Source organism: Microtus pennsylvanicus, chromosome 9 (assembly GCF_037038515.1).
Source record: "Microtus pennsylvanicus isolate mMicPen1 chromosome 9, mMicPen1.hap1, whole genome shotgun sequence".
In the NCBI taxonomy this organism is placed as follows: Eukaryota; Metazoa; Chordata; class Mammalia; order Rodentia; family Cricetidae; genus Microtus; species Microtus pennsylvanicus.
Window position 1 is genome coordinate 61,094,148 of NC_134587.1, and position 1,112,324 is coordinate 62,206,471.

The 1,112,324-nt window shown below is 46.3% G+C and overlaps 11 protein-coding genes, 1 long non-coding RNA gene and 1 pseudogene across 37 annotated transcripts; 9 read left to right on the forward strand and 4 right to left on the reverse strand.

Moving 5' to 3' along the window:
- The first annotated feature begins 942 nt into the window (after nucleotides 1-942).
- Cdc16 (cell division cycle 16) lies at nucleotides 943-25,375 on the forward strand. 2 transcript variants are annotated; one of them, XM_075986238.1, is made up of 18 exons: nucleotides 943-1,142; nucleotides 2,291-2,345; nucleotides 2,433-2,530; nucleotides 3,972-4,010; nucleotides 4,317-4,457; nucleotides 5,987-6,146; nucleotides 6,969-7,060; nucleotides 7,814-7,947; nucleotides 8,998-9,077; nucleotides 11,088-11,137; nucleotides 11,936-12,009; nucleotides 12,749-12,874; nucleotides 13,784-13,936; nucleotides 15,689-15,752; nucleotides 17,979-18,040; nucleotides 20,447-20,582; nucleotides 22,326-22,416; nucleotides 24,829-25,375. In XM_075986238.1, exons 1-18 carry the CDS (start codon nucleotides 1,095-1,097, stop codon nucleotides 25,086-25,088), a joined length of 1,863 nt encoding a protein of 620 aa, XP_075842353.1. In that variant the 5' UTR covers nucleotides 943-1,094; the 3' UTR covers nucleotides 25,089-25,375. The 2 variants fall into 2 exon arrangements, with proteins under 2 accessions (XP_075842353.1, XP_075842354.1); XM_075986239.1 differs by lacking the exon at nucleotides 2,291-2,345 and having other exon boundaries at nucleotides 966-1,142.
- A 656-nt stretch (nucleotides 25,376-26,031) lies between these two features.
- Nucleotides 26,032-37,922, forward strand: Upf3a (UPF3A regulator of nonsense mediated mRNA decay). Its single transcript, XM_075986240.1, has 9 exons — nucleotides 26,032-26,271; nucleotides 26,611-26,717; nucleotides 28,021-28,127; nucleotides 30,270-30,368; nucleotides 30,493-30,603; nucleotides 33,763-33,818; nucleotides 33,907-34,062; nucleotides 36,891-37,024; nucleotides 37,640-37,922. Exons 1-9 carry the CDS (start codon nucleotides 26,071-26,073, stop codon nucleotides 37,644-37,646), a joined length of 978 nt encoding a protein of 325 aa, XP_075842355.1. The 5' UTR covers nucleotides 26,032-26,070; the 3' UTR covers nucleotides 37,647-37,922.
- A 21-nt stretch (nucleotides 37,923-37,943) lies between these two features.
- LOC142857639 (uncharacterized) lies at nucleotides 37,944-38,196 on the forward strand. The gene is made up of 2 exons (XR_012911842.1): nucleotides 37,944-38,077; nucleotides 38,122-38,196. It is a non-coding gene; the product is annotated as an uncharacterized LOC142857639 (long non-coding RNA).
- A 2,751-nt stretch (nucleotides 38,197-40,947) lies between these two features.
- On the forward strand, nucleotides 40,948-49,814 carry Champ1 (chromosome alignment maintaining phosphoprotein 1). Of its 6 annotated transcripts, XM_075986242.1 has the most exons (3): nucleotides 40,954-41,084; nucleotides 41,421-41,560; nucleotides 46,256-49,814. In XM_075986242.1, exon 3 carries the CDS (start codon nucleotides 46,298-46,300, stop codon nucleotides 48,698-48,700), a length of 2,403 nt encoding a protein of 800 aa, XP_075842357.1. In that variant the 5' UTR covers nucleotides 40,954-41,084; nucleotides 41,421-41,560; nucleotides 46,256-46,297; the 3' UTR covers nucleotides 48,701-49,814. The 6 variants fall into 6 exon arrangements, with proteins under 6 accessions (XP_075842361.1, XP_075842357.1, XP_075842359.1 ...); XM_075986246.1 differs by lacking the exon at nucleotides 41,421-41,560 and having other exon boundaries at nucleotides 40,948-41,061; XM_075986244.1 differs by lacking the exon at nucleotides 41,421-41,560 and having other exon boundaries at nucleotides 46,253-49,814.
- An 834-nt stretch (nucleotides 49,815-50,648) lies between these two features.
- On the reverse strand, nucleotides 50,649-56,310 carry Coprs (coordinator of PRMT5 and differentiation stimulator). Of its 2 annotated transcripts, none has more exons than XM_075986248.1 (4): nucleotides 56,195-56,310; nucleotides 53,412-53,478; nucleotides 51,499-51,705; nucleotides 50,649-51,052 (listed from the first exon to the last, which is right to left on the reverse strand). In XM_075986248.1, the coding sequence occupies exons 1-4, from the start codon at nucleotides 56,261-56,263 to the stop codon at nucleotides 50,883-50,885; spliced, it is 513 nt and encodes a 170-aa protein (XP_075842363.1). In that variant the 5' UTR covers nucleotides 56,264-56,310; the 3' UTR covers nucleotides 50,649-50,882. The 2 variants fall into 2 exon arrangements, with proteins under 2 accessions (XP_075842363.1, XP_075842364.1); XM_075986249.1 differs by having other exon boundaries at nucleotides 51,499-51,701; nucleotides 53,408-53,478.
- A 929-nt stretch (nucleotides 56,311-57,239) lies between these two features.
- LOC142857010 (large ribosomal subunit protein mL66 pseudogene) lies at nucleotides 57,240-58,124 on the reverse strand (annotated as a pseudogene).
- A 12,905-nt stretch (nucleotides 58,125-71,029) lies between these two features.
- On the forward strand, nucleotides 71,030-96,791 carry Fbxo25 (F-box protein 25). Of its 4 annotated transcripts, none has more exons than XM_075986250.1 (11): nucleotides 71,030-71,153; nucleotides 76,109-76,249; nucleotides 79,350-79,450; nucleotides 80,574-80,623; nucleotides 82,089-82,181; nucleotides 85,064-85,157; nucleotides 88,223-88,407; nucleotides 90,437-90,619; nucleotides 91,620-91,763; nucleotides 94,912-94,938; nucleotides 95,533-96,330. In XM_075986250.1, exons 2-11 carry the CDS (start codon nucleotides 76,116-76,118, stop codon nucleotides 95,620-95,622), a joined length of 1,101 nt encoding a protein of 366 aa, XP_075842365.1. In that variant the 5' UTR covers nucleotides 71,030-71,153; nucleotides 76,109-76,115; the 3' UTR covers nucleotides 95,623-96,330. The 4 variants fall into 4 exon arrangements, with proteins under 4 accessions (XP_075842365.1, XP_075842367.1, XP_075842366.1 ...); XM_075986251.1 differs by having other exon boundaries at nucleotides 71,032-71,153; nucleotides 90,440-90,619; XM_075986252.1 differs by lacking the exon at nucleotides 94,912-94,938.
- A 10,170-nt stretch (nucleotides 96,792-106,961) lies between these two features.
- Tdrp (testis development related protein) lies at nucleotides 106,962-132,353 on the reverse strand. Of its 5 annotated transcripts, none has more exons than XM_075986259.1 (4): nucleotides 132,303-132,353; nucleotides 131,795-131,980; nucleotides 110,250-110,347; nucleotides 106,962-109,412 (listed from the first exon to the last, which is right to left on the reverse strand). In XM_075986259.1, exons 2-4 carry the CDS (start codon nucleotides 131,894-131,896, stop codon nucleotides 109,067-109,069), a joined length of 546 nt encoding a protein of 181 aa, XP_075842374.1. In that variant the 5' UTR covers nucleotides 131,897-131,980; nucleotides 132,303-132,353; the 3' UTR covers nucleotides 106,962-109,066. The 5 variants fall into 5 exon arrangements, with proteins under 5 accessions (XP_075842374.1, XP_075842375.1, XP_075842373.1 ...); XM_075986260.1 differs by having other exon boundaries at nucleotides 132,179-132,328; XM_075986258.1 differs by lacking the exon at nucleotides 132,303-132,353 and adding an exon at nucleotides 132,179-132,300 and having other exon boundaries at nucleotides 131,771-131,980.
- Nucleotides 132,354-169,233: 36,880 nt separating this feature from the next.
- Nucleotides 169,234-226,016, reverse strand: Erich1 (glutamate rich 1). 2 transcript variants are annotated; one of them, XM_075986261.1, is made up of 6 exons: nucleotides 225,919-226,016; nucleotides 210,685-210,831; nucleotides 200,667-200,801; nucleotides 173,718-174,161; nucleotides 170,526-170,720; nucleotides 169,234-169,616 (listed from the first exon to the last, which is right to left on the reverse strand). In XM_075986261.1, the coding sequence occupies exons 1-6, from the start codon at nucleotides 225,938-225,940 to the stop codon at nucleotides 169,504-169,506; spliced, it is 1,056 nt and encodes a 351-aa protein (XP_075842376.1). In that variant the 5' UTR covers nucleotides 225,941-226,016; the 3' UTR covers nucleotides 169,234-169,503. The 2 variants fall into 2 exon arrangements, with proteins under 2 accessions (XP_075842376.1, XP_075842377.1); XM_075986262.1 differs by having other exon boundaries at nucleotides 173,718-174,158; nucleotides 225,919-226,013.
- Nucleotides 226,017-231,249: 5,233 nt separating this feature from the next.
- Nucleotides 231,250-919,268, forward strand: Dlgap2 (DLG associated protein 2). Of its 3 annotated transcripts, XM_075986265.1 has the most exons (16): nucleotides 231,265-231,487; nucleotides 321,817-321,916; nucleotides 399,761-399,815; nucleotides 632,410-632,442; nucleotides 791,685-791,750; nucleotides 822,671-823,743; nucleotides 841,394-841,605; nucleotides 866,145-866,292; nucleotides 871,133-871,352; nucleotides 891,851-892,200; nucleotides 893,077-893,118; nucleotides 899,201-899,286; nucleotides 900,650-901,065; nucleotides 909,426-909,517; nucleotides 913,150-913,302; nucleotides 916,041-919,268. In XM_075986265.1, the coding sequence occupies exons 2-16, from the start codon at nucleotides 321,902-321,904 to the stop codon at nucleotides 916,257-916,259; spliced, it is 3,180 nt and encodes a 1,059-aa protein (XP_075842380.1). In that variant the 5' UTR covers nucleotides 231,265-231,487; nucleotides 321,817-321,901; the 3' UTR covers nucleotides 916,260-919,268. The 3 variants fall into 3 exon arrangements, with proteins under 3 accessions (XP_075842378.1, XP_075842380.1, XP_075842381.1); XM_075986263.1 differs by lacking the exon at nucleotides 321,817-321,916 and having other exon boundaries at nucleotides 231,250-231,487; XM_075986266.1 differs by lacking the exons at nucleotides 231,265-231,487; nucleotides 321,817-321,916; nucleotides 399,761-399,815 and adding an exon at nucleotides 500,498-501,009.
- Nucleotides 919,269-951,929: 32,661 nt separating this feature from the next.
- Nucleotides 951,930-961,334, forward strand: Cln8 (CLN8 transmembrane ER and ERGIC protein). 2 transcript variants are annotated; one of them, XM_075986268.1, is made up of 3 exons: nucleotides 951,930-952,056; nucleotides 958,108-958,765; nucleotides 959,908-961,334. In XM_075986268.1, exons 2-3 carry the CDS (start codon nucleotides 958,223-958,225, stop codon nucleotides 960,232-960,234), a joined length of 870 nt encoding a protein of 289 aa, XP_075842383.1. In that variant the 5' UTR covers nucleotides 951,930-952,056; nucleotides 958,108-958,222; the 3' UTR covers nucleotides 960,235-961,334. The 2 variants fall into 2 exon arrangements, with proteins under 2 accessions (XP_075842383.1, XP_075842382.1); XM_075986267.1 differs by having other exon boundaries at nucleotides 951,967-952,216.
- A 13,223-nt stretch (nucleotides 961,335-974,557) lies between these two features.
- Arhgef10 (Rho guanine nucleotide exchange factor 10) lies at nucleotides 974,558-1,060,876 on the forward strand. 5 transcript variants are annotated; one of them, XM_075986270.1, is made up of 29 exons: nucleotides 974,558-974,641; nucleotides 988,343-988,514; nucleotides 992,053-992,217; nucleotides 993,258-993,539; nucleotides 995,885-995,948; nucleotides 998,524-998,600; nucleotides 1,000,421-1,000,477; nucleotides 1,003,717-1,003,880; nucleotides 1,006,096-1,006,212; nucleotides 1,008,572-1,008,686; nucleotides 1,010,206-1,010,312; nucleotides 1,015,752-1,015,829; nucleotides 1,016,067-1,016,246; nucleotides 1,017,978-1,018,094; nucleotides 1,019,447-1,019,539; nucleotides 1,022,186-1,022,356; nucleotides 1,023,674-1,023,819; nucleotides 1,025,247-1,025,422; nucleotides 1,034,746-1,034,861; nucleotides 1,035,355-1,035,482; nucleotides 1,035,611-1,035,711; nucleotides 1,037,215-1,037,336; nucleotides 1,038,103-1,038,189; nucleotides 1,039,484-1,039,710; nucleotides 1,040,235-1,040,392; nucleotides 1,044,399-1,044,541; nucleotides 1,050,980-1,051,154; nucleotides 1,057,671-1,057,793; nucleotides 1,059,748-1,060,876. In XM_075986270.1, exons 2-29 carry the CDS (start codon nucleotides 988,478-988,480, stop codon nucleotides 1,060,263-1,060,265), a joined length of 4,044 nt encoding a protein of 1,347 aa, XP_075842385.1. In that variant the 5' UTR covers nucleotides 974,558-974,641; nucleotides 988,343-988,477; the 3' UTR covers nucleotides 1,060,266-1,060,876. The 5 variants fall into 5 exon arrangements, with proteins under 5 accessions (XP_075842385.1, XP_075842388.1, XP_075842384.1 ...); XM_075986269.1 differs by having other exon boundaries at nucleotides 974,587-974,641; nucleotides 988,424-988,514; XM_075986271.1 differs by lacking the exon at nucleotides 974,558-974,641 and adding an exon at nucleotides 986,224-986,240 and having other exon boundaries at nucleotides 988,424-988,514.
- An 11,805-nt stretch (nucleotides 1,060,877-1,072,681) lies between these two features.
- On the forward strand, nucleotides 1,072,682-1,095,098 carry Kbtbd11 (kelch repeat and BTB domain containing 11). Of its 4 annotated transcripts, none has more exons than XM_075986277.1 (2): nucleotides 1,072,682-1,073,009; nucleotides 1,088,689-1,095,098. In XM_075986277.1, the coding sequence occupies exon 2, from the start codon at nucleotides 1,089,417-1,089,419 to the stop codon at nucleotides 1,091,316-1,091,318; it is 1,902 nt and encodes a 633-aa protein (XP_075842392.1). In that variant the 5' UTR covers nucleotides 1,072,682-1,073,009; nucleotides 1,088,689-1,089,416; the 3' UTR covers nucleotides 1,091,319-1,095,098. The 4 variants fall into 4 exon arrangements, with proteins under 4 accessions (XP_075842392.1, XP_075842391.1, XP_075842390.1 ...); XM_075986276.1 differs by having other exon boundaries at nucleotides 1,072,682-1,072,949; XM_075986275.1 differs by lacking the exon at nucleotides 1,072,682-1,073,009 and adding an exon at nucleotides 1,073,022-1,073,125.
- The last annotated feature ends 17,226 nt before the right edge of the window (nucleotides 1,095,099-1,112,324 follow it).

Sequence of the window (1,112,324 nt, forward strand, 5' to 3'; positions counted from 1 at the left end):
CAACTACTTTCCATACTAATATTACTGATCACAGCATGCAACAGTTCCAGCATACATACAAACTACAATAATATGCCTAGCATAGGTCTGAGCACTTTATATAAACTGTCCTGGGATTTATCAGAATGGTTTATAGGCTGTGGTCCAGCTAATCCAACAATGGCTGAAGAGATGTAAAACAGGCTGTTGAGAGTTAATCAAACTGTCTTCTCAGATCACTGACTCTCTGGATAACATATAATTAAGATTCAGTTCCCACCTCTGCTCTTAGCATTATGGTGATAGGACAAATATTTTTTAATAAAATTATTCTATTCCTAAAATGGATAGGACTGTAAATGTGATAAGCTGTACCTAACCATACACCCACCTCAAGTTTAATGAGTACAGCTGGATCACTACCCCCAAAATGGAGAAGACAGAAAGGAAAAATGCGTGTGTGTGGGGGGGGGTAGATACTTAAAATGTTATACAGTCCTGCATGTGTGTAACATTCACAGAAAAGGGGTGCAGCCAACTGCTCAGACTGGTGAGAGCAGAACCTTTGAGTGGTGGCATTCTCTACCCTTACGTTCAAGAGGCTTTACACGTGCACGGGATGAAATTTTAAAAACACGAAATGCCCGGGGTAGTGGTGCACACCTATAATTCCAGTATCCAGGAGGCAGAGGGTGAAGGAAACTGATAGCCAGAGGCCAGTCTGGTATACATGGCAGCTCTGGCCACCCAGGACTGCTGTGAGAGAGATTCGGTCTCAAAAACGTCCTGGGGAGAAAGGAAGCCATAGAAGCATCTCTCCCACTCCCTGAAGTCATGGAATCCCGCTAGACACCCCGCGCTGCCTCCCAGACAGGCGAACGTGTTGGAAACAAGAGGCAGACACCAGAGACTACCACGGAACCAATAGAGTGGGCACACCCCAGAGGGGACGCTTTCAAGGGGGGACTTCCGGGGTAGGGCCTGTCAGGAGCGGAAGTGCCGTGTGGCGCGCGGGGTCTGGTCCGGGCGGTGGTCGGCGGGCGTAGGTCTATCGGTCACGGGGTGCGCGCGGAAGGTTCGATCGGGTGTCGGGTGCCTGTGCTGGCCTCGCAGCCATGAACCTGGAGCCGCTGCGGAAGCGCGTCCGGCAGTACCTGGACCAGGTGCGCTGCTAGCGGCCGGATGCTGGGCTTCGGGGCGGTGGGGCCTGGCGGGGATTGCGCAGCTGATGGAGCTCAGATCGTGCGTGGGCTACGCAAGCGGGGTTGGCTTGGGGGGTTGCATCGTGGCCTTAGACTCTGGCAGGGCAGTAGGATGTTTCGAGAGGATTAGCTGTGGTTCTTGTTTGGATGAATACATGTGAACAGTGATAGAAGCAAGCTGTCTCCTGTTAGGATTTTTAAACAATACCTAATACTATTTCTGCACTTCCCTCGAGTGGACAGCAGGGAGTGTTTAAGAAAAGGTGTGTCTCTGGAGTCGACGTCATTGTGATGTCATTTGGGTTTTGCTGAAATGCATGCTCTCCCGATAAATGGGAAAAGGAATTGATTGATGCTAAGTGATTTGGCCAAATGTCCGTAGTTTGCTGGAAGGCTGCGTGTTAACCAGCCGTCAGTTTTGATTATTTTCTTTGACACTGAGATGCAGAGAGGAGGATGTGGGCCTGGTTTCCACTCTGGGGGCATCTGTTCTGAGTATAGTCTCAGCTGTACAAGGCTTCCTGCTGCCCGCCTATTTGGCAACCCTGATCTGATTTTATCCTGGGGAACTGAGGCAAAGGCAGAAAGCCAGGGATTAACACTAACCACGACAAATTCATGAGTGTCTTTCCGCTGTCATATTGTTTTTAGAGTTGACTATAGAGGATGTCTTTGCCCAGGGTCAGCGACTGTTAATGTGTTAGGGTTTTAATTTGTAATATTTGAATCTAGTGCTCTACTAAATTCTACTTTGGGATTCACTTTAACTTATCAAAAGTGTTGCTATGGAAATGTCAGTACCCTGGAGAGTAGATGACCGCACAATTATCTCCCGGTATTTACTGTTTTAGGTATCAGCTGTTACATTTTTCTTGGTAGCGTATGAGTTAAACTGCTCTCTTGTATTGCATGTATAAAGATCTTCACAGTGGGAGCTAAAATTTTCACTGGCTGAGCCATAAGATACAGATGATTGATGGGCCCCTTGCTACATTTAAGAGCTTGCTGTAGTGAGATGTTGGTCTTGTTTTATGGGTTGATGATAGTGGGGATCTGTTCAGAAGCATGGGAGCAGTGGCAATCACCCTGTGTTTGCTTTTTGTGTGCAGCAACAGTATCAAAGTGCTCTGTTTTGGGCAGACAAGGTAGCCTCACTCTCTCATGGTGAGTGACGTGATTTTTTTCCCCCCTAACTAACGTTTAGAAATCTCTCTATGAACCTCTGACCACTTGTGTAATTCTGCCCCTTAGAGGAGCCCCAGGATGTTTATTGGTTGGCTCAGTGCCTTTACCTCACAGCACAGTATCACAGAGCAGCCCATGCGCTCCGGTCACGCAAGCTGGACAAGGTAAGAACTGAGGCTGGGGATGCCAGACTTTCCCAACTTGACAGGGAGGTGTTACGTTCTTTGTTTCGATTATTAAATTTTTTCTTTTACATACCAACCACACGTTCCCCTCCCCCCAGCTCCTGTCTACCCTGAACCCGCCCCACCCCATCCACTCCTCCACTGTCTCTCTCCATCCAGAAAGGGGCAGGCCTCATGTGGTAGTCAACAAAGCATGGTACATCAAGTTGAGGCAGGACCAAGCTCTCGCTGGATTGAGGTGGAGCGAGCCATCACAGCATGGGGATTAGGTTCCCAAAAGCCAGCTCAAGCACCAGGGACATGTCCTGATCCCATTGCTAGGAGCCCCCACAAACAGACCAAGCTACACAGCTGTCACCCACATGCAGAGGACCTAAATCGGTCCCATGCAGGCTCCCTAGCTGTTGGTTCAGAGTCTATGAGCTCCCAAGAGCTCAGGTCAGCTGGGTTGTTTTGTTTTTTATTTTTTTATTAAATTTTTTTATTTATTTTACATACTTGTTAGGTTCTTATTTAGGTTTATGTTCTGTTTTTGAGTTAACATTTAAAAGAAATCGAGTTTGTTTTTATGTGAAGAGATATTTTTTAAATATTTTTTTGTTTTTATTTGTGTGTGCGTGTGTTGGTGAGTGTGGGTGCCTCCAAAAACTAGAAGAGGACTTTAGATTCCTTGGAACTGAAGTTCCAGGTGGTTGTGAGCTGCCTGTTGTGGGTGATGGGAACCAAACTTAGGCCCTTTGGAAGAGCAGCAGGAACTCTGCTGAGCCATCTTTCCAGCCCAAGAGAAAGCTTCTCTCAATCGATTGTTTTCCCTTACTTGCCCAATGCTATCTAATCTCTAAGTTGTCAATATTGTGTTTTTGTTAGTTTGATTTAAATTATCGCTTGTAAATATAATTCTTGTTTATATAGGCCGTCTGTCTGTCCCTCTCTCTCTTTCTGTATGTGTGTGTGTCTATGTGTCTTTGTGTGCAGACATACATATACAGGCACCTGGATCACCTGTGGGAGTTTGTCCTTCTTCCATGTGGGTCTCAGGGGATCAGACTCTGGTCCTTGGTCCTGAGGCAAACACCTTTACCTCCTGAGCTGTCCTGATAGTCCTGCTTGCTTGTTTTGATATCGAGTATCACTGTTTTTGCTTAGTCTGGTTTCCAATTCCTGGGCTCAGGGTGGTTCTCCTGCCTCAGCCTCCTGCATAGCTGGGATTACAATTACAGGTACATACTCCTTGGATCCCCTGCACCATTAACGTCTTTTTGATGAATATGGGCTAAAAAGTCTGAAGCGTTTGTTTTTTAAGCTGTAAAGGAAAAATAAAGCTCTCTAGTTCATGCTTATAACTTTCTTTAAAGTGCAGGTGTGTGTTATTTTACACACTACATGCCAATGTTGTACATGTGACTTATTTCTTTTCTAGATGTATGAAGCGTGCCGATACCTTGCAGCTAGATGCCATGTAAGTGTGCTTAGTTTGTTGTATTTGGTGAAATTTTGACTTGTGTGAACAGTATGCATCCTTCATGGATGTGGCCATTTGTGTCCAGAGACTGAAGCTCGGTGACTTAGCATAACATTTCAAAAAGACTCTCCTTTTCTTTGGGGTTATTTTCTATAAAATATTGATTCTTAATTCATAAAAAGCTGATATGCATGAAGAAAGTTGTAGCTTAGGCATTTATTTTAAAGAATGGATGTAATATTTATTGCCCTTTACAAACCTAGAAGACATGGGTGACGAATGGTACTTGTGTTTTCTTCATAGTATGCAGCAAAAGAGCACCAGCAGGCTCTGGACATCCTGGACATGGAGGAGCCAATTAACAGAAGGCTCTTCGAGAAGTGCTCAAAGGATGAAAGTAGCCTGAAAGACCCGTCCAGTGACTGGGAAATGTCACAGTCCTCGGTGAGTAATATAAGTAACATGTTTCAGCAACAGCAGTGGAAACTGCCCACATCAGTGAAAAAAATTCTAAATGTGTATGGTGTATACAAAAATGATAGCTACCTGCTTGTGCTAACTAACAGAAGACTGAGACAGTTCTGACTGAGCACCGGTTTGAAGCTGTGGCCTCACAGATGCCTGCCTGGAGCTGCACACAGTGGGCAGAAACCTTCCTCTCCTTACTGTGTCTTGGACATACACAGGGGAGTCTTAATTAGCTTCTGTTGTTTACAGGGAAGAATTTGTTATTTACTTGATAGCACATAATAGGTCATTTGCTATGTGTGAGTTTGTATTATTCATAATTCCACAAAATTGAAACAGAGACTTATAGTAACAATCTCATTCTCAGATCGTTGTCTTGGCTTGTTACTCTTTTTAATGGTTTATTGAGATTCAGTTCACCCATTGAAAGTGTTCAGCCCCATGGCTTCTTGTGTGGTACATCTGTGCCAGCCTTACTTCTAGCAACTTAGGGCCCTCTTGCCCTTCAGAGAGAGTCATACTCCTTCCTTAGATCTACCTGTCTCCCTGTAGCATAGTTACGAGGGAGCTGGGATTGGCTGCTCTACTTCTCACTAGGACAGTGCAGGGTATTACACGTCTGGGTATCTCTCTTCTCTCTCTTCCCTAGTAATAATGTGCTTAGAAGCACGTTAGTTTTCTGCTAGGAAATTCATCTATTTCCTACCTTGAGCTCATTGTTTTTGGACCTCTTGTCTGTCAGCTCACCTGCTGGGAATGCATGGCATACTTGTAATACATTACTTGTCTTATGAGTTTAAAAAAAAAAAAACCTGAGAGAAAACTGCCTGTCTTAAGATTGTTTTTCAAAGGCCATTCTATTTAAAATACTGATTTATGAGTTTTTGCCACTTGGGATTTTAGTTGCCCATCTGTGAATCATCATTGTTTTCAGTTAGTGTGTTTCGTAAGGTTTGAGGTCTTGATTGAGTCAGATTCCACATTCTGTTGGTTCCTTACAGAGTTCCATAGTTAGGGTGTGTTCCCCCTTTTTCACAAGTGAGGAAGGGAAACAGTCCAGGACAGTAAATCAGCACACAGGAGCACATATACCTGTCAGGGCCAGGGTTTGAACTCAGTCCCTGGGCTCTCTAGGGCCTTCTCGTCAGACTTGGTCTTTCATTTTGATTTTATACATTCTCTTCTTGCTCTTAACCACATCAAGGGAAGTGCCTAGAAGTTGCTCTCCCGAAGTCATCTGGAGCTTCACTGGAATAAAGCCATCAGTGATCAGTGCCCAGAGACAACAGACCAAGAAAGCTTTAGTCTAGCCTCAGACTTACTATGTAGCCCAGGTTAGACTTGAACCTGCAATCCTCCTTCCTCAGTTTCCCAATTGCTGTTGTATGTCTGTTGATTTAGACTCTGCTCTGGCAGTCGCTATGAACATAGTAAAAAACTTTGGTGTTCTACTAGTGTATATGGTCAAAAATTAGTCTTAGTGTATAACTGTATTTTGCCAACAGATAAAGAGTTCGATTTGTCTTCTCCGAGGGAAAATCTATGATGCTCTAGATAATCGCACCCTGGCTACCTACAGTTACAAAGAGGCTTTGAAGCTTGATGTCTACTGCTTTGAAGCATTTGATCTTTTAACATCACACCACATGCTGACAGCACAAGAAGGTTTGGGAACTCTGTGGCTGTTGTTGTGTAGAATGATTAATACTGTTTAGTTGGCCTTATTTTCTGAAAGCTGTATTACTGAGAGCAGGGTACATAAATAGACCTGCTAACTTCCTTAATGCCAAACCACGTCACAAAAACATAGTGTAATGTGGTATCTTTGCTGATCGTCTTTGGGGGTTGCGGTGTCATGAAGTCTTTTTTGAGAAGCATTTCGAGGGGGAGCTATAAACCAAGATTCGGCTATTTTCATCCTGGCCATGCTTTAAATCCCTTTGTGTCTAAGTCCCAACTTCAGAGCGATTACATCAACAGTTTGTAGAGTTTGGTCTCTGAAAGCACATTTAAAACTGCCAGTGACTCTTGGCTTACCTGATCGGGGATGTGGTGCAAGTCATCAAGAGAACAGAAAAGACAGAGTTGTGTGGTAGTGGGACTCAACCCAGACATAGCCAAAATAGTGGTTTTTAAACCACTGGGCTCATTGGCAGTGTCTAGAGACCTTGGGACAGGGTGGAATTAGGAAATTGGCTGCTGGCCTCTAGTAGATCCTGATGTCCCACTGCGTGCTCAGAATGCCTTTCAGAGAGAGTAGGCCATGGTGTAGTATTGTCGTCACCAAAGCCTGTGTTTGGCTGATGAAGAGAACCATCTAGGGGCTCCTGGCCCAACCCTTCCAGCGTTAGCCTCTCAACTGTATTTTGCTTTCCTTTTCTCCCGAGTTGATTTACATAGATTGTGAACTATAAAACTGTTTTCAGTTTGCCGTTTTCCCTATGAATATTTTGAAGACTTTGTTATTTTTTTCTTACTATTTTTAAGAAAAAGAACTTCTTGACTCACTGCCTCTTAGCAAGCTCTGTGCTGAAGAACAAGAATTGCTACGATTTGTATTTGAGAACAAATTAAAAAAGGTAAGGAAAACCTGAGCTGCCATTTCCTTTATGTAAATATCTTCTTACATAAACATTGGCCTTTTTCTTCTATTAGTTAAGTTTGTGTATGTGCATATGTGTGTGTGTATATGTGTGCTCTTGCCCACACATGCAGTGGGTGTATGTAGACCTGAGCTGATGTCGGGATGTTTTCCTCATCAGTTTTCCACAAATTCTCTCATTGAACCTGGCTATTTGGCTAGAGTAGCTGGCACTGAGCCTCCAACACTCGTTGCTTAGTGCTGGGATTACAGGCCTGTGACCATGTACAGCTTTACATGTGTGCTGGGATTACAGGCCTGTGACCATGTACAGCTTTACATGTGTGCTGGGATTACAGGCCTGTGACCATGTACAGCTTTTACGCATACTGGGAATGGGAACACAGGCCTCATGATTGCACAGCGAGTATGTTGTGCCCAGCCTGGTCAAGTTTTTAAAAATTGTTTATTAGTGTAGCATGTCCCAAAATAGTTAGATTATTTAAATATATGAAAATACTTCCTGAGTCTCTGCCATCTAAACTCCATGTGAAATAGTTGCTACTGTGGAGCTCTGATGAAACTGAAAAGGTAAACTTACTGAGCGGAGAACTAGTAAACCCGAAGTCACCAGTGTTTTCAGGGGCTATTGTGCATCTCATGTAATGTCTTCACATCGTAGGTAAAGCGTGCATTGATTCTGCCTTTTGCTTGGCTATTGTTCATTTATGTATAAATTTCTCTGTTTCAGTATAATAAGCCCAGTGAAACTGTCATTCCGGGGTCAGTAGATGGCTTGCAAGAGAATCTGGATGTGGTAGTGTCTTTAGCTGAGAGACATTATTATAACTGTGATTTTAAGATGTGCTACAAGCTTACTTCTGCGTAAGTATACTCTGTTTCTATGTAACAATGTGTGGTTCTGTCCACAGCTGTCTAATTCACAGATGTGCTCTCTCTGACGGTCTCACCTTAGCTATTGATGATTTCAGTTACCGTTTCCATAGTAGAGTGCTGAACAGGTTGCTGCATTAGAAAAGAGCAGGTTACACACACAAAGTTATTGCTACTGTAGGCTTGCTATAGTTACTTGAGAAGAACATGCATGTCTGTCTTCTGAAGCCATCTACTGACTTGGGAATGACAGTGTCCCTAGGCTTACTGTGCTGAAACATAGACATTTGTACATTAATGACCTACAGTAGCAAAGCAAAAGGTAGAATCAGTTCATGCTGCCAATAGGTGGTAGTTTGAAAATACCATTTATTACCATTGGATCTAGCAGGCCTGTGCCCCAGGAGCTCTGTCTTGCTTGTTCCTGGCTGAACCATCTCCTCCACTTGCTAGTTTTCCCTTTCCTCTTCAGGCTTCTTAGCTAAATTGCAGTTTATAGACTTTGTGGAGCTTTGGGGTGTTTGTTTGTTTTGTTTTAATTTTTGAAATCAGAAAAAATATTCCTCAATAAATACTTTGTGATCTATTTAAAAGTGTATACTATGTATCCCTTTTGACTAGTTAGACTACGTATTAACATCCTATTGATTCTAAAGTAAATGAAAAGACTAAAGTTTTTTATTTCCAGCTAAACTAGTTATTTATTTTTATTTTATTTTGTGATAGTGGAAAATCAACCTAGGATTTGTACATTCTTGGCAAGTGTTCTGCCCCTGAGCCCCAACCCTTTATTTTGATACAGGATCTTACTGAGTTGCCTGGGCTGGCTTTGAACTTGTGATTCTTCTGCCTCAGCCTCTTGAGCAGCTGGTAATGTAGGTATGTGCTGTGAGGCCTGGCTTCCCTTTTTCTAACCTAAGCATTGCTCTGCCCAAAGTGAGGTGTTGCAGCGTTTTGTGATGTGCAGCGACTGAGCACGGTGAGTGGTAAGTGCTGCCATCATCCTGCCTTCCCGTAGTCATGTGCTGCTTTCTCTTTCAGAGTGATGGAAAAGGATCCTTTTCATGCCAACTGTTTACCTGTGCACATAGGGACTCTGGTGGAGCTGAACAAAGCAAACGGTGAGCGCCCGTGTCCCCAGTCCTGTACCCCACCAGCTAGACTGATCAGGGACTCCTGTCCTCTGTAACCTCACCAGCTAGACTGACCAGGGACTCCTGTCCTCTGTAACCTCACCAGCTAGACTGACCAGGGACTCCTGTCCTCTGTAACCTCACCAGCTAGACTGACCAGGGACTCCTGTCCTCTGTAACCTCACTAGCTAGACTGACCAGGGACTCCTGTCCTCTGTAACCTCACTAGCTAGACTGACCAGGGACTTCTGTCCTCTGTAACCTCACTAGCTAGACTGACCAGGGACTCCTGTCCTCTGTAACCTCACTAGCTAGACTGACCAGGGACTCCTGTCCTCTGTAACCTCACTAGCTAGACTGACCAGGGACTTCTGTCCTCTGTAACCTCACTAGCTAGGCTGACCAGGGACTCCTGTCCTCTGTAACCTCACTAGCTAGACTGACCAGGGACTCCTGTCCTCTGTAACCTCACTAGCTAGACTGACCAGGGACTCCTGTCTTCTGTCTCTGCCTGTGTCCCCAGTCCTGTAACCTCACCAGCTAGACTGACCAGGGACTCCTGTCCTCTGTAACCTCACTAGCTAGACTGACCAGGGACTCCTGTCCTCTGTCTCTGCCTGTGTCCCCAGTCCTGTAACCTCACTAGCTAGACTGACCAGGGACTCCTGTCCTCTGTCTCTGCCTGTGTCCCCAGTCCTGTAACCTCACTAGCTAGACTGACCAGGGACTCCTGTCCTCTGTCTCTGCCTGTGTTCCCAGTTCTGTACCTCACCAGCTAGACCGACTAGGGACTCCTGTTCTCTGTCTCTGCCTGTGTTCCCAGTTCTGTACCTCACCAGCTAGACCGACTAGGAACTCCTGTTCTCTGTCTCTGCCCCTCATGGCATCGTAGGCTTGTGCCATCAGGCCGTAATTATAGGGAAAAAAGAGCATTCTAAACTATTGAAATTTTGTGTTACAAATCCTGGCTACTTAAGATACAGCGTAGCGGAGCCCGACAGGAGTAATACCACCGTCAGAGAGACTCTTGATCTCTGGTTCCTGGCAGAACACAGTATTTCCCATCTCCCTGCTTCCTTTTCTCAACTGTAACTTGTAGTTCAAAGTATGTTAGCTTTATTGTCAAATTTGACTGTTTTCCCTCCTGTCTTTTTGTTTTGTTTTGTTTGTTTGTTTGTTTTGTGACAGAGTTTCTCTGTGTAGCCCTGGCTATCCTGGAACTCACTATGTAGACCAAGAGGTTGTAACCCCAGAAATCTGCCAAGTGCTAGGGTTAAACCACTACTGCCTGACTCCTACATTTTTTCTTCTTTTTTTTTTAGTATAAAATTATCATAGAAAAACAGATAAGTCAATATTTAGAAATTGAAAGGAAGTAGATATTTTGCCTCTGTTTCCCATGGGTTTGTTTTTCGAGAACAGTTCATTGTGCAGTATATTTACCCTTGAGTTTTGTCAAGAGGGAGGAAAAAAAAATTAAAACAGAAAAGCTCCAACTCAAAGCTCGCCAAGCTCTGTGTCCTGGGGGTCTGTAACATCACATCCCCAGGAAGCAAAGATGCAGCTTCCTGCCCCCTAGAATACTGAATCCAGAATGTATGTGTAGGATATGCCATCATGAGATGCTAAGACAAACACGTTTCTGGAGAGGAAATTCTCTCGCTTCTGTGATAAACCTGAAAGTTTACAGAACAGTTTGATCGAAGATGCTCTGTCGTGGCCTGTGGCATGAGATACAAGGGTGTCTCTGATGGGTGTTCTAGACGAACCTCTGCCTGACCTAAAGTGTTCCGCTGGGGCGGCTGTGCTCTTGTGGCTGCTGTGTGCCCTTAATCCCCTGCATTGGGACTGAGGCGGGTGTAGACCAGCTGGGTTTGTACTGCAGGGGAGGAAGCTGTGAGGTTGCTATGTGAGAATGGTTTTATAGGTGGAAGACCACATCTGGAATTTAAATTACTCATATCAAATTGCATTTTTTCCCCCTTTTTCCTAAAACAGAACTTTTCTATCTTTCTCACAAATTGGTGGACTTATATCCAAGTAATCCGGTAAGTAAAACAATTTTTTTCTTACCTGAACTTTTAAGAAAATATTTTGCTAATGTGTAGACAGCAGTTTCTGTTTTTAAGTTCAAGCAAATAATGTTTATGTTAAAGCATTGAGGTGGAATCTTCTACTGCTGGAGATACTATAAGCAGCTTTAATATCTGTCCCATAAAACCGTTTTTACTTACACTGAAGCAGTAACTGTGAATAAAACCTTTGTTCTCTGACTATAGCAGTCTACACAGTCCCTTAAAGTGCTCTACAGACGCACAGCATTCTGAGCTAGTCACATGCTCCCTCTTGAGGTTGTCATTGTTCCATACCCTTCTGTGTGTGTGTTTAAGTCACCGCTGGGCTTTTTGAGGTATAGCTTCCACACCTCTAGTGTCAGGATGGAAAGCTAGGAGTGGAAATAGAGTTAGGAACTGTGCTCGTGTAGACAAAAGCCAGCAAGCAAAGACTGAGTCTCAGACAAGAATGTCTCTAGCTCAGCTGAAACCAGTGTAGGGGAATCCAGCTAACTAAAAATGAGAGCCTAGCTAACAAGAGAGAGCTGGGGTCAAACCAGAACTCATAGGCAAGTGCGCTTACGAGCTTTGTCCTTAGTGGAAGCCACCTTGAGGAAACTGGAGTATCTGTTCTTATACAGGACTTCAGTAAATGTGTGATCTCAGAGAATCACTAATTCAGACTAAAATATATGACCTGGAGCATCTAACCTGCCCTCTGTCTATCCTACCTTGTTAGATTCAAGTTCGAGGTTAAGTATCTTTGGTTATAGTAAATATTGAACTTTTTAGGTATCTTGGTTTGCAGTGGGATGTTACTATCTCATGGTTGGTCATAAAAATGAGCATGCCAGAAGATATCTCAGGTATGAATTTGTTTTCTTCCTTTCTGAGTAGTGAGTTCTTGCTCACAAGCGCTCATGCAGTAAGTGGGAGGTGTGCTGAAAGTAGCGGGAATGAATACAGACTTGCTCAGGCCGGTTCTCTCCTTCTGCATCGTTTATTTGTGTAGCTGTTCACTGGGATGCTGTATGGGAGATAACGTAGTGGTATAGGCCTTGTACTCCAAGAGCTTAGATTATGCTGTTTTATTTGTGAATGAGAACAGGAAACAGAATGATGTAATTTGAAAGGGCTGTTTTCATTTACACTGTCAGCCTTAGCTTTTGCTAATAGTGAAAACACATTAAACCCTAAATGAGATAGGGGTAACTCAGTGGGACCGTTGAGTAAGTAGGTTCCTGGAAGTAGCTGTGGTTTTAGGTTATCTTGCACCTAGGGTGCCAGTGCTGTACCCGGCTCAGAACAGGCCCAGATCATGTGGCCATATGTGCCACCAGTGTCATCCCCCAGTCACAGATAGGGCTGCTGTGTGAGCAGCAGTTGTAAGCTGCATACAGTATCCTAATGAGTTCAGCTATGTAACTCTATCTAACGCAGCACAGGACTCCTGAAGTTTCCTAAAATGTGTGCACAGTTCAGCTACATTAACAGCTGTCCAAGTTTGTTAGTTTGTTTACTTGATGTTATTGTTTTGACACCATGTACTGAGAAAACTGAAAGTTGAAGAATAAATACATTACTTGAATATTGCTTTTGTTTCAGCAAAGCTACCACATTGGAGAAGACCTATGGGCCGGCGTGGATAGCCTATGGGCATTCCTTCGCTGTGGAGAGTGAGCATGACCAGGCCATGGCTGCTTACTTCACAGCAGCACAGCTGATGAAAGGGTACGGCACGGCGGCCTGATGAATGCAGGAGAGAAAGGGTTTCTGCTTGCAAGATGAAGTGATTTCCCTTAGGGATCTTAGTGCCATTTGGTTCCTGAATTAAGCAAAACTGTCAACCTTGTCTCTTAGGCAGTAGTTTGTGTTTATAAAATAGCTGTGGCTGTGGAGGGAGAAGAGGTAGATGTGATTTTTTTTCTACTACCAGTGTCCTTATAGTGACCTATGGGACTTGCTTTAGTTTCTTCAGTAGATCTACTAGTGATGAATTCTCTTTTACACCTTGTTCTCATGGCTCCCTCTACCTATATAAATGTGTCTATAAACCCTTTTAGTGAAGGTTTTTATTTCATTTGTTGTGCTTTTCAATTCCAAACTTTCTATTTGGTTCTCTCTTACAGTTTCCATTTTGAGGGCCCTAAAGAAATGGCTCAGCAGTTAAGAGCACTTAATGTCTCTTGCAGAGACCCAAGTTCAGTTTCCAGCACCCATACAGCAGCTCATAGCTGTCTGTAACTCCAGTTTTGCAGAATCCGATGTCTGCTTTTGGCAATTATGGGCTCCTGTACACACACACAACACACACACACACACATATACACACACCCAGTCATAGACACATAAAATTAATTATTTTTTTATTGCTGTCCTCTGATGGGGCATTGTTCTTATACTTTTCATTAATTTGCACCATAATTTTATAAGCATAATTAAGTCTTTGAATATTAGGCTAACTTGTTTAAAGCATTGTCTTTTAAGCCCAGTAACTCATCTGCTTGAACACTTGCTTTTTCTGTTTGGACCGTACTTTAGAATTAGAAAGAAGACATGATAGGATCTAAAGCCGACAAGTTTCTGTTGCATTACAAAGTTTTGGATATTGAATATGTGAAACTTTCAAATATTTTTCAGATGTCACTTGCCAATGCTGTATATTGGACTGGAATATGGTTTGACCAATAACTCTAAACTGGCGGAACGATTCTTTGGCCAAGCTCTGAGCATCGCTCCGGAAGACCCCTTTGTCATCCATGAGGTTGGAGTGGTGGCCTTCCAGAACGGAGAGTAAGTGGTCCAGGCTGCAGCCTTGCGTCAGCTCTTTGTGAGTGGGGCCTTGGTCCCTAGACCTTCACTGACTAGACTTGCTCCTCCATGGGTTTTTGTTTTCAGATGTATTGTTTTATGAAGCAGGGATAAATTCAAAAGTAGGAATTCTCTTCTTGGAGTCCCTTCAAACACTGAGCCATGCTCTGGTCCTCCTTTAATGTGAGCTGCAACAAATTCCCACTGTGAGGCCTGCAGGCCCCGAGAATCTTTAGTCGTCTTTGTCAACTAGGTGTTAGATTCACACGTTTGAGAAAGTTTTTCATATTTTGAGATAAAAATGTCCTGTGATTAATTCTTGTTAGGACAAAAAATTAAACTATTTAGAGTAATCCAGTCTTTAGTTTTCTGATAGTAGCTTTTCAGTAGTTTGAATATCTATAGAATAAGCAATTTGTAGTTATACTCAAAGAGAAAACTATATGTTGCAATATATTATATATAAATGTAATATATGAGCTTCATTGTTTATTCTAAAATTTAGGTTATGGAGTTCTATGAGAGATGACTCAGCAGATAAGAACACTTACTGCCTTTGCAGAGGACCAGGGTTCAGTTCCGAGCACCCACATGGTGGCTTAGAACCATTTGTAACTCCAGTTCCAGGGGATCACATGCCTCTTCTGACTTCTGAAGGCACCAGGGATGTGCATGGCGCACTTACATACATTCAGGCAAAACAGTTAGACACATAAAATAAATCTTTACACAGTTTCAGTTAGGTTATATAGGTTATAAAGAGTGTTTATAACTTTTTTAAAAAAGGATTATTACTAATGTATCTGAGTGTTTATCTCCATGTTTGCATATCATGTGTGTGCCTGTTGTCTGCAGAGCCCAGAAGGTACAAGATGGTTGTGAGTCATCTTGTGGGTCCTGGAAATTGAACCTGGACCTCTACAGTAGAAATAAAGGCCCTTAACTGCTGAGGACATCTCCAGCCCATGGTACTTTAGAAGCAGATAGTGTCTTAATGTAGTTCCTCCTCAAAATTTGCAGACACTTTTTCTGTGAATTGGCCTAAAAAAATCACTTGTTCCCCAAAACCAATACCCAGAGTGATTTTAATTTTCACATGTGGGATGTGATAAGCCCGAGCCCCCTGAAACTTTGTTCCTGGCTAATCTCACACCAAACTGTGTTGGGTTTTTTTCTCATAGACAGTTTAGTGCTGTGGTTTTCACAATATTTGTACTTTTTGTTAGTAACTTTACTATCTAAAATAATCTCCAAACTTACTGCTGTCTCTGGGTGAATCATAAGTAGCCATCATGTGCCTCCAAGGGAATGTGGGCTAGCTGAACGCTAGGTGAGCAATTGTGCTGTTGGCGTAGGTTCAGTGTAGAGAACTGACTCTGTGTAAGGGCAGTCATTGTTTAGTTGATGAAATACCACTAATCACGAGAATTGACTGTCTCTCCTAAATCCTGATCCTGTATATTATTAAGACTACCTATTTGTCTGGCTCAGATTTTTTTCTTTCTTGTTTTTTTTTTTTTTGCATTAAATTTTTTTGAGTTATACAAAGTGATAAGTTCCATTATGGCATTTTCATATAATGTGTGTCATTATACTTTGTTTTTATTCACGGTGTAATTGGAATCAATTATTAGCAGTTTCCATGTTATTTTGGTTCTACTAGAGCTATTCAAATTTTCCTCAATATTTACCCTTGCAAACTTTAAATAACTGTTAACCTCTCCTCTGTTTCAGATGGAAAACAGCAGAAAAGTGGTTTCTTGATGCTTTGGAAAAAATTAAAGCAATAGGAAATGAGGTATTGTATGTAATATCTGCACGCGCGCGCACACACAGACACCCCTGGGCACAGTCACTGTTGGATGTGGGAAATGTAGACAGTTTCGAGAAGAGAGTAACCTAGTATTTGATATAACAAGGAACTTGGCAGTGATGCACTTATCAGTTGACTTTTATGCCACCGAAAACGTGAGCTCAGTCCTGATTGAAGAGCAGTTACTGGGTGTGACATAGGGCAGCAATTGTGGGTTGTTTCTTTTTTAATGATTTCTGGGGTTGATGGAAGTATAAGTCATTTATTGACTCTGCTTCTCTAGACCTTCAGAGAGCCTCGTCTCTGGTTCAATGAAAGGTGCAGTTTGGCAGCAGACCCACCTCTGTAGAACTAGCTGTCACTCACATTCAGACCTTTTGTTGTCCTTGTGAATTAACCTTTCAAATGGCAAGGCTATATAAACACTGGTATTCATAAATAGTGATTTTACATATAAGCATGTATAGCTAAGAGATTTGCATGTGGCTGTGCTTTTGATTTCTACTTTCTTTAACTGGTCTTTCTAGTCTACTCTGTTCTGAGTTTCACACTCTGGTTTTACTTTGTACATTTGTGATCATGGGGACACAATCTCGCTGGGCTCCACCAGGGACAGTCTGCTTATCCCCATAGACTGGGCTCCACTTGCTTTGGTCTTTTATGTTTATCATTTGAACTTGAAACATATTTCTGTGTGTTCCACATGTACATCTGTAAGGCATATTTTTCCTCAGCTGAGTCTTTGGTAGTTCTGAATAATACTAGCGTTTTTGTTGAAGTGGGTTTGCCACTCACCGCATCCCATCTTGAGACAGTTAAGTATCTTCTGTCCAGTGGCCCAGCAGTAGCAGCACCTGGAGGAGATGGCTGACAAACCCAGTCCTAGGACCTGTTAAGAAAAGTTGCAGTTTTGGCAGCGCTCTGAGAGCTCATGCACAGGAAAGTTTGAGAAGCACATTCCTGAGCCACTCCTAAAATATTTTTTCATTCCTAAGCAGTTTACAATCTTATAGGGACTTAAGTATGAAAGCATACTACAGTTGAAGTGTCAGCGAGCATGCCAGTTAAAAGCTATAGGAAAAGAAAATTCTTTTTCACTTTAGTAAGAAACTACTGTAGATGCCAAGCTGGCTAAAGAGAAGCATTGTGCCTAAGAATCTCAGGAGTCTTTGTTTGACGGGCTCAGCTCCTAAATCTCATCCTCAAATGAGTATTGGAAAAGGTGACCCAAGTTCTTATGTTTATTTGCTTAGCATGTGTTTCATAAGTGCCAGTCATGAGCGTGGAACTGAGCGTCAGATGCAATACGAGCTATGTCCACGTTTCCTGCCCTCAGCCACCAGAAAGACAAGTGGGTAATCCGCAGTGATGCGGTACATCGACAGTATGAAGATACTGCGTGCAAGGGTTGCTCACCCAAGTATGACAGTGGCCAGGATGGGTTAGACCCCATCCTTAGTAAGCAGACATCAACTAGAAAGAAACAAGGATCAAGGTATTTCAGAGGCAGAAATGGCATGCATAAAATTCTAGCTGGTTCATTTTGTTTTGGATTTGACATTTCAGAAGATACCAAGAAATGGGGCAGGAAGGTTAAGTGGCTTATTAAAAACCTTGAAAATGGTGTTAGGGAGTTGGCAGATTACCCTGGGAAAGGGAAAATGAGACGTTTCAAAAGAAAACATTATAGCTCAGTTTGTAGGCTAGGTGCTCAGGCCAGCCTTCTGATACTGGGAAGCCAAGGTTACAGAGGTGGAACTGTGCACGCCAAGTGAACAGAACAATCTGGGAGTCTTAGAATGGCCAGGGTATCCTGTCCCGTTGAGGGGCTGGTTTGAACTTTTGGGATGAGCTAGAATGATTAGGGAAAGATAAACTGATATGGTATACTGAACTGAAAGTGCTGTAACGTTTCTATGTAGAAATATTTAGTAGGCAAGTAGCTATAAGATCCAGTGTTTCAAACCGAACTCTGGGCAGCAAGTACACTATTAATTAAAACTTCTTTGGCATGGAGAACTCTGGGGCAGAATTGTGCTTGTTACAGTAAAGTTCTCAGGAAAGCTCAAGAGTAGTGAAGAGAACTGGATGAAGCAGTCATCCTGCCTCTGCAGTGGAGGAGGCGCTTGCAGGAAAGAGCCCAGCTTGCGGCTTGCAGGGTGTGAAATCAGGTTGAGCAGTGACATGGCGCTTGATGTTGCTATGTTTTAGGTAACCGTTGACAAATGGGAGCCTCTGCTGAACAACTTGGGGCATGTCTGCAGAAAACTCAAGTAAGTGAAGTAGAGCATTTTTGGTTATTTCTTTGTGATCTAAAGTTTGTTTATTTTGTATAGCCTTTCTGTGTTTTTATTTCATGATATCCTCCAGTCCCCATACTTGGCTGCTCAATTAGAACAAGCACCAACATTCCTTTTTTTCCACTTCAGTTGGTATACCTTTATTTTAGAAATATTGAGAAGTATAGTCATGTCTTTTTTTCCTTCCCTTACATTAAAAAACTTGAGTATTCAAAATTAATTTGGAAGCACCTGGACACTATTTTAAACCATACCCATATTCTGGCTTTGTTTCCCTGTAAGTTTCATGATGTAATAAACAGATGACAGTTTAAAATGGGCTCTTTGCCTGGAGGTGATCTTCAGTTGATAGAGTGCTTGCCTGGCATTCGACAAGTCCTGGTTTGCTTCCCAGCACTGCGGAAGACCAGGCATGGTGCCTTGTGTAGGTATTTAGTAGGTAGAGACAGGCTTTGTAGGAGCCTAGGCAGTTTGGATGCTCACCCTACTAGACCTGGATGGAGGTGGGTGGTCCTTTGACTTCCCACAGGGCAGGGAACCCTGATTGCTCTTTGGGCTGACGAGGGAGGGGGACTTGATTGGGGGAGAGGGAGGGAAATGGGAGGCGGTAGTGGGGAAGAGACAGAAATCTTTAATAAATATTAAAAAAAAAGCTCAAGGTCATCAAGGCTACATTGTGAGCTGGGGGCCAGCCTATGATACACGAGGGGGGGCTGTTTTGATTGAAGTCTTAGGAATTCTTAAGATTATTCAAAAGTTGTTAAGTTTGCTAGATATGCCTACACAGACCTAAACACAAGAGTCTCCTGGACTTGGGGTGAGATGGGATGATTGCTGCAAGTTTAAGGGTCCGCCTGGGCTCTAGAGTAACACTGTCTTAAAAAAAACAAACAAACGGGCTGGAGAGATGGCTTAGAGGTTAAGAACACTGACTGTTCTTCCAGAGGTCCTGAGTTCAATTCCTAGCAACCACATGGTGGCTCACAGCCATCTATAGTGAGATCTGGTGCCCTATTCTGGCCTGTAGGCAGACATGGAAACTAACACTGTCTAATAAATAAATAAATAAATAAATAAATAAATAAATAAATAAATAAATAAATAAACATGGAAACTAACACTGTCTAATAAATAAATAAATAAATAAATACAAATGAATATACTTTTAAAAAGGCTTGAGTAGGGAATACCCCTAAATATCCTTATGTAATACAAGATAGTCTTGCAGTTTAAAAATAACCGAAATACCCTGGGTGGTGGTGCATGCCATCAATCCCAGCACTCGGGGGACAGAGGCAGGCAGATCTCTGTAAGTTCGAGGCCAATCTTGTCTAAAAGAGCTAGTTCCAGGACAGGCTCCAAAGCTACAGAGAAACCCTGTCTAGAAAAAAAAACGAAACAAAAAAAACCCTGCAAAAACAAAAAACAAGCAAACAAAAAACCTGAAATACTCTAATCTACATGGGAAGTAGAAAAAGAAAAGATCTCCTGAGTAAATAGGGAGCATAGGGATCATGAGAGAGGGTAGGAAGGAAGGGGAGCAGAGAAAAATATATAGCTCAATAAAAATTATTTTTGAAAAAAGTAACTGAAGTGCATTGGCCGAAGTTGATGTTCTAACATTTCCCAGACTTTAACTGAGCGTGAAACCTTTTCACAAAAGATTTGTACAGAGCAAATATTCCAACAACTTGGAAAATTCTATTCCAAGTAATTTATATGTTAAAATGTAGTAGTTTGATTGTAATTGCCCCCATAAACTCAGAGGGTGGCCCTATTAGGAGGTGTGGCTTTGTTGGAGTAGATTCGTCCTTAGAGGAAGTGCGTCACTGTGGAGGCGGGCTTTAAGATCTCATATGCTCAAGCCACATCCAGTGTCTCACTCTACTTCCTGTTGCTTCTGAATCAAGATGTAAGAACTCTCAAGTCCTCTAGCACCGTGTCTGCCTGCACACTGCCTTGCTCCACACCATGACGGTAATGGGCTGAACCTCTGAAATTAAGCCAGCCTCAGTTAAATGCTTTCTTTATAAGAGTTGCCAGGGTCATGGTATCTCTTCAGAGCAATAGAAAAACTAACTAAGACATGAAGCAAAACTCTTCTGATTGCTTTTAATTGCCCTAGGTATGGAAGGGTTATATATCAGGATAAATTGGTGTGAAGTGAAGCTGAGACTGGGAGTCAGGAACTTTATGACTGGTGTCTCTCAGATGGAACAGGGCACAGCCACTTCATGCTGTAGTTCCCCGTCCAGCTAAGGGAGATTCCAGGAAATAAATCAGTCATAAACATTTTGTTTTGTTGTTTTAATTAGCACTTTTATTGTACCCAGTAATTGTCTTCCCTCCTTCTCCTCTCCCTGTGTCTTATTTCAACAGAAAATACGCTGAGGCTTTGGATTACCACAGGCAGGCCCTGGTGCTCATCCCTCAGAATGCGTCCACCTACTCTGCTATAGGATACATCCACAGCCTGATGGGCAACTTCGAAAACGCTGTGGACTATTTCCACACAGTATGTCTTAGCTTTACTCTAACTGTGGTTATTATGTGCTCCTTGTTTAGAAGAGACCAGCATCTAGCCAGCATCTTATTTACAGGTTTAAACTTCTTTAGTGACCCTGTGAGTATTCTTCCTCTGCAGAGACAAGTGTGCATGCTGTCTCGTACTCATTGGATTAGAAGTAAACAGTAGTCTGATCCTGCATAGGCCTGAGATATTTATTGTTCAGTCCCATGTGGATTTTGTCCAAGCAAGAAGAGCAGAAATTCCCGTATTCAGGGAGAGCCTTACTCCCTGTCTTCCTTAGAACTTGTACCATTAACTCCGTGTGCCTTTTGTCGATGAACAAAACAGTGCTCATAGTTACCATAACAAAGAGTCTTTTCTTAGTTCACATACCTTATTTCATGAGCCATCTGAAGCTTGAGTTAGGTGTTTTGAAGGTCCATAAAAAACAGGGCAGTGATAAATTAAGCTTCAGTAAATAAGGACAATGACCACAATGGGGAGGAGAACTATCATAATCATCTCTATTATGTTTTTGTGCTTTTTTGTACCTAGATGTCATTTTTATTGGCTGTAGTATATGCATTAAAATGTGTGTGTGCTTGTCTGTGTGTGTAAGTGGTTTCAGTCTTCAGCCTAGGCAGCCAGTGTTTCTTCCTTATATGGTGCCCTGGAGGCAGCACACATGGCTGTTCTTGAGTCTAGGTTTTACAAGCTGCAGATACTGCTGTGTAACTCTTACAAAACCTCTCAGATGCCGACTTGTCAACAGGCTTTAGACACCCACACAATTTCTAGATTACCTGCACATAGTCTTCCTATGTTCGTTTCCCTCCTGATCACGTGTACTCCTTTCCAGGCAGGGCACCCATGCTACAGCAGTCCCTGGTCACAGCCGCCTTGGGGAACTCAGCTCTAAGACACCACAGGTTTAGAATCATCGGAATCTGAGAACATGTGGGCTTGAGGATCAATCCACTAAAGATATTTGGAGAGACAGATAATATATAAGGCAATATATAAAAATACTGCAGTATTTTTAGTTTTTGAGACAGGGATTCTCTGTGTAGCCTGGCTGTCCTGGAATTCACTCTGTAGGCCAGGCTAGCCTTGAACTCACAGAGATCCACCTGCCTCTTTCTCCCAAGTGCTGGAATTAAAGGTGTGCACCAGCTGCAATATTTCATAGATAGATTCATTGGTGTAATAAGTTCATAGCTGGTCCTCAAGGATCAATTAGCAATTTTCAGCTACAGACAGTCCTAAAGTTAGTCCTGTGGTTTATAGGACTACTGAGCTGGTTAGCTTAACCTCAGGAAGTTAAGATAAATAAAAAGATTTATTTATTTTGAATATAGTGTTATACCTGTATGTATACCTGCAGGCCAGAAGAGGGCACCAGATCTTATTATAGATGGTTGTGAGAGTTGAACTCGGGACCTCTGGAAGAGAGCAGCCAGTGCCGTTAACCCGAGCCATCTCTGCAGCCCAGTAGTTGATCTTTCATTCAGCTAATGCACAAGGTTCACAGAACTCTGAAGACAGTTTTCTGATGTGTTGGGGGTAGACTTTAGGGACAAGAATGGAATAGTATGATGAACACCCCTATCCCCAGCCCATCCCACTCTTGGAGAGGTGCTCATAAGTACCTGTCTGCTCTACCCTGGACCCCATAGAATACTTGATGGGTCTTTTTTAACAAAAGAAAGGCGTAATGTTTTAATAACCATGCTCTGTGGTTTTTGGCAGGCTCTTGGTCTCAGGAGAGATGACACATTTTCTGTGACAATGCTGGGTCACTGCATTGAAATGTACATTGGGGATTCTGAAGCTTATATCGGTAAGATTAAATCATTCTCCTGACAGTATGTTCTCTGTTGGGTCTCTTGAAACCTCATTCAATGTTTGGGATTCAAGAAGCTTATTTAATTTGTCAGAATAGTGCAGTACGAGTTAGTGACTCATTTCAAGTTGAGTCCTTGCTGTACATAGAACATGGTAGTACCAGAGTCAGACTTACTCCATGGTGGAAGAGGAAATCACAGAGATGTTTCTCTATAGCAAATAAATGGCTCTGTCCCCTTTATTTTATAATACACAGCATAACATAATAATCTGTATTTTAATGGATCTTTAAGATGCCTTTCATTTACGTAATAGTGGTTTTTAATACTTTGAAAGACTTTCATAATGATAAACAATAGGATAATTTTAAATAGAATTGCTATACTTGGCATTTCTTTAGGAACAAGTATTGTGAGATCAGGAGAGCTCATTGAGTTAAATGTTAAGAGGCTGTAAAGAGGGAAACCACAGAGAGCGGGGGATGATAAGCTGAGCTTTAATGCAATGAAGAACTGAACACCATTACAAGAATGAAATGCATGCTGCGACTCTCAACACAGCATATCAGGAAATTCATGTCTAGAATAAGACAAAAATACTCAAGAAAAAAACGCACTAAAGATGGGTAAAGATGTTTTAACTGGTAGTACATGTCTATAATCTTACCACTTGGATCACTGCAGCTTGAGTTATATATAGTCTCAAATTTCACTCTGCGCATGTGTGTATGTATGCGCACATGTTTATAGTCTCAAATTCCACTGTGTGCGTGTGTCCTGCCATGAGAAGGGGCAAACACTGGAAGAGTGGCATGTGGTTAGGAAACATATTGAAGACATTCAGCAACATCTCTCACCTGGGAATGGAGCTGGTATTGGCACAAGAGCCCACCGTGCATTTTCCAAGCAGCTAGTGCGCCTAACAATTGAGCCATCTCAACAGCCCCAACTATTGTTGATGATGATGTGGGATACTGGACATGTCTGTGGTTGGGTTATTTATGGTTGAGTTGGAAATGAGTGAAATCTAGAAAACTATCCCGTATGTTACCAAAGTTACCAGTCAGGTATTACTGAGTAATGGGCTACTCAAACTCGGTGGTTTAGTCAACAGAATGAATGGTTGAATTCTGTGGTCACTTGCATGCCCTTCTCCTGGGCCCTGTGGTTCATTCATGTGCCTGTGGTCAGCAGATGTATGACTGACTCTGTAATGGGCTCACCAGTGGGCAGAGGACCTCAGCTGAGAGCCAAGTCCTGAGATTTTCATCCAAGGCTACTAAATCGTATAGGTGCCCTCAGATCTAGACAAGGAATAAAACCTCAAGACCTTGAAAGTTGCACATCAAATTCATCATATTCTGTTTATCAAAACAAGTCACCTAATTAAACGTCGTCACTGTTGGAGGAAAGCTTGGCTTAGGTCAAGGATACTGAGCTGTATACATTTATATATACGCACACACACGCACGCACGCACGCACGCACGCACGCATGCACGTACACACCCTGAAGACCCAAGGTAAAAAGCTTACCACCAATAGTAGCATCCCCTGTGACTTTGGAGGCGTCTGAGCTCCAGCTTCTGTCAGACTTTCTGTTACTGTGTTGGAGTGTCTTGAAAGAACAACTCGGAAAAGGTTTATTTTGATGCACAGTTTCAGGAACTCCAGTCTAAGGCATGAGGACAGAGGAGATTATTTCATGGCAGCCAGGAAGCCGAGGGAGAAAATGCTGTTTGCTGCCTTTTTGCTTTTTTCCCTTTTATCCCATCTGGGCCCCAAGCTTAGGGGTGTTAGTGCTCACATTCAGGGCGTGTCCTACCCTCTTAAATTATTCCTTCTGAACCTGCCTCACAGATACACCTCAAGTGTGCTTTACACGTCGCTGAGGTAGTTCTCAGCACATTTAAGTTCCAAGGTATAATTTACTACTTACTGCTTTTATTTTTAGGACGTGTATGTCATCCTCTGCCAAAGTACCCAGTCTTGAAAGCTATCTAGAATGAAATGTGTAATGCTGTCAGTTATGTCAGAAATCTATCTGATTGGCCCAAATATATATTAATCCTAATGTTTTATATGCTTTGATATAGTTTGAAAATATGCTTTATATCTGTGAGTAGTAGATTAGTGGCTGCACCCAACATAGTATAAGGAGGAATTGCTCAAGCTTTGAGAACAGTTAGCTGTGAAGCCATGAAGGAACCATGATGGCCTATGCTTTGGGAACTTCTCAGCATCTCCTTTGAGAATGGTGGAAGATAGAGAACAAAAGGAAAGAAGAAAATGGCATCCCCTTTTGACGTGTGTTCATGTTAAAGTGTAGTTGGACTTAAATGGCAGTGGCAGTAGCATAACTATTAATGATGGAATTTTATGTTTTCTAATTATGGTGTTTCTTTTTAGGAGCAGACATTAAAGACAAATTAAAGTGTTATGACTTTGACGTGCATACAATGAAGACACTAAAGAACATAATCTCACCTCCATGGGATTTCAGGGACTTTGAAGCAGAAAAACCAAGCACAGAGGAAGCAGGGATTGCACCCTTGGAAAATGCCAATAAAACCCCAGAGTCCAGACCTTCCTTGGAAGAAACTTTTGAAATTGAAATGAATGAAAGTGACATGATGTTAGAGACATCTATGTCAGACCACAGCACTTAATTTGAGACATTGGTCCAGGACCCCACCCCACCCCTATGTGCTAGTATAGATCAGTATTTCCTTGCATCCTTGATAGTCTTCAAAATTTCCCGCTTCCTGGTGTGAAACCAGACTGCTTCTCTATGTTGAGGACCGGTGGCCTGAATTGAGAGATGGGATAGCACACCTTGGCTGCAGATGTATTCTGGTCTTCTGAACCTACCAAGTAGTTATATGTAGTGGAATAAAGATGGAAAACTGTTCATTGTGTCTCTTTTTCAAAAAAGACAATAAAGACTTTGAAATAATTTTTGAGAAATGTTTCCAAGACAGTAGAGTGTATCAGTTACCTTTCTGTTGCTGTAATAGAATTCTATGTCACATTTCAAGAGTGTCAATATCAATACAGGACGTCACTGTGAAGCCTGGATACAGTTAAAGTGAATCTCGACATTTCTGAAATTGTCTCATTCTCTTAGGAGAAAAGGGCTATAACTAAAAGCTACAGGCAAAGGTGAATATGTAAAATCTAAGCACATAGGAAGACTGTGTAGCTTGTATGTCTGCAGGGAAAAAAAGTTTTTAGTTTCGGTGCCATCCCTGAGCGGGCCAGAAATTGCTCTGGGCTCCTGGAGCCCTCCCAGTCCCAGACTATCAGGGATGCCATCCACATCGCAGCTCAGCAGCCCACAGGATGTCCGGAGCGTGCATCTGTTTTCCGTGCACAGTGACAGTATTGATCTCCTGTCTTCGTTGCTGTAGCATGCTAAGGATTTTTTTTGGAAAAGGCTGGATTCAGTACACGCGTGAACTTGGAACACCTCCAGCATTCAGGGCTGTCCAGGATGCCCCTGACCGGCGCTGGGCAGCACTGGTACCGCCCTTTCCCCCGTCAGGGCCGGGGAGGGGACGCTGGACCATCGAATGCCAAGGGAGGGGCTGTCTAGTCCTCGCGAGGCTTCGTTGTCGCGGAGGAGGAGGCGGCGGCGGGCGGCCGGTGGGGATGCGCTCGGAAGAGGGGGCCGGAGGCCCGGGCGCCGCCCTGTCTGCGCGGGGCCCCAGCTGGAGGGAGAAACTGTCGGCCCCGGAGGCCCAATTCCGCCGCGAGTCGCCTCGGAGGGAGTCCGCGCTGGCCCCGACCCCGTCCTTCAGTGAGAGCGGGGCGGGCAAGCCTCGCGAGGAAAAGAGGACGGCCCTGAGCAAGGTGGGCGTGGGGCCTCATAATCCTCCGTGGGGCGACTGGGCTTGCGCACTGGAGGCGTGGTGGTGGGGGGGGGTCAGACATTCTCGCGATAAGACGCCTTAAAGCCCAGAGGGGCGGGGCCTCGGCCTCGGCGTTGCCGTGGTGACGCCAGCCGCCGCCTCCTCTTGAGCAGGCGAGGGTTGGGGAGCATGGGTGGCACCGGCTAGGCGCTCGAGGGTGGGAGAGCAGCGGTGGCTCCGGCTCGGCGGACGAGGGTCGGGGAGCAGCCGAGCTCACGGCCTGGGTGGGCGGAGCGGAGTGGGCGGCAGCACCTAAATTGACTAGCCTTGCTCACCCCAGGTGGTCCTCCGGCGTCTGCCCCCTGGCCTCACCAAAGAGCAGCTGGAGGAGCAACTGCGCCCCCTGCCTGCGCACGACTACTTCGAGGTGGTAGCTGCGGACCTCAGGTGAGGGCTGCTGCGGGCCACAGGCAGGGCACAGGTGAAGGGTGGACTGAGGACCCTTCCAGATGTCAGGGCACGCCCACGTTATGATGGGCTAGTCGCCGCGGCCCTCTATCAGAACCTTGATGCCCCGGTGGCACCGCGCTTTTGGTCCTTTGCGTTTCCAGGCCTTCCTCCACACGTAGCTTTTAATAAAGTGTATGATGAGATACAGCAGAGTGCATCCCTTACACACGTGAGTCTGGAGTGTTTTCGCTAGTGAAGGACCAGTCACTGAGTCCAGAGGAATAGAATCGCAGACCTCGCAATTGCCACCCTGCACCTGTCAGCACTGCCACCCTGTCATGTGGTGCCTGAGGTGATGGGAGCAACACAGGGCTGGCCTGACCAGCAGATGTCAGCACCATTGGGATTCGTGATTTTTCATGATATTTATTTTTATGTTTTCATTTATGCAATATATAATTTCCTTCTGGATACCTATTTTTGTAAAAAAAAAAAAGAAAGAAAGAAAAAGTCTTCAAATAAACATATAAGTAATTGTTAAACAGGTATCATTTGAAACCACAGGTGATTTTCAGATGGCTGAAGTTTAGAAAAACAGTTAAAACAGCAGGGGTACAATCCCAACCCCTCCTTATACCTTGCACCCTCCTATGAACATTCTTTGCTGACCTGTAATAGTCTCTGTGAACTGGAACTGAAGAGTTCCTACCTGTGAGAAGAAGTGTGGCTGAGACAGGGAGAATGGTTTCATTTTCCTTAAATACCAACACACACCTGAAACTGGTCTACCCATCCAAAAAGAACCTCATAGTACAGCATCCTCACCCATGATCGAGCCAGGACTAGTCTTGTTCTTGATGTCCCAATGACTAAAAATATCCGTGACCTTTGGGTGACTTCTGACTTTTAGTATTTGTTTGATTTTCGAGACAGAGTGTTTCTGTGTAGCCCTGGCTGAACCTCTCTCTGTAGACCATGCTGACCTCAAACTCACAGAGATCCTCCTGCCTCTGCCTCCCTGTGCAGGGATTAAAGGTGTGCTCCACCACTGCCTGGCTGAAGTCTAGTATTTTAACCTTGGTTGTGTACTTTACGGACGCTCCTGAGCACTCAAGACTTCAGTTAATGGTTGGGGTTTTTTGGTTTTGTTTTGTTTTTTTTTCTAAAGAATATCCAGATTGTTGTAATTAGCTGAGAAGTGATCTTTGGCATAAAAAGTATGTGCTGTGTTAATAAAAGATGAGAAAGGCAGAACTGAGGGCACCCTGCAGTTTGACTAACACTGTCCTTCATGTCTCAGTCTCTATCCTCATCTCTACTCACGAGCGTACATTAACTTCCGGAACCCTGATGACATCCTTCTGTTCAGAGATCGCTTTGATGGATATATCTTCATTGGCAATAAAGGTTAGATCCTGTGTGTGTTTGTGTGCTCCTCTGTGTATACACTCGTGTGTGTACACTTGTCTGTGTATACGCTTCCTATGTGTATGTATACACTTCTATGTGTGTGTGTGTACACTTGTCTGTGTGTACGCTTCCTGTGTGTATGTATACACTTCTGTGTGTGTATATATTCTCTATGTGTGTATGCACTCCTGTGTGTATACTCCTCTGTGTGTATGAACACTCTACTGTGTGTGTACGCTCCTGTGTGTGGATACACTCCTCTGTGTGTTTGTATACTCCTGTGTGACTACTCTGGGTGTGTGTATACGCTCCTATGTGTATACACTTCTGTGTCATGTTGTAATTGTGGAGATCAGAGGGCAGCTTGTCAGAGTCAGTTCTCTCCTTTCACTGTATGGGTCCCAGGGATCTAACTTAGGTCATCAGGTTTAGCAGGAAGTACTATCACCCGCTAAGCCCTCTTGCCAGCTCCAGCCCCTTCTTGTTCTTGTCTTCTTTCTGCAAAGTTACTTACTGCACAACATGTATTCCAGTAGGGTCAAGTTACAGATTTAGAGTTGTGTTATTGACTAGATTCTAAATGATACTGTTCAGTGGTTTACTTCTGAGGTAAAGTGTTCCCTGTGTTGGTTAAAGTCTGTTAACAGAGAACATTTCTTTATATGTTCACCTTGGTTTGAAACAAACCTTACGTAAACCGTAGCACATTTCCTTGAAGTCTCCAGACCCTTTAGCCTGTGCCTCTTTTTTTTTTTTTTTTTTTTTTTTTTTTTTTTTTTTGGTTTTTCGAGACAGGGTTTCTCTGTGGCTTTGGAGCCTGTCCTGGAACTAGCTCTGTAGACCAGGCTGGTCTCGAACTCACAGAGATCCGCCTACCTCTGCCTCCCGAGTGCTGGGATTAAAGGCGTGCGCCACCATCGCCCGGCAGCCTGTGCCTCTTTTAAGTGGAGTGATTTCCTGGAGTCTGGATAACAGTGCAGTAGTTGAATTGACATCTTAACATTAATTCTTTTTTTAAAATTTTATTTTTATTTATGTGTGTGTGCCTAAATGCATGTGTGTATACCATGTGTGTACAGGTATCCTCAGAAGCCGGAAGAGGGCATCAGATTCCCTGGAATTGGAGTTGCAGGTGTTTGTGAATCACCTGATGCGAGGCACTTGGAACCAAATCCAGGTCCTGTGCAAGAACAGAAATGCTCTTAACCACAACCCGTAACATCTTAAAATGAAAATAGCTGATGTGGAGCTGGGGAGATGGCTCAGTGGATAAGAGCACTGGCTGTTCTTCCAGAGGACCTGGGTTCAATTCCCAACACCCACATGGCAGCTCACAACTGTCTGTAACTCCTGTTCTAGAGGATCCAACATGCTTGCACAGACATACACACAGGCATGTAAATGGAGACTGTGCTTTCGTTTCCTGGCCACCCAGACCCAAATAATCACACAAAACTTATTAATTATAACACTGTTTGGCCAATGGCTCAGGAATATTCTTAGCTAACTCTTACATCTTAAATTAAACCATTTCTATTTATATTTTACCATGAGGCTCTTGGTTTGTTACCTCACATCTTGCATCTTGGGCAGCTACATGGCATCTGGCTGACTCTGCCTTCTTTCTCCCAGCATTCAGTTTAGTTTTCCCACCTAGCTCTATTCTGCCCTTCCATAGGCCAAAGAAGCTTCTTTTAACCAATGGCAATAAAACATATTCATGGCATACAGAGGGGAATCCCACATCACAGGCAAAAACACTAATGCACATTTAAAAAAAAAATAATCCTGCTTTAAAATAGTCAATTGTAACTAGACACAAAACCAAACAAAAACACTGACTGGAAGAGGATCCCTGTCTTGAAAAACCAAACCAACAACAACAAAACAAAACTAACTGATGATACTCCATAAATTACTTAGAAGTCACTGGAGTTTCCTCCTTTTTCAAGTGAACGGTGTGAGGCTGTGAATGGCCCCTTGGGGCCATGTCATGTAGTAAAGACTGGCTTCTTTGCCACCCGCTCTTTCCAAAGCAGTCACTTGTCATGCTTCATCCCAATGGAAGTTTGGTGATTGTTTTCCTCAGTGAGGATGGTACAGTTTCATAGTGACGTTTGGCACATGTCTCTATAAAAGGCCTGGAGTATCCCGCAGTGGTGGAGTTTGCTCCGTTCCAGAAGATTGCCAAGAAGAAGCTGAAGAAAAAGGACACCAAGACTGGAAGCATTGAAGATGGTGAGCCCTTCCTTTTCAAAGGCTGAATTCTAAGCCCACAGATTAAATGTGCTGCTCAAACATTGCCTGTCGTTGGAAAGGGAGATGTAGCTGTTCACTCATTCATTCTGTTTTAAATTTACAGACCCAGAATATAAACAGTTTCTGGAGACATACAGCTTGGAGGAAGAAAAAGCCGGTGCCAGTCCTGAGATGCTTCTGGGAGAGATAGAAGTGAAGACGAGAGAGCTCCTGGGTCCGTTCTGCTTGTTTCTTTACTGAGATTCTTACTAATGGAATATGTATTTAATTCTCCTTTTTTCCAGATGAGGGTAAAATTTCTTTTTGTTAGAGGCTTGATAGAAACAGTATTCTGTACTTTTGACCACAGAGTGCTAGGCCTCTGTCCCTGTCATCTCATTATATTGCCAGAGGTGCTTGCCTGTTGATGACACAAGTGCCAGGGACTCACTTGCTGTCCTCACGCGTGTGGCGCGTTCATCCCAGCCGTACTTCTGTACTTGCTGCTTCTCCTTGGAAGTCTGAGTCTTCACCATGCAATTGATAGCAGCTGCCAGTCTTTTCTTAGCTTTTAACCTTCCATGGAGTCTCATGCGCAAGCCTAACAAATACGGTGTGAACAGAACCCTGATGGACTGACGCCGGCAAGAGTGCTGGTGTCGTTGAGTGAAAGAGGGTCTTTGGAACGGATAGGCCTAGTATTAGCTCTGAGACGTGGCCCTTCGCAGCCTCAGCAAACCCCATCACCTCCTTGAGCCTTGTAAAATTTTGTGATCCAGTAATTAGGGAAGGAAGTGTGTCATGTTACTAAACTTTATCTTGGCATCCATTGTTTTGTTAGTCTGATAGCCAAAGGATTTCTTTAAAATAAATTCATTTCTGCAGGATCGATTCCATCCCTGGCCACAGCAGCTGCCATAAGATGTGGGCATCTGACCATGTCCACTCCATTTAAGGCCGAGAACCATTTCATCTGTCAGGTCAGGGTATCAGAGGTCCCTGGTTTGAATTTAGGGACCCATGTCCAGAGGCCTTCTCAGACTTCTAATAGTTCCTGAGCCTCACAGTTCTGGAAATGTCATGCCAGCTCTCAGGAGCGTCCAAGGATTCTTCCCAGCCCCATTCAGTGTAAGATCTTAAAGAGCTAGCCGGGCGATGGTGGCGCACGCCTTTAATCCCAGCACTCGGGAGGCAGAGGCAGGCGGATCTCTGTGAGTTCGAGACCAGCCTGGTCTACAGAGCTAGTTCCAGGACAGGCTCCAAAGCCACAGAGAAACCCTGTCTCGAAAAACCAAAAAAAAAAAAAAATCTTAAAGAGCTGTAGGCAGACCCAGACGATTCCTAGCTTCTCACCATGTCCTTACATTTGGAGGCCATGCAACGCCTCCCTTTGGAGCTAGTCCCTAGGCCTGTAGCATGCTGGGGCACCTGTCATCCCAATCAGATATGACGCCTGAGGAGCAGGAGAGGTGACGTCAAGGTAGAAGCTGGGTGTGTTCTTTAGACAGTGGAATGGCTGCTCTTTGGTCAGCAGGGCTGAATGGAATCATTTTCTAAACTTTAGAGTTAATTTCACATTATTCTGGTTTTACTGAGTATAAAGGAGATGGAATATCTGAAATGATAAGGACCAGAAATATTCTGTTTGGGGCTTTGGAATATTTGCATATATGTAATAAAACATTGAGATGGAACACAAATCTAAAGATAAAATTTGTGGGGCTGGAGAGATGGCTCAGCGGTTAAGAGCATTGCCTGTTCTTCTAAAGGTCCTGAGTTCAATTCCCAGCATCCACATGGGGCTCACAACCATCTGTGATGAGGTCTGGTGCCCTCTTCTGACCTGCAGGCATACACACAGACAGAATATACGTAACAAATAAATATCTTTTAAAAATCTTTTTTAAAAAAAGATACAATTTGTGTTTTCTATGTATTTTACACACAGCCCATAGGACACTTGTAATGCATCTCTGTCAGACCTGTCCCATAAAATCCCGTGTAGACTTTCCCTCTGTGCCATTATGGCAGTGCTCAAACTGTGGTTAAAGGCATTTCAGATGTTGGATTTGGGGATTAGATTGGCATGTATTCAAGACCTTGTATTATTGGGACTGGAGAAATGGTTCTGTGGTTGAAGCACTTGTTGCTTCTGCAGAGGACCTGAGCAGTTCCCGGCAGCCACAAGGCAGCCCGCTACCAGTACTAACTAGTTCTGGGGAATCTGACACCCTGTTTTGACCTCCGCAGGCACTGGGCATGAACATGGTGCATAGACATACATGCAGACAAACATTCATACTGATAAAGTAAAACTAAATAAACCTTAAAAAAAAACCACTAAAAAGTGGAAAAGCAAAAACTTCTGACAATTTGCATGACATCAAAGTAAATATGTAAATGCTATGGTTCATCAAAAGCCTGAAAAGATATTAGTACCATTTGAGAGGCTATCACATGCACGCGAATGGGAGCAATATTCTCTGACGACTTTAGGAAAAAGAATTATGTGCCTTGTCTCCACCATCACCTGTGTTCCTGCCACAGCCACTCGCCTGGAACCCTAAATCAGCCCTAATTAAACTCTCTGGGTCACCAGACAGTAACAAGGAAGGTAGACCATGGAAGTAGGAGGGGTAGCTGGAAAGAGAAAGAAAGGGGTCTGAGGGGCAGGAGAGGTCAGGGGTGGGTCATGGAGAGTGTAAATGTGATCAAAATTATAGGCATGTATGAAAATGTCATATTGACCCATTATCGTGTATAATTGATATATGCTAATAAAAAGCTTTAAAAAGGCATGCCTACTGTATGCAAAATTATCAGTACCTCCAAAGTACTTGGATTTGCAATAATTGAATAAGAATGCCCTGGGTACAGGGCATACTCATGTAAATTTTAGAGATAATATTCTTCCCCTAATTTTTTTCTTTTTTTTTTTTGATTTTTCGAGACAGGGTTTCTCCCTAGCTTTTGGTTCCTGTCCTGGAACTAGCTCTTGTAGACCAGGCTGGCCTCGAACTCACAGAGATCTGCCTGCCTCTGCCTCCCAAGTGCTGGGATTAAAGGCGTGTGCCACCAACGCCCGGCTCTTCCCCTAATTTTTAAAAAAAGATTTGTTTGTTTGTTTATTTATTATGCACACAGTGTTCTATCTGCACGTTTGACCGCACACCAGAAGAGAGCAACATATCTTGTCATAGGTGGTTGTGAACCACCATATGGTTGATGGGAATTGAGCTCACGACCTCTGGAAGATCAGCCAGTGCTCTTAACCTCTGATCCATCTTTCCAGCCCTCTTCCCCTAATTTTTTAAATATTAAATTGGAAACAAGTATTTAAAATAAATCTCATTTTATAAATGATATGTAATGCATTTCAATTTTTGTTTTTTAGCCAGAAGAACCACACCTCTTTTGGAATATATTAAAACTAGAAAACTAGAAAAGCAGGTAGGTGACATTTTGCCTGGTGAATATCTATCCTGTGCCTGCTGTTTCTCTCCATACAATTTACGTCTGTATTTGGCTAAACCTTCAGAGAATTCGAGAAGAAAAACGTGAAGAGCGGAGGAGGAGGGAGCTGGAAAAGAAGCGTTTCCGGGAAGAAGAGAAAAGGAAAAGGAGGGAAGAGGAGAGGTGGAGAAGGAAGGAGGCGGATAAGCAGAAGAGAACTGAGAAGGAGGTGAAGATTAAGGTAATTTGGAGGAAACATTTTTTCTTTTGCCCCAAATCATAAAACACTTTCAATTAATCCAGCCTTTCATTTATCAGGTCTTTATATCCATTCTACAACAGTGGCCTCAGACGCTCCCCCTCAGCTCAGGCGTCCTTATCAAACCTGGGTGTGCTGAGGTGGTGGAAGGCATGAGGCCTGGCCCCCAGTGTGGAATGGGTCACAGCACCCAATGGGTCCCTGCCTTAGGTTTTCCTGAGTAAAAACACATACCTGAGAACTACCTGCCTGGCTTCTCTGTGTCCCACCTCAGCACCTCAGAACTCAGACTCACATCTGAGACTTGGCACTAAGCAGCACCCATAGGTTTCACCCTCGTGTCCAGTTTTCCCCACGAATGGTGCACTCATTCACATGGATTGAAGAGATTTCCCTCCTTGATATTGGTCAGAGTTGGAATCAGCCCTTCCTGGGACATTTATTTATTTATTTATTTATTTTAGTTTTTCGAGACAGGGTTTCTCTGTAGCTTTGGTTCCTGTCCTGGCACTAGTTCTTGTAGACCAGGCTGGCCTCGAACTCACAGAGATCCGCCTGCCTCTGCCTCCCAAGTACTGGGATTAAAGGCGTGCGCCACCACCGCCCGGCGCTGGGACTTTTTTAAACTGAGATTTTGCCCCGCATGATTTTACCTTACTCCATGGAAGATTCAAGGAATCTTTCTGAGATTCTGAAGAACCATACAACATAAAGAATTTGCTGTCATTAAGTATTACTTTTAATAATAAGGAACATGTCTATGGTTAGCAAAGTCTGTACGTATGTACCACATAGTGCCTGAGAACTGTAGAAGCCAGAAGAGAACACGGAGTCCCACAGAGCTGGAGTCAGTGATGGTGGTGAGCCACCATGTGGGTGTTAGAACCTAATTCAGGTCCTCTTCGGGAGCAACACATGCTCTTAACCACTGAGCCTTATCACCAGCTCCATGGTCTCTGTTGTTTTAAAATTGCATACTATTTTAGTAGCAGTGAAGTCAGGGAATCTGGCCAAAGCTGTAGAAGCAGAAGACTAATGAGCAGGGATAATCTTGCAAAAGCTACTCACAAGGGCTGGAGTTGTAACTCAGTCAGTAGAGTACTTACCTAAAATGAGATAAGCTGTGGTTTTGAGTCCCAGTGCCACATAAGCTGAGTGTTTAGCATAAGCCTGTGTTGCCAGCAGTGAAGAAGAGACAGAGACAGGAAGCTCAACAATTCAAGGTTGGGCTGGATTAGATAGCAAGAACTTGTCTCAAGTAAACAAAGGCCAGGGCTGGAGAGATGCTCAGCGGTCAGTTAGGAGCACGGGGGAGATGCTCAGCGGTCAGTTAGGAGCACTGGGGAGATGCTCAGCAGTTAGGAGCACTGGAGAGATGCTCAGCGGTCAGTTAGGAGCACTGGGGAGATGCTCAGTAGTCAGTTAGGAGCACTGGGGAGATGCTCAGCGGTCAGTTAGGAGCATTGGGGAGATGCTCAGCGGTCAGTTAGGAGCACTGGGGAGATGCTCAGCGGTCAGTTAGGAGCACTGGGGAGATGCTCAGCGGTCAGTTAGGAGCTCTGGAGAGATGCTCAGCGGTCAGTTAGCACTGGGGAGATGCTCAGCGGTCAGTTAGGAGCACTGGGGAGATGCTCAGTGGTCAGTTAGGAGCACTGGGGAGATGCTCAGCGGTCAGTTAGGAGCATTGGGGAGATGCTCAGCGGTCAGTTAGGAGCACTGGGGAGATGCTCAGCGGTCAGTTAGGAGCACTGGGGAGATGCTCAGCAATTAGGAGCACTGGGGAGATGCTCAGCAGTCAGTTAGGAGCACTGGGGAGATGCTCAGCGGTCAGTTAGGAGCACTGGAGAGATGCTCAGCGGTCAGTTAGGAGCACTGGAGAGATGCTCAGCGGTCAGTTAGGAGCACTGGAGAGATGCTCAGCGGTCAGTTAGGAGCATTGGGGAGATGCTCTGTGGTTAGAAACACTAGAGAGATGCTCAGAGGGAAAACACGGTGCGGGGCACGAAAGAGCTCCCAAGGGAACGTTCTGGTGACCTGTTTCTGAAATAGTGCCTCTGGCTGGAGGCCAAGGATTTAACACATGAGCTTTTGGGGGAAATTAAATCTCAAACTGTAACAATGACTTTTAGATAAACTTGTGTCATGACTTTATGTAAGGACGCTTTAATGTTGACATAAGAAGAAAACCACCTAAGGTGTTTCTCAGTGTTTGGCTCTGTTAGCAGGGTATGTGTATACTATCATGAAAATCAAAATTGGATCATAGTACACAATTGTTTTATAGTATTCTTTTGTTAAATTGGATGGGATTATTTCTTTATAATGTATTAATTATTTTTTTTTTTTTTGGTTTTTTCGAGACAGGGTTTCTCTGTGGTTTTGGAGCCTGTCCTGGAACTAGCTCTTGTAGACCAGGGATTTAATTTTCATGTATTGGTGTGAAGATGTCATATCCCCTGGAACTGGAGTTACAGACAGTTGTGAATTGCCATGTGGGTGCTGGGAATTGAACCCAGGTCCTCTGGTTGAACAGCCAGTGTTCTTAACCGCTGAATCATGTTCTCCATCCCAGATGTCATTATTCTAACAGTCCTTTGTCATCTTCATAATTGTAAGATTTCATTGATAGTGTCATATGTATTGAACCCAAAACAGCTGGGTGGGGGCTGTTTTAGGTTTTGATTTTTGAGCCTACAACCACTCCTCTATTTTTTAAACATTTGAGCTCAATATTAGTATATACTTTAAATTAACAATTTCTTTTATGATATAGCATTGAGTAATATTTTATTAACATTACGATTTCTCAGCTTCTCAAGAAGCTGGAAACAGGGGAAGAAGCAGCCACAGAGAAGCACAAAGAAAGAGGTGACTCAGTTGGTCCTGGAGATGAAAAGCAGGAAGCCCGGCCAGTGGAAAGCCTGCCAGAGATGCCTGGGGAGAGGTGAGCGTGCTCTTATTTCCATGCCCCCAGTGTGGAGTCAGAGCATCCGTGGAAGCTGTGTACTCCTCACACTGCTATTGGCATCTGAGGGTTCTGCACGGATGTGCTAGCGTGTTTGGTTCTGTTGACCATGCCCAGAGGGTAGTAAACATTGAGTCGGCAGTCTCAAGTAGCTCTTCAAACCAGGGACATTTCCAGTTACTTTCTTACCTGTTACTTCTGAGCATCTTCCTTCCTCCGTAAGACTTCCTTCCTGGACGTAGTTCCCAGGATCTGCCTTTGGAGTTTTTCTTTCTCTGTGATTTATACCTGTTGGTTGCTTTCCTTTGTGGTCTGGAATTTCCCACACATTTTTATTCCAGCTCCCCTCTGCTTTCTTAGGGCTAGTATTAAAGAGGTGCACCACCATGCCTGGGCTTTTTAAATGTATTTTTGATGCTGGACATTGAACCTACAATCACTGTGTATGTTAAAAACAATACATCACCATTAAGCTCCATCTCTACCCGGAAGTGAAGATTTTTTACATCATCCCCTTCCTCCTTGATATTTATTCTGTATGATAATTCAGCATGGAAAAAAATTTAAGGACTTTCCTTTTGGAATTTCTTTCAGGTTTTGACAGCTGTCTATTATCACGAGAATGAAGAAGAGAGACTCTCCGTGTGATTATGTGGCCACCCAGGCATTTGAAGCAAGAAGTCCGATTTTTCCTGTCACGGGTTCAAAGAATAATCAAAACTTTTTTTTATATATAATTCTCTGTGTATTTTCCTTAAATATCAGAGGCAGACAGACAATAGATTGTGACCAGCCAGCACTTCCACCTGCTCCTTAACAAAAGGAATGACTCAAAATTCAGGATTTTAAAAGCTGTGTACCTCTGTGTGCTCACAAAGGTATTCTTTGTTTTTATTTTGTTGTTCCTGTTTTTCGAGACAGGGTTTCTCTGTGTAACAGCCCTGGCTGTCCTGGAACTAGTTCTTGTAGACCAGGCTGGTCTCAAACTCACAGAAATCCACCTGCCTCTGCCTCCCTGTGCTGGGATTAAAGGTGTGCACCACCACTGCCTCTGCCTCCCAAGTGCTGGATTAAAGGTGTGCGCCACCACCGCCTCTGCCTCCCGAGCGCTGGATTAAAGGTGTGCGCCACCGCTTCCTGGCTCCCTGAAACATTCTTGACCGTGTAAATGAACTGGTGGTGTCTCGGGTTGTGGAGCTCTACCGTCCTAAAAGTGGGTCTTTAAAAACATCACTGTTGCCCTGAAGTGCATTCCCGCTGGGCGCCTCTGTGCACATGATGCCTGTGTCACAGGGCCACACAGAAATAAAAAAGACAGGAGGGTGAGGAGATGACTCTCAGCACAGTGGGTGTTCTGAATCCTAGCACCCATGTACAAGCTAGATGGGTACGGTGGCCTGAGCTAGATGACCAGTTGGTGGGGAGTGGAAGGGGGTGGGAGGAGGTGGGAGGTTGGAGATAGGCACTCCTCAAGCTGAAAGACACTTAAGGAAATGTTCAACATCCTTAGTCATCAGAGAAATGCAAATCAAAACAACTCTGAGATTCCATCTTACACCAGTAAGAATGGCCAAGATCAAAAACTGGTGACAACTTATACTGGAGAGGTTGTGAGGAAAAGGGAACACTTCTGCATTGCTGGTGGGAATGCAAGCTGGTACAGCCCCTTTGGATGTCAATGTGGCAATTTCTCAGAAAATTAGGAAACAACCTTCCTCAAGACCCAGTAATACCACTTTTGGGTATATATCCAAAGGATGCTCAATCGTGCCACAAGGACATGTGCTCAACTATGTTCATAGCAGCTTTGTTTGTCATTGCCAGAACCTGGAAACAACCTAAATGCCCCTTTTCGGAAGAATGGATAAGGAAATGTGGTACATTTTTACACAATGGAGTACTACACAGCAGAAAAAAATAACAGCTTGAATTTTGCAGGAAAATGGATGGAGGTAGAAAACATCATTTTGAGTGAGGTAGGTAACCCAGACACAGAAAGACAATTATCACATGTACTCTCTCATAGGTAGTTTTTTTGTTTTTTTTTTTTTGTTTGTTTGTTTAGTTTTTCGAAACAGGGTTTCTCTGTAGCTTTGGAGCCTGTCCTGGCACTAGCTCTTGTAGACCAGGCTGGCCTCGAACTCACAGAGATCTGCCTGCCTCTGCCTCCCAAGTGCTGGGATTAAAGGCGTGCACCACCACCGCCCGGCTCACAGGTAGTTTTTAAACATAAAGTAAAGAAAGCCAACCTACAAACCACAATCCCAGAGAACTTAGACAACAATGAGGACACTAAGAGAGACTGACATAGATCTAATCTACATGGGAAGTAGAAAGTAGAAAAAAACAAGATCTCCTGAGTAAATTGGGAGTATGGGGACCTTGGGGGAGGATTGAAGCGGGGAAGGGAGAGACAGGGAAGGGAGCAGGAAAAAATGTAGAGCTCAAAAAAAAAAAATAAAAGAGGGAGCCTCAACTGAGAAATGTTCTGCATCAGATTGTCTTATGGGCATGTTTGTGGAGCATTTTACTGATGGTTAACTGAAGTGGAGAGAGCTCCTCCTACTGTGGGCTGTTCCGTACCTGGGTGTTTGGGCCTGAGTTGTTTAAGAAAGGCAGTGGAGTAATCAAGGGGAAGCGAGCTAGGAATTTCCCCGTGGTCTCAGCTTACTCAAGGTTCCTTCCTTGGCTTTCCTCAGTATCTTATAAACCCTTCTTTCTTTTTCTTTCTTTCTTTCTTTTCTTTCTTTCTTTTTTTTTTTTTTTTTTGGTTAGGGTTTTTCTAACAACGAAGAAGCAAACCAGGACATCAAGGAACATTAAATTCAAATTTTAAAAGCCTCTGCTTTTAGGTTATACGAGTTTTCTATGTCCCTGAGGATTCCAGACGTGCACACACACGACTCTAGGAAGCTAATAAAATACATTAGCAAAGTAGTAGGATATTAGGTCACAAATAAAATCAGCTGCATTTCTATATCCTAACAAGGAACAATATACAGTACCACCAGGTAGACTCAGCTCCTTTGCACCTCATAGGTCTCCCAAATCTTGCTTCTCTGTTTCTGAGAGACCCTGCCCTGCCCCACCCGAGAACTCACTTAGCTGCCAGGTAGCCCTGCTTCTCTACTCCATAGGCTTCCGGACTCTACCTGTAGGGTCTCCAGGATCTCCCAGTCCCAACGATCGACAAGAGCTGATTCCAAACATGGAGAGATTCGCACCAAAAAGTGGCGGTAAAGAGGACCCCCAAGAAGTGAGCTGACCCTTGGATTGACTCAGTGCGACAGCAGTGGTTTAGGGAATAGTGGCAAGTGCTTCTGATCCAAGACCTGGGAGGCGGAGACAGGTGAATCTCAGGCTACAGAGGGCGAGATCCTGTCTTAAAGCAAGCCAACCAATCAAAGATCATGAATGTTTAATGTATCAGACAGCATGGGATGCTTAAAGGAGGAAGCCCTGGGTTCATTTCGCTCAGCATCCAAAACCAAAACTATAAGAAACCAAAACAACAACAACAAAAAGGCAAACATTTCAGAAATTACATAGGTGTCTTAAGTAAGGTCAGTTTACAGTCTTTCAGACAGACTAACATTAAAACGAAAGGCGAGTGCACTGCAATTGAAGACGATTTCTGGGGTTTGAGTTTGGAGACACGAAACCTGTTCACTGTCTTCTAAAAGCTTTGTATTTGTCTTGTATTTCTATTATGGACAGTATGCGTCCTTCATCGGAAGGAACAAAACAAAAGACAAAAGGAAAACAAACGAAAGACGACGTGGAGACCGTAGCCCACGCCAGGGGTTGGCCGGCTGCCTCCCCAAGCCTGGCTCAGCTGGGAACCTTAGGGGCCGGGGGAGGGGGAGACCCGGAGGCACGCGACGGCACTTCCGGTGCGGGCGCGCGATACTTCCCGGCTGGTCTTGCGTCCAGCCGCCATTCCCGAGGCCGTGCGGCCCGCCCGGCGTTTCCTGTGGGCGTTTCCTCCTCTTCACTCCAGGACACCTCGCCGGAGGGTGAGGAGTTGGCGGGCACCTCGGTACGGGCTGCGGGGTGCAGCTAGCGGGCGGGCGGGCGGGTGCCTTGGTGGGGAGTGGGTGAGGGTGGGCGGGCAGGCGCCTTGGCGCGCTTGGCGCGGCCTGGAGGCCGGAGCGTGCGGTGGGCTCCTCCTGCGCTCCGCCTCGGTGGCCGGTCTCCGCGCCCCCCACCCCCACTTGCTTCTGCCGGTGTCGCCTGGCTGCTCGCGGAATGGGACGGAGCAATGTCGGTCTCGAGGTGGATGTAGGGCTGCTCTCCAGAGGGCGGCCCACAGCAGACGCCACATCCCCCACGTGGACCACGCACGGGATTAACCTTGTCCAGGGGGGTCTTTCAGACGGCAGCAACCGAGCCCGGTGTTTCCAAGTAAGAGCCAGCGCTTTGGCACTTTGCCGTGGAGTGTAAACTGGTACCAGTCTAGCGTTGCCTCCAGTTTAAACTTGAGGTCGCCCGGTGCCCATCAGTTCTACCCCCCAGGTAAACAGATCGTACTTGTCAAGAACTTAGGGAACTCGGAGAGTAGTAAGTTGCTCGAAGGACCCTAAAGGTGCACAGGTGATGTTCAGCGCTGCAGCATCCAGAACGACCTCTCCCCTGAACTATGGGTGCCCTAAGTAGTGAGCCCTTAGCAAGAGTGAGGCCTTGGGTTCCATCCTGGCACTGGAGAACAAAATATCAGTCCTCACAAATTGCCCCACTAATTAACGCTGACTGCCAATAGAATCGAAAAATATGGGGAAACGTGGGAGTTCTTTGTGGTTTCTGTTTTCTTTAAACACAAAACCAGTCGAAATTTATACCCTTGAAAATCAACAACAAAACAAAACCCTTTATTCATAAAGAACACAATTAGGCAGTGTGTGCAGACTGATAGAACCGGTGTCCTGGTCTACTTTCTGCTGCTGTGATGAGAAGTAATTTGAGGGAGGAAAGGGTTCATCTTACAGGTTCCAGCCCGCTGTTGAGGGAATTGAGGGCAGGAACTCAAGCAGCAAACACGGGGGAAGATGCTGACTGGTCTGCCCCTGCCTCACAATTCAGCTGCCTTTCAGATACAGCAAAGCCAGCATGTTTAGGGATGGTCTCTTCTACGTCATGAGAAATCAAGGAAATGCCTCCACAGACACGCCCATGAACCAATCAGAGACAGTTCTTTAGTTGAGGCTCCCTTTCCCCAGTATGTCAAGTTGACAGCAAGTATAGCTTCCATAGCCAGTTAGCTTACATGTGTTCTGTGTTGAATTGTTGATATCAAAATGTACATCCAAATGTATTTTTAAAGGACTGTTGGTAAGGCTGGGCGGGGTGGCATGCTCGGGAAGCAGGTTCAGGTGGCCCTCAGTTGGAGGCCTAGTGTGCATAGTGAGTTCCAGGGCAGCCAGAGCTATGCAGAGAGACCTTGCCTCCATCAATAGTATTAGGTCTCAAGGAAGAAAGTGGGTGGGAGCAGCTGTGCAGTGGATGCCTTATAGTGTACCACTGTGTTGAAGAATGCCATGTGGCCAGCCGACCAGCAGCGCCAGTAACTAGCTTTTTACAGTTAGTGTTAGGAGTGCTGGACTCTAGACTGAAGTCTGTGTGCATTGTTAGCAAAGATTTGGAATCAGGCCTCTTTACTTCCTCTCAAGAAAGGGAGGGTATAGAGTTGGGTTAGTGGGGCTGGTCTGGGAGGAGTTGGGGGAGGCAGATCGTCATCAGAATATATTGTATTAAAAAAAAAAACAATTGTCTTCATTTAAAAATCCCTTAAGAATGCTAGCACTCGGGAAGCAGAGGCAGGTGGATTCTGAGTTCGAGGCCAGCCTGGTCTACAGAGCGAGTTCCAGGATAGCCAGAACTACACACAGAAACCCTGTCTCACCCTTCCCCCAATAGAAAAGAGTGCTAACAAAGTTTAAAAAGATGGAGACTTATTCTTTGTTTTTTTCTCCATTGTAAAATGGAGAGGTTGGGCCCAAGTCCTGTAGGCTATTTTGATCCTGTAGCAATTACTAATTTCTTGTGGTACTACTTGACAAAACACTTCCAACTCATGATAAAGCATTTTATAAAACCTATCTGGGACTGTAGAGCTGGCTCAGTGGTTAAGAAACTTATTCTTGCAGAGAACCTAGGTTGATTCTCATCTCCCACGGGGTTGCTCACATCTGTCTGTCTACAGCCCTAGTTCCAGGGGATCTGATGCTCTCTTTTGACCTCTGTGGGTACCAGGTACACATGGAGAGCACAGACATAAATGTAAGCAAAATGCTCAAATATATAAATTTTTAGAAAAATAAAACTTCTCTATATTATCCATAAGTTTTCCTTAGTGACATTACATGACTTTATTCATAAGTGATTTTTTTTTTGTCCTCGAACTCACAGAGATCCACCTGCCTCCGCCTCCAGAGTGCTGGGATTAAAGGCGTGTGCCACCACCGCCTGGTCCATGAGTGATTTTTTTTTTTTTAAATACAGTTTGCCAACCTGCTGTGTTTGCATACTAGCCAAGATCCACCCCCACACCCCTTATTTCCATTGCTCATGACTGAATCAAGCCTATGGCCTTACACATTCTAGGCAATTACTGTTCCATTAGTCACATCCCTGACCCCTATTAGAGACTCTTTAAAGTATTCTTGCACGCCTTTAATTCCAGCACTCTGTAGGCAGAGTCAGGCGAATCTCTCCCAGTTCCAGGCCAGCCTGGTCTACAGAGTGAGTTCCAGGCTAGCCAGGGTACACAGAGAAACCCTGTCTTGGGCGGGGATGCTTGTCTAGAACTGCAGACTGGAGGAGGGCCCTGTGTTTTTGCTGTTGATACGTGGATTCCAAAGCCTGAGTGCACTGGCTTTTCTGTGCTAGTTTGATCGTGGTATACTAGGAGACCTTGTCCTTTGTCAGGTTCTGGTTATTTGCCTAACGCTGACTAGGGCATTTAATGTTAGGGTTAAGTTTCCTCAGCTGTGTATTGGAGTTGTTGCTACTTTTTTACTTTTAAGACAGGGTCTATATATCCCAGGCCTGGATCACACAGTATGCAGCTGTGGGTGACTTTGAGCTTCTGATCCTCCTTAAAGCTCTTGATTCTTGAACTGGGCACACAGGTCTTCCCTAGTTGGGAAGTTCCCAGTCTTCACGGGACTGCACTCTGACCACTCCAGTGCTTTCTGAGCACACACTGCTGGCGATGTGAAGGGTTATAGAAGTGAACAAATGGATGGCTTGGCCTGGCATGGAGTCAAGCTGAGGTGACAGGTGGTGCTGGTCTGGGACATACGCATCTGACTGGGGCTGAAGGGGAATTGAGACAGAGTGGGAAATGTGCCTGCACTTTAAGGTGGCCTCTCTAAAGGATTCGCCTGTTTGGTAGGTAACAAGGTGGACGGTGCCACTGAAGCAAGTAGAGAAAACAGTAATGGCACAGTGAGGCTGACGTGGCTTTCCTTAGTTCCAGCACTTGGAAGCCAGGAGGAGGAAGGTTCCTGTAAGTTCAAGGCCATCCTGGTCTACAGAGAGTTTCCAGGGCAGTCAGGGATATATTAAGACTTTGTCTGAGAAAAGCCAAACCAGCAATGCCAGTAACAATACCTTAAATGTTATTAAATTGTTTTATACACTGCTCTTCAACTTAGGGCGACCCTGTGTGTTTTAAATGCTACAATCTGTAATGCTCATTGAGGACATGGAAGGAATATGGTGACTGGTACTTTTGGTAAATGGTGGATTCTCATTTAATGAGAAAATAGATTTAGTTTTAGAGACCCAGTCTCACTGTGCTTCCTAGGCTAGCCTCAGAACTCACTCTTAGGTTCAAGTGATCCTCTCGCCCTTAGCTTCCTGAATAGCCAGGACAGCAAGCTTGACAGTGCGAGAAGATTTTGCAATATGACTTAGCTTGCTATGGTAAGAGTTAGAAACCTGTGTTGGCAGGTGCTGCCCCTGTGCTGAGAGTGTAGCATGCCCGAGTTGGTAATGGAGTGGTGAGAAAGAGGGAAGTGCTGAAAGCTGGGGTTTAGAGTAGACAGAAAATTCAGTAATACTAAATTGAACATTACATTAGTGAAGAAGGGGGTTGTATAGTCAGGGTTGAAACAGGTGATTTGGGGTAAAATTGAGTCTAGATTTCTATGTCCTTCTGTCAGGAAGATTAAGATGCAGATTTAATGCAGTAAAGTTGGAGCTCAGATTTGAGCACTTACCAGCATGTGCAAGGCCCCATGTTCAACTCACAGCACCAACACGAAACTAAGGCACAATGTGGATTGAGGAAATCTCACCCGACCCTACCCTAGATAAAAGAGTTCCAGGCAGACTTCCCTCGGGATGAACCCCCTAATTGCTTATCCAATATGAAGTGACCAGCCCTAAAAACATCTATACAAGATATTCTAAATGGGCTCAGCAGGTTGTATCTATATATTTATTTGCGTGTGGGGAGGTAATAATTAAACCGTGAGTTTTATGGGGGCTAACAACGCTGGAGGAATTGGAAAGGGGAGGATTATGTAAACACAGCACATATCTGAAATTTTAAAAAAAGCTCTTGAAGTTTTTATTTATTTATTTATTTGTCCTTTTTTTGTTTTTTGATACAGGGTTTCTCTGTAAGCTTTGGGGTCTGTCCTGGAACTAGCTCTTGTAGACCAGGCTGGCCTTGAACTCACAGAGATCCACCTGCCTCTGCGTCCCGAGTGCTGGGATTAAAGGTGTGCGCCACACTGCCCGTTTTAAAAATTTTAAATAAAAATGAAAAACAGCAAGCCAAACGATACAAATGTTAAAAAGAAGAATGAAATGATTGGGATTAGAAAAATACTAAATGATTAAAAAATAATAGAGTAAGAAAGCATAACTTAGCCAAGTGTGGTGATGTGTGTTTGTAATCCGAGCATGTGGGAAACATGGCAGGCAGATCAAGAACTTGAGGCCAACCAGGTGATGAGATGGTCTGTAGACTCAATCTCCCTTAGCAGTCTTGTGGAGCAGTGTCTGCAGCAATGTCTGCTGTCTGAACTTGAAACTCACCCCAGTGTCTTCAGCAGTAACCTCCCTCCCTCCCTCTCTTTCTCTCTCTCTCTCTTCTCCCTCCCTCCCTCCCTCCCTCCCTCCCTCCCTCCCTCCCTCTCTCTCTCTCTCTCTCTCTCTCTCTCTCTCTCTCTCTCTCTCTCTCTCTCTCTCTCTCAGCAGGGTGGAAAGCCATTAAGGCCCAGCTGTTTCCATTGACCGAAGATGGAAGTGTGTCAGGAGCCTCACAAACCATTGCTGAGCCTGGACTGTGACCACTGTGGTTTCAGAGGCACTGATTATGAGAACGTGCAGATCCACATGGGCTCCATCCATCCGGAGTTTTGTGATGATATGGATGCTGGAGGACTCGGCAAGATGATATTTTACCAGAAGAGTGCGAAGCTCTTCCACTGCCATCAGTGCTTCTTTACCAGCAAGATGTACTCCAATGTGTACTATCACATCACAGCCAAACACGCAGCCTCAGAGAAGTGGAGGGACAAACCAAAGGACCAGCTGAGCAAAGAGACCGAGACTGTGGAAACCCCTTCCCTTCCCGAACACCAGAGCACAGCCTTGGACCCAGCAGAAGTGAGGCCCACTCCAGCTCTCCCCATGGAAACACAGAAAATTGGTCCGAGTTTGTCTCCAGAGCCACAAAAGTCTGTTCCTCCTGCTCTGGAGCCTGAGGACTCTGGCCCTGTTGTTTCTCCTGAGCATCAGGCCCCTTGTCTTCCTGCTGAGGCCTCAAAAACTGCTTCTGTTTCTTCCCCTGAATGTGTCGACCCAGCCAGCATGGTGTCTGAGCTGCAGAAGCCTGCCCCTGCTTCCCCTGAGTCCGTCAAGTCTGCTCTTGTTAGCTCCAAACCCCAGAAGCACTCTCCTTTTGCCGATACAGGGGCTCCCCCTTCCACCTTGTCTCCAGAGTCACCAGTTCTGGCCACATCGCCTGAGCCTTGGGGGCCATCCCTAACTGCATCTCCAGAGTCTCGGAAGCCTACACGGACTGCCTCCCCTGAGCCAAGGAAGCCATCCCCACCAGAGTCTCCTGAACTTTGGAAGCCATTCCCTGCCGTCACTTCAGAGCCTCGGAGACCAACCCCAGCAGTATCACCAGGTTCCTGGAAGCCAGGGCCACCTGGTTCTCCTCGGCCTTGGAAATCCAGTCCTTCAGCAACCTCAGGACCTTGGAAGTCATCTAAACCTGCTCCATCTTTGTCTCCTGGACCTTGGAAGCCAATACCTTCTGTGTCTCCTGGGCCTTGGAAGCCAGCTCCATCTGTGTCCTCTGCATCCTGGAAGTCTTCAGTCTCATCAGGTTCCTGGAAAACGCCCCCCACATCTCCAGAGTCATGGAAGTCTGGACCCCCTGAGCTCAGAAAGACAGCTCTTGCTTTGTCACCCGAACACTGGAAGGCAGTGCCCCCTGTGTCTCCTGAGCTTCGCAGACCGGGCCCACCCCTCTCTCCTGAGATCAGAAGTCCAGCAGGATCTCCAGAGCTCAGGAAACCTTCAGGGTCCCCAGACCTTTGGAAACTTTCTCCTGACCAGCGGAAAAGTTCTCCTGCTTCACTGGATTTCCCCGAGTCCCAGAAAAGTTCTCGTGGGTCTCCTGACGTCTGGAAGTCCTCCTTCATTACAGAATCTCAGAAGCCTAGCGTCTTCCCTGAGACACGGAAACATCCTTCTGGCTCATCTGAGCCCCCAAAGGTGGCCTCAGACATATGGAAGCCTGTCCTCTCTCTAGATGCTGAGGCTAGGAAGTCCACATTGTTTCCTGAGCCCACCAAAGCAGTCCTTCCTGCTTCTCCAGAGCCACGGAAACGTGCGCTTTTCCCAGAGCCCCGGAAGCATGTACTTTTCCCTGAGCTCCCCAAATCTGCTGTGATCTCCAACGCTCAGAAGGCCACTGAGCTTGGTGATGAGCTACAGCTGGAAGCTGTAGATGATGCTGCAAAATGTGATAGTCTGGTCCAGGAAGGGCTTCTGGCTGCACCTAAGAAACTGCTAGAGGATGCTCTATTTCCTCCTTCAAAGAAACTCAAGAAAGACAGTCAAGAGAACTCAGATGCTGAGCTCAGTAGTAGTGAGTACCTGAGAACAGATTTAGATGCCATAGACATCAAGGGCCAGGAGTCCAGCAGCGACCAAGAGCAGGTGGATGTTGAGTCTATTGACTTTGGCAAAGAGAACAAAATGGAGATGAGTAGTCCAGAACAGTCCAAAAACGTACTTCAGTTCACCGAAGAGAAAGAGGCCTTCATTTCTGAGGAGGAGATCGCAAAGTACATGAAGCGTGGAAAAGGGAAATACTACTGCAAAATTTGCTGTTGCCGTGCCATGAAGAAAAGCGCTGTTTTGCATCACCTGGTTAATAAACACAATGTGCATAGTCCGTACAAGTGCACAATTTGTGGGAAAGCGTTTCTCTTGGAATCTATCCTTAAAAATCACGTCGCAGCCCATGGGCAAAGTTTACTTAAATGTCCACGCTGTAATTTTGAATCAAATTTCCCAAGAGGCTTTAAGAAACATTTAACTCATTGTCAAAGCCGGTTTAATGAAGAGGCAAATAAGAAGCTGATGGAAGCTCTTGAGTCACCATTGGAAGAGCCACAGATGTGATTTTCAAACAATACTTGCTCTGCGATGTTTGCCAAACTTGCCAGCTTGTCGAGTGGGCTAGTAGATGGTGTGTGTGTGTGTGGGTAGTGTTCTGTTTGTCTTAATAGTGTTACAAAAAGTAAGTGCTTGGTTATTTTTTCATGTGACCTCATTCATGTGGCTGGCTGTTTTCTAAGTCAATGCATTTCTATTGTATTCCAGATGGATATAGCGCATTACCCTTAAGCTTATTTGAGTCACAGTACAAGGATTGGGGGAGGTAGGCATTTATTAAGCAAGAGAATGTAAACCTATAAAACCTCCCCCCACCCCGTGTGTGTAATTGATTTCAGATCATAAAAATTATTAGGTAGAGGGCTCAGTGGGAGAGCACTTACCTAGCATGTTTTGCATACTAACTGTCCCATGGCTCAGTCCCCAGTAACTTTAAAAAAAAAAGGATTGAGAATTGAGCATGAAAAGTAAATCTGAGAAAATCTTTGTTAGCCTTAAGTGTACTTTTGAATGACTTTTATATCCTTTTTTCATGTAAAATTAGTTTAAGAATCTTTAATATTTTTGATGTTCATTAACTTTTATGTTGTCGGGAGCTGGAGTACTTCAGGTCACAGTTTTCTGCTGAAAGGACAGTTGAGTAGGTATTTAAGGCAGTTTTGATAGTTTCTGCAAAGACTGAAAAGGCCAAGTGACTGAGGTCACGCTTATCTGTAGTTTTTTCCAATGGAGTCTTCCTTGTGGTGTCCCTGCCAGCTCACATTAACAGATGATCCTTAATTGCCAAACGTGTTAGAGTTTATACCTCCTATTCCTGGGCCTGCTGGGGCTCAAGATCTGCGTAATGAGTAGGAGCTGAAAGTCTTCCAGATTCGGTTAAGAATTAAGAGGTAGTAGACAAGCTAGCCTCAGTTACATGAGAGGCTGAGGTCGGGATCACTTGAGGTCAGCCTGGGCAGCACAGTGAAACCCTGTCTCAGAAAGCGTTCCTGTAGATCATCTTGATTTTGTCTCACACAATTTTCTTATTGTAAATACCTTATTTCTCGTCATAGATTGTTATTCTAACATATTTTGTTAAACGTGTATCAACCAAATTAAAAAAAGACTTTCATGTTAATATCTTCATGGGTGGTTTTTTTTTTTTAAATAATTGCATTATAGCCAGACTTCTGTCATTGTGACAGATTATCTGAGGAGATAGGAAAGTCTTGTTTTGGCTCATGGGTTGGGGAGTTTCAGTGGCTTGTAGTCCCGTGGCAAGGAGGAAGGGCGTGGCAGAGGAACACTGCTCACCTCATGACATCTAAGAGAAAGAGAAAAGGAATGGGGAAAGACCTGGGCCAAGGTACATCCCTCAAAGGTACATTCCAGGGACGAACCTTCCGCCAAGTGTGCACCACCTCCCAATAGTATATTCGGTTTTTAATCTGCTAGTGGTTTGGCTGGAGCAGAGCCTTCATGACCCACCCCTGAAAATGTCCTCAAGTACACTAGGTGTGCTTCACTAATGCCGAGAGCATTTCCGTCCACTCAAGTCTCTGCTCTAGTTTGAGAAAGTACAAATTGTATTTCAGTGTTCCCAGTCCTAGCAAGAAACAGAACTTGGTAGCTCTGGCCATTTGGTTGTGACTGTAGAATTAAGGAGAGACTAAACAGGTTATGGATTTTGCCTAAACCTCTGAACTGTAAGCGAGCCGCTTCAATTAAATGTCTTCCTTGTAAGAGTTGCCATGGTTGCCAGGTGGTAGTAGCACGTGCCTTTAATCCCAGCACTTGAGAGGCAGAGACAGGTGGATGTCAAGGCTAGCCTGGTCTACAAAGCGAGTTCCAGGACAGCCTGTGCTGTTTCACAGAGAAACCCTGTCTCAAAAACCAAAACCAAAAAATAATTCAACGAAGGGACAAACCTTGGTCAGAAGCACACAATCATAAGGAAGAAATGCAAAGAACACTGAGTTATTTTTTCCTTTATTTATAAAGAACACAAAAATGCCAACACATACCCAAGTGTCCATTAACAACAACAGAACAACAAAATGGAGAGCGGCAGCCCCAGCCAACAGCTGCCTGTGGCCCATGCTGAGGAACCCTGGGAACGATGCCTGCACAGGACATCTCACTGAGAACACAGGAAACAACCCTTGATCTGGAGAACATGAGCTCCCACAAGGCAGAAAGTGACGAGTTAGTCTTCGGCATCATCAAACTGTCCTGTTTCAAAGACCATCTTAGAATAATGTGGTATCAGTGGAGGGGGGTGGTGCCAGCTGGGGTCATACATCATGTCTCCTTGCGGGGCACAGCACACCCAAGGCTTAATCTCTTGAGAAATGCTCCCCTGGATGTCATCGGCATCTGCAGACATTTTCAACAGACAGGTTAAAGGAAGGAGGGAAATGAAACTGGATTGCACAAGAAAAGTTTAGAGGGAAGACTTGCAATTATTTTAATAACAGTCATAGACACACACACACACCCCTCCTCTCCTGAAGAAAGGCATTCTGAACAATTCATCTGTCCTCAATGTTCTCTGAAGCAAAAAGGAAAACAAATGGATCACAGACCACTGCTGTTTGCACAGATCAACTTAAAGACTTTCGGAGAGAATTTTCTTATTGAAACAAATCGACACATTGTGGAGTTGGTACAATTTGTTTTTAATGTAGAAAAGCAGAAATTCCAGACCTGGACCAAAGATGAGGCTGAGTTCATGTATACGATCCCATTCCCATCATCGGCTTTTAGGGGAAATGGGAAGGTCTGAGCAGCTGCGGCTCAGCCCCCAGACACGCCCTACCTACCGTAAGGATTGCCTTGGTCTGCTTTCAGCTCCAAGTCCCAGTCCTCACTAAAGAGATCAGCAGCCTGTTCCATGGGCGGCCCTTCTGACAGCTCCCAGGCGTACAGTTCCCCATCGGCTTCCTTCTCCTCCACAAAGCCATCCTCTTCCACACCTGGGCCCTCAGCACGGGCAGGGCTGCCAGTAGGGATGCTCTGGGCTCCTCTGGCTATGAAATCAACAAAAAGAAGTTTTTAAATTGATAAAACCAGAGGCGTTTTGCTCATATGGTTAGCCTTCTTCCAAGAGGGAGTAAAAATCTACACATAGTCTTTAGTTACCAGAGCACTTACACTTATAAGATAAAATTGTGTTTTCAAAATAGGGTTGATCATTTTCTCCCAATAAGATGCTTGTCTCAGACAAGGCCATTGAGTACAGAGGGTCTTGTACAGGGGATATTTTCAGGTAGTTTATACGCCAGTGAAACCAAAAGCCTCTGGCAAATGATGTACTTTTCCAGTCAAGCCTGTGTTGCACTTTCCTCTTCAAAGCTCATCAGAGTGCTAGTACAAAGGGCAGCAGAGAACAGGGCCTGCCAGTCCCCACACTCCTCTTCCTGAACTTGGGGAAGGACAATGGACCTTCAAGGCCAGGAGTCCTGTGATGACACAGGGCTAAGGGAAGGAGCAACTGGCCTGAAACAGCTGTGGTGTTACGGCTGTCATTACGTCTCATAAACAACATGCGAGGAGCCTGGAATCTAGAACCAGGTGACCTGAGTTCAGATCTGTCCTGCCAAATACTAAGTGTGCCACTGGACTGATAGTTAACTGATTCACAACAGCTGACACCTGGAATTACCACAAGCCCCAACAATTCTTAAACCCAAGAGAACTAAAAACAGTTCAGACAAAATAAATAACTAAATAAAAAAGTCCCCTGCAGCACCGTTCATCGTCACCAGTCTAGGCGATGCTGGCACTGGTCACCGGATGAGTGGTGGGTGCCGCCACGTGAAAAGACCCCGGACACAAGAGACGATCTAGTGTATAATTTCATTTACTGTACATACGCATTTGCTCGTTCACACCAGGTAATCATTAGGCAGGAAAAAGAGCTTATCAGCAGTTAGGGCTCAGGAACTAGAGAGTGGAGTGTTTCCTCACAGGTACAGGGAAATATCCTACAACTAGTGGTGACAACTGTACAAGTCACCGGGCTGAACACCACCAGACTGTAAGAGTTAATACAGCGAAATGGTAAATTTATAGTATAAATCTTTTGCCACATTTTAAGACTTTATTATGTGCCTTAAACAGTAACCAGGCTGTTGTGAGTTTATTTAGGCAAAGAGGAAACACTGGGAGATGTGCCTGGAATACGGTGAGTGCTTAGCACCCGCCAGTTGCTACAATTACACCCATCCTGGCTTCATCTATAGACCAGCCCTACCCATTACAACTTTCTTCCCGTGTTCATTAAGCATTAAAAAAAAGGAGGGGGTAATTTCTTACTTAGCTATGATTACACAGTGGCTAGTGTGTTATCTTCTCATGCAACCCTAAAACCAACCCTAGGAGGTACCATCAGCCCATTTTGCAGATACAGAAAGGCTAAGTGACTTACCTAAGGATTAAAAAATGTAAGCCATTCAAGGACTATAACCTGGACTTGGAACTGAAACAATTTTCTACCTACATATTCTGTGTGCTTTTCAGTGCCTCGAGTTATTCCTCCCAGTGAAATGAGGTGGTCTGAATCCATACAATGTAGCCTCCAAATGAAGGGTTCCACCGAAACACTGGGCAGAGAAGGTAACTCACTGGCAGAGAGGACTGGCTAGCAAGAAAAAGTGCATGAGGCTAAGGGACTATGCTTTTTTTTCTCTCCATCTCTTCCAACATCCACCCCAGGTCTCTGCCGTCTACTTGCCTAGTCGATCCATGGCCATCTCAGTCTCTGTCTCCTGACCAGAGAGGTCAGCTGCGGCAAAGCCAGCCTGTGGAAAAAGAGATCATTACCCAGGAACTTGGGTATCTGGGACATGTCACTACCCAGATGCTCTGAGCCCACTCTCCCATAGTGCTCTTCACACTGCGGGGTTTGCACCTGCTCCTGAGGACCCAGCAATGCTTCTCCAGCTACACCACTGGGAAAGCCTCCTTGTGGTGGCCAACTGACAGCGGCCAGTTTTGCTCTCACCCCTGGGCCCTCTTCAGGAGTCTGGGTACAGGACTTTACACTCAAGATACTCTAGAGCCAATCTGGCTAGCTCCTGGGTCTCAGGGTTTCTGATTCCAGGTCTGTCTGTAAACCCTTCCTCTGTCACTTGGGTCTCAGGGTTTCTAATTCCAGGTCTGTCTGTAAACCCTTCCTCTGTCACTTGGGTCTCAGGGTTTCTAATTCTAGGTCTGTCTGTAAACCCTTCCTCTGTCACTTGGGTCTCAGGGTTTCTAATTCTAGGTCTGTCTGTAAACCCTTCCTCTGTCACTTGGGTCTCAGGGTTTCTAATTCTAGGTCTGTCTGTAAACCCTTCCTCTGTCACTTGGGTCTCGGGGTTTCTAATTCCAGGTCTGTCTGTAAACCCTTCCTCTGTCACTTGAGCAGCTCTGCCTTCATCTCCTTTTTCTGGCTGGGATTGGTAGCTGTTTCCTGCACCTGCTACTTCTCTGCAAACCCTTTTTTCAGTTATTTAACCTTATATCTAACAACTCCTTCTTACATTGGTGTATGTATGTATGTATGTATTATGTATGTATGTATGTATGATGCTGGCATGTATGTCTGTGTGAGGATGCTGGAAGCCCTGGAACTGGAGTCAAAGGACAGCTGTGAGCTGCCATGTGGGTGCTGGGAACCAAACCCAGGTATTCCAGAAGAGCAGCCAGCGATCCCAATTGCTGAGCCACCTCTCTAGCCCCTAATCCTTCTAACAGTGTCTCCCCAGTGGTATGTGGGGACCCAGAGTTTTAGTTTCTAAACAGTGAACGGAATACTTAAATCCCTACTGCCAGCCAGGTCATTTTATTCCCTATTACTTCAGAGTGCCCCAAACTTTATTGTCCCCAAGATCCTCTCTCCAGTGGAACCAGTTAAGTCCACAGCTTGATTAGGCCAGATTCCAATCTTAGCCCTGTCACGCACCCAGGGCATGACCTGGGGTGGTTGTTCTGACCTTGCAGGGGTCCTATGTTGAAGTACACCTAGCACAGGCTGGAGACGTCTCAGTTGGTAGAGTGTTTGCCTAGTGTGCTCAATGCCCCAGGTTGGTTTTCCAGCACGACAGAAAGCCAGGTATGGTGGCACATACCCTTAATCCCAGCATTTCAGAAGTGGGGGCAGGAGGATCAGAAGTTCAAGGTCAGTCTTGGTCAGAGTGAGCTCCTGGGCTACAAGAGACCCTGTCTCAAAAAATACAATAAAGGCAACAACCATAACAAAACCACCGGTTAGATTCCAGACAAGTAACATTTCTTGGACTTACATTCACTTTGTTTTTAAGCTTTTATTTATTTCTATATTTACATATATTTGCAAGCGTACATGTACCAAACCCCCTGGACAGGGAGTTGCAGATGGCTGTGAATCACCTACAGTGGGTGCTGGGAACCAAACCAAACTCTCTAGGACCAACACCGTGCTCTCTCTCCAGTCTTAAACGAACGTTCCATCATACACCTGTACTTACACACACTCTAATTAGCGTTCATTATCCATTCATGCCTGGACTTTTAATGATTCAATTCTGCCTCCTATGGTCAGCGATAACCCATAACCAGAGCTCACTGCTAACAGCCCCCAACCCCCGCAAGGTGTTGGGCCATCTCTCCACTCCTGCTCAGTCTTAGAAAGGGCAATCACTACTCTTCTCAAAACCTTCGTGGGCCCTCCACTGCCATCACAGACCTCCAATGCAATTCATATTGCTCGCACGTTCACCGACTGGCGACTCGGTGAACCACTGACCTCTTCCTGGACAAGGCCCGGTCTAGGATCCAAGCTTCAGGGTCATTTGCTCCATTTCCGACCTCCAGGCCTTGCTGGGCCACTGTCCTCTCATCACCACCCTGACAAAATGAGTGCTGTCCTATTCTGCAAAGCTAATTTTCTTGGCGAATCTTTTGCTACGGTTGCTACAAGTAGCATCTCTGAGGCTTAAGGAAAGCATTCCATTCATAGACCCAATTAGCATATACGTTGTGTCAGGCACAAGACGTGGCTTCTGGTAAATAGGGTGCCCACGGTCAAGCTCACTGTAGAGGTGGACGCTGAATAAGGGCGGGTCATAGGAAAACGCGGTATTGCGCCCACTCGAAAATAAGTTTCTGGAAACCCCGTGTCACAAAGGGGCCTTTCCGTTTCATCAAACGGGAAAAAATAAAGCACCGGTGACATCTGGCGTCCAAAGTCAGCTGCACATCCCCACCAACGACCAGAGATCCTCAAGGTAAAAAAAAAGAAAGAAAGAAAAGAAAAGAAAAATCCGTTTCCTCGACGCTCCCAACTGACCCCGGCCCCCAGGCCCCCCGGTTTCCCTCTCCCTCCGGCGCCAGCTACCACCCCGGGCTCGGGTCCGCGTGCGCACGCGCTCGCTCCCGCCGTTACCGGCCGGACTGCACGCTCGCGGGGCCCCGGCGTTTCCCGGGTGAGCGGCCGGACGGCAGCGCGAGAGCCCCGTGGCTTCCAGCCCGCGTCCCCCACCCCGTGGCGCTCACCTCCGCGCTGGGGGCCTCCCGAGCACTGGGCTCTCCGGACCCCTGACCGGGTGCCGCCTGAGGGTCCATGCCCCGCCGCCCACAGCCAGGCTCCCGGGACGCTCCGGCACGTGACGGCCGACAGCTGCCGAGCGGCCAATCGGCGCGCGGCGCTGCCACCGAGGGGCGGGGCGGCGCAGGGGCAGCGGCGCCGGACGACACGCCCACCTGCGTCGTCTAGGGACCACAGGTTCCCAAGCTGGTCCTGACATCCCTAGTTTAGAGCCTTAGGCCGGTCAGGGCACTGGGCCTTCCCCATGGCAGGTTTAAATGACCAGAGTCAAGCCGATAGCTAAGAAAGCCCAGCCTTCGTCACAGTTAAAGTCACCACTGCTCCATCTCTTTTCCCTTCACCCCATCACAGGGTTTTCCAGATAACTCAGCAGCCTGGAGACTTGCCACCTTGGCTTTATGATCATTTTTGAAGTCAGTCCATCGGGAATCAAGATAAACTCCCCAAACAACGCGCCACCCGGAAATACTCTGTGGCTGTGTTATCGAACTTGGAAGTCACAACTCCAAGTCAGTAATGTGACTCCATTGCATAAGTCCCCATTTTGTTCTTCCCACAGTTAGTTTGGTATTTTTATTGGCTTATTGAATATGGTTGGTCAGACCTGATTTGGGTCACAAGTTGTGACCCCAGAGTTCAATAACAGTTGGGCAGTAGAAGTTGAACAAACCTCTATCTTTCAATGCACAAAGTCTCCAATCTGGTTATTTCCCTGTTTCTTCAGAGACACAAGTCAGCAGCAAGCTGCAGACAGAGTGCATGTGTGTGGATGTGTGTGTGTGTGTGTGTGTGTGTGTGTGTGTGTGTGTATCAATATTCTTTGTGGTCTAGAAATTCTGTGAAATACGAGTTTTCTAAGAAAGCAACAATGAATGTTACCAAAGATCAACAAGAATCTTCACCAAGGCGTTGTTAACAGAAAATTAAAAATGGCAAGGTCCAGCCACAGAGGATGACTAAGTCACTGCTTACTTTTCTAAAGGAGTGTTTTGTTTAGAAGGCATTCAATGCTTTTTTTTTTTTTTTTTGCCGAGAGCCTGCTTTATTACCTTTCTTTTCAGAAGGCTCCTGCCCTTGCACAGACCTCAGCCCCAAGCTAGTCAGACCACAGGCCAGTTCCTGCCTGCCCCGGCTCCCAACACCGCGGCTGGGCAGATCCAAGGAACAGAAGTTAGTCCTGAAGTCCCCCTGCTGTGTGTGGAGGGCAGTGGTTCTGGTGGGAGGGGCAAGTGCATCATCTGGAAGGTTCTGGTCAGGATATTCAGCAGCGGGCTCCCATGAATGCATCAGCTTCAAAGGCCTTCTGGAGTAGCAGACATTGTCCTTCAGGAGTGGAGACCCCACAGCCATCCCCACCTTATCCCAACGGTGGCCTTTTTTATAGATGGGCTTGACAGTGCTGGGAGCCCAGCGAGTCATGTAGCGGTTGAGCTTGGGTTTATTCTTGGATAAGGACTCTTCTGGAAGCCGTGTCCTGTGATCCGGTAAAAGACCTGCTTGGTGAGCCATCTTTACACACTCCTCGATCTTTTGGTGTTCTTCCAGGCACAAGCCTGTGACACTCCGGGGCAGCATGCCTCCGTGTGGCCGGATGAACTGACTGAGCAGCAGCACATCCTCAAAGTTATACTTGTGCTTCAGGTTCCAGCGGCAGATGGGGCACTGGCCTGAGGGGTTAGGGGTTGCCTTGGGAGTTTCTGTGCTTCGGCCTTCGATTACAGTCGTCTTCCCTTCTTGGATCCCCACCACTTCTCTCAACCTGCGAGCTGGAAGCCACAGCCAGCCGGTCGTGGCGGGGCCTCCCAGGAACCCATGGAGCTGCCTTCCGCACCCAGACACCAGAGCCCTGAGGGCTGCCATCTTGGGAACACACCTGACCTCGCGAGCACTTCCGCTTCCCTCAATGCTTTTTTAAAATTTATCTTATGTGCATTGCTTTGAAGGTGTTAGATCCCCTAGAACTGGAGTTATAGACAGTTGTGAGCTGCCATGTGGGTGTTGGGAATTGAACCCAGGTCTTCTGGAAGAGCAGCCAGTGCTCTTAGCTGCTCAGTCATCTCTTCACCCCAGCATTTACTGTTTTTAATATGTGTGTGCATATGCACATGTGTGCATGTATGAAGAGGCTGGAGGTCACAATAGGTGTCTGTCTTAGTCACTGTTCTGTTGTTGTGAAGAGACACCATAACCAAGGCAGCTCTTAGAAAACATTCAACTGGGGGCTTGCTTTCAGTTACAGAGGTTCAGTCCATTACCATCATGGCTGGAAGCATGGCAGCAGACATGGTCAGCAGGTGCTGAGGAGGGCTGCAGCCGGATCTGCAAGTGGAAAGAGAGATACCTTGGGCCTGGCATGGGCTTTTGAAACCTCAGAGCCGACCCCCAGTAACACACTTCCTTCATAGGGGTGAAAGACCTGAATAAATCCAGACCTCCCCAGCAGGAAGAAAATAGCCAAAAATCCAAGCAGGAAGAGAAGAATCAAAAATCTAGGATTAGCCGGTTAGTGACTGTGTTTCAGGAACTAGCTGAAGATAAAGTTAGGTTGTAATCTTGAGAATAATCTTGAGAAACAGGGAGTTTCCCCCTTGTGATTGTCATTGTAATGTGTTTTAAGAACTAGCTGATTATGACCTTGGGAGTGGTCCTGAGAGGCTGGGGGTTGCCCCTTGTAATCTTCACTGGTATTTTTGGAATTTTCTGTGACACACTCCCTGCCAATTCCGGATCACTGGGCTGTGGTTTCTTCCCTTAAAAATCACTTCTCCCGGTCACTCCGGGTCGAACTCTCCCCCTGGATGGGTTATGAGTCTCGGCCCCAGTGCACTGGTTCCCGTCTCATCTCATCAATTAAAGCCTCCTGTGATTGCAGCAAGGATGGTCTCTTGTGAGTTACTGGGGGGTCGTGTTATCCTGAGACTTGAGTGAGAGTCTCCCCAGCACTGGAAGTCTTTCAAGGGCAGATCTCCTGATCTTTCTAATCCTATCAAATAGTTCCACTCCTTAGTCCTAATGCGTGATCCTATGGGGACCATCTTATTCAAACCACCACAGGATCTCTGTTGCTCTCCGCCTTAAATGTATAACAGCATCTCTCACAGAATCTGGAGTTCGTTGATTAGGCAAGACTAGTCGTCTAGCAAGCCTCAGGGACCCTCCTGTCTCCGTCTCTCCAATGCTCTGTTACAGGTTTGCCCAATGTTTCCCTGGTGATCCAAGCTCAGTTTTCATTCTGGTATGGTAAACATTTATCTGCTGAGCCATCTCCCTAGCCCCTAAGATTCTTCAGTGATACAGAGAAACCACATATTGTTAAGTGAAACCTTTCTTTTAAAGATTTATTATGTATACTGTGTTCTGCCTCCGTGTCTGCATGCAGGCCAGAAGAGGGCACCAGATCTCATAGATGGTTGTGAACTACCATGTGGTTGCTGGGAATTGAACTCAGGACCTCTGGAAAAGCAGCCAGTGCTCATAACCCCTGAGTCATCTCTCCAGCCCTGCTAAGTGGAACATTACTAAGTAAAACTGTATCGAATGTTTCCGCAGTGACAGCACAATGTTAAGTTAAAAGATGTAATTCCCACTGATGAATGTCTCCTCCATGCCACAGAACCCTTCTCTGCTCCCACTTTTGTTTCTGAGCTTCCCCGCTGAGCCCCTTCTCTACTGCCCCCATCTACTCCTCTCAGGGTGCTCTTTACTGCCGAGCCTTTAAATGTAAAAAGCCCTTTGCTTATCAGTCCTTGGGATAAATAAAACACAGTTTACACTGTCTATGCCTTCTCCAAGGATGCTCCCCCTGCACCTCCACTTCTACTGTTTGAACCAGCTCTCTCAGAATATTTAGCTGTCTTACCAATTCCCAACTCCCACCTCTTGAAGTTCCCGACTTTTCTGTACATGATGAAAATTCAGCTATTTCTTGAATGATTGAATGATCTAAAAGTACCTCTCCAATTCTGAATAAGAAAATCAAACAGCTGAGTTCACCTCTAGGTAGAAAACAGTAGGCTTTTATTTCTCTTCTCTACACTGTCTTGTTCCTCTGTATTTGAACGTATGTCGCATATGTTTATAATAGGGAGAGATCAGAGACAAGCACACTGTCTCATCTGTTTTAACTTGACTCCACCATACCATATTTATATTAGAGATTTATGATATGTATACACACATAGGCACAATGTAGGTCAAAAAATGAAAACCAGTTGTATGACTTCCATGTGTTCTGAGAAACATTTAGGAACTATGATATGATTAGGTATGGTGGTACCAGGAGAGGGCACCAGATCTCATGGATGGTTGTGAGCCACCATGTGGTTGCTCAAAATATCAACACTTGGAAGGCTGAAGCAGGAGGATTGGGATCTGGAATTCAAGACTAGCCTGGGCTTCTTGAGACTTTACCTCAAAAACCAAACCAAACCAGCAGCAAGAGAAACCCAGAGCTAAAAGCTGCAGGTCTGGTTTGACAGGCATACACTCTGTGAGCAGTTCTCCATTCTGAAACTAAAAGTGTCTTTCAAAATCCATCGGCTTTCCTGCCTGCCGTTTTTGAAACAACTCACACAGAGGGCCTGCTAAGCAACTGTGCACAAAATCACTTATACTCCTGATGCGCATAGCTTGTTTAACCACCGATTGTTCAGCTCTCATTGCTCTGACACACTGTCGTGGCTCATTGGTAGATTAGTGGTTCTGTGGGTGCCAGGGAAGGAGTTCGACTCCTTTGTGTAATCCATGCAAAGCTCTTTAAGAGCAACCACAGTTTACTGTAAACAAAATTAGATCTGACACAGACTTATTTTTAATTTCAGATAAACAAGTATATTTTAGTATAAGTAGGCCCTAAGTATTTCATGAAACATATAACTTACCAATTGCTTCTTTTTTCTTTTATTTTTTTATTGATTTTTATTGAGCTCTATATTTTTCTCTGCTCCCCTCCCTGCCTCTCTCCTCCCCTTTAACCCTTTCCCAAGGTCCCCATGCTCCCAATTTACTCAGGAGATCTTGTCTTTTTCTACTTCCTGCTGGGGTTGCAGGTGCATACCACCGTTCTGATTTTATTCAGTCTTTGAAATCAAGGCCACCATCCCTGTGTGTCCGTCAATCAGTCTGCCCTGAAGCTGCGACCCCAAGCCCCCCTGCGTGTGGATTTCTGTGCACTAGTTTCTATCTGAGTCATCCCAATCCACCTTCCCCATAGATTTCCGATTCTGATGATAAAAACAGAAATGGGCTGGAGAGAGGACTCAGTCGCTGAGAGCACTGGCTGCTCTTCCAGAGGATGACAGTTTGATCCCCAGCACCCACATGGTGGCTCACAACTGTCTGTAACTCCAGTTCCTGGGGATTCTGGCTTCTGAAGGTACCATATATGTGTGGTAGCCAGACCATAAATAAATCTTAAAACAAAGACAAAAACTAAACAGAAACAGTAACCGAGGGCCCATTTGCCTCCTTCAGCAGAGACCAGACAAAACAGGCCCCGTGAAGGTGCCGGGACCGCAGCACTTTACCCAGCCTGGCAAGGATGGTCCTGGGACAGGAGATGTTGAGCCACCGGTCCCCCAGGAGATCCTTGCTCCCCCTCTGCAAGGTCACCATTCCTAAAGCAGCTCTGAGGGATCAGAAGTAGCCACTTGTTTTATTTGATTTTAAGAGCAGAGTCTGCCTGCATAGCCCATGTTCACTTAGAAATCTGGACCTTCCTGTCTGTCTCTTTTCCAAGTGCAGGGATTCCAAGTGTGAGCCACCACACTCTGCTGAAGCAGACATCCACACTGAATTACAATGAGGTTTAAAAATAAACGCTGCCGTATTGTAGAAACTCCGGATCCATTTGCCTGGCAAGCAAGGTCGCTTACTTGCTCCTTTCTGAACAATGTAATTTTCCTGAAAAAGACAAAAAGACGAAAGATGGGCAGTTTTCCTGTAAACTAGAAAGGATGAAATGTTTTCTTCTACGAGGACAGAAAGCCTTTTGCATCTCATATGTATAAACAAACACCCAGACCTTGGCCTCTGTAGCAGACAGTTTAATAAGGACCCCGCTGCAAACTAGTGTAAGGAGTGGACTGACAACCGTCAGTCCCCTGCCTCACCCAATGTTTAATGACCTTAGCCACCCCTGAAGTCTGCTCTTCTCTTCCTCTTTTCTTCTTGGTCATATTTAGAATCTTTTTCCCCCCTTGATTTGGTTTTTGGACACAGGGTTTCTCTGTGTAGCCCTGGCTGTCCTCAAACTCAGAGATCCTCTTGCCTCCCAAATTGGGATTAAAAGCATGCACCACCATTTCCTGGCTTGTGTTTAGAATCTTTGTTTTTTCTACAAAGCTTTATTTATTATGTATACAATATTCTGCCTGCATGTATGCCTGATAGTTGTGAGCCACTATGTGATTGCTGGGAATTGAACTCAGGACCTCTGGAAGAGCAGCCAGTGCTCTTAACTTCAGAGACATCCCTCTAGCTCATGTTTAGAATCTTAATCCAATTGTATTTCAGGGTATTTTGGAGACCAATAATTCCATTTCTAAGAATATATTCTGTTTTTGCTTTTTCGAGACAGGGTTTCTCAGTAGCTTTGGAGCCTGTCTTGAAACTAGCTCTTGTAGACCAGGCTGACCTCCAACTCAGAGATCAGCCTGCCTCTGCCTTAGAGTGCCGGGATCTGAGAATATATTCTAAGGGGCCAATTTCCAACGTGAACAAATAGTATTCCACTTAGTGTGCACAAAGAAGTCATGACACATTCTCAGCATGTTATAGCACACGGCTGTGGTTGTTTGAGACAGTGTCTCACAGTATCAGCCAAGCTTTCTCAAACTCCTGGATTCCAAAGATCCTTCTGCTGTCTGCCAAGCAGCAGCACCTGGGACTGGAGGTGTGTGTCACTATGTGATACCTTGTGACTATGTTCAATGAGTGATTGTTGGTTTATTTTTGTTATAGTAGCCCACTCTGTAGCTCAGGCTGGCTCGAAATCCACTATCTTGCTCAGGATGGCCTTGAACTCAGAAAAAATCCTTTTGCCTAAACCTCACTAATGCTGGAGTCACTGGTGCGAGCCAACATGGCAACTGTAAGCACTCATCAGAATTGTTCCTGAATGGGGAGAAGGATGTCCACACACTCATTCTCAAATGCAGTGTTCACAGTTGTGATTATGGTGTGATCTCAACCATGTAAGACACATCTCAAGATGGCTAAACAGCGCTTTTCTCCTCGATGGGATTAAAGTGATGGCCAACAATGAATTCTTAGTTACCCCCTCTGACAACAATGAAAATGAATGGCTGCCACTGTTTATTAAAAGAAAAATCAAGCCAGGAAATGGTGGCGGCTCACACCTTTAATCCCAGCACTTGAGAGGCAGAGGCAGGCGGATCTCAATGAGTTCGAGGCCAGCCTGGTCTACAGAGTAAGTTCCAGGACAGCCAGGAGTGTTTCAAAGAGAAACCCTGTCTCAAAAAAAAAAAAATCAAGGAAAACATATTATAAAAAAAGTCTGAGGGTACTTCCTTAGATACTATTTGTGATACATATAGTCTGGTCTTAAAGGGCTGAGTGCAGGCAGAAAAACTAAAAATGACTTCAAACACAAGTACCTTTCCAACCCACTTCGGGCCTTTATTACAAGTATTTATCCACCAGCGTTACTGCTAATATAGCCTTCCACATCTTAAAAAAAAAAGAGGCAAAATTTATTAAGAAACTCACAAATACCAAAACCCTCTCCTCCATGCCACTTGGTAGGGCCTTGGGGATGCCTGCTGATGATATACACAGCTCCTGTCCGACGAGGCGCTGAACCTGGAGCCGATATTTTTACACGTTGCTTTCACATCTTCTTGGACCTTTTGCACCTTTACTCCATTCTGCCTAAGAAATCTCGAGGGCAGACAAACCTGCTCAAAATATAAAATGTCAGAAAATAACCACCCAGCGTCATGCTCTGAAGATTTGTTGCTATAAAGGCAACTTCCTCCTGAGATAATCAGTATATGAATAGGGCTTCACTTCTAGCCTGTGCTAATGAGGAGAGAATTCTTATTGCCCTGCAGGAACAGCCTGATACTATTCTTAGATCCATTCTGGTTACAGTTCTCTTTTTTTATTTGGTTGGTTTTGGTTTTTGTTTGTTTTATGAGACAGAGTTTCTCTGTGTAGTTCTGGTTATCTGGGAGCTCACCTATGTAAACCAGGCTGGGCTTGAGCTCAGAGGTCCACCTGCCTCTGCTGGGGTTAAAGGTGAGCGCCACCACTGCCCAGCTAGTTCCAGTTCTTTTTAGGAATCCCTGGGATCACTCAGACTCACAGTCACCCATCTGTCTCTGCTGTCTGGAACACATAACACAAGTAACATGAATAGCCTAGGCTAAGCATCACATGTGTGTCAGAGGCGGTCATAGATGAGCAGTAAATGCTTCCCCACCTTACCCTCTGGAATACTTTCCTCCCTCCAATACAAAGCCCTGTAATAACCCCTTGATTAGAACAGTGGTTCTCAACCTGTGGGTCACAGCCTCTAGGAAACTTCTATTTCCAAAAAATATTTACATTAAGATTCATAACAGTAGGAAGTTAGAGTTATGAAGTAGCATCGAAAAATACTTTTGTGGTTGGTTGTCACCACAACATGAGGAACTGCATGAAAGGGTCGCAGAGTTAGAAAGTTGAGAATCAGTGGTTTAGAAGTATTTTTCAAGTTAAAGTTTGTTTGTTTGCGTGTTTGTTTTTGTTTTTTCAAGACAGGGTTTTCCTGTAGCTTTGGAGCTTGTCCTGGAACTCGTTCTTGTAGACCAGGCTGGCCTTGAACTCACAGAGATCCACCTGCCTCTGCCTCCCGTGCTGGGATTGAAGGCATGCACCACTACTGCCCGGCAATGTTTGGGTTTGTGATCATTTGTGGATGCAAGTGAAAATAATATTTTATTAGTAAATGTAAGCCATCTAAGTGGACCGGGAAGTCTGACATAATTTAGTAGATGATTAGAAACAGGCTCTTAAATGGAAGTACTTTCAAATCTCGACCCTTGAAGCCATCATTACTTAATAATGCATACCACTCTAGGGTGCTCTCTCAAAAGACAAGTGGGTTCCAAATGAGTTTTCATTAAGGTCCTAAAACAGTTCCTAAAGAGAATGAAATATAAACGGGTTAGTTTACACATATGTGGTTTCAGGTGTGCAGTCTTCTCAAAAACATGTCTCTGAGTGCTGGAGCTCCTGAGGCTCAGCTGTGAGACCGGCAGTGTCCTAAGGTGACGGTAGGGACAGGGATCAAATCTTTCTTGAATGGGCGGGGTGGTGGTAGCGCACACCTTTAATCCCAGCACTTGGGAGGCTGAGGACGGCAGATCTCTGTGAGTTCAAGGAACTCATCACGTGCAACATCAACCAGCCTGGTCTACAAAGCGAGTTTCAAGAACAACCAGGGCTATTACAGAGAAACCCTGTCTGGAAAAACAAACACCAAACAGACAATCTTTCCTGGATGAGCTATTGTCCAAGCCTTATTTTCCTTTAGTTCTTTTTTAGACTTTTTATTTATTTACTTATTTTATAATTTATTTATTTTATATACATTGGTGTTCTGCCTGCATGTATATCCGTGTAAGAGTGTCAGATCTTGGAGTGACAGACAGTTGTGAGCTGCCATGTGGGCGCTGGGATTTGAACCCGAGTCCTCTGGAACAGCAGTCAGTGCCTTAGCCGCTAAGCCATCTCTCCAGCCCCAGATTTTTATTTTTAAGTGTGTGGATAGCAGGGGTATGTTCATAGGAGTGCAGGTGCCCGCCCCTGGAGCTGTAGTTATAGGTAATTGTTCACTGTCTCAAGTAGCTGGCTACTGAACTTGGATTCTTTGCAAGAGCAATAAGCACTCTTAACCAATGTGCATCTCTCTAGTCCCCTTCGAGTGCTTGTTTGTTCTCTTTATAAGTCAGTTGAAAGCTTAGACACTGAACAAAGTTCATGGACTTAAAAAGAGGCCAGGATGAGCCAGGAGTGCCAGTGCACACCTGAACTCCTAGCACCCTGGAGACTAAGGCAGGAGACTAAGGGGTTGAGTTAGAATAGCCTGGGGAAACGTCGTCTTAACTTCCACGACAAAATTAAAAAGACAAAAACGAGACAAGAAAGGACTGCGTTCACACCAGCCTCCTCTGGAAGCCCAGCGTTTCTCTGCTGGAGTCTGCCAGCCTGCTGCTGAGTTCTCCTCTGTGGCAGGATAATGGGTAGCAACTCAGGAGGACCCATCGCTTGTAATAGTAGGAACCACAACAGCTGTGATTCTTTCTTACAAATGCCCTTTCAAAGTAAGTTGCCTGTCACTCAAAGGAGAAACGTCGTTACAAAGTATGTTATTTATCTTCTCTTGATTTAAATATAGATGTGCTGATGTTCCCTCTGTGGACCTCTGAGGCACACTAGTAGCTGAGTATTTTCTGTCTGTGCAATTTTCTTTTAGCAAGACAAGATCACATCTGGAAATATTTGTCTTCCTTCTTGTTTTTTTCTTCTGCTTCTAACCACATGACATGGCTCTCACTGAGACAGTGGCCACACGACTATGAGAAGTAGGCACCTTAGATGAAAAGCCACGGAAAAGGGGTAATGTTTCATTCCTTAAGCTTCCCAGCCAGGAATGAGTCAACAGGAGGAAGCAAACCCATGCCCAGGAACTCAGCAGGTCAGGCTTTGTCCACATACGGGCACTCCCGGGTCCATTTCCTCATCACACCTGATGTGCTCTCTTCGGTCCTGAACTTTGGCATTTCCATTAAGTCCCCTCCCAGGATAGGAGGCATAGAGCTGCTCCCAGCGCTCAGGTGGAACTGGGGCATTCAGGAGTTCTCTTCTGGAGTCCCACTGGAGAAAATCCAACTCTCTTCTCACGTGTGTTTTTTAATATCGTGGGGATACTTCGAGAAGATCCTCACATCTGTGTGGCGCCGTCATAGTGTACATCTGCCCACTTCAAGGTGGCTATTAGGAGAGCCTAAGATGTCCTCACTGCTCTGCAATGGTCAGGGAACAGAGTATATGGTGACATCAGTGCCCTGCGCAGACCCAGTCATACGCATGTTCTCTCCTTAAACATGAGTAAGTACGGCTTAACTTCTCAAAATCATGCAGGAATAAAACCCAAGAAACTGAAGAGATCTTGTAGCTAAATCTTGGCACATATTTCTTCTTCCTCATGGCTAGAGGGAACTGCCACCTCAGTCAGAAGCTAATCAGATATGCAAATGGCTTTAGGTGCATTAAACACAAAATTAGGCAGTCACCAACAGCAGCTGTTACTTCATGCTCCTGTTGTGAGTGTGCCGTGTCAGAAACATAGACAAGCATCCCGTCTTTCAACAAGGTTAGAATTCATTGGGGAACAAGACATTCACAAGGTGCCACCGTTTCAATGGCAGCAGTTTGCTACTTCAGCCTGCTTTCCTTGGTAATCTGACTTGCAGCACTATTGCGTGTTCCACTCTTAATGTTAAGTCTCACATCACATACCACACAGCAAATGCAACTGTACATATGTGTGTGGTGGGGTGGGGTGGCTTATACAATGTATGCCAAAGGTTAAGAAGGTTCCTGTAAAGTTTCAAGTGGTCTCAGGAGTGGACTGAATAGTCTGTCTGAATAATAAAATAAAACACGCCGGCTGCAGCGAAGAAGCTGATGCTGTGGAGTCTCCAGGCTGCTCCGGAAGCAGAGCTGTAAAGTTTAATTTAGCTGCAGGATCAAAGGGAAGGACCCGGACCAAAGGAATGTACAGACAGAAGGATGGATGGGTGCATGGATGGATGGATGGATAAAGAACAGATAGATGGACGGGTGGATGGGTAGACAGACGATGAATGAACAGATGGACAAATCAACAGATCAGTGATTGAACAGAAGGATGGGTGGATGGGCAGACAATGAACAGACAAATAGATCGATGGATCAGTGGGTGGATGGACAGATGGAGGTCCAGATAGGAAAATAGAAAGACAGACAGATAGTGGTTGAATAGGGCACATCAGTAGCATGGTCCAAGAACAGCTGACTGAGCGGAAAAATTCTGGATTGTTCTAACAGGGAAGTCACAAAGCAACCTCTTCGTATTTGTCCTTCTCTAGCCCGACACACTGGACCTTCAGTAGTGGCCTTCAGTGCTGGACTGTATTGCCTATATGCACTGGATTTTACATTTGAGACAAAAATAAAAAGACAAAATTGTTGACTTCTGGCTTTTTTTTTTAATTTTAACTTGTGCACAAGAGGTGGATCAAAGTACTTAGACAGTGGACTGTGGACTAGAGGTGAAGGATTGGTTACCAGGCTAGAAATGCCTTCCTCCATGCGGTTCGCCATACACACTGAACTTGGGTTCTATATGCACTGAAGGAAGTTCTGGCCTCATTAAAAAAAAAGCAGCAATAACTTTAGCCACAAAGCCCAACCCAAGGTGCCAAGACACTCCATGTGACAGGAGCAGGCTCTAGCACTCTGGGATTGGTGGCCACAGGGAAGAACCCGGCTGGCGTATGCAGGGAAGAAAGCCACATTTGAGGTCCAGACTCCAGCCCTTAGCAGGCTGCTGTCCCTGTACTATGTACCCACTAAGCCAGGAGCTTTTCTGCTATAGGCTTGCGCTCTGTGTCAATGGTCCCTTTCAGTTCAAAGGATCTTCTGCTCCTTATTTTATTACTTGTCACTCAAGGTAACACAGTAACAAGGTAAGTACATCACCATGGGAACAATCATAAATGCAAGGGAACGCTGATACCATATTTGATGTGACCTTGAAATCCAGACGTGTTTCTGTTCCTGGCATTTCAGGAACAGGTGTGTTGTTTAGATGGGGTTTCAAGTTGGCGTCATTAGCTAGACATCTCTCAAGAATCCCAGTATGAGGCACATGGAATGTGACACCCCCTCCCGTCCCATGGTAAGGTGCCATGGTCACATGGGTGGTTTATTTCTTGCCACAGCATTAATGCAATGTGGCAAGATGTAACCTTTGCATGCTGAGTAAAGACTCCATTAAATACGCTATGCTCTGAGTCCCAGAGAGGAAACAAAACAAAGCTAATCTGAGTCCAGATGGTACAACCCCCAAGGGCAAGGATGTGCACCAGCCTGTGTGCAAGAAAAAGGCCAAGAAAGGTCGTTGCAAAGTCACCCTCAGGGCACACAGGTCCTTAGCTTACCACCACACCACGTCCTGGAGGCATGAACATCAAGACACCTGTACCCCGCAACAGCCACCCACCCTGTCACCATCCTGAACCATTATTGTGGGGAGGGATAGCAACCATCAGGTTAAGTTTTCCTAGCTTCTTGACAACTGCAATATTGGGATTTCTTTGGAGAAAATAAAGACACATAGTATACCCCCCCCCCCCCAATCTCTGTTGAGTACGTATCTTCCTGCTGCTCCCTCTGACCTCATGCCTTCAGCCTGGCAACTTCCCATTTTCCTATCTCTATAAGCGGCTTCCCTTCTTTCACAGGTTGAACTGCAGAGGCACCAAACCTGCACATCTTCCCAAAGACAGCCAAGTATAGATAGAGACTGTAGCAACACTTACCCAGCATATGGTGATTTCCCAGAACTACCTCTAGCTTCTGCCCTCACTCTTGGCTTCTGAGGCTATCACTGGTGCTCTAGTTCTTCCTCTGTGGATTCCTGCTGTGACCTCATAGAATCCGTGTCCAGCTGCAGGATCCTGCTACTTTATGGTGCTCCGATGTTACTCTATTCTACTGCTGTATAATACTGAAGTATATGACTGTGTGCTATTCACTATGAAAGTCCATGTGTTATTGATTGAAAGCTGAGTCTGGGACCCATGTCTCAGACCCAAGCATGTCTATGTCAAGTGGTCTCCAAAACCCTAAACTGGTTCAGGCGCCTAAATTAGGCGTTGCGGATGGAATAACGCCGACTTCCACCTGTAACTGGTCTATTATATTTAAATGTGTAATGAAAAACCACTACTAGAATAAACACATTAGAAATGATTTACATAAGTATTTCCTCAATATGAGTACCCACATCATTCAAAAGACTAAAACTGAACATGATGTTTAGCTTACTACACACCAGGCATTTGTACATACTTTGCGCTTATTTTGTCGGGTAAGAACCATTCCTAGTTCTCTTTGCTCTCAAGGGTGCACACAGGTGGCTGAGACCTTTCCCAGCAACCCTCCTGGGCAGCAGTCCTGGTTCAGAAGCTCTAGCTTCCCACCCCTCTAATCCTCTGTGGTCCGCTTGCCCTCTTCTTCTACAGACCCCACAGCACCTGTTTGGAAAACATTGCGCCCGTTGACACTGTTTTTCTAGAGCTTTTCAGCTTTCTAGGAATTGAACGCTATTCTAGGCGGTAGGTCAGCCAGACCTTCTTTGAGCCCCAGGGCTACATGCAAGAAGACACTGGCATGTAGGCGATGGAGGGGAGCCCAAGCCAGGCCTCCGCTAGGCAGGCTGGAAAATGGAGTAGGGAGGTGAGGGGTCTGAGTGTATACGGGGCGGTGTCCCTGCTAGCATCAGGCCGGCGGTCTGTGGATCCGGAGCGGGCGACCACAGACCGTGGCTAACCAACCGGTTTCCGCCAGACGACTCGGGCATCGCCAGCAGGGTGAGTCAAAAAGTCCCACCACGGGCCCACAGGCGACAAGGATGGGTGGGTGGGGCTTGCGTCCACTGCGCACGCGCGCAGAAGGTCTCCGAGCTCGGGTAGCAACACGATCACGTGGCTCGACCCCGGCCAATCAACGGCACCCCGAGGCGGGGCGTCCAGCGGTGTACCTCGGCGGGAGGCGGACGGACTACTTCCGGCAATAATTGGACGCTGCAGCTCGGTGAGGTTGGTGGCTGCCTTGTCGGAAAGGGACCAGCAGGTGAGAAGGGACTCGGGATGGGCTGGGGAGGAGCTGTCAGGCGGGGCGCTCCCGGCCCGCGCGTCGCTGGCCGCTGTGCAGCCCGCTGGCCTGTGCAGGCTGTGCGCTCGCCCACCTCCCGGGGTCCAGGCGCCCGCCCCCCACCCCCGCCGGCCTGTCATCTGCCGGCCCGTGCCTCCTCCCGAGCACACCTGGCAGGGCAGCATCCTTCAGGCCTGCGCGTGCTTTCGCTGTCAGACACAAGAGATTGGTGTCTTTATCCTCAGCTCATTTCTGCCTCTCTTTCAGTGGAGTTCCATCTCCATCCTTGGGCCTGTTCAAACTCCCCCGAACGCACATCTAGAGAGCTGTCCCTATGAAGGGTCCGTCTGCCCTGCATGCAGCGCCAAGACTTAATTTCCCACCGTTCTCCTTCCATTTTCCTTTGCTCCGGGGCGTGCTGTCCCTAGCGCATCTGTGATGATCTCCCCGGACTCCTTGGGGGTAAACCCGACTTCTGACATTCTGCCTGAAATATGCAGTGTGTTTGTTCACCATCTTTCACAATCAAATTTACCCACACTTACAAACTTCACATTTGATCCCAAGCTCTTTTAAATTTCTTAAAAATCTTATAAGAAAACTTGACCAGCGGCAAAACTAAATGCTTATTAGCTTGACGACTATTCATTCTATTTTATAAAAGGTTTCAGTATTGTTAATTCCCTGTGTGGCATGTGCACCAGTGCCCAAGAAGAACAGAGGCCTCGGACCTGTTGGACTGCAGTTACAAACAGTTGTGAGCCACCTGACTTGAGTGCTAGGAGCCAAACTTGGGGTCCTCTGTAAGAGCAGTTAGTGGGTGCTCCTAGCTGCTGATCCATCTCTCCAGCCCCAGACCATCCATTCATTCTTCTTCTTCTTCTTTTTTTTTTTTTTTTTTTTTTTGTTTTTCGAGACAGGGTTTCTCTGTGGTTTTGGAGCCTGTCCTGGAACTAGCTCTTGTAGACCAGGCTGGTCTCGAACTCACAGAGATCCTCCTGCCTCTGCCTCCCGAGTGCTGGGATTAAAGGCGTGCGCCACCACCGCCCGGCTCATCCATTCATTCTTGCTCAAGAACAATGGAGATTATCTTTCTCAGATTTTGAAATGAAACTTTAAAGTGAAGCTTTTCTCACCTTTCTGTTTTTGTTATGACTTGTTTTGTTGTAGTGTCCTTGCCACACACTCAACGCTCTTGTTGCTTTGAAGAAAAACGTAACTGATGTATGGTCTAATTATTTTTTCTTGTAATTTGAAAATAGAGCATCACACATGTAAGGTAAAAAAACAAAAAGACAAACAACAACAAACGCCCAAACCTATAATTTCCTGGAATTTGTCTTAATAGGCTGTTAGGATTCCTGTAAATATAGTGGCTAAGAGCATGGACTGTGGAATCAGAGTCCATAATTTTTGAGTTCTGCCCTGCTGAATTCTTTGCTTCTGTACTCTCATGTATAAAATAGTTTTTGTTTGTGATATGGTGGGTGAACACGGAGCCTCGGGTGTGCTAGGCAAGTGCTCAACCACTGAGCCTTGAAATGGAGAATTAAGTTTGTAAAATGAAGATATTCCCCTCTTTACAGGTTAGTGTGCGGACCAAACTGGGTGTCATTCACGTGACTCATTCAGTTAGTGCCGAGCCCATTCTGAGTTCTGGTTTTTGTTGTTGGTGTTTCATTTATTAGGAACACCCGTGCTTGTTGAAGAAGAAGAAGAAGAAGGCATGTTTTTTGCTTAGTTCAGGCTCTTTGGTCTTAGGAGATTCTACTAGGAGATGAATTTGAAGAATTCATCCTGTTCTCCTGTAGTACCCCACCTTCGTGTTTTGCCACGTGAAACAGAAACCCAGAAAAGACAAAGGTGTGCAGCCCAAGTGCTTTCTGGCGTTAGTTAGCAATTATTGCGCTTAAAGTCTAGTGCACATGGGGACTGGATGGATGGCCCAGCGGTCAAGAGCTCTTGCTGCTCTAGCAGAGGACCCGGTTAGGTTCCCAGCACCCACAAGGTGGCTCCCAACTGTATGTACTGTATGTAACTCCAGTTACAAGAGAAAATGACACCTCTATCTGACCTTTACTGGGGACTGCAGAACGCGGTGCGCTTACTTCCGTGCATACAGGGAAGATACACATATACACGTAAAATGAAAATAAATATATCAAAAAATACATGCAGGTCTTTGGACTGGAGAGGGAGGGGGAGAGGAGTGGGGGGAAGGGGAGAGGGGTGGGAGGAGGGGGAGAAGAGTGGGAGGAGGGGGAGAAGAGTGGGAGGAGGGGGAGGGAAAGGGGAGGCTGGGAGGAGGTGGAAATTTGTTTTTTTTTCTTTATTCTTCTTTTATCAATAAAAAAAAATACATGCAGGTTATACAAGCTGTGTCACGGCTGAGTAGACTTTGAGACGTTACTCATACACATATGTTAATTTTTCAGAACTGATTTATGGTTTTTACTTTATGTGCTGGCTAATCTTGGTGTCGGCTTGGCACACCTGAGAAGAGGGAACCTCGGCTGAGGATTAACGCCCTGAGGTTGGCTGTTTTCTCGGTTGCTACTTGCTGTAGGATGGCCCAGTGTACTGTGGGGTTGTACAACCCTCGGCAGGCGGGACTGAGCTGTCTGAAAACAGCTGGCTTAGCAAGGCACACGTTGCAAAGCCATAAGTAGGATTCTTCTGTGATTTCTGCTGAGTTCCTCCCCTGCCGCCCCTGGATGAAACAAACCCTTTCCTACCTACATGTTTTACCAAAAAACAGAAAAGAAACTAGACTTCCTTTAGCATTTGCAAAGTCTTAAAATAAAGGGTATTTAAATTTTAAATATATTAATGAAATTCTAGCAATTCATATCTTTTAACCAAGTAGATAAATTCCTGTATAAAGTGGGTTGTCACCTGATCTACAGAGTGAGTTTCAGGACAGCCAAGGCTACACGAAACAAATCAAAAGTGGGTTGTCATTGTTTAAAATCTTCTAGTAACATTATTTTCTGGTACACAAAACCAGATGCTTCACATTGAATTTAATGATATATGACCTTTTAAACTGCAGCTTGCCTTCTGTTTTATGAGAAGGGCTTTGCTCTGGAGCCCAGGTTGGTCTTGAATTCTTACCTCAGATACTCGAGTGCCACGATTACAGGCGGACAGGTGGACAGGCAGACAGGCGGACAGGTGGACAGGCGGACAGGTATATGCTGCTATGGCTAGCTCCAGTGACTTTTGTTTTGAAGTGGTGCTTGGGACTGAACCCAGGGCCTCATGAGCGCTAGGCAGGTGCTGTACTACTGACCTATATCCTAGTGGCCCGTTGTTGCTTTTTACCGATAAATCGCTTCTAGAACCTGTGCCTTAGTTTATGAGCTATGTAGATTCTGGAACAGTGAACTAAGACAGAGATCCCAAGATTGCCCTGTCAAGTCTGAAATAAATCTTGAAACAAACATTTTCCTCTAGGTTGTAAAATCTGGGATGTAAGGGTTTTATTTTCGTATTTCTCTAGTTTACTTGCTACCGAGCCTCAGCTTGAAAGGGTTATTTATATTATACCAAACTATTTTCTCACCAAATAGTTCGGTCAGTGAGTCACAATACGCATAGGGTTGACAACAACCAAAACGTAATGAGAAATGCCACAACGGCTCTTCTTAAAAACGCTATTAAATTTTTTAAGCTAAAAGATAAATAAATATACCTAGCAGGGAGTGGCTTTCTAGGTTAGTGCAGGGTTTTCATCTTATGAAGACATTTGTTAGCTGAGGACACGGGTCTACGTAAGACATGGATGAGGAACTGTAAGCTCAGGAGTTACTTTTCTCTTTTGTTCTCCCTTTTAATTTTACGCTACAGACCCTAGAAAGTTATCTTTCTAGACTGGGCAATGGGACTACAACAGAATAAGACATTGTGATTATTGGAGGAAAATTAATGTTGAGTACATAAGTAATTTCAGATACTGGACGGTGGCAGAGACTGGTTCATGGGGTGGAGAGGTCAGAAGGGAGCTGTTCGCATGGAGGCTTTGTAGGAGTTGGCAACTTGACTTTGTAAACACGAATATCTGTTCTTAGCATTCTCTGTGTGTGAGACTCACCTTTGGACCCAGCATCCCTTCTCTTGCCCCTCCCAACACTGCTGTGGGCTGAATACCTCCTTAGGGCTTGCTCCCTGCTAAGAGTACTCGCTGCTCTTGCCAAAGACCCAGGTTTGGTTGCTGGCACCACCTGCATGGCAGCATTTTGCCTTCTGGCTTCAGTGAGGCTGAGGCTGCACCTCCAGTCCTCTGAAGGTCCACTGCCTGTACACCCTGTAATGCCAAAGTCTGATCAAATCGTTTGCCTCCTGGTTTCTTGGCTCCTGGTTGTTCTTAGGATGAAGAACCCTTTTCTTCATCTGGTCATCATCCTCCCCACCTTTGCCGACCATATTCCATTTTCATTTTCCGTGCTCTCACCCACAGTGGTCTCTCTGGAGGCAGGTGGGCTGTGGCTCAGTTACGTCGCCTCCTACTTCTGGAACAGGGGTGGGAGGTGGGAGAAAGCTGTTTGGAGTGGTATTCCTCAGCTTGCTCGCTTCTTCTGATTCAAACGCAGGTGTCGTCTGGGGTAAACCTTTCACCACACATTATTGTGCAGTAGACCCACCTGTGCTTAACCTGGTTATCACTTTAGTACAACCAGAGCACAGTACGACGGACCTATGCTTAACCTAGTTACCGCTTTATGTTTGTTTTCCTTTTTTTTTTTTTTTTGTGACAGGGTCTCTTTGTGTAGCCCTGGCTGTCCTGGAACTCACCTTGTAGACCAGGCTGGCCTCAAACTCAGAGATCTGCCTTCCTCTGGCTCCCGAGTGCATCACCACCATCCAGCCAGAAGAAATTTGTGTTCATTACGTATATATATACTTTTAATGTAAACTTTTTTTTTTTTAAACAGGAGAACTATGCCATTTCTGGGTCAGGACTGGAGATCCCCTGGATGGAGCTGGATTAAAACTGAGGATGGGTGGAAAAGATGTGATTCCTGTAGCCAAGAGCTCCGAAACGAGAGTAACCAGTACACCCTCAACCACAGCATGTGCGTCTCAGTGAGGTTGTCAGGGTCACTGCAGAGCTCTGTCGCTTACAGCTGTGCTCACGATTTTGGCTAGGCCTGCTGTCCAGACTGCTCCTGTGGTGCTTAACTGTGGCGAGCAGACTTCTGTCTCCATCAGCAGTCATGATTACAGGGACAGGGGACATTCAGCCATACCAGGCTTTCACATGGGTGCTGAGGATTTGAACTCAGGCTTCCCTGCTTGTATAGCAAGTGCTCTTAGCCACTGAAGCATCTCTCTAGCACCAGGCTTGCATCTGAAACATACCTGCATGCCTTGTCCTCAGTAAATATTAACTCCATCGCTGTCCTCAAACTATTAATACCACTTGTGATCTCTGTTTGCCCTTTTGTGACAAGATTATCTCTTTTATAATAATGTCCTCAGATGTGTGTGCATTCAGCATGTACTGGTACAAGCCCTTAGTTTTTTAAGCCTGACTGTTTTGTTGTCTGGATTGGTTGTGTTTTGTTTATGTGTGCAGTTGTTGATAGACATGGGGATTGCCTAGGCACGTCACTGTTGTGACTGGGCTGTCACGGATGCCAGAGCGTGGGCGTCTCTTTAGACCCGCTTTCATTTCTTTCTGCTCAGACGGTAATCGGCTCAGTATTTAAGGGTTTACTACTCCCTTTCTCGCTGGCTGTGCCGTTTTATATTTCCACTGCCAGTGCATGAAGGTCCTCGTTTTCTACATCCTCGCCAACACTTACTTCCTGCACTTTTGGACCAGCCATGTTAAGGAGAGTGAAGTATTAGGGCAGTTTTTGCTTGCATTTCCCTAAGAATTAATGAGGTTGTACACATTTTCATACATTCTTAGCCAGTTTACATTTCTTCCTTGTACAAATTAAAGTTCTCTGCCTCTTCTTTGGGGGATTTATTATAGAAGATTCTTTTGTTTTTCAAGCAGGATACGGGATATTTGTATTGCTCATAAGACCAAAGGCCATAAAATAGGAAGTGTTTGCTCTGAAATGCAGTTGACTAAGTTTATTTGCATGAAACACGGAAAGGTTTGTACACTATTAATGCTTTTATTAAAATCTGCACATGTTAAATTTTAATCCTGTAAGCATTTTTTCCTGTCAGTTTTACATTTTTGTATATCTGACGGTATAAAAATTATCACCCCGCCGGGCGGTGGTGGCGCACGCCTTTAATCCCAGCACTTGGGAGGCAGAGGCAGGCGGATCTCTGTGAGTTCGAGACCAGCCTGGTCTACAAGAGCTAGTTCCAGGACAGGCTCCAAAACCACAGAGAAACCCTGTCTCGAAAAACCAAAAAAAAAAAAAAAAAAAAAAAAAATTATCACCCCAAAGTATGACCTTCCTACCTTAAAATACCTCATAAAAATAGCAACTGGTTAATAATTTGCTGTTGTAAGGTATTTGATTACACGGTGTGAAGATATGTCATTGTGATTGGTTTAATAAGAAGGTAAATGACCAGTACCTAAGCAGGAGGTATAGGCAGATCATTTTTCCTTTGATAAGTTTGTGATTTTAGCTAAAGCTTTTTCTGATTCAGAAGTGTCTCCATCTAGTGTCTGAGTCAATGATAACAGGCTAGGATAAGAGTGACTATGGGATTGTGTTCGGGAGTTGGGTCCTTAGGTGCCTGAGAGGATGCAGTTGTGAGATTTGGATGCCCCCTGGCTGCCTGGAGGATTTACTGCAGTGCCTGTGCTGTTTAACTGTGGCAGCTGTGAGCAGACTTCTGTGGTAAACTCAGCTCTTTTATGAAAAGTGCACGCTGGTGGCGGATAAAAGCGATTTTTACCCAATTTTCTCATCAAAGAATAGTGATGGAGAGCTGGAGAGATGGCTCAGTGGTTAAGAGCACTAACTGCTCTTCCAGAGGACCTGGGTTCAACTCACAGCTGTCTGTAACTCCAGTTCCAGGGGTCTCAACACCCACGGCAAAACATCAATGCACATAAAATAAAAATGAATAAATTAAAAAATTCAAAACCCTTTAATAAAATCAATGATTGGCTGAAAACTGGCTTTTAAGTGTGCCCCCTCCAAAAAAAAACAAACAAAAAACCCAACAAACAAACAAAAGCATATTTAGTGTTTAGGTTGTGGACTATTTTTTATACTTTTTCTTTTCTTTCTTTCTGTCTGTCTGTCTTTTTCTTTTCTCTTCTTTTCTTTCTGTCTTTGATTTGTTTTGAGACAGGGTGCCTCTGTGTAGCCCTGGCTGTCCTGGAACTCAACTCTGTAGACCAGGCAGGAATAGTTTTTATTACAAAGAGGAAAAAAAAAGGAAAGAAAAAAACTAAAGAAAAGATATTTGAGCTGCTATTGCTTGATTTGAATTCCTTGTCTCATAAAAATGGAAAAAAATACTAAAGTACTTTAAATGTGTTTAAATATCACAAATGTAACTTTCACTTGCTGGTTTCTCAGCGTATTTGATAGAAGCTTATTGAGAAAAGGCACAGTGCAGCAAGAGTGAGCTAGAGCTAAACATCTGGAAAACATAGGTGATAAACAGGAGCGTTATGTTTGCTCAGCTTTGATGAGGGACAGAGCAAGTTTCAGCCCTGTAGTCATATTGCTACTAGGGTTCAGTGCTTTTATGGTTTTGTTTATAATGTTCAGGCTTTAAACCGTTCTGATGTTTGGAAAATCTAAAGCATGGCTGGTTTCTGGAGGAACATTTGTAAAAGGAAGAATAAATCTTAGTTCCTTCAGAATGAAAAGAGAATGTAGCTATTATCCTGAGTGTCCAGTTCCCGCCTCCCTGAAGTGTAGCCAGTCCTCACCAGGATTTACCAGGGTCTTTATTTTGATCCCCAGATTACTAAGCGAATACTTACTTTCTTACCAAAGAAAAGCTAAATGAAGTTCTCCATGAAAAACTTACTTTAATGAACTGTTTGTTTTGTTCATTTGTTTAGTTTTGTTTTCTGAGACAGGGTTTCTCTGTAGCTTTGGAGCCTGTCCTGGAACTAGCTCTTGTAGACCAGGCTGGCCTCGAACTCACAGAGATCCACCTGCCTCTGCCTCCCGAGTGCTGGGATTAAAGGTGTGTGCCGCCACCACCCAGTTTAATGAACTATCTTTATTTCAGTATCTTAAATAATGGCGAAGAAGAAATATTCAACAGCGAGTGTGAGTATGCAGCCAAGAAGAGGAAGAAGGAGCATTTCGGAAATGACACAGCTGCTCACAGTAAGAGTGCTTTCGTTGGTTTTATCATCTTATTTGTGGGATATTGATGTTGCCGTATTGGATTGCTTGGCAGTGCTCTCTAACGAGGGTGATGGAGGTGTGCGGACAAGCTCTGCGCTCAGTGCTGCCTGTTTCTCTGGGAAGCAGACTGCCTGTCACTCAGCTCGCTGTTGGTAAGGTCTAGACAATCAAAGATGGCAGGCCTAAAGCACGCCTCTGCGTCTGAGGATGCTGCCCCCAACTGAGCGCCTCCTAGACAGAAAGGCCCCTAGGAGGGTTGGTTTAGATATGGGGTTACTGGGGAGTATGGACAGGAGCCAGAAGTGGGCAGGACTAGGGCGAGGGGTGGAGGGCGTGAGGAGTCTGTGGCTTCTGTCACAGCCCTGCCCACCTTGGCCCATGCTGTGAATATCTGCTAGGAAGTGAAGAAGGCAGACACAAGGAGAGGCTTCATGATCTTAGTTATGTGTGCCACGTGTGGCGATAACAGCTAATAAAAGACCAGGACCTTCTGTTAGGTGTGTAATGATATAGAGATAATATTACAGAATTTTATAAGCATGTATATTTGATACAACACTTTTCTTCTAAGTTAATAAGATGTGTTACTATCAATTTTTTTTTCACATAGAGGTGTCTGAGCAGTTAGGGAATGTAGCGCCTGCCCTTCACTCTATGTGCTACGCTCTAGTATGATTCATGAGCTGGAAAAGGGGCCTGGAGATTTAAACACACAGAGACACGGGTCATCCTTGAAACAAGAATGCTTCCTTTATTGTCAACTTATATAGGGCTCTGGCCATGCCCCAGCTCTCGGGATCTTTCAGCTGCAGGTCCACCAGAAACCACTCTCCTGCCGTCAGGGTCTTGTGGTCACAGCAGCTGCAGGCTGCTCAGAGCAGAGGAAAACAAATTGTTTACAGGAAATTCAGTGTCTGGTGGTCTGCAGTCCCCAACAAGGTGATGTTAGGGAACAAAGCGTACTGCGTACACTCACCAAGCAGAAGCACCTCTTGGTTGGAGCAGTGAGGTCATCTTGTTAGTCTGTCCTGCCTTCCAGTTTCCTCAACATCTTGAGGTTGAAAGGATTTGCCAGATTTCAAGGGTTTCGTCTTTGTTCTAGGTTTTTATCGTGAGAAATGGATCTATGTTCATAAAGAAAGCACAAAAGAAGTAAGTATGCTTTAGAAGAGTGTGCTGTATTGTTTGTGCTGAATATGTCCATTAGTTTAGTTCTTCAGTAACGCTATAGTGAGTCTATAGCTCACATTCGAATAGGTGAATATGTATGTGACAGCTTTTTGAATCAGTGGCTATAATTATGTGCATGTACATGTATGTATTCATTGATATGTGCATGACTGCGCACTGGGTATGTGTGATGTAAGCATGTGTGGTGTTAGATGTATTTGTGGTATATAGTGCATGTAGTATGTTTGTGTTCTATAATCTGTGTGGTAAGTGTGTAATATGATGGATATGTATATTTGCATGTGTATGGTGTGTGCATATATACATAGCATATGCTGTATACCTGTGAGTGCTATGTTGTATATTTGTATATGTAGCATATGTGGAATGTGTTTGATATATAATATAATATGTCACATATATGTGATATGTGCATGTGTGTGGTATATGGCATGTTAATATAATGTGTATGGAATAAATGCACATAATATGTTCTACGTATGTGATATGTTTGTAATCTGTTATGCATGGGCTATGTGTGCCACACACACGTGTGTGGTTGTGGTGTTTGTAGTGGGTGTGGTCCATGAGTTTGGATGTGTGTGTACTTTTGATCCCCATGCACCTTTAAATCAGCAGGGGTTCATTAAAACCAAGCATACATCCCTGTGTGTTTGATCCATGTTCTGGCAGTGTGAACTGCAGCTGTGGGTGAAGTTTTCCCTTTACCTCATGTGCTTGGGGACTAAAATGCCCATGAGCCTCTCCTTCCAAAATGCATAGCGGCTCCTAGGAAACCACCCAGGTCGGCTCTGCAGGACACTGTGGATGTTTTCTCTGCTTCTGATCGCCGAGCTGACCGGAGCTCTCTTCTGAGTCATCCCACAAACCAGTTGGCTACACTGTGTTTCTTGTTTCTCTACTCAGTTTTAAGTAAACCTAGTTCCTTTTATAGACCTAGAACACCTGCATTTGCTTTATTTTACAGCTGTTGGGAAAAAGAAACTAATAGTGCAATTTCGTATTACATAATTATGAGGTTAGGTCATGGAGCCTCAGCCATCTGTATAGCTGTTTCTCAGAGCTGCCCCTCTAAGGCTACTTGTTGGTGGTTGAGCACACTTCCCCCAGGGCTGTCAGAACTCCCTGTGGAGACACACCGCTGGTGTCCAACACCTGCACCCTGTGGCCTCGTGTTCACCCCACCTTGTCCTCAGAAGCAGAAAGCAGAATGGTGTTTCTTGAACTTCTCTTTGTCGTTATACCAGCAGTGTGAGCAAAGTGTCAGTGCCTCGCGTCTCAGTTGCACACAATTGTACCTTATTCTCATTTCTATCTGACATCAATCTTTAGAACCAATACAGTGCCGTCTCTGCTCCCTAGCTGGCATCAGCTGTTAGCCCATTTTACTTGGCTGGTTGAGCTCACTGCTTGTCTTTTTTTCTAGAGGCATGGCTACTGTACCCTGGGAGAAGCCTTCAACCGGCTAGACTTCTCAAGTGCAATCCAGGATATCAGGAGGTTCACCTACGTCGTCAAAGTAAGTGGCTGTTTCAGAAGCAGTGTTCTGTTGAATAACTGTCCTGCAGGTTCCAGATGTGAGGTAGGCACGGTGCTGTGGCCGCTGCATGAAAGTTCTCCTGTTTCCTGTGAGAAGGAAAGGGGCAAGCGCGGGAGAAGACGTGGGGCTTGCAACACCGAGGTCTCAGTTGCAAGTCTCAGGATTGGTGAGACCTTCCTGCCCAGAGGTCATGGGAACTGGGATGTTCCAGAGCCTCTTTCTGGGGAACACCTCAGACAGTTGAGCTCAGGAGGACCCCAGTGACTCCATCTGCGTTTTCTACTGCACGCATTCACTTAGAATGAGCCTTGTTAGATACAAAGGAACAACTGGCTAACAGACAAGAGGAATTCTGCATTAAGTAGAGGTCCACAAGAGTCTTGATGCGTTACTGATATTTGTCAGAAGTTTCTGTTTTGGGATACATTTGGAAGGAAAAGATCATTGCTGTATAGAGTTTGCTGTTGTGGCTCATTCCCTTCTCTGCATTGTATGTAAAGCCCAAGTGGGGTCTTCACACCTGCTAGCCCTGCTTACATAACACACGAGTAGGGTCTTCACACCTGCACGCCCTCCTTCTAGTGGTGCTCAGAGACCCTTACTGCCTTCTAGGTGTTTCAAGGTGTTGACACAGGCCAGAGATAAATTGCTCTTGGCCTCAGCTGGTATGATGTGTGATAGGATTCTAGGTGACTGGCAGATGGCAGGAGAAGTGGTCACAGTTCTTCTTGTGCCCAGTAGACATTGGGTACTATTTCCTGGGCTCTTGAGAGCATCTGTCTGGGTGACCCTGCTCTGGTGATGGAACCAACCGAGATTCACTCTGGCTTGTTCAAGTGTTGACTTTGGCATCCAGAAAGACACAGGCCAGTTTTAACAGAACTGTTTCTACCAGCTCTAAAATACTTCTGTAAAGAATCTTTTTTACAAAGTAGAAGTGAATTCCTCTGTTTCTGAACAACAAGCTTTTTTAATAGAGTTGGTACTTACACTTGTCCAAAATACGATTAGCCTAGCCCTGCTGGCCAGGTAAAGTCTCCTGTCACTCTGATGAAGTCCTCTGGCAGAAGCAGCGTAAGGGATGAGGCTCTGTTTGGAATAGAAAGGTGAAGTGTCTTGTTTCAGAGTGCAGTGAGCTTCTGCATTTCCTGTTCACTGTGGTGGCAGCCCTGGGCTTGCTTCTGTGTCCAACTTTACTCCGTTTGTCCCTTCTGCATTTGTTATCATAACAGGTTGGTTTTGATTTCATGTCTCTTGAGATGATAGGCCGGTTTCTTCCACCATTGATGCGTGTAAGGCTCACGTGTCAGCCTATGTTGAACTGTCTTGAAATGACTGTCACGTGCTGGTGAGTTATCTTGATGTGCAGTTGGTTTCTGTTTCCTGGAATTGGGCAAGCGAACAGATTTTAGCATCTGCTTTTTGTTTGTTTGTGTTTTTCAAATCATGGATTTTGTCCTGTCATGCTTTGTTGCGGTATCCTGATTTGCTCTTGGTATTGAGACCACTAGCCCCATGGTGTGCATTGAGAAGAATTCCTTCCCCTTCTTGGAATAGTTTGAGAAGAAATGGGTTCTCTAAATGTTTGGTAGAATTCAGCAGCGAAGCCGTTTGGTCCTGAGGTTTTCATGAGCGCCTTCATCATGGCTTCAGTCTTGCTGTCCATTGCACGTCTGTTGAGGTTGTTTCTTCATGACTTAGTCTTGGTCTAAGATGATAGCAAACTGTGGACCAGGGTGGACAAGCAGAATGGGCTGAGTGCCCTAGACCCTGGGGATAGAGAAGTAGTGTGGCTGCACCAGAGAGTGGGGAAGAGAGACCGCGAGCTGACTGCTCTATCTGTAATTACAAATGTTGTTCCCTAAAATGGAGCAGTGGGAAGGAGGGGAGAAGAGGAGTTGGTGGGTTTATCATGACTTAGCACAGGCCACTGGCAGCTGGATGTCTCCTCTGAGGCCCGAGAGGGTGAGAGAGTGATGTAGAGCCCCAGTTACAAAAGTATTGGGGCGGAAGAATGTAAGTCCACCTAAGTTCTGAAGGAACTATGGGAAAAGAGCTAGGAGTTATGTTGTCGTTTTTTACTTATAAAAACATGTCCGAATTAAGACCAAACCTTTATTATGTCAGTAAATGCTTCTCTGATGGGTCAAAGAGCACAGCCGAACTCCAGGTTATGCACACATAATCCGGATGTAGAGATCTGCAGTTGGGAATGGAAGGATGGGAAAGATACAGAGGAAAATATAAACCAAACCGAGAGGAACAAGAGGCGCTGAGGGACACAGTCCTCAGCAGTGCCAACAGGTCAGTCTGTAGCAGGGTTGGGGAGGCCAGGCGTCAGGATGAGATCCCCCTCTTTATCAGCAAGGCTGGCATCGCTTAGATTCCAGTGCAGTGATCGCTCTTGGTTCCTAGGTTTTCTACACTGTGTTTGAATTGTGTTTTAAGAGATTACATGTGATCTTTTTACATTTCTACACGGAAGGAAGGGCCTGTTGATTTCTTGATTGTCTGTCGGCTTTAGACAGTGGATCAAAGCCTGAAGGAGGGTGAGGAAAGTCTATTGGTGACCAGGATGCTCTGCTGCTCCCTGCTGATGTAAGGTGCAAGGTTAGAAGACTGAGCGTTTAGTCATCTCACTGGCCTGCAGCCGGCCTGTGGAGATTCTTGTGTGGAGTGGAAAGCAGGCTGGCTCCAGTCTTAGCAGCCAGAGTAAGGTCCCCTCAGCTCAGGTAATCTTTCTGTAACCGCCTTATATAGGGCGCCACACGTCAGCCCATTTCACACTGCTCCAGTATGTGACCGTGGTGTTTCCGTCGGAAACGGACTCATAGCTTAGCCTTTCCCTTCTTATCTTGAAGCTGCTGCAGCTGATTGCCAAGTCCCAGTTAACCTCCCTGAGCGGAGTGGCGCAGAAGAACTACTTCAACATTTTGGATAAGATTGTCCAAAAGGGTAAGGTAATTTCTCAACATTTGCAGTGTTTTTTAAATAAAATATTTATTGATAAATAAGTCACATAGTTTACAACTAGGCCGTTTACACAGCTCTGTAATTTTTAATGCAGTGTGTTCATAGGATTGGGAAGCCATCACTGCTTTTTGACAGGTCCATGTCATGTTGGGTTGTATTTGCTTCTGTTACCTTCTCCCACCCCTGCTGTGCTGGAGGGTTTTATGTCCGTCATCTGAGAGGAGGGGACCTCAACTGAGAAAAAGCCTCCGTACCATCAAGCTGTACACAGCCCACAGGGCATTTTCTTAATTAGCGATTGATGGGGGAGCCCACTGTGGATGGTGCCATCCTTGGACTAGTGGCCCTGGGTTCTATAAGAACCTAAACTGAATAAGCCATGGGGAACAAAAGCCATGGAGAGCAAGCCCATAAGCAGCACCCTCCATGGCCTCTGCATCAGCTCCTGTCTCCAAGTTCCTGCTCTGAGTTCCTGCTCTGACTTCTTTCAGTGATGGGTGTCACCTTAGAGATATAAGCATAAGTGAACCCTCTTCTCCCCAAGTTGCTTTGGTAACAGTGACCCTAAGTCACATGCTGACCCCTTCTTCCCAGCTAGTCTCCCTCCTCCTTAGGTAGGTAGCCATAGCTGCTGTGTGTTCATGACATGTGTTCATAGCAGGGGCGTGGCTTTTCCAGGATAGCTGCTGTGTGTCCATCACTTATGTTCATAGCAGGGGCGTGGTTTATTCTGGGATAGCTGCTGTGTGTCCATGACGTGTGTTCATGGCAGGGAGCCTGGTTTATTCAGGATAGCTGCTATGTGTCCATGACATGTGTTCATGCAGTGGTGTGAACACTTATCCAGGATAGCTGCTGTGTGTTTATGACGTGTGTTCATAGCAGGGGTGTGAACACTTATCCAGAAGGCAGCATTTCATAGCACACTTTCCCATCCTCTGGGGTCTTAGGCTCTTTTCATTTAGGTTTGAGCACTTAGTCACATGTTTTCATCACGTGGCTGGTGAAGAGTCTCTATACTAACTCCGCCCACTGCATAAGCTTCTTCCACCAAGGCTGAGAGCAGCACTGGGCAAGGGCTCTAAACAAAATATTAGGAAACAGTTTGGCATGTCCATTTAGCTAAACAGCAGTAGCGGGTTCCCTACCCAGGGCTTATTGCCTCCCTAGCCACAGGCTTTTGGACAGGTTTACAGCACCACACATGTATCCTTTGCCATGGAACAAGTGTTCAAATACAAAATTCAAATCAGAAAGGAGTTGGTTATCCCCAAAAGGTAGTCATGCCACTATTGCATGAGCAATACCAGAAATTGTAAGTCTAAATGTTAACTGGAGATTTGTTACAAGGAGAGGGGCTTTTTCCTATCATCTTTCCACAGTGTGTACATTCACAGATAATACTGTGCACACTGTGGTAGCAGGCAGAAGATGACCCTCCAGCTGCTAAGTGTGCAGATGTGCTCAAGGGAGAGAGCTTGCCCCAGACCCAGTCCTACAAAGATACTTCGTTCTTTCACGGTTCACTGGACCATTGGGTTCTAGAATCAGTAAGATTGCAGCTTTTTGACTTAAGTACCACATGAGTCATAATTTTCCTTTTAATTTAATAAACTTACTTTTCCAATTAGTGGCTATTAGAAAAAGGAAGTTTTTATACAATTTACTTATACACTTCCAGTAATTTGTTAATGATGTGGGAGTGATTTCTTTCTAATCTGTTGCTTTCATTGGTTAATTAATAAAGAAACTGCCTATGCCCATTTGATAGGCCAACCCTTAGGTGGGTGGAGTAAACAAAACAGAATGCTGGGAGAAAGAAAGCTGAGTCAGTGAGTCGCCATGATTCTCCCACTTCAGACAGTTGCAGGTTAAGATCTTCCCTGGTAAGCCACCTTGTGAACAACACAGATTATTAAAAATGAGTTAAATCAATATGTAAGAGCTAGCCAATAAGAGGCTAAAACTAAAGGGCCAGGCAGTGTTTAAAAGAATACAGTTTCCGTGTAATTATTTCTGGTAAAGCTAGCCATGCGGGCGGCCAGGTGCCAGGAACATAGCCCGCCGCTCCTATTACTACAATTTGTGACCATGTGTTTAAGCCATTTTAAATATTCTCCTTATCATAAGTACAAGATAAATTGTACACTGACTACTTTCAAATTGTAGACCCAACCAAAAATTTAGGCAGAAAGAATTTTAAAACTTTAAAAACTTGCCAGGTGGTGGTAGCGCATGCCTTTAATCCCAGAACTCGGGAGGCAGAAGCAGGCAAATCCCTGTGAGTTCAAAGCCAGCCTGGTCTACAGAGTGAGTTTCAGGCTCCAAAACTATAGAGAAGTCCTGTCTTGAAAAACAAAAAACTTTAAAAACTCTTATTAAGCCGGGTGGTGGTGGCGCATGCCTTTAATCCCAACACTTGGGAGGCAGAGGCCGGCGGATCTCTGTGAGTTCGAGACCAGCCTGGTCTACAGTAAGAGCTAGTTCCAGGACAGGCTCCAAAACCACAGAGAAACCCTGTCTCGAAAAAACAAAAAAAAAAACCTCTTATTAATAGTTCTGATGTCTAAACAATTATGCCTCTTCTAAATTGCCATGAAATTAGACCCTTAGTTTTTAATGTGATAAAAATATATATGACATAAAATTTATCATTTTCATTGATTCTCAGTACACTGTTCAAAGCGCTGAGTGCTTGTCCATTGTGCAGCCGTAACTGCCGTCTCTAGAGCTGCTGCACTAACACTCTGCACCCCTCAAACACAAGCTCCCCACTTGCCAGCCACATCCTCTGTCCCATCCGTACGTCTTTGTCTGCAGACTCTAGAGACTTGCTGCATGTGGATTATACTGTTCATCCTGTAGTTGGCTCCTTCAAGGTCGGCTCCTGCAAGGGTCCTCCACACGGGACAGGTCAGAATTTCCTTCCTTCTCTAGTTCTCTACTATACTCTAGTTCTCCGGTGTATGAAGGGATCTTCAGTTGATGGACACTGTGAAAAGTGGTCTTTGCTCTGTCAATCTGTGGCTTGTTGGTATTTGTTTCAGTTCTTGATGACCATCAGAACCCTCGCCTCATCAAAGACCTTCTCCAGGACTTGAGTTCTACCCTCTGCATCCTCGTCCGAGGGGTGGGGAAGTCAGTGCTAGTGGGAAACATCAACATTTGGATCTGCCGCTTGGAAACTGTTCTCAACTGGCAGCAGCAGCTGCAGAATCTTCAGATGACTAAGGTAGATTTCTCTTTGTTTTCTTGTTTTTGTTTTTTGAGACAGGATCTTACTAGTAGCTCTGTCTGGCTTTGTAGACCAGGCTGGTTTTGAACTCACAGAGATCTGCCTGCCTCTGCCTGTACAGCACTGGGATTAAAGGTGAGTGCCAGCACATCTGGTTAAATTTATTTTTAATTGGCACAGTAATCATATGTATTAAGAGGTGCTGTGTGATACTTTACATGTCTGTGATGTAAGGGCCTCGGTGACCATTATCTCAGACGTTTGCCTGTTCTCTGAGGTTGTCAATGAACTGTTGTCAACCACAGTTATATACCGCTGTGCCATGAGCAATAAAAGTTCCTCCTCCTTTCCAGCTGTCTTCCTGGACCCATAGCCGTATATTCTCGACCCTCTTATTTATCTACGTCTTTACTGAGACCCACCTTTTCTTTTCTTTTCTTTTTTTTTCTTTTCTTTTCTTTGGCTTTTCGAGGCAGAGTTTTCCCGTAGCTTTGGTGCCTGTCCTATAACTAGCTCTTGTAGACCAAGTTGGTCTCCTACTCACAGATATCCACCTGCCTCTTCCTCCCAAGTGCTAGGATTAAAGGCATGTGCCACCACCACCTGGCTTCCGCCTTTTCATTTCTACATGTAATTTAGAACATGATTTTGTCTTACTATTTTTGACTTCTTTCGTATAACCTATGGTTCCATTGTTATTGCTCAAAATGACAGTGTTTCATTAGTTTTGTTGCTGGATCATATATAACGTATTTTATATATATATATATATATATATATATATATATATATATATATATATATATATATATATATATATAACGTATAAGTCATGTGTCAGTGGACACTAGGATGATTCTATGTCTCGGTTACTGTGAATCCTGCTCCTTAAACAGTGATTTCAGTTCCTTTGGATGTATATGCATTAGCAGCCTTGCTGGGTCATATGGTAATTCTGTTTGTATTTTTTCAGGAACCTCAGGGCTGCTCTTCTCTTTGGTAATTTACATTTGTATCAACAGTCTATGAGAGTTCCCCTTTCTCTCCGTCACCAGCATTTATTTTGCTGTTTTAAGAATTGTCGTTCTAACTGTTGTGGGCAGGTGCCTCATTATGGTTTTGATTGGCATTTCTCTGATGATTAGTAATTTTGAGTGTTTGCATATACTTGTTGACTATTTGTGTATCCTCTTGAGACATGTTATTATTAATTCATACGTTTTTAAATAGGATCTATTGGGGTCCTTCATCGTTGAGTCCTGTGATTTCCTAGCATTTGTAAATTAGCCCCTGTCAGATGAATAGCTGGCAGGCAATCTCTTCCATGTTGGGTGTTCTTTCCATGTCTACTTTCTTTTGGGATACAGAAACTTGTTTATTTATGTTAATCAGACACCACATTATGTATAATAAACATATGTTAAACTGCCAATGAAGAGAAAATTCAGATTTAAAGGTGAATTCAAATAGTCGGGCAGTGGTGGTGCATGCGTTTAATCCCAGCACTGGCAGGCGGATCTCTGAGTTCAAGGCCAGCCTGGTCTACAAGAGCTTGTTCCAGGACAGGCTCCAAAGCTACAGAGAATCCTTGTTCAAAAAACCAAAAAAAAAAAAAAGAGAAAAGGAAAAAGGTTGGTGCAAATAAAGCCGGGGGACCTTGTAGACACCGTGCCTGTCGTGGGATGCAGCGTGGTGGCCCACTCCATAACCATTGTTTCCATTGCTGTCATAAAGCATGGCTGCCGTCAGCCACCATCCACATTTCAGAGCCGCATTTGCTGGGCGTTTGTCTAGTTAGGACAGAGCCGGGCTATGTCCAAGTGCTCACCTTTGTGAGCACGAAACTGCATGTGCCAGCCCTCTGAGACCACCAATCCCAGTAGTGGGGTTACACTGAAGTGAGCATTACAGGACAGACTTCTTTCCTGTAGTCACACGGAAGGTGTTGGCCTAGCATGGCCATTGTTTCTTGTTGAAGGAAGCCACTGTGTTCTCTCCTGTTTGACACTGTTGTGTTTCCTTTTAGCAGGTGAACTCTGGCCTCACACTCAGTGACCTGCCCTTGCACATGCTGAACAACATCCTGTACCGTTTCTCAGACGGCTGGGATATTGTCACCCTGGGCCAGGTGACACCAACTTTGTACATGCTCAGTGAAGACAGGCGGCTGTGGAAGAAACTATGTCAGTACCACTTTGCAGAGAAGCAGGTGAGCATGTGGCACAGTGCCCTTGAGTCAGGTCGGCTGGTCCCGTCCAGGTCCCTGGTGCTCAGTGATCTTGGGAGGATATGTATTCCATATCCAGAGACTTGATAATACTAGAGTATACTGAAGTTGCTTCTGAATTCTCTTCTACCAATTACAAAATTCATGTATCATACTGAAAAGGAATCATGATTCTAAATATGGCCTAGTACCGAATAATTAGCTGAGCTATATCACATTTACTGGTCAAAGGTCATGTATTCTTTTCACCTAATAAGTCATAGTCTAGCTGTGCTTCCTGTCAGCCTGTTGTCTGGGAAGAATCAGCAGGTCCTTGTAGCTTCACGCTTGGTGCCTACTTGGTGGCACAGTCTCCAAGTCCTCCATGTCTTGTAACTCCCATGTTTCTCACTTGGTGGCACCATATTAAGGTCCTCTGTGTCTTGTAGCTCCAATATTTCTCATTTGGTGGCACAGTCTCGAGGTCCTCCATGACTTGTAGGGCCTGTGCTTCCCTCTTGGTAGCACTGGCTAAGGTCCTCAGTGTCTTGCTAGTTGACTCTCTCGACTGACATCCCTGGCCTATTGTGTAGAACAATGCCCACTCGATACAGGGATAGGAAGGGGCAGGCATTATGTTGTGTATCTTGTAGATTTGGACATGACAAAGATAGAGGAGCAGTGTGAAGTTGGGGGTAAATTGTGCCTGTTTCGTGGCTAGCATAGAAAGAATCAAGAGTCTTAGCCACACTCAAAATCTACAGCTATCGCAGACCTCGTTCCAGAGCTGCTGTCTGTCGTCTCTGTGTGGGAACACCATGATTTGATTGACTTGTTCCCACTCATTTAATCCAAGTGAGTTTAATATCAGATCATAAAGTGCTTCATATATTGCTCTGCCATATATATATATTATACACACACACACACACACACACACATATAATACTTACTGCTTGTTTTAGAGATCATCTAATATTCTGAACAGAGTTTTCTGTTTCAGTTTTGTAGGCACTTGATCCTTTCAGAGAAAGGTCACATCGAGTGGAAGCTGATGTACTTCACCCTGCAGAAGTACTACCCCACTAAAGAGCAGTATGGGGACACCCTCCATTTCTGTCGCCACTGCAGCATTCTCTTCTGGAAGGTAAGGGTTCCACGTGTGCTCTGGGGACGTGAGGGCAAACTGTCTCACTGCCTTGTTTTGAGATCTCCCCGCCCATCTTGTCTCTGGTTACAGTAGCATGTTTCCCTCAGCCACAGGAGGGCCCTGTGTGTCACTTTTTCCCCTGGTAGCGGCAGAAATGTGCTTAGAGATTTTGCTTCATGCCCATCTAAGTTTGTTAGCAAATAGGACACAAGGCAAGCTCCAAATTGTTGACAGATTTTTTAATTTTTTTCAGTTCAAACTCCATTTATAACTGCATAGTCTTTTATTGTGATGGTTCAGAGCTGAGCAGAAGGGTAAAGATGCTGAGGTCACTGGGCTGACAGGCGCTGAGCAGTAGTTGTTGGCGTCCCCAGCAGGACAGCTAAGGAGGCTGTCCCCCCACCCCACCTTTATTCCCTTCTCCCTCAGAAGTAACAAGTGCCAGTTGTATGATTGTCTCCGCAGCAGGCAGTCTCCTTTCTAGAAGACTCTCTCTTGAGAACAGGGTTCTTGTTCAGTTTGTCCTCAGTTCCTTGGTGAGTTTATGCATACAGACAGCCTCGAGTGTAGGATCCTGGCTATAGCATATCTGTATCTCTGCTGCTCTGAGATGAGGACAGTCTGTGTCAGTCAGAGCGGGTGACACTTCCTTCTCTGCTGCTCTGAGGACAGTCTGTCAGTCAGAGCGGTTGAGGCTGGTAATGTTCTCTGAATTAATACATTGCTTAGAAACTGGCTTCTCGTGTCCTCCCGAGAGTATTATATACTATAGAGATATTAAATGTATGGATACTTGCTGAGGGAAGGTATTGATCATGGAATTGAAGACTTTTGCATAAGATAATTGGTGTTTTTCTTGGATTAGTATCTAAGAATATTTGGCACTTTTCCTATCCACTAAAGAAAACAGCACAAAGAACATTTGCTCTCTCTGTACCATCTCTGTTGTTTGGCTGCTCAGCTTCCCTGGAATGTCTAAGTTCTGGTTATTTTTACCTGAAAGATGACTTAGTTTTCCAAAGAATTGGCCTCTCCTGCCATAGTGATCTCGCTGTGAAAAGTCAGAACAGGCCATTAAAGGGCAGACCCCTGCTGGTCTTTGCCGTTCTGAGAGACAAGTTGGTGGAGGGTGGCGCCAACCCCGCAGGATGTCTGAGGCTTCAGGAAGTCATTCATATTAGCACAGCTTCCCCACCTGCTGTCCTTCCAGAGGCTTTGCTGCGTGGAGGGTCTGTTTCCCAACGTTCCTGTGAAGATGTCAGGAGGACCGCCTTTCTTAATCCCTGAGGATGCCGCTCCAGAACAGCATCCTCCTGGGGAGGGCATGGGCGTGCGGTCAGGGAGGCTCAGCCGACCAGTGCCCTGCAGGCGTGGCAATGTGCAGCCTGACCCATGGAAATGTGTTGTGGCTTTGGAAATGGTGTCCCATGTTAGTGGTGTCTGCCTCAGCTTCCTGGGAAACACTGTCTACTGGGACACTAAGGGAACCTCAAGTCCATTGGGAGTGTGAAGAAGGATGGGTCGTCCTCGCCTGGGCCTGGGCATGGCTGAGCTGCTTTTTGTCTTGTACCTGGCATGTTCCACCGTGGCCAGCTGTCCCCGTGGGGACCCTGTGCCTCCTCCCTAGCTGGTTTTCTATCAGTTCTAGTCCACTACACTGGAGTGATTCTTGTTAATTATTCCAACTACTGCTCAAGACCCAGTCGGTTGTTCCCCACCTGGTTACCAGTACCCTGAGAAGGCGTACTGGTGTGCGCATGTCTCTCTCCATCACTACCTAGTTTCCTGACAGGGAAGCCTGTCAGAAACTGTGGGCCCAGAGAGAGGGCTGGGGGCCAGGCTGGGGACTTGGCCTTTCTCTGCTCCTTTTTTGTCTCGGTATTTCAGTAGCCAAGAGAGGGCTAGACACTTAGCAGTGACCCTGAGGTCTCTGAAGGCAGTAGAAGCAAGATGACCAGAACCAGTGTTGAGGCACAGTTCCCAGACCCTCGCTATTGGCCGTCTTTGTGAACTGCCCCCACGTGAGCACAGCTGAAAGGCCACCCCGCTCCTGAGCAGGGCAGAGACAGACTGTCCAGTTAGCACAGGAGCAGCCACTAGCTCAGTGCTGCTGGCCACACAGAAGCTACAGCTGACGCTGGTGGACTGTAAGACATGAGGTGTCGATAGATGGAGTGCCTCACACTGGCACAGTTGGCTCCATAGTTATTCACAGAGGATACCCCAGAACAATAAAAGAGATGAGGGGCCTTCCCCCAAGAATCTTACATTTTTCATGGAAATATGAGATTGCTTTATGCATTTTTTTTTAAAGAGTGGTATAGCCTTCCAGATTGTCAGTTTGGATAACTTAAAAGGAAATGGAATAGTTTCTCTTACCTTAGGCTTTCTTTCTTTCTTTCTTTCTTTCTTTCTTTCTTTCTTTCTTTTTTTCTTCTTTTTTTCTTTCTTTCTATTTATTTTTTGAAACATATTTTTTCACTATGTGGCCCTGGCCGGCCTGAAACTCTTCATATAGACCTCTAATTCGCAAAAAGACCGACCTGCCTCTACTCCCCAAATGCTGGGATTAAAGGCACTGGCCAGCAGGCAGTGCTCTTAACCATCTCTCCAGCCCCTCTCCTCTTTTTACCTTTTAAGCAATAGTTATGTAACGATAATCATACAATTTAGTGTGTGTAATTATTTCTTCTTCTTCTTCTTCTTCTTCTTCTTCTTCTTCTTCTTCTTCTTCTTCTTCTTCTTCTTCTTCTTCCTCCTCCTCCTCCTCCTCTTCTTACTCTTCCTCCTCCTCCTCCTCCTCCTCCTCCTCCTCCTCCTCCTCCTCCTCCTCCATTTTCTCCTCTTCCTATTCTCCCTTCTTTCTTCCTCCTCCCCTTGCTCCTTACATGCTTTTAGAAAGAGAAAAAATAAAAAATAAAGGCACTGGCCACCCTGCCTGGCTTTGTCCTAGGTTATCTTACTTGTATAAATGTGATGCTGTCTTTTCATACTGTTTAATATTGATCAGATTTACTCACAAGTGTCTTAGTTATTTTCACAATATATGCTTCAAACCTGATGCTGGTGACTCCTTGCTCCGTCTAACCCTGACTCTCCTTTTCCTCCCTCTGCTGCTCCCTTGCTGGCTCTTCACGGTGTCAAGGACTACCAACTTGCTTGGTTGTTGAAGGTACTTCCTGTGGCGGTGTGCTGGTCCATCTTTGTACTGTTCTTGCCCTGTCGGGTGGCAGCTTTGATAAGGTTCAGCTCTCGCTAACCACAGTTAGACTTATGTCAGAAAGCTGACTGACAAACCATCCCACACCTCAGCGTGGTCTGCTGGAGGCCAGAGCGGCAGCTCCAGCCACACTGAGCCTCTCTAGATGGTGCCAGTTTTCAGCACATCTTAAATTTCTCTCATTGCTTCTACTAAAATAATTGTACCAACTCTGCACCCCTACCCTTGGGACAGTGTTGTGGCGTCCCATCCTTTCTGTGGGGAGACTACTCACCCATCCCCGAAGCCTGCAAAGGGAAGAAGGAACCGGTGGGCAGGATGTGGAGGGGTGGGCAGGGGAGGCAGAGGTCCTGCAGGCAGGGTGACCACAGAGATGAAGCATTGCCACCTGTTGTTGGCCTTCCCCTGGGGCCACTCAGGTACTGATTCCCGGCTAAGTCATTTCTGTAACATTGAGAGGGACTGGGATCCACTTAAAAAATTCAGATGCTAGTTCTGTGAGAGTGTAATGATGTGTCCTGACCCTCCTCCTCCTCCTCTCCTCAGGACTCGGGACACCCCTGCACCGCGGCTGACCCCGACAGCTGCTTCACGCCTGTGTCCCCTCAGCACTTCATTGACCTCTTCAAGTTTTAATGGTGCCCTCAGCCCTGGACCCTCGTCCACAGTTGTCCCTTGTGCTTTCTGTGTGTCTTGTAGTTGGTGTGAGTGTTCTGTGACACAAATGACAGGGTCTGTGGCTGGCTGTGCCTGTGTGAGGACCCGGAAGACGCTCTGGCGGTCCTGCGGCACCATGAGAGTGGAGACCACAAAGCCATTTGTACTTCTTTCTTGAAACTCTTCCAAGCAAATGCATTTGCAGTTTTGTATATTTTTAAATATGGATCAGAGAAAGTTGTGGATATTCAGCCCCACGTCCTGTGCTGAACTGACATGAACAACGGGGTTATGCTCCTTAGTTGTCTGATGAGTTTTCCGTCGTCTCGTAATTGGGATGAAGGGCAGAACAGTTGAACCTTGTAAATACGTTATGCAGAATATTTATTTTTCTTAAAATGTATTTTCACAACCTCTGTGGCTGTGCCCAAATGATTCCTCACTGAACACAAGATAAGCCGAGGAACTTGCTTGGCATGCTGTCTCACTACAGTGGGTAGGGCTGGGAACCCCATGCTGTGTTCCTGGGAACCCCTGCCTTGTGGCCATCATACATCCATACATGGGATGTGGGCTCCAAACCAGAACAGGGCCTCTGCCAAGGAGCTGGAAACAGCCTAGGGAGGCCTGAACGTGACATGTAGGAGTCTTTCACGAGTAAAGTAATAAACCATGTTTATCTACTGATTCAACTTCGTCAAATTTACATCTAACTGAATGGTGTTGTCTCTAAAATATTGCTGTTTTGTTTTAAAAATAATGCATGTGCACTTTAAAAATTTTGGAAATAAAAGTATATGAAAGAAAATGAAATAGTTTTTCCCCAGAAGATAACTGTGCTTGCTGAGAAGGATATGCAGTGTTGCCCCCAGCAGTGGTGGCCACAGCGCATCGCTGTGTACGTTCATCTTCAGTTGAGTCGGGAGCCCAAAGCACTTTCCAAGGACATTAAAATTCATAACTGCATTTTTATAGATATGGTTCAAAATTTCCCTTTCCAGCCTCACACTGCCCCCAGCTGACAGCACAGCCCAGAACAACGTCTGTAGTTACCAGCTTAGCTGCTTTGACACGGCACCGACACCCCGCCGTCTCGTGCACACTAAAGTCAGCGTGTTTTAAAACCGTCAGCATCCTGCCTGCCATTCGTAATCAGAGAATTCAGTACTGTCTGAGAACCTGGCTTCCATCAACTTCACAGACCCACGTGGATGGAGCAGCTTTCACACAGCAGGTGGGCGCGGCCGGTTTTCTGTAAGCAGCATCCACAGAACGCACCTTCTGCATAGTTCTTGGATGTGTTTCTTGTGGCCCTCTCTGTTTTCTTTGGGGATTTGGTCGTGTGTGTGTGTGTGTGTGTGTGTGTGTGTGTGTGTGTGTGTGTGTATGTGTGTGTGTGTGTATTTCTTTTTGAGACAGGATTTTTGTGTCTGTGTAACAGCCCAGGCTGTCCTGGAACTCACAGAAATCCAGCTGTCTCTGCCTTCCAAGTGCTGGGACTAAAGGTGTTCGTCCCCGCTGCCCGGCTCTATATCAGTTTCTCGACGAGGATTACTAGTTACTTCTCCTGTGATTGGGACTGTGTGCATGACAAACGACATGAGGGAAGGAAGGCTGGCTTTGGGTCACAGTTTCGTCCCCCTGAGGCCAGGGACTGCAGACACCTCACAGTCAGGGAACAGCAGTGCCCATGGCCTCTTGATTTCTCTGTGAAAATGGCAGTTCTCTGAGCATTCCATCCATATACCTTGATCCAGTCACCGTCCTCCTCCAGGTCCACCCCCAGCTCCTCACACCACCCCAACTTTGTGTGCTCTTTTTCTTTCTTCAGTCACCCGTCAACTCCTCATTTGTGCTGCTCCTGTACCCCCAGGGGTGGGCTGTTCACTGGAGCTTGATCAACCTACCAGGAGCTGCAGCCTTAAAGAAAGCTGAGTCCCCCCCAAGCCATGCCTGTCCATAGTTCCTCAGTTAGGGGTGAGGCTCAGGAACCCCTTCCCACTGTGTGCTGGAATGTCGAGGTCCCTGATCCTGTGGAAGAGCACAGCGGCTGAGTTCATAGTGCAGGTTCTCTTCTGCCCTGTTCTGATGCCCTTTGGTGCCAGGCCTCCCAACCTCCGGCCCTTCTGCCGCTGCTGTGACGGCTGTGAAACAGGTTCCACCTGTGGTTGAGCTCTCCGCTGACACTTGTTCTTTGTTTTGACCAGTTGTACATTCCTGTCTCTCACTCACCTCCTTTAGTAAATATTATGCCAGCATTTAAAAAGCATCAGTGTTAAAAATATCCACATTAATATAAAGTGTGCCTATTTAAAACCAATGAAGCTTGTATTTCATTAGCATAATTTCATATAATGTCCATGCTTATTAGTACTAAATTTTAGCTGTGGGCCACACAGGCCACACACAAGGATTTGGATTGTATATTTTATTCAATATCATAAATATCTACAAAATTGGTTTTAAATTAAATTACCTTTGTACATAAGCACATAGATTGTCAGGTTTGGATGTAACATGCATCTACCCTGTGTTTAAAAACATTTTATAATCCCAACCCTTTGGGAAACTTCAGTATAATTTATGCAAAAGATTGAAAAAACTTTTCAATTATAGCGATACACAACCTCTAGTGAGAAAATGCAGATCTCTGGTGTTTTGATGACAGCCCTCTCAGGCTCACATATCGGAGTCTCTGGTGGTCTGAATGAGGACGGCCCTGATGGACTCACATACTGGAATGTTTGTCCCCAGATAGTGGAAGTGTTTGGGAAGGAGCAGGAGGTGTTGGAGTACATGTGTCACTGGAAGTGCGCTTCGAGGTTTCAAAAGCCTCTGCCAGGCCTGGTCTCGTTGTCTCTGCCTGTAAATTGTGGTCAGATGAGAGCTCTCACTGCTCTAGGGCCTGCCCGCCTGCCATGCTCCCTGCCAGGGTAACCATGGACTAACCCTCTGAGACTGTAGGCAAGCCCCCAGTTAAACACTTCCTTTTGTAAGTTGCCTTGGTCATGGTCTCTCTTCACAGCAAAAGAATAAGACAAGGTTTATAAAAAAAAACCAGGTTTTGTGCAAAATAAATATAAACTTTTATATTCTTTAATAAGAGTTTTGAGTTTCATGTATGTTTTGATTGTGTTCATTCCTCAACTCTTCCTACCCACCCCCTCCCTGTCCTTGTTTGAACTCCAACAGGGGTTGAAGTCCATGGTGCCACTATTGTAAGTTGGCTAACACAACATTTACATAATAGGACTGTCCAGCAGCTGTGGCTAGTAGAGAATCCTCAGGGAGTATACAGGTAGGACTCTCCAGCAGCTGTGGCTAATAGAGACTCCTCAGGGAGTATGCAGGCTTCACCAGGCGCCCTGAGCTCCTACACTGAGGAACCATTTTCTGAAGTACACACTTCCCACTATATTCCATCCAGGTTCCACTTGAATCTTGTGAATACTTCAACTAGAAGAATGTAGTCGGTTAAGCAGTAAAATAAACATGAAATAATCCCTGATGTGTAAATCTAAATCTAATGCAGTCATGTAAGAAGTCAATAGAAGTCCTCCAGAAATTGCTCAGCCTATAATAATTGTGTTTAAAGAAGAGAATTTTTTTTTTTTTGAGACAGGGTCTCACTATTGCAGCTCTGGTTGATCTGGGAGTCACTATGTAGGCCAGGCTGACCTCCAACTTACAGAGATCCGCCTGTCTGCCTCCCAAATGTTGGTATTAAAGATGAACATGCACTGTACCTGGCAAAGATGAGCTGAGAACACAATGAATGAAATAAGAGGATACAAGATTTGAAAGAGGAATTTGGTACAAAGGATTGCTGATGAAGGACTGTCAGAAACGCTGCAAGTGAAAACAAATCAAAGCCCATGGGAAGTTGTAACGGTAGAATGGGCCGAAGATGCACTGGAATAGCCGAGCCTTCAGGCGAAGTAGGGGACTTGATGGGTAACAACAACAAAGGTAAGGTGTAGGGGGACTGTCAAGACAGTACACAGTACTATAGAAGTCAGACCCGCGCTGTATGAACACACAAGAATAAGCTCACTTGGCATAGAAAGCATTTCCCAAAGAACCATAGCCAAATTTCCCAGAGTTAGGAGAAAGGTACCATTCCAGAGATAGGTATTTTAGGACACCAAACCAAAGAGATCACCAAGAGAACCTCTCTTCATACTAAAATTAAAACACTAAGTACGCAAAGCAATGCAAGCATATTGAAAGTGGCCCAAGAAACACCAAGTCACATATAAAGGTGTGCCCGCTGGAAGAATAAGATTCTTGTCCTTGAGGCGCTGAAAGCCAAGAGGGCCTGGGAAGAGGCATTTCAGGTTCTGAAAGGTAACCGCCAACCCTGACTACTGTACCCAGCAAAGCTCTCTGAAAGGTAACCGCCAAGCCTGACTACTGTACCCAGCAAAGCTCTCTGAAAGGTAACCGCCAAGCCTGACTACTGTACCCAGCAAAGCTCTCTGAAAGGTAACCGCCAAGCCTGACTACTGTACCCAGCAAAGCTCTCTGAAAGGTAACCGCCAACCCTGACTACTGTACCCAGCAAAGCTCTCTGTCGTCATCAAGAAGAAATAAACACTTCCCATGGGACCAGTAGGCGAAGCACTTTCTGGGTTTCCAGTGCTGTCAGCCTGGATTTCACGGTGCTGGGCCACCCCACACTTCATATTTCTGAAGCCGCATATTAGTGCTTAGATTCAGGGAAGGACCCATCCTCAATGTGAGCTGAGAATTCCATTGAATGACCCAGAGAAGGCCGAGAATAAAGGGCTGTGCAGTGTAGCTGTGCCTTTTTCTTCCTCCTTCCTCCCTCCCTTTTCTTTCTTTCCTTCTTTCTCACCCTCTTTCCCCATCCCTCTCTCTCTCTTTCTCTGTGTGTAAATTTTGTTTTGTTTTGAGGCGGGGTTTCTCGGTATAGCCCTGGTTGTCCTGTGACTATGTAGACCATGCTTGCCTCTGCTTCCCCAGAGCTAGGATTTAAGGCGTGCACCGCTACTGCCCTCTGGTGACATGTTTTCTAAGTGAGTGTGCCTGTCACTGCTGCTGGGAACCTCTGCTGATGTAAGACTCCAGCTTCTTTGGCCTTCTAAATGCTGATTCAATAGCAGCATCCAAACTTGGAGCTGCTAAACATCCGGCCTTTTGTAGTCAGCAGCTACTTCTCTGCTTCTCCAGTGTGCAGATGATTGTCGCTGGACGACTCAGCTCCTATCATATAAACCATCTATACAGTCACTTGTATAACACACACACACACACACACACACACACACACACACACACACGTAGTGTGATATGTTACTCTTTTAGCTTTTTGAGGGGGCCACCATCCAGCTTTCAAATAAATCACACAGAAGCTTAATTATTACTTATGAAGGCCTGACCTTAGCTTGGCTTCTTTCTTTCCAGCTTTTCTTAAATTATCCTGACTACCCTTTGCATTTGGGCTTTAAGCTTTTTCTATTTCTGTATATCTTTCTCCGTGGCTTGCTGTGTAGCTGGGTGGCTGGCCCCCGATGTCCTCCTCTCCTTGTTCTCTCCTTGCTACTTCTTGCTTTTGGTTCTCCTTCTATTTATTCTCTCTGCCTGCCAGCCTCGCTTATCCTTGCTCCTGCCTCGCTATCGGCCGTTCAGCTCTTTATTAGGACCATCAGGTGTTTTAGACAAGCAAAGAATCACAGCTTCACAGTTAATCAAATGTAGCATAAACAAAAGTCACACACCTGAAGATAATATTCACACACACACACACACACACACACTGGTTCTTTTCCTCTACAGAACTCTGGTACATATATTGATGCCAAGAAGTGGGAGTATTGCTGAGATAGCGTGACCATGTGATCTGTGGGTCTGTGGAACTCGTCTGTAAGAAGACTGTGGAAGAGCGGAGCCTTAGGCTCCGGAATCCCAGAATGCTATAAGCGGATCTTAAAGAGCTGTTCCTGTAGCTGTGTAGAAGATAATGAATGCTGACAGGGACACAGAGAGTACAGGCTCATGTGAAGTGAGAGGAAATGGGGGCTCTATCAGGAATCAGGCTAGAGGCCATGCCGTTATAGTCTGACAAAGAATCTGTATTCTGCTCATAGCCTCAACTTTTAAGATGAGACTAGACGGGCGTTGGTGGCGCACGCCTTTAATCCCAGCACTCGGGAGGCAGAGGCAGGCGGATCTCTGGGAGTTCAAGGCCAGTCTGGTCTACAAGAGCTAGTTCCAGGACAGGAACCAAAAGCTACGGAGAAACCCTGTCTCAAAAAATCCAAAAAAAAAAAAAAATGAGACTAAATTTAAAATTTTAGTTTTTCATAGGAAATTTTTAGCACAGCACAACCCCTAAGCTGTGCCGCTGCTCTTGGGTAGGTTCACCATAAGAGGAAGGTGAAGACGTGAAAAACAGGGAGTGGCTAGGGAGTGGGATGAGGTCGTGAGAAGTGTGGGCTGACAAGCAGCTCTGATGGTGAAGAGATGGAAGCGTTGATGAGAAATCACACAAGTGCACAGGACAACAGGGAAGGTACCTTGAAGGCAAAGGTCTGCCCATTGAGTTCCAGGGTATTAGAACACAAACTCCTTGGCAGAGGACCTGGGTTTTCTTTCCAGAACCCACATGGACTCCCTGTAGCTCCAGTTTCAAGGGATCTGACGCCCTCTTCTGGTCCCTACAGGTCTCTACCGAGCACATAACGGTGCACAGAATACGTGCAGGGAAACTATTCTATATATAAAAGTAAAATAATTTTAAAAAGTTAAAAAAAAAAAGAGAAGTGTGACTGGACAATGAGCCCTTCCAAGGGCACCCTGCTTCTGTAGGAGGGTCCCCTAGAGAAGTGCTTTTCCTGGATTCGCCTAGAAGACAAAGAACAGTTGCTGCAACTGAGCATTGTTCCAGCAGTGTGGTCCCTTCAGACACACAATACAAGGGTTACAGGATCATGGGGCTTTCACCAAGGGTTCAGAAAGCTGCTGAGGCCAAGGTCGGATTCCCAGCACTGTGTGTGACTCTGACAGCGAAGCCTAGGAAGCAGAGGGGACGACATCTGGAGGAGGCTGTCGGGACCAAAAGAAGCCAGTCCAAGAGAGGCCACGGCTGCTGCAGGCATGCTGACCCCTAGCCCTTCCTGAACCCAGATGCCAGACCAAAAGCTGTAGGGTTTACTGTTTACTCTACTGGCTTTTGTTTTTGTTTTGGTCTAAACTTTCTTTGCTATGTCCCAATCCCTCCCTTTTAGAATGGGAGTATTTCATCTGTGCCATTGGACACCAGAAGTCTGTAGCTTGTTTTTCGTTTGTTTGTTTTGTTTTGTTTGGACTTTTCAGGGACTCGCAGTTCCGAGACTCCTGACTCATAGAGGAGTGTTTCCAGGCTTCTGCCCTGAACTAAAAACCAGTGAACCTTGCGGGTGTTTGGTGCCAGACTGGGACTGCTGAGGCACCTAGCTTTGTGGATTGAGCAACCATGGGCTTACCTCCCTGAGAGACAGCTGCCGTGGGAGTTAGCTCTACTGCTGAGGCACCAAGCTATAAAGACTGAGCTTCTGCTTCCTCAGCCTCCAGGTGTGATTCAGCTGTTACTATTTTAACATAGGCTGATTTAATAAATTATTTTATCTTTTTTTTCTGTCAAATTGGTCCTGTTCTGGTAGAGAACCCTGACTAATAAAATTTTAGTTTCCTTGAAAATAGTTGATATTTAAATTGTTTAATTTTTAAAATCACAAAAGCATCTCCCTAAAACTTCAATACTAATTCTGACTTTTGTGAGAAAATTAACTCTTAAACAGAAATTCCAAAAGGACAAATGTGACCTTTTGTTTTGAGAGCTAAAATTCTACCCCATTTTTATGACTAAGGAGATCTCATTTGCAACTGAAATCATGCTAAAACATTGATTTCTAAATACACAAGCCCACCCCTCCAGACTGATGGCTCACAACCATAAACTGGGCAAGGCAAAGCCAGCCAGATCTGTGGAGACTCTAGACATCCAAAGGGAAGCGAACATAATGGTCCCCCAGCAACACATGGGGTCACCAAGCTGAATCCCAGGGAGTGTCCAGTGAGCCTCAGAGCTCTGCATATAGAATATAAAACATCTGTGAGTCTTAGGAAGTCAGTAGCCCCGACCGGGGGAAAAAAGGGTCAAGGCAAAGTTCTATTTCCCATAGTGGACATACCCCTTCCCTGTCTAATGGTATGAGAAGAACGGGCATGTGAAATCATAGACAGCACTGTACACGTTTAATGTTCGCCAGTGTCCCGAGTCCCGAGGACAGAGCAGGCCCTGCCTGTAGCCACACTTGCCACCCTCTGCCAATCCAGAGATGCAATACAGACGACAGAGAAATCCATGGGAAGCTGGCAGTGGGCACCCTTTTCTCCTTCCCGTACTTGATGCCTCCTAAGCAATCATTTTATGGAACACTGGCGTTTCTTATTTGGTTTTGTTTGGCTTTGGTTTTTGTTTGTGTATTTCAGATAGGCTTTCTGTGGTACAGGCTGGCCTTGAATTCATAATCCCGTCTCAGCCTCTCAAGTCCAGCCAGTCACTTAGAGAGGAATCTCCCTGGAGTTACCACACCCACAAAAAGCTTAGGACTGGCTGTGTCTAATCTGCTGCTGATTTCCTGCCTGACGACTGGCTTGTGTGGCCGCCACTATGCCCATTCATGGCTGGCATCTCCACACAAGACCACAAGGGGAACACAGACCTCAGGGGTTGACCTGCTGGATTAACTTGAACTTAAGCAATTATGTCTTCCACCAATGCTCACATGCCACCTCTTACTGTGAAGACACGCTGGGCTTGGTGGCTTGGCACAATGCCATGTGCAGATGCACCTCTCCACTGGACCCAGCAGCAGCTGGAGGAAGGTGACGTCAGATATGGTAGCCGGTGGAGTCTCTGCAGAGTGAAGGCCGAGCGATTCGCTTTCCAGGGTCTCCTTCCCTGGATGTGGCGAGATTTTCCAACTTCCAGAATAATTTTTACTTATACCCACCACAGAAACCAGTGTATCTAAGAAGAAATAAAACAGTCTCTCTGCACTGGGTCAGTCCAGAGGGTGTGGTCAGGACGCGGCCTGGTGCAGGGTACTGCCTGACCTGGAGGGAGTCCTGCATGTAGGGTGCAGAGCTCAGCAGGGCAAATGGGAACTGCTGGAGAGGTTAGAACACTGTGCAGCTTCCACGCACAGCCGTGGTGAGAACACAGAGCGAGTTAGGCGTGGGCCCTGAAGAGGCAGCCAGCCCAGACAGACCCAGCCCTGTGCAAAGCCTGCTGGGGTATGGACTGATCTTTGTAGGTGACGAGCAGGCTATGGACCGTGTCTCTAGAAGCACTGGGAACTCGTAACCTCTTCAGTCACTTATTAAGTGACAAATGTCTCATTTAAATAAAACCCCCAAGTTATGAACACATCGCACTTAATATTTTCTGTGCTCTTTTCTAGGGCACGGTTAGTGTACTCCAGAAAACTAAAGAGCAGGAAAAGTCATCCCATGATCCACATCTTCATGTGTCACTTGCTATGTGTCCAGTGTTGTTTTAACATGTTGTGGGTCTAAGTGGGGGGGCTCTCGGTTCCAACTGTGATGTGTCCACATCAGAGCATAATGTACATAAGAAGGCAAAAGCAAAACGTTGGATTTCCTATCAAACCTCACCAGACACCGGTGTGCTAGTTGCAATGGGATCAAGCTGCAGTGAGATCACTAAAGTCACTTCTCACTAGCATTTTCCCTATGTTCTCAGGACTCTGTGTAGCAGAGAAGTATAGGCTGGTAACACCTAGTAGAATGCTCCACTTGAATGAGGCCTTTGCCTGGCTCTGAGTGAGCCTCCCCAATGGTTACTGTATCTTAGGACTAATGCCAGGGAGAGGCATTAGTCATCTTCTCCTGGGCACTCCCAGAAATCCAGACACAGGAGCCAGCAGCTTCATCACTGAAATAAGGAGGCCACTTGCTGGACCACCATCCCGGAGCCACTTACCTGAGATGAATGAAGCACACTTCTGACCAGCGCTTACAGTAGTCTCCATTCTGTGGTTATAGTCCTATATGTATAAAACCCTGGAATGGACTTGAGCTGAGTCTGAAATAGCCTGGGTAGGAATGAGTTCAAGTCGGTGGGCTGGTGGGTCGGGGCTCACACCTTGCTGGAAAAGGCCAGGCACACGAGGCGTGTGCATCACTTCACACCGCACATGAAAGTGAATTCTTGGGGTTCTCCCTCAAAACCTAAGGACTATTTTTGAATGCATTAAAACACTGATCAGCATCGAAAAAGCCGTCTTTCCTGTCAGCATTGTCTCCTGATGATTCTGGCAATTGAATCTCTGTTGATGAATGGCCGAGACAGGAGAGCTAGGAGTAAAGTCACCAAAGCCAGCTGGGAGTCTCCTGGGGCCACCGAGGCAACCCTTGAGTGCAAGCCTGGCCACAGGTAAGCAGTGAATGGCAGAGGTGCTGGGCTGGGAGAAAGGGGGTGAAACCCAATACCCCACTTCTCCAAAGCATCTATAGCCAAGGAGGGACAGGGCTTTCTGGGGCTTTCATGGGGTTCAGTTCCTATGGACATTAATTTTTTTTTTTCAAGAAAGGATTTCTCTGTGTAGCTCTGGCTATCCTGGAACTCACTGTGTAGACCAGACTGGCCTTAAACTCAGAGATCCGCCTGTCTCTGCTCCTGAGTGCTGGGATTAAAGGCATGCGCCACCACCACCTGGCTGTCATTAATCTTAATAAAGGTCACTGTTTAGGAAAAAAAAATTCAAGGGATGGTCTCTTTTGTTTGTTAGTGTTTTTTGAGACAGGGTTTCTGTGTGTAACAGTTCTGACTGTCCTGGAACTCATTGTGTAGACTAGGCTGGCCTTGAACTCACAGAGATCTGCCTGCCTCTGCCTCCCAAGTACTGGAATTAATGGCGTGTACCACCACTGCCTGGCCAATGGTCATGTTTTAAAAAGAGTGGGTAAGTAAAAAGCAGTAAACTGTCTCTGGTATGCTCATGTTTCTTGGATGAAGACCAAGTTGCTTAAGGGAGTACTTAACTCATTAACTAAGGGCAGCAGAACAGACGCAGCCCAGGGTACCCTGTGCCCATCACTCCCCAGGTAACAGCCTAATATCGTTAGCTCAGATAAGATCCATGTGTGTAATTTTGGCACAGCACAGCTGTGAGTGTCCTTACGAACTGGTGGACTGCCACATCTTAGAAGGAAGATTACAAGGTCAGGGAAGCAACTGTCAGCTCTCACAGATCAAGGAGACAGACACAGCTTTTCGTTTTTTCTTTAATCCTTAGCTTTAAGGAAGACTCTATCCCTCCTGGAGAGCCAAACACATCCCCGTTAAAAAGACCAGAACAAATACTAGGCAGAAATTGTGCCTTCCGTGGACCGGCCCCAGAACCACAGCTGCATCGCACACTGCATCCGAATAGAGCAAATTTACTTGAAGAGATTTTCTCCTGAAAGCATACCAATTAATATTTGCACTAAAAATCTCAAACACAAGATGTTTTAATTCGATACAACAGAAGAAACTTTTACTTTAGTTAATCTTTCTATATTAAAAAAACACCAAGTCCGGTGTACAGTGCACCTCACCTTCCGAGAGGCGACAGTGTAAAGGTCATGAGCCAACACGCGCCCTTGCATCCGGGCACACGGGCACAGCTACAGGCACTTAGCCCTCGACACAGGCCCAGCGAAGGCAGAGGCTGTGTGTCCGAGAGCTCGAACCCTATGTTCTCAAGGCTTTGGATTCCTGGGCCACAGGCAAGCAGCCAGACAACCCAGGGACTGCTGCTGTGGGCGTCAGCATGAGCTGCTCTTCTGTCCTCACCTGCCATTACCCTTTTTGGAGACAAGAGAGTTAGAGCCCATGCCCTCAACTGTTTACCTGAGAATACTTCAAGATGTTCTAGCTCACCTGCTACAGTAGAAATTATACCCTGTGCATTATGAATCAAAATCTCCATAAGTTCACAATCTCTTGGTGTTAACAATTTTTTTATTTGAAACCATGTAAAGCCCTCTCAAAACTCATTAGGTAAACTTATTCTATTTTTCGAAACTGCACAGCTCAGGTGATGTGTGGACAGGAGGGTGGAGACAGGTGGCTGGCTAGCGAGGCGGCGGACAGACATGTAGACGGACATACCTGGCAGACTTGTTCCATTGAAGACACAGATGCTCTGACACCACGTATGCATCGGGCCACTCCACTGTGCCACAGGAGACACTGAGTGGGCCATCCAGGTACATGGAGCAGCACACTGCTCACACGGACAAACCCAAGGGCAGTGTGACGGGAGGCTGTTCATTTTTAACCCAAACGAAGAGAAATACACCACCTCCGTCAGAGCACTGTTAACTGAACAACAAAAGTAGGTGCACCAGCTGTTGCTAAATGCCCTCTACGGAGGTACCAACCCTGCCAATCCACAGGCCCACAAGCAGGGACAGTCAGCAGTGTGAGACAGGCAGAGCAGGTTGAGGGGGGGGGGTAACACTTCTTACAAGTTTAACGTCAATCATAAAAGTATCTCATTTTGAAAAACTAAACCTCTGAGAGTAATAGAAAAGAGGCACTTCAGTAAGTTATACATAGTCTTAACCCTACAGCGAGCAGGTTGGTGTTTTCGGGGCACAGCTAAGATTATTGGGTGACTGGAATTCACTCATAGTATTTCTTTCATCTTTAAGTTTGAAAATCAACATGTTTTGAAGAAAATAAAGATCCCGTATTTAAAAGTTCAAAAGCAAAAATAAAATTCCATAAGAGAACCCGTTGCCACCCAAGCTTACACTGGAGGTTACTCCGCCTCAGCGGCAGGCGGGCCACTCAGAACGCCCTGACATTCTACTTCAAGCCACCTCAGTCGCTTCCAGCAGCCAGATTCTGTTTCGCTTCTGTCTTAATAAGGGAGAAATGAACCTGTTGTTAAGCTGAACGGCCGTCGCCTCTGGGAGATGCTCTTGTGTTCTGACAAGGGGAGAAGGTACCACTTCTGACAAGGGGAGAAGGTACCACTGAGGCCACGTTCACACTCATGTCATCACGCGCATGTCACATGCAGGGACAAGATGACCGAGGCTGGCGGGAAACTTAGAGGAGGCTGCGAGTCATTGTTCTGTCTCACGGGACAGTGCCGGTGAAGCACACGTTCCTTCAACAGACACGCACCCAGGGGGCGGTGTTTCTGCAGTCAGGCTACCGGATGTCCCCAGGAAGCCGTGGCGCATGTGGGTCACTGAGCACAGAACACAAGCGACTCAGTGGATCCCTTTCTTTGACTATGAGAGGGCTCAACAAATGAATGGCGCACTAGTAGAAGGCCACCAAGGCTTGGCGAACCCTAGAAGCAACACGATGTCACAGTGAAGGTCCGTCAGCTCATTCCACCTCCTCACAGGTGTCTGTGAGGTGGCCCTTGCTCTGTCGCCTGATGCTGACCAGCTTCCCTGCTGAGCGGAGGCTCCAGCGGGAGCTGCTGGCCGAGTTAGCCAGACTGGTGTACTTGGTGGAGCCCTTGGTATCATCCTCCCAGCCGGACCAGGGTGGGCAGCTGCTGCTCCCGTCCTCGATGTCGGCTGCCACGTCCTCAGCAGTAAGTTTCGGGGGCTCCCAACCTTCGATCTGGTCTGGTTTTTTAGGCTGGGTGTTCTGCTTCAGAACCAAAGTGTCCCAAAATCCCGATTTCTTCTCTGCCTTCAGCTCCTCTTTTAGTCGTAGATTACTTCTGTAGGTGAAAAGTTCAGGTTTGGTCACATGGTGAGCTCATCAAAATGCTACTTTGATAAAGTCCTTTTCTAAAATCTTTAAAGTACTCAGAAAGGCAATAGAAACCTGGGCCTAAGCTTGATATAAACATTAAAAATCATGGGAAACTTAAGCCAGTATAAGCTCATAGAAGCCACACTTTGACTTCCATGCGGCATGAGTAAAGGACCGATTCCCAGACAGGCGACAAGGAACCAGCTCTCAGAGGCTGGAGGAGGGAGCATACAGGCAAACCAGGCATGAAAAACCAAGGACCAGTCTAGGTTATAAATAAAGGAGAACTCTGCTCACTAAGTGGGTTTTCAGCAGGGTTGCTCCTAGAGGAAGCTACTCTCAGACATTTAGTAGCGATTTAAAGAAAAGGAAGTGCTCAAGACTTCTGTGGTGAAAGGGAATGGCGGGTACAGAGAATATATCAGTGTCCTGACTGACTGTATGTCAGCATCACTCGGGACACAGGGGTCCGAGACCTAACGTCACATCACCAAACGACCAAGAGGACCTTTTGGGAAACCGTGGCTCCAGCACTGCAGGGGCCCTGTGTCTGCCTCAGTGAGGAAGAGCTGACACCCACGGCCGTTAGGTGGTCCTCTGCCCAGAAACACAGCTGCAGGTTTCCAAGACGGCCATCTTACTATAAACAGGAAGTAGTCCTGTTGTATTTTCACCTCGAAATGCACTTCTAACATTCTGAAGAATTTATAGCATATTAATATGACAATATCCCCTCTCGTTACCCAGCACACTCTGCTTTGCTGGTAAGGTTACCCACTCAAGATGGCTGCTTGCAACTCACCCTTTGGACTTGGGAGATTTGGACGTCTGGATCAGATGCTGTTCATCATCTTTATTAAACAGAGAAGTTACTTCCTTCCAGCCTCTGAGACTTGCTCCCTGAATAGGGGAAAGATGAAGAGACACATCACACCTGATGCCATGAATCCACAGATCTCAGTTTCCGACCCCACAAGTCAGTCTACGGCTCACTGATGGCGACACAGCTCGGAAGATCTGGCACCAGGCGGCTTCATCACCATGGTGATAGCACAGAGTGGCCATCTTACACCTAAACAGTATAACCTATGACACACTTAAGCCACACGACACACACACACACACACCCTAGATTAGTACCCTAAGGCTGTGGATAACACACTAAGAAACAAGGCCTGAGCACAGTAAAGAGATAACAGGCAACACGTGTCAGGTGCCAAACACGACTGGACCTGCATTCTGGGCTTTGCCACAGTGCACTGGGCCGTGTGGTTGCTCACACCATCACCACCAACATGGAAGGAATGTGTTCTGCTGGTGACCATGGCTGAGACATTACTGGCAAAGGGCATTTCCAGCCCCGTTACAATCTCATTGGCATGTTGACAGAAATGCCCAAGGCCAAGCACGCCCCTGACCCTTCCATAGCTACACACACTATATCCTACCTGTGCATCCGTGTTCCAGGAAACCACATCCTAGAATGTGCTAGCCAATAATCATGTTTTGCTTGTGGAAGGTTGTGTTAAAGAAGCGTAGTTATGGCCTGAGGAAGATTACAACACAGGAAGGAATCGGGGAGGCTGGCACTGAAGGGGACCAGGGCTATTTACAGGGGGTCACCAGCCCCAGCCTCCACAAAGACAAGCTTTGGAAAAGAAATGATATGTTTTATTGATTCTGGAAATATCCTGTTGTACCATTTCATTTGTGAAACCAGGATCTTACAATGAAAATCACGGTAGATTTATTTCTTAAGTAACTTACTGGGCAGAAAAGAATAGGCAGAGGCCCGCGTTCCCTGGAAGTCTAACTGTTGCCCCCACATCATCAACCCTGCTGGTTTGAGAAAAGGGAACTGTTAAAGGGCTTGGTAGGCTTTAAAATTTGAAATGTTAAGAAGGAAATACAGAAAAGGGAGTCATGAAAATGGAGCTGAGAGGCTGTGGAGACCTCTGGTACGAGACAATGTAATATAAATGTTCAGTGAGCCCTTCAAGGCATACAGGTGGGAAACCATCAAAATGTATCCGGGAACCACGACTCCGCTCTCGGCCCCTTGTCAGTCTAGACCTTAGGAACCCCCTCTTGGCAGGGGTCTGTCTCCAACTGTCAGGCCCTCCGCCAAACCCATCGTGTTAGGATCCTAAGAGGTGTACCCATGCCAAAGGAATCACTACAGCAAAAAACGAAAGAACCCAGGAACAGGATGCCAGTTTGCCATTCCAAGTGCCTACGTAGATACCCAGCGAGCAGTGAAAGTTACACAGTGCTGAGGAGGCTGGTGTTGTGTCCTGTGCTCCTCAGCTCCGGGTGAGGGCGCTACATTATTCTTCATGAATCAGGAATGGAGTCCAGACCTCATCCACTGTGCCCAGCACCAACTGACCCCAGAGTACCTCTCTGGAATCGAGTCAGAGACTGCAAAACAAACACTGTGACTCCCCGTGAGGACACTTGACTGAAGTAGCAGCTACAACACACAGGGAGCCCGAAGCAAGTTTTGGGGGGTATTATGTTCACCAAGCCCGGACCCTCCCCTGTGGACCCCACGAAGCACAAACCTCCATCAAACCAGGCCAGCTGACTCACTGGCTTGGCCCTCCCCAGCTGGGGCTGCACATTCCACTGCTCCCTGACCATGGTTGCCAGGGAGCCGCTCTGCATCAGAAGACAAGCCAGCGAGAGGGACCTCAGGAGCTTTGCTTAGCACCCAATGCGTGCTTCCACTGGTGTTATCAGGATGGAGCCTGCAGCCAACGGGATTTAAACGAGTAGCCTCAATGAGGGACAGTGAACAAATGCAGGGAAACTACACCCATAGAGGGAAACTTCCTAGAGACCAAGAGAATGGAAAAGGCACTCGTCAGGAAGGCCGAGTCTGGAGAGCGAACCACGGTCAGAGGACTGGAGGGGGAATAGGAGGTTGCAGCTGTAATGAATACAGATATGTTAAGGAGGCCAGTGGCCAGCTGTGGCCAGCTGTGGGGCAGCTGTGGGGCAGCTGGAGCCTGCGGTGTTTCCTGTCCAACTGCCTGTTCAACAGCTAAAGTTTTCTGACAGCGGGCCTTCCCAGAGCCCTCTGGTGTGACTTCAAGTATGCACCATGCCAAGGGCGGCAGAATTTACAGGCAGAGCAGAATGGCTTAGGCCTTACTGGGTTGGTTTCAAGGCCAGAAGTCTCCTCCCACTTCCTCTGGCCTGTTAGCATTCTTATTTATCAACTCCACAAACATTAGAAAACCCCCAGTCATAGTTTTCTCAACTCTCAATCAAAATGCCCGAAGTCTTAGGGATTTGGACTTTGACATTCTCTAAGTCTCTTTTCAGTGAGGGGCGCCCTTGCCGCGCCACTGAACACTGTCCAAGATTGCTAGCTGGCACACTCAGTGTGGTGTCAGCTCTGCCCGGGCAGAAGGGGTTATCCACGTTTATTAAGGTCATACATTTTCCTGGATTTGGACCAAAAGGGACTCCAGGACTCACTGCTGATGTTTTTCCCGCGGGTTAGTTCTGTTTTTTGGAGACCCTACAGCAGCCGGCCACATCTGCACCACAAGCAAGGATCAGATACTAGTCAGTGAGAACACTCTGGGGAAGAGTTGACCCTGAGGCTCAAGCCCCATCAATGCCCTAGACACCTGGGGATACCGGGCAAGAAAGAGTCTCCCAGGCGTCAGGAGCGGAGGGCATCCTACAAGGAGCAGACAGAAGCTTGCAGCCGGGTCATACCTACTCTGCCCCGTGAGAAGATCGGTATATACATTAACTATGATCAAACATACCAGACAAGAACTCATACAAAGTTACCAAGGCACCAATGTTCTCTGGTCCCTGTGCAGGGCACATCCTTCAAGGAGCAAAGTCTGGATCCCGCCCCCAGTCCGAAGGTTAAGTCCTTTATACGGCACAGCGGCAGTGAACCCTCCATTGTAGCTTTGGGAATGGAGCATTAGCCCACACACTTTCTATTAAGAGCACATGGCTCTAACCACACATCAGTACCCAGCATTCCTGCAGAGCAGGGCGACGCTTCTGACTCCCTGGTCCTGAGTTTCTTTCTTTTTTCTGAGTTCCCCCACTACTGTGGTGCAGAAGTTTCTGGATCCCTCAAAGGCCATGCGCTCTAAAACAGCACACTCCAACCTCCATCTCGCACAGACTACTTCCATCTATAGCACTGTTCTCACCTATCACCTGCTGTGGGGAGCAGGGTAGCCCTCATCCCCAAGGGCTCCAGGCAACCCCATCCCTTGGATCTTGTGTTCTGTGGATCTATGAATCCTCTCTCAGCTTATGTGACTATCAATGGCCCAGTACCCACAGTCCTGCCGCAGCAACTGTGTGTTCTGTGAGTCAACTCAGCAACCAAGGCACCTCTCAGCCCTGTGATTCTCCTCCTCCACAGCCCACACACAGGCCGGAAGGGTTTCTGAGGTGATGGATCTTGACCCTTTCCACTGCTGGGGGCAGAGATGATGTTGCAACGTCCTTGATCAGGCTAGTGGAACCTGCCTGCACTGCCTCAGTGATCCTGGGAGAGCACACCAAGCCCAGACACCTCCCCAGTGTGAGGAGCCTTCCCTGGGTTTCAAGCAGGGAAAACCTCACAGGAACATCCCACAGATGTGGTAGAGCAGGCGGCCTTGGGTATCAGAAGATGTTCAGGGCCTTAAGACATGGACATGAGGTGGAGCGTACCTTGGTGGGATAAATGGATACCCTCCACTGTGTGAGCCACTAAGAAATTCTCTTCTGAGATCTGTCCTTTGGCTACTCTTTAGGGAAGACATGACAAACCTAAGAAGCAGCCTCCAAATCAGAAAATCAGTGACAATCAAAACCAGTGGCAGTGACAGCCAGCAAGGCAAGAAGAAAGGAAGGCCCCAGAAACAAGAGAGGGAGTCCCATCAGGGTAAGGGAAGGCTGGTTTCTTCTAGCTACTCTTCAGTCCTACTAGTCAGCCTGACGTGGGAAAGGAGGGACACTCAGCTCACTGGGACTCTTGCTGGAGAGGAGAAGCTGAGGGCCTTGTCAAGGATGCAGAAGCACCGGGAAGAGTCCTGCACATCCAAGGATGCATCATGAACACAGGACATAGGGAAATAACCAAGAAAGTTTCAAAACCGACCCCAAGGGAAGTGATGAGTTCCAGGGCTATGCAGAAGCACAAAGCCAGCCAGGACTCAGAATTAGTCAGTCTCTCTGTCTCTGTCTCTGTCTCTGTCTTTCTCTCTCTCTCTCTCTCTCTCTCTCTCTCTCTCTCTCTCTCTCTGTGTGTGTCTCTCTCTGTGTGTGTCTCTCTCTCTCTGTCTCTCTGTCTCTCTCTCTCTCTCTCTCACACACACACACACACACACATACACACACACACTTAAACTTGTTTTCCAAGCCCCGCTACTTATATCTAGTGCCACCACTACATCACCAACAATCTGAAGAAAATATCCCCAGGTTACTCAAAGCTCAACACCAACAATCTGAAGAAAATATCCCCAGGTTACTCAAAGCTCAAAACAGTTGTATTTCTTTGTTTTCCCGCAGATACAAAACTCCAGTTTTAGGGGGTCACAATTTCAGTGAAGCATATCTGAAGGCTTCATCCGCCACAGGGGGATCTAAGTGGCGCACCCTTCCTGAGACCTGAGGGTGGCTAGCAGTCCGTGCCACCGAGCATCACAGGCCCATGTAGTGCCCGTCCACAGAGTACCCGGCATCAACCCCTACTGCAGACTATGTCAGGATGGCAAGACAGCGCTGCAACACTGGATAAAAGCAGCTGTGTAGACACTCTCTCTGAACCTGAGCACAAGTCCAAGCGGGACACAGACACGATGCTCTAGTCATCCCGTGAGTACCACACACCTCCCTCACGCCTAGCAACGCTATCGACAAAAGTAACTTCATGTGTGTGCACTTTGCATCTGGGCCTTTCACGTGAGGCAAGCACTTAGCTGATGAGTTATGGCCCTAGACATTTTTTCCTTTTTCTGATAGATTCCCACCAAGTTGGTCAGGCTGACCTAAAACTTGCAATTCTCCTGCCTCATCCTCTGAGCAACTCACTCGACAGGTATGCACCATGTTCCTAACGTAAGTAGGTTTTTAAGATATTTAAGTTCAGAGGTCAGCTGGGGGAAGTCCTTGTTAAGCCTCATGGTCCCTCCCAGTTGTTACTATGAAACATGGACAGCCACGACATCAGACACAAATGGCTCCCAGAAATCTTCTCTCATCTGAAGTTCTGATTTCCACAGGTTCCCTGGGGTCTATGCAAATTACATGGAGAAATCCAGAAATACAGTCATTGTTTTAAATGATGCTTGGCAGAGTAACGCAGTCTCAAGCTGCTGCAATCCATCTCACCGGGGATAGGATCACCAATTTCTCCGGCACGCACATGCTGTATGTATTACCTACCAGTCCCGGGATAGGATCACCAATTTCTCCGGCACGCCCATGCTGTATGCATTACCTACCAGTCCCGGGATAGGATCACCAATTTCTCCGGCACGCACATGCTGTATGCATTACCCACCAGTCCCGGGATAGAATCACCAATTTCTCCGGCACGCCCATGCTGTATGTATTACCCACCAGTCCCGGGATAGGATCACCAATTTCTCCAGCACGCCCATGCTGTATGCATTACCCACCAGTCCCGGGATAGGATCACCAATTTCTCCGGCACGCCCATGCTGTATGCATTACCCACCAGTCCCGGGATAGGATCACCAATTTCTCCGGCACGCACATGCTGTATGTATTACCCACCAGTCCCGGGATAGGATCACCAATTTCTCCGGCACGCACGTGCTGTATGCATTACCCACCAGTCCCGGGATAGGATCACCAATTTCTCTGGCACGCACGTGCTGTATGCATTACCCACCAGTCCCGGGATAGGATCACCAATTTCTCCGGCACGCCCGTGCTGTATGCATTACCCACTAGTCCCGGGATAGGATCACCAATTTCTCCGGCACGCCCATGCTGTATGCATTACCCACCAGTCCCGGGATAGGATCACCAATTTCTCCGGCACGCACATGCTGTATGTATTACCCACCAGTCCCGGGATAGAATCACCAATTTCTCCGGCACGCCCATGCTGTATGTATTACCCACCAGTCCCGGGATAGGATCACCAATTTCTCCAGCACGCCCATGCTGTATGCATTACCCACCAGTCCCGGGATAGGATCACCAATTTCTCCGGCACGCCCATGCTGTATGCATTACCCACCAGTCCCGGGATAGGATCACCAATTTCTCCGGCACGCACATGCTGTATGTATTACCCACCAGTCCCGGGATAGGATCACCAATTTCTCCGGCACGCACGTGCTGTATGCATTACCCACCAGTCCCGGGATAGGATCACCAATTTCTCTGGCACGCACGTGCTGTATGCATTACCCACCAGTCCCGGGATAGGATCACCAATTTCTCCGGCACGCCCGTGCTGTATGCATTACCCACTAGTCCCGGGATAGGATCACCAATTTCTCCGGCACGCACATGCTGTCTGCATTACCCACCGGTTAGGTTCTGGGTTATCAGGCTGACACAGAGCATGGTATTATACAAGTGATCCGTTCTACTTCACTAACCCCAGAGGACATCAGTAGTCGTACTGCCAACTTATTACACAAATTGATACTGATCTCTTGCTGTGCCCAACGTGTAAGTTTGTTGTTGGACTTTCTCTGGGATCATCAGTCTCCAAATAATGACACAAGGCCTATTAATTACGAAAGCTTGACCTTAGTTTAGGTTTGTTCCCAACTAGCTCTTAGGACTTAAATTAACCTGTCAATTAATCTCTATTCTGCCATGTGGCTTGACTGTACGTCTCACTTCCTCAGTGTCTCGCTGGCATCTCCCGCCCTCCTAGATTCATCCCTAGTTACTCTCTCTGTCTGGAAGTCTGGCCTAACCTCTCCTGCCAGCTACTGGCCATTTAGCTTTTTATTAAACCAACCACAGTGACACATCCTCATACAGTATAAACAAACACCCAGCAACAGTAGGTTAAACCCTATCACAGGCACCTGCTGGCGGTCTTGGGAGCTCCCCCAGGGACTGGCGTAGGAAGGGATCACTGCTCATATACTTTCAGAGGATGCGCTGGTCCCACAGTCACGCATATGTTACTACAAACCCTTAGCATAGATGTCCATGAGGTAGGCACGGACACCCACGGAGCTAAAACTCCAGAACTTTTCTATAAAAGGCCTCTGTCTGGCATCACGTCTGCAGGGAGCAGATACAAACACACCTTGCAGCTTGTTCTAGGGCACTAAGGCCGGTTGTCCAGGGATGTGGAACAATAGCCTCCAAGAACAACAGCCATCATCTTCATCGAAGCAGCCCTGACTACTTGCAAGAGACCCTCAGAATTGAGCCTGTTGAGGGTTGACACTTTCTCGTAGGAGTCATTGACGGACTCCCACTTGAGATTCTGGTCTCTCCCTCCTGCATCTCCTAGTCAGCTGTATGTGATTTTGCCCTAATTGTTCCCAGCCTCACGGTCTCAGAGAGCGCTGAAATGTATAGTGTGGAAAGTTAAGTGAGGAGGGGCTCCATCTGGGCAGCCGGCCATGCTGAGTCACCATTCATGCTGGGATGGGACTTCTCTGGAGTCACCCATGCCTGTAAGGGAGCTCAATAAACATACTGGTTCCCCAAAACGGACTCTGATGGAATTGTGCCTTGGCTTGTGGGTGGTGCACTACCAGAAGGAGGTAGATGTTTGTTTACAAGTCCTTAGAGGAAGAGTCCCCATGCCAGGGGGTGATCTTGAGGGAGTAGAAGCAAGCCTTCCTCAGACTGTCCTGGGTGCCAAGAGCTGCCAGCACCCTCGTTCTTCTCCATGGTCAATGTGGATAAGATTGTCACTGTGGGAGCGATGTTTAAACCACAGGCAGGCTGGGCCACCTACACAGTCAGGCTGTTTGGTCATGATGCAAGAGAGATGGCCAAGTTCTGGATGTGGAACTCAGATTGTCTTAGGCTCAAAGACTCGAGTTAGTGAGAAACAGGTATTCTGGGGAAATTTAAGATTCTAGGTCAACAGTGAAATGAAACCCAAGGCCTTTTTATCAGAACCGGAGTATCAGGCTACCGGAGACTTTTCACGAGACCTTGGCCAGCTCAGAACATCTGAGAAGAAAGGACCGCAGAGTTGGATGGTCCCACGACTGATCTCGCGGAGCTAGGGTCAGAACAAGAGGTAGTGCTGGACCCCAGGCAGAGAAGGCTGTTTCCAGGATCCCGTCTACTGAGAGACACAAGCACACACTCGTGTCCGGGGTTGTGGACTCACAGCCAATGTGAGCAGCTCAAGAGGGGAAAGAGCTGTGGCTTCGGGTATGAGGCTTGCATTAGGATGCTCAACAGAGCAAGCACCTGAGAGTGTTGTCTCCTGCTCTCAGATTTATGGTTGTGTGTGTCTGTGTGTGTGTGTGTTTGTGTAAGACAGGCAGATACACACTACGAGAGAGAAAAAGAGAGCAAGAGAGAATTCTGCAGCCAGCCAATATCTCTGGGAGGTGAACAAGATGGCTAACTGCGGAGAACTGGGGGCCTGGAAACAGAAATGAGGGACAACGTGATACCCTTGCCTGACTAGAGATCACCTCTCAGGCCATTGTGTGGAAACAAAGTAATTACAGCACTTCTTAGCAGGGGCCTCATCGGGTGGGAGCACTGGCTCTTTAAGGGCAGACCCTGCAACAGGCTGTCCTAGTGAGGGCTTCTATGGCCGTGACAAAGCAGCATGACCAAAGGGCAAGCTGGGGATGAAGGGTTGACTTGGCTTACACTACAGCATTGCTGTTCATTGCTGAAAGAAGTCAGGGCAGGATCCTACAGACAGGAGCTGATGCGGAGGCCATGGAGGGTGCAGTTTACTGAGTTGCTCAGCTTGCTTTCTTATAGACCCCAGGACCAGCAGTCCAGGGATGGCACCACCCACCATGGGCTGGGCTCTCCCCCACTGAGCAGGAGACGAGAAGATGCTGGATCTCACTGAGCATGTCCTCAGCTGAAGATCCTTCCTCTGCTGACTCTAGCTTGTGTCAGGTTGGCATGTAAAACCACCAGTGCACGGGCACCTGCTGAAATACATCCATGTCTAAACTTTAGCTGCGGGCACGGGGCATTCACTCACAGGGACCTACTACTGTCAGCCTGGGGCAGGAGGGGCGGGAGGGGCGGGAGGGGCGGGAGGGGCACCTGCAGGGATGGGCAGCTGCAGCAGGAGGGAGCAGCAGTAGTTCCTTCTCCTCTGAGGACAGAGGGACACAGGTGACCGCAAGATGCAGTTAGAGATCACCACTCAGATTAACAGATCAGAAAAGGACCAAATACACAGAGGTCTGATAATAACCCGTGGAGGCTGGGACAGATCTCAGGGACGTCTTGCTCCATTAGAAACAGTGAGATGACTTATGGTTGAAGGTGGACATGGTTAGCCCCAAGGTCATAGCAAGCATCTTTAGACTCTATACTGTAGAGTACTGGTGAGACCCCAAGGGTGCGAGGGAGGGTACCTGTACGCAGAGAGCTATGCTGGTCAGGTGAGCACCCTCCGGACCAAGCAGACAGAACTGGTCTATGGAACAGCATTCTACACCACAGGTAGCATGGGAATTAGAGAAAGACAACAAACAGTTTGTGACCCACAGAGTACAACTAGTTAAGGAAGCAGGAATGCGGTGGTGGCGGCAGTGGCGGCAGCGCACACCTTTGTTTAATCCCAGCTCTCGGAGGCAGAGGCAGGCAGATCTATGTGAGGTCGAGGCTAGCCTGGTCTACAGAGCTGTCCTGGAACTTCAGGACAGCCAGGCCTACACAGAGAAACCCTGTCTAGGGGGACGGTGCGGGGGTGAGGGGTAGACAAGTGCCATTACCCTCACAAAGCATTTACTCAAGGCTCTAGGGCAGAGAAAGCAGTCCACGAGAGATACTGCTTTCTACTGAGTTATTCAAGGTGAACAGAGGCGCTGGGGTTTGCCTGAGCCCCTGTCCTGCAGCTAAGAGACTAAACAAAAACAGGATGTGAACAGATAATCAGCAAGCACTTCACGGAGGCTTAGACTGGGGACAACAAAACGGCTCTTCCCAAATCCCAGGCTTCTGTGTTGCTTATAGAAATCCCATTCTGAGAGCAAACACTCTCAGATCAATAACCCAGGTTGTTCCAGGGCATCTCCAAGGTGGCCTGGAGCAGGAGCAGCCCCATACCATAGGCTGTCACAGAAACCCACCATCACCCCAGAATCAGAGGGATGACCTAAGGCTCAGGTAGTACCTCCAGTTCCTAAGGCACAGGCCTTGGGCTCCTAACAGACAGCTCCTGGATGTGGAGGCCCTTCACCAGCAAACAGTCTTCTGTTGGGGTGGGGGGAAACTCTGGTCTTCCTCCTGCCCATCCCCCAACCTCCCAGTAGGAACACTATCACAAGTCCTTTCTGTTCTCCTATGAGGCAGGTGGAAAAAGAAGATTCAAACTAGCTGCTACTCCCCCCCCCCCCCCCCACACACACACACAGGGTTTCTCTCCGAAGCTTTGGAGCCTGTCCTGGAACTGGCCCTGTAGACCAGGCTGGCCTCAAACTCACAGAGATCTGCCTGTCTGTCTCTGCCTCCTGAGTGCTGGGATTAAAGGTGCGTGCCACCACCATCTGGCTTACTTTTTCAAGAAACCAGTGTTCTAAATTTCTCTTTCTTTTGTGAAAGGAAACGGAAATTGTTCAGTAGCACAGTGACCAAGTAAGATGGAAGAGGAATGCACATGAGTGCCAAGGACAGGCAGACAGATTTAGGCAGACCCATCATCCCTCTGCTTTTCCTAGTCATTTCTCTCATTACTCAGAACATGGAAATAACTAGGAGGAAGCTAAGCCTACAGCTCTCACCCATCCTTACAGCTGCCAAGGCTTCGGGAGTTTGCATGCCCTCTTGAGCGAAGGTGCAAGCCCAAAGCCCAGCCCCGGAAGCACTTGCTCTCCTGAGGAGGCTGGTCTCTAGACCAGTCTGTCAAGCAAGTCAGATGACCACCCCAGACCTAGAAGGCCTCCTAGGGCTGTGCCCCAGGCAAGAAATAAACCTTCATTGCGTTTGATCTTTAAACTGTGGACTGTCTGCTTTTCGCTACATTAACTGCCTGGGAGACACAAGGAAAGGCAGTCACCTTTGGTAGTGTGTGGTGAGTGTAAAATGGCAGAGATCTGAAGGTTATGAGGCTTCACAATCAGAGGAAGACCTGCCAGCCTTGGAAGCTGGAGTCAGGCATCTGGAGGAAGAGGATAAACAGTAGTGGACTTAGGAATGAGCAACACCGAGTCCGAAAGGGAAACCCTCAGAAGTCCATCACAGCCCCCCCATTGCCTAGGGCCAAGGCAAGGCCAGCACTGCCGGCTTGGGAGCTTCTAGTGATCATAAATATTCTCTGAACAAAGCATTACGTAAATAGGTCTGGCTGATTTCACTAGGAGATAAAAGGAGAGAGGAAAAGGATCCAGATTTCCTGGGCTTAAAACAATAAATTGTAACTGCTGGGGTCGGATGAACTGGAAAGGGTACTGCAGTGCCAGGTAATGCGGAAGCAGAAAGAACAACAAAACAAAACAAAACAAAACAGGAGCACGGAAACCCAACGGGAGCAGATCTGGGGACCAAACAGGCCTGGCAAAGGAGAGATTATCAGGCAACAATATCAACAATGGGAAGGCAGGAAAGAATGAAGGACCCCAAACTTCCACCAATAGCGCAAATGTCACCAGACCCTTTGGTAAGAACCAGCCCATACCTTCAGCACTGAAGATGACCAGAGCTCCCTACAGAGTGGAGCCCCAGTTCTCTGGACCCACCTCCTGCCACTCTGGTAGGAGAGCTACAGTGAGCTGCACAGGGCAGAGCTGACCTGCGGATGGGCTCACCCAGCCTCCTTTGCAGCTCTTCATCCATGGTCCTGTATTCCTAGCCTTTTTCCACCTTTGCCTGAAGTTGCATGGAGAGTATTACTTAGTTTCAGTTTTCTAAATTAACTCACTTTCTTCACTTGCCATGTCTGTGTGATCTATCCCTGACAGGGATGAGAGTCTGCTCACTTTGCCTTGGCAGGAGCCTTCCTTTCCTCCTGCAGTAACGCCACTCATAGGCTTGGCCGGGACAGCAGTGCCTGAGCCAGCCGCACTGAGCTTCCTGCTCTAGGCAAAGCCAAGCTCCATCCTGCTCTAGGGCACCCAGGCAGGGACTGGAAAGGAACAGAACTTAGAGTTGCAAACAGAAGGAGGAAGGCGCTTACAGGACTCGACACCCACAGCAAATGGCAGAGACCAAACACAGGCTGTGCTTCTTCTCCAGGCTTCCTTGCGCAAGATTAAGCCAGTTCAGAACACAAATAAACTCTCACCAAAAAAAAAAAAAAAAAAAAACAAAAAAAAAAACCTAAGTTCTATTCTCAGTGGCTAATGTGAGAGATGAAACTAGGAATCAATTACACTAAAACTTTTACTATTTGCAATGACAATATTATAAAGAGCTAGAACATGAACCGAACTGTAATGTAAGTCAAAGAATTCAGTTGAATAAAAGTGCAAGGTAAATCATATCTAAAACACGGACCAAAGGTAGCCTCTGTTTACAAACCACAGCAATAACCTATTATTACAAGAGAACTCAGAAAGGGAAGGTGCGCACATTTATGCGACAACAGAAGAATCGGGATGATCACACATCTTCAGACAATCCTCCACGCCCTCGAAAACCACTGAACACGGGCACAGCAACCATGGCAACCCCCATCTCCAGTTCTTAAGAAGACTCTTGTAGAGCCAATGGTGACTAAGCATGCCAGCCCTGGGTCAGAGCTGGGCCCCTAGACATCTCACAGGAAACACACAGCTGCAAACACTGAGGGACACAGAAGACCTCAAACCAGAAGCTTAGGCTTCTACCTTAAGATCTGGACAAAGAAGAGCAAATGAAACCAAAAGCGGGCAGGATGGAGGAGACAGAGATTAGCACAGACGTGAATGGGTAGAGAACGATGCAGGAGAAAGCAGTAAAGCCAACGTTTTTCTAAATTGAAATAAAAAAAAAATGTGTGTGAACACTGGTGGCTTGCACCTGTGGTCCCAGCTACTTGGGAGGCTAAGGCAGGAGGGTCATTTGAGCCTATACACTCAAGATCAGCATGGCTAAATGGATAATCTGAATCAAAAATGTATCGACAAAATGGACACATTTAATTAAACTAAGGAAACGTAGATTCACATTGCTCAGAGGAAGAATGAGAAGGGAAACATCACTCCAGAACACATTAAGTAACTGAGCATTAACAGATAGATAACAAGACAAAATGGGGAAGATCCTGCACACACACAGAGGACCAAACGTGACTCAAGAAGAAATCGAAAATCTGAACAGATCTAAAACAAGCAAAGAGAGCGAACTAGCAAAGACTAAACAAAAACAAACAAAAAACAAACAACTGCCCCCAAAGAAAACACTAGGCCAGACTTGTTCAACATTCGTCGACCAACCATTTAAAGAATTAACAGTGATTCTTCAAAAAGTCTAAAAATAAAAAAAGGAACATTTCCTAATTCATTCTGTGAAAATAGTGTTATGTTGATACCCAAAGCAAAGAGATCACAGGAAAAGACAAATATAGACCATATGTCATAAATATAGACACAAAAAACCCTCAACAAAATGCTAGTGAAGTGCCAAGTGAGGTGGCACACACCTTTAATCCCAGCACTCGGGAGGCAGAGGCAGGTGGACCTCTATGAATCTGAGGCCACCTGGTCTTTATAGAGAGTTCAGTGCCAGCTAGGACTACACAGTGAGTCCGTCTCAAAAACAAAACCAAACAAGAACCTAAAAATTATTAAAAGCATCATGCATTTGGTCAAGTGGCTATTCCGGAATGGAAAGTTGGGCAAACATCTGGAACCCAATTATATACTATAGCAAGAAAATAAGAAACAGAATTCACACGGGCCAGATAGAGAAAAACCATGACACAACCTACCATCTTTTCATGATTAAATACTCAGCTCTAAGCTTGTAATGAACATTTAAGAAATGCCACAGCTGGCTTCACACTCAGTGGTGAAATACTGAAGGCCTTCCCTAGGATCAGGAACAAGAAAGAAGGCTGGCGTCTGCCATTCCTGTTCAGCAGTAGGCTAGAGGGCCCCACAATCAAGGAAAAGAAACTAGGCAACTAGATTGCAAAAGAAGTAAAACTATCCTCAAGTGTAGAAGCATTATCTTTTTACAACTAATAAAAGAGGTAAGGACATCAGATATTCAATCAAGATATAAAAAATATATTGCTCTTATACACCAGCAATGAACAATGTAAAAATCAAATTAAAGCTATTTCTGATTACATTAAAATAATATAACTAGAAATAAAGATGGCAAGATTACATAGTTAGTCTAGGAAAATCACAAAATATTTTCAAGTTTTGTGAGATCTAAACAAATGGAAAAAACTCATCTCATATTTTATGAATCGGAAGACTGAAAACACTGCTTAAACAGCAATGTTCCAGAAGCTGATCTACAGATGATATAATCCCTATGGGGTATCAGCTCCTCTCTCTGCAAACAGTGGCCCGCAGCTTCCAAATGCACATGTCATAACAAAGCATTCCAGACAGCAAAATCAGCCTAGGAAAACAAGAACACATAAGAGCTAAGGTTGTCATCTCAAGACGTGCTACAGCAGAAATGGTAATCAGACTGAGGTCCTGGCACATGTGCCCTGGAGGTCCAGAAGAGGTGGCACGCACGAGGCCAACTGACTTTCAAAACAGTACCATGACAAGTCACTAAAAAAGGAAACATCTTTCCCACAAATGTGACAAGTAGCCGCCATACCAAAGAACTCAGTTAGACCCTTACTTCATACCGTGGGCAAAGAAGAAAGGACAAAGAATCTGACAAGCAATGAGGGTGACCACGGTGCTGCATTTGGAAAGTGATTCTCAGGAGAGATATTCAAACCAGAAGCAAGAACAACAACAACTTAAAATGCGCTTCAAATGATACAAAGAGAATCGAGAGACAGCCTACTGTGAAAGAAGTGGCTGCAGAAAGATACAGGCAGAGCAGGTGACTTTCATCCACAACGTACAAGAACTTTATAGTTCAACAATAAAAATATGAGTCACTCCATCTTTTCAATGAGTCAAGACCAAACAGAGAGTCTCAAGAGTCATTAAGGAAACATAAAAAAAAACCCCACAAGGCTTTCGGAATCCTCACACACTGCTGGTGGAGAGGAAACTGGCCCAGCCTTTGAAAGAGGATGGTAGTTCCTCAATGACTGAACAGGGAATCAGCATAGGGCCTGTGCTGGCTTATGTCAACTTGACACACAAACTAGAGTTTTCTGAAAGGGGGAACCTCAAATGAGAAAAATGTTTCCATAGGATCCCAGAGTAGGGCATTTTCTTAATTAGTGATTGATGGTGGGCGGGCCTAGCCCATGTGTTGGGAGCTGTGAACTCCCCAGGTCCTGAATTTCTGGTAAACAATTTGTAATACTTGCAGCTGCTCTGAGCACAAGACCCTCAGGAGTTCCTGATGGCAGGGGAGTGGTTTATGGTGGGTTTGACTGGGGCATGGCTATCAGTTAAGGATCTCTATGTAAGTAGTTCTGGTACACAATAAGGGGGCCATTCCTGTTTCAAGGATGACCTGTGTCTCTCTCTGTCTGTGTGTCTTTGTGTGTTTCAATTTCCAGCCCCTTGCCCGGTTCATGAACTGTAGAGCACAGATGGGCGTGGTGCGCTACACCCACGGTGGGTGGTGCCATCCCTGGGCTGCTGGTCCTGGGTTCCATAAGAAAGCAGCAGAGCAAGCCATGGGGAGCAAGCAGGTAAGCAGCACCCCTCCATGGCCTCTGCATCAGCTCCTGCCTCCAGGTTCCTGTGTTGTTTGAGTTCCTGTCCTGACTTCCTTCGAAGATGAACAGTGGTGATATGGAGTGTAAGCCAAACAAACCCTTTCCTCCCCAAGCTGCTTTTTGGTCATGGTGTTTCACTGCAACAGCAGAGACACTAACTAAGACGGGGCCCTTTTCATGCGTAGGAACATGGCTCCAGAACTGAGAAGAGGTCACCAAAAAACCTTGTCCACAAGTGGTTATCCCAACACTCTGTGTTCCCGACAGTTAGGAGGAAACAACGCAAATGCCCATTAGAGGATAAAGGATGAAGGAAGCCCAGTGGAGTACTGAGCTGCAGAGCAGATGGAGGGCTGATTGCGATCCACCACAATACAAGAGGCCAGCCACAAACCCCACAGGATCGCATGATTCCACATACATGAAATTCCCTAGCAACAGAACTGTGGGGGGAGAGATGGAGAGGCAGGACCAAGGGTGACAGCTACGGAGAACAGCACTCCTGCAGGTTCTCAGACTGACTGCACCCGTAAACACGTTAAGAACACGTTAAGAACCACGGCACCGCCATATTTCATGGGAAAGCAGAATGTTATATAAATGTTATCTCAGCCGAGCTTCTAAAGAAAACACAGGCAGGCAACTGAAATGCCGAGGGGTCCAGACCCCCAAAGGCTCTTGCTCCAGAAGTCACACAAAGTCTAGAAAGGAGAGTACCAAACAGAGTCTTGGTGTGGCAGTGTGAGCCAGTCATCCCAGCACCGAGGAAGTCAGGCTGGATGCAGAGAGCAGAGCTCCAGTCCGCCCTGTAGGACATGCGGTTTTAGGCCACTCTGGCCTCCTCGACGTTTCCTTGTTTTTATTGCCACAAAACTGCAATTTTAAAGTCTGACGCAGTAAGCTCAAGAATCCCGAGAGATCTAATAGATATCGGCACATTTATTTAACAATATTAAGTTAAATGAGAAAAGCAGGTTATAGAACAAGGATAATTATGCCTTGCTAACTTTTTACATGAAGATTCAACATAAATAGGAAGAATCTATTACACTTTAATCTTGGACTTGGGACTTCTAGAACCCCAGGAAATAAGTGCTTGCTGTGCAAGCTGTCAGCTTATCTTTTGGTTGAGGCCACCCAGATGGGGCAAGACAATCAATCATATAACACAAAAACAGAAACAGATGAAGAATGAAGAAGCACTTGGCACTGATAGTGATCTTCACCTGGTACCCATAGGTTGACCTTGCATTGGCAAGAACTTGCATTTGCTTCTGTTTATGAAATGGAATGAAGGGTTAGCTACAGAGGCACGGGGGCAGGACAGAGCGAGGACTGCATCCTATCCAAGGGCTACACTCTTTACATTTTAATCCACCAGAAAGGACCCCAGCATTGGCTTCCTAGACTTAGACGTCAAGCCAAGCACAATGTAACAGTTTGCAATCCTCCATCCATCCCAGATCCACACCAATAAGCATCCTATGAAAGAGCTCTTGGAGCACCCAGAAAGGAAGGTGTGTGCCATCGGGACAAAGACGGTCACGCCGGTTCTTCCCATCATCAGATCTAATTTTAAAATATCCAATTGGTTGACGGATTTATTTCAATGTATGTGAGCACACCTGAGCCTTCAAAGAATTAACCTGAAATGTGTCATAGTTTCCCCAAAGCTTGTTTGTAAGGACATTAATTTATAGGTGGGAGGAGCCTGTTGAAATGGTGCTGATGCTGGACACATCCCCTTGTCTGTATTACCACAAAACTGGACGGAAAGGAGTTTTAAAAACTGACTCAGAAACCTCACAGTCTTTGAGGAGAGACCTGATATAATAAATGGATACTGGCACATTTGTTTAACAACATTTGGTACCAGAGTCTTGAGCGGATTTCAGCTGGTGGTGCTAGAACAGGAAGTGTTTCGTGAGTCTGCGTATCCTGAGAGAGAGCAATTCAAGACACACATAAGTGTCTACAGCTGAGAAGTAAATGCATGTTCCTGATTTGCATACATGTCTAATGGATATACAAAAAAAAAAACTTAATAATGCATCTGTTGAGACAGAAAAAAGAAGTTATCGCCTGACAACATTCAAAAATCTTGTACTATATGCATCATCAACTTTAATTTTTAAAGTAAACACTAGATTTATTAAAATATATCTCCCCATATGGAATGGCTGCAATACACAATCCTCCTCATAAGCCTCACTAAATTTATATTGTATTTCTTACATATTTATATTGAGATATATTTTAATGCACAAATGTTTCTTTTCTTTTTAATCTTATATCTTCTATTTCAATTATAATTTTTATTTTTTAACATTTCACACATGTAAGACAATGAAATGCAGTTTCCCCTCTAACTCACCCATAACCCAACACAGCCCCTCCCAACTTCATGTCCATATTGTTGACAACCCACTGAAGTCCAATTAGTGCTACCCATGACATGCTTATTTTCAACAACAACAAAAAGCTGATAATCTAAAGGAGTTCAGAGGATTTGTTCCGACCTATAAAAACAAACTGTAGTAGTGAATCTAAGTGCCCCACACTTCACACTTACTCAGAACACGGCAGTATGCTACACTGAGTGTCCACACTTCACACTTACAACTTTTTCTTCAGAGCAAACACGCACACAGTCAGAAACTGACCATAGTTGTACGCCCTGCTTTTCAAGGAACGCAGAGGACAAGCAGGGCTATAAACCAAGCACTTTCTAGAATCAGAATGCTGCTCTCCACGGGCATGCTCCAACACTGAACTCTCTGTAAAGGGGAGGGAGGAGTCAAAGGACTGAAGTGGAACATCAGAAAATGTATTTTAAACACGAGAGAAAATGAACGTCAATCTTATCCATTATTAATTCCTATTTCTCTCCACTTTAAACATTTTGTAGGTAGCAGTTTTATGATGGATTTGTCACGGGTTTTAAGATTTCATTCTAAGAGAAGTTAGCTTTGGTCTAGATCGATGCTCCTGAGTTCCCAATCTATCTCAGAACGGCAGTTGCCCCCATCTGGCTGTATAACCTAGGTTGATCTTGATTTTGTGATCCTCCTGCCTCCGTCCCTGGAGTGCCAAGATTATAGGTCAGCACCACCCAGCCTAGCTACTGATTTTTCTACAGCAACATCTTTTCAGCACATTATAGCATAGGCATCCTTAAAATGCGACAAACAAAGCCACAGGTCACAACTGGACGATGACAGGCACTAACTTAGATGGATGCTGGACATAGCAAAGGCTTGCACCATAAAAAAGATAATTGATAAACTGGACATATCAATGGTGTGATAGCCATGAAAGAAATAACTGGTAAGTTGGATTGCATTGAAATTAAAAACTGCTACCTTGAAAGAGACACTGGAGAGCATGAGGAGGAGGAGGAGGAGGAGGAGGAAGAGGAGGAGGAGGAAGAGGAGGATGAGGAGGAGGAGGAGGAGGAAATGTTTGAGGACACGCAGCTGATAAGGGATGCTTATCCAAAAAAGTCTTCAGACAACCAATAACCAGATGTAAAAATGGGACGAACGCCTTAAAGGACACACAGATGGCAAGTAAGCATGAGAAGAGATGCCCCACATCTTGGTGGGGGTTAAGATTAAAAATCATAATGGGATACCATTATACATCGACTAGAATGTCCAACATCCAGGAGCACCGACATACCGAGAGCAGGCAAAGACAGGACAACGGTGGCTCCCCACCCACTGATCGTGGGAACCTGGGGTGGGGGAGATAGCATAGCCGGTCAAAGCGCCTGCTGGGCAAGCCTGATGACCAGAGGTCGATTTCAGACACAGAGCTGTGCATCTGTACTTCCCGCACTCCCATAGGAGATGAGGGGCGGAGGCAGGAGAATGACTCTGAACCCCTCTGGCCAGCTAGACTGGAGTAAGCGGCTGAGGTGGTAAAAACACGAAGAGAGGCCCTGCTCAAGAAGGGGGAAGCAAGAACCGACTCTCTAAACCTGTCCTTTGACCTCCACATGCATGCTTGCCTCATACATGTATCATACATGTTCACAGAACAGAACAAAATGTACTCTGTCCAGACAGCCCAGCAGTCCCATTCTTGTTAACTTAAACGGGCCAAAATGGTTTCTACAGAAAGCCCACCCTGCTCATTTACAGAGGCCTTGGTACCAACTGTCCAAGCTTGAAAGCAACGGCGACGTCCTGCAGGTAAATGGGGGAACTGGTCTGCAGAGACAATGAGATATTATTCAGACTCCAAAATAAATGTAATATTGAACCATGAAAAGACACACGAAGCAATCTTAAACATATATTACTGGCTAGAAGATAAGCAAATATCTAAAGACCACCAACAGATGTTCATTATTGCATTTAAGAGTTGCTGTTCAGCTATAAAAATTTGGAGGCTAAGAAAAAGTAGGTAAGCACTAGGAACTCCAAAAGGTAACTTCTCAAGCGTAGATCCAGACAGAAACCATAATTAAATGCCTACAGTCATCAACGCGAATGTCTGTGAGTTGGCAATGTTACTAAATTCCCAAGAAATGTTTTAAATGAAACTTCATTCCTAACAACTGTTATTTTGCTCCAACTGGGGAAGAAGCAATTTCGGGACTATTTCCAAGTTCTCAAAAAGAAAGATTTATATCATCCACAGTTTTCACAAGGTATTTCACAAAACGTAACAAAATAGCTCTGTGCTTTAAGATTGGCTTATTTTGTGACCTCAATTTCATAGAACATGAAAGGGGATGAAAACCCGCACTGAAAAAGTGGGTGGGGAAGGTTCATACAGACCCACCTGGGATCACCTTAATTAAAAAATTCTAGACATTCCAGGCATATCTCTCCACTTGTCGGGCCAAAGCCTTTTCTGTATAAAGACTCTGATCTCTTCTTCCGGGGGAGGGGGCGGCGTGGGGGGGGAGTCAAAGGCTTTAGAAAAAAAAAAGGGAATACATGTTGTGCAAATAAATATTTAGCACACTTTGCGTTTGCTACTGTCACCAAAAGCTTTTTCTTGCGAGCGAACCGCCGTCCCGGGGAACCATGATTCAGGGCTTCTGTTTCTCCCACCCCGGAATAGAAACACCTGGCCTGGAAGCGGTCACCCCGCGTCCCTGGAGTCCCAGGAGGAACCCTAGAGCCCTTGGCAGCTGAGCGAAGGGTAGTGCCTCCGGCCAGTACGGAAAGTACCCCGGTTGCGCGCCCCGCGGTAATCCACACATGCTGGCTCTGGGGCCCGCGACCTGCAACGATCGGGCCACTAATCCGAGGAGCCCTGCGGGACCAGTCACCTCATAGCCCAGAGAAGCGTCGGGTCCCTTCTAACTCCTCACTCGGAGCGCGTCCCCCATGCACCTGCACCTCGCCCCCGATGCACCCCGCGGCCCGCACCTGCGCCCCCAGGCGTGCCCTCACCGGCGCCGGGGCAGCTGCTGAAGCCGGCTGTGCCCCGCGCAGCCCGTCCTCCTCTTCGGGGGGCTCGTCCAGAAGCACCCGGCCCCGGCTCAGCTTCCACATCTCGTGTGTTCGGCCGCTCCACTCAGCGTCGCTCCCGGACTGGGGGAGGACGCTCGACCCGCGGCTCTGGGACAGTGCGGAGGACTGGGCGGGGAGGGGCGGTCAGTTGCGGGTGGCCGTCCCCTCCCCGCCCCCAAGCCCGCCCCCAGACCCTCCTCCAGCCCTTCAGCGGGCTCGCTGAGTCCCTCAAGTCCCCTGCCCCCTGGCCCTCCTCCACCCTGACACTCAGCCAGTGTCCCCCTCAGTCTCTGACCTCCCCTCCCTCCCCAGGACCGTCCCAACCTCCTTAAGTAGGTCCCCCCAGGGTAACCCAGCCAGCCGGGTCCTTTACCCAGGGACCACGAACCCCGGGCCCACCAAAAGCACTTGACATTTCCCACCAGTGACCCCTAGACCCCCGGCTCACACAGCCCGATGGGCGGGGTTCATCTCGGATCACCAAGGCAACGCTGAGGTGGGGCTGCACAATACGCATGCTCACCCGGTTTGTGCTACGGGGGCCGAGGGCGGGGCTTTGCAGATCGCAGGCTGAGGGACTGGGTCCTAAGCTGATTCTAAAAGGTCTATGAAATAGTAATGGATATGGGCCACCGAAGGAGGGGAGGCACCTGGGATGGCTACTAGCGAAAGAGAACTGTTTCTGGATAGGCAACCATCACTTTCCGTTGCCATGAGATCTGTCCTGGGCCTACTCGGATGCAGTGATGGACAGATGTCAACCAGAGTCCAGGGAAGGGTCCAGGGCCCCAGAAGAGATGAGGCTGGTGAGTTGGCAGTATCAGTTGGACTTGGTCCTCACCCTTAACTTCCCCTGGTCCTCTTGCACAGACCGTCGTCTTTCAGGGTGCCACTCAGACTTCTGCAGTCTGAGTTCTGATCCCCAGCAGCAAAAAACAAAACAAAACAAAAATCTGAGCGAAGTGGCACAGCGGGGTGCGGAAGACAGGAAATACCCAGAGCTTGACGTCCAGCCAGAGTAGTCAATCAGTCTGTTCTGGGTCAAGAGATCTTTAAAGTGGAAGCAGTGTGGTGGTGATGGTGAATTCGAGGCCAGCCTGGTCCAGGACATCCAGGGCTACACAGAGAAACCAAACCCTGTCTTAATCCCCCGCCCAAACACACACCAAAAAAAGCAGAAAGCATTCAAGACACCAGTTTGACCTCGGGCCTCACAAACACTCATACCTACACTCAGTCGTACACTAAACACACATAAAAATAAATAAAATTGTCCACAATTGTTATGTTCTTGTGAAAAAAAAAAGCCCCAAGTACTGTAAGTAAACTAAGAAATTCCTTCTTCATGTTCTTCAGGTACTCAAGAACATTAAAAGTAGACAGAGTCAATAAGAAGAACCTTTTCAAGTCAGCTCGGGCCTGGCTTGTCTAGGATAACTTGGGACTTGCAGCAACAAAGAACAAGTAGACACAGGGTACTTTCCAGTAAATACAGCAAGCAAAGAAACAAACAATGCAGGTGGTCCAAACAGTCATGTGCAGATGCCATACTGGTTTCCTCTGAGGCCATGTCTGTCAGAGTCAGGACTGTCCCCGAGAACTGAGAAGACCTAAAATGCTAAATTCTAGAACATTTTTTGTTTTTTGATTTTTCGAGACAGGGTTTCTCTGTAGCTTTTGGTTCCTGTCCTGGAACTAGCTCTTGTAGACCAGGCTGGCCTCGAACTCACAGAGATCCGCCTGCCTCTGCCTCCCGAGTGCTGGGATTAAAGGCGTGCGACACCACCGCCCGGCTAATTCTAGAACATTTTAAACAGCACTAGGCACCTTTGTGGACGAGCAGGACGGGTTAGGAGTGGAGAGGCAGGGAAGTTGCCATGGTTGGTTGGTCCTGTGAAGGACTTCTCCCAGGCTTCACAAACTTGATTTGGGTGGTTCATTCCCTCATCTGTGCGCCTTGCTCTTGTCCAAGTATGCAAGAGGATTATTATACAACATCATAAAAACAACCTTTAGACATGCAAATTCATTTTGGGATCCAGAAAGATCTTGGCTAAACAATCCTTTCCTGAACGTCCCCGTTGGAGGAAGCTGTGAATTTTAGACTGAGTTGCTTTTATTGAATAAAATAGAATTCACTGGTGTCGAAATTCTTTTGACTTAAGTCAATATCAATTGTGAAGCCTCACTCTGAATTCAAAATGCACAAGGCTCCACCGACTGAGATATTAATGAACTCGTCCAACACAGCCCTTGCTCCAAAGAGAGTAGGGACGACTTCTGGGGTAAGTGAGTGGAAATGGCTCAGGTTACAGATTCAAGTTGCTGACTGATGTGTCCCACCGTGGAAGAAGTGACACAAGCTTTTATAGTCACAAAATAAATCATAAGTCAATACAGTTTTTTTTAATGATATTGGCGGGAGCATGAGGTAAAGGGCTACATGCCAGGGAAGAATCTTCTAAAAGTCTTAGGTGTAGACATTGTTAGCTTTAGGGTTAAGTTGAAGAAGGCTACAGGTTTACTCAGTTTAATGATACATCTGAGAAGGTTACTTACTAGTCCCAGGAATGTTAGGTCGTATACAAAAGGTAAATGATTATTAAAAGGACTAAAATAACCCCAGATAAAGTTGGTTCTCAATCTGCCACACAGTCAAGACACTCTATACAACAGTTACAGGGTCTTGAAGATGGCGACAGCTCAGCCAGGAGGTGGTGGTGCACGCCTTTAATCCCAGCACTCGGGAGGCAGAGGCAGGCGGATCTCTGTAAATTCGAGGCCAGCCTGGTCTACAGAGTGGGTTCCAAAGCTATGAGAAACCCTGTATCAGAAAGAAAAAAAAAGTTAGAGACAGCTTCTCCAGAGAACCAGTGTTCACAGGTAATGGGTAGGAGGAGACAGCCATCGCATGAAGCACAGAGGTCCTTTTCCTCGCAGGGTAACCTGAACGTACTTTCCATAGACAACAATGACCTCAGGGGTACAGTCACTGGGGCCTTAGCCAGCCTCTGCTTTCATTAGTTACCAGCGGTGGCCACTGCTTTATTCTTAACCGGAGCAGCATTTGCTGGAGCAACATTTATCCCAGCAGTCTGCAAAAGGGGAAGAGTCCCCCACATCCTTTGAAGGTCTCCCCCCCCCCCCCAGCAAGCCAGGGCCAGTGGCTTCCTCCTCCTTTAACTCCACCTCCCTTTATGTTCCCAGAACAGCCAAAGGCCAAGGCCTTTTCATTATTTTCCGTTTCCTCCTCAGGAAATTATATGATTATAATAAAATACCAAAAAGAATAGAAACTACATTTGCCCTTCCTTAGCAGACGCTATTTTTAAAGCACTTTTGTGTCTGGTGTCTTATATGAATCACTCTTAGGTCTTCACTACCAAGGGTAATATTTATTCCTTTTTTAAAATCGTCATCATTTTAAAGGTGTTAAAAATTACTCACAGCCCTTGTGAAAGCAGTGAGGATGTCTGTATTCAGAACCACCTCGATAGCTTCTAGAACAGCTCAGGGGGCTTTCACAGAGGGAAAATGTGGGTCCCACCCAATACAGTGAGAACAAGTCGGGATTTAGACACAGAGAACCTGTATGTGCTTGTGTATGTATGCGTACAGGTATAAAGTCACTAAGAGCGGACACGGGACTGGGATTCAGTGGGAGGGCATTCTAGCTCAACTGACCTGATGGGATTCTTGCTGAAGGCAGGGAAGGTGGGAAGACACCGCCTGGGGGCTGTAAAGGATGACAAAGCAGATCAAGCTTCCAGAATGAGGAGGCTTCTGGATAAACAGAATCAACAGAATCCTGTCTCTGAGCTCCTCCCAAATTACTCTCCCCATCCCAACACTCAAGCTTTAAAACAGGATTCTTGCTAATATGGGACCCTAAAGGCTTGAGACTAAAGTTCACAATTTGACCTGTGAAGCAAAGGGTTCAGAGATGCTGACGAGTTTGACAAAGTAGAACCCATCATCCAAGGTCCCTTCTGAACATATTTCTCATCAGGCCACTTTTGCTTACCAAGGACTAGTTAGACACTCCTTGGCATTGTTGTCTGGCATAGATTGTTGTGTGGGATATTATATGGCATTTCCCAGTGATCAGGCATTTAACAAAGAGGATTTCTAGAAAGGTAAAAGAAAAAAAAAACCAACTAATGGTTGTGAAGTATTATCTGAGTCCATAGGGCATCTCAGATTGAGTTTTATGGCCTGGTACTGAACATCGGAGTAGTCTAAAGGTAGCTGTATTGCTTGCCTATTCTGTTTATATCCAGGCCCCACTCTGGGGAAACAACAGCTTTCACGCAATCACCAAGTGAGGAGGGGGTAAAGTAGGAAAATGAAGCTTTGGTTTGCAGTGCTGCAGTGGGTGTGGGTGACAATGGGGGACAGAGACTCCACACTGTGGGGTGCTGCGGTGGATATCGTGGAACTGGGGGACACCGAGACTCCACACTGTGGGGTCCTTCAATGAATGTAGGTGGAAATGGGGGACACTGAGACTCCACACTGTGGGGTGCTGCAGCAGATGTGGTGACAATGGGGACACTGTGACTCCATACTGTGGGGTGCTGCAGCAGATGTGGTGACAATGGGGACACCGAGACTCCACACTGTGGAGTGCTGCAGTTTTCTCCTGAAACAAGACCTTTCCGTGCAGTCTCCTTGTTGGTCAAAAATAAAGTAACCTCTGCACTTTGAGATTTGTCCCAGCATCCTTGCCCAGTCTCAGTTATTCTTCGCTCTGGTTAGATTTCGACTAATCATTTACACAGTGCATGATGCATGTAGTACTTTGGTCTGTGTAGGACGCCACCATGAAACGTTTTCTGCTGAGTGGCCTAAAGGAGAACTGATGTATTTTTTCACAGTTCTGGCAACTAGCAGACTCCCTGGTGTCGGAAAGTCTGCTGCTCCTCTCCGTGTTCTGGGTGGGAAAGGACAGGCAGCTCTCTGGTGTTTCCATCTCAGGGCACCAACGCCATTATGGGGCTCCATCCCGCGACCAAAGGCCACACGTACATCCTCACACCATCTCCTCGAGAATCAGAACTTCAACTTATAAATTTCTGGATAACACAAAACATTCAGACCACAGCAAGAGAAGTAATTTATCAGAAAGATGCTTTGAGTTTGCTTGTTGGAACCTCACTTCCCATCCCCATGTATCTAGGGAAACTCAGAGTTGTCTTTCAGAAAGCTCCCTGGGACTACAAGATGAAGTCAAGAATTCAGCAGCAGACTTTGCCTTGGTACAACTGACTGGGGTGGATTCCTGTCCTATCTTGGACCCAAGGTCTCCCAGGGTTGAGTTTACTCAACCTGCCTTCTGGGAAGTGAGAGTTACACCCAGCTCTGAGCCCCTACCCCTTAGACACCAGCTAAACATTCATTCCACAACTTCAGCTGGGCTGCAAAAGCCTTAGAGTCTAGTTACAGTGGATACATTCCTACAGCCATTCCAGTCAAAGTCTTGATAATAGTGTTTCTAATTGTGTCCTTTTCCAGGAGATTCTCAGGGCATTCAAGCAAGCCACTGTACTGATGCGAGAAAACTGCTCCGGAATTCCTCCAGTGTTGGAGGGATCAGGAAGAGAGAACAGACCAATGTTTTGTTTCTTTTTTACAATAGTGTAGCAGCTTAGCTTCAAAGAACTATCAACTGTGCAGACAAAACCATAACCTTTCTGTTGCTGGTAGTTCCTCCCAGGGTAATGATCTCCAGCTACCAGCTTTGAGAGCCATTAGCTTCCCTGCTACAGGCCTGGAAATGTCAGCTCGGTCCAGTGTGGTCTTATAAACGTTAATTTAGCTGTCAACTTGACCGAGTGGGGGATTCCAGAGAGCTGGAGTGTATGACCTCTGGGTTTGTCTACATGTCTCTGTGAGTTTTGGGGAGAGTCGTATACTCAGGGAGACTATAACTTCAGGTGGTGATCCGGAAAAAGTTACTTTCGGTAAAGGAGAAAAGGGCTACCTAACAGTGCTCCAGGAAGGTTCCAATGCATGCATGGCGCAAGGCAGGGCCCGCTCCTGACCTGCCACTCCTCTGATCATTCCATAGCTCAGGAAGAAACCCGACTGGGGTATTAGATACTGAAGCGCACACTACAGAAAAGTGTAACATCCCTGGATACCTCACAGTAGAAGAAAACATGGAAATCCTAGAACACAGCTGAAAGGACTTTTGTACAGACAAAAACCAATGATACCTTGGTGACTTTACTGAAGTCAGATAATACCATAAGAAATACTTCAAAGCCAAAAGAGGAGGCGGGTGAAGAGAAGGAGGAAAAGAAGAAGGAGACAGGAAGAGGAACGGGGAGGAGGAGGCCTTCCTTTTGCCTCTACTCCTTATGACTTACATAGTCACATAGTGTCAAGACAACTTGCCACCCCCATGGTGGAGTTACCCTATCTGAGCTTAGCCAGGCAGATGGCTGTGCAGCATCCTCTCTTTGGATCCAGAGTAGAACCTGATGCCTCTGCTGATTGCTGTACTGCCCAGCGCTGCCTTCAATAGGACTAGGTGGAGGATGGGGGTTTGTTCTTGTAATACCTCCAGTTCCTGGAAGTCACTTGGGATATGCGTGCTTGTTGTGTCTATGTCTAGCATTTGGGTTCAAAAAAGCCATTGCAAGTGTAGGTGTATTTGTTACTTTTCCATTGTGACAAAGTAGCCTCACCCAGAACAAGGGATAGTTTGTGGCTATGGTTACATAGCTTCTGCTTGCAGAGGGAGAAGAGGCGGTCATGCAGTGAGGTAGGGCAGCAAGCAGCGAGCATGGTGGCAGGAACAGAAGGTGAGAGCTCATGTTTTCAACAGCAAGCAGAGAGCTGAGAGAACTGGAAGGAAGGTGGGCTCTGTATTCTCAAAGCTCACTTCTAGTGACAGTACTTCCTCCAATAAGGCCATACCTTCTAACCCAGCCCAAACAGCACCAACTGGGAACCAAAAGTTGGGGAATGTTTATCATTCAAACTTCCACAATAGATAGGCCGAGTGGATTATTTGACACCCACATTTTATTTGACTAATTAAGACAAATAATCCTTTACTATAGCCCCCTGAGAGAGCAATTCAGATCATATGATTGGGATAGCCTCAGGCTTGTTACACATTTGGCTGGGTCCAATTTGATCCTTACACCAGGACTTCAAGGGTAAGACTCTGTCCCCCAGGTGAAAAAAATAAAAGCATTGCTGTACTTTGTCATCTGCCTTCTGCAACACTAGGACCTAATCAGGTTGGTAGCTGCCAGGAAGTCTGATGACCAGGCTGTCGTCAGGCCCAGACCATCCAACCAAGGATGCAAGGACAAGAGGAGCAGAAGCAGGTGTTGGTGTTCAGTTGGAACCTCCAGCTTGCTCTGGGAAGCCCCATTTCTGTCTCTCCTAACCCTGTCCTCAGAGACTCTCCAACACACTCTAGCTGGGCACAAACCCAGCTTGTGGGGGACAGGCCATCATTCTGAGCCTACAGGGTATTTAAGGTGCCTCCCTCCTTTAGCTCACACTTGTAGTTTGTTTTCTGCCCCTTGCCCACCTCGCCTCGATCCCTGGGGCCAGAGGAATCACCTGAATTGCTTTGCTCAAATATGCCAGCTCTTTTGCCTTTTCAATTAGGCTTGATCAGTCTTACTGCATTGGTGGAGAAACCTATTACCAGGGTCCAGGAAAGCCATTAGCTGGTGAGGGCTGCTGAGGGAATCCATAGGAGAAACCATTGCTCACAATTTGGTAATAGAATAGGACACACTATTATGGGATGGATGACTTTGTAAAGAGAGATAGGCAGCATACTATGAGCACTGGGTGATTTCATCACACGGATGAAATTTATACCAGCATTATTTCCAAGAGGCGCAGCCGTGGAACTGAAGCAGCGTAAGGGAACAGAGCCCGTGACAACTGGGAACATTTCCAATTTCCCACAGGTAAGCGACCCACAATGGCATGTGGCTGAACGCTCTCCAACTTAGAAACTGAGCTTCCTTCTAAATACCTGAGAGGAAACTGAATTTCCTTTAGAGGCCTCATTTCTGGGACCGAGAACAAGGTGTTTTGTTTGTTTGTTTGTTTTGGTTTTGTTTATTAAATTCTGACTAAAACAACTTAAACCATGAGTGTTTGGACAATACCTAAGTTTACATGCCTATTTAGATCAGAGGAATTAAGAAAAAAAATATATAGTCATTCTTAAGAAAATTTCCAAATTCATATAATTTCTTAATAAGCTATGGCTCATTGTCCCAGTCCCAGTACCTTTAGATACCCTGTAAGCATCCACTAGAACTTGCAAGCCAGCATCTTTCAGGGAAAACGTCTTTTTTAAAAATAAATAATTTATTTATTTTACGTACATTGGTATTTTGCCTGCATGTATCTCTGTGTGAGGGTGTCAGATCCTGGAGTTACAGACAGTTGTTAACTGCTATGTGGGTGCTAAGAACTGAACCCAGGTCCTCTGGAAGAGCAGCCAGTACTCTTAATCTCTAGCCCTGGAAAATGTTTTGAAATGCCCTCAAACTGGCAAAATTAGAAGTGAATGAAAAGAAAAAGCAGGATGTGTCTGCTTCTGGGTATGACGGAGGAGAGGGTTTCTTGTAGCTACTAGGGGGAGCATAATCAGAGGCAGGGACATTTGGGAGAGTCCAGCGTGAACATGACCGTGGGATGGCTATGTGAGAAGAGGTGAGAGGGGGAGAGCCAGGAGACCAGGACGCCAAGGGGCCAGGAGGGTAAAGGGTAAACAAAAAGACCAGGCAGCCAAAATGGCTGGATTATATAGGGAAGAGCAGCCCAGGCCCTGGGCTGGAGAAGTTCAGGGTAGTGGGCACGGTCTGCCAGCCATACCCTGCAACAGGGACTGAGGGATGCTGGGAGACCCTGGAAGCCAGCTCTGCTTTGATCTGTTTAAACAGCACCTCAGCCATTTGTCCCAGGTTTGAGGCCTAACATGAAGCTAGCTTTAAAATAATTGCATACTGTAAAAAGAAATACGAAAGTAGACATTTAGAGGCAAGAGATAAAAGGTAGAAACCCATAGCTTCACAAAGTCCCACTATCTGGTGACAGCACACACTGGCTTGGCAGGTTCAAACAGCCAAGGTCGTCTGAGGCAAGACAGCTTTGGTTTTCTAAATCAAAGCGACAGACGCCTGCTCCAAGAGCCTTCCTCCCTCTCTCAGCTGCCCTGGATCTCTAGGGAAGGTAGGTCAGTAAGTTTACAAAGCCGAATCAAAAGCAATTATTGCTAAGATTTTGCTCCTTGGTCTCTGCAGAGAGGTCTCTGAAAGGAAAGGAGGACGGAGGAATGGGACGAAGGAAGGAAGGAAGACAGGGAGACAGAGGAAGGGGCTCGGATTCTTTCAGAATTATCAACAAAGCTGACAAAGGAAAGTCAGCATTCAGAAGTAGCATCTGAGGAATGGCAGGGTGGGGGCACCCCTGCAACCTGCTGTTTTCCTATCTAAGCAGACTGCAGGCATTTGGGGTGGGGGTTCCTGTTTGGTCGCAGGCTTTGATGTGGTCAGATGGTCTCTAAAGAAAGCTGGCCTGTGTAAACACACAGGTTCTGGGTGGAGTTGTGAGAATCAGTTCTGCCAGAAGGGGTCTCACAGCAGAAGAGTCAAAGCTGAGGGTATCCTGACCAAGAGGCTCACTGCCAGTCTGGTGCCCCTAGGACCTTCCATGCCAACTCTGTTTCTCTTAGATTGATAGGTAGATTTTAGGACTGGGAGGTGTAGCTCTTTGGTAAAGTTGTTGTCGGGCACTTGCTAGTCCTCTGGGGTCCAGCGACAAAAGCAAAGTAAAATAAACAAACCCTTTCTCGGTCCTGAGCCAAGGACCTGCCTGGGAGGGGAACCCCTGCTCTACTGGGAAAGAAACCCCTGCTCATAGGTACAGTGTGGCTCATTTTTGAGCTGCCCTTTTCATGGCTGTGACTGAGCGCTGGAGATTGTGGACCGCTCTCATCCAGCCCCTTCAGGACTGGGCTGGGTGATTTTGTGTCAACTTGACACAAGCTAAAATCACCTGAGAGGAGAGAACCGGTGTGGAACAAGGGGAACACTCCTCCAATTGCTGGTGGGAGTACAAACTTGTACAGCCACTTTGGAAAGCAGTACGCTGGTTTCTTGGAAAATTGGAAACCAGTCTACCTCAAGACCCAGCAATTCCACTCTTGGGCATATACTCAAAGGATGCTCAATCATACCACAAGGACACTTGCTCAACTATGTTCATAGCAGCATTATTTGTAATAGCCAGAACCTGGAAACAACCAAATGCCCCTCAACCGAAGAATGGATAAAGAAAATGAGGTACATTTACACAATGGAGTACTACACAGCGGGGAAAAAAATGACATCTTGAAATTTTCAGGCAAACGGATGGAACTAGAAAATAAATCATCTTGAGTGAGGTAATCCAACCTAGAGAGACAAACGCCGTATGCACTCATAAGTGGATATTCGATGTGAAGAAAATGATAACCAGGCTATTATCCACAACCCTGAGAAGCTAAGTAACAAGGAGGGCCCTCACAGAGACATGCAAGGATGATTCTGAGAAGGGGAAATAGAGAAGATCTCCTGAGTAATTTGGGAGGGGGGTGTGGAGAGGTGAAGGGGAAGAGGAGAACAGGAGGGGACAGGATGGTTGAGTTGGAGGAGGAACAGAGAGGGAGAGTAAGGAAAGAGACATCTTGATAGAGGGAACCATTATGGAGTCAGGGAGAAACCTGGTGCTAGGGAAATTCCCAGGAAACCACAAGGATGAGCCCAGTTAAGACTGCTAATAATGGAGAGGGTGCCTGATCTGACCTTCCCTGTAATCAGATTGATGACTACCCTAATTGGCATCATAGAACCTTCATCCAGTAGCTGATGGAATCAGATGCAGAGACCACAGCTAAGCACTGAGCCTAGTTCCTGGAGTACAGTTGAAGAGAGGGAGCAGAGATCGTATGAGCAAAGTGGTTAAGATCATGATGGGGAACCCATAGAGATAGCTGGCTGGAGCTAGTGGGAGCTCACTGACTCTGGACTGACAGTGGGGGAACCTGCCTAGGACCGAACTAGACCCTCTGAATGTGGGTGACAGTTCTGTGGCTTGGGTAGTCTGTGAGGTCCCTGGGAATGGGTCCAGGATTTATCCTTTGTGCATGAACTGGCTTTTTGGAGCCCATTCCCTATGGAGAACTACCTTGCTCAGCCTTCCTCAACTTGACATGCTATACTTTATTGATTCCCCATGGGAGGCTTTACTCTTTTTGAGGAGTGGATGAGGGGGTTGACGGGGGGGGGGTGAGTTGGAGGAGGGGAGGGAGGGGGAACTGTGGTTGGTATGTAAAATAGAAAAATCCTTTTAAATAAAAAAATAGAAAAAATATTGAATATCATCATGGAATGTATTAAGTACTTTCTAAGGCTATGGAATATAAAAATTTTCCCAATCCATAAAGAAAGAAAGAAAATATCTCCATAAGATCAGGCTGTAGTAGGCCTGTAGGGCATTTTCTTATTTAGTGATTGATGGAGGTGTGCCCAGTCCATGGTGGGTGGGGCCACCCTTGGGCAGGCAGTCCTGGGTTCGCCAAGAGAGCAGGCTGAGCAAACCATAGTGAACAAGCCAGTAAGCAACATCCCTCCATGGTCTCTGCATCAGCTCCTGCCTCCAGGCTCTTGCCCTGTTTGCGGTCCTGTCCTGATGTCCTTCAGGGATGACCAGTGATGGGGTAGTGGAAGTGAACCTCTTCTCCCCAGGATGCTTTGGTCATGGTGTTTTGTCACAGCAACTGTGACTTTCCCTCAATTTAATTCCATTCTAAATTCCTACTGGATAACCCTGTAAAGTATAGAAACCTGAGGAGGGCGGGCGAAAGGAGGGAGAAGTGGGGGGGGGGGAGGAGAGAGAACGATTATGGGGACTTTCTGCAGATTGGGATGTTTTGAAATTACACACATATGATATCAACATACAAAAGGGCTGTGGATCCCAACAGCTGTCTAAGTCATTCCTAGAGATGGGCTCATTTCCTTCCAGGACACTAACGGTCCTCCTGATGGTTAAATTCTAGGAACCACCACCTGAGAAAGTTCTTTTCAAAACAGAGCTCTCTGGCTGTGGCGATGTCTCTGTGGTGTCTACAGACAACTCCAAGTTTCCATTTTTAACTTAATAGTTGTCAGCCACGCTGGCTACTAAGAAATGAGAGCCCTACTGTATGGGCGGCAAAGTCTTGGGAGAAATCATGCCGAGGTAGATTCATGACTATAGGAGTCAGAGCAATGTCAGTGTGCCCCAGGAGTCTGCAGGGCCGCCATGGAAGGGCCACTCTTTATAGTTAGGTTCCTACTTAGTGTCTTTACCTCACCTGCCCAGGCTTTACCAAGATTTCCTACCTAGTTTGTCATGTGTTCCAGAGCGTGGAAATGAACAAGGCCCCAGGTGGAGAGGTTATCATTATGCCTGGTACTGGGTAGACTCCTGTAGCCAGCTGGGCTTGGAGATCCATAGAGGGCGAGGCTCCAGGGGCCTCCAGGGGTCTGTACCCTGAACTGAAGGCTTACAGTAGTTACAGCTCCTAGAGCCTTGGGCTAGGACTGCACTGCAAAGGCCTCAGTGTGGATGGAGCAAACAGTTCACCTTTTTCTGGTTCATCCTGAGCTGTAAACAGGGCAAAAGTCAGTGCTTGATCAAGCTCTGACCCCTGAGCCTGAGTCTCCTGGGTGCCAGGTATTCAGGAGGTCTCTGAACTGTGGTTGAGAGCACATGACTCCCACAGGGAAGAGGAGGAGTTAGTCTGGGATACAGCTAGTTCAAGCCAGCCTGAAGCAGGCAGGGAGGTCTGGACTCCCTCTACTTCCTGCTGCATAGTTCCCTGAGGCACAGCTGAGCCCCAGAGAGGGTGTGAACACGCGGCCTCCCTCCTTCTCAAGCTGCTGCTGCTAGATCAGAATTCCCTGTCCTCAGTAGGTCTGTCTACTCTCCCTCAGACTCAAGCGTCAAGACACACAGATGTCCTCATTTGCTCCTGAGAACACGCAGTAGCCTTTGTTTTCCTATAGTATCTGTCCTTGGCATAGAGATCTCAGCCATGAATGCGGCAATGAAAGGGGCTTCTTTCCCTATAGTTCTATGTTCTTTTGTATTATTTTCACTATAAACAATTTTCAAGATCTGCAGGGGCACATGACGTATACTAAATAATCAGAACCAACATTAAAGCACAGTGGTTTTCTTTAATTTTTAAAAAAACCAACTCAAAACCTCTTTTCTAGTTGAAAATCAGACCCCATGGCTTCCAGATCTTTTAGTGCTGTACCAACAGTGTCATTTTCTCCCCATGGGTTTCCTCTGTCTTACTGATGGTTACTCTTGCTTCTCCAGCCTTTTTTATTCAGCAAGTGTCCCCAGAGCTAGGTCAGCATCAGTGAAGCATTTAGGTGAGCAGCATTGTGGTGACTGACAGTTTCCTGTGCACTGACCCAGGACTGTGACAGTATCACCTGCCTGGACCAAAGAGCTCTCCGAGGAAAGCAGTTTGCAGAAGTACCCCCACCTCCGTCTCCACTCCCAGACATGACTGCAGAGATCCGGAATGTGTAGCCCCCACATGCATTCTCTGTTTTGGCGGGAACAAGTGATGTCACTTGTGATTTGGGAAGCTTTCTCTTAGACATGGAAGGTCAGCGTTGGCTCCAGGGGTCTTGTTCGCCATTCTCAAGCATCTTAGAAATGCTGGATTTGTTTCTATGGCTTTTCTTGCCGTGGTGCTTGGGAAGTTGTGTGTGCTGCTACCAGCAGGGCCGTGGGACCTACAGAGAACACCAACCCATGTCACTGTTGTCCAGCTGGCCTTCAAGATTCATATGGGGACTGCAGGGGCACTCCTGGCTGTTTGTGGCTTACTGTCCACTTGGACTATTAGCTTTGCCATTTTACATTTCCAAACCTGCAGTGCTAGATAGCAGTGAACCCTCCTTGGAGTGTGGGGTAAGACGGGCGCTCTCAAGGACACTTTGGCCTGGGGGCTGCCTGAAACGCTTCTTGTCCTGTTTATCTATTTATGCTTTACAAGAACGTGTTAAGATGCAGAAGTTTTTCCAGGTGATGAATGCCCCCGGCTCACTAGTTTCACAGACTCTTAGCTTGGCAACAGGACTTTATTTCAGTCCATCGTGACCACAGCTGAAGGCAACCTTTCATGACTTTATTGATCCCAGGGACACCAGAGCCTAAGCGCTCAGACTCTGACAAGGGACCCAGGTGAGACATGAGACAATAGAGGCACATGGCCATTTGACACAACGCCCAATAGTACTTTTGACATACAGGAAACCCCAGAACAGTGTCACTCCATGGGGGGGGGGTCTTTTTCACATGGCTTCTTTCTTCTGTGTTTCTCTCTCTCTCTCTCTCTCTCTCTCTCTCTCTCTCTCTCTCTCTCTCTCTCTCTCTCTCTCTGTGTGTGTGTGTGTGTGTGTTTGTAGTGCCGGGGATTGACCCTAGGGCTTCATACATGCGAAGCAAGTGCCCTACCTCTGAGCCAAACCCCTCAGAACCCTTGGTGGGGTTCTTTGATGGAGTCTACAATACTTTCCATGATGAATTCAAGATCTGTCTCCCCCAGAGCAGCTAAGGTTACAGCATGCAGGTCAAGGAACGGCAGACACCAGTAGTTAATTAAGTTCACTAATTAAACTCAAACAGAGAAAGCATTCCTCTCCCGGTCCCTCATGTACCGAATGCTTCTGTTTGACCAAGTCTTTTTTTTTTTTTTTGCAATAAATACCTTATTTATTTAAACCTTTTCAGTTGTATATGCATAGTAGACTTTAAGTTTGTGATCTGCTCTTCTGCTTTAAGTGGCACAACCAGCACTCAGAAAGAGTGACTCTGCAAACAAAAAAAAAAGTCCCTATAAATATTTTTAATGAATACTTGAGGGCCAGTGAGATGGCTCGTGTTTGACCAAGTCTTATAGTACTATAAACATAGTCTTCTTTCAGATAACTCAGACCATTTCCATTGCACAGAAACGTTAGGTTATTAGTCCTGGCCACATGGACCTATATCCCCTTTCATTACCTTCCTATTTCGTTGAGTGCCTAAATTGGAAGAGAGTGAGATCTAAGGCTTTGTGTGGCTGGCCAAGTACAGCCTTGCCAACTCAGGATGAAGTCCCCCTCCTCCACTGTATTGCAGCTGAAGGGAGGTCTAGATGCCCTGTGAAAGACATGGGTCCAAACTCTTTCATGACAGTAGGGTGCCAGACTTCAGGGTTCAGGCCACCACATGAAGGATAGTGGCTTATCTTTGGTCTGTGCCTGGCTGGTTTTATGTACAATTAAGTTCATGTAAACACAGGGCTCCATGGCCAAAATGCCACTGTGAAAACCGCTGAGCCAGTTCAACCTCTTTGTTTTCATTGTTGCTCCCTGGGGGAATGCGCTTCTCTGTAGGTCATAGAGCAAACCGTTTGGCGGAGCTGCCATGACCAGTCCGAGAGGCATTAATAGTGTTATCCAGACCGATAGCAGCTCCCCAGACGAAAGATCTGGACACAGGTCCTCCTGGCTCTCATGTGGACACTTTCCTCCTTCCTCTCTGAATGCTTCCCACTCCACCTAACACTCTGTGTCTGCTGCCAAAGGTCACCAGTTCAATCTGCCTGTAGCCAGAGCCCCACAGCCATGAAAATTACAGTTCTTGAAAGCCCAGAATGGCATCAGCAGGATACATGTCAATGAAGGAGGTGGAGTCACTTGGGGAAATCAAAGGACAGGAAAACTCAAAGCAAAGATAAGAGACAGCACTTGACCAACCCTCCCACTGTACCCCCAAATAATTTTAAACAGTAATAATCGAAAAACATTTAACCCCCAGAGTTCTAACTCCTAGAAGAAAAGACAACGCATGGGACACTGTTTAGTGCAGAGCAGTGAGCCACTGGGGACCATGGGTGCTTTCTCTACCCCTAGGCACACCCTCAAAGAAATCTAAGATCATTTTTCTTCTGATTGATGATTTCATATTGGAGCTTTTCCTTTAGTACAGCTTAAACAATTAAACTGAGCTTTCTCACCCCCCCCCCCCCACATCTGCTTTAGAAAAGTAAGAGACACACGAGTTTGTCTAACATCTCATTTCAGCGTTGTTCCTTGCAGAAGGTGAACCGGTCTTCTCCATAACAGCAGAAACGCCATCCTCGGATGTCCCGCGTCACTACCAATTAAAAAACTCCTATTGTTACCTGAGAACAGTCACTGGAGAGGCTCTATTTTCCCCTAAGCATAGTTACACTTGAGTCTATATACTTTATCTAGCGAGAGCAAGATTAACTTCTGTTTTCATGCAGGGAAGGGCATGAGTACAGTCCTCTCACAGACAAAGCTGGCAGTCAAGTTTCATGCATTTGGCGGAGTCTGAAAGATTGCATACTCTGCAATGAGAGCCTGGGTGGTGGTGGTGGTGGTGGGGACATTCTTGGGATCAAGATGTCTCACCTACAAGGCCTTTTTTTTTTTTTTTAGTGATTGAAGAATCATATCCTAGGAAATCATATGAAAATTCAGTAAGATAAACAGAAGAAAATGGAAAATAATCCATTGTCAGAAGTAACCATAAGGAGCATTTGAATGTATTTTAAACATATAACTGAGGTCAGACCCCCTATGGTTTTGTTTACTGCATTTAAAAATTAATGGCTTTTGGGCTAGCTTGTAGCTCAGCTGGCAGAGTGCTTGCCTAGCAACAGTGAACTCTGGGAAAGATCCCTAATATGGCATAAAGCCAGGTGTAGGAGTGCGGGTCTACAAGCTCTGGAGTTGGAAGGTAGAAGTACAAGGACCAGAAGTTCAGATTGTCCTTGGTACATAAAAAAGTCAAGGTCATCCTGGATTGTGTGAGACCCTGGCTCGGAAAAAAAAAATCAGGAAAAAAAATCAATAGCCTTAGTTTTTCAGAGTACTTTAAGTTTATAGAAAATCGTGCAAAAAGTTGAGGTCCCTTGGCTGGTGAGATATCTCAGCTGGTAACAATTGTATTTTCCCCACAGGCCTGTTGACCCTAGTTCAATCCTCAGAACCCAAGGGGAGGTAGAAGAGAGTCAACTCCACAAGCTGACCTCTGACCTTCAAACACAGCCCTCCCACTTTTCACACACATGTACACACACACACACACACACACACACACGAAACACACATTGTGTTTTGTCCATGGTTTTTGACTCCTAACCCCTAGAGCTCTGGCGCCTTTGTTAGAGCATTTGCCTTTTGTCCTTGTTTTCTGCAGCTGTTCTGAAGGCTTAAAGTAACCCAGGTGAGAGTGTTCTGTGATGACCTAGAGAGGTGCAGCCCCGGAAAGCAAAAGCTCTCCCTTACTGTCTTTCCACCCCTTCTGCTCTCTCTCGAGGGCTGGCATAGTTCCGTCCTCTATTTTATCCGCCTTCTGTCTCGGGTCTAGCCATAAAGACATTCCCTGACCTACTTGGAATGATAAGCATATCACCAGACCCCATTTCAGAGGCTCCTGCCTCAAACTTAATAGGGAGAAATGCTGAGCAGAGGTCAAGAATCCGACCAGACGGGACTTTCTGGCTCTTTCCACCCAGCTGGTTGAAAGCCACACCCTTTTGCACAATAACCTTTTTCTACACGTCTCTCCAGGAAGAGTCGCGACCTCAATGGAGCGTCTGTGAAGATCTGGACATTGAACACGTGGAGGGTGTCAGGAGGTGATGAAGAACTTGCTCCTGCACCAGGGCTATGACACCCTGGGGGTAGGAACACCTGTGCTGGGAGCCCTACCAGGTGGATACTGCGTGTCTCTCCATCTGTTTGATTTGTATCATTTAAAGGACCCTTCAGGATAAATGAGGAAGCATGTTTATTTGAATTCTATGAACAGGTCCAACACATTGATTCCACCTGAAGAGGGGGTGTGGAAACCCTAACTGATAGTCGGTAAGTCAGAAGTTCTGGAGGCCTGGGTTTGCAATTGGTCCTGAAGCAGAGGTCATCTGGAGGCTGAACCCTGCTCTGTAGTATCCGAGTTTGCCTCCTGGAAGAATCCAACTAGAATTGACTTGGAGGCTGCCCTGCTGGTCTTTGCCAAGAACTGATCACCCGTTTGATGTGTAGGGAAAGGAAACCCACACACTTGTCCAAAGACTGCGGTGAGAGCCATGGAAGGAACTGAGCATGTGAGGATGTCTTCCTATAAGGCCTCAGACCGCCTAAGCCTGCTGACGTGCGAGTTAGTGGCGCTGCAACTAGTCACGTACGTGGCTTTGCGGTTGTCGCTAACATTTATCACCACCATTGCTTGGACTTTCTCACTTCCCTACTCGTCTCTCGTAGGCGCCGGCATTCCCATTCTATTTTGTGTCTCTGTGAGTTCAGTACGTAACAATCCAGAGGTTTCACACTTTCAACACCTTTCTTTGGGTGCGAAAAGCCTTTGCCGATTCGCGCCTTCTGATAAAACTGGCTCTGATGGTTTCTGCTTGTTTTCCAGATGTTTCTCTGGAGCGAGCCCTTGATGTGGTGACCTCCGTATTACCGCCTGGCTTCTTCCGTGTTGCCGCCTGGCTTCCGCGCAGTGTGCCGTCGCGTTGGTACACGTAGACTTTCAGTTTGTATTTTCCCATGAGGAGACTTGCTGGGCCACGTGACAGCTCTAACTTGCTGAGGAAGATGATGTAGTGGGCTTCTGCTTTGCCCAGGGAAGAGAGAGCCATGGGTGCAAATCTAGAGGGATTATCTAACACGACCAGGAATTTCAAATGAATAGATTTGAGAGGTTCATGGCGTAGCCCCGGGGGAGGACAATCAGGTGGCCAGAGAGGGTATGGATTTTAACCCGGAGGGATGTTCCATGGTGACGTGGATGATGAACGGCATTTTTTAGTCTTAGTTGGTGTCGAAAGAACTTGAATAAGGGCTTTCAGGCATAAACCACGGAGGCTGGGATGCCGAAAACTCACACATCGGTCACACTGTACTGAGTCATGCTAACTACCATCAGCATGGGCTAGTGTTTCCCCGGCTGCACGTTACTGGCAGCAGGCCAGTATGCCTCACTCTCACAGGGAGAGCATCTTAAGCACTTCAGACATAGTTTTTCTTCTTTAATGAAGTCATAGTGTTATTATTTATTTTTTTTTTAGGAACGAGTACATAGCCCCAAGGAATGCCAATGTCTGTCGGGATGGGCAAGATGAGAGATGTTTGTACCAGAAGCAGGGAGGGAGGCTTGTTGGGTGGAGAGAAGCGAAGTCTGATGTCCTTAACGCTGTGGTCAGAGCAGGACCAGAGTCGTCGGGAGGCAGGCAAGATTAGTACTGAGTGCTTGTAGGGACGTGGTTGTAAAAGTTTCATATCGCTTTGATGAGGTGGAACATGGGAGAGAGAAACACGAGGCAAGGCATGCCAACATAAAGCAGTGTGACAGTGACTGATTCAGGAAGTAGCTGCGTGAGGAAAGAAACCAGGATGCTGTTGTGGGGACGTCTCAAGGGGGGAGGGCACCAGGCAAGAAGCCCTCTTGCAAGAGAAAGGGCTGGGAGAGTGAGTTGGAGGCAAAGCCTCAGGGGCCCCTTGTTTTCAGGTTCATGTGGGGACAGATGTCATACAGTCTGGGGAGTAAGGTGAGATGAGGTATGGAAAGAAAGGGGGATTGTGAGTTGACTGTGGCCCTGGTGTAGAAGGCCAGAAGCAGGGAGGGGACACTGGTGAGAGGATTCAGGAGTAGGACAATGGCTCAGAAGGGGTAGAGGGGGAGGGGGGAGGAGCCGGCACAAAGGCTGGTACTGAGCTGAGCAAGTACCCTGATGAAGAACTAGCTCAGTTCCAGGTGTTCCTGCTGCCTTGTGTTCACGCAGCTCAGTAAGTCCACAAAATGTGTCCTGTCCATCCGTGCAAATGAGGAGACGGAAACACCCTCAGAAGGAAGACAGAAGCTTCCTTAGATGAGGTGCAGTTGGTGAGGCTGCAGAACCCCCAAGAGTTGAGCGACAAACCAGGACAGTGCCCCTGTGTCAGCGGATGCTGCGGAAAGGTTCTGCCAAGCTATAGGCTACTACCTCCAGGCCTCTCAGTGCGGTGGAGTTGGGCTTTCTCTGGGAGTTGTGAAGATACTACATTTGCGTGAATGAAACTCTTGCAATCTGTTTAAACAGCTAATACCAAGAGATGAACAAAATAAATCATTTTTCTAAAGGACAAACTCATTCCTTCTTAGAAATTCTTTACTCTGACTTTGAACTTAGTTGGCTTTGGTCGCGAGAGCGAGGATGAAGGAGGAGCTGGGTTTAGCCTTCTCATCCCATGGGACGTATAAACTTTAAGCTCAAGACATTCAGAATGGCCGGGCGGTGGTGGCGCACGCCTTTAATCCCAGCACTCGGGAGGCAGAGGCAGGCGGATCTCTGTGAGTTCGAGACCAGCCTGGTCTACAGAGCTAGTTCCAGGACAGGCTCCAAAAACCACAGAGAAACTCTGTCTCGAAAAAACCAAAAAAAAAAAAAAAAAAAAAAAAAAAAGACATTCAGAATGAAACCACCAACACAGCAGGTGTCAGTACTTGCTTTCAGGACGGCAGGGGGAGCACCGCAGGTGAAAGGGACTTGGATGTGAACCAACTGTTGACAGGACAGCCAGCACCACAGTACAGGTGGCTACCCAGTTACTCAGCCCGCTGCCATGAAGGAAAGAAATCTTGTTTCTTTCTCTGAAACAATTTCTTTCAATGAATGAGATTGTTGCGCTTTGGTAGTCACTTACCCGAGAGTTATTTGCTCTCCAGCTTTCGTTTAAAGCGAGATGGCAGTGGATGAAATCTGAAATCAGTTAAGCAGGTTAATGGAGGCACAGTTAAGGTATTATTTAGAAACTGAATAAGGGCCCTCATTATGTATGCAACGTGTGTCTGAGGCTCAGAATATACCCAAAACGAAAGAACATTTTCATTAAGCATAGTATTAAAATAAGGTGGATGTTAAATATGTTGGTCTTCTTACATGGGAAAGTTGAAGGTATAAGTGCATGACAAGTTGAGCTTTATATGTGTAAACAGAAAGAAATCTTTCAAAATTAGGATATTGGTATCCCTGAGACACATCTAGCAAGTGTATTTAAAGGAAAAAAGTATGCAAAGTTATGTATGTTTTAAAATTGTAGCCAACGTAACACATCCGCTCCAAAGAGCTTTAAAACCTGCCTACATCTTAACTTCTCTGTACCCCCCTTGTTTTGTAGTTTCCTTATCTATTGGGGCTACCAAAGCTGAGTCAAGTTTCAAAGGTGTATTGAGTTGGCTTCTTGATTCTCTTCTGCTCCTGTTTCTGGACAGGGGCTTGAGCTAAAACAAGGGCTGCAGGAGCCTTCGTCTTGCTGTGTAGCCCAGGCAGCTGTGAGCTCAAGGTCCCTCTCCCTCAGCCCAGAGGACTGGGAGTGAGCCACCACACCTGGTTTGCTCTTTTGGCAAGAGCTTATCAGGTCCACATTGAAAACAGTGTTAATTGTGAAGACACTTCTACTGTTTTATTTTTCCCGGGGCCAAATCCGCCCACTCGGTGTTCTTTGGCAGAGAATGACAGGCTCAATCAAGGATTTATTTCATATTAACAACAAACACAGTATACTAAGGGTCTTGCACGAGGGGATTAATATTTCATCTTTCCCATGGTTCACAAAACTCAGGTCCCTTGTATGGTCACTCTGACTCAAAGGAGACCAGGAGCAGAGAGGCTGTTGTCTCACGTGAGCCTCCGCAACGTTGGAGCCTTAAAGCTTTTTCCTCGGCACAGGGTTTCAGCCAGTCCAGGGATCATGGGTATTTCTAGTGTTAGCTTGACTTAGTCACACACAGATCTCAGATAGTGAGGGTAGTAGTTGTGGGAGGGAACCAAGTGAACGTTGTGAACAGGCTCCTGAAAAACAGTTTCCAGAAGGTCTGGCTTGCTGTAACGCCAGTGACTATGACCATGACCTTCCGAGGCGGTTCAGTCATTATCTGAAGAGGGGTGTGTTTTGGGACCTGCGTAAACTAGAAAGGACAGGCTTTATACTCCTGAAAGCCCACGGAACAGTCTAATGTGTGTGTGTGTGTGTGTACTGACCCCAGTCCTGCTAGCACACCAAGGCTCCTGGGGAACAGCTTGTAACCCTCCTGGTGGATGGAGCCTGAGGAGCAACCTGGGGAGCAACTCATTTACTAGGAGCATGGGATCAGTCCTTTCAGAAGAAAAGACAATGTCAAGCCCATTCTCCCCGAGTCAAGACTAGGGATGCAGATTTATGGTCAGGCAGGCATTCTGTTTCTCAGTTCACGTTTGCCCTTCGACGTCCTCTCCATCCCTGCAGCGCCCACTTCTGCATCCGTCTTCATGGATGCTGAGTCACGCACCTGCCATTTTATTAGGTTTGTCATGTTATGGGGGGACAATGTCAAAACTAGATGGTGTTTGTCTGTGTCCCTTGCGCTGCTTCAAGAGTTCTCTTACAGCCGCAGCTGCTGAATCTGGGGTTGGGCAAACAATCAAGACTGGTGTGGTCAAAACATTCTTGCTGCTAATTTGGGCAGCTCTACAGAGAAACAGTCTAGAGCTGCAAAGAGTTCAAGGGTAGAGTTCAAGTTGGGAGGGAAGAAGGACAGCAAGGGGCAGGGAAGACAGAGACCACAAGAGCACACATGTGTGCAATTCAGATGGAGGAAAAAGATGAGGGATGGATGCAGTCACCTCAGCTGAAAACTCGCCAATTCTCCATTCCCGTCCTTCGATTGTACAGGTTAGGAAAGCAAGACTCCAAAGTGACGTGGACTATGTATGGGAGACATCTGTCTCCACGTGGTTTATGGGTTTTCACCTCTCCTGCCCTGTGGTGCTGTGACTATATTGTCATAGGGAGACACTTGGCTGGACCACTTGAATGTGTCACAAAGGGGAATCTGTAGGAAACAGAAACTTCTCAGAGTGCTGGGTATCTCCCTAAGCCAATATGTTCCCTGGTGCTGTGTCTGTGTCCTGAGAAAATGAAAATGCAGCCATGTCTGCAGTTGTTGTAGCTTCTCCTAAACTGCTTGATTCATAAAAATAGCAAAATTACAGATATGAAGTAGCAATGAAATAATTGTATGGTTGGGGTCACCATACCATGAGGAACTGCCTTAAAGGGTCGCAGCATTAGCAAGGTTGAGGGCCGCTGGGCTAGCTCGTGTCCCGAAGCTATGAGAATGAAGAGAATCATAAACACTCAGTGACAACACTGATACCACAAACCTTAGAAAGATACTCCTGCCTGGCTTTTATTTTTCCCCATCTTTCAAAAGCATAAGTTTATATGAAATAACAATTACAACAAAAAGATACACCAAACCCATTAATATTTAGACTTTTGTTGCATATAGTACCATTAATAAACTAAGAAAATAGCCCACAGGATGGGATAAACTGTGTATGGCAATAAAGTCCTGTAAACGGTCAGCCATATATTCAGGGCTCGACTTCCCTTGCCAGTAAAGACGTACAGTCAAAATCACAGTAAGAGTCCACTTCAAGGACCAAGTGGCTGTAAGGCAAAAGAGAGAATATTAAGTGTTGGCAGGGATGTGGAGAAACTGAACTTCTGGGATAAAGAACTGGTAAAAATGATAAATATTACTGATGAGAGAGTTCTGGAAACAATCTAGTTACATCCAGGAAGTAAGCATGAAGTTGCCGTGTGATCCAACACTCCTTGGTAGAGGTTCTGGAAGTAGAACAGGAAACCACACAGAGGCATAGCCCTAAACGTTCACAGCTGTGTGCTTACTAAATATAAAAAAAAAGAAACCTGGATGCTTATTCCCCAAAGAAGGGCAACTAAAACACACTATGTTCATATGGCAAAATATTCTGTAGTCATAAGAGAGCACACATTTTCTTTTTTTTTTTTTTTTTTTTTTTTTTTTTTTTTTTTGGTTTTTCGAGACAGGGTTTCTCTGTGGTTTTGGAGCCTGTCCTGGAACTAGCTCTTGTAGACCAGGCTGGTCTCGAACTCACAGAGATCCGCCTGCCTCTGCCTCCCGAGTGCTGGGATTAAAGGCGTGCGCCACCACCGCCCGGCGAGAGCACACATTTTCTTACAACTTGAAGAAACCTGAAACCTTCTCCCGAATGACAGGAACCAGATATGCCAAGTGACATGTATGTCACTTGAGGTGTCCAGAGAAGATAACTCTACAGAGAAAACGGGGTGCAGAGAGCTGAGTGGATGGGTTTGGGCAGCTCCTGACGCCTACGCTGCATGGAATTTCTTCTAGACGATAGAAAAAGTCCATTATTCATCGTGGCGGTAGTTGTGCGGCTCTGGAAATGTGCTAAATGACCTTGAACTTGACACTGAGTGGATTTTATGGTAAGCAAGATGTATCTCAATGCAGGTGTATAAATGCGGCGAGCCCTGACCAGCAGGGAATAACACCACGACTCGAGGATCCTTCTTCAATCACGGTTTATTGAAGCGCTGCTTGGTTGAGGGAGAGCTGAAGGTGAGGGGCCCCGACCACGGCAGGAGGTGTGCTTATATGCAGGGTGTAGGCGTGCCTAGCTGGCCTACTACACAAGGCTATACAGGATTGGACGGCTGGCGTTGCTAGGCAGATTAGCAGGCAAAAGAATGCAAAACAGCACAGAAGCGCTGATGTGAAAAACAACTTAGGGCATCGCCCTGAGTGGGAGCCGGCGCCATCTTGTAATGGCGGACGGTCGTCACAGTTCCCCCTTTTTGTTTTTATAAAAAGAAACAAAAAAGGACTTACTCCCGTTCTGGTCTCCGCCTCATGATGCGTGGACCGATCAAAGGAGGCCTTAGCCAGCCAACACTCCTTCTCCAGTGCAATGGGTGCAAACCCCTGAAGGTGCAAAGGCAGTGTAAGACTGACAGAGCAATAGCATGGTCCCTCTGGGTGCAATGGCGTTAACGCCCCCAGGTGCAAGGGCACCACACTATGCATCCTTAAGTACCGCTATCCAAGCTTGAGGGGAACTGCCTGCATCCAGCGCTGCTAGTGCCTTAGCAATTGCCATCTTTTCCACCTGTCACCTTCGAGAGATCCGGCACAGCAAAAACAACGCCAGAACAACGCCTGCAGCAAGCAGAACACCAAACATGCCAACTCCCACCCACTCTTTGAAGTAGGAAATAGTCTGTAGCAACCAATCAGTGTATCCTTCCAGGGTAATCATCTCGGCTCAAGTTTGATTAAGGTCAAGGATGCTTAGGGTAAGATCTCTCTGCAAACTTTCAAGCTGTCTAGACCAATTTTCTGCAAGCAATTGTCCTAATGCTTTTGACTCATTAGCTTTAGCTAAATATGGTGTAACACATACTGCGGGAGTCTTATCCACACAACTCATACTGATAACATTAAACAAAGTATACAGATTATTTTCTAGCAAATCTACTCGCTTATTCAAAAGCAAAATGCCAGAGGCCAGATGTTTGTTAATTGTTACCTGTACCGTTAAAGCAGAGGACGTTCGTTGAACCACCTCGTTAATAGTTAGAACAGTTTGAACTTGATTGGCCATAGCAATACCAGCTGTAACAGCAGCTGCTGCAGAAGCTACAATTGCAGTCACTATTGCTGCAGTAATACCAAAATCACGCTTCTCTCTTAGCAAGGTTACGATAGGAAACTTATTAGGATCAGCAACTACTGGCACAGGCACAAAAATAGGAATTCTCATTATTAAGGCCTTCTGGGATCCTCCATCCCAACATTGGAATGCTGTATGTCATTAGAACATTTATCATTCTCGCCGTGAGTCTTTGGCGCGTCTTTTATCTTTCTTGTGAGTCTTTCTGACACCCAGATGGGATCCGGACGTTCCTGCGGGAAAACACAAATAGCTCCCCTGGATCTCATTATAACTGGATCCGGTCCATACCATTAGTTATCAAGCACATCACGCCACATCACTTGTTGCTGTTCAATAGAGGCCACAAAAGAATGACGGTCAGCGGCCGTCCTATTGTCTGCATCTCTAATTAAAAAATTTAAAGTAAATAAGGCATAAGCAATCCTTTCTTTAGGGGTTGCATGTTCTGCTATTCCCCCTTTTTGTTTTTGAAGTAATTCCTTGAGTGTGCGATTAGCACGCTCAATAATTCCTTGGCCCTGAGGGTTATAAGGCAATTCCGTTTTATGGGTGACTTGCAAACGAGTGCAGAAGCCTTGGAATCCCCGGGACGTATACGTCGGGCCATTGTCAGTTTTTAGAAGTTGTGGTTTTCCCCAAGCTGCCCAAGCGTCCAGGCAATGGGTTTTTACATGAATCACCTTTTCTCCAGCCAGTGGTGAGGCAAAAATGACCCAGAATAGGTATCAATGGAAACATGTACATACTTGAGTTTTCCAAATTCAGGAATATGGGTTACATCCATTTGCCAGAGGGCAAGAGGTTTAAGACCTCTGGGATTGACCCCCACATGGGGGGGGTGTAGAAACTGAACACATCCAGTGCATTGTGCAACAATTGCACGCGCTTGTTCACGTGAAATTGAAAATTTTAAGCGCAGGGTGTTAGCAGGAACATGATAAAGACGATGAAACTCTGATGCCTGAGAAACAGAATCATTTAAACATAGAAATGTAAGGCGTGTCGCCTTATCAACTAAGTCATTCATTGCAGCCATAGGTCCAGGCAACAAGGAATGTGCTCTTATGTGGCCAATATAGAAGGAATAATTACGTTGCAAAATAACATTTCTAATCTGATTTAATATAGGAGCTGCCAAGCTATGCATTTGAACAATCGCAGCTGTTTCCAAATAAGCTACGGCATTAACTACATAATGCGAATCAGAAAAAATATTTATAGCACAGTTCGAAAAATCCTTGAAAACTTGTAGAACCACTAAACATTCCACCACTTGAGGTGTATCAGGTGCAAATTGGAATACTTGTGAATATTCATTAGTCAATTTTAATTGTATCTGTTGTTGAATATCTCTGTCCCATAGATTAATAGGAATCTGAACTACAAATGGTTGAAAGGTACCCTTCTGTTTTGGAGTCTGCCAATGTAGTGTTTTTGCACTAATTTCAGGCGTCTCTTGGTAACCCAGGCCCTGCAAAGATTGAGATGCCTCCTGGAGAGGCCAATACTTTGGCCATTCCTCCCGGCGCATAACACTCCTATCCGCACCTGTGTCAACAAGGCCTGAGAACTCTTTTTCTTCAATCTTCAAGGTTAGCATTGGCCTATTGCCCAGGTCCAAGGACAAACAGGCCAAGTCAACACCCGTTGAGCCAAAGCCTTGAAGTCCTCGTTGTTTAGACTTAGCTGAAAAGTTCCCATGCATGGAAGGGACTATCAACAATTGTGCAATGCGATCTCCAGGGGCAATCGATATGATTCCAAAAGGAGAGTGACACATGACTTTGATTACCCCTTGATAGTCTGGATCTATCACTCCCGGCAAGATTATCAAACCTCTCATAGTATTAGAAGATCTCCCTAAAACTATTCCTACGGTGTTATTTTGAAGAGGTCCTGTCATGTCTGTGTCAAGTATTTGTACTCGCCTGAGCAGTTAATCTCTTCAGCAACGTTAATGTATAATTTGCTGAAGGGCCATATGTTTGGGCTGCTTGCACCAAATCTTTAAGCTGTTTATAGGAGATTGGTTCATGCTATCTATTATTTGTCTGAGGGTCTTCGAATACAGGGAAAGCAGAGGCCAGTCTTGACCAAGTAGATCCCCGAATGAAATGACATCCGGATCTCGATTCCTCATATGATGGCGGTTTCCGCCATCATATTAGATATCATATTAGATATCATACTAGATATCACATTAGATATATATGATATTATATTAACATGATACACATCATGATATATATGATACCATATCAATACAACAATATATATTAATATAATAATATGATACATATTATGATATATATGATATTATATTAATATGATACATATTACGATATATCTATCATATTAGATATCATATTAGAGCAAACTCATCTAATAGTGGGTAGAGCGGTGCACTCGGTTCTACCCTGGGTGTGTCGACATCTCTTTTCTCTTTGGACATGTCCTTTTGTGTTTGTTTTCCTCCTTTTTTCTTTTTTTCCTTTGTTCCCCTTTTTCCTCATCATCCTTGCTGTCCGTCCCTGAGAGACTGTCCTGATATGCCGTTAATGCCCTTCGGCCTGCCTTGAGTGCTTCCACATTCTGATCATCCTTCAAACAAGACCGCATCAGCTTCCAAAATGGAAAAGTTCCTGCTTTGAGTGTACCTTCTTCTCTAGCTCTCACGAGGTCTTTCCCTAGCTTGTCCCAACTGGGGACGTTTAAGTCTCCTGAGACCAAAAACCATGGAGCCGTGCGATCAATGTCCTGTAGGACTTTCTTAAGAGTACCCTCACTGATCTTTAAGTCTCTCTGGCGTAAAATGGCTTGAGCTGAGTGTACAAAAGCCTCACAATGTGAGCTGTGCTTGTTACCCATGACACTTAATTATCTACACAAGATTTATTCACAAGCACGCGCTGCCGTTTTATCTACAGCGGACTTATCTTCGCTTTAAGCACAGCAACAAAGGCACTCCCGCCCAGGCATATGGCAACGAAGCCAAAAACAACACATCATAACAAAATCACCATCAGAAGAAACAGCACAGCAAAGATAATAGGGTTGATTCCTGCAATCAACATACCTGGGGACTTACCGATATCGTCCGCTTCCCGTGTGAAGTTCTGAATCCTCTTTGACCCCTTACCGTGATGCCGCCACAGAGGGTCCCGGGGTTCGGCACCAGCTGCGGCGAGCCCTGACCAGCAGGGAATAACACCACGACTCGAGGATCCTTCTTCAATCACGGTTTATTGAAGCGCTGCTTGGTTGAGGGAGAGCTGAAGGTGAGGGGCCCCGACCACGGCAGGAGGTGTGCTTATATGCAGGGTGTAGGCGTGCCTAGCTGGCCTACTACACAAGGCTATACAGGATTGGACGGCTGGCGTTGCTAGGCAGATTAGCAGGCAAAAGAATGCAAAACAGCACAGAAGCGCTGATGTGAAAAACAACTTAGGGCATCGCCCTGAGTGGGAGCCGGCGCCATCTTGTAATGGCGGACGGTCGTCACATATAAATAACGGCAGAAGTGGGGCTCAGGCAGCTTTCGGCAGGATCTTGGTTTCACAACAGCAAATATATCTGGACCTGCTTCAAATGGTGTCAGATGTTAATCCCATTTCAAAAGGTTTCAGGACTTCTTGGCCTGTTCCTTTGGCCTGGTAAGAAAGAAGTGTCCTGCTGATATATTTCCTGTAACAAAGTGTGCCTTTTACCTTGGGCTAAGAACACATTTTTCCTCCCAATGACAGAAATACCATTTAAAAAATGCTCTGTATTTTCGTGTCTCAGAAAGTAACATATTGCTTCAATACGGTGTATAGTCTGCCTAGAAGAGTGTTTTTCCTCAGCTTTTAGTCATAGACAGGAGCAAATGTGCTCTGCCTGCCACTGCTTCCTTCTCTGTAAATCCTCCTGGCGCCAGAGTTGAGTTTCTAGTTCCTGGGGCTTGTTCGGCTTGGTGGTTGCCTTAAGAAACATGCAAAGATTGGCCACACAGATGCTTGCACGGGAAACGCCTGCAGCTCTGGACTTGTGGAGGGAAGCCTGTCTCCCGAGCACGGTCAGGTTGAGCCAGAGGCCCCCGACAGCACCGTGAGGACCTTAGCTTTGCCAGCCGTGCTAACTTAGTGGGTCTTCCCACCAAGTGGACAAAGAGGGCGAGAGAACCCACCGCCGCTTGGGTTTTGCATGAATTTGGGTCTGAGGCATCTCGAGACTGGCTGCACTAAAAAAGTCCCACTGGGTCCAGGAAGGCTTGCAGAATGCTGTGGGCAGCGCAATCCACTGCTGGAACGCCATGCGTGTGCCCTTGTCTAGCAGACTGTAGACAGGGAGGTGACACCAGAGAGGACGGTTGGTGACACCAGGCTCAGGATGTCACCATCTGTATCTGTCTCAGATCCTGGGTCACCCCCACTGTGAGGTCTGGGCTCTTGTCCTGCCGTGCTTACAGAGCTTACGTGCTTCCGGAGCGGGGCTCCCCTTAGGTTTTCCGTATTTGTGCGCTGTATCACGTGGCAGTGGTCGAGTCTTGTTCTGGAGTACGCAGAGGCCGGTCCTTCCTGCTGAGATTGGGGCGGGGGCTAGCTCTGGATCCAGACCAGTGTGCTCTGTGGGAAGAGAGCAGCTTGGTATGTGGCGTGGGCCTGGCACAACTTCTGCCTCTGTGGTGGGCCAGACTTCTTTGCTATGAGCACCAGAGGAACAAGTATGGCAGAGCAGTAGTGTGGTAGGTGCCAAAACAAAACTTTCTCTAGAAAATTCCATGCTAAGGGGGAGAATGGGCTGAAGCCAGAGGAGTTCCCAGAGAAAGAGCCTCTCCCTGTGAACTGCGCATCACTCCGCAGCTCTGATTACTTAGTTAACAATCAAAGCTGCATACACACACACACACACACACACACACACACACACACACACACACACACACATATTTTCTGGATTTGGTTTTTTTCCCCCTATAAATTGCAATAATGTACTTCTCCAATTTATAGGTGGAGAGAAACGGGGAAATTTTCTTTCCCTAGTTCTGGTCAAGACTATACATAAGCCTGTATCTTTTTTACAGACTCCCTTCTCATGTTTTATTTTATTTTATTTTTATTTTGGCAAGTAGTGGACCTGATATTCTGGTTGCAGGAGTATTATTGGATAGCCGGTGTCATAGTTCCCAGGAATTGTGTACAATGGCCTGGGTCAGTCACTGAGTCCTGTGGAACCTAAGCCTCCTGGGTCTCACATTTCTCAACTGTAAACAACAGAACTGATCCTCTAGGACTGATAAAGCATGTGTGACCATCTCCAGACCTGACACAGAACATGCTTTACAAGAGTGTCCTCATCAGAGGCATGCCTCTGCCCCTGTTCACGTCCTGCAAGAGGGTTGGTCTCTGCACAGGTGACATCTTTATACATCCCTGGCATCGCAGCAATGAGACAGCAAGTGCTCGAGGGAAACAGAGAACCAGGCACCCATCAGATCCAGCCCTGTCATATCCAAGCTGTTGAGATCAGGGCCTGGGCACACAGGGGCCCCACAGCTTTGGAGGAAGTTGAGGCTTCTCATTCCCTCTTCTTTTCATCCATTGTGACCCCATGGGGGTCAGAAAGGAAGTCATGAGCTATGAGAAAGCAAAACTAGGCTTTAAGATCTTTCTTAAAGCCTGATTGGGATGTGTTGTGGAATATTAATTTAAGATGTGTTACATTTATTTATGCTGTGGAACATTTGTTTAATGATGCAAAAATGTGTCGCATTCTTTTGTGTTGCATCTGTGATGCTGTGTTACTGTGCCTGTCTAAAACACCTGATTGGACTAATAAAGAGCTGAACAGCCAGCAGCCCGGCAGGAGAGAGATAGGCAGGGATGGTAGACAGAATAAATAAGAGGAGAAATCTGAGAAGAGAGGTTGAGGGGCAGAGAAAGGAGGAGGACTCCAGGGGTCAACCACTCAGCTACTCAGTAGGCAGAGAGGTAAGAAGTAAAGAAAGGTATATGGAATAGAGAAAGATAAAAGCCCAGAGGCAAAAGATAGATGGGCTAATTTAAATTAAGAAAAGCTGGCAAGAAATACACCAAGCTAAGGTTGGGCATTCATAAGAAAGAGTAAGTCTCCATGTGATTTATTTGGGAGCTGGCTGGTGGGTCCCGCAAGAGCAAAGAGCCAAAGAGGAAAAACCAGCCAACAACAGTGTGTGTTGGGAAGACCTTGGGTAGAACACTACAGGGTGTGCTCCGAGGTGAGGCCATACCACGCTGTTAGGTGGAGGTGAGTGGGAAGCATCCCGGCCAGTCTTGTGACCTTGGTAAACAGGGCTGCATTTTAACCCAGCCGCGGAGAAAACTCCTGCTTTTCCTGGGCTTCTTTCTGAAGGCCCTTGCTACCTCGTATCTCCCAAGAGACCATCTCCTAAATGATATGATGCTGATGAAGAACTTGGCTCAACTTGTTCTCCATGTGCACCCTCTGGACATGTGGCTGCTTGCTGTTCTCTTGCCCTGGTCCCAGGGGAGGTCATATCGAGCAGAGTGACCTCACAAGCATGGTGGGACCCGGGATCACCAAGGCTTAGAGTTCCCCTATCCATGTGGGTGATGCTGGCTGGGTCTGAGCCTGGGGAAGCAGAGTTCAACTAAGGAAGTGCCTCAACTTCCTTCTCTTCTTTCTTTCACCTAGACATGGCTTGGGTCTTTCCCTTGGGTAGCCACAGAGCCCCCAGAGGCCAGTGTCTTAAAACAACGATCTTTGGTTGTGAACCGTGCTGTTTCTATTTGAAAAGTCTGAGAGACCTGTGTGCTGCCTACCTGCCCTCCATGAGTTCAGGGTTCAAGCCCAAGGTCCATCCAGTTTCCCAAGACCACAAGGGGCCCAAGGTCAGTGGCAATACGATCTAACCCAAAGCAGAGAGGAAACTCGGATGCTAAGAGATGAAGGGCTGGGAGCTGAGATGGCTCTGGCCATCCCTTTCTCCTGACAGCCTGCAGCAACTGCAGGTCCTGTCTTTCCCCATGGTCTGCTGGCCACCAGGCCATGAAGGCAGAGAAGAAGTAAGAAGCACCCATTGGGGCCTTGTCTGTGGCATTACAGAAATGGCCTCCCGGGAGACTGCTGGAGTGCTACAGATCAGCTTTCCTACAGAGTGAGGGAAGGTGAGAAAGGCGGGACAGCGGCTGGGGCATCACCGAGTTTGCGTAGAACAGCTGCTCCTGTCATAAAGCGCTGTGGGTGGCATCAGGTCCTACAGCAGAGCTCCTACTATGAAGTCTGATTGCTATATGGGCAGCAGGGGGAAGCTCTTGCCGGGAACTGTGTCAAGGGTCACAAGCCAGGCATCCCGTCCTAGAGACATTCTTCAAAGGGGGTCAGGTGGAGAGCAGGAAGTCTCTGCTGGGGCAGGGGGAGGGGCAGAGAGTCCTCCACATTGGAGTTCAGAGAGAGAGTTGCCAGGCTATGGTAGACAGCAGTCTCTAACCAGCAGGGCTCCCAACATAACAATGTCAGAACAAACAGACATGTTAAAGTCTGGGTTTTCTGGCTACCGTGTGCTAACCACCTTCCACATTTTCTTCTTGACAAAGGCCGTCTTTTTTTTTGGGGGGGGGGGATGGGTTTAAACTACTTTTCAAATCAAAGTATCTCTTTTCAGTAGATTTTTTTTTTGGAGTCACTGAGATTGCTACACCAGAAAGAGAAATTTACCTATACAATTATGACTTAAAGAGTTTAAAAATTGGATATCAAAACTATGATGCCATTTTATATAAATATCACAGAAGAGATCCAAAATCTGAACACAGCTGTACTCTGAAAACCCGGTGTGTATAAACTTACAGCCCTGCTCATACCAATGAAAGCACAATACATTTTCCCGCCTACATCTTGATCTTCCTGTTTCAGAATGCGGGAAGACTTTTTTTTTTCTTGTAGAATTTATCTACCTGGTGGTATTTTTCAACAGCTTCCCTGGTAAACTACTGAAGACAAGGAAGGCCAAGTTCTCCCGAGCACAGAGAAGGCATTAACAGCCGAGTGATGTGTTTTCTCTGTGCCGTGTGTAGCAAGGCTTTTCTGACATCTCTGTACAAAGGCCCTTCATTAATTTATTTAATATAAAAGAGGGTGGCATAAAACCAGCGGGATACTTGCCGTTGTATCTGAGAAGTGAAGGCATCAACACCTGGTTTGACAGACGTAGCTGCAGTTCTCAGTGCCTTCTTAAGGTTGGTGTCTCATCAACTATTTTGTTCTCATTTTGCTCTAAGTATGTTCTAAGTATGTTTCATTCTTGAAAACAGCTGCTCACATATAGGTGCTGTCAAAATGGGATGGCGTGAACAGGGCGCAACTGTGAAATAGGGGGCACCTGTGTCCAGGAGGATGAACCTGTGACTGAAGTAGGGGGGTACCTATCTCCAGGAGGATGGGACCTATAATAGAGACAGAACCTCTCCTTGTTGAGCATGGTGGAGCATGCCTTTAATCCCACACTGGGGAGGCTGAGGCAGACGAAACTCTGTGAGTTTAAGACAGTCTGGTCTACAGAGAGAATTCTAGCCCACCTTCTCTCATTTTTTTTTTTTTAATTTGAATGTCAGACTGCAGTGCTATGCAGTTTGTAAACACTTGACATCTGTTTGAAAATTGGCAGGGGATATATTTAAGTTGGCTGAAAATTGAGTCAAATAGACCTAAATACTGATAGTTTCTTGGACTGTATGAAATGTTTTGAAAATCTAATAAAAAGACCAAGGTTCCATCTTCCTCCCACAACACTGCATGTAGCCAGTGTATCAAAACCTATAGAACTGTGGCCTTAACTGGAGCTTGCCATAGTTCCAGTGTCATCTGAAAGCTGTCAGGGTTTGAAGCAGATCCATGAGTTGGTTTTCATCTTGACAACAAATGCTTCATTCATTTAGACAAACAATTAAATCCAATAAAAATGCTAAATCTATAAACCTATTTTCATTGTCAAGTTCTGGCACAAACTGTTTTGATATCATAAAAGACTAGATGATAATATGTTTCAAGTCAAATCTGGCCTCAACTTCGCTATCTTACTCCCGAGAACTAAGTGATACTGGCAGTCAGTGCAGCTTTAAGGCGTTTCTGGAATTGGCGATGACTTAATCTTTGATTCTTATGAATGTTAGTCTTGATGATTTGTATGATGTTGTCCATTCTTTAATGATTCTGTGTATACATTTCTTGATGTAGTATGCCATGATACCTCATTAAATGTGAATTTTGGGTGGAAATTGTGTCAACTTCCATTAGTTTTATAAGTCCCTCTCTTTTATCTGTCACCAGGAAACCAACAATAGCTATACAAGGTATGCTGATAATGGACAAAAATTGTCACTTTAACTTCTTTTTATGTGCATAAATGTTTTTCTTGTATGTATATATATATACACCATGTACATGTCTGGTGCCTACAAAAGTCAAAAGAAGGCATCTGACCCCCTGGAATTGTGAACCAAATGGGGAACTGGAACTGGGTCCTCTGCAAGATCAGCAACTGCTCTTACACTGCTGAGCCTCTCTCTACAGCACCTGCTTCAACATGTTTTATTGCTCATAGAAACTTTTGATTTAGCTGTGTCCTTTACTACAACTAAAGCAACCATTTCTTTAATGGCATTGTATTCATTCCCAATACCTCTAGTTGAACGGCATGGGTAGCATTAGCAAGGCCATGAATAGAATTGAAAAGAACACCTCTGCTCTCCAAACTTCTTTTGAGAGACTGTCCTGTTTCCTCAGTTTGTCTGGCTATAGTCTACCGAGACAAGCTCTCCTTAGAAACCTCTCCCCTTTCAGTGTACATTATATCTGCCACAATTTCCCTATACCACTTAACAAATTCGCTATCAGAAAATGGTTTTGTCTTGTTTCTGTCATCAAGGATATGACCATATAACTAGCTTTTACAACATAATCTGAGTTACAATTTAGTTTTTTTGGGTGGGGGGAGTGTTAAGAGTTGGAGAGATGATAGCTCAGTACTTAGGAGCAATTGCTGCCCTTTCCCCCAAAGGACCTCAGTTCATTCCCAGCACCCACACAGTGCCTCACAAGCATCTGTAACTCCTGTTCCAGGAGATCTGATGCTCTCCTCTGGCGTCCGTGGGCAAAATGCGCAGACATGTATCAGGCAAGCACTCAAAGGACATCTGCTGGGAATCTGAACACATCCCCTCTCAGGGTACAGTGCAGTCCATCTGCCTTAAGAGAAACAGTTCTCTGGCTATTTTTGTTTAGCAAACTTCTTCCACCTGTAATCTTTCCTCTCTGGGGTTTTGTTTTCAATGCCATGGAAGCCATATGGGATTAACAGAATGATGATAGATAAGGGACCACCTCTAAGTTCACTATGAAAATTAACTGTCAGGAAAACAGAAAGCAGAGCTCGGGCAAGTTGAGGGCTGCTTATGAAGTGTGGTGGATGATGGGTGGCGTGGCTGAGGGGCAGAAATACCTTTATTACTCAAATGAGAACTCTTATCTATCTTCTAAGATTGAACACTTGCCATTTGTAGATGGAAACATCATGATAATGGCTGCATCCCACTCACCAATGCATCGGGAGCACGGGTCACACTAATGGCGCAAATTCGACTATATTGGGAAGACAGCCTATGAGAGCTGTGAACCACCATAAAACTAAAGCCACAAATGTGCCCAAGACTCAAGAAAATACACATTTACTCTGCTGACAGTGTGACACGATGCTGTCTGTCATTTACTGTGCCCACACTTAAAAATCCAAGTGAAAAAAAAAAGGAAGAAAGGGTTGGTGCTGATGGCGCACACCTTTAATCCCAGCACTCAGGAGACAGAGGCAGGTGGATCTCTGTGAGTTCGAGGCCAGCCTGATCTACAGAGCGAGTTCCAGGATAGTCAGGGCTACACAGAGAAACCCTGTCTCGAAAAACAAACAAACAAACCCAACCAACACAAGATTCCATTTGTGGTAGGATGGTGGCACAGACTTACAATGCCAGGACTTGAGAAGGGTCAGCAGTGGTGCCAGGGAGGACTCACTACTCTCCACAATGACTAGTCGATGAACTTCACTTTATTCCTATTATATTTTCATGGATACAGCTAGGATTTGTGAGTCCTTGTCTTCCTCAGCCCCTGTGCGGTCAGGTGACTAACGCTTTCAGAGCTCAGCGTTAAAAACTGGTGGGGTGTTCCGGTAATACAAAGAGAGATGAAACAAGGAAAACGTTATACTATTTCTAATGTCGATCAGAGGGAAGAGAATAAGTCCAGCTATAATCAAACTATTTAACCTTTTTACCAATATAAAACTTGTGATAAACACGGCATTTAAGAAGTATTGTATTGTGAGTGCATGCATGTGCGTGTGTGTTTGTGAGTGTGGGTGCACACATGCTACAGGGGATCACAGAGAACAATTTTCAGGAACAGGTTCTTGCCTTCCTCCTTGTTGAGGCGGGATCTCTGTGTTTCTGCTGCTGCACTACAGGCTTCTGGCAAGCTGGCTGGGGAACCTCCAGAGAGTTCTCCCATCTCTGCCTCCCGTCTTGCTATAGGCGTGCTGGGGTATAGATGCGTACAGCTGCAGCAGCTATGAGTTGCAGGGCTCGGATTCCAGGCAGCACAGCACAGCTCTTCCTACATGCCGAGCTACCTCCCTGGGCACTAGGGTTTTCAGACACAGGGTGATTTTAATAACAAATACGATAACTTCAAATTATATTACTTATTTAATAAAATGTTCGTTTTTAATTATTGTGGATACCAGAAAAAAATCCAGTGACATGTAGTTATTCAATACATATATCAATTTTACCTTAATTTCCCATCTAATACCTTACCTACTATATACAAGCACAGAAATAAATAATAAGGTAGAAATGTCTTCAATGTCTCCAGTGTTTGACTCACACAGAAAATAAATCTTTCTGTACAAGAATGAAGTTCAGTCCGTGACATATTTGTATTTAACACCTTCTTGTTAAAGAGCAGACAGATCTTCTGAAAGAGACGCTGCTTCATTCATTGTTTCCTTCTCAGGAAGAATATGTGTGATCCAATAGTTAAAGAAGGCGGAGATCACTCTGGCATGGTCTGTAAGGCAAAAACAAAACCAGAACAAAAAATTAAATAAATAAAATCATAAATACTAATTACTTTATAGGTTTTAGCCCTCGGGTCCAGAGAACACCGGACACAATCTAAGGAATGCTATCTTGGGACAGCAATAAGCCAACAGCGGCACAGTGCAAAGGGAGGCAGAAAGGAAACGGAAGTTCGTGTCCAGGAAAGAGATGGAATCCTAAGTGGCGTACCGGGAGCTGGAGTCTTCGGCCTTCAGGATGGCAGTGCTGTGCCACGACAGCCAAAACAGTCGAGGGGACAGAGTTCATCTCTACACACCTGCCAGCCCTCCAGGCCCTTCCCAAGGGGCCCAGACTTCCTTGAGCATCAGGTTTTACAATCACCCCAAGTTGCATGTGAGGCACAGGTCCCAGAAAAGATACATCTAGAGTTTAGTTTAGGGTGGTTCTACCTCTAAAGATTGCAGCGAAAGAGAATACGAGACAGCCCTAAGCCTGGACAGAGGGGACCCCTCCACAGCTATGGCCCAATCCCAGGGCTCCTCTTGATTTGTTCCATATAATGCTTTACTTCCAAACCACGTAGTATATAGTATCTGGGAGACCTGGTGCTGGTGTGTGTGTGTGTGTGTGTGTGTGTGTGTGTGTGCAAATTCCCCTTTATTTCACACAGGCCCTTTGAGATCCTATTTGTTTTTTGCCTATAGACAAGGTGTTTGAGCTCTCTGTGTCTTTTTCTGTGTTGGGATAACGTAAGGAAGCTTCACAGTGAATTTGAGTACAGGGAAGTGGAGTGCAGACACCCCTACTTGCAAGATTGGAAGATCTTCCAATCTTTCTCTGAAGGTTCCGTTCTAGGTCTTGTATCTTTTCACACTCCTCTCTGGGGAAACCCTTGAGTGAATGCTGCAGTACTTACCAGGGGGCATTGCACAATGCTCTGGGAACATCTTCAGAGCGCTCTGCAGCCTCTCGGTGTCCTGCAGGAGCAGCAGAGTTTTCAGGTGGTCCAGGATGAGCACGTCTGAGGGGGGCATGCTCCGAGACTCGAGGAGGTGAAGCAGCTCTTCAGTTGTTTCTACGCACACTGCGGGATCGAAGTCTTTGGAAGTGTCTGAAAGGAGACCCACAGAATCTTAGTTTCAAGATAAACTTCACTTCATTCAGAGTCCTCAAATACACCTCCCGCTTGCGATGAGATGCGGGAAACGTAACAAGCTCCCAGGAGAGAACTGGGATAGGACTATGGGAAGAAAGATGAGCGTGTGCCACTATTGGCACGACACTGGAAATCCGGCTTGTGTGTAGCTGATTGTTTAAACAGCTTCCGCGCATAACACAATGCCTGAGTGACAGACAACAGCAGGGAAAGACAGACAAGGAAGCTAAGCTCAAAGGCAAGCTTCGGGTCTTTAAAAACAGCAGCAACAGAGCAAGGGTTCTGGCTGTTTAGCACAAACCAAGAAAAGCCACCTAGAGGCCAGCTTTGTTCTCTGAAAGGTCCACTGATCTAGGCGTCTGTCTTGGAAAGACAATCGGTTCTTTTTTCTTTGGCTCTTTTAAACTTTCTATTCATTTACTTTTTATTTTAGTCAGCACACTAAGTAATGGATTTCACTTCATGTTCACATGTACCCTGGTTCTTACTTGTCCCACTGCTGCCTCTGCCTGCTGCCATCACTGCTCTTTCTGGTCCCTAACCAGTCATCCCTTCTTTAATTTCCATGTTACATGGTTTCCATACCCTCTGCTGTCCCTCCCTCCCCACTTTCTTTAGATCTCTTCCTCCATCTCACGGTCCTCTTTCTACTTCCATGTCCTGGACACACACACACGTAAATTAAAATTTAGATTTCCATATGGGAAACACAATTGCAGTATCTGTATATCTGAGTCTGGCTTGCTTCACTGAACATCAGTGATGGTCTTAGTTTCAGTTTGCTGGAAGGGTCACAGCTTCAACCTTCTTGCAGCTGGATACAATTCCATCGCAGTATGGACCATATTTGCCAACTTCAGGGTTTTATGTGTCACCAGCTTCCTGTGATTGATGGTGTGATTACATGTGACACTATCTGTGTCAGTCCTTGTGGCTGTTTGAATATATATGGCCAACATAGGCTCAGAGATTTGAACACTTGGTCACCAGGGAGAGGTGCTCTTGCTGGAATAGGTGTGACCAGAGGGGAGGAAGTATGTCACTGGAGGTGGGCTTTGAGGTTTCAGAAGCTCAAGCCAGGCCCTGTGTCTCTCTCTTCCTGCTGCCTGCAGATCTGGGTGTAGAAACTCTCAGCTCCTTCTCTAGCACACCATGTGCTAGATATCATGCTCCACTCCATGACAATAATGGACTGAACCTCTGAACTGTAAGCCAGTTCCAATTAAATGTTTTCCTTTAAAGGCGTTGCCACGGCCATGGTGTCTCTCCACAGCAACAGAAACCCTAACTAAGACAGTCCTGCTGGAGCCTATATGGCCTTAATCACTTTGAAAAGCTCAGCTGTCGTCTCCAGGAACAATTCCTGTTCTGCCTGGCGTCTTCCCGAATTACAGCTGTCTGAGTGTCAGACCTGCTGTGTGTGTGGGGGGGTATTTCACACACAGATCATTACACAGTTACCTCTCACATGACTGCACACTTCTCAGTGGTACTCTCAAGAACATTCACTGGCTGGCTGGCATCTGCATCTAGCACACCCACACCTTTCCCTAGATGCCCCAGTGATGCCATCCAACTGGGAGAGCAAACGTTCAGTGCATCTTGTTCTGAATGTGATCACAGTGGATGCTGATTGGCACCAGTTCCTTCTGGTCCTTAGGTCAGTTGCTAATCAAACAGTATGAAAATGAGCAATTGTCAACCAGGAGAATAGAATTTATTTTTTTCAGGTCCTATATAAATATATATGCAGTTGCTCAAAAATGCTTACTGAAAACTCAGGCCAGCAGGTTGTATATGAAAAGGAAAAAGCCAGTGTGCCTCTAGGAAAAGCTGTGGCTCGCTCACTTCTCTGCAGCTAATAAAAACGAGCAGCCGGTCCAAGCAGTCGGCTGAAATGGTCTGCTTTGAGAAACACAGCCTCCAACACCAACACATCCCAGAGGCTGACTTGAGAGATGCAAAACTCATAAGCCCAATCCACATGTGGGAACCCCAACTTCATGGTGGGAACCCCAACTTCAACACAGGAGCCTAACTTCATGGTAGAAGCCCAACTTCATGGTGGGAACCCCAACTTCCTAACAGGATCCTAACTTCATGGCAGAAGTCCAACTTCATGGTGGGAACCCAAACCTCATGACAGAAGTCCAACTTCACAGTGGGAACCCTAAGTTCATGGCAGGAGCCCAACTTCACAGTGGGAACCCTAAGTTCATGGTGCTGGCTGTTGTTTCCCACAAGGTGCACAGGGGAGACAACATGTAGGAGCCGTGGGCGAATACAGTTTCATGTTAGAAAGAATTGAAACGTTCTGGGTTTTGACTTGAAACTTACTGTTTACTTGGAATACTGTGAAGGCTGATCCCAATTATCAACTAGAATCAGCTGTGAGATGGCCCTCTAGGCAAGTCCATGGTGGGTTATATCACTTAGGGCCAATTACAATGGGAAGATCCACCCACTGTGGTTAGGTACCCTTTCAGATTGGCATCCTGGACGAGAGAGAGAGAGACAGAGATACAGAGACAGACAGACACACATACACAGAGAGAGGGGGGGGGTAGGAGGAGGGGGAGGGGGAGGGAGAGGAAGACGGAAAGGGAGAGAGAAAGAGAGAGAAAGAGAGAGAGGAAGACAAACATCCACTGCTCCCTTCCTGACTGTCGCTATAGGATCAGCAGCCTAAAGCTCCCCTGCCCTGACTTCCCTACCATGATGGCCTTTCTTCATTATATGTAAAATGACATATAAAGGCCAGTAAGTCCCCTTCTTCCTTAAGTTTCTTTTATCAGATATCTTATCAGAGCAATGTGAAAAATAACTAAGACTCACACTTTAATGTGCTTTATACAGTAACAATTGAAGCATTTTACTACACTTAGTTATTTTCCTAATACTGGGTGGCTGCCACCATTCAAAGGAAGACATGGGTAGGAGGGACATCCTTACCATCATAAAAATAAATTTCTTGTGTTGACCTGAGAAAACTCAGGATGCTGTCGGCCTTGCTGTTGGCAAGCTCAATGTCTTCCTGGGTGGCATCTGTGACGGAGCACTCCTGGTCCTCCTCGGTCTCTCCCCCTGCGATGCCGTCCGCTTCGGCCTCACTGCCGCTTTCGGGCTGATACAGGAAACTGATCCCACAGGGCTTGGCGATGGAGCCAGTTGCTTTCTTCCTCCTAAGCTGCAGCTTCTTTTTCAGCTTCTTTCTTTTATTTTTGCTCATCGTGGGGGCATCTGGAAGCTGGGGGTGCATTTTCTCTTGCAAAAGCTCTGGCTGTGTCTCTACTTCTGTTTGCTTTAGAACAACATCATTGAGGTTTTGAATATTTTTCTTGGATTTGCGCCTTCTAATTCTTTTCCTTTTTGGTTGATCCTGAAGATCTGGTTCTGCTGAAAAATTCAAATACAGTAATTTTGAGTATAACAGAACCATAGCAATCATATTTAACTAGAGACATTTTCTACCAGGATTTTTTATAGTTTCAGTACAAAAGGTATTTAAACAACTTACTTCAGTGATTCTCAACTTTACCTTCAGTGATTACTTCACTTAGATATTAGTCTCAACTACAATTCATATGAATCTCCATCTTTATTTCCTCATCCTACAAAAAATATACATATGGCTATGAGAATTTTGACATTTAGACTGTGTTTTTAGGGATACAGCTGCATCTTTATTAGTGCAAAATTTAATCTCCCATGGCCCTGGAATAAAAGCATATGAACTAGACTTATTTATTTACTTAATTGTTTTTCTTGAGATGGGGCTTCCTATAGAGTTGATACCAGGATGTCTTTAAATTTGAGATCATCTTGCCTCAGCCTCTAGCTGTCTGTCTTCAGAATGCGAGTGTTGTCCTACTGAACAGGAATAGACATTTACACGTTTTCCGTTCTAAGAGTTGCAGGAGCTAGTGTGAACAACCCATCAATCAGGCACACAGAAATATCTCAGGAGCAGCAAAGCCCTACACAGGGACAGGGGAAAAATCTACTGGTGGGAGAACACCCAGTAGAGGCATTGTTACTAATGCGAGGGAGGGCTGACTGTGCAGGACTGACTCCCAAAGAATGGATGGAGAATATGGAGACTGTTGAAGAATGTATATGGAGACTGTTGAATGTATACAGAGACCGTTGGATGTAGATGGAGACCATTGGATGTATATGGAGACCGTTGGATGTATATGGAGACCGTTGGATGCATATGGAGACCGCTGGATGTATATGGAGACCGTTGGATGTATATGGAGACCGTTGGATGCATATGGAGACTGTTGGATGTATATTGAGACCGTTGGATGTATATGGAGACCGTTGGATGTATATGGAGACTGTTGGATGTATATGGAGACTACTGAAGAATATATATGGAAACTCTTGGGAGTGTATGTAGACTCTTGAGACTACATATGGAGACTAAAAATATATGACACACAATTCTGCACTCCATCACACATATATCTTACATGTTTGAAGGTCACTAAGCACACAGGCCACAGACACAACGATCTTCTCATCACAGGTAATTCATGCACTTGGGCCCTGTCTGACCACACCTACAACTGCAAAGCTTGTCTACACCTGTCCTGGAACTAGCTCTGTAGACTAGGCTGGTCTTGAACTCACAGAGATCCGCCTGCCTCTGCCTCCCGAGTGCTGGGATTAAAGGCGTGCGCCACCATCGCCCGGCCAGACAATTCTGTTTTAGGAAATTCTTGCTTGAGATTTCTGAGCTGTACACTATTGAGAAACCAAGGTTAACCTAAGTGCTGCCTACTGGTCCCATAGGAAACTACCTGTCAGTGGCTTTTTCTCTGCTTGCACACTAGCGTCCTTATGTGCAGCTGACTTGCACGGAGATGTGAGGGCAGTTCCGGCACACTCTGTCCACCCTGAAGATGCACAAGGTCTCTTCCAGTGAGCGTGAACCCTGCTCTCTCCCACCTCACATGGATCATCCCTCAGCTTGGTGCCCTTGTCAGGTTAGATGCTGTGTTGGGGGGAACAGTGAACAATCTCATTGCTATTTTTGAATGAAAGTTCTCAGTTTTCTCCTGACACACTTAGCAACAGTATCTATGAAACCCACTGCTACCTCAAACTTGACACGAGGCCAGAACTACGCCTCATAAAATCGTGGTATTAGATTATGGGCTAGCTCATAAATTGCTCCCCTTAATTACCAGCAGACTTCTGAATAGAGTGTTCTGCCATTTCATCTGCTAGTATGAACTGATATCAGGAGCCAATGCTGATTTCAAGTATCTTTGAATTTTTGACCATGAAATGGTCTATTAAATATTCATGGCCCCAAAGTGACTACTGTTTATGGAACTGTTTCTCTTGGGTTCATTTCACAATAGAAAAAACAATCTTCCTGGTGTCTTTATAAATATTAAATGTCATTAATTTGGAGAACAGAATCCACAGATATTTTATCGTCTCGAAGGAAGGATGTATCTGGGAGCCAGTGTGAACGGTCCCCAATGTGTACGTAAGTCCTGATTGCTCACTACGGAGGGAGGGCAGAGGCTCTTCAGTTCTCCTCCAGCTATTTGTGGGCACCTCCCCTCTGGAAGCCACCTCCAGGCCTACAGCTACTTGCCACCTTTGTTCTCTGTGGTTTATTTCGTCTTCAAGTGGTCATCCCATAATATGAATGGCTGTCACATTGACAATGATTACAGCATTGATCTGCTATTTCAGAAAGGACTAGGAAGTAGTTGTTTTAAAAGGTGGCAACAGCAAAACAGCTCTCAAATGATGCATTTACCATACCGTGGTCATGGTGTCTCTTCACAGCAATAGAAACCCTAAGACAGGCCACACCTCCTAATCCTTCCCAAAGAGTTTCACCAACTTGGGATCAAATATGCAAACTCTTGAGTCCATGGGGGTCATTCTCATTCAAACCATCACAGAAGGGGAGAGCAGGGGAAAAAACTTGCACAAAATCTTAATGTTGCTAATGAAAAGATTCCCATGATAGAAAATGTTGTGGAATATTATTTTAACTAGGCAAAGATATGTTACATGCGTTTATGCTGCAGAATATTACTTTAGCTGTGTAAAGCTGTGTTGTTTTTCTTTATGCTGCATTTGCTTAACTGTGAAAAGAAGTGTGGTATTTGCTTCACTTTGCCTGCCTGATTGCTCTAATAAAAAGTCAAAGCTAGACAGAGAGAAGGGTAGGTGGGGCTGGTGGGCAGAGAAAAGAAACTGGAGGAGAAATCTAGAAAAAGAGAAGAGAGAAGAAGGAAGAGAGAATGAGGGACATGCCTGGAGCAAGAAGCCAGGCAAACGCCAGTCAGCAGACACAGAGAAGCAGTGGAGTAAGATATACAGACGTAAGAAAGTAATAAGCTCCAGGACAAAGTGTAGATAAAGAGAAACAGGTTAATTTAAGTTAAAAGACGTGGGTAGAAACATGTCTAAGCTAGGCTGAGCATTCAAAGCCAATGATGTCTCTGTGTCATGGTTTGGACACTGGTTGGTGGCCCAAAAGAAATAGCCTAGCACAAGAAAATATTTGGGAAATTTTGACACTACTATATGACAAGGTCTTAGATCCAATTAAAATTAAGAAGGAAAACGCAAAACATGATAAGGGACAGCTACAAGACCTCTCTACTGTCAAACCTTCCCATACTTAGAAAGAATGCTATCCTGGCCATTTGCTTGTGGGTCAGGGTTATCTCAGGACCCAGCCAAAACAAAGGGAGAACAGAGACTGCATGAGAATCACATTGCTGCATATAAAGGAAATTCCAAAGTGTGAGGCAAGCTTTTTACAAACAGGTAAGGGCACAACTAAATGAGAAGGGTATAGTCCGTCAGAGAGAAAGAGTGTGCTACCGTTAAATGAGGAATGGAGTAAAGGTCCCAGACCAATTCCCAACATAAAAAAGTCACATGACTGTTGCGGGAGGCAAGGTTCTGTTCTTATCTCCACAGGAAAACACTCATCTTTGAAAAATTCAAGGGACCCTGGATGTTTGGATACTGACAGATGGAAAAATACCTGCCCAATAGGAAATATCAAGAAAATTGAATGAATTGTGTAAGTAAAATATATTAAACCATATTTCTAAATTTATAAAGCTGGTTTTGAAGTTGGACTCTGGCTCAGTCCCTCTCCAATTCCAAGCCTGTTAGTAAGAGAAAAACCCAGAGTTTCTGGAGTTTCTGTCTCATGTCAAGAGCCATGATATGGGACAGAAAGAAATATGAGTTTAGAAAACATCTTTGCTTTTCTTCATATCTATCATACTTTTCATTGAATATATCTATCATGCCTTTCAGTGAATATGTATATATATGTCTATATGATTAATGTTTAAGTTTTTCACAATGAAGTGACATTTGAAGTTTCCAGGAAGAAGATGGGGCCCCATAACAACAACTCCACCTGGTTGATATGACGTCATGATACTGATAGCGCTACAACAAGACCTGCTTTGGGTACCAGCTGTACAAGACAGTTCCAACTTGGTTAGCTGAAATGGTGCACATCTTATACAACATTTCGGCCAGACCTGCACAAAATATTCAGAGACTATTGGCAATTTAAAAAGACATTGATCTTGAAATTTAACCATCATTTTACTTTCACAGGATCCCCCAGAAAGAACGTCGCCCCTATGACAGCTAGAAGTAACTCTAGAGGACGATGTCCCCTCTCCCAGTAAAGTTTGCCTTTGGGTTTAGGGACATCATTTAGGGGTTGATTATAATTAGTATATGATTGAGGGTTGGGGGAGGAATTTTATAAGCTCAGGGATCATTTTGAAAAAAAAAAGAGGGATGATGGGATAATAGATTTGTAATTGTGAGTTACTGTTTTTAGACAAATATATTGGTATAGATTCTTGTATATTGATACAAAGTTTAATTATATTGACTATTGTATGCATGCATGTTTCTACCTCTGTTTAAAACATTTTTTTATGTATTGACATATATTGTATTGATATATATATTGTATATATTTACCATATTGCAGTGTACATTTCTACCTCTGATTAAGATACTTATATAATGTTTGTGTATTGATATATATTTACCTACTGCAATGTATATTTGTACATTGTTTATATTTGGAGGTCATTGTCCTCATTTGTTTCACAGTCGTTTATTTTCTTAGTCTTTAAGTTAGATAGATATTGAGAATTATATAGATTAATAGTCATCTAAGTTTGTCATTTATAATTAGATTAATCAGGTTCTTTAGATATATAGAGATTATACCCAGTATAGATAGATAATCTTCAACTTCTTCAAAGAGCTATAGAAAATGGCCTTTAATCTAACTCAGAGTTTTGTGGTAGTGAGACACAATTGCTCCTGGCAACACCGCTCTATTCCCGAGAGAATGTTGAGCACCAAAGACACTCCACCTGGAGCCTTTCTTTTTGGCAGAACTGGCCCTTGGGCAAAGAAATGCCCATACCTCAACCACTGACAGAGATACAGAACATGCATCAATGGATAAAACAGGACTGTCATATCTTGCCAAGACAGGGTAAGATAGTTTTGAAAAGTTGCTTGCCTTTGAAAATGGTATGTCAGTTATGTTAGGCCTTAGCCAAAGTTGGTTGCTTCAACGCTGCTAACGCGACTTTGGGTGATTGCCCAGGTAGCTAGTTGTCTCTGTGATTTGTTGCATGTTTTGGAAGTTGTTTTACTGAACTTCCTAATTACCCAGGTAACATTATTTCCCTTCTCAGATCTTTGATGGGGTTGAAGACTATATAAATGTAGTTACTTTCTCTCATGACTTGGCCAAGTTATTTATTATACAAGACCTAAGCTAGTTAGAATAGGATATTTGTACTTATTGTATATAATTTCATAGTAGGTTTAGAACTCTCTTATTTAAACAAAAGGGGGAGGTGTTGCGGGAGGTCCTCCTGCTCCTCCAACCTATAGCTGCTGAGATACCAGCCCATTGGGGCGTGGTCTCTCTCCCTTTAAAAAAGCGGCCATTTCCCTCTCCTCTCTCTCTTCACTTCCTGCTCCGCAGGCTACTAGACTCCCTTCCTGGTTGCGCAGAGGGCTGGGACGGTGATCTGTAAGTTTTTTCCCCTTTAAATAAATACCACCCTATTAATCATAATTCCAAACTGGTGTGGCATTGTTTGTGACTTATGCCTTCACATGACCCCCATCTTAGGGTTTCTAGTGCTGTGAAGAGACACCATGACCATGGCAACTCTTATAAAGGAAAACATTTAATTGTGGTGGCTTGCATATAGTTCAGAGGTTTAGTCCATTATTGTCATGGACAAATGCAAGGCAGCATGCAGGCACATGGTGCTGGAGAAGAAACTGAGGAAGTGCTTGTCACACTGATGTGGCTTTAGCATAGGAGACCTCAGAGCCCACCCCCACAGTGACACACTTCCTCCTCCAAGGCCATGTGTACTCCATCAAGGCCACACCTCATAATGGTGCTACTCCCTTTGGGGGACATTTTCCTTCAAACCACCACAACACTACTCAAAGCTCTAGGGCCAGGATCAAAGGACAGAAGGCAGAGTTGGGGCCTCACAGGTTAGCAGAATCGAGGTCAAGGTCCTAACAGGATGCGAGAGGACTTGTGAGGGATATGTTCATCTAGATCTTTGATGATGACTTTGGGAGCGGCACACTGTACCTTGGCTTCTGCACTGTGCCCTGGTCCCACAGGATTGCTGCATAGACTTCATGTGCTAATATGAGCTAAGACAAGCTGAGGAAGTGGATGAACCCTGGGGGAGCCCAGTGAGGTGGCTCCGTCTTTTGCATTTGTTGTGGCTATGCACTCCTAGGTTGTAGAATTTCCCAGGTTTAGAGAGCACAAAACACTGTATAAAATATATTACATATATGTTCATACAGGAAAACTGTAGCCTCCATCTTAGATAAAATACAGGCCTAAGGCAGTGTTGCTTACACATATTTTGGCAACTGAGAAAATAAGGTGTGTGTGCATAATTTTCATATATTAGTAAAGAGAAACATTTTCTTGGGATTTGGGGATCTTACAGAGCCTTGGAGGGAAACTACCTTAAGGAAGAAAATATGAGGACGGTGGCAAAGATGTGTCTGACAACAGTCAGTGTCACAACAAACACGGCCCGCTCACCTGGAAGGCACTGGCCTTCAGTCTACTTGGACAAGCCTATTTCTTAGAACCCAGCTTTTCACCGCGACACCTTTTCCACAATGACCTTGAGGACATTCCTTGACTGGAAGTCATATTTTCACCGAGGTGGAAAAGCCCTCTGACAAAGATTCTCACAAGTCTCCTGACCTTTCTCCAGAGCCCACCTGTGAATGTTTACCTCCCCACACCTGCACATCTAGCATAGCTTATCTACCTCTACAGCTCCAAGGTGAGTCTGCTCACTTGCCTTACCCTCAGCAAGAATCCTGTTAGGTTGGTTTGGCCACAATCCTTCTCATCCCTGCCGTTTTCTTAGTGATACACACCCACACACTCATATTCTCAATCCCCCCCATTCCCTAACTCAAAACCCTCACTTAAGCTAAGGCTACTCTCCCCTCCCCCGCACACACCTGGGAGGCGCCCGTGCAGTGGCCCCTGTAGCAGTTAAGATGGTCTTAAACACAAATCTGCCATAAACAAGCAGCATGAATGATTTTTAAAAATACTATGACATAACTCACAATTACAACCCATGTATTCCTAAAATCTCACCAGAGGGAAATGACCATGCCTGTGTTCTTAGATAAACCCAAGATAAGAATTATTAGAAAAACAAGATGCTGAAGGATTATGACACAATTCAGTTTCAACTTAGTTTCTGATGTAATTCTCTCCAATACTTTACATTTCTCAAAGAAAGATTATATATATATATGAATATATCTATACATAGACATATGTATAGATATATATCTGATGCAAATACTTATATACCAAGCATTTTCATGTAAGAAAAAACAGATGAATCTTGGAAAACCTTAATTTTTTTAAAAAAAGGCTTTTTTATAACCCTGTATATCCTAGATATTTCTTTATAACCCTTGGCAAGGCTACTTTCTCAGGAATTCTACATTAGCTCTGAAATAGCTGAGTAGCGCTGTCCTTCTGTAATGGGGAACTGCCCGCATGGAACCCACTGGCTGCAAGTAAATGCGTATGTACTTCAGTGTGGTTTGTGTGATAGGAGGGGCATCATGTATATCTCACCTTTCCTAATCAAGCACGAGAGCCACACGTGGCCAGAGGCAGCTGTGCTGGACAGGCTGATGGGTGAAAGCATATGGAGCTTGTCCTGGGACATTAGCTAGAGTTTTGAGTAGAGACAAAAAGCAAGTATTGGAACGACAAATGTCTCACCAATTAAGTAATAACTTTCACCATACAGCCAAAGATGGTATCTGTTTAAAAAGCACATGAGAAGCCAGTGTATTGCTTCCTCTGTGTCCCTGTAACACTACCACCAACGCCACCAGCAGTGTAGCGGAGAGATGTGGGCTCCTGCAGAGCATCGTGGTTGTGGGAGTGTGGAAGAAGCTGTTCACCACTTCTTGGCAGGCAGTATTTACAAAAGGCTGGCAACACTGGAAGGTGTCAGGGTAAGACATCTAAGGATGCCCCACCTCTCTACAGTAAGGCACCACTTCCTGCCTTTCTCCACCTCCCAATAATACCATCATACGAACCCGTGAGAGGATTAATCAATGGATTAGCTCAGAGTTCTTCAGACCTGTCTTTGGAAACCCCTTCACAGACACACCGAGAGGTCTGACTAATGTCCCAGGCATTTCTTAATCCAACTAGGATGATAAAACAAATTAGCTATCACACAAAATCAATCTCAGTTAATTCACAAACTGAAATGTGAATTTCTAACCCTACTGACCTAGCACTGGGGTAAGGAAAACAACCAGTGCACACAGAACCCTGGACAGGAAGCCTGGGATGACGGTCACCAGGACTTTGACCACAAAGGAGACAGAATTACAACCCAGCTCACTTAACTACAGGCCTTTAAGGCAGAGTTAATAGCATGCTTCTTTTTTTAAAGTAATGATAGATTGGAATTCCTGCTCATTGCACGTCAGAAGTGTCAGATATGGCCACAAGAAAGGGTTTCCTGTTTTGTCCCAAAGGAAGCAGTGGCCTGCTCCTTAGCAGATGGCTGCTGAGTACAGGTTTCGTTTTTAAACCCAGACCTGGGAGCTCCACTCTTCGGTTCTATTTCTTTACAGAAGTGCATGCTAAGTGCACACGAATGCCCTATGAGAATTGCTGTTGATTCTGACCTCTAAAGCCATGATCTGCTATCAGAAGAACTCAAGTTGGTTCAGCTTATACTGGGTGACAGTCCCATCTTCTAAACTGCCACCCCAGCAGGGTGCTCCAGTATGCCTCCTTCCCTAGCACTTCCAGACTACTGAGGTCTTTCTCCAGGCCTGGGACTCTTTCCTTTGAACTGTTAGGAAGGATGAGCCCATCTCCTGCCACAGGAAGAACTACAGAGACCATTCAGTCAACCAAAGTCTGAATTGAGTGTGTACTAAGCCTGCTGGCAACTGCCTGGAGAGAAACACTTCTCACAAAGCAGCAATAACAAATTTTTTACAGGGAGCTTTTAAAGGCAAAGAACAGAAAAACTACGTTCTGGTTGGCAATTGCAGGGGGAATAAAGCAAGCAAGCAGTTTAATAGAAGCCAGAAACATGCAGTTAGCCAGGACATTTCTTTTTCTTTTATTATTATTACTTTTAAATTTTTTATTTTTATTGAAAATAGATTCTTTTCTTACATACTACATCCTGATTATAGTTTTCCCTTTTTCTGCTTCTTCCAGTTTCTATCCAGTTTGAGATCAACTCCCTTTCTGCCTCTCATTAGAAGAGAACAGACTTCTAAGAGAACAACCAAACACGACAGAATAAAATATATTATGATAAACAAAAACTTTCATATTGAAATTGGACATGGCAACCCAACAGGATGAAAAGAGTCCCAAGAACAGGGAAAAGAGCCAGAGACCCACTCCTTCTCACAGTCAGGAGTCTCACTCCTATCTGCAGCAGAGGAGTGTTCCTCTTGCACACAAGTTTGCACTTCTATCTGCAGCAGGGGAGTGTTCCCCTTGCACACAAGTTTGCACTCCTATCTGCAGCAGGGGAGTGATCCCTTTCTCCACATCTTTGCCAGTATGAACTGTCATTTGTGTTATTGAGCTCAGCCATTCTGACAGGTATAAGATGGAATCTCAGAGTAGTTTTGATTTGCCTTTCCCTGATGGCTAAGATTGTTGACTATTTCTTTAAGTGTTTCCCAGTCATTTGAGATTCCTCTACCGAAAATTCTCTGTTTAGATCAGTACCCCCTTTAAAAAGTTGGATTATTTAGTTTTCTGATATCTAGTTTCTTGAGTTCCTTATACTTTTTGGATACTAGTCTGCTATTGCATGTGGAGTTGGTAAAAATCTTTTCCCATTCTGTAGGCTGCCACTTTGCCTGACTGACAGTGTTCTTTGCCTTACAGAAGCTTTTCAGTTTCATGATGTTCCATTTATTAGTTGTTGATCTTAGTGCCTGTGCTATTGATATTCTGTTCAGAAAGTCATCTCCTGTGCCAATGAGTTCAAGATAGACAAACCCTTATCCAAAAATATACACTGGAAAAAAGACAGCATCTTCAACAAATGGTGTTGGTCAAACTGGAGGTCTACATGCAGAAGAATTCAAATAGATCCATATCTATCACCCTGCACAAAACTCAACTCCAAATGGATCAAAGACCTCCACATAAAACTAGATACACTTAACCTGATACTAGAGAAAGTAGGGAACAGTCTTGAGCTGGGACATTTTGATCCTGAGTTCCTGAATGGGGTTTAGTTTTTCCCACCAGACTTTTCATGATGGGGGTAGAAAAGGTGCATGTGGGGTCATTTTCAGGTTCAACCAAAGACGGCTCCAGCTGAGACAAAATAGAGAAAACTTTGCTTTGTCACATCTCCTAGTCACTGTGGGTAGGCAGGGGACTAACTTTCATAGTGGTCAGCTGGCTCACAAGGCTGTCCTGACTTGATGTATGCAGAGATATAGATCACCCAGGGTCACTCCCATCCTAGTTCTATGGAGCTCATGCTTACCCCTTCCCCATTCTACTGTTTGCCTGAACAGAAATCAAAGATCTCAACTATTTCCTCTGCTTTGAACAACCAATGTTTCCAGCGCTTTCACTAAAACTGGCATGCTTATGTTCAACATTCAGAGGAACCCCATCACCTAACTCTTAGATCCTAACAGACCCGCCATTCAGATGGAAGCACACACGAGAAGATGAAGAACAGCCACTCACTGAGCTCCTGAAGTGGGCTCCCACCAGCAGAGCACGTGCCCAGACAGCTGCTCTGCTGAGGTTCACTGTCCCCGTGTCCGCAAACAGGTGTTCACACTCTGAGTACAACCACACATCTGGATTTCTGTGGTAAGCCATCATATCTGAAGGGTTTTGGTTTTTTAATAATCATTTGGTTTATTTGCTTGTTTATACAAATGATTAGAAAATATTACCATGAAAGAACTGTTTCATAGAATTTGCAAACTTTCACGTGACGCTTTCTCTCAGTTTAAATGTAAAAATAAGTTTTAGAATTCTTCTGTAGGTTCTAATTAAAACTGTTAAATATTCAAACGCACCCTCCCACTGCAAGTTACAACATCTCTTAAAAGATCATCTCAGAAATGCTCAGCTTTGAGGACTGGAGTTGGACCAGTAAGCTTATGATGGGACCAAATGGCTCCACTGCAAATCACAGATGATTCTGTCTTTAGGCCCACAAATTGCAGTTCTTTATCTACAATGACAAAGTGATAAAAACATTCATTTAGTATCGAGCACGATCAAGCAGATGACACAGGAAAGAAACAACATAAATCAAATACATGGAGACTGTTTAAAAACAGAGCAGTGGAGAGGATAAAATAAACAGAAATAAAAGACCTCATTTTATAAATTACATCAGTGACTTCAATCTTCATCCTTAGATGCTTGCCTCAGTGAGGAATGGTGTGGAGTTCCTGATGAATAAATAGTGACTGGAGGTCTCAAACACAGCCCAGAAAGCAACGGTGGCCACCCTGCCACAGACGAGTACACTGGTCTGTACGGACAGTGACAGTGAGTCACTATATGCTCTGTCTGTTTGGTTTGAATGTCAAATGTCCCCCCAACAGGCTAGTGTTTGAATGTTTTCCCCTTGGGAGGTCACGGGACTTCAGTGTAAGCGAAATGACCAGTGGAGGTAGGTCACTGAAGGTCACTGAGGATAGAGCTTTAAGAGCTATATAGCCTGTCTGGCTTCTGCCCAGAGATTTTTGTCCCCTGTTGGTGCCACGTGACAGGCTGTCACTGCAAGCTTGCGGCACGCTACTGGACCCACTCCTGCTGCCCTGATTTCCACACGATGGACTGTATCCTCTGAACTGTAAGCCAGGAGAAATCTTTCCACATGATGGACTGTATCCTCTGAACTGTAAGCCAGGAGAAATCTTTCCACATGATGGACTGTATCCTCTGAACTGTAAGCCAAGAGAAATCTTTCTTTCTTTAAGTTGCATCTTTCAGGTCATGTGACAAGAAAAGCAGCTAACACACTACTCCTGACCAGGATTTGCAGGGCGTCTGGGAATTATTCTCAGAGCTTACAGAACTGCGACGAGATGCACTTGACCCTGGCCAAGGGTCTGGCGCTAGTTCTAGATGTGCTAGAGGAGGAAAAGCGTGCTGTCAGAATCCTGAAGAAGGGTGTCTGAACGCTCTTTTATCATTTCTAAATAAAGTGTGTGTGTGTGTGCGTGTGTGTGCGTGTGCAAGAGAGAAAGAGAGAGAGAGAGAGGAAAAGAGAGACACAGAGAGAGACAAAGATAGAAGAATACAATAACTAGAAACAAAGGGGCATTAGATGTAGTCAGTAAAATATATCTCCGGAGGGTAAAGCCATCATTACTGGATTTAATGCAGCTTGGCTTTTAATTCCAAATATAGAGTAAATAGGCATTCACAGTGTTAGCTAGGACCTGGGGTGACACTCAGTGGAGGAGTGCTTTTGTAGGCTTGTAAAATCCTGTGTTTGCTCTTTAGTGTCTCAAAACAAACCAACCCCAGTGTTTACACGAGTTCCCCCATTTTGAGACTGTGTACTATGCAGCTCCGCCTGGTCTTGAATTTGAAATCCCCACAACTCTGTCTTCTGGGTGCTGCTGGGTAAGTTCCTGTGTATTATGCAAAGCATAAAATGATGGTAACACTGTCCTTCTTATGTATAGCATCATTAAAAACATATACATACCATCTATGATTTTTTTCTAGTAAAACCTTACAGCAAAACTCAGAAAAAATAAATAGGCTTATAAATAAAATACACTCCAAATGAAGTGAATGTATCCCCATGGTTTCTGTGTTGGAAACTTAACCCCTAGTCCAACAACATAAAGAGGCAGGACCTTTGGGAAGGGGTCTGGCCATGAGAATTCTGCCTCTGTGAGTAGATTCTGCCTTTACTGATGGAGTAAGCTGGTTGAATCTAGCCTCTTCTCCCTCCTGGCCATCTTGCCCTGCATTCCACCAGGGATGACACAACACCAATGCCTTCATCAGGTGTGGCCTCTTGATCTTAAGAGTTCTCAGGCAGTTAAGAGCATTGACTGCTCTTCCAGAGGTCCCGAGATCAATTCCCAGCAACCACATAATGGCTCACAACCATCTGTAATGAGATCTGATGCCCTCTTCTGGCCTGCAGGCATATGTGGAACACTGTATACATACATAATAAATATATCTTTAAAAAAATTCCCAGGCTTTAGACACATGAGGAAAATATATAGGTGTTCAGTATAAACTGCACAGCCTCTGGCATTCCTTATAACAGCAGAAAACAAAGCCTATTTGATAAATATATTATGGAAATAGAAGAAAAATCATTGTTTTATTTGATTGCTAAAATGGAGGAATGGCTCCATGGAAACCATCTCAAGGATTCTGTGAAATAGGCAGGGGCTTTCTGGACTTCTATTTTTCCATCAAGAGAACGCTCACAGGAGTTCTCAAGCAAAGAAAGACCTAGCTGTGGAGACACTTGCTAGCAGGCTCTCAGAGCTCCGGGAGGGTAGAGTCAGGTGAGCACATCACACACAGAAGGGGAGCTCTTGTGCAAGGGAGGCCTCCCGAGACCAGAAAGTTGGCTATCCTGTGCATTTGAATCCACAGGGGCAATCAGCACACTCCCACGCTTGGTCAAGACACTTCCGGCTCTTCACTACTCCTTGAAATCCACTCCTATTGTATGTTTTCGCTGCAGAAATAGCTGTTCTCACCAACCGTAGGATAAACAGAACCCCAGAAGGCACATCGGCACCAGAGTGCACACCATTCACCAGAGGTCACATAGGGTGGACACTATGCATGCATTTTCTGCCGGCACACGGAGGGGGAGAAGACGGTTTGTAATAGAGCCGGCTCTCCTGTTGTCGGTATGACAAGTGCTCAGAGGCAGTGGCCGGAGAAAGTGACCGAGGGCCTGGGCTGCACAGGAGCCCCACTGGAGCCTGTTCTGAGCACAGAGTAGAAAGCTACACCTTCCTCTGGTGCTGAGCTCCAGCGTGGGGTTGTGTTGTAAATGTATCAATTGGGGCCAGGTCTGCACAAGCATTTTGACTAGGTGTGGCTCTCTGTAATGGTCTCCGTTAACGGAGATATTCTTTTTATTTTTCATTTTTTTATTTTTAAATCGACTTCCCCTCTTCTTGGTCTCCTGGCCTGGAATTTAGTCTCTAGATTTGTCTTCTTGGTCATTTCTACCATGACCTTGTTAGTATCTCTATCCCAGTTTCTAGTCTATCAAGAGCCTCACTCCAGTGTCAGGATGTTGGGGGCTCCTTTTGTTTGTTTGTTTTGTTGCTGTTTTGGTTGTTTGTTTTACTTTTAAGGAAAATAGATAAACCAAATCAATCAGGGTCATATAAAATTAAGAATGACTAACTGTAAAGAAGGACAGTCTGGACAGTCACCTAAAACATCCCATGGCCAGCAAACTGCAGGGATATTTGCTGCCCACACCTGTTCCTTACACCATATACAGACCGGATGCTGCATGTGACCCAGGTCGGTTTTGGCGCTTGCAAGGTGCTCAGTCCCCTTTCACTGAAGGCAGCAACCTCCTTGATCCCTTACTGCAGCTGCCCAAGCTTTGCCAATGGAGTCGAGCTGAGTGAAGGAAAGAGAGGCATTCAAGACTCCATGTGTCTGATGCCAGGAAGGTCACAGCAGAGAGCAGGCCGAGTCAAGAAGGGGATAACTAAGCGTCACCTGAGCAGCCCAGGAATCCTCGCCCAGCTGCTCTAAGAGACGCGGGCCCTTGGGCTGTGCCAAGCAGCCTTTCACTTGCCTTTTTTTATGGGATTTTATCTACACGTCCATTCAAAGCTCTAGAGGTCCACAATCTGACCCTCTGCACACAAGACAAATAAAAGCTCTAAGAAAATGTGCATGATGGAACCAGAGAGGCTTGGCATTTATAATTTCTGAAGCATCAAGTTTGAAATGATGCTATCCCCAAGACAAACCTCTCATGACCTTATAATTAAAAAAATAATAATCCAAATTTGCCGAAATTCTCTTAGCTGCTGTTTGGCACTGACATTCTGGATAAACCTGCTGGAGTGGAGCTAGATACTAAAAATAGCTGCAGCCTTCTGACTATCTCAGTCCGCCAGCCTCCTTTAAAGGGGCCTTGAGTTATGGGATGCAATTCAATCCAGCTCTTACTTCTGAACGACACGGAAAGAATACACGGGATATCAGAAAGGGAATGGGAGTTAAAATATGACAGTCTAGATGCTGACCCTTTTATGATTTTAAATGCTAATGCCTGATAATAATTAATACTGTTCTGGTTAGCTTTGAAGAACTGCCTCCATCAGATGGCTTCTGGGTCATTTTCTCAGGAGCTCACTGATGCAGAAAGGCCCAGCACACTGTGGGCGGTGCCATCCCTAGGCACGTGAGCCTGGGCTGTGTGAGAAAAGGCAGTTGAGAAAGGAGCAGGTGAAATGCGCTCCTCCTGGCTTTCTGACTCGGTTCCTGTCTTTGCTGCCTTCTTTGGCTTCCCTTGATGGGGAACTGTAGCCCGTGAGGCAAAGAAACCCTTTCTTCTCCCATGGTTTTGATCAGTGTCTTATCCAAGTAACAAGGACCCTAAGGAGGACAGATGCCATCCAAGGAAAGGCTGACTTTAGCTCTTATTTAGGAAGACTTTCATTACTAAACTATGTATTTACTTTATGAACACTTGATAAGTTTGGGGACAAATATGTACAATTTAACTACTTTCAATAAGATTAATTAATTAATTTGAATTCCTCCCTGAAAAAGCTCTGATACGCTGAAGTAAGGTCCAATTTTTCTAGGTTAATATTTATATAAATATTTTAATTCTCTCTGTGTGAAGCTCACTAGACAAAATCCCATGACAGAGAAGGGCAAACGGGTACAAAGTCCCATCTCTAATCAAGAAGCTGTCTGCACAAGTAAGAAAATCAGGTATCTTCAATGGAATGGCCCTGGGCCTGTCAGCCAGGGCAGACCAAAGCTCAGGGACGGTTGACCAACACAAAAAAGACTCCGTGCCTGCTGTTTTCATTTTGTTCTGGGATTTTCTTTTCTTTCTTTTTATTTTTAAGAGAGAAAATATGAAAATAAGAAAGAAAGGTAGGTGGGGAGAGGATTTGGGAGGAGTTGAGGGAGGGAAAAGAAAAACTGAGAACAATAAGAAGGAAGATAATGCTGTATGTAGAGTGGCTGTTCAACAGCGCCTGTGAAATGCACGAGGAAACGTGCATGTGTGTTGTTTATATGTGGTGCTCATGTTTGTTACCATGAGTGTGTACATATGCATGGGAGGGTAGGTGCAGAAGCCACAGGCCAACATTAGATGGCTTTCCTCAATGGCCCTTTATCTATTGTTTCCTCATGGAACCTAAAGTTCAGTGGGACGACTAGATCAGAAGAAACCTAACCACGGAGGGGAAAGAGCGCTACAAACAAAACTTCAAACCTCGGAAGAAAGAGACGACACTAAAATGGAAACCTCTCACATCGTGGGCTGGTAGGCTCAATTTTGTAAATTGATACCAAAGTAATTTACAGAAGCAATACAACCCCAATCAAAATACTTACAGCATTCTTCATAGAAAAAAGATCCTAAATTCACATGGAACCAGAAAAGACCCCAGATAGCTAAAACAATCCTCAGCAAAATGATTAATACCTGAGGAATTGCCATTCTAGACTAAAATCCATTATAGAGGCCGAGACCTGAGCAGCTGGGTCCTGGAAACCTGACTGGGGCAATGGTGAAGAACGGACAGACACACACCCACGTGTGTGTACAGAAAACCTAGTGTGGGGTGTGCCAAGTGCTCTAATGGAGATGCACTAGCAGCCTGGCAACTCAGATGAGTCACTCAGGATTTCATCCACTCTCTACAACAGACCTATCAGAATAAACACAACGCGGTACGGGTACAAAAATAGACTGCACATGAACAGACTAAAACAGAAGACCCGAACATTAGTATACATTACTACAAGCACTTCATGTTCAACAAGAGGTCAAAAACGTACACAACAGCTTCAACAAATGGTGCTGGGAAAACGGGATGTCCCCACGCTGAAGAATTTAGATTCGTATCTCCCACCCTACATAAGAATGAGCTCCAAGTGGACCTAAGACCTCCATCAGAAACCTGAAATGCTAAAATCTGCTAGAAGAAAACATAAGCAGTATCCTGTAAAATATAGTCAGCAGAAAGGACTTTCTGAACAGGACCCCATTAGGCAAGGAATCAAGGCCAACGATTGACAAGAAGTGGGAACCTTGTAAAATCAAAAAGCTTCTGCACAGCGAAGGAAACAATCAATCAAGAGAAGAAACTGCAGGATGAGAAAGAATCTTTTGTTAGAGGAGTAACATCTAGGATGTCCTAAAACACAAAGAGTCAAGGGGACAAGTGATCCAATTAAAAAGGAGCTGCAGATCTAAACCAAATTCTCAACAGAAGAAATAAAAACGGTTAAGCAATACCTTAAAAAGCACTCATCACCCACAGCAATTAGGCAAATGCAAATTGAGATCTCATCTCACCACAGAGTGGAGAAGATGAACAAAGCAACTGACAGTAAATTCTGGATGGGGCATGAGGCAAAGGGAGCCCTCATTCACTGTTGGTGGCACACAAACTTGCCAGCCACTTGGGAAATTGGTAGGGAGAGCCCCTAAGAAACTAAAACTAAATTGACCATATGACCCAGACATACCATGTTCATTGCTGCAATCCTCACAAGAGCTAGGAAAAGGAAACACCCCAAATATCCTTCAACACACGAATGGATAATGAAAATGTGGTAACACACCTAATGAAATACTGTTCAGCTGCAGAGAAAAATGAAGTCTTAGAATCTGCAGCTAACTGGATGGCCTAGAAAAGGTTCCATGCAGTGAACTCAGAAAGACGAATGCCAGACTTTCTCTCTTCTGTGGTTCTAAATCACACCGAATTATCTTGCCCAGCCTAAATACAAGGGGAAGTACTTAGTTTTACTGCAACTTGGTGTGCCATGCTTTGTTGATACCCATGGGAGTCCTGTCCCTTTTGGAACATAACAGAGGAGTAGATTGAAGGGCGAAGTGGAGAAGCAGTGGGGGGAGGGGATGATAGGAGAGGGGAAGGGAAAACTGTAGTCAGAATGTAAAATAAATAAATAAAATAAACTTGTATCAAAATAATAAATAAAAACAAAATAAAACACATGAGAAGACATTTAAAATTTTAAATAAGCAAAAAGCCATAAATGTTTTATATACAATAAAATATTCCACAAAAGGAAAAAGCCAGAAGAGGTTGAGGATGACTAGGCCTTGCCAGTTAGGCTGGCTGCGTCTCAATATGGCAGAGCTCCGATAGGAATGCAACTCTAAAGAAGGCTGTCTAGTTAGGGTTTCTGTTGCTGCAATGAAACACCATGACCAAAAAGCAAGTTGGGGAAGAAAGGCTTTATTTGGCTTACACTCCACATCACTGTTGTCACTGAAGGAAGTTAGGACAGGAACTCAAGCAGGGCAGGAACCTGCAGGCAGGAGCTGATGTACAGGCCATGGAGGGGAGTTGTCTGCTGGCTTGCTCTCATGGCTTAGCCTGCTTTCTTATAGAACCCAGGACCACCAGGCCAGTTGTAGCACCACCACAATGGGCCGGGCCCTCCCCCATTAGCCACTAGAAAAGAAAATGCCCTACAGCTCAATCTTATGGAGGCACTGTCTCAACGGAGGTTCCCTCTTTCCGATGACTCTAGCTTGTGTGTCAAGATGACATAAAATCTAGTTGGGACAAATATATTCTTGAGTTCAAGAACAAAGCAGGACAAACCACATTATCTCTTTTGTCTCCAAAGAATTAATCAGGGGAGTCTAGAATGATGTTCAACTCCCTACCTGTCAGCACAAGGGCTCAGACCACACAGGACTGAAGCAGAGGTGTAAATGTCCCCGAGAAAGGACACTGACAAAATATGGAATAAACAAACAAATGAAACAAAACTCCAGAATTGAAACAAGGACGGCCCAGGTCAGAGCAATCCCTAATGACTCACATCTCACAATGTGAAGCTGTGCAGCTGCCGTGCTGGAACCCTGCCTGTTGCTGAAGCACTGGAGGTAATAATGCGGATACCCCGAACAGCGGAGGTGATATTCACAACCTAGGACACGCTACAGCTGCTCAGGCATCTCTTCTCAACTCTGGAGAAACCGCAAGATTCTTCCATCCTGCCCAGTTTTCTAGGCGCTAAAGGGGCTCCTCCACCACCTTTAGCTGTTCATCAATTGCTAGACTTAAGTAGACTTTAGTTCTTCCTGGTACTAGCTATTAGATTGCCAAGCTGCACTTCCCCCTTTTACTGGGAGTAAACAGAACCAACCAATTTAACAGAAATAACAGATAATCCTCATGACCCTTCAATACTTTGTGCTTGTTCCTGATTCTCAGACTCTATCTTTTTGGAAGTCTGACACTGATGACTGTGGGAAAAACCAACTGTCCTGAACGCACGCCTGTGTCCAATCTTCTCACAAAGTGCTATCTAAGCCAGGTGCTTAGAAATTATTTCTCTAGAGAGAAATTTTTAATATTTGTTTCCCAAGCCTAATATTTTGGTGCTTTTTAGTATGAAGAGTTCCTCATTAATTCAGACACATGGCTTAATGGTTTGTCTGCACACAGTATTTTAAGTTTATATAAGGCTTGCATCCCACATCAAGATCCATTTATTTTCTTCTTTGGGATTAAGTATTACATTGTCAAGGAAAACTCATGTCTTATACTCATGACAATTATTTTTTAAAAATAGTTTAAAAATTCTTTTAAGCTTATTTGTTTAAATATGGTTTTGGACTGGGTCCTATGTACCAGGGACTCTTGGCAAAGGAAGATGATAGTTCATAGGCTTGGAGACCTGCCAAACTTGACCCTTCAGACGAGTTTTCACCCAAATGAGGTGTCACTCACAGTTACGTGCTTCCTGCCTAAACCCAGACCATCCCTCGTTTACTTGCCAACACTCACCTATACAGCATGAGCTCAACATTTAAGTCCTTCATAAAACCTGCCTGGCCTCCCCAAGGTTGACCCCTCTTGCTTGTATTCCCCCCACACATGGTCTATATTACCGATACAGTGTGTTGTTTTTCCTGCTTACTATTAGTTCTCTGCTAGGAAAGCCCTGTCATAGTTGTTTCTGCAAGGGAGGGTCTTAAACAATGAGGCAGGGATAAAGAGCACACAGGAGAATTCTGTATATTTTGAAAGCCAAATACAGGATAGACTTGTTTATCCTCATAGACACGAGCCAATGACATCTGGAGCGCCAAGCAGTAAACTGTGTCCATTTAGACCTATGGACATCAGAGCTACTCCTCTGTGTGGTGTCTGTCACCAAAAAGGGTCTCTTTAACTCAGGCCTGCTAACACTCCCAATCAGAAAGATTAGTGTCAGTTTAAATTGGAACCCTGGTTCTCCTTGATTCTAGCTAAGAGTCCTTGAGCTGTCAATCTGCATCACACAGTCAATGGCTTCTACAACCCAAGATCCCTTGGCTGAACAGTTCAGTGGATACAGGCATGACAACCAAGAACCAAGTACGCCGCTTGTGTGGTAAGTTTTAAAACAGAAATCTTGTAAAAAATACTTTTATGACTCAAACCCCATGACTTCTGAGGTGGAAACCAACTGACAGCTCACTCTTGTCAGGAGTTAAGTCCCAGGAGCCATGGTCAAAGGAGGGCAAGAGAGCCATCTGGTGGAAGTTGACTGTAAGGCCCTTTGTATGGCAGTCTATGCAAAAGGTGGCCGTGTTTAACTTTGTTCATCACCGGGTTCCGAACACTTGGAGCTCATCTGGGGAGGAGCTTGGGTTGTGACGAACAAGAGAAGAGAGCCAAGAAGAAGATGCAGGACTGAAGAATTAATTTGTTATCAAGATGTTTCCTAAATACATCACAAACCAGTGACAGATAAACCAAGAGAAGGTGCTGGACTCAAAGAAGGAAGCTTACTTTTTATGTGTTTCAGGTGGGTGAACTGTAAAATGAGGGCCACAAGAGGATGGTTTCTACACTTACTATAAAACCATTCACACTTTGTTTATTCATGAACAGCCGTGCAGTCTCTGTCACTCTATTGGGCAGCACACTTTTGCTCAATGGTTTGTAAATCATGTAAGGTTTAAATATTTCCTGTTTTATTCCTTTGTCAACTTTTTTAGTGTCTTTTGTCAAGAAGATGTTTTAAATTTCTTCACATTCAAATATGTATGTTATAGTGGTTTCGGTTTAAGAAAAAAAGATTCCCTAATAGATAATTTTCTGATATGAAAATGTAAGAGATATGTTATACAGTTGGCTAAAATTTAAGAGGTTGAAAATGCCCAGGCCAGTTTTAAGAGTGTGAATTGGGGCAACTGTATAAAGGCTCTGTTAAGAATGTTTAAGATGATTTGTAGGTAGGTACCTTGGCCACTTGGCCTGATGGCTTGACTTCAGTTTCATCTTTGGAATCCACATGGTGGGGAGAGAGAAACAACTTCTCTAAGCTGTCTTTTGACTTCTTCTTCTTCTTTTTTTTTTTTAAAAAAGATTTATTTATTTATTATGTATACAGTGTTCTGCCTGCATGTCTTTCTGCAGGCCAGAAGAGCACATCAGATCTCATTACAGATGGCTGTGAGCCACCATGTGGCTGCTGGGAATTGAACTCAGAACCTTTGGAAGAGCAGTCAGTATAACCTCTGAGCCATCTCTCCAGCCTATCTTTTGACTTCTACAGATATGTCATGACAAAAAACACCTACACAGATGTATGTGTATGTATACACACATGTATACACATGTACACAAAAATACATACATAACACAAAAATAAAATAGACTCTATTAATATGTCTTAAAAACATGTGTCCTGGCTGGTTTTATGCCAGCTTGACACAAGCCAGAGCCATGTGAAAGGAAAGGACTTCAACATGGCCCACAGAATCAACTAAGCCGGGCTCACAGAGACTGGAGTGGCAACCACGGAGTTTGCACGGGTCTGTACCAGGCCCTCTGCACACATGCTGCGGTTGTTTAGCTTGGGGTTTTTGTCGGATTCCTAACAGTGGAGGTGGGGGTGTCTCTGACTCTTGACGGCTTGTGGAACCCTTTTCCTCCTACTGGGTGGTCTTGGTCAGCTCTGATATGAGGGTTTGTACCTAGACTTACTGGATTGTGTTATGTCATGTTTGGTTGAGATCCCAGGGAGGCCTGCTCTTTCCTGAAGGGAAACGGAGGAGTAGTGGATCTGGGGGGAAGGGGAGGTGGCAGGGAGACTGGGAAGAGGGGAGGCAGCAGTTGAGATATGCTGAAGGAGAAGGATGAATAGCTAGTAGATAAATAGAGAGAAATGCCTCCATAATATTTGGCTGTAGGACATTTTCATAATTAGTGATTGATGGAGAGGGCCCAGCCCATGGTGGGTGGACCATCCCTGGGCTGGTGGTCCTGGGTTCTATAAGAAAGCAGACTGAATAAGTCATTAGGAGCAAGCCAGTAAGCAGTACTCCTCCATGACCTCTGCATCAGCTCCTGCCTCCAGGTTCATGACCTGTTTGAGCTTCTGTCCTGACTTCCTGCAGCGATGAACTGTTACCTGGAAGTGTAAGCTAAATAAGCTCTTTCCTCCTCAAGTTGCTTCAGCCATGGTATTTCTCACCACAGCCCTATAAACCCTAACTAAGGCAGCAGAGAACTGTCAAGTCCCAAGAATATCCAACGTTAGGAGCTGAGCAGACATGTTTAATGCAATCGTGATAAACGTGAATATGAGAGTGTTTATGTACAAAGACGCCGGTGTAGCACTACACAAGCTTCTGTACGTGCAAAGGGAAAAGGGAGGCTAGTGAGAAGAAGTTGCTCTTAAAGTAGACTTTACTCCTCTTGGAAAATGATCGCTATATACCCTGGAAAGTAAAAAAAAAAAAAGCTCCATAATATATTAAGAGTACAGTTTGTATGAAACCTGTGTGTGTGTATACACAGTAATATGCACAGGAAGAGATCTTAATAGATGGTTACTACACCTGCCCAGAGCTCTGAGATGATGCTTTACATTCTATCCATCTTCTACAATGTTTAACTTTCCTTTGATTAGCACTGTTTAGCCAAGAAAGTTTTTTTTTTTTTTGGACAAAATACCAAATATTGGAGCCTATGGAAAAGGCACTCTGTTATTTAGTCACAACAACTGAGGCTCCCACTTCTGTAATTTGTAAATGCAGGCTTTCTATGTAGATGCTGATGTTCTGGGACTTGGTCTGGTTTCACCACCACTGGGTGGGGCTTTTGTCCCCAAGATCACACAGAAGCCACAGCCACAATGGTGGGCCAGGAGGCTTGCTCTCAATCACAAGAGCTTGTCAGCCTCACAGATAACCGTCAGTTCACCTTGTTTCAAGTGACACATCTTTGCTAATGAGAGGAGAGCTGAAAGCAGAGCAGGGGAGGGAAGGAGGTTGCTAATCGGAATATTTCATTGAACCGGGGAATGGAGATCAAAGAGAAGAAAGTGGTGGTTATGGCAGGTGTGTTGGCAATCAGCTGAACACACTCCAGACAGCATCCAGTGGTGCTTCCAATAACGCACGCACGTGCAAGACAGCTGGCTCCTTGGATGCCTGGGGGTTCACTGTAGAGCTGGGACTGAAATTTGAGAGCATAGTTACAATGCTGTTTCTAAGGAGACGGGGCAAGGCATCAAGGCTTGTTGCTATCTGCTGCAAAGCTGCATCCTTGCTTCAGCTACTTAAGCGTTTAGCAAATGTGGGGCAAACTGAGCCATCAGTATTCAGTGGTGAAAGGTGGAATTCTCCAAACACAAATGTGATACAAGGTTAGCACTTTCTGACTGGGAGGCGCAGTTAGACAACACGGACCACCTACACAGTTTAAACTAGCGCCAGAGAAGGCAAAATATCTGCAAAAGAGACAGGAAGAGAGATTTCAATTTTGAAACAAAATACATCTTACCAGGATCGTTCTGTCTTTAAGAAAGCTGTGATTTGGTCCTCAGTGAAAGTTTAAATGGGAAGCTGTATTCTGCCTTGTGAGGCGCCTCAAGACTGATGCTGGACTTAAACACGCTCACCTGCTCCTTGGATAACCCAGTGTGCTCACACACTCCAGTCCATGCCTACTCTGGCTGGTGAGCAGACATCAGGATGGAAGTCACAGGGCCATGCTGACTGCTATACCAAGTATGAGCAGCTCAAGGCTGACATGCGGTGGGGAGCAAATACACATGACTGACACTCCAGAATGGGAGGGAAAGGGACTCAGAGGGTCCTGGCCTGCTCTAAGCACCCATCTTCCTGGCTCACTTGCTCCAGGGCAGTGTGATCTTCACCCACACTTCCCATTTACAACAGAGGTAACTATATTTACCTCACAGGAGACAGGAAGCAGAGAGGAAAATGAATAGCAGAAATCCTTTCATGAACAATCAACTAAAAAGGTAGTTTGTAATCGCTATTCAGAGCTACACTAATAACACCATCGACTACATCTAATTGCCATTGTGATTTCAGTGGAGTGAACCCCAATGCCTGCATTTCAGAACTCAACACCTTTGTTTTCACCAGGCTACAATGGTTTCCTGCATCCTGCCTGCAGGAGGTGGCAATAGCTGTAGGCCACAGGCAGAGGTAACTATTTAAGGGCCCAGGAACATTAATCACACAGTAAACCTTTGTAGAAAGACCTATTTGCCAACTTGTGTTTCTAATTCCTGAAGGAATTTCACCTAAGCATAGCCCCAACCATGAGCTTAGAAGGCTGGACTGCATGATCACAGCAAAGTGGGACTCCTTGCCTTAGGCTGCCCTCAGGAATGTCACCGACGGAGCCAACCGGATACAGCGAGACTAAGCAACTATGTATAGCAGCAACTACATACATCAGTACATGCATGAACAACTACACACAGCAGTACATGAATGGACACTGTGTAACAACAGCAGGTGAGGACCAATTGTGTATAAAAACACACGAGTGAGGGATAACTGCACACCTGACACAGGAAGTGTGGGAGTTAGCGTGTGCAGGGAGTCAGTGAGGGCTAGCTCTAGACAATGACATGCGAGCGAGAATTGCATGTATATAATGACATGTGAGAGCCAACTCAGTGCAATGGGTCTGAGCGAGTGTTACTGGGCACAGAAGCACAGGAGAGCCACGGTGAGCAACAGCAATTGATCAACTACACAGAATTAAATAACTGTATCTGGAGGCCCGTGAGAGAGAACTGTGTACAGGGTGCACAGACGAGAGCCAACTGCACATACCAGCACCTGAGTGAACCCAACACACTTTCTCATGAACACATTAAGTTCACAGTTAAAATATTCGCTAAAACAATCCATCTCCATAAGCACACAGTTAAATTTCCTAAGCAAATTATTTATCTGATAATTAATATTTCAAAGATTTTCATCAGGGCTTGAAACAATGACTATATGATTCCTAAGTTATTCCAACTCTGGTTTTACAGTTTCTGACTTTTTAATTAGGAAACCAGAAAGATCAATGTGTTAGAAAAATACAACTTCTCGATAGTCAAATTAACTAAGATTTAGAGTACAGACTTACTTTATCCTTGATGGGAATCATCCCTGGGTGGGTGGGTATCTTTATTCAAAGGTTATAAGTCTCGGTTTTAAAAGTTTTAAAATTGAATGTTCAAACATGAAATTTCAATGTTACGAGAAAAACAACATTTGGAATCACCAGTATTTCCACATCAATAATGAACTATGTAAGTACTGGAATACTCTCTTCCAGTAAGATATTCAACAGTAAACACAATTATAACCGGCTAATCTTCCCCAGAGATACAGAAGACGTTAATTCCTTGATTTTATATTTTTTAGAAAATTTTAAAAGTTTAGAAAATCTTGGCAAAAGTTCTACTAGACCAGGCACTAGCATTGAGATGGATTTAATTCCAGATTGCTCATGCATTACCCAACATGCTCATGAACTTGCCAAGCTTTAACTTCCCCATCCCAAGAGCTTCTCTGCTATCACAAGTTTGTTATCATTTTTAATGGCTGCAAATATCTATTAGCCCACTATATAACTGGTTACACAATGGCATACTTAGCGATATCCATCAAATTATAAGTGTAAAGGCTAATTTACAAGACTGAGGAATGATGTAACACCAGAAAATAACGATAGGAACAACACTCCATCTCCCCTGCCCAGACGTTTTACCTTCTGTGTCGCCGCCACTGGAAGCATTTTCGGAGTTCGCACAGCTGGCAGGTTCTGGCGGGCTAGGAACATACCCTGGAGGAGGCAAGCTCACAGTGTACAGCCGACGTTCAGGCTGGATCTTAATGTCACCATCTGTAGAGAAAAGGGGTGCAGCGCGCACTAGTAAATATTACATAATACAAGCAGACAGTTATTCACCCTGATCACATTAGTGCTGTTTCTCCAATAAAATTCAGTGAAGACAAGATATCAAGTAACTCAATAATAAAGCCAAGACACTGTCATAAACACTGAATTTCAAAAGCTAAATATTTTCTCAGGAAAGTGACTCGATTATGTGACCAGTAGTGACAAGAGAACCAGCTACAATTAGGTAGTCAAAATGTAAACTTGTCGGTTTCTGTAACATGATATAAAATATAACTCAGGAACGTGAAGCAGAAATTATAAACAGGGCAAACGACATACTATCAGAACATGAATCTTTCAACATTTTTGTACTTAGTTTCCCCTGAATTTTGTCTCCACATTTTCTCTGTTACATGTACAAAGAATGCGGATACACATGTTTGGAACACATCCCCACAAATCTACAGACACATGCGTGCAGACACAACTGTGTATAGACACGGACATGGACACCCTCTCAGATCAACGTGTGCACACAGAATTTGCACTTCTAGGTCACAAGTACATCCGGATACACAGACATGCAGAATTCGGGACAATGATTAAAAGATCAATTAATACATATAATATTATTTTGACATCACACAACACACAATTCACATGGATTACATTTATTACACAAGCATTTAATTGAGTTTAGTATCATAAAATAACACAAAACAATACATAGGAGTTTAGCCAGCACACTCTTTTAATAGCACAAAATATTCTATGCTATGGACACATTATAACTGATCTTTTAACTACTGTCCTGAATTCTGCATGTGGGAGGGTTTTGAATGGTCACTGTTATGAACAGTGGCTACGGCCATCTGCACCAGGCACTTTTTTCACTTCTGTAACTAAGAACCTGACAAGCATCACTTTGGCTTGCAGTTGAGAGGGTTAGTCTCTAATGGCTGGAAAGGTGGAGGAGGAGCCCATGTCTGTGGAAGCAGGACAGTAGGGCTACCTGTGCACATCTCCACAGAGCAAGAAGTAGAAGTGGGACAGAGAGAGAAACAGGGCTTCAGAGATCTGCCTCCAGCTGGTCTGGCCTCTCAAAGCTTCCACAGGGTTCCCAACAGTGCCATCAGGGATGATCCAGCAAACCAGTGAACCTGTATTAGACATCCACCCTGTTCTGCTTCCCTGTGCATGCTTGGCCATTTTGTTTCTCCTGATAAATTCTTGGAAACGAATTGTTGATTTGAAAAGACTAACCGTTCACTGTGTTTTCATATTTACAAACCAGACAAGGGATCTTCTCTCCCACTCTTCAATATTTTCTATCGATCCTCTTAAGTTTTGTATTTTTACTGATAATATGTTAAAGCGACTCTCATATACACGGCAAACACAAAAGGATATCGCCGCTAGTCTTTTACAGAATAACTAAGATTTTGTTTTAAACCAACAATTAGCACTTTATTTTAAACTAACAACGATCAAGACAGAACAAAATAGAACAGTGAAGACGTGTGTTTAAGACATTTAAACATAAAAACCATGAAACCTTTTCAAATTCCTCTGCCATCAATATATTTCACTCTCTGGAGGCTAAGTATTCAGAACGTTGCCAGAATTCTGGTTCTTCTGGTAATTTGATTCACACAGCTGATTAGTTACTACACCCTTCCCTGCTAGAATCAAGGGCAGATGGAGATATGCTGCTATGTATACTAATCCTATCGTGCAACATCAACATTTGATCATTTTTCACAGAGTATTTTTGGAAGCTTTAAACCACTAAATCGTTCTTAATAAGAAAGTGAAATAGAACTTAGAAATGTCATTGTTCACTTAAATTACTGGAATGGATCTAGGAAGTATCATGGAAGCGGAGCATGAGATGAGTCACACACTGGAAAATAATGACGTCTCTCAGAACAGATTTGGAAGAGGAACGTGCCAGGAGACAGTCTTCCTCTGGTTGGAAACCGCATGCCAACTCTACAGAGGGCTTAAGCTGCAAATGAAACCCCTACCATAGTCAGGGCCATCCAGGAGGGCTGGGAAACTATGACCCGGGGCTTTGGTTTGCTCAGCTGTAAATAAAGGTGACCAGATCTCCTATAATAGTGTCTAGTTCCAATTTCCTATACAGTGACTCTTTCTAAAGGTAGGTGTTAGACTTTTTGCTGGGGCATAAGTCTATGCCACACTATGGCATGGCTACCGGCCGTTTCTTTCTACAGCCCATCATCTTCACGAGGGGCAGCATCTGCTGCTTCCATCCGCCCAGCTCCCTGGACTGCTGATCTTCCCAGGAGAGGAGGGAAGACCATCAGCTCCCGTACCTCCAGTTATACACACGGGAGGCTGAGAGGCTGGGAATCAAAATTCCCAAGCAGAAAGAATATGCACTGAACAGCTCTATTTGCTTGTGAGATACTGCCAGGAAGTAGCCTCGCTTGGGGCCACACCAACTGCTCCTGCCCTCCCACCCATTTCCCTTCTCTTCCCAGCTGTGGGTTAGTAGAACCTCTCTTTTGCCCATGCCCGCAGAACATGGCTCCTTCGAATCTCCTCTTGTCTGGCACCCAGAAAACCACAGCACTGGTGAGCAGAGAGCCCTCACCCTCAGAGTGACTCCTCAGCAGCTAATGTCTAATCAGATGCTCCCCAAAGTCACCTGGACATAGAGCATGTGCTGGCTGTCCTGAAAACCCTGTTGTTCTTGCTCTGTGGTGGCCCTGACTTCTGCTTCAAAATAAGAATAAACCAAGGAGTTCTACAGGGTTTACCAACCACAATAACTGTGACGAAACGCCTCTGTTCATACTGCTGTACCCTCCAATCTGCCCTGGCCGTGGCCACCCCGTCCAATGTTAGCGCTCTAGGGGCCTTCCCCTTTCTCCATGAGACCTGCTGTTGCAGCGGCAGTGGCTTATACACCATGTGAAACATTTGGAGATTATTACACTTCTTTATTATAGTCAACACTTAATCACATCACTGAAAGTTTTAAAACAATTTCTATATTCACTGCTCTTCCCGATCGTCTCTGCCTCCTGTTTTTGCTGAAACATACAGGATGCTCTTTTGATAGGCATGTGATTGGAAAGGTGCCTAAGTGATGCAGGTCTGAAAATATCTTCACGCGTTCCCTTCTACACGATGTCATTCTACATTGACACCACAGGTCCACAGTTCAGGCTCCCACTTTGCTCTGACCTCTTGCTGTCTTTCTTGGGAAGTGCCGATTGTTGGCCCTATGCTGTGGAATTCTGCCAGACTGCTGGAGAATACGCAAACAGACACACAACTCCCAACTTATCCTCACATTGTCTCTTGTCTTTACACTTGATGACACAGTTGGCTCTCACTGGGCCACCTAGGGGCTGGCTGGCATGCCTTTAGGGGAGCGCAACCTCCCTGGGAACAGTGAGCCACAAATCATTTAATTAACCCTCCATCCCCTAACCCCACCCCAGGGCCGGAGAGAAGGCTTAGCAGGCAAAAGTGCTTTTGCCAAACCTGACACCTGAGTTCAATCCCAGAACACACACGGTGGGCAGAACTGATGACCTCTACAAGTACACAATGGCACACTTACCCCCACATACACACCCTCCGCCCACACAAACTACATGAATAAATGTAAAAAGGGTTTGAACTAGCCCCCAATGTGAAAATTTAGACTTCTGATCTCTCTTTATTCTGAACAATGTCATAGTTAATAACTTAGAGCATGCCAATCTTTTTATTTTTAAAAAAGGCTTATTTGTTAATTATGTATACAGCATCTGCCTGCATGTATTCCTGAAGGTCAGAAGAGGGCGCCAGATCTTATTACAGATGGTTGTGAGCCACCATGTGGTTCCTGGGAACTGAACTCAGGACCTCTGGGAGAGCAGCCAGTGCTCTTAACCCCTGAGCCATCTCTCAGCCCTGAGCATGCTAATCTTAGCATACAGGAGTCAGTTCACAGGGAGACTGGCTAGATGCAGACCTTCTGCACCCAGGTGGGTGTCAGGGGTGACTGTATCTTCTGTCTCTTCCGTCTGTCTTCAGTCATGACAGCCAGACCTGAGTGCCTGACAAAGGACATGGGTTCATGATTCCATGACAACAGGAGAGATGGAAGAGGGATCACAATTCACTTTTAATTTGGGTTTCTCTCATTAGTAGACACAGAACACTCTCTTTATTTAAGGTTGAAAGAGTTGCGTATTTGTTTTGTGAAATGCCAATAACCCTGTTTTGCCCATTTTTATCTGAGGTATTTACCTTTTTTCCCCAACACATGACTTTTTTGTATACTAAATAAACAAATCCTTTGCCTATGCTATCAGTTGCCATAATTTTCTTGGTTCACTATTTATTTTCTGACTTCACATGTGGCAATTCTGCACGCATACTTTTGAATCTTATAAAGTAAAACCAACAATTTTTATAACCCTGGGCCATATGTATAACTTTATAGGGAAAGAGTTCTCCTATGTTTTCTTGAGTACTTTCATATTTTCATGTTCAATTTTAAATTCTCTCTATGTCTGGAATTTAGTTAGTTTATTTTTCCTCAGCTATATAGGTGGTCTTAAAAAAATTAAAAAAAAATCATGACGCCCTAACTCATCAGGCCCACAGTGCTCTGTGGATCAGAGGTCCAGGAGAACATGCTGCTTGATAAAAATGCCCGTATCTAACTGCCCATTGCTTCAACTGCCATCCTAGGTTAGGGAGTGATGGACACACTGCTAACATAACAGGAAACAGAATTTTGAATTTTAACTAAGTAAAATTTCAACTTAAACATCTGAATGTAGACAAAGGCTGGAGTCAGTAATTTACCACCCTGAACAAAGGGAAGCCTAGAGTGGTGTGCCGCCTTACTGTGAGGGTCTGTCTCACTGTTCTGTGACCTAGGTGGTCACCCCATATGTCTACCCTGCTCCTCCTTCCTCAGGCTGAGCACTGTGCTCTTCAAAACCATGTCCATGTAGCGGCTCCGCAGTTGAGAATGGTCCTCACTTGTCCCTTCACTGTAGAGTCTGCTCCTGGACCTCAGTGTGTACCATGTCCATGTAGCAGCTCCGCAGTTGAGAATGGTCCTCACTTGTCCCTTCACTGTAGAGTCTGCTCCTGGACCTCAGTGTGCACTGCATTTCAGATGCAACTCTGTGGCTGCCTCCTGCATTATGCTGAAATATTCTTAGACAACCATAGTCTTATTGCATTTTTTTTCATATTTCTGATTACTTCTTCACAGGTTTGATCATGTCCCCAGTAAAGCGTGAGCCTGAACTTGCCAGAATGTGTCTGTTTTGCTATTTCCACAATTCACAATCGTCATAAATATATTTATGAGAAATTGCTGCCTCATTGATAATTCTTAGTGTTGCTTCTGTAACACAGTGACAAATTTCAGATTCGCTCATGCCTGGAGCTCAACAGCTCTGCCAAAACTGCTCAGAAGTATAAATTCAGATCTATGGCACCATTTCAGGCAGGCAAAAGCATTTGTTGGGCCCAACATGATTTTAAGCACTAACATCACTGCTAGGTTAGGATAGGACTCATAACTAGACATGTTGTCTGAGTTCCAGATTTCCCTGTTGTGGAGTAAAGGTCTTCCTGGAAAGGCTTTTGGGGAACTGGACCACGTGCACACGAGTGGTTCAGCAGCAGAGAGAGCGCCTTAGACAAGGGCTAGGACCAAGGACAGCACCCTGACCTCGGACAGATCCCTTAGGCTGGAGTCAGCACCAAGGACAGCACCCCACGCTGATGGTGGCACCAAGGACGACATTAACCCACTACAAACATCACAGAGAACAGTGCCTTCAGAATGACATTAGTAATGGCAGCAGAGTACAGGAGACTCAGGGGAGTGGTCTCTTTCCGTTGCTACTCAAACTCACACTTGGTGTCCCTTTGTCTTCTAGGTGCCTGCATTTCCCTGGACAAATTTATGTGTTACTGAATACACTAATGAAGTAATACCTCCTTTTCTCGTGGGGGATGGGGTATCAGGGAAGGCCATAAGGATCAGGACAGTCAAGGCTTCCACAACACAGACCTGAACTTCTGAAGATGCGGAAATGAGTGTACACACGGACCTACAGAGCAAGGTGTCCTGACCCAAGGCAGCAACAGAAGATGGACACACTACCCGGTGGGCAACTCTGTGAGGTGTTAGTGCTGACTCGATATGACTCAATGCGATTGCAGGGAAGATTTCTCCACTTCCTATCCATGCTAATGGCAGGAGGGCTAACAGGGGTTACTCACGGCAGTTTTAAAACCAGTTTGGGGTTTTTCCTTATTCATATATTTTTAAAATCTTAAAACAATTTCAGTCAGCATGCACACTTGCATACATACTGTGCTCTGCTCTTAATTCTCTCCCGCTGTCATCCCCATACCTTCTCCCTTTGCTAGTGCCCTTCCTCCCCCAAAATCCTTACTCTTGCTTTCATATCACATATTATACACATGTGTGTAATTAAATACACCTTTGCATATGATAAAACATGCAACGTCATGCCTCTTTCCCCCAACACCGCCCTCTTTGTATTTCCCTACTGGCCAAGGACCAGGCTAGGTACCTTAAAAAACAGTAATAACAATGAAAATTCAAAATGTTACAGCAAACAGGGCCATTAATCAAGGAAAAGAGTAAACATTTCCCACAGTTCCATCAATATAAAACAGCCACTATTAAAACTCAATAGAATATTTAAAATTTGAATTTGCTCACATGGTTGGAATGTATTTCTCTCCTATCAAGCAATATCCACTCACACATACTTAATAGGCTGACTGTAACGTATGAAGAACATTTCATCCTAAGAATATACCACAGAGAGCCAATTTCAAATGTAGAGTACTTAGATTTATAACTTGAAGCTCAAATGAGAATAGCTTGATACAGTTTTTTCCCCTCCCACATCTTAGAGAATGAAGAAAAGTTGGCTCAGGTTTCCAATTACAAGACCCATGACAGTCAAAAGCCCGCCTGCAAGAAGCAAAGCCCTTCCAGGCAACACTTTCTCATCATCTGCCTGTCCCTGGCTACAGAATCTGTTCCTCCTTTGTACTTTGTCAGTCAGATGCTGATCATTACTTATGCCACACTAAAGGGGGGAGTGACTTCAATGGGCAGTGGTGGAGCAGGTGTCAGATTATGTCTGGCTCAGTCTTTGCCATTATGGCTTCCCGTTCTCTCCTCCTACATCTTGATAAATTGTCCTCAACATTAAAATAAATGTGTTCCTACCAAGATTCACACCCTTGGCCACTCCAACAAGTATATCACGTAAGTGGGAAACCAGCTTCCTGTTCAGAGTTCCCAATGACAAGAGGCCAGAATGAGGTACGTGGAGAGTGGTCCCTGTGGTCTGATAGAACACAAAACATGACTGACAGTTTGGGCATGAGTATTGCATTCGAAAGACTATGATGAACAACACAGACTACAGTACCAGCTACCCCTGATGGTTATAGGAGAAAGGAAAATGTTCCATGATACAACTGACCTTAAAAAAATTACATCTCCCCACCCCCAAACTCACCTTGCACAAAAACTATCCATCATCTTGCACAAAAACTACTCCAAATAGATCACAGACCTAACGTGAAGCCTGAAACGCTGAAGCTGGTAGAAGAAGACACAGTGCACTCCAGGATACGTGCACAGGAAAGGCTTTCTGAACAGAGCCCCATTTGTCGAGGAACTAAGCCAACAACTGACAGCGGGACTTTATGAAACTAAAACACTTCTGTACAGCTAAAGAAATAATTGAATGAAGATGCTCACAAAATAGTAATCTTCCCCAGCTATATATCTGACAGAGGATGAATATCCAGAATGCACAAAGAACTCAAAAACAAAGAGTCAAAGAGACAAATAGCCCCATAAAAACTGGGCTTTGGATCTAAACAGAGAGTTCTCAATCGAAGAAATAAAAATGGCTTAGAAATACCTCAAAAAATGTTCATCATCCATAACAATTAGGAAAATGCAAATCAAAACAATTTTGAGATTCATCTAACTCCAGTCAGAACGGCAAAGATGAACAAAACAACAGACAACGGATGCTGGCAAGGGAACAGGGAAAAGTGTCCCTTCATTCAGTGGTGGTGGGACTGGGAACTGGTGTAGGCACTCTGCAAATCAGGATGGAGAACTCTCAAAAAAGCTAAAAATAAATCTACTGCATTACCCAGACATGCCACGCCTTGGCATCTGCCCCAAGGACTTGACATCCAGATACTTCAACAGATGAATGAAGAACGAAAATGTGACACACACACACACATGCACGCACACACAATGAGATTTTCTTTAGCTGTAAAGAAAAGTGAAACCATGAAGTGTGTAGTTTAACGGCTAGAACTAGAAAAGGTCGTATTGAGTGAAGTAACCCAGACCCAGACAGACGAAAGCCCCAGGACCTCTCCTGTCCGTGGTTCCTGCTCCGAGTCTTCAGATGAGGGCATAGAACCTGGAGGACCTTCAGAACCCAGGAGAGGAAAGGGGCAATAGAGAGGGGGATAGCAAGGTACAAGACTTTAAGGGGAAATAAGGGGAACTTGGGGGGCTTTAATCTGATAGAGAGGAGGGAGGATGGTAAAATAACTGTAAGGATGTCTGAGAAAGTATAGGGAATCATATTATCTTTTTACCTAAAATTATATATAATACATATAAGTCTATACGTCTATACAAAGACAGAGAGAGAAAGAGAGGGAGGGGTGGGGGAAGGGGAGGGAAAGAGAGAGAGAGAGAAAGAGAAAGAAAAAGTGCATTTAAATGAAATTTTCCCATCTGGGCTGATAATGTTCCCCCAAGATCCAAGGACTATCTGCCAAAACCCTACAACACCAGGTATGAAAAGTCCTCTTCTGAATTATTGGTTGGGGCTGCCTAAGAGACTTCCAAAACATCATAGGCCACTGCTATTGCCCTTGACTGCCTCCTTGAAGAGGTGGGTTAAGTCTCAATTGCTGAAGATACCATGCACTTTGTTTGGACCCAGAACCCAAAGGACCTGTGCTGGAACCGACCTGAAAGCCTCCTCCCTGAAGACAAGCTTTCATGGTACCAGAGGATTGGTGGGAAGAAAGCAATAGTCTGCTGAGCTATGGCACCTATGAACCATGCCAACCACCATGGCACTATAACCCTAAGGGTGCAGCAATGGCACAACACTTAGGTGGTACTCAACAGCTCTCTAACTGGCCTTATGACCCACTCAGTAAAAGGGACACCTATTCAACTATCTGGTACAAGAGACGTCATGGATCAGGGAGAAGAACCTACAACTACCATCTCACTAAACCAGCACAATCCCTAAGTACATTCTAAATATGTTTCCCCTGCTGTGGCTGTACACCATGTGGTTCGGCACATGCCGTCCGAGGAACTGTCCCCTAGTTGACACTGCTGCACTGCGTGAGAACTGGAGTTGTTGCGGCTCTCACTGTGGGCTTCCTGCTGCCCACTTCTCCAGGATAAACTTTTGCCAAAGAGCAATGCACAAGGAACATCAGCTGAGTCAATGGAAGCCACATCGGTACCAAAGGGGCTGTCGGGAGTCAGCGTAATGACTGTGGATACTAACAGTTCTCACTGTAGCCGAGCCCAAACCTACTCATATCACAATGTGCAAATGAGCCCAACAGAGACTACTCGGTGGCCTCTGTGTGGCTGGGAAGCTCTAAGTCCATTGGCCCTCCATCGAGTCAGCTGACTCACGCTGAACGAGTAGAGAATGAGGCTGTCCTGCTGAACTGCTGTCAAGACTTGAAGTGTGTTCTCCACAGAGGCCCCAGGCTAAGGGGACACACGCCCAGAGTTAAGTGCAGGGAAATACTGACACCTGCAATCCGTCCTTACCTGCCAGCCTGTGAACATGTGTGTGCTGTACGGCCTCCGGGGTCACATTCTCAGGTGGTGTCTCCAAAGCAGCAGGCTGAGGTGTCCCCTTATCTCGGCCACTTGAAACGTCAGGAAAAAGCCTCTTCAGCACTTTTTCAGTAAACACTACAAAGGCAGCAGATCAACAACAGAAATGATTTACTACATTTACTTAAATAGCATATGGCTTCCACTCAGAACAAAGGCATCCTTACTACCCAGAAGCCAGGCGACTGGCTCCAGCGCTGGCCACGCGCTCAGAGAATGCTTAGGCCTGTACTCTCAGGCCACTATGCCGACACTGCGTGGCATGCGATCTCCCACAGCTCACGGTTCAAATGGACTCCCATGCTCTGCCCCTCAGTGACCCCACACAGGCCCCGCCCTCAGAGGATGATCCACTTTGTGTCTGTCTCAAGGCCTTCTCAATCTCAAGGCCCCGCCTCTCAGAGAGGGGAGGATCCTCGGCCTGCCGGGGGGGCCAAGAGCACTCAGGGCTTTACCTGTCACTGCACCTGTAGCAGGCACCTGGGCTACATACATGACCCCGCTTTTCCCTGATGGGGGTCGGTGCTACAGTGCATTTCTCCCTCTGAGCAGTCAATGAGCCACCCCACAGTGGAACTGGCACCAGGTTCCAGAAACCAGCTAGACTGGACAGTTGTCCTATAGTCCGAGGTGTGACAGATCAGCTGTGCGACCAGCAGGTCTGGAAGGGCAGACACTCTGTCTAGGTGGAAACTCCGCCTCAGCTCTCACTCCTCCCATTCCAGACCCTGCCCCTCAGAGTCAGCCAAGTGTTAGTTCCTCCCCCAGAGATGCTCAAGACCACGCCTACAGGGTATTTAAAGGGCCTCCTAAGGAAAGGCTATGTGGTTTCCCCTCTTTCAGAAGATCACTCAGGAATGCTTCGCTCAGAATAAAACCAGGACTTTAATTGGGTTTGATTTGGCCTGCTCTGATTTATTGCATCGGTGGAGTTGCCCGCTGCTGGGGGATAGTTTTACTGAGCACACTCTCCACTGTCTCTCCCTTTGAACTGCTGACTACCCATGGAGGAACAGGTTTGTATAGCTCCTGCAGGTTTAGCGCAGATGTGGGAATTCCTCACTTTAGTCTGCACTCCTACAGCGCCTAAGTATCTCAGAGCCTTCAGACAGGAATCAGAACATCTGAAGACGGTGATTCGCAGTGTGAAATATGAGAAAAGACACTAGGGGAGGCTCGTGGATGAGAGCTCCTTGGTCATACACAGAATCGCTCCAGCTGTAAAGGGATCATACGCTCAGATAATTTGTGCTGGGTAACCCCTTTAGTGCGTTTCAATGGTAGCAACTACGACACTGGCTGGCTTTCTCGTTTGTTTAAGCTACTCGCTATTCTTGCTTCTGGAAGTTTCCGTTTCAGGTCTAACATTGAGCTCTTTGATCAATTTGGAATTGATTTGTGTGCAGGGTGAGAGGGAAGGACCACATCTATTCTTCTTCATTCAAATAGCCAGGCTTGCCTATACCGTTCAAGTCTTTCCCCCAGTGTGTATTTCTGGCACTTTTATCAATAATCAGGTGGCTGCACTTAGGTCTGGGTCCTAGTTCTATTCCCTTGATAAACGTGTCTGTTTTTGTCCAAGGCACCATGCGGTTTTGCTACTAAGACTCTGTGGTATTAAAATCAGGAATGGCGATATCTCCAGTAGCATTCTTAATATTTAAGACTGTTTGGCTCTCTGGGGTCTCTTGTGTGTGTGTCTCCATGTGAATTCAAGATTTTTTTTTCAATTTCTGTTTGGAATTGTGTTTAATTTTTGAGAGATTGCATTGAATTTGTAGACTGCTCTTGATAGGAAGCCGTTTTTCACGATATTGATCCTAACAATGCATGTTCATCGAGGTCTCTCCTTCCACGGGTGTCTTCAAATATGTCTCCAGTGTTTAGAAGTCTTCATTATATAAGTCTTCCCACTTTCTTGGTTTGTTTTATGCCATGTGTTCTCTCGCTCCCTTCCCTTCCTCTCTCCCTGCCTTCGTGTGTGTTTGTGTGTGTGTATCGCATGTGCAAGCCTGTGTGTATGTATCGCATGTGCAAGCCTGTGTGTGTGTGTGTGTATCGCATGTGCAAGCCTGTGTGTATGTATCGCATGTGCAAGCCTGTGTGTATCGCATGTGCAAGCCTGTGTGTGTGTATCGCATGTGCAAGCCTGTGTGTGTGTATCACATGTGCAAGCCTGTGTGTGTGTATCACATGTGCAAGCCTGTGTGTGTGTATCGCATGTGCAAGCCTGTGTGTGTGTATCACATGTGCAAGCCTGTGTGTGTGTGTGTGTATCACATGTGCAAGCCTGTGTGTGTGTATCACATGTGCAAGCCTGTGTGTGTGTGTGTATCGCATGTGCAAGCCTGTGTGTGTGTATCGCATGTACAAGCCTGTGTGTATCGCATGTGCAAGCCTGTGTGTGTGTGTATCACATGTGCAAGCCTGTGTGTGTGTATCACATGTGCAAGCCTGTGTGTGTGTGTGTATCACATGTGCAAGCCTGTGTGTGTGTGTGTATCGCATGTGCAAGCCTGTGTGTGTGTATCGCATGTACAAGCCTGTGTGTATCACATGTGCAAGCCTGTGTGTGTGTATCACATGTGCAAGCCTGTGTGTGTGTATCGCATGTGCAAGCCTGTGTGTGTGTATCGCATGTACAAGCCTGTGTGTATCGCATGTGCAAGCCTGTGTGTGTGTATCGCATGTACAAGCCTGTGTGTATTCGCATGTGCAAGCCTGTGTGTGTGTATCACATGTGCAAGCCTGTGTGTGTGTGTGTGTATCGCATGTGCAAGCCTGTGTGTATCACATGTGCAAGCCTGTGTGTGTGTGTGTATCGCATGTGCAAGCCTGTGTGTGTGTATCACATGTGTAAGCCTGTGTGTGTGTGTATCACATGTGCAAGCATGTGTGTGTGTGTATCGCATGTGCAAGCCTGTGTGTGTGTGTGTGTGTATCGCATGTGCAAGCCTGTGTGTGTGTGTGTGTGTGTATCGCATGTGCAAGCCTGTGTGTGTGTATCGCATGTGCAAGCCTGTGTGTGTGTGTTTTGTTTTTAGGAAATAGAACTGTGTCCCTGATTTCTTTCTTAGTCTGTTTGTTTTGGTCTATGGGAAAGTTACTCATTTTTAGACATTAGTTAGTAACCTACCACTTTGGCTGAAGTGCTTAACAGTTCCAGAAGTTTCCTCGTGTGGCACATGGGGTCTCTTATGCTTAGAATGATATCAGCTACACATAGGGAGACTTTGACTTCTCCTTTTCCTATGTGTATCCCTTTTATTTCCTTCTCAAGTCTCACTGTTCTAGCTGGGACTTCAAGGTTGACACTAAAGGAGTATAGAGTGAACATCTTTGTCTTGTTCCTGATCGTAGTGGGAAAGCTCTCAGAGTTTAACTGAAATCACTCTATGCAGGGGATAAGAACCCACAGGCTGTCAAAGGAGAAAGCACAGATCATGATATGGCTGACTTTTCCCTGAGTTCTTGGTCAGAAGTTGTTCCAGAGACCCACAAAACAATAAAGGCCATTGCTGTTACTCTTGGCTGCCCACAGGAACTTGATGGTAAGAACCTATTGCTAAAGATGGCACATGCTTTGGTCATTACCAGGAGGCTTCCTCCCTGATGGCTAGCTCTCATAATACTGGAAGTTACGCAGGCTGCTGCTGGCGGTGCCACCAACAGTCTTACCAGCTGTGAACTCTCAGGGCCACAATATTACATGACAAGATATGCTCATGGGTGCAGTAGAGGGATGGATGTTATGATAGTAATCAACTGCCTTCTGATTGGATTTAAGACCCATATTCCACATGAGGAAATTCATGACAGGTATTGGCCAAGAATCCACTGTTAGGGAAATCATAGGCACCAGGGGTGGACCTGTTCTTAGTCTGCTAAATGGACACAGTACCAAAAGTCTCTCTAAAGTCAGATCTCTATACCCACCAACCAGCGCAGCTCTCAGACCTCATCAGAGACATTTATTTATGTAGTGGGGGATGTTAATGCAAAAATTCCCAACTGGCCCATGATGGAAAGTAAGTGTCTGTGCATGCTCAGTCACAACTGGGACATCTGTATCACATCCCCTATACCTGAGGACCAAAGACTATCAAGGAAGAGGAGGCAGGGAGATTGTAAAAGTCAGAGACCAGGGTGCTGGACATGAGTGTGCAAACTGGACTTGGTGGGATATATTATGCATACATACATACATACATATGGACGCGGAGTTAGGAGGGGTTGAAGGTGAATCTGGGAGGAGGTAGCAGGAAGAGTGGGGATGAATATAAACAAAACACGTACGCATGTATGAAATTCTCAAGGATTAATAAAAATATAGCTAGACAGATAGCCAGACGGCAGGCAGGCTGTTTGTATCCTATAACCAGCCCCTTATTTGCTGGTACTTTAACCACCAAACCTTGTGCCTTCCTGGCTAGTCTCTCCTTGGCTAAGGTACTCCTGGATCCCAGTGGTCTAGAAACCTCAGCCCACACTGTCCCCCCCCCCCCATCTTTAACGGGAACTCTGGCCAGTGCAACCACCATGCCGTCTGCCCAGGTCTTCCTAACCAGTCATTCCCTCTGACCACAACAAGAGCTATGATTTGCTTTCCCTTTCCCATTAAACACCAGCATGGAGAACAGAGAGCCCCGTGGAGCCTTCGGTGTCCCCTGAGCCTAACTTCTTACCTGACAGGGAGCACCCATCAACACTGGCACGTGCTGGTACAGGCTTGGCTGTGTCTTACTAGCTATAACAATCAGTTCCATATCTAATGCCTCTTCTAGCCCTCACTTCCTCCCACGTCCTAGAAGCCAGCACTCACTTTTCCTATTCACCTTGGTGTTTATGTTCTTGCTTTCTGATGATCAGTGTCAGATATTTTGTAGACTAGTCCTAATTTTGGTCTGTCCGGTATCAGCCTGAAGTTTTTTAATTGGGTAACACTGTTATTTATGGGGCAATGCTTTCAAGGCATCAGCCAGGCCTGAGAGTGTTGGCGTGTCTCCTTTCTTCTGACATTAACCTCAACCACAACTGGGTAAGTCTGTTGGGATTTTTTTCCTGCAAAGTTACCATGTTGCCCTTTCCAGGGAACAAATATCTTCGTGCCTCTTCTCCATTAAGTCAGTTAAAGCAACTGTAGGGCCTGCTTGTGGCACAAATGGTCGAGGACTCAATGTTGGCTTCAATTCTCTCATTTCTTCTATATTTATTAAATGGGATTCTTCTTTAGGAAGCTGTTTACATTTTAACAGTTTATGGGTTATTATTTTATTACTCATTCATTTATGCATTAATAGATATTCATCCATTCTGGGGGTTACAGCTCTGTACCATTTCCACATATTTTCTGGCTTAGACTGCTCGAGAGCAGCAGCTTGCTCCTTCAGTGTGGGCCAGTGCCTTCTGGTCTGCTCCCCTGTCGTGAACACACGGTCATCATGATCCACAGGCGACGGCAGTTTATCCTCCACTCTCTGCCTAGACCTGATTGGAGGATAGAACTGTCATTTCTTAATATGAATCTACTCATGTTTATCCTTTGCTTAAGAACCACCGACTGCTTTGCAGGAATAAGTAGCTGTAGCCCACATAAAGCCTCGTGTGGACTGTGAGATGGTTCAGAGGGCAAAGGTGCCAACCCTGGAATACAGCAGAAGGAGATAATCGACTCCTACAATTGTTGCTGGTATTGTTGCTATTGCTGTGTGTGTGTGTGTGTGTGTGTATCTGGGTGTGTACACACGTGACAAATAAATAAATGAATACATGAAAAGAAGTCTTCAAAAAGAAGAAAACCTAGCGATCTAAATAGCAAACGGAAGCAGCACACCATAACTAAGAGCAAAAATGCTGATGTATCAAAGAGAGGCACATCCATGCCATCCCAATCTTCCTTAGTCATGCAACATGACAGAACTAACACTAACAATAATGACCTGGGTTATCAAGAAGACCACAAAAAGACTTCAGAATGCAGGAAAATGGGTTTGCATTTTAAAAATAAATATAGACACAATTTAAGCATGAAAGTCCTTGAAGTTTATATCTCAAGTTTTAATATAGAAGATAGGAATGGGAAAAATGTCACATAACTTCAAGTGTGCAAAAACCAAGACATCGGGCTGGAGAGATGGCTCAGTGGTTAAGAGTACTGCCTTGTCTTCCTTGCCAGACTCAAACTCTGACCCAAGACAAACCCTCCCTCCTGTCAGTTGGTTTTGCTACTTATTTTGTCACAGCGACGAGAGAAGCAGCACAGACACCGTCTTTGGTGCATTATTTATGAAGTAAGTCTATGAACAAGCACAAATGCAGCTGCTCGCAAAGAGATGTCAAGATGGGTGCCTCATTAAAGTTTTTGTCTTTAACATTAAGTTTAACTAATAAATATTAACCTAATTTAATCCTAATATCTAGACATCTAAAATAACTTTGCCAACCAATGCCTAAACATTTTCAACTGCTGCAATATAAAACAGAAAGTATTTTTGAAAATAATGTGATCTTAATTTGCAAATCAGTTATAAAAAAAGCAAAGCTTATAGAGCAAAACATTGTTCGTTTCTTTCCACCAACTAATATTGCTGGAAGGTTTATTCATGGACTTTCCTTTAACCCTGGCGTTTGAGAACAAAGGGCGGATGCTGAAACTGAAGAACAAAAGACCTGTCCTCTAACACAAGATGTTCTACGTCTTGCCCTTCCTTGTTTCCTCTCTACAAAGCTGAAGAACGGCGGTAATAAAATCCCCAAAGGTTTACAAGGGCAGAGATGCAGCTACAAGCATCAGGTTGGCACTCACAGTCTACAAATCTGAGGCAACTAACAGTGTTTGGGCCACTAACTTAAAACAGAAAAATTAGCTATTTTAGATCATAACTCTGTAGAGACCATTTTGTGTTCACGCCTAACACCCAACATCCAGGTTAAAACAAAGCAAAACTTATAAATTGCTTGACCATTTCCTATAAATAAGAACTTCTTTAGCAAACAATGTATGTTTTTCAATTGGCCAGGTTGTTTTTTGATTACTACTAAAAGCAGACATACATGGATGTTATTCTCTTTTGAAGGCTGTGTCTTCGTATAAGCCCACAATGCGTATAAGAAAGTATTAGACGGGGTGTAGCTCAGTTGAAAGAGTGGCAGGCTGGCACGCACAAAGCCCCAAATTTAATTCCCAGCACTACATAATCCCAGGCACAACGGTGCATGCCTATAACCCTAGCACTTAGGGAATGGGGGTAAAATTATCAGAAATTCAAGGTTATCCTTGGCTATAAAGTGACTTCAAGGTAAGCCTGTGATATATGAAACTGTCTCAAAACAAAACGTATTTATTATTAAACTCGCTCCTTTTTGACCTGGCATGCTTGCTGGGTCTATGTGTGTATATGTATACACGTATTTGTGTTTACATCCTACAAATATGGGTCTACAAATTAACTTAATGGTTAATAAGCTCTTTTTTTGTTTAAATTCTAATATGCTTTAAAGAAAAAATAAAGCACCCAAACAGAAGAAGAGCCACATAGTCTACCTAGTCCTTGGGAGGCAGGCTCCTGTCCTAGGACCCCAAAGGCTTACAAGCTCCGAGCTTTTGTGTGAATGAAATAAAAATTGCTTTGTGGCCGTAACAGATACTTCTAGCTAAGCCTCGGCTAGGAGCTGGAAGCAAGCCTGCCTTTGGTCCTGCTCACAGCTCATCAGCATGCTCCTCTTCTAGCAGCGAGAGCAAGTTTGAACTCGCAACTCCAGTGTCTGTCAAAAAGCAATCACAAGGAAACAAGAGCAAGGGAATGGGTGTTTAATACCAATTGGAAAAAAAAAAAACCACCAAAACAGCCTGCAGGGGAAAAAAACCACAATTACCAAGCTGATGGAGCAATCAGAATCAGGAAATGATAGATACAGAAAAAGGCCAATGTGAAAGAAAACATCCCAGTGAAAATTAATGTGTTCCAACACCAAACACAGAAATTAAGTCTCTTTCCCACAGGGGGACTGAGTTATTTTGATATAATTTTCAGAAAGAACTAAAGGCTCTCTATATTTCTATTTCAACTTAAAGGCAGAAACCAAAGGAAAATAAACCTTCCTAGTCAAGTGTTCTTTGGAAATTAGATCATGAGGAAGAACTGTTAAATATGTTTATTTCAGAAAGAGGAATAAGAAACTGGATTGCCGGGGACAAATCTATAGAACCCTAAGCTCTTGCTCAATGCAGTTACTCGATTGAAAACTCTAACGGTTGGTGGTAAATAGCAAACAGTTCCCCTATTTTTAATAAAGGTGTTAATGGCAGCATTCAAGGGGATGTTTTTTCGGTTGTTGTTGTTTAACTGTGGTGCCAGTATAGAGACCAAGAGACTGGCAGCAGTTCTAAACCTGTAGGTTGCGACCCTTTTACATATCAGATCAGATGTCCTACATATCAGAGATTTATATTACAATTCATAACAGTAGCAAAATTACAGTTACAAAGCAGCAATGAAATAATTTTACGGCTGGAGGTCACCACGACACGAGGAACTGTATTAAAGGGCTGTAGTATTAGGAAGGCTGAGAACCACTGATCTAACAAGTCCTCCCAAGAAAGAAGCCTCAATAAGAAGGCGTCACATCACTCTGTGATGCCTCACAGCCCAGCCTACATCTCTAATAATATCAGAAAACAGAATTTGAGTGCAGAACTTCCTTTTCTATTTTATTTATCCTCTTACCTTAGACATGACGGCTATATGCTTACCGGGAATACTGCCACACCTCAATAAACATAAACACATAATAATCAGATCAAAGTAAATATCTTCATGCTTTTCCTTTCACCTTGGGGCCTTTGAGTGAACCTCTTGTTCTTTATAAAGGATATGACAGGTTATTGTAAAATTCACAATGCAAAGGAAACCGCAGCTATCCTGCTGTGTCATAAAATGGAATTTATTCTCCCTGAAGCTGCAGGGATGGCTCTGTGGTTAAGAACATGAGCTGCTCTTGCAAAGGACCCAAGTTCAGAGCTGTCTATAACTCTAGCTCAGGAACATGGCTTCCATATACACTGCACTCACAGCTCAAACCCACACTCAGACACACGCTCATATACATAAATGAAAGCAAAAGTCACACCCTAAAATTAATCTATTCTTCCTCCCAGCTGAATTTTAATACCTGCCGTGTAACCTAGCCATCTCCCGGCCTACACCCCTCTGCCATTCCCGGCCTCAAGTGACCACTATCTGACTCTCCTCTGCTATTAACTCTCTCAGAGGCCACACGTGAGTGAGAACACATGTGTTTGGCTTATTAGCACAATGTCCTCCATTTTCAAGTATGACACTTCTATTGGCGGAATTTCACTGATCATAAGAATGTGTGTACTTCTAATTTGAAAAGCTCTTACATAAAAACAAACCAAATACAGACATACAAATTTTCCTTTTTATAATATTCTTTCTCACAAAAAGAAAAATGAAAACTGTATGACAGAAAAAGGGATTCTGCAATCTGTAAGACTACCAAATCATATGTTATAAATTCAATGAATATTTTTATATTTTAATTTTTTTTATTTTGATGACAAAAATAACATATGCTTGCCCCTTGTGTGCATAATATGCCTTATTTAAAATTAGACTAAATGTATAAATTTCACCTTACTGAATATATACTGTGCATCTAAAAAGCAGAAGGGATGGAAGACTGTCTTAGGCAGGGTTTACTATTGCTGTGAAGAGACACCCTGACCATGGCAGCTCTGATAAAGGAAACATTTAATTGAGGATGGCTGGCTTATTGCTTCGGAGGGTCAATCTGTTATGATCATGACAGGGAGCATGGCGGCTGACACAGGTGGTGCTGGAGCTGAGAGTGCCACACACCTTCAGGCAACAGGAAGTCGACTGACTGTCACACTGAGGAAAGTTTGAGAAAAAGAAACCTCAAAGCCCGCCCCCACAGTGACACACTTCCTCCAACAAGGCCACACCTCCTAATAGTGCTACTCCCTTTGGGGCCATTTTCATTCAAACCACCACACCCCTCACCCATGCTCCTGTAAGTAATCCCAATAAAACTCATCTGGTTCATCAAGTTGGACTTCAGTGGCATCCACACTTTGGTCTGTCATGGGTCTCTGACTGGGATGAATAGATGTGTGTGTGTGTGTGTGTGTTCTGTCTCCCCAGGAAAAGCCGTGTCACACAACAGCTGCTAATTTACAGATATGAGGAGCGAGATCCGTTCAGAAAGAGTTATTTCAAAATGGAATGTTCACGAAAAGCTGCAACAATGACAGAACCATATGCTCGCAGAAATTACACTGGAGCAAAAGAGGCTGATGGCAAATACCAACAAAGAAGCTCTAAAATGAAACGCCTTGGTCGTGCATTTCCAGAGAAAACCACCCAGAACAAATGGGTTTCTGACAGATCCTTTTCCCTTAAGAGATCTGTGATGGGAAAACGAGGGTTATCAGGCTTTTAACCATCAGAACTGACCAGAAATGGAAACTTTCTCTGTGGTTTGACAACGTCCCTTCTCACCTCACCCTGCTGTATGAAGAAAAAGCTCTCAAAATATTATCCCTAAAACTACAACAGAAAAACAAATCAAACTATTTTGCCAATTTAAACTTTGAAAAGTTCCTCTGCTTTAGTAAGCATCAGCTCTGGTTGTTCTCCTTTTCTTTGTAATATGAGCTTGCACACACACACTTGATTTTATTGGGCACTTTAATGTTTCCAAGTTTGTTGTAGTTTATGGAAATTGGATACTCTGAATTCTTTTTCAGTAAAAACTGGTTTAAACAAGCTGACTGAATTTGCCAGTCCTATGCAGAGTTCCTGAAAATGATAGCCAAAGTATTTAACCTTTGCCTATAATCCAGACAAAAACGAATAAGCTGGTTGTACTATCTCTTCACATGTTCAGTATAGTGCGCTAATTCAATAAATGATAGAATTATAGGTGGGAAAAATGATTAGCTGAGATTTAAGCAAGAGTTGGCAAGCTTTGTGAAATATTAATTAAAACAGTACTCCAAATAAGATTCAAATGGTACATGATTAGAATCTCTAAGTAGCAGATATACACTAGCGAGCCAGGCACTGTGGTGCACGCTTGCAACACAGTGATCCAAGGGCTGAGACAGGACTACTGTGGGTGTTAAGAGTCACATCATGTTCAAGGCCAGCCTGGATGACACAACAAACAAATACCAAAAACGTCCATTTACAAACACTTCAGTACTGAAAAAAATCGAAGAAAATGTCCGTCCTAGGTACACTATGTGTATGAGCTTTCTCTCGTAGGGCTTTTTAACGACACTTGCCACACGGTTAACTACTATAAGCAAGTTAGGTCCAGGGAAGGCTGCAAACGCTTTCATTAAGACTGGGAAGTTGTAGTGGGGAGACAGCAAAGCATACTTCTGGGAGGATGGGTTGGTTCTGCCACAGACCATGCTGGGACCTTCACCAGCCACTCACAACGCTGCCTTCTCACAGAAACAGACTGAGCTGAGTGAAGCCAGCTGCTACTCTGAGAGCAAGTCAGGATGCTGTATTTATTAGAAATTGAAGACGTGAGACAAAGTATAATTTACATACCAATAATCCTATTTTTCATTAGACATAGTTTCAGCTCAACAGAAAGAAGCAGCAACCCGGAAAGTATTTAGATCAGTGTTTCCCACCCTTGGGGTTGAACGACCCTCACTTTTGGGTCATCTAAGACCACCAGAAACATGATATTTACATTATGACTCATAACAGTAGCAAAATTACAATTACGCAATAGCAATGAAGACGACTTTATGTTGGGGGAATCACCACAACACGAGAGGCTGTATTAAAGGGCGGCAGTGTTAGGGAGGCTGGGAACCACTTCTTTACATGCGGGGTTCTGTTGGCTCGGCAGATGGGAAGGTTATAGAGCACAGAGGCTGCTGGTACAGTGTCACTTCCCAGCCTGCACACTGTCCTGCAGCCTCACACTTCCTGGGCTGTGACTTCAGGGCAGGACCTGACGGTATTCCTCAGGTCCCTCAAACATGCAGTCATCTCCCTCCCTTTACAGAAGGCAGCAAAGAAGCCTTGCACATTTGGTATCTTTTTTCACCTGCTCTTTAGAGGAACCTGCTGCCCCTTCCTGCACCCTGAGAAATGCACCACGACACCAACCGCTGCCTTTGTAGACCCCCACGCATCACGTAGGTTACCTGGTCTGCACAAAGCACTGCTGTTCTGCTCCCTGTTTAAAAGATGGTTGTCCCCAACGATTGGAAGCAATTAGCTCTGAGGCCGTAGCTCAGGTCAGACTGAAGTCTGGGCTTCTCTAACTGCATCTCCTATCCCCAGGAGGCCAGGAGGTGGGGTGGGGGTTGTGGAGACAGGACCCCCCTTGGCTCTTCCACTCTCTTCTCCGAGGCTCCTTCCACAGTCTCCAGCCACACTAGTTTTAGTAACTCTGCACCTGGCCTGAGTTTCTGCTCTAGGTCCCGGTATTCTATTCATTCTGAGTGGAGTCTCTTCAGCTGATGGCCTGGTACAGAAGCAGTCTACCTTCCACAAGAAACACAAAATGAAATCACCAAAAAACCTACAGTCATCTCCCCCCCCCCCCTCCACACACCTTACAAGCTTTCTAGTCTATGCTAGGGCCCAGATAAGGAACAGTCTGGCACCCTTAGGCCATTCTCCACACTAGGGCATAGTTTTGAATTACACCATTGCTGCTATCCAAGGGAGGGGATTTCACGTAGGATCCCTAATGCCTGAGGCAGCTTACATCAACATTGGATGCTCAGCGACCACTAGCTAGCTGAAGAGATGTTGGCTCAGGGCTCTGTGTATATCCTATTTCTATGTACATAGAACAGTCCAGTATCTTCGTTCACCATCTCAGCACTTGGGAGACCGAGGCAGAAGGATTACTGTGAGTTCAAGACCGCTCTGGGCCACAGAATGGGATGCTATCTTTAAAGGTAAAAGTACCCAGCACCTCTCCCCACCACTGAGACGCAATGTCCCTGAGGAACAGGTGAACTCAAACTATGAGTGACACCCGTGGCGATGTCTCCACCGGCCAGGCATTTTCCTTATTATGCTTAGACCTGGCAAGGTGGGAGGACAGGGCCAGCACAGGACAGGCTGAAGACAGATACGCTCTGGTCCCGTGCCGTTGCTTTAACAAACTGCAAGTGCTTAGCATTCTTACTCAGACTCAGGTCTCACATATTTCTCAGAGCTTGTTCCCCAGACCAGGGCTCTTCAGGCGATCATGCTTAGAAAAAAAGAAAGCTAACATTTGTTTTCCATTACATATACATACATACATACATACATACATATATATACATATATAAAATATAGAGATACGTATGTATTTGTATATATTTAAATAGACACACATAAAATGTGTGTGTGTGTATATATATATATATATATATATATATATATATATATGTACCCTTTTAAAAAACATTTATCAGTGTTTTGTCTTTATGTATGTCTGTGCACCATGAGTGTATCTGGTACATGTGAAGGCCAGATTTGCAGATTCCTTGGAACCGGAGTTACAGAAAATTGAGAGCCACCATGTGGGTACTGGGAAGCCAAAATGGATCCTTTGGAAGAGCAGCCAGTGCTCTTAACCACTGAGCTGTGTCTCCAGCGTCGCCCGCTTACATTTTGTACTTTCATGATCTATTAATCTATACTCATTCCTCCAAACACAATTTTCTTAAACTAATTTCATTTTACCTCATCATTTTGCCATGTTTTCTCTCCTATGGGAAATAGACTCTATGCAGGGGGTAATTTAGGGACTGGTGAAAACAACCCAAAGCTTTCCTTCATTGCATCTGAGTTCAGTGAGGTTACAAAGAGTTTTAGAGTTGACTAGATGCTTTACTCTGATCAGGAAAAAGCATTTACTGTCAGGTTTAAAAGTATCCTAGACAGAGAAGGGAATGCAAGAAGATGAAGCATGGGTGTGGAACCAATCAGACTGCAGAAGACAGATGAACATATATTAACCAATAAAGAGTTTGCACTCTCTTCCAGGGGAAGATTATAACAAAGTTTGCTACATGCTAAAGAACGCTTATGTCCAATTTGGAACACCACATCTGATTGTTTATGGTCCTTTCTAATCCCTGAGATGGCCTTACTTTTTTGGGGTGGGGGCTGGCAATAAGATGAAAGTGGGAACACGCTGAAGAGGGTGGTCACTAGCACAGTTTTCTACACAGAAAAACAACAACAACAACAACAACAAACCAAAACACAGAATGGGGATTTTTAAACTAACTCGTTCATGGGTTTCTTGCTTGCTGAGAAACTAGTTTCCCGCCTTTTAAGTAGATACTTACAAACTGTATACAGTTGACACTGTATACAGCTTCTTCTTCACTTCACAACGGAGAAGATGTTTCAAACACAGAAAAGCACGAGAGTCTCTACTCCCATTACAAGAACTCCATTTTCAGGACCTCCAGACGCTAACCCAGAGATGAAGGCCATAGGAAGAGTGGCTGGTGTAGCTGCCCTGGATGGAAGCTGCCCTCCAGACAGGTCTCGTGTCACCTCAACACACACACACACACACACACACACACACACACACACACACACACACACACTCACCCAGTCCCTACACGCGCCAGCTCCGACCCAGTGCTATTAACGAAGACCCCTGCAAGGCTGCCACAGGTCTCGTGTCACCTCAACACACACACACACACACACACACACACACACACACACACACACACACACACACACACACACACACACACACACACACACACACACACACACACACACACACACACACTCATTCACCCAGTCCCTACACGCGCCAGCTCCGACCCAGTGCTATTAACGAAGACCCCTGCAAGGCTGCCACAGCCGCCCGACCCAGCCAGCAGCAGCAGGAGGAATCCACTACCTGAGACGGGGGTCGCCAAAGGCCTTCACACCGCTCGGGGTCCCACAAACCCCGGGGACCCTCATGGTCCATCACGCCCTCGCCCTGAAGTCCCACGAACCCCCCCCCCCCCCCCATCAGCCTGCCACGTCCTCTGGTCACAACATGAGGACACCCTCCACCCCTGGGGATCTCAGACCTAGTTTCCGCTCACGTTCCGCGCTTCCTGCCTACCGAGCTTCCGATGAGCAGACATACTGGACCCCAGCCGGGAACCAGGGGCCCAGCCGCCACCAGACGCGCGCCCGCGGTGCTTCCGGATTCCTTCCGCGTAGGCCCGCCCACAACATTAGGAATGCCTAATCCGGACTCAAATTCCCCGTCGTCGGCTGCCAATCATCCATATCCGGAGCCTTATTGGTTGGTATAGGGCCCGGGCGTGGCTTAAACTCTAGGAGCCTGTCTGTGGAGCCTGCGCGGAAGGCCAGTGGCCTCATAGCGCAACTCCGGGGTTTGCCCTTCAAGTGGATTTGTGCCAAGACACAGTGGGGACGGGACCGGCTCTGCACACTTGCGGGACTTGGGTTGCAAACTGGAGGAAGGTTGCTGAGGAGAGAAGGAAGATCTGGAAGCTTGAGGAGAGACAAGGTCCTCTCTCGGCCCAGACAGCTGCGTTCTGAGCGCCCTTCACCACGTCTGCGGACGGGACTGGTGCGCCCGCACCCCTGCGGTGCCCACCGGCGGCGGCGACCTGGCCCTCTCTTTGTGTTGTCTTTCACCTGAACCACTTTGCTTTTAGTCCGGCGGTGCTTCCGCGCTGGGACCCTTGTGCCCTGTTGACATTGATTCTTCGTCTTTGCATTGCTTCTTCAGAAACAGGATTGCCGAGTGTCTGCACGACCTGCTAGCTGGAAATAACGTTCACGAAAGGTCAGACAAGAGAGGTGCGTGACAAAGAAGACTGTAAGGACCGTATTCCAAAGAGATGAGCTCTTTGAAGAGAATAAGGCAGGGAGCAGGGTTAGAAGCAGATATTTTTGGTTAGTGGAGGTTATCAAGCACAGACTCGAGGAGCTGAAGGGAGAGGACCTGATGCTATGCGGAAAAAATGCTCAAAACAGAAAAGAAGACATTATGGTTCAAGTAAAGTGTCTGCCCGCCAGCCTGTGTCCGGAGATCTTAACGCTGGTAGGGATCAGAGCGGAGAGAGGGCGTGGCCTCGGTTGTTGCAGGACTCTTTGGAATAAGCCCTCCTGTATAAGTGAGAGTGGAAGGGCAGAGCTGTTTACTGATGGACTCAAGCCAGCATAGTTCCCGAAAGGCCTCGGTTGAGGTCCAGTTTGTATTATCGTTTTATACTCTGAAACCACAAGGTGGGGTGGGCAAGCAAGCGAAGTTTTACAGAAGCCTAAGTGGAAGTCTGCAGGTTGCTAAGGGCAACATGACCCAGTGTCTCCACTATTTGCCCGGCCAATGTCATTCTGTTCCAGGTAGAAAGTGAAGACATCCTTGACAAATAGGCAGTACGAGCGGTGCTTTGAGTAAATCAGGAAATAAATCAATAAATCAGTAGCTAAGAATTGGTCTTTGCTGCCTCGTTCTGCTTCACCCGTGACAACCATGGAAGAAGCAACATTGAGTTTTTAACGATGTGGAAAACTGATCAGTTTTGAGCCTAGGAGTGAAACGATGTGATGTAAATGTTACAAGAAGTGACCTCAGCTTCACCATTGAGAGTAAATTGCATCGGGATGAAGCAAGTACACTGTGCACCAGCTGCTACTAGGAAAATGTTGGTAGTTAGCATCTGAGTGGTAACGTTGAAGACTGTAGGAAGAAACGGCCAGGGTGTGGATGGGTTTGAAGACAAAGCAAGAGAGATGTTCTGGATCATCAGGATGGTCTGTGGTTGAAAAGGGGAAGTCTAGAATGGGTTCAGGGTTTTGGTTCAGAAGCAGAGCCGTTGGGATTTCAGGCTGATACGGGGATCCTTTGGGAAGCCCTTTGTTAAGTGGTGAGGGGGAACTTTTGATACAGAAACCTAGGAGACTGTGGAGAGAATGGATGTGGCCAGAGTAGTGGCTAAGGAAGAGCTGAGCCACGACGGACTCTAACCTTTGGGAAGCTGAGAGATGAGGCTCCAGCTCTGGCCCAAGAGAAGGAGTGACTAGAGGGGGACAAGGAATGACAGCCATCCTGCAACCAAGTCAAAGAAGAGTTCGCCTGTTTGAAGGCACGGCTGGATTTGCCAAGGGTAGGTCTTTAGGGTCTTTGGTTATAGTAATTCCACTGGCATACAGGACACAAAAGTGCAATAGTTCAAGAAAACAGAAGGTCCTGGATGCAGACCGCTATGCCAGCGTCTGCTAGAGTCCCCAAGAACTCCAGCAAACAGGACACTCCTGTATCTCTCCCAGTTGGCCACAGACACCATCCACTTAGCTGCCAGGCTAGTCTTGGGAAACACAGTTGCTTCCTGGTCTCCTCTTCCCCCCACAGACCTGTCTAGAAAGATCACATCTATTTTGTGCCTCATCGCTCATGGAGACTCCACTTGAAAGTTGATCTCTTCCCAGCCCTCCTGCCATCTTCCAGCTCTTACCCCACTACCATGCCACCTCTTCGGTTCATAGCAACCAAAAAGATCTTTTTAAAAAAAATCTGAAATAAATCTAAAATATTCATTCTGGGGCAGGAGAGATGGCTCAGTGGTTAAGAAATCTTCCATTTTCGCACAGAACCTGGGTTCAGTTTCCTGCAGTCACATGGTGGTTCACAACCATTTGGAAAGCAGCTCCTGGAGATCTGATATCTTCTGCCCTCTGAGAGCACCAGGCATGTGCACTGGTGCACATACGCCTTCAGGCAAAAATACTCATGCACATAAAATAAGCATTAAAAAAAATCATTTTAGCCCATCACAGGGCCAGAATAAAAAAACAAAAACAAAACTGAGAAAGCATTTGACAAAAATCTAACACTTGTTCATGATTTAGAAAAAGAACAAAAACAAAAAAAACTTCTCAGTCAACAATAAGTAAAAGGAACTTTATTTAACTTGATACGGAACATTTACAAAAAAATCTGCAAATATCATCATCAAGGGAAAAAACAATTAGAAGCTTTCCTACAAAGATCATGAACAAGGCAAGGATAGTCCCTCCAGCCACTGACTTCAGTATCATACTAGAAACCCTAGCTAATGTAATCAGACAAGAAAAGGAAATAAAAAGACCGCATATTGGGAAGGAAGAAATAAAAATGTTTTTGCCTGCAAGTGACATGAAGAAAATCCTAATGTCCTGGTCAAAATCCCACATAAAACTACATTGTGTATAAGACATAATCCCAACTCCTACAAACGTGTCACAAATCCTCCCGCCGCGTTGCCTGTCAGTCCACATTCATGAGATGGTCTCTCAGTTCTTAGACTAATTAGTCATTTAGAAGGAAAGGCAAGTCTCTCCTTGGCTCTGGGTCTTCAGGTCTGTTCTTCCTACTGCCAGAACTCTCCTCCACCCCTGACCCCATTCTTCTGGGAGCTTGGGCAGAAGTCAACCTCTGGCTTCCCCTCATTCATATCAACTTCTGAAGAGGGCTTCCTTTGACATTATCAGAGTTGCCCAGTGAGGGAGGTAGAAGGGAGGACGGAAGTATTCTGAGGTGCATCTCAGATGTTTCCTCAAAGAATCTTCAGTAGGATGGGCTCCCGTTGCCGGAAGCAGAGATCACCCTGATGACAAACCCTTTATTAACTCCCCCCCCCTTTAGTTTTTTTTTATTCCTGTTTAGTTTCCAGAGTTAAGGCGTTCAAATAAATTACATTCAAAACCATGTCTTGGGACCGACTGTGGGGCAAACCCAGAGGAAGATGTCATGTAACAGCATGGCTCCCAATACTTCCTTAGTCCTTTTCATTCACAACACAGCATATTTCCTTCGCAGAAGCAAACGCGATCCATGATTATACTCCTATAACTTTAGTGTGGCTCCATCCCAAGACTGGATGTGTGCCCAGTGGCAATCTCTTTTCCTGTTTTGTTCACAAGTCCACAGCACATAAGTACTCACTATTAGTACCACTTGTGTTTCTCTCGCTGCTGCCATTGCACGAGGTAACAAATCAATGAATGGAAGATGGGGATGTACGTGGAGGGGAGTGAAGATGGATATTAGGATTTTAAAAGTTGATTATGCAGTCTAGATTTTGGTTTGAGGCTTTCCACTGAGACCAGTCGGAATATGCTAAAAGCCCTAAGAAGAAGGCATGTCCGATATCTTTGATTCATTTATGTTGTTTCTCACACAATTTGTGCTTTCAAAGTACATGAAAGTTGTTGGTTGATCATATGAAAAACATTTTATGGAGATTGTTTTTGTGTAAAGATCTTGGAATTTTGGAAAATACTGGGTTGTTCACATGTCTCCCTTCTACTCTACACTCATTCATCTTTTTGCAAGTATCCATCTTGCTGATTAAGTTTTGGTCACATTTAAACTTAACAATGGAGACACCCCTCCCTTTTACATTTCCATTTCCATGGGTCCCAGTGATTTGCCCAAGGTTAGGAAGGTTTAGTAATGGCAGAGCCCAGAGCCCAACGTCAAACTGACTCTTTAGTTGCCAGGGCATTTTACTCTAGGCCACAGTAACTTTCTTCTTAACTGGCCAACAGATCTGAGAAGGATATTTCCATGAACCTAGGATCCAGCACAACGTGGCTAATTTTGCTAAATTTGCCAAACTATTATTGGTTGTCTTCTGACTTCTCTGAGATAAAAGGATAAATTATTATTATTATTAATAGTAATAATAGTTATTATTATTTTGCTTCCACTTCCACACTGCACACATCTATGTGCTGCAACAAGCATGCGTTGAACACCATCCCATCTCAATGCTGCTTTTCCCTGTCTCTGGACCAGGTTTGTTAAGGAAGATTGCTGTTTGAGGTGCAGGGGGTGGGGGTGCCCCTGGAGGATCCCTGATTCCTCTGAGCACAGCACCAACAGTTTACAGGCGGGTAGGTAACAGGTGGAGACAGAGAGAGGTTGTATTTCACAGAGCCCAGAACAGCCATGTGCACTCTCAGTGGCCTTGTGAAGCTCTGTAACAGATCTGTGTTCTAGCGCTCCCTCTCTTTGACCTGGGAGCCCAACAGATGTGGAGGACTTCACCGGGAAGAGTCGGGTGCACCAAGGCGTCTGCAGATCCCACAGCTCGATTCAGATTGAGCTAGACCTTTTCAAGCGCACTGTCTTGTGTGTGGGTTCCCACGTTGACCTACAAACACGCCGAGCTCTCGCGGGGTGGGACCTCTCTGCTCCCCCGCCCGGTACCTTCACTGTCCTCGAGTGACCCAATGCTCTGCGCGCAACAGTTGGGACCTGCTGTGCGCGGGCTCCCGGGCCATAATTGCGCGCCATGCGATCTCCGGACCAGACTTGCCATTGGCAGCCGCACGGCGGCCTGAGCGCTCCCCCTAGGCGCGCGGCGCTGGGCCCTTCCTCAGATGGAGCCACGCACCGGCCGCCCCCCAGTGCGCCGGTGCCTCCCCGGGCGCCGAGTGCGCAGGCGCCGGCCGTGAGGACCGACCGTGCGCTGGGCTCGAACGGGGTTGGAGCGCGCGGCGGCGGCGGCGGACTGACAGACTGCGGACCGACGCACGGACTCAAGGATTCTCGAGCTCGGGAGCTGGCGGCAGTGCTGTGCGCGCCGCCTGGCCTGAAGGGTGGGCCACCTTGCCATGTCGCTCGGCATCTTCTGAACTAGGAAAGCCCGAGGATGTCCGCTCTGAGGAAGGTGCGAGACGCGCGGGGCCGCGGGGACTGGGATGCGGGGACCTGGGCGCTAAGTGGCGAGAGCCGTCGGGGCAGGGAGGGGGCGGTGCTGCGAGACCGACCCGCGTTGGCCCTGACTAGGCGGCTGCGTTGCGGGGTAGGAGACTACTAGGAACATGCTCTGGGAGTGGGAGATAACCTTAGGGGCGGCCGGTGCTCCGGGGTCCGCCGCTGGGGTCCTTCCGGGCTGCAGAGCCCCGTGGCAGGGTGGCTGGCGCACGGGCTCCCCGGGTACAGGAGCGAGGCGGAGGTGTGAAATTCCCCGCTCGGCGAGGCCGGGTAAGGGGGTGCAGCTTGGGGCGCTGGCCAGAGAGGGGTTGGTGGGGCAGTGGGGAGCGACCCGTGTTCCCCTTCCCCCAAGCCCAGGTGGCCACCGGGACTCAGACTGGGAATGAATGCAAGGCGCTTGGAGCCGGCGTTACCGGGCGCTGGGGTCGCGGAGGCGGGGAGGGGCCACTTGAGCCCTTTGCTGCAGCCGTCGCGATGAGCAGGGCCTGGGCCTAGGGGTTTGGAGGGGGATAGCCGCTGCTGGGCTCTCCAAGTGCGAGCCGGGGAGCACGGGGGCTTTTTTAGGGGTGGTTGCTAAGCGAAGCGCTACCCAGCGCAGGGTTTTGTAACTAAGCCTCCCCCGGCAGCTGCTGTTGCTGTTCTCGGGCTCTTTCCCCTAACGATCGCAGAAGAAATAATGAGGATGTAATTATTACAGCCCTGCGCAGCGAAGGGGTGGGGGGCGGTAGGCACTGGCTCCTCTGTTCAGTGCTGGCCAGGTGGGGCCGGGCGGGGCAGGGCATTCCTCTCCCACTCTCCTGGAGCGGCTGGGTGGGTGGAGGTGCTCTGCTGGGACCCGAGACAGGGGCTGGGGCTCTATACTGAGTTAGAAGAGGTGGGCAAGGGCAGCAGGCGGCGTCTAGGCGGGTGCCGAGTGTCGCAGGTGGAGGGGAACCCGGAGCGCCGCGGCTGCTTAGCGATTCGCACCCGAAACTCATAACACCCTGTGTGGCGCTCCTACACTTCGGGAATGTGATGCCAGCCGCCCGCAGGTCGCTTGTCTTTCAAACGGATGTCGATTTCGGCCCGGGTCGAAATCCAAATGCGTGACTGACTTAATCAGCATCCGCTGTGTTGTTGTATTGATGAGAAAAGAAAGCAAGGGACAGCGAATTCGCCCGTGGTGTTGATGAACTCTGCTAGCCCAGGCTGTGGGCGGTTCAGGACTGGAGATTAAAGCGCAGCAGTTCTTCCTGGCGCCTTGTACTCGGAGGCAAGAGGGAGCTATCTGGTCTGGGAGCCTTGGGATTGCTGTTAGTGGTCAGTGTGGTCACATGAGCCTGCAACCTTGAGATCTGACCGTTACCTTGGATCCCAGTCACCTATGTTTTACAGAAGTGTCTTTTTGTACAGTCCACGAACTAATTGCATTTGTAATGAGGAAACAGCCTGGAGGTGGTCCAAAGTAGTCCACGACCGGTTCAGGGCAGTGTACAAGTCTGAAGCTGACTTGCTTAGTTTAACCTCCCCAACAACATATAGACTTACAGTTAAAGTGCATTATAACAAGATTTTCACCTTCATATTCTCTGTGGGAGGTGCTACATAGCCAAGACCAAAACAAATAAACAAGCAAACAAACGAACAACCAACCAACAAAAAATAACCCACAAACCAAACCAAAAAAGAAAAAACCAACTGATGATATGATGAAAAAATAATAATTTTTGGCAGGTCAGGTTGTTACTCTGTTGTTTAAAAAAATGCCATTAATCAGGATTTTCCAGTAGCCAAATTGTCTTGTGCAGGCTGTTGGATGACTCATGCAGCGTTGGCTTCCATGGTAATTGTAGAGTGTGCATACCACTTCCTTTTAGATGATGTGACTTTTTCATTACTTCGAAGAGAACAAATTAGAATATTTTATTCCCCACATCTGGCAACATGGCTGGCAGGCCACAGGGAGTCCTCTGTTCCAACACATCTGGGTTGGGAGGAACATAAGCCTGGTGAAAGAAGATGGCTGTGGTCCCAGCGAGGGCACTTCCTCTCTGAGCTCTCCATGGGGATGATCTAGCGGAGGTAGGCTTTGTTCTCTGAGATGACCTGTGATGAGCTAGGTGTGCCTCCTCCCTTCTGAAACCATCTCTTCTGTGGTCCGCTAAGTCAGTAGGCCTCCTGTTCCTGCTCTGACCTGTAAACACCTTATATTTTAGGCCAAAGGGCAATACACCAAATGGTGCATGCTATGCCAGATAACCCAAAGGAACGTGATTAAAATTACCCCCTCCCTCTGGAACTTTGGTCTTCCCTTGAGAACCCTTCCAGGCTGAGCAGTGTGGATCATTGTTCCCTTTGCTGCCATTGGTCTTCTGCCACAGTGGCGTTAGCCTGCGTGGTGGTGCTCCTGGCAGAGGCAGGAGGCTCATCTGCAGAAGCCTGTTGTGCTGTGCCCGAGTTAGGGGACATGGGATTCAGGTAGTTCAGTGGCAGTTGATGTTTCTCCAGAGTGATATCAGTGTGCTCCTCTATGGTGAAAATCTGTTGCTTCTCATATTTTTGTCCACTTCATTTCTGACAGCGACAGAAATTCCAAATTGAATTAGAAGCAGAAACCCGCTTCTTAGAATTTAATTTCATGTATCAAGAACATGTTCAATGGCAAAACTAAAAAGTTATAGTATTTTATTAAGTGTTATAAAATTTTTTTAATGCCATAATATTCTTTTATAATTACATTTGAGGGAAAACCCCCCATCTCAGTTGCCCAAGGAGTAGAATGATGCACACTTGGATTATAGAATTTATGAGGGAGTTAATTAAATATTATTTATTGACCCTTGGAATGGATATGCCATGATCATGCATTGGCTACAATAAAAATAGCCGTGATTCATCATTTTGGCCAGATGGAAGTCATATTTAGAGCATTGCAGTATGTTGGCTATAAAAGAATTAGAGCTTTACCACACAGGAAGTTAGTGGGCAAAACATTCTATGCAGTTAAAATTGCTCTTAATCCACCATAGTTTTAACCAGCCTTTGATTTCCATTTTCTAAGCCGTTGCATTTTATTGGCATCGACTGAAATATATTTAGTTGCGGGTCCTTGTGTGTGGAAATCTCGAGTGTGACAATTCGCTTGCATTCATAACAAGCATTCCGGGTTTTCAGGAGGCTCAGTGTCTGCGCTCTGGTCCTGATGAAGTGTGGGATTGTGGGTTCCCATGCTGGTGTAAATCCTGCAGCCTCCCTTGCCCTTGGTCAACTCTGCCTTCCAGGACTTCAGAGCAGTGGCAGACAATATATTTGGTTCTTAATTAATCTCTTTGGCAAAGGCGATGGGAATTAACCAGCTGATTTTCCTTGATCCTGACATTTTCTCTGGAAATGAGAAGTCATCTCCATTAGTAACTCAGGGCTTCTTCTTCTTCTTCTTCTTCTTCTTCTTCTTCTTCTTCTTCTTCTTCTTCTCTTCTTCCACCTCCTCCTCCTCTTCCTCCTCCTCCTCCTCCTCCTTCCTCCTCCTCCTCCTCCTTCCTCCTCCTCTTCTTTTTTGGTGGAGGGGGAATACAATTTTTTTTTATTTTACATCCCAGCCGCAGTTTCTCCTCTCTTTTCTCCTCCAAGTCTCCCCCTTATCCTTCCTCCATTCCCAGACCCCCCCATCCACGCCTTCATTTGTTTAGAATAGAGCAGATCTCCCATAAATACCAACAAAACATGGCATATCAAGTTGCAGTTAGACTAAGTCAGCACCTCCTCTTGTATTAAGGATAGGGCAAGGCAACCTAATATGAGGAGTGGGCTCCCAAAAGCCTACTGTAAAAGATTTGGGGATAGCCCTTGTTCCCACTGTTAGGAGTCCCTCAAGAGGACCAGGTTACACAACTGTAACATATATGCAGAGTGTGTAGATCAGTTCCACACGGGCTCCCTGGTTGTCAGTTCAGACTCTGTGAGCCCCTATGAGCTCACGTTAGATGATTCTGTGAGTTGTTTTCTTGACCCCTCTGGCTCCTACACGTCTTTCTCCCCCTCTTCTGCACGACTCCCTGAGCTCTGCCTAATGTTTGGCTGTGGATCTGCATCTGTTTCCATCAGTTGCTGGATGATAACTCTCTGATGACAATTGAGTTAGGCACCGATGTGGTCACAGGAGATGGCCAGTTCAGGTTGCATATCCGCTATTGCTAGGAGTCTAAGCTGGGGTCTTTCTTGTAGATTCTTGGGAGATTCCCTTGCATCAGGTTTTTAACCTGATCTCAAAATAACCCCCCTTTCCGGTAGTCTCTTTCAGTTCCCCCTAACCTGATTGCTCATGCTCCCATCCTCACCCACCCTCAGTTCACTCATAAAATCTCTTCTATTTCCCCTTCCCAAGGAGATCTGGGTGTCCCCAATGAACCCTCCTTGTTACCTAGTCTCTCTGGATCTGTGGATAATAACTTAGCTATCCTTTATTTTTACAGCGAATATCCACTTATTAATCAGTACATACCATGTTTGTCTTTCTCAGTGTAGTTACCTCATTCAGGATGATTTTTTTCCCCTAGTTCCATTCATTTGCCTTCAAATTTCCTGGTGTCTTTGTTTTTAACAGCTAAGTAATACTCTATTGTGTAAATGTACCAATTTTCTGTATTTATTTCTCTATTGAGGGACATCATACTGGCAAACTGAATCCCATAACATATCCAACAGATCATCCACCATGACCAAGTAGGCTTCATCCCAGAGTTGAAGGGATGGTTCAACTGCAAAAATTATGGCAATGTAATCCACCATATAAACAAACTGAAAGAAAAAAATACCACATGATCATCTCATTAAATCCTAAAAAAACCTTTGGCAAAATTCAACACCCCTTCATGATAAAAGTCTTGGAGAGATCAGGGATACAAGGAACATACCTAGACATAATTAAAGCAATATACAGCAAGCTGACTGCCAACATGAAATTAAAGAAACTCAAAGCAATTCCACTACAAACAGGGACAAGACAACATTGTCCACCTTCTTCATACCTGTTCAATTTAGTACTTGAAGTTCTAGCTAGAGCAATAAGACAACTAAAGGCGATCAAGAGGATGCAAATTGGAATGGAAGAAATTCAAGTATCACTGTTTGCAAACGAAATGGTAGTATACATAAATGATTCCAAAAACTCTACCAGGAACCTCCTACAGCTGATAAATACCTTTAGTCAAGTGACTGGATACAAGAGTAACTAAAAAAAAATCAGTAGCCCTCTTATATACAAACAATAAATGGGCTGAGAAAGAAATCAGAGAATCAACACCCTTTATAATAGCCTTGAATAATATAAAATACCTTGGGGTTGCTCTAACCAAGCAAGTGAAAGACTTGTATGACAAGAACTTCAAGTCTTTGAAGAAAGAAATTGAAGATGCTATCAGAAGATAGATCTACCATTCTCATGGATCAGTAGGATTAACACAGTAAAAATTAGTATTGTTTCCAAAAGCAATCTATGGGTTTCTTTATATGTCCCCCTTTATATGCCCAGGGGAACAACTGCTGTCCTGTCCTTCACAGGGCACTGGAGGGGCGGGATGCTGTGAGAGATTCTGCATCTGGTGTTGCTCAGGAGGTTTTCCTATTTGTGTGATAAAAGCCAGTATGTTAATATCCAGCATTTCTTGCCTGACCTTTCAAGAATTAGTGGCTTTAGTGATTGCCAGTATATCTAGCATGCAGCGTGAACTTATTCCCTTGTGCGTTGGTAGTTCTTCTCATGCTCAGAGTGTGGCTGTGGTGGGCCACCGCTTTCCAGCAGTGGGATACATGAATGGCTGGGCCTGTCATAGCTTCTATGACTTTGTCAGGTTGTTGGATCATTAAAGAACATAAAATTCTACTCAAACATAAAATTTTATGTGACTTTCAAGGAAAAAGGCATTTTAGAAAGTAAAAATGAAAATGTGTAAGACTCAAAGTTGTTGTAGCCAACTTATAACTTCTTTAAAACATAAGCCTGTGTTCTACAGCCCCTGTCTAAAGAGGAGAGAGTGGTCAGGTTACTTGAGAGAACCATCTTAACATATTGATTCAGATATATAAATGTGAAAGTCCTTCTTTTGAATTAGGTCTTCTGTCCCTGATAATCAAGAAGAATAGGTAGGTTTTTAATTTATTCAGAAATAAACTAAAACACCTTTATATTGGAGCAAGATTTGTTCATTATGAGGTGATGTTTTTGTCTGGCATACTTCCTATATGTTTCTACTAGAACAAAAAGAAAAATTTTAACCCATTATTTCTTAAAATGAATAGACAAATGGAAACACCTCATCAATAAAATTAGGCAAAAATTAGAGTAACTTTGTGTATATAATTAGCCATTGGTTTAAAAATAATACTCCATGAAAATGACACCCCATGTTGTACATATAGATAGAGGCCAAATAACAGGCACCAAAGTACATCTGGAAAATAAAAGAATGGAATTGTCCCTGGAGTCGGTAGAGTAACCAGGCAATATGGAAATGTACGCTCTGTGCAGAATTGACATTCATCGTGCTGTTTGTGCACAAGGTGGCACAAGTGCCCTTTCATCTTGGTGTAAAGGGTGGCTGAGCCTAGCTCTGCTGTCACCTGCCTTTGCAACCGAGTGGCATTTAGCAGTCTGGTTGGCCTTGCTGTGTTTTGGTTACCCTTCACCAAAAGGGGGATGATATAATACTAACCTGGTGGGGTGACCACACGGATGGAATGAATTCATAGCGGTAGCATTGTATCAAGAACGGTGTAGAGTGTTCAGTATGTCTTGACTCTTTCAGTCCTGGAGAAAGAAAGCTATCTCAGCGCAGTTTGAGCCACTGGTGCTGGGAGTTATCCAATCACCATGAGAGCAGGATAATACTCCTGTTTGTTTATATACTCCCTTGTCAATTCTTCAGGAAACACATTTGAGTGAACTTAACCAGTAAAAGCATAGAAGAAGTGTTAGTCAAACAGAAAGGGCCAATAAGGTGGCGGCTATTAGAGTTAAAGAAGTTTTTGAATGTTACATTTGACTGTGAGCTCCCTGGGAATCATATGAACGAAACCTAAAATACGTGACCCCCTTACCTGGTTACCTTGTTGGTTAGATATCACAAATACATTAAAAAAAAAAACCAAACAACTTTCCCTAGTCTTAAGTCATGAAGGTTCTTTCCCAAGCAGATCATCTACAGAAGAGGTGGCTGTAATAAAGTGGCTGTTGGATAAACGCAGAAATCTTTTTCTGATTGTACCTTATGATACTCTAAGGTGGAAACTGAAGAGAGAAATCTCAACCTAGGGCTGGAGAGATGGCTCAGAGGTTAAGAGCACTGGGTGCTCCTCCAGAGGTTCTGAGTTCAATTCCCAGCAACCACATGGTGGCTCACAACCATCTGTACTGAGATCTGGGGCCCTTTTCTGGCTTGCAGGCATAAATTGAGGCAGAATGTTGTATACATAATAAATAAATAAATCTTAAAAAAAGGAACCTCAACCTAGAAGAGGACACGTGTGTTTGTCTGTTAGTCATATGTTATCTCGGTGACAAGATGGTAAGACAGGGCTGGGCCTTCATGCTTTCGCGTCATCCACGAATATATTCCAGCCAGTGAAGATGCATGCAAACCATGATGCATATCCTGCAGAGAACGCAGGCTATTGAGTTTTATGTATCTACATATTTCCTAAAGTCCTGGTACATGATGTTTTAAAAAGTAAGGTAAGTGGCCGTAAGGTGTTGACGGTAACAGCATGGGGAGAGCATCCTTATGCTTAACGAGAGCTTCTAAAATTACGAGCCTACCACCTGGAAGCGCTTTATTAACTGGAAGTACCCCAAAGCCAGATATGCATTTAATACATCCACCAAATGTGATAGATTAGCCTTGCCTGATTTTAAATGTGCTCGAAACATTGGCATTAGCCTATAGTTGGGCAAAATTATCTAACAGAAAGCCTATTTTAGGTTTGGATGTATCATAACTCATCCAGGAGCTGTACTGGAAGCAAAAAATGGAAGGGTTGCATGGGTACCCTTCTGTATCACTGTGCGGTTGAAACCCAGCCATCACCAATTAGAGACAAGCTTTCTTGCTCCTGACTCATCTCTGGCTTGTTGCCGCTCCTCCTTGCTCTCCCATCTCACCCACTGTAGCTTCGGAAGTGTTTGTCTCAGAAAGTCTCCCCTGGGCCAGCACGTGCCCCGTGGCATGCATGCTTACGCTGTGGTCTCTTCCAAATCTGCTAAAGTGGTAGCTTTGTGAGCAAGAGTCGTTGGTCTTGATCACCCGCTGCTCCTGGCCAACGCAGATGTGTTTCATCAGTGAATGAGCCCAGGAGCTGAACTCCACCCAGCATGGGGCCAGGATTTCTCAGCTCTCACTTGGAATTCCTTTTGTTCTTCTGTTACTTTTCTATCTTTTGTGGTGGTTAGAATCTCCCCTACCTGTGGACCCCTCCATCTTGTAACTCTGTGCTGCTCTTTGTCCTTGATTTGATCATAGCCTCCCCTCCCCCCCACTTTTTCTTAAACCACACTTAATAATGTTTTCTTTTAAAATATATTCTTTATATGTGTTTTACCTGCATGTATGTGTGTGCCTTGTGCATGACTGGTGCCTTTGGAGCCAGAAGAGGGAATCAGATCCTTGGGAACAACTGGAGTTTATAAACAGCTGTGGGCAGCCATATGCATTCTTGGAACTGATCCAAGGTCCGTTCGAAGAAGAGCAAGTGTTCTTAACCACTGAGCAATCTCCCCACTCCCTAATAATGTTTTGTTTTCCATCTTTCATACTTACTTTTCAAGACCTAGTTGAACACCGCTTCCCAGTGGCATATTTCCCAGGCCTGATGCCAGATGAAGTCATCCTCCTAGTCCTTGCTTTGTACTCTAGGAGGGCACAGACCGTGGAAAGCACAGTGGGATGCCTGGGCCACTCGCTGTCCTTGGTACTGGAGAGACAGCAATGAAAGGGACAGAACTGCCAGTCCTCAATATCTGCCATAGTGTTGCGGATCTTGTTGCTCAATAAACATCGAAATGCTAAGTAAATCCATAGCCACTGACCTAACTATACAGCCACCATGGGGCCCTCAGTGAGATCAGTAACCATTGCTTCTCTGAGTTGTGTGCATGTACGTGAGATACGAAACTTTATTACCACATCAACCGGTTTGTATATTCTTGTTTATTTGCTTTTTATGTGAAACTTTTGGCTCTTTAAAATAATTTATATTTTTATGACACTGTAGCATTTTGACAGTTTCTGTGCAAATACCTTTTACTATTTTCTGATGAAAGTCTAATGTAGACTCTATATTATTGACAATGTAGAGATTTTCATAAGTGGTTGAAAGTTAGCTTCAAGATTACATTGAGGCCATTTACGTCTATAACATTTCTGAATCTGAAACAAAATGGTTTATCACTATAATTAGAATCAAAATTTCATTTTTGTTGTGAATGATGAGTTATACAGCTTTTGTTTTTTTAGACAACCAAACAATAGAAACACTTAGTATATTTCTTCAATTTAACCTTTTTATTATTTATATAATTATATTTCTTAAACAGCAATAACACTCAATCAAAAGAAAACTTTTTTTGCATGTAGTTAGTTCTGAGACATTCACTTCCAGAAGGTTACCTTAAGGAAATAATTGTGAACTGGCAACACTAGCTGATCAGACACTATAGCTGTGTTCCCTGGAATAATACTGGAATGAAGAAAAAATGAGAGACAGGATAAATTTGTTACAACTCAGCCACAAGAGAAAAATGTGCAGCCCTGAAAGGATGAAACTTAAATATTTAATGGTACAATATGATCTTCCTGTACTATGAAGTAAAGGGAACAGAGTACAAGATAGCATAGTCCACACCTCCATTTCTCAGAGCTCCTGTCCTTGGACCTGAAAGGAAGACCGGAGGGTGCCCTGCAGCCAAAGCAAGGAGTCATCTCCATGAATCCTGTCTCCTGACAATTCATGGTGAGTCTGTACACATCACCCAAATCACTGCTACCCTTAAGGCTCCCCTCTGCCACCATGCCTTCTGGCTAGTCTGCACCGACTGGCTATACCTGTAGTCAGGGATTTTACACCAACAGCCTGCCACACTCCCTGATCATCCATAGTCAGGGACTTAGCACCGATAGCCTGGCACACTCAGTGATCTCCCCACACTGTCCCCTTCTCTCCTACACTTGTGCCTCTCAGCAAGGCCAAGTGAAAACCAAAGCTTTGAGCCCTTCTTCCTTGCTACTTTCTCCTGTGCCAGGTAACTTATTTATTTGTACCATTTGCCTAGTAATGAGTGTTTACAGTTTTACAAGTATTCTACATGTTACTGAAATAAGTTACCAGTGCTAATTAATTTTTGCAGAGTACTGTGAGGTCAGCGGTGATGCCTTCCGTACATTGCTGAATAGGAAGCTGAGGAAGGGAGAAATTTATTATGTTTCATTGGTCATTGACATAGTCTGGCATACCATAGTGTGGTGAACTGGTTCCACGCTGACAGTTGTAGCCTCTCTTTGGGACAGATGCCCTAAGAGGGCACAGTTTCACTGCTCTAACCCAAGCACCAACACATTCTTGGGCATGAGGCATCCAGCCAACATTCGTTCAGTGAACTTGTGAATGAATGGATTCAGATAGAAATTTTACCATGCATATACAGATACTGAACTGATAGGGATTCATATTGATTTTTGGTCTGTATCAAAATGCATTTGGCATCATGTATAAAAAATTCCACCCAGACAACTTGAATAAGAGTATTTGTTAGCTCCTGGTACCAAGTGTCACCATGGGTCTTCTGATCTGTGGTGTCTTCTATGGTCTTGGTGTCATCCCTACTGAAAGGCGTGGCAACAGCCAGCAGCAGCATTTGAGCCATCTGGTTTGTAAGTGCTATGACCACCCTGAGCTGATACCAACATGGCACTGTTAGACTTTCACGGGGCTCTGCAAGCCTGTCCCTGTGGGTGTTTCCCCCAGAGTGCGCATTCTGTATTCCATCATTTGTAGCTCGTGCCTCTGACATGGTCAGGAGAGGTCTCCATGGGCATCTAGTGTATCCTCCTCGGGGCGGAGGACGTGTGGAGACAGGTGTGGGATGAATGGATGCCCAGCCTTCTCATTTTCTGTCAGCCCCTGTGTTTGTCACACCTGTGAGCAGGTGTGGCAGGGGTGGAGACCTGAACAGACCAGAAGGGGAAGATGAGCCTTTGGCCGTGTCACTGGGTAGTCCTCTTGTTTTACCTTTGCAGGGAAGAAACTTTGATCGTAGTCTCTGAAGCCTTTGTTTCACTTTCCACTCCCACCCCAGTTACTGCCAGGAGCAGGTGCTACTGTTTGGGGCTTTAATTAATCTTAATCTGCTTCCAGGTTCAACTGTCCCTCAGTTCCCTGTACCTGTGTAGAGGACAGATCCCTGGGGGGAGACAGGGCTCCCTTAACATCAGCAGGGCCAGGCCCAGTTCACAGCCAGCAGTCCCTGATCGACTTCTGAACTTATTTTCCACTATGGCAAGTGATGGGTTTGTAATTTAAAGAGCTTACAAGGCTTTGTGTATGCATATTTTTAAAAGGAGAATTTCAATACTATGAAGTATTTAGGGAAGTAGAACTATCCTTTGAGAATCCATTAAACCCCTGTGATAAACTCCTGATTTACCATTTATTCATTCACACGATTGGATTCTCCAGCTAAAAACCTGTGGTTCTATGGCTAGTGTCGGGGGCATGTTGGAAAGACATGTTGGGGACCAGGTAGAGGCAGGGAAGGTGCCTGAAATTTCATCCATAGGGTGAGCTGACAAGCATTCTCCATGTCTGTGAACTTCCAAAACCTGGCTCTGTGTGTCACTGTTGTGTGACAAAACTTTTCCTATGGAGATAGGACACACGTCTGTTCATTCCAGATAGGGATCCCATGACAGACCAAAGTACAGATACCACTGAAGTCTGACTTGGTGAACTAATGAGTTTTACTGGAGTTCCTTACAGGGATATGGGCGAGGGGTTACGTACAAGAGCAGAAGTGATTCAGAGACCCACCCCAGCTCGCAAAAGTGAAGAGCCTAGAGCATATCACACAGCCTGCAGACAACTCACCAGGCTGGAGAGTGACCTTTTCAGGTGCCTCAGTTGCTCTAAACCCCATCTAGGCAGCTCGGCTGGCTTCTGCTTCTTCTAGGCAACTGGTCTGGTCTCTGTCTTCTTTGCAGTTCAGCTTATCCAAGTATTCTTTGCTGCCTTTATTGCTTTAAAAACTGGAGGGGAGGGGCCCGTGAATCTGGCAAGTTTCAGGGACTTCCTGTATCTATTTTGAGTTATTTACCTTCCTTCCTTCCTTGTTGGATGGAATGTTTCAATCTCAGAGGAAACTGTTAATACAGTAGACACATGTTGTATTCTGCTTTTAAGGCATTCAGGGAATCCTGGGTTGAGAGAAGAAAATCAATTACACCAATGGGAGGAAAAGAGGGAGGGAGGAATAGAGAGTTAAGGGATATAGAGAGAGATTAATAGGTAGATGGATGGATAGAGCCCTTACTTTGCTTCCATTGCAGAGCACTGGAGTTCAAATGACAAGAGGCAGGAAATGCTGCGTGTGTGTGTGTGTGTGTGTGTGTGTGTGTGTATGTGTGTGTTATGGGCATATACATGATTGTGTGTGTACATGCAGATGCATGTGCTTATGTATGCATATATGTGTGGAAGTCAGAGGTTAGTGTCTGGTATCTTCCTCAGTAGCCATCTATTCTGCTGAGAAAGGGTTTCCCACTGAATCAGAAGCTCATTGACTGCTTAGACCAGTAGGTCAGGAAACCATAGGGATCCTCCTGTCCCTGTTCTCCCAGTATTGAACTTGTAGATGTGTTACCACCCTCAGCTTTTTACATGGGTGCTAAGGATACAGATTCAGGTCCTCTAGTGTGCATGATAAATGTTTTAATGACTGGGCCATCTCACTAGGCCTGAGATCCTTGTCTTACATTATCATATAACATTGTAGTTTAAATGAAAATTCTTGTGTGTGCACTGGGTAAAGTCCAGATACTCAGTGGTAGGAATTTGCTAATAGCTTTGCCAAAAGACGTCTGAGGTGTTAAACACCTGCTGCGTGGAGTCTTCACGGTTCTGCCTACGAGTGCTTGTTCAGGCTCTTTACATCTTCCTTCTGCAACACATTTAGGTTCCTCTTTGAAATGCATTTGTATGTTTCAAGGGAACAAGAATAGGAAAAGCCCAGAGGTCAGTATTTTATTGTACAGCTAGGTAATGTATTTCCTTAGCTGCCAGATCTTTTTCCATGCTAGCTTTTGTCATGCTATCTTTTCAAGAGTCCTCTCTCCTCTGAAGTATTTTGTTCTTACTTACCCTTATCTGGGGATGGGATAGGAGACCATTTGGGTTATTTCTATGCATTTTATTTTTTTCCTGCTTCCTTAACCTGTTAAATATTTATAGAAGGATAATTTAATGTGTTAACAGTCACCATTAATTCTGTAGCCTAGAAATAAGTATAATCTGTTTCTTGGTATACTTTACAATTATCTTCTTGATTGTAAAATCAAAATTGATAACTATGTTTTTTTTAAGTTTTAATTTTTTGCTAAGAATTTGACCTAAAATATTGTTGATAGTTTGTAGGAGGAGGGGGTCACTTGTTGGTTCCTGTCCACCTGGCTAGCTTAGACCCAAAATAATGACACAGAAACTGTATTAATTAAATCACTGCTATACCCATTAGCTCTAGTTTTTTATTGGCTAATCTCTTACATATTAATTTAACCCATTTCTATTAATCTCTATCTCTAAATGGCTATGGTTTACCGGCTAAAGTTCTGGCATCTGTCTCCAGCAGGGTTATGTGGGGTCTCCTGACTCCTCCCTTCTTTCTCCCAGCATACAGCCTAGCTTTCCCTGCCTAGTTCTGTTCTTCCCTGCCATAGGCTCAAAGCAGTTCTTTCTTTATTAACCAATAAAAGCAACACACAGACAGAAGGACCTCCCACACCAATAGTTTGGTTTTAGCCTATGTTTAACATTCTAGTATATAATATAGCTCAACCATTTCTTTTTTTGTTCAAATTTAAGTCACTTTACCAAAAATTGACTTTTATTTTGTGATTCTTTTGGTTATTTTCTGAAACTCCAGATAATCTTCCTCTAGTAAATTGGTTAAGCATGAATTTAGTTTATGAGGTTGCTATAATAAATTGTCAATAAGTTGGTGGCTTGCAGTGACATAAACATGCCTCACATCTGGCTGCTGAGAGTCTAAATCTAGGTGCCTGAAAGCTGTGGTCTTGTCAGTGTCTTTCAGTTTTTGGTGGCTTCAGCTATTCTGTGGCTTGTGACCATATCAATCCAACCTCCTAAGTCTCTGTTTCATATGACATCTCCTTTTGGATCTGTAGATCTCTGTGACACAGGACACTTCTGATCTACTTGGTAGGGCCCTCACAAGTGACCTTGGAGTAACCTTTGTCTGATAGTCCTTGATGCACATATTTGTGGGGATTTTTTTCCCAAATAAAGCCACATTTATGGGTTCCAGGAATTTGATATGAACTCAGGGGGGCCAACTTTGGTCACGCCAATGACATGGTCACTCCTAAGAACCTTAAAAACTTGCCCAACTGTGCCTTAGGCCAGTAGTTCCCACAGATGAACTGTTAACACAGGGTTAACAGAGGCCAATATGAATATAGGCAAGGACTTCATGAGTGTCAAAGGAAGCCCAAGCTCTAAACAACAAAATAAAAGCTCAAGAGAGATGATCAATTACTTAGAATGTTTTTGTGCCAGACCAGATAAGACCATAATATGTGTGATCCTTGAAGCACCAACCTTCTTAGAAGGAGAGCAGGCTTAAAATATCAGTAAAGAATCAAAGAATTTAAACTGACAGGTAAGGAAGGAGCTGGTGAGTATGTGAGAAAGGTCTGAGTCATAGAGGCATGGCAAAACTATCAAATGAGTTATCTTTTAATATAATGACCACATGCTCTTTTATGTTTGGTTTTCAAGGTGGCTAGGGCTGGACTCCCTTGGTTTATTTGCCTGGAGTCTTCCCTTCTCCCTGGAGCCACTTGTGTGTCTGCCAACTGTGTGCACCTTGCAGCTTCCCCTCCTGGGCCTCCAGCTGATGTGAGAACACCCTGTTCTGTTTTGTAATGAAATGTAGACTTCCTCTATGAAAAGACTTAATGGGATAGCATTTTTTTAAAAAGAATTTAAGCTGGCTAAATTTAGTTTCTGAACAGTGTCCAGTCTGGAAATAAATCTATTTTGAAATCTTCATCCCAGGGCCCACTTTTCCACCTGGGGAGGTGCCCTGGCCAGATGGTCGGTAGCTGAAGTTCCTTCTCTTCCCTGTCTGCAAGCAACAGGTACTGCTTAGCTGCATCCCTCTGGACAGCTCCTGCTTCTTGTAAACAGTATTCACCATGCTCTGCTCTATGCATATTTGCAGTGGTGCTTCTCGCTTCCTCCTGGCTATCTCCTGACTTCTCTTACTGCTTTCTGGCATTTTTGCTTGACAGCATTGCAAAACGTTGTTAAAAGGTGATGAGGGGTCAGCCTTCTCAGTCCTTAGCTTTGTCCTTCCACTAACCTTTAAAAGTTTCTGTTATATCTGGCTTCTTTTTCTCATTTTTTTTCTCACGAAGAATCAGACATTTACTGTTGCTCTACAAGAGGGACAGCACCTTCATCTCTGTGCTTAGCACCGGAGTGAATCCTAGGCTCTGGAGTACCCGTTTTTATCTTCCTGCTACTTGAGGTGAGGCAGGTGTTGTGTCCTAAGCCCTTCTCACAGTTTTGCATCCTTGACAGTCCATGTTTGTCGCATTGACAACTGGGATCACTGGGGACAGGCTGTCTGGTTGCTCTGGTGTAGAATCAAGAACTGAACCCTAGCTCCCCCCTAACTTCTCGTTGCAACCAGTGGGATGATGAACAATGAAGCCTGTTGCTTTGCACCTGTCCCTTGTACCCCTTGAATCTCATTCAAGGTGTCTAGGGTGATGTGGGATTCCCCTCTGTATGCTGTGAAAGTCATTGGTTAATAAAGAAACTGCTTTGGGCCTATAGCAGAGCTATAGGGGAACAGAGCTAGGTGGGGAAAACTAAACTGAATGCTGGGAGAAGGAAGTCAGAGTCAGAGAGAAGCCATGGAGCCGCTGCAGGAGTCAGACATGCTGTAGCTTTGCTGGTAGGCCACAACCTCGTGGTGATGCAGAGATTAGTGGAGATCGGTTAAATCAATATGTAAGAGTTAGTCAATAAGGTGCTAGAGTTAATGGGCCAAGCAGTGATTTAAATAATATTGTTTATGTGTGATTATTTTGAGGCTAAGCAGCCGGGAACCAACAAGTGGCCTTCATTACAATTCTAGGGGTTCACATGCCAGTAGTTAGAAAATGAATCAGATTTAATCCTTGGCCTGACCCTACCGTGGTCAGGTGAGAAGCATAGGTGATGGCAAGCAGAGAGGCAGAGCCTGGAGGCAGGGCCTGAAGAACCAGCCCGGCATAGCTGTGTAGACTCAGTATGCTCATCATGTTTCTGTGTGGGAGGCTGATGGAGGAGGGTCATCTTTCTATCTGTTGATTTCATTGGTTAAGCAATAAAGAAACTGCTTGGCCCTCATAGGTTAAAACATAGGTGGGTGGAGTAAACAGAACAGAATGCTGGGAGAAAGAAGCTGAGTCAAGTCGTTGCCATGATTCTCCCACTCCAGGCAGACGCAGGTTAAGATCATTCCTGGTAAGCCAGCTCGTGGGCTACACAGATTATCAGAAATGGACTAGTCCAGGTGCGAGAGTTAGCCGAGAAAAGGCTAGATATAATGGGCCAAGCGGTGTTTAAAAGAATACAGTTTCTGTGTAATTATTTCGGGTAAAGCTATCTGTGCAGGCGGCCGGGTGCCGGGGACGCAGCCCGCCGCTCCTAATACAACAGGAGGCCTTCTGACCATGTGGTCTGCCAAGGAGGTGCAGGTCTTGGATTCTCCTCTGGAATTTATAAATGAGGAGATGGAAGTGGTAGCCAGGAGTATTGGGGTAAGGCGATCTGGGAGCTTAGGCCTGAGCCCATTGAGATCCTTCATGAACAGCATGGCTAGATAGACAGCTGTCACCCTTCTGGGTTCTTGGCCCTCTGCAACTTCTTAAGAAGGATGCCCGCCCTGTGTTCCCAAGACACCGTGTCATTTCCTAAATAATGTTCATCAAATATTTCACCGACTGAGCCATCTCCCCAACCCAAGATATGCTTCTTGGAGGGGGTTATGCTAACGATCATGAGGAATTCCTGCTGGCACAGCTGGACTCTCATGTAGTGGGTGTGTTAGTGGGTGGACACACTGAGTCCCGAAGATGAGTGGCACCTTGAGAATGAGGTGGGAGAGGGTGATGGGTAAATATGAGAATGTACTCATACTAATCCCTATCCCCAGTTGTTAATTTTGGAAGAGTGGCAGTCATCGTACTGATTGTTTCTCCTGTGTATATTATTTTTCCTTTTCCTCAAGAGAGCAAGTAGCTATAGACTAAGGGAGACTTGGAACTTGGTGGACTTAAATCAGGCATAGCCATCTCTCTTTTGCAGATAGGAACACAGACACATCGAAAATACAGTCTTTATGGTGGGACATAAACCTGAAAATTTATACCTGGTGTAACAGTGTGGCATACATCTTACTAGTTCACGATAGAGAAAGGATAAGGCTTATTTCTCTGAAGAACAGCTGCTGTGTACCTCGGGAGCCGATGATAACTTAAGGCTACAGAAAGCCTTCTCGTTTAGGGGCAGGCAGTTTGTTTCCCTCTCTGTATTTTTGGTTGATACAGCTATGATTTATTTACAGAAAGGTCCTGGGGGCGGGTGGGAGATCAGGGAATTCGGTCAATAGGAAGAACAGGAACTAATTAAATCACAATTATACTTGGTTTAAATGTTTACTTAGGGGAAGGAGAGAATTACTACAATGTAAGAGGGTACAGAGGTGCTGAACCTAGGACAGGCTTGTCAGGAGAGGCAGTTTGGGTGAGATACCGAGGAAGCAGGAATCCTGGGACATTGGATGGAGGCATAGAAGGGGACCTGCCTAGAAGTCTCTGTGCATTCTTTTGAGGTCCATCAGTTCAAACATCACGAAAGTGTGTCAGTTCAGTAGGTCAGGACGTTGACTACTGATGTTTGATTGTCTCACTCTGCTGGTGTTTTTGGAACTTCCACCAGGAGGTTGTAGTTCTGAGTTTCTAAACTGACTGTGGTGGGAACAGCAGACCCAGACTTATCAGTGTGCACATCACAAATCACATTAGGAGCTTGTAGGAGCGCAGTGTTAGGTAGTAAGAATGGCTACGTCAGGGTGTGGTGGAGTTCAGGATTAATACACGCAGGTTTCACCGATGCTTGGCATTCGGACCAGGGCTCAAGGAAGCTGAGGGTCATCTCTGAATTTTAATCGTTATGGAGGGGTAAGGCTGATTCTGGGCATAGAAGAGCCTTAGAGTTTGTGTTTCTTGTGTGGTGTGGTGTGTGTGTGTGTGCATTCTTATGTGTGTGTTCACGTGCATGTACATACAGAAGCCAGAAGTCACTTCTTACTTTGTTTGTTTACATTCATATTTTAAATACCATGTGTGTGTGTGCATGTGTGCACATGGACCAGGTTACATGTGTGGAACAACTTGTAGGAGTCAGGGCTCTCCTACAATATGGGTCCTGAGGGTCACACTCGGGTCACCAGGCTTGCCAACGAGAGCCTTTACCTACTGAGCCATCTTGCCTACCCTATTTTAATTTTTCAAACAGACTCTTTCACTGAGCACGGAGGTCATGATTTGGCTAGGCTTGCTGGCCATTGAGCTCATGGAGCTGCCTGTTTCTGCATGCCCAACACTGGCACTACAGGCCTATGCCATCTTGACTAGGTTTTTACATGGGTGCTGGGGATCTGAACTTAGGTTCTGAGGCTTTCGCATCAAGGACTTCACTGACTGAGCCATCTCCCCAACCCAAGATATGCTTCTCATGGAGGTTGTTATGGCGATGATTGGAGGATTTCTGGCTGGTACAGCTGGAGTCTCCTGGTAGTGGGTGTTTGAGGATCAAGTGGGCGGGACCCTGAGGTCTAGAAGATGAGTGGCACCTTCAGAGAGTGACGCTTGTGAATGAGGTGGGATAGGGTGACGGATGAATGCTACTTCAAAAGTGACGTGGTTGCAGTAAGATGGGGAGGAGGCCTGAGGTGGGATTACTCTGGGCCTCTCTGGCCTCTGCCTGCAAGAGGAGGGTGGGCAGCCTTCACCTACTCCTTGAGAATGTTCTCCGCTGTTTTTATTTAGTATGCTGAAATTTCATAGAGTTGAGATTTTTAGATGTAATGAAAATGCACGAACTTTAGTTTGCCAAAGCGGGGCCTTGATGGTAAGGTGTGAAGCTGAGATTTTGTGTTTCTTCTCTCTGATTTGATATTCATGTTCGGCTCCTCAGGAGGTTTGACTGCCATCTCAGGACAAAATTCTGCTGGGTCAGAAAGGGCAGAAGCTGAGGCCTGGCTGGGTCAGGCCTCACATTTTCCAGGCAGGGAAACTGAGGTTGGATCCCAGAATCCCTTGCTCTCCCACCCAGGCTCTGGGCCCGACCACGCCTCCCCACACTGTGCTTGAATTAGGGGAACATTCTTTCAGCAGATCTCCCCGCCTCCGGTCTCTCTCGGCTTGAAGCCGTCCTACACACAGCTGCTGGGATAATCTTTCTAAAGCCATTTTTATCATGTCACTTCTCTGCACGATGTTTTCTGTTGCCTTTTGTCACATCCAGATTTCTCCTTTCTGGCTCTTAGGACTCTCTGTAAAATGTCCTTTCTCCTGGGGTTCACTGTGCGCCTTTATGGAAAGCTGCATCGTGGTGTTGCTCAGTGTGGTTCCCTGTGCCTTTTGCTATTTCCTGCTGCTGGGTGCTGGCTCTAGCCTTGTACCCTCTGCAGTGTTCTTGAACAGCCCGAGTCTTGTGTTACATTTCTTCTCTTTTCCTTGTCCTCCTCCCACTTCTGAGCCCCTTTCCTCTTTGAATTCACGGCTACAAATTCTTCCCTGTTTCTGATAGTTCCTTTACCTTGTAGCCCTCTTGAGCAACTTGTTACTCAGCTTACAGAATCTTATATAAAATATAATAACCCCACAAACCTGTGATCACATGATTACCGACATTGAAAAACCAAAACAGACACACAGCAAAAGTAATAACTAAATCATACATGTGCAGTGGAACACCGCTGTGAAGCTGCTTTGGAAAACGGTTTCTGGTGTGTGCTGGTGATTGTTGAGCTGGTGATGATTGTGTAGTCACACCTTGGCCGTGTGTCTCACCAATGCTCTAAGGAAGGGTGCCTGCGGTGCAGCTGCACCCATGCCGCACTGGCTTGTAGCATATTCCGCAGATTCCCAGGGATGGCAATCTCACCACAGCAAGTCCTTCCTGTGGATCCATGGGTGCGGCACCAGCGTCACCTGCTCTTCCAGCAGCCAGTTCATGGTGCTGAGTCACACCGAGGGGCCCACACTCAGAGAAGGAGCTTGGAGTCACACTGTTCTGCATCTGAGCTCAGATGGCTCTGATTTAAAGGCCACACATCTTTCATTTTCTCCATTTAGATTTATGGTTTTAGCATAATTTGGGTGGTATTGAGGTTCTGTTGAGTTGCCCAGATCTCTGCATCCAAGTCACTGAGCTGAGGCCAAGTCTGTCTGCTATTTGTACTTGGGGCATGTGACCAGGTGTCCTCAAGTATCTTCCTTATTCTTAAGTTTATGGGTGTGACTTCATGGTATAATGTGGGCTATGTGGACTTTGGTTGTGCTGTTTACTGTCTCTGGGCTACAGTTTTTTTTTTTTTTACCTATGGAGTGGGAATCAGGATTGTCAAGCAAAAGTCACTGAACCTGTGGAGGCTGGAGGAAGCCAGATGGATTTGAGATGTCATTGCTCTGGGGCTGTTCTTACCAGTACCCACTCTGTCCTTTAGTGCGTGGTGTATTTTTGAGTCTTACTTTCAGGTACCCGATGACAGAGTTTTGTAAGCCATGAAGAGCTATATTTACAAGGCTGTCCTGGGAATCTTTCATTCATAGAGAAAAAAAAGTTCCTTTTTTGCTTTCCAATTGTTCTTTTTGTAAATCTAGCTGCCTCTGTGAGTGACATATTCTTTTATGTTTTTGAATCTTTGTATCTTGCCATTAAAATCAGAACTAGGACTGGGGAGGTGGCTTAGGAAGTGAAGACCTCACTTTGATTCCTAGAACCCATGTAAGGAAAAAAAAAGACCAGGCATGATGGTATGTGCTTGTAATCCCAGCACTGGAGAGGCAGGGACAGGAGGATCCCTGGGGCTTACTGGCAAGTTTGCCTGGTTTACTTGAGTTCTAGGCCAGTGAGAGACCTTGTCTAAAAATAAAAACTAAGGTCGATGATACCCGAAGAATACCATCTGAGGTATAGTCTGGCCCTCACATGTGTTTCACATACTTCTATACTCACATTGCATGGATTTACGCACATAATGTATACAAGCATATACATGCAAACCATAAATAGTGAAGAAGTTGTGAGCTGGCATATTTGGAGTATTACCCTAGGGAATACATCATTCCAAACTGTGCTTGTGACAGAGGAGTTTTGAGCTTTATGAATTTTCAGATTTGGGGATATTTACCTAAGTATAATGAGGTACTGTGGCATGAGACCTACATTTAAGTACAGGATTCATTTATGTTTACACATAACCTGAAGTAATAACTTTGTCACATTTTAAATGTGCCTGGATTTTGATTTGGTGTTGTCATGTGAGGTCAGGTATAGAATTCCAGAATTTTGGATTGGGAACACTCAGTCTGTGCATGTGTTTCCTGTAGATTTTCCAAACATACATGCTCATATTAGCTCTTAAATCTGGATCTTCAAGTGCTATACTTATGTACAGCTAAGCCCTTCATCTAGATTTGGGGAGACAGTGAGCAGACCAGGGTCCCCTTTGCTTCTGCACCTGAGTCTATTGAGTATTCTAGTTCGGTGCCTGTCTTAGGGTTTCTGTTGCTGTGAAGAGATGCCATGAGCACGGCATCTTTTACAAAGGAAAATGTTTAATTGGGGATGGCTTACAGTTTCAGAAGTTCAGTCCATTATCATCATGGTGGGACATGGTGGCGTGCAGGTAAACATGATGCTGGAGAAGGAGCTGAGAGCTCTATTTTTGATTCACAGGCAGCAGAAGGAGGCTGGGTGCCACACTGGGTGTAGCTTGAGCATAGGAGATCTCAAAACCCACCCCTGCGGTGACACATTTCCTCCAACAAGGCCATACCTGCTGCATCAAGGTCTCATCTCCTAATAGTGCCACTCCCTGTGGACCTATGGGGGCATTTCTTTTAAACCGCCACAGTGTCTATGTGTCTTTTGTTTTGGTGCTCTTTCCCAACTGTGCCCTCAGACAAGGGTGACCCAGTATCTGTCCCACCCACCCAGCCAAGTATCCTATTGCACTTGACAGGGTGCCTTCTGATGACCTCACGGAGACCCTTTAATGTTCATGCTGTTTCTCTTCCTGTGTGTATGTTATCTTGTGTTTTCTGAGGACTGGCTATTTCACCACGGTACATCTGTCAGTATGAAGTGACTGAGTTAGCACACACAGTAATTCCCATTTCCTTTCAGGGTGGCTTTTCCCCGGAAGAACCACAGTTATCCACAAGTCATCCTCACTTTGGGGTGCTTGTTCCCTGTGAAGAAGCAGATAGAATTGGAATAGCTGATGCCTACGGTTACTCTCAGTTCTACACACCAGTTTCTCGTCTACATTTCTTAGATTTCATTGTTGAGCGCAATTGTCCCTGGTTTGCTTTTCCTGTAATGAAGTTATTTTCAAATGTCATACCATTTAACAAGTGAGTACCCAGGCCTGCTGCTAAAGGCTGCAGATATGGCATCTCCCTGTTTCCAAACTCTTTTGGAAGTCCAGTCTGGTTCACAGATGAAGCACCAAAGCTCAGGGCCGTGACTGCTGGATTTTGAACTGGTTAGTGGACCAGGTGATCTGCCCTGCTGGAGGGGCAATTAAGCATCCCGCCCTCATGAAGTGTGCGAAATGTTGTAGGCCTTATTATTATTTCCTTGCTAAAACCTCAGTAGAGCATCTTTAGTGCTTCCTGCATTAACTCTGGGACAATAGTAGAGGCCATCTGAGAGGAGGGAACCTCAATTGGGAGATGTCTTCATAAGATCAGGCTGTAGGCAAGCCTGTAGGGCAGATTCTTAATTAGTGATTGATGGGGGAGGGCCCAGCCCATTGTGGGTAGTGCCATCTCTGGGCTAGCAGTCCTGGGTTCTATAAGAAAGCAGGCTGAGCAAGCCATGATGAGTAAGCTAGTAAGCAACACCCCTCCATGCCCTCTGCATCAGCTCCTGCCTCCAGGTTCCTGCCATGATTAAGTTCCTGTCTTGGCTTCCCTTGGTGATGAACAGTCATGGGGAAGTGTAAACCAAATAAATCCCTTTCTCCCCAAATTGCTTTTGGTCATGGTGTTTCATCACAGCAATAGTAACCCTAAGTAGAACACAAGGGGACTCTTCACTGTTGCTGTGTGACTTGTTTTGTGGGCTTGGACGGACACCCAGAGTAATGTGCCCATACCCTGGGGTTCAGCTGGGTATTTGCCCTTCCTGGCTTTCTGGTGAAGAGTACTTCTGGGTGTTGATCTGTCTCCTGGGGGCAACTTCCTGCCTCGTCACCTCCTTCTGGTGTCAGCAACTTAGCATGTAATTGGACTATTACTTTTTAGTTTCTTGCTTTGCTAACTCATTAGCTCTGGCAGTGAGTTGTACCTTTATTTCTCATCCTGTCAACTCTAGGCCGTGTCACTTGACAGACAGCTCGTGTGTTAAGAGACATCAGTGCCTCTGAGCTCACTTGACTTCCTGTGTCTCTTTGTGGCCCATCATTCACCGTGGTTGATGCCGTGTATGTTATGTTTAGCAGTTGTGGTTAATGTTGGTGCTTTTGCATAATGACTGCTTCCTCTTTCAAATAGATCCCTAGAATTCCTGGTGGTGTTTCCCTTTTCCCTTCCTCCCCCCCCATCCCTCTCCCATCTTACTCTGTACCCCAGGTTGATTTTGAACTCACAGCTCTGCTTCAGCCTCCTCACTACTGGGCTTACGGGTATATGCCACTCTGCCCAGCTTCTTGCATCTCTTACCTGTTAAAGTTAGCCCAAAGGCTCAGGGGATAATTTATATGTCTCATATCAAGTTTCTGTCCTTCCTGACAGACTGGTTTTGAGAAATCACTGAGTTACTGAGACCTGAGCTTTTTTTTTTTTTTAAAAAAAAAACACTTCATGTCTTTTCTAGTCATATCTTTTAATTTCTTGAGTTTGTCTTTTTCTGCCTTCATTTTCTTCTTTCTTTTTAAGATTTAGTTATTATGTTTGTCTTTATGCTTGCAGGCCAGAAGAGTGTTAGGAATATTTCCTAACCGAGCCTCTCAAAATAATTTCAATCAAACCAAATCAGACAGAATTAAAAGATGTCCAGGTTTAATTAGACCCCTGCACTCTCAGGTGGCCCTGAGGGGAAACAGAAAGCTGCAGCAGGACCACTGGAGAGGAAGAGGAAGAAAAACCACGTTTATTTTCTGGGGAGCAGTTTAAATAGCCCGTGGAACTGGTCTTGACCTTTCCTGGGGAGGGGGGTCAAGGTTTGAAGGGGCCTCCAAAAATGGAAGGCTGGGATTACATTCCAGACTGTTTGAATAAGGGGTAACAGGAAGCTGAGGTGATATTTGTGACCAAAATTGTAGGCTCTCTTTGGAAAAAGGGGCATCAGTTCAAGTCTGGTTACTTCCTGTGGGCATGGGGCGATGTGGGGGAGGGGAGAGCTGGAGGTTGGTGGGGTCACACTCAACGAGAGGTGTGGCTGGAGAGGAATCCTGTTTATTGTCATCCCAGAGACACCAGCCATCTGTTTCTTGAGGGAGATAAGAAACAGTTGTCTAGGAGAAAAAAATTGTTATTACCCATCTTGTTTGTATCACCAAAGATGAGTGTGCCAGGATGAAGAACAGGTAGGCCCTTCATTGTGGCATCTTGGAAAACTGGAGAGTGGAAGGTCCTAATTGCTGGACAGACCTGAGTAGGTGCCCGCTTGAACCTGGAGATATGGTACCAGCATAGGTGTCCCAGGAGCTTGGCAGCCGAGGGGGGGGGGGTGGTGAGGATTACCGCGTGAGACCTAGAAGTTAGGTTTGTTAGTTACTGTTCGAGGAGTGCTCTGTCCCCTGGGGAGATGGGTCAGGTTTAGGGGCAGTAGGGTCCACTGATGTGGGGGCAGGTAGGCAACTGTGAGCATGTGAACGGAGAAGGAACCTTAGAAGGCCAGTGGAGGAGTTTGGACTGGGAGGTGATGGTTAAGGAGAAAGGGCCTGACATAAAGCAGTTCAAAAGGACTCAGGCCCATAGGGGAACATGGGGTGGCCCGGAGAAGGGCAAGGGCAATGGAGAGAAAGGAGGGCCAAGATGACCTGAGTTCAATGGAGAACTTGATTAGCTGTTGTTTGATGAGTCCATTGGCCCTCTCCACCTTTCCCGAGGATTGTGGATGGTAGGGGTGTGGAGTTTCCAGATGTTGAGAGCTTCTTACATGAGCTTCATGACCCTGGAAGTGAAAGCTGGCCCATTGTCTGTTTGGATGGTCCGTGGGACACCAAACTGAGAAATGATGTGGTCCAGGAGTACCTGATCTGCTGTTTCACTGGAGGCCGGAAACACTTTTATCCATTCTGTAAAAGTGTCCACAAGTGTTAGGAGATAACAGAGTTTTTTTTTTATGAGTAGGCATATGAGTGAAATCAGCCTGCCAATCTTTGCCTGGTTGATGTCTATGAAGCTGGTGTAGAGACTGACATGTGGAGAGCCCCCTGTGGGTTGGCCTGGGAACACATCTGGCAGGAGGAGTAAATGTGTGAAATACGATCTCGGAGATGGGTGAGGTCAAAGTGGAGCAAAGCTTTGGAGCCTATGTGTAAGGTCTGGTGGATGTCTGGAATGATTGCCAATGCCTGGTCTTGAGGAAGGATGAGACAGTTATTTAAATAGGACCATCCATCCTTTGTTTATGTGCCCTCCCCCCTTTTATGAGCTCGTCCCTCTCTTCTGGTTGGTAACAGGGCTGATAGGAGTGAGTTAAGAACAACGTATGTTCTGTGGAATCCAAGGAGCTGGAGGCCAGCCCCCGGGCCATTGAGTCAGCCTTGGCATTGCCTAAGGCCACTGGGTCCTTGGAGGACTGGTGTCCCCGACAGTGAATAATATCTACTTCTGCAGGGAGCTGAGGTTGCCTAGAAGGGGTTCATTAGTTATGGGAATGCCCTTGGTAGTAAGGAAGCCCCTTTCCTTCCTGAGTGCAGAATGAGTATGGGCTATTAAAAAGGCATATTTAGAGTCAGTGTAGATATTAGCCCGTTGGCCCTTTGCTATTTGGAGTGCCCTGGTCAAGGCAATTAATTCAGCCTTTTGTGAGGAGGTTCCCAGTGCCAGGTGGGTTGCTTCAACTGTGTTAGTAGAAGTGATCACTGCATATGCTCTCTGGCTGTTTCCTGATTTATCTATAAGGGAACTTCCATCAACAAACAGGGTGAGTTGGGGATCTGGAAGTGGCTGGTCCAGGAGACCCGGCTGGGGTGAGGTTAAAGGCTCTACAGCCTCTGGGCAAGAGTGAGAGGAGATACCAGAGGGGGAGGGAACAGGAAGAAGAGTTTCGGGGTTTAGGGCAGGACTGGAGAGGCCAAAGTAATTTGGGGGTTTTCTAGAAACAGTTAAGTGAAAAAAACCTGGACTTGTGAAAGCCCAAGAAGAGAGAGAGATAGAGATAGATAGAGATAGATAGAGAGAGAGAGGGAGGGAGGGAGGGAGGGAGGGAGGGAGAGAGAGAGAGAGAGAGAGAGAGAGAGAGAGAGAGAGAGAGAGAGGAGTGTCTCAGAGGGTCTGAGAGGCAGCGGGTGGAATATAACGTGATCTTGAGAGCCTCCTTCTGCTAGAGCTCTCAGGCATGGCTGCAATCCACAGACGGTGAGGTCCAGCTGTTTGGATATAAAGGCGACAGCCCTGTTAGAAACCCAGCCTGTTGGGTTAGAACTCCTGTGGCCACTCCGGACCTCTCATCTATATAGAGATGGTAAGGCTTTGTGGGGTCTGGAAGAGCAAGAGCAGGAGCTGTTAGAAGAGCATCTCACAGCAGAGAGAAGAGGTGGCAGACGATGGCCAGGTGGGTGAGAGGCCCCATGGGGGTCTCTCTGGCTGCCTGGTACAGAGGCTTGGCTGTAATTGCAAAGTTAGGGATCCAATGGTGGAAGAACCCTAGTAGGCCCAAAAATGAGAGGATCTGAGCCCCTGTGGTTGGAGGCTGTAAATCCTGCAGGGCCTGGATCCTGTCAGAGGTGAGGGTCTTAGACCCAGGCTAAGTTGAACATCCACATATACCACTGTAGGAGAGCACAGCTGAGCCTTAGCTGGTGAGACTTGATATCCCAGGAACCGAGGAAGTTCAGGAGTGCAGAGGTGGCCTGCTGGGTCAGAGACAATGTAGGAATTCAGAGAAAGAGATCATCAACATACTTGAGGAGTATGCTAGGACCTGGGTCAAAGTTTGAGAGATCGCAAGCCAGAACTTGGCCAAAGAAGTGGGGACTGTCCCGAAAACCAGGGAAAACAGTCCACGTAAGCTGTCTGGAGGACCCAAGAGTCAGCGTCCTCTCAGGTGAAGGCAAAGAGGAAGTATGAGTCAGGGTGTAAAGGGACAGTAAAGAAGTCATCTTTTAGATCCAGAACAGTAAAGTAGGAGGTGGTAGGAGGGATGTTAGACAGGAGATTATATGGGTTGTTAACCAGTGGGTGAACTGGGATGAGTGCCTTATTTATGAGTTGGAGGTCTTGAACCAACACGGGAAGAATTGGAGTGTTGCAGTGTGAGTGGATACGAATTAAACGTCCTTGAGACAGGAGATGGGTGATAATAGGCTTAAGACCTCGGTGATGGGTTTCAGAAATAGGAAACTGGGGTCTGGAAGGGAAGGATGAAGGGCCTTTAAGGCGAACTAGCACTGGTTGGTGGTGAGTAGCAATCACAGGAGTGGAAGTGTCCCATACTTGGGGAGCTACTGGATCAGGGACAGTAGGGACAGAACAGTCTGGGGTAGGAACCTGTTAGGCTGTTAAAGTGAAAAGAAAGTGTGACTCAGGAGAGTGTGTGGGGGCCAAAGTGAGTGTGGCCCCAAAGCAGCTGAGAATATCTCAACCCAGAAGAGGTACTGGGCAAGCAGGAATCACTAGGAAAGAATGAGAGACAATTGCCCCATAAGAATGCCGGGCAGTGGCAAAATTTTAAGTGGGGAGGAACGGGTCCTGTCTACCTTATAACTGAAATTGGTGAGGGGAACGTAAGGCCCGAATGGGATGCTAAAACAGAGTAGGTAGTTCCTGTGTCCAAAAGAAAAGCAACAGACTTGCCCACTACTTGCAGCGTTAGCCTAGGCTCAGGGAGGGTGATGGGAGCCACCAAGTCTGGGCTGTGTCAATCCTCTGAATGGAGGCCAGAGGCTGGAATTACAAAGAGGGCACCAGATCTCATTACAGATGGTTGTGAGCTACCTCGTGGTTGCTGGGAATTGAACTCAGGACCTCTGGAAGTAATAGCCAGTGCTCTTAACTGCTGAGCCATCTCTCCAGCCCCTCTGTCTTCATTTTAACCCTCACTTAGTGGGTCTTTCGGTGATAATGCAGAATAGTCAGAGCGGAGGGCACATTTCTGGTCTTGCCAGTTGGAAGCTCTACTCTCTGTTAGAAAGTCTGTTGAGTTATCAGATTCTAGGATCATTTTCCTTCTGTCTCCGTGTCCCTCTGGAGGCCTGTGATGGTCCTTTGTTGGAGCTGATTTCTTCACTCTGGGTGCTTCAGTCTTCTTTTCCTTGTGTCAGTTATGCCCGTGATCTTGAGCACGGCATGTGATCTTCCTGCCGGGTATGGTGCCATACAGACATTTCTGCTGTGCATTTCCCCCCCTATTTTCTGGCAGATTTTGTTGACATTATCTTCCAACACTTCAATTAAAATTTCAATCTCAACTATTTTATTTGAATTTCCAACATGCCTCCCCATGTCTTTTTAAGGTGGCACAATATCTCCTCAACACAAATGATTTTTTTTTCCACTCGTATGTTTATTTCCTCAAAACTCTTAGGATTCTCTACATCTCCTTTACACCAAAGTGGTCTGCTGTGTCACTTCTGTTCTAGCTGTGTGTTGTCCTGCCGGTTAATTTTTAAGCTATTTGGAAGAACAGCAGACCGTGTTGCTATTAGAGCCTATACTCCAAACTCAAGATTTTGTTTAGAGTAAATCACCATTGTTTTAGAAGGGAAGGAGATTCTAGTGCTATGGGAGGTGGAAGGAGCCCAGCAATGGGTGTTTTGGTCTAGTGCTGTGGGAAGTGGGAGGAGCCCCCCCCCCCCCCCCCCCCCCCCCCCCCCCCCCGCAGTGGATGTTTTGGTCTAGCGCTGTGGGAAGTGGGAGGAGCCCCGCAGCGGGTCTTTCGGGTGCCCGTGCATGAGTGACTGCTTATTGCAGCTGGGCTCTGTTCCCACCTGTGCATTAATTCCCCCACCTCAGGCTCCACACCCATTGGCCGTGTTCTTGAGTGACCAGGGCCGGCATCCAGCCATCTGCACAGTTACTTTCCTCCCTCTCTGTCTTGCAACTTCCCTGCCTCACAGATTACCACCTGTCTTAACATTCCTCTCCATCTGTCCCGCAGATCAGTGCAACTTCTGATGCCGCATGCCCTGCCCACTCCTGTTTTTCATCCCCGTGGTTTGTTTCTTTTTAAACTCTATTACTGTCACTTAATTTGAAGGAAGAGCAGGTAAATTTATATGGCCGCTCTGCCATCTCCAATGAGAAATACAGTTGTGTTTTATTTTATCATGGCTTTGGGGGTTGAAATGTAATCTAATTCTCTGGCATTATTCAAATGATAATGGCCAGACGGTGTGTTAGATTATGGGCTTTTCTACCTCTACCTGGCACTGAAAATAATCTGTGGATTTTATCATTGCACAAAGGACCGTGTGCTGCTGTGAAGTCGGCGTGCGATGGCTCGACCTGGGTGAGCAGCAGGCATTGGTACACATGCTTCCATCCGTGAGCATTGTCTGATAATGGAAAAGAAATATATTGGAAGCCGCGGTGTAGAATTATTTCTGCGTGTAAAAGATAGGCCTATAACAAAGCCCAGGTTTTCTCTTTTCCCTAAGATGGAAAAAGTGCCCAAGGCAAGCCTCATTTCCCCCTTCCTTCTTTCTTTCCTACCAAGTGTAGTGAGAGAGACCTTGGCTGGGGAGAGTCTTCTTGCTTCGCCTATAGGAACCTGGGGTGGTAGCACCTAGAAGAGTCTCAGAATGTGCCAGGGGAGCATGGGGACTTCTTTAGAAAGTCAGGTGGCTCTAGGTTCTTGGTTCATATAACACCATAGGCAAGTTTGAATAAGGCTGTGGGTGGAGGACTGTTAATAATACTTATGAACATGAGCATCATGAGTTTTAGCTTGTAATTTCGTGAGAGGCATACCGATAACAAAACTACATTTGGCACCATTTATGTAAAGAGGGATTTCTCATGCTTCCATCTGGAAAAGCACAATAAAAGCTCCATGCCTGTAATCTAAGCTGAGGCAGACGAATCAAGAGTTTGAAGCCAACCTGGGCTGCAGACACGATATATTAAAAAAAAAATGGAAAAGGGGAAAATAGAACAGTGAAGAGCAGTGCCGAGCCCTTCTCAGCCCAACAAGGAGCAGTGTTCACTGGGGATTTCTGGGAAAGATGTTACGCCCACATCATGGAGTCCCCCAACAGCCAACTGGAAGACCAAGTCCTGTATGTGAAAGCAAAGAGCGTTTATTGTGATTCAAGTTCCAGCTTGGACTCTCCATGTGTCTAACACATTGACACGATCAGAAAGCCTCGAGCTCAGTTGGGGTTGGGTTTTTATAGTAGCAAAGGTAGGGGTGAGGGACTTGTAAGGTTCAGGACCCCTAAGTGATTGACATTTGTCTAGGGGTGTCTTGGTGAAAAGCGATGTGTGTGCTGGCAGGTGATCCTATCTACAGTGGTTGGAACATTAGGAATTTCCTTTGGATGGTCTGTTCCTGGGTGATGGCCAGTTTGTGGTCTTTTTGGAACACCAGGTATTGTCTTAGGGTACACTGGAACTCAGGCCACTGATGAGCTTGCCGTGCCTGGGCCCTATAAAAGGAAGGTGCTTTTCTGTCTACTGGGTGATAGTGTTTCCGTTCTGTTTCTAAGTTACTGATGTTAAATGCACAGGTGTGCATTTTAACCTGGAAGGCACCTGCTGGTTTTCCCAGGTTCTTATGCCTCTGTACATTGAACTGCCCAGAGATACATGGATGGTACAGGAAGGGAGATCATTTATCGACGGAAAACTATAAATAAACTTTGAGATGCACCAGATATGGCCTGAGGCCTGGCTCATGCAGGAGAGAGGAAAGGACTGGCATCGGGGTGGGGTGGGGTGGGGTGGGTGAGAGTTATGTTTGAGAATTTGTATGGGTCCTTTACTTAGTAGCCTCCTCGCCCCTACTCGTACAACGGAGGCTGTTTTTGAGCATGCTCCCTTGGTTGACGGAAGCCCAGGGTGCTAGGGCTGTCCTGTTCTTCCATTGCTGTCACTGTTCACATGCTTATCTCTGGAATGTTCTTCTCCATTCTATTCACTACTCTTTCTCTCAGTATCTGTATAAATACCTTGAGCCCATGCCAAGGTATTGAAATTGTGGCTTCTTAATCCACGTTGTATCTGTTGCAGAGAGGTAGATAATGATGGCCAGTAACACCTTAGGCAGGTGATGCTTCATTTGAGGATGAATTTCTTCAGAGGAAATGGGGTGCTGTTGAGAACCGAAGCAGAGGTGCCGGAGAGAGATGGCTTCGGGGCTAAATGCAATGACTGCTCTTTCTGGGGACCCAGGTTCCATTCCCAGCATCCACATGACAGCTCACAGCTGCCTGTGATTCCAGTTCGGGGGGACCCGACACCCTCACATAGGCGTCTATGCAGGCAAAACACCAATGCACGTAAAAAAGGAAAGAGCTGAAGTGCAGAGTGAAAGGAAACAGGGTAAAATTTCTAACCAAAGACCTGCATTTGTGGCTGCTGATCTGATGGTCCTCGGGGCTCACCATCAACTTGCAGGGCAGAATCATATCACCATGGAACTAGTTCCAGGGATGGGACTGTCAGCGGAGGTGTATATGAGGGTATTGGGGGAAACTGAGTGAACAAAGCAATAGTTTTATTTAAAATGTCAGTAATTACAATATACCAGGGAACAATTCTCTTGCCAGGTTATGCCAGCTACCCACAACTCTTCTGAGCGTCATTACTTAGCAGTGTGAAGTTTCCAGAGTGAGGAAGCGGTGTGATGGTTTACAGAGGGAGGAATTCCTGAAACCTGGGAACAGTACAAAGGACGCTGGAAAACCAAAGCAGTCTCTTGTGCTTCTGAAGGAACGCGGAGAAAGAGCGGTGCGGCTGATTTGCAGGAGGCTCGCGCTGAATCCATGTTTATCTCTGTGTGCTGCCTAGGAAGTTCATTTTAAAGGAGTCAGTTGTATGTCAGCAAAGACAGGGCTGCTGTTTCCTAGCGACACAGTGTCAGGATGGCTAATCCTCTGCTCAGGCTGGGCGTGAGAAGGCTGTAGTCCTAGCCTCAGTGGGCACCAGGGTATCCTGTGCTTCCAAGAGCAGACTTATTAAAGGAGAGAATGCAGAGAAGAGGGTGTGTAAGTATGTCCGTGATGCAGTTTGCTCATTATATAATCCCATTTCCAGAAACCATGCTAGTCCAATTTGCCAAAAGGATTTCTTAAGAATAGGAGGTATAGAGTTACAATTTGAAATTATAGAAATAGAAGATGATTGACGGGAGCTATTTGAACAAAGGGACAGATGGAGCAAAGGGATGTGGATCTTGCTGAGAAAAGTGCAGAGGCCTTGGCATGCTTCTCCTTTCAAGGTCCATCAGATTCTTACAGAGGAAATGCCAGGTATACTTGGAAGGCACAGGAGCTGGTGCGTGCTAGCTGAGTCAGAAACACAAAGGATTCTGGGAAACCATGAAATGGAAAATCCTAACTCCAATTTAAGCCTCGTCTGTTGCTTTCCTACTTTAAGACATGTTTGGAATTACACAGAAGCCCTAGCATCCGGAGGTGGCCCAGGGGCGGCAGAGCTCCGGGTGCTTTGCGTCTCTGGTTATACTTCCGGATTTTGACTGGAGAGCCTCACTTGGGGGCCATGCTTATGTCTCATGGGTTCCTAATCTGTAACCAGATTTAGTTTTGATGGTTTAAATGTGTCGGTGAGGTGCTGAGTCACGATCTCTTCCTCCAGAAGGCGTGACTCTCTGCCCAAGTGCAGCCTCCTGGGTGTGTCCTGCTGTGCCAGTTACTGCCACCAATGTTGGTTCATTTCGATGAAGAGCAGGCATGGGTGTGGGCTCAGCTTGCACAGTTGCTAAGGCTTCTCGCCTCCTGAAGAGGAGGCACATGTGCTGCAACGTTTTTATTTTTGTTTCAATTTAGAGAAATTACTTCCATCACCAACCTTCTTTTGATTTAAAAAAGTTTTGTTTTGAAATTAAAATACAATTACAGCACTCCCCTTCCCTTTCCTCCCTCTAAACCCTCCCACATACTCCCTGACCTGTTCTCTCTCATATTCATGGCCTCTTTTTCTTTAATTGTTGTTCTCTCTCTCTCTCTCTCTCTCTCTCTCTCTCTCTATATATATATATATATATATATATATATATATATATATATATGTATATACACACATATGTATATATATAAATATATATACATTTATATTCATAAGTATACAAATACAACCTGCTTAGTCCTGTTTGTGTATGATTTCAGAACTGACCACTTGGTGTTGGATAGCCAACTGGAGTACTCTTCCCTGAGTACTTCCAGCTCTTACTAATTTTTAGTTGCTGTAGTTCTTACTCCAGGGTTGAGGCCCCATGAGCTTTTCCTCTTTTAAGTTAAATACCTGTTGGTGTTACGTGATGAGATGTCCCATACATTGGTGGTTAGTTCTGCTATTGTACACACCCGTCATCTGTCTTTGGGTACCATGGCACAGGGCTATGTTGCAGTGATGAAGTGGGCTGCTGCCTTCTGTGTGGGACTTCAGTGTGATCCCTCAGGTAGTAGTCAACTCTGGGCAAAGAACACTAGTACTCACCTAAATACTGGCTACGAGACTTAAAAACAAAACAAAACAAAAGAAAAAAAACCCAAAATATCAAAATTTACCCAGGAGTTCAGATATGTAACCCAACCAAAGCCAAGTAAAAGTCTAGAGACATTTTCACAACAAAGCTTGGCTCCTCATGAATATAATCTGACAGTAACTAGTAGTGGCACACACACTTCAACAGAAAGCTTTTAAGAATGCTTGGGCATCTCCCAGGAGCTTGAGAGTTAGGGAGCCCTAGTGAATCAGGACTAGCCCTCTTGACTTCTGGACCCCAGCTGGGGCTTCTCAGCTTCCTTCTGCCCTTCAATCAGGGGTTTTATACACAAGTGCTTTTGTAGTATAGCTCATTGCAAAAACATGGTAATGTAAACTGTGCAATTTCCAAAGACTCCTGCTGGGTTTACAATGACTTGATAATCTACACATTTTCCTAAAAAAATTTTTTGGGGGGTTTTTGAGACAGGGTTTCCTCTGTGTAACAGTTTAGCTGTCCTGGAACTTGCTCTGTAGACCAGGCTGGTCTCAAACTCACAGAGATCCGCCTGCCTCTACCTCCTGAGTGCTGGGATTAAAGGCATGTGCCACCACCACCTGACCTTCCTAAAATTTTTTAAATTACATTAATTTGTGTATGTGAATATATTATGCACACACATATGCCACACTGCGGCACATGTGTGGAGGTCAAAGGACAACTGTGTGAGCTGGTTCTCTCCTTCCGTCCCATGGGTCTCTGGAGTGGAATCCAGGTCATCAGGCTTGGTGGCAAGCTCCCTTATCCACTGAGTCACTCAGTTTATGCATTTTAAGTTCTCTGCTTAAGAGAGCGTTGGTTTTCCTCCGTGTCTGTGTGTGCCGAGAACATCCTTAGGCCTGTCATGCCGTGAATGGAAAATTTCACAACAGAAATTCTCACTAAGTGATTCCTGCAGTGTGGGTGCTGGCAGAGGCAATTTCTGCTCATTCGTTATATTAGGCACAAAACAGGTACTTGCCAAGGATGTGACATTTGACTTAACTGACTTGAATGACATTAATAGACAGCAGTTTTTAAGGTCCGTAAGTATGACTCTATGGTACGTCCTATGCAGCATCCCCCAAAGATGGCCAGAAATAACAGTGGCTTAAGGGGGAGATTAAAGTCTCTGTAATATAAATAAGTGCCCAAGCTAGGGCTGTGTGGCGCTCCTTACCACTGGGAAGCTGGACTTTGTCTTCTTGCTGTGATCATCTCATGGACCAAGAAGCATACAGGGGCTTCAATCATCACAGCTGTGCCCTAGCTTCTGGGAGGAAGGATGGTGAAGAAGATTGCTCTCCTCAGTGCTAGACAATGCCTTAGGAGTCTCAGGTTCCTTCCTGCAACCTTTTGTCATTCAGAACTCAGTCACATGATCATTCCGAGTTTCAAGGAGAATGGGAAGACGTCTTTATCCTAGAGCCAGGCATATGCCAGCTTTTCTGGAGAGGGCCAGAAAAGAAATATTCTAGGTGTGTGGGTCCCGTGATCTTTGGTGCGGTGATTCTGCTCTGCCACAGTGGTGTGAGAGCAACCCTTGATGGTACAGTCTACCTATGGTCACTGAAGTTTGAGTTCCCTACGATTTTCATGTATCATAAGTATTGAGTTTTTTTTTTGTGATTCAACAATGAAAAATCCAGTTTTTGCCTGTGGGCCGTATAAAAATGGACAGTGACATTTGGATGATCTGTCTGAATTTGCCAACCCCTACTCCAGCGTGCCTAGAAAGTCTGCCTAAGCACAAGGGCTCCAGAAAGAATCTTATACATTAACAAAATGTCCGACTCATCCAGATGATATGGTGATCCTAAACATGGAGGCTTCTCATAACAGAGCTGAGAAATGTATGAATCAAGATCTGGCAGAATTGTGGCCGGAAATAAAGAATTGCACTGTAATTTTTGAGATTTTAATCACCCGATTTCTCTAATAGAACAATCAGATAGAAAACTAGTAAGAGGACAGAGGACTTAAGCCAGCCAGATCCGGGAGAAACAGAGTGACCCACCTGGTGAAGTAGCCATGCATTGTCATAAGGGCATGCATTCTTTCAGACTCTGCTGTCCTAAGATGAAAATTTAATAAGTTTGTAAACATCTAAATGATATGATGTATCTCTTCTGAGGACCATGGAATGAAAATATCAGTAGCAGAAGAAAAAATGGCAAGATCACAAATATATAGAAATTGAATAATCAGTGTGTGTGTGTGTTTGTGCGTATGTGTATATGTGTATGACCTTTACTTGTGCTAGGCAAGTGCCCTACCATTGATCTCTATTCCCATATCAGCAATCTACTTGTAAACAACCAGCGGATCAAACTAGAAACTGTAAAGGAAATGCCATGCCCAGAGTAGACAACAAGGCTCAGGGATGCAGCACGAGGCACTCAGGAAGGAAATTCCGAGCTGCACACGCCTGTCTTGAGACGAGAAAGAGCTCAGATCAGTATACTCCAGAGCTCAGAAGGAACATGCAAGCTCAGCTTAGAGTTAGAAGAGGGAAGGGAAGTAAAGGTCGGAGCAAAGAGATGGTGCTGGAGGGATGGCTCAGCAGGTAGAGGCGCTTCAGAGAGACGTCATGCCCAGCTCCCGGGCAGACACACGCAATGAAGCTCTGAACTAGAATCTTCCCGGTAAGACCGGTGCTCACAGATTGTTAGAGATGGGTTGATTGGGATATCAGAATTAGCCAGTAAGGGCTAGAGCTAAGGGCCAAGCAGTGATTAAAAGAATACAGTGTCTGTGTAATTATTTCGGGGCATAAGCTAGCCGGGCAGGCGGCTGGGTGTTGGGGACGCAGCCCCGCCGCCGCGCCGCTCCATATTACTACAAATGGGCCTAGCAGTTTCTTTATTGCTTAACCAATGAAATCAACAGATTGATATATGACACTCCCCCATCAGTCCCCGAGCCTGATGACCTGAGGTGATACCTGGGATCTGTGGTGAAAGGAGAGAAGGGACTGTTGGAGGTTGTCCTCTGACCTGCACCTGCATGCTGCCATGGCATTGTGTACCCACCCATCCACCTGCCCATGCTTCCATGGGCATACACAAAATAAATAGAAAATATAGTGACCAATTTAAACAATTAAGGAGAAAATGATGGACAAAAATAAACAAAACCAAAGTTGTTTTTAGAAAATTTTTTTTTAACTAAATCAACAGATCTTTAGTGAGTACAATTGAAAGAAAAAGGAAAGTTTATTTAAATTACTTTAGTAAAATACGGCAGCATTACCTATTGTTGATAGACACAAGCAGGGTTGTAAGAGAACACTGTGAAGAGCGGCCTACCACCACACTAGAAAACCTAAAAGAGGTGGTGGTACATCAACATTGAATGTGAAAAGGATCGTTAAATCTGAAGAGCCTAGTAGTCATCAAGGAGATTAAATCAGTAATCAGAAACTTCTGAGCAAAGCAGGGCCTGGGCAACTTTGGGTAAACTCCACACATGTGATGTGAGGAAATAATTTGGCTTCCTCAAGCCCCTAACACTGAGAAGGAGGCCAGTGCATGTGTGTGTTGACAGGCACCCACCATGACAGTAGAAAATTATTTTTGACAAAGGTGTTGTTCTACTTTTATGTTCTGTAAGCAGACACATATATAACTTTAAATCTAGATTCACATATGACATCATGGGCTATTTGCCTTACTAGCATATACGCATTAAATCTAGGTTCACATACGATGTCATACACGGGCTATTTGCCTTACTAGCATGTACGCATTAAATCTAGGTTCACATACGATGTCATACATGGGCTATTTGCCTTACTAGCATATGCGCATCAAATCTAGGTTCACATACGATGTCATACATGGGCTATTTGCCTTACTAGCATATGCGCATTAAATCTAGGTTCACATACGATGTCATACATGGGCTATTTGCCTTACTAGCTCTTCCCACTGTAGCACTTCTCAGTGTGTGCCCAAAGGACTCCCAGCCAACACACCACAGAGACTCTGGAATATCATGGCTATTGCTGTACCATTCATAAAAACCGAGATATGCAGCCGGCCTTGCTGCTCAGTGACAGATGAATGGGTAAGGGAAGTGGTACATACACACAATGGAATTTTATTCAGCTGCAAAGAATGAAATCATGACTCAGAAAGGATGAAATCTTGAGAATAAAGGGGGCTGAGAAGACAGTGTAAAACATGAGAGAAAACATCTATGAGCCACATGAGATGAAGATTTAGTGTTTAGAGTATAACCCTCACAACCCGACCACAAAAGGTCAGACGACCCAACTGAAATGAGCAAAGGCCGTGCATAGACATTCCTCCCAAAGTGAGATCCTAATGCACTGTGCGCGTGGCCACGTGGCCACGTGGACATCGGCCATCAGGTAAATGGAAACAAAGACACAGCAGATGCTGTTCCACACCTCCTACAGTGGCTGCTGAAACAACAGAAATGACGTTTTGGCGAGGAGTCAGAGAATTGAGAAATGTTGCCATTGGATCTGGTAAGAGTGATGCAACAGATATTTTAACACAATGCTCGTAGTGGCCTCAGTCACAGATCCAAAAGACAGGATCGACTCCAGTGCCCATTAGTGGAGGAGACCCCAAGCCATAAGCGTAATTCAGTAAATAGGTGTCGAGGGATATTATTCCCCCAGAAAAGGAATGGCATTCTGGCACATGCTGTAGCATGGATAAACCTTGAAGGCAGTATGCAAATGAAGGAAGCCAGACACAGAAGGACAAGCATTGAATGTTTTCAGCTATGAGAAGAACCTAGAATGGATATATATATATATTTAAAGTATAATAGAGATGACCAGAAACTGGGAAGAAGAATGAGAAATCCCTGTTGTTTGAGAATTTACAAATTCCTATTTATAAAGCAGCTTTATAAAATGATACCACAATTACACAACTCCATGAGTCAAGCTAATGACATTAAGATGACAGAATGGCCCTTGGTGTGTGTTTTTGTTTGGTTTGAGAGTCTTGTAAAGTCGAGGCTGGCCCTTATTTAGCTCCTAATCTTCTGCCTCCACTTCATAAATGCTGGGATTACATGCATGCTTTACCACATGCGGCTCTGCTGAGATTACATGTCTGCCTTACCACATGCGGCTCTGCTGGGATTACATGCCTGCCTTACCACATGCGGCTCTGCTGGGATTACATGCATGCCTTACCACATGCGGCTCTGCTGGGATTACATGCCTGCCTTACCATATGCGGCTCTGCTGGGATTACATGCATGCCTTACCACATGCGGCTCTGCTGGGATTACATGCATGCCTTTACCACATGCGGCTCTGCTGGGATTACATGCATGCCTTATCATATGCGGCTCTGCTGGGATTACATGCATGCCTTACCATATGCGGCTCTGCTGGGATTACATGCCTGCCTTACCATATGCAGCTCTGCTGGGATTACATGCCTGCCTTACCACATGCGGCACTCCTCTCTATATTTGCCACCACCACAGAAAGAAAGAAGAGGATGCACTGGGCAACCTTCAGTGTCCGGGTTCCCAAAGTCTGCAGTTTGCTGATAAGATCTGCCCTCTGAGTATTCAGTTGAACTAGCATGGGTGACATGAACTCTGAAATAACCTATTATTCCCGGGTTAAAAACTTCAGATGTTATGACAGCTATTCTTTGATTATTTGTTAGTTAGAGAACCTAAATGTCTTATTAATTTCCCAAGTGCCTGCCCACCTCCTTCCCTCCCTCCTTTCCTTCCTTCTCTCCTTCTTTTTCTCTTCTTCCTCTTCTTCTTCCTCATTCTCTTCTTCTTCCCCCTCTGCCCTTTAGTTTTGTTTAGGTAACATATAAAGCATTGGGTTTCATTATGGCATTTCATACAATTTGTTTTTATCCACCCCCTTGGCCCACACCACTTCTCTGTACCCCTGTCCCCTGTACCCACTGGTTCTGCTTTTTCTCCAATAACTCCCTGTATTCTCTTCTGACATATGTATACTGCATTAGCCTCTCTCTGGTTTTCTCTTCTCCTTTCTTGTTCTTAGGATTTTCTTTCTTCTTCTCTCATGGCCACACACACTCATGTATGTATGTATGTATGTATGTATGTATATACATATGTGTGTATGCATGAAAAATAAAATATAGGGTCCACACATGAGAGGAAATGAGGTATTCATCTTCCTAAGTCTAGTTTATTTTGCTTAATGATCTCAAGATACTAATGTCATAATTTTGTTCTTCATAAAATATCGCTGTGACCATGTACTGTGTCTTCATTGTTTATTGATAAACATCTAGCCTAGTTTGTTTTCTAGTTACTGTGGTTAGTATAACAACAAGCATGGACGTGCAAGCATCTCTGTGGTGTTTGGCCTTTGGGTCCTTTGGGTATTTACCCAAGAGCGCTATAGCTGGGTTATATTATGATTTCACCAGTGTGTGTTTCAAGGGACTCATGCTCTGTAATCATCCCTATGCCTATACCTGTGGGCAACTCCTTCTAAGACCCCAGCAGATGCTTGAAACTATATGTAGTGCTGGACCCATATGTACTGGGTTTTTCTGCACACATGCCTATAGTGGTTTAATAAACTAGGTTAATTGCCCCAACATGTTGGGTGACAACAACATTAATATAGAACAGAATACTGTTATGTGAGGTAGTCTCTTTCTCAGATCATCCCCTTTGTCCTGCATGTAGCCTTCTGTGATGGGGAGATTGTAGGGTTAGGATGGTGAAGATGAGTTGTGCCTTATGATGTGGTGTTAGGGTACCACATGGCTTTGTGAGGAGATTCGTACTATAGCAGTCTACCTGGTATCAGAGTCAGGTGTGCAGTGACACCGGGCAGGTTGCAGATGCACTGGACACGGGGAGAATCTTACGTGTGAGATTCTGTCCTACTGCTCAGAACTGTTCTTTCTGGCAATTTCTATTTAATGTCTTCTGATTGGTTCTGACCGCAGGAAATTGAAACCATAAAAAAGGAAACCACAGTGAAAGGGATACCAAGCTCCTCATTCACACGTCCCTGTCTGTATTGTTCCCTCTCCGTGCACTGGCTCTGGAGTCCTGGTCCTGGTAGCAGGAGCATAGGGAACAGTGGCGATGCTGTTGGTGACCAAGAGAGAGAGTTTGGTTTTAGTTTGTATGAGGTTGGTGAGGTTGAGGTCATAGGGTAACTCGGTCCATAAGGCCAGGAAATGGCAGATGGAAAGCTAATGTCCTGGCATGTTTGTCTTCAAAGCTCTCTTTATTTGCCCATGCTTCCCTCCTGCCCTCACCCCCCTCTGAATTTCAAAATTTCTCAAGCACCCAGAGTGAACAAACGTTTCCTGTGTTCCCTGGAATTTGCTTATGGCCACGGGAGGATGCACACGATACAGCAAAGCAGACAGGATTACCACTGACTGGCAGGTTCTGAGCCATGGCAGGTTTCCCAGAGGCCCATAGCAGGGCCATAGGCAGTCACCTCTGGCCTTTGTGGTGATGCTGGGTGTTGTCAGTCTCTTTTTCTCCTTTCTTTGAAAGAGAAACCATAAATTAGTTTCTCTCTGGTGTGAGGTAGCACACAGTTTCATTCCTCAAGCATGTTCACATTTTAAATCCTGTGGGTCCAGTGTGGTCTGAACGCAGGTCCATTGTAAATGTTGTTACACTGATGGTGTGTGTTTGGATGGAAACCTAGGCCTCTCTAAGGGGACCATGCAGGAGCCAGGCACAGAAAATGTAGTCTGGGACAGAATCAAGTGAATCTGGTTTCCCACCTTTGTCCGCAGTTGACTTATCTACATGTGTGTATCTGGGCCTCTGTCTTCTGTTCCCAGCATAAGCCTCTTATGTTCATATTATAATCTGTTGTCTCTTGGACATGGAGATACATTCTGAGGAGATTTCATGTGTATAACTCTGGAGTTACACACACTGGGCGACACAGGACACTGCACACCCTGCTGCAGACACATAGAACATGGGAGTTTCCTGAGGCTGCAGCTTGAGAGACAATGGTATTTGTATCTAAACCTTAAAACACACAAAGAGTACAATCATGACACAGCATAGAAGAAAAACATGTCACACCTTGGGATACCTACCTTTGAAGAATGCAGGTTGCTCTTGCTGAATGACTTGGGGGTACCTATCTTTGCAGAATGTAGGTTGCTCTTGGTGAATGAATTTGGGGTATCTATCTTTGCAGAATATAGGTTGCTCCTGGTGACTGAACTTGGGGTATCTATCTTTGCAAAATGCACGATGCTTTTGGTGAATGAATTTGGGATACCTATCTTTGCAGAATGCAGCTTGCTCTTACTGAATGAACTTGGGGTACCTACCTTTGCAGAATGCAGGTTGATCTTGCTGAATGAACTTGGAGTGCCTATCTTTGCAAAATGTAGGTTGCTCTTGGTGAATGAATTTGGGATACCTATCTTGGCAGAATGCAGGTTGCTCTTACTAAATGAACTTGGGGTACCTACCTTTGCAGAATGCAGGTTGTTCTTGGTGAATGAATTTTGGGTGCCTGTTTTTGAAGAATGCAGGTTGCTCTTGGTGAATGAGTGATGGACTGATGTGACTGTTACTATGGAGTTTCTAGGCACTTGACACATAGATGTATCTATTCATAGAAGACTTCCATCTTTAATAATAAATTAGCCTTAGCTTTCTGTAATTGTAAATGTCTTAAACAAATTGTGATAAAACAGCCTTGACTATAAACACATTGTTTATAGTTACATAATATATTTTTTATCTCCTTATTCTATATTTTTTCTGTATTATTTTTGTTTTTACTTCTTTAACTTTTTCTTAATAACTAAGATATACACCCTTCCACCAGTCTGGGTCACATAAGTCAGGGTCACCAGTGTCCCTGGCTCCCACCTCCATGTCCTGTCCCACAGGGGACCTTCAAGTAGGACTGTAAGGAACATTTGCCTCCTGTTGACAGTCGTGTGTTATGAGTCTTTGCTGTGGGATGTGCCTAGGTTCCTCTTGAAGATGGACCAACTGTTCTTTCCAGAAATATACCAATTCCTGCTTTGCTTCTTCTTCTTTTTTTTCTGAATGGTTTGGTTGGCAGCAGACAATACACCAGAAGTGTTCCTTTCTGTACTGAGATCACACAGTGTTGAGTCCGTGATTCTCATTTACAAGTAACTTTTTGAGAACTGTAAAAACTCTGCTAAACTTACGGGTTTTTTTGGGGGGGGGGTCTTCTTTTTCTCTTCCCATGCTTTCCTTTTCTATCTCATCTGTGCATTCCTCTTCTAGCCCCATTGTTCCCTTGTGAGACCACGGTCACATATATGACACATTGCTGGCAGAAGTGGCCTGTGTAGTGTACAATCATATATTACAATTCTGTTGATATCATTATATAAAGGTAGCATATTTAATATGTACCATCAAAATATATTGCACTTCTAGACATATATTAAGAATTTTGGAAAATGCCATAGTTATTCATCCCCACTAAATGATAACTTATCTTCTGAATTCTTTTTGGAACATTCTTGTTTTGTTTCTGTCTTTGTTTAGTAGATTGAACCCAGAGCCTCATGCACAATAGCTAAGTGTCCCACCTTAAATACTATACCCTTGCTATTTAAGGAATGCTTTGTGCTGGTCCACACCATATCAAAACACATGGTAACCTGAGGGCAGCATATAGGATCAGGTGATTTTTCACACCCTACACGCTAGCTCCTCTAGTCTGAGGAAGCCCAGCTCCCATACCAGTCTAGGGACCCTCAAATCATCTTTGCTTGTTGGCTTAGTTAGGGTCCCTATTACTGTGTTGAAGCACTGTGACCCAAAGCAACATGGGGGAGGACAGGGTTTATTTTGACCACAGTTCCATATAATAGTTCATCATCAAAGCAGTGAGGACAGGAACTCAAGCAGGGGCAGGAACCCGGAGGCAGGAGCTGATGCAGAGGTCATGGAGGAGTGCCGCTTACTGGCTTGCTCAGCCTGCTTTCTGTAGAACCCAGGACCACCAGCCTAGAGATGGCACCACCCACCATGTGCTGGTCCCTCCCCAACCAATCACTAATTAAGAAAAGGCCCTACAGGATTGTGCACAGCCTGATCTTATGAAGGCATTTTCTCAACTGAGGTTCCCTCCTCTCTGATGACTCCGGCTTGTGTCAAGTTGATGTCAAAGTAGCCAACACACCTATCTTGCTTTCTATGGTCTTTACTGGTAACTTGTCCCTGGCAGAAGTAAAGTATGACATAATCACACAGAGATGGTATCTGTGTGCTCTGTGAGTGGATTGGCTGTGAACAGTGTTGTTGTTGGTATGTGACATTGGGACCCAAAATGTAAGTGTCATACGTGAAGTCTCTGTGTGTCTAGCCCATCGAGCGAGAACCAAACCAATTTTGAGAATTGCCAGGAGCTCACAACAAAGCCATACGGAAAGTGATACTGTGCTAAGCAAAAAGAGACAGTCATAAAAAAGAACATGTGACTGTGTTCAGATGAGTTCTCTGAAGTAGCTTCCATGCTCCTGGAAGCGGAATGGTGTGGTGGCTGCCGGGGGGATGGGATGAGGCTTCATCTGTGCAAACAATCGGCTGCTCAACACTGTGCCTGTGGAGGCTCTGGTCAAATCCAGGAGGCCGGGTCTCAGGTTAGGACATAAACTGCATTTGCGGGATGCTGCCTTTCGCTGATGCCGATTTTGCCTTTTTCACTTTTAACATGCTATCTGTTGTTAACAATTGTCTCTTTTTAAGTTGATGCATATTTGATTATGGTTTGTAATGGTTCTGGTTAAATGGATAAAGGGGAGGATTTCTTATTGTGAAGGGCTGCCTTCTTAAGGGCTGTTCTGGGGAGGTTCTGGAAAGGGCTGTGCAGGGGCACTGCACGGTGAAGGTCTGCAGCATTGTGGCAAATGTGCCGCTGGTGCCCTCTGCTGTCTGGAAGCATCCTTCTACTTGCCGCCAGTGCAGGGGTGCGGGGGAGAGGGGTGGGAGGGTGCGGACTCCCACCTGCTCTGTTTTCCGTCAGTCATCACAGAAGCAAACTGTTCCTAATTTTTAAAGGATCTCTGCCTTCTGTTGGTTCAAAGACGGAAGTTTGTTTTCAAAAGGCTCTTGCCTTTGGCTATGAATTTGGGCACATTTGTTTGAAATTAATAAGAGAGAAAATGAGGACAAAATTGATCATTTTTTTAAAATTAAAGTTTTACTTTATATTAAACGTTTACTTTTTCTTCATTTTATTTTATTTTATATATTTTTATTTATTTATTTATTTTTTTGGTGACAGTACTGGGAACTGAACCTAGGGCATCATTCATTCTAGGCAAACACTTTCATACTGAGCTATAGCCCCAATTCTAATTTGTTTTTGTTCTTAATACCCAATCAATGGAACCAGACAGCCTTGTCAAGAGCATTATGCCATGTGAAGGAAATCTATTTATTTTTCTTCTTACCTGTTAAACATAGACATTTGCTTCTTGTAGGCTGGGGAACTAGATGTCTGACATTAAAGTATGGCAGGGCCATTGGCTTTTCCCCTTATGGCCCCAGTTAACCTTAATTATCTCACTAAAGGCCACGTACCCAAGATGGTGACTTGGCAGCTAGGGATTTGTCACAGGGCTTTCTGGAGGACCTGGCTGAGCCCACACACTGGTGAATTACCATATGGTTTCCACAGATGAGATGACCTCCATGCTCGCTTGTGAAGAAAGGACCAGGTGTGTTGACCATCTCTGTGGAGTTTTGTGCTCTAGCGGGGTTGTTCACAAAGCAACGGTGCATGCGCTAGAGTTCAGAATGGGTCATGGCTTCATTTTGGTTCCCTGTGTCTTAGTGCTAGGTGCTCTACCTCTGAGTGGTAACCAAGGGCTATATTGACAGTCTGTGTTGTTTTGGGAGTCACTTGAATTACCCTGACCAGTGAAAAGTTTCTTCTCCTGATTCTTGTAGGAAACATTGTCAGCCCAAGAGGCTTAACTTTCTTTAACATGCACACACACACAAGCCGCCAGGTGAGGGAAGACATTAAAACAGTCCTACCCAGCTGTAATACCAGTGAACCATGACAATGACCAGCATGGCAAAATTATCTGTATAGTATAATAAGTGAGCTCACACGCCAGTGGTAACCAATAGCTGTCTAACTGGACTTATGGCCCACGCAACAGGAAGAAAATCATGCCTGGTACCGAAAATCAAGCCAGCTTCCTGGGGCTGGTGAGGCCATGGATCATAGAAGAGAATCTATTACCACCATTTTGCTAGACCAGTATAATTGCTTACTACATTCTAAATCTTATTTTTATACTCACAAATGAGTGTAGCTACCAACTCCTCATTAGTCAAAGTGCTTCTCTTCACAGTCTTCTCTTCACAGTGTGTGGAGACCAACACACACACACACATGCAGATACACATGAACATACACGCATGCACACGCGCACACATGAACGCACATACACTCATGACACGGACACACACAGATGCACACATACACACATGTGCACATACATGCACACACACACATGCACACGCATACACACAGTCACTATTGGATGCAATACAGAGATCAACAGATTGTGAAAAGCCGAGCTCCAACAGATAGCGTCTGCATTACAGCCCTGAAAAGAAGCAGAGATATGGTAGGAGCTGGTATACCAGGAAGACTACAGTGGACAGTCTGTCCTGGAAATGACTGCATAGACAAGACTGGGAAGGTGGCAATATCGTTGGATACATTAACATAGGAGGGGGTAATTCTCATGGGTTCCACCCCTAGATGAAGAACTTCCGAGTAAAGGAGAATGATCCTCTTCCAGGGAGGAACCCTGATACTGGCTGTCCAATGCTGACTGGCCATCCCTGAAGCCATTTACATACAGACAACAAGGACAGACTCAGCAGTTATATTTGTGTATTTATGCACACACATGCACATATATGTAGCAATAATAATCAAAGAAAAAGAGGCTATAAACTTGAGGGTGTGTAAGGGGTACAAGGGAGGGGTTGGAGGGTGGCTGGGAGAGGTGGAGGAAGGACAGGGAGAGGGGAGAGTTGCATAATCCTATTTCAATTAAAAACATTTTAACTTCTCTAGGAACATGAATTATAAGCTCAATGTCCATGTGATTACACATGCATGCATGCACACATGCATGCACACTCACTAAATCAATTAAATAATAAATTACTTTAAAATGAAAAAAAAAAGAAAGCTTTGGTGTAGCCACAAGGCAGAATGCAGCTGCAATCCACCCTCCCTCCAGTGCAATGGTTCTCAGCCCTTCTAACACTGTGACAATTTAATCCAGTTCTTCATGTTGGGGCGACCCCCAATCATAAAATTATCTCACTGCTACTCCATAACTGTAATTTTGCTACTGTTATGAGTTATAATATAAATATCTGATATGTGACCCCCAAAGGGGTCACAATCCACAGGTTCAGAACCACTGCTCTGGCAGGAGCAGCCAACACTTCTCTTGTGTTCACAGCTGAAAACAGCTGTAGCAGAAGTCTTGTGTTGCCCTGGACCACAGCCTAGGGCATCATTTCTAGACCTCTGGGCAGAGGGAGCAACTTCCTGAATATCATAGCCACACAGACAAACCAGAAAAGCAGAGTCTTATGTCAACTTTTCTTCCCAATTGTGCCTATAATTTTATTTTTATCTTTATTTTTTAGATTTATTTATTCTACTTTATATGTATGGGTGTTTTCCCTGCGTGTGTATCTGTATACCACGTGTGTGAGTGATGCCTTCTGAGGCCAGAAGAGGGTGTCAGGTCTCCTGGAACTGGAATTATAGATGGTTGGAAGCCAAAAAAAAAAAAATTTTAAAAATCGACTATAACAAATTGCAAATTGTGCAGACTCACATTTGCGCGGCTCTGATAGTAGGGATGGTGATGGTTTGCAGAGGGGTCCCTTGGGTCCCTCATTCCTTCCACCCAGTTTCTGTCTCTTAGTCCTGTGGTGGAAACAGGCCGGGCTACCCCTTCTCTGAGACAGTCTTTTTATAGCTGATTCTCACCCTTGTCTGGCCTTACCCCAGGTGTCTGATTTGATAGGCATTTTACTAGCTGTCAACAGTTGAAGGTATGTCTCATTGGGCCTATTTCTGGGTTTCTCACTTGTTCCATTGGTGGGAATATTTTTCTGTTTCTAAGGATTCATTCAGTTATAATTCAGTATCTTCCAAAGGAGGTCTGTAGAGGTAGACCGGCTGCCACACTCATTTCCATGAACAGAAAATGGTGTGCAGTATTTTTGAAGAGCCCAGTGTGCAGGTTGTGGCCATTGGGAGGGATGGACAGAGGCCTAGCCTAGGGCTCTAGTGGGGAGGGGGTGGGAATCACAGAGCTGAGGAACAGCTAACCCAGGATCCAGGCTAATTATGGAATGTGAAGAAGGTTCTTGTGACTTCTGTAGGAGGTCTCTGGAGAAATACGAACTGGAGCTTTCATTAAAACCAGCAGCTGGAACCTTAGGAGAGAATTGAAAAGACCCATTAGCGTCTATTCAGTATGGGATTCGGGGAGCAAATGCCTGGAATGATCCCTCACCAGGGTGGAGGCAGCCTCTCAGAGCCCGGAGCATCTGGCTCCACTCCCTGCGGTGTGAAACTCTGGGGACTTGGGGCCCTACAGCAAGCAGGCACTGAGCTTGTGAGTATATTCAGAATTGAGAAAGTTCCAAGAATACCCATGGCAGAAATGGATTTGGACCTCTGTCCAAGAGGAATATAGCAGAGGTCTCTTTCTAGAATTTGGAAGTCATCCTGCTCTACAGGAAGACAGTAGGAAAACCGAGCTATGGAACAGTAAGGTGACCCTCAGCCTTTGTCACGTGGAATATGAGGAAGAAGAGGGAGCTGTCTCATTTTGGTCCTTCAGAGGCGGGCTTCCTTGCATCACAATTGAGGACTCCCCTTCCAGATGGTGCCGGATGGTATGTAGGAGCTGCTGCGAGCGGGAGGGGATTCAGAGACCTGTCCTGTGTTCAGGGGGAGCCCGCGTCAGGCTGACCTGTCCTGTGTTCAGGGGGAGCCCCCGTCAGGCTGACCTGTCCTGTGTTCAGGGGGAGCCCGCGTCAGGCTGACCTGTCCTGTGTTCAGGGGGAGCCCATGTCAGGCTGACCTGTCCTGTGTTCAGGGGGAGCCCCCGTCAGGCTGACCTGTCCTGTGTTCAGGGGGAGCCCCCGTCAGGCTGACCTGTCCTGTGTTCAGGGGGAGCCCCCGTCAGGCTGACCTGTCCTGTGTTCAGGGGGAGCCCCCGTCAGGCTGACCTGTCCTGTGTTCAGGGGGAGCCCCCGTCAGGCTGACCTGTCCTGTGTTCAGGGGGAGCCCATGTCAGGCTGACCTGTCCTGTGTTCAGGGGGAGCCCCCGTCAGGCTGACCTGTCCTGTGTTCAGGGGGAGCCCCCGTCAGGCTGATCATTAGTGGCTTGATTCTGGTACCACCCCTGCCCCCAAATCAACTTCTGTGAATGAGAGGAGTTAAAAGGTGTGTGACATTACCTGCTTTAGATAGAGACCGATGAATGGCCAAGTACCATTCTGCAGCAAAAGCCAAGAACTCTCCTGCGGGTCTGATTTAGTGCACCATGAAGAGGTGCTTGGGGCTTGTGTCTGCGATCATCTGTCAGACACAGTGACTCATGGGCTTTCCGTCCCAGACACCTGGTTCAGAGCCAGTTGGCTCCCTTGTGCCTCCTGCTGCTCCCCTGCAAGCAGCAAGCCCCACTACCGAATTTGATTGTGGTGTGTGCGGTGAGTTTATTCGTGATTTATGGTTGACATCCATCTGGAATGGCCTTCCCTACTGAAAGAATGAATGAATGAATGAACGAATGAATGAATGAATTGAGATACTCTGTGATGGCTGGTGACTCACTGAATTTAACAGGCAGGCTAGTTGATGAACTCTAGGGATCTACCTGTCCCCACCTCCCTGGTGCTGAGACAAGCCCTTACTGCTACCACGTCTGTGTTTTAAAAACTGTGGGCTCTAGGGATTCAATAAGATCCTCATGTTGCATGACCAGAACTGTACCCAAAATTGTGTTGGATACTAAAGGCGCGTATTGCTTAGCGCAGAACATGGTAATCTTCCTGTGCTTTGTCATGCCGCGGAGACTAACAGTGTTTCCTGTGGATTCCGAGCCGCATCTGAATGTGACCCAGAGGTGTCTAATTCCCTCTTGGTGTTGGTGGTCTCCTATTGGTGGTGACAATTTCCTTGCTAATTTGGCTCCTTGGGAACATTCAAGGGCTTGTGTCACCTGGACTGGAGGTGGGACAACCGTGGCTGGGCTCACACACAGCAAGTGCGAGATGATCTTTGTTTCTCTTTTCTGGGATCAGACATGACATTCCTAAGTCCACCTTAGAATTAACATGTTTTACAAAGCAGCCGGAGCACCCTGCTCTTCTGTGAATTGTCTTGTCCTGGCTTCCTGGCCAAAATAGGGGCTCTTGAAAATTCTGTCTTCAGCCATGCTCCATTTTGTGAAACTTTGTATGAAGAAATTAAGTGTTATCAAGAGAGTATCAACAACACAGTGTAGCTGTGCTGTTCGGCAGATGTGTGCCGGGGAGGGGGGCATTCCCTCTGCTCCTCTTGTGCAGGGGTTGGGATTCAGCAGGAACCGCAAAATCAATTTATATTGGCAATTGTTTAAGTCTCCACCAACTCTAAACTTTACATCATGTTTATTTCGACTTCGTTGGCCACAATCACTTGCAAACACTACAGGGGATTTTTGAAAATGCTCAAAACTCAAAGGTCAAGTTCTTCATTCCAGTTGTAAAATGCTTTTTTTTTTTTTTTTGGCCTGACTCTGAGGACCTGGCTGACAGCCAAATTAACATCCATTCTTTAGATCTCCCTCCAAGTGGATGGAAATGCCCTTAGAAGCCCTTACAGACTCAGTAACAGGCTTGGACCCTCCCTAGTTATCCAGAGCCCAGAGCCTACAGCAGCAGCATTTAAACCAGACCTACAAGCTGTTCTCAGACTCCAATTTATTGAGTATAGGGATAACAATGGCCCAAGATAAAAGCCTGCCAGTGCTGGTTAACTGTGAGGTTCAGACTCTTGACAGGAAGATGCCTCTCCCTGCTGCCCAGTGTGACACAGTGTTAGGATCTGTCCCAGTGTTGACTGAAGACAGAGTCACCTCCAGAAGTCCCCTCTATTAGAAGCCACTTGGTTTCACCATGATGGAAGTGGGGCTGGGTTGTAGCCTAGTGAATTTATTTTTTAAATATAGGATTCTAGGTTCCATTTGCAGAATGCAAAAGGATACTTATGAAAGCATTAATGTTAGGCATAAAGTTAAAAGAGCAGATAAGAACAGACAGAAGCATGATCAGAATCCCTTCTACCAAGAACACCACTGTCAAGAGCCTTGTGAGTGTCTGCAATCCCGGCACCTTCCGAAAAATAATTTTCCACACTTGTCAACTCTAAGATCGCTGATTGCCAAAATTTAAGAAGTTAAAAATAAGCAGTTTAAGTCACATATGTTATTCAAGTTAATATATTTATGTCTTCTGTGTCCCTGTAAAAAGATTAATAAAGTTTATTCCCTTTTTTGTGCTAACTCTTCTTTTTGTGTATTCTTATTTTACTATTTTTAGTTTAAAATTTTTATTCTTTTGAGCATTTCATACATGAATATTGTATTTTTGGGCCACCTCCCCTTTCACCTCTTCCTTTCCTCTCTAATCGACGACCTCTTTAGTTATTATGGTACACACAAACCCTGTTGAGTTCATTTAGTAGTGCTCATGTGCTTAGGACTGACCATCTGACCTCTTGGGATGGATAACCTACCAGGGAGTCTCTCTCCCTCTCTCTGTCTCTCTCTCACACACACCCTGTTTAGTTCATTTAGTGTTGCTCACATGGACGTATATTTATGGCTGACCATCTAACCTTTTGGGACTGGATAACCTACCGGGGAGCCTCTCTCCCTCTCTCCCTCTCTCTCTGTCTCTGTCTCTGTCTCTGTCTGTCTCTCTCTCTCACACACCCTGTTGACTTCATTTAGTGTTGCTCACATGGACGTATATTTATGGCTGACCATCTGACCACACGGGGCTGGATAACCTATCAGGGAACTCATCTTGGAGGAAACAGATGTGCCCTTCTCACAGCCCTTGATTGCCTGTAACTCTTCGTCTAGTGGGTGTGGCCTTGTGAAATTTTCCACATTCAGGTGTGCTTGTCAACTGGTGTTGTCATTATACAGGTCTTGTTGAAGCAACCACATGGAGATTTTTCGGGTTCAGCTTCTCTGTTGTGTCTAGAAGACACCATCTAGCAGCAGGCACGCTGGTTCCTTTGGCTCTTACGATCACTCCATTCCCTCTCCCTCGGTTTTCCCAGAGCCATAGGTGTAGGGGTTGAGTTGTAGATGGATACCGATTGCATCTGAACCCCCCACAGTCACTTCTTCTCTGCATTTGGATCAGTTGTGGATCACTGTGACCGCCTCCGTCTGTTGCAAAAAGAAGGCCCTTGGATGAGAGGTGAGCGCTACACTCCTCTGTGGGCATCAGGGCAAGTATTAGCTTATATAAGTTAGAATTTATAGATTTCTGTGTAGTTAGAAATGATATTGGATTAGGGAAATAGCAGTTGTAACTTTTCCTCTAGGACCTATGATCCCCTCCAGCCATGTGTAGTTGCCTAGGTTTCCAGTAGCAGACATATGTAGCATGAATTCTAATTGATCTTAAGAATATAAACCTGGAGTGAGCTACTAGGGGTTGAAAGCTGAGAGACCAGAGAAGCAGTGCAGCCAGCCACTAGAGAGACCTTTTACCTCTACTGAATCCTCAGACTGAAGGGGCAATCCTGTCTCTACGAATCCTTAGACTGTATGCTTAGACTGAATTCTCCCACTGCATCCTAGGTCCTGTCTCCTCTCCCACCTTATATTGTTCTCTCTGCCCAGCCATATCCCTTCCTGTTTCCACATCCCTAGTACTGGGATTAAAGGTGTGAGCCACCACCACCTGGCTCTGTTTCTCTTTTAGAATGGATCAATGTTGTGTAGCCCAGGGTGGTGAAGTCACAGAGATCTGTCTGCCTCTGTCTCCCTAGTGCTGGGTTTAAAGGTGTGTGCCACCACTGCTTGGACTCTATGGCTAAGTAGTGGCTTAGCTCTGAGTCATAAGCCACATTTTTTGGGGATAACTTATGTTGTGGTCCAGCCATGGCAGGTTTGTACATTCCAGGGTAGGGGCATGTGGATTAGAAATGTTAGATACGAGAGAAATACAGAGACACAGGATAGTACTGGGTGGGTAACTCAGTGAATACTGAATACTGAATTCGCCCACATTTAATTTTCATACGCTCTTATACTTCTATACAAAGGAGGGGAGAGAAGACAAAAGACTGCTTTAACATACACAAAGGACAACCAGAACAGTTATTTGCTTCAATACTTGAGACATAAAGCCATTATTTCCTGACAAAGCATTTGATGTTTTGGGCAGGATATGCAGTGAACACATCCTAGACCAAGTATCCTATAGGCAGTTACTCCCTATATCAAACCTCCTATTTAAAAATGGAGGATCAGGAGTAGGCTTGAATTCTCTGACCTTTGGTCAGGGTGGAGTGCAGCACACAACACCTGTCTGGGCTCTATGCACTACCATACAGTTAGTGCGCTTAGGGCAAGAGGCTGGAGGTTGAAATATACAAAGACACACACAGACAGACAGAGAGAAAGACAGAGACACGGACCTCTAGTCACTGGTAAGAAGCCCTTTCTTCAATAGCGCCACAGAGGCTTATATACCCAACACAGTCTGGTGGGCCAACAGGTGAAAACCTTATCCTCTGATCCTCAAGGCCAAGGCAACCCATGCTCGTGAAGCAGAGCTGGTAAACAACTTTGACACAGCTTTCAGTAACTCAAATCAGAAAGAAAGTAAAGATCTCTAGCAGGGAGGAGCAGGTGGAGGCCAGGACTCCAAATGGTCCCAACAGTGGAGCAGATCCACCTCTATGGGCCATCTTAATGTCTAAAACACCAAGTAACCACACTCTAGGCCAGGATATCTTATTTGTAGCCATACCTGTTGTCAACAACTTTGAAAGAGCAAAAATAAGCTCACACTCTCTGACCTCCAGTCAAGGTGGAACAGGCTCACATATGTGGGTCCCAACAGCTCTGCACTCTGATTTTCAGGCAGGCTTTATTTGTTAGATTACAAAAAATATCACTACATTTTTCCTTTTTTGTCTAAAGTAAAAAAGAAGGCTATAACTAATATAAGAAAAACTATATACAGTAAGTACAATAACTATATACAATATATACAGTCAATAAATACATCAACAATGTCTGTTCTATTTGCATTTGAAAAACTCAGAGAAAATACTCCCTTATTTTATCTTGGTGAGTCCAAAGTCTTGTACCTAATTTACTTTCTATCATAACTTGCATTACCATCCAAAACTATCTTTTGGTATTTCTCAGTCTTATACACTTTACACCTCCTTAGTGAGTTTTCTGAGTCTTATAAACAAGGAAAACATAACTCTCTAGTCTTCAACTCCCTAGAGATCTGAGAAGGAAATAATATTACCTCAGTAAGCAGGAAGTTCAAGCAAGCAACTTCCAAAAAATGTGAGTAATGACAGAAACAGTTGGCTGCCTGGACAGTCACCCAAGGTTCCTCTGCAACACTGGGGCATCTGGTCTTTGGCCTATAGGACTAGAATATTTGACAGACTTTTCTATAAAGTGGGATTTTTGAAGGACTGTCCTGCCTGATCTTGACAAGGTTTGGCAGTCACTCTCTTTTGTGTCCTGCTTGTCCAAATAGGACAGCATATTGTCAGCAGGTGAGGCAAGAACACTTTATTTGCTGGTGACTTACTTTTGCCACAAAGAAAGTAACCCCATGTGGAGTTTCTTCAATGTCTTTTATCTTTTCTGAAATAGATTGGTGCTGCCATGAGCAGACATGTCTCATTGTCATAAAAAACGTATGTTATTAAAACGTCTTAAATGCCATATTCTATAGGTCTCCAAAGTGTTTGAAGATGACCTGACTATCTAAAATATATTTGTTTGACCTTGAAAACATACATAATTACAAGTTTGATTGTAATAGGTCACTAATTACTAACCTGCATTTTCTTATTGTCCTAAAAAGTTGGTAGTAATAACTTTCAAGGACTAGAAATTTACATTACATTGTTAAATGAGCTGTATAGGTACAATACCTTGCACAAAAGTAGAAATGTATGTACAGTATGTTCTAACAAAATTAACCTTAAATTTTTATAATATGCAAAAATCCATACCAACGTAAAATATTTAAAATTAGTACTTGATTTTTTGGTTTAAAAGTAGATTCAATAATCTACCTTTTTATCCTATGTCTATATCCCTCTGTTTTCTTTTCAGAGTAAATTCAATAATCTACTCTTATAGCCTATCTTATCTTTATCCTTTTTTTCTTTTTCAAAACAACCCTGAATCTAATTTCCTTTGTTCAGCTCTTTTTAAAAATCCATTACCAGTAACAACTTGTAACCATTCCCCCTAAACAATGACAAATATCCATAACCCAATGAAAGATCACCCCCCCCACCTTGTGGGAATGTGGGCATCATGTTTTTAAATTTACATCCTGCTATCTGGGGGTGACAGCATCTTTAGGGGATCCTGAAAAGAAAAAAATTGGGTTAATTTTCAAGTCTTGGGAGAGATAACTTGTATCATTTGTTGTCCAGTCTCTGCCTAATGGGAAAGAGCAGGGCTTATTTCAAGTACTTAGAGTAGTCTGTGAGACTGGGTCATCTCAGCTAACCACCTAGAAATTGTTCTGAGCAGTTGGTAGTTCAAACCCGTTCTTTAGTTGGTGTTTTTCAGATTAGTGGTGTTATCGTAGTCCTGGAGAAATCACGTTGTGGGGCCGCATCATCCTTTTGGCATGGTCTTGGTTCACTGCAGAAAACTCATGGAGACTCAAACCTGAAACCATGTAAAGGAAGGTAGATGAAACCTTTTTCTAGAATTAGTTATTATTCTATATGACCATTAATAACATGACAAAAAGTTTAATATATAGATATATATCTTATTTATTTTGAGATAATATTTATATCTTAAGAAAAGCTGTTAAAGTATCAAAATAAAACCAAAGGATTATGAGATTAGTGGCAATAAAACAGTCTCTTAATTTTGGTTTTTCTACTGTCCCATATCAGGAGGCTCTTCTGTCATGAGACAGAGATTTTGGATGTTACTTTAACAAGAATGCTTGGGTTTAGAGAAGGAGAGAGCCACACTCCAACTCCAAAGCTTTAATCTTTAATTGGACTGGGACTACAAAAAGACAGCTTGCATTATATGTCTGTAGAGAACAGCAGACATTCAAGAAGATTTATGAAATTTTATCCTGTTTGAAATATGAAAAACCAGTAGGGCAATTTACTCTTTTTCTTGGGACCTTCTTTTCCTGAATGATTGTCTTCACATGCCTCATTTGTCCAGTGGTGTTTGGATACTTAGCTGGATCCCTTTATTCTCCTGAAATGGCAGAAGCAAAACCCTTCTCCAGATCTAATTTTAGGGAGGTTCTCTTTGGGCACATTATATCTGATCACATGAAAAGCATTTGTTAGTTTTATACGTTAATTTAGATTAAACAGCCATGTTGCTTGACATTTCTTCTAATTAAGAGATTTCTTTTGTTCTCATCCAGTCTTTATCAATTTTGATGGTATCCATAGTTTTTCTTTTCCTGTGGAAACAAAAGCAGACACACTTCCTCCTGTTGAGCAGGCATTCAGTCCAATTAGAGGGCTGTTGTTTACTCCCAAGTAGAAGTACCATATCACTCTACCCTCCTAGGTTTGCAGACTGTACCACACTTCTCTCTCTTGGGCTAGTTCCAATCCAGGCTTCACTTTCCTTAGCTCTATGTGATGGCCTCGCTGGCCCTCTATCCAGGGACTCCTCTGCCACACAGACCTGGCCCCAACAGCTCTCAGGTAGTTGTTTCTCAAGCATCATCAGCAGGGTGACAAGCTGTCTTGTAAGAAAGGGATCAGACAACTTAAGCATTATTTATAAGGTGGGTCCCAGCAAGGGAGCAGGAGCAAAGACAAAGAAAGGGGATTGGGTTCATGTGATCCCACGCTTGTGGGATGTGGATGTGCCACCGTGAAAGGCACAGTGCTCAGCATGTGAACTGTTGGATGTCGTGATCTTGGGCCTGGTGGGGTGAAGTGTGTGCTGGGAAGGAATCACTCTGCACAGTGTCAGGGTGTCACCCAGAAATACATGAGATGGAATCAGGTCTTTTATGTCCTCTTGGCTTAGTAATTTGAGATGCTTCAATCTGCTTGTGTGTGTTTTTAATTTTCCTGAAATATTTGTTATCAATAAGCAGTTTATTGCTTAGAGTAGTACCAAAGTACCACATTAATAAATGTGTTAGATCAACTAGATATTAAGGTTTCCTGTCTTCTTCATCAGTTCTTGGGAACTTTATTATTAATAATTGAAGTTGTCAATAAGAAGTTGTTGGACTGAATAGGAAGTTATTGAAGTTGTTAATAAGAGTTACCTCCTAATAATATTGATAGAAGGGAAAGAGCTTTAAGGAAAATAAGTACTGTTTTCTCAAGGTTAAAAAATATCGATAGGTTGCACATGCCTTTAATTGCAGCACTCAGCAGGTATAGGTGGGCGAATCTCTGAGTTCAAGGCTAGATTGGTCTACAGAGTGAGGGCACCCAAGGCTACACAGAGAAACGCCGCCTTGAATCCTCCCCCAAATTTAGTTGATTAAAAATGCAAACCATGAAGGAAAACCTGGAAACATTTGGACACATTCTACAGTCATAAGTGTTGGGACTGGTCTCAGCATTCAGAGCCCTGCTAGTAAAGTGTTATTAGAAGGCCTGTCAGGGCTGAGAGGCTGAAGATGAAGGGATATGGAGCTTGAACACTGTCAGCACAAAGGAGAAGAAATCCATGTGATATGGCTGTGCTGGACACTCCGTGATACGCTGAGGAATTCAGCTCAGAGTCACACAGACTTTCACATGGAATCCATCTCATGGCCATGAGATAGTTGCTATGGGAACCCTGGTTTCATTTCTTGACCTAAGTTTGTTAGAATTTTCTACAACAACAATTATTTAACCCAAGGTTTGTGCTATAATTTTTGTTTCTTTTGTTAAAACAATAAGAAGTTTGGATACATTTAGGAGATAATACTGCTATTGTTCTGGTGATGGGAAGGCACTAGTTCTGCTTGGTGAATGTCACTGCTTCTAAGACCCAGAAGTAGCTGACAGACGGTACCCTGAATGTTTCCTGTTAACCATGCAGGTTTCAGGCTTCCTGGAACTGATGACAGATGATATTAATAAATACCCTTATGCCACTAGACTGCCAATTATTTATGAATAGCTAAATATTATACTAAGATACTGTATCACTTAATGAGTCAGTGTTTAAGGTCAACTGTCCTCAATTATCTGACAGTCTCTATGCATCAATTAATTTTGAATATTTGCTAGAATATTTTGTGATTTCTTGATAGAATAATGAGAATTGAGAAACAATTTGGGTTAAATTATTGTCATGAGCAATTCACATCAGCATATGTGAAAGGAAATAGAGCCATGGACTCTGTGTGTGGATGATGTGCCAAGGCTCCCACTAGCCCTTCTCATCATGGTCAACCTGTGGCAACAAGGTAGTAAGGGTCCCTAAAAGCTCACACTCCAGCCATTTTTCACGTGGGATTCCCCTCTGTATGCTATGAGTATGTTTTATAACCATTGATTAATAAAGAAGCTGTTTCCGCCAGTGACTTAGCAGAGTAAAGCCAGGTGGGAAATCTGCAAAGAGATATGGGAAGAGAGTAGGCAAAATCAAGGAGATGCCAGGTAGCTGCCGAAGGAGACAGACATTGGATCCTTAACAATAAGCCACAACCTCATGCAGATACACAGATTAATAGAAATGGGTTAATTTAAGATGTAAGAGTTAGTTAATAAGAAGCCTGAGCTAGTAGGCCAAGCAGTGTTGTAATTAATATAGTTTCTGTGTAGTTATTCAGGTCTGGGTGGCTGGGAAACAGTCTCCATTTATGAAATGGTGCCAATGTAGGCCAACTACATCCACGTAAAACCTGAGAGAGCTTGGGAAAGAATTCTAGACACAAAAGAACAGGGTTAAGCCAGCTTCTTGGTACCAGCTTTTTCTCGGGTGGACTCTGTTTGCTTGAGGCTGGCAGAGGCATGATTGCTTTAAGAGAAAGCTTCCTGACTCCGCAGTAGCAGCAAAACTTGTGCGGCTACTTTAAGAAGAGTTTCTGGTTTGTATTAGTTGCACAAATGGCTCTGACTCTTATAGGAGGTCTTGCACTTAAATGGGGTCTGTGAGCGGAGTGTTACAAATTGCTTAATGGCAACATAGACCTGCTTCATCCTTGGAGCTGTGGTGGTGAGCTTGGCCCACAGAGGTGGTTAACATGCTTCTGCCATGTTGGATTGGGTGAGCAAACAGGCAGGGCTGTGGAGTTTGTCCTAGCCAAGATACTTAGCTTAAAAAAAAAGGCACTCTGATCAGAAAATGATTCCAGATACACAATAAAGACAGATTCAGACAAAAGTAAACCTCTTAGCAGGTCATAGTATATTTTAAAAAATGTACGTAGGCTTGGGAGGGAGGGGAAAAAGAGTATAGACAGTTATAAAAAGAAGTAAATAGTTTTAAAAAATAAAACAAAGTCTTTAAAGAGACAGTAAAATAATACAAAAGAGTACAGACAGTCATAGATTAAAGGAGTAAAGAAAAATAAGCCACGTAGATGAAAAATACACAAATAGTCTGGATTATATATATTATAGTACTTTCTTTGAATTTTTGACTGTGAATGAGCTAAATACAGAGAGGCATTTTATTGTACAGGCTGCTAAGCTAAACCAATATATACATATAAAAGGCATCTTGACTTCAAAATGTGAGTCTAAGGATATGTTACTTTGGCAAAGAGGTTCTGCTTTTGTTTCCATAGAGGATGGGAACCTGTGGATTCTTTCCAGGCTAATGTGGTTTGATGGAACAAGACCTCTTGAAAGTCTCCCTGAACCCTAAAAATACTTTGCCCAACAAACAACAGGAAGCAGTTTGGCGAAAACTATGCCCAAATTTCTGAAATGTTTGTTTATAAATGCTTGTTTTCATTTAAAAGGGGATATGATATAGAGATGAATACTTTGCATTGGTATGGAGCTTGGTCTATTTATACAAATTTAAGGTCGATTTGCTACACTGTGCATATGTATGTCTGCTCTTGTTTAAGGTGTTATGTTTATACAACTCATTTAAAATGTAATATATAATTAAAAATTACAGATCAATAGTCATTTATAGTAGTTAGGCTAGTAATCATGTTAGGTTTTCTAGGTATACAGAGATATATTTCAGTTAGATAAACAATCTGCAACACTTCAAAGACTACAGAATATGGCATTTAAAAATGTTTTAAGAACTTAGACTTTTCGTAACAATGAGATACATCTCCTGGCAGCACTGGTCTACTTCAAGAGAATGATGGGTATTGAGGAGGCCCCTTATGGAGTTTGCTAGCCATTTGGGCAAGAAACTGCTCTTGCCAGGACTGCTTGATGGTATGCTGTTTGAACTGGACATGCAGGACCCATAGAAAAGTGACTGCTGAACCTTCCAAAAGATGGGATGGTCCTTCATGGTTCCTGCTTCACAGAAGAACCTGCCAGACAATCTGCAGGACACAGAAGAAAGTGACTGAAAAACTGTCAGTACAGAACATTTTATTAGCAATTATCTGGTGGGTGACATTTGCCTAGTGGTTGTTCATAATGTGCTAATCCCAAGAACTCATCATCTTCCAGTCCCACTCCTGCTGCACAGCGTTTTGAGACACATGGATTTTACATAAGCTCTGTCTCTATCTAGGTCCCCTTCGGTATTTGCTTTCAGGTCAATTGATTAGAAATAAGATACCCACCTCCCACACCACAGTGCCACGTTGGCACTCAGAGTATTTATTTGTGCAGCCTCATAGGAGGTGGGGAGTGAAGAGGGTCTTGGGTCTGAAGTTCCTGAGGGAGTCTGTCCTTGCACCTAGAAACTATGTCCAATTCTCTAAAGTTCCAGGAAAGGAGCCACTTCTTGGAAATCACTTTACGGTGACAGAATCATCTGGCTGGTGTCACTTTTCACCAGTTACAAGGCTCCCAGTGACCCCTGACCTTCTGTGATGAGCCCTGTGTAAACAGTGTCAGCGCTGCCACGGAGGGATTGATCAGACCTCCATTTGTTCGAACATGGTACAGAAGGTGATTTGCCTGGACTGCTGTTCCCTTGGAAACTTGTTTTAGGGAGAGCAAGGTTGAGGATGTTAAAGTAATACACCGACATTTCTTTCATTCATCTTAGCTTCATCTTGTTTTCAGGTTTTAGAAGAAATCTGGCAGTGTTACATATGTGATGAATGCCTTGTGTGGCTGTTGACTGAGCCTTCGCAGCTGTGTGCAAAAGACAAATACAATATTCCCGGTGCCGTGGTCTAAGGGCTTTATTACTTGTTATAGCAGCTGTCTTTGGACCATGGAGCTTGTATGTCAGTGGGAAGTTGGGGTTTTTGTGAGGTCCACCCTCTTCTTCCTGAAGTGTTCATTGGGGAAATGATTGAGCTGAGCTTGAGTGTTTCCTTCCTTCCTGAGAGGAAGGAATAAGACTTCTCAGCTGGACCTCACTATGGTGGCCTCGGTGCAGATGTGTCAAGGAAAGGACAGCTTGCAATATGGTTTTGCTGCTCACAAGTTCGAGGCTGAGGAACATTTAGAACTTATTTTTGACCTCCAATTTCTTGCTGTCAGCTTAATTGAAAGGAAGCATCATAAAGTGGTCAGCCAATCACCAACATATATTTTGATTTCTCAGGGAATTCCAAGAGCAAAGTGTTATTGCCCCTGGCAAAATGCTGCATTGCCACTGAAGTACAAACATGCCCAAATTCTGCCACTGTGGAGCTGAAAGGCCAGGATGTGGCACCCAGTGTCTGCTGGTCAGTTCTCTTACCTGGGCACACCTGGGACTAGAGTCTTAATGAGCTCTCTCGATTGGGTCGGCTTATGTGCATGTCTGTGGGGCACTGTCTTGATGAGGTAGGACAGCCCACCCTGGATGTAGGTGACACCATTTCATGGGCTGGTCCTTGAACTGTATGTTTAATAGTCAAGAAAGTTTGTGGACCCTGAGAAGCAGGCGAACAAAGAGACAAGCAGGCAGTGTGGGCATATAGCGTCTCTCTGCTCTTGACTGTGGATGTGGTGTGAGCGGCTGTCTTGAGCCCCTGCCTCTTTGATGTCCCTGCAAAGACAGGCTGTGACTTAGAATTGTAAAGCAGATTAATCCTTCCCTTCCCTGTGTTGTTCCTGGTCAGGGCGTTTTATCATAGCAACAGAAATGAAAGTGGGATAGTTTCCTTCCACTCAAAAGCAGGGGCTGTCCATGAAGACATTAATGATCTGGGTCCAGTCTACATTTTATTTCTCTAACTCAACTTTTGTAATTATAGTTGATGCTTATTCTTTAAGATGTGTAACATTTGTATGAAAAGGTCGCCTCTGAGAGTAAGTTAGAGATTATTTTTTCCTATTGTACACCACCTTTGTTACAGAAAGTTAAAAAATGTGTTCTTGCTATTGTCTCTCTCTCTCTCTCTCTCTCTCTCTCTCTCTCTCTCTCTCTCTCTCTCGCTCTCTCTCTCTCTCTGTGTGTGTGTGTGTGAGAGAGAGAGAGAGAGAGAGAGAGAGAGAGAGAGAGAATATAAATACGAACAAGAATAAGACTGGAGATTAAACCCCAAAGCTCAAGCATATGTTGGGTAGAACACAGCTCTGTGGGGTAAAGAGATGAAAGGAGAAAGAAAAAGAAAGTTTAGAGAGGGACCCGAACACCATTAAGTTTGGGGCCATGTATGAGTCCTATTTATGTTTTAAAAACGGAGGCGGCTTTTGATATAGTGTTTAAATCCCAGAGGATACCTTTTAAAGGATTATGTAACAGTTGCATCTCAAAATGTCAAGTGAATTTTATACAAGATTTCATATCTTTTAAACTTATGAAAAAGAATTAAACTTTTACCCTGAACTGGGTTATAAACAGATGTAATATTTCTCCTAGATCCTCAATAAAGCATGTGTTGGGCAAATGTCTGGGAAAGCTAGTGCCACCTGCCACCTGTATTCCTAAACATACACACACACACACACACACACACACAGAGAGAAACAGAGAGAGACAGAGACAGAGAGACAGAGACAGAGACAGAGAGAGACAGAGAGACAGAGAGAGAGACAGAGAGACAGAGAGAGAGAGACAGAGAGAGAGAGACCTAAGAGGGGAAGAATAGTGGAATAGTAACTCACAAGATTACAGTGTTTAGTTTGGAAACTCTCGGCCTCCTTGAGTGAACAGTAGATGGCTGTGCGGGATGATCGGGCCTTCTAGCCAGAGGTGGTGTTCAGTGTTCATGTGGTTTCAGTTCCGCTGTAGTATTGATGCTCTGAATGCCGATGGAAGCATTTTTCTAATTAGCTGTCATAGTGTCCTCAATGTAAGTTCGGTTCGGTGAGGAAGGCTTCTTAAAGACATTTCTTGCCAGCCATGGAGGTACATGTCCTCCTTAAGAACAGACAGACAGACAGACAGAAACATACCAACAGTACCCTCCTTCGGTGATCTCTCTTTTTTACTGTTCTAGCCAAGGAAGATGGGTTCTGCCTGGTCAAAGATTTCTTCATCTTCCTGATGCCTGCACAGGCTTCATTTGCCATTTATAGCTTCTCTTTGAAGAAGTGATTTAAAACCTTTGCCCATTTTCGAAGATCAGGTTGTCTGTCGACTTCCACTGAGGAGTGCTTCATGTTCTTTGTCTACACGATGCCCCTGGACGTTCCTTCACAGATACTCCCCAGTCTCGGGAGCATGCTTTCATTCTCTCAACTGACACTTGTGAAGAAGCAGCTGCAGGTTGTGGTCACCTGAACCTTTCTTTAGTTAGAAAATACTGGCTCCTTTAGCAGAAGCACCTGAGTACATTCTCTGTTTATGCAAAGCAGAAAATGCTTCTGCCTCTAGCGTGTTCAGAGCCTTTGGAAGTCATCCCATTACATGTAAAGCAGAATTGGATGCAGCCCTGTGCAGTCCAGGGCAAAATCCTATGCTTGGCGGACGCCACTAGCTCCTTGGAAGTTGTGATCATGAGAACTGGAGACATGAATTCGGGCAACACCTTAGCTGCTCCGCAGAGCTGGAGACATGAAGTCGGGTAGTACCTTAGGTGCTCCGCGGAATCACAGTCTTCCTCCTGAGATCTTTTTCTCCCCCTGTAGGGAGTAGGAAGATTCTCGCCTCACTCGGACTGCTGTGAGGTCGAGGAATTGGCAGGATGGGTTCGTGTGGCATGTGTGATGAGAATTCTCTCTTCCTCTTCTGCTTCCTAAAGCCAGCCCAGAAATTACTTGAGGAATGAAAGGGAGGACCTTGGGGGAGTTTAGAATTGCAGGGAGGCTTAGAAAAGGAGAAGAGGAAGGGGTAAAGATGAGGTAGGGCTGTCTGAGAAGCTAGAGTTGTAGAGGAGGCAGAGTGTGCGACCTGCTGACAGTGGTGGCTGAGGAACGGGTGACTACAAAAGGTTTTTTTTTTTTTTGTTGTTGTTGTTTTTGTTTTTCGAGACAGGGTTTCTCCGTAGCTTTGGAACCTATCCTGGAACTAGCTCTGTAGACCAGGCTGGCCTCAAACTCACAGAGGTCCGCCTGCTTCTGCCTCCCAAGTGCTGGGATTAAAGGCGTGTGCCACCACTGCCTGGCAAATGAAAAGTTTTTAAAGTTTAAATATCCAAAACTTAGGTTCCAGTTCTTGGGCACGTTGTGGTCTGCAAGTGCAATGGCTTCCACAGGCTCATGTATTCTCCCTGCCTAGACCCAGGACATACGGACGTTGGTGGGTGGGACCTTTAGGAGGTGGAGACTCAATGGAGGAAGCGGCTGATTGGAGCTTCACAGCCTGCTCCACTTCCTTTCTTCGTTGTTTCCTGACAGAAGTCACAGTGTGACCAGCCTCATGCTTCTGCCTTCCGGCTGCCATATCCTGCTATATGTTGCTTTACGTTGCTTTTTGTAATGAGGAAAGCAACGAGTACAGTTGTGCAGCGATATCTTTTGGCTCTCTTCTTTATTGTTCGTTTATGGAGAGTGTTTCATAAGAAGCTGGAACATAAATATCAGAGCGCATTGACATCTGTGTGAAGAGCTATGGAGAGAAAGACAAGATCACTGACTTAGGTGTTCCCTTGTTCTCTCCTGCGTAACATCGGGACAGACAAGTGACCGGACGTGCTGAGGGGAACTCCGCCTCTGATCACCTGATCTGATCCCTTCCTCCTGGGGGTCACCCCCACCTTCTCTTGACACTTCGGTTTTTCAGTGTTGGGCCTTGAACATGGGACTGCACTGCTTAGTTGATGTGGTTTTTGAATTATTCTTTTTATTATTCTTTTTTTTAATTAATTTATTTCGCATTCTGGTCACAGTTTTTTCTCCTCCCAGTCCCTTTCCCCACCCACCTCTGTTCCCACCACCAACCTTTGTCATTTTTAACATTACAGTTCTGCTGATTTGTACTTTATCTTTTATACCTGTTTTTTTTTTAAAAGGAATATAAGCACATTATGGAAAGTTAGGAACTTTTGGAATACAAAGGGAAAAGCAGTCTTGATCTTTGTGGGGTGCAGTCCCCATCTAACTTTTGGTACCCTCTGGCTTTTTGTCTTATTTTATAGTTTAGAACATACAGCCTTGTGCCGCGCACTAAAATTAATACGAGTGCCCTTTTGCTGATGACTGTAATAAAAAATGATTTCCCTCCTTCACAGGGTGGTGGTTGTAGCGATAAGGGGAACGGCTCTTCATCACATTAAAGACATTTCCCTTTAATATCAGTTTACAAATTATTCAGAAGATAAGGAATGATGTTGGTTTTCTTAGGTGCTTGTCCAGGACTGTTCCGAATGGGTTTTTCTTTACATTCTGAACAAAATGATAGCTAATGTCAACTGGATGCTCTTATTCTATAGCGATGACATCATTTTAATCCACTGCCAGGTTGTTTGCTCGTGTTTTATTGACAGTGTTTGCATTTTGTGGTGATGTAGAGTGTGTTTAAGTTCATCAGCTTGTGATTCCATTTTTCTTGTCTGTGTCCTGCCTTGACAAGCGTTCCCTGCCCCGTGCGGGGACACGAGCTGCTTGTAGCGTGTGCGACTGGCTTCTGCTGAGGTCCCAGTGACTTGGGTTTGGCTGTATTTTACTGTCCCCACTACTTTTCAACACTGGCTCATCTCCCGTGTCTTCCTGCTTAACTTTGATTTTTCTCTCCATTTCTCTGATGTCTGTCTTCCAGAGTTTCTTTGTTAACATCTGTGGGTGGGTAAGCATTCAGAATCCTTGGATGTCTAAAAATATGTGATTCTCACATGAAATCTAATTTTACTGAGCGTTGGAATCTCAACTCACAGCCATTTCCCTCAAAGCTGCGGCCACCCAGCTGAGGGGATGGAGATGGTTTCTCCGAGTCACTCTGTCCTTCCTTGCAGGCAGCCCGCCCCTCCCACCCTTCAGCCTGGCTATAAGGCCCTTGTGCCTCTTTGCTCATTGATGCTGTGTGGTCCTTTGTGGACTCCTCACGTACACTCTTCCCTCTTTAGTTCTGGGAAGTTTTCTTCTCTAGTTCTCCCTGATTTTCCCCCGGAAACTGTCGGATGGGGCTTAGACATTCTGGCATTTTCTCTTGCTTTTGTCACATGTTTGTTTTTTGTGGGATTTTAAAAATCAAAACCTTGGGTGAGACCTCTATACTTCCCATGTTCTCATGGGGTCTGTTTTTCCGGTTTCACTTTCCACTCTTAACCGTTACATCCAGAGTCCAGGGTAGCAGCAGCACTGTGGTCCTTTCAGCCGGGTGTGTCTGTTGTGTTTGCAGTCTGTAGGTAAGCTTCTTCACAGAGGGCTTTCCTCCACGGTTGGATAGTTGTGTTGCTTCATTCCCATGACCTCTTGTTGGCCTGATGGTAGATAATGTTTGCAAGGTTTCAGTGGCCTGTCCTGTGAGGTGACCTTCCATATTTCTAAGGGGCAGGAGGGACCAACTAGTGGACGTCGTTGCTGCCTTATGTTGATTGCTTCTCTTGGCCTGGAGAGAAATTGGCAGATTGTGACTCTTAGCCTATGCATCCAAGGGGACCCAGTGATTTAATGGTTGATGCTCTTTCCCCACTCTCTCCGGTGACCCTGACAACAGTGTGGTTTCTCCAGGCTTAGCATCAATGCTGAATTTCTGTGTGAGTTCTAAAGTGCAGAATTCTGAACTGTAGTTCTTTGGCAAAGATGGGATTGGGTTCCTCAGAGCTTGTATCATTTCTACTACAGTCAACATATAGGGTTATTTTTGCTTAAGATTCTTGACCTAATATCTCCAGGTTTTCTTAGCTTCAGGCAAGATTTGGCATGCTCAGGATGGTATAGCTCGCCACAGATGCCTGGTTTGAAGTATCTGTAGTTGACTTGTTAGCTTTGAACTCAGAACCAGAGCGCCACCATTCATGCTGAGTGACGCTTCTCCATCACAGCTTTCTGTCCATGTGGCTGTGATGTTGCTGCACTAGGGGACATGAGGAACACCTAGGCACCACCCTTGGCTGTCTTAAACTGTGCCATCGTGAGCAGGAAGCACAGAGAACAGTGGGGTGGCCCTGAGTGGGCCAGAAGGGACACTGATTTCTAGAACCGGAGCTGAAGCAGGAAGGTGAGTGTCACCTTGTTCCGCCTCAGCTGGGAGACGCTTGTCAGGGACCTCAAGGCTTCTACCGTGTGTCTGTGCGTTTGACTAGGGGGAGATTTGATTTGCGTTAGAAGTAACTTTATCAAGTCAGAAGGGAAACCACAGATAACAGGGCCAGAACCTGTCAGTTTGCTCAAGGACTTCATCTCTTCTGTTCTAAGCTCCTCTGTCTTTCTGAACATCTTCTCCCAGGAAATGGTTTGATCCAGAGCCTGCCATCTGTCCCATTTTGTGCCTGCTTCACAGGGAGCCCTTGAGATTCCCATACATTTAGCTACTGTCCTCTTCCCATCCTTTCTTTACTATTCCCCCCTCCCTCCTTGTTCTTTAGAAAGTGCCTTCTGTAATGTCAGGACATGTGGGGCTAGAGAAGAGGCAGAGGCCTTCCACATCATCCCTTCAGCCACTTACTCTGTTTCGAGACTCTGGACCTTTCTCTGATTGCTGTTGATCTAGGAGGGCTCCTGTCTACGGTTCAACTGATCCTCCCCCTCCCCCATCAGCATGTTCTTTTAAAGCTAATGCTGATCATGTTGTTACCCACCTGACATCTTCCTCCAGCCCAGTTCTAGTACCCTTGGTCCCCTTGCTGGAGAGCAGCTGTGCCTCCCCGGTACCTGCCCACCCTCCAAACCTCCTGTTACACCAGGGATGGATGTACGACAATCGAGGAGCCACATTTCGTCCCTTGGGAGCCATTCATATGCAATGCCACGCTCCTTGCAACTTGCTTGCTTGGCAAACACGTGCCAAGATATGTTGGAGTATCACAGTGGCTATGAACCTTGCCAGTTCTCAGACTCTGCCTGTGGATTCCAGCTTAGGAACAGGAATTTGTTGCAGCATGAACATGTGATATCACTTTCTTTCAAGTTTTTGTCAGAACAACTTAGTATAAAGTGAACAGATAGTGAATGTCAGTTCACTGAGTCTTAGCAGTTGTATATAACCATGTAGTCAACACTCACAATGAGCTGCAGATATCCCGGCACCCAGCAAGATGTCTGACGGCCAATCCTGATAAATTCTCCACACGGTGGTTCCAGAGCTCATGGCTTCCTGACTCTCATTGTAGTTCGCTTTCCTTGCACTGACAGAATGCCTGAGGTAAACAACTTGGCTCATGGCTTCACAAGTTTTGACCCGAGATAGCTTACATTCTTCTTTGGGCTTGCACCAGGGCAGTGTGTCATGTTGGGGAGCAGGCAGTAAATCTGAGTGCCTCACTTTGTGGGGCCAGTGCTTGCTTGCTTCACGAACCTGTGAAATCCTATTAAGCTGTGAACCCATGAGTGGGTTCCATCCATGAGGTGAGCGTTCTTGTGATGCAGTTACTTACAAAGATGCTCCCAGAGCCAGGTGGACAACACAGGTGCCTTTGGGAACTCTTCAGATAACAACTAGAGTGGGAACTGTCACACAGTCTTGCGTATTGCTTGAAAAAAATGATTTCTTACACTAAGTTTGTGACTTTTCTTAAATCCAATGCAATGTTTCTGAAGTTGATTGACATGCTCGCGTGCATCAGGGTCGCTTTTATTTTGCTGTTGGTTAATGTCCAGTGAGCGAACTCAATAAAGCACTGGATTTTTCTCTAGTTGATGAGTTCCTGACCGCACTAATTTTTGGCTTCTGTGAGTAACATTGTCTGAATGCTTACTCAAGTCTTTTGTGGACGTGGAACTCTTCCTTGGTAAATACAAAGGAGTGGGATTTCTGTGCCACAGATGCGTGCAGAGTCAAAGTCACACCTTTTCACGAGACTGGCAAGCATGACAGCAGCTGTCTTTATTTCCTGTTGTTGATGCAGGGGACTGTCGGAGCTCGGGTCCTCGCTAGCATCCAGAAGCCCGAGTCCGTTTATTTTTTATTTTATTTTATTTTTTTTTGGTTTTTCGAGACAGGATTTCTCTTGTGGTTTTGGAGCCTGTCCTGGAACTAGCTCTTGTAGACCAGGCTGGTCTCGAACTCACAGAGATCCGCCTGTCTCTGCCTCCCGGGTGCTGGGATTAAAGGCATGCGCCACCACCGCCCGGCTGCGAGTCCGTTTATTTTACCCACTCTTGAGGACCTGAGCAATCGTGTTTCAGTGAAGTTGTTTGTGTGTAGCTTTTCATGGTCAGCCCTCAGTCTACCTAATTAGGGATTGATCTGTCTTTCCTTGGACTTCACCACCCTTGTGCTGAGTGCCTGGTCACACATAGCCTGATGCTGAGCACATGGTAGGTGCTGTTGTCTGTGCCCCCAGAGTGTTTACTGCTAAGCTTCCAGCTGGATGCTGTCCTTGGAACCTGAATCTTGACTTTGGACCCAAGGGACTGGACTGTGTAGATGTGCACAGGATTAAGGAGGCCTCGCACTGCCTGTCACTGTCTGGCATTCCATCCTCTACCTGTAGATGTTCGCAGTGACATGTTCTGAGTTAGCTGGTTTCTCCTCCGAGGGTGTATGAGTCCTGGGGGAGCTGCACTCAGAAAACTCCCTCAGCCTCTTTCTCTGGTAAGCACGTGGTTTCCCCCAGCATATTCAGCGAGTGCCATGTGAAGCATGACTTTGTGGTTACCTTGTGTCCTCTGCCGAAGGGGGAGGAGGAGTTGGCAGCGGCGGCAGGGGCACTGGCGTATTGTTGAGGGAGTCCACATAGTTGGTGAGCAGAAAGAAGATCCACTGGGATCCGAGGCTGGGAAGCCAGCTTCGCTCCAGTTTGCTTAGGGCTGGCTGCGCATACCTGAGTGCCAGCACGGCATTGGGGCAGAGTCTGCAAAAGTGCATTTGCTAATGATACATATCAGATAATCGATACTGACTGTGAACTCACTTGAATTATTAAAAGGAGTTAAATATTTCAAATGGCTGCTGTAATTACGGTGATTGGATGAGCACCCCCACTTGCCTTAATTAAAGCTATTGTGATCTCAGACAGAGAGAACCTCACTAGCAGCCTTCATGGCAGGCCCACTTCCTAGGGAAAACCACCTCCTGCTGCTGTTGGTGTCCTTTGCTGGGCCCTAGCCACAGGGATGTCAAGTAGATTTGGAGGGGCAGGTGTGTGGCATTTGGGTTGGAGGCTCTTCAGGACCTCTGTACCCAGGAAGATTTTCCACATAGCGGTTTTTCAGAAAGTGCCAGATTTAGCTACAAATTAAAGATGCCCAGGACTGTGTTTTCCAAAGAAAGTAAGGCCTGTGTGGAGAAGCTCACTGAAGAAGCTCTATGGTATTTGCTCACGATTGCCTGAGTTGGGAAATCGGGGCTGCATCTGTAGTATGCTTTTAGACAATTGGAAAAGCCAAGGACACATGGTTGTGACTAGGGGACACAGGTATGGCTTATAGTTCTTGCAGTGGAGTGGCCTTCATCTGCAGTGGAGATTGTCAACCCTAGCTGGGAAGGGCCCACGTCCTGCTGCCTTTGCAACTGAGGCTGACGGAACAGGAAGCCTTGTTGCTGAATGAAAACTCTGTGTTGGGGGGGGGGTCTTTATGTATCCCTGTTCATGTATGTGTATGTACTTGTCTGCGTGTGTATCTGTGTACATGTGTGTTCTACATGTGGTGCTGTATTTGGGAATGGCATTTGTCAGACGGAGTTTGGAGTCTACACTGCTGCCCCTCCCATGTGATGCTCTTCTCGGGCTGGCCTTTCCACTGACCCCAGAGTGCTGCCTGCTCTTCCTGCCCGGTGGCCTCCCAAACTGCTGCCACCTGTCTGTGTCCTCTCTCTCATCTTACTGCTCTCAGGAGTCCCTTTGATAATGGTCTTCCCTGTGGGTATGTCCATAGACAAGGGGCAAGAGGCAATATCAGGTACCTCCTCTTCTGGGCACTTCCTTCTCATGTTACAGAATTCTAGGCATGGCTTGTTTACAGCTCCAGAGGGCAGTGGAACCTGGGAGAATGGGACCTGAAAATGAGGCTGGCTAAAGTCTCATGCTGTAGTTGATTTTAAAACTCAGAGCCTCTGTCAATTTAAACTTCAAGGGTTAGGAAGAGTTACATGAGTAATGTTCCTGTGAGTTCAAGTTGTGTTCAATCACAGGGACAAGCTGCACGTGACAAAAATCCGTGCTTTTCCGTAGAGCCATACAAACAAATAACAACACCCAGTTGTGATGAATGAGCCGAAGTGAGCTCACTCTTATCCGCCTCACCTGGCAGGGACACGGAAAACACGCACTGTGAACAGTTCTCTGTGTTTGAAGAATCTGAGGTCACAAGGCTTTTGTTTTCTTGGAGTTTCTCACAAGCCCTCAGAATTCCTCTTGCAGGACTCCATTCCTTGGACCATGTTCTGACAAAGTATGATCCTCCTGCCTCGGCATCTTGAATGTTGGGATTATAGGCATGTGGCATCATGTCTGGTACATCAAAAGCTCCAAAGCAGTAGTTATTATTATTGTTACAAATAAACTTTATGGTACACATCTGGCATTTACAGTGCAATATATGATTCTAAGTAGCTAAAGGCTACTGTAGGCAAGCTGGGTAGCGTAGCCATCCGTTCATGCAGAATGGCTAAAATCTACCTGCTAGCAGTCTGACAAGGTACACAGTTACTGGGTAAAGATGAGACAGCCTCTAAGGCTGCCATTTGCTCAGCTGCTCCTATGGGGGATGTATCGGCCCTGAGAACCTGGGACCCTTTAGCTGCTGGGACTCCAGGCGAAGTTGTGTTACCAGGGATGTGCCCTCTGGAAGGACTTTACAATATCCGCAGCCGGAGAATTGTTTTCCTTGTGGTTAGTCGCCAGTTTCTTCTTTCCTAAAGCTGATCCCACAAAATCCATTTTACACCAGTTTTCTCAGGACTTCAGCCTTCCCCAGAAACATAAATGCTTGGGCCAGTGGGACTGCATTGTCACTTAGCCAGAGAAATATACCATCCCTTGGACTTTGCCTTCCTTACGCCAAATTTACAAGCATAATGAATGAGCACATTAAATCTGTGCTGTGTTATTGATTAAAAAATAACATTTTGCTAGCAACAGGAAGGAAATGCAAGCTGGGAACTTAAGGGTTTCATGAGGAATTTGACACTAGATTGTGGCTACAAAAGACAGGCCTGCTAAATCCATTCAACCCTCATCCTCAGTGAGATGAAGCTGCACTTGGGTTGCTAGGGTGGAAAGAGGCACGTGTTGAGAATTTAAAGAGCAGCACGTGGGATACTGGCTCAGAATGGAGGACAGCATTCTCTCCACATGACGGTGATGATCAGGCAAGCTCACAGAGGTCTGTGGGAAGGCCACGTGTATGTTTGATACTAACCCCGCTCCTGGGGTCAGAGTTTCTCAAGGTTGGCTTTAGCTCCACAGCGGTTTTGATTTAGAGGAGCCCTGTCTTCTTTACTCCTTGGTGCTTCGGTGTTAATCCTTTTATCTTATCTGAAGGAGAAGCTAATGTAGGTGGGCACTCCGTGGCTCTAAAGAATCACGCATTTGTTAGCCTTTCTGCCTGTCAGCATCGAGTGTGTTCTGGTGAGCTGAGCCGGCTCTGTAGGCCCAGGCTGACCTCCGATTCTCCTCCTACGCCTCAAAGTCTTGTCCATGACAGGAGATATGGTTGACGTTTTGCAGCTTGTTCTGTTATTTCCAATTTGTGCTCATTTGAGGAAATCAGTGCTGGCTTCAGCAGCTTGCACTTTGACTAGGAAAATGTCGACATACGAACTCGAGAAGAAATAAATTTAATCATTTCTTCTCCCTTCCCCAAGAATGTCTGGAAATTTCTTAGACATTTTTTAAAATTCAAATAGTATCCAGAAAGAGCTCTGGTTGTTCTCCACGGATTTATACCAGGTCATCTTCCTCTATGGAGAAGTCCAGCTTCTGGCTGAGCAGTTTTTGATCCCAGTGATTTGTCCCCAGCAAATGATGACTGCCTAGCAGGAGATTTCTTTCTCTCTCTCTCTCTCTCTCTCTCTCTCTCTCTCTCTCTCTCTCTCTCTCTCTCTCTCTCTCTCTCTCTCAGGATGTGTAGAATAACAAAGGGTAGGACACCCATAGCAGAGATTTGCGAAGGCTTACTCCATCCAGCTCCGCTCTGTCACCTGCTCTTGCCCATACTCCTCCTGTGTCTCTTCTTTCCTCCAGGGGAGCTCTTCCTCAGAAACCATCCTCAGAGGTGCTGAGACAGCTGTGTCTGTCTGTGCTAAGGGCCGTCTTTGGGGCTCGGGTTCTCTGTTATACTCTTAGCTGTCTTCCTGTACCTTCCCTGTTCTCAGACCTTCTGCAAACTGCAGCCCACACCCATGATGACTTCCTACTCACAGTGAAGTCATGTTTCAGCATGTCCTTTCGTGTGCCTGGCTTTGAATTCTTGCACCACCTGTGTAGGTTTTGGTTCAAGGTATCCCTGTACCCACTTATAACCATCACTACCAAATGTGCTGTGGATCATCCTGTTGCGACCTTGTTTGGTTATGATCTGGCCTGGGGGCATAGCCAATATTTATAATCGTGTTTCTATGGGAAATAAAGCCACACTAAAGATTTCAGCATGGTCTTTTAGTTTCTGTTGGATTTACTCTGCTACCTCTTCTCTTGCAAGGAAGAAAATGGTAGAACACAATGGTTTGCTAATTTGTTTATCACAGGACACTTGTCAAGACCATTTGGAAACTCCGCGGAAAGCTGGGTTTGGTAATTGATATTTTACAACCCAGGGAAAGTGCAACCGTGACTGGGTTCGAGCTGAAGTTTGTTCAGTCACTTAGGATTTATTTGGGTGGATGTGATGGAGTCCCAGTTAATTTTGGTTAGTGGGGGTTCTAGCCTCACAGCTACTCCTATACCCTTGACTGAAGCCCAGTCCTCCTCTATTCTGGGAAGGTTGTCCTCTTTGACCTTGCATGCAGCTTTGTAGCTTTGGAAGAGATGCATATGGAGAGGTGACGGACAAAGGGGATACTACCCTAGCCAGCTGGATAGCTGAGTCAACCCTGGCAATTGATAGGGTGACTGGCAATTGATAGGTCAGGTATCGTGGCCAGATTGCTCTTATACCCTCATTTTGGTGTAAATGCAGATGGTGTTTGTAGGTGTAGGGCCTGAAGGCTCGAGTGATATGTTGAGGGTGTGGGTTCTTGATGGGTTTGTGATGATGTGGGTAGAGGAAGCCCATGATGGGTTTGTGATGATGTGGGTAGAGGAAGCCCATGATGGGTTTGTGATGATGTGTTGGGTAGAGGAAGCTCCCTCACTGAACAACATATGTTTTATTACCATGCTTTTGCTAATGGCAGGGCAGAATATAGCTAGGCAGGAAAACTAAACTGAAGGCAGGAGAAAGAAGGCAGAGTCAGAGTCAGGCAGTGTAGCTGCCCAAGAAGCAAGATGTGAGGTAACAAAGCCTTGTAGTAAAATATAAAATAGAAATAGGTTAATCTAAGATGTAAGAGCTAGCTAGGAATATGCCTGAGCCATTGGCCTGTGTTTTAACTAATATAGTTTTTTTTTTTTTTACTAATATAGTTTTTGTGTGATTATTTGGCCTGGAAATGAAAGCTCAGTCCCCATTTACAGGTCCTTGTCCTCCTCTTGGTATGGCACTCCATCTTAGCCTGTGGCTTTCACTCGAGTGACTGTCACATGGGAGCCTGTGGCAGCTGCTGCTTCCAATGTCTTCAGTGTTGCCCAAATTTCCCAGTATAAGCCACACTGTTCTTAAGCCACCATGTGATGTGAATAGCTTAGAGAGTCCCTGTGGATGAAGGCCGGGCCACACCAAATATCTAGTTCTGGGTCATATGAACATGACAAATCCTCCAAGGGTGTGGTGGTGGGCGGTGATTCTTCAAGGGTGGTTGGAGCAGGCCACAGGAGGAGGGTTTGACTCTGCAGGTGGTGGCTATTGGTGGGGTGACATCCAGGCAATCTTACCTGTGTGGTTATTTATCAAGGTCTTTGCTCTAAGTTTTGGAGTGTGGGGCAGCATGTCAGAGCTCAGCAGCATTCCTCTGGTGTGATGCAGAGAAAGCATGATTGATTGAGCTTTCCATGATTAAGTGAAGCTGTAGAGTTTCCCACTTTCCTACACAGTTCTCAATGCAACATCAATCTTCATGCTTAAGAGGTTACAGATATTAGAGAACAATACCTGAAAGAACCAATACTAAGTCATCACCTGGACATGTAGGAGCAAGATTGACAGCAACGGGAAAAAATGGTACTTAGCCATCATCATGGAGGGGATTGTGGTAGTATCATGCTCTCTGCTGAGGATGCCCCCACTGTGGTCTCTTGCCTTCCGCGAGAAACTTCAGAAAGTTCTCTTTTTGTCTTTTCTTTATTAGATGTGTGTGTGTGTGTGTGTGTGTGTGTGTTTGAATGAGAGAGATAGAGAGAAGAAGGAAGGAGGGGGAGGGGTAAGGAGAGAGGGAGAGACTGACTTCAGCATATGCAGAGGTGTGGAGGTCAGAGGACAACCTTAAGGAATTAGTTCTCTACTTCTACCATGGCTTCTAGGAGTTGAACTCAAAGTCCTTTTATGCCCTGGGCCATCTTGCTGGTCCTCAAACATTTGCTGATGAAAAGATGTTTACTGTATAAAGCCTTTGTGTGGTTGCCTCTGCTCTGTATTGAAGGGAGACATAGATAAATCCCTGTTCATTCTCATCTCCTTTATCCCTCCCATTTGTTTTATGTCTGTTAGAAGCCTGCACTCTGTTCAGTCTTTATCCTGATGACCTGTTTATTGTTAAGAGTGGGGTATTGAAGTCACCCACCATCCCTGTGTTAAATGTAATCTGTAGCTTTGCATGTACTGGTGTTTGATTCATGAAATGAGCAGTACCTCTGTTTGGGATATATGCTTAAGACATCCCCTTGGTGGATTGTGGTCTTAGTGAGCATAAAATCTCATCAGATATCAGAATAGCTATGCCTGCTTGTTTCCTAGTTCTGTTTGGTTGGAATACCTTGTCTTCTCTTTCACTCTAAAGTGGTGCCAGCTATTCAGAAAGGTGAGCCGATAGGGGACGTTTTTCATTTGAATCGCCACATTCAACTCCCTGTTTTCTGTTGACTCATGGCCATATCGTGATGAAAAACAATGCATTTTCTTTAACTTTAAAAGTCTCCATAGAATCACCAGTCAACATTGTTTAAAAGTCCAAAGACCAAAGTCTCTACTGAGACTCAAAGCAATCCTTCAACTGTAATTCCTCTTGAAAACAAATAAACAAACCAAATTATAACCAACATACAATGGCACATAATATGTATTCCTGTTTCAACAGGGAGGAACAGGGGCAGTGAGAAAATACTGGATCAGACAGAGCAAGACCGAATCCTAGCAAATACCAAACCCTGTTGCCCCATGTTTGGTGGGTGAGATTTTTGGCTTCATAGAGTTTAGATGGCTCTACCATGCCAGTCTGCTGCCTGTGGCATGTATCTCTTCCTCAGGCTGGTTCTACTCCCTGTATGCAGTTTTCCTTGACAGTTATCTCATGGCTCTGGCATCAACAACATTTTGGGGTCTTCAGTGAAACACAGACTTCTTTTAAGAGCTTTATGCCTTGGCTTCTTGTGGCTTCCCATCCTGTCAGTGCTGTCTCCCTGGGTGGGACTCCCCTACCACATGTAGCTTGGTCTCAGTGTTTCACCGAAATCATGGAAGAAGAATTCATGCCCTCAGTGCCCTTTTGTCATTTATATATTTTCAAAACTAGTGCCAGAGCCAGTATCCTATGTATGGACAACAGTGTCAAGTTCAGATGCCAGCTTGGAATGTTGGTTCATCTTGGCCATCTGCTCCTATTGGAGATTCTTTTTTTTAAATTAATTTATTTATTAAGGATTTCTGCCTCCTCCCCGCCACCACCTCCCATTTCCCTCCCCCTCCCCCGATCAAGTCCCCCTCCTCATCAGCTCGAAGAGCAATCAGGGTTCCCTGACCTGTGGGAAGTCCAAGGACCGCCCACCTCCATCCAGGTTTAGTAAGGTGAGCATCCAAACTGCCGAAGGAGAGGGAGCACGAGCAAGGAACTCAGGACAGCGAGGGGTACACCCACACACTGAGACAATGGGGGATGTTCTATCGGGAACTCACCAAGGCCAGCTGGCCTGGGTCTGAAAAAGCATGGGATAAAACTGGACTTGCTGAACATAGCGGACAATGAGGACTACTGAGAACTCAAGAACAATGACAATGGGTTTTGGATCCTACTGCATGTACTGGCTTTGGGGGAGCCTATTGGAGATTCTTTAGGGGGTTCTTCCTTCATCAAACCCAATATTTCTTAACCCAGAATGAATCTATAGCCTCTCATTTTCTGTGGAAACAAAGGCAAAACTCTCTTCTCCAAAATAACATATCTTTTGACTTAAATTTTGAAGTCAAAGCATTTTCAAAATATGTGTATTGTATTAGTCCAGCAGCATTTGTAATCAAATGTCTTTTAGCAGCTGTTGTTCCTTTTTCAGCCATCAAATCATTCAAAGACAAGACAATAACATACAGTATCCAGATTCTCTGTGTATTTTTCATCTTTATGTGGCTTTATTTTAAACTTTATTTCTTTTATTTTTAATTTTTGGCTTTTTCTCTCTTTGGCTGTCCTGGAACTCATTCTGTAGACCAGACTGTCATTGAACTCACAGAGATCTGCTTGCTCCTGCCTCCCAAGTGATGGGATTAAAGGTGTGTGCTACCACACCCAACTACTCTCTCTCTTTTTTATTTTAAGGACTTTATCCTTTTTCTTTTTTCTCCCAAGCCTACATATATTGTTAAACACACTGTAAACCATTTAGAGGTTTTCTTCATATTTGAATCTATCTTTACTGTATATCTCTTTTTCTGACCACATGAATCTTTAATTTGCTAAGTGATATGGCTAGGATTAAAGCTGTGGCTTCAGTGATTGGATCCTCTCCATTCCTTAACTTTCTGAGAGTCTAGTCTCATGGTGGAGGTACTGGTGGGAACCATTTTTATTGCCACAACTCTATGGAGTTTCAAGGTCCCTGTCACCACCAAGAAGCATGCTGTCAGCTATTCATAAACACCATTGAAGTGTTTGGTAGTGGGACCTCTTACAAGAGCTGAAAGGTTTTTGCAGCTAAAGCTGAACCAGGAAGCCTCTCTTAAATGAGATATGCTTTTCTTGGGTCTAGAATTCCTTCCCAAACTCTATCAAGCTTTAAGTGGATTTAGTTGTCTACATTGACACCATTTGTTGACAGAGGTTTCTGCCCCACTCAGTCCTGCATCCATTCAATCCCAAAGACACACAGAGATCTACCTTAATCATAAACTGGTTGGGCCGTTAGCTCAGGCTTCTTATTAATGCTTATAAATTACATTTAGCCATAATTTTTTCTGTGGTAGCCATGTGGCTTTTTACCTTTTCATTAGTGAGGCATTCTCATCTTGCTTCCTCTGCATCTGTGTGATGGCTACAGACTGAGTCTTTCCTTTTCCCAGAGTTCTCCTGTTCTCTTCGCACAGCCTCTATGTCCTGCCTGGTAAACCTGCCTATACTTCCTGCCTGGCTACTGGACAATCAGCATTTTATTAAAATACAAGTAACAAATCTTTATAGGGTACAAGGCCATTGTCCCATGCTACTTCTTTGCCAAGGTAGCACAAGTGGCCTCTAGCCTTGTTGCTGTGAGAGCCCTTGCTTCCCTCTGATTCCGCATGAGCTAGGTCTCCACTGTCTTCATCTCTCTAAGCAGTACTGCCTGCCAGGCACCTACTAGAATGACCCACTTTGATCATAGCATTTCTCTGTTTACTTGTTCAAAGTTCCAGAGTCTTCCCCATTCTTCCAAAAGAGCAACAGGTGGGCCTTGTTTTCTAATCCAATCTGTTAGTCTGTTTTTTTCTTCACTTTAGCATGGAGACAATTAATATTAGGTTATTATTGAAAGGTGTGAGTCAGGTGGTGGTGGCACATGCCCTTAATCCCAGCCCTTGGGAGGCAGAGGCAGGTGAATTTGAGTTCAGGGCCAACCTGGACTACAGAGCGAGTTCTGGGACAGGGAGGACTACACATAGAAATCCTGTTTCTCTCTCTGTGTGTATTAATTCCTGTTGTTTTGATCACTTTCCCTAACTCCATAAAAATCCCAACCTGTATATAATACAGAGCTTCTGTATTGGAATCTCCCGCAGCCTGTGCCATTGACTTCACATCTTTTACACCTTCCACTTCCCAGGGAAAACTGCACACAGGCAGCAGCAACAAGCCAGCAAAAACTACACATCTTCACCTTCCTTTCCATAGCTCAATCCTGTCTTCAATTCCTCCAATTTTTTTTTAAGTATTTCACTTGGAAATTTGATTTTGTTCAAATCTATATTATACTGAAAGGCTATTTATTATCGTTTTGGTCATTAGTTAAACTATTTGGCAAAATATAGTACAGCCAATCTGGTTTGTACCATTACACGTCTATGCTAATGGCAGTGCATTGCTTCTGAAATAGGGGTGAACATGAAGTGGTAGATGGCCAATCTCTTATAATTGGATTTCACACAAGGCTCTTTGCCGCCTCTTGTTTTTGAAGCATGTGGTCTATAAATGAAAACTTCACTGCACTCTAAATTGTTTTTCTATAATCCTTATTTATGGCACATGACATCCTGTAATTTTTCCTAACCTTTGTTTGCTAAGTTTTGTTGGTATTTTCAATAGGCTAATCAACTGCAAAAGGGGCATAATTGAGTTTTCTTGTCCAATTTGTTTATCAATGGCGTTTAAAACTGTGGACAGAAGAGGAAGAAAAGTGGTTCCCAGCAACCCATGAATCAATGTCCTCATGTCACTGCGTGGGTTTTCGTACTGTGCCAACAGGTGCCCAACTCAGTTCCCAGTAGTTCCCATCTTTGGGGATGTCATTGTGTTAGGGACACATGTTTAAATGTCACCAATGAGGTGATCTTTGTCCTTCTTAACAGCTAGGGGTATTGTATTTGTGAGCGTTGTCTATGGCTGTCTGACCTGTCAAAGCAGGTATGCATGAAGCAAGTAGAAGACCCTGTGCCATCCTCCAGACATCCATCCTGCTTCCTTGGGAACATCCTTATTACTGTTGGGTCATCCACAGCTGTGCCATTATCTCCATACTACCTGGGACTTTGGAGGAAGCTGGCTGCACTGCTGGCTATGGGGTTTGTACTAGGTGCAAATCTTTGACATGGGACAGACAAGGTCTCTTTGTATCCCCAAGGCAATTTCTGATGAAATTGGAAGATACTTTGGAAGACAAAAAAAAAAAAGTAAAAAGAAAAAAAAAGAAAGAAATCATTGAGAATCCTGGTCAGTCCTCCTGGCACCTAGAGGGTGTGATTAACACCCAGCAGAGGACAGTCTGTGGGAAGAGATGGGAGCAACCCCGCAGCATCACCGAGTGACTGGATCTGACCACCCTGGGCTTTGACTTGGACGGTTATGGAGCCAGTTAATCAACTTAACACTCATGAAGAGATTGAGTTACCATCACTTGTGGTTCCTGAGGATCTGGAAGGACCTCAGGGAGTGGTTTCTTCAGATGTCTGCAGTTGCCTTTGTCAGGCAGAGTTCCCCAAAGGGCTGTGCTGAGTGAAATGCACGTCTGTCTCCCTGTGTCTGTTGAGAGAACAGAGATGAGAGGGAGGCTCATCATGGAGGTGGCTCTGGGGTCACAGATGCCAGAGTCTCACATCTGGATGGAGGCTCTCAGGAGACCAGTGAGCTGCTGATGCGGCAGTTGGGTGCACTTGCTGACTCCCCCATGAGGACATGAGAGGCCTGAAGTTATTAGCAGTTGCCCCAGGAAGCCTCTGCCTTCTAGTGTCCCCAGAGGACACCCTCTGCCCCAGTCTCCAGGGATTTGGCATTGATTATTCTCATGGGAAACAGGGTTTTTAGTAGAGGAAGATATAGATGTGACAGTGCAAGGCAGAGAAGTCTCTTTGTCACTAGAGACATGGAGACGTCAGAGAATGAATTGGAGAATGATTCTCTTGCTCATAATTAGATGCTCAGCATATTCTCGGTGCGATCTATATCTACAGAATGGCATGCCACAAACTAATCAGACAGCCAGCAAGTGGAATTAAGTTGGCTAGAGAGTCTTGCATCGATTGTATGGCAAAGTTGGATTAACAGATTAGCAATCACCTGTCAGGAAGAACTGGATTGCAAAGTCAGACCGACGTTGTGAGTGCCGGCTTTGGAGTAGAGGACTACTGAATTCAGGACAAATTAGTGACCATGCTAATTAGTGACTACTACCTTTAGTGAAATTGCTATTTAAACCATATTGATTCAGTTTAATGATGATTTTAAATATGTGTGTATATGCTTGCAAAGCCATTAGAGATATTCTTACTCCCAAAAGATGGGAGCATCACACAAAACGAGAAGTTCTAAGGTGATGCCTGGGAAAACCATGCTGATTTGAGTCACTAAAGATGTAACTTTCTGTCATACCCAGCTTCCAAGAATCCTCAGACTGGATTAGACCAATAGATCAAAATTGCTAGAGATTTTTTTTTGGTCATATTTTTTTCTTTTTTTTTAATTGAGAAAAAAAAACAATTTCTGCCTCCCCCCAGCCTCCCCCCCACTCCTCTCCCCGTCCCCCCACTCCTCTCCCTCTCCCCCGACTCCTCTCCCCCTCCCTCTCAAGTCTGAAGAGCAGTCAGGGTTCCCTGCCCTGTGGAAAGTCCAAAGTCCTTCCCCCTCCATCCTGGACTAGGAAGATGAACATCCAAACTGGCTAGGCTCCCACGAAGCCAGAACATGAAGTAGGATCAAAACCCAGTGCCATTGCCCTTAGCTTCTCAGCAGCCCTCGGGGCCTTAAAATAATCTGTAGGGATTATTTTGCAAGAAATTTGAAAGTCAAGTGAAATGGTTGGTTTTCTCATTCGATGAACACCAGCTATAGTCAGGTAACTGCCATAGGCCAGAGACACAAGTTTTCGTAGGCCTGCTTATAAAACCACCATCTTTTTTTTTTTTTTTTTTGCTTTTTCGAGACAGGGTTTCTCTGTGGCTTTCGAGCCTGTCCTGGAACTAGCTCTGTAGACCAGGCTGATCTCGAACTCATAGAGATCCACCTGCCTCTGCCTCCCGAGTGCTGGGATTAAAGGCGTGCGCCACCATCGCCTGGCTAAAACCACCATCTTGTGATTCATACATTCTACCTGAGATTTTATGAACTGATAATTGTATGTTATTTAAACTTTCCTCAAGTGACAAACATTATTGTCTTTTAGTTACTTCAAAACTGGGTAAATTTAGCAGAAAAAGGTCATCTCACTTAAGATTGTAGGTAATATTTAAAAAATACAAGCTAATCCCATCTATCTAGATGTGGAATATGAGTAGTAGGCTTTGCTTTATAAATGAAGTATTGCTTCAATAGTAAGATCTTGGTTGTAATGCATGAAGTGAGCATTTTAGGGAAAACTATATTGTTAGATAATGGAAGACCTTGATATAGTATAATAGCCATTTCTGATAATATTCCAAATGAATACAAATGGCATAAATGGATGTAGCATCTGGAAGATTCTAGAAAATGCCCTGACACGGACAGGAGTCTAGTCCAGGAGGGAGCTTTGCTGCGGAGCGCCTGAGAAACCTAGCACTGCTCCTGCAAACCCATGTGATCCATTACATGTGTCACTAGAAAAACATATGAGGTCAGGTGTTTGCAATCGAGTGGAAGATGGAAGTCTACATAAGATCTATTTGGAGGTAGGAATTTTGATAAATACGGAATCACTAGATAAATATCCCCAATGGTATTACACATGCTAAGGTAGAGGGGATCTGAGTCCCATGTCAGAAACCACAGTAGCCCCATAGCGTGCCTTGGGCTGACAGCGGAGCATCGTGCATGAACTGTGGCCAATGCCTGGTACAGAGAGGGCTTTAAATGGCAAATTCACTGTGAGCTCGTTACTTCTGAGAGGTGTTTGTCTGTCCGTCCGCATGTGTAAGGCATGTATGCATATGTGTTGGCTAGTTCACAGTGGCGTGTTTTCCTGTTTGGAACAACAGTGAAAGAGGGGTTGAGTGATTGAGAGTAATAAAACTGACCCATGAGAAGAACTTGGCAAGATTGTTCTGCAAAAAGTTTTAAAAAATGTGAATTGTGGATCCAGTGCTAGGAGGAACGTGAATGCTGCATTTAATGAATAAATCTTTGTATGATTTTGTACGAGTGGTACTTTCTAATTAAGAAAATACAGATTATTCAGTAAAATTTCTGGGATAATTGGTTGTCTACCAGAGAGAAATAAATTAATTTCCAACTGACAATTTAAAAAATTTAAGTATGTTGCATATATAATAATTAAAAATAATTATAGAAATTTTAAAAGAAAATTTAGGAGCTTTACATGTAGCTCAGCAGCTAAGAGCGTGTTCTAGAGGAGTTGAGTTCAATTCTCAGCACTGATGTCCACACCAAGGCCTTCTCCAGGGAATCTGGCACCTCTTGCTTACAAGGTGCTGTGCTTACATGCACACACCCACCCACAGACAGACGCACGCAAAGAGCATACATGACCAGAGATGAAGTAAATAATAACAAGAAAATGTATTACAATGTGATTTTTAAATTTTAGCATTTAGAATTAAAATTTAGCATTTGATGGCCCCAAATGCCATCAAAGACATAATACAGAATTGACAGATTTAGACACCCAAATAAGCATTATGCCTTTTCGGTTATTGATAAAAATGTCACTAAGGAAGTCAGTAGACTAACCATAAACTTAAGGAAAACACTTGCATGGGGCTAAGGAGATAGTTCATTGGATGCAATGTTTCCTATACATGCACAATGACTAGAATTTGGATCTTCATCCCTCATGCAAATGCTGGTGGATATGACAACCTGCCGGCAAAACCATTGTAATCCCAACATATAATTCCAGCACCCAGCAGAGATGGGGGAATCTCCAGAGCAAGCTGGCTTGCTGGACTAGCTGAGTTCTGGATTTAAGTGAGAGACCCTGGGTCAGCATATAAGGTAGAGAACAATATATCTGAATGCACACACATCACACACACATACACACACACACACACAAAGGTAAATATTTGTATCCGATTGTAGTAATATGGGGCGGCGGGGCTATGTCCCCAAAACCCCCAACCGCCTGCTCCTGCCCGGCTCGGCTAGCTTATGCCCCAAATAATTACACGGACACTGTATTCTTTTAAACACTGCTCTGGCCCATTTCTAATAATCTATGTAGCGCCCCTAGGTGCGCTTACCGGGAAGATTCTAGCCTAAGTCCATCCTGGGTCGGAGCTGGGGCATGGTGTGCGTCTTCCCTGGAGCAGGCAGCATGGCGTCTCTCCTGCGTCTGCTCCGGAGAGCGGAGCTGTGGAGTCTGACCTCACTTCCTCTTCCTCCCAGCCTTCCCTTCTGTTTACTCCACCCACCTAAGGGTGGGCCTATCAAATGGGCCTAGCAGTTTCTTTATTGCTTAAACAATGAAATCAACAGATTGATATATGACACTCCCACATCACTTCCCCTTTTTCTGTTTAAACAAAAAAAGGAAGGCTTTAACCTTAACATAGCAAAATTACATATAACAAAACAGTTATCAAGTAAAAGTTACATCAGAAACATTTATACATATAACAAAATTGACCTTAAATCTCTATAAATAAAGCAAAATCTATACTAATGCAAATTATTCATACCTATATCATATCCCCCTTTAAATGTAAAAGAACGTTTATAAACCATATTTGGGAACATGGGCGCAGTTTTTTCTCTCCAAACTGCTTCCTGCTGAATGGGGGCGTCGTTAATCAGATTATTTAGGGTGTAACCTGTGTGCCAGGTTTATCTCAGTTGGCAGTTGAGCAAAGCAATTTTCTGAAGATGTTCACAGCAAACCTTCAGGAGGACGTGGTCCATCATACCAAATCGGAATAGAAGAAATCCATAGAGTCTCATCCTCTGTGAAAACAAAAGAAGACTCTCTCCAAAGCATCATATCCTTAAACCCAAATTCTGAAATCATAATACCCTTATCATATCCGTTCTGGTTCCATTTGGCAGTCCATATAATGAAATGTCTGTCTGTACTTAGCTCCTTCACAGTCAAAAATTTTAAAGAAAACACAATAATACAAAGAATCCAGACTCTCTGTGAATTTTTCATCTTTACGCGGCTTATTTTTACTCTATCACTTTACTTTATTCTGTCTCTTTAAAGACTTTACCTTTTTTTTTTCTTTTTAAACCATTAACTTTATTCTCTATATTCTTTTTCTTCTCTCTCCCAAGCCTACGTACATTCATCCAACAGTGTGATTCGTTTAGCGGTCTGAATCTGTCCTATTGTGAATCTACAATTTTTTACTATCCAGGAGCACTTTTGATTTGCGCCTTTAAATCATTAGGCGCTTAAGAATCTAAGCTGTGACATTTCTAGGTTAACTTTTTGCTTTTTGAGCGCACATCTTTGACCAGGCTGTCTTTGAACTCTCAGAGATCCGCCCGTCTCTGCCTCCCAGGCATTGGGATTAAAGGCATGTGCCACTACACCTTGAACTCACAGAGATCTGTTCGTCTCCGCCTTCTAGGCACTGGGATTAAAGGCGTGTGCTACCACACCTTGAAGTCACAGAGGTCTATCTCCCTCTGCCTCCCAAGTGTTGGGATTAAAGGTGTGTACTAGGACACAAAACAACTCTCTTCCTTTTTTGTTTTTTGCTTTAAGAACTTCAACTTTCAGCTTGCATATATTTTTAACACACTTTAAACCATTCAGAAATTTTCATTGTCTTTGAATCTCTCTTTACTGTATATCTCTGTTTTTTGACCACAAGAGCCTTTAATTTACCAAGCAATATCAGTAGGACTAAAGGCGTGGCTTTGCCAGCTAGATCCAGTCCATTTCTTAGCTTTCCAGCCTCAAGGCTGAGGTACTGGCTGTAGCCATGTTTATAGCATTTCAAGGTCCCTGCCAGCCAACAAGCTACAACAGACAACACTCAAGTCCTCTCTCTGTAGCCGGCCCTCCTGCCTCAAACAGTCAGAGTTTGGCCTGGCAGGATGGCCCAGAAAGCTGGCATTTTAAACGGCGCAGCTTTTTTTCCTGCTACAGCTGAAAACCCGAAAAGCATACGGTCAGCTTTTCATCAACACCGTTTAAGTGTTTTGTGGCAGGACCTCTTAATGAGCCGCAGGGTTTTGCAGCTAAAGCTGAGTCAGGAAGCCTCTTGAGGCTACCAGGTAGGAGCGGCACTCAGCACTTTAATTCTGAGACTGAGCGTGCAGCACAGAAATTCTTTTCATCCAAGTTACATCCAGATCTGACACGCAGAGCACTACGCAGTCTGAAAACACATCTCTGTATGGCAGCAGAAATCCGCCATGCTCTTCCGCCTGCCTAAGCCTGATTCTGCCTTCTGCCCAGGAGCAGGCGCGGAGCTCTGAGTCATCGTCAAGGTCTCAGAGCACTCTCCTTCAGATCCCAAGCGGGAACACAAACATAAAGCCAGAGTTTGCACTGGCGGCACAGCCCCAGGAAGCCACTCTTTGAAATGACACAGCGTTTTTTCTGCTGCTGTTGCCGAATCAGGAAATCTCTCTACAGCACGCCACCAACAAACAGCAAAAATCTGTGTTAAACTCTCTCTCCATTATTTTTAAGCCTTCTCAGGTTTTTTAAGTGGGTTTAGTTAGCCCCATGTCTGGGCGTCATCTGTAGTAATATGGGGCGGCGGGGCTACGTCCCCAAAACCCCCAACCGCCTGCTCCTGCCCGGCTCGGCTAGCTTATGCCCCAAATAATTACACGGACACTGTATTCTTTTAAACACTGCTCTGGCCCATTTCTAATAATCTATGTAGCGCCCCTAGGTGCGCTTACCGGGAAGATTCTAGCCTAAGTCCATCCTGGGTCGGAGCTGGGGCATGGTGTGCGTCTTCCCTGGAGCAGGCAGCATGGCGTCTCTCCTGCGTCTGCTCCGGAGAGCGGAGCTGTGGAGTCTGACCTCACTTCCTCTTCCTCCCAGCCTTCCCTTCTGTTTACTCCACCCACCTAAGGGTGGGCCTATCAAATGGGCCTAGCAGTTTCTTTATTGCTTAAACAATGAAATCAACAGATTGATATATGACACTCCCACATCATCCGATAGTGTTGTTGAGTGGTCTGATATATATATAAAGATATCCTACACAGTAATTAAAACTGTACACCCTGAAAGAAAACCAAAGGAACACAGTTTGCACAAAAAGACTCTTGTTTAATAATCAAGTGACTCCCAGACTCCATGAAAACAACAGGAAACTTTCTGTTTTCACTAGAGGTAAACAGCAGAGATTTATAGTATGTGACTGTGAACTGAGACTAATGTTGGTGGAGTACTATGTGAGTAATGTACGTGTCCTTTTACTTCACAGTAGTGTTTCTAGAGAGTTGTTCTGGGTAAACGAGGCTGGAAAGCATATAAAAGTTTTGCATAGTTCTTAGCAATTGGGATAACTGGACACAGCACAATAACCAAGCATAAGGGACTTATAGGGTCAGTTTTGATGCATGCTCTCTTTCTTTCTTTCTTTCTTTCTTTCTTTCTTTCTTTCTTTCTTTCTTTCTTTCTTTCTTTCTTTCTTTCTTTCTGTGTGTGCATGTGTGTGCACATAGGTGTGTGTATGTTTATATCAGTGTAAGCATGCATGGTGCGTGTGTGAAGGTCAGACACAGCCTCATGTTTTGGTCCTCGTCTTCTGCCTAACTGACCCATGACCCTCCAGGCATTTGTCTGTCCCTGTTTCTCATCTCTCTCTAGGAGTTTTAGAATTACAGACACAGGATACCATGCCCAGCTATGTGATTTCTGGGAAATCCTAGCTCTACTACTCACACTGATGCAGTAAGTGCTTTTCTCACTGAGGCATCTCCCTAGTCCCATCGTGATCCTTTAGTACCAGAAATAAACCATCGAGTAGTTCTGTATTCACAGATGTGGAGCAAGGAGGATGGGGCAAGTAAATGTCCATCCTAAAAGTTCTGATGGCTGATGTCTAGGCTTGGATTTGCGTGGATAGACAGCTGAGAGAGGTGGGGAGAAATGAATTAAACTGACTCTGAGTTTGCATATTGTTATGTAATGAATATGCCCCTAATGTACTTCTTTAAAAATCCATATCCTTGGCTTATTAGCATTGTGCATTTGCAAGTATTCACTTGGCACTTAGTAACCCATTATCAAATTGGTGTTGGCCTATGATTTAGGCAACACAATTGTTTTCAGAAGACATTGTACACTACACAGCATTCATAAACTGCAGGAAAATAATGTGTCATAATTGTGACTTTTAGGACTCACTAAAGTAGAAGAGTGTTTTATGAGCCTACCCATTCAATATGAAACAGAGAACTTCATATGGAGCCAGAGTTTCTCTGTCATTTGGTTCGTATTTGGTACAAGGGTGATTTCATGTGTTCGTATGCAAGGGATGTAAAAAGTAAGGAATACTGGAATCTCTCAAACACAGGGATCAGCACTTGCTTCACAATTAGAGCAACCTTCAGCATTGTCTGGGGCTATAGTCCTTTTATATGTCTAATACGTGGTGTCACTTCCGTCTCTCAGTGTGACTGGCTTGGGGGTTGATTCGCCAATGCTGGTTTCATCACCAAGCTATAGAAGGAGTTACAAATCTTGATTTAAAGCGTAGTTTTTCTTTTTCTCTCTGGCTTAATATTTTGGAGTTGTTAAACCCATTTATCATTTCACATCTTGCTTTAAAATTGAGATATTTTTCACAGCTGTTCATGCTGCGTGTACTTAGCACAGCACTCGCGATTGCGGTTCTTAATCTATTTAATTATTACTGAGTTGCTTATTTTTAATGTTTTTCCATGCTGTTTTTCCCATGGGGGGAGATTGTTTACCCTTTTTATCATTTTCCCCATTTCTATTCATTCCTCATCTTAGGATTCCCCACCATCTGAGGCCCGGCCATAGTCCTACGTGATTTCCCAGCAGCTTGCGAACCCCAGCCCGCGCCCTGCCAGCCATAATGGGGACGGCTCAGGTACCGTGCGATCTCACTCTTTTTCTTTCCTTCCTGTGTTTGTTCATTCCCAAGCATTTCCTCACTGCCTGGTATGACAGGGCCTCTGTCCCAGGAGGGGGGTAAAGGATGATGGACCAAGGTCCAGCTACTAAAGGAGCCTAGGATGCTAGCGAGGAGCTGGTGAGCCAAGGTTGTCTGTGTTGACATCATAGCATGTCCCCAAACCTCCAGGTGCTTCGGGCAGTGTTTTCTGGTCAGATAGATGTGCGTTTCTGACATTCTCAGAAACTCAGTGGGTTGTTGTTGTTTTTTTGTTTTTTGTGATAATTAAGTAAGGGCCAAGGGAATGTTGACATTGGTTGGTGAGGCCCCTCCACAGCATCTGCTACTGTGTGTTGCCTGCTGGCCTGTGGGTTGGTCCATTCAGGGGAGCTGAATATGTAGAAATGACAGGGAGCTAAATACGGGTTCCTACCGGTTTTACAAAGGCTGTTCTGTGGGATCTGGTGGTTGTGGCTGTGCTGGTGTGTGTGTGTGTGTGTGTGTGTGCGCGCGCGCGTGTGCGCGCGCATGTGTGTAAAGGCAAGTGGAGTTCTGCATCCATAGAGATGGGTTTTTGTCAGACAGGAAAACAGCTCTCAAACTATAGCAGTCTTTCTCCTACTGCTGACTTTAGTGCCCCATCTTGGGGCAACCCAAGGAACCCCTAGGAACATTACCCGCTTCTCAGACGTCTGGAATGTAGTTGAGGGCAGAGTTGTAGTTTTGTGGCTCCTCAGTGCCAGGGAGGAGATCAGAGAGCCAGCGAGTCTCCACGGGAGAGGCGTTTCCTTTTGCTTGACAAGGGGAAGTGGTGATTAGGCATAATGTAATCTTATTTCTTGCTCCAGAAGAGATTTAGACGGATGAGAAATGTCTCCCCTTTGGATGGATCCTTGTTGCCACTGCTATCCTGACTGATAATCTCTTTCCTTTTCTCTGGTGGCAGACATTCTTAACTCAGGAATCAAATATTTTCCTTACTGATTTCACAGTCTGAGGAGCTGGGGTTGACCTCAGGCTGTAAGTCAGTCTCCATAGCCAGAGCACTTAGCTGGGCTCCTCAGCTGGGATCTTGGGAGGTTTGCAAAGAGGCTTGGAAGCGGTGTGAGGCAGGCTCTGTCTGTCTGTCTGTCTCTGTCTCTGCTTGCGCATCCCTCTCTCCCTCCCATCTTATGCTGCCAAGACCAACCATAGCTTTTCAGTAAGGCTTCCTGACACTAAACACAATTCAGCAGCTGGTTTAGCCAGAAAAGAAACTCATTAAAAAGAAACTGGCATTCCAGGCATCACTCACAACACCAGATAAAGTAGTTCGGCATGGAGCTTAGTCCTGGGCTCATTTCCTGTGGCAAAGGCGTGTGGGAGACAGGACAGTCAATGCCTGCCTCCAGCTGCCGGAAAGGCTGGAAAAACTTTTCTGTTGTTCACGTTCATTTCTCATTAATACCCTGTGAGGGGTTTACAGGCAGCATGGGGGAAGCCCTCAGTGGTATAGAGATGAATAAAATAAATAAAAATGAAGAAGAAGCTTAGGGGGTTGGCTTAGAAGAGCAGGGAAGCCACTAGGCACATGACCTCGAGATCACTGAAGGCTGTGCATCTCCTGACCCCCCTCTTTCTTCCTGACTTTCAAGTGACTTCTTTGTCTTCAAGAGGGCTCCCTAATGGTACTAATTCTAGTCTAAATCCTGGTAAGGGGTTGGGGGGAGGGGGCAGGCTCGTGTTCCTTTTCCTGATTTGCAGCATTGGCCCTGCAGCCCCAGGACTTGGTGCAGATGAAAGCATTGCCCGTGATCCCACTGGGAAACAGGGCACCTGGGCTTCGTTCTCATGGATGAATTCAGGGGTGATACAGCATACAGATGCCGGGAGAACTATGGTTGTTGAGGTCTTTGCTGCTGTGGTATTGCTGGTCTCTCTCTCTCTCTCTCTCTCTCTCTCTCTCTCTCTCTCTCTCTCTCTCTCTCTCTCTCTCTGTGTGTGTGTGTGTGTGTGTGTGTGTGTGTTTTAAAGGGAGGTCGTGAGCTTTGATGGTAAAAGCATTTTGTTGCTGCTTGTGTTTAGTTTTTGAGCCCCTGGGGTCCTGTGGTTCCTGTAGCTAGACCTCAGCTCCATGCTAGCCAGATTTACTGCACTGTCCAGAATCTGCCAGGGCTTTTCCTCCCTAGAAAGTCAGACTCTGAAGCAGCCGAGCGTCGGGGTAGGGCAGTAGAGGCAGGAATCTGAAGATTCTGTCTGTCTCTTGGTTCCTATGTCCCTTCTTCATACTGTAGGAGAAATAGCCCCATTCTGTAGGGTTTTAGGACCAGTTCTTAGCATTCCACAGGAAGCTGAGTGGGGAAAGAGCTGCTTCTCCAAGGACCACTGAATGGCCTGGTATGACCTGCCCCTGCTGCAGCATCTTGGGATGGCCCACTGTAGGATTCCCAGCTAATGTTGGCCTGCTTTGTGGCCTCATTTAGGATCGAGATGTCCTGTTAGAGCTACAAGTGATTATGAAGATGTGCGGTGAGTATCTGGTCTATACATGTGGATCAGGTTTTGGTGTTACGGGACTTTTCTGACAGCAAGCTGTCCCCCTGGCATCTCTGTCCCCTCAAGATTCTACCCTCTAGCTGGGCTGAGAAGACCAGGGGTAGGGAGTCATTGCCTGGCCTCTGATACACTATAAGGAGTTGCCCAGAATTTTCCCTGGTTCTGTCCTTACTGTCTATGTGGCATCTGTGGTGACATGTGCTTTCTCTCCCTGCCCTTCATCATTCTGTGGATTACTGACTATTCGTCTTCCCAATGAACCAGCTCTTCCTCCACTGATTCTCATTGTTGATTTTATATTCTCTGCTCAGCTGATGTTGGCGCTGGTCTTTATTTATTCCTTTCTTCTACTTTCCTTTGGTATTAATTCATTCTTCATTTAAAAAAATTCCAAAGGTTAAAAATTCAGTAATTGATTTGGATCTTGGTGTCTTTTCCAAAGAGGCCCCAAGTTCTGAAGACTTATCTTTGGTTTTCTACTTTGTTGGGTGTTAGATATTTTTGTATTTCCATAAATACTTTAGAGAGGTGGCAAAGCTGCTTGGAAACAGTCTCATCTCTTTGCATTTTGTGGGGTAGGATCTGCTGAAGCCCTTCTCGTTCCCCGTGATGCTGCTGGTCCTCACCCCCTCAGCCTTCATCCAGGCTCTGGGATGTGGGCTTCACTTAGCTACTGCTGTTCCATCTGTTTTATGGTCTTAGGGTGACCCTCCTGCTTACTGGATGGTATATTCTTGTTTTCCAGCCATGTTTGGGACCTGTCCTTACTCATTAAACCCTCACTCATTTGCATGGATGTAAGGAAGGAGAGAAGCCAAGATGGGTGCCCCGTTGCCCTGTGTCCAGCCTACCTTTCTTATTAAATGTTTTCTTAGAAAGACCCAGTCTTTCTGTTCTTTCATTAGAGGGTTATGTTTTAGAACTGTGACAGGATAATTCCAGGTCTTCCGGAAGGAAGCAGTTCGTTACTTGGTTGTTTCCTTTGTTGATCTCATATCCAATTTGGCAGCACTGGTAAAGCAGGGGAAACTAGTAAGGCCTTGCCCGTGCATTTCCTAATGGAAACCTTGCAGGCTCAGCTGTAGTGAGTACACTGGCAGGTGTTTCTGGTAGCTCAGTGGGGGTGTGGAGGATACAGACATGACCAGGACTTGATCAGCATGTGGAAATGCAGATTCTGAGGTAGGTCCCTCAGCATTTCCTGTTTGATGATGGCAGAGTTTACACCGCCATGTTCTCGCACATCTTCATGTTGATGAGCCATGACTTCAGCTCCCACTCTTTGCTGCCCTCGGATTTATATTGTCTTACCACAGGGATCTCTGGGCGCTGGGACAGTAGCACCATGGCTTTGGCAATCTAACAGCTCCAGCTCTTTCACTTGCAGCAAGTCAGGAAGTCCGTGTCTCTCTGAAAAAGACAATGGACACGCCAGTTGCAGAAGTGTCTTCCGTCAGGCCGACCCACACTTTCCTTGCGGAATTGTAGAAGTCACCGTGAATCTACACACTAATTGTTTTTTTATGAGCACGGTCTGGAGAGATGGCTCAGTGGTTAAGAGGATGCAACTCTTCCAGAGGACCTGGGCTCAGCTCCTGCTTCCTGTGTCAGGTTGCTTGGCATTGTGTGTAACTTCAGTTCTAGGGAATCTCACACCCTCTTCTGGCCTCAGAGGGGACCCACATGCACGTGGCAGACACTCACATAGACACACATGGACACATAAAAAGAAATGACATAAACCTTTAAACAAAACAAACAAAATCTAAACAAAAAACCTAATGTCTCACCAGAGAAAAGTGACCCAACAAGAAAAGCTCAGATGTGGTATTTTTGACATTTTGGTTACTTTCCATCTATGTATTTCCTCGTTTAAATTAGTAAAACTGTGTGCATTGTTATAACAACATGTTTGATAAATTAATAACATATTATAATAACTTTTAAAAGTATTTTGGGGGGAGTTGAATATAGTTCACGTACATGTTCAAGTGGGTGGTATGTACACATGTGTGTACCTGAGGGGTTAAAGATTGACACTGGATATTTTCCTAAATTGCCCTTCATCTTATTATTTTGTATAGAGTCTCTCATTGAGCCTGGAGTTCTCCAGTTGTCTACACTGGCTGGCCAGGGAGCTCCAGTGATATGTACATCTCCATCGCCATTCTGCAACACCCCGGTTATAGATGTGCACCGTCAACACCTGACTTTTACAGGGGTGCTGGAGATCCAGAACCAGGTCTTCCGGCTTGCACAGCACATAGGTTATTGATTGAGCCATCTCCCTAGTCACCTTTGATCATTTGTTTGCTTTTTTGAGACAGACTGTAATGTGTCTTCAAAATTTCTATATCACCAAGGATGACCTTAAACTTCTCATCTTCCTGCCTCAACCTCCCTAGAGCTGAGATTACAGGCAAGCACCACCATGCTTGGTTTATGCGATGCTGGAGATGAAAACCAGGATCTTGTGCACGCTAGGCAAGCATTCTAGCAGCTGAGGTATATCCCAGCCCCGAGTAACTCTTCCTGACAACAAAATCAAAATGTCTTAATGTTTCTGTCTGTGCGCTGTTGTGTGGACCTACTACAGGCGTGTGCAAAGTCCCATGGGAATGTCTGAGTCTGGTGTAAAGAAGCCTCATAAATTCCCCTCCTTTGGCTATGGAAGGATTTTAGAAAGTATGACTTTTTTTTTTTGGTTTTTCGAGACAGAGTTTCTCTGTAGCTTTTGGTTCCTGTCCTGGAACTAGCTCTTGTAGACCAGGCTGGCCTAGGAACTCCCAGAGATCCGCCTGCCTCTGCCTCCCGAGAGTTGGGATTAAAGGCGTGCGCCACCACCGCCCGGCGTGTATGACATTTTTTAAAAAAAAGATTTCAAGTGTGAATTTCCATATAGTTTCCAGAAATATGTGCCTTGTTGTCATTGCTCTTCATCCAAGGCTGAGTGTAGCCTTCGACCCAGGTTCTGCTTGTGACCTCTGTCCATCTGTGACCTGTGTAAGGCTCCATCACCCCGTTTCCTGAGCTGCAAGGTGACACTTCCTGTTGTTCCTCTTCTTCAGCATATGAGTTGTACAGTGGGGTCTTCTAGCTTGTTTCAATAGTACTAGGATTTTTTTACTTTTCCGATCATAATTGGATTTCCACTTTATCATTTGCACACATAATAAATAAGTCTTATAAGTCACGTCTAGAAATCTGTTTGCAACATCTGACTTTGGTGCTTTATTTTAAAAGCTTTTCTCTGTAAAACAAACACCAGAAATGCACATTCGGATTTCACACTTTTGTTCATTTTTCTATCTGCAGGCATTTCATGTTTCTATATAGATGGGAAGTAGGGTCTCTGCTGATTCTTCCACCAATTTGGTTGGCCATCTAGCATCACACCATTGATTAGGGACAGTGCTGTGACATTTTCTGCTTTGCTAATTGAGCCTATACCCTCCCTCATCCTGTTTCCTTTCATTGACTCTTGGGTAAACATTTTTTCCCCTCTTTTCCTTGCACCGGTGGAGGTAGTATCAGCCACTACATTCATTCAGACTTTAGATTCATATAGCTGCAGGTACAGCTGGTCAGTTTCTTGGGAAACACCTTGATTTTCTAGTCACAGGCCTAGGGTGACATGCCTTGCCGGAGTATGGTGGCTGGTGCCTCAGTGGTTCCTGTGAGACTTGTGCAGGGATCTGTCACAGGCCAGGGAGGCTTGGACATGACCTCATCCTGAGAGGACCCTCGGGTGAGGGTAAGTGAACTCTCCACTCAGACCTTGCTGGGATGCTCCCATGAGCCTCTGGTGCTGTCAGTCCATTGTGCTGTTGTCTCTGTTTGCAGTTCAGGCCAGTGTGGGGCAAGTGGGATGAAGTCAAGGTGTCTGCAGGGCTGTTTCCTCCTAACAGGCTTTGCTTTGTGCTTTTGCCTCCTCTGGGACATCCTATCTGCAAACCTCAGGGACTGTCTATGTCCCCTCGTGTTCCCTTGAGGGATGCTCTAGGCTGAGTCACCTCTATCCTGGGATCCTTCACCACACCTGCTAAGTCTTTGCCATGTGACTCCACAGGTTTCTAGGCTCCAGGCACTTGGATAATAATAATGGATTATAATGCATCTTTGCTGTCATTATTCTGCTTCCACAGTTTCTCCCTCCCATCTAAATCCACATTTAGCTTTCATCTTTGGAGATTATGTTTTCACTGTGGATTTGAGCAAAATTTCTACATTTCTTGGGTGAACAGTTACTTTTGATCTTTTTTTCCACATTTCAGAAGAAACAGGCAGGGTTAGCTCTTCTGGACTTTCTTTTTTTTAAAATTTATTTATTTATTAAGGATTTCTGCCTCCTCCCCGCAACCGCCTCCCATTTCCCTCCCCCTCCCACGATCAAGTCACCCTCCCTCATCTGCTCGAAGAGCAATCAGGGTTCCCTGCCCTGTGGGAAGCCCAAGGACCGCCCACCTCTATCCAGGTCTCAGTAAGGTGAGCATCCAAACTGCCTAGGCTCCCACAAAGCCAGTGCGTGCAGTAGGATCAAAAACCCACTGCGATTGTTCTTGAGTTCCCATTCTTCCTCATTGTCCGCTATGTTCAGCTAGTCCAAATTTATCCCATGCTTTTTCAGACCCAGGCCAGCTGGCCTTGGTGAGTTCCCGATAGAACATCCCCATTGTCTCAGTGTGTGGGTGCACCCCTCATGGTCCTGAGTTCCTTGCTCGTGCTTCGTCTCCTTCTGCTCCTGATTTGGACCTTGAGATTTCTGTCCCGTGCTCCAATGTGGGTCTCTGTCTCTGTCCCCTTTCATTGCCTGATGAAGGATAATATTCAGGAGGATGCTTATGTGTTTGTCTTTGGATTCACTTTCTTATTTAGCTTCTCTAGGAACATGAATTATAAGCTCAATGTCCTTTATTTATGGCTAGAAACCAAATATGAGTGAGTATATCCCATGTTCCTCTTTTTGGGTCTGGCTTACCTCACTCAGGATAGTGTTTTCTATTTCCATCCATTTGTATGCAAAATTCAAGAAGTCCTTGTTTTTTACTGCTGAGTAATACTCTAATATGTATATATTCCATACTTTCTTCATCCATTCTTCCATTGAAGGGCATCTAGGTTGTTTCCAGGTTCTGGCTATTACAAACAATGCTGCTATGAACATAGTTGAGCATATACTTTTGTTGTATGATAGGGCCTCTCTTGGGTATATTCCCAAGAGTGGTATTGCTGGGTCCAGGGGTAGGTTGATCCCAAATTTCCTGAGAAACCGCCACACTGCTTTCCAGAGTGGTTGCACAAGTTTGCATTCCCACCAGCAATGGGTGAGTGTACCCCTTTCTCCACAACCTCTCCAGCAAAGGCTGTCATTGGTGTTTTTTATTTTAGCCATTCTGACAGGTGTAAGATGGTATCTTAAAGTTGTCTTGATTTGCATTTCCCTGATCGCTAAGGAAGTTGAGCATGACCTTAAGTGTCTTTTGGCCATTTGAACTTCTTTTGTTGAGAATTCTCTGTTCAGCTCAGTGCCCCATTTTATAATTGGGTTGATTAGCTTTTTATGGTCTAGTTTCTTGATTTCTTTATATATTTTGGAGATCAGACCTCTGTCAGTTGCGGGGTTGGTGAAAATCTTCTCCCAGTAAGTGGGTTGCCTTTTTGTCTTAGTGACAGTGTCCTTTGCTTTACAGAAGCTTCTCAGCCTCAGGAGGTCCCATTTATTCAATGATGCCCTTAGTGTCTGTGCTGCTGGGGTTATACGTAGGAAGTGGTCTCCTGTGCCCATGTGCTGTAGAGAACTTCCCACTTTCTCTTCTATCAGGTTCAGTGTGTTCGGATTGATATTGAGGTCTTTAATCCATTTGGACTTGAGTTTTGTGCATGGTGATAGATATGGATCTATTTTCATTCTTCTACAGATTGACATCCAGTTTTGCCAGCACCATTTGTTGAAGATGCTCTCTTTTTTCCATTGTATACTTTTAGCTCCTTTATCGAAAATCAGGTGTTCATAGGTTTGTGGGTTAAAGTCAGGGTCTTCTATTCGATTCCATTGGTCGACTTCTCTGTTTTTATGCCAATACCAAGCTGTTTTCAATACTGTAGCTCTGTAATAGAGTTTGAAGTCAGGGATGGTAATGCCTCCAGACAATTCTTTATTGTATAAGATTGTTTTGGCTATCCTGGGTTTTTTGTTTTTCCATATAAAGTTGATTATTGTCTTCTCCAGATCTGTGAAGAATTTTGATGGGATTTTGATGGGGATTGCATTGAATCTATAGATTGCTTTTGGTAGAATTGCCATTTTTACTATGTTGATCCTCCCAATCCAAGAGCAAGGGAGGTCCTTCCATTTTCTGGTGTCTTCTTCAATTTCTTTCTTCAAAGACTTAGAGTTCTTGTCAAATACATCTTTCACTTCCTTGGTCAGGGTTACCCCAAGATATTTTATGCTATTTGTGGCTATTGTGAAAGGTGATGCTTCTCTGATTTCCCTCTCTGCTTCCTTATCCTTAGTGTATAGGAAGGCCACTGATTTTTTGGAGTTGATCTTGTATCCTGCCACATTACTAAAGGTGTTTATCAGCTGTAGGAGTTCTTTGGTAGAATTTTTGGGGTCACTTATGTATACTATCATATCATCTGCAAATAATGAAAGCTTAACTTCTTCCTTTCCAATACGAATCCCCTTGATCTCCTTATGTTGTCTTATTGCTATTGCTAGAACTTCAAGCACTATATTGAAGAGGTATGGAGAGAGTGGACATCCTTGTCGTGTTCCTGATTTTAGTGGGATGGCTTTGAGTTTTTCTTCTTTTAATTTAATGTTAGCTGTTGGCTTGATGTAAATAGCTTTTATTATATTTAGGTAAGATCCTTGTATCCCTAATCTCTCCAAGACCTTTATCATAAAGGGGTGTTGAATTTTGTCGAATGCTTTTTCAGCATCTAATGAAATGATCATATCATTTTTTTCTTTCAGTTTATTTATATGGTGGATTACATTGATAGATTTTCGTATGTTGAACCAGCCCTGCATCTCTGGGATGAAGCCTACTTGATCATAATGGATAATTTTTTTAATGTGTTCTTGGATTCGGTTTGCCAGTATTTTGTTGATTTTTGCGTCGATGTTCATGAGTGAGATTGGCCTGTAATTCTCTTTCCTGGTTGAATCTTTGTGTGGTTTTGGTATCAGAGTAACTGTAGCTTCATAATGACCCTTGTGTTTCTATATTGTGGAATACATTAAGGAGTATAGGTATTAGCTCTTCTTGGAAGTTCTGGTAGAATTCCGCATTGAAACCATCTGGTCCTGGGCTTTTTTTGGTAGGGAGGTTTTGTTTTTGTTTTTTGGGTTTTTTTTTTTGTGGTTTTTCGAGACAGGGTTTCTCTGTGGTTTTGGAGCCTGTCCTGGAACTAGCTCTTGTAGACCAGGCTGGTCTCGAACTCACAGAGATCCACCTGCCTCTGCCTCCCGAATGCTGGGATTAAAGGCGTGCGCCACCACCGCCCGGCTGATAGGGAGGTTTTTGATAACAGCTTCTAATTCTTCGCGACCAACAGGTCTGTTTAGATTGTTCACCTGGTCCTGGTTTAACTTTGGTATATGGTATTTATCTAAAAAAGTGCCCATTTCTTTTACATTTTCCAGTTTTTTGTTATACAGGCTTTTGTAGTAAGATCTAATGATTCTCTGAATTTCCTCTGTGTCTGTGGTTATGTCCCCCTTTTCATTTCTGATCTTATTTATTTGCATGTTCTCTCTCTGTCGTTTAATTAGTTTGGATAGGGGTTTGTCTATCTTGTTGATTTTCTCCAAGAACCAGCTTTTTGTTTCATTGATTCTTTGGACTGTTTTCTGTGTTTCTATTTTGTTGATTTCAGCCCTCAGTTTGATTATTTCCAGTCTTCTACTTCTCCTGGGCGCGTCTGCTTTTTTTCCCTAGAGCTTTCAGGTGTGTTGTTAAGTCCCCAATGTATGCATTCTCCGTTTTATTTAAGTGGGCACTTAGTGCTATGAACTTTCCTCTTAGCACTGCTTTCATTGTGCCCCATAGGTTTGAGTATGTTGTCTCTTTATTTTCATTAAATTCAAGGAAGACTTTAATTTCTTTCTTAATTTCTTCCTTGACCCAGGTGTGGTTCGGTAGTTGACTGTTCAGTTTCCATGAGTTTGTCGGCTTTCTGTGGGTAGCATTGTTGTTGCCTTCTAACTTTAATCCGTGGTGATCAGATAGGACACAGGTGGACACTGATATTTTTTTGTATCTGTGGAGGTTTCCTTTGTTTCCAAGTATGTGGTCAATTTTTGGGAAGGTTCCATGAGCTGCAGAGAAGAAGGTATATTCTTTCCTATTTGGGTGGAATGTTCTTTAGATGTCTGTTAAGTCCATTTGCTTCATTACCTCCAATAATTCTATTAATTCTCTATTAGGTTTCTGTGTGATTGACCTGTCCCTTGGAGAGAGAGGTGTGTTGAAGTCTCCTACTACTAGTGTGTGTGGTTTGATGTCTGCCTTGAGTTCTAGTAATATTTCTTTTACATAAGTAGGTGCTTTTATATTGGGGGCGTAGATATTCAGGATTGAGACGTCATCCTGATGAATTGTTCCTGTTATGAGTATAAAGTGACCATCTCGGTCTCTTCTGATTGATTTTAGTTTGAAGTCAGTTTTGTTAGAAATTAGTATGGCCACACCTGCTTTTTTCTTAGGACCATTTGCTTGAAACACCTTTTCCCAACCCTTTACTCTGAGTAGGTGCCTGTCTTTGTGGTTGAGATGTGTTTCTTACAAACAGCAGAATGTTGGATCCTGTTTTCGTATCCAATCTTTTAGTCTGTGCCTTTTTATAGGTGAATTGAGCCTATTAATATTAAGTGATATTAATGACCAGTGGTTGTTTACTCTGGTTATTCTTATTGCTTTTGGTAGTAGAGATTGTGTGTCTCCCTTCTTTGAGATGTGCTGGCGAAGGGTCACTAGATGCCTGAGTTATTGTAGGCAGTGTTGGCAGTGTTGGATTCCTTGGGTTGCGATTTTCCTTCTATTACTTTCTGTAGGGCTGGATTTGTGGCTATGTATTGTTTAAATTTGTTCTTATCCTGGAATGTCTTGTTTTCTCCATTGATAATGAATGGAGTATAGTAGTTTGGGTTTGCATCCATGGTTTCTTAGCTTCTGCAGTACATCTATACAGGACCTTCTGGCTTTCATAGTTTCCATAGAGAAGTCAGGTGTAAGTCTGATCGTTTTACCTTTATAAGTTACTTGCCCTTTTTCCTTTGCAGCTCTTAATATTCTTTCTTTAACCTGTATATTTTGTGTTTTGATTATTATATGGCGAGGAGATGTTTTTCTTTGATCCAGTCTGTTTGGTGTTCTGTATGCTTCTTGAATATTTAAATGAATATCTTTCTTTATGTTGGGAAAGTTTTCTTCCATAATTTTGTTGAAAATATTTTCTGGGCCTTTGAGCTGTGACTCTTCTCCTTCTTCTATTCCTATTATTCTTAGGTTTGGTCTTTTTATTGTGTCCCATATTTCCTGAATGTTTTGTGTTGAGAATTTGTTGGCTTTTCTGTTTTTTTTGATCTGTTCGTTTATTTTCTCTATGGTGTCCTCAGCATCTGAGATTCTTTCTTCTATCTCTTGTATTTTATTGATTATGCTTGTTTCTGTAGACTCTGCTCGTTGACCTAGATTTTCCATATCCAGCTGGTCCTCAGTTTGTATTTTCTTCCTTGCCTTCATTTCAGTTTTCAATTCTTGAACTGTTTCCATTACCTGTTTGATCGTTTTTTCTTGGTTTCCCAAGGTATCATGTACGTATTTACTCATTTCTTCAAACTTTTTGTTATACTTCTCATCCATTTCTATAAGAGCATTTTTTACATGTTGTTTAAGGGACTCTATTGACTTCATAAAGTCAATTTTTTCCACTTCTTCTGTGTTAGGTTGTTCAAATACTTCTGTTGTAAGATCATTGGGTTCTGGTGTTTTCATGTTGTTTTTCAGATTATTGGGTGAATTCTTGCCTTGGCGCCTGCCCATCTCCTCCTATTGATCCTATCTAATGGGTCTTTTAAAAACCGGATCAGGTTTCCCTGCTGGCCCAGGGCTCCGCTTACGAAATGCCCTCGCTCTGTTTCCTGGTTCCTGCTGCAGGCCAAGAACCCTCTCACCCCTCTGAAGGGTCTTCAGGACAGGACCAGGCTCCCCGTTTGCCAGTGACCTGGCTAAGCTGAGGCCTACCTCTTTGATTTAATTGTAGTAGGGCGATCTGCTCTCCTTATTGCACGCCTGTCCTCGCTGCTTGCTTCTGCCTCCGCGTTGGTCCCCACCGCTTGCGTCTGCCGCTGAGCTGGTCCCCCAAAGCCTCTTCCTGAATGCGGTGTCTCTCTGCCGAGTCTGGAGCCGCCTCTGTGCGTCTGGACTCCGCGGCCTCTCCGCCTCAGTGCGTCTGGATGCCACGGCCTCTCCGCCTCCGTGCATCTGGACTCCGTGGCCTCTCCGCCTCGCGTCTCTCTTCTGGACTTCCAAAGCAGTGGGAAGACAAGCATTATTCATGGCGCCCAGTGTCCCTGCCTTGTTCCTGGGTCTGTATGTTTGCTCCTGGTACAATGGGTACACCATCTACAGACATGAGAATGTCTCCTGTTAAAAATTAGTGAGTAGCTAATGAATAGGACCCCCAGGGCAGACCCGGAAGCCCAGTGGGACCACATACTCAGCAGCTTGGGATTGGCAGGTGTGAGTGCCAGTTGAATGCAGGATGGCGTTAAATCATTTTGCAGCTCTGTCTCGGGAGAAGGCAGTCTGGAGCGAAGGGCAGGCAAGGCAGTTCACAGAGGACACTTGTGTCTCCTCCCTCCGGGTCTGTGTACACTACCCCGACAGAGTGTATTAGTTTCAACGTGGGCTGCCAGTGTAAGAGGTGAACTCTGGGGACAAGACAAGCTGGAAGTCAGCCAGCAGTCCTGGGAGGTGTGGGGTGGGGTGGTTGGAGCTCATAGGGGCTGATGTGGCCACGTCTTTATACCTCGATGCTGGAGCACATGATCATGTATATATTTTATTGAACGAGAATAAGCAACTTTTAGTTTAAAGAATTGTAAATTTCACTACACTGTTGTGCTCTGCTTACTTGAGTTTTTACTCATGCTTCTATAGTGTTAGCTACTTACTACTTTGTATCTTAAAAACAGCTACAAATAAGAAATTGAAAGTATTTGTTTACTTGCAATTCTTTTTATACTAAAGGCAAAAAAGAGAGATTTTTATATTGAAGGTAAAAAAGCCTTGAGCAGATCAGTATAAGAGAAGGAAACAGCCTGAGCTGCAGGGCTTGGGTACGTTCCCACTTTGACTGGGCTCTCCTAAGGGTGTGGCTGGGAATGCTAGTTCTTTCTGCCTGTAAGGCCAGCTTTCTGTACCAGTTTCCAGCTGCTGCAAAAGGAAGCTCCTTGGATACAGGGCGAGAGCCATGGCTGTGAATAGAAGGCTGTGCAGTTAGGATGCAAGGAATTAGAATTGTTGTAGGGAAAGTGGCAGTAGTGTGTTCTCCTCTAAGATCCATGACCTCACTAGCCGAAAGCTCATACATGTATACAGTCTGTTGTGGTCATATTGACCCACTGGCCCCCTTGGGCTTCCCCTAAGCCCCCCTCCCCACCAGATATTGAAACAACTGAATCTAAAATTTAAGAATGAGACTTTGTGGACTCAGGCATGACTTCATGCCCATGCCATGTGTCTGTGCACACACAGGTCTGTGCATGTCTGAGTGTGTTGCATGTGTCGCTTATCTCCACTCAGATCATGAGCTCACCTGGATTCAAACAGAAATAAGGAATGAAACATAGTCTGAACTATTATCTGCCGTTTAAATCATTTGCATTTACATATGCAAATTTATCTTTCAGCAGTTAGAATATTACCTGCTTTTCTTCAGCTAGTATTTTCTCTGAAATCTCCAACGTTAACCCCACCATTTGAAATGCTCTCTTTAGAGACGTACGGAAACAGACCTGGGAAGTCCAACATGCTGCCATGAGTACTGGGGCAGTCACTGATCCCATATCCACCTGCTGGTGTCACACATCTCCCGAGCTGGCTCATCTCTTATCTTTCCTATGTCAAGCAAGCGACTACCTCTTAAAATGTTAGTGTTTCAGAGCAGTTTTGCAGTAAAACTTCCCTCTGGGTCTCTAAAACAGGGCCAGGTGTTTTCTGGTCTACCAGGCTGAAGGCCCAGAGACTCCCACTTGCAGTCTTGTATGGTATTAAGGACTGCACAGGACAGGTTCTTCTGGTGAACCTCAGGTCTTTTGTGTGTTTAGAAACAGGCTCATAGTGTTGGATGTTTCCGCCGAGCCCCCTGAGCTGTGGGATGACCGATGTGCACAGTCGTGTGCATAGCAAGGTCAGGTTTGCTTGTCAACTCGGAATTACGATGCCTTCTTTTGTGTAAGGTCAACTCCTCAGTTTTTTTCCCATACATAGAGAATGATCATGTAATTAGCTTGTGTTTCTGATTGAGGTGACATCTTTTAATTGATTCATAACTCACATCACCATGTTCACAGGGCCATGGGTCAGTTGATCTAAGGTATTTTTTTTTCCATGTTCCTTTTGGTGCCTGCCCTAGCAGTTTTTATTGTTGAATTTATCAAACATGGGTATTTTCTATTAGGTCAGAGGCATATGTTTCTGCATAAGAACTTTTGTCTTCTGAGGCTTTTGTCTCTACTGAGTGAGGAGATCGTAGACAGCAAAACCAGTAGCTGGGCTGAAACCCATTTGCTTTTTCTTTTTTTTCCTTAATTGACTTTATTGAGCTATGTATTTTTTTCTGCTCCCCTCCCTTCTCTCCTCCTCTTTCCTCCTATTCTATCCCATGGTCCCCATGCTCCGAATTTACTCAGGAGATCTTGTCTTTCTCTACTTCTTGTGTAGATTAGATCCATGTATGTCTCTCTTAGGGTCCTCTTTGTTGTTTGGGTTCTCTGAGGTTGTGAATTGTAGGCTACATTTTTTTTTTTTGCTTCATAGCTAAATGCCACTTATGAGTGACTACATATGATATTTATCTTTTTGGGTCTGGGTTACCTCACTCAATATGATGCTTTCTAGCTCCATTCATTTGCCCACAAATTACAAGATTTTGTTATTTTTTCTCCTGTATAGTACTCCATTGTGTAAATGTATCACATTTTCCTTATCCAGTCTTTGGTCAAGGGACATTTTAGTTGTTTCCAGGTTCTGGCTATGATAAACAATACTGTTGTGAACATAGTTGAGCACATGTCCTTGTGGAACGATTGAACATCCTTTGGGCATATACCCAAAAGTGCTATTGCTGGTTCTTGAGGAAGGTTGTTTCTTAATTTTCTGAGAAATTGCCATACTGAAATCCAAAGCAGATGTACCAGTTTGCACTCCCACCAGTAATGTAAAAGTGTTTCCTTTACCCTACATCCTCTCCAGCATAAGTTGTCATCTGTGTTTTTGATCTTGGCCATTCTGACAGGTATAAGATGGAATCTCAGAGTTGGTTTGATTTGCATTTCTCTGTTGGCTAAGGATGTTGAGCATTTTCTTAAGTGTCTTTCAGCAATTTTAGATATCTCTGTTGAGAGTTCTCTGTTTAGGTTTGTACACCATTTTTTTATAGGATTATTTGTTCTTTTGATGATCAGTTTCTTGAGTTCTTTGTATATTTTGGAGATAAGCTGTCTGCCAGATGTGGAGTTGGTGAAGATCTTTTCCCATTCTGTAGGTTGCTGTTTTGTCTTGTTGACTGTGTCCTTTGCTTTACAGAAGCTTTTCAGTTTCAGGAGGTCCCATTTTTTTTGTTTCTTTCAGTGTCTGTGCTGCTGGGGTTATATTTAGGACGTGGTCTCCTGTGCCAATGCATTCAAGTGTACTTCCCACTTTCCCTTCTATAAGTTTCAGTGTGGTTGGTTTTATTTTAAGGTCTTTGATCCATTTGACTTGAGTTTTGTGCATGGTAATAGATATGGATCTATTTTCATTTTTCTACATGTTGATATTCAGTTAATGCCAGCACCATTGATTGAATATGCTTTCTTCTTTTCTATTTTATATTTTTTGCTTCTTTGTCAAAAATCAGGTTTTTGTAGGTTTGTGGATTGATATCTGGGTCTTTGATTTGATTCCATTGGTCCGTCTGTCTGTTTTTATGCCAAATATCAGGCTATTTTCAATACTGTAGCTCTGTAGTAGAGTTTGAAATCAGGGATTGTGATGCCTTCAGAAGTACCTTTATTGTGCAGGATTATTTTGGCTATGATGGGTTTTTTGCTTTTCCATATGAAGTTGAGTATTGTTCTTTCAAGGTCTGTGAAGAATTTTTCTGGGCATTGCATTGAGTCTGTAGATTGCTTTTGGTAAGATTGCCATTTTTACTATGTCTACCCAAGAGCATAGGAGATTTCTCCATTTTCTGGTGTCTTCTTCAATTTCTTTCTTCAAAGATTTAAGGTTTTTGTCATCCAGGTCTTCCACTTGTTTTGTTAGAGTTACTCCAAGATATTTTATGTTATTTATGGCTATTTTGAGGGGTGATGTTTCTTTGATTTCTTTTGTCAATTTATCATCTGTGTAAAGGAACGCTACTGATTTTTTCAAGTTAATCTTGGATCTTGCTAATTTACTGAAGGTGTTTATGAATTGTAGAAGTTTCTAGGTAGAATTTTTGGGGTTGCTAAACTATCATATCATTAGCAAATAGTGAGAGTTTGACTTCATCTTTTCTGATTTGTATTCCCTTGATTTCCTTTTGTTGTCTTATTGTTCTAGCTAGAACCTCAAGTACTATATGAATAAATTTTCTGATTTCAGTGGGATCACTGTGAGTTTCTCTCCATTTTGTTTGATGTTGGCTGTTGGCTTTCTGTGTATTATTCATTATTATGTTTAGGTATGTTTCTTGTATCCCTGTTCTCTCCAAGACCTTTATGATGAAGGGATGTTGTATTTTGTCAAAGGCTTTTTCAGCACCTAATGAGATGATCATGTTGTTTTTTTTCTCCAGTTTGTTTATATGGTGGATTACATTGACAGATTTTCGTATGTTGAACCATCCCTGCATCTGTGGGATGAAGCCGACTTGATCATGGTGGATGATTTTTCTGATGTGTTCTTGGATTCAGTTTACCAGTGTTTTATTGAGTATTTTTGCATCAATGTTCATGAGTGAGACTGGTCTGTAATTCTCTTTCTTAGTAATGTCTTTGTGTGGATTGGGTATAATGGTAATTGTAGCTTCATAAAAAGAGTTTGGCAATGTTCCTTATGTTTTGAGGAGTATTGATATTAGATCTTCTTTGAAAATCTTGTAGAATTCTGAGCTGAAACCATCTGGTCCTGGGCTGGCTTGATTGCCTTCTTTCTTTCTTTCTTTCTTTCTTTCTTTCTTTCTTTCTTTCTTTCTTTCTTTCTTTTTTGTTGGGAGACTTTTGATGACTGTTTCAATTTCTTCAGCAGTTATAAGTCTGTTTAATTTGCTTATCTGGTCTTGATTTAATTTGGTAAGTGATATTTATCCAGAAAGTTGTCCATTTCCTTGAAGTTTTCCAATTTTGTGGAGTACAGGTTTTTAAAATATGGTCTGATGGGCCTCTGTATTTCCTCTGTGTCTGTTGTTATATCCCCCTTTCATTTCTGATTTTATTAATTGGATATTCTCTCTGCCTTTTGGTTAGTTTGGATAAAAGTTTGTCTATTTTGTTGATTTCTCGAAGAACCAACTCTTTGTCTCCTTCATTCTTTGTGTTGTTTTCTTTGCTTTTATTTTGTTGATTTCAACTCTCAACTTGATTATTTCCTGCTGTTTAGTCCTCCTGGGCAAGTTTGCTTCTTTTTGTTCTAGAGTTTTTAGGTGTTCTGTTAATTCACCAGTATGGGATTTTTCCAGCTTCTTTATGTAGGCATTTAGTGCTATGAATTTTCCTATTAACACTGCTTTCATTGTGTTCCATTAATTTGGGTATGTTGTGTGGTCATTTTCATTGAATTTTAGGAAGTCTTTTATGATTCAAGTGAGCATTTTTTTTTAATATCCATGTGTTTGTGGGTTTTACTGAAATTAGTATTGCTGTTGAATTCTAATTTTAAGCCATGGTGATCCAATAAGATACATGGGGTTATTTCATTTTTTTTGTATCTGTGGAGGTTTGCTTTGTTACCTAGTATGTGATCAATTTTTGAGAAGGTTCCATGAGGTGCTGAGAAGAAGGTATTTTTTTAATGTTTGGATGGAATGTTCTATAGATGTCGGTTAAGTCCATTTGAGTCATAACATCTGTTAGTTTCCTTATTTCTCTGTTAAATTTCTTTCTGACAGACCTAACCAGTGGAGAGAATGGGGTGTGGAAGTCTCCCAATATTAGTGTGTGATTGCTAGTTCCTGTTATCTTAGATTTTGTTGCTGGTGATGTTATTGTGTGTTTTTTCTTCCTTGTTATTTGCTGCTGTGAGATTATCTGTTGTATGTGTTTTTGTGGATGTAGCCAACTTCCTTGGGTTGGAGTTTTCCATCTAGTACTTTGTTTAGGGTTGGATTTGTGGCTAGGTATTGCTTAAATCTGGTTCTGTCATGGAATATCTTGTTTTCTCTGTCTATGGTGATTGAAAGTTTTGCTGGGTATAGTAGTCTGGGCTGGCATCCATGGGCTCTTAATGGCTGTAAAACACTTGACCAGGACCTTCTGGCTTTCATTGTTTCCATTGGGAAGTCAAGTGTAATTTTGACAGGTCTTCCTTTATATGTTGCTTGGCCTTTTTCCTTTGTAGCTCTTAATATTCTTTCTTTATTCTGTATGTTTAGTGTTTTGATTAATATGTGGTGAGGTGACTGTTTTTGTTTTGATTCAGTCAGTCTATTTGGTGTTCTGTAAGCTTCTTGTACCTTATAGGCATATCTTTCTTTAGATTGCAAAAGTTTTTGTTTATGATTTTGTTGAATATATTTTCTGTGCTTTTGAGTTGGATTTCTCTTTCTTCTATCCCTATTATTCTTAGGTTTGGTCTTTTCTTGGTGTTCCATATTTCCTGGATACTTTGTGTTGAGATTTTGTTAGATTTAATATTTTCTTTGACCAATGTGTCTATTTCCTCTATTATATCTTCAGCGCTTGAGATTCTCTCTTCCATCTCTTATATTCTGCTGTTCTTGATTGTTTTCTCATAATTTCTCTCTCCTAGTGAGAGCTTGCATATTTTGTGTGAATAAGAGCCTCAGGTCCCTGAGGAAAGAACCCATCTGCTTGGTGGCTACACACATCAGACTTTTTTGAGCCATGAATACTTGTCCTTAGTGGTGCTTAAAGATTTTTTTTCAACTCTTATGAGAAATCATGAATGAACAGGAAGCCTGGCTAACTGAAGGGTTGACCTACCCAGGTTGGATCCGTGAACATAATTCCCGCTTGTACCAGTCTTCTGGAGCCCCAGTCTGAAATTGTAGCTTGTTGGGCTGGGTTGGTAGTTCATATCTGTAATCTTAACACTCAGGATGTGATAAGAGAATTGCTGTGAGGTATGAGCCTTAGCTGCAGAATAGTTTGAAACAGCACCAACCAACCAACCAACCATCCATCCAACCAACCAACCAACCAACCAACCCACCAACCAACCAACCAACCAACCAACCAACCACATAACATGATGTATTATGAAGAAACGCTGTCCTCAGGCTGCAAAGCTGCAAGGCCAGCACTGAGGTATGGCAGGGCTTCTCCTTTGAGCCCTACTTCTTGGTCCCATATCCCCTTGGGTACTCATTGAGTTCTTCTGAAGTTTTACATCTGGGTCCTGATTTTTACCCCATGAGGAGCACTCACTGTGTTTGACTCTCAGAGTGGCAGCCTATGGATATCCTTTCTGGAGATATCTGAGCAGGTTCTAGATGAGGAGGGCTTGTGAGACACCATGGAGTGGGAAGGCTTGCAGGAAGTGACAGAATACAGTGTTGTAGGGGGCTCTGGAATGGAGGACTTGGTAGGTATAAGGCCCAGAAATGGGAAAGGTGGACGCATCTAAGTACTTCTACTCAGAACCAAAATGCCACTATGATGAACAAATGTGTGACAGGGAGGTGGGAAAGATAGGAGGATGAAGTGGTGGAAGTAGTAGGCCTGATGTGGAGAGAGATTGTAGACATGATGGCGGTGGCAGGCATGAGAGAGTGCTGAGGTGGACAATGGGATATTTCATTGCCCCGTCGGGTCAGTGGGGTAGTGTGTAGCAACCTGAAACTTCTGCAGATTCAGACTGAGCCCCCTAAACACGACGTCCCCCCCACCCCCAGACATATCATCAGCTGTGGAATCGCCCTGGCTTGGGCAGCAGTGAAGGCCCGAAATGAGGAACAATTCACTTTCTGGATTGAAACTCCTCAGAGGACCACTGTGGCCCATGATGTCACCAGAGGGCATGTGGATGTTCACAGTCTGTACCACTGACTGAAGACACGTTGATGTCCATGGGCCATGCCATTGCTGGGGGTCATAGTGATGCAAGTGGCCTGTGCTGCCACCAGAGGCCATGGAATTGTCTGGATGTCTGGGTCTGTGCTGCTGCTGCTGAGGACCAGCCACATCTGAGTCCATGGCCCTATTGCACTTGGGGTCTATGTAGATGTTTGTGGTCTGTGTTACCACTGAATTCCATGCAGATGTCTGTGGTCTGTGCTGCAGCCCGAAGCCATGTTGATGTCCACGGACCATGATGCCACTGGGAGCCATATTGATGTGAGCGACCCACCCGGCCACCTGAGTCCATAGTGACATCTGTGGTCCTACTATAGCCTGGGGCTATGTTTGTGGTCTGTGCTGTCAGAAGAAGCCATGTGGAAACCATTGATCTGTGCTTCCGCTGGCTAAGCAATGAAGAGCGATGAAGCTACTTTTGCAGTGGTATCGATGACTGCGGATGCACAGTTCAGAAAAAGGGACATGGAGGGCTTCTGTGACAACCGCTACTACCACCTAAAGCTCCCTCCCCACCTAAAAAAAAAGCAATAGCCTAAACAGGGAGACATTGAAGAGAACTCTTAAAAAAAGAGAGAGAGAAAACTAAAAACAAAACGAAGGTCCAAAGGCTCTGCTTCCTTTACTTGTTGCCATGGTATCCAGCTGTTCTAGAGACAACAAGGGAGTGGGGCAGAGGCCCTCAGAGCCTGAGATGCACGCTATTTGGTTTTTAGAAAAAGCACATTGCTCCCTGTCTAGAAGGCTTATGGATACATAGCACTGGAGAAAACCCTGTCTTTCACTGATGCTGTTTGTGGAGACCTTGTTCCTCTGGTGATGGATTTTTCCATGATGTCCTGATGATGCTTCAGGGAATGATTCCTAGTGGCCATGCTGGGCCAGGCCTGTGTGCTGTGTGCTGGCCTCACCTTAAGGTTACGGCATGGGAAGTGTCCAGGGCTGACAGAGGAAAGCTTCTATAACGTAGGTTGTTCTTTCTGGTTTCTTGGACGCACTCTTTATTGGCACTTCATCGTAGTAAGCAATAGTTTGCAATTTGGTTTCACTTGGTTACTAGACTTGAATCTGTTGTTTACTTTGTGAGACCCAGGAGGCCAGGCTCCATGCCTGTCTTCTGATTTGTAGGCAGAGTCGTTATCACATTGCTGATGTATACAAACTCAGTGAGTATTTATTGAATGAATGTTAATTGAGTTACTCTGACGTGCATACTTGTAGGAAATGATGGAAACCAAAGTAAATGCTTATGTCTGCATAAATGTGTTGTGAACATATTTTTAAAAATCCAGTCATATTCATGTTCTTCTTTTGCTTTTTCTCTTCTTCATTTTGTTGCTTCTCTACTTCCTCTTCCTGCCCATCTTCCTTCCTCCTTCTTTTCTTTTTGTTCCCCTCTAACTAAAGTATATCTCTTAAAATTAAAGTTTTCTATTGGTTATAGCTATTATTTTAACTTGTTGACTTGTTAAAGAATGAGACATGATCAGAATCGCCCCCACTTCAATATGAATGGTCCTTCGCCCCTATGCTGTGTAGGAATCTCGGGGTGAGAAATAAAAGTAATTTCCAGTGTTCCATTTGTACAAAGCTGATCTGCTTGTCCTGGGGTTTTCATCCAGCATCAGTTTTCATTTTCCAAAACACTTCCTTAAGCATTGTAGGGCATGGCCAGGCCTGTGAGCCGGCACTGTGCGTCAACAGATAGAAGTGTGTACATCATACGGCAAAGCCAGGCCTGTGAACTACCACTGTGTGTTAACAGATAGAAATGTATACATCATAGGGCAAGGCCAGGCCTGTGAGCCGGCACTGTTCGTTAACAGAAATGTGTGTCTTTGGGGGGTTTTGTTCAATCTATAGGACATGTGCTTGATTAGCAGACCCAGAGTGTAGTGCTTGGCCCATCCCGAGCCCAGGAAAAGGAGCCAGGATCTGTTACCCCTTGGCTTTTCCCTGAAATAATGTCTTGTCTGTAGGCCTATGACCTCAACCTGGTCCCTTGTGGCTGAGACGAGCTGGCCGTGAACGATTTTCCTTGCTGGGAGGAAAAGGCTTCTTTTTTGTGCCTTTCTTGGGGGAAGCAGATAGATGTGAGTGGGCCAGTGACAATCACAGCCCCAGCACCCATAGGGCAAGAGTGATGCTGTCAACACTGCATCTTCAGGGCTAGGAACAACTTCCAGGCCACTTGGAGTGCAATTCCCTTAGTAATCAGATGCTCCCAAACAGGCACTGGTGAGTTCATATAGTAGTTTGCTAAGTCAGAAAGTTTGTATTCCATTATGGAGTTACCCACAACCCATTGAGAGGGCTGTTATTTAGACTCGAATGGTCAGTGAGGAGGTCCTGGGTGCACTGTTGGTGGGATATAAATTAGTACAGTGATCATAGAAACATTATGGAACTTTCTATAAAACAAAACAAAAATGGAAATCCAGCAGTTCCATTGTCAGGAATATCCAGATGAGACAGAATCCATGCAGGGAAGAGACATCTACACTTCCATGGTTGTTCATTTGTAGTGCTATTCATACCAGCCACGTCATGGAGTTGACCCGTGTTCCTTAGCTCCAGATGGATGGCTAAAGGATGCACATGGGATGAAATCCTGCCACTTGGCTCATCCGTGGGCTAGAGGACACTGTTAGGTGAACTGAGCCAGGCACAAAATGCCAAATGGTTGCACTCTTGGTGAGATCTAATAAAGTTGGTCCCACGGGAGCATAGGGAGGGACACACACTGCCAGGTTGGGAGAAGGGAGATGTTGGTCAAGGGACTCAGTTTGAGATGTGAGATGGAGGAGTTCTGAGATCTAAAGCACGGCACAGGGTGATGTCTGAGAGGCAAACCTGGCAGCTCACACCCTAGTCACTAGTTACACCGCAGCTTGCTTCTTCCCTGTTGCTTTGTGCTTATCAGTGCGAGTAGTTTTAAGCCTAGTAAAACTGAGATCCTCAGATGGCATCAATCCTAAGTACTGAGAATGAGAGACAACGATGGAAATGGAATGGTAGAGGAGATAAATGGATAGAGTGTGTATTAAGCATCATTTTAAGGAAAGTGCTTTTTAAATATTTGTTTTATGTGTATATGTGTGTCTGTGTGTGACATACACAAGTGCGGGTGCCTTCAGAGATAAGAAGAGGGTGTTGGATCCCTCAGAGCTGGAGTTTTATGTAAACAGAGACTGTGGTTTTGTTTCTCAACTACCCAGACCCAAATAATCATACAGAAACTATATTGATTACAAACTGTTTAGCCAATTGCTCAGGCATGTTTCTAGATAGCTCTAACATCTTAAATTAACATTTTCTATTAATCTATTTATTACAATGAGGCTGTGGCTTGCAGGTAATGTTCTGGCATCTTTCTTCTTTGGTGACTACATGGCATTCTCTTTTGACTCTGCACTCTCTCTCTCTCTCTCTCTCTCTCTCTCTCTCTCTCTCTCTCTCTCTCTCTTTCTCTCCCCCCCCCCCCCAGATTTCCTACCTGGCTTTACTCTGCTAAGCCACTGGACAAAAACTCATTAACCAGTAAAAGCAACACATATACAGAAGGACATCACACATTATCTTATAGATGGTTGTCTACACAGCGTGGCTTCTAGGAACCAAACTCAGGTTTTCTGAGAGATCAGCAAGTGCTCCTCATGCCAAAGCCAAGTCTCTAGCCCCTGGGAAATACTTTTGTGATTACATCTTGGTCCAGGGACGTTTGATGCTTTATCCCAACCAGAGGACCCCCCTCCACTGCCCAGAAAACTATTGTCTCACATGTCATGGTGCTGTTTCATGTCTCCCCATGGTTTCTTCACCCCACAGAGTAGCCCCAGGGTCTGATACACAAATAATTCTTTCCACTGAAACATCTTTTAAAGGAAAACATTTAATGGGGTGGCTCACTTACAGCTCAGAGGTTTAGTCCTTTATAATCATAGAAGGAAGCAAGACAGCATGTAGGCAGATGTGGTGCTGGAGCTGAGAGTCCTACATCTTGATCCAAAGGCAACAGGAAGTTATCTGTCTCTCTGGGCATTGCCTGAGCATACATGAGAACTCAGAGTCCACCTACAAATTGACACATTTCCTCCCACAAGACCCCACCAACTCCAACAAGTTCACATCTGCTAATAGTGCCACTCCCTTTCGGGATTATGTTTTTTCAAACCACCACATACATCAAGATATGTTATAAGATATACAGTTGGTTTTATCCCATGCTTTTTCAGTCACAGTCCAGCTGGCCTTGGTGAGCTCCCAATAGATCAGCCCCACTGTCTCAGTGGGTGGGTGCACCCCTCGTGGTCCTGACTTCCTTCCTCATCTTCTCCCTCCTTCCGCTCCTCATTGGGACCTTGGGAGCTCAGTCTAGTGCTCCAGTTTGGGTCTCTGTCTCTATCTCCATCCATCACCAGATGAAGGTTCTTCTTATTTAGCTTCTTTAGGTTCACCAATTGTAGTCTCCGTGACCCTTATTTATGGCTAGAAACCAATTATGAGTGAGTACATCCCATGTTCATCTTTTTGGGTCTGGGTTGCCTCACTCAGGATAGTTTTCTATTTCCATCCATTTGCATGCAAAATTCGAGAAGTCATTGTTTTTTACCGCAGCGTAGTACTCTAATGTGTATATATTCCACACTTTCTTCATCCATTCTTCCATTGAAGGGCATCTAGGTTGTTTCCAGGTTCTGGCTATTACAAATAATACTGCTATGAACATAGTTGAACAAATGCTTTTGTCATATGATAGGGCATCTCTTGGGTATATTCCCAAGAAACCGGACTCTCTGAACATGGCGAACAATGAGGGCTGATTAGAAGCCAAGGACAATGGCACGGGGTTTTGATCCTACTTCATGTTCTGGCTTTGTGGGAGCCTAGCCAGTTTGGATGTTCACCTTCCTAGACCAGGATGGAGGGGGGAGGACTTTGGACTTTCCACAGGGCAGGGAACCCTGACTGCTCTTTGGACTGGAGAGGGAGGGGGAGAGGAGTTTGGGGGAGGGGAAGAAGGGTGGGAGGAGAGGGAGGGAAATGGGAGGCTGGGAGGAGGCGGATACTTTTTTTTCCCTTTTCTCAATAAAAAAAAAGATATACAGTTGGTCACTGATTATCTTACATTATTACAGCTCTTCCATTTAGATGAAAATGTTGCTTTGGATACACATGTGATGTGCTTAATGTTTGTTGTATTCTCTTCTATCAGGCATTTTAACATTAGCTTCATCAAAACATATTCACAAAACTAGAGATGCTGGGGCTACATCTTCTACCCGTGTACTTGTATTCAGGAGGTTGACACATGAGGATTTTGAATTCAGATATATAGCCTTGACTAATTACTGAAATATAAGCCAGACTGGATAACAAACATCTCATGAAAATTTGTGAATATATGTGAATAAAACGAGGAACAACAAGCAACTACCCTTTCAGACACCTTTACTTGAAAAGTATGATCCTACTTTGCCTCATATTCAATTAAACAGTGGACCACTTTGATGATGGACATCCCATTATATATATATATATATTGCAGCAGGAAAATATGTATCAGTAAGTAAAAGCACAATTGAAGATGAACAAATGTCACTGAAGGAATATAGGGACCACAAAATAAACTTCATTAAGTATATTTTCTACACATATGGCACACTTTAATATCTACCTGAAGAGTTACAAAATGGATTCCACAATTCAGTGATCTCGACACCATTGGTGCTTAGTGAACTTGGTCACTAATTTACTTACTTCAAGGCTATGACAAAAATGAGATCAAACAAGTTTTTTTCCCTTTGAAACTGTAGACAGCTGTGATGTTTAAAGTCTTTTCCAAAATTATATGAATAGGGTTCTTCCCTTTATGAGTTCTTATCTTTTTCCTGGTGTCAAGTTGATATATTAAGTCTTTAAAATATTTACAGGGCTAGAGACATGGCTGAGCAGTAAAGACAAGTTCATTTCATACCAAGGTCAGGATTTTGAAAACTTCCTGTAACACCTGCCACAAGAAATTTACAGGGTCTAATATTCTTGGGAACTGACATTCATATACATGTATTCAGAGACAAGAGAAATTTGCAAAGACTTCACCACATTGCTTACATTCCTAGGGTTTCTCTCGAGCATAAATTTTTTCATGATCTTGAAGATCATACAAAGTCTTTCCCACATTCATTACACTTGTAGGGTTTCTCTCCGGTATGTGTTCTTTTATGTTTTAAAGATGACTGTGACATACAAAGGCTTTACCACATTGATTGCATTTATAGGATTTCTCTCTGGTATCTATTCTTTTATGACTTTGGAGATTACTGTGGCATGCAAAGGCTTTACCACATTGATTGCATTCATTGGGTTTCTCTCCAGTGTGTGTCCTTCTTTTTTGAGATTATTCCATGTAGAGACTTTACCACAGTCATCACACTTATAGGGATTTTCAGTATATGTTATTTTATGTCTTCAAAGACTACTCTGACGTCTGAAGGATTTATCATTTTGTTTACATTTACAGCGTTTCTCTATATTATTTCAATATAATGAAATAAATGAGTTTTTTCATTACGTTGAAGATGATTGTGATGTGCAAAGGCTTTACCACAATGAGTATATTCACACGATTTCTTGCCAGTATGACACTCTATATGCATAGAACATTGAGGTTTCAGAGGTTGTCAGCATCACATCTTTGTAGATATTCTTCTGCGAAGGATCTAGCAAAGCTCATTCTTTCCAAGTGAAGTCAACACAAACATCATAGATCACACTGCATTCATGGTGTGGCTGCTGAACTCGCCCGTAGTAGCAGAGCCCACAATACAGCACAGGGACCAACTTCTGACTTGCGCAGTGGAGGAGCCCCTTTGAAGCACCTTTAAGCACGTGACAACAGCCCTCTGTCTCCTCTGTCTTGCTTTTCTTCCTCTAGCCTTTGGCCTACACACTTATAGTCTTGTATCTATTGTATTTGCCTTTACTTGACTCCACTGTACTTCTCTGTCTTTCTGTCATGTATGTTGTTCACTATGTTCAGATACACACACTGGCTACCACACATCCTATCGGGCATGTCTGAATTGTGGGAGGCATTACTCACGCTGTGATGAGGGCTGGATGGTCAATGTGCTTATACCCACTTATCCCCTGGCATCAAGGTAAATCCGTTTTGCCTGTGCTTTATAACTCGAAAGTTAAGATTGTATGATGAGATGTGCCTTCACCTACTTCATTATCAGATGGAACAGTTCACACAGGGAAGCCAGAATTCTTCCCTTATATTAACATATATCAAATAATAATTCCCAACCATCCAAAAGATTACCAGTACCTAAAATATCCTAGCTGGGCGTGGTGGCACATGCCTACAGTAGCAGTACTCAGGCTGAGATGGGAGGCTTGTGAACTTAGGGCTAACCTCAGCTATGGAACTCAGACCATTTCTCAGAGGAGATTGTGAGACACTCATGTTTCAGTGTAGCAGCTGTGTTTGGAACCACATTGTAGTTTTTAAGCACAGTGATCCTCAGAGGGTTCTGTGTCATCAACCAGTGTGACCTTTCTCTTGCCCCTGAGTCTTTTTGACAGTGTTGGCTGTCTGTGTCACATTTAGTATGCCATTTTCTCTCCTGTGCCTGAAGAGTCCTGTTTTATTCATGGACATAGCACTTGAAGGGCACATATGATCATTGCTAGAGAGTGTTTTTTTTTTCTCTAGATATTCCTGGAGGGAATAGCTAGGGCTTGCACTATTCAGATACCAACAGGTCTTTCTTTGAGTGCTTGGTAACTTGTGTGTTTGCTGTGTGTTCCAGAGCTTATCATTCCGACATGTTTTCTCTGGTACATGGCATAGCCCTCCAGTACATATTCAGACAGATTTCAGCCAGCTTTTCTTCAGCCGTGTTTGCTGCCACTTTTACTCGTCCCCTCTTTCCATTTGCAGCTTTAGAGATACCTATAATCTGCTTTTCTATCTTTCTCGCCTGTCTTTATATTTACCACTTTCTTGTGATGGCAATAATATCTTTCCCATTTAATCACTGTTCATATATTTTGCTAAAGCACTATTCATATATGCAAGTATTTCTAAAATACGTATGAAGTATTGTGTCTTAATTAGGGTTTCTATTGTTGTGATGAAACACCATGACCGAAAAAGCAAGTTGGGGAGGAAAGGGTTTATCCAGCTCACACTTCTACATTACTGTTTATCATCAAATAAGTCAGGATAGGAACTCAAGAATGACAGGAGCCTGGAGGCAAGAACTGTTGCAGAGGCCACAGAGGAGTGCTACTTACTGGTTTGCTTCTTGTGACTTGCTCAGCCTGCTTTTGTATAGAACCCAGAACCACCAGCCCAGGGATAGCACCACCCACCATGGGCTGGTACTAATTAAGAAAATGCCTTACAGCTAGATCTTATGGAGGCTTTTTTTTTCAGTTGTGGCACCCTCTTCTCTGATGACTCCAGCTAGTGTCAAGTTGACATCAAATTATCCAGCTTGTATGGTAAAGGATGTAATTTAAGAAAGATATGAGGTTTCATGACTTTGTCAAAGCCTTTTCTGGCCCTTTATTAAACCTTTGAGCCTCTTACTGGTAACTTCTTGCCTTAAAAGATTAGCTATACTAAAAGCATTTTTATTCAATGAATAAATTAATTGGACAATGTTTGGTTCCATATAAATGCAATCATACTGCTCTCCTCTGGCTTGGTATGTTCAGTGCTTCGCTCCCAAGACACACCCATGAGTTTCGCTCATCAGGGATTCCAGTTGAATATAATCATTTCCCACTGTCTGCTCCATGAACTTCCAAATGTTCCCAGTGCCCTCACACTCAGGGCTGCTGTGAGCATTCTTCTCTCTGCCTCTCTGTCTCTTTGTCTCTCTGTCTCTGTCTCTTTGTTACTGTCTTGTTCTCTCTGTATCTCTCTCTGTATCTCTCTCTGTATCTCTCTCTGTATCTCTCTCTCTCTCTCTCTCTCTCTCTCTCTCTCTCTGTGTGTGTGTGTGTGTGTGTGTGAGAGAGAGAGAGAGAGAGAATGAATGAATGAATGAATGAATTAATTAATTTCTGGCCATAGTTATTTTTAGTGGAACTTTTTACTTTATTTGACTAGATTTTGACTAGATTATTTTTTAGGATGTGGAGTTACTACAAACAAAGCTGGGTAATGAAGGAAGTGGCAGAGGAGACTCAGGTACTGGGAATAGTATCGAGGGCCAGTTCAGCGGTCTAGGAAATAGTGACAGGTTCACCATTATGATTACCTGTTTGCTTCCTTTATTCTAGAACTCATGTTCTCATTGTCTTTACTGTATCTTTCAAATGTCTCTCTAAAAAGCAATGTCAATGTACAGATCCATTATATGTGGTGCTGTGTTGCATAAGGACATTTTTATTCAGCTAAACACTATGCTTATACCCCCTCCTCCATAGTCCCCTTTGTTCTCCTACACAGTTATTACTTCTATGGTCATGTCCAGTGCACACACATGTAATGTAACCATATATAAAATTGATGAACTGCAATGAGAAAAATATATTTGTTTTAATTAACTCTATCTGGTCATCTCGAGTTTCATCTATTTTTCTGATAGCACCACAGCTTCTTTCTTCCCTGTGGCTGAAATAGAATCTCATTGTGCCTGTCAACTACCTTTTATTTATCCGTTGCCCTGTTACTGGACACTTAGGCTGGCTCCAATATTTATTGTGACTAGTGTTCTGATAAATATTGATGGGCAAGTATCTCTGTGATATGTTGACTTAGAATCCTTTGCCTGGAGCTGATTTGAACTGTGGTGATTGCTGGACACTTGTCTATTTTTCTACTTGACTGTCCTTTTTGCTGCTGACTTTTAGGAGTCCTTAATGTTTGGGGTTCAAGTCATGCATCATTTATATGAGCCATGATAGACATTTTTTACACCTCTTTATCCTTCCACAAACAGAGGTTCCTAGCTAGAAATTGCTTGCTGATTTTTTTTTAACGTTGTGGTCAGAGGCCAGCTCTTGTTGGGAAGCACCTGGCTTCTGAAAGGACTCTGATTAAACTTTGGAAGATGGATGGGATCAGTGAGGATCCAAAGGTGTCAGTGGTCTGAGGAGGAGGGTACTTCAGGCTGGGGCTAGCGACACTTCTGAATTCCTCACCGGCTGTTCCAGTCTTGCTGACTTCTAGGGAGGGAAGCAAAGTGACAATCTAGTTCTGCTTTTTCCTGTCCCTTATCCCTAGCTGGGTCATCCAGCTAGAGCTGGAGGCAAGGAGAGGGATGCGCCCCAAGAACAGTTTCAGGGGTGGGGGCTGGAGCAGACCAGGCTCCAGGATTTCCTGCCTGTCTCTGAATCCAGACACGGCTCTGTTCATTGTACATGTGGGATCTAGTCCTTAGGTCGTTTGCTCTAGAACTACTGGAAAGAGGACTTGTTTGTGGGCGCACATATGCTCTGGATTCTCACCCACAGAGAACATTGTTTGTGTGTGGTTTACCATGTCTGGAAGCCCTCTCCTCTTCCTAGGTACCGAGTCCCCCAAAGGCATCAGGAGTGGGGACTAAGTTCCTACAACTGCTCTTGCTTCCATAATGGGGATTCTACAGTGTTCTCCTTCGGTTTGTTACTCTTGGGAATGTCAGTGAATCTTCTAATCTAAATTTGCATTTGGGGGCTGTCGCTGTACTTGAGCCAATTTAATAGTGATACATCTTATCCCGCTTGCTTTTAGTCCATTTTCTTTCAATATGTTACCCTCTAAGTTTGCTTTTGTCTTGTTAGCATTTACTCCTAAATTTAATCCAGATACATGGAGTGAAATGTGCAGTGGTGCTTTGCCGGCTGTGGAATCATTTTTGTACCATTGGATTTTAAAGATAAACACTTTTATAATATATCTATATATTTATATATATTTCAGCTGAATTTTAAAGAGGCACTTCAAATGTGGCAGAATTTGTCATTGAAATCACATTGGCCTGGTGCTTTGGACTATGTATAAGATCTATAGATATTAGAACTATAGGATTCTCAGATTTCTTATTTATTCTCAAGACATATTAGGAAAACCTTGATTATCTAAACCCTCATCTTAGTTTTCAATGTACAGGTAGGTTACTGTTTTTTAGAGTGTCTGGGGGCAGCTGGTCTTCACATCATTTTAAATTGGTTTTCATCCTATCACTGTTGTCTTGTACTAAGACCTCCTAGGTTTTAATTAAAACTAAGCAATCTTGTAGCGGCAGATTAATAGGGCATTATTTACACGCTTCCCTTTCTGCCTGTGTACAGCTGGCCGGAATTTCACCGTCATCTTGCTGTTGGTTCCTCTCTGCTGTGTACATTTTTCTACTTAATTTGTTTTTTTATCTTTATTACATCCTCCCTTCACTTGTTTTATGATTGTCCATGATTACTTTTCTGGATTTTTAGGCTGGGTGCTTAGTTTTGCTTGTTTATTCATTATCTTGTTATTGTAACTGAATGGGAGTATTGCATAAGGTACGTTATTGTTTGGATGATCTCTGCTGTTCAGATATAGTGTCTGTGTTTGCCGGGAGTTTGGACTTGTTCTTCAGAGTGCAGTACTTTGTGTCTTTTCCTGCATGTCACATAGTCTCTCTTTCACATGCACACACACATGCACACACTCCCATATATTCACATACAAATGCATGCATGTACACGTGTGCATACACACATTCACATACACGCATGTACACATGTGCATACACACATTCACATACATGCACATGTGCATGCATGCGCACACACATACACACACAGGCAAGCACACATGCATGCGCATGCACACACACATACACACATACTCTCATACAGACTTGCAGTTGTAACTCTCCCTTGCACATACAAATTCATACATAGCCACACTCATGGACTCACAGATTCACATGACACTCACATAGCCTCGTTCACATGCAAACCCATGTGCACACACATATGTTTGTACTTACATACACAGCCACATACAGTCACAGATATGTGTTCACACAGCTTAAATCTAGATTCTATATATAAGTATCACGTATTTTATTAAAATGATGAGGGCCAGCTCCAACCTTTTCTCCCCCTGTAAATATCTGTAGTTCATTTTCTTTATTGCTGGATAAAGCTCTATTGAGTATATGTATTACCCATATTTTTTGGATCCATTAATCTGTTGATGGATATCTAGTCTGGTTCCATTTCTGAACTATCAAGAACAATTCAGAGAGCTGGAGAGATAACTCAGAGCATTGCCTGTTCTTCTGGAGGTCCTGAGTTCAGTTCCCAGCAACCACACAGTGGCTCACAAGCATCTGTAATGATGTGTGGTGGCCTTTCTGTCATGCAGGCAGAACACTGTATACATACATACACACACTCACACATATGTATACGAACAATTCAGCCTTAAGCATAGATGTGAAAGTTTCTCTGTGATATGCTGATGTAGGTCATTTGGGGTGTTTACCCAGGAGTTGGTAAAGCTGATCATATTGTAGTTGAACTCCATTTGCTTTGAGGAACTTCCACAGTGATTCCCTCAGTGGCTGCTCCAGTTTACATTCACACCAGCAGTGATTAAGGGTCCCTCTCCCCTGCATTTTTACCAGCGTCTGTACTAGATCTTTGCTGCTTTGCCGTATTGGGCTCTGTGGATTCCTCCGTACCTTTCCTTCACTTTTCTGTTCTTTTCATGGAATTGATTGTTTCCTGTGCTCCTGTGATTGAGGCTACTTCAGTTTCTCTTCTGTATTTATTATTCCTTGGAGCATTTCTGCAGTGCTGGCTTGATTGTCACGAATTGCTTTAGTTTGTGTGTGCTGGGTGGCGCTCTGAAAGATAACCTTTAGGATTCAGCAATGGTGATTGACAGTTATTTACGTTCAGGGCTTGACATATGTCATTCCAGGATTTCCTGGACTTTAGAGACATTATTCAGATATGTTTGCCTTTGTAGTTAAGTTCATATTTCCCCTTACAGTTTTTTTAATTGAAATAAATTTTTCTCTTATACAATACATCCCAACCAGTTTCTCCTCCCTCCACTCCTTCTGCTCCTTAGAGTCATCTACACCCTCTGGTTCATTTTTGTTTGTTTGCTTGTTTATTATTTTTTTCAGAGACAGGGTTTCTCTCTGTAACAGCCCTAGCTGTCCTGGAACTAGCTCCGTAGACCAGCTTGGCCTTGAACTCAAAGAGATCCACCTGCCTCTGCCTCCTGAGTGCTGGAATTAAAGGTGTGCGCCACCACTTCCCAGTTCTTCCTCTGGTTCTTAAAGCTTCTTCCAACTCTTGATGACCTCTGAACCTTGAGGAAAGGGGTGGATATAGATGTTTCATTGGAGTCTAGGCATTCTTCAGCCTCTCATTCTCTGTTCATTGACAGTTGTGGGGTTCTGTGTTAATCACCGTCCCTGTAAATAGAATTTTCTGAACTGAGTGCTGGAAGATGCATAAATCTATGGGTGTAGCAGAAACTTGAGAGTTCAGTTTAGTACTAGTCCATCTAGAAGAATGATGGCAGTAGACGCCCCCATAGGCCATGTGACCTCTCTAACCACAGGTTCTTGGCTCTGATAATGGTGCTAGATACTGTTTCATCTGTAGACTGGGCCTTAATCCAGTGAGAATGTGGTTGATTAATCTCATGATGTTGGTGCCGCTATTCTGCTAGTGGCCATGTTTATGCAAGGTCAGCTATCATCTTAGCTCACAGTGTTCATAGCTGGGTAAGGTTAATGCTTGCTTTGCTCCTCCAGTAGTATGGATATATGTATAACATTTCCCATCTGTTGTTGTGGGAGCTGCGGGCCTGCTTTTCGTCCCGCCTGGCTCCCGCACGGCTAGCTTTACACCAGAAATAACAACACACAAACTGTATTCATTTAAACACTGCTTGGCCCATTATATCTAGCCTCTTCTCGGCTAACTCTTGCACCTGGACTAGCCCATTTCTAATAATGTATGTAGCACCCAAAGGTGCGCTTACCGGGAAGATTCTAGCCTACGTCCATCCTGGGTCGGAGCTTCATCGTGTCTGCCCCAGAGAGGAGAGCTATCGAGTCTGAGCTCACTTCCTCTTCCTCCCAGCATTCTGTTCTGTTTACTCCACTCACCTATGTTGTAACCTATAAAATGGGCCAAGGCAGTTTCTTTATTAGCCAATGACCTTCCTCCATCAATCCGTAGGAAAGCTTGCCAATAAATATGAAACTTCCAGGTGAGTACCTACTTGATTTCCATGCTTGATCACTCAAGTATGTTGGTGTCTTCAGCAATAAGGTCTTACCCTCAATACTGGAGGCTGACCGTGAGCACTGGAAGTCCTCTGTAATATTTGGAGGGCATGGGACCTCACTGGCCAATAGCTCCAAAAAGGTAACCCATTCCTGGTACTGAGTTTTCTGTTTGTTAGCCTGTGGTGTCTGGCAGAAGCAGTGCCACCTGGTGACAGGGCATCTGAGGGTTTCTAGTGTGAAGAGACACCATGAGCATGGCAGCTCTTACAAAAGAAAACATTTGGTTGGGGTAGCCTGCTTACAGTTTCAGAGGCTCAGTCCATTATCATCATGGCAGGACATGGCAGCATGCAGGCAGACATAGTTCTGGAGAGGTAGCTGGTAGTCCTACATCTTGCAAGCAACAAGAACTGGTCTAAACACTGGGTGGTATGTAGTGGCCATGTGGGGGCCGCATGCACGTGGGGGCTGGGGACAAGCTGCAGGACTGCAGGAGCAATAGGAAGCTATATGAGGCTGCAGGAAGCTGTGAATGCCCTGTGGGGTGGTAGCAAGGGCAGGCACAGCAGGAGAGGAAGCTAAACTTGGGTGTGGGATGGGAGCTGGGAGAGCTATTGCTTTTCCTAAACTCAGGTGGCTCAGTTTGGGTTCTGATTCTTAGAGCTGGAATTCCAATCCCAGCTCTGGCCTGGCCTGGTAAAAGGCATCAGGCAAATGGCTTTTTCATAAACTTGTGTCCCATGTTGGGTACCAAATGAAGCACAAAATTAATAAAAGCTCAGAGACTGAAATTAGGGTTCAGCCTGAATACCCGAAAAGCAAAGCAGCCAGCCACTGGCTCTTACCTCAACTTCAGTCTGAAATGGCCATCTTGCCTCCAGAAATCTCAGAATGAGACTGTGTGTGAGAGCTGTCTCTTTCCATTTTATAATCCTCTCTGGTTCTGGGATTAAAGGCATGCACCCCTGGGATTAAAGGCATGTGCCACCTGGTTTCTATGGCAACTAATGTGGCTACTGGGATTAAAGATGCATGCTACATTACCTGGTCTGTGAGGCTGACCAGTGGGGCTGTTTTATTCTCAGGTCTTCAGGCAAGCTTTATTTATTAAAATAAAATTGAAATTCTACTAAATATTTCTTGAGCATATATGTGACTTCAAAGCCCACCTCTACAATGACACACTTTCTCCAACAAGACCACACCTACTCCAACAAGACCACACCTACTCCAACAAGACCACACCTGTGAATAGAGCCACTCCTTTTGGGGGCCATTTTCTTTCAGACCACCACAAAGGGCAGCTCCATCTTAAATATGTGTGTGTGTGTGTCTGTGTACATGTGTGTATTAGGCAGCTTCTATAGTAGTAGGTTCCATATGACTTTAAAAGTTGTGTTTGGTGTTACTTATTCCTCCCTGTATCCCCTCCTCCCTCCCCTCCCCTAAATCCACCACCCCAATTTAATCTTACCTTCCTGTTCTTTATTCCCCTTTAACCCTTTCTACCCCTGCATTTTAATCCTTCTCGCTCGAGAGCCCAGCCCCTTATTAATTTCCTGACCCCCCTGGGTATCCCAAATGGCACACAAGTATCCAAAGATCCAAAGCTAACACCCACAAATGAGAGAACATGGAATGTTTCTCTTTGTGAGTTTGGGTTACTACTCATTCAGGAGCGATTGCTTCTAGCTCCATTAACTTACCTGTGAATTTCAGAATTTTCTTTTTCTTAATACAGTATTTCTGTTATATAAATATGCCATATTTTCAATATCCGTTCACTAGTTGATGGACATCTAGGTTGTTTCCATTTCCTGGCTGTTGTGTACAATCCCATTAACAATAGCCCTGAAAATTTTCTTGGATTAAATCTAACCAGGGAAATGAGTGGCATATACAATGAGAGTGTTAAAGGGTAAGAGGCAGCAGAGATGGAAGACACCAAGGAAACAGGGTCCTCTGAATCGACATGATGGAAGCCCCTGTGAGCTCCTAGAGGCTGAGGCAGCATGGGCAGGGCCTGCCTGGGTCTGCAGAAAGGGGTAGGGGGGGTCCTAGAGCTGAAAGGGGAGGTAGACACATGCCCACATGCCTCCTTTCCTAGTCTGGATGCTGTCTCCAATTTATATCCACTTTCAAAGGAAAATTTAGTTTTCTCCAAGGGTATCCCATTGGAGAAGCAATTTACTCTTTTTTTTGTTTTGTTTTGTTTTGTTTTTCAAGACAGGGTTTCTCTATAGCTTTGGAGCCTGTCCTGGAACTAGCTCTTATAGACCAGGTTAGCCTCGAACTCACAGAGATCTGCCTGCCTCTGCCTCCCGAGTGCTGGGATTAGAGGCATGCGCCACCATCGCCCAGTTTAGCAATTTACTCTTAAGGGCAGGCTGCATGCCCAACAGTAGATGCCAGCAGAATGTGAGCTCATGACATCTTTGGAGGTTCCTTGTCTCAAAATGTCACATCACACATTTTCCTTTTCTATATTAAAATAATAAATCTCTGTCTGCCTGTCTGTCTATCTTTCCTCTCCTTTTACCCTACAGGTCTTTTGAGAGACATTATGGCTTCCAGTTTTGTATTTTCATGGGATTCTTGAGTGTGTGAATGAGTGGACCTCTGTTTCTTGTGCCTTCTCTTGGCCTCTTTTCGTTCTCTTTGCTTTATCCACTTCTGATGTGTTCGGTTTCATTTTAATTTTATCCCTTAGAGGCCTGTTTGTTTTCTAATGAGAGACAGAAAGGGGGTGGACCTAGAGGGGAGGGGAGGAGGAGAGAGAGGGCAAACCGTCATCGGGGTATATAATGTGAGAAAAAGTCCGTTTTCAATAAAAGGAAAAAAAATAGAATTCAACTTTTAAGACACTGGAAAAAGAGATTGAAGAAGATACCACAAGATGGAAAGACCTCCCCGTGCATGATTGACAGATTGAAGATACCACAAGATGGAAAGACCTCCCCGTGCATGATTGACAGATTGAAGATACCACAAGATGGAAAGACCTCCCCGTGCATGATTGACAGATTGAAGATACCACAAGATGGAAAGACCTCCCCGTGCATGATTGACAGGTTTAGTATTGTGAAAACAGCCATTATACAAACAATCAGCAGACCCGGTACACTCCCCACCAAAATTCTGCCACAATTCTTCACAGAAATGGAACAAAATCCTGTTAAATTTCATACAGAAGACCCAGGGGACACAAAGGATCTTATCATTTGATGGCGAGCCTCCCCTGTCCTTTTGATTGATTGGCTCATTGCCAATATTCCCTTCTTATTCTTTTTCAGAACTTCTGGTTCCTTGCCGAATTCTTCTCTTTAAAAAATTATCTTCCATTTGCTTGCCTTTTAGTTGATTTTTAAAACTTTCTCATCCAGGTCTTTAGTTGATTTTCCTCCTTTGCTCCTCTGCGTATGGGAGCCTTCTGTGAGGTCACGAGTCCGTTTAATAAGTCACACATTCCTGGGCCTTTCTGCTCTCCTCTCCTCTCTGGTTTCTGTGGGTCTCTGTGTGTGTGTTTTGCTATCTGTTAGGATGGATGTGTCTCCTGTTTTATTTTACTCTCTTTTTCTTTTGTATGTTTTATGTGACGCATTTCTGAAGAATTATCTCCGCTTAAGTACACGCTCTGTGTTATTGTTGTAGGGGGATTGGCTGCAGTGACATACACAGTTTGAGGTCAAATCCAGAGTATCTTTGCACTGCAGGTGTGTTTGTTTATGTTTTTAATATCAGGGTGTTTGTTTACACACTGTTAGAATTTGAGCATTTTCTTGTAAATTGAGTATCTGCGCTCTCTCAGATGTGCCTTGTGTATACTCAGTTTACTCTTCATACATTGATATTCATTTATTGAAAATTATCCAGGTACTTTCTGATCTTGTAAAGACTCTACTTTCTAACACGTTAGTCTATTTAAACAATCTAAAAGTTGTCCTATCCTTAATGTTTGTCTGTAATATAAGGTTTAATTAGCGTGTCTTGCCTGCTATCCTGCTGGAGAGAATGTTCATTAATTATTCATGGATTCTTTCATTTGTAAGAGATTTGTTTGAGATGAGGACTGATTACTCAATTTCTCTTTAATTTAATACTCAGTTTTTAATACACTTATTAAATAATTGATTTTTATTTTATCATTAAGCAGTCAACCTTTGCCATGCATTATATACATGGTTAATAAGTGGATTATGAATTTCACAGAGAAAACTTCTGCAAACGTTTGACTACCAATTAAAACACTTAGCAGTTTGTTAACATTTAAATCGTTCTCAAGGAATAGATTCTTTTAAGCATTGTATTCTGAACTTAAAAAAATAGATGAAAATAATATAGCGCCTTTAATGCTGATAGAGAACGTAGAGGAGGGATTGCGTTATCTGCCGCTTTCTTAGGTCTGTGCCCAAGGGCCTGGGACTCATCCTGGCACCTGCAGAGTAGTGGAAGAGAACATCACTGAGGTTGTGGTGGTTAGTGACATGGGGTAGATAGAGGGCGCCTGTCGGAAGAAGATGGAGGTTTTAGAACAGGGAGGTGGGAACCTGCGTGTCTGCGCATGCCTGCGTGGGAACGTTCGTGTCCACACATGTCTGCGTGGTCCTCTGTGTCCCCTGGATTCCTGAGCTGCCCTGGAGAAGGTCCTATGTCCTTTCCAGCCTCCACGGGGAGTTCATGGCTTTGTCAGGAGTTTACGCTTACGGAGGAGAAGCTCCACCTAGGTTCCTTTCTACCATGGCATCTAAACTGTGTTCAGCTTGGGAAGTCTTCTTAGCAGCTCTGGGTTCCAGAGCAGATTTGCGGAATAGCGATGCGTAAAGATGTGAAATGCCACTCCGTTGGTCAGACATCAGAGTTTTCTTTTTCTTTTAATTTCTAAGTTCTCCTGTTTTACAGCCTGTCAGAATTTTGGAGCGGGGGGACTCTTGTGCATTGTTCACAATGTGGAGATTTGAGTTTCCCAAAGAAGTATGTTGGCTCCCCGGACTTACCTGCAGGGTGGGTGGTGACCAGCTTGGGTGAAGAACCTATTGTATTCGATCTGGGGACTCAGACACAGCTATTGCCATGAATCCATCTACATAGCCAAGATGGTGTTCACTATGTAAGAGTTTCATGTTCTTGCGTATACTCAGATGCTTGGATATATTTATTTTTTCTGCAGGAAGGGGTGGTGGTGATGATTTGCATGTGCTGTGTTTATTATAATGTTTTGATATCATCTGCTAACATGACCAGAATTATTTTTAACACTGTTGGGGATGGAGAGATGGCTCAGTGATTAAGAGCACTGACTGCTCTTCCAGAGGACTGGGGTTCAATTCCAAGCACCTTTTAGGGTTCCTCACAGAGTTAACTCTGGTTCCAGAGAATCTTCTGCCCTCTTCTGGCCTCCACAGGCACTGCATGCACCATGCACAGACACACCTGTAGGCAAGTATCCACACACTTAATAATAAAATTGAAAAGCTCTATTAAAACAGGATATCAGAGCTAGTTCCAGGACAGGCTCCAAAACCACAGAGAAACCCTGTCTCGAAAAACCAAAAAAAAAAAAAAAAAAGGTGAAAACAGGATATCACTTGCGGGATTAATTGTAACTGGAAGTTTCTCTCCCACCCACCACTGAGTGGTTTATTTTAATTTTAAAAGTTTGGCTGATGTCTCAGGCTTGTTACTAACTAGCTCTTTTAAATTATCCCATTTCTATTATTTTATATATTACCATGATGCTTGTTACCTCACACCTTGTTTTTCTGGCAGCTGTTAGTGTCTCTCTGGCTCCTCTTCTTTCTCCCTGTATTCACTTTGGCTTTTCTGCCCAGCTATATTTTGTCCTGCCATAGGCCTAAGCAGCTTCTTTATTAACCAATTATAATAAAATGTATTCACAGCCTACATCAGTTTATCTTCTAAGAACTAGGGGTAGAGTTGGTGTCTCTGTAACCAGTCTTTTTCTGTCCTGCCAGCCAGCTCCCAAATAACCACAAGGAGACTTACTATTATTTATAAAAGCTCAGCCTAAGCTTAGGCTTGTTTCTAACCTGCTCTTATAACTTAAACTAAAACAAATACACACACACACAATATACATACATATTGGTTTTTCAAAACAGGTTTTCTCTGTAGCTTTGGTGTTTGTCCTGGAACTAGCTCTTTTAGACCAGGCTGGCCTTGAACTCACAGAGATCCTCCTGCCTCTGTCTCCCGAGTGCTGGGATTAAAGGCGTGCACCACCACTGCCTGGCTAAAACCCATATTTTTTAATCTCCATTCTTCCACATGCTCATTACCTCATCTCTATTACGCCCAACCTGGTTATTCCACATCTGACTGGCAACTCTGTCTTTCTTCTTCCCAGAGCTCTCTCTGTTCAGAAGTCCCACCTATACCTCTTGCCTAGCTATTGGCCGTTTAGCTTTTGATTAATCCAGTCACAGTGACACATCTTCCCACAGTGCAAAGGAATATTCCACAATATACTTGTTTGTAGTTGTGTTCGGGTGTGTCGATTTAGAGCCTCCTCCTGTGACAGCTGGTGTCTGTTGTCTTTCTGCCACTCATTGTTAACACTGATTGGTGTTTTCATTATGCATATTTATGGGGTACCTTGTGACAGTTTAGTGTATATGTACAGGATGAAGTGCTGGACTGGCCCCCCCTCTGGTCAGATGTGTGTGACTGGACCTGCGGATGCTTTCTGTTCTCGTGTGGCTCCCACTGTTTCAAAAGATATTTCCATCTCTCAAACATTTATTCACAGTTTCTGCTTTCCAAGATAGAAATAAAAAGGTAATTTTAATTTCTGAACAGACATGTTACCAGAAGGAAGAATTACCCATATATATATACACACACACACTAATTTTATGTGTGTGTATGTGTGTGTGTGTGTGTGTGTGTGTGTGTGTGTTTGTGTCAAGATCAGTAAGTGAACATTTGGTTCTGTTTTTCCTCAGAATTCCAGTTGTGTATTTATTAAAGTGCCTCCTCTTCTTCTCACTGGGATTCTGTGAGAAACTCACGCTATTGTAATACTTGGCTCCTCCTCAGGTGGCCTAACTGTTGCTGCCCTTCATCTTCAATGTGTTACCTGCCCCCCAAAGTGTCCCCTCCCAGCTCTGGGACAACTTTGTTCTCCATGCTGCCTGACCTCGCAGCTGGTCCTGGCTTTTGGTAACAGCTGGGTGTTTTGTGTCTGCCTTTGTTTCTTCTTCCCTCTTTTAACATCCCAGCAAGGGAAAGAAGGCTGGTGCCCTGGTAGGGACACTGCTGAATTGACTGCGTACAGGGAAGTGGAAGGTGGGAGGAGGGCACAGATTCATCTGGCTTTTGCTATCATGGGCCTGTGCTTTGGTTTTCTTCTGGTGTGTGTTATCTTCTCCCCAAAGCCTTCCTCCTGGCGTTCCTACAGTAACTTCCTAACACTTTGACAATCTGACTCTGCAGCAGGGAGATGACCAGCCTGGGGTTGGTGTAGCCACCCCTGAAGCAGCGGCAGTGTCACGTGACTCAACATCCCCGCACAATGTCTCTAGGATCTGGGTGGCTTGGTGATATGGGATAAGATATTTGTTAACCTGCTATGTCTGCCGTTACGGAAGGAACAAGTTATACTTCTAATAGGAATCACTCTTCAGTGTGAAATTTTTACTTCAAACGACTTGAAGATTATTGTTGTTGTTGTGTGTGTGGTGTGCATGTGGGCATGTGTGCCTAATGCCACAGAGCGCATGTGGAGGTCGGAAGACAGCTCTGTAGGGTTTGATCTCTCCTTCCATCTGCACATGGGTTCTGAGGACCAGAACGCCAGCTCTGTCAGGCGTGTGTGGCAAGTGCTTTTTACCCTCTGGACCATCTCACTGGCCCCTGGAAATCTCGTTTTTAAGTTATAACATTTTCTTTTTATTAACCTACCAAGCTGTGGTCCTTCGCAGAAATATTTAAGCGTTTCATATGACTATATTGGCATGGCGAGGCTGGTATCTTAACAATTCAGGTTGGTGTCTGTGTGTGTGTCCTTGCGGGTGATGTGTGTGGAGAGTGGCGTTGTGGCTTGAATAATCCAGTCGGATGCTACCATGCTGTGCTCTATCTGGGTGACAGAATCAGAGTCCAGAAGGATCAACATAGACATCGTTGACCTTTGTGTACTTTGTAATTGCTTTACAATAGTGTGAAAATTTAATTCAGATTATTTTACATTTATTTATGAGAGAGAGAGACAGAGAGAGAGACAGAGACAGAGAGAGACAGAGAGAGACAGAAACAGAGAGAGAGAGAGAGAGAGAGAGAGAGAGAGAGAGAGAGAGACTATGAATAAGGATACATTTGTGTATGGTGAGCAGGTGGCGAGCAGAGGACAGCTGAGCATGTTCTGGGAATTGAACTCAGGTTGTCAGGCTTGGCAGCAGGTGTCTTTACCCATTAAGCCATCTCACTGGCCTTATAATGTGAAATTAATCTGACTACTTTTAGCTTCCCTCTGAAAATATGCCATGTGTTTAATTCGCTGTGATTCTTACGGTGGCACTGGAGACCGAGATGAGGGTGATTTCCCTCCCGCACAGCCCAGAGATGAGCTAATGCAATCACATCGTACCTCTCCTCCTACAATACCCCTGGCCCTACGTTTTCATCCGTACAGTAGCCAGGATTCATGAGAGTCTTGCAGAAGCGGCTGGCAGAGCTGTGCCCTCTGCCCTGGGAGGCAGGCAGCTGGCAGAAGGTTTCCCTCTGTGCTCCTGAGATTTACGTGTCGGAAACAGGCCTTCTCGTTTGTTGACCTTTGCTTCCTTCCAGGGCAGATATGTCCCTCCCGGAGCTGACCGCTGGAGAGGCTCTGAAAATGTTTCTTTTATTGTGTCAAAGCCCAGGGGTTTTTCCTTGCATTTCATATTTCCAGTCCTATTTTAATTTTATGAATTCATAGCTTCCACCTTAATAAAGAAAATGTCAGTGGATGAGAAGTTGTCACACTGCTGTGGCTTCCAGCTACGAGACACTTGTAAATACCTTAATTAAAAGTAATCCCCATGCTCTAAGCCGGCCCTCCACAGAGATACCTGCACACCTCTGTTCGTTACACTCCCCAGACAGTCAAGCCAAGGAAGCAGCCTGAGTGCCCATCAAGTAGCATTTATTTATGTGCACAATGGAAGTTTACTTCACGGTCTTTATAGAGATTAAGAAAACGATATTGTACATAATATAGCCGTGTAGAAGATCAGAATAAAACTAAACTAGTGGCCATGGTGGCTGGGTACTGAATCAGCAGACCTTCTACAAGGTGTATATGGAGGAGCTGACATTCTGAGTGGCAGGAGGGTTTGAGATCCCATTCACAATGCAGGCTGGAGCTAAGACATGTTAAGTGAAAGACACACAAAGGCTAGTGGAGAACTCAACAGAATGTCGTCTAGATGTCAAGGACATACAGGCTTGTAGAGACACACATTGTACTGGTACCATGGAAACTGAGTGCCAAGCCACCGGTCTTCTTTGACGGAGCCCTCCATCCAAATGGAGCAGGCCCAAAACTCCTGACATGTTTTGGGACCTAGAACCAGGGACTTGAACTTGAACTTGGACCTGAACTCAACAGTGCTTGTTAAATAAAGCCCAGAAGTTTCTTGAGTCCACAGTCTGAGTTAGGTCTCAGTTTTGTGAGTCTCAGTTTTCACTGGATGCTGAGGCTATGGAGGCTGCCGGCCCTATGCCTCACCCTGAGAACATCACACTGGGGACTTGTGTGGTGTCCGTGCCTCACCCTGAGAACATCACACTGGGGACTTGTGTGGTGTCCGTGCCTCACCCTGAGAACATCACACTGGGGACTTGTGTGGTTTCTGTGCCTCACCCTGAGAACATCACACTGGGGACTTGTGTGGTTTCTGTGCCTCACCCTGAGAACATCACACTGGGGACTTGTGTGGTTTCTGTGCCTCACCCTGAGAACATCACACTGGGGACTTGTGTGGTGTCCGTGCCTCACCCTGAGAACATCACACTGGGGACTTGTGTGGTGTCCGTGCCTCACCCTGAGAACATCACACTGGGGACTTGTGTGGTGTCCGTGCCTCACCCTGAGAACATCACACTGGGGACTTGTGTGGTGTCCGTGCCTCACCCTGAGAACATCACACTGGGGACTTGTGTCCGTGCCTCGCCCTGAGAACATCACACTGGGGACTTGTGTGGTGTCCGTGCCTCACCCTGAGAACATCACACTGGGGACTTGTGTGGTGTCTCCAGAACCACGGGATGATTCTCTGAAGCTCATAGCCAGTAGCTTTGTAAACAGCTGGCCAGAGGAAGGAATGGGCTGCCTTGCTTCCCACAATGCCGCAGCTCTGCATTTCTTACACATTTAAACTAAATATGGCTGTATGGGCATGCAGCTCTAATGTCATGCCTGGAAGCTTCCACAGTATCTGTAGAAGCGTAAGTTGTCTCCTGTCTGCAGAAACATGCTTAGGAACGGCTAGAAGCTAACTCCTGTTTCATGTCAGTTCCAGGAGAGGAATAAGGCAGTGGGGTTGAGGAGACGGAAGATTGCATGTCCACAAAACACCTAGTGTCTTACGGAAACAAACTTCATTTAGACTTAATGAATATAAGAAGTCATTTTAGGAGAATTTTCATTCTTACGTGTGTACATGGAATATTTTGAAGCAAACAGAAAGAAACGGTATTTCATGGCTAAGAATTAACTGTTGGAGAATATTGTTTTGAGGTGTGTGACTTTTGTTTATGCTGCATTTGTTTAACTCTGTGGCACTGTGTTACTGGGTCTATCTAAAACACCTGATGGTCCTAATAAAGGGATGAACGGCCAATGGCGAGGCAGGAGCGAGGATAGGCGAGGCTGGCAGGCAGAGTATAAATAGAAGGAGAACTCTGGGAGGAGAGGGGAAAAAGAAGCAAGGAGAGAACAAGGAGGGGAGGATGTCAGGGGCCAGCCACGGAGAAAGAAGTAAAGAAAGGCTGCAGAAATAGAGAAAGATGAAAGCCCACAGGCAAAAGGTTAAGAACAGCTGGCAAGAAACAAGCCAAACTAGGGCCGGGCACTCATAAGTATTAATAAGCCTCGGTGTGTGATTTATTCAGGAGTTGGGTGGTGGCCCCCTTAAAAGATCAAAAGAGTAAAATATCACACAATAAATACACACTATGTGTGGGTGTGAGCTTATGTCGGGACACAGATACCGTTTGTCCTTTGAATGGATGCAAACCAGCCTTTGACTGCAGGTCAGGAGCAGTTGGGTCATGACCTTTCCCAGGTATAGGGCAGCCACTAGCTGAGCAGGTCTGAATCCTCAGAACTTAGAGGTGTTAATCATAGGGGGGGGAAGGGGAGGGGGGATATAGCCTGAGTGCGGCCCACCAAAGGTCCTCCTGGAAAATGACGGCAGGATGAGAACGAGATGCAGCTTCCAAGGTCAGTTTGGAAGAGGAAGATGTGTGAGGTGACCAGATATGGGCACAGCTGTGAGCACCACAGGAGCTGTCCCACACAGAGTCAGTCAGGTGCAGCTGGAGGGTGACTGTCCCCTGCCTCCTACCTAACCCCCACCAGCAGCTGCTCTGTGGGTCACTTCCCTGTGGCTGTGGCCATTTAACTTTCCATACATTCATCAGAATGGGAAAGGGGTAGAGGGAAATCAGGCAATGTGTTCCTTGATGGAAGTTGCCAAGATGAGACTAAAACTTAGTTCTCCGCCGGTACACAGGAAGGGCTGCGCTGTCTGCAGCTCCCGCCACTCCAAATACAGCTGTTCTTCAGTCACACACAGTCAGTTCCCTCTGCCTGTCGCACACACAGTCACACAGTCAGCTCCCTCTGCCTGTCATACACACACAGTCAGTTCTCTGCCCTGCATACACACACACACACACACACACACACACACACACACACTGTCACACAGTCACACAGTCAGCTCCCTCTGCCTGTCATACACACACAGTCAGTTCTCTGCCCTGCACACACACACACACACACACACACACACACACACACAGTCAGCTCCCCTCTGCCTGTCATACACACTGTCACACAGTCACACAGTCAGTTCCCTCTGCCTGTCATACACACACAGTCAGTTCTCTGCCCTGCACACACACACACACACACACACACACACACACACACACACACACACACAGTCAGCTCCCTCTGCCTGTCATACACACACAGTTCTCTGCCCTGCATATACACACACACACACACACACACACACACACACACACACACACACACAGTCAGCTCCCTCTGCCTGTCATCTTCATTTGCTGCGGCAGTTTCAGGTTCTCATCCTTGGACCACTGAGGTCTCCTGTCAGATGCCTTCTGCACAGCTCAGATGAGACTCCACCCTTCCCTTCCATCTATGCACAGATTTCCTCAGATTCATTGTGGTTTGTCTGGTACCATTTTATCATCTGTCTGCTGAACCCTGGCAGTCTCAGAAGCTTTACTGTATGCAGGCAGGCAGTCCTACCTCCTCGTTCTCATCATCAGCAATCAGGCATGTGAGTGCAGCCATCCACGAGTGTGGGATAAACGAGCGCACAAAAGAAGACACACTATCATCCTTATAGTTTTGCCGAGAAGCGAAAGAGGGCAATGAACTTAAATGTGATGTGACAGGCTGGAGATTGGGGAGAATAAGGCAATGTTCTGTAATCGCTTGCTCTCATCATCCACGAGCAGAACACAGGGCTGGAACTGTTTGAGGACGCCAGTGCCTCCTGCTCTCCACACCCTTGTGCAGTCACCTAGTGCCTGACAAAGCCACGCTACCAGCATGGCAAAGGAGATGGAGGGCTGGTGACTCCTGGAGGGTCTTTGGAGAGCAAGGCTGTTTCACAGCAGCAGCAGCAAACAGACAGGCAGGGCCATTTGATGGCATCAGTGGGCCGGACCCACTAGCAATGGCCAGTTACTGGTAATCAGAGTGATTTTCTGTAACACCTGGAAGTTGTCCCCAGATGTTATTCTAACCAATGCGCTTGGGAAATTACATAACAAAGGTCACACTTTTCTGAAATGCTGTTGACAATGCTGTCACAGAAACTGGTGAGAGCTTGTAGAACAAAAAGACCAGCACCCAAGAAAGACTCACTCTTCCTTGTTTCTTCAGTGTGGAAGCAACAGATCGCCTTTCCCTTCAGAGATCTGGGAGAATTCTCATGGCCTCTGCCAAGCAGTCGGTTGGGAGTGTGCCCTACCCATGCCTCGGTCACATTCTTCTCACCCTGACCCCCCTGGAGCAGGCTGTACCCTGTGTCTCACCCTGGCCCTCTTGGAGCGGGCTGTACCCTGTGTCTCACCCTGGCCCTCCTGGAGCGGGCTGTACTCTGTGTATGTCTCCCCAGCAGAATTTCCAGTGCTCTGGACTGACTGCATCTCACCAGGGGAAAAGAGGCAGAGACACAATAGTAGTGGCAGACAGACGGCTTTGCTCTGCCTTAACCAAAGCCCAGCGTGCTGCAGCATCTGTGCGGTAGCTACCTATCTGTTGCAGAGGAAAAATGACACAAAGTGGAAGGAAAAAACAATCCGATTTTGTGCTAAGGAACTAAAGCCATAGTTTTGATATTCCCAAGATCACACTGTGCCTTGTTGGGATTTGGTGCCTTTTGTAGCCTTTATGATTAAGTAGCCAAGGTGCTCACATGGCGTTAGTTAAGATAATCAGTGCAAGGATTGTTTGCTGAAGGGTAATACTCTGCTTTCAATTTCCATTACAGCTTCCAAGGCTGAAGGGTGTCAATTTGCTTATTCACTGCAAGCAGACAGTTGATTAAGCTGGCGGGAGAAAGATGGGACAATTCTCTGAAGCTTGAGTAGAATCAAGCTGGTAATTCATTAAAATTTACAGCCTGAGAACTCTGCCAGACACTTAAAGAAGAACTAATAGCGGTGTTCCTCAGATTGCCCCATAAAACAGTTTCTGTGGATACAGTATTACCCAAACCAGATGAAGTCATGATGGCAAGAACTAAGGACTGATGACCTTGATGGGGTAGATGCAAAAATCATCAATAAAATGCTTGCAGATTGGTTCAACAACAGTTTAAAAAAATCATACATGGTGATCAGGTTGGTTCATTTCATGGATCCAAGGATAGTTCAAAATATGCAAATCTGTAAGCATTATGCAACACTTACATAGACTAAAGAATTTCAAAACTCATGATCGTCTTGATAGATATGGAAAAAGCCTTTGATAGAATTCACCACCCCATTCATGATAAAACAAAACTCTGAGCTAACTAGACAGAAGGAAGATATGCCAACACAATAGCATTGTATAAACCAGCCCATACCAGCACTATATACAAACCTTCTATGCTGTTGGTAGGCATGCTAATTAGCACAACCACCAAGGAGATGACTATGGAAGAACCTCAAAAACAAGAATAAAGCTGCCATGTGCTTTAGCTGTCCTACTCATGGGTCGGCATTCATCGTAGTCACTTTTTAATTGCTGTGATAAACATGGCCAAGGCAGCTTATAATAGAAAATTATCAATGTGGTTTACCATTGCAAAAGGTTAGTGTCTGTGAAGGTAGAGCAAAGGAATAGCTGAGATGCTGGTCACATCTTGATCTACAACCATGAGGCAGGGTGGGGGGGGGAGGAGAGAGAGAGAGAAAAAAAAAGAGAGAGAGAGAGAAAACTGTGAATCTAGTGAGTGTTTTGAAACCTCAGAGCCCATCCCTAGTGATACACCTCCTCCAATAAGACCACACCTCCTAGTCTTTCCCAAATGGTTCCATAAACTGGGAACCAAGTTTTCAGATATATGAGTTGATGGGGCCATTCTTCACCAAATCACAAAAGCATTTGAGGAAGTGAAGTCAGCTCCCAATAGTAACATCTGCATAGCCATGTTTATCATTGAACTGCTCACCATGGCTGTCGGGAGTCAGCCTAGAGGCCCATCAATGGATAGTTGTATGTATACATTTTATGTATGTATGCACAGTACACACAATGGAGTTTTATTATTTAGTAAAGTGAGCGGAAATGGAAATACTAGGCAAAGTAGGCCAGCCTTGGAAAGAGAAACATCCCATAGCTTCTACAAATGTGAAGGCAGAATTGAAAGATGGACTGAAAGGTGAAGACAAAGGGGAAGAGGAAGGGGATAACCAGTGCAGGAAGACGATAGAGGACCCGGTACAGTGGTGAGGTAGGATCCGTGGCAAGGTCACAATGAACCCATCAATATGGACAGTTAGCATGTATGAATAACTGTAATGATCTAATAGGATATAGAATTATGTCCAGTTCATAATGTTCAGAAGACATCAAAATGACTAGGTAATTATTTCATTAAACTTTTAAAAAGTATTGTTTAGAAATATAATTCTTACAAATAAAAAGTTTACTGTGAAAAAAACTTTTTTGGGTCCTTATATAAGACTGACAAAAAGATCCACATTTTACTCTTTCTGTCTGGAAATCTAAAAGTATAAAGGAGCTGACCTCAGACCCATGACAAGTTCAGGCAGCTTCCATTGGAGCCCAGATACAGGCAGAGAGTCAGGGCCTGTGCCCAACAAGTCACAGTGAAGTGGGCAGGAGGAACACCCCTCTTTGTGCCAGGCAAAGCTCTGCCTGTCTTATGTTTACTTTATTCATTTATTTAGGTGGGATGGTTTATTAAGTATATTGCAAGGAGGCAGTGAGCTGAGTGGTGACTATTGCTTTCTCATGTGTTTATTTTAGACACTGAGCTGGGCGGGGCTGTGCATTGCCAACCTGAGCAGATGGTACCCTGGGAACTGTCCTCGGATGCCATGATTCAAAAGGGAATTTATTCTGCGTACTTTGCAAGCACTGAAAACAGATCATACATAAAGTGAGCATGGTGTGACAGCCCTTGTGGGCACCTTGACATTATGCCACTGGTCTCCTCAATTATCTACCTCATTTCAAGTTCTTAGGAATTGAACTCCTTGGATGGTGATTTGAATCCCATGAATATTGGACAGGGGATGAGCTCAGGGACTTGATTCATGGCATCCTAATGCCTACAGCACCCAAAATCACAAATCTATGCGCTTATGTTTCTAGGGAAGTTTATATTAATGCTAGAAGAATATGTTGATCATGAGATTCACTAAATGAATAGTTCTGACTCAATGAAATGATATTTCCTAAAAATCTATGGACAGCCAAAGCTGTTGGAAGCGATGTTAAAAACAAGGTAATACAACCATTTTAGCACCAGTGAACCCGATTAGGAATCCCACCTCTTCCTTCCAATGTTGCTACAAATAAAACAGGATCCAGTGATTCAGAAGCAGCCTCTATTACCTGGTCTACAAAGAACTTAAAAAAACAAAAAAACAAAGCCAACCAACAACCAACCAAAGCAAACAAAAATCCCTTTGCTCTCAGAACAAGCAGAGGGGAGGAATGGCTGTAAGCTGTCTCTTTAGACAGAGCATCACCCAGGGAAGGGGGACTGATTCATCTGTTGTCAGTACCTAGTCCGTGGGAGACAGCTCTTCTAAACCACCCGTGCTATAGAACACGGGGCCAAACCGAACTCAGCTTCTCACTGAAGGCACAGAAAGGGATTGGTGGAGTAGTGTTAGATTCCAACCAGCCTGGTCTAGAAGAGCTAGTTCCAGGACAGGAATCAAAAAAGCTACAGAGAAACCCTGTCTCGAAAATCAAAAACAAGAATATTGGAACAGCCACTGGCTTTGAAATGACAAGCTTTAGCCCAATCACAAGGATTTTCTTTTTTCTTGATACATTCTAACCATGCAACATACATCTAATTGTGCGGCTTTCATAAATGCCTAATGTATAATTTGATCATTTTTGCCATTGACTCCCTTGTTCTCATTCTCTGTCCCTGTGCCTTTCCCCCTAGATTTGACATAGAAGATAACACACGTGATATCCGTGGTGTTGATGATCTCTAGTTGCATGCGTTTTCCTGCAAAAACATGCTTTCTTCATGGGTGAATGAAACATTGCGTACATCACATTTTCTGCTGGGGACTGCAGACCCTCAGACCCTGAATTTTCTAGGACCCCTTGCCTGCCGGAGTAAACAACTTGTTTTCCTATGTTTGCAGCTGCTCTGAGCACAAGACCCTCATACGTTTCTAATGGCAGGGGAGTGGTTTCTGGTGGGCTTGTCACTGAAAAGTCCTGAGAGCTAGGGTGTGGCCCTTAGTCAAGGTGAGCCCTATATAAGCTGCCCTGGAACACAATAAAAGGGGCACACAATAAAATCTTGCTTCAAGGGTGACCTGTGTCTATGTGTGTTTCAATCTCCAGCCCCTTGCCCAACTCGTGAACCATTGAGTGGTAACTAGGCAGTACTGTACAAATTTCTTTTTTCATCTGTTAAAGGTTACCAAGGCTCCTCTGACTCCTGGGCTCTTGTGCACATATTTCTGCAGTCCACTGCCTTAGATTCCATGTTTCTGGTTTTGTACTCTATCATCATAGTGTTGGCTAGTTTCCTTTCTCATTCTTAGTACACACGTGCTGAGGTGTTGTCTCTGCTCTGATTTGTATGCACACAGATTATATTACAAGTACATTATATTAGAAGTACATGAGATCAGTACTTCTATGGGTGTAGGTAACATTTGTAAACAAAGCAATCTTTGCTCCCCAAATTAATTTACAACGGAAATGTAAAACAAGACAAGAATTTGAATGCTGGAATTTGATTCATCCATTACTCGGCTTGGAGTTTCAATGATTCTCTCTCACCTTGTGGCTGTGTTTCTAGTTCTTGGATAAGGAGTCTGAAGCTTTAATGATGAATCTGCCCTTTTTATAAAATAACATTTCTGGAATCGGTAGCGGCTCTCATAGCCTTTGCTGTAGGTATTATTGGTACTGTCATAGATATTGCTGATAACATTGCTATAGGTATGGTAGACATTGGTGATGATATTATGGGTGTTGCTTTAGATAATCTTGTAGACATCGATGAAGGGATTGTAGGCATTACTGTAGACATTGAAGAAGGTATTGTAGGTATTGCTGTAGAGATTAGGTATTTCTAGCTTTTGGGGGTTTTTTTTGTTTTGTTTTTTTGAGACAAGGTTTCTCTGTGTAGCTTTGGAGCTTGTCTGAGAACTTGCTCTGTAGACTACGCTGGTCTCATATTCACAGAGATCCAACTGCCTCTGCCTCCTGAGTGCTGGGATTAAAGATGTGTGTCACTACAGCCTGGCGAGGTCTTTCTTTTAGATGTTACCATAGGTATCAGACACTGCTGTAGACTATTGTAGGCATTGCTATAGACACTAATGTAAGCATTGCTGTAGGTGTTGTAGGCCATGCTGAGTAAGAGAATAAACAAATATATTTAGGATAATAAACAATTCATGGTGAATATACGAAGTTGATATAGAAAGATGAGATTCAAGCTAAATGGGTATAATACTAATGGGATTCTATTGATAGTTTCATTTTAGTTAAGTGTTTTTTTTTATCATAATCAGTAACTTTAAAATTTTTATTACTTTTAGTATAAAACCAACCTAGAACTTCAAACCGGGTAAGGAACTATTCAGAAAACAGAACGTGTGCTTGACAGTTCTAGCTCTGCCTGTTGTTTGTGGAGGTACTGGGACATCCACACTGACTCCATCAGATGAAGAGGTGTTGTCATGGCTGTGGTTGCATAAGTAGGACATATCTGGCTTCTAGAAGACTCTATTGTTGGATACTTGGTTGTCTACATGTCTGCTGGAGATTCACAATTTGTTTTATTCTTCAGGTAGCAATATCTGCCTCCGTGTAAATACACACAAATTACCTCCTTTGAAACCATTAGGACATTATTTCAAAAGGAAGCTCCATGTAAATTCTCATCCTGACCAGCCTTCTGCATCCATGTATTCATTACAGTGTTCCATAGTTCTTCTGAGATGGATGTATGAATAATCATTACATGTTTTTTTAAAGAGTTTATTGTGATTGTGAGTCTGCTCTACCAGGAGATCCAAATGTAATTGAATTCAAAATAAATTAAAATACTTGAAAGTACTATTTGAGCTGTATGACACAGTAACATATACAACTCTTCAGAAGTTGGCCAGCTTGTGTCTGTCTGCAGGAGGGATGTGGAGGCCCTGAACTATGGGCAACAGAGACCTCTGAACCTATTTAGAAGAGGAAGTAAATCCCATGCTAAGTTGTCCACTGAGGCAGAGGCTCTGTGTCCCATGACTGACCACCTACTTGTAGGCTGTTTAGAAGTGATTACAGAAAGATTGATGACATGAAATTCAAGGTTTACTCTAGAAGTATCTGTGAAGTCCGAGAAATTTACCATGTTCTGTGTTAGCCTCAGTTTCTGCACCTGGTAAACCAGAGAGCCAGAAAGACCATGCCTGTCGTCTCTGTGACAATGTGTTTTGGAGATATGCATGTAAATGATTTGATCTGAAGCCCCAGCTTTAAAATACCATTTTGAGTGACTCGTCATCATTGTGTTTGTGGAGGACAGTGTGACCCTTCAAGGAATGTGGAGAGCAGGGTGATGGGTGGGCACGTATTACCATCTCGGATTTTTATCATGTCCGTTGTTGAGTGTATTTAAAATCTGTTTAAGAAATTCTCTGGGATATTTGGCTGCTTGTATTATTAGTTACCCCACAGTGCTATAAGCATGAACAGTCTTTCCCCTCTCTGGCTGCCTTCCTGTCAATAACTGTTCTCTCTTTATTCCTGATGTCTATACTCTGATTCTGGGAACCTAGCTCTGCTCCTTACTGTTCTGAAATCAGCTTTAACTTCCCATGTGAATTGTATCTCTGGTGATGAACTCAGAGACTCAGAAAGTCCAACATCCCACACTCTCTACAGTGAGGTAAAGTCTCAGTAGAGGCTGAAGGTTGAGGTGGTGGATGCGCTCCAGCTTGCCTTTTGTAAGCTCAGTTGCTTCTGTGTGCACCATCCTGCCTGCGTACATAGACCATATGGAGTTGACTTGACACACATTACTCTTGTTCACAGATACTTAGCTGTGAAGCCAGTGACCTCTAGGGGCTTGTCTTCCTCTACCTGTACCAAGGCTGCCTGAGGTTGCCTTTGGTTCCAGTGGCATTGCGCTCTGACTTCAGTGGCCCAGAGCTTTAACCTGCCCTGGCATTGATGGAGTGGCTGGTGGTGCTCTACACAAAAGGCAATGAAGTCTCTGGTATTTCAGGGCCGATGTCCTTGGCTTGGAATGTAGATGGCTGCCCAGTCTTCCTTTCAATGTAGACGGAGACAGAGTTGATTTTTTGCTTTTTGTTTTGTTTTGGCGGTTGGTGGGGTCCTGCCTCTTTATGAGTTAAAATTCTGGTTTTCTAGAGTATCATTGGGGCAGTAAAACTTCTGAGACCGAGATAGCAATTGCAGAAGAGGCTTGGCAGTTTATCTAGAAGCATCTATGGCAGTGGTTCTCAACCTTTACAGTTCCTCATGTTGGGGGTGGGGGTCAAATGACCCTTTCACAGGGGTAACAAATGAGATATCCTATATATCAGATATTTACGTTACAATCCATAACACTAGCAAAATTACAATTATGAAGCAGCAACGAAATAATTTTATGGTTGGCTTCATAATTGTAATTTTGCTAGTGTTATGGATTGTAACATAAATATCTGATATGTAGGATATCTCATTTGTTACCCCTGTGAAAGGGTCATCCGACCCCCCCCCATGTTGAGAGCCGCTGTTCTATGGTATGTTAAATTTTAACTTATTTTCCGCTGAATGAAGACACCATCACTCATTGGAAATTAGAACTCCAAGTGAAAACTGTTCAAATGCAGTCACAGAGTCCTTCCCGGGTACAGCCACACATCTGACCCACTGGCTGGAAACGTCAGCCGCTGGCAGGCTCCGCCACACATCCACATCAGTAGGCTTATTTTATTCTGAGGGATTATTTAAAATATCAAAGCATTATAAAATTTATAAAATAGCAATTAGTATTTCTACCAGTCAGTGTTGTCATTTAAAGCGATTGGGATAGATGGGTACTACTTTTTAGACCTCGACTCTTCCTTGAAATTGAATCGTGCACTCCTGTTTATAGGATAGTTGGACATGCTTGATTCTCTGACGTTTTTAAATTGAACACAGTTTCTCTATTCTCACATATGTTTTCCAGTGTTCAGTAGCAGGTGAGTCCCTGTATATCTCCAATTGAGGCATGCCTGCCTGGTAGACTTGACCTTCATGAATGTCCTTCACCCGTGTTGGCATCAGCCAGGTCCTGGCATGGAAATTTCCTTCAGTGGCTCCTCTGCTTGTCTCTGTGGAGCCTGGTTAGTACAGAATGCCCCAGAGCAGAGTTATTGCTTCTTTCGAAATGCTGACCTCGTGCTGTGAGCTAATGCTTTTATATTGGCTTCTGAAGGTGGCGATTGATTCTAAGATTGCACTTTAGAGTTGGACGTTGGGGGCTTACCTTGATTTACAGAGCGCGTTCTACCCTCAAGCCCCTCTTAAGCTTTGTGCTGGGCTCTGCACTGATCTGATTCTGGAACATGCCCGAAGCCATTTACCTTGTGTGGTGGTGTGCTCGCCGTGATCAATAACTCTCCATCTGCCTTTTCATCCTGTCCCTTCCGTGCTCTGCTTCTTCAGCACACGCGTGTATTTACGCTGTTTTATCTGTTAGGAAGGAGAAGTCACAGAGCTGACTGAAGCTTTGCAATCGTGGGAGTGGCTGACACACCACCAACAATTGCTCTTCTTTTTATAAAGTGACCTATGACCTGCTTGGGTATCTATCTGACTTCGAGTCCTTTAGCTCCTAGTGGGGCTGAGCTTTCCTGGACAGGGTCATACATCTGGTGGGTCTGCCCAGATAGCTACTTTCCAGGCTTATTCCTTCAAAGACTGGAAGAGGTATGGTGGTCTGCACACAGCAGGACAGGGATACCTCTTGTGCTCACTTAAAATAAGAACATGCCTTCCTTCTGACCTCCCTGTTATTCTATACTGAAAGTAGGCTAAGACAATGCTTAATAGGCATAGGAGTTCATTTTCCATCACTGTAATGAATTAGCTTGATGAGCAGAGGGTTTAATTAGCCCCAGAGGCTCCAGGGCATGATACCAATGTCAACTCTGTACTGGTGAGGAGCCCCTGGCAATGACGGTGTGAGTACGAGAATGGGTGACAGTGGGTAAACCTTGCGACTAGCATGCTGAATGCAGTATTTCCGGGCTTTCCTACTTAATCTTTATAGTAACAAAGAAACTTGTTCTTCGAATAGGATGTAGTTTTAGGGTCCATTGCATCTGACTGTTTCAGGACAGCACATTGATGGGACAAAGTCCTTCAGCCTCCTGTACTCTTCTTTAGCACTCTGGCTTGTAGCTCCTGGTGCCTCTTCAACCATCTCTCAAAGTAGCTTGATTTTTTGTTTGTTTGAGATTGATTGTGAGTCTGTGATGCTGAGCTAGCTCACTGCACCTGCTCCCTCTTGCACAGTGCCCTAGGCTCTGCAGGAGCATCCCAGACAATTCTGTTTTCTCTCCTGGGAGCCTCTGTGGCCACCTGCTGTGTGGCAGGTGCTGGACAGGTGAGGACAGATGTAGCTTTACAGGTTATGATCGTCTGTGAGAAGGCATGTTTCTAAGACATCAGTTTAAATCCCAACTGCCTGGAGCTTTTGTTGTCCCTCACCTTTGGAAAAACCAGCTCTCAAAAGCCGTGTTTACTGGTTTGTTTGGAAACAGCATATGAGGAGCAAGAGCATAACACCGAGAGTGGGGCCTTGGTACAGGACAGGGATGATGGTGTTGGTACAACCTGTCTAAGATAGGTGTCACCCAGCTGTGACATTTCTCAGCTGAGCTTGTAGCATCTTCTGATGGACATGTTCGACAGTTTCCAAGCTTTCTATGCAGACTTTGGTTAACAGTGAACATCAGATAGTTGAAGTCATCTCTTCTCAGAGTCAACCTGTGCATCTCTTCATCCTCTGTTCCTTCTCCTGCTCTGCATTAGTGTTGATGTTCTGTGTGACTGTTGATGCTCCATGCGATTGTTGATGTTCTGTGTGACTGTTGATGCTCTATGTGACTGTTGATGTTCTGCATGACTGTTGATGCTCCATGCGACTGTTGATGTTCTGTGTGACTGTTGATGCTCCATGCGATTGTTGATGTTCTGTGTGACTGTTGATGCTCTGTGTGACTGTTGATATTCTGTGTGACTGTTGATGCTCCATGCGACTGTTGATGTTCTGTGTGACTATTGGTGCTCCATGTGACTGTTGCTGTTCTGTGTGACTGTTGATGCTCCATGTGACTGTTGATGTTCTGTGTGACTGTTGATGCTCCATGTGACTGTTGATGTTCTGTGTGACTGTTGGTGCTCCATGTGACTGTTGATGTTCTGTGTGACTGTTGATGCTCCGTGTGGCTGTTGATGTCCTGTGTGACTGTTGATGCTCCATGTGACTGTTGCTGTTCTGTGTGACTGTTGATGCTCCATGTGACTGTTGATGTTCTGTGTGACTGTTGGTGCTCCATGTGACTGTTGATGCTCCGTGTGGCTGTTGATGTCCTGTGTGACTGTTGATGCTCCATGTGACTGTTGATGTTCTGTGTGACTGTTGATGCTCCATGTGACAGTTGATGTTCTGTGTGACTGTTGGTGCTCCATGTGGCTGTTGATGCTCCGTGTGACTGTTGATGCTCTTTGTGGCTGTTGATGCTCCATGTGACTGTTCCTGCTCTGTGTGGCTGTTGATGCTCTTTGTGACTGTTGATGCTCCATGTGGCTGTTGATGCTCCATGTGACTATTCCTGCTCCGTGTGGCTGTTGATGTCCTGTGTGACTGTTGATGCTCCATGCGACTGTTGATGTTCTGTGTGACTGTTGATGCTCCATATGACTGTTCCTGCTCTGTGTGGCTGTTGATGTTCTGTATAACTGTTTCTGTTTCATGTGACTGCTCCTGCTCCATGTGACTAATCCTGCTCTGTGTGACTGTTTGTGCTCTGTGTGACTGTTCCTGCTGTGACCCTATTTTTGTGACTTCTGGGAAAACATGTCAGTGGTGAGTCTTTGACTTCTACACATGGAGGCTAATTTCCCTGAGCTTGTAGCACAGTCCTTGTCCTTGTGGTCTTGGTGTTTTTGTGCAGTGATTTCCCCTATGACCAGTATTTCTGTCCTCAGTGTGACACCCTTCCTCCTGCCCAGATGAAGAAGGTACATGCTGTATTTATGCCTTCTTTCTGTCTTTTGTCTGTCTGTCATCCATATCACTTGGGAGCTCCAGTGACTGGTTTACTGAAGTCCCCACTGAAATAGGTGACTTTTGGTGAATGTTCAGTTCAAAGGCAGAACACTGAATTAAACCTTTCTGTATAACAATTGCTCATCTTCCTATATATTCTACAGTTTTTGCCTTAGCCATTTTAGCACATCTAGATTAATGACTGATTTTGGCTTTTACTATTTACCAATTATGGAATTTCTTTCCCTTGTTTGACAATTTTCCCTGAAATCTGGGATTTTCATGAGAGTACCTCAACTCTGTCAGGGTCTGTGTATTTTGGAAACATTAAAGTTGGGTCTTAGTTCTTGACACATTATGTGTCTTTTCCTTCTGAGTGATTTAATCCTATTTAATGTCTGATTATAAATTATATCTTGAATTGTTCCTTATCAAATTTATGCCATTGTTTTAATGGCTTAAAAACCTAAAAAAAACCTTTTATGTATGTATTGAGTGTATTCTTTATCTTATCAAGCCTCAAAAATTTGGAAAACAGCGTTTATAATATTTAAACTTTATTTTGAGTAAAGTAAGTTAACCTATTTTTGATTAATTTCAAACTTAGAAGATATATTGCATTAACATTTTAGCTACAAACTCATTTCTATTGAGGAAGGTTAAAGTGGGATGCACACACTAACCCAATAAAAGCGCAGTCCACAGCCTTCCTATGTGGTGAAAGATAGGTGTTCTGTCATCCTCACAAACAACATGAAGTTTTATTTCCTAGAGAGAGCCTGTGGCCTTTGTCTGAGTTCCCATCTTCATAGTCACTGTGGTCCTCTGTGTCATGGTTTTTCCCGTTTTACTTGGTGTGTGAGTGGAGTCCTGTGATCTTTGTGATGGGGAGCACAGGTATATTTATAATTGCCATGTATCTCTCTTGGGCTGATTGAAATGGCCCTCTTTGTTTCTAGTAGCACTTTTGTTTCAAGGCATAGTCTATCTGTTGTCAGTATAGCCATCCACCTCTGTTTATTATTATTTATTATAATTATTCTGTTACAGCTCTGTCTTTCCTATTATTTTAAATCTATCTAAAGTGTGTCTCTTCTTGGCACTATAGAATTGGGTATTTGGATTTTTTTTTTCAGAACTAGTCTGGCAGTCTCTTTCTTTTGGCTGCATTATTGATCCATTTATATTTAATGTGTCTTTTAGCAGAGATATTTAACTTGTTTTTAACACTTCCCATGGGCTCATATCACTCTTTTGTTCTCCCTATGGCTTTTATTTGGATTAAGTGAATACTTTATAGTATAGCATTATAATTTAGGTAATTACTGTTGAGTACTTTTGTATTTAACTAGGATTCACTCTGTATATCTTAACTTGTTAGCAATGACTTTAGGCTTATGCTAGCTTAATTTTAGTCATATTTAGAAACATTACTCCTACATGTTTCTGTGTTTTTACCTTTTGTAGTATTTTTATATATCTATTTACATATCTTTATGTTATAAACCCAGTGGTACCTTGTTAAATTTTCACTTTGCCATCTGTTTTCCTTTCTGCAGTAAAACAGCATTTCTTATATTCATGCCCTTTGTGCTGATATTGGCAAAATGTCACACATTCATTTCTCTATGTTACAGGCTTAGCAGTATTTTCTACAGTTTTATTTTATATTCATTAAGAGATGAGAAGAGACACAAATACGACTCTTCTCTCTGTAATTAGCTACCAGCTCTCTTCTCTGTCCACATGGACTTCAATTACCTACAGGGTTCATTTGTTTCTGCCGGAAGAATTTCCCTCAGTGTCTGGGAAAGTTCATCAGCTCACATGAATTCAGTGTTTGTTTTCTTGGGAATCGCTTTATTTTGTCTTCAGGTTTGAAGGAAACCTTTCTCGTAGGGTTCTTAGTTGGTAGTTTTATTTTTGTTGCTCTGGGTTTTTTGAACACTCCCATCACCGTTTTTTGTTGTTACTGCTTCCTCTTTTGGTTCTTCTGAGAAGCTAGAATAACTTGATTAGGTTTCCCTTGAGAGTAGCAACTCATTTTTCTCATGCAGCTTTCATGATTTTCTCTTCTTCTCAGACCCCTCTTACTTCTTTTGTGGTGTTATGCATTTGCAGACCTCTGTGACTATGCTTTCCTGGGGAAAGACTGAAGTTTCTAAGGATGTGGGCTGTAACGTGCTCACTAAGTTGAATATGCACGAAGGAGCAACAGTGATGCAAGAGCAGGCATCGGAGAAGGTCCGCCAAGGGATGATGGCTGCAGATCTCCTAACCTTAGGGAACACAAAACCATACATAGGCACCCAGAACACACAGAATTGGAGAATTGTGGGTGATTCACACATGGGTGCTCTGAATCTATGAAGTCAAGAATCATGTTAGATTTCACGTAGGTGCTCTGAATGTAAGACATGCATAGGTTACACACAGGGACTTTGATCATGAGGTTCACAGCTGAGGGAGGACAAACAGGTCCATTTCCAGTAAGGTTTTAGGGTTACTGCTTCTGAGCTGTGCCTCAGTTCTCCAAAATGACAGATAGGGTCCTAGGGTAAGGGTGGTATTAGTCCTAGCTTGTTTTTGGTCAGTGATGACTCAGGTGCATGAAAAACTCCTTATGTGCAGTTCTTGTGTTAATAGGATGTCTGAAACTTTCACAGGGATTCAGAAGACATTGGGTTGAGCATTTTATTTCCCAAAGAACAAGTGAGAACCAAAGTGATTCCCACTTACATTGGGCAGAGAACTCTGCTCCTTCAGAGTTTCTGAAGCCTTTTCAGTTCTCTGTGAGTTTAGAGAAAATACTTGTTCCTCTCTTGACTGTTGACTATAGCGGTACACTGTGCTGGAAGAACATGGGGTACTTGAAGGTAGAGACCTGGTACTCATCCACAGTATCGGCCTTGGTGTGAGTTCTCTGTGAGTTTGGAGAAAATACTTGTTCTGCTCTTGACTGTTGACTGTAGCGGCACACTGTGCTGGAAGAACATGGGGTACTTGAGGGTAGAGACCTGGTATTCATCCATAGCATCTGCCTTGGTGTGAGTCCTCCATCTGCAGATCTCTGGGATCAGAGTGCAACTGGGCTGGGCCTCCCATCTCTTGCTACTTACTTGTACTACTCAAGACACTTACTTGTCCCTGTGGTTTCACCCTGGGACCTGGTTCTCCTTTTACTCCTGTTTCTCAAAGTTATAGTTTGCAAAAAGAGTTGGGGCTGGAGCACCTTTGTGTACTTATCCACAGAAAGGACTTGTAGCTACAGAGAGCGGAATGGTGGGTGTCAGAGAAAAGAGGAAGCAGGGGATGTGGGATGTAAAGGAGTAAGTGTAGATGGAGAAACAAGACATTCGCTTACAGGGAAAGGAATTACCAACCTGTCACCCGGGACACCTGGCTGCCTGAAGTCTCTCAAAACCCAGTCTGCGTCTTTAAGGCACATAGCCTCCCTGCCAAGGGCCCGAGCACAGGTCACAAAGGCTGTGCACACGTGGAGCTGCAGTGTTAACTGGATATATGGTGGAGTAGGTAGTTGTTGCCCAGTGCCTCCTGGCTGCAGAACTGTGAAACAGGTGAAATTGCTGTATGCCCATGGTTGGCCAGGGTTTAGTCTTTGACACAGCCCTATAGTTTTGCCTTTACAATGACCTAAGGTGTGATGTCCTCGGATGGCAGGAACAGAGCCCTGCATTGTGCCACATCTGAGACCCAGCAAACTGCATAGCTGAGCGTGTCGACTTGTGTGAGGTAGCGTGGCTACTTGGGCATTTTCCTGTGAGTGCAGTGATGATGTCTTGTAATCCCCCACTCTAGGCTCTCCGTTTCTTCCCCCCTACCCACCCCCCATTCAAGAGGAAGCATCCTAAGGAACCAGTCTGGAGACTCTGGCCAAGATGATCGATTCACTCAGGACGCCCTCGTGATTTATCTCGGGCATTTATTTCTTTGTGCATCAGACTTCCTTGCTGCCAATAAATTTAATTAGATTTAATTAAATAGATGGAGCAAATGTGGTCCTGCTTTTTTCCTATGGCAGCACAGTAGGAAGCATCAGTGGAGGGGAAGGCCATGTTCTCTGAGGGGGGACAGGGCTACCTCCTGCTACCCCTCCTGCTTCCCCGAGTCTTCCTAGTCGAGGTTGCCATAAGGGAAGCTGTCAAGGGCTCAATCCACTGCTGGGGGCTGGCACTGGGTTCATGGCAGGGTACAGAGTTCTGTGTCCGTTCTCTGTTCTTTTGAATAGCATTTGTAGAGTGTAGCCTCTGGTCTGCTCTCCCAGACTCCGAGACATAGGGCTGGAGGGGGGGCGCTGGTGCTCCTGGGTTTTATACAAAAGCAGACTGAGCAAGTCCTGAGGGGCAAGTCATTAAATAGCACTTTTCCATGACCTCTGTATCAGCTTCTGCCTCCAGGTTCCTGCCCTGTTTGATTCCTGCCCTGACTTTCTTCATTGATGACCAGTGATGTGGAAGTGTAAGCCAAATAAACCCTTCCCTCCCCAGCTTGCTTTTGGGCATGGTATTTCATCACGGCAACAGAAGCCCTAACTAGGACAAAGGCTGTGATGATGTGGTACCAAGATGTCCTAGAGTGTGGGGTTCCCATGGTAACTGGCAAGCCGAGGGAGATGCAGGCATCTACTGTGGAGGGCTAGGCATTTCTTTATTAGCAAGTCAGCATTTGAAGCACAGATCCACAGAGTATTTGCTCCAGGCGCTGTAGGTGCCCTCTGTGGCTCCCTGTTCTCCTCCTCTGCAGCCTGCTGGGTGGCCTTTCTCCCTCATGACTTGGAATAGCACGTCCTTGTATAGGAGTCTTAAGTACTACCCTGTGGTCTGAGACCTCTTTGGGCTTCAGGTGAGGACACTGTGGGTCAGCCCTACCTAGGCTGAAGATGACCACCTGCAGGAAGATGGGCACAGTGCTTGGTGGCTCTCAGCTCCCAGGCTGGGGCACTGACTGCTGCTACAGTGTAGCAAGAGCCTTTCTGTGTAACAGTCCTGGCTCTGCAGAGGAACCTTTGCCTAGTTAGTAAGGGATTCTGGGATCACAAAAAAATATAAACAAGGGAGCAGGGAGATGGCTCGGTCGGTCAGGTGTCTGCCATGCAAGCATGAGTGTGGGTCTCCAGAGCTCATGGAATAGCCAGGATCCATGGCACAAGTCTGCAACCCTGGTGCTAAAGGAACAAAAACAGGCAGACCCCAGAAACTTACTGGCTAGCCTGTCTAGCCTATTGGTGAGCTCCAGGTTCCGTGAGCAACTCTTAGTTAAAAAATAAGGTGAAGGGGCAGGAGAGATGGCTCATTCATTAAGAATACTCGCTGCTCTTCCAGAGAACCTGGGTTCAGTTCCCAGACAAGGCTCTGCCTTCACGGAACCCCCATTTGTGCAAGTCAGTGGACAATAGAGAAAACAAGACATGGCAGGGGCATCCCATGGCAGAAGATGCAGGAGCAGTTAGAGACCAAGTTAATAAGAGAGGATGTTCCTGAACATCCCTGGGTGAGCTGAGGTGTCTTGTAGAGTCTTCCCAGACAAAGAATGTCTTATGGAAAGAAACTGAAATCATACATGTGATATGTTCAAAAAACGGTGAAGGACTGGTGCAGCAGAACTTGAGCAAGGCTGCTACTCGCAACTGTGGCCATGTCATGTTTCACCTTTTGGCTCTTTAAGGACTAAGTGCTCTGGGAAGTTGTTATGGGGCTTTGGAACATGGTTTCTGGATGGAATGGTGGTTTTAGCTTTGCTTGTATTGCTATGATAAATACCGTGGTCTAAAGGTTCCAGATTACAGTTCATCATTGCTGGGAAGTCAGGGCAGGAACTTCTCTGCTCACACACACCATTAAGAGCAGAGAGCATAAATGCGTGGGCCTGTGCTTGCTTGGCACTTCTGCCCAGCTGGCTTCCTGCACTCTCTCACAGTTCAGGGCCCAGCTCAATGAAGTAGTACTGCCCGTATTCGGTGTGGATGTGTGAATCTTTCCTGTTAATTAACTACCAAGATAGCACCCCACCCCCTCCAACTCTGTCCATGGACCAATGTGATCTACATCATTCTTTGGCTGGAGCTCTCAGATGATTCTAAATGTGGCAAGTTGACAACTCAAACTCATCAAAAGAAACAAATTTGGGCAGATTCCTGAAGACGAGATGGCAGGAGCTAATGGAGGTTCTTCAAGGTGAGGGAGGAAAGGAAGTTGGCTGAGTAGCAGGGGTGGGTGTAGGGGGCTTATATGTGGTTTGAGGATCGGCTACTGTGCCCCATGAGCTGAGGGCTGGCATGGAGAGGAGGCAGGCAGGGTTGAGGAACCTGATGCAGAGTCTGGGATGAGGCAGCAGAGTAAGGCATGCCATCTGGGAGTCAGTTACATGGAACATGTTCATTTTAAGATGTCCGAGGATATATAAATGCTGAAAAGAAGTGGGCCACTGGACACGTTCTTCTGAAATGAGATGAGGGAATAAGCACCATGCAGACCCCGGAACCAAGTGTCTTTGGTGGTAGGGTAATGGGCCCAGAGCCCCACTGCACTGATTTAGACGTCACTATGGAGATAGGGGAGTTACAGCTGTCCTGGGTACCCAAGACCTGGAGACTGAAGGGAAGGAATCAGAAAGACAGCAAGGGTACCCATGCAGGGGAGTGCAGGCATTGCATGAGGCTGTGGACAGTGCTGGGGACACTGATCTAACATCTGTCACAGTTGAACTCACTGGTCATGTGGCAGGTGTACTCTGGGTTCTGGGGACAACTGCTCAGAAGTGTGAGGGCTGCTGGGGACCAGAGTGGACTCACTGTACAAGGTGAATTCAGCATTGTAAAATTTCCTAAAGCCATTCTCTACACCTAACACGAGAGTCAAGGAGTTTCTGAAGCTACACGGGCTTTGCAGTTTGCGGGTGTCAATCTCTAACTCATGGGTGAATGTGCTGTGTGTGTAACTGGGGTCCTGGCCAGGGGTGGTGACTTCACTTGAGGCCATTGCTTTTGATGGCTTTGCCATTTCTAGGGGACTTAAGAAGGAGCGATTTGAATTGTTTCACATCTGTTCATGAGGAAACAGGCTCTTTCTTGATCCTTGACTTCATCTGCCTGTGGTTTCTGAAGCTCAGAAAAGGCTGTGTTCCAGCCGTCGGGAATCATTACATGCCGACTTCTGCTACGTGAGGCTCAGGAAAATCTGTAAAATTAATGGTCTCTCAGAAGATGGGAAACATCTGTGGAGCTTTTGGTCCTTTTCCATCTGTACTGGGGATGATGGTAATTCTTAGACAATGGAAGCAGCCAGGTTGACCATGGAAGTTCTCAGAGTACTGGGTTGCAAAGCGTGGCCTGGATCTGATTCTTGAAGCAGAGTGGCCTTCTCCACGGGATGGAGAGCTAGGCTCGAGCTGCAGGTGAGGCAGGATGCTCTGAGGCAAAAGGCTCTGGGTGGTACCCAGGTCCAAAGTCTCATAAGCCAGGGAGAGGAGTGTGCCAGCAGTCCCTCAGGGGACAGGACTGGCATCAGTCAGAGATGACTCCTCCTATCCCTGGGAGAGCCTTGGCTTTTTGATCCACTGAGGCCCAACAAAGGTTCTGGTTTCTTTGCTGAGACCCAGAGAGGCTTCTTCTGTGGATGTGGTTCTTGGTTTTCTCTGGGCCATCAGCAGATGAGCAGAGGATTCTGATTCCAGAAGCTGCTAACCTGGGCTCTGGAACAACAGAGTTAGGGATGTTTTGGTGGATTACTGGGAAAACCTGTGGGGATTGCATTTCTAACTGCAGGCTACATGTCAGGATTTGCCTCTGGGTATCGGGATCCCCAGGGATGAGTGTGACCCTTGAAAGGAGAGATCCAGGGCAGAGAGTGGATTGATATTGCTGGAGGAAAGATGGTATTTCTGACCCAAAAAAGTATTCCAAATCCTGCTGCTTCTCTTTGTTTACATCTTCAAACACTGCTTGCTCGTGTTTTCCAGGAAACAGAGTTTTTTTTTCTATAGGAGGGGTGGGGTGATGTGGCGGGTCCCTCAATGCCTACAATGAAGATTTGTGAAGCCTGTAGGAAGGCTGGGTAATGATAGAAGGCATCATCCTACTACCAGGACACATAGTTGCCTTGTCTCTGCTTCTTTTTCGGAGGCAGGATTGTACATTCTGACCTGGTGCCTTGGAGAATTCCATCCCCTGCCTGTGTTATTTGGATATAGTGCAAATTCTGATTGGTCTTAATAATAAAAACCCAGAGTCAGATATTGGGGTAAATTCTGAAACATCACAGAAGTAAAGGAGCCAGCCACTAGAGAGACTTTATATCTCTCCAGTATTGCTACAGTGTATCTTTGGCCCTAAACACATAGCAGAGACTCCCTCCCTTCTTCCCTCTCTTCCTCTGTGAAGCAGTACTTCACCCTGAGGCACCTACTGAGAAGGGGTGAGCTAAGCCACCTGTGCCTCGTTTACACAGGTTCTGCTAAGCGTATGACCCAAGTCTCTCGCTCAGTCCAGCATGCTGGCGTTTCATGTAGAAGGATGCATGGGGCTGATCCTGGGCCTCAGTCTTAGACCCCATATTCAGAACCTCATCAGACTGGCTCTGACACAGGCCAGGTCTCAGCGTCTCTCAAAGAGCTCCTCCGGATTTGCTGGCTATGGGTTTGAAACAGGAAAGCAAGCTCGCTGACGTCACAGCTGACTCTGATTGCAGCAGGACCTTCTGAAAACATCCTAAGCCCCCTGTTCTAAGAGATTCAAAGTTGCTTTTTCTCAAGGGCATTTTCAGGCTCACACTCATTGTGGGGACTTGCCTGCTTTGTGTTCTGTGTCAGGTTCACACATGTGCATACTGTAAACTTCAGTGGTCCTCAGAGCCTGGCAGTACACTCTTTGGTGTGTCCCCCGACTGCTCTTTTGGGGGATTTGTTTGCACTCTCTATCCAACTTGGCTATACCATGTGTTTGGCAGTGTATAAAGGTCTCCCCACCATTGTCTTCTTTCATACCTCTTCTCTAATAATGGCCTTCATCCCAAGTTTTCCTTCTCTCTTTTCTCTGTCTGATGGTGCAGGCTGCTCTCCACCTGCATCCTGATAGCAGAGGTGGGGCACTGTGTGAAGCCCGGGCTGTCACTTGATATGTTCGATGCTGTCTTCTCCTGTGGATAGCCTGTACGGGGAGATGTTTCTTCTGATTTCTAATGCACGGCTCCTCTGCTCTTCTGTCTCTCCGCTTCCTGCTCTTGGCTGTGGTTGTGTTTGGAGCCCTCCTTCTCGTCAGCATCTTCACTGCTATGTACTGGGTTAGTCACTGAGGTGTGGCTGGGTGTTCTGTGGGCTTCCAAGTTCTGAGTCTGTTCCTGTGTGTCTGTGGGTTCAGGCTAGTTTGCCTGGCTCATCTGCCATCGTCTTCATGGGCCCCTTGCATTGACTCTCCCACTGTGAGGTAGAAAGCTCCAGAACTAAGTGTCTGTTTTGTTCTCTCTGTCAATCCTTGGTGTGTTTTTCTCTCTACATTCTGAGATAATGTCTTGAATCTATTTTGGGGGGGGGGATTTTATTGAAATGCTGGTTGACCCTGACTTCCGGAGGGTCTTTTTCTTGGGTTTTGCTTCTGTGAGTGTAGCATCCTAATTTATAGCCAGAATAAAATATATAAATATCCAGTATGCTAAGTATGGAGCTTTGCCTTTCTTACTAATCCCAGCATTTGGGAATTTGAGGCAGGAGGGTCATGAGTTCAAGGTTAGCTTGAGCTATATAATGAGGCCCTGTCTCAGCAACAACATCATCCATGCCATCTCTAGAATTCTGAAATGTTGCTAGTCACTGTTTTGAAACGTCCCATTTCCTACAGAGAGATTCTTTTTCGTTGCTGTCATTTTGATCTTTCTCACAGAGGAAGCTTTCTGTTAATATCTAGTGATCCTCGAATGCCCCTACTAATTGTGAGGCTCTGAAGGACTCCTGGGAGTCACTCGTTAGCAAGTGGGGCTTGCTGACAGCAGAGTGGGGGATTTTAGTTGGAAAACTTGTGTTTGTAGAGGTGTTTTGCTTAAAATGGTTTGAGAGAAGGACATTTCATGTGTCTTGTTTGAGATGGGGGAAAGAATGAGGCAGGTAAAGTCTAGTTGTGCTCATTTTGGGAATGCTGGCTTTGGTGGAGGGTGGCCCTGCTGGGTGTGCAACCTGGTGATATTCATGTATATTTTTTCATCTTTGGTTGCTATGCCCAAACCTGTACATAATGGTTCCTCCCGTTGGTTTCCTGGATAGTCTTAGGAATACTTTTGTTTATAGCATGCATATGTAAGAACCAGAGAAGATGAGAATTTAACAGGACCAAATCAACGTGATCAGTCTAGGCCTGAGGAGACAGCAGTAGATCATTCATGTACAGAGGTGTTGGTACTAATGCTAGTGAGGGTCCTGGTAGGTGACATAGCCTAGGTGTAGTTTTCTGACTGTCTGCATTACTCCTGCTCTTTGGGATACCGTGTACCCCTAAGCTAAGGGTCCTCCCTGCAGTCTGCTCTAGAAATACCCCAGGTCCACGTTTCCAGCTCCTCTGAGTAGCCCTCCGTCTGTTCTTCGTGTTATAGAAGAACACTGAGATTGATTTTTCTGTTCACAGCCATTCTGATGTCCACCTCCCATCAACCCCTCTGTCAGCTTGACATGATGTTTCTATTGCATGGACTCTAATGGGAGAGTGAATGGACGAGAAGTCGATGGATGGATGTCGCTTGCGGTGATACATTGATTTCATGGTTCTCAAACTGTTTCCTGGATTCTGGCTAGGGCATCTCCAGGGAACACGGAATTCAGTTCCTGGCCCCATTTGGGGACCAGGATGCCACACGAGTGATCATTGTAGGTGTAAGCAGCACTGGTACAGGCGGAGGTTTGAGTCTGTCGTGGTAGATTGCACTCACTACTGACTCATGGAGCACAGTGCCCTTTAGTTCCTGATGTGACACAGATGAGGGTGCTGATGACAGCTTGTCCAGTGTGTCAGATCCTTATTTGTGTTCTAGGCTCTGTCTTTGTTCCCCATGGCATCCTGCATGAGAACCATGAAATAGAAGGCAATGCCTAGTGTGGAGGCATTGGACCCTGGCTGTCATTTTTTGTTCCCCTCCTCTTTGCACTTCATGTGCTTAGAAGGAGTGTCTTTGCCCTGAGCTGGGCACTGAGGCACAGCCTCAGATCTTTTGTTTTTCTCGTAAGTGAAGGAGCTGTGCAGCCCCCAGGCAGCCTGTCCTTAGTGCCCACACCTGTAGGCAGAAGGCTGCTCGTTCGTTTCCTGGATACCCAGACCCAAAAGAATCACACAGAAGCTGTATTAATTGCAATACTATTTTGGCCAATAGCTTAAGCATATTTCTAGACAGCTCTTACATCTTAAATTAACCCATTCCTATTATTTTATATTTTACCACGAGGCTCGTGGTTTACTGGTAAGGTTCTGGTGACCATCTCCTGCAGTGGCTTTATGGAATTTCCATGACTCCACCTACTCTGTCCTCTTCTATCTGCTTGGAATTCCCGCCTTGCCCTATTCTGCACTGTAATAGGCCCAAAGTAGCTTCTTTATTAACCAATGGTATTCACAGCATACAGAGGGGAATCCTACATCACGTCTCCTTTTCTGTCTAAATAAAAAGGAAGGTTTTAACTTTAACATAGTAAAATTAGATATAACAAAACAGTTATCAAGCAAGAATTATGTGGGTGCCATTCTGTAAATGGAGACTGTTCATTTGTTTTCCAACCTGAAATAATCACACAGAAACTGTATTATTACACTACTTGGCCTATTAGCGCATGCTTCTTATTGGCCAGCTCTTATTATCTTAAATTAATTAATTTCTATTAATCTGTATATTACCATGTGACTGTGGCTTACTGGGCAAAGTTCCAGTGTCTGTCCTCCAGTGGCAACATGACTTCTCACCAACTCTGCCTACTCTCTATATATACCTTTCCAGTTTGCCTATATTCTGCTAAGCCATTGGCTGAAAGTAGCTTCTTTATTAGCCAGTGGTATTCACAGCATAAGAGGGGAATCCCACATTACACACGCAACTCAGAGGCTGCAATTGTATAAATGGTTCCAGTGCATGGCTGACTGCTTACTGTGACAGAGTCAAGGACCCTTGCCCATCTTATGCTGAGCATGATGGAGGCCTGTGGAGATGCACAGGGAAACCCCAAGGTGTGTGCCTGTCCTGTCCTATCTGTCCTGTCTATGACTGGCTTTCCATGAGCAGACTCGTTATTGTCAACACCACAAGAAGAAGGCAGAAGTAGAGGATGGCCCAGCACTTATGAAGATCCAGCATTTCCAGATACTGTGGAAGTCAGACGCTGCTGAGTGTCTTCTCCTGAAAGGCATGGGATACGGCATTTCCTGGAAGGAACAGAAGGCTGTTTCTTCACAGTTCAATTGGTTGAGAAAAGCTAATTGAATACTTACTTATGTTCTCGACACCCTCAAGAATGTGTCTGTGTCTCTGGGGCTTGTGTCCTCTAAGAAGGATGTTAAACTGTGTAATGCCACTTGAAGGTTTTAAATGCCACAGTGCTGATCTCTTGTACAAACTGCAAAAACTCAGACTGTCAGCAATGCCCATATATTGTGGTCCGTTGGGCCCAGCATTCTGCTGCCCAGGAAGGAAGGGCATCAAGGCTGAGAGGCAGATGAGGATGGGAAAAAAATGGTTCTTACTGAGAGCTTATACTTGGGAATAATGTCTGCTAATGTTTTAAGATTTTAAAAAACAGGACAAAATGGCATGTATACTGAACCTCTCAAAGTCCCGAAGGCCCTATCCTTTCACCTCTGAGGTTAACCCTGTAATCAGAGAGCTGGTGATCTTTGATGACAGTTATTACTTCCCTTGTGACTGTATCAGTCTTGGGGAGAGACGACATGGATACCTGGCTCTCCATCCTGGCAGACTGGGGATGCAGGATGTTTGTTTGACCCTCATATTAACAGTTCTTGGTATCAGATAATAACTCATAGATCTTGGTATTAAGCAAGGTGGATGACCATGGAGCATCAGTTTTTACAGTCAGAATGTCACTGAGATTTCTGTCCGGAGCACCGGACAGAAATCTCAAGGTCCAAATCAGGAGCAGAAGGAGACGAAGCATGAGCAAGGAACTCAGGACCGCGAGGGGTGTACCCACACACTGAGACAATGGGGATGTTCTATCGGGAACTCACCAAGGCCAGCTGGTCTGGGTCTGTAAAAGCATGGGATAAATTTGGTCTAGCTGAACATAGCAGACAATGAGGAAGAATGGGAACTCAAGAACAATCACAGTGGGTTTTTGATCCTACTGCACGTACTGGCTTTGGGGGAGCCTAGGCAGTTTGGATGCTCACCTTACTAGACCTGGATAGAGGTGGGCGGTCCTTGGGCTTCCCACAGGTCAGGTAATCCTGATTGCTCTTCGAGCAGATGAGGGAGGGTGACTTGATCGGGGGAGGGGGAGGGAAATGGGAGGTGGTGGCGGGGAGGAGGCAGAAATCCTTAATAAATAAATAAATTTTTTTTAAAAAAGAATGTCACTGAGAATAGAGACTATGCCAAAAGTATGGGAGCCATCAATAGTCCTGTCCTCCGGGGTAGGCGGGTGGAGAGTCCATTCTCTGTCCAGAGCCAACCTGAAGCTGATGCACGAAGTCACATTTATGGCAAGGAAAATCTCCGAGAAATAACAGTGGATGGCCAAAGCTGAGACATTCACTAGAGGGCTGGAATACAAAGCAGAGAGAATTTTATGAAAGTATAACAGAAAGGCAGAGGAGAAGAGGGGTAGCCGTGATTAGATCCACTCATCCCTGCGCCTAAATAATGGAATTTCCAGGAAGAGGAAACAGAAAAGAAACATCAGGGGTTTCTGAGAATTAGAGGGTGTCAGTCAGCCTCAGCACTGGGGTAGATCCAGAGTGCGGGTCTGTCAGGCCCACAGGCTCAAATTGCAGGGTGCAGTCCCTCACCTGGCCCACTGCAGCTATACTTCAGAGCGAGCGCGTAGCTTCTTTATGAAGAGAAGTAGACCGTCTCTCTGCTGAGAAACAGAATAAGCACATTGTTCGGAAGAGAGTAGACCCTGGTGTGAGGGAGAGCAGGGGCAACAGTCTCAGGGAGGAGCTAAGTCAGGTCATCTGTCACCAGTACTAGATTCAGAACCTTGGAGTGCCACTCCATGGGGCTTGGGAGAGAGAACACAGAGACAGTACGGGATCAGAAATTTAGGTTTTTGGAATAGGATCTAATGAGCATATGGAGGACACCAACCCATCATGTAGTAATATCTTTCAACATAGGGACTTCTAACTTGGGCCAGGGCGGTCCACAAACATCACACATGCACTATGACCGTAGTGCTCCAGCACCTTGTTCCCAGTTCACAAAAGGAATCAAATTCCTGTTAGTGTTTCGTTGAGTCCCATGTCCCAATTTGGAGCTACGCTACCAGAATCCTTGAGAGTCTCCAGGGATAGTGAGAGCTTGCAAGAGGAAGTCTGGCCAGAGGAATGGAGGAAGGAAGGAGTAAGAGCCCCTTGCCTGTGGTGGAATAGTAATTTAAGGTGTGTTATACTTGTTTTGCTGTGGAATATCTGCTTAAGGGTGCAAAGATGTGTTGCATTCCTTTATGTTGTGTTTGTTCAACTCTGAAACTGTGTTACTGTGTCTGTCTAACACACCTGATTGGTCTAATAAAGAGCTGAATGACCAGTGGCAAGGCAGGAGAAAGGAAAGGCGGGGCTGGCAGGCAGAGGCAATAAATAGAAGTCTGGGAGGAGAGAGATCAGAAGCAAAAAGGAGGAGAACAGGACTCTGGGGGCCAACCACCCAGCCACACAGCAAGCCATGGAGAAAGAAGAAAGGTATGCAGAAACAGAGAAAAGTGAAAGCCCAGAGGAAAAGATAAATGGGATAATTTAAGCAAAGCAGACTAGAAATTAGCCAAACTAAGGCTGGGCATTTATTAGGAAGAATAAGCCTCCATGTGTATTTATTTGGGAGCTGGGTGGCAGGTTCCCCCAAAGAGTTAAAAAAAATAAATAACAACACTTATATCCATTTCAGACGTTTTTGTGATGGCCACCTGAGGAAAGAAATACCCCATGGTTATTTAGATGAGGAGTGGAGGGTTCAGGGGCAAGTGGAGTGTCAGGAATGTCTTGGTCCCAACATTCAGGCCAAGACATTATACCCTACAGTAAGATCTTCAGATGGCCTACCAAGGGTCCTCTGACTGTTGCCAGAACCATCATTATCTCTCAGGTCCTACTCATCACACATCCAATACACGTGACTTCTAAGTCCCCAGAACACATTAGACACCCACTCGTGGGGTTTTCTGTTCAGTGTGAGGGCTCAGCATGGGTGGGGCAGCTTGAAGGTAAATATGAGGTCAAACCGGCAGTTGCAGGTAGAATGGCCCAGAAGCGAGGGAAAGGGACAGATCTAAGAACATGAGAGTTTGCTGCACGTGGACACAGGAGGGTGCAAGGCCTGGGCTGTACTCCATTCCAGCTTCTCGGTGACTCACGTGTGAGAATGAGGGAGTTGCCATCTCCAAGGGCACTGTGAAGGGAGAGCGTCAGGGAGTGAGGAGATTGGGATGAGGAAAAAGGAGGTTGGTGAGAGAGTGTTGTGGTGGGAAAATGAACTCCTAGTAGCCAGGGCAGCCCAAGCTGCATTTTTAAGAAGGCCATGGGTGGTGCGGACTGGGGTATGTGAAATGCTACCGGAGTCACCTGACACGTGAATTCTAAACTTCCAGCAGACAATATGGCAGAAGCGTCAGTTTCCCTCTGGAGTTACGTTTTGTCTTTGGTCTTAGAAGGTGGTACCTAGAGAGTAAGCAGGATTCAGATGATTGAGACTTTAGAGTTCCTTATTTAGGAAGCGCATCTCCAGTTGGAAGAATCTGAACCTACAGTCATAGGCATCAACAGGGGTCTCCTCAGAATGTGGATGATGGACACTCCAAGACCCAGGGTGGTACTGGTGGGGACTCTGGGGGGGTCTTTGAATTCGTGGGTTCCTCTCTCCCGACTCGGAAGAGCAGAACACAATGTCTCCAATTATCGTCGGCCATTAAATACTCTCAGAGAGTAGGCAGGTCTGAACTTTTTAAAGTGCCTTTGGGCAGGCCAGATAATTTCATTCTCCTCCTCTGTCTTCTGTAAATCCTTCACAGGAGGAAATAAACCCATTACAGTCCTGCCTGGCTGTTCCCTTAAGCTGGCTGCGAGGAAGTGATGTGTACCTGGCATTTGCGCCGCGTCTGCGGCTGGATCCGAGATTTAGTGCAGGTGTCTTACGGGGGACCACGGCTGGGAGGAAACTGTCAGGATTAGATATGGGCGCCATTTTTGAACACAAATCGTCTGCCGTTGGGAAAGTCAAGGTGAATTCTACCATGGACTGTTTATGACTTCTTCTGGCTCCTTATATTTTCCTGTTTGGGAGCAAATGAAAGCTACTTGGCATGTTCAAAAAAAAAAAAAGATTTGCAGTTGTGGCAGAGAGGAAGTGCTGCTTCAGAGGGGTTGTAAGTGAGATACCTGGATTGTGCTGGTGACTTTGGGGAGTAGCGGCAGCTTGGGAAGCTCTGAGGGGAAGCAGGGAGCTTGAGTATGACGTCACCAGTACTCCAGCAGAACGGGGTGTCTACCTAGCTTGACTCAGAGTGGCTGCCCTTGGGAAGGGTCCATCAGTCTTTAAGGTCACATTGACTTAGATCTTCCCATAGACACCATGGCCTTCAGGATCTGTTTTAAGCACAAGTCTCACTCAGTTCAGGACCCAGGGGAAGGGTAACATCGTGGTCTTTCTGATGATACAGACTCAGAGAGACCTCACCACTAACTACTGAGTTGAGATTCAGTTGCCTAACGGGAGGGCCATGATCCACAGTGAAATTGCCCATTGCAGCTCTGTGTTCTTGCATCCTAAGCATTGAAGGCTCAGGGCTGCTGTTGAGAGGGGTCAGGAACAAGCCTGGGGGTGGCCCTGCTTGAAGGAGACTGTGAACACCATATGCTCTAGATCTCAGGCTGGAGTGGACACCGCTGCCCTTGTCTTGCTCCTGAAGATAAATTGATGAGGTTTTCAAACGCTGTGGTTTGTGTCCCAATGCAGCAGTCAGCTGGGAGGAAATCAGAATATGTTTTAGAATTCTTATTCCATATCTTGATATCAACATGCTTATTGCTTTATCTCATTTGATTATTTTTGTTGTTGTCAAATTTTACCTAGAGTCAAAAGAATTGTTCATGCTGTTAAGTGCAGGCAATAATATTTAGTATTAAAAATCATTCTCTTCTGCACACAATGTCTTCTGAGGGAGTGGAGGAAGTAAGGCTGGCCCACAGGGATGGGTGGAAGGTCCCTGGTATTTCCTGGGACACCTCTCTCCCTTGTATGGAACTCACTGCTCTGAAGTATCACAGCATTCCTGGCCAACAGCTCTGGACAGCCGCCACTGCTGGCCGAGGGCCTGCCACGCCTGCTCCTGTGGGTCAGGTGCAGCCTTTGCAGCCTGGATGGATAGTCCAGCTTTGCTGTGAGCAGCTTGGGCAGCAGGAACGTAAGTTTCCCGCTGATAATGCCCACTGCAGGGTTTTCCCAGCCTGTGCTTTGCCGAGGCTCTGCATCGTAGAATTTCCTTGACAAATCCAGTCTCTGTTATTCTCACCCTCAAACCAAATGAGACACTTCTTCACCCTTTGCTACTGAGGTTGGATTCTAAACACAGCTTTTTTGTTTTGTTTTGTTTTACATTTTTCTCACAAATCTTCGGGATGAGGGACGAGAGCGGCTGCACTGGGTCCTCCTCAGTAAAGCCCCAGCACAGTGTCCCAACCAGGTTCCATTGTCAGGCTCTAATTGCACCTAATATTTTAAAAGCCACCAGGAAAATTGGTGTGCCCATTTCCCTGCACATGGCCGTCCCTGCAGAGCCATGGTCCAGATCTCTTAGGGCCCATTAGGGTGTACATTACCCAGTGTCAGCCACATCCCAGGAGAACCATATACAATCAACACACTTACTTGATTAACCTTTTCGATGAAAAATGTATGTCATCAGCATTTCCCGTCCGGCTTGATTATTGAGCCCATCTTTGTGCAACATGGAACGATCTTATTAGGAAGCCCCTCACAGTTAATGAGATGCTTCACCTCGGCCTGAATAACAACCAAGCGCATTTTATTTATTTGTTTTGAAACAGGTTCTGCCCGGCATCCTGCAGAAACACTGCTGTATTTTACCAGACAGGAACACAGGTAAGATCACCTCCCCCTGGTCTGAGGCCACAGGTTGTATGTCAGCGACACAAAGACACTCGATGCTCGAGGAAGATTGTTGTTGTGCGGGCTTTTTGCAGGTGTGTGTGTGTGTGCGTGTGTGTGTGTGTTTATTTGATAACTGAAAAAAGTAGAAGATGGTGTTGTATTCCGAGCCGAGTTCGGATTTCTGTTTTTACTGACCAAAGAATGGATTCAGATGTCTATAATCTCCGGTTTTTAAGGGAAACTGGCTGTTTTTTTCTTTTCAAATCAAGTTGCATGTATCATCTCCAAAACTGTTTTGTTTGGTTATTATACTTGTTTACTTAAAGCAGCACAGTTTGTTTCTGGCTGGTTTGGTGTCCATTGGTCATCAGGGTGGAAGTTAGCCATATGCGTATTCTCTAGGATTTGGGTGAGTTAGGGGTATTGTAGTGGATACTTGTGTGATCGTGCAGCTTTGCAGCCCAGATGGAGGGTGAGGGCAGAGCATAAGTGTTCTGTGCTGCTTCTGAGGAAATGTGATGGGGAGAAAGAGGTCTAAAAACCGTTCTGGAACTTGGTTGTTTTGACATTAGAGATGAGAATGTAAGGTGTGCTATCTTGTGAGTCTGTGCTTTGATTATTTCAGGTAGACAGCCTCTCACTGGTGTTATTGTCATCAGAATGAAAATCTCAGCATCTAAGGAGCAGACAGATGTGGCTGATATCTGCAGAGGGCTTTGCAGAGCTTGCGTGTCCCTAAAATCCACTGTGTCTCTGCAAATGCAAGTCAGATATATTTGTTTTTTTTTTGAGATAGGGTTTCGCTGTAGAGCAGCCCTAGCTGTTCTGGAGCTCTCTGTAGACCAGGCTGGCCTTGCACTCAGAGATCCGCCTGCCTCTGACTCCCAGGTGTGAGATCAAAGGTGTGCACCACCATGCCTGGCTCGTTCCAGGATATTTTTGTTGGGTATGAAACTGAGGTTTTCAGACAGTTTATCTTCTATGGTGATACACAGGACTTGCTCTGGTGAAATTCCCACTGCCGCGGTATGGATATAGACAGGCATGGTAACGGGGGGGGGGGGATCCTGTTTATGTTGATATTCAATGTAAACACAAAAGGTTTAGGGGAAATGAATTTTTAAACTAAGAAATGTGGATATGTTATGTTACTGATGTCATCCTTTTTCAAAGCGTTTGTTGTTTGCCACTGAAACATATTTGTATCTATTTACTATATTTATAAGGAAACATACTTATAACACAGTTGGATATTTCTTAAGCCTGCATTTTCTGGCAGGCTTTGTCAGTAGCGAAGATGTTGGACACGTGCTGTGAAGAAGCACAGCGATTAGGTATGGGGGGACCAGGGGTCAAGTCGCGTGTGCCGCCCTGCAAGCATCGCCAAGGCAATGAAAACAAGCAGAGCTCTGGCATGTGAGGATATCCGTGGATTCTGAGGACTGGGATGAGTCTTGGGTATTTTGAGACACTTGACTATATGCAAAGCTTCAAGTGAGTTTGGAAGATGTTGCCATCTCAAGAAGGTTTATTTTCATTTCCTAAGAATGCTGCTTGTTGGCTCCTAGACCCAGGAAGGCTGCCTACACAGAGCTCGGTGTTGCTGAATTAAACATGGCTGGTTTTGAAATAACATATATCATTGTTTTGTCCCTAATTTAATTGCTTGCATTAATTTCAGTGAATGAGGTAAAAAGGTAGATTAACTTATTAACTGATTTTCTCTTTACTATGTCATTTTGGAGTTTGTTCACAAAAGAACTGAGGCAGAAGTTGAGCACATGTTTTTTTTGCCTTTGCTGGTTTGTGAAGGAAAGCCACAGGCATGAGGCTTTTTGAAGCTCAGAGGTGAATGCAACATGTCTTTGCCAGAACACACTGCAGCTGGACGGTGGCTTGGCGGGAGAGTGTCCGCTACGTTTGTGCCCTGGGTGTAATTCAGTCTTTTACTCTGAGACACTGTTTACATTTTCTACTTCTGGTGACTTTAGTAAGGACTCCTTTAGTCTTTAGGTTGAGGCCTGTGTACCCTGTAAACCCAGCCAAACAGCTGTGTGCTCTGGACTATAACAGCTGACCCACGTGGTCAGGGGCATCTCTGTTGATACCTATTGTTCCAGTTGCTGTCTCTGGCTTGAGACTAGCCAAATTTTGTTAGAAGTTGCTGCCCAAATAGTACAATTGAGTCTCTCCTACCTTGAAACCCATTTTTGGTAAAAGGATCATTAACTGAGGGTGTCCTTGGCCACAACTTCTGGGGTAGCACCTTTGTTTTACCCAGGGCTGGTTCCTGGTCTTAGGGGGATGCAGAGCCACAGGGCATGCTGACTCCTGGGTGAATCTAGAAACTTTTCTGAGCAGCAACTTCCTCACTTACATCACTTGATGACAGCTGACCTTTTCCAAGATAAAAGTTAACCCGTCTTTATAGTTTTATAGTCAGCCTGGTCTTACAACTCTGAGCGATTGTTATCTTTTGTATTGCTTGAACACTTTATGCCCTTAACTTGTGGGGCATTGGGACTTTGATTTCTGATGGGAAATGTAACACACAGTAAAACTATATAATCTTCTTCTGTTCTCCCTTCTTCATGAGATTTGTGTATGGGTTACGTATGCAGAAGCCATCAGTGGCAACCGGTGGGAGGGATTCCGCTTTTCCTGAGTTGCAGGCAGTGCCAGTGTTGGCCCCTGTTTACTTCTCATGTCTGTGTTCTCGTCTTGTTTGTCAGCTGTTTGTTTCCGTGTGGTCACGTGCGTTTGAGGAGTCAAGGGTGCCGTCAGCTGGGCCCTGACTTGACTCTAGCTTGGCTGCCTCAGGGTGTTTTTCTGTGTCCATCAGGAGACAGTCTGTTCTGCTACCAAGAATGGAGACATTTTGGGAACAGAATCATCTTGTAAAATGGCAAAAACATTCATTCCCCACAGGCCTTGATAACAACACAGTAACAGGCCCTACACAGACTACGCAGGCAGGGAGACCGGCTTTCGGTTTTATTTCATTCCAAAGTCTCAGAAAGATGACTGAGACCATGGAAGCTGAACAGAAAGAGTTTTATGGTCTTCTTCATGTGTGTGGCTGTGATTCTTGCTTCTCTGGCAGTTCTTGTGGCATTCCTGGAACAACCGAGCGTTCCTGACTCTGAGGTTGTCTGACTGCTATTGCGATGTTAGTCAACTGGCCTTCCTCACCAGGGTGACAACTGGCCTTCCTCACCAGGGTGGGAGCCCCAGCCCCTAGTGTTCACCCATTTCCGTGTAGCAAATTCTCCTACCACGACCAGTCCCAAGCTCTGCTATAAAGGTCCTGGAAAGAGTCTAGGAGGTGCCCTACTCTGATCAGACCCTGAGCAGGTGAAGGCTCTTGTCTTCAGTGCAGCTTTCCCAGAGTACTGACCGTGGTTAAACACGGTCTCTATGTGGTGCAAATTGTTTAGTGTATTTGGGCTGAATGGAATCTTGAATTAAAATCTAATGTCTGAAAGAGGATGCCTAATTTTACAGTATCCACTTAGGTTGAGCAGATAATTCTGATTTTTTTTTACATGCAGATATATAGTTTATATGTGTTACTTCATAGGGCTTTAGAGGCCTACAGGGTACTCGAATTACACATCGTCAAACCATACAAGGAACACGAGGGCTGTTGAAATTAGAGCTGCTGCATGTCAAGTTGCTTATTTAGTTCAGAAAACAGAGGGGAAGGACGTCTTTGTTGAAATGGCAGCAAAGGGTGGTAATTTTACATCCACCGGGTTTCTTGTGAGCCAAAGGTTTTCAACAGCTTGTAATTTCACAGCGAAGACAGAAAGGAAAACCGGTGAGTCAGTTTGTTCTTTTTCCACAGCCCGTCCGCAGGGGCATGCCTCGAAGTGACTGGTGGCAGGGACAGTGCATCTGGCTCTTACAGATGTGGTAGCAGTGTTGGTCCCCAGTGTTGCAATGAAAACCCTGCACAATGGGTTTGCAGCACGCTGGCTTAGAGTCTTTACTTGTTGCCCGTGTAGGAAAGACACTGCCCTCTTCCGATGACGAGGACACAGATCGCAGTTCCTAGCTTTCGCCTCCACATAGCTGCTGAGCATTTGCTGCATCTCGCATGGCATCTCATTCTGTGTTGGTCTGCGATGCTACAGGAGCCCCAGGGAATCCTCACTGTCCGTGTGTTGCTCTCTGATAAACTGCAGGCAAAATGATGCAGGAATAATGTTGTTGGTGTGGGAGAAGAGGGGCTGTGGGAGACTTGTGAAGTTCCTGGGGCAAGGGCAGCAAGTGCTGTGTGGGGAAGGGTCCTGGGAGGATGTGTGGTGTACAGAGTGAGCACTCACGGGCACAGCGTGCCAACTGATGCCGGTTTAATGTTACGGGTTGAAGGTTTATTCTTTGAAAGGCCGAATGCTTCAAGTGAGCTTTTTTTTTTCTACCCAGTTAATGCAATTATTTATACTTCCTTTTCCTTTTCAAAAAAGAATTGAGGTTGTACAAATAGAATGCCATATGATATGATTCATAAACTAAGAATAACGAACACCAAGCTAAATGGAGAAAGTTAATGCTGTAAGCTGTGGAGATTTGCCTTCTCTTGACTCAACACTCTGTGCTGGTGTTGAGTGAGCAGAACGCCTATTTTCCTGCCATCCCTCTCTTTGTCCACCAGCCAAGGACAGAAGAAAACCCTCTCATACATCAAAGGGCTTAATTTCATATACTGAGAATGACTTTATTAGAAAATCGCCTGTGCTACAGAATCACTGCCAAAATGTGAGGCTATAGGTCAATAATTTTAGGAGCGAAATTGCTTTATTCATTGTGGCTTTTCTTCACCTCTAGGGTCTCATGGTAGATTGGATGACAGTTTTTCATTAAAGTGGAGAACTATGTACTCAGTAGACACACAGCCCAGAGTGTACTGTGTCCAGCCCCATCCCTGCAGTGGTCTCCTGTATGGAGCCTGAGGTGTTGACCCTACAGATCTGTGTACTCCTCCCATAGGTTCGTGTTGGTGGTAGCTTGGTGTGAAGATGAGAAGCCATGAGGCCCAAGAACAAATGCTCTTGATTCTTCTCCTTTGAGAGGTTTCAGTCTCACTCTGTAGTTTGAACAATGGGCCTTAATAATATCCCACAAGGTCACTGGACCACCCTGTGCAGGCCACCATAGCTCTCTGAGGCTGGGAGTAGCTAAGTTAACTTCCTGAGGAGGCTCTCAGCTTGTCCTGCCTACAGTTTCCTGTGTGGGAAAGTTGAGGGAAGATGATTCTTGCCCTGTGCCATTATTCTTTCTGTGCCCACATAGATGAGTGCTAATCTTAGCTCTCTGTGTTATACTAGCATCTCAGGATGTGCTCCAGGTTCTCGAGAGGAAGTGACCACGCAGCTCAAGATACTCTATAGAGTGTTTCAAAAGCTAAAAAAAGGCTGGGTGGTGGTGGTGCACGCTTTTAATCCAAGCATATAGGAGGCAGAGGCAGGTGAGTTTGAGGCCAACCTGGTCTAACTAGTTCCAGGAGAGTCTTTGAAGCTACAGAGAAACCTGTCTCCAAACAAACAAACAAAAACAAGACAAAACAAACAAAAAGCTAAAATAAAAAAGTCTATAGGCAAGAGGTTTGTTAGGGGTAATCCTTACTTGGATACTCTGAAGTCCTCTGTGGGGCAGACAGGTTTTCCCCAGGAATCTCATCCCTGTTTCCATCCATGCTCTTTTAGAACTCCTAATACCTCTGCTTTCTTAGGAAGCTCTCTGCTGGAGAGGATGTGGAATAAGGGGAACACTCCTCCATTGCTGGTGGGAATGCAAACTTGTGCAACCACACTAGAAATCAGTATGGCAGTTTCTCAGAAAACTGGGAATTAACCTGTTGCAAGACTCATAATACCACCCTTGGGCATATACCCAAAGGATGCTTAGCCATACTACAAGGATATTTGTTCAACTATGTTCATAGCAACATTATTCATAATAACCAGAACCTGGAAACAACCTAGATGCCCCTCAACCGAAGAATGGATAAAGAAAATGTGGTACATTTACACAATGGGATACTACTCAGCAGTAAAAAACAATGTCATCTTGAAATTTGCATGCAAATAGATGGAACTAGAAAAAAACCATCCTGAGTGAGGTAACCAGACCCAAAAAGATGAGCATGGTATGTACTCATAAGTGGATACTAGCTGTAAAGCAAAGGATAATGAGCCTAAAGTCCATGACCCTAGAGAAGCTAAGTAACAAGGAGAACCCTAGGAGAAACATACATAGATCCCCTGGGAAGGGGGAATAGACAAGATCACCTGACAAAACTGGGAGCACTGGGGAGGGGGAGAAGGGAAGGCGGAAGGGGAGGTAAAGAAGAAGGGGAGGAGAACTAGAGGGAATAGGATGGTCTATGTGGGAAGGACACAAATGGCAATGACAATAAAAATGCTCTCAGCACTCAGGAAAGATTTCTATTCCAGATCTGGGAAAGCAACAGACACATCATTTCCAAAACCTTTAAATATGGACTGACCAAATGGCAGTACAAAATTCTTTAACATCTCATCCACAGCTGTAGATATAAAATCCACCTAAGGACTGGACTCTTCACTCTACAGTGTAGGTTAAATGGGTCAGAAAGTCAAAGCTCTAGTGCTAGGTTTCTTGCTAGCCCCAAATGGCTCCTTGCCATTTGTGCATAAGGTGCATGTGTGTGTACTTGCTGAAGATTCTAAGGTTTTAGATACAGGCTCCTGCTTTCAAATGTGCCTGCTATTTGTTGAAGACAGTTTAAGATCCCCAAAGACGAGGAGTGTTGGTGATAGTTAAGCCTGTAATAGAAAGAGGGTCGAACATTTGCCTGACACTCTGGCTCACTTCTCAGGCATTTAAACAGTCCACATAGAGTTCCGACACTTCCTGCTGATGCACTGGGTAGAGCACAGATATTTCCAAGAATCTTCAGGATGACCTCACACCTGACTTGATCCCCAAATGGTGGCTGGGCTATTCTTTGGCTTTCTGCAAACAAAAGTTGTGAAATGACCATGAGTGGCGTGGTAATTGTTGAGGTGTACTTCAGAGGCTGATAGTGTTATTTCAGTTGCTGCTAGTTCTTACCTAAGGAAGGATTGGCCTCTTCTTTGATTATGTTTTCAGAGCTTTTAGATACTTGTGTTGAGGTAAATATTTTGATGATAAATAGTTACAGTATATTTATGAGTTATTGAAAAATTTAAACAATGTTATTTTATTTGTTTTTTTGAGACAGGGTTTCTCTGTGGCTTTGGAGCCTGACCTGAAGCTAACTCTGTAGACCAGGCTGGCCTTGAACTCACTCTATACTAAATGAGAAATTCTAAAAGCTCTAACATTGTTTTACTTTTGGTAAAATGACGTATTGATTAGGATTAAAAATATTTGTTTTTCTTACTTTTAAAGATTATATGTATTGCATATATCCGTGTATGGGTATGTGCAGGTGTATGCAGGTGCCCACAGAAGCCAGAAGGCACTAGGCTCCCTGAGATCATTACAGGAGCTCGGTGTTGGGTGCTAGGAACCTATCTTTGGTCCTCTACAAGCCCAGTCCGTGTGCTTAGCCACTGGACCATCTCTCTAGTCCTCTGGACTGGTTTATAGATAAGCCGAAAATGCCCCTAGGTACCACTGCCGTAGGGACCTGGCTGACCACTGTGTAGATACCTTGGCTGGTGAAACCTTGGTTCCCATTGCCACAGCCACACCCAGCTTAGCATGCTGAGCGTCCCTCCCTCACAAATGAGCTGCAACTTCACGTACAGACAGTGATGGATTTCCCACAGGGGCTGGCTTATTTAATAGCACAGTCTCATTGCTTAACCGTTTTCAGGCAGCATATAAATCACACTCAAACCACTTGATTTATAGAAGCCATTTCCTCAGGTAGGAGTTGGGGTTAATTTGCAGAGATATTAAGGACTGATGCACAAATAATGAAATTGAGAAAGGAAAATGTTTCTCATGACAACGTGAAGCTAAGAATTTTGAAGTTACAAGACAGCGGGCCTGGGCTGGGCACTAGAAGCCTGGGGTCTAGTATATATGGTAACCGTGTGTGTGGCATGTTACCAGGAATCTGTCACGTGACAAATCCTATATTGTGGCACAGACTGGAAGAAATTGGGAGCTCTCCTTCTGGTGTCCCTGTGGCTGTGAATGGGACTTGTCTATATCTGAGTTGGCAGACAGCCTTCTCTGGAGCTCTTGAAGCAGTCTCTTGTCTCAGGAGAGTTCAGAGAAAGACCTGGAGAAGAGTCACTCCGGGCACAGGAGTGCTGCACTGGTGTCAGAAACTTCCCGTGCCATCACTGGGTACCTTCCTCCCATATGTGGCAAGTGCCCAAGGCTGCCTCCTTACATGCAAAATGAAGCCTCTACCTGAAGTTCCAGGTTCTGAAGGTGGTAGTGTGGCTGGCTCTGTAGGCTATATTCTAGGTGGAAACAGTTGGTGACATTCAGGAGTGTGTCTGAAAAGTCCCAAGCAGGGTTTCCACAGTTGGGAGGCTTCTGACTAATTTGTGTGACTTCTGGAGGCCGGCATGTTAGGAGGTGGTAGAAGCCGTCTTACTGAGCCATGTAGAACAGGTGCTTGTAACAGAGGCCTAGGGCCTGATGCTAGAGCATGAGGTGTCGGAGAAAAGTGAACTAACTGTGGGAAATCACTGTAGAGAGGGCCTTGAAAGCACCAAAGCAGTCTGGGATGGCCAGCGGCAGGAGCCCGCTAGAGGCTGTGGGGTGAAGCAGTGGTTGTTGGTAGGTGGATGATGCCCCTGTATTTCGGATCTGATTAGAACACCATCCTCTTCTCAAGAGAGGGATAACCCTGCATGTGCTCAGACAAAAGGAGCAGCACCAGCAATGCTGCTCTGGGATCTACAGTTGCCAGCACATGTCACATGTGAGCATCAGTTGCGTGAGTGCCTCAGATGTGAGAACTGATGAGGATATGCACTTAGAAGCAAGTCTCAGAGCGAGGCCTCTCGGCCTTGCTTCCTTCAGGAATACACCCAGGATTGGTTTAGTTGGGTCATATAGTAATTCTAGCTTTAGGTTTTTGAGGCACCTCTAAACTGGTCCGCATGGTGTCTTTGACAGTTTATATCCCCACCGGTAGTAAGTAAAGATTCCCATCTCCCTGAATCCCTGCCAGCCTTCGCTGTTTGTTTTCTTGATCATAGCCATCCTGATTGCTTGAGATGAAATCTCATTTCCCTCATAGCTTAAAACGTTGAGCATTTTTTCATATATACCTTGGCTATCTCTGCTTCTAAATTTGAAAAGTGTTCAGTTCGTTTGCCCATTTAATAATTGGATTACCTGTTCTTTTGTTATTAAATTGTTCTTAGTTCTTTTTATATCTAGCTATTAGTCCTCTGTTGGATGAATGACTGGCAATGAGTTTCCCTGTTCCATAGCTGTCTCTTTGTTCTGTTGATTCCTTTGTGGTAAGGAAGGTTTTTAATTTGACAGAATTCCATTTGTCAGCGTTTGCTATGATTTTGTGAGCTATCAGCGTCCTATTCAGGAAGCCACCATTCATGTTACATATTGAAGGGTGTCAGTAGAGACACCTGTGTATGGGTGTTTATTGCCACGTTCTTCACGATAGCCATGCCATGCGATGCAGCCTAGGTATCTGTTAGTGGAAGGATGAATAAAAACACGGCGTGTGGCGTGTACACAATAGAGGACTTCCTGGCCATCAAGAAGAACTACATCATGTCATTTACAAGAAAATGGATGTGACTAGGGACTGTCATAGTAAGTAAAATTGGATTCAGGAAGAGAACTATCACATATTTTTCCATATGTAATCTCTGCAGAAAAAGAAAAAGAAAGCAAAAAGGGGACCATAGGGAAGACGATCAGTGGGAGGTGGAGGGGCGGGAGAAGGGAATGTATTAGGGTTAGGAATGATCAGTGTTCATGATGTGCGTACAAAGACGTCAGTGAAACCTTTGCACAATCAGTGTGTAGTCATGAGCAAAAAGAAAGTGCCTCTCTGTAGTCATATATGGGGGATGGCGCCAGAGGCCATGTTAGCCCTATATTTTATAGGCCCCAGGAACGTCTCCATTCACTCTGTTTGACTCCTGGGAAAGAACTGTGAGCCGTTTCCATCCCAATGGTGCCGGAGTGGCAGGGGCATGCTGGCCTTGGCAGCACGCAGCAGTGTAGGTGGCTTGGCTTTTTATATTTACAGGTCAGTGGGCAGCACTCTGGGCCAAGATGCATTGATGGAGGCATGGGAGTTGTCGTGTGGGATGCTGGGAGATATGTCATTAGGGAGACCAGGGAGTCTGCACAGCCCGCTAGATCTGGGAGACAGTGCCATGGGGAGCCCAGGATGTCCACACGGTAGGGAGGATTATTCCGTGACCTTTCTTTGAAAGTGTGTTAGCCAGAATTCTTGAGAAGTGAGGCAGCCAAGGTTGTGTGTGTGCACGTGTGTAGTGGGGGAGTGTGGGATGTGTGTGCCCCTGTATGTCTTTGTGTGTGGCACACCTCTGTACACATGCTGGAGGGAGCAAGGCGTTGGCCTCTGACATCCTTGCTGCCGCAATCCAACCCCAGCTCAGCAGAGAGAGTCCTTTGCATCTGGATCTTGAGGAGACAGGCAATGAAGAGCTGCTTGCCTTTACTCTTCTGTTTCTAATGCTGTTAGGCCCAGAGCCTTGCTGATTCTGTGGTTGGCTCATCCTGGGTCAGCCAGTTCCCAGAGATGCTGAAGGAACTGTCTACAATATTGTCTTTCGCAGCAACACCCCTAACCAGGTCATTCACCTCTTCCTTGTGGGGGTACCCTGGAGTTTACTGTCTATTTGTCTCATGGTGCTTACCCTACCCTCCCTCTGGGGCCTGTACTTCCTGCCTCAGTTCCTCATATCCCTCTGAGACTATTCAACTATCTAGTCCCACCTGCTTGCTAGCCTTGCTGTACCCAGTCCTTCCTGGGAAGCCATGGCCAAGGCTCTTATTGGCATTTCCCTTCTCTTTGCTGCCTCCTGCTTCCCTATGTGGTCTAAAAGGCTCCCAGGCCAGGAAGACTCTCCTCAGGGAGAAGTTTTGCTGTGGATGAACAGGAAGTCACAGTGTGTATCTGGCCAATGACCAGGAGCCTGGAGCAGAGCGGGTGGGCAGGAGGAGGCAGACTGGCTGTACCATGTGGTGGTGGAATCAGTGATCCTGCCAGGAAGACTCTTGCTGTGGTGCTGGCATGTAGGGCAAGGCTGGTAACAAGACTTGGCATCAAAGGAAGGAAGATACCCTCCTCCTCAGCCAGGTTGGCTGTAGGCTGCATGACAGCCCAGGTAGCTCCACATATTCGGTGAGGAAATTACATGATGTAGGGGGTCCAGGGTTTTCTTGAGCAAGAGCCATTCTGTTTAAAGTGAGTGAAGAACCCAGGGCCAAGGGCTCGTATGCTAGGACAGAATGGCCAGGGAATTGGAAAGAAGTCGGTGATGAAAACCCTGGGGCAGGATGGCAAAGCTGAGGAAGGAGGCGGCTCTATGGGAGCCTCCCTTTGGAGGCTAGCACATTGCTTTCAGAAGGCGTCTACTGTAGGAAACTCTTACTGACTGAAGTTAACAGTGAAATGGTAATGTTATTAACTAAGCTCTGTCGCTGCAGCAAATCTTTTGTTACCTAACTGTGTTAATTGAGTGGCTGAAAGTAGCTGAAGGTGCTAAGGACCAGGTCTTCGGGCTCTTGAGTCTGCTTGCTTTTGTAAAGTTCACAATCAGGAAATGTGGGCAAGATGGCTCAGGCTAGGTGGCCCAGTCTCAGAGCACCTGAGGTCTGGCACCAACCCTCCTCCTCCCAGGCAGATCTGGTGTGAGGTTCTGACCTCTGCAGCTGAGGTTTCCTTCTAAGTGGAATATAATAGAAAGGTGTCTTCCACCGTCCTTTTATTCTCCTCTCATACATTACACCCCGACCACAGTTTCCCCTCCCTTCCCCTCCTCCCAAGCTGCCTCCACCTCTCTTCTCCTCCAGATCCACTCTGCCTCCGTTTTCCTTTAAAAAGAGAGCAGAACTCCCAAGGGTATCAACCAAACATGGCATAACAAGTTACAGTAAGACTGGCCACAAACCCTCATATAAAATCTAGGCAAAGCAACCCAAAGAATCCCCAAAGCAGGCACAAGAGTCAGAGACACCCCCACCCCCACCGTCAGGAGTCCCACAAGAACACCAAGCTACACAACCATAACATATATGCCTAGGGCCTAGGTCAGACCCATAAGGCTCCCTGATTGTCAGGTAAGTCTCTGTGAGCCCCTGTGAGCTCTACTTAGTTTAATCTGTGGGTGCAGCGTGCAATGCCTGTCTGTGCTCTATACGTTACCATACAGTTCCCAAGTTCCAGCAAGGGGCTGGAGGTTGAAACACACAAAAACAGAGACAGAGAAACAGGGACATGGACCTCTAGTCACTGGTAAGAAGCCCCCTATTCAATAGCAGCATGGAGGCTTATATACCCAACAGTCTGGTGGGCCAACAGGTGAAAACCTTATCCTCTGATCCTCAAGGGCAAGGCAACACGTGCTCATGAAGCAGATCTGGTAAACAACTTTGACACAGCTTTCAGTAACTCAGATCAGAAGGAAAGTAAAGATCTCTAGCAGGGAAGAGCAGCTGGAGGCCAGGACTCCAAATGCTCCCAACATTTGGGCTCTGTTCTTGGGGTATTCTCGACCCCTCTGACTCCTACAATCCTTCCTCCTCCTCTTCCTCAGGTTTCTGCAAGCTCCACCTTGTGTTTTGCTGTGGGTCTCTGCATCTGTCCTGTCAGTTGCTGAGTAATGCGGCTCTCATGACAAGGGGGCTAGACGCTGCTTGTAGCAGAATACTGTTAGTTTGCCAGTTGTGTTTGATTCTATCATGGGTCTCTGGGCTATCCTGCATCTTATCAGGGGAGTTGGGGCCGTGAGAGCAAGGTCTGCAGTGTTATCACTCAGAAGTGGGCCATGACTGCATGTTGCTCTGTTCTCATCATGTATACAGACAGAGAGACATGGAGACTTGGGTCAGAGTTGGGAATGCTCCTGCTCACAACCGCTCCTGGGGATTGCAGCACAGAGCTTCAAGAACTCTCTATCAGGAGGAACGATAAGACGAGACTGAGTGTGGTAAATGATAAACACACAGACAGGACCAGAACTTAGACATGTGGAGCCGCCAAGGGGACAGAGTCACAGGCAGGTGTGTCAGGTCACCACACAGCACGTGGACACACTGGCGTGATAGGAAAGCACATGCGTGGTAGAAAGGATGTCAGCAGGTGTGGAGTCCTGGGGACGCTCCCAGGTCCCTGGGCAGCCCTAATGGAATGAGGCAGTGTTGTGTCCTGAAGTGTGGGACATCCTGGTGCCAGGCACAGTCAAGGGAAGGGGCTTTCGGAGCAAGCAGGGGAGTGGGGGAGGGACTCCCCTCTTCCTTCTCACTGAAGCAAGCAAGAAAAGGCTGGGCTGTATTGAGACACTTTAAAACTCTTGGCTGTCCTGAGTTGTGGGGATTCCTGACATCACCCAGGACTAGGAACCCAGAGATTTATGCTGTTTTTAGACTCCCTACTTCTGATGATGTCAGTGGACTTTGGCATTTTTCTCTCTGATGAGCTAGCTCTGCCTGGACCTCCCCCCTCCCCCGCCTCTTCTCTAGGGCTCTCTTTGGTGCTTCGTATTTGTTGCATGAGACACCCCCTCTATCAGTTCTTTTCTTGCTGTGATAGAAGTTCCCCAACAGAAGTAACTTAAGAGACACAGAGTTTATCTGCCCCACAGTTCTTAGTTCCAGGTCATCATTGTGAGGGAATCGAGATAGCAGGAACTTGAAGTAGCTAGCCATACTACATCTGCAGTCAAGGGCAGAAGGCAACGAATGAATGAATGCATGCTAGGGTTCAGCCAGTTTTCTCTTTTGTTAAAAATAATACTTTCTTTATTCTTTCAGAATTCCATACTTGTATACAGTGTATCTTGATGATAGCCACTGTCTTCTATGTAACCCTTCCTTGACTCCTCATATATATCTTCTTCCCAATTTCTCCATCTTCATCACTGCCATCTTCTTAATGTATTCACCCCAGGATCCCAAGCCCAGGGAATGATGCTTCTCACAATGGTAGTGGAAACCCTCCCACATCAATGGACATAATGAAGATAGCCCTTCTCCCAGGCTGTTCTGGATTGTTAACAAGTTGAAGATGAAGACTAAACATCCTACCCTGCTGCCCCAGATCTCTTGTACTTGCTCTCGCTGGGAAGCTGACACTCTACTGTATGTAGACACAGAAGAAATAACCATGGGGGTTCTATTTTAGTATCTTTAGAACCCTACTCTTCTCTTGATCTCCATTGTTTTAGGGTGATCAGACAGACGGACTGGCAGATAGAAACACTTCTCTGCACACTTAGCCACCTACTCTTTGTCTCGAGTTCTGGGGAGTCTGGGAACCCTGGGTCCCTGGGGTAGAAGAGAACAGGAGCATAAGCTTCCCATGTGCGCCATACTGTGTTCTGTATCTGAGGTGTGTCAGCATGCTGCTGGAAGTGGCAAGTGGGAAGGCTTTGTGTTGTTCCTATGTGTTGCCTGGGAGAGAGAGTTTCCGGCTCCCCTTGCCACTTTCCCGAACAAAAGAACCTGCACACAGGCTCCTGGATCTGGAACAGTTACCCCACAGCTCAACTGTTCCACTTTAAACACTTTGGTGTATGCACAGTCAGACTTCTAAACTCTGGTACTTTCCCACAACCTGCAAAGAGACAGTTTCTTAGCATGGAGGAAGGAAACTGGAGGAGAAATGGCTCTCAGTTGAAAACAGCTAAAGAAAAATACATCTGTTCATGCTTTGTAAATTATAATGTATGTTTCTATTTTATATAACTCGAGTGGAACAATTGATCAGTTTTAACGAGGCTGGGCCCTCCTCATCCCATGAGGCCATGGAAAAGGAGTTGATGTTTGTATCAGTTTCTGCCTATTACTTCATCAGATGCTTGTAAAAGGGTTCCTGCCTTTTTTGCGGAAGCCCCGTGGGTGGTCCCATTGTCCCTGTGTGTCAAAAGGAAGCTGATTGGCCTCTTTCCATGATGGCGAGTTAGCAGGCTGCTAGCTGAGTTCAGGTCTCTGTGATGTCAGCCACTTCGCCAGTCCCCGTTGCTCCCCGACTGTGTGTCTCTGTGGCTCCTGGAGTGGGTGCAGGCCCTGGAGTGGGCTCAGAGGGGAGGAAGGGCTCTGTGTTATATGAGGGTCCTTCTTGTCTACCCTCCCACTAACCAAATGTTGTCCGGTTCAGGAGATCTGGTTTGAACTCTTGTGAGGGGAGGGGGTTCTGCTTCAGCTCAGCCTCTTCTCTGTCTTGACTCATTCTCTGGGTGATGCTTGTGGGTCTTTGACTCTGCTGTACACTTTGGGGTGTGGTGTGTGGGGTGGGATGAGGCATGTGGGGTGTGGTGGGGGTGTTTGGGGTGTGCAAGGTACCACAGCCACTGAGACTCAGCAAGAGCTGATCAGCACTGGTTCCCTTGTTTCCTTAAGCACGAGACTGTTTATGCACAAAGCATAGCTTGGCCAAGCAGATGCCCCCCATATGTTTCTTGTTGCTTGTTTAACCTAAACCTGCCTCAAAATACAACGAATAAATGAATGAATGAATGAATGAATGAAAGGATGTGGCTAGAGTCCAGTATTAGAATGCTACCATAACACTCTCTAGGTGCTAGGTTCAAAATAAAGAATACTTTCATGATTTCTTTCCCACCTTTGCCTAGTGAGAGCAGGAGGTGCCATGACAGGCAGGGAACTGCGTGATGAGAAGGAGGTCTTTACAGAAGAGTCTGTTCTGTTCAGCAACCTCTGCCCTAGGCTGCTAAGATTTGTAGTAAAGTCTGCTAAAGGTGGAGAGGGTATGAACACCTGCTAACATGACCTAATGGGGTCCATAGAGCGCCATATTGTATGCTTCTAGATGCATGGCAAGTGTAGGCGGTGTTCTTAGGACAGTGGTCCCGTGAGCCAGACTTGGAGGAACGGGCAGTGGAGAACAGGGCTGTGAGTGTTGCTGTGGCTGGCTTTCATACAAGCCTGGGGGTGGGGGCTGTCCTCACACACGTTTCCATATTTGAAAAGGGGAAGCCTGCAGATGCCAGGCCAAGTGTGAATCTGGAAGGGTGTTTGCATGCTGACTGATGGTCCCTTGCCACACTCCCTCCATGGGACACTTTTTCTGAAGGATTGGAGTGAGGGGTCTGACCTCACTTGTCACACGTATTCACAGATAGGCCTTGCTTTGAGGGGAGGCCCCAGAGACATTTTTGGGAGTCTCACTGAATGGGTCTCATTGTGTGATCTTGAATTTGCCCCCCAACTTCCCAAGGGCCAGGGTTACATACTTCAGCCAACACTACACTCCTGCTTGATTATGTGTTGTTTGGATTCTTTTTTAATTTCTGAGATGTTGAACAATGGGGGCAGCTTGGGGGTGGAAGGGGTGGATGTCCGGATAAATATCCTGCTAGTTTCTGAGGATGAAGGGAAAGGCATTTGGTCAGTTTTTTAATAGATTTTTAAAAAGAGAGAAAAACAAATTAAGGTGTTGCCCACAGGGAGGAGGTGTTTCCCGTGGTGCGCCAGGGAGGGTTTCAGTCAGCCACTTTAACCCTCTTGGACATTCTGCCAACCTCTCCGCTGGGCAGGAGTGGAACGTGATCAATACAGCCTTTTCTAAATGCCTGCCCGTTTACATTTTCTGCGGGACTCCAAAGACCGTGCTTTCCCCTGTGCTTAGAGCGTGGAGCGACTGCATTTGAGAGGTGTGCCCCTAGATCTCCCAGCAAGGATGTCAGAGGGGAGCCCGGCTTGGTCTGTGTCGGGCCCCTCCCTACTCTCTTCTTCAGTCCAGCACAGTCTACTCGAGCTCGGTGCTGATACTGCTACTTTATTATTCTGGGAAAACACGGCCCCTGAGGAAGGCTTCTGGGCTGGTGGGAAAAGTGGCATGTTCACATGGAGAAAAGGAGACATTTAAGGTTCATCTCGCACACCCTTCTTCTTTGCCTTCCTGGCACTTCAGCAACTCTGTGCTGTGGTGAAGGGTGGCTTGAGACGGGAAATTAGCATGGGGCGTGAGTTACTTTGTTGGGAGTGTTCTACATGTCCTGCCCGGCTGCTCTCAGAGAGCTCAGGGCCTCTGGGGACACCGCGGCAGCGCCTACTGTGATGAGCACATGGGAGAGGCAGATGGTGTGGCACATAGTACCCTGTGTCGTTGCGACTTGGACAGGAACTTCCCAGGGAGCTCAGTCGGGCTTTGAGAGAGAGAGTGCAAGATTTCTGGGAGAAACAGACTCCGGTCTGGAGAGAACAACAGTGTTAAGTTTCTGGTGGGTTCTCAGCATATGCACAAGGAAATACGGTTCAGACTCAGAAACCCTGAGGCTAGAAGTGAGGTCTTGAGTGGCCCTGGGACTGCATAGCTCTCCTTCATTGACCTTGGGCCCATGCGAGTAGGCATGGGGTAAACCCAAGCCCCACATCTTCGACAAGAGCCAGGGAGAGGATTTGGGAGATGTAAGGGAAACACATTGGCAACCCATCGACCTTTGTATATAATCTCAAGGTGGTATGAAGGTGCGATCAAGGTGTAATGCAATGCAAATCTGTTTTGGGTCGAGAAATAAGCATATCTAGGTGCGTCTACAGTGGATCTTTGCTATGTCAGGGCCACCCTCGTGTAAGGATGCTGTGCCGTGCTGTGCACTTTGCAGTGACTCCAGTCCTTGCAGGCTGGGTTGTGGTCCTGATGTGTAGCGGCATCTGAGACCCCTGTGGGTGCCGACACGTGTTTATCTGTGCTCATTGGTGCACGCCTCCAGGCTGAAAAGCATAAAGAAATCCCAGAGTATGAGGGAGTCAGGCTCCTCTTTATGATCAAATGCCGTTGGCAGCTCCTCAGGAACTGAGGTGCCTGGAATATCAATGAAGGCTGCAGAAGCCTAGAGACCCTGGGACTCAGGGCCTGGAGATGTGGCTTCCTGTGTGAGCTCTGCTATTTGTAGGACAGCTACTTAGATTCTGAGTTTTCATCTTACATTTGGAATTGGGTTAATAACGGCAGGAGCAAGAGATGACCACACCATGAATGGGGATGTGTCCAGGGAACAGTTCTCACACTGCAAGGCGGCCTTGGGTGGCTGCTATGAGGCTGAGGGAGCGAGGAGCTGAAGCAGAATGTGTGGGGGCACCTAGTGAGTCAGTGGTGAGTCAGACCCAGCTGCACTGGGTGCTGTTACCCTGGGTAGCATTTACGTCGCTGAGCTCAGATTCCTCATCCGCAGCATGGGGTCTTTGCCACTTGGTCTTTGAGATTCCTGCTGACTCTAGAGTTTTATCATCTACATCAACATGTGGTCTATACTGTACATGGACATAGGGGGTTATTACCATAGGAGCACCAAACATTGTCAGGAAAGGGGAGGCCCATGGGATGTCATTGGGGAGGCTAGCAGAGGTGCTCCTCCTGAGGAGGCAGCCTTGATGTTCTCACTGTAATCCAGGACCACACATGGAAGGTGCCCAGAGTTTCACACATCCTGCCTAGAATACGTCAGATCCTAGTGTCAAGCCTGCCCCACAGTCTCTGCATTAGTTCTAGTGAGCTGCAGCTGTCAAACTTGCTGCCAGTATAGGAAGCCATTTTTCAATCCCCACCGGCTGCTTGCTTCTGCATCAGGGCTGCCCCAAGCCATCGCATCCAATCTTCTCTGAACAAACTAGGGAAGTGAACCTGCTAGCCACCAGCTCTCTGCTTTGGAAGTCTCCATCTTTTTCCCAAGGTGTAGTTGTTATTAACATTATTGTTTGGAGATAGGGTTTCTGTAGCTCAGGCTAGACTTGAATTCATGACAGACCTCCTGCCTCAGCCTTCTGAATGCTGGGAGTATGGGTATTTCCCCATCATTCCTGGTTATAAATTTCTAGGTAAACTTTCAATTTTATCCCTGGCTTGAGGAATTGATGGAGGCAGAGACTGACTCCTAGGACCATGATGCATCACGCTGAGGAACTGACTCCACCTGAGAGTGACTCAGCACTCTGGAACCAGTCTCCCTGTTGTTGGTTACCCTAATCCAGCAGGACCTAAGTGGTCTACCACTGAGGCCGTCTTCTGGGTGGCTGGTCCAGTTGTGGTGGATGAGTTGGGACCCTAGTTTGAGAAGGCAGCCTGTGGTAGAGAGACTTGTTCATCTACTGTGCATGTTGATGCTCTGTAAGGGCGGAAAGAAGCATCTGCCTTCTGTGGTCAGGTGTGACCAGAGGTCCCATGGCTACTGGATCTAGGACTCAAGACTCGAAAAGGTGGCAGGGAGTGACAACCTCAGGAGCAACCGGAAAGCAGAGTCCTCCCTGCCCTCGGTCCTGATCCTCCCCCGATTTTCATATGCCAGACCTACATTACCAGAAAATACATTTCCCCCATTCCATGGTCATCACTCTCGATGTTTTCTCTCCAATATTTAGTCACACAGGCCTTTCTTTCATCAGGAAAGGTTTATGTTCAAGGCAGGGAAAGAAAGCATCTTCAAGAGATTGGGTTTTCACATGACCTAGCCATACACACACATGATGCCCAGAAATGGAGCAGAATAGCTGGACAGTGGTGGTGCATGCCTTTAATCCTAACGCCTGAGAGGCAGAGGCAGGTGGAGCTCTGTGAGTTCAAGGCCAACTTGGTCTACAGAGCGAGTGCCAGGACAGCCATAACTGTTCCATGGAGAAACCCTGTCTTCAAAAAACAAAAATCAAAACACACACACACATACACACACACACACACACACACACATATTGGGAAGAAGTGGAGCAGCGTGAATGCTGAGTCATCACAAACAGATAAAATACTGTTTTTTTGTGGCCTCTCAGCGCTCCTTTGATCTGATCATTTACCCAGTGAGCAGTCAAAGAAGACCTGGAGGGATCACAACAGATCCCAGATTTCCTAGCGGCTGCAGACAAACTGAGCACACCAAACAGACAGCGGCAGCCGAAGGCCAGTGGTCAGTGACCTGCAGCAATGGGCAGACGATCACAGTCCACATCACTGTCCAGCCAGGCCTTGATTTGGAGGCTTGAGTTAGAAATGTGACCAGTCAGAGCTGGTCAGTAGTGTGACTCAAAGGTCCTGCCAGAAAGCTGGCTAACTCTGAGAGTGAGGGTGGCCACACTGAGCCAGTCCTTGTGCGGCCACTGAGCAACCACCAAAGCGCTGCTTAGATCTGCTAGCTTGCCTGCTTCAAGCTGTGGAATGGAGCTGTTTCTTTTCATTTTAGTTTGGCATGGCCAATGTTGAGACTGGGACTACTCATGGCAGACACTGCTAGGTGCTGGCAGAGTGAGGTCCAGACGCTTTGAGTCTGTGGGTCCAAAGGACTTTGGGAAATGCATGGTACTTCTCTTGGAACACAACCGAGGCTCGCTGCAACAGCCATGGATAGTGTGTCCTGAGCTGAGGTGATAGATAAGGCTTCCTTGAGGGCTTCTCATTTGTTTGACTGATGCCCTGCATCACACACTCAAAAATAAGCACCCTGGGCCAGAAAAGCATCTCCTGCTTCTAGGAATCAGAGATCTGATTTCACCAGAGCTCATTAGCAGCTCAAAGCCGCTTCTGACAGCTCCAAAGACAGTGGTCTCCATCTGGAGACTACCGCTTCACAGACTCAACAGGGAAAAATAGCCCGTATCGCAGCTCTTGGATTTGTTCTCCTTCCAGTTCTCAGGGAGCTTAAATCTTAGGATGCCGCCAGTGACAGGCACAAGAAACGGAGCCTGCCATTGCTTTCTTCTTGCAGATTTTCCTCGGTTTGGATGAGCCCTTCGGCACTTGTGGAATTGAAAGCATATGGTATTTATATTGATTTTATCTTACATTTTGATTAAATAGCCACAAAATAAAAATTTCCAGGTTCCCTCATTTTCCCTCCCTTTATTATACATTTCCCCAAACATGTGCTCCTGACTTTTGGGTTTTCAAGGTTACTGTGACTGCTCTGCATACGAGGCTGGAATGCAGCACCCACTGCAGGGTTTTCCTGTTTTCTTCCTCTTGTATTTTATTTTATTTATTTATTTTAACTGAGAGCTTTCTTCCAGCCCATCTGACCTGGCTTAAGCTTTAGTCTTCTTACTAGGAAGAGATGGTCTCACAAACCTTTGATAGTTTTGGTAGACTCAAAACTCAATTGAGGAATGTTTGGGGTCCTTCTCCAATCACGTGAAGGAGGAGACATCAAAGGTACCACATATCAGCCAGGATCGTCAAGGCCAGGCCCTCACAGAGGACCAGCCCCCCTGTTTTGGAGCTGCCATTTTTAAGTGTCGTAAGTGGCCTTCCCGCTTGCTGGGAACCCCTGGCTGGCATCAAACTCAAAATCCTCCATCTCACAGCCTCCCAAGTGCCAGGCTGCAGGTGTGTGCTAGCATGCCCAGTTTAACTGTGCCTTTTCTTTCTCCCTGTCACGTGATCAAGAGGGAAAGGGAAGATCATACTTGGCAGGTGTTTTATCATTGCTCATCTTTGAAATTCCATGTGTGTCTTCATTATGTAAAATCACAGCTTGGAGAAGCCACATGTCAAGTGTGCGGCAGAAACTGCATGTAGACTGCAAAGTACAGTTGTAGAGCATGTGTTTCCCAACCGCAAACACTGGGATGTGAGCGCCGAGGACCACTTTGTGAGAGTGTGTGAAGGAACCGAAAAAATGCACAGTTGCCGAAAATATCCAGTGAGAAATTACAGATTAGGTTGGAAGTGGTTGGAAGTCAGTGGGAAGGCTTGGGTCAACCAAGCGTCTAAATTTAGCATTTGGAGCTCCAGGAAGCCAACCTCAGTCTTGTAGAGTGGTATCGCATCTACGCTGATGCCAATAGAGAAAGCACTGAAAGTTTCCCAGTGTGATTAAGCCAATGATTAACTTGGCGCTTGCATATATAAACATTGCTTTGTCCACGTCTGTGACTTGTTGGGACACTGATTCCATTTGGCGTCTAACTACACAGCGTCAGTTCTCCCGTCTCAGAGTAGAATTACTCTGCTGAACAGAAAATACTTTTCTCCTCATTTGTGGGTGGTGAGGACCCTCGTGGCAACATGCTGGGGTGGCCGATCCTTCCTGGGCCTTTGACACACCCTGTCAGTCATGTACGTGGATCCGGCAAATCCAAGAGCAATCTTCTCTCTTTCCCCAGCTTTCTTTTCTGTAGTTTCCACAGGGGAACTGCTGTGCTAAGAGCTTCTGCTGCAGACAGTGAGGAAGGGTGCTCAGGGATTCCCACTTCTGGTTTTACTTTTTCCTCTGACTGGTTTATGGAAGGCATGACTGCTATTGCAGAGCCTGACATCAGCCGCTGTTTGCTCCTGTTTGGTTCCTGTTCCCAAGTTCTTGAGCTGGACCAGTTTCCTCCTTCAGGTGCCTGGGCCTGCAGGCCTTTCTGTGGCCTACTGTGATCCATCTTTCCTTTTGGGTCATGGGTTGGGGGAGGGTGTCTCTCCTCTCTGAGGCTGTACTTTAGCTGACCCTGGTCACACATGTGTTTAAGTGCCTATGCCAGGTCTCACCGTTACTCTGATCATACACACGTGCTTTAGCCAGCCCTGGTCACATGTGTGCTTTAGCTGACCGTGATCACACATGTGTTTAAGTGCCCATGCCAAGCCTCACCTTTTCCTAGTTTTCCTGCAGCTTGAAATACTGAACTCAGGAGCAATCAGCGTTTAGCCTGAGCCCAGCCTCTTCCTACCGTCACTCTCCTCTGTCATCACCCCCATCCTTTCTTCTGACCTTGGTGCACCTGAAATATTGACATTTAAAGCAGTGGTTCTCAGCCTGTGGGGCATGACCCCTTTGGGGTCGCAGATCAGATATTCTGCATATCAGATAAGCCCACAAGCCCACTGGACCCCAGCACCCCAAAGACCTTGAAAGTTCCTATCAAAAGAATTTCCAGTCGTAGAATTCATAATCCCAGTTGGTCACAGAGAGCCGCCAGTTTATATCTGCGTGTGTAACAACTGTGCTGTCCCGGGAATTTGTGGTATGCCACATACTTTCCCAAGGCTCACTTGTTATTTACCTTACTTCTTAAAACACAGGAGATCTGGAGTTTTGAGCTTCAAAGGCGTGGCTCCTCAATGGCATTTGGGACAGAGAGCTAATCTGAGCATGCTAAATGAGGGTTTCACTTTGTTTGCTCGGCTGGGACCCACAGCACTGTCCTCTGGACCTCAGTTTCCCCATCTGTCAGGCGAGGAATAGTGCATGTCATTTATCTCATGTGTCTAAATTAGCTGGTCAGAATCTGATTCTGTCATCTGCATCCTCAAGTTATGGGGTGCCCATATTTGTCCTTACATTACCCTCCTACCCTAACTCCTCCTCTTCAATGTCCGAACCTTAGTAGACTGACATTCCAGCCGATCACGGGTCTGTAGGGAGTGCACCTCCACTCCCGCCATGACCTTTTTTGAGCTCCTGCCCACGCCAGTGCTCTAGCACAGCAGGACTGTGGGTTCTAATAGCATGTCACTGCAGGCACCAGGAGAGCATAAGCCACTCAAGGCCTTTCATCTCCTCGGAACCAGGTGGCCTCCCTTGCGGCTACAGATGCATAAAAATAGCGATTCCTGCCAAGAGAGCCTAGGAGCCACGGGAGAGCCTGACCTGGCCAACAGCTTTAATCTACTTTACATTTGAGATTATAATTACAGCACCACTCCCTGTCCTTTTCTCCCTCCAACCCTTCTCATACACCTCTCCCTGCTCTCCTTCAAATTCATGGCCCCTTTTATCCACTAATTGTATGAATCTCTATCTATCTATCTGTCTGTCTGTCTGTCTGTCTGTCTGTCTGTCTATCCTCTATCTGTCCCTAAATATAACCTGTTCATTGTTTTTTTTCAGTGTTGACCACTTGGTCATATTTTAAGTACGACCCTGAGGGCAAGGGTGGGCAAATGTACACTAGCATACTCCCTATGGGTCTCTGGAGGATTGTGGGTTTTAGCAGCGCTTACCTGCCCCGTGGCATTCTCTTGGGTCCTTTGTAAGTAAAGGTGAGATCCTTGGAGCTAGAAGGTTGGCCAAACCCTGCTTCCGCTCTGGGCTTCCAGTCTCGTATTGGCTGTTGTCAGTTCATGACCACAGTACAAATCCTGATAACATAGTTCCCAAAAGATCCAAGGAAATGGAATGCAGCCTTTTATTTGCCGAGTGAGGTATTGGCCGGGACACATGAACACATGACGCAAAGATGTGTTCATGAGGGGCAGATCTCAGATCTCACCATGGAGACTGGATAGGGGACATGGAACAGGGTCTGATTAAGCCTGAAAGCCCAGAGAATAAATGCCAATTATGGTTAGTTGTGTGATAAAGCGTTATAAAGGAATTCAAGGGGGGCAGTTGGCACAAAATTCATGAGTCTGGAAGGCAGACTGGGGAAGGAATGGGGGTGACGACCCACGAATTGCAGCAGGGTCAATCTAGGAGACCCCTGGATAGCTCCTTATTTCCAGTTCCTCTGACATGCAGTTATCGGCTCATTTTTGTTTGAGGCTGAACTAAGTTAATGATACAATCTCAGCATTCTCAACTTTTCAGGTGGTCTTCCTTGTTCACTGTGTGTTTAACAAGGATGAAAGCTTTTAAAAAACAAGCAAGCAAAAGCACCCCTGAAGTCTCCCTTTCAAGGCTTAGCTGCCAGAGCCTCTTGTGCCTGCAAGTGCTTGATCAGGAGGCTTGTGAAAGAGTAAGGAGGTTTATCCTTGTTGCCCAGCAGGTCTCTGGGGGTTGAGAGCTCAGTAGTCTGTGTTGTGTATGAGTTTGCCCCCAGGAGGCTGCTCAGAGAGCCTCAGACTACCTACTGAGTTACTTGCTTCCTTGGATAATCCTTGCCAGGTGAGTACACAAACATTTTATCTCTCTGTTGCTAAACATGAGATGAGTCTTATCAGCATCTCTCTGTGGCTTAGAGCCCTCCTCTTGGCCATGAATAGTAAGCAATGTCTTTTTAATTCATCGAGTTTCATTGAGTTCATATTTGGCATATCATAACCTCTCTTCCTCCTCCTCCTCCAAACAGATTCATCCTCAAGTCATTGAAATAAGTCTCTTCCCACATGATTCTCTATGCTGGGTTAACATCCAGACCAGCATTTGAGGGTCTCTGAGGGAAGCTTCTCTCCTGACTATCCATCTTGGGGGCCACTGCATGATTGTGTGAGACTCATCTGTAATACATACAGTGATCTGGCTTGGTACTTCTCCCCTTTTCTCTCTCCAGAAAAAGAGGCTTTCCTTACCTATTCGTCCTTCCAGATTAACTTGTGAATGACCATAACTTCCTTAGACGTTCCTATTTGGATTTTACCTGGTCTTACATTGATTTTAACATCTCAGGGAGAGTTGTCATCAACTGTACCAAACTTGACCACCCATGGGCTTTCGACTTTGTGCATACAACTCCCTGTCTGGTGTGTGTCCACCCAGAAAGTCTGGGGAGGCAGAAACAAGCAGCATGCACAGCTGTGAGCGAGGACATGGTTGATCCCTGCTTCAGTCTTCTGTATGTCTTAGCCATTTGTTTTCCCACTGTCTTCTTCATCTCCCTGGACCACAATACGGGGTCAGTGGTAGAAAGAAACTCCTTGCAGGGCTGTTGTTCTGAGGACACTGTAGATGCCGGCTGTATTTGCGCATCAGTATGTACCGGGTGCACGGGGCATGTGATGTGTGCGGGGCCAGTGGTCTGCTGAGCCCACTCTAACAAGCTTCAGTCCCTGTACCATGCAGATGTGATACGCAGCCCCATGCAGTGTTCATGTGGCACTGAGGGACGCGTAGCGTGCTGACTTTGCCTTGCAGTCTCAAGGTCCTAGCTGCCGTCTTACAGCTCCAGTCTGAGGTTACAGAGGCGTTGGTGAGCGCAGGACAGATAGCAGAAATTGGCAAGTGAATGATATTGACAGCAGGGTCTAGGTCATTTGGAGAAAGGTAGCCAGGGATGGCTTGATGGGCCTCGTCCTTTCTGCTCTGAGAAGTGATTGGTCCTCCTGCCTGTCTCTAACAAGGATAGAGCTGTTGGCCATGGGCTCATTGATAGGTGCCGGGTAAGGAGGAGCCATAAGACTGTTCTTTGACACTGTCCATTAAAGCTGGTGTTGAGGACTCACGTATTTGATTTATGTATACACCAACATTACATTTACAAACTTAATTCATGATTTATCAAGCAATCCAAACATTGCAAAAATCATAGTGTCTAAGACAGGAGGAGTCTTTCCCATCTGTCCTGAGGTAAAATCATTCCTGAAGTTTATGGTTTTTTTTTTTAAATCTATGTGCAATACATTATTATATAAGCACTGTTTCAGGGAAAGTAGGTTAATGTAGAAAGGGTGGCCTACAACTTACTTTCCCCATTTTTAGACATTTCCATGAGTAAATGGATGGACTTTGGCTTTCTTAATTTGATGCACAGTAATTACAGAGTGCTGGGTTCCGTTGTGTCACCTGTGCACACGCATTCCGTGTATTTTAATCTTTTCATATATTCTTCCTGTCCTCCGAAGCCCATTGCTCTCTATTGTCCAGGCCCACGTGAGCCAGGGCAGGAGCTCCACTACTGTCAGACACCTGGGTGTAATTCTAAGAGAGCTCTGATGGCTTGTTGTGGGGCCCTCTCTTTCCTCACGATCTGTTGGCCGTCAGTAGGTGAGGATGGAGGAGCAGAAGCAGTGACGGACAGCTTTGCATGGCCTAGGAACATGGCGGAAATAGCCTCCCTGGAGACAGCTTCAGTGAAACAGCTCAGCTTTGTCTCCGAGTGACGCAGATATAAAGGTGTCGAGAGTAATTCTAGCCCCCACAGGTTCATACATTCCAGGGTAGGGGTGTGAGGATTAGAAATGTTAGGTAGGAGGAAGAGGGATAAGAAAGAATCACAGAGACACGGGACAGTAATGGAGGCGGGAGGGGGCAACTCAGCGGATCCTGAATGCTAAATTCTTGAGTTCTCAGTTTGCCCAAGTTTAATTTTCCATACACTTTTCTAACCCAATACAAAAGGGGGGAAGAAGGGAAAAGACTGCTTTAACATGACACCAGGGACAGCCAGAGCAGTAACTTACTCCCATACCTGAAACACCAAGCTACTATATCCTGAGTGAGGCATTCTGTTGTGTAGGCAGTGAACACACCCTAGACCAAGTATCCCAAAGTCAGCCACTCCCTAAGTCAAGTCTCCGGTTTCAAAAGAAGGAACAGAAGAATGTTTGAATTCTCTGATCTTTGATCAGAGTGGAGTGGATCTACCTTCATGGGCCATCTTAATGTCCAAAACAGCAATAACCACGCCCTAGGTCAGGTGTGTAGCCGTGCTTGTTGTTAGCAACTTTGGAAGAGCAAAATGCACTCACACTCTCTGACCTTCAGACAAGGTGGAGCAGGTTCACATTTTTGGGTCCCAACAGAAAGGACGGGGACAGAGGCTGGGGCATCACCTAATTTGCATTAAACGGCATGTTCCTATCATAAGACTTCTAATATAAGTCTAATTACCATGTGGGCAACAGCGGGAAAGTTTCTGCAGGGGATTGTGTCAAGGGTCACACTTGAGATAAGTCAGGCATCCAGGCCTAGAGACATTCTCCACAGAAGTTCAGGTAGAGAGCAGGAAGTCTCTAATGTATGTGTGTTGGAGGGGGGTGAGGGAGGTGAGTCCACCATGTTGTGTCAAACTCAGAGAGAGCTTCCAGGCCATGGTAGACTATAAACACTGGTCAACAGGGCCTCCCAACAGTTTGTGGGAGGCATGAAGAGAGGATTTATATGGAGATTCAGAATCTCCATATATGGAGAGGGGGAAGTGGGTCTCTGTCCAGCTCTAGAAGGGACTTTATGGCCTGATTCTCATAAGCAGAGGGGCCCAGGTTTCTGGTGGGAACTGGCTCATGATGGTCCAGATGGTGGAGCCTCTATAGCCTATGTGGAGGGAGAGTCTTGGCCCAGGTCTGAATGGAAGAAGCCAGAGAGTTGTCATTTTAAATCTAGGGATGGGTAGAGGGAGAGTAGACGCTCCTAGAGGATTCAGAAGTCCTTAGACTGGAGCTGGGGAAAACCTGGGGTTTCCCATTGACCCTGTGCCCTGTGGAGTTAGGGGTTAGCACTATCATCATTCCGTGGGTTTGTAGACTACTAAGAGATGCTGTGGTCTAGAAACTGGGGCTAAAAGGTGTTTCTTCTGCAATCCGTCCCTGTACTCAGAATGATCTTGCTTCCACAAATGCCAGCCTCAATATCCTGTCAAGGAATCTGGTTACTGCTGATAGTTACTGGTTTCCACTGGATTCCACTGTGTGACATCATCAACAGTGCAGCGGTGAACATCTTTGTGTGTTTCTTTGGAGTAAATCCCATAATGTTTAAATATTGAAGTAGCGACAAGAGCATTTTTTACATAATCGTTATCAGTAATGCAACCCTCTCTAACTTTTGTATTCAGAGACACTCGCCATTCAGGGAGTCTTCTCTTTTCTCCTGGCAGAAGCAAAACAGTTTAAAGAGGATGTAGGCTGATAATTACACGCATCTAACTTGTCTTATTAGCAGAGGAGATTATGTGCGTGAAAATAAATACTATTTTCAAAATAATTTCATGGTGGCGAGATATGTACAACACATTTGCCATAATACCTGTTTTAGAGTAAACAATTCTGTAACCTTACATGTCTTCATGGGGTGGTGTAAGATCACCCCTGTTGGTTCCTTCATTTTCTGTTGTCCCTAATAGAAAATTCACAAACAGTCCCTCATTGTCCCCACCTGTGGCTCTGACAAGCTCTGTTCTGCTTTGGTCTTCAGTGAATCTTCCAGCTCTTTTTATTTCTTAGAAGTGGGACCATTATAATACTTGTGTTTTTTTGTCCGACTTATTTGATATCATGATATTTTCAAGGTTCTTTTATTTGGGAAGGAACTTGCCTCGATGCTGTGTTTTTTTATTATTATCTGTTCACTTGCTGATGGCTGTTTGGGTGGCTTCCAGTGTAGGTTTTTATTCGCCTTGGCCATTGGCATGCTAGCATATCTTTGAGCCTTTGCTATCACTTCTTTTAAATGCATACCAAAGAGTGAGCTACTCATTCATGGTACGATCCCGGCTCAGTGTTGGTGTGCACCAGGAGAAGTTTCTGCAGCATTCTCTGGCATTTTTCTAGAATTGCATTTTTTCAGTATTAAAATACTCATGATGCTGTTGATTATTAGAGTAAAACTTCAGAAATCTTCCCACAGATAATAACGTAAGAGAGACCTGAGAAAAAGAAAACCACATATGTGTCGGCATGTCTGTGTATCTGACATGCCAAATTGGAGTGTCAGGAATGTAGCTGAACTGAAAGTCTAGAATTGGAACATGAACAGGAGGAGTGGGATAGGAAGGGGACACAGCATACTGCTGCTGGTCGTCGGGGTTTTGCTGAGCATGGGAAGGCTGTGCTGTGCGGACCTCCCTATCCCATTGATGAGATAACATTGATAAAGCTATGCAATAAAAGTATAAGGTAGCTCAGAGTGACTTTATCTTATCAAATGAAGTTTCAAACTAGGTGCTTCGGTGGGAATCTTCTGACATATTGATGGTACAGCTGACCTTGTTCTGTGTGTCTAATACAAATTCAGTAAAGAGCAGGGTAGGGGTTTCTTTACACTTAGATCTTTGTATACTTTAATCCTAGCTTTCCAGGGAGCTGTTTGCATACCACTCCAAACTAATAAGGTGTGTGTTTAGCAGTGACTGTGACAGGCAGGGTAGTTAGCTAGAAGCACCATTCTTTATCTTGTATAAATTTTCTGGGTTTTCTTCACAGGGACAGATGGACAGGAAACCCTTTATAGAGGAAAATGCACCAGTTGGTGGTATGGTCCCTGGCCATGTTTAGATGTTTCTGTTACTTTCTGTTGAGGTGTGATGCCTGTGGTGCCCGTGCTGGCATGGAGGAACATTCACTGTCCAGCCACAAATGCTCCTCTCCTGTCTGATGCTATGCAGCCTTAGATCTGGGAGTGTCTTGATCAACTTGTTCCTTGTTAGAAAGCAATGTTTAAGAACTGGAAGATCCTTTCCTACGTCTAAGCAGAGGAAGTCATCTGGAAGAATCAGGATCATGGAGCCCTCTGTTAGGATGGGCACTTGCCCACCATGCCAACATTAGTTCCTTGAACTCGAGTGCTTTTTGTCAGGGAGTGCCCTATGATGAGTGACCATTTGGGGATGACTGCCCACTCCAGGCTGGAGAAAAGAAAGTCATCAGTTCTACGTGTTTGCTAGGTAGACTGTGACTGATCAGGGTGGAGGTGTCAGGGCTGTACATGGAAGTCAAAACTACATCTCTAATGAAGACCCACCTCCCTGTGTTGGCACACCAGACAGCATCTTCAAGTAGTTCCAGAAGGCCATGCATTGTAGTTCCCTTACTCATACGTGCTAGGTCATCTTCAGGTGTGTCTTTGTGATCACAGTTGCAGTACACAATGCCTGTCTGCACTCTGTGTGCTAGCATACAGTTCCCAAGCTTCGGTCAAGGGGCTAAAGATTGAAACACTCAAAGACTCACAGACAGAGAGACAGAGACACGAACCTCTAGTTACTGGTAAGAGGCCCTTTATTCAGTAGCACCATGGAGGCTTATACATCCAACAGTCAGGTGGGCCAACAGGTGAAAACCTTATCCTTTGATCCTGAAGGCCAAGGCAACACGTGCTCTTGAAGCAGAGCTGACACAGCTTTCAGTAACTCAGATCAGAAGAAAAGATCTCTAGCAGGGAAGAGCAGCTGGAGGCCAGGACTCCAAATGGTCCCAACACACAGTCTCTAACAGTTATTCATGATGACAAAAAGCTGTCCTCCCTGTGAGTAAACATGTGTACCTGACAGGGACAGACATTTGACAGTTCAGTTTATGAAGTGGAATTTGTGATTCCTAAGAGTGATTCTACAGCCACCGATTCTTTCCCATACCCCTGATTTTCTGATTAGGGGAAGGAGTTCTGAGCAACAATCATGGTGATGCCAATTCAGGGGGACACCTTGTCTCATTTGTGAGCCTTGGCCTTACTGTCCTGTGAGTCCTGGTAGGTTTACTTTGATGTGTTCTGCAGATACCCAGAGAGGGGCCAGTTAGTGTCCGAGTGTCATGCAGCATTTGGGTTGAAGACATCCTAGATTCTGTACTAGGCTGATGTGGTGATGAGTGCTCAGGAGAACAAGCTCTGTGAGCCCAGTTTTAAACACTTTGACTCTGTGAAATTTGACTCTAATTTGTCCTGCTAGATTCTGCTCACTTCACCTTTGAGAGTGGTTTCCTTGTCCCGGGTTTCTAGATCCCAGATCTAATCTACAACAGGGACATTGTTTTTGTGTTTATTAGGCTTGAACTTAGTCTGAGTGGTGGTACTGTTTCTTGGAGCTTTCTGAGTCTCATTTCTGATGTGTCGAGTGGTCCCCACGGTCAGTTATTAAATGAGATTTATGTTTACTTGTTTACACATGAGCATTGCTGTTGATTAACACATTAGAATTAGCATTGGAGCCATAACTCAGTTGGTAGAATGCCTGTCTCCTATGCATGGGGCTATGGGTTTGATGCACAGAATTGCCAAAGAGAAAGATATTAAAATGAACATACCTTCTAGGTAACAATTAAGCATCTCAAGATTACGGAATGTAATAAAGAAGAATTTTATACCAACATTAAATTAGATATTTTTATGGTGACATATTTTGCTTGTTCATCATTTTATTGATTCCCAATAGAGAGAAGGTGAGGCTCTCCTTGATACTATAAAAAATGAGAACTCACAGGCTGAGAGAGGGCCCTGGTAGATGGTGTCAGCTGGGGTGGTCAACACCTGTGGACTTTTTCTGGCCTCATCACAAACTGGCTTGCTGTTACTCACAAAAGAGGATTTGATTGTTAGAGATAAATAGTAGTTAGAATGAGTGCAATTTAGATGTGCATGTTAATGAGATTTCTAAGTTTAACGCTTACAAAAAGCATTTCTTTTGAATTCTTATTGTAATAGCCATCATATTTGTGTCCCCTGAAAGTTCATTATCTTGTCGTTTATAACAGGGTTTTTTTTTGTGGGATATTTTTGCTGAATTCTAAGGTTTTAGGTGGAACAGAATGACAGAGAAGTAGTTTCGGGGCATTTTGTGAAATTACGAGTGGGCAGAGCCTCAGAAGTAGACAGGAAGGAAGTAAAGGCTTCCTTCCGGACCCAGACAAGTAGAATATTACTAGTCTGGGCTCGGCTCAGGTTTATCTGGTCTTCATCGTGGACTTTCAGAACTAACCCTGGGCCATGAGTTGCCCTTTGGAAGGCATTTATCTCTGAAGCTGATGCATCCAGGAATTCCGATCCTGTTGTGGGGTCACAGAGTACATATGCTGTGCCAGCCCCTAATGAGGTATCTTAGTTAGGGTTTCAGTTGCTGTAAAGAGACACTGTGATTGTGGCAGTTCTTATAAAGGAAAATATCTAACTGGGGCCGGCTTACAGTTCAGAGGTTTAGTCCGTTATCATTATGGCAAGGAGCATGGCGGCACACAGGTAGACATGGTGCTAGAGAGGGAGTCAAGAGTTCTATGTCTGGATCCACAGGCAGCAGAAACTGGATCCACAGGCCCAGTAACACTGGGCCTGACTCTCAGCTTCTGAAACCTCAAAATGTACCCCAGTGATTCACTTCCTCCAATAAGGCCTCCTAATAGTGCTACTCCATCTGAGTCTGTGGGGCCATTTTCATTCAAACCATCATGGCTCAGCAGTTAAGAGCACTGCCTGCCCTTCCAAAGTTCCTGAGTTCAATTCCTAGCAATCACATGGTGGCTCACAATCATCTGTAATGAGATCTGATGCCCTCTTGAGGAAGAGACCTGATCAGTCGTCCTCATCAGCTTACACCATGAAACCCAATATGGACAAGTTCAACAGAACCACCATATATGGGCTACCCATGCATGCTTCAGCATTGCCAGGGCATTGATTTCATTCATTAATTTCACCACATGGGGTTTGTCTGCCTCATACTCCTTTCCCAGAGATATTTCTAAGTTCTTGTTAATGGACATAGAAGTGATGCCATCAAACTGGGCAGGACAGAGTCCACTTTGGTGTGGCCACGGTTATTCCAATGGGTCTGCCATAGCTCCTGTGGTGGGACCATGCAGCCTCCCGTCTGTATAGCAAAGAAGCTTTTACCATGGCTGTGAGCCACTCAGAGTCTCACAAACCTGAGACAGAGGTTCCTAGTTCCAAGTGCCAGCAGTTTTCATACCGGTCCTGGCAATCATCTCTGGAGGCACAGACTTCTGGGATTCCGGTTTCCTTTACCTTCCCAGCCGCCTTGGAGTGGATGGCTACTGAGAGGAAGACTCTAAACGAGCGCCATGATCCTATCCCTTCTTCAATAAGCAGCTGAGTAGGCTCCGTGGCTGGTCGCCACCATAGGGAGACAGTGGACAGTGTTCACAGCAGGCCTAAGGAACGGTGTATCCCAAACACAGAGGTTGACCCTGGCAGAAAGGGAACATTGGGGCCTATGGTGGGATGGTCACAAGTGTAGGCAGGAGCCTCTGGACATCAGGGATGCTGCAGGCTTCCTCTTTCTCCAGCTTGGTTCAGACATACTGTACTTGAAAATGAGAGTTTTAAAACATGCTGTTAGTACATGGAAAGCTGCTGCTTTCAAAGGTGGGAGGTGTGCTTTTCAAGGCAAGCTTAGACTGCTACAGGAAGCCTCACTGATGCCTCAGCACTGCCTCCTCCTGGTCTTCTGAAGCAGCACCTCCTTTAGTATGTGTTCACATACAGATTCTGATGTGTGCTTTTTGTTTATTAATTTCTTCCCTCCCTCCCTCCCTCCCTCCCTCCCTCCCTCCCTCCCTCCCTCCCTCCCTCCCTCCCTCCCTCCCTTCTTTCTTTCTTTCTTTCTTTCTTTCTTTCTTTCTTTCTTTCTTTCTTTCCTTATTTCTCCAGGCATCAGGTACCCCAGGTCTTGAACTTTACTGTGTAGCTGAGAGGGAACTTGAGCTCCTGATTTTCCTGCCTCAACCTCCCAGAGTGCTAAGATTGAAGGCATGTGCTGCCACACCTGGTATATCATGGCTTTTATGTGTTTTTTTTTTTTTTGCATTTAAAAACTATTCACATAGTTGGGTGACAATATTATTTAACGTAAGCTTTAAAAATGTAATTACTCTTAGCATATTGTAGAGAAGGATAATCACATTCATTTTGTCATCTTAATTGGAACTATACACAGAGAAAATTTAAGCAGTAACAATTGTGGCTGGCAGTCTGATACCTTTTTTTCCTCTCTTTCTCATGGTGTGAATTTTAATTTGCTTAAAATAGTTTAAGGTACCCAAAGATTTCTCATTCATTAACTTGGTGATCCTTCAAGATTGCTTCAAGATCCTAATATCCCTGATGAACTTTAGGATTTGCATGCCGATGAGAGACCAGCGCCACCAGTGTGAGCATTGGATGTGTGGCCCAGAAGGCACAGCAGGGGCACTCTAGTCTTTGTGCAGTCCTGACGACTCGAGATGCTCTGCAACACTGTGTAGTGCTCAACAGAGCCAAGTCCTTCTTTCTCTAGCTAAAGATTGTTCATTTGATTCGATTCAGTTCACTCAAAATGCACATGTCTTATAACCCCATTTTAACTGCTATGCAGAAAAGTCCAGAGGCTCCTGGGTCTATGAGAATCCCAAGTCAAACCTTGTCAAGCCTGGTAGAAAATAAAACATGGGCTTGGGTCTTATTCTGCACTGCAGTGAACTCAGGAAGATGCAGCTGTTTTTAAACTCCAGCTTTCTGAGCCAGTGTTTAGGGCTGGCATTAATGTGAAGTGTGTGGTGTGTGTCTGGATCCATGCAGCCTTGAAGATGAGCTGGGGTGCTGGGGAGGGGTGGCAGTGGTTCTGATCCAGACATGCTCACAGACACCCTTTGCCTCTGGGCAGTCCTCCAGGTGCCATACGATCCTGTCTTCAGAGCTCCAAAAGAGATACATGTCCTCACAGTCCTTGACTGGAAACTTCCCAAACCCTACACAGAATCCATCTCTATCTGGGTTTTTATGCAATACCTACAATATGTGTAGCACAAATAACAAAAACCCAGAGACACAGATATTGGCGTTAAATCAAAAAAAAAAACAAACATAAAAGCAAAGCAGCCAAGCCACTAGAGAAGTCTTACCTCTACCAAGGATGGGCAACTGCAAACTAAGTGGACTAAACCTCTTTCTCCTCTCATTGTATATTCCCTCTAATGGTAGGATTAAAGGTGTGAGCCACCGCCACCACCACCACTGGGATTTGCTTCTGTACTGATCTTGTGTAGCCCAGGGTGGCCTTGAACTCATAGAGATCTACCTGACTCTGTTTCCCAAATCCTGGGATTAAAGGTGTGTGTCACCATTGCCTGACCTCTAGTGGCTTTAGTTTTGTCTCTGGTCTTCAGGCAAGATATTATTTATGAAAATACCAATAATATACCACTACACATATGTCAAAGACATCCCTTTACAGTATGATAGGCAGGACCTCAAAGTTCAGGTGTTCATTGGAAATGCCAATTAAATCCTTAGGAAAAAAATTCTGAACTCTTCTCCTGTCCCACAGACAAGAAATGCGAGATCATGTGAGTTTCTCTTGTCCTTTTGAGGTTCACCCTCTGGTGATTCTTGCCATAGCTTTCTCACATCGTCTCTCCACCTCTCCCCTAGCCCTGTGCTCCCCTGCATATGCACTGCCCCCCACTTCCCTTCCACAGCACAGAGCCACATATTCTCTTCTTTATCTATGCTTCTGGCATAGATAAGTAGATCAGTAACAGGACCCATGTGTCTTAGGGTGATGCTTAGTCCTGCCTGTGGGTGAGACATATGCTGGTGTGTTCTCTATGCTCGAGCCTGACCTCCATGCATGGTCTAACTGTCCTGAGAGCTCTGATGATCAAGGCGGGTAGTCAGGGAGGTCACGGCTCCAAATGGCCCTGGATTATGTTCCTCTTTTACCCAAACCCAAGTGTGGGGAGTGAGCTGGTGGGTTTTCAGCTTTATTGCTTGCTCTTCATATGGAGAACCTTTGTCATGTTCCCCTATATCATGGGGAAAGAACATTTTTTTTGTCCCTCATGGCTGTCAGGAGAAGCCTGAAGAAAAGCCTTTCCGGAGAGGAAATCTTGCCTGTCCATCTCTTGATGTTGCCATTTTCACTAAATGAGTAGTGTAGTCACATACTTAGAATTGGAGTCAGGCATCATCTGTGAGTCTGTAGCAGAAAGAGAGCAGCAGAGGTGCTCATGGACCCTGTGGGGTCTGAACTCTGCAAAGTGGCCAGCAATAGAGCGATCCTCCTTGTTTAGAGACTGACTGTGGGCAGCACAGCAGCGGGGTGATGAAAGCTAGCCTTGCGAGCGAGACTCAGACCATGTGGGAGAGCAGGTGCCGTGTGGGACACACCACACTCTGGTGATTGCTTCTAATGCTCATCACCCAGGAAGCTGAAGCTCCACCCAGCATCTGAGGTAAGTTCTGGAGCAAATCAGACATCCTTTCTTGTGCTTAACAATCCTAAAGAAGTCTGTTTGGTCTGTGAAGATGGCTTCAGTGTTTTTAGTTAAGTATTTTTAAATTATTTAATCACTCTAATTACACAGAAAATTGCATGCTTGTTGTGGATAATTCATTCAGGAAATAGTGATCGCCACATGGAAGATAATGAAGCTCTACTGGAGATAACACCATCAGGATTTAGCTTATTGTCTTCCAACTGTAAGAAGCAGAAAGAGTACGTATTTCTGATGAGTCTGAACAATAGATGCTTCTCTGTAGCATTTGCCCTTCTAAGAGTGAATAGCAGACATCTGCTTTATTCCTTCTCCTCTGTTTTTATGACTGATAAGGATCTGTTTGTGTGTGTGTGTGTGTGTGTGTGTGTGTGTGTTTCTGGGGATTTGAACCTAGGGAGTCATGCAGGCAAGCAATCTATCCCGTACTTTTATTTGAGTCAAGGTCTTTAATAACTGCCTAGGCTAGCTTCAAACTTTCTCTGTAGCCTAGGTAGACATGCAGCTTCTGATACCCCTGCTTCATTTTTGTGAGTAGTTGGGGTTAAAGGCTTGCCCCACCAGCCCTGTCTACTGACAGGGTTCTTTAATAATTGCCTAGGCTAGCTTCAAACTTTCTCTGTAGCCTAGGTAGACATTCAGCTTCTGATACCCCTGCTTCATTTTGGTGAGTAGTTGGGGTTAAAGGCTTGCCCCACCAGCCCTGTCTACTGACAGGGTTCTTTAATAATTGCCTAGGCTAGCTTCAAACTTTCTCTGTAGCCTAGGTAGACATTCAGCTTCTGATACCCCTGCTTCATTTTGGTGAGTAGTTGGGGTTAAAGGCTTGCCCCACCAGCCCTGTCTACTGACAGGGTTCTTTAAGATCTGATGACTTTTTTTTTTGAGACTATGTATAAATAAGCCAGTTTGGAGAGTCACAATTCAGCCCAAACAAAACCAAAAAAGCTCACAGCATTCGCAAGCTAATGAAACCAGGCTTGTACTTATACAGTTCCATTGCCTGTTAACTTAATGAAACACCCACTGAGGTTCCTGCCTGACCCACACTCATTGTGGCGACTCTGCTGAGTCAGCAGCTAGCCAGCCTCATCTTCTTACTCAGAGACACTGTACACCCTGTCACAGCCAGGCACTGCACACACACACACACACACACACACACACACACACACACACACACACAATCTGGGTCCCTCCCCTTGGAGCTTGGGGAATCCCATAGAAGAGGGGGAGGAAAGATTGTGGGAGTCAGAGGGTGTGGAGAACATAGCTCACTGAATCAGCTAAGCAGGACTAATAGGGACTCAAAGAGACTGAAGCAGAAAGCACAGGGCCCGAGGGATCTTCACCAGGTCCTCTGTGTATGTTGTGGCTGTTAGGTAGGTGTTTTTTTGTGGTACTCCTAACTGTGGAAGCAGACATGTCTTTGACTTTTTTGCCTGCTCTTAGTACTCTTTTCCTCCTGTTGGGTTGCCTTGTCCAACCTTGATATGAACGGTTTTGCCTTGTCTTATTGTATTTTGTTTTGTTGTGTTTGGTTGTTGTCTCTTAGAGGCCTGTTTGTTTTTGAAGGTAGGCAGAGAGGGAGTGGAGAAGTTGTGTGTGTGTGTGTGTGTGTAAGCTAGAAGAAATAGAGGGAGTGGAAACTGCTGGGGATGTATTGTATTAGAGAAGAATCTTTTCAATTAAAGAAAAAAAATAGGAAGTGTGCAAGAAACATCCATCACATTGAAGTTGTAGATGAATAAAGAAAAGTTTAAAATTTCTGTGCTGTGAGTTCTTTGCAACACAAATATTCAGTGAAGATACATAAGTACTCTCATCCAGATCCACATGTCAACATGTCAGCACACAAGTGCCCAGCTCAGAACACGGGACTTGGCTTAGCAACACATCTGAAATATGTATTGAATTGTCCGTCTGTCAGACCAAAGGATAGCAGGGCTTCATTAGCAATTGTCTCTTTGCTAACAGTACAGAATTTAAATGCTGATGCAACTCCTTTTAGAATCCAAGTGGTGGAAGTAAAAACATAACTGGAACCACGCAGCTGCCCTTACATCCAGCAGAGAAGCAAAGCTCAGAGAAAAATTGTCCTGACCTGTGATGGAAAACAGGAGCTAGAGCTTGGGAAGAACAATCAGCTGGAAGCTGTGATCTAGGAGAGTATGGTTGGTAAAGCACACAACTGGAACACGGACTGGCCATGGAGGGGAGATTCTAGGAACCCTCGCCACCAAGACCCAGCTCACAGGCAGAGCCATGGGATCTTAGGAGGACAGATCTGCTCATGCTTCAACTATCCAGAGCTTCCTGTTGTTAATAAATATGGCCTGCTGTCAGTAGCAGTCTATATGGCCAATCCTTTGGGTTTACAAAAGCCTAAGAATGGGATGGAGGGAAGGCTTCCTCACATGAAGTGGGAGAGCAAGTTAAAAAAGGAACCCTTCAGTCATCTGAACAGAACAGCCCGGAGCATAGGCTCACTGAAGGACTTGAGATATGCTATAGCTTTCTTGGCTAGTTAGCCTCCCCATCACAGTGGTACAGAAATCAGAGCTGACAATGTTACTGCTAGTGCAGTCTTGGTTTGAGGATGGGTCTATAAGTGACAAAAAGATAATAGGAGAAACAGAGTGACCCCAAAGGAGATTTTAGCTTCTCAGCCTAGCATTACAGTGAACATTAAACACAGCTTGGTTTCTGCACATCTAAATGTAGACCCACACACAGAAGGACTGTTTAACTCAGTGCTCATCATAGCCAGAGGACAGTAAAACAATACACTTCCTAAGACAAAACTCAAATATTGGAATAAGCTGGGAGATGACAGAACCTTTGAAACTGTCAGACTAGAAGTACTAAGGGCTCCCGTGGAAAGGGGGCATGCCTGCTGGGACAGGTAGAAGAGACAGGCCAATTAGAGTTGCTGCCAAGCCCTCGACTGTGGAAATGAAAAGAGGCTCTGGTGCCTCATCCAGAGAGCAAACACACAACCAAGGAGAGAACCAGGGGCTCGAGGCGTGCCTGGAGAAACTTCCAAACCTAAGAGCAAAGACACAACCTAGGAGAGAACCAGGGGCTCGAGGCGTGCCTGGAGAAACTTCCAAACTTAAGAGCAAAGACACAACCTAGGAGAGAACCAGGGGCTCGAGGCGTGCCTGGAGAAACTTCCAAACCTAAGAGCAAAGACACAACCTAGGAGAGAACCAGGGGCTCGAGGCGTGCCTGGAGAAACTTCCAATAGCAAAGACAATAAGATTGAGAGAAGTAGAGCCAAGAAGCGCAGAGCAGTGAGGGATCACAGAGGGCATAGCGTAGGTACCGGTAGTACCAGCTGGGGAAGGAAGAGATACAGGGATAATAGAAGTATTTGCCATGACGATGGTGTACACTAACCCACAGACCAGGAAGCTGGGTGGAGGTACATCTGGGTCCAGCTGTGGGACATCAGAGATACAATCCTGAAAGAGGCACAGTAATAAGGCAGCAGCAGCAGGTTAACAATTACAGGGGCCAAGTCTCCTAACACCATGCAAGTAGGAAAGAGAAGAATGGAAGTCATTTGATGCGAGAAGGCTCAGTGAAGAATTTGAACAGAGATGTCTCTGTCCAACAACAGAACACTGTTCTCCATAAACCTACAGGACTGCTCAAGACAGACCACACACCTTAACAAGACAAAGTGAAACGACGTAGTATCTGTTCTCAGACCACAATGGAACGAAACCAGAAATCAGTAACAGAAAGACAGAAAATCCCTAACTGTATGGATACTAAATCAAATACTTCTGAATAACATGTCAAAGGAAGGGTAAACTCTTAAGATAAACTTTAGAAGTGTTTTGAGCTAAATAAAAAAAAACTTACCAAAATTTGTGAGGTAACCAAAAAGCACTGACTAGAGAAGACTTTTGTGACAGTCAGTACTTCTATGAGAATTGAAGAAGGGGAAGGGAAGTTGCAGTCGGGATGTAAAATAAATGAAAAAAAAATAATTTAAAAAAGAATTGAACATCTAAACCTCTGCCTCAGGATTATCAGAGAAAATACCAAATCAGGCTCAAAATAAACTGAAGAAAATAAACACTGTGAGTCAAAAAAAAATCAAACTTAAATCAAGAAGTCAACAAAGAAAATCATGAAACAAAGAGCTTGCCTTTTAGAAAGAGGGAAAGTTTTCATAAACCTCTAGCCATAGGAAAAAAAAGAGAGAAAAGATGAGAATTACTAATGTCAGAGATGAAAGAAAACTGCCCTCAATCTCACAAACATTAAAAAGATGTTAAAGGGTGTTATGGATGACCCTGAGCCCAGATACGTGATGAGAGAAATGAAGTGGCTGAATTCCTTGAAAGACAATCTGAATAGGCCTATGCCTATTAAATAAATCAAATTAATAAAATATAACCATTCAGAATAGTCTGTACCGAGCCAAGATGGGTTCACTGTTGAATTCTAGCAAATATTTGAGGAAGAAAATTACTGCAGTATTATGCCATCTCTTTGAGAAGACAAAACAGAAGGATCTTCTCTTCCTACATCCTGTGATGTAGGAAGCATTACCCTAACACCAAGCCTTGACAAAGATGTTACATAGCCAGAATATGACCAATTCCTACTTCTCATGAGCACAGAGGTGAGCACCTCAACATATCACAAGTAAATCATTTCTACAACTTGGTACATCGTGACCAAATTGGTTTATCCTAAATATTTAGGGCCAGCTCACCATATGAAAATCATTTGATATAATCACATCAACAAATCAAAGAATTAAACATATACCAATTCATTCATAAAAGCATTGGACAAAAATCTAATACCCATGCAGCATCAGTACTCTGCAAAAGGACAAACTTAATCAAATGCCTACAAAAACCTACAGCTGGCACTGCAGCGATGGTTGAGAGCATTAAATGCTCTTCCGGAGGACCCAGCTTTGATTCCCCAACACATATGGTGGTTGATAATCCAACACTCTTCTCTGACATCTGTGGGGACTGCAGGCACTTGTACATAGATAAACATGCATGTAAAATACCCATAAAAATTCCTACAGCTAATCTTATGCTTCCTGGTAAGAAATGAAGAGATTGCCCATAATAGCAGAAGTTAATTCATTCCTATTTACCGCCAGTTCATAAATGCTAGAGAGTACAATGAAGCAAGGCAAGGAATGAACAGTTTATAAGTGAAGAAGGAAAAAATAGACTCATCTTTTACCACAGATGATGTGATTGTTCATGTATATATCTCAAAGAATTATAAAAATACTCTCCCATACTTAGTATGCAGTAATAGCAAGGCCAAAAGATACAAGGTTATTAGATACAAGTCAGTTACTGTTGCAAATATCAGCAATGGAATACTAGACTTTGACATTAAAGACACACGATCAACATCAAAACTTAAATATGTAAGAATAAACCTAAGGCAATATTACAAGATCCCTAAGAGTAAAACTACAAAACTCAGGTGAAAGGGATCAAAGCTCCAAATAAATGGATCAATATTCTATGTTCATATGTAGGGGGAATCAATGTGAACACTTTTTATGTAGATTAAAAGGAATTTCACTCAAAATTCTGGTAAATTATTTTGTGGATATTGATATCCTGATGCAAAATTTAAAAACAAAAAACAAATAACCCAGTAATAAGTAGCAAAAATTAGAAAGCTTCACTCCTCTAAGTCTTGAACTATTTTAAAACTACAGCAGCCAAGCATAGTAGTGCTGGTGATGCAGACAAGAGGTCAGTGAAACAGAATAGAGAGCTGGAAATAGACCCGGCAGAGAAGTAGTCTCCTGCTTCTTCACAAAGGAGCAAGCCAGCGGAGACAGAACAGTCTTCAAACAGAGATGCTGAAATAGCGGACATCTGCAGGCAAAAGTGAATCTAGATACAGACCTTGAACCTTTAAAAATGGTAAAGACAAAACTATAAAGCTCTACAAGATAACAGGAGCTGCTAAGGTGACCTGGTCATTGTGAGGGCTTTCTGGGTACCATTGCAAGAGCTGTTACTAATAGAATTGTGGAGAAGAGAGAATAAGGTGTCAGGGAGACAAATAGGAACTGTATTTCCCCCATCAAGTTCTCCATGATCCTAAAACCATTTTGTATAAAAGTTAACAAAAATTGAATATGCATTTCTTTAAAGAATATGTACAATGACCAATAGCATACAAACTCCTCAAATTTATCAGCATTAGGAAACGTTAAGTCACTTCCTAACCACACTGGAAGTGTTTCCTGTTTGTGTCACTAGGGGTGGAATGGGAGCCTCATTCATACTAGGCGAGGACTTCACTACTAAATCACATCTGCAGCTCCAGCAGTTTATAACAACCTGAAAAAAAAAACCATGATCAGCAAGAATATGGAGACATTACAGATTGTCCATTACTGACAGGAATGTGCGTAGACTAAGCAGCCTCATAGTTACTCAGTTATGATATTACCACTTGTGATTGTTGATATTGTCCACCTGACGGGATCTAGAGGACAAACATTTAGAGGACAAACATCCGTGTATGTCAAGGAGGAAGTTTCTAGGTTGGGTTAATGGAGGTGGGAAACCGTGTGCTTGCTGTGGGATAGCATTAGTCCCATGGAATGTAAAGAAAGTGAGCTGAACACAGCATCTGTCTCTCTCTGTTTCTGTCGATGCAGTATAACCAGATGCCCTATATTCTTCCCATCATGTTTTCCCCTGCCATTGTGTATTGTACCTCTAACTGTGAGCCCAAATAAACCCTTCCTTCCTTCAGTTGCTTTTGTAAGGTGTTTTGACAAAGCAATAAGAAAAGGTAATGAATATGTCTTGTTACACAGCAATGCCTTTCCTAGGTACACCCAAAAGAAATGATATCTATTCACACTTGGATAAATTATCCTAGCCTATTTGAATTGTGTGTACAACTCAGATGTTCATTGGCTGATGAATCGGTAGATAAGGTAGGGAATGGTGCTTCTGTGGCCTGTTACTTGAAATGGGATAGAATGTTGACTAACTCTTGCATGGACAGGTCCGGAAGTACCTAGGTGCATTCCTTCAGACGGAATGTCAAAACTGGCGTGTCTGTGAGATGGGAGTAGATGGGACAGTGTCTAGACAGGTTGAGGACAGACACGAATACTGGCTTCTTTGTAAAGTGATTTAAATGTCCTGAAGTTGACTGTGGTGATATTGCTCAGCTTGGGGACACACAAAAATCTGTTGTGCCCCTCATATGAATGGATGGTAGAGTCAGCTAATTATTTCTTAAAAACAAAACAAAAGAAAAAAATAACTTAAGATATTGGTTGGCAAACATGACCATGATTTTATTTGTCAAGAAAGTTGACCTTCCTAGCAATAAAGAGGAATTGCATCTTCCTTCCTTTACCTCCCCTGATTCTACCCAAATTTTTGAAGTTCTTGTGCCCCAATAGCATCATAAGCAACCATACACTATGTCTTTGCCCCATCCTTGCCTTAGCCGGTCTCAAGATTCTGGGAAAATGAATATACACGTTCATTCACAGGTGAGTTCTGGGAGCAGCTTACAGGCTGTTCACTTCTTATGACAGCCAGGTTGACATGGGTTTCTCTGTACAGTCAATGGATTTTATATTCTAGATGCCTGTCTCAGTCCCGAGAGGGACCACGGGCAGAATAAAATCCAGGCTTCCTCCTGTGGAGTCATATTTAGGGACTTGCCTCTGGTGAGGCTACCTCATGAGCTATAATACTGAAGATTTCAACTCATGTCCAAGAAAGTAAAAAAATTGTCTGCTTTTATGAAGCAGATGGATTGGAAACCCCCGAGAGAGCCTGTGGAGTCTTAGGGATGTGGAGAGCCTCTTTGGGACAGAGTGGAGACTGTATTTGTCTGGCTTTTACCTAGTTTTTGTCCTTACCCTAAAGCTTTCAAAGGTGAAATTTTTCCTCTTTAAATTAAAAAAACCTTTGATGGACTTGACAAAACCAGATTTATGTATATGTTTCAAGATAAAAATGCTACTGATTCCAGATGCTGTTAGCCAAAAGTGTGCAAAATATTTTTTAACAAAAATAACTGTCCCCCAACTACCATGATGATCGTGCCTCTTATTCACCAGCGTGAATCGCCTTACAGAACGTAACCCCAGAAAGGTTCTGTTTAGGGAGCTGAGTCGCACTCTAGATAGACCACCCCCAATTTGGACTCTGAAAGGAGTCTGTGGATGTCACCTCTGGTTATGGCTGCTCTCAAATCCAGATGAATACAGCATTATTGCCATCCTTCAAAAGCAGTCAGAATGACTCCACAAAGGGCCATAATGACAGCGAAAATCACTTCTAATGGGATTATAATGGCAAAATAATAAAAACGTTAAGCAAATGGAAATTACAGCATTAAATATGCTGATATGTAGATGGCTGGAAAGTGCGAGCATCCCGTGGAATACCCATCCACCACATGTAGAAGGGAGCGTGCGATTGGGCCTAGAGGAGTAAGGATAAATGGCTTGCCATTTTGTCCTCTTTCTGAAAATGTGCTTTGGCTAAGGTTATAGCCGGCACTTTCCTCTTCATGTGCATGAGCGTGGAACTGGAGAAAGGACACACAGTTTTGCGATAAAGTTGTGTTTATGCTGATTGTTGCCGTGTGGTTAATTTTCTCATCAGAAAACAGACAACTTTGCTTTGAACAGTACAACCCTTATCTCTAAGAAGGACGAGATTCCTGGACATACTTCTGTGATGTGAGTCCCCGTTATCTACACCAGTGGTTCTCAATTTTTCTAGTGCTGCAAGCTTTTAATACAGTCCCTTATGTTGTGGTGACCCCCACTGTAAAATTATTTTCATTGCTATCTCATATCTGTAATTTTTCTACTGTTATGATTTGTAAATATCTGATATGCAACCCTCATGAAAGGGCCACAAATTTGATCACAAAGAGGTTATAGCCCACAGATTGAGAACCATTGATCTACACATAAGGACTCACTCTCTTAAGGTTGAGGTATAATCCCTTCCTCAGATAGATTCTGAAATAAGAACTGTGAAGTTTGAGTTGTGGTACCTGGCACATGGCATACCTACGCAGTGCTTACAACCTAGACTAGAGACATTGCACGGAGTCAGTGGTATCACCAATCCAGCTGTTCTGGTGTGTTTCATCTTCTTGCTCTGGAGAGAAGGGGGCATGCCCTGATTGCATAGGTTATCTATTTCAGCAGCTGGATATATGTGCTGTCGGGAGAACAGCTGCGAGGAAGGGGCACAGGACAGTAGAGACCCTGCAGGCTGGGTTGGCTTTTGCCTGAGGGACACTATATCTGATGTGGTCTCAGCCGTGGGGAAAGGGCAGTGCCCTGTGCAGGATACCAGTGTCACTGAGGCTCTGAGAGAAGAACAGTTAGAGGCCAGTGAACAGCTGGCGAATCACAGCCAAGCTATACACTTGGTTACTGACTTTGACTCTGCAGCAGGGCTGGAAGGGGGGGATGGGCAGCCTGTCCTCAGCAGAGGGAGACATTGGTGGGATCTTGCGATGTTAATGCATTTTGATTCACGACCTGGAAGAAAGTGCGTTAGAGTGTTGAGGACGGAGGATCCAGACTAAAGACATGCCATCTTGAGCAGTGAAGGTGTTTTTAAACCATGACATTGGTTGTTGGAATCGATTCCATCAGTGTAACCAAGCACACCAGATTGTTCACTTCGGTTTTTAGTTAGCTGAAAAGAAGGTATAACCAACCTTGGGGCTGATTATGGCATGTTTCAAACAGCGGTTTCCTGGCTATTTGTCGACACCTGGATCTAATTTCTATATCAGAATGACTTGTGGCCTGCCACACTTGATGTGAGGGATGACATGAAAGAATTACTGAGTCCATTGGAAAGGCTCTCTGCTTTCCCTGTGGTCAAAGCCTTAGACTTGCATCTGTTGAACCCTAATACCCTTGTGATGCCACAACCTCTATTGTGGAACCTAGGTATTCCACTCACCCACCTTTTCCTTTAGGAGATGTCCAACATCATTCATAGCTGCCCCCATAGCCAGAAATTCTGGGTAAAATCCCCACTGATCACTGAACATGACACTCGGATTCTCTATCCAGAACTGACACAGAACTCAGATCTTCAGGAGCTGGGCAGCAAACTTAGAGTGGTAAGACAGAAAACTAAGGAAAATCAGATGTAAAAGGATCATTTATAGTACTTAAGGAAAAAGTTATATCAAGAAAACTGATTTGAATCTAGTAATGGCAAAGGTTTTTTTGGGGGTCTTTTTATTGACTAACTAACAGATGTGGTCATCTGTAGACAGGAGTGATTGGAAGGACAGAAGTCAAATCTCACTATTGGGACTTGCCTTCACTCTGCCTCTCTTTGCTGGAGGTGTCTGCACAGGGAAATTGTCATTCTTGAGAAAAAAAAAAGCTGAATGTTTGACCACTCCAAGAAGTACCCAAAGCAGAAAAGAAATGCCTGTGGAAGTGGATAAGTTGGCATAATTTCATTAGTGGTTTTTGATAACAGCATTGACCTTGTTGCCAGTTATACTTAAAGATCTCTACTAATGTAATTTCCATTCTTTTCATTCAAAAGTAAGGAAAATATCCAGGAAAACGAGAATATTCACCTTTGGAATGCACTTGGAAGAAGGAACTAAGTAGCATTTCATTGCGCATGTGCACTCCCTTTATCCCTTCTCCTCTTAGTTAGTGCTTTGGATGGCCTGCCTCTGGCTGTTGTGAGGGATGTAGCTATGAATACTGGGGCCAGGCTGTCAGCCTCCTCCTAGGCCTGGGATTAGCTGGTCACTAGTAACTCTGGAAGACGACGTTTGGAGCATCAGCCGCTGTTTTCTGTAGTGGGTGACATGGTCATGTCACACCCTTACTCTGAGTAAGTGAGGGCTCTTATTTTCCGTATCCTCACCAACTAGCTTCTCTCTCCCCTGCCTCGCCCCCCACAAGCCATTGCAAGGGCGTGTCTTGGCTGTGCATTTCCCTGACTGGTGATGCTGTAGTGGCTCATGGGCTTGTTGAAAACCTGTGTGTTTGGAGAAATGCGTTCTCGAGTGCTTTGTCCATTTCTGAATCACTTGGTCTGTCATTTGCTCTGAGGAGTGTTGTGTGTATTACGAATAGCAATCTCTTCTTGGGTCTGTGCTTTGAGGACATTTTCTCCCATTTTGTAGGTTTCATTTCCATGAGAAATTTTAAGTATTGACCTTAAATCCACATCTAGGAGCCCCAAAGCCTGTTTCCCTCTGGCTGTGTCTCCAGACAGTGTTCTTCTTCTCTGCCATCACACCTGGGCAGCAAGTGCTTGGCCTCGTGTTAGGCGCATACTCCCCAGCTCTTGCCATGGTTCGCGTGGTGGTTAGCTCAGCTCTGTAATCACGAGACACTCCATCTCAGTTTCCTCACTCAGAATGGGGGATGGCGCCTTATCCGCTCATAGCGCGATTATTCCAGTTAATGATCTAGTGCAGAGAAATCCCTCAGCAACAGTCTCGCCATTCAGGAAGCACTCGGCAGCCGCTGCTGGTTTTACTACTTTTGTTTCCAGCTGGGCTGGAGAGTGCTCGGTGTTTCATTGTTCCTTTTATCGGATTCCTTTTCCTGCGACTACAAGGAGCTGCTCCTAAGTCAAGCAAGGCTTCGGATGATGGCCCTATGCCTTGCAACACGCTGTGAATTTTCCGGAAGGAGCCTCTAAAGAGTTTTTATGAACTGAGAGAAACTGTTTCTTTGTAAGGAAAAAAATATATAGCCTTATAAAGAAAACCAATTGTGCTTCTGACAGATGTGGAAGTGGGCAGGTTTGGGAAAGTGTGGGTTCTCTGCTATAAAATAAAGTTCTCCCAACAGAATTCACCAAGTTGAATAGTTTTGAGTCTGATCCCCATACAAATGTACAGGGCCTGCTGGCCACTTCAGAGCCACATTGTGCACACAGGAGGCCTCCTCCGAGCCCCATGAGGGCTGCTGGCCGCAGCTGGCAGCCATTGTGCCATGCTGGGAGGGAGGGTTGGCTTCACCCACTTGCATCTGTATTCACGTGCAAGGATACTTTTAGGAGGAGGGATCCTTCGGCTTTGTTTTGCATTCAGATTCCTTCCTGGGTTGTTCTTGCACAGAGTACCTCCCTTTTCAAAGTTGTGCTTTTCTTCTTCAAACGAATGCAGTGTTTTTCTATTTCTGAATTTGACCTCTTTTTGGATACGTTCTTTGGAAAATAAAAGAATAAAAGTCACTGTTCATTTCTAATGTAACCCAGCATCAGTGTGTGGTGGTTTAAATGTTTGACTAGTGATTCCCGAGTTCAGGGTTGACATTTAGATTTTGTGCACTTTGAAAATCAGACCTTGAGGTTGGGGGGATGGCTCTGTCGGTAAAGTGCTTCCCTGGTGGGGTACACATGTAATCCTCATGCCTGGGTCGGCAGAAACAGGCCATCCCTGGGATTTGCTGGTCGGCCAGCCTAGCACAGTCAGTAAGTACCAGGACAGGGGGAGAGCCTGTCTTAAAAACATAAGGAACAGTCCCTCCTTATGAGCGGTGTGTGTGTGTGTGTGTGTGTGTGTGTGTGTGTGTGTGTGTGTGTGTAAAGACCATGATGTGGAAACCCACAGAGACAGTGGAAGCTCATGGACTCTGGACAGACAGCTAGGGAGCAGGCATGGGACTGACCTAGGCCCTCTGCATCTGGGTGACAATGGTGTAGATTGTTCTTTTGCGGAGCCCCTAGCAGTGGGACCAGGACCTGTTCCTGATGCATGAGCTGGCTCTTTGGAACCTACTCCCTATGTTGGGATACTTGTTCAGCCTTCATGCAGGAGGGTAGGAACTTGGTCCTGCCTCTTAGCTTGATGAGCCATGCTTTGTTAATTCTCATGGGAGGCTTTACCCCATCTAAATGGTTGGGAGTAGGGGAAGGTAGGGGAGGGAGCAGGAAGAGAGGAGGGAGGGGGAACTGTGTTTGGTATGTAAAATAAATTTTAAAACGTAGTGGAAAAAACCCCACAAGTCTTGAGTGCTGGATAGGTTATCACTTCTGACTTAAGGGGAAGAACCACTATGAAAACAAACCCTGATAACCAGAGACAGGAGCTTCAGCTAGAAGGTCTGGGTTGGAGAAGGCTGCTTGTTGGTTCCCGGCCACCCGGCTAGCTTAGACCCGAAATAATCACACAAAAACTGTATTAATTAAATCACTGCTTGGTCCATTAGCTCTTGATTTTTTGGCTAACTCTTATATTAATTTAATCCATTTCTATTAATCTGTATATCGCCACGTGGCTGTGGCTTACCGGGTAAAGTTCCCAGCGTCTATCTCTGCCTTCCTTCTCCCATGCTATAGGCCAAGCCAGTTTCTTTATTAATTAACCAATAAAAGCATCACATAGACAGAAGGACTTCCCACACCAGGTCTGTACAGCAGACAACATGTGGCTGAGGTGGCCTGAAGGAGGAGCAAGACAATAGTGTGCTTGCTGCGTACCCACTGCCTGTCAGGCACCACATTGGGTATGTAATGATGTGTGCTATGCACCGTAATCCACCAGGAGGCAGTTTGTCATCATGTAATAACTTTGGAAATCACGTTCGAATTCTGGTTTTGTTCAGAATCAAGGCAGGCCTTTTTGCAACACATCTTTGGACATCCCCTGTTGTTCCACAGTTCTCTAAGTTTTTTTTTCTACCCAGTTGCCGCAGCTGAAAGTTTGGTTGTGATGGTGTCACATAACCCCCTGACTGTGTGAAAGCCACTGACGTTGCTAATGGCAAGTGCCCAAAGGGATCACAGGGAATTGGAAGGCCCCTGAGCAGAGATGGTTGTTCATACCCAAGCTCTTGGAGGCCCATTGCTCAGTTGCTTTCTGTCGGTTTGTGGGTGGGACTAGAATCACAGAGCCCTGCTTTCAGATTGCTTTTATACCCGCAGCAATCTTGTTGAAGGGCTATGGCTGCCTCTTTGGCCATTCCTCCTGTGGGTGGCTCAGGTCACTGCTGTCTGCGTGATGACAAGATGAACCTAGATGACCCTGCCAGGTGTACTGGTATTCTCAGGGTTCTTGCTCTAGTCCAGGTCCCATGGGTGCTAGTGAGAGTTACATTTTTTCTCTGTGGTCTCTCTAGTCTCATGAATTGGTACGCAATCGTGTGTCTTTCACATGGAATACATTTTTATTTTCCTGACCAGCAGTCTTCATAACTCAGAACAGGAAACAGCTCCTAATCTGTACCCCCTTCAGATGAAAAATAGGGATTTTGAGGTGTATATATTGAAGGATCATATTGATTTTTATTCGGAGCTCCTGGACTTAGGAAGTGCCAATATCCACAAATCTGAGTCTGGCGAGATCCTTGGAGGGATGCAGCTTTTCATTCTGCTCTCCGAGGCTTTGGAGAAACCTATAGAGGGTTTTTTTTCCTCTTAGATTGTTTTATTGCCTGCCTAACTTCATTTCCTTAGCTATTCATTTTACAGAAAGGACAAGAAATGTGATTTCTTTCTTTGTGGAACATGTCTCTGGTGGCGGCAGGTGGCCTGCCCACACTTTTCTGTAGGCTTTGATCTAAGTGGCTCCGTAGGGCTGGCCTCCCCCTCCACCCTGCTGATGCCCATGGTTCTGTGGAGCTCAACACCTGGCCACAAGAATTCTGCTTGTGTCTTCTATCTCTCCACCCTGATGTCCTGGAGCCTGTTATAGGAGGCCTTTCATTTGTTCCCGGCTGCCCAGAACTGAAACAACCACTCAGAAGTTGTATTAATTAAATTGCTGCTTGGCCTGTTAACCATTGGTTAATAAAGAAGATGCTTCAGACTATGGCAGGGAAGAGTATAGCCAGGCAGGAAATCCAAGCAGGGAGGAAGAAATGGAGTCTGAGAGATGCCAGCAGCCACCAGAGGAGTAAGATGACAGAGTATGACAGGTAAGCCACAGAGCATGTGGCAGTATACAGTTATCAGACTATTAGAAATGGGCTAATTTATATGTAGAGATAGCCAGTAAGACACCTAAGCCATTGGCCAAACAATTATAATTAATATTAAGCCTCAGGAGCTGGCAGGTGGGAGAAAAACATCTGGTTACAGAATCCTGTTGGAAAAAAACCAAGCAGATCCTGTTGGGTAATTTTTTTTAAAAAAAGTTATTATTTTTCTCATATTTTCGTGACTGAATTTTGGTTCACATACACTAATATGACTTTTGAGTGCATGTGGGTGGATGATGAGGAAAGTGCTTGCCATCCCATCAGGAAACTCTTCTGGTCCCCTGCCTTCATCTCATCTCCCTGGTTTCCTGCAGACAGTATTCTGGTTCTTTTTGCACAGAGGACCTCTGTCCACTATAGAACTTCATGCATGGACCATCTGCCGTGTACCCATCTTCTTTTAGGTGACCAGATGGTAAGCCTTCTCCACTTACTACATAAGTTGGTATTCTTTATTGTTGGAGTATTTCATTATTTTTCTTGTCAGGGTGTCCACGTATTTCAACCTTGGACACCAACCTTCTGTAGCTTTTGCAAGAATTCACTTGGGCCCCATCCTTAGGCTGATGTTGCTGACCCACGCTTGGCTTCCCTTGCTGGAGGTCTCATGCCTCCAACTTATCTCTGCTCATGTTTCATGCTCCTGTTGCTATTGAAAATCCATCTTTCTCCTTTATTAAACTCTCCTTCTTGGAGTTTCTGCAGCTCTTCCCAAGGTGAGAAATACACATCTGACAAAGGCACAGCCAAGGCTCAGCGCCTCTCTACATAGTATCTCAGACCTCCGTGAGCAGGGGTTTGTTTTGCTCTGATGGAGGAGTGCCTTAGACGGCCTGTCCCCAGGCAGCACTTTCTTCCAGCTTCTCAGAGCTGGCTCCAAGCAGCAGGCGGAGTTTGGGGTCACACTGTAGGCAGAGACTGCTTGTCTGTTCCCGGCTGCCCAGACCTGAAATAATCATACAAGAAACTGTTAATTAAAACACTCCTGACTAATGACTCCAGTGTATTCCTAGCTAGCTCTTATATCTCAAATTAATACATTTCTATTAATTTGTGTATCGCCATGTGGTTGTGGCCTACTGATAAGGTTCTGTCCAGCGTCTGGCATCTGTCTCCTGTGGTGGCTACATGGTTTCTCTTTGACTGCCTACTCTCTCCTCCTCTATCTGCTTGGAATTCCCCATTTGCTTAGTTCTATCCTGTGGCTGTACATGTACCTAGATCTGCCCACGGGCTTGGATGTCATACCTGGCTAGACTCTGCCCTGTTGCTGTGTGCCTAGGTGGAATTGCTCGGTGCCCTAGGCACTGCACACCTGGAGATGCACCACCTGGACAGAACTGGATGCTGATCTGGATTCTGCCCTGCTGCTATGCTCCTATCTAGAGATGAATGCCTGGCTGATAGAAGCTGTGACCCACAGCTGTTGCATAGGGCATCATCTGAAACATTAAAGTTGGGTGGCACCGGGACACTTTTAGCTCAGGCCACTCACTTCATGGTGGAGAAACAAGTCCCAGAAGTGTGATTCAAGTTATATATACCTGCACACTCGGAAGCCATTCTATTTTAATCTGCAGACACCAGTTCATCCTGTATTTGAGTGCATTTTGCCTTAATGACTTAGGAAATAGAGTGTGTAAACTACATCAGGCAGCAGCCACGAAGCCGGTTCACAGTCGTACCTCTTGGGTAGTCCCTGAAATAGATGTGTGGGACTTACCTATTCAAGGCCTGAAATAGACCTACGGCTACTGTGCTCAGGACAGTGATCTCTATGTCCATGAGCCTGTCTGTGGTGGATTCATAAAATGGAGAAGAACACAGAAGTCATGTATTTTTATTGTAGATGTCATTTTATTTTGGTAATTGGAACAATTCACATTTACTGTGTAAAACCCTTTAGGAGTAAGCAGCTGGTACATAGCATAAAGCTCTGTCATTTTTGTGCATTTTTTAATAATTTTGAGAAATTAAAATGCAGCTTTATTTGATAGAAGCATATCTTATCAGCTATCAGTTAAACTTTATAGAAACTTCCACTTAAATATCTTATTTATTGGGAGAATTTTCTAATTAGCAAAATGCTTATAATTTATAACTAGAATCCCAGATTTCATTCTGATTTAATGAATGCTTTATTTGCTTTTGGTTACCATTGATCATTTTCAGTATTCCTACCATGTATATACCTAGCTGTAACCTTACACATCTATTTAAGACTTGAGACTGGTAATGGCACATACATAGAAACAGGAGTGCCAGGATCCAGCCCTCGCTGCTTGCCCATGCTCACTGTTCTAGAAAGGAGAATGCCACTGTGGCTGAGACCACTAAAATGTCATAAATGGGGTTCTCTCTGGGTTTGAGGTACTGAAACGAGAATCATTTGAGACCTTTGTGCTTCAGAGCAGTGAGATGCAGCTGCCCTGGCAAGCAGCAGGTAGCGGGTGTCCCACATTGGTGGGTGAACTTTAGATGGGATTTAGGATAGAACACTATCGGGTGGGAAGCTTCGCTATGCCAAGGACCCACTGGGATCTCAGCACTGCCCCACTTCAGCTCTGCTGTTCCATGGCAGGTGGAGGAAGTCAGTCAACAGACTTTTAACCATCATTGGCAAGTGCCTTACGCCTGTGATGTGAGCTTTTCAGGCCCAGGGGTGACCTCATCCTACTCCTCACTTCAGTGAGGGCAGAGCCCTCAGGAAGCAGGAACATCTATATGGGACACAGGCTTTAGTGCCAGTCACGTAACTCTCCCTCCTTTGGCTGGGACAGGGCAGAGGTATGCTACTTACCAGAGACCGCACTGGAGTGCTTTGGGGGGTCATTCATTGTGGCTTTAGAGTTCAGATTTCTTCCAGAAGTGCAGGCATCACCCACAGAGAGAAAAGAAACATTCTGATGTGGTATGGAACAGCTTCTATTTTATATATATGCTTTGACATCAGCGTGCAAGGCTCTTGTCTTCCTTGTCAACTCCATGCTGATGGAATGCTGTTAGGACCAAGTATCCAGAAATGCAGGGGACACTAAGATGCAGAGGTGACATGTCGATGTACCATCTTCTCTGTAAGAGTGTCCTGGGTGAGTTCCCTGATGCTTTGTCATAAGTCCCGGAGGATCCTAAAGTGATTGGAAGAACAGTTTGTTGTTTCCGTGGTCTCCTGAAGACAAACCTACTTTTAAAATATCCCACTGAAGAGACTGTCCACTACTGCGGCTTCCTGTTCTCTATTATTAACTTCTGCAGTTGTGTTGGTAGTTGGCACAGACCACAACAATGTGAAGAAAATCCCATCTGTGGGATGGATGTACTTGGCATCTCTGTCTGAACATGAACGCTGCTGGTTTGTTGTCAAAGAATGTCATGGGATGTGCCCGCATAGATAATTATTGTCATCTCCCCGTGACTCATACCATTTCTCAGCACTTCTAGGGTACACCAGGAATCCATCCCAAGGCTATGGTATTTCATGCAGATGAGAATTTATGACAGAAGTTAGTAATTGCTGTGCCCCTCAGTGTAGTACCTGTGTGTTGAACTGTTACTCATTGTATGTAAGTTAACTGAAAACAATCCCTGAGACCTAGACATGCACAATCAAAATTCTGTGGGCTCATCTCTCCTCCCTTGCTATGGATTTCAGCCTGGATTCTGTGTAAACTTTACTTAGAAATAGGTGTTGCTTTTTAAATTGAAAAACTACTATTTATCAGTTTACATGCCTGTGCTTGAAATGATGGAACGAAGCCACAAAACTTGCAACGTTTTACTTGATATCTCATCTGATATTTAGATAATTTTTAAAAATGGAAAGCAGTTTACCTTGTAAGACATTGAACCTATAGAGAAGGCCACAAGGAGGTCAGCAGATGCTCATAAACCTCCCACCCCCAGGAGCAGCCACCGTTGGACAGCAGACCCCCGGGCAGCGGACACACAGCGTGAGGTTAAACATCCTCCACTAAGTGCCATGTTCGTGTAGGTAGTGTTTTGCTTGTGAAATATAAAATGTGTTTACTTTTGCTTTATCCCAACTAAGAAGCTGATGTGGAAAGAAAATCAGTGTTATGTTTTGTGGGACTATCTCCTCATTCCAGGAAATGTGGCTTCTTAGAGGACCTGGAAAGAAGTCTTTGAAACATGAGACTATCTGGCAGTCTCCTGTTTCTTCTTCCACCACAAAATACATGTGAGTGCATACATATATACACACGTATCATGTATGCACATATATGCATGTATACACACGGTGTGTACTCATACACACATACATGTATTCTTATACACACATGTGTGTTTGTTAGTCAAGGATGCTTTATTGACAACAGGTAGTCTGAGTTTTGAGGGGCTGTCTTTAAAAAGGGTGATTTACTATCATTAGACTTTAATTATGTTCCTTGAACTGCTTTCTGATTAACAAAGTTTATTCTTTGGCAGTTTAATACACGTGTGTAATGCATTCTGGTTACTCTCACTCAGCTACCCTCCCTTTTATCTTTCCAGTTCCTGCCAATCGTGCCCCCTTCTTGCAAGTCCATCTACAGCCCCCCGCGGGACTGGATTGGGTGGGCTGCTTACTGCATGCTCAGGCTGTATTCGTTCATCCTTAGCACTTGTAAAGTTATCATGAATCTGCAGACACAGCACCAGCTACTGCACCCTCTTACTTCCTGTCTCCATGGGTTTTTCCTTATTTAAGAGAAAATACACTTGAGGTTTAAGTGTGTCGTCAGGATGTCTCTCGATATTGGTTCAGTTTAGCTGAATCACAGTGTGTCGTTTCTAGCTGTGGTTTTCCTACCTTCTCTATGGCAGAGCTTCTCCTTCCATGACCTGGGAGTATCTTGTCTCTGGTCTGCTTTTTATTCTGATATCACGTGTGGCATTTTCTTTCTCTGGACACATCAGTTATCCTTCTTACAGCCGTTGGTTTTGCTGACACTTCTGTTTAATTTTCCCTCTGAATTTGGCGTGATTGCCTTGCATTGTCTGTGCTGTTTGTCCTCCACCTGGGCCTGCTGACAGCTGCTCTGAACGTCCTCTTGCTGCCCCAGTGCTGTCTTGGCTCTCAGCTTAGTTCCTTCCTCTGAAGCTTCCTTTCCACCTACACTGTCTCCTTAGCTTCTAGTTCTCGCTCTCTGGAATGCTTGTGCTCATCAAGGCTTTTCTCTGAAGAACGGCAAGGTGGTGGCTCCTGGTGTCCTACTCTGGCATCTGGCATTGAGTTGTGTTTCTGCGTGTGTTTGATTTCCTCATTAAAACATTTTTTGCTGGGGGGCTCTCCTGCTCCACTTCTGCTTTTCTTGGGTGCTTACACCTTCCAGTCTCTGTGTGTGCTGAGGCCTGGCTCTGTTCTGCCCCGAGTGCTGCTTCTTACTTGTTTGTACTCTTCCTGGATGAGATGGTATCGGGAGGCACAGGGATAGGACCGAGGTCCTGAGCAGATCTCCTGTGCTCCTGTTTCCTAGAGGCGTGTGCCCGTAGCTTGGAGGGATAAGGAGCGTGAAGAAGAGATGAGACATTGTCTCAGGGCACCTGCTTTGCTCCTCAGTGTGCAACATGGGGTGCTAATCCTATTGACTCATGTTTTTCAGCAGCGCTGGGAGTCAGCCTAGGTTGCCTCTTGGCCCCAGTGGTCTAGACCTTCCTAAATTTGGGTATGTTACTGAGAATTGTGATGTACCTGCCACAGTCGTTTTCTGTTTCTGAAGACTGCCAAACCTACACCATCACCGTTTCTCCACCCTTCCCTCTGGAGGCAGCATTTCCCAGGAGCTTGTATCTCCTTTGCTATTTGCTAATTTGTATCTCCTCCGGGGGTTAGATTCCAGGCTTTGGTGCCATGTCTATGATGACCACAGGGACACCCTGTGTCTTGCTCATCATCTCCACAATGCCCAGGAGTCTGGGCATTTTGCAGATTTTTGCCATTAGCCTGACAGGCACTTTCTGCACAAAGATATGTTTTCATGTTTATTTCCACCTTCTTTTTCTTCTAATATTTATTCTTTTTAGTCTATCTTTTGATAGACTTCAACAAGAATCTACAATTTACCAAACTTGTCACCTAGAGAAAGTCACTGTGATGTGAAATTACTACACGAAGCACTCAGGAAGAAAAGCTCTGTGGCATTGTTATCCCGAGTCCCCGCAAGGAGCCATCTGCAGACTGTGGAGACAGAAGAGGAGGCAGCCGGGCTGCTCTCTGGTACAACCTGGAGGTGCTGTTTTCAAATTAAAACGGAAGCATTGCTTCGGCTTCAGCATTCTGAAAAGTCTCGTAGCTTCAAATTACGAAGGGTCACGAGTTTGACAGCTGCAATTTATCCTTTCCAGTAATGCCCTAGGGTGTTTAGAAACTCAATGCCTTCTCAAGACTCTGGTTATGAGCTAAGATGAAGAAGAAGCCAGGAATAGGTTCTATATTTCCTAACTGTTTGGGTACCGAGTAGGGAGCTGGGAAATCATTCTGCAGATGCTCCAAGGCCCCAGACAGGATCCACTTGGAGGGTAGATGCTGTAAACACTTCTGTGAAGTGGGAGTGAGAACAAGTGGGTTGTCCACAAGAGTCTAACTTTCCTGTGAAACTCATGATAAGGCCCGGTCTTATAGGGACTTATGCTGGGTGTACTTAAATCTTAGTTTCCACCCATCCAAGCCTGCTGCCATCCTTGTCCCATTTTTCGGATGAAGAACCTAGGGGTGACGCCCTAGCTGTGGCTTCACATCCAGGACTGGGGGAGGGGACAGGGAGACAAGGGCCTGCTCCCCTGAATCCACACCACAGGCTCTGCTGTCTCCCACCCTGTTTGATCAAAGATCACGCTTTATGGACAGGATCTTTCCAGCTGTTTTTCAATGGTGCTTTTCATCATGGTCCTTTGACCTCATCTGTAATTAAAGGGCAAGAGATCTAATTGAAATCGCCACATTTGACTTGCTTAACTAAACGCATGCTGAGGAAAGAGTAAGAAATGAACAGTCTGTTACTTCAAAAGAGCCACGCTTAAAGAGAAGGCTAGGTTTTAATGAGAAGATTATCCAGTGCAATGTTCTTCAGCGAGTGCCAAGGAGCCTCTCATATGTAGAGGCTGGGGACACGTGGAGCGGCAGCAGGCTTGCCGGTTGCGTGTATCCCTTCCTTCCCTTTCTGGGTGTGTGAGGTTTGAGAGGCTGTGGTTGATTGCTGTGTAGACTGGAGGCTGAGCTAAGGCTATGGCCGTGGCATGCAACATGGATCCTGGGTCCAGTGTCCCCTCCATCTCTGAAGGGGCAGGAAACACAGGGCTAAGGAGCCAGGAGTGACTCGTGGGCAGGAGGAACCAGCGCAGTTGAACAAGGCCCTGGACGGAGGGAGGGGGACGGGGAGGGGGGACAGCTCCTTCATCACACCTGGGCCATTGTCAGATGTGGTACACCCTGCTGAGACAGAATAGCTGGAGTGGATGAATCAAGTCTGTACACAGAAGACCTTGCTGGCCCCACTGTGACAAGGTCTTTGTAGAGTCTTAGAATGTGACATTGTGTTACTATCTTCTGTGTTCCGTGAAGGAGCCCTGGTGTGGTTTGGGGGCCTGCGAAGACCCCCGAGCCACCAGCAAGGACTTCCGTATCTTCTGGCTTCTCCTCTCTCTACCTGGAGAGCCAGCTGTCCTCCCGCCTCCACTCTGCTGGCCCTCAGCTGTATGGGGACACAGTATTAAGGGACTTACCTGATGGTAGGCATCAGGGCTGCCTCCACTAACCTGGCCGATCATCAGAGCGTGTATTGGACTCATAGGTTTGCCCCCTCCTGACGCACTCCTAAGGCTCAGTCTCCACTGTGATGTTACCACTGGGTGGCTATCTCTGACTTCTGCTCTAGAAGAGTCCACACAAGTCTTTCTGTCAGTGTCAGGTCCAGTATCCCTGTTTGCAGAATGGTGATGGGAGGATCTGTAGGTGCATGTAGATTTTTGGTTATTTTTATTATTGTTGTTGTTCTAATGTTTTTTTTTTTTTTAATAAATCTACCCACTTGGCTATCTACTCCTTGGTGTGAACTGCAGTACACTTTTAACTTAGAATGGTCACCACCATCCCTCATTTCTCATGATAGAGGGCTAGCTGGGGTCTGGTGATAGCGCGTGATCATGCGCAAGGCTGGGAGAGGCCTCGCTGTGGCTTACAGCTGCTCTGTGGCTCCTGACTGGGTGCCCTGCTGTCTCTCATGCGGCTTCCTTGACCAGCCTCCATCAAGTGTGGACACTGGGCGCAACACAGGAGCAATGAGGTTAAAGGTCATACAACTTCTGTCAAAATATTGTACTGACAGCCAACGAACTTCTCACTTCTTATCATTATATTCTATTATGCTTTGATTTTAAAGTGTCCTTTCTCCCAGAAATATGCTTATTTCAGCTCGAATGAACCATTTTCTCTTATTCCCAGAATGGTGCCTGGCATGCCCTGAGAATCTGCCATTAGGACAGAATTGACAGCTAAGATGGTTTCATCTTGTGACTTTTAAAATATTGAGACAAAATTTAATTCCTGAAAGCTTTTCCTGCATTAGTTAACGTTCCCCTGGAGCTGTCCCTGGAAGTGGAACTCAGCTCAGGTCCGTAGATGGATTAGACCCCTGGCTCCTGCCCTGGACTCCCCGGGGCTCAGGTGGATTCGTGTTGGCACTGGCAAACATGACCTAATCTGCATTTGGATATTTTAATTTTGTCTTTTATCTTCACAGTTTTGATAGTCTAAAGTGACATTTCATTATGCCTTGATATGCATTCTGAGGTCATTTTTACTGGCCATAATGAAGTAGGTGAGTACTGGGTTTATCAAAGACATAAGCAATTTGTGTTTTTGTTGGAAATGTTGTGTTCAGTGTGGAGCTGACTGTATTTTGGGTTGGACGAGATGTGAGCAGCCTCCCCGAATCCCTTGATAATTGCCTTCTGACTCTCTGCGCATGTGCTTGTTCTGCTCCCAGCCTTAGAGAACCTTCCCATTCCCAGGGGCCTAAGGAGATTCTGTGTGGATACCTCAGTCAAGGAAAATGCTAGAAATAAAGAAAATAAGTAAATACTGGGGCAGGCACTAAGGTCAACAACAATTAATAAATGAGACCTCAGGACACTGAAAGCTTCTGCATGGCAAAGGACACTGCCATTAGAACAAAGTGGCAGCCTACAGAATGGGAAAAGATTTTCAGCAACTACACATCCAACAGAGAGCTAATATCCAAGATATATAAAATATACACAAAACCCCCACTAGATATCACGAGAACAAGTAACCCAGCTTAAAAATGGAGTACAGATCTAAACAGAGAATTCTCAATGAAGGAAACACAAATGGCTGCGAAACACTTAAAGAATTATCCAGTATCCTTTGTCATCAGGGAAATGCAAATTAAAACTACTTTGAGATTTTGCCTTACCCCCATCAGAATGGCTAAGATCAGTAAAACAAGTGCCAGCTCATGCTGGCGAAGATGTGGAGTAAGAGGGGGCACTCATCCATGGCTGGCGGGAGGGCAGACGTGTCCTTTTACTGTGAAAATCAGATTGACCTCAAGACTCTGCTGTACCACTCTTGGACATGTATCCAAAGAATGCTTCATCCTACCATGGGGGCACCTGCTCAACCATGTTCATCACTGCTGAATTAATAATACCCAGAAAGTAGAAACAACCAAGATGTCCTCCAACAGGAGAATGGATAAAGAAGATGCAGTCTCTTTACATAGTGGAGTGTTACTCAACTGTTAAAAAGTGAAATCTGCAGGAAAAAGTCATCCCGAGTGGGGTAAAATTAGGCCAATGATAATCAAGCTCTGATCCACAGAACCACAGAGGTTAGACACAGAGTGAGAGACTAGAGGGGACAGATAGATCTTCCTAGGAAAAGAAAATGGAATAGATAGTTATATATATGAATATGGAGGATTGGGACAGGAGGATCAAGCCTGCAGAGAGAAGGGAGAGGGGGATGAGGGAGGGAATACAGGTAGTGAAAGTTAAAGTTAAGGGCAGTTTGAGGGGCAGTATGGAAATCCAATACAGTAGGAGCGTCCTAAATATTTACGTACATGAAGGTGACCTTAATGAAATTGCCAAATAACGGGAGAGATAGAGTCTCAACTGGCCATGTCTTGACACCAAATGAAGCTCCCAGTACTGGGATTGGGTTACATATAATTGAGTTTTTAGACAAATGGGTCCCATGGAAGTCCCCAAACAACCCATGCTGTTGCCAAGATGATAGGTTGCTCTTCACAAACTGAGATCAAGGCCCCAGTGCTGAAGACAACGCAATTTACTGGACATGGAGATGTTGAGCTGGTGCCTATACAGAGCTTTCACTCTTACGTTTCGGCATCTTTGATATAGGAGGACACTCTCCACATTATCAACAAAGAAATTTAAAACACCAAGTCAGCCAGAAACCCTTCATCTACAATGGCAAACCACCTGCAAGATATTCTAGGGCAATCGTGGTACAAAACTTGTGGGAAAAACCAACCAATAACTGATTTGACTAATGACCCACTCCACAAGATGAAACCCATACCTGGCACTACTTGGGTGACCTAGATAGCCCAGGGACCTAGGGGGAAACCAGATACCACTGTTCCAGAAAGATAAAAAGCATAGCAATAAAATGACCCCTAAAGGCATTCTGCTATACTCATAGATCAGTGACTTTCTCAGCTGTCATTAGAGAGGCTTCCTCCTGCAGCAGATGGGACCTAACACAGAGAGCTAGAGGCAGACAATGTATAGAGGGCGAGAGATCTCAGAACACTCAGACATATGGGTGTCTCCATCAAATGCTTCCCCTCCGGGAACAGGGAACCCTGAAGAAGGGGAGGTGGATAGAATGTCTGAGTCAGAGGGGATGGAGGGCATGAGGAAACAAGGCCTTCTAAACACAGCAGGACTTAGGCACATAGGATCTCACAGTGACTGTGGCAGCATGTGCAGAGCCTGCACCAGATGGGGTCCTGGAGCTAAGAGAAGTGGACACATGTCCCTGTCCCTAACCCAGATGCTGTCTCCAGTTAATATCTCCCTGCAAATGAAGAAATGGTTTTCTTCAAGGGAGTCTCACTGGGGAAACTAACTACTTTTAAGGTGGGCCCAGCTAGACGGCCAACACAAAATGAGCTCAACAGACCCGGAGAAGGTCTTTGTCTCATCATACTGTGTCAGGGCATTTTCTTAACCTTGAAGGTCCTTTGTACCTATATTATGTATGTTAATGAGATCCCTGTGTGTGCAAATGGGTATGTCTCTATCCATATGTGTTTCTCAGGCTTTTTCTTTGCCTTTGTTTTCTCTTTTTGTTTGGTTTGTCCTGTTCTGACTTGTTTTTATTTGATTTTGTAATTATTCCTTCGATGCCTGTTTGTTTTCTAAAGAGAGACAGGAAGAGTGTGGATCAAGATAAGAGGGGGGATGGGGAAAAATGGGGAGGAGTTCTAGGAGGGGAAACTGTAATCAGAATATACTGTATGGCAAAAAAGCTATTTTTAATATAAGAAAAAAGGAGAAAACATATACAATGGGGAGAGATGCGCCCATTCCACAGTGCTTGATTGGTGGAGAGGCACTGGCATGGCTGTGAGAGACGCCTGCCACGTGTTCCCCAATGAGCTCCTCGCTGTGATAGGCTAAAGACAGGAAGACAGACACAACCAGCTAGAAACAGATTTCCAGTATTCTCCATCTTTTCATCAAAATTAATTAATAAGGCAAGATCCTGATATATCTTGCCATTTGAGCATAATTTATTTTCGAAATCGGGACGTATTTTAAAAATTATGATTTTGATTAAAGTAATAAATGTCAGTCGTTATTACTTAGAACAATTGCTAAGTCAAAAAAAAGGTCATTTGGAAATTAAATTCTCATAGACGTTCTTAAGAAGTTAAATATTTCAGCTTCTTGCGTGCTCATTGCTATTATAGTTCATGTTCAAGGTACCCATGTGGAGCTGTGAGCAGCGAACATACTGTCAGTTCTGGGATGGTTTTGAACGGAACTGTGGCTATACTCAAGGCCAAGGCAGCTCCTTTAAAGAGAAATTTATTTTCTTTAAAAGGGAAGTATGCAGATATGTGTGTATGGAGTCCCATTTTCCTCTTGTGCTGCAGTATGCTTTCAGAGGTCAGTCTGCACAGGAGAGAGCATGTGTAAATATGATTTAAAGATCTCAGATGCAATGGGGCATCTGCTTTTGGATTCCTCGGTCCCTTTGGTTGTTCTCAATATAGCATTCCCTAGTTAGTGGGAAATCAGCCCTGTTAAAGATGTGTGTGCGTATGTGTGTGCGCTCGTGTGCATGCACACACAGCCTGGATCTAAACTCTAAACTCCAGCCATTTTGCCTTGCTCCACTGTCCCATGAGAGTGAGACCTTGGGCAAGGGGGACAGTGTCATGGATTCCTCAGCCTTGAAATCGCCACTCATCATTTTTCACAGCAGGATGAGGGATGTGGCTGTGGGGCAACCGGGGTAAGACTCACAGCCCTGACCTCAGCCTCTGCCTCCTGGGCAGGTGGTGGAACTAATTACGATTGTCCTGCAGTCATGCGTCTGTCTTGGTAATTCCTCACTCAAGGTGCCTGCTCTACGCTTCCTCACGCATCTCTTTCTTCTCCTTCTCCCATGGGATGGATTTGCTCCCGTGAGCGAGTCTGCTCAGAATGTGAGCTGGACAGGCGCTCTGCTCATGCCCTAGGAAGTTTAATGGGTGGCGTGGGGCTACTTGTGAATCAACACTGGATCTCCCTGGGACCTGGGGAACAAGCTACACATTTTGAAGGAGGTTCTATATAATACGGAATTAGATTGTGTTTCAAGGTTCATGCCCTAGAACAAACCTTAATGATGTTTTAGCGTGGTCAGAGGAGGGGAAGTTGCTCCTATGAAGGCCTTAGCCTCATGCCTTTCATGTGGGATGCACTCTCTTTCAGCTAGGACAGCACATTATGGAAGTGGGTGGAGGGAAGTAATACCCTGTGTCAGTGGGCAACAAATCCTGAGCTAGACTCCCATTCAAAGTTAGTAAATTGTTCCTCTAGGAATTTGCATTGTAAATGAGGGCAGGCTTAGCCCCTTTATTTTATCTTGTCTGTGTGCAAATTGAGCACATCTCATCAGTCTTAGGCATGCTTTTCCTTGCACACATTACCCTGGTGCTTGCAAAGGAAGAGGGAAGCCGTTGTTTAGATTATTATCTAAGTTATTGGAACAACCAGTATCCTTTCAGAATACCTGCCTAGATCCCTGTGATTGAAGTAGGTTTTCCCCAAGCTGGTTAAGTGTTTATGTTTTTGCAGTCTTTTCTCTGTGCATCTGAGGAGAGAAAGCACACTTGTATTTCCCAGGCATGGTATTGTATCAAAAGAAACAGAAATGTATCTCTGCTTTTGAGTCGTGGTTACTGTCAGCGATCAGAACAGTTGCTCATTTCATCAAACGTCTCAAAATACTCCTTAATTGGTTGATCACAAACTTTTTAAAATATGTATGCATATAGACACACGCAGTATACACACAGCAGTGGGAACGCTGGTGACCCTTAGCGTGCTCTGCTAATGAAGTTGCAGTGGTTTAGATTATATTTGTTACTTTGTGACTGGGATGTCTCCATAGTATCCCCTGGGACTGGAGTTTTTATGTGCACACTGGTACAGTTGGGAGGCTGTGAGCCTTTGGGAGATGGGCCTGGCAGAAAGTCCTTAGGTCATTAAGGACACAGCCTGGAAGAGATTGGTGGGACCTTGGCCAGTCCTCTATCTCTGCTTCCTGACTTAGACATAAACACTAACTCCACTATTAACTGTTACCATAGCCATCTTCATCTGATAGAGTCAGCCAGTCCTTGGCTTTTTTGTTCTTTTGTATTTTAGAGGTGAAACATATTTATTACTTTAAAAATACTCCATAGGATTATAATGAAAGGACTATTCTGCAGGGAGGAAGGATGCTACAATACAAAATGACAAGTATTTTAACTTGAGACCTGCTCTCATTTACTCCAGGATTCAAGTAGGAGACAGTCGAAACAAACAGGCAATTCTGTACAGTGAGACTTGGATCCAATGAAAATCTAAACTTGTTTTGCTTTTAAAAAGTTAATCTATCAAAAGGCCCGTTTCAGTGACATGCTAGTCCCCGTTGGCTGCAGGAACCCTGACTGTCTTTGATTCAGCTGTTTTGCTTATTCCTCAGGGTGACACAGAGCTGGCATGTGTCAAGTGCAAGATGCTGGGACTTAACGGTGTCTGCAGCGTGGGTGTGACATTGTTCCTCAGCGTTCCCCTCAGAGCACAATGCGAAGGCTCAAAAGAAGAATTGCTGCCGACTTTCTGCCCTTCACTTCCGTTTTCTCCTTTAGAAATTAGTTCCAGATGGTCTTGAGGACCTGTTAGTCACAAACGTCCCTAGTTGAGTGTGTGGGGCTTTCCTTTGGTCAGTGAAGGATAAGCACTGAGATAGGAGTCCTTGATTGGTGGCCTGGGAGACTCCAGAGACCTAAGCAGCTTTCTGCTACCTGAACCATGCTGTATGCTGTGCCTGCTGTGTTCACAGATGGGAGCATCCAAAATGCACGTGGTTTCTGCTGGGCTCAGGTACAGACAGGCTTGGAAAAGAAAGGGTCTTTGAACATTTTCTGGGCTCTTCATGTAAAAGCCAGTGTGTAAGGAGGACCACAACCTTCTCTTTCCTTTGTAATTGGTCTATGATGTACTGGACATTTTTTAAAAAACAGTGTTTTTTCCCTTATGGTCATCCTTGCTCTACTGACAGTCAAGTTCCCTTCCTGCTTACTGCCCCTCGCTAGCATAAACACCTGTCTTGCCTCCTTCTAGACCTATTCATTGCAAGAATTTCCAACAATGATGAAAATGTTCCTGGAACCTGCTGATCGTAGGTGCCTCTGTGACACAGTGCACATAGCACAAGGCACTTCCTGACACCACGGTGAGGCCCCAGTGGGGCAGTCCCTGGTCTGTCAGCTGTTCTGTCTGCAGGGACTGTACTCTGTGACCAGCTCCCCTGACCCCACGCTGCTTATCTCTCGGTCTCCTCTCATTGCTCATGGTCCAGGAGAACCGTGGTGCCCTAGTGTGCTCGTTATGAGCCTGAATTCCCAGCAGGGAAATCCCCACTCAGTCTCACTCTCACGGAGGCTATCCCTGCAGCTTTGTTCCAGTTCTGTGAAGGAGAAAGTCCAACCACTGGGCTAGACAGGCATTTCTTACTTTCTATACCTAATAAGTGTGGGGCTCCAGTGTCCTTCTTAATCCTCAATGGGATCTTTTCCTGGTTCGGCAATTATGTCTTGAAAAGACCATGCCACTGCCTCCAGCTGTCCTTTAACTTATTCACTGTGAGTCTCCGGCTGCTGAAGACGGCTGCAGACCCAGCAGCTTGAGGACCCGCACACAGCCAAGGCTTCTGATCTCTCTGCACATGTGGTGTGTAGGATTCATCACTACAGGTAGAAACTAAGGTTAATCCTCACAGATAACTCAGACTAGTTTCTCACAGGCTGAGCAGTGAGGAGCTAGCTGTAAAATGATGACACCCCAGTACCTGAAGTTTTGCTTTCTTGGCTTCAGTTGCTTGTGTTCACTACTCTGTAATTATTGGATGAAGAGAATTCCAGAAATAAACAGTTGGTTTGTGTTAGCCTGAGTAGTGGAATGGTCATCACCCTCCGCACCCTGCCTAGAGTATCTGTGCACTGACTGTTGCCTGCTCCCTGAGTAAGTCCAGTTTCTGTGGACTGTGGTGGATCGCCATGCTTGAGTTCAGGTAACCCTTAGTTATTTAATGCTCCCAAATCATAAGGATACCTGTGAAATTGTTGTGGCATTATAGCATATTATTTTCACTACTCTGTTTTCGTAAGTTCTCATTAATTTCTCTGTGCCCCACTTATGAGTTAAAGTTTGTTATGAGTGTGTGTATGTAGGAAAATCCACATGCACAGGGTTTTATGCCATCTGTGGGGTGGTGGGATATGTCCCCAGAGACTAAGGGGATGCTGTACTTTTACCTTTTGAGCTGAATTATTGATATGAGAGAGTCTAGAAGCTCTAACTAAACACTGGGATGTCCTGGTGTCTGTGCAGGCTTCAGCAGCACACTAAGCCCTGGGTCCTGGAGGCCCAAGGGAAGAAGCCCCCTAAACAGATGGGGAGCATGAGAAAGGAGAGTGACTCGCACTGGCTTGTTGTGGCCGTGGTTCTGCAGTTTACACAGAGAGACCCAAGTACTGGATCTTAAAGGAGATTTGTGGCTAATGCTGGCAGGCAAGGAGTGGGCTTTCTAGGTGGGGACACAGTAGAAAGCAGTGTCCAGGGCCATGTGGTGGCAGCCCTGTTCTTCACTCTAGATGATGTTGGCCCCTGATAAAGTGTCTCTCTGGTCTTGTCTCCCTAGCTCTGGAAAGTCAAGACCTGGTCTCATGCTTCCAAACTGATTATCCACTGTGTGAATAAATTCGGTGATGAGGAGGAAGTGTGAATAATTCACTCGACCTCAGGGTGTCTTCCTGTGGGTCCGCTGTTTCTGGAGCCAGGAGGTTCTCCTGAAAGCCCACTTTTTTGTTTTCTCGTCACCCAGCCGCTAGCTCTCCTATGAACACATCCGCTGTCGGTCTGCCATGGCTGAAGACGGCTGCAGTCCCTCCGGGGTCCACACTCAGTGGAGGTTTCTGATCTCCTCTCCGTACATGTATTTTGTAAACTTCGACACTATGGGTAGAAACTAAGGTTAATTCTCACAAGCCCACAGACATTACTTAAGTGAGGAAACTCGAGCTATTTAAACAATGCGCACTTTTCCTGTTTAGCTGGACACCTTGTTCTAGGTCATGTTCATTATCAATACTGGGAACATTTTGTGACTCAAGAGACTTGTTTCCATAAGCACCATGGCTAAAGAGCCATTTCTCTTTGAATTCCCTTCTGCTAATCTGCAAAATTTCTGGTGGGGGCTGTAGAGATCACTCAGCAGTTAAGAGCATTTGCTGCTCTTTCAGAGGACTGAGGCTCAGTTCCCAGCACGCATATAGTAGGTCATTACCTTCTCTCACTCCATTTCCAGGGAATTTGGTACCCTCTTCAGGCTTCCACGGGCACCAGGAATGCACATGGTATACAATCATACCTGCAGACAAAACGGTCATGTATATCAAATGTGTTTTTTAAAATAACCTGGTTGCTTATTTCCACTTCTCAGATCTTTTACATCCAAGAGCTAAACCCAGGGTAAATTCGGGGAACGGCTCATCTCTGAACTCAGGTAGACAGGTTACCCAGAGTGAGGAAGTCACTTGTCCCCGCCTGATATCCTTGTGTCAATGACAGAGCATTGAGGTGAGTCCTATTACAGCAGTTGGCGCCTGGTTTTTCTGTCTTAGAGAGCAGCTGTTGGCTGCCTACAACTTAGCCTCCGAGGATGCTCCTCACTGGTCTGCATGGGCTCTCAAGAGCCTTCCTGGCTAGCATGCAAACCTCTGTCCTTCAACCAATGCTTGTTGACTTCTGCTCTGAGTAAAGTTTCCTGGTACTAAGCTAGAATAGCTTTGAAACCTGCAGAATATTTCTACATACATTGGCCCACTTGACTTTACAGTGAACTGGGACAAACTGACTTAGTCAGTATTGGCGTGTTTGGAGTGACAGGGGACACTTGAATGTCTTTGTGATAGTTGGCATTAACTGACTATGCTGGGAAATGTGATCCTCTGATCTGAGGAATCTATACGCTTACAGGAACACAAACCCAGGCAAACCGTTGTGAAATCATGGAGGCGGGGCATCTGGGAGAGTCTTGTAGAACCAAGAAAGAAGAGTTCAGGAGTTTGGTCAGCCAGCTCGGGAGCCAGGGCACCAGAGAACAAGTTTCCATGGGCCAATGAATGTCTGGGTACCTGGGATTCCTGAGGGAGTCCAACTGGTTCAGTTAGGACAGACACCTGCATGGTTCTCATCCAGGTCCTTGAGAGCAGGTGTCTTACACTGTTCTGTTGCTATGAGAGGCACCGTGGCCACAGCAACTCTTATAAAAGAAAGGATTTAGCTGAAGCTTTCTTACATTTTCAGAGGTTGAGCACATTATCACCATGGCAGGAAGCATGGCAGCGTGCAGGCAGACATGGCGCTGGAGAGGTAGCTCAGAGTTTTACATCTGGATTAGCAGGCAGCAGGAAGTGAAATGAGTTTCACTTCCTCCAACAAGGCCGCGCCCTCTTTGTGGCACCACTGCCCATGGGCCTATGGGGGCTGCTTTTGTTCAGAGTAACCACAGCAGGTAAAGTGAGCAGGCTGCGGCAGGAGGGCAGCATGCTGTGTGTGTTTCAAAGAAGAGGGAACAGAAAGGAAGAGACGGAGAATGGCAGCTGAAGTTTCACTTTTAAGAATGGAGTGGAGGCCTGAAGAGATGGCTCAGCCACTAAAGGCTAGGCTCACAACCCAAAATCTAAGAATGGTGTGGAAACCTAAGCGCTTTTCAGCCTAGAGCTAGTCACAGCTGAGTACAGACTCACAGATGTCAGCCCCATCATGGTGATATGTCTTAACTACCTAAGACAGACCCTTGTTGTTAGCATCAGGTGGTTCCCAGGGCATGGATTTCTCAGGTTTCAGGATACGGGAGTTATAAACTATTATCCAAAAAATACGATATATTTGGGGTGATGTTCGGAGAAGCAGTACTTGGTCGACTTGCCTTATTCCCTAGTGACAGTGTGTCTGAGGAGCTAGAAAGCATCAGGGTGGACTATGCCTTGCTCCTATTTGACTTTAAGTAGAAAGGTCATTTATGGGAGGGCAGTTAGTCACATTGTTCTCAACTGATGCTTTTGGACCAGCTGATGCAGGGATTTCCTATCAGAGAGATCAGCCAATTGCAGAGAGGGGAAGCCAGTGTCTGTTGTCTTTGGTAGGTTGGAGTCTGCATAGCACTTGTTTCAGAGAGAAGAGAAAAGACAAATGGCTAACTCCTCTTCTGTCTCTAAAGGCTGCCTTGGGCATGTCTTCCCAATCTCCTGGGAGGATTTCCTGCTTGAATTTAGCTCTGAAATTATCATGGTCCATACAGATGAAGAGGCATCATAGGCAAAGTAATGGTCAGGTAGAGGGGAAGGATCATACAAATTATAGTCAAAATAAACTGGATGTCACAGCCAAGAAGGGCCAGGGATGAAGCAGACAACTCAAGAAGTCTTCCCAGGATAACCACCCCAGCCTGGGAGTAGAGAATCTTCTGCTGGTTCCTATGGAAAAACTTATCTTCAGCAACCCCACTGTGCTGAGACTGTTCCCTGTGTCCAAAGTGGCAAATCGGAGTGAGAAGCAACATTTGAATAACTGTCAATCTTAGAGGCTGAAGTGTAAGCCCCCAGCCCTGTGTGGGCTTGTTCAGCATGTAGCAGTCTATAGTGGAGGAGGCTGAGGGTTCTGATGCTGAAATCAAGGTCCACGCTCCTTCCCCTACTCCCAACGTTAGCATGGAGTTGATTTTCAAATTTCTGACAGATACAATGTTGCTGGTGGAAATACTTTTCTTGTCCACTGCCCAGGCAGAGGAGTAGAAACCCTTATTGGATGTTGTCACAGAGTCTGGGATGGATGGACAGCTCACTCTGGGAGTCATCACTCAGGAATGATAGCTTCACAAATGTCAGATAAAAGTTCTTATAAAGGCTGGGAAATTCTCTCACTGGTCTTGTCTGTTATAGGAGGATTAATGTGTGAGTCAGAGCTGGGTTAGGGCAGCAGCTCGTGCTTCCTTCAGTAAGGGTGGCCTGGGATGGTACCTTCTGCCTATAGAGGCATAGAAAATCTCATCTTGTAGCCAGCAGTGTGATTTACTAAAAACAAGTCAATGTAGATTCGAAACAGAGAGTTTTTCTCCTGTATAAAAGTGTATGTGGATGTATGTTTCTGAGTTTAGGGTGATCGATGCTTTGTCTTAGTTAGTGTTTCTATTGCTGTGAAGAGACAGCAACTCTTATAAAGTTAGGGCTGGCTTACAATTTCACAGGTTTAGTCCATTATCACCATGGCAAGACACCATGGCATGCAGGCAGACATGTTGCTGGAAAGGTAGCTGGGAGTTCTACATCCTGATCCTCAGGCTGCAGAAGGAGACTGTGAACCACACTGAGTGTAGCTTGAGCATAGGAGACCTCTAACCCACCCCCACAGTGACACACTATCTGTAACAAGGCCATTCTCCTAATAGTGCTACTTCCAATGGGCCAAACATTCAAACACATGAGTCTATGGAAGTCATACCTATTCAAACCACCACACATTCTTTCTTTTCTTCTGTGTGAGGACCTAGAAATTACATATGGCTCCAAATCAGCTTGCTGTCCTCAGTCCATGCCGGCAGCTTTGTTGAAGGCTAGCCAGTATGCAGGTGGCCCATCAGGTCTGGTGCCATCATTTTCAGCACACTGTGGAAATCCCACCTCAGTCCTTTCCTGCTCTTCCTAGATGGTTCTGACTCTCCCATCACAAACTATTCAAACTTTAGATGTAGTTTTTGTGAGGAATTTCCAGCACTTCAAATCCATCTGCCTGGTTTATGAGAAAGGGGTCATTTTTGGCCATCACTTGTTCCCCTTTCCTTGTCCTTGCACCTCTGGTGCTTCTGGACAGCTCTCTGATGAGGAACCATGTGCTATGGCATGTGTTTGAACCTCTACCTGTTGTAAGTACCTCTGACTTATGATCCCAGTGACCTCAGCAGAGTCTCGAGTCTCTAGTATCATGGATATGCGGTTCTGTCTTATTTGTACCTTCCGTGGTATGAGTGCCTTGTAGGATTGCTCGTTGCCTCTGAACAGCACTAATGTTTAACCTTGGGGCTAAGGTAGCATAAAGAAGCCAACAGAGCCTTTTGAGTCCTGAAGCCTTGAGCCTAGGAGGTACGCATGCAGGCTTGTTTCCTTTGCTCATGAAGAGCCACAGATATGTTACTTGAAAGACTGAGGCAAGATTGTTTGGGCCCGGGAGACTGAATCTAGAGCTCATGCCTTGCACATTGAGACCCAAACCAAGATACTCCGTCAGGTGAAGTGACAGCCCTGTGCCCGAGGTAGCTCTCATCTTGGTTTTGCCTCTGCTCACAAATCACTGTGATCTTGCAATGCAGCAGGCCCTGAGAGAACAGGCTAGCACACCTGTCCACTTCAGGGGAATGTACTGCATGCTCAGAATGGGACATCAAGAAAATAATCTCAGTGTGGAGGAAATAAATGCCGTGAGAGAACGGCACGAAGGATGTCCTGAGAGCTGAGAAGCAGACGCCCTTTCTTTATTGAGTGATTGCTGTGTCAGGAAAGGGCTAAGAATGACTGTGCAGATTCTAGCCCTGTCAACAAATGTCTTGTTTTACCTGAGCCCTCACTAAAGCCTCACTCCAGCCTCAGTGTATGATGTGGGGTTTCCCTCTGTATGTTCTTTGTTGTGTGTGTAACAATGGGACACATCTGCTCCTGGCAGCACCAATTACTTCAAGAGGAAGATGGGCATCGAAGAGGCTCCTTATGGAGTTGGTTAGCCATTTGGGCAAGAAACCGCTATTGCCTGGACTGCTTGATGAACTGGATGTGCAGGACCCACAGAGAGAATGACTGCTGAACTTGCTTAAAGGTGAGACCATCCTTCAGGGTTCCCACTCCATGAAAGAGTCTATCAGATATTCTTCAGGACACAGAAGAACAAACTACCAATAAAGGCAAAACAGTCTTTCAGATTTCCTGCTTCATGGAAAAGTCTGCCAGATACTATGGGCCTGTAGGCTAAAGATGGATGCCCCAATTTTACAGAAGAACTTTGGGTGACTGTCCAGGCAGCAAGATGTCTCTGTCAATTCTAGAGTTTTGGAAGTTGCTTATAGTGTACTTCCTGTTTACTTAGGTAATATTATATCCTTCTGGAGTCTTTGATGGAGTTGAAGAATTTATAGTTATAGTTAATTATGATAAAAGATAAAGTAGATCTAAACATTGTAACTATTATTCTTGCTTGATAAATGTTTTGTTATATGTAATTTTACTATGTTAAAGTTAAAACTTTCCTTTTTATTTAAACAGAAAGGGGGGTGATATGGGATTCCCTCTGTATGCTGTGAATACCATTAGTGAATAAAGAAACTACTTTGAGTCTATAGCAGAGCAGGGCAGAATGCAGTTAGGCGGGGAAAACTAAGCTGAATGTTGGGGAAAAGGAGGTGGAGTCAGAGAGAAGTCATGTAGCCCTACTGGAAACAGATACTGGGAACCTTACCTGGTAAGCCACAGCCACGTGGCCATACACAGGTTACTATAAATGGGTTAAATTAAGATGTAATAGTTAGCCAATAAGAAGCTAAAGCTAATGGGCCAAGCAGTGTTTTAAATAATGTAGTTTCTGTGGGATTATTTCGAGGCTGAGCGGCCGGGAACCAACAAGCGGCTTCCTTGCAACAGGTGTAGGCAGGGCATAGATGAGTGTTCAGAGGGAGCAGCTGCAGAGCTTGTACAGGGCAGGGGCATGGCATGCAGCTTCTCATGGATGTGCCTTGGTGAGGTGGGTAGTGGCAGTGACATTCCTGCAGAAAACACAGGCAGGTCAGGTAACTCTGGATCATCTAAGGCAATATTTGTCTAATCATGGCCATATTGAGGGAGTTGGAACTGCCTTAGGTCAGTCAGATCAGGCAGGTCACTGTGTGCATGTCAGTTGGGTCAGCATTGGGTCATTTTGTGTCCTTTGTGCCACTAGAGGCCATTTGGGTTCCTTATATGTTATGCATTTTTATCTTTACATCACACAAGCTGGTGTGAAGAAGCCAGGCAGCTGTGAGCGGGTCCTGGTGACCATAGGTCATGCACATCCGTCAGTGTGTGGGTTTCAGGGCCTCACAGAGGATGATGCCAGTCTGCTCGCACATCCCCAAGATGTGACTGACACCTCCCGTGACTCTGCTGCTACGACCTCTCTCTAAGACCAGCGTGACTTCCAACAAAAGATGGCAAGTCATAGGGCCACCACTGTTCTGTTTGCGTTTTGGACTCCATGCATACAAAGATATCATTTGGCAGACAGTGTGTGCCCTCCAAATGGCTGGCCACCCCAGGAATGTTTCTAGGGATTTCTTTCTTTTTTTTTTTAGAGATATCTTACATTGGAAAAGACTTTCTCAATCTCTCTCTCTCTCTCTCTCTCTCTCTCTCTCTCTCTCTCTCTCTCTCATCTGTAAACCAACATCTTTCACAATAGCTGAAAAAACAAGACAGTTGTTACCCTTTAGATATTTTAAATGGAAAATGTGGAAGACGACTGACATGAACATAAAACATAGTAGATATGACCTATATTTCACTTCACTAAAATAAGGTTAAGTTATTCCATGCTTTACTTAAATTTTTAAAAAAGTGACCACAAAATTAATGACAAGTTTTAAAATGACACTGTTGCTGACCCTCAACGGATACGTCCCCACGTCCTCTTTTCTTAGATATGCTAATTCTGCACATCGTTTGGCCACTTTGCATTGTGTGCTTAAGTTGTAACCAAATAAGGAGCATGCTTGAGCAGCTCGAAGTAATTACTCTGTTCTCCCGCGACATCTGCAGTGTCCATGTCTGAGTCCAGCATCTCGTTAAGCGTTCCCGGTTTCACAGTTTCTGGCTTAGCATGTTGTGCACTCAGCTTTAATTAATCAGTTAGTGCTCACCCAGAGTCCGTTTGTTGCTGGCTGCTAGGGATGCAGCGTTTGCGGGGCTGCCCTGCGCTTCAGAAGCTGGAGCTTGTGTAGCAGCTGAGGAACTTGAGGTCCGCATGGGTGAAATCTTTGCCCTCTGTTGACCACAGGGAGCTCTGGTGTGCTGAAGGGCCTTGGGCATCCAAGGCTGGCTGTTAAACCTAAAGTTCACACGTATTTTACTGCAGAGACTCTTCCCAGAGCAGGCCACCCTCCCTGTGCTCAGCCCTGAGAAAGGAAATACACCCCCATCCTGCGCAAAGGACTGCTGACAGAATGGCCTAAGCCCCCAAGACTCATGACCATGAAATGTCACCTGGCTAAGTGGGACCTGACAGCATGGTAAGGCGTGCGTGTGTATGCGTGTGTGTGCGTGTGTGTGTTTCATATTATGGTCTGTTATAATTTGGAATCTTTTAACTTGTCCTAAAACTGGGATGTTGGCAGCAGACAAAAAGGAAAGTCTAAGAATAATCTTGTGTTATGCTTCACCTTAAGCACATGACCTTGATTGTACCCTAACTTAATAAGATCTTGGTCTTTGGGCATATGTGACATGTTTCTATGCACGTGTCTGTGGTACTCCTTATTAAAGGAGTGTCACAGAGCTAAGGAGGGGTAGGGTTAAGATCCAGTATAGAGGAAATTTAGCAGGACAATTTTTGTGACATTTAAAGCATTGCCATGCCTTCATCTGCTACCATGTGCTCTGTTCTGCAGATGTGTGCTGGTATCCTGTACACATGGTGACTTTGAGTAGCAAGTGCATGACCGATTTGGAAGGTGATACTCTAAGTGTGGGAGCTAGCACAGTCCTGCCACAGTGTGGTGTAGAGGATTTGGAGTATCTATCATCTATCTATCTATCTATCTATCTATCTATCTATCTATCTATCTATCTATCTATCTATCTATCTATCTATCTGTCATCTATCTGTCATCTATCTATCATCTATCTATCTATCTATCTATCTATCTATCTATCTATCTATCTATCTATCTATCTATCTATCTATCTATCTATCCTATTATCCACCCATCTGTTTGTCTGTCTGTCTTTCTACGTTTGCTTCTATGTTCATCTCTTTTGTCTTTTTGTGTATATCTGTCTCCTTTGTATCTACGTCTTTCTCTGTTTTTCTCTGTAAATATTCTTTTCATTTCTCTGTCTCTCAAAGGAATAGTGTGCTGAGTGTTTCTTGATCTCTACAACGCTAGACTTCTCACCCCCACCTATGGTGGTTAGAAGGGTGAGGGTTGTTTATGAGCTGCCTTCCCCATGCAGGTACTTTACTAGATAGGAACGTTCACCTGGGTTTCTATGTGCTAACTTAACTCTGAGATCAAATGCCAAGTGGTGTCCTCTCAGGGTTGGTTTCAGATTGACCAGGTTCAGGTGGGAGTTTGAGAACCAGGGATCTGAGCCACAATTTTGAGGACATAAAGGAGGGTAGGTTGCCCATGTGTAGTGAGAGACATTTATTCAGAGTCTGGGCAAGCCCAGGGAGATGTTTGAACCATTTGAAGCTGGTACTCAGAAGCTTGCATGTTCTGGTCTATCATGTGTGATGCATATCCGGTGAGCATGTTCACAGCCAGTGTTAGGGACCTGAAAAACAGCTGGAGTTTGTTGATGTCAACCAGGCTTCTGTGTTCATTTAGGGAGCTCAGAGACCTCAGGCAGGCCCTCTGCTCTTTGGTTAGACCAGACAGGTTTGCAAACTGTTGGACTCACTGGGCTGCTCAGTCAAAGGTGGACCATGGGACCTAGTGTGAATCACTGTGTCAAGCAAACATCAGACATCAGAGGAAGCTGCTCCCCAAAGCAGAGGGATAGAAATTCATGGCTTTGGCACCCACTGGAGCCCGCTAGACATGAAAGTAGAGACCCAGTTCAGGAAAGGGAACTCTTGAATGACATTTTAGGGGCTGTGATTAAATATCAAATGTTAGTGGCTGTGCTCAAGAAATTCCCCCGTTCTGAATTTGTAAATTGAGATTGGATGTAAAGCCTTTTTAGTTTGTCATTTAATTTTTTTTCTTCCCTGTGGTTTGTATTTCTGAAAAAGACATGTAAAACCTGGGCTCACGGCGTAAAGATACTCAAGCAAAATGTGACTTGGTGGAGGTGGTACCAGGTCTTTGAATGTGATAGGCTCCTACACTTGTGGTTTCTTTGGGCCCCAGCAGCTTCACCACAGTAAAGCCAAACTGCTGAGCACTGCATCCGACCCTGCACTGTGCAGCCTGATATCCTGGCAGTTTTCCCAGAGTGTCTGCATTCAAGTCAGGTGTTTGTGTTCTCTGGGTTACACTGAATCCTTCAGTGACATCACCTGGATAAAGGTCTTGGCGTGCTGAGATCTTCTGTGATTTGTTTATTTTTTACATCACAACTTCACCCTCAAGCATCTTTCCTGTACTCTGCTGCCTTTGAGTCAGACCCATGTGAAAGAATCCTCTAGGAATGTTTAGTCACCTCCCTTCCTAGTGAGGGGACACCTTCCACTACCAATTCCAGATAAGATCTTCCTTATGCGGGAAGAGCTTTCTCCTGGTGACCTGCCTTGGCATGGCTTATGATGGACGGCTCATGTGTTCTTGTTTTTCAGAGTACAGCCTGGTCCCATGAGTCAGCCTGAGGGATACTCACACTTCTGCAGTAGACATGTTAGTGCCACCACAAGGGGTTTACAGTCACTACTGTATCCAGAGATGCTGTAGACTTGCCTCCTCTCTCCCGAGGGGCAAGCTCTATCCTAGCCCTGATTAGGGATGGTTTAAATATAATTTAAAGGTGAAATATAAGTGTGAGATCTTTAAATTGTCCCAAATCAGAAGGGACTATCACTAGCATCTCACTCATCTGATTGTTCGAGGAAGGAAAGCCTTCTTACTCATATCTCAAGCTCAGCAAGTCAGGATCCTCACAGTTTCTTGTTGAAATGGCACTGGGTCTCAGAGACATCATATCTTCTGTCCATGTGCCTTGTTTCCTCTTTAACATATTTGCCACTTTTTATGTTCTGATGAATTTTAACACCAATTTGGTGAAGAGTGTCTTGTGAGTATAGTAGCAGAATTTGTTCAAACTTAGGAGAATTGTGGAGAGATGGAGAGATGGAAGCCTACATTCCCATCTACTTCTGCTGTTTTCCTTATGAGGTGGGAGCCACAGCCTGATTTGTGTGTGCATCTCAATGTCCATAAACCTGAGAAGCTTGTAAGGAAGCAAAAGATCTTTGAAAGTTGTTGTATTAGTTACTTTGCTATTGCTGTGAGAAAACACCATGACCAAGGAAACTTATAAATAAAAGTGTTTAATCAAGCTTATGGTTTCAGTGGGCTAGAATCTGTGATGGTGACATAAAGACATAGCCGCAGGAACAACAGAGAACTCACATCTTTTGACAAAACCACGAGGCAGAGAAGGAACCATGGGAATGGCATTAGACTTTGGAAAGCACAAAACCTATTCCCAATAACACACTTCCTTCAACAAAGCAGCACTTTCTAAGCCTTCTCAAACAGTTCCACCAACTGGGGACAAGCGGTAAAACATCTGAGGGTATGGGAACCATCCTCACTCAAATCACCACAGCTGTGTTGCCAAAGGTGGTAGTGTAGATACTGCCTCTCTGTGGCTATTGAGCGGTGTTCTGCTGGGTTCTGTTCTGCTGTCCCCAGGGGGAGCTCTCCACTCAATCTCAGTTGGATTCTGCTAGGAGGAGGAGGATGGATGGTTTTTGAAGTTTGTTCTCTGAGGCTAGGCCTTTCCAAATATTAGCTGTTGGAGTGCCTTTGTCCCCTAGATGGAGCCGTGCACCCGCCTTGCAAAGCAGAGACAAAAGTGTTTCTGCACACACTGGGGCAAGAGAACAAGAATATAATCTGCTCTGACTTGGTGTGGAAAATCCTTCACTGCACAGTTGCAGGGAGCCAGTACCAGATTTCTTGTGGGGGCAACTCACTACTCCAGTGCACAGGGACACAGAAAAACGAGCTGTCATTGCTTCAAAGCAGGGGCAGCATTACTCTAGAGTGTGATGTGTCTCAAGGTCATGCTTCCCATGGTGGAAAATCTATACTATGCCTCTTGCAGATTTGAGGCCAACTCTTCGAGGTATCAGGAATGATGCCCATGGCCTAGGGCTTTCATAGCATGGAATGTTTGGCACTTTAATTTCTGACAAAAAGAAATTACTTATTATCTTGTAAACATGAATTCTCAAAGGGCAGTTTCGGGCTCGGCACACTTTACTCAAGGGGTGTGTGGCTGGTGGCGGAAGGAAAGGCATGGCACTGAGCTGGGGGGGGGGGGAGTAAGGCTGTATCTGTGAAGGCGTTTACTGTGACACTGCCAGTCGGGATCCCCGGGAGATAAAGGCAGGGAAGTGTGTGCAGCTCTGTGAGCTCACATCGAGGCAGGGGCCCGATCCAGAAGCAGATCTGCATCTCCGCCCAAGCACTTCACAGTCTATATTAAGATATAAAACTCAGAAAGAAGCAGAGACATGGAAATTGTGTCTGAGAGGCCTGACAACAGTTTGGTAAAAGATCGTCTCTCCAGGATCTTAAAAGGCATGCAACTACTTCCTGGATTAACAGGGTGGTGGGGTGTGGGGGGGGCACAGCAAAGAGATATCCATCATGTGCCTGGGAAGAGTTGGTATCTGAGAATCTGTGGGTGCGGTGCTGAAGGGCCCCAGTGTGACAGCTTACCTGCTGATGGGGACTGTGAGGAAGAGCTAGTGTAGTAGTGTCACTGGTGCCTTGGGGTAACACCTCCTATGGAAAGTCAGTGCTATGCCTTGTGGGTCAAACTGATCTCCAGGAAGTGACAGTTAGCAGAGCTACCTGACTGATGCTGGCAAAAAGTGAAGGCCAGCAGGAGTACCAGAGGAGAGAAAGGGATGGTGCAGGACAGGTAAGACCCTTGCTCAAGTGGGTGTAGATCAGAGGCGAGTAGCGAGTTATTCAGATGTGTTGGGTTGCAAATAGTGAGGTAAGCAAACCTCCTGGAGGCACAGATTACCTGTGATTTAGGTACCAAAGTAGAAGAAAGATGCCTCTTAGCATCTTTTCAGAAAGTTACAGTATAGAATGGTACACTTAGGAACCGGGCCACACTTGAGACCTGCTCCTGTGTCAGGCCAGAGGAAGTGAGTGCAGAGAAAGAAAGCCTGGGGCAGTGGCATTACTGATGTTAGGTGTCACGGTTTCTGTGCAGTCCAGGAGGCTCCTGGAGGAAGGAGTCAGCCCATGAGCATCTTTCAGCTCAGGGGCCCGTTGCTTCCTGGGTGACCAGTGTCCAGGCTCTGTTCTTCTGGTGTTCAGCTCTGGAGAAGACTCAGAACTCCATCCCTTCCTCTTCCTTCCTCACACAGCCCTATGCGGGAATGTCGTTCTTGCTCGCTGAGAAGACTGGCAGTGTCAGGGTCTCCCTGCCATGGTGGACCCGTCACTCGTATAAATGAAGGCCATGTGCCAGACTGCAAAGGACGGACAGATAGGCAAGGTTCCTGAACTGGACTCTTCCCCTGATAATACACCACTAGGCTCTGATTGCCATATGCATGTGGCAAACCAATCCTCACTCCGCCTGTTCCTCGACTGCACCACACTTAGGTATCGGCAGTTGGAGGATGGCACACAGCTCATGGTGAGGGCACAGGGCAGCTCACAGTGAAGACCAGAATAGAGTTCACAGTGAGGAGATAGGCCACAGTGAGCAGACAGAACAGCTCAGCTCACAGTGACAGACGGACAACTCAGAATTGAGTCTCTGGCGTGCACAGGAGGAGCTCACATCCTGCATGTTTGTGAAAATGTCACAAGTTCCTCAGCAAGTAGAGAAATGGCCTTGTGGCAGAGAGACCGTCAGCGACAGCAGCTCTTTGGGTGTTCTACCCCAGTTTCTTTTAATGGATATATTTGTTATTTTATGAATTGCCCTAAAAATTGAGCTTGTTGTATATTGCCACCCACGGTGGTATATGTCAGTGAGCTTCCGTTTGCGAGCTGTGTCTGCGTGCATGTGCTTTGTCTGCTCTGGCTGTTACGCTTGTGCCGAGACTCTCTGAGTGTTTGATTTGCAAATGTGCTGTTGACTCAAGTCTATATTATCACTTCAAGTAGCCTAGGCAGTGCTCTCCTCTGCTTTTCTGTCTCTTAAGTAAATGTCCTTTTAACAGTAAATAAACGCTATTTCAGTAATTGTTAAACTGCTTCCAGAGTCATATTTCTGTGACTTAGACACTCAGGGCTTACTCCTTGCAGACTGTGATCTTTGGGGATTTCAGAATGCAGGATTTTGTTTGCCGGGATCATGGCCCTTGATTCCAGAACGACCAGGCAGGCTGTCTTGCTAATCTCCCCCTCCTGCTCTGGCTCCAGGGCTCAGCACTTCTCCTCAAACTCAGGTAGACTCTGACATGTCATGCCAGCAGCCGTGAGTGGGACTGTCCACAGCACTGTGCTCTGCGTCTCCCTCTCTGCCTGTGTCACAGCTGACTCTGTCCATCACCAGGCAGTAACTTCCCAGTCATCACCTGCATGCTTGGTCCAGCTACCTTGTGGATGACTTTGGATGTTTCCCCGCATCATAACTCAGCAATGAACTTCTTCTCATCTTTAGAGCCCTCTTGCTGTGCCTCCTCTGCCTCCCTCCTAGTCTCCCTTCTCCTACTCTTCCTTTTCATTCCTGATATCCCGTGTCTCTGGCCAGCTCTGCTCCACAGTCTTGTCCTTCAGGGTCACCAGTGGCCTTCTGTGTAAAACCAGAGTGGGTCCTGGCTTATCTGGATCACTGTTCAATTGTTTGGCATTCCTTGACCGCTGGACCCTCCTGTGTGTGATCTTCTCTTCTCTGTCATTTCTTGCTACTCAGCTGCAGCTCCCCGAGGGTCTTGATCTGCATGTTTATATAGTCTCTCCCCCTAGCTGGCATCACTGGTGAGATGAATCCCATGTCAAGGCTTTAGCTAGAACTGCTCATCTCTGCCTAGCCCCTCTTTCTACATGCTCCTCCCTAATTCTTCTGGGTGCTTGGAGTCAGGTTACATTCAGTTGGAGCCAGCTGGAGCCTGCTTTTGGTCCCCTGCTGCTCTTTCTCAGGCTTGGTGACTGAGCATCACAGAGCTCACGCCTTGCCCACCCATAAATCCTGCTGGGTCTAGTTTAAAACACATCATAGGCTAAGTTCTGCCTGCCTGCTCTGGCAGCATGCAGCTTCAGGACGAACCATGCATCTCTCTCACTGGGATCTCCCAGTGTCTGCCTCCCGGTTGGGGGGGGGGAGTCAAACACTCCTATTTAGCCCTTCCTTTTCCCAATCAGCAACAGCTCCAAGTACCCTTGGAAGACATGACGTGTCTCACGTCACTCCTAAGAGCCAAACCTAGCAGTCCTCTCTTTCTCCTCTCAGGAAAAGCAAAACCATCATAGTAACCTAGGACTCCATATGCTGAACTTCCAGGTAACCGCTTTCCCTGGTGCTGTGCTCAGCAATTCAAACCACTTGCTCCCAATAAATGTCAGCACAGCTCAACTAATTGCAGGGCTTCTTAAGGACCTATCACCTTTCTGAGTGAGTTCTTGGGGCACCTGCCATGTAAGAGCCCAGTCCTATTCCAGTGCCTACGTGTTTTGTTACCCCTGGCATTATTTCCTGCTGACTCTATTCAGCATATGCTCACTGCTTTTTGCTCACTTTCCTAGCTAGAACTTCGTCTCCATGGGTATATATAAGTGTGTGTGTGTGTGTTTATATACACATGGGTATTTATATAGTATGTAATAGTTTCAATAAGTCATTTGGCTTTCATATTGGAAAGCACAACTGACCCTTTGTTACTTAGCTCACATTTTGAGTTTGCAAAGGTAATATAAAAATGCACTATAAACTCTGCATAGATGAATCAGTCGTGTAAGAGCCATGATATATTTTATATATTTCATGACATATATTCATATACCATGAAATATATATTAGTCTTTTTAAATTTTATTTTTTAAAAAGAAAACAATTTTTTTTTCATTTTGCATGCCAATCCCAGTTCTCACTCCTTCCCCTCTTCCCATTCCCTTCACCTACCCCCTATTCTACCCCCTCATCCATTCCTTAGAGAGGGTAAGGCACATTGCTTTGGGGAAGGTCCGAGGCAATCCCTACTGTATCTAGGCTGAGCAAGGTATTCATCCAAAGAGAATAGGTTCCCAAGAGCCAGTACATGTAGTAGGAATAAATCCTGGTGCCACTGCCAGTGGCCCCTCAGTCTGCTCCAGCCATGGAACTGTCAACCACATTCAGAGGGACTAGTTGGGTCCTATGCTGCTTCCTTCCCTGTCCAGCTGGAGTTGGTGAGCTCCCATTAGCTCAGATAGACTGTTTCAGTGGATGAGCCCATCATGGTCTTGACCTTTTTGCCCATATTCTCACTCCTCCCACTCTTTAACTGAACTTTGGGAGCTCAGCCTGGTGCTCCACTTTGGGTCTCTGCCTCTGTTTCCATCAATTACTGGATGAAAGTTCTATGGTGATATTTAAGATATTCATCAGTCTGATTACAGGGCAAGGCCAGTTCAGACTCCTTCTCCTCTATTGCTTAGGGTCTTAGCTGGGGTCATCCTTATGGATTCCTGGGAATTTCTCTAGTGCCAGATTTCTTGCTAGCTCCATAATGGCTCCCTCAATCAAAATATCTCTTTCCTTGTTCTCATCTCTGTCCTTCCTTCATCTCAACTATCCTATTCCCTCAAGTTTCCCCCATCTCCCCTTCTCCTCTCTTCTTCCCCTTCCATCCTCTCTTCTCCCCACCCCCATGCTCCCAATTTTGTCAGGTGATCTTGTCTATTTCCCCTTTCCAGGTGGTTCTATGTATGTTTTTCTTAGGGTTCACCTTGTTACTTAGCTTCTCTAGGATCATGAACTATAGACTCAATATTTTTTGCTTTACAGCTAGTATCCACTTATGAGTGAGTACATACCATGTTCATCTTTCTGGGTCTGGGTTGCCTCATTCAGGATGGTTTTTTCTAGTTCCATCCATTTGCATGCAAATTTTAAGATGTCTTTTTATTTCTCCGCTGAGTAGTACTCTAAAGTGTAAATGTGCCACAATTTCTTTATCCATTTTTTGGTTGAGGGGCATCTAGGTTGTTTCCAGGTTTTGGTTGTTATAAATAATGCTGCTATGAACATAGTTGAACAAATGTCCTTGTAGTATATGATTGAGCATCTTAGTCTCTATCTTAAAGCCCAAGGTCGGCCTTGGAAAAGGTGTTAGGTTGGTCAAGAGTACAATTATAGCACTCACAGAATTCCGTGTCTCAGATGTGTGAGCATCCCCTAGGCCTCTGATAATGATGTTCAGAGTGAAAATACAGAGCATGGGGGGGGGTCTGTCCTCATATGGTCTCTTTCACCATTCCCTGATAAGCACAGGAGGGGCGGCCAGCCCAGCTCCTCCTCTGAGCTTTCCCAGCTGGAACAGTAGACTCACCTTCCTGGTGCACACTCAGACTACTTCCTGTTCTTTTCCTTTGCACGCTGGTATCCCTGTTTCTAAGGGGACAGGAGTGGTCTCAATGTGGAGGTCAGCTACGTGAGTCAGTGTGCACAGAGCTTAGCGTGTTCTGAGCTCGCATGGGTTTTTAATTTACTTATTTTCAGTTGTCAAATCCAAATTGCAGATACTTATGTTTTTCAGTGTGTTTTGAAAGATGGTGTACTGTGAAATGTATGGATTGCAATTATCAGCATGCATTGCTTATGTATTTAATGCTGTTTTATGTGATGAGAACATCAGATTGATTCTCAATAACTTTCCAACATACAACCATCACTGCGAATCAAAGCTAATCTCTTGAGCACACTCCTCCTAATGGGAGCTTTATGCACCCTTAATAGACATCAGCCCATCCCCACCCACTGCTAACAGCCACCACTGCCTTCTCCTGAGAGTCCCCTTTCCAGATACCTTTCTTGAAAGAGGTATGTGTATATGTTTATTATTGAATGTGAGTGTCCAGATGAGTGCTCTCCAGATAGAAAGTCCTCAGTCGGGCCAGCGAGGTGGCTCAGGGAATAAAGATGCTTAGCACCAAATCTGACTGCTGGAGTTCAATTCCCAGGACCCAGACTGTGGAAGGAGAGAACTGTCCCCTGCCTGCGGATGTCTGACCTCCTCAGTGTGCGCCACACACACAGATGCACACGCTAAGTACATGAACACTTGTTTTTAGCAGAGAAAGTACTCATAAGCAGCCCCTTCAAGGAGGGAGTGAGATGCCCAAGTGCTTGGCAGGCAAACCCTAGTGGCTAGGGTGCTCGCAAATCTGCGCGTCAAATACCAGGCTTGCGGGCAAAAACTCAGACTTCATGGGGCTTGGGGCAGAGTTATTTTAAAGTGAAGAGAAGTAAGAAACATTTAGTTTTGTTCAAAATAGGGAGGGAGCGATGGGGAAGGCTAGGAATGTACTATTTGATATTCTTGGAGATTTTTCTGTTTAAAAAAACTTGAAAAGCGGCCGGCAGTGAAATGCTGGCCGTTCAGCACTCATTAGTGGCAAATAGAATAAAGCCGGACTGTTATTAAAAGAACATTATTTTTGAAGCATAATGCGAGTTTAATTACCTCTACTTTCCGTGTGCTCTCATTTTTGTTCACTTTAAATGCAGTCTCTAATTCAGCGTGATGGAGTCTGTACATTTCCTTCGGGACTTTTCCCATGAAGAGGGCACATCACCAAGGTACACATTCTGAATGTGTCCAGTTTGTTCTTTAGACTTGAATTTGTGTCCTAAATCCTGCTACCAAGCCCCAGCTACATGTGCTGCTTTGCAGATGCAGATGAATAGGTAGAGAATGGGCGATCTGGGCCTCATCCTGCTGCTGCAGGAAGAGAGAGAAAACTAGAAAAGGCCAGGCAGTAGCAGACGTAAGGTTTTGATGCCTTTTTACACGGAATACGTGCATGTTCTCGGTCTCAGTAGCCTGAAAAGGCTGCCAAGATACGCGAGCGCCCGTGGGCGTACAAATAGTAACCCAGTTCTGCCTACCATCACTGCTTGCACGGTAGCCTAAAGCCATCTGGTAAATGGCAAGACGACGGAATCTCCATCTAGCTTCCTATTAACAGAATTGCTTATGGAATGAGAAATCTGGTCTGTTAAACTTTCTGCTGAATGTGGAGTTCATCTCATGTTTCCATGTGTCTCTACCCAGCCTCCTGGGTTACGGCCTTGTTCACAGGAAGTGCTGATAAATAGACAGAGGGCTTCAGAGGCCTGCCATGCACCTGATTTCCGTCTCTAATAAGACGACATATGCTATTTGCGAAAATATATTTTTGAGATTAATTCACATAATATGCATTTCACTTGTTTCAAATAGCAAACTTGGTGTTTTCCTTTAAAAAGTATATTTACAACATTGAGCAACCATCTGCACTAACAAATGACAGATTTGATCACTATTTTTGATAACTCCAAAAGAAATCTGGGACCTATTAGCAGTCACTGCTGCTCTCTCTGCCTGGAAACTCGGGCAGGCAAATCTGCAGAGTAGCCCATTTTGGATACTCTGTGTTAGATGAGTCCTACAATAAATGGTCTTGGAGTCTGGCTTCTTTCACTAAGAAGATATTGTTAAGTTAATTAATGCTTTAAATCGCCTCCAATTTGCTTCTTTTCAGGTACTAATACACCATGTTTATTTACTCATTCATCAGCCAATGGATAATTTTTGTTCCATTTTTCTCCAGTTATCCACAGGGCTGGTCTAATCATCATCATACCCATGCTTTCATTTTTCTTGGCTACATAACCAGTAGCGGAATCTTTGGAGTCAGGATGCGATTCTACCTCATTGATCAGTTTCTGGGTTGTTTTCTATGCATGAGAGCTGCACCAATTTTGTTCATAATTGCAGTAGATGGAGTTGGTTCTTTATAGTCTACTAGCCTTGGTTAGTGTGTGTCTTTTGTTTCACAAGCACCCTAGAGAGAGGGAGGTCCTTACTGCAGCTTCAGCGTGCCTGTCGCTGATGTCTGTTGACTGTCTTTTCATATGCTTACTGGAGATTGGTTTATCAACTCTGAAGAAATGACTTCACTCTTTAGTCCATTTGGAAACGATTGTCTTCTGTTACTGAGTTGTAAATATGTAAATGTTCTGAGTAGAAGTCCCTTATTCCTTATAGGATTCTCAAATATTTTCTCCCGTGTCGTGGACTTTCCTTTTGTTTTCTTGATGGTGTTTCTGCTGCACAAGAGTTTTGAACTGGTTGAAGTTGAGTTCCCTTGTGCTTGCTTTTTGTCCTTAGTGCTTGGAGTGCCATGCCTGGAAACTCACTGTTGAACCTCTGTCCACAAGGGGCAGCTCTTGTGCTGTGTTCTGAGCTCTAAGTTCTTTTTTTTGAAATAAGTTATAATATGAGGTTGGGAAGCAACCTTCTTTTCCTCCCATGTGTTTCTATTTATCTCAGAAGTTCTTATTGAAAAGAACACTCTCTTCCCATTGGATGGCTTTGACATCTGTCTTAGCTCACTCAGCCTGTTGTGGTGGAGTTGCAGACTGGGTAGCTGTAGAAAAAGCACACATTTGTTTTTCACGGTTCTGGAGGCTGGAAGTCCTAGACCAGGGCACCAACAGGTGCAGTGTCTAGTCATGCCTGCTTCCTGGTTCATAGTGACGTCTCCTTCTTATTCCTGAGGTGAAAGCGGTGAAGAAGAAACATTCTTTCCACCCACAAGGGCTCTCCCTTCATAGCGCCATCACCTTCCAAGGGCGCCACACTTCATACAATCATTTTGTTTGACTTCTGGGAAATATAAGCATTCAACACATGTCAGCTTTGATGTGATATATATATTTGGCTCTGGGTTTTATCCCACAGAGATCTATGACTTGTCTATGGGGAAGAAATTTGGTTTTTCTTCTGTGCCTAAAAATCTTGGGCCATGTGGGAGTTTGGGGGCAGTGACACTCGGACTTGATGGCAGTTCAGAGGCTAGCCTGCAGGGGTGTAAGCTCAGTTAGAAATTGACCCTGAGCAACTTGTTCAGCTTCTGTGACCTAGGGTCTTTCCTCTGAAGAGTCAGACCTCTTTGAACTCAATGAGGGAGGCATACAAGGAACATATGAATTGCATACATGTTCCTATGTGACTTTGGTCCTGTGAAGTTGTTCTACCTAGATAGATCATGGACGCCAAAGCCCATGGAAACTGTGCAATGGTCTTAGCTACAGCAAGAGAGCAAAGGAGGTAGGATTAACATCTGGTTCCACTTACAGAGCCTTGGTGCCTCTTTTCCTGGTGATGGTACCTATGATCTTGCTCCGTACCACTGTGTCAGTAGTGTTGGCCAAGCCTCTTCTGATGTCTCTTAAAGTTTCCCTCATCTCTTAGGAAGCTCCTGTGCTCTCTGACAACATCCTCCCTTTATGGGTGGTTCTAGCTATTGGGACATACTAGAGAATCCGTTCTGGTTTACTTGGCTGAACGGCTTGGACACAGCAAACCAATGCTTTCATTTGGGCACTGATTGCTGCCTAACAGGAAGAGATCACATGACCCTGGGCCTGGATGGGACACCAACTAGTTCTGCTAGGTCTACAGTTATGCCACCATGATGGGAGATCTGGGAATAAATTCTTTCACCTCGTGTGTCTCTCCTTTTCTTTATAAAATGCGGAACTTGTTAGATAGTCTCCAGGGTACTTTGTGACTTTAAAATTCAATATGCCTATAAATATGACTAAATGATTTCACAACTATATTTAAAACTGCAAGAGCAGACTAAAGGGTAGGGAAATAGCTAAGATTCTACTGTTGGAGTCATAATTGGAGCTGAGTTTCAAGAAGTGTGGTGGGTTACAAAATACCCAAACATCATTGGTAAGAGACTGAAAAGGTTGAATGTCACTGACAAACTCCTTCCTGCTGCAGGATGGATTCTCATGAAAGATGCCGAAAAGTGTTTGAAGGGTGAAAATTTGGAGGATGTCATCCTTTAGGAGGCTGTCTGCAAGGCACCCCTTTGGTAGACTAGGTATCCTTCTGTTTTTATTACACAGGCCTTCATCGTGTTAAACAACTCAGGCAAAGCAGTTTCTAATGAATTGTGAGAAGCATTAGAAATAAAAGTGTCTAAGAGCAATAAGGGTTCCCTGACCTGTGGGAAGCCCAAGGACCGCCCACCTCTATCCAGGTCTCCTAGAGCAGATGAGGGAGGGTGTCTTGATTGGGGGAGGGGGAGGGAAATGGGAGGCGGTTGCGGGGAGGAGGCAGAAATCCTTAATAAATAAATAAATAAATAAATAAATAAAAAAAAAAAAAAAGAAATAAAAGTGTCTCTCCCTTTTTAATGTCTTCAAAGGTATAGCTTTGTTGGAGGAAGAGAGGCTGTTTGTTGGTTCCCGGCTGCTTAGCCCCGAAATAATCACACAGAAACTATATTATTTAAAACACTGCTTGGCCAATTACTTCATTGTATTTCTAGCTAGGTCTTACATCTAGAATTAACCCATCTCCATTATTTTATATTTTACCATGAGGCTCCTGGCCTACCAGCAAGGTTCGAGCGTGTGTCTCCAGCAGGGCTACATGACTTCTCTCTTACTCTGCCTCCTTTCTCCCAGCATTCAGTTTTAGTTTTCCCCGGCCTACCTCTGTTCTCCTATAGCTCTGCTATGGGCCCAAAGCAGTTCCTTTATTAACCAATGGTATTCACAGCATACAGAGGAGAATCCCACATCACTGTCCACTCTTCTGAGCACTTTCTTCTGGTACTTGCTCCATACAGTTCCCTCAATCAAGGCATCCTGATATGCTATGGGGTATGAGCAGCAAACATGACTTGACTGTCTCTTTCTAAACACTCTTCATAGCTCATCCAGGAGATAAAGTGGAATCTTCCTTTCCTCACTTGTAAAAAACAAATTTGTTGTCTTTATAAAGATCAGATAGGCAGAAAAAAACCCACTTTCTTGTTATATATTTAGCCACTAAAAAATAACCATGAGAGGTAGTTTGCTAGATTTAACTTCAGAATTAAAAAAATACAGGCACACACATATGAGTATAGATATATGTGTGATGGAGGAAGGTCATTGGTTAATTAAATAAAGAAACTGCCTTGGCCCATTTTATTGATTAGAATATAGGTGGGTGGAGTAAACAGAACAGAATGCTGGGAGGAAGAGGAAGTGAGCTCAGAGATGCCATGGTCCCCTCTCCCGGGCAGACGCGATAGCTCTGCTCTCTGAAGCAGATGCGATGGAGCAAGCTGCCAGGTCAGACATGCTGAATATTTCCCAGTAAGCGCACCTAGTGGTGCTATGCAGATTATTAGAAATGGGTTAGGCAAAATATGAGAATTAGCCCGTAAGAGGCTAGAGCTAGTAGGCCAAGCAGTTTCCGTGTAATTATTTCGGGGCATAAGCTAGCAGGAGGCCGGGGTGCTGGGGACGCAGCCCCACCGCTCCTATTACTACATATGTGTAAACAGATACATGAACATGAACACACAAACACATGGATATAGACATGTACTCAGAGGCAGATGCATAAACATGAATACAAAGCATATGAATGCAGATAATATGTATATAGAAACAAATACATGAATATAAACACATAGGCATATGTATACAGAGAAATTTGCATAAACCTGAGTACAAGAATACACAAATGTATACTGTGTAAACAGAGACACATACATAAAAATTGACACATACACATGAATATACACACATGCATATAGATCCATATACACATGAATATGACAAAACTCATGTGAATGCAGGTACTGGGAAGAACACAGACACAGGCACATAAATATAAACATATATGAACATAGGCACAGGAACGTGAACAAATACATGAATGTAGATATAGGCACATGCATGCACAAACACTGACATAATCTACATGATTGTAGACACTTGCATGAATATAGCTATAGACACATGAATATTCATGTGCATGTGAACACATATACAATGAACACATGATGTGGGATTCATATGCTGTGAATGTTTTATTGCCATTGGTTAATAAAGAAGTTGCTTTTGGTCAATGGCTTAACAGAGTAAAGCCAGGTGGGAGCTCTGAACAGAGATACAGAGAGAAAGTAGGCAGAGTCAAAGAGATACCATGTAGCTGCCAAAGGAGAAAGCTGTGAGCCACCAGCCAGAACATTACTGATAGGCCACGAGCCTCATGGTAAAATGCAAAATAATAGAAATGGGTTTATTCAATATGTAAGAGTTAGTTAATAAGAATCCTGAACTAATAGGCCAAGCAGTGTTATAATTAATATAGTTTCTGTGTGATTATTTCAGGTCTGGGCAACCAGGAAATGAATGAACAGTCTCAGCCTACAAACACATGCATATATGAATGTAGACCAAGCATACATGTACAGACATACACAAAGACTTACATATAGCAGATGAACATAGACATAAACATATACATGATGACCCATGTACATGTAGACACATGACTATGGACACATAAATGCAGACACAAATACAAACACTCTTATACGCATGAATACAGACATGTGCATACATGAGTGGAGACCACACACCATATACACTCATGTACACATGTACACACATGTACATGAATATTGATGCACAAATCCATATACACATTTATTTCAGAGAACAAAAAAGCTAATGGTGTGTATACAGTTTCAGGCAGCTTTTAAAAATTAACCTTAACTTATACAAGTGCATTTTTCATGTACTTAACTCTCCATGAAGTTAATGGCTGTGTAGTGTTCCATGTACGTGGTATAACTTTTACAAACCAGACCTCTTGTTATTCAGGTCATTTCCATCTTACCTCTTAAATCATCTTAGGGATCTTTGTGTTGAACCAGCCCACTGTCAGGATTCCACTGAGTGTCTGGCGGGATAGCATGAGTTCTTGTTTTCTCCTGTTTACAAGTGGTGTGTGTTATGGGCCACCTATGTAGAAAGGGGAGGCCTAGCAACAGAGGCCCCTGTATGCTCAGTGCTGGGGACTCCGGACCTCTGTGGGGCAGCTCTCCCAGGTGAGGGCTTCATTCTGAATGCATGCCTTGTCACAGGTCCATTCTTTCTTCAGCTTGCCAGAGGAAGGAGAAGTCTGTCAGCCCACACCAAGCCTGCCTTGCGTTTGGTTGGTGTCTGCACTCAGGTACTCCCAGTAGCCATACAGTGATCACAGACCATTTTCCCCGTCTCATTCCTTACCATACTCAGTTGTTTCTTCTTTTATTTTCCCCAATGTTAAGCACTTACTTTTTGTAAGGGATGACATCAAATGCCATCAATATGCATGGTTAAATGTCCTGCAATCTGCACCCTAGAACACACACAGAGAAATGACATTATAGGTAGTTTTAATGCAAGGCAGGCAACACTGTAAATGAGTGGTGTTAGCCCTGATATTTAGGAAGAGAAATGGGGAAAGGAAGGACAGTGATATTTTGAGTAAACTTTACTCTGTAGGCATTGTGTGGAAGAGTTTGTTGTGATGGACAGTCAGCAGAACCATGGCAGAGATGCCATTCTGACATGGACTTGGAGGATGAATTCATGAAAGAAGATGGCAAGGGCATTTCCTGGCATTTCATTTGAATAATGTGCCTAGGTAATTACAAGGAGGCCTCTCAGAGCTTGTTATATATAGTGGGATTGTTTATGCATGTGCTATACGGCTTGTTCCAGAGGGGATACAAGTTCTGAAAGAGCCTAAAACATACTGAACGATAGTCGTGCCTGTCAGGAAGCAGGGCCTAGTTATAATTAATGCATTGTTGGCAATATCCAGACTCATTTTCTTCCCCAAGTGCCTGTCTATTCAGAAACCAAGCAATGAGCAGGTTAAACAAATGCGTGAATTCATCATGATCAATTTAAGTATGGTCCTAATTAACCCATTTCCTAACATTTCCTATCATTGTAAATGTAATTGATGTTCACACCCACACTCCAATTAATATGCATATATATTTACAAACAAGAAAATGCGTGATTTTTTTATGGCAAAGCGATACCGTGCGCTTTCTGTTTTAGGGTTGTTTGAAAGAATCATGACGGGAATGGATACTGTAGATCTGATGAGCTGGGTTGTACCTGGAAGAGTGTCTTGTTGCAGACTGGCTGATCCGTGTGGAAAAACCGTTACTCAGTGTTTGATCTCCTTGGATTTCTAATTTGTAAATGCCTCCTCCATAAAAGTGCTGTCAACTGAAGTTTGGGGAAACAGGCAATAAAAATATTCCTACACACTCAAAGTAAAGGCATCACAAGCTTAGAAGGAAGCATTGTGGGAAGCATCAAGCTCTCCAGAGGAAGAATCTGCAAGGAAGGGATCCGTTAAACCTCATCCTGGTCTCAGGCCACTGGGAGTCTTTGAGGGCATTCGTTTTAAAATGCAGGGAGTGGAAAAGCTTTATGTAACGCATGGAGAAAAGGCCTCAAGAATGATGGTTTTGTCTCAGAAAATCACTAAGGAGTGACTTGATAGCCATAGAAATTTGGTGACTGTGTATGGTATCTAGAAGCAATATAGTTCCTGGATGTAATTGTCAAGAACCATAGTCTCACAGCCTCGGATGCTGGATACTAGCCGCACGTTGCTATAGCAACCAAACAAGTAGCTGTAGCAGGATAGTAAGCAACAAAAAGTTATAATATTTAAGAACTCAAACTTTAATCTCTCATTTCTAGTCTACTTTTAGGACCAATGCTGTTGGTTATTGTTCTCAAAAGGAGAAAAGTTGGGGTCTTTTTGAGTAATTTTACTTTGGGGGACCTTTTGTGGGATGAACTGTGTGTTAAGGTCATCAGCAAACTTACCCTGACTCTTGCTCCTTCTCTTAGTCATGCTAATAGGAAGTACTGCTTGGAGCTGTCCATCTGTAAAGTGCTGAAAGTATAGCTCAAGATCAGCACCACTCTTTCTCAGGAAACTCCCTTATTGGTGCACATTTTGTTTTCTGGGCTGGAGCAGACACATATTAAACACATTCACACACTCAAATATGAGCATCAAGGTTTGAGTAGTTGTGTATTAAAACCCAGTGACATTCACCTCTTTAAAATCGGTATTAAATGAGCTGCCTTAGATTTATATTTATAGTTAGGAGAATATATTACAGTTCTGTAAGGTTTCGTATAGTCCATGGATTTCTTTAACAATATGTAATTAAATAAAAAATACTTAGCACTGTCATTCTCCTCTCTCTGCAATGATTAGATAATGGTTAAATTCTCAGTTTAAGTAAAAAACAAAAACCAAAAAAACAGAAAAACCCCACCAATCTCACAGAAATGAAAATTGTTAGGAATATTTGGATTTGAGATGTTTGCAGTGTTGTTTTTTTCTGTTGCCATGTTGGTCAAGTTTAAAAAACTTTCCTAGGTACTGAGAGTGAGCTACTTACAAATGCCCAAGTTACAGAGGAAAAGCATCATTTACCTAGACTTTTTTATTATCAAATGTTTTCATTAATGCTCTTATTTGCTTTAGAAAAAGGACCAGAACAAAATAATAACAGCCTTCTTAGCCAGTAGTACACAAAAATAGTTTTCTCTTCACTAAACAATAATTGCGCATACAAAATTAAATATAGTTTGCTCCTATAGCAATGCATGTTGGGCTCACAGCACAGAAAATGTTACTTGTGTTATTAGAACATTTCAGATGTTCACAACTGTCCATCTCCCCAGAAGCATTGTGCTGAGACTTGATACCATGCAGTAGATGTGGGGTAAAATCAGGCCATCACAGGCTGTGATATTTGATCACAAAATGCATTTTAGAGTGTACAATAGGGACAAGTTCATTAAGAGTTTGATCTTCAGCCAGGCGAGGTGACCCACACCTTTAATCCCAGCACTCACGAGGCAGAGGCAGGTGGATCTCTGTGAGTTTGAGGAGAGCCTGGTCTATAGAGCAAGTTCCAGGACAGTCAGAACTGTTGAACAGAAAGACCCTGTCTTGAAAGACAAAACCAAAAAGAAAGAAAAAAGAATTTTATCTTCAACTTGTTGAACAAGCAAACCAATTTATGTTTTACCTTAACTCAGGACAGTAATTTGGAACCATCCAGTGCCTTCCTGGTGTTTTTGGTTTTCAGATGTAAGGAGCAGCAGTTGGTCTATATAAAAGAATGTTTGGAAAGATGCGATGTGGTCATGTTGGCAGACTCTGTGGTGGATGGGGCTCTGATTGTTGTGCCTGAGGAATCCCACTGCCACCATGCCTGATTCTGTACCTCCTAGCCCGGTCACTCTGGGTATTAAGTTTGTCCTTCTCAGATTAGAAGCTCCACAAGTGGGATTTTCTTTTTCACAGAGCTCTGATTTTCCCCTTGCAGAAGAAGAATACTGTCTGCCGTATTGGAGCAGGTGAATTAATGTGGCTATGTTTGAGAATTTCCAAGAACATTGAACTACCAGCTCAATAAATAAATACTAACTCCAAGCTGAACCTTCTGCATTCATCTTCTCTGAGTCAAAAATATAACTATCCTTGAAGAAACTGAGGAGAGATTTGTAGATTGATACTTTCAAGTTGGCAAAGCCTACCCTAAGATATCCATTTTACTGTAGGAAAATATCTCTGAACTGTGGCTTTCATTGTGAAATTTTATGCTTAGAACCTGTGAAAGTCCTTAATATGAGGATAATTTTGACGCTTGTCACTCATATTCTTCATTATATATGCATGAAGTTAAGATAAATTGAATTGGTTATTAGCCATCGCTATTAACATAAATAACAAAAGACAAATTAAAATGCTCTCTAACAATCACAGGTAAAGTTGACTTACATATTGCAACTTATGTTAACCAAATATTTAAATGCTGTGTGTATGTATTTTCAAGTTCACTATATTTTTATTACTGTTTTTACTGTATGTAAACAAGGGGATAAATCATCATTGGTTAATTATTCTAACTCTGGATAGCTCTAAGTAGTGTTGCCCTGAGAACCATGTAGTTGATTTATTGTTTGCAATTTACTGGTTGTGCTTCCTTTTGATTTTTCACATTTGTTTCTGAGAGAGGATTAGGAATCTCCGTACTGAGCCTCAGTGCTGGCTTTCTGTCGATGCGAACAGGGATCAGGAGAACCAGATCCTCCGGGGCCCTTGGCTCCAAGCAGCTTGTGGCCTTTCATTCTTGAAAATGGCGAATTTGTTCATTGATATCAACAGGAGAGGGTAAAATGTGTTGCCAGAAAACAAAAGAGCAGCTAATCTTTAATTTAATGTCGCAAAACAAAGTACTTGTTGAGACTTTGGAGCTTACGGCTACAGAAATAAGAAAGGTGTTGATGTTCCAGCTCTCTTGTTTACCAGCCTGTAAATCCTTCATTCTGGATTCGGAACCAGACCCCAGAGGTTGAATAAAACATGAGCACATGCTCTCCTTTTCTTGTGGTTCTGTGTGAATCTCTGATTGTGAAAAGTCTACTGATAGCAAGCTTCAAGGAACTCAGTGGTTCTTAAGGCTAGATTTTTTTTTTGTACCCTTGTTCAGTCTTCAAAAGGAGCATTGCTTGCATAAGGGTGGTTGGCTTGTGACCTAATTTACCAGCAAAGGGTGTTGGTTTTTCATTTTGCCTTTCCTCCTGGGAATAAGAAGTTAACACGGGTGCTTTAAAGGAGGTTGTCACCTGGGCTGAGCTGTAAGAAGCAGCTGCATTCCTGATGAACCCTGCCCAGCCTCCACGCCACAGCAGTCTATGTAGGGTAGACCACATCACTGAGCATCCAGATCTAGCCACTTTGAGCAGTGAAATCCATCCATACAACACTGAGATAGCTTTGTGCCATCCTGAGCAGAGATCTCCAAACCAGCCTTGGGTCAAGTTTCAACAATCTGGAGGCATTTTAGCAATGTGAATTAGGTCAGCAAAGGGCAAAAAAGGAGATTTACTTGGGTGGTCACACTGGCTTCTTAGAGCTAGCTAACAATTTTACGGCCATCAACTGAGCGACTGTGTACTGGCCATTGATGAGCTTGTCCCTACTACAGTTGTTCTGAGTCACATCTAAGCCAGATAGGCTAAAGGCCCAGCTACTCCTTGGTGATATTTAAGCATATATCTGACTTCTGCTTCGGAAGTCAAGAAACATACCGGTGGTGTTTCTGTGCAGATTTCCCCATAGCCTCATCGGTTTCCCTGGTGGAAACATGCACTTATGTTTGCCTACAAAGAGATGGCGAAAAACTGCCATTCAAAGGCATGGAAAATATATGGCAAACCTTTATTTAGTAGCTCATGGTTATAGTGAGAAAGGGAATATCGGTCTGAGAAGATGCAAGCAGAGCTCCTGTTAGTGGCACAAGCCAAGGAGGTCACAGAATGGCCCACCCTGTCCCCATTAGTGATTTCATCTACACCTTACTTGGTCTTCTAGGAACCCAACTTTCAACAATGCCACAATTCTTCTCAGTTGTGCTTAGTTGGTCCTGCATATGCCAGGTGTCCCAAGTCACCCTGGTTACAGTGACTTCCTAATCCTCGTTTCTAGAAGACTCTAGTTGTTTACCAGGTCTGGGGTACTGCCGATCACCCTGGTCTCTGCTTTCCATATGAGATCGTGTTTTGGACAGGAGCATATTAGTTCTGGAGCCACCTCTGATCCAGATGGCTCATGTGCTTTTGTTTCGTTTGCTGTGGAATGTAATGCAAACAGTACCACCCTCTAGGCTATCAGGAGGCAGATGAGCAAACCACATGGTCCCGGGGATCCCTTAGTACAAGGTGCCGGTGCCTCTTCATCCTGAACGGATGTTCCTCTTCCTCCCAGCATACTTGACACATCTGCTCTGATCTGTTCAGTCCTCTCTCCCCACCACTTGATAGAGAACCTGTTGAGTGTAAAGACAATGCAACATCCTGTTTCCTGACCCAAAGCTCACCCTAGAGTGCCATCCTTACCCCATGCACCTTCCAGTGCCATTCTTATCCAAGTCCTCACTCTCTTTGTCATCTTTACCCAAGACGGTCCCCTCCTCATCCCATAATAACCTGAGACCTCACTGTCCTATTTATGCGTCCCCCCAGGGCCCACTTCCCACTGTCCTCCTTGACCAAGACCCTGCTCTCCGATGTCTGCTTTGCCCCAGGCTTCATCCTCCCTTTCATCACAAGCTCAGGTGCCACTCTTCCATTTCACCATTAGCTGAGGCCCCGCCCTCCAGCTTCAGTATTGTCTGGGATCCCTCCCACTGGCGAAAAACTGGTGAATGGATTCATTACCTATAGATTCTGGGCAAGGATGAATTACCAGGAGAGGGTGACTCCCCAGCGCAGAGAAGTGCTCCATCGGTCAGCAGGTCACAGAGGACCATGGGGTCATAGCACTGCCATTTTCTTTGGATTTTGAGTCAGTTGTTTAATGACCAGAGACTCTAATCTCGTGGTCTTCAGTGAAACAGAAGATGTCTAGACAACAAGGAGCCACTGACGAGACATTGTAGTGAAGGAGTCCGAGTCTTGCTTGAGTACTTTCTCTGTGATGTCATCATACAGTGCTCCAGAACCAGAAGTGGACTGCCAAGTGCTCAGGAGGGAACAGCACCATAGGTAGTGATCCAGACAGCGGGTACTAATTCTCTCTTGGCTCTGGAGCTCAGACTCTGACTGTGAGGTGCAGGCTGAGGAACTGGTTTATTCTGCCAGTTCTAGGGGGTCCATTCCATGCCTCTTCTCAGAGCCTGGTGTTGACTGGAGACCTTGGCATTCTTTGGCTGGAGACCCATTAGTCTAGTCCTCAGTTTGCCTGTCCTCACATTGAGTCAGTGTTCTGGGACACCTGTCATTGGCCTTCGTTAATTATAGAGTGATCTCATCTCAAGATCCACAATTATGCCTACAAAGACCTGTTTCTAAGTAATATCGCATCATGGGGATCCAAATAGTCATAGATTTGTGAGATGGGGTTGGGGGAAAGCATTTAACCTTCTCCACTGGTTGAGGCAACATCTGTGCTGAGTAACATCAGCACATCCTATGGCAGGCAGCCTGCTTTCTCAAAAGAGATCTTCAGTGTCCTTTGTGTTACAGTTGTTCCTTCCAGTCACCTGGTCTGATGGTGAGGCAAACTGAAGGAAGCTTGGATCACTTTACTGTTTTCTATCTAGAATATTAACGCAGGGTTTTGTGAGCTGGGAGTGCTTCTCTGCCCCCAAGTGACCACAGCACATCTTCCGAATGGGGCCCCAAAGCAAATCCCCTCAGACCGGTAGCAACACACTGCAACTTTGCATCTTAAGGCATTGAACCACAGCAGGAGCATGCTAGTCTACATTAGTTAAGTTGGTGTAAACATGAGGTGTCCTGTACAAAGCCAGTCTTATGAACAATGAATTGCTTGGTAGGATCCTTGCCGTTCCCACGTAGGCTGTCTGTGCCGCCGGAGTAGCTCGTGGATGTTTGTTTGTTTGTTTACTAGGACTGTGTTTCTGAATGCCTCCTGCAGTATTGGCACGGTGGCCAGGCTAAGCAGCTGTCCTGTTATACTTGGTCTTTTCCAGCCACTAGCTCTGTAGAACTGATAGTGTAGGAATTCCAAAGCTCGAAGAAATCCAGACTCTGGTTATTCTGCATGTGGTTCTAGAGGAGGTTATTCTGCTAAAAGTGAGGTTTTAGGCATAGTAATTTGGTCAGCCATCAAACACCTAAGACTTTTATCACCTTTGCCATATCACTGTCTTATTTCCATTTAGGAGTCTTGTGTATAGTGTTTGCCTCCTGGGGTGGAGTTTCTGTACTTCAGAGAACAGCAATACCTAAAGGACCTGAGCTTGGCTGCGAAGAAAAAGGTTATTTTTCTGCCTGCACACCTCCAGTCAGGGCAGGTAGGGGGATGTGTAGATGCCAGGGGTCTCTGACCTGCTCTCCCATTTTCTCCAACTGACTGGAGTTGGCTCTTTTCTCTGCCAGCATTCGGAAGGATTAGAGTGGAAGGCGGTCCCCTTTCTCTGTGACTTTTCAGATGCCAGGGAGCGCAGACTCTCGACATGAGCTACTCATGTGGACGGGCCTCTCCGAACACCCTGCCCACTCACTTTTATGAAGACCTGTGTCGTCAGCTCTGTGACGCTCCGTAGGAAGTTGCCCATTTATGGCTACTAGAGCAAATGATATCATCACAATAGGTGGCTCCTGTCTAAATAGGGATCGTTTGTGAAATGAGATTATAGGCATTTATCTGAGAGAGCAGGAGACAGAGCACCTGCTCTGGGTAATTGACGTCCCGGGGGGATAACACTGCACTCTAATCAAGGCGCCCATCTCCATGGCTAATTTTGTTAGGAGCAGAGAGCTCGCCTTTTCCGCTCCGTGCCAGGCAGCCCCCATATCCACATGGAATCCACTCCAGATCCATGTTTTCTATTACGCTTGACTATATGGGACATGCATAGGGATCCTATGCCTGCCACCGTGCTGCTGCAGTGTGCCTGTTTTGCAGAGTGCCGTGGCAGCCTGGTTCAGGCTGAGACTGACTGGAGCTGTGACCACTCACTTGGTCACCCCGGCCTCCTCCTTGCGTTGCAGCGAGGTTGAAGTGCCCCTGCATACACAGCTCCCCATCTGCTGAGGAGCTGCCTGCTCTTCACATTTGGATACTGCAAACCGTGCAGCGGGAGTCTTGCTTCGGTAAGTCAAGGATGACTCATTCCTTACTTTTTGTGTCTTGGATGTATACTTTACTAGTGCCGTGGCCTCTGGGAGATGATACTTGACTGATAAGCACTCGACCAGCTAACCTAATAGCTGCTTACCTCTCTGTACTTTGCAGCATGTTTTTTTTTAAATTTTCTTTCTTTCTTTCATTGCCCTGTTTCATAGACCTAGGTTGCACTGCTTTTATAAGTGAAATACTCGTGTCTTGGTAGACAGTAGTGGCAGACAGGAGACTAGCAACACTGCAATCCAGGGAGCATCTTTCCTGCCCTGGGGGACTTGGGGGAGATGTTTTTGCACAGGACTACTGTATTGCCATTATAGAAAGACAAGTTCTGTCTTCTCTCCAATTAACGATCATGCTGATAATCACCAAATACCGGATCAGTCTCTAATGCAAGCACTGTTTTGGCTGGCTCTCCTTTTTATTTCAGCAAAGATGTGGCAGCTGGGCTGTGGGTTCTGTGATCCTATGGAAAGGAGTAAAGCCCGGGACCAGAGGTTATTAAACCGATGTTTCATAGGCTAGCCAGAGAGAGAAGCCTGCAGAGAGGGCTTCCTTTGTGTTGCTGAGTGCACTGAGGGGTTCTGAGCTCTTCCCAGCTGCATTGAATAGGATGAAAGGGGAGAGAGAGGTGCCGGATGGGTACCTGCTGGGAAGTGCTGGCCATGCCTGCCTTTAGAACCAGAGCCCCTTCCAAAGCACTAATTTAGTGCTTACACCAAGTAACCCTCCTCTGCTCTCTGGGAGGAGATGGTGGGCAAGTGTCATGGAATTGCTGAGGTTTTGGATGGAGCATGCTTTGGAGTGGACAGTGTGACAAGGAGCTCTGAGAACCCACCAGCCAGGAAGGATTTTTTTTTTCTGTGAGGAACTGGGTAATGGGGTACATCTGATGTGGATGGTACCAGCCTTGCATGAGTGAGCCGTAGGGATGAAGGCGAGGTGTGCTGGTATAGTCTTTCCTCCCGCATGCCTCCTTCTCACTATGTTCCGTGGACGTGTTTCATTTCGGTTTTGGTCTTCCCTGGGAAAAGGACACACACCTCTCTAAATAGAGCGGCCACATCTGGCCCCTTTCCAGTACGTCACTAAAGAGACTTGTTGTTACCTCTGCATCTGGGTAGTCACGGGCTGTACAAATTTCTGTTAGAAATGGCCGGGTTTTCACAGGGAGGGCTTACACTCTGCAAAGGACTGAGCATGTCCAGAGAGAAGCTGCCATTGGCTTCTCCGTTTCCAGGTGGATATCGACTGCTTCATTCATAATTTCATCCCCAGAGCTCAGGTCTGTCATCCGACAGGAGCTTAATGTCCAGAGGCGATTTTATAGCCTTGCGTCTATTCTCATATTAGGACCAGCCACTTGGACTTTACCCAGCCTTGTGAATCATGCTTTATTGAGCAACAAGTATTTCATTACCCGCAGTCACCTGTCACCCTTGCCCTTCATCCCAGAGGGCTCACGGGGTGGCACGTGACATCCCAGAAGGGCATGGATGTCCCAGCCTTTGGTTGAATTTGTAGCCCAAGTTAGAGAGAGCATAGAGAGACGTGGAGATGACGGCACAGTTAGACGTCTACCAGAGGAGCAGGCCACCGTCTCTTTCACTAAGTTTCAGCCCTGCCGTCACAGGCAGCTGTTATTCCACGCGAAAGTGCCTGCCACTAATGAGTACTGTTTTGTTTTAAACCAAAGCGCTTCGGGATATTTAAAGCAAAAAGGGAAAAGGTAGGCGCGAAGGACTGCATTGTAGCAGTGTTCATTGGTAAACACAGCCACAGGATGGACACGTCGGTCTCTGGCGTGACGGCTGGCAGGCCTTCCACAGCTGACCTGTGGTGCTGGGTGTCACGGCCGTTGCTTATTTCCTGCTCACACTTTAGTTCACTCTCGGTCTAGTAGGCATGACCTCAAAATCATGCGCGGATTTTGGCTTTCTAGAGTAGTGTCATTTTCTTATAGATACAAATACAATTTTTTGTTTTTATTTTTAATATTTGAAGTTTGTTTTGAGGTATGTCTGTATGGAGTGCTCTGTGTGTGTGTGTGTGTGTGTGTACGGAGGTCAGAGGGTGGCTTTGGGGAAAGAGTTCTTGCCTTTCCCCTTATTAAGGCAAGATCTGTCTTGTCTCTGCCAGTGATGGGGTACTTCAGGCTATCTGGCCTGTGACCTTCTGGCCAATTTTCCTGTCCCCACATTCTCTCTGCCTGTGGGAGAGTAGGCACTACACATGCATGTACATCTAGCTCTTGTCAGAGGTCCAGGACTGAACGAAGGATTATTGGGCTTGTGTGGCAAGTGCTTCTGCCTTCTGAGCCATTTTTCTTGCTCTAGTTTTATTTTTTGTTTCTCCTTCAGTGAGTGAGTCTGTGTATCAGGGAAGTGCACTGAATACAGTGAAGGAGTCAGTCAGTGCTGGCCACTGAACTCCCAGACCCTTGACTGTGTGTGGGGGTGGGCGGGGGGAGACAGAGCTCTGTAGTCCTCTGCACTGTGTTAGAAATATGGTCCCCCTAGCATCATCTTTCTTTCTTATCTTTCTTCAACCTGCCGGAACCAGCCCCCACCTCACCGTCCATACACCCGATCCCTGACGTCCTCCACAGCTAGCCTGTGAAGAGAGCAAGGAAGGCTGGTGAGGAAGAGCTACAGATGTCAAAGGAGGTGAAACGGTAGTTAGAAAGGATGCTGGCAGCGCCGTTGGTATTGAGCCTCGAGATAAAACCAGACACCTACACACTGTGTGTTTCCAGCCAGTGTACAGTGTGTGGGATATTTCTGAATCAGTCACACCTCCACATGCTAATGGTGTGCTTCCTTTATGCACCCAGCCGCTGCAATCCCAGTTATCTACCCCAGGCTTTGAGCACACAGTACTACTCATTGACTTGCTCTTGCTCTCGGAATTGGGAAGTTGTGTTTGGAGATGCAGGTGTTACCTGAAATGTGCTTACTAGATCATTATCTAGTGGCTGGTAGTGAAGTTAGCGTTTTTTTTTTTTTTTTTTTTTTTTTTTTATATATGACTAGCGTCGATACAAAAGTCGTAACATCTCTTTGTGAAGAATGGCTACTGTGGAATTGCTTTCTTGTCCACATATTTTGGTTAAAAGTGTGCTGATTGTTAAGGGGTGAGAGTGAAACAATTCTGCGAGAACTTTCTGTTTTTCTTTTGTGGCTAAACCCTCTGCATCTTGTTTTCTGGCTTTGGAATAACTGAGACACTGGTCTCTGAGTTGCAGTTGCATGTTTTGAGGTGGTGCCTCAGCGTGGATCACAACACTGCAGAGAGCTGCACGTGCAGCCTTCACAGATGGTCATAGCAAGCATTTGTTCATGTCTTCCTTCTAATTCACTGTCACTCGGATGTCTTCTCAGGTTAGCGTATGCAGTGCGCCTTCGTGTCTGGTTCTCTCATTCCTATACATTTTCCTTCCATATCAGAGACGGAGAATCCTGATGGCTAGCATCCACAGATAGTTCTATAGGCTGGGGCTGGTGACAAGACTCTGGATAAAGGCACTTGTCTGAGTTTGACATTTGGGACCCAGATGGTAGAACGAGAGAATTAACTCTTGAAAATTGTCCTCTGACCTCCACCTGACCTCTATATGTGAGCGGTGGCATGCACACATGCAAACACAAATAAACACATACGCGATAAATGTGTCATCCACTAATGTATCTGAGTAACATGGACTCTAGGAATTCCAAGATGGCTTCTTAAGCTATTTGTGATTTTTAGTTTAAGAGGAAACGCTGGGCAGAGCTCTGGTGAGCATGCAGAGGTCCTCCTTGGACCTTTTCTGAGTTCCTTGCCCCAGTCCTTGACTTAAGGGTGTGACTCTTATGCATAGATGGTATTCCTGAAGTACAGTCTCTTAGTCCTGCTTCCTGGGTCAGGGTACAGGATGGGTTAATAAGGATGACTCCCTCCACCCATCGCCCTTCGCAGTTGGTCTCTGAAGCCGAGGCTGAGAGAATCCATCCTCTGCAGGACAATGACAGTAGGGTGCTCCCAGAAGTGAATCCTAGCGGCGTGTGTTTCAGCAGGGCCTGTCTCAGGATTCCAGTTGCCATGATAGATACCATGACAAAAGCAGCTAGAGGAGGACAGGGTGTATTTCAGGTCATTCCGTCACTGGGAGAAGTCAGGGCAGGCACTCAAGGTACAGACCTTCAGGTAGGAACTGGAGCAAGGACTGGAGGATGCTGCTTACTGCATCTTTACCAAACCAGGATCATCTGCCCAGAGCTGACACTTCCCACAGTGGGCTGGATTCTTCTACGCCAATCATCAGTCAATCAAGGAAGTGCTCCACAAGCCAATTTTGTGGGGTCACTTTCTCAGTTGAGGTTCACTCTTCCCAAATGACTCCAGCTTGTGTCAAGTTGACGAAAGCTAGACAGCACCAGGGTCTTAGTCACACTCCACATAATCACCAACACACACACTCTTCCTTTGCTCTGGTCTCCCTGGCCTCTTAGCTGCTAACACAGTGGCCTAGAGTCCTTGGCATCTTGGCCTGGAGCCTCGCTGATTGGCCAGTTCTGCTTTCCTGTGTTTGGCTTTGGTGGATGAAGGGTTTATCTTGATCCTTTTATTTATATCCACAGGGTAGAAGGCACAGGAGCTGGGCCTTTCCCATCATTCTGAGGGTAGGGTTTTGTGGCCACCTGTTGAGCACATGCGCTACATGGTACATGTACCTTCTGGCTCAAGTCAAACCCTTATTAACTTCCCATGATGCTAGCTTATTTCATTCTACTGCTGAGTGATATTCTACTCTTCAGATAGCTATCACCACCCATTCACTGAAGGGTGTCCAGCTGGTCAGTTAGGAGTGAAGCCCAGCCATACCAGCTTGTGTTCTGGTTATGTTCAATTTTGCAAGAGTCTTCCAAGATGTCCCTCAAGGTGACCATAGTCTTCTGCATCCTTACAAGCAAAGAATAGAGATCCTGCCTTTACACGACTCCCTGGGGTCAGCTCCACATTGTGAGTCTGGACCCTTCTCAGCTCAGGTTTCATCACTAGACAGCAGTGTTTCCGTGTCCATTTCTTGGGCAGTGTTTTCCTAATACTAGGGGTAAATTCTAGTGCCAGGAAGAGAAGAAAGGAAACCAGAGGAGGAGGTGAAGGCAGGGAGAGGGGAGACGATCCAATGGGGCCGCTGAAGAACTCCCACCCTTGTTCCCAACTCTGGGATCTTATGCCCTGGGCAGAGTAACTGCCACCGCCTCTTCTGACAGTATACCTCACTCGTCTTTCTAGACGGTACTCCAAGAGTGGGTGCTCTACAAGTGAGTCTAAAGCAGTGGGGCCACACAGCTCACAGTGCCAGGGCTCCACAGGGATCAGAGTCTACTTCAGGTGTTTCATACCTTGGCCAGTCCAGACCTTGGAAGACTCACAGAGTCTTTATTTCCTAATAGAAATAAAGTTCTGCTAACAAAAACAAACCCTCGGAACGCCCCGCTCGAGTATGACAGATAGCCTGCTCTGTGCTGCAGACACACACATTTGTTGCCGCTGACACGGTGACAACATTTTTAGTCGCTGGAAGAAGGATGCAGCACAGACGGATATTTCTGGTGGAGCGATTGTTCCCCAGATCACTTTTGCTAGGGCGGTCTTCTCGAAAGGACTGGCTGGAGAGAAGGTGAGGGTCAGCAGACCCAGCTGGACAGGTGTTGGGGAAGATGAAACTGCTGGCTTCCACATCTAGACCCCACGAGGAGAGAAACAGATTCTTATATGCCAGGTCCCACCACCCTACCAGTAAACCAGCAGCTCTCAGCCTATGGGTAACAATCCCTTTGGGGGGTCACATGACCCTTTCACGGTCATATATATATCCTGCATATCAGATATATATATTACGATTCAAAAACAGTAGTAGAATTATTGTTATGGAGTAGCAGGCAAAAATAATTTTATGGTTGAGGGGTCATCACAGCTTAAGGAATTACAATAGAAGCATTAGGAAGTTTGAGAACCACTGCAGTAAACTGTAACGCTTGTACCTTGGTGTAAAATATACGGCAAAGGAAACCAAAGACATAACTTTTATTGGTTTTTTTGTTGTTGTTGTTGTTAATGCTTTCTAGGGAGAATGGTGGAGAGAGATGTAGCCATACATTTTTTCTTGTCACCCTCCCCATTGCTTACAATTGCCTTCTTTTTGAAAGAGGACAGGGTGGGGAGATAGCATTGAACCCTTCCACAAGCATGAGTGGAGAGACGTACGGAGCTGCCCTTCCTTCTGTGCACACCGGCCTTCTGTGCACACCGGCCTTCTGTGCACACCGGCCTTCTGTGCACACCGGCCTTCTGTGCACACCGGCCTTCTGTGCACACCGACCACTTTACTCCTCTGCGAGGACCCTCACTGCTCTGGTTGTGCTCATTTGTTATCACTGCGCGATGAGGCAGTGACAGTCACCGAGTACCAGCGTGGACCCTGGTGCAGGGCGAGTGATCCTTCTTTGGACATAGCTCTTACTCATGCTTAGAGGAAAACTTTGACAACCATTTTAGGGACACTCTGGGGAAGGTGGAACTCGTTGTCAGCAGGCTGCCTTGTGGTCTGAGGCGCCTACTTGGGAAGCAGGTCACAGTACCAAAGGGATTACTGCTGGGTGCATTGTGCTGATCTCTTATGGATTGTACCCTGGTGCAGTTTACGGGGCAGAAGGAGAGAGTCTGGGTGCTCTTCTCTGATCTTCACTTTTGTGTAATAGAAACATCCCCTTGTAGATGTCCCCAGAACCAAACTAAAGCCACTGCCACATGTTCTTGTGGGTTATAGCCAGCACATAGCTCACAGGATGCCTGAAGAAACCTAGCAGGGAGGCTCACCTAAGATCCCATCTGCTGGCGACTTTCAAGGTGACTTCTTGGGTGTCAGCAAAACTGCTCCACTGTCACCCGTGTCCAGGTGTAGCTGGAGGCACTGTCACCCGTGTCCAGGTGCAGCTGGAGGCACTGTCACTCGTGTCCAGGTGCAGCTCGAGGCACTGTCACCCGTGTCCAGGTGTAGCTGGAGGCACTGTCACCCGTGTCCAGGTGTAGCTGGAGGCACTGTCACCCGTGTCCAGGTGTAGCTGGAGGCACTGTCACCCGTGTCCAGGTGTAGCTGGAGGCACTGTCACCTGTGTCCAGGTGTAGCTGGAGGCACTGTCACCCGTGTCCAGGTGCAGCTGGAGGCACTGTCACCCGTGTCCAGGTGCAGCTGGAGGCACTGTCACCCGTGTCCAGGTGCAGCTGGAGGCACTGTCACTCGTGTCCAGGTGCAGCTGGAGGCACTGTCACCCGTGTCCAGGTGTAGCTGGAGGCACTGTCACTCGTGTCCAGGTGCAGCTTGAGACATTGCCATGTCCAGGTGCAGCTCGAGACATGTCACCCAATCTCCAGGTGCAGCTCGAGGCACTGTCACTAATGTCCAGGTGTGGCTGGAGGCACTGTCACCTGTGTCCAGGTGCAGCTTGAGGCACTGGTGCATGCAGCTTTCTTCAGCTTTGACTTAGGGAACATTCAGTCAGTATACACTCTGGTGTCCTTCCAGCTCTCAGACCTCTCTCTTTCTCTCTCTCTCTCTCTCTCTCTCTCTCTCTCTCTCTCTCTCTCTCTCTCTCTCTCTCTTTCTCTCTCCCTCCCTCCCTTCCTCCCTCCCTCCCTCCCTCTCCCTCCCTCCCTCCCTCCCTCCCTCCCTCCCTCCCTCTCTCTCTCTCTCTCTCTCTCTCTCTCTCTCTCTCTCTCTCTCTCTCTCTCTCTCACACACACACACACACACACACACACCTCTCTTGAGCTTCCTCTATGCTCCTCCTCGTTTGCATCTAATCTCCCCCTTTCCATTAGCCCAGTTTCCTCAGGAATTTCAGTCTCTAGAACAGAACTATGAGCCTGTGTGAGCATTGTTCCTCTCCTCCCCCAGCCTGCACCTCCATGGTGCACAGACTAGATTACTTTTCCTAGTATGCATGTTTCAGCATGTGGGTGTATTGTCAACAAAATGAATATGCATGTGTTTAAATTTTATGTAGCTTGTGTGACTCTCAGTGAAGTGAAAATCTTTGTTCACCTAGGGTTTTTTTTTTTTTGTGTGTGTGTGTGTTTTGTTTCGTTTTTTGCTTTTTGCTTTTTGGTAAGGAAGGAACTCTTCAAAGCAGGAATGGGATTTTCTAATGTAACCTCAAAAGACAAACAGGGCCACATGGTATGTGAGTTCCAGGAACCCACTAAAGACTTGTTTGGGTTTGAATCCTGGTAGACTCTTTTGTTTGTGTGTGATGTCTCACTAGCATGCTATCTGTTGGTCAGTCCGTGCTGCCTGGGTGTTGGCGCAGAAGTGTGTGCTGGGTTCTGCTCCCAATGTGTGTCTTATTCTAGTCCAGTCACACTCAGGGTTAGTCCTTACACCCAGCACCCTTGAAGCATGAAAGGAAGATGCAGTAGACTTCCTCTGTGAGAAGCCATCATTCCAGAGACTGTGAGCCACTCCCCACGTCCTTTGCTTTGATGGTGTCCTGAACCCGAAACACGGCACAGCATGTGTCCTCCCGTCTTCTCCATGTGAGGGGACTGCTGGAGAGGAGCTGGAGCTTCCATTCTTTCGTTCCTCATCTACACCATTCGTGGACTTTCACCCACTACCATGTGCGATTAGACCATGGAAATCCAACAAGATTTTTTGTCAAACTGTTCCTTTGGTGTCCTTGGATGGGAGAAAGATCTTTGAAGCACAGAAGCTAGGGCCTCATTGAGATAGTGCCAGAATGGGCTGGCGGGATGGCTCAGCCATTCAAGGTTAGGCTCACAACCAAAAATATAAGATACTGTCAGAAACCTGAACCTCTGTCAGCTTCTCTCCAGGTGTACTGCAGAGCCTGGCTCCCTTTCCCTGGGCATTCGGTGCAGTTTGACCCTACTCTTCTTTTAGTAACGTGAAACCAGGCATATCTGTTAGCTATCACATTCTCTTGGGGGGAGATATGGCTCATATTAGGCACACTGTCGTTATATACCTTTGGTTTCAATGGGTTTCTGATGTTAAGCAAGGGGCCTCTGATGCAGCCCTGCTGGGTGGGTCAGAAAGCTCAGGAAGAGCAGGGTCTCATCCTGTGGACTTCGTGTTTCCGAGGCTTCCGTGGGGAATGCCGCTGCTCCTGGGCTTGAGTACTTCCTTTGTGGCATGTCAGAGTTTCCACCCTCAGCCACCCGACTCTTCTACCACACGTTCACCTCTGACAGGAGATGTTCTAGCCACAGTGGGGAGCGCTGTGGATGCTGAGCCACAGTATTATATTGAAATGAGCTAATTTCTAGCCCTAGGTGCATCTTCAACCTTCCAGAGAAGCTAATGTTTTGGAAGCAATCCTCCCTACATCGATTTATATTTCCTTTTACAATTTGCTGTAAATGGTAGAATTTTAAAATTGGATATGATATAGTCGACTCATTCACTTTATTAAATTATACTGTACCATAAAGTTTCATAGATAAAATGATTAACAAGTGGGCGTTCCGTGTTGCCTTTCTTCCCTGACAGTCACTAGGTGCCAAGACCTTTGTTGCTGTGATTGAGTTACCAGCATCTTTACCAGTGTTACAGTGTTGTCATGAGCACAGAACTAGCGACAGCACTGATATTAGCTCGCCATCTCAGAACGGACCAGAATTGATGTAAATGAAATGAAACATGTTCCCTTCTCAGAGAACACATGTGTGGCGGTCAGAGGACAACTCCGTGTAGTTGGGCCCTCCATGCCATGTGGATCCTGCAGACTAAATCCACTTCTAAGCAGGCACTCTTGTCCACTGCACCGTCCCACTAGCTGCAAACCACTGGTCTTTATCTCTGCGGCTTTGCTGTACTCAGGATGTCATCTATAAGAATCCAGTGGCAAGTGACCCTTTTAGATGGGTGTCTTTTACCTAGAGATATGTACTGAGGGTTCACTTGTGACTTTTCTTGGCTCTGTGACTTGTTCCAGTCTCCTCATGGCCAGTGATTTGTTTATCATTTGTATTGGTTATCTTTTACTGTCATCAGAAACCTGTGAAAAGAAACTTAAGCAGGGGAAATTTTGAGGGTGCAGCCAGCATGGTGGGAAGGCATGGGGCAGGTGTCCTGGTGGTGGTGGAAGTATGAGGCTGCCCACTCACCTCTCGGTGCATTAGGAAGCCCAGAAAGAAGTGCTGGTGCGCAGGTGGCTGTCTCTCTCTTTCCTGTAGTTCGGGACCCAGGGCAGGGCATGCTGCCGTCCATATTAAGATGGGGGTCTTCGCTCCATGGTTAGTCCTCTTTGGAAATGCTCCAACAGCAAGTCGACAATGAAGATTAGCCATTGCATCTATGCACCCGTGAGAGGCACCTTGGTAGATTACAGATTGGACAATTATAAACCAAGTGATTTCAAATGTCAGCACGTAGGCCTTTCTGTGGACTACCATTGTCAACCCATGTGGGTAAAATGTTTTTGCTTCACTGAGTAAATGCCAAGGAACTTAATTGCTGGATAACATGGCAAAAGTATGTTTAAGTTTAAGAACTAATTATTTTATTTTATGTAGGTGGGTGCTTTGCTTGTATGTGTATCTCTATACCATATGTTACTGGAGCCCGTCGGGGCCAGAAGAAGACATATGACTCCCTGAGACTGGAGTTATATATGGTTACAAACTGCCACATGGGTGCTAGGAATCACACCCAGGTCCTCGGGAAGAACAGCCAGTGCTCTTAACTGCTGAGCCATCTCTCTGGTCCTGTGGATGGCATCTTGAGACCAGGATGAGAGACATTTTGCTCCGAGCATGCTATTGTGGCAGACTGAATAACACTTAGCCATTGTTTCCCACAGAGATCTGAGTTCCTCCTCTCATGGCTCTGCAGATGAATCTGTACATTTCTGAGAGAAAATGTGTGGCCTGTGGCAGGAAGGTTGGACTGAAGTGTGTGCTAAGAGCAGGAGGTGGTCTTGTGACTGACCCATGAGGTTCTGACGAGGCAGGAGGTGGTCTTGTGACTGACCCGTGAGGTTCTGACGAGGCAGGAGGTGGTCTTGTGACTGACCCGTGAGGTTCTGACGAGGCAGGAGGTGGTCTTGTGACTGACCCGTGAGGTTCTGATGCTGTGCCTAGGACCAAAGCACCTTTGAAAGGTGTAGACTTTTGGATGAGATCTCTTTGGGTCTTCGTTTTCCACATTATGAGTCCAGCTTGTGGTCCAGCAGACAGTGTGCCCCACATAGTCTGTCATCCTGAGCATTGTGTACTGCTTTCTCCCACGACACTCTTCTCTCTCAAGTGTCCTGTTAAAGCTCCGACAGGCACTTTCCCTTCAGGACTCTCGTAAAGGATGTACTTCACGGAGGGACTAGTGGCGATTAGGAAATGCCAGCAGCCTATGGGGCTTTGTGCTCGACCTCAAGTGGAGCAGCCTTTCTGAGACTAGTGAAACCGGATAAGGAGAGAACTCTGTCCTCTGTGCAGTTCCTGCTGAAGGGGGGGGGGGGTGACCAGCACTCTCAATGGGCTCCATGCATCTGCCTTGGACTAGCTCCCTCCTTACAGGCATGAATCACGGATGCTATTTCTTTTTTCTTTTCAAAATCCTCAAGAGGCAAATTTATGCCAGGCAAAACTGGGGCAAATTCACTTACATAGTATTCTGAAGAGTTATCCAGTTTGTTTGGGTTCTTTTGTTCTGAAATTTTGCTGCATCAAATTTTGTTGTAAAGGAAAAATACATTGCCTGCAATTCTTCGCCCCTAAGTATGAAGGTGAGAAAACATCACTATCCAGATAGGTTAACAATGTGAAGTGACACACACATGATGTCATCAGCATGCAAACCTGTTATGTTTGGCATTAATTCGTTTAAGTTAAATAGATGCTGCATGTGGGCCTGCAATTCTAGCTACTCAAGAAGCCGATGCAGGAGAATCAGAAGTTCAAAGCCAGCTATGTAGTTGGTATAGGGTGATGATATCTCAGGAAAGATAACTAAAGGATGAGAGGGTAGCTCTGCCGCACTGAGAACTTGCCTAACATGTACAGGGTTGCAGGATCCACCCCAGTACCACAGTGATTAAATAAATAAAATAGATCTTATTTAGAAGATGACAAACTAAATTTTCAGTGAGTGGTTGTTTCACTTATATTTTTTACATTTTATATAATTTCATTTGAACTTGCCACATTTCCAAATACTCAATAGTCTGAGATGATGTTGGTATTAATGATAAGACTATGCACATGTCAGACAGTCCTGGGCAGTGTTGAATATGTTAGTCTATGTGAGCTATGTACAGATTCCTACATATGGCACAGTTGTATAAACATACATCCTTAATCATCCTTAATCTATTGAATTTTTGGTTCATAGTAAGTTGAATTTTGAAGAGAAAATGCCTGCAGTTTCCCCTTCTTTTGGGTCAGTCATTCTACTTATTATTTACTGAATCTCTGCCCTGTGGAGGGTGCTCATTGTACCAGAACTTTGTAACGTTGGGAACATTCTCTGAGCTTAATGTCATCCACAGTGCCAAGGAGACAACACACAACAAACATGCTGTGGCCTCTGTGGCATGAATGGACATCAAGGCTGCTTCTGTATCTTATTTCTAGTCTACATCCCTCCTCCAGTGTGGGAGGAAAATACCCACATCCCTGGAAGTTACAGCCGAAAAGGAAGCCAGAGACAGGAATATGTTGGAACACTGGTTTCCCCACCAGATGATGCCATAGCTTGGTTGGTAGCCACATACTTACTTCTGCGAGCTATGTAGCTCCTCTGCCCATTTCTTTGGTCATGCTGGTGGCTTGAACAAACATCCTTTTGTCATTGATAAAAAGGCAAACAAACCGAACAAACATGTCCTCAGGAGCTACCACTGACATGCTGGGTTGGAAACCCCATGTGAAGTGTGTTCACCATTTGAAAACAGTATTCTTGTTTCTAAATAAAAGCAGGAAATGTGTTTTCCCAGACAGTTTGTTTCCTGGCCTTCTTTTCCTAAGGCCCACACAGCTCCACATTTTCTTTGCTTGTGAAGATTAGATGTGAGGCGGGAACAGAAAGCTTGCACATTGGAGACCACCCTGGGCCACATGGAAAGGCCATATCCCTGAAAACCAGAAGTAAAATTAGGTCTAGAGGTTAATGGTCTCATTCTAGTGGAGGAGCAATGACTCTAAGACACCCACGGAGAAAAGCTTATGTCTACCAAGGGGGAGCGGTGAGGAGATGTAACAGCCCTCTCACAGGCAATTAAATCCCAAAGAGGATGCACCTGTCCTGAGGGACGGCTTGCCAAGGAGCCAGCGTTTGGCACAAGTACCTGGGGCAGCATGGCCCCAAGTGGTGTCAGTCTGTCTTGCCTGGTTGTCATCTCTTGGAGAAGATCAGCTCCTATCTGTGGGGTGCTGTGAGGCCAAGTACCGGGGACAGGGGAAGAGCTAGTGATTTCTGTCTTTCAAATTGTTGCCTGGATGCAAAAGCCTAGAAGGACAAATACATCTCTTCAGTAGAGGTCATCAGTGTAGCTAATTTGATCTAGAAGAAAAATGGAATTAAGACAGACTGTTGGAGAAGCCATTGAGTTGGGTTGGGTGAGATTGAGGTATTTCTGCTAGTTTCATTTACTTATAGAAAGTGGAGCTTAATGTATGTTGAAACAGTAAGATAGTCAGGTTCACTAGAAAGGAAGATCTTTCCTGATCATGGCTGATTACTTGACTCTGAGATTCTACTCTTGAGTCTCAATTGTCAGCTAAACCTTCAAGAGACCAGTGCGGAGGCAGGAGGGAATACCTCTTCCTCCTCTTCCTCTTCTCCTCCTCCTCCTCCTCCTCCTCCTCCTCCTCCTCCTCCTCCTCCTCCTCCTCCTCCTCCTCCTCCTCCTCCTCCTCCTCCTCCTCCTCTTCTTCTTCTTCTTCTTCTTCTTCTTCTTCTTCTTAAAAGATCCACTTTGGGCAGGAGCATGCTACATTTTAAGAAATTTTCCCCATAAGACCCAACTCAGGACTCTGGGAGACATGCCTCGTTTTTTAATCAAGAACTGGGCCATGACACCATGCCCATACACTTGCTTCTAAGGACCAAGGGTGCAATGGTCTGAGTTGACTCGTTGTGGAGTTTTTATGCAACTGCCTCTCTTTATGTCTAGTTGGTTTATGAAATAGCAAATATCACAGGAGATGTGGAAATCATTATTTTTATGATGCCTGAGTTGAAACCGTCGTTTTAACCCAAAATTTTCTAATCTGAACGTTTTCATTGAGCTCATTGATTCCATAAAGCATATCTTTGCAAACACTTAGGCCCGAGTTTAGTGATGACTTTTCCCTCTTAATGTACTGACATCTTGAACAGGGAGAACTAGGGCGATGGTCAGCGAGCTGGAGTAGTTTATTCTATAGTGTTATGAAGTAGTTGCCAATAAAGATGGGAAAGTTTGTTTCCCATGCTAGCACCAGCTCGCGACTCAACTGTTATGCAGTATAGCAAAAATTAGATACCAAATCCATGATTTTGCCTCCACAAGAAAAGAAAGGTTTGTTTTACACACAGTAGGTTGTTCTCTTAATACAAAGGTGACTCGTGTGTCTAAGGAGCTGATAAAGGTCTCTCTTCCCAGTCTGCTGAAACATGACATGGTGAAAGCGTCTTTTTTTATGACAAAATAAGACAACATTCCTATGTCATGAAAACTCATTAAAATTAGCAAGGTTGGAAGAACCCATTAAACACTGGTAGCTTCCAGAATGTTATGGGCAGGAATTTCTGCCTGTGTTAGTCACTTTTCTATTGCTGTGATTAAACACCATAACCAAGGAAGGATTTACTTGTAACTACCATTCCAGAGGGATAAGACTCTGTTGTGTCAGGGAATCAGCAGGCATGGTGGTTGGAGTAGCAAGCTGAGGGCTCACATCTTGAACACGGATGGGAAGCAGAGAGCTAACTGAGTGGAGGGTGAAGCCTTAAGTTTTCAAAGCCTGCCCCCAGTGACATACTTTCTCCAGCAAGGCCAGACCTCTTAAGCGTATCCAAACAGTGTTACCACCTAGAGATTGGCTATTCAGATGTCTGTAACTGTGCAGGAAGTTACCATTTAGACCACCCCATGGCCCATCATAACGTGAAATCATCCAGTGTGCAGACACATGTTCCAGATGGTGCTTGTGTCTGACAGTCCTCTGTATCAACATTCTCATCTGCTCCATTGGGGGTCTCATAAGTTACCCCATCTTTGCAATTTCAATTTCTTCTTGCCTCCTGCCTCTTGTTTAGGTACAGGAGTATTCTCCAGAACTTCGGCCCTGAAGTCCTTATCATTCTGTACCTTTCTTCTCTCAGCGTTGTGGTCCATTTAGCCTCCAATTCCTCCATTCTTTTGACCTCATGTGAGGTAATCTGCCCACTCTCTCTTGGGGTCCTACACCAGCCTTTGCTTTTAAGGGCCTGGCTTCATCTTATTGTGTGATTTCTGTAGAGTGTCAGGCGCTTGTTTAGTTATGAAGTCCGCCACATGTATCACTTGCCGTCATCTTTTTATTCCCAAATGAGCACTTTCCAATGTCCTCTCGTCCTCTTTGTCTTTCGTGTTTTCTTTCAACTGATGTCATTTCTCCAGCTGTCACCTCAGTGACTTTCATTTCCCAAAGCAGGACGCTAGCCTTAACGTGTCTATGCACTGTCAGCTTCCTTTCAGAGTCTGTGGAAGTTTTCACCTTGACTATCCATCATCACACGAACACATTGCTCTAGGCAAAACCCACATCCTCCTCCTTCTGCCCTCCATAATCTGTCCTCTTCTCATGGGTACCACCTGCAGATGCTCAGGCTGGGAGCCCTGAGTCCTTTTTACCTAATCTCTGTCCTCCATCTTCCCAGAGTCGTCCTTCAGGCAACTGCTGATGGGCTGCCTGGTCCTGTCACCCCTGGAATAGAACCCCACTTCTGTTGCTGTCCCTGTCTCACAGGTCTTGTCTTTCCTAGTCTAGCTCTGTCTTCACGTTGCCTCCCAAACCAACACTCTGCAGCAAGCTTTCTCCAGAAGCCCAGCTCCTCCATCGTGAGAGGAACTATGCTTGTCACACCCCAGGAGGGCTTGTGACACTTTCACCCTCCCTGCAGCCTCTAGTAAATGCCTTGTCCTCTAAACTCTGTGGTTCTGAAAGCTTTCATACCTACAGTGAAGAGTTAATCTATACTATCTGTCTCTAAGGATTGGGGTAATCACAGGACTAGAAGATTGTACAAAACCTCATAAGCCAGAATAGACAGCTTTCCCCTATTTCTGTGCCTTCTGCCACCTTCTTTGGGAGTTACATTATGAAGCTGCCAGAACCAAGGTAACAGCTGGATGCTGAGTCTGTTTGTTTCTGTGCTTGTGAAAGAGTCTAGGCAGGGAGATTGATATGGGTGTCAACACAGACTGAAAGAACTTGAGGCACAGCCTTTCGGGGGTCTTCTTGGAACAAATAAACAAAAGAGCCTGTGGCTTCCTCCCATCTTTCCTGACAGTCTCTACAGTTGTTGCAGCATAACCAGCCAACTCAGAACCAAAAGTTGCATCCTTAGGTCTTACCGATCTCAGGACTGTTTTTGTTTGCACAGGCATGCCAGCGTGTCAACAAATGACTTATTTCTCTAACTGGCAGCTGCCAGCTTGTTCTCCATAAGGAGTGGATGCCCACAGCTGGCCGAAGCATCCCCTTCCTCCAGTCAGGAGTGCACAGGGACCTTGGGCCTCTCATATCTGTCTTTGGTGGTCTTTACAGCTCACGCCAGGTCTCGGCACTCTGGCAGCACTTCCTCTTGGTTGAGTATTTGGCAGTGCCAAGGCCTTAGATCGGAACATGGATTGGAAATAAGGATTTTGCACATGTTGTAAAAACTCATTTTTTACTTATTTGTAGACAGAGTAATGTCCCTCTTGTTAGCCCTGATAGCCACTCAGAGAGGAAGAAAAGTAGAGAAGAAACAAAGCTCTAGGATTTTCTGATTTAAAAGAAATAAGGGGAAGATTTTGGAGAACATTTTCTCAGACACTTTGCTCTGTTAGTTTATAATGCTTGGTTCATCAGCTACTTGTTGACCTTGACTATTTGAGTATAGTGATGATGTTTCTACCCAGAGATAGTCACAGACACTGCACCGTATTGCTTTGAGGCCGGCATGCTAGAGTGACCACAGGAAGTGACAGGGAGAGAGGGTGAATACAAGAGGATGTAGCCACTCTTCTGTGACCTCCAAGCTTCAGTTCTTTCTTGGGATCTGCTGCCACGGTTGTTCTGACCAAGCAATCAGTGCAAGGGATCCCACTGGTTCCCAGGTCGCTTAGAAAACTCGGTATTATGGAGCTAGGCTTGGGCTCTGCCAGTGTGAGTTGGTACAGTAGGGCTCTGGTGGCTCAGCTAATTAAGCATTTCCTGGGCCCCAGGGAAGACAGTGCAGACGCCAGACCTTGAGTTCCAAGGTCCAGTTTCTGCTGGTCTAGGCTACTCCAGGAGCTGATGTTTTACTTTTTCTAGTTTGTTCCATGACATAATGCTTTTGTTTTGTTTTTCTGTAAAACTGCTAAAAGGAATACAAATGCAGTGTGATCCTGTCTCCTTTGAAGGCTCTTGTTAATGGGGAGTTTGTGTGAAGCGTGTTCACTCAGGCTGAAATCATCTTCACAGTGTCTGTGATTTATTTTTTTTTTAAGAGATGTTGGTTCTATGTCAGGGCTCCCATCTGAGCTGGTCACCATAGCAAACTGCCTTTCTTTTGAATCCAGAATCCCTGCCTGAAGTTTCAACTCACATTCAAGGACCTGATATTTATCAGTGTCTATGATCTCAGTGTCAGCGTTGGGTGTTTGTCTCAGGGCAATGTTCAGAATCTGCAATCTCAAAACAGAAGGAAAAGGTCTATGTGGTTCTCCTCGAGCCTTGCGGTTTGTTCCCGGTCATGTCACCATCACTGAAAGACACCAACCCCAGTTTCACCCCAGTTCCACCCCACCCCATGAAAATCCCACCCCATCCCTACCCTGACCCCACCCAAGTTCCACCCTGACTCTTTCAAAGTCCCACTCCGACCCCACCCAGTCCCAACCCGACCCCACCCAAGTCTCACCCCGACCCCACCCAAGTCTCACCTGACCCCACCCAAATCCTACCCCGACCCTACCCTGACCCCACCCAAGTCTCACCTGACCCCACCCAAATCCCACCTCGACCCCACCTCAATCCCACTCCAGTTTCCCCAACCCTATTCCAATCCCACTCCAGCCCCACCCGGACCTCACCCAAGACCGACCCCATCCCATCCAAATCCCACCCCACCCCCACCCTGACCCCACCCCAATCCCACGGAGGCAGTAGGACTTCTACAGGAAGAGAGGGAGAATGTATATGACCCAAACATACCATTTATAGCCAGACAGAAAGCCAGCCTATCGGCCAGCCTGGAGTTGGCATGGAAAGTAGGGGTTATCTTTTATCAGCCATGACTTATTTCTTTTATTGATTCGGTAACAAGATAATCATATCAAAAATATGACTCATAAAGACATTCACAAATAAATAAAACCTTGCCTGACACTACACACTCAGGCCGTAGACAGTGTGCAGCCATCACACACAATTGGTTGCACGCACCACAGGTACAGGAAAGAGTGTAAGAGCCAGAGGGGCTGGAGGACATCAAGGAATCCACCCTCTGAACCAACAGTATCAATGCACACATGAACTCCATAGCAGCTGAGGCAGCATGCACAGGGCCTCAACAGGTCTAAGCCAGAGGGGTCCATAGCTCAAAGAAGTAGACACATGTCTCTGTCTCTAACCCAGAAGCTGTCTCCGATTGATATCCACTTGCAAATGAAAAAAATAGTTTCCTTCAAGGGAGTCTCGCTGGGGAAACAAAGTATTTTTAAGGGCAGGCTGCATGCCCAGCAGTGGATGCCAACGTGAAATGAAATCCATGGCTTCCTTGTGTCAGGGCTTTGTTTTGTTTTGTTTTGTTTCACACACACACACACACTCTCTCTCCTCTCTCTCTCTCTCTTTCTCTTTTTATTCTACAGTTTCTTTGCATATATATTATGGCTTTAAGGGTTTTAAAATTTTTTCTTTTTACTTTTTTTTATGGGATTTCTGAGAGTGTGGATGAGTGGGTCTCTGCTTCTATATCTGTTTCTTGTGCCTTTGGGGTGATGATTCTTTTCCTTTTGTTTGTTTGTTTTGCCCTACTACAATGTGTTAGTTTTTATTCTATTAACCTTTACAAGAGACAAAAATACAATGTATGGGGAGGGAATGGGAGGGAACTGGGAGGATGAGAAGAGAGAGAGACCATAATCCAGACATATTATGTGAGGGAAAAAAATCTATTTTAAATAAAAAAGGAGGAGAAAACAGTTGGGGGAAGTTTAGTGTTAAAGTAATTTGTTACCAGCTTTTTTAAAGTAGTCTTGGAAAAATTTGGAAAGTTTTTAATAAATACCTTAGAAAGGAAAGAAAAGATGCAAAAGAAAGAAAGAGATTTCAGAACACTTAGTAGGGGCTTATTTTCTTAAACCAGCATCCTCTTTCCACATTGAATGGAGATCTATGTTGTAGTAATTCAGACCATGGGGACATCAGGAGATGTTCAGGCAGCTCTGCGGATAGAGGCTCAGGTTGTCGAAGCTGCCCTTTCGGTGGCCAAGTCACAGTTTGCCTGCTCCATGGCTGGACTGTGATTTGTGTCTCTCACATGGTGATGTCACCACTGAGCGTCCTCCACAGACTGACAGTCCCCTGTCCTTCCCTTTCCTCTCCTGCCTACCCTTGTATTTCCCCCGGCCCTGCCCTCTCTGACCTTTGCCAGAGCCTGGCCCCTTTACCATTTTCCTTTGTGATAGATACATAGTTCACCAGGGAGAACGGGCTCAGTTGCTTAGACACCGGAGTCCATTTCTTCACCACTCTCCCTCTCCCATTTGGTTTCCTCTCTGTCTGATGAGATCACTATGGCAGTAAAGTGGTAGGGCTGACAGCTCCCATAACTAGCGTCTTCAAGGGTCGCTCTTTTCTCTTTGGAAGCCCACATGACCTGCACTATCAGATGACTTCTGTGAAGAACTCTGTACAAGGTGCACTGTCCTCTTTGAGCAGGGCTGGGCTCTGCTCTTAACCCCCTGAGCAGGCATCTCTGGACAGCCCACAAGCCGCTGACCAGTAGGAAGTGGTGCTCTCATCCCGCCTGACCACACAAACCCTGAGTCTGGTCAGAGTATGAACTTTTCAGCCCCCCTGAGGTAATGGATGACCTGGAAGTTGCCTGACCACAGGATGAGACAGTGATTCCCCTCTTCCTGGCCAGGTATACCTCACAGAGGGTCTAGAATGTGTGCACATAGTTCAAGGTTGAGGCTCTATGCTGCAGGTCTCTGACAAGAGATGGGGTGTGGTCACTATGGCTACCTCTGCCAGTGTCTGCAAGTGGGTGGGTCTGGCTTTAAAAACTCTGTAAGACTCCTCCAGGGATTTCTCTAGCCATGGCTGCACCATCAATGGTAGTCATCTGGGTACCAAAGGAGCTTTCAAATCTCGTAGATGCAAAGTCTTTGAGAAGACAGTACCTGCGTTCTTATGGGACCAGAGCCCAACTGACTGTGAGGTATGAAGAGTCCCTACTGCTGAAGGCAGGCACCTGCCACCATCAGGAGTCATACAGGGCATGGTGAACCTGGGAACCTTATAGGGTAGAGATCAGAGCCTGTAAGGATGTGGGTGGATTGATTTTATGGAATTCATCTACACAATTGTAGGAACTGTAGAGGATGAAGTTCACAAGGTGGATGAAAGCCGGGATCTCCAGAGATCTGATTGGTGGCTCAGGTTTTAACACAGTGGGAGACAGACTCATCTGGGTACCACAGTCTTCTTCTCGTGAGGCCCGCCCCTATTGTGGAGGGTCTCTCGTTCTCTTCAAAATCTACTGACATAAACGTCAGTCCCATCTGAAAGACACTGCAGCGACATTGAGATGCTTGGCTAAGTGTCTAGATAATGTAGCCGAGCCAAGAGAGCATAGCATTAAACATCACGGGAAGATGCTCATTTCTCCCAGTCCTGGGCTCCTGTGTCTGAAGAGAGGGATGGGACCACAGCCTTGGGGATTCTCTAAAGGCACCAACTGGAGATGGCAGCAGAGATGGAGAGGAGGACTGAGGTCCAAGTGTCATGGCATGTAACTTGGGCATGACTGTCGTGATATTCAGGTTTGTGGCCCTGACCTGCTGGCTCCCTAAGAGAGGTAACCTTGGGTCTGCTTTATTAGGTTGGCCTCCCAGATGCAAAAGCCAATAATAACTAGGTGTAGGGGCGTTTCCAATGTGATTAAAGTTCTCATCCGCTGAAGGCCCAGTAAGCTCAGGCATTTTAACTCTCTGCTTTAAAAATGAGTTCTCTAATCCGCCGTAGGAGTGTACACATTTGTAAGGAGGCTGGTGATTAATGGCGGGGCCCTGAGAAACAAATGCTTGTAGTGAAACCAAGACAGAGAATGAATAACTAATTTTGTTTTTCTGGATAAAAGGAAAACCACCCTCAACTACTTTCCCTCATTTTCTGCTGAGGCTTTATGTTTTCAGCCCCCGACAATGTGTCATCCCTTCCAGTATGTATCCTTTTGATAGCAATACCAAGCAAGGATCAACTTGAATTCGTCAGTTCATTACAACACACACCTCCAGCATGATAGACATGCTCATAATTCCATGGCTCCGGAATTCCAGGGCTGAGGCAGGAGGATTATGGAATTGAGGCTATCCTGTGCTACGAAGTAAGACCTTGTCTTAACCCACCTACTTATACTCTAAGCAACAACATAGGACTCTGAAGTTGACCTAGAGAGCCTCCACAAAGTGTTTCTATTGGTGTCTATTTGAGTGTTCTTGGAAGTACGCCATGGGCCCCGCTACGCTTCTCTAGACCCAGGTCCCAGGTTCTCCTCAGTGTGGGCATAGCGTCAGGCATAGCCTGTGGATGCTGAGACAGTAGAGCATCAGGCATGGCATGTGGATGCTGAGTCAGTAGAGCATCAGGCATAGCATGTGGATGCTGAGACATCAGAGCATCAGGCATGGCATGTGGATGCTGAGACAGTAGAGCCGCACACATAGCATGTGGATGTTGAGACAGCAGAGCATCAGGCATGGTATGTGGATGCTGAGACAGTAGAGCCGCACACATAGCAGGTAGTGTACTCATGGCTGTACCACACTCCTTGCTTAGGAGGTTCTGGGCAGGGGTCTCCTTTGAGGGTCTAGGTTCTTGGGACCTGGCTGGGATCATCATTTTTTTTTTAACTATAGTTTCTTGGGGTCTATGTGGAATTATCCTTTGCTTTGAGACTCTCATTCCTGAGGTGTCAGGGTTCTGGGCCCTGAGATTATACCCCCCTGATTGCCTCTACTTTCTGTCACAGTGCACAGGACTTGGTAAGGTTTTGATTTGATTCTGGTTGTCACTGAGTCTTGCTTGTTGTCACTCCGCAGTGGGAGAGTGGAGCCCATCATCCAGGACATCTATATGGAGGTCAGGAAGTCACCGATGGTGCTAGCCATGGTCGGTGCAGTGAGACTGCTTCTTCCTCCTGTTGTCACCAGTGTCATTGGTCTCAGAATAGAGTCATCTCGAGCTGAAGAAAATTCTAATGAGGCTGTGCCCTTTTCCCCTTTAATATTAAAAAGCCTTGGGACTCTAGAATATAAAGTAAAAGGGCAATAAAATATTTAAGACATTAATAAGAGCTAATTAATTTCTCAGTATGAATCTTAGGGACACGAGGTCTACGAAATGTTTGCCGAATGAGCACTCTCCCTCCCTTGAGGGCGAGCCCCAGCTGACACTAGGAATGTCAAACAGTTTTAGTAAACTTTTCAAATTTGGAAAATAAAATCAATATACATTTTAGCAATCTATATCGTCTTATTAAGTGAAGAAAATATCCAATGGAAACAGTTTGAAACATGACCTTGTTTAGAAATGATGTTTCCCAGCTGGGCGATGGTGGCACACACCTTTAATCCCAGCACTCGGGAGGCAGAGGCAGGCGGATCTCTGTGGAGACCAGCCTGGTCTACAGAGCTAGTTCCAGGACAGGCTCCAAAGCCACAGAGAAACCCTGTCTCGAAAAACCAAAAAAAAAAGAAAAAAAAAGAAATGATGTTTCCCTAGGGTTTTCCAGACATTATTTCCTGGGTGTGTGGCATACCACTGGGGCTGCTTTCTTGCTGTGTGAGGGCCCTGCTCTCCTCGGTTGGGCGGCCAGCTCAACTCTGCTGATTTTTCTCAAACTCTTGAAGAACACCGGGCCACTTAGTGAACTTAACGTTTGTCTGTGGAAAAGTTGATCAGCAGGCTTGTATTGGGCAGTGAATTCAGTGTGTAGGAAAGTCTGGGTCAGCTTGTGACTGGGAGCTTGGGAGCGTGTGCTAGGACAAAGGCTAGGGAAGGAGCATGGCCTGTTCCCACTCAGGGGAGGAGGTGACTCAGGCCTGTGGGCTGAACAGGAACCTGGCTAGCTAGTGTCTCTGTGACTCATGGCTGTGCCTGTTTTTGCTCTGGTTCTCACCTTTAGGCCCTGTATGTTGCTGCCTCTTTTCTGACCATTTTGATAGCTTGATGAGAAGAGGAGGCCACAGGGGGCTGTGTTCACTTGGAACATCGGTCTGGCTCCTCACTGCCCACGTACTGAATAGGCAGAAAGACTCAAGCTCTCTTTGATATCATGGAAACTCTTATTGTCCCTCATCCAAGTGTTTGGGCTACCTGGTTGTGGCAGTCCTTTAGGTTTTCTTTCCCAGAGGCATGCTTTTAGGGCAGGAGTGAAAATCTGGGGTTGTTTTTCAGAGTGTGCAGACAATAGGAACGCAAACAAGGGGGTGTGCAGGCAGGGTATTCTCTGACTTGGGAGAGCTGACTGGGCCTGCCTGGGTCAACATATTGCAGTGGTCACAGACATGCAATCTGCCACCAGCCCTTGGACAGGAGTCCTTCCTCTGTGGTCTGGACATTAAACAACTCATAGAAATAATTTTCCCAGCGCGTTGCTAGGTGCAGTTTTCAGGGCAGGTGTGTACCATGTTTAGCTTTTATCCGTCATTCATGTGGAAAGGGATGCATTTCAGGGCTGGCGCCTCTGGAGTTAGCATGACTTTTAGAAAATAATATTATTATGACATTTAAAAGAGCTTCTTTGAAGGGCAGAAACATTAAACAAAATAACCCGAGTTCCCCCATTCTTGGCTTCGAGCTTGATAAAGCTCTTCTGCGCCTGTGTTTTCCCTGGATTGGCGGTTTGTCAGGGCTCCTTGAAGCTGCTGTGGATTCCTAAGGAGGGCTTCTACTAGCAGTTTGAAATACCTCACAATGATGTAAAAGAAAGCAAGGAAACAATGTCTTTGTTGTGTAGTGATCCCAAGGTGAGGTGTTGAGTATCTGATCACCAGCCGCCCTTAGGTAGCTTACCTGTAAGTCTTGTTCGCTGGGCAACTCGTGGAGCCTGAGATGCCAGTGCATGCCTGCTGGGCCTCCTGCAGACTGCTTCCTCCCCACAGCCTGTTCCCTGAGCTCTGCTTCCTTAAGGAATGGTTGTGTGTCCCCTGCCAGAAGGATCAGAAGGTTAAGAAAGATCTCACAGTTGGCACAGTTGATCATAGGACTCTGACGCAGCCTCGAAGGGTGGAGAGCATTTCCTGCCACACCTTCAGCTCTGGGCAGGCACTGAGCAGATGGCTTGTTTGAACTCAGGTGGTCGCTTAGCAGTCTGCAGCGTGACAGTGTTGAAATATAGTATGCACAGTATTTATGCATAATGCAGATTTTTTTAATGTCTACTCAGCTTTTGGTATTTTAAAGATGATTTTCTTAATTTTTAACAATTTCTTCTAAACATACCTAGGCATGCATTCAAAACATTATTTCAAGGAAATGATTTAATTAATTCAATGAAAACATTTTTCTTATACTATTTTGTAAAATTTACACCAGAAAACCCCAGATTTAGAAGTAATCTTCAGAGCTAAATGAGAGAGAAAATTTCAGACCTCATCATGAAGAGTCACAGTAAACTGTGTGAGGGTATTGGGGTATGTCGCTCCCTGACCTCACTGGTGGCCTCTCCGTCTGTGCTCAGTTGAGAGTTAAGCACAGAGAAATTGAGAAGTGATATGCTGTTTAAAAGTAGACTAATTTAGAAAGAAAAATGGATTTAAGTTTCTTAGATTTAAAATCAATTTCTTAAGGCAAGTTATTTAAACTCTAACCAGCTGTAGCTTTAACAATAAGTCATAACAGGTGTTTGATTTTGGTTGAGGTGGCCATTTCCCTTTCTGTTTCTGCAAATGGTGTCCGTGAACACGAGCCTACTTTGCGTGCTAGCGTAGCCAGTCCACTGATGTCCGAGAACGCCTTCTCCCTAGTGGGCATGGCAACAGCAGAAGTGATGACCTCGTGTGAATGAATTCCTGTGCCACCATGAGGGTAGTTTTAAAGGGATGTGTTAGGAATTCTTCGCAGTGCAGGAGAGTCCTGCTCTAGGCACAGTGGTGTGCTGTGGGAGTATTTGAAAAACTTGTATTTATGCTACAGAATTGTTCCTTGAGCAGGCATCTTTAGCGATCTAGAAAGTCCCTGAAAACCATCTATGATTTGATCTGACCCAAAGCTTCTTGAGTATTTTGTACTGAGAAGATGATTTTTGGACTTGTCTGTTGTGTGAGTATTAAAAGCTAGACTTAGCTACAACGTAGCCTTCCAAAAGACAGAGACCTCCAATCCCCTTTCTTGGGGTGGGCCTGAAGTAAGGGCAGTGTGTTGAGTGAAAGAACTCCAAAGCTGGTAAATTCTACACGGGTCCAGTCACAGGTGGGTCTGGAGTGGCTGCAGTAAATTCCACACGGTTCCAATCACAGGTGGGTCTGGAGTGCCTGCACTCATGGAGACAGGACAGAGGACAGTGATGCCAGAGGCTGAGGGAAGAATGGGAGTTAAGGTGGCAGAATTTCAGCTTAGGAAGTAGAATGTTCTCGAGATGGATGGTGGTGATGACTTCATCTGTAAATACAGTAATCACCACAAACTGTACAACTAAAATGCTAATGAAGTAATTTTTATGTTTTGAACCCCTTCCTACAAAAAGAAAAATGTTCAACAAGCTAAAAAAATCTACATATTTAAAAATCCCAATAGTGAAAGTCAAGTAAACTGATTTAAAATGGACGATGCACCTAAGGAGATCAATATTTCTCAAAGGAAACTGTAGACATGCCCAACAGTTGCATAAAAACTGCTCCATGTTACCAGTCTCAAAGGAAATACAACCAGAACCAGGTGAGGCACATCGTCCCAGCAGAAACTGCAGTTGCTTAAAGGAGAACAGGTGTTGGGGGCGGAGGAGACAAATCCTTACAAACTGTTGGCTTTACTGACTCAGCAGAGCCTCGCGGACACAAGGTGGTGGTCTCCCAACAAGTAAGCCAGCACTTCTGTGTGACCTGGCACTTCTACTAATGTGTGTGTACTCAAAGGGAATGAAGTCAGCATGTCAGCTCAGCACTTGCAGGCCATAGTCATTGTCGAATAATTTGTAATGGCCAAGAAAGGGAAACAACCTAAGTATTTATTGTCTGGTGAATGAATAAAGACTATAACTCATATGCATATGGGTACTCTTCAGTCATCCAAAAGAATGGGATCTTGTGTGGATGGAACTGGAGGTTGCAATGCTAGGCGACAGTGCATGATTTCGGCTTGTACTATCTCCCACTGATAGTCAGGGTGGTGTTTATTAGTCATGGTTCTCTAGAGTAACAGAACTTATAGATTGAATCTCTCTCTCTCTCTCTCTCTCTCTCTCTCTCTCTCACACACACACACACACACACACACACACACACACACACGCACACGTGTATTTATATATTATTATTAGAATGACTTACAGGGCGTCATCCAGCTAACCCATCAATTGCTACCAATGAATGGAAGGTCCAAGGATCCAAGAGTTGTCCTGTCTATGAGGTTGGATGTCTCATCTGGTCTTCACTGTACACTGGAATTCTGAAGAAGTAGACTCATTTAATTCCAGTGAAGGAATGGACTTGCTAGCCAGGCTGGAGAAAACAGGCAAAGAGCAAAATCTTCCTCCTTCCATGTCCTTTATGGAGGCTTCCAGAAGGAGTCTTAGCGCAGATTAGAGGCAGGTCTTCCGACATCAAAGATCCAGATCAGAAGTGGATCTTCCCACTTGAGATTATCTAACAAGCAAAAATCCCTCCTAGGTGCACCCGGCCATTTTTGGGTTTTAGTGAATACCAAATATAGTCAAGTTGACAATCAAGAGTAGTCATCACAAGGGTTAATGGTGATCACCAGGGGCTGGGCAAGAGGAGAGGGTGAGAAGAGGTGGACCAGTGGGTGATAAGTTCCAGTTGGGCAGGAATGACAAGTGCTGGGTGTCACTCTAGATGATGGTGAAGAGCCAGAGGAAACAGAAGAAAGAATCGAGTATCTTCCCCATGAGTAGCTGTTAAGTATTTAAGAGGACAAGTCTGTTTGCCTTTAAATGTCACATAATATATTTGTACATCAAAGCATCAAACGGATGGCAGGTTCAGCGGTTTACCTATAGCTCTCCTAACCCACAGACTTTCTGGTGTCCATGGCTTGTGGCTAGTGTGGGCTAAATAGGAAGACCCCAAACAAAATTATATAGTTTCCCATCAGAAATAAACAGTTTTTGTTGTCTTAAAATGTGTAATCAAAAATTAGCTGATGCCTACCTAGAGCCTTCACATCCATGCACTAATGTCTACGATACTGGAAGGTACTCTGCATACTCCAGAGAAGAAAGGTAAACATGACCCAGCTACAAACCCTTTGATCTACAATGGTGACCTGCCTGCAAGATCTGAGATGGGACCCGTGGCTGGCACGGATAGGTAGCAGAGACCTGAAACTACATAAACCAGGGACATAGGGGAAAACAAATACTGTTGTTCTGTTAAAGGAATGTAGCAAAAATGACTCCTAACGACATCCTGCTATACTCATAGAACAGTGCCTTGCTCAGCAATCATCAGAGAAGCTTCCTCCTGAAGCAGATGAAACAAAGACAGAGACCCACATCTGAGCAACATGTAGAGAGTGAGAGGCCTTGGAACACTCAGTCCTCAGTGGGACGTCTCCATCAAATCCTCCCCTCAGGGCTCAGAGAACTCCGTGGAAGATGAGGCAGAAAGGATTTATGAGCAAAACTGTTGCACATAGCCTTTGAGAACACCATGAATCCCTAGAGACTATGGCAGCGTACACAGTACCTACACTCATCTGCTTTAGATGAAGTCCTAGAGCTGAGGAAAGCAGACACATGTCCCCATCCCTAGCCCAGATGCCATCTCCAGTTGATAGCCACCTACAAATGAGAAATGAGCTTTCTTTATGGGATTCTACTGGGGAAATAATTACTTTCAAGGGTAGACCTCATGTCCAACACAAAATGAACTCAGTGGCATCTTTAGAGGTTCTTTGTTTCATAATATTGTATTAAAGCAATTTTTTTCTACCTTACAGGTCCTTTGTATATGTAGTATGGCTTCTAATTTTGTGTTTTTATAGGATTCCTATATGTGCAAACATGTGAGTCTCTGTGTATACTGCTGTGGGATAATGCTCTTGTACCCTGTAAAGATTTGTCACTCATATTGGTTTTTTAAAAAAAGACTGATTGGCCAGTAGCCAGGCAGGAAGTATGGGCAGGGTGACCAGACTAGGAGAGTTCTGGGAAGAGGAATATCTCAGTCTGAAGGTGCCACTCAGATGCAGAGGAAGCAAGACGAAAATGCTACACTGAGAAAAGGTACCAAGCCACGTGACTAATAGATAAGAATTATGGGTCAATTTAATTCGTGAGAGTTGGTTAATAATAAGCCTTAGCTAATAGGCCAAACAGTTTCTAATTAGTATAAACCTCTGTGTGTTTCTTTGGGAGTGAACAGCTGTGGGACCTGGCAGGACAGAAACTTCCATATACAAATGGCACCCAACAGGGGCTCAAACCATCACTCTGGAATTAAGAGTCCCATGCTTTTCTGACTCAGCTTGGAAAATGTGCTATTTCCCATGCTTTTCCTTTGACTCTTTATCTTATCTTTGTTTCTTTTGTCCCATTCCAATTTGTTTATGCTTTATCTTATTTTATTGTGATATTATTTAGATACCTGTTTGTTTTCTAAGAAGAGACAGGAAGGGTATAGATCTGAATGGGAGGGGATCAGGGAAGAAACTGGGAAGTTTTGTGGAAAGGGAAAGCTATAATCAGAGAACATATTGTATAAAAAATGTATCTTCATTAAGAGAAAAAGAATTAACACAGTCATAATTTAATATGATATGTGTGATTTGAAATAACTGTATGTGATTTGTATAGAATAAGATGTCATATATGGTGTATATAGTAATATTTTCTGTGCACAGCAGCATTGAATCACACAAAGCAGCTGAAATATCATCACAGGGTCAGGGGAGAGATATACCAATCTCAATAAGTTCACTCTCTTAGCAGTATTTCAGAGAGTGAATCATTTCATTTAGCGTTGTATGTTTATTAAAGTGTATAGACACATTCTTCTGAAGACCATACATATATTTTGTTCTTCTGAAGACTATATATACATTTTTTGTCTGTTTTCTTAATATAAAACTCTGAAGGCATTATCAGGAAACGCAGGGCCAGGGGCTCTGTTTGATTTCATGTCGCTAAATTTTACTTTGTGAAGTCTCAAGCTGAGAATAAAGTTTAAATTTGGTTTGTGAAGTTGTTCAATACCAGAGAATTGCTCCTACCATTCATCCAAAGTGAGGCCCAAGGGGCCTGGGCGTATCAGACAGTCCTCAGCCATTTCCTTGTGTTTTTTTTTCTCTTCCTATCTGCAGTGCCACTACCCAGGAAAACCAGGTCCTGAGGGGTGGAGACAGATGTAGGACTTATATTGATTGCAAGAGAAAACCACAGCCTCTTGAAAGCACATGTCTCATTGCCGAGTCTCTGTGCCCTGACTGACTGTGGCAGATGGGACTGCCCATTGGCTGTGTGGCCTTGTAAGTGGAAGAAGGGCTCTGTATGCTCTGCCTGCAGCTGGAAGGGGTGGGCTACTACAAACCCAGAATTAGCTTTGCAGGTGCTTCTTTGTAGAATTCTCCACATGTCCAAAGCTAGAGGCGGAGGAGCAGGGGGCAGAAACACCCCCTTGGCGGGACACTGTGTAGGCCTTCATGGTTTTCTAGGTCTGCCTCTCAGGGATGCATGGGAAAAGATGGTTCTGGAGAGAACTGGAATCTCTGGGAAGTTGCCCACATCCTTGCCACATAGATCTGGCTTCAGTCATGTTTGGTGGTGTTTAGAGCCGTCAGAGGAGCGGCTCTTTCTCAGTCCACACATACTCTGGATTTCTGAGTATGGTCACTGCCCAAACTTCCAGCCAGACTTCTTACATGCAAGCCTTGTTAATGGTTCCTACTGGAAGGCACATGCTCTATCTATCTCAGGGCCTGAGGATATTACACAATTGTGAGAGGGAGGATCACAGTGTATACCTGGTCACCATGGCCCACTGTTTAGCGGGACTTGGTTGAGGAAGAAGCTGTGGTGGTTTGAAGGAAAATGGCCCCTAAAGGGAGTGCCACTATTAGGAGGTGTGGCTTTGTTAGGGTAGTTGTGGCCTTGTTGAAGGAAGTGTGTCACCGTGGGGGTGGGCTTTGAGGTCTCATATATGATCAAACCATACCCAGTCTCTCAGTTCACTTCCTGTTGCCTTCTGATCAAGATGAACCCAGCACCATGTCTGCCTGCGTGCTGCCATGCTTCCCGCCATGATGACAATGTCCTAATCCTCTGTAAACTGTAAGCCACCACCTCAATTAAATGCTTTTCTTTATAAGATTGTGGTATCTCTTCACAGCAATAGAAAGCCAGCTAAGACCGAAGTTAAACTAAGGTGGTATGTGTGAGACCTCTAAGCATTAATCATCCAGTCCAGGTCCTTTTCTTGGTCTGTCATCAGAGTGTGAAGTCACTTCATTTAGAGGACACAGCCAATTCCAGCTGGGCTGCTGATCCTCCTATGAGTGAGCACAGAACATATATGGGAGTCTGCCTTTTGTGCTGCGGATTGAGCCATACACAGGGTACCAAGTCTCTGGATGAAGGGGGTCCCTGGTGACAGAGCAAATCAGGAGTAGGAAATGGACATCTGGATCTTTATCCCTCACAGAACTTCAGGAGAGTGGTGAGAGCACTGGGCAAGAATATGCCTGACAGGTAGAGGCTAATATAGAAAGTAAGAAAGTAAGTCTGTGTAGTGAGCACCAGCAAGGCAAAGTCACTGGAAACTTTTCACCTGTGGACAGTCACAGCAAGTGGAGGTTGGACAGATGGCTGAAGGGTTGATTGACTAAAACAGCCAACTTTTTCCGGGGGACTGGAACTCTTTACTTAATGGGTTGTGAGAGTGACCAACAGCTTCTCTCTCATACCCTTCCCCCTACCTGAGTTCTTTGCACGCCCTCTCTTTTACTCAGCGCTGCTCTGGGAATGAGTCACCCACTTTACAGACAAAGGTGGGGTTAGTTCAAACGCTGATAGGTTTTGTCAAAGGGGTTGAGGTCCTGATGACACTAGACCCCCACCTCACAACTAATCACCCCTTTGTCTACTCACTTGCTTTCATGCTGCCCAGTGCTTACTGGGAAAAAGGCCTGAGGGAACTCTAATACCTGCTGCTGCCTTGATTCCCTTAGCCAGGCTTCAACCTGAGAGGGATGGAGCGTCAGGAAGAGTCCTCTGCAGACTCCTGGCAGCTGGAAACATTTTGAACAGACTGGTCTCGCTGCTTCTCTGGTACATGCCTCCAGATGCCTGACTAGTGCCACCCTACCTGGGGGCACAAAGATGGAAAGGGTGGATGCCATGAAATTGGGACTCTGTGGGGCTGGATATACAGAGCCTCTGGCCTGAGACCTGCAGCCACACAATGGTTAATTCCCACGGCAACACTCACATTGAGACGGTTTTAGGATTTGAAAGTGCTGCTCTGCCATCAACTTCCCTCTTAACCCTTCGTTTTCCTGAGTGATGCAGTTAGCACTGCGTGGCTCCATCGCCACTGTAGATATAGACCTTCTGCTTCTTCATCCAGTGCTCTGCTTATGGACTCTAGCTGATTCTTGCCTTTGCTATCAGGAGGGACAACAGAGGAACCCTGCGAGAACACATATCCCTCAGTATTCAGTCGCCAGTTCTTTGGAATATATTCCCACAGTGGGAATGCTGGCACATAAGGTAGTTCTATTTTTAACTTTTTGAAGCAGTTCCCTCCTGCTTTGCATGGCAGCTGCATCCTTTAGCAATAGAGTGCAGGGCTCCATGATCTTGCACCCCTCACCTTTAACAACAGAGTGCAGGGCTCCAGGATCCCACACCTCCCACCTTTAACAACAGAGTGCAGGTCTCCGGGATCCCACACCCCTCACAATACCTGCCTGTTAACTTTTAAAATAGCCACCCCACTGTGGTCTGGATCCTTCTTTCCCTGTTCCCCAATGGCCAGTGATGCTGAATGGGTGTAAGTGTGTGTGGGCACATGTATGTACAGGCTAGTGTGCTCCTGCACATGGAAGCTAGAAGTAGGCTTCAAGTATTGTTCCTCGGGCACTGTACACTTTTTCTTTTGAGACAGTGTCTCACTGGCTCAGAACTCGTTGATTAGACTAGGCTGGCTGGCTGGCTGGCCAGTGAGGTCTAGAATCCAGCTCTCTCAGCCTTCCCATGTTAGGATTACAAGTGCATGCTACTAATTTTTTAAAACATGACTTTGGGACCATATACTTATAAGACAAACACTTGACTGAGCCATCTCCCCCACTTTTTTATTTTCTTTTTGAGCAAAGAAAAAAGCACAAACAAGGGGACATACATGGGTCCTGGGACAAGTGTTTTCTGCAAGCAACTTCTTTGGTGAAGGATAATTCTGATAGGACAAATTATAATCAATGTTGATGCCTTATGACCAGAAACATTCTAGGGAGACTTTGGAATGAGACCATCTGCATTCCTCAGCAGTGAGTCTTGAAGCTGCAGAGGCTGTCTACACAAGCTCAGGGACACACGTCCTCCTGGAAGAGTCCTGCCAGTCAGTGAGTGAGGACAGATTGTCCACTGAGTGCATCTGCTCCCTGCGCCTAGACTCGCAATCTGCTTGGTGTTCTCCCAGAGTGGATGTCTTGCCCTGTTAAAAGTGTGAGCATTTGTGAGTTGCTATCACCAGTCGAACATCACAATGAACATGAAAAGTAGAAACTAATGATGCGTTTATAGCATGGTGGTGGAGACAACAGGGCCTGTGCACCTCAGGGACCTTATTACCTAGTCCTGAGACTGAGACTCAGTGTTTCTTGCCTATGAGATGGGCATAGAAAGGGGGCAAGGATGCCACAGTGTTGTTCCTTCTTCGGCGATGGGAAACTGGAGATAGAGTGACCACCTTGCCTCTCTGAGATCCACCTCCTATCCCTATCAGCCCTCACCCCTCACTCAAGGCATGATGGTCCACCCGGGGTCAAAGGATAAATGCATCACTGCTTGGCAGTCCTCACCATAAATGTGGATGGCTAATCCATGTCTGGTTGCTCCCGGGAGGGAAGCCCAGGGTATCTGGGGTGTGTAAAGCTCAGAGTTTGTTTCTTTAAAGTAGCAAAACATGAAGTCTGGAGACGTGAGAGGAAATGGTATTGAGGTTAGGAGGAAAGGAGGCATTTGCCATGCAGCAAGACATCTGTGGGACACCGGGATCTTTTGTCCTATCCCTTTTGTGCTTTCCCCAGGGACTGCTTTTTGAGTAGTACACCCCCCACATACACACTTTTACCTTAATTGTACTTGAGACACCATCTCCTGCTTAATTGTCAGTCATGAAACTCTGCTGCCTTTTGACCCACATGCACTCTGGGAGGACAAGCCACTCTGCCTTCCAAGCCTACCCTGCAAAGAGAAGGGGTGTGGTCCACAGATGCAGCTCTCATCCTATGTGCCCATCATGACTTCCTGGCTTTCAGAAGAGAATCATAAATCTGGCAGCATTTCTGTTTTCTTTGTTTTGCTGATGGTTGTTGAACTGGTCCTAGCTCCAGCGTCTCTCAGCTACATCAAGGATAGGTGGTTTCATGGTGTATAGAGTCAACATCTTAGCCCGGAAGTCAAGATTTCTAAGTATCTATTTTGTCTTCAGCCTGCCCATCTGTAAAACAGGGGCACCACACCCCCACAATGAGAGTGGGGCAGGCTGAATAGCAATCCCACACAGCATCTCGGATATAGAAATGACCAAACAGCAGCTGCCCGTAAACAGAATATGGAGGATGTGAACACAGAATCCAAAGCCAGGGCTTCCAGTACCTGCAGCTCTTGGCTGTACATGTTGGGAAATCCCAACATTTCTTTTGCCAAGAGAAAGCTGAACCACAATCTTGGTGTACAGTCCTCAGATAAACTCAGCACTTCTTTAAAGAACTCAGAAATTCATGAGTTTGAATGTTCCCTGCCACAGCCATCTGGTTACCCTGGCATCCAGTTAATTAGGAAAGCTTTCCCTGCCGTCTAACCTGGGTTCAGCATGCAGGCCTGCGACACAGCATAGGTCTTAAGAGTGTTTATAGATGGCATGTATCAATGATGTAGATATTGAACACATTTCAAGTAAAGGCTCATGGGTCTGTGCCCTTTACAGATGGAACACAACCAGTGAAATTATAAAGCCCCTTTCCAATGTTGGGATCTTGAATTGTTGAATTTGTTCCATGATTCCACTTCAGAGGGCCAACTGCAATTCATAAGGTCATTCCTACTTTGTCCAGAAGTCATAGCTCACATTTCTAGCACATCCTAGCATTCTGCTTCTGGAAAAGGCTCCCTTTAGGATCCTTAAGAAGCCAAGGTTTTAGAGACTAGGGAGGTCATAACCATGACTTTGGCAACGACCAGTATGTATCCCCTGCCATGGGCCTGAACACAGACTGGTACCAGTTGCTGTATGAATCCTGCCTTTTACCTGGTACTGTGCCATTATTGGCTGAAACTCTTCACTGACAGTAAAAACCCAAGCCTTCTTCAGAGCCCAAAGTCTGCCATAGGTCAGTGGCTCCATGCTACCTCTCAACAGAGTTGGTACAGGAAGCTGAGCTTGACTGTGGAAGCTGTAGCCTTCACTGTTGGATCAGCAGAAAAGGAACTCTGAATCCCCAGAATGTGCACCAGCAGCACAGAAGGCCACTGTCCTAAAGGTCATCCGTCTTCATTTAAAGCATCCTTCAAAGTGGCTGCACTGGACATGGAAACAAAAGGAAGTTACAGATGAATATGTGAGAACTACAGAGTGACATACTTTTTAAATATAAATTAAGTCAAAGGGCAGAAATGCAATCTTTGCAAGAGCTTATGATAGCCCCTTTTAGCTGTAATGTCTTTTAGGTAGCTTTCTTTCCTTGAAATGACATCAACATCTACAGCAAGTTCACAACTACAGTATCTCCAGCAAGTTCATAACTACAGCATCTCCAGCAAGTTCACATCTACAGCATCTCCAGCAAGTTCACATCTCCAGCATCTCCAGCAAGTTCACAACTACAACATCTACAGCGAGTTCACGTCTACAGCATCTATAGCAAGTTCACATCTCCAGCATCTCCAGCAAGTTCATGTCTACAGCATCTACAGCAAGTTCATGACTACAGCATCTCCAGCAAGTTCACTACTACAGCATCTACAGCAAGTTCACGACTACAGCATCTAGAGCAAGTTCACATCTCCAGCATCTCCAGCAAGTTTACAACTACAACATCTCCAGCAAGTTCACGACTACAGCATCTCCAGCAAGTTCACTATTACAGCATGTCCAGCAAGTGTATGAGGATCTTTACATCTATGGCAGCTTTTATTTCTTTGACTAGAAGAATATGGTGGAGCTTCTGTAGAGACCCCTCAAGCACCTTGTAACAGTTCCAGGGATCAGCACCCATAACCACCTGCCCTGCATAGTCTCTGATGTTCTCTCAGTCTCTACAGAAACTCAACACCCTACATGTCTGGCCGAGTGCTCAGAGTCAAGTTCCCAGGTGAGATGCCCTCCTGGGTAGAGTACTACTTTTTCCTGGAGTCAGCCACCTGTGGAACTTGGGCTATGTTGAGCCAGTCACAAGGCATCCTTTCTCGTGGCTTTCACTGTACAACAGGGATGCACATGTCTGTTGGTATCTTTTACCTCTACAGAGGAGTCCTAATTCATGGGAAGAAGAATAAAAGGTGATATGATTACATGGACTATCTCTTCCTTTTTGTTGTGGCTTATTAGGTCATCTCAAGCGCATCTTTTCTATGTCAAGTTTTGATGAATGCCAAAGGACTTTTGCCCTCTGGTGATTGTCAGAGTTCTGGTTTTCGCTGGGACAGATTTTCACCAATGGGCAGAGAAGGAGAACACCAACTGGGAGATCACATTCCTTCTTTTGAAATAGCTGACTGAGTAGCATTTGAGAATAGCAGCCTTGTTTTCCAGTCTTGCTATCCTTACCGCTCTTATTCTGGTAAACATGTTTCTCTTTGGTAAATATATTTATGTATATTTTTTGTACTTCGTATGTATATAGCTCATTTCTCAAAAATGTACATGATCATTTTTGTATATCAAGTCAAATCTGGCAGTGTTCTCCAAGAGTTTGTTTTGGTGGTTAGAATTTCATGATGCCTTCACTGTATCTTTCTCACTCCTCCCTTTTTTTCCTCCTCCTTCTCCTGTTCATCCTCTTTGCCTTCGCCTCCTCTTTTAAGGAAATCTCTTTGTATGTTTCATTCAGTCTTGAAAATACCATTTCTCTTATTTTCCCTAGCCAGCAGTTTCTTTTAGATTTGATGGTAAAGATTTGTCAGGTTCTAAATTGAATTGGACGAGCCCAGGGACGCCTACATTGCCAGCTATTGAGAACAGGGCTCTGCAGGGAGATTTCTCTGAGGTTGGCAAGACAGATAGAGACCCACAGATTCAGTTAACATAATCACATACCTTGAAATCATTATACAGGCTGGCTTGGGGGGGGGGTCACTGAATCTCCTAATATATTTAAATAACTGTGCAAACTTTTCTGTTCTGAGCTATTTCAGAGTTCAGCAAAAGGCACTGACTCTGAAGGATCATTAGAGCCGCACTGTGAGCTGTGAACCCAAAGGTGCCTCAACTAAGCTTTGTCTAAAGCAGTTTCACCTGAACCTGACTTTTGTGTTCCCAGGTGTAAAGAAAAGAACACCAGACCGTGATTCATGTTAACTTAAAACTTACATGGTGGCTCTTTTTGTTTCTTCTGTGGATCCTTATGGGGTGACTTGAATTTTCTAGACCATAGACTGTATTATTACTAAAGCCCCCTTGCCACAGGAACAGCCAGGACACATGATAAATACCAAATGTATCCAGGAACAGTGAATGCTACATCTATACCCCATGGGAGATGACTTTTATCACTGAAGATTCTGGGAGAAAAACATTAATGAGTATCAGTTATTCATGCAGAAACACGGGAAGATGGTTTGTATGACCTTCACACTTTCTAAAATAGCTTAGAATTATCATCCATAAAGAAAACAGTAATAGAAATATCTCACCTGTGCCCGTGGACCTGCGGTGTCAGTGACCTCGCCATGCCCCCTCGACTTGCTTCTGGAACACACTGGAAATGATGTATCCCTTTGCCCTGAACACTCATTAACAGCCACTAACATGACTTCCAGGGCCAATGTCATTCTTTTAGCATTCAGGCCCTGTGATTTTGCCTGAACACCATTCCTTATAAAAAGCAATTTCTTTCCTCTTCACACATTTGAGTAGGGTGTGTTCCAAGAAGATCCTCAGCAGGATGGTGTTGCTTTTCTTGTCCTTTTTAGAGATGGGGTCACGGTACAGTGTGATAGCACACTCTGTTCCTGTGTTTCCCCTGGAAGACTAGAGGTGGGCCCATGCATCTAGAATGGGTCTCCCATACAATACCCATGGTGCAAACCCTGTTAGTATCAATTCAGTCCATGTAAGACATAGCAAATACTGCTCTCTCTATTCTGAGCCTAAAGTGAAGATGATGCCAGAAGGAGCCAGGGACTATTAATGTGTCATTTTAAGATGAGAAGAGAGTCAATGATGGAAGTGTTCACAGTTGGTAGACCAGGTAGAGTTGGCACCTTCCGTGTGAATGAATGACAGGCAAGGCACAAGCTTCCACCACTTTATACCTTAATTTCAAAAAAACTAAATTGATTTTAATAATATGTGCATCTTTGGAAACTTTCCCATAAACAAAGATGCATTTGCATTTAATTGGAAGCAGGGAAAGATATAGAAGCAAGAGACCACAAAGAACATTTCACATCATCCTGGATCCATGGGTGAATTCATGTTCCTGAAACTGGGGGTGGGGAAGGGCTAGATTCCTCGTGCCTAGGCACAGCTTTGGGCATCATCACTCTAGTGACAGGCTGATGTAAGGAAAGAGGGATCCCCTGGCCATAGTTGTAGGACTCCCTTTTGAGAAAATGCCTGGGGGGCTCTGATTAATGATAGTGGGGCCTTCCAGAGTTAAGCAGGAGGGGGTGTATTTCTAGGGGCTCTTGAAGAGGAGACATGGATGGAGTCCTAGACTTATGCCTATCATGAAGGTGTTTTCCTTTGACCAATACTGAGCCCCTAAAGCTCACTTAGAGGATATAGCTGACCCTAGGCAGGTCAGCTAGGCCTCAGCCCCAGACCTCTCCCTACCCACCTGACCTCAAGGGACATAACTATATTCTAGAGCCTTCATTCATTGGCCCGATGAAAGAATAACGCCATAGGCTACCTTCCTCTGTCCCCTTTCTCTGCAGGGCAGCATTGTTCTGGCTTGAGACACAGTCTTGAAAGGGCCACTTAGGAAATGTCAAGGCCAGGAGAGAGAACAGCATTGCGCCAGGCCTTTGTAGCAGCGTGCGAGGAGAAACACTTATTTTTGTGTGCCTGTTTTGATGTGGGGTGAGCTAACAATGTGAGGTTGGTGAAGAGTTTGGAGTGGTAAGAAAAGAGGGTGAGAATTTCTGCATTCTGCTCATGAGTGAAGCTTAGGGAGGGTTTAAAAACACCCTCAGCCGCCGGCCTCCAGATGAGACAACGCAGGTCTTTGCTGTCGTTTCCACCTTCATTTTCAGCGATGCACTATATGTACCTAGGAGCGTGCCAATGTTGTGGAATGGCTGCACTGAATTATTCTCCTCTAGGTTCTCAAAATGTTCACACTCATGTCATTCCCTGGCCACACCACAGCGTCAGAGCTAGTCATTGTTAAAGAGCTGGAGAGTCGTCTTTACCTGTTTGGGGCCAATTGGTCTGGAAATAAATCATGACGATATGATGTGTGTTAACATGTTTAAAAACATGAGAGATATGGTGGCAGGCTCACCTGTCTGCATGTGCTCAGGGACGAAGTGAACACAGGAGAGTACTCGCAGTTGGAAAATTCTCTTCACACACAGGGCAATGTGTTTTACTAACAGCAGACCACGACAGACCAAATTCAACTCAAATTTTATTTCATGGGCCGACCTGACATTAAAGTTAGTATTTTGTCTTTAATTTTGCTTTACAAAAAATTAAAACCTGATTAAATCTTAAAGACAATGTTATGCTCTTCTGGAACTTAGGAAAGTACTGCCACTAACATTTGAAGCCTTGATTCTGAGGAAATGTCAAAAATCCCAAGGGGACACCGTGGTGGCACCACTACCAGGGCTGCCTTCCGGAGGTCATGCCTCACAGCATGCACGCCTTGTGGCCATCCGCTGAGTCCCACTGAATTTTACACGTTTAAAAAGTTGACTAAGCCATCCTGTTTGTGACTTGTGGGCACGGTTAGGTTTGACGTGGACACATTTGTGCCACAGCGTACAGACACGTGTGCTTTCTTATGTGTTGGTAACAGTGGGAGGGAACATTCCCACCACCAAAGGCACAGCAAATAGGAGAAGCCAAGACCTGAGGATAAGAGTGTGGACATCCCTAATGACCTGCATTTGAGGAGTGAAGTGCTAACATATCTGGCCATACTCTGCTGTCCCAACCCACCTTCATGCCAATCACTGTGTGGAGCTCTTTGCACTGGCTGCATGAAGGAATGAATTAAAAAAAAAACAGTTTGGCATAGAATAGACCTTTAATCAACTGACAACCATAAACTCATAACCTTTGATTTATGAAGGACTATTTGGGAAGGTGGATTTTCAGGTGGTGTGAATATTAATGTTGGATTTGGTTTTATGATTGTATATGTTCACTTATTTTTTTTGATCATTCTTACTCGAAGACTAAAAGCAAGTCATAGACATGCTATTATTTATTCTGAAGACTACATCCCAGAAGACACAATCCAAGAAGAGAGGACCATCAGTAAAAGGCCAGACTGCCTGGCATGAGCACAACAAGGAGGCTTAGGTCCGTGATTCACACTTTCTGTGAGATGGTTTCAGACACTGTACTTTATGTGGCTCAGGTACAGTTCGTCTCAGGACAAGAAGAAAATGTGTCCCTGAGTTTCCACAGATGAGGTTGTCAACTTGAGAGCATCCATAGCAGAACTGTAGAGAGTATTCATATTTCATCTGAGTGGCCTAGTGATGCCTCAGCTCCCACCAGTGGGGAGAGGTGGAGGCAGGAGACTCTTCAAGGGGCAATGGCTTCCACAGCACATACTAGTGGCTAACCCATCAGCATGGGTATGGAACGCTCCCATGGTATCTTAACAGAGGTAAAGTACAAACTTAGAATGTTTTCACAATTAACTTTTAAATTCTGTAGATACCTGTTTTTTTTTAACTTCCATTTTCTTACTGTCAATTTGTAATTATACAGTGTCTACTACTCCTTTGTAGTAATGAAAAACTCAGCCTCCTGAGGTACTGACTTGAGCTCACGGTGGGTAAACATGGCATCCCAGTAGCTTGAGGATGCTCACTCACTCTTTAGAAAAAGGGGGCAGGGTGAAGTGCCAGCTATCAATGCTCACTGCTATATCTCTTTGGCGATATGTACTTGGGCAACAGCGATGTCCAACCTCTCTGAGAAATATCATGATTAAATCCACCTTAAAACCAGGAATGCGTGCTTTGGTGTTGATTAAATCATGCTGAGTATTGATAGGAGAAATCATCGTGGGAAGTGCATATTCACATATTAACCAAAAACATGCTTTCCAGAAGTATTTGGTATTGTGCTGAATAGATTATTATGTTCTGAGAAAAATTAAGTTCAGCTTTATCTAGAATAGATTATTTTACCTAAAGTATGAGCTTAAGTAGTAATTAGAAAGGCCTAGATCCCAAAAATTTAACCAATGAATCATATAATTAATTAGAAATCAAATTTTACTTCGGCATCAATTTCTAGTTCAGCAGCATCACAAATATTAGAAATTTATGTCCTCTATAGTAATGTACATAAGGCAGTTTAGAGCAGTCTGAAAATAGGATTAGAGGAGGTAGAAGTTCATTCGATTAACTTTGAATATGATTTTTAGGATCCGAGAATCTTCTGATGAGATGATTGTTCCCCGTCCATGACGACTTTCGCACCCTCATCTGCTGGCCACCCACGTATTTCATGTACAGTCCTCTTGCTGGCATTATCCACACATATTTACAAGTCCAGGTGCTTCTTCCAGGGGCAGCAGGGGAGTGTTTTGTTCAGTTCTGTATGAAGGGAGGTCAGGCTGGTTTTCCAGGGCACATCAGCAAAATATTCAGCCCCAAAACCAGTTTCAAAAATTAATGAGCAGCTATGGGAACATACACCTGAAGATGCAAGTGAGGCCAGCTAACCCACAGCTGTCAGAGCTGATCTGGCTTGTGGAGCCCGAAGTGGCTTTCCCAAACTAGGTAGACCTGACTAACAATGCACCTGCAGCGTTCCTACCTTCGGCTTTGGGGGAGCCTGGAATATTTTGCTGGTTTTGTAATAACAGGCTCTAAAAGGAGCATTGAGATGCTTCGGAAAATGAAAAACCACATGTCTTAGTTTGAGACATTCTACTCTCATTGCTTTCTCCCACCATGCTGGGGTCCACGTGTAAGAATAGTGGGTGCCATTTTAAGGATGTGGCTTGAGAAACACCTCTCTATACAGCACAGGCTTATCCACACAGGAACAGCTACTTCAGAGACAATCTTAGCTAGCCATATTCCTGCTGGAAAAGCCTACATGGAGATGGATGTTCAGGAAGATGAAACAATTAGAGAGAAAACCCCTGCCAAGCACTCTGGGTGCCGGCGAGAGTCATGGTGGGAAAGGCCACTAGTCATTTATTCGGAAACAGTCGCTCTTCAGAATTAAACAAGATGAGGATTGTCCTGTGGTTCATTTGTTGCCCCAGACGAAGGCTCCATGAGCTGTGTCTTTCCAGAGTCCTATCCTGTTAGAGAACTTCATCCGCTTCCTGTGCTTGAAAGGTTTTCCCAAACTGCTGAGACCCCAGGAGTCAACCTTCCTCTTGACCGCAAGAAGGTATCTACTCTAAAGCAACAGGCTGAGCTAAATGGGGCAGCCATGCCTTCTGGCCATTCTCACCATCTTCATGGCGCTGGGCCTCGCGAGTCTGCCTGTAGTGTCTGGCCAGCCTCTTGACAAGCTGCATAGGCTGCAGTAGCCAGACTAGTGTCTGGTTCTGCCACGTCTGCTCAGTCTTTTGACATTCTCATCTACAGTCTGCAAGCCCAGCTGACGTATAATTGGGGGGGGGGGGAAGCTCCCCTAAAACGTCATGACGTTTTAAATATGTTAGCGATTTTGTGCTGGGCAGCATTCGCAGCCACAGGTTGGACAGACCTGCAGTCTAGATGGAGTCGACAGTGTCTAGAAACTGTACCTGACTCTAGGGGGCATGGACATCATCCAGCACCATTCCTGGTCCTCGATAGTGTATGTAGCACTCATCACAGTGCCTGACTCTCGATCATTGGTTCTCAACCTCTGGGTAGGAGAGCAGGTTGATATGATGTGCCGTATATCCACAACTCAGGTATTTACATTACAGTTCATAACAGTAATATCACAGTGATGAAGTAGCAATGGAAATAATTTTATGGTTGAGGGTCACTATAGCATGAGGAACTGTATTAAAGGTCACATCGTTAGCAAGGCTGAGAACCACTTCTCTCAGTGCCCAGTTGGGCGCTGACTCTGGATGGTATGGATAGCATCCAGTGTGGTGCCTGGTGCACAGTAGGCCCTTGACGCTGAACAAGTGTGAACCTCCTGTCCCTGAATTTTCTTGTCTGTGTTCAGCAAATCAAGTATAGCTTCCACATGCTCTATCTCACAAGGGACACAGAAACCCTTCCCAGCTAGTTGGTCAGGGACTGGAGTATCCTGTAACACACGACTCAAGCTGGAGGCTGCTTAGGTCTGGCCCAACACCCACCCAATCCAACATCTTCCTCTTCCAGAGGGATGCTCCTCATGGGGCCAAATTCTAACTTTGTCCACAAACGGATGCTCCCCATGGAGTCGAATTCTAACCTTTTCCATGGAGGAATGCTCCTCATAAAGCCTGCATTCTAACCTTTTCCACGAGGGATGCTCCTCATGGAGCCAAATTTTAACCTTGTCCACTGTCCTTCTGATGCACCTGACAGGGAGGTGGTCAGAGCCTTCCTGACTCAGTAAATGCCATAGAGGAGACACTAGGAACATGGAGGCAGTGTACAGGATCAGGCTAGCCTGGCCAGCAAAGGATGCTGGCAGCTATGGTGGCTGCACTGTGGACAGTCCTGTTATCATTAATGAGTAGAAACTCTCCCACTGTTGCAGACAGGCATCACTTTATGGAGAAGCAACTCCCTTGGATGAGCAGACACTGCATGCCATCAACCTCACCTACACCTGTCCCTGAAGGTCCAGAGGCCAATATAGGGCTCCTAATGTACAAAGAAAAGCGGGCAGGAAATTATAGAAAATGTCCAAAATCATTAGATGCATAAAAGGAAACCCTGGGATATTTAACTATGAAAAAAAAGAGCTAGATAAAAATCCTAATAAATTCTGTCTTTAAGTGGAATCCCGCTTTCTACATTTTTCAGTCTGGAAAGAAGAAATCTGTTAGTTAGTTTGTTGCTTGCTTTCTTTTCTTTTCTTTCTTTCTTTTTGGTCGGTAGCTGAGGTTCAGGCTGCCGTGGAGCTGCCCCTATGTTGACTTGTTTTCTTCCCATTTAAGTATGAGAAAAGTCCACTCTTCCTTGTCAGCCACATTCACAGGCATTAACTGCAGCCTCCTGACTCTCCAGTCGTTGACCTTCTGCAGCCTGCTGGTGCAACACTCACTGTACACTGGGACACTAGTTCCCTTCTGAGATCATGTGTGCCTGGGGGCAGGGAAGCACATAAGGCGATGCTGATGCTGGGCCTCGCCGTTTCCCTGGATCTCTCCAGTTAAGTTTGCCGTAGGGAAACCAGAAATCATCATCGCTGCCTGGTCCATTCATGCTGCCATGACAAACCAGCTGCTTACAAACAGCTGACATTTATTCCTCGTATTTCTGGAGGCTGAAAGGCCACAGCCAAGGTGTGGCCCTCAGTGCCCATTGAGCGTGGTCCCTGGATGGTGTCTTCTGCATGGGGTCCTTTTTAGAAGGTCACCAATTCTATCATGAGTCTCTACCTTTATGACTATCATTGACCAAAGGTCATGCTCCTAACACCATAGCTTGAGGGATAAATATTTTAACATATGTATTTTAGGTACCTAAAGAGTCGGTTCATAGGTAGCATGAAGTTAATTTATAATTAAGTCCATTACAGGGAGAATATCAGGAGAGTGATAACAGTACTTAGGTGTGTCTCACCCTGAAATGCCATTACCTTTCATAACCCTCACTAAAGAGTGTCACGATGGCATTGAGTGTCCTTCATGGCCTGGCTGGGCCAGACATAAATCTAGACACCTTAAACTTGTGATACAGGTACCTTCAGTGCCCCTACATTACAGGAAAGGACATGGTAGATATGTATGGTAGATGGGGCCCTGGGGGCTGCAGAGCAAGCCTACGCTGGATCTAGCCAGCCTCGTACCTCTGCAGAGCTGGAGTCGGAACATAGATGAATCACCTAATGTTGCCATCAGCCCAGTAGAAAATGAGTTTTCCTTGTTTCTGCGTAAGGAAACCAAGATTCAGACAGCGGTGTATGCTACACAGTCAGTTCAAGACGAGGAGCCTGATCCCTCTCAGTACTCCCTCCAGGCATGCTCAGTTTGTATATGCTGGTTGGATCACAGCCTCATTGCCTCTTGCCAGACCTTGACATGTCCTCCTTGGGCTTTCCCTCCATCTAGAGGACCAATACCCTAGATCTGTCCTGGCTATTCCTGTTGCCCCAAGGACATTTCTTTCCTTGCCGTGGAACCAGCTTGGGAACTCAGCCTCAGGCCTGAGGCCCTCTGTTTGTTCTCCCCTGCCCTTCCAAGACCTTCCTAATTCCCAGATGCCTTGATTCCCCTAATCAGGGTGCCAGCTTCATGGTCACCTCTGGTCACCTTGCTACATTCAATATGTGCTGGGCATAGAAGGCTTGACTCTTGGGTGTTCCAGTAGCCAGAAGTCACGGGACCTTCCTGTGTAATCTTTCTGGGATTGAGAATTGGTGGGGATGTGTCTTGGTTTCACTGGATCTGTCTTTTTGGATAGTCGCAGGCTGTGCGATGTGCTCTGGGCAAAGGGGTAGAGCCATCCAGCTTGCTCTTGAGCTGGAGCATGGAAGGGTGAAGATGTTAAGAGTGACAAGTGGTAGGGAAAGACATGTGCTTTAAGCGAGCCATGACAGGTAAATGCATTTTAAATGAAGCTGTTTAAAAACGTCACAACTAAATCTCTCAGCAAAATGGGACTTGGACTGAGGTAGTTCAGCAGATCGATGTGCCCTGAATATTTGACGAGCATGTCATAGACGAACATAATTCTAAGTTCAGTGTCTAGAAGAAAGGCAGCATTGCTGCCCAGCGATGGTGACATGAAGGGCAAGGAGGTCAGTGGGACCTTCTTCTGCCAGCATCACCAGGAACCCAAAGCATGCAGATTCGACCTAATTTAGAATGTTGTCCTGTGTTCTAACCAGACTCAGGGAACAACCTTGGCTGTTTTGGATCAGAGGAACGGTAATTGAGCAGCATCAGAGCGTCTACTAAATGTAGAAGGAACTTGGGTTTACTACTATTGAATATTGATAGACACTTGCTCAACTCTAAAAAGAAATACTAACGATACAAAAACTGATGTCCATGTTTCAAACTTACATGATTTATGTTCTTTTTCATTTTCAAAGATGACCTCAGAATTTCCCAAAAAGAACTCCTATTGAGTTTCCATTTAATAAGAATGCTATAAAAGTTACATGTGGAAAAAAATTTAAAAAGTGGCTTCGTTTCATTTTAAAATAATAGAAAAATATGTATGTTGAAATGTTTTGCTATTGTCTAAAGAGGTAAGGAATTTCCATATTCTGTCTACATATTTTCTTTTGTCATGACCTAGCAATTTAGACAGTAGCTCTCACAAGGAATCTTTTTGGAGGTTTTGAATAGAAACTCTTGTTTGAATTCAGGGATCTGAAGATCTTTGAAGTTCTGAGAGATGGTCGTATAGATTTCATGTCTACCAACTGAATAATAAATTGTTGAGTGGTGGGATACCAGTAAATTGATGGGTTACATCAATTTTTACATCAAGTTTTCTTTCTTTACTGGAGAAAAAAGTCAAATAAATTATTAAACCTTGAGTTCTGAGCCTTACATATCTCATAATTTTAAATCTAATGAGAAACGAGTCTGTAGACTTAGTCAGCAAATCCCCTGGCTATAGAGATTGACAGAAAGCGGCTAGATGAAGAGCCCACACAGAGAGATGAAAGGGCTCTGGTGGAGGATGACGGCGAATTCCGTGGACCTGGAGTAGAACGTCTTTTGTAAAGTTGCCCTAAGTAGATAAGATGTGACATTTCTGACTATCAGAATGAAAAGGGCAAATACTGGGCTCTGCGTTTTCTCAGAGCCCTATCGGAAATGTTTGGGTGACATGATGCTCTTCAAGGGCCAGGTGTGTGGCGACCGCTCTGTGAACCATTGAAGTCTGTTACCTGTACGGAAAGAGAGGGTCTAGATCTGACATTTCGGTCGGGAACACTGAAGACAGAAGATGTTTAGTTCTGGGGAAGCATGAGAAGGAAAGCGTGGAGGCAGGGGACTATGCAGTGTGGAAGGAGCACTGGAGAAGGTGGAGGACGTGGAGTGAGGGGGACGGGAAGATGGGTCACGCTTCCTGTAACGGAATGTCACCACTTCCATTCCCTCCTGTGTGTGCATCTCATTGGAGTGGATTGCTTTTCTAACTGTAACTGAATTGACACAGACCCCTTTCCTGTGCTCATGGTGCCTGCAAGGACAAGGCAGGTGCATAGCAGTAGGAAGGGGACCTTGCATGTTCAAGTGCATCCCTCGTCATTCCCCATGCACCTGGGAAGCAAGGCAAACGACTTCCCCTACCTCCGCCTTTGCTCTTCACACAAAGATCTTAGAAGGATGAAATGGAAGGTGCTTTGAAGGGACAGAAAGGCTCCGTGAACTAAAGTGGGATGTGCTGAGTTGTGCACCAACCCAGGGCCGTCCCCCTCATCTGGATCTGCAGATCTGTACAAAACGGGCTGGAACGGAAGTCTTCCCCAGTGTCTCTGCGTTGGAATCTCCAGTTGCTGGAAGGGAGGTCTCCCCAGTATGTCTGCGTTGGAGTCTTCCAGGGTTGGAAGGGAAGTCTCCCCAGTGTCTCTGTGTTGGAATCTTCAGTTGCTGAAAGGCAAGTCTTCCCAGTATCTCTGCATTGGCGTCTTCTGATGCTGGAAGGGAAATCTCCCCAGTGTCCTTGCATTGGAATCTTCAGTTGCTGGAAGGGAAGTCTCCCCAGTATGTCTTCACTGGAGTCCTCAGTTGCTGGAACTCCTTTCCCTGACAGCACTGTCAAATTCTCATTTTGAAGGAAATTGTGGATTTCTTTTATCCAGACCCACAGATGGGATAATTCTCGGTTGTGGTAGCACCGAGCTTAAGGATGTGGAAAAGAATCTCAGTGTGGAGTTGATTTCAGTGAAAGCCACATCAGTGCTCTGGGTTTCACCGTGGGGCTGGGGCTCATTAGTTCTCTTGGTGCCGTGGGTTTACTGGGTCCCATCAGTGTTCTGACTCCCATTAGCACGCTGGATCCCACTAATCCCCAGGTCCTGTCAGCTCTCTTGTTCTTGCAAATACTTAATGTGGATCCTGTTTATTCCCTTGATCACGTTAATACTCTGACTCTCATTAAATGTCAAGCCGGGAAGGCAGCCGTTCCTCCACGTGGCCCCAAATGTCAGACTTCTGCACCACCTTTACACCCTAATCTTCCTATTTTCTTACATATCCACACTGGATCTTACTTTGCCACTGTGTTCTCATAAACCCAGCCCTCTTACTCTGAACGTCCTATCCTAGAAAATGACGTCCCTACCAAGTCGTCCTGTCATGGACTGGCGTAGGTTTTAGATTGTAGGATGACGTTTGGGGAGTGCCGCTTCAGATGAAGGAAGGTGAGATGATCAATGAGATTTCGGAACACTTGTGTTCTCCCAGTGGAGTCTTTGGTGACAGATTCACAAATGTCATCCAGCCTATTTCTTCCATATGGTCCTTTACAGTTGGGTCTTTTTGCCCTTAGATTCACACCTGTGACATCTCTGGATTTCTGTGTGTGAAATACGTGAGTATATATGTTATTAGTATGTGTAGCGAGAAAGTGTGTGTTGAATGGGCGTGTATAGGTTAATGGTCATGGGATAAAGTGTGTTGCTGAATGTGTGGTATGTGGGGGGGTCTTGTGATGAGTGTGTGTGTCACTGTGTGGGGAAAGTGTGTGTATATGTCAGCATTGTAAAATTGCGTGTACTTGTGTATTGAAGTTTGTTTGTGTGAATGTGTGGTAAGATAAAGTGTGTGTGCTGAATGGGTATGTATGTAACTATGTATGGTGAGCATATTTTAGCATGTGTGACTGAGTGTGGTAAGAAATTGTGTGGTAATTGTGTGTGTATGTGGTTGTTGCTAAGAGAGTGTGTGGTATATGCATGTGTTCACTATATGTGGAGAGTGTATGTGTGTGCTATATGTGAGCATGTGTGTGACTCTGAAGGTGTGAGTGAGTATACCATGTGTTTCACTGTTTGGTGAATGAGTGCGGTATGTGACACGTGTGTGACTCTGAAGTGTGTGTGTGAGAGTGAGTGTATCTGTGTGTTCGAGTGTGTGAATGTGTGTGAGAGTGAGTGTATGTGTGTGAATGTGTGTATGAGTGTATCTGTGAGTGTGTGTGAGTGTATGTGTGAGTATGTGTGAATGTGTATTGTGTGGGTGTGTGTGAGTATATTCATGTGAATGTGTATGTGAGTGTGTGTGAATGTATATGTGTGTGTGAGTGTTTGTGTGTGCTTGTGAGTGAGTATATCTGTGTGTGAGTATATCTGTGTGTGTGAATGTGTGTGTGAGTGTATCTGTGAGTGTGTGAGTGTATGTGTGAGTATGTGTGAATGTGTATTGTGTGTGTGTGTGAGTATATGCATGTGAGTGTGTATGTGAGTGTGTGTGAATGTATATGTGTGTAAGTATATGTGTGTGTGAGTGTTTGTGTGTGCTTGTGAGTGAGTATATCTGTGTGTGAGTATATCTGTGTGTGAGTATATCTGTGTGTGTGAATGTGTGTGTGAGTGTGTGTGTGTGAGTGTGTGTGTGAGTGTGTGTGTGAGTGTATGTGTGAGTATGTGTGAGTGTGTGTGTGTGTGTGTGAGTGTATGTGTGAGTATGTGTGAGTGTGTGTGTGTGTGTGATCACTCTCCTCAGGAAATCCAGCGGCGCAGCACTGGTGACTGCCCACAGTGCATCCTTTCTCACAGTCAGTGGCTCTGTGTGGACAACCTGTACCAGCTCAGCCCTTGCTGTCACTTTGCACCCACCTCACACTGCCATGGTCACTGTCACTGAGTTATCTGGCTTTAACAGAATCTTTCCTCTTCATTGTGGGCTTGTGAGCTCACCTCTAATTTAGCATCAGCTTCTTTTCATGTAGCACGCGTCCCTGTGCTCTGATGGGGGGGTGGTGGTGACTGTGTGGCTTACTTTGGAGAGAGTGGCCATCTGTATCGTGCTGGACCTTCCCCAGCTCAGACTCCTCCCCCTGGACATTCTGAAATGCCTCTGTGTCCCTCTCTTCTGTGTAGTCTGCACCCCTTCATTAGATGCACTGTAGGCATTTGAATTTGTAAATTCCATGTAGATAAAGGTGATGCTTTGGGGGCTGGATTGATGGCTCAGTGGTTAAGAGTACTGTCTGCTCTTCCAGAGGACCCAAGTTCAATTCTCAGTACCACATGGCAGCTCACTACTGTTTGTAACTCCAGTTTCAGGGGACCCAACACCCTCATGTGGCATAAATGCAGGCAAAAAACCAATGAACATGAGATAAAATGAAGTATTTTAAAAGCTATGCTTTTATATAAATAAAATGGAATTTAAAAATAGTTAATTCGTTGCTTATGGCTGTTTTATAGAAATAAAAGTTTAACTTTGTATGTTGATCTGTATTTATATAGTATTTATATGCTAATTTCAGTTAATATTTTATAGATTTCTAAGACTATCTGCAGCCATAACATAATGACTGCAAGTGCCCATATTTATTTATTGCTTGATTGATTTAGAGTGGTGTAATTGGAACTTTTTGAACCACCCACCAGCTTCCAAACAAAGACACAGACTTATTATTAATTATGAGTGCTTGGCCTTAGCTTTGACCGGTCCCACTCACTCTTAACTTAATTTAACCTGTTTTTGTTCATCTACATTTTGACTCGGGGCTTTTTACCTTTCTTTAATTTTATATGCCCTGCTTTCCTGCTTCCTCCAAGCCTGGCTGACTGATGCCTGGTATCTCTCTGGCATCTCTTTTTTTTTGCCTTCCTTTTCAAGCCTAAATTCCTCCTCCTACCTACGCTCCCTGCCCAGAAGTCCCACCCATACTTCTCCCTCGCTATTGGTCATTAGCTCTTTATTAGACTAATCAGGTGCCTTAGGCAGGCAAGGTGAAACACATCTTTATATAATTAAACAAATGCAACACATCTCTACGTAGTTAAACAGGTATTCTGCAGCAGAGTAGTCCTGTTGGTTTGTACAGTTTGGTTGTAGTGGGCAGGACTCCAGCACTGGGCTGCGTAGAGATTGCTGTGTTGGATGTCAAGTTGCAGCCCTGAGTTCACAGAAACCTTTCAGAGTTTCTGTGTTAAGAAAGATTTTTTTGGCCCATGGCTTTGTGTATATATCTCTTCAGATAAGAAAACTTATACTTGGAGTCTACTAAAGGTTTTAATTGTTAGTCAATTTTTATCTAATGCTTTTTCTTACCATAATACTTGTTTAATTTTTATTCTTAGTTCTTCAATGCAGTGTTATATTGATTGATCTTTGAGTGACAAACCAGGTTCCAACTCCTAAAACAACACAGTATTTCGCTCCTCTCTTTTTACCTCACTGTGCTGTGTCTGGTCGTGCTTTAGTATTCCGTGTTGTTACATGTGTGCTCGGTGCAGACTGTTTTCTGAGTCTCTTTGCTTCGTTTGAAATTGAGATTATTCTGGCCTCAAGGTGACTTTGGGAAGCCACCCTTTGACTCTTCTGTGAGGTGCTTGTAATTGCCATCATTTATTCTCAGTTTTGGAACATCTTGGGAAGGCATCCCCTCCACCCCTATTCCTTCAGTTGAAGAAGTAATGAATACTTCTTGAGCCAGTGTTCTCTAAGTTGTGCTTTCCAAAGGTTTTTTTCTTTTTATCAGATTTGTAAATTGGATAGATGTTTTTTCACATTGTTTTCTGTTCTTGGTCTCTGGCAAGTGCTTTCTGTGTGTATCTAAAAACAACATTCTCCTGTTCTCTGCTTTGTGGCTCAAAAGTATTCACTTTTATGTTTTAGCTGTAATTTTCTAATTTTATATCTGCCTTATCAAATTTATCTTGTTTCCTTTTTTAGATATGTCAAGTTTTAATCTTATATATTGAAGCCATGTAACAGGACACATGAATTATATCTGGGCGCATTTCCCTTCTGTTGTTGTGGAATAAACTCTATTACCTGTTGATGTTGGCCTTAAAGCCTACTTTAATACTAAGTCTGCCTGATTTCTTTGAGTTGGTGTTTGCGTGGCAATTCTTCTCTTTTCACGTTATTCCAACATCTCTATTCAACTAGATAAACCATTTGTGAGTTACTTTATTCATGGTCATGAACAAACTATCTGACAGAAATCATTTCAAGTAATAGTTTTTACTTGGGCTTATGGTTTGAGGGGAAACAGTCCATCATGGTAGGAAGGCATGGCAGCTATAAGAGGAGTTGGAGACAGCAGAGACATGGTGTGCAGTGTCAAAAAGCAGAGACCAATGGATGGATGCTGGTGATCAGTCTGCTCTCTCCTTGTTTCCTTGTTCAGTCTGGGCCTCCAGTCCATAGGGGTAGGTCTTCCCTCTCAGCTAAAGTGCACCTTAAAACTTTCATAGACGACATACAGAGTCATATCTCCTGAGTGGTTCCAAATCCAGTCAAGTTGACAATCAAGATTAATTGTCTCAATTCTCCGATGTGTGGCTGTTAAATGTGATGTTGGCACCTTGTTATTTAACCTACCATGTCACTTCTCCTATTTTATTTCCTGTTTTTAATGTCTTATTTTTTGCACGCTGTTGTGATAAGTAGGAGTTGTTTTTACTCTATTTGTCTGCTCTTGGGTGATTTGTGGGCTTTGGTGTTTCTCCTTAAGCATGTCTCTAAGGATTCCTGTTGCCGTTCTTGGCTGTTAGATGCTAAGCCAGGTGCGGCATGCTTCTCAATTTGCAGACAGGCTGAGTAAGACCTAGAAATGCTTTTAACTCCTTCCCTCATATATCCGCTTTTTGTTTAGTTGTAGATACTAACTGTACATGTTTCTAACCTTAGAAGACGGCACTATTAGCGTTTTATAGGTTGCTGTTAACTTGGATGCTCTTACCTCATCTCCTACTTTCCTTCTCTTTCCATCCACCCCTTCCCTGTGTGAGGAGTCATATTTACCTTTCTTGAAATCTTCCCCATGCTCTGCTTAGTGTGGCTCTCCACAAACACATGACCTCACTTTCTCTTTGCCTGGAGACATCTTCTCCCTGCCTTTGATGGAATCTTCCAGGGCCATAGGAGTGCCGTGGCCTTCTTGACGATGTGGATCCTCTGTGCTTTGTGTCCTCACTCGCTTGTTCTCCTGTTTATGTTGCCGTCTGTGACTTATCTGTTTTGGGGGACTCTTGTCACTTTTCTGGCGTGGTTGTAGGTCTATCCCGTGAGGAGCCAGCAACCAAGTACCCTCTGTTCTCACAAATTCAGGGCTATTCAGGATTTGTCTACTAGACTCAGTATCCTCCAAAGTCCCCGGATAAGGTTGGGTTGGGTGCTGTGGCTTCTTAAAGATCAGGAGAGCACCCTCGTGTAGGGCACTGCTCCATGTAGACACCACAGCAGAGGGAGGAGCACAAAGCTGGTGAGCGCTCTGCTTTCCTAGACTGGGAAGTAGCCACCAGGAGAGATTTTGAAATTTAGAAACAAAGAGAAAACTCTTGGTCATCATTTTGAATTTATTGTTCACATATCACTTTCCCGTCAGATAACTTCTGACTCAATACAGGATAGGAACAACTTACAATATTGCTCCTGAGCCAATCATTATGGTATAGTTCTGTTATGGGACATTTTCATACATGTATGTAAAACAAAAGTACATGCATGTTATGAACTGACATGTCATGCTTAAAACACAACTTTCTTTACTCAATACTGTATATACGTTTATATGTTTCATGAAAATTTTCAAGCCCTCACAGGTAATGACTGGCTCACATGTTTTATGGGTTTTCCTGTTTCATTATGTCCCTGCAAAGTATGACAATAACAGCAAAAACTTTTCCTTTCTTACCCAGTTTCTAAATGCAGCCTGCAAATGAAAACGGCAAAAGTTAGAGTAATAAGAAAAAGTCATGTGACTTTTATATCAAAACTTTCAGGTAGATGCAGGCTTCACAGTGATAGCCATGAGGTTTCTGCAGTGAGTTAGCAAGGTGTGACGAATTGTGGGAAAATAATTAGAGAGAGGAAAGAGAAGGTTCCCATGGGGTCACTGTGGGAAGGTGGATGTGGGAGGAGTCTCTGAGGGGTGCCAGGTACTACAGCAGGGTCCTCTGCACATGAGTCTCCTTGGTAGAGGAGCTGGTGGCACCTCTTCCTGCTCTGGGACATAAAGGGAGGGTGGAGGTGGAGCAAGCTGGTGAGAATGTGCTCTTCAGCTTGGCATCAGCCTGTGCTAGGACAGCCTGGAGGGGCTCATGGGGTCCTTCACCCCCAGCTGCTAGGACAGCCTGGAGGGGTTCCCGTGCTCCATCACCCCCAGCAGCCCCTGAAGTGATTCTGCCACATTTTACCTTCCTGCTACAACCTCTTTCCACACAAATCTTTGGCTTTGCCTCTGGTTATTTCATTAGAATAAATGATGGAAGGCACAATCATAGATCATGATATAAGCAATTCAGTGGTCTGGTTATCTAGAGGCTAACATTTTCCTATATATTTGAATAAATTTATATTTCCATGAGAAATTTGCGGCATTTCCTCATCATTACTTCCTCGACATTAAGTTATTGTTCACTTTTAATGGTCTTCAAAATAAAAGGCAATAATCATATCTGGTTTTAATTAGTATTTCCTTATGCCCCCAAGCCACAGTGTACTGCTGCAGTAAGTTCTGGCTCTTTCCTTGTGAAAATACAGCTGTCCACTGTGCTGCGGGGTCTGCCATTTTCTCTTTGTATTCTAAGAATTCCCATACATTGTTGATGCTAGCATTTTATGTTACCTTTAGAAATGTGTTTCCTCCTAGCCGGACTTTTGCCTTTTCATTATGTAAATACTGTTTTTGACATAGTGGGATTGTGATATATTTTTAACTTTCCTCTGGAACATACCATTCACTTGGTAAATGCTTAAGATGTAAGCAGAATGGAGCATTTTCCCCCAGTGAAGTGCCATTGAGTGTTCAAATGGAATAAAATACGGTTGGAAGCTGCATGTGGTGATTTTTATTACAGTTTATTATCTGGTTCTAGGAGAATGGGGAAAGTCTGTGTTCATGTTCTCCCCGTGCCATATTTCATGATGACTAAAAACTACCCAGCTGGGGTCAGGAGGAAGTTGGTACAGCCATCAGCAGAGGGCTCTGAGGAAGAGGGCTATGTGCCTGTCTACAATCGAACTTTCTCAGGAGTCTGTATGGACGTCTCAGGACTGAAGAGGAGGGTGGGAGAAACAGGACTTCAATCTGTTTGTGTCTTTGCTATCTTACATATACCAGCTTGTAACTTGCTTCCTCCCAGCTTGTGTCATTAATGAACCTTTCCAAGCCCACGTGGTGCGCTTTGCCTATTCACATCTTCATCCAGAAGCTTCCGCTGTGTTCTTCCATGGATAAGGGCTTACTCTGCACCTGGCTCTGGAAGTAGAACTTCAGAAATGAATTGTCGCGTTCTGTAAGCTGTGGAGGCTTGGCCCACCCTAATACCACAGGCTTCACAGTGGCCCCGGTCCTTAGACATACCAGCCATTCTAGAGACCATGAAGGAAAATTTACCCGCTGTAGTCCTTGAGTGCATGTAAAAGACTGGATCTCAAGATCACCCCACAGCCCTGCTTCACCTCCTCCTCCCTCCTTCTACCCAGTGAGGAATGACACCAGGCCAGACAGTGTGAATCACTGTGCTTTGGAAACATCACTTTTAATCAACAGAGGCAGATTGTTGGGGTTGGCTCTGCTCAGTCATCTCAAGATATCTCAATGACATCTCAAGAGCCAGCAACACAGCTCTGTTGACTTTGGAGCTGCACAGTTTGATTCTGTATTGTAACATAGATGTAGCCGGCAGTGTGTGTGTGGGGGGGGGCGGCTTTATCTTGGAATGTATGAATAGAAAGCCCTTTGTAACCTTGTATCTGTGTAGAACTGCACCTGCTTCTAGGACCTAGGGTGACGCTCTGAGAAAGCTGACAAGGGTGGCATTGTCTGTGTTAGTTCACCTGTCCCATTCTCTCTTTAATTTCTGCTTCAGAGTAAAGTGATTAGCCAATACTATGTGAAAGCCTCAGGCCAGGTTTCTTCTAGCGTGTGTGTGTGGGGGGTGTGTGGGGGTGTACACGTGTGCTGTGTACATGTGTGTGTGTGCATGTGTGTGTTTGTGTGTATATGCATGTGTGTGCATGCACGTGTGTACGTGTGCATGGTGTGGAAGCCTAAGATCGGCATTGAATGCCTTTACTAGATTGCTTTCCGTCTTTGTTTTAGAGACAGGCTTTCTAATTGAACCTGTTGTACTCATTGTTTCAGCTGGACTGGCAACTGACTGGTGGCCGGGGAACTTTAGGGACCCACAGTCTCTGCCCATCCTTATACATCCGGGATTGCAAGCATGTGATACCATGCCCACAGCTTTCCATGTAGGTTCCAGGGATCATGTGCTTTGGTCTCAGGTACTTTGCCGACTGAACCATCTCTGGGAGTGACTCTTGGAGAGCTGGTTTGTACAGTGTCCTCTCTGTGAGGCTGCAACCCTGCAGGCCCTTACAACAGTCATATGTTACAGCATAACTGGGATAATGTTTCAGGGTGATCGAATCGCCTCTGTTGGGGTTTTGGGGACTGCGTCTCGGGCTCTCCTGGGCACCGTGTCAGCTAGAGCGAATACTTCTGAGTGGCGCTGGGTCCTGTGTGCATTCTTTTTTCTGCCTCCTTTCTTTACAGGCAATCACATATTCCCAGCGATTTCATTTTCAAGCAGTTTCATTTTTGTGTGTCTGTGTCTTATTCAAAACTAAGTTTATTTTCTTGAAAGCATTTGAAAGGGAGAGAGGGAAACAAACGCACAGAAAAGGGAAATAAGGGAAAATGTGCATTCCACAGACCGCCGAAATGGCAAACGGATGGCTCAATTAAGAAAGTTTAAAGATCGGGTGCATCAGAGACGTGTGAAAGGGTGATTTGAAATGACTGTGAAAATCATTCAAGCAACATAAAAACTCACAACAAGACAAATGATGTTGATATTAGGTTTAAAGAGACAATTTGCCCACAGGGTACTGTGTTTATCAACTCCTCACAGAACACAGCCAACAGCACAGCAATGGAGGACAATGGTGAGGGGGGGCAGACTGGCATTTGTCCCCAAACAAGTTCATGACTCCACCTGGGTGATACTTTTATTCTGACCCATCAGCTACAAGGTGTCACCCATCGTGGTGTGGATTATCTGCATACGAAGCACCTCCTGCGTTCATGACAAGGCAGAGAAAAGGGACCTGAGCCACACTTAACTCGTGCTACCCTTTTCTCTATGCCCTTTCCTGCTTGCATGCTTTTGAGTCACAAGCAAACACAGACATAGGTTCACCGGCCACGATTGTCCCTGGGCCACCTCTGTGCAGTCTCGGGGAGATGAGGGAACTGCTCTTAGCCCTGGGTTGTCCTTTAACTGCATGATGGCAGCTCACCTGGAGAATCAACATCAATCTGATTTAACCCATTGCTTCTGTCATTTAAAATATGCTCTCTAAAAGGAGTTGTACCTCATGTATCATAAGGTTCAACTCTGCTGTTAAGGTTTGAGAATTAATCCAGGGAGAATGTTGGCATCTTGACTTCAGCCACCCTGAGGCCCCAACCGGTTCCTATTCCCTCCTTCCTTGGGAGACACTGAGCCAATGTCAGGAGTGTCTCCTACACCAAGGCTTGTGGTCAGGTGCCCCGAGGCAGCAAGCACCATGTGCTCTGGGCTTCCTGTCTTGCTTCTGAGATAAGGATGCATATGACAATGGCCAAGTTATCCATCAAAAACCTGAATCTCAACTGACAATCTATTGCTTCCCATCTGCTTCCCTTTAGTATTTATTTTGTTATTTTTGTCCCCAAGGACCCTAGGTAGACAGCATGGTACCGCCTCTCACTGGTCCCCAGCTGTCACAGTGATGGATAAAGATTGTCCCTTCCCCTGCTTAATCTTCCTCTTGATCATAAGTATCCTCCAGTCTTCCCCAAGAAGACATGAACCCCGTCCCCATACTAGGAATGCCCTTCAGAGGCATAGATAATGGCATGTGAACCTCTGTCCCTAGCCTTGCTTCCAATGCTTGGAATAGGATGCAAAAAGATACGGTGGGTGTCGGATGTAGCTCAGAAGGTGAGTGAGTTAGGGTGACAGAGTATGGGGCTTTGGGGCTTTGGGGACCTGGCACAGATACTAAAGTCTTGCTTAGGATGGAAGAGAGATGGAAAAAGCAACAGGAAAGTCATCAAAGCCTGAGCTTTAGGGACAAGAGCATTGTTACAGCTGCTCCTCTCTACTCTGTGGGCACCTTCAGACCCAAAGCCAAGAGAAGCGTGGCCCTGAGCAGCTGTACTCACAACTCCCTGGGAGCTGCCTCTGTTCCCTCTTCTCCTCTGCTTGCACGGAGAGTTTGGAGTTAGATGTGACATCCCACTGAGAAACTCTGCTACCTGTCAGTGGAGTGATAGGGACAGTTTTCTCACTATAATGACATCCTCATAAGTGCCTCCGTCCTGGGGTGAGGGTTGACTGACATTAGATTCCAGGGTCCACCTTTGTTAGATGTTAGATGCAGAGAGGTGAATGTGGTAAAATTGATGACTGATGTCTGCACTGGGGTCTGGACCAGGTGCCTCCTGTCCACCTCCACAAGAGAAAGGTCTTCCCTTTCCTTTGGATGCTTTTCGTGCCTACAGTGCATCTAGGAAACACTAAAGGTCACTCAGAAGCGCTATGGGCATTAGGAGTCACAATTGTCTCTCTTGTTCTGACAATAGAAGGGCCTTTTATAGCCAAGGACATCTAAGTCCCCCTTGCCTGCTGGCAGACACTCATGTGTGGCTTCCCTTGGTATCTAGCTTTGATTTTTTTTTTAAATATTTATTTATTTATTTTTATTTATTATGTATACAATATTCTGTCTGTGTGTCTGCAGGCCAGAAGAGGGCACCAGACCTCATTACAGATGGTTGTGAGCCACCATGTGGTTGCTGGGAATTGAACTCAGGACCTTTGGAAGAGCAGGCAATGCTCTTAACCACTGAGCCATCTCTCCAGCCCCCTAGCTTTGATTTTGAGCTCATTGGGAGTCCAGGGTGATCAAGATCTTCCTGCCTCCTCTGATGCTGCCCATAGAGGTACCCTTTATAAGTTGAATATCCTTGCAACTGGATTTCGTCTATGTTTCAGAAGAATGGGTGTCACCTCACTGGATCTGAGGTCCAAGTTGGCGAGTTATGTGCTCCAAAGCAGTTTTTACCAAATCCAAGGGCACAGCACAATGGATTGGTTAGAGGCAACTTTTGTTCCCTCCCTATGAGTATTGTGTGCCTGCTGGCCCCAATCCAGTCTGATTCTGACACGGGTGTGCTAGGTGGGACAATGAAGCCTGTTACAGCTGCTAAGTCCTCTCTCCGTGTTCTCCAGGACATCAGTATAGAGAGCTAAGTCACACACCAGCATCCGAAGCCCATATGGCTACAAACCGCTGCTGGGATGTCAGAGCGAACAGCTGGCTGCTAGTGGTCATGTTGCCTTAACTTCCACGGCCACGCTGTCTGTAGGTGAGAGAAACTTTCTGTCCATGTGTACTGAATCATTGCCTTGCCTGAGGGGCACAGGCGAGGGCACAATGGAAATAGAACAGTGGCATTGTGACAGTGGATACCAGATTTTTAGGCCCCTGAGGGTCATGTGGACTTTGCCTGTCATTTCTGTCAAGTGTCCCCAGAGCTTTCTTCCCATACTCTGTTCCTCTAGACCCAGACAGGTCTGCAAGAGAGAAGAGGAGGGATGCTCTTTGCCTGTTAGAGTAGAGCCAGTGACTATCCATTCCAACTCAGAGACTCAGTAGGCTGCCTCTTCTCTTACTCCTCAGCTGCATCTTCATGTGGGAGAAGAAGATGGGGATGGGTTATTTCCTGGGGCTAGAGAGATGGATCACTAGTTAGGAGAATGGGCTGCACTTGCAGAGAACCTTAGTTAAATGGAAGCTCACAGCTGTCTGGAACTCCAGCTCTAAGGGATCCAATGCCCTTTCTGGCCTCCATGGATGCTGAGTGCACATTGTGCATATAAATCATGCAGGCAAAACAACCATACACATAAAATAATAAATAATATATTTTACTGCATTTTTGGGAAGTTTTCTAGCTTACTACAACAGTCCAAACGTCATTTAAAATAACCCCCACTTCATCTGTACCGTGTTCCCTGGACCGAATCCTGTAGTGTGAGCACTCACCTCACCCTCTTTTTCCTGTCAGGGCTGTCACCAACGTAGGCTCCTTAGCCATTTGTGTATTTGATGCCAATTTTCTTAGCAGGGCTGGCCATATCCTTGGTTCATGAAGGATCTTCCAGGCCCAGCAGTAGTCAGTTAGTACATCATGGTTTCTGAAAACATCACTCAGCTAAGCACATGGGTGCCTGAACTAGTGCCTTTATGTCACGCTTAAACATGTCCCTCCATAGCACGTTGGCTATAAGGTCCCTTTTTAGGGTATGGTTTCAGTGGACCTCAGACTCTGTCTTCAAAGTTTTCTGCCCCGTGTGGAACATGGCACTAGCATAGTGGTGTGTGTGTGGCGAAGTCTTATGCAGCTCTCTAGCACCTAGGGAAGCTGCTATAGGGTAGAGGGTACTGTGCAGCTCCCCAGTATCTAGGGGTAGAGGGTCCTGTGCAGCCCCCCAGTATCTAGGGGTGGAGGGTCTTGTGCAGATCCTCAGTATCTAGGGGTAGAGGGTCCTGTGCAGCTCCCAGTATCTAGGGGGTAGAGGGTACTGCAGCTCCCCAGTATCTAGGGGAGCTGCTATGGGGTAGAGGGTCCTGTGCAGCTCCCCAGCATCTGTGCTCACTTCACTTGGCAACCTTAGACTTCATTCTAAAAATGTTCAGCGGAACTTTCCAAAAAGGCCTCTGTGGCAGCCGGATATTTAAGGTAGCAGATTTGTGATGCAGTGTGGGCAGGTTGCTAGGCAACTGTGACTCCTCCAGGTCCAGCCCTTGCATCTCTAGGCAGAGAGCAGGGAGGGGCATAGCCTGACTGTCACTCCCTGGGCAAGGCAGAAAGCTCTGTTTAGGGCACACACAGAACCTGGTGTGACAGGGAGGTGTCTGTGTGTGGACAGAGGGGCATCCTGAGGCCTTGGTTTTTAAGGTTGTAAGAACTATGTTGCAAGCTATTTTTGCAGTGAGAAACTTGGCTGGTTCCTCTGAGCTCCCTGGTGTTCAAAGGGCCACATAAAGACCTCTGATCCATGAGGAACCCCATATGCTGGAAACTGATGGCTCCAGGAAGGGAATGCCAACTTTCAGGGCTTGCCCATGCCCCTGGAATAAATGCCCCCTCCATGACTGAGGTCGAGCATGGTTTCCGGTGTCTCCAGCTGTGGTGTGAGGAGGTGATAAGTGGATATTACTGTAGCTTTCCATGACTCTGGGACCTGACTGAGAATGCGGGCGGGAGGCACAAACAGGATGGTTGCAGGTCTGGTGTTTGGCTGGCTGTGTCTGCTTTTAATATCATTGCTCTCGTCGTAACTCTGCCAAATCCAATTGTCAGTCGTGTCTGCATGTGACATTCAGCTGATGAAGTTCATGAGCACTCAGCACTGGCTTTCTGGGACAACGTGCACAGACCATACTCCAGAGAAGTCGCCAGTCACTGGTGGGCGGGAACCCCTTCCCTTCCTCTGAGAAGGAAGACATCTTCCACACACACATACAACAGAGTCTACCCACATCAGTGCATAGCAGCCTCTCTGGTTCTAGGGCTGCTGTGAGTGTGTGGCCTAGTCTGGCTCCCATGACCCACATGGTATGCAGGAAGGCAACTAGTAGCAAAGAGACCTGGTACTAGAGAGAGAGCACCATGAGCCACACCTCCATGGGAGCACACAGTGGAAGAGGTGCTGAACGATGAGTCTGGGAGACAGGAACAGCGGAGCATCTCCAAGCGTCTCAGTCTCACCGCCTCGTGCCACTTACATGTTCTTCTACGCAGAGTTGGCATCTACCTCAGACTGTCCCTTGTGTCGTGTGACTGGGGCTGTCTCCTTCTTGGTCCTCTGCCGTGTTATAGACTAGGCATCTGTATGTTTATGGCTGCTCTCTATCCCCTGGACCGTGGTGGGCTTCTGCCACTGAAAGTGTAGTGTCTGTGACATTGTCGTTTGTTCCTTCTGTTCTTGCCATTGCTTCTCTCCTCTTCTTCAGGGTAGTTCTCCTGCTCTCTGTGTTTCCATAGACCCTGCTGGTTCCCTTAGATAATACTTCTGACGTCTCACTCTGCCTTCCCACTGCTGGGATAATGGTATAGAGCTTTGGTTCCAGGATAAAGCAGACACTGGACTTGAAAGTTAAGGCTTTTCAGCTCTAGACCAGTAGATCTTCTCCAGAGTTCCCAATTCACTCATCCTATAAGCCAAATATTCAGTCTCTCCTGCCCCAAGCTTCCTCCACAAGGGCTTTTCCCACACCCTGTGCAGCTGAGCACCACTGCCCTTCCATTGTCTCAGGCAGCCTCTCCAACACTCAGGAACTGGTTAGGTCTCTCTGGTCCCAGGCACTGTGCTGCATGTACTTATACACGGTGAGCACACAGAACTGCACTGTCCCCCCCCCCCCCCGCCTCTTCAGGCCAGTGCAAGTCTGCTTTTCTCTAAAACAATCAGTGATCTAGAAAACAAAAGTGATTGAAAATCAAAGGAGGTTTTTTGCTAAGGTTTCCAAGTTTACAAAACACCAGGGCAAGAATCTGTTCTTACTTCTGAGTAATTCTTAAACCTCCCTCTCCTTATTTCTCCAATTGTAGCAGGCTTTCTTGGACCACCAGCCCCCAAATCATGACATGGAGACATTATTAATTACGAATACTCATCCTTGGCTTAGGCTTGTTTCTAACTAGCTTTTCTAAAGCTTAACTTAACCCATTTCTAATCATCTATGTGCTATATGCATACTGCCCATCCTGCTTCCCCCAAGTCTGGCTGGTTGCTCCCTGGCTGGTTGATTGCCTGGCTCTCCTTTTTCTCTCTGCGTACCAGGCCCACCTATCCCTCCTCTACCTAGTTATTGGCCATTTAGCTTTTTATTAGACCAATTAGGTTCAGTCATTACATACGCTGGGATGAGCTATGCCTTCTGTTGGCAGGGATGAAGCCAAGCTCAAGAGCTCTAGGACTCAAGGAACTTCCAGCTTGAGCAGGATTCAGGAAGATGATGCTCACAGAGATAGAGAAGATTTTCAAACTGTGAGCAATGCCTATACATGAATACTGTAATGCCCTTGACCTACAGGTGCCCTGGAGAGGTTGGACTTCCCAAAAGTCTCTAGATGGTGAAGTGTTCCTAGAGAAGAAGGTCTTTCAGAAAGGGAAGAAAGCCATATGTGTCTTACAGACAAAGTAGAGGCAAAGTGCCTCTCAACTACAGAGATTTGTCGGGATTACCGGCAAGCATTTTGCCAGCTAAAACATCTCAGTCGTCCAGAAAGAGTTTTAATGGGCTAATGGTCTTTGCCTCCTCTTAGGAGGTTGTCTCAAGCCTTAGAATACAGAACCAAGAGCGCTTATTAAGCAATGAAGAAAGCACGGGTGTCTCCTTTTAGATACTGTTACGGTCAGGCAGTGAGTGATGGTGACCTTACAGGGAATCCATTTCATTCCCCAGATTGTACCCGGGACTGAGCTGGGTGTTCACACCTCTGCCTCAGGTTCAGCCTTACATTGCCTGCATGGTGGACACAGACTATTGTTCTCGTCTTATGGCTGATGAAGCCCATGTTCAGCATGGTACCTTGCCTAGGGTTGTACGGCGATTGGTGGCAGAGCCCAAAAGACAAGACTGCTGAATGCTAAAGTACTTTTTCTAAACGGCGCCACATAGGAGATCCTGTAAGGCAGATCTTCGTTAGAAAGGCTGGCCCATGCCCCGCCACTCTGGGTCTGTGTGTTCCAGTTCAGTGGACTTAATGAATACTGATGAGTGTTCCTTCCATAGAGCTGTTCTCATGCATCGAGCTGCATTTGCCCTCCTAGGAGCCCTGTGGTGCAGGTAGAAGTATCTTTCTGTGAGTCACGAGGACGAGGTTGACTCCAGGCACAACAAAATGGTTTATGCAAAGATCTAAGTGTTTCTGTTTCTTCATCTTTCCTTAAGCCTTATCTTTTCGTCTCCCCTAATGCCAAGGTGGAATGTTGGCCGTTACCTCCGTATTGCTCTGGTGTGTTGAACAGTTTTTGGGGGACTTGGTGGTGGGTGATTGTCGGCTACATTTTGACAGGTGTTGCTGTGTGCTCTGGCCTGTCTAAGCCACCCAGGAGCTGCTCTGGCTTGCTTTGCAGGCCAGCTACTGGGGCAGAGGCACCCTGTTTGTCTTGGAGCAGCTCTCACTGCCATTCCTCGCTGGCTGGAGATGAACAATGAACCATGAAAAGCGACCAAAAATAATAATAGTTCCTTAGTATGAGCAGCACAAGACAACATCTAGAATATGTCAGCGATGCCCATGCAAGCTCTCCACAGGCCTCATGTCTCCCGACTGTGTTCACACTGGCCACAGGATGGATGAGGAGTCCCCCCTATGGAACTGAGGGTGCATTCCTGGAAATATGTAGGGGGAAGTCCCTGGGTTGTTGAAGAGGACCCTGAGTGCCAAAGAGCTCAGACTGCCACTCAGGTTTGAGCTATGACTGCTACCCAGAGCCAAACTGCTATTAATTTATAGCTATTTATTTAGCACTGCTGTTATCAAAGTCAAATTTGGTCAGTCTAAAGTATCTACTTAACTAAGGTATGCAGTTGCTTTGTGGCTGACACATCACTTTTTGGAATTTCTTTTTTAAAGAAGGCAATGTTAAAAAAATTTACTCTGTCATGCTGCAGTACATGGAGACAAGAAGCAGATGCTCCCTCATATATATATGTATCTATATACATACGTATATACAAACATGTACCTATGTGTATATATACATATGTATGTGTGTATAAACATATTCATCACATGTATGCACACACCCTGTGTGAATATATGCATACATGTATGTGTCTGCATACGTATATGAGCTGCCATTTCTTTCAAAGTACCATGCATGTCAAGTAAGACTTCATTTGCCTTATATTTGAGAATGCCAGCTTTTCTTTTATCCTTAACAATTAGTACTGCTATATTTTGAATGATTTTTAATTTCTTATTAAACACATGACTGCACATGTCCAGGGGTATGTATGAGTGACTTTCTGAAAATATTTTCATGTATAGAGATTGCTCCTCTTTTGTAAACTGTTGGACAATGACAACAAAACAATTGGCATTGTTATAAGCTGTTCCGTTTCACCAAGTCCTTTAAAGGCACAGATTGCTGCCTGTGTCCTTCTGACACATTCAATGTGGATGATGTCAGCTCTGCCCTTGTGAGCAGTGCGGAGTGGTCCAACACAGAGCCATGTTGTCACCAATGGTCCAAAGTCATACAGACCCCTTTTAGGATCCCCACACCTTGGCGCCCATACAGTTCATTTTCTTGTGTGTTGACCACTTTAGGGATCACAGTAGTGGGACCCTAACTTCCCATTTCACAAAGGACATGTGTAGAAGGTCGGGCCTGCCCCATGGAGCTGAGGCTGATTAAGCTCAAAGGCAGCTTTCACGGACTCACTCTGTTCAAAGGTATGGAACTTCCTGTGAGTGTCTTTCCCTTTGTCTGTTTGTGTGAAGCAGTGGACACACACAGTAGCCTGATGCCAGGACCTGATGCTGAGAGACGAGGCCACTCTGTCCCCATTGACGAGGGAGGAAGCTGCCTTGCTACGTGAAGCCTCTAAGAATTGTGTAGGACTTTGAGAAAGGATATGCGAACCGAAAACATGCAGAAAAATTTGAGGGTTCTCAATTCAGTTAAAACTACTGTCTATTTGAGGATTTAAAAAGTTGTTATTATCATTCTTGTTTCGTCTATTGAATCAAATTACCACTTTGTGTGTCTGAGGTGACTCCTGTTTATTTGATCCTTTAGGAAGATGGATGCCATTAATCATTGTGTAGGAGTCAGGAAAAAGGAGACCACCATGGAGTTGTTTTCTCTGAGAGCTGGTTTTCTCTGTGAGATCAAAAGCACAGCTCAGGCTGGGTTCCTGAGACAGACCACTTACCCCAAATCCACCAGTACAGCTGCCTGTACTTTAGTTATCTGAGGCTCCAGGACAACAGGGAGCAATAGTTAACCTACAAACCAGCAGGTAGGCTGTGTGTTTGCTTTTTGCACCTACGTTTGTTTGAGAGAAAGGAAACTACTAGTTTCCATCTAAACTGCCTCAATGTCATAGTGGCTACTCTAGAAATTCCAGTCGAGTACCCATCTGTACATAGTCAGTAGGCCTGTGGTTATTCATGGTACATCACAGACTAAAGGGTCCGGCAGTGTATTCCAGGGACAACGTGGCGAATGAGTACCCCACGCAAGGCTCACAGGCCCAGTCTATGGCAGTCCACTCTATAGCTGGCCTCCTGGTCAAGGCAGCCTGCAATGCCATTTGCCACATTCAGAAGTTAGAATGAATTTTGTAGTGGACATCAGCTCAGAGCATGCAGAATACTGACACTTGGAGCATACACGGGAGTGTGATGTTTTTCACGTTGCTTTTGGCAAAGGTACATACATAGTGTAAGTCTCAACAACAAAACAAAAGCAGCAAAACCAAAACAACAAAACCCTGAGGTCTCCAAGGCCCTGAGCTTACATAGCCTGTCCCAGAATTCTGAACCAACATTAAGATTTAAGCTTTCCCTGGAAGTACGCAGTTTTTTCAGGGAGAACTCCCTTCCCTCCCCGCTAGACTTGCTAATCATAGACAGCTGGCTTTCCTCTGCTCTCTGGCCACTTGACTTGTAGTTCGCAGTGTCTTGCAGCATCCAGAGGTTGACGAGACACCGGGGCCTGGTGCAGAAACGTGTTGGCTCTACCACCAGGCTTCTTATGACGGAAGTACACGTGAACCCTTCTCCGGCCTTAGAGGTTTTCTTATCCAGGGCTGTGACACAGGCGATCCCAGCTGAGCTGTGCCCTGGAGAGGAGGGAAGGAGCGGTTATGATGTAAAGCTGCTGCCCCTGCTTGGTGCCCATCCTCCTGCGGTTCTGTAGTAGCAGCTTAGCTCTCACTCAGACCCTGGGAGGGACGGCTGTTCTCCAGCTGGCACCGCTAGCTCTTACTTACATTTGTGTGCCTAATAAGACTCCCTCCAGAACAGGGAGGATCGTAAAGCCACCAAGCTGCAAATGAAAAGGCTGGGCCCACAGAGCCCCTTCCAGGTCTTTCCAGGCACAGCTTATGTGGCATGCATGGCAAGTGCAGTATTTTCTCTCTCTTGAAGTCTGGCATGTGAAACATGGTTTCAGTTTGATGTGTCTGTTGTTTAAACTTAATCTTAGCAATAAGGTAAGTGCAGACCTATATAATATTATTGTTTTCACTTAATGAATTTTTGTTTTATTCCCCAGAGCCATAGCAAAGATAGCCAGCCAAGCTCCTTGGTGGATATTCTCTGTAATTGTGTAGCATTTCAATGCATTTTTAAAAATATATATATATTTTTTTAAAAAATGCATTGAAATAATATATAAGATATATATTTTTTTAAATATATATTTAAAAATGCATTGAAATAAGATATATATATATATATCTTATTTGTCCTTGAGGTAAAGAAGGAATAGGAGGTAGTGGCAGCATGTTATAGTGGGATTGGGTTACTGCTGCTAAATTATCATCTATAAAATAATAGGAAGGGTCATGCATTTATTATCAGTTTGTAATGTTTTTATCCATCAATCTATGGAGAACTCAAGGGAAAAAACATTCTATTTTATAAGAATAAAAATTTACCATCAGTTCCAATAACCTACAATGAGACCCTAACTATCTAACAGGCATTTGTTAAGAGTAGTAGGAGGATGTGGTGGTTAGCATCAGTTCTCTGCTTGACAGAGTCGAGATTCACCTGGGGGATGGACCTCTGGAAATGCCTGTGGGGATGTGTTAGCTGATGTGGGAAGACTTTGGGTGGTACCATTCCTTGCCTGAATTTTGGATTGTGGAAACAGAGAAAGGGAGAGAGGAACAGCACATGGTCATTACTGTCCCCGTTCTAAGTGTCAATGTGATGTGACCAGCTGCTTCAAGCTCCCTCTGCCTCGACTTTCTTCTCAAGATGGACTGTACCCTTGGACTGTGGTACAGAAGAAACCCTGTGTCCGTTCAGTTGCTTCCACTGGAGTCATCTATCATGGCAGTTGGAAAAGAAACTGACAGAATAAATGGTAGATGAGTTTACATTTTCTTGGGCCAATGAAACAATCTTATTAGCTTTCCCAACTTATTCCTCATAGGTTGTGTCAATAACTCCTCATGGGTTGTATCAGTAACAGAGATGAGACAGCTCAGAGGCCTGCAAACCTGTGGAGATCTTGCCAGAGGCCTAACTAAGCTCACAGGTGGCAGTGGGAAGTATTTTCCTGGAAGTTCCATGCAGTGGTCCTTGGCTGCTTGATCTAGATATACCCTTTGCTTTCTAAGAAGAAGAGGTGTGCATTGGTCCCGCTCGAGCCCCGTGAGCTGAGGAGTGAAGCCCACCCTGTGGACCACAGCCAGAATCCAGTGACTGCCTTAGAGTCTACACAGTCTACCAGATAGAAATGTCTGCGTAGACGAAGCCCTTTGCTAGCATGTTCCCTAGATCCTGAAGGCAATAGTTGCCTGCACCTCTTACTACCGCCTAGTGGGACCTTTGTCAGGTGAGGTCCTTGGTAGGGATTCAGCTTTTATATAATAGCCACTGACCCTCCAAAGACACTGAAAAGAGAGACCCCAAGGAAATGTGGGGACAGGGTTCAGGATGACCAGTCTTTTTATCCAGCAGGACAAGAAGACTCAGGCTTAGGCTGAAGGTTCTGTGTTGCCCTCACATGCTCCTATGTCAGGGAGTTTGAGATGACAGATCTTTCGGATGGGATCCTGGCAAGTTCTTTGGAATCTGCCAAATGCAGCTGCTCTCCTTAGACACTGTGTTTCTCTCAGCCCCACTCCTGAGCCAATTTGGCCACCTTGGTGCAATGAAGCCACAGAGCAAACGCCCGTGTTGGAGCTTAGCATATCAATCACGCATACATTCTCTCTGGGGTTGCAGACTCAGGAGGCCTGGGAAGAAGTTGGGTAGCTCACATGAGCTGAGCACTTCTTCAATGCCAATAACGGCATCCATTGGGGTAGGGTAAAGCTGAGGTAGTACAGGGCCTGGTAAGGAGATGGACTGCATGTTGTAAGGGCACTGGGTTGTTGGAGACAAAGAGCATCTGTCTCTAACAGTTAACTGTAACAAGGCTTTCTAAGGGATAACCATCCCTTCCTGATGATTTCAGGTGAATAGCAAGTAGAGCCATTTGAATATGAACTCTGAACGAGTAGGCACTGCGCCTCTATTCTGCCCTTAAGTCCCCTGAGCAGCTCACCCAACACTCCCAAAACCGATGCTGCTGGAAAGAGGACACAGGACTCCCTCTAAGGCCTGTCATCAGGACACCTGCAGAGCTCCAGAGTCCAGTGCTTTGTCCTGTTTGACAAGAGGCTTCCTTCCATCTCTTTTGAGGGGCACCATCAACAAGAATACCACCAGAGAAATCCTCTTTGGTTATCAGTGGATTTCCCTAGCAGTGTACCCCTTCCTGTCTTGGTTTGCATGGGGCCATGGTTTGATTGTACTCTGTGCCAGGCAGGGAGGTCATAATCTAACCAATCCCCGCAAGGGGCTTGGTGCCAGGTTAGGGGGTACCTTCTCCATCTCATTGTGACCCCCACAGATGATACTTGAACATTTCAGGTTTTCTGTTTGGGGGCTAAATGTGGGGAAGTCACATGAGGAAGGAGGAAGAGGCCTTTAGAAGCCAGGCCCAGAAGCTCACACGTAGACTGTGGAGTCATGTCTCCAGAACTCCATCTTGTTGGCTGTAGAGGCCAAAATAAGGAAATCCATTTAAAAACCTTCATATTAATTTGTCAGAAGCAGTCATTCTCTAGGGAGTTCTGCCTCCGCGGGTGGGAAATGAGCTAATTGAGAGAAGTGTGATCCTGTCACTGTGCAGTGGTGTCAGGGGCAGCTCTGTTCTCAGTGACCACCTCCTGGGCCCTGTGAGAAACGCATGTGATAGGAAAACTGTGGGAAACGGTGACACCCTCAGTTCAGAGGATATTCATCCTGGAAGCTTGTCTAGCCAAACCCAGCAGCAGGTACCGCCTTAGCAGAAGGACAAAGGATGGTGGCCTCCCAGGCTAGGCCAGGCCAGGCCCTGGCACCTCTCCATCCCAGTGTGGTACAAACACTCTTTTTGTTCTGAGCCAATTTCTGCCTAATGGTTCTTATCCTGTCTGCCTCTCTCTGCTGCCAGGTGAGGAAAAGGCCTCATTCCTCAGGCCCAGGACTGCCTAGCCTTAAATCAAGAATTCCGTCATCTGTGTGAGCTCTCAGGATAGAGGCTGAGGACAGAGCTTGGTTTCACACAGTGTGTGGTTTTGTGTCTTGGTGAATGTGAACTCTATTCACTCATTCGTCTACTTATGAGATGCGCCTTTGGGGGTTTTCTGTTGCTGCTGTAGTAGAATATGGCATAGCATGAGGTGGCCCCTGACCTCATAGGGTTGGTCAGCTGATAGGAGCAGTTATTAAATAATCCTCATCTTTTTCTCCATTGCTAAACAGTATGATTTTTAGCTAAGTGATTTCCTAAATAGATTTTATGAAAACAATATTATCAATGCATTTTTCACAATTTTAGCTCTTGTTACTTTGAACTTTCTTTTGTGGCTATTATTTCTCCAAAGCCTAATTTCCTTCACATTAAAGTTTAGAAAAAACAATCAATCATTTTTATCAAGAAGATTTAAACTTCTGACACTTAAAAAATAACATTTTATTAGGTTCAGGTTTAGCTGCCATTGGTCATACCATTTTTTTTCTTTCTTCCTTGAATTATTGTTGATTTTTTTTCTGGGTTTAGTCAGAGGGAACTTGGCCAGCCCATGAGAAACCCCAAAATTCCAGCAGTAAGTCTGGGGTTCTGTTCACACGGCAGATTGGTCCAGTCTGGTGTCATTGTTATAGCAAGCAGAACTCTCATGAGAGTTCACTGTTCCTTGACTGTCCTTACCTCACCCATTTTGTGATTCTGATAACACTGAACCCTCAGTCAGTATCATGTAACAACTTCAATCTCTCAGTTTAAAAAAAAATCATTTGATCGTTCTATGTTGCCAAGACATCACACGATATTAAAATGTAGTTATTATTTATCAATAAAAAACTGTCAAAATGAGTAAAACACAATCCAGGAAGGCGTGGTTCCCAGGGGGGTGGTCATTGTTCTGTGATCTTCATGGCTGGACATGGATAATGGCATTTACACACATGATGAATTTTTACAGGGAAACAATAAAGAGAGTTAAAATAAAGAGACAATCAAAGTCAAAGTAAAGAGAAAGCACAAAAGCTTTCAGACTTCTGTGATCAGAAAAGAAAATTGAGGGCGCAAGGGGCAAACTGATAGATAAAACTCTCAAGACTAAGGTTTGGTTCCATGAACACTGTCACAGAACTGCTGGGCCATAGCCCTATCAGAGGAGGTGTGGAAATGATGGCCTGCTTGGGTCATAGACGCCATTAATTCACTTTTTAACTGAAATATTTTGTAGATAACATCTTTTGATCACATTCATTCCCTTCCTCCCCGAACTCATTGTAACTCCCTCCACCCCCTTCCTGCCCACCCTCACGTTCTTGCTAGTTCTTTCTACCTTTTTCTCTCCCTGTCTCCGACCCGTCTCCACTCTCTTGATCACTCAAAAACAAGAAACAAAAATTAGAAACAAACAAAATATGTCACAACAAAATGAAACAAAAAGTTGCCCAAAGACAACAGCATAGAGCCTGTTTCTGTTGGCCAAGTACTCCTTGATCTGGGTCTGCCCCTCGTGCTTGGTGTGCCTAGTGACGCTCCATTGGAGAAAAGGGGTTTTTCATCTCCCAGCAAGTATCGACTGCAGGTGGCTTCTCGGCTAGGTGTGAGTCTGCATCCACCCCCTTCTCCGAGCTGGGATTTTTGTCTGGTGTGAAAATGTGGTGGTCTCGTGCATGTTGTACAGTCCCTGTGAGTTCATGTGGGCATCAGTCCCGCTGTGTCTGGAAGGGGCCATTGCTTGGAGTTTAATCACCACCTCTACATTTTACCGCATTTCCTTCTCCACATAGTAAAGCCCTGAGCCTTACGAAGGGGACTTTGATGAAGACACCCTTTAGGACTGAGTTCCCCAAAGTCTCCTACTCTCTACACATTGTCCAGGTGTGGCCTCTCTTTAGCAGACTAAGGCACTGTCAACAGGGAGTCTCTGATAGAAAGAACGAGGGGAGGGGGCCTTACACAGGGAGGGCCATGTTCTACAGCTGCTCAAAGAGCAATGCTTAACTAGGAATGAATTAAAGCTTGCGGAGGCCTCAAGAGAATCCTAAGCATGAATGGGAAGGTTATTTCTAAGAATCCGATAAGCATAATCCAACTGAGTTAGTTAGTAGTTGAATCACACTGACCGAATCTTAGGCTTGTTTTAGTGGTCATAACAGAAAACTTATTCAGGGCATGGCTTCTTAAAGCTTTTTCCCCTCACAGCCTTTTGCATGAGAAATTTTCCCACAATTCTATGTATATAGGAATATAAAACAAATTGAAAAACCCATCACTGCCTATAAATCATAAAGAAATTTACTTTGAACAAAGCGTTTGATGTACATGAAATCTTCCCATTTCTCCTATGTGAGGTGGGCGCACGAATCGTGTCCTTTCCAGGAGTCCTCCCACCACGCAGTGCTTTCCCCTTCTCATGGGGACAGAAGGAAACAAGAACCAGCTATGTCCCAAATCAAACTGGACCCACATTTCCAAACCCACGTAACCAAGCAGTTCGCTTAGCGAGCTCTCCGAACCCGAAGCAGATGTAAGTCATGAGCTGCTTTTTAAAGTCAGGAAAGATGGCCAGGCCAATTATTATTACTTAGCATTTCCTTGTCATGATAGAACTGTGTATAATTAATATGGTCTCATCTATCAAGCATGCAGCCTTAGAGTAGTGCTTTCTGGGATAGCAGGCGTGAGCGCTGCTCCCTACATACAGAACTGCAGTGGGCGCCTTCAGAATCTCCCTCAAAACATAGCTGTTTGGTTTCTCTCCCATCTCGCATTTGTATTGATTTTCGAATTCTTTGCCAAAGCCACACATTTATTTATGTTTTCTCCATATGCGTCCAGAGGATGCTTTGCCCAGGGGAGGTATTACATCATATTCCTCGTTCTCTTATCAAGTTTATAGACTAAAGAGTGTGTCGTCCTCAGCCTGGGATCCTCTGTTGATTTCCGAGCCTCTTGCATATCTGTCATCTTGCGTGAAAACTGGCTCCACAGCAGGCTGCCCACTTCTGAACACGCGGCGTCACTGTCAATCATGAGTATCGGTTTGTCCGTGTACTGTTTCCTTTGCCTCTGTCTTTGCCCTTAGAAAATAAGACAGCCGGCCTTAGTCCATCTGGGCTACTAGGACAATATACCTTCAATAGGGTAATTTATAAATCATGGAAGAATATTGCTCAATTTATTCTGCAGGCTGGGAAGATGAAGAAGGAATCGGCTTGTTCTGTGTCTTGGGGAAGGCTGCTTCCTGCTCTTAGATGGTGACTTCTCACTGTCTCCACACGTGGAGGGGCATGGAGCTCTCTGAGGCCTCTCATCCAAGGGTCTGATCCCACTTACGAGGACTCTACCAATCCATGATCTCATCGCCTCACTTTCTACCCTTGGTGCTTGGGTTTCAGCACACGAACTTCGGGCTCAGAGCAATGATCAGACCACAGCAAGCTGCTTATGTCAACTGATGCTAGTGAATTAGGGCTTGTCTAAAAACATCTGTGAGAAAAAGGTTGTGGTTTTGACCTGTTTGGTGGCGGCCTCATCATTCACAGGACAGAGCGCATTTGACCCTGATCTAAGGGGCGTCCCAGTGTCATTATGAAGGTGACCAAGGTCTTCCAGAGAATCATTAGCCCCCGAAGCCTAACCTATAGGCAGCAAGAGGCAGATTTCAAGAAGGTGTGCACTTGATCAAAGATGAACACGCAGGCTCCTTCTCAGCAATGATTTCTCGGTCTCTAGTTTAGCAGGGTTGGCAGTGAGGCCGGCAGGCTATTAATTGTGTCTTTCTCATCAGGACAGAAAACAGACTTGCACAGAGTCTGCAGTGGCCAGCAGCAGATTTCCCCTAAGCTTGTATTTAGTGAAACGCAGAATCCCCAGTCATTATTCTGGTAGTGTTCACCAGAATAATGGATGACCTCAGCCATTCACATCTCAGCCTCAAAACCAATCCTCAGAGGGGAGTTAGGGAAATGCAGATTTTAGGGGCCCCGGGGTATTTCCTCTGCGGCTCTTCAGGCTTCAACAATAGAACTAGAACAATATCAGAAACTCAAACTTACATTCTATGTGGCCAGAACAGATTGAAAATTATTCAACGTAAGTATCAGCTCAGGTGTCAAAGTACTGAAAACCCAGTGACCAGCAGGCAGAAAAGGAACGTGTTCCCTGGGATATAAAGATAAAGTCCTGTTGGAATAATTGCAATTAAAATTTAAATACTTGATGTTGATCCTGGAGAATAAAAGTGAGAACATCATATAATTTATTTTTGTTTGAATGGAAAAACACTTACAAAGGGCTGAGTCTTCACACTGTATTCCTTTCAATTCTATAAAGTTAAAAAAAATAAATCAAAACAGATACGCCTCTGCAGTAGCATGAGCCCCCCTTTTCCAAACTAATTATGATCTAAATTATAATTTTTCTCACAGTCAGACTTGATTTTTAATTAACTTATAATTTGCATACAGTAAAATAGTCAGGTATCTAGTATTGATGTCCTTATTCCACCCACACACCAGTCAGGTACAGACTTTTTCACACTCCAGAAAATTTCCTGTGGCCCTTCCGGGTTAAGCCCTGAGTCAGGAGGAGTCCCCTCTCCATAGATTATATAATTGTGTGGCATATATGTAAAATAAGAAGCAAGTTGCCTGTGATGTCCCTTGTGGTTTGTGGGGAAACTCGTGTGAGAATTGGTTACATTTTTTGACTCTGAGCAGTGGAAATTGTCCAAATATGTGATATTGAACATGAAAAGCCATGGATGTCTGAGATGGTGGGAAGGGCCTCAGGATGAAGCTTTTGGGGGCAGAAGATGGGTGGGTACCCATGAAAGAAGGCATAAATAGCATAGTTATTCTCTGTATCTAGGGATGACCTCAGGAAACACCTTCCACCTCTCTCCTGTAAACTGACACAAGAATGTCAGAAAATGTGTTATGATACAGTGATGGATATTTGAGCATACAGCGATGTGGGCCACCTCGGGTAATAAAGGACCGTGAGGGAGTTGGGGGATTCTTGCATGAAGCGCGTGGAGAGTGTGGAGGGCTGAGCAGGGAGGGCTCCAATGTCATTGTAACCAACATAATAACTAAATAAGTGGAAGACGGTAGATTTGCCAGTCTAAAACAGCGCATTTCTAGAAGTCCAATTTGCCAATGCTCAGTGCATTTGAGAGTTCAGATATCTGCTGTCGGATGCACTTAGCGGCTGCGATGCTTATCTGCCATGAAGGCTCCTGCACAAGGGCTTGTGACTCGGTCATCATTTCAGTGTCTAGACAGGTACAGCAGGTAAGCCTGCTGGGCAGGCTTGGAGCACAGAGAGCTGAGCAGTTCTCAGGACAGTGATGGTGTAGGTAGTGGGAGTTTTGTATGGGTGGTGACCAAGGTCCACCGACTTCCGGGCAGTCTTTTCTGTATCAACGCATCTTTTGGAATTCTTAGCTGGATTTGCAGGGGAGAAATGGGAGGAGTTGGGCATGGAGCCACCCTGGAGACAGTTAAGCCCCATGCTATTTATGACTTCCTTCATGGATGCCCACCTATCTTCTAATGCAGCCCCAACTCAGTAAGAAAACCAGTCCCATTTAAGTCATGAACACAAGTTCCTCTTCATGGTGTCCTCGTGAATAGTGCTGACTGTTTTCAAATTCTAAGTCATGCAACATAGGATACAACATGTTCTGTAAGCTTCAGGGCACAGAGGCCCGCCTGTATCATCCATGGAGCACACCAGGTGCTTCAGGGTATTTCATCACACACCTTCGAGTCATATAATAAGGACAATAATTCCTTTTATTTAATGGTCACTAGAACATCACGTGTGGAAAATGGTGTTTGGCAGATAGACGATTTCTGGAGCTCTCACTCTTGTTGACAAGAACGTTCCCCTGACATGTTGGTATTGGGTTCCTGGCAACCCCAAGAAGCTGATGTTTGTTTCTGTTCGAACCATTGGGTATCCATGAGTTGCTCAGCCATCTCTATATGACAAAGTGCCCATGGCTCACCGTTCCCGTGCTGGAAACTGAGCTTGAGACTCAGCCTGAGTGGCTGATGGGCCGCACTCTGTTGCCTCTCTGTTCTAGAGAGGACACGGCGCCACCAGAATAGCTTGGGCTGTGCTGTAAAAATAGTCATAATAACAATGCTGGGATGTGCGTGGTGCCTTCTCTTGAAATTTCAGAGCGGCTCCCAGGAGGCAGGGTGACTCACTGACAAGCTGGCTGGGGGGAGCTCAGTGGATGCTGCTTCCCTTTTCAGCAAGCGGTCGGACATAATCGTCAGCGCCGCGTCTGAGGTGCCTACATCTGGAGAGACACCCCTGTTACGCATGGAAGAGATGCTTTGAGAGGCCCGCCTCCCACACCCTCAGGATGTGCCTTTCTTAGGAACCACTGATTTGTCAACTCCAAACTATTTTAAAAAAACAACTCCAAATATAGACGGCAGTGCACACACTCTTAGTCATCCATCTCTCTCAGCCTTTCTAAAACAGTTCTGACCAGGTGGCTGAGTTTGGCCCAGGCTGGGCTCAGGTCCACTGGGAATCTCCTTCGTCTGTGTTGGAAACAAGGACCACACTTCCCTATCTGGATGAAGTGCAGAGTTACAGCCCACTTCAGACTTCCAGTAGGAGGAAGAGCTAACACACTTCCATGAAAATCTCTACTCCCTGTGGGACTGTGGTCCTGGAGGTCACAGACTCTGCTGATCAGTGGTGTCCCTTGTTAGCAACCTGTGTCTTTGCCACTGTTAGTTTTCCCAGCGGCCATCGACCCTCATTCCCCAAAAGTGGGGACGGTGCTCTTAAGTTCCCTGAGGTCCACATCAAGCTCAGCCCTGTACTCGAGTATTTCTCACCAGGCTCAAGGACAGTGACTTTGGATAGCAAGTTCCCAGTCTGTTGTTGGCAGTCAGAGCCCTCTAGCTGCCTCCTCTGTGAGTGTCGTGAATAGTACTTCTGGATGGCCTTTGTCCTACCATCAGGGAGATCTCAATCTCGTTGGCTAACACAAACTAAACTCTCTGGAATGCATGGTTCGAACCTTCACACATTCACTTTGTGCTCCTCTGTGAACTGGGGTCTCCTCCATTTCCTGTGTCTTCTACAGTAGTTCTGCCATTGAGGGAAAACTTGGGCCATACCCACTCGTGTTTAATAGTCTGTAGCTTCCAGTGCCCAGACATTGCATGCAGTAGGGCCCACTGTCAAATTATATTAATCTGGACGTCATCCCGTCTGTGCAAACTCTGTTGCAATCATGCAACAGAGGTCTGTTGCCAAGAGCTCAGGAAAGCACTTCATTTTTGATAGGCTGTCTGTGATCTGTGCAGGGTTTTTTTTGTTTTGTTTTTTTTTGGGTTTTTTTTTTTGTGGGACTCCTCCTTGCAAGCAGTTTTGTTGGCACAGCAGCTGGAGCCTCAGTGGCAGAGACAAGTAGGTCCACCTTTGCTGAGCTGCCTGCTCTCCCAGAGCTTGTCTGTAGAATGAAGTAGGAGATGTTCAACTGTCAGGAGGATGGAGGAGGTGGCCAGTTAAACCTTATATGGAATCCCTAAGCTCCCATCAGTGATAATTGGAAAACCTGGTCTCTGTTCTTTAACAAGAAGGCTGTCATGCTCTGTGTGGCTATGAGAGAAGCTGATGGGCACTATGCTAACTTAAAGATGTCAGATAGAGGGCTGGAGAGATGGCTCAGAGGTTAAGGACACTGACTGTTCTTCCAGAGGTCCTGAGTTCAATTCCCAGCAACCACATGGTGGCTCACAACCATCTACAATGAGATCTAGTGCCCTCTTCTGGCCCGCAGTTATACATGGAGGCAGAACACTGTATTGTATACATAATAAGCAAAATCTTTAAAAAAAAAGATGTCAGATAGAAGGATAAGTAAGTACCACAAAACTTCACTCATACATAGAGCCTAAAATGTTTGACTCAGAGAAGTAAAGACCCCAAGCTGAGAAAGGGCAAGGTTCCCCCAGGGAACACACAGGGCTCAGTTAACTGGGGAAGTGAGTTCTGGGGACCTACTCTGCAGCATAGTTGTGATGGTTAGCAACTGCACTCCTCAGAGTTGCTGGGTGGACTCATGTTCAGTGCTCACCAAAGTAAAGACGAGCTAACGAGACTGTGCGTGTGTTAATCAGCTTGATTCATTCACTAAACAATGTGTACATCATTCAAACTATCATGCTATACGCTGTGGATGAATAGACTTCTTGTCAATTAAAAAGCTGATTTATCACTATATTTTCCACAAGCCCTTCACTTTTAATGTTAAAAATAAATTTAAATTTTTTGTTGTATCAAAATAAGAATTCATACACTACTGATATGCTATTCTTAAACCCAATAATTCCCTAACCAAAAAAAAAAAGAGAAGTAATGGATTAAAATTAATGATTGTTTAAAGAGCCCAGCTCATTGCCTGACTTATTAACAACTGTTTGATAATGGTCCCATGTGTGTCATGGAAGGGCCACAACAGCACCCAGCCCAGATCCTGTGATCATCAAGTCCCATAGGAAAGAGAAGAGTGCCTCATAGCACAGGTACCTCAGTCACCTGAGAGCTCTCTCTGGGGCCACTAAAACCAGCACTGGAGAATAATATATTTGCTCATGAGAACCTAGCCTTAGGGCCCCATGCTGATTCTGGGACTGTAGTTTTAAAACACTATGCCTGGGAAGAAGCAGTGGCCTTCATTGAGGTGTGGGCTGAGTTGAGGATGCAGAACCAAGGTGTTGCATTGATTTGTGATGCAGATCAATATTGCCACTTCAAAGACTTGCTAAACAGAAGACACATGACCATTTGTAAAAACAATGGATTTTGAGGGGCTGGTACTCCAGAATAAGGAAAATGGACGACAGTGTATATGGAGGGTTCAATGACCAGAGGGGGAGAGTGCATGAGGAGTCAGCTGAAGAGGTCAGGGCCCTTTAGGATTTGTTAGAAAGGCTGTATCCTCTTGCTGGAGCACAGTAGGGCACCCAGACACAGAGCTGTCACATGTTGTATTAGATTCATTCTTAGCATGAGCTCTTGAAATAAGGGTCATCTTATCTGGGGCGTATGGAGAAGGATGCTCACTGCAGAAGCACGTTTTTGACAGCTGCCATAATGGGAGAGAGTTGGGAATGAAGACACAGCTTCAAATCATGTATCATAAATTAGATCAAGAAGGCTTGGGGCTGGCTACTTCTTGTTTAGCCCTAGCAGCTGATTCTGGTTAGAGACTGTATATCTACTTGGATGTTTGTTTTTTTAGTTGTCTCAAATTTTTTTGTAAATAATATTTTATTATAAGTTTGGTATTTATTTTACATGGGCATGCATCCACATAGAAGTGCGCACGCGTGCACACACACACACACTGGGGGTGGAGTCTATAGATCTCCAGATACCCTCCTCATTAGAGCCCCGACATGTGTTGTTTTTCCCCTGTCACAAGCACTGAGCCTCCTGTTTACTCTAGAATGAATTTGGGCTCCTGTCTGATGCCTGAAGACAAGACAGGTGATGTCCCTTTAGGCATATCCACTTAAACACAATGTCAGAATCATATAAATTGAGTTCTAACCTGAAGATCATTGGCTTCTGCCTCATGAAGTCCTGGGTACTAGACCAGACAGACCTGCGTCCTTGCATTTGGACACAGGAGACAGCTTGGCTTTGATTGTCATCAGCCAAGTCTGGTGAGACAGATCAGTGTTTTCAAATACAGGATAACAAGGACATTATGTCTGGTGACCTGAGTCTCCCAGTGTGTCAACAGGACAATGACATGTCCCCATCTAGGGTGTGCCAGCTGTTTAACCCGTGTGGCACCAGAGTCTTGAGTGTGGCTCCAGGCACTGCAGCAATGAATGCACAACCTCATCATTTTAACAAGTAAAATATCCATTAAAAGAATAGAAAATGTAGCTGGGGGATATGGCTCAGTTGGGAAAGTGTCTGTTGCATAAGCATAAAAACCCGTCTTTGACTCTCAGAACCCATGAAAATAAAAGCAAGATATGGTATATGAGCTTGTGAGCCTAGGGCTGAGGAGGCAGAGACAAGTGGATCCCTGGGGCTCACTGACTAGCCAGGTTAGACTAATTGTTAAGCTCCAGGCCCTTTAAGAGACCTTGTATCAAAAAATCAAGGTGGACCATTCCTGAAGAACAGTATCTAAGATTGATCTTTGTCCTATACATGTACACAGACACATGTGCATGGATGTGTGCAACCTACATGAACACACATACACATGCATATGCACAGACTCAGAGTGGGAGAAGAGAAGGTAAAATGTGATATAGAGGAAGGACTGGTTTGGCAGAGACAAAAGAAACAAGGAGGAGGTAGAGATGGGGGGAGGGGATATGGAAGGTTCTGACTTCATGGTCTGTCTGTGCTTCCCTGGGGTGGCCACAAGAATGTACCACATATACCACATTGACCTCAAGACATGAGGACCATTCTACACAATCCTACTGGATAGAAACCTAGAGTCTAGGCGGGGTAGCGATGGCATCTTCTGAAATTGCTCCTATGCGTATAGATGCTGTCTTTTTCTTGTGTCTCCATGGGGTCATCTGTCCTCCTCTCTGTGTGTCCTCACGAGGAGCCTGTTTTTTTTCTGGGTAGATCCAGCCTCCATTTTTAACTCCTGCATTTTGTCTGCCTACAGAAGGACATAGGCACACCAACTAGTGTTACTGATGTATGGTGCCTGGTCTCTTGACCTGGGCCCCAGAGTTTGGGCATGTCTCTTCCTGCAGCCATCTGAGAGGTCCTTCCTCCAGGAATCAGTGGGGTTGGAGCCTACCCTCAATGCCAGCCAAGCAAGCAACATCATCCCTATGACACAGCAGTGTAGCTTTTGCTTCATAGTTTATTAAAAACAAAGAAGATGGCCCTAGGTTTGTGTCAACTCCTCAAGGGAATAACCAAGAGACTGCCAGCAATATGCATCCTGCTTGCGCTTTAGGTAGAGTCAGGGATTTGAATCACTGACAGTTAAGATGTGGGCAGTCATAGTAAACTGTGTGGGGTGCCGGGTAAAGTGTGAACCCACAAAAGTCTATTTAACAATTTACTAAGGGGCACAATGAAAAACAAACTCACAAATGCAAAAGAAGACAGATGCTGCTGAACCAGCTGCTTCTGTTTGGTAGCTCTAAAGGCAATGAGTTCTGGCTCCGACTACCCAAGAGAGCGTGCTCACGTGACCCTTATCCTCTACCTCATTTGCTCACCTGAACCAGCTTTCACATAGAAACCAAGTTCTTCAGTTACATCTCCAGAGAAGACCACACTCATGGCTAATCACCCCCAAATGTCATTGGCTAAACAGATTGAGCTCCCACAACAGTAAACAGAGTCCATCTGGCTACATGGCAGTTCTCAGAGCCCTGGTCCCTTCACAGCCATGGCTAAGGGAGCTGGCTTCTAAAGAGAGTCTGAAAAAATAGTGTACATACATTTAGTCTCTACAATTCACTGGAGCGTGAAGGAAAACACACCCTCAGGAATCTGCTGGCCTGTGTGCAGTTCTGTGACTTCCTGATGTTCCTCACTGAAAGTCAGAGAGTGCCTCAGCATCTGGCCTGTGCTTGCCAGAATCATTTCATTTATTTAAAATTCCTTGTTATCCCAAGCCAGAATCTTCTCTCATATTGACCCTCCTACTAACTTCTGGAGGCACTAATAGGAAAGCCGGCTCTCTGCAGGAACTAGGAGGGAGTAACGGATGGGACTCTGGAATGGTCTCCGCTCCTCCTGACCTCTGCTGTCTAGACTCTAGTGACGAGGGGGTCTGTGACCAGAAAAAGCACAGACAAGGGAAGCTGGGCGTCTCACTGGGTCCCTGCGACTAGCTGCCAAAGCCACACAGCTTTCCATGGAGGGTGACAAGAGCAGGCGTGGGTGACCCCTGCTTTCCTCACATCTGTGTGTAGCGTATAAATGTGTAACAAAGTGCGTATCATACACAGCAGCGCCCTGGTGGCTGTGGGGTGGTGAGCTCAATTCGAGTCAGAGGAGAAATCCATCTTCACTCACACACTGATCCCGTCTAGTGAGCGGTGCAGCTCCAGTGCTGTATGTCTCTGTCAGCATCGACTTTGTAACCAGAACTCAAAACCAGAGCGCTTCCTGTTTCCAGATAACTAAAGCCTCAATGTGGACCTCATTCATCTGGTGCCATCATGTTCTGAGCTAAACCTCAGAGACCTGCCACCTAGGCTATTTGTGTGCCTGCCTGTCTGTCCTCATTCCTGCTCCCCTTAGCCAAAGAGTGGAGTGTGAAGAAGCCTGGCAGAAGCTAATAACTATGGTCTGCAAGCAAGGTGGAGCAACGTAGCAGGCAGACTCCATAGAAGGGAAGAGGCAGAGGTCCTGCTTCAAGCCACCTATGGGGCAGGCATGCCTGACACCTAGTTTGGCAAATCTGCTGCCACAGTAACACCCCGGTCAGACCCTGGGGGAGCAGAACACCAATGAAAAGGCTTTCCCATGGTAACAGGACGTTTCTGCTTCTTGCTTCAGCAGAGTTAGTGTAGGCCAAAGATGTGGGATCCATCCCTGCTGCCTGCTGGAACTCTTAGGTAGAGAGGTGTGGCTACAGTACAATATGTCCCCACACAGACTGAACTATGGGGCTGATCCTCGCAAGAGACCTATATGGGGAGAGAAGACCCCAGTGATAAGCAGTTCTGTTTGGATGCAAAACATACCCAGGCCACCTAGTCAACAGCCCATAGAGGAAGACCACAGAAGTATCCTGACAAGGATTAAGGAGCTGCTGAGGATACAGCCAGCAAGGAGAGTAGAAAGAATGCCTAAAGGAAGGGAACAGTAAGAGAGGAAGAAAGAGAAGTGTTTTACTCCTCTCTGCAAAGCTATGCTGAGGATCTAGCCAGAGCTGGAGGAGACGGAAGAGCACACAAGGTGCCAATAGGGCCAGGTTGTCTTTCCTCTACTGAGGGTCACTGATGGTGATCTTCTGAAGAATGCAGAGTAGAAAGGACGGGGCAGCTTGAGATGTAAGGGGGAGTAGCCTACCACATTTTATGCCCACCTCTGTGCCAATCACACCAACATTTTAGCTCTTGACATTGTCTTGTAGCTTCCTTGAGTGTCACTTCTTCCAAGTGTCAGTCTGAGCCCCGATGCTCTGAGTGGCATCTCTGAGCCACATCGAAGAGAAATATTTACACATATGGGAAGCCCAGCCTTCTCACTATTGGATTTCACAAAAAATAATTCCAGTTGGAGGGCTGCCTTTTCCATCTGGACGAGTCAATCAATTAATGTCAACAAATCAATTAAAGTTTACACGGAAATTACCCCGGTGGCCACGGAAGGCTCGCCTGGGAGTTTTGATCCAGCTGGCTGTTAACAGCACCATCAGCCGAGTTAAGGGAAGTACATGAGCAGGGACAACCGGCTGATCCCCGCGCGAGCACTCGAGGCTGTCCACACATTCATGCCACCGAGCATAGCTCCTGTTGTTGATATCTTCATTTCATTGTGGTGCTGTTTCCAGTGCAAGCTCCTTGACGGTAGTTATCGCTCTCCCCTGGCGTGTTTGTCATGAGTAGCAGGACTGCCCTCTGGGTTAGCGTCTCCATGCAAGCCCCAAGAGCCCTTTGCTGTAGGACCCAGAAGCTGTGCTCTCTGCCACCGTGTCATACTTATCCACCTGTGTGTGTGTCGGGGGGGGGGGTGTCCTGTGGTAGGTGGAGCTATAGAGTGAAGCTTAGCCAGCTCAGAACACATACGCATAGGTGCCTCTGAGCTTTGCCCTTACTGCATGCTGGGCTGACTTGGCCACCATGGAGCTCTAAGTGACTGGCTCTGGTGAACTGGTCAACCTCACTCATTCACCTTTCTCTGAAAATGAAAGGGGGCAAAGAGGCATGGTGGCGAAGAGGACCTAGGATTCATCAGCATAGAAGTTGCTAGATCGTTCTTGACTTACAAGCCTTGACTTAATGATTTTTCGACTTTCCCATGGTGTAAAACCAATAGGAACTCGATAGAATTCTGAGTTCTGATCCTTTTCATAGCTGGTGGATGTGTAGTGCCATGCTCTGTCTATAGTACTCGACAGCGGCAGAGACCTGCAGCTCTTGTGGGCCACACAAGTCTCCAGGGGAACTCAGGAGCCCTGTAGTGTGTTCTGCCGTAGCCTTGTAGGTCAACAGGCTGTGTGAGATGCAGTTTCAGCTTGTATTTTCTGTGTGCCTGTCCCTGCTTTCACAGCAAAGGATATACCCCTACCTTGCACCAGTCCTCAATGTGAGTCTCAGATTTTCCACTTAAAATTGGTCTTACCTTGAATCATGTGTAGTGGTTCCTTAGGAAGCTGAAGGCCAGTATGCAAGACCCTGTATCAAAACCAAACAAGCATTAAGCAAAATCTTTTATAAAAGGTTCACACAATGGGACAAAGATGATGCTCACGTTTCTGGTCGCTCATTCTGTCATTCTGGGAAGGTCATTAGTCCACTGGAGCACTAAAACTTTTCCCTGAAATAATTTAATAATTTTAATGTACCCAATCATGCATGTGTGTACACACACACACACACACACACACACACACACACACACACACACCATGAACTGAATTACTGAGAAGAATTCTGGCATATAAATTTTTATAGAAATGAAATTATAATGCCTTCACCTTAAATAGGAGTAATTGGAAGTTTGGGTGAACAGATATCGTTCAGGAATTCACTTTAATAAATAAATAAATAAATACGTTGTAAGATTAGAGCTGGTTAAGCCTTTCCCTTGTAATGCAGTTTGGCTGTCAATTTATATAGCAATTTCTCTTTTTGTTTATTCTGTAGAAAATGGATTCTAAGCTGTAGAAATGAGTACAGGTTATATATTATCAGCCATTGGTACTGGGCAGAAAGATAAAAGGATACAGCACAGGCCCACACAGTCAGGGTCAAGAAGAGAGGACAGAGCTCTCAGGTGGGCCAGTGTCACCAGATGGGTCAGAAGGCACAAGAATTGATCTCCTTAGAAAAAAATTAAGACCTTAAAACAATGATCTCTAGGGTCCTTGCCCTGTGAGGTCAGTGCCAAGCCACTGTCTGGTAGAGGTCTGTGGTAGTTTGAATGTAATGGGCCCCCTAAGCTCAGAAGGAGTGCCACTATTGGGAAGTGTGGCCTTGTGAGAAGTAGGTGTGGCTTTGTTGAAGGGAATGTGTCCCTACAGGGGTGGGCTTTGAGGTCTCTTTTGCTCAGTGTCACGGTCCACTTCCTGTTGCCTTCTGATCAAGATGCAGCCAGCACTGTGTCTGCCTACACACTGCCCTGCTCCCCACCATGGACTGAACCTCTTCATCTCTCCTAAGAGATGCTGTGGTCATGGTGTCTCTCCACAGCAGTAGGACACTGACTAAGGCAGGGATGACATAGTAGAGAGCTGGGTGCCCAGCAGCTCTCTCATATACAAAGGTTTATGTCTGGAAAGTTCGGGTTCCAGAACTTTCCATGGAATGCAAGCTTGTGGGACAGAGTACAAACTGTTGTGATGCACACACGGCAAAGAGTTTTGAAGATAAGACAATGGACACCAGCAGACCAGCGTCTTTGTCCTCTGTGACACGTGGTTCCATGACTCCCACCCCAAAATACCCTGGTGGAGATTCTGTGTAATGGAGTTCAAATTGTACATTTATGGCAAGATTCCTCTTTATTGGAAAAAGTGGAGAAGTCAGAAATGACCCCTAAAGAAGAACAGAATGACGTAGGAAAATTAGACCTGGTAAGACATGGGGCCGGGAGAAGCAAGGAATTGACCTTACCAATCTTTCTCTAGCAGGCTGAGTAGAGCTTGAATTCAGCTGACCCTAGACCTCTGTGCTCAGTGAGGGAGTCTTGTTTTAATTTCCTGTGTGTATTTTGTCCTCTTTCCTGTGTATACCTCGGTTTCCAGCAAGGACTAATTCTCCATCTCCACCGTCTTCACTCCGGAACTCTGTACTCTGTCACTTAAGGTGGCTCTTGTCCTCTGGCTCCTGATTTGTCCCCAGTGCTTATGAAAACCATTCCCTTCACCTCCTCAAGTGCAGCGTCTAGCAGTTGTTCTGGAATGATTCATAGTGCTTCCACTCAGACCACGCTACTTATTCATCATTGAGCTGTCTATCCAGATCCCTGCGGGACGTGTCCCTGAGACGCCGGGCCGTTCCCTTGCCGAGTTCCACACACCGCTGACCTCCTCTGATAACCTGTGACCCTAGAAAAAGCTATCCTACCCACACTGCGGCCCCAACTCAATGAGGTCATTTCATTTGGCCCATCAACAACAAACGCAGGACGAGCGTGCTTCCAAAGCGCATGATGCTTAGCCACAAAACCCAGATCCTTAAAGGCCAGATGAAATCAGACAGCTGGGCCTGAGCACACGCACACCTTCCTGCCTATTTATAAGCCATTGCTGATTTTGCTGGACTGGGCAAAGGGAGGCCTCAGAGACAAAGTGACTCTACTTTTTTGTTTGTTGAGTTTGAGTGACGTCCCCTGCTGAATCTGGAGCGACAGTCCCCTTGCCTTCCACACTACCCCCAGGTGGTGCCATTGCTCTCAGTGGGTATGTTTGAAGCTCCGGGGGGCGGGGCTTTTCTCCTTTATGAGTTAGCAAATGAGGCAACCTTGAGAAGGAGCACTTAGAGGGAGATGGAGAGAAGCAGAGGACAAGGGCGACTGGGAGGTTAGAGTCCAGTAGAATGGGGAACCATTCTGTCCCTGCCAATGGGAAAAGTGTTGCTTAGAGTCATGGAAAGCATGTTCCTCTGAGGAAAGACACTTGTATTGGTCAAGAGCCTCCCAACCACCGAGCGAAGGAAGAGTGCTGCCTGCATATATGTAATGAGTTTCTGGATACATAGATATTAAGGAATTGTCAGTTCACAGAATTGTGAAGGGTTAGTATGCCCAAACTCTATAATGCTGATGTCTTCTCAACTCTGAAGCTAGTCAGTATCTCCATTATAGGTGCTTCAGTTAGGGGAAATGCCCTCTTATTCAAGGAGGGGCGTTTGCTTGATTGAATGTGACCCCTCCCCCCACTGAAATGTGAATCTTGTCCATAAATCCTCTCACTTACATATAGCAGTAATGTCTGGACTACTTGAGCCTGTTCCTCAGTGTCGCCCTACCAGAGCCTGCCTGTCCCAACAAAACCCGGAGAGATATGGGCATGGCCAGGAGCAGGCACATTCCACTGGCTCTACCCCGAGGCTCCATTGCTGCATGCAGTGCCTGTTATTCCAGCCCAGTTGAATGTTGACCCAGGATCAGAGAAAGGACAGCAGAAATGTACAGAACAGACGGGAAGAGGGGGCCCCAAAGTGCTGAGGATTGACGAGCATGAGATAGGTGCCCACAGAGGCACAGGTCTCCTCATTAGCTCAGTGACTGTGTTCTGTAAGGTTCTCATGGTAAATACCCACTGAATGGTGTTCAGTGGTTCTGTTCCATTACACTTAGGCAGACTGGAAGTGTGTCCTATAGCTTCTGGCCAAAATATTCTTATCTGTGGATCAATAGGAGGCCATAATTAATTTGTTTTTTTTAAAAATGCATATTTAATATTTCCTGTTGATATATTAGAATAGAATTCCCCACCATTGGCACCGTAACTCACACTGATATGCTACCCCTTCACACCTGCTTTGTCTATAAAGCATATTACAACCTTCCTGTTCTTAGGCACTGTGTTTGGGGGCCCTTTGAACAGTGCAGACGACAACCAAAAGTATCAACATGGTGCTTAGTCACCAGAGAATGAGACACTGTACCCTGTGGGGGCAAAAGTAAAGGTAGAACATCTTGCTGGCCCTGATGGCAGCACTTTCATGGTGCTCTGGCATGGAGGTGGAACATTGCATTGCTGGTCCTGTTGGCATTCCTTGCATACTGCTCTGGCATGCAGGGGTAGCAGTATCCTGCTGGTGGTGTTTGCACAGTGCTCTCTGGGCTGTTTCTGCTCTCACTGGGCCCATGAGAATCACCATGGAACTATGAGTATGGGCAGTTATTGTTAGTGAATGGAGACTTTGTCAATATAGAATCTGCAGCTGAGAAGGACCAGCCATGTCTGCAGAACATGGTGAACAAGATGGGCTGCAGATTGGGAGCCTAGGACTCATTGGTTGTGATAGAGGAATGAGAATAATACAGTCAGTACCTCATAGGAATGGCCCACACTTTATGAATATCCTTCTATAACATATGCACCTACTAGATGTTCAGCTCCATCTTGGCCAGTTGGCTCTGAACAAATGAGACCTACAATGGAAAGACCTTTATCTACATATCAGAGTGTGGAAGTCCTCATTACCCATGTAGTTGAGACACTGGCTCTAAAACCGCCTTGCACACATGGAGCTTTGGGTATAAACAGGCCCAGAAGTGGGTAGGATAGTGAGAAGGGACTGAGTTTGTCACCGGTCAGGGTGTTGTGGTCCCCAAAGTGCAGGCATTTCTTAGTGGTTATTCTTCACTTTGGCTGATGCTTATGACCTCTGGTCATGCCTATGTGGTCTTCCCTGGAAAAGGAGGAAACTTATAACCCTCAGGCTCCTTCTCTGAACTCAGTGCCCTGTTGTTCTCTGACAGAAAGGTTCCTATCTCCACAGCATGGAAGAGTGCAGCATCTGCCCAGTCTTGGCTCTTCCAGTGCTCTGAGTACTTCTCCTTAGGTCTCGGCATCCCTACGCCAGGTTGACAATGCCTGGTCATATTCTTAAAGTTGAGTTCAGGTAGAGAAGGAAAAGGAAAATGAGTGCTGGATGACAGGGTCTCCCACCCAGAGTCATGTGATCGTTGTATGACCTGCTTCACCATGTGTTACCTACATCCTGAGCCCAGAGCCCAAGACTATACTATGAGGTGGTAACTCAGGCAACCTGAAGGCAGGATGACCCTCTGCCCCTCTGTCATCACAAGGTAGTGTAAGAGGAAGCTACAGCACACTGAGAGAACTGGCCTAGCGCAACAGGAGGGAGAGACACCTCTGGCAGCTTGGAAAAGTCTCTTGAGCCACCATGGGAAAACAGCCTGAAGATGACAGGTTTTATTCCAGAGACCCATTTAGAACTTTAGGGCCTGGGATGTAAACCAGCAGCTGGTTGATTTGTTATACCTAGGAGAGGGGAGTACTTCAGAACACACTGGAGTTTCTGTGAGTTGAGCTCTTGGTCCAGCAGCTGATCAGAGTCTGATGTAGTCCAGGCCAGGGGCTTAGGGACACAGTGGCATGAGGTGGCAATGGTTTACATTACTCAGATCCCCTTCAGCATCAAGTGATGCTCACAGACAGGAAAATAGGTGCAAGTGTGCATGTCATGCATGCACAGATGTGACTGTGTGTGCATGCATCCATATGGATATGCATGTGCCTGCACCATAGGCCAAAGCCATATAAGGAAGCTTATATCAATGAGTACGGGCATGGTCCCAGCTCTGAACACTCTTCCATGAATTGAAACCTTAGCTTTCTCAAATAATCTGAGAACAATACTGTTTCCTGCTCTGGGGTAGTAACAGAACGCAAGTCATCCAGCCACTGCTTAGAGCCTTTTGGATGGTCTCCATGTGCATTCACACATCCTTAATTCTATGGAAATCCTTTTTTAAAAAGGTCAGTGGGTTAGGTACACAGACACCCACCTCCTCATAGATGCCCACAGAGGAGACCTCAGGGCGTGTAATATCACCAAACACTAGTAGGGAGATATACCTTCATACTTCAGAGTGCAGGTGGCTTATATCCTATTTGACCACTTTGTGGGGGCTCAAGGCAAGACAGCCTACCCCAGTCTTCGCCCATCAAGACAGAGGGTTGGATGGAACAACTTAGATATTTCTTCTAGGCTCAAGAAGTGGATGGATTTTTTTTATTCTGGGAATTGCTTAGGAGAAAGCCAATAGAGAGCTGGCAGTTAGTTCAGTTACCCAGTCTATGGGGAATTTGTGTTGGTGTGTCTTCATAGACTTTCTGACCCTTCTAGAACCTCACAGACCCTCTTACCCTTTGTAACCTATGATGGGTGGCCTTACAGACCCATAAGCAAGAGAAGGAGACACCTACCACACACTTACGGTCTTTGCTGCTCTTCAGTTGACTTGGGATGTCTTACCATTTCTCTGTCTGCCTCATTGGTTCCTGGCTTTGAGAAGACCAACCATTTCAAAACCCTGTACAAAGTAAGGAGATTATCTTTCCTGTGGTAATACATAGAGACAACTGAACCCTGAGTGGAGGAAGCAGTGACCAGAAGTATTACACAGGTCCTCAGTGGTCAGGGAGCCTAGTCCAACCAGGAAGTCTAAGCTAGTCTTTGAGATGGATGTGTCCAGAGGGCCTTCACTCTATTAGTGAAGTGCTGGGGACAGGATGGGTGAAGCAAGATGTAAGTTGACATATGTGGGTCTGGGCTTTTTGATAAGTGGAGTCAATATATCCAAAATACAGACAGACAAGGGTTGTTTGAGAAACATTTTTTTTTCTGTGCCCATTATTTAACCGAATGCACAAGAATGCCCAGTCGATAGACATGTGTAAGAATCAGGATGGGGAGGCTATCATGGCTCTATAGTGTAGGGTCCACATGAGTTCTCTATCACAGAGTCCCATCCCAGGACCTTGTAGGCAAAGGTTCTCCACTATCCTCAATTCCCAAGAGCCTGTGTGAGTGAGGCCCAAATGGCCCACTCACTGACCTCACCTCTGCGCTGACAACAGTTACCAAGTCATGGAGCTAGTGGAATCAGATATGGTCCTTAGATGAAGGTGACTGTGCCAGGCTTAGGCTTCAGCTGCTATCTGCTGAGTGCTTACTGCCCTTCACAACATCTGTTTCCTCTAGCAGCAGCTCACAGCACACATGGCTTCTGCTTGCCCCAGTGGTTCAGTTCTTGCCCTTCTGCATCTCCTCGCCCTCAGCCCCACTGTCTGCTGTAATGTCATCAGCTTTCCCAAATGGCCTCATCATTTCTCTTAGGGAGTTTTTTTTGGTCTGTTATTCTGTCAGTAGACATTAATTATCTACAAGAAAAAGCCCCAGATGCTTCTGTCCCTGGCCTTATGGCCCCAAGCAGATGCTAGCAGAGGCAGAAGTAATTTTTCTCTAAGAAGGATACCAACCAGGTCCCACAGCCACCCAGTTACCCAGGTCAAGGAGGGGTTAGGGCTCAGTTTCAAATGCTCCCAAACTCGGCAGGAGGGGGCTTTTAGCTTAGTTGGCTTTCCCAGTCCATCAGAGAGCCTGAGGACTCTCTTCGGGTGTCCTTATTCCTTCCTGTGTAAATGAAGCCACATGGGTGGGATCCTAGGAGCTGAGTGCCTACAGACTATTTTCCATGTCTGGAGACAATTTGGGAAGCAGCAGGCAGAGCTATCCAAGGAAGTCCTAGGCTGTACATGAGACCTACTTGGGTCCCCAAAATGCTTGAGCTACTGCTGTTCTGGAAGTTTCCTCACTAGTAAAGGATTCACTGCCTCAACCTGTAACATTTGACACTATCACACAACCTCCAACACAGAGGATATTTCTGTACTGTGGTGGGAGCGTTATCACCAGCTCTCCAGGGCTCCTACCTGTTCAGCTAGCACCCCAATATTGGATAATGTGGCTGAGAGGAACACTGGGTCAGCAAGAGAAGGTTGCTTATCCTTGTCTACCTATGTTTATCTTTTTTTTTTAAACAGATAAATCTTTTTTTTAAATTTACTTATTTATTATGAATACAGCATTCTGTCTGCATGTATCTCTGAAGGCCAGAAGAGGACACCAGATCTCATTACAGATGGTTGTAAGCCACCATGTGGTTGCCGGGAATTGAACTCAGGACCTTTGGAAGAGCAGGCAGTGCTCTTAACCTCTGAGCCATTTCTCCAGCCCCCTGCCTATGTTTATCTTACACCTTAAAATTATATACGTGCATATCTTACAGGGATGCAAACAGTATCAACTGTGAGGTTTATAATCCTGAGGATCTAGGCTTTTAAAGCAAGATGTCTTCTCTGAAGGGCCTTTCTGTCTGCCTTGTATGTCCCCAGCAGGCATGAGGTTTGTAATGATCCCTGCAGAGCTGGGTTTGAATGTGCTCTTTCATCTAATGGCTTTGCCTCTCTTTCTTTAGCTTTCATTTTCTCATTTGAAAGCACACCCTGCACATAGAAAAAACTGTATTTATATCAAAGAAGAAATGGTAACGGAGCCAACAGTTAGGACTGTATAAAAAAACTCTCTTATTCTTGGCCCTGTTCCCAACTACATCTACAAATTATTTCTTTGTTCTGATGTCCCAGTAATAAAATACCAGTTATTCTTGGAAGCCAACATCACCAAAAAGTTATATTCTCAACTGAGGACTTCCACCTCAGGCAAATGAGGTCATTCACCTGGGGTGCAGGATGCTCTTGTGGAGAAGATGCACACCCACATCAACTGTGCCCGCAGGTATGTGCATTTCAGATGTCAAGAAACAAGCCAAGTGCAGGCCCCTTCTCTAGATTTTATACAGTGGAAGATGCCCAAGGATCTGATTGGAATGGAGATTCTGAACCACTGGGTCTGGGTGTGGCCTGAGCATCCATGACTTTGAAAAGGACCTAGTTGGTGGGAGTGCTGTGGCCAGACAGTAGCCTGGACAGCAAGGGATTGGATCTATCTGCTATAGAACACTAAATTGATTTCTGCTTCCAGAAGCTTTCAGTGGGTGTCTAGACTTTGCCAAGTACAGTAAAACATTCAAAATAAATATCTCTGAGATCAGAAGTTGCCAGGAGAGAATAGCAGCAGAGCCACAGAGTGGAAGGAAGCAGGCGTGTAGGGTTTTGAAAAGGAATCACAATGTTGGGTACTAGGGAGTTGGAGATCAATGATTGTATATTGTGATAGACCTGTATTCAAGTGGTTTAGACTTAGTAAGTGATTCTTTGCCACAGGAGGTGCATTTGCAAACTAGGACAATAGGACAGAGAACATATGTGTGTATGCACATGCATGTATATAAGCGTGGAGTAACAGCTGATGTATGCAGTTTTGAGGACAGGGTGGGGGATGAGGTGGAACTGTGTACTAGCCACTGACAAGGTTCTTTCTAGGAAGCTTCCGTCTCCATAGCCCTGGCAGGAGATCCTTGTCATGTGTTTGCAAACAGGGCATGAGATAGATGAGGTGTAGGGAGACAATAATCCAGACGGGAGCACAAGAGAGAGAAGGGGTTCATATGGGAAGCAGAGTGGAAAGAGAGATAAGTTCAGATTTATGAAGCTGAGCTGGATTATGAATGGTCTTGAAAACCAGCCCTCCATGGAAGTTGGATGTGGTCCCAGGGCCAACAAGGCTGTGTTGTTCCAGAACAGGGAGAAATGGATGACAATGGTCCTCCAAGATTAATCCAGCAAGGCTGACAGTTCTGTTGTCATGTGTGGTCATTTATTTGTAAAATGAAGCCATAATTGCAGTCATCAGGGTCTGTGCATACAGTGTGGTATCAGACTGAGCTGGACTGTGTGTGTCCCTGGTCCATTGATGGTGTGAGCCGAGTGGGTGTTCCCGCAGACAGCCATGCCTGGAAAAAGGCCTGGTGGTCTGTGCACCATCGCTTCTCCAAGAGGAGCACATTTTATTCTTGTTTAGGATTTAATGATGATAAGTAAGTGTCCTACATAGTTGAACCCAGCTTGGCTTGGGTGTGGAAGTGGAGTCCAAGCCATGTGTGACTTGTGTGTACTGCCTAGCTTTGAGGGGAAAGAACCACTGAGGGCTGGAGCGTGTCCTAGAGAGGCTCTGGGAACTCGTGTGGGGTTACAGTTGAGCAGAGCATCCAGAACTGAATGGGGAGACCTGAGGCCCCACTGACACCCAGAGGACAGGCAAGCTCCACTTTTAAAATCCTGGCCCCATCCCTGCAGCACTGGGACCTGTGTTGGGACTCTCCTCCATTTCCCTAGGAAGATGAGGGGATGGGGGGATGTGACCATAGCCATGCTTGTTAGCATGGTCAGTGTCTCTGTTTCCCTGTGACTCTTCTCTCGCCGTGTGGAAGATGGATTCCTAGGACTTTGTTCACTCACCATCTGACTGAGAGCAAATAATATCTTAGTTGGATTTTTTTTTCCTTTTCCCTCAAAAAGGAAGGGAAATCTTGAGGATTTTATTTGAAAAGTAAGCAAACAGTTCAGAAGGCCTTTTTAATTAGGGTGTCTGTCAATTTTTAAAATCCCATTTACCACTGTACATACATACACACATGTGCACATGCGTGCACGCACATGCACACACACACTATATCTGAATATCTCGATGACTTGCAGAAGCACTGGGAGGTAAGACACCATGCTGCCATTGACAGCTGTCCTGTGGATAGGATAGATAACCATAGCTTCATGTAAGACACTCCATCCTCTCTCCATGACCTTCAGTGAGGGATGCTGGGTCAGAAGAGCCACTCATCTTTAAGCCAGGCCTTGGACCATCCCTCTTAACTCAATTCCAGCTACACACTGTCTGTTCTGTGAAGCCACGCCCACCTTTGCTGGAGCCACACCCACCCACCCTTCTGGAGCCATACTGCTTTAATTATGTTCTAATGTCCTTTGCTCTTCCAAAGTGACGTCTGTATGTTGTGTCAGGAAGGAGTAGTGCTTACGATTGTGTGGCTTATGCAAATGGTATCCTATGACAGGTAGATGTGTGGGACTGACATTCGCCATTCACAACTGTGTGTTTGAAATTTACTCATATTTTTCATGATGCCATCTTTACTTTCTAGTCCAGTGTTTCTTTGGTATTGTCTTTGTTGTTGTTGGCTGAACTTGTTTAATTAGAACAATCTACATTTTCTTGAGCCTAAGTCTAATTTATCCCAGGCTGACGTTTAACTCACCATATAGCTGTGGCTGACCTTGCACTTCTGACCTTCTTGCTTCTAATTGCCTAGCGATGGGATGATAAGTAGGTACTACTGCCATACTCTATTTATGAAGTACTGGGAATTGTACTCCAGGCCAAGAGAACAGCAGGCAAACACGCTATTGGTTGATTATCTTAAAGAATCAGTCTTTGACTTTGAGATCCCTTTGTTTTATATTGTAGTTTTCCATTCCATTCACTCTCAGTGCTGTGTCTCCATACTAGAGGTGTTGCCCGCTCACGCCGCCCTGGCCTGATCTCCTTCCGCCCCTGGCTCTCTGTTGCTCTAATCTATTTCAGAACTGGCTTGTGATGACCTGTCTCTAACTTTGTATTCCAGGCCCTGGGCACCCAGCAGGATAGAGTGTGGGAAAACATATCAACAGCACAGATGAAATCCCAGATACCCCCTTGGCGAATTAAAAACTTAAACTTATTTAATTCTTCTCTTCCCTGTCTGAGTAACACAATGGTCTTAGGAAACGTTACTAATAACATTTCCTCCTGGCCAAAGAGCTTGGCTCAATTTTTGTTTCCCTTGTCTATTAACTTGACATGGTTGTTCCTTTATGCTAACTTGTGATCCACCTTCATCTATTCCGTTTCTAGTTTTATTGGTCAAGTTTTTCTTTTTCTTGATTTCAGTCTGTCCTTTAGAGCATCCTTCTTCCTGAAGTCCATTTTTTTGAAGCTTTCTTCAGAAAAGTTTCTTAGAACAGAAGCGGTTTTGTGTTTGTACAAATAATTTTATTTCATCTTCGTTTTTGGAACACCCTTTGTCTAGCTGTGGAGCTTTGACTTGATGCTATTTTCCCTCATGGTCGTTGTGTTTGGGTTTCCATGATGGCCATCAAGAGTGTGTATAAAGCCCCACTTCTGTCTTTTTATATGATTTGCCCTTCTCTCAAGCTTCTGTCTCAGTGTCCTAGTCTTTCACATCTTGATCTGGAGAAAGTGTTACAGATCCCATCCGGCACAAGTTGAGCTTCTTCAGATCTAGGTTCAATGTTTTTCAACATTGAGATGCTATTTTCTCTCACCATCCAGGACCATTTTTAGTATCCCTGCTTGAATTCTAAAAAAAAATAGGTATTAATATGTCTTTCATTCATCAGGCATTTCTGGGCTGCATTTTGTTTAATTTTAAGCATGTCTTCTATGTCTCTAATTCTTTTTCTAGCTATTTCTAACTTGACATTCTCATCTCTACTGAATATCTTATTCCTGTTCTTAAAGTCTTCAGGAATAAACCATCTTCTTTCCAAACATTTCTGGTTAATTTCTGGAGTATCTATTCCTTATTTATCCTTTGAGCCTATTCTTGCAGCCTGACATGTTTCTTTCTCATGAGTATTTGTTTTTGTTTATTAGTTAACTTTCTGAGAAGTTCATGCAAGAGTACTGCACGTACACTAATACACTAGTTCCATCCTTCCCCTGTTCCCTTCAGCTCTGTCAGTGGCCCCACTCCCTCTTGAATATATGACCTTTACTTTCATTATTATGTGAGTGCATGTGTGTGTATAAATACAGTCTGCTGAGTGCATGTAGTGGTGCTCCTGCGTATGCATGTTTAGGCTAAGCACGTCACACTAGATGACCCCTCCAGGATCTTGTCTCTGGAGAAGACTGAGTTCCCATCTTTCAGGAACCATTCGTTGTCTACAGCTCTTCACCTTGGGTGGGCTCCTATGAGATGTCTCCCACCCACACTGGCTTGTCAACTGGTGTTGTCATGAACAGGTCTCGTTAATTGACCATATTGCTGATATTTTGTTGGTTATAACTTCCTTCTCATTTATAGAAGACACTGTCTTGACATCAGACATCCTGGCTTTTCTGTCTTTCTACTTACTCTTTCATCATGGTCCCTGAGCCTTAAGTGTAGGTGTGGCGCCATAGAGTTATCAGTTGAGGTCAGGGCATCCCATTGTCAGTTTTCTGCATTTGACCATTTCTATACCTCTGTAGTAATCTCCATTAGATGCAGAAAGAAGAGGTAGAGCTACACACATCTGTGGGTATAGCAATAACTATTTAGAATATAGTTAAGGTTAGTAAAGTGGCAACAATAGGTTCTAATCTAGGGTCTGTGATCTCACCAGCCATGAGTAAATGGTTAGACTTACAGTTCCAGGCATGAATTCCCACCTGATTATCTGTTGGCCTTCAGTCCCATTAGACAGCTGTTGGTTACTCATAAGATGTAAGTACCACTATTGCACCATTGGGGACCTCTTGCCTTGCTGGCCATTGTTGTGGTCTGTAGGTTTTATGGCTGTGTAGAACTTGGATGGCTTTTTGCCCTTGCCAGCTTGGATAGCACTTTTGGAGACTATGAGAGATAGTACTCAGAGAGAAGGCTTCTAGGTCAGTTCTGGCTCACTTCTTCCAAGTTGTGTGTCCTAAGTTTATGGTGCCTGAAGTCATAATGTTATTACCTTCAAGTCCTGGGTGGCAACCAAAGACAATACAAGTTATTCTAGAAGTCTCTTGGGCTCCCCTGACCAACAACTTGAAGGGGGAAACTTCAGTGCCTGGCACTGGAGTTCTTGAATAATATATGGCTCTTAGGGAGAGCTTTATCACCTAAGTGGTGAAACTTCACAGTATTTGTGTGTGTATGTGCATGTATATAGTATTATATGTGCATAGTTAATGAAATATGGAATAGTATATTTCCATATGAAGTTTTCAAACATCTTTAGTGTTATTTATCCTTCCCTTTGTATTGCCTTCCTGACTCCTTCCCAGTTAAATCCTCCCTCCCCCACTTCTCCATCCTAGCACCTGTCCCTAGTCATCATATTTACCATCTGATTATCCCAAGAAGCTGAAGTCCAGCGCTGAATTAGGTGCTTTAGGATCAAAATAACTTTTGCTTCCAACAAGACTGTTTCAGCTTATGTTTTTATTTTTTAAACACTATCATGCTATTTTTCTTTTGCTTTTGTTCCACAGTTTTAACCCATGGGAATTCTGAGATGTTTGAGTTTCAGACATCTTCCATGGGAGATTTTTTTTTCTTTTTGTGTGGGTGGAGCTGGTGACAATGGCAAAGTCTCTACTAAAAACCCCAGCTTAGTGTGCTTGTGGGCCAGCTCCTCTGCTCTTCAGTGTGGGATCATCATCCACATCCATGTTGTGCCCCACTTCACATCACCTCGCAGGTTCTGCGAAGGTAATTTAAGCACACGTTTTCTGATATCTGCTTAGGTTCTGATAGAATCCCGGTGAGGAATCCATTCCATCATACTGTGAAGAGTTTCACTTGGGACAAAATTGAAACAGTTGACACCAAGCTTCTGAGTCCCTTAATTTAATTCTTCCTGCTCTACAGAGACATCCTTCCCACAAGTCGGACAGTGGTTTAAAAGTAGTGCTATCAGTACTCAGAGGTGACTCTCTGTAAGAGTGAGTGAGTAGATAGATGATAGACAGACAGACAGATAGAGAGATACAACGGCAGGGTCATCTTCTTCCAAACCTTACCTTCCTCCTCAAGGTTACAAGGAGGAAAGAACTATCGCAGTTATAAGGATATATATACACATACACATCCAAGTAGTCTCGCGAGAGGAGGGCTCCTCCAGCCAGGTCGTGATCTACCTGAAGTCGGCTTCAGGAAGTGTGGAAGGGATATGATCGGCAGGAACCCAGGGTAATCAGGAAGTGGCCAGTCCCTGAGAAGGGTGGTAATGAACATGTCCTATCATCAGAAAAGGAGAGCAATGATGCCGGTTTCTCTGGCTGCGAGATGAAACCACTATTTCTGATGTGTTTTTGAATTGATTAGTGGTTGTTGCAAATCCTTTTTTTTAATGACGAAAGTCATAAATAACCATTGGCATGATGTGGAGAATGGGGCTTGGATTGACTGGGGAGAGAGTTACTGCTTGGGGATATATAATGACCCAGAATCTCTGCAAGAAGCATTTATACAACTATGCTCATACAACCAGATATACCACACACACATAGAGATACATGTATTTCAGGTATACATAATTGCAATACACACATGTGCATACACACTCACACATGCTCTCATCACACATGTCCTCTCATACAAATGCATCCACGAGATGTATAGGCATGCAATGCATATATGTGGTCACACATATGCTCATACCCTCATACACACGTTTAAATAACTCTCATACATGCCCAAATCCGCTTGGTCTTCCATATGCTCACATACAGATGCATGCCTACCACATATAAATGCTTAAAATCCACGCATGTTGTTATGCACACCCATACTCACAGCTGCATAGATACATAGATGCCAGCTGTCTACATGAATGTAGATATATACACATACACAAGTATACATTAATATACAGAGCGAATTCCCTGCACAGTATGTTGTAGTGTACACACACTCTCACTCATTTTATTCCTGTTATAAGCCAGCTCAGTGTTTGCAGTTTCCTGGTTCTGAACCAGGACTAGAAGTATTTATCCAGCTTATCCATCTCTGCTCAGCTTGAGACACGGCTTGAGGAGTACATAATCCCCTGCCGTGGAAACTGAGCATGACTCTTAGCAATGCTATCATGATGGCCTGGCCTCCGTGTCGGTTCCGGATGTCAGCCCATGTGGGGAGGGGTACAATAGAGATTGTGCGGAAAGAACTAGACATGATTTTATTTTTTCCAATCACTTATCTTTGACTTAAGATAAGCTAAGAGTATAGTGCCTAGCTCTGAAAGAAGAAAAACCAAAAACTTTTGTCTGAAATTTTAAAACCCTTTAATTTTATTGACGTGCTTCTGTTGATTTGAGGGAAAGAGGATGTGGCCTGTGGGTACAACAGGAGATCAAATCTGTGGTTGCCAGTGCTTTACATTGTTATTGCTCTTTCTCATTGTCGTTCTGTTCTGTTTCATCTTCAGAACGGCCAGTGCAGGCTCCTGGCGAACTCTCCATTCTCGGTTCTGTCTCAGTGTTAGGTGGGAGTAAAGGGCATTCATAAACGACAAAAGCTCCTGAGGTGTGCAGACTTACTGATTCCTCTGTGGACTGTCAGTGTTACAAAAACCACTAGGTATGTGAGCATCCAGGCCTAAGAGTCTCCTAATATGGCCCAGCGACCTGCTAGCTCTAGGAATGCTGGCTCCCTTCCCAGAGGCTCTGGATGAGAGAGCTCCCTTTTCCTGCTTGAGGGAGGTGGGACTGGCAGGTGGCTTGGGAGGCTCTTGTAAAATCAGGCAATGGTTGTCACGTCCTGACTCACAGGAAGATGCCGTGAACAGATAGGATTTTCTGAATCACATCTTTTTTCTTTTTCTTTCTTTTTTTTTAAAGATTTATTTATTTATTGTGTATACAACATTCTGCCTCCATGTTTGCCCGCATGCCAGAGGAGGGCACCAGATCTCAGTACAGATGGTTGTCAGCCACCCTGTGGTTGCTGGGAATTGAACTCAGGACCTCTGGAAGAGCAGACAGTGAGTGCTCTTAACCTTTCCGGTGGCCTTGGTTTCGGATCTTGCGCACATTAGAGAGGAACGGCTAAATTTCGCTAATGTTTACAGCTCCAGCCCGATCACAAAGGAGTCACGGTCTAAACATGTGTACTGTGTAGGAATTTCTCTTGAGTGACTTGGTAAACACGATGAGGCAACATGTCCTTCCAAGGATGGTGGGCTTAGCCCTTGAGGGGCTGAGTTAAGGCTGCTCTGGGATTCTCAGGGTCGTGGTGACCTCTAGAACTTCCTATCCTGAGCCCAGAGCTAGATCTCACTTCTGTGGCCTTTGTCCTCCAAGGAGATGTGGTTAATTTCTAGAAAACTAACAGAAGCAGTCCCTGAAGCTTAAGCAAGGGGCTGCCACACAGCGGGGGGAGGGGAGGGGACTGCCACACAGCAGGGAATGGGGGCTGCCACACAGTGGGATGAGGGCTGCACACAGCAGGGGGAGCTACCACACGGCCAGGAAGTTCTGCTATCACACAGCCAGGGACTCTGTGAGTGACAGGAGCTGCAGTGCAGCCCTGAGTGAGGAGGAGCAGCCACAGAATCAGGCCTGCCTTCCACTCCTACCGTAGCCCAGCTCAGCACCATTGGTCCAGGAGGGAATAAGCAGTATCTGGATGTTCTGTGTTGAACAGTAAATCACTGATGATTTAAACCCTGACAGATATGTAGCCCAGTCACCGTGGTGTGCTGTTGCCAGGAACCTCCTGCTGACATGAGTTATAGGTTCTCAAAGGTTAGTGCTCAAACTGATGTCACGTCTGCGAGCCTCCCTGTCCCCCCAGTTTCCTGCTCATGGAGGGGGTGCCAGCTGTGATTCTCTCCTTGGACTCTTCCTGTGACGGCTGGTGGCCAGCCCTTCTCTAGGTGTCCACCCACACGTTTACTGGTGGAGATTCACAGAAGTGCTCCAGTTTGTACCTCCTCGGGTTATCAAACACACAGGACAAAGTTGACCCAATGCTGGAGGAGATGGAGGTCCCCAGTGATAGCAGGTTTTCAGTTGGAGCCAGCAGGCGCCAGACCATGCTAGGGGTTTCCAGAGCTGAGCCGAGCAAGCTGTTCCTGAAAGAGTCTATCCAAGCAAGCACAGAAAAGCCTTGGTCTTATTTTGACAGCAGGCTTTGAAGATAACTTGAGTGAGCAATTTCAAAACTTACTCGTATGCTTTATTCTGCTCAAGCAAAAACAACCTCCAAAACAGTGGTGTCTGTGTTACCCACGCGAGTGCAAAGCTGTGTAGGACTCTGAGAAAGAATTAATTTATATTCCGTTTTTATATTACACTGACATCATTATAGCAATGTTCCAAAATTCTAAATTAAACAGAAGAATAATGAGTAGTGATACCCATGACTATCGTCCATTAGATTCTCTTGAATATCTGTGTTACTTGTATGAGTACCCCATACCTCTTACCGGTTAGCCATCTCAGGTCTGGGTGCCACATAGTTCTTACAGTTTGGATGTCACAGATTTGGGTGCCCCAGTAGCTGTCACCAGTGTTCAGAACTCAGTAGCTCTTACAGTTTGGGTGTCACAGATCGGAGTGCTACAAGTCCGTACAGCTTGGCGCTGCAGCCGTAACATTGCTAAGTGCTTCTGCTCTTCTCATCATGGTTTTATATCCCGTGAGTCCTAGATAAATGCTTCTGAGTCCTCTGTCTCCAGGTCTGTTTCAGTCACTGAATCGAGGCATAGCTTCTCTTCTGTCTTCTAACTAATACTCATTGTTTGCTGTCTGAGTAACAGTCACCATCTTGGAGAGGCCTTAGCACTTCTATATGTAGCCTTCTTCTTAAGACACGGGTGTGTTATGAGGCCATTGCCTTGTGCACAGGCACCCTTTTCTGCTTGACTCTCCTGCTCCTGAGAAAGGACCACAGCAGGACAGGTGCATACGTCTGTCTTACCTGTAATTGACAGCAAACAAACAAACATTTCCTTTCCATTAAAGCAGATACCCACAGAAGTATCTTGAGGGATGTGTTGAGGAAATGATGCTAACCTTGAGATCTGGTCCTGGGTCAAGGTCATCCATCACTGATCCTCGTGCATGGGGAGATCTGGGGCATATATATGACTGGTCCTCTTTAAACTACACTTTCCCTCCAGTGGAGCCTGGGCGGGCAAAACCCACTTGATAAAAGTGGAACAATACCTTTTGTCGCCCTTCTTGGAACTGAACTATCACAAATATTTTATTGCATATCACATGGAAACATTTTGAAGTCATCAAAGCCTATGAGAAGATGAAGATTGTAACTGGGGCTCTTTGGCCCTGAACTTGATGAGGTGCATGCTGAGTTCCAGAGTCTGAAAAGCCTCATTGTAGGTCTGTGAGGATGCACTTGGCGCTGGGTGCCCTTATTTTTCATGGAACCCCAGAATGTAGACACGGATAGTCACATGACTTGAACCCATCTCCAGCCTCTTCTTCTTCCTGTCAGTGGCTCCAATTCAAAGCCGCACCCCCCTCATCCAATCACATTTCTGCTCTAACTGCTAACTAGCCCCGTGCTGAAACATCTGGGGGCTACCATCAGTCAACTCGTTAACATGGCAGAGAATTCACAGAACTCCGACAATGCCGGTCAGCTAGGCTATGACAGTATACTGTGCCCTGCCATGTTCACTGAGTGGCCATTTGTCTCCTCACTGTCTGGCAGCTGGATGTCAGAGACTGAGATATGGAGGGCTGGTTTCTGTTCAGGCCACCCTCCTTGGCTAGTGGCAGCACTGTCTGCCTGTGTCCTCATATGCCCTTTCCCTTAACTGAGCACCCTAGCAGTGCCTTCCGTTCCTGTGAGGACTTCCGTCCTGCTGGACTAAAGCTACCTCTGTAACCTCATTTGGCTTTGGTGATCTTCTCAAGACCGTGTCTCCAGACAGTACAGTGGGGATCAGGGCTGTGCCATCAGTTTAAGGAATATTCCTCTATCTGTTACACGGGGGCTTTAGACATTGTACAACAGGAATCCAGGGCGGAAAACGTGAGTTCCCTCTTAGACATTCATATCTTTACCAGACCACTTCCATCCCACGCAATCACACTCCCCAGCGCTGGGATTGCAGGTGTGTGCTGCTGTGCCTGCCCGGCTTCACCGCACCTAACTCACGCTGGTTCCTCTCTTCCACCCTGGTTCCAGGCTCCTTAACGAGAATGGAAGTGTGATGACCTCTACGTTCCTTGGATTTACTCTTGTGTTCTCTGGTTTACAGCTTCGAGGAGGTCATACCTCTCCCAGCCCCCCCCGCCCCCCCCCACCAGGATCTGGTGGTAATTTTGTCATAGAGGAGTTTAGTTGCACTGGCCGTGGTGTTTGAGACATGCTTAATGTGGATGGAGGTAGGGAAGGACATAGGTACACGAGTAGGTGTCAGGTAAGAAGAGAGACTGGCCTACAGATGTGTGGCTTGTTCTCCAATGGCACAGGCTTACTGGGCATTGACCTATCAGGCCGCTGTGGGTCATCCCTGCGAGCCTTTGACTCTCACTCTTTGAAGCCACCAACTCCAGAGGTTTAGACTATTCAAATGAATTGCTAGCAAAAATGGCCAATAGTTATCTTCTATGCTGGCTGGCTGTTGTTACAACTCACTGTATGTTTTTCTTGAGTACTCTGTGGAGATATTGGCCCACGGTTGATACAACTTACTGTCCAGTTTTTCTTAAGTGCACCATGGAGAGGAATGTGCTAGGGCATGCCTCACCCAACGCTGACTCCAGTAGGATGGGCATCTCCACGAAAGAGCTGAACCCTGGATAGAGTCACATCTACCAAGCCATGGACAGTGCAGGGCCAGGAGACATTACACTGTTGTGGTCTCAAATGTGACAGAACAACCCCCCCAACACACACACAAACACTCAGCAACAAAATGCATCAAAATCACCCCTGCCTCATGAATGCCAGTTATGCATTAAATAAAATAAAAGCATGTATATAATAAAAACTCACTGGGACAGTATATTTGTGTTAGTCAGCCTTCAGTCTAAGGAAATTCCTGAGACATGTGAGCTTTTTCCCATTTAGGGTGTGGAGGCTCAAAGTTCAAACAGCATGGCGCAGGCTGTAGTGAGGGTCTGATTCCTGCCTCTGTCACTCATGACTATGGCAGCGAGGACAGAGTCTGTGAGGGAGAACCATATCACCAAGCCTGAGAGAGGCTCCGGAGTCAGACGGAGGCTGCAGTGACAGTTCACTCTACACTGTCTAGCACAAAGGGGTCAAACACTTCCCTCAAGGGTCCTAGGGACCTCCCGAGAGTCTCACCACCACCTTCCAGCATTGCAACCCGGGGTCTTTGGAGGAGACACTTAAACCTTGTCCCAGCTGTAGTAGCCTAAATACCAAGGAGGAAATGAGACTAAGGCATTCCATATTTAGGAAAAGTTTCCAATGAGTCTCTCCTAGAGAAAGGAGTAGATACAAATTCAAAAGTGTCTTATTTGAGATAAGACTCTTTAAAAGCAGCGTAAAGACCAAGTGAAAAGTACAAATATGCATATTACAATGAAAACTTTCCATGTTTTCATTATAACCTCGCTGGCTCCTAAGGTTGGTGAGTACTGAGAGTTTCATACTCTGCCCCAGGCCACCAGGTTTTGATGAGCCGTGTGAGCTCAATCAACTACTGTGTGCCTCAGATTGCTGCCTTCCACCAGGCTGGGTGTAGATGGCTCCAGATCGGTCGGAGTGAGCCCTAGGAGTTTCCTGCAGCTCAGCCACAAGGAACACCTTGTGCTTGTGAATGGTGCAGAGCTTGGCTGCCCTTGCTGTGACCTTAGCAAGGAGTTCTCTTCTGTGTCTGCCCTCAGCTCTGCCGTGGATGTGGATGAGATACAGATACTAGATTGACGGGATCCTATCTCACCTCCAGGCCCCTCTTGAGCACAGGGCTGGACTGGGTAGGCTCCTCAGGCCAAGCAGATAACTTCTGTTCTTTATCATAGTACAGGGGAAAATGGAAGAAAGGGAGAGTAGCTCCTTTAGACCTCCGTGTAACTAAAATAGCACATCTCTTCCTGAGACTCCGGAGTGAAGGCTGCAGGCAGCCAGCTCTGCCACAGGCCCTTGTACTCTCCTCTCCCATCACAGTGTGACCCCCAAGTCATAGGCCTTCCTGCATGTAGGTTTAGCTGGGCTGCTATCCCCTGCCTGCAGTTGGAGATGGGGTAGGGTGGGGTGTGAGGGCCAATTCCAGATACAGCTACGCAGCCTGAAGATGTTATGATTAAATGAGTTACCTTCACGATCAAAGAGAAACATTTCAAAGTACTTTCCAGGAAGCAGCTGTTAAAGAGATTTTAGTTTGTGGGGTGTTGACAGTCGGTTTTCTTTGTTGTATCCAGAGTTGTTGCATTTCACGAGATGGTACTGGGATTCCATGTAACGAGCGATTTATTTCCATGCATGCATGCAGAACCCACGCAGTGCAAGGCCAGGCCTGTCATTAGCCCCCTGCATTAATGACAGGTGGACAGCGCTGATAGCGTTGGGTCATTTTCCGGAGCCGCCTCCACCACTGAGGGTTGACACTGTTTTCTCTAATCTTAGCAGCTACAGTGTGCCTCATGAGGTTCGGTAATACACTTGAACTAGCATCTCTCTTTGCCTATGTTTAAAGTCTATGAAATATCTTCATCCGACAGCAAACAGGTGCTGAGTCAAACTTAATGGCACCTTCTCTAAAAGTTACATAGGACTGCCCAGCTGGGGGAATGTATTCCCATGGTCCTCATAGCCCAGGGTTGAGAGTCTGGGTAGCCCAAGGTCCTCACAGCTCAGGGTCTAAATACCCCAGTCCTCTCAGGCATGGTCTATGCACCCCAGAATCCTCACAGACCACAAATCTTGCAGCCCAGGGTCTTTGGAGCCAGGATCTATTCAACAGCATCTGTGCAGGTGAGATTAGGTGTAGCTTAGGACCCATGTGACATTTAGCCCCAACAGAAGGTGGTGTAGAGATGTTCTCAGTCCCACAAGAGAGATGTGTCCTCCCTCTAGGTAGAGACCCAGAAATACCAACATCTCTCTGTAGGCCCTGGATGAACCTGGCAGTGGTAGGGGGATGGGGTCCTCACCTACAAGTGTCCGGTTATTTGTTCTTCCGGTAGACAGTTGAGTTATCATGTATCACATGCTCAGGGCCCAAGAGCGCTCTCTGTACATGGTATATCGGTGAGAGTGTCCATAAACAACCCTGTGTTCTCTTCTGTAAAAACAAGAAACGAGGCAGCTGGCAGGGGTCAGACTCTAAACTGGTAAGCCTGGTTCTAGAAGCTCTTAATCGCTCTTTCGAGTGTTTTCTCACTCTGCAGCCTTTCCTGTTAATCAGCAGTGCCTGCTTCTCCCATTGTCTGTGTCAGGCGAGGCTGAGTTCTCCCTAATGCGAAGCATCGCTCGGTAACACTGTTCTTGACACGTGTGCAGAGGCGGTACAGAGACTGCGCAGGTGAAGGGGCCCAGAAGAATCTGCTGCCCCACCGCTGCTGCCCCAGAGGCACTCATGAGAGCCTCTGATGAATTCAAAGCCATATGTTGCTGCTGATGTTTTTCTACATATGGCCACAACCCAGTCTTAGCGGGGCATGTGCACACCTCCTCCCACGAGAACATATGCTTAAAGTGCAGAGCCATCCTATTTCCAGACAGGAGCCCACTCCTAATTCGCTCCCCACTTCCTTCTCAGCATCTCCTGGGACCGGTAAAAGTAACAAAAATACGGGCGGGGGGGGGGGGGTAATCTAGATCCATATAGGAAACAGCAAGGCCATCATGAAGGAGGATGTGCTTGGGAGGCTTAATAAAAAATGATGCTTACAAAACCAATGGAAATAAAGGTAGAAAAATAAAATTGCCCAGCTCATACTGGGAAGCTAGATGCAGGCTTGGTGATCATGGGAGATTCAGGCTGCAGCATTGTGTGCCTCAGCTGCTTCTTGGCAAGCCTGTGTCTGCCATTGGTGATGGGCGGTCCCCAGTGCAGGAATAGACCTGTCTGTGTTCACTGTCCTGGGCTCTGAAAGCTGACGGATCAGTGTGTGTAGCACCAGCCAACGAACTTCTGAATTTATGAAAGAGGAGGCTGCTGTGCCTTTTCTTGCTTTTAAGAGTGTGTCTGGGGCTGGAGAGATGGCTCGGTGGTTAAGAGCACAACCATCTGTAATGAGATCTGGAGTCCTCTTCTGGTGTGCGGGCATACATGGAGGCAGAATGTTGTATACATAATAAATAAATAAATATTTTTTTTTAAAAAAGGAGTGTTTCTGGACAGGATAGTGTGTGCCTAGTACACATTCTGTTGAGGTTCTGAGCAAGCTCAGGTTTGAGTGTGAGGGACAAAGTCTAGGCGCCCCCTGGGGTTCAGCAGTGGCAACAGAAGAACTTGTCTTTGCCTCAGGTGGGGCTTTCTGTATGGTATGTCATGCAATCCTCCTGCCTCAGCATCCTGGTTCCTGAATTGATTTTTAACTAATACATATATTTACAAAAACGTCTGTCTGTCTGTCAGTCTGTCTGTCTGTCTATCTATCATCTATCAGATATCTATCCATCCATCCTTCCTTCCATCCATCATCTATCTATCTATATCTATCTATCTACCTATATCTATCTATCTATCTATCTATCTATCTATCTATCTATCTATCTATCTATCTTCTATCTATCTATCTATCATCTATCTATATCTATCTATCTTTCTATCTCTATCATCTATCTACTTGCTTATCTACCTCTCGATATATATTTAAAATTTCTCTCTAAACTGCACTGTATAATTCCCATTGCTAAGTGATTACTTCTTCACATTTCTTCCCACCCAAAGCTCCTATTTTCCTGATCTAGAAGTAAAAAGTTGTGACATAATTACAGAATAAATCCTGTTCTGCCTTAGTTGGGGGAAAAGTAATCAAACAATCAAGGTAAACAAAAGGCCTGATCCAACACAGGCCGGGCAGCCATGTCACAGCTAACTCTATAACCCCAATCAGGAACTGCTGCTTAGGGTGGGGACAGAAAGAATTGCTGTGAACCAATTAGTGGGAGGATGACATTTCTCTTCACTCCTCACTATGACTAAAAGTTTAAAATATTAAAGAAAAAAGTCCTGTTACATAAGAAGGACTGGTGAAGAAACCAGCCTCACAGTGTTGATCTTTGCTTCCTCTTTCCTTTTTAAATATGACTTATTAAAAGCTGCATGCAGTCCAGATGCCAGGGAAACATGCATGAGAGGTGCTCGCTGGTCCACATGGCTTCCACCACTAATTTTCAAAAGGAAATGTGAATGTGTTTTGCATGGATCTCTATGGGTGTGTATTCCCCTCTTCCTTCATTGTGGAGGGGTTTCTATGAGAGCACTCAGTTCTGCCAAAATGTAGTGGGGTAATTAATCTACTAGCATATAAGTCCTGAGTCAGTTGATAGAACTCAGTGGTCCAGAGGACACTGGCATGTTGCAGAACATTTGTTTAACTGCAAAGATGTGCTGCATTTGTTTAACTATGTGAAGATGTGTTGCTGTTTTATCTTGCCTGCCTAAGGTACCCGATTGGTTTAATATAAAGCTGAATGGCCAATAGTGAGGGAAGAGGTATAGGCTGGACTTCTGGTCAAGGAGAGTAGGTAGGAGGAGATTGTTTTTGGCTCAAAAAGGAAGAAAGAAAAAGAGAGGCCAGGGAGACATCAGGGGCCAGACAGACAGACACAGAGGAAGCAGGAAAGCAGGACATACAGAATGAAAGAAAGATTTTTTTTTAAAAAAAAAAGACCCAATGCAAAACATAGATGAATACAAACAAGTTAAATTAAGTTAAAAGAGCTCTCAGGACAACCATAAGCCAAAGGTTGAGCATTTATAATTAATAATAAAGTCTCCATGTCTTTATCTGGGAACTGGTTGGCTGCCCAAAGAATATGCTGACTACGCCGGCGCTTACCTAGCATCTGTATGTTTGTTCCTATCTGTAGACAGATATGCTTGTGAGCCCTGAGGGAGGTGCAGGAGGCACCTTTGTCACGAGCACCAATGATGACCTCCTACATCTGCTACTTGATGTCAGGATATGAAGGCAGACTCAAGGCAGGCAGTGAACTAAGGGCAGAGTTGGCTTGCAATGTGTTGTGGTTTCCTGGTTGCCAGAATTTAAATCACGTTGTTCCTTAAGAGGCTTTTCCCTGCCAGGAAGCCTATTGTCCACAAAGAATAGCGAGGGCAGCAGCACATGGCAAAAGTAGCCCCCTTAAGAGTTGTCTGGTACTTAGGTCCTTACTGCAGTCAGCAAGGTGAATACAAAGATGAGTGGGGCAGGGGTTTCATATGAGGAAGGCAAGTGAGAGAGCTTGTTCATCATACCACAGCCTAGAACAAATTTTCATATAATACCTAAGAATTCAGAACTTCAGGAAGGGTATCTACTCATTGTAAATGCCTTTCAGTCTTCTAGATTTTATTTTGCATTTTCAGCTACCTTGTGTAAGTATGGAGCAGAAATGAATGAAACCGATTATAGGCAAAAATATGGCTCTTCAAAAGGATGACCTAAGCTGTCAAACCTTAACCGATGAAGAGAATAAGGAACCAACACTAATGACTAAAATCCAGAATTTCTTTAAAAGAACATGTATGAGCAATCGTATAGAAACAAAAATAATTGTGAAATACTAGCCATACTCTTTGAAGAATGCCTACAATTCCACGATTAAAAACATCCAATGATTCGGACCAACATTCCCTCTAAAGAAAATAAATACAGCGATGCAAGTTTGTGATAGGCTGATCAAAATTGTGTGTCAGAAGAGAATGTATCTCAGAACCACAGTGGGAGATGACATCACGTGCCAGGAAATAAGCATGACATCATATGTCAGGAAATAAGCATGACAACGCATGTCAGGAAATAAGCATGACAACACATGTCAGGAAATAAGCATGACATCATATGTCAGGAAATAAGCATGACATCACATGTCAGGAAATAAGCATGACAACGCATGTCAGGAAATAAGCATGACATCACATGTCAGGAAATAAGCATGACATCGCATGTCAGGAAATAAGCATGACAACGCATGTCGGGAAATAAGCATGACATCACATGTCAGGAAATAAGTATGACATCACATGTCAGGAAATAAGCATGACATCGCATGTCAGGAAATAAGCATGACATCACATGTCAGGAAATAAGTATGACAACGCATGTCAGGAAATAAGCATGACATCGCATGTCAGGAAATAAGCATGACATCACATGTCAGGAAATAAGTATGACAACGCATGTCAGGAAATAAGCGTGACATCGCATGTCAGGAAATAAGCATGACATCGCATGTCAGGAAATAAGCATGACATCACATGTCAGGAAATAAGCATGAGTGGTAACATGGAGAAACTGCAGCCTGGGTGACCTCCTGGGGGACTAAGTTTTGGCTGCCCATGAAACTGGAAACCTAGAATGACTGAGTTTCCCAAGAGAACCCACACCCATGTCTCTGTACTAGAGCTGGAACAAGGGACCTATACAAGTGCTGCAACAGGCTTCTGGTTACACCATAGCCAGAGGGAAAACTGTGACTGTGAGCTGATGTTGGTCAAACAACACGCAGCATGTGCACCGAATGAAACGTTATATGGCCAGGAAGAAAGTAAGGCTTGGCCTGTGTTGTAGTAGGGGGTCCTCAAAAACATACTGTGTGAAGGGAACCAGATGCAAAGTGTCCCAGATTGCATAACAGATAATAAAATATCCAGGATTGGGAAAATCCAGAGTCTGCGAGGTGAGCATAGCTGTAGAGTGGCCAATGGTAGGGAGTGAGGTGTCAGGGTGTCACATAATACCAGGAAATATAAAGAACAGCAACATCCTCTCATGTCCCACCAGAGTCAACAATGGTGCCAGCATGCTCCAAAGGCAGGAATTTCCAACAACAGTGTCGCAGTGTCCATGGAAAACTAGCGAGGTGGGAAACACAACTAAATGAGTGACACCTGGAATTTGATAAACAATAAAACCCTTAAAATGGGAATCCCAAATGTTGGCTTGAGTGAGTCTTCCATTTCTTTCTGTCTTTTTAAAATTAATGCAGGAAACAAAAACAAAACAGAAAAAGCAGAAAGGGAATTCATCGTATTTTCAAAAAGTTGTACATCAAATTATAACATTAAAAAGTAAAAATACAGTCCAAATGATTAGAGAAAATATTTACAAGTTAAATAGCTAATAAAGAACTAGAACTTTAAGGAGTCCTACCATACAATAATAAAAATATAAAATATGCCAGTCAAAATGGACCCAAGACCTAAATAGATATTTCCCTAGGAGATAGAAGGGTCTAAAAAGTTCATGAAAAGCTACTTAATAGATGAACCCCGAGGAAAACACAAATCAAAACAACAATGAAGGACCACTCCATAGTCATTAGCATGGCTATAACTAAAAAAACAGATAATTAGTAGCGGGGTTGGGGGGAGACACAGAAATCAGACCCTCAGAACCTGTTGATGGAAACATAAAATGGTACAACTGCTGTCGAACATTCTGCTAGTTTTTTGAATTGTTAACCACAGAGACACCATAGAGTCCAGCAATCCCACTCCTGCATAGAAATCCAACAGACATGTCTTTCTGTACAGAAACTCACCCATGCCCATCACTGATGTCTCTAAAATAATCAAAAAGCATACCTACTTAGAAATGGATCAACAAACTGTGGAGTGAACAGAGGCCAACCCCAGTGTTGTGACCTGGACAAGTCTGGCAAACACAGTGACCCCCTAGGGAACAGACCAGCCGCTAAAACCATACACTGTGTGCACCCTTTCATAGGAAAGGTGAGTTTGCAAGTTAGAACATGGAAGCTGGTGGATCAGGCTGGGAGGAAGGAGGTGGAGGCTGGGAGTGAAGAGTTCTCTATGATGAGCTGTGGTGATGGTTGTGCATCTGTGAGTATTCTGAGCACTGGTTGTATGCACTTGCTGTATAATGATGTGACATATGAGTTCAGCTCCTGCTTCGTGAGATTTGGGCACCACTGCCTTCATTTTAGCAAGCAAGGTCACGCGCTGCAGCGTGGTTGGCCTGATGTACGGCTTTTGGCAGCAGAGGAGCGAAGGCCACTCTTCCATACAAGAGTAATTTTCCACTCTTGTATGAGTTATAACTTATAAAGGAATTGCTTTATGGATTTAAAAGGACCATCAAAATATTGAGCTGGTCGTTTTGAATTCCGTTTACTTTAATTTGAGAATGAATCCGACTGTTTATACTCAGTACCATTACTTTATGACAGGTCGGTGGCTGGTCACCTCATCAAGCATCCGTCCTTCCTGCCTCCCACAGGAAGGTGGCCCCGCTGCAAGCCCAGGAAAGAAAAAGGGTCCAGCATGGAGCAGTGTGTTCTTTAGCAGTGCCTTTGTAGAGCGAATATGAGCTGTGCTGTCTTCTTGGCTTCCTGAACCAGAATCTCATTTGTGGGTTGACCTCTTCCATCTCAGGATTTTCCATGTCCTGCCCCGCCCCTCCATTGCAGTGGTCACCATTATGACCTGTGGGCAGTCGCCTGCCCTTTTCCCTGTCCTACATCAAGCCTGTGGTCTCCAAGCAGGATATTATGGCTGGGTTGTGGCTAGCAGTGTGAAACTCTCAGAGCTAGGTGTCATGGAGCTCAAGAGAATACCCAGTCAGGCACAAGTTAGACATAACTGTTTAGCCCGAGGATCTCATATTGAGATATAATTAAAATACTTAGTTTGTCTATTTAAAGTGTTGCAGTTAATGTTTTTTTTAAAGCATATTTAGAGTCATGTAACCATAGTCACCGATTTCAAGGGTTCTACTTCCGTTAAAGAAGTCCTGTGCCCATTGCTTGTTAACCCAAGTCTAGGCTCCCCCAGCCACAGGAGCTCTCTTATTCTTTGCCACTGGGCCTGCTGTTCTCAGTGTTCATATGTTTGTGCAGTGTTGGAGCCCAGGGTCAGGCATTCTCACTTTCATACTGTTCTTCAGGGTCATCCATGTGGTAGAATGTGTCAGTACTCTCTGTTCTTTACAAAGACGTTTTATTGGAGAAGTGATCCCTGCATCCATGGTAGAGGTATGCTCTATTTTATTCATCTGCTTACTGGCTGTCCTTTTGAGTTGTTGATTCCTACTGACTCTCATGAGCATGGTCCCTGTGAACATATGTGTACTTCATGTACATACATGTATAGTTCCATTTGCAAATGTATGCAGTTTTAAGTACATGCTACTGTTATTACACATGCAAGGATGTGTGGCATCTATGTACACATGTATGGCTCCATGCATACATATGTTGTTTTAGATGCACATTGATATCTTTCTGTATGTATAAGTATATGATTCCATATGTATGTGTGTGTATATATATATATGTCACATGCACATAAGTGTGGTTCTAGGTACACTGATGTTGTTTCATGTGTATACATGTATATGGCATGCACAGATTGATGTTATTCCATATGCACATATGTGGTGGTTCTGTGTACATATATGTGAATGAGTTATATGTGAATGAGTTATATGTGAATGAATGTGGCCACATGTGCAAAAGTGTGGTTCTAAATATATTTTTGTAGCTTCAGATGCATCCATGTGTGGTTCCATGTTCAACTATGTGCAGTTCCATGTACACTAATAGATCTACATAAACATGCGTTACTCTAGATACCCACTTACATTTTTCTGTGTATTTAGGCATGTTGTTCCATATGAATATGTGTGTGGTTCCATATGCAAATGCTTACATGTATGTGGTACCATGTACACGTGTGTGGCTATGTCGCAGACACTCATAGAGGAGATGCAGTCCTACCTATGCTGCTTCAGTGACCTGAAAAAGCTGAGCTCCAGGACAGGATCCACTCGTGCTCGTCAGGATGGTCAACATCAGGCCTGATGTGATATAGAGGGGACAGAGCTGGGTGCGGAACTTGAGGAAGGAAAGGATGGGCAGTAAGTGTAGAGTATGTGGTGTGACCAACACTGGAGAGTTGGGGACTATTTAAAAGACCCTGAAACCAGTAAGGGATCCAAGCATAGTACATTGGGACCCATTAAACTCCAGGCCTGGCCATTAAGTGTCAGTTATTGACCTTGGTCAACTTGAGTCAATTGAGTACCTGTCTGTCAACTTTTTGACTAGCACAAGGATAATTACATGCTCATTCTGTTCCTGTAACCCAGAGTGACCCAACCATGTAAGTGAAGGTGACACTTTAGTCTCTGCTCTGTATCGCTGTCCTTGACAAGGGTGGCAACTGAGAGTGTGGGGGCCTGGCTGTGATTCAGACAACACCAGTGATAGAAACAGATTGATGTACAAACAAGTCATGACTTCATGACTGTGAGCAGCAGGGTCTCCTTCAAGAGGATTCACAGTTACTAACCTGTTGGCAAAAATTCTAATATTCTAATACTGATCATATAAACATTGTCATACATAACAGGTCATGATTGTGGCCAGCAGGGGCTCCTCATGGAAATTCAGGTTTACTGACCTATTAGTGAGTGCCAACCTTGATACTGCATCCTAAGTATTTGATGTAAGGGAAATGTTGAAATCCAAGAGAACTCTTGTTCTTAGTGCCCTTCACCAGAGAGGTGCCCTCCTTGGGAGTGGCTAAAGCTGTGGGAAAGATCATATAGACAGTGTAGATGGAACAAGTGTGTGTTCCCTGTGTCTGTACCTAAAGGTCTCCTTCGATAAGGACACATGTCATGGTGCCTCAGAGTACCCCAGTAAGATGAGCCTGGCCTTGGCTTAGCCATGTGTGTTGGCAGTGGCCTGACTTCCTAGGAAGGCTCTGGTCTAAGGACTGGGGCTCTGCGTGTGAGCTCAGTCCTTAGCAGACTGCTTTAGTTTTAAAATACAAAACATGTCATAGAATGATGGGAAAAGTCTACTTATGATTTGATCTCTGTGGCACATGACAGGAACGTCAAAGCTGTCATCAGTTGGCTCATGTCAAGAGAAGGGTAGTGTTTGCATATTTTTTATTTTCAAGATTTATTTATTTTTTATCTTATATGCATGTTTTGCCTACATCTATGTTTGTGTTTCATCTGCATGCATGGTACCCATGGAGGTCAGGGAAGATATTAGAGTCCCTGGAACTGGCGTTGAGTCACAGGTGGTTGTGAGACGCGATGTGGGTGCTGAGAACTGAGCCTAGGTCCTCTGGAAGAACACCTAGTGCTCTTAACCACTGAACCACTTCTCAGTCTCATGTTTGTATTCTTAATACTTAACACTATAATTCCAGACCTCTAAGACTCAACTCTGTTTTGTTTCTTCCTTGGAGCTCTACCCATTCACCCAGTGGACATACAGCTCAATAAAGCAGGCCATGGCTCCTCTCCTCTCCTGTGGACCCACTAACTGTGGATACTCTTCACCCTGCCCTGAGTTCAGTCTTCTGTTGTATACTCTTGTTTATCAACAGAAATGACTGTCACTGTTGCTGTTCATTTCTTGAGCAGGAATGTGATTGTGACTTAGGTCAGTAGAGCCTGTGACCTGTCTAAGCCATGGCAGTGCAGTCATGGAGGCATCACAGTGGCCCTGTTTACTCTGTGCATGTGTGTGTTTCTATGTGTATAGAAGCACATGGTGGGAATCTGTGCGTAGCAGTGGACAACCTTGGCTGTCTTTCCTCAGGAACTGTACACATTGTTTTTCTAAGACCGGGTCTTTCACTGTCCTGGGACCCACCAAATAGAATTGGCTAGTTGGGATCTCTTGTCTCTGCCTCCCTAGTGCTGGGATTGCAATTGCTTGTTATCATCTCCAGCTGTTTTGTGTTTGTGCTGGGGTCTGAACTCAGCTTCACTTGCAAGGTAAATGCTGTACCAATAGGATTAACTCTCCATCCCTAATCTTGTTTAACTTATAATGCTTGAAACACTCATGTCCTTGTCTGATGAGTTCATGCATACCACTGAGAAATAACTACAAATACATTTCTTACACAGTTAAAATGACTTAGATAAAAATCATTTTGGTGTCCTAATATACAGGCCCCTCAGTATCAACACTTCCTCTATTTTAAAGAGTTATTCATGGTGGGAGACCATCTCTGAGGGCAGTATGGGCAAAACTATGCATTGAGCTGTACTTTTATGATTGACATTCTACAGTAATTTGATATAATGGGATTTAATTTGTTTGTAGATAAACTTACCTAAAGAGATCATCAGGAGAACAAGAAATCTCATAGCTTACATAAGCAACAGAAAATTAATTAACATGGAAGTGCTAATTAGTTTATCCAATTTGTGGACTTGGGAGAGGCTTGGGAGATGGGAGAGGGCAGAATTGAGGATCAGACACCAGAGCCTGGGATTCAAGTGGGAGAGGCTGTGGCCCTGGCCTGCAGGACGAGGGTCCTGCCTAGCCCTCTCTGTCTTCCTCTGCCCGCCCCTGGGCACTATGCTCTGCGGAGTTTTCTCTGAGGCCTTCCTATAGAGCGGATTCTACTTGTGTCTTCCAGAACATTCTATCTCTGATGTGCTGTTTTACACCCACTCCATATCCTCAACTTAACTGTCTTGACTTCAGAATTAGGTTTTCTCTGAAATGAGCTCTGCTTTGTAGCGCTTGTCCCAGCTGACATTGTGTGGTTAATTCTTAGGATAAACGCTTGTTTCACCTGAAGGTATACTCCAAGAGGAGGGGCTACAGTGGGTGGGGAGATGGATGGATAGTTGAATGAATAAATGGATGGATAAGTGTTTCCCCTGATGCTTCAAGCATATTCTTAAACAAGTGCTTCTCTAGAGGGATATTTTTGATCTGGACAAACTTGGGTCATTATTTCCCCAATTTCCATACACCATTTAATCTAATTTTGTTTTACTCTTTTTTTGTGTGTGTGGAAAGAGGCTCTAGTTACTTCTTGTGAGGCAAGAAAATGAGGGTTCATGAGTGGATGCTGAAGGAAATAAGGACCAAGAGCTCAGGTTGTCAGAGACGTCTACTCTGCTGTTTTGTTTCTTGGTGCGAAAAGCCATCTCCAACAGGACAGTCCATGCCATCCTGCTCTTCAGGGTGTCTGTGCATGCGATGATCACATGCCATCCTGCTCTTCAGGGTGTCTGTGCATGCGATGATCACATGCCATCCTGCTCTTCAGGGTGTCTGTGCATGCGATGATCACATGCCATCCTGCTCTTCAGGGTGTCTGTGCATGCGATGATCACATGCCATCCTGCTCTTCAGGGTGTCTGTGCATGCGATGAACACCTCTGCGTGTCTACACACCCTCAGGAGCTCACGCTCTTGCGCTGTGGTCATTAACTGCACTTAGCTGTCTCGGATCTCCTCCTGATGGGGAGCAGTTAGAGACTGAGGCTGTGGAAGGGCAACACCAAGGTCCCTCTGGAGATATCAGCTTAGGGGTTGGACGCATGGTTTCCCACATAGTGAGAATTTCCCACTTGCTAGCCGTGTGGCTTCAGGAAACTGCTTTGACTTTTCCTGTTTGAGGAGAAATAACAAATAACATCACTCAAGTGGTCCCCGGGCACCCTAGGCCTAAGAAGAGAGGACTTAATTCCATGGCTCTTGGGCAGAGCCCTCCAAGAGATTTGCTCCACTGGTGTTAGTTTTATTGGGGCAGGATTTTACTGTGCAGCTCAGATATCAGCCTCTTGAGGGCTGGGACCACAGGTGCGTGCCTCCGCTATGGTGAGGCTCATGCTTTTACTTGGCAGCCCTTCGCTTTGACAAGATGTGCTGACATGGAGATTGTGTTTTGTCCCTGTGTCCCCTGGTTCCCCGCAGCCTGATCTTTCCCACTGCAATTGTCCCGTCGTTATTTAATTACTCCTTCTTCTTCTCATGATAAATTGTGAAGTCTTTTTTTTTTCCTGTTTTCCTCCCATTATTTGAAAAGCAAAGTCATTGAAGAGTTTTTTTGGCTCTTCTCCATATGGTCTTCTCCATTTCTCTAAATCAGATTTTAAAATCAATCCGCACATTTCTCATTTTTCACTGCCAATTGTACAGAGACTATCCATTCCCCCGACCGTGGCCTTGGCCATCTCCTCATCCCCCAGAGTTCCTCATCATAAATCCTCTTGCCTCTTCTGTCCCCCTTCAGACCATCATGCACTGCTACCAGAGGACTCTTCCCAATAACCCAAGTTTATTATGTAACTCCCACAAAGCGTCCCTGGCCTGCTTGATGAAGGCAAATTTCATATCGTTTCTCCTTTGTGGAAATAAACTGGTCACATACCTCAGTGCTGCCTGGCCTTCCAAATACGGCATAAGTTTGTGAGCTAAGCCTACAAATTATGGGGCTCTCTGGTGTGGCTGAAGTCTCAGTCTCTCTCTTTCTCTTTCTGTGTGTGTGTGTGTGTGTGTGTGTGCGCGCGCGCGCGCGCGTGTATATCCCTTCCAAACAATCAATGTATGGTCATAACCTGCACTTGGTACAGTATGTGGCAGTGTAATAAGTAACTGTGGAATAATGGTGTGTCACAGATCTGTAATTTAAAACTACTTTGTTGACTGAACTTAAGTGACTTGAGGCCAGCAGACTAATCTCCTGAGGAAGAAGGGCAAAACGGTTAGGACACAATGAGATGAGTTGATTTTCTCAAAGTACCAGTGTTTATTTTAAAACAATCTTAAATGACTAGCCTATAACAAGTGACTATTGACTGTATACACTTAAAAGCATGAATTTCAATTCCTACTTCATGACATAAAATTATATTGAAATGGACCAAAATGTAAGAAATAATATTGTGAAATGCTATAGGCACACATTTTTGTGACTCTAGATTAAATTATTGATAACATCAAAAGCATTAATAACAAACTATCACTCAACTGGAATTGTCAAAGTGAAAAGCGTCTGTGTGTTTAAGTGTCTGTGTGTCAACATGTCTGTGTTTGCCATCAATAAAGTGACATACAAAGACCTCAAAATGGGGGCATCAATTTATGGGAGGCTGGAGCAGGAGGGTTAAAGGTTCAAGGTATACCTGGGCTAGAGTAAGTTCAAGGCCATCAGGACAAGCTTGTAAGATTCTGACCCAAAATAAAAAAGAAAAGTAAAAAGAGAGGTGAGAAGTTACCAACATGGCAGAAGACTCTCCTAGCAGATGAGAGACCCTACATTCAATCATGAGAGCTGGAAAAAAAATAACTTCTAAATAAAAAAGAAAAGAGAAGAAAATAGAAACTACAACTTCAAGTAAAGTTGAAGCGTGACAGCCACTGCCAAGTCTTGTGGTGACTCCCCCAGGGAGTCGTCCCCTGAAGCAGCAGAGTAAGGGACTCAGGCCTGACAGATAAATCACAGCTTCCACACAGAGCACTAAATCATGCGTGCTCTTGAGTCCTGTGAGTCTTGCTGTAATAAATGAGTACCTATGATGAACAAAGAAAAAGCCTTAAAAATAAGTGATATTTTGCTGACACTTTTGGAACAAACTGAGGACACGGTAGGGGATGACAGGGGACGGTTTTGATGTAGAGGTCCAGGCAAGAAGAGTTATGGCGTAAGGAACTGAAAGTGACCTTGGTGCAGCCCGGGGTTCATTTTTACCTGGGAGCTGCCTGGGTTTGGGGGCATACCCCAAGCTATTGCATGCCACAGACCTTGGGAACTATTGGCAGCTTTTACATGTAAGGTTCCCTTATTTTGAGAATAATGAGAAAATTGTGCCAAGTCTCCTGAGATCAGTATTTATTTTCCATGTTTGATAACCAGAAAAAATAAGAAATATAGCTGAATACTTGTTTTAAAAAGCACTAATAAAATTCATAAGCAATGGGTCACTGTCCCCTTGTAACTTAGAAAGATATTCATGGCACACATATATTTTCTTCTCTACGTATCCTTCTCTATATTTGTGACTTCTACATATATTTAGAAGTCAAGTCTAGCTATATATCAGCCAAGGGGCAGGCCCTGGAAACATGAGGCTTTGCCTTCTCTGGAAGACTGGGGTCTATTTGTTCTCTGAGCCAAAGGCAGACTCCAGGGGTGGAGGATCACTACTGTGAGATGCCTGCCGTCGTGTTATGTCCTATGCGGACATAACATATGTTGTCCTATGAGGACAACAGAAGGATACATGACTTCCAAGGGGCTCTGGTGTCACTACAGTGTATGGTGTCCGCCTGACCCGAGTACTGTCAGGGGGACATGTGAGTGACTGGATTTTCTGGTAGATTTTTGAGTTATGGTTTGAGAGGCTTCCTGAGCATTTGCTGGCTACAGGGATAGTCAGGGAGAAAGCTTGGCTCCTTCCTGATTCATCCTTGATTCACCCTGTAGACAGTACTGTTTCCATGGAGTCGTGGGACACTGACTTTGTAAAACACCAAGCCTACCAAATACAGTGAAAACCAGTGCAGCTGCCTTTACATGACGACGACTTAGTTGAGCTGATTCGGATCTGGACAAAGCCTAGGGCGGTGGTTCTCCATCTATGGGTCACAACCCCTTTGGGGCTCTAACAACACTTTCACATGGGTTGCTTGCCAGATATCCTGTGTATCACATATTCATTATGACTCATAACATCAGCAAAATTACAGTTATGAAGTAGCAATGAAAATAATTTTATGGTTGGAGGTCACCACAACATGAGGACTGTATATTAAAGGGTCGCAGCACTAGGAAGGTGGAGAAAGACTGGCCTAGAGCTTTGGTTTGATCAGCAGAGGGTGAGAGAGCATAGCAGCTCCAAGTAGGGGACATCCCACTGTCCCAGTGTGCAGTGCAACCCCTGACTGGATTTGATGGTACCTTAATGGTGACTAGAAAGGGTCACAGGGCCCTTACCAGCAGCTCTGGCCTGGGCACACAGAACTCTGAGAGCCTGGCACTGAATTTGGAACAATGACAGCTGTAGATCCTTGCAAGACATGCCAGAGACAGAGGTGGCAAGAGGAGGGTGAGAAGCTGCTGGGGTCCATCATGGAGCCAAATGTATAAATCCGTCATTCCTGGCTGGCTTCTCCAGCCAGCATCTAGGTTAGGAAGGTGAAGTTCAGGCACCTTTGACCTCAGGGAATGGCAGCCAGAGCTGTGGAACTAATTGAGCAAACACAGGATAGGGATCATGTCCTCAGGAGAGGTTCCTCCTGTTGACTTGTGTCTCTGCTAGGAGGGCTATAGCTGTGATGAAACACCATGACCAAAGCCACTTGGGGAGGAGAGGGTTCATTTCTGCTTACAACTCTAAGATCACATCCATCACTGAAGGAAGGAAGTCAGAGCAGGAACTCAGAGCAGGAACCTGGAGGCAGGAACTGAGGCAGTGGCTCTGGAAAAGCATTGCTTACTGTCTTGCTTATAGAACCCAGGACCACCAGCCCAGGGATGGCACCACCCACCGTGTGTTAGGCCCTCCCCCATCAATTTTTAGTTAAGAAAATGCCTCATAGCTGGATCTTGTGGAGGCATTTTCTCAAATGAGCTTCCCTGCTTTCAGATAACTCTGGCTGTGGCAAGTTGACGTAAGACTAACCAGCACACCCCGTGATAGCAAAATGTGGAACTGGGATCAGAGAGGAAGGATAGCAGGTGCTTCCTTGGTGTGTTTTTGTGTATGCTTGGGTTAACCGGAAAAGATGTCTGTATCCTTATGGTTTATTGTTTGATGGGAATTGCAGGGGCATGACTACCATTGAGGACCCTTAGATCTAATGACCGTTTCACAGGGCAGCCTGGCCCCTCAGAGATACCTCCGCATCCTTGCTGACGGTGAAGCATTTGTGTCAGCTGCCCAGAAGCGGACAGAAGGACCAGGAGTGGAATTCCTGACTAAATAGCTTTTGATGGGCCCTTTGTGCTTGGGAATTATCTGGGAGGCTGGAATGCAGCTTCACTTTGATGGCTCTTGTGTACTTTAGGGGAGTCTGTCAAAGGCTTAGGGAGAGGCTAGAATGCTCTACTGGATGAAATATTTTGAAACTTGTCAAAAACTAGCCATTTCCTTCAGGACTGTGTGGCTGGCGATGGGGAAGCAGCTAATCCTCTCCTTCACTGAAGGGAGAAATGGGACTGCTGGCGGCTCACACTGGAGGATCGCGGGATGGATACGGCAGCATCGTGAGCACCATCCAGTTCTGCAGATAACCATGGCGTGAAAATAAAGAAGCATCGATTTTCCTTGGGAAGCCACTAGTTTTGCTGATCTTTAATCCCAGGTGCGCTCTGTGGGAGAGAGCGTATATTTGGATTGAATAATAACCGGATGCTGTTTCCCCCGGAGAGAGTCTAATAATTATTTAACGTTCTTAGCCAGTCTTACTCTGAGTCAGGTAAACGTGTCCCCAGAATCATTCCTGCCAAGAGCGGCATTTCAGAATCAGTGGCTGGAGTGCAGGGGGCCTGTGAAAACATTCACCCAGAACCCCCTCTGCATTGGCCACACTGTTTCCCTGCTCCTGCTTTGGGGCCCAGGAACAGGGGTAATGTTTGGAAAAGGTAGCCTGGTCTTTCTGTCAGCCACTGGGACTTTGTACAGCTGGGTCCTTATTAAAGCCACTGCCTCCGCGTTTATCTTCATGGTGTTTTACCTCACTTAAATAGTCAAATCAGATTTTATTTGCACGCAGTCGCTAGAATGGGTGAGCCCCTCCACTGCCTCTGTCTGGGACTTTCAAAGGGCTTCCCCTCTGACACGGACCGTTTCTGTGCGTGAGTCGTACATTGAGCTTTTCCACATTTTGGTGTTCTTTCTGACTCAGAAAATATCCATAAAGATGACCTGCTAATCCATCAGTCTCAGCCGCTTGTTCCTCCTGGGAAAGGCCACGCCCACCGCACACTTGTCTAATTAACTCCAGTGGATCCTGTCACTCCCTCATGGACCTGCCTTGCCCAGTGCCACTGGGGGATTTGTGCATCCCGAGAGCAAGCTTTGTCTTCCAGAGTCCTAGCTTTTATTACATTGTGATGGATTGGTCTCTCCCATCCGCACCTCCTCAAGCGAGGCAAACCGTGTCTTTGTAAACCAGTGAATTCTAACCACTAACCAGTAGATTGCTAACACTTGCCAATGATCATCAGGACATGCTGGGTTTGGACCCAAGACCGTCTCCTCTATTTCTAGAATGACGCAATGAGAAAACTCCGTTACACACAGAAATAGAAAAAGCATACTGTCACTGTTAAAGTGAACTCTACTAAGTGCACTAAGTTTCAGTCATCTTCTGATGTCTGACACCGTGCAGTCCCACAGTGCTCTCTGCATACCTTGACCTAGACATAACTTCTGAGCCCCCACCCCCGTTAACCCCTCCAGACTTCTCCTTGCACATCTACTAAGTGTGCATCACTAGCACATCACAAACACAAGGTCACCAGCCCACCCCTGCCCCCACTCTATCACATACCTGGTTTTATGGAAATATTACTGAATGAGTATTAGAGTACATTCAGGAGATGGGAATGTCGTTCAGTTAGTAGCGTGCTTGCCTGGCATGCACAGCGCATTGAGTTCAGTCCCCAATACTGTAAACTGGACACGGTGGCACATGCTGTAATCTCAGCATTTGGGAGGTGGAGGAAGGAAGACGGGGCGTTCAGAGCAAGCCTTGTCAGTGGTATGTTTGAAGTTAGCCTGAGCTATATACAACTCCATCTCCAAACGCAGAGCTGGGGTGATGGCTTAGCGGATAAAGGCACTGTCTGTTGATCCTGACCATCTGAGAATCCTGACCATCAATACAAATTGAACCCATGTGGTAGAAAGAAAGGACTTGTGAAACCAGCCCACCAGTCTCCACGCTTGCACTGTGACCTGGACACATACTTCCTCACACATTGTCACATAAAGAAATAATAGAAACAATGTAAAAGAAAGAAAGAAAAGAAAAGAAAGAAAGAAAGAAAGAAAGAAAGAAAAGACCAAAAGAAAGCAAAAGGAAACACATCCAAAATGAAACGAAAGCAAATTTCAGTGTTTTGCCATTTCTCCTTCTCCTTTTGTGTTTGAAATGTTCTACATGAGCCCTTAGGCCCTGATGCCAAAACCAAGTATGATTCACAGGGCTGTCCTCATGGGTTTATGGTTAGGCTCCTGACTTGTTAGGTCAAGTCCTCTTGTTTTACAGTCTCACGGATGCATGATTCTATTGTGTTGATAGAAGGTTGTATGTGACATGACCAGTTTGTCCTGTGGTTGCACGGTGTGTGTTATGTGACTGTATCATATACTGAGTTCTGGGGCAAGTGCTGCCTGGCCCCAGGTCTCAGAAAAGGCTTCTGGTTTGTGGATCTCTTGTAGAAACACAGCTGGGGGCAGCAGCAGTTTCTCACTCCCCATCTTCATGTCCAGGAGCAGTCAGTCTGGGACATTGCCTGGCTTAGATAAGACCAAGAGCATCAGTCGTGTCTAGTGTACTCACGAGTGGTCACCACATCTCTATGGAGGGAGCAGGAGAGGGCAGACAAAGGCTAATTAGCATCATTGCCAAGCTCCCGACACCTGACCTGGTGCACCCACTTCCCCCAGCCTCCACGCTCCCTGCCTCCTCTTGCCATCCTTTCTCGGCCTTTCCCACTGTTGGGGTCATCCTGCTTAGAGCAGTGTCTCCTGTGTGTGTGCAGAACCCGAACATGGGTTTGGATAAGCCTCGGGGATGAGACAGGCCGTGGCTTCTGTCAGTGAACCTGTTTGGATTTGGGGGTTACATCTGAGCCAGCTGCCATGTGTAGGGGCTTCTGTGCATATGGAGGCCCTTCCCTCATGGGGCTTGGTGTAGGACAGAGTTGCTGTTTCTCTCCTGTCTCTTAAGCCGCCACCACCTGCACCCTCACCCCTGCTGGCTCTGCAGTCAGGAGAGAGCAAGTGCATAGGGGCTCTGGCCATGACAAAGCAAGGGCTGCTTCCGTACAGAGTTGGAAGGGGCCTCTGCTAAAATATGTGGGTGTTTTTAAAGTTCCTTCCATAGATAGGCGCTTGCACGATTCACAGAGGTGGCCCCTCCTTTCCTGCGGGATTAAAATAGGGCACTTAGCATATGCCAGAGAACAGTGGTTTGGCTCTGTCTGCTCACACTCTGCAGCTCTGGGAATAACCATATTCTCAAGGGGCTGCATCTGGTACAGGTGTGCATAGAACACACGTGCAATCACGGGCGGGTTTCTCCGTCTGTGTTAACTGACATAATCTTGTAATCTTTTTTCTGGTTTTTCAAGACAGGGTTTCTCTGCCGCTTTAGAGCCTATCCTGGAACTAGCTCTTGTAGACCAGGCTGACCTCAAACCCACAGAGATCCGCCTGCCTCTGCCTCCCGAGTGCTGGGATTAAAGGGGTGCACCACCACCAAATGAGCCCAATAATGGTGACGAATTCAGTGTCTCCAGATGAATTCTCGCCATACCCTACGTGATTTAAATATGTGTTCTTTGGGAAGAATGACCACAGACCAAACCCCACAGTGCTGAATTCCATGGGGGTCACCGTTCGTCATCATGGGCTCCTGTGGGGGTCAACCTCTTGGGCTTGAGGAAGTTTAAGACCAAGGCTGGAAGGCAAGGGAAGGATGGGAGGCAAGCCTGGCATACCTCTCTCGATAGCTTTGGCTGGTGGAGTACAAGCAGCTGCTTAGTAAGGTCCAGTACTGGCCGCCGTGTACCGTGCCATGCGTGTCTCATTTACGCCATCCTCACAACAGCTCAGCCCACGGGGCACTGCGTTGCACGTGGCAGCTCATCCATCCTCCCACGTGAGAGGAAGAGGACAGGTCACGGTTCTGAAAGAGCAGCATGTCAGCGTCCCTTCTGAGCCAGGGTCTCTGATTCACCGGCAGGCCAGACGTTAAACCCTCTAGGCAGCCATTTGCCTCCCCTCTGCTAGTCAGTCCGTGTCACACCCCCTTGTAAAATGGTCACTTTTCCTAGCGAGGCATGCTTAAAGGACGGCACCATCAGTTTCTTAGTGTCCAAACTGGGGTCTTAGAGTCAGAGGACGGAGTTAAAGTTTCTCTCTGCATAGCCGTGACTGGGTTGAGATGTCCTTCCATTAGACTGGGTCTTCTTGTCTTCGTGATTCTGTAGCTGAACCTTACAGGTGGTGACTGATGCTATCCTGTCCTGCCATGCCAGCATGCATTAACAGCCATCCCTAGAAAAAGGGGCTGCCAAGGTCTCTCTCGCCTGTACTCAGCCCACCACATGACCATTCCCTCCAGATCAGGAATACCCACATCCCTCTATCTCAAAACACGTCCCTATATCTTCCAGGTGCTCCTAACTCAGCAGCTAGATTTGTGCCCCTGTGGCAACATACTCAAGACAATCAACTGATTTTAAAAAAAAGTTTTATTTGACCCATGGTTTCAGAGGTCCATGCCCATGGGCCCTATTGCCCTGAGCCTGTAGTGGCACAGCGCTCCGTGGTGGAAATACATGGTAGAAAAGGTTACTCTCCTCAGGGTGGCCATAAAGATAGAAATGAACTGGAGTCCTAAGTTCCCTAAAAGAACACTCATACGAAGTCCTACATCCTCCTGCTAAGCCCTACGTTCTGAAGGTTCCACTATAATCCAATATTGCCAAGAGCAAGAACCAGGAAGCCCTGAGCCCATGGGTATTTGGGTGGCAGTCTGGATTCAGAGTGTGTCACAGGGAACATGGTGCATCTCTCTGTCCCCCAGCAGATAACACACTCCCCCAATTCACTCCAGAGCATTGGATGTTTGTTCCCACTGGATTCAAATTGCCCTTGCCTGTTTTAAGAATTTTTTTTAACATTTCCTAATTTATGCATCTCCATTCCATAGACCCCATCTTGACTGTTGCTATATCATACCCAGATCTATTGTTTTGAGGTTGTTTTATTCAATCATAAGTTTACTATACCAGGGAGTTATTGCTTCATATTTCTTGTTCCCATTACCAGTGTTCAAAGTTCTCCTATGGAAGGGAAGAAACCTTTAGTGTTAAGTTGATTAAGCAGGGGTTTCGTGTGTGTCTGTGTTTGACACATAGCAGCTAGGTGGTTGGAACTGTATGTGATGGCTGGTCCAAGCCTGGCCCCAGCATCTCTTAGAAGCAAAGACAGCTGTTCGCCTCCTCCAGGGCCTCCAGCTCCATGGCCTCAGGACCTCCTCCCTCAATAGTAACACTTTCCCTGCATCTCCTTCCCAGGAAGTCTGTGGAGTCTCTGGACTGCCTCGGCTGTCTCCTGTGAATCCCCACAGGCCTGGAGCCTCTGTGCAGTGTGCTCGGGCCTCATAAGTCTATGCTGGTGAAGTCCTCACTGTCCGTGGGGCATTTCCTTGTAAGCTATAGGGACTTCCCACCAGACTCTCTACTATCCAACATAGTCAGCACCATTTTCTAGGCTTGTGTGGTTTTTCTAGATGTTTCTGGCGATCATGATGTTGCTGTCCAGAGAATGTGACCAGAAACAGTAGAAGCAGGCCTTGACCCAGTCTGCCTTCTCCATATGGGCTAGTATAGTTCCTTCACGTCAGTATCTAACACCTGCACTGGAAAATCTGGAACATTGGAACCAGGGACTCTTGGATTCATTTACTTCAATCAGATTGCGAGGATGTGTTGTATGAAAAGTACCATCAAACCCGTCACTGTCGGTTGTCAGCCGGCGCTGAGGCCAGCTGTGGGCTTTCACAGAGGAACACACCCGTAAACGCGCTCAGTCGTAATGAGAGCCATCACCCATCCTTGTGATCTTCCTGGAAATAATACTTTAAAGCCTGAGGTGTGAATGCACTAATAATTCAGCTTCAAACGGCACCCGCTCAAAAATTTTGTTCTGGGAACTGTGATGTGACACTGGCTGAGCTAGTACCTCGGTTCTGGGGACTTTTGGGTGACCTTTGAGTTCACCGAAAGCCACCTTAGTGACTCAGTGTGTCAGGTGGGATGAGATGAAGATCCTAACCAGGGGTCAGTCCTGGCATGGATTCTGGGTATTGCCATCCATGGCATAGAGCCAGAACTAGGGGTCAGTTCACACATCAGGGAAGCGGTGGCTTTGATTTCAGGGCCACAGAGCAGAGAGTAGGTTAGTTACGGTTGAAGGCAGGGAGGGTGTTGCTCTTCTGTGCATGAGGCCCTAGTAACCCATGGTGGGTGCCCTCTGGGGGCACATTGCTGCCTTGTGCTCTGAGGCCTGGGCATGACTGTGTGTGCACAGTGTTGTGTCCTAGGCACCATGGAGTTCTTGTTTGTGCTCAAGTTGAGGGGCTCCTTTCCTGCAGGGGAGCATCTTGGCCCCAGTTTGAGCATTGAAAAAGAAAATTCTGACAACATAGGCTCTGTGCGTGTGCGCGCGTGTGTGTGTGTGTGTGTGTGTGTGTGTGTGCGTGTGCGTGCGTGTGTGTGTGTGTGTGTGTGTGTGTGCGTGTGTGTGTGTGTGTGTGTGTAAATGGGTGAATGAGTCTGTATGTACATGAGTGTGAGTGCAGAGAGGACCACACATGGTGAGCAGAGAACAGTGCCTAGTGTGGGTCCCCACCCTCCACCGTGTTGTAGACAGACAGGTCCCTGCTGTTCACTGCCGTGTGTGCCGGGTTAGCTGGCCCATGTGATTCCCATCTCCACCACCCACCTGTATTTCTGTGGGATTAAAGATATGAGTGCTACTGTTTCCAGATTTTATTTGGGCTGTGGGATTTGAACTCAGGCTGTGGAACTTTTTACCCTCTCTGCGGAGCTCCCTAGTATGACTTTCACAGCTGTGTCCTTCACTCTGCTTGTGATCAGTGAGGCAGGGCCATAGACTAGGATGGCTCCTAACTCCTGGATTCTGGGCTGGACGTTGAGGCTGAAATAGGTTATGTTTTTGGTTTGGGCTTTTCACGTGGGAGTTTCTGCTGGCTGTGTCAGGATAAAGGGAGCATTGCCCATACTAATGGTGTCATTCACATGTGTGGACTGCTTCCATTTGACTTTAGCTTCTGTTGTTAGACACTTTGTACACTGGCCTGCTTCCTTTGCATCACATGAGTTCCATGGGGATACCACTGGGTGTTCTGCACCCCACTGTGTATCTGCCTGCACAGACATCACTGTCATTGGACTTCTGTGTATGTGTCTGGATATATGCTGTGGTCGCACTCCAGGTATATGGGGTCACCATGCCTGTATACCCTAACATTGTGTTTACATGGACACAGAAGTTACCATGCCCTTGGTACCCTCTTATATATGTCTAGGAGCTTACAAAGGTTACCATGACTGCATATCCCAATGTATGTGACAGAGTGATGCAGAAATTACCATGTCTGTGCATTCCAAACTCCATCTGGGTATACACCCAGGTCACCATGTCCTCCTACCTTACGTGTACCTGGGGCAAGTGGATGCCATTATGCCTTGTATACCCTATAGTCAGCCAAAGAGTCAAACTTTGGACTCCCTCCCTGCTCCCCAGGGATATCTTTGACTTTCTTAGAGTTCTGGGAATGGTGTGGTGTTTGTGTTTGTGTGTGTGTGTTTAACTCTGGACTGTAAGCAGTAATCAGTCTTCCTACACTTAAATCTATTCTATAGGTGCTGTGACTTCCCAGTGTATTAAATACCCAGATACCATGGTCCTAAGCATCTCTGTCTGTTCTGGAGAAGCAACTATGGTCTTACTTATGGAGAAGTCAGTCTTCGTTGAGCTGTGATATAGTTTCTGTATCTGAAGATCATCGCAGCTATAACTCTAATAGGACTGCAGTCAGTGGCTTAGCTATTGAAAATGGTAACACCACCATTCCCATTTCATCTAAGTAGTTTAAAAGTGTTGAGCGCTGCAGTTATGAAAACCTATTAGATGTGCACTTATGCCTCTGACGAAGAGGTTGTTATCTAATAAAGCATAATGTTCAAGGCATTTGCAAGTCTGGGTTTTAGATGGAACTTGCTGAAGCGCGAGATCAGAACAGCTCTGGGCTGAGGTCTCGGGGACTCTGGGCCACGGGGGTACAGTTGTGTGAGGCTGCGGGAGCAGGCTGAAGTCACAGTCCTGGCTAACCCTTCTCTCTCTCTCCTCTCCGCAGAGTCTCAGTGCACCCTTTGTGGCGAGCCAGAAGGTGAGTACCTCACTGCTGCTCTAGCGGGCAGAGCGCCATAACATCTCATGCGTTGGATTGGTGGTGAAAACCGCGGCACTGGTTGTGTTCGGCCATTTTGAAGCTGAAAGTATACTGTGTGGGGTTGATGGGAAACAGAACAGAAAACATGAGTGGGAGGCGGGAGTTCCTCTCTGATAAGAAATCAGCACAGCGACTCGCTGGCAATACCTCTTTCCTGTATTGTACTGAGACATCCTAGCCAGTTTTCTCCAGATAGTAGATGCGATATGCATTTGCTAGCTTTAGCAATATGACCCAAAGGTTCTGATGAAGGGGACATTAAATGAGGCTTTGGGAAATTATTCCTAACTGCTAGTGACCAAACCCGAGGGGATGCGCCAGTGACAACAAGCTGACTGTCCTACCAGAAATACAGGTAAACCCTACAGTTGAGGCATTTGAGAGTGGAGCTCCCGGGCCAATGCTAAATAAAGAAAGCGCAATTACACAGTGTTTCCGTGGTGTGAGGAAGAAGGAAGAAAATGTGGTAGCCACCTTGCCCCTATTTCCGGGGACTCTTGAAGCTGGGTTTTGATTTTGTGTTTTAAAGAGGGATACTGCCTTGGGGTCAGGGTCCAACCCCTATTGCCTCTCCCAGCATGAGATTCTCGATACTGGTTGAGGAACCTTGGGCATCAGAGACTTCAATGCCTTGTAGATCTGCTGAACAGCTTCCCCCCAGAAACACAAAACAGCAACTACAAAGCTGATCCAAAAGTTCTAACCGGTAGGAGATGATTTCTTCAGTCAGGTGGCAAAGGTGTGTTTTGACAAAGTTCTCCAAATTCTTTTTGCGTCACTAACTGCACAACAGATTCACCTGTGGTAAAGTCTGGTAGTTTATATACGTCTCTGTCCCTGGTCTTTCCAGGATTATGAGAAGTAGTGTGACCTTCAAAGGGACGGAGCCTCTGTCTTACGGGTACTGGGATGCCGTGAGGATCTCTGATTGCTTTGGTCCTTGGGTACTGGGAGTTTCATCATTTCCTATCATTGCAGCTTTTCTGTTACTCCCAGCCTGGGAGCGGTCATTATGCCTTGGCTTCAAGGCCAGCATCTTTGTCCCCTTTCCCACTTTCTGTCGAAAGTTCAAGCGTGTTGTGCTGGACTGCTAGAGAAGATGTGAAGCTCCTAGGTCGCCATGGGAGCAGGTTCAAACGAGCTCCATCTGCCTTTTCTAGTAACACAAGTGTCCTGTCTACCGAGGATGGCGCACTGTGTGCAGTGTGCTATCCCCAAGGGAATCTTCCAGTTCCAGTACAGCATGAGAGATGGCCATGGCTGGCAGAGTGGTTGTCAAGCAGGGATATAGATTTCCCAGGACAATGGTATCGTGTCTAAGAAGGATCCTGGTCTGCATGATAAGAGTTGGTGACCCTACCCCCAGCAATGTTAGATGGTGGTCCTCCTCTCATCCTAAACACTCACGGGTTCCGCTCCATCCCTGATCTTGTTTAACTTCCCCAGCACAAATTTTGTCATCACTCTCACACTGTGTGTTGCTCTAGGATGTATCAACTTGTAAATATTCCAGAGAACCCAGGCTGGACCTCTTGTAAGCAGAAGAACCTAAAAGGTTAGGAGGGACCCCCAGCTGAGGTGGAGGTCCCTGTCCACGTCTCAGTGAAACTGGCCAACTGGCCACTCTTGCCTTCCTGACCAGACTTCTCCAAGGCTCTCCCAAGGCTTGGTTCACTTGAACAAGTGAAACTGTTCCAAAGAAGAGCAGGGGAGGAGGGGCCGCCTGGGCTCAGCTGCGCTTTGTTTTCCAGAGGCACCAGCAAATGAATATTCATAGGTTTTTAAATCATTTAAGTAATTAGTCTAAGTGAGAGCTGGCCGGGTGCAGAGAGTAGAATCTAGAATCAGCTTTTTTTTTTTTTTTTTTTTTTTTTTTTTTTGGTAATTTCGTCGGTGTTAACTTATAAATGCCATCACACAGAAGGGACCCGAGTCAGAGGACTCTGCAGTACGAGGCTCAAAGCTGGGCGGACCTCCTTGAAAGGACCGGCTAGAAACTCGCCTGAGGTAGCTTCCCCCTCCTAGCTTCCCCCTCCCGGCAGAAAGCTGTTAAGCCCTTCCTGACTAACCAGTGAAGTGGGAAACACCTATTTGCATTTTAATGGTTCGTTCTTTCGGAGAGAGCTGTTTCTTCTCAGGAATGGAATAATTAGCATCATCTCAGAAGATAGTATCTGTCAAACAAATGAGACCGGGAGCAAAGTTGATGGAGAGGTCTCCGGATTCTCCAGCTGTGCGTCCCTGTAATGACTAAGCCAGATTTTTCAGAGGACCCAACATGTTAATCGTATGCGAAATGTAGATCAAGGCTTCAATATGCAAATTGCCTGCATGGCCTATATTATGAAGCTCTGAATCTTGGGGGCTGGGTATTTAGTGAGGTGGATATGTTTGGATCTGCTATTTGTCACCCTCTTCCTGGCAGGAACAGACAGGTGGCTCCACTGTGAGCCCTGGAAGTGCAGGGCGACCTGAGGGTTGGGTAACTCAGAGCAGGCTGGGTCCCCTGGCGCTGTCAGGAGGTGGTGGCTCTCCCGACAGGGATGATGCCAGTGGCTGTGATAACTCACTAACCTCACCTCACGCTCAAACTGTCTCAGTTGCCTTTTCGACCGCTCGTTAACTCGTCTTGACATTTCAGAATCTATGTGTGGCATAATCTGTCATTTTAACATGGGAAAATAAGAGTATGTCTCCCTTTTCAAACTTTATTGATGGATGTGTGTTAACGTTTGCTTTTTAACAAGAGCATGGTATATATACATATCTACACACACACACACACATATGTGTGTGTGTATGTATGTATATATGGATGCTGGAAGGAGCTACAAGTACACGGGTTCATGGATTTGTCTGTTTCCAGTTTTTGGTTTGACGTGAGAATACACGTCATGACGATGACGGGCCAGGAGAGCTTGTCAGATCCACTGTGATATGCTAGAGATTTCTTTAGCTCACACCATGAAACCCAATTAAAAAGGAAAACCAAACTATTAGGAAGTACCTTCCCTGCAGGCATAGTCTACAAAGGACCAGCATGCATTTTAGTCCAGAGCCTTCTCCAACATGAGCTCTTGAGCGTGTGACTTACAGACGCAGAGGTCATCCATTGGTGGTCATGCAAGTCTACATTTTGGTAATGTTCTTTGTAGAGATTTCAGCCCAGAGGAAAAATTTAAGTTTTAGAGTAATCTCTAAAATCATATGGGAAAATATTTTCTGATTTTATTGTTTATTATTATGATGATGCTGATGTTGATCATTCAAACACACTGAAGTACACGTTCCTCTGAGACTTGTGTTCAGACATATAGACTCTTTCTTTTCTGCTTTCCTACCTTCATACAGCATGACTAAGAAGCAATGTACCTAGGAGCATTGTGCGCTTGGTGTTTTAGCACAAGAAATTCAAGATTTTCCCTATAAGTGACTGTGAACAATGGGAAATCACCCCACTGCTCTTCCCCCTCAATGAATGGGTGTCATCCGTCCTGGGGTTCCAAGACTTCTAAACAGTGGGGACAATGAGTCAGGTGCTTCCCGATAAATGGACACAGAAGCACTTCTGTCCCACCCACAGCCCATCCTGCCTCACTAGGAAGAGGAGGACATGAGTGCTGTCTGTATGCCCTCTTTAAGGGTGTGGATAATAGCGGCCTTTCCTGACTGCTGTTCTTGGATAGTGAATAGAAGATAGCCAGCTTTTATTAAGTTCTCGACGTGAGCCGGGCACTCCAGAAGAATTAGCGTTGCCTAGGAACTGAGGCCTCTGCCAGCCAGCCCATCTTCCAGGAGCATGGGATAGTTCCTGTAGTTCAGTGCAAACCTGAGGGAACCTGCGGGGTGGTGGGGGACATGGATATAAAAGTTTGTGCTGGAGGAGGAGATCAGGATTTAGGAAAGGAAACTTAGTCTGATGTGGAAGGTCTCTTTTCCTGATCAAAGCCCAGAAAGGTGCTTTGGAGCACGTAGCAGAAATCCTTTCAATGCAGCAACAACCAAGAGATAGGGGGGACACAGAGAGACAGAGACAAAGACACATGTGTGCACAGTGCACACACACACACACACACACACACACACACACACACACACGAGTGGGAGATAGGCATGAGCTGAGTTTGAGCAGTGAAAGACCTGGGGTGAGGGTGTAGTTCTGACCACGTGAGCAAATATGATGTATGGCCTGTGCCCTATGGTAGAGACATGCAAATGAGTCCTCTCTAAGTAAACCTAGACATTCAGAAGTTTCCCCCACCAACGAAAAAATAGTTATAAAAACACTGGCCAAGGGTAGATTGACAACGTGAATTATGTTCCTGAGGCTGTGGGCAGAACACGTTATTTATGGTAAATGGATGTCTGAAGCATGTGGTGAGGAAGAAAAGTGGGGTGAAGTTGATGTGAAAGTGTTTCAGCTAAGGAGCAAACCCACAGCCCCTCCTCTACCAACAAACCACTCCCACCTGAAGTAAGCAGAGGAGAGCATTGCAAACCAGGTGAACACACTTCGAGGGAGTAAAGAGACAACAGCAGAACAATCAACCCTAGTGTTGGAAACAGACTGGTGCAGGCATTGGGTATGTCTGAAAACATTAACTAGGTTTTCAGAAGGAAAGGAACCCCGGTGTGGGAATTAGGTAGTATAAAATGGTTATGAAACAAAATAGTGAAAAATGAACTCAGTCTTCTAGTTTGACTCCAGGAGAACTGTGAGGCAGAGTAAGTGGAGCTGAAAGGAGAATTACTAAACTGGAAAACAGGTGTGAGCATGTTTCTGCGTGCGCTGCGTGGAAAGTAACAAGGGTAATATAAAAATGCATGAGAGATGACTACGGAAATACTGAAACATGACCCCGGGAGAAGCTGAGGATGGAGGGAATCGAGGGAGACCAGGCTAGTTCATTTTATTTTATTTTATTTTTTTACATAAATAAAGATGTGTATTGCCACTTTGATCTGACGGTTAAACTAAACTGAAATTTAAACTAAACAAATAAAACATATTCAGAGCCCCCCAAGTGAAGCTGAGGGATGCAGTACAAAGAGATGCTCTTGAATGAGCCAAGAGTAACCACAACCAGCCATCCCAGGACCCTTTACCTTCAATGGTTCAAGTTGAACAAGATAAACTAACCAACACTTCCAGAGACAGTCTAGGGTGGGAAAAATGGCACAATTCCCTGTGAAGCTGAATAAAAATGGGGAAGGAGAAATAGAAACAGAAATACAGCACCGCTAAATGCTTAGACAGAACTACTTGAGTCTTGTGAAGCTTGGTTTGTTGATAAAAGGATAATGCTCCAATGAGCAACAAAACACCAATTTTAAATGTTATAATTGACTCAAAATATGTGATAAAGAAAAGAGGATTACAAGGAGAAAATGGCAAATCAAAATTATGAGAGAAGATGGTTTTGTAAGGGCCCAGGGCCTTTCTGTAGGAAGCTTGTCTCTGCAGTGAAAAGAAGATAAGCATCCCAGAGGGACCCTGTCACCTGTCTACTGTCTGTCCTATAAGTACTAAGCTGGCTCCTTTCTCTGGCTTTTATAAACGTCTTGTATGACATTTAGCGTGCACTCACCTAAGCACTCATGCCTTTGCTGGGAACCCTTGCACAAATCCAAGCTGCCCTCAGTTTCCAGGTGAGCTTGGATGCCATCACAGAATCCCGCAGGTTCTCCAAGATGGGCATGGTATCTCTCGATTCACTCTCTTAAGGGCCTTTGAGCTCATAAAGACCTTTGGAAGGCCAGCTATAAGCCACTGTTTCCGATGTCTAGGTAAGATCAAATAAATTCTCCAGTTCTATCCAGGTTCCTCATTGCCCACAGGGTGATTTCCATGTCCAAAACGTTGTCATGGTTTGAACTGGTTTGCCATTCTAACCTACCTGACTACTTGTTAAACACTGCCAGTGCTCTGGTGGCCACATGCTAACCCACAGTTACCAGATGCACTAGGTATGCTAAAGGCTTTCATGGTGAAAGGCAAAATAAAAGAACTAAGGAAGGAGGGAGAGAGAGAGAGAGAGAGAGAGAGAGAGAGAGAGAGAGAGAGAGAGAGAGAGAGAGAGAGTTTTTATTGTAAAGAACCTTGAGGATGCAGAGAACCCTTTGCATGCACTACTTCAGCAGAGGTTGGTGTTTGCACACCCAGCAGAGAACAATGGTCTAGGAAAAGATCCCCTGGCTGGCACAGTCTCCATGCTCCAGGTCAGTTTTTCTGGGTGTCCTCCATAATGGATACACCTTGCCGCATGGATTCATCCCACAGCTCTGTGTGGCATATCGACTATATCTCTTCCAGCAGCACCTATGGGAGTATTGTGTGTACAGCACACTGAGCTCAGCACGGGGTTTTCAGCATGGTTTTGTTCCAACCTGTATACCTCCACAGCGCCTGGCCCAGTCCTTCCTGCTCACAGCTGCGAATTTCTGGGAACATGGCTATAGCTAGGATACCTGAGCCTACTAAGCACCAGGGCAATCCTGTAAATGCTACGTTTAGAATTAGTCGGAGCCACAGATTAAATGTGATAAGATGAAGCGAGAGTGAGGAAGAACCGCGCTCACCATCTGGTGTCTGAGGCTGGCACGATTCTGCGTTTTGCTGAACGACACAAATGCACAAATGAGCCCTGATTTCTGAGTTTCTTTCTTTTTATAAATAATATCCAGTATCCGAGATGCAGACAGTCAGCTGGCATGACGACTATTTCCCCTCATCTGTTTGCTCAGGAACATTATGGCCCCTGGGTAACTTAACAGTCAGCTCTCAGGATGGGTATGGCTGTAGTGTTGCCCTTTTCCTTATTGCGAATGCTGTGTCTGTTGCGCTCGGAATCCTATTTGGGAAGTATGTTCAGAATAGATGATGCCGTTGCACAATAAAGAAAATTTATCAGAGAAACTCCTAGTAATTCATAATAAGCTCTTCCACAATATTCAAACAGTGGCCCTGGAGAGAATTTCAGGGCAGGATGGCAGGTGACCTCTGTCTTCTGTGTCAGAGGTTGCCACTTTGGAAGGAATCCCCGTGATCCTTGACATCCCAGGGTGTGTGTAAAGCCCTCCAAACTCAGCATTGCTTCGCTGCTCAGCTCAGCTAGCATCCTTGGGAGGGATAGTCTTCAGATCTCAGGAACATCAAGCAGCTGGGTGCATCCGAGACCGAGACATCAGCAGAAGCTCAGCATCTCCACTTGGAACGCATTTCCCTTTCTTGTTCCACCTGAAGACTTGATGCGTCCCCTTGGCAAATACTGTAGCAGGTGCCAGGACTCTCTGGCAATCAAGGAAGCATTTATGTTATGGGTAACCTTGGCAGCTTCCCACAGTCCCGTTGGGGCCCAACCTTACCTCTCAGGTGTGTGCAGAGAGTGTAGGTCTCTGGTCTGAGACCCTCTTGGAGGAGACAAGAGACTAGAGGAGCCACCCTGCTTAAACAGGAGAGATTAGGAACCTGGGTGAAGTCGAATCTTAAGCTGCATTCTGCCCCGTGCTTCTATCATCTTGGGCCCCTGCCCTTCTCTCCTGCCTCTGTGTGGATGTCCCTGGCCACTCTTGAATTTCGTGTTCTCTTGCTGAATCTCACAGTTTTATATGAACCACAAGAAACTTCAGTGGGAAGAGAAGATGACGGGTGTTCTAACCTTAAGGAGTTCGCAGCCTGCATGCCATGCCATGGACTGTGCTAGAAAGCCATTCCACATGGAACAAAGCAGTTGTAACAGCACTCGGAAGGATAGATGATGCAAGCCCGGTCCGGTCTACCTATTGTTTCCTGTCCTCGATGCTGTGTTTGTGTTCATATATTTGGGCTTTGGATATGGTTTCTCTCCTCGGGTGATGACAGACAGGAGAACCCCTCCTCTTCAGGGTCCCATGCTGCCTTGAAAGTGTATTCATTGTCTTGCTTTCTTCCTGATTGTTCCATCTCATTAACAGTGATATAAGCATTGAATGATTAGAGCTTTCAGATCTCTCTGTGTGTGGAATGACCTTGGGATGAGACTAGCCCATCACAGAATTATTGGTCCCTCCTCTCCGCCTAAGCTATCTTGATTGGATGCAGAACTCAGGCTCTGAGCCTAGAAATAAGTGAGCCACTGACTTAGGCTGGAAAATGGTGACCCTCTGCATCAGGTACAGGAGAATCCTTGTAGTGTAGTGCATGGATGGTGTTTTCGGAGCTCCAAAGGCAAACTGGATAAATGACTGGTTTTCTAAAAGCTGAGCTAAATATTTCTTCCCTTGTCATTGGTGCAGAGAAATAGATATAACCACCTGTTTGGTGGCTCCACCAAACAGGGAGCGGTGGTTAGAGTGGTGTGTAACTATCTCAGAATGGGAAGACTTTTAAGCATATAGGCAAAAATTGCATGATTCAAAGAGAACTGAATCCTGAATCTTCTTTAGATGTGCTCACTGGGAAATTTCTAGAAACCAAAAGGAAAGTTATAAATGGAGATAGTGTTTTGGCTTTCTAGCTGCTCAGACCTGAATAATCACACAGAAACTATATTAACTACAACACTGTTTGGCCAATGACTCAGCCATATTCCTAGGTAGCTCTTGCATATTAAGTTAACCCATTTCTATTAATCTATGTATCACCACAAGGCTGTGGTCTACAGTTAAGTTTCCAGTATCTTTCCCCTTTTGTGGTTACATGACATCTCCCTTGACTCTGCCTACTCTCTCTCTCTCTCTCTCTCTCTCTCTGTGTGTGTGTGTGTGTGTGTGTGTGTACACCAAAGGGGGAGGGAGGAAGATAGACATATACACATACACAAACACAGACATACACACTGCGAGAGAGAGGTTTTTCTCTCTAAAAGAAAAATTGTTCTGAGAGACAGAGGTAAAATATTTTTATGGCTACATCTTAAAGACATAACAAATGTTAAAGGCAATGAAAAGAACCCATCTGTCTTTCTCCTTCCACACCTGAAGATTCTCAGTGTATGATTCGAAGCAAACCTATCTAGAATCTATAGAATCTACTTGGACATCAAACATCACGATTTGGGGCTCAGATTGCTAAAAGAACATATTGATGATATCCATCATAGCCAGTTTACCAACAGCTCTATCCCAGCTGCTCATCCACTGCATATGTTCCTTAGACTAAGGACTGTCCCGTGCACGTCTGGCTTCCCCCACCCCTAAAATGATGTCCAACCAACAGAGTTGGAATAAAGCCCAGCAGCTAGCTGATCATCAGGCATAGGGAAGTGTATAGCAAAATCAGGCACGGGAGCCTCTGAGCCCTACCGTTTCTCAGTCTTTGTTCTAATCACTAAAACTGTCAAGCTGCCTTGACACAGAGGCTCCATGCCCCATCCTGTGGAGGGCTTCTTAGGATCTGGTGATCCCAGGTCTTTAGGTGATAAAGGGAGAAGGCTGGATTCTAACCAAGCTTGTTCAGCTCAGCTGCTGTGTTTGCTTGAAGAGGATTGGGGCAGTCCCCATTCTAACATGGAGGGAGGAGGGAGAGAGAGAAAGAGAGAGAGAGAGAGAGAGAGGGAGGGAGGGAGGGAGGGAGGGAGGGAGGGAGGGAGGGAGGGAGGGAGGACCATTCCACACAGATAAGATGCAGTCCTATCTTTTATAAGATCCTGGATGGAACCAGAGACAATTTGTTCAGCTAAACAAGTCAGACATGGAAAAGAAATGCCATATGTTCTTGAGCTGACTTTGGATGACTGTGCCAGAACACCTGAGATTCACCTTAAAATAGAAGATTTATTGGGGTCCTTGGCTTCAGAAGTCAGATGGCCATGCTGTTTCTTGGTGAGATATAATACCACAACAGCACTGAATGGTACTTGGAAGGCTTCTCTCCTCATGGCATCAGTGGAACAGTGTGAGAGAGGAAGGGGTCCAGTCTAGGATGACATGGACCCTTCAGTGACGTGCCCCCAGTGACCTAGTTCATCCTGGAGCTTCCGTGACCTCCCAACAGCCTATTTAGCCACGAATGTATCCAGAGGTCAGAAACTTCACCCATCAGTTCTCCAAAGCCTCACGTAGAACACTGCTGCACTAGGACCCAAGTCATCAGTGCGTGAGCTGGGGGATATTCCAGGTCTAAGCCATAACAAAGTTGAGAGTGGAATGGTGGCCATTAGGGTGAAGTTAGAGGGATGGGGGATGTTTGCTGGTCAGAGGGTGTAAGTCTGTGCCTGGAGTCTAATACTCATTGCTGTAATGGAAGTTGACAATACAGGTCTGCATGGGTAGAATCTAAGAGAGGGGACGTTTGTATTGTCATAGCGCACATGCCCAGGAAGGTCCCAGGTGAGGTGACAGATGTGCTAATTATCTTAGTTGTGGCCGTAATTCCACGCAATAAACATGGGTGACCCAGCGTCACACCATGTACTTTGAATGTGTTCCAGTTCTCACAATTACTCCTCAATAGAACTATAGAATTCTAAAGGAACCATGTACGGCAGACACATTGCCGCATCTGTGCCGTGTGTGGAGAGCTGCCATGGCAAGAGCTGCAGATTCCTTCTCTGCCGTTCTACCTCCACTAGTTCCCATAGAGCAGATGCCATGCAAACCCATGTCTTGGCATAACCAAGGTGAGAACACACAGCAGAGGATCTTCATGTACAGAGCTCCCAGAGGGGAAGGTGCTGGCCCCCAGATTTGCCCTGCTCCACTGCAGCGGGGTGTACTGGTAGCAGAAGAGAGGACAGACAAAAGATGTTGGCTGTTCTGAGCAAGTGCCCAGAGACCCCTGAGCAGAGTATGATTTCTACTTGGTTCTTTCTGAGAATGTCTAGTTAGGGGCTCTGTAATATAATTTAAGATGAGTCCTTAGAGTCAACCAAATCTCCATTGAGAATCTTCAGTGCACTTTTGATGCAGATTAAAAATGGCTGCTGAGTGATCTAACGGGGATGTATATGGAAAGCTGGCCTCCTATTACTCTTTAAAATGGTTGTGCTGGTTTTACGTTTGAATAATAAAATGAGAGTGAATTCATGGTCAAATCCTGGACAGTTTCTTACGTATTATGACACAAAAACAAGCTAAAAAGGGAAGTATAGTCACATCTAAGAAGCTGTGGTAGCATCCTCATTTTATGAAGCATGCACAGCACATTGAGTTTGAGTTGACAACTTCAGTTAGCACATCCATTGAGTTCTTTAATTGGGACTATTGAAAGAGTGGCTCAGCTCATGTGGCCTGTGTACACAGAGCCCCAGTGACACTTGGAGCCCTGTGCTAGCAGCCAAGGTTTTTATAGAACAAGAAAGCCGGCAGGGAAAAGTCATGGTCATGTGTGTTCTGTGATATCCCGTGTATTTGTGATAGAGCCCAGGATGCAGCAAGTTGCTCTGATAATGGGGAGAGTCCCTGCAAAGCCCTGGCTACGGGAAGGTATTGCAAACAGGCTACCAGGGCATAGGAGACTGCATGAGGGCCACAGCTAAGAGCTAGACTCTGGGAACTCAGCTTGCGGATGGTTCTTCAGATGCTGGGGATGCTCTGTCCCAATCATCTATATGAGCTTTAGGGACTGTGGTCTCATCAGCTTCGAAGAGACTAGCTGCTATCATATAGATTAAGGAATTCTGAGAAGAAATACTATACAGTGTTAATATGTCAGGGCCATCAGACCACATCTGATGAAATATACTTGACCTGGGTATTGATATTGGCATCTCTATTATTATCTAAGGCTTATCCCTATAGTCAAACGAATACATTGAGAAACACCTCCATGGAACATAGAAAGCCCTCTCTGGAGGCTGTTTTGGTTTTGGAGACAGTTCCTTAGCACAGAAGCATAGCCCCAGGGTCCAGGAATTAACCTGACATGGTGAGGAAATTTAGGGGCCTAAGGTTTGTAGAACTCAAGAGAGCCATACAGAGCAGGGAGCAGGCCTCACCAGCAGCCACTAGGGCCCAACACCTGGACTAAGTCCATACTCAGTTGGGTGATTATGGAATCCTCCTACACGAAGGTGTGCCCAGTGGGTAGATTGTTCTAGCATCATTCATTTGGGCATTGCACTGAGGACTTTGCGTAAGCAGCCCACAGGTTTTGCAGGAGGCCTCCTGGATCCTCCCAGGCCCTTGAAGTTTACTGAATACGCAAGCTGGTCTGACGTTGAATATAATCCTCTAACCAGTGTGGGCGCTCCAGCTTGGAGCTAGCTGCATTTAATGAAGGGGATATGTACCACATGTTAAACTGAGATAATTCACCTACGTCATCCAGACCAGGGAGCCAGGGAGGTGGAATTCTGTTCAGAAGAAGGTAGTGTCATCAGAGTGGGTCCCAGACCAGAGCTTCAGATGAAATTCTCTGATGCCAACACTTTTGAATATAGCCATGGCCTGTTCTTTATGACTTTGAATTCAATTCAAAACCTGAGTCACTCACAATCCATTTTTCTTTTATGAAAGTCTCGTCAATTTAAATAACAGCTTTGTGGGAAAATCACTTATGGTAATAGTTCACTCAGTTCAATAGTGTTATCACCAGTCAATCTAAAGTAACAAGGTGTCTCTACTGCTATGAATGTTATGAATTCTATATTCTTAAATTATGTTTTAAATTAAATTTCCATTCAAATTTTCACATTTAATACAATTTTTATGTTTATACCTTAAATCTTAAATTTACTTAAGATAAAAAATTATTTAAAACAGGGAACTTATTTCCCCAAATATAAAGGCACTGGAGTGATTTTGTACATCATGCACCCAGACACACATGTGCACCTACCTATGTAGGATGTAAGAATAAGTCTATGCAGAATGGAGGCAGAAGGATTATAAAGACCAGGTGATGGATGACTGCTAGGAGACACAACAGGACTTAGGAGCATAGAACTCACAGAGACTGTGACAACAAGCAGAAGACATGGAAAGTGGACACAGAGTCCCACCCCTAATTAAGAAGCTATCTGCAGTTAATACCTGCTGGGAAAGGAAAAGTCAATTTTCGCCAATGGAATGTCACTGGGTAAATCAACCATACTCCAGAGGAGTCTGCAAAGCCAGAGTAATTGGCCAAAACAAAACGGGGACCTTTTTATGACTACTTTGTATTTGCTTGTTTGTTTTTCTTTCTTTTGATTTTTTTGTATTATTTTTTTTTTGTTTGCTATTTGTACTGTTTGTGCTTTGTTTTTTCTTTTTTCTTGGAGGGCTATTGAGAGAGAGAGAGAGAGAGAGAGAGAGAGAGAGAGAGGAATTTGGTGGGGATAGAGAGGTGGGAAAGATCTGGGAGGAGTTAGGAGAGAGGAAATGCAATATATATATATATATATATGATATGTATTATATAAATATAAAAACAAATGTATGAAAATTTATTGTATAAAGTTTTTTTTTTCAATTTACCAAGAGTGAAGTCAAATTTGAATTCTTCACTTTTCTCTTTGTTTGCCATCTGTCTGTGATTTGGTTACGAGTGTGTTTGTAATCTGTTGTGAGTGTGTTAATCTCTGTTGGCTGTGAGTTGTGTCTGTGTGTCTGTTGTGCCTCTGAGTCTCTCTCTCTCTCTCTCTCTCTTTAACAAAAAGCTCTGCTATGTATTTATTGAACAGCACAAACAACATAGTATGGGGAAAGGATAAGGGGTTCTTTATATTCTGGGTTACTTATTTTATTTTATTTTTAAGATTATAATAGATCATAACATTGCTCCTTTCCCTTTCTTCCTTCCAAACCCTCCCATATGATATGCTTCTCCCTAGTCTCCTTCAAATCCATGGCCTCTTTTTCTTTAATTGTTATTGTATGCACATAGACATATATCATTGGGAGTCAAATGACTCTTCCACAGGTGTTGTATATCCAATATCCTGCCTATCAGATATCAATATTACAGTTCATAACAGTAGCAAAATTACAGTGATGAAGTAGCAACAAAAACAGTTTTATGGTTGGGGGTCACCACAACATGAGGAACTGTATTAAAGGGTCACAGCATCAGGGAGATTGAGAAACACTGTCTTAAAGAATGGTGTCACATCCTGCCCATCCCCTCCCTCAAGTCTGCCTTAGTGAATAGCCCTCTCGCTTACATTTTGTTTGCTGGTTTTGTCGTTCTTTAAACGTAGTGTGCATCACAAACACACACTTGTTTGTTACTTAATCCATGGTCAACGTGATCTGTGCGTCTTGTATTGGGAGGAAGCATTATCATTTCCTCATTACAATGACTATGATTCAGTTTTCACTGGACAGTTTCTGGCATCATGGAGTTTTTAGGAATGTCTCAGCAAGGGTCGGATGTGTTTGCTACAAAGTCTCATCACTAACCATCCCTTGTGATCCGCGCTGCCCACTTGTGGTGAATTGTGAGCTATCCCGCCGTGTGAAAGATGCTCCTAAAAATCTCTTCTAGTGGGTACACATTAGCCCAGTTGTGAGAGTCTACTGTGATCTATTGAATTAATCCCCTTTTAATGGCTACATAAGTTGGTTCTAATTTTTTGCTAATATGCATTTTACCTTTATGAATATATTCATAGTTTTATCATTGTGCTCATTCATGATTTTTTCCTCCGGCTAAATCATAGAGATTTAGAAATACAGTTAATTCAAAACATGGTTGATTTTCCCATAAGCGTCTGCTGCTCAGGAATCATGCTCTGTGCTTTTCCTAGACAGGAAAACAATGTAGCTATGCACATGGGTCCTGTTCAAGTGTTTTGGAAAACTTTATTATTATTATTTCAAAACCAGCTTGACAGCTTTTTTGATGGAATCTGCATTCGTATAGCAAAAATTTAAAAATAGCGTCAGAGATCTAGAAATTAAGAAAGTAGAATATATAGATGAAGGCATATACATACAATACATATATAACATACACACATACATACACTAATACATACAATAAAAGGGCTGGAGAGATGATTCAGTGGGTAAGAGCACTGGTTGCTCTTCTAGAGGACCTGGGTTCTATTTCCAGCACCCGCATGCTGGGTTCACACTGAATATAACTCTAGAGGATCTGTCTCATTCTTCTGGTCTTCACTGGCATGAAACACACACATGGTGCACAGACATGTATGCAGACAATATACCCATGTACATAAAATAGATTAATTAAAAAAACCATACACATACTAAGAGGTTTGAGTATTTGATTGCTTTATAGAATCAAAAGGAGATAGTAATTTTACCAGCAGTCAGATAGATTACAGAGATGATTATTAAATAGATAATTCCTAGCTGAGTCCTGGTCCTACGTGATACCAGTCCTATAAACTGTGTGTGCAGACAGAGCCAGGTCTGTGGTGTAGTTCAGGCCAATAAGCAACGATCTCATCTACCTCTGAAGTTGACTTCTCCAGGTGATGGAGCAAATGTTCCTTGAGAACAGTTTAGGAGATATGTCTGGAGAAGAAGAAAACATTCTGGAATGTTCTGAGAGCCAGGCTCTCAAAGCTTAGTTAACTAAGCCTGATTCATGGTTGACTATAAGGAGGAAATAGGCAGCTTAGGGAAACGCAACAAAATCCCTAAAGAGCAAAGGGTTTGCTCTCTCTCCTCCAGTTGACAATAATTCCTCACCGTTTCCTCCAGTTCTGACATGCAGAAGGTGTGGTCTTCGCATTTCCCACCTACCCAAGCAGATGTCTCTTCCAGACTTCACAGCTCTGAATCCATAGTGTAATCCGTTCCCAGCCCCCACACAGACATGGACACCAGGAGTCAGGGAGTCCTGTTCCTTTTACAGCTGCAGAGTTGGAGAGCAGTGGAGAGCTCTTCCTTTGGCCTCAATTCCTTTACACATAGAAGTGAAAGAGGAAATCTGTATACTGCCTGTGGTCCCTTCCAGTGATCCAATGAGCCAAATCGCAGCATGACCTTTGTCTCTGAGGAGACCCCAGTCTTCGGGACTTGGCTCGTGCGTCATTTGCATAATTGTGAACATGATCGATACTCAATTACTTTTCTTATTGCCAGCTGAAGGAATGATTGCCAGGAAGAACAAATGGATTCCAATACTCCTAGATCCTTATGCTAACAACAAGCGAAACACAAACACCCTCTTACCATTTTATTTGCTTCCTGGTGTGTGAATGATTTGATTCTTTAAAAGCCATGTTTAATAAAATTCTGGTTTTAGTATGAGTGGTATATATCCTTAGCCTAGTCAAGGATTTATTGGGGGAAAAAAGAGCTCTTTGTGTAGCTGGTTGTATTTAGAGAAACACCTTCATCTGAGCTCTGTGGTTTGGCCATTGGCTTTTTTGCCTTGAATACATACCTGCAGTATTTGATGGAGATCCCAAAGAAGATTCCCTAGACAACAAACCCAGAGTTGCACAGATGCTGCTTTATATCTGATGGTCTATCCAGGGGAGAAGAAGCTGGCTGGCTGGCTTGCTGGCTGACGACTGGCCAGTCTGGTATTTGGCTAAGGACTACGCACCTATATACTTCACAGTGACAACCCCTGAGCTGCGCTTATTCAGAGGAAATATCTTCCAACCAGATGGGAAATGAGAACTACCTGAGGGCCATGAATTTGATTCACCCGAGAAAGGATTTTAACTGCAAAAATTTGCAAAACAAGAACAACACAGTCTTTTTTCTAACTGAAACATTCAAAATTGCAGATAATTGAGATGTCTCCCTGCGGATTCACAGCCATTGTTTAGCCATGTTAACTGGGGCATTCCCAACCTCAAAAGCCTTTTGGAAGACAGCTGTACACTGCTTTGGTCGTTTTGATCTTAGTATTTGTCTGCTTATTAACTCTGTTCCAGAATTTTTTTCCAACTCCGGTTCTTCCACCTAGTTAGCAATTGCTCACTGTAAATGAGGCTCTGTGTTATACTTTATGCTAATATGAGGACATCAATACTGGCCATCATAATTGATTATATCAAGAACAAAGCATGTTAGACATGTCCGAAACTATGCTGCAAGAGAGGGATCGTCACCTTAATTAGTATACAAAGAACAAGTCGCAGAGGGAAATGAGACGTCTGGCTGTGTCGGTTGACTGCTCCTGCTTGACAACGCACCACAAACACAGAAGTGTCCTGTGGCTTCTGAGAGTCAGGGGTCTGCACTGACCGCTGACCGAGCCCCACCTGTGGCAAGGCTCTGTCCTTACCTGTAGGCTCAGGAGCTTGCCCTGTGATTCATTTCCTCTAAGCAACAAGATTCATGGCCCCTTGCATCGTTATCCTGAGGCAGATCTTTAGTGCAAGTCCCCTGACCAAAGAGTATCTTCCTCATCCGAAGGGCCACTTGTCACCTTGACACCCTCTGTAAGTCCCAAGCAAATCCCTGATTCTGTGCGGTGATGAGGGATGCATTGAGGACTTCCCATAGGCTCTGCACTTTTGCATCCTCCTGCTCCAGGAGTCCTCACTGACCTCACTCTGGTACCCACATGTGGCTTTAAGGGACTCACAATTCCTCCCATTCCCTTGATGCCTGCTCTGCAGCTGGGTTGGGCTGAACTAGATACAGCTTGGCTTCTCCTTTCTCTAATTTTCTTGATGGCATCTCAATAAGTCCTGTGACTGATGATTCAGATCAGCTATGCATTTGCTTTACAATCTAGCTACACCTCTAGCATCTTCCCATACATTTCCTTGAGGTTTAGGGTGGCCCATGAATATTTTACTAAGAGGAGGGAAAAAAACCTGGATACATCATTATGCCTACCTATTTATCTCTCCTTGGTAAATGAACAGCAGTTGGTTTTCTCTGTGTCAGGAAAGTGCATACTGATTTAGGTGTTTAATCAGGAAAGTACGTAACAAAAGGAACAGGCTTGGAGTAGGTCATCATACCTTGGGAGGGTTTTAAAGAAGAGGGGATTTGGGGACTCAATTGAAAAAGGACCTTAGAAATTGTTCAATGTGTCTGTCTATAATGGGGTTCTGTCCCATGGAGAATGGCACTTCTTCCCTGCACAGGGACATGATATGATCAAGTGTGTGGGCTGTGGATGTGGAGGACAGTGAGGTAACTTGATGCGGTCCTGCAGCTGGTAAGGCAGGAGGTGATGGGCTGGACCTTAGCTCAGAGTCCAGCTGGGAGGCTGTTGACTGACAATGATTCTTAAGTGGGGCTGTGAGGGCTCCCAGGGCTCAGGGCATCTTCCTATCTGTTCCTACAGCCACAGTCGGTCTGTATCTGAGGTCACAGTTTTCTGGGAGAAGCAGTATTTTGGGTTTGTATCAGAAGCTGTAGGGGAACTGGGATCTGGAGTCAGATGGCCATATACTGGAATCTCTGGGCATGAAATGAACTCTCTAGTCTCCTAGGTGTTGCTGGGATAGAAAGTCTTCAGCACTAAGGATGTCCTGGGCTTCAAAGAAATTATAGATATCTAGTTCTCCTCACACAGTAAAATATTCAGCCCGTGTGTGTGTGTGTGTGTGTGTGTGTGTGTGTGTGTGTGTGATGGATTTTTGTTCAGTTGGTACTTCGGGTACGTATTCCTACAGACATAAAGATACGGTTTGTTAGCCATGTGCCCATTAGTTCTGAGGAAGATGAAGATGTGACGTAGAGAGCTCTTTCCCCTCTTCTCAGGCAAAGGTTTTCTTGTTACCATGACATTGGTAGGACCCCTTGCTCTTTAGGTTTCCTAGTAGCCTAAAATTAATGATTTATACCTATTCAAGTGTCTGATTCCAAGCCATTCTCACCTAGGCACAGTCTGCTTTAGGCCTGCTTCAGATAGAGATATTTTTTGAAGCAGGGTGCTCTGAACTGACAAACGAGCTTACCAGCACTTGGCAGGTGTTAAAAGCAAGCTAATGAACAAAATGTTCACAGGAAAGGCTATGGTAGGAGCTCCCTAGAGTGGAACATGCCATCCGCATGAAGTCCTGCCGGGCAGAGAAGGCAGAGAAGGGCCCGTCCCCTAGTGACATTCCTCGAGAACTCTGGCCTGTCACACTTGTCTTTAATCTGCCCCAGGGGAGCTTTAGAACTGTAAGAAGGCATCATGTGATGACCTGTCACTGTTGCTTTGTGCGGGCATGTACTCTGAAACACCACAGTGAACACATGTTGTCTCTACCCTGAACACAGGATCTGCACTCTCCTGTCTCCCCATCCACTTCCAGACCTCCTGTGTTTACAAAAGAGAAGGTTCATGTCATTGGGCATTATTGGCTTTTATGTATTTAATCCTAGTTGTTTTATAATCAAATTGTCCTCCTTGATGCTCCGAAAGGATAATCCTTTTCATGGTGGGAAACAGTCACTTTGGCCGTGCTGATCCATTTGCTGTGTTTTGCTTTCTCCTTGTTTCAATTTTTAAAAGATTTTCTTGTGTATGTGTCACATATGTGTAGTGTTTATGCTTGTTAGCATGGTTGTGTACGCGTGTGCATGCGTACACATGGATACGTGAGTGCCTGTAGAGGTCAGAGGTCAACACTGAGTGCCTTCTTCCATGGCTCCCCACCTTTATTTTGAGACTGTGTCTCTCCCTGAATGTAAAGCTCATCCATTTAGCTAGGCTGGTGGTCAGCGAGAGCCAGGGATCTCAGTCTTTATGTTCCCTTCCTGCCAGGAGCACAGAGAGAGAACAGGCCTAGGCTCTCACACCTGGTGCTTTGCATCTTTGTTTGCTTGTTGTGGGTGAGGGTATCCTCACTCAGGCCTTTATGCTGGCACTTGCCCTGCTGAGCCTCCCAGGGCTTCATGCACATCAAGCAAGCACAGCTCACCAATCTGAGGTCCCTGCTATCTGTCCCACATTTAAAAAATTGCGATAGCCCTAATGAAACCGCCACCGATAGCTCAGTATTCCTTCAGAGAAGGCTATCACCTAAGATGAATCTTGAAAACGTCCACAGCCTTTTGGCCACGTGACTAAAGGGGTGCTCATAAGAACTTGAGTACCAGTGTGTTCACTGTGGTGATGCCTACCAAAACCGATGGTTATAGCCAACCCAGGAGCTGATAGAAAGGAAATACCTGATCAGTCATGATCACTGTGTGTTAATATCACATGTGGCCTTTAAATGCTATCTTTTGTGACATTCCTGAAAGTTCATGAAATGCCACAGTGCACATTTGTTTTTAAGTGGCATGGAAACATTGCCCATAAAGCACAGCGATTGAGAGCAGTTCTCTCTTGAAATACAGCTCTAGGTTTCATAAGTTTTAAATTTGCTGCGACAAGTGTGTGACTTTTCTGATAATGGGAGAAGACCCTGTGACTGTCATGGAGGGATACACAGGAGCATTTGGAGTCCACAGCTCTCATCTGTGAGACTTAATGAAGGGGCTTGCCGTTGATATTGGTTGCTCTTCAAATGCACTCACTGTAGGCTTGTGACTCCACCAGAGACTTGCTAAATTGCTTCAGAAAAAAAAAATCCATTAAGATGCTATCATCTGCTGGATGTGGTGGGACACACCTGTCATCCGTCCCCTGGAGAGGCGGCGTGGGCTAGAAGGAGAGACCCTGTCTCACAAAGGGAGAAAGCGAAGCTATCAGTATAATCAGGGCTCACTGTGAAAAGAAGACAGAACATGTATGTCCGATAAGCGTGCTGCCAGCTCTGAAATCAGCACAGGCAAGTAAGATTTTCTCCAAGAAAATGGGAGCCCTGTGCATCCCATGCAATCGAACACGGGTCAGCTCATCCATCTCTGAGTGTCTGCTGCTCCCCCACCCTATTCATCAATGAAATGCTAAGTATGTTTTTCTTCTGTGCTTTTTCATTCTTGACCTTCCTGATTTTCTTCTTCTCTTCCTCCTCTTCTTCTTTCTTCCTCTACCACTTCTTCCTCCTCTTCCTCCCCCTCTTCTGCTTCCTCCTCTTTTTTCTCTTCTTTTTCCTTCTCTTCTTTCTTATCATCATCATCATCATCATCATCATCATCATCATCATCATTGCTTTGGCTAACCAGGTTCCTCAGGCTCAGAAACTTGTGTATGGCCGGGCCCCTGTTCAATCACTTCTTTTTCTGCTTCCCTGCTTGTGATATTTTGCCACTATTTAATATGCTTGAGCTAACAGGCGACATGTAGTGTCAATTCCACCAGATTTTATATGTAATTCGATCAAGGTCAAAAGTAGTGACCGGCATTGACATTAGCATCCCATTGTGCTCATAGCTGTTGTGGGTTTCATTGTCAGTGGGACCAGCATCCGATGAGTTCACAGAAATGACAGACTCACAGTGAAACACTCCAATACCCACCCCAGAAGTGGGCCGCCGTAATTCAGTTATGGAAGCAGCCAGAACATTTCTTTTTAAATGTCATGGGATTCTTTTATTCCCAAGTAGTTCAAGTAATACCTCAGCAAGGACTGTGAGGAGTGCCAGCAGTGTCATGCACGTGGGTTAATCACGGAAGCCATCTGAAAGGAGCATGCCTTTAAATAGGAGATGTTCCACGGGTGACGTAAAGCTCGTTCAGTGGTGCAGTGGCATGTGAGGGCCATAAAGTGCACCTGACAGGAGATTCTGCTGACCCACTCAAACGTTTATACTCTGCTACAGAGCTCTTTAGACAATATTCAATACTGTCTCTATTTGCCAGCTTTGTTCCAGGTTCGAAAACTATCTTGAGTCTATGAGAAAGTCAAATACTCTGCCCTGGGGCAGGGGCGGGGACTCTGTTTAATTGACCAACAGATTTGAGACAAGCAATCCACCTTCGCATATCACGTTTGGAAGGAACAAAGTGTGGGGGCTGGGGAGACAGTTCAGTGAAGTGTTTGCCACGTGAAGTATGAGGACCCGAGTTTTGACCCCAGGACTCGTTTAAAAGCTGGACCGCAGCATGCACTAGTGGAGACCATGTAATCCCAGCATTAAGGAAGTGGAGAGTTGGAGAGATGCCAGAGGCTTGCTGGTCAGCTAGTCTATCCAAATCAGCACACTCTCTGGGTTCAGCTAGAGACCGTCTCCAAGATAATGTGAAGAATGCTTGAGAAAAATATCTGACATGAACCCCTGGCCCACACACACATACATATGTACTCGCACACATGCACACACATGTTAAAAACAGTGTAAGTCACTATTTGGTTATGTTTTGCTGTGTGTGTGTGTGTGTGTGTGTGTGTGTGTGTGTGTGTGTGTGTGTGTGTGTGTATGTGTGTGTAGGCATCCACACATACACTTCGTCACACTGTGTGGTTCTCTTAATTGTGGGGGAATAAATACGGTAAGATGTTCACTGCTCCTTAATCTACAAATTAGTCCTGTTGTCTGTTATCTTCCTTTGTAGAAACCCGTGTGAAGTTTTCTAACATGAAGCAAGGGACCTGGAAGATTCTAATCATCTCTTCATTAGAGTTCCTGAGTTTAAGATAAAGTTCCCTTGAGTCTTTGCTTTCCTGTGTTGATGCAGGGGGCTGCCTGGTGCCAGGTGCATTGCATAGGCTCTGGGCCAAGAACTGACCCCTCTCCACCTGGAGGAAATGCGTCTCTGGGTTTACTACGTGTCCTTGTACCTTAGGAACCACAATTAGGCAGAGCATCTGAGGACTGGGGCCGTAGGTAGCAGTGAGTTTTGTAGTTACTGGTCATGGAAATAATCTTTTATATGGCCCACAAATCAGAGGAGATAAAAAGTGTGTATATAATTTTGCATACATACTGCAAGGCATACTTCGTAGAGCCTGACTTTTAGTTTGAAAGTCAGCATTTGCATATTGGCTCTGAGATCAGCAGCCGTGTGGCTGGTACTCTTAGGCCACCCTCTTTATTTCCAGACTTCTGTGTGGTGTATTGGTCGTGTCCGTGTGTGCAGCACTGCGAAGCTTCACAGTTGTGGACATAAGGGTCCTTCCACACGCCTTAGCCTATGCCTGGTATGCCCCTGGGGACACCTGCTTCCTCAGACTGTATCAACCCTGTTTGCACAACTCCTATAGGGATGCAGCATGCTTTCAAAAGAGCTCTGGGGTACCAGGTCCTACCACCTAGTGGAGTGGAGCCTCTTGGTGAAGTTGGGGTGATAGTATCATCTGGCAGGAAGGTGAGAAAAGGACGATCCAATCTGCTCATGATTTCAGCTGCAAATAGAACTTAGGAAATCTCTCCTGAAATACTTGAATGGGTTCTGATGGGTATATTTAATTTCTTGATGAACTGTTAAGAAATAACCAAGCAGGGGAGAAGCTGTCAGATGGGGGTGGGGTGGGGTAACTGGTAAAAAGAACTAAGTGTCTAGAATTACTAGAGCTACCAGCTCTTCTGAGTACGACAGGGACAAAATTAGTGTCAGGAACCTGTTCCTTTTGGAAAACAAGGTCAAGGTAGACAGTGCCATGGTTACTGTCCTGTGTGACCCATACAGTCAGTATTTCCCTCTAAAGACTTGACTAATCACATGTGACGTAATATCATGAGTGTGGCAAGACTGAGAAGTGGAGGGAAAGAAAGACGTCCTCTGAGTTCCCAGATAGCTCAGCACTCGTTCAGTTCCTCTGTGTCCTGCTTACAGCCCCCTGCTTCCCCCTCTCCCCCGCAGCTGGTGGATGAGGAGTGGGTCTGAGCATACCATCGCAAAGGAGGCAAGAGCTTTAATTCCGGACATCTCCCTGGCAGGACTGTGCTCCCAACCTTAGATAGCCAACCATTGTTACGTAACTTAATAGCATTTGATTGCTACTAGGGCGCAGAGTGGGAGCCACACAGGCAATCCACAGGGCTCAGAGTTTGGTCTTTATGGGAAGAGAGGTCACTGGATGGTGGCTGCTCCAGAGAGAGGGCCACACAGAAGAGAGGAGACAGGCAAAGGTTGGCAGTGGGGTCAGGGACCTGACACTTCTCTGTGCTTTCTGGAGTGATTTTAGACACTGAACGTTTTATATTCAAGAGACTGTGGTTTGAGTCCTTGGTGCTATGCATTCAAGTTTGCACTCAGGCTTGGGTAGCATGTAGCTAGTGCTACACAGGCTCCGGGGAGGAATTGTCTGCAAGAATGGCATTGCTTTTTCATTAAGGAAACATATGCCTTGCATAAAATTTGCTGTCCCAGGCATGCTCTGCTGTGCAGCGGCATTGTGTTTACAGTGTGCACCTATCACTCCACCTTCACAGCGCCTCCCCCAGGGTATCTCTGTTCTTTAAAGTAAAGACTTGCAAACATGAGAAATGGTCCCAGAAGCTGGCCATGGGACATTCTGGCTGCAAGAAGGCAGCAAGGCACGTATGCAGCCTGTTTCCTGCCACTTTCTCTGGGAACAAGGGCGCATCTTGACAGAGAGGTGGCTTGTCCCATGGAGTAACCTTTAGAGGTTGCTGTCCAGGATGGCACATTTCTTTGTCTTCAAAGCTGGGAGACCGGTGGGCTCCAGAATCCGTAACTAGAGAGTTAGATTTTAAGACCTCAGATTGTGCAAGTGGATATTGAAGTTGCACCCCTTCTCCTGCGTGTGACAGTGGGCTCCAGACCCCATGCCACTTCCTAACAGAGAGCTCTGGGCCAGTCTGCTCACACAGGGGAGCTGCCTCACCACCGGCCACCAATGCCTTGTGCCACCTTTGCCTAGCCTCTTCCTTCCTTTTTATACTTGCTAGCAACACTGCATGGAAGCCTGTAGTATAATTTTATTTCAAGTCCCTCAAACATTTGACAGTGGGTCAGGAGAATATAATGGCCTGTTTCTGAATGTGTAAGTGGCCATGGTGTGACATTCCACAGAGTAGGACCAAAGAGAAGCTGGTCTCTGTTCCTGGGTGACAGAATGCTCTGGCGTGGGTCACATCGAGTGGCTGCTATGGACTCTGTGTTTCCTCTGATGGTGACCATTTTGTGGGGAACTTTCTGTATCATCCTTGTAGCATTAAAGCTGTCTTAGGTTCTCCCGAGACCCTCAAATAAATTACATGAGCATGGGGGGATTTTCACAGAGCCTTTAATGACGTATAGAATTCAAATTGCTTGCACTTTGAAACTTCCAAGAGTAAGGTTTTTGGTAAGAGTCAAGGCTGTTTGGTGGTTCTCAGCTCCGTTCAGGAGCGTCATCCGGAAGGAGAGCAGTGGGCGTGTCTCTGCTGATCTGCATAGCCTGTCTGGAGAGTGGATTTCTGTGCAATTCCCCTTGAGATTCTGCACGGATGTGTTTTCTTGGAGCAGCAGAAAAGCTAGTTTTATAATCTATATAAAGTCTTCTGAATTCTGAATCTTGATGGATCCTATGAGGGAAAAAAATGGAGCTTTCTCTCTTGGCCTTAAAGGGAAACTGGAAAAGAAAGAGGTCCTGGTCCTCTTCCCTGGGTACAGCCAGGTGTGTTTCTCCAGTTCAGACTTGCACGGGGTCAGTGTGGTGATGAGAGCAGGTCCTGTGTCACAGTCTGGGACACATGGACCCACGAGTGTGTGACCGGTGCCACCATAGCTCTGGGCGAATTATCTCCAGCAGAGTGTAGGGTCCTGTATAAAGACAGAGCGCTGAGACTGTGTGGATTGTTGAGAAGGGTCACACACTCTGCCCCATCCTCTGTATGATGACTCTCCTCTATGGATGACTTCATGAACTTGAGGAAAGATGGCTACTTCCATAATGGTGCTATACGAGGAAAGTCTGACAATCAGATTAGCATGTGTTAAAATAGCCAGGCATCCGCTGCAGGTGCCTGTTGAAAAAAAATGCTAGTTTTAATACTCGTAGCAGACAGACATTCGGGAAACACACCTCTCCCCCGTGCCTTGAGGATGAAGGTGTTCTGAGTTGTTGGCTATCCTTCTAAAGCTAAGCTCTAGTGAAAACCTTACCTCAACACCCTTCACATAGGGAGAATTTGGCAAGCACCAAGGCTATGAGGGCAGAGAGTCATTGCTAATGAGGGACCTTGGGGACAATTTTATGTCAGCTCCTTTTGTAAATGATGAAGCAGAGGCAAAGCCTTGAAGCTCATATGCCGGAATTGCTTGCTCATTCACCTTTGCTGTGGTTCATGGCTTCCTTTGTGAATGCCCTCATGTACCCAACTCTTCTCTCCTCCCTCCTGCCATTCTCCACCCAGCTGCAGTCTCTAACAGGCAGGAGTTCTTCATCACACAGTGTCTTCAGCTGCAATGGAGACATAGAGAGGCCTTGCCCTAAGGAGGCATAAAAGACCCAAGGAGGAGTTGATCCTCAAGTGACCCTCACGCCCGGAGAGGACAGTGTGCTGATGGAGTGTGAGAGGGTGCACCCGGAGGAAAGAGGGGACAGTTGGGTGATGGCCCCTGCTGTGAGTCACTCCATCATCTCTCCAGATGTACGATACACAAGATGGTTTGGATTACATCAGAACACCATCCGGGGGACCAAAGATCTCTATAAAATTTTCAAATGATGCCCTCTCTTTCCTCCCCCAGGAAAGGGTAGTATAATCCTAACTGTGGAAACTCGTAGGTGAGTGGTGGTTTTTGGAGGAGTGGTAGGGCTGTCAGGTGAGCATACACTGCTAGGAATGAACAGGAAGAGTGGGGGTGAGGGTCCCTGGGGTTGCTGATTAAGGTCCAACTCTAGACATGATTGACTCCAGGGAGACCAGAAAAGCAGGATGTGTTGGAGGACATCTCTGTCTGTCAGCTTTGCTGTTCATGGAGAAAGGGCATGCATTCATAAGTAGTTTTTCATATTCTGGTTGTTACATGCAGAAATGGCACCGAGAAATGGAATTAAGTTCAGTTTCTCCACCCACAGCCCCAGTTCTTGAAGGGGCCTCGAGTGTCCACCATATTGGATGATACTGGTCCGTCTTCTTTAATGGCTGCTATGACTTGCAAACCATACTCCCAATGTTTCCTGTGACACTGCTGTCCCAGAAACTCACAGGTACACAGGACTCTCCATCTGATCTCTTGTGAGCTGGTACAGGTGATGATAGAGCCAAGATGGGTTTTGCTCTTCTGTATCAGACTTTTACCCAGAGTTCTGTGAAATTACAAGGGTGTTTAAAACAAAAACCCTCATGATAGTCATCGAGGCAGGAAGCTATGGAATGGAACCTGAAAGCCTGTGACAAAATATTCCATCATTGGCTCTACTACTGTGGAGAACATCATCTCAGGCCTGGTGACTCACACAGGAGTTCACACCAGGATATTTACCTCAAGAGCCTGCATCCTGACGCTAGTTACAAATTAGAAGTAATCGTGCTGTCCCCTCCTGGCGTTTCTACATTATATTTCAGAGAGTGATGTGAGATCCCTGAAGAAAAGTACTGTATAAAGTCAAAATGGCACAGGGATGGTGCCCATCTGGGCCCCCACTGGACCTCATGCTAAATTAGGTCAGAAACTGGTCCCCAGCAACTTCGCTGTCGTGAGTAAAATTCCAGAGGCAGCTCAGCTAGCCTCCTTATTCTGCTGGGACTCTTATCACAAACAGCCCAGACTGGGTGGCTATGGCAACATAGCCACAGTTTTCATAGGTCTGGAGAGAAGACAGAGATGGGGGAGGTGAATGGACTGAGAGAGGATTACCACATTTTGGCAAGTCCTAGTTCCTGGCCACCATCTAGCTGTGTGCACAGTAGCCAAGAGTGGGGTTTGGGGTGGGGCTTTTTCCCCCACAGTCACAATTCTTATCTATCTCTGGTCACATTTAATCTAGTTCTGCTTTATACCAACTGCAGTCACATTGGGGGTGCTGGGAGGGCCTTTTAAAGCACTCCTTCCTGAATCCGTAAGTGACCTGGGCCCTGGGTAGACCTCTTGGTGTGCTTACAGTTACAGGTGTGGAAAAAGACCTTAGGTTGGATTTTCAGGGCTGCAAGCTCTCACCCAGTGTCAGCTCCAGGAACCTGTCAGAAGCAGGATACATGCCTTTAAACCCAGCATGTCACTGCCGAGTGCAACGTAAACATAGAGCCATGTTTCGAAGATCTGCACTTCCGACAGCCAGATAGGGCACATGTCTCCTGTTGCTGTTGAGTGACAGAATGTAGTAGATTGTGCCTGCTATACTGTCAAGATGCCACAGAAACCAGAGAACCCCAGACAAGGAACAAACTTTTGTAAGAAAACAGAATCCCTCTTTGAGATGCCTCTGCTGGCTTATCCAGTGTTTAACTTCTTGGGGACTGGGGCGTGGTAGGTTAGTAGGATTTAGGGCAGATATTAGCTGGTGCCGTCTGGGTACTTCTCTGTTTTCAGACTGCACCATGAGCGAGAGAGGCCCTTAGAACTGGGAGAAGACAGTAGGCAGCTCACACTGCTCAGTGCTCCAGCTTATAAAATAATGACTCAGACCTGCATTCAAGCACAGGTTTCTCTGATCTCTTCACCAACTGGATCTTAAACCACTGTGCGGCAAAGCAGCCCCTGAATTTGGGGTATGACTTGAACTCGGACTCTTCAGTCAATACAACAACCTCAGCAGCTTGTTGAGCCCCTCCCTTACTGTGATGTCCGGGGGTGAGGACTGCTACCCTTGAGTGGAAAGTAGTTTTGTATGTGCTCACGTGTCCTCAAAGGCTGAATAACCAATAGTGGTATTCCATTTCACTGAACTATGAAAACGCAGATGAGGCTGTCTCCACTCTTAACTAAGGCCTCCTTAATTATCTTCAAAGTTGCAGATCCTCTAAGGCAAGGGTGTGTCTCTCACAGATGCGGAGCACTGCAGAGACCTGACTCTCTACCCCAGGACGCTGTACCTCCTGGGAGCATGTCCAGTTTTTCCCGCGGAAGTGAATCTTTCTTCCTGACCCACCTACTGAGAAGGCCCTGCAGTCTGCTCAGCAGATGGGCCTGCCTTATGCTCTCATATCTATGATATTCACAAAATGGTGCTATCCTCTCCAGTTCTTGCTCTTGACATAGACAAATTACCCTTGGAGGCAGAATCAGCCCCTATTTCCTCAACAGTTTCCTTAGAACACAGCTCCTGCTAGGACTCAATGCCCACCTTGGGAGGTGGATACTCTAACAGTGTGAGTGATGTAAGTCCTGCATCTGGTCTCACTGGCCTTTTCACGACCCGCTGAGAGGTGGTATAGATGATGGAGAGATTCCATCCAGTGCTCTGAGTGTGTTGAGCCATGCTTTCCGTCCCACTGGAACTCCATGTTCTGTGTAAGATGAGGTCCTCATCCCAGTAAATAAGGTGTAATGCTTTTTGGAGGAAAGACAAAGAGCAGACTATTTCCCCGTGGTCAGAGAAAGAACCAGAAGCAGAAGACAGCTCTGTCCTCAGCCTCCTGCAGACTGGACAGGTTGGCAGCACACACAGTCAGAGGAGCTTTTTAGTTCTCCGCTGTGTTCTCTGGTGTAGAGGCCATGTTAATATTCATGAATTGCATCTGAAGCCACAGGAAAGTGACAACTCTAGCTGGCCGTGCATTTTCAAAAGGGAACTAACAATCTCAGAGCTCCATCTGAAGGAACAGTGTGGGCTTCAGGTGGCAGCATTCCTGAAGCCACTCAGCAGGGAATCAGGTGTACGTGACCAAGAGTGCAGGGAAGGTGGCGAGGGAAAGATAATGAAGACCTTGGTCCTTAGAGCCTGGAGCCTTTGCAGGGGAGTCAGGACTCACTGACTTCCACGCCAGGCAGAAGTAGTTACTGGAGTTCCTTACAGAACAGCAGCCCACATGCCTCCAAAAGAGAGCAGAACTCTCCAGGAAGTGGAGTATTTTTGAGAAAAAAAAAACCCTATCATGTTCTAACAACAGAGAAAATTCAACTATTCTTATTTTTAAAGAAAAAATGAAACCAAAAAAGAGATAAGTGTTCTCTTCTGAACCCACAACATAAATTAAATTTACACAGCTGTCTTTCAAATACAAATAAAAGTTTAAAAACCTTGAGGAGAGCATCCAGAAAAAAATGTAGTGAAATCTCCAAGTGAATGACAGATCCAGATGTGTGCTTACAATATGCACACCCCAGGCAGCATGCCCACTGCTCAGTGCCTTGAAGATCATGACCATAATTAACCAAATGGTGGACTCTTCCACATCCCAGGGCTCAGGTTAAGACCTAACTCCTGCTTCCATAATCACATTAGCACTGTGACCTGTCAGTGTGACAATTGACATCCACACAGGCACAGATCACCACAAACTAATGACACTGCACATGCCCAGTGAAAAGGTGATAGGTAAGGAGCAGACAAGTACAGCTCAGCCCAGCTGTGCCTAGTTGTGCAGGGTGTCCGTCTCTGCACAGTTGTGCAGGGTGTCCGTCTCTGCACAGTAGTGCAGGGTGTCCGTCTCTGCACAGTAGTGCAGGGTGTCCGTCTCTGCACAGTAGTGCAGGGTGTCCGTCTCTGCACTGTAGTGCAGAGTGTCCGTCTGAACACAGCTTAGCAGGGTGTCCGTCTCAGCATAGCTGTGAGTGGTGTCCATCTTAGCAGTGGGCAAATGGCCATTTCTGACACATCCCAGCTTTGGATTTACCTGAACTTATATACAGGTCTGCTCATTCCTTCTTACCCATAGCCCTCAAATACATCTTAACACCTCTGAGCTTTGGACGATAAAGATGGCCATCAGACTCAGGGAAATGTAGAAGTCAGAACAGCACAGTCATGTCCTGGCCTTTTATAGGTCTCATCAAATAGTAACCCATACAATACATAACTCAATACATAGCAGCTGTGGGGGTCTCCAAGCATAATAGTTGTGGGGGTCTCAATACATAGTATCTGGGAGGATTTCAATACAGAGTATCCATTGGGGTCTCAGTACATAGTAGCCATAGGGGGTCTCGATGTATAGTTGTCATTGGGGTCTCAATACTTAGTAACTGTGGGGGTTTCAATACATAATAGCCTTGAGGGTCTCAATACATAGTAGCCATGGGGGGTCTCAATACATAGTAGCCATGGGCGTCTCAATACATAGTAGCTGTGGGGTGACTGAGCTGAGGTCTTAATACTGTCCTGTTCTGATGGAAATAGATCACACTTTTTCTTCATTTTGCTTAAGAAAAATAATTCTTCACCATTTCATAGAACAGAAAAGTAGTATTACATTCCATAATTTGTTTAAAATATTAATTTGGGCCTTAAGAAGAATGGGTTATACGTCTGTCCCTGACCTGGACAAGTTATTTTGATACCTAAGACTCGGTTTCTCCCTAACAAAGTGGGCGGCCATGCAGATTAGTGTGGAAAAACATTCAATAACTTCCAGTATGTGACATTGTTATGACTGACAGTCATAGGGTCATCACATCTTGTCACTAACAACATGTTTGCTCCTTTAAGAAAAATGTATCCTCTGTGTTCTGTATTCTTCAAAGCTCCTGGCAAAGTAGCACAGATAATCAGTGTTCAAAGCTGGTTTGTTAATGTAGCTGTAAATGCTTAAGTCATTTACGGGATTATTATCAGCCAGTTATCACATTGCATATGAATGGAGTCTCCTATCCTGGCTCAAGAATTATTTTATGTGGTGTTGGTTTGTTTTTACAGCCAGCAGCTGCTACTGCACTGGAGACAGACATTAAATCAAAACGTCTATTTGGGCCTTGTAAATGTGATTGTTTCACCCAGAATTTGCTCTATGCTTCCTGGGGAAAACTGTGATGTTAAAATTCTCACTCAACTAACCAAGAGTTGTATTGACAGACTACCAAGACCACACTGCAGTGAGGGCCAGAGAACAGCGGCTGAAAGTGGCCACACAAGAGCAGTTCTGGCTCCCTAATAATTGTCACCTGGATTTAGTGACTCAAGCTTGCATCTCAGCCAGATGGTGGGGTTATTCCAACTGGCACAGGCTTGGACTACCTTTTCAAATCTCCAGAGAAAGTTATCATGGTGTGAGGAGAAATATTAAAACCTAAAGAACTGCAGGGCAGTAGTAAGTCCACATTGCTCACACATTCTGAACCCGAACCCTGGCTGTCTTAAAGGCCAGTTGCTATGCTTCCATCTTTGGAACCTCTCCAGATCCATGGAGATCTAGTCTGCCTCTTGACTGATGTGGCTTCCTGGAGGGAAACCTAACGTGGTGTCTTAGAATGGTGCCACGGACACATCTGATTCCTAACCTTTCCCAGTTCCTTCATCTCCAACCATGCATCATGTGTCCCATTTGTATCACCGTGATACAGCATCCACTGAATCAAACCTGCCCTTCCTATTCTGAGTTACTGTGAGGGATAGCTGAAACTTTGGATCAACTCATGGTTCAGTCTTGCAGATTAGCTTCTACTAGAGGGATGGCTGAAGGGGGCTCTCCCTCTTAGTAATCAAAAAAAGGTAGAAAGTTCTTAAAAACTAAATTTTACAAATACTGAACTATTTCTTAGCGTACAACATTATGCATGCTAAGTGCAGATGCACTGTCTCATAACTGATAGGGCTTCTCTGACGGGAAACCTAAAGTGGAGTTCTGAAACTGTGATCCCTGTCTTAGAAGAGCATTGGAAAATGAGCAGAGAATGTCAGGAAAAATTTTATCAGAACTCTAAAAAGTAACCAAAAATTTGAATCAGCCAAGAAAATAATTTTTTTTTTTTAAAAAAGGAGAGGGCATTATTGAAGGAGGGAGTGGGAGGTTCCACCAATTCTGTTCCTAAGAGGCAGCCTTGAAGAGAGGGGAACCATGTTCTGAGTGGCCCAGCACCGCTGTGCGAGAGGAAAGTACACTTTGCTCATAAGGCTGTATGCTCTTCTGTGATGTCATTGCTTGGCAGGGGACTATAACAAGGTCCTGCTCTCTGTTTCCACGATGGACTCTGAAAATACTGAATTATTGTAATAGAAAGGCCGCTTGTTGGTTTCCAGCTGCTTAGCCCTGAAATAATCACAGAGAAACTGTATTAATTAAATCACTGCTTGGCCCATTAGCTCTAGCTTCTTACTGGCTAAATCTTACATCTTAATTTAATCCATCTCCATTAATCTGTGTACTGCCACGTGGCAGTGGCTTACTCGGTAAAGTTCTGTCTCTAGCAGGGCTACATGACTTCTCCTTAACTCCACTTTCTTTCTCCCAGCATTCAGCTTAGTTTCCCTGCCTACCTAAGTTCTGCCCTATCAACAGGCCAAGGCAGTTTCTTTATTCTTTAATGGTAATCACAGCATACAGAGGGCAGTCTCACATCACTGAACACAGCAACCTGTCCAGACCTGAGAGAAAAGACAGATGGCAGCATACAGTGCACCTCCCAAGGCCTGGGGCAGCAGCTGGAGGAGGGGTTCGGATCATCAAAAGCAACTGTATGTCCACAGCTGCCATTGTCCTCAACAGTGAGACACTCAAGTTTTCCATTGGTCTCAGGAGCCAAGCCAGGATGCTCACTCAGACCAACACAACAGTGTAGCTCTAGCCACAGATATTAGACAAGAAAAAGAAAACATTTAAAGCATCCAAACTGGAAAGAGAATAAAACTATTTCTTTGAGATCATAAAATCTCATAGAAAATGCTGAGAAGCCCCATCCCCAAGCCAGGAAGTAAACATACAAAAAAACAAAAACAAAAACAAAAAACAAAAAAAGCAAAAAAACAGTGGTTTCTATAGACTGATAATGAACAATCCAAAAAGGATATGAAAATTCCATTTATAATAGCATCAGAAAGAACAAAATGCAAGCTGGAGATATGGCTCGGTGGTGTGGTAGATAGCTTACCTAGCAAGTGAGACTCCCTGGCTCCAGTCCTCATCATTGCAGATAAATAAAAGTAAAAGAAAAATCTTAAAAATAAATGTAATAAAAGAGAAAAACTCAGGGTTTTTCTGCTCACTGAAAGTTAGAGGCCCTATTATGAGAAATCGAAGGGATCAGCAGTAAAGAGGAAGGTGTCCATGCTCACAGACTGGACGACAGTCTTGTTAAGATGTCTGCACGACCACAGCAATGTTTAGCTTTAGTGTGATCCCTGTCAAATCCGTTGACATTTTCATTTAAAAATAGGAAAAGCCATCTTAAAACTCACCTGAGCCCTGAATAGACAAAACCACCTTGTAAAAGAACAAAATAGAAGACTTAGACTTTCTACTGTCAGAATCTATCCTAGGACAGTGTGACACTTTATTTGTGTGAGGGGAGATGTCCATGTAGGCTGATCTAGACCAATGGGAGGGAGCCAATGGCTAGAATGTCACTCACACATGGACACTTGGCTCTCATCAAGGATACCAGGATCACACAATGGAGAAGGATGGTCCTGCCCATTAAATAATGTGGACAAATGGTGTGTCCGTGTGCAGAGCTGTGGAACTGGACTCTTCCCTTTCATAATCAAAACCTATACAAGATGGACTAAAAGCCTAAATACAGCATTATTTAACTCAGAAGAAAATAGGGGGGAAATATTCATTACATCAGATTTGCTAATCATTTTCTAGATAGGACCCTAACAGCACAAGCAGCAACAAAAACAAAATAAATAAGAATTTAAAGTTTAAGCCTTTCATGTTGGGTGGGCAGGAGGAGGAGAGGATCTGGAAGAACTCAAGGGAGAAGAAAAAATATCTTCAAAATATATCGTATGTCATAATATTTAAATTAAAAAATGTAAACTGCTTAGTGCCAGAGAGGTTGTTATCACCAGAGTAAAAGGTCATGAGGTGGAGAGCATATCTGCAAATATAATCTGACAGAAATGGATAAACAGATTATGCAACCAGCTCAACCCAGCAATGAAAGTAATAGCTGGTTCAACAATGAAGTCTGTAGGGAAGGAAAGACATGAGGATTAGCCGTTTACAGTCATCCTCAGCTACATATTGAGTTTGAGTCCAAGAGAACACAACACAAAGAAACCTTGTCTCAAAACTGTAAGAATTCTTGAAGGACCAAACAATGAAAATGTTTCTCCAAGAAGACTTGAGCATTGCTAGTAATTGTGTGAAAACTCCTCATCACTTATCCTTCAGGAGTGTAAGGGAAATTACAGTGAGACACCAGTTCACACAGTAGGATGGATTTCTAAAAATACACACCAACAACACATGTGTACAACCCTACACCAACACACCAGAAAACCACACAGGTACAGTATGGGTGCAGATGTGAAGAAACTAGATACCTGGTCATCTGAGGGGAAGTAGAGATGTATTTTTGTTATGGGCTACAATTCCTAAAAACTTAAAAGAAATGATCTGTCTATGGTTGAACACTACCACTTCTGGGAGTATTCTCAAAAGAAGTGGAAGCTGGGTTTCGTTGTATTCTCAAAACAAGGAAGATAAATAAAAACAATCTTCAAAAGGACACACCATAAACAAACTACAGAAAGTCAGAGAGAAACCCTCTAAATCAGGAGGAGAGACCAGTGGGTGTAAAGACTTTAGAGGATTACCTCCCGTTTCTTCTCCAAAGCCATGGATACCAGGAGAAGATGGGGCAGAATAATAATAAGTAGTAAAGGGGATTGAAAAAGAAAGTCAACCAAGAATCCTATATCCACTAGCATGCATGCTTCAGAATAAAGGAGAAAATAGAATATTTTAGATAAACAAACATTGAGAGCTACTCTACTAGAAATGCCACAACGAGTATAAAAGTTTAAATAAGGAAATGCAGTACAGAGTGCAGAGAGATTGAGCCCCGTTGACATTAAGGTAAGCAGGGAAGCTAGCTTTGCTGTGGTTTTGGTTTGTGACTAATTGTAAGTACTACAGGAATTAAAAAATAAATGCACAAAGATTGTTGTAAGTCTGTTGTTGAGCATATAGCATATAAAGATAACTTCTGATGATCAAACATAAGAAATTGAACTATAGGAGCTGAGGTTTTTATACTATTGAAGTTAAGTCTCATGAAATATAAATGATACCAACATAGTTTGCTACCAAGACAAAGGGAATTTATATAGTGGTGACAGGATCAAGCCCCCGCCCCAAGTGTACAATTTTAAATGTATATGCACAAAATGAAAAATCGGGTTCACAGATATATAAAGCAAATGTTGACAGAACCAAAGGAAATGCACAGCCCAGTGGTACGGACTGGAGACTTGAATATGTGCAACCCAAACAAATGAGACACAGAGATCAGTAAATAGCAGAGGGCCGGCAGTTTCCTGAGCTCTGTTGGGAGGATGGCCTTTCTACAGCCCTATGTGCAGCAGCCCCAGAGCATCCTTTTCCTAGGAAGAGTTCTTGAGAAGAACTTGAGCGGAGGAAAACATTAGCAAATCTTAGCAGAGTGGTGAGGAGAAAGGAGAGACCTGTGTAAACAGAACAAATGAAAGGGGGGTGTCATGTGTACTACACAGAAGTGATGACAGTGGAGGTGTCATTCCACACCACTCCACAGGAACAATGGTGGTGACATCACTACATGTCATATGCAAATAAGGATGAAAAACTGTGTTATGAGCAGTTGCATAAATCTGGTCTAAATGGTGAAAAAATCCCGTCAGAAATGAGCATTGCTGGCATGATTAAAAACCAGAAAGTATTAAGAGGCATATTACAAGATGATACTGAATCTCATTTCAAAATCTCCCCAAAAAATCATCAAGACTAGATGGCTTTACTGGTGAATTCCATCAAATCTATAAAGAACAAAAACCAATCCTCTCTCAATTCTTCCAGAAATCAGAATAAGAAGTAGCATTTTCCTTTACATCCCTGGAGGTCAACATCACACCAAAATCAAAGCCAATAAAGAGATTATAGGAGAGAAAACTACGGGCCAACAGTTCTTGTGAACACAGATGCCAAAATCCTCCCCAGACACTATCAAACCTAGTGTACAGCCTATTGATTGGGTGGAAGATGCGACCCAGTAGGACCATTCCCAGGAGTGTAAAGGAGATCTCACATAAGGAAATAAGTCTGTCAACCAGCATCATATTAGGAGGAAGAAATCTACCTGAACATCTCCACTACGCAGGAAATGCATCTGAGAAAACTCACTATTTGGTCAGAAAGCTGGCCTAGAAAGGAAATTCTTCAGTCTAAGAAAGCATGGTTATGAAAACCTACAGCTGATACAGCTGGTCTCTGGTTCAGCACAATACAAAGACTAGAGAATCATGCAGACACCACAATGCCCCTGTGTCTGCAGCTGAGAGTATGGTCCTGGAATGTAGGAAGCAAAGGCTGCAGCAGGTGGGGGAGATGGATGGCTCTGCTGCATATGACTGGAGACTGCCACCTGTATATCCAGGAACTGGCAGCTAGAGGCACAGGAATTCAGGGAGGGCTCCACCAGTCCTCAGAGCTGAAGGGCATCTGATGGCTGCTTCATGCACATATCACAATAGATTGTATCCCAGGCCAAGAACCTAGTCAGAGTGCTGAAAATTCACTCCAAGTAGGTCACATACAAACACATAAACATACAACTCCATAGCTGGGTGTTAGAAGAAGCCACAGGGGAGAAGGTGGAGGACCTTAGGTCTGATAACTGTTTTTCAGTTGTAATATCCAAGACAATCAAGGAAAGAAAAGATTGGCTAGTTTACTTCCATTAAAATTAGCATGTCTGCTCTGTGGAAGATACTTGCTAGAATGAAAAAAACAAAGCAATAGTTTGGTATCTGTGTAACTCCCATATTCTGCAAGGAACTATACCTAAAATGTACAAAGAACTCAAAACTGGATGCTATGATCTCATTATCAGAATAGCAGGCTCTTGGCTAGGCCGTGCCACCTTGACTTGCCTGATCTTGTCTAACCTCGGTTATGATGAATTCAGACTTCTTTTGTGATATTTTTTGCGTTTGCATCTTCTTGTGGATTCTTTCTTCCTATTGTTGATTTGGATGTCTGTTGGATTATATTTCTCAGTGAAAGTTCTTTATATATGCTTTTTTGTTTTTTAAATTTTTATTTCTTTGTATTTTAAAGCCATTAGGTTCCCCCCATCACATACATGTAATATGTAATAGTTTTAAATTTGCTATTTGATGTTTGTAATTGTTTTGACATATGGCGTGTGCTCAGATCTATCAACAGTTCCTTTCTATCCCTGTTTCAAAAGGGCTTCCTCACGCTGAGGTTAAAACCGTTTTTGCAGTTTCTTTTGACCTGGTCTTTTCTCACATTTGATCATTTGCTAGTTTGTTTTGGTTAGTGGTTGTTGAAGGCCACATTTGTTTCCAAGTTGATGAATCACCTCGGCATCATTTTCTAGAAGTTTACCATCTCATTTGAGTCTCTGCTTTCATTTGAGGTGTTCTGTGGTTGCATGAAAGAAGGAAGGAAGGAAAGAAAGAAAACTGGGTGCTAATAAATTAAACACATGGGCAGATATTTAGAGGCTCCTTGGTTCTGGAGGAAGGTCTGCTGCATAGAGGGGTATATAGGTTCCACTTGGGGTGCCACAGAGCGTGAAACAGACACCTCTATGATGTATTTAACACTAGACAAGGGTTAACTGGCAAATTTCATTTTGCCACAGTGGAAACTGTTTTCCAAAGTAAACTAAAATGCGCATGCCCTTTGACCAGGCTCGTGGGCTTGGAACTGTCAAACACACATGTGCCCACAGACACGGAGTGGAGCTGTTTCTCTCGCTGTGACCCATAGGAATAAAAGATAGAGAATGGGTTGGGTGTCTACAAGAGGGAATCCTTATTTTGCTGTACATCTGTGTCTGCTTCTGGGACTTCTGAGGTACTGGTAGTGTATGTGGGGGAGGGAGACCAAACTACCATAAGGCAGGGATTGATTTCACGGATACTGTTCCCTAAAGCTTGGTGCAAACTCTCTTAGGAATCAATGGAGGCTGGACTGAGCATGTGCACACCCGTCTCTGCATGGTGCCACCTATCCCTGTCTGGGAAAGGTCAGAGGCAAATGCTGAACACTGTGTCTTGGGGAAATGTCTGTATCTGTGTGCTTCATAGATGCAGGATTTCTTCAAAAATGAAAAGCCGGGCACTTGACACAAAAGTGGTCTGTGGCCAAAAGCCCATAGACCCCATTCCCTGTAGCCATATTATTATTTATGGCTCTTCTTTTGCAATGTGCATGCGCTGTTAGCATTCGATATTGGTTTAACAAATAAAGCAAAACGCTGTCACTTTAGAATAAGGCACAGTTGATCCTCCCCGCTTAGATGCCTCAGGACTCCATCCATCAGTAAACACAGTCTGCTCTGCAGGTGACTCCTGCATAGCCCTGTTCGCATGTACTCTGGGTATGGTTCAAAGTTAATAAACTATTCTCTACAGAAAGTCAGGAATGATCACTCAATAGTGAGGAGAGATTTGCCATGATCTTCTTTTCTTTTTCACACAGGTACATGGTATACCTTTAGTTCAGTCAGGGAGATGTGATGGGGGATTTGTACAGTGTGTCATGCCTACTGTATGTCTGTCCTGGAATTTAGTTCCTTAATCTCATAGACATACATGAGATGGTTTCAATAAAAGAAAATGCTTATTTTTTATAAGATAAAAAGGGCATAAATTCTGAGTCACACAGTGAGGAGAGAAGGAAGCAGACCCAGGCCCGCCCAGCGCAGTGGCTGGGCCTCTGTGGCTGTTTCTCTCAAGCCAATAGTTACAGACGGGAGGCTTACAGTTCACCTCGCTTCCAAAAACTGCTACTTAGCTAGCTCTCTTTGGAAGATTATAAAACGATGCAACCATGTTTATTAATGTCAGGAGTCATGGCAATATGGGCTTTTGTTGTCCATCTTAACACAGTCACTGCTAAGGTAATTAAACGTGTAGCTTACTTTGGTAAATGGCACTCTGAAAATGGGGATTGCTTTCCAAACCGAAGCCATATTCATGAAACCTCCAATAGAAGCATCTCTGATGCACACTTTCACCTTCAAAGCACGTTATGTTCTCTGCCACTAAAGAAATCAAAGGCACATGGTCTTTTCAAAATCCATTAATGTAATTACCCCGAGACCCATCTGTTCTGTGATGGAAACATTGGTGGGATTTTTCTCTCAGAAGTGCCTTCCTTTGGGCTCAGTGACCCATCAGCAGCACCCAGCCGATTTGGTTCTGACCTACTATGCCTCCCACAGGGCTCTGCAGTGCAGATGTCATAGAGGAGTGGCTTCAGAGCTTGGCTCAACCCCTGTATGCAGGCCTCATCCTCCCTTTGCTGGCTTCTGGGAGATGTCTGCACTGCCCATGGCCCCTCCCCAGCCACCTCTTCATCTGGGGCCAGGTGGTGATAATCTCTGACCATCTCCTTTCTGGGTTCCTGAGGAGTGCCCACTGGCTCCGTATATAAGAAACACAGACTATCTCCTGTACATTTCTCCAGGAAGTTCTAAATATTTTGAAGACGGTTTCCATTTTCCTCTTTCATGTACCAACAGGTCGGGAGCCACGTTTCACAGTTACTAAAATGGACTCTGGATTGTCTCCTTCCTGCAGTGTTTCTTAACCAATACCTTGCCAAAATGCTGTCTCAGAAAATGACAGTGTGGGCCCATGCTTAAAAGCCACACCTTGAGAAGAAGGAAACTTGTAGAAGCCAAAGAATGGCTTAGAAGAATTCCCAGCACTAGATGAAGTGGATGGTTCTTAACTGCTGCATGTATTCAGAACCTCTTGTAAAGCTGCTTGGAAGTGGCTTTTCCTCCTGTAAGCTTGTAATTCTTGAACAGCCCCATTTCAGTCTTAAAGTTCTCAAAATTTAAGAGTGAAAACAAACTTGATTTGCAGATTGGCGAGCGGTATCTGCTTGTTGCTCACGTGTAAAGCAGGGAGATGACATGTTCCCTCAGAGGGCTGCTCACTGTAAGTGCTCAACACATCCCGTGGCCACTGGCTTCTCTTCACTGAGTACCATTCAAGGGACTGGCAGCAGAGTGGCGCTGTCCTGTAGAAGGTCATTTCTGACGATAAGCGTGGCACCTGTGCTGACCTGTGTCTACAGCCAGCACTCACTGTGAGTTCCGAGTTCACTGCAACAGAAAGCGGGTCTCTCGTATCGCCAGCACTAAGCACTGTTGAGTGTCACGCTACTTTATTACTTTGGAGATAAAAGTTGAGTGGCTCACATAAACACTCTGGCATCTTACCACACTTCACTCTGAACACAGTGTGTGGTGAAGGAGAGAGGGAAGCAATTAAGCCTGCAGCAGCTCACTGCTTGCTCCTGTGTGCTTAGAGCATGGTGGATTTAGCTTTCTGGTTACACGTCCCTCTGGTGACATAAGAGGTGACCCCGTCTTAACTCATACCAAAGCAGACATGGTCCTGAGAAGCTGTGGCCGCGGAGGAGGGGTGTGTGTGTCCGTCTGTGTGCCACTTAAACTGGCTTGTGCTGTATGATTAGATTACTTATTCACTGATATTAAAACAGGAGCAGCTAGCTATTTCCAGAGTGCCTGAAAACAGATAAACCCAGTGGAGTCCCTGTCTCTGGTACCCTGAACTTAACTCTTCTCTCATGCTGGGTGGGAGGTTGTAGTAAGTAGTACTTGTGGTTCCTTGGGGTTTAGATAAGTAGGAGTTCTTTTATTTTGATTTGCAGAATTAATTTTCTCTGCCATTCATTAGGTTCTAAAGCAGCTAGGTGAACTGATGATAAACACAGACATTCCTCTCTTTTCCATGGCATGAGGGCGAGCATAAATCCTGGGTTGTGCTGTGAGTCTGTGGATTAGGATTTATAGTTTCCCACGGCTCTGACAGTGAATCACACCCACCGTTAGCAGAGGTCCAGGTGAGACTGAGCTAATGATAAAAAGGGGATTTGGGATACTGGATGAACATGGAGGTTGAATCTATTACGCGGTGAGTGTGAATCCATTGCACATTGAGTGTGAAACCCTTAGCAGTGTGAATACAGCAGGGTGAGTTTGAATCTGTCACATACTAAGTGTGATTCCATAAAGCATGAGTGTGGCCCCATTGCACAATATGAATGCATTGGGGGTTTGTGTTGCACTGTAATACCTCACGCAGACGTGGCAATGAAGAACTCATGGCTTTTCACATTTTTGAAAATATAATGAAAATAAAAGCCAAGTACAGTGAAAAATTAGCGCTCTCAAAATGTTCCTTCTCTTTTCTTATTGAAAATAAATCCTCTCTTATACAGTACATCACAACCACATTTCCCCCTCTGTACTCCTCCTAGCTCCTCCCCCACCTCCTTTCTCATGTACATCTACTCCAGCTCCGTTTCCTCAAGTGGCAACAGCCAGACAAGACAAGAAACAATAAGTCAAGGTGAAACCCTTATATTGATGCTGGACAAGGCAATCCAGTAGGAGGAAAAGAGTCTGAAGAGCAAGCAAAAGAGAGGCACACTCGCTCCCACTGTTAGGAGCCCCCCTACACAGACACAGACACAGACACACACACACACACACACACACAGACACACACACACACACACACACACACACACACACACGTACTACTGAGGCCATCAGGAACCTTCGCAATAGAGAAATATGCCATAGGAAAACCTTGGCTGTTCCATCATGCTGTAGGGGGACTCTGTGACTTCCTGGTATTCTTCCTTCAGCTGGCTTGTGTGGCTCTGCACCAACCCTGAGACCAAGACAAGCCCTGTCTCACAGCCATGATTGGCCAAGGCAGTTGCTCCCTTGCAATATTTCTTGCCTTCTCATCTGTGTGAACCGTTCGACTCACCCAGTGCCGGACGGTAGTTATAAACGTAGGTCTCTCTGTGCGAGTCTGCCTCACTAGGTCATGAACTCCTGGGAAGCAAGCTTTTCAGTTGAAGGGATTCACCTTTGTGCCTGTCCATGGGCTTCACAGGCATCTGATGTTTGACATTAAAATAAAAGGATGAAAACGCTTTGAAAGCAGCTGTGACACACAGCTCAGCCCTAAGGGACAAATTTGAGCCACTTTTTGGGTTTGTAGGTCCTGGTTTACTTCGTGGACGACAGGAGATATCCCTATACCATTTCAGTGGTTTCTTCTGGGGAGGATGGCCCACGCTGCCTTTTTTCTCTGTGGTGTTAGAGGCAGCAGCTCTCCGGTGGAATGTAGTGTAACAACCTGGACACCCCAGAGGTGACTGGGGCACTGCCTGCTCAGGAGGCTGGGGATGTCTTGGTGACTGAGGACAGTTTTCCCTGGGGTGCCCTGAAGGGAGGTTCACGTGCCATTTTGCTCCACTCCCTGTCCTGCAGATAGCAGACTAACCCTGTAAGAGGAGAGTGTTGGTTTCACAAGGCTTGCTTTCCCTGTTTGCTCGTGGTTGATGTTCTACGTCCTGGTGCAGTTTCAGTAGATGAAGATGCTGGTGTGTTTTATCCTGGGCAGACTGGGTTTCTTTGGACAACTGAAGCACGCACGCAGCTGAGCTGAGTCCCGTGGGTAAAGTCAGGCCCACATTACAGCACTAGGGTCCTCAATTGAGTTACGAGGCAGGAACTGGTGAGGCAGACTGCTGCTCCAAATCCCTATCTTTGACGTATGTTGTTTGCTGTCTGCATTTCTGAGCATTCCTTAACCTTTTCTAAATTAGGATAAACTCTCATTGTGCCCAATAACAACAGATCAATGTTTGTGACTCAAAAACAAGACACTGCACATGTCTTCATGTCCCCTGGGGAGTCTGTTTGTGCTTGTCACTTGTCTCCTGATGGCTATGCTTCCATCCCCTGGCTCCAAATACCCAACTGCCAGACAATTGGACTGATAGGACCATTGCCCTTTGATAAGAGAATATGATTTTATGCCCACATGGCTGTCTCAGTTATCCCATAGCATCCACTCAGCATGTTTTAGTGCACATAGGAAGGATATTCTTCTCATAATAATTGCATGTATGAGCAAGTGCATATGTGCATGTATTTATGTTTGCATGTGTACAATGCCATAGGCCGACCTTCAGTGTTCTTCCTCAGGTACTGTCCGACTTGCTTTGGGAGCAACTGCTGCGCACTGTGCCCCCGTGTCTGTGCTCTGTGCACTGGCACCCAGTTACCGAGCTTCGGGCAAGGGGGCTGGAGGTTAAAATACACAGACATACACAGAGAGACAGCAACACGGGTCATCCTTGAATTCCCCAAGAATGCCCCCTTTATTGTGTTCAGGGCAGATTATATAGAGATAGCCACACCCCAGCCAAACCCACCAGAAACCACTCTCCTGCCATCAGGAACTCCTGAAGGTCTCGTGCTCAGAGCAGCTGTAGGCATTCAGATCAGAGGATTACAAGAAATTCAGGATCTGGGGTCTCACTGCTCCCAACAGCAACAGTGTCTGATTGGCTTGTGGTTCACTGAGTAGGCTGTTGGCTAGCCAGTATCCACCTTTTTCCATCTCTCCCTGCTGGGATTATAGGCATGCACCCTCATGTCTTGCCCCTCCACTCTTTATGGGTGCTGGCCATAAATGCAGATCTCCGCACTTCAAGGCAAGCAATTTACCACTGAGCTGTCTCTCTAGACTTTCCTGTCACTTTCCAATATATCAATCATTATATTATTGTGTCTGTTTTCTACTTTTGCCAACTTTCACAATATATAGGGAGCAGAACGAATTATTGTAGAAAAGAAATCTCATTTGGTCAGGGTTAGTTCCTGCTTTGCCTTCATTCGATTCTCAGTCCTTTACTTATTGGGGGCTTAATATACACACAGTGCTGATGCAGGCATGGTTTCTGTGTTCTTGTCTTTCTTTCTGAAGTAGTGGAAAAGGAGGGAGCTCTTCTTAGCAGCTGGAAGAAGTATCTGAGAAGCCAGGTGGAGATGCTCTGGGCAAGGGCTTGCTTACCCATGACTGTATTCATTGTCTGGGCAGGTGGTCCAAATCTGATAAGCAATCCCCACCATCCCCCATTTCCCACACACACACCGAAAATCTTATGTCAGACTAGAGTCTTCTTCCTTGAAAAGACAAAATGCTGAACTTCTGTGTTGGGCAGATGGAATTTTTCTCCCCAGGTGTGTCCTAAGGTTTCTAAGGTTTAATCAGATTCTTTTATTTGTAACTAGGCATGGGCATACTTCCATCTCACGTCCCTATTTCCCAGGGCCATGAGAATATCAGTTTAGATCATCTGCTCAGTACACGGAGAAAGATGCTATTAAAGGGATTAATATCTGCTGTGGTCTCTTGACTTGTTATAGTTCTGCGTTTTGTTTGGTTTTTTGCCTTTGGGTATCCGTTCTCCCTCCTTCCCTTCCCCACCCCCTTGCTTCACCCTCCTTCTCTTCCTTCCTCCTTTTCTTCCTCCTGCCCTCCTTATTTCTCTCCTTCCTTTACTCACTAATGTCATTCTAAATAAATAAAATAAGTTAATGTTTGAGTTGTTATCATCATTTTAGTGTTTGCCTTTACATTGACCGTTGACCTTGTGTCCCGTCACTGCACTGCAGCCATCTGGGATCTGACATTGGGCTGCTCTTGTAGGTTTTTCCCCAAATGAAGCTCGCCATGTTCTCATCTCACTTCTGGAGATGCCCTCTGCTTGTAGTGCCCTGTGAACTTGCTGAAGGCAAAGCAGGGGGTAAGAAGAAAGAACCATTTGTTTCTTAGGTCACCGTTACTTTCTCTAATCAACTGAAGCTAGGCTAAGCAGAAAGTATGGTACCCTGGGGCTGGAGCATCCCAGACTGAACTCCTCCTCTGCTCACTGGGGGATCTTGCTGTATTCCTATAAGTTGCAGGTCTGTGTTCACAGACTTTGGGAAAAAGGAGGCCATTGGTGACATATACTCTACTGCTGGAGAGAGGCCCCATGGTGACACTTTCTGGACCAGAGAGAGAACGCTGCTGGTGTGGTTGCATCATATTATTCTGCTGAGCTTCATTTACAAAACACAAGATGGAAGATTAATTACTAGGTATTCCAAGGTGTGACAGCGGAGCCTCAGATCAGCATAAGACCCAAATCCCAGGAACTAACTCAGGGTTGCAACCCCTCTAGCAACTCTATCACCAAAAAAAAAATTACATTATGATTCATAACAGTAGCAAAAATTACAATTATGAAGTAATAACACAAATAGTTTGTGGTTGGGGATCATCACAGCTTAAGAACTGTGTGTATTAAAGGGTCGTAGCCTTGGGAAGGTCGAGAACACTGCTGTGGAGGGTCTCACGCACCCAGAACAAGTGCCTGTGCTGTTGTACCGGGACCTCTAGCTCAAGACATGTTCGCTAAATGAAAGTGCTTTCCTGTTTGGAAATGAAAGGCTTCAAAGAAGAACGTTTGAAACTCCATCTAAGAAAACTCACTTGGAGACCTTCTCCACATCCTGTTTCTCTAACTGGGCTTGAGTTTTGAAGCCTGAAGGTGCAAACCCCCTCCATCCCCATGTTGGTTCGTTTATGTGTAATGTTTAATAAATGTTCAAATAAAGAGATCAGTAGGAGGAGTGGGGAAGAATGGTTACTCAACATCTGCTAAGTCCTTTGACCAAGTAGAAAGAAGCTTGGTCAGTTAAAAAGCTGTGGTGATTAAGATGAGATGGGACATCACCATGGTGAGGTCCACACAACCAGAGTCCAAGGCAGGCCTGCCGGGCTGCGCCTGTGTTACATCGTTATCCCAAGGGTGACCAGAGAAAACAACAGAAAGGGATAACACAAGATGCTCTTCTGGGAGTGTGTGGGGGATACCTCCAGGTGATTCTGCCGGGTGCTGTTCTGGAGATGCGTGTGGGTTTGGGTTGGGCAGCACTCAGCTCAAGTGAGTGGGTTGGGCAGACTCAGCCAGCTAAGAGGGCAGGTCGTGATTTTACTATCTTCTAGATTCCACAGCCTGTGTCTTTTGGTGATACCAGTCGGTTTTGCCTGAAAGGTCATGAGGGTCACAGCAGAGTTTGAGTTCACTGCAGCTGTGCCCAAGTCAATGTTTGTTCTACACCCTTGTCTCACCATCACTAGCAGAGAAATTGTGTGGGGGAAAACAGCACAGGGTCAGCTGGAAGGAGAACCTGTAGCAGAAGGAAATATCAGAGCCCACAGAGCCTCTGACACTTAGAAAAACACTCAGCAGAGCCTCTAAGGCTGGTGACCCTCTGTTGGTAAATCATCATGGAATACAAGGAGGTCTGGGGCGGCCCACTGTGTGTGTCCAGGCTAGTTGCTTATGCTACAAGCTTCCTCGGTCACATTTCTGTACCCACCTGTCATGTGCGGTGTAGTGAAGCTCTACAGGGGAACGTGTGGCTCCTGGACAATCACTTTCTGTCGAGGCTGGAGAGAGATGCATAGCCTCTCAACCCTGAGAAATGCAAGAAGCAAATGTTTTAGTAAATTCTAGTAGCTACAAAGCAGGCCAAATATACAATGAAACCAAAAGATTCCTACATGACCACCTTAGGCAGAATAAATAATCATTAGAAAGCAGAAAATAAAGAAAAAACCCAATGAATTTGGATGAGAGTGTTTATGCATGTTTTGTAATATAAATATGTAAAATAATATATAGGAGGGAGAGTGTCGTGATTTTGCTTGAGGCAGAAGAAGACACAGCTCTGTCATTGGACCAGAAACAGAAGAACTGCTGAGCTCTGGGAGAAGATAGCTTACATCTCACGTGTCCACTTCTTTTAAGAATGATTTGGAATTAATAATGATATGGGCCATTTTTTTTAACACAGAGGCATCTTAAGTAGGGTTCCTATCACTATGACAAGACACCATGACCACAACAACCTTGTAAAGGAAAGCATTGAATTGCAGGCTGGCTTACAGTTCAGAGGTTTACCCCATTGCCCTCATGGTGGGAAGCATGGTGACAAGCAGGCAGACATGGTGCTGGAGACATCGCGGAGAGTTCTACATCCAGATCCAAAGGCAGCAAGAAGAGAGAGTGAGCCACCAGGCTGGCTTAAGCTTCTGAAAACTCAAAGTCCACCTGCCAGTGAGACACTCCCTCCAACAAGGCCATACCTCCAGTAATGCCACTCCCTGTGAGTCTTTGGGGGCCATTCTCCTTCAGATCACTGGGGGATTCTAATTGTGGGTGACGGCTATGTAGAAAAGAAGTAGCATCCCCCCCCCCCACCACCACAATGTCTTGATCTCTGCTTCTGGGCAGCAGCTCCCTATGCTGTAGGGCGCAGGCCCAGGCATTGATCTTCTGGGAAGTGCAGAGGAAATCCACCAGCTTAAAGCCTGCACGGTAGCCAAAGGGTCAAGTTCAAGGGCCTTGTTGGACCTGAAGACCTGCCTGTTGCCACTATGAAACTTTTCATGACTTCTGCCAGGGTACCTGCATCTCAGCCTTTCTCCATTATTCCAGGGCATGGGGTTTGCTCCTGAAGGCTCTGGGGCTCCAAACACAGCAGAATTCCAGGTTTGTGTGTGAGAAGGCTCTGCACTGAAGGCCTTGTCATGTGAACAGACATGCTTTCTAAATCCCTAGTTCATTTTTCTTAAAAGCTATTAATAAAGATGGAACAACAAGTGAGCCAACTGTCCCACCACAGTCGTTGTCACAGACAGAACTTTATGCTCAAATGCTATGACGTACAATTGTGGGCAACACTGCCGACCTAGGGATGACCTTGTTCCTGAGGAGCCTGGTTGGTACTTTCAGGAAGTAGGGTGAGTACCTGGGCCTCCCAGCATCCCTGCATGGAGTATACAGTACTTTAGGTACGCAGAAGCTGCCTCTGGACCCAAGAGAGAGCTAGGGACAGGCAAAGGTGATGCCTGGGAGAGAGGAATGCTCTGCATCTATGGCAGCTTGGTCAGACATGCAACAACAGGTGGGGAGAACGCCCAGGAAACAGTGATAGACCGGAGTCTTGAGACTAGATTGTGAAGTGTGGACCCCAGTCATCCCTGGAGAGCTGAAAGAAACCTTAGATGAAAAACACAAAGCTTTTGACTTCCTCTTGAAGGTGCCTCTGATTTCTGGAAATCTCTACCAAGTTTAAAGTCTGCTCATCAAAGGCGTATACCAACATCAAAATTCTGGGCAACTGGGATTAAATGGCGTTCATTGTAGACTCCACATGCACTCTCAATGTATTAGTGATTATTGAGATTTGGCCAGTTACGTTTTTGGAAGGTTGTTTCAGCACAAATGCAATGATGATTTCTGAATTTTTACAATTTTATCTTCATAAATTTATTCTTTGTGTCTCTGTCTCCCTCTCTCTGTGTGTGTCTCTCTCTCCCTCCCCACCCCCTCTCTCTCTCTGTGTGTTTAAAGAGAAGGTGAATTCTAGTTTGAACATTGGGGAAATTCAGTTAGTAAGTGCTTGCCGAATGCCTGTCTGTTCCAGTTCTGTGCAGGATCCCAAAGAGACTCAGCTTTGCCGAGTGCTACAAGGTACAAGCCTGCTTAATGTCTATGTGTGGAGATCTATTCTTCTAAATGTCCCTCCTCATCTGAGCTGTGGGTCCCTTCAACATATGCCCTATTAACATATAGGGATGTGTGCTATTATTCTTAGGATTTTGTAATTACAGAAAAGATTGCGTTGCTCTGTGAAATCTGTCTTAAACCTACATCATGTAATAAGTGGGTCTTTCTTAGAGTCCCAAGGCTAAGGAAATGCTGACCCCAATCCAGGCTCCTCTAACAATCCAGAGAGAACAGAATGGACATTCTAGGATCTCTCTGCCTCCATTATCTCAAGCTTACCTCTCAGGATGCCAACATTACTGATGGGGGGGGGACCCTATAAAACTACATGCTTCATCATGCTAATGGTATGATGTTGGGGAAAGAAGTTACCCTGTCTGAAGGATGAGGGATGCCTCTCCCAGCAGACCCCGTACAGACACACCTCTTGGGTGCTAAGTGGGCTTGATGGCATCAACCTTCACCATCTGGAAGCTTTGCTAGGCCTCCTTGAGGATCCAGGGAAACTTTGAGTGAGGTGGAAATTGGCAGCCTGCTGGCCTCAAACCTGAGCAGTTTAAACCGAGAAATCATTCAGTCAGGAGCTCAGCTAGGGCTATGCCTCCAGCTGTGTAAAACCTAGTCTCTCATCTGTGTTCCCCCTTCCTCTGCTCATCTTCTGCTCAGAGGCGACACAAACCCATCTACACCCACAGGATGGATATTTGAGGAGCGAAAAACTTTGCTGAAATGCTTGGGACAGCATGCCCTGGATTTTTAATTTTTACCTTATTGTTCCAGTAAATCTTGAAAATGCACTGGTACGGGTTCACAAAGCGGCTCCCCGAGGAGGAGTCTGTAGAGCAGATGCATTTGAGGCAGAAGTTTTCCCTCCTTTATGCCCAGTACAAAGGAGCGCAGGCTGAGGACCATATGGCAAATCTAATTGAATAACCCATGCAGTACTCTGCAACGCGAAATCCTGTTCAAGATAAAGGTTGCCCCGGCAACAATGCAGCATGCCTTTTGCAGCAGCTTCTCTTGTTATCCTGCAGCAGACAAGGAATGGTAATATAGAATGATAAATGTGTTGACGAGGTTGATAAAGAGAGTCTCATGAGCACCCATGTTGGCTGGTCTTGTTTCTCTCTGCCTGTTGTGACTTTTTGTACCCTGCTTGCCATGCCTTGTTCTTTGCTGAAGGCACTTGTTTAGTCCCCAGAGGCCTGGGTGTCCATGGCTGGCAGGGGTATGACTGCAGGTCCTTACTTACTCTAAGCCTCTATCCCTGCTTTTCCAGTGAAGGGATAGAGTCCATGATCTACAAGGAAACAATAGAATCAGATACATAGCTTTACATCATTCCCGAACGCATCATTTACTGCAGGTAAACGTGTTTGTTTGTTTGTTTTTTCGTATTTTTCCATGAGAAACTATAAGGTGTCATTTTAATACAATGATTCTAAACTTGGGGTGGAAATTGTAACTGTAAGTTGCTCTTCTTACCTGGTCTCACAGCTGCTTTTAAAATTAACAACCCAGAGGCTTAATATTAATTACACACTGTTAGGCCTATTAGCTCAGTCTTATTACTAACTAGCTCTTACAACTTAACCCATTTTTATTGGTTTATATTTTTACCACAAGGCTCATGGCTTGCTATCTCGTGTCTTGCTTCTCCTGCTGCTGCTAAAGTGGAGATCTTACTGATCATAGAGGACTGATGAGAGAAGGCAAGGGATACAGTGTATCTAAGTTCCTTGCACAGTCATTGGCATCTGATACATAGTAACTGGAAGATACTGTACAAATGTGATGAAGAAGATAAAGAAGTGAGGGAATGTGGAGAAAGGTGGAAGAGGCCATAAGAAAGGGGCTCTGGTGATAATAGTCATGGTGCTGATGGGGGTGGGGTTTTGGTGGTGTTGGTGAGGATAATGATGATGATAAAGATGATGATTGTTGTGATGGTGATGATGATGATAATGGTGATTACCGTGATGGTAATGATGGTGATGGTGGTGGTTACAGATAGTTGTGGTGGCATATTTGTTCTTTTTTGTGTTGCTGTGACCAAATACCTGAAAATAAGCCATTTGAAGGAAGCAGGATGTGTTTCATCTCTTGGTTTGAGTCCTTTATGGTAGCGTAGGCATAGCAAAGGGAAAACAGAACAGCAACAGCAGCTCACCATAGGGTGTAGTCCAAGTTTTCTTGTATTGGGCAGACCAAGCAGCTGAGAGAGATGCATCCTTCTGCACAGCCGACTTCCTCGTTTTTGTCCATTTTATTCAGTCTGAGACTCCAGGCAAGAGGCTGCTGCTGCCCACACTCATTCACTGAGGGCTCTTCCTTTTCTCTTAAGGCCTTTCTGGAAATGTTCTCACAGACATGGTTAGATGTGTGTTTTCTATGGATTCTAGATCTGGTCAAGCTAACCATGTAGATTGACCATCACCAGTGGCTATCCCATTTCCTGGACAGTTGCATCAGGATTGAGAATGTGTGGTGGCATAGAGAGGGGGATGTCCCTCAATCTTCAAATCTTTTCTCTCCAGTATGCAGAATGTTGTTTTTGCTGTAAGTGATTCCTAGACAAAAATACAAAGTGAATATTTAAACGGATGCTGTCAGGCTGGAAAACAGGGAGATTCAGGAGATGGAAAAGCCCAGAGGGGGCTGAACGAAGCAGTTGGCAAAGCAGGCTCGCTGCCCACAGCACAGCTTCCTGATGTGTGTTTCCTGAGACCCAAGGGTATTCTTCTGTCCCAGGACAGACTGTGGGACCATGAGTGTTTTCGTCTCTTCCTTTAGGGAACGAAGTGATTTTCAAGTTTGTGCCAAGCGCCTTGCCTTTGTGTTTCTGTAGAGGATCTTTGAGGCCAGGGGGGCGATGGTAAAGGCGTTCCTGGGTAAGAATAAGTAAAACCGCCTCTCGCTCCTTCCATTAATAAAAATTAGGTTTGCATCGTTGAGAACGGCGCTTTGCAGAGCTGCTGTGTCTCCATCTCATGTCTCATGTCACTTAGGAGATGCACTGCCAGTCTTTATTACTAAAACACGAGGGAGGTGGGAGACCATCCCCTTCTTCCTTCGTGGGAAAAGTGGGCAGGCGGGCAGGGCATGTTGGAATTCTTCAACTATTCACTTACTCATGCAAATGTCAGCTTAACTGGGCAACTCGGTGGTGTTGGGCATTAGAAGGATAGGAAGTAAGCTCTCAGATCCACACATCAGTGACACAGGGTTGCACTGCAGGACACTGGCTTCATTGCTATTCCCCATTTTATCCTGGCATCTGTGGTCCATTCCTGGGATTAGCAGGAGAGGATGTGCTGGAGGCACCATGGATATAAGTAGAGAAAGAAGCTGCCTTGATAGAGCCTGGATCACACAGGACAGGAGAGGAAGACATGGCCTCTTGATGACCCAAAGCTCTCAGGGTGCTGCCCTTGCACTCCAGGGATGCAGACATAAAGGAGTATGCTAGAATTGGAGGTAATTGGTCAGCTTATTCTGCCTCCATTTGCTGCTTTAGACACTCATGAGGGCTGCACCCAGAATACGCTGCTCAGAGGGACATTCTCACTGGAATGGAGACCAATATGTGCTCTTTTCTGCCACGAAGTAAGAAATGCTTTTAGTCACCAGAAGAAAGAAATAGTTGGACCAGGACAGTGCTACAGAGGGAGTTAGGAGCCTTCCCCTCCCAAGCCAGTGTGAATGCTTGCTAAGAGATATTCTCTATTGGATCCACTGGGCTTCCCTTCCAGATGTGTGGAACCAATACTTTTGATAACAAAGTGAGCAACATGAAGCTATGCACATGTGCTTCCAGCACCTTCCAGCACCTCACAGGTGCTCCACTCCTAAAGGCCCTGCCTAGCATAGGCTATCATTGCAGGCCCTTCAAGAAGCATGCGCTGGACTCTGACACTCAGGACCAGCATGCAAGCCAGCAGTCGGTACACACCCCTAGAGTCACAGTGAGTAATTCCCATAGGAGGGGCTGCCACTTCCTTCCCCAGGTGGGACCCTGGGATTCTGTGTCAGTGGTGACATCAGCTCTTTTCCCCACTGAACTGTGTAGCAGGCAGGACCTCGAGACTTCACACCCCAGCACCCCAGTGCTGTCAGAGTCTCCTCAGCACACCACCCACAGTTGCCAGAGGCTGCCCTCAGCCGAGTACCTAAGGGGTTAGAAATAAGGTAAGAAGAGGAGGCCAAAGGTGGCTCATGCACTGTCAGAGGTGCCGGGATAGTCCAGCTGAGGAACTAAAGGGCAGTCCGGGTTCTCAGCACTCAGAACTGTGAGATGGCCCAGACTGAATTAAGGCCGTCTTATGCCAAGTGTCTTTTTCTTAAATGTAAATAGATTCACAGGGAGGTAGTATAAATCTATGAGTAAATTATAGATACACACACAGAGATATATACATATATATATAGTTCGTAACAAACCCTCAAAAAGCTAAATTTAAATGACACTGATGGATCTAGAATGTTTCTCACAGGCTTCTATGCTTGAATAGTTTGTAGCAATTCCTGAGGGGACTGTGGAGTCTTAGGTATATGAGGTCTAACTGGCAGACAGGTCACTAGGTACAGTGAAGGCTGTAGCCAGTCTTGGACCCCGTCTAGCATTGTCTGCTCCCTGACAGCAGAGCTACCCATGTCACATGCCCGCTGCAATGGACAGGGTCCACCGTCAAGCTTTGTCCGCCTTGATGAGCCAGGTAAATCCACACCCGTTTGTCTCTGTTGGGTGTTATGTCACAGTGATAAGAACAATAACTCAAAACAAACGAAGAGCTGCCGACTCTGCACTTCCTCCTGCCTTTATGTTGGAATATATTCGACAGATAACGTGCCAGAAGCCCCAGCGTGCTTGCTCCTTATGAAGTAATTGAGCATAAAAGGCAAAAAATGGGGCATGTTTTAGACAAACAAACATTAACTGAAAATAAATCCAAGACACAGACATGAGAGAAACGGAAGCATCCTTAGAAGAACATACAGGCAGGGGTCTTTGTGACCCCTTAGTGAGGGCTTCTTAGATGTGATACCAGCCATACAGGAACACGGGAGAGGAGCCCTGACAGATTGCAGTTCATGGTGTTCAAGGGACACAAGGCACTGTGGGGGAAAAAAACCCACAAAGTGGGAAATGTTTACAGATTATACAAGTGCCCAGTGTCCCAAATAAATGAACCTGCAGAAAAGCACACTTCAAAATAAAAGTCGAAGCCAGGTGGTGGTGGCGCACGCCTTTAATCCCAGCACTCGGGAGGCAGAGGCAGGCGGATCTCTGTGAGTTCGAGGCCAGCCTGGTCTAGAAGAGCTAGTTCCAGGACAGGAACCAAAAAAAGCTATGGAGAAACCCTGTCTCAAAAAATCAAAAAAAAAAAAGTCGACACGTTATTTTAAAAAATAAATAGTCTGCAAAATCCCCACAGACTTCAGGGTAGGTACATGGAAGGATGTTCCCACTGGTAGTTCATAGAGAAATGCAAACCCCAATCTAACATACCCAACTAGTCCAGCTAAGCAAAACCATGGGCAACAGTAGCTCCTGGAGAAGAGATGGTGAAATCAGAGCCACATAGGTAAAATGGTGTGGCCACTTTGGAACCAGGCATTCACTAAGAAAAACTAAGTAACTAACTTTAACACAGCTGACAGCTAGTTTTCACTCTGTTGCTTTGACAGAAACATGCTGACCAAAAGCAACTTAGGGGAGGGAAGGGATTATTTCATATTGCAGGTTACTCTCACGGAGGGATAGCAAGGCAGGAACTTGAAGGTAAGGCTGCTTGCTGTTCCATAATGCATTATTATCTGCGGCCAAAGGACTCACAGCCAAGAAGGCACAGGAAGAACAATGGAGGATGCTGCCTTCCAGCTGCTCACAGGCTGCTGTGTACTCTTTGCTGGCTTTCTTATGTAATTCCAGAGTGCCTGCCTAGCGATGGTGCTGATCACAATGGCCTTGGTCATCCTGCATCAGTTAGCAGAATGCCCACAGGTCTGTCTGATCTGGGCAACTCTTTCTCAGGTGACTCTAGACTCTGTCAAAACGGATAGCGAAAGCTAACCAGAGCAGCGGCCCAGCAAATTTACTTCTGAGACTATAACCAAGGAAAATGAAAACACTTATCCATAGGAAAACTCAGATGAAGATGCTCATGGCAGTCCTAACAGAAAGCGGGAACTATCCAGATGCCGTCAACATTGGATGGATACACACACCACAGTACATTCACCACATAGCATAAACTTAGTGGACAAAGCCAGACTTAGAAATCCACACATTGTATGGTTTTAGTTAATGTGAAATGTGCAGAACTGCAGGCATCCACAGATCAGTGGTACCCAGGCTTGGTAGGAAACCATGGAGAACAACTGGCCACCAGCACAGCACTCTTCTGGGTTGATACAAACAACACAGCCGTGCTGGCGGTTATCACGCAACTCTGTGTCCATAAAACCACTACGTGAATCATATTAGAAGAGAGCAAGGTCTCACTTTTAAAAATCAAAAGATTAAATCTACGCAGTATACAGATCATAGAATCTCATAAGGAGTGGAGGAGGACCAGGACGTACCATAGATTGGCTACTTCATGCTGCAAACACCCCACAGAAGAGCTAGTAATTCAGATAGTGAGGCAAAAGCCCTCCGTGAGACTCGGACGAGGGTGTGGCTACTGAGATGTCTTGGGATACAGAGTTTTAGTGAGGACCGTTCAAGAGCAGATGAGAAGCTTGTGGCCTTCTGTGCCTCTGTGGTACAGACAGGGGTGGCACGTGGATCTTGAGCTCTGTTGGGGAAATTAGGTAGACGTTCTGATGACAAGCAAAGGTAGGACAAGTCTCACCTCAGGGACCCAAGATGCATATGGTTACAGGCAGCTGCCCATTATCATCACTTGACTATGTTTGCCCTGGATGGGAAACACATCCAAACATCCCAATGGTACACATATGAATTTCCTACTGTTTCCCTTTTGTTTAAAATTGAATGCATTTGACACACACCAGTATTTTCTAGTAGAGCTTTGTACGTATATGTCCCAAAGGAACACATATGAATTTTCTAACATTTCCCATTTATTTAAAAATTAAACGCATTTTGCATACACCAGTATTTTCTAGTAGAGCTGTGTTTAGTTCTCTAGTAAACTGTTTTTTTTACAGGATATTTAATTTATCCTGATACTTCTTGTCAGGAGTACTTTATGGCCACGTGCTGTTGAGCATCACTAGTCTGTCCTTTGGTTACCCTCTCTAGAGCACAGGCAGATGCATCTGACAGCGCTCTTTGCTCAGCCTCTCTCCGCATGCTTTCGGGTTTGATGTGTTCGTAGAGGTCACGTCTCAGAGAACTCAAAGTCAGTAAGGAACGAGTGAGCTGACAAAGGTCAGCTGTGTCAGCTTTTCCTCAGAAGTCTTACAGGTAACTGTGAACTGGGGCCATCCTTCAGTCAGACAAGGGCCAAGAGCTCCGGCGAGCAGGGGTGACAGCAACCTTGTGGTGACCTTGTTTGCCGCCTCCCCAGGGTAAACAACCAAGGTGGATCAGCAGAGGTACCTCCTCATCACAGACACCACAGAGTATTCCCCTGTGAGAGCCCTGATACTGCAGATGCTGCGGGCTGGTTATTGTTCTACATTCACTATGATGGAAGAGCTTGCATCAGTGAGTACACTGGGGGGCTCACTGGAGGCGAGTTCTCAGGGTATTAACTGACTGGCTCCACAGAAATCCAAGATTGGATTGTGTTGTCTGAATTTTCTGTCCTGCCCAGTTTCCACAGTCGTTAAGTCCCAAAGAAATCACAAAGAGGTCTACAATAACTAAAAACTGGTTGGTCCATTAGCTCAGGATCTTATTAACTCTTATAACATATATTAGCCCATTATTCTTATCTGTGTTAGCCACATGGCTCAGTACCTTTTTCAGCGAGGCAGTCACATCTTGATTCTTCTATGGCCGGGTCAGGACTGCAAAGGGATGGGCTTCCTCCTTCCCAGAATTCTCCTGTTTTCATTGACCCGCCTCTCCTTTCTTGTCTGGTTGTTCTGCCTTTACTTCCTGCCTGGCTACTGACCAATCAGTGTTTATTTAAAATATAATTGACAGAATACAGACAATTGTCCCTCGCCACTTCCCCCTCTTTTTTTTTTTAAATAAAAGAACTCTGAATCTAATTTCCCAATCCTGAAGATTCCCAGAAAGTCAATGGACCACTTTGTACCACACTTGGCGAATTTAATCTATGACGAATGCGAGGTCCCAAGATTTTAACTTAAAATATCTGCATAGCAAATATGCCGGCAGAGCCCCTCCACTGCTACAAAGTATTATTGAGCATATCTCAGCCCACTTTTTCCTGTCAAAGGGCATGAAGTTGATATTTTAGTCTGTCGTGTTTACTTAACTCTGCTATCCACAGCTTATGCGGTTTACAAGTGAACAGCATTGACGAGGTAATAATAAAATCATACTCAAAAATAGCAAACAGTGGGCCCCGGGGATGCCGTGGTTTGCCAGCCTCTGATAGGGGGGTTTATGAGACAGAGCAGTTTCTTTCTGTTCCGTTGTGAATATGCTGTGATGTGTTACACAGTAGGATCAACAGGGTATCTTGTCTTTAAAATGTCCCACCCAGGGAGATTAAATGAGCATGCCCTTGAACAAATAGCTTCGGCATTTGGTTTTAATGTGGTTACTAAGAGAAAATTACAAAGGGATCTTTTAGTTAAGGTCAAGTGTGTACAATGGTTGGATGAGCAGTAATCTTGTTCTTATAATGGTCACATTTCCTTAATTACTACCTCAACGTGTCCTAAAACACTCTTCAACTCTCTGGTATAAGGACCCACTTACCCACCAGATGACATCCTGCAGTATGGACTGCCTATCAGTGCCTATGTGAGATTATGGTACATTGACTGGAGCTGCTACCTAAGCCGGAGTTCTCAGCATGGAAATCAGAGAATTATAGGGAAGTAAATGCCCCTGCTAGCAGATGTGGAAAGAAATTGAACCTTCCCTTGGCTGTTCACATCCCTGAGTAACCTGTACATGTCTGGTTAGGCTGTCACCAAGGACCCAGAGTAGCTTATCAAAAGAGACTCATGGGAATTATGTTTCAGGAAGAGATACAGACAACACATAACAGGAACAGGGGAGGGGGTGCAGAGGTACAGAAGGTTCGTTACCACAGAGAGACAGGACAGCAATGTAAACCATCCATGAGCCTGAGGATAGCCTAGGGCAGGAGGCTCAGCTACAAAAGGCCACTGGTACAGCAAACTGAAAAGCAGTAAGACAAGGAAAGGAATGTTTAGTAGTGGGGTAAGATCAGGGTGAGATGGGAGGGGCTGCCAGGTGTTTACAGCACCACTTCCCCTTCTGGGAAGCCAGCTGAGGATGTTTGGATATCATCCTGGTTATCAGAGGCCACTTTAGCTGGGTAGTATCCAGACATGAGGCTCAGTTAGCTCACAGTGAGAACTGCTGGTGACAGGAGCCGTTTGTATGGCTGACCGTGTAAGTCTCACTGTAGTTATGAGCCGTATCCCTTTGCATGCATTTCCTCCAAACAAGAATGAAATCCTATTTTGAAAGTTATTTAATTTTGTGTGTGTGTGTGTGTTGAAGTTCTACTTACTCCCGCTCAGTCTCTTTGCTTAAATGACAAAAGAAGATGAAGTTATAAGAGAAATCTTTGCAGAAAACTCAGCTGTGGCAGGTGATGCTGTACTTCCTCTGTCTGAGTACAGCTACAAGTGGTCCTCCCTCCGGATTAGAGGACAGATGCTGGGGAAGAGATAGAGAGACAAAGAAATGTGGATGTAAATATGTGCCTCCACAGATAGGTCAGTAGATGAGATTGATGATAGGGATGGATGGATGGATGGATGGATGGATGGATGGATGGATGGATGATGGGTGGGTGGGTGGGTCGATGGATGGATGGATGATGGATGGGTGGGTGGATGGGTGGGTGGATGGATGGATGATGGATGGGTGGGTGAATGGATGGACAGATAGGAGGATGGATGGATAAGTGGGTGAGTAGGTGGATAGATGTGTAGGTGGGTGGGTGGGTGGATGGGTGGATGGATGGGTGGATGGATGGATGTGTAAGTGGGTAGGTGAATGGAAGGGTGAGTGAATGGGTGGATTGATGGTTGGATAATAATGTATAGAGGTAGATATAGATGATGGATAAATAGATAATAGAAAAATGATAATTAGAATATAGATGATAGATAGATGCTGGGCTGACAGATGATAGGTAGTTAAGTAGGTAGATAGATAGATGATAGATAGATAGATAGATAGATAGATAGATAGATAGATATAACAGAGGGAAGATGTAGATGGCACTGAGTAAGGAAGAAGACCAGAGGAAAAGCAAGCACACCCACCTTAGGCAAGGGCTCCATTAATGAGCTGGGAAGATCCTAGAGGGGAGGTGGAAACTCTGTAGTACTCAGTTATTCTGCCCTGTGACACCGCAAGTTCCCCCCTCCAGAGACTATATCCATCCCTAGGGAGGGAGGGGCTCACAAGCCTATTGGCTGAGTTGTTTTGCTGGCAGTCATAGCAGAGACTCCATTATTAGTGTAATATTTATAAGCAATTACATATAGACAGAATATCTTCAAACTTATTTTTTAAAATTATCTTTGCCCTGAAGGTTCAAAGTCTTAGTAACACCTACTTTTACCCATTTACCCCCCAAAAATCTGGGGCACCCTTCAAGCAAACCTAGATATGATGATGCTGAGGAAGAGAGAGAGAGAGAGAGAGAGAGAGAGAGAGAGAGAGAGAGAGAGACTGACTTTCCATCCTAGTAAGGATGGAAAAGGATTGGAATGAGGGGAGGGGAGGCCCTAGCCCCCGGCTGATCTTAAAGGGCAATAAAGGGAGACCCGGGGCTTGCAAAAGATGATAGGATGGTTAAGGACGTGGAGAAAGCCAGTCAACCAAGCAAAAACTGTTCATCCACATCTCTCAAGAGCCCTCAGCACCCCAAGCTATTGTATCTTCTCAACTGTGCCTGCAGCTTTTCATCCCTGCCTTTATCTCTTAAAGGATTAGCAAAAGCAAGCTCCTCAGGAGGGAAGCTCTGATATTCAAGTCTGTGTCTGGCATGCTGGGGGAACCCAGCTGTAACCCCTGGGGAATTTGGAGTTTGCTCTGCACAGGTTCAGCATCCCTGTAGAGTCAAATCTTGGGCTTGTATGTGGTCAGTGAGCACAGCCACGTTGGGACACACATCACATCAGCCCTGCAGGACCCAGAGGTCACTTGTGACATTGTGACCCAAGTCACACCTATGCTTTCCACGGTGATTTAAAGTGCTCACTGAGTTACTGTCTAACGCCTCACAGGAGCCTCGGTGTAAAACAAAAGAGCATCAAGCTATGTTATGAAAGGTGTGGGTAAGCCCCATCTCTCCAGATCATCAGACCTGGTACCCTGCTCCCATTAAAATCAGGTGTGTAATGCATACCCGGAAAACTTCTCATCAGCTCATCAGTGTGAGCCTTCTAAAATGCAAGGAGAATCTATCATAGGCTTCCTAGGGGATCAAGGAGAAATGCAAAGGAGCCAGCATGGTCTTTATCAGGAACCTTTGCACTCTTGGTATGAGACTTGTCTCCCAGGAGGAGTCTGCAAGTGTGCACTGCTGTAACCCCTGAGCCTGGCTGCAGAGTTCTCTCTGCAGCTCCCAAGAGACTTGTGTTCAGCTCCTCCTGGGCTTGATCTCATGCCCTACAGAAAAGAAGAAATACATGCCTTTTCTCAGGGGACATGCCTGTGGGCTTCCTAGAGTCTAGGGAATGAAGAATGAGTGACAGGTGAACCAGAGAGATGAAGCAGGAAGCAGAGACAGGTTTTGAGAGTTCTGTTGAATGTCAACAAAGAATGGAAGGCATTTGGAATGTGGAAGACTTGGGCAACCAGGTATAAGGTAACAGCATGGGAGTGCAGGTAGGTATGGGGGCCGGAAGTGGTGGGGGTGCAAGCATGGGTGCAGATGTGGAAGCCAGCACAGCAAGCAGGGATGATTGGTGCTTCTCTTTTCCTCATCTGCATGCCCTATGGTCTACACCACACATCCACTCAGTGGTTGCATAAAATACAATGTTGCAGTAGGGAACAGATGTAGAGAAGGGAAGCCTCCCTAGGACTCAGCCTTATTGCTTAAAATTTGGTCATCCTGGCACCCATGTGTTATTTAGAATGTGAGGGCTTTGAGTTTTCTTTATTTTTCATATTCTTGGCGTGTCTGGGGCATCAGCATTCACTTTCAATTCCTTACACGTCCAAGTTGAGAGAGACGGATTTATGGCTGTGGTAGAATTTCACTAAGGGCTTCTTCGCTTATGAATGCCGAATTTTCTGATGAGATTTCTCATTTCTAGCTTTATCCCCCCCCTCTTAACATTAATTGAAAGTGACTAAACAGAACTTCAAAATGAAAATTAATGAGCTTGTAAAATATGGCGTATTTGTCAAAATGCCAGACGGAGTCGCACGCCGCATGTTCGGCATTTCTTCTCCATCGATTAAGCTAATGCAGGATCCCTAAATGCGGAGCTACAGGTCTTTACCCTTTGCACATGGAATAAACTGCTTTCTGTCTTGTTAGACATGAAAGTGGAATGTCCAACAGGGCCGTGGGTCTGACTGTTTTCTCTTCTTTGGAATATTAGGCTTTGACAGGTATCCACACATGCAATGCGCTGCTGGGAAACTCGTATTTCTAAGGACTTTGTTCTTGCTGCAGCCTTGCTTTGGCTTTCTGCTCCTGCTTCCACTGACGAGCATGCAGGGAGCCAGCTGCCCTGTAAGACAAGCGGCTACTCGTGCTCACCCGTCCAGCTAAGCTCAAGATTTGCCAAGACTCAGAAAAACTGTCTTGTTACCACCAAGATGTCAGTTAAAATCCTAAGAGGTTGAAGGTAGCAGGCAGGCTCCAGAGAGCCCAGATCCCTCCCTTGTGGAGAAATCAATATTACAATTCACTCTACAGAAGTATAGATAAGACACAGGGTGCTGACCCCATGGGGACTCACTGAGCTTGTGGCTGGAGCTTTTTATTTGGCTTCCCTTTGTACCTGCTGAGCCTTGATACCTAAGACTGAGCCTAGGTGTAGGCTTTCTAGACCCTCGGAGCAGATCTGGTACCACATTACCTGTGTCACTGAAACAAGGCTAGGTGTCCAAGGCTCCGTAACCACAAGATGCTGGATGCTATAAGCCAGAAGCCTCTGGTGGGCAGCGGGCAGCCTTGTCTGGATGTGTGGAATGTGAATGCCAGGGCTGCTTTATTTACTGACCCTTGACTGAATGTTGTGTGTGCTCGCAATGTTTCATTTCTATAGCGAACTCTGAGAAAACAATGTTAGACAGAAAGGATGTATTTCTGACAGAGCATTTTAGAGATGGTGGGGCTGTGCCATATGGTTCTGTTGCTTCCCTGCTCATTCATAGGGATTTGGGGATATCATGGTTGGTACGGGGAGAGCAATGTGTCTGTCTCACATCTACAGAGAAGAGGAAAGGAGGGAGGAGGAAAGACGGATGAAGGAGGGGACCTTTTTAAGCCATGTTTTCAGTGGCTCTCTTTTCTCAACCAGTCCCCACCTACTAGAAGTCTATTCTGTGCTGTGGGACAATGGTCTTGTACTCTGTAAAGATTTGTCACTCATATTGGTTTAATAAAATGCTAATCAGCCAGTGGCCAGGCAGGAAGTATAGGCGGGGTGACCAAAACGGGAGAATTCTGGGAAGAGGAAAGGTTGGTCTGCAGTTGTTACCCAGACACAGAGGAAGGAAGATGAGAATGCCTCACTGATAAAAGGTACCAAGCCACGTGGCTAACACAGACAAGAATTATGGGCTAATTTAAAATGTAAGAATTAGTTAATAAGAAAACCTGAGCTAATAGGCCAACCAGTTTATAATTAATGGTAGACCTCTGTGTGTTTTTTTGGGATTGAACGGCCACAGGACTGGGCAGGACAGAAGCCTCTGTTAACAATTCTGCTATAAAACTCCTCAATTGATTAATCTGTTAATGAAACTGGCATCTTCACAATCTAATTGACTCTCATTAGCACCACCTTCTGGGCCAGCTATTCTTTTGGAGGGGGCACTTGGAAATGGTGCTTTTCGTCCATGAAAACAGGAATGTGACTTCTGAATAGTTCATTTCTAGAAGGATTTGCATTGGAAGTTTATTGCTACATCAGTGAGCAAGAAAGCGAAGAGCTAAGATTGTCCTGTGGGTAGACTCATCACCTTCTACTGTTTCCACGCTGTTCTATCTCATCCTTCAGTCAGTCGAGTCAAGAAGGATGCTCTGGTTCATAAGAGGGGACGTTTTCCTCCTCCTTTGTATCACAGCCACCATGCAGTGGAGCATGCCAGGACAGAGGAAATGTGTGCATACATGTCCCCAAATGTTTCAGAGCATGTTCCAGTAAAGTGGGCTCTCTTCTTGCATGAACAATCATTCTCGTTGTTTTCCCATGACTCAGTATGAGAAGTGCTGGGAATTGTATCAGAAATGCCCTCCCCTAGTGGTGTTGGCCACGGAAAAAAACACACAGGTTCACTGAGATGGTGTGCCACAATTGCATATATGTTTATTCCATCCTAGATACATGCGTGAGTCTGCCAGGATCATAGCAGAATGCTGCATCTCAGGCATCTTAAACAATGGAGGCCAGAAGTGGGAGAGCACATAGCACAGCAGAGTAGCTTCCCCCGAGGACTTCGTTCCAGTCTTGCCTCAGTGAGGGCTCCCTGTGTGCTGCCATGGCCATGTTCCCATATGTTCGCATGGACACAGTCAAGCAGGGCTGACACCCCTGCAGTAAGGACTTCATGTCAGCTTTGTGGTGTCTATAGATGTATTTTTTCCAAGACAGTTTTATTCTAGGGAGCAGATATGAGGAGGGTCAATACTTGACTCCTGAGAGTTAACGTGTCAGTCAACAAAAATAGTCTGCTTGTGGGTGCTCCACTCCAAGACCCCGACCCAGGGCACAAGATCTTCACTCCTATTGATGGGACATCATGATGAGAAGTTGAGTTCAGCCACGCAGAATAAGAATATCCTTTGTTCTGAGAGTGCACCCCCTTCTGTGGCATCGTGTGATGGAGTCTGTCGTGTGATGTGTGCAATATCTGGTGTTTGTTTCCTTACTAATGAAAAAAGATGTTGGGAATTCTACATTAGACTCGGATTTTTGTGGAGAATGTTTGCTCATAGAGCATCCAAGTCTGGCTCCACTATGCAGTTTCTCCTATGTGCTCCCTACTGGAGAATACACAGGTCTTGAGCACAACAGGCCTCCAGGCTTAGCTTTTAGATGCCAGCCCTCACTTCCCTTTTGGGCTGTTAATGTTCTGCTGCTGACTGTATGTCTTCCAGAGAGTTCTAGGGTTTATCCTTTGGAAAGTCACTCTTTAGTCTGGCATGGATATGGTTGAAGTCTACTGCGGGATCCTACAACTGCTTGGTGTTGAGAGAGTTATTAACACTTGCAGCGTCTCGGTCCTCACCTGCAAAGTGAGGCTACTTCCCACTTTCTCCCTTGGGTGTCGTGAGGCTGGGGCAGTGTGATTCACAAAATAGCTGTATGTCCACAGGGACAAGTGTTCAGTGCTCAATCCTCAGCCGCTCTTTTGATGATGGTGGCTCAGACTCACAAGGTGTCCAACATAGAAGAGCTTGCCCTTCTGATAGCCACTTTTATCTACTCTGGAGTTTGATAAAGGATTTGGTTGATATTTCAGAGAAAGAAGTAGAAGGGAGGCGTTATGATCTACTCCTTTGCAAAGGTGATTGTTATGAATGAATCAATCCAACCATGTGGTTCAGAGACGTGGCTGAATTTTGATGTCCTCTCTTGGCAGGGAAGCTCAGTCGCTTTCAGGTGCTCTATTGTAACATTTTCTAAAGCTTCAGGTACCCATAGTCAACCCCATCCTCGAGCATTAGAATCTATTCTGTCTATTTCCAAAAAGAAAGAGCCACATAGCTGTTATTATAGCACTTGGCTGCATCGTTCTGCATTATCATGTTATTGTTTTTGATACTGTCTCCAGATTATATCAGAAGTTCTCGTGTGTGTGTGTGTGTGTGTGTGTGTACATGTTGGGAAAACAGTATCTGTAGGATTTGAGACTTTCTCTGGTTCCAGACAACCCCTAGGCCCCAGGGTCTTAGAAGGTGTCCTTGGTGGATTAGGAGGATGACTCGTGTTATAAGACACAGAAGGCTGCAACTGTTTTTGACTGGGAGGTATAGGGTCAAGCCCTCCCAGAGTAGGAGGTAAGGCCTTCTGTGTTCCTCTACAAATACATTTATGGATTTCTTGCATCCACTGTCGAGAGTTTATTATTCCCTTGTTTGCCCTGCTGCTGCAGTCCAAAGGGACTAGATCAAAATATAAATAAACCATTCACTCCAGTTGAAGACTAAATTATCTCTCCCCCCTTGATAATAGCTTTTGATGTTTCTTTGGGTGATTTTCTTTTTCTGTTTTAAACATTTTAAAATGATAAACCATCTCAATAAATAGATCATGCATTAAAAACGCTAGTTTTAAAATATATGTTTCTTGTTAGCAATGTTAGCAATAAAGTTGTGGCTGATACACAACACATTGCATATATACGCTTTCATGGCTTGTGTGTCTTTTCCCCTGCCTTCTTTGGTCTGTATGTAGCGGTGTGAGGTGGGAAGCGTGGACTTCTACACACAGAGAGCCATGGACTATTTGCTGGTTAAGAGCCAAGACTTTGGAATTGGGTTGGTGTTATTTTATATGCAAGTTATTTCCCAGGAAGAAGGGGGGGCTGTATTCTACAGCCATACAAGGTATTATCAAAAGAGTCTAACACTCACCCCCCAACAAAACCATTAAAGAAACAACAAGGTGACCATCCAAAACCGTGAGAGTTGTGGGCATGGAGCTCAGAGATTGAGCAGTGAGGTCTCATAAACTCTGGTTCTATCTCTATCCTGCTCTGGCCAATTGTTGACCCAAGACTACCCCTTTCTCCTTATCTTTCCTATGAGACACCTTGAAGTTCCCACAGGAATAGAAACCCAGAGGACTGAGTCAGCTGGAGAAGATGCTAAGAACTCTGATAGTTCCTTAGTGGCATCCAAGAAATGTAGACAGTAGACACCAACAAATGGCCCCGTTCCTGGTCCTTGTGATGAGGAAGCAGCCTATCTTTAGGGGTGACTTTCTGTCCCAGCCTCCCCCATTCTCCGCTCCTTATTCAGCAAACTTGCTGAGCAATGGCTTGGCATACGGAGAGGGAGGGCAGCTAACAGCTGGAGCATGCAAGGCAGAGAATACAGATCTTAGAATCCAATGAAAGAAGCAAAAATTATCCTTCCGTCACTTTCGTTCTCTCTGGACTCCGGTCCAGTGACATTAACGAAAATGAGGCGTGTTAAAATAAACACAAAGTACCTTCAGAGGAAGCTGATGCAGCTGCTCACTCAGGAGGACCTCAGCGTAAGTCACCATCGAGTCAGGCTTGGTCCTTTGGACTCAGTGTTCAGGTGTGGACACCAGGGTTCTCAGGCATGTATTCAGTCCTCAGTTAAGAAGTTGGATCTCCTAGAGTCGCATGCTACAGCCAGGCTGGTCTACTATGTCAAATCTAGCAGGCACACATGGCATCTTTCACCCACACCTCCAGACTCAGTGTTTCCTGCAGGTTGTTCCTTAGCTTATTATTATTAGAGCGATTTCTGTGACTGTGGTGAGCCCTGTACCACACAGTTACCGTCACCACTCTCATTATTGGTCGTAATGAGGCCGCAGCAGTTGTGACAGGAAATATCCCTGCCTCCAGGTGCCCTGGCACTTACGGTTCCACAGAAAGCTCTCTTGATGAGCTCTCGCGCATTTTCCAAAATAGCTAAAAGGAAAACTGTACCCGTTGACGGAAGGCAGCTCTCACAGCATAAGACACCAGCCCTTCTGACGACCCTCAAAGCAACTCCGGAGGTGACAGGATGTCCCCATATGCCCAACCCGTGTCCTTCTGAGGCCTCAATGCTAAACTCACCGAAAGCCATCTCAGTACTGGTACCGCAAAGTCATCTAGTAACCACAGCAGATGAACACAGGCTTCTAGAAGTTGCTTGGCCAAGGGCCAAGCCCTGGAGACATTTGCCAGGATTCAGGTTATGTGGTTGAAGAATAAAAGCCTCCAGACACTCTGTGGGGTCACTTTGCTTTTGTCCACCCGAGTGGAACTGAAATCATCTCAATGGCTATGTGGAGCCCAAGGGGTCTCTGCTCCTGGCTTTGTTTTAAAGATGTTTTAATTCTTTTATATTATCTGTCCAGTGTATAGAGAATAAAATCCATTCTGGATTTTTAAACACTTTCATATGATGTACTTTAACCAACTCAGCCTGAATGTCCCTCATCCAAACCTTTTCCAGTGGGATATTTTGTGATCTTTTACTCTCCTGTGTCTTGGGATGCCTGTATAGGTGTAGAATGCAGCCCTGCCCTTCTGTCTGGTGGCCCGGGTCCCTCGTCATTCTGCTCAAGGTTCCCTGGACCCTTGCATAGAACTGCTCTCTCAGCTATCTGAGCCAGGGCAGATAGGTGTTCAGGTAGTGCGGCAGGTCTCTGCAGGACTGTGTAAGGTGGCAAGAAGGTGTCACCGTGAAACAGGAAGTTCTGCGTACAAAGCATCATCAGAGTGGAGACTGCTGTGGGTCCCCACCCCTAACCCTCATCAAGCAAATCCAAGGTAGCATTGCTACCTGCATCTGGCACCAAACTTTCAGTGTTCAGTCTCCACTGCACCCCAGACACAAGGTGACTCCCAAGGACAGCATGGCCCTGTTCTCTCAGCTGACATTTCATGGGTCAGCTTCTCCCCACACGGGACTTAAGAGTTCTAAGATGACCCAAATTCATCTGACGTTTCTACCGTAGGGCATGTTCATAGGATGTTTATCATTCCTACTGATTTACAAAAAAAAATGGAAATATATGCATTTCCTTTAAAAATGACTTTATCTCTATTTTCCCTTTTATCATCTTCAGAGTTAATTTGAATACCCAGCCCTGTAGCAAACTGCCTGTTGTTGCAAGATACATAAACACTTCAACTTTTGCTGGACCGTAATCATTTTAGGCGAATGGCATCAAATGAATTATATTATTATTTGGCTGGCTATATTTTCGGCTCACTACATGGTCTTAAGTAGAAACAGAAATCCATCTAGAAGCTGCCCGCTCCTTCTCATGCCATAGTGTCTGAGCTACTAGAGCAGTCTCAGCCAATAGCAGCATTCCCACCCAAAACCCTGGTGCAAGGCATGATATTCTCCAGACACTGGTACACAAATATAATCCTAAATGGATAAAATAACCAATGCATGACTCTAAGCAGGAATTTCCATCCCAGCATGTGGACCAGAGACAGGCGCCTCATTCGTCACAGATATCTCTTTGCATGGTGGCCCCAATGTGCTTCCTCTCGTTAGTACACCTGAGAAGCAGAAGGAGGAGGGGCCCTGAGATGACGTGTCAAGTATCCTGGGAGAAAGAAGTCTAGAAGAAGTGAGCAGTCAGGAATTAGGGAGAAATCTTATCCAGGTGTACATTGAGACCTCTCTGGGGAGCAGAAAGTGGTACCTACACTGGTGGGGACAGGAGATGAGAAAGAGCCCCACCTTTCTCCTATCGGTTGGCACAGCTTTGGACCAGGACAGACAGAACAGACCAAGTCTGCATCCTAATGGCACCAGGAAGGTTTGGCTCCAGTCTATCTACCCTCACTGCGTAACCTTGGGGCGGTCGTGCCAGCTCTCTGCTTAACTGCAAAGGACAGCTGTGATCCTTGTGGTGATGGAGAGTGGGAGTGGGAGGAGCCTGCAGCATCCCATCCATGCATGGAGCTCTCTAGTCTCCCCATCTCCCTGTCCCCCTAAAGCTGTTGACACCTTTGCCTCCTTCACACTCCCACCAAGAGAACCCTTGCCTGGAGGAGCATCCTCCTCCCTCCCTCCCTCTCTCTCTCTCCTCTCTCCCTCCTGAGAACACTGATGTCACTTTCTTGGAAAGTACTTCAGAGGGGGCCCTGCTGAGTACTGAGGTATTCACATTGATTTTCCACAGATTTATGTTTTAATTAGGGAAGCTAAGACTTTAGCTTTGAGCACCAGCATGCGTGTCTGCCAGATATTTATTTTAGCTTAAGATACATGGCCTCACAAATTCCTGTGCTTTTCTTAGTTTAGTGCAATTTCAAAGTATGTAACTGGTGTATCTTGCCGCGTCGCCTCTCTCTTGATTTTCAAATATTTGTTTGCAGCTCTGGCATTCCTAAGGGGCGGCGGGCAGTAGGCAAACACACTGCGCTCCAGACCCACAGGGCACAGGTGCAATGCTGCCAAGTCCCCCCAAGCTTTAAAGGAAGCCAACAATCTAGTTTCTGTTTGAATGTGGGATTTCCTCATTTTCAATGTTGGCAAGTAATTAAAATATAGAAGTGGGCCAAACACGATCCATCTGCAGGTAGAAGTGACTGCCAGCCAGCCCGCTTCCATTTTGCTGCAGAGGGGGAGATGGTGCTACAGGAAAGACCCACAGGCAGCCCTGAAATGCCTCCTCCCAGAGCCAGGCCATAGGCCGGGAGGACGAGGAGGCTTGGTTGTCCTGCACCCAGAAGCGTTCCTCTCTGCCCTCGGCGCTTCCACCTGCACTGCCAGCTGAAGAATGTCAGCCACATTGGAGAGGCCCTGCTGATCCAGTACAGGTAAAAAGCAGCTAGCTCTGGCACCAGCTTCCCATTCCCTGTGGCTGTAGCCCTCGGTGCTTTTTGGCCTTCTGTCCTTCCTCGCCTGGGTGAGGGGAGCTCATTCCTAAGTAGGGAGAGGTTGGGAGGGAGTGAAAGCAAAGCGGCTGCTGAGGTAGGATCTGAGCTGACCTCGCTTGTGGAGCACCGTGCTGCCCAGGGCCAGGCTTTAGACTATGAGTACAGCACACGGAACTGTACCTGTTTCCATAGCATCTAGAGGCTTCTGTCTCCACCCCCACTCAGCTGGCCCCTCCTGTCAGGGCTGCCGCTGTTTCCTACCTCCTCACTGACTGCCGCACTCCTGTCTGAGCCCTATGAAGACCTGGTTCACTCTTCCTTGAGGCTCAGACCCTTGTCTTGGCTCGGCATGGCTGGGGTACAGGATGGAGCAAGCCCCTCGGTAACCTTACTTCTTCCTCCTTCTGTCTAGTCTATCTCTGCCTGGAATTGTCCTCACAAGACCGGGGAAAAGATCTCTTCTCATATGAGAGTTGGAACCAAGTCTAGGCATTACAAAACCCACGAGAGGGAACACAACTATGGTGATTATGAGACAGGGGGTGTACCACAGTATTGGGAAATAGCAGGGCACACGGGAGACTCTTAGTTGAGATAAATACTGACCCCTGTGTCCCTGAAGGGCTTCTAGTCACCTAATGGGAGCCACAAGGGCCTGTGGAACTTGTCTGAATGCACCTGCTTCCTTCTTGAAACAGCCGCGGCTCCAACAATTGAGTAGCCATCCTAGGAGACGCTTGGCCACTGCTTCAGGCTATGAGTGGGTTTAGCTTCTAGAAGTTTGCTCACTCATACAAAATAATTCTCTCCAAACCAAAAGCTGCTGCCTGAATGTCCTCCAGCTATTAACGGCATTGACCTGTCTCCAAACTCAAGTATCCAGGCGTGCCACGCGGAGCGAAATCAATCTCAGGTCCCAGCAGACAAAGCCACGCCGCCAGCTCTGCTGAATAGCTCCCGGAGCCGAAGGCAGGCTGAGGGAGGAACCCATAAAAAGGTACAGGAGGATGGAACAGTTCCACATGGCTGAGCTGCGAGCCCAGAGGAGCACGGGGTTCAGATATAAATGCTTATGTCACTTTTCCCTCTCGGTGCCCTGAACAAATGTTTGCCCAGCAGGAAAAATAAGAGGTGGCGGGGCACAGAGCCACTGCCTAGGCGCCTCCATTAGAGCTTGGCCAGCTCTGTTCCTGTCACAGCCAGCCTTGCCCACTGTCCAGCACAGCTTCTGCAGCACAGTGCAGCATCTTAAGTCAAGGCCCTCCCTAGCAGGCTGATGTCTACCATTGTCTGTCTAGACCACCAGACTCTGCTCTGGAAACCCATAAAGACCACAGAGCTCTCAGCCTTTCCTATCTTCTTTTTGTGATTTCCTTCCTCCCTCCCCTGCCCCTTTTTTGAAATGAGTTCCAATATCCTATTTTCTGGATTATCAATATGTGTGCATTGATCACTCCCCGAAACAGACATTGGTCACAAACTAGTACCAGATCTGGGGTCAAGGGTTGGAGATAGGGTAGAATAAGGCTTAGTTCGTGTGTATAGGGAATTTCTGGGCTGGCTCTATGGGTTCCTAGTGAGGGGAGGGTATGATTCTGCAGGCCTGTTTTGGTTACGTGACAAAACTGTACCAAACAGATGTGTGATCCAGTCTGAGCCAGGAATTCGGGGGAGGAGGCTTCAACCAGTACTGCCTGGAGACAAGAAGAGACGATGGAAGGGACTGAAGGATTCTGGGTATCTGGCCAGGTGTGTGGAATGTGGGCCTAGGTGGCTCATGGTTACCTAGAATTCCCTGTGCGCAACTGCAATGGGAAGGGAAAGACAAGGAGAGGCGAGAATGGGATAGATTGGCACAGATTGAAGGAAGGTGTTCATCCTGGAGAGTCCAAGTTCCTAATAGTCCACAAACTACATGCTGAAGATGAAGAGAAGGAGGAGGAAAGCAACGACAACTCTGGAGTGTGTGCTGTTGAGATAGGAGATGTTCTGGAGCCAGGGCTGTGCAAACACACCTGTCGCCCCCTCTCTGGAAAGGGTCACTTGACCACACACCTGTCACTGGTAGGCGCATTAACGACATACTACATTTTGAGCATGTTATTAAGGAAAGAAGTTTGTATTCTAAAACAAAATTAGAGAGCTTGGCCGCGTAGGAAATGTCTACATTGTTGAGACAACAGAATACAGAGGAGCGGGATGAGCAAGTCTCAGAGTTCCCCTGTGGGAGTCGGGGTCCATGCCTCCTGTTTTGGAGTCTCTCAAATCTCAAAGAATCCGTTGAAAACATCTGTCTCATAAAATTCACTGATCACCAAACTCAAAAACTAGCACATACCTCTTGGCGACTTAATAAGTCTAGCCTTGCTTGAGATGCAGCCTAAATCCTGGAAGCAAAGATACTCCCTGCTGGAGTCCCCGAAGGACAGTGGGATCACTCCCACTTCCTGAAGAGCCGTCCTTGGTGTGGTAACCGTCGTGAAAGACATGCATCCATCCGGTCTGACAGTTTGGGCTGCTGCACTGGGAAACTGTGCTCTGCCTTACCACAAAGAGAATAAGAGTATGTGTCTCATTGAGCGCAGCCTTTTGAAATGGTCTGTGCTCGTGTGTACATTCCTTACCATAATTCAGAAAAGAAATACTGCACGGCGGTGCAGGGACTCAGGTTGCATTCCAATTTGAATGTCACATTTTGATCGGAAATAACAAGCTGCCTACTTAGCCAGTGTCCAGATGTGAGTCACATACAAATTGGCAAGACAGGAACGAGGACGCGGCAGGGACAGAGGCTCAGCAGGCAGGGGACTGGCGGGGGGGGGGGGGTGTTTACATTGTGTATCTAGCACACCCTCAGAGAACAGCCTGGCCTTTGAAGACCAGGGTGGGCCTCTCGATGGTGAGTGGGAGGTTGTTACACTTTGAATCTGACTTCCCTTTTCATTCTACTATCTGCAGTCCATGCCAGCCTCGGCCTCTGTGGTTTTTCTGAGCACTGATGCTATTCATTTGTTTATTAAAATTTTACAGGCTCTGGGTTGTTGAGTTCCGCAGGCCTCCTGGGAATCTTGCACAAGCTCCTGGGTGCCCCCACTCATCCTTTGGAGTCCCTATGGAACCAACATGGAGAAAGCACCCCTAGTAGAAATTTTAGGGGGTCCTCAATTCAGGCCTTATTTATCTGGGGAAAGTTATTGATTGGAAATAGTTAAATGTATGCCTCAGGGTTTCTAACGTAGTCATGAGCTTACTCAGTGTTCTGACACCCTGTGGGATGCCATGGATCCGTCTCGGTCATCTCAAGGTACTGCATCCAGGTACCCTGAGCTTGGTTGTACCTCAGACCAGAGAGCAGTGTCCTTCCCTAGTATGGTCCAGCCTGCTCTACATGTCTCTGGGGGGATTAACATGGGCCTAAGCAGCTCCATCTGCTCTGTGTATCTTCACACTTTGATAATTAGAAATTCTTCCTGAAATAAACCCTAGTATTTCCCCTAATACTGCCTCCCAGTGCCCTCATCTTGTCCCTCAAAGTGACAGCCTTGTTCAACCCACTTCCCAGACAATGGAGGACTCACTTAGCCGGTCACAGGCCCTAATCATGCTGGGCAGATCCTTAAAGGCTGATATTGAACTATCAAGTACAAGTATCCTTGTCTTCTGGAGGAGAGGGGACTTTCCCCGACTTCCATCTCTCTGTCCCAGAGGACCTCCCTGCCATCTGTCATTCACTTTAGCATGCCTGGGATGGAAACTAAAAGAGGAACAAGGATTCTTTTCTCCCTTGCCTTTTGTTAGCTCCATCTTCAGTGTGAACCCACAGATTTTTATTTTACTGTTTCCTTAGCATAAAATAAAACAGGAAGAAATTTAGAAGAGAGAAAAGTTCCCTTCTGTTTCCTCCTCTGCTACATGTGTGCAAGCAAGGGGCTGGAAGAGGCATCTGCTCTAGGACTGTCCCATGAAGTCCCCCCCCACCCCAGGTCTCTTTCCTCCTTCACCAGTGTGAGGTCTCTCTGCAGCACTGGCACCTGGCCTCAGCCATCTATCGCAACCCTCTCTGTCCCTCATGTCCCTCAGTTTCCATCTATGATGTGGGCATGAATGGATGGTGACTGCAGTGCAGGGCTGCTGTGAGAATCACATCTTTTCCTGTGTGTGTACGCATGTGCATGCGTGTGCATGCACATGTGTGTGTGCGCTTAGTACTTACTACACAGTACTTAGTACTTTGCATAGACAGCAGGCACTGTGAGATGGGCAGCAATCGCAGTGACACTCATCAAAGGTCTGGCCGGCTCCCTCTCATTGCTTCCTGCATCTGTCTTATCTCCATAGGGAGAAGGGGAACCCGCTTTCCTTTATTCTCTCTTTTCTGTCTTGAGTCTCAGAATGGCTCCAGCACATGGCAGTCCATCCTAAGAAGAGTCGGAAGGACCTGAAATGGTGTTCTCCTGCACTTTAGGATTATCACAGTCATGAGCATACACTTTCTTCCTTATGTAGACGGGATGCTGGCTGGGTCATATACCCAGTGTGGACTGTGCTCATCGACCAGGAAGCTCAGAGGCTGACATGAAGAGGAGGTACAGACCCACACTGGCCCTGTGAGTTCACAGCCAGGCCACCCAGGGCTAACACCCCTGTTAGGATTTGGCATCTCTAGTTGTAATCTTTTCAGAAGAGTTCTGTTTTCTTTCTCCTGTAACTAATTGGAAAAGGAAGGATTTAAAGATCTTTTGTATGTTCTCGTGTTTGATGATAATGAGACTGAATGCTGGTGTTAGAGAAATAAATGATGGAAAATAGCGAGTCAGGGGTTCGGACTGAAGGCTGGGATTGGGTAGGAGCATTTAGATCCTGTCACTGCTATGAAGAACAGGATGTGAGTATTTATGTCTTCCCTGTTCTGAGTGTGCTGCAAGACTGTTCTACCCTCTGGAGAAGGGGGTTCATGTCCACTTTCGGGTTAGAACGTGGATCTCTGGAATTGGTATCTCATGGCCAAACATGCGGCTGAGTGGATGTTCCTTTTAAAATGCCTCTTGGCTCTGAATACTAGAGCTAGCAGACAAACAAAACACGTCTTGAAAAATAGACAACATTTTACTCTCAGCAGTACAGCCTCTTGGCTTGGCAGGTGACTCGGCTCGCAGGTGGACAGCACGGAGGTGACCTCACCTGCTGGCATGGACCGCTAATAGGCTGTGTCCGGATAATCAATCATTTTGACAATTAAAAACTGCCATAATGGGTATCTGATGAGGCTCATTTGCTGCAGATTTCTGAAATACTTTCTGTGGGTACCAGTTTTACAACTTTTGCTCAAAGTGTATCATGAACAAATATGCACAACAAAATGGGAACAATTAAATTGGATGCTTATGGAAATCTTCCCCCCTCCCTACCTCCCTCCCTCCTTTCCTCCCTCCCTCCTTCCCTCCTTCTCCACTATTTCTCTTTCCTTTTTGGAGAACAAGGCTCATGATGAAGGTCACATCATATCTGTGTCTGTATCATGTCATGTCGTGTGTGTGTGTGAGAGATGTTGATACTAATTGAGCTGTGCCTATGTCCTGCTTATGCCCACATCTATGTGCCTGTCCTGCCCATGTGTCTTTCTAAAGCTCAGTGTTTCCATCATCCTGGACACTCTCAGAGACTGTGTTTGGTGCTAGAGTCCAGGATTTGCAGATGGTACTTAACTCTCAATAGTCTGTCTTCCTGCCTTCTTCTTGAGGGGAGAGTTAATGTGCAGCACAGGAAACCAGAAGGGACAACGGCTCCTCAGGCTGTCTTGTAATGTGTCAGATTGTGAATGGTGTTTACTCTTTACAGGAGGCCAGGGTTCCCCAAGAAGAAAAGACAACCCATAGCAGAGAGATCTATCCACAGCAAGCCCCAAGGGAAATGCCTTGGTGTTGGGGACCTCTGTGAGCCTCCTTGTGCAGAGCCTAGGGTATAATTCCAGGTATGAGAGGAGACCCCAGACATGTGGTAGCCTGGTAGTGAAGTCTAGAACTCCAGACCATGACCATGGCTCCTACTCTTCAGAGTGCATCAAAATTCTCCCAGAACTGATCAAATCAGACTCCCAGGTCCACCAAGACCTATTAGTGGGTTTCAGCTGGCTTATGCAGTTCATCCCCTAAGGTTGATGCTGGAGGCTCAGGAAAAGCAATGAGGCCAGTGCTTCAGAGAGTGATCAGCATAGAGGAATAGGTCTGTATGTCAGTGGGCCACAGAGAAACTGTGGTTGAGAGTAGGCACTAGATGCTCTTCTCATTGTCTTGATGTTCATGGTATACCAGTAGTCCCACTCTCAGTGGTAAGAGGCAGACACTGAGCAGGTGCACTTGGCAGAAGCGCTTCTAATCTTGCTTTGCTGGCATGTTCTTAACTCCTGTGTGTATCACACACCTCATGGATTACCTCAGCAAACATGGCTACAAAGGTAGAGAACTTAGCCCACTTCCTAGAGTCCCACGACTAATGTTGGCCAGTGAGTGATGTGTCCCAGAATGCTTAAATGTAAAGTCTTCTAGAGAAGGAAGAATGGTGAAGGTTAGAGAAAGCTCAAGAAATGCATATGTAAAACCCCAACACATCTCTTGCTTTCATTGCTGGATTCTTATTTTCCGTGATGCAATGCAGGCAGTGCTTTCTCACAATTGGACATGGGGAATACAACCACATTGGAATTCATGCCAGTGTAAGAATGTCTTGGCCTGTGTTTTGTTCTTTAATGTGAATGCCAAGTCTGCATTGCAAACTGAAGTGTCACCAGGTACCACCTAGATGTGATATGGGATGGGGACACTTGTGGATGGTTTGTTCTCCATTGATGACCTGAAATTCTTGACCAAGACATAGCCTCCAAAGTCCTCAAAGTACATGCTCACCATGACTGCTGTCCCAGACTCTCCCAATCATGTGCTCACAGTGGCTTCTGTCCCCAAACTCCCCAAAGTGCATGCTCCCTATAGCTGGTGACCTTGTCAGATCAGTGTGTTCAATGTCTGGGATACTGTGGCAGCTTTCTCTTGAAGGCTGACTCTTCTATGGGGTAGTGTTGATTCTACCCTTTCTTCAGGTGGCCAGGGATCACTCTCACGGCAGAGGGATCTCTCACGTCCTCTCCTCAGTTCCACCTTTAGATCCAGGATCAATGAGTAAGAGCGTCTATTGAATCCCTTGCTATATCTCATGGTTAAAACTGGTTCTAACTGTGGCTGTACGTACAGCTCAGAAATAGGCCTCAGTGTAGGCGCCAGGGATCTATGTTCCTGGTTTACCTCTGAGGGTTTTACTTCTGCCATTACTCATCCTCTGTAAGTCAGTTGGTTTTGCCTTATATTAAGAAAACAGTACTATGAATGTTATGCTAGATTGCTACAGTCATCGGAAAATACTTGATTAGTTAATCGACTAGTTTGCATTAGTTTGGGAAAGTGAATGGTCCATTCTGCACTCTGGTAATATGTTCATCTTATGAATGGAACCTCAGCCCACTGGGGCCATCTCTAGTAATGGCCATTTCTAGAACAATCTTTGCCCTTGGTAGCTGCCTCAAGTTCCCTCTCCAGTATACCAAAATTGAGCCCAGATATTCCAGCCAAGAGCCACCACTTATTACCAGAGGGTCTAGATACTGGTAAGCCCTGCAGGAATAGAGGCGTCACCCTAGCTTGTAGTAATAAGGGTGGTGGGGCTGCGTCCCCAACACCCCAGCCGCCTGCTCGGCTAGCTTTTGCCCCAAAATAATTACACAGACACTGTATTCATTTAAACACCGCTTGGCTCATTTCTACCTAGCCTCTTCTAGGCTCTCGCACCTGGACTAGCCCATTTCTTATCATCTGTGTAGCTCCGGTCTTACCGGGAAAGATTCAGCATGTCTGACCTGGCGGCTTGCTTATCGTGTGCATCTGCCTGGGAGAGCGGAGCATGGCCTCTCTTCTGAGGCATCTGCTCCCGAGAGGAGAGCTGTCGAGTCTGACCTCACTTCCTCTTCCTCCCGGCATTCTGTTCTGTTTACTCCACCCACAGGGCCAAGGCAGTTCCTTTATTAGCCAATGACCTTCCTCCATCACTAGTTTGCTCATTCTGTCTGTCTATGGTCCCAGAAAAGCTGCCTCCTGGGTAGAGAGACCTAGCCAAGGTACTTGTTTTCACCTATTGGCTTGTACTTTTGAGCTACAGATCCATGAATGAAGTGGCATGGGCCTGTAGAAGGGGCTGCTCCAAGCAGGCTATGTGGTATGCTCACACAGAGAGCTTCTCCTCTGCTGCAGGGCTGCCCCCTCCCAGCTCAGAGCTAGGACTCCTCCTGTGCTCCAGGCTCAAAGCTGTGGAGAGATTGGGGGACTCTGTGGGATCCACCAAAGTACTCCTTCCCTTTGGCTAACACTGGGCCTCCCTTTGAATTAAAAATGAAAAAGAAAAATCAATTTCTTTCCCTAAAAGGTTTAGTTGGTATCTCTAACTGTAGATCCATGAAATGCGTGGAGCATTGATTAGGAGAAATGTTCTTGTTACCACCCCTGAGTGAAACGCCAGGTGCTGCCCCTGCTGGGTGAGCTACCTGCTCCTACCCAAGGCATTTGAAGCCCACCCCCCCCCCCCGCCCCAGTTTTTCAAGTACTCCCAGATCACAGTTTCTGTTCCAGGAGCTTCCTGGGCTCCGTCTTTGCATCGCCTCTTCTTCTGGCACATCCATCCTGTGCATCGGTCACATAAGTCACCCTCATTTCAAAGGTGGAGAGAGGCAGAGGGGCAAGCTACTGGGAAGAATCCCCACCAGCCCTTTCCTGTGTGGAGGTCTCTGCCCACAGGGCTTCTCAGTGCCTTCGGTTCCCTCATTTCTTCAACCACCCAGGTGTTCCCGGGGTGCTTTCCTGGGCTCTCCTTCGACATGGTGGCCACTTTACCATACATGACCTTCCCAGACCCTTACATTGCACAGATGGGAGAATTCAGTGTGAGCCTTGGGTAAGTTTGTTTTCCGGAGAAGGAGGGTACCATGAACCATGCTGGGCCCCATCATTCTGAAGAAGCTCGGACATAATAAGCCTGCCGTGCCTCCTGACTGCTGGGGTGTGTTGACCTTGCCGTGTCCCAGCGCTCTTATCTGGACTACAGGAAAGTCTCTACTACCTGCTTGGAATCCCTGGGGCAAGAGCTCCGTCACTTCTTCTTTTTGTTCTTCTTTGTGTCTCCGCCTGTGCCAAGCAGGTGGTCCCCAGAAATACCTCAATAAATATTTTGAAGGAAATTGGTGTAGAATGTTTAAAGAGAGCCCTGGAGTGCGCACAGGAATGAGGGGAGTCGCTAGGGCTCCCCACCACAGAGCATCAAGCATCACATAGACCAGATGCGTGCTGGGGCAGCTTCGGAGCTTGGATTCAGTCTTACTTCCTTACAAATTAGCTATGCCTGACCAGCGGTTACCAGTGGCAGCAGCCATTGTGACCTGTATTTGAAAGGTTCTCTCTGAAATATCCTGTCTCTGTTCTGGGTCAAATTAAGCTGTTGCTTTTGGGGAAATAACAACCTAGTGGAAAACAAACAAACAAACAAAAGTCTTACCCCGTGGCTTTAAAAAATGATGTGTTCAGAAGACACGCTGTCAACAATGCTTTCTCTACTTCATGGTGGAGACCAGACCTTTTGTCTGTGGCCCAACTACAAAGCGTCACGAATCAAGGATCAGGGCTTCAGTGTTCTGAGTCACTTCTTGAAATGAAAGGCACCCACACACTTGAACGCTGTGAGGCCTCCAGGCAGCACTCAGCTTCTTCAGAAGGCTTTGTTATTATTCGCCTGTGTCCTGGTGAGAAATACCTGAGAAGGGGCCCTGAAAGGAGGAGAGCTGTGTTTGGGCCTGGGCCTTCAGGGAGCTGTGTTGTTGCTGGGGGCCTGTGTGGGGCTGACGTGAGGGCAGTGGGAGAAAGTGGAGAGGAAGCTGCTCACCTCATCAAAGCCAGAAAGCAGAGAGACAGACAGGGGCCAGAGGCAAGCTACGTCCTTCAAAAACACCCTGAGTGGCCTACTTCTTCACAGATGCATCCCCTAATGGCCCGTTCAACTGTGAGCTCATTGAAAGATTAGTCTATCGATGGAGTCTAGACTCTAATGCAAAATCATCTGGGGACTAAGCCTTTGGCACATGTGCCTTCTCCTGGGGGTCGAGTTACCTTATAACCAAAGCACATTATGACCAATAAAATGCTAGCTATTCGTTGTTAAACGGAACAAGGGCATAGCTTCTGGGGAGGTTACTAACCTCAGGTTGTTATAGGAGCTCTAAAATAAGATGAAGAAAATATTGTGAGACCGTGCATATCTTGAGCACATCAAGACATCTTGAGCGTGGGTCCAGAGACAATGATAGAAGCTGTTATATTGACCCAATAAAATAATACTAAATAGTTGTTCCATTAAAACTAGACTTAAAGGTAGATTGCAAGTGGAGGAGTTGCTTGCAACCTACTGGGAAAGAATTGATCCCACACAGCTGCTGAAGAGGCCCAGCAGAAACTGCATGGGGACCAGCAAGGGGCAAGAGCAGGCAGTTGATGAGAAGCCGGGGAATATTAGTGCAGACCGTGAGCGCGCTCAGGAAGATGCTCAGCTTCACTTCTAATTGCTGTTGTGCTTTCAAATGAGATCCTGTTTGCCTGTCAGCCTGACAAACCGTCTGAACAGCACGTGTTAGCAAAGTCCGTGAAATGAGCTGCCTCCGGTTGAAGGTTCGTACGTTAAATATGTCCGCGGGTCAGCTTGGCAATTTAAAGTGAGCATCAACTGTCTTTAGAAGTGTAAAGTGGGCTCGCTTGATAGACGCATGCCTTGTGTGGTTTTGACATCGGCACACCAGCACACCGTGAAGAACTCACTGTCATTGTCTGTGTGAAAAGTTGATGGGATGGCTGGAGCGTCTGTGGTCAGAATTCTCAAGAACAGCCCCTACAGTACCAACATCACAAGGACAACTGGAGAGATGCCCGAGAAGGGTGTGTGCAGCCTAAGGAAGTCCTGGCTTTCTGGATTTTGAGGACTTGTTTGGGAAGCCCAAGGGCTACATGGCCTGCAACCAGATCTAGGTATATTGGCTCAATATATCCAGTTTCCTTCCTGGACACTCGTAGGAACTGAGTCTCCCTTCAAGGTCATCCAAACACGGCCCATGTTTGCAGTGCAGGGCCCTGTTAACTCTGCAGGGACAAGGAACATGGACCACTGGCATCAGCCCAGCAGAGCAAACTAATAAATCGATTGATTGCTCACAGGGCACAGAGCGATCGCTGCAAATGCCTCTGGCAGCAGCAGAATCTGCTGGATGGAAGGTCATTTGGCTTCCCACTGTCCTCTTGGGGTGCAGTGTGTTCAGGAGAAAGATTCCATAAGCCTGCTTGTGGCGTAGTGGCTGCATCTGGGGTTAATGTGAAATAGAGCATAAGTGTGAAAGGGGTTTTCATTTCTCAGGGCTCATTCAGTTGTTAGGAAAGAATAGTCTCATGAGCATCAATTAAGGAAAAATCAGACAGGCAAAGAACTCGAGAGGAGAATTCATTGCACTGGCACTTCTTGTCTGTTTAACAGTGCACATCACTGCTGTGACCGAAGGAGCTGTCACTAGTAAGAGCTATCCTGGTCTCAGAGGGACTTCCTACGGCTGGCCTTCTGTTTGATGGGAAGGGGCCTTATGATGGATTGTGCCTGTGCTGTGTGCAGAGCCTTGTCTCTGAGTTCCTGTTGCCTACCCAGCTACCCACCAGCACCAACTCCTCTGAGCCAATGAAATACCACCAAGGGCCTCGGTCACCCTTACATTGCTTTCTATTGTTTAGAAACTCAACCAAATTTACAGGCAAGTGCTCCTGGAAAGTATAGATACGGTTCCAGAAAATATGTAAGGGAGAGATGGAAGAAAGTGGGAGAAAAGCAAAGATAAAAGGAAAGTAAGGGTAGAAATGACTTTCCTTAAACTCCAGCTCACGACTTTAAAGGTCCTGTAAAGAGCGTCAGGATGTGGTACAGAGAGCCTACTTCTTTAAACTCTAGAAGAATCACTAGACCTGAACAGTGGGCCTTTCGTGTTGTAGGGCACGGAAGGGACGGTAGAGGAGCACTGGAAGGAAGAAGATGCACAGCCTTCGGGCTTCACCATGGAGGTCTGGGGAGTCCACTGACCTTGTAGTATCACTGTGTTTGTGTAAAAGCATACATACACCAGATAGGCTAAAGATTCAGTTTAAAATGAGAGTGAAATTAACTCTAAGGGAGCGAGGACAGCTGAGCGTAGGCAGCAGCTGCAGGATTAAGTGAAGGGATGAATTTGAATGGCTTGAACAATGCCCATTGGAAAATTGCTTGGATGCCTTGGTATGGGAACAGAGTTCCATCCAGTCTGGGGCAAAGACGAGGACTGATAGTTTCAGACAGGGCTGATAAAAGGACGACAGTGCAAATGTCCTTGGGCCACTGAACTTTGTGCTGAGAGATGGCTAAAGTGGCCAGCATTGCAGCCTGTATGCTATCGAGTGTGTGGTAGGCTTTGAAATTATAATTATATCATTTCCCCTTCCCTTCCTCCAACCTTTGCATGCCCCCAGTTGAGCTTGCTCATATTCATAGCCTTTCCCCTTAAATGTCAATATGTGCATATTCATTCATTCAGTCATCCCTAAATACATAAATACAGCCTTCTTAGCTCATATGTTGTTACCTGTAAGAATATGCTCTAGGGCTGACCACTTGGCATTGTATAACTGATTGGGGGTCTCTTCCCTAGGGAGACCATTTTTCCTACCCTCAGCCTTCCCTAGTTGCCTATCGTTCTTTGCCTAGGGTTGAGGCCCTGTGAGCTCTCCCCTTCCATGTTTGCATGTCCATTGGTGTTGTTACACAAAACATGAGAAAATGAGGAGTAAACAGACCTGAGTCTTGGCCCCGTGGAAGTGACTCATGGCGAAGGAGCCAAGGTGGGAGGTTTAACCAGGTGTGCTACTGCACATCATTGGGCAGCTGTGTGGAGCCCAGGAAGGTGAGCGGAATAGAGCAGCCAGGGAAGCATTGGATGTCCTCATCAGTGACATCACATGAGACTCAGTAGCAAATCAAAGCCTCCATGCTCTGATGTACTCCCAAGGCAAGTCTAGAGTCCATCAGGCTGGAAATGTAGATGAGACAGGGGACCCACACAGACCATCCGTGGAGCTCAGAGAGTGTGCTAGTGTGTTTCCTTGCCAAGAGGGAACTCTTTCCATGCAATGAGGGTAGGGCTAGAATTGGGGGTGGGGGGAGGGAGAAGGACAGAGAGCAGTGTTGAGCTGAAGAGAAGCAGAGTGGGTGTAAGTCCTCTTGTAATGCAAGATACTGTCGTGCAGGATAAAGGCATGCGAATATAACTGGCTTCCTCATGACCCAGGTACTCGAACATACTTACAGGGTCAAGAAAAGAAATAGGTGGGCTTACTTAGCAAGAGGAGGATTCCCCGGGGTGGTTACTTTCTCCTTGACAGGAAAGGACAAAGGATGGGACCAGAGATTGTCAGCACAAAGTCTTTGGAATTCAGAAGGATCCAAAGTAATGCCCAAAGAAAAAGGTAGATATTTGGAATGAGCAGTTAACAGGAGCACACTGGACAGGAGAGCTGTTGAGAGCAGCCAGTGCCACAGATCTGGATGGCACCTGCCTGCACAGCTCATGAATTCTATCCCTTTGACTCAGCATCCTGAGTAGGAAGTGCTGAATGACTGACGTTTCCTGACCTCGGCCTTTGCAGAACAGAACGAAGGGGACAGAAAGACAAGAACTGCCCATTCACCAAACATTCCTTATCTTTGTCCTTCCTTTGGTGCTGTTGGGGCAGTGTGAGGCTCCATGGTCACAGCAAGAGCTCTCCGGGAGCATGGGCACAGAGCCACCTCTATAGCCAACTCCTGTTACATAATTACTGGGGATCAGCTTCCCCAGTTCCCAGAGCTGGGCCCAGGTACCCCCTGGAAAGGAGACACCATGGGGAACTCTCACCAGTGCATAGCAATGGAACCATAGAGCTCTGGCGTGCACCATGGAAGAGTCAAGATGGTTTCTGTCTGCAAGTTCCAGAGCGGGGAGTCAGCAGGCAGAAACTTCAACTCATGGGCAGAGTGTCTGGTTTACAGGAGAAGTCATTCCAAAATCAATAAGTGAATTGACCTGCTGTGTGGGCTATCAAGGTACAAACCAATTTAATCTGGAATGATCTTGGCCTAAAGTAGCAATGTTAGTAGAAGCATTTTACCTCCCAGGACTTCCATAGTGGACATAGGAGACATTTATGTGACCTACAGTTTGTTTCCCTCTGGAACACTTCTACGTGTTTTTTTTTTAAATCAATTTATTAAAATAGCACCATTTCCCCCTGCCTTCTGTCCCCTTTTCCTAGAGTTAATGGATCTGTTTTCAGGGCGGCTCAAGGTGACACAGATGCCAAGAACTCATCAGGGTTGGGCTCATGGGCACCCCTAACCCTTCCTTCTCCTTCCCAGGCCTCTGCATCCTTTGGTACACTGAAATTAGAGGGGAAGCTTGTGAGCTGTGTGCCCAGGTGGCAAAGGGCTGCTGCTTGCCCAGTATATGTACCCTGCTTGTATGAGGACTGGACTTCAGCCCTGTAGTGGCAGCTCCTCCTTCTACCTCATCACCTCATTTACATCTGACCTGCTTAGGGATTACAGTGGGCAGGGGCATTCTTCTTTTGCTGAGGTTCTGCCTTAAAACATCATCAGTAGACTTAAGCAAAGCTTTCCTTTGCAAAGCCATATTGTAGTTAGCCAGAAGACAAAGTCCATAATGAATACTGTGAGAGATGAAGTATTTGTAACACAATAGTTAGCACCCACAAAATGAGTAGGTTTGTAACTCAGGGATCAGATTGAAGGACCCATGGGTTGTGTGGGGGGGGGGTGGTCAGGGATCATACAGTGGGTGACAGATGAACCAGCTGCTGCAAGCTGGAGTTGTTTGAAGTGAGTGCCTTGAGAAATGTGTTGCATTGAGTCATCAAAAGAAAGAGGACATCTTCTAAGTAGGATTTACTTCTGAGGCGGGGACATCTAGGCACAGCAGGCACTGACTGCTTCAGAGTGTGTGTGGTAGGGAACTGGAAAGAGTTATTCATAAGTAGGTATTGACCCCATGTTGCTAGGACTTTCAGAGATGAATACACCGAGGCTTAGGTTTAGACATCAGACGTGGTAAAGATCTTCACATAGGAAAGGGGCTTGCCAGGCTGCAGAATGCACCCTATGGGGGTGAGCAGGGTTCTCGCCTTGGAAACACTGGGTGGTGCATGAGTAGTCAGATTATGGGATGTTAAATACAGAGACACATGGAGGCAGATGTGGAAAATACACATGACCCTTCCCTTGCTGGGCCTGACGATGGAACTTAGCAAAAGTAAATACATTCTGTCTGCAGTTGTCTCTAATAGACTGTTTTGGGGGTGGTTATTATTACTTTATGTATTTGCTTTGAATTTTAATTGTGACTTTACAATCTGTGGACAGTAGAATAGAGACCCATGAGAGCAGAGAGCTGGTACCAAAAATGGTACCACATGGTCCCCTCTGAACACATCACTAAGTTGGTTCAGACACGAAGGCCTGATGAAAGAAAATCTCATGAATTCATGGGTGGCTCTGGGGATGCATTCTCTGTTCTTGATATTACTCTGGTATCTTTAAAATAAATTTTATTGTATCTATTAGAGGGCCGCAAAGTGATAACGTGGGCTATAGATACACAGTGAAAAGGCTGCCATGGAGACACCAGCTGGCTTATCATCACCCCACGGTTATTTTTTTGTGATAAAAGTATCTGTGATCCACTTATTTATCAGCCCCTCTCACAGGGTACTGTTCTTTCCTGTGGTCCCCATGCTGCCCACTGGCTCTCCAGCTTGTCCATCCTGCAGGGCTCTGCTTTGAACCCTCTGAATAATGGGTTCACAGGTAGCAGGCTCGCAAACAGTGGGTTCATGTACCCAATGTGAAGTCTGTGTGAAGTGTTTCATTGTCAGGGCCTTTGAACCCCCTTTTCCTTTAATTCTCATAGATTGGTCAGTCCACACAGGTTCTGTCCTTCTGTGTCCGGCTGTTTTCACTTCGCCCATTTGTATAGTAACAAACGACAGGACTCCCCTCCTTCTGAAGACTGCACGCCATCCCTCTGTGTATGTCCACCTCTCTCTGTAAGCAGCTTCCACATCCTGGTCAAAAAGCGGTTGCTTGCGGTAGTGAACCTGAGTGGATAGAAGTCTACAGAGGTGGTGACATCATACCCTTTGGATCAACACTCAGAAGTGGGGCCATGGATCACGTGGTTCTTTTTTTTTCTGTAGGGGTCTACACGCTGCCTCCCTGTTGGCTATACTGATTTGCATTGGCACCAGCAGGGCACAGGGCTCCCCTCTGAATAAACACTGCATAAACACTATTGCCAGCCCGCATCAGCACTGAGTACTGAACTTCCCCAGGATTCAGAGATTTGGTCGCCTCCATGGGAGGACAGTCACTTACCTGGATTAGAGGGGATTCCATTTTCTTAAACCCAAGGGGTTAGAGAGCCTTCGGACTCTAAGCTTAGCGGTCTCTTTTTCACTCTGTGTAGGTGAATGACTAATGACTCTTGTCAATTAGCTTGGGTCACAAGGACACGACACATATCCTTTCCTTTGTTCCTGATCCAAGACTCTTTTCTCCTGGAAGCTCTGGGCACTCAGGTGATCTCAGGACTCAGTCAGCCTCCTGTCCCCAGAGTCCGAGCCACCGTGTGCTGTCTCTAGTGTCGCAGGATCCTGCCTTGGGGCTCCCTTTCCTTGCTGAGCCTGAGAGCCACCTATGTTGATGGGACAGAGTGGAAGTAAATAGACTTTGCCTGCCATTGTTTCAGATTGACTGGTAATTTTCATATTAGCCTTGAATTTTAATTTTGACCTTACATGCTGTGCAAACCAACTGGGCATCAAGCTGTCCTGCTAATGAACTGCATTGTCCTCTGTCTCAGGAGACTCACAAGCCCTTGGTCAGCACTTCTCTACTTTAGCAAGCGCACTGACTTGGGCTAGATAATTGTACAGCACAAGCTGCACTTCCCATCTCCTTCTGTGGGTAATTGCAGTTGGGTTCTGCCAGGCATCTGCAGTGTGACTTTGCCAAATTGCATATCTCTCTCTATGTGTGTGTGTGCGTGTGTGTGTGTGTGCACGCTTGCCACGTGTGTGTCTGTTAGATGTGTTGCTTTTCTTATTTTTTTCTCTCAGCTATTCTCCCCAAATGCAGAAAGATTGGTTCTGTTATAAAGCAAAGGCTTCTTCTGGAAGGGCCTTGGGCTTGTTGGAATAACGGCATCCCTGTCCTAGGAAATCACCTATTGAGTGACTGCGGAGAACTGACTGATTAGCTCAGGTGTCTCTGCATGGCACTGCTACCGTCTGTAGATAACAGTGGATCACCCGTGGTGAAGGACTGCCTGCATACTATAGGGTACTCAGCTCCATTGCTAGACCCCACCTACTAGCTACCTGCTATGTGCCAATGAAAACTGTCTGCAGAGGGTACAAGCATCCCCCGGGGCCTGACCATCCCCAGTAGAATAATGCATGTGTGCTTGGATGAAGCCAGTTTTCCAGATCACCTTTACCTTCAGGAGTCCAGAAATGTGGGAGCTCATGTCCCCTTAGCCTCATTCGAAACATCCCAACATCCACGTGACATTTTCATATCCTTTCTTCTTCCAGTTAGCCTGCTTAATGAGCTCCTTTCTCTGCAAAGATATTTTATGTCCTCAGAGGCTGGTCGATCACCTGATTTCCCCCCTCAAATACCAGTTTCCCTTAGAATCCTCAGGCACCTGGAGCCCTGGCACACATCAGTAGTACTGGCTGCAGATCATGGAGGCTGGTGGATTTCTGGGAGCAATGGAAGATCAGAATCTTTAGACTCTCAAGATCTTTGAGATGCCGTTTCCCTAGAATCCAAGGCTTCTGGAATACCCATATTCTGTTTTGACCACCAAGCAATGGCAGTCTAATGCTGAATAAATACCGTGACATTGAAAATACAGATTTTTTATAACCTCCTTGCAAATTTAGTCTTAAGCATCTTCATGGACATGCAAAGGCTTTTCTAGTGAAATCGAGGCCAGGGCACACAGCTCTATCAGGACAATGCCATTTTCAACTGGCATCATATAGATCAGAAGATTCGCAACATTAAGGTTGAGATTTTAGAGGCACAGAGGGCAGAATGCCCACCACAGCAGCCCACATGTTCTGATAATCTGTTGGCCTATGGTGCCCACTGCTGGTCTGAAGAAAATGGATACATTATGGTCATCAGTAGCTGAAGCACTCACTCCTTCTGAGACACGAATCCTTCAAGAAAAATGGGCCACATTTACTGAAGTCCCCAAATTCAGTGGCTTACCCAACCCTTCTCACTATGGCGAGTTTGTCTCCTCTTGGTAGGAACTGTCCTGAGAACAAAGTGGAGGGTAAATTGTGATCTGGGAGGAAACCTCTATAAACACCAACTTCAGAAATTCCCGAAACGTAAGTTCAAGAAGAGAGGTGAGGATAGAGAAAGGGCTCCAGCCTTCCCCATGCCACGCAGTCTGATATCACTGCATGAGGGGGAGCTGATTGAGTCATTTTGATGGAACTAAGAGCATTGATAACAGGGAAACCATGATTTCCAGATGTATCTATGGCTTTTCAGAAAAGACAAGGCTTGAATTGAATATGGAGTAGAGCTGCTCTCACCAATGTGGTTGGGATTGTCATCATAGTATGTTAGAAGAACATATTCATGTTCTGATTGAGCTGGGCATTCATCTTCAGCTCTCTGGATCAGAGTAACCTATCATCCTTCCAGGACTGAATCAGGCTACTGCCTCTGCAGATTCTCCAGCCTGCAGATAGAAGCTAGTGGGACCTCTCCTCTTCCACACCTGCGTAAGCTGGTTCCCACACCACTTCTCCCATTCCAAATCAGTATTTATGTCTCTCTCTGTGTCTCTATGTCTCCTATGGGTGCTATTTCTCTAAAGAGCTCTGATGAACAGCTGCTGGTAAGCAGACCCTCCATAAACAGGAGAGTGCAGGAAGTCTATCAGCTAAACTATGTTCTCTTCAGGAGCATCAGAGGCAGGCACAGAGTGGACAGGGAGGTGACCTTCTGGGTGCTTGCCTTTTATGTGACCTCAAGCTTCAATCAGCGCCCGGTCATTCAGGAGTGGCTAGACTCCTACTGGCTTTAAAGAGTACCGTGCAACCTTTTGAGAGATAGCAATGAGCATGTCAGAAGTAGCAGCAGGGAGGCAACACTGTAAGTTTGGCTTTTTGACCTCACGAAGAAGGAGATCACCGCAAAGCGAATAGTGCAAGTTCTCAGTGCTGACGAGCTTCTGTACACAGGGAATATTGACTTAGGCACCTCCGTTGTCCCCGTGTCCCCTCCTTTCAAATGTTCCTGCCTAGTCCTTATCTGCAGGATGAGTCTTCAGTCATGAGCAGGCATCATAAGGTCAAGAAGCATTTCTCTTCTTGGAATGACATGTATGTAAGTCGTCGTTCATGATTCTGGGAGTGTTGCTTCATGGCAGAGCATTTATATCATCTGTGAGGTTCCTTGATCCTCAGCATGCAAAATCAAGCAGTAGATAAAATCCCACTACAGGTGTACGTGAAAAGGGCTGGGGGTGCACTTTGTGTTTCCCAGAATGCCAGCTTGTGACTTGTCTCTGCCCCTGCTCACCCGGCAGCCTTTTGTGTTTTGCTTAGTTTTGTTCAGTGAATTTCTTCAGATTGCTGTCCCTCATTGAGCTTTCTTGTATTACTCTATAGTTGTTCATTTTTATTGCCCTGTCCTAAATTGCCTGCCCTGAAAATACATTTTTGGTTTTAGTAGGATGTAAAAACAGGTATTCAAGATATTTCAGGAGTTTTTGCTTTTTTTTTCAGCTCGGTAATTTTAGATGGTCCTTTGATAAACCAATATTTCTCTGGCCTTTCTTTGCCGGGTGTCTGTGTATGGAAGACTCTTTGAGCAGTGGTGAAGAAGGCTCAGTCAGCAGCGTGCTTGCCACACACACTGGACCTGAGTTCCATCTCCAGCACCCACATGAAAGAGCTAGATTTAGTGTTCACTAGTCAGCAGAATGAATTCCAGGCCAGCCTGTCTCTAAAACAAAACCAAAACAAAACCCCACAAGTTGAATGGGCTCTTTAGGAATCACACACACAGACACACACACACACACACACTCACAGATCACACAAAGACTCCAAGGCATGGACAGAGCACGGGAGGAGGGAGCACTCCCTGGGATCCCTGCAGGCATGCCCATTCGAGCTCTTGGTGGCCGCTTCTCCTTAGTAGTTACCGCTGGAGAAGAACTATTCTACTTAACAAAAAAAGCAACCCCTCAATCCAGTTTGATTTGAAAAGCAGTGCTTAGATTTGCCTGAGCTCACAAATATCTAGGCTAGATACCACTGTAGCTTGAAGAAATCAGTGTTAGGTCTGGTCAAAGCCCCCAAGAAATCTTATGGAGTTTTGAGAAACAGGAAATTTTGATGTTAATGAAGCTTTACATTGAAAACAGAGCAAGACATCATTCACCATTCGAACCACCGTTTTCCTTTAGCGAATGGCTTTCTGTCTGGAGCCTGGGTGTGGTGCCTTCAGCTAGAAAGAAGTTTGTGACATCAGTGATGGCGGATCAAACAAGGGCATTCTGGGTAACACAGTATAAGGGGCAGATGAGGCCCTGGCTTTCCTTGCCAAATGTATCAGCTGCTTTCCCTGTTGCTTAGAACCATCTGTTAAACTTCAACAAATGCCCAGTGTGTGCATGTTATGAGCTCACTGGTTTAGGTCTACCTCATCTAGACACCTCAAATTTTATCCATGATCGTTCTTCGACTCAAGTGTGTGGAAAGCCAAACATTCTGACTCTCTTGCCTAACAGTGGTTTATTTCTCCTGCTCAGCTCTTCCTCCAAACCTGCAATATATTCTCTTCTACCTGGGTCCCAGCTCCGTTTGGGAGCACATCAGAAATCCAGTGTGTGCCGCCTGATCATAAACCTCTAAAACCTGAGATCAGCACCAGGGCTCCAAGGGGACTTGAAGGAAGATAAATATCTGATGGGCCCACTGTGTTCTCCCCAGTCAGTGCTGAGCTCCATTCTGACAGGTCCACTCCACTGCGCCCTCCCCCAGCCAGTGCTGAGCTCCATTCTGACACAGGTCCACTCCACTGCACCCTCCCCCAGTCAGTGCTGAGCTCCATTCTGACACAGGTCCACTCCACTGCGCCCTCCCCCAGTCAGTCCCCCAGTCAGTGCTGAGCTCCATTCTGACAGGTCCACTCCACTGTGAGGTTTCCCCCAATCAGTGCCTAGATCCATTCTGGTCAACACATCCCTTCCAGACAGAGCTGTGCCAACATCTCGTCTCTTACCCGTCCTTAAAACAACCCCTGATCTGTGGTGGGCTGACTCTCACTTCAGCCTGGCTTCCATTGCCCTTTGCTGGCTTGTCCAGTCCTGGGGACCTTGGAGTTTGGGGGCCCTTGCCATCCTGCCTTCTTGCTCTGCACATTAGTATTCAATCCAAGCCTTCTCTCCACACCACACCTTCGGTTCTTTAGAGATACCTTTCTCCCTATTACCCTTTTCATCTCCTGTTGGTCCTTACTATTTCTTCTTTATAGAGGCAGAGGTACTTCAAGGTTCTGGAAATCTTTCCTGCTATGGTGGTTCTATACCTGCCTTCCACTCAGTTATTTTTCAAAATGCTGTATGCTTTTATTTGGTCACATAGATTTCTTTGGCCCACAGAAAAGAGGGAGAAATCCCTTAGATAGACATACAAACCCTTTATAACCTTGACCCTAATGGCTGTGTCTTCTTCATCCTCTCTGGCTTCATGTCCTGATCTGTCCCCTAGGGCTCTGTGTGAAGACAGAGGGAGGAGACACAGGTGGTGAACCGGTCTCATGTCTGTCCTTGGGCACACAGACAGAAGCTACTAAGTACCAAGAGGTCCCTGGCAAGCACCCTGACATTCCCCCGTTTTTAAATTCAAGACAGAGTTTCTCTATGTAGTCCTGGCTATCTTGGTGCTTACTCTAGACAAGGCTGGCCTAGAACACAGAGAGCTCCTGTCCTGCCTCCCGAGTGTTGGGATTAAAGGTGTGTGTCATCACGGCCCAGCCACCCAGAGATTTGGCATGCCCAGGACTGAGTGTCTCCTGATCTGCAGTATTCTGTCATCTGCTGTTCCTTTGTCCGGACTCTTCTCCAAACAAGGATGGAGAAACTCTTCTTCCATCCCAGCCACAGTGTTCCTTCTCTCTGGAAGGTTCCTGTCCTTCAGGAGATGGAGACTCAACATCTTTGAGCTCCCAACTTCTCCCTGCAGGGGGCACTGTTCTAAGACTAACAGCAGGACACCCCATTTCCTATCTGCTTTCTTCAGGTCCTTGTGGGGTCTTCCTCACCACTCCAGCCCCTTAGCCTAGTTCAGTTCCTTCACTATCTGCTCTTTCTTGGTCTACTTTTAATGGCTAAAGTAAACAACAGACAAAGCAGATGGATAGAAGAATAGAGAAATGGATGGATATGCATAAGAACAGATGAAGAAATGAAGGACTGTTGGGATAAATGAATCTTACCTCGGAAAGGAAAGTATAGTTGAGATGCTGAAAAGGCTTTTTTTTAAAAAAAAAAAAAAAGATTTTTCCAGATGACTCAAATATAGGACAAACATTTTATTCCAGGTCTCAAAAAGCTATTGACTATTTTACTTTAAGTCAGACAAGTTGTTCTGGAAACCTTGAAAATACTTTGCCACACACAAAAAAACATTGCCTTCAGACCAGGGAAAGACAAAGTAGTTGGAGTCATTTCTTGTGACTAAGAGGGCCAGAAGGGAGCCAAACACCTGGCGATTCATCACCAGGGTGAGAAGTGCCATTGAGTCAGAAGGGCACCATAGAGTCCCAGATCTGGGGTTCCCCTGAACTCAGTGACTGGATGATGTGGAGGGAGTGGGAAAGCTACAGGAAGTGGGCAGATGTGTGGCGGTCCTTGGAAGGGACACAGTGTGAGAAACACTTGTAGACAGACAGTATCAACTGTGTGCTTACTGAACAATGGGCCCTTGCGGACAGACAGACAGGTAGTATCAGCTGTGTGCTCACTAAATGATTGGCCAGTATGTACCCTGTTTTCCACAGAAACGAACCTTGAAGTCATTACAACCCATTCCCTAAAGACATGCCACTATTCCAGACAGACAGACTTCAAACAGCTACGGTCTTATGCTTCCATGTGGGGAGATGTTCATTTGGGCTTCTAGAGTCAGGGGCGGGTAGTCAAGCGGATGTGGAATAGTCAAGGTAGAGTAAAATGCCCAGTGAAGGACATGGTGGAGCATGGCTCTTGTCAAGAATTGAAAAGTCACTTCTCCTGAGCATGTGACAAAAGGCTGGAATTTCTGCAGCGCTCAATCCAGTAATGGACAATGGGACACCAAAGCTAGAAGCTTTAGCTCCATAGAGGAACACTTCGGGGTGAGCCTGCAACTTAGACTTTAAGGTCAGGGTCACTCAAGCGCAGTGGTGTTTGCCAAAGTTGGTGACAGAAAGTCTGTGGGATGCTTGATGCAGGTCAGACTAGTGTCAGCATGCAAGCGAGAAGGGAGACTGTTCACCTATGCCCTGGGCACTATAGTCTCAGGACTCCCAGTGCCCGCTCAAGTCTCAGTGGATTTTGTCCTCGGCAGGTCTTGACTTAGAGTGTCCTGTAACTATTCAATGAGGTCCAAGTGTCATGATAACTGTAGTCCATTGTTGTCTTCAGGGTGAATGGGTGTGCACTTGTGAGTATTTGGGTGGTTGTTTTGGGAGTGAGGAGGGCAGGTGGTGTAACCATGTATCTCCCAGCCCTACCTTCTTCTGTACGCTCAGCAATTGAGAAACTTCCCAGTCCCATTGTTCAGGTTTTCATGGAGACTTCCGAAGCGTGGTTGACTGACTCCTGAGAGTCAGTGGAACCAACAAGCCTTTGTCTTTTCTGCAGGTGGGCAGTCGGTAGCCTGGCTGTTTCCCTGGAGCCCACATCCTCCGTTCCTGGTTTACCCATCAATAATGATGATAACAGGATCTGCCTACCACATGCAGCTGAATGGGCTATTAGGAGAGCACACGGCATTCCTATCACTTCCCCTAACTGTTTCCTATTAGAAGTCACAGGGCATCAGGAGGCCTGGCCAGAAGCAGAGATGAGGACCTGACATATTTACTGTGATTCAGTGGGGTCACAGGTGCATTCATTAAATGCGTGTGAACAAAACATCTCTCTTGTAACCCCTTTCCAGTTACACAGGTGTCACTGTCTACTTTGTCTTAAAGCATCCCTGTCATTATTCAGAGATTTCTTTAAATTTTCTTTTTAAAAAAAAAAACCATATGCTAAATGAAGCCTTCTTTAGCACTGATACCTTAGCCTGGGGAAGAGTCAAAAGCCTCATCGCCCCTGGTCTTTACTGTGATGTTTTCTCTACCAAACCACACTTTACTCAAACAAAACTCACCTGCTCTTTCCCAAATGCACCATGGCCACAGCTGTTTCGACTCCTTGTCTTCTCTCTAACTTTCCTGCCTGATTCCAGTTTGACTGAAATTCTACCATCGTCTACATACAGACCTGTTGGTACGTAGCATTGCCAGCATGCTCGGTGGTCTTTCTGTTTTCTGTGCTTCCATGGTTTGGCATGGATCTTTCCTATCTCTCATTAGGATGTTGGAAGAGCATTTTCAGGCTGCACAGAATATCAGCTTCCTGAAGATAAGGGCTCTCCCTGGAGGCTACAGACAAGAGCGCTGCTGTGAAAGTAAATGCAAGTGGGGAGAGTTCCTGGGCACAAGGGGGCCCCATAAGTACCCAGAACAGGACAGAAGCCTTTTACCCACTCCCATCTCTCACCTGCTCCCCCCACCATCTGACATGCCACATCCTGAACTGTGAGGGGGTTCCTGAAGGCATATACATTTATAATATGGCAATACGAGTATTTTTAATCATCCAAGTAAAGATGTTTGGGTGACCCCACAATGCAGACAAGGAACAGTCTTAAAAGGAATCTATTTTAAAATAATAAGTGAATAACTGAACCTCGGTGGTGATTTTATCTACATGCTGGAGTTTGGCTGGAAGAAGTTTATGTATTTATCATAAATGGAAGTGGGAGGGGCTTGTAAGCACAGGCTAGCCTCTGCCCTTACCATTCTATGCTGCCAATCTTCCTCAGTTCCTGGAGACAATGTGTCTGAATAAGGAGGCCTAGGAACTCACACATTGGTCAGGCCCCTCTCCCCAAGCCCTACCCCATTTCTGACCCAGGATGCGCTGAGGAATCTCTGTCTTCCACCATGTCTGGCTTGCTGATGTCTGGCCTGAGTTGACCCTGCTATCTTAATTCAGCCCCAGCTAGGTAAGGTCCAGTGCTTTCAAGGCTGGTTCTGTCATAGTATATTCTGGAATTGCTGACCCTGATCTGTTCAGAAAGCTCAGCCGTAAGCAAGCCTGCTCATGGTTCTGGGTAGCTGAGATTAGCAATCCTGCTCTCCCCCCATTGAATGTGCAGAGCAACGAAGTTCGCAGTGGCTCTGAATGCTGCCAACAAGCACTTAGGGAATGTTTGGAGGGAGACAAGTAAGTAGGAAGCAGGAGCAGTTAGCCCACGTGAAGAAAGCATGAAGACTAATCTGTCTCGTGCTTCCCGTGTCCCTATGCTCTGTCCATGTCTGTCCTCAAGGGAGGGATGTTAGCAAAGCACAAACACAGTGGATCAGAAAGAACTTAGGCCAAGCAGCACAGAAAGCATTTCCCTGATCAGCTCACTTACACAGCTTGAATGAGTTTAGCAGAAGTAGCAGCTGAGTGATCCAAAACTCTTCCCAAGAGGCCAGTTGGAGAGAAGATTTGTACAACACTGACAGATGTAATAAGATAAGTGTGCACTGTCAAATAGAGAGAGCAAACGTTCCTTACAGGAGTCACCCAAAAATGTATTTACAGAAGTGAGAAGTGCCTTGTCTGGGGTGTGTTTATGATTTCTCTTTGATATGGCTACAGTAAGCTTATATGGCAGTTGGTTGTTCCTGTTCGAGAAAGCCTTTCTTAAGAAATTAGCTGCAGGTTTCTGGTTTGTAGAGCCCTGAGGGTTCGTTACATGGGCATTTCAGGTTGGCAGAACCTTGATCATTGATTAGATGGAGGTTTCTGATTGGTAGAGCCACAGTCATTGGTTACTTGGAGGTTTCTGTCTGGTATATCCCTGGTTATTTGTTACTTGGGGGTTGCTGGTTGGTAGATCTTCAATCATTATGTTTTGGCTGATAGAGCTCCAATCATTGGCTTGGGTTCTGGTTGGTAGAGATCCAGTCATTGGTTAGGTTCTGATTGGTAGAGTCATAATCGTTGATTAGGGTTCTGGTTTGTAGAGTACCTGTCATTGGTTAGGGTTCTGGTTGGTAGAGATCCAGTCATTGGTTAGGGTTCTGATTGGTGGAGGCATAATTGTTGATTAGGGTTCTGGTTGGTAGAGATTCAGTCATTGGTTAGGGTTCTAGCTGGTAGAGCTATAGTCATTGGTTGGGTTCTAACTCGTACAGCTCTGGTCAGGAGCCAGCTGACAGTTTGTAATGCTGAAGCCTCCAGTTTCCATTTTCTATCTCCACTGAGTTTCTTTGCATACTAGAAGCTTCAGGTGTTGGAGTCATCCCACTAATTGGCCTCCAGTTACATTTTCTATAAGACAGTGATCTTTTTCGTTTGCTGGGAACCCATGATCTCAATGCTCTCATTCATTATTGTGGTTCAGGGCTAGACCCAGTCCTGGAGAGCCAGGAGGTAAGAGATGAAGATCCCAGGAAGATATTCCAGATTAATTTCTTGATATTTGAACTGAGGTGGAATGCTGGTCTTTGAAAGGCATAAAGCTTACTGAAGACTCTTTTCTAAGGATGAGCTTCTGCAGCCACCAAGATGAAGATAGAAAACATGGCTTCTTAGCGCAACAGGGAGCCAAATGCGTGCACAGATACACCTGCGCTGTAGTAAGAGGGGAGGTTGTAGGTGTCCTGTCACCTCTCCTCTCCTAGGCTCCTCCTCCAGGATGCAGGTCACGGTACCTCTTTCTACACTGGGTCCTGTTCAGTGGTTGCTCTCCCACACCCTCCCAGCAAGGCAAAGGAGCTCTTCGTGTCCATTGAGAAACGATTCTGGCTTTGTTTGTCTGATCTGCCTGGAGCACTGTGGTCACTGACTGTGGGGTGAGGGGCACAATGGGAAGGGATGCTTTGGAATGATGGTACTTGGCATTCATCTTAATTTGGAGATGTTCAGCAGAAACCCTTACACCACAGAGTGAAAACAGACGAGAGAGATTCAGTGGATACACAAAAGTGTAATTCATTTTTAATGAGAACAGTTATGTTACGGTAGGTAAAATAAACCACGAAGTGGAATTTCGCCCTTTGGGTAATGTTACAGCTCATTAATGGGCTTCAGTGTTCACTTTAAAAATGACATTCTTGGCAAAAAGATTTTAATCCCTATATGTTATCGGTGATCTGTGGTTCCTTTGGTTGGATTTTAATTTAGATTCTAAATAAGCTTTTGAAATCATCCTTGCTGAAAATAAGAAGGAAATAATAATGCTGACTAAATGTTAAGAGGCTCATTACTTGCAGTGGAGGAACCCCCTATACATGTTAATGTCGTGTGCTTCCTCACATGCAAAGAGAGCATCACCCCCCCCACCCGCCCCGCCAAGGTCACTTAGACAACTAACTAAGACTGAGGACTGTAGGTGGTGGACTGGATTTTGATGGGTGGAGCCTAGATTTAGGTGTTCATAAAACCTGGATCTACATACCCCTGGCAACAACACCTATAGCAAACCCATTTCCTCTGGACATATATACTAGAGGATCAACAAACAACAACAACAACAACAATAATAATAATAATGGTTACTAATAGGCTTTTTGTGGGTGATTGAAATGAAAGACCCCGTGGATACCTTCATCCCAGCCTAGAAAAGCAGAGACATAAGAAGTGAACAGTCAGAGGCCAGCATTCCAATCCTCACCCCACTGTTTCTGATCTTTGGGACTTCATCAAGGCATCATTGTTTCTGCTGCCCAGGGATATTCATTTGGAAAGAGGCCAGCACTCCTCACTTAGAGTAAAAAAGACAAAGGAAGTTGTGTTGACTTAGGTATAACTGGAGCTGTAAGGTGTTGAGCCAAAGTAGCCACTGTTGTTACCTTGTTACAGTTTCCAGTTCTTGGGAAGGAGAATACCAGTTTCCCAGTGTAAATTACTAAACTGGAATGTCATTGGTACATGCTATCAGCCATTTGTATCAGTTAGATCTCATGCCTGAAATACCACTAGAATTATTGTGTTTGAGCATTGATTCATTTTAAAAAACTTTTTAGAGACTTAAACTCACTAAATGTAATTGCTTAGTAATAGAATATGGGTTTATTTCTGTAGGACAATTCTATATTCTGTCAGTTATGTTTTAAATAAACGCTGATTGGCCATTAGCAAGGCAGGATGTATAGGCGAGACAACCAGACAGGAAGTATAGGTGGGGCAAGGAGAATAAGAGAATTCTGGGAAGCAGGAAGTTCCTTCAGCAGCCCACACACAGAAGAAGCAGGGTGTGACCTGCCATGCTGAATAAGGTACTGAGCTAACACAGATAATAATAATGGGCTAATAATGGGCTATATAAGTTATAAGAGTTAGTCAATAAGAAGCCTGAGCTAAGGGGCCAAGCAGTGTTTTAATGAGTACAGTTTCTGTGCGAATATTTCAGGGCTAAGCTAGCTGGGTGGCCAGGGAGACAAGCAAGCCTGCTCCTCCTGTTACATATTTCTCTTGATCCCCCAGGATCATTGGTGGTATGGCTGACAGAAACAGCTCTCTGTATCCAGCTGTATGGGTTCAGTCCCCTTGCTGGACAGTAGCTTCTCCCCATGTGTCTTAGGGTTTCTCTTGCTGTGAAGAGACACCATGACCAGAGCAGCTCTTAGAAAGGAAAACATTTAACTGAGGTGGCAGGTTACAGTTTAGAGGTTCCATCCATGATCATCATGGTGGGGAACATGACGGCATGCAGGCAGACATGGTGCTGATTGCATCTTGATCAGAAGACTGTGACATTGAGCAGAGCTTAAGCAAAAGAGACCTTGAAGTCTGCCTCACAGTGACACACTTCCTTCAGCAAGGCCACACCTCCCAATAGTGCCACTCCTTATGAGCTTGTGGGGGTCAATTATATTCAAACTACCATACCATGGATCAACAATTCCCCCAATAGTGAGGCACCAAGAAAAGAAACAAGAGGTATAGGTGGTGTTTCTGCCAATGAGCCTCAAGCCTTCTCCATGCAAGCTGTCTCCATGGACAGAGGTGGGCAACCTTCATCTTTAGTTGTTGGTGTCCTAATGTCTATTTGTGGACACCCAACTCACCAGCATGTGCGAGATGAGGTCTTGGTATCTCTGTGTATGAGATACATACAACTCACAAGGCCAGGCGAGCATCTGCTTTCCTTTGTAGTCCACTCTATCTAATGTTGGTCACCTTCCTCATGTGATGTCTTATGCATGTGGTGTCTCCATCTACAAACTATGGCTCCCGCTACGTCCATCCCAAGGGCTCTTTGATATTTTTCAGCAACCCTGATCCCACAGACTTCAGACAGGCTGGCCACTGCACAGAGGTTAGGACTTGAGTCTGGCGCTCTGAACACACAGTAGTACAGTTACATCCTCATTACAAGCACAGATGTCTGTCCGCCGCCTGCTTCCCCTCGGCGCAGACATTTGTAAAGACCAGCTGTGAAATGAAGGCTGTAGCACTCCACATTCTTCACGGATTTGTTTTGCTTTCTCCACAAAAGCGGCTGCCAAATTTAGTCTGAGAAATGGCCTCTGCATTCAAGAGCTGCTCCAAGCTTCAGATAAACAGGCAGGCAGGCTGCACGCTCTGAATTCAAGGGGTTGGAGTCCATGGATTAGCCCCATTGAGGAGATGGGTCTTGTCTAAACATTTGCTTTTAATTGCCCCAGAAATATCTGTGGGGCATATTCTTTTAAAACTGCTGTCGGAGGGACAAAAGAGATGGGAGGGGAGTGAAAAATGGTGGGGTTATTAAACCATATCTTCTTTTTATATTTCTAAATTCAGGGCTATTTTTTAATGATAATAAGGGAAAAGAACACGTTTGGAAGCATCATACTGAAAGCTCTTGCACCCTGCTGCCCCATTCTAGATGTGTCATGCCGGCAATGTTACGATTTAGGGGAACCAAAGAATGGGGCAGCCGTGGTCCACCCACTGCCTGTTGCCTGCAGATATTTGGAATTCCCTCTGTGGGCTGAGATCTGGTTCAGAGGAAGTGGGCTAGCCTAACCCGTGCCAGGACCTGGGTATCTGGATCTTGAAATGTGAATTGAATGGGCCCAGGTCATGAAGCATCAAGTACGTGGGTATAAGGATACCCAGATCCCTACATCAAGGGATGTTTGTCCTTCTGTATAGACAGCACCCTGTGATCCTGTAAAGTTTCACTCCATGGACTTCCAACGGCAATCACTGGGACTGCCAGAGCAGGCAGGGTGGGGGGACTGTTCACCGAGTTTTAATTCCCTGCTCTTTCATTCCATGGGATCTGCTGGGCTCGGGTTCTAAGCTCTCAAAGAGGCTTGTCTTGAAAATAAACCCCCAGCCACACTGCCTGTGTTTAAATCTCTTGAGAGGCTTCTTGTGCAGTTTCGACTGGGATGCACCGTCAGCCCTAAGCTGCACACGACTCTGGTGGAGAGTAAACAATCAGTCGTGTGCTGGCTCCCTGGGGTCTCATGGCACAGACAGCTGGCCAGGGCCTGGTACTCCCGCGGCACTTTTCAGGGGATATTTTGCAGAAGGACTCCATATGCAACCCATAAGTCTGCCTTAGGAAGAAATGGTTGACGCTGTCAGCCGGTCCCACCTGATGAACTGTGAGCCTGCCCTGGTTGTCACCCAGCTAGCCCACACACTTTACAGCAGAGTCATAATCAACAGGGCAGAGCTCCTGACCTCTGGTCAATGCAAGCAGCAGCGTGGGTAATTTGGAGTTCCTCTATGTCTTCAAACACAGACCCAGCAAACCCCCAAGCATGGCAAGATGCCTAGGATTGTATTAGATACTGAAATGAAGGAGAGCCAACACTGGATTCTTGTGCTGGGAGATGAAGTCACTTCTGCAGTGGGTAGAGCAATCTTGTCTGTTGTTTCTCACAGGGAGAGTGCTGATAGCTAGGACTGCCTCCAGGCCCCCAGGAACCTTAGTGCTAGCAGAAACAGAGGGAATGATACCTCTCTGAAAACAAGCTCAGAATCAGTATGCAAATATTACCAGAGAGAAGAAGAGAAGTGGGAACCTCACCAAGCCCCTCTGGTCTTTCCAAAGCATTTCTTGCAGCAGGTAACTAAAGAAACAGTGCCCAGCTGGGTCTGTGCTCAAGGCATGGGAACGAACTTGGGAGAATTAGATACAGTTTGCTTGGAAGAAACTGTGCACAGCTTAGCTGTGTCTTAGTCTTCCCCAGGCTGACTCGTGCTAAGCATGGAGCAGGTGGACTAGCTCCAAGAAAATCTGTTCTTCCTCTAGCAGACATAGTCCATGGAGAGCATCCTCGATTTGGGGCTGGGTAGCCGAGTAACGAGAGAGACACCCGAGTTAGAATCTGGGGAAGAACACACACATAGTCAGACTGTGAGCTAGCTCTCCACCTGCTGAGCTAGCTCTCTTCTCTGGCTGGGGCTCTTAACCCTCCACAGGGTCTCGAAATGCTACCCATGAGTGTGAAGCATCTGGATAGAGAGGTATTCCGCAAAAATGGCGTGTGCTCCGTGCTCTTCCCCTGTTCTTCCCTGTCCCCGTGTCTTCTTCCTTCTCCTCCTCCCTCTGCCCCATCAACCTGAGCAGGTAGATCCTGATACCATATATTCATACCCCAGGGATACTGACTCCCTGCCCTTGTCATCCTCATTTGTATAACAAAATACCCTCATTCCCTAAGCATGCAGCTTTGTCAACGTCAGAGCAGGCCCTGCCCCCTAATCTGTGACCACTGAGGGATGTTTGGGTATGTTGTATATAGAGCCCTGTGCCCTGTAACCCTGTGCTGGGCTTTTTTTTCTCACAGAACCACTGCTGTGCTGGGGTATTTAGGTTTAAATCCCAGGTTTTCCATAGTAACTTTGTGGCTTAGGCAAGTTCTGAGCACTGTGATGAAACAGGACTTACGCCAAGCAGCCAGGAGCCAAGTCCTTGATAACCTCTGAAACCATCATCGTGAACACTGATCATGTCTAATCATGCTAAGTAGGATCCACACTGCCCCAGAGCATTTGACTCTACATGAACCTGTGTTTCTAAAGTTCAGACGACATAGATTTTTGGGAGCACAACTTCTCTGGTCTCGAGACCTGACAGAGCAGAGCATGGGGGCACCCCGTCGGGGTACTCACCTCTCATTACAACTCCTGACAGTACGAGGAAATATTATGTCACCCATCCACTTCATCCTGTCAATTAGGACCTAGTTTGTGCACCAAAAGTGAGGATTGTTGCCAAAATTAGGGAAAGAGACCTAAAATAAACAGTTGGTTTAGAGGATTTGGGGTTTTTTTTGTTTTTTTGTTTTTTTAAATTTATTTATTTATTAAGGATTTCTGCCTCCTCCCCGCAACCGCCTCCCATTTCCCTCCCCCTCCCCCGATCAAGTCACCCTCCCTCATCTGCTTGAAGAGCCTGGGCTGTTTTAACGTTAGCCCTCTGAGTCCCTTGGTTAAGACTTTTCCCACCCTGTGCCCATGCAGGGCAGGGTGTTGGGGTTCCCTCCAGGTGAGGAGGAAGGATTCCAAAGGTGCAAGAGTGATGATTTCTGTGTCTTGAGACACATATGTTCAGCAACACAGATTAACATGGTCCCTCCTTCTTTTTCATACCCTGTGTGGTCCCTCCCCCTTCCCAGACACAAACGTCTGCATCCTGCTGTCTGTCTCCTTTCACTAAACCCTTTGTCCAGATCAGGGGGCACTGAAGGGGTGGCTGAGGAATTTTCCAAAGAGAAAGATTATTCATCTTACTTAATGATAGCAAGACACATAAGGCCATGACTTATTAAGAGAACCCCGTTCCATACGCATGTGGTGACTCATGCAGGTTTTGACTGGGGAAAGTTTTCTTTTTAAAAAAATAATCAATTGTGTCTAAAATATTTTCGGGACACTAACAATGAAGAAGGAAATGACAAGTATTTTTTTCCAGGGTGGTATTTGAACCCTCACAATAGGACCGTCTTCAGAAAATTGCTCCTGTGATGACGATAGAATTCTTAGGATGGGGACCACAGCCTTCTGTAAGATACAGTGCTGGTTGCCATGGGAACCACGTTCGCAGGCAAACTCTAGTCAAATTTGAATGGTATCTAATACCAATATCCTGATATTAATAGCCTCCATGGTACTTTTTGTTAGAAATAACATCGTTTCCACAATTGTGAAGAGTCAACATGAAAATAGGAACATTCTGTTAAAATATGGCTGTCCACTTAAAAATAGCTTTCGGTCATAAAGAAATAGCCTCTTTGGTTTAGACTTAATAAGTACAAAAGGGAGAAATTGGAAATTACAGGCCACGCTCGTCTTAAACAGTAGTGTCTCCATCTTCTGTACTGATTTGCGGAAGCTCAGCGGGGCATTTTCAGCTATTGGAAAATTAAATAAACAGATGAAAAAGTGAAATCCACACAGTCTGGGGGTCAGGGGATGTGGAGGGGGTTGGGCCCCGACCTCTCCATAGGAGGCAGTGTGTGGCTGCCTGTGTACGTTGATGAAGGGGTCAGGTATGAGGCAGAGATTCAGGAGGGGAAGCTGAAAGGCTTGCCCAGCTGAACTGAGTGAGTTGGTTTCCCCTTCCTGAGACCTGCTTCTGTGCCTGTGCCAGCACTGCCCGTGCCCTCCAGTCTCACCCTACCTCGTCACCTGAGCTGACTGTCACGTTAGTCATGCTCTCAAAGCCATGTAGTTGTGATGTCACTGTGCTGATTCAAATATAGAGGTCCACCCTAGTCCAGTATCACCTCCCTTTCTGTTCCACCTCAGGACTGTGGGCCTCCTGGATGCAAGCACAGTGGGGCGTGACCAGAATGGGCCACTGTCTGTGTTGTTCCATGTGGCCAGCAGGCTCGTGGCAGCAGCTGTGTGTGCCTCAGCTTCTCTCACTGCAGCAGACATCTGTCAGAATGGCTGTTGTGGTGGTGTGTGTTCTCGCTGTCAATTGGACAGACTCTAGAATCATTTGGGAGTGAGAATGAATAATTGTCTAGATTAGATTTGCCTGTGGACATGTCTGTTTTTTTCTTAATTGGTTCAATTGGGGTGCGAGACCGCTGCCTGAATGTAGGCAGCACTGTTTTATTGGCTGAGGCCCGGACTGAACGTGAAGGAGAACATGACCTGAGCGAGAGAAAGCACACATTAATTTGCTGTTCTCTGGTCGTGCATCTCCTCAAGTGCCTCAACTTCCTGCGCCTGCACTTCACCTGAACTGTGAGCTGAGGGGAAATGAAACAGACATGTACAAAGAGGAAATAGTTCTATGTGAGTTAATCCTGGTGGTCCATGGGATTGGATCAGGAAACTTCTAGATTAGTAAAGTTCTCTTCTGGGTCTGTCTGTGATGCTGTCACCTCATGAGGCTCTGACCTTATCAATGGTTCAACCTATTAATGGATTCTGAAGTTGAACCAGCTTGGGGACAGTGGCAGGATGATAGAAGGTAAGGCCTAGATGGAGGAAGGGATGCAGAAGGCCATGTCCTTAGGGGCTATCCCTACCATGGCCCCTTCATATTACACTTCTGTTCCCTGGTCATGAGATGAGACACCATGTTCCCTTCTACCTTTCCTGTCTTGAGAAATGAAGCCTCCGATACCCTGAGCCAAAATAATCTTTCCTCTGTAAATGATGCCTGTCAGACATTTAGTCCCAATGACAGGAAGGGGAACCAGTGCATAATGGCCGCAGATATGGGGGATCAGCTTGTAAACAGTGGGGCCCATTGTGCACAGCATGTGGGGAACAATGCATTATAGTGGGAGTCTACCCACCCCGTACCCTGGAACAAGAGGTAATTCTCTTTTAAGGGCACAACCACCAGTCCTAAGATCTTCCACTAGGTCATGTGCCTTCTAGGTCTCACCATCCCCCAGTATCAATGAGTTGGGGACCAAGCCTACAATTCTTGGGCCTCTGGAAGACAACATTCTAGATCCACACTATTTTGGGCTCATGGTGACTATTTACATCTGTGCTGTGGGATAGTGCTCTTGTATGCTGTAAAGATTTGTCACTCGTATTGGTTTAATAAAATGCTGATTGACCAGTAGCCAGGCAGGAGGTACAGGCGGGGCAACCAGACTAGAAAAATTTGGGGAAGAGGAAAAGCTGAGATGCAGTTGTCATCCAGAAGCAGAGGAAGCAAGATGAGAAAAGGTACCAAGCCACATGGCTAACCATAGACAAGAATTATGGGTTAAGTTGTAAGAGATAGTAATAAGCCTGAACAATAGGTCAAACAGTTTATAACTACTATAAGCCTCTGTGTGTTTCTTTGGGACTGAACGGCTATGGGACTGGGCAGGACAGAAACTTCTGTCTGCACATCTTTTCACATAGCCATGACTGGCAGTGAGGACAGAAGGTGCTTGTAGCAGATGAGCCAGCGTCCGTGAATAAGATGGTAGGACCTGGTCAGTTTATACCAAAGAGGATCACTCTTTCATCATCTTACAGCTAAGTTCATTAGAATTCCTATTACAATTTTATTGCATAGATCCTTGATAACCACTCTTGTAATTACTTGCTTTAGACTGCTGCTTTTGTACCCAGTTTGGAGGGCAACCTTCTGTAATATCTTTTATGAAAATGAATATAACATAAAAGCACCTGTGACCGCATAAAGTCCTCCCGGCGTTGTGATTTCTTTTTCAGATGGGTGGCTAAGACTTATTCAAAAAAAGATAAAACACATTCAGGGGTTAGGTTCTTAGAACTGCAGAAACCTCTGAAAGGAAGTGTGTGTTCAAGATGTAATCCTAGAATAACCATGAGCTCGAGGAAGAGCTTTGAGGAAGGGATGTTTGAATGAAAGATGCATTACTAAAATTGATGTGCCGTGTTTATTCCGCATTAATCTCCTCATTAAGATGCATTTTTGCTTTTCATAAATTCTAGAAGAATTAATTATGTATGCACTATTTATCATTGTATTTAAAATTTGCATAAAATTGCATTAGTTAAGTAGATGCTTATTAAATAATAGAAATGTCTTTAAGCCTCCACTTTTGTTAAATGTTCACTCGTTCAAAGGGTTGTTAATGTAAGACCCCACTTAGAGGAAAGTCTTAGGCAAGGCCACTTTCGTTTCCCAAGTTTGTAACACGAGAAACAGGAGGACCAGTTTCCATGGAAGCTGCCATGTGTTTGCCAATCATGTGAGCTGTTAAACTTTGGGGCTGTAGAGCAGACAGGTCATTGGCCCAGCCAAAGAGAAGACCCAACAGTTTGTACATCCACTGGGCACTGGCAGACCTTCTCTTGGGTCTGCAAGCTCCACCAGGCACTGGCAGACCTGCCCTTGGGTCTGCAAGCTCCACCAGGCACTGGCAGACCTGCCCTTGGGTCTGCTAGCTCCACCAGGCACTGGCAGACCTTCTCTTGGGTCTGCTAGCTACACCAGGCACTGGCAGACCTGCCTTTGGTCTGCACCACTGGGCACTGGCAGACCTGCCCTTGGGTCTGACCACTGGGCACTGGCAGACCTGCCCTTGGGTCTGCTTGCTCCCCCGGGCACTGGCAGACCTGCCCTTGGGTCTGCTTGCTCCCCCAGGCACTGGCAGACCTGCCCTTGGGTCTGCACCACCGGGCACTGGCAGACCTGCCCTTGGGTCTGCACCACTGGGCACTGGCAGACCTGCCCTTGGGTCTGCACCACTGGGCACTGGCAGACCTGCCCTTGGTCTGCACCACCAGGACTGTCATCATTCCAGTCTCACTGTGTGTACCTGATAGCTGCACCCAGGTCCTCGCCCGGAAATGAGGGTTTCAAAACTGCTTGGCTTATTTGTTTGTGGCACCTCTAATTGTGACTTAAAGTTGATTTCCTTCATCATTCTCTTAACACTTTGTGCATTTTGCTTTCCAAGACAACCATTAATTATCATTTTAATGCTGCATATATATGAGCAACTTCAGTGTGCAGTTTAAAAAATAACTTAAAATGTTTTCCTAGCACAGAAGTTATTCCTAAATGTTACAGATGAGCTTAGAAAATGTGGACGAACATGAAAAGACATTAACATAGAGCAGGACCACCCAGGGATACAGTTAGCAGTAGGATGCTGGTATTTCTCGTCTCCCATCCCCGCTGTATGTATCACTTCATATTTCTACCATCATGGCTTACTATGGCTGTCTTTTCATGTTCCTACAACACATGCTCGGCTTGTCTAAAATGTCCAGGATCAGGTAGGTTACTTGGAAGTGGCACCAATTTTTAAAAAAAACACTTTATTTTGATTTTTCAAGCCTTCATTTCAGTTCCTGAAACCAGCAAGCAGAGCTGTAACTTGGCTTTGTCAGTAGCATGTTCCTGGCATTCTTGTGACTTCACTCGTATTTGTGAATGTTCCCCATTCGGAATTAGTTCATAGTTCAAGGCCCCCTGCATCTGCTCTGGTCTCCATATCTGTTAGCAAGGCTGGCATGCCCTGGTATTTTAACTGTTAGCAGTGCTCCCAAATGCTCCCACTGTTAGATAAAAGGAAATTTTTAGCTGTCTGTTCTGAAAATTAGCATTATAAATATTCCTGTATTTGAGGCTTTTCTTTGTTTCGTGTATTTCATCTGGTATTATTTATGTGCTGATTCATTGGAAAGAGAGATAGAGGAGGGAAGGGGAAAAGAAAAGGAGAGGAGAAGGAGAGACGGGGAGAGAGAAAGAGGAGGGAAGAGAGGGGAAGGAAGGGGAGAGGGAAAAGACAGGAGAGAAGGAGAGAGAGAAAGGAGATGAAAGGAATCCCTATGGAACACCCTGAAAAATACTTCACTCTTTCCCATAACCTCTCTTTAGTGTGCCCCCCATTTTCTAGGCTAACAATCTATGATTTTGGAGGCAATAGCACCAATACTAGTCAGTGTCCTCCCTATATACACTGCTTCTGTGTTCCCATCATCATAGGGTCACCTTCCAGCCAGCCTTGATCTTCTTTGCCTGTGTTCTTTTTCACTTGGAAGCTAGGCTTGCTGTGTCTTTTTCCGCAGCCTTTGCACAGTGGGCTGGAGTCTGATATGGCCACTGAGAGACAGCTGGGCAGCAAGGCCAGACCTGAACCGATGGTCTCTTGTTAGTTGTATTAGATATACCCAGTGTCCACTAAATACAAATGCAAGGCACTGTAGGGAGCCAGTCTGGCTCTTCAGTGGTCCTTCAGAGGTAGAGACACAGCCCCAGAATGATAGAAAATAGTCCATGTCCCAGCATAAACACATTAGTCATTCAGCCTGACTTTCCAGGACAGGTCCGTGTGCAGTCTCATCATGATTCTTGGTGTCCTTTTCTTCTCAACATATCCTGCTTGAGAAAAATAAAAAACTTACATAGTCACCTGACCGTGCCTCATAGCCCAGCCTGAGAGTCACCTGACAGCCCGTCCTCGTGCAAGGATTCAGGTGTATCTGCCCTGCCAGGGTCAGGCAGTTGATAGAGAGGCCTTCACAGGTGGGACTGCGAGCCAAGGTGCTGACTAGTTTTTAACTGTCCGCTCAACACAACCCAGAGTCTCTGGGAAGAAAGACTTAGTAAGAAATTTTCCACATCAGGTTTGCCTCTGGGAAAGTCTGCGGGTGACCGTCTTGATTGCTCGTTGATGTGGGAGACCCCAGTCCATGGTGGGTAGCACCACTCCCTAGGTAGGGGGTCCCAAACTGTATCCAGGAGAAGAACAGGTGAAAACAACAGCAAGCGAGGTTCCATCCATTTCTCTTTGATCCTGACTGTGAGGGGACCAGCTGCTTGTATTTCTATCTTGATTTCCCCTCAATGCTGGACTGTAACCTGGAACTGTAACCAAACTGGAAGCTCATTTTGCTTTTCACCAGGGTGTTCGTCATGGCAACAGACACAAAACTAGGAAAGCTGGAGCTTGCAGGGAGACCCGGGGAGGAAGAAGCTGTGTGAGCTTCTAGGGCAAATGGCAGAGGAAGTCACCACAGTACACATGCCCATCACCTAGTGGCCAGTGTTCTCACAATTTTCAGGAGACCTTACCTCACCCTGAGTTCTGGTGGGAGTTCATTTGGCTACCTCCTGAGTCCCTCTGAGAAACAGAAGTTCCAGCTCGGGGTAGCAGTGGACATCCAGAGAACCACCATCCCTCAGGCATCAGCCTCCCGCCGTTAGAGCAGAGAGGTACCATTTCCACAGGTGTGGGACTGCAAAGACCACCGAAGTCACAGCGGCCTGCCTCTCTTCACATCAGCCAAGGCCACTTGGAGACTTTTTCACTCATACCCCACTCTGTATGGCTGCCTGGAAACTTCCTTCTGTCCATCTTCCCCTCAGTGCTTGCTTTCCTTCCAGCCTTGCCCTGCGCCCGCAGCCCCTGCTCTGTAATTTGCGGACACTGTAGTTCTCAATAATAGATATGCCCAGTATTGTCACATGAGGGAATGCGAGCGAGAGGAGCTGTGTGGGGATGTCACTTATCATGGCACTGAGTGGCGAGGGATGTTTTGTCTGATGTTTATCTCTTGCTCAGAAGCCCGAGAGACAGAAAAGTGCTGTTTAGGCAGAAGCCTCAGAGAGAGCCAGAGAACTCAGAAGCCTCAAAGGGTAAAGTTTATTTTAAAACATTTGTGTGTGCGTGAGCTGTTTTCTTAAGTTAGTGCATTGACTTGTATGTGATTTCTGTTCCCCACCCTCAGCCCATGGAATATAATTTTACTTTGAAATTATAAGATTAAAGATCTAGTGTCTGTAGACTCCAGAGCTTTTCGAGTGCTCACACAGGCGAGGTCTCTGAGCAGTAACACGTGTCCTGAGCTATGCAAATCAGAAAAGAATTACACAGACCCTCCCACCCCAGCTTAGCACCTGAGCCTTGTATAAGGCTCCACTTTGTGGGGTGGGTCAGTGGCCATTTCTCTTTTCGGGAGTCATCTTCATATCCTGCAGAAGGGCCCAGCCCCCAGTGGGCGTCTCTTACCCGGTGCTGTATATGCATGTCATATTCAATGATTCCAGTCTCCAGGATGGGAGGGACATTGCTATGTTGGGAGCTGCAGATCTCTGGCCCCCTGCCTGACTTCCTTTGCCCGCCACAGACCCTTTTTGCCGGCTGGAGTGAACTGAGCCAAACAACTTGTGCCTGCAGCTGCTCTGAGCATGAGACTCTGATGGCAGGGGAGTGGGTTCTGGTAAGGCCTGCAGCTGAAAGATCCCGAGAGCTGGGGCATGGCTATCAGTTAAGGATCTCTATATAAGCTTCCCTGGAGCACAGTAAACTTGGCATTCTTGTATCATGGATGACCCGTGTCCCCGTGTCTCTGTGTGCCTGTGTTTTTTAAATTTCTAGCCCAGTTCCCGGCCTGTGTATTGTTTTGTCATGGCACAGGCGGGCACTACGGGCTTAGTACCATATAGCACACAGTACAGGTGATCAGTACAGCGGTAGCCTCCATTTCACCCTCCAAGGACTTCGGCTCAGCATAGCAGTTCCAAGTTCCTTCTCAGGAAACCTGAGGCTCTACTTTTGCTGCATCTGACCCTGTTGCTATGCCCTTAACCATTGCACCCCTGCAGCCTCTCCACCTCCATTGTCTTAGCCCTGGTGTTTCTGAATAGCATGTAGCAAGATGACTGGATCATGACCCTTAGGTAGAACATCCCTCTACGAATCCGGAGATCAGCTGCTGCAGCTGGCGATTCTGACTGTTGTTGGAGCTCAGCTCATAGTCCACTTCATGTACATGGAGATGTCTCCCTCCTTCTGCCTTCCTCTGGGTAGCTGAGATTTCTTCTGAGGACCCTCCAGGCTCCCTGGCTCCCTGCAAAATGCTTAGTGTGTTGTCTGGTAACTCTCTGTCTATAAGAGCAGTGCCAAATAACAGAGAGCCTTCGGTCCCATTCTGCCATAGGTCACACTCAGGAAAAACATGGAAGCACGATAGTAAACTAATAGTTCTGACAGTGGCCCAGAGACATGAAACTCCAGGTCTTTCCTTCCTGGGTAGCCAGGGGTAACCGAGAGATGGGAACCAGAATGCTGATTCTCAAACCCCCAGAGCTGGTTCTGAGTTGGAGACAACTGTTGGGAAGGCCTGGGTTAAGTTGCTTCTAGGTGAAGATGATGGTGACTCCAACTGGGGTAACTAGATCCACAGGGCATAATATGCATCATAGGTGCAGCCGGCTACCCTGGGGTTTGCAGAGACCGGACAGCCACGGGAAACCCTGCGGACTCTGGAACATGGGATACACGTGTGCTTTTCTGTCAGGTGGTGTATGCTGCAGCTGTCACTCGTTTTAGGAAGTGCTTGCGACACTGTGAATGGTGGCGGCTGCGTTAGGTGCTCAGGACACAAAGGATAAAGGATACACTGAGCTCACTGGCCACAGAGGCAGCATTCAATCGGGAGACTGACGGGTGGTGAAGTACGCCTCTGGGAAACAGGTCCACAGAAACAGTGTGTGGATTTCCAAGCCCTCTGCATTCCGGTGCTTGTCTGAGCCTCAACACGCATTCTAAGAGAGGGGCATGGAACATCTAGGGTCTAGTATTGGAAGTGGTGGGGTTTCCTCTCTGGTCTTACAGGTATTACTCGATTGAATAAAACTGACCCAAGTCAGGTGGCCTAGTGTTCCAACCCTTACCAGTTGTTTCGGGCTTCACCAGTCCCCTTGTCCTCCCCTGGTGTCCTCCTCGGCTCTCCTGTGGTCAGTGTGAGCACAGTCCTGCCTGGCATGCTCCATCCCCAACTCTTCTTCATCCATGCAGACAGACCAACTCTGTGTCTCCACATCGCTTCAGGTCTGTCTGATCTCAGCACCTGTGCTCAGACACTCACAGGCTTACACTTGAGTTAGCTGAGCGAGGACGAGGGCTTTTCCTTGGGAGGCTTGAGAGGCTGGATGGCTTCAGAGGGTGGAGAACTCTTCATTTACACAGAGGGATTGTAAGTGAGGGACTTACCGAGGCGCTAATTGCGTTAAGAGTGTTGTTTATTCAGACACGGATAAACAAAGCTATTAGATGTCCTCTTAGTGGTACATTAAGTGCTGTTAAACTCTTTTTTCCTTGATCCATCACACACAAATAAGAAGAGCTTGAAGTCTATAGAATCAGTCATTGATGGAAGGACCCAAGGGCAACGGCTTGCCTTCTAGTGAAATCTGACCTCAGGCTTAGAGGAGAGAGGCCAGGAACTCGCTGGTACAGCCTCCGGAGGCTTAGCTCAGACTGCTGAATACCTAGGTCTTCCCCACACTGTCCAAGGATAGCACGAGGTTCCAAGCCCACTCCTACATACTACCCTTGGCTTTTAGAGCAGCCTGCAGTGTGCTATAGCTGCATTACTTACCACCTGGATGAACGGATGACCATCCCATAATCTGCAATGCTGTCAGCTCCGAATGTCGTGGGGCATGAATAAGAATACATGGTAACGTGTTAGAGCTTGGAGGAGCTAAGGAGACAAGAGTCATGCAGTAGCATAGTCGAGACAATCAGGAAAAGTTGGATGAGCAGCCATGTGGTCTTCATGTCTGGATTATTGCTACCTGTATTGAAGGCACCCTGATATGGCTGTATATACTCGCGAGGGCTCTATAGATTTATGTCTCTGGATTTATAACCCCCCAAATCCCTTAAATCCTACGAGGAGAAAAACCAATATTTCAATAGTGACTTAAAACTTCCCCTTTCACGTCAGTATGATCTACACCAGACACATCAGGAGAGACACCGAGACTCAGTGTTTATTCAGGGCCTTGTGACAGAACCAGGCCTCCCTGCTGCGGCTGCTTCCTTGGTGTGTGCACCCACTACTGCCTGGCCCACATACCCAAGTCGTCTCCGTGTTCACAGGGTTAGGAACTGCCTATCCCAGGACAGGGTCTTATTTTCCTTTGGTGAACTGTATAGAGAACAGACCATCACCCACCACTGACCGAAAAAAAAAAAAAGCATCATCCGCCCTTGTCAGATCTAGCTACATATGAGGCTCCTCATCACCTGTGCCCATGCCCTTTCTATGAGACCCTATGGGGACCCCTGGAGTGGTCCGTTCTAGCTCAGCCCAGCCCAATACAGTCTTGTGGCGTGGAGCTTTCTGGGAGTGCAGGCAGGGAGAGGCTGACTTTATGGTCAGCGAATGTGCCTCCTGCATTCTGCTCAGGCTTTACAGTGCCATAGATCCTTTATCATCTGTCCGGAAGAGCTGCTGGGGCACGGAAGCAGGGGAGAAGGCCAGCTGGGTGCACGGCCAGCTTTGGTTATCTGTGCCGTTGCCGTTCTTCTGTTCCCGTCACCTCTGCCATGACTCAGCCCGGCCCTGAGAAGGATGTGGAGGTAATCCTGACCTCCGGAGAGGATGAGGCGCACTCATGTGTTCTGAGAATCCTGTCTGCCCAGGGTCTGCGCATAAATGGTCTTTGTGTCTGGCCAGGCTCAGTGCCTCTCCACCTCACATCTGGGAGCGTGTCCAGTGTGGACTGTAGTTCCCTGACCATGGGGGCGGGGGAGATCACACAGCTCTTAAATGTCCAATCGCAGGCCAGTGCCTCACCTCACGAGGACCTTGTTACCGCCATTACTTCCCCAACCACAGTGGACACAACTGCCAACCACCCAAGCCTGCCATACCCCTCAGCTCTGCTATGTAATCTAAATAAGGATGACTTGGACCATACAGCCATCCTACTGTGGCATCCTATGTTTAGGGTAGCCCGTTTGGGATTCTAGCACAGCTCCTCAGCTAGGTTGAGTCCTCAGAGTGGGGTGTTTAGACCAGCTCTGCCACCCCATGAATTCCTTAGATGGATACCAATCCCCCAGTTAGAAAACTAATGACCAAAAGTCTCTATCTTAGTGAGAGGGGTGGTGGATGTGTCACTGGGAGCATGGGCCTCCACCTGTGCTATGAATGAAACTGATAAATCTTCATTTATCGGGGTGGTGCTGGAACATGGGTACCAGTGTGAAATACTGCCAGAAACACGGGTAGTTTGAGAAAGTGAGGTGCTCTGTGTGTTGTGTGAGGTGTTCTAAGAATACATGTGATGCCAGCACCCATGTGACAGGGAGAAAAAGTCTTTCCTGAGGAGGTACCCTGTGTCATTGCTGAGGCCTGGTAGTACCCACAGCAGGTTGAAGGATGGCCATTCTGGAGACAGCTAGTGGCCCAGGGGGTGAATGTGGTGTTCAGTCACTAAAGGTTGAGTTTGTGGGTGCAGGGCTATTCCAAGTCATCAGAGTCCAGAGACAGAGGAGTTGTGCAAGGTCAGAGGAGCACCAGCCACGGGGAGGACACTTCTTCCTCTGAGTGTGAGGAGCACCAGCCATGGGGAGGACACTTCTTCCTCTGAGTGTGAGGGGCCATCCTCCATGTGTCCCCAAAGACAGCTTGAGAGCATTGCAGACCGTAATGAAATTTGCTTTTCTAACTGGGTTATTGGTAGGGTCAATCCAATTCCTCTACACACAAGTGACAAAATTGAGCGTGAGCCAGTGTGTTCGTGGGTAGCTTTGAAAATCGTTATGAATTCCAAACGAAGCACCCGGGAATTAAGTGGATTACTTTTGACTGGAGTCATTTGCAAACTGAATTTGGTGACAACTTAACAAAATGTCTCTCGGGTCCCTTCAAAGAGGTGAGCATAATTTAATCTGTGCCAAAGACAGCAGCATCCACCCAGGCTGGTACTCCATCCGGGCTGAGAGAAGGCCTCTTCAGAGTTCTAGAAGTTCCAAAAACACTGCCTTTCCATGTAATCAGAGAATTTGTGAGGGTCCCAGGGGGCACAGCCGTGAAAATGAGCTGTCATCAGCTATTCTCATTAGAATATGCGATTGCATATTAGCAAAATGTGTTTGGAATAATAACCAGCAGGCATTTCAACAAGCTCCAAACTGGAAGGCATCAGGCAAGAATTATGTCCTTAAAAAAAAAAAGGAGAAAACCTCTCATTAGACAGTTCACTTTGATTTCAGTCTCCATAGTAACTGGATATTCAGATGCATGCAGATATATTTTTTGCATGTCTTGGAATTTGGACATGTGCACAGACAAAAAGCCAGATGTGATCAGTACGGCCTGTGAGGTGGCAATTAGAGAAGCCAGTGCCAGGCGCTGCAGCTCGTACCACAGAACGGCAGCTTCAGAACCCAACTCAGGATGAAAACCCTGCAGACTTCATGAGAGTGGACCGCAGGACTTCAGACCAAGCACGAGTGCCTTGTGTCCACACTACAAGTCCAAAACTCACGACAGGGCCCCAATTGGGCCCACACCTGGTCTTGGTGAGCTTTGATTTCTTCCGTAAAGTTTTGATTTTTCCTTCTTTAACTCTGCTCAGACCTGCTGCCCTCGTGTAAGTTTGCAGACCTAGTTTTCCTCGCCTTAAAAAAAAAATGATCCGTAGTCGAGATGATGTGAGGTTGCAGAGAGAAAAGATCCTCGAAGCCAGGACAGGATGTGGACCAGGAATCCCAATGGTACAATAAACAGCCGTGGTGTGTGTACTGGGTGGTTTCGTGTGTCAACTCGACACAGGCTAGAGTCATCATGAGAAGGAGCTTCACCTTAGGAATGGCCTCCATGAGATCCAACTGTAAGGCCGTTTTCTCATTTAGTGATCAGTGGAGGAGAGCCCAGTCCATGGGGGGTGGTGCCATCCCTGGGCTCTATCACACCTTGGACTCCGCCTAGCCCCCCACCCACTCACCCAGGAACCCCAGCTCAGAGGCACACAGATATTTTGAGTTCAGTGACTTCTCAGGGAGAAGGACTTGTGACTCCCGGCCTCAGCTCCATCAGGTTACATAGTAATAGAGCTTTCACCTTAGGTGTGATGTCACTGACACAAGCTATACGCAAGTTCAGGGAAAGACGGGCTCTCTACCCCACTCACTTGTGATCTGAGCCCCATCTGGGCTCCAGATCAATACACACACCTGAGCAGTTTAGCTGCCGGCTCTGGGTCATGGGACTTCAGATCTAGCACACACCACCTATGTTTTAGAAAGAACTGACAGTATTGTGCATATTGGCCAAGAGCTTCTTGTGGATTTCATTTTGAGAGCCATGTCCATCAGCTGGCAGGTTTTGCCAGCAGATACTGTTGGTGTAAATTCCCACCATGTTTCGTTTGCTTCAGAAGTGATCTTGCTGGCCTCTAAAAGAATGTCTTTCCTCAGAGAGCAGACCGCTACAACATTTTGAAATGTCTTTTGTTTTCCCAACATGCTCACTACTATGCCACTTCACCTCTGAAGATCATGTCTTTTAATGAAAGCACTGTGGCGGTTGTGAGGTATGTCCCATGGATCACTTCTCTGAGACACAGTGTTGCGAGCTGCACTTTGCCCTGAGAAGAATGGCTGTGACCCTGCCAGGATCACAAATGGAGGCTGTCCTGTGGCTCCCTCATCAGCAGGCCTTCGGCAGCCTCAGAGCTATTCAGTCCACCGTGGTGTCTCTTCCGCTTCTGGCAGGTAGAGGACTCTGGAGATGGTGGCTTCAGAAGTAGCCAATTTATCAGTAGAAACTGTTGTTTTAGAGGCTGACAGCTTTGCTAGCAATGACGCTCTATACCTGCAGTCCCAGTGTTTGCAGGACCAGAACAGGAGGATGTACATTTGTGGCCATCCTAGGATACATTTTTTTAAATGAAGAAAAGGGGGACAAATTATATTTTAAAAAAAACCTCACTGTTTTTCAGTAAATTGAGTGTTTTAAGTAAGAGAAAATATCCCTAGGGCCAGCATGATGGCTCAATGGCTCAGTGCAGTCCCTGCTGTGCATACCTTATGACCCGTGTTCAATTCCTAGAACCTGTGCAAAGCTGGAAGGAATGAACTTACTCTGCAGAGTTGTCCTCTGATCTTACACAGATCCCATGGGCTTCAGCGCCTGTACCTGCACATCATACATATGCACGCACACACACACACACACACACTCACACACCACACAACCCCAACTGCCATAATAAATAAGAGCTTTCAAAAAAAGCACATCTAAAGAAATACTTTATTTTCATTAAGAAATGAAAATGGCTGGGCAGTGGTGGTGCACACCTTTAATCTCAGCACTTGGAAAGCAGAAGCAGCTGGATCTCTGAGTTCAAAGCCAGCTTGGTCTACAGAGTGAGTTCCATGAAAACCAAGGTGACACAGAAAAACCCTATCTCAAAACAAACAAACAAACAAACAAACAAAAAGCCCACACATTATTTAGCTAGGCAGTAATAGCACACACCTTTAATCCCAGCACTTGGGCAGCAGAGACAGGTTGATTTCTGTGAGTTCAAAGCCAGCCTGGTCTACAAAGCAAGTTCTAGAACAGCCAGAGCCAGTTACAGAGAAACTCTGTCTCAAAAAACACAAACAAAACAAAAAAAGCAAACAAACAAACAAACAAAAAAAGAAATATGAAAACGGGGGCCTAGAGAGATGACTCAGCAGTTAAGAGCAGTGGATGCTCTTCCAGAGGACCAGATTCAGTTCCTAGCACCCACAGAGCAACTCACAAACATCTGTAACTCCAGATTCAAAGAACCAAGTGCCTGCTTCCAGCCTCACTACACACATGCACGTGGTACATATTCACAAATACATATGTGCAGCACAGACATTTGTATACATGCGAGAAAACGAAAGGTCCAGAAGTGCTCAGTAAATGGCAAATACCGTATGACTCTGTGATTGAGCCGTAGTGGTCTGTGCATTAATGAGGTCACTGTAAGGAGTCTGCACCAATGATGAGCTCAGGAATCCTACACGCCTGCAGTGGATAGGTGAGTACTGGCTAGCAGGCTGCAGTGCGCCCCTCCTGACTTCAGTAGCCCCTGCCATACCAGCCTATAGACCAGCAGCTCTATCCAAAGTACCCTCTTTTCTATCTCTGTCCCCTGGTTGGTCCTACACATAGATTCCTACTCTGCCCCCCCCCACCTCTCTCTCTCCCGTGTCTGTGTGTGTGTGCGTGTGTGTGTATGTGTGTGTGTTGTATTTACACATTTGAAATTATTAGTCTTTGAGAGTTTTATAGAGTGTATTTTGATCACATTCGACACGGTCCCCCAACTCTTTCCAGATCCACTCTGTGTCCCTACCCACCGACTTCATGTCCTCCGCTTTTAAAGCCATCGCCTGCAATCTGTGCTGTGTGGTCATCAGCTGGAGCAATTTGACCTACAAGGGGCTACACACTTAAAGAAAATGGCTTTCCTAAAAACCATCAATTACCAATAGCTCCTCAGCTACGGGGAGACTTCACTCTCGCTTCACTTCCCTTGCTTGGATTTTGTCTGACTTCAGCTTCCACTAGTCCAGTACAGGATGTCATAACTTCTGTGAGCTCATGTGGGCAGATTTCTTGTATCTGAAAGACACTGTCTTGTAGTCATCCGCAGCCTCTGACTCTTACATTCTTCCTGTCCCCTCTTCCTCAATGATCTCTGAGTCTTAGGAGGAGAGGGCATGACACAGATACCTTGTCTGTGTCTAAGCATTCTATAGTATCTTATTCTCTGTGCCTAGACCAGTTGTTGGGTGTCTGCATTAATCATCATCCAAAAAAGGAAGCTTTTCTCATTAGGGTTGAAATTGGCACTAAACTATGGGGTAATGATAAATCATTAGGAGTTGGTTTAATGCTATGCCCAATTATCAGGGTAATAAAAGTAGTTTCTCCACTAGACCTATGATACATCTATCCTTACATTCTTAACTCTAATAATGGTGCCAGGTATGGGTTTCATCTTGTGGAGCAAGCCTTAAATCCAACCATAGAGTGGTTGGTTATTCCCATGACGTTCATGCCATTATTGCACCGGTAGCCATGTCTTGCCATGGCAGTCATTATTATACCCCAGAATTCACAGCTGTGTAAGCTTGGTGATAAATTTCATCTTCTGGCAATATGACTAGCACCTTACAACACCATGAAAGCTAACTAGTAAGGATGACTCTTCCAGGTCAGTACCAGCTTGGTAGCTCTGGTTTCTGTGGACTCCCATATATGTTGTCTTCAGCAACAGGGACTTAGCAAGTTCTGGAGGGTAACCAACAGCACTAGCAATCGCCTGCAATATTCAGGAACCTATGGGACCTCAATGGCCAACAACTCCAAGAGAAGTAACCAATCCCCAGCACTGGGCATTTTGCTTATTTGTCTATAGTATCTAGTTGGGGCATTGTTGAACCATTGTAGGGTGACTCCATTTAAAATATTTTATAAGCGTGTGTGTGTGTGTGTGTGTGTGTGTGTGTGTGTATGAAGCTTCTTAAGTAGTAGGTTTTGTTACACCTTTTCAAAATGTCTTTAGCATTAGCCGTCTCTCCCTTACTCCCTTCCCTACCCTGCCCTCCTATTCCTATTCTGTTTAACCCTTCCTATTCTGTTAGTCTCCTTTACCCCTTTATACCACTGCTGTCCGTCTCCATCCCTTGAAATTCTGTCACTATCTTCATAGCCCCTGACTAGTTTTGTGACCTCAAGCATTTGATATAGATATATAGATGAAATTGCACACATCTGTGATGTCTTTACATTCCATCTCAATTGTTTTTAGATATTAACAATATCTGAGTTGGAGGGATTGCTCTTAAATGATAATTGTAACCCACAATGAGTTCTTTGGTTGGCATACAAGAGAGTCATTACAGAAAGAGAATATAGAATCAGGGTAGCTTTCTTTCTTTCCCTGTGGAATATCCCTCTGATCTCTGTGGAGGCTCTGTGTGCATGAAACAGGCTTTAATGAGGGCTATGTGGCAACTATGAGTCTATACCATCTCTAGAAACACAAGTCTGTGTCCTAATTAGCATCTCTAACATCCTCAATACAAACAGGACAAGCTGATGGCCCTGCACTAGAGCTTCAGTTCTGATGAGACAGGTTGTCCTTGCAAGTGTGTTTTAAACCCACTTCACTTTGAAAAGAAAAGATATTTGATATTTACTAAAAAGAATATCTCCTTTCAAGCAACTTCCCTTCATCTGTGTCTCTCGCCATGTTTATCTCCTCTCTCGTGCAATGTGTAACTTTACAACTAAAGCCCAACACCTCCCCGCATGACCATCATCTCAAGCTTCATCCTGACACTTCCTGTCTTCCCAGCATGGGTTCACAGTGGCAGCAGAGCTGGTGTCTGGAAACTCAGTAACTCTACTATTTGCTATTTTCTTCGTTAATCTTGTTTTCAAAGGCATGTGTATTTTAATAGCGTATAAAACTACTTTGCACTGTGGTTCAGGGAAGCCATAAAAGCAAAATGTCCCAGCATGCTGTATTCGTCCCCAGTCCCTCATATGACCTTCTTGTGCTGTCTTCTCACCAGTGTGTTTGGAAACATATAATTTTTGAGTTTTTAGTAACTTGGCTAGTTAGGTTTATTGCTCTGAATATATTTCTGCACAGTAAGGAACCAAACCTTTGCCGCATTTTGTAGTTTTGAAAAGTATTATGCCTTCCCTTTTATTGTGTTTGACAAGATGTGATGACTGATAATTCATTGTTTTTGACTTTCAAAATTGACAGCTTCCTTTAGCTCAACCTAATACATTTATACAATGGCTATCACTGCTATTCAGGATAATGGCTGAGATTCAGGACGCTAAAATTTCCTGCAAACTGGTGTGTAACATGTGCGGCCTTTTATCTATCCCAGAGGCCCTCTGCCTTTCAGCAGAGTGGGCCTAAATGTTGAGAGGCTTTAGGCAGAGCCCAGGGTTGCAATGCGTTCCTGCAGGAGGCAGCGTTCTCACTTAGCTTTGGGGATGTGACTGTGATGAACATAGATTGTGAAATTGTCAAAAATAGAGATTCAACCAGGAAGAAAGAAGAGAGCCCTGGGTGGCCCAGGACAGCACGAAAGGTCAGTGCAATGACAGTTTCCTGTAGCGACCACGCCCTTTCAGGTTCTATGTAGCTCTTGGGCCTGGTGACCTGGCCACCACTTCCAGGAGGACGATGCACCTGCCCTAGAGAGAACCTGAAAGGACAGACACTGCGCCTAAGGTAGCATCTACCTGTGCATTGTAAAGCTGAAGCTCCAAGGTGTGCACTAACCGGACCTGTTAGTCTTGAAGTCCTGACGCCAAGCCTCCAACGAGTACTGCAGTAGAGAAATGTTTGAGACCCACTCTTCTGCATGCACCTGTTTGTCACTGTCGGGAAAACCTTAACTGGGCTTGAAGCCATTGCTTCCTCAAATTAACTGCAATACCAAGCATGTGTCACTTGCAAAATTGATGAATCGCGTGTGCGTGTGTAATGTGAACAGAGGCGGCACTCGGGAAGCCATGTCAGCTTTCTTGGGAGTCCCTCTTTGGGCATTTTATAAAGATATTGCTTTCTTAAGGGGAAGCAAAGCGAGCTGACAGAGGTGCGTCCCTTAAGATCTCTTTGTAGGTAGAGAAATCAGAGGCTGCCTAGGTCTTGCTGTGTAGGTGGGACACCTTGGTGCACTGGGACCCCGATGCTAAGCAACAACACAGCAAGAACAGCTAACTCACACTGCCAAAGATCACTCCTCAGCTCTGGTCCCAGTCATGTTACCTTTGAACAGAAAGCGCTGTCATTGTAATAAAGGGGTCTGTCAGTTGTCGTATCCAAGACTCCATTGTACCTTGGTCCCAGAGGCTTCCTCTTCAATAGGGGGGCGGGGATTGTTACTCGCTGTTTTGAGTAGCTGTGGAGAAATCAGACTGCTAACTCCAAGACTTGTATTATATTTATGGAGCAGATGTATAGTCAAACACCTGTCAGGCCTTCTAATGCCTGACATTTTTGTGCATAGTGCTCAAAGTGGCCCCTTGGAGAGCATGCTGCTATAGTTTATTGGCAAAGCCGGTGGCAACCAGGAGAGGCGAGAAGTACGCGTCCCACCACAGGCTGCAGCAGCAAGTGCAGGCTGGACTGATTACCCTTCTCTCCCACCTGACTACAACTGCCCTTTTGCCAGCAGCACAGGTTATAGCCACCGTCATGTGTGACACCTGCTTATGGTTTCAGTGACTGAGCTTTAACTTGGAATGTCGCATTTAACCCTTTTAATAAATTGTCTTCAAAGACAGTTTTGTGTGTATTTTCACTGTATTGTATTGAGGCAAAGCCCCCGCAGCTTTCAAGTGCAGATGCCTCCGTTTGTGCGCAGGTTCTTTGATGAATCTGGGATCCGGAGTGATTTTCACTTTGCAGGTAGAGACTGCGGTGTCAGACCATCCACTCTTCCATGCAGCCTGTGTGGCTTCCTTTGCTGTCTCCACATGAAGTCTTCGCGGCCCTCAGTCAACCATACAGAGAGAATTAAAATGTGGGGAAACCACAGCTGAGTTTTCTGACTCATGAACCCAAGGAGGCCATGCGCGTGCGGCTCGTGAGTAGTGGCTGGCGATGATGCCTAAGATGAAGGACACTAGAGGGGCTTGTGAAGGGGGATATTGGCCAGGCTCGCATTAGACACAGTGCTGTCCTCCTAGGTCCAACACCACAAAGGCAGACGCGGGGGTAATCCAATTGATTTCTCTTGTCCTCCTCACACAGCCTGCAGGCTCGGCTCCACAGCACATGTTGCTTGGCAACAGGTGCTCATAGGATGAAGACACAAGCCACGGAACCACATCCAGCATGGTTCGCTGGCCACTTCCTGGAGAGACATTATGTCTGTAGAACACACCGGACTCCCTGCCTCGGGAGCGCCTGGCCTCTGTAGATGCCACGCACAGGACCCGTTCATCTGCAAGGAAAATACTTCATTTCTCATGTGAATCATGCAAGCATTGCTCGTCACCCCGCTGCAGGAAGTCTGAAGCAGCAACCAGCTGAGCCTCTAGCCAGGCTCTGGGTAGATGAGGAGAGGGCGTGTATTGATGCTAGCACACATCACGGGACAGCTCTGCTGTGCTTATTCTAGCACATGCCTACAAGCAACTCAGAGAGGCTGAGCCATGAGGAAGTACTGGCCTAGTCTGTTGCATCCCATGGTTGTGCCTGCTCCTGGGAGCCCCTTAGGTGTTCTGCATGGGCTCAGCACCTAGAAGTGATGGGAACAGAAGCAGGTAGTGGCAGTTTCAGTACAGGGCTCCTGATGGTTCTCATATATTGCTGCCCTGTAGCACCAATAGATGTCTCAGACTTCACTGAGGATGCAGGCGGTACAGTGAAAGAGTCAGACAAGGCAAACTGGATCCAGGAAACGGGACTGATACCACCACATCAAATCGCACACACTATGTGCTTCTAGAACCATCTGAGGACTGGCATGAGCAGCACTGCCTGTACAGTGAGCAGCTGGCCGTCAGCATGAAATTTAGGAGAGCTGTGTGTAGTGTGAGCCTGGCACATGCGGAAGAGTGGAGGAAGGACCAAGCGCTAGTGAACAGAGATACTGATGGCTCTGTTTGGACCATTCTTATACCTTGTGAGTTTCTTTCCATTTTGTTGCCTAAACACTGTTAGAAGCCACCAAGACCCTCAGAAACATGAAGGTTATTTTTAGTATTATTCCCAAGGAAATAAAAATATTCAGGCCTTGTTATTATGGAGGAAATAGCCAAAGTTCAGGAGAGACACATCAATACAGATGTGCTGGTACCTACAAGCCCCCTTCATGGGGCAGCAGTGAATCCCCAGCCTCAGAGGGCTTCATTGCCAGAGACGATGGGAGAGAGGACAGAGCACTGAGTACAGGACAGGCCTGGGGTGGAGTCAGAGAGAAGGAACATTGCTGTAGCTCCTGCGTCCTCACTCTGAACATCTAATGCCTTATCCCCTGCCTTTCCTCACTAACACAAGAGATGCAGAAGTAGAAAGAGAAGTATAGAGGAACAGGAAAATGCTAGTTACAGATCAGGAACCGGCCTCTTTGAACAAGCCTTCCGGAAGAAAGTGAACCACTCTTCAAAAACAATTAGTGCCCTTCTGCTGGTTGCTGAAATCAATTAGCCATGTGTACATTAGCACACAGCTTTTACCCAGCATGCACCCTGCGAGCTGTATGGAAAACAGTCAGAGGGTCAAGGCAGATAGTGAAAGAATGCATTACAGTATTTGCTAATTTGTAGGAAGCGCTTTGCTTCCCCTCTCCCCCCCCCAAAAAATGGTTGCACCGTGTTGACTTGAATAGTTTAAAATGACAGCTTGGCACCAACCATGCTAGCTGCTCAAGCAGTAACAGAGTGTACACTTGACCTTGGCCTCCGTGTTCCGACAGCCAAGAACACACTTTCCTTCTGCGTTGGAAATATGCCCATCAGAGCTGACATGACAGGACAGTGCGCAAAGGCAGTGGCTCTGAAGATGTCTACCTAGCATAACAATTGTAAACCTCAATCCTCTCTTCAGAGCCCTCTGTTGGTGATTGCAATAAAGTAGTCCCACACAAGCTCAGAATGGAGTTTAATAAATGGCTCTTTATTTAAGGGTCAACTCACAGATCACAGTCCACTGCATGAGTGGGGACCAGGAACCAAACCCAGTAGCCAAGAGAGGCTGCATATGGTTCTACATCTGTTTTTATAGTGCCCAAGGCTACACCCAAAGTAGGCCAGCATCTCAAAGGCCATTGGCTGAAGGAGTTCCCTCCAGCAGCCCTCAAAAGTTACTCTTTGTGCCCAAGATCTACCTAAATCTTAATTCTAGCTCTTTCTGGAAAATGTGAGTGTGCAGTGGTCAGAATGAGAATGACCTCCCCTCATAGGCTCATGTATCTGAATGCTTACTCATCTGGGAGTGGCATTACTTGAAAAGAATTAGGAGGTGTGGCCTTGTTGAAGTGGGTGTGGTCTTGTTAGAGGAAATGTGTTACTGGGGATGGAATTTGATATTTGAAAAGCTCAAGCCAGGCCCAGGGTCTCTCTCTCTTCATGTTGCCTGCAGATCCAGATATAGAATTCATAGCTCCTTCTCCAGCACCGTATCTTCCTGCCTGCCGCCATGTTTTCCACAATGATGATTATGGATGAATCTCTGAATGTTTATGTAAGCCCCAGTTAAATGTTCTATTTTGTAAGAGTTTTCGTGGTTACAGCATCTCTTCAATAGCAATAGAACAGTGACCAAGATAGAGCAAAAAAGTCAACCAAGTTGTTAACTAAAATCCAGACTAGTAGAATTTTAAGTCATCGCTGTGATATCTACCTGGTTTGTGTATCTCTGTCATGTTCTGAGAAGAAAATCTTCAGTGTCTCAGTTTCACAGTGAGATGGGACATACGTTTCGTAGCCACTCTCCCTGTAATGGCTACAGTGTAGATCAGAGCTAACATTGGGGCAGGAGAATTTGTTTGATATTTTGAGGTTTTTCTTTTTTAAAATAAAAATATTTTTTTTAAAAAAAACTATTTTTTCTCATTTTACATATCAATCCCAGTTCCCACTCCCTCCCCTCCTCCCGTTCACTCTACCTTCTCCCTATCCCACCCCCATCCACTCCTCAGAGAGGGTAGGACTTCCCATGGAGAGTCAACAAAGTCTAGCACATAACTTTGAGGCAGGACCAAGGCCCTCCCCACTATATCTAGGCTGAGCAAGATATCCCTCCATAGAGAATAATTTCCAAAAACCAGTACAAGCAGTAGGGATAAATCCTGATCTCACTGCCAGTAGCCCCACTGTCTAACACTGCCATACAACGTTCTACATTCAGAGGGCCTAGTTTTGTCCTATGCTGGTTACCTCACTGTCAAGCTGGAGTTGGTGGGCTCCCATTAGCTCAGGTAAGCTTTTTAGTGGATATTCCCATCATAGTCTTGACCTCTTTGCTCGTATTCTTACTCCTCCCACTCTGACTGGACTTTGGGAGCTCAGTCCAGTGCTCCACTATGAGTCTCTGCACCTGATTCCATCAGTTGCTGGATGAAGGTTCTATGATGACATTTAAGATAGTCATCAATCTGACTACAGGGCAAGGACAGTTCAGACACCCTCTCCACTATTGCTTAGGGTATTATCTGGGGTCATCCTTGTGGATTCCTGGTAATTTCTCCGGTGCCATTTTTCTTGGTAACCCCACAATGGCTCCCTCAATCAAGATAACTCTTTCCTTGCTCTGTGTCTCTGTCCTCCCTTCTCAATTATCCCATTCCCCCAAGTTCTCCTCCCCCCTCCCCTTCCCTCTTCTCCCTCTTTCACCCTTCCTTCTTCCCACACCCCCATACTCCCAATTTGCTCAGAAGATCTTGTCTATTTCCCCTTCCTAGGGGGATCTATGTATGCTTCTCTTAGGGTTCTCCTTGCTACTTAGCTTCTCTGGGGTTGTGGGCTATAGACTCATTATCCCAAGGACACAGTCAATAACACAAAAAGGCAACCTACTGCATAGGAAAAAGTCTTCACCAACCCCACATCAGACAGAGGTCTGATCTCTGAAATATATAAAGAACTCAAGAAATTAGACATCAAAATACCAAGTAATCCAATTAAAAATGAAGTACAGGTCTAAACAAAGAATTCTCAACAGAAGAATCTCAAATGGCCAAAAGATACTTAAGGAAATGTTCAATATCCTTAGTCATCAGGGAAATGCAAATCGAAATGACACTGAGATATCATCTTACACCTGTCAGAATGGCTAAGATCAAAAATACCAATGATAGTTTATGCTGGAGGGAATGTGGAGTAAGAGAAACACTCCTCCATTGCTGGTGGGGCAAACTTGTACAACCACTTTGGAAAACAGTATGGTGGTTTCTCAGAAATTTGGGAATCAACCTACCACAAGATCCAACAATACTGCTCTTGGATATATACCCAAAGGATGCTCAGTCATACTACAAGGACATTTGTTCAACTATGTTCATAGCAGCATTATTTGTAATAGCCAGAACCTGGAAACAACCTACATGCCCCTCAACCTAAGAATGGATAAAGAAAATGTGGTACATCTACACATTGGAGTACTACTCGGTGATTTAAAAAAAAAAATGACATCTTAAAAATTGCATGCAAATGGAAAGAACTAGGAAAAAAAACATCCTGAGTGATGTAACCCAGACCCAGAAAGATGAGCACAGCATGTACTCACTCATAAGCGGATACTAGCTCTAAAGCAAAGAATATCTTTTTTAAACTACAATCTAAACCTGTCTTTGAGAAATTATTTTAAACTAGAGCTAATTAGGTAGTTCTGTTTTAGACTTTTCTAAAAACATGGCTGAAAAGCTAAACATTCTGAGGTTTCAGAAGGCTAGGAAACAGACCAGAGAAGACCTCTGCTAGTTCTGAGTGTGGCAGTCAAACGCAGACAGAGGAGCCCCGGGGTCATGTGAGGGGCCAACCTGACACAGTCTGGCTCTGTACCCTAGGCTTCCCATCCTACCCAGTCATCTTTATGGAGCCCCAGACCTGTGTCACGTGCCAAGGTTTTCCTTGCTGTATTTTTCAAGTCTGCCATAGAAAACAGCCATAGAGTGTGAAGCTTATATAGCAGAAATGTAATCCTTCAGAGTTATAGAAGCCATGTAGCCAAAAAAAAAAAAACAACCTACATATTGGTAGGTGGCTTCTGAAAGAAAGGCACTGAGGTCTGCTCCCTTCCTAACTCTCTGTGCTCCCAGTAGCCTTATGAGCGTCCCTCAGCTGTGGACATGTCCCTCTTCTCTGCCACTGCCTTCTCAGTCCCTCTGCATGGGTTACTCCTTGTAAGAATACCAACTGCTGAACCAGGATCACCCTTCTCCTATGTGTCCTGTCAAGGTCATATCATGGGTTCTGGAGATGAAGGCAACAATGCATCTTTTTGAGCAGAATTGATCCATGTGACGTGTGTTACCACGCACCCTTTAAAAGACATACTGGGCAGGAAAGGCTAGGAGGTGGAGCCTATTTGTCCCCAACCCCCATGATGGCTTGGTGGATACGCAGGGTTGGAATGAGTAACTCATCCCAGTTCCTGCCTAGGGAACTGGAGCAGTTAGCATTACTGAAAGCAGCCAGGTTTCCAGGAAGCATTGAATAGCCATGTACTCTGTGTGTGTGTGTATGGAGAGAATCCTGGCTAATAATACAGAACTGCTTTTATTTTTTTAGCTACTACTGGCAGGATTTTAGGGCATTTCACCTTTTTAGGATTTACACTTGGTCCACTCAGATAAGTTTTTTTGAAGGAGATTTTGGGGGAAAGATGATATTTTCTTTTTCTTATTTACTTTGTAAGAGGTTAATGGAGGTTAATTGGATACCTGTGGCTACTATTGAGGCTTTCACCTGCTCTTGCTTTTTTTTTCCTCCAAGTTCTCCAGCAGGGTGCACACATCATGCAGTGTAGCCATTTTCTGATTTTGCCCCAAGATTGTTTCCAAGGCTAGAAGTACCTGCTCTTCATTGCCTGGTAATTCTGCTGAATTGGTTACTGGGTTCCCTGAAGGAAACCCCAACAACAGGTCTTAATGAAGTTTTCCAGAACTTAAAAGGAAAAAGCTTTGAAGACTCCACTTTGGACCTCCTCAATGACAGATGGCCCAGGAGTATTTCCCCAAGAACTATAGAAATAAGGAGCCCTGTAAGAGTCAGCCCTGGATAGTTAAGCTACTCGTGTCTGTGTGATGGATGTGGGATTCCTTTTGTTGTACGGTGGGCTTTTGTCACATGATCTCCATCAAGTGAGGTTCTCAGCAGTGGATGGTCTGTCGAATGCTGCCCTTCGTTTCCAGTGTCACCCTCCAGCTCCATGATGAAAGATGGCCTCATCCAGGCCTGTAACCAATGTCCCCCTCCAGGGAGAGCTGGAATTCGATCTACCGGGTTGGCACTGTGACATAATGGTTGATAAATATTTTTAATATCACCCCTTCCAGGTGTAGCATTTTGCCACATCATCCCTACATACTGTTTCCATAGATGGGCTCCAGTGACTAAACCAGGGGGCTTGTGACAGCAAAAGCTCATGCCAGTCCAGATAGTCAGCATTCAACAAACTCTCCAAGTCACTAGGAAATATTAGTCAAAAAGAGTCACAACCCCTTTCTAAATCGTCCATTCTGGGCTGTAGTTCTCTGATGAAGGTATTACCTCCCAACCATTTCTTCCCTTTCATTGTCTCCACCATCCCATCAGCCTGCTGACCTAGGCATTGGTCACCATCCTAATGTCACCAGGTCATTGTCAAGGCCTCATGCGCACCTCCACACTGGACCTTGTCAGGCCTACCTTGTTCCCATCCTTTGGAGCATCTACTTCCCCTCTCTCAGTCAGGTGAGCCCTGTGCCTCCTTGTCCAGTTGGCCCATCCCTTGAGAGCCTGGCACCAGACTCCTCTAAGGAGTGGCACTTCAGTACCAAGAAGAACTCTGTCCATATGAATAAGATACAATCGGTATCGTGTCTTGGGAGGACAGTGTGTCATTTATAGTAGTGATTTCATATTCTTGAGCTCAAATCCTACCTCTGGGACCCTATGCTATGTTGGCTCGAAAATACTCTCCAACTTGACATTTCTTTCTTCATCTTCTAAGCCATTGTGATGGTCATATCCAGCCCCACATGTCCCGCCCTCTGTGAAGGACTCTATCTCTTCTGCTTCTATATCCAGTAAAGTGTCGTTGATTTATTTAGTGAGAGGTATTTAGCAGCCTACTCCATGCCAGCACTGTATATGGTCTAACAGTGATGATGATTTAAGTCCCCGTCTTATGCTGGCAGCCATCTCCATATGACCATGTAAGCCTCTCAAATGTCCTCCGTGACCCTGGGTTTTAATCACTTTTCTGTTGCTCTGATAAGATACCATGACCGATGCAATTTAAAAAATGTTTACTGGACCTCACAGTTCCAGATGGGCGGAGTCCATAGTACCTTGGTGTGGAGCATGGCAGCAGGATGCCGGAGCTTGCATCCTGATCCACAGGCACAAGATGCATATAGAGAAGCAGAGAGCTATCTAGGGATGGCATGGGTTTTGAAACCTCAAAACTCCTTCACCCCTGCCCATGATACACCTCCTCCAACTTCCCAATCCTTCTCAAGCAGTTCCACCAGCTTGGGATCAAGTGTTCAAATATATAGACCTGTAGGGAAGGCTTTCTCATTTAAAGTGTACACCCCAAATGTGCAAAGGACAGGTAGATGGGACTATTTCAGCCAATGGCTGGACATCTGCTTAGAGGAGACCACTGAAATAAGGTCTGTGGAAGATACTACTAGCATGTGGAGATCATCTCCAGAGTAGCCCATGCAGAATGGCTTCAGCGGAGACACAAGGAAGAGGGGAAGAAGCAACCGGGAGCCAGCCTCAGTTCTCCCTGGATGCTGGGTGCCATCTGTGGGAATTACTTTGCCTTTTTAGAATCTATTTGTTTTATTTCAACAACAAAGATATGGTATGGCTTATATTTTTATCATATTCACATACCACTTATTTTAGAATTAAAGAAACAAGTTGAGGAAGGAGCAGGAGACTTGTCATCAGGCAGCAAACAGCGGCGTCCTTGAACCCAAAGTGCCCACAGTAGAGCTGTGTGGAGACAACACTGAATCCATAAGGGAAATCGTGTAAACAATTGTCCCGTTTCTCAAGACTTCGGAATTGAGGCTCCATGCATATTTTCTTCAAGTTAAGCATAGAGACATAGTAAGTGGCCTGCCATGCGCATGATGCAGAAAACAGAACTTGTTAAAACCAACAATAGGAGAGCTACTGCTGAGAGATGCCAGGGATGGAAGCCAGAAAGAATCCGGAGAGGAAAAGTGCAACCATGGCTAAAGACGGCCTAATGTGTGTAGCCCAGCTAGCCCTTCCCCAGATGCTCACCCAAAAATAAATGAAGACATGTCCACACAGAATCCTTTATGTGACTGCTTACAGTAGCTGCATCCGTAGGCACCAACTGAAAACCACCCACTGCCCTTCGGTGAGTGGAAAGGTAAGCAAATACGCTGTGCCTATTCAGTGTGGCAAGAGGAATAAGCTACCAATACATCCTGCCAGGAGACACACACACTCTACAGGAGGCTGGAAAGCCTGCAGGGCTGGGTACTTTCAATGAACAGGAAGGCTATGAATTATGTACTTCCAACCTACGTTCTTGAAAAAGCAAAACAAAAGTGATGAAACCCATATTGATGATTTCCAGGGACTGGAAATCAACTACCAAAAAATATGTATGAGGACTGATGGGATGTACTGGATCTTGACAATGGTGTGGTCACCCAACTGATTGCACTGGCCAAAATCCATAGCTCCATGCAGCTGTGAAGGTACACTCTTCATATTTCAGGGATATGAAATAGGAAAGCCTTACTCTAACATAGCCTACATCTCTTCACTGTTCCTTCCCATAGGAGGAGATGCAGAGCCAGGCTTACTGTGAGGTGAGAAACCTGCGGAGTGATAACCTCTGAGCTAGCTGTGAAGAGAGGCTTTAAAAAAAAAAAGACTTGGCGACAGCGATTTTCTCTGTACTTTTTCACACACTGTCCCCCAGATTCAAGTTCTTCTGCCCTTGCTATACTGCAATTTCCTCATTTCATAAGTGGGGTCATGTCGACATCTGAGTTATTATGAGCTCATGGAATAATGGACTTGATTCATAGAAGTCTTTCGACAGATGATAGTTGCTTTCATTTCAGAAATGAAACTCAGCAATATCTTTCCTCTCAAGGGAATGTCATGCTCCAACCCCATGAACACCTGAGTTGTGCCTAGCAGGTGGACTAGCAGGTTTCCCTGGGTTTCCGTGTGCATTCTGTACATAGATATGTACCTTCTCAGCCTTGTCAGCTCAGTCTGTGACCTGGACCCAAGGACAGCTGGTGTGCTGGAGTGATTATGGGAGTTGCATGCAAAGATCATACGAAGCTCAGAGTTTGGCATGTGGACAAGAAAATGTTTAGTTGGTGTTGGGTGTCATAGTCATCATTGTGGTGGCAGACCCTGCCATTGTCCTCTGTTTCCTCTGTGGTTTATTAGTCACTTTTATACTCTGTGACCAAAATACCTGGCAGGAACAAAAAGGCTTATTTTAGCTCATGATTTCAGAGGAGTTCATTCCCTTATCTCTGGACACCATGCACCTGGGGAAAACATCATGGCGTCAGGAGTATGTGGCAGGAGACAGCTGTTTACATCGCTTAAACAAGAGGCCAGAGCGAGGAATGTCAGGTTTCTCCTAGCTTTCCTCTTCCCCCCTTTTGTTCTCAAGGACCTCTGGGCTGGATCTCTCTCTCTCTCTCCCTCAGTTAGTCTTCTCTGGAAACCACTAACAAGCACACCCAGATGTTTGCTTCCTTGACTCTTTGGTAATTTTAAATCCAGTGAAGTTGACAATGGAAATTAGCCATTGTAAGTCCTTGTCAACTTGACCTAAGCAAAAGGCTTACCTCTGCAAAAATGGATTCAGCATGTCTCCTCGAGTCCACAGTCTTACCAGTTCCATTGTTACTCAGAAAACACAACTTCAGAGGCTCCTCTGAGACTCAAGACAATTCTTAGTTGTGGACTATATAAATAATTACAGAAGCACAAAACCAAGTTACGCACCCCCGATATACAATGGGCCAGAGTAAACATTTCAAAAGGGAGGCGTGGGGGCATCAAAAGGAGTAATGGGACCCATTACTTCCCCTGCAGAGGAAGCCTTAAATCCTGTAACTCCATGTCCATAATTGAGGGCACAGGTAGCGTCACTGAAACTCTAGCATACTTGAGTATTCTTTCTTTTATGGCCTTGCCGTGCCCAACCCACGTGTCCTTTCTTTAGACTGACTTCACTCAGTATCCGCGGCTTCCTCCAGCAAACATGCTGCATCCTTGGGTGTCCATTACAACTTGAGTTTTACCCTCCAGCTTCATGCACCATCCTCTCAGGAGCCCTGGGCAAAGAACCTAGCCTGCTGCGTGTTCCATGTTCTCACAGACGTTTGTCTGGAGCCTCCATAAGTTCATCACTTTTGCGTTCTCTGTGCCTTCAAAACAAGCACTGAGTGGGTAACTCCTAGTGCTGTTGCCCACTCAAGCAATAGCTAGGACCCCTTGGACCACAGCTTCAGCAGCCTTTGATAGATGAGCTCTTGGAGACAATTCTCTGGGCTCCTCTTTTCCAGCAGTGTCTGACAAGTGCTCTGTCACAGAAAAGTCTACTGAGTTTGCAGTCTTACACTTTGGAGCCATGATGGGTCAGGCGCTCTCCACTTCCTAAAATTCTCCTCTTGCCTTTTCTGTTATGGCAGCATAAAGTAGTTATTTTGTCACTAATGGTGCTCATCGTTTTTAACAGCTGCGGGCTCTTATCTGCAGCTTTAGATGAGTCCTTCTCTGACTTAAGTACATTTGTTACATTATTCTGATCCGTGTTTGTGACCAGTCCTCTATGGAAACTCACTGAAAAGCATTCAGTAATAGCCTCAAGAGGGTCCCTGCTGTGTGATCTTGAATTTTCCACCTCTCCTTTCAGTCCAGCCGTCCTCTAATTTTCAAGATGTGGGGAAATTATTTGTCAGAATGGAGCATGAATGGCCTCTAGTTCCCAGAAGAGGGAGAGGAATACTAAACCCAAGAGCACAGATCTTACTGACTGAATCTGAATCAGTGTTCTGCTCGGCTGAGCTCCTCCCACGGTGCTTATTCAGCTCTGCCTCTTGTATTGTAAGGTGCACTTAGCTGAAACTCTTGGAACGAACCAGTTGACAATGCCTAAGAACCCCATGACTATGTTCAGCCACAGCAATGGCCTCCTACTTGGGCACCTGTTTGCTGTATTAGTGATTTTTGATTTGCTATGGCCAAAATTCCTGACAGAAACACGTGAAAATAGGAAACGTTTATTTGGGCTCCTGGTTTCAGATCCCATTTCATAGTTGCTGTGCCCATGCACTTGGGCAGGATGTCTCACAGTGGCAGAAGTGTGTGATAGGGTCCAATAGTTCACATCACACAGCCTAGGAAGAATAAAAAGGGCTAGGCTACCTTTCCACTAGTTTTCACCTCTTGAATTCTGTTGTGTTCCCCGGGCCATGGTATGGTAGCATCCACACTCAAGGTGGCTCTCCCCTTCAATTAATCCTTGCTGGAAATGCTCGCATAGACATAGCCAGAAATGCATTTCAACATTCCCTACATGATTCTAAATACAGTTGAGCTGACAATGGAGATTAGTCATCCCATTTGGTAACCTTGCAATTCTCTGCAGCAGAGTTCCTGGGGTTGTTGTATACATATAGTACATAGAAAGTGTTACAGCTCTGAAGGGAAAGGTATCCCAACAAGTGTAACAAGTGTTACAGTTCTGTTTTGATAGGGGATGGTTTCCCTAGTTACAGTCCTAGCTCCAGGACAGGTTTCCCTAATGGAAAAGTAACAACTTTGCTCTAGCAGGGTTTTTCCCAGCCAGGTTGTTGCAGCTCTGCTCAGTTTCCATGGAGTGTAACAATTTGGCTCCAGCAAGGAAAACTTTCCCTAGCCAAAGTATTACAGTTCTGCTCCACTCTGGCTCTGCTCAACTCTGGCTAGAGCTGTTTCAACTCTAACCTACTCCAGCAAAAGTTGTTAAAACTCTGCTCTGCTGCAGTAAAGTTATGACAACAAACCTCACAAGAGAATTATTGGGCAGGAGGAATCCAGGAGAGCCGCCTCTGCCAGGGTGGAAAAAAAGGGCAGCCCCAAACTAAACAGGTACAGAGTTTATATAGCGTTTCTTAGGGGTGGAACTTTTCAGGGTAGAAAAATTTCAGGGTGGGGATTAGTAGGATCTCAATTCTTGAGTTTGAGACAAGCTCAGGGATGGGTTGGATTTTGTGCTCTGTGATTGGTTGGATTTTATGCTCTGGGATTGCTTGGTTTTCATGCTCAGGGATTGGTTGGATTTCAGTTTCTGAGTTGGTTATAGGGAGAGTGTATTTTCTTGGGACTGTTCTCTGGGCCAGGGTGTTCTTTCACTGTCCCTTTTTACCCTACAGGTTTCACAAAGAATTTCTTTCATGTGTATCATATGTTTCCACTGTATTTACCCTCCATTACCCTCCATCATTTCTCCTACCCACTGCTGCTTCCCACTAGTCTCCCTCCCTTTCCCCGGTCTCTCTGATGCTTTCATGCCATATATATGGTTCCATGAATCGATATATATCTAGTATTTGTATTTCTGAGACAAATATTTAACTTAATATGGTGATCTATTATTTGATCTTTCTTTTTCTTTTTTTTCCTCTATGTAACAGCCCAACTGTCCTGGAACTAGCTCTTGTAGATGAGACTGGCCTCAAACTCACAGAGATCTGCCTACTTCTGCCTCTCAAGTACTGGCATACATTTTTCTATTTTCTTTACTCATTCATCTGTTGATGGACACTTAGGCTAATTCTGTAGGTTGACTATTATAAACTAGAGCTACAATAAGTATAGATATGCAAGTATCTCTATGGTATGCTGACTTAGAGTCCTTCAAGTATATGCCCACAAATGGTATGGCTGAATCTTTTGTTCTATTTAATTTCATTTTATGACACACTTAATACAGATTTCCATGGTGTCTGGACCAATTTGATTCCACCACCGTGTATAAGTATTCTGCTCTCTCCATTTCCTCATTAGCATTTTCTGGTCCTTTTATTCTTGAGTAATAAATTATTCTAAAGAGTAAGGAAGAACCTCAAAATATTTTCATTTACATCCCTTTGATGACTAAGGATGTTGAACATCTTTTCATATGTGTATTGGCCATTTGTACTTTTATTGAAAACTGTGAGCTATTTCATTGGGCCACTCACTGATTGGGTTGTTTGCTTGGTTTTGTTTTGGATTGTTTTCTTTCTCTTTAAATATTCTAGATGTTAATCCCATTCTACAGGCTCTCTCTAAATCTTTTGATTTTCAGAGCATTTGAATCCTATTCAACCCCATTCGTCAATTCTCAGAGTCGGTTATACTCATTCATTTAATTCTTTGTCTGGGATTTCACCTAAATCACTTTCATTAGAATCTATTGGGAATCTAAGGGGAAATCTATGGAACCTGTCTGTTTGGAAGCTAGTAAGTCTCAGTCCAGACTCACTCAGTCTTACTCTAGCCAGATTTCTAGCCCCTGGGATGTGGTGTGGTTTAGACACAGCTTCCCCCAATCTGTTAGAGGGGTTCTATATACCAAGACTAAGGTAGTAATCCCCTGACACTTGCCCTGAGGTCCCAGGGGCAACCATGCAGGAAAGGACTTTGCCTGGAGGGCCGTCTAGCTGCTGATTCTTTAGGGGTCCTTTCCATTCCTTCTTGCCACTACTCTACCCAGATGCTGAGAAGATAAGATTTTCCCAGCATCTAATATGGTGCTCTGAGCCCAAGATTTCTGTCTGGTTGGGATGCAAGTGAGGTAGTTTGACTATAACTGTCCTCCATCAGCTCATGGGGAATGGCACTATGTGGCTTTGTTGGAGTGGGTATGGCTTCCTGGAGGAAGGGTGTAACTGTGGGGGTGGGATTTGAGGTTTCCTATGCTCAGGATACTGCCCTGTGTCTCAGTCGACTTCCTGTGACCTACATATCAAGGTATGGCCAACACCACGTCTGTCTGCATGCTGACATGCTCCCTGCCATGATGATAGCGGACTGGACCTCTGAAACTGTAAGCAAGCACCCTCAATGAGATGTTTTCCTTTATAAGGGTTACCACCATGGCCATGGTGTTTCTTTCTAGCAACAAAAACCCTACCTAAGACAGGAAATCTGCTTAATGACGTGTGCAGTGTTGATTGTACTTTCTGAGGTGTTGGCTTCTTTGTGTTACTTCTCTGGTCACTGCTCCTCTCCCAGCATGCAACTGTCTGACCTCCAGAATGTACTCTGAGCACTCTTCCTCCTTTCTGATTCCTGAAGTTTCCTTCCTTTCTTAACTCCTTAAACTAATGTAACATCTGCCATGGCTGCCTTCCTAGACAATTGTCCTCCGACTGTCTTTGGTTTATTCCCATGGATGTCACCATTTTCTCCGTCTTAACTCACGTCAGTCTCCACCATATGGATTTTTCTCTCTCCCATTGAATTAAAAGCTGTGTGAATGGAAGTTGTTTTGCTCATCAATAATGCCCACCTTTTTTTTTTACTGCATTATTTAGTTTTTACGAAAGGGTAGCTCAATAATATAGATGGAGGACTTCATCCAGAAGTCACCTCGGTGTGGTGCTTCAATGACTTCTCTGAGAGCCATGCAGAGCACCAGCCATCTTCTCAGTAAGTACCCTGTGTGTGATTGGGTCAGGTAGGAAGAAAAAAGTTGAACTTGACTTTTTACTTTGTTGCTAGATCAATCCTCAGGATCAATGAAGGTCCAGCGCTAATTGTTTTCCATGCTGACTCCAGTCATCAGCAAAGCTACAGCATCATTGGTCCACACGAAACCTGCACTGCAGGATGAGGTCCATACCAGAGGTGAACCCCAATCCTCTGCTCAGTAGGAGGAGCTCCCAGGGGCTTTGAGACTGCTAGAGAGTGTATGCAAAATACCCGGTTCCAGGAGATCTGACATGCTCCTCTGACTTCCACAGGCCAGGCAAAGCCCTCTTGCACATGAAGTAGATAAATCTACATTTTTAAAATAATGAAAAATATTTTAAGTTACACTTCCTAAGTTTAATCTTCTAACAGAAAGAACTGGCCAATTCTCCTTTTGTGTAAGGCAATGAGAATCCCAAGGGCAAGTATATCATTTCAAAGGGCCACACAAACACCCAGATTTGTCATTGGTAGGAAGTTTTTGACAGAACCAGGAGAAGAGTCTCAATAGTGGCGATTCCCTGGAGGTCTGGCACCCGGCTCGCCCCCCCCCCCCCCCGCCTCTTAGTTACTGTTTGGTTCTAACATCCTTTGAAGAGGTGCTCATCAAGATTCACCTCTCCATCTGTGAGAGGAGACACTGCCATCTTCATCACAGCTCTCTAAGTACATGCTCAGCCGCATTAAAAAATAAAGTTCCTCCAGCCAAACTAATGGCCTTCTATTTCTTGCTCCCGGAGATGTCAGTGGGTCCATTCCCCTATGTTCTCACTAATTTTTATAGTTCCGCTGAGCGCAGCATGTGCCTTTTGAGCTGAGTCAAGTTCATTTTCGCTGAGACTAGCCTGGGTATTTTCATCGCGTGCTTCCTTTCGGTTTCTCCTCCCTTGCAAAATTTAGCAACTTTAGTATTGTTCTCCCAGCGTGATGCTCCTGAGGAGTCAGTGTCAGCCCTCAGTGACTTCCTTACAGTAGGGCCAGCGTGATGGCTCAGACTTCTCATCTGACTTCCTAACTGTGTTGCTGAGTCAAACTCTGCTCGGAAATCTACTTGCTTCCAGCCATACTCCGGGGATCCAAATATATGTAAAGAGAGGCTGATTTTTAGATAACTCATGCAGAACAGACCATCTGCTGTGCTCAGAATGGATCCTTCTCTCTAGACAGAGCCTTTCGCTAAGGAGGGGTGGATTCTTCCCACTGGAAGCATGGTAGGTGGGAGTGGGATGCAGTGAGGTGGATGGCTGAAAAGAGGGTGAGTATGTGGTCATATCTATCCAAGCTCTGAACCCTGTGCTCCTTTCTAGGTTCAAGTCTCTGAAGAGAACTTAGTTTTTGGTTAAGGAATGGGAGGTGCAGACCGTCACTTGAATGTCAAGACAGATGCAATAGGTCTAGTCTAGGAGTGCTTATAGCCTTTATTCTTGGCATGAGTGCCTGAGCGAGTCTGTTCTCTCCTCTCCTCTCCTCTCCTCTCCTCTCCTCTCCTCTCCTCTCCTCTCCTCTCCTCTCCTCTCCTCTCCCTCTCTCTGTCTCTCTCTGTCTCTCTCTCATATATGTGTGCGCACATGCACATGTGTTCATACATGTTCTTGTATATGCAGGGGTGTGTGTGTGTACATACACACATATTATATACTCACATACATAGGGCAGGAGACAATCTCAGTATCACTTCTCAGGTACCATACCCTTTCTTTTCAGACAAGTTTCACACTGTCTCAAAATTCACCAAGTCTCTTTTTCCCCATTGCTGGGATGATAAGCCAGGGAACAACATGCCTGGCATTTTTGCCTGGGTTCTTGGGATCGAACTGGAATCCTCATTCACGAAAGGCAAGCATTTTACTGTCTTAGCTGTCTCTCCAGCATCCTGCTGTCGCCTTTTTCTTGTGCTCTTTTGAGACAAGGTCTCGCTATGTAGTCTTTGCTGAGCTAGAACTCACTATGTAGATCAGGCTAGCCTTGAGCTTTTAGAGATCTGCCTGTCTCTATAGCCCATGCTTTTAAACCAAGATTTCCTTCCATCTCATGAACCTCTGTCCTATATCCCCCGCCCCACACACACACCTTGTGACTCTACTCAAGAGAACTTCCTCTAGAGGTTCCTAGCCTTGAGGAAGCGTACTCTTTTATGGGCATTCTGCCTCAGAAACACTTCTTCAATCTGTACCAGCCACTGGCAACACTATTGCTCCTGGACCATCTTGGACCACTCTGTTTGGAGTGGCATCAGAGTTCTCCCAAGTCACCTCTCTGTGGTAGTGACAAACAGCCTTCCTCTAGCATCTACTCGGAGGGCTGCAGATCGGAAGGAAGCAGCTAACTGACATTTAGTTCATCATGGTTAAGCATACTGGCTAGCGTGGGTTCACAGGCTCAGAGCCTATGTGAAATTAGACTATCTGGCGCTGGAATAATTTTAGAGGTGGGAAAGAATAAATACTATCAAACCAAAATCTCACCCGAGCCTGTGGAGTAAACCTGGGTCGTGTCCAGCTTGTTGGGGTCCCCAGTCAGTCCTCACTAGCTGGGCAGATGGGAAGACAAGCATGGCGATCAGGGTTCCAGGAGTCACTTCCACTGTTGCTTCCGGGAGAGAACCCTAAGGTAAATTTTAGGCCCCACCCACGTGATTTCTCTTATGCTCATCTTTGCTATAGTCGGCATGATTTAACCCGTCAGTTAAAATCACAGACTCTGTCTGCATGTGATTCTGAGTGGATAGTAACTTTGCTAGCATGGTAATGGTATTTGCAAACTAGAGTCTTTCAGACCGACAGGGTCTCAGGCCCAGTTGTAGGTGAAACCCCCAAGTGTTGTTCTGCAGAATGGTACAAACTTGCAGTTGTGGCCTCAGGCATCTTTGGAAAGAAGTTTTGCTCACTGGGCCTGAGATGCCGTTCACTGGATCCCCTCTCAACTCTGAACCCCAGCCCTTCAGTTTTGCATTTGTATCATGAGAGCCGTTCTGCCCTCTCTTCTTGTGACTGTCATTTTCAGGCCAAGACTAGGTGCTGCCTGCACATCCCTGTCCTTCCTTCCTGAGGACTGTACCCAGGCTGATGTCAGTGTGCACCGGGAAGTGTAAGGGCCTGCCAAATTCCCATTCAATGTGGTATGGAGGAATGGCATATTTGCCTAGAAGTCCAGAAGATTTCTGTCAGCTTCCCCAGCTCATTACATCCATTGCTCTAATCCCTGGCTCTTTTCTCCTCAATGCTCACCACTCTTCTTCCTCGGGGCCATTGTTCCTGTGTTTGTCTCTCCATGATGTAGATCATAGCTGAGTTAGCCTTCGTAGACAAAGCCTATGTCATTTTGCCTGGTCATTTAGGAGGACTTCATCAAGACAGGGCTGATATCTTCACTTAATCTTTAATGACAGTTGTTCAGGATGTGGTGAGTGGAAGGAGCGTACAGGTCAGGGTAGAAGTATGATAGGAGACGGGCTATAGTTCAGTAGAAGGAAGGATGGGTATGGACCAGGGATGAACAGGTCCTGGCATGGCATGTGCGTTTTTATTCATATGTAAGTTGTAGAAAAAAAATCTCTGGAAAGACGTTATTGCATTAGATCATCTAAATGGAACCAAAGGAACCAGCCCAGACAGGCTCGATAGGACACAAAAGCCAAATAGTAGCACAAAGGAACTGAATTGAAGAAAATGAGCAATGTTCCGACCACAGAGCTGAAAGGATCCAAGAGGATTTTCTCAGCGACCTTTAAAGGAAAGAGACCACAGGTCTCAGAGCCAATCAACTTCAAGATGAAATCCATTCCAAAACCAATGGGGCTTCCCAAACCAATTCCAGCATCAGGCCATGCAGAGACAGACATGGAGCGTCAGAAATGGCAGCAGGTGGCCGAGGATGGGCTTCTCCTGAGTGGTGAAAATGGCCTCTGTGTGAAGGGTTTGTCCTGAAAAAGCCAGCAGGTTGATTACACGGGGCTGGAATACACTGACTGCTAATGAGCTGTCCGTGGATACATGAAAGCTGGGCCCTCCCTCAAGGCAGATGGACGGTACCTGCTTGACAGAGGAGCTAACTCCAAGAAAAGAAAAGTCTGTACTGCCTTTTCTGTTGGCGTGTGAAACAGTTGGCAGTGGAATTTTGTTTCAGTTTGATGTGTTGCCAGATTCTGTCTCCCATATCATTCCTGTTGTTGAGCCTTGGCTAGCCGAGTGACAGAGAAAACAGTTGATTTCCAGGCAGCCAGCCTTCTCCCTGGATCTCATCAGTGGCTTCCCGTGGTCCTCGCTAGCTGTTAATTTTTTGGTATCTGCACTTTGCAATAAAGTAATATGAATAGCAAGCAGGATTTTAGTATGGAAACCTTTCTTCGGATAGAAGTTTTGGACGCTTTAATCATTTACCCCAGTAAGATTTATTGTAAAGTATCTCAGTTGCTAATCTAAATTGAGCTACACTAGCATGACTTTAATTTCCTTAAGAGCCTTGTTCCTGTTCTAACTGTTTTTACATATATTAATGTTCGTGAGCACTCTATAAGATAGGTACAGTGATCCCACCAGGCTCTGATGAGTGTGGGGGGCTGATCTCATCAGTTGACGGTGGAGACTGCACCCCTTAACCTTGGGGTCTCCTTTGATGACACAGAAGCTCTCATGTAGCTTTTCTTCCCCTATCTCTTCAAAACTGAATTTGCCCAAGTTTCCCTGAAAGTTGGAGAGAGTGGATGATGGGGTGTCTGGGGCCTGACATGTTTCTTCTTTGTTGCACAGGATCATGGTTTTTACATAGCAGCAGCTGTGCAAAGAATATCAGGGCATGCATACATACATTCTGCATTCAAACAACAATTTAAAACTGAGAAAAAATTCAAGGAAATAGGTAAAAAAAAAAGTTAATTTTACCAATCCATTAAATCATTTATAAATAATTTGTCAAGCAGAGTTCACATTAACAAGATAGCAAGATGACAAGATAAAGCATATGAGGGAAAGGTGCATCTCAAAGTCACCAGAGGAAGTTTTATGATCTGCTTGCATGCTGACATTGAACAAATGAGACCGGCCACCGACCAATGCTACAGCCTTGTGTGGAAGTGGGGAAGCTGCTTCTGATCTGACCCAGTAAAAGGGGCTTTTCTGAAGAGACGTTGGGGGGAGCGTAAGCAATAGGTGATGTTCTGTCGGACACTATTTTCAAAGGTACTTCATTTCCAGATGGTGCATGAAGCAATGTCTAACTCACTGGGTGCCCTGGAAACACTGTTGCTGGGCTCCACAGGGCTGACCTTGTCAGTGACTCATGCAGATCGTGCCTTCTTGGACCACAGACACCTGGACATGGAAGGATTTCACTGTGTCCCCAGGATCACTTTCTTCACCAGTGTCTCCCAACTTGTACACTAATGAGTACGCCCCTGTCCTCATAACTCTACCAGTGCGGTCTTTCCCCCAGTGCCCCTCACCAGAGTGGCTCATTTGGCTCCAGATAGATCATCAATGACAGACCAAAGAAAGGATTCTACCCCTTTAACTTAGTAAATGACCGAGGTTATTGGGTTCACTTACTCAAAGGTAATCTGTATCACCCCAACCCCACAGTAGCATGCTCTGACTCACAAAGGTTGCATGTCTGGAGTTCCTTGTACAAGTTTCAGGCAGATCACAGAGTAACATCTCCACCTCAACTGTTACTACTGATATAACTCTGGAAAGGGATGCTGTGTGTCCTGTAACTTTCAGGATATTCCTGTGCCTTGTGAGTTTTGTTTACTCCATGGGCCTTCCATCTTTGTTATGGTGAGCATTCCTCTCCCTTCCTGTAGGAAGTCATGTTTCAATAAGGAAATACACACTGTCTCTGGTGTGTCTTGTCACACTCTGTGACCTGCCAAGACAGCTGCTTTATGAGATCCTTGAAGAAAATGTTCTCTGTTAGCCTAAAGCCCCCTGAGCTGCTGAATCTGGGCTGGATGGAGATCCAGGACTTTGCAGGGGGTCATCAGGCCAAAGCTGAAACAATGTTTTCCTAGAGCTTTTGTGGGAATGGCAGCAGCCAAGATCCCAGTAGGCACATATGCTCTCCCAGATGGGGAGCTCCCAGCTCCTGTGCAGAAATGAGTGTGCCTGGCATTGTGCTCCGCTTGGCGCTGCAGGCTGAGCCACTGGGAAGAAGCTCAGAGAACAGAGAGGACAGGACTTCAGTTTGGGAATCCTTGAAAAAAATGGTCTTTGTGTGCTGGCCAATAGGTGAGTGTAACATGGCTATATCAGCACTCCCTGGAAAGGGACCCAGGGCTGATTGGAGCAGCAGATAAGAAAGGAAGCAGAGCAGTGGTCCCCAAATGAACTGTGGCAGTAACTGGAGCTGGTGGAGGAAAAGGGCTCTGGGTCGAGAGCGCTGTGCCAAGCATCTGGGAGACCAGGACCATGTGAACATCAGTGAACCAGACCAGCCACAGGAATGACCTACCATAGGCTCATGGCAGTGTTACCCCTTTGTGAATGCCCGAGCCCCATGCAGTAGTCTTCACGATCCCAGAATTCAGCAGTTATAGTCTTAAAAAGAAAGCTGGCCAAAGCTAATTCACGACAAACATTAAAAATGGGGTCCATGGGTCCTCCTTGTAGAAGACACTCCATAAGGAAAAGGAAACTTGGAAACCTAGGGGATGGTGTTGCCAGGTAGTCACAAGGTTCTTCTATGGAGCCATAATCCAAGGGTCATGCTGGGAGCATCTACTCGGGGGATGCAGGACATCCATACAGAACTCAGGAGGTGTGCTTTAGGGTCTGGAACCACCAGGGTGAGCCTGGTTGAAATGAGAGTTGTGGCTGGACCAGGACTTCAGGCCAAAATGGCCAGATTACCCGATGCTTATCAACTCTTGTGGAAGATCGGTGAAGAGTTCAGTCAGCCTGAATCTCCTGGAACATTCACGGAGATGGTGACGGGTCTTCTCGTGACTTCTGTGTGCTCATCTCCCTGAGTCCCTGAGTTCCACCTCTTTCCTAAAGAAACAAGTCAGATTTGTTCTCCTGTCTGCTCACTGTACATCCCTGTCTACTTCATTGTTGCCCTCTCTGCTGCTCCGCTGGAGCAACGTGTGGTGACCGTGGCTGTAGCATCGGATGTCATCTGACATCTTCATGAGAATGGAGACGCTGAGGGTGAAAAATCAAGCATGAACGCCGGGCCTCAGCGTGGCCTGTTTCACAGAGCTGTAGAGAATCGTGTGGACGTTTAGGGAAGCACGCCTTGACAGGAAGGCTCAGCAACGAGCTCGGATTCTAAGATGCCTTTCATGTGCTGCCCTGCCGTTTGGCTGTGAAATTATTTCTGCATTCTTTCTTCTCATCTTGCCAGGTAATTATAAGCTTTTAGTCTAATTTAGATGAGGTTGATTAGCCAGGCCTGTTCTCGCTATAAACGAAGTTAATGAATTGCAGATTTTTTTTTATATAGTTTTTCCACCTTAGAGGCAGGGCAGGACGTATCATTATTGAAATGCGGGAAATGTTTTTAAGAACTGTCATGCATATTCAGCGTTCATGGAAAACCGCTTTAGTGATGTAGCTGCGAGTGCCATGTATGAACAAGAAGGAGAAACGGCACGTGGTCGTGCGATTTCTTTCACCACGTATATTCTCATGCTGGGGATAGCCAGGAAACTGTATCTGCAGGTTAGGATAGCGCAGTGTGGCAACCACACACGCTCCTTCCTCAGAACTCTTGATCTGGATGCAGCTAGCTGACGGACAGCAGCAGTCTGGAACATGGAGTTGCTTCATGACTGGAGGGCAGGGGGAAGCCTTCTTAGGACACAGGCATCACAGAAAGTCAGTCGTGCAGCGAGCCTCGTCCCCATCCGCAGGCCACCTACCTGCACGTCTGCTCAGGCTTCCCAAAGGCAAGGACATTCTGTGTCTGTGAGCTTTCGCTTTGGAAGGGGCTTTATAAGTGATCGGCACCTCGCAGACCTTGTTTGGAGTCAAGTCTATTAAATGCCAGTTTCTTTGCCAAGGTCCCTTCTGTGCTTCCCTCCACTCAAAACCTCTGACAGGAGTAATACGGTTCAGCTTTACACATAAGGGGCAAGTGAAGCGGAAGTCTCTTGAAAACTGCTTCAACATGAATTTGAGCAAGCCAGGCTGGCCGGTGCGGCAGATGGGAGCTGTGCTGGGCATGGGAATGCTCAGTTAGGACGCAGCAGTAGTGGGGCCAGGAAGGCTCTGGGGGAAGGGCAAGGCCGCAGCTCCAGAGAGGCAGGTTCTCTCTTACTTAGCACCGTCGCCCATGCTGGTTATAAAGTGTGCTGATTTCAGGTAGTTCCAGAAGGTTGCTGTAGTAAAGAGGAGAGAATTGCTGCCTGCTCTGCACGTTGGAGACCATGGTGCTGGGCACCTGATTTCCTCGAGAGCAATCCAGGGTCATCTGAGGTGCTCAGTGACCCCTGAGTCATCAGGGAGCAGAGATGGACACATAACTGAGTTCTCTCTCAGGGCTCTGAGCAACAACATCTAGGAGGCTCGTGCCAAGTGGACCTGCCAGGGATTGTCACTGGCAAAATCATGAGATGCCAAAAGGACAGAGATTGCCGGGGAAGTCGACCATGTGGACACCACTGTGAATGTCACAAGGTGACATTAAATATGTGCGTGTCTACAGCTGCCAAGCTCTGGGGCACCTGCTGTGCAGCTGGGTCCTGCCTCTGTGTGGTCTTTGCTGTTCCCTGCCTTGGTGTAGCCTTCAAGCATAGCCAAGAAGGAGGAGGCTGAAACAAACCAGGACCAGCAAAACACCCCAGCATGGAGCACTTATTTTTTTTTGTGGGGGAGGGTGAGTTACATTTAGGTCAAGAACTATAAAATTTGTTAAGCCGAATCGATCCAGAAACCAAGGACTTTAAAATAATGAATTGCAGCCTTGTTGCTACTGTGCCACCTCGTATTTATTTGGCTTCCTGCACTAAAACCCAACGTGTGATGTATTTAGAAAAAGAAGAATAATGGCTTGGGCATGATTTGTCAATGAGTAATAGGGAACCAGTTTCGTCTGTCACTTTTTAACAAATGTTATTCGTTTTATTAATATCCAATGTGAAATAGGTGAATAACAGAGAGGCCTGGGGATATAGATCAAAATTCAGGTTTTTAGCTCAGTAATACCGAAAGTGGCCATTTGCAAAGATTCAGGGCATGAATCAACCACAAATCATATTTCTGAGGTTGGCTTCTTTTAGAACCTAAGAGTGAACCAACAGTATTTTAGCAAGGAAATAGTTTAATCCAGAGATTTAATATAATGACTCCTGTATGTAATTTAATGAATTTGTTCAATTCTTTGTATTTAACGGAATATAGGCCTTAGCCAGAGTTGCTAACTATGACAGGTTATAGTTAAAGCTGCAATCACCATTGAGGTCATCCCGTATGCCAGGTGGCAGGATGGTCTGTTTGGGGCAGAATCGCCTGTGTGGGTGCCATTGTGCAGGATCAGAACCCTCATAACAGCATCTCCCGGGTGTGCCTGCACATGCCACAGCCCAGTTCATACGTGTTTCGTGCATACCAAGAGTTAAACACTGGGAACCAACTGTCCGTGGAGGTGGCTAGAGCCACTGCAGCCCCACCGGGTGAGCCCTCTCCACTTCCATTACTAGGACACACTGGAGTCCATGAAATAAGAAGTGGGGGGGCCATTCCTGCTTCTATTACACGATATCTTTAAGTTGGACTTTCAGAGGGATAGAGAGGTGGCTTAGCAGTTAAGAGCACTTTGCTCTTGAGAGACCAAACTCAGTTCCCAGGACCCTCATCATTAGACAGCCCACCGATGCCAGTAATACCAGCTCCAAGGGATTCATGGGTTCATGCTGTATGGGTTCCTGCAAATATGTGGTGATGTGCACATACACACACACGCACGCATGCATGCACACATGCACACACACACACACACACACTATATGGAATGCTAGTACCTACTAAGAGTACTTCACATGAGGCCAGGGGTCTCAGTTCCAACAGTGGCTCCATACCAGGCCCCTGGCGGTCTTGGGATTTCTTCCAACAAATCCACTGATAGGAAACCTCAGAGGAAGCACCAGCTAAGGCCATGAGGAATCTGCTCTATCAGGGGTCTGTACACTATTTCCACTGCACGACTCATGCAACCTCACCTCACTGAGCAGGGAGATAGGGCCACCACACGAATCACCTCGGAACTCATGTCTGTGAGGGCTTAGTGGAACCCACTGGCCCGTGAGTGTCAAGGAGCTTAACATCTTAGAGCCACGCCAGTGCTGGGGAGAAGAATGATTTAAAGAATAAAGAGAAAATGACTTCAGATCCTGGAGTGCTCTGAAGGTGACGGTACTCCTCTTTTATCCAGATCACAACCCGTGTGACCAGGGCAGCCGCACTAGCACAGCAGCCAAGTGAGCAGCTCATACCTATGCAACACAGAGGGAATCGTGCGGACCTGGAGCTCAGGTTCTCCTCTTCCATATGCAGATCTGTCTGCCACAGGGATGTGGGTTAATTACACACCACCTCTCATTTGCAATGGGTTATCTTAATAGCATTTTATTTTGATATTCAGTTGTGAACTCTTTTCTCTGAGGTTCCGTTAGCCGTGGTCCGCAGGCGCAGCTAGGGCATGAGGGTGATGGGTCAACTCTTGTACCCGGACAACTGGAACAAGAAGGCAGCATGGAGGTCTTGGGTTTAGGGAGGGTCAGTGAGAATGTTACCCTGCCGCTAACGTGACATATTCCTCCACATACTCTTGGGAAAATGCCGCGCACCGCGCCCCCGTCTGCTGCGCTCTATGAGCTAGAATCCAGTTTACGAGCTTCGGGCAAGGGGCTGGAGGTTGAGGAAACACAAGCAGAGACAGACCAACACAGGGACCTCCAATCACTGGTACAAAGCCCTTTTTAATAGCACCATGGAGGCTTAAATACCCTGCAGTCAATGGCCAACAGGTGAAAATCCCATCCTCTGACCCTCTAGGCAAAGCACAGCTTTTAGTAACTTCAATTAGAAGGCTCTAGCAGGGAAGAGCAGCTGAAGGCCAGGACTCAATTGGGCCAAGAGGAAAACACGAGGTAAAGCCTTCCAGACCAAGGCAGGGACCTGGCTGCAGTAACCTCTGCTGCTTGTCCGCTCTAAGGAACCCAAGAGCCCCTGTCACTTACAGCGCCTGTGTCCCTCTCATATGACATTGGTAGTGAGCATTTGGAACGTGTCTTTTATGAGCTGCCTGCATACGTGTTGCCCAGTATCAGCAAGTTGGAGGTCACAGAAAAACAGGGTATCACTGTCCCAGAGCAGAAACCTGATCCCAGCAATTACTGAGGTCTTGATATAATGTCATGATCTTCAAGAACATTAGAAGCCTGGCGGGCAAGCGAGTGAGCAGCCTCTGCTCAGTCTCAGTTCCACCGCTGCATTCCTGAGGGAAGAAGGCAGTAATGTTGATCTCCATTAGAAGAGAAGGACCATGCACGTCTTCACCTCCGGCCATTTTCCTGCCAGACCATCAAACCCCAATAACAAAGATTCCATGCATTTCCACAGTGTTGTCTGTACTTATAAAATGTTTATAGGCTTGTTAAGGAAACTGCAAAGAGTTACAAGGGGAAAGTCAAATGTAGCTGTAATTCCTCCAATCAGACAGAATCTCCATAAGTGTCAGGAATAGCCTCTGGTCTTCTTTTCACAGTGAAACCAGGTCATCAAGAACGGTTTCCATGTAGCTGTCCACACTCGCACTGTGCTGGGAGTTTCTACGTCACTTGGCACTCCTTAGCATCCCGTGCTAAACCATGCGGTCATTTGTTTAGCCATTCTGCCTTAATTGGACCTTTGAAAAATCTAGACCTGACATTATTTTGTAAGAATAAAAATAAAGAAAGAAAGAAACATCCCAAATTACCATAAAGTCTTGCCCAAAATTCAGAGAGAGAGAGAATTTGGGTAGAGCCGCATGTTCTGTGTAAAGATACCCACATGGGACTTACGTCACTCATGCCTGTGGAAGACACAATATAGTATCGGGCATCCTCAAGGGGAAATTAAGACAAGTATGTTATGGATAACATAGAAAGCTCCGCTAGTGAATCCCTGGGTTCAATTCCCAACTCTATTAACCAGGCTTGGTGATCCCTGATGAGCATCAGAATTTCAAAGTTATGCTCGGCTACAGAGTGGGTTTGAAGTGTGCCTGGACTACATGAGATCTTTTTAGGAAAGAAAGAGCATATCTCTAGTCTTTCAAATGAAGAATTTATGAATTCAATCATGTTCAAATATTAACATTGCTGTGTTTCCAGTCAAAAGCCTGAGATTTTTCTTCTCAGAAAGCATGCCAGGGGCTGGAGAGCTAGCTCAGCTGTTGAAGGTTATGACTCACAACCAAAACCATGTTATGTAATTGTCTTAGTCAGGGTTTCTACTGCTGTGAAGAGACACCATGAGACCATGACTCACACAAAGGAAAACATTTAATTGGAGCTGGCTTACAGTTTCAGAGGTTCAGTCCATTATTATCATGGTGAGACATGGTTATGTGCTGGCAGACGTGGTGCTGGAGAAGGAACTGAGGATCTACATCTTGATCTGCAGGCAGCAGAAGGAGCTTGTGTTTCACACTGGGTATAGCTTGAACATAGGAGACCTCAAAGCCCACCCCCACAGTGGCACCCTTCCTCCAACAAAGCCACACCTCCTAATAGTGACACTATCTATAGGGTCCATTTTCTTTCAAACCACCACATTCCACTTCCTGGCCCCCAAAGACTTGTAGCCATATCATAATGCAGAAATGCATCCAGTCCTTCTTCAAAAGTCCCCATAGTCTACAATGTCTCAAACTTATTTAAAAATCTAACGTTTGAAGTCTCTTTTGAGATTCATGCAGTCTCTTAGCTGCAATCCCCTGCAAAATCGAAATTAAAAAGCAGATCACAGCCTTCTAACATATAATGGCGTAGAATATACATCACCCTTCCAAAATGTAGGGAAGGGAGCATAGTGAGGAAATACTGGACCTAAGCAAAGACCAAACCCAGCCAGGCAAACTCCAAACTCTGCATCTCCCATGTCTGGTGTCAAAATGCTCTTCAGATCTCCAAACTTCTTCTTTCAGGTTTGTTGACTGTAACACATGTCTTTCTCTTAGACTGGTTCTACTCCTAGTTAGCAATTCTGCTCAGCAGGTATCCCACAGCTCTGGCATCTCCAACATCTTGGAGTCTCCAAGGCAATCCAAGCTTCAGCTTCACAGCTTCATGCCATAGGCTCCCTGGGCCTCCATTCAGGGACATCTGTGGCATGTGCCTGGCCTTACTGCTTTCCTAATGGAGGAAGGTTCCATAACACCTTTCTTCTATTCTTGACTCTAAAGCCAGAACCACCAAGTTCTGCTGTTTGCTGAGACTGGAACACGGCCCCCTCATTCAATTATACCTTCACCAGCTTTCTGTGTCCTAAGCTTGGCTGTCCTGAAACTCGCTCCGTAGACCAGGCTGGCCTCAAACTCAGAGATCTTCCAGCCTCTGCCTTCCAGCGCTGGGATTAAAGCTGTGTACCACCATGCCTGGCTCTGAGCTTTTCTTTAATTCCTCTTCACAAATTGGAAATTTAGCTGGGTGGGATCTTGCCCTGAGGTCACCACTCCCTTTATTCCATTTCTTACTCTGTTTATCTCTGTGAACACAGGACCTAGCTCCATTCCTCTTCCTGGTGTCCCTTTTGCCCTCAGTCTCCACATTTTGTAACTTTCCACGCTCAGCTTGCACCTTTTCATTATAGACCTTCATAAATATGACCACTCGTAGCCACACAACAGAGTCTATACGAGGTTGTTTGGAGATTTCCTCTGCCAATGGAATTAATGCAAATCTCTTCACTTAAGCCTCGGGAAGGCTCTTCAGACAATGGTGAAAGACAGCCACATTCTTCACCAAAATATTACAAGAACACTCTCTTGGCAACATACTAAAATGCTTCCCCTCTGGAAGTTTTTTTTTCTTTTTCTTTTTTTTTTTTTATTGAGAAAAGGAGAAAAAAAACCAAGTTTCCACCTCCTCCCAGCCTCCCATTTCCCTCCCCCTCCTCCCACCCTTCCTCCCCTCCCCCCACTCCTTTCCCCCTCCCTCTCCAGTCCAAAGAGCAGTCAGGGTTTTCTGCCCTGTAGTAAGTCCTAGGTCCTCCCCCCTCCGTCCATATCTAGGAAGGTGAACATCCAAACTGGCTAGGCTTGAGCCAGCCTTCCACTTAGCACCGCTGTCTGCCATGCTCCTATGAGTGTGGCCAGTTAAGTCCCACTGAAAGCATTCAACTGCTTTTCTAATCCAAACTCCCAGAGCCCAAATTCCTCCTAACAAAAGCATGGACAGGTTTATCCCAGCAACATCCCAGTCCCTGGTTCCCAACTTCTGTCTTAGTCGCTGTACTATTGCTGTGAAGAGACACCATTACCATGGTAACTCTTACAAAAGAAAACATTTCATTGGGGCTGGTTTACAGTTTCAAATGTTTAGTCCATTGTCATCATAGTGGGAAGCATGGTGGCATGCAGGCAGGCATGGTGCTGGAGAAGGAGCTGAGGGTTCTACATCTTGATCTGCAAGCAGAAGGAGTCTGTGTTCCACAGTGGGCATAGCTTGAGCATAGGAGACCTCAAAGCCTGCCTCCACCGTGGCACCCTTCCTCCAACCAGGCCGTACCTACTCCAACCAAGCCACACCGTCGTAATAGCGTCACACCCTATGGGGCCATTTTCTTTCAAACCACACAGTAATAAAGAAATTGAGCGTGCGGTGCCCTTTCTGCATAAGTGGTACAGAGAGGGTCTGGACGGGACTAGAGAGTCGGGACTTCCATCAAGCTTGAGGCTACTGCTACAGTATGCTCAGAACAGGGGTAGTCTAGAGAAAGTGAAGCCTCCCTGGAGATGGCCAGTGGCTCAGCCCTGAACACATCTCAGGTTCTCCTAGGTGGCCATTAAAGGAATTTCCCACACCTTCCTCCATTCAAACAGGAATAGCAGGCAGGATTCAGCCTGTGATGGTGATAGACTCCCAGTTAGATTCAATTGATACTATATGGGATATTCATACTTATTCTGAAGCTCATCCCTGATTCCCTGAAATGGGGCGTACTTGAGGTCTTGTCCACTGTCCGGTAACCTTCCTAGACTTTATCCTGGCTAGGTTTATGTTCGCTTGACACAAGTTAGAGTAATTTTGTAAGAGGGAACTTTGATTGAGACAGTGTTCCCACCAGATTGGCCATGGGCAGAGCTATGGCACATTTTCTTGATGAATGATTGATACGGGAGAGCCTAGCTCACTTAGGTAGTGCCACCCCTGGGCTAATCGCCCTGGGTTCTCTAAGAAAGCAAGCTGAGCAAGCCGTGAGAAGCAAGCCAGTAAGCAGTATGGCTTCTGCTTCAGTTCCTGCCACCAGCATCCAGCCCTGTGGGCAATTCTTGCCATGACTTCTCTTCACGATGGACTGTGACCAACACGTATAAGCTGAAATAAGCCCTTCCTTCCTCAGGTTGCTTTTAATCATAGTGCTTTATCCCAGAAATAGAAGCCCTAGCTAAGGCAGACCTGCCGTCGTGACTGGTGTTCCGTCCACTCCTCACTCAGACAAGGAGCAAGTTCAATTTCAGTACCCTCACCCTGAGCCGCGGGACTATCAGATAGATAGCATCACCCAGAGCAGCGGTGACTCCATTTGAACAGCTGTACTTCCCAAGTGTGTGACATGACTTTCACTCTGACTGTGAGCTGGTGTTTGCTACGCAAACGTGATAGGCGTGTCTTCAGAGCCTCTTTGATATAAAACCCTATTAAATACTGAGGTTGTACAAAGAACTTAACACTTGATGTATTTGAAACTTGGATTTAAAACATGTTATATAAAATATAATTAATGTCACTTTTCAAGTGAATAGTGTTCAAGTTTAACTGAAGACACATAATCTTTCTTCAAGCTTTCAGACATTTAAATAACAAAGTCTGCCTTTTTAATTTCAGCATGTCCCCCCGCCCCCCGCCGCCCTCTGTCTCATGTCCAGAGAAATTCAAAACTAACTGTGTTGCTTTTATTTGGAGCTTTTTTTTAAAGCCTGTTTGAAGGCACAGTCATGTCAGACCACCTGAACTACACCCACCCACCCTCAAATCTGGGGACCAAGACCAGAGACAACACTAACATGTGTGGGTTGTGATGCTAGCGTTCAACTGTCCGTGCTGAATGCCACCTGCTGTGAGCGAGAGCCTCTCGTGTCCTCTCCAGCCAAGTGAGTGGCCTCATCAGGGCCTTTGAGTTTTCTTCTTTGCCTGATTCAAGTGACATTGAACTACTGGTAAAGATTCTGCAGGCTTCAGGGCAGCTTCTGCTGAGACTCAATCTTCAGTCCAAAATAGAATGATGAGCCCTCTGCGTTGTCAAGAAAAATTAAAATAAAATAAAAAAGCCCCGGTTCTCACGGAGGCAGAGGCTGGCTGCAGACGGGCGGTGCAGCTGTGGCTGAAACGCGAGAGGAAGCCAGCATTAAGACTCATCAGTGTCATTGTCCTGGCTGCACAGAGATGAAGCCTCCATTTAAGCGGCCTCCAAATGCTATCATTAGTAAATTGGCCAAAATGTAGACTTGGGTGTGCTGTCTTCAGGGGAAACTTTTGAGAAAACACAGAGAAATCTAGAAAGTAAAGTTTATGGAACAAGGTGGAGGAATCAGCAAACTGAGCTTGAATGGCTCCATGCAAGCTCTCTAATGGCCGTGGCCCATGTGGCTCCTCCAGAGGGTGACACCACTATGGGGGGGGGGTGTGCTTACCGGACCTGTCTTCAGGACCACACACTGCATCCTGGCAAGAGTTTCATAAGCAAGGACATAGGCAGGCATGCCAGGACATAGTTACAGTTCCCCAATCGGTAAGGTCACTTTCTCTAGTAGAGAGCTCCCCTACACTGCATAGAAGAGGTCTAAAATGAACACGTCTGTGTGACATAACCAAGGACAGTGCCATAGGAGTGGCTCAAAGAGGCACGTCACACATGTTTGTATGCGTGGTTCACCGGTAGACTTCTGACCTCAACCTGACCCTCCTCTCTCATCTCCACCTTAAAAGGATTCACCAGAAAAGCCAGAACAATGTCCTCATCAGGCAGACAATGTATTAGATTGAGAGGTGTGGTAGGCTGTACCAATGAGGCCTCAAGGTGCTGAGCAAACCAAGGCTACAGTAGAGCTGTAGGGATCAAAAGCTACCATTACTATGCAAAGGTGCATCTCCTCCCTGCCATCTTAGAACCATAAAGAGGCCCAGACACAAAGGAGTGGACAGTTGACAGGACCGTCCCACAGAAAAGGTGGGGCGATACAACCGAATAGGGTACAGGGCCCACCCAGCCTTGAGTGATGTGGGTCAGGTTTTAACACTTCAATTTAGTAGCAGAAGTTCCGAATCTTAGTACCAGTGTGAAAGAAGATAGAGTGGTGTGGGACAATGGCCTGTATTCTGTCAATTATATTTTAAATAAATACTGATTGGCCAGTAGCCAGGCAGGAAGTACAGGCAGGACAACCAGACAGGAAGTAGAGGCGGGTCAAGGAAAACAGGAGAATTTTGGGAAGGATAAAGCCCATTCCTCTGCAGTCCTAGCCCTGACCACCACCGTCATCCTCCTAGAGACATCTGGACACAGGAGCCATGTTTTTGACACAGGTGAAATCTTATCTCCCTGCGATCTGGATGCAGAAGCTGCACTGTCTCCCTGAGAATCTGACCCTTTCTTTGAAGGATCTCCTGACCCACCTGCCACCTGTCTGATTCCAATGATTCCTCTTGTGGCTTCTGCCATTTCTTGAGTAATTTGTGTTACTCAGTCATCAGAGTCTCCACGGACTCTCCAGAAGCTGCCACACTGGCCTTCGCAACAACACCATGGGACTCAGCTGATGACAGAGAAGGCAGAGTATGGAAGCAAGGACATCCATGACTGTGCACCCGCAGAGGGTGTACTAAACCTCCCTGCCTTGCATCTTCTTCACTGTGCGTCTTCTTCCCTGGAAACTTTGCTGACATGGCTTTGTGTTCCAGCGGTTGGAGGACCCTGCTGGAGAATGTGCCACCTTCCTCCACCTTCGAAGGAGTGTGAGTGGCTCGAATTTGCTAGACACCTCATCCCTTGAAAAATAAAAGCAAGCATGGTACGTTCCTGCGGTGCTAGATGGAGCCTGCGTTGTGTTAGATGTGCTCTTAAATCATCTCTGAGCTGTGTGAGCACCTCTAGAACTCGGTGAAACAGGAGAGTTTTTCCAAGTGGCTTCAGAGAAGTGAGAAAATGTGCCCATGTCTTGTGTTCAAAGGGCAGAGGAAATAGGTAACATATTCAGAGAGTGGGGAAGGCAAAGCTGTGCCACCAGTGTGAGGATGGCATCCCCACTCTGTTGTTAGCTGACTGCTCTGGAAACACCTAGTCCGCAGTTCCCTCCTGCTCCGGTGTCTGGGAGAAGCCCTGGTCACAGAGTCGGAGGGCTGAACCTCAAAGAGGAACTGTGACACAGAGCTCTAAGAAGGCCCATTTCCCATGCAGAAGAGACTCCAAAAGTCTCCTGTTGTGCTCTTCCGAGCACAGCCGGCATTGAGTTCCAGTGTGAAAGAAAAATAAGTCACAAAGTAAACTTAGCTAGAAAACGTGAGAGAACAATGTGAAAAGAGAAAACTCAAGGAGCCAGGACAGCGAAGAGTCGCCAGGGAGGACCGACGCTCATTAGGTTGCATTCACGTGGATAAGGTAGTGGTTTTCAGAACCGTCAGATGATTGTGCTTTCCTATTTTTGCTAAGGATGTGATGGGAAATTGAGCATGGTGTCAGATATAGGCACTATTAATTTTATAGCACTGATTAATCCCATGCACAGTCTTACAGTTCTCTCTGTCCAAGATCTATTGACCTTGAACGTGGTAAGATAAAGAGGCTGGGGCAAGGAGGCTTGCAATCACTCAGATTCAGGATGCCTGAGAGCCTGGCTAATGGTACCATTGTTCTGCCCCCGTCACAGCTTGTTTCCTAGATTGCACGGCTCACCTTTTGTGTTAAAGTTGGAGTGAAGTGATTTTCTTTAATAAGTGTGTGTGTGGGGAGAGAGAGAGAGAGAGAGAGAGAGAGAGAGAGAGAACAAGCTCCTGATCAGTTTTCACTCTTTTAGCCCATAAAGGGACATATATGGGCTCCCTAATAAAATCAGAGTGGTCATTTAACTTGACAGTCCTTTGCATCTTTTGGGGTTCAGTCATTCACCCACCCTTCACCCATCGGTGCCCACTGTACAGACCCTGTAACTGTGGGGAGAGGAAGGACAGGGACCCTCATCTCAGCTGTGGCCTTCCAATGACCAGGGCATTCCCCTGCACACCTCCAGACTTGAGTAGGGATACGGTAGAAATAAAGCTTGGCCTGAATCTAAAGCCTTGTTAGACATAGAAGGACCATCATATCTACATCAAAACATACTTGGTCAGCCATGAGGGGACACGAGACACGAAGACCTTCCGTATGTTCACCTTCCGCCCATGTCCTTAGTTAGCATCATCTGAGCAACAAGGGTCAAGGTAAATTATACAGTCACTTCTGTGCCTAAAATTCAGGGTTGACCATAGACCTCACCTGCCCACCCTTCTTGGGGCATTCTGTTCTCAGAGTAAACACTGGCTTTCCTCCTTCAGGGCTGTAAGCCGTGACCCCAACATGATGGTGTGATCGGCATGCAGCCTCGTTATCCTTCCTGTCCACCCTCTGCGGTTTTCTTGGCATGGTTGTTATCTAAGCCGTCAACAAGGTAACAAGGTAACGTTAGCGCACATGAAAATCTCTGTTCAATCTCTTCATTTGCATGTGTATGTGAGTTTCAAATGAGGGAATGTGTGAGATCTGAGTCTTTGGGTCTGTTGCAGAGTTCCTTCTGGCTTTGAGAAAGCACTATGGAGCAGCTGTCTCGAAGGAGACTGTACTTGGTTAAAACTGGCTATGGTACTGGGTCTGGGTTCCTAGGTCTTAGGGTGGTCTCGGAACCCACCCACCATATCCCTTGGAGGCATGGCTATCTGCTAGCACGAAAACACGGCAATGTGTGTAGAATGCACTGTTGGCCAGGCAGAACGGCTACAAAGCGGCTATAAGCCATTTTAATGAGACACTGAACCTGAACCAAATGGGTGGTGATTGTGGACCTGTATTTTCTCAGTGTCAAGAGGCCATGAAATGAATTTGACTTCATCTCTATGTGAGGACACTCTAGCTTGTTCCTCTGCATCTTCCATGACAAACCTGGCTCTTTCTTCCCCACGTTTCCTGTTGGCTAGCAGGTGGCAATGCGCTGGCTCTGGGGTGGTGATAGTGGAGTGTGTAGATCCAATTATGATACACTTGTATGGATCCTGTTCACGCTATAATCTGATCGGTGATATTCAACGCCAGAGAACGTGCGTATCCAGATTCACAACCTCCCTGCCAATGTCAAAGTCCTCCATGAATGCACAAACACTGGAGTCTAAACATGCAATTCTGTTTTTAAATGTATGCCAGGATGGTGACATGATGGTAGATACTTCTGTATGTTACAGGATGCCGTAATGTTGATACACAGCCCATGTGTATAGAGGCAATATGTGTGTGATGTGGTACAGGATACCCTCTGTCTGAGCTGTATCTCCTTGTTCAGATGAGTACTGTACGCTGCCGATCACAGGACAGCCAGGTACTGAAATCAGCGCATATGGGTGCATGACAGCTCCTGAAACAAGACCCTGGAATGCTGTGCAGACATGGAGGTGGGGTCCAGACACCTAGTCCAGCTCCCTGGGGACACACTGGATAAGAACACATGTCCATTCACCTTCCCTCCCAGTGTCCCCATATATGCAGGGCAGAGTTGAAATGACACTGGTGTCATGACCGTGTTATAATCCATGTGAACATAGCAGTGTCTTGGCTGCACCAACTAGAAAAGGCAACTAAAAGTGAGTGTGGGGACCTGGGATGGCCTCTCACCAGAGGGGAAATTGATGTCCCAGCAAACCCACCCAGAGTGAACTCACAGGAAACATTGCAGCAGCCACTGCAGTCTTTAAGCATGGAAGATTGGCATGCGTACGACCGCGATCGCTAGAGTAGGGGCTTCTCTTGGAGGATGACTCAGACATCTCAACAGCCTATCCCAATGCTAACAAGATCAAATAAACCCCAGAGTTATACAGGGAAGTTGTGGTGTATTTGCAGAATCTGTCTGTGCAGGGACCTCAAGGAGGAAAGGGGCACACGTGGGATCTTGGGGCTGTTACAGAAAGGGACGGCTTGCTCTGAGGTTGTCAATACAAAACACTGAGCTCTGAGCACTGATATTAGAAGAAACAGAGAAGTGTCTCCGTGTGTGAGCCACACAGGCTGTCAAGTGTCTCAGGTATGGGAATGATCACAATGTCAATGGGACAATAGTAAGCATGTCTTCACTTGTGTCTTGCAGAGGAAGAAGGAGGAGACTTGGTCCAGCCGGGCCTCAGCTTCCCGGGACCAGCGGAAGAGGACATAGGTAAAGTAAAGCCACTGGCAGGGGTTGGGAGGTTGCAATGACTGCTCAGAGTCTCACTCACTTTGCCACACCCCATCACTGGGAAACTCACGTTAAACTTGTGAAACGCATCTGGCCTGAGAGATGGTACCAGTGAGAAGCAAGAAGCCGTGTTGATGGTTTTATGATAGTAAGCAACTTGTGAATCCCTCATGAGAAAAGGCTTTCCTGAACCCTCATGTTGGTATGTTAAAGACAAAAAAATGCACAGGCTGCATGCAAAAGGAACCAAAAAAAAAAAGGAAAGAAAGAAAAGAAAAGAAAAAACCTCCACTGACTCTAGGCTGGAACCTGCCCCTGTTTGTCCTAAGGAAGCCAACAGTTCCACTCTTCACTGGAAGGAGTGGATGCCCTTGGGCCAGCATGACACAGGCGGAGGCAGATGCTGCTTCATCGGGTCCTTTCTCTCTGGGAGGACAAGAGTAACTGTTGCCCCCTCCTCCCCAAGTGCTCAGCCCAGTCTCCTATGAGAATAGCATCTCCTCCATATTCCAGAACAGTTTGCTTTTTAACTTAAACTCATCAAGCGGGGGGTCTAAGTCTGCAACAGCATGGGCACTCACAGTGGTAGGGGTCTCTAGAGCCTGCCAGAAGAGCATCACATACGGTCTTTCTCACTGAGACCAGGCATGGCAATTGTGGCAGCCAGTCCCACTTTTCCCGGTGACAGCCAGAACAGTAGGAATTTTCCCCCAAGGGCCAGTTTTCCAGGCAGCAGGAGCTTGTGACTTAGTGCATTGGCCTCCAGGGACAGGTATGGAGGCAGAACATCAAGAACCCAACCTTAGTACATGAACTAGGGTGTGGATCTCAGGAAAGCCAGGAGCCAGTGCTTGCCTTAGCTGAGAAGAGTTAGCCTATCCCAGAATCACAGAGAGCAATGCTGAGGCTTGAGCTGGGTGGTTATCGCATAGAGAAGGTTGCACAGGTTGGGTTGGGTTAGGAAGCACTTCATGATGCTAGAAATGGAACAGGATTGACCACTCCCATTAATTCCTCTTGTTGTTGTAGAGTTTAGGGCATGATACACTCACAGTATGCAACTGCCACCCCTGTGTGTCTATGAAGCTTACCACTTGTCCCAAACGGAAACTGTGTCCCCATTCAACAACCCCAAGACCCACCATCCTATTTTCTGTTGCTATGGATTTGCCTGTGCTTGAGAACTTTAATGTGTGGAATCATACTGTTTGTCTTTAAGAGACTGGCCTGTTTCACTCAGCATAATGTCTTCAAGATTATTCTGTGTTGTAACATGTGACAGGATTTCATATTTGGAGCCAAATAGTATCCATCCCCCAGCGCCTGGACTATCTTGTGCTCCTCAGCTCCTTTGTCAAAGACCATTTCATTGTCTCACCATATGCAGATGTCTCCTCCCCTCCATTTCCATCTCTCTAGTAACATTGTAACACATGATAAACCAAAGTTCACTGCTGTCAGCCCCATGCTGTTCAGGGATATTTTGCCACTGGTCATTATGAGTGTGGTTCTGGACATTTTAGGAACAAAGAAGCAGGGGGTTGTGGTGATTTCTGATTTCCAGGTTCTCCCAGAGATCCTGTTTGAAGGGCACAGGTCACCGGTTTAGGAAGTGGCTCTCTGGGGGTCTGAAGTGGGGGTGGGGGTGGGTCTGTGCCTGTGCAGCACTGTTAGGCTCCGAGGAGAAGTGGTTGTTCAGGGAGCCCTCTCTGAAGCACAGGACCCCAGCCCCACCTTCAGTCCCCCCGTGTGTTTGTTAGGGTTCTTGTCAACTTGGCAGAAGTTAGAGTTCTTTGGAAGAAGAACCTCAAATGGGGAAAATGTGTGTGGGCAACTCTGCAGGGCATCTTGATTACTGACTGATGTGAAAGGGCCCAGCTCACTGTAGCAAGTGTGGTCCTTGGGCTGCTGGTCCCAGGTCGTATAGCATAGCAGTCTGAGCAGGCCATTGTCATGAAGCCAGTAAACAGAATTCCTCTGTGGCTTCTTCGGCTCTTGCCTCTGGGTTCCTGCTTTAGTTCCTGTCCTGGCAACCTTCTATGATGGACTGTGTTGTGGAAGTGTGAGCCAAATAAATCCTTTCGTCCCCAAGTTGCTTTTGGTCATGGCGTTCTGTCAAAATAATAGAAATCTAACTATGGCAGAAATCGGTGCTACACTCATGGGATATTTCTGTGACAGACCTGACCATGTTTTGGAGAGGATTTGTGGAAGGACTTTGGTACTTTGGGCTAGAAAAGATACTGAGTGTTCAAAGCTTGCTTTACTTTGTGGTTTTATTGCTGTGAAGAGACACCATGACCATGGCAACTCTTATAAAGAAAACATTTAATTGAGCATGAATCACTTATAGTTCAGTCTGTTATCATCATGGCAGGGAGCATGTCAGCATGCGGACATGGCGCTGGAGCTGAGAGTGCTACATCTTGCAGGCAACAGGAAGTCAGCTGACTGTCACCCTGAGGGAAGCTTGAGAAAAAGAAGCCTCAAAGCCTACCTTCACAGTGACACACTTCCTCCTAATAGTGCCATTCCTTTTGGGGGCCACTTTCTTTCAATCCACCTCAGAACTTAATGGGTTATTCTTGGGACGTAGAATATAATGCAGACGTAGTGCAGACAATGGAGGCCTGGCTTATGAAGTTTCGGAGAGAAGTTGGAGTGGCCTTCCACGCTCTATTGTGGCTGTTAAAATATTTTGGATTAAGAATCTGTGGTTCTGTTCAGCTGGGGCTGCAGAATTGGCTGTGATTAACAAGAGTCCACAATCGTTAAGGTGAAACCTTTGTTTTCTCTGGGACTGTTGATACTGGTCAAGAAGGCCTAAGCTGTGATCAAGAAGAAAATACCAGAGGTGAACTCTTTTGGAAAGTGTTTCACTAAAGTCATCACACAAAAGCTATGGTCCAAAAGTGATGTAGGAGTGCAAGCCAAACCATCGCCTCCACAGGTCACTTTGGTCATGGTGTTCCGTCATGGCAATAGGAGCCTAAACAAGGTACCATGACTGTGGAACCTTAAACTGGCGTCCTGCTCCATCTGATGGGCAATGCCTGGGCCCTGTTATCCCCAGAGATTCCCTAATTGCCTTTTCTGATGAAGGAAGCCCTGCTTTTGTTCTCACTGCGCTTGTTATTTTCCTCGCTTTCCTAAATTAGTGTTGAAAATTTAAAAATTACATACATTGCAACATATGGTGTGATTATCAACATGCAGTAGAGTTGGATAATGGTTAAATCAAGACCATTAACCTTTCACCTCACATACTTGAATGTTTTCTGTGTGAGATGAAGTAATCTTGTAGCAGCTTCCTAGTATTCAGAGTCTCTAGTTACAGTCAAGAGGGTGAGCGCGCCCCCACCAGCATCTCCCTACTCTCTACCTCACCCCCAGTGCCACATCTGCCTTCACTTCTCCAGGATCAACTTTTAAAGGCGACGCGTCTGTGTGGAGCCGTGGGGTGTTTGCCATTCTGTGCCCAGTGTAGTTCATTTTACATGATGTCCTCTGGGCTCCTCTATGTCATCACTGGAGGCAGAACTGCTGTCCTTTTTGAGGTTGAATAATATTCCTCTGTGGGTGCATATATTTTATTGGTTCTCTCTTCTATTGCTGGGTACTAGATTGCTTCTCTCTCTTGGCTATTGTGACCAGTGTTATAGGGCACACTGAGGTGTTGTGTTGGTATCGTTTAGAGATACCAACTTTATCTCCTTTGGAGAAGCACCCAGGAGTGTTATGCTGGGTCACCCATCCCACGTGATGATAATATGTACCCAGGGTACTTGGGGGACCTGCCACGAGATGCTTCCAAGTGTGAAAATGGCAATCAACTGAAAAAAAAAAACAAATTTTCTTCTGTTTTATGTTAGTAATGGGTGTTTTCTGAAACTCTTGTCTCTTCCATTTGAGAGCATCTGAACTCTCTGATGCTTCTGTGTGACATATAATCCTGGGATGCAGAGCTGCAGGGTCCAATAAGATACGGGTTTTCACAGCAATTACTTCCAGTATGGGCAACTGGTCTTGATGGGACCCATTGATAATGACCACAATAAAGGAGGAAACTGGCTTTTCTCTAAAAAAAAAAAAAAATCTATCTCCAAAGAAGAAATTCTGATGGTTGATCTGCCCTATCAGCTTCACTGGTTCCAAAATCACTGAGGCATCACATGTCTGGGCTTGTCAATATCCAGAGACACCTGTGAGTGAGGAGGAAGACTCTCTTTCTGGCTGTGTCTGCACTATCACACCAGGATCCCAGGCTGAATAAAAAGGAAGAAAGGAAAGAGAAAGTGACCTGTGCAGAAGCATCCATCTCTCTGCTCCAACTGAGGATTCAGTGTGACCAGCTCTACCTTACACTCTTGCTACAAGGACATCCCCATCATGATGACTATGCCTTCAACTATGAGCCAAAATCCATCCATCCATCTATGCATCCATCCATCCTTCCTTCCTTTCTTCATCCCTTCCTTTCCTTCTTCCTCCCTCCATCCCTTCCTCCCTTCCTTTCCTTTCTTCTTCCTTCCTTCTGTTGCTTTTGGTGGGCACTTTTTCATAACAATGAGATAGTTAACTAATGTACCCTCAGGTATTAAACTGCTCTCCCAGTAACTCTTGTGAGATTTAGCTTATTTCATAAGATGTTATAGTTGGTCGTCCACACTTGTGGAATCAACCACCCAGAGCTGGAGAGTGTCTGAGAAGCATTTCACCTGTGATGAACACATGTAGTCTCCTTTCTTGTCATGTCCCCCAAAACAATATACATAGCAACCCTTTGCTCGGTGTTTCCATTGTATGTCCTGCTTGGAGCTTGAATATTCTTGCTGGGTTTTCTCAGTGCTCCTGATGCCACCTCCAATAATACAGAAGGCTAACTTCTTCATTTTCTGGGATGTTGTGTTGAACTGCAAAGGGCTAGGTTTGTAGGTTATTTGCAGAAGCTGTCTCCAGAGAATGCCCCCCCCATGTGTGATACAGGATACAATATTGTAATATGCCATAGAAAAGGAGTGAGAAGCTAAGTTGGGTAAATCAAGGGAACTTATTTTCATTATTCCATTTTACTTTAATATTTTAAGTTTCAATTTATTTTTTTGAAGCAAATTCTTGCTATGTAGCCCAGGCTGGCCTCAAACCTATAGCAGCTCTTCTGTCTCAACTTCCCAAGGGCTGGATGACAATTGTAAACCATCACACCCAGCTCAAAATTACATTTTAAAGTCTTGTTCCCATGCAAACAAATTAAAATTGAATTTAAAGCTGCTGTGTTGAGTGTTTAGGGACATCAGGAGAGTGGGGTCTTCCTTGACTGGCACTCTGCCATCAAATGGCAGTTACCAGCTACACTGAGCCTAGATGCTGGCCAGAGTGGTACTTCCGACTCCCTTCGCCACTCAGGGCCTTGGCATCTCAGCTACAGAGTAGGTATGGCGGCATAGAGGACAGACTGGCAGCTTAGCACAGTAAGGGACTGGTGAGGAAAAGCTAGCGCACAACCAAGTCTGGGAAGGGAAAGGTGCCAGCAGCCAAGTTAGAGCTGAGGCCCAGGATGGTACAGGAAAGCAACGTGGTAGTTACAGGAATGAGTGGCTCTCTGGAAATCATGGTGTCCCTGGAAGCCACTAGGCCTGTACAGATATATAGGCAGTCGGAGCTGAGTCTGAGGTGGAGGGTGTCTCCTGTGGGCAATGGCTTGATTCGGGGAGGGTTGCATGAGCTCTCCTTATATAAGTACATATACCACATTGTAGTAGGTGGCCACTTATTCAGCCCAGACTCCCAAAATAACCACATAGAAACTGTATTTATTAAATCACTGCTTAACCTATTAGCTCTGACTTCTTATTGGCTAACTCCCACACCTTAATTTAACCCATTTCTACTAATCTGTGTATTGCCACATGACTGTGGTTTACCAGCAAAGTTTCAGCATGTCTGTCTCAGGCAGCAGCTCCATGGCTTCTCTCTGACTCTGCCTTCTTTCCCCCAGCATCCAGTTTAGTTTTCCCCACCTACCCTACTCTGCCCTGTGTAGGTCTAAGACAGTTTTTTTAATAACCAATGATATTCACAGCATACAGAGGGGAATCCCACATCACCGTACACACACACACACACACACACACACACACACACACACACACACAGAGTTATACTCTATCTACTTATAGTGTATATACCTGCAGTCATAGTGGGTAAGTCATCTCAGGCTCCATCTGGGAATGTTGAAGACTGAGTTCAGAACATGGGTATGGCATGTGCTGGCTGCTGGGTTAACCTTCTGAAGCAGAGCTCAAGAGGAACCACACAGGGCTGTACTCTGCTGGAGGTCATGTCATGACCAGGGCTGGAGCAGGTGGCTTGTATGCTCACCAGACTCTGGAGACAGATGGCAGAAACGATGAGCCAAGAGAGAGAGATGACACAGGATTCTCTGGGAGCATCAGCCAGATGCTGTTTTCAACCTGGGGCTCTTGCAAAGTAGAGAAAAACAAGCTTCATATGATTCCCCTGGAGTCTTCCAGAAAAGAGAGAGATCAATGCAAGCTACAAGTCCTTGGTGAATGGTGCTCAGTCAGCAAGGTCCCCAGTGTTTGTAAGATCCCCGATTTGTAAGTTGCACTTGTCTTGTCAGTAAGAGACAAGACTGGTACCAGAGGATGCGTGACCTGGGGACCTCCTTCCCCTGCCCCCAGACCAGCCAGCCAGCCAGACTAGGGACCCAAGTGCACTCTGCCTGGCAATGACTTCCACATTCTCATGCATCTCTGAGACCCACTTGCCTATTCTCAGGTGTGAGCACCAGAGGTAGGTACCGCTGTGTGCAGTCTGAGTGCTGGACGCGCCATCTGAGCCGCATGAACAGAAGTGTGTTTCCTGCACCCAGCTCTGCTCCCACGGAAAGGCGTCGTATCAGATGAAGCAAGAATGGCACACTGACTCCTACAATTTGTCCCTTGACTGCCATGGCACACACACACACACTAGATAGGATAGATAGATAGATAGATAGATAGATAGATAGATAGATAGATAGATAGATAGATAGATGGGAGATAGATAGATGGATGGGAGATAGATAGATAGATAGATAGATAGATAGATAGATAGATAGATAAACATAGGTGGGTAGATAGGTAGATAGATAGATGATAGATAGATAGATAGATAGATAGATAGATAGATAGATAGATAGATAGATAGATAAACATAGGTGGGTAGATAGGTAGATAGATAGATAGATAGATAGATAGATAGATAGATAGATGATAAGTAGAGAGATAAACATAGGTAGGTGGGTAGATAGGTAGATAAATGATAGATAGATAGATAGATAGATAGATAGATAGATAGATAGATGTAGTTAGATGTAGGTAGTAGGTACATAGATATGTAGATAGACACATAGATGATAGTAGAAGGATAGATAATAGATGGATGGATGGATGGATGGATGGATGGATGGATGGATGGATGGATCGATCGATCGATCGATAGATAGATGGATAGATTTAAAAGCAACAGGACCTTAGGACAAGGTGTGGCCACTCTCACTGTCTCTGCCATCACTCTTGTGCTCTGACTAGACAGTCTGAAATCACTAGCAGTAAGTGCAGTCAGAGTTACAGGAACAAAATGTAGACACAGTGGACGGAAGATGGCTCAGTCTCCCATCAGGCACCTACCTTCTTAATGTCATCCAGAACATGATTCCTCCATGATGACCGAGGTCCTTTGCAAATTGCAACATCGAAACCCAGACTCCCGTGCCATCTTTATATCTGGGATAGTCTTGATGACTAGGTGTTTGCTTCCTGTACAAGTCAATCAGCAGGCGATGGTAAAATGACTGTTCCAAACCAAGATCACTTTTGTGCAAGGTCTTTGTCCTAGAGATAGACACAGAAGTGGAATTGGGTGAGCCATCTATGGAGAGTAATGGCGTGCTTGGTGATGTACAAGATGCTGACCATTCTTGGGGAGAATGACTTCCAGACCCAAGCAAAAACTCATTCTTCACAGGAGAAGGAAGCCAGGATTGGCCACCAAATCCTCTACTTCCAGGAAATGTTATAGTTTGTGGGAAGGTAAAACAGCACGTAAAGATGCTATGCTGTGGAGTGTGAGCATCTGGGGGGATTCCACCGGCTCTGATGCTTCTGTGCTTCCATGAAAGAGGTGGCAGGGGTGAGACTGTCCCAGCTGCTCATCAAGGAGTAATTCCCAATGAACATCATGCCTCATCCAGCCCCAGGTCAGCATGTTCCCTTCCCAGCAAGCCTGTCCGCTGGCCACTCATCAGGAGACTCGAGTGTAGAAGACTAGGGATTTGTCCAGGGATATTTATGGGGGAGTGACGTTCCAGGTCTGCGCTAAGAGAGACCGTGTGGTATCTTCTAGTACCCATGCTTCTCTGGTGCCCAACTTTTAAACAGCATTTAGTGTATTTGACACATGGTATTGAATCAGGTGTTATCTGATTAATAAAAAAAATGTGCTTGGAGCAAATACCGAACCAACATATATGTAATACATGTCTTCTTGTTAAATCAATTTGGCATGTGTCTGTGTGCTGACTGAATTCTCAGTATAAATCTCTCAATGTTTCATCTGAGGCCATTTGTTAATTCAGCTTAAGGCCTTTCTCATAATGGAAACACAAGAATTTCCGCTCCAAGTATGAAACCAAAAAAATTAATTTCCTTAGTAAGAAACCAGTTTCCTTAGAAGTGAGAATTTGCAGTTTATAATAACTCATACGCTATGTGGACAAACATGAAGCCCAAAATCTGGTTAGGAGCTGAACGGAGAAAGAGTCTCCAGGTTTTGTTAAAGTCTAACAAGAACCAGGAGTCTGTGATGTAAGCTGAACACCAGTTAACCAGCTATAATTAGCACTAATTGGACATTTAACTCATCATCTTTTACAAGTCCCCTGTGCCCAGAATCGTCTGACTCAGAAGAAGGGCAGAGACCAGAGGTCTTCTTAGCCTACCTCATCCCTGTCTTCCAGGAGAAGTGGTGGAGGGGACACACAGATCTGAGGTCACCTGCTTACACTGCAGAGATCCCACGCAGAGAAGAACCTGAGCTCAATAGAAACCTTTCAAATAAAGCAATGAAAGCTTTTTAAATAAGTCATGAATTTTATAACCTGCCACGAGAGTCTGACTCCAAGCTAAAGCCCAGCACAGAACACTGATCCCCAGCCTCCAACCCCATGAGTTGTTCTGTGAATGCCACGCCATCATGAGTGAAGCCACAATTTGAAGATTTTTTAAAAGCAAGCAGCATAGAAACTGGTCTAGCCAGGAAATTATTTTGATGGTGATTCTGGAATGTGTGAATGAGAATTCATGAATAATCTGTGCGCATGAAGAGACCTCATTAAACTCTAGTGTCTTCTGAAGATTCCTGGTTTTTATTTAATTATTTTTAACATATTTCAGTAAAAACTCAGAATTCAGGTTCCTAGTATGGCTTCTCATGGGGCTGAATCTGGAGACTGAGGACCTGGAATTCAAACACTGCTATTCTGCACCTTCTGGGAAGATATGCCTTGACATCTCAGCGACCCAGACCCAACCATGGGGAGATCTGTATGTTTTACCAATATCAGATGGAGACAGGTAGAAACCCATGTCCATCTTCTGACTACCACTGTTTGCCACTGACTTTTCCTAACCTAGCACAAGCCAGTCTCCAAGGGCAGATATTGGCTAGGAAATAATTAGGTAACATTTCTGAACCTAAATATTAAGGTAACCAAAAGTATAAAATCTCATATAAAGGCAAACTCATCAGATCAACAACAGAGATTCTAAAAGCCAGGAGGGCATGGGATGTTATTTCTTTTTGAGACCTAAAATCTGTAACTGCCAACCTAGATTACTACATCCAGTAAAGCTATTTTCAACTAAAAGGTGGAATAGAGACATTCTATAATGAGCACCAGCTAAAGAACCCATGCCCACTGTGCTAGCACTGCAGAAACTATTTAAAGGAATGCTGCGAAGAAAGCAGAAACAACACGAGACTACGGAAAGAATAATGCTTTCTAGAAACCGGGGAAGCAAATGGCCATTGGGAAACACACATTACAAAATGGGGTGTGTGTGTACCAGGAGCTCTAATTGGTCTTAATAATAAAAACTCAGAGTCATCTGTCAGGGAGTTAAAGGTACAGGATCAGAGATGCAGAGTGGTGAGCCACTAGAGAATTCTTACCTCTACCAATGCTCAGCCCAAAGGGGCAATCCTGTCCTCAGACTGACTGACTGAGACTGCCCTGCTCCTCAGACTGCATTAAGCTCCTGTCTCCTCCCGCCTTATCTTCCTCTCTCTGCCCAGTTATATCACTCCTGTCTCCACCTCCCTAGTGCCGAGATTAAAGGCATGGGGTCCCACGGGCTGGGATCACCTTTGGGTGAGCTGTGTTTCTCTTTTAGACTGGATCAACTTCGTGTAGTCCAGGGTGGTCTTGAACTCATTGAGATTCGTCTGACCCCCAAGTCCTAAAATTAAAGGTGTGTGCCAGCACTACCTGGCCTCTAGCAACTCAGCTCTGCACTCTGATCTTCAGGCAAGCTTTATTTGTTAAAACACAAACAACATATTAGTATGCATGCGTGGTTGTGCATGTGTGCATGTGTGTATGTGTGTGTGCGTGTGTGTGTGTGTACATATGTGGAAGCCAGAAGTTAATATCAGGTGTCCACCTGTCTTCCTCTCCATGCCTCACTTTCTTTTGTGAGACAGGGCCTTTCAGTGAACCTGGAGCTCATGGTTTCAACTAGACTGGTGGCTGGCCGTCCCCTGTGATTCACCTGTCTCAAACCCTAACATCTGTGCCAGAGTCGCAAATGGGTAACACGTGCCTGGATGTCAGGCTGGAGCTGGGGACTCAAGCCCACCTCCTAATGCTTGCACAGCAAGCACTTTTCCCACAAAACCCTCTTCCCAGCCTGGCACAGACCTTTCATAGCAACCACAGATATTAATAATCTCACTTTTCTAATGAAGAGATACAGACTAGCAGCCTGTATTAAAAATCTAGACCACAAAATAAAGAACAGAAGCACCTCCAAACCCAGTCTGACGCCATGATTTCGAAACTACACATGGGCATAAACAAAAAGAAGTATCCTTGTGAACATAGATGCACAATTTAAATAAAATACTATCAAACTGCCAGGCCATGGTAGTGCATGCCTTTAATCCCAGCTCTCAGGAGGTAGAGGCAGGTGCATCTTTGTGAGTTCAAGGTCAACCTAGTCTACAAGAGCTAGTTCCAGGACAGGCCCCAAAGCTACAGAGAAATCCAGTCTCAAAAAAACAAAAAACAACAACAACAAACCACCTGAATTCAAGAACATTTTTGAAGGCTTTTAATATTTATATTTTTATTTAATTAAAAATAGAGCATTTTAAACATTATACATGGTGATCAAATTGGATTTGTTCCAGGAATGCAAGGGTAATTCTACATATAAACATCAACAAATACAGTACTAAACAGAATCACAAAAAAAAAAATCACACAATCATTCCCATAGATTTCAAAAGAGCCTTTGAAAAAACTTAAGCATCCTTTCATGATAAACACTTAAAAATCTCAGGATAGAATAATGATAATTAAATATTTGCAAAGACTATATTTCATAACCCTGCAGCATATCTTACACTGAATGGGCGGAATAGGAAGCATTTCCCCTAAACTCTGAAGTAGAGGAAGTTTGCACATTGTCTGCTCTCTTCTTCACTGTAGTACTTGAAATACTAGCCACAGTGATGAGGCAAGAAAATAAATAGAATGAAAATAGTGATGAAAGGAGTAAAAGTATCCCTTCTGCAGATGAGATGGTTGTACCCATAAAGGCTCCTCCAGAGACCTTTACATCTGATATTAAAACCCTCAGTTCACTGATTTCAGTGCACCAACAATAAAATGTTTGATGAGAAAGACACCAGGGAAACAATTCTGTTTATAAAAATCCCTCATAGGCACCCCCAAAATAACCTAGGTATGAACCTAGAGGCAAGAAGACATCTATAATGAAAATGTATATAGTGGTGAAGAAATAAATTGAAGAATACATCATAATGTAGGATACTCCCTCGTGTTTATGGATAAGCATAACTAATGTGAAAAATGGCTTGCAACTGAAAACCATCTGTGGATTTAATACACTCCCCATCAAAACCGAACTAAAATTTTTAATTAGTCCTAACCTTCCCATGGAAGCACAAATGACTGAAGAGCCCAAACAGTCTTAAGGAGACAGAGCCATGCTAGAGATGACACAATACCCAACTTCAAAATTTAATACAGAAGCAAAGACAACAGCACACGGCACTGCACCGAACATTCTGCTGTTTTGTTATACAGAAACCAATAAAATAGAATCAAGGACCCATAAGACTGTATGCATATAGTCATCGGGCTTTTTGACAAAGACACCAAAAGCCAAGTGGTGCTGGGCAAATGGAGCCGAAGGCAGGAAACTGAGACTACAGCCTTTTATCCTGTCCTAAATCAGCATGAGGGGCATCAAAGACTTTAATGTAGGACCAAAAACTTTGAAGCTATTAGAAGGAAATACTTCAAACGGTAGACAAATACTCTCTGAATTGAACTCTAGTTCCTTTAGATAAAATAACAACAACAAAAGGACAAGTGGGATCCCATCAAACCAAAAAAAAAAAAAAGCTTTGACAACATAGGAAACACGGTGAGACACAACCTGGACGTTGGAAACAATCTTTGTCAACCACAAAATATAAAGAACTCAAAAAGTTGAATACAAAAATGAATAATCCAGTCATTAGCAAGAGAAGAAATACAAATGGCCAATCAATATATATATAAAAAAAATGTGTGGCTTTTTCAGCTTTCAAGGAACTGCAGGTCAACGTGACATTACATCCTACCTGTTAGAACGCTTTTATGAGGAAAACAACAGATCTTCCCGAGGAAGTCAGGGAAATGTATCCCTGTGTACTGCTGGTGGGAATATACATGAGTGCAGACATTTTAGAAATCAATATAGACGCCCTTCCAAATTAAAGCTGGAACTGCAGGATGATCCAGCTACGCCAATTCTGGATAAACACCTACAGGAATCAAAGACAGACAGTAGGGACCCGTGAACACCCCATTAACTGCAGCACGGCTCCTCGTGCCCACAGTGGCTGCAAACACAGAGCCAGCACGTGCAGTCATGTGTGTTTCTGTGTTGTGGTCACCTTAAGGCCCCAGAGCTTCTACGGTAAATGCTTCTGGTCACCCAAAGACAATCAAGGGGAAACATTTGGGTTATGGTGTCTGTTCTTGTACACAAGAGATATACCTGGCACCAAATGATGGAGAAGGTATGGGGAGACCCGTGTGATATTAGCAAAGGTCAAATGTGTAGGAAAGCATGGTGAGAAGGCAGACATTTTCTGGAAGGTGGTGAATGACCTCATAGGAGGAACAAGGACGTAGATGTGGCATTCCTCCATTGTTGAGCAGCTGGACCGTGGCAGGGAGGGAGTGGCCAAGGTATCTTCCATTTAATTGATGGAAAAAAAAGATGAAGCAAGAGAACCACTGAGGTTCCCTGAGCAGAGTGAGGAAAGGAGATAGTGCAGTCAACGCAAGCATGCACATTGTGTGTATATTAGAATGTGCACATGGGTACACACAGACATGCAGGCACACACATGAGCACGTACACAAATGTATGTGTGTGAACATACATGCGTGCACACAGCCACTTACATACACAAACACCTGAATGTACGCCTGTACATTCACACATCATACTTACATGCACAGAAGCACATGTATTCACACATGTTTACAGAGGCACACATGTATGCACATCACACACACACATGCACAGAGGCACACCTACATACACACTAACTTCTTGGCCACTAGTCTTATTCCCGTTCTTATCTACCCAGTGCTATAATGGGCTCTTGCATTGACCCCGTCTTTATCATTCAACTAAGGCCTGGGCTTGTTAAAGGGTTCAGTTTCAAGAAGGCAGGAAGACATGTAACTGGCATGCATCAAGAAAGCAGGAAGACATGTAACTGACATGTGTCAGGTTCTAGCCTCTTGTCCTAACTGACCCTAATACTAACAGTATTCAATTGATTTTTAAAAAAACATTTTGAGAACATGACCAGAAGTCTCCCCAACCTGTGCCTACCTCAACTTCAGCAGGGAGCCATGTGGCCTGGACAGGAACAGTTAGAGCACTCAGCATAAGGGAAGACAACTGTGGCCACAGGACATCTGTAGAGTGGCCTACAAGGATGAGAGTTAGGCCAGGTGTGTCCATTAGGGCGCATGGTAATAGGGCCTCATAGTGACTTAGCAGTCAAGAGCCTCCTTTTCCTAAAAAGAAGAAAGAAAGTGTGACCTTTCTCTGAAGGGAGGTTGTGACAGTTTCCACCTCATGCTCACGGCTGAGAGAGCATCCCTGCTGGACACTGGGCAGTGATGGCCGTCAGGCTCCTGCCTTTGTTGTTAGGCATCTGAAACCTACAGTCACAGTTGATGAATGATGCTTTCCTCTTGATTCAAAACATAAGACAGCGCGAGATATAAAAGTGTTCTCCACTCTCTCACCCCTCCAGCCAGACCCGCTGCACAGGGGAGCATTGCTGCATGCCCTTCTGAGCGAACATACTTTGGAGAAGAGTGACACCCGCCAGTCTTTCTCCTACAAAGGAGACCGTGAGTCGTCTCAGTCCTGTTTGCTGGTGTGGACCCAGCTGGGTCTGACCTTGGGCCAGCTGTTTGCACCCTCCATCCAGCCAACCATGAGCAGGTCACACCTAGTCTGCAGTTCCATAAACAGTGTAAGGCTTTCGCCAGACCCAGAGAAAACCAGAGCCTCTCTGCTCTGTGGAATTTGGCAGCCTCTGGGCACTGTTGTGGGGGAGCTTGTCTTAGTCAGGATTTCTGTTGCTGTAGTGAAACACCATGACTAAAATGCAACTTGAGGAGGAAAGGGTTCATTTGGCTTACACTTCCATATCACTGTTCATTATGAAAGGAAGTCAGGACAGGAACCCAAACAGAGCAGGAACCTGGAGGCAGGAGCTGATGCAGAGACCATGGAGGGTGCTGCTTACTGGCTTGCTCACCATGACTTGCTCAACCTGCTTTCTTCTAGAACCCAGGACCACCTGACCAAGGATGGCAGCACTCACCATGAGCTGGTCCCTCCCCCATCAATCTCTTAATTAAGAAAATTTCTTACAGCTGGATCTCATGGTCACAGTTTCTCAGTTGAGGCTCCCTCCTTTCCGATGATTCTAGCTTGTGTTAAGATGACATAAAACCATTCATCACAGACCTTTTACGATGAGAAAAATACTTTTCGCACCTTCTAGTCCAGCTACCACCAGCCATGTGTGACTCTTTGCACCAGACACATAGTCCAAATGCCTGAGGAACCGAGTCCTCCATGTTGAAGTTTGTATGGCCCTGATCAAGGGAACACCCGTGAGCACCACACAATGTTACAGCCGCTTCCAGCCATCATTTCAGGACAGAGTACACAGCCAGCTGAGCTTTTGATCAAGGAGAATTCCTGGCCAGCACGTGAGAATTATCTGTCTCGAATGGTGCTTATGGCCACAGCTCCTTAGCTGTATTTGGCTAAGGAGAGGGAATCACCTAGAGCAGTTGTTCCTAAGACAATACCACCTCAAGGAACCTTGTAGCTCCTGGAATAGACATGCCAGTCCCTGGCGTAGGGTCACATGGAATGGGATGAGTCACCTATTCATGGTGGTCTGTAGATGGGTGGGCGGGCTGATAGCTAGTGTCCTATCTATAGTGCCCTATCAGTGCAGGAATTCTGGTGCCACAGTGCAGAAGGCAGCGAGGCATCTGTGGTGTTTGATTTGGATGGAGCCCTCAAGGGAGGCCTTCAAGTCACCAGAACTAGGCAGGGTCATGAGGAAGAAGGGGGGACCTGGAGCAGACCATACAGTAGATGTGTGAGCAGCCACTGTGGGGGCGGCAGCCTTTGGTACCCCATCATAGAGACATGCCCCCAGCTAAGTTTCATGTGTACACGGTATGCTCCAAAGTGGTTCTCTCTGCTACCTGCAGCCCTGGGGGACAGTAACTTGCTTTGTGGCTTCATCTGTGTCGTCTCAAGCTGCAACCCTGGTGGCAGTGCATCCTTTCATGGTGTTTCCTGTGTGACCTCAAGAAAAGAGAACAAAAGAGCCATTTACCTTTGAAAAACCCTCACAGCAACTCTTCTCCAGTCAGATGCCTGCCCCATCCAATCGCAAAGGACCCCTCCCAGAACCTACAGGAGCACTCCTAGAATGTACCCTGTCTTGAAACACAGAAGCCATATGCATGTGGTTACCCCCACTTCCACAGATGGGCTTGACCAAGACTTGCAAGTATGCTTAGGAATGAGCCCGGAGGTTGACGCCCTGTTGCTTATTAGATCTGGAGTTTGCTTTGAAAGCAAGACCCAGCATTTTGCAGTGTGTCTTTGGAGTTTAAGGAAATGTAAATGGGGGTTAGGGGTCACTCAGTGACTGCTCCAGGCAGCTGAAGGGAACATCTGCCCATTTTGAGTAACAACACAGTATCTGGGTTTCAGTTAAGGCAACTTCATAGGCGATTCTTGAGGTTACGTCTATAGAGAAAGTCATTAAAGCTGGCAGCCTGGCTGGTGCTGGAGTCTGGTGTGTCTCAGGCAGCCTCAGTTGAGACCAGCTGAGGGTATGTCAGCGTTCTGCAGCATGACGTCCCTGCATTAGGCAGCTTGCCTGTACTATTTAGTCTCCCAATCAGGCACGAAATCAAGTTTGCTGATGTGTAGCTCTCACTGGAACGCCTGCTGATCCCAAATTGCATTCTGATCAGAAAGGTCTGCAAATTCCACCCTCCCTAGCCAGGGCCCAGTGTGTTAGTTCCTGGGGTTTTCTGTGGTTTTTGCCTTCCCTGTCTATTCTCTGGCTGTGGCAGACCACGTATGATTGTATCATATGAAGGGGGAAAGCTAGGCTATGTTTAGATCATGCCTGTGTGGCCTGCAGACAGTTGGCGTTTGAATTCACAGCAAGTGGTGAGGGTGACAGCCTCTTCCACAGAAAGAAATGGAACCTAAATGGTCACATGACTCTCATGCCCAGCAGCTGTGGTTTGGACCCAGGCCTCCTGGCTCCATTGGCACTTTCAGCAGAACTGGTAAACTCTGGTTCTCCTGGCCATCTGCTACAGTTATTATGTTATTGGGTCTTTGGTACTTGTTTGTGTTCGCTTCTGAAAACTGTCACCATGATACATAAACTTAGAGTTGTCCTGACAATCAAATCAGACCAGTCCCAGGGATTTCTATTCTAATTGGTTTTGGCTACTAGAAATAATTTTAATTAATCAGTGTTTTAGTTGAACGTTGTAGTGTGACTTTCCCTGGGGTGACATGAGCCAATGTTTCCTCACCCCACATAGAGCACCAACAGACAAAATAAACAATTCCACAAAGGTTCCAGTTGGTGAACCAGTAGGTTTATTGGGGTTACCACAAAAACATAGATCTATCAACAGCAGCTACATGACCAAAAAGCTCACTCCAACCTGTGTAATTAATCATAAAAGCTTCATCCTGGCAGCTCTCTTCATGATATGCTGACAGCTTAACAGTACTTATGCTTATATACCCTTGAGGAGGGAGTAGCCTTGTGAATTTAGTATGTTTCAGGAACTTCCTGAGACTTGTGGATTGTATATATCCTGAGTCTTTCATATCATATTTTTATTAATTCTTTGAAATTTTATGTATGCATACAATGTATTTTAATCATATTCAGTTTCCACTGCTTCTCCTAATTCCTTCAGAATCCACTCCCACTTCAACTGGATACCCTCTTTTTTATATCCCACTCAGTCGTTTGTGCCACTTATATACAAATGGGTGTGGGGGTCATCTGCTGGAACATGGTTGACCTACCATAGGTCACACCCCTGTAAAATTGACTATCCCGCCTGAAGCAGTCATCAACTGTCAATTAAAATCTCCATAGCTAGGGGTTAGAACTCATGAACCCTCTCTCCCTCCATCCTGGGATGCTGACTGGCTTGATATTGTGTAGGTCTTATGCAGACAATCATATCTGGTGTGAGTTCATGAGAACATCAGTCCCTTGGTACCCTGATGATACTCTTTTCTTACCCCATCCCAGCCATACTGTCACATCCTCCTCCTTCAAAAATGGAATGTTTCCATTCAGAGGACATTGTGCCATAACAATATATTTGCATCCATGTTTCTGTACATACATCTGAAAACCAAAAGGTCATAGTGAGCAGACTTGTTTACATAGAAATCTTTTCAAAATATCAGGGTAGGAACTATGTACTGTTCCATACAGTGGCTTGAGATTTTCTCTCCACCTGAATTTTGGGATTTTGTAAAATAAGAAGTTCACCTGATTTCTGGAACAGCCTTGCAGTCCTGAGATGGGGATTCTGGAATCACGGTTGGGACCTGTGAGAAAACAAGTTGAAGACTCTTTTTTCCATTCAGCATTTGCTCTCCCCTTCAACAAGAACTGTTGCTTGAGATCCCACATGGGTACCTCATGTCCCGGGGAAGGACTCACTCAACTTCTTCCTCTCCCTGGGTCCCTGCTTCTTCACTCCTCTTTCTCCTCCAGGCAGAGTCAATGTCCTGGACCATGAAAATAATGCCAGTGGGCTCATATGAACCAGGCTTCCGCACATAGCTGTCCACCTGAGAAGTCAGGGCCCTCATCCAGAGAGGGCAGAGGAGTTCTGGCATCTCCCTAGCTCCAGCTTGGACATACATTTTACACACAAATGAGAATGGTACTGGAAGAGTCAGCCTCTTCCTTTGGAAATGGGTGGGAGGGGAACCCAGAGCCTACAGCAAATCCCTGGAGTCTAGGGTAGAGTATTAGCATCCTATACCATTTCAGCCTATAAAAGACAGTATCTCTGCTGCCCACAGAGCAACTTCCAGACTGGGCATGATGAAGAGACCGACCATGGCCTCCTCCTGACCCTGCAGTGAGGACAATCTCTCTGGGATTGCTGGGGTCAGATGCATACTGTGTTTGGTCATCATAATTGATGAACATATTTCATAATCATAAAGGGAGCTCTTCTGTCAGATCTGTGCATCTGTGACTTCACCAGTCACCATGGGAAGAATCATTCCCTATGGTCAGGCAGAATGAGCGAGCAGTAAGGTAAGGGAAAGATTCCATGATGGCACTCCCGGACATGGCTTTTGAAGTATGAAAGGGGACATGGCAGCATGAGAACACTATGGCAGATAAAGGTCCACCCCAGATGTTGGCCCTCGTCCCCCAGCTGACAAACATGCCAGGCAACATGCAGAGGGGGATCAAGTGGCAACAGGAAACCAGATCACTAAGGTGTTGTGTGTACAATGAGATTTTCCATGACTACCGCAGTGGGTATATGTCATCAGCAGCCATTTGGGTGGCCAGAAGAGTCCGAAGGATCCATAGCCTGGGCTCAGGAAGTGTGATGTTTCTTAGCCAACTGGTTAGTTTAAAGGCTTACTTACAGGAGTATGGGTGACTCGGGTATCTGAAACATGCAGAGCCCCACCTCAACATGGGTGACGACTCAGGAAAACTGCATGTCTAGGATCCTCAAACCCAGCCAGTCTCCGACCTTGTAGGATACTTTATGACCTCTGAAGACCACAAACAGCTGGAACCTCGGGTGCAGGTCTGATGCCACACCCCCACTTCTGTGACAGAATGTGAAAGGCTTGTTGTTATGAGTATCTATATAAGTAGAGACAGCTCTTCCTATTGCAAGGTGAACAGCCAGTGTTGTATCCAGAGGACAAGTGTCCACAACAGGAGAGAGAATGCAAAGCTGCTTCCCATCCCAACACTGCTCTTACCAGCTTCCAGATCCCGCCACTGTTCCCGCCATAATAACAGGAAGAACCCCGCTTTCATTCCCATGACTGAGGGAGGCCGCTGAGTGAAAATGAGCAGCTGTCTCCCTACATCACCGCTTCCACAATCCTTCCACGTAGCATGGAACTGTCACGAGATCCAACCATCTGCAGCTCTGACAATCTCTGAGCTGAACATCTCTGCAACCTCAAAGGGACCCTGATAGTCCCTGCTTATGTGAATGCTCTGTGCTCTTTGCCTGCCTTCCGAATTCATTCGTTGAGCTTTTTCTTCCCAGTTCCTCAGCGGCTTTCCAGAGAGTTGGGATTTTGTGGGTGATCTGAGAAGCAAACTGCTCTATTTGTTTGCCATTTGGCTTCCACTCTGAACCCCGCCCAGGAAAAGCGTTTTTAATGTAGTTGGGTTTATTGGTCTTTTCTACAGAGCTCTTAGATCCTGACTCACTGTTAGTCCTCACCCCTCAGTGGTGCTAAAGGGGTTCACTGTTTACTACTACAGCTGTGAAACTTCCCTTTTACGTGGGACCTTTGGAAGTCTGAAGAGCAAGTCTACCTTAGGACAGGGTCGAGGATTCAAGCCTGTGACATAGTGTAGTTGTAGGTGGACTTTTCTTTCCCTCCCACCAGTTCCCAAATAACCGACACAGAAACTCAATATTAATTATAAAGGCTTAGCCAATAACTCAAGGTTATTTCTAACTAGTTCTTACAACTTAAAGTAGTCCATTTTTATTAATCTACAGTCTGCCATGTGGCGTTACCTCTCTTGTCTTGCACCTCCTGTTTCCTCTCCATGTCTCTCTGGCGACTCCTCTGACTCAGCCCTTCTTCCCAGTGTCCTTTAGTCTGTTTTTCCTGCCTAACTTTATCTTGTCCAGCTATTGGCCAGTCAGCTTCTTTATTAAGCCAATCACAGTGTAATTTAAACGATGTACAGAAGGATTTATTCTACAGCAGGAAGTTAATCGCTTTCTATTTTGCTTTGATTGGATGTAGATTGTTGAGGTATATTTCTATTATAGCTGGGAGAATAGCAAGATGTTTTCCACATCTTTTCAAACATGGCAGTTGCCTTCCGACACTGGCCACAATCACTGCTGCCCACTTTTAGTGACGAGCACAGTGTGCTGAGATGACACAGGGAAAGGATCTGATGCTGCTTCTGGGTGGGACCATGTTGTAACCAGTTGTAATTGTCAACTTGACACAGTATTTAATAGACCAGGAAGAGAATCTCAAGCAGGATCATCTAGATCAGATTGGCCTGTGTGCATAACTATGGCAGGTTGTCTCGATGACATTTATTAATGTGAGAAGATCCACTGTGGGTGGCACCTTCCCTAGGCAAGAGATTTTGGACTGTATAGAATGTTGAGCACAGATAAGTGTGCATCCATTCATTTCTCTCTGCTCTTTCTGTTGAGTTGCTGCCTTCACTTCTGTGCTACAGTGGACCAGAGCCTAGAATTATGAGCCGACACAGACCATGTATCCCAACACTCAGCCTTGTCATGGTATTTTATAACAGCAACAGAAATAAAACCAGAATTTGTGGCCTCTCCTAAGACTTCAGGAATTCCCAAACACAATCACAAGTGTCTAATAGAAATAGCATCCATCTTAAAAGCCGTACCCAAAGGGGTAACGCTGGATGTGTTCCCCAATTCATCCTCTATGTGATTAATTTGTCTGAGCCTCATCACACAAAACAAAATGTCCCAAGCTATCTATGTGACATCAGGTCACTGGCTTTTCTGTATGTTTCCTTCTTCATCTACAACACAAATTTATGCTGGCTGACCCAGGTTCAGCTTATTAGTTGGTTTGGTTATTTTTTTTAATACTAGTGACCCATTTGTTCCATTTAATCCAGTGTCACTCACTCAGTTACTACCAACAAAGGGTAACCCAGCATCACTGTCACTTGTGTGATAGGAAGTGTCAGTGTCCAGTCTAGGGTGGAAAGTATGTGAACTGGCCTGAACTTAGAGAAAGACAGACAGATATCAGTGAGCCTTAAGTCTGAGCCTATGGAAATTCCCAGGAATCCACAAGGATGACTCCAGCTAAGATACATAACAACAGTGGAGAGGTTGTCTGAACTGACCTTCCCATGTAATCAGATTGGTGACTACCCTGACTGTCATCATAGAGTCTTCATCCAGTAATTGATGGAACCAGATACCGAGATCCACAACCAAACACCAGGCCAAGCTCTCGGAGTCCAATCAAAGAGATGACGGAGGGAACATCTGAACGGGGGGGGGGGGGGCTCAAGATCATTACAGGGAAACCCAGAGACAACTGACATGAGCTCTTGGGAACTCAAGGACTCTAGAAAGACAGGTAGGGAATTTGCATGGGCTCGAACTAGGCCCTCTGCATCTGGGCAACAATTGTGTGGCTTTGTCTGTTGTGGGACCCCTGGCAGTGGGGCCAGAATTCATCCCTGGTGCATAAGATGGCTTTTTGGAGCTCATTCCCTATGGTGGGATGCCTTGCTTAGCCACGATGCAGCAGGGAGGAGCTTGATCCTGCCTCAACTTAATGTGCCATGCTTTGTTGACTTCCCATGGGAGGCCTTACCTTTCTGGGGTGTGGATGGGGGTGGGGGAGCAGAAGGGGAAAAGGGTGAACTGTGATTGGTATATAAAATGCATAATAATAATAATAATAAGTCTGAGTCTATGGTTTTAAATATTTTCAGAAGCATCCAGGAGACTGTGTGCAGTAAACATGAATTTCCGGGGAATTTTCTGAATAACATCAATGCTTTACCCATGAAAAGCATTGCCTCTCAAGAGGAGGGGCTCAGTGGCAGCCTGGCTATACTCCCGCTTACCTCCTCCCCTGTGTGTGACCTCTCTTGCATGCTGCTGCTCTGCGGAAGCCCTGCTTCCTCCCTGTGGCTCCTCACCTACAGGACACATTCCCAGACACCTGCCAGGTTCCTTCCCAAAGTCCTCTTGTCACATCTTGGTGGAGTGTAAGTGTATTCCAACAGGGAACTGTGAGCCTAGAACACTGTTAGCTCACAGCCTGGGCCTAGAGTGTGGGGATTAGGAAACAGTTCCCATGAGAGCCCAGAAACATGGATTAGGGAGCGCGTCAAGGAGAGATAGGTACTCCAGCCCTTGTCAGCACAAGGTTCTCTTGCCAGCAAAGCTAACAGCAGCATGGAGCATCAGAGACTGCAGAGTAAGAGCCATGCCAGGACTTCCGCACTCAGCCGGCGGCAGCAGTGCCATGCTGCCTGCTGCACCCTTATGCCATTTGCACAGCAAACATTTTCTTATTAAATTCATTTCATGTGCATGCGTGAACTGCACTCTTCCCTGTATCTTTGGATTCTGAGACCCCAGGATGATAGGGAAGTTGGGATTGGTCCACGGTGGGGCTTTGAAAGTGGGGTGATCGGTTTGTGTCTGAAAACTGCTAGGAATTGGCCCCCTGTTGCAAGATGCACCTTCAGGGTGGGGCCCAAAGGGCTAAACTTGCACCGGCTGTTGTGCTGTGAGCATGCAAGAGCAACAGATGCTTGGCTTGCACCGTGTGAAAATTTGGGCTCTTGGAGCAGACACTGTAAGTTCCAGTATAAAACCATGGCAATCGCAGGAAAATGCTAACCAACCACCCAGGAACTGGCATATGCTATGTCTATCTTTGTGTTTCTAGCCTGGTAAATATTTCGTAAATGATAATGCTGGGATAGCAACTTCTTCCTCTCTTTGTTCCGGTGTTTTCCTAGGACAAATTGAAAGGATCTGTTCTGAAAAATATCCTTCATTCCTATAGCTCTATAATATATTGGAGAGGTTGGAATCTGTTCACTTATTTGAAATTTATATCATCTTGGTGTCTATAAGACACCCTTTTTTTGTTTACTATTTCTTAAGAAAATGCTTTATTCCAATGCATGCCTGTGTGTGTGCATGCCTGTGTGTGCGTGTGTGCATGCCTGTGTGTGCGTGTGTGCATGGCTATGTGTGCGTGTGTGCATGCCTATGTGTGCGTGTGTGCATGCCTGTGTGTGTGAACATGGGTATGTATACATGTGGATGTACATGAATATGTATGTGCGTGCATAAGCATATGTGTGCAGGTCAAAGAGAGACCAGTTTCAGGCATCTTCCTGGATCCCTCTCCCTGTGGTTTTGAGACAAGGTCTCTCACTGAATGTGGAGCTTGGCAATTTGCTAGACTTGCTGACCATTGAGCACGAGGAATCTGCCTGTCTCTACCATGTCAGCACTGTGGTGACAGATGTTTGGTTTGTTGCCGTTATGTGGGTACTGGGGCTCTGAATTTAGGCCCTTGGCCCTTACACCTTTATTTCCATAGACACTTTAAACAGTAACAACAGTGTTGAGAAGCTTTCCTTCTTTGTATTGTCGTGTTCTCTAAGAGGACTCTCTTTGACTTTGAAACCATATTCTTTCTGGCCACATCTCTGGGCTTAGTGTGATTTTGTGTTTCTCTGTTCCCATTGACTATAGAAAAAGGAAGGCTGAGAGCTGCCTGCAAGTCTTGCCTGAGGTTCTGGAGCACAGCCCAACCTTCCTTCTCTTTCTCGTTATAAAAAGATTTCAGTATTTTACCTTACCTTCCCATTAACGTGTGTAACATCAGATTAAACTTCCTGGCCACGATGGCAGTGTATAAACAAGTAAGCAACACGAAATTGGCTCCTGATGCTATAGAAATGCTCTCTGCAAAGTGATTTGTTTCATTGAAGAGTGTTTTTTTCTTCTTTCTTTCTTTTTAAACATAGAGTAACTGTAATTGCCTTGCCAAAGGGTATGAACACTTTACAACATCTCAGATTTTTACCTCATTTATTTCCTAGGCCTCATTTATAAATGCCCTTAAGTAACAAGAGAGCCCTGCTCTGCCACACAGTGACCTCAGAACACGCTTTAATTCTCAATGTCTCTGTTTGACTCTAAGAAATATTTCAACTTCAGTTTATAGCCGATTTTTTTTTAAGTGGGTGGACTGGAAAGGATGTCTCGTGGCAGACCTCTCTGATGTCTACATTCAGATCCCTGCGAGAATCTTCAAGGCTTCTGTCTCCCTAACTGACTCTTTGTAGACTGGACCACAAGTCCCATTCAGACACTGTGGATGGCTTTTTATGTGTGGCGGGCTGTTATCTCCAGCCCCTCAGCCAGAGGAGCACCTACCATCCTCGGGTGCAGCGAGTGTGTGCCTCTCAACCTGTCCTCTACCCGAGTTATTTTCAGGTGGAGTGTTGGCATTCGCAGGCCCGACCTATGCATTTCCAAATGCGGTGCCCTCTCCCGAACAAGGTACCTGTGTTAGAACGCTTCAGGTCCAGTGAGGGGGCCCAGTGAGCAGAAACGCCTTCTGTACAACCCTGACTTCCCTGAGATCAATGGGGAAGTAGAGAACCAGTCCCTACAAGTTGCCCTCTGACCTCCGCACACACACTGTGGCGTGTGTGCACAAGTGTTTGTGTGTGTGTCTTGTGCCGCATGTGTGTACTGCATGCAGAGGGTGGTCAGCTGCCATACAGGTGTTGGTAATTGATCCCATTGCTTTGAACCACTGAGTCATCTCTGCAGTCACACTGTGGCACATGTGGACCTGCACACATACACACACACACACACACACACACACACACACACGATGCTAATAAATAAAATGAAAAAAATTAAAGTCACAAATAACAAAACTAAGATTAGGGCATGAATATACGCTAATGTCCTACAGTTATCTCAGTTTACTGAGAGAATATGTGGTTGCTAAGATGGAACTCTGTATTTCTCAACAGAAAGTTACCATCATCCCGTTACTTCCCAGATGAATAATGTTAGCGTCCATTCACACTGTTTACACCAAAGACTGTGGTGTGTGTGTGTCTGTTATAGTAAAGCTTAAATTTTAGGTTCTAAAAATAAGGAAGTCGGGGGATCACCACTTTGTGAGTTGTATTTCTGAATTCTATTTGCTTGTGAGACAACCTTCAAGGGCAGCTATCTTAGCGGAAGCCCTCTTTGACTGTTGGAGTCTGGAGCATGCATTCCAGGATCAACCCATTGCTGAAATGTGGATAATGCCCTAGCCCAAATAAACATTAAGAGAGAACGCTGGTGGATTAAAGTGAAGAAGCCTCTGATTTGTATTAAAAGGAATCCAGACAGGAGAAATAGTTTACAGAACAATTACCATTGCCTTTGTGACACTGATGTTCGTTCCATTTCTGGGTAGACTCATCTAGCGCAGAAAGTAAACCCTGGCCTTTGGGCCTCGAGAATAATGAGACGAGGTTTTACAGCAAACAGTAATTCTCCTCTATGCTTTGGAAGCCTTTGTTTTTTAATGTTACAGTGAGGCGTTGTTTAAAGGCTGTTTATTAAGCCCATAAATAAGATGTCATTTGGTAATTAAGTGCATTATATTGCAAATGTGCTCACGATTCCTCTCAGTAGAAAACACCAATGCAGTTTGGAGAGAGAGCTAAAAGGCTGGACACCTGAGCTCAGACTCTCTACTCCCAGGACTCACTTTGCGTTACCTGGAGACATCTAGGGACAGGTGTCTTTTTGTGTTGTGGTTTTGATGTATGGATCAATTGAGACTTTTGTTTCTAAAGATATTTGTATATCTGACAAATCATTGATGCTGCTGTTGAATCTGCTGATCAGAGAACCAAGAAGAATCACTCCTCTGTGTGTGTGTGTGTGTATGTGTATGAATTTGTATGTGTGTATATATGTGTGTGTGTATGTGTGTATATGTGTGTGTGCAAGCACATGGACATACTGATAATGAAAAGAGTTAATGAAACCCTAAATAGCAGCTTGAGGCTGTGGAGGAATAGATAGGATGGGTTGGGGTAAATTTGGGTTATTTTAGGGCATTCAACACATTACCCTTGACGTGAGTATCTCAGCCTTAAGCATGATGTTTAAGCATAGAGCTATGAATGGCACTTGCAAGGTACCATGTATGGGTGTTTCTGGCCAGGGCTGAGGAGAGGGTCACGTATGACAGTGGCAGCCCCTAGGAACACTCTTTCGAGAAATGTTGTGAAGAACAGCCCTAACCTTATTGCTCCCACCTGTTTCTGTCTACATATATGTATTCTTTGCTCTCCCCTTTTTCCTAAGTTACCACTTTCTTTCTCCTACATTTATCTCCATTCCAGTCAGGCACCTCCCCTGACACAGCTACATCAATCCCCTTACAAGTTCCCCTTGTAGGTGGTATCAGACAAGCTCAGTAGGACCTATGAAGGTAATATTAAAGGAAAGATGACCACAGCGTCTTTATGTGCTTTGTGTGGTCCTGATATGGTCTAAAGCATCTGCTAAGTTTGTTTATCTGTTGTTTATACTAACCCTGGAGGTGCCTATGCGGACTACCTGCATTTTACTTGTGGAAGGGGGACATTTCTAACCAAGCGAGGTACAGGACTCCTCGTATTTCTTCCTATTTGGTAATCTTCACCATGGGAGTAGGGGACGTACCTCTCCTCTTTTTCTTTAAAATTTAGGTTTCTTAGATTTCTTTCGTGTGTGTGTGTGTGTGTGTGTGTGTGTAGGCCAGGGGCCAACATTGGGTGTCTTTATCTACTGTGCTCCACCTTACTATTTGAAACAGGGTCTTTCCCTCAACCTAGCTCAGAGGGTCTGCCTGTCCCCACCCCCTGTTCTTGTCCCCTGCCCAGCATTGGGGCTACAGGCCAGTACAGCCACACCTAGCTGTGTGAATGGGTACAGGGGATCTGAACTCAGGTCCTCACACTTACACAGGTAGCACTTTGCCCACCCCATCTCTCCAGGTCCTAGGGAAACGTCTTTGACAGCTCCTTTGGGTGTGTGGTGACTTGTCTTCACGCCAGTACAACATGAGTGGACCACAAGGGTCACATAGCTGTTTCCTTCCGTGCTCTTTGATCTGCACTGGACTTTGTTCCCGTGTCTCCAGAGAGATAGGCTGATCCTGAGGAGTTAGGGGACAAGTCAACTGAGCAGGTGCTCCAGGGGAAACTGAGGAAGGTTGATGACATTAGCAGAAGGTGGGAGCAGCAGAGAAAGGGTTGGTGCTATGACCGTTACCGACCAACGCAACCTCACAATCGCCACTTCCAGATGACATTTCTGAGAAATGTTGGTAAGTTGACGAGTTGGTGGAAGAGCTTCCTGTCTTTACCTTCCATTCCCTCAACTTATGACAGGGTCAGCTGTGCCCTGGAGGAAGTCAGGCAGACGTCCCAGGGAAGTTCACAGCACACACCCAGGGCACAGAAATGTGATTTTCGTGAAACTGACAACAGACTTATAGATGAACCCATGCTCTCACCAGTCCTGCTACTGTAAGAAATTCATTTACGTTCTGTTTGCGATGTGCAGAAACACGGTGTGCTGTTGAATGACACCTCTAATTGCTGTTTTCTCTAATAACAAAATGCTGCTATGAATAGCTGGAGATTAGGCAGCTCAGATGATTCGTACACCCGGTGCTTGTTATCCTCATCTTCACAAAAAGAAAGACACAGCTCCTAAGACTTTATTACCTGTTACGTAGACTCCTGAAAACCTAGAGCATGTGTCCCCTCCCTAGGCTCTCCAGAGACGCTGTCACCCGCAGCCCCTCACCACCTCACTTGTTACTGGGAGAGTGATGGAAGGTGATGGGGGACTCCACGCCTCCACCAGGAGATGCAGATCCGTGCCATGGAAACGAGACGACGCTGCAGACATGTCAAATTTAATTATTCCCGCTAATTTTTATCTCTCACACAGTTCTTCGATGTGGCCCCATTTCTAGCATAGCTGTGGGGCTGAACATTGGGCTGAAATAGGACCTGTGATTGGAGCTCCGATGGGCTTGCTTTTAAGGTTAAAAGAGATTGGCACTGTATTAAATTACATGATAATAGAAAAATAAAGCAAAAGATAAAAGGACAGCAACGCTGGGGCGTGGTTAGGTCTGGGTTGTAGAGTGCCATCTTGCAACTTATCCACTAACTACCTGTTGGGTTTTTTTAAAAAACCTTCTTCTGGGTTATAGTAAGTGTGATGTTTTTTAACGGCTCCTACCTGAGACATCGGTGCTATTGCTGGGCCCTGGCTGGAAGAAGGAGGACCCTTAGAGGCACTTCAGCCATTCCAGTACCAAGGGGACACCTCAGGCCACCACCCAGGAAGCCTTCTTTGGACTCAGTTACCCCTGAGTCGGGGACCACTTGCCATGCAAAGAGAAGGCCTCTTTGTCCCCATTCCCAGTTCTGCAGCCGTCTGCTGGGGTTCTTCCAGGAACACTGGTGTCTGCTTTGATGGCAGCCCTTCATGTCCCAGTGCCTTAGACTTGACACTCAGGCCTTTGTCCTTGTCCCTCGTTTCTGTGTCTGAGCTGGTCGGGACAGTTGCACTCTGGAGCTGACGTGGGGGATTTTTATGCCTAGGCATTAGAGTGGCTACTTGGCCAAGTTCTTCCAGGCATTTCCATTTTTCCCCCAGCCATGAGGGGAGCAGCTGGGATGTACAAAGGAAGAACCACTTCCGCCTTCTCTCTCTTTGGGGTTCATGTGCCTGTGGTTAGGGCTCTGCCTAGGTAGGAATGATCAAGCTAGGATTTCCAGCTTCGGCGGTGTTGTGGCAGAAGAGCCAGTGGAGAGACAAGGGGCTAGCCATGGAGACAACGGATGTGGGCTGGGTACCAGGTGACAAAGTGAGGTCCAGTCTAAGACAGACACGTGAGAGTCCCCTTCCTGTCTGAGCATCAGCTTGTGGGGACAGGACATCCAGCAAAGTGGAGTTGACTGCCCCCACAAACACAGTCATCACAGAAAGAGAGGTTCCAGCCTGGGGGTCAGAAGGTGGAAAGAGCTCACAGTGACATTCTAGGAGTAGTAGGCAGCCCGCCATTGTAAGAGTGCACACTTTTCAGGCTCCTGAGTTCATGTAAGAAAGAGCCTGGGACAAAGATCAGTGAGGAAAACATGTAGGAAGAAGGCTTTTCATGGTGTTCAGGAAGACAGTCTGGGAGGTGGAATGTAGAGGTACCCAGTGGTCCCCAGCTGTGTCCCTTGTGCAGCAGAATCCAGGAGAAGAACCAAGGCCTGGTGAACTCCCTATCTGGCCTCTCTATCCGTGACCCTAAACTGTAGAGAGTTAGGGCTGAGAAACCTGCCTCCGCGGCCTATCTTTCTGGTAGCATATGGCATTAAACAATTATTTCATGATTAATTTATTAGTTCTAATACATTACTTCACTAGGCAGTGTTACTAATTAAACATCAGATGTTACTTTTCAAGTGTTTTAAGCTAACCCAAAATGTTCCGATATAATTGATCTACAGCTATATTGTGTGTGTGTGCGCATGCGTGCATGTATGTATGTGTGTATCTAAGTGTTGTATGGGTGCTTATTCATACATGGATATGAGTACACATATATATAAGGATATGCACATTGTGTAGTTGTCCAATAACAACACCAGGAGTGGTTCCTCAGGTGCCTTCAGTCATTTCTTTTTTGAGAAGTATCCCTCACGGGAACTGCTTGACCCTGCACATCCAAAGTTAGGGTTACAAGCACATGCCACTGTGCCCTGCTTTTGATGTGGATGTTAGGGTTTGAATACAGGTTCTTATGCATGCAAAACAGTTCACAGAGTAAGCGATCTTCTCAATCTGTGTTTTTTTTTAAGGTCTCATAGTCTGCCTGTTGAGAGCTCCCGTGCATCTACCGATGTTAGATACCTATTACTGTGGGTGTTCATGTAGGGAGACCAAAGTTTCTGCTCCATAGCAACCCCCAATCCTGAGGAGTCACCATAGTCCACACATGTGACTGTTGACTCGGTTCAGGAGCTGGCTCCTAGGAAAACGAGTCCTGTATCTCTGTCGCACCCCAGGGCTCCCAGACTGGCACTAAATCCCGTTTCTGCTCTGTCAACAGACCAACAATACTCATGGTCTCCCACGTCGCAGCACTTCAATGAGGAGAGGTATTCGCCCGCACCCAGGAACATGAAAGGGTTAACTGGAAGCCGGACCCAGCCTCAGCTGTGTGCGGGTCATACCTGCGGCCTGTCACCCCCTGATGACTGCGAGCACCCCCACGACCACATGCACCATGGGCCAGATGTGCGGCAGCCCTACCTTCTCAGCCCGGCTGAGAGCTGCCCCATGGACCACCACCGCTGCTCGCCCAGGAGCTCCGTCCACTCCGAGTGTATGATGATGCCTGTGATGCTGGGCGACCACGTGTCCAGTAGCACCTTCCCCAGGATGCACTACAGTTCACACTATGACACGAGGGATGATTGTGCCATGACCCACACGAACACAAAGGTAAATCGCATCCCCGCCAACCTTTTGGACCAGTTTGAAAAACAGCTACCCCTGCACCGGGATGGTTTCCACACACTGCAGTACCAGAGGGCCTCCGCTGCCACTGAGCAGCGGAATGAGAGCCCAGGCAGAATCCGGCATCTGGTCCACTCTGTCCAGAAGCTCTTCACCAAGTCTCATTCTTTGGAGGGATCATCCAAGAGCAACATCAATGGGACCAAGAGTGACAGTCGGGTGGATGACCACCACCACAGCCACCATTCTAAACACAGCAAAAGGAGTAAAAGCAAGGAGCGGAAGCCGGAGGGCAAGCACAAGTCTGGTATGAGCAGCTGGTGGAGTTCTGATGATAACCTGGACAGTGACAGCACATACCGGACACCCAGCGTGGCCAACCGCCACCACATGGACCACATCTCCCACTGCTACCCAGAGGCACTGCAGAGCCCCTTTGGGGACCTCTCACTAAAGACTTCCAAAAGCAACAGTGATGTTAAGTGCTCAGCCTGCGAAGGCTTGGCCCTGACGCCCGACACCAGGTACATGAAGCGTAGCTCTTGGTCCACCCTCACGGTGAGCCAGGCCAAGGAGGCCTACCGCAAGAGCTCCCTGAACTTGGACAAGCCCCTGGTCCACCCAGAGATCAAGCCTTCCCTGCGGCCATGCCACTACCTCCAGGTAAGGCTCAGGTGACTGTGACCTGGTGCAGGAGGTTTTAGCCACTATTGCCATTTGCCTTGTATCAATGCATAGGGTACAAAGTGAAGTCTGAAGGTGTGTTTGCCTTTTAGGGTTCCAAAGCAAGCTGGTGTGCTTGCTTTACCTACGTCTGGGTAGTAGCTAGAGCTCTCCAAGCCCAGAGACAGAAGGCAGACCTGGTGCTCCCTGTGACAATTGTGTTACTGAGACATAATGTTGCTACATCTTATTTGTGTGGTACAGTCATTTGGTACACGGTGCTGCAAGCGTTGCGATCCTCCACGTCAGTGACTTTTGTCGGAACTATACAGCTTTTCCCCCTAGTTATTCGGTATTAGAAATTATTGCAACCAGGAATCGCCCTGCTAAAATTCTTGGTTGTTTTTAGAGACTAAATCTCACATTTTAATATAGGCTGACCTTTCCCTCAGTATGCAAACCAAGCTGGCTTTGAACCCTCAGCAAAAGGCTGGTTGGGATTATAAGTGTGTTCTACCATGTCTGGCTTAACCTGCCATGACTTTTAAAGTTTTTATTATTAGCACATATTAATTATACAGAATAGTGGGTCTCATGACATTCTCCTACATGTAATACTTGGATAATACTTTCATCATGCTCACCCCCATTCTCTTGTTGCTAGTCATGTAATTCCTGAGTATATAATGCAAGGCTCAGTGTAGTCACCATGCTCTATAATCTCTTGGATGAACTCTTCTGATGTAACTGAAATCAGACATCTTTCTACAATCCCCCAGCCCCTCTTAACCACCCTTTACAGTCTGCTTCTGTGCACCCAGCTCTCGAGCTTCCCTGTGGGGAGCCTGTGTGGTGTGAAGTTTGTCTTTCTGAGTCCCGTTGGTTTCACTAAGTGTACCGCACTCCAGGTTGTCCCTGTTGTAAATGGCAGTGACTCCCCCTTAGGACTGAACAGCCTCCTATGCTGTGTGTGCATCCCTTTCCCGAGCCACTCACTCCCTGGAACACGCACATCAGGTTGATTTCCTATGCTGTCTTCTGTGAACAGGGCCACAATGTGACAGGAAATGGTTGTGGGTTGCATTTGGGCTGTCCCTTGAAACATCATTCCAATGTGACTATCCATCCCTTGGTGCCAGGGACTTAGCAAAACAACACAAATATCTTGAACACGTAGATGATGTGTTCATCACTGCCTTTGCGTGAAATCTGTTCTCTCACGTGACAACGACACATGTGGTGATGACAGGAAGTTGTGTCTGTGGTAAGGGTACCTGTCCCCAATGGTGTGGATGAGATGGATTCACCAAAGGCAAAAGCATATTACAGACAGTGCTGGCAGGATCCAGAGCACTGTGTCATGCTGCATTTTATATAGTTGCCCTCTCTGTCTCCTGATGGCTCGCTCACCAAGAATGACAGGGGAGGCCTGAGCCTCCAAAGACACCACCACTCCCAAGGAAGCCTCTTTAGCTCCTGCCAGCTGGTGGCACCATTAGCACAACCTCAGCGCTTCAGGTTTCCTCAAAGACGTATGTATTCAATATTCACAGATCTTGAATCCTACCCTCTAAGAACCAAAGCTTGGCCTGGTAGTGTGCTGGCTTAGAGATGCCCATGTGGATACTGAGTAATGGCGCTAAATGCCGGCTGAGTCATCAAGTGGCCAATTAACGAAACAGATGAACAACTGTGAATCCTGGGAGTCAGGTGGCAGAGGCTTCCAGCAGCGCCACCTCCTCCTGGTGTATCATCCAAGGCTCGCGGGCTCTGTTTTGAAAGGAGATGCTAACCAAATTGCTTGTATAGACAGAATTATTCAAAGAGACAAATTGGTAGTTAGATAAAGTATTATTTTTATAGCAGTGGAAAAGGGCTTAAATTCTGCTTGTCGTTGGCAAACCTTAGTGATATCCAGATGTGAAGTGTTCTCTCTGCTCATCTAAAGGAACACAGCAAGGGAAGTCGGGGCCCTCTGTGGTTTCATCACTCTTGGAAAAGCGAAAAACTGGTCCGCTTTTTCCCCCTTTGTGTCTAGGAACTCTGCTGCAGGGTTCCCTAAACACGAGGCAGTGCTGTAACTGTGGCATCTCACCCCACTCCAGCCCTGAGCTCTCAGCTCTGCACTTCACTCTCACCCCCTTTTCAGCCCCCAGATACCCGGGTCTACCATCCCTGGTATGGCACATGCTCTTCTCTGTCCTCTGGTCACCCTGTCCTGGGCGTCTGTTCACGGAGAATATCAATCGTTACCAGTGAGAGAGTGCGAGACCACTTTTACCATCCTCTCACCTCGAACTCTGTGACTCTTTGGTGGCTTTGCTTTCTCTACACCGCACCCTTCCCCTACCAGGTGAGGTAGAAAGGGGCCCTACAGACGATGTCATTGAAACGAATGATTCCATAATCTGTCTCTGAAAAATCAAGGCTGCAGGGCTGGGAAGACTGCTCCTTGGGCAAAGCACTTGCCGCAGAAATCGGATCTCTCACCAGAGTTCGGATCTCCAGCACCCATGTAAATGCCAGATGAGCATGGCAGACTGCTGGTGATCCAAGCATGGAGAAGACAGGGACCAGGGGTCCCCAAAGTTAGCAGGCTAGCCAGACTAGTCAAAAGAGCAAGTTCTGGGTTCAGTGGGGAGCCGCTCTCCAATGCATCATGTGTTGAGTACGTGAAGAAGGCACTGCCACCAAATTCTGGCCCCCTCATGCGTGTGCACACACGTGCAAGCGCACACACACAAAGACACAATCATGTGTGTGTGCATAACAAAGACGCACACTGAAAGATACAGGCATGTGCTTAGGTAAAACATCTATGTGAGCAGGCATGAAAAGCTATCAGACAGCAAGTCATTCTTCAGGTCTTCCCAAGGGCTCACTTCTCTCTAGTGGTTCCTGAGTTGGGAGCCACATGACAGGCTGCTGTCCTGTGCCAAATCTGTCGTTCGCACCTTGTAATCTGCACAGTGCCCTCTGCCTCTCTCTCTTCTCTCCTTCAGCCTTGGACTTCTTTTTAATTAAAATTCCTTGGTTTTGGAACCACTCTTTGTCCGACCAGTCTGGGTGTCATGCCAGATGTTTCTCTGGCCTCCAGCTGCCACAGGCCTGGAAGCTAGCCATCAGCTTCTGGACTTCCCTGCCCCAATGGCTTCTCACCGTTCATGTGTGTTGATTGCTCAGTATTGTAAGCAGTCATGTCTCATCCAGCCTCTCCAAGCCTCCAGCCTCCCTGCCAGTCCCTCCTCCATCTCCCCTGGATCTCCCTACCCCTTTGCCTATAGCTGTAGGTGGAGGCTGCTTGTTTGTTCCCTGCTGCCCAGACCTGAAATAATCACACACAAACTGTATTAATTAAAGCACTGCTCAGTTTATTAGCTCAGGATTCTTATTAACTAGCTCTTACATCTTAAATTAACCCATTTCTATTATTTTGTATTTTACCATGAGGTTTGTGGTTTATCTGTAAGGTTCCAGCTGGCGACTCCTGTCTTTCTCCTTTGGCAGCTACATGGCATCTCTTTGACTCCGCCTACTCTCTCTACATCTCTGTTCAGATTTTTTGCCTGGCTTTACTCTACTAATCCATTGGCTTCAGGCAGCTTTTTTATTAACCAATGGCAATAAAACATATTCACAGCATACAGAGGAGAATCCCACATCCTATAGCTAGACGCCAATTGGGAGCGTTGGCCAAACAGTCAGTGGCAGGTCCAGCTGTTATCTTACCAAAATGTAGTTTGCAAATGTGGACACTTCGTGTCCCTTCATAGTAGCATGCAAAAGCCAAGTAGCCTGGAATGGTGCAGGGAAGAGATGAGATGCCTGGAAGACAGCCCTAAAGTAAGGTTCCCCTAGTGCCACATAAAACTACAGCAGTACACAGCTGGAAGAGAGGACGACAGTCATAGAACCCTACCTACAAAGCCCAAACGGCCTCATGTCCTCCGTCAACCTCCATCAGTCCCTCATGGCTGACAGTAGCCTTGGCTGGGCCTTGCTAACCATGGCACCTGCGGGGGACCCAGACCTGTCTCCTCCCAGTGTTCATGTCAACAACCATGGTCTCAATAGTAAACCTGTAGGGGAGAGGTTTGAGGACCCTGGAAGGAAATTGTGGCTTCCACCAGGAGCCCCACCCCCACCCCCAAATACCTCATTTCCTGAGAGTCTTCCCTCACACACTGTTCTCCGTCCATTTTCACCTCTGAACAAAGTCCTTCTTCTCTTCCCAGCCGTCCTCTATCTGTCTCCTCATATCGCTTGTGGGAAGATTTATGAAATACACACATCTCCTCAGGCAGCGTTTGTCCCCGGACCCAGCTGAATGGATGTCTGGGTGCATTCAAAGGTATCCTCACAGGGCTGTCCTTCATGTGGTGGCACTAAACTTTCCCGTGGAAAGATCCCCGGTCTGGGCCTCACAAGCCCAGACTTCATTTCACAGCCAGCAATGGGAATTAAGGAAAAATTAAAGGAATGTGCCCACAGTACTTTGTGAGGACATGGTCTAAGAGACCCAGAAGTCTGTGCCCAGGGGCAGTGTTCTTTCTTTTTTATTTTTCACCCAAAACTAGAGATTTGCGGTTGAATAAAAGGACACCTTTCCGTCTCCACCTTTGGCTGATTCGGAACACATAGTTAGCATTCAAGGAAGACTTGTTTGTAAGTAGGTCAAAACACAGTCAATAGAACTGGCGGGGAATCCTGGCCCGAGTTCGTCTCTGAAAAGGCTTTTGTTCTTTCATTTTCTGCCTCAGCAGACAAACTGTCTTAAGGCCAAACTTGGAATAATATGGCAGGAGCGTGGGCCATGATCCACTGCATCCTGCTCAGGGGCCAAGCGGTTCCCTGTGTCCTGAGGAGGAGACACTAGCCTTGGAGGGTACCTGGTACCAGCCAAGGAGGTCACACTTGCTCTGCCCCCTGAAAAATGTTTTCTTCCCTCAACCGTTATGAACAACAAACCCCAGCATCTACCATGCCTTCCTCACCTCCCTCTTTGGCCTCTGTATTCTCTCTTACTTGGCTGCCTCCCCAAGTGTAGTCTGTAACCACAGTGACCCTGGTTTCTTTGACCCCTCCAAGTAAGGAAAAAAGCCCTTGGCGTTTCTGGTTTGCTGGGTTTGTAGCCAGGAACAGGTATGTTTTAGGCTTTTGTTTGTTTTGTTTTGAAAGATTGAGAGTGAAGGTATGGGGAAAGAATAAGGAACTGTTGCTCCCGTTCAGCAGTCTGCAGTGATCTGCTTCTCACCGGTGTTTCCCTACCCTCTCCTCTCAGGTCTCTGCAGCCTGCTGCCCTCCTGAGCTCTTTCCCATCCATCCACACACTGGATAGGACCTTAGCCTCCCTTAAGCTCCTTCCCTTTAAGGGCCCAGAATGAATTCACAGTGGAAAGATGGTCTCCACTTAACATTAAAAAAATACAACTTAAAAATCCCATTTTCCCCAGTTACATTTGCTCATCCCAGCAGCATTTATATTTGCATTCACATTTACATTTAAATTTGCTTCAATCAGCATTTAAAAAGAGTATCAAGAGGCACACAGCCCTGGCCCGTGGCTTCCACAAAGCCCCTAAGTGAACACTGGGGCTGTTGACAGCTCTGAGCATCCCAGCAGACACCCTACACAGTCCCGTCTGTCTTGTCCCCTTGTTTGGAACCTCAACAGGACCTCTACTCTATCCCTTTACCCCTCTTTCATTTTGTTCTGCTGTGTGTGTATATTCAACACGTATAAATAGACAGGGGTCAAATCAAGGCGTAGATCATCTCCAGGTCCATGTCTCCTCGTGTTTATCGCCTTGGAGTTCCTCTTGCTGGCTCGTCATAAGGATGGGAGGAGATGGGCACCACAGGCGTTCACTGTGCTCTGCAGAACACCAGCCCTTACTCCTCCTGTACCAACCCTGTTGTCCATCCTCCCTGTTCCCCTCTCCTCTCACCCTTCCCAGACCTCATTAGTCACTGCTCAACTATCTTCATTTTGGACATCAACTTTTTTTTTATCTTCAACCAATGAGTGAGATAGATGGTGTGTGTCTCTCTTCTCCTGACTTGTTTTATTTATCATATGTACTCCATTTCCACCCATATTGTTGAAAATGGCAAGATTTCCTCTTTTGCGGTTGTGTCTATTGATGTGTGTGTATCAGTGTATGTTACATATATTAATATATCATATTTTCTTTATCCATTAGTTAATGATCACCTATATCGATTCCACACTATTGGAACTAGGCTGCAGTAAACATGGTTTTAACATCCGATTTCATTCTCTTTTGGGTATATACCAGTAGTGTGATCCCTTTATAAGTAGGTCTAGTTTTGGATATTTTTCAGGGGAGCAGGGACTCTATACCATATTTGATCGAGGCAGTACTGGTTTACACTCCCACCAACAGTGAGCAAGGACTGTTGCCCTTCTGTTCCCTCAGCAGAACTTGTGGTTTTGTTGACCTTTGGTAAAAATCAGGCTGGGTAGGCTGGCATCTCACGTCTGTTTGGATTTGCATTTCCCTGATGATTAGCTGCTGGTCATTTTTTCTCAAAGAATTGATGAAAATCCTCTATAGGAACTGCTCTGTTAATTTCTCCACCTTTTAATAGGATTATTGGGAGGGTGCTGTTGAATTACTGGAGTTATTTATGTATTTTGGAATTTATTACTGTACATGGTACTGCATGGTTGTAATCCAAGATCTTGTGAGCTGGAAGCAGGAGGATTAGAAGTTCAAGGCCAGCCTTAGTTACTTAGTGACTTCCAAGTTCTATCTCAGAAAGGGAGGGAAGGAGAGAGGGAGGGAGAGAGGAAGGCAAGAAAGGGAGGGAAGGAGGGAGGAAGGAAGGGAAGATATTCTCCTGTGGGAAAAGGGGGAACCACTAGATTGACTCGTGTAATGGGGGCTAGGTAGCCCAACAGTGGCTGTCTGCACACACAAGAAGCTGAGAACCTAGTAGCTGATGGGCTTAGGAAGCTGGATGTCTCTCCAGTTCCAATCTGGTGAGGAGACTCTTCAGGAGTCCTAAAGAGTTGCGTGGAAGGCTGAATAAGCTAAAGTCTGATGCCCGCTGAGGACAGTAATGGCAGTGGCAGCAACAGATGGCAGAATAGAAGCACTCACCACTGAGAAGTGAAGATGGCTCGGCCAGCAGCAAGGCTTTCGTCCCTGCATCGGGTGCCACTAGAAAACACCGACCGCTCTGAGTGATAGTTTCCTCTGCTCAGATCCCTAAAATTGCCCGCAGGGATCTGCCCACAGGTGTGTCTCTTAGTTGATTCCTGTGTCATCAGGTTGATCAATTTCAACCGTCACAACTGGAGAGTGTCCCGATGTTGTGGGGGTTGCTTTTTTCATTCCATCGATTGCTTCCTTGGCTGTTCTGAAACTTCTTCGCTTCATATAATCTCATTTGCTGTTATTGTTCCGATTTCCAACGTGTCTGAGTCTGGAAACCATCTCTCACGCTGACACCTGGAGTTACCCCTGTGTTTTCTACTAGTCGAACAGTTTCTTCTAGACTTAAGAGTTTCAGATCCTACATTTGGTTCTTTGATTCATTGTGAGTTTATTTTACACAGGGTGAAAAACGGGTCTAGCTAGCTTCATTCTTCTGCATGGAGCTATCTAATTTCCCAGGTACTACTGGTTGTTGACTCTGTCTTTTCTCTGGTATCTGTTATTTGCACCTGTCTGCATTTCCCATTTTTCTAGTCTGTCCTGTTGATTTATGAATCCGTTTTTATGAGTTTACCACCATGCTGTTTTGATCACTGTAGTTCTGTAGTATAATCCTATTTCTAGCATTACTCATTATCACAATGACTGCCTTTACTATCCAGGCGAAGCCGCAAAACAATCCCACACAAGTTAAGAATTATGAATAATAAAAAGGGTTATTTATTTGAGGGTAAAAACTTACAGATCACTGTTCCAAACTACAGTCCTCTCCTCACAAACAGGAAACAGAGAGTCAAGCCCCTGGAAAAGGAGCCAGAAGCAAGAGAGAGAGAAAGAGCACGCCAGGTGGGTTCCTGCTGCTTTTTAAAAGTATAAGAGACCATGCCCCAGTGGGCTGGTATCTTAAAGGCTATTGACTGAAGGAGTGGAAGGAGCTCCCACGGCATCCAGGAACTTTTGTAATTTAGGATTTTTTTTCTATTTTACTTTTTGGTTGTGAGCCTAGCCTTTAACAGCTCAGTCATCCTTCCAGCCCTCTCTTTTAATGAATAATACATGGATATTCTGTGGATGGTTACATTAAATACATTAATTGTTTTGGGTTGTATTTTGGGGGTCATATATGTTTTAATAATATGAATTGTTGTAACCCATTAACATGGGAGGTCATTCCATTTGTGTGTATGTCTATACCTGTGCATTGGTGGGGAGAGAGGGAAAGAGGGATCTTCAAATTCCTTCACTGGCCTTTTACACTTTTCATTCTAGAAGACACTCATTTCCTTCATCAAATTTTATTCCTAGATATTTTATTTTCTTGTAGATGCCATGAATAAGATCACTTTCATAGCTTCATTATTAGCAAATTCATATTGATTTGTAGCCGTGTTATTGAGTTTTGCATGCTGGCTTTGTATTTTCCAGTTTTACTGAGTTCATTCATCAGTTCTCACAGGACTTGGGTGGAGTCTTGAGCATTTTCTGTATAAAAAAGGAGGGGTCATTTTACTTTTACTGGTTCCTTTCAAACCTCTCGTTTCTTTCCCTGATGTAGCTGTTCTGAGACTTCGTACTGTATACTACCAATAAGAATAGTCACAATAGATAGCCTCCTTGTATTGAGGACCTTAAAGCAACATTTTCAGCACCTCCCCCACCTGACCCCATGCGATGCTGGCTATGGCTTTGTTGTATAAAGTCTTCACTATGTTCAGGCATATTCCTTCTGTGCTTAACTACTTAGGGGTTTATCGTGAGAAGACCTACAAGTTGTGCTTCTTGGGATAGTCAGTCACGTGATTTTCTTCTTGCCTTCTGTTGACGAAGTGGATTATTGGCTGTTAAACCATCCTTGCCTTCTTGAGATACATGTCTCCTGGCTGTGCTGCAGGAGCTTTAGAGGTCCATTTGGATTTGGTTTGCTGTCATGTTGAGAGTGTTTCTCTGGGTTTCCATCGGGGATGTTGACCTTGCTTGTTTGCTTGTGCTCTGTCTGGTTTGGCTTCACAAAATGAATGAAGTCTCCTCTCTTTCCGTTTTGGGATTACTTGGAGAGGAATTTATGTTTGTTTTTTTACAAGTTTAGGAAAATGCAGCATTGAATCCATCTGGTCCTGGATTGAGTTTTTTTTTCTTATTGTTTGTTTGTTTGGTTTTATTTTTCTTTGTTTAGGGATGTTTTACTGCTGGTTTGGTCTTTTTTCTTGTTTTTGGTTATGAAAGTTCCCTACGTCCTTGTGGTTCAGTGCTGATAGATCATATGTGTTAAGAAATTCATCCATGTCCCATAAGCTTCCCAAATCTGTCAGCAACACCATTTGTCAGTTTTTTTATGATGTGCCTTTGTGTTTCTGGTCACCGGTCGTAATGTGTTCTTTTTCATCTTTGATTTTGTTTTCATCTTCTCTCTTTATTCTTAATAAGCTTAACTAAAAATAGCATTAAGCCATAAGGATATTTTTTTTCATCATGGACCCCAGGAGAAGTGGATTGGCTCACCATAGAGGTCACTCAGGTACCACCAGGGCAGTCAGGGGACGTGTGAGTGCCCACCGAAGCCTTGCGATCTCCATGGGAATGAGTGGCAGAGCAAGGTCAAATGAGGACAGGATGGTTCTGTGTGGACACCAAGTTCTGTTCCCGAGTGTCTGCGGCAGTGGGGCAGTGACCTCAGTGTGGGGCCCACAGGAGAGAGTGGGGTGAGCACTCTGGTTTTATGAAGTTGCTATGAAAGATCTGCTTGAAAGTTACCTACTGCTCCTCGGACCTAACACCCTGAATAAGGCTGCCATGGCTATCAAGACCACAAAAGTCAAAGCATCAAAAACACTGAAAGCCAACAGGTCACACACACAGGGGCATAGAGGCATTCCTAGGGAAGAAGTGAGATGCCATGCAAAGGAAATAGTGAAGCCCCAAAACAATAGGTTACTTTAAGCAAAGTGTCCCTGACATGGCCTCATAAGAAAAAGCCAGAGCAGAGTGCCACCATTTTAACCTTGACTCGGAGATATGGGGCTTGCATCAGAGGTTCTTCCTGAGCACCCTCCATGGAGTGCTAGGAAACATCTCCCCTCCATAGTTTAGTAAGTAAAAGGGATATGAACCATGCCCCCCAACTTAGCCTTGATTCAGAGCTGTGGAGCCTATGTCAAAAATCTCCCTGCCTATTCTCCATAGAGCCATTTGGGTACCTGAGCCAGACCACCTAAGGCCCAGCTTTCTCGTAAAGATCAGATGTGAGACTCAGCTTGGGTCTCCTGCCATCTCTGGCTCTTGTCACAGGAGAGTGTTTACCTACAATGTCCCCACAAGCTCTTGTCCTTTGTCACCCTGACCCCGGGTACCACCGTACTGCTCTGAGTCCTCCAGCACTAAGCAAGAGTTGATTGAAGTTGAGCACTCATCTCAGCGCTGGCCTGCTGTGGAGCTGCATTTACTGTCTACAGAATACTTTCAACCCACACAGGCTCCAGTGGGCCTCATTTCGTGTGTAATGATGCCCAAAGAATGACTCCCCAAAAAAGCACTGGAAGAGAGACAGATGCAAACAGAGGGAGGAAAAGAAACAGGCAGAGACAGACAGACAGACAGACAGACAGACAGACAGACAGACAGAGAGCTCCAGGGGAAAGGAAGGACCATTTAGCCAAGAGCTAGTGAGTGAAAATGACTTTTGAGCAGGAAGCTGGTGCCCAGATCCTGGAGGGATGGATTATGCATATACTTAAGCTCCAGTGTATCTATGGAGATGAGAATTGTTTGCTCACACCGTGGTGTAGAAAGAAACATGGGCATGGGTCTGAGATTGGCCTTCATAGCTAATCCTTCTCTGCATGGTTTCTTAGTGTCTGTGGGTACTCCTTCCCAGTCCTGGATGCCCTACATTCTGCCATTTATATCCAAAAACCTCTTATAGCTCTCTCTGCTCATCTGCTAAGCTCTCGGCATCAGTCAAAACTCGCCAGCACAAACCAGATCTCTGCTTCTCAGCTTGACTAGGAAGACTAGGCCTTGGAAATCTTCTCGCCACTGGGAGCTCCGCACAAAGCTCTTGCTGTGTGCTTCCCAGATTTCCTGCCCTTGTGATGCATGCATCCATCCTCTTCTAGCTTCCTTTGTGTGGCTGTAGAACACTGATAAACAGTGGTTAGGAGAGGAAAGGGTTTATTTCCGATTACCCTTCCTAGGTTATAGTCTGTCATTGAGGTAAGTCAGGGCAAGAGGAATCTGAAGGCAGGGCTGCTTGCTATTCCATGCAATATTATCTCCAATCAAGGAACTCACTCACAGCTAAGGAAGTGCAGAAACCATGGAGGAATGTGGCCTGTCTGCCTGCCTGCTTGCTTGCTTGTTTTCTCTAGTTCATGCTTAACTAGCCCCCTTATACAGCCTAGAACTACATGCCCAGGGAATGGTGCTATCCACAGTGGGCTAGACCTTTCTACATTAATTAACAATCCTTCATAGGCATGCCCACCAAGCGGCCTGATAAAAACAATTACTCAGTTGAGACTGCCCTTTCGGGTAATGTTAGGCTGTGTCAGGTTGACAGTTAATGCTGTATATACATTTCACTCTCTTTCTCTGCCCATGTAATTCTTACCTAGCAGACATTCAACATCTCTCAGAGCAGTCTAAAACAAAACTCATGTAACCTACCTAGATACACATTACTGACAGGGGAAACAGATAGGACAGAGAGGGGGAGAGATATGTGCATGTGGTCTTATCGCTAAGATAAATGAAATAAAAGTGAAGTAACTTTGAAGTAGAAGTATTTCAACCTAAGAATGTTGGGGCCCAGCAGCTCTGTGCAGAATGAAGTGTTCTTGTGTTTGTTGCTGAGCGAAGGGTCGCTGTAATTGGAGATACAAATTAGACCAACAAAGGCGTGTCGTAATGAGGACTCAGGCTCCAGGGAGGCTCTGCCAGCCCTGGGGGATTTGGAAACAGTAAACAGTTCCTGGTGAATTGCCAACCGAGCAACGTTCCCCTCGGTTTACATAGTGGCTATATCCTAGAAAAATAAAACCCATTGCTCATTAAAATTGCCAGCGAGAACAAAAAGCCCAACTTTTCACACAGAGCCTAGCAAGGCCCAAGGCAAGCTGACTCAGGTTTGTGCAGAATGCAGGCAGTCATTCCTTGGGTGGGGTTGCCCACGACCCCCTTCTAACAAGCATCTTTGAACCCCTGGGCCATAGAAAAGAACTCCCTGCGTGGATTGAGTTTCCCCAGATGGGTCCCCAGAACGTCTGGTGACTCCTCCCGTCATTCATCTGTCCTCTGTGCACAGCACGCAAGGCCCAGCTGTCTTCCTCTGCCGCTCTCCCCTGTGGCTCGTGTACTTGATACTTGTTTAAACCACACGCACACATGTTGCTGACGGAATGAAGAAAATGTTTCCTGAGGGAGAACACAGCTTTGGATGGCATATCTCTTTAGTTCACCTGAAAAGAACCTTATTATGAAATTCTTTGCCTTGCCATTTGAAAGAAAGAAAGGATGTTTTAGTGTTCCGCGTTTAAGATGTGCTTCAACTACAGCATCACAACGCACACAGATGTCAATCTCAGAAGGCTCCTTTTATAGAAACGATCGGCACCGCTCAGCACGGCGTACTGGTGACGATTCGGGTAGCTGATCGCCTTGGCACGGCGAAGGCTGGGGTTGGCTCTGCAGGGGCTGGATGCCTCAAGCTTGTTTCCCGGAGGCTGGGAAGCTGCCATTTGCGCGTGCCAGGTGCGCACTTGGCCACTCCTCTGCGTTCTGCTGCGGGTTTTAGCGTTTCCACCATAAGGGGAAGGTTTATTTACTGAGACTTGGTGGCTTTTCATAGCCCAGGCATATGCTCTGGAAATTGACTGCTCTGGGCTCCTTCTGTATTGAATTTTTTTTTCTGTCAAAGGCTGTGAAATTGGCTTCTTAAATCAGAAACAGAAACATACAAGCTGGTCTCATTTGTTAGTTAATTTGTAGGCTGCTGGGGAAAAAAAAAACAATCTTTACCTTGCTCTTTATGGAAACATGGTTTTGGTTCCAAAAGACAAAAAAAAAAAAAACACCTCTCCATAAACCTGAGAGTGTGAGCCTCTCCTTTGGTGGCAGCTGGCCTCTCTCCCCATCTGTCCTTTTCCCTGTAACCCCCACCTGAATGCTTACTGAGAGATAAAAAATGCAAGCTTTCCTGGCCCAACCAGGAGCTGGCCACCAGTCCCTTTTTATACTGTTTCTTCTGCTTGCACCGTTCCTCTGGCCAAATTCAGACAAGGTGACCCCTGACACCTCCCATTCAGGAGCCTTTACTGGTCTCAAGTCACCAGCTTTCCCTGGAACTGCCACTCACCTTAACCCTCATTCAGGCTAATCACACTCTAATCCGTCACCCTCCAAGTACGTCACCTCCTCTGAAATGTGACATCGGGGGCTCAGACGAAACTAATACACAACTTAGAAAAGCTCAGACTGCTTTGAAAATGTCAGTAGATGGGGGAATCCTTGAAAAGCCTTTATCCCCCGTCCCATTGTGGACACCTGCCACACGCCTTACTGCTGTGCTCCTTCGCTGAGGCAAGTCTGCCAGCTTTCTATGTCTTTCCCGCTGCTGTGGTTTGAATACATCCCTGAGTTCATGAATTGGAAAGTGAGTCCTCAGATTCACATCTGATGGTATTCAGAGGTACCCCTTTGGGGTGATGTGTCCTGGGCGTGGCCATGCTGATAGTGCATGCATGATGTAATTAGTGGGCTAGAAGGGGCAAAGGAGAGGCTTGTGTGTCCCGTCTCATAAAAGGCCCTCGCCAGACACGGAACAGATGCCAGCATCATGCTTTTAGACTTCTGAGCCTCCAGAACCACAGATTAAATCGACTTCTTTATAATTTACTGCACCTGTGCTACTCAGGGAGAGGCCAGGAAACTCAGGGATAGGGATGCCTTCATAACCATCTTTTCATAGCTCAGCACAGATTCTTCTGAAATTCAAACAGTGCAGCCATTCCCAAGGACACACTGTCATCCTGGCTCCTTCCTTTGTCCTGCTGACTGACGCACAAGGTTTACACAGAGCCTCAATGGGCTGGCACACCCTGGTGGAGAAACAGAGACACTGGTCCTGGGGTGAACATCTGGTCATAGTGTGAACATCCTGGGACACCGGTCATGGTATGAACACCCTGGGATACTGGTTCTGGTGTGAACACCCTGGGACACTGGTCCTGGGGTGAACATCCTGGGACACCGGTCATGGTATGAATACCCTGGGATACTGGTTCTGGTGTGAACACCCTGGGACACCGGTCGTGGTATGAACACCCTGGGATACTGGTTCTGGTGTGAACACCCTGGGACACTGGTCCTGGTGTGAACACCCTGGGACACTGGTCCTGGTGTGAACATCCTGGGACACTGGTCCTGATGTGAACACCCTGGGATACTGGTCCTGGTATGAACACCCTGGGATACTGGTTCTGGTGTGAACACCCTGGGACACTGGTCCTGGTATGAACACCCTGGGATACTGGTTCTGGTGTGAACACCCTGGGACACTGGTCCTGGTATGAACACCCTGGGATACTGGTTCTGGTGTGAACACCCTGGGATACTGGTCCTGGTATGAACACCCTGGGATACTGGTTCTGGTGTGAACACCCTGGGACACTGGTCCTGGTGTGAACACCCTGGGACACTGGTCCTGGTGTGAACATCCTGGGACACTGGTCCTGATGTGAACACCCTGGGATACTGGTCCTGGTATGAACACCCTGGGATACTGGTTCTGGTGTGAACACCCTGGGACACTGGTCCTGGTATGAACACCCTGGGATACTGGTTCTGGTGTGAACACCCTGGGACACTGGTCCTGGTATGAACACCCTGGGATACTGGTTCTGGTGTGAACACCCTGGGATACTGGTCCTGGTATGAACACCCTGGGATACTGGTTCTGGTGTGAACATCCTGGGACACAGGTCCTGGTATGAACACCCTGGGATACTGGTTCTGGTGTGAACATCCTGGGACACAGGTCCTGGTATGAACACCCTGGGATACTGGTTCTGGTGTGAACATCCTGGGACACAGGTCCTGGTATGAACACCCTGGGATACTGGTTCTGGTGTGAACATCCTGGGACACAGGTCCTGGTATGAACACCCTGGGATACTGGTTCTGGTGTGAACATCCTGGGACACTGGTTCTGGTGTGAACATCCTGGGACACAGGTCCTGGTATGAACACCCTGGGATACTGGTTCTGGTGTGAACATCCTGGGACACAGGTCCTGGTATGAACACCCTGGGATACTGGTTCTGGTGTGAACACCCTGGGACACCGGTCGTGGTATGAACATCCTGGGACACCGGTCATGGTATGAACACCCTGGGATACTGGTTCTGGTGTGAACACCCTGGGACACTGGTCCTGGGGTGAACATCCTGGGACACAGGTCCTGGTATGAACATCCTGGGATACTGGTTCTGGTGTGAACACCCTGGGACACTGGTCCTGGTATGAACATCCTGGGACACTGGTCATGGTCTGAACACCCAGGGATACTGGTCATGGTGTGAATATCCTGGGATATGGGACCTGGGGTGAACACTCTGCTCTTCTGGTAAGTGCCACAGAGATGGCATTCCTCTGCCTGAATTTCAAGTGTGATATTACTGAAGAGATGTTACTGAAGCACCAGATGAGAGCTGTCAGGTACCCCAAGAGTGAGCTCTTCACACCCCCTATGTCCTTTCCCCAGTGTTCAAGCATAGCTGCTATCAAGATGCGTATCTCTCTGTAAACCAAGATTCTCTATCAGTGGGTCAATACCTATTACATGCTGAACAAAAAACCTTCTGTGTCAGTCTGCCTAAGTCTTTAGCTGCTCCAATGTGTGATTGGTGTGGCTTGTGTTTTGACGCCATCATAAAACTTTTACCAAGCCCTCTTGGGGTGGTCGGCATCTTTCCTTGGACCTGTGCTAGTGGGGCATAGAGCCAGGCCATCAAAATGTTAAAGCACTCAATGAATTAGCATCAGCACCTGCCCCTGCTTGTGCATAGGGGGAGCCCCTAGCATTCTGTCTGTTAAGCCCCGCCCTTGATCCAAGATCTGCATCTAACAGTGTCAAACCTGGCTACAAAGTTGGTGGCCTTCATTGTGCCTATATCTAAACAGATAGAGCCCGCTGAAATGCCCTCTTAGATCTTGTGAGTATTATGTTGCACCATGCCACACAGGATGAGTGGTAACTACGAGATCCGCCTGGCCAGCCTGAGGTACAGAGTGGGAGATGAAAGCAGAGGGGCTCCTGACTCCGGCATGGAAGATATGGCAGCCCCACTTAGGTCCGTAGACCACGGTCGCGCTCAGAGAGACACAGAGCCTGGGGACTGTCGCCTGTGCCTCAGCTCCCTTTCTTCCTGACTCCGGGTGTGGAGACGAGCTGTAGGAACAGTCTGCAGTGTAATGGGATCTCCAGGCACAACACACCATGCTCTTCGGGGAGGAGCGCTGGTGCCTTCTGCTCAAGTGCCTGTCATCCCATCGGCCATCTGGGTCTCTGAGAAGGGCCAGAGTGCTTGGCTTCATACAGTGCTGGGCTGGAAGGAAAGCAGGATCCTTCTCCAGCCAATTTTGGAACATTGCTGAAAATCTCAACATTTTCCAGTGAAAACATCACTTTGAGGACTTCTTAAGGTGGGGTTTTGTCATCCTCCTCCATCACTAGCATCTAAGACCCTCTTCCATAGCCAGGGTTGCTCTTTACTAGTCTTGGAGCTACTGGCAGAATCGCCCAGACTGGGCCATGTGCCTTGCCGAGGAGCTGCGCTGAGTTGAAGGGCGGGCTGCTGTTCTGAGAAACATCACACACACTCCTGTGAGATTTAGCTCGTTGAGCACAGGGAGCTCTTGAGTTGCAGGTGTGGAGCTAGAGTGCTGATCAGCTTCATTGTCTAGTGACCAAGTCGGCCTTCGGGCCGGACACAGTAGAAAAGCTGAGAGCTGGCATTCTTTGAGTCGTCTTTGGCATTCACAGTGTGCAGAGTATGAAGCTCTGTGTGCATGAGATTGAGGGATGTCTTTCATCTCCAGGTGCATGTGTTCTGTGTGTGTGATATGATTTTGCTTTGGGGATTAATCCTCTTCTTTATTAGCATTTACCACTAAAAGATATTTAGCAATAATGTAAATATCACCATCATTTTCTCTTCCATTTCTCTTTTTCTTTTTTCTATGTTCCTAGTACCTTCTCACTTTTCCCATGTTTGTCTTTTACTTTTACAATGGAAAAAGTCAACGATTTCATAGTAAGACCCTTTCAGGATTTGGAAGACTGTAAAAATGGATGTCTTTCTGTGTGCATGACTTAAAATGATAAATAGCCCAAAGGAGCTATATCTTTAAGAAACTGTAGGACACACTTCCCCAGGGCACAGTTGACATGCCCTGTCTCTGCTCTCTCCCAGGTGCCTCAGGATGACTGGGGTGCGTACCCCACCGGTGGCAAAGAGGACGAGATCCCCTGCCGTAGGATGAGAAGTGGCAGCTACATCAAAGCCATGGGTGATGAGGAGAGTGGAGAGTCAGACTCCAGCCCCAAAACATCTCCCAAGGTGACCCTCCGGCCAGAGCCCCTGCTGAAGTCCATTGTACAAAGGCCACTTGGAGACCACCAAACGTAAGGCGTCTTCTCTCTCCTGACTTCTCTCCCTCCCCAAGCTAATTAGCCGTGGGTGAGCTGCCTCACTTTGAATTTAAGTTGACACTGTTAGAGCCTATGCCTTCAGTTATCCCACTCTTTTTGTCGCACTGATATCTTAGGATATTTTTATTACAATATTTTTAAGGATTATTTCCTTTACTTGGCAGGATTATCATGTAATTATATCATGTTCTCCTTCCCTTTCCTCCCTCCAAACCCTCCCATATACTCCTCCTTGCTCTCTTTCAAGTTTGTGCCCTCTCTTTTCATTAACTGATCCCTAAGTACAGCCTGCTCGGTTTATATAATGTTATTTGTTATGTATCTTAAGAACTGATCATTTGGTGTCGGATAACCAGTTGAATGACCAATCAGACTTCGGTTGTTTATTTCGTAATTGTGGAAATAGGGTTGGGCAAGTTCTGTGTCTGGTTAGGTTTTGGCTTTGGTTTTAGAGGGGTTGGAGGGGTTGAGGTAAGATCCCATGTAGCCCAGCCTGTCCTGAAACTCACTATGTTCCATGGATGACCCGGAACTTTTGATCCTTCTGCCTCCACCTGTGTCTGATTTGAAGCCTCCGTCATACATCAGGACCAGGCACATCACCCCAACGTTTGCATTAAGAGGGACATGTTTCTATTCAAACGACAGCATGGGTGTGTGACTGTCAGTGAGGACGTATCTGAGCAGGGGCTTTTCTGTGGACTCTCACTTCACAAGTGAGTGGTGAGATAACAGGTTTGGGTGAAGGTGGAGGAAATGGCTTGTTTTCACAGACATAAGATCAATAGACTTTGTATATTTGTTCAAAGGCCCATCATTGATAAGCTTAGCTTCTGAACTATAAACAACTAAAGCCCACTGGGGAAATTAGCTATTGAACTATGCACAATAGAGTTGCTCTCGGCAGTTTCCCTGATGGCGTGCCCAGTGTGTCGGGGAGGCCGGTTATAAACGCTGAGAACCACCTGGTGTCTCCTCGCTTCCCATCTTGAGATGCCCCTCCTGTGTAAGTGGGCAGCAGCAGGTGACAGGCTGCTCAGTGTTCTGTGTGTTCTCAGAGCTGCTCTCTGTGATGCACAGTGAAACTTCAAAACTCTGATCAGAGGGCTCGACTTTTGTATCCCCCACCTAGCCTGGTACTCGGTGCAGCAAGGCAGCAACACTACCATAAATTCTCCCATTAAACCCAATAACTCGTGAGCACTAGCTTTCAAAATGACAATTTAAAAGTTAAATTGCTGCAGAATCTTACTGGGGGAGCCATGCAGCCTGGGGAGGCCCATGTGAGCAACCTCCTTTCTTGGAGAGCAGAGAGGGGCTTCATGTAAGTTGAACTGACCTTGTTCCTCAGCTTGCCTCTATCCAGGTCCAGCTGGGTTGGGGGCAGAGCCATTGCTACGGAGGAGGATGCTCTGGACTGCAATAAGACCAGACATAGAAACCACTTACGTTAACCGGAGCTTTTATTTTCTAATAAGCTACATAAATAGACCATTTTTATTCTAGAGTGTATTTATATTCAAAGACTGTTTCAAATGAAATTGATTATTCTAAAATTGCATTCAAAATATAATTGTAAATAACTGGGTCTGACAGGCCTCTCATTATTGTTTCCTTTTCACACCATAGAATTTCCCAGCAGGAGTGACTGACAAACACCTCCTAGCTACAGAGTGATTCAGATGCTGAAAACAGACACGGGTTTGCTCATCTCTTCGAGAGTCTGTTCTTGCCTGTGCACAAGCAGTTTGGGTACCTTTGGCAGTGTTCAGGAAAGCAAATGTGAGGGGAGACAAATGTGAGCAAATGTGAGGGCAGTTCGCTGGGGAAGGGTCTCAAGGCTGACCATCATCTCCTCCTCCTGCGCTCTTGGGACCCTTCAGTGTTTAAGCACTTCCTAAATCGCTGTGCCGTCCCATAAACTAGAAGGTGTCAGCAGGCTATTAAAGCTGCCTAGCCCCGGGGGTAGGGGCTGGAGGGGTGGCTAAAGGGGACTGGGCCTCTCGCTGTCGGTTATCAGTTTTTCTATTGAGCTATGTAATAGAAAATCCCCTCCGTGAAAGCTGCAGATATCCTGCTATTGAAGTCGCTCCTCTTGGAAGAACAGAATTATTCTGCAGAGAGCTGTCTTGTCCTTCATCATTAAAGACTCAGTCTCCTCATTACTGGGTTGCAATGCATCCACACTGTTCACAAAGACCCTGTCACATCCCAGAAACGTCGCTAAAACAGTGCATGATCCCAGGAAGTCTTTCTCAAAGGAAAATAAAACGACACAGCGACCACTGGAGTCCTTGTTGCAGCAAGGAACACGCCCTCTAGGATGCTTGGACGCAGTGATCAGGAAGTTCGCCTGAGGCAGGGGGCATCCTGGCCATCTGCACACCAGCCCCTGCTGTGCACAGAGCACCGACTGAGTTCTCACCACTCATTTAAATGTGAATTCTAAGCTACTACTGAATCCAATTTACTGCACTTTTTAATTAGCTTACGTATCAGCGCTGAGATACTTGAATTACCAATTCAAGTCTGTTATTATGAAAAGTAGAGCTAATAATTTAATTTGAGCCCTTTGCTTTGTTTTGCTTAGTTGAATTAAAAATCAAATGTCTAATAATGTTGAACCTTGCCTGAGCCATTCTGCAATGGAGGCAGCGCTTTGTATTTGTAGAGAAAGGAAGACTGACTCAAAGCCACACTCACACTCGACATAGCATGAGTTCTTCCGGTGGCATCAAAGTCTTCATGCATCTGTGTTTCCTAGGAGACACATGAGTCCTGGGAGGTTTAGTCTTGATGGTCAACTGGCCTGAACCGAGATATGACTGGGATTAGTGAGGACTGTCATGTGGGGCAGTTACTGGGAGAAAACCCCTCCCCAAGGCAGGTGGAAGCTTCCAGTAAACAGCTTAGATATCAGAGCCCAGCTCCTCCTCCATTGTAGGCTCTTCTGAGAGCTTCTGGGCATTCAACACATCCTTAAACCTACTGAGAGTCCTGGTTTGGGAACCTGGCTCTCTGGTTCTCTAGCATCAAGGCAGTCATGGTTGGACTATCCAGCCACGTGTGGAAGCCAAGCCAATTCAGTAAATGCCTACATATAGTTCCTTTTAGTTTTTCCCCTGTAGATGACCCTTCCTAATCTATCTATCTATCTATCTCTCTCTTTTCCTCTCTCTCTCTTTTCCTCTCTCTCTCTCTCTCTCTCTCTCTCTCTCTCTCTCTCTCTCTCTCTCTCACACACACACACACACACACACACACACACACACATTCTATAGCCTTGGAATAGAGAAAAATGTTTAAATATTTTACATGAGAAAAAGCTTTAAGATACTGACCAATTTGAATTAGCTTTAATACAATTAAACTAATTTGAGGCCAAAAGAAAGAAACCAACAAACCAAAGTGCTGTCAACAAGCTAAATGATAGCAAAAATGGGAGGAAATTTTCAATGTGAGAATGTGTGTTTATATTCTCAATATATAAAGACATCTTAGGAATCAAAAGAGAAAAGTTAATTTAAACCCAATTATAAATAATTAAATCTTTCTGGAGAATACAGAGTTTGAAACTGAAAACCCTAAAAAAATTTTTGAGGCAGGATTTTCTGTATAGCCTGGCTGTCTGGAAACTCGCTTTGTAGCCCAGGCTGACTGACCTCAAACTCATAGAGATCCACCTGGCTCTGTCTCCCAGTGCAGAGATTAAATGAGTGTACCTGGCCTAAAATTTAATCTGAAAATTTTTCTATGATATAACAACATAAAAGAATACAACAGTCCCCTCTGCTTGACTATGTGTCCCTTTGGAATACCTAAGAGCCCATCCTGAGGAGGCTGAGGTGATGAGCATTCTGTTGAAGACAAAACTCAGCAGGGTAGCTCTCAGAGACACAGAGAATTGCAGCAAGCATTCATCCCAAGCTGTTCAGGTTGGGAGGCATGGAAGAGACAGCTTTTTCTCTGGGGGGAGGTCTACTAGCTACACTCCATCCTAGACTCAGAGAAAATATTTTCCATAAGTTAAAGTGAATGAAGACTTCCCCAAGCAAAATCGAACAAAACGCTGAGAAAGAATCAACTTGTGAAGAAGAAGAGTGAAGGGTTTCACCCCAGATTGAGTATCAGCCCTGCAGAGACTCCTCGCTGATGCAGACTCTGTCATGGAAGCTAAATTGTCAATCCCTTTGAGATTCCAACCTCCTTGACTCTGTTGCATTTTCGAGTGTGGGTCTCCATGGTACATCTGGGCTGCCAAAGCCTCCTTCAAGAGCTGGTAACGTGACTCAGTGGACAGAATACTTGACTCCATTCACAAAGTCCTGGGTTCCATTTCTAATACCGCATAAACTGGGGGTCGTGGTGATACTCACCTGTCGTCCTGCACTCTGGAGTTGGAGACAGTGAGATCAGAAGTCCAAAGTCATCTTCAGCTACATAGCTAGTTTGAGGCCAGCCTGAGCTATAGGAGATCCTATCTCTTGTCTTTAAAAAAAAAAATTCTTGTTTAGATCAGCTTGCAGATGCCCCCAGCCCTGACACTTGAATCACAGGCTGATCTCGCATCTGTATTTCTAGCCAGCCACGTGCCCAGCAGCACCCTGCACCATTATGGCAGATTCTTCATGAGCTGTCTGACCTCTGAGTATCTGAGAAGCTTTAGTCCTTATCGCCAAACTTGATGCCAGCTGTTTCCTGAGCGCACCAGGGACTCTAGCACACCCCTTTCAACCTCAAGCTCAGGATGGTCCCCTTGGAAAGTCTGGAGGAGATTCCCTTGCCATCTAGTCCATGGGAGCACAGCATTTCTTGTCCATCCACTATCCTATTTCCCTTCTGTCGCTGTGACACAAGAGCTTGATCAAAAGCAACAGAGGAGAGGAAGCAGTTTACTTGGCTTACCATTCCAAGTAGCATCCCATCATTGGGAGGGAGGTTGAGGCAGAAACTGAAGTCATTTTAAGTTCGGCATCAAGAGCAAAGGTAATCAACGCATCCTTGCATCCTTATCTGCTTGTCTTTCCTCATTCTCGTACTCTCCAGGGCCAGCCTGTGGAGTGGTGCTGCTCATACCCAGAGCAGGCCTTCCTGTTCCACTTAGCTTTCAAGGCAGGACAAGCCCTGCGGTCATACCCACAGGCAAACCTGTTCTAGACAAGTCTTCAGTCCTTCACGCGGCCCTCCTCGGGTGACTCTGGGCCATGTCAAGTTGACAACGTTAGCCAGCACACCTCCTTACTGAGCTTCCCATGAATCCACCCTCTCGGGAGGGCAGGGGCCATCTTCTGCTGCATTGTTGCCATGCACTCATGGCTCACCATATTGCTGAATGTATAAAAGTAATAATTTAGGAATCTCATTCATGGACCATTGCTAGAAAACCCAACAAATAAACTGTTACTAGAGACACCTGTGAGGTAACCAGCCTTAAGAAGAGATCATAACAACCGGCAGGAAAGGAGAGCCTGTACAGCCAATCCATGCTTACCTGCTTCTTACACTCTGCGTTATTAGTCAACGGAGCCGATGCCTCCAGATAGCACACCTAAACCGGCAGTGTTTCAATTAGCAGGAAGCCCTATGCTCCCTGGTAGAAGGTTCCTATCCCATGGTTTCTATGGCTATCCGATAGATTCCAGATTCATAATTTCTGTTGGAGGCCAGGGTGGGTTTCAGTGCCAGGCCGTGTGAAGCTCTTGCCAGCTCTGTGCTTGTGTTTGCATCTCTGAGTCCAGCTCTCCAGTGCCAGGCGGCTCATCGTGACCCCAGCAGGGACATGGCTTCTGAGAGGTGGCTGAATACTTGGCATATACCTTTCTGGTCTCTGCCATCGGGAAGCAATGCCTCGGCACACTTGGCAGTCTGTGACACGGTGCCTGCACCTTGGGATGTACCCCTGTGCTGCCAGGATCTCATCCCTGGTTGTTACAGGAATTCCTCCTGCATAGCTCTGACCTTATTCCAGTTGTTCTACAGATTCTTCACATTCTACCTGACTTCAGTTTCTATGTACACCCTGTTGAAAGTCCCGTTTTAGTATCTTTTTCCCTGAAAATTTGCCATTCTTAAAGTCTAATTTTAAAACAAAGAGGCTAGACTGATAGCCCCATTGATGAAGGGCTTGCTGTGCGAGCTTAAAGAACTGAATTCAGAGCCAGGTGGTGGTGGTGCACGCCTTTAATCCTAGCAGTTGGGAGGCAGAGGCAGGTGGATCTCTGTAAGTTCAAGGCCAGCCTGGAATACAAGAGCTAGTTCTAGGACAGGCTCCAAAGCTACAGAGAAACTCTGTCTCGAAAAACAAAAACAAACAAACAAACAAAAGACCTGACTCCAATCCCCAGAAGCTGCATAAACTAACTAGGTGGGACATCCTTCTCCAGTGACTAGCCCTATAACTCTAGTCCTTAATCAAGGAAATGTCTCTTTGGAATAGACAAGTCATTCAAAAAAAATGATGACCAAACAAAATGCAGAGTTGTGGACCCCAGTCCCAGTGGATACACACACAAAACAAGTCCCCCACCGGAGGTTCAGGGGTCATTTTGAAAGAGCAGGGAGAAAGATTGTAAGGGTCAAAAAGGATCAAGGAATTTGCTGCGAGACTTGTTGGACAATGTATATACACACAGATATATATACATATACATACATCTAGCAACAATTAATAAAAAAGGATACCATGAATTTGAAAGAGAGCAAGGAAATGATGTAACTATATTATAATCTTAAAAAAACAAATAATGAAAAAGCTAGGTGTGAGGACCAGTGAGATTACTCCATGGTCAAAGGACATCGCTGTCAAGGCCAACAACATGAGTTTGATCCCTGAGCGGGGGGGGGGGGGGGGGAAGACCTGTGGTGACACACAGTTGTAATCCAAGCACAGAAGAGGTATAGAAAGGTGGGTCCCTGGGGTTCACTGGCCATCTAGCCCAGTCCAATTAGCAAATCCCAGGCTGGGAGAGACCCAATATCAAAAAGTAATGTGGACAGCAGCTGAAGAATGACCCCTGACTTTGACCTCTGGCCTCCACACCCACAGTACACACATATCTGGACATATACAAATAATCCTCACGTGCACACACGCATACACCCAAGCTATGAACCATAAAGCAAATACAGGCTGAAATTGGGATGCAGTTCGGTGGTACAGCGTGTCCTGATCATGTGTGAGGCCCCGCCTTTGATCCCCAGTAACAAAAAATGAAAGAAAGAAAGAAAGAAAGAAAGAAAGAAAGAAAGAAAGAAAGAAAGAGTCCTAGCAAGATGGCTTCTCATATAAGAGCAGCTGCCGCCAAGCCTGACGGCCCATGTTCAGTCTTTGGAACCCTAATCATGGAGGTAGAGAACAGACTCCGGCAAGTTGTTCTCTGACATCTATGTCCATGACATGGCAGGAGTATGCACATATGGATGGATGTGCATACATATGCATGCATACATGCATGCGTATATACACACATACACATATGCATGTTCATTCATTCACTGATGTAAAGTATTTTATTAGTCCTTTGAGAATGTCACTCGCTCTGCTGCTGTAGGAATTCCTACAGCCAGGAGCCTTTAAGCTCCCCGTCCACTGGGGCGTGGCCTCTTATACTATTTACGGGGAGATGTAAAGTGCTAGGCTGGCCTCTTTTCGAGCTGCAGGATTCGGTTGGGTTGCTGTTCTTCGTTCCAGCAAAGGATTGTGTTTTGTGAGTCTACCCCTAAATAAATAACCCTCTATTATTCTCAATTCTGAGCTAGTGTGGGATTTCTTTTAAGCGTCATTCTTCACTCCACATCTCCTCCCAGACCTCCTCCTCCTTTCATCCCCACAAACTTTGTCTCCTTATTTTTCTAAACCCACTGAATTCGTTCATGCTGTGCTGATACTCATAGGTATGGTCATCCGCCTGAAAGTGGTTGACCACCAGGGGTCACACCCTTATAACAAACGTTCCCCCTTCCTGGCAGCTATCAGTCAGCAATGACTTCTCAGCTAGGGGTGGACTTGATGTCTACCTCCGCACTCCATGCTGGGAATTTGATTGGCATGCGCTTACTCAGACCCTGTGCATGCTGTTACAACCCCCATGAGTCATCTGTGAAACTGCTCTGCTCTATCCATAAATCATTATTTCACTGGTGTCATCTTTTGTCTCCAGTTGCCAGCATCTTTCTGCTCCCTCTTACGCGGCAATTTCTCAGCCTTGGGATGAGGGCCATAGCATAGATATCCCATTCAGGGCTGAACTGTCTTATCTGTACCCCTGATCAGATGTGGTCTGCATGCTAATTGCCATTTACTTTCACATTTACTTTGCAGAAGCCTTTTTAATGAGGTTTGAGAGGTGAATTAATCTAAGAGTATAGCCATAAGATACTAGAAGTTGATTGACCCTGTAGCCATTTGCTATAATAGTAGATTCACCTGCGGTACCTATGGCTTATCAAGGCACAAGTTCTTGGGCCAATAATGGGACATATTGCATCTTGTGACACAGGTCTTAAATCCGATCAGAAAGTCATTGGTTGCTTTTATGATATTCATGCCAGTATTGCACCAGTGATGGTGTATTGCCAGGCCAGCCATTGTTAGAGCGCATCAGGATCCCTGTGAGGTAGGATTGGCGGTTCCTTTTCTCCTCTGGCAGCTTGAGAGCCCTTTCAGAATGTTGAAAGCAGGCCAATGGTGTTGAAGCTACAGGGTGAGCACCAGCTTGACGTCCCCATGTTCTGTGGCTTAAGTCCATGGTGTCTTCAGCAATAAGTCTTACCAGCAAGTCCTAGAGGGTAACAAAGAACAATGGCACCTGTCTGTAATGTTTAGGGGTCTACAGAGCCTCACTTGTCAAAAACTTGAAAAGATGTTGGGCCTTTTTAGTTGTTATCCTGCGGTATCTAGTAGGGACATTATAGTGTTACTCTACTTAATCTCTTCTATATATGGATGGATGGGTGTGTACATATGTCTGTGGAAGCTTCTGCGGCATTGTTTTCCTATGATTATGCCTAGAGGTCTTTAATGTTGATGCCCCCTCCCTGTTCTACCTCCTTCACTCTGTCTTCCCACCCCCATCCTAGTTCACCCTTCCAGCTCCATGGTTTCCCTCTCTGCCTTCACTGTGTGCTGTCTTCTCAGCCTTGAAAGCCCCCACATGGCACCTTAGTAGACTCCTGGTCTCTATGAGTATTCTAGCTGAAACACACACACGTCTGAAGATCAAAGAGAACATCTTAAAAATGAGAGAAAGCATTCAACATTTGCCTTTTGGGGTCTGCGTGACCTCACTCAAAACAATTGTTTCCAACTCCATCCATTTACCTGAAAATTTTTATGTGTTTGTTTTTTAAGAGCCAAACAAGATTTTCTTGTGCAAATATGCAACATTCTCATCATCCATTCATCGACTGATGCACACACACATAAAAACAAGCAAATAAGTAAATGCAATCTAAACATTTTTAAAATAAATAAGAAAGAGCCACAGCACTGATTACAGCAAATGTTGTCATTAGCTACGTTGTCCAACCCAAATGTATAATGCATACTTCTAACCAGCAGCCTATCAAGACATGCCATATTTGACCCATCGTGTGATGCAGGGGCCAACCAAAAGAGCAGCATAAGCAGTCTGTGTAAGTCACAGTAAGAAATTCTCCCAAAGGGATGTCTGTGGTAAACCCAAGGTCATGACAGTTCTTCTGCACAGTGTGAACCCTCTGTGCCATATCAGGGCCAGCTTCAGAACACGTCAGCCAGCTAATTAAGTGAACTATTAAATCAATTGTTTAAATTGTGAAATTAATTACACTCGTGGCAAAAGCCTAGCATAAGTATAATTGCATGAAGTAGAGTGTGCCCATGTCGGCATCCCATAGATCCTACTGTCTAGATACTCTTACGTGCATGCAAGCACATACATGCAGGTATAAATTATAAAATGAAGATGGGATCCTAAGTGTCCTATGCACTGTTTTCCTCTCAGCTATTTTATTAGCTCTCAACTACAACTGAAGCACGCTACCAGGTTAGCAACTTAAGACAAAATGAACTTACTGTGAGAAAAGGTTGGGCCCTGGGCCTGGCATGGCTGCCTCTGCACCATTGCTGGTGCCAGTGACCGTCACTCTTTACTGGAGGCTCTGGGTAGGAAACTGGCTTCCCCTCAGGACAAGCTGCTGCAGTGTAAGGTAGACACCCTCAAGTCCCTGCCGACAGTCACCCAGCATTAGCTCCCCACTTGTAGAGACACCCGCAGAAGCATGTTGTTGATGGTGGCTTTGGCTTCGTACCCACAGCCAGCTAGAGAGAAAACCCATTTCATCTTCAGGACTCTTCTGTGCCATTCCCTCATGGCTCCTCCTGTGTGTCTCTTCTGATTTGGGGACATCTAAGAGAGCAGTGGTCCCATCTGGATGATCTGGGTTATTCCTCTACCTTGAAGTCTGATGTTTAGGACCCTGGTTATATCTAGTCATCTTCCCTCTGGCCATGTAGTTATGGCACATTTGTAAGGGGCACCGGTGAGAGAGGAAGGTCATAATGTCAGAACCCTACCTACACAACAGCCACAAGCACTCTTCTCTCACAGCCCTATACACGCTGATATAAACACTGATTTGGATGCAGTAGGCTGTAATTTAAGTCTGCACTTCATTACCGAGGAACTGTCTCTAAGTTTTCATGATTGCCAACCAAGCTGCAAGCGATGCTGCAAATGACTCTGACCTACTTACTACCTGCCCAGTTCTCTTTGGCAACACAACAAAGGAATTCTCCTGGGGTGTGTCCGCCTCCAAATCTTTCATCTCTGTCAGGGCAAAGGAAGACTGTTCTGGGTAGCTTGGAAGCAATTCCACATTACCTAATGCATCCACACTTTAGCGCCTTGTTTCCGTGAAGTCCGGCGGGAGAGGGACGGGGACGCATCCCAGGCTGGCGGACAGCCTATCTCCCTGAAAACATTAACAAGATGCTTTCTTAGAAACACATGTCCCAAAGAACGTCTTGGGAATCTCTTCATTTTGAGACCATTTAGTTTTGGACACAATATCTGTCTTTCTGCAGAAACCCATTGCTGATTTATCTGTCCACAGAAATCATTCCATCTTAAGAATAGGGCCTAGAGCATCCCTCTGCCCTTGCTTCCGAGGAGAGATGACATTGGTTATAGTGATCTGTCAACCAGAGGTTATCCGAGAGGGAAAGTGGCCTTCTAGGGAGAGGCCTGAAGCAGCAGGCCTAAGGACCACGTCACATAGCCAGCACAGACTGGCTTTTCAATTTTCTTTTGTGTTCCTGTTTCCTAATTTATCTATTTCTTCTGTCGTTGTTAATTTTCCCAGTAAATTCCTTGTATCTTTTTTTGTACTTCTACCAGATGTGGGTGCTTAGTAATTAATTAGTTGTGAAAAGCTAAGGACTGTGAGTCTTCCCAGGGATGCATCTTTAGCAGATCTCAAATGTGCTGGCACAGTGTTTCTATTTTCTAGAAATCCTGCAATTTTGATTTTGATTTTGATTTTCACTAAGGGATTAATGAATGAATGAAGGTGAGGTAGGCGTACTGGTGAAAACAGTTACTCTTAATAATTTTTCCTTCTGATTATATTTACCAGTAGAAATGTAAATGTGTTTAGTACTGGCCTCTTTTTAACTCTCTCAGGCAGAAATCCATTTAAACACATTACATAAAGTTTCTTCTAGTTTCTGATCCAACTCGGTATCCTAATTTTTCACTCATGTGGCACTCACGGTGACCAAATGCATTCTGTACCACCAATCATGCAGTGAACATGTCTTGGATCACCTTTATCTACTAGTAACATACATATTCCTCCAGGGGACCCAGCCCTGTGCAGCTTCATCCCAAGATGCCCAGCAGATAGCTGCGTGCATATAGTCAAACCAAACAGTGAAGCGTTCCACGTGGCCATTCCTGAAGTGAGAGATACTCTATTTTCACAGACCCTCTCCACTCCTGCCAGAGGCCACGCCCTTAGGATTTCTGTTCATGACCTGTAACCTGATGGCTGTTGAAGGCCTGACCCTCCAGATCCCGGCAGAGGCATTGAGAAAGGATTCAGCACCAAGCTGTAAGATTAGGACATGGTCAGAGCGACAGTAAGCGCACTGCTGGAAGCAGCAGTGGTGAGCCCGAGCATACTATGCAGAATTCGCTCGAATGGTCAAGACAATGGGATCTGTTTAGCTCACTGTCTCCTTCGGGGTATGACACCTCATTATACCGACTCATGTATTTATTCATTCAAAAAGTAAGAATGTTCAAGGCTGGCTCTGTAAATCAGCAAGTGAATGCGCCCTTAAAGAAGTGTGAAGGGAGTGGGGACACTCACAGGGCACCTGCACCAAGACACTCGATTAAAAATTACAAAAGGATTGTAAAATGAAATTTTAATAATTGCATCTCTTTGTGTTTTGACTTGAATTGAAGCTGCTTTCAAAATCGCTTTCAATGAGCAGCTTGGCAATGTGTGCTTTAAAATACACACTTTGATTTCTCTCTGGGTCCTAAGGAGGCAGGAGACTGTGGGAAATAGTGAATTAAAGCAGGAAATCTCAGCATAAGCAGTTCCCAGAAGCCAGGATGGCCCACCTCCCAAAAGGGGTGGTGTCCATGGATTATCCTGGCTCAGCCCCATTCCAGGGTTTGTCTCTCTCCCAAGGGAGGTTACAGATTCACTGTTTCCTGGGATACACATCTGTCTTTAGTACTTTCACACTTCCACAGTGATCCTGGGGACATACAATGAGCCTGTGTGTTGTTTTCCTATCTCTGTCTCTCTCTCTCTGTGTGTGTGTGTGTGTTTCTCTCTCCCTCTCTTCCTCTGTTCTTTCTCCCTCCTTTCCTCTCTCTTCCCTTCCTATCCTCCCCTATCTCTGTCTCTATTCTCTCTCTCTCTCTCTCTCTCTCTCTCTCTCTCTCTCTCGCTCGCTTGCTCTCTCGCTCTCTTGCTCTCTCGCTCTCTCACTCTCTTATCCTCCTTTGCTAGTACCTACCCCTACTCCAAGCTTCATCAGTCATGTGTGTGGTGGAAGGGCGAAGTTCATGATAGTGTAGTCTTGTTGGAACTCACAAGACAGGAGACATTGGGCACAGGGGCCTGGGCCTGTGAGTATTCCAGGGAGAAGGCAGAACCCTGAGAAAGGAATGCTCTTCATCATCCAGGGGAACAGAGTCAGGAAAGGCCAGTGATCCAAGGTGGGGACCTACATCACTTTTCGTGAGAGGCAGAGGTAATGTGGCCAGTGACCTAAGGTGAAAATGCACCTGACTCAGGAGAGTCAGAGTCCATGGTGACCAGTGAGCCAAGCTGGGAATATCTCTCTCCATTCAAGGGAGTCAGAGTCCAGTATGGTGAGAACAGTTACCCCAAAGGAGTCTGTAGTTGACATTAGTCATAAAACCACAGGTCGGAGGTGGGAGAACAGAGTACGTTGGTCATATTATTGCACACCCCTGATCATCTTCATTGGAGGTTGTAAAGGAGCCAATGATCGGAGAAGATTGGTGTAAGCATCTTGTTCCAGTTGTAATGAGAATTCTGCTGGTCGAAATATTAGGAAAACCACCAGGGGAGAGGCGGGGAGGCCAGCTGTAGGGTCCCCAGGAACACAGACCCTCTTCCTCGTGTGGCAAAGTCCTCACCAGCACTGCAGACAGAGAAATGGGATGTTTCACATTCTGGATACTGTGCCTGTGAAGCCACAAAAACCTCCCTGAAGGCTTGGATAGGAAGGCAAGAAACAAGGAACCAGTGACAACACCAAGGATTGGAATCTCAGTCTAAAACCAAAGATAGAGGATCCAAAGACCTCCGGTGGGGAATGTGGGAGATTGGGCTCAGTTTGTGAAGCCTAAGTAGGTAGGACAAGGGCCTCAGGCCTGAAGATGTCTTGCAGTCATCAGAAATGTGGGCATGGACCCCAGCCTTCTAGAAGACAGTGGAAAGGATGTGGGTCTCAGCCCTGAAAATAGCAATGAAGCAGCCAAGGATGTCAGTCATGCAGAGGACCATGAGAAGGCATGGGCCTTGGCTTTACAGAGAACAGTGGGATAGACAGGTGTCAGTCATGAAGAGGACGCAATGGGATAGATTAGACACAGTCGTCTCAGCTTTGCAGAAGACACTGGGGTATCCCTGAGTCTCAAGCATGCAGAGGACAGTGCAGTAGGTGATGATTAGGACTGTGTCTCTGCCTCAGGTACTTATTGGGACCAAGTAAACAACTTTCAATGTCACTCACTGTAGATCAAATTAAATGAAAAGGAATCAAACTACATGCAGGAAGCAGGCACCCCAAGTCTCTAACCAGTTATGTAGATCACGGACAAGTATACTGTTAACTCATCCCCCTGTCCACTGTGGTTCATAACTACTTATGTCATGAGACTTCTGGCCACTAGTGTGTACTGAGTGCTATCTGTGCCTGCCCTCAGTTATGAGTGTGGTTTTGAGGAAAGACTGAGGGTCACAGAAAGACTCCATCCCTCAGCCTTTCTGAGCTCTGAGAACTGTACCTCACTGTGCATCTAATCTGATCCACCACACTTTGAGATGGAGCTTGAGACTGACAGCCTTCAGATGAGATACTGGTGTCACTGCTAACCCATCATCACATCCACACACTAGCCTGGAAGCAGAGGCTGCCCAGCTCCCTGGGGTTCCACACACAGATGGGCCTGGATCACAGCTCCTAATTCTGAGACATACAGATTTCCCATCTCCGTGATATTTGCCCAAGGAGCGGGTCTGGGGAGGGGTAGGAAGCTTCTGTATCAAGAGTTTCCTGGCAGGAAGCTGTGGTTCAATATTTGCTCATTTAATATTTGATGAGATTCCGTGAGAGTTATTAAACTCTAGTCACCTCCGTGTGCAGTGTCTTCTGAGTCTCGTCTTCACGGCCCTGGAGACTCCTCTCTCCTCACCCATACCCCAGTACCCACCTTCCCCACAGGTGCCTGAGACGGAGCTGGATAAGATAGGTACACACCAAGGCATAGAACAGCAAGGAGAGGAAGACGATGGCCACCTCCTCTCTTCGTGTGCTGTGGTTGTTCTCTGGACCATTCCAGATCTGCATATTCTCCAGAAAGTGTAGCTCTACTATCAGGAAAAAAATCTTCAATGAATTATTGTTTTTTGGAAATGCAGAATAAAAAAATTTACCTCCCAACTCCAGAAAATAGACTCTGCACATTTGTTATGATTTGTAGATGAATTTTTTTTAAGATCTAGATATCTAAACAGGTCCTAAGAGGCTCCCTGACCATCTGATCAAGTAGACTGTATTCTTCACATATAATCTGGTCTGTAAAACACCTGTCTTGTCTCTTTAAAAAGGAGTTTGGGGGCGTGCTATACCCTGCCATGTCCCTTCTCTGGAAGTGGGCAGTGTCTGTGGAGGGTCTGGAGTGACATCAGAATTCCCTGAACACGATGCTGCTGCAGGGAGGTGTGGCTTTCCTGTTCCTTCTTGGTACTTGTGACAGATGGTACAGTGCCATCCCCTCTGCCATCAGTCAGAGCTGGCTCATCATCCTGCAATGGGGGTTCCGTGACCTCCACTGCTGGAAAGTGTCACTTTTACTTCAGTCTGCTGACCCTGAACACTGCACCCTAAGACAACAAGCCCTGTGTGACTGTGGCTTCTTTGGAATCTGCAACTCTCAAGGTTGCCCATATCCTCTGACCTCACCCAGAGGTTCCTTTCCTTGCACCTTTGGAGGGAAGGTAATAAAAATGTTCTTCACTTGGAGGACACATTCCAGCAGACCTCAGTGTAGTCCTTCAGATGGTCTTCAAAGATCCAGAGAATCAGGATTCTCTGTCTTCACTGAGGGCCTCCTCACAGCTAAGGCAATAGCCTAAGAAAGCTCTGAATTCAGTAGTCTGGCAGCCTCGAGAGATGGCACACACCAGATGCCTTGCTGTAGGCACAGGCTGTGACCTTGTTTGCTCCAGGGTACCATTCAGGATGAACTGCTCAGTTAGCAACTTTAAGGTTTTCATGCCCCAGTCATTTCAAGGCTGCTCCATCTGCAAACCCCTGACCCAGGACATGACGTTTCCATTTAAGGGGAAAATGGAGTGTGTAGCCACAGGGAAGGGAATAGCAGCGTGCTAAGGCCAGTAGCCTTCAGCTCTGGGAACAGCCTGCTGGCCTCTCTCTGTCCATTAAGTTATTAATTCACCATGGAGCCGTGATCATCCACTGCAGGTGTGTGAAAACATAACTGGAAATTACACAGTCATTCCGCCAAAATCTCAGCTCTATTCTGTGCTCGGGGACTCAGCCATGTGGTCACCTCTCAATGAAGCCATTCTTTTCTACAAAGTCAGACCAGATATAGCTTCCACTGAGGTCACATCCGGTCCCAAAGGAGGAAAGTGCATAGCTTAATAATACCACCCTTCTCTATTTTGTGCCTTCCTAGAAAAAAAAAACAGATTATAGGGAAGGCTAGTTGAATTTTTACAAAACATCTCAGAAATAATGACTGCCACAGGATTAAATTTCTGCCTTCTACTCGAGTTAGCCTCAGCAGGCCTTAGTGAAGAGACCAGTTTTTGTGAGGCATGACCAAAGGTCTTGGAGTCAGCTGTGTTTTCAATGGAAATGGACCTAAGGGAACCTTTTATCAGAGCCAAGCGGCCTCAGAAGACAAGACAGTGCCCGCTGTTACCTGCTTCCTCAAGTGTGCGTTGTCTGGGAAACCAGCTGGTCACTACACATGTCCTCCAGGAGCACATGTGGGCTCTGCCAGGATGCTAAACAGAAAGAAAGCAGACTGAGTCTGCAGGAGAGAACCGTGTGATGGACTTGGCATACTCCCAAGAACCGCCACAGACAGCCCTGTTGGAAGGCTTTGGACCTGGGAAGTAAGTCAGCTTGCTGTTGGCTTAGTGCACACAGTGTGCCAGTTGGGGGTATGTTCTCACAGGGAATGTTGCTGACCTCAGTCAGACAGGGACAGAAAGGCAAGAGCTGGTGGCATAGCCACCCATAGTGTGTGTGTGTGTGTGTGTGTGTGTGTGTGTGTGTGTGTGTGTGTGTGTTGACTCTGATCAATGGTTTGATTCTGTTTTGGGTGACAAGTTGTCAAAGAGCCTGGGCACTCCCTGCAGGAGCCTTGGCACACATCTAAACTTCCCCACGAGGAGAAGGAATCGTTTAGCATCTTGGTCTATGGTAGAAATTGGCATAAACTCCTCTAAAATCAGCACCCAGCAGGCCAGGCAATAATGACACAAAGCTGCCCAAACAAGTAGCAAATGCCAACTTGGCTTTAAAATGTAGATTGGACTCTGGAAAGGTGACTTGTGTCGAACTAACCTGCCTACAGGAGACAAACTCTGGAATACACACACATACACTGGTTCCAAACAAAAGTAAACAAGGAGTGGAAGATGCTTGTATTTCAGAAGAGAGAAGCCCTTCCCTCTCATCACTCCCCACAGTCAGAAGGACCTGCTGTTTTCTTTCTCAGGTTTAAGTAGCAAGGACTTCAGCAGAAACCACTGTCCTATGGAGCTAGTATATTAAAAGATAGGATTTGGGCTGCCATGGTGATAAGAAAGATGTACATAAAGATGGAACCATACAGGAAAAGACCCCAGTACCTATGTAAGAAAAGAAAAATGTGTATCCCTAAACCAAGTTTAGGACACAGTTGAACCCCACAGGAAACTTATGGTGAGTGTCTTCTGGGCAGCACTTGGAGCCTCCCACAGACCTATTCCACACCACATGAGCCAAAATAGCTCAAGACACCAGACAGAGTAAATAACAGCATTCATATGAAAATAACAAAATCCAGGTCCTCCACCAACCATGTCTGTTATGAAGAAAGAAAAGGGAGGGAGGGAATAAAGGAGGGAGGGGAAAAGGGAGAAAGGGAGGGAGGGAGGGAGGGAGGGAGGGAGAGAGAGAAAAAAGAAAGAGGGAGAGAGGGGGAAGGAAGGGAGGAGGAGCAAGGACCCAATCAAAACAAATTTGAGAAACACTGAGAAGAACTCTAAGGCAGGAGCCATAGTCTCCTGCACGATATAAAGCAGCCATTTTATGGCTGAAGCTCTCAAAGGATAAGGTTGTCTAATTGTCTTATTTTGGCCAGCACATTATCAGCTGTCTAACTTGCTGGGGTTTACTGTGTAATGTGGCATTTCAGCAATACGCACACATACACTGAGCCTTCCAACTTCCTTTACCCACCTTGCTCTTGAATATCCTGCCTGCTCCAGCGCTGGCTATCCTACTGCCTAGTCTACTTGTTCTTAATCTCCTACGGATGGTAGAGAGCATGTGTTATTTGCCTTTCTGCATCTGCTTGGTTTCATTAAACATAATGGCCTCCAGTGCCAGCCGTTCTGATGGAGGATATAAATCTTCACTGTGGCTGAATAATATGCCATCATTGATAGATAAACATATGCGTAATTGGTGGCCAGCAGAGACCTATGTAGCCAACTAGGCTAATCTGAAACTTGACTACTGTGAATAGATAATGGCTAGCGTGAGTGTGATGCGGATTCTTGAGACAGGAACTTTCTAAGCCCACACGCATGTGCCTCAGGACTCAGATCATCCAAAGTCAGCCTGAAGCAGAGGTTCTGAAGCTCATTGTCTCACATTTTTGGTGGTTAATGACACAGACACACAGAAGCAAGGACAGTCAAAGCAAGGCTTAACATCATTTTTTCGCAAAGAATATAAACAAATGATATTTACTCAAATTATTACTCAGGAGATGAATGCAAGATAGACACGCAGTGACGGATCACTTTACATGAAGTAGAATAGATAGGATAAAATAAAAGTAAAAAGTGGCCAAGATTTAGAATCACACACCAGTTCTAATCCTAGATGTATACACAGTTGAAATGAGGTTCAATGTTGATGGCAACATTTTTCATAAATAAATACCCAAGAGCAGAAACAACTGATGGTTGTTAACAAAATGAATGAATGAAGGAACAGGGACTATACATATAATGGGGAATATTTGGTCAATAAGGAAGCCATGCATAAGTGTTTATAATTCTGTTTAGAAACATCATGTATTGGCAAATGTACAGATTCATTAGATTCAGTGTGGCTAAGGGCTATGGGAAGGAGGGAATGGGGAGGTCAGGATGATCTTGAACTCATGATCTTCTGCTCTGAGCCCTTGAGTACTGGAAGGAAGTGCAGGCATGCATCGTACTTCCATACTTAGTCTTTGAAAGAAAAACACAGTGACTTATTTTCAGAAGTTATATTCCGTTATTCTGTTGTTTATTCTTTATGATTTCAGTGTCCTGTGTAACGTCAAGATTTTCTGTAGCATTTCTTTAAAGTGTATCTGCTTTACCTGATCACTCCAGTTTTATGCTTCAATAATTCTTTTATCTTTTTTCACTTTTCTCTTGGCTTTTACAGATGCTTTCTTGTTACCCTGTGTCCTGAAGCACTTTTGACCATAGTTCCTGGAAATTCCTTTCACTAATGATTAGTTTTCCTCAAGAAATTGTTGTTTTTCTTAAGCAGACAGCCTGAAGATTTTATTTTTCTGCTGTGCCTCTATGGTACAACTCATTCTAGAGGATTTCTAGAGTCTTAAATCACACACAGCTTGTGTTGAACTGTTTGGTGATAAGGACAAGGTTTCTGTAGTAGCTCTAATCTTGTTCCTTTCATCAAATATCGAAGTAAGCACATCATGAGATTTAACACAGTTCCTTTAGAGGACAGGTCAGCAGGGATGTGTAAAGCCTGAACACTGAAGCCAATTAGAAAATGATGGAACAGCAAGTGTTCGATTTCAACTGGTGCAAACATGTTTGCACGTGAAAAGTAAACCACTTTCTTCAACATTCTAGACCTACATTGATGAGATAATTTAATATCATATCCTTTTCAGTTATTTGTGATTATATAGAATTCTCTTGGGAACTTCATATTAGGTATATTATGTCTTGGAGATTTTTTATGTCATCCTAAGTGGGTTTTTTATTGATTTTATTGAGCTATACATTTTTCTATGCTCCCCTCCCTGCCTCTCCCTTCCTTTCAACCCTCTCCCATGGTCCTCATGCTCCCAATTTACTCAGGAGATCTTGTCTTTTACTACTTCCCATGTAGATGAGACCAATGTATGACTGTCTCTCTTCCTCATTGTTGTCTATGTTCTCGGGGATTGTGGTTTATCTACAGGCTGGTTTTCTTTGCATTATGTTTAAAAACCACTTATGAGTGAGTAGATGTAATAATTGTCTTTCTGCAACATCTCCTGAGGAAATTGGAAGCATGGGGACCTTGGGGGAGGGTTGAAGGGAGGAGGGGAGAGGCAGGAAGGGGAGCAGAGAAAAATGTAGAACTCAATAAAAATCATTAAAGAAATAATTATGGGATTTCTGGAATTAGTGTTGCTGTTGAATTCTAGTTTTAAGCCACAGTGATCTGATAAAATACATGGGGTTATTCCAATTTTTTTTTGCATCTGTTGAGGTTTGTTTTGTTACTGAGTATGTAGTCAGTTTTTGAGAAGAAAGTGCTGAGAAGAAAGTCTATTCTTTTGTGTTTGGATGGAATAGTCTATAGATGCCTGTTAAGTCCATTTGAGTCATAACATCTGCTAGTTCCCTTATTTCTCTGTTAATTTTTTATCTGACTGACCTGTCCAGTGGTGAGAGTGGAGTGTTGAAGTCTCCCACTATTAGTGTGTGGGGTTTAATATATGATTTAAGCTTTAGAAGTGTTTCTTTTACATATGAGGGTGCCCTTGTATTTGGGACATAGATGTTCAGTATTGAGATTTCCTCTTGATGGATTTTTCCTGTCACTAATATGAAATGTCCTTCTTTGTCTCTTTTGATTGATTTTAGTTTGAAGTCTATTTCTTAGATATTAGGATAGCTACATCAGTTTGATTCTTAGGTCCATTTGACTGGAATTTTTTTCCCAACCCTTTACTCTGAGGCGATGTCTGTCTTTGAGGTTGAGGTATGTTTCTTATATGCAGCAGAAGGATGGATTCTGTTTTCATATCCAATCTGTTAGCCTATGTCTTTTTATAGGTGAGTTGAGTCTGTTTATATTAGGGAAATTAATGACTATTGATTGCTATCTCCTGTTAATTTAGTTTTTATTGTTGGTGATGTTAATTTGTGTGTTTTTCCCTTCTTTGGAATTTGCTGGGGTTCCTGTCTCTCTTCTGCATAGATAATGATCTCATGTGGGCAACATCTGAGAGGCAGAAAGTAGAACGAAAATATCACACATTATTCCAGAAAATGGTTCCCTTCCGCAGTTTCCAGAGCTACCACCCGTCTATGTAGGAAGCTGTTTTTCAAGACTCTGTCAACGGAGATGACGAAGTTGAAATTCCCACTTTGAATAAGCCAAGGGGGAGAAAGTCCACTTTGGAAGTGTTAGCAGGGGTCAAGGACAGTCTCTCATGGATGAGCAATGGCAAGGCCTTGCCAGTGAGAGCTTGAGACTTGCCACCCCCATGATGTGCAAAGGACCCTCACCTGTGCATGCTAGGTCATCGCTGTGCCTCCCACAGTCAGCTCTTGGTATTCAGTCCCCAGGTGTGTGATTCTTGTCTGTTTATTTGTTTGGGATTTTTGTTGGCTTTAGTTTTATGAAACAGGCTCTTGCCCAGGCTGCCCCCAAACTTACCTGCCAGCCTCAGCATCCAGGGTGCTGACCATGAGCCACTGTACCCAGCTCTCAGATGGTGGCAGCTGAGACACAATATTATATAAAGGTAAACATTATAATACTTTCAAAATCGCTGTTAATCCTAGGGAGATTAAAGGAGGTTTATCACTGTTTTAAACAATACAATCGGCATTCTGTACCTGGGTTCCAGTTCATGGATTCAACCAACCACAGGCAGAAATATTAAAAAATAAAATTCCAGAACGTTCAAAAAGCAAAATTAAATGTTATCATGAGGTAAGGGCTATGCTGAAATCGGGAGAGTGAATTGACCAGCAGACATATCCTGATATGGCCCCTTGACACTCCAGCATGAGTGGTTACTTATGTGACTGTCTCTGTGCTGAACACAGGGACTTTTCTGAATGATGCCTCGGATTTACGTTGTGTTAGGCATGTTAGTCATTTGACGATGGTTAAAATGTATAGAAAGATGTGAATAAGTTATAAGCAGATGCATTTATGTGATGTCGGGCATGTAAATCATGGGACACAATTAGAGAATACAGAAGGAAATGTGTATGAGCATCCTTGGATTGGGGGATCCTGGGGTCCTGGGACCAATTCCCTGCCAGTGCCAAGGGAGGGTTAAATGTGGTAACAAGATGGGAGGGACACTCCGGCTCTTATTCGGCAGCTTTGATCGTGGAGTTAAAAGGTGAACTTTTGCATCGGGCCTGAAGAGGCTCAGGACCTAGTATTGCTGTTTACTCTCCGTGAACACACAGTCTTCTGCAGTACTGTTCCTAGGCCTCCATTAATAGCTCAATTAAATGCCATGGAGACATGGCTGTGATCGCCAGGAGCAAATGGTAACTATTGTTTATTAGGTGTTTTATTTTGTTTATTAAGTTTGTTTTGCCATGGCTACTTTTCTTCAGGTGCTCACCCAACTTTGGAAAAAAGTTAGAACTTTTATTTGAAACACAGGATTGCAGCATCCTGCATGCTTAACTGTATTCTTGGTTCTAGCATAGGCCACCAGAAGGGTTCTGGCTGTGTTGTGAGGCTGACTCTTATCTGGGGACCAGACATTGACTAGGAGCAGCAGGTACCAAGGTCCAGAGGACACTGGTTCTTCTTAGGCTTCTCAGATTCAGAAACAACTTGGGGTGGATGGTGTGGATGGTGAGGGCAGTGTTGGATGGTATGGGCAGTGATGTTAATGAGCAGGGAAATCTAATGGAAGAGACACTGGGAACATTTGGTAGACATACAAGTAAGGGGTGAGAGATCCCAAAGAGACACAGAAAGTAAGCGGTGTGAAGAAGGTGGGCCTTGGAACCAGGTATGTAAGGCACCTTCTTTGAAAGTAAAAGTTATTTTTAACAGAATTAAGTCTACAATTAGTAAACATCGCCAAGTTGACTTTATAAAGTCCTGTGTTTTCTCTGATGTCCCATTTTCAAGTTGTCTTTACTTGTGGGAGAGGACACATGGTACTTGCAGAGGTCGGAGGACAATTGTAGGAACAATTTCTCTCTTTCTAGCACATGGCTCTGGCGATCAAACTCAGGTTTTTAGGCTGGGCAGCCCCTTCTGTCTTCCCATGAGCGCCTGGTGCCCCACTTATGAAGAAATAAATAATAAAACAAGTTCTAGAAAGAATCACTGCAAACGGGAGGTATTTACTTTATTGCCCAGGGATGGGGTCCAAATCTGTTTGATATTTCTGAGTAGTTTCTACTTATGAGCTGCACCAGCAAACCTAATGCTCCATCAGGCTCGAAATCAGGGGGAAGTGATTGGTAATGTCTTCCCATCTGGCTCGAAATCAGGGAGAAGTGATTGATAATGTCTTCCCACACCACTCCATGAATTTGTATGGCACGGTGGAAAACTGGGCAATAGAATTTGAAAGAAAAAGGTACCAAATCCCCCCCCCCACACACACACCAGAAACTTAAGCTAAGCAGGCCCAGCTGCTGAACATCCTGGGTGTTTTCCCATGCTTTCATATTTGACAAAATAGCAATTTGGAAAAGTGGGGAACGTGGCTTTTGAAGAAGCTTGGGAGAAAATGACCATTGTGAGAACACGTTGGTCCAAACTCCCTGCTGCACCTCTAGGCGAGTATTGTACAATCTTCTCCCCGTAGAGCTAAGTAAGGGGCTGGACAGACGGCTCAGCAGTTAAGAGCCGTGTTGTTCTTGCAGAGTTCAGTCCCTAGAAACCATGTTGAGTGGCTCACAATCGCATGGAAGGACAGCTCCCGAGAATTCGAGACTCTCCTCTGACCTCTCTGGGCAAGTTCAGTCATGTATTCTTAGCCCCGCACTGGTGCATACGCACACACAGAAACAAAAGTAAAGACATATCTTAAAAAAAAAAAACAACTTAAATGGCGCCTTTATTTATTTTTTTTCTACGTATGTAAAATTGCCAAGAAGCTAGCAAGGTTTTTATGAGGCTCTGGACGGGTCTGGCTGAAATCTAGACACTTGAGCTTGCTATTCTGCTGAGTTATGCGGGCTTCCATTTCTGTTTGGTTGCTGTTTTGTTTCCTCTTTAATGGATGATGATCTTAACCTCACGGCCTAGCCATAAAAGCACAGGCCTCAAAGCAATTTGCTAAATTATTTGCCCAGTAACTTTTGATGGAAGTCACATGTGTAGATGCAAAAAGCCCATAACATTTGCATAGAGCAATATCATCCATTCGAAGCCGTTCAGCTTTAAGTGTCACCGGCCACAGTATGGACGTGAGGTGTCTGCTGGCAGCCATCCCCTCCCACCTTTCCCCGGATGTTCACGGACCATGTTTCTCTCTTCTCTGTCTTTGTAGCCAGAGCTACCTGCAAGCTGCCAGCGAGGTGCCTGTTGGTCACAGTCTGGACCCATCAGTCAACTACAACTCCCCAAAGTTCCGGTCCAGGAACCAGAGCTACATGCGGGCCGTGAGCACCCTGAGCCAGGCCAGCTGTGTGAGCCAGGTGGGGCCTCTTCTGGGCTTTTCTATAGAGGGTGCAGTCTCCGGAGCTGTGCTGGAGTCAGAGGCTCCCATGGTGGGACACTGCCCAGGCACCCATGGGCAGCGCTCTCCTGCAAGGAGCTTGCAACCGTTTCTCTTGATTTAATGTGGGCTTTCTTCCTCTTCCAACAAAATGGCCTCGTTGGCTTATGCTGCATCCTCCTAACAGAGCCACCAAGGCCACAGATTGCAGAGTAACATCACAGAGGGTACCTACTCAGCACAGGCAAAGACTTGGTTTTCTCACCAGCACTATGGACAGAAGGACTGGGTACCATTTGCTCCTGAGACAGATCTTATTTCTCATAGACACCTAGTCTCAATGCAGGATCCAGGGTCACCACAGAGTGAGAGGGGTTGGACCCAGAAGAGGGAGAAGCACTAGGTATCTCCCTTGGGCAAATGGATGAAAGAGTCTACACTAACAACTAGCAGAGACTGCTGGGGTCGTGATCCTATGATATGCTTTAGCCTACCTTAGCAACAATTTCCTATTAGAAACTAGGTCAGGTTGCCCTGGACCAGGATCTTTTAGGAACTAACATGGGAAGAACTGCTCCTACTATACAAGTCAGGAATATGGGGGGCTTAGCTCTCAAAATCCCATGTTTTACATACCTTTAGTCCCAGGCCACCTGTAAGGGGACCCTTCCGTCCATAACTACCTCTCCTACAATATTATTAGAACACAATCAGATCCTCAGAATTAGGCTATGGTGGTGGCCTGGTTCACCAACAAATCTGCATTTCCACAAGAAAAATCAAAGATGATTTGGAAGGTAATCACAGGTCAGGTGAAGGCAGTGTACGCTGTAACAACTCTCCTCCCAGGATAAGCATTGCTGAAGTAGACATCCATCTTTTAAAGGCAACACTTAACTTTTTCCCTTTCAGTTAATTCATTTTCCAAATACATTTTTTGGCATTTGCCTGTGTATATATATGTATTATGTATGTACATATGTATATATGTGTGTATATGTGTATGCATACATATATACGCATATATATGTGTGTGTATGTGTATCTGTGGGAGGGTGTTGTATCCTGGAATTACAGACAGTTGTGAGCTGCCATGTGGGTGCTAGCAATTTTACCCAGATCCTTTGAAAGAGCAATCAGAGCTCTTAACCACTGAGCCATCTTTCCGACCCTTCCAAATATAATTTTTAAAGCGGTTATGAAGCCAGTCATGGTGGCATATGTCTGTAGCTCCAGCACTCAGGGACTGAGGCAGAGGGATCATGAAGTCAACCATCAATCTTTAGTCTATCTCCTTAAATTTTCAATAATAATGAAAAAGCTCTTCCTTCAGTCTCACCCACACCTCATTTCTCCATGAAATTTATTCTTCAGAATTGTGAGGTAAAAAAACCTAGAACCACTGACTCCTGGGTTATGCCCACCTGAGATGAGAAAAGTCACCTCTATACTCAAGGTTATATACTTCAATTCAGCCAAAGTCCAATTTGGAGAATAAATGAGTTGATATGAGTTACTTACTGGAGCACAAATAGCTGAAAGACAACTCCAGCCCTAAAAGGTTTCCCCCAACATGGGAAACGACCCAGGAGCACTGCCTTCCTGGAGATCCCTACACAATGTGCAGTCAGCGGGATAGGCTGAATAGTCTCTTCTCCCCCAAAAGCCTCACCACTTCTATAACCTTGCTGAGTAGTTTCAGTTTCAGGAACTTCCTGAGACTTGATAGTTGTTTGTTGCTTGAGTCTTAAGAGCTTACCCATGCTCTCTGGGAGGGAATGTTGTTACATGATAGAGCCATATAACTTGAAATATTTCCATGCTCCAGTGCACACAATCAGACCATCACATTATTCAGCCCCAGAATGCTCTCATCATCCCATAAGGAAGCCCTAGCTCCTTTCCCCAGTCCATGGTCACCGCTTTTCTCCATTTTCTATTGTTTAGATACCTGGTGTCAGTGTAGCTACTCAGCAGGGAACCCTCTGGAACTAGCTTATTTTGCTTAGCACATTGTCTTCCAGATTTATCCATGTTGCAGCCATGTGTTCTGAGCATTGACTTGCTGTGACCTTAAGATTTCACGATGTCATGCTGTATCTTGTCTCCTCTGAGATGTCTGTCTCTAACTGACATCACACACCTTCATGATCAGCCGTGCTCTGGTCCATTCTATCTTTCTCAGAGCTGGTTTTGTGAATCACCCCACCCTGTCCCTGATTCTTTGACAGACAGACTTTTTCTTTTTTTGTTTTTTGTTTTTGTTTGTTTGTTTTTCGAGACAGGGTTTTCTCTGTAGCTTGGAGGCCTGTCCTGGAACTAGCTCTTGTAGACCAGGCTATCATGGATATCCGCCTGCCTCTGCCTCTCTAGTGCTGGGATTAAAGGTGTGCACCACCACCACCTGGCTCGACAGATAGACTTTTAAAGTAATATTATCCTTTAATCTGTTTGCCAGAATGATCCAAGTACTGAGAAACTGTTGGCAGATCAGCTGTTGGTGTGTGTTTGTGGAGGGGGTGATAGTGAGAGACAGGGAGAAAGGGAAGGGGTGGAAAAGTCAGGATGAAATCTGGTTTGGATGTGACATCAGATAGAGAGGAGCCAGAGTTTCCTGGCCTTGGGGACAAAGATGTCCCATTGGCGTGGGGAAAGGATGGGGACCAAGTGGCCTTGGAGCTGGTGAAATGACTTCAGGTGGGGTCTACAGTTTTCTAGTGAGGGATTTGAAGTAGAGATGGTCACGACAGAGAGGGGAGATGTGTTCAAACTCTGAACTAAAGAGAGAAGAGGAGCTTGAAGAAGACATTTTCATGACCTTAGCTTGTGGCCCAGTTAAAGAATAGATTAAGAGCTCTGCATGGTGGTGAAGAGGTGGGGACGTGTCTGGATCATGAAAAACCCCACCTAAGAATGTGCTCCAATGTTGATCACTGTAGCCGTAGGCAGTTGTGTGCAGTGACTTGATTCCCAGTACTTCACTGAGACAGACTGTCATGGGCAGCCAGGATGGAAAAGGAGAGAGCCAGCGTGGAGAATGTCAGCCTAAGACTCAGGACAGACAAATGTGTCTGCCCGTGACCATCAGGCACCGGGGATAAACACCAGATCTCAGAATGTAGGTCCTCACTAAGCCCGTGGTATGAGAAACGGAACAAAGAGAAGTACTGAGAGGGAGGGGATCAGACAGCAAGCATAGGCGCTGTTCTGGGTCCCGAACTCTGGCTGTCTGCATCTCCGGGATCCTCCATCATGCTACTGACCAGTGTCCTATCTGTACATGTGTGTCAATGTAGAAAGACATGCCTGAGAGAGACCCATAGAGCATGAGAACTTGAAGGGTGAGTGTGTCATAGTTTCTTTCCCTATTGCTGTGTTGGAAATCACTGACAGAGCAGCTTCAAGGGGAAAGTTTATTCTGGTTCACAGCTCCAAGAAGCAGCTCATCACTGTTGAGGAGTTGAGGTACCAGGGGCTTTGAGCAGCTGGTCACATGGTGTCCACAAGCAGGAAAGGAGAACCATTTCTGCAGTCCAGGATCCAAACAGGGTGGGTGGGTGGTGCCTCCTAGGGGTGGATGGGTCTTCCCACCTCAACACAGTCAAGATAGTCCCCCCCAAGCATGCTCAGAAGCCCATCTTCCAGGGGATTCCAGATTCTGCCTGCCATCTCAGAAGTCATTTGCCAAGACCAAGTCAGTGAGTGGGGGGAACTCCCCGGGAGGAGCATGGGTTGAGATATCAGCCTCTTGTCTCCAACACTGGACGTAGACCTGAGTTCGCTAACCCCCTTTAAGCTTCTTCCACTTAAAATTCTCCATGTTCACGCTTCTCCCACCTAACCCTTCAAACTGGTTTCAGCTTCTGTCGCCCCCTTTACTGAATTTCCAGTTAAAAATATCCAGCTTCAGCCCATGAACACCATATGATATGTGCATGTGAGCATCACCATCAGGACATGTAGGAAAAACATGTTCTCTTGGGCCCCTGTGACTAAGCGGGTGGCCCAGCCCATGTCAGTATAGCCTGTGATCCCTCCAGGGCTGATAGGCTCCACCCAGTGCTCCCCAACACAGGGAAAGTTAAGTTCTCACGGTGAACTGATAGGCACAGCTTAAGACACAAGATGAAGAACTTACTACGTTTATCAGCTATGCTTATAAGTCTCAAGCTAATAGGGGAGAAACACGCCTGAGATTTGAGTCAATGTACCATGTTTCATGTGGACAGAACGCTTCACAGGCAGCATGTCTTCCCCACCCTGAGTCTGCTCATGATGCTGTAATGGTGATGAGGGCAGGAATGCCTCTGCCAAATTTGGGATTCGTTTCCATGACAATGAGCAGCAGCTGACTCTCACGTCCTGAAAATGAACTAAAAGTAGCTGATGCACTTGAACGTGTGTGCTTACTTCTTCAGCCTCCAACCCAGAGTCAGCCCGAGCGGTAGGTAGCTGGGGAAGATGAAGGGGTCACTGGGGAAGGAGAAAGGCCTGAGAGGTGGACCTTGGCTGTGTACCAGGTGTTTCGGGAGGCTTTCACCCACCCTGGCTCCTAGTCCTTGTGATGGCTCTCAGCCTGGTGAGTCCCCAAAACGTCCATCATCTGTAGCTAGTTACATACCTTCCTGTTTTGTAAGAGATAACCTAAGAAGCCAGCCCCCGAGCTTACCGGAGTCCCAGTGCGGATTTCAAACTAGCTGCGCCGAAAATATAAAGCTGTCACCGAGTCCTGTGAGTGCATTCTGTCCCTGGTTCTCGTGTGACGTGGCTGCGACCCACCCTGGCGGATCCTGGCGTCACATGTGTTATTGCTCTTCCAGATGAGCGAGGCAGAGGTCAATGGACAGTTCGAGTCCGTGTGTGAATCTGTCTTCAGCGAAGTTGAATCTCAGGCCATGGACGCCCTTGACCTGCCTGGATGTTTCCGAACAAGGAGTCACAGCTACCTTCGGGCCATCCAAGCTGGTTACTCCCAAGACGATGAATGTATTCCCATGATGACACCCTCCAACATGACCTCAACCATCAGGTCAACAGCAGGTAAATAGAACGCCCTTTTTTCACCTACCTAGCAGAAAACCTACAGGTGTGTTTGAGTGTTTTGCCTAGAAGGGAGCTGCCATGCCCCTTCACCACAGGTAAAATTTCCTCACGGAAATTACATCGCACCACGTAATGACATTCGCAGTAGCATTCTGAAGCATTTCTTTCGAAAATAGCCTTGCCTTTTTCTCAGGAGGAACTCTAGAAATTACCGAGGTTCTTTGAAACAAGCAGGAGTAACTTTCATTAAGGTCTCAATGACAGGCAAGAATATAAGTACCAACATTTGGGCAGTCCTTGCATTTTAACGCCAGTATTCAAAAGGTTGGAGCGAAGCTCGGGTGGACTGTGCCCTGGCCCCTGCAGTGGCTCTGCATTGCGGAGCCCGGTCTCCATCACTGCTGCTCCGTAGCAGATCCATAAATGTGATTCATCATGACTGAGGCAGTGGTTAGTGTAAATTCCCTCATCAACTTAAGCTTGGAAGATTCAATGTCACACTTTCCCTTCGGTTCCTATGGAAAACTATATTCCCGCCCTTTGAAGATTTACCACCGAGACCAAGTTCCACCACCCACTAGTTTACTGCACAATTATTATTTATATAACACAATGAATATACATGGCCCAGAGAAATCCATAAAACACAGCGAGCTGTAAAAGTTTGCCACGCTCCAGGTGAAGGCTGGGGAGAGAAGCTGTAAAACACCCCAGTGTCAAAAAACGAGCTGTCTCGGACAGCCTAAGATTCAGACTGCTGTGGCCAGATCAGAAGAATTTAAAATACAGTCCTAAGAAGAAACAGAACATGCTTTGTCCATATTAAATGATGTCAGGGGCCACAAGTCAGGTAGGGATGTGGCAAGAAGGAAGCTTCAGAAGGGAGGGAATCAGAGGGCCTCTTTGGTCAGTGCTAACGTGAGCCAGGACCCATGAACCCACACACTGCCAAGGGACAACCTGAAGAATTTCTATCACAGGGTACATTCTGCGCTATCGTTTGCTCTTTAGGAGAAAATCCTTCACACTGGAGTCTACAGGAGAATAAACTCATTCAAGTTTCTTTCTGTTTTGCTTACCTTGGTGAGGTCTGGCGCGCGTTCATTTCTCTGAGTCTGTTTTTGAGGTCTTCTAAAGAAGTAATAACCATGAGTAACGTGTTCCAGAGAGCATGATGAGCACTCTTCCACCCCAGCGGTGGAAACTCGCTTGTTGTGGGATGTTTGCACACTGCGGGAAGATGTATTTGCTGGGATTGGTATACCAAAAAGCTGAGCAGCCAATAGCTAGGCAGGAGGCATAGGCAGGATTTCCAGGGAGAGAGAGGAAGAAGAGGAGGACCGAGGCATTCAGGAGAAGCCAGGAGACATAGAGGAAACAGGAGGTACAGGATGGAAGAGAAGTAATACCTTGTGACAGAATGAAGAGTAATATAAATGAGTTCATTTAAATTATAGGAGCTAGTTAGAAAAAAGCCTAAGCTATGGACTGAACTTTAATAATTAATAAGAAGTCTCCATGTCATTATTTGGGAGCTGGATAATAGGACAGAAAGAGATCCATTAAACCCACTGTCTTCTTCTCTACCTGGTGGCCCTAACAAGACACTGACCCATAAGCTGTGGGCCTTGATGAGAAATTCCCAGTGGAACATGGCACTCTGTCCTCCTCACAGCTTTGTGAAGAGCAGAGGACACAGCCCAAGTCTGTGACCTGAAGTAGGCAGAACCGCACATGTCAACAGGAAGACACAGTCATGGGGTTCTTGAGACTGGGGTCACAATCTTAGGTTGTTCTCTCAGGTGTCCAGTGCCATGTGCTCCGCTGCCTCAGGGGTGTCAGAGATTGCTGTCCATCCTCTGCCTGCATGTGACAACAGAGCGAATTTAAAACTTAGGGAAGGAATGGGATTCACAGTCAGTACACTAAAAAGTAACCCCTGAAAGCTATGCCTGAGCGGTATAATCCTGTCACCCCCAACATCCAGAGGCTGAGATAGGATTGAGAATTTCAGGCCAACCTGGGCTACCTAAAGAGTCCCACACTAGCCTGAACTTCTCAGTAAGACCCTGTCTTTAAAAAGTAATTAAATCAAAAGGCAACCCCTTCGAAGGGAATTACTCATGTTCACCAGTGTTTGTCTAGTGCCCCCTACAAGCAAATGAACGATTAAGCATTTCCATGGTCTTCAGAAAGGCTTTGAAACAATAATTATGTGGTAGAAAATGGCTTTGCTGTTTTTAGAGCTGTCGTTAGGGAGAGAATAGAAATAGAACAGATTTCACAGAGATAATATAAGAATCAGTACCGAACTCAGGCTGAAGTCCTGATTTATGTACACAGTAAATCGTTCTTCCCCAGCACCCTGCGCATCCCAAAACTCCACACACAAAATAAATTTTTAAATGTTTCTATTCAAAGTTTCCGATGGAACTTGGCCTAGTTACTGAGTCAAACTCAGTAACTATGGGATAAATAGCAGCATCATGGCCACAACGGTAGGTCAGATGAACGCAATGTTGGGCGGCTAGAGGAAAGCCGACATCACGAGGGGGTAGCAAGGTCATGGTTGTGAGAAGCCAAAAGCTCAGGTCAACATCACGCCCACCACCACTGCTCTGAGTATAGCCTATTGAATTCCAAGGATTTTTCCTTCACGTAACAGACGCCAGACGCCATGCAACATGATCTGCTTAATAAGATTGTGAACAATGTCAAGGATTTTTATTAATCTGGAAAAAAACAGTAGAGAAGAAAATTCCCCGAGTCACAGAATTCAAATTTAGTATGGTGTTACAGACCTTGCCCTGCCTCTCTGTGCATCAGGTTGCGTAGCCCTAACAGTTTTTCCTGAGAGCCCAGGGAGCAATGAGTGTTCTAGTTCTGCGTTCCTCAGCCCCCTCACAGCTGTGCGAAAGCTCAAGACAACTTGAATTATCCTCTCTGTTTTTCTGGTGCTTTTAACACGTGAAAATTTGGGGTGTCTTTAAGAGCAACAGAGCTTTCTTAGCTCCTAGGTGGACTTTTAACTCGGGCGTTAGGGTGCCAAACATTCGTGTTCACACAAAACTTGGAGGGAGTCAGTAGCCTCCAGGTTCTTGCCTTTCGAATTTGAATAATGAAGTTTATAAGAGGTGGGTTTTAGGAAGCGTTTTATTGTTGGGAGCTTGAGGAAGATGACAGGAGAGATCCTTAAAGGGTTGGATGCTATTGAAAGTCACAACCTTGGAATCATTAAGGCTTTACTTGACGGATACAGGGGAGCAGAGATGAACCAGTCAGTCTAGATCCCAGTTCAGCTATCCAATGTCTGTCAGTTTCTGCCGCACCCTCCGTATGAAAGGGAGAAAGATACAGAAAACGCAGGCCAGTCTGACATCCCAGGTCTCTAGCCAAGGCAGCAAAGGCATTTGTCTTAAACACATCTGCCATCTCCTGCCTGTAGCCAGGGCAAGGATATCAAAGGGGCTAAGGACATTTGTAGCTTTTAGTCAAAGATAACCTGCACTTTCCTGACCCTAAACTGCCTAGCCGCTCCTCTCCCATTCTCAACACCTCCTGCCTTGTGACACACATGTAGAAATTAACCCACCCAACCCCTGGAAATCTATAAGGTGGAGAAACTCCCTCTGGCATAGAACTAAAGGGAACTGAAGGATCTGAGTCACCTGTCTCTCCCGTCATGGCCCCATCATGACTGCCTGCGGCCATGGCACTGTAACTCACCCAGTATTCTGGGACCAAGTATGTCTTCTTCAGCATCTCCCTTGTGCTACCTATGACGGTTCTGTCCCTTATCAAGCTGCTCTTTGGACTGGAGGGCTCAATCTCTCGGCCTTCGGGGTCACATGTGGCTGCTTGCAGACTTGATGTTGCCACCCTCCTAATAAAACTCACTTGGCAGGCAAACCAGATCAGCTTCCTTCTAGGACCCTGCCTTCTTTTAACACTTTTAGTACTACCCGTGCTGATAGTGAGAGCTGAATCCCGCCTTTGATCAGAGCTGTCTGTCCACAAGGCAAGTGGATTTAAGTCATTTTATTCTTAAGTACTTCTTGGTTTTGGAAACTGTTATACTAGCATTGGAGATTATTTTGATGAATTAACACTCTTCTATTATCCCGGGGCACTCGGGGTACAGCTCAGCAGTAGGGTGTTTATCTAGAGTATAAGAGGTTCTGGGATTTGTCTCCAGGACTGAAAGGGATTAAAAAAATGTTTTCCTTTTATGACTCAAAAAAATCTACTTTCAGAAACATCTCAAAGTGATTGTTTTGAAGTATAAGATGCATTTAAACATGTTCTTTACAGAGGCTTGAAAAATGAAAGCTGGCACTATTAGATTTTCTCACCTTATAAACATGTAAATCTAGAAGCCTGGTGCTCATGCAATAAATCAAGTGTCAAATGTACAGCTGAGTGAATTCCTATCGATTTTTCAGAGCACAGTAGACAGTCTTAACGTGGACCCTGGCAGGTGCATGCTACCAGCCAATGTGGCCATCGGGTCACCTCTCTTCTCACCTGCAAGCGGGGAGCAGGGAGTCCCGCCCACCAAGCTCCATTCATCCGTCTCTGTGGTCCTCAGCAGGCGCGGAACACAGCCCCGAGCAGGACGAGCCTACCCACCCATCATGCTTCTCGTTATGAAAAGCAGTGGGTGTTGATTATAGAGCCCTCCTTAAATGAAGTGGTTTCACAAACATCTCCCTTCCATTTCACACTTGGTTTCTCTCTCATCTATGAAATGATTTATCAGGTAGATTTGCTGGTCTAAATACTCATTCCACCCTGTTTTTTGAGGGGAGGAATAACATTGGTCCTGTGGAGGGAAGCAGTATAAAATTAGATGATAATGGTTTTTCTCTGGGTCAGAAATTGTCTCCACACATGTCACAACTAATTCCAGAAGCCATCAGAACCAAGGGGAAGCCACACCGGGACGACAGAGGGAACAGCACAGACCTACTTTATCTTATTATTCATATTTCAGCAGTGACTTCTCTCTCCAGGGTGCATAATAACTCTGTTTCCAAGACAAATCTTCGCTAACACACCAGAGGAAAGTCATCCTCATATTTTTTGTGTCTTGAATATTAGATAGAGGGAAAACTGTTCTCAATACTATGAATTTTGTCTGTACTTCTTTGCAAAATTCTCTGTTGTATGTACATTAGGTCTTTACAGATTAGGTATGCCAACTTTCTGGCCTGAGCATTGCTTGGAGCTTTGTGACCAAGTCCCCAACTTCTTCAAATCCAAGTGCTTCCTAATAAGGTAAATAAGAATCATAAATATTTTGATAAATAAATGGGCAGAGAACATTCACAAAAGATCACACATGGTCACTTTCAATTTCAAGATACAAAAGTCCAAAATAAAACAAAGAAAAGCCTTATCAAAGAAAGCCTTATGCTATATTTAGCTTATGAACATCTATGAAGTGTGTGCTGTGTTCAGAGCATGGACAACTTGCTTTGAGTGCAGAATTGTCTTGGGTCTAAGATTCACCCTCAGAATCTGGGAACCACTGCAATTAATCATCTACAGACACCTGCTGCATGGCAAGAAGATGCGTACGGAAAGTGATGGCAGCCAAAGGGAGGCTTGAGACTCTGTGGCAGACTCCAGAATCCCCCAGTTACAGTGAGGCTGGCTAGAAGTCCAAGGCTGAGTAGTGTGAGCCAGCATAAGGAGGCATCCAAGTCTGGAGTCAAGAAGGCCCATGATGCCGGGGATCCAAAAGCACTGAACAGGAGGGAAGAAGAAGCCCATATGGCAAAAGGGGGGATTCAGGAGCTATGGAGCAGGTTCTCTGCACTGTGGGTCAGCACTGACACAGCTTGGAAACTGAGTGACCCCCCAGCAGAAAAGAGTCAAGTCTTCCAGAAACTCTGTTGAATCTCTTCCCATCGGGCCCTCAGCTTGCCTCCTTCGAGATGGCCTCTACTGAGGTGATGGAGCTACAATGAGATCACCTATTCAGTAGGACTATGGAAGGAGATAGACTTGCAGAGGATTGATCATGGGAACACAGAGAGAAAATGTCACCTGCGAGCCAAGAGGAGAGACCTAAGGAGGAGGTGACCGTGGCACGTTCACTTCAGACTGCATGTGTCTTGGTGTGAGCAGAAATGGCCCAAGGCAGTAGTTTTCTTATGCAGCCAAAAGAGATATGGCCCAAAAGATTTAAAAAGTCTGACCTTGCCCTACTGTAGAAAGTTCTAGAGACGACTGTCAAACCTAATCCTACAGGTAAAGGGGACAAGGGCTAGGCAGCACTGAGCAGCTGGAGCAGCCTCCTGAGGATGCTCCTGTATAATTGGTTAGAGTCTGGAACACACTGAAGAAGTTTTAGCCTCCAGCTCTGTCCCCATGAGACTCCAAAAGGCTGCTGGCCAGGTGACACGGATGATGTCATCAAGGAGGACAAATCACTCAGTTGTCAGATATAGTTGCAGGAACTCCTGCCCCAAATGAAGACAGACCAAACACTGAGGGAAACAGGAGAGAGGAACTAAATCCAAAAACTGGCCTTGCCAGCCCCCCCACTACCCTCTGAAATTTAAAGTCACACCACAGGAATGGAAGCGCCAGGGCACAGAAACAGGACGGAAGGAAGAGCTCTATCCTGAGAAGACAGTTTCATTAGGGTGGGCCAAGGACCTGGGAACAGCCTGGATGCTGAGTGCTGCTGGTACCCTCTCCCAACAGAGCCAGTGGGAGGCCTGCCACAAGAGAGAGTGCCTTGGATCTTGAAGGCTGAGGTACCTCTGTTGTGTGTCTTCACCCCACACAGAGCACCAATGACAGGCCAAAGGAAGATTCCATCCAAGCCTAGCTCGGCGAACCAGTGAATTCGTTGGGATTCCTTATGAGTTTGGGTAAGGTGGTAACTTAAAATAGCATGGCTGAGGACCCAAAGGCAGATGATGACAGAGAGGCCTATCTAGCATGGGTGACAGACAGCACACAAAAGCTGCGACCCTGGAGCTCCCTACAGGACTCACAGACAGCTTAGCTCTTAGGAGAGCCTCTCCATCTCCATCAGTCCTTCCTGCTTATATAGCCCAGGGGTAGGGGGTCTCATAAATCTTGTGTTTCTGAAACCTTCTAAACTTGAAGTTCTAGTTTACCTTCTGGGTCTTAAGAGCATCCCTCTATAACTGAACGTTTCAATTCATAGAGAACCCCGTGCAGCAGCCTCTAGGGGCTCAAGGTGGTCCTGACGTTCAGTGACAGACGTGGAGTCTAGACTAGAGCTGCCTCCGGGAAGAGGGCAGAGAATCTGGGAGAAGAGAGCGCACACTGAGAAATAGTCTGCTGAAGGATATCTCCAAGTGAGGGGAACTCCCAGACCATGGGGCAGAGGAAGGGCTACCAGAAGGAGCACAGGGCCCCTATCACAACCCAGGATGCAAGGTTGCATCTGAATTCTGGCAATGTGACAAGTTGGAAAGATTGCTAAAGGGCCCTGGATAGCACCAGTCCACCGTGGAACAGTGCAGATCTTTGCAGAGAGGAAGCCAGTCTGGGATCATCCTGTTCCGCTTAGACGGTTGCAGAACCTGGAACACCAGCAAGACGCTGGGATTGGGGAAGCCTTAATGAGCAGGTGCGCTCTATCCAGACTCGCAGCTGTAGCTCATGACCACAGCTCTGTGTCTTCAAGCCACACCGACCTGTCCTGTGAGCACTATAGAGATCCCATCTCTAACTTGGGCCTCAAGGTGATAGCCAGACACTCTTTCTCTGGGATCCAAATGGTAGTCTTAAGAATCCCTCTTTATCTTTTCACCCAGGGGAGTCTCCTGCCTTCTGCCGCAGCAGCTACATGGTCCTAAACTGTTTCTGTTGCCCCTGCTCCTTCGCTGATTCTGGCCTTCCTATCCCTATAGGTAGTACTCCAGTAATGTTATTGGCCCACTAGGCAAGCCAGAACCATGTCCCATCTCCAGACCCTGTGCTTAGTCACATCTGTGCCATTCCCCGTGTGCACAGTTCCGGGTTCCAGGTTATTGACCTGGCAGGCGTGGGGTGGTGGAGTCTGTCTAACTCGGGATGCTTCAGGAAACATTAGTTGAGTATCTGTACAAATGAGGTCTTTCATAAGTTGGGGGCAAATATAAGTGCTGCCATCTCTCCCACACTGGACTGTAGGGACCTGTTTTTCATTTCAGGACCGAAACCTAAAATCCTACGTGGTCAGAGCCCACACTGTAAAGCTCATATACTTTCCTCCTGCTTACAATAGTAGAATTTCTGCCCAGACCGCGTCCTCTTCCCACACCTGCAGCCTAAGTCCACGGTAAATCATAGACCCCGAAGTGATGATAGCATGCAGAGGACAGTTCAGAGTGTTCCCGTGGATGTCCAAGGTATCCCTGCACTAGCTGTGATCCACTCTCAGCTTCTCAGAAGCCACCAACACCCATCACTTCTGGGAATCCTGAGAAGCCTCCAGATCTCTGCATTGAATTGAAACACGGGTTGTCTTTGAAATCTTGTCCCTGTATTTTCAGCTTAGAGAAATGTGCTTAGGACCAGGGACCTGGCCTCTTTCTTGTGTCTGAATTCAGGTCCAAGGCAGGTCCCGTTGTCAGGGCTACGGGTTAGCATAGCCTTCAGAAATGAATAAGAAAGCAGAAGTGACAGGGTGGGCCGGGCAAGTCTATATCCATCACAGGAGGAGAATGCAAGAGGCTGCATCTCTCTCCAAAACCTTTATCATGAAGGGATGTTGTATTTTGTCAAAGGTTTTTTTCAGCGTCTACTGAGATGATCATGTGGTTTTTATTTTTCAGTTTGTTTATACGGTGGATTATGTTGACAGAATTTTATATGTTGAACCATCCCTGCATCTCTGGCATGAAGCCTACTTGATCGTGGTTCTGATATGTTCTTGGAATCGATTTGCCAGTGTTTATTTAGTATTTTTGCATCAATGTTCATGAGTGAGATTGGTCTGTAATTCTCTTTCTTAGAAATGTCTTTATGTGGTTTAGGTATCAGGGTAATTGTAGCCTCATAAAAAGAGTTACAGCCTATGTTTTCATTGCAGCATATGTGAGCAGCTTCTTACCGTGGGCTGTCTTTCCTTACTACCTGGACAGAACTAGCTCCTGGCTCAGGAAGACTTCAGCACCTTAATGTAGTGGGACCCAGACACCGAGTCCATAGCAACCTCTTTATTTTCTGCATTAATATACGCATACATGTTGCAGAAGTTTAAACATTTCAATCATTACATTTCAGTGTAATCTTGTTTTCAAGTCATTCACATTTTCCTGTATACATGCGCTATCTTGGAGCATTTGTAGGGTTATCTAGTCATTTGCAGGACAGGACGAAGGACCAGAGCAGGTTGTGTTTGTGCAGAAACTCGTTAGAGTCTAAGGGTGTGGAACAGAATGACAAAGGCCATGCTGTGAGTTAATCTCAAGGTCCTCCAGCTCTGGGCACAGAGCATGTGGGTCCAGGCCTCAAGGCACCTTGCTATAAAATGCCTAGGTGTGGGATGGCAGAATTTGTCTTCTGACGAGGATGCCACAGTGAGCCGGCCATTAGAAACCAGCAGCAATGGCTCCAGCCTCCACCTACAAGGCTCCGTGAAGCCACTTAGAAAATGTGTCCCATTCTGGTTATTGAACGATACTGAGTTCACAGGCTGGTAGATAGTTTAGCCCACAGCCACAGGCCTCATCTATGGGTAGGTAGCATCTCTCCTAATACAAACTGAGGCATTACCATGCTAAAAGCATATTGAAAGATGTGCAGATATATATTTACTTCTCTTGACACCCATATGATGCAGGGTCAGTAATGCATATGAATGACTGACTGGGAAGTTTACATGTAATGGCACTTATACCAAGATTTACACTGTCTGTGGGTCCTTCTGTATTCAAGTATTTAAACTCCACTGACCTTCATGGTTGTCTCTGACCTTGAGGTGTGCTATTCTCTTTAGAGGCTCTCTTTTCGAGGAGTATCCCTTGACCCTCTGAGATGGTGTTGTTCAAAAAACAACATATGGCTGTTTTCTTTAAGTAGCCTAATTCCAATTCTGAGCCCCAGGCCCTCCTGCAGAAACGCGGCAGTAGTCCCAGATGAGTGCATGATCACACCAACACCAAGAGCCTCAGGAGGCCTGCAGGCTGGAGGAGACCTCCTCCTCTAGCCCACTGGTCCAAGCCAGCCTCCCTGGGATCTCAGTGCCTCCTTCTGCATGGGACCCTGGGAGTCTACTGGGTCAGCGTGGACTGTACTAGCACAGGGAGAGGAGCTCCCCTGCAGAGCCTTTCCCAGGCTACTTCATTGTCCACAAGATGCCCTTCCCTCAGCACCTCCTCCCCCTGTACCTCCTCCCCTTTACCTCCTTCCCCTGCACCTCCTCCCCTTTCACCTCCTTCCCCTGCACCTCCTCCCCTTTCACCTCCTCCCTCTATGCCTTCTCTCTCTGTGCCTCCTCCTTCTGTTCCTCTTCCCCATTCACCTCCTTCCCCTTCACCTCCTCCCCTGCACTTCCTCCCCCTACACCTCCTCCCCTGCACCACCTCCTTCTGCACTTTCTTCCCCTGCACCTCCTCCCTTTGGGACCCCTCTTTCTCTACCTCTCCCCTCAGGTGATCTTGCATTCTCCTCAAAGATCACATAATCTTCACCAGGACAGACATTCTCCTAGAATTATCTTTCCTAGAAAAAAAGCACACACTCCTGGTCCCACTTGATATGGGAAGGGTTGTGAGGGTCATGGGCACAAATGCACAGAGACATAGAAAAGCATGGAGGTCAAAGGTAGGGGTTTTCCCAGAACTGCAGGACCCACTCTAACTCAGCTCAGAGTTGGGTTTTGAAGCAGATTCCATAGTGGCCTCCTAGCTGCAAAATCATTGTCACGGACCCTTCAAAATGTCATGTTTATGGTCTGGAAAGGTACTCATTTGGAATCCTAAACTAAATTGGTCTGAACTACTTTTCTTAGAAAAACAAAAGAGGTTTGTTTAAAAGTTAAGCAAATGCTTCGAGCTAGATATGATGGCACATGCCACCTCATGGGAGATTGAAGCAAGAAGATTGTTGATTCCATCGAAACCATGTCTCAATAAAAACATTAGTATAACAAAAGGCCATAATAACTTCTTGTGTTTGACAGCCATCAGGAATGCTCAGCCCTGACGCTCTGTGAGTGTCGGCTGTTATTGATGGCAGTCAGGGTATTGAGCTACGACAGACTCTCTCAAGCCAACTTAGTGTTTCCAAGATTGATGCAAGTGCTGAAGGAGACTGATTACTCTGAAATTAGTCCCTCAGCCCCTTTGAAATGCCAGATGTGTAGAACACTGAGCGATGCCTGGCGATTTTGTATATCGTTTTAGGGACGTGAGTTGTAACATTTGTGCCACCGTTGATATTTCCAGATGACAAAGAAGGTGGCAGTAAGGCAAAGCAAGAAAAGAGTGGCGTAGAAAGGCGTGGCTGTGACCACATGGGAAGCAGCCCTTGTTAGAGTGGGCAGTGCCATTCATCAGACTCATTCCACCTTGGCCTAGTCATGTCGGAGTAGCGCACTGTGTCTTTTCAATACAGGTGCTAGGGAAACCTTAAAAATAAAACCGAGGGAGTCATCACTAGGAATATTCATGCCTCTGTTTGCCCATCTATTTATGGACTTACTTGTGCCAAGTAAGAAAAGCAATAAGGAAAAATAAACCGATCAATCATATTAGGGTTCTCACAGCCATGATGAAGACCATCCGAGTCACCTAACTGGTCCTGACTGATCCAGGCACCCCCAAGGGGCGCTGAGATCCAGCAGGAAAGCCCCAACTTATAAAAATAAGCAAGCTCACTCATCTGCTTCTATAAATGCCAGTGTGCACTTCCCTTGCTTTCTCTAGCCCAAGCTGACATTTTCTTTTTCATTGTGTTGATTTATAGCGGGTCATTACTTCACTGTCATTCCAATCAATCACAGAGTTGACTGGATCAAATTCACAAATATTTACTTAGTACCTAATGTCCATAAGATATTTCAAGGATGTTCTATGGAATAAAAGGAAAGCAAATGAGATTTGAGATAGATCTGCAAGCTGCAAACATGTACAAATATATTAATAATCATTACCTTCAGAAACATCTATATGAATGCTTGCTGGCTGACATTTAATCTTTTCTTCTAATTAATGTCAATTGTTACAAATTGTTCCAGGACTCACAATGTGGTCCAAATGCCTTTGGCTTCTGCATATTTTTAGGATGAACAGAGATCTTGGATTTTAACTGTAAGAACAGGAGTGTTACCTCCCAGCCCCTTTCTGTAGCTGTACTGACAAGTTTCGTGTCAACTTGAGTCATTTGGGAAGGAGGGACCTTTCTTAATCGAGAAAATGTCCCCACTGTGATGGCCTGTGAGCAAGGCTCTGGGGCCTTCTCTTGATTGCTTGTGGATATGGGCGGGACCAGATCACTGTGGGTGGTGCCCCTCCTGAGCTGGTGGTCCTGAGGGATAGAAGAAAGCAGACTGAGCAAGCTTTGAGGAGAAGTAAACAGTGCTCCCCATGGTATCTGTGTCCGATCCTGCCCTGACAAGCTGTACGATGAAATAAACCCTTTTCCCCCCAGGTTGTGTTTGGTCATGGTGTTTATCTTAGATGTGGAGATCCTCAGACAGTAAACCAGGGCTACAGCTAAGGTTCCTCAAAGACCTACTCTCTTTGCTGTTGGGACCTGGTAGGTAGGCACAGTGGGTCAGTAGGAGTGCAACTCTGGATGCTTTTGGAAAGATGCTCAGGGCAGTCCAGCAAGGCCCTGAGACCTATCACTGGTCCTGTGAATCTTGCATACCGAGAAAGTTCCCCTCACAAGCCTTTGGGGTTGGACACTCTTGGAGGACATGTCGAAGAAGCCAGAGTTGCTGAGGACAAAAGAATATGGCTGAAGGTCATAATCCCCTGAGTTCTTGTGGCCCCCATCTTCTCATATTCTCATGTGGCCACATTCTCCCGGGTACCCAGGACTCAGATTTGCAAAGACCACTTGCTCCAGATTGGGACTTGATAGGATCGCTGGCTTTCCTAAGCGTATTCAGGAATGAGCCCATCCCAGATATGCCTGATGAATAGAATAGGAGCTCCCTCATACTGTTTCCCCAATTGTGGATGCAGCAGGAGCAGACACACGGTCCCCAGGGCAAACAGCTCTTCAGGAAAATGTCCTGCCACCGCCTTGGGAGCCACTGTCTGGCCACCAGCTGCTTAGATATGTGGCTTCTCTTTTCTGTCCCCTGTCATACGTGCATAGAACTCCTGAAGATGAAGCCTCTCTTGGGTCGAATAGCATGGGACGATGTCTGCTTTGCAAGACAAATCCCAGCTGCAGAGAGGGTTCTGGCGCCACTCCCTGTCTGGATTGGTGCTCATCAGAAGTAAACTAGTTTTGTACGAAAACAAAAAGGTGAGATGCTTTCCGGGATGTGACAACCTCAAAACAAGCCAGTACCACATCTAGCCAGGTGTTTCTTAGTCCCTAAACTTCATGTAGAACACAGTGCTTCATAAAGCCATGGCATAAAGCCAACATAGCTACACAGCTCATGTTGTAAAGCCATCTGCTCAATCATTAATTCCCTTTTTGCCTTGAGAACTAAGTGGTTTCCCTCATCACATCCCCACTGGGAAGTAGCGTTGGAACTAGGAAAAGCAGGCATATTTCTTTCTTCCTTTCTTCCTTCCTTCCTTCCTTCCTTCCTTCCTTCCTTCCTTCCTTTCTTTCTTTCTTTCTTTCTTTCTTTCTTTCTTTCTTTCTTTCTTTCTTTCTTTAATAAGTCTATTAATCTAGGATTGACTGGGCAGCAAGTCAGACCCTCACTTATTAGGGAAGACAGCAAGGTCCCACATGCCCAGTGCCTGCCAAGGGTTTGGTGCAGCAGCATCTGGGCTCTCCAGTGTGTCCTTCAGCCTATGACGGACAGCTCACTGCCTGCCTTTTATTAGCACGCTCTCTGCTCCACTAGATATGCACACTGTGAGGCAGGGGTGTTTCTTGCAGCTGAATTCCCAGTGTCTGGAATAGAACGTAGCAAATTATACAGATGTACTAAATTTTGTAGATTTATTTAATGAAATAATGAATAAATGTATATGTGTTTGAATGAATGAATGAATGAATGAACGGGATTTCTCAGTCTCTGTCAAGCCTTGCATAAGCTGTGGGTACTGTGGGTTTTATGGATGAGTTTTCTGGATGAACAGGATGGGAGATGAGGAGAGGAAAGAGAATGGAAGAAAGGAGAGAAGACATGGTGTCTTATCCTGTCTGTAGCACCCAGCATACAGTAGGCTGCCCTCGTATGTTGGGATGTGTGCACTGGGTAGCTCCGGGTAGGCTACCCCTGTGTGTGGTCTTCTGTAGAAAGTCTTTGGAGTTCATTATGAAATTTGCATCTTTGTTTCTGTATACCCTGGAGTTAGAGGCAGATTTTCTTAAATAAAGAACAGCATTTGAGACAGAACGAGAGCCAGCTGGCAAACAGCACTGAGAGCCCCTCTGATTGCACAGCGAATTGCCACACTTTGGCCCATACATCATGCCTGCGGGCTCCATACCCAAGCAGAGCCATGATGAGTCACTGTCTCCAGGACTCCCTCTTCTGCCCAGGTACCTTTTGCCTGGGCCGGGAAGGGGCTAGACTTTATAGTGAGCCTGTCTATCCTGTGAAAAGTGCCATATGGATTTTTTTCATGGTGCCACAGCGAGCAGAGAATCTTAAGCACATGAACTTCTGTTGCCAAGGAACAGCTGGAATATACAGAAAATACCCATTGTGAGCACACTCCAGATCTTCACAGAGTTAATGTGGGGTGCAGCAAAAGAGCTATGACCCTTCGCCTTTCACAGTGAGGGGCCTGCAGCCATGACGCCAGTGACGTCTAAAGTCAGCCACCCACCAACACCCACACCCTCTTTTAACAGCTGTGGGCCTCCAGACCACTGGAGAGCCATGCTTGGCCAGCTCACAGTGATGGCATTTATTGATTCAGCTAGGCCTTGAAGACTCTCAGAGGACCACACTCCAAGGACACGGAATTGTTGTCACAGCTGACATATACTGTCTGCCCAGATAGTCTCCATGAGGCAGAAGGCAAATCAACACTTGCCTGGGTTGTCGAGGGAAATCGATACCTGCATCTTCCTTTTCCTCGTCCCCCTGAAACTATGATGATGCAGGTGCGGTGTTTGCTTGGGGCCTTCAAACAGACAGTATTTAGTATATGTTAATTTTCCTCTGAAACTGTCTAATAAGTCAGGCATGCACTGAGTTTGCCTCTGCAAGAAGCATTTGCTTTATTGTTCATGAATTCCTTATAGAAAGTCATCTCTTAATTAAGAGGCATTGATATCTAGATAACATTTGCCTCCACAGGTCATTAACACCTGTGAAATTAAATCAGAAAAGAAGCGCACACACAGAATTAGCCTTCCCTCAAAACCCCAAAGAGACAAACAGAATTCCAGGATCACTCCAGTAAAGACTTCATTCATGTTAGAGTGTGAGTGAAACTAACGTGTGTGTGTGTGTGTGTGCACAGAGACACACCGTGAGACAAATGACAGGGCTAGCCACCACACAGCTCAAAACTTGTCACCAACCCAATCTATGCACCCCTCATTGCAACCTAATATGTCACAGTTATCAATCTATGGGTTTCGACTGGATTTATTTTTTTAATATTTCCATATGCACTTAAGGTCTTTAGGCGCAATGAAGACCAACCCCAAGACCTTCCACGTGACTTGCCACTGTGCTACATCCTTACTTCTTGGAGACAGTCTCACTGTGTAACCCATTCTTGTCTCTACACATGACCCTCATCCCTCTGCTTCCTGCATGTTGAGATTACAGCATGCACTATCCTGTCTGAGCCAAAACTCCCCATTCCTAAGAATCCAGGCAAAAGTGATACATGAACAGTAGGTTTGGAAGGGAAACAACGTGTGTGACTTGTTCACTTGAACTTTTGTTTGGCAATGGTATCATCACAAAGTCCCCTGTCAGCCAGCAATGCTGATAAAGTCCATTCTGGGTTACCCGGCCCTTAGTAGATGCTATACATTAAAAAAAATAATAATTGGTTATTCACGTCTCTGAAAGGGAGTTCAATTCCCATGCAAGCTCTTACTGTGTGGTGTGGCTGATTTGCAGATAGTTAAGAAGAAAGCAGGAGCGTCTCCACAGTAAGCAGCTGTCATGCCTCATTTCCCTGTCTGGGAGACACTAAACACTGCTTGCACTATAATTTCTTGCTAATTAGCACATTTCTAAACAGGCATCTTAGCTGTTAACCCTCAGTGTGGCCCCAAAACTTGTGTGGCCACATAATTGTTTTAAAACTTTAGGGAGACCATTGTCTAAAACGCCAGTGGGAAGCGATTTCGGTGTCTCGGTTGATTTACACTTATGTTTTGAGACTAACATTAATTAAAGTGTCAAAATGTCTATAATCTTTTATGTCAGGGTTTTTTTTTTCCTTTCAAAGTTTGGTTTCTCCAGTTTCTCTTCTCATCTAGGCAGTCTTGGGCTTGATTACTGTAATTCCTTTTATGCTGCTATTCTTAAAGGTCTAATTAAGGGAGCGCTGGGGCTCAGAGAGCGGTGTGCACATCCAGCTAGAACGGTGATGTCTGTCATTCAGATTGCGCTCCGCATTGATTATATGTGTGTGCTTCACACCACAGAACACCAGATTTTAAATGTCCTTATTGGCTTGCAAATGTCATTCTGAGTTTGAATGCAGAAGAGGTCTCCTGGACTCTGGGTGTAGACTGATCATGAAATATACTTGGAAAGCTAGGACCTGTCACCGTCATAAGGAAAAGAGAATGGGGGCATTTGTTCCACTTCATTCAAATTAACTTCTTTCCAATAAAGGGGGTTGACTCGCTTCTCCTCTCAGATGTTGGCTAGTCCAATATGAAGTCAGGCTTGTAAGCTTGTGTCCCACATGGAGTCACACTGTGTGCATAGGGGTTCCATGTGGAGTCATACTATGTGTGCCGGTATCCCTAATGGAGTCACACTGCATGCGTGTGAGCATCCCAAGTGGAGCCATGCTGGTGTGAGATTATCCCCAGTGCTGTGAGTGGAGAGGGTGGGCGTTCTTCTGGAGCTACATTAGGGGGCAGGGTGTTTGGAGGTATCACATTAGTAGCATGGGTAGAATTTTCTTTCTCATGATTGAATTTCATAAATACGCATGCAGCGACTTGGTAGCAATCTCTGAAAAAGTAAAGGATCTGGACCAAGCTCCAGGCTCATGTGGTATTTATTCTTCCTGCTCACTGAGGGTGGGGATCATGAGAGGCATTAGGTGACCATGGCATAAAGACCACTCGTCTGGGTGCTTAGCAGTAACATAGACAGGCACAGAGAGATGGAGTGGGATAGTTTCTCCAAGGCCACAAGAGCACATCATCTCAGGTCTGTGGGAAGGATAATACAGCTATTCCTCATAGCACCAGTAAGGAGGTGCATGAAGCCTGCCTCGCTGAGGATGGAGTGTGTGCACAGCACGCTTCAGGGATGGCTCAGCTTTGGTCCAACGGTCATAACTTGTCTTTCATGCTGATTCTACCACTGTGACTACCCTGAGGTGAGTGTCAGATACTGAACAATGTCTGTCATTTTCAAAATGCTAAGCAATTACAATAATTAATCCAAGACATCAAAATCACAAACATATTAAACTGTATCAAAGCTAAAGTCCGAAGCACCGCCAGGGGCACGGGCCCTACAAAAATGTTTTCTGAAACCAACAGCCAACAGCATGAGACTCCCACATGTGATGGCTTCAGCATTTATTTCTGGACCTGTTGTATAAGCCGGAAAGATTCTGGCATCTCCAAGCCCTTCACATGGGTCCACGGATGACACAGGGACGATATCTATGGTCACAGGTGGGTTGCAGAACTACACAGGTGTGGATTGACTGTGGAAATTAGTGATTATGTGGTTTTGCTACAGTGCAGTTGACTTCCTTGCTATTAAAAATGCATGCATTTGCATTTACTTTCAAAAAGGTTTCATAGGAGAGTATGGTAGCTGTGTGTTCTAGGTAAGCACCGTGTGCTTCGCTGCTGCAGTAAGAAGGATCTCCCTTCAAATGTTCTGACTGTAACCAGGCAAGGATATCCCCTGAGTCTGCATTCCTAGCCCCAGGTAGACATTATCTCTGCCCCTCCACACAGGCCTTGTGTCCCAGCCTGAGCCAGGGACACACAGCCTGGCAGTGCACAGACACAGCTCCGAAAGCTGCCAAGCTATTTTCTTCCTTGTCACTCAAGAAATGTCACAGCTCCTGCCTCCCTGCTAGAGCATAGCAAGCCCTTCTCTGGGCTTGGCAGGGAGAGGTGCCTGCTGATTCATTAGCCCCATAAGCTATGTGGCTCCTAGTCTACAAAGACCAGTTCGAAGTTCCTATCTTTATAGCTAATGGGTCACCAGTGGAAGGCATGTGTTTGGTTTCTCTGGGCTCTCTGAGGTCAGTCCTTAGAGTTCCCATAACTATGCTGCTGGTTTGCTAAAGGGCCATGAAGCAACTGAGATTTTCCAGTGTCGGTTTTTCCTTAAACACGCTCAGTGGATTCTGTGTTGTGAACCAGGGTATAGGATGCTTTCTTGGATAGGTATGAAGCTAGCCTCTCTACCCTAATCTGTTTCCTAGCTGCACCTTGCCTTTTCCAGGAATCTCACATGGGAACTTGTTGGTTTTTTTCCCATTTTCCCCCCAAACCTGTTCCGAAGGAACTTTAAAATGGTTAGGCCTTTACCTTCATCATCTGAGAGGCGCAAACCAATTCTCAAAATCTTTATAGACAAAAGAAAAATCACCTTTGGAGGCATGTGGCTTTGCTCTGTGTCCCCACGCTGAGTGCACAGCACTCCTCTTTTAGAATTAAGCCCCAGGATCCCTATGGTTTTCTGCTTGGTGACTTGGGCTGCACTGCGAGGATATCGGGTCTTCAGCAAATATGGGCTGAAATTCTGTTCCATCCATGGGCCATATCGGAAATCAAGGTCAGTCGTCCCCAGCCAAGAAAGAGCCTAGACCCCGACAAATGTTTATCGGCAAAGAAGATGAATGGGGCTGCTGGACATTGGTGGAGAGATTCAGGAAAGATCTGGGGAGACAGCATTGTCAGAAGCAGGGCAGAGACAGGGGAAAGGCAAAGAAAATATTCTACAGAGAATGTGTAGAATGGGAAGACAGTTTAGGTGGGGCAGGGAGGCGGGACTGGGAGGTGGGGCAGGGAGCTCCCAAGATGGGTGGGGTAGGATGTGGGACAGAATAGTGGTTCAAGAGCCTGAATATCCCACCCAGCACAGGAACCTGGTCACATGGACCTCAGCCTCTGGGAGCAGAGAAATGAGGGAAAAAGAGATACCCAGATGCCTTCATTAGTCCACACATCAGAACCAGTTTAGTATGAGGCAAGGGAGAGCTGGGATTCCAAGAGACATCTAGAAAATCTCCAAGGGGATGCCATCCCACGGGGTGAATGGAATCGCAGAAAACGGCCCTGCAGGCAATGGCATGGGCTTCCCAAGTCTGGGAACCTGGGGTCGAGGGAGTGGAGAGTAAGTCAATCTTAGGGTATTTCTGAAAGGTGGCAGGGATGATGTCAGCATGGATGGACAAGACTCCTTCCGTGTACATATCCGAATCTGAAAATGGTACCCCAAATGTTTGCGCGTTTACTAATGCTCCTTAAGAGAGGGATCCATGCTATCAAGAGATCTTTGGAGAAAAGAAAAGGGACTTCAGGTGTTTGCTCTGGGGCAGACAAGGCTCAGCCTGAACTGTGCCACCCGTCTCTCCACCAGTTTCCCTCCTGACTCTTCAGCCACGCCCCTTTTAAGATTTCAGACCTTCCGCTCACCAGCTTGAGCCCCCTGCTGTGATGAGCTCGCCTATTTCATTTGTCCGTACTAAATAATGACTCGTTATAAAGATTTTGGTTGTTTTGTTTCGTTTTAAAAAACACAGGGGAGAGAGCACTGCAAATATTGTCACTCAACAACAAGTTTGACTGACACTGGCTTCTCACATCAGTGATTCCCTGTGTGGGCATTGCATTTTTGACTCTGATTTGGGGCCCTGCCTGCTTCCCTGCTGTGGTAAAAGGGGGTTTAGCACAACACCATGATGTCTGTGAAATCAGCAGTGTAGAATGTTCTGTCCTGCACACACATAGACACAGAAAGAGAGAGAGATTTCTAACTTGTGTTGCTGGGTACCTAGGTCCTTTTATAATGTCTTCTGTTGTTACATATATATACACATGGATATCTTTAAGCCCAGCCTTAGAAAGCCTGACTTTCTAAGGTCAGATGTCCAGAAACAGACAGGCTGGACTGTGCGATAAGCGTATGTCAGAGATGTAGGCGGGCTTCATAGAGGAATTCAGCTGACTGACTGAGCCTTCTTCTCTCGTAGCCGTCTCCTACACGAATTACAAGAAGACGCCTCCCCCGGTGCCTCCGCGGACCACCTCCAAGCCTCTGATTTCAGTGACGGCCCAGAGCAGCACGGAATCGACACAGGACGCCTACCAGGACAGCCGGGCCCAGAGAATGTCCCCGTGGACCCAAGATAGCCGTGGCCTCTACAACTCCATGGACAGTCTGGACAGCAACAAGGCCATGAATCTGGCTCTGGAAACAGCTGCGGCTCAGCGCCATGCCACAGAGGCGCAAAGTGGCTCCGCGAGGACCAGTGACAAGGCCATCCTGGTGTCCAAGGCTGAGGAGCTCCTCAAGAGCCGCTGCTCCTCCATCGGGGTCCAGGTAGTCTCCCCTGACCACCCTCTCTGGCGACGGTATAGGCTGAATCAAAATTCAAGTCACAGCCCCTTAAAACAGAAGTGGGACAGTAAGGCTGAGAGGCCGCTTGTGCCTGCTGCAGCATGACAGACCCCAGAGCAGAGCCCACAGAGATGGGATGAGACTCATGTACTGCCCAGAAACCTAGGGACACCCCACACACAGAGGTGTGGTCCTCGGGGCCGACCGCTAGGTAGATGATTTGGATAGATTATGCAGAGACCTTTAAAGGGGCTGAGGGGATCCGTCACAATGACTTGTTGTAACATCTCAGTCTTCCAGGAGTGTGGGGAACAAAGGGGCAAACAGATCCAAGCACTGTGGTGTGAGCTAAGGATGTGGCCAACAGGGGCCGTGTGCAGCGGGGCCCTTTCCCACACTGCCTTCTGTCCCAGAGACCTCTGCATAGAAGAGCGGCACCTTGTTATTGCAGACCTTGCAGGGGCACCCCACCATCCCATGAGGCCTGCCAACCTGGCTGTCCCGGCCACTCCTCAGCTGACCCAGGGGGCCTGGCTTGGGTTTAGCGAAGCACCCAATACACAATAGGAGCCCTGTCTCACAGGCAGTCTCAAGTGACCTCCTCCAAGCCCTAGTGGACATGATTGCAAGGGCCAAGCTTTGCTGACGCCATTTGCCTCTTGCTTTTTACACCTCTGCTCAGCCTGTGTCTGGCAGGCTTTAAAATCATCCTGCAAGAACGAGGTACACAGAGGCGGAAATGACGGCCCCATACAGGACTGGGGCTGGGAGGGGCAGGCAGAAACCAGGGGGGTGTCAGCCCACCTGCCTGGGTCCTTGAGCCAGGTCTCCACACTGTGGCTTCATTGTTTTGTTTAGGATTCTGAATTCCCTGATCATCAACCCTACCCAAGGTCAGATGTAAGTATCCAAATCTCCAAATCCAAGTTCGCATGAAGTGTTTTTTTTTCCTCTCTCTCTCTCTTCTTTGGATTCTTCATATGACTGCTCTTGTCACCTCTCTGTCCTGGCTCTATGTGCCAGGAACTCTGCTGGGTGCTTCACATGGTTGCACAGAACCCTTGCCGACCCTTAGGAATAACTCAGCCCCGACCCTACATAACTAGCAAGCCTGAGGGGTCCTAGAAACCGGAGGAGTGTGGGACATTCGCCGTTTCTCTGTCCATAGGCCCATCTGTAGCACAGCCAGAGTTCTCCAAAGACACCAGGACACATTCCCTACCAGGTCTTCAAACTACCCCCTGGGGTTCTTGGCCACAGTTGTCCATCCGTGGTCCACCCTAGGACTGAGGAGAAAGGCTCACCTCTGAGCAGCTAAAAGGGGTGGGTTCCATTTCAGGAGCTCATAGAGATGGACACCATGGTCCAAATGGACATAGACTTCCTGGTGCTCCTCATAGCTGGGCCCGCACCCGAGCTCACACACAGCGGTTCCTCCTCGCAGCTGGACCCCGCATACCTCTGGCTGAGTCTCTGCCTCTGTGAATATTTCCAGGCACGATCCTCTCCCACTGTGTTCTATGGAGGCTGGGCCCGTGCCTCCTGCCTCTCGGTACCCCAGCACCTAGCACAGTGCCTGGCACATAGCAAGCTCTCAGTTCCTTGTTGGGTTTGGAATGGATGTCCGTTTTTGGTGGGTGGATGCTCAGTGGAGACACGTGTGAGCTCCGTGACACCGGCTGGTAAACTCGCTCAACTTCTTTTCTCAGTGGAGAAAGAAAAAGGAATCCCATGAACCTGGATCTTCATAAGTGTCTAGATAAAAATCAGTTGAGAAGTAGAACTCAAAACATAGTGGAAGAGACACAAATGTCAGGGTAACAAGGAGACGTGGCCAGGTCCCAGATCCACCAGTAAGAGTGGAGACTTGGAGAAGTAGCCTTTCAAAGTGAAAGACCATTCAGAGACACCCAGGTCCTAGAGACCAGCCAATGCTCGGGAGACATGAAGCAGATATAAACAAGTAAATAAGATTATGCTGTGTCCCTGCTCCTAGATCTCCAACATAGCGTCCCTTAACCCTCACTAGTGACCCTCTGGACCAGGTGTCATTATTCCCAACCAATGGAGGGGACACAGCTGACCAGGGAGGGTCAGTGCCTTGCCTGAGAGCGCACTGCTGTGAGTGCCACAGTAATGGATAAAGCCCAGGGGTCGCCTCCCACATCCCTGACAGAGCTATGCTGCTCAGAGAATTGAAACCAGATTGGAAAGCAATGCTGTACCGAAGGAGCCTGCCTTAGCATTCTTCATGTACCCTGCTGGGATTACCCAACCCGCCTGACCCAGGAACAGCCTTACTCTGTCCTTGGCTTATTGGAAAGAGCCGTCAACATGGCATCCAGCTCTGAAGGGCACTGCTTCCTGCCTGTCCCAGCACCCCTGCCCAATTACCCAGAGTCTTAGGGTTTTATTGCTGTGAAGAGACACCATGATCACAGCAACTCTTAATTAGGAAATGTTTAGTTGGGGTGACACCCTTATAGTTCAGAGGTTCAGTTCATTATCATCATGGCGGGGAGCATGGTGGCCATGCAGGCAGACATGGTACTGGAGCCAAGAGTGCTACATCTTGACTCAGAGGCAACAGGAAGTCAGGAAGTCGACTGACTGTCACACTGAGTGGCACTTAAGAGAAGAGACCTCAAAGCCCGCCCCACAGTGAGATACTGCCTCCAACAAGGCCACATTCTCCTTGATAGTGCCACTTCCTTCGGAGGCCATTTTCTTTCAAACTGCTACACCCAGAACCTTCCTTCTCTGGGGAAATGGGTAGAGCCCGCTAATGCACAGTGTCTGATTGGTAAATGTTGCTGTCTAATGAACGTGATGGCCCATTGGCTCCCGGAGTAAGTGCACCTAGTCTGCAGGTATCACGTGACCCTATATGGTCAAAACTAGGATCCAAGGGCCTGGAGAGACAACTCAGTGGTTCAGAGCATGCACTGCTCTTGTGGAGGATAGGAGCACGTCAGACAACTCTCAGTAGCCTAGAGCAGCGCCGCGAGAGGCAACACCTCTGGCCCCCACAGGTTACGGTACTTGTGCGCACACATGCACACACAAGCATTCATGCACACACATGCACATAATTAAAAATAAAGGAACACTGTTGAAAGATTCGGCTCCAGGATCGCAATGGAGCCTGCTGGGCTCTGCTCTTTACATGGCCGCGCATGTCACCCTGTCCTCCCTTTCAGCGTAGAATAAATATGTACTCCACACCCCCTGTGCCTTAGATGGCTGGACCCTACTGGGTGAATTCAGCCTAGCACGGCGTCAGTTCTTGAGAGCTCTGGATTTAACTCAGATCTGGAGCTGATGTTTCCAGTCCTGGGCTGAGAAGAAGAGGCTGTTCCTCTGAAGAGCCGTCTCAGGTCACTGGACCGCGAGCCGTCTGTCAACTGACTCCCTCACTCTTCACCATGGCAGGCCTACTTAATCCTTTCCTGTTTGTTTGTTTGTTTGGTTTTGGTTTTTGGTTTTATCCATTTACAGAGTGTCTGTTGTGGCAAGGTCTTCATTTTGTATGGCCATGTGGGCTTGTGAAACTGCCTCGGTAGGAGGCAGGAAGTCTTTGTTCCCATGGGCTTGGGTATCCCTCTGATATGGGGACAGTCGCCACAAGATCCTTCCCAAGCTGTCACAATGAGCAGCACCTCGGGAAGCCTTGTGACAATTTCTGTTGCGGGTCCTATTGAGATGACTATGTCTACCCTGTGCTCAGTACATGGTATGTGTGTATGTGCGCACGCACGCACACACACACACACACACACACACACACACACAGACACACACACACATACAGACACACACACACAAGCACACACTGCTCCCACCGCTGTTATGTTGGAACCCCCAAGCTCCTCAATAAGACATCCTGCTTCGCTCCTGGACTTAGGCTGGGCCCCTGAAGGAAACAGTGAGTTTACTCTCAAAAGCAATACATCTGCCTTGCTCCAAGGAAGGCTTACAAGAGCGAGCCCAAGGATCTTGTTTGTTTGGAGAGTAAAGATTGCAGATGGAAGCTCAGGTGTACTCCTGAGCAATCTCAATACTCAGATCTTCCACCTTAGAATCTAGCAGCAGTTCAGGTTCAGACTGGGGCGGCTTTGCTGAAATTTGGTGCCAACCCTGGTCTGGTGTGAGAGAAAACATGGGCACAGGAAAGAACGCCTCGACTTAGGCCCTATTACCATCCCACTTGGGCATGCAGACATACATGCACACACCCAGAGACACATGTAGACCATCTTCATCAAACCCGTCCAATTCCTTATGTCTCATGCAGATCACATACCACAGGGTCCATGCTCACCCTCTCCTCATGGCTCCAGCTTACTACTGCCCTCTGTATACAGCCCGGCAAGAGCTGGGAGTAGCCATCCCTAGGAGTGTAAAGGCACCTCAGTCACCTCAGAATTACTTGCCTATGTGCAATTCTTCGCTGTTTATTGGGGAGCTCCCACCCCCGATACAGCTTCTGCCCCCAGAGTCACTCAGAAGGGCTCTACTTTCTCTCTCTCTCTCTCTCTCTCTCTCTCTCTCTCTCTCTCTCTCTCTCTCTCTCTCTCTCTGTGTGTGTGTGTGTGTGTACACATAGGCATATATGTATGTCTCCTAACACTGTGGCCAATGATGCCTGCCAATCCATGCACTTTAGTCTAATTCCATCAAAACCATTTTTTGTATTTTTAACTTTACAACCATCATTTAAATAATTGCAGGGCATCCATCATCATGACTAAATAATGATTTACTGGAGAGTCCTTCCACAGCCCCTATTTTCCTATATTTCCCCTTACAAATAATACTATGATGGAGACCTCACATGGGTCAGAATGTATTACCGTCTCTTTCAGCTGAATTCCCAGGAGTGAAGTAAATTAGACAACTATTTTCAATATTTTATGACAAAAATATGTGCTGTTTCCACTTCAAAATCTCCCTGAGAGGATACATGTTGATTTATGCCACTCACCTTATTCATCGCTTGCATTTAGTGCTATAAATCCAGGCACGGAAGTGCATGCCTATCATCCAGAACTTGCGAGGCTGAGGCAAGAGAATCATAGGTTTGAGACTAGGCTGAGTGACCAGTAAGACCAGGTCTCAAGAAAATAAGTGGCAAAATCTTCAAAAGCTGTAAAAAATGAGTCAACAGGCACAGGGCATATGAAGATGTTCCTGAAAGTGTGCTCAAGAATGTTTATAAGAATCATCATGAACTATGACAGAAAGCTAGACCTCACCGAAATTCTCCCTCCATTGAAGACCAAATAGGTCAATTAAGTTTCATGCACAGCATAGACTGGCATATAGTTAAAATACAAGATAGAGCTGGGATGGAATTCAGCAGTGTATGCAGAGCCCCTGAGTTCTGTCCCTGGCAAAATGAATGAATAAGTGGTAGCCCCCATATCCTGACATAGAATTTTAAACATAGTAATTTATAATAAGGTCTTTGTGTGAAGTGTCAGTGATTTGCATGTCCAGCAAGGCACATACAATTGAACAGGGCCATGGCCACTTACAAGTAGAAGGCAGAATGGGGACCCCTAACAGGAAGGTCAGGGTTGTCATTCCAGAATGATCTGCATCTGATCCCTCCCTCCTTCCAGCTGTTGGAACCTGGCAGCACGGATCGCTGCTCCTCCAGCCTCTCCTTCCTTGTGAAGCTATCTCACAGGGACAGGAAGTCTCCAGCCTCCACCCTTTGATAAGAAGTGCAGCGGCTCTGAGACTCCCGCGGCCATGAGGGGTACAGAGCAGAGCTCTGAGGTCACGGGCACCTGGGCTGGATTCCTGGCACTGCCTCTGCTAAGCTGAGTGCCCTTGGGCAAGCTACTCGCCTTCCCTGGTCCTCTAGGAACAGCCCTGGGGTCTTTGTGTGGATGATAAGCAACAATGCTTAGGAAGTATCTGGCTGCTGGTCAAGCAAATTAGACACAAACATGACTTCCATGTCCCCTGGGCTCATGAGGCCTGGAGGAGCCGCCACAGATCACAGTCAGGCCTGGTTTCTCCTCCTAAACACACAGGGTACAGTGGCGAGGTATTGACTACTTCCTGGTAGGGACTTAAATTTTTAAGAAAATGTGTTTTTCTATTATGACATTTGGATTTGGGCTCAGCAGTCCTGGAGATGCCTCAGACGGTGCTGTGGGAAAAGAGGAGGCTGTCTGGTCCCTGGAAGAATCTCCACAGGTTCACCAGCCTTGGCTTCACAGAACTTCCTACCCCGGGGTCCCTTGCGTAACAGCTTCTCAAGGCTGACAGGCATTCCAATGCCTGGTGGGTTGGGGGGACTTCCTAGCAAACAGGGCCATAGTGAGGAGTCTCTTCAGGATACCTGTCTCTGTTGTCACCGTGAGCAGCCTGCCGGCCATCCCAGCAGCCACAAGGCTTCATGTCCCTGGAGGTGCCCTCGTCCGTCCCTCCCGTGTCGTTCTGTGTGCGGCTGCAGTCATCAGCACACTCTCCTAAATGGCTGATTTGTCATTGTTAGCTGTGTCTGGCTCACCCCGTCCTCACCTTCTTCACTGCGGAGTGTGATACAAGCTTTCATGTCCTGTGACATGCCGTCAGCAGAGACTTTTTTTTTTTGCCTGAGCTGAACTAAGCAATTTGATCTGCATATGTCTAAAAGGCTCAAGAGCAGCCTTGAGTTCAAGTAGTTATGTAAAAATTGAATGAAACCCAGTAGCCACATAAATACCCTAAATGCCCTTTCTCTCTCTCTCTCTCTCTCTCTCTCTCTCTCTCTCTCTCTCTCTCTCTCTCTCTCTCTCCCTCCCTCCCTCCCTCCCTCCCTCCCTCTCTCTCTCTCAGTCCCCCTTTCTGTTTCTACTGGGTCAAGTGCATTTCCGCTTTGATTAAACAAATGCACAATTAATTACAGCAAATGAACAAGAAGAAAATAGTTGCTGACCAGATCCCCTGCCTCGGGTCTAACGTGAGATGTTCTGTGTTGAATTAGGTAGAAACAGCCACGGATTCCGACACAGAGAGCCGAGGCCTGCGGGAGTACCACTCTGTTGGTGTGCAAGTAGAAGACGAGAAGCGGTAACTCCCCCCTTCAGGGTGGCTGTGCCCCCCCCCCAGCCGCTTGCTAAGCACGGGGCTGCACGATTCCAGCTCAACCCCACACTGGCCGTCAGTCGTTCCTTCTGCATGCAGAGAGAGGCCATTCATTTATACCCTGCCTGTTTATGTCGCTCAAGTCTGAATGAACATGGGTTGTGTCTTGTTTTTTTTTTTTAAGAGGGAAGGGAATAATTCTTTTCAAAGTAATTCACCACCTATTAAAATAGCATCATAGCTCTGAGCCCTGGGAGGTCAAAGTCCTTTATCCAGAATCCATTTTCAAAAGGAGACTAGGCTGAAGGGAGGGCAGACGTGCTTCTCACCTCACATTGCTGGAAATAAGGGGGAAAGAGGAGAAACGTGGGCAGGCAGAAGGAGGGGAAGGAGGAAGAGAGCAAGCCAGATGTCAGCTACGTCCTGAAATTGTCTCACTTCAAGAGTTTTACCTAAAAGGATAGAACACAAATGTGTATCTGTGACATTATTATTATTTTTATATGTATATGTGCGTAGTTTTTCAAGACAGGGTTTCTCTGTGTAGCCCAGGCTGTCCTAGAACTCGCTCTGTAGACCACACTGGCCTCAGACTCCTGGGTGCTGGGATTAAGGGCGTGCACTGCCACGCCCAGCTAGATGATGTCATTTTGAAGAGTGCAGGAAAATTGTTTCCCTTGTAGTGAAGAACATACTTGCCAGCTACACAGCAGCAAAAAGCACCAGGCTCTACCCTAAGGACGGTGCTGGGGGCAGTCTTCCTGGAAAGGTCTTAGGACCAAATAGGAAAGATCTGGACTGCAAAGAAATTCAGATTATAACCTAAAGATGTACAGAGGGCACTGCTTTATATATAAGCCACAGTTTATAAACACAGCATGTCTCTAGGTTAGTGGTTCTCCAGCTTGGGTCTCGACCCCTTTGAGGGGTCCCTTATCAGGTCTCCTGAATAGCAGATATTTACATTGTGATTCATAATAATAACAAAATTACAGTTATGAAGTAACAAAGAAAAATATTTTATTGTGGGGGAGTCACCACAACATGAGGAACTGTATTAAAGGGTCACAGCGATAGGAAGGTTGAGAACCACTGAGCTACGCAGAAGGTGGCCTCGGCATGCCGCTCTCTCCTACTCAGTATGCTTGAATGGCAGATGGGTGGTACCTAGAATTTGAGTTCGGTAGATGTGGAAGTCCATTCAGTTGTCACACCCTGTGTTCCTCACAGTGACACTGGAGCACCACAAGATGAACTTGCCAGTGGGTGTAGCTAGGGCCCGGGAGTGTCCCACGAAGGGTGTGGGAATGAGGCAGCATCTCTTCTCTCTCCTTCCCTCCTTTTTCAGGCACGGTCGTTTCAAGCGCTCAAACAGCGTCACGGCGGCTGTCCAGGCTGACCTAGAACTGGAGGGCTTCCCTGGTCACATCACCATGGAGGACAAGGGCCTGCAGTTCGGATCCTCCTTCCAGCGACATTCGGAGCCCAGCACCCCGACCCAGTACGGGGCGCTGAGGACTGTGCGGACGCAGGGCCTCTTCAGTTACAGGGAGGACTACAGGGCACAGGTGGACACTGCCACTCTGCCCCCACCCGACCCCTGGCTGGAGCCATCACTGGACACAGTGGAGACTGGGAGGATGTCTCCGTGTCGAAGGGACGGCTCATGGTTCCTGAAATTGCTGCACACGGAGACGAAGAGGATGGAAGGCTGGTGTAAAGAGATGGAGAGAGAAGCGGAGGAGAACGACCTCTCGGAAGAAAGTAAGAGTTTGTCTTTCCCCACAGTGTGTCGGACAGGTAACCTCTCAGGGAGGCAAAAGGACGAATGTTGGTATCGGTAGGGAAATGTCCCTTCCACATTTGAGCACACAAAAGCCAAATGTTCTCTGCTGACCTCTGCTCCATCCTGAGAAGCAACATAAAACATGGAAAGACAAGCAGCTCTTGCTCCCGCGGGGCGCGCTTGCCTTTCGGTTTAGCTTCATTCTGTAGGTTGAGTATGAGCTCCCGCTAACCCTTCCCCAAAGGTGGGCTACACGGCTCGTTTCACTAATCAGTTCATTGATCGCTGAATTTGGAGCATTCTTATTTTTGTCCCGTTTTTATAACCCCTGACATGACATTAAAGGAACACCAAAGCAAGAATTACCCACTATAGGTACAATAGGACTCTCCTAACCACAGGACCCTCAACTGAGCATGCTCAGTGCACACCTGTCCAAACCCTCAGGTTCTCAGGTCCCCGCTACCCCACATAGTGAGTAAAAGATTCCCTCTCTACCTCCCTCTCTTTTACTTGAAGAAATTCGCCACCAAGAAGTGGAATCAAGTGGTTCACATGTGTGAATGTGGCTCCCAGAGGCTAGGGTGAGGATGGGGATGGGGAGTGGAAGAGGACAAGGAAAGAGAGGGAGGGAGGAGAGAGAAAAGGAGGAGGATGGAAAAGATTGAGATAGGGAGGAGGGAGTCATGGGAGAAAGGAGGGAAAAGGAGAGAGAGGACAGAAGTGAGGGGAAGAGGAGAAAGAAGGGAAAGGGAGGGAGGGACAGATTGAGTAGGATTCAGAAATCATTGTTTTATCTATATTTTATTCTGACATTGTTATGAGGTAGTTCTATTAATAAACCCACCAATTCTTAAATTAGTAAGCACATTGATCAAGGAAAATGGATTCAGCTAATTTAGTCAAATTAAGAAGAGAGAACTACCAGCTTTTCTCAGCTTTTTCTGTAGCAATGTCACGTTTAGAGGAAAGAGTAAACAAAAATGAGACGACGTAAGCATGTCTGTGTAGCCTGTCAGAACAGGTCCTCCTCTGGCCGGCTCTTCAGCCTTTTCCTTCCACCAACGCGGGAGTCCTGGGAATTGTGTTTTTTTTCAATTCTTTGGAGTCCATTAATCTGACAAATAAAAAGAGGGGCATAAATGTCTCTAGAGCTTGTCACCTGTGACCTCGTGGCACAACAGTAGCGCGTCTGACTCCAGAACCTCTCACCCGCCAGGATGGTTACACCGTTTGTGCTCACGTCAGTCCTTGTGCATCCTGGAGGTTCCAATCTGCTTTTGAATATGCAAATGTGGATGCAGTGGTTGCTCTGTGTGTATGATAATGGGCGTCACCTTATTTTCTTCTCCAGGCTTGGTCTACACTGTACTTTCCCAAGGTTTAGACACTCTTTAAAGGCAATGTTTATTGACCATGCACTGTCTGCAGAGGTCTATGCTAAGCATGCCATATGTGTGCCTTGGTGCTATTATAAAACGGACGGTGACATTGCCAAGCATGGGCCGTACTGGGGGTTCCTATCCCCGTTGCTCAGCCCCACGCTTAGTGTCTGCCTTGCACATTCACAGTTCTGTGTGTGACTGCTCTGTTTCTGGGGATATCCTCACTCTGTCCATTTTCTTCTGCTTTCCCAGAAAATATGGGTGTCCCCTCCCCAACCCCCAGACACAGTCTGTCTTTCCACTACCCGCTGCTGTCGATCCCATTTGTGGTCCAGGGAGAATTCCGAGGCTGACAGGTTATTGGGGCAGGGCTGTGGAAATACAGAGGTGGAACATGGTCACAGGTTGTAATTTTCTTCTCTCTGGGGGAATCCCAGAACTATGAAATTCCTGTTGTACCACAAAAGTGCTTGTACGTAGCTGCAGTGGCCACACGATCCAGCGTCACAGCTGTGCAGTGTGTGGGATGTGTGCCTGGCAGCCATTGGCTCTGGGAAGGCCCCTTTAGGCCAACTAGAGATCAGAGTAAATGCCCCCACCTCCTGGCTGTAGTCTCTTAAATGTGCTATCTAACATTTAGGGGATTGTGAGTGTTATCATCTGTTCTCTCTTAGTGATGTTTATGGTCAGCGGGTGTTCATTGACTGCTTGCATGGCTAGCCGCTCTCGGTAGGCCAAAATCATACAAGAATGAGTAGGTTTTGGCATGGAAGGGAAGGGTGAGAGGGGAAGGACCAGGAGAAGCCATAGACTGGAAAAACAAGACATGAGGATAATGAGAAGTGTAGCTAAAATTCTTCAAAAACTCCGATCCAAGAGGCGTTCTCCATGCAGAAACTTCCCCAGTGCCTGTGTGGACAGTGTGGATTTGTGCTATACTCTGATGGTCCAGAAAGCAGATGCAGTCACACAAAAGAGACACAGAGCGTAGAAGCACTGCCCTTCACACCTGCCTGGTGTGTATCATTCTGTACCCTGACGAGATCCATGTTTCTCAAGGGTTGTCTTGGCACTGTCCTGGAGACTTCTGGGTCTCTGAATGCTGAAATCACAATTGTTGTGTTTTACGCCTCCGTGGTACCTTCACACAAAGACTTCTGCAAACCAGAATTGGGAAGAAAGAGGTGGGGAGGAGGGCAAGCTTATCGAACAGCAGCATTCACGGTCCTCCCCCATCTCCTATAAGCAATTCCAGAATGGCAGGACACTGGTCTGTGCCCTCAGGTGTGGGCTGGGAGCATCGCATGGCCCTAACCCTGAAACAGCTGCTGAATGTTTGATTTAATGTTTGTTTCTCCACTGAGCGTGGCTTCCACACTGTAAGCCTTGAGCACAGGGGACAGGGAGTAGAAGCTCTGGTGTCCCTAAATTCTAAACTCCTGGACACTTATAAGCAGGGATGACATGGCTCTAACCGCATCTCCCCCTGTGTGACTAGCGCATGCAGCTCTCCCAGGATTAGTCACGTTCATGCTTCCCTGATAATGTTTAAAAGTAAGATAACCTCCAAGTCTAGTTCTCATTTTAGCAACAGTCATCAGTCTCCGCCCTTTTAAAATTAAGATTAAATTAAATGGCTTATTAAAGCCAAAACTCTGAGCTCTGAGTATTGAAATTTCCATTACATGAAATAATTTTTGCCTAAACTATAATTTTGTAATCACAGTTCACTGAACTGAATGAATGGATCTGGTTTTACTCAGTGCCGTGTGGCTAATAAAGGCTAGCCTGAGCCAAATGCAGACTGGTTCAGGTTGAGTTCTATTGTGCAGGCCTCATAGTTACAGTGCAAAAATGGAAATATTTAGGAGATGCCGTAGACGACTGTAAACCTCAAGTGTGGGGGTTTTCATCTGAATTAAAACAAACAGGTGAGGACGTGAGGTAAAACCAAAACTTACTACGTCTTTTGAAACAAAGAAAAATGTCCCAAGTACCTTGTTCAGTGACTGCACGGAGCGGGGTCTCTCAAGACCCATCCAGGAGCACACGTACAGTCATGCCAGTGATGGGTGTTGGGGTTCCTTGTCTAAATAACCCCCAACATCTGCTCACTTGAGCATTCCCCAGTTGGATGCCAGGCATGTCAGACAATCAGGGAGCTCCTTTAGAGGTCAGTCATCCCAGGTGCCCCCTCACAGTCAGGACAAATAAGTGTCACAAGTCACATAATCCCAGCGTGGGACAGGTGCCTGCCACGGGGTCTCCCAGGCCGTTTTCCACGAGGGGTACACATGTATGTCGATGGGCATGTCCACCTATAGGGCTTATTCATGTAAGACCGAACAGTGTCAGGGAAGATGACAGACAGAGCACGGGTAAGGAGCACAACGCTGAAGAGAAACTGTCCCTGCCTCTGCTTGGCCAGGACATCTGAAGCAGCTGGAAGAGAGTGGGAGTAATGATAGCCTCTGTGCAAACCAGATTCCAGGGTACAGGCGGCAGCACTAAGTGTAGGGAGGATGCGTGCGCATTATCGGCCTGTCCCTTTGTAAGCCGAGGGGATACCCACTGATTACAGACTTCTGGAAGGAGCCAGGCCAGAGAGTATGTCCAGTTTGGGGGCCAGGCTGGCAATGTTATCAGCTGGCCAGAATCTAACTAAGGGTGTGGGGAGAGCCTGTGGGGAGCCAGACACCCAAGTTATATGCTCATGACCTGAAAGAGACAAGGCCTGGGTCCTGAAGGGACATTTTTGGGAGCAGTGCCCACCTCCTGCACTGCAGGGAATCCCAAGAGAGGCTGCCAACACCAGACAGTCCTTTCAAATTCTGCAGATTCTCTAAAGTCCACTCTGAATTTCAGAATATGGTGATGGCATTTCCTAGCAAATTTTCATAGAATTAGAAATTAAACGAGACATGTGGAAAATAAATTCCAAGAGCCAAGTTAGCTAATCAAATTTTTTGTGTGCACCAAAGGCCTGGGTACCATCAGGTTCTCTGAGAATTTGCATGCTGATGAGTGCCGCCTCTTATCTGCAGCTCTTAAGAGGACACTGTTGAACCTCCGACAAAATTCAGCAAGCAGAGTGGTAAAGAATAAATTGAATTTTCACTTCAAATTCCCTGCAATTACAGGAAGCTATTTACAGTATAGGCCTCAGATAGGATCGCTCCCATTCACGAAGAGGCCAAGTTCACCTGCCATTAGCAGCTGCTCGTTAGCCAGGATCCACCATGGTTTATCTCCCCGGCAGTGCTTAGTGTATACCTGCGACAATAACGACTCCACCTGAGTCCATGCCAAGAGGTGCCGTGTGAATTTCAGTCTTATATGGATACCTCCACAGAATTCCGTTTTCAGGGGAACACAAAGATTAAGCATTTAAGCTTCAAATTTGGTAGAAAGAATCAGCTTTTTGTTACAATTTAAAGAAATGGACTTAGTAAAGCAAATACATCCATCCGTGGCTTCTCTGATTTTATGGCACATGTTTGATGAGAATGAGCCCTTCTAATATCATCAGTTACTTGTGTTACAGGGTAAAGAGAAACAGAAATCCCACCTTCCAGAAGCAAAATAGTCACCTTCTAGACACCAAGACTGTTAATCATGCTCCTGGAGGGCATCAGGTGTGAATGGGGCCATGCTCCTGTAGGGCATCGGGTGTGAATGGGGCCGTGCTCCTGTAGGGCATCGGGTGTGAATGGAGCCGTGCTCCTGTAGGGCATCGGGTGTGAATGGAGCAGTGCTCCTGTAGGGCATCGGGTGTGAATGGGGCCGTGCTCCTGTAGGGCATCGGGTGTGAATGGGGTCGTGCTCCTGTAGGGCATCGGGTGTGAATGGGGTCATGCTCCTGTAGGGCATCGGGTGTGAATGAGCTGTGCTCCTGTAGGGCATCGGGTGTGAATGGGGCCGTGCTCCTGTAGGGCATCGGGTGTGAATGGGGCCGTGCTCCTGTAGGGCATCGGGTGTGAATGGAGCCGTGCTCCTGTAGGGCATCGGGTGTGAATGGGGTCATGCTCCTGTAGGGCATCGGGTGTGAATGAGGCCATGCTCCTGTAGGGCATCGGGTGTGAAGGGGGTCATGCTCCTGTAGGGCATCCGGAGTGTATGGGGAATTGTGTGCTTTTCTGTCCCTCGATGAGATTCTGTCCAAAAGTCCTGCTCACAGGCACCTCCCTATTCCTGCACCCTCCTCTCCCTTCACTATAGGCCTGAACCCAAATTTGAAAATCCCAAATTCAAAAAAACCTTGAGCAGTGGCATGATTCAACGGGTGGAAAATTCCACACCTGAACTCATGGGACAGGCCACAGGCAAAGCATGAACGCACAAAAGCTGATATGTAGGAAGCACCTGCCGGCATGCATAGAGGGCATAGTGACGTTTAAGTGAATTTGGTAGAGGTCTCATTATGCATGAGCAAATATCCCCAAATCCAAAACAATCTGCAATTCACCACCTTTCTTCCTCAAGCATTTCTAAAAAAGGGATATTGGACCTGAGCCACCTCCAAGGGTCTCCATATCCCAGCCTTTCTCCCCATCACAGTCTGATGGAGATCCACAGATCAAGACCTATAACCTCCCATTCTTTTGAGGCGGAAAGGAGTCCAGTGTGGTTGCATTCACTCAGTGATTAAATGTTCCGGGGCTTATCTTTTTGAACATACTAGAAGCAATCGAGACTTAGACCATAGCAGGTGAGTGGTACGTGCTCAGAAGAGAGGATGTGTGTGGTTAGATATGGTGAGAGTGAAGTGTGGGTTAAAGCATGGCCTCCGCGTGGCTCATGAAACATCGCAGCCTCGGCTGTTGGCTGGGATGGGGAGATGCAGACAGAGGTGTTTGCTAGGTTAGTCTCTGTCATCTTCCACAAATGTGGGATTTTCCATGATCAATTTTTAGAGAATAAAAATCTATAAGAAGGAGGAGGAGGAAGAGGGGAGAAAGGAAGGGAGGGAGGAAAGGAGGGAGGGGGAGGGAAGGAGGAGAGAAAACACACCCAAATAAGAAGTGTTTAATCACTTTCAAGAGCGCATGATATTCAAGAACACCCCTGGCTTTGAACAGATGAAGCATGCCCTCTGCCCAGTGCCCTGCGATTGGTCTCTGAGTCTCCTAGTCTTAACTCTCTCTTCTCATCAGCCCACTATTTCTCCAGCATTGTCTTCAGAGCCTTCTAGCTCTGGTCTGAGCACCCACTCTCTGTCTTCATGTCTGGCTAAGGAAAAGAATACAGAAGCAGCTGCAGCTGGCTTATCAGCTCAAATATTCTGATACCAGTATCTGGTATATGTAGAATGTTTCTTTTTGTCTCTGCATTCTTGGGTGCTCTAACCCATTCCTCACTTAATGCTAGCAGTGAACTTCTCCACTGAGCGCATCCTCGGTTCTCCTCTAGTTGGCCCTGGGACTGGTTGTTGCCATCACTGGTCTTTGGGGAGCTAGCCTTCAAGGAGTAAAGCTACAGGAACTAAGACCATGTCTCCAAACCTCAGTTTCATCCCCTGGAGATGACTGTTGGGCTGTGGTGGTAGAGAGAATTGATAGACTAGCATAGGGCCTGCTTGCTGGTCCTCTGCTGGTCTGAAAGATCTTTTGACTTTCCTCGATAGCCTTAAGAGTATGAACAGTCAGTTGAAACACACAGCTCTCCAAGGCATAGCAATGGGTCCTCTGTCTCTGCTTTTCTGAGGGACAGGACTCCAGAACACCTCTCTTCCTCACCCTTGGCTATTTCCCCCAGACAGAGCAGACAGATGTTAATCACATCTGTCTTCCAGAGAAGTCTAGAAGAACGGACCCAACCTTTAATGATTTGTTTCAAGGACTTGGAATGGGGTGGATGTCTGTGCTCACAAGGAAGCTGGAAGGAGAAGCTCACAGGTGGCAGCTAAGCCCGATAACCAAGCAGTGGCACAGAGAGGGAGCCTAGAAAGCCACACTGCATGAGGTCTACGGGTGGTGTATGAGCGGGAGTCGGTGAGGGAAACTGGGCAGAGAAGAAAGGTTCCCATTGACTCCCGGATGGTTTTGAGGCCTGTGTGAGCAGGATCCACAAAGCAACTGTCCTCTGGATGGTGCTGCACTCACAGGAAAGAGGAGAAGGGACAATGAGAAGTTCAAGGGCACCAACTGGAGCTTTTCCCTTACGTTCTCTTAGACAAAGCCTTCCATTTTCCTGGTCTACATCGAGAAGCCATCACAATGTGTTAAATCCTTCACATGGACAAAAACACATTTTTTGCTATTTTTAAAATTTAGTATTTGGCTAACCATGTAAAGCCATTGGGGATCAGGAATCCTTTGTAGCCCAAAGCTGAGTCCTGCTGGATACATGGTTAGTCAGGAAACATTAACCTCGCGAAGGGTCTGATCAGCCAGTCAGACCTACTGTGTGGCTGATTCTGAGGCACGGCATGACCTTCCTGTATGGCTGCCCTCTGGGTAGCCCCTCTGTATGTGAGACACAGCTCTGATACTACTACGAGATTGCTACCCTCAGTTCATTGGAGTATTTAACTAAATTCAGTGAGATGGCAGATGCCAGTGTGCTTTCGTCAAAACTGAGGAGTGACCATCTCAGTACAAGTCACTGGGTCTTCGGGATCCCATGGCTACTCAACAAGGGCTCACCTGAGCATCCACGCTAAACAAACTCAGGGCCCAAAATAAGATCCTGTAGTACATACCACTTTAGTGAGCTTAACCATCCCTGGTACCCAGAGATAACACCCTCATAGCTGGCACCCTGTTAACTGTGTAGTCTCATGATCTGGGAAGGAATAGAAATTTCCACTGATGGGTGTGTCCCGCATGGGCCACACTAAGCTCTAACCCCAGGACAAAGGCACAGATGGCAGTGCTGGTCCCAGCTTGCTGGACACAGCGTGTTCTTGCTCTTGTCATTACTGACTAGGTCCTGATCTGTCCTGTGTCTCCCAGTTCTAGGCAAGATCAGGAGTGCTGTGGGAAGCGCCCAGCTGCTCATGTCCCAGAAGTTCCAGCAGTTTTACTGGCTTTGTCAGCAGAATATGGTAAGTGGCGTGGTAGCCCATCCCACGAGGGCTGAGACATACCTAGCGTACCTTTTCAGATTCCTCGTTACCTTTCAGTTGCTATGACCAAGCAGCATGACCAAGGCAACTTAAAGAGGAAATATTCATTACTCACGGTTTCAGAGGGTGTGATCATGTGGTAGGGAGCATGGCAGCAGGGGGGCAGGCATGGTGCTAGAGCAGTAGCTGAGAACTTACATCTTCCTCCTCGAGCTGGAGGTGGAGAGAGCTAACTAGGAATGGCCTGGGCTTTTGAAACCTCAATGTCTACCCCCAGTGACACAGCTCTGCCAACAAGGCCACACCTCCTAACCCCCCCCATTTCAAAATAGTTCAACCATGTGTAGACACATGACCCCTTGTGGGTGTTTTCACTCAGACCACCACACTCCTTGTTGGTTGAAGTGCCCCTAAGCAGGAAGATGGGTGAGAGGGAACATAGCCCAGCCTTAGACCCTCTTTCCTGACTCTGGAGAGCCACAAAGAATCCCTGATGATCCATACCTCAGCCTTAGGGACTCACCTCAGGGGACTTACACCCTGACTCTGGAGACACAGCCAGGGCTTAGAAACACACATCTCACCCAGACTTCAGTTCTGGAGATGCACAGCCATATCTCCAAGGACCATCATCCCATCCCCGTCTGAGACTCACACACCTATCCCTGGTTATCTACACCGAGGCCCCAGCAACTCACGCCTTAGGCCCAGGCTCCAGCTGGAAGCTGGGGCAGAGACTGAGCAGGGCACGCAAGTGAGAGGGGAAGTCTGACTGTGCCTCCACTACTGGCTCAGCTCCCAGAAAACTCTCAGAAGCGGAGGCAGGAAATGGAATGCTGTGATGGCCAAGGTCGCAAGTAAAGAAAAGGATCTATGGGGGTGTTGAGCAAGACACATATTCACAAAGAGAGAGTAAGAAGAGATCTTAGAAGTCATTTGAGCTGGGCAGTAGTGCGCACGCCTTTAATCCCAGCACTTTAATCCCAGGCAGAGGCAGGCGGATCTCTGTGAGTTCAAGGCCAGCCTGGTTTACAAGAGCTAGTTCCAGGACAGGCACCAAAAAGTACAGAGAAACCCTGTCTCAAAAATCAATAGAAGGAGGAGGAGGAGGAGGAGGAGGAGAAGGAGGAGGAGGAGGAGGAAGAGGAGGAGGAGGAGGAGGAAGAAGAAGAAGAAGAAGAAGAAGAAGAAGAAGAAGAAGAAGAAGAAGAAGAAGAAGATGACGACAACGACGACATTTGGCCTTTGCATATCTTACAGTCAGGACAGAAATGAATGTGTCCTGGGCTAGATTTATGGAGGCAATTGGCATAGATCCTGGGTCTTCCTGGAAAAAGAGGAGAAACCAGTGTGTGTGTGTGTGTGTGTGTTGATATACCTGCATGTATGTCCATACATACTAATCTTCATATATCAACATATGCATGTACCCATGTATTGCACACACACACACATTATTTGGTTATCATCTGACTAAATTACTCATATAATTCCATGAGAAACCGCTGAATCATATGCATAGTTCTTTATGGGCAATTTTACACTCCAGATACTTAATACCGAATGTTTTCCGTGAAGGCAGAAGGCTCTGCGGGGCTGTCATGGCAAAGGCGGCAGGTGTTCGGAGGGTGCACGGCTTGTTAGCTTACACGGAGACAGTGAACTCCCAGCCTGCTCCACTGCATTTGCAGGTGCAGCCCCCGGAGCCGCAGACCCAGGTCTTGCCTTGGGGCTGTTAAGGATAATGTTTTCTCTGACGTTTTCCAGCTAGCCCATTAAAGCGCATCATGAGGTTTAGACTTATAACATGTCACCTTTGGCATGAAGCTCTGGCGACATTTAAAGGGAACTTTGCCACCTTGGAAGACGAAGCTGGATTAAAAATGTCTGGCTATTATATGTCGCACTGCCTTCCTCTACATACTATGTCTGCAAGACTGGTTTGATCGTAAGGAATGCTGTGTGTCGGGTGGTCATTGTCAGGGTGGCCAGACAGCCTCTGGGGCTCCAAGGTACAGACCCTGCTGTGTCAGGATGAAGCTTAGCCTTCAGCTTTGGAAATGCGCACCTCTTCGGCACAGCTTTGATACCTTTCAGGTTCAAAAACATCTGGCTGGCTCTTTCCTTTTCTTTTGGCTTCTCTTTGGGGTCTCTAAAACCCTTGGTTGGGGAATGGTGTCAGGGGACACAGGCAAAAGACCGAGCTTGTTTATTTGCCCTCAAAGTGGTGGTTCGTGGTTGCTGGGGATGCTGCTAGTGGTAGACATTTTAGTTAGTTTACCAATCGGTAAGTTTAAGAAAAAAAACCCTAGTGGCTGGGCAGTGGTAGCTTGTACCTTTAATTGCAGCACTCAGCAGACAGAGGCAAGTGGATCTCTGTGAGTTCGAGGCCAGCATGGTCAACAGAGTGAGTTCCAGGACAGCCTCCAAAGCTACAGAGAAACACTGTCTCAGAGAGAGAGACAGACAGACAGAGAGACAGAACACCCTCGGGAAAGCCACCCCACCCAGGTGTCCCAAGGTTGTACAGGTCTTGAATTTGTGCAGTGTAGCCTCCACGAGTACTCAAGCAGAACAAGACAGAATTATCTGGAGCTTAAAAGCTGCTTCAGCATGGACAGAGAGCGCCCTCTAGTGGTTCAATATAAGAACAGGCTCAAACTGCCAAACCCAGCTCTGGATCCTACTTAGGAGGAACACAATGTGAGTTCACCTTCTATTCCTGCCCCCCCATGACCCTCCCTGGTGCCATGGGCTGTTTTTGGGTGCCTGTGAGAATTCAGTGGTGCCTAACGGTATAGTTTCTATGTGAGCATCAACTCAGGCTAAAAAAACGTGAACCAATGTTCAACTTGAACTACACTATTGAACGTTGGATGGTTTAAGCACAAGCAAATGTCTGTTGTGTGAGGCCACAGTATGAGCCAACCTCACACTCAATCCAGGGAACCACACGCAGAATTGGCACTCGATTGCCAGGGTAAGAACTAAGTGGACCAAAACTGTGCAGAAATAGCATGCATCTTGGACACAGAACCAGCCCAGGGGCTCCTGGGGATGGCTGAGTGGCACCCCTTGAGCAGGCTAAGCTGTGGGGGAGGGAGGGCTGCTGGTTCTTGATTCCCCTGTTCCTTTAAGAGACTGACTTGGCTCTGCATGGGAGGAAACTAAATTGCCTCTGAAGTCATACTTGACCCTCAGAAGTAGAGCTGGCCCCATCAAAATAAACACCATGAAATACGTGGCTGCTCCCAGTGGTCTCGCCACCAGACACGCGCAGCCCTGTTCCTCCCTAGTCAGTTACAGGGCTCGACTGTGTCTACGAGCTGCGAACTGTTTGAAGGGAGTAACCCAGGAAACCCAAGTGCGTACTTGGGAGGTATCTACCCACTGAGCATCCTAGCCCCCGGGAATTTCAAGCTGAAACACTGAAGGGTTAATGCTGCTTTCTTCTAAGCTGCTGCCCCACCCTGTACCTGGGCTAAGGTTACTCGGAGGGGTCATGGAGTGTCTCCTGTTGTGTTTCAAATGAGTGGAGCTCCTCCTCCTCCGAGTCCTTGAGTGACAGAAAAAGAAAGAGCAGGCCCGGTAATGTCCCTGTGTGTCCACAGGACCCCAGCGCCATGCCAAGGCCAACATCGCAGGATCTGGCCGGCTACTGGGATATGCTGCAGCTGTCTGTGGAAGATGTCAGCATGAAGTTCGATGAGCTGCACCAGCTGAAGCTCAATGACTGGAAGATAATAGAATCACCCGAAAGAAAGGTAATGAAGTCACGTGGTGTGGCGGGTCTTGAGCACGGTGCGTGTGGGCTTCTTACTGTATGATAGCCAATTCGCCAACTTCTCCACCTGTAGTTGTTGATACAGGATCCAATTTCGTGTGTGTGTGACTGTGTGTGTGTGTGTGTGTGTGTGTGTAGCACATGCACAAATAGACAGAATGGCCGTCCTGGCAGTGTGGCTAGCAGCGGGTGTCTTACTGTATCTCCAGTAAACAAACATCTCAGAGACACCACCAGAGATCCCTGCATCTATAATCTAGCTTCCTCCAGGGATAAAACCTGGCTCATTTTCATCCAACTCCTGCTTGGGTTGTATTTAGATGACCTCCCACAGGTAAGATATCAGGTCTGGCTAAGATGACAATCTTCTGTTCAAATATCCTTCCCTGGGGCATGTGGGGAGCGAAGGACAAGACAGCACTGAAATCTTTTCAAGCAGGCTGAGGGTGGGATCTTCCTCTAGAGCTCCATCATCAGTAGGCTGAAAATTGACATCCAGTATGAATGTTGGCTCTCTGCTTAGTGATGACGTCATCTCAGGAGCGTGCTAGGACGCAGTCTAAGTCAGCAGGACATGCACCCACCTACAGGCTCCCCAGAGACATCATCATGATCTGGATTTCCTACACAAATAGCATCCATTCAACTGAGGTACAGCTAGAGGGGTAAGGGTGTTTACCACTAAACCTGAAGCTCTGAGCCTGACCCATGACCTCCACGGTGGGAGGAGAGAACCAACTCCTACAAGGTGCCCTCTCATCTTCACAGGTTCACTGTGGAGTGAGTACACACACACACAGGCATGCACCCATATACACAACGAAATACACGTTTCTTTTATGAAGCTCCAATCAGATGTGGCGGTATATGCCTGAATTCCCAAAATTGAGAAGCTGAGGCAGGAGGATTATAGGTTTGTGGCCAGCCTAGAATAAATAGTGAGACTCTGTCTCCAAATGAAATAGAACAAAGTTGCCAGGAAAATAGACTAATAATAGTTAAGGGAAGTACTGTTTAATGTGTGAGCGAGAATGTGGGTAGCTAAGTGATTGGGATGAAAGCCAGCGAGGGCACACGCCTCCTCGCTGTTTGGACTTCCTCAGAGACACGGATGGTAATCAGTGGGGCTTAAAGCCAGCAGCTGTAGATGTCCCTGAGGGCAGTGAACAAACTCCTCCCACCAAATAACGGGAGGGGTGTGGGAACACTCCCATGATTCTGAGGGCCATGAGAAGATGGCCCAAGAGTGGAATGTTGAAAGCACTGCTCCCCAATCCAGCCCCCATGCAGGTAGCTGCCCCTCTGGGACAGACGGGCAAGCAGAAGCCCCCTGGAGCAAGTCTCCTGGGAAATATGTTCTTGCTCAGGACACTCACCCCAGTGCAGAGCGGCAGGTCCACACCTTAAAGGAAAGCTTGCCCCTTCTAGTAACTTCTGAAGACAGAGTCCCAAGCTTTGCAAGGCTCCTATTTCCCCCTGCCCCTCTGCTGCAGCCTGTGGGCTCTGAAGCCCCTTGCAAAGGGAGCTCACGGGGAGTTTATCTGCTGCAGGTGTGCAGTTCAGAGCCCCCGAGAAAGGAGGCGAGAGATGAGCAGCTGTGTGCTTCATGTGAGAGTTACATTTCTTAAGTAGCTTAAGAAGTCGGGGGTGGGCCATGACTTCCAGCCTAGGGAAGAAATGTCAGATACCGAGACAGCATCTCGCTTTTGCCTGCATGCCACTGTGGGCATGGGCACACACTACCCTGCTTCCGGGACCAAACGCATCTCAGGCCTGGAGAGTCGGGCGAGAGCTCTCTGCTTAGGCAGGAGGAGTCTCACGATGTCCAGGGTAGGTCCAGATTTGTCTTCAGGAATACTGTTCCAGAGGGCAAGCCCTTCACTAACGAGTTTGCGAGCCTTCTGCATTATGTGTGTTTCCAGTTTGTCCAAATTATCTCTCTGGAGAGGCCTGTGTTTTTGGATGCGCATTGTTTGCGACTCGAAGCTGATGGAAATATGTACATAGATGCGTAATTATGAATGTGCTCACAGTAAAGTCAGTGTGGGTTTAGGCTCATGGTTGAGAAGTTGGCTGAGGGACCTATGGGGCTCCTGCCCACATAAAATCGTTTTCGTGAGCATGTATCCTGCCCCACAAACATCAGGCAACCACGTCCGCATTCCCTCAAGACGCTCACTACCACTCAGGTAGGATGCTGCTTTGGAAAGTACGGGGCTGAGGGTGAACTCCAGTTTGCCAGAGCTAGGGGAATGTCTGTGTCGAGGTGCAGTTTATTTTCTTAATTTGTAGATGCGGCCCCAAACACCTCAGTCTCCACTGAAAAATTAGAAAGTTTAGAAAGGTGACCCCCCAAAAAAAACATAAATAAAAAGGAGTGGTGTAAGATGAAGCTGCCTCATTGGGCAGCAGTGGCAGGAACTTGGCAGGGGATCAGACGGAAGCTGGATGAACCAGGACTCCAGAACTCAGCATTTAGGGTCCTCCCCTCCACCTTCCTCTGATTACCCACCTCATGGCTTGTCCTCCCATCTCTCCTCTGACCTCCTTCTGCTTCCCTTATGACCTCCCTCCCCTCCCCTCAGGACTGCTCTCCTGATGTTCCCCAAGCTCCCCTCTGACCTTCCCCAGTCTTTCTCCTCTCATCTTCACTTGCCTCCATGACCTCTCCATGACCCTCTCTGACCTCTGACCTCTGTGACTTGTGATGCTTTTCAGGAAGAAAGGAAGATCCCCCCTCCAATACCAAAGAAGCCCCCCAAGGGGAAATTTCCCATCACAAGGGAAAAGTCCCTGGACCTGCCAGACAGACAGCGCCAAGAAGCCCGGCGTCGGCTCATGGCAGCCAAGAGAGCAGCCTCCTTCCGCCAGAACTCGGCCACCGAGAGGGCAGACAGCATTGAGATCTACATCCCCGAGGCCCAGACACGGCTCTGAGGACCAGAGGTGGCCACGCGCGCCTGGTTTTGTTCTTCTGTGCGAAACACTTGTACAGTTTATTGCCTACCTGGTAGTTTCTGTCTCACCCTCCACCGGATTCGCCCTTGCCGTGTTCTCTGCACCGTAGACAGTGGACTCTCCGATTCCTAGTTTTGCTGAGCTCATGGCAAGATTGACTCGGAAGGACATCGGCGCTGACGGACGGGCTTGGTGAGCCCCGACTTGCCTCCCTGTTCGCAGAGGGCCACCAGGTGGCCTCTTGAGATGGAACCTAGCTTTCTCTTTGTTATTTATATTTTTATAAATTGTGTGATAACTAGAGGTCACTACAAACGGGTGCATCTCCCCACTCCGAGAGGCATTAGACATCCAGGTGGAAGGTGCTACAATTCGAAGGGCAGGAAAGACAGACAAAACCTGTTCCCTCTAATCTGAGTTACTGTCCCCAACTGAGCTGTCCCATGCCCCTGCTGTCCTCACTAGCCCTGCCACCCCAGGAAGCACTGGGTTCCTTGGTTGACATTTGTGATGACAGAAAAGAGTCTCTCTAATGTCCCCACCATGTGTTTTTCCAAAAGGAAATGACAAGGCTAACCCACCCCCAAAAAAAATCTAGCATAGACTCTTAATTTATATTCAAAGCTAAGCTGAATGTTCCCCTAAGAGAGGGACCCCTGGAGAGGGCTGGCAGGAGCCCAGAGAATACAGAGAGGGAAAAAAACTAAGAAATGGTCATGGTATTTTCATCCCTTCGTAACTCAAACCATTACACATACCATTTTCTAAGACTTCGCTGCATATGCTACATGTGCTTTACCCGTATGTCACATGCGTCCTCAAACTGCTATCACTTGACTTTCCCAGGGTACCTTGACAGGAGTTTGCTTGTTTCTGATGACAGTTGTGATGTTGTAAGCCGTATAGGAACTATGAATGTGAGTGGTAAGTATATCAGTTAAAATGGTAAAGAAGAAAAAAAAAACTAGTTTATACTTGTATTTTTCCAGAGTTCTTTTGGTCCTATGCAGTACTGCTGAAGTTAAGAATATATTTCTTGCCTGTGTTAGACGGGAAGGGGGTGGGGGAAAGGTCATGCGTGAGGATTTCCAGCTATGGAACTGAAGGAAGGTTATCAGGAGTCATGACTCAGAGGGTGCCGAGAAGGGAGAGGTTGGCTCTGATTAACCGGCTTTGGGTAGATTATATTTATGTGCTCAGAGTCAGATGCCACACAGAGCCAACAAATTGCCCGTGGCCCTGATCTCAGAGTTCTTTGTTGTTCAAGTCCAGGCAGGGTTCCACCCCATCCCAGGTCTTCCCTCCTAATGCTTAAGGAGCACCATGCACTTGGCCATAGGAGCAAAGCTTTCGACACCCCCGTCGTACTTTGTGTTTTCCCAGTGGCTCGCACTTTAAACCGTCCCCAAGGTCCCCTCTGGTCACTGCGTGGGTAGAGGCAGCCTTGCAGCTGGGGCGTTGCTAAGATGACACCGGCCTCTTCCTCATCCTCTACATTCCACTACGCATGGGGGGGCACGGTTGATGTTACAGCATGTCAGGCCTCAAAGTTTTACTTTTTTATAAAGCTGAGTAGTTAAGAATCCCCTGTAATAGCAAAACCCTATAAACCGAGCCTTGTATCTGGTATATATTTTACCAAACAGCCTTAAAATATATTTGGACGCAAAAATCATACGAATGTATATCCTTTAAAAAATGCAAAAAAAGAATTCCCAAAATATTCTTCTATCACTGAACCCTGTTTCCCCAGAGTGTTCAAAGCATTTTCTACCTAAATAAATCATGCAAATCCTGAATAGCATTAAACAATGATGCTTCCTCCTGTATTCATGCCACCGTGTTTTAAAAAAAGACTAGATTGTAAGCACTGGTACTTGCGATTTGGAAAGTGGTGTATCCTAGAGGAACAATCTAGAAGGAATCAGAGGTAAGCAGATCTGATGTCCATCCCCTAGCTGAAGGAAATGCAGGCTGCAAATGTCCCTGCTGCCCATACCCATGAGGCTGTCTGGCAGCCTTTCCTGTCGTTTCCTCAAACGTACACGGCATAGGTAGAAACACATTGTAACACTAGACAATCATTATTTGTCTTAAACCCAAAACTCTATGGACCCAACTTGAACAAAGTATCCATTAGATTTTGGTTAATTATGTTGCCTATATTCAGTCTTCATCTGACCACACCTAAAGTCTTTGGCCTAAGCTTCCCTTCACTAAACAAATCTCCCTTCCCTGAGTTGCAGGGTGGCCCCTCTTTGAAGTGGAAAAAAAGAAAAATATGTGTCCCTATCTGGTTTACTAGGTTCCAAAGATTATTTAATGACCGAACCAACACCTGCTGCTAGTTCTGATGGCGTGTTAGCTGTTCGCGTCCCCTCGTTAGTGCAATGCCTTCCGTTCTCCTGCGGGTGACACTGCTGTGGAACAAGATAAGCCATGTTTACACTGCAGCATCCAAGCCAAGGCAGACAGCGTTGGTCGCGTGTGCATGCCGCCCCTCCAGCTCCTTTATTCCGGTTGCTTTCAGGAGGGTCTCGGTGTGGAGTTCTCCTGTGGTCCTCTCATCTCATCCAAAACAGGACATTAATGAAAAAACTGGTACAGAGATATCGTTGTCACACGGTGCCGTCCGTGTTATATGTAACAGACACTCGTGTTCCTAGAGATGCCACTGACAGCTGGAGAGACTTCCTCACACCGGCAGGCTGTTCTGGACTCCACTGTGGGAAGCACAGCTGGAAAGCAGGACCAGGAGAAAAAGTGCAACTGAGGAACAAGAGGATCGGGAACTTTTCCAGACGTCTCCATTTGCTCCTGTTGTGATCATGGTTCCTATATATTTTTATCACCACCCTAGAATGTTGTAGAAAGGAGCCAACTTGTTTTATACCCAGAAATCATCTTGCTGGAAAGGAAATGCCCACACTTTTAACTTTAAGCCACATCTGAAGGCTTCAAGCATTTAATAGAAAGTAAATCCTTGTTAAGAAAAAAAAATACAAATTATTTCTGCCTGTGTCAGAAAAATCGACAAAACCACAAGCTGCAAAGCAGAGGCACTCTTGCAGCCAGCCTTTATGGAAAGGTCCAAGGTATGACTAGAATAACAGAGTACACAAGGCGTATGATGGATCCTGTTTCTTGGGGTGTCTCTCTCAGTTCACCCCATCTTTACTTCTGCCTTTTGTTAGCATATTGAGCAAACGCTGTTTTTAACCACCCTAACTTAAATCTGACGCCTCTGCACTACCCATCCCAACCCCAGGACCCCAGGTTGAGAAGCCTGCGGTGATACGGTGACACCATGGACACGTGGCCCAGTGCCTGTAGCAACCATAGAACTCCCTGCCTTAGAAACCGCTGTCTGGTTTGGGCCAACCTTTGTTTGTTTGTTTTCTTTTTTGAAGACAGAGTCTCACTGTGTATAGTCCAGGCTAGCCTCAGATTTTCAACTGTTCTGTCTCTTTCTCCTGGGTGCTGGGATAACAGACACACACCATCATGCCCAGTCTTGGTCCAAAACTTTGAGCAGCAGAGATGGGGTACGGTGAAAAAGAGACACGGGCTGAACTTAGTAACTGATTGTGGGATAATCAGGTGTGAGGCAGCCTTCTGGTGTCTCTCAAGAGCTGGAAGCCAGTCACCTTCCGATGGGCACACAGGTCAGGTTTCAGCTGCTTTCTCCTGCAGACTCAGTCACCTTGCTCAGGTTCCCCGGCCACAACTCCAGGACGTCCACATGGACAGAAGCTGACACGCGGCGGTTCAGATAGACTCAGGCTAACAGGTTATCAGGACTGTACCTGCTGATGGCGGAGGAACTCCCTCAGCTGTCGGAGGGGCAGCAGCAGTCCCCTGAGGGCCTGTATCTGGCTTGAAGGAAGCTGACTGTCTGGAGCAACACTGGGCATGGGAGGACACTGAAGCCGTGCTACCCTACCAGCTACAGGTTTGAAGCACAGAACACAGACATGCGTCCCCAAGTCACAGGCCTTTGTGTGCTCGCCTCACCCCGCCACTTTCTTCTCCAGCCGTGGGTGTCTTCGTGTTATTACTGCAAATTTAACGTATCGCTACCCTCATAGTTACCCGTATCATTTTTATAGTTTTCAAACTATGCTCGCAGGAAGTGTTAAGGCGTTTCTTTTTTCTGCCCACTCACCATTTATACATCTAAGTAGGTTTGGATCAAATGCTGGGGTTCAAAACCAGTAAACCGCAGGCTTAAGAGATCAAGACTGTAATTGCCTCTGATTTGCAGTGGCCTCAGCTGCACTGGTGAGCCGTGAACTTTGCACTAACTTATCCCATTGCTGCCTGTCAATGAGCGTGCCACATCAGCCGAAGTCATCCCTGTACCCTGGCGCAGCCTGTGCCGCCTGGAGGGGGATTGAGTAGAAAGGTGCTAGCTGAAGGCGGTGCACTTCCCTGTCAGGCTCGATGCCCTCTGCACAGAGTAGCTGCAGGAAGTTTGGGATGTCAAGGAGAAGGTGCCTGAAGCCCTGAGGCCCAGCCAAGCTGCCAGAACTTATGCCTGCAATGGCTAGTAACCTGTTTTTACTCAGGTCCCCCCGTTTTCTCTTCCATGTGGCATTAGTGTTACTGTCCCTACCTCCCTCACAGACAGACACAATGTAAGGATGGGTGACATACAGCCTCCGGCATCTTAGAGGTTAGAGGTCTATAGTGAATGTGTATTGTTTGGAATTTATGTTCTGGCTCTATATGTGTTTTGTGGCCCTACTCTGTGCCGGAAGCTGGCAGAGCCAGCGAGGGCACAACAGGCAGGGATATTTGCTTTAGGGTCCTGTCCTGCGTAAGCAGGAGGTCAAACAAGGATGCAGCGGAGCACAGATATGGAACATAATCACCAGGGACTTCTTTTCCTGCCGGCTGTGACTTCAATTTCTCTACCCACTCATGAACAAGAACCAATACCACCACCAAGAACTGGGCAATGTCCTCACCATCCCGTCAGCTCAGCTCCCTCCTGGATGAGATGAACAGAGGTTATCTCTGCAGGACAGTAACAAGAGGACAGTTCTTCCTGGGAAACAGAAGGCTGTGCGTGCAGAGTGCACCAGAATGGACCCAGCCCTGCGGCACAGTGGTCGCGGAGGTGTGAACACCACCCCACGTCCCTGCTTTGCCATCATCCCCCTGCCCACTGCAGAGATGAGCACACAGACACAGAAGAAGCCTTTCTGTTCTTGCCACACTGAAAAACATGACCTTGTGATGATTTGCTGTCCTAACTCTGGCGTTTTGATCCAATGTTTAAAAAAATAAAAGACCCTGTTTCTGTCTCAGCAGCTGACAGCTGACTCCGTTACAGAGGACATATAAGTTACCTACAAAACTACTACTTTTTAAAAGATTTTTGTATACACACAAACCAAGGTAACAGTGGTTTACCTCCCAGTTTTCTTAGATTTTAGGAGACTCTTAATCATTGGTGCTTATTCTGAATTTGAAAGACTTGGGCTCCAAGACTTCCCATGGGCGGCGCAAAAGAGATGGTCACAGAGGAAGTTATGGCAGGGTTTGTGAACCCGTGTTTGTCTTTTGAGCAGTGGTCTCCGTGGGGGGACTCGGATGCATGTCTGCAAATCCAATGACGGAAGCCAAAGTTGATTGTGGGACCTTAGGAAGCCACTTGTCCATAAACCCTCGTTCTCCACCCAACTCCAGCTGTCACCTACAAAGGGCTTCACAAGAATTGTCACCTCCCTCCATTTTCAGTTGGTTTGCTGCATTTAGGAAGGTTTTCCCCTGAGCATCGAGAACCGGGCTACTTATTCCCAACGATAAGCCAGTTACCTCTGGCCAGGTACCCTCCTGTAGAGATACAGCCCTCTACCCACCCTCCATACTATGTGCCAAAATACCCAGGTGTGGCCTAAGGACTGAGTTTAATGCCTCCTATAGGGATTCAAGGAATGCTAGAGCAGGAGACTAGCAATTTTAGTTCAAGGTTAAAAGTATATAAATATATATAAATAAATATACATATAATACCCACGACGAGGATCGACAGAGTGCCAAATATTCCAACTGTACAGAGTTACATTCATCAGAACGAAACTATTTTATGTAATTCTCTTACTCATGCTTTTTTGGGTTCTTTTGATAAATTCTATTTCCCAGCATGCAGGGCCCTATCTGATGTATTTCTCATTGCCTACACAGTTTCTTCCTCCTCACTAATAATTTGTCATTATTTTAAGCCATTTTTAAAAGATTGCTTGTTTTATTTTGTTTTCTTCTGTGACTTTTCTTTCCACTCTTGGGTGACTATGGCAACGTGGTTGCCTAGCACTCTCCTATAGTAATGCCTCTTTCATTCAATGTCTGCATTGCCAATACTCACCTCCTGTACATAGTTCTGCAATTAAATTTTTTGAGAAAAGTAATATTTTCTTGTATCAGAGTAAATTCTTTGTGTTATTTTAAATTCAGAAAATATAGACCACAGGGTTTTATACATGAAAAATTATACTCTTCCTCTGCAATTTATTTTTTTTTACTGCCCTTGATATATCCATTAATATAAAATCGGAGCTAGAGAAATAATGGCTGAGAAGCCAAGCAGGCTTTGGGATCTGAGGTCAGATCCCCAGCACCCATGTGAGCTCCAGGTACTTGGAAGGCAGAAGTGTGGGGGGGGGGCGGTCTCCAGGGCAGGCTAGCTAATAGATTACCAAATCTGTGAGCTCTAGGTTCAAGTGAGAGATCGTGCCTTCAATATATAAACTGGAAACTGATCAAGAAAAGTATTCGTATCAGTGTCTGGGTTCTGCACGCATACACACATGCACACATACCCACATGCACATATATACACATACGTACACATGCATAAAAAGAACTAGACATTCCTCAGTGCTATGCCTTTAACATGTATGTAAAATGGCACGGATTCAGAGTTAACACTGCGGTATTTAGTTAGAGGGTTCACACCATTGAGTTACACGGGAAACAGACGTGGGTCTCACCACTGTGAAGACCCATACAGTCCGGCTGCAGTGAGGAAGGGCTGGGAGCTGGTGGCATAGTGCCCAGGCCTTTGTGTAGAAGGACAGAAAGGCTCCACTACTCAAGGACCCACGTTGCCCAGGTATGTTCTCTAGGTCCCTCCTAAAGGATGAAGATGGAGTTCATTTTTCCTGTCAAGCCCTGACTCCATCCCTTCCACCTGCTTGGTCCCTGTGTGGTCCCTCCATCTCTCTCTGTTGCCGGTTATCAGCTGGTCTTACCAGCCCAGTGGAGATTCTCATAGCAGACTTCTACCCTTTCTACCCATTGCTAGTTACCAAGTCACCAAGTTTTGAGCAGGACTCTCCAGCCCCCCAGGCACCGTGACCCAGCAGCCCTGGAGAAAGACCACACCCACTCCAAAGCCTTCTTACAGGAAGTATCTATTTCCTGTTGCTGATCCCAGCCCCAGCCCCTGGCCTCTTCCACCCAGCTTGAGGGTGAGAAAGCAGGTGACCGGCAGAGGAGTGGGGACATCTCCTACCCTCCCAGTGAGATTGGTGCAGTTGGCTGACAACTGTCAGCAAGGCAAGGATGAAGGGTACGGATGCTGAGACTGTAAGGGGAGAGGCTCCATCAGCAAGTCCTTTCTGCTTATTTTACTCCATTACAGTCCTCATCTTTGAAAGTTTTCAGGTAAGGAATTGAGTTGAGGAACTGGTGCTCGTGGGGCGGGGCAGGAGGGTCGGGGATTCAAAGCCATTCTTGGTTATACTGCAAGTCTGAGGCCAGCCTGGGCTACATGAGGCCTGGCCTCAGGGAAAGGAAGGGAAAAGAACTAAGGAAAGAACCTAGTGAGTTGAGAACACACGTGTACCATGTATGTATGTCTTTCGACAGCTCTGGTATAAGCAGAGTGGCCTGGGGAAGGGAGCTCAGGGAAGGGCCGTCCACATCATGTTCTTGGCATGGCTATGAGATACTTTTTCTTACCTGTGTTCATTGAGGTAGGAAGACCAAAACCAAGGCCTCCACGGGCAGCAGCAGTCTCAGTTTGGCTCCTGAAATACGTGAGAGCAGAAAACAGAAACCGATTGCTTGATGTGCGTGCATTTATCTATCTATCTCTGTCTCTGCCCTTGACTGTGGATGTGATGTGACCGGCTGCTCCAAGCCCGTGACACTGTGATTTCTTCTCAGTGTGAGAACGTTCTATGCCCTAGGTAGACTGGGTCGTGATATTTTTGTCATAGCAGTTAAAACTAGAACAAGGGAGAAGGATCAACAGAAACCCCTTGAGCTTTCTGCTCAATTCTTCTGTAGAACCAACCTATTCTAGTGAAAGGTAATATAGATCTGTGTACATATATGCACACACACATACGGATGATATTCAGCTCCTGTTCCTCCTGCCCTTGCATCCTGAGTGCCAGGATTACACATGTAAACCATCACACCGGGTAGTGATCTATTGCACAAAAGAAGCAATCCAAGAGGCGATATTTGGGAAATGTCACCTGCAGCAATTTCAAGGGTTTCAGCTCATTTCCGATAGTTGACATTTTGAATGGGCTACCCTGTGAAGACAAGGACTCTGGGGATTTCTGGCCCTTATTCATATTAGTTTTTTTTTCTTCTTGTTGTGAGCGCTCTAGTTACTGTCACTTAACACACTCTGAGGATGGTTACTTGCTTCTTAATTAAGTAGCGAGCACTTCACCGAGGTGCTGTGGGAAAGAGGCAGGGATTTTAGAGCATGCTCACCGGCTTGAGCTCTGCAGCCCCACACGCTCCATGGCGTATTTCTTGGAAGTGTTCCTCACAGCCTTCGGTGGAGTTTAAATTGACAGCATAGATTTTTGCCTGAACAATTAATGTCCAAGACAGCTGAAAACCGTTTCCAAATGATTTCATGACACTGGGAAGGTCTCTAAGAGCTCAGAGTGAAAGAAAATCAGTGGATTAAGTAAAGATGCAGCCAGCATTTAAAACTCATATCACCACACAGCCCCCACCTTGTAGGTCTCTGAAGCCAGCCTTTTTTCTGGCTGGGCCTTGCTCTTTTCCCCAGTCTCTGCATACACAGGCATACTGGTGCAGAAAAGCCCAAAAGTAGGCACTTCACCACATCCAGCCAGCTCTGAAAGTCTGTCCTACCGGTTTTGCCTCCACTTCTCCTACCTTCCTCCTCCTCAATACAGGGCCTATTGTGAAGTCCCAAGCCTTTGGGAACTGAGACTCTGTGCTGGGGTAGGCACCTGTGCTACAGGCAGCTGGCATGCCCTCCTCAGTTGCCTGGCTTCCTAATCAGTCACCCGTGGCTCTCTGCCCTTACCCACACTCACCAATTGGCCTCATCCCAGTCGCTGCCAGCGTGCTGTGCCTGGATCTGGAATATTACAGTGCTACCTGCTGGAGTTCAGTGATGCGAGCATGTATCCCCTCCTCCTGGACCTGCTACCTGCTGGAGTTCAGTGATGTGAGCATGTATCCCCTCCCTCCTGGACCTGCTACCTGCTGGAGTTCAGTGATGTGAGCATGTATCCCCTCCCTCCTGGACCTGCTACCTGCTGGAGTTCAGTGATGTGAGCGTGTATCCCCTCCCTCCTGGACCTGCTACCTGCTGGAGTTCAGTGATGTGAGCAGGTATCCCCTCCCTCCTGGACCTGCTACCTGCTGGAGTTCAGTGATGTGAGCATGTATCCCCTCCCTCCTGGACCTGCTACCTGCTGGAGTTCAGTGATGTGAGCAGGTATCCCCTCCCTCCTGGACCTGCTACCTGCTGGAGTTCAGTGATGTGAGCATGTATCCCCTCCTCCTGGACCTGCTACCTCCTGTAGTTCAGTGATGTGAGCATGTATCCCCTCCTCCTGGACCTGCTACCTGCTGGAGTTCAGTGATGTGAGCATGTATCCCCTCCTCCTGGACCTGCTACCTGCTGGAGTTCAGTGATGTGAGCATGTATCCCCTCCCTCCTGGACCTGCTACCTGCTGGAGTTCAGTGATGTGAGCATGTATCCCCTCCCTCCTGGACCTGCTACCTGCTGGAGTTCAGTGATGTGAGCATGTATCCCCTCCCTCCTGGACCTGCTACCTGCTGGAGTTCAGTGATGTGAGCAGGTATCCCCTCCCTCCTGGACCTGCTACCTGCTGGAGTTCAGTGATGTGAGCATGTATCCCCTCCCTCCTGGACCTGCTACCTGCTGGAGTTCAGTGATGTGAGCAGGTATCCCCTCCCTCCTGGACCTGCTACCTGCTGGAGTTCAGTGATGTGAGCATGTATCCCCTCCTCCTGGACCTGCTACCTCCTGTAGTTCAGTGATGTGAGCATGTATCCCCTCCTCCTGGACCTGCTACCTGCTGGAGTTCAGTGATGTGAGCATGTATCCCCTCCTCCTGGACCTGCTACCTGCTGGAGTTCAGTGATGTGAGCATGTATCCCCTCCTCCTGGACCTGCTACCTGCTGGAGTTCAGTGATGTGAGCATGTATCCCCTCCCTCCTGGACCTGCTACCTCCTGGAGTTCAGTGATGTGAGCATGTATCCCCTCCCTCCTGGACCTGCTACCTGCTGGAGTTCAGTGATGTGAGCATGTATCCCCTCCCTCCTGGACCTGCTACCTGCTGGAGTTCAGTGATGTGAGCATGTATCCCCTCCCTCCTGGACCTGCTACCTGCTGGAGTTCAGTGATGTGAGCATGTATCCCCTCCCTCCTGGACCTGCTACCTGCTGGAGTTCAGTGATGTGAGCATGTATCCCCTCCCTCCTGGACCTGCTACCTGCTGGAGTTCAGTGATGTGAGCATGTATCCCCTCCCTCCTGGACCTGCTACCTGCTGGAGTTCAGTGATATGAGCATGTATCCCCTCCTCCTGGACCTGCTACCTCCTGGAGTTCAGTGATGTGAGCATGTATCCCCTCCCTCCTGGACCTGCTACCTGCTGGAGTTCAGTGATGTGAGCATGTATCCCCTCCTCCTGGACCTGCTACCTGCTGGAGTTCAGTGATGTGAGCATGTATCCCCTCCCTCCTGGACCTGCTACCTGCTGGAGTTCAGTGATGTGAGCATGTATCCCCTCCCTCCTGGACCTGCTACCTGCTGGAGTTCAGTGATGTGAGCATGTATCCCCTCCCTCCTGGACCTGCTACCTGCTGGAGTTCAGTGATGTGAGCATGTATCCCCTCCCTCCTGGACCTGCTACCTCCTGGAGTTCAGTGATGTGAGCATGTATCCCCTCCCTCCTGGACCTGCTACCTGCTGGAGTTCAGTGATGTGAGCATGTATCCCCTCCCTCCTGGACCTGCTACCTGCTGGAGTTCAGTGATGTGAGCATGTATCCCCTCCCTCCTGGACCTGCTACCTGCTGGAGTTCAGTGATGTGAGCATGTATCCCCTCCTCCTGGACCTGCTACCTCCTGGAGTTCAGTGATGTGAGCATGTATCCCCTCCCTCCTGGACCTGCTACCTCCTGGACTTCAGTGATGTGAGCATGTATCCCCTCCCTCCTGGACCTGCTACCTGCTGGAGTTCAGTGATGTGAGCATGTATCCCCTCCCTCCTGGACCTGCTACCTGCTGGAGTTCAGTGATGTGAGCATGTATCCCCTCCCTCCTGGACCTGCTACCTGCTGGAGTTCAGTGATGTGAGCATGTATCCCCTCCTCCTGGACCTGCTACCTCCTGGAGTTCAGTGATGTGAGCATGTATCCCCTCCCTCCTGGACCTGCTACCTCCTGGAGTTCAGTGATGTGAGCATGTATCCCCTCCTCCTGGACCTGCTACCTGCTGGAGTTCAGTGATGTGAGCATGTATCCCCTCCCTCCTGGACCTGCTACCTGCTGGAGTTCAGTGATGTGAGCATGTATCCCCTCCCTCCTGGACCTGCTACCTCCTGGAGTTCAGTGATGTGAGCATGTATCCCCTCCCTCCTGGACCTGCTACCTGCTGGAGTTCAGTGATGTGAGCATGTATCCCCTCCCTCCTGGACCTGCTACCTGCTGGAGTTCAGTGATGTGAGCATGTATCCCCTCCCTCCTGGACCTGCTACCTGCTGGAGTTCAGTGATGTGAGCATGTATCCCCTCCTCCTGGACCTGCTACCTCCTGGAGTTCAGTGATGTGAGCATGTATCCCCTCCCTCCTGGACCTGCTACCTCCTGGAGTTCAGTGATGTGAGCATGTATCCCCTCCTCCTGGACCTGCTACCTCCTGGAGTTCAGTGATGTGAGCGTGTATCCCCTCCCTCCTGGACCTGCTACCTGCTGGAGTTCAGTGATGTGAGCATGTATCCCCTCCTCCTGGACCTGCTACCTCCTGGAGTTCAGTGATGTGAGCATGTATCCCCTCCCTCCTGGACTTGCTACCTCCTGGAGTTCAGTGATATGAGCATGTATCCCCTCCCTCCTGGACCTGCTACCTGCTGGAGTTCAGTGATGTGAGCATGTATCCCCTCCCTCCTGGACCTGCTACCTGCTGGAGTTCAGTGATGCGAGCATGTATCCCCTCCCTCCTGGACCTGCTACCTGCTGGAGTTCAGTGATGTGAGCATGTATCCCCTCCCTCCTGGACCTGCTACCTGCTGGAGTTCAGTGATGTGAGCATGTATCCCCTCCCTCCTGGACCTGCTACCTGCTGGAGTTCAGTGATGTGAGCATGTATCCCCTCCTCCTGGACCTGCTACCTCCGTATCCTAGCTGTGACATGTCCCCAGAGTATTTTGTCCATCAGTCTCAGGGTCCAGCCCTGACTCTGAAAGAATTGTCCTCCCTCCTCCTTTAGTTTTTGGGACTCAGCAAGTGCCCTCAATGGCTTCCTCTATGTCCCCTCCCCCACCTTCCACTGCTGATTTTCTCTCCTTCCTCCCTCTGCAAGATGACACTCAATCTGATGACTGCCACTGTGTTCCACTAAGCAGGAAGAGCTGGCTAACTGGCGTGTGGGGCACTGTGAGCATCCTAGCTGGCTTGAGATCCACTGTGAGCATCCTTAGAAGAGGCAACCGTGGAACTCCTGTTTATATCTCTCTCTTATTTCTTTATCTTAATTACGGTGAGTCTGGATATCCTAGAGACATGTGCAGTGTTCTTCAGACCTCAGCGGATCCTAACCAGAAAGGATTAGATTGAAAAGTAGCATAGAAATGATATTTGAAGCAAGACAAAAGAAGAGATCAGGATGCACTGTAAGACAGCAGTGGACTAGAAGAGTGGAGATACTCAAGGGCCCAGACTGTTCATTTTTGACATAAAGTCTCAGTGCCACAAGCTGGCCTAGAAATCACTATATGGGCTGGCTTTGAAATACCGATCTTCCCAGGAGCCAGTCATGGTGGCACATGTCTTTAATCCCAGCACTTGGGAGGCAGAGGCAGGCAAATCTCTGTGAGTTCAAGGCTAGCCTGGTCTACAGAGTAAGTTTCAGGACAGCCAGGGCTACATAGAGAAACCTTGTCTTGAAAATCCAAAATGAAGAAAGGAGGGAAAAAGGGAGGGAGAGAGGGAGGGAAGGAGGGAAGGAGGAAGGGAGGAAGGGAGGGAGGGAGGGAGGAAAAATGCAGACCAAAGTTTCTGTCCTGCTTGGTCCTGCAGCCATTCAGTCCCAAATAAACACACAGAGATTATATTAATTATAAACTGTTTGACTTACTATTCAGGCTTATTACTAACTAGTCTTACAACTTAAATCAACCCATAATTCTTATCCATGTTTAACCATGTGGTTTGGTGCCTTTTCTCAGTGAGGCATTCTCATCTTGCTTCCTCTCCATCTAGCTGAAGACTGTGTTTCTGCCTTTCCTCTTCCCAGAAGTCTCCTAGTCTGGTTGCCCCCCCATACTTCCTGCCTGACTATTGGCCAATCATCATTTTATTAAACCAAAATATGAGTTACAAATCTTTACAGTGTACAAGAGCACTATCCCACAGCAGAAAAACTGAAAAACTAGTCTTCCTACCTCAGTTTCCAAATACTGAGATTACAGGCATGCACTACCATGACTGTTTTAGGTTCCTTTATTAACATCTAGAATTCAATTCATCGTTCTTTTGTTTTTACACTTAAATAGTGACTCACTATGCAGCCCAAGCTGGTCTTGAGCTTGACACTCTGCTGCCTCGACCACCAGAATGGCAGGACTGCAGGCATGGGCTACTGCTCCCAGCTGCAAATGCATCATGGGGCTTCTCTCTCTTTACAGAAGAAGGAGGAACCCTAGCCCAGGCTGTCAAGACTCTTGTACTTCCTAACGACATTACCCCAGAATTCTGTAACTATCAGTTGTTTCAAAAGCTTAGTCACAATAAATTATTTAAGCTGTATCAGAGAGGTTGAATTTTAAATTTTGTTTGTGTTGGGTATTTTTGTTGTTGTTGTTGTACTTTTTCCTTGGAAGTGTTAAGTATATTTTTGGAGAAGTAATTATATGAGATATCCCAGACACTCCAGAATTTTCTAGAGACTTTAAATCCATGAACAACATTAGGAGCTGCCTGTGAAGTGTCCTTAGGTCATCTCTGAAGAAAGGTCCATGGAAGCTTTCAGAGGTGATGAGACAGGGGACTGGATCTGAGTCTCATTCATCCCCCACTCATTCTTAAGTGCAGGGCTTTGCATTCATAGTCGTGAAGAGACACAGGGACGTCTCATTGTAACTGAGGGACTAACACTGAGAAAGCTGTGTCAGGAAGACATCTGAGTGGCCAGCAACTTCAGAAGTTAACATTTTATGGTAGATGCCTAAGGCTATTTTTGGCCCCTGACCAATGAAATTACTTAGATCAGCTGTTCTCAATCTGTGGGTCTCAACTGTTGGAAGGCACGTATTCCATTAGTTTTAGGAACTGAAACACCGCCCAGTAGCAAAATTACAGTTAGGAAGTAACAACAAAAACAATATTATGCCGGGAGGTGGTGGCACACGCCTTTAATCCCAGCACTCAGGAGGCAGAGGCAGGCGGATCTCTGTGAGTGCGAGGTCAGCCTGGTCTACAAGAGCTAGTTCCAGGACAGGCTCCAAACCTACTGAGAAACCCTGTCTCGAAAAACCAATATACATACATATATAAACATATATATGTATAAAATGTTTGGAGGGGCCATTACAATGTGAGGAACTGTATTAAAGGATTGCAGCATTAGGAAGGCTGAGAACCACTGACCTAGAACATGCAAATTAGATGCAAGTTAAAAAATAAATAAATACACAAAACCTCTGCTGCACTGAAGACTTCTCACCAGAGGGCACTGTGCCAACATCCCAAGCCATAGGTTTTCTTATACCTCTGCTTCTGCTGCAATCCATAACTGAAACTGCCATGATTTGAGGTTACATAAGCTGATTTTATCTTTATTTGGGGTTTTACTCAAAGATCCTGAATAAACAGGGATTAATAAAACAACATTGCGTTTCTAAATACGAGTGGTTTTGATATGAGCTGCCAGTCACAGGTGCCTGCTGAGCATGAAATATTGATTATCTCCAGTAACTGGCAACCCTTGCCTGAAGGAACAGGCATCGACATAGAAAGTCAACCTCATGATAGAATGATAAGAAAATAAATGTGCTTCGTAAGAGTAAGGAGTGGCAGAAGTCTTTTCATTTTAATTCTTTCTCAGAACCATCCAGTAATTTGAGGATGGTGGCTCAAGTCTATAATCCCAGCCTTGGGATGTGGAGGCAGAAGGATCAGGAATTCAAGTGTACCCTTGGCCATTCATGAACAACCTAGCTCAACCTAAGATTAAGGTCAACCTAGGCTACGTGAGACCCAATCTCAAAACAACAGCAACAGGGGCCGGGGAGAATGTAGCCAGCAAAGTGTCAACTCTGTAACCATGGGGACCTGAGTTCAGCTCTCTAGTACCTATGGAAAAGTTCAGTGTAGTGGTGCATGCCCATGACTCTAGAGCAGGGTCACAGGGAACAGAGACAGGTAGCTCTCCGGAGCTTGCTGGCCAGCCAACCTAGCTAATCAGTGAGCTCTGCGCTCAGTGAGACACCCTGTCTAATCAAGGAGCACTGAAGAAAAGTACCCATTGTTGACCTCTGACCTTTACACAAATTTGCACAAGAAGCCAGAACTCCACACAACGCATACACAATTTAAAATAACAAACCAACCAATTTCTGTGTCATTCCTGCTATCTCATGTGTGCAAAATGCTCACCAATTAGCTCTGGACCAAGGACAGACACTCCGCATCTGCCATTGCCCAAGGAGACGTTACGACGGCAGGGGTGCTTGTGGATGTGCACAAATGATGCTGTGTACCTCCCCACACAGGCTCCTGTGCTCTGTGACTTACATCAGATTATATTTAGGTCTCATTTTGAGTCAGTAACCATTTTATTGGGTCTATTATCCAAAGATGTGCCAAGTCTCTTTATCACTCTACACACCAGGGAGATACAGGATTAAGAGAAAGCAAAGCGGCCCAGACAGAGGAAGCAGCAGGGAGACAAAGCTATCAGATGCCTTGTGTGCAGTAGAAAATATCTAAAACTCTTATTTCCCACTTCATCCTCATTTGTGCTTGGTCTCAAAATAAGAGATTAACAAGAACCATTTCTACTTTATTTGGATTGTTGGAGGCAAGGGGGCAAAAACCAAACCAAACCAAAACACAACAACAACAACAAAAACACATAAGGCACAGAACTGGGCTAATGAAGCCCACAGGAAGCACAGAATGACCATTCCTCCTAGAACTCTCCAGTCCCCTAAAACCTCTGTCCATCAGAAGCAGCTTGCTGAATCCCATCCCAACTCTGACCCCCTGCATAGCGGATGTGGAATCTTATTCTTCACCAACTTATTTGAAGTTTAGATTTGGTGCCCATTGTATTCTTTGGGGGGGGGGTCAAATGCCCCTTTGACAAGGATCACGTCAGACCATCAGAAAACACAGATATTTACATTATGATTCATAACAGTAGAAAATTAGTTATGAAGTGGCAGCAAAAATATTTTTACATCCCAGCACTCAGGAGGCAGAGGCAGGTGGGCCTCTGTGAGTTTGAGGCCAGCCTTGTCTACAGGAGCTAGTTCCAGGACAGGCCCCAAAAGCTACAGAGAAACCCTGTCTTGAAAAACAAAACAAAAAAATAATAATATTTTTACAGTTGTGGGTCACCACAACATGAGGAACTGTGTTAAAGGATCGCAGCATTGGGAAAGTTGAGAACCACTGGTTTATATCAACTTGACACAAGCTAGAGTCACCAAGTAGAAGAGGGAACCTCAACTGATGAATTGCCTTCATCAAGTTAGCCTGCGAGCATGTCTGTGGGTCATTTTCTTGATTAATGATGGCTGTGAGGGGCCCAGCCCACTGTGGGCAGTGCTACCCCTGAGAAGGTTGTCGGAGTCGTGAGTTGTATAAGAAAGCAGGCTGAAGACTGTGAGGAGCAAGCCAGTAAAGCAGCATTTTTTTTCGTGGTCTCTGCTTCAATCCCTGCCTAAGGTTCCTACTTGGCTTCCTGCCCTGACTCTCCTCAGTGATGGAGGGCAAGCTGAAGCTGAAAGGTGAAATAAACCCTTACCCTCCCCGAGCTGGTCTTCGGTCAGTGGTTATCATAGCAACAGACAGCAGACTAGGGCAGGAACTGGAAACGGAGCAAGTGATGTTGCTCTAACCAACGTTATCATGATTGTTTGGCGGGGGATGAAGGCAGCATTTGGGGCTTTGGGCTGCAAAAGCCATTGAGTGCTGAGGACTTAATGAGCTGTTGTGGGAATTTGGAAGATAGTTTTAGAAGAAATGCCGATGATAGGGGCCTGATTTGTATGTTTCTGAAGGAAGTAAAGACTCTGTCATGGCTGTTCGTGTGGTATTTTGGATTAAAGTCAATGAAAGTGAAACTTCTGCTTTACCCCACCGACTGTCCCAACAGGCAGTGCTGGTTTCCTGGGGTTGGAGAATCAGCTACAATTAACAAGAGACCAGCATCGCCGAGCTGAACTTTGGGAGGTATATTCTCAGGGTCATCACACAGAAGCTGTGGTCCAGGGGTGGCCATTGCTCTATCTCAAACTGGCAGCAGACTTGGTAACGTGTAAGAGTCTCACATGTAGTACTAGAGTTGGTTTCTGTGGCATGGAAGCAGAAGAGCTGAAGAGGTCACGGTGAGAGGCAGGGCCTTGATACTGTGAGAGGCCAGGAGATCGAGGTGAAAGGGCAACTTCAGCTGCAGTGGAGATCCACACATACTGAAGATGCCAAGATAGTGGGACAACCTCTGAGGTTAGCATGGGGTGGAGCCAGCCTGAACCTATGAGAGAAGTTATGTGTGCAGTGAACAGCAAAGTCCGAGAGGTGAAGTTACCCAAGGGCTGTGGAGCCCAGAAGGTCTTGACTGAGTCACAGATGAGGGGCATTGAGGTACATGATTTCATTAACACTATTGGATGTTGGTTTTGCTTTGCTTTGATTGTAACTGTGCCCTGGTTCGTTCTTAGAATAAGAAGTATTTATTATTATTTTATAAGAACCCTTGGACAGTTGAGAGACCTTGGATTTTTTTTAGAGACAGAGTAGTTTTTTTAATGAACTTTAAAGTATTTGGATTGTTTAGAGGCTGTGGTGTTTTTAAAGTTGCACTAGGTTTTATTTTGTGATGTTAATATGAACATGACCCCTTGGGTACAAACATAAAGGAAAGGTTATGGTTTAATAATGACATGTTTGTGCATCACGTTGACAAGGGGTCTAATACGTTTTTGTTTGGTTTGTCAATTATCGAAGGCTTGAATCTCCTAGGAAGACAGAACAATCTCAACTGAGAAATCGCCTCCATCAGATTGACCTGTAGCCACGTCTGTGGAGCATTTTCTTGATTGATGATTGGTGTGGGAAGACCCAGTCCATTGTGGGCAGTGCCATCCATGAGCAAGTGATTCTGGGTTGTATTAAAAAACAAACAAGCAACAAAACAGACTGAGTAAGCCCTGAGGAACAACCCAGTAAGCAGCATACTCCATGGTCTCTGCTTAGGTACCTGCCTCCATGTTCCTTCTCGAGTCTGCGCCCTGACTTCCCTCCATGATGGACTATGGTAGGGAAGTATGAGCTAAATAAATCAATGCCCTCACCACCAAGTTGGCTTCAGTGTTTTATCACTAGAAAGCAGACTAGAACAAAATGCCTTCTGCCCTGACCTTCGGGAATCCATGTCTCACCCATTCACATGGTCACTAGATAGGGCAGCCAGTTCTGAGGGCTCGGAAGCCTGGCAGAACAGCAATGGCTGTTTCAGCACTGTGCCCAGTTTGTGAGCCCGTAAGTCACTGATGCTGCCTGTGGAGCTTCCCATGAGTCCCCGAGTTTGGAAAGGGAGATGAACTCACCATGGAAGTTGGTGGAGAACTCTGATCTGCAGCATTGGCAACAAAGATGGCATTCACATAGGCTCTGTTGCACATGCATAGACATTAGTAGGCATTACACAGGCTCTGAAGCACACGTATAGACATTAGTAGGCATTACACAGGCTCTGAAGCACACACATAGACATTAGTAGGCATTACACAGGCTCTGAAGCACACACATAGACATTAGTAGGCATTACACGGGCTCTGAAGCACACACATAGACATTAGTAGGCATTACACGGGCTCTGAAGCACACGCATAGACATTAGTAGGCATTACACGGGCTCTGAAGCACACACATAGACATTAGTAGGCATTACACAGGCTCTGAAGCACACATATAGACATTAGTAGGCATTACACGGGCTCTGAAGCACACGTATAGACATTAGTAGGCATTACACGGGCTCTGAAGCACACGCATAGACATTAGTAGGCACTAACCGGCTCTGAAGCACACACATAGACATTAGTAGGCATTTATAGAATGTTAGCATTCCAAGGAGGTAGGCAGTAGATAAAAATCCTTATAGCATAGTGACAAATGGTAACACAGGATTGCACATCAGAATTTTGCTGAGTTTACCCAGATGTGAGCAGGCAGATCACAGACAAGATGCTGGGCCCTTAGCCTTATCTAGTGCATCCATGGTATGAGGCACCGGGAGGTGAGTGTCGATTCAGAAAGCCGCTTGGTTTGGATGAAGACCTTGCTATGGTTCAATTATGTCCACCCTAAAACAGCTGCATTAGAGACCTAGTCACTGCACCTCTTTGGAAAGGGTCCAGTTGAAATAAGGCCAGTAGTGGTGGGGGAGTCCTAATTACACAGTGTTCTCTCCAGGGACTTCTGGACACAGAACGTGAGTTGGTAAGGTGTTGATTTCCCTGGAACTCCTGGTGCCCCTAGGAGTCAGCAGCCAAGCTATGCTGGAAGGATGGGTAAGTAAGTATTTGGAGTCTTGAATCTCAGAATTCAGGTTACTGTATCTCACAGAGAGGGGATGAGAGCATCACCACCCTGACCTGCCCTCCCTGAGTGTTTGGTGCCAGTCCTTCCCGTTACAGAAGATCGGATACTCTATCTTTGTGTGTTTTCTGTTAAAAGGGTAAATAGAAGGTTAATGTGGAATTAAGATCTTAACTCAAGTGCGTAGTTAAAAGATAACTGAAGAATAGACAAGGTCTCCAGGGGCCCTGAGCCTCTGAAATGTTATTCAGATTCTAGACAGCCTGTCTTGAAACTCCTTGTAAGTTAAATCCTGTGTGCAAGGACTTAGAGAGTAAAGTACCTGGGACAGGGGGCTGCCTAGAAGCAGTCACCATCCTTTCCCAGCCCGGGGCTTCTCATTTGGCTCCTCAATGGTGGTTTCAGGGAGGCATATTAATTCATGTTGGGTATCATACAGAAAATGTGTAGGTTTTTTACTGGGCTGGGGGGGAGCAGGTACCGTCAGTAATAGATGAAGGGCAGACAGAGAAAGTTATTGGGAGTGAGACAGAGAGGGAAATGAGCGGTGAAGCCAAACTTCCATGGCGGGGGGTGGGGGGTGGGGGGTGGGCGGAGTTCATCAGTCTGACCTGGGACAAGTGCAGACTCAGACACTATTGTGTAAATTCTGTGGATGAGAGCACAAGGGGCAGGGGACTTCCAGACAGGAAGGGAACACCCAAAAAGGCAGTAGCAATAGCTGTCTGACACCACAGTGCTGAGGAGGTGAGCAGGGGTTGGAGGCGGGGGTGGGGCTTAATTTGTGAGGCCCTCAAACTCCTGAGTGCACATGACCGCACTCACTACACGGGCAGTGCTCAGTGCCTGGTGTCACTCTAGGAAGAGAAATAGGAGGTCTCCTTAGCCGTGTTACACCAGTTAGGTATATGCATTTATGTTCATATCATTTATATCAGTAATTAAATCTGTATCGAATCTACCATTTATACTAATTATATATATATTAATATTAATTAATTATAGCTGCAATCATCTATGCTTATGTCTATCATTGCAGACATGTGTGTATACAATTTTTTTGAGACAGGAAGACAAGGTCTAAGTATGCTGTCTGTGCTGGACTCAAATCCCAAGACTCAACTGAGACTTCTCACTCAGCCTTCTGCAAAGGAGCTGGGACCACAGACCTGCGCCTCCAAGCAGGCTAGCTATGTATGTATGCATGTATATGTGTATATATGCATGTGCTTTATTTATGGGTTTGGTAGTGGTTGGGATTGAGTCCAGACTACTGCACAATGAAGCGTTCTACCACTGAGACACATCCCATGCCTGTGTTTTGTTTGTTTGTTGAGACAGACTCTCGTGTAACACCGGCTTGTCATGCACTTGCTAGTTGGCAAGGGTGACTTTAAAGTCCTCCTCCTCCTGACTCAACTCGCACCACCACACTGAACTTCACACCTGTCAAATGAGGAAGCAGCCACAGAGAAACCACACTGCGGCACTGTGTTCAAGTCAGAAGTGGAACAAAGCTGGGCTGTGTGCCACCCATGCAAGAGCTCTGTGTATTCGTCTCTGTGCTCCTCTCTTTAGGGAGACTGAATTAGTGGCAAAGTGCCATACACTGGGTGGCTTGGGACAATAATCACATTCTCTTCCAGTGCCGGAGGCCAGACTTCTGGGGCCAAACTGTAGGCTAGGTCTTGCTGCCCTTGGATGCTCAGGGGAAGGACCTACTGGGCCTCACTCCTGCCAAGTGTTCTGTGGCAAGTGCCAGCAGGATTGCTATCTTCATAGGACACGCCCTCTGTCCCCAGATGTTCAGCAACCAGATACCCACCACAAGCCGAGCCCAGATTCCCAGGTGGAGGCGCCAACAAGCACCAGCCGCATTTTAAAGAGCAGTGTGTTCTATTGTAGCACAAACCCACAGATTGGTTACATTTCATGAAAAGTGGTTCATTTAGAGCCACAGTTCTTGTCAGATCTGGAGCTGCATCAGACAATGGCTTCTAAGTGGCCATGTGCCCAGGCAGCTCAAGGGACCACTTGGTAAGAAGCAGGAAGCCTTCATAGGAGTGTCCTCTGTTTCCTGAACTTTCAAAGGCCAGCAGTGTTGGGAGCAGTGAGACCCCAGATCCTGAATTTCTTGTAAACAACTTGTTTTCCCCTGATCTGAGTGCCTACAGCTGCTCTCAGCACGTGTAGGGGGATGTGGGTTTATGAAAGATGGAGTGTGACCATGTCTGAAGCAGCAGGTTCTGTTCCATGGCACCCAGTCCAGAGGACTCTATGGGAACACTACCTGTTTCTGGTTCTCACTTCCTTTTGCTGTGGTTTGGATGTGGTCTGGGTGTCCCCAAGGAGCCTGTGCTTTATTAACTCTGCATCAGGAGGTGCTCAGAGGGTAGAAATCAAAACTAAAATTTATATTCTGGAGCATCGAGACAAGGCTTTCAGGGAGTGACTGGGATTAGAATGTGGTCAAAGTGGGCTCCTGATTGTGTCCTGCTGTGCCGCGCACCATGCCCCCGTGCCCCTGTGCCCCTGTGTCTGTGCTCTGTGCGCTAGAACCCAGTTTGCGAGCTTCGGGCAAGGGGCTGGAGGTTGGAAAGACAGATGGCCACATACAGACCTTTTAACACTGATATCAAAGCCCCATGAGTGCTCCCTTTATTGTGTTCAGGGGCAGATTATATAGAGATAGCCACGCCCCAGCCAAACCCACCAGAAACCACTCTCCTGCCATCAGGAACTCCCTGACACCTGATTTTTGACAAGGAAGCAAAAAATATCAAATGGAAAAAAGAAGGCATATTTAACAAGTGGTGCTGGCATAACTGGATATCAACATGTAGAAGAATGAAAATAGACCCATATCTATCACCATGTGCAAAACTCAAGTACAAATGGATCAAAGGCCTCAACATAAAGCCAGCCACACTGAACCTTATAGAAGATAAAGTGGGAAGTACACTTGAACACATTGGCACAGGGAGCCACTTCCTAAATATGACCCCAGCAGTACAGACACTGAGAGAAACAATAAATTGGGACCTCCTGAGACTGAAAAGCTTCTATAAAGCAAAGGACATGGTCAACAAGACAAAATGACAGCTTACAGAATGGAAAAGATCTTCACTAATCCCACATCAGACAGAGGTCTGATCTCCAAAATATACAAAGGACTCAAGAAATCGGACACCAAAAGAACACATAATCCAATAAAAAATGGAGTAAAGACCTAAACAGAGAACTCTCAACAGAGGAATCTAAAATGGCTGAAAGACATGTAAGGAAATGTTCAACATCCTTAGTCATCAGAGAAATGCAAATCAAAACAACTATGAGATTCCATCTTACACATGTAAGAATGGCCAAGGTCAGAAACACTGATGACAACTTATGCTGGAGAGGTTGTGGGGAAAAGGGAACACTCCTGCATTGGTGGTGGGAATGCAAGCTGGTACAACCCCTTTGGATGTCAGTGTGGCAATTTCTCAGAAAATTAGGAAACAACCTTCCTCAAGACCCAGCAATACCACTTTTGGGTATATATCCAAAGGATGCTCAATCGTGCCACAAGGACATGTGCTCAACTATGTTCATAGAAGCTTTGTTTGTCATAGCTAGAACCTGGAAACAACCTGAATGATGGATAAGGAAAATGCGGTACATTTACACAATGGAGTACTACACAGTAGAAAAAAATAACGACATCTTGAATTTTGCAGGAAAATGGATGGAGCTAGAAAACATTATTTTGAATGAGGTAACCCAGACACAGAAAGACAACTATCACATGTACTCACTCATAGGTGGTTCTTAAACATAAAGCAAAGAAAGCCAGCCTACAAACCACAATCTCAGAGAACTTAGACAACAATGAGGACACTGAGAGAGACTTATATAGATATAATCTACATGGGAAGTAGAAAGTAGAAAAAGACAAGATCTCTTGAGTAAAATGGAAGCATCGGGGACCTTGGGGGAGGATTGAAGGGAGGAGGGGAGAGGCAGGGAGGGGAGCAGAGAAAAATATAAAAAAGAACATCTTCAAACACAAGCTCAAAATCTCAGCTATATACAGTACCCCAAAATCGTACAGTACCCCCCAAATCTCAGCTATGTATCCAGGCTCACTGTCACACAACACCCTCCTTTCCGAGTGGATCACCTTGCCATCTGGAGCTTTCCTCACGTGGTTCCGGCTTTGCTCTGAAATCTGCCAGCTCATCTGTTTAGTGAGCGCTCTGGCTGGTATTTTCAGGACTTGGGTCTTTCTGTGGGAAGCTCTTGGGCTTCTGTGCCCAGGTTTCCCTACGACCTAACACACGGTTTCCATTCTCAGATATTGGTTCCTGGAGAGGACTTCTCCAGAGGGACTTACCAGCTCACAGGGATGTTGGGAAGCCATCCATAGGCAGCACCCCGCAGCAGCCCCAAGTGCTTCCTGAATACCACTTTCACCTTAGGATGGAGCAGAGGGGCCCCTAGGGGCACCCGAAGAGACCCCTTCACGTTCTGCCTACTCTCCAGGGTTAGACATCATCACAGGATCCTAGAGGCAAATGAGATTGTCACTTAAAGGCCGGTGCCTTGCTCCACAGCCCAGTCATTTCCATGGCCTTCCCTGGGTCTCGTCGCAATCCCCTAATGGGTCTGACAAGCCGAGTTCAAGAATGTCTCTCTGGATTCTGTCTCTCGAGACTAGGTTGTTGGGGAATATTATCTTAAGGTGTGTGACTTTTGTTTACGCTGCATTTGTTTAACTCTGTGAAGCTGTGGTTCATTCCCTGTCTAAAACACCTGATGGTCTAATAAAGCGCTGAATGCCCAATAGCGGGGCAGGAGCAAGGATAGGCGGGGCTGGCAGGCAGAGGATAAACAGAAGGAAAACTCTGGGAGGAAAGAGAACAATGAGAAAACAAGAAGAGGAGGACAATAGGTCCCAGCACTCAGCCAGCCAGGGAATATGAGGAGGTTAGACATACAAAGTAAGAAAAGATAAAAGCCTAGAGGCAAAAGGTAGTCGGGATAATTTAAGATAAGAAAAGATGGCCGGGCCATGGTGGCTCATGCCTTAATCCCAGCACTCGGGAGGCAGAGGCAGAGACAGGTAAATCCCTGTGAGTTCGAGTACCAGGACAGCTAGGACTGTTACACAGGGAAACTCTGTCTTGAAAAACCAAAAAGAAAAGATGGCAAGAAAGAAGCCACACTAAGGCTGGACATTCATAAGTAAAAGTAAGACTCTATATGATTTATCTGCGAGCTGGGTGGTGGGCTTCTTCAAAAGCCAAGAGTAAACATCTGATGTGGGAGTGTCATATATCAATCTGTTGATTTCATTGGTTAAGCAATAATGAAACTGCTAGGCCCATTTGATAGGCCCACCCTTAGGTGGGTGGAGTAAACAGAACGGAAGGCTGGGAGAAAGAAGCTGAGTCAGAGAGTCGCCATGGTTCTCCCACTCCAGGCAGATGTAGGTTAAGATCATTCCTGGTAAACCAGCTCATGAGCTACAGCAGATTATTAGAAATGGGCTAGTCCAGGTGCGAGAGCTAGCCTAGAAGAGGCTAGATAGAAATAGGCCAAGCGGTATTTAAAAGAATACAGTTTCCGTGTAATTATTTCGAGTAAAGCTAGCCGTGGGGGCGGCCGGGTGCCAGGGACGCAGCCCCGCCGCTCCAACTACAACAAACATCCCTCAACAGGAGTTAATTATGCTAACCACAGTGCCCCACACTCCTCGGAAGGAGAAGCATCCACCACCTCAATGGCCTACTGGCTGGTCATGAACAGAATGAATTTTCCTCAGTTCTGAGTCCAAACCTGTCATTGGAGCTAGAGATGTGTGCCCACCCACCATGCTGGCCTTCCTGTGCTGGCTTCTAGCAATGGTCTGGAGCCTCACGTGCCAAAGACTCAAGCCCACAGAGACTTGTGTGGTCTGTGGGGGAAAAATATCTTTCTAGAAATACAGCCATGCCCTCTCTGTCTGTCTGTCTCTCTTTATCTCTCTGTCTCTAGCTTTGTCTCTGTCTGAGTTTGTCTCTTTCTGTTCCTCTCGCTTTCTATCCGTCTATATTTGTAGCCATTAGACCAACAGTTCTCAACCTGTGGGTCGCAACAGGGGTCACCTAAAACCATCAGAAAACACAGATATTTAAATGTAAAATTAGTTACGAAGTAGCAATGGAATAATTTTATGGTTGGTGGTCACCACAACAAACACAACTGTATTAAAGGGTCACAGTGCTAGGAACGTTGAGAACCACTGTGCTAGAGTTTATACTGATGTTTTCAGGGAAAAGAAACTAGTTCCCTTAATGCTTAAAAAAAAAATCAATGAAAATATAAAGATTAAAAAAAGAATTCCTAGGACTGGAGAGATGGCCCGGTGCATAAAACAACTGCAGTGTAGATGAGAGAACCGGAGTTCCGATTCCCAGAACCCATATAAACATCTGGCAGGTGTGGCCCCCACCTATGTAATACCAGTACGGAAGAGGCAGGACGGGATCCCTGGGCCAAGGTGGTCAGCCAAACAAGCTGAAGTAAGAGTGACCAAGGAAGACAGCCATTGTAAACCTCTGGCCTCCACACACATGAGAAAACACACACACACATAGCTGCACACATACTCATGCAAAAAAACAATTCTCCCAGACAAACCGGAAGCACAACGGTCAACAGAAAAACAGTTTGCATTTGCACGGTGCCGCTTCTGCGTTATGTAATGAGTCAACGAGGTGAAAATTGTGTCATGGCTACAGCTGGAGACAAAACGTTTCCGGCGCCTCATATTCTAAGTCTGCATAATAGGCCAGAGGTCAGCCATCTTCTCAAAAGGTGGCTCTCCCCATACTGGCCAGACCTACTCCTCCATAACCACCCCACCTGCTAGAGGAAGACAGGGAGAGAGGCCTGCATTTGGCTGAGGACCTTGCATCCTCCTGCCTGAGAACTCTGCATCCCTGAAGGGAGAGGAGCTGTGAGAGAGGCCATCAGAGATTGTCTGAGCCCAGTGCGGGGGTGTAAGGTATCCAAGGTGGGGCCTTTAGACACACGGTCTCGTGATATCTGCTTGACCCTCAGACTCAGCCTAAAAGTCCAAATTTGGGAGCCTGCAGAGTTTCCTCTGAAAACCGTGGCCATTCCACCTAAGTGAGCTTTTGTTTTTACAGAGTGCACAGGAGCTTGTTATGAGAAGAATCTTGGGGAAGCATGAGTTATGTGGTTATGTGGCTTCCAGGCCAATCCCTGAGGCAGACCTTCTCCCGAGGACTGGAGTAGGTAGTAGTGTCCAGAGACAAGCACCATTGGGAGTATGGTACAGCCAGTGAGGTACAGAGCTCCCCACAAGACTGGGAGAGGATAGAATCAAATCTGAGGGGGCGTCTCATCCCCTCCCCTCTAGGCCATTCTGGAACCACAAGTCTGTTATGTTCTTACTGAATGGTAGAAAAGGGTGGGGACCCTCTGTGAACCCATGGGTGTCAATCAGATGGAATTGTTAGATTATGCACCAAACACGTGCTTCACAGTTCTGGCACTGGGCCTCTTAGAGCTGAGCCTGGCAGACCCTGTGCCAGCTGACAGCTATCTCCTGGTCCACAGTCAGGTGTCTTCTCTTTGTGTCCCCACACATGAAGGGGCAGAGGCCATCCTGGGTTTTTTCATAAGGACTCCAATCTCAACACAGAGCTGAACCTTTCTGACCTCACAGCTTCCTCAAGGCTCCTCAGTGCCTCACCTGTGGGTGAGGATTTCAATGACACTGAGACTGTGGCCTGAACACCTAGCATCTAACAGTTAAGACATACCTAAGTTCTAACTAAGATGGTCGGACTCATACCCATTGATGATATCTTTTCCCTCCACTGAGGCCTTAGCCATGAGACTAGCTTTAGCATGCTGGTCCTTGAAAAGAGTAATCCGGGGACTGGAGAGATGGCCAGGTAGTTAAGAGCACTTGCTGCTCTTCCAAGGACCCAGGTTTGACTCCCAGTACCCATGCGACAGCTCACAACTGTCTGTGACTCCAGTTCTAGGGGATCCTATATTTACTTCTGGCCTCTGAGGGCACCAGGCATGCAAATATTACACAGACACACATGCATATGAAACACATAAAATTAAAAAAGGATTTTAAGGGCTGGAGAGATGGCTCAGAGGTTAAGAGCACTGACTGCTCTTCCAGAGGTCCTGAGTTCAATTCCCAGCAACCACATGGTGGCTCACAGCCATCTATAATGAGATCTGGTGCCCTCTTCTGGCATGCAAGCATACATGGAAGGAATGTTGTATACATAATAAATAAATAAATCTTAAAAAAAAAAAGGATTTTAAGATGAATGGGGCAGGTAGGCCACATGTATTTGCTCCGTGACACTGCTTTCCCCCAGCGTCCAGAAACTGCATGGCTGAGGAGACCAGGCATGCTGTGGAGATGGGTGCCAGAGGGGAGAAACCTTCACTACCCCAGTTGCCTAGGTACCCACGCTTGCTGTGTGGGTGATGTGATCCTGGAAGACTGCAGCCCCACAGAGCCCTGAGTCTCAAAATACCCATTCAGAAGAACACTTGTACAGTCAGAAATTAGACCGGAACCGGCATGGCTCAGTCCAGAGCTCCCCATCAACAGCCATCAGAACACGGGTCTTGCTCTCCTGTGTAGATCACTGAGGAGTCTTCTCCCCACTGCCCAATCTGGTGAGCAGGGATCACTCACCTGGAGTCCAGGGAATCTAGACTGCTGGTGTCTAGCAGATCATTTAAAAACCCTACTGAGTCTGCCTTTCACACGGGTGGCAAGACAAGGACATAGAAGACTATTGTGGAAAAACAAGTCTATTCGCACACAACTTCTAGAAACCAGAGGGACACCACACCAAAGAGGTCACAGAGAGCACCCAGCCAGCCAGCAAGCAAAAAGAAGTTGGCCGAGAACAGGGGCCATTGCCTAAGGATGCAGCAAGGGGTGAAGCCTACAGAGGCAGGCGGATCTCTGTGAGTTCGAGACCAGCCTGGTCTACAGAGATAGTTCCAGGACAGGCTCCAAAGCCACAGAGAAACCCTGTCTCGGAAAAAAAAAAAAAAAGGTGAAGCCTAGAGAGCTGGTGCAGGAGGAGGAGCTAGTGTCTCCCTGGGAGCAGGTCAGTCGCTCTGGGTCCTGGGCCTACTAAGGAAAGCCCCTAGTTATCTTCCCACATCTGTAAACCCAGGCATGTAGCCAGACCCCAAGGATGTCTGAAGTCACATACAACACAGCAAGTGAAAACCACAAAGAATGCACACATATCACATGCACATAAGGCTTAAAACGAAGAACGGCTTCCTCAACGGAGAACACTCAATTATGTATTGATAGGAATGCTGTCACTGTGCGCTTAGAAATCAGCTAATTGTGTGTTCCCTTGCTGGGCTGTGTGGGCTCTCCGTCTACACAGGAGTCCGGGTGTGCACTTACCAACTGGGTCACATCTGCCAGGGGAGGCTGCTTGCCCACACAGGTCTGACAGGATGCTGGCTCACGCTGGGTCATGTAATTGTCCCTACTTTGACCAGCTTGCACAACAGGTCTGACAGCTGGGCTCCGGCTGGGCACTGCCATGAAGGCCAGCAGTAGGTGGGGCTTAAAGATTGCACGCATTGGTAACAGGCCTGCTTCCTATTAGACATCCTGTGATGCCCACTCATATAGGGTGACCTAGACCTCATTCCTGGAGAAGCCCTGCCTACAACGTGATTATTACAACTACCTCGCCTGCCTCGTTCTGTCAGTCTGCCGAGAAGCAGGAAATGCCCCGATTCCCGGCAGCTGGGAGGATATCTGGAACCCTGTCCCTTCACCACCATGGGGACTGTTTGGCATTTCGCTCCCTGGTTTGTCAGCAGCTTTGGTTCAGCCTGATGCCTCAGTCACACATCTAAAAGCAAGGCAGGCGCCTGTGATGAAAAGCTGGGGAGAAAACATTTAGGTAAGTTTTCAGTTTGGTGATTCGCAAATAGAAGAAACTCTGTGTTACTGTTGTAGGAGCTTGAGGCTGTTCCCTGCTCACTGCCTCTCGGGGAGCCAGGAGGGAGTTTATTCAAGTCCAATCTTGACAACGAAGTGGGGTTCTCCATCTCACACCCCATCTAGGCAGGGAGCTGGGAGGTTAGCTGGGTATTGGTTGCTTTTATTGAGATGGTAGGTAAAAACCTGAGCCCGTTATGCAGCATTGATCCTCGGGGTTTTGTCCCCTCTTTTTTGGAGCCCCTCCTGTCCTTTTCCTTAAATGTCAAGTCGACACCACACCTCCTGAGTTGGTGCCTCTATTTTTCCATTTAGACGCATTTTATCTTTTCCTAAGTCAATCTTTATGGGTGGATCAGGTATTGTGTGTTAAATATACCACTTTCTTTAGAATTTGGAATATCGTGTGAAAATGGACGGGCTGTTGGGGAAGGCTGAGGGAAAACAGGCTTGGGGTGAGAGGCCATCCGTTTGTTCTAAATATCTAAAAATCTAAATATCGATTGAGAATCTTAAGCCAACGCTACCTGCCAAGCACTAGTCATTTGAGTTCTGATCTTACTGGTAACCATTAAACTTTAGGTAAACAGACTAGCTACATTATTCCAGTCTAAGTTCTTACAGTACTTCCTATAGGAATCTTTTTTTTCCAGGGCCTCTGTTACTCTTTCCTGTACTTGCTTACTTTAGCCGTCTATCTAACTCTTGCAAAAGAGGAGTTATTATATTGCAGTTCACTAAATGTTTTTCTATGCCCTTATATTTGACTCAAGTCCCATTACATTTTGTGTTGGCCAGGAGGGGAGGCTATCTCTGAGTCTGTTAAGTTGACCCTAAAACAATAACCAGAATAAAAGCAAATCAAGGTGGTTACATACAGGTATTAAAATGAAGTTGTCCCAAGTCTGATAGGGTGGGATGTTTCGGTAGTCACAGCCACTCAGGAGGTTGAGGCAGAAGGATTTAGGAAAATTTATGGAGCCCAGGAATTTGAAACCAGCCTGGGCAACATAGTGAAACCCTGTCTTTGAAAAAAAGAAAACAATGTATTTTTCTGTGACTGGAAATATGACTGCTTGCCTAGCATCAAGAAGACTTGTGTAGATCCCGGAGGGACAGGGAAAATAGGAGAGAAGAGAAAATAAAGAGAAGGAAAAGGTCGGTGAAGAAAAGAGGAAGAGGGAGAAACCCAAAGAAAAGAAGGAAAATTTTGCTTAAACCACTCTAGGTCTGGCTGAGGATTTGGCCCAGTCAGTAAAGTGCCTTCCTTAAAGACAAGGATGGAGCCTGGGTCCCTAGCTCCATGTTAAAAGCCAGCTGTAGTGGCACATACCCCATAATCTCAGTGATAATGACAGGGGAGGACAATCCACTCACTGGCCAGCTAGCCTGGCTCATGTAGCAAGCGTTCAAGCCCAGGGGTACCAGTTTCAAATACAAGGTAGAAGGTTGTGAGTCCCACTGGTCAAGACTAAAACCACTACCAAGTCCAAGGCCAAATTTGAAGCAAACTTTAATCAAATACTGGCCCAGTGAATGGACTCTGGCCAGATCCATCTCTGGGTTTCCAGAAAACAGCCCCAATCACAGGTGCAGCAGCTTAAGTATTTCCAGTCGGGTCCAATCGGGGGCAAGCATACATCTCATGTAACTTTGGCCTACATCCAATCAGGGCAAGCATACATCCTGGCATATTTTCTGTGAATCTCCCACCCACGTGTGATTAAGTACGTCTGGTGCAGACGGTCCAACAACCTCGTTTAGGGAAGTGAAAATCTGTGGCTTCTTATCCCCATTAAACAACAGCCTTCAGCATTCCAGGAACTACCTGTCCTTGTATAAGGGGCTTGCTGATCAGAGGCATTTTTGCTTCTTGGATCTCTGTGGTACAGTAATTAAAACTTCAAATGTAACTTTGGCTCTCACAAGACATTTGAGGACCAATGACTCACTCAATGTTTCCCTGGGGTCGCCAAATATTCTTTGTGTAAGAATGAAAACATCCCCCCCCCACACACAACTGGGACGGATATCAAAACCAAAACAAACAAAAATACTTCTATCCTTCTATGTCAACTGAGTCCCCCAGTCCTGGCTGGCATTGTCCCAGGAAGCATAGCACAGACCTTTGTGAGATAGTGGAAAGTCCACTGGAAAATATCATCCTTCCTCACAGTTTCTTCCTAGATTATAGCACACCCCTAGTGGTTCCCACTGAAGCATGGTGTTCTCCCAACAGTTCCTTCTGCTGCAGTGTCCTCCACTAAAGGTTCTCTCTAGAGATGGCACCCCTGCTCCCATGATTCCTACGAGCATGGCATGGCCCACTAAATGTTACGGTGGTATCGTAGTGTTAAGATAGGCATGTTTCTCCTTCCTGGGTACGGCTTTTTATCCTCCACAATGGTGACATTCCATTCTGAAAATTTCTGCTGGGGATTCATTTGGTGCTATAGAACCTCTGATACCTTTTTTCTCTCCTGAAGCCAGAACCACCTAACCACCCTACCTCCAAAGTTGTGAAAACCATGAAAAGCCCCTATGGACTCACGTCGCCACAGGAATAAGTCACTCAGATTAAAGTCATGTAATTGCTCATGTCACTGTCAGGATGTCTATAGCTGACTGCTAACTTCCTGCTTCCCATGAGCCCTGCCCATTGTGTGTGGCTGATATTCAGAGGGCAAAGATTTTGGGGTCACGAGACCACTCCTGCTTTCACTGTGGAGACCAAACACTCTGGAATCACAGGGTTGACTCAGGAAGGCCCTGGTGCTGCTACAAGGTCACCTTACCAGCAACTCCTGGCCTAAAGGTCCATTCCTGGCTGTAGGCCCTGTGCCTTGTGGCTCAGAACTCACGAGGTTTCCAGAAAGTGCTTTTAGGTAAAGAAATGGGCACAGTGTATGTTTCTATCAGCTGGAAGGCCTGCAGATCTCTGAGAGTTTGAGGCCAGTCTCCTTTACAAAGTGAGTTCTAGGACAGCCAGGGTTACACAGAGAAACCCGGTCTCAAAACAAAACAAAAAAATTGCAATATTCAATGAAAAAATTCAGGACTAATCAGTCAGGTTTTCCCCAGAGGCCTGTTGTGGAAAGGGTGGTCCAAGTGGGGTTCTATAGCTGGGACAGTGGACTTGGGTTGATTATGAGGGCAGTGGGAAATTTCAAAGAAACAGACACCCAGGCTAGGGCATTGACCATGCTTAAGGAATGCTAGAGACTTCTCCCTGAGGGCAGGCCAGGTGGTGCTAAAGCTGCCTTTTAGCAGGAATTTAATCTGTGTCAACTTGGTGGGACTCTTGGCCAAACTGGCCCAAGGGTAAGACCTTGAGAACCTAATAGGACCCTGCTGGGAAGTGGGGTGGAATAGCCACTGGGAAGATTGTGAAGAGCTTTGTGACTGAGCCTTTGACACATCAGAAACCTGGGTTCCAGCTGCTCTCTAATGGTTCGTCTGGTGGCTTGTCCCAGTAATTATACTGATGATAGGTTAACACAGGCTGATCTTCCAGAGGATCAGTTCCCAGTATCCACGTGGTAGCTCACAGGAGATCTGACACTTTCTTCTGGCCTCCTCAGGAACTGCATTCATGTGACATACAGACATACAGGCAGGCAAACTCAAAAACCACACAGGGTCTGGGCAAATTCTGAATCAGAAGAGGATTAAGGAAAGGGGTCAGCACTGGCCTCATCAGAAGTGAGGCTGCCGCTTTGGCCACAACAGAAGAAAGAAAGGAGTTTCAGGACAAGTCAGTATGAAGAGAACTGAAGGCTTATTAAGAAAATGGTGGCCCGTGCCTTTAATTCCAATGCTTGGGAGGAAGAATCAGATGGATCTCTGTGAGTTAGAGGTCAGCCTGATCTAAAAACTGAGTTCTAAGACAGCCAGGACTGTTACACAGAGAAACCTGTCGCCAGAAAAAGAAAGAAAGAACTCCATACATGGCGAATACCTTTAACCTCCTGACTTTCCTATGTCCACCTCCCAAAGGGCCAGGATTACAAAAACAATGCCAACTCACCCAGTTCACTTTTTTCTCTCTTCTTTCCTTCCTTCCTTTCTTTAATTTTTTGTTGTTGTTATTTTGAGACAGGGTCTCATGTAGTTGCTTACAACAGTAAAGTGGAGAAACACAAACTGAGATGCTAACCGTGGGCTCAGAGGTGCCACGGGAAACAGAAAAAAAAAACCTGAAAGTTGAATGTCAATGTAAATCTTGCCCCTAAACAGATATGGTTCAGTGGCGCTTCCAAATAGACCCTTATGCACAAGTCACAGGGGCATAGGGCTTACGTCACAGTTCATTTTATCCATCTTCTGTGTGATGTTTCTCAAACGTTCTTTTGCAGGTGGCCTGGTTAACTGTGTTGAAATTCCCGAACGTTCAGAGACAAAATCAGAACCAGGAGCAGGTGGGGTAGGTACGTAGTTTGTTCCTTCTGGAGTCTTTTCTAACCAGCTATCCTGCCTCAAGATAAGATGTGATACAATCCAGGATAAGGTGGGCATCTGGGTAAGAGATAAGGACTTGCAAACACCTGACTAGCTAACATTGCACAAGGAGCAGCAGGCCAGTTGTGTGACTCCGGAGCCACTGTCCTGCTGTGTTCGGTGACTGCCCTTCTCCAAGGGCTGGCCATCTGCTCAGAGAGAGGGGACCAATTCTGCTCTGCCCTCTGCTATCCTACGAGCCCTAACAGGTCCTTGGGTAGGTGCATGGCATAGGTGAACTGGGGTCGGGAGGTCTTTGCTCTTCCAGTAATGCTGTCTCTAGGGATCCAGGGCCAACTAGCTTCAGCTCTTGGCAGGAGCACCGGGCTTGACTTTGAGCAGAACCCACTGTACAGACAGGAGCCGGGTGCCAGCACCCGGAAGGGAATGCTTTTTGTAGTAAGGGAAGCGCTCTGGTCCATTCTGCTCGCCTGAGCACAATATGCTAGCTTCAAGCGCTGGCCCACAACGAGGAAACACCAACCGGGAGACGTTTGCGTTTGCAAGGGTTTGTCCCTCACCTCAGCTATGGAACCTCAGAGGTCCAAGGGACACGGGGTGGGTGACTGACGGGGTGGGCATACGTGGGGAGGGTCTTGGGGGACAGGTCCATGCAGAAGAATAGGGGGGTCATGTAGAGTCTCAGTTGAGTGTTCTTAAGGAATTGTCCCACGGACCCCTCCCTACCCTTCTTCAGGGTTCCAGAGCCTGAGTCACGACAATCAAATCCAGCATAGCTCCCTGCAGAAATCCAAGCGCCCTCGCAGCGCTGGGTGGTACGGCCCGCACCCCTGCAACTGCCTTGGTAGTGTCCCACGGGGGCGGGGCCTGGGCTTGTAGGCGGTGGTGCGCGTGCGCAGTGGGTTGTGTTTGCTCAGCTCGCGACACTGTCGTGGGTAATCCTCCGGCGGTCAGGGCGGGACGGACCGAAAGCCCGGCACCGAGGCGGAGACACAGGTGGGCGTGGGGTCTAGGTCTCCGGTGCCACCCACCGGCCGGTATCCTGGTCTGGTTCATGGCACTGGGTATGTCCACGGCGCTGGAGCCCCGGGGACGCCGAGTCTGAGCAGCTGATGGGCCAAGAGGCGGCGCCCACCTTCTGCTCACCTGAATGCAGGTGAGGCGTGGAGGGCGCCCTGTGTACACCCCCGCCTGCACTGGGGCTGCCATTGCCTGGCCGTGCGGGGAGGAGGCATTGTTTTGGCTTTTGCCTCCAGGTCATGCATGGGGCCAGCGGGGTCGCGAGTGGACGGGTCAGACTAGGTGCGATTGCACAGGTCGACACCGGGCGCAAGAGAACATGGTACGACGAGGAGCAGCAGCAAAGGGACGGACCATCTGGGGCGAAAGTGGGACACGCTGGGCTAGCTCTTCACAGTGCTAAGGATTGGGGAGCTTGATCATGGACTGATCATCATGGGACCAGAAGAGGAAAGGCCCTGTTGGCCTGGTCGGCAGGAGGTGGCTCTGGGTGGTGTCAGCATATATAGTGAAGGGGGAAGGGAATAAAACACTCAGCTGGAGTCAGCAGTGGACAGGAGATAACAGGTTCTGGGCCTGTGGTGCTGTTCAGATAAGGAAGGAACTTTGCTTGGTGAGTGTCTGAGGCCTTTGGTAGTCACAACGCCTTTAATCCCAGCACCCAGGAGTCTGAGGCAGGCAGGTCTCTGTGAGTTCAAGGCCAGCCTGGTCTATAAGAGCTAGTTCCAGGACAGGCTCCAAAGTTACAGAGAAACCTTATTTCGAAAAGCTAAAAAAAAATCTGAAATGATTGGGAGCAGATGGCAGTTGCTAAGTACTGTTTGAATTTGTCACTATTTTCTTACCTGTTTATATATGAAATCTGTAGCTATACACTGGATTTGTTTCCATGGTTTTTTTTTTTTAATTAATTAATTTATTTATTTTATTTTTTTGGGTTTTCGAGATATGGTTTCTCTGTAGCTTTGGTGCCTGTCCTGGAACTAGCTCTTGTAGACCAGGCTGGCCTCGAACTCCCAGAGATCCGCCTGCCTCTGCCTCCCGAGTGCTGGGATTAAAGGCATGCACCACCACCGCCCGGCTCTTTCCACGGTTTTTTTTAAAAAAAAAAAAACTTTTCAGGAAGAATGTGAGCATTTGGAAAACGTCATGCATGATTCGGGAAACATCCGATGTTGTATGGGATGCCTACCCAGCTACCAGGTCTTCTATTAGCTCTAGTAGATTTGCCCTAGCTTCCGGGTTCTAGTTGTTATGGAAACAACGCTTACAGTATACTCTGGCCTCCCTTCCAGGCCCAGAGAAGTTCTCCCTGGTCTTTTCCCTGAGATGCTTAGTACAGAATATCTTAGGATGGTAATGAGAACCTGGAGAACCCTGTTGGGACACTGGGTAGGTGAACGTGTCCCCCTTGGCCACTGAGAACCACATGGAAGAGGATTAGTGAGGGAGACTTACTGATGTGTTGCCAAAGGCAAAGAAACAGTAAACAGCTTACATGTGTTTATCCCTTCTTTTTTTACTAAAAAGGAAACGGTTTTATCTAGGGAAAGACTGATTCAGCATGTGCCTGAAACTGGTGGTGTTGCTTAGAGCTTGCTTGGAGGATAATGAGGTTTCGTTTCTCCATTTCCAGGCTCTTGCTCTGCAGTTTTGTTTAAGCATACATTCCTTTTGATGTTGGGGAAATATTGTGACCAAACACCTGCGTGTGATCCTGAACGTGTTAGCCCATGGGCATGCTCTGTTGATCCTGTCAGAGAAGAGTGACAGCCAGTGTGGAGAAGAAAACAGAGGGAGGGAGGGTTTCTGCTGTCAGTAACCAAAACAAGTGCCAAGTGAGCTAAGACACGTGAGTGAGAGGCAGAACTGGAGAGTGTCCTGGGGTGCAGTGAAACCACAGCCTGTGGGGCCATCCCGGCACCCTCCCCGACCCCGTGGGAAGAGAAATCAAGGAAGCTTTCAGTGCCCTAGAGACCGCCCCAGAGACCACCCCGATTTAGGACCCACTCTGTGCACCTCGGTAAATGGTGAATCTGGTGGGTGACTGAAGAGAGAAGGGAGGACATGATGGCTCCTAGGTGGAGGGGGAGGTTTATCGGAAAGGTGAAGGAGAGCAGAGACATCTGGGAGAGCCCAGAGTGAACAGGACCCCGAGCCAGGCCATGGCGTGGGAGGGGAGGGGAGAGAAGAGAGCCAGGAGACCAGCAGACCAAGAGGCCCAAAAGGCAAAAAGAGTTGCATAACCAAAATCGCAATGGCTGGGTTATATAGGGAAGAGCAGTTGAGGGAAAGGCAGCCCAGTCCCTGGGCTGGAGAAGTTCAGGGTCGGGGGTAAGGTATCTTAGCCAGGACCCTCCCCCCATAACAGGTAGGGGCTTCTGGGAGAAGCTAGCAGCCAGTGTCAGCTTCGATACGTTAATAGATCCCTTTGTCCCAGGGTTTTTCCCTCTGACTGCAGTTCCAAATTTGGGGCTCGTTATCCTAACTAAACACAGAAGTTCTGCTATACTGAGCAGTCTGGAGGAACTCACTTAAAATAGAAAGCTGAAGGGTTCCATGGGTGCTGACTCTAAGCTCCTGGTGATGTGGCCCTCTGGTCACGCTGCAGCACCAAACTGACACCCTTGTCCGTTTATGTACAACATTATTGTATTTAACTTTATTTTATTGTGCATTTGATATAAAGGTGTCAGATTCCCTGGAACTGAAGTTAACAGACAGTTGTGAGCTGCCATGTGGGTGCTGGGAATTGAACCCCGGTCCTCTGGGAGAGCAGCCAGCGCTCCCAGCCACTGAGCCATCTCTCCAGCAGATTTCCTTTTTAAAAGGCACAGTTCAGTACAAGTAGAGCTCAGGCCAGTGACTGTAATCGAATAAGAGGAGCTTTGGAGAGCCATCCCCTGCCCCCATCTCAGAGGAACACAGAATTGGTGAGTTGCACTGGGCCCTGGGCTCAGCCCTGCCTTTAGCTCCTCCATGGAGCTTGAGGACTGAAGGTTAAATGGCGGGAGCAGTGGCAGGCCACTGTGCAGCTTACTTCAGGCAGTGAGCAGTACGGAGAAGTCCCCAAGCTGGGCTTGGTGTGAAGCAGGCATGCAGAAGGGGAATGGCTGTGACCTCAGTGTCCTCTTTTTTGCCTTTCTAATGTGAGACAGATGTGGTCGGTTTGAGGAGCAGAAAGGGACGCAAAAGGAGAACTGAGCTGGTCCCATACACATCTGAGCTGCCTACTGGGCACAGCTGTGACTCTGCAGAGGGACCAGCAGGGCTCTCCAGGCCTATGGGGAGGGATGGCCAGCTGCATCCCAACACCAGCCAGGTGAACCTGGCCTGTTACTCTCGTGGCTGAGGGTGTTGAAGTTTACCTTGCTGCTGCCTGCCCAGAGGAAGGATGCTTGGTGCTGTTAGCTGCGGAGACGTCACAGGCCGCCCAGGGCTCTGCATGGTGCTTTATGGAAACCTACAGAGCGGGAGGTCTGAGCACCGAAGCAGCCTGGGAAAGCAGTGATAGGACTTGAAGTGTGGTATGTGTTCTGGTGTATAAGTCACCGTTTCTGTAACTGTTTGGCTCCTGATCTGGAATGGCCAGGACGTCTCCTCCTCTTCCGCGTCTTCTGTAAGTGACTGATGTGGACATGTCCTCTAGGTGCCCTCCCTCCAAAGATACCTTGAAGATTTGGAGCCATCCTCTCTGGTGAAGGGGAGACAGACTAGTTGGAGGTGCCTGACACAGCGGGTGCTCCACACTCCACTATCCTGTATTTCCGTGTAGATTTTATTTCCAGGGTTAGCCCCCGTGCTCAGGGAAGCTGTGAGAAGCCACTCAGCCAAGCCATCTTTGAGCCACTGATCTTGAGGCTCTGAGGTTCCTCCCACTCTGACTAAACCAGAACCTTCTTGAGACAGTGTTTTTGTCCCTTGATTTAGGAAGTAGATCGAGTAGAGATTGGGGGTCCCCCCCAGGCCCCATGGAAGCTGACTCCTGGCACAGTGATGCAATCGCACCAGAATGGGAACTTGTGCCCGGTCTCGTGACTTGTGGGCAAGTGCAAAATGGGGCCTTTTTACTCCAGATCCAGGAAGAAGATCTGCCTTCCTTCCTAGCCCTATACTAGGTTTGAATGTGCCTGGGTTAGGAGGTATTAAGTACTCAGTTAGGTCGGGGGGGGTGGCATCATGAGTTCAAACCCAGCTTCCTTCTCAGAAGAGCCTTCGCGAGCCAGTTGCCCCTGCCGTGTGGGACCACCTTACATTTTGTCTCAGTGAGAGTAGCTTTTGGAGTCATTGGAAACATGAAACAGACGAGTGTCGCTACCAGCCGAGGCGTGAGCCCCGGGTGTAGGCTTCGTACAGAACAGCCTCTGGGTTTTCACCTCCAGAGAACGTTTCCATGTGTCCGGAAACACACATCAGGACAGTGGCACAGGGCTCTCGGAATCGGGATAGGTGGGTGTGCGAGTTGGGCCCACACAACTGCATCCTGTGTAAAGTGAGGGGCAAACCAGCTCTTCCAGGACGTCGTCTTGCCAAGCTAAGAGCATAATGACTGTGGGTTCCTTTGTCCTTTGGGGTGGGCCCTGGCACTCAAGCCCACAAGCCTCGTGTTCTGGTGCTTTCTGTGGCCACAGATGAGTGAGTTAGGTTCGGAGGCTGATGTGGTGCCCTGGTACTGAGCCCTGTTGCCTCATGATTGATGAGTGCACAGCCCTGCCATGTTCTGCCTCCTTGCCCCTGAGGAAGTGGGGTCAGGGTTTGTCCTGCTCGCTGTGGGATTGGCCTGCGGTGACTGCTGAGCTGGTCAGGTCTCACGATTTCCTCCAGTCTTGACCCTCTCTTGTTTACAGTTTCACAAAGCAGATCCAATCTAGGGACCTCTTGCCATTTAAGCACAATTTCGAATCTGCATGCATTCAGCAAGTATTTCATGTCTGTCAGCCACTGTACCAGGCACCTGGGTTTTAAAAATGGGCAGGATGGGCTTCTGCCTTTGAGGGCTTCCGTGGTGCTGGCTGGGGTTAAGACTAGAGTGCAGCTCAGGTGTGGGCACAGAGGGCACGCGAGTTTGTCTGAAAGGCATTTGGCCCAGCGCATGGTGCTTCTCAGACTAGAGAGCATTTGAAGCAGGTGGGCTGAAGATGGCTGATCGGGTCCAGGGGCAGGACATCTGCAGAGAAGTTAGAATTCAGAGCTGGAGCATGGAGCAAGGTGCAGGAGCGTTTGAGGTCGGGCCCCGGAAAGGAAGTGGGTCATACCCGAACACTGGTAGGTCCTGGCAGTAGTAGTTCCGGCTTACTCTGGAAGCTCTACTAGAGTCTGGAAATGCACCACAGGTCAGGCTCTTGATGTGAACTCTAAAACAAATGCACAGCCATTTTAGGAAGTGAACTCTCAGGATGTTCCAGATTAGAGAACCCCAGCCTGTACCACATACCACACATTGCTTCAGTCACGCAGCATCCTCTGCTCTCCTCCTGGGGAAACTGAGTCCCATGTCCAAAGGTCACGTGGCCAGTACAGGCAGGAGTAGTATTTGAACCCAGGTGTGTCCCTGGCCCCATGTCCATGGACTTGGCAGAGATTGTGGTGTTTTTATTATCAGCTCTCCCAAACACAGAGCGTGAAGGAAAGGTTCTTATCTCAGACTCTGGAGGTAAAGTGACTCAACAGAGTGCATTCCAGTGTCTGGAATTGTGGATTATGTAGCTTATGACCGGCCTGCTGCAAAGGTGAGGGCTGAGACTCTAGTTCTGTGGGAAGAGCATATAGCCTGTTTCCGAGTCAGAGCGTGTCTGCCTCCCTTTGTGGCTGAGCATCTCTGGGTCAGCCTAGTTCCTTCTCTTGTGCCGTCTGTAGGTCTCTTGCAGGGTTTATGTATGTCTGCAAGCCTCAGAGTGAGGTAGAAAGCTTAAATACTTGCCCCACATTGCCCTTTGATGGGGTGGAGGTGTGCAGACCATGTGTGGGAGGGAAGCCATGGCGCTTTTTGCTTTCCTGCTTCTTCTGAGGTGAATTTTCTTTCTTCAGATTGGGAATGGATACCCAAAGATCCTTGAGACGGCTCCACTGAAAGTGAGGAGCGGTATCAGGCCCAGCAGTCCTGCATTGGCCCAGGGACACTCCTGGCATCCAGATCAGGATCATGACCCCTGTAAGCGACCATGTCATGGCGGAGAGCATTTTTGACCTGGACTATGCTTCCTGGAAGATCCGCTCGACCCTGGCGGTAGCTGGCTTTGTCTTCTACCTGGGTGTCTTCGTGGTCTGCCACCAGCTATCATCCTCCCTGAATGCCACCTACTGCTCTCTGCTGGCCAAAGAGAAGGTCTTCTGGAACCTGGCCGCTACCCGTGCAGTCTTTGGTGTCCAGAGCACGGCTGCCGGCCTGTGGGCTCTGCTGGGGGACCCCGTGCTCCACGCCGACAAAGCTCTCGGGCAGCAGAACTGGTGTTGGTTTCATGTCGCCACTGCCACTGGATTCTTCCTCTTTGAGAATGTGGCTGTCCACCTGTCCAACCTGTGCTTCCGGACGTTTGACTTGTTTTTGGTTGTCCACCACCTCTTCGCCTTTCTTGGGTTCCTGGGTTCCATGGCGAATCTCAGAGCCGGCCACTATCTGGCCATGACCACTCTGCTGTTAGAGATGAGCACACCCTTCACCTGCATTTCCTGGATGCTCCTGAAGGTGGGTGAGGGGACGGGGGAGTGCTGTGAAGGTGGGTAAGGGGATGGGGGGGAGTGCCATGGCTGCTCCCTGAGCAGGTCCCCTCAGGCAGCACCACACTAGCCAGAGTGTCACCAGGACCAGCCGCGAGGCAGCTGTGCAGCAAGCCATCATCTGGTTGAATTCCAGCTTCTCACATTTAAGTCGTAGAGTTAAAAGAAAGATGATTGGCTCTTTGGACTCAGTCACTAGTGTTATATGTCATAGAAAGCTTTGTTGTTATTCTTCGATACTTAAATGTTCTGGAGAGATTTGTGATTATACATACACTCACAAAGCCATCCCTTAACTCGGTGGCTCTCAGTCTTTGAGGTCTGTCAGCTTGTATGAGAGCAACTCTCTTTTGTTAGTTTGCTGGATTCAGAAGTTAGTTCCTGGTCCACTTGGAGGTGAAGTCACACAGCCTCAGGGAGAACCTTCACTCAGACCAGCGGTCCTGCCTCCGGAACAGTAAGCCCACCCCTTGGCTTCCAGCTCTCACAGCTGACTCTGAGTCTAGTAGCCCATTGCTAGCCACTGAGTACAGACAGGGTCGTGCCTTATCCTGTGAGGGAGCAGCTGCCACATCTGTGTCTGGGGATGGCAGTCTGAGGAGACTCGAAGGCTGCTGCTGGGCAGCACCTAGACTGTGTGGGTTGGCCGGACTTGGCTTTTGTCCATGGCAAGGCACTGGGTACTGCTCAGCTTTGGCTCCAACTATAGAAACTCACTAATGTGCTCATAGCGTGGAGCTACACAAAGTCCATTTTAGCCTTCATCCGAAGCCCTCGGAGGTGAAAGAGCTAGAGGAGCCCGGACGTACCTTCTATCCAAACTGCTCTGGGTTGTGTGCCCACTGCTGCTAGATAAAAGAGGCCCATTTGCTCTATAATAGGAGCTAATTCAAGATGGAAAGATTTGAGTCTTGCCTTAGGGAGCAGGAAGTAAGCAGGGCAGGCCTCACCAGTGAGACACTGGCCCAGGCTCTCATCTTCCTTCAAAATTAAGCCCTGGAAAGCAAATGCTGGCAAGAAGCCTGTTGCTTTGAACTGAGTTCACGGCGCATGAAGGACGCCCATACCTTTCCACCTCCCGTACTGACGTGTTATTTGTCTCGTCCACAGGCTGGCTGGTCAGACTCCCTGTTCTGGAAGGTCAACCAGTGGCTGATGATCCACATGTTCCACTGCCGCATGATCCTCACCTACCACATGTGGTGGGTGTGCTTCCAGCACTGGGGCGCCCTCGTTGACAGCCTCTACCTGCCTCACTTCGCACTCTTCCTCTGTGGGCTGGCCCTACTCACGCTCATCATTAACCCCTACTGGACACACAAAAAGACCCAACAGCTTCTCAACCCCGTCGACTGGAACTTTGCGCCGCCGTCCGATACCAAGGGCGGCAGGCAAGAAAGGACCAATGGCCAGGTGCCTCAGAAAAAGAGGCTCTGATGGCAGCGGACGCGTGCCCGGGGTTCAGCCGAGCTCTGAGCAGAGGAGGTCGTACAGGCGAATACTAACTTCTCCTTTAGCGTTAGTTCTGAAGTAGCCATGAAGTATTACTGGGACCTTGTTTTGCCTGCAGGAGGGCTTTGCCATCATGGTCTTCTTCTGATTCCTCTGGTGGGGCCTCAGCCGTGCTGTGCCTGCCAGGTCGGGGTCATGAAGAGAGCCATGGTGTGTGCAAGCTGCTGAGGAGGCCAGCCTGAATACTTGAAAGGACTTCATCAGGAAGGACCCGTGTGGGCGTGGACGAGTCAGCACACCCACAGCCTGCGTGCCTTATCTGGGAATCACGTTCTCTTTCATTACAAAGAATCGGCCTAAGAAAATGTGATTTGCTGGTATTTGTGAAAAAAATTTCCCAGCATGTGGAATTTTAAGCCAGTGGCACAGCAGCACCCTCTAGTGGCAAGTGGCAGAAGAACACAGTTCTGGTGAAGGGTTTTTCTCAATGGCTGAAAGGTCCTAGAGTTTATCTACCCTTCCTGGCATGGGATCTGGATCTTTTAGCTATTTCTGATTGATGAAAGTGGCTAGGCTAGCCCCAGTTCTGCTCTGTCAATTTCAAGGCAGGCAGGGACTTTTCCCCTCTGGGCTGTGAGGGGTCCTGTACCTAGAGATGCTCTCCCTGGGTTGCCAAGAACAAACAGCTTGCCTGATGTAGGCAAGTGTTCTTCTTAGTGTACTGTTTGTGGGCGGGATGTCCAGACACCGGCTGTCCATGCTACTGGCGGACACAGAAACTTTCCCTAAAAGTATAAATTACAGTTTATTTTTGTCACAACTACCTTTGAGATGGTAGTTGGTCTTGAAAATCATGGGTGACTTACGCTTGCCATGGATCATGGGCCTCAGCATGTTTGGGATACTAGTGCTTGAACTTTATCAGATGTATGGCACCTATTTATTTCATCCTAACAAAGTCTTTATTTTGTGTCCCTACCTGGAAACCCTGTAGCTCCCATATCTGCTTTGCACAGGCACAAGCCTGACAGTTTTTAACTGGGCAGAAGTTTAATAAAGTTATGGTCATTTCCAGAAGACACACACACCAGTTCTTGTCTGCTAACTGCCAGCTCAAGCTCACGTTGGCGTGTCTGAGAACACTCTGTGTGCAGAACATGTTGGCAAGTCTTTATGTGACCAGAAGACAGTAGGAAAGTTGAGCTGACCTTCTCTGGCCTGCTCTAGGAGTGTGACCTCACACTATATCCTCTGCCTTTATGTGTGTCACCTGGACGCCGTCCCCAGGCTGAGGTGGCCTCTGGTTGTTCCACACACTTCTCCTTCCTGACTAGGACTTCTCTCTGCGACTTTGGAGACAAGAGTGTCAGATGGGAAGGCCTTGGGGGTGGTGTGACCAGTAGCCTCTGCCTTTATTGCCTAGAGAGTGGCCACCCTTTCTAGCTATAGCTTCGTTGTGGTCTTTACTATCTTGCCAGATGAGTCTCTGAGAGGGGCGTGGTGCAGAGGACACTGATGTGAGCCTAGGCTTGGCCTGCTGTGGCCCACACCAGCCAAGGTCTGGCTGCATGTGCGCCCCACAAGACTTCTGCACAGCCTGTTAGGAATCAGAACGGTGCGGCGCTGGTTAAGGGTAGAGTGCTGAGGTAGCCTGTATGTGGCCCTGCCTGCCTTCTGTCTTCGGCTACTGCACAAAGAACACAGGCTCTCCCTCCTGACTGGCACAGAAAACCAAAAAAGCACCGCCCTTCTCCCAGGGTAGAGAAATACTTTTCTATATCTGTGTTGTTTTCAAAATTAGGGAATGTGACAGGTCAGGGATATTGAGTGACAGGAAACAGCCCAGTGTCTTCCCCATCTCTTACTGATGACATGCCCCCGCCCCTTTAATTTAGCCCCAGCTCTTATTTCTCTTAGCATGCCACAGGCTCACCCAAGAGCTGGCCTTGGGACGGCACAGCTAGTTACTGGTCATTTGCTATTGTCTTTTGTGAGGTGTTTGGCTGCCATGGCTCTCTCTACACAGCTCCCCAGGAGGCACTGTTGCTCCCACAGTTTAGCTGGGGAAGCTGAGGTCCAGACAGGTGGTGACTGTCCACAGTGACATCGCTAGCAAGAGGCCAGGTCTCTGCCTGAGCTTTGATGTGCCTGTTCACACAGCCTGTGCGACCCTCCTGATGGGAATTGTCTGTGCTGTGTGCTGTAGAGACAACACCTGAGCCTGTCCCAGAGAAAAAGCAGAGACTAAGCACATCTAGTTTTACAGACTTGGAGGTCCAAGGTCAGATGCTGGTGGCTTCAGTCAGGAAGAGGCCTGGTCCTTCCTACAGTGGGACATTGCTTTACCTCTGGGAGGAAGGGATGCTGCATCTCCAAGGAGCAGAAGGACTGAAAAGACAAAATAATTCTAACTTAGGGCTTCAGAAGGCTCTGATCATAGCTGGGAACATGGTGACTTACATGTCCTCTGGCTGGGTCTGTTGCTGCTTGTGGAAGCCAGTGGCTGCAAGGAGGCCCCTCTCAGCCCCCCACTGTGGATGTGACCTATCAACATGGCTTTGGAGGGGCGCATTCAAATGCTAGTGTTAAAAGAGTGTTGGCACACTCAGTGCCAGTAGGATTTCATGAGCCACACGAGGGCTGGCGTCTCTGGTTCCTTGACCTAATCCAGGTATGGATGCCCAGCCATTGGCAAGTGAGCGGATGAACCAACAATTGGCAGGTATCCTGTGTGTTCCTGTGTGTGGCAGAAGACATTCCAACCCAGAAGGGAGACAAAATGTTTGCTGAGGGTACTTTCAACAAAGTAAGACAGGATAGAGGCCAGGGAGCCATCTCCAACCCACACAGCAAGGAGGGCCCTGGGAAGAGACCTGGGCGGGCAGGCGGTCTGCATGGGAATGAGAGAGGAGAGAGAAAGAGACCTTCATTATCTTTTCTCTGCTGACTCTGAGTGAATGTTGCCTCTGTCATGACTTTGCTCACAGTGTAGCCTGAGCCCTGGGTCAGAGGGACAAGCCCTACCTTGCCTCTGGAGCCTTGGGTTCTGGATGTCTCTGATGCAGAGTGCTCCAGCTTCCAACTTGGAACTTGCCGTGAGAACTCACCTCCTGTTTGCCATCCTGCTGGTTCATATTTGGTGATTTCATTGTTAGGCTCCAGTCTGCTGGAGGCTTTGCATTTCCTGTTAGTTTGCTATGTTGAACAAATAGCGCCAAACTCGTCAACGTACTTCAAAAAAGAACCCGAAGTTGAAATCCTTAAAGGTTATAGATGCAAACCTTGCCGTCTAAAGAGCCCCTGCTAAGCTTGATGCCATACTTTGCTGAAGCCCATGGGAGGCCTGCCCCTTTCTGAGCAATTAAGGAGGAAGGATGGATGGGGTGGGGGACAGAAATCCCTCCAAAAGTTTAAAAGAAAACTGGTTGCAGTCCCGGTAACTTTCACAGCATCGGCTGTGTTGGCTTTCAGAACCGCTGTGTGAGCCACAGAGTCTGAGAAGCACAGTGCATGCATCTCTGCCTGGGTTCTCCTGGCTCCAGGGACTTCTCAGCACACTAGGTCCACCCAGAAACATTGTTTCCACACAAAACAAACAGAGGAGGAACAGCTCTGCTGAGCCAGAGATGGGCTGTAGCTCCCTCCCTTGTGTGCTTTCCTTAGCTCTGTGATTGGCTCAAATGTACATCACACAGCACTATAAAGCTCAGGAAAAAAACCAAACAAACGTGGTTTTCATTTCTTAATCTGTGACTCTTGTTTGGCTCAGTTACACTGAACTTGTGGCCAGTGGACCCTCTGTAGTGGTTCCCTGTCGCCCTGATCACCCTTGCGTTCACATTTGGTGGAACTGACCAGCAAACACGGAAGGGCTCCTGGACGATGTACGCTTCTTTTTTTCTTCCCAAAGGAAGGTTAGCTACGAAAGCAGAGAGCCTCCCCCACCCCCATTTCCTGTTCCTCTCTGCCTGGTGTAGTCATATCTTCAGGGCCATCTGCTCTTGTCACTGCAAGGACCCTCCTGAGGGACAGCCGGGAACAAAGGATGCAGGATTGGACACCTAGCCTCCAAAGAGCAACACAAGGCTCCCCCTTGCCTCACCAGCCCCTTCCATATGAACAGTTACTTTCAGTGGACACTTCCAGGATGGGGCCACTGACCTTTCGGGATCCCCTTTGTCAGTTCAGGAACAAGGCTCTGAGTTTAAAGTAAGTTACCCCATCTCATTTTTTTTTTATTTCTGACACTTTTGTTTGTTTAATATAAAAGCTGGGAAAATAAAAAAAACAAGCCAAAATGTCTTTCATTTACTTTTTTTTTCCCTTTCAGATTTGCCGGTTTCTAGTGTTCGGTCACAAGGTAAAGCAGTTCTTCCCAGCCTTTCTCATTGCCTATCTCCTTGTCACTCAGATTTAAGAATCCCTTTGTCCCCTATCTTTTTCTTTGGAAATGGGTCTCCCCATACTACCCGGGCTGCCTTCAAAATGGGTTTTCAGCCCTCCTGCCTGCTGAGACTACCGGGCTCATCACTTCTGGCTTGGTACCCCTTTACCTCTTGGTACTCGGTGCTTTTAGGGACAAAAACATTTCCATGTGTAACTCTGCTGGCTCAACCGGAGTCCAGGCTTTTTATCTAATTACATCCTGACAGTTCCTTCCTGCGTGTCCTCCCTCTCCAGGACGGTTGAGTCATGTCTCCTGTGTCTGTCAGCCTGCCGTGGTTCCTCAGTCTCTGCAGCAGCTGGTGATGTTAGCACCGTCCCTCTGGTTTACCGGTATGACATTTGTCAGACTGGTGGGTTCAAGGCACACATCTGGCCTAGAGTACCACGTAAACCTGGTCTCCCGTGGAGTGTCAAGTCAGAAGTCTTGATCTGTCTGCCCCTCCGTGATAATGTTAATTGTGGTAACCTGATTAAGACAAGCAAAGGGGGGAATTTGGACATAGGTTGTGTGGAACTCCCTAACCAGAGTGGAATAGTCTAGTCTTGCCTTGCTCTGGGAGTTTCTCAGAACGTGAGTGAGATCATGAGTTGGCAATCAAATAAGCCCAGAGGAAGGCTGCTGCTCGAATGCCCATGAGGCCTGGCACTGGTGTTATGAGATCATAGTGGGGATCGGAGCGTCTCTAGAAAATTCCATTTGGGGGGTGAGGATAATTAGTGGCATCAGTGGGGACTCCTCCCTCATGATGGAGACTTCTAGCTCTGATAATTAAGGTTTACAGCTAAATCCACATAAGTGCACTTCCCCGCCTTTGTGAGGCTGCAGTTAGCAGGGGAGAGGAGACTGGGAACTGTCCTCGCCCCTTCTGGGCCAAGCAATATCAACCTACTTCCTTCCCCATGCCCATCTCCTGGGTTTCCTCAGAGCAGGGAGCAAGGAAACTGAGATTTCAGATATGGTCTAATTGTATGCTGTTGGCGGTAGAAGATATGGTTCATGAGTTTTTTTCCTTTGTGTATATGAAATGTGGCGTGATTTAAGCAACTATCTAGGGTTGTAGACAGTATAGTCTAATAGCCTCTAAGAAGCTGTGGGCTTTTGTTGTTGTTTGAGGTGCACCTGGAAAAGCGCCATCCTCCTACCTCAGCTTCCCTGTGCTAGGATTACAGTTACAGTCCACCAAAACCAGCTAATAATTCTTTGACCGTGGCCACTCTTATAACAGAAAACATTTCACTGGAGCTGGCTTATAGTTCAGATGCTTAGCCTGTTATCGTCATGGCGAGAAACATGGCAGTGTGCAGGCAGACATGGTGCTGGAGAAGGAGCTGAGAGTTCTACATCTTGATCCGCAGGCAGCAGAAGGAGACTGTGCTGCACTGGGCATAGCTTGAGCCTATAAGACCTCAAGATCTCCTTCCATAGTGGCACACTTCCTCCAGCAAGGCCATATCTACTCCAACAAGGTGACACCTCCTAATAGTGCCACTCCCTATGGGCCAAACATTTAAACATGTAAGTCTATGGCGGGGGCATTTCTAGTCAAACCACCACGTATGTCTATGTACCATGTTGGTGCCTGGTGCCGCAGGCGTCCAGAAGAGGACAGTGCGTCCCTGGAATTGGAGTTACAGAGGGTTTTGCGCTGCCATGTGGGTGCTGGGAATCAAACTCAAGTCCTCTTGAAGATCATCCAGTGCTTTTAACCGGGGAGCCATCTCTCCAGCCCCAGCTAAACATTCTTTCAATGAGTCAGTAAAGATGATTTTTCTGTTGTGTCTGTTTCAGAATATCTTAAAAACTCAAATACTGAATCAGGTGCCAAATGGACGCGTTCAGGTAGGGTCACCCTGTCGGCGCCGATAGCAGCTCAGACCAAGGCAGGTCCTAGGGTGGAGGCAGGTGCCTGCAGACTTGTGAGGCTTCAGTGTGAATGTACAGGAATAGCATTCGCTGACCTTCCTTTCTGGAAGTCAGTCAGCTTCTGAGGGGAATGGTAATGCTAGCGTGTTGCTTTGTAATGATAGTGATGAAATTCCAGGCTGGACTCTGGGTGCCGGGGAGAAGGATGTTCTAACTGGATACATAGTTTGCCTCTTCTTGCCCATAGCATGACCAGGGAGGCCACACCTCAGCCTCCATTTCCTGAGGTGAAATAGAGGTCAGTCCCTTGTTCCTTCTCAAGCTCTGCTTCTTTTTCCCTTAGCCTCCAGCACTCTGACACACACTTTCCCTTCCAGAACTCCCAGAGAGAGCCCTTCCCTGAGCTTCCCCTCCTTCTGAGGGACTGTCCCGCCCTGTTAAAGGTCTCTTACTTATCTTTGGTCCTGAGCCGCTGATGGGAATCTGATCACTGCTGAATCTTTGGGGTGACTAGCTGCACAGGTGTGACTCTAGCATAAATACGAACCACGGCGCTCACTTCAAAGAGAGTAAGAAGCCATTTATTCTGGGCCAGATGTGGCCCAGGGAAACAGAGTCAGGTTTGTAGGAAAAGGCTACGGTAACTTTTTTCTGTCACAGAACGAAAGAAGTAGTGGATCGGTGCATTTCCCAGATGTGTTGACAGGGACACCAGTTAGCTGGGCTGCAGAAGAACAGGAAGTCCTGCTTTGGGTTTCGGGTGCTACCTGATGACCTTAGCTTTAGGTCTGATGGAAGCCAGTGACCTCATGCTAACCTCTTTTATACCTATTTCCTTCTAACGAAAGCTTTTCCTCCTGGGGTCAGGGTGGATATGGGGAGTGGGGGTTAGGGGGTGAGTCCTAGGGCTCCAGCAGCTACAGAAACTAACAAGATAAGACGGTCAGAAAGTTTGAAGAGTCACAGAGGCTCTCCCCAGAGGAAACACACGTCTGCCTGCCAGTTGTGCAGGGGTCCAAGGATGCGGATTTTATGAGTCACCACCTGTGCTCAGGTGGTAGTTCAGCTATGCAGCTGCTTCTGGGTTGTCCGTGCTCCTAGAAGTAACCCCAGAAAACTCTGCTTCCACCAGATGGACTTGGGTGCCATCGTCTGCCTTTAATACCCTATCTGGTGAATAGACCTTTGTTCCTGTCTATTAAGGGGACTAAAGATAGCTCAAGATAATTTCGGCTCTCTCTGTGTGACATTCAAATTCTCTACAACCATGGAGTTCGAGTCAGTCTGTCTGCTGGATCTTCAACACAGATGTGGTCCAGAGACTGTCATCTCTCACCAGAACGTATTCCTATGATAGAGTCCGAGCTGATTGCTTCTCTGTGAGCCGCAGACTGTCTGTCCTTGGCATGCCTCTCATGGTTGCCCAGGCTGCTTGTTTTTCCTGCTCCCTTTGTTGGTATACAGGACTCAACCAGTTCTGACAGGGATATTAAGGTGTCTCTTTCCTTCATCCCCCCACTACTGCTCTTCGAGCTGCCTAGTCCTGTGCTGCCTGAGGCCAACTGGACAGAGCAGAGGGCCCTGGGAGCACCCTGAGGGCCGAGAAGACAGAGGCTATTGTGGTGGGCCTGTGTGAAGAGGATGTTCTCTCTCGACACCCCACTGGATCACAGGAGTCAGAGATGGAAAGCATTTGGTTAAAGTGTCCACCACCACCCACCCCCCGACCCCCAACCCCCGGCAGGTGCCCTTCTGTTCCTCTGAGGAATCACTTTCTCCTCTTGGCCATCTTCGCTCCTCGCCTCTCCCTCCAGTTCTAGTGAGCAAAGCAAGAAAATAGGCAGTTGTTGGAGAAGCCCTGAGACAAAAGGTCCCTGTTCCCCACAGGAACAATGTGCCCTTCTCCCACGGCATTGTACAGAGCCACTGAAAGAGCCCCAGTGAGAGCCAGTCTTATCTCCGTGGTCCCAAAGTCACCTCTGTTTCCTAGTGTCAGCATCTCTCCCTTTGGCCTCTGTCTATCACAGGAAGCCTAGGTGGAGGCAGGGACAGAACTAGATCTCTATGGTGAGAAAGCCCAAGGGCATGGACTACCAAGCTGCGCCTTCTTTAGCTTACCAATGTGCATCAGTTAGCAGGTCAAAGCTCAGGCTGGTGACACACCCAGAGACCCTGGGTGCATGAGATGAGGGCTGAGGAGCTCAGAGCTCTGTGGGAGGCAGGACTGGCCACTTAAGCTGTGTGACTTTATCCCTGAACTGCATGATCTCTTAGAGAGATATACAAGGAGCGTGTTCAGTCTGGGCAATCTGTGTGTGCGTGGAGCGCCCACTTCCTGTTGTTCGAAGCTACTTTCCTTGATGCATCCGTCCACTGTTACCTCCACCAAAGAGTCCCCAGCCTGTTCTGAGGTGACGATGACGAGTAGCTGGGTCAGAGGTAGCTTCCATGAGCTAGGTGGAGGGAGAGGGTTTGGAGGTATTGCAGTGTCAACAAGGGCATCTGGCAGGTGGCAGCCAGGGACACTTGGTCCTGCAGTCTGGGGATTCTGGCCTTGTCCTGGGATGCTGGCAGATACCCTTGTCATGAACTCCTTGCTATCGTCCTGTCGGGCATCCCCTACTGGGAGAAGTGCCAATGGCTGTCTGGCACCCAGAACATAATTTTAGTTTAACCCTAGCACATCAGCTTCATTTTTCTGTGGACAGGGACAGTCATGGGAATCAGGACAGTACTGCTTTAGTCTTAGCCACGGGTGGCTCACCAGAGGTTTGTCAGACAAAGATGCCATCCATCCAGGCGGTTCAGCTCAGCATCTTCGTGGCTTTGCTGAGATGTGAGAGAAGACAGATTGCACACCCGTACAGGGAGCATCCTAGTGAGTTCAGAGGCCTGCAAGTGTAACTTGTAAAGTCTCCATCACAATCAGGAGAGTGAGCACTGCTCCCTACCCAAACCCACTTTTGTTCTGGGTAATCACATCCCCAAGCTGTCCCTAGCACCACCAAACAAACCCTTCACGCTTCAAGTTGCTTTTGGTCATGGTGTTTCATTACAGCAATAGAAACACACCAAGAACCACCAAAAGCTGGATGAAGGAGCACAGATGCTACAGCAGGATGGAGGGCAGAGAAAGAAGAATCTCTCGACAACCATGGGCCAGCTAGCGTGGTGTGTGTAGCCACAAACAGCCAGAAATTGTCTCAAAGTGGAAGGCAAGGACCAGCTCCCTGTGTTGTCCTCTGACTCCCACATGGACAGTGCAACATGCATGTGTTCCCATTCACACATAAGATGCTCATGTGCACACACACCAAACAGACACGACACAGGGTGGGAGGGCACAGAGAGTGGTCAGCTCAGACAGGCATGGTGGCGTCTACCCATAATCCCTAGGGGCTGGAGGCAGGAAGATCTGGGGTTTCAGATCATCTTCAGCTACATATGGAGTTAGAGGCCACCCTGGGCCATGTGTGATAAATAATGAAAGCAGACTCTACCCAAACTTCTCTTTGCATTGGTGTGTAATTACCTTTGTATGGTCTTGCTGCTAAAATAACTACCCTGCCCTGGGTAGTTTATAACCATTATTTCTTACCGCTCTGTAGGCCAGAGTCACCGTCAAGGCAGGAACGATGTCTGCTGAGGACCCGTGTCTACCACCAAGCTGTTTACTGGCAGTCTGTGCCTTCACTCAGTGGAAGGGAAGGGAGAAGGGAGTGTGGAAGAATGCTAATCCATTCATGCAGGGCGAGTCAGGTACCATGATGACTTCATCACTTCCTTAGGGTCCTACTCTTGGTAATCACTTTGGCAATTAAGTTTCAACATATGAACTTTGGGGGATACAGTCAGACCATATGAATAAAATATGACTGACAAAATACCTTCATGTGCTCTGCTTGGTTAATCATTTACAATCTAGACATTTCTATGTGCCTGTATCTCAAATCAACCTCCCCAAAGTCTTCTTAGTTCTTTCCCAGGCAATTCTCAGAGCCCTCTGTTCTGGTTCCCATCGCCATAGATGGCTTTAGTTCCTTTTTGAGTTTAACTGAAGGCATGTGCTCCATGGGCTTTCTCGTGGAGTGTAGTACTTTGAAACTCATGCTTTTTAGTGTGCCACCCTATGTGCCTTTCTCTCTTCCACCCCTGAATGAGGCACCAAGAAGTCCCATTCCCTATGAGCTGCCTAATTTTTTGTCAACTGGATACAAGCTAGAGTCATCTGGGAAGAAGGAAACTCAGTTGAGAAAATGTCTCCATCAGACTGGCCTATTGGGCATTTCTTGATCAACCTTTGGAGTGGAAGGACCCAGACTGCTAGGGACAGTACCGCCTCTGGGCGAGCGATCCTGCTGGTTTTAGAAAGCAGGGTGAGCAAACCATGGGAAAGAAGCCAGGAAACATCCCTCCATGGTCTCTGCTTCAGGTGCTGCCTCCAGATTCCCACCCTCACTTCCCTTCGTGATGATATAACCTGGGGGTTATAAGCTGAAATAAATCCTTTCTTCTCCAGGTTGCTTTTGGTCATGGTCTTTATCACAGAAATAGAAAACAAACTAGAATATGGGAACTGTTGGCCCGGAAGGCAAGAACTGTATGTAATCAGTCAATAGAAATTACCCATTCTCAGACACTATTACAGCAACACGACATGGACAAAGGCAACAGTTCTGGGGGAAGGGTAAAATACAGATATATATATATATATATATATATATATATATATATATATATATATATATATATATATATCTGTTTTCTGATCACTGTTGCCAAATATTAGCCTAAGAATATGGTGCTTAAAAGAGGAGGGTTTGTTTTGGCTTACGGTTTGAAGAGGCACAGTCTGTCATGGCAGGGAAGGCATGGTGATGGGTGGCTTCTCAGTGGTAGGAGCATGGGTAGCGCTGATGGTACGGTACCAAACAAGAAATGGAGTGGGCAGGAAGGGGGATTGGGGTATATACCCCAAGGCCCACCCTCCCAGTAACCCTCTTCCTCCAGCTAGACCCCACACCCTAAGGATTCACAATCTCCAAACAGTGCCACTAGCTGGGGACCAAGTGCTGAACTATGTGAACCTGTGGAGGGAGGCACATTCCACACAGAAGCCCTAGCAGTAGACTAACAATATCTACTTGGAGCTGTAGCTGATCTTTTCATTTTGACCACACCATGAGATGAGTGGGAATTGTTAAATCTTGACTAAAGGCCATTCAGTGCTTTTTGAGTGGTTAGGATATTCTGTGTCCTATCTGGAGTTCAGTAAGATATTTTACCCTGTTTTCTTCTAGAAACTTGACAATCATTACATTTAGTCTGTGATCCATTTCAAATTTGGTTCTAAGATTAAATTTTTAACAATCATATTTGCTGTGCCTAGCACCCCTCTCCTTACACTATTTGGTTTACTCGGTACATTGCTTAGATGCTTAGGGCAATGCTGAATGGGTAGGGACAACTGAAGTCTGTAATACACCATTCTCGGCATCTGACAAACAGGCAGATAAAAACCTTCAGGAAAAGTCATGACCTAATTGACGGGTTCAAAACATTACATCACCGAATGGAGCACATGAGTCTGATTACATAACAGATGTAGTTCAATGCTCATAGAACATCTGTGAGCACAGTGCTAGTCATAAAATGTCTTTAAGAGGCTAAAAGATTAAAACCATATACTGCTGGGCCACAGTAGACTTAAGCTTTACTTGCATAACTAAATATATTTATGTATTTATAAATGTATTTACATGATAATAAAGAGAAACTCCCTAAATGTTTGATAAGTAAGCCTAACTTTTCTTGGTATACCATGGGTCAAAGAGGACTTAAGATGGAAAGTCCCCATTTCCACCTGTGGGCTCACAAACATGGCGATGTGTGAAACCACAACAGAATGGACAGGGCATGAGCCTGCCCAATTCCTTTCTGGCCCTGCCTGGTGTGATCCTTCTCAGCGGCACTGCCAGTCCTGAACCCCGGGGTTCATTCACAGCCTTGGGGGATGCTGTGTGCTCTTTTCTCCAGCAGAAAATGCCATCAAACAGACATATTTCCTCCCTGAAAGTTGCTTAGAAAATGTCCTCCATGAACCAGCAGAGTGCCAAACCAGAGAGCTGCATGGCTGGGACAAACTGTGGGGCCACTGGCAATGGCAGCAGGATTTATCCCTGCTGTTTATAATGGCTTTTTGGGAACCTATTCTCTTTGAATGGATATCTTGCTCAGCCTAGATACAGTAGGGAGGGCGTTGGACCTTCCCCAAAGCAATGTGCCTTACCCTCTCTGAGGAGTGGATGGGGGGTAGGGTGGGAGGTAAATGGAAGGGATGGGAGGAGGAGAGGGAGTGGGAACTGGGATTGGTATGTAAAATGAAAAAGATAGTTTGTTTTCTTTAAAAAAAGGAAAAGAATAAAAAAATAATAAAAAAAGGAAAAAAATGTCCAGTTCTTTGAGTAGCTTCCCAAAGGTCTTCCATAGAGACAATAGGAGAGTCTTCCGTGTGTTCAGACAGGTCTGAGAGAGCATTAGAAAACAACACAGTCCATTCCCATAACTTCAGCGAGTGCTGCTTACAACTATGGAGTATCAGCGTACTTAAGCTGTCATCTGATTTCCTCACTCATTGTAGCCTGATTTTACAGGGAAGTACCTAACTACAGAGCACACCGGCTTTGTGGACACTAAATGTGGAACAGATATCTCTTTAACTCATTCTGTAGTTAGTTAAGTGGGATTAGAGTCTCTAGGAAGCCTGGCCTTCCCACAGCTCACATTGCTTTGCGGGAGAGTTAACAGTCTGGCATGGGACCAAGCATTTGCTGCCTGCACTAACTAGACTAGGTAGCACTTTGATGGTTGCTGTCTTTTTTTTTTTGTAGTTGTTTAATGATTTGCTTTCCTTTACACTGACAAAACAAAGGTTTATTCTGATCAAGTTCAATTACCCAGAAAGGCCCTTCCAGAATATCCCAGTGCTTTTCTATGCAGACACTTGGGAGGCCTTTCCATACCCACCATGGCCTATAGTGTAATACTCCTGGTCTCCACAGCGCCACCCTTCCAGGATCAGGAATCTGGCAGAAGATAGCTAGGCTCTCCAAGCATCGCTTTCTGCTCTAGGGAGTTGTGCAAGGACTCGGGTCCGGAAAAACAAGAGCCTCCCGGCGACCGGCAAGCTGTAAAACGGTCCAGAGAGGTGGTGAGCTGAGGTCACTGTTGGGTCTGGATTTCTAGCCCCTGTAGTGGCAGGACCAGAAGCAGCTGACGCTGAGCAGTCCGGACGGCCTAAGAAGGCAGGGCGGCTCGGGGAGGGTGGGTACTCCAGATCCGATGCGTTGTCCTCCTGATGTCCCCTGCCCACAGGAGAAGGTCTGCCAGAAGGTGGATGCTGGGGTCATGATGGATGACTCTGCTCTGCACCCCCTGCCCATGGGACCCCAGATGAGAGAGTCAGACAGGGATAGAAAGATCAAAGATGGGATGGGGTGAAGCGTAGTTCAGCGCCCCCTGCCCACAGAAGCCTAGACCAGGGATCTGCAGGAAGCAGCAGATGCTGGGGTCACGATGGGTGGGGTGCCTATCTTGTGTCCCTCGCCCGCGCCAGCGCAGCTCCCAGTGTCCCATAGAGGGCGGATGCTCGGGAAGCGCACTCTGGCCCCGCGCCACTCGCTCAAGTGAGCCGCCCAGGCGTCTGAAGGGGAAAGAGCCCACTCTGGGGCACTGTGCGCCGGCGTCCTTCTCGTGCCTTCTTTACCCGGGAGCGCCTGGCAGGCAGCATCTCTCCCACGCGCCCAGGGCTCGGGGCGTTGGGCTGGGGGCGGGGCAGGGAGGGGGCGGGGGCCGGCGGCCACGTGGCCTCGCAGGAATGCGCGGGCGCGAGGGCCGGGCGCCTCGAAGGAATGGGCAGGAACGCTGGCCAGTGGGCACCAGACACGGCCCGCTCTGGCCAATCACAGAGAGGTGGGCGGGGATTCCCCCGGAGGGCGGGGTGGGAGCGCATCGCGGGCGGGGCGCGGGGGGGGGCGCAGGACAACTGGCGGACGCAGACGGCGGATGGCGCCCAGCCCCTTGGTGAGTGAGCACGGCGACCCCCTCCTTCCCCAGGCCGCTTGCACGGGCTGCTTCTTTGCTTTAAAAGTTGCACTTTTGCCCAGCTCCCCCAAAGTAGCCAAACCCCACCCAGAGTTTGCGGGAGCCGCGCACACAGTGTCCCAGATGGCAGCGAATAGTCACCCCCACCCCCCAACACACACACAAGTTCACCGCTGTCCCTGGCACAGGGCAGCAAGGAACTTCCAACTTCAGTTTTGGTTGTCCCCGAATCTGGTCGGTATTCCCCTCTCTAGGCCCTACACGACCCCCCTGCCAGACTTAGCAGTGTCTCTGGACACAGGACAGCAAGAAGCACCCCCAAATGTACAGGTGGCCCCTAGGCACAGACGGAAGCGGGCGGGCTCTCAACATTGAGGTGTCCCCAGGCTTAGGTAAGGCATCGTGCAGCCCTCTGTCCCTAGACACAGGTAATGAGAAGTCCCCTCCCCCCAACTTCAGTGGGCATTCCTAGACACAGAGCAGTGAGCAGCCCTCTAACTTCAGTGAATGTCCCTAGCATCATGGATGTCCCACAGCCTGAGGAGAAAGCCCTGGGGTATGTGCAATAGTGACTTGCAGTGTCTGGCCTGGAGATGTGGGGTGAATTTACTGGGCGCTGGAATTGTGTGGGGAAAGTCAGACTGGGACCTTTGAATGCGGATGCTTAGGATCCTAAGGTCCCCTTTAGAGAGAAGGTGACAGCTATTGGTTTTGTCACCCACCATTGCTCAATAATCGAGATCTTGGTCTGATGTGCAGAAAATAAAAGCAGGTGGCTGGGCCTGGGACGCTCTGCGGGACCCCATGCTTTGAACGCAGTGTTTGAGCTTCTAATGAGTTTGTCAGTTCCTAGAGGGCAGTAGGTGTGCTTGGTGTGACTCAGTTACAGCTTTTGCTGGAGGAAGAGGTTCTTGTGAACTCATGGGGCAGAAATCTTTTTTTTTCTTCTCTTTGGCTGGGACACACTCTAAGCTGTGTTGCAGTGTTTCGAATCTGAGCAAGGGACAGCGTTTTCACTGCTAGGTGACTTTTTTCCTTTCCCCCCTTTTTTTCTTGATAGAATCTAAGTCCTTGCACATGCTGGTAACTACTGCTGAACACCTTGTATGGCAGATGCTCTACTGTTGAGCTACCCCACAGCCTATTAAAAATACCCCCACGTGCTATTAAAAATCTGTCTTGGCACTTGAAGGCCTGAGTTAGGAGAGGCTCTTGAGTCTTCATATTAAACAGGAGCCGGGGTTGGGGTGTGGCTCAGAGGTAGAACACTTGCCTGGCAGGCAGCAGGCTGGGTTTGATCCCAAGGAAGTGCCAAATAAATAAATACACAGATAAAGTTGTGATGGATGGCTAAATGAGAATGCCTCCACAGGGGGAGAAGTCTTGGTTCCTAGTTGGTGATGCTGTTTGGGTGGCTTTAGGAGGGGTGAATGGTCTTGAAGGAGGACATGTGTCCTTTGAGGTGTCAAAGCCACACCCCATTCCGAGTATATTCTCTTTGCTGTGTGCTTGTGAACCAGGTGTGAGCTCTCAGCTGTCTCCGCTGGCCACCACACCCGCTGCCTTGCCCCCCTCAGTGATGATGGTGGACTTCCATTCCTCAGGAACCAGCTGCCCAAATACATCCTCCCTTCTGCAAGCTGCCTTGGTCATGGTGGTTTATCACAGCAATAATAAAGTAACTAACACTATACATATCTCAAAGACCTGTTTTCCCCAAAAAACTAACTTTCATTAGGAAAGAGTCCTGAGGTTTCAATTAGTATCTTTACATGTGCACCACTCGGTTCCAGCACTGCCAGCTTTCTCTCACCTCATTGGCTTCTGTGTCACGCACGAGTTACTGTGTGCGAAGGCGCCGTCCAGAGTTAGTGGTTCATGATTTCTCAGAGGGAGGGTTGCTGTATTTGGTGATGCCCATCGTTCGCCTCACCATACAGACCGGTTACTGACCAAGGAGTTCGCTACCGAGGGATGATGTGAAGTTAGTTATTGGGAATAACCTTTTTTTTTCTTTTTTTTTATGTCTTCATGCTTGCACAAGCTCTACTACTGAGCTACCCCCCCCCCCCAGCCCTCTTTGTCTTCCAACGTTTGGTTCTTGTAGATTCATCAATGATATTTATCAAACTACCTCTTGCTGTTCTGATGTGCTGCTCCTTCCAGTGAGGCTAGAAGCAAGCACTGGGCGGTTCTAAATGGAGACGTTCTAGGTGGGGAGGGCTTTGTGCCTGGGCCCTGGGTTACCTGATGGAGTCACTCCTAGCCCTGTGGCTGTCTGCTCTTGGCACACTGCTCACGTGTGACGTCCCTGGGAGGATAAAAACACTCTTTCCCAGAAAGTGTTCTGTGTTCACCAGAGGCCAGTGACAATCCAGCAGCCGTGGCTGCTGTCATCTGTGGATAATAGTGTAAGCCATTCTCATAATCAGAGGAAAGCCCTGTTGTATAATACATCATTCTTTAATTGCACGGCTCAAAATCCTAAGTACACAATGGAAGGCTGTGTCTGGAGATCTGGAGATACTCAGAGCTTTTTTTTTTTTTTTTTTAGTTTTTCGAGACAGGGTTTCTTAGTGTAACAGTCCTGACTGTCATGGAACTCACTTTGTAGCCCAAGCTGGTCTTGAACTCACTGAGATCCACCTGCCTCTGCCTCTCGAGTGCTGGGATTAAAGGCGTGCACCACCACCACCCAGCGGTTCAGAGCATATTGACGTCTGTCCGTTCCTGAGTACAGTTTGCTTGGGTGGAGGGGTAACTACGCAAGGCTACGTTAGACACAGTGTGCTACACTGTTAATTATTGTCTGGGCAGAGCTGCACTCTTGTTAGCCGCGCTCTCTGGAGATGCGATTTGGGGACAGACAGTACATTGGGGTGGGTGTTCAAGGACAGACAGCTTGGAAGGGTCTGAAATGAACTGAGAACTGGTGTCAGATGGTCCAGGAGTATATCTGTGGACAGGTAGCAGAGTGGTGGCCTTGGTCGGGACCTGGGCTGCAGCCTCTGGAGAGAGGCAACATCTGTAGGAACATGTGGGATACAGTGTGCCTGCCATCAGCCCCTTCGCTGAGTGCACCCTCTTCAGGGCCTTCTGCCCTACCCCATTGACCTGGCCTCCTGCAGTCCTGAATGATGGCTTTGGCCCCTTTCTGTATGTGAGTTTTCAAATCTTGATTCTGAATCGAAGCAGTGATTTTTCCTAGTGCCGCTGCCAGTCTCTTTCCGGCTTTACCGTGTCTCGCTTTTCCTTGTAATGCACGCCTGCCAGTGGAAGGTGGGGTCTGTGGGTTGTTAGGTTTTGACAAGACTATGGGGAAGAGGTAAAATGCTTTTCAAAAGTTATTAGGTTTAATGTTTCTGCCTCCCATCTGTCACCTTTTGATATGGGAAGTGATTTGGGCTGTAAAATACAACATGAAAAGTTGTGCAAAACCAGGCACAGGGGCACACGCTCACAATCATAGCCCAGGGGAGGCTCAGGAAGGACAATGTTGAGTTTGAGACTAGCTTTGGCTGCTTACCAGACTTGGTCTTCAATCCAATGGGGAGCTGTGACGGTCATATGAAGGGTTTTGTAGGAGAAGCTATGGACAAGCGTGCCTAGTGGGTCTAGTGTGGCTCTTCCATATGGCAATGGCCTGGGTGAGTTAGTGTCCTGCAGAGGAATGAGGTGCTGGTTGGTCCAAGCCAGGCTACAGTTCTCAGGAGGGGCTGACAAATGGACCCGATTTGTGACAACAGGAGCACCTGTCCATGGCTCGCTGCAGAGAACCGGCTCTCATCACTGGGCCTGCTATCCTGAAGGTGTGGGCTGCCTTAGACACTGAGGCTGGTTTTCATTGTGGGCATGGCTGGTGGGTGTAATCAGGCTTCCCCTGAACCTGTGGCGCTTTTTTCAGTGCTGGGGATTGAACCCAGGACCTTGCACATGCTGGATGAGTGTCCTACCACCCAGCCACAGCTCCATCCTGAGGTCATTTCTTTACAGAGAAAGCCTTGCAGACATTTGCCTTGAGATACAGCACTAAAGAGAAAACTCTAGAGTCGTATGTTACATGATGGCGTCGTGTCTCATCGGTGCGGATGATTAAGACTATACAGGCAATCAGGTGTAATGCTCACATGTGGCCTGCAAGCATTCGTGAGGTAGAAACTGGAAGATCACTTTAGATTTTGGGTCACGCGGAACTGTTAGTGAATTCTAGGTCAGCTGGGCTACAGTGTGAAACCCTTTTTGAAATAAACAAAACAAGATAAAAGAAGAAAAGACATGGGAGAAGTCAAGGAAACAGATGTATATGTTTGGGGTTTTTTGGTGTCTTTCTTCTTTCCTTCCCCCCTCCCTCCCTCCCTCCCTCCCTCCCTCCCTCCCTCCCTCCCTCCCTCCCTCCCTCCCTCCCTCTCTCCCTCCTTCCTTCCTTCCCTCCCTTCCTCTTTCCCTGTCTCCTTCCTCTCTCCCTCCCTCCCTCCCTCCTTCCTTTCCTCTCTTCCTCTTTCCCTGTCTCCTTCCTTCCCTCCCTTCCTCTTTCCCTGTCTCCTTCCTCCCTCCCTCGCTCCCTCTCTCCTTCCTTCCCTCCCTCCCTCCTTTTCCCTCCCTCCCTCCCTCTCTCCTTCCTCCCTTCTTCCCATGCTAGGGCGTGTGCCCCCCAGCTAGATCCTGTGGTGACTTACTGTTTCATTCTGTTGTTCTATTTTTTAAAAGGGAAAATGGAGTCATGATTTCAGTTTGGTTTCTGATTTTCTTTAGAGACTAGAAGCACAATGAGTTGAAGTGGTCTTCGGTGCTCATCTCCTTAGTTGTAAGCTCAGGATTGAAGGCCCAGTCTTTGGAGAGGATAAATGGTCTGGTGTCGGCATGGTGAGGCAGTGGGCTGACCTGCAAGGCCAGGCCTTGTGTCATACAGTGGTGTTTTCACTTGGCTCCTTATGGCCATGATGATGACCATGGTGACCCGATGGTGAGGACCAAGTGTGGACATGTCCAGGGGTTTTCACAGCTGAGTGACTCCATCTCCCAAGGCCTGGGTTTGTGTATGAGAACCCAAGGAGTGTGTCACCGCACTGTGTGGGCCCAAGTCTGACTGGGTCAGGGGTCGCATGGGTGGGGTGCTGTTAAGGCCTTGCAGAGATAGCCTTTCTGTATAGACTTAGCCAGTTTGCCTCTTGGCATTGGCCAGCCTTCTGTCTTTAGAAGAGATAAGGACTTTGATTGATGGTTTCCTGTGAAGCACTTAGCTCAATGGGGTGGAAGCCGCTCACAGTGAATAGGTTGGGAGAGCTCTGGTGGGCACCGGCAGCTCCATCCGAGAACAGAGTGGGAGCTGCTCTATGGAGCATTGTGGGAGAAGGCATCTCTGAAGGCGTGGTTCTGTGCTGTGTAGAACAGGCCACTTTCAGTCAGAGCCAAAGACTGAACACTCACATTTGGTTCTGAGAATGTCAGAGGAACACAATTCTCCGTTGACAGCCCAGGCCCAAGAGTCTGAAGCCGAAGAGGGTGCTGCAGAGCCCGGGGCTCTGGCCGGGACGGGCAGGTCCTCTGCTGTTAGAATAGCGTCTAGACACGCAGGGCTCCGGATGATTTCATAGGAAGGAATGAGAGGTGCAGTATTTTGCCAGGCAACGAAAGCAGTTGGGAAAATAATCATAGGTCCTTGAAGAGAGGAAGGGAGATTGATGTTGTCCAGGATGTGTGGTCTCCTCGGGGATTCTCTGTGGAGGTGGGAGAGCTGTTTCTGGAAAGAATCCCTTCCGCCCTCCATTGTGTCTAGACAGAAGGTCAGCAGAGGGCGGGACTCCCCTTGAGACCACAGGGAAGAGGTCGAGCCTGCCTGGATTTACATGTCACCTGGGGAGATTTTCAGTTCCATACCAAGGACATTTTGCAGATGGCTCGTCTTCACAGTCCTTGGTGAGCACCCCTTTTTAAATATTTTTACATACAATATATTTTGATCATGAAGTCTGTAAGACAAAAAAAACCAAACAACAAAACAAAACAAAATGAAACAAAGCAAAAACAAATAAAAAGACAAACCATAGAGTTTGTTTTGTATTGGCCAACTACTCCTGGGCATGGAGCCAACCCTGGAGTTCAGTTAGTTGATATACCCAGGCCTCTCCCCTGGAAAAAACTGTCTTTTCCTTTGGCGGGCACCTCTCAGTTGCAAGTCCCTGCTCGGTTAGGTGTGGAACCCGTGTCTGCTACCCCTCTGTCTACTCCCTGCTCGGTTAGGTGTGGAACCCGTGTCTACTTACCCCTCTGAGTACTGGGATCCCGTCTGACATGAACCTGTGCAGGCCTCTGTGAATTCACATAGACACACACCAGTGTTATTGTGTCTGGATGATGCCGTTGCCTTGGAGACAGACTGATGGCTGTGAGGGCTGGAGTAATGACTGTGTAGGGTAAGAGTAACCGAAAGCCAGGGTGGTCTTTAAGCAGCTCTGTCCCTATTTTCACAGGACGGCGTTGATCCTGCAGGAAGAAGGGGAAGGCAGGACGGCCCATTCTGAGTTGGTCAGTCACTGATCAGGTGTGGGTTGTGCTGGCCAGTAGTCGGCCAGCTTTGGGAAGATGGGAACTTGAAATGACAAGCTTTGCTCATGGATTTGAACCTGGGTCTAAGAGAAAGAAGAATTGGGGATGACCCTGGAGTTCTCTTTATCGAGAAAGGAAGAAGCTGGTGGGAGGACCAGTTGCCCAGGCTTAGATTGGAGTTGTCTGTTGACTGCAGCCCTGAGCCATGGAGTGGGCAGCTCCCTTCAGTGTCGTTGTAATGTGGTCTTAGGCTTGTAGCTGGTCCTAAAGCTGCAGGTCTCTGGAATCACTTTGGGCCTCAGAGAGTTAGAGGGGAGGGTGGAGAATGTGGCACCCAGAGCCCTAACCCAGAGAAGCGTGCAGGAAGGGGTACATGGAGCCTGCTGATCCAGAGGTGACCAGGAACAGGTTGCTGATGGCCGTAGAGACAGGGTCTGAATGTTGGCAGCTGGCTTGTGGGGAGAGGAGAGTGGAGAAAGCCTCTTCTCTGGAGGGTCCTGTGTGAGAGTCCACACAGCCTGTTTCCTCCACAGGGGCAGAAGGAGCTCCTTGATTCCTGCTTATGGATGGTGGTGCAGACCCATAGGAGAACCACAAGAGAGGACACATTCCTCGGGGTGCAGGGTGTGGTCCTACCACCAACCTCTGTAATGTGAGGCATCCTCCTAACTTGCTCCACTGTTAAACTGGAGGGGTAGGGCAGAAACAGGGTGGTCTTAATCCATACATGGGATCCCTGGACTCCTACTAGCGGCCCCCAGAGGGGCAGCATTCCTCAGGCTGTATGAGTCTGAGTCTCCACAGGCAAAGGAGGAGAGTGGACATTACTACAAGGCCATCTGCAGGGTCACCTATGGCCTCACAAGGTGCAGCTAGGGTCTGAAGCTCAGCTTCGGCCTCTACCACATGATCACCAGCCACACAGACTTCCCGGGGGTGCTGCTGTCCTTTGGCTAGCCTCCTCCCAGACCCTATGCAGACCCCATCCTTCTACCATACAGGGATCCCTTTGTTCTAAAAGGCCCACCATGTCCTGAACTGGAACTCCAGGCTGTCCACTCCCGAGCCACAGCATCCACCGTCCCCCTTGATCTTCAGCCTTCTCAGTCTGGCGGGTTTCTTCCCACAATGCTGGGTGGCCCACTTCTAGGGAACTGTCTCGGCTCCCCGGCTCGGGCAGCACTGCCCACCTGTCCTTGCTCTCCTCCCATTAAGGAAGTCTTGGGCCTAGTGGACTGAGCCTCTCCAGCCAGATATGAGTCTTAAGCATGTGGCAGTGAGAACACCCCCTCTTCCTTGCTGGCTCCCCAACACGTAAGTGCAGAAACAGACCACAGCCCTGGATGTTTACAGAAGTCTGCAGAATTGTATGTGTGAAGTCACTGGGCTTGCCCACGGTTGGCAGCAACCTGGGGAGCTTTCTCTGTCCCCCTTGCTCCCCTTCCTGTCCTCACTCCACTCCTTTGGGATGGTTTGCTTTGAATCCTGGCTTGTTCCCATGTCAGGTCGTGAACTTCCTGTTTCTATTCCGTACCTTCCTAGACTAGGCCTGCCAGGGACAGTACAGGCCCAGGATAACCAAGGACTGAAGTTCTAAGGGCCTCACGTGAATGCCAGAGAAGGCTTGTCCACAGAGGCTACCCAGGCAGCAGCCTGTGTGCGCGTAGATGTCAGTTCAGGTGGTCAGAGCTCATCTTCTGTGAGAGACATTCTGTCAACTGTGGTCACAATCTGGTCATGCATGGGGCACCCTGCCAGACAGACTCCAAGGGAAGGTACTATTTGCTGGAAAAGCACCATCCTGGTGTGTTGATGTTCAAGTTCAATGGGATCTAGCCTCGATGCCTCTTCCTTTTTGACTCCCACCTCTGTTGGGAGCCTCTGGGGACTGTGTGCAGTGTGTACATTGCTGAATTCAGCGAAAGACACAATGCATGTCAGTCAGCAGCATGGCTCAGGTGCAAGCTGGGGCTGTGCTTGCAGCTCCTTACCCTCTCCCCTTTGGATGTGGGCTCTTGTGAGGGCAGTAGGCATCAGAAGGTGGTTATAATGGCTGATCCGGGCTGTTTGAGTAACATGGCTGGCTGAGCCCTGAAGGATATTTGAGAGTCATCCCTTGGAGCTGGGCCAGGATGTCCTGGGAGCACGGTGGATGCAGAGGCCTGAGGAGCCTTGGGGACCTTTGCATAGCCGTCAACAGTCAAGACACAGACGGGCAGGGAGCCTTCCTGGTGCATTGGTCGGTGACTTTCCCCTGTGTGCTGAGGCTGGCTCCTCAGACTAGATCCACCAGCTGTACCCTTCTAGCCGTGGTCTAACCTTCACCCCTTCTTGATGGAAGCCTCCGCAGTGTCCGCTTCCCCTGGAGGAAGCGTGTCCAGTGTTGTGTCTCATCAGCCTGTGAATAGGGCCTTGTTCTTCGGAATTACTTGAAACACCGTATTTCATGTCATCAAGCCAAGGTGAGTTCCTACCCAAGAATGCATAGCCATGGACTCAGGCTGGGAGCAGAGAAGGGAGCAGGGGCGGGGGTGAGATAGGCTGAGCCGTGAAAGCAGGAGCACAGTTTGCAAGACAAGAGAGGATTATGAGGAAAGCACACGGTGTGCAGACAGGCAGCAGTGGACAGTGGTCAGTGGACAGTGCTGATGGCAGGGTCACTGGCTGGGTCGGTGGGCAGTGCTGATGGTGGGGTCACTGGCTGGGTCAGCGGGCAGTGCTGATGGCGGGGTCACTGGTTCAGTGGACAGTGCTGATGGCGGGGTCACTGGCTGGGTCGGTGGGCAGTGCTGATGGCGGGGTCACTGGCTGGGTCAGTGGACAGTGCTGATGGCAGGGTCACTGGCTGGGTCAGTGGACAGTGCTGATGGCGGGGTCACTGGCTGGGTCGGTGGGCAGTGCTGATGGCGGGGTCACTGGCTGGGTCAGTGGACAGTGCTGATGGCGGGGTCACTGGCTGGGTCGGTGGGCAGTGCTGATGGCGGGGTCACTGGCTGGGTCGGTGGGCAGTGCAGATGGCGGGATCACTGGCTGGGTCGGTGGGCAGTGCTGATGGCGGGGTCACTGGCTGGGTCGGTGGGCAGTGCTGATGGTGGGGTCACTGGTTCAGTGCTGATGGCGGGGTCACTGGCTGGGTCGGTGGGCAGTGCTGATGGTGGGGTCACTGGACAGTGCTGATGGCGGGGTCACTGGCTGGGTCGGTGGGCAGTGCTGATGGTGGGGACACTGGTTCAGTGGACAGTGCTGATGGCGGGGTCACTGGCTGGGTCGGTGGGCAGTGCTGATGGTGGGGACACTGGTTCAGTGGACAGTGCTGATGGCGGGGTCACTGGCTGGGTCGGTGGGCAGTGCTGATGGCTGGGTCAGTGGACAGTGCTGATGGCGGGGTGACTGGCTGGGTCGGTGGACTGTGCTGATGGTTGGGTTAACAGACTATGCTGGCTGGGTCACTAACTGGTACCAGCTGGGTCAGTAGGCAGTGCTGATAGCTGGGTCACTGGGCAGTGCCAGTCACGTGAATGGGCAGTGCTGATGGCAGGGTCACTGGCTGGTTCAGTGGGCAGTGCTGATTGATGGCGGGGTCACTGACTGGGTCAGCGGACAGTGCTGATGGCGGGGTCATTGGTACTGACTGGGTCAGCGAACAGTGTTGCCTGCAGGATTTGCAGGCTGCTTTTCTTTATCTGAGCAGTTGCAGGTGGTTTGATTTGGCCCTCAGGGACTGTTGGGACGAGAGCTTGCTGACAGCTGGGGACTGGCTGTTGCCAGCAGTGCTGGCCATCCCAGCAGGGAGACAGGAGTCAGTTGGACACTGTTCACACGTGTTTTAGGTATCCATAAAGCCCATGCAGCGAGATCTAGAAAATGTCTGCAAGTGAGCATTCGGGCTGAGAGTGCAGCCCTGCACGTAGTGTGCCTGCAAGCGGTTTCCCAGACAAAGTCCCAGCAGGTGAGGAACAACTTTGCTTGCGTCCAGGAAAGGTGTTTGCCACCTGCCACTGGTTACCTCATAGACCAGCAGAGTGAGCTCAGAGACACAGAGAACCAGTGCAGGGTGGCTTTGCTCTTCTATAGCGTGCCCAGGCACTGCTGCCTGTTCTGGTTTCTAGTTGGCCTCTGTCTCTGTGCTGACATCAGCCTGGGGTTATCTCACGACACTCTGAGTGGTGCCCAGTGACCACGCTCCCTTTGGTCCCCGCCTTTCTGGGCTGTAGAGTTCTAAAGTACTTACTGATTGCTCTCATCTGCTCTGCACGGGATTGCTCTCCTCTCAGATCATCTCGTCTGCTCCGCCAGGCCGTGAGGCAGTGAAGGGCGTGTCTCAGGGCTAGGTCTGTGTTCACAGAACACAGCTCATCTCTGTTCATTCTTTCATGGGATCAGCTGAGTCTTCAGCAGCCCGAGTCTTAGTAACCTAGACCTGCTTTGGCTCCAGGAATCAAGGCAGAGATGAGGTCGCATCTTACCAGGAAGAAGGCCTCCCATAAATCCCTTTATTCTTTCAGTTGAAACTCTCGGGTGTCCAGCAGGTATCAGGTGGGGTGATGGGTGGAGGAGGGGCAGGCCTGGATGAGAACATCAGCCACAGATGTTGCCTAGCAAGGCAGCAGCGTGCATGTGTGTGCCCTGTCGAGGTGCCTCACTCTGAGATGCGCACTTGCTGCCTGCATGGCATGTCTCACCTACAGCCCTTCTGGGAGAGGTTCTGTCACCTCTCATGGGTTCCACAAAGGTCTGGGTACTTGCCAGATCTTGTTGGCAGGCAAAGGGCTTTGGCTTCTATCCTAGGCTCTGGACTTTCGGGCTGTACCCCAAACAATTGCCCTCATTATAGCCCTGGTGTATCTTTCAGATCTCCAAGCTACAGTGTCTTCATCTGAAATAGAAGGGCCTGCTCTCAGGCTGTGGTGCAGTCATGCTGTCGATGCTAAGACAGCCAGGCCTGTATGACAGAGAGAGCCAGCACTGGAAGTGCTGCGTGAGTCTCAGAGCTGAGACAGCAGGTGCCCACTGAAGAGGCCTAGCCACTCAGGTGGGCATCTGAGCGGCTTCTGGTGCTCATGAGGGCAGGATGGAGCCACATGGCCAGAGTCGCTTGGGGGCAATGCAAGAGGCTTGTATCAGAGAGCACATGCAAGGCTGGCAGATGGAAACTCTGGGTACTGGCAGATGATGGGTTTGGCATAGGCAGGCAGCTCATCTTCATGAGAACACGGTTTGGCTTACTGGAAGTGTCAAAGCCAATACCAAGCCTGCTAATTGGGGTGAAAGAATTCGCTGGGCTGGTTTGGCGTCTTTGATGTTGTGAGGTGCAAATCGTTGCCTGCTCCCTCCTTGTCTTTGGGCAGCAAGTATGTGGAGAGCCTGTGGCTGAAGAGGTGGGGCTGCCACTCACTGGGCATTGCATCCATCTGCCTGACACAGGAACAGAAGCCTAAGAAGAAGGTCTCAGAGCAGTTTGCTTTTCTTCCCGCTGTTCTGGTAGAATCTAGGGAGAGTGTGGAGTGATTCCAAGGGGGATTTAGGGCTGGTGTGAGGCTGTCCCAAGCAGGATCCAGGGCTGGTGTGAAGCTGTCCCAGGCAGGATCCAGGGCTGGAGTGGAGTTTTCCCAGGCAGGATCCAGGGCTAGAGTTGAGCTGTCTGAAGCAGGATCTAGGACTTGTATGGAGTAGTTCCAGGCAGGATCCAGGGTACATATGGAGTGATCCTTGTAAACCTAGGATGGGTATTGAGTGGTTTGGTGTGGGTCAGACTACCCTTCTTGCAAGATATTGTTTCTCAAATTCAGTTTTTCTAATAGATGTAGAGAATGAAGCCCAGAAAGCAGACAGGGCAGAAAAGCAGCCTTTGGAGCTTAACCCTGCTTACTGCAGAGGTAGTTAAGAGAATGTCATTGTTGTGCCTGATGAGGAACAGGTTTTACAAAGAAGCCATTGTCAGCACAAAAACCCCCATCTCTCACCACAAAGGGAATACGAGATTATTCTGGAGCCAAACAGGGATGATTGTGGCTGGGAGCAGATTCACGTCCCTATGTGGTGACAGTTTCCAGAAGTGTTTGATAGTAGCAACAAAGGAAGTTACAAGTGAAGGCCCTTGGTTAGCTCAGGTAGGTGAGTTCCAGCAAAACAGAGAAACCTGCTCTAGGCCTCTGGTTGAGGTGGCAGAGGCTAGGGGTCTGTGTTAGTCAGTGTTCTATTGTTGTGAAAAGACACCATGACCACAGCAACTCTTATAAGGGAAACATTTAATTGGGGCTGACTTACAGGTTTAGTCCATTATCGTCATGGTGGGAAACATGTTGGCATGCAGGCAGACACGGTGCTGGAGAAGTAGCCGAGAGTTCTGCATCTGGACAGGCAGGCAGCAGGAAGAGTGAGTGACACTGGGCCTGGCTTGAGCTTCTGAAGCATCCAAGTCCAGCCTCTATACCACACTTCCTCCAACAAGGCCACACCTACTCCAGCAAGACCACACCTTCAATAAAATAAAGCCCTTTTGTTGTTTTGTTTTTGCTTTTCAAGACAGGGTTTCTCTGTGTGGTTATGGAGCCTGTCCTGGAACTCGCTTTGTGGATCAGGCTGCCTCTAATCATTCAAGCCAGCACAGGGTCTGTTCTGTTTTTACCTAGCAGTCACAAGGATGGTAGATCACGCAGTGGGGTGGGGTGTAACAAATGGCTGTTTAGGGGCTAAGATACCCAAAGATAATTGGACTCTGGACTTGGAGTCTTCCAGCTCTCCACAGTCACTGATGTTCTGGTCAGTAAGCAGCTTTGCAAAGTATTGAATGTAGTGTTGCAGCTTCCCCCTGGGAGCTTCACTTAGCACTGCTAAGGTTTAATTGAAGGAAGAGGAAAAACTGTTTGGTTTCTGTGTTGACCTCTCCCCTCAGAACACGGTATGAAATCTAGCTAAAACCTGCTGCCGTGTTGGATGAGAGGGCTCTGGCTAGGGCTGCAGGTTCCCAAACAAATTCCTGGCTGCGGTTCAAGGTGATGTCCTGCGCACTGAGAACCCTTTGTTGTGCTCTGGATTGTCCCTTCTAGGGAGATTTGCAAGTATTTGCAACTAACAGATGGTGAGTTCTGTCATTACAGCTGGGAGTGACAGTGACCTCTTTCCTTGTTGCAGGTTGTTTCTAGAAAGCCCTGACTGGTGTCTCCTGGGAAGGTTTTTTAATGCCAACTTGATGGACAATGTTTCTGCTTGCAGGGGCTCCTGTCCCCTGATCCTGATCAAGCGTGGAGAAAGGAGGCGAGGCTGAGCATGGACCAAGGAGAACCTTCACCTCCTGCACCTGCAGGTAGGGATCCACCTTCTTAGAGGTGCCCCTCGATCTCATAGTCCTGGAGTTCTGAGGACTCCAGCTTCCAGAATCACTAAGTTGCTACTACTTGGTATGGGGCAAGAAAGAGAAGGTTCATATTGTGCTATAGATGGGTCCTGAGCTTTGACATTTGACCCTGTGGTACAGCAGTGTACCTAGGTGCCAGTGAGCTACCTGTCTGTGTTCCAGCATGTGACCTGTCTTCAGCATCTTGGATTCCATGAGGTTTCTTTTGTTTGATCCAGTGCGGGTCATTCCTGAGGTGGTGTGTAGTCCACATTTGTGAATAAGCTCTGCCTTCCCGTCATGCTCCCTTAGGAACTGGCAATCTTCTTGAGTCCTGGGAGTGGATTGGGGCAGTGTTCTTCCTGCTTCCTTCCCCTGTGGGCCCCTCAAAGGCTAAATTGGGCATCCTCTTCTATCTGCTCAGTTGATAGAGACAAAAGGAGGGACCATTGGTTGGTTCTTTTGAAGACTGTCTGTCAGGGACACTGGTACCCACCCTGCAGATGGAGAAGGAGGCGAGGTCTGCAGGCTAGGGTTAGCTGTGGCTAACCATGAGACAGCTTAGCCACATGAGGCTAGCCATTCCTCTGTGCGTCAGTACCCTACAGGGGTGTGCTGAAAGGGGCTTACATCTGTCACACTGGTTCTGGCCCTCCTGGCCCTCTCTGTTTGAGTCTGTACGGTGACACATGGAGTCACAAAGAACATGCACATAGCTGTTTCCAGGGAGACATCTTGAACTGGGTAGATGGGAGGTTCCAGTGCAAAGGCCGTGACACTGCCACCATAAGGGGACTCCTGGGTGAGGGAAGGTTCAGACTGGCTCACCTGCTGAGGCTTTCTCCACCCAGGAAACATGGGGTGTGAAAACAAGTTGCAGCCCCTCTCTCCATGAGGATTTATAGGCACTAGCAATTGCTAAGTGGGGAGAGAGGTTTGATTTTCTTCAGTGGTATACATCCTAATGAAGCTCACTGGATCATAGAGAAAGGGGGGAGGGGATGAAGGAAGGGGGGGGGTACAGAGGAGGAGCCCTCAGGCATCAGGATGATGGGAGGGGTAGGCATTCTGCAAAATGACCTTGACCAAGAACAGCTTCACTGTGTTTGGATCCTGGCAGTGAGGATGTGAGTCAGAAGCCTCTTACATGGGGGTGGGCAGGACCTCTGCCGTCTTTTCACGTTAAGTAACAGTGGTCTTGGACTGCGCAGGTGGTACAGAAAATGGACCTCAGTGAGATCTAGTATAACACGTGGCCCCATCGCTTAGCTTTGTGTAAGGAACAGTGTGGGTATAGCTGCGTGGATAGGAGACATTACCTCTTCTAGACCTCCGAAGTCACTTCCATCCAGGCTCCTCATCCTGGGATTCTGTTGCTGCCATGGGGGTCACTGAACATGTCCCCACTACTGATGGCCTTGGTTAAACCAGTTTTGCCCAGCTCTTCGAGTTGGCTCCGTGGTTCTGGCAGGCTGCAGGCCAGCATTGGAGGGCTTGCCTTTCCGTCAGCTGCGCTTGGCTGCTGGAAGGGCCCCAGGTTGGGTTAGCAGTCCCCTCTCCTGGTATGCTTCCCTACAGGGGAGAAGTGCACAGCCCGTGCTTGGGGAGTGGACAACTCTCCACCCCAGGTCCAGCTGTACTGTTTTGTCCTCTGTGCCTTCTGCAGCCCGCTGTTCAAGCTTGCATGTCTTCCAGCTTTCAGCTTCCTGTTAAGTTTTCCCTGGGATTGCTGGCTTTACACAGTTTGTCACATCTGCCTTGGGGTGTCCTGGAAAGACCCACTTGTCTGCTTTGCTTGTTCCTCATTTTCTTTTGACTGCTTCAGTGCCTTAAATTTACCTGATTTACACGCCGATCTGCGTCATTCAGATCTGCTGGAGCCTCTCCAACCCCAGTGTGAGGTTCAGCAAGGCCTGGGAAGCCTTGTGCTAGTCCCACCACTTTGTAAACCCTGCCGTGAACATGGCCCTGTTTGCTCCGACACTGCCATTCACGTGTCTCCAGCAATACCTACCCCTCTTTGTTGTCTCCCAGTCCCTGACACTCACGGGCTCCTCAGCTAGCAATCAAGTGTTCCTAGCCCATGAGCCGGTCCACCAAGGACCAATTTTTCTCCCATTGCCTCGGGACACTTGGCTTTTGTTTCAAGGAGGGATGAGGGTTTTATCCCTAGGTTTCTCTGCTTGCATGGCACCCAGCTTGATCCCATCCACCCCCGTGTCCCACGGCTTTGCAAGCCATGCTCTGAAAGGCTCCTAGCTTGAAAGTCTTTGCCGATTCAAGCAGTTCAGATGCTGAGTGTTCCCTGATTTTCATGGTGTTGTCTGTGCCATTATTAGGACTCCCATCACCAAAGATTTACTTCTTCCTGTATTGAAAGTTAGGTTGGAGGGCTATTAGCACTTCTGTCTCACTCTGCTTTGCTGTCTGTCTACCTGTGGGCTCCTTAGATTTTGAACCCCAGGAAGAGCTCTTCAGAAAAAGATCTCGATTGGGCTATCTTTCCCTTCATCCTGCCATCTGCAAAAACCATACACCTCCATCTTAGGCCCCCTTTCCCCACTTCCCCTCCCAACCAGAGGCTAATGCAGAGGATGGCAGCATCCTCACACCTCTCCCCATTTGAATTCTTCCATTACACAGGCAGGCTCTCCCTGGCAGACAGCTCAGCCTCAGCCATGTCTCACTGCCTCGGCAAGGGCTGCACCGCAGCTGCCCAGACTTGCCTGCGATTCTCGCATACACACGCTACCTACCGTTATGGATTGCCGTATATTCTCTAAACCACTAGCTGGTTTGGTGGGCGTCCCCACACTCATGTAGCGATTGCGGTTCATCAAGGAGATACGCTGCCCTGTCCTTCAGAGGGGAAGACGGTGCTGGGTGGAATCTAGAGCAGTTCACATGCTGGGCAGGTGCTCTGCTGCTGAACTCAGCCCATCCTGAGAAGTGCGATGTGACGTAAAATGTATTTATCTCAGCCACGCTTTCTTTCCCCACCCCTGCCAAAGAAGCCATGTGGAACCACTCTAATTGTGGGGTAAGCATTACGTGGACTTCCTTCTGCCAGGGTGGTGACATGAGGTGTGTCATTATGAATAGCAAGACCATGGACTTGTCCCATGGACGGGTGTCTTTTGGTAAATCAAATCCTTCTCCTCTCCTCACGTTGTCTTAGTGTGGCAAGAATACCAGATTTCCTTGGAAGCTAAGCCACAGCACATTCTTCAGATGTGAGAGATGCTTTTTCCTCTTCTTCTCTCCTCTCTTGTTTTTTTCCTCACCTTGCGGTGAAGTGCCTGCCAAGGGAAACTGTAGCTCTTATCCAAAGTCCTGCTGCTGTCCCAGTGATGCTGCCAGCCGCATTGACTCAGGGGGCGGGGCGGGGGGAGGCTCAGGTTCACCGCCTTTCCTGCTGCTTCTCCTGGGTTTTCTTGCCCAGGGAGGTACAGATGCTGTCCAGGAAGCAAATATCAGTGTTGTGATTCCTGTAATTTTTAAACTCCAGAAAATGAGGTGAAATGTGACACCAACAACAATGAAGAGGAGGAGGGGGAGCTGTTTGACTTTGACAGTGGAGATGAAGTCCCCGAAGCGGATCGGCAAGCCCCATCGGCCCATGGGGCCAGAGGCGCTGACGCAGTCCTTGCAGGCGAGATCACCTGCCTCGCAGGTCAGTCACACAGCCACGCTGCCCTGGGTCCTGCAGGAGGCATCCTGACCTCTTTGTGCCTATAGACTATGATAGTTTCCATCCCTGTAACACAATCCCTGAGGTGAGGTTCACGTGGGCTCACACTTGCACAGGGTCTGGGCCCGTGGAGTAGGAGCAAACTAGAGCTCCTCACACTATACACCCCAGAAGCAGAGCGAGACTCAGAGGAAAGCTGAGGAGGAGTCAGGATAGCTCCTTCAAAGACACACGTGTACAACTCCATTGACGCCCTCCCTCCAGCCGTGGTATTCCATGCAGTTAGGAGCTCATCCGTGAGTTACCAAGGTCATTCACCCCTCATGTACCACCTCCTGGGAACCAAGCCTTCAGCCTGTGAGCCTGGGGTGGAGTGGGCTTCATGTGTAAATCATGACAAGAACAGTTTTGGGGGTCAGAGGAGTCTGGGTCTCCCTGGCCAGCTGAACGAGCTATATATATGCGGCTTTGGCTGTTTTTCTTTTTGTATCATTTCCCCTCCGTTTCTATTCTTGTTGCTCTAATACTCCTCTTGTGGTTAAGGGACAAAAGCCTGCTATTTTCTAATAGATGTCATTGCCATTTTATTGCTGTTCATAAACCAGGATGGATTGCCTGTGGGAGTTGATGTTTTTCAAGTCTGGAGGTAGATCTGGGGCTTTTGCACGTTAGCCAGATAGATTGCTTAGATGCACCTGGGGCCACTATGGTTGAGGACCGGCTTCCCGCTCCTTTGTCCCCAGCCAAATCTCGCCATGTGGTTCTTTGACTCTTCTTGTTTGATACACTGTCCTGGGGGCCTCTGGGCAGAGTTTCCTCCATCTGTGCCCGGGGTGAGGCCAGCTCCTCATTCCACCGTGTACCACATGGGCCTGGGCTCACAGCTTCCTGTGGTGATGTGGGAATACTGGGCGTCCTGACATTGGTGATGGATGCAGGGTTCCCATGCACTTGCTGCAGCCACAGGGACCACGTCCATCCTTTCTGCCTTGCTTGCTAACTAGTCTCCCTCTGTCCTCCAGGAAACGGGACTGGAGCCGAGCCTGCTCCCGAGGCTGAGCCCATGAAACTTGTGGTTCCAACAAGAGTGAACCCATATTCTGTCATTGACATCACGCCATTCCAGGAGGACCAGCCACCATCTCCAGATGCCAACACAGAAGAGGAGGGGGTGGGCCTGCGTGTGCCTACTGGTTACTCTGTGCCTGTGCCTTGTGGCTATGCTGTCCCATCTAACCTGCCATTGCTGCTGCCTGCCTACTCCAGTCCCGTCATCATCCGAGCCGAGTCAGTAGAGGAGGAAGGTACGTGACCCACAGCCTCTTACAGCGGCAGGGCACAGTGGTTAAGAGATCTGTGTCCCGTCTTTCCTTTCCCGTCATAGGTTCTTGTCTGCACCGTTGGAAACTGGGCCCAAGCCAATCCTTCCTGTAACCGTCCGGGTGCAGTGAACGGCCGACGCGGAGGCTGCTGTGTGTTCTGGAACCTCTGGCCTCTGCACACCTGGGAGAGCTTATGTGGCCTTCACTCGAGAGCCGGCCCCGCCCTGCGCTCTCCATAACTTATTATCCATGTCCTAGAGTGTGTGCGTGTCCTCAGAGTGGTCTCTAATCCTTTCTGTGGGTAAAGGGTAAAAAGACAAACATGCACACCTTGTCCTTAAGTTCTGGGACTTAGTGCTTATACAAAGCAAAATAAACAAAGAAATATATTAAATTAGTAACATGGAATTGTTTAAAATCATGTCAATTATTTTTGAATGAAGCTTTTTAAATGGTGTTCAGTTATCCATTACTTTAAAATGATATCACCCCGCCCCCAGTCCCCGTACTAGAGTTTGAACTTGGAGCCTTGTGCGTGCGAGGCGAGTACTCTGCCAGTGAGCCACATCCACAGTCCTTTTTGATTTCTGATTTTGAGACCAGGTCTCGCTAAGCTGCCCGTGTTGCCTTGAGTTCACTTTATAGCCTAGATAGTCAAGAACTCATGATCCCCCTGCCTCAGCTGCCCTAAGTAGCTGTACCACATGCCTGGCTTATGTACCTATTTTCTTTGACTGCAAAGACCCTCATCTTTAGGCAGCAGCTCCTCTGTTAGAGAGGGAGGATGCACTCCAGGTTGTGGTCTAGTCTTAGCATTTATGCTCAATTTCTGCAGGAAACATTTCTCCTTAGAACTTTTTACTGTTTTCCAGTATTTAAAACCGAGTTTTCTTTGAAGATTGTTTTCTTGGTTATTAAAGATAAAAGGAAAGAACCCCTACTGAATTTTTCATGTAGCTGTAAGTCAGAATTCTGCCTCTGAGCCCAAGTCTGAGAAGAGTATCTCACCTTGGGCATCCTCATGGTATTCCCTGGAAAGAAGTAGAGACCGTGATCTGGGAGAAGGAAGATCTCAGCAGGAATGCCCTGGGGTGACCGAGTTCCCAGCAGCGGGCCTCTGTACAGCTGGTTCCCATGTCCTGCCCTAGAGAAGGGGGCTTCTGTGCTCCACAAACTTTCCTGGGGCCCATATCCTCAAGTCCCCCCATCTTACCCAGCGCTGGCAGCCCAGCTGGAGCTCAGGCCTGGCCACCTGGGGAGAGCTGGTCCTGGAGAAGAGGTCTGGTCACTTTGGCCTTTTGCTGGCCAGAGAACTCAGGTGGCCCGCTCCCTACACATGTTCACTTGCCCCACTCCAGGTCTTGCCTGTGTCTTGGAGGGCCTGCTTTTCACCTTACTTCCTAGAAGCGAGCTTTTGCACAGGACAGTTGTGGGCATGGGAAAGCATCCACAGCGTCCGGTCAGGTCAGGGAGTATATGTGTCTGTGTGAGTCAGAAATGGCAGGAAACTGCTGGTCAGATCTGAGAGTACCTGGACAGAACTTGTGTGAGCAGGAAGTTTGGTTTATCGCACATTGCTGTTCTTCCGTCCATTGTATTTGGGTTCGCCAAGTACCTGTGTTGTAAACCGAGTAGCGACATCCATAAAGACGCAGAAACTGCAAGATACTGAGTTAGCTTTAGAGAGAAGAAAGGTCTACTTGGGCTTCTGGCTCCTGAGGGTTCATCCCATGGTCATGGGCTGCATTGCTGTGAGGCAGAGCATCCTAGATTGGTGGAAGAGATAAATGGAACAAAGCCACTTCTTTCATGGCGGTCAGGAGGCAGCTAGAGACAGAGGCCTTGAGAAGATGGCCCCCAAGGGCATTGCCACCCTGTGGTCCACTTTCTCAGACTAGGCTCCGCCTCCAAATGTCTTCATCATTTTTCAATAATGCCATCAGATTGTGACCCCATTGGTGGTTACCGTTTGGTGTCAGAGCCCTGCCCTTAGTTCAGTAACCCCTCAGTGGTTGGTTCCCTTAAACTGGGTTCCATGACTTCAATACCCGTGGGATATTGTATGCAAGCCTGACATGTTGTGCTTCCTTCCTGCCTGTTGATGTATTATGTGTGTTTGCATTTAGTCTGTGTCACAGACCTGGTGTCTCACAGTCCGATATGATCCTGTCGTGAGTATATTTTATCTAAGACTTGAACATTTTCTAATCTTTGATGGCATAAGCCTGTTGCGGGTGAGAAGGAAACATGACATCACTTAGGGTTCAAAGTCAGCTGTGGAAATACCTTGCCAGGTGTGATGCACTGTCATCCTTTTCTCTCGGCAGAAGCAGCAGAAGTTTCGGGAGATGGGCAGTGCAATTCCCTAAGCTCTGAGGACCTTCCACACAGGTAACTCTGCTAACTCGAGACCTTCTGTGTCCATGCCCCGCCCTTCACGCTGGGCTTTCCCCACTGGGTTCTCAGGCCATCTGAGCTGCAGGAAGACACTCCCTTGATCCTCAGGGTGCTACTGTCGCGGGTTCTACCTGCTTTCTAGGCTCTCCCAGGAACCGTAGCCTTAAAATATCCCGACTCTATCTGCAGCATCAGTGCCAGCAGTGAGATGGTGACCACCAGCTGCATCCGCTCGCATTCATCAGACCGTGTCATCCCTGCATGACGGCGGCTGGTCTTAACATACTGTGTCTTCCCTTCGGTCATTGAGGATTAAAGTATAATAGTCACATGGCGAGGACTTTTTATCTAGGAGAGAGTGGGAACTGTGGCACAATGCAGACCCACCGAGACCATTGTTCAGAAACCGAATTTATTTTTTGGTTTCTGTCTTTTTGAGACAGGGTTACTCTGTGTAACTGCACTGACTATCCTGGACTCACTGTGTAGACCAGGCTTGCCTCGAACTCACAGAAATGCCCCTGCCTTTACCTCCCAAGTGCCGGGATTAAAGGCATGTGCCACCACCGCCGCCCAGCCTGTAGTTCTGTACATGAGTAGAATTAGTAGTCAGTCCCGATGAGGATACTGAGACAGGACAATTGTGGGTTCTAGACTAGACTAGGCCGCATGGTGAGCTACTGTTTCCCGAAACTAAAACCATGGCTGGAGAGGTGGCTTAGTCAGTGAAGTGCTTGCCATACAAGTGTGAGGACAAGAGTTCAACCCCCCGTACTGACATAAACACCAGGTGCAGGGCACAAACCTGTAATCTGAGTCCTGGGGAGGCAGGAGGATGCCCTGGGGCTTGCCTGCAAGCCATTCTAGCTGAATCAGTGAGCACCTGAGCACCGGGTAAGACATAGTCTATCATAAAGTCAGGTGAGTGATGGAAGACTCAGTGTCATAGGGCGGCCTCCACACACAGCATGCATGTGCACCTACACAGATGTATGTGTGCATATGTGTACCGCCACAACCAAAACAGGAGGAAAATTAGTGTGCAGATGGAATTGGAAATGTCAAAAGTGGAAGACCCCTCCCTTCCCTGTGTAATCCATCCCTCTGGTTGGCAGAGGACCGTTTCTGCCCTGGGTGCACATGCGTGGGTGTCTGTTGTACGGTGCCTCATCCCTGCCATTCCATCAAGCGTGGCTCTAACTGAGCCCTGTGGACATACCTGTCTGCTGTCCCCTTCCCCGTCACCCAGCATAAGGACCAGTTCCTGACTGTCCTGTGCGCCCATCCATGCGTATCTAATACGGTCCCCTCCGTGGTCTCACTGTCTGCTCTTCCCCCCTAGTTAACCCTGATCCAAGAAATACTAAGTATACTAAACAGAGCATTGCAGAATTAGTGGTTACCAAGTTTTTAGTCGCCTGCTCGTCTGAGTAGCGTGATGAGAGCTCTACCATTCTTTCTCTTCCTCTTTAGATTTATACTTCTGAAATACATTACATGCTGACTAGTTTCCCTAACTTCCCCCTGGTCTCTCCCCCCACCTCACCTTTCCTCCAGATCACCCCCTTCCACCTCCCCTCAGAAAAGGACAGGCCTCTCAGGGATGTCAACCAAATACTGCATAACAAGCTCTCAGGGCAAGGGCCTAGAGCTGAGAGCACTGCCCACAGCGTCCCTCTCAGTGGTTATAGGTTCTAAGGACGTGTGAGTGTAAAGTCCCAAGAGAGGCATGAGGGTGAAGGCTGGTGAAGGTCTTCACTGACAGTCCCCACACATGGCTCACACCAGACAGCGTCCTACCCTCTGGGAACCACTACTTCCTGAGGCCACATTAAGTGGCCATGCTGAATGGGGAAGTGACTCTTATCCCTTGAATGGCAAGGCTCAGCTGCACAGTGGTGGCGCACGCCTTTAATCCCAGCACTCGGGAGGTAGAAGCAGCTGGATTCTTGTTTCTTCAGAGACTAGAAGCTAACCCTTCCTTTTGCTCCTGTTGGCTTTCCAGAGCCCTTTGTATATTTCTGCATAGTCACCTCATTTCTGGATTTGTCCCCCTAATTCTTTGGCCCTGCTGGGCAGTTGCCTTTAGGAGTCTCCTGGCAGGAGGTGGGTGTCTTGGGGTCTGTCATCCTTTAACCCCTTCTGTCAGATGTTGAGACCTTACGGTGACAATTCATGTATCCAGTGAATCCCTTCCTGTCCCCTGCAGGAAGTGTCATAGTAGCTTCATGTTGTGTACGACAGAAGTCAAAGTCACTTTTCTGCCTGTGACTGTCACCTTGTAGATAGCTTTGTGGTCCTGGCGCCTTCCTCCTACCAGCCTGCCCTGAGAAAGAGAAGGCTGAGGCCGCGCACAGTCAGGGGGTATCATGTATGACCTTCAGGTTGTGCAGAAAAACTGACATTTCTGACACTGCCGTGTGTGTGGTGGCTGATAGAGTTACGTGTGTAAACTTGAACTTGGAATGATCTTCTATAATAGTGTGAACACACGTGAATGCCATAGGTTGCTCAGCCCCCCTTGGCTGGTGTGCTTCTCCATGCTCTCAACGCTTATCTTTACTTCTAGTGGTGATCAAGGCAGCCAAGAAGGCAATGCCCTGGCCCGGTGGGCAGCCGACCCTGCCAACACAGCATGGATGGAAAGTAAGTGCTACTGCCCCAAGGCCTGGATCCCCACCCCTGAGCACCTACAAGTCTTGACAAGAAGGCCATGGGTTTCCTTTCCTGGCCGAGATCAGATTGCAACCTTTAAAATGCTAGATGTGACTGCCTCGCCAAATAAGGCACCAACCGCGTGGCTAACAAAGACAAGAATAGCGGGCTAATATAAGTTATAAGAGTTAATAAAAAGTCTGAGCTACTGGGCCAATCAGTTTATAATAAAAAAATTAGTACCCTCATTTACGGGAGTACCAACAAAAGCTTATGTAGAGAAGTCTCCCGGGACTCCGAAGCGACCTTTGCCCTGTGCTGAGGCAGTCACAGCTCTGCACTGAGCACTTACCCCTCCTGCTTCTTCCTGGTACAGCCTGTCTTCACTGCATGATGGGGAGGGAGCTAGCACTCAGACCTGCCACCGTTGTCAGCTGTTGCCACTTCTAGGATGGCCTTCAGGTTGTCTTTGTCAGTGGCGGTGCTCAGGGGTGCTCTACAGGTCTCAGATTCCACTATTGTTTTAAGAAGCTGAGTTTTTTTTTTTTTTAAGCTGAGATGTTTTTAACCGGTCTTTTTTTTAAATTTAATTTTTATTTTTTTTATTTTAAGGAAGCAAACACATTATGCCTTTATATCCAGTAGCTCCTAATTTCTGTGTAACTGTTTTATACAATTGGCTTAAAAGTCAGACTACCTTAACTGCTCAACTGTCCAGCTTCTTCTGGAAAGTCTTGGTTTGGTTTTAACGGTGTCTTTGACACAGGTTCTAGATTGATTGTGATGGCTGGGGGCTGCTGATTCAGAGCCATCACAAGAACCCATAAACGTCTTGTTATATACGTGGTGTCCAGGTTTCTTCAGCCACCCCCTCCACCAAACCCAAGCAATTTATCGCTTAAAAACAACCCTAGGGCTCACACTACCCAGCCCTATCTCGGGAGGAGAAATCTATACTGTGGCCACAGTTGCTTAGGTGCTAGTGGTGTGCCGGCTGCCACCACGATTTCAGAATTGCAGTTTCTGGACTTGCTCCTTATGGTGATGAGTGACCATGCTGTACGGGCGACAGTTCGTTTATCCTCTGTCTCCTGTGGTTTTTAGTATGCGGATGCACTGTGGCTGGGTGTTCTCCCCAGAAATGACAACACAAACACTTTGGAAAAGTAGCCTCAAAAGCCTTTATGTGAAGTATATATCCACATGAGGTGTGTAAGCATGTTATATATTCACTTCGGTTTCAATGTCATTGGTGATCCAGTGTGACCATCTGTATGATGTATTACATTTTTACAACACCCCCACCACACACACACATACACCCGCGCATATGTGCGTGCTTTAAGAAAGCCTATTCACAGAACACTCATGTCCCCATACTACTGGGTGGGAAACTGCATTTGACTTACTACCGGCACGGGTGACTTCTCACCTCAAGGGTGTAAATACTCCCCAGCCATCAGCGTAGTTCAGTGGATTCCCCATTGATGTGACACCAGTACGTACTCCTTTCATTCCTAAGACTTGTGTACCTCCTTTGTATTCTGAACCCCACAAGCTTAAACCTGCTCAAAAGAGCCTGGAGAGAGACATTGTTGGACAGTAATAGAATGAGTGAGCCTGGGAACTGTGAACTCCCCGCTGTTGATCAGATTTCACATCTCTTCTGTTTTGAGACGAAGCTCTCATTCAGAGTGGTTTTTCTTGCTGAGACACAGTGGGCCATCCCTCTGTGCTAACCTTTGGGATATTTATAACATCACACTCATTGGCTCTAGTTAACTTTTAACAGGTATTCCCTTATCTTGCAGATCCAGAGGAAGCAATTTACGATGACGTTCCAAGGGAGAACTCAGACTCTGAACCAGGTTTGATCTTGTCTGGACCGGAGTTTCAGGTCCAGCTTAGCAGTCTTTTGTTTTGGGTACAAAAGTAGCTAGTGCGTGTGCAACCCCCAGGTCCTGCACGTGTGTTTTGTCTTTGGTTTTGGTGCTTATCTTGTATGGTGTTTTTGAGGGCTGGTGTGCTTGCTCACAGTACTCGATGCACTAAGAGCAACAGATATGAAAAACAGGAGCCTTGGTTGAAAACACTGAGGCTAAGCATTCTAGCACACATCTAAGAAGTGCTGTAACAGGAAAGCACAGAAAGTCAGGCTATGGTTTTCTAGATCTGAAAGAAAGCGACCACTGTCAGATCGTAGCGATAGAAACCTAAAGCAGGATTCCCTGAATGTTGATCTGGAACTTGGCAGGTGTAACTGAGACCGCAGAGCACCAGATCGCTGTGACAGTCTTAAAGCAGCAAAAGAAACAGGCGGGCCGCTGAGAGCTGCGGGAGAGGATGGCAGGAGACGGATGGGTGGTTGGAAGAGGGAGGTGCTCTGTGGCTTCCACATCCCCACACAAGCACAGTCTTTTCCACATGCCATGGCAGCCAGACGCTTGGGTTTGTCCTCACTGCTGGAGCAGCAGTGTCACAGGCAGGGAGAGGATATGGAAGCAGAAGGAAGCAGTAGGCAGCAAGAGAGCCGAGAGCATTGCCGCTGGCGGAGCTGTGGTGAACCACAAGGCAGAGTCGAGGCAGCTAGCCGTGCCGATGGGTTTACAGATGGGCTGGCCCTCAGAGCGGGGCCCCTCTACACTTGCAGGGTAGTGGCTGGGTTTCTTGGTGTTGTTATTTTGTGTGTGTGTGTGTGTGGTTTGTGTTTTTTTTTTTTTTTTGGCTGTGAAAGGTTCTCTGTGTATTTGATGGGCAGCATCTGAAAGCATAGGAATATATCATTTAACTTCTAAACCAGTGAGCACAACCAGTCCTGCTGAAAGCAAGGACTCATAAATTAGGAAGAAAACGACAAAAAGCATGAGGAAAGACTGCAGAGCGAGCCGAGATATCAACACTTCTAGTTAAGATAAATGGGATCCGGCTGCCTGTGAGGACGCAGACAGTGCGGAAGCAGCTGTGTGGACTGTGGGAAGGAAATATGATGGTGACCAAAAGGGGCCAGTCTCACTACCAGCCTGTTAGGTGTTGCACTAGCTGGCATTAACTCGTGCACAGTAGGTGTCCTGCTTCATGGCATTGTTAGAGGGACAGAGCGGCCTCACTGTCGATGGGTGCGAGCTGCAGAATCAATGGATATAGAAGGCTGTCCTGACAGTTGATGGGTGCTGGCGTGCAGAATCAGTGGCTGGAGAATGCCAGCATAACTGGCTTCAAGACAGCTACAGTTTCCAAGTGTTTTATCAAGCACATGTAATACTTGAAAATTACGCACTATGCTTCTGTGCAAGTATTAACAAATGCCAAAAATGTGTTATGCAAATATCTCTTGATAAACAGTCTGTCTTAGTTAGGGTTTCTATGGCTGTCGTAAAGCAACTTGGGAAGGAAAGGGTTTATTCTAGTTTTTATCTCTCAGGTCATCTTCGGCCACTGAGGACAGACAGGGCAGGAACCTGGAACAGAGGTCATGGAGGAGTGCTGCCTTCTGACTTGCTCTCCATGGCTGGCTCAGCCTGCTTTCTTACAGCACCACAACCACACGCCAGAGTGGTCTGGGCCCTCCCACGTTAATCACCAAGAAAATGCCCTACAAGCTTGCCTACAGGCCATTCTGGTGGGGGCATTTTCTCAGTTGAGGTTCCCTCTTCCCAAATAATTCTAGCTTGTGTCAAGCTGACATTAAGCTAACACACAGTTCAATAAAATTGACCTTAAAAATGAACATAACTTTTAAAAGAATAAAACTAATATAAATTATTGGGCCTGGTGGTGTTCCACTGTCATCCTCGCTACTCTGGAGGCTGAGGCAGGAGGATTGCAGTTCAAGGCGGGTCTGAGCTGCCCGACCTACAGAATGAGTACAGGGTGTGCCGGGCCAGTGCAACCCAACGATAGTCAAGATGAAGATGTGGGATGCACAGTGCAGGGGCAGAGCGCCCGCCGTCCTCATGTGTTCAAGGCCCCAGCTTTACTATGAATGACTGAATGAATAAGTACGTAACAAGTATTGAAACCTCTCTACAAATATAATTGTTCTGTTATCTTCAAAACCGTCAAAAATGAAGGGAGACTGAAAAATCACAGCATATTTTGACTTTATTAATCTTCAAAACTCTTAGGACAGATTTATAGCAATGAAATTATTGAGATAATTGCCTATGTTCAAAATTTATTGAAAGGTAATGAGATCCAGCCCAGTTCTTGGAGGACAGCAGCAGAGCATGGCAGAAAGGGCACCATGGCTAGGGCAAAGTGGAAAGCAGAAGCCAGAACACTAAGACGTGTCAGGAAAAACCAGAGCTATTGTCTGACAAGCGGCAGAAGCCGGCTCTGGTGACAGTATCAGGAGAGAAGCGGAGCAGGGAAGGGGGAAGAAAGATTGCTTCAGTGGCGGTGACTGCAACATCTGTTGGTAAAAATCGTAACTTGAGATCAAATCAGTTGAAATAGTTCAGTAAGTGAGACTACAATTCTTATAAGAGTCGCCTATCCTCAAAGCGGAAAACATAACACCATCCATAGTCATCCAGGCCTCTCAGTCAGGAGTTTCCCTCAAATGCAGAGGCCCTGCCCCAGTGTGACGGCCAGTGCTGAGCGTCGGGGGAGAATGCCTCCACTGTACGTAGTTCCAGGAGCAGTGGCCTCGCTCGTGTCCCAGCCTACACGGCTAAGCGCTGTTTAGAGAGCTGTTTATCATCTTTAGGTCCTGTGTACATCAGGTGTCAGCTCCGCATCTCTGCTTGCCTTTCTCTCTGCTTATCGCCTATCTATCCAATCTCTGCATGTTCCATATATACAGGAAGCTCTCCCTTTGTGGAAAGTTCTTGATGGGTAGAACATCATTCACTATATTGTTGTGTTACTTGCTGGAGTCATGCTGGGTCCTTGGGGTGCCAGTGACGTGCCAGAAGCACATGCAGAGCGTTCTCAGATTCCAGTCACTGCCCACACGGAGGAGGCTCTGACAGCTGGTGTCCTCAGCAGCATCTGCCTTATTCCTGAGCAGTGCTGGACAACCTCCCTCTGGACCATAGGTGAAAAGGTAGCTCAGCAAGCTCGTGCACTCAGATTTAACCAATTTCACCTTGGTCTGTGCACTCAGATGAAATGATTTATGATGATGTCGAGAATGGAGACGAAGGTGGAAACAGCTCACTGGAATACGGGTGGAGCTCCAGTGAATTTGAAAGCTACGAGGAGCAAAGTGACTCAGAGGGCAAGAATGGAATTCCCAGGTCCTTCCTGCGCAGCAGCCACAAAAAACAAGTATGTGCTTAGTCTGTGTGATGGACAAAGGCCTCGCTCTCTCGGGAACGGGACTGGGAAATGCATTCTGGGTCACACACACTTACATGGTTATTTCAGAGACATCGATGTGTAGTTTGAGGAACATAGGGTACCACTGAAGTAGTCTCTTAGCTCTAAACACAGGAGGATCTGGCTGTTACAGCCTCATAAAGCCATGTCTGCTGTCCTAAACAGGCTCAGCACCTGAACTCTAAGAAGTGGTAAAAGCCACGTATTGGCACAGGTGTAATTCCGACACTTGAGAGGTTGGAGTAGGAGGATTTCTGGGAATTGAAGGCCAGCCTGGGTTGTGGTATCAGGACAGCCAGGGCTGCAGAGAAAGAGCCTTTCTCAAAAGACAAGGTTAAAAGGGAAGAGAAATATGAGTGGGCACTAAATTGATGTAGTCTGGGCAGTCACAGTCCTTGTGCACAGAGTGAGCTGGCCGGGTCCCTTTGGACAGGACAGGCACAGCTCTGCTTTGCTTCCGCACTGTCCTGCCAGTGAACAACTGCGTGTGACCAGGATGATGTGAAGACAGAGGGCTGAAGAACGGTGGTGGACAGTGAGGCTCCAGCGCCTGGACATTTTTCCCTAGAGGGAACTTTTGTTTTTTGGCATAAACTTCACAGGTTACAGTCCAGGGAGGAATATGGAAGCCGGTAAGAGTGAGCATTAGTCTGAGGTTGGCCCTGGCCCCGGCTGCAGCTTATTGGGGTTCTCTGTGGCTAGCAGGCTCACATACTCTTGTTGGAGGGGCCCCTGTGGCTGGTATAGAAGGATCTGTTGGCACTGTGTGCCGCTGGTGGCGTTGTCTATGGCAGGGTGTAGGGGTTGACTGACCGTGTGAACAGTCACCGTGGTGTCTAAACACTGCAGCTGTATGAGGTTGATACACAGCTCACATGAGGTCCTCATCCGAGACCTGATACCTACCTTTCTAATAGTTAACCGTAGCCTCCCTTACCTGCATGCCTTCCCCAGGGACTCCAGCAGCCAGAGACTGTAATCGTACCCAAGTTTTGTGTCTCTGTACTTTCGCAAGTTGTCACTGCAGAGCTGTCATTTCCTCTAACCTGATTCAGAATTCAGTCCCAAGAACAGTAGTGCCAGCTTGTAGTCAGGCTTTCTCTAGGAACGTGGGGTCCTTTTTTCCTTTTTTGATCAGGAGTGCAGCTGGAATCTGCCCCTGGATGGAGCTACAAGTGCAGCCAGGGAAACTAACAACAAGGTGATAGTTGCCTGCGTGGAGCTTTATTACACGTTCCCGACCTAACCCAAAGTCCTTAAACAGTAACCCGGTAGGGGGAGCACCCAGGGTACCTACGAGCCTGTGCTGCCACAAACATTCAGGCTGGTCCTCTTGATTGACTTGAGAAGATGGCATCTCGTCTGGCAGTGCCAGTGGGGCTGTTCTTCCTGCCCTTGAGGTGGGCTCGTACCCACCGTCAAGCTTCCAGAAATGCCAGCCCAGCAGCCTTTTCTCACCAGGGGAAGCACTAGAGATACTTCCTGCTGGGAGGATGGGGGCTGTGGACAGGGGTCCTCGTGGGCTAGGCCCGCACAACACAGAAGTGCAGGAGGAGACAGGCTTTCTAGATTGAAGGAGTCATGTTTTCAAAGCTGCTGGTAAAAGCGAGTTGTTGAAGTAGTGTAAAGTTTCTGTTAAACATTACCTAAAGTGTCTTGTCCTGGTTAACATGAGACATCCCCACACCCCACCCCGGGAGAAACATCTGGCTGTGTGTGCTCACGATGGTGGTGACTGGAGGAAGGGTGGTTCGGCACACCCAGCCAATCATCCTTCAGGGTGTCACGTTAGCACGGAGACTCTTCCCCACATCAGCTGTGCTCCAGCACGGTCCCGAGCACCAGGTTCTTCCCACTGAACCCTGTCACAAAATAATCGGAAGTGTATTTTGCATGTTGAATCCCTGTCTCCTCGAGATGTAACCTAATGGTCTCACGCAGCACTTTCTGTACATTAGTGGCTCTGTTCTTCCCTGGGGCATCCACAGTCCACTGGTGGAAGGAGCATGTGTCCTTCCTGCATGCCTCACTCACGCGTGGGTTCCCCTCAGGTCAGCAGAGCTGGCCAAGGCCTCCAGCCGGAAGGTGCCGCATCCTTCATGCAGGATAGGTCTCTGCGGCCCCACAGAGCCTGTTCTGAAAAGCATGTCTCTTTGTGCCACAGCTCTCTCATGACCTAAGCCGCTTTAAGGCGCACTGTGAGGAAAAGATGAGAGGCCTGGTGGCCAGTACGGTGGGAGCCATGGAGGTGCCGCAGGCAAAGCACAGGCAGGAGCGGAAGGTAGTGTGGCTCCTCCTTACCCTCTGCGATGCGCATGTGCTCCAGAGCAGACCATGCTGTGCACAAGGTAGACTTGTGCCGTGTGCAACTCAGCCAGAACAGTGGTTCTCAAAGCGTGGCCCAGGGCTGTCCTTAACCATCTCTGTGAGCTTGGTCCCTCACAAGTGAAGGGAGGGGCTTCCAGGAGCCTGTCGTGTGTACCATAGCAACAGATGGGGTGTGGAGTCCGCAGTGTCTGGGGGATTCCCCAGCATGCAAAACAAATATCAATTCCATTTTGAAAAAGAGAATCGTTTCTCATAATTATGTTATTGAATGTAAAATGCAATAGATTTATTATCTATTTACCAGTTTTGACTTTACCACTGTTGCTGTAGATTAATACAATGTGAACGAAAGCTGTTAGGGCGTTCAATGGCCTCTAAGAGCGGAGAGAAGGAGAGCAAGGGCCTAGCAAGCTCAAGGCCCTGGGCTCATTTCTAGCCCTGCTCAAAAACACAGAAATGACTGTGAAGTTGAAGGGGCTCCTAGGCCAAAAGTTTGAGAACTACTGGGTTTGCATACCTTAGTCCTTGGAGATGTGCTTTAAAAGGGCACTGTCAAGTAACCTTCCCCGACTTGCCGTCCCTTGTCCTGTGAGATCTATTCATGTGATAGATGGATTTCACTAAACTCAATGTCTTTGGAGCCAGCTCTGGGCAGTGGTGACTCCACTCCTCGGCGTTCATACGCTGGTTTCTGAAGCAGAGCTGCCCCTCCAGGAGTCATGGGACTGTTTGGCCAGCGTCTGATGGTTCCCTGCAGGACAGCAAGAGGATTGAGGCAGATCCACGAGATGGTAACTCCAGGGTGTTCCTGGGAGCCATGGGTTCTCTGACAGCTGGGGCAGCCCGCTGTATGAGGTCAACTCTGTCCCGCTCAGGAACGTTTGAGTGTTGCTGGGTGGCAGGTCCAGAGATGTGAGCAAGTGCTAGGATCATGAACAGTGAGCCCTGCCTTTGGGTTGAGCCTGGGGCGAGTCTCCTTACCTCCTGTCTGCCTGACATGGAGGATTGCTTTGGGGTCTCCAGGGGCCCTTCTGTCTGAGTCTGTCAAGTGGGGCTGAGGTACAACTGCCCGTGGTGGGGGCATGGCAGAGCAGGACCTAGAAAGGGAATCGTAGTGAGGGAAACGAGTAGCCACAGACATACCAGCAGGTTATGGTCATGAGTGGGACTGAGGGGCACAAGATGGGAGACAAGAGTTACTTTGTAAGTTTTACAGGAAAGAATGATTGTGAAAGGGTAGAAATCCGAGTTGGGGTGCTGGATTGGAAGTGTAGATAGGGGGTTGATTAGAGCTACGTTGAATGGCCGTTGAATAGAAAGCAGCAGTATCAGCATTGGGAAGGAGGGGACTTTAGTGTGGACTCCCCCAAAGACTGCTGTCCCCTGGACGAAGTGGTCAAGAGCAGGTAGCAGGTATGAGCTGCAGGCCTGGTTGCCATGGCAACTTGCGGAGAGTTAAACCAGGCTTGCTAAGGATGCTGGCTTACTTCCTCACGGGTCTCTTGGGTTTTCTCTGAAAGGACATTGAATATCTGCTGCCAATACCATCAACACTAGCTGTTTAAAGAGTAGGACACGAGATGCCAGCATGTGCCAGGGCCACTCTTGGGCACCTGTGCTTAGATTTGAATGTTAAATCCCAGCGTTGGCTGGAGGAAACCAGGTCCAGTGAACTCAACCCACATGGGTTGCTGTCTTTCTAACTTACGTTCCTATCCCAGTCCCTACAGAGGGACTGGCTGTCTTCTTCTCACCCGGGCCAATCCCAGTCCACTTATATCCTTGACCCCTTCTTGCCTCTCTGAACAACTGGGTATAGACCTGGGACATGTCAGGAAGGACTCCTGTGGAGAGCATCCAAACACTTAAGTGAGCATGCAGTTAATTCTTCTGCCTTTGTGTTAGGGGCACATGACTGTCTGCCACTCCACAAAGCTCCCCAGGTTTGAAAGATAATTTTTTTAAAAAAAAGTAGCAGGAATGTTTTTGAACCATGCCAAGGAAGGACTCTTCCTTAGCAACCACAATACAGAAAGAAAAAACAAATCAGAAGTTTCTTAGAACCACAAACACACACACACTGACCATAACCAAGAAGAACCACAAACACACACACACACACTGAGCATAACCAAGAAGAACCACAAACAGACACACACTGACCATAACCAAGAAGCCTCTCCCAAACTGGAATTCTCAGTCCACGTAGTGTGTCAGCCCGGACTACTTGACAGTATTCTTTTAAAGTCACAGTGGGGACATTGTGCTGGGCCACCGCAGCAGCTCCTTACGCCGTTGCTTCTATTTTACAGATGCAGAAGCTCATGAAGGCAGCCAAGGAGGGCACCAAAGACGGGCTGGAGAAGACCAAAGCTGCCGTGAAGAGAGGCCGCTCCTTCATTAGGACCAAGTCTTTCGTCTCCCAAGGTCCGCAACCCATTTTCACATGTAGCATGAGCCTGGCTCAGCTTTTCTTTCTCTTGTGGCAATGGCTCAGGTAGGGTGGAGGCAGTGTGGAAATTCCTGCACTTCGCCTCAGCGGAGAGACTTTTGCTCCACCCAGACGACCAAGGCCTACCCCCTCCAAATGATGGAGAGGCTTTTCTGTTTCAGGCCCCATGTAGTTGTGGGGTATTGGCCAAATATATAAAGGGATGCATACAATAAAATAGAAAGTTAACAGAGTCTTCTGCCGCCCCCTCTCACTAGAGGGTAGTTGGTGCTCCAGCTGCCCGTGTTCTGCTTCCCTATAGCCCTCGGGTGCAGAGACCCTGTCTGTGCGTGCCTAGTCACTTCAGCCACCGTGAATCACACTGCTGCATGGCAATGCTGATTGGCGCTCTCAGTCTTTGTCACTCTGCAGAGACTAGGGCTATATGTCAGGAGGTAGCCGTCTACGCAGGCGTTATAGAAGCCTTCTTGCTGCCATTAGAATGCTCAAGTTTTCCTACATCTCACTAAAGGACTGTAGCCTGTGTGGCCTGTGTGTGTCTGGGGACGCTGAATGCTGTCCCCAGGCTGCAGGCATGAGATCCTTTAGGTCAGAGGAAGGTCCTAGAGCTGAGCCAGATAGCAGCTAGGACCTGAAGCCCAGTGCAGGCCTCCCGGGCTGGGTGCAGCTGTGAGAGGAGGTAATGGCAGATCCCTGATCAGCCGGGATGGGTCTCTTAGAGAGTGGGGATAGGAGAGAGATGGGGGAACCCAGAGATGTGCCCCTAAGTGCACTGTCTGTCTCCCCTCCCCAAGCTGCCACATCTCAGTCCTGGATGTCTGAGTTACCTGGAAAGCCCATTATAAACCTCACTTGTTCGGGTCCTCAGCCGTCCCGTCGGCCTCTCAGGCCTCTCTTACCTGGCTCCTGTGCCCCTGCCCTGTGCCAGACACAGGGCACGTTCTAGCCCAGCTCAGCTGTCTGGGTGTCTGAAGTGAGTTTAGTTTGGGTTTAAACTTTTCCCAGGGCCTTGCCACACGTTGACAAGCACTCGGCCCCTGAACTAGATTCCCAGATTTAAAGTTTGATTTTTGTAAAATTTTTGTAAATTTTCAAACCCCAGTGTGTGGAAGACAGGGAGTTAATAGGTAGGTCCCACCTGAGTCCCCCATTTTTGCTCTCAGCCCCTGCTGCTTCTCTGTTTGTGATTGTGTTGCTTTGTAATGTTAGAAGCTAAAATACCTATTTCTGTTTTACCATTTGACTACATAACTAAAGATAAACTTCAAAATCCCAATGCTGATGCTCAGTTACCCTTGTGGAATAATTTTTTTATTGGGTTTGTTAAATTTTCAACTTAATAATAGCCATGTGGAAAGTATGTATTTGGACATGAAATCTTCTTACAGAGATGATTTATTTTATTTTAAAACATGGCTTGTTTTACTGTACTATGATGTCATAAATACAGAATTTTAATGTGAAACTCGTGCATTTCAACTTTCCTTTTTTTAGATCACAGGTATAGTTTTGAAGAAGAGCAGAATTTGTTCATTGATGTTGAATGCAAGCACCCGGAGGCTGTCCTGACCCCGATGCCTGAGGGCTTGTCTCAGCAGCAGGTGAGTGAGGGGCTCACACTGGAGGGCCTGCTGCTGTTTCTGATCACCCACCATACACCGGGGTTTCCACAGTATGCCCTACACCAGCGATAAGGAGATCTGGTCTTTGCTCTGGCCTCAGCACAGTTCCCTAAATACCGTGATTTCACCTCCAAGTGTAAGGGTGAGAAATGCGTGGAACTTAATTTCTCTGTCACAAGTTAGTTGTTCTAGCTCATACCGATATGATAATTTTATAGAGGCAGTAATACATAGTGAACCACACCTGTAATTTTAGCACTGGGGAAGTTGAGGCAGGAGGATTGCTGCCAGTTTGAGGCCAATCTTGTAGAGGCATTTCATTTGTATTTTAATAAATAAAGCTTCCCTGAAGATCAGAGCATAAAACAGCCCCACTGGTCAGCCTTATAGACCAGGCAGTGGTAACACATACCTTTAATCCCAGTAGCAACACTAGTTTGCCATAGAAACAGGGCAGTGCATGCCTTTAACCCAGTCCTAGAGAGTCATATAAAACAAGTCTCACTCTGAGATTGATGGAGGCAGGATCACCATTTCAAACTGAGGTAGAGATAAGAGCCAGTGGCTGGCTGTTTTGCTTTTCTGACCTTCAGGTTGACCGCCAATTTCTGTCTTTGGGTTTTTATTAATCGTGCTTCACAAGGTAGGATGTATAGCCAGACCCTATCTCAGTAAAACCCTTAAAGAGACAGTATACAAGTGTATGTAAAAGATGTATACACAGGTGCCTAAAATGTAGATTAAAATGATAGACTTTCTTTTTAAAGACTTAATTTATTTTATGGATGTGCGTGTTTTGCCTCCATGTATGTAAGTGTACCATGTGCATGCCTGGTACCCAAGGCAGTCAGAAGAGGGCATTAGATCTCCTGGAACTGGCATTACAGATGGCTGCGAACTACCATGTAGGTGCTGGGAACTGGAGTTGGGTCCTCTTCAAAAGAATCCAATGCTCTTAACCACTGAACCATCGCTCTAGCCCCCACATGATAGACTTCTAATAACTGATGAAATTATCTGGATATAATTGGTTTCATTACATATGACAGTAAATTCGGGGAGGTGGCTGGAAGTCAGTGGTTTCAATTTGATTTTTTTTTGGTAAAAGGAAAACACAAGAAAAAAACATAATTCAGTTTGTGAATAATAGACAAATGAATAAATGAAGATTAATAACAAGTTAGAGGTGAGCCCATGGATAGGTAGACAGGCTGGTGATAAATAGAGATGCACAGATCATGTATAGGTAAATAGATTCAGACCATGGATGCATAAAAGGAAACTGACATGCTACAGTGCAAGGTTAGCGTTGAAAGGGTTAAAGAGGATATTTAGGGGATGTTACTATTGTTCAGGCCCAGTCAGCAAGCTCACCTTCTCTTAGCATTGAAAATGTAGCCAAGGCAGAAGTGGCCGTGAGTAAGAGATGTCTATCAGAGGGCTATACGTACACAGTAAGGAGGTGTGGACAGCCTGGGAACTGCCTGGTGAATTATCAGCCGTCAGGGCCAAGGCTGGATGCTCTCCAGTGCTCGTGGTCCCCTGTCTGTGTGCAGTTTACAAAGAGAAAGTTGGCCATGGAGGAGGCCATGATCTGAACCACACCCCATAAATACACGTGGAAAAGTCGGATTTTTGTATTCCAGTCTCATCACAGACCCACTCTGAAGCCCTTTCTTGTGCCTAGCTGGGGAAGTGACCTGTACTGCTGGCCAGGAAAGGGTTGTGGACAGATTGCCATAGGCACAAAGAACCCTGCACACCCTCTCTTGCTTCCTGGCTCTCCCACCTCTTTCAAGCATGAGTTATGACAAAGGAGAGACTGGCACCATTCTTGACGTGTTCTGACGTCACTGTTTCCAGTCTTTGGTCATATGTGGGATCTCAGCTAGATGCTGGGGACAAACGATATGAGTGATGCCTGGATCCTGTTCTCTGTCGACATTCCTGTGCCGGACAGGAAGCGCAGAGGAAATGCTGCCTGTTGTAGGAGGAGGGGCAGCTCCATAGATGAGGTGTGACTAGCCCCTGAGGAGCCAGAGAGCCATTAGCAAACACCATCCAAACAAAGAGAATAGGCTGGAACTAGACCAGGAGCGCTGATGGGTTAAGACCGTTAACAGGGCGCAGAGTGTGTGAACATGCAAGTGGAGGTGTGGCCTAGATGAAACGGTGGGCAGGGGTATAGGGTAGGTGGGATCCTAAGTCAGGGTCCGGTGTGTGAGGAGACAGTAAATAGAGCGGCGTGGTTTGTGAGGAGGTAGTGGGTACCAGTGTGTGGGCTGTGTGTGGAGATAGCAGTGTGAGATGTGTGAAATGAGGGAGGGTGTGGGGTATAGGGAGATGAGCAGGAGCGCGAGGAAGCCGTGGGTAGATGTGTGAGGGATGGGGATACTGCACAAAATGGTGTGGGTGGGTGTGTGTTCTTCTGGGGGCAGCCACTGCTATGATTTTGTTATTTATTTGTATTTTATTTTGTGTATGTGTATAGGTGTGTGTGAAGGTAGGCAATGCCATGATGTGTATTTCTGTGTGTGTCTGTACGTGTGCAAGTAGGCAATGTCACGATGTGTGTGTTGCAGGTGTATGTATGTATGTGTCTGTGCATGTGTATATGAGTAGGCAATGCCATGGTGTGTGCATGTGCGTGTGTCTGTGTGTTGTTTAAGTAAGCAGTGCCATGGTGTGTGTGTGTGTGTGTGTGTGTGTGTGTGTGTGTTCGTGCGCGTGTGTGTGCGTGCGTAGGTTAGAGGACAACTTCCGGGAATCAGTTCTTTCCTTCCACCTTGTGTTCCTGTGTTGGAATTTGGGTCTTCAGGCTTGGACAGCGAGTGCTTTCTCCCCCATCCATCTGGGCAGTCTGCTCATAGGATTTTAAATAGGAGGTATTGACACCTCCATAATCCCAGCAGCCTCATTGTGGTTAGTAGGCCGGACGGGGTGGAGATGGAGATACACAGGTGATGATTAAGTAGAGACATCTCTGCAGAAAGGCCCTGTAGACCACACGAGGATTAGCTCAGCCACATTGATTGTGTTTAACCCCAACTCCCCTCCTGCATGCCGTGGATAAGGTCTCAGTTTTCACATGCTACCAAGGCCTTTAGCAGCTCCTGGAGTTCTGTGTTCTTTGTCAGGTTGCTTTCCTATAGCTGTGATTCACATCTGGTATTTTTTTCCCTGGCAACCGAGTTTTCCTTGAGAGTTCTGTCTTTAAAGGTTAAACTGGGGGTGTTGATGCTTTTGGATTCTTCTCCCCTCCCTTTCTGAAATAGGAAGAAAGTCGTATAACTAACCAGAAAGACTGCGTTGGATGCTCTTTTCATGCCCTATTTTAGGAAGGGGTAGGATAGCTCTTATATTTTTGAGATTGCTATTGGAAATTATTTGCATCCTGAGGGCGCCAGATCTTAGTCACCCTACAACATCCCATGTAAGGACAAGAATGACCACAGAATGGTGTGGACCCTCCAGGCTCAGGCTGCTCCTGAGAGTGAGCTAAGTGAGGACGGCCTCATGGCAGCTCAGAGTGCTTCTAACCCCACTTCACCTGTGCTTTCTGAGGTAGGTTCTGGGTTTGTAGGCCAAGCTGTCAGGAACTCCTCATAAGCTACACCCGGCGTGTTGTTAGTCCTCCTGCCTGGGCCTCCTCACTACCGGGATTGCAGGTATCAGCTGCCAAGCCTGTGTTCATACAGTGCTTGCTACATATGCGAAAGGATTTGAGTGTGACCCCCTAGAGCCTGTGTAACACATTGAGCCTGGTGAGATACATCCCAGTACTGGGGAAGCAGGCTAGCCGGATCCCTATGACTCTCCGATGAGCAAGCCCTACTGAACTGGTGAGCCACAGAACAGCAAATGAGCTTGTCTCAAAAGCTAAAGTGCCCGGGGATGACACACAGAATTGGTCTCTGACATACACACTTCCTGCCTATCTGCCTGTTTGTCTGTCTCTGTCTGTCTCTCTCTCTCTCTCTCTCTGTGTCTCTCTCTCTCTCTCTCTCTCTCTCTCTCTCTCTCTCTCTCTCTCTCTCTCTCTCTCTCACACACACACACACACACACACACACACACAGAGTTTTGAGCTTCTTTCGATATCTTCGGAAGGTTCATTGTAGTCTTACTTTTGTGGGTTCAATATGTAGTCCTTTTTGTAAGAGAGCAATGACTGTCTTTGCTAATATTTCATAACTCGTGGTTAAACTCTGAACCTTGAATGTTCAGGGTGGAAATGATGTCTTTGCCACTAGGTGGCGCTGCAGTATCTGCAGATCATGCCATTTAGCAAGTGTTTGCTAGAAAAGTTCTGGTGTGTACTGGTGTGAATGTGGTGTGTGTGCGTGTGTCCATATCATGTGTGATGGTAATGTGTGTACAAATGCATGTGTTAAACATATGTATGTTTGTGGGTGTTGATTTAAGGACAACTCCCAAGTTCACATTTCCCATGACAGGAGAGTGTTAACACACTGCCCAGGTGTGCGTTAGCATAGCAGTCCATTGTTGCATCTTCTGCAGGCAATCTGCTCGTCTGCAGCTTAGGAGTAATGATTTTTAGGTGGCTATTGCTAGTAGCATTATTTAATTGAGAATGAAGCTTTTATGCCCTCAGTTTATACATGAAGCCTCACATATTGTGGTATTGAGAACTTGAAACCTGATTGGTTGATTCAGATCATGGATGTTGCATAAGCCAGTGTGTTTTTCTTGCTATTGCTCTGTTTGTCCTGCTGTTGTGTCATAGTTTATAGTTTGAGAGCTTTTTGTTTGTTTGTTTGTTTATGTTTGGTTGGTTTATTTTTGATTGCGAGACAGGGTTTTGCTGTGCAGCTTTGGAAAATTGAGTTTGTCCTAGAACTTGCTCTGTAGACAAGACTGGCCTTAAACTCATGAAGATCCACCTGCCTCTGCCTCCCTAGTGCTGGGATTAAAGTGTGTTCCACCACTGCCCAGCTATAATTTGAGGTATAAAAGGTGACAGTTGTATCACCAGATAAAACAGAGATGTGTTTTATACCGGCTGCGCTGTTTAGTTAGCACACCGCTCACAACATTTCCTCAGAGGCCTCCTTTAACTCTGTTTTAAAGATATCTTACTGCCGGGTAAGTTCGAGGCCCACCTGGTCTGCAGACAGGCTCCAAAGTGATACAGAGAAACCCCATCCTGAAAAAAAAAAAAAATCTTTTTTTTTTTTTGAGATGTGGCTCTGGCAACTTGAAACTTGCTGTGTAAACGGCTTCATTCTTGAACCACGAAGCTCCACCTGCCCCTGTCTTTCCAGTGCTGACCAGAGATGTGCACCACCGCATCTGGCAAAAATATTTATTTAATGAACAGGCTTTAACCTGGAAGTAAAGTTTACCTGTGTGCATCCTGAAGCAACTGTCTGTCGTCTTGTTCGCCCTTCCTGACAGGTTGTGAGGAGGTACATCCTGGGTTCCATTGTCGAGAGCGAGAAGAACTACGTGGACGCTCTGCGGAGGATTCTGGAGGTACCCAGCACCTGCGGCACGCTTCACCCCCTCCTTCCCCGTCCACACATAGTTTCGTTGGATGTGTGTTGTATGCATATAATTTATGGCCCAAAGTGTACAAGTGTGAGAAATTCTCTGAAATGTAACTCTTGTGACTGCATGCTGACGTTGAAAGTCACGTGATTTGTTCTGAAGTGAGAATAACTCCCTTGCCACCTCGTGTGACTGAACTGTCATTACTTGTTTCTGGTTCAGCAATATGAGAAGCCGCTGTCTGAGATGGAGCCCCGGCTCCTGAGTGACAGGAAGCTCAAGATGGTGTTTTATCGGGTCAAAGAGATCCTGCAATGTCACTCCATGTTCCAGATTGCACTGGCCAGCCGCGTGTCTGAGTGGGATGCGGTGGAAACGATCGGCGACGTTTTCGTGGCCTCGGTAACTCAGCAGCCTCCATTCCACACCCCACCTGAAGCTCTGTGGGCTCTCAGGGTGGATCGCTTTCCAGACCCCGGAGCCCCTAAGGATGCGTGCTGATAAATTTAATGCCCTGATCCAGTTGTACACTCAGGGAAGGAGCAGGGGCCCCTTTCCCAGGGGACAATCGGGCCTGGGCAGAGGTTCAGGATGGAAGACAGGTCCGGGAAGGCTTAAGTGTACACACCTGATCCCGTTTTGGTTGCACAGGGCTCTGTCTGTTAGTGTCACCATGCCCCCACTTCCTGATGTAGGCCATACTCTCTCTACATGATATTCTCTATGCCTGGTGATTGTATAAACGAGGCAGAAAAATATCTGGATGTTTCTCTCAAACCTTTATTCTTTGACCTGATGTTTTGTTACATGGACCTAGGATTTGGTCCTCCTTGGTGATGCAGGAATACAGAGCTCAGGCAGCTTGCAGGTGACATTTCCTGGCAGCAGAAGCAGCCACCCAGGAGCTGAGGGCATGGCATTTCTATGTCATTGCTTTGGAGTCATTGTATCTTTCCTCTTCAGGAGGGTTAGGTCCGGAGTGTGTTGTTTCCCCTTCCGTCCAGATGGAGAAGGCTGTGGGTGAAGCCAGTTAGCTCTGTGATTACCTAAGGTTGCTGTCCAAGGGAGAGAAGCTTGCTTGAAGGTTTGTGGGGAAGTTCTTGTGAACTTAAATGATGCTACATTAGTGATGTAGCAAACTTTTAACAGTTATTTTTACTTTTTTTTCTAAATTACAATTTATTTCTTTATTGTGTATTGGGGGCACTCACGGAAGTCGGAAGACAGCTTTCATAGTCTGCTCTCGTCTCCCACTCTGGGTCCTTGGCATTGAACTCAGGTTGTCAGGCTGGTGGGCAAGCTCCTCTACCCTCTGTGTCACCACACTGGCCCTGTTAGAGTTTTTGAGACAGAATCTTGCTTTGTACTCCAGGCTGGCCTTGAACTCGAGGTGTCCTGACCCAGTTTCCTAAGCATAAGTGCCGGCCCAGCCCTTTTCTCTGTATAGTTTGAACAAATACCTGATGAAGTGGACAGAGCAAACACACGCGTTTCAGCGTCATTACCCAGGCGACACACACACACACACACACACACACACACACACACACACACACACACGAACACAGACTCGCGCCCCACAGCCAGAGAAAAGCTGCTGGAAAGCATGCTCATGTCAGTCACCTGTCTGTCCTTGGTGACACACGATGTCTTTGTGAAAGAATGAGAAATAATTGGTCTCTGAAAGTTGATACCAGGCGCACCAGGCCTGCCTCTTCCTGCATCTTGAAGCCTTTGTGTTTGCAGAAGAATAGGAAATGTTAGCATATGGGTGTCATATCTCCACCTGAGGAAGGGGTCAACTTTCCCCTGTGTTTGCAGAGGTAGGTTGTGCCCCAAGGGAGGATTTTGGGGCTACTGCGTGATGACCCTTCTTCTCTTGGCAGCTGTGTCTGCCCAGGAAACTTAGCGCTGGCTGGCTGTGCTCCTCTGCAGCCAGCAGGGTTTACTTCCTATCTTAAAGTGCAGGAACAGGTGCGTTGGGGCCAGCCTCGCAATGTCCAGCCTGGTGGGCACCAAGTGCACTGCAAGCGTGCAGGGAAAAAGAACTCATGCAGCCCCAGTGGTTTGTGGTGCGAAAGCATTGTGAAGGGCATGCTCCAAGCCACACCTTTCCCAATCTCTTTTCTCCAGTTCTCCAAGTCCATGGTGCTGGATGCTTACAGCGAATATGTGAACAACTTCAGCACGGCTGTGGCCGTCCTCAAGAAGACGTGCGCCACAAAGCCTGCCTTCCTTGAGTTCTTAAAGGTAAGCACACTTGCACTGCTGTGGGTTTGGACCATATCTTATGACAAGTCCATAGCAAAGTGTCTTGGAATGAAGCTGGCCTGAGCCTGGCCTTGAACATGCTGTGCTATTTACTGCAGAGTCATGATGAGACCCAGGTATCTGGGATGGGATTTTAGGCTGTATATAGCTTTTTGAAGGAACCTTTGTTTGCATACCTTAGTGTGCTTGTATGGATATAGACGTAAAGGAAGCTCAGTCAGAACCCGCAGGTGGTGCTAGGAGTGACAGTAGCCTGCACCTAGATCACAGTCGGAAATGAGCCCCTCCCTGAGACAGAGCAGAGACAAGGCCTGGAAAGGCTGACCCCATGAGGAGCCCATGCTAGAGATGTGGGCTTTGTGCCTCCTGATGTCAGGCTCAGAGCCCCAAGCCCTTGCTGCCTTCCTCCATTCCACAGTGGAGGGCAATTCCCTGGTGGGTGCTGGTCTGCAGGCAGGGCTCAGAGCCCCAGACGTGAAAGTCTGCTGAGGTTGCCCTCCAGAACCAGATTGAAGTCCCTTTGGGGAGCTTGTGCATCCCCGCTCAGTCTCATCTGAATGCTAAAGCTTCGGGGCACAGTGTGTTCTTGATCTAGGACCGTGTTCCTGGAAAGGTCCTGCTAAGGTCCCCACTGCACATGGTCAGCTCAAGGAGCGCCATCCAGAAATTAAATGTCCTCTGGCTTTGGAGAAGCTGAGCTGTGTCCTTGAGCTGTGACATCATCTCTTTCCCTAGAGGGAACAGAGACTTTACTAATTAGAAATTGATTTCCTCTAAGGGTTTTTTCAGGAGCTTGATGCTGATATAAACTGTAGCATTGCAGTGTCTATATTCCCTCCTGGTCTGCTCACCAGGGCCAGGTGACCTTGAGTCTAGGCCTAGCTAAGCCTTGCAACCTTCACTGTGTGGGGTTGTTACAAGGAGACGGCCCAGGTATAGCCCCAGGGTCAGGGCCACCCATGGCCTCAGGAAGTCCAGTACTGGTGCCTCCCTGGGTGCTCAGAGATACTTGTAAAGATGACTAATAAGTATTGGGAGGAACTTTCTCTTTGAAATAGCAGAAGGGGCCACAGCCTCTCCTGGAGCAGACTGACCAACATGGAACCTTAAGGACTCTGGGAAGTGTATCGGGGCCTGAGATAGCCAGGAATGGCTCCTTCTTGGGGCCAGCATCAGCAGAGTCTTCCCAAGGGCTGGTGTAGAAAGTGTTTTCCACATGTTCTAGAAAGTTTCTTATTGCGCGGCCTGTCCATCATCCTTGCTCTGTAGGCAGCAGGAACACAGCAAGGCTGGCCCACTGCATGCACTGAGCCTGTCCTTCTTCCCTGTAGCTGAGCCAGGATTCCAGTCCGGACCGAGTTACACTCCACAGCCTTATGATGCGACCCATCCAGAGGTTCCCGCAGTTCATCCTCCTGCTGCAGGTATGCCTGGGCCACAGAGAGCATGTGCTTGTCACTGTGGTGAAAGACCAGGGGCAGGAGTGGTGAGACCCTGAAGGCTCCCCGCTCTCAACAATCGCAGACCTCCTTTGTGGCTGCAAATAGGTGGGCTGCACCTGGAGCTGGTCACTAGTCTATTGCTGTCACGGGACAGCAGGGCACAGTCACCCACAGCCACAGTGGCTGTGGACCAAATCGGGCACTGAGACTGGACTGAAGGGTGATGTGGGCTGCCACGTGGGTTCTGCAAACCAGAGGGTCCTCTTCAAAAGCAGCCAGTGCCCTGAACTCCTGAGTCATCTCTATACCTGTAAATTGTTTGGGGTTTTTTGTTTTGTTTTGTTTTTGTTTTTTGGTGGTTTTGTTGTTGACAGAGTGTCATGTAATTTATATGCAGGATAGGTACATATTGGTCATGAAGACTGGAGCCTTTGGGCTGTTTGTGCCGAGATCTTTCCCTGTTAAAAGACAAAACGTTTAGGGAGAAGTTGGTCCATGTCTTTTAACAGCAGAGTTGGTCAAAGAGGGAGAATTGATGAATCGGAGTAATAATAGATGTTGAAGATTGAGGACTCTTGAACAACAGCCGTGAAAGACTGACTGAAGGGCTGCCCAGGAGCTGTGCGAAATGCCACAAGAGCGTTTTCAGAAAAGCCTACCGTCTGGCTCCAGGGGAGCAATCAGTTAGCAAGCAGAGTTTTTACAGAAAAAGGCACCAGGGTGATTGTTGTGATAACTTATAAAACGGGGTGCTGCATGAGATAGAACCATGCTCAGCTCTGGTAGGGGTGTTTGTGATGCCTGTTAGCCCCTTCGGGAAACATCCCCAGCCCTGTTTGTAGCAGTGGGGGAGCATCAGCCCCAGGTGAAAGCCAGGTAGTTCCTGCCCCTCTTTAGAGAGCCTCTTTTGGAATTGGAGTCAGCCCTCGGGTGCTGCCATTCCTGACCACACGTGCATGTGTAAGTCCTTGACATGGTCCTGTGCTGTTCACAGCACTTGCCAGAGCCTCTTTCTCAGGACGCCAGTTTCTCTGGCCCTTTGTGAGGTTTCGGTGACTGCGGCCATCCTTCAGCCTCCTCCCCCAGCTCTAGTGATTTCCTCTACATCTGCTGCACTGTGCTTTGTCAAGCATCGTGGCTCCTTTCAGACAAGTCCTTCTCTGTGCGGCTGCTCTGAGTGAGTTTAGAGCACTCACTGAGTAAGAGATGCTGTACACTGGCTGTCGTAGGACTTGTCGGTTTCTGAGCACACAGTAGACTCCTGAGATGAGAAGGCCGAGTAAGGTCATCTTCAGCATCAGCTCTTGCTGTGTCCGCTCTGCTTTCCACAGTCATTGTGTCCTTTGTGGCTCTGCGCTAGGCACCTGACTGCTCTCTAGTGGGGCGAATCTGACTGGTTAACTGGTCCATTCAGCAGTGATCTGAGCTGGATCTTGTGGTGCTCAGCACCTGCCGTGCCACCTTCCCATCATGTCACAGGGATCTCCCGTGCTTACGTCTCTCCATCCAGCCTTTGCCAACGTCGGGCTTTCCGTGTCCAGTGCCAGCGGCTCTCCCAGCCTGCACAAGAGTGAAGAAAGCTCTCGAGGAAATGCTGTGTCTTGCTAGTTTGACTTTCCTCGCTGTTTCAGCATCAAGGCTGTTTCCCTTTCTCGTCACTGATGTCTTTACTAGAGGAGAATTTAATTTCCCTCAAGAGACTTAGAGACCGTATCAGGTACAGCTGTGTAGCAGGTGAGACAATACCCAGACTGGCCTTGCTTTTGCTTTAGAGTGAGAAGTGTGAGAGTCCCCAGAGGTCACCACAGGGTTGTTGATTGGCCCACTTCAGTACTGTTGTGTCTCCAGTGTTAGGAGAAAGAGAAGGTTCAGGGAGTGCCCTGTCTGCATGTCAGTAGAGCACACACACTTTAGCTTCAGCCCACAGTCTTGGAGTGGTGTGGGCTACAGTATCCCAGAACAGCTGTGATAGTGGAGTCAAGCTCTCCATAACAGGATGATAATAAAAAGCCTGAAATAGTGTGAGAATTACCAAGTGGGACTTGGGAACTTGGAATAAGTACGTGCTGTTGGAAAAACTCAGTGTGAATGGGTGGATACAGAGCTTTAGCCTCAGCCTGCAAAAGGCCTGGGGTCTGAGGGAGCAGAGAGGAGTGTGAGGAGAACCTGGGTGGTACCATGCAGTGCCGTACGTCCTTTGTGCCGTGTGGAGAGACAGGGCACACAGACCCGCTGGGTGGGTCGACCTTGTGGGATAGTAGATGCCACAGCAGCACAGTTAACACTGCTGGGAGCTTTGGTGAGTAGGTACGGTTGTCTGCCCGCAGGAGAAAAATGCAGCCTGACTGTTCTGTCTGGGCCACTGTTGGCTTCTGGGATGGTGGCGTATTCCTATGCCAGGGGCCCACACTGTGTATTCTTTTTTCATCAGCAGTTTCATTTTTACACCAAGAGCTGACTGGCTGTTTATCCAGTTGAGGTGATTCTCTTGTCCCTCTCTGAGCCCCGATCCTCCTCTAGCAGTGGCTGGCTGCCCATGTCACTCCAGCTGCCTGACCGAGCAGTCTGCTAACCGTTGGGCTTGGAAGCGTCTTTGCTGACCATCCACACCCTGCCTCCTGCTCACAGGATATGCTGAAGAACACAGCCAAAGGACACCCTGACAGGCTGCCCCTTCAGATGGCACTGACGGAGCTCGAGACCCTGGCGGAGAAACTAAACGAGAGAAAAAGAGACGCTGACCAGCGCTGTGAAGTCAAACAGATAGCAAAAGCCATAAATGAAAGATACCTGAACAAGGTCGGGAGAGGTTTTTCTCAGCCCTTTGCTGGAGTATTTTCCCTCATGCTAACAAGCCAGGGTGATAGATTAATTCCTAGGGTAACTCTCTCTGCTCAGCTAACTGTGGTGGGTGGAGCTGGGAATACCTGGGGTTGCTTGTAAAACCTTCACCTTTGCCTACTTGTTTTCTCAGCAAAGGGGCTCATAGATTTGATAGCACCCCCTTTTGAACAAAGAACCCCAAAAAGGTTAAGAGCAACTCCGAGCTTTAGTTTCAAAATCCCGTTTTTCATTTTGGTTAGCTGTTTGTCGCTGTCCACCTGTGCTGAACATGGTGTGCTCCAGAACAAAGAGGTCCTTGGCCCGGCTGCTTGGCTTCCTCTTCTCAGAAGAATTTCTTGTAGCACACCACAGACCTCGCTAGGCCTTCAGATGCTGACTTAAGGCCCCGTCTGTGGGGGGAGCCAGGGGCCCTGCTAACTGGTGCGGTGTTAGTCATTGTTGTTGATGCCACATTCATTTTCTTCTCCTTGGGGGAGACATCCTGCTTGATGATACCCAGTGGCTTCCTGCTGCCGATGTTATGGCTGCCTATTGTGAGAGGCATTTCTCTGAGTGTCTCAGTGACTGGAAGCTTTTGAGTGGAGAAGTACAGCCGGCTCTGCTCTTCATACAGTTTACGTCCTTCATAGCTGTGCATCGCCATGGTACTAGATGTGAGAGCTCCCCGGGAAGGAAGGCGTACTGACTGCAGCCGGAAGCACCTGATCGCGATCCTCTGCCCAGATATGATGTCGGCTTCTAGCCAGTTTCTGGGAGCTGGGCAGTCAGGGTGATAGGCTAGGCTCAGAGGTGCTGTGTCTTCTGTTCTGAGCATGAGGTGACATCCCATGGTACTGATCGGTGCAGAGCATCCTTCAGCTGATGTCTCTTTAGTTCAGTGACACAGAGTGGCAGATGATGAGAAGTCCAGATGCAGCCTTTGCGGGGTGTAGCTCAGTGGTCGTACAAGCGATGGGTTGCATGAAGTCCTGTGTACAGTCAACAATAGATCAAGTATCAACAGTAAATCAAGCTAGGTACAGACTTACTTACCTTTGCTTTAAAGTCAGTTGCTAAGTGACTTTTCACCCCCAGTGTTGCTCTTTTTAAAGTCACACACTGAGCTCAGTAGCTTCTGTGTGAGGAGGGAGCAAGAGCAATGGATCCTTCTTCCAGAGACTAAGCCATAAAGCATGGATCCTGTAAGATTGTACATTTCGGCAGGGTCCCTTACCTTCTGCTTTACACGAACCCTGATGTAGTGACTGTGTCGGTGTCCTTTCGATCACTCAGCTCCTCAGCAGTGGAAATCGGTACCTCGTTCGATCCGATGACGTGATCGAGACTGTTTACAATGACAAGGGAGAAATCATGAAGACCAAAGAACGCCGACTCTTCATGTTGAACGATGTGCTGATGTGTGCCACTGCCAGCTCACGGTAAGAATGAGGCCACGTCACACGGTGTCGGCCTTACAGTAACACACTGTGTGCATCAGAGAATGAGGGAGAGAGAGGCTGCATTCAGTCTCTCGCCTGAACTGCACCAGACTGTGGCCAAATTCATTACCTTAGTGAAAGCAAAGTCATTGAAAGCTTTTGTATCATCATCATCACCACCACCACCAGCATCATCATCAGTAGTAGTAGTGTTAGCATTTTATTATTATGCGTGCTGAGGGTGTGGCCCAAGCATTGCACACAGACAAACTCTGGCACTGAGTTGTTGAGGATCAGTGGGTCTGCTGGCGGACATCAGGTACATACAGGTGGACTCACGTAGGCTGGTGCTGGAGCTAGCCCCGAATTGTGTCCTCCCATCTCCCTCGTCACCTGTGGCTCTTGGTTGTCATTTAGCCGATCCTCTAAATAGCTATTTCCGGCATGTTTACATTTGGGTCTACCCCCAGTTGTCTCCATTAGTTCTGTCACTCGGTTTGTCCTCAGAACAGAGGGAACCCGGGAGGTAGGGTCCTCACAGTTTGTGGAGCCAGCTCTAGGGGCTGGTGAGAGGTTTTTGCTGGCCTTGCAGGAGCAGTTGATAAGCCTTTGGTAACGCAGAGTGGTCTAGCATGCTGCCTGCACTGTGGAAGGTATGGGGCATGGCATCTAGGGTGTCCCTCCTGGAGAGCAGGCTGGGAACTGTGCAGCCACACAGCACCCTCACCCTTGTGAGTAGGTGACCACCCTCCTCCCACTACCAGAGTTCTGGCAGAGAGGATATATGGGTGATACTTGATAGGCAGAGTCACTCCACTTGCCAGGCCTCTGACTCCTTGTCATCAAGTGAAGGGCGTTGACCACGAGGGTCAGGACGGTCCTGCAGACACTGTCTGGAGCACCCTCGGTGACATGGCTGTGGCTGTTCATGTGTATAATTGCATGAGCTGTGGGCTCTGCTGCTGCTTTTGTCATAGGTGTTTGTGTTCTGTGTTTGTTTCCCATGTTGTAGTAAAAGAAGAGAATACCTAGGTCTTCATTTCCCTTCTGTGCACTCAGCAAATTCTTCAGTCATGCCTGGAGTGTGGGTTGACTTAACTTTATCAATGTTAGTATAATGTAGTCAGCCATACAAGGATAAACAAGAAGCTAGAGTCAACACAGAACATCTCTGCACACTTGGGACATTTTCTCCAGACTCCTCAGACAGGGTTGCTGTGAGTTCTCAGGTTCTGGGTGAGATTGTGGAGAGGATTTTGCTTGCCCATCCTGCTGGAGGCCTTAGCCAGAGCCAGAGACTGCTGTTTGCAGGAGGATCCCGAGCGCCTTGGAGACTACCCTGCTGCTCAGGGACGCGGGAGGGACGGGAGGCATCGGAACTTGGCCCCAACGGTCATCCGTGAAGTAACAGCTTCTGTTTGTTCTAGGACTTCACATGAAAGCCACGCTGTGATGAACCAGAGATACCTGCTCAAGTGGAGTGTCCCTCTAGGACACGTGGATGTGATTGAGTACGGAGGTAGCTCTGGCGCTGGGGAGCACAGCAGGCACCATGCTGCACACTCGCCTGAAAGCCTGGCTGTGGTGGCCAATGTGAAGCCACGTGAGTGACAGTCTTGTCCGCTTTTATGGAATCTGCTGCCTTGGTCAGTCTGTCTGTCTGTCTGTCTGACATGTCAGAGCTCTGTCTCCACACTGCTTCGGCTACAAGGTGGCAGCAGATTGGTCAGTAGTGCTGTCAGAAGACCATGGGCAGGCTCTGCTCCATGCCAGCTGGCCCCCCGTGGGGAGGGGGAGCTGGTGCACGTGGCCTTCACGGTGGAGCAGGACGATGGTGGTGTTTGGGGATAACTCAGCACTGCACAGTCGTGTTTCGGCCTGGAGATTTTGACCTGAGAGCAGCCATCATTGTTTTCTCCTCCTCTTCCATCTTAAACCTGAATAAAGACTAGCTAGATTTAATTCATGGTTGACCTCTGCCTCTGGACCAATTAAATCAGAGTGAATGGGAAAATGCCATAACCTTAACAAGTGTCAACCTTTCCAATGAATTCGTTTCTGATGCTCCCAGAAGTGTGAAAGCAGGCGTTGAAACTCAGCCCTTCTGGTTGGGCATGTACATTTAGGGGAAACACAGGCAAACAGAGCAGTGAGTATCTGGTCTAATCCCTTCTACTTTGCTAATTCCTGGCATCTGCCTGGGACACTAGTTCTTTGAACATAGTATCAGTTATTAGACTCTTGAATGCCGACTGTAGTTTGTACCCGCCACTTAAAGCAGCAAGTACCTTTATCTGGACACTCAAGTAGAGTTGAAGTACCAAAGTGTATCCTAGAACACTAAGATGGATGGGCAGTGTGAGGAGGAAGGGAAGGATGGGGGAGGGGATGCAGGAAGAGAATGATGTTCCAAATTGTCACAGCTCATTGAAATTTTATTCAAGGGGAAATTGATTATTTTTCCATGTGACCTTTAGAATCTCCTCTAGGGAACTCGGAAGTGTTGATTGCAAGGGCTGTGTTTCACGTTGCTGTCGGTGTTAACGTGTGTTTATAGCCAAGGTTGCCTCTCAGTGTTCAGACAGCTATTGATGATGCTGATCACAAGGAATTCATAGCAGACACACGGACTTACATTTTCTTATCCTCTCTCTGTTGATGACTTGTCCTGCACAAATGTAGGATGGTGTTAGAATCGGTAAGAACATTAGGGAAAAATGTAAAGCAGGGTGTAACCAGCTCTGTGGAAGGAAGAATCAGAAAAGGATTCGTTTTCTTGAAGCCCTGTGTGTTGTGGTGACCTTTCCATACCAAGTGCTGTGCACAGCTGAGTCATCCCGGAGCACCCGGCATCTCTCTCCCACTTCACCGTGAAGGCTACAGCAGGAGCTGAGCACAGGGAACTGAAGGAAGGAGGAGCCGGCCAGCCAGAGCCGAGCTTACCCACTGTCTCAAGGACGAGGTGTGGCGTAGGATGCTGGGTGCTGAGCAGCTAAGGGGAGCAGTCCTCATCCCGAGTGCAGGAGGATTGCTGTTTTGTCTTGTTAAGAGGAGTTGGGGAAGTCATGGAGGCATGCAGATTGCCCTTTGCAGGAAGGTATTGGTTTTGTGTCATAAGAAAGCCCCGAGATGACCTCAGCCAAGCCGTTTCTTAGGGCATCTTTTTCCACGCTCTCCAACAGTGAGACAGTCGTTGTCTTCTGGAGATTTGCTCTGCTGTTCACTGTGGATGAACCCACGTCTTGGTAGAGTGTCTCATCATCCCACTGCTGATACTGATGCTGAAATACTGTCAGCTGAGGTGGTAGCTTGGTGGGTGTGTGACTTCATCTGTTCATTTCTCCCCTGGTTTGCCATTTCTTATTCCCTAGCCTAACAGCATACCGTATAGAAGACATCTGTAGGACGAATTAAAGAGCATTGTAGTTTCCAGTGGGCGTTGCAGTCTAATGAAGTGGTATTCTCCTATCGTGTATTTATTAGAAGCTGTGATGAACCAAACACTGAGTCCTGAGCCGTAAGTGAAACTGGCACTGGCCAGGCTATCCCGACACACAGATGCTGCACTGTGGGCCGCGTCCCATAATAGAAGCAGGAATAAAAGCCTTGGCAGCTGAAAAGGAGACCATGTTCTCATAAGCAGTGCCTCTAAAACTAGCTTCTGGGAAGACGTGGGGTTCTACAGATGGACGTGGTCACCCTGCCTGACCCTTGGATGTGTGTACTCGGCTGGTGACCCCTGCTTGCAGCTGTGCTGGCCTGGGAACTCCTGAGAGAGCCATGGTTCTGGGGCAGCTGTGGAAGTCCAGTCAGCCGTCCCTGGGGTCCATGGGAGACTACCCCTGAGATGCTGCTCCATGCTTAGGAACACAGAACTGGAAAAGGCCCAAGTTATCTTTTGCTGCCTGAGACTCAGTGAGCCTTCATCTGAGTGCTGCACATGGCAGTGATGACTAACTCTTGAAGGGCTTTACGAGCGGTATGCTTCCCAGACTGGACTTGCCCACCTGCTGAGGTTTAATTGCATGCCAGATGTGTCTCAAATGTTTAATGTGATGCTTTGGTATTTATGCGTAAAGTGAAATGCGTCATGCAGCCAACTGGTTAGCCAGTCATCACCACAAGTAGGTACCGTTTAACTTTTCTTCTTCTTGGTGGTTAGGCACTTAAGATGTTTTGCTTGTGAGATGGCTGGGCAGACACTTGCCACCAAGCCTGGCTGGCTTGAGTTTGATCTCTGCGCTAACACAATGGAAGAGAGAACCCACTCCTTTAAGTTGTCCTGTGTGTGTGCAGGCCTTAGTGATGGGGTGTCTTCCTGCATTAGAGAGGTTTGCTGCCAGGTGGTGGTGGCGCACGCCTTTGAGCCCAGCATTTGGGAAATCAGAGCCATGTTGATCTCTGAGTAGAGGACAGCCAGGGCGAAACGATAGGAGGGGTTACTGTTGCCGCAGCAGACAGTACGCTTGCTGGCCTGTCTAACACTAGTCTGGGGTCAGCCTGTCCTTAGGAGTAAACACACTGCCCTCCAGGCCAGCTCACTCACATGGAGACCTCCCTGAGTCTCGCTCGTTCTTCCTATAGAGTTTGGTGGCCTCTGTGTCTTCTTTCCCCCTCCCTTGGACTTGTTATCTTGGGGCGTTTTGAGAAGCTAGGTGGAAGTTCTTGTTCTTATTGAAGTCACATGACTTCTCTGCTGTTTGAATGACTGGAACATTCAGGTTTGGAAGCTGGGTCTGTTGTTCTGTATTGGAGGCAGAGTGTGGGTGTCACTGCCTAGCAACCAGTGCTGGGAAGGGTGAGGCTGTGCCAGCAGAAGCAGCAAGGAGCTGCTCCTGCACGGCTCCAAGCACCCAGAAAACAGGCTCCTGTTGGGGACACAGCATGCATGTTAGTGTCATCGAGTTTCCGTGATGAACGACACACGTTGAGAGATGCTTGGGAACCAGTGAACTGGTCTCCTCCAGGGACCCATGGATTGGGTTAAGTGTTGAGATCTCCTGGAATCACTTTGCAACATGTGTCTAAAAGGTTTTGCTGACTTTTCAGGCTGTGGTTCAGGGTTGGGAAGGCAGATGATGAACCATCTGTTGGGATTCTGTGTACTAACCTGCTCCCCACACACTGATAATACTGACAGAGAAGCAGGTCCCCACCTTCTGTGCCGGATGGTTATTTTGTATTGGATTATCTGGTAATGGTCCACAGGTAACCTGGGGACTCGGGGTATCTATACCTTATTTGACTCTGGTCTTCCTCATCCAAATAAGAACACATCCCCTGGTGCTGCTTATTATGAATTGTTGCTATATTTAACTTATGTCAGATATTATGATAATTTGACATCTGAATTCAAAATAAAATGATTGAATAAGATCCTTAATATTTCTGTCGCCATGAAAATTATCTTTCAACTTTTTGTTCACACATAATAATTATAACTGTGGGACACAGGGTGACATGTCAGTACTGACGTATTATCCGTCCTGACTCGTCTGCCTATTTAATGCTGCCATCTCCTTGTTGTTGCCTCGTGTTTGGGGCTTCTTGTCATCTCTCTTCCAGGTATCCCTAGGTTGTGAACTGTAGTCACACAGTACGTCTGCAGCCTCTCTGCAGCCTCCCTCCCCTCTCCCTGCCCCGGCCTCTGGAATAGCTCTTTGTATTTGGACCTCCTTATCTTTCTGTGTCCGGCTTAGCTGATTTAGCACAGTGTATTCCAGTTCCATCCATTTTGCTACACATGACAGAACTCAGTACGCTGTGTCATTGATAGAATTTCCCACTGTGTGTGTGTACCATATTCTCATTGCCTGTGCTGTCTGCTGATGGCCACACAGGCTGCCTCTGTGTCTTGGCCTGTGATGTACTGACTTGCTGTCCCTTGGATGTGTACCCAGGGTAGGATAGTTAGGTCGTGGGGCATGTCTGTTTGTGGCTTCCTGGGGGCTCCTCCACGCTGTCCTCTGTGCTGGCTCCACTACCAGTCTACACTCCCGTCAGCGCCAGGCCGTAATTCCCTTTCTCCACTTCTCACCTGCTTTTGTTATTTATTTTTTGATGACCGCTCTTCTCACTAGTGTGAGGTGATGTGTAATTTGATTTGCCTTTCTGCAGTGATTACTGATGTAGAATTTTTCTTTGTGGTCTCATTGGCCACTTATGTATATTATTTTTAGGAATGTCTGTTCAGATTATTTGCCCATTTTTAATTGGATTAATTGGATTTTTGTTAATGTGGTCTAGGTGGTAATCCTCTGTCACGTGGTTAGCTTGCAGGCAGATCTTTATGTCCTCTAAGGCTTATCAGTTGATTGCTCTTTCTGCTGTGTAGAAGCTTCTGAGTTTGATGCAATGCCTATTCTTCTGCTTTTGTTTTGAGGGTCTTGTGTAAAAACTCTTTGCCAAATGGTTCTGGAAGAGCTAGTTACTCATACACAGGAGGTTGGACTTGACTTCCCTCCACGCAGCACATGAAGCCAGTTCTGAACCCTGGTGTTTGCTCTCAGTGAGCTCTTAGTTATCAGAAGCCTGACCCAGGGGTGTGGCCCTGTGGAGGCAAGGACCGGGACAGACTGGAGCTGGTTGCTGTACCAGAGGATAGCAGTTCCTTCCCATTCCTGCTGATTCTCTGGAGATCTGGGAAAATCAGGGGGCATTCTGGGAAATACATGTGGGAGCCTGTGGAGACCAGCGGCTGACTGCTTCCCTTCACCCCTGCTCCTGCATCCTCTGATTTACAACCCACCCCTGCTAGAACAGCCTTGTCTGGGCCCGGGAAACCCTCTGCCCCTGGTCAGAGATATTCCGGCTTCCAGACTCAGAGAGGGTCATGTCTGAGTCCACACTCCTACCCAGGTTGTCGTAAATGTCCTTGCTGTTGACTCAGCCACACAGCCCCTTCTTTGTTTGTCACATAAGATTCCATTCAGCTTACACCCCGAATTTTCTCACTGGCTCTAGGGATTTCCATAGAAACGGGGAGGGGGAAGGGTGGTGTCCGTGAGAAAGCTGGGGAAAGATGTGGAGCGATCCTGTGCCAGCTGCAATAGAGAATCAACCCACAAAATCTGAAATGCTCAGAATCTATCACCAGGTAGCTGGAAATTGGCTTTGAGAAGTTTTCTGCTTGTGTGTTTTTACTTGATGGAGTTTGGGCCAGAAAACAGGCTCTCTCTGCTGCACGGAGGTTGCCTTTTAGAGCTGCTCTGCCCTGACGTCCCCAGTGTCTGCTGCTCCTGCTCAGGTGGCACTTTGTGCATTTCCTGTGCTGGGCCGAGGTGGACACACACCTTGTGGTCTCAGTATCAAGGTCTTTAATCACTGAGAAGACGTAGCCTCCCTTCCTGCCTCAGATTCACATCAGGGTGTGGACACACACATCGCTGAGGAGATGGCTCCGTAGGTAGAGTGCCTACTGGGTAAAGTGAGGCCACAGTGCAGACCTGTTGTTTCTTCCCTGAGTGGGCAGGACACAGTAGGCTGTGTCCCCGCTTCTTCTCTTCTGAGGAAGATCTCCAGGTGTCTGAGGTGAAGTGAACAACCTCGCCTCAGATCCCTCCTGTTTCCTATCAGCTTCTTTCCTCCTGCTGGGGTCTCTCTGCTCAGGACACTGCCTTGACTACCCATCACCTGTCTTCCTTGAAGGGATCTGAGACTCGAGGAAGAGCCTGGATAAGGCTTCCGGCTCGCAGGAGTCCAAAAAGTCTTCTTTAAGTAGCAGAGTATTCTCTGTTTAAACCTGTGACTGACTCACGAGGTGAGTGGGAGGGAGGAATTCTCTCCAAATCCAAGCACAAATGGCAGATTCTTGACACTTGCCAGAAAGTCGGTGTCCTTTCTAGTTCTTCACCTTGTCCTCAGAGATGGGAAGTGAGGAAGCTGGAGCAGAGTACCTTGGCAGCCTGGTCCGGACGGACCCACCTTCTTGGTGCAGACTTCTGCTCGGTGACATTTGTCATGGCATGATGGCCCAGGGTATAACTGTGACCAGTGTGGACACTTGTTCCCCAAACCAAGGTGTTCAACCGAACACCAGTGTAAATGAAAACATACTATTTTGGGGGCTAAAGCTAGATATGGGTTATGGTAAGACAAAGATGTGGCAGTAGAGAACAGAGTCAAGGAGGCGCTGTGACTCTGGGTGTGTGTGTGAGGGGTCTCACAGGTGATGGGAGTGATTTTGTGAGCCCTCGAGCTAGTCCTGGCCTGTGAGCTAACTGAAGAGTGTTGCAGGTACCTAAAATGTGTCCTGAAATTCTTTGTGCTGCTTACCAAAAATAGAAGTCAACATTTATTAATGATTGCAAAGCTAACATAAAGTAGATGTTGTTGAAGAAAGTTAATGTCGCGTTTATGGTATCTCAAGTCTGGGTTCACAGCTTATTCTCAAAAGTTTATACAGTGAACGCAGTGGATGAGTTACCAGATAAAAATATTTTGATTTATAAGCATAATGTAAGGGAAAATGTAGTCAGTGTGTGCACTGTAGATGTGTAAGGGTGTGTGCGTAGATGCACCTGGTACATTGACTGCATCGATTGAATGCATTAGTGACATTCAGGTCATTAGAGTTCATCAGTGTTTCATGAAGAAAGGAGATCAAGGCCCTTGACCCTGGGGTAGTTTAATCAAGAGAGAGCCCAGGTTGAGTTCCTGTTTCCTGCCCTGTGTCTGCAGTCTCTCTGTAGCTAACGGTCTCTGGTCTGTCTATACTTTGTCTGCTGTAGGAGTCGAGTCTGTGCCTGCCTGAATGCTGTCTTGTCAGCCTCTGCGTCGCGTCCCTCACGAAGGGCTTTTGCTCTGTTTATTATTGAACAGCACAGAAAGCATCCCATGGGAAAGGAATGAGGGACACTTTTCAGATGTCTTCACCGTGTTTTACAAGGGGGTACACACGAACCCTACTGACCTAGATAGCACAGGAACAAACAAAGGCTATCAGATCTTATCTGCGTGCCTCTTCCAGCGTTTGGGTGGAGTTTACTGCATGAGGTTGCTTTCAGCCTGTTTGTGTTTCCAGCATTTATTGCCACGACACACATAAGCACACATACTGCCCTCTGGGTCAAGGACATGGAAGAGCACATGTCTTAATTTTAAAGCTATGTATTAACTTGGGTTGTAAAAGTTGGTTACATGGGAAATACAAGGCAAATAGGAATAGTTACATTTTGTTCTCTTAAAAGCAAGCTAAACAAACAGGCCCAGTACACAGTACATAGCCATCTTGAGTCTTCAGTAGTCTAAGATGTATTATTAACTAAGCTGTGAGGACTGGAAAGTCTGAGTCTCAGAATGCGAGAGATACTTTCATAATAACGCCTTGCCACAGTTTGCTCCTCATGTGATGAAACTTCAAGATCCTTGGGAGGCACCTAACTCAGGAAGGCATGAAAAGTGATAAAATCAGCCCCGTGTTCTGAGAAACCACTCACATCGTGGTGGCTTTGTCCCCAGTGAGACAGTGTGTGTTTGAGAGACACGTGTTTATGAAGCTGTGCCCCAACTTTGACACAGTGGCACAGTGGATGGAACGAAGGTTGGGACGAGCTGTGTGGTTCTCGGGACAGAGTGCACACCGAACTTACAGACTTCAGTGATAAGAATCATAAGAAACTAAAGTGGTTAGCAGCGGAGCCTGAAATCCAGCTGGGCTCTGCTCAGCCTGGGACCCCTGAGGCACGGCTGTGGCTAGGCAGCCATCCGCTGAGATCATGACACCAAGGCCCCAAGCTCTAAATCCAGCTCTCTCCCTGGCTGGCTCTGGGATGATTTATGGGATGATAACGTGAAGTGGAGGGTAGGAAAGGACAGGACAAGCGTGCAGGTTTTCTGCTTGGGTTGTGAACGTAGTTCTGAGTTCAGATCCCTCTTGCCTCTGTGTGACCTTGGAGGCTGAAGGTACGCTCTCAGCACTCATGTGCCTATGGGATCTGGACATAGAATATTTGCAAATCTCCCCTTGCACCTCCCTCCCCAGTCCCAAGCCTTCCATAAGTGGTGGAGCTGGCATGGTTATAGGGGTTGGCTGGTAGGAACTGACTGTGGACACATAGACAGTAGGGTGCTCATCACCTCCTGACCCCAGTGTATGGACAGAGCCATTTCTGGTCCTTTCTAAATGTTCTAACTTTGGGGGAAATCCTTAGGGAGCTCTATGGTTTTAGATACCTCAGGTATTAGAAATTTGTTTCTGATAAAATTTCCTATCTGGGTATTTCTTACTACTAATGATGATGTTTAAAATTGGGGAACCAGGGGTGCAGCTCCATTGGCAGAGTTGTTTCCTAGCATGCATGAAGTCCTGAGTTTGATCCCCAGAACTGCACAGTACAGCGTGGTGGTACAGGTTACGCTCTTAGTGATCCCAAGGTAGAGGCAAGAGGACCAAGAGTTCAAGGTCAGCTTCAGCTCCTTAGGAGTTGAAGGAAAATCTGAAATATGTGAAATTCCCTTGTCCACCCATGCTCCCATCCATCTGTCTGTCTGTCTTGCTCTCTCTTACAAAGTGTGGGTCAAATTGTGAGACATTCTGTAAGATAATTCAGCAGTGTCCTTCAAAAGAGTCAAATTCATCAGAGACAGACCGGGAGGTCTGTGGGCAGGTGAAGGCTAGGACACTCGAGGACTTCAGAGACCTGGGCTGGACCAGGATGAGAACAGTGAGCAGAAACTGTGGCGTTTGGGTATGACAGGGAAGTGAGTGCTGTGCCATCCCGAGCATCGCAGTGTGCAGTCCTATGAGACACGACACCATCCTGCAGCAGCTGAAAGACATCAGTCTATACACATAAATTACCAAAACAGCAACTAGCAAAGGAGTAACTCCCAAGTGTATATTATGTATGTATGCAAAACTAAAATTTATTTTGGTACTTCCCTGAGCAGGAAGCAAGTGATTCTTGTTTTTCCTCTGCATTTCAGACAAAGTTTACATGGGGCCAGGGCAGCTGTACCAGGATCTGCAGAACCTGCTGCATGACCTGAATGTTGTTGGGCAGATCTCACAGCTGATAGGAAACCTCCGAGGGAGCTATCAGGTACGGGGTTTGGGGAGGGGGACTCTGGGATGGGACACTACTGCAGCCTCCAGATCTGTGAGCGTAGGCTTGTCTCCAGGCTCTCCAGAGCCGGGCACTTGCGGGTTTGTGACTGCTCTTCTGTTGTTTGGGGCAGCAAAGCTTTCCTTCCTGTGGCAGTCTCAAACCTCAGTCACATCTCTGCATGTCTGCATGATCAGCCGCCGGGGATTTGCTTTTGTGATGGGACATGAATACCATTGAGTCTCCCTGGGGTTTTCAGCTTAGATCTTTGCTTTATCTTCTCTTCTAAAAGTGTGTGTAAGCAGAGTGTGCTGAATCATCCTTGTAATCACCCCCACTTGGCAGTGTGAGGCAGGAGGATTGCCATGACTTTAATACCAGCCTGGGCTACATAGTGAATTCCAGGCAATCCTCAGTTAGAGTGAGACCTTGTCATGAAGCAAAGCAAGATGCTATAAAACCTAATAAACGTGTTATGCATCTCCTCTAGAATTTAAACCAGTCAGTAGCTCATGATTGGACGTCAGGCTTACAACGACTGATCCTGAAGAAAGAGGAAGAAATCAGAGCCGCCGACCGTTGCAGAATTCAGTTACAGCTCCCGGGAAAGCAGGACAAGTCAGTAACTTAAAAAACCAGAGTGTAGCCGTTCTCTGGCATAGGTGCTTTCTGGCTGGGTTATCGCATTACCTGCCAGTCCGTGCCAGAGTGTGGTCTGTAAAGGGAATGCTTCTCTCCTCTGGCAGGTCAGGGCGGCCCACTTTCTTTGCTGCTGTGTTCAATACGTTTACACCTGCCATCAAGGAGTCCTGGGTCAGCAGCCTGCAGATGGCCAAGCTGGCACTTGGTAAGACACAGGGTTTAAACTAACTGGGCATGCGCCACTGAGAAATAGATATTTCAGAGTCACCAGAGAGGTTGTATGGTGCTACCTACACCTGGGAGGGTAAAACCCAGGGTGGAGAGAGAGCTTCCTGTGTTTTGGAAGCCTAGCTTTAGTAGGAAAAAGTAAGTTAAACAAGAGCATACCAGTTGCTTCTGTTGTGATCAGACATTCTGTGTATTATGACTGTGGAGCACAAGGGTGAGCCCCTGAGGCTGTAGCTCTGGTCCAGAGCCTGAAACCCCGGCGTGGGTGAGCTCAGCCTGTGTGCCAGCACCTCCTGTGACAGGGACTGCAGCGCACCAATACCTTGTCCCTCAGGATCCCTGCTCTAAAAAAAAAGTCCCGTGGTTTTACTGTGGTTGGATGTGGCTTTATAACTCTTTCCCGGCTCCTCTATCCATTTAGCCTGTGTAAGTAGGTAGGTGGGTAGATACATTGATGATAAGTTGGTAGATGATAAATGATAAGTAGGTTGGCAAATCAATAGGTGATAAGGTAGATAGATGATAGGTAGGTGATATATGATGGGGGATAGATTGATAGACAATAGGTAATTGGGTAGACAGATGGAGATTGATGGTAGGTAGGTGGGTGGGTATATATAGACTTACAGATGAGAGGTAGGTAGGTAGGCAGATCATCTCTATAGTTTGTCAAGAATTTATATACACAGATTTCTTTACTTAGCTTGCACTGGGGTGTCATGTGTATGCATATATGTGGCATATGAGGGAGTGCTTAGGTGTGGATGTATGTCTGTGTATGTGATGGTCTACCTGTATGTGGGTAGATGTGTGTGTACCCTTTTGTGAAATCCTCTTCCAAGTGCAGACGGTCTGAACTGTCACCTAAGAATTTAACAGAAGTTCGCTGTTGCTGGTCCCCTAGAGAGCAGGAGTTAGTGAAATGAGAAAGACTTTTATTGTAAAAGGGAGCCTCCCTGATCTGAGTGAGGACAGGGACATAGTCTTTGTCCTCTCCCGGGTGATTCGGGGAATTCACTGACTTGTGTCCATAATCCAGGGGATGACCCTTGTGAAATAACATGGTGATCACCTCGCTTCTGCTTTGACTCAAAGCTAAGATGGCCGTCTTCTTTGGGAGCAAATTATGCCTTCATGTTTAGGGGTTTTTCACCTAGTCCAACCAGCTCAGCTTCTTGAAGGATCCAGGCCTGTGTGGGGTGGCCCCAGCCCATCACGCTGCTGTTGCTGCTGCTGCTGCTGCTGCTGTGTGCAGTTCAGGAGCAGATCTGGAGTGGGAGGCTCCATGATGTTACAAATTAGGCCGCAGCAGTGAGAGATCACCTCCCTCCACCTCCAGCGAGGGAAAGGCAGTGTCGCTTCCCGAGATAAAATCACTTTTGCTCACAAGCCATGGACTGCTGGGTGCAGCTCTTGAGACAGGAGGACGTACTCAGATTCACCCCCAGCTCAGCTCTGCTCTCTCTGAATGTGCCCATAGAGGAGGAGAACCACATGGGATGGTTCTGTGTGGACGACGATGGCAACCTAGCCAAGAAGGAGACACACCCTCTCCTGGTGGGACACATGCCTGTGATGGTGGCCAAGCAGCCGGAGTTCAAGGTGAGGGCCCGGAAGTACCTGCTTTTGCAGAGGATTTACCTGGGGAGCGCTGGCATCGCACCCTGTTAGTGCTACTGGAGAGGAGGTGTATTACCAGTATTGGAGAGGGTCTTGCTGGGAGCCCACCAGTGAGGCTCAGCCCAACTGTGTGGCTGCCAGCTAAGGTTATTGTAGGCCTCGGCCTGCTGTGCTCCAGCCTCTTCTGTGGTGCTCCAGCTTGCTCTGCAGTCCCTTTCTGTAGAGGGCCAGGACTGAAGCATTTATCTGCTTGATGTGGTGTGCACCTTCTCACTGAAGTGCCCACCATGTCCTCATCTCAGGCACCGAGGCCCAATGCCCTTGGCAAGGCCTTATACCTTTCTTTAAGAAATAACTTGACACTGTTACCTCTCTCTTATTCCTGGCCTCTGATCCACTTGGTGGGGGCTGCCTTGCCCCTGGCTCAAGTGAGGCACACTTTTAGAAGCCTCAGAACCCCTGCCCTGCAAAACCACATGACACATGTGTCAGGAAGGCCAGTGGACACACGTCAGGTGTCCTGCTCCTGACTTAGTCCTCCTGACTGATTTGGCATTTCCAGCTGGCTTTTAGCACAGTTGAGGGGTTCTAAAGATAAAAACACAAAAGACCAAACCTTGGGAATTCACGTCTGCAAAATGAACTCGTGAGACTTCCACAGTTCATTGTATGCGTGGGCTCAGGCCCGTGCTTCAGCCAGCCATGGATGGAAGACATTTTGAATCCACAGTGTTGTGTTTCGTTGTAGATTGAGTGCGCAGCTTATAACCCCGAGCCGTACCTAAGCAACGACAGCCAAGCAGCTTCGCCCTCCGCAGCACGTGGCTTCCTGTGGGTAAGGCTCTTTGCTTATCTTTAGGGCAGGTTGAGAAAGAACTGCTGGGGGCATTCGCCAGAAAATACCTGGTCAGGTTTCCAAACAGAACCTTCCTGTGAGGTGCAGACTTAGGAATTCAGATGTTGGCTTTTATTCTTTTACCATCGAGGACCCGAGACAAAGCCCTTAGGTACTGTGAGGAGAGCTGCATGTCCTCCACCCCAGTGTCTCACCACCTTGACTTTCCTCCTCTTCCCGAACATTGGAGTCCTGGTTAAACAGAGCTGGTTCTACGCAATGTCTAGGCTCTCAGCAATGCTCAGTAGTAGTAGCCCTTTCTTGTTCTCACACACCAGAGGAACATGCTGGAACTAGCTCCCTGGCCTCCTGCCTCTCCCTTTGCCCCTTTCAGTATACATAGCTCTAAGCTGACAGCCAGGGCTGCTGTTCAGCCCTGCTCCTAGTGTGCCAGCTGGTGTTTCAGCCGCCTAGGGACCCACAGAGATGCTAAACTTCTTCTGGGTTGTAATTTCCTGCTGAGCAGATTTGTAGCTGCTTTTCACACATACATTCTGTCTATCTGTCTGTCTGTCTGTCTGTCTGTCTCTCTCTCTCTCTCTCTCTCTTTCTCTCTCAACCAAACAGGGACTTGATGGTTTGACCTCCTTCCAACAGGGTCAGAGGGGGTTGCTTCCTTGTTGCATAGAATACATGCAGGAGGGAAGAGCTGAGTACCAGGAACCAGCCTGCTGTCTGTCCGCAGGGGTCAGGCTCCCTCCAGACTGTCAGCTGTGGAGAGCTTAGTAGGCTTTCATGGGGCTCCCGGAGCTGCTTGGCAGCACGCACTGTGCTCCCCGGGATGGCCTGCTTGGGCTGTGTTCTTTTCAGTTTCAGCCTCTCGAAAGGCTTGTTTTTACCGAGGCTGAGAGCTCTTGCACCGTCGTGCCAGCTTCCTTAACACTGCCGCTAATTTGCTCTCCGGCACTTTGTAAAATGAGTGTGTGAATAGGCCCGTGCAGTTGTGCGAAGGATGGTGTCTGCTGTCCGATGTGTACACTTTTCCCTTGCAAAATAAAGTTGCGTTCGTGGTATTGAAAAATTTAAAAGCCAAATTTAACATGCTGAAAAGAGAAATGGACTCTGTCAGGCCTCCTTTTACTTGATTTGCTTTTTCTGAGTGTGATGGGCCCATGAAAATCAATACCTTTGTAGGTCAGGGTTCTGCATCTCCAGGATCATGCCTGACCTGATTTAGCAATCCCGGAAGGATGCCGTACTTCACACTCTTTCTCCCTCTCACACGCTGTCTCAGATCGGAAGCTGTAGCAATCAGATGGGCCAGGTCGCCATCGTCTCCTTTCAAGGTTCCAACCCCAAAGTCATCGAGTGCTTCAATGTGGAGTCACGCATCCTGTGCATGGTGTACATTCCGGCGGAGGAGTCGAAGCCCCAGGAGTCCAGCGAAGCCACCGACCCAGAGGCCACGGCCTCGAGAGCATCCCACGTGCCCACCATCTGCCTGGGCACGGAAGAAGGAAGGTAGAGAACAGTCACTGCTTTACGGCCTGTCCTCAGTGCAAGACAGGTTACCCTCACGTGGGGCAGTGTGAGCCACGTAAGATGTGAGCGGGGAGGGGATTCCTGGGTCACAGCAGTCTCCAGTCACCAGTCAGCCACACCCATGGCAATTATTATGATAAGAGATGAAGGGGAAGCTCCCCACAGCTTGCCCCTCGAGTGATTCGTTCTATTAATCCTTCTTAAAAAATACCACTTCTTCAGTTTTGGAATGAAGCACCAATATTTTATGCTATAATCATTTGGAACAATGACACTGTTTAATGATGAATTAAACTAACATTACAAAATCTATAGGAAGAAAATAAATTATGTTCCAGAATTTTTCTCTAAGCTCTAAGAATGAAATCAGAATGGCAGCAGGCGTTCTTTAAAATGTAGCCCGTGTGAGTTGAGGGGGAGGGCACTGCCATTCGATGATGTGGAGGCACCAGGCTTCTCACAGGGCGCACATGGGACCGCTAACGTGTGTTTTTCTTTTGTAGCATTTCCATCTACAAAAGCAGTCAGGGCTGCAAGAAAGTGAGGCTTCAGCACTTCTACACCCCTGACAAGTCCACTGTCATGAGCTTGGCCTGCTCCCCACAAGGCCTGTATGCAGGCCTGGTCAATGGATCAGTAGCCAGCTACACCAAGGCTCCAGGTAACTTCCCACACTCAGCCCTGACCTTGGCTAGGAGTCAGTCTCCCCTCCCACGGTGCTTGTCACTCCTAGTTCCAAACCTGTGTGACTTGCTCCTTACCCATAAGGCACTGACGGGCACATGGGATTTTTTTAAAGTTGGTTCCCAGGGGTTTCTTGTTCCACACTGACTCGGATTAAGGCAGGCCAGCCTTAAAGGCCGATCCTAGTGCTCATGGGCACTCTAGACTCTGCCATGCTCTCCTGAGCCTTCCTTCATCCCTCAGGCCCACTTTCACATGGGGGCGGCAGTAGCCCTGTAGGGTTGGCTTCTCCGTCTCTGCTCCTTCCATGTGGCACCGTTGTGACTGGCCTCACCTGCCCTTGCAGAGCCTCAAACACTAAGCCTGGTCCTTCCCACCTCAGAAGTGCCCAGCCCCTGTGTGTGCCCTCAGGCCCCAGGCCTTCAGCATGGCCGTGTTTAACTGGCCATCTAAGAGGCCTGTCCAGGTCTCATGCTCCCCTCTGTAGACCCTTCCACTTCCCTGGCTTTCTGGTCCGTCTATGGTGCTCCCAGCTGAGGGTATAGCAACCTCACTGTTCTTCAGACTTCGGGAACTTGCCGTGTTGTGGGTATACCGTCGCTTTCAATGGCTTTTCTCATGAGTTTCAGTGGTTGCTTTGTGCAAATGATTTTTTTCCACAGCAAGGGACTGCCCTTGCTGCTGCATGGCTGGTAGCCAGGTTTTCTTCCCAGTCTCTCAGCCTGGCATATAATACAGATGTGCCAAACTGAATCCCAGAGGCTGACCCTTTCCTGCTAGCATGCTCACCAAATGCCCAGGTCTGCCCTAGAGCCTGCACACCTGGCCTTGCAGCTCACACCTGGCCTCAGGCCCTATGCATATGCACCCAAAGCCTTCTGACCCTCTGTATTTCCTAAGGGGTCTAAGAGCCATTGCCACCAAAATGGGGGGTGGGGTTTCCTGCCCTGATGCTGCCCTCTATGTCTGCCAGTGCTTTCTGAATAGTTGTTAATGAGTTTTCAAAATGGCTGGTGAGCTCCTTACCACCCGCAGAATACTGCCAATGGTAAACACAGACTGGGGAGCTCTGGACCTTTGTCCACTGGTGCTGGGTCTTGCTGTCCACCTCTGCACCCTGTGTTCTCCAGGCCCCTCCTTGGCAGAGACTACATTGCATGGAATATTGATTATTTGTAAGTTGGAAGGGAGGTGATTTCAGGGGGATGCAGCGGGTCTTTGTAGTTGATTTCAGAAGGTGATGTCCATTTTTCCATGATTCTGAGTGTATGTGAACTTTTGAATAACCATTATAGTATTAAAACTTGCATAGGGACTTATTTATAGCATGCTGCCATTTTGCTTGGTCTTACTTTATTATCTAATGTGCTAGAGACTGAGCTGAACCTTGTGCTTACATGTAGAGCAGAAGCTTGGCCGCTGAGCCATGCCCCCAGTCCTTTCTTCCACTAAAAGGCTGAGAGTCACTTTCCTATTCCATCTGCTTTTATGGGTATTTTGGTTTCACTCTATTTATTTTCTTTGCTTACCCTTCTTAGAGAAGGCACGTACACAATGCACAGCAGTTTTTGTATATTTCTCCTTTTGTCGAATTTTCTGATTGCCATTATATTGTTCTCTACTTCCCTATCCATGATGCCCTTTCTTTAAGGTTTCCAGGTGGTTTTCTTTGCTCCTGTCCCTTGGCCTTCTGATTTTCTTCCTTCTTGTACGTCAGTTGCTTGGAGGATTGTAGATGGAGCTGCAGGCAGGAGGTGGTGGCTTACCGGGGAAGATTCAGCATGTCTGACCTGGCGACTGGCTTCATGGTGTCTGGTCCAGAGAAGAGATGCATGGCAATTGCCTCACTTCCCTCTTCCTCCCAGCATTCTGTTCTGTCTACTCCACCTATTTATGTTCTGGCCAAGCAGTTTCTTTATTAACCAATGAAAGCAACATATAGACAGATGACCCTCCTCCATCAGAGAATTAATCCTCATCGCTATGTGTCCCTGGGCTTGGCCAGCCCAGCTCTGTGGTGTAGTGTGCAGTATGCGTCATGACCCACAGTAGCTGTATATAGTCCCTTCCCACTGTGTATACACTGCCTGCACACTGTCGGCAGGCCTGGGTGGTAGAGAGCAAGGTGGCCCGAGCGTCCACGCACAGCCTGTTGTTCTTCTGTTCTTGGCGGTGGAGGATGTGATTGATCAGAGACTATGCCCTTGCCTGATGAAGGTTCTGCTGCTTTGGAGTGGGCCTTGGAAACCTGGGACTTGATGGGAATGTTTCAGGTTATGAAGACTTGAGGTTATCAGTATTGTTAGCTCATGTATGAAGTCTGTCTGTGGTGCAGGTGCCTTATTAGGTAGGAATTGTCCTAAGAGTTGGCCCAGACACTTTCAGTAGTGAGATTGTACAAGGCCCTTCCAGGGAGACAAAAATACAGTATCTACGGAAAAGAGAACTTGCTTAGGTGGCCAGAAAATAGAGGCCGATTGTTGGAAGTCGAACTTTAACCAAAGTAAAATATCTAAAGTGGGTTATCCCACCTCTGATCTTGGAGTTCCTGTTTCAAAGGAGCCATACTGTGGTCAGCAACATCACACTCCTCTGGCAGCCTGCAGACAGCTCTGTCTTGCTTCAGAGGTCTGTGTTCTTATGCCATGCCATGCTTTTAGGAGCCTGTGAACATCAGAGGGCAGTGTGTCTACTCTGAACACACACACGTACCATCACAGGCACAGGCCACAGTGCTGTAAAGGGCTGTGAGGACCACGTGGAATGTCTGTTTGTATGAATGTTTGAGCAGGCGAGGGAAACCTTGTTTCCTCCGAGCTGAGAGAACTCTCATGGCAGGGAAGTCACACTGATGATGTAATTACCATTGGAATCCTGGGGCTTACTGAATGAACAATTAAATCTTACAGGATAGCCACATCAACCACTTTAATTCAGATTAAGTCTCGTTTTCAGTCTTTACCGTCACTATGCTGTTGATTCACACTTCACTTAAGTCATGGTAGAACTCATTACAGATCTCTGGGTACAGCTTTGGCTTCCTGGGGGTCAGGGAGGAAGACAGTAGAAGAGCAGGGCCTTCGGCTTAGTTTTGCTTGGTCTTTTCACCTTAGTGAAGACAGGTTCTCCTCACGATTGTAGGATGTTTTGAAATTGATGCGGTCGTTCTGACAACCGATCACTTCATGCATTACTGCTGTATTGCAGCAGGATCTGTGGAAATGCGACGGGTCCTGCAATGAGTGTTTATGTGTATTGTCTCATTTTTAGTTCTTGAAACAAGTTTCAAGGCTTGTGACGGTACTGCCCCCATCTTATAGATAAAGAAACTGATACTTAATTTACAGAAAGCAAGGAATGTGTCTAGAGACGTGCCAGGTAGAGACATGCCACAGGAAGGTGGTCCCGTCCTACCTGCTGTCCTCTGTGTCTTCCACACACTGTAGGCGCTATGTGCCAGAGCTGGTTCCTGGACCCCTAAATGTTGAATACAACCATTGTGGTCACAGTTGGTACTTGGTTCGTGGTTTTGCAGTGGGGTGTGGCATCCTGTTTCTCTCTCTCCATGCACAGTTACCTGAGCTTAGAGGAACTATAGACAGAAGTTTCATTCCCACCTGGTCCCGCAGCCATTCATTCCCAAAGAAACACATAGAGGCTTATATTTATTATAAACTGTTTGGCCTGTTAGTTCAGGCTTATTATTAACTTCAATTAACCCATAATTCTTGTTTATGTTTAACCATGTGACTTGGTACCTTTTCTCAGTGAGGCCGTCTCTCATCTTGCTTCTTCTGTGTCTGGGTAGCAACTGCATCTCTGCCTTTCCTCTTCCCAGAATTCTCCTAGTCTGGTCACTCCACCTGTGCTTCCTGCCTGGCTACTGGCCAGTCAGCATTTTATTAAACTAATACAAGTGACAAATCTTTGCAGTGTGCAAGAGCGTTATCCCACAGCAAGGAACTAAAAATATTTTTTTAAAGATGGATCCTGGAACCCGGAACCCCAGCAAGTGATCAAGTTGGGTGTCCTGCCTGTCAGAAGCCTTCTCCTGGTGGAAGGTGCGCTGTGGGCAGCCTCGGGAGGACAGGTGTTCATGGCCAGCGTGGAGACGCACACTATAGAGGTGAGTGCTGTCACGAATCTGCTGCTGCTTGCTGCAGACAGGGTGTGTCCCAGCCACACAGGCATTCTACAGTGTGAATGGCAGGAACAGGGTGCATTCTGGGACTTTGCTTAGAAAGATACGATTAACTAGAAAACTCATCTCACCATTTTCTAACCTCTTCTCTGGGGCATGCTTGCTCTGTGCTTACCTGCTAAGTAGTGGAAACATTGATTTCAAAATACATTCGATATGAACAGCCCTCAGGAACACATGGAAAATCAGCACTTGGCTGGAGTGCCATTTCTCATCAGTTGGTTGGGGGATTGTAGCTGAGATGAAGGACGGACTAGCCCGATATTCAGGAGACCAATCCAGGCTTCCTAAACCCAAAACTCCCTCTTTATGAGAATTTTAACAAAAGGAGAAGCCATAAACTCACAGGGCAAAATGCAGGATTGGTGTGGGGCCCGCTGTGCTAGGGAGGGTGCCTCTCCCAAGATACCAGACACCAGAAGTTGCCAATAGGGATTTAGGAGGCAGAGGACAGCTTGGTCTACAGAGTGAGTCTCACGACAGCCAGGGCTACACAGAGAAACCCTGTCTCAAGAAAACAAAAAAGCAAAAGATCAACAACAAAGCAATCCTGTCACAGAATTGCCTTTAAGTGTCATACAAGAGATGACAAGTGTTTGTCTTTGGGGTGGGGCTTCTTTAGTCTGGTATGTTCGAATGACTGTTCAGAAATCTCCAGACCAAACTGCCATCGCCATTAGCTCCTGGAAACATTTGCATCTCTGGTGGAGTTTACCAGCTCAACAGAGCAGGGCAGGGTCTCAGGCCCTTTGCTAAGAGTTCACTTGTCACATTTTTAGATGTCGCTCAGACGTCTATTTCAGGACGTACGTTGGTGGCATGTTCTGTCACCTCAGGAGAGAGTGGGATTTAAGCTCCAGGTATAGAGAACTCAGGGTGGTTTGGGTACTGGGAATGAAATCCAGGGCCTCATGCATGTTCAGCACTCAGCTACCTGACTGTGCTCCCATCTCAAGAGCTGTGAATTGTAGTGTGCCCTGTGACATGGAGCTCATCAATGCAGATGCTGTGTCAGGCCTGCAGACTCCCAGGGCAGTTCAAGGGTCAGGAGGTGAGGCTCAGTTAGAACCAGGATGTTTCCACGTGGGGCAAAGGTGCAGGCGGGGCACTGTTTCCTGGCATGTCCAAGCTCAAAACTTTCTCCCTGCGACTGCAGTGAGATAACTTTACCCCCTCCCGGGCTGACCCTGAACTAAAGATCCTGCTGCCTGAGCCCACCGGCTGGGATGACGGAGAATGCCACTATAGCCGTGTCTGTTCTGATTCTCTTAAGGGGTGGCTCCTCTGTGTTCCCAAGACCCAGCCTGCCAGCTGGCCACAGGAAAGGCAGAGGGAAACATGGTTTCATGGTAACCTTGGTTACTTTTGTATCCACCTGAGAACCACTGTTGTCATAAGAACTTCCCTTCCAGTCACAGGTACCATGGCAACTTCCTCCCAGCCCTTGTAGGTACCAGTGACACCATCTCGTAAATAATGTTCCTAGAAAGTTCCAAACCCTATGCCACCTTGTTCCATCAGGCTGTCTTGATGACTAGCAATGTCACCTTGCTGATTCTGTATCTGCAATAGCACAGGGCCCACCCACAGCCCAACTGTGTGTCACGGAAACTCTCTCCTGGGCCCAAGTCAGGGATGCTTGTTGGTGGAGGGGAATGCCTGCATCCAGCACAGCACACTGGAGCTGCAGTTCCCGAAATCTTAATGTTTTGTTCGTCGTCCATTGTTTTTACACTGAGGCATGATGCCACTATTTTAAGACTTTTTTCCCCCAAATGGCATGATCATCATCATTTGTAAACGAAACCCAAAACTGCCAGGGGTGCTCAGCAGCCTTCCCTAGAAGGTTTCCAAGGTAAGGCAATGCTCCCTCTCTGCTTTATGGTGTCTCATGCTCCAGACAGGCACAGTGCTGAGATCACCAGGACTCCAAGAGTAGAGCCTCCCCAGATCCAAGTCCTGGCCCCTCTAGGCAGTTTTTAGCCTAAAATAACTAAACACATTTATAGAAAGAAGCAAAACCTGCTTTTTTGGGTAAGTAAGATTCATGCTGTTCCTGTTTTGTGGGCAGCCACAGCTGAGATGTGGGTGCAGCCCAGGACCTCAACCTGTGTTCACCCAGCTGGAGTGGGGGTGCTACTGCTGGAGGGAGCTGCCTTCCTGCACAGGGGGTTCTGAGGCTGAGGCATCTCAACGGCTGCCGCAGGGCTGAATGGGAATGTTCGTAGGCCAGGGTGTCCGTGGTTGGGGTCTGTATCCTGGCAGCCCTGAGCAGAACGCCTCTCAGGGCACTTCTGCCTCCTGCAGAGTCTGAGGGGAACTCCTAGTGCTGATGGTCATGTAGTGGAGGAACTGTATTCTCCTCCTTTTATTTTTGCATCTGTGTATATATGTGTGTATGTGCTGACAGGGACCAGAACAGGGTGTCTGATGTGGGATTTCCCTCTGTATGCTGTGATTACCATTAATGAATAAAGAAAACTGTCTTGAGCCTGTGATAGGGTAGAACTAAAGTAGGCCCAAGGGGGGGGAGACTGAACTAAACTAAATGCTGGGAGAAAGAAGGGCGGAGTAAGAGAGAAGCCATGTAGCTCCGCCAGAGACAGACACTGGACGAAACTTTACCCGGTAAGCCACAGCCACGTGTCGATACACAGATTAATGGAGATGGGTTAAGTTTATATGTAAGAATTAGCCAATAAGAAGCTAGAGCTAATGGGCCAAGCAGTGATTAATTAGTATAGTTTCTGTGTGATTATTTCAGGGCTAAGTGGCCGGGAACTATATAGCGGCCTCCTCCAACAGCTGTCAGAGCCCCTGGAGCTGGAGTTGTGGGCTGGGGAGCCAAACTCGAGTGGGCCCTCTGCAAGAGTGGTATACATTCTCAATCCCGGAACATCTCTCCAGTCCCTCGTCATCTTCTCTCTTTCCCGGCTTTCCTTCTTGCCTTTTATCCCTTGTTTAGGAACAGGCTGACTTCTCTGGCTTTGGTAGATGCTAACTTTACAGCCATGGGGCACAGTTACAGCTTCACTGCTGGAGCTGCTTAACTCTAAAGATGCTTTCCTTGCCCCTGAGTTTCCACTGTATGTAGTGCAGTTTACTAAACTCAGATGGAATGAACAGGTAGGGCAGTAACACAGCAGCATCACAGTGGTCTTCAGCCACGCTTCTTCCCTATGATAATTGGCACAGCGGCACAGAACTGAGCCAGTGTTATCTGCCCTTCATCTGGCCCTTCATCAATACCGTTCTCTACCTGCCATGTACCAGGTACCATACAGCCATGGGGCGGTGTCAGATGCTGTGGAGCTCTGGTGGCTCTTTTCTGCCCACTCCTCAGCAGGCATGTTACACCCATGCCCAGGTTTGGACTAGCCTTGTAATGTTCAAGTCTTGTGTCTCCCGGAGTCTGTGTGTCGGGCCATGGGCCCTCACCCCTGGGCCTCGTAACAACCCCTATCAAAATAAGCAGAGTTCACTAGGACGGCGTGGGGGAGGAAACCACAGAGATGGTCAGAATGAGGAGATGTGACTCCTGGAGGAACCATGGTTCTTGGACTGAATGAAGCATGGACCAAGAGGGCGAGGGACGAGGGGACATAGCAGGGTTGACAGCTGCCAGGAACCTGGATCCCTCACCTGAATACATGGGCTCTGAAGAGGTCTGGACCCCCACCCCAGCTTCCTGGTGTATAGGCAGAGATGGAAACAGCCAAGTCCGCCAGAGCTAGTGCCTTTGACCTCATGTCCTAAAGCAGACTTGCACGTTTCCCTATTGAATATGACACTTGCCATGTGACATAGGGCACCGAGGGACCTTGAATACAGAACAGAGATAATGAAATGTGTTTTCTCCTCTGCGATGGTCCTGCCAGCCCTTCAAGTGCTGCAGATGGCAGACTGCGAGTCAAAATGAGAAAGTTGCTGGGAATCAGAGACCCTGGAGCCTCCCTGGAAGGTTGGGTAGACACTGTGACATGGATGGGAAGGCGGAGCCTTGCTCTTTAGTCCTCCAGTCATGTGACCTCACATGCCATGGTTTCTTCTGCTTTTTCAAGCCTCCTTGGAAGTCCTGTTGCCCAGCTACCGCAGGTTTCCAGGGGCAGTTACTGCTCTGCCTTGAACTCATCATATGACAGGCAGTAGAGATGGAGGCTTGTACCCCAAATGTGCAGCAGGGCATCTTTCCCCGCAGACAGTTCCGCACCCAGCATGAACAGGAGGGGAAGGCTCCTTCAGCACTACAAGTAATACACGATGACATGCCCTGCCTCGTCCTCCACCTGAGGCTTGGCAGTGCAGCTGCTATGGGGAAGTTGATATGCATTTCCAGACCTGGGAAGCTGGGCAGGAGTCACCTTGTCTGGCCCGTGAGAACAGTACACACAGCAGTCTGACCCTCCCAGACCGCATGTCCCTTGCTTGTCCTTACTCAAAGCCACCTCCCTCTCTAGTCCCTGGCACTGGATCATGCTCAGGTCACCCCAGCTGTCCCAGGTGCAGAGCAGTTGCAGAAACCTGGGCTGGTGACATCGATTCTTCCTATCTGGATCACAGCTGTGTGGAAGGGTCCTGCTTCTTTGTGTGTTAAATCACAGTGATGTACACGTGTGTGTTGTGGCAAGAAGTGATGCATGAAGTGCGAGGTATCTGTGGATCAGGCTTCTTCCTCCAGTGATCCTGACTGTACAGAGTGTGTGTGTGTGTGTGTGTGTGTGTGTGTGTGTGTGTGTGTGTCCCCCTCTCAGAAGCTTAAAGACCATGCTAGTACTGAGACTTCAGGGCATCAGCCTTCTTCAGCATTCCAGGAAGTATCCCAGTATGCAGCCTGAGCTTCAGGGTAAAGCAGACAGCCCCTGGGGGGAGGGGCGGCATGACCCCATGTCCTAGTTTCTGTGAAGGCATCAGAGGAAGACCTGTCACAGGGGCCATCCCTTGAACGTCAGACACACTGCTCATCATGAGCCTACAGAGAAGTCTAGGACCAGTCCAATACTAGTGTCTCAGGGCACATAGAGAATGGTGAGTGTCAGCTTAGCAACTGTTTACATGAGATATGAAGGGTGCACAGAGGCCCATCTCCTCCTCTTCTGCCCACATAGAGTTGGCTGCTTTTACCAGAGGTGCTGGGGATGGACTGGGTGGGCGCTGGGTTGAAAGAAGAATATGAATTTGCTAAGAGATTGTCTTGAGTCCAGAATCCCTAAGGAATCTGGAACATCACTAACAGATTAAAAAAACACAACGAAACAACAAAACATTCAACAGGGTCAGAGTGTGCAAGATCAATATCTAAAAATCAATCTAGTTTGTGTGTGCCGGCAGCAAGCAGCCTGAAAACCAGGCCGAGGAGACAAGGTCGGGAGACGTCCCCTACAGCTCCTGACACTCCTGCCCTGGAATCTTCCCTTGAAATGACATCCAGTTAATGCTGGGTGTAGCTCAGCCTAGCCCGTCAGGGAGCCTCTGTGAGGGTGTGGAGTTCCATGACCTTGGCAAGTCTATTGTCTCTGTGGCAGGGGTCAGGTTCTCTCTCCTCTCTCTTCTCTGAGGACAGAGAGCTAGGGTTTTGCTCCCTTAGGGGGTATTTTAAGTTCAAATTAAGAGAACCCCACAAGACTGATCTTTAGTGTGAATTTTCTGACCTTCTCAGGTGAATTTCCTAACCTTCACACTGCACCCTGCCTGGGCTTTGGCCAACACACACACACACACACACACACACACACACACACACACACACACACACACACGCTGGTCTCAAGATGACTGCAGAGCTGTTTGTTGCCAGTTGGGCCTTGTGCAGTGAGTGTAGTATTATCCTGGGGTTCCAGTGCGAGAATGGGATCCCACAGGATGGCCTGCTTTAGACAGGCCTCAGGAGAGGCAGCCCTGCGGCGGTGTTATGTCTTTGCCAGGATTGTAGGAGAAGGACCAGCTTTCTCCTTGGTCTCCACGGCTTTGCTTCCCACCACCCTCTTACCAGGCTGTTCACTGAGCTATGTCTCCTTGGGGACAAGGACCAGCAGCCATCCCTTCCCAGCCCCTTTCATGTTGTGAAGCTGTTTGCTCAGCTTGTCGAGGTGCTGTGGTAGATGGAAGGCCGCACCGTGTTCTGTGATGCACTTTTTCCTGCTCAGGGACGTGCCACAAGAGTGTCGTATCCACAGATGCTACTCTGTGACTGTGAATAGGAGATCAGCGCTGTCACAGTTGTGAGTGTGAGCTCCAGCTGGACCCCACGACACTCACAAGTGACTCGGCCTAGCTTGTTGTGTGCTATCTTTGCCCCCAGCACTGTGGTTAGCTCTGGCTGAACCCCTAATATGCTGTATAATCTCATTTCCTTTGCTTCCTCAGAATCAGCTGGAGGCCCACCAAGATGAAGGGATGGTCATCTCCCACATGGCTGTGGCTGGTGTTGGCATTTGGATTGCCTTCACCTCGGGGTCCACCCTTCGCCTCTTCCACACGGAGACCTTGAAGCACCTGCAGGATGTCAACATTGATGCCCCCGTGCATAGCATGTTGCCAGGTACTCTCCGAGGAAGGGAGGGTTCTAGGGTCACTCTCCCATGTACAGCTTGCAGCCAGGTACCTCAGAGGGAAAGGAAGAGGGCAGCAGAGTTGAAGAAACAACAGGGACAGCCGCTGCTAGTGCACATACAGCCAGTGCAGTCCATGGACCCTGGGTATTCACATATGTCCCACACATGTAGATGCACAGCCTTTGTGTGTGCTATCTGGCGTGAGTTAGTGTGTGGGCAGTGTATATAAACGTGTAGTTTGTATGCACAGTTATGCAGCCTGTCTGTGGCTGTGTTAAAGGCTTCACTAATGGCCACAAAGGATCTGATGGTGATGCCAGAGGCAAGGCAAGGTAACTTCATAGTCCTGCAGGAAGTCGCTGAAGACTGGACAGGGACGGGGAGAGACCATGCCAGGGTGGATTTGGGGAGAGTGATCCTGCAGGGAGAGGCTTGAGTGCGTCTTGCCTGCCCTTTGTCCTCAGGGTCCTGCCTACCAGGCTGTAGGGAGAGTATGACATAAAGGTGGGGGTGGAGAGCACAGGAATGGCTGAAGTTAAGAAGGAAGCGCTGGGTAGTGAGGTGAGCTGGTCATGCGCTTTGTAGATGGTGTTCACATGTGGGTCACAGGCAAGCCGGTCACCCTAGATGGGCATTGCTGCTGGACAGTGCTCACATCGTGTGCATCGGTAGCCGGGAGATGGGCTCTGGTGGGAGGGTGGGGGTGCTGTGCGGTGCTTTCTCCAGGCAGCTATGAGTTATGTGACTGATTCACACTCAGACCAGACGCCGTGTGTGTGTGTGTGTGTGTGTGTGTGTGTGTGTGTGAGAGAGAGAGAGAGAGAGAGAGAGAGAGAGAGAGAGAGAGAGAGAGAGTAAGAGAGAAAGAGAAAGACGAAAGACTGTCGTCCTTTAGAGATGGCTGAGGCCACAGTGGTGTGGGTATGGGAGTCTGGGTGGATTTGTCTGCTTGTGTGGTGAATTATGATGGGGAAGGTGTCCATTGGGGAGAGCAAGGCTCTGGGGAAGGTTGCTGGCCTCTGTCCTGGTTACAGGCTGAGGCCTCTGACAGCATCACTTATTCCCCGAGTCTGGAAGCTAGAAGTTCAAGATGAAGGTGTGAGGTTCCTGGTAGGCTATACTTTCTTGTTTGTGTACAGCTCCTTCACATGTTCACATGGGACAGAGAAAACAGGTTGTTCATGGACAACACCATGTTCACATGGGGCAGAGAGAACACAGGTTGTTCATGGACAACACCGTGTTCACACGGGGCAGAGAGAACAGGTTGTTCATGGACAACATCATGTTCACACGGAGCAGAGAGAGCATCCGCGCTGGTCCCTGCTGTAACAGTGCTGATTGCATCATGAGGCCAACCTCATGCTGCCCTGTGGCGTGATCTAATCTGTCCCCTCCTCCTTCAGATACCACCTCCTAATTTTATCACCTACAACATGAGAATTTAAGGGAATTCTGACACATACCGTCCATCACAATTAGCGTTTTTGATGCCTTGAAAAAGCACAATAGTTTCGGGGTCACAATGCAGAAAGGGTACACACTCCTCCTATGACATGAAGAATAATGAGATAGAGGCAAATAATATGGCAGCAGGAAAGCTTCCCTAAGACCTGCAGAGCACAGGCATCTAGGGGTGCTGTCAGGTGTTTTCTTCTATGGGATTGGCTGCTAATCATTTTTTAAAAAATACTAATAGACTTTTATTTAGTTAGGAAAGTGGGGGTTTCTGTAATACATACTATTTTTAGAAAATAAAAACGACATAGCATCAGGATGGCTCCCAAAGCATATTGCTGGGGACTTGACTGTTTTCTTCCAAGCACAAGCTACCTAGACAGGTGTTTGCTGTCAGAAGCTATTGTCCCTTAGACAGAAACCAGGTCAGATTCACCAGCTGCCAGCACCTACTTGCATCTGGCCAGAGAATGTCCTGTACGCTTTGTTGACATGGAAAGGAACAGGGGTTAGGTTGTTCTGTGATAAAGGCTTCTGGGACCCAGGTCCTGACCCGGTACCCTGTGGCCTCCAGGGAAGCTGCCTTGGTTGCCATGGTTCCTGGAATCCTGAGAACCAACCACAGGAATGTTGTCTGGCCCCAGTCCCTGCCACAGGGGCCCTGCCCTGCCTCAGGTTCATTCCCCTGCAGTTTCTGTCAGAGCTGGGGAGAGGAGGGAGTGGCCAGTGAGTGGGGGTTAGTGGGTTGAGATTTTATGAAATTAATCCTTGGACATGATACACTGAAACCAAACCACAAGAACTCCAAGTGAACAGTGAGGTGGCTCAGCGGCTCTCCCTCGCCGACCCTCCCTTATCTGGTGTTCCTCACGCCTTCCATGTCCACCCAGTTTTAAAACTGAACTGTGTGTTGCTCTCATCTGTCCCCTCGGTTTCCTCCTGCTGTAGAAAGTGGGATGCGCCTGGCTTCTGAGCAGATCACTGGCAGTATGTGCCTAGACGCAGGCAAGCATGGCACATACAGACCTATGGGGGTCCCTCCCTCCTGGGCAGGCAGCCAGCTCTGGTTAGGAAACACTTGGAGACCACTCAGCTTGGGTGTGCAGTGTTGTGCAGCTGAGCCACACAGCACGGTGCAGTTGAGTTCTTTCCGTTCACCCTGTAGCCAGTGCTACCCCTCTTCAGCCTTCTACACTGTTTCCACTTGGCCAAACATTGGCTCGCCCAGCCTTCTCTGCGAAGCCTGACCCTCGGCACTACCGGACTCATGGGATTGTGGGGTATGGGCCGTTCTCCAGAGGATTGCCTGTCTCACCACCTCTCTTCTCTCAGGCTGGAGGGTCTGTCAGAGTCTCCACAGTGTTAGAGTTTGACTATCAATGCCTCTTGACAGCTCATGGCTGAAAGGCCTTTCAAGGGATGGTTTATGAGCGCTCCGGCCTAATCCAGTGATGGAGTCATACTTTGGAGGTGTTGAGAGACGGTGGTGTCTACTTAGAGATGTGTTGCTGGGTAGGGGGTGCTTTGGAGAGATCCCCCACCCCATGCACATTCCCTTCCCAGCTACTTGAGATGAGCAGCTCTCCTCACCACACTCTCCTGTCTTATCTCTGGCTTGCCACAGGCATAGAAACAGTGGAGCCGTGGACTGAAGCCGTGACCCAAAGTCAATCAGACCTTTAAGTTGTTAATGTCAGCTACTTGGTCACAGCTGTGGAAAATGGACTGATACAAGCCACTTTGGACACGGCCTGTGGGACCCTCTGTCACGGGTCTTGGTCTAGTTCCATGCAGGAGGTCATCAGTCTGCTTCTTACTCATGGATGGGTGGGACCAGCGTGAACTGGAAAACCTTGAGCTGGACTGTGCTCATCGGTGTCGTTTGCTGTATTTTAGAGTGGCTTCCACTCCGCCTCTGGAGGCCTTGTCATGCATGCACCCCCAGTGTTCCTTTAGTGTTGATGTGTTGTCCTGCAGTGGTGGTGGGGGAGGGTAACGTAAGAACTGGGTTCTGTCTGTTCCGTTCATCAGCAGTTCCTGACATCCCAGAATGAGCTCCACACACCACAGTCTAGGGAGAATAAAGCCAGTGTTTCACAGCAGTGCCTGTGTGGAAGCCCGAGTGTTGAGCTGCTGTTTGTACCACAGTAAGCGCACATAAGTGTGTGTGGAAGCAGCACGGGCAAGTGTCCTTCCAGGCCATTGTTAAGAGTAATAAAGTCCAAGTAGGTCCTGCAGCTAGAGACACACTGAGTCAATAAAGGACAAAATTTGGGAAAGAAGTGATACTGGAGTCATCAGAAGTTGATCAGACCTAAGACCACACCTGGAATAATCAATCAGTTCCTAGCAAGTCAGCTTCCCCTTCCACTGGAATTCAGATCTGAGGCCATTTAACATGGGCTCCTAATGTAGACCACACTGAGCACACTGCCACCCAAGAGTAGATCTTAGATCCTCCCTGGGACTCATCTATTAGAGCAGGCGTTGGACTCTGAGAACAGAGGCACAGAAGGTGTGGCTGCAGCCTGGGAAGGCCCCTGTGCAGCCTCCAGCACCTTCGTGTCACCACACAGAGCAAGGTGACAGAGGTGCTGGGGCACAGTTATCCTCTTTGACCCTGCTGAGCGGATACGGCTGCCGGGAAGTGATGCAGCCAAATAAAAGGGCCAAGTGTTTGGAAAAACAGTGTGAGTCTTGCTGGTGGGGTTGGTGAGTTAAACTGCTCTCCCTCCCAGTTGTGTGTGAGTGGGGAACTCTATGCAGGCACACACACAGCAGGTCCTTGGCATCAAGTCTCCTGCTAACCAGGACCACCCTTGGACAGCAGGGAGGTGAGCATTTGAAGACAGCAAACAGCCGGTTCCTGGGACAAGGTTTTACTCAGTTCCCAAGTAGAAAGTAGAAAATAGTAGCGTCTGGAACTTAGCCGCTTCCTTTTGTTACTAGCTTTTATCGTTACTGCTAATTGTTGAGGCCATTTCTCAGCATTTTTGACTCAGGGGAGACCCTGCTGATGCACACCTAGGCTCCTGTACCTCAGCATCCCTGCAGGGCCTCTGACCTCTCCAGGATGCCACCGTCATCTGAACCTGATGTACTGCTCTGTGCGTTCTCCTTGGGGAAATACACTCCTGACAGAAGGGATTTCTCTGAAAAGGCAATGGAACACTTCCCAGATTCTTACTATACTTAAGATAATGTAGGTGTAAAAGTGAAATTACTCTGAAAAAAAATATATATATACACACACACACACTGTTTATATATAGGAGATTCAAACAGAGAATGAAGGACTCAAGATGTATTTCCGGATGAATGAGAATATCTAGGGACTCCTCTGTCTTTCGTGCTTTGATGGTAAACTATTTTTTGGAGCCACTGCGTGAAATGGTGTTATACCTGAGACGCCCAATGTGCCCGTTAATTGTCTTTGAAGTGACCTTATTTACAGTAAAAGTATTTCTCAGGCTTCTTTAAAAGCCCAGCTCAGGTCAACACTCTAAAAATTATTAATTCAAAAATTCTTCTTTGTAGAAAAAATAAAGGAAAGTCGGTCTCCCAATGCAGAATAGTTTCCGATGTCCGATCAGAGCAGTCAGTCACAGCGACAGCATTTGTGGTCACCTGCACACAGCAGCTGATTGGCACCCGGGTGCACGACCACTCCTCAGGCAGCTGCTCTGAGCAGAGCCGAGGCCTTGGGTGGAAGCGGCGAGGTATTCTTGGCACTGTGGTACTTCCCATACCTCTGTGTTTTACAAAGGAAGTCCCTCAGACTCACTGGAACTTTCCATTTTCCCATCTGTCTTCCTGTCTTAGCGTGGGGGACAGGTGGAGGAAGTGGCTCCTGCATGTTGGGATGACCCACCAGCCTGCCCCGGCCTGATAACACAGCTCACAGCAATAACCACTGTCATGATGGCCCCATGGGCTATGGAGCTCCTCAGCGTTTCTCAGCAGCCTTTGAAAGCACCCGCTCGAGAATGTGGCCACTGTGGGGTTAGCTGCAACCCTAAGTTCTGCATCATCCCAAATAGACAAATTTGGAATCTCGGGGATTAAATACTGTTTTAGCTTTTTAAAACATTACACAGATCAATGTTATGAAGTTAAAAATGCCTTTTATTTCTAAAATACCTGTTTTGAAGTCTAAGCATTTCATAAAAACAATCTCTGAGGTCCTGCAGTCCACTTTAGTATTTGCTTGCCTTTGGCACAAACTTCGTATCAGAAGCAGGCATAGCAAAAATAACGTATGTTCTACAGAAAAGCAGAGTCAGCAGAACTCAGTGCCTCTGTGCCGGTCAGCCGGCTGCTAGGACCAGTCTTAAGACTCCTTCCCACCCAGGCTCACTTCCCATCACAGCATTGCTGCTCCTCACTCCTCCAGAGCCCTCCTCCTGCCCGGTCAGTTCCCTGGCTACAGAGCAGGCTCAGAACAGCCCAGGTACCCTGGAGGCCTCTCTGACCCCATAGTGCAGTCACCACCCCTGTTCCTTACCGTCACTAGCACCGTGTCTGTGGGGTGCACTTGCACGGAAACCCTGGAAACCTCCAAGGCAGTGCATCTTATCCACAGTGTGCTGCCAGTGTGTGTGTGTGTGTATGAGAGAGAGAGAGAGAGAGAGAGAGAGAGAGAGAGAGAGAGAGAGAGAGAGAGAGAGAGCGAGCGCGCGCGCGCAAGCAGGCACTATATAACTGTGTAGAAGCAGATGGTTTGAATAGCTCTGGGGTTGGCTCACCTCTGGCAAGGCCAGTCTGAGGAGAGACTGGAGACCTGCCATGTGCTTGCTGCTGTTCAGTTGTGGTGCATTGATGGGTCAACCTCAACCTCGGGATCTTTGTCTTTGTCTTCTGAAGAGGAAGTCACAGGTGTGAGCATCCTTACAGCTTGTCCTGCCACAGCGTCGTGGTATCTTGGGAGCCTGGCCTTGATGTCTGAAGCATTTCCAGGCTGCACACCCACCCCCTGATACCCACCCAGCCCTGCTGCCTGAGCCAGCTGCAGGACATGGGGCCACTTACTTCTCTTTCTTACCCAGGGCACCAGCGTTTGTCCGTTACCAGCCTGCTTGTCTGTCATGGCTTGCTCATGGTTGGTACCAGCCTGGGCGTTGTTGTGGCCCTGCCAGTCCCTCGTCTTCAGGGTATCCCCAAAGTGACAGGTAAGTGGGGCACAGTTACATGCCTGTTTCTCCTCAAAGTGGCTCTGTGTGTTGCTGTCATGTGGTCTTGAGGGCGCTATAGATAGTTAGCAGAGGTGCTCACTGACTCTGTTTTCATATTCTCTCCGTAATTCCATTTTTTTCTCTCTCTCATGTTAGTAGTTCCAGGAGAATTGGTCCTGAAAACTCATTTCATGGTGCCTTTATTACCCATTAGTTCCCATCAGAACGTAGGATTTTGCTCGGTGGAAACGGACCCCTTCTTACTGGGCATAGAGGAAGCTGGGTAGGCACCTCTCCTCTAAGTGTTGCTTCTGGCTGCAGTTCTTACTAGGCAGCAGCTCAGCATCATGGTCTTGAGGTTTCCACCTCAGGATGCTACTCAGAGGCAAGCCCCACCATGAACAAAGCATGATGGGAAGACGCAGGCAAGTGCCAACCAGGACAGAGCCAGAGCGTCATGGGAAGGTTTCAGTAGCATGGAAGGAGACCTCCTGAGTGCTCAGATGAGAGGTGGGAGATGCACAGGAGTGGCTGCCTGGTCCTTCACTGAAGGAGGAGGAAGAGACTGAGAGGAACCCGGAGTGCTGACACTGCAGGTGAAATAAAGACGCTGTATGCACACCAGGGAAGGCAGCTGCAAAGCAGAGGCCTGAACAAGGCGGCGGCAGCCTCTTAACAAGGGCCGGGTTCCATCATGTTTCCTGACTGGTAGGGTTATGGAATCCCAGTGCATTTACCCATTCCTCTTCCCTTCCTTCTTCCCTCTCTCCCTTCTTCCCCTCCTTCCTCCTTCCCCCCCTTTCCCTCCTTTCCTTCTCCTCTCCTTTCTTCCCCTTTCCCTCCCCCACCTTCATTTTCAGAGCTGAGGAATAAATCCAGGCTCACAGGCTAGGCATTCACACTTACCACCCAGCTACTGCCCCAGCTCATAGTCGCTCATTTTGAATTTTGTTTTTGTTAGGAGTGATATACAGCAGATACCTCAAGTTTGAATTAGCAAGTGTTTTTTTCTAATGTTAATGGGATAGCAGGGTGGCCACACATCTGCTACCTGTTGGAGGACCTGGGGCGCGGTTTATGGGTCTGAGTTCCCAGGCAACCGACCTTGTCCAATCACCCCTGACCCCTCCACACCCTTCCTTCTGTTTTAGTCACCAATCTGCTCCTCACATTACCTTCCTCTTTCTGTGCTGTCTACGGCAGTCTCGTAGAGTGTGTCTTCCTGGCGACTTTATTTTCTCCTCTGTTTCTGCTACTTCCTGCCATGCTCCAGTTTCTGGGTGTCTGTCTTTAGTGCTTGTGGAGCCGGTGACATCGGGAGGCAGCACTCCGTCTCTGGCAGCTAAGATGAATGAGTCAAACCATGACCTGGAGACAGGAAGTCCTGGTTTTAATAAACAACTATAAAATTGCTTTTCTCAAGCTCCAAAAACTTTTTGCAGTGGAAATTGCTAGGACCTTCTGGGAGCGTAGGCATTGTGTTCCTAACACTGAACACATGAACACATCAGTCTTTGATTTCTTAAGACTTAGGAAAACCAGGTCCATTTGCATAGAGCAAGTGAGGAAGTATGCCATGCCCAAAGCTAAAAACTTGCTATTGTATTACTCTAGGGGTGTGTATGTGTGTGTGTGTGGTCCATAGATTCCGGATGAAAGCATCAGATTCCCTATAGTTACAGGCAGTTGTGAGCTGCTTAGTGTGGGTCCTTGGAACTGCACCCCATCCTCTGCGAGAGCACTGACTTGCTTCCCACAAACTGTCGGCTTTAAGGCTTCCATAACTGAGCATCTACATGAAATGACCAGGGTGTTTCTACTTTAACTAGCCCATGTGTTAGTGCTGTTTTCCAAGCTGTTGCCTGGGTACGAGTGTGAGGTCAGATCCTGCCCTTTAATACCCTAATCTGGATGTGTGTTATTAAAGACCTTTGTTGCATTGTCCTCTCAGGGCGAGGCATGGTCTCCTACCACGCACATAATGGGCCTGTTAAGTTCATTGTCATGGCCACAGCTTTTGAGAAGAACAAGGACAGAGCCAGAGACAGCCCTCCCTCTGGCCCCGAGCCTCAGGATGAAGACCCCAAGGATTTGCTCGGTGGCGGTGAGGACGGCACTTCTTGCTTGGGCCAGACTGACACCAACACAGCCATTTGGTTGGGAGACTCATCGGGATTGACAGCTCACAAGAGTGACCTGTCTTCATCCTCGGGGTCTCTGAGCCTGTCGCATGGCTCCAGCTCCCTAGAGCACAGATCTGTGGACAGCAGCCTGTGTGACCTCCTGAAGGACCCCAGTGGCTCCCCGAGGAGCAGGGCACAGCGCTCTAGGAGAGCCAAAGCCAGTTCCGCATTGGTGGTGTGTGGGGGCCAAGGCCACCGGCGAGTGCACAGGAAGACCCGGCAGCCTTCCCAGGAGGACGTGGTGTCCTCAGTGATGGTGTGGCAGATCCCACTGCTGAGCACGTAGGGCAGAGGCTGCTGCCTGGACCAGGGTGGCAAGCAGGGACAGCTCTCAGTGGGTGCAGGCCAAGTGGTACAGGCTGCATCCGTACCACTGGGACCAACTGGACGCAGCGTTTGGGAAAGGAGCATGCAGCAGTCACACAGCTTCTGCCTTCTCCCACCGCACAGCTGAGTCCAGATGTGTGAGGGAGGCAGAGCAGGGTTGTGGCTGTTGAGTCACTGAGCAAAGTTCCGTAGTGCTACCGTCTGCCCCATCATTCACCCGAGGTGCCAAGTGCGCTGATGGCGTCAGTTCCGGACACGCCTCAGACAGAGAGCTGACAGGGCACTGTAGCGTCCAGGAGCATAGGAGGCCATTAACAGTTCTTAAAATCATTCTATTTGACTTAGGCTCACTACTGTTATTTATATCCTATATATTTTTTTAAATCCCAGAATAAAAATTGTAACAATTTAAAAAGCCAGGTGACACATTCCAGTCCAGTCAACTTGTTTTGTTTGGGAGTGACTGGGGCTTTTTCCAAAGTGACTGATACGTGTACTGTACCCTTTAACAAATAGCGTTTTTATATTGCATTTTCTATTAAAAATTAACCGTAAACATTTTAGTCAATATTCTAACTGTAGTGTTTTGCACATAATCTTTGCTTTAAGCCAAAATATTCAATACCCATCAACATTTGGACTCCAGTTTCCGTGCCAAATCATCCTTGCCTTCTCACGCTAGTGATCGTAATATCTACGGTAGGACATGTGCGGGCGTGGCCACGGCCATGCAGGGATGGTACTGGCAGAGGCTCTGGTCCGTGCACTATCAGAAAGCCAGCCCATGGTGCCGATGAGTCAGCTGCTGCCTGCATTGCCTGCCATGCCGATGACCACCCCCCCAAAAGGACATACAGGGTCATATGAGAGGCAGCTGTGCGTGTCTAGGGACAGGAGTAACCTGTGCTCCGTTTGCCCCACCCGTGTTTGTACATCAGTGTTTTACTTACTGGATGGCTAAGAGTATTTTTTAATAGCCTAATTCAGATAGTCACCAGAAACACACTTCTCAGCACTTTACAAATGACTAAAAATGCTAACTTTTAACTTGGCCAAATATTTTCTAAATTGCATATATACCCAAGCTTTCTTAAACTGTTAGCTGCCATCTTGTTTGATAAAAATAAAAGACTTTTTATTTTAGAATGCAGTATTACAAGTTGCCTTTCTTCCTCCCCACCCACCCACCCCCAGTAAAATCCAAAAGGGGAGGATGCTGTCCTCTTCCGTCCATTCAGGCCCTGTAGTGGCCAGCTGCAGAGACTGAGCCAGGTGAAGGACAGCTCGCGGGTGAGCTGGGAACCTCCAAGGACCCCTGCACTTGCCGGTTCTCACGGCATATGACATCGTGAGTTCTTACTGATGGTTTGCAAGACCGGGGTGAACCGGAGGACAGCCGAGATGTACAGATCAAGTTCACAGCCCCGGATGGCAGGCGCCACGAACATTTCCGCTCTGCGGATAGAGGATATGCACGGAGCAAGCTTCACCGCAGCTCGGTACCTGGGAGAAGCAGGCTGGGTGGGAAGAGTGCAGGCGGGAGCTCAAAGGATGGCAAAGCCTGCTGTGGCCTGTGTCTGCTGAGTCCTGGATCTGAGAGTCACAGGTGTGTCCGCGCCCGCTGAACAAAGCAACATGTTAAAGCCAGCCTGCTTAATGAACAGCCCCTCGTAAACCCATATGGCAGAATCACGTGAAGTTTTCTTAGGCTTGGGAATGAAGTAAGAGCCCCATCATGCTGGCACCCCTCTCTAGGACCTGCAGCCTCAGTATTAACCCCCGGTCCTGAGAGAGTGTTTCAGGTGGTATGTTGGGTCAGCTCCCGGGGTCATGAACTTGGAGTCTCCATGGAGGCTCAAATGGAGAAGGACACCTACCACAGCCCTCAAGGCCAGCTCCTCACTGTCTTCTAGCACCATAGTGACATCCCCATCCTGTGTCCCCGCTTCCAGGACCCCTCCAGATACAAAGTTTTCGGGACATGGTAAGGTTTTGACAAAATTTCAGAAGCCACAAACACATCCGAGAGCTACCTACTCTCTGCCTTCGGCTAGCGTTGCCAGGCCTTGGGTCTGAGGTGTGGGAGAAGTAAGTGGATAGCTCATCAGAGTGACATGAAGTAGAGCTAAGGGATCAGAGTGTGATGATAGAAGAACAGGTAGTCATGCCCGGCGGTGGTGGGGCACACCTTTAATCTCAGCACTCAGGAGGCAGAGGCAAGTGGATCTTTGAGATCGAGGCCAGCCTGGTCTACAGAGTGATTTCCAGGACAGCCAAGGGGCTACACAGGGAATCCCTGCTTCCAAAACAAACAAAAACAAAACCTGGTAGTCAGGATTTGCCCACTACGTCATCACCTGGACCTCAGCATACAAGCAGGCACTATAGCCAGCCAGTGCTCCGCAAGGTCCCGGTGAAGTGGTCTGGGGTGATAGGACTTCGTGTTCCCAGATCATCACAAGGAAGCCCTGGGCACCCTCCTATAGATTCATCTTCCTCCCTAGAGTGCTGCAAATGTACTCAGCTCCTAGGAAACATGAGCAAGCTGTCCTGAGTCTGTTTAGGCGCCAGCAGGCAGCCCCGCCCACCCCGGGGAAAGCCAGAGGCCACCAAGGGACAGGATGACCTATTTGCTGGTTTCTGGCCAGACAGGACCTCAGCTGTGGTGTTGGGCACACAGTGGGGACACTGGGGATGTTTGCAGGCCTCAGGCCCAGCTTGACAGATCCTGCCACTGAGGGTGGCCTCATTGAGGCAGGGCTGAGTTTCAGAGAGATGAGCCAATGTCTGTGAAGCCCTTGGTGCTAGAGCCTGGAATACATTGTTGTAATTAGAAGTGTAAGTGTGGGTTCTCTTCCACCATTCAGCTGAGGACCGTCACTCAAAACTAGGTACCCAGCATTGCCTCAAGCATGGAAGACAGTGGTCAGGGCTGGTGACTACAGGATTTATTCATTGGCTCCCCCGAAACCGGTGGCCCACTCGAGCCATAATCCAGGAGGAGCCCTGACTGGCTCTCTCTGCCAGAGTCTGGACATGCCTCCACTTACCTCTGCATCCTCAGTAGCAGACATAAGGCTTGTCAACCCCCGCTTGGTATATGCCCTGGGGTCTGAGGATGAAGGCCCACATGGCGCCACCTCTTCAACTTGGAGCTTTTCACCTCTACAACCTTTGGCTAAGCCGCACTGCAGACCCAGCTTCCCAAGGCAGAGTATTCACGTGGGGATAGAGAAAGTTCCACTAAAGAAGAACCTTAGCTCTGATCCAGGGCTTTGATCAACCTTCTAGTGACTGCTTCCCCACGTGCTAGCCGTTCTCTACTCTTATAAGCACACACATATCACATATACACACACAGTCTATATGCACACATTTACACATAGGTATGTACCTATGCATATGCATACATTCACACACCTGCATGAAGGTCTGTGTCCACGTGTATGCATGTAGGTCTGCACCTGCATGCATTTACACAGAGTTATACACGGGTGCACACAGGTCTACATCCCTGTGCAAACACATGCACTTACACATACCTGCACACGGGTCTGCATGTACCCATGTTTGCACACATACATGCCCTTCTCTGACAATTGCTGCTTTCCATGAGGGACTGTTTGGGCAATGTTTACTGGAGTGGAAATAGCAGAGGCAGCTGTTGGTCACCCTGGGCTCGGGGCCAGTGCTCCCTGTGATTCTGGAGAAGAATTAACCATTTCTTGGCAAGCAGGGTTGGAAAGCCTTGGCATCTGAGAGCTTCTGTTGGTATGGGTCACGTGTGTATTTCTTTGGTGCCAGCAGAACTCTACTTTCCTGTGAATGTCTGTGCCGCTGGGGGACTCACTGTGGTTCCAATGTAAGACTGTAAAAGACAAGTTGTTGAAGAAGGAACTCTATGTCTCAGGGAGTTCGGAATGTGATCCTCTGCTCTGGTAGACCCAGGCTGGCTCAGCCATGTGGCTACTGTCTAGCGCGGTTGGTTGTCAAGATCAATGGGACAAGGGTAGACAACCTTTTACCAGCTCTTAACCTGGTTAAGACAGGGTCAGCACTGAGCTAGACATGCTACTTCTGCTGCGCTTCTGGTGTGTGGGCAGGGCACAGAGCCCTGCAAACCCACTCACACACCTTGTCATCCAGCTGCATTTAACTACCATAGCTGTGGTCAGGAGGCTGTGGACTGTTGCCTGGAAACCTACCATGTAATCCTGACAGCCCTATGCAAAACCTGACAACTCTGGGGTCTGGTTCAAATGGAGCCTCTGAGCCTGCCCAGTAGAACCCAGCCATGGCCCTATAGGAGCCTAAGAAGGACAGTATCCTAAAATCCCATAATCCATCAGGAAACTCAGAACAGGGTGTTAGTGAGTGATACCTACAGATGCCAGCTGCGTGGAGGAGCTGCCCAAGCTGGCTCGACTCCAGCCTGTCCTTGAACAAGCCTCTCAGAGACAGGCGGACACGGGGAGACCCCGGGAGGGAAGGAGGACAGAGACTCTTGGAGACTTTCAGAGCCAGCTCTTCCAGCAGTGACGGGCCAAGGGGAGCACAGATACCTGGCATGCATTCAAGAAGGAAAGCAGGAGGAACATGTTCTCTCGACTTCTCGCGAAGAAACAACTGCTTTCTTTAGTGTGAGGGCCCTCCACTGACAGCTGGAAGGTGGGCCCACTGCAGATGACAGTAACGTCCCCTGGAGAAGGTGCCTGCATCCGCCCCACTGTCAGAGTGGAGTTGATGAAGGGAAGCTTGCCCACGTCACCCCATGAGGTACGAAGACTGCATTTGCATTCTGAAACTCTCACTTAGGAGCCCCAATGGGGGAAGGCAGTGGAGGTGGGGGTGAAGAGGAGGCAGAGCCATCTAAAAGGGAGGGGGAGGAGGGTTCGTTGGGTTGGGGATGAGGCAGGGTTCACTGACTACTCAGTGCAGAGGCCACTGGGCACCATATAGTCTCCAGCATCCCTGGGATCAGCAGGGAATTGTGGTAGGGCTGGGGCAGGTGAAGGGCTACTGACTGATGTGGGCATTCTCCAGGAACCAGCGGGTGCAGGCTGGTGACTCATTCAGGCAGGAGCTAGACGAGAAGAGTTGCTCGGACTCCCTCCCACCCAGGGACAGAAGGCAAGGGCCCCACAGGGTAGCGGGGTAGCAGGGTAGGGGAGATTGCTTGTCTGGTCCTTCTAGCCAGCCCCTGCTGCTTTTCTCATTTCCTGTCCCTCCTACTGGAGAACAAACAGCTTCTGGGTGCAGGGAGAGAGGCTGTGGGGGAGGAAATGGGGGTAGGGCATGCTCTCCTGGCACAGCAAGGCAGCTGGCCAGGCCTGCCCAGGCTGACCCACTTCCCAGGATGCTAGGAGCAGAAGCAGGAGCCAGAAAGAAAGAAAGGCTAAAGGTCTGTCTGGCGTGGTACCAGCATACACACACTGCCACAACTTCTTCAAGTCCGGAGGGGTGAGGGTATTCAAGAGCAGCCAGCTTAGGTGACTGTATGCTTTGGAAGGGCCATTCTGGGCCCTGCAAACCATCACCCTTTAATCCCAGACAGCAGCGGGGAAGCAGGCCAGCCTGTCTGCTCTGAACACATGGGTCAAGTTTGCCAAGTGGTCAGGTTTCCGCCAACATTTATGGAAATAGTCTAGGCCCAGTTTCAAACCCTAATGCCCACCCTGCCCCAGCTAACTTCTCACATGAATGACACCTGCTTTTGCCCAAGCCAGTTTGGGGTAAGACAGAGTGAAAGAGGAATTCCAGTTTCTGTCCCCTTCCGCCAGCTGATGTCTTTGGAAAGACATGGGGAAACAAGGCAGGGTCACCTCAGAGGACCCCTCTGGGCAGCAGTACACACACCATGCTATAGGTTCAAACTCAGGGACAAGGCACAAGTCTTAGCTGAAAGAGGCATGCACGGCGCTGGCCGGGGCCCCTGCACATGCTTGGCATACGCTCTTCCGCCGAGCTGCACCCCAGCCTTCATATGTTCCTTATTAAATGTTCCATCTGCTATAAACTGTAAAAGAATCCATAATAGATTGGCAACATCAAGATGCTTAAGGTCATCTGGTTCATGCCCAGGCTGATTGGAAAAAACAAAACAAAACAAAAACAAAAGAACCTTCTATTTATACAGCCAGGATGTAAAACTTCTGTCTCAGTGCCATGGGTTGTAGCCCAAAAAACAGCAAAGCTGGGGGCTACAAACCACAGTTCTAGGGGCATAAGTCTGTGGCTAAGGTCTCTCACTATGGGCCCTTGGAGGGGGTCCCTTTGCGTCTGCTAGCTTTCGGTGTTCTATGGCATGGACGCACGCCTCTCTCTGAACCTCTCTTGTCTTCATGACTTTGCTCTGTGTTACCTGTCTGTCTCTCTCTTCTCCCTTTGGGACATTGGCTATGCTGGTCTGAAACCTCCCTGCCCTGACAGCCACCTCTGTGAAAACCCTACTTCTCAATATAGTTACATTCTGAGGTGGGGGTGGGGATGGGAGACCACCATTTTTTTTTTATGATAGTACACAATTCATCCCTTAGTAATCTTTCAGGTTTCCAGAGTACATATCTAAGGGAATTAATTATTTTAAATTTTTTGAGAATTTACTACTTCAGATTGTACTCGTTAAAAATGACTAGAAAATTAGTTTTTGTAGTGATTTTAGGAGCAAGAGTGAGATAGATGGGTATCTTATTTTTACTTGGATTCCTGTTATGTTAAACTGTATACAGCACCAAAGCCATTTTTTCATGTTCCAAACTGCGTGGCATTCACCAGAAGAGAACAGATTTGTGTGACAACATGTACCTTGGCTGCCAGGGCTGGCACAGGACCGATCAAAGCCTGTGCATTCTGGCTCCTGGGGCTGTGCCTTCTGCAGTACAGAGCGGTCCCCCTCTTCCAGGATGTCCATCTGGAGCTGCCTGATCACTGACCACATGCACAAGAATCCTGCCATTTGAAGTGAGTCAAACCACTCTGAGAGGCATAGCTCATGGGCACAATTACACTATACTGGATGTGGTGGCTCTTGCCTGAAATCTGAAATCATAGCAGTCTGAGGCAGGAGGGTTGCCATGAGTTCAAGGTCTATCTAGGACACACCATTTTTCCTTGTCAAAACACCAAAACCAAACTGTTGTAGGATATTTAACTATGCAAAAATGTGTTGCATTTTTTAATATGTAAAGATGTGTTTTATTTTTTAACTATGCAAAGATGTGTTGCATTTGTTTATGGTGCAGAATATTTGTTTAACTATGTAAACATGTTTTGCATTTGTTTGCTGTGGGACAATGGTCTGTATCCTGTCAATTATATTTTAAATAAATGCTGATTGGCCAGTAGTCAGGCAGGAAGTATAGGCGGGGCAAACAGACAGGAAGGAGAGGCAGGTCAATGAGAACAGAAGAATTCTGGGAAGAAGGAAGTACGTTCTGCAGTCCTGTCCCAGCCACAGAAGAAGCAAGATGTGACTGCCCGGCCAAATAAGGTACTGAGGCATGTGGCTAACACCGATAAGAATAATGGGCTAATATAAGTTGTAAGAGTTAATAAGAAGCCTGAGCTAATGGGTCAATGTAGACCTCTCTGTGATTTCTTTGGGATTTAACGACTACGGGAACCAGGCAGGACAGAAACTCAGTGAACATTTGTTTATGTTCAGGAGTATTTGCTTAGCTATGTAAAGACGTTTTGCTTTTCTTTAATTATGTAAAGACATGTTGCTATTGTCCCTTGCCTGCACCTGATTGGTCTAATAAAAAGCTAACCGGCCACTAGTAAAGGAGGAGGTACAGGCAGAACTTCCCAGTAGGGATGAATAAGTAGGAGGAGGAATTTAGGCTCAAAGATAAAAGAAAAGGAGATGGCAGGGAGAAGCCAGGGGCCGGCCAGACAAACACAGAGGAACTAGAAAAGTAGGCCGTACAGAATGAAAGAAAAGCAAAAAGCCCCAAGACAAAGCACAGTGGAACAGAAACAGGTTAAGTTCAAAGAGCTAGTGGGACAAGCATGAGCTAAGGCCGAGCATTCATAACCAATAGTAAGTTTCCATGTCTTTATTTGGGAGCTGGTTGGCAGCCCAAAGAAAATGCCAACCCCCTCAGACTGACAATATTTAACTTATAACAAAACATGATCAAGATGGAAGGGAGTTCCAAGTGTTCTCATTGGTGATCATAGCCTTCTTGCTTTGTATTCTGTAGCAAGGACCTCTGTTTATTTGGAAAGGTGGCATTTCATCACCAAAGAACAGGCTTTGGGCTTGGTATGAGGGGAACACTGCCCTACCTGTATAAAACGTGTGACCAGGAACAAGTCCATTACATTTCACGAACCACGAGTCTACTATAGACTGCAAATCCCAGCTTCTTGAGCCCATATGGCAATCAGTTGTGGGTCACAGAGCTGTTTGGACAACAGTAGAAGGGTGTGCAAATGCCAAACATCCATCTGAAACCAAACGTGTAATGCACTCGGGTGTTTCTTGCGGCACACACTTCATTGCAGGGCACTTCTCTGCAGCCGTGGTTCTGAGCACATGGCGTATGCACTCTGCACTGTGCATGCCCAGTGGTGCCATTGGATGCTGCCTGCAACATCTTGATGCAAATTCCATGCTAATGCCAGGAAGTGCAGTGTGTTTTCAGTGGATGTACAAATTGTCTGCTCTCACAGAAACAGTGTTTAATTACAGAAGATGAAGACTCCCAGTATTTTCCTTCTGACAACTCTCAGCATGTCAGTATCAAAATTAGTGCACTTTGTTTGAATATTTCATTTTAAAAATTGCTGTTGTTAGTTGCGTACTTGAGTTTCATAAAAAAAATTGTTCAATGAATTTTGTCTTAGAATTAGGCAAAAATTCCAATGACTTATGAAATTGGCCCCACACATAACTTCTGCCGTTCCGTACTACATCTTTACATGGAGTAGTGCTCTCCGCATTCACAATTATAAAATAAAAATATCATCTCAGGGCTGAAAAGGTGGCTGAGCAGTTAAGAGTGTAAACTTTACTGCTGGCCAGCTCGGTTTAGCTCCCAGCGTACCTGCCATGTGGTGGTTCCCTAGCTCATCTACCTGTACCACCAGCTCCAGAGGAGCTGACACTTTTGGCACCTCTGGGCCCCTGAACTCACATGTACACACCCCACGCAACATGCAACACAAAACGTGGTTAAAAAAAATAAAATCTTGAAAACATTATCAATCAACTCTGGAAAAAGCAACAAAGATGCTTTGTGTCCTACAAGATCAAATAGTCAGTGGAAATATATATTTTTCCAGGAAAATAAACAAGCACACCCATCTCATTAGTAGTCTTTAATAAACGGTAAAAACGTACATGTCAAATGATTGATTTAAAATAAATTTCTTTATGATTCATCATTTATACAAATTTGATTTGTATACTCATGAAAGTGAAATCTTGTTCCACTGCAGAGAGTTTGTTTTCAGTTTATTAACATGTTTTTAAGACTATCTGAACTATTAAGTTTTTTTTTTCCTTTTAAAGCTATTCTCAAAAAAATGTCTACTAGGATTCACACTGTAAACCTGCTGGCTTATTAAGGGGATGATTGCGGTACTCACTTGATAAGGATTTATCTCCTCTCAGGAACTGATAACTGCTGAACAAATCTACCTGAACCTCCAGCCCACAGAGAGCAGTATCAAAGACAAGGAGCCGCAGACATCTGGGCTAAACCTTTATCTCCGTCACTCACAGCTTTCAACCCGGGAGGATATGGAACTCAGGAATGCATCTTGTCGTAGTCAGTGCTAAGGAAGGAGGTATCAGCTCAGAGTGGGGTCATCTATACCTTAAAGTGCCTGAAAGGACATGGCATGCAGGATCATCTCACACAGGCATCCATTTCCATAGCCACCCTCACACTGGACACATGACAACACACACCAGGTTCTCAGGCACTGGTCTGCAGTGTGTGAAGAGAGAGGAGGGATCAAGCCACGCAGCCACAGCATTTAAAAAGCCTCTGGAAGAATCCATATACAGGTTCATCACTGCACTGCGGGGAGTGGCTTGGTCAGACAAGGCAGACTTAAGGGAGTCCCATGGGGGACATCTTCCCTCTCACACAGCATGCATTGGATTTCAGTGAACCAACAAACATCTAATTATTTATTTTTATGCCAAGAAGCTGGAAGTACTTAGAGTAACTAGTGCCATTCCTGACCATTATTGGAATTTAATTGCTTGGGGGAATGGGGAGCAGTGTAGTACATGGAGTCTTCTGGGCTTTTTTTTTTTAATAAAAAGCCTGGGGACTGTCTGGTGTGGCATGTGCAAGAAAACAATACCCAGTATTTGACAGGAGCCAACCAAAGCATGTGAGACTAGAAAAGAGTTCTGTGATTACGACCTATGGGCCACCTGCCTCTTCTACTTCCCCCATAAAGGGACAGGTAGAGCTGAGAGTTCCCAGGTTAGTGATAGAATCAGGTGAACACCCTCCCTGGAGAAAGATGGCTCCACCTCTCAGTACATAGCACACACCATCTCCTTCAGTCTGAGGACTGTACAATGGGTACTGTAATGGCAGCAGAGAGTCTCGTCCCTGTCAGGTTTGGGAAGGGTGACTGTATTCGAGGTTTAGTCTGTGGAGACCGAATGCTGCTAGTGACCTTGTCCGCTTGTACTGAACACCCAAGGTGTAAAAGGTTCAATCAGTCACACCTGACTTTGGCGGATACCCATTGTCTTAGGGTTTCTATCACTGCAAAGCAACACCATGGCCACAGCAACTCTTACAAAGGAAAACATTTAATTGGGGCTGGCTTATAGTTTGGAGGTTCAGTCCATAATTATGGTGGGACATGGTGGTGTGCAGGCAGTCAAGGTGCTGGAGAAGTAGCTGAGACTTCTTGCAGGCAACAGGAAGTAGTCTGATGGTCTGAGCAAAGCTTGAGCAAAAGAGACCTCAAAGCCCACCCCCATAGTGACACACTTCCTCCAACTAGACCACTCCCACTCCAACAAGGCTACACCTCCTAATAGTGTCAGGTCCTGGGGGGGGGGGGCGTCATTTTCTTTCATGGTGATGTGTCTTCATTCTTCTCAAGTCCACACTGCTGTTGGGGTTTTTCCGGGGCAGGAGGATTTAATAGCATACGCTATTACTCCCATCAGGATCACAATCCAGGTCAGTTTCAGGACCTCAGAAGGTACAAAGACCTTCCAGCGAGGGGCGGATGTCCATGAACATTTTCTTAAAGAGTGAAGAACTAAAGGAAGTAATTGAGACTACCTTCCCAGAGTCTAGTGCAGGAGGGTTATGAGGTAACCCCATGTGTTTCCACACTTCACTGTTTATAGACTCAGCTTCAGTGAAGTTGGTGAAATTTGCAGAGATGTGGTAGTTGGAAGTTCTTTGTTAAAAATCCCTGGGTGACAGGGCGGTAGAGGGGGTGGGTAGGACTGCAAATCCCACATGGTCCTGGACAACAGTGATTCTCCCAGCATTCAGAGCTGGGATGCTGGGTGCTCGCGGTGTAGGGAAAGCCAAGAAGAGGCTGTTTCCTGGTTAGCTTCTGCCTCTTCTCCACCCACGTGTAAATAGAAACGCACTAAGGGACCTTGAGAGTCTCTCGCAAGTTTGAGGAAAAACTGAAATTAATAATGAAAAGGATCTCAGCCTCAAGATTGCCTATTTGTGTCGTAACGAACAGAAAATGGAAGGTCTAATTCCTGCAGTTTGCAGCTTTTTGCCCAGATTGATGCCTGGCTAATGAACAAGAAGGGTTTTTACAACTTTGGTATTGTACTCAGAAGGGCTGATGGTATAAATTGGCCAAGCATAGCAAAGCCGGGAAGAAAGCAAATGTCCTCTGAAATCTAGCCATGGGTAATTTGCATAAAGCTTTTAAAAGTAGCATTTACCCGGTCCAACCCTGACTTGTCTCACTCACACACCCCAGGCTGTACACGTAGGAGGGAAGGCCTTGTCTAAACACCAGGAAACATCCGCCGATTGGTACGTTTCTCTATCCCGAACTTTTTAAAGATTCCAAACACTATCAAGATATGGCCAAAGGGTTTTTAATTACTACGCGTGGCATCGTCTCCAGTGGGGCCAGGATGTAGCATTGGAGTCCAACAGCTAAGACTGCCATAGGCGGAACCCATTCTACCGCTTGACACCTGTTCCCGGTGCCTTTTGGGTTTGAGGAAGACTCAACAGGTCATGCCCACAAGATGCAACGGGGTCTCGTTACTGGAGGCTCCGCGTGCTCGGTGGAGCAGTTGTCTAGGCCCGAGGTTGAATGCCAGGAGCCCCTCTGCTCCCTGGGCCTCTGCTCCCTGGGGATGGAAAGGGTTAAGTGCGGAGGCGCGGGAGCAGGGGGCGAGCGCGGTCCCGGCTCACACTAGGCCCTCGGAGGGCGAGCTCAGCCGCAAGCCCCGACCGGCGGACCCCCAACCCGGAGGCTGGGCGCGGGACCGCGACGAGGTGCACGCGCGCCCGGGCCGTGGGCGGCCGCACAGCTCGCGCTCCCTGCAAGCGCAGGACGCACGCAGGAGTGAGCGGCCGCTGCCAGCCCAGCGGTTGGTGGGGGAGCAGAGGAGCCCGGCGCGCTCCCGGCGGCGGGAAGGCGCGCAGCATCGCAGCGCTCGCTCATACAGGTGCGTGGAGCCTTCGCCCGCGCCATCCACCCTCCACCCGCCACCGCCGCGCTCGTACAGGTGCGCGCCAATGTTCGCATACGCATGCGCGCCTGAGATTCCCCCGGCCAGGCTGCGTGTCCTGGGCTCGGGTGGGCGCAGGGGTGGAGGGAGAGCGGCGAGCTGCGAGCGGTGAGGTAGGGGACCGGGCGCGGCCTGCGGGACTCTGGGAGGATGGAGAGACCTTGGGGATGGAAGGCAGGGGCGCTGCTCTTGGCGGGAGGTGGGCACTGGTGCGGGGCTGGAGGGGGAGGGCGGGTTCTTCCAAGGTAAGCACCAGGCTGGGCGTGGGAGGGCGGCCGGAGACAGTGAGTCGCCCGCGCGTGCCCCTCCCAGGCCTGGGTCCGGCCGCTCCCTCCTCCTGCGGCGCCGGGTTTTTTACAAGGGGGTGGGAAATAGGGACGCGGCACTAGCTCGAAATGTGGACATGGTTTGCTGCTCCGGGACCGGGGGCCCTTATGCTGTCTGTCCCCTTAGCCACACATAATCTGCGGGAGCGTGCGGGCCATGGCACGACCACACTTTTCGCCTGGGCTCATGGAGCCAGAGGGAGGGTCGGGGACGCCTGGTGGCCTGCGCGGGGACGTGCCTGACAGCTCAGTGGGGAGGGGGTGGAAGGAGGAAAGCGCGCTGCATTTAAATTAGGACTGAGTGCAGCGGCTCGCCTGCAGCCAGGCGACGGAGCTGGCAGTGGAGCCCCAGCCTTCCCGGAACCCTGCCAGCTCCGCTGCGCGGCTGGGACAGCCCCCTCCAGGGCGGTGGGGGCAGGTCCTGGAGAGTTCCTCTCTCGGTTGGCCCACTGCACCTGTAGCGCTAGACAGGATTGTCACGCCAACATTTTTAGCTTTTCTGAAGAACTACCTTTCCCCCTCCTTGTTAGTGTCTATTCTGGAGACAGGAAAAGCACGTCATCGCGGTGAGCACTTTTACTTCCACTCAGCCCACTCGGGAGCTTATCTCGAAGTTCCTTGGTTCCCCGCGGGTTTCCAGCACCCCTGCACTACCCACTGAATCGCAGTTACTGGGTCTCTAATTAGTAACCCCGTGGCTGTCTGTCAATGGCGCCCTTAAGCCTTTTATCCTGAGCGGCTCCTATTATTAGAACCCTCCCCGCCTCAAGTCTTGCCAGGCAGAAGGGAGCTTTCCCGGGTACCAGAGTTGCTGGGAGAAACCGGTGTCCCGGTGCTGATTCATTAGGCGCTCCAACGCTTCCTTCTGCTGTAACACAGCTAAGGTTCTGATGAGAAAAAAAAAAAATTCTACAGAGATTTTCAGTGCCAGCTACGAGAAACGGCTCATCTTATCAATAGGAAAGTACAGAGGGGAAATACTTAAAATATTTTGCTTGCAGTATGGAAGGTCATCTGTGGTTAAGGAAGAAGGAGAAAGCCTTAAATACAACTCCTTACAAGCCTTTCCCAGCAACGCCATCTTGGGGGCCACTACGCCATGAGAGGATGGAAGGGTCTGTTGTTTGAGATCACATCACCACTTTGTTCCCCGCTGTCGGTGGTCTCTGATGGGGTATGTCCCAGTACAAGTCGCAACATGAACAAAGGGACTTGCCTATGCTGTCTGAGCCAAGCAGCTCTCCCCTTGCCAGTGCTCCATCCAAGCTCGTATTCCAGACGTTTCCTAAACACCAACGGCATAGTTTACTGTGTAATAACAGCTTGGTGCAAATCTGGATCCACTTAGGCAGTGATTCTCTGGACCGCCCTGCGTGGAGGCCTGTGGTCAGAACAGCCCTAGGCGACTGGGTATCAGGACTGCATGGGGCAGAGCAGACTGCCTCTAGTAGAAGCCAGCCCAGCCTCCTGTGAGTCCCTGCAGTCCAGCCGTGTCTGCGCAGTTCTTTCTACACTGAGAGTGTTAGTACCAGCAAGTGTTTGTAGATTTACAGTGTAGGACTTTTATAATAAAATGCAAACTTCTAGGAGTCTGTTTTGGAAGCGTTCTGGCTCCTGCTAGACAGAGTATCATAATTAAATATTGTCTTGGAAACTGAGGTCCGGTGAGTACTGTTCAGATGGCTGAACACTCTTTCAGAGATGCTTGTTGATGTCTGCTGTGAGTGTGGTGTCATCATAGGTTCTAGGTACACAATTCTGGGTACCATCAACTGGATCTCCCTGCCTTTGCATCTTAGTCTCAAAAACATGAAGCATGAAGCATGCCCTGCCAGTACTTGTGTAAGAGCTCCGGAGGGAGTGTGAACATCCCGTAAACATACATAATGAAGACTCCTGGTGTGGCCAGGGGATTGGCATGGTGCATCAGCGGGGACTTTCACGTGCAAGGGCCCTAAAGTGTGAGGCAGATCACTAGACTTCAGTTCACAGACATTGATGAAGCTCGACACTGGAAGGCAGGATGGAGGGGCACATGGCTCAGAATGGAGACCCTGGGTCAAAGGGAGAGCCTGAAGATGGCAGGTGTGGGAAGAGGTTGTGTAAATAAAAGGCCTTGTCGGGATGTTTGGAGTCATTGCTTTGGTGAAGAACGGCTTAGAGCCACACCGCTGTGGCATCTGCCTTCACTGAATCTGGGATCTCCGCGCGTCATCTGTCTTCTGCCTTTGCTGCTATGGTGGTCTCTGCGCAGGATGTGGGCATCTGCTTTTGGATGCCTTGGTCAGCACAGCCCTTTAGAACACCCATCTTCTGAGACAGGGCCTTTGTTTCCCATCACATGGGACGCAGTCCTCAGTTCAAGGACCATGACTCCTGTTCAGGTCCTCACGGCTGAGAAAACGTGATGGCTTAAACAATAGCATCCGTTCATTTTGGTTGCCATCCTGAAGTCTTAGGGGTGGCATGTCTGCCAGTCAGTGCCAGATGTGGCAGCCTGGAGGCAGGGCTCCTGGCATGGCTGGGCAGAGGCCGCTGGACCTCTTAGTTATCTGTGTGTCAACTTCTTCCCTGGCAAATCATGGGCTGTAAGGAGCGTGTCCTAAGAAAGAGTCCCATGGAAGCTGGACCACTTTTTACCGGGGAGCCTTTAGTCACATAGTGCCATTTCCGTTACAGTCACAGCCTGCTGAGTGAAGGAAGAGCTGGACTCTACCACTCAAGGAGCTCTGGCTCTTACCCCAGGGAGAGGCCTGCATAGGTCACATCTAAGAGGTGTTTTTGGAAAGTGTCACTTGTCAAGTCAGACCTCCGACTGCTGACTCCAATCCCCCTTTCATAAGATGAGGGTCAGAAATCTCAATACCTTACACTCCCTTGGGGTCACAGTTTTAAGTCCCGTTACTGGATGAAGGAGCTGCCTTGAGCCCTTCCTATCCATTCGAAGGCCTGTGCACTCAAGAGGGAAGATGTTTGCTCTACACCCGTGAGTACCACAGTAGGCAGCACGGGGTCACTGTTGATCTTGCCAGTGTTCCTCAGATAACCATGGGACATGAGTGTGCAAGTGTGTGTGTGGGAGACCGATGCTGTGGCAAAACTAACTGCCAAGGAATTAAGGGAAAGGGGATTTGTTCTGGCTTAGGGTTTGCTGTCTGAACCACGTGGTGGGGAAGGCGTGGCAGCGAGAAAGAGAAGAGGCTGGGGGTTGCATTCGCAGTCAGGGAGCAGGATGGATGCTGGCGCTCAGCATGCTTCTTCCGTTTCCCTTTTTATGCAGCACAAGGATGGTGCTGCCCACATTCAGGGTGGGTCTTCTCTTTAGAGTTGTCTCTCGATGATTCCAAAGCCAGTCAAATTGGTAGTGAAGATTAATCACAACCAAGGCCCCATGGGTGGGGCAGCTCAGCAGGCAGGTGCCCAGGTCCCAGAGCTCTGAATGTGGTTTCTTCTTATATGACTCACCTTGAAGCTTTGTCCCAGTTTGAAGTGTCCCCTGAAAGGCTTGTGTTGGAGGCTTGGTTCCTGATGACATATACTTGATTGTTTGGAGGTCGATGCCACTCCTGTGCCAGCTCTTGTGATTGGTTGTGCTTGGTTCATTGTGAGTCCACTCCTCACGTTTTGCCTCTTCTGAAGGTGGCATTTGTCCATTGATTTTGGTCATGCCTGTGCCGGAAGCCACGTTGACGGCCAGAGCTGTGTCCTTGGACTTCCCAGTCCTCAGAGATAAATAACTTTCTATGTTTTATAAATGTCCCGGTCTCGGGTGTCCAGTTACAACCACAGAAAATGTGTTAGTACACCAGGAAGAGCCGATGGTGTAGCATGAGTCTGGAGGGTGAATTCTCTTTTCCTCAGACACCTCCATCTCTCTCCTAAGCTGTGCACTGACCAGTCAAGGCCTACTCAGAAAATGGAGGACATCTAGTTTTACTCAGTCTGCTGACTTTGTGCTAGCCTTCTCTAAACAGTGAAATATAGGTTGATATCCAGGTGACATATAGGTTGATGTTTGACCAAACATCTGGATAGTGTTGTACACCTACATGGATGATAAAACCAATCATTTTCTCATCTCTTGGTGGGAAAGGGAACCGAGAGACTGATAAGCCCTTGGCCCACAGCTATCCCAAGACAGCCAGTTACAAACTAGCTGTAGCTTGATCGTGGCCCTCCGTGGAATGTCTGCTGTTTGCTGCAAAGTGACCTTCTCTGCCTGTGTTCTGCCCCCTCCCCCAACCCCCCCCCCCCCGCAGTACCTCCTGAGCCTAGCATGCTGTTTCTTCTTGTACTGCATCTGTTTCCTTTAGCTGGAGCTGGCCGCATCTCACACCATCCAATTTCCAATTGTCTTAGAACGTCCCGAGTTTTCAGGGATCTCTGGGGACCCATGCCGCTAGGCAAGAGCTGCATCTGCACATCCCTTCTGTACAGAGTGTTTCCTTCTCTTGGGCTTCCGCAAGGCTGCCCTGAGTAAAAGCGCTTACAGTTCCCGAAGGCGCTGCACTCTGCCAAAAGGAACCACAGAGCCCTGTGCTTCTCTTCCTTGACCGTTTCCTGGGGGCCAACCTGGTGAGGCAGCATCACAGAAACCGGAACAGGCACCTGCAGTAGACTTGCTAAATATGGGAGTCTTTTTTAAATTGATTTTTATTGAGCTCTACATTTTTCTCTACTCCCCTCCCTGCCTCTCCCCTCTCCCTTCAACCCTCCCCTAAGGTCCCCATGCTCCCAGTTTACTCCAGAGATCTTGTCTTTTTCTACTTCCCATGTAGATTAAATATGGGAGTCTAACGAAGGAGGAGAGAAGGATAAAGCAGCTAGGACCTCAAAAACAAACAGAAAAGATGGAAGGAAAGGCGAGAGTGAGTCTTACCTGCCTGCCTCATGGATAACATGGGTTCAGTCCTCCAGAAGGCACATTTCAGCTACTTTCCAGAGAAGATTCAACTCATGCCGCCTTTGAGAAGCAGGCTTCCCTCTTAAGGTTAAACTGCACACAGCAAGGGGGCAGAGAGACCTACCATGTGAGAGGGGCCTGTGGGACTGTGGGTGACTGTGCTTGTGGCCAATGAAACAAGCTAAATTAGAACCTTTATGGCAGACAAAGGCGCTCTGTACTGCAGGAGCATATGCAATGATAGTAATTAGGGGGTCTTAATTGGGGGGTCTCTATTGCTGTGATGGAGCAACATGACCGAAAGCAACTTGGGGAGGGCAGGGTTTATTTAGCTTACACTAACACATCACTGTTCTTTACTGAAGGAAGTCAGGACAGGAACTCAAACAGGGCAGGAACCTAGAGGCAGGAACTGATGCAGAGTCCATGGAGGGGTGCTGTTTACTGGCTTGCTCCTCATATCTTGCTCAGTTTGCTTTCATATAGAATCTAGGACTACCAGCCTAGAAGTGGAACTACCCACAGTGGGCTGGCCCCTCCCATCAATCACTAATTAAGAACATGCTCTACAGGCCTGCCTACAGCCTGATCTAGGGAGGCATTATCTCAGCTGAGGTTCCCTCCTCTCAGCTATCTGTAGTGCGTGTCAAGTTGACACAAAACTAGCCAGCATAAATAGCAACAACAGTACTAATGCAGAGATCAGTTTATCAGACCGGTGCTGTTAAGTTGCTAAACTCACTTGTTCTTGGGGCCAGGTGTTTGGAAGGTTGACAGAGCATGTAGGGCTGTTTGCTTAGAGTCTGTGGGTACCCAGAGCTAGCAGGACCCTGCGGTGTCCTCCCCCATCCCAAAGGAAAGGGACACCTGGAGCTCGGCCCTCTTAAGACAGCCTGCTCCTTTCCACACAGTGTCATCTCCCTGCCTTCTCCGCTGCTATTTGGTAAAGTGTGACATTCTTAGGGGTGTCCCGAATATGCTTTCGGGACTGAGGAAGCGCCAGCAGAAAATGAAAGGTGCCTTTGTGGGACTACTGTGGCAAAGACCCGTCCAGGCTGGACCACTCTCACAAGACTCCCTCAGAGAGAAGAAACCAATGTCTATAGGAAGGTTACCCACAGAAGCTGCAAGGGTATTGGGCCACCCATGTGACCTTTGGCCCCAAAGGGAGATAATCGTAAATCCTCATTGCAGAGTGCCCTTGGGACCCTGTGTTGAGGTTGCCTTGCAGCCACTCCTTCCTCCGTACTTGACTCTTATCCAGCACACTTGGAAGGGTTCCAGCTCCCAGAGTGTGTCAGCACTGGAGTGTGGGGCCATCATGTGACCAAGCCAGGGTGCCCCACCCCAGCCTTCCTGTCTCAGCATCATCTCTTCCAGGCCTCCTCTTTCTGACCTCCAAACAGGAAGTGTGGCTTTGGACACCGTAACTGTGATAATAAGAATCCTGTTTTCTCTGTGGCCCCGAAGCAGTTAACACCTGCTGTTGAGGCTGAACAGGACGTTCCAGTTCGGGAACATCCTATGTTTGCGAACTGACAGTTTTCACAAGCGCAGGCACTGTGGATGAGGAGAGCAAAGGAGCTGGAGTCTGGCTGGGGGCCGCCGCCTACTTTAATCAAGTGTGGAATCAAGTGTGCTGACCAGAAGCTGCAGTATGGGACCTGCCAGGGCTTGGGCAGTCCTGACACTGTTGCCACTGTATGATCTTGCCCAAGTTTTAGTTTTATAAACCCAAGAGCTCACAAGTTTAGAAATTATTTCCTCCATTTTGTTTGCCTAGAACATGAGTAACCACATAAGTCACTTAGCTGTCCTGTCCCTTGCCTGGAGACAGTCTTACTTTGTCTAAGATTTCACACCTTGTACTTAGTGTAGGCCAGCTCACGCCACTGAAAAGTCTGTCGCTGAAGTGTTCAGAGTAACAAATTACAAGTGAAAAGACTTTGAACAAACACAGACTATCAGAACAGAAAAGGAGGCACTCCTGTTCCTGAGACTGAACGTGTTATTGTTGGTCCTTTGATGCAGGAGGAAATGCCCCATACTTCACACGTACAGTCTGCTCAAAGACCTGTCTCACCTCCCTTCCTGTGTTTTCCACTTTGTAAGCGACAGGCAGCATTTTTATATTTAAGAAAGCGTGTAGGTGGCATTACAGGTAACACCTGGCCAATCTTCAAAAAGGCGGAATCGTGTTGGTGGGATTCATTATGATTGGGCCGTGCGGATTTGAGCTCATGGATTTTAAGGTAAAGTTAGCAGTGCTGAAGAATAAGAATCAAGATCTTTTATCTTTGTTTATGTCTGAAAGGACAAGACAGGCTCTCCCTGCTCATCACTGCTTGCTTTAATTCTTCCAAAGGCGCTCATGGGTCTCTTTGTGGCCAAGGTGACAGAACTCTGTGGCTACCCGAGATCTCGCTGCCCCTTACATTCCATTGTCCACTCTCCTGGGGAGCCAGACTCACTCCCACAGGCCTTCGAGTCTGCCACTGGCTTCAGCAGAAATTACATATTCTCCAGGAGCATCACCTGCCCTGGAAGTTAGGTCCTGTCATGGCATCTTAGGTCTTGTGTCCACACTTAGATGGTCATGGCGTCTGATTCCATCTAAACATGTGGTAGCTTAGTCTGTCTCCTGATACAGCTCCAGGTGCCCAGCCTTGTGTACCCAGCCCATGGTAGGTGCTCTGTGTCCATCTGATAATGATTACCGATAAGTATTGTCCAGTTTCGGAGGACCAGTCAGAACCTGAGTGGATGCTTGGAAAAGCTGCAGGTTCATCAGCCTTGCTGGCCTCTCATTTCTGACGATAACACCTGTCACTGGTGAAACGTTCCATGTTGACTTTGGGCTCACGGATGGTTCCACAGTCGGACTGGTCCAGGCAGTGCTAGGAATCAGATGTTCTAGCTATACATGTAAGGTAGACTTACAGTGTGTGTACCTTTCCCCCAGGTCTCAGTGATTCCATCTGTGTCTGGGCGTCTGTCCTCGCAGAAGGCAGGGGCACAGCTTGCGTCATCTAACCCTGAATGCCTTGCGTGAACCAGCATTTAATCTCCACCGTTTTCTGTCAGTCCATCCACCTCTGATCCCAGTGAGTCTGCCTGCCTTGTAACAGAGATGGGGTGGATAGGGTTGCTCTGTAGTCCAGGTTTGAACACTCCCATCCTTGGGCAGTGGTCTTCATCCCCATTTGCTTTCAAGTGTTGTGCTTCAGGCTTGAAAGTAGAAAATGCGTCCTGTAGGATATGAAGCTATGCCCTGTGTGTGTTTCAGAATAGTGGGATATAAGACCATCCACAATTGGGTGGAGGAAACGGATGGTGACATCTATTATTTCATGACCCGGTGTCCAACTGGATAAGTGAAAATGTAATCTCTCTACATGATACTTCAGATCTCTCCAAATAGCCCTCAGCTGGTGATGGTCTAGGGTCCCAGGGGACGGAATCCTGCCTCCTCTCTATTATGCAGTGTGGCCTGACCCTAGCGTCATGCTGTAAATACGGTGAAACCCTGGGGACTAGAGTCTGACTGAGCGCGGACCTTTAAACACCATGGCCAGTGAATAGCCCTGTTAGCTCACATGGTTTATTAAACTTAAGGACTAGGAAAGCCAAATGCCTCTGCTCTCCTCTCCAAGGCCACCTGTGGATGTGCAAGGGCGATGGCAGGGCCACTGCTGGGCTGGGTTTGGTCTTTTGAGACCATGCACCTAATGTTTCTGAGAACAGATCATTTGCTTGTCTCTTAATCAAGACAGTGGTTCTGTTACTCATGCGATGGTTGTGATAGTGGCCACAGCTGTAGGGCATGTCCAGATGAGTACTGGTAGGGACATGTCCAGGTGGGGTGCCGCAGCTGTGGGGGCATGTCCAGATGAGTACTGGTATGTGCAGCTCACAGACCTCAGAATTCTGTATGCCAGATGAAGGGTTTGGGACCTGATTCAGTCCAGTGTTCTTTCTCCTGTGGTTTTCATATCTTAGATTTTTTTTTTACTTATGTTGAGATTTACACACACACACACACACACACAGAGAGAGAGAGAGAGAGAGAGAGAGAGAGAGAGAGAGAGAGAGAGAGAGAGAGAGAGAGAGACCAGCCAGGGCAAGTTTCCCCTCAGTTCTAGCTTAGAGTGAACTGGGACAAATGCTTTCTATGGTACCACCCTAAGCCTACCCTCAAGCCTCTTGACCTCGGGGGGCTGGGGAGAGTCAGCACTGAACTTGCCATAACATGGCCATGGCCATAGTGACTGGCATCCCATTTGGGGCTGAAGGGAGTATTTGCTGGGTGTGATTCTCTCCCCAAAGGGACAGTGACAGTCGTGAGGGAGGAACCTTCTGGACTCATGGCGCTTAGTCTAGAGCTGAAACAGGCAGTCGGGATGTCAGCTGCCTGGAGTCCCAGCTCATCAGCAACAGACATACAAGGCAGATATGTGGGACCGCAGCAGGAGCGCTTTGGGCACAGACTCAAGCTGCAGCTGCATCTGCTTGCTTTACGCCAGAGACCACAGAGGCAACTGTGGATCATGCGAAACCTGCCCAGTGATTTGAATTTGGAGGATGTATGGCCTGCACTCTCTCCCCTTCAAAAAGTGCCCCCAGCATTGTATTTCTCCAGAGAATGCTGGTTGCTCGGTGTTCACTGCACCTGTGAGCTGCTGAGGACCCCCCCCCCCCACCACTGTGGCTCAGTCCTCAGTGAGTCAGGAAATTGGGGAAGAGCCCCTACCTCAATCGCTGGCCTTCCCACTTGTATAGTCTGTGTTGAGACACCTGTTCTTGGGTTTGGGGTGTTTGGTGCTGTTCCGGCATACAAGGAGACAAATGTCAGTTGCACATCATTGGGTGTGGCCAGGCTAGGAGTGCGGGGGATACAAGTGGAACTGGGGAATCCATGAGAGCTCAGGGGCTCAAAACAGTGAAGGATGAGAACAAGGTGAGACTGTGTTCTGGGAGGGGAAGAGGAATCTAAGCACAGGTGCTTTTGATAGGAATAATGATCAAAGACTGGGGGGAAAAAAGGGGGGCCACTGTCCCAACATCTGTCCTTGTTTTTATACATTTGAAACTTTTAAGAGAGAACCTCAATACTTTAAAACCTGCAAGTTGTATGATTACAAAAGCCATATAGGTTTATTTTTTTAAAAAAAAATGGAAATCTGTTGGGTGTGATAGCACCTACCTGTAAATCCCAGCACGTGGGAGGCAATGGCAAGAAGGTTTCCAGTGTGAGGCCAGCCAGAGCTGTGCGGGAAGTTAAAGTGCAGCCTAGGCTGTGTCGTGACATCCTGTCTCAGGAAAGAAAAACACAAGGAGGACTCAGTGTGGTTATCCAAGAGAGCCTGGGCTCTGCCTTCCAGCACCCAGCATGCCCACCAAACCTGGGAAGTCTGCCATCTCACAAGTACATCGTATGGTGTGCTGTGTGTTGTATACTGTGGGGCATTTTATCTGGGTGCTTATGAGTTATAAATAAATATAACCAGGAAATATATATTATAAACTATGGATGTGTGTATGTATATATATATATATATATATATATAATATATATTAACTAGGGATACGTGCACATACACATATATAATATATATTATATCTCCCTAATTAATAAAAGGTATCACATTTCAGGTCCTAGGGGACACTGAAGTGGCTTGGCCTTTTGGGTAAGAGGTTTATTAGCTATTAGTGCCATAGACAGACAATGTGCCAGGAGTTCCAAAACGTTCAGACCTATTCTTCTAACAAGGGATGTTTCAGAGTGTCTGGGGGACTATGCCATGTAGCCGATGAGCAGCCCATACAGTACACGCTTGTCGTCAGGTTGTCTCTTGATTCCCAGGCTGCAGAAGAGGGAAAGTTTAAGACCCTTTATTTAATTGGTGTGTGTGTGTGTGTGTGTGTGTGTGTGTGTGTGTGTGTGTGTGAGAGAGAGAGAGAGAGAGAGAGAGAGAAATGAACCACGGCTAGCTCCGATGGCTTAGGAACTTCCTTTTTTTTTTTCTTTTTTCCAAGACAGGGTTTCTCTGTAGCTTTGGAGCCTGTCCTGGAACTAACTCTTGTAGACCAGGCCGGCCTCGAACTCACAGAGATCCTCCTGCCTCTGCCTCCTGGGTGCTGGGATTAAAGGCGTGCACCACCATCGCCCGGCCGGAACTTCCTTTTGAAAAGTCAGGATTACATCAAGGAAAGTCATGAGTATGGCACCTGCCATTTCTTTGTAGAAACTGTGTGTATGTGTGTTGTGTGTGTGTGTGTGTGTGTGTGTGTGTGTGTAAGAGAGAGAGAGAGAGAGAGAGAGAGAGAGAGAGAGAGAGAGAAAGAGCGCAAGTAACAGAAACATGAGCTTCAGGAGTAAGAATTTTGGCTCACAGGAGAATGGAGGTTCCTAGGCAAGGCTGTCTTCCCTACACGTCACATCCCTGCATGGCCACCATCCTGAGATGGTGGGCTCACTGTCTCATGAGCAGCTGCCTCAGGGAAGGCTCTGGTGGCTGGGAAGAGAGATGGGTGGTAACTAGAAACACATTGCCCTATGCATCACCGACTGGCCCAAGGTGCCTGGAGGCAGTTTATTGGTTCTTGACTATGAAGCATCAGGTAGGCAGAGCGATACCTTTCCCAGAGAGGCTGTGGTCCTGTAGGTGTGGGGGACACAGGCGGGATATGGGAGAGAAGCGAAGGAGTACTGTGCATCATTGGAGTTTGTCTCAGGTTTGTAAGTTCATCAACAAAGTAAAGTGAGCTGGCTGTAGCAACCTGAAGGATTCGTTTTCACACCTGGCATTAGAGCAAAGCATACAACTTAATTTTGTATAAACTGATACCCACATTAAACATATAGCCCAGTGTCTACGTTGGGAAGCCATACACAATCTTATGTTTTTATTCCTATAAATGGTAAATAAATAGAAACTTAGTGTTGTTTAGATATTTTTAAGGCATAGAAGGTCATATTCTTACAGAGAAAATGCGGTGCAAACTATATTTATCTAAAAGCTTTCTGCAATGCATGATTTTATGACTATTTAGGAAAAGAGGCTTTGGCACTCCTCCTCTGCCCTGGCACACTCCTTCCCAGCAGCTGGCATCACTGAGGAGAGTCTTGTCCTAAGGTCAGGAGCAGGCGGCAAAGGCTTCAGTTACCGTACCATAATGGTGACAGCGCTAGGCAGGAGCCTACAAGGAATCCTTGCCCTCAACAAGACCTGACCACAATGCAGGGAAATTTCCACTTCCAAACCTCCATTTGGTTTGGAATTGCGTGGAATGGGCTTAGCAGAGCCACAGCTGCCAGAGTTGTTCTTTTCCTTTATTCTATTTTGCTTAGATGTTTGTAACTTCTGAAAGCTGCTAGGGTTTACAGTTAGTCCCCTAATACGAACACAGCTGCTCCCAATTGTACAACCCACATTGCTTCCCTGCTGTACACCCTGTGGTACACAAGCATAGGGGTGGGGGTTATCACACCAGAGTCAGACAGCTCAGGCGGTCATTCCCATGGACAGACGGTCCAGGAAGCCATTCCATCTCATTAGGGAGGGCCTGTGTGTGAAAATGGCCTGCCTGCCCTGGCTGCTTTCAGGTTAAGCCGCAGTCATGACTGATCCTAGTGAAGAACCCAATTTTCTTTAACACCACCTCCAAAAGGCCAAGGGACCCCCCCCCCCGTCTTGCTCATTTTGGGAGGTTTGGTACCTCTGTTTCTCTTTTGAGCTGGGGAGAAGTGCAGCCAGCCTTCAGGTAACCAGATTTCTGAAGTGTGACCCTGGCTTTAGTGGGGGACATCATGGTTGCCAGCATGCTCCTAACTTGCTCTGCACCAGCCTCAAAGAGGTGAGACCGACAGGTTTTGCTGCAGCGGTGGGGTGAGTGTTGCTGGCTGTCACAGGGTGACAGGAGCACCCGTGCTCGAGGAGGAGCAGAGTGAGGCTACAGGAGATGTTCTGTATGCCATGCTCAGACCACAGGACTCAGCCAGCTCACCCTGCCGTCTGTGCTGAGGGGCATCATGGGACACCGAGGAATTCAGTGGGGTACAGTTAAAGCCATACTCTGGAAATGTGCTTCTAAAAGTCATGTTGGGGTCGTGTGTGTTGGGGTCATGTGTGTTGGGAGTAAGCAATATAGCCATTAAGAAACACAGCAAGCGTGCTTTTGGAGGTAACTGAGTTTCCTTTTCCAGAATGACTCGGAACTAGAGTTAGCTCCATCCCAGGCCTCCTGACCAAAGACAGATCCCATAGATGTGGGCCAGACCACACCACTGCCTTAGCATAGCTTCAGCTTGGATACAGTAAAATGCTCACTCAGTGAACATTCTTTCAGGACTTAGGACCTTGAAATGACCAATCCCAAGCTTCTCTTTTAGAGTCTTCTGTTGCTTGGTCCCCCTCTCAGGCTGTGAAGCCAGGGAACCAGATAGTGCTGAGGCCATGTCCCAAGTCAGAAGATGTTCTAAAGGTAACAATGGTCTGCTGTCCCTCACAAAGGCAGCGCCAAGAATGGGCCAGTCAGGAAAAGCAGCTCTACTTGGTCTCATCCAGTGAGGTTTCCAGATATTTCTGCATAAGACATGTATCGTGTCAAGCTTCTGACTTCACTTTCCTTCAGTGCTAAGCCCAAAGGAAAAGCTCTACAGCCTGCGGGGTTCTGGGGCACCCATCTTTCTTGTGTTTGAGGTCATTCTTACATCCTCATTGCTGTGGACCAGCAAGTCCTTCTGTTCCCTGGGCTGATACACAGCTGGATGGAGGCTTTGTTGGGATGGTCATAGGTCAACAAAGGACATCATGTCCTGTATCCTCCTTGGAGTCCTCTGACCCATGTGCTTGACGAACAAGGCTTCAGGTTCCCAAACCTCCCTGGCATTACCTCTCCTGAAGATCTTAGTGCAGCGCCACGGGCAGAGAGAACATGCCAAGTGAAGCAGATCTGGCATGGAGGGAACTTAATGTCTCCAAGTTCCACGATAGATGTCAGTGGCGAAGTGGCTGGAGGAACAGGGTGGGGGTGGGGGTGCCGCACATGACATGCCTCTATGTTATCCTCTTCATCCCGTGACAGAAATACCTGAAAAGCAACAGGTGAAGGTTTGGGGCGTGCTGCTTCAAGGCTTATAACCCGTTTCTGGGGGGTAGGTATGACAGCTGGGGCTCTGTCTGGGATAGTGAGCACCTGCCCAGGGTGTGCTCTGCCTTAGCAGATCGGAAAGCAGAGAAATAGGCGGGAAGGAGATGGTGTGTAACCCTCAAGACAGCCCCAGCTCCTAAGCACACATCTATGCAGGATAGTGATGAAGGTGGCCAGAAGAAATTCATAACGTAAAACATGAGGGGATTTTTTTTTTACGGGGGTAGGTTAAATTGACTGCACAGGTCTCCAGCAGGAACACTGCAGGTGACAACATCCTGTTGCAGTGTCAAAAGGTTGGGCATGCCTGCTGCTTCAGGCAGCCACAATCTCCTCCAAGGGCACCAGTAGCTGGGAGCTGTGTGCTCAAACATAAGGCTGGGAGGGACAGCTCACATTCAAACCATGGCAGCACTTATGCTGTGGGTGGGGGAGGGAGAGGGAGAGGGAGAGAGGGAATGGAGCAGGCCCTGAGATGCTCACGGAAAGTACCCGAATGTTCCTTCTTGCCTTGGGGAAGCAAGTACCTTCTCTACATTAGTGCCAGTCCCTGAGTTGCCTCTGCTTTTCTGGTCATGCTCTTCAGAAAGCCAGGGTACAATTGGGCCACACTGACCTGCTGCTCAAATCCCCTCCAGCAAGGTAGGGAATCATAGACCAGTGCCTGCCAGGGCAGAACTCTGCCTCGTATTCTTAGGGTCCTGACACCCTGCCACACCTCTGCGGCTTTGCCTTGCTTCTCCTTTACCCCCTTCAGGATATTTGGCAACTCTGCCTCTCCGAGGAAGAGACCTGATTCCAGTAAGGACCACAGGGGTGGCAGGTGGAGCCCCAGGATCAGATCCTTGATGGTTTCAAATATTTGACACATATTGATTGCAAGTGAATAGGATTGTTGTCCAGAAAAGTCAAGGAGACTGCCAGCACTCTAATGAGGTCTGTAGCCACGCTGTGCTTCCTCAACACACGGTCTTGGTTCTGAATGTACTTCTACTGGGTTAAACTTCACATTGATAGCTGGCAATGTCCAACTTATGGAACTAGCCACATACTGGGTTTACTTTACTGTGATCAGAGCTTCTTCTGGTGATATCTGTTGCCTGAACTGGGCCTTTGTTAGTCTTGTGCCAGAGGGGGACTGAGTGATTATGTGTTCCCTCTCCACCAAACTCCAGCGCTAATCAGACGTTTGGCCACCAGACAGAATACTAACTGCAAGTGGTGAAGGGTCAGGGGTGAAACCATCTCCCTCAACAGTGAAACTCAACGCTTCCCGCTTTCCTTTTGTGAACAGGAACAAGACCCTGATATCCCACGAAGGAGGCAGCAGAGGGAGGCCCCAGATGACAAATGAAGAAGGCCTGGGATACACACAGGAACTGTCTTTGTTGACACCCACCCAGAGGTGGTAGTTCCCCAGGTGGACTGCGTGGGTGCAGAGCTGCCACCCAGGACTCAGACACACACCTCAGCTGAACTCTGGGCTGCACAGCTGGAGGCTAAACAGCGGAAGCCAAGGATTTAAATGTGGTCACCCCCACCCCTAGAGGATTTTCCGGTCCTGGGGCTGCAGCGTTGTGAGGCAAGGTGACACAGAGGGTTCACAGAGTCAAAAGAAGGGCGTGCCTTGGTGGACCAGAGGCATCAACCTCAGTTCTCCTGAAGCCACACCAGAGAGCAGCAGCTCAGGGCTATCGGAGGGACGTGCGAACTGCGACGAAACTGCTTTGGCACCAAGCTGGTTGGTTCACCTCCACCCCGACGGATATAGCCAGAGTTGAGGATCCTGCGGTTCAAAAGTTCAGTGGGAGTTGGGCGCGTCCTCCTCACAAGAGAGAAGAGTGGGAAGGGCAAGGTGGGAGTGGCGTGAACAGGGAAGGGGGGTGGTGGACATATGTGAAATCTGATCTGGTGCCAGGGGAAGGGTGTGTTGCCAAGGACCCCAGGGCAACGAACGCTCAGCCTCCACCAGGCATGTGTGACTCCTAAGCTGGCAGAGACCGCACACAGCACAGCCCGCTCATGGAGAACTCCGTGGCGCCTTTCGTCCTCTACCCGGGGACGGAGCCCGGGACTCCGAGAGAGGACAGCCTGCCGCTGCCAGCCGAGGAGGAGGAGGGCGCTGCGTCCCCGGCGCAGACATCCTGCAGTCTCAGCACCTCGCTGTGCTTCAGCTCCGGGGACGACTCCCCACCGCAGTCTCGCGCCTCTGCCGCGGAGGGCGCCGAGGCCTCTCCTCCTCCTCATCGCAGCGACTCGCGTGTGGTGGAGACGCAGTGGGAAGTCAGCAGCGCCGCGTCCCCGGAGTCCCCGGAAGAGTGCGCGCGCCCGGAAGAGCCGGCTTCGCCGGAGGAGCCCCCTTCCCGCCACGAGGACGCGCGCCCTGCGGAGTCTCTTGACGAGCTCGGGGAGCTCGTGCCGCTGCCGCCCGGGGTCGGACCCGCGCACGGAGAACCCGACCTGGTCATCGAGGTGGCCGGTCACCGGCTGCGGGCGCATAAGGCGGTGCTGGCGGCGCGCAGCGACTACTTCCGCGCGCGCGCGTCACGGGACGTACTGCGGGTGCAAGGCGTGAGCTTCACGGCCCTGCGGCTGCTGCTGGCCGACGCGTACAGCGGGTGCATGGCGGGCGTGCGGCCCGACAATGTGGCCGAGGTGGTGGCCGGCGCGCGCCGCCTCCAGCTGCCCGGGGCTGCGCAGCGCGCCACCGATGCCATGGCGCCGCATTTGAGCCTGGATAACTGCTACGAGGTGCTGAGCGCCGGCAAGCGGCAGCGGCTGAGCGAGCTGCGCGACGCCGCCTACCGCTTTATGAGCGACCACTATCTGGAGGTGCTGCGCGAGCCCGCCGTTTTCGGCCGCCTGTCCGGTGCCGAGCGCGATCTGCTGCTGCGGCGCCGCCTGTGTTCGGGCCGCCCCTGTCTGCTGGCCGCTGCGCTCGGACCCACCGGGGAGCGCGCGGGCAGCCGTCCGCAGAGCCCGTCCGGGGACACGGAGTCGCGCGGGGACGCGGCCGTTTATTGCTACCAGACGGAGGCCGGGGAGTGGCGCGAGCTGACGCGGCTGCCCGAGGGCGCGCCGACGCGCGGCTGCGGTCTCTGCGTGCTCTTCAACTACCTCTTCGTGGCGGGCGGTGTGGCTCCCGCGGGACCCGATGGCCGCGCGCGCCCCTCGGACCAGGTGTTTTGCTACAACCCGGCCACCGACTGCTGGAGTACCGTGCGACCGCTGCGCCAGGCGCGCTCGCAGGTGCAGCTGCTGGCCCTGGACGGCCACCTGTACGCTGTGGGCGGCGAGTGCCTGCTCAGCGTGGAGCGCTATGACCCGCGAGCAGACCGCTGGACCGCGGTGGCCCCGCTGCCCCGGGGCGCCTTTGCAGTGGCCCACGAGGCTGCCACCTGCAATGGCGAGATCTACGTGTCCGGGGGCTCGCTCTTCTACCGCCTGCTCAAGTACGACCCCCGACGTGATGAGTGGCAGGAGTGTCCCTGCAGCAGTAGTCGAGAGCGCTCTGCTGACATGGTGGCCCTGGACGGCTTCCTCTATCGCTTTGACCTATGTGGGAACCGCGGTGACGCTCAGGCTGCAGTGGGTTCAGGTGGTGGGGTCAGCGTCTTCCGCTACCATTGCCTGGCTAAGCAATGGAGCCAGTGTGCCGTGCACCTGCGGCCCCCGGCCGCACCGTCAGGCCTGCAGCCCTTCCGCTGCGCCGCCCTGGATGGTACCATCTACTGTGTCAGCCGCGCGGGGACCTGGCGCTTCGTGCCTTCTCAGGACACTGAGGCTGGCAGCGAAACGGGACCTGGTGGCAGCTTTGAGCCCGAACCCCTGGGATCCCCTCTGGATGTCCGGGGTGTACTGTTTCCATTTGTGCTCAACCTGCCTGAGAAACCGGACCGCGGGGAACAGGGATCAGCTGCCTAGGACAGGATCAGCTGTACAACTCCACTGTTCAGCAGCTGGGGTGGGGGGGGCAAGAGAGTGGGCTTGAAACCCCCCCCCAGTGGGGAGGGAGGGCAAAGAGGGTGCAGGAAAGGAGGACGCTATCGATAGGGCAGGCTGCTGGCCATAGCGCATCATGCTAACGCTTTTGATAGTAGAAGCTTCGCTGGTTCCGAAGACACTTTTGCAATGCTGTTTTAAGCCCCGCTTTGCAGTACTGGATTCTCCCGTTGCTTCACTTGCTTAGTGGGGTTCAGGGCATAAAGTTTGGGATGATGCAGATAATCTGATGCTTAAGGGAAGAGTCGTAGAGGCCACAAATGAAGTCAGGGGTGGACATGAGGTGTAATGAGGAGCCTGCCCAGTCCCTGCTGCAAGGCTCTCACGCCTGAATGGGATCCTGAAAGTAGACCAGGCATCAATGCAACTGCTGAGGGAAGGTTACATCCCACACTGAGGTTTAAAACCACAACTTATAAGATCTTACATGACCTGAAAAGTTCCCTGCGTGAGACATAACTTCAAGAATAATGTACCAAGTACCAAAGGTGAATCTTTGTTGACGAGCATGGTTTCTAGTCCCAAACATACTGTGTCCAACACAGACACACAACCAGGCCTGTGTCTCAGAGCCAAGGCATACTTCGAGGCAAATGTGGAGAGGATGTTATTAGCGAGGGTGATCATTCATCCTTGCTTAGATTTGAAGTCTTTGGTGATGAAACGTTATCAGGAAGCATGCTGAGCAGGAAAAAACAGCCAGCAAGGGAGTCCTCCTATTGAAAAGACCCTAGGACGGCAGACTCTGCATGTTCACCCGCTTCCCCATTTTAGAATAAACAAGGGCAAGCTTACCCACTCTAAGACAAGTTAAAATCACATGTTGACAGTTGCACACTTTGAGCTCTCTACTTGGTTATGTTTTGAATGTGTCTTCTGTGATTCTGATGAGGGAGATGAACCATCTCCCAAGAAGGTGTGATACCCTAAGTAGTAGGACATGGAGAAACACATATGCTTGGAATGTAGTTTAGCAAGTGTCGTTTATCTAACTTCAAACACCCTAATAGAGTTGAAAGGAAACTCATACGTAGACAAGGTTGCAAGGACCCAAACCAAATCAGTTCTTGTTTCTCTCATGAGTTAGGATGCTGTCCATTTTGAGCATATACAGACAAGGCTTACTATTTATTAGGATGTTAAGGACCAATGCATGTTCCCAAACAACTTGTTGAGATTCTACATCTGGCCCATTGTTTTATTGCAACAGGGTCCCTATAGGTTGAGAGTTTCTGGAACGCAATTAGAGGAAGCTCTGCACATACCATGTCATCCCCATAGAAGTCAGTGCTTAGCTGGGAATTGGTTAGGCTTTAGAGCTTGCTCTGAAAGGTCATAGTGAAGTGTGTTTAGAAACAACCAGCTTGGTTATTCTGCAAGATCCAGAGGAATGGAGTTGAAGGTTTCTGTTTAGATGTTCCAGTTGCTTTGTGCTTGCTCCTGATTACTCATAAACCAAGAGGATGTCTTGGCAACTTGGTTAATCATCTTAGGAAAGAAAAACAGACTTCTTTATGCCTGGTTTTATTGGTCTTTCTTAGGAGTGTCCTGGAGGAGGGGGAGCAAAGTGAAACAATGTTACTCTCTAAACGATGTTTAGAGAGATGTCCCTTTTATATTGTAACTCTTTTTATTTTCATTCCTTCAGTACCTAACTTATAAAATGTCATTATGTGGTTTTGCCTGAGAAGTCATTCCTCTGGCATTCCCTTTTGAAATTTGGCCTTTTGAGTGACACGCCCCGGGAGAGGATAGATGTACACCAGAGGAGTCTTCCTGTGGGGACTGGCATGCTGTTGTGCCCCACAGAACACAAACACAACCCAGGGAAGTCAAAAGGGTAAATGTATTAATGTGTGGACCGTGCAAGGAAAATTAGTTCATTAATCATGATTAGATGTGTGGCCAACCTGTTTTTGAGAGCATATAAAATATTTTATATCCTGTTTCTAAATAGTGACCCTTATGAAAACAAATACTGCAGGCCCTGGCATGTCTTAGCAACCATGCACCTTGTTCTTGGGTTCTGGGAGATTTACTATCCATCTGTCTTAGATTCATTTCATGTTGACATAAGCAAGTCACGGGAGAGAGGGTTTATTGTGGCTCAGAGTTCAGGTTACAGTCCCTCATGCTGCGGAAGTCACAGGGCAGGACCTCGAGGGAACAGGTGATATTGATCTGCAGTCAAGAGACAACCTTGAATGCACATTACCGCCCAGCTCCCTTTTCTCCAGTGTATACATTCCCAGGACCCAGTCAGGAAATGGTGTGGCCCACAGTGGACAGCTCTTTCCATTTCAATGAATGCAATCAAGGTTAACTCCCGACAGGCATGCGTAGAGGCCCACCTTCTGGATGATTCCAGGTCCTATCAGTTAGCACTAACTTTAATGCCTCCCACCCCCAACAAACAGACGTGAACTCTGTAAGGTATTGGTCTGGTCGTGAGGGGAGCAGGCATCGCTGAGATGTGCCTCCAGGATGTGAACCAGGGTAAGTCCTTTCATATTCTCCATGCTGGTCACACTCTGCAGCTCAGTCCATCTAGGAGGCTGGTTGATGTGAGCACAGATCTGACTATCAGTTACAAGAGTCAAATAAGGCTAATATGTTTGTGACACCCATTCATAATCTCAGGACAGTAACCCTTGCACGCTGAAGCCCCGGGCGTTTGAAAGAACAGTGCTGCTTTAAGGGGAAAATGATCGACACATGAAAGATTGACCTTTTGTTTGGCTGATGGGTAATTACATTTGTGTTGCCAGGGCTCATTTGGGATCCTAGGCAACGAGCTAATGTTTCTTGGTTTTCTTTCTGTTTTGTACTTTGGCATGGGACAAGCCCCACCTCTACTGCAGACTCTTGGCAGCTTTGCGGACTTGGAGTGCAGTGATTCGGCTTCTAGAGAAAGGATGGCAGGAGTTTCTGTAATTCCAAGAAAATGAACATTGTGGAAATTTTGTTGGCTGCCTAGTTTTAATTTCTTACCTGTGCTGGCTTTGCTATTTCGACAAAAAGCAATGCCCCGTGATCTCTAGCAGTCCCGGTGACGACTGTGCGAACTCTTAGCAAACTGTCCGAATGCCTTTGAGGCGGTCTGCAGAAGTCGAGGTGAGGCAGGATTTAAGCACCTGGGATGTCTTTGTGGGTGATGGGAGCCCAAGCATGCTTTAGCGTTGTGTCTCAGTTTAGTGCCTTCCCCAGCTCACAGCTTTCATCTTGATTCTCAAACAATATCACTGTCCCCTTTCTTTTTTGATATCGTTCACAAGGAAGTAATGACCCCAGCTAAACATGGAACCGTGCCAACACTTCAGCTGTGCCTGCACTTCGTCATAAATGACAAGTGGCCATGTCATTTATGCTCTGTCCACGCCCGTGAAGAGGACGCTGGTCCTGGCAGCAGCTTCACGTGGCTCTGTGCACAGGTTTGGGTTGAAGTAAAAGCCTAGGTGTATTCTGATGTGAGATTGCGGTGCCCCCCAAACCTCCCATGCTCGGTAAATCGCTCACCAGTACCTACTAACTAACACTCACATGCTGCACCTGTTTAAGGGAGGTCGGGTCAGGCCAGCCGTTGCTGGATGTGTAGTTACTGTGCTAACGCTTGAGCTTTCTCCTTGGCAGAAATACTGTAAAACCCTTTATGTTTGTCACCTGTGCCAAGACGAAATAAACCATGTGCCAGTGCTTCTGAAATTCTGCTGTGCTTGCCTCTCTCCCTCTGATCCCCAGAATGGCCGGGTGTGGTGTGGCCCCACAGTAACTGGACTCTGATGAGTCTTGAGAGATCTAGGGTATCACTGCAGCCAGCTTCTGTGGATGCTGAGGTTTCCTCCACCTCTCCATCAACCTTAGAGTATTCATGACCTTTGTCTTCATACCTGTCTTCATAGCTAGCCCCATCACAGCCAGGTCTTGCACCGGAGACTGGGGTGATGGAGCCATGAGGGCTGTGTATGGGCTCATGAGGTCCATACAGCCACCAGGACCAAGGAGTGGTCACTGCATGCTATGGATGGGTAGCGGGGCTGGGAATTCAGAACTAGGTAAGAGTGATTCAAGCCAAGCCTGTGCTGTGGCTCCTGTAGGCAGAGCAAGCAGACTGGCCGCTGTTGGCCAGTGTGACCGATTCTGGGTTCTAGGCTTTGGTGGCGATGGGAAAGTGTGTGTGTGTGTGTGTGTGGTGGGGGTCCTCTCCACCTCCCTGACTCTGTCTGACGTCGGGATCCTCTTTAATTCTCTGACTCGGGGTAGTTCAGAGAACATAGCTTTGCATCTGAAAGTCAGAAAAGGGTGTGGGTATTGGTCTGTCTGAGGGACGTGCGAGCCAAACCCTGTGCTGTTTTTCCTAGGAACCGACTGATTCAGGGGGAGGGGGTGTCTCTCCCCAGCATCAAGCTCTAGCATGTCCAAACATCTTAAAACAGAAAGTACAGGATATAGTCACATCGGCCAACCACACCTCTTGGAGAGGGTTCATGGGGAACTGGAGATGCAAGCACCCCCTGATTTGACTGGGATTCCTCCATGTATGGGACTGGGGACCTCCTACATCACGTGGCCTCCAGACAACCCCAGGAAGCTCAAAATAAACTAAAACAGGCCTAGCAGCTGAGAAGAGGGAACCCCACTGAACAGAGGGACCTATGTCAGCTGAGGAGAACCAGATGTGCAGAGTGGACCCAGCTGAACATAGAACCTGGATGAGCATGGATGACTATGAGCTTGGGATACCCAGATGCATGGGTGTTGCCTACATGATCCGGGTAGGAAGAAGTTTGGGGTTGGCTCTGGAACCTGGACAAGGGCCACTGAAGGGACTGTAGCCAGCTAAGTATGGCACACATGGCTCTGGCGGGCCTTGCCCTTCTCTCCCATTCCCTCTGCCTGGCTAAAAACCATTAGATTCCATTCCTACACAATCGATTCCCTTATTTGGCCCTTCCTCCTCCGGAGGCTGTTTAACAAGGTCTAGCCATCAAAGTATTGAAGTCCAAAAATCAAAAACCCCCTTGATTTAAAAAAAATCAATCCAATCAAAATTAGACACCTCATTCTAACACAGGGTTTCCCCAATTACCTTATAAACTGCCGTTTGCCCATGGGTCATGCCTGTCTCCTCTCCAGAGGCAGTCCGTTGTCCCTCCCAGGACAAATACCCCTTCCCTTCTCCCTCATCCTCTGTCTCCTGTCTTGTCTCTTATTCCCTGCCCTTTGTCCCTATACAGCAAGCAAATCTTTGTGCTGAGATCTTCGTCTTGGGGTGTCCTGGGCTGATACTGGTCTCTACAGCCACTGGGAAGAGAAGTCCAGATCCTCGGAGGGCCGCAAAGCATGCTCTTTGATGGGGCAGACCCTACGGTAGTCTCCTTATTCCCTCCTATGTATGGGGAAAGGCTGGAGTACAACTGATGCTCTCTTCCTGGAGAAAGGTGCAGGCCTTGGACCCTAGGAGAACACTCTTGCTCTTAGGGACAGCCAGATTTCCAGTGTGTGTGTATGTGCTGGGAGGGGATGTCCAGATTCTGCTGGAACCTTGAGGACACCCATACACTGTGTGTTTGCCTCGGAGTCTGGAGTATCAGATGTTAAAACACAGAGCTCTGAAAACGAGGTTCCAGAGTCGTGAGGCCCATGAGCCTTGACTCCAATGTATTGTCCAGACTCCAGTGCTACCGTTTCTATCAGGTGTGGTTGAAAACCAATCACTCTCATCTTTCTGTATCTCTTTCCTGCTCCTTCTATTCGGGATGACATTTGGGTACAGGCGATGATTCCGAGTCTGCCTCGCAAACACAAGACCTGGTTCCACAATCAGACTGCACCCAAAAAAGTCACACGTGATAATATGTGTTGTAATCCAAGAAATGGGCAGGTGGAACCAGGTGGAGAAGGGTGGATCTCTGGGGCTTGTGGCTAGCCAGCCTAGATTACCTAGTGAATTCCAGGCTGGTAAGACACTGCTTCAAAAAGCCAACTTAGGTGGTCCCTGAGGACCCACAGCCATGGTTTTCCTCTGACCTCAATTGTGTGGTTTTTTTTTAAATCACTGAGTCATCTCTTCAGCAGTTCTTTTCTTGATTATCAAATCTATTTGATTCTACCCCAATGGTTTCTTATTTGAGGATTAATTTTTTAATTCCACAATATTGAATACTTTGATATTCAATATTTAAAATTTAATATTTGTTAATAGCCCTATGTAAACTCTTCATATATTGAAAGACCTCTTTTACAAGGAAACTTCAGTTTGTATAAGAAGCTTCTAAATGTGTGCTTTACAAATTTAAATTGCCTTTTATTTATTGTGTGAGACAAGGATCCCATAGGTACCATGCTCTGCATACGGAGGTCAGAGGACAGCTGGTGGGAGCTGGTTCTCTTCTTCCACCAGTCGAGTAGCACAGGATTGAACTCGGTTGCCAGGCTCTGTGGCAAGTGCCCCTACTGGCTGGGCCGTCTCACCAGCTCAGGTGCTCTTTTACTATAAATGAGTATAGGTAAAACCGTGTCCCAGGAAATGGTCCAAACAAGGTCACGATATATGCTATAATGAAGTTCAATGGCAAGGCACGCAGTGAGCAGAGGAGGTGACAGCAGGGATGCAGATGGCCGGGTCAGACACAGACCTAGATCAAAACCTGAGTAGTGATAGCCAGGGAGCACCAGCTCCTCTACAGACTCGGCAGCCATGGAGTGAACTGTCCACAGGCAGTCACGGTGCCCCTCATGAGCACGTCGAGTGTAGCGTCCCCATTCTAACACAGTTCCTGAGTATGGTAGCCTAGAAAAGAATTGCATGCATTAGGACTGGATAACTTTTATGTGGTGACCGCCTAAATCTATGGGACATGTTCCTGTAAAGTATGGTCACAGAGATTCCTGGACTTGGGGGGCCACTGCTTACAGCAGGTTCCTAGCCCTTAAGCCTCCAGGCTCTTGTCAAGACTTCTGGGCCTTCTCACCCTCCAGGTGAAGGCTGGAGGAACGTAGACAACTTGAACCTTGGAGCAGTGTAAGGCGCTCGTCTGGGGAAAGCCGAGATCAGTGAGACAAACTGTCGGGTGTGACCAAGCTACTGACATTGTGATAGACTGTCACCTTCAAGGTTTGAACTTAAGAGCTGCACAGTGGTGTTGTAAAGATTTATTATAGGCTGGAGAGGTGGCTTAGTCAATAAAGTGTTTGCCATGCAAGCATGGGGACATGAGTTTGGGTACCCCAGCTGGGGCAGTGTGCAACACAGTGCTGGGGAGATGGAGACAGGAGGACCCCAGGTCATTGGCAGCCGGCATAGCTGAATTGGCCTCTCCGTGAGAGACTGTGTCTTAAAAACTAAGGTGGTGAAATGACTCAGGGTCAAGCAATTGCTACTGAACGATGAAAGCCTTATGGACTGAGTTCATGTCCTGGAACCTGCATAAGGGAGAGAACCAATTCCACAGAGTTGCCCTCTGATTGCTTGGGTACCCATCAATGAAAGATGCCCAGTGTCAACCTCTGGCCTCTACCTGTATGCACACACACATGCACCCATACAAAAACATACACACTCAATACACATAGAACTACCCAAACCAAACAAAAATCCAAGTCTCCTTCATTATAAGTAAGCTTACCATTTTGTGTCGAGCTGCATTCCTAGCTATTCTGGGGCACCCCGGCTGCAAGTTGGACATGGCCAAGTACATCTGTCTGTCTGTCCTTATTAACCTTGGTTGTACGGTCTTACTGGGTTGTTCGGCTCCTCTTTTCTAAAATATGGAGCTGTAAGTATGTAAACTTTAAGAAAAAAAAATCCATCCTTTCAAAGGATTTCCTGGGAACTATGAGGTCAAGAGCTGAACACTGACCCCTCTGCTGTTCAGGACATTCACATTTAAAATGCTACTTGACCTTGGAGTCTTACAGGAAGAAGCCCCTGCTCTGCCATACCTGCCTCCCGCCCCCATCGTGAGACAGGTTTTCTCTGTGTAGCCTAGGCTGTCCTGAAACTAGCTCTGTAGATCAACCAGGCTAGCCTTGAACTTAGAGATCCCCCACCCCCATCCCCTGACTCTGCTGGGATTAAAGGCGCGCACCACCATCACCTGGCTTTCCAGTCAGCTTCTCTGGTGTAATACAGACCTTGGGCCATGAGACCCAGTGTTTTACCTCCTGTTCCCCACCAGTGCTCTGCAGCCCAGTGCAGGAATCCACCGCATGGGTGGTAGCAACAGCAAGCCAGGTGTATGCAGGTCACTACGGGCTTCAATGTCCCCGAGTGTCCACCCCAACAGCAGCAGCAGCTGGCTCAGGACCTGTGGCCTGGAAGAAACTCTCTGGAAATCTGTTTCCTCTTTGTACTTTTCCTGTTGCCTCCCCCCACCCCCACCCATGTTCCCAGTTCCTTTTCCTTCCTGGGTTTAGCATGACATCACCGAGCCCCGGGCACACTCTCTACACAGGCCACTTTCTTTGGTAGGTCTTGCCTGTCACAGTTTACCCTCTGTCCAGCTGAGAACAGAAAATCAACAGAGAAGTGCCCATTGTCCTGAGCTGTGGGGAGGACGCTGGAGGCTGCTGGGTAGACAAATGCTCTTTCTCTGGCTAGCCCTCCAATCGGATTTCCTCTGGTCCCCCTGCTCTGGCCGGATGTGATGGGGAGGGGTGACCAGATTGAGAGTCTTAGTGGCTTCTGTTGCTCCAGAAGACCCTTGTGGAGAAAGTGGGTGGTCTGACGTGATAGTCACCTCCACCATCACATATACTATCGGTCACCTACACGGTCACAAAGAGTTGGGGAGTGCTGTTCGGGAGAAGGCCAAGCCTGAGAGCTAACAAAACCAGATCCAGATCCTCAGGTCTTTCCACAACCTCCCTCTGAGAACTAGGTGTTTCTTGCCGTCTCTGTCATACTCTGTATCTCGTCGTCTCTGGTGACCCTCAGCTCTGTCTTTAAACTCTCTCCTTGGTTTTTTTCTCTGTTACCAATAATGTCTTCGGTCCAGTTTAAATGGTTTTCTCTCCGAGGTTGGGGTTCTGTGAGCGGATGTACGATGTAAAAGCATCAAGGCCAGTCACGAGTTACATGGGTCGCTGAGTGTGGGAGAGGAAGAAGACCGAAGAGTGTGGGAGGCAGACAGGAGAGAGGTCTGGCGGAATGTGTCTGCATGGAGCCCCGCCCAGCCTGGGACATCAGCAGCTGGCTCCATCTGCCTTATTCAGATGCGGTAGGCTGGGGGAGCTTTGGGGGTGCTGATGGTCCTGGGCTCCCAACATGCCAGGGACTCATGGGTTGCAAACCTGAGAGGCTCACAGCTCTCCTTCCTCAGCGCTAGTTTCAGCCTCAAAGCGCTCAGGCCGGAGCAAGTCTAGGCCTTCTACAATGGCGTGCGGTTCTCTAGCTTTGGGTGCCGGGACTCTTGGCTCTTAGCTGTTAGCTCTCTATCCATGGAAGCCCCCTGGAGCTCTTCTAGCCCCAGGCTGTGGTTCTTTACCCATCCCCAGTCCACTGTTTGAGTTCTCTGTCGTCTCCAGCTTCCTCCTGAGGTGCAAGTGAGCTCAGGGTTTGCAGCCTCAGCATCTCCCCAGCGGCCTTCCAGCTGCTAATCCTGGGGGCCTGGGCCTGGGCCCCCAGAGCATCACCTGTGCCAGTGTCACCAGCTCAGCCTGCTCTACCTGTGCCAGGGACAGTAGGTGACGATGGACCACCCAGAAGAGGCCTCTACTGCCTCTTGTTACAACACAGGAGGAGGAATATACTGGAGAGGCCTAGGTTAACCCGTCAAGAAATAGACTGCTTATAAATCGAAAAAAGGAGTGCAGCAAAATTCTGCTTAGCTGCAATTCTACCAAGCCTCAGACTTGTGCGAGCATGGCTTTCATTTATACCTCTCTTCAGGAGAGATGGCTCCAAAGGTCCTGAGTTCAATTCCCAGGAACCGCATTGGAATAATATAATGCTATGCTCTTTGGAGTCTTTTTGGGGAGCCCACCACCCAGCTCCAAAATGAATCACACATGGAGTTTTATTCTTAATTATAAATGTCCGGCCTTAGCTTGGCTTGTTTCTTGCTTGCTTTTCTTAAATTATTCCATCTACACTTTGTCCTCTGTGTTTTTCCTATTATTTTACTTTTTATTTATTTTTTATTTTTTTAATTTTTTTAAATTTTTTTTTTATTTTACTTTTTAAATCTTATTCTTTCTCCGTGGATTGCTGGGTGGCTGGGTGGCTGGCCCCTGTTGTCCCCCTTCTCAGGTTACTTACTCAGAACTCCTTCTCCCAGTTTCCCCCTTCTATCTATTCTCTCTGCCTGCCAGCCCCGCCTATCCTTTCTCCTGCCTCGCTATCAGACCATCAGATGTTCAAGACAGGCCGTGAATCACAGCTTCACAGAGTCAAACAAATGCAACATAAACAAAAGTCACACACCTGAAGATAATATCCCTAGAAGCACATGGTGGCTCACAACCATCTAGAACAGGATATGATGCCCTCTTCTGGCCTGCAGGTATATGCGCAGAACACGCATACATAAAATATAAATAAATAAAATTTTAAAAAAGAGCCGATCACAAGCCCGGCATTTTTCTAATAGCAGGTACTTCAGGTGGTTCTCTGCCCAGCTGCTCCCTCTTGAGACAAAGGGTGAGAGAGGTCACCTGAAGTTCACTGAGGCCTGCCTGGCCTGCCTGGGAGTTTTTCAAGGTACCAGGGATGGTAGTGGTTGAGGTAAAAACTGTGGCTTGTGCCATGGCATCCTGTTCTTAGGCATGTAGCCCTGCCACTCAGCATCTTGGCGTGTTTCATGGAGACGCTGAACAAGGCTTTGTCTTCCTTAGGACACTGCCGCACTCCCAAATCTGAAGGCATCCTTTCCCCCCACAGATCTAGTCTGGTTGCCTCCCCAGCGGGGCAGGATATATCTAAGTGACTCCTTTGTCATCGTCATGACACAGCTGTAGCTGTATGCATCTAGTAGTTTACACAATTCCACTCTTTGGAGAGCTTGACATTTGAAACATCTGTGAGGAAATGGATCCACGCTGGGCTGGCCATCGATGCTATCACTCACTTTGCTTTAGGAATACAGCCCCACAAGGATGATGCTGCAGTCTAGGATCCCCTGTGACTCAACTTACCCAGTAGGGACAAAATCTTCAACACTCAATATCTCAACCCCATGGCAGGTGACACTATAGCCTGGGATGCTGCGTGTCTTCCAGGTTCACCTGACCCTGGGCTGGCTACTACTACATCCATGGTCTGCACTGTGACTCTGTAGCCTGGGATACCGCGTGTCTTACAGGTTCACCTGAGCATGGGCTGGGTTCCACAGCATCCACGGTCTGCCATGCAGATGGATGGACAGGGGCCCCCAGAGAACTTGTGAGCATTAAAGTCCACGGCTGTGGCAGAGAAGGAGCCACTCTGAAGTTTGTTCTGTTGCTGTGGGAGAGAAGAGCGGCCATGGCAGTGCCCCTGGCCCTGCAGGCTACTCCGGTTTCCTGATACTACAGTTGAGTAGTCTTAGGAGAGGAGGTAGAAGCTTCAGAGGGGGAGATGGGTGAGCCTTAATTCACCAGAGGCCCTGAACATCATGCAGAGAATTATGTCAGAATAGGAGGCACTGATACCACCCACACTGCCACAGAGCAGTGTCTGTATCCTGTGGCTCCCAATCCTCACCTTAAGGCGACCCGCAAGGGAGTCAGGCCAATCTGCTACAGCACATCTGTATCCGAGGTGGAACTGACATAGAGTGAGCATGAAGTTGGGTTAATAATTATCACTCCTACACTGTGACAGCTGGGCTGAAATGTGAGTTGTCCTAATAAGTCCAAGAGCCATTGGTGAAAATGTGGGTTGTCACTAGAAGGGAAAGCCCCCCCCCCAATGCCTTATGAGGCTCGTGGTCTCTCTACTCCCTGCATTCCCAGCCCCACAGGTAGAGTCAGGTGTATTCAACACGGCACCCACCCAGTGGAGCTTACCTGGACCCACGGGCGGGCTACTTAAAATGTAATATATTTCAACTGCTAAGTGCATTTTGGTGCACAGGGTCTCTGTGTCCTGTGCACACTGTTGGTAACTTATCCCAGGCACTTTCTTAGGCTGTATTGTGCACAGGGGGTACTTGTGCACAGGCTGATGCAATGTCAACAGTGGGCTGTTTGGCCCACATTCCACTGTACCCCGGACCACCCTGAATAGTATCCACCCTCACTGGTCCAGGACCCTCTCCAGACACCAGCACCTGGATTAGAGCCTCGGTACCTGGTTTTAGGGGCATAGACAGCCAGGATTCTTTTGTACTTTCCCACCGTGTGAGTTTTGTTTTCTCTAGTTCGTCCTGTTAGAACGGCTCTACAAATTCTAATCCGTGCCTTTGGATTCTGACTGCAAAGCGGGAAGCTGACATCAAACACTCACAAAAGGCTTTTGATGGCTCCGCAGTGACGCAGCTGCCCCTAGATTTCCCACAGCTATAGGAGATCATGGGCCAAGGTTTGGGAGGTACAACTCCAAATCCAACACCACCCCCTGCAGGTTACTACAGCATACTGCAACTGTTGGTCAAACTGAAGAAAATGTTTAGATTATTGAAACAGAGACAAGTAAAAGTATATTAATAACAACAAAGTTACTAAAAATAAATGGCAATTATAATGCCATATTTTCAGTTTTTTACTTTGTGTGTGTGCATGTTAGTGTGAGTGTGTGCGTGCCTGCATTCATGTGTGTAAAATGTGCGGTGTGTGTGCTACAGTGTGCATGTGAAGTCTCAGGCTTTGCTTCTTCCTCCCTGTTGGAGACAGAGCCCCTTTTTGCTCTGTGTACGCCAGTCCAGCTGGCTGCAAGCTTCCAGGGCTTGTCCCGTCTCTGCCTCCCTCACAGGAAAAACCTGCGCTACCAAGCCTAGCTTAGGTAAGTCTTGGAGATTTGAACTCAGGCCCTCAAACTTACGTGGCAAGTAATGCATCCAATGAATCATCTCCCCAGCCTTTCAAAACATTTTAGGTACATTTTATACGATGTGAGTAGTATATGCACAATAAATGCTTGCTAACTGAAGACATGAAATATACTTTCTTTTCGGTGCAGTGCCTGCCGTGGAGAGAACACACACTCCAGTGACATGCGTGTCTGCCCACAATACAGTCCACGAAGCCCCCAGTGTGTGCCTGCTTCTGTGTAAGCTCCCTGGTCTGTGTTCATGGACTGAGAGGCAGTGCAGAAGGGGCCTGTTGGTCCTGAAACCAATGGGGGCTTTACACGTTTTGGAAAATCCCCAATATCATCTCAGAATTATTCATGATAGGCCAGGATTTGCATCTAACACTCACCATGTAAAAATTGGAAGACTAAGGGAAAATCAGGGCTTAGCAGTTACAGCCTTGTTCAGTTGTTTGGGTTCAGGCCAGATTCCCTCTGTCTCAGTTTTGCTGTCCTGCACCAGGGCCCCTCCCCACCACACCATGGATCTCCAGCTTCTAATTACTTCGTCCCACACAGTATGACTGAGGCAGGGCAGGCTTGGACATTTCAGATAGAGTGTTAATTTCGTGCTCTGGGAAGCCGGGGAGTCTGATAGGTGTCGCCTACTGGAGGCTACACTAGGTGGGGACCTCTGTGATGCTATCCACTCAAAGGTCTGTTTTTCTTTTTTTTTTTTTTGTTTTAACAGTTGCTTCTGACCCTGGCCGTTGAGTTTTCAAATATAAAGTAATATTTTATCTAAAGGGATCATTTGACATCAATCATTTATACTAAGCTAATACTTTTTAAATGCGAGATCATTTTTAAAACTGAAAATTACCATAATCAAAAGGAGTCGCTCGTCTGCTTAATAACTGCTTATTAACAGCTAAAACTAGGAGGTTGTAAGAAAAAAAAAAAGGTCTGTCACTTGGCTGCCAGTTAGATCACAGGAAACAAAGTAAACCTCAACAGGCAGAGGCAAGCTGTGTTAGCCACTCAGTGAAGCAGGCCTCATGGCAGGCAAACACTCTTCAACGGAATTTAATACCCTCTCCAATGGAATTTTTATGTCCTGTACTGAGTGGCTCCCACCTGCCATATTTACAACGCAGCGTGCCAAGAAATGTGCCTACCACCTTTTTTTCTTGAATGTAACCTTCACCTGAGGATGCTCAGGTGTTCACGTCTGAGCGACGTGTCCGGTGATGTGCCCACCTCTGAAGTAAGTTATGTGTAGGCTCCCTGAGTAGCATCCGGGCACTTTAAGGAAGGGCATTGCTTTGGAGGTGGCCTCTTGTCTTGCCCTGCGGCAGGTGGTGAATCATTCCCCTCTCGTTTCGTGCTGGTTTGTTTTGACTTTGTACTCACTAAGATGCTCATTGCATTGGTTACAGAACCAGACTTTTGTCCAGAAAACCCTTTCAGAATGTTTGCCCAGCGATCACCCACACAGCCATGGGTGGCATTTCCCTTGTTGATCTGTGGTCAAGGAGGATAGTTCCAAGGTGCTTGACATAATCCATTCTGTCTGTAGAAGTCCCCTCTGGCCTCCACTCAAGGCTTCCTCTCCACACCTGTCCCCACCACAGGGCATTCAGCTCCCTAAATCAATATTCTGAAGACAGTGTCTCTCTTTGCTTATTGTTTAGGTCAAGAACACTATTGGGGTCCTTTTCATTGCTGTATCTCAGCATCCCTTCCTCATGAGGACCATGTTTGCAAGTGGTCACCATCCCTTAAGGCACAGGGCAGAGCCCAGATCCCCCAGAATGTGGGGGAAAGTTAAGGATTTGGTTTCATCTCGTTCCAGTGAAACTGAGATGTGACTCTGTGTGTTTCCTGTTGGCTATGCCTGGTAGATTGGGGTCCCAGGAGCTGCAAATGGGGGGTTTGCCGGCTTTATGTGGGTGAGTTTCCACATTTGTGGCAAAGGGTGGTACCTGTTTAGAATCCCTTTATCTTCTGGGTTTCAATGAGACACACAGTAGAGAAACGTGTAGATTTTATGAACACATCACATGAGCAATGATAAAATAAAAAAGCCATATTTGTTGTCTGTTGACACATTTACTCTGACCCCTAATTCCCCAGTCCCCACCCCATGCTGCGGTGCTGTTTGTTGACACAATTACTGTGAATCACCAGCTCCATTCAGGAAAGGATTATGGGTAATAATACGAAAGTTCTCGATTTTTTTTCTTTTGCACGATGTTGTTGAGCTTTATAGAACTCAGGGAAATTATCAGGGAAGAAGAGATTTCTGGTGGCTTGGCGCGCCCTCTTGTGGACACATGTGAGATTGCAGTAGTGGCTGTTACTGAAGCGAGGGAGGGGAGGAGCAAGGATCAGAACTTTGACCTTGCTTTTGCAAATCATTTTCGCAGTGATTGCCACAGGTGGTGAGTGTGTTATTTACTTGTTGGTGAGACAAAATACCTGGTAGAACAGCTAAGGGAGGAAGAACTTGTTTGGGCCACAATTTGAGAGGATGCATCGTTCATAGCCGATGGGAGGCTTAGGGGAAAGAGCAGGGGGCTTCTGGTTAGGGCAGTATGGAAACAGCGAGATGAATGCTGGTAACCAGCTCACTTTCCTCTGTTTATGCGGTCTGGAACCCCAATCCAGGGAATAGCAACCCTATATTTATAGTGGGTCACATCAGCTAACCCTTCCAGAAAATACCCACACAGCCCTACCCAGAGGCATGCCTCTTAGTTGGTTCTAGATCCAACCAAGTTGACAGCCATTGTACACCATCACCATGGGTGGCAGATTAAGGATCTGCATTCTTAGATACTTCTGCTAAGTAGATAGGCTCACTGTGGTCAGGGTGGCAGACGGCTGGACCTCGGGCCATGCAGAGGCTGTCAATGGTCCTTTTTCCAGTCTCAGGGTGGCTTTGTTGTAGATGATCTACTGTGTGACTCCCTAGTCACAGCAGACTCGGGGGTCTGTGGGAGCGAGGCAGTCTGAGATTGCTTCTATCCAAGGACTTCACAGTCACCCTTTCGTTATGAAGCCGAACCTTTGTCTCATCCAAGGTCACAGATCTGGCAGGTGAGTGCCTGGGACGTCAGCGCCATCTCTAACACCCACTCGTTTGCTTGGTGACCTTGTAGTTTCCTGTTCTACTCACCCTTAGTCTGTGGGCTTCTGGGGAAGCCGCAGCCGATCAAGCAAATCAGGCATTCATATAGGCGGCTGTGGGGTCCTTGGGGAGGACTGGACCACAGTGGGCTTACGCTAAGGGATGGAAGAGGACAGTATGGGCCTATCCCTGAGAAAGAGCCCCTCGGGTGTTGGCTTCATTCAGGTCTTGAGCTAAGGGGGTGGCATATGCCAGTCTTCAGAGTGGCTTAATCCTGAGACAGACGCTTCCTTCGACCTGCGTTTCCTATTGGCTGGGCAACCATGGGTCTTGGTTATGCGCAGAGAAGGTTGAGGCTGCGGGGGACCTGAGCTTCCGTGGATGAGCAGCGTATTCCCGGGACGGCAAAAGCAGCAGGCCAGTTGTTCTAGCTTTGTGAATGTAGAGTTTAGTCTCGGCCTCGAGGCACAGAAGGCTGAAGCTACCGTGAGGACAGCTGTGTTTTTAGCTGTTCTTTAGCGATCAGGTTGCATGAGGGGGCTTGAACTTGTTACGTAACTGAAGATGGCTTTGAGTGCTTCTCCTCTCAGAAGGGCTGAGATCATAGGCCTGCCCCACCACACCAGACTCTGGTGGCTGTTCACATAGCTGTTTAAAATCCTTTTGACTTCCCACCCCTATTGTTGACTGTGTCTTGTCCAAACTACACAGGTCCCTGAAAGTTGCTCAGTCCCCTGGGCCCACACTCACTCTCCATGGCCTCCCGAGCTGGAGTTCTGTCCCAGTTCCATGCTGGACTAGATGGGAGCTCAGACTTTGATCATAGCCCTGTTTAGTGTGCCTCTCATTCCTCCCAGGAGGCTCCACCACAGGGAGATAGAAATCACAAGTGGCGAATTTTAGTTCAGAGCCTTCTACTGACTTTTTACAGACCCCTCCGGACCATGGTTTCCACGCCAGCAGGTGGGGCAGAGGTAAGAACGTCACTTTCAAGAGTTCCTCCGATGGCTGTGGTTCAGCCGTTCGTCCTTACCCCATCAGCTCTCTTTTTAGGCCAGTGGGCACCCTGTTTGTCTCGCCCTCGCGCCTTGCCAGGACAGGCAGGGCCAGCAGAGTGGACTCCTGTGCCTACTGCCACTTTTATGTTATTGCCGCCACTGTTCTTGTAAACACATGGCATGGCACATTGCTGCTAATCTTCGAGCCTCTGGGCATTTTCAGAATGGAATCCTCGCTGGCCTGGCTTGTCGGAGCCTTCATTCCTGTTTCCTGGAGCCTGTCGTGGGCCAGGCAGCTGGCCACACGGTCCTGTGCATCCAGCTCACGCTCAGAGCACGACCATGCCGGACCGAGCCCAGCGCCTCTTGGGGCTTAAACGAGGAGTCTCTAATCTGATTCCCACTGTGCCAACGAGGAAGTCAAGGCCCAGGGCAGCTGAACGGATTCTCGATAGGCTTTCAGATCCAAGAATAGATTAACAAACCGAATGAACCTGAACCGGTGCCCTTGATTCCAGCTTAGGGCTCTCGCTCTAAACCTAGCTGCCTGCTGCCTTAGCATGGCTCACAGAAGCCACTTTAGGAATATGCTCCCTGGGGGGCTGGATACGACTCAATTAGCAATGCACTTGTCACACAAGCCTGACGACCTCAGCTTGGATACTAGCGCCTCCATTCAAGCTGGATGCTGTGGCACATATTCCTTAACCCCAGTGCTGGGGCACAGAGACAGGCAGGTCCCTGGAGCTCATTGGTTAGCCAGTGTTGCGGAGTCTGAACTCCAGGTTCAGTGAGAGACCCTGCCTCAAAAAACACAAGGTAAAAAGTAATTGAAGAAGACATTGAAAACGTCTGTTTTCCCAGTGCATGCAACTGGTGCTTCTAAAGGCAGATGCCTGTTCATAGAACCCGCAGGGTAAACTCGGAGCCTTCACAATTAATCCAAGATAGACCTACTGACTCTCCAGCACGCTGGACGTTGCCGGACCCGTCAGCGTGAAGGTGCAGGTCTGTGTCGTCAATGTCCTCCGCAGGCAACCCTGGCCACCTGGTGTAGACAAATTGCCGGAGAGTATGCTATCCTACCGGTAAGTTGCAGCTGGGTGGCTACTCTCGCAGGTTGAACGCTGCAGAAATGTCTCACTGCAACTCTGAGTGCTAGCTAGATGCATGGGTGTGAGGGCGCCCAGATCACCACACACACACACACTAAGCCGCTTGTGTTCCTCTCAGTCACGCAGGAGGCCTCATGTCCTCTGTGGCTTCCTGTCTGCTAAGAACACTTTCACCCTTGGCCTGCTGAAGACAGACCTTTGCAGGCTGAGGGGAAAGCCTCCCGCTGCCGCTTTTGATTCTGGGCTTCCTGCTGCTGCGGCCGGGGCACGTAGCTTGGGTTGAAGGCGGTGGAGCTGGTGCCAGAGGGTTGCACACATGATACCTGCAAGGTGCATTGCTGAGATCTGTTGATGGGTTTCCTAGGATATGTTTTGATCGACAAGATACGGAAAACCTTCCGGCTCCCTTACAGAGACACAGAGGAATGCCAAACGCCAAGCAAGCAGGCAGGCCGGGTAAGTGACCTCAGAAACCAGGCTTGTCTTCAAATGAAGCTGGACCTACTAAGGGAAGCTGTGTGCGGTCTGAGCCCCTCATCCTCGTATGCGAGAACCTGGGCCTTATCATCCCAGTTCCGGTGGGGTGGAGTGCATTCCCGGGTGGGTTGAAGGTGGCAGGTAGGGCTGGCAAAGCCCTCACCCAAGATCTAAAGTATAGCATGTCACACCCACATTGGTCTCAGGAGAGGTACCGGATAACCTCACTAGGATACAAAGTAAGGACAATGTTATAAAAAAGCATCAATTAAGGGAACATGAGTATTTGTCTTTATTGTTCCTGATAATGGGGGGGATAAAATAATAACAGGAGAAATATTGTATATGTGTGTCTTAGGGTTTCTAATGCTGTGAAGAGATACCATGACCATGGCAACACTTATAAAGGAAAACATTTAATCAGTGGCTGGCTTACAGTTCAGAGGTTCAGTCCATTATCATCATGGCAGGGAGCATGGCAGTGTGCTGGCAGACATGTTGTTGGCTAAATTTGAACAGAAGGCAACTGGAAATGGACTTTCTGGGACCACTGGGTGTTAGTTTGAACATATATCAGATCTCAAAGCCCGCCTCCACAGACACACTTCCTCCAACAAGACCGCACCCACTCCAACAAAGCCACATCTCCTAATAGCGCCATTTTTTAGGAGATTATGGCAGCCAACTACATTCAAACTACCATGAAGTGTAGCAAGTCAGTTACCAAAAGACCTTCACTATTAAACATTTTCTGTGAAGTGTGCTTGATTGACTAAGAACTAGGAAAGAAAGCAGAGTTCCCCGGAATGGGGTCACATCTCACCAGTGGCTGTAGGGAAACACGTGACATCCCATTGGGGTTAAAGCTGGGGGTTTGGACATAACATTACTGAAGTTATCCCACAGGTCAGGGAACCCTGATTGCTCTTCGAGCAGATGAGGGAGGGTGACTTGATCGGGGGAGGGGGAGGGAAATGGGAGGTGGTTGCGGGGAGGAGGCAGAAATCCTTAATAAATAAATAAATTAAAAAATAAAATAAAATAAAAAGAAAGAAAAAAACATTACTGAAGTTATTATTATTAATTATTAGCACATGACAGAAACCCAGCCCTAGCTTCAGAAGAGTCTGCTTGTCTTGCCCTTGGGAACCTGGTGGAGAACCAACATCCCATGGTAAGTCCTGCTTTCTACGTTTTGGGCTCTCACCATTTGGCTTTTCAAGGTTCAGTCCGTGGCAGGTGGACTCCATCCAGGGGCCAATGGCAGAGTCTCGGGGAGGAATCAAAGGCTAAGCTTAAATAAATGTATCCTGAAGCAGAAGGGACATTCATCCCCAGGGGAAGACATGGCTGCTTCCCACCAGGAAGCTCCTCTGTCCTCAGATGCAGTGGTCTAGGAAACAGGCTTCCTGTATCCCAGAGCGCTGTGCACGGATGCATATGCAGAATAAGTAACTAAAGGAGGGTGAGGGTGGGGGTCCTTTGAGGGCTAGCCTTCTGAGACAGGGCTGGGCGAGTCAGCAATGGGAACCTAGAGGGTGGGGGTGGGGGTCCTTTGAGAGCTAGCCTCCTGAGACAGGGCTGGGCGAGTCAGCAATGGGAACCCAGGTAATTGGGATTTCCTTGGGTAGGAATGGAGCAATGTCGTGTGTTTTCTGCAGCTACATTACATGCAAGTGGGGTGCAGTGAACCATGTCTGGATATATGGGGTGGGGAGTGCAGAACTGGTCCCTCATGTGTGAAAACAGCATATGACCTTGGGACTTCTACTGTGGCCTGAAATATTCGTGTTCCTTAGTACTTAGGGAAATCTCTCTGTAGCTCTGGAGCCTGTCTTGGAACTCACTCTATAGACCAGGCTGGCCTCAAACTCACAGAGGTCCGCCTGCCTCTCCCTCTGAGTGTTGGGATTAAAGGTGTGCACCACTACCACCCGGTTCCACCACAGATTCTTTTTTTTTTGTTTTTTTTAAATTTATTTATTTATTAAGGATTTCTGCTTCCTCCCCGCCACCGCCTCCCATTTCCCTCCCCCTCCCCCGATCAAGTCCCCCTCCCTCATCTGCTCGTAGAGCAATCAGGGTTCCCTGACCTGTGGGAAGCCCAAGGACCTCCCACCTCTATCCAGGTCTAGTAAAGTGAGCATCCAAACTGCCTAGGCTCCCACAAAGCCAGTACGTGCAGTAGGATCAAAAACCCACTGCGATTGTTCTTGAGTTCTCAGTATTCCTCATTGTCCGCTATGTTCAGCTAGTCCGAATTTATCCCATGCTTTT

Excerpts from the sequence above, each read along its gene's own strand:
- Cdc16 (XM_075986238.1), top strand. The coding sequence starts at position 1,095 with ATGAACCTGGAGCCGCTGCGGAAGCGCGTCCGGCAGTACCTGGACCAG. Across the intron at positions 7,948-8,997 it reads TGCTACAAGCTTACTTCTGC|AGTGATGGAAAAGGATCCTT; the intron begins GTAAGTATACTC and ends TTTCTCTTTCAG. Across the intron at positions 13,937-15,688 it reads GTGGCCTTCCAGAACGGAGA|ATGGAAAACAGCAGAAAAGT; the intron begins GTAAGTGGTCCA and ends CCTCTGTTTCAG.
- Upf3a (XM_075986240.1), top strand. The coding sequence starts at position 26,071 with ATGCGCTCGGAAGAGGGGGCCGGAGGCCCGGGCGCCGCCCTGTCTGCG. Across the intron at positions 28,128-30,269 it reads TATCTTCATTGGCAATAAAG|GCCTGGAGTATCCCGCAGTG; the intron begins GTTAGATCCTGT and ends TCTCTATAAAAG. Across the intron at positions 33,819-33,906 it reads CTAGAAAACTAGAAAAGCAG|AGAATTCGAGAAGAAAAACG; the intron begins GTAGGTGACATT and ends CTAAACCTTCAG.
- Champ1 (XM_075986246.1), top strand. The coding sequence starts at position 46,298 with ATGGAAGTGTGTCAGGAGCCTCACAAACCATTGCTGAGCCTGGACTGT.
- Coprs (XM_075986248.1), bottom strand. The coding sequence starts at position 56,263 with ATGGACCCTCAGGCGGCACCCGGTCAGGGGTCCGGAGAGCCCAGTGCT. Across the intron at positions 53,479-56,194 it reads GGGAGGCCCCCAGCGCGGAG|GCTGGCTTTGCCGCAGCTGA; the intron begins GTGAGCGCCACG and ends CTTTTTCCACAG. Across the intron at positions 51,706-53,411 it reads GATGGCCATGGATCGACTAG|CCAGAGGAGCCCAGAGCATC; the intron begins GCAAGTAGACGG and ends TTGATTTCATAG.
- Fbxo25 (XM_075986250.1), top strand. The coding sequence starts at position 76,116 with ATGCCATTTCTGGGTCAGGACTGGAGATCCCCTGGATGGAGCTGGATT. Across the intron at positions 82,182-85,063 it reads GGTTCACCTACGTCGTCAAA|CTGCTGCAGCTGATTGCCAA; the intron begins GTAAGTGGCTGT and ends CTTATCTTGAAG. Across the intron at positions 90,620-91,619 it reads ACCACTTTGCAGAGAAGCAG|TTTTGTAGGCACTTGATCCT; the intron begins GTGAGCATGTGG and ends TTTCTGTTTCAG.
- Tdrp (XM_075986256.1), bottom strand. The coding sequence starts at position 132,269 with ATGTCAAGTGCTTTTGGTGGGCCCGGGGTTCGTGGTCCCTGG. Across the intron at positions 131,981-132,227 it reads CCGGGGTTCGTGGTCCCTGG|TCCTCCGCACTGTCCCAGAG; the intron begins GTAAAGGACCCG and ends CTCCCCGCCCAG. Across the intron at positions 110,348-131,770 it reads GGGCACGCCTGGGGGCGCAG|GGAGCAAGTCTCAGAGGCTG; the intron begins GTGCGGGCCGCG and ends TCCCCTATTCAG.
- Erich1 (XM_075986261.1), bottom strand. The coding sequence starts at position 225,940 with ATGTCTGCTCATCGGAAGCTCG. Across the intron at positions 210,832-225,918 it reads GTCTGCTCATCGGAAGCTCG|TGTTTACTGAAAAAGTGCTG; the intron begins GTAGGCAGGAAG and ends CTGCCTTTGTAG. Across the intron at positions 169,617-170,525 it reads GCATTGTGCAATGCCCCCTG|ACCATGCCAGAGTGATCTCC; the intron begins GTAAGTACTGCA and ends TTTGCCTTACAG.
- Dlgap2 (XM_075986263.1), top strand. Across the intron at positions 866,293-871,132 it reads AGGCCAGCTGTGTGAGCCAG|ATGAGCGAGGCAGAGGTCAA; the intron begins GTGGGGCCTCTT and ends TTGCTCTTCCAG. Across the intron at positions 909,518-913,149 it reads GGCTTTGTCAGCAGAATATG|GACCCCAGCGCCATGCCAAG; the intron begins GTAAGTGGCGTG and ends GTGTGTCCACAG.
- Cln8 (XM_075986268.1), top strand. The coding sequence starts at position 958,223 with ATGACCCCTGTAAGCGACCATGTCATGGCGGAGAGCATTTTTGACCTG. Across the intron at positions 958,766-959,907 it reads TTTCCTGGATGCTCCTGAAG|GCTGGCTGGTCAGACTCCCT; the intron begins GTGGGTGAGGGG and ends TCTCGTCCACAG.
- Arhgef10 (XM_075986269.1), top strand. Across the intron at positions 1,003,881-1,006,095 it reads GCAGCAGCCACAAAAAACAA|CTCTCTCATGACCTAAGCCG; the intron begins GTATGTGCTTAG and ends TTTGTGCCACAG. Across the intron at positions 1,051,155-1,057,670 it reads CGTGCATAGCATGTTGCCAG|GGCACCAGCGTTTGTCCGTT; the intron begins GTACTCTCCGAG and ends TTTCTTACCCAG.
- Kbtbd11 (XM_075986277.1), top strand. The coding sequence starts at position 1,089,417 with ATGGAGAACTCCGTGGCGCCTTTCGTCCTCTACCCGGGGACGGAGCCC.